Below are 1,117,622 nucleotides of genomic sequence, written 5' to 3'. Positions count from 1 at the left end.
AGCCCAGGACACAAGGTTTGGGTTCAGGGACCCAGCCTGTCCGGGGCCAGCGGCTCCCCAGGCCATGCAGACACAGGCTGAGGACCCACTCTGTGGCTTCAGGGATTGTGGGTTGCTTCTAGAGCTGTGATGGGAACTCTGTGATCGTGGATATAAAGCACATGACACCGCACGTAAGAACTTCTCCTAGAAGTCCGAGCCCTCCTCTTGTCTTGTCCCACTGGCCTAGAACTGGTGGCTCTGTCTTCTCTTGGGTGGAGAAAGCAGGTGTCCGTGCATGTTCATGGGCTGGAAGGATGCTTGCTCTCAGCCTCCAGTCCCCACTCCCTGACAAGGATGCCCCAGGAAAGATCTCTCAGCCCGGACTGGGCTGAAAGGCTCTCAAGATGTCCCGTGGGCCAAGATGCCCCGTGCAGCCCCCGGGAAGCTGTGTGCAGCTGTGTTCTCCGCAAACGTAAGTGGGTATGGGTGGAACCGGGGGAGGAGGTAGGGAGGAAGCAGAGGAATGGTCCTCCCCTGCCAGCAGCCCAAGCGGGGCCAGCTGGAGGGGGAAGGGCTCGTGAGCAGGACAGTCCCAGAAGTCTTGTCGAAGTCCTGGCTCAGGGTCCCACCAGGGCGCCGGTGTGTGTGTTGGAGGAACCTGGAAGAAGGCAGACTCGTGGTCTTGTCATCATGGCGGTAGCAGGGTGGGCAGCACGAGGCACGGGGTCAGCCCCCTGGACTGGAAGAGTTGGGTGAGGATGGAATAAGGGAAAATCAGCTCTTGGCTCCTGGGCTTATGGGAGATGGACGCCCGGGCAGGAGGGACAGATTCTCCCCCAGCAGGATGACGGCCTCGGTCCACTCAGGCTGTTGTCACAGAACGCCGTAGGCAGGAAGGGTCACAGACAACAGGACTTTATTGCTCATTGTCTGGACGCAAGAGTCCGAGATCGAGGCTCGTGGTATGTGATGAGGACGGGCTTCCTGCTGAAAGCGGCGCCGAGCTCTCTGGGCACTGATCCCACCCACGAGCCACCCACCCTCACGACCCAATTACTCCCGAAGGTCCCGTCTCCAAACACCAAAACATACGGATGTGGGGGTCTCACACACACACGCCGTCACAACAGTGACCCTTGGGCCGCGTCTATACCTGCTGTCGCTGCCCCTCGGTCAACTCGGTCCTTGTGCCGGATTTTTCACTTTCTAACCAAGTATTACCATGAGCGTTCACATGGAAAACAGCACGGCTGGTCTGGGGAAGCAGGTTTTGGTCCCTGGCTCGATGGTCTTGTGCTGGGGGTGCGCTAAGTTTCACATCAACATGCGGTTTGAACTGAAGACCGGCAGGGAAGAGAGCCTGTTCTCAGCCGCTTCCAGACCCAATGTCCGCCTCTCCTGCCTCCCAGCAAGGGCAACACAGTCCATGCCCGGGCCACCACCCCAAACACCTCAACACCCCCAGCTGGCAGCCAGTGGGATGTGTGGGACGCTCTAAGCGGAGTGTGGAGAGCAGCAGGCACGCTCTCGCTGCAAACGATCTCTTCTTTACAGCAGGGATCAAGACACAACCAAGTATGTATTTTATTATTTGCTAATGCTTTTAAAATTTTCCAATAAAGCCCTTTGGCAGCCATGAGCTAAAATAATGAAAATACACGTTTATTGAAAACCGAGTACGGAAATTCTCATGGTCATTACAATTATGCTGAAGCTGGAGTTTGCTCAAAAGACTTGTTCACGTCCACGGGTCCTCTCAAGGACACCGATGACACAGCAGATTCCACATTCAACATCAGTTGGTTTCGGAGGACTTTGCCCCAAAGATGGGATTCTACGACGTGTGGCTGCCAAAGGTCTCTCGCATACCCTGCCCTGAAGCATCATTTTTTTCTTTTAGATGACATTCTGTACTTCCAAATCGGGCTGCTCCTTTCGGATTCTGATTTATCTGGTGCCCATGTGAAAGGTAATCAGTTAGCTGTTCACATGCCAGTGCCCCCAGCGGAGGAAGGACTTTGTAAACTCGTAAAGGAAGCCTGCCTTAGATGACGACAGCGGGTACTTTCAGACGGGAAATCGGTGAACTCCAAGAATGGTTCGGTGTTTTCAATCCCATTTATGGACAAAAAATGCAGCTTCAGGGTTTCATCCCGTCGGAGGCAGAACACCTGAGATGACGGTGAGCACCCTTGCAAATTCACTTAAAAAGTTCCCCACTGAAGATAAAATTATTTGTTTTATCGTGCTGATAATATGCTCACAAGTGTGATAAAAGCTTTAGGATAAAAGCCGTGTTCTTACAGTAAGAGTGATGGGGAACAGATACCAAGGAGGGACAGGCTGCCCTTGCACACATAATGCAACACTGTGTCCAGCCAGCTGAGACAATCTAACAATCACATCCTGCAAGTTTCCGCTGACAGATTTGCAAACATTTGTATGCATTCAGCTAAAGTAACTAAGTAGCAGCATGTTATAACAAGTGGATACTGAACTAAAATGAATTAAAAAAAAAAAAAACCTCCCATGTAATGCTGTGTGCTTCTCTTTGCTGCTTGCCATGAAGAAAATGGTGGAAACGTTTGAGCCTTTGGAAAGCCTGTTTATGAATCACTGTGAGTGTCCTGCGACGGCACGAAAACTTCTGTGAACAAATCCTCTGAATTTTTGGTTGCATCACACCAGTTAACAACAATGACAATCACAACAGAAACTCAGCTTTGGAGCCTTTGGGAAAATTGTAATTATTGAAAACAAAGCTTGCAAACAGGAAGATACTATGTTTACCAATATACATACAAGTGGGGCATGGGGCGGGTGGGGGGGGGCGGTGGAACAAGACAAGTCCCCGCAGCATGTAGGACTGGGTTTAGAAATGATACGATGGTGCTGTGGAAGAGCTCAACTGGTCGACAGCCTCTTTTAATGAAGCCCTAATTTTAATTAAGCAAATTAGTATCCTGTACTGAAATGGAACAAAATTAAAATATCTAGCAGTTTGCTTCATCTAAATGTGAAGAAACATTCAAGACAATCCTGTATGAGAACAACAGCAAAACAGACAATTTATTTGATGAGTTTTTATCTGGTGAGAATATTTGTCCAAGAAAGCTTCTCAGAACGGAAGCAAGAAGCCAGGCTCTGTAAATGCCTTTGGGTGAAATATTTACACATTTCAATGTGGAGGAAAAAAAAAAATAACTGTGAGCATATCCTCTGTAGGGTTGAATTTGCTCTGAGCTTACCAGGTACCCCTGCACCTGCAGAGAGAAAATAATCTCAATTAAAAATGTTATGGTCTAACAGAGAGGAGTCATCATAAGGTGTCAACAATTTCAAATGTACTAACAAAAAAATTACAGCTTTGAGGAAGGACATAAGCAGTTTTATGGAAAAATGTAAATGTTAACATTCTAATGAAAAATGCTATTCTTCAGAAAAATTCTGGTGGGCCCATGAATATAATAAAAACCCACTTAAAAATACTTCAAAAATACGTGCCTGTAATTATTTTTAGTGCCTCCCACCCCCCGAACTCTGAAACATGCCCATTTGGGTGGCAGACTGAATGAGAAGCCTGTGTGTCTGCCACAGACATTTTCAGACTCTGAAGTCTTCCTGGACATTTATTTTGTTCTGCCGCAGGCAGTCTGAGACCTGTGTTGCTGCTGGGTCTTCAGTCAAGGTGTAAGTTATAACATCGGGAGATGCAAAGATTGTAGGTGTACAACTCGTAAGCGTTGACATCTGCGTACACCTGTATGACCAACACCCTACCAAGATACGGGGTGTTTCCATCGCTCTGGAAAATGCTTTGTGCCCCTTTGCAGTTACTCCCCGACTCCCCAGGTGATCCCTCCTCTTGTTACCTGAACTCAGAAGGATCTGGGTCTAGACCCAGGCTCCGTCACAGGCCAGTTGTGCGTGGTAACTTGGGCAGATGCTCAGACTTCCCAAATGTTGACCCTCCGTCCACGGAGTGGACTGAGGGCTGTTGAGAGATGCCGTGGGTTAGGGTGTCTGCGCAGTGCTGGGCATGCAGGTGGCGCTGAGAAAATCAAAGCACGGCCAGCGGTGATTGCGGACGGAGGGCAGAGCTCCCGGCCAGTGCGGGACCCACCGCCACGGAGGGGCAAAGGGAGTGTGACTCCACAGGTAATTCTGTTAAGACACCCCGCTCCAGCATACCTGTCTCCCAGGTGTCCTACCTTCTACCCCCCCCCCCAAACTTCCTGTAACCTCCCTTCTTGAGATAGAGACTTGTGGCCGTGTCTGCTGCCTGGAGTTCCGTCCTCTCCCAGAAAGCTCTTCTCCCCTGACCCCTCAAAAGGGAGTCAGGTCCGTCACTCCATACGCACATCCCCCTCCTCCAGCCCCATCGCATGGCCCTTAGCACCCCCGGTACTATCGTGTGAAGACAAGCGCAATGTCCCTGCTGCACGCTGCCTTCAGTGTTCGAGTCGCCTGACACAACCAAAAACACACCAGACATGTGAGCCTCACCGCAACGGACCCCCTGACCCACGTGTCAGCAAACAGCAAAGTGCGTCCACGCTCCCCACGGCGATTACTTCATCAGAACACAGGGACCGTGACCGCCGCGAAGGGCTGTTCTGCAGACTGAACGCTCCACAGCCCCACGTGGGAAACGGGAAGCCTTGCTGTGCCCATTTCATGGATGACAGAACAGGCTCCCAGCACCAGCTTGAAGGTGCCGGAATCGGGATGTTGAGGTTGGCTCTTCTGCCTCTGCCTCCTGGCTCTGTCCTGCCGGCCCGACGGAGCTGTGGGCGTGCGTGCTGCCCGCCTCTCTTCCGCCCTTCCCTGGGCTGCGCAAGTGCCCGGGAGTGTTCCCTGGCCTGGATTCCAGAGACCCAAACTCAGCAGGACTGCCTGTGACAGTCTGCCTGTTTGGAAGTCCCAAGGAGATTCTAAGACCAGGGACACAGGTGCCACCAGCCCTGGGTCTCCCACGCTTGACAGCACAGGAGCCCTGTCCCATCTCAGTGGCTTGACCTCACCTAACACTCAGCTCCTGCAAGAACCTGGGACCACAAAGGGGACAGGGCATGTGGGGCTCACACGTCCCGGCTTTCTGAGCCCCGTCTCCTGGACCCAGATTTATGTCCCCCCCCAGCCCAACCCCCTGGGAAGAAGCCATGCGGAACCATGAGCGTCTCACCAAAATTCAGTCTCATGTCTGTGTCCCACAACGCAAACGCCAAGGGAATTATTTCTACCTCGCAAGGGCTTGTTGAACGTGTCTGATAATGTGTTTATAAAGGCCCGAGGAACTCAGCGAGGAACAACCACCCTGAGTGACAAGGAAAATTGTTAGAAATTGTTCCTTGTAAAAATAACGAACCCCACTGAAAGGAGCCAATCCAAACAGCCTCCTGAGGGCTTTCTGCACAGACAGGTGTGGCAGGGCGGGGAGCCCTTCTTCTCCTCGAACGTGAGCCCCTGTTTCTGATGCAGGATCTGAAGGTGCAGGGGCTTAGGGGCGGCTCTTGATGCCTGCGAGCAGCTGTGTCCCTCTGGACATGGCACTGGGGGAAAGCCAGGAGCAGCGGGGGGCCCAGAGGGAGATGCAGAGAGTTCACATCTTCGCCGGGGGGAAGACTCAGGTCCACGTTCACACTGGCCACTGGAGCCCCCAGGATCGGGGCCACGCTCTGGGAGAAGGCCTCCCCCTCGGGGTGCTCAGACTCCCTCCGCCCAGTGTGGGACGACCCCCTGCTGCCCGGCCCACTTCTCCTGCCGCACCCATCGCTGCCTCCCCAGGGATGTGCCTGCACTTCCTGGGCCCGGCTGGCGGCTTCCCCCAGATCCCTGACCACTGGGGAGCAGAACCGTCTTCTGCTCCCAACAGAGGCAGCTCAGGGAGTGACCGAAACGCATGACTGGCTCTGTGGACACCTGTCTGCTTACGTTTCCTCTGCAAGAACAGGGTCTTCTGGGACCTGTGGGCTATGCCTTCCTCTCCAAGTTTCCTGGGATTGAGTGAGGTTGAGAACAGGTGCCCCGAACCTGGGCACTGGACGAACGGACGCATGAAGGAGCGGACGGTGCGCACGCGCCGTGGGCTTGTTTGCAGACGTGCCCCTCTGTGTGCGCGATCCGTGATGCTATGGACAGGAATCACACACTCCAAGAATCGTTACACATTTCACACGTTTCTCCCCTCCTCACTGCTGATTTTCGTGACTAGTTCTACAGATTTTTGCAGTCTGACCGTCTTTATCTCCCCCTGGTCCGCATTCCTACCCTCGGCCTGGGTGCAGGGCTCATCCGCTCTCCCCTGACTCACTTCCCACTGCCCCCTCCAAGCTCCCCTCCTCCGGGCCCAGACTGGATGTGCCCCTGGTCTCTCTCTAGCTTTGCGGTGGCCCCCCAGCACCCAGATGTGAAGGCTGAGCGCCTCGGCAGCACACGGAGCAGAGCCCGCCACGGCACCACCCGCGCTCCCGCCGGCTCAGCTCCTCACTGCCCGCTTCCCCGGACACCCTACTGTAGTGAATTCCTGCCACGGCCGCATGGACTCAGGGCTCGGACTTGCGGGTCTTGGCTCATACTGTCCTCTTTGCTCCCCGTCACTCTCCAGTGCTTCTGCCGTGCCCAGACTCCAGCAAGCTCTGGGGCCACGACCCCCGGCTCCCACTCCGCCCTGCACCCTTGCCCCGTCCCCAGCCTCCAGCAGCTGCTGCCGATTCTGTGTCCGCAGGGGCGCCTGGAAGCGAGAGTGAGAGTCACCATCCTGGCGCTTCCTGTGTGGCCCTTTCTCCGGGGGCGGCTGCCCACGTGCTCGGAGAGTGAGGCCCTGGCCCAAGGCTGCCCGCTACGTCCTGTTCTGCAGCAGGCACGCTCAGCGGGCTGCCTCCGAGCTCACGGGGGAGCAGGAGGGCTGCCTGGAAAAGTCACAGTGAGGAAGGTAAGGTTAAATTAACGTGGCCCACCTCGCCCTGGGCATCGTGTGGGCTGACTGTGGGTCCTCTCCTAGCGGTGGGGACTGTGACGTGCATGGTGTGGAGCTCCCATGCAGCCAGGTCTCATAGGCTCTGGGCCCCCCCACCGGCTCTGCAGCACCCCAAAACCCCCATGAGAGCCTCCTGCGAACAACGGCCCGGGAAGGGGACTGGGGCTGGTGTGGCTGGAGGCCAAGACCTTGGGGAGGCAGGGGGGCTGTGCCTCCCTTATCAGTGAGATTCTAGGCCTGGGGCTCTTGTTCTGGGTCCAGGTAACTGGGGGTGTCACTCGAGGCCAGGCAAGCAACCACCCAGTAGGCCAGGAGAGTGAGCCGGGACCCGAGGGAGGAGAGCTGGCCAGAGCGAGGGGGAGGACGGGCGGGCTGGGGGCCGCAGGCGAGGCTCACCGTGGAGGGCGCCAAGCACCGGCCCTGCTCTCGGGGCCCCGGGCTGACTCCAGAACTCAACTCTCCTTCAGTGCCACGGACCCCAAACCCAGTGGAATAAAAGCTTTTTTCCGCTGCTGCCAAATGATGAGCGTGAAAGCGACAGCGTCTGTGTCAGCTCTTGGTTCAAACCGCGTCAGGGATGAGGCAAATTGGATCATTATTCATTTTATTGGTTACTTATTTTTAGAGCAATCTAACAATTACATGTAAAGTGCAAAGCATAAACCTGATTTACAGCGAAACTGTTCATTCACTGTCCCCACTTGGGCACCTGACAGCTCGTGTTTCCACTTAGCATTCCCGCCCCTCCTCCTCTCCTCCTGCCTGGGCTCGGCATGCCGCCCATTCATTGGAGGGAGAACCTTCCGGACAGTGGGCTCCACGCGGGCAGGGATGAATGCCACTGACAGGTGAAACAGTCCACGCTCCGTCGTCCGGGGACCTGTGTGGACACCTCGGAGCCACCACGGGCTGTAGCAGAGGCCGTGGGCTGCGGCGGTGGGGGCGGGGGGGAAACAGCAGGAGGCCAGCTGGAGGGACCCTCCTGGAGTAGGAGCATCAGCGTCCGCTGAGAGCCTGTCACGTACGTGGACCCTGTAGTGTCCTCCCCTCTCCCCCCACCGATACGGTCCCTGAGGGATGGGCTCCCCCCCCCACCGATACGGTCCCTGAGGGATGGGCTCCCCCACCCCACCGATACGGTCCCTGAGGGATGGGCTCCCCAAACAGCGATGGGATTGATCCAGGCCCAACCCTGCTACCTGCTCTGCTCAGGAGCTCCTCCCGTGCTCAGGGAGGTCTCAGGGTGAGCTGCGGGGCCGGGGATGTGAGTCTGATCCCCCTAGACTGCCGGTCTGTGAAGCACAGCCTCCCTGGCCTGGGAGCACCCAGGGGCCCTGCTGTGCACAGCCCAGAGAGGATTTTGATGTCGGTTGTCAGAATGGGGCTGTCTCTGTGTGCGGATCCCCAGACGTAGGAGCCATTGGGCAGAGGGAAGTCGAGGCAGAGGTGGGCGGCCGGAGCGGGGGTGGGGAGGGGCAGGCAACCCCTCAGTGTGCAGGGCCCCAAGAACCTCCAGCCCAGGCCGCAGGCTCCACTGCCCGCCTTCCTGGGTTCTGACCCACTTTGCCCTGGCCTCTGGGAGCAGGAGGCTTTGAGGGAGAAGGCACCGCACCCCCAGCTCTGCCTGGCCAGTGATCCACCTTCCCACTCTCAGGCTTGCTCCTCTAATGGAACAAGGGTGAGATGACAATTCATTCTTGTGGATTTTTATTTATTTGAAAACAAAAGTCCCTCGGATTGTGAAGGGAACAAAGCCAGTTGAGGACAAAAAGCTGCCTCAGGCCCTTGGAAAGGCAAAGCCCGGCCCCTGATTACCCCTGGGGGTGAGGTGGGAGACGGGCCTGGGGTCTTGTGGTGGGGGGGGGTGTCCTCTCTCTTGGCAGAGCTCCTCTTTGTTGTCATTTAAATTATTCAGGAAGTATTGCCAGGCCCTTCGGCAGGGGGTGGGGCCTCCTTGTCCACAGGGGACCTGATGGAGGCCCCACCCTGGTTGTTCTCAGCTGTTTCTCAGGGCTGTCACCTTCCCTCTCCCCAGGAGGCCCCTGATTTCCGCTGGCCATCATCCACTCCCCTGTTAGGGAGAGGACACTCTCTTTCCCTTGGAAGTCCCAGCCCATGCTCTTGCAGGGGTCCGGGTGGGCCTTGACTGGCTCCAGCCAGGTGGAAATTCTCTCCTCCCTGGCCACAGGGATCTGTCTGTGGACAGACACGAGTGAAGCTGGCCTGGTCCTGTGACCTTCGGACATGTTCTGGGAAAGGCGGGGCAGAGACCAAATTCCAGTGCCTCCAGCAGGGTGAGCTAAGGAGGGGCGGCCCGTTAGGCAATGATGACAGGAGACTCAAAGAAGTCAGGCTCCTGTCCCCCTAAACCCAGGCCCACCTGGAGCCTCTGAGCATGAGGACTTTACAGATCTGATTGGTTACGTGAGGTCCTCCTGGATCCAGCAGGACAGGTGTCCTCATAAGGGGAGAAGACAGACAGGCACAGGGAAGGACACACAACCAACAGGCAGAGCTGGACAGATGAACATGGAAGCCAAGGAAAAGCAAGCCAGGAGAGACACAGGGACGCGTCCAGGGCCAGCAAGGCCTGTGGACACCTTCGTCTCAGACCTCCAGCTGCTGGCACTCTGACAATAAGTCCCTGCCAGTGGAGTCACCCCCCACCAACGAGGTGCTTGTCGAGCGACCCCAGGAGCTGGCTGCAAAGCATTGTGGAGCCAGCGGGGAGGGTTTTCCACCTCTGGACCATGGGGGTAGGACAGCTCGTAAATGCTCTCGGCATGGCCAGTGTGATGTGGCCAGTGTGACGTGGGGTTTTGGCGATCTGTGGAGGGAGGGTTTCTAACGGACAGAGTGTCTGTAATGAACAAAGGGACAGAACTGTCTGGGCAAGAGTAAGGAGCATGTGTGCTTTCCCCGAAGGACACATGCTTGAGCCACACCACCCATATGTGGCCAGGGGCCATCACCCTCATAATCTCCAGGATGACCAAAGAAGACCCGACTGATACAAAGTGAAAGTTAAGCAGGGCTTTATTTCATGCCAAGCATCGAGAATCAGACTGACCCGCCAGGGCTGTCTCTTGCAAAGAGGCGACCCCTCCCAGCCTCACAGACTAACTTTTATAGAGCAAAGGCCCTGTGGTTGAGCCTGGCCACACACAGGTGGCCAACTGAGTCACAATTTACTCTATAGTAGTTATTTGAACTAGCCTATCATTCTGGTCAGAATTGGTGCCCAAAAGGCAGGGCCCACAATTTTGGGTGGTTAGGGAGGTGCTTTCCTGATTGGATGTCTCCACCTGGCTTGGCTCATCCTTGGTGGGTAGGGAGGTAATACGTGCGCTTTTCCTTGATTGGACATTTCCACCTGGCCAGACACGTCCTTGTATCTGGACTCCGTTATCAGGGACTATTTGGCCGTATTTCACCAGTTCTGTTTTTAAGCGCTTTCCTCTTGGGGGGAGGGGCAAGTTCAATCTAAGTTTACTGCATAAACAACAAAATGGCTCACTCTGGCTAAGTAGGCCCTTACACCCACCTTCAAAGAGCTCAGAGATGTGGGAGAAAGAGGAATAGTAGAAACACAGTTCCCTACAGAAGAGCCATGCAGGAATTCACAGACGGCTCAATCCTTTCTGTCTGGTTGGATCGTCAAAGGCTGTATTTGGAGGGTAACATTTAAAATAAGACCTTCCAATGCCTCGCCTTAAATGACTGGGGGGAAATGTGTTATTTCTGAGCAACATTTTATTTTATTTTATTTTATTTTATTTTTAAAGATTTTATTTATTTATTTGAGAGAGAGACAGTGAGAGAGAACATGAGCGAGGAGAAGGTCAGAGGGAGAAGCAGACTCCCCATGGAGCTGGGAGCCCGATGTGGGACTCGATCCTGGGACTCCAGGATCATGATCTGAGCCGAAGGCAGTCATCCAACCAACTGAGCCACCCAGGCGCCCTCTGAGCAACATTTTAATGTGCTACCTATTCCTCCAACTTTGATTACTAATGTTCATAAAAGCCGAGTGCCTATTGCTGGTGGAGAAAATATTTAGCTCCCGAGTGTGGCGAGCACGGACCGCTCCTTGCAGACAGCTCCCCATTGCCGTTCAGACTCGGCTTCACTCGGAGGAGGAGGACAGATCTCCATGGTTCTGCGCTTATGGGAGGGGTTCGGACCGTGCATTTTCAAATTCGGTATTGATAACAACTTGATGAAAACACTGTCCCCCACTTACTACAGCTCAGGAAATAGTTACCTAATTTTCCATAATCACATGATTGGGTAGTGTTAGAATGCACTTCTGTCTGCTTCTAAAGCTCATGATTTTTTTTTTAACTTTTGTTTTTTTTTAAACTGGCTCATGCTTCATCTCTATGGGTTTTAAAGAAGGAGGGGCCCAGTGTGGCCACAGCCCGAGCTGTGGTTGCGCAGAAGGTCTGGGGCAGAGTGGCGGACTTGCCTGGTTAATTCCCAATTCACCATCTGGGCATCCTTCCGTCTTCCCTGTGTGCTCCAGAACGTGACCCAAAAATCTTAACACGAGGAAGGGCTTCTCAGAGGACCTATTGGCATTTTGCTTTTCCAGCAAGTAAAGGGAAGTGAGCATCCACCTCCTCCCTGCAGACGGGATCTGCATTTGGACTGCTGGGGGTCTGCTCCCCCGGACTCCGTAGCAAGGTAAACTGACTTGCATTCCACCTGTCTCCAACGCAGGCTTTGCCCCACACACAGTTGGACCTGAAGGGGCACCAAGAGGGACCCAGAGTCCCAAGAGAGGGGACTGCTGAGTGGCATACTGACACGTGGGCCAGAAAGAAGGAGCAGAGCAGCCAGGAAGCCACCCCAGAAGGACCTCAGGCAAGGGGAGATGCCCCCTGCCTCGTCCCCCAGCTGCGCCACTCAAGGAGCAACTGGAGGTAATTGTCACGGGGGGGGGGGCGGTCAATGCATCTCACTGCAGACGAAGGAAGAAGAGGACCCACTGGCCTGCTACTGCATTTCCTGGCCTGGGTGACTTCCTGTCATTTCCATTCAGATGCTGCTTGGTGCCCCCCACCCCCACATCCTCTCCTTCCCCAGCCCCCCATTTCCCCAGCTCATTCCGTCGAGGAAAAATCACCTCATCCGGCAGCTGTGCCTGCACAGGGCACCTGCCACCTCCCTTCCTCTGGGCACAGGGCTGCCCTCCTGCCCTGGAAGACAGAAGTGTTTGCTCAACAAACACCATGGTCTTATCTTTTCATATAGAGGCTATTCCTGCAAGAGGCAGAAAAGCTACCTCAAATGTCATGCTGCTAGAATGGCTGGCTTGACCAGGCTGTAAGATATGCATGGGGCCTCCCTTTATCCTCACAGGAAGGTGCTCCTGTTTGTATAAGGAACTCATAGAGGAGATCACAGGGAGCCGAGCAATCGCCCCAGAGGTACGACTGCCTCCGGCCCCAGAACCGGTGAGGAGGAGGAGGAGCTTATCTCAGATTACCCGGTGGACCCTGAATGTGACTGTGTGCATCCTTAGGGAGAGAGAGGGAGTTTTCAGACGGACACACAGTACGGAGACAGCCATGTGCAGACCTATGAGCTGTGGGACCCCAGAGCCCCCGGAAGCTGAAACAGGCAGGAAGAATCCTCCCCTCGAGTCCCCAGAGAGAGCATGGCCAGGCCTAGATTTTGGACTTCTGGCCTCCAGACTGTGAGGGAATGCATTTTTCTTGTTTAAGCTAAGCCCCCGCTCAATTGGGGATGCTTTGTTATGGGGACCAGAGCAAACTAATATAAGAACTAAATGGAACATAAGAACTAAATGCCCCCTTGGGAGGGGTTTCCGTGAGAAGACAGGGATAACCCCCCCTTCCCCCCCACCCCCTGAGCCTGGAATGCCCCTAAGCTCGGGGCCAGTGCCTTGGGGGCAGGAGCAGAGACCAGTCCACAGGGGCCGGGTTGACCATCCCTCAGGGTTTGGGTTTGACTCCAAGCACTCAGGACATTCTTGAACTGTTTAATGAGGACAGCGATGGGTCTGACTTACACTAAAAACAAAGTAGTTACCAACGCCTACCAGGGAGGCTGTGGATGGAGAACATACCTGCACGGAGAGAGCCAGCAGAGGACACCTCTAGGACAGCACGACCCCCGCTTGGGCTGACCCCTGCTTGGGCTGGTTTGTTTTGAGACGCTTGGTATATTTTCAAGGGGGGAAGTCAAGCAAGCAGTTGGATGTGTGTCCTCTGGAGCCCTGGGAACAAGACAGACTCCTGTGGATCATTGGCTTCGAGGGGTTAGTCACGGCCATGGAGCCTGAGGGTACGTATGGGGTGGGTGCCGGCAGAGACATGGGGTGCTCCAAGCCTAGCAGATTGGGCCAAGGAACAAGAGACAGGATGTGGTCCCGGGGGCAGTGGAAGCAGGGGTGTTTCAGGGAGGAGGGGTCCGGGAAAGGCACCAACAGCTCTCTATACTGAAGACAGACGGGCTCCTTGCATGCTGCAGCGTGGAAGTCCTTGGCAACCTTGAGAAGGTCAGGTCTTAGTCGTGAGGATGGAATTGACCATGTGCCAGACAGGTTGCTGCTGCTGAGAAGATGAAGCAGTTCCTGGAATCCACTTAACTTGACGCAAAGCATCAGTCACAGCCACCACCCTTCCCGAGAGTAAGTTCTTACCGAGTCCTGCTTGAGCTTCTCCTAGCCTGGAGGACGGTAGAAGTGCCAGCAGGTGCACAGGGTCCGCTCCTGCCAGGGGCATAGGTCCTTGGTGTCACCAAGCGGCTTTTGGGTACTCGCTCAGTAAATCATGGGGGCAGATGGGAGCCACCCGGTTGACACCCTATTTCTTCCCTTACGGTGACCTGCTTAGCACTTGTGTCCTGGGAGAGGGTGCTCTTATAAAACCCTGATAACCAAGGTCACCAGGTCCCAATGGTGGGGTCTTATCATGCTGTGAAGTTACCCTAAATAGCACATCTGATAAAGGACTGTGATCCAAAATATACAAAGTGCGATTAAAATTCAACAATAGGTAACAAACCACCCAATTATAAAGTGGGCCAAAGGTCTGGGCAAAGACTGTATCAAAAAGACCGAGTGACAGGAAACAAGATATTTCACATCACATGCCGTCAGGGAAATGCCAATTAAAAGGATGAGATGTTACTGTACACCTATCTCAAGGACCAAAATCCAGAACACCAACAACACTGGATACTAGGGAGCATGTGGGGATGCAAAATGGCACAGCCACTTGGGAAGACAGGTTGGTATTTTTTGTTTTTTTGTTTGTCGGTTGGCTTTTTACAAAACTAAACACATACTTCCCATATAATCCATTCATTACTCTCCTTGGTATTTATCCAATGGGTAGAAAACTTCTGCCCACACAAAAGCCACATATGAATATTGATAGCAGCCTTATTCATACTTGTCAAAACTTGGAAGCAACCAAGACGTCCTTCAGTAGGTGAACGGGCAAATAAACCACGGTCCAGCCAGACCACGGCACAGTGTTCCTCACTAAAAGAGAAATGGGGTACCAAGCCACGGAGATCTATGGAAGAACATTAAATGCTTATCACTAGGTAAAATAAGCTAATCTAGGGCTACCTGCTGCATGATTCTAACTGCATAACTTCTGAAAAGGCAAAACTGTGGGGACAGTAAAAGGATCAGTGGCTGTGGGGTGTGCTAGGGGGGAGGAGGGACGCATAGGTGGGAAGCATGGAGGACGTTTAGGGCAGTGAAACTCCTCTGTATGACGCTATAACGTAGACGTATGTCCTTACACGTTTGTCCAACTCTACAGACTACTCAACACCAAGAGTGAACCGTAATGTAAGCCACAGAGTCCGGATGACGCTGGCGTGTGGACGTAGGTTCATGGGCTGTGAAGGAGGTACCACTCCGGTGGGGATGCTGATAGTGGGGGAGACCATGCAGATTCCTGATTTTGCCATGTGTGGGGGGCCGGGTTGTGGGGGAACTTTCTGTGCTTTCCCCTCAATTTTTCTGTGGACCTAAAATTTCTCTAAAAAAGAAAGTCTGCATGTAAAAAAAAAAAACCAAAAAAAAAAACCCTAAATAAAAAAACCACCTAAATGTGTCAGGATGGTGGACTTGTCCCTGTACCCCCATTAGCTGCCTCAGAGGCTCAAGATCAGGTGTGCAAACTATGGCCTGGAAGCAGGAAGCCCCAAAGTGCTATGTTCCCTCCCAAGTCGCTCCTGAGAGTCATTGGGCTGCCTTCCGGTACACCAGCTGGCTCACTCGATTCCTTGCTCCTTGCTTTAGCGTGACTACTGGACATCTATACCCGTGTTATGTTAATGTGATTATACACCTATTAATTTGCAGATTCCTGATTTTGTTTCTGTGTCATAACTAACTTCAATACCGAAGCTGCCTTGTGTTCTCTTAAAGGACTCCTCTAAACCTGAAAATTTTCTCCAACTCATTCCAAGGAGCTGTCCCTAAAACAGAGCTGGGATTGGACAACTGATTCTGACATTTTCCTGTCCACAGCAGATGATGGAACTTTCAAAAACATGAAAACCAATCCCTCCAGAGTATGGTGCCAACATGGTGCCCAATGGGTCCTTGGAATATGGGAACCGTCCCTGGTAAAATACAGGGTGTCCCCTACTGCAGCCAAGTTCCATTCACCTGGCGGTGGCCCAGGGTCTCATGGGCACATCTGACACCAAGCGGGATTGGGATTGTTCCCGAAACAACAACCCTCTTTGCTCCTATTAGATTTGATGACCACACTTCCGACCTCTACTCAGAAGAGTGGTTCCTATAATCCTGCCAATAGGACACGAACCTCCCAGTGTCCCTGAATGTGCTAGACCAGAGAACAGACAAGTCTGAAATCAGGGTCTTGCCTTGGGGTAGCACGATGCTTCTTGCCCTCCCTCTCTATACAGATCTGGCCCCTGTTTGAGCATCGCAGACATAAAGAAGGCGGCAAGAGGTGGGAACTGAACTTCCTTGCCAAAAACACCCTCTGGAGACAAGTCTGGTCTTATGCCCGGGGTGGTGGGGGCCATCCCCCCCCTTCCTTCCCCTCCCAGTGTGTCCATGGCTGAACCCCAGCTGCATCCCTAGTGCTGGGGTGGATACGAGCAAGAGGCCTTTGGTAATCACCATTCAGTGGCTCCATTATTTAATAGAAAATTTGGTAAGGGCCCCGATCTGGCCTGCTCCATACACGGCCACTTGTCAGAACACGGGGACCATTAAAAGGGACACACTCACGTCCCCCGTTCTGACTGGCAAGGCTCTTCTTTCACCGGGGGTTTGGCGTCGGGTTCCCGGCAGAGGCCGCCGCGGGAAGGGCAGCTCCAACCCACCTTCCCCTTCCCCAGCCCCCCGCCCCATTCAGAGAGTCTCTTCCGCGGCACAAATCTCTCTCCGGCTGTCTGCCTCTGCAGGCTTTTATCTGTGAAGGTTCTGCCACGCGCCATCTAGAAAATCTTAATTCTCGGGCTTTAAAAGGAATTGTGTTTTGCCAGCTGATACGCTGGTTTTTATGACACCGTTGGGTGCAGTCCCTTTTCTTTCAAACCGAAGATTGCTAAAAACAATTGGAAACCTGCCCGGATGACAAGTGTGAAAACAAACCGTGCAGAGGCGAGGCGGGCAGAAGGAGAAGGTGTCCGCAGGGACCGGGTGGTCTGGGGCGGCACCAGAAGGAAGCGGACCCACCGGCCTGGCCTTTTGTGTGATGCGTCCTGGCTGCGGGGGGAGCTCCCGCCCTGGGCTCCGGGTCCGCCGGGACAGGACGCAGCCCGGTTAGCGGGGAGGCTGCTGTGAAGGACGGAGCCGGCCACTGCTGGAAAGGCTGCCTCTTTGTGGCCAGATAGAGTCCCTGAGTCCCTGAGGTTCTACTCTTCGGGGGAATTAGGTAGAAATGCATGCCTGTTGGAGGGGTTATTGTGGTGGCGATCTGGGAGCCCTGTTTTTCAGAGTGTGAGACAATTCTGGGGTTCTTAGAGCTCTCTGAGGGAGAACAAGGAGTTCATTCAGGCAGAGGTGGGTCACCACACCTGCCACGAAGAAGCAGCCCATAGGGACAGTGCCTAACAGCAGGGGTCCGGGGGAGGGTCCCCACAGCCTGCACACCCACCCTGAGCTGCACAGCGTGTACTGAGACCGTCCAAATGCCAGGTTGCATGGGGTGGGGGAGTGAGTCCCTCCCGCAAATACCCCTGCTCCCCCTTCTCTTGCCCTGGAGACCAACGCGAGCTCCGCGACACCTGATTCTGTTGGGCTTTCTCAGGGCCGGCCGTGACCTCCACCCCACGGCCGGTCTCCAACAGCAGCCACCTCACTGGACTAGGAGGAATGGGGGCACCTGGCAATCACCCCATTAGCACTGGGGGGCCCGGTGGTTGAGAAGCAAGAGTGGGCAACTTCACCTATTTGTTTCCGAACAGAAAAGAAGAGGCAGGGCGAGGAGCTGACTAAGGGAGTAGCTGCACGGGAAGTTGCTGCCGGCTCCAAGTTCCGGGCGGGATTTGTTTTCCTGCGCTGGGTAGGACCGGAGGGAGGAGGGGTCCTGGAGGGGCACTGGGCCCACCTTCTGTCATTCAAAAGTGACTCAGGAACCTCCCAGCTGTCTTGTTGATGCATGGAAGTGATGGTCTGGGCAGTGGCGGAGACATGTTCCTTGGCCTCCTCCTGCCAGGTCCTGCACTTGCCATGACAGGCCATGAAGACCACAGTCCTAGGTTCCAAGGGGCCGTGGACTCCCCTACCCAGGACAGCAGGAGCCCAAGCAGCACACAGTGCAGCGTCAGGCTGGGAATCTCGGAGTTCTGCCTGGTGAGGGAGGAAAGGTGGACACAGCAGGCACATGTCCAGGAGGATGGTGGAATGGCAGGTGCCTGGGCACGTCCCCACCTTCATCTTCGTGTGTGAAGAAGCCAGGCTGCAGCATGCCGCCAGCTCCACATGTCCTGCACGGAAACGGTGGTGCTGCGCAGTAATCTTCGGGAACTCGATCAATTAGATGGGGTGGCCGAGGGCTCTGCACTCACCAAGGTGCCCAGGAACGTGCAAGTTACTCCAGGCTCACCCCTGCACCTGGAGCCCCCACCCTACTCAAGACCTTTCTAGACCACCACCGATGTGTCCTGATAATAGGACGGCTGCAAACCTGTTCTGTCCCTTCATGGTTCCATTTTACAGATGGAGAAACTGAGGCTCAGAGAGATTAAACCAGTCGACCGTGGCACACAGCTGCTATAAACAATGTCCAGGGCAACCTCCCCTGCCTCCCCGTCCCTGCTGCTCTTCAGCCACACTCACCAGGCTCTAGCAGAGCAGCTGGACCTCCTGCCCATCCAGCAATGTCAACCACGTCGTCTCCAGTCCCAGAGTTGCCCAGGACAGCCCCTGCCTCCAGCTAAGCGATCTCTGCTGTCTCAGGACTTCCCACAGCAGACCCATGGCAGACATGAGTCAAAAAACACAGGTGACTGACGTTCACTGGAGCTCCGTTAGGGTTTGGAAGTTAGAGACCATGAGATAGGCTCACTTAGCTGAGAAGTGAGCCTAGCCGTCCGCTGACACCATGTGCTTGTTGTGTTCATGTGCATCCTGGGTACCATGTGATTTGCTAGGTGATCAGTAGGTGCGTACCTGGTGGACACGACTTAAGTCCCTGCGATTTAGGCACACCTGCTCTACCTAATCAAGGTGTATCTAGTATTTAAGAGCTATTAAACTATGAAGCAAGTTAGTAGGTATCACTTAAAATACCTCATGACCCCATCAAAACTTCAGCTCTTTGGAAAAATGAGTCTGGAATGAAAGCAGCTGCTGGTGTCGAGGCACTGAATTCAGGAGGCGTGTGTGCCTCCACGCGTCAGTCCCTGGATGCCGGCTGCGTGTGGACCGTGTCCTCCTCCTGCGGGTCCGCGAGCTCGGCCCAGGGGCACCTGTCACCATCCATGCCCTGCTGCCTGGAGCTGGACCAGTGACGTCTTCCTGCAAGCTTTCCTTACGTGATACAGCTCCTGGGGACCCTAAAATATGATTTTATTTATAAATGGTGTGATTGCATCAAGCCATCCAAGAACTCTATTAGCTCAAGGGTGCTCTCCTGGGCATGTCGCCGCTAATTCTTCCAGGGTCCAAACAGCTGTGGAGCACAGCCAGGCTCTCCTGTGGGAGACTTGATGTCCACCTGAAGTAAAAGGAGAAGTTTTGGTTCTGTGTTTGTGCATTTGGGGCGTGGCCAGCTCACGTATATGCACTTTCACACTCACTCACGGATTCCAGCAGCCCGAGGGGGGTTCCTCCAGGAGCAACTGGTGAGAACGCCGTATGTGAAGCCTGGGGAGACGCTAGGCCATGTAGGTGAACCGGGGTTCTGTCTTCTGGAGGCTGTGGAGGGCTCATGGGTCTTCCAACGTCCCTGGAACCAGCTCTGAGCCCACCTGACTTATCTCCATGGGCCTGCAAGGCTCCGATGCTTCCAAGAGGAGAGGGGAGCCCTGGGGCACCCACTGACTCCCTGTCCTGGGACATCGTGCTCCGGGAGGGGGAAGGCCAGGACTGACCACGGGGCTCAGAGGGCTGCTGCTCATTTGGTGCCAACTGAGGGGCAGATCCCAATGGTCAGGATAAGCCCAGCAATGCGGGAGACACTAAGATGAACGGTGACTCCACCCGCGTCCTCTGACATGGGGTGTTGGCCAGGACACCTGTCCCATGGCCGGCCCAGCCTGGTCCGGCCAGTGGACAGCTGAGATGTCCAACTGTGGGGAGACAGTCTGGCAACATTCATTTATTAACACTCATTTATGGCAACACTCATTCCGCATGGGCGTTCTGTCGAGGCGGGAGGAAGTCCCAGACCCTGTTCCAGGGGGTGGGGACCATCGACATGAACGAAGCGTCCGTCCTGCCCACAAGAGTCCCCAAGACCAGCGACGGCAGCCCTGGGCCGATCACAGCACAGCCTCCAACACTCCTGGGACTTGGAGTCCAGCAAGTGACTCGGAAGGAGGCATGGTGACAGCCACCTGCACACTCGGTGCGAAGCACACTTGTCCTTGCAGGGACGGTCCCTGACTGACCCCTCCAGGCGAGGCCCCACCTTGCTTGTCCGTGCAGCCCGCACCATAGACCCCTGACACTGCCCAGCAACAAGCTCCGGTGCCCCTCGGTGCCGTACACAGAAATTCTGCCACTTAGCACCCGGGAATTCTCAAATATTTGGGAACTCTTTTTGCAAAAGCAAACATCCGTGAGTGTAGGCTCCATTTTGCAGAAGGGAAGTCTGAGGTCCAGAGAAACTGTCAGTGGGAAGGGGTTACAAGGCCCACAGGAACCAGAGATTTCCACGGAGAGATTCCAGGACGCTGTTGAAGCCTGGCCCTTGGCAGTGCCACTGGCCTCTCCGGAGCACATGACCCGTTGGGTCCAAAAACAAGCCAGCGGAGGGCGCACTGTGTGCCGAGGAGAGCCGTGTCCCCCGATGCCCAGATGCCCCCGGGGCTCACGCTCTCAGAGACAGCCTCTCCTTTCATTGGAGGATTACGCTTGTGTTTGGGATAAAGAGGGGCATGTTTCTTAATGTTTAATTCCAGAGACCTTTGCCCATTATTCTCCAAATTCCCGAATATGCAGGCGACCACATGTACACCAACGGTGAGCTTTTCTATTTTATTTTGTTTTGTTTTGTTTGACTCTGAAGTGAACATCTGGTCCGTCACCCCACCCACTTAAGACCATGGGTCCCCAGGTATCTTCAGGCCCTGATGATGGGGTGAGACCCAGCACACAGCCATGGGGGGCAGGCCACACTGTTTCTGGGTACTCCTCAGGGAGAGGAGTCGTGGCCACCCGGGCTGGACTCATCCATGTATCGGTGCCCAGACGTGGTTCCTGGGATGGGAGGAATGGGCTGCGTCCCGGTCTCCCCCCCAGAGAAGCCAGAGATGTGTCTGCCCCAGAGTGGGAGGTAGTAGGGTTCCCCCGCTCCGTGCACACCCTGGGCTGTCTGCGGAAGTGACCAGGAGCCCCTGAGCCGACAGCGGTGAGAGGGTGAAGGACGTGGCGGGCTGGATGGCCCGGGTTGCCACTAGAGGGCTCAGGCTCGCACACTGGCCGCCCCATCTCCCACGGGAGCCCAGGTCGTCTGGCTGGCCCAGCCCTGCTCCCCCGCAGAGCTGAGTGAGGGTCCTGGCTGCCCACAGTGCCCTCAAGCTGTCTCCAAAGGCTCTCAGGGCCCCAGGAGGCCCTGCTTCTGTGCTCAGTGATGCCCCCCAAGTGTGTCCTCTTGGGCTTCCTTTAATGCATCGTCCTTTAATGCATTGTTCTTTGTCTTTTCCTTTCTTCAAATGCTTGAGGCTGTTTGTCCCCTACAGGGCTGCTTCTGGAACCCTCTGCCTGCTCTTGACTCACAGGGCTGGGGCACCGGCAGTAGGGAAGGTGTGCAGGGGAGCGGCTGAAGGCTGGGTCCCTGCTGCCCCTACAGCCGCAGACCAGGACCCCCACCTCTATGACATGTCAGCACCAGGGAGCCCCAAAGCCATCTCTCGAGACGCTCACGAGCTCATCCCATGAAGGGCTCTGAGGCTAATCCGTCTATGGTCTTTGGAACCAGCAACTTCTCCTGGGACAGGGGGTCAAGTTTGGAACCACAGCAGCCTGGCAGTTTCCCCCAAGGTACCCGCGTCCTAATCCCGGGAACCTGTGCATGTGTCACTTTATATGGGAAACGGGCCTCTGCCGTTGTGATTAAATAAAGGATCTTGCCGTGAAGAGGTGCCCGCTGAGCACTCCACCGGCGTCCCTGCAAACAGGAAGCAGAGGGCGGTCGGACACCGACGAGGTCCCCGGGGCACCCGAAGAGGCCGTCCTGCTGGCTGCAAGCGGAGAGAGGCCGCGAGGCAGGAAAGGAAGGCGGGCGGGGCCTCCAGGGCGAGGGGGTCCCGCGAACAGCTCAGGTTCCGACCACCGACCTCCGGACTGCGGCGGGGCAGCTTGAAGCCCTCGTGTTTACAGTAAATTAATTGAGCGACCAGAGGACCTGACAGGGGCCAACTTCCTCTTGTTCTTTCTAGCTCATCTCAGACCTCGCCTCCTCCAGGGAGCCCTCCCTGCCCACTGCCCCCTGGCTCTGCTCCCGCGGCAGTCCGCATGTCCAGGGCCTTGCTCTCCCCGGCCCGCTCTGCCCCGTCCGCCTCTCTGCTCGGCCCTGAGCTCTGGGCAGACGCCGAGGGCTCAGTCCCTGAACCTGCATGAAGGCATAATGAGACCATTGGGGGTTTTGTGCCCTACAAAACCTCCGAAGACTTTAGATTGTAGAGCCTGATTACGGCACCAGCCACAGAGTGCAGGGAGACAGGTTCCGGACACTCTGGGGGGTGGCGGGAGGCGCTTTCTCCTTCCTGGCATCCCGGGGGGCGCCTCGTCCCGCCAGCTATGCCCGCTCTCTCTGCGCCGCCTTCCCCGGAGGCCTGGGCTGGGCTTCTGAGAGGGAAACTGGATCACCTGTCCGTGCCCTTAGAGCGGCCCCTGCTGCACAGCCCGGCGGGGGTGGGGCAGGGACCAGCAATGGCAGAACTAGCTGTTCTCAGCAATGCCGGGCTTCCGGGGAGGAGGGAAGGCCCTTAGAGCTCCCGGCCCAGCAAAGGCCTCAAAAGCAGCTGTCACCTCTGGAGTCAGAGGTAAAGTCTCAGGCTTGCTCCCTGGTTAACCTGCTGATGTCCAGGGTGGCTGACGTGGAGGTGCACCCACGCACCTCCGGCAGAGTCCCCGGCCGAGGCGCTCCGGTCAGCTTCCAGGTAGAGGAACCAGGAGGCCCACGTGAGGAGGGCACATTCTGGGTTCTCGCTGGCCAGGCCCGCCCCACCCCTGTGCACAGATTCCGTGGCCTCGGGGGCCGAGGGAGGCAGGAACCTGGGAGCACCCGTGGGGGCGTGGGGCCCAGGGAACCCAGGGATCTGTTCATCTCTCCAACAGTATTACCGAGGGACAGAGGCAAAATGCAGAGGACACAGTCTGGCTTGGAGCCCTGCAGCTGCCCTTCCAGGACGAAAACCCAGTGACTGGCTGGTTCCACGTTCATGGCCGGACAGACTGCGTCGGGTCTGGGTAGACTCTACGGAGCAGGGACGGTCCAGCCCTCAGGACGCCGCAGTCTGCGCGAGCCGGCAGCTTCCGGAGCTGTCGGTGGATGAGGGAGTCGCACAGACACCATCCCCAACTTAGAAGAAAGCTTTCCGAGGGCGTGAGCCAATTGCAGGGTGTTTGCTGAGGTTTCCCCCATCTCTCACTGCTCCTTTTTCTTTAAGAGGATTTTCTCGAAGCCTCTTGATACCTGTGGACGGTAGAACCACTTGGTCCCGTCCAACCACGACCAGTGATGCGTCTCCAGGACCCTGCGCCCGGAGGAATGAGCGCAGCCGGGCCTGGCTCTGGGGGACGGAGCCCCCTTTGTTCGGGGACCATGTGGTGTTGCTCCAAGAAACCCACTGCTGCATCTAGGGGCTGTTTGGGAACCGGGCCCCTACCTCGTGCCTGGTCTTAGATGCACCCACAGGGGGAGGGACTGGGATCTCCCTGCTGGGCGCCACAGCCCCGTCTGACCCAGGAGCTGGGTCTGGTCTCAGCTCTTCGGGGCCAAGCTGAGGGAGGTAGGAGACGGAGGGGACCCTGATGATCTGGACCTAAGACCCTGGCGTCTGACAGCTTCAACACGGTGAGTCAGAACTCACTCTGAAGCCACACCATTTCCTCCCAGCTTGCCCGGGTGACCCAAAGCCACCGGTCCCGCTGCCTTCACAGGGTGATGTAGGACAAGGCAAGGAAGGGACGCGGAGAGGATGGCTCCCGGGTGGCGGCTTCTCCCTTCTGGACTGTAGGGTCAGCTTCTGTCCCCGGGTGGCCCGTCCTGGCCGGTGCGGCCAGAGCCCTTGCAGGGAGGGGCTGGTACCGCAGACTGTGCCCACCGCGCTCGGGACCAGGTGGACGCTGCTCGCCGGAGCGCGGGTGCCTGCGGCTGGCCGGCCTGCACCGGGGAGTCGCTCAGGGTCCAGATCAGCCTGGAAAGTCTAAAACACACACGAAGCCCCATATACGTGGCTCCCATCTCTGCCCAGACGGGCGCGCGCCTTGGCTTCTCACCCTCCTACTGAGCAGGCACAGCTGGATCGCTCCACGGTAGTCGTCGGCGGTCTGACGGCCCCGCCTCGCGGAGGAGGAACTAAGGAAGGGTGAATGAATGAACCGAGTCACGCGTCCCCTTCTGCGCCTGCCCTGTCTGCTGTGGGGGCCGCCGGCTCCGGGCCTCTCGTAGCGCAGTGCTGGGAAGGCAGCGGCCGGTGCCCAGGACGGGTGTCGACGTCCAGCTCCGTCCTCCTCCGGCCGGACCCAGCCCCCGGCCAGTGACTCCCCAGCCTTGGGCCCAGGGTCGTGTCTTTCCCTCCTGCCTGCCAGTGGCTTTTCCGCTTCCTCCCCTGCCGGTCCCGCCCACCGTCCTCCCCGAACCTTTACCGGCCTGTCTTCCCATCCCCCGCCTGCCCCCGTGCAGCGGACCCTCTGACGCCCTGTCCTGACGCCCCTTCTCCAAGAGCCCTCGCTGGCCCCGTCCTGCAACTGTGCACACCCCCTCCCCCTCCGCTTTCCCACAGTGCGCTTTTCATTTCCTTTTTGCTTCACTAATGACGGCACAACATGTGTCTGTTTTCTGTGCAAAGCCGTGTTCTCCTTGAAAAGAGGCATCTAATTGATCCTCCGGGGCGGGTCCCTCCATCATGCCTGACTCACGGTGGGTGCTCAAGGCTCCTGCTGATGTCATGAATAGTTAGCTTCTCGGGCTAGAACACCCCAAAGGCCAGTCCTTCTCCTGAGCCCAGAAAGGGGCAGAGAAGGGTGGGGGTGGGGAATATGCGGCAGCTGATTCCTCTTCCGGAATCACTTTGGTGTCCATGATCTTGGTCCCAAGGGGCAGCAACCTCTCTACCCTATCATCTGTACGTTTAACTTAAAGAACCTGATCTTATGGGGGTGCCTGGTGACATAGTCTCTTGAGCATCCAACTGTTGGTTTCAGCTCAGGTTGTGATCTCAGGGTCCTGGGACGGAGCTCCGTGTCGGGCTCTCTGCTCAGCGGGGAGTCTGCTTAGGATTCTCTTTTCCCTCTCCTTCTGCCTCTCCCCACCCCCACAGCCTCTCTCTCTCTCAAATAAATAAATAAAACTTAAAAAAAATCTGGTTTTGTGATGCTTGGATAATCTGCCACGGTCCTGGGGAAAAAGAATCCTGATAATCTTGCAGTGTCTTTAAGCGGCTCGTATAAGCAGTCCTTGGTTTGGTCGGCTATCTCCTCCAGGACCAGGCTGCCCTGTCCCTGTTGCGGTCCCGGGTCTGGCCAGACCGCCCTTTGGAAATTTCCTGGAGGATTCCCAGACTTGGAGAAAAGAGGACAAGTGGAACAGCCGGGGACGACGGGCAGAGGCGGTCCGGAGGTGCGCCGCCAGGGACAAGAGACCAGGCGCCTCGCACAGACACAGATCGGACGCTCAGCGCCGTCTGTACATCAGCCTCCGGATCCTCCGACCTTCCGGGTACCCACCCTTCGGACCCTCACGTGGACACACACAGCTGTTTGCCCTCCGCCACCATGGCGATGTCTCCTTCCCTCCTGGCCAACACCAAGCAGCTACGTGGAAAGACACCGTCATTCCTTCCAAGGCGCCCATGCGTACCTGAGGGAGCGCTCTTCTTCCTCCTGAAATGAATAGATGCGTCTCCAACTCACATTTCTCCCAAACTGAAAAATTACCTTTTAAATCTCCCTCCATCATCTGATACTTTGCTTTTTGAGGATGTGTTCAGGGAGGGGGGGGTTGGGAGGGTCCAGCGGAAACATTTGTTTCAGCCCAGATTGTGCAATTGGTGAAAGGAAAATATTTATATTCTCTGTACCCGGCTTGTTTTTCCTGTTTTCCTTCAAAATAAGAGGTCAGAGCCCCTATGAGTGAACAGATTGTTGACTTCTATGCCTGAAAACACCCAAAATATCTCCCATTAAGGCCCCCCGTTCTACTCTCTTTGTTCTGCCTGGGCGGAAGGAGCTGTCTGTGTTCCAGAAACAGAATTTCAAATTAGATTATTTGAATGAAATCAGCAGCTGTTGATTCAGAAGAACTGAAGGGCCGGTGTCATCAAATCCTTGATCAGGAGGACATCTCAAGAGAACATCTGCCCTGTCGTCTTCTACGTAAGCCACCGGGGGGTGCCTGGGTTCAGCCCAGCAGGACAGAGGGTCTGCATCCCGGCCGGTCCCCCAGGACAGACTCCAGGACCCCCCAGGCACCTCTGTCTGTCTGGCTGGCCGGTTACAGAGACGTGTTTGCGTTGAGCTTCTGCTCCTGGGAGTAAGAGCTTTCAGAGAATAGCGCGTGCACGGAAAGGGAGGCGGCTCCTGCCCCGTTCCTGGAAATGGCTCAGGATCCACAGCAAAGCAGTAGTACAAGGGGCCCTGTAAGTGAGCCCTGGGCCCTGCTGGTGGTTCTCAAAGGTGTTCATAGTTGGGGTTTTAGGAGCAGTCCTGTGATGTTTAACTCTCCGTGTCAGCTTGCCTGCGCCAGTGCCCAGATATGTGGTCAAACATGATTCTGGATGTTCCCATGGGGGTTTTTGGAGATGAGATTAACAATCAAATCAGTGGACTTGAGTAAAACACATTGCTTTCTGTAATGTGGGTGGGCCTCATCCAATCAGTTGAAGGCCTGAAGAGAAAACACTAACTTCTGCTGAGCCAGCGGGAATTCTGCAGCTCTGTCTTCAGACGTCCCCTGCTGTATGGGCCCCTCCCCATGGCCCAGCAGGCCACCGTCAGACTCAGACTGCATCACTTTCCTGTGTCTCCAGCCCACCAGCCTCCTCCGTCAGATTTTGGACTTGCCAGCCTTGGCCATCACACGGGCCAATTCCTTAAAATACATCTTCATGGCTACACGTACACATCCTATCATTTCTGTTTCTCTGGAGAACTCTGACTAAGACAAGTCCCAAGAAACGGGTCTGAAAAAAGCGAGGGGAGGATGGGTGAAAAAACTCAAAACCAGGGTATTTTATGTGTCCCAGGAAGGAATCTTTCAGTTTGAGAGACGACTTATAGTTTTTTGTTTCAGCCTCAGCAGCTTCTTCTTCGTCTGATGCTTGCGAGTGCGTCGTGGCTGCAGGGTGATCCCTGGGTTCTTCCCCCGGGAGGTCCTCCGCTGTCCTCACTCTGCCTCCCACCACGGGCTCCCCACCACCCGTGTCTTGCTCTGACTGCCCCAGTGTGCCCTGGGGGTCTTCACAGTCACGTCCACAATCCTCCCTCCTCTGAAAGGCAGGACACTTTTCTCCCCCTAAAATTTAAATCTAATCATTCCTAAGCTTACCAGCCAGATCACCAAGTCTGGCGGGTACTTGGATTCTGTTCCGACTCTACGCCAAAGCTTCCAAGAAACCATGCGAGGAGTGTTCTTATTACTTCCGTTGTGTTGTATCTGAGATCCGAGCTCTAGTCTCAGCCCTGCCGCATGTCTCTCCGCCTTGCTCACTCTGCTTTCAATACGTAAGCCCAATTTCTCCAAGAGCTTACAGAACTCCTTCTTACCTTAGGGCTATAGACACACTTTGTCCCCTCGGTGGGCCGTTACCCTCTGGTTCCAAACTCCCCTCCCAAAGGGCTGGGTGCTGAGCCCCAGAAAAGTTCCTATTTCTGTAATACTGGTGTCATGTCACTATGTACTTTTTCTTCATCATTCTTATATTTTCATTTCTTTGGTTTTTATGTTATTTACTTGTTATATGTTCTCCTCACTAAGGAGTAATTTAGTGGACTTGGGACAATTTCTGGCTTAATTATTACTATATGCCCAGGCCAACAGGGTGCCTGCCATGTTGTTCATGCTCAGTAAGTAGGTGTTTGAGTTGAAAATCATGAACCTCTACCTCTCTAAGGACCTCTTCACCCTTGTGACCAAATAAATCAGGATTTTCCCACTAAATTTTAATTTTTTACTTTTTTTTTAATTAAAATTTTAAAAGTGTGGCCTCTGGGGCTCAGTCAGTTGACCGTGCAACTCCTGATTTTGGCTCAGTTCACAATTTTGGGGTCACAAGATCGAGCCCTACATCAGGGTCTGCACTTAGCGGGGAACCTGCTTTAGATTTTCTCTCTCTGCCCCTCCCCCTGCTCATGCTCTCCTCTCTCAAAATAAGCAAAATAAATCTTAAAAAAATAAAATCTTGAAACTAATTTTTATCAGCGGGTGAGAGGAAGGCTCGATGTTGCTAAAACGTGGTAGCTACTCCTCGTTTTCCTGGCTGCCTTGCAACCGAACCCCATTCCTATGTGTGAAATCCTCCGTCTTTATGGGTTTTGATGGGAAACAGAGTTATTTCTCATTAGAAAAGTTGAAAATCCCAGACATTCATACCACCAAGTCTCCCCCAATCAGATGTCCTCAGCTGACCTAGGACTAGGGGCTCGCGGTGCGCAGGACGGACGGCGTGAGGACTCCCTGTGCGGAGGTCCTTGAGGCAAACTTGAATTCCGGGAGCAGGAACGGTGGCGCTGCCACGAGTGCTATCCAGTGCTAGGAACTCAGTGCGCGCTGAAGCAAAGGGTGTTCCGCAGTGGTGTCCTGACTGCATCAAGAACCGGATGGAAATGTGTGGATGGAAATGAAGATACAGGAGAGAAACCTGATGAATCCCAGGGCTCTGGACCCCTGAGCCCCACTGGACTCCTGTGGATGCAAACACCCCACCTCCCCTCCTGGCACAGGTGCATACCTTGCTTGAAGATGCCGCCATGACTTTGCCGGAGGACAGCTGTGAAAAGCCACATCTACGTGCATCTGCTCCTTTCCCCGGTCCTTCACACTGGCACATCCATGCTGCGACCAATGACTAACTAAAATACCACAAGAATTGCAAGAGTCGATTCATTCATCACAAAAAAGTACGCCGCACGCCTATTGTACACTGATGATATCACGACCCACAGGAAGACGTAAAGCATAGAACCAGTTATGTGTCAGGTAGAAGGCACAAAGTATCCAAGACGTTGTTTGGTGATTTTAGACATATTGTCTTGTGATTGTAAAACATGGTAAATATCTAAAGGTCGGTAAACAACTGATAACCACGAAATTAAGGACGGGGGTTGTGTCTGGGAGTGAGAGGAAGCTTCGGTCCAAGCAGGGAAGAATGTAGTATGGAACAGGCTGATTTTTTTTTTTTTTAAATTTTGGTCCTGAAAGGGGTGCACACATCAGAGATCTGATTGCGATGTGCTAGGTCCAGCCTCTGGAAGTAGTTCTGATTATGTGCTGAGTTGGTTGAATGAAACCCAGACCCAACATTTCACCAGAGGCTCCCACTAATGAAGCTGGGGCGTCAACCTTCTTTTGATGACTGCGGAGGAAGGAATCCAAGCTGAGAAAGATTAAAATACCGGAGTGGATTCATCACCGCCTCTCTGACTCCTTAAACATGATCTGCAGGAGGGCTTGGAGCACCGTCCCTTCACCAACGTGGGGCTATACTCTGTGGATAGTGGAGCTGAATCTAAAAGAACCAAACAGGAAGTCATCGGAGAGGGACACAAACCACGAGAGACTCCTGACTAGGGAAAAAACCGAGGGCTGCTGGGTGGGGGGTGGGGTGCCTGGGTGACGGGCGTGGAGGAGGGCTCATGGTGCAATGAGCACTGGGTGTTTATGGAACTGAGACATCCTGGAACACTGCATCTGAACCTAATGATGTACTACAACTTGGGTAACTGGATTTAAATTAAAAAAATAAAATTAAAAAAAATCAGCGCAGTGAGAGCTTCTTGGGGCTGGAGATGTGGAGAGGCAGAGACACAGCCGCTGACCTGGGGTTTCTGATTCGAATAGGAATTCCAGGGTTCAAGGTGGCAGGGGACATGGTGCACCGTATCATTCAGGTAAAGTGGACGTGGTTATGTCATGGGCACAAAAGCAGTCACTGGAGCAGTCTGCTGCACATGAGCCGTTGTGTAGCTCCCGGAGACAGCACGGAGGACCCCACTTATCTGTATATTCCTGATGACCACAACCGGAGTTGAGCCAATCCTCTGACCTGAGTCAGTCCAAAGGTGCAGGACCTCTGCAATGAAGGCTGAGCTGCACGCCCTTGAGGGTGCACCCAGAAATAATCTCACAAATAAGGATGAGTGTTCCTTCTGGTTCTCTCCAAAAAAGCCCAGCAGCCTTTTAACAGGTCAGCGGTGCGTTGAAGAAGGGAAGTGCTCAGCCCGTCAGGGATTATTGGCAATGGAACGGGCTCCCACTCACCGTGGGTTCGTATGGGGATCGGTGACCAAGTGCATCATTGGAAGAAACACGCCAGGGGCACAGTGCGCACAGGGTCTTAGGGTCTGCACAGTGAGCGCCACAGCTGTAGGATGGACCAAGTAGAAGCAAAATACCAGCTCAGGAGAATATTTTGTGATCCTCAAGCCACCGGGTGGAAAATTTAAAAATGTACCATGAGGTTGGCTCAAGGGACAGATCCTGGCAACGAAGGGGAAATATGTGGTTGATAAACAGAGGTAGGGGGGAGGGGGAGCCCTGCGTGCTCCTCGGACCGCTAAGCCCAGCGGTCATCGTCCATGGAAGCTCCACCGGGGGCTCAGGCTCCTTGGGATGAAAACAGCCTGAGCAACTGAATGTGGCCGAGAGCAGGAGGAACAGCCGGAGAGAGTGGGTCACAGGCAGGAGCTGACATCTCTTCACCAGTCATGGGCGTGGGGACTGGCCACACACCCACGTCTTCTCGCTTCCTGCCTCATGAGTATACATTTCACGGTAGGTTTTTTTTTGGCTTGTTGGTTTGTTTTACTAGTTCTCCTCTTCTTGTCTTTTCCGTGCACGCCGGTGTGACCTACAGGGTCTGCTGGGGTGAAGGCCGTTGGGGTTGAGACCACAGGTTGCGGATCATCCAGATGGGAGCGTGAGCGCCCTTGGAGGCGGAGGCAAGGACCGGCAGGACCTGGAGTCGACCTCCTTTCTCTTACGGGGCTGAGTTTTCTGCTGTAGCGGAAGACGATTCGTTCGGACGGAGGCTACGTGCTGACACTGAGCGGCAGAGGCGCTCGGTCCCGGACGCAGCCTCCTCCGCCGAGCTTCCTTTCTGCGAGTGGGGATTTCCCATTACGGGTCTCGGTGGGAGACTGCGAGGAAGACGGCCCTTCGGAGCTGCCGCCTGGGCATTTTAGGGTGTGACAACCCTGCTCCCACCCAGTCTGGGCATTTAGGGCATTAGCTTAGGATTCCCGACACATGTTCCCCCCTTGCTTTTCCCAGGGCACCTTTAGAAATGATGCCTAGTGGCTTACCGGCTTGCTTGCTGTGTCACTCCTGCTCGCTCATGACCGGGATGGAGGACTGTCTCTCCTCTTGCTCATTGAGCCTCTGCTTTGGGACTTGAAAGAAATAAGCCCGGTGACTTGACTTCCTTTGCGTGGGTGTGCGGACGCTCTGCCTTCAATCAAGATGGCCTCGGGGTTTCAATTCCCCAAGGTGGGAGCTCTCTTGCCCAGGGTGCCACCTGCCAGTCCCATGTGGGTGGCTCATGCCTCACAATAGACATCTTCCTAATTTAACACACAGCTCCAGGCTTTCCAACACAGGCAGACAAGAGCAGACATTCACAATTTAATCTTCCTGGTGGCATGATTGCATGACCCAGAGCCTACTGACCACTAGCATGGACACAGACATGGAGTGAGGAGCTGGGGACACGGGAAAGAGGGTGAAGACGGTGTGGGGGGGGTGTCTGTGGGAGGAGGGGCTGCAGGAACTTTCTCGGGGCACAAGCAGGTGCAAACTTCCACCGCTAAGGGCCAATTCCAGGGGCTTCCCAGGAAACTCTGCAGCAGGAACTTGGGTGTTGTCGTCAGCTCTGCAGTGCTGAGTCGGCCACCCCACTTCTCAGTAATCCCGTGAGCTGTCCAGTTTGCTTGGAGCAAACCCCTTTCTGCTGAAACAATCCCCAAATTAGTTTCTGTTGCTTGCAGCCAAGAACCGTGGCTAGAGGTGAGCAGCCAGGGACATCTTTCCTGCAAACGGAAACTTACATTCCTTAACGACATCGGTGTCGTTAATAAGGAAATCAGCACCGAGGGCCCAAATGTTGGAGGGTCCCAGAAATTAGCTGCACATGTTTCCTCTTTGATGCCATTTTTTGAAAAGATTCTCTCTTGTTTCATTGCTGGTTTTCTTCTTGTGGTTTCTGACACAGCACATGTTCCTCATTTTCATCCTATATGAATGGTTGTCACTTCTCAGGTCCTTTGGGTTTTTCCTGTTCTCCCCAGCTCCTTGAAGTGGGAGCACTGAGGAGCTCAGACCCTAGTTCTCTTCTCATGCCTGTTCTCTCCCTCAGTGGCCAATGCCATGGTTTATGCAATGACTCTATATTTGCATCTGCAGGCGAGACCTCCTCTGAAAGTCCAAATCCATACATCTGACCGCCTGCTCAGTCACCACGTGCACTTTCAGCCAGAATCCTTCCCCCAACTCCAGATTCATGCACCCAAAGCCTTGACCGACGTCGCTACTTGAACATCTGATATCTCACGTTCAACAGGTCAAGACTTCAGCTCTCACCTTCTCTCCAAAGCAATTTCCATTCCACCCTCCCCACCTTCTGAGGCCACAGACTTTGGGGTCGCCCTCGAAGAAGATTCTCTTTCTCTCACACCCCACACACGATCTCTCAGGCTCTCCCTTCAGAATACATGCACATGCCCCACCACTGGGTTGGCAAGCTTGTTTCGGAGGATCTTCACAAAACACAGTTTCTGTACAAAGAGTTTTGTATAGAGGATTTCTGTTATGTAGAAAATTTGGGGGAAAAATATCTTCAAATGCATGTGTTTGACGGCATCTGCGCGCAATCAAGGTAGCGGGGATGTGTGGGAACACCATCCCGGAGAGCAGGCTGGCTCAGGGAGGAGAGCCAAGAATTTGGCATGGCTTTTCTTCTTGTGCCACCTGCTGACTTGATTGAAGGGAGCTGAAGGCTAGGAAGCTGAGCAGAGCGTTTTCACAGGGTGGGCGGGTGAGGGACACTCACCGCTGTCAAGCAGGATGTGTCCCAGGGAGCACGTGGGCATCAAGCTAGGACACAGGAAGGGCTGTGGCCTGGCAATGAGAACAGACCAGAAATAGACTAATCACCCACGCCCCCAAAGGAAGGCGGGGAAGAGAGGAAGCCGGATAGCAACAACCAGAACCCTAACACAAACTTCAAACCCACGCTCCAGAGAGAACAGGACTTAGGTCAGAACTGCTTTTTCTGTGAAGGCATTTGATGATTTATTAGCACAAGTCTTGAGGCTGAAAGCCAGGGAGGAAGTGTTGGCTAGGAAGCTGACGGGCTAAGCACAGATCTTGATAGAGTCATGGGGAGATACAATAGAAATCCAGGACCCTCTGATTATGAGAGGCCCCGCTAAACCCATATGGCTCTCAATGTCTTGTAGATTGAAAAAAATGCAAGAGTCAGATGAAAACCAAGAGAAAAACAGACAATAGAAGCAAACCCACAGCGGTCCATTGACGTTCAAATTCTAAACACCAGCCTTCAAGTACCTGTGATGAATACGTTCAGGAAATTTAAGAAGAAGACATAGAATTTTGGCAGCAAACTGGAAGCTATAAAAATAAATCAAAAGGCAATTCTGGGGCTTAAAAATAAACATCCACAAATTGGGCAGTTAGACAGACAAATGCAATGGAAAATGGGCAAAGGTTTAAATAGGCACTTTGCAGACGAAGATATCCAAATCGGTCCATTAAACATGAAAAGAGGCTCAACCTCATTAATCACTGAGGGGATGTAAATTAAAGTCACAAGGGGATACCACTACAAGCTAACCAGAAAAGAGGAAGCTTAGAAAGCCCAGCGATCGTGAGTGGGAAGGAGCCCTCTCGCCCTATCGGTTGGAAAATAGCACCACTGTTTTGGAGATGTGTTTGCTGGTCCGTACTGCCGTGGAGTCTGACACAGCCGCTTCTCTCCTGTATATGTGCGCAACAGAGGCGCATGAACAGAATGTGTTCCTGGAGTAACAGTCAGAGTAGGAATCAACCCCAACGACCACCAGGTGCAGAATGCATAAATGCATGGTGGTAGAGTTGATTGTAGCAACAAAAGGCATGAACCCTTGTTGGAATCAACAACTGGACAGATCTTGCATGATGTGGAGCAGAAGCAGAGCCACAGAGGAGCAGGCATCGTGTGTGACTCCATGGTGTGTGTCACGGTGTGAGTCACACAGGGACATCGTGTGTGACTCCCACAGGGAGACCGGCTCTCCAGCCTTCGAGCTCAGACACTGGCTGCCCTTGGGAAGTGGATGGTGGGGTCGGCGGTGGGAAGGTATGCTAGGGAGACCTTCTAGACCCGAGTGGCAAGCACATGAACATTTCCATTTGGGATAATCCGTCAGGCTATGTGAGTTTAGGGTTTGCACACTATTTCATATGAGCACACAGTTGAGCATAAAATGTTGACTCAAAGGAGTAATAACACAGATCCAGAACGCCCCCTCTTCATTAGCCTCCTTACCGTTCCTCTGTCCGTCACCCCCCACCTGGATTCTACGAGGATCTCCTGACAGCTTCTCCGGCCTCGTCTTGCCTCCTGCTGTGTTATTCACAAGAGCAGAGCCAGAGCGCTCCCTTCAAAACCTCAATCTCAAGCGTCCTGGCTGGGTCCTTGCTGCCTTTCTGACCCCATTTCAGACTGCTCTGTCCTTCACCTGCTCCACTCCCGCTGGTCCGAGCCAAGCCTCTTTCTGTTCCTCAAATAGATCACACTCGTTCTCACTGAAGGGCATTTGTACTACCCACGCCCTCTACCTGGACTGTCCTTTGCTCCCGTTGTCCCTTACTCACATTTCCGTCACTGAGCCCTCCGCCCAAACCCCCCTGGAGTCCCGCCTTGATGCTCCAATCCAAAGTGGCCCCTCCCCGTCATTCCGACACTTCCAGTGTCTGCACCCCTCCTGGCTCCCGTGCGCGCTTTCCTCCTCCCTTCCTCCTCACGTCGGCTCACTGCCCCGGGACCCACAGAAGAGCACACTTTGTCATATGCCTGCGTGATCCTGAACCCCGCAAACAGCGTTTTGCATATATATATGAACATAATAATTAGGTGTGAGATGAATTAAGTTTGGAAAACACTGCCCACTACTCCTCTCTCCTGGAGATCCCTAATTTACATGAGCATATTAATGTTTCTGAGAAGTCCCACAGTGAAAAAAAACCTATGTAACTTTCACTTACTGTTCCCAGCCTTTGTTGAATGCAAGACACCCGTTTTGCATTATGCCTATTAATGCCCACTTTCAGAAATGCTACCCCTGTGGGGCAGGGGTTTGTAACTTCCATTGTTGAGAATTTCCTTGTGGCAAACACGGGGCTGGGCTTCATATACTCACCATCTCCGTGACAATCCCAGAGGCTGGGCATCATTACCCTGGTCTCAAATATGAAGATGCTGAGGGGTGCCCAGTTGAAGTGGCTCCCATGAGATGTGGGTAGCATGTGATGAAGCTGGATGGCTCTCCATGGCTGCCTCTCTGTGAGCCTTGCTCTTGGCCCCTTGGTTGGGTGAACCAACCAAGAAAATCCCAACCCAATGCAAAGCCTGACTTCCCACATCAGGATCTGTCTGCCTAGGAGTAGAGTGCGTTGATGGACAGCTGAGATTAGGGCTTTTGGAGAAGGTGAGACCTCTGTTTCCCTTTGTACATCTGCGTCCTTGTGGTGCCCCCAAGTCATGGCCATGGGACAGATTTCCCAGCACATTTCTAAAGCCACAAAACTACACTTTATGAAACTCCTATCTAAACAGACAGGAACAGATGTCAAAACTTAACAAATTCCCAGCGTACCCAAGGGGATAATTTATGAGACACCCCAGATCAGCCACAGGAGTCTCCATCATGCCACTAATTAGGGAGCATTCCAGAACCGTCTCTCTCCTTTGGGGTTTTATCCTTACACGGCACCAGCTCTGGCTCCGCATCTGACCCCCACCCCAGTTTTATCCAGAAGTGGGAGACAGGCTTGGAACAATGCCCACTGTCCACAGGTACCATTTCCCAGGGGAAATGCCCCTGGTGGCACCAATGAGATTTCTCACGACACATGAATTGCTGAAGATGACGACTGTCTTTTTCTTCCCTTTTTCTAATCTGCTCATCTATAACAGTGGTGAATCAGCTCTCGGACTTTACTACCGTATGGGTCCCCTTGATTCTGAGATGTGGGCAAGAAGCAAAAATGTCAAGTCCTTCAAGAGCCGCAGTGAGCCCCGCAGAGACCCTACCACAGAGGCTCCCTTGCTTGTTCTGATGTGCTGAGACGGCCCCTCGAGGTCTGAGTCCCCAGCATGGGTGACATTTGCTGTGGGGGCTGGCCCTGCTCACTAGGATCCGATAGCTCCTGCCCACCCCTCCCAATTTGTAAACACCAGAACCATCTTCCAGAAATTGCCAAATGTCTTCTGGGGGACAGAATCACTCCCAGCAGAGAAACCCTGATCTAGATTACTGAACATTCTGAAATATGGGATGTTTTAAAAGAAATGGAGATGGATTAGTCAAATAATGTACTGAGCTGCCCAAATGAAGCGTTTCTCTTGGGTGCTTATGTTGATAAAAAATATTCATTTCTTTAATCAGCAAGTAACTTAGAGTGTGAAGCCTCACGCCGGTCCCAGCCCTCGTCAGGTCCCTTGCCTTCGAGTTGGGTGGAAAACCAGCTAAGATAAATCAGTAATTGGCGAATCAATTACAGATTAAATAAACGAGGAGTCCGTCTGTCCCTGAGAAGGGGCTGCCAGCTCCGGAAGCTGAACCTGTTTGCATCTGCCATAGCTTCTACCCATGCCAATCATCATCCGTTTCTGCTCCGAGGCATACGCACATGGAAGTGTCCCCGTCGGTGTCAGTCTCCTGGCACAGCAAGCTGGGAACGGCCTCGGAGAAGCTGGGGACCCATCTTGAGCCCAGCGTGGCCTGGTGAGAGTCCCCTCTGGGAGGCTCGGGCTGGGAAGCAAGAGCCCCAACCAAGGGTTGTGAGGTTTGACATCAACGTGGCAGAAGGGCCCGGCGCTCCCAGTCACTCTCAACATTGCTGCCCCCCAACCCCCGTGCTTTTATAATAACAAGTTGATGCATCCTATGTTTGAAACCATACATCCAAAGAAGTTCGACCGACAGCTTGCCTATTAGGGCAGGGCATGAAAGGGAACTGGGGTAGCTGTATTTTTTCCAATAAAACCTGTCTTAGAAGGGGAAAAAAAGGTAATTTAGTGGTGTTCACTTCACAAAAAAGAAAGACAACGGAGCCCAACAAATCTGAGAAGCCGTTTCAGATACCATCTTCCAGTGGAAAGGGGTTACCCCCTAGACAAGAGGCTTGGCACTCAGCCCTCTGTGCACACGTTTTTGGCTCAGACGCATCAGCCCTCCGTGGAGTGAGTCTCTGAGCTTCCCCACCACCGCTCACTCCCCTCGTTGGCGTGTTTGCTGCCGTGATCGTCATGGCGCCCTCCATCAGGTCAGAGCAGAAAGCATCGAATAGCAGAGCGGACAAAAATCAATGTTGGTCAAACACGGCAGCATATCGGAACGCTGGAGGCCATGCACGCACAGCATCCTCTGCATCCTTCGCCATTGGTGAAATGCCCTTGTGGTGCCCTTCACCCAGGAGAACCAGCATCCTAAGGCAAAAGCTTAGAGAGGGCCGCTGAAGAGAACATTCTGGACGTCTCACCCTCCTTCCTGTTCTGTGGGTCCGTTCCGAGAGCTCGTCCTCTGGGAGGCACGTGGGCTACTCTGGCGGAGAAACTGAAGGTCCCAGGACCGAGGCCGCATCGACAGAGGAATGAGGACGAGTTCTGGCAACCCCATCGCTCTTTCCACCCTCACGTTGCCCGCAGGGGTGGGTGGAGCACATCAGAGTCTCCCAGAGACGGGGAGGGCTGGGGGGTGAGGGGGCATGGTACGCCTCCTCCCCCAGAAACTCAGGGGGCCTTACGCGGCGGCCTGCCCTTTCCATCACCCTCGGGGATCACTGCAGCACTGAGGACAGTTACCACCGCCCACGGGAACGGGGTTTGTGGCCGGGGAGGCGGAAGCGGGAGTGGGAACCGCTGCAGGGGTCTTCGTCCCTGGACCACCAGCACTGTTTCTCCCTCCTCCCGAGACAGAACTGCCTTTGTTCCGTCCACTGCTCACGTGGAGCCTTTCCCCAGCGTTCATGGGACAGAAAGAGTAGAATGCACTCAAGTCGTCTCTGACGCAGAGCGCAGCAAGAGCCCCAACGCCTGCACGGCTTGTGCCGCGGCCGGCGCCGTGCTGAGCGCGTCTTAGACTTTACAAGCTCAGCGGACGCTGTTAACTGGCACTTCCCCCATGGCGCGGGAACAGCCTGTTGCCTGCAGGCCTGAGCACACTCCGCAGCTCGGCGAGGGAGGCTCCCACCGCAGCAGGAATCGCCGGGGTCGCACAGGCCGGTGAGGCTTGGGTCTGGGTCGTGGAAGGCGCATAGCTCTGACTGGGACGTCTGTGATGGAGCCATTTGGAGCCGCTGGACGTGGCCAGACCAGGGGCCCCCCGAGTTTGATGAAGAAACAGTCCCTTGATGAATAAGTGGGTTTGCCCCGTTGGGCGACCTCTGTCCTGAGAATGATGCCGTTGTCCATGTGAGCAAACCGTTGTTCAGCGAAGTCTGTTATCAGGATGCTGCTGAGCCTGGTGATTCTGGGACCTACTCACTGGCAGGCGTGGCCTCCTGGGCAAGAATTTCTAGGGGCAAAGAGTACCTTAGGCTGGTGATTAAGCTATGGCGCGGTCAGGGTCTCGGTTCTCAGCCATCCTTTGTGGTAGATGCTATCATGGTCCCTCATTTTACCCCAAGCGAAGCAAAGCACAGAGCCGCTGAGTGATTTGCTCAAAGCCACACAGCCAGTAGGCAGCAGAGCCAGGATTCGAACCCGGGCTGTCTGGCTCTGTGGCTCACGTTCTTCCTTCCTCCGTTATCTGCTATTTGCAAAAGCAAGTCCCAAAAGTACACAAGAGAAATGGAGCCAGAGACATCTGCTGAGCTCTCTGCAAAGCTCACCGTTCAATGAGAAGGGTCAGCCTTGTCACTCAGCAAGTCAGGGGACCAGGGATGTCTCCGTTCTCCGCAGGCACAGGCCATCCCTGCTCCAGGGTGGCAGGAGAAAGGAGCATGATCGCTTCCATGTGCGTTTGTTGGAGGGCACTGGGCCGAGTCCCACCGAGGTGACACCTGCAGAGTGAAATACTGGGGGCGTCCACTAAGTCACCCGTGACTCTGCTCCAGCACGGTGACCGGGAGGGTAGAAAGCACGGCCCTAAAACACGCTCTGTCTTGCCCAAGCCAAGTGCCATCAACTGCTCAGAAACCTGAGAGCCGTGTCTTCACGCTCCACCCTCGCAATCCAGAGAAACGCGTGCCGTCCAGGGAAGGTTTGCAGCACCCCCCACCCCGGGGTTGGGCGGAAAGAACAGCAGGAACTCGGGACGGGCAGTTCTTCAGCTCAGAGCAGGAAGCTCTGATTAGCGAGGAGAGAGACACCAGGTGTGTGAAGGTGGGTGGGAGTTTGGACCTGTCCGAAGAGGCAATGGGGAACCACAGAGGTTTCTAGAACAAAGAGATGCTTGGCAAGGAAGACGGACACTCGCCCTATCAGGAAAGCCGTGAAGCAAACTGCTGACGGGCGCCGTGTCCGTGACCCGTACAATTGTTTCCTCGGAGGCAGCAGATCCTCCGTAAGTGACTTGGGGAATGAAGGTTTAACTCAGCCCCTCCGGGCGGCGGGGAACCATTCTGTCTGCTCTGCTCTCCCCTCCGCGTGGACGCGAGTGCACGTGTGATCTCCCCGGGAGGAGGCATCCGCGGAGCCGGCGGCTTTGTCATCAAGCGCAGCCCGGGCCGGCGCACACGGGGAGCGCTCCCTCCCCCACATAGAGAATCGATTCTATTCTATATTCAAAGGCCCTTAAATGTGAGAGGAGCAATCTGTCTTCGTTTGTGGCTGTGGGTGGTGGAAGGAAAAGCTGCCGTATTAAATAACCCCGTGGTGAGGCGGCGGAGGTCATTATCTTAAGGTGCGGAAGCTTCCAGAACCCAGCTGGTGGGGGCTGACGGGGCTCCAGCAGGACAGAGTGGAGGGGACTTTCCACAGGCCCGGCCCCCTGGCCCCTCGCGGGGGCTGTGCGGAGTGGCAGCACCGGGCTGCCGCTGGGCACAGGTGTTACCAGTTAGGGGTTAGGGGTTGGGCTGTTACCGGCTGAATTGTGTCCACCCCCCGTTTGTATATTGAAGTTCGAAGCCCCTGCTCGCTCAAGCTGTGACTGTGTGGGGAGATAAAGTCTTTACTGAGACAGTCAGGTTCAAATGAGGTCATTGTGGGGGGTCCTGATCAACGTGACCGGTGTCTTCGTGAGAAGAGACCAGGACACAGACACGCTCGGAGGGACAACTCGGGAGGACACAGGGAGAACACGGGGTCCATGTGCCCAGGAGAAGGGCCTCTGGAGGACGCAGCCCTCCGCACACCTTGATCTCGGCACTCTGGGCTCCCCAGCTGGGAAAGCCCATCTCTATAGTTGTGAAGTCCCCGTCTGTGGTCTGCGGCATTCGGTTCTGGTGACTCTGGAGAAAATACTAGAGACGATTTACACGAAAGAGCACATCCTGTGCCTGAGGCCAGCGAAAGGTCACACAGCGGGTGACAGATTAGCTACTCAGGGCACGGACAGTCAAAATTGGCAAAACCTCTTATTTGCAAAAACTGACTTTTTTGGTCACGATCACGGTTCACTGAAGATACAAAATTCCTGAAATTCACAAGTTTGTGAAGCTCGGGTCGGCCAGCACGGAATCACGTGTGCACCACGGGACTGGCCTAGAAATGCCCAATGTCTGCCTGTGACTGTGCGCGGCCGTGAGGACCATCTGATGGAGGAGGTCTCCCGAGCGCATAAGACAGGGGACCACATCCAGGTGTGGGGTGAGGCTGGGGGAGAAGGTGCTCCCACCCGGCTGCTCCCCTGGGCGCCTTCCACACCGGCTACCCAGCACCCCCGCCCCGTCACAAGCTGGGGAAGAGGAAGGCAGATGTGTTGCCCTCCGTGTCTTTGAAGGTCGACAGGGGCCTTGATGTGCCCCCAGATTAGTTATTTAAAAGGGGGTAAATCACTTCATGAGACTTTGTAGAAGTCCGTTTTTCACAGAAACTGCCATCAATTTTCAAAAGAGGGTTAGGGTCTCCTCTCTGCTTTTTCTGTGCGTCAGGCGGGCTCCCTTGTATCCCACGATCTTCTGCAGGACGCTCGTGGCCCTCCCTGCGGATCCCACCCGCACGCGGGAGAACGGGGCGCGCCTGGACCTTCATTAATCAGGAGGATGAAGCAGGCCAGAAACTCGCAGGGAAGAAGACGGCGGTAGACGAGCAGCCGCTCCCTCGTTTCTGCTCCGCGCTCCTCCTGCGATCTCCTGATCCGTCCCTCGGATGAGCACCACGTGTGTGGACCGTCCTCTGGGCGTTCTGCTTCAGGGAACTGACTCTCCAAGACCCTGCTCCTGCCTGCGAAGCGAGCCCGCGAGCCACAGTGTTCGGGCCAGTTGTCTGCTCGTCGGAAACCGGTTACAGACCTTCCGCATCCCTGCCTTCCCGCAGCCTAATTAATCCATCCCTGCCCCTCGGTCCTGGCTGGTATCTTCACCCTCCCCGGCTGCGGAGCTTGAAAGGGCAGCTGCTGTGGGGAAGGGACTGCTGAGGATGGCAGAGCTGTTCTCCTTGCCCTGGTAGAGATGAAGGGTTAATTGGCTGAGAGCCACTTAGGGAAGGGGGCGCCCGTTCACCCCGGAGGCCCACGCTCCAGAGCAAAAACTTTGACCGATAAGACAGAGCAACTGCCCATAACCCCAATTACCCAAGAATAATAAGACTCAGCAGATACCTTCAAGGTATGGGGAATGTTTGTACCTGCTCAGCAGTTTCCTGGCGAAAGTCAGCTGTTTATATCCATCACCGCCATCCTGGACCTGATGGAAACCAAATGCAGCCCTTCCCTTCAGCCGGGGTCTCGTGCCACTTTTTATTTTTATGGATATGGGAGTTAAATGTAGAGAGAGCAGTTTGTCCAGTGTTTGCTGACGGTGATGGGGCGCAGAGAGAAGCCCACCTTCGCACGACTTTGTCAATGCCTCCCGATTCGCTCGGACACCTGAGACCTAGGTGGGAGAGGCCCCCCTGGCAATCGAAAACAGCAGCGCAGCTGGGATGTGATTCGTGCATCGTTCACATTCTCTTTGGGGTCCCCATCACGGCTCCCCACAAGGGTTCTGCTTCTTCCTTCCCCTGTCCAGGCAAGAATGGGTGTCAAACACCCATCAGCCATTTTATTGAGTGCCACGTCTTAGAGCCTTCTGTTTGGGGCTCTCTAGGGTTGACCCATACATCCAATCCAGGCAGGTTTCAGGATAGTCTGTCACCTCTCCTAGTAACGTATTTGCATGTTCGCATGGGCATTTGGGAACCTGCTGGGCATCCCAGCTTAGGTGCCTAAGGCATCGGTGGAGAGCCCAGATGAGCCTTCGGAAGTCTCTAAATGCAGCTACAGTCTGCATGTAGCCCCAGAAGATGCCAAGTAAAAATCACCTTGCCGAGTCTAGTCAATCTAAAGAACTACAAGGGGCATTATTAAATGTTTTACAGTGGTTTGCTGTGCCGCAGAGGATGTGAGAACACTCAGTTGTCCCACTTGTACTAATCAAGTGAAGCCCCCAAAAGATTAAGTAATTTATCTGAGGCCTTGAGATTATTAATGGGTTAGGTTGAGATTGAAACAGGAATTGGCCTGACTTCAAAGACCACTTTTCTTCTCAAACCTTAATCCTGATCAAAACAATAGCTACATTAGAGTCAGAACTTACTGCTCAGTCTGCATTGGGGAAATGGATCTAAGCCACACTTAACCCAACCCGCCACCACCATGGTGAAATTCCAGTTGGGCCCACCAGGCTCTTTCTGCTTCTCCAGGTGCACCTGCACACCCAGAAATTGTCCCCACCCCCTACTCAGGAGGACAGTGCTCTTAGCACCCCCATTAGAATCCAGAGCTGCCCACAGAACAGTCCCTGAGCACCCGTACATCAGCCAGAATGCCATTGACGAGGAATATACATCAAGCTGCTGCTGCATGAGGCTTCTGCCTGCTGCTTGTACGAGCATCTACTCTCAGAAATGCCATTACGCCCTAATGAGCCACTCAGAAGCATCAACTTTTCAGCCTGCCCAGCTGCTGCAAGGGCCGTTATGGCTTCACTGCAAAGATAAAAATCTCCCAGAAAATTCCTGAAACTGATCTTAAACTATGTTTTACTAGGAAGCAATCTGGTTCTCTGCAACCAGCTGGCAAAACTGTGAAGGTCACTTTCATAAGAAGAACAGAACAACCAGGGCTGGGTGACCCTTGGGTCCAGCCCCTTCCTCAGTCTGACCTGGGATTGACGGACAACGATGGCCACAGTCAGGAGTCCGGGTATCTGTAGAGCAACAAGGTTTTGCCTGACCTGCCCATCCCTGGGGCCATATAGCAAATGCCCTGATCCCCCAAACTGCTCAGTTCATCACCTCCTATACTTTAGGAGTCATAGACCCAAAGGCATTGGAAGTATCAACAGGTAAGAAACAGTAGCACTTAGGAAAGGCAGGAGCCCACTCTGCAACAGGGTGGTAATGGTGGTGAAGATGATGGTGGTGGTGATGATGATGGTGGTGATGATGATGGTGGTGGTGATGGTGGTGATGATGATGGTGGTGGTGATGGTGATGGTGGTGATGATGATGATGGTGGTGATGATGATGGTGGTGGTGATGGTGATGGTGGTGATGATGATGATGATGGTTACAGTGATGATGGTTATAGTGATAATGGTGATGATGATGATGGTGGTGATGATGGTGGTGGTGGTGTTGATGTTGGTGATGATGACAACAGTGATAATCAGGAGGATTGATATTTGTCGAAGGCACTTATCTGCACCAGATACTTACTTAACAGAAATTACTCCTTTTAGCCCTTCTCAAAGCAAGAGGGGCCAAGCTTAGCCAGGCTAAGTGAACTCCCCGCGGCCTGCAGCCATGCAGCCAGGAGGGATGGCTCTGGGATTCGGGCACCATTCTAGTCCCAAGCATGAGCACTTCATCAGCAGAAGTCCCTGAATCGTTCTCTCTGTTCCCCCCGCCCCACTCAGAATCATTTTCCAATGTATACAAGAGTTACAGGGGACCCGGATAAGAATCCAGTGGGGTAAAAACCGATCTCTTTAAAGCACAAGATTCACATTTCTGTTTTTCTCAAGGTTTGAAGGAACATCTTCAATTTTTTCGAGGTTGTTACGTATCCCGGGATGACCACACACCACCAGCAAAAGGCCTTCTTTGGTCCAGGTACAGCTCATGACCTAGGAAATAGGCATACTCCTCAACTTAATTCTACGCACTTCTATTAAGCACCTACTATGTGTTGAGACCACCATGCTGCTTGTGGGTGTTAGGACTCAGGGCAACCCAATGTCACCCAACAAGTACAATGTTAAAAATGTTTCCCTACAAATATAGCATGATGCATTATTAACACACTGTTAAATACAGTTGCATGATTGTAGAAAAATGAGTTCCATCCACATGTAAAATTATGTTATTACTATGTGCATATATTAGAAGATTAAGTAGTCAAATAACCAAATACAGCAACAATAACTTGCTATGCTTTTTCACATAATTTTGCTTATGATATGTTGATTAAACTCAAGTTCATTATTCCAGACAATATTGACCTACTTTGCTCCACTTAATAACAGCCAAACAGTACTTTCATATATTCTCATAACCATCAAAACTGTCCTGTCCTTGATAAATGCGTCTCTCACATGAAACTTCAACTTTCAGGGCAACTGCGGGTGTAGCACAGAATGAGAATGCCGATTTTCCAGACTGCAAAGCTCCTTCTTTAAGGACAGGGAGTCACAAGGTCAAATCTCCGTCTTGGCCATGCCTGTGACCGTGTTCTGTCTTGCTCAGATTTTTTTTTTCTTCTCATTTTGGGAAGTCAGGAAGGGTCAGGTTAGAAAATATTTTGCTCTAGAGAGGCTGGTCAGAAAAATCCGTGGATATGGGACTTTCTTCTCTCCTCACTATTCCACATCATGTTACATTGTTTCCAAGATCGGAGAGATGCCAGCAGGGATGCTCAGGTGGTCCTCACCCAACTGAACAGAAAGCCCAACACTCCAGTTAAATGGCCTCCCAGAACATGGACATTGCTTGCCTCCAGCCTTCCACACACCACCCAGAGCTCTCCTCATTCCCAGTCACCTTCTCCTAGATGACTTGGATCTGCCCTTCGGCTCTCTGCTGGGTGTCTCCGCCGGTGAGTATCTCCCCATGGCTGGAGGAACTGTTCCCTGTTTGTGGTACCATCAATCCTCAAGACACTCTTTCCATTAAATTGCTATTGCCTGTTCACCTGTCCCGAGGAGGCTGAGCTCTAAACTTTGAGTTTGGGGACCTGGTGTGTTGCGGTATTCCCACATCTGAAAGAGGGTCTGACCTACTGTAGGTGCCCAATAATATTGTTGAATGAAGTGGCTTCAGACAAAATCCTTAAACTTACACCCTAAAAAAGCCTTGTATTGACCCCAATTCCCCATGCCTTCAATCAGCAAACATCTAAACCCTGGAGGACAGTCTACCTTGTTATGTAAATTTTAATAAAAATTGGTGAAACCAGGGAGTATGTCACCTATCATAAATGGAAATTAGCTCCTTGATAGGCTCAGAATTTATTTGGTGTTCATTAAGAGGGTCAATTTTTTAAAAATTATTGTTGTTTTTATTATATTATGTGAGTCACCATACAGTATGTCATTAGTTTTTGATGTAGTGTTCCAAGATTCATTGTTTATGTATAATACCCAATGCTCCATTCAATATAAGAAGGTCGAATATTTTAATCACACCATCTTGTCCTATCTAAATGAAGAACAGCTCCTGAACCATTATTGAGTTATGTATTTATGCATTAATTAATTATCTAATTAATTAAACATGTACTAAGGCTTAGATGTGTGCTATGAAAACCATGCCAGACATTGGAAAACAGACTCTCTAGAACCCCAAGACTCTGAGACCCGACCATTTCCGTCAGAGCCCCAGGCACTGGCCCTAAGCAATGGTGGCGAGAGACCCTGGCGGGGGGTGGTGCTCTGGTTCTTTGGGCCTCACTTACTCCCCTATAAGATGAGAGGCTGGGGCCAAGGTGATCTCCAAGGGCCCTGCAGGCTCCAGCCTTCTGTCAGCACTGAGATGCTTCCAATGGCAACTGGCGGGTCCACAGACACGAAGAGCCTTATTCTGTTTTTCTTCTGAGCTACATAAAATCTCATCACTGATACAAGCATGTTACTACTTACAGCAGCCCTAGAAGCAGGGGAGGGGCTGGTCATTTAAGATGGGGGGTGGTCATATGTCTGTGGATTCACCAAGATCAAGCCACACTCTGGGCTGTCTGTACTCTGTGGAACACAGACCTTTCCCCCAAAGGTCCAGTTCTTGCCAGAGGCTTTTAAGTGGTGGCTTGATTCTTTCAGGCCAGAGTGAACACAGCAAATATGGGTCCTGAATTTCTATTTACCAGATCAGAAGTGGAGGAAGCCACCAGTTCGAACGGCCAAAATTAATAGGACAGGAAACAAAGTGTGTTGGAGAGGATGTGGAGAAAGGGGAACTTCTTACACTGTTGGTGGGAATGCAGGTTGATGCAGCCACTTTGGAAAACAGTGTGGAGATTCCTCAAGAAATTAAAAATAGAGCTCCCCTATGACCCTGCAATTGCACTACTGGGTATTTACCCCAAAGATACAGATGTCGTGAAAAGAAGGGCCATCTGTATCCCAATGTTCATAGCAGCAATGGCCATGGTAGCCAAACAGTGGAAAGAACCAAGATGCCCTTGAATGAATGAATGGATAAGGAAGATGTGGCCCATATGCACTATGGAGTATGATGCCTCCATCATAAAGGATGAATCCCCAACTTTTGTATCAACACGGATGGGACTGGAGGAGTTTATGTTGACTGAAATAGCAGACTTCTCTCTGCTGTGCTGGAATTTTCCTGGGTTGGGGTGCTACTTCATAAGCGCTCATACACATTTTTAAGAGAAAAAAATGAGGCCAATATTTGTTAAGATTCTCCTAAGTTCTCGTGAGGTACATAAGCCAAGTGTAATGCCAGGTTCTTCTCAGGCTTTCCCTCGAAACCCAGGCTTCAGTGTTTGCTGGTAGTGGCACGAGTCCTTTAGATTACTGAACAGAATAAAGTCCAAAAAGTCCGCATATTGTGTTCAGTTACATGAGGGTCTACACCCATGGTTCTCAAACCTCTCAGTCTCTGGAACACTTCATGGTCTTAAAATATATTGAGAATCCCAAAGCAATGTCATTAGTATCTATCCAGATTTATCATATTAGAAATTAAAACTCAGAAAAAATAAGACTTTATTATTTCATTAAAGTAACAAGCTTACTACATAATAATATGTACATCTCCATAAAAGGAAATACATTTTATAAAACAAAAAAATTAGAAGAGCAGCATTGTTTCACAATTTTTGCAAGTTTTAAAATTTCTGTCTTTATGGAAGACAGTTCAGTGCTCACAGGTGCTTCTCCACTCAATTGGTGGTGGTGTGTTATGGGACAAGTAACCTCTGGGAAACTCCACTGGACATGGGTGAAGAGGGTAGATGACACTCTAGTAGTCTGATGGAAAGAATCTGACCCTGAAGACCCCCCAGAAGCATCTGCAAACTCTCAGAAGCCTTTGGACCACTTCTTGAGGATTGTGGCTTTCCACAATATTCAGGTATAGACACTTTGGAAAAGGCTTCAGCGTTTAAAATCCTGAGCTCAAAATGCTTGGGCTGTATCGCTCACTAGCTGGTGACCTCAGGTAATTCAACTAACTTTCTGGCCACATCAACTCTTCATCTCTACAAGGGGATTGACAAGGTCCACCTTAGGTTGTTACGAAGATGAGACTTAATGTTGGAGATGTGGTAACACAGCCCTTGGCTCGTAACTGGATTCCCTATAACTCTTCTTTGCCAGGACGTGTGCTTCCATATGTAGGGATCTATCTGACTGGTAAATTTGGGGAGAAAAAAAATTGAGAATGCTCTGGAAAGTGCCCATCTCCTCTTCTGCTCCACTGGAGTCCACCGTGGGGAGTTCTGGGCAGGGTGAGGAGGTCTACCCAACATCACCAGCTCACAAGGCTAGCAGAGCTGCAACGGCATCATTTAACTAGACCTTCACCTGTAAGATGGTTCAGGTGCTAGCCTCCCTTGGCTCCTTTGTCTGTCTTGTATTTCCCAATTTGGTCAGAACATCATGGTGGGGAGAATGATGAATGGTGCCATAATGGGGCATCTGAAGATCCCACCAGCGATCCTCACCGCCACCAGCACTGTCATCACTGTCCTTGTTCACACTGTGGGAGTCATTTCACTGTGGCCATTGAGAAGCAAGTACACACAATGTCTATGTAACAGGCTTGTAAGACTGCTTCAAATTGCACGAAACTAAAATACAATGCTTTTATAATCTAGGCATCATCAGCTGGACCCAGGATTAAGGAATTAACTACAAACCGGAATTTGGGACCTCAGTAACCCATTACAAGAAGGGGAAAATGTCCATTAACTATTTCACCAGACAGCACTGACAACCATATCTAGAAGGAAACGAATTCTCTTGTGTGTGAGAAATTGGAGGACAATTGCGTAAGTCTCAGTAATTTCTTTATTCATTTTGTGTGGTCGCTGCATCCACTTCAAGGCTCGCGGTGGGTCACCCCATAGCATAGCAGAAAGAAAAGCAATCCCTGTGGCACGGCTTTGGACCCCACCCTGGAGCACCCCGGGCACGGCCAATCTCACATGTTCCCAGGAAGCTTGCGTCTGGACTAGAATCCCAGGATGGCTACGTGGACACCATCCATCAGTGTTTTATGGACCTCATTTCTAGAGCCATGGCCCTTTGCTTTCCCCTATCTCTAGAAACGCTTTACATTGGTTTATACTGTTGGATAAAGTTCCGACTCATCTCTAATTCAGTTGTGGAGGTATTTGAGCTTCTTCATCTAGGCAATTGGCTCCCAAGGCCATCGTTCTGTGGAACCTTTTTCCTCCCTGGCCCCCAGGGCTGGTTAGTCATTGCTACATTAATTCATTTGGGCCACAGGGTGCCAGCTGGGTCCCTGAGGCAGGGACAGCTAAGAGCACCCTCATTAGTAACTATCACCAGAGCCTTTGCTGGGGCTTAAATAATTAGACCCACTTAATGAAATGGGGCCAATTAACTTCCAGTTTATGACCAAGAAATAATTTCACCATGTGGTCAGACTCCGCTTTAGAAGGAGACTCACGCTGCCTGGATCCCAGAAACAGGGAAACGTGACCCTGGCTAATGTGCGTGGGTTCTTGCTGGGTGCCCTTCATACTACCTCTTCAACAGCACTAAAAGGAAACCAGTCTGGGCATGCCTGGCAGCCCCAGCCCTCCGAAAGCATCCATCATTCACATATTGTTCCAGAAAACATTTCTGGAGTCTATTTCCCCAAGTTCACATTGCAGGAGAGGAGCCATTAGATGTGCCTGTCTGGTCTCTAGTCCACCATGGATGATGAAGAGAGGTTATACCCTGTGTGGATAATCTGACCCACAGATTCCTGAACACCTGAGAGGCAGAATGACAACTCTAGTGTGGCCCACGTGCTGTCCTCAGGGTCTTAACATGTCAGTGTGAGCCCAACCTCAGAGGCACTTGTCTGAGGGCTCAATCCCAAGAGTCTTGATCTCACCTGGGTCCCCAGACACAGTTAAATGCATTCTCCCTGGGGGTTTTGGCAGGTTGTCCGATGACCCCTGGTGACATCGAATCCAATCATGCTCCATGGTACTCTCTCCCTAATGGGGGACTCCTATAGCATTAAGATAGGATGGAGAGGTTTGGGCTCCTGGTCCCTCACCTTACATCCTTTCCATGTCAGTTTGTAGTATGGGTTGTAGGTGTAACAGGGAACTCCCCAGAAATGTCCAGCTACTTCCCCGTTTCTCTTCAGAGGCACCTGGACCAGGGGGCCTTACTCTATGATGTCTTCAAAACCTGCTTTTCTTAGCTTAGTGTTGCTTTTTGTTCACATAACAGGCATGGGCTAGGGACCATTCTAGATTAGGGGAGTACAGACACAAAAGAGGCATGATCCTTCTCAAGAACAGAATAGGTGAGTCAACACACGTACCCAAATAACCCACTCTTCTGGATATGTGCTGCAAGGCGGGAGGAGACAATAAGCTCAGAGGAAGAAAGATTACTGGGAGGGCTTCATGGAGGAGGTGCCATTTGCGACAGGCATTGAATGACTTAAGTAAGGTAGAATAGCAATGTGACAGAAAGCGGGGCCATAAGAAAGCAAAGATAGTAGTTTGCAGTAATCTGCGGGGTGGAGATCGAAAGAATGGAGGGAATCCATTCTAAGAGAGATCCAGGGAATAAGACTGGCTTCCTTTGTGACTGCTAGCATGTGCAGGCTGAGTGAGAGGGGGTGGATGTGGGTGAGTGACACCCAGATTTCCAGCAGGGACACTGGGGAAATGGTGGCAGTGTATTCATGAAGGTGCCAAGTTGAGTTTGTATGATTAATTCGTGAAGGGAGGGGACATTTAAGTAGAGATGTCTATTAAAAGCTTTAGGAAACATGTCTGGAACTTGGGCGAGTGGTTGGACCAGACACAGAGTTGGGGGTCACGGGCACAGAGTTGATAATGAAATGAAATGGCCAACCTCAGAGGTGAAAGAACTGATCACCTACGTAGGAATAAAGAGAGCAGAGGAGCAAGTGTGGAAAGAGTGAAGGTGTGGGTGAAAGAGATGCACTTTATGAAGACTAACAAGGGCAGCCAGAGAGATCATAGACGTCCATGTGGTGCTCAATCAACATGTCTTTTCTTTGCCAGACTTCTCCTCTGAAAGGTCCAGGAGCACACCTGGTTTTTCTCATATCCCCACATCTCATGCCTATCATACCACCTGGTTGGCATAGTTAGCCAACAAATGTTTGTGGTTGAGCAACAGAAGAGAAAGAAGTGAGGGGTCATCATTAGAAACCTTGTACAATGTGAACCAACCAAAAGGAAAGTAACTTGGATCTAGGCAGGTCCTCATGGGCACATTGCAAAGCCTCACCTACCTCTGGCATTTCCCATTTCATGAAATCATGAAAGGGAGCACAGGGGTTGTTGACCCTCAAGGAAGGGCTCCTTTTTGAAGACTGGAAAAAGTATTGAGATCTCAATCCTCCTCCGTCTCGGGAGCTTGCTGGGGGTGATGGCCTCTGTTGTGAACAGGGATGAGGAACAGTGATGAATTTATCCCACATCCAACAGAGCGGGAACCCGGAGAACTAAGACATCACTAGAGTTCTTCTCCACCTGAGGGACACTATTAATCCAATTGCTTGCATTTTCTTCTCTTTATTCTTAGATGACATTTCTTATTCACAATGCAAATTCTCACCAAAAAAGGTCACTTTTTTTTTTTAACATTTCATCCATCACTTACACATTGAGGTACATATAGAGTCTAAGGGGAAGAAATGATGAGAGAGAGACTTAGCAGGACTCTGGGTTTCTTATGGAAAGAAGAAAGGGGCACCAGAGAAGGGGCAGGGGAGCCAATAATGCTAAAATCAGAGCACAGAGCCACAAATCTCAGCTTATAAATCTTGGCTTGACGATTTTGGTAGAAACATTTGTTTAGAGAATTTGCAGATACTAGATACATAGAACTTTATTTTTTTGATATCTTACCATCAAGTCTGGACTCAGAGGTTACCTTGTTAAATGGCAGGGAAAAGACCGTCTGACATAATTTAGGATCCTGCTTGGACTTTTCTGAACTCTAAACAATAATTGAATCCCCAGATACTTAGGAGGATCTGACCACACGTGGTGAAATTATTTCTTGGTCATAAACTGAAAACTTAATTGGCTTCATTTCTTTAAATAGATTCAATTATTCAAGCAACAATGAATCTTGCAGCAGTACTTACAAGTCCGGGGTGACTACGAGAGATGAAGGTTTAAAGCATGTTACCCAAAAGCCTTTGCAAACTGCCACCAAGGAGCTTGCAGATTGGGAAGGGATTTATTTGTGCTTATAAAATATAAAAACTGCCCTCTGTGGTGCGATTAGATTTGATGCAGCCAGCTTATTAAAAATTAATGCAGCCAAGAAATGATGCCCATATGTATGATGGAGTTCAGCATTGTGGAAAACAGTGGGGAGTTTCTGAGTGGGGATCTTGGGTCTATAGCCCACCATCTCCTCAGCCTCTCAGAGAGAGCCACTGAATCACATACCTGAGGCCATCACCGCCTCCACGTGCTGCTCAGTGACAGTCTTCCCCTTCAGCATGGCTTACAATGGGACTTTAAATGAAAAGGTTAATTCCTAAAGCTCACGTAGGAAATGCACAGTCATGGCCAGAGTCAACCCAAAGCATAAGGCTTCGTTCTACACAATAGACATCTGTGGGTTTAGCGCAAAAACTTCTTCTTACCATATCCTTTGTCCCCTCCAGCTTTGGCCCTGACTCTGAATGTTAATCAGTCCCAGAATAATGTGTCTGTAATTAGCAAAGAATCTGACTCAACCTCCAACCTCTGCCTGTTGCCTTATTAAAAGTTACTTCCCATCGCCCTGACCCTGGAGCTGGGACATGTTGTGTCCTGGCATGCCTCCTCTAGTATGTGTGAATTACCTCCTGGAAGAACACGCTTAGGAGCAGAGTTAAATCATTAACCTTAGCCCAGAATCTCACTAACACAAGGATATCTGAAGCTGCAGGGTTAGGTGGGTTAATTAGGATGCGATATCTACCTTTTCTTCGAGCAACTGAAGACAAGAGATGAGATCAATGAGCTGATGGTCACAGGCATGCTTTGAACTGTGAGGGAGGGTAAAGGGAGAGTGACCATCTTGCAGGGTGGACTTTTCTCTAACGAAACCAAGAGAAGGAAGGCACGCACCCTATCATTAGGGTCCTGCAGAGGTTCACTCCTAAGATAAGGGAGAAGACGGTGGAGTCAACTTTGGGGGAAGGATGCTATCTGTTCCTGGAGAGGAATGTTCCAGAGACCATGGAGCTGTCCAGCGGGCTCAGTGCTGAAAGCCTCTAGGCGGAAGGACACCCTATACATCTTCAAAGACCAATACACACTGCACTTGTGCCTTCTCCAGGGTCCAGACCGAGCCACATTTGAAACAACATGTTGAATGCCTTTCTAAGAAAAGGACTAAGGGTTCACTTTAACTTTTTACTGTTAATACTGTAAATCGTTGTTTGGCCACCAACTCTCCCCTCCAGTATATGGCATGTCTAAGATAGGATCACATGGAAAAAAAAAAATCATGAGATATCTTGTAGGATGATGATGCATTTCCCAATATTTTTTTTTTTAATTGCAGGGATAGGAAAACCACTGATATTTAATTTTCCCATCAGAGGGACCTGTCTTGCCTACATGTGACCCTGCATCCCCAGAATGGCACAGGGAGGTTTGTCTTTCTTGATATACATCCCCCAATATCAAGCTCCCCACCTGAACAGTTTCAGGATGACATCGTCACTTTGCCAGTTATGTTATACACATCTTGACTTTTCAAAAATGCATTTGAAGTGAAAAGTGCAAAAGCTAGTGTAAATATGGAATTAATTAAATCTATCTATGCTTTGGTCTTTTCAAAATTAACTTACAAAATGTTTGCCTGTAAAACTATTAAGGTGTAACTCCAAAGATAATGAGCCAATTTAAGATTATTTAATTACTAGTAGAATTACAGTATTTATACTCAAGTATTTTCTGCTGCCCTATTCTCATGTGTGATATGACTCTGACGGGTTTCAAGTCTAGCAACTTCTGGGATTTCATTCTGATAATTATCTCCACTTGAAAGGGTGAAACCTGTTGAAAAAATGGAGTCTGTGGTTCTCGATTGGACGGGCATCTTTGGAGCCTATGTCTGCATTGATGGAGAAGTCACTATTGAGGGCTCATTGATCACCGTCCTTGTGTGCTGTGAGGTTCAGAAGGATCTGAGTAGGTCCTGAAAACTTGGGCCCTGGCTCCCTTCCTGTGGAGGGTCACTTGGGTGGGGCTCACTTAGCATCAATTCCCAGTTCTTCACAGGACCAGTAAGAATGCCATTAGGGGCAGAACCTCTACAACAGGAAGCCGGGTTGCCCTTGGGGCTCTCGCTGGAGAGCACAACATAGTCCCTGTGTTCTGTGGCTTTTATTGTATTGTTGCTCAATGAATCAGCTTGTTGTTGCTTGCGGGCTTCTGCTGAGCAGTGAATTCCCCTCCAACTTTCTCCCAAACAAGTTGGATTTTCCTATAGGTAATCCAGCCGGGTTATAGAGCAGTTTGCCTGGAGCCAAGTCCTTCACGTTGTGATCTGTCAAAGAGACGGTAGGCATCAGACTTGGAAGCCCCCTCTTTGATAATGCTGCTTCTCCATCCAGATTCTCAATAACCGGTCTTTATAGACTGACATAGCGAGTCAGAAGATTGCCATGAACAGCAGGGCCAACAGTGGGGACAGGCAGAGCCTCTAAGAGGCTTCAGCAGGAGCTGGGTCTGTTCCGTTCTTGGACGGAACAGCCTAGAGGGGACAGAGCTAGTCTTGTCTAAAGAAAGTTAAGTGCCACAGATTCCAGTAGGCTCTGATTTCATGATGATCACCTTTGCGCCCGTGTGGTATGTCCAGCCGGGACTAGCCATGGTGGGGAGTAGTGGTGTATAGTGGTGGTGCATGTGTATATGTGTGTGACTGAGGATGTATAGGAAAAAAATCCTGAATCTTGAATTTACTACTTGGGGAAACAAAATAAGCAAGCACAATCAGTTGGAGAAGAATATGAGACAGAATATAATAAGGACAAAACCAAACGGTCCACCCTCAGGGCCTTGGGATCCAGAGAAAGTCATTCTCATGCCCCCCTTTTGCAGTAACATAGAAAGGATTCTGGTGGCCCTGAGAGAAGGAATCTGTGCAGTTAGAGAAAATGGGAGTTTGGAGTCTAAGGTTCCAGTTTTAATAAACCCTGTGGGAAGCAGAGATGCTCTTGTCCCTGGAAGGGTCATTCTCAGACCACTGGGATACGTGGCTTGTGCAGATTTATTCCTCAGTGGGACAAAATTCCCTTCAGGTCTTTCTGATGCTGTCATTGGTAGAGGAATGCTGAGCGCATGTGCTCTGCCTCTTCCCCAGTTCTAACCCTCCAAGGTCTTCTCAGAAGATTTCTGTAGTCCTGCCCCTTCTCTGGGAGCCGGGACGGCACGGTGCAGTGACTCCCTGTCAACACAGGCTTCTTCTTGTCAGTGAAGCAGTTACGCAGCCTGCGTGTGAAACCTGCGTGGAAGTGATGCCGGCGCCCTCAGAACGCCGGGATATGCTCAACGAGATGGGCAAAGTTTTTTGTTGTGTTTCATTTTGTTTTGTTTTTTACTCTCATGTTTTGGCTGTGATCAGCCTTGAGTGTCCCAACACTCAGCTGTTTCTCCTGCATCTTTTGCACCATGGGGAGAACAGCACCCGGCCCATCCAACCTGCCTGAGTCTCTGCCTGATGGAAGAATTTAGTGGTAACAGCTCTGTGTCTGTTTCTACCCGGCTTCCAGGGACGCTCCAAGCTCTCCAAGAGGAGAAGAGGCAGAGCTATAAAATAAGAAGACTGTATTTTTTTAAAAGGAGAAACAAAGCTCTATGCCCCTGGGACCTGAGCTGTAGGGTCCCCAAATCTAACACAAAATGCTGACATTTGAAATGCAGCTAATTCTTTCTAGGAAGTTCTATAGCTCTTCATGCTCGGAAACAAGGAAGCCAATTTCATGCTTCAGAGAATTAGTGGATGGTCTGTGGGGTCAGGAAGGGATTCCTCCACTTGGGTGGGCACAGCCCCTCTCAGGTGATGAATGCGAGAAGCCGCAGAGTTGAACTTAGCCTCTTCGGAGACCCGCAGAGTAGCCAGAAACGCGCTGGGATCACGGGGGCCGCGGGGGACATGCCATGATCGATGTGAAATCCAGCAAGGGTGGGGGAGGGGGAAATTGATGGTTTCAATACACCCCCCTCCCTCTCATTTTTAATAACAGTGTTGCCTTTGCAATATTAGCTCCGTTAATTCTCACCCCATTCCATCCGCTTTTGTTTTCACACGCTTGTGCTGTAATTTTCAATTTAATTAGTTGCAGTTCTGTTAGATGGCAACAGGTCCTGGTTTATCTTCCCAGCTAATACTGCTAATTGTTTATCCAGCCTTCAGTAATATCTCATTAACTTTATAGGCTATCGTTTCCACATCATCTACAGAATTAATTTTCTGCAAATCTAGAGATGCTGGTGCTGGTGAACATTTCCTCTCAGAAACACAACAAAACCAAACAGGAGAAAGACAACAACGGAAAGCATCTGGCAAAGTTGGAGGAGCCAACGTCAACACCCGCTGCGGTGTCCCTCAAGGAAATCGTGTCTAAAGACAATCTTCCCTTTGATTTTTTTTTTTTTTGTAAAAAGAACCCACCTAAGTAATTCATCATTTTTATAACAGCCATTATCCATAAGGCATTTATGGATATGTAGATGAGAGATGAGATGTGCATGCAGAATGCTCAGAGGAACACACGCGGGCCCTCCAATTACTTGTCTTAATATAACGGAGTTGTTATCCAGATGATTTTTATGTGATCCGTCTTGATTTCTCAGAACATTTAATAACTGCTCCCACCTCCTCATTTAGAAGATGGGAAGTTTAGAAGACAACAGTGTATGATTTAGCTGTAACCCACCATGACCCCATCTAAGAGCTGGTTACCGGTTCTGCCCTCCTTTCTCGCCCCTCCCCTGCCACCTTTTAGCCAAGATGCAAAATGTTTGTCCTTCACGTGCCTCCCCTCCCCCGCTCCAGAGCTGGCCTGTTTGTAGCCTGTCTGGTCTCTGGTGTTCCAGACAGAAAAAGATGCTGTATACTCCTCCCCAGCACCACTGGACCACATAGATCAACTGTCCCCTTTCTCTGAGCTGCAGACAGCCAGAAATGACCTCCGTTCTTTGTCACAAGCACAAGAGAACTTTGCTAACAGAGTGGGTAAGAGAGGGGCCTGCCTGGCTCCTGCAGTAGCTGCTTCCTCCGCCTGCCCTCTGGGCACACCTGTCGTCTCTCCCCCTGGTTTCAGGTTCTGCATGAATCCTTGCTCCGAAGGGCCAGGGGGTCAGTCTCTTCTGTGGGGAGGAATGTGTGGACCTTCTCCACAGCCGGCATCACAGCCAGGAACGTGCCTTTCAATGGCTGTGTTGTGGTTCCTGCAAAACTGGGGGTTGCTACTTCCCCACAGACTCCGTGGGGCAGAGATGTAATCCCCAGCTGGCAGAAAGGTGGGGAAACTTGCTTAGGGAGGCTGAGGACGACAGAGGGATCTGGCTGTTTAACCATGGTCATGGCTACAGAGCAAGACGTGTCTGAGAATCAACACTGGGCGTCCTGCTTTGACTGAGCGGGAAAATCCACGTGGCAAGGACTGGAGGCAGAAGAACACACCTCCGTGGGACAGACAGAGGATGCGGGTTCGACAGTCGGCTTGGACAGCTCCTGCCACGCATGCGCACTCTTCCCCCTTGCTGGAACCTCGTCCTCACACCCGCCCACCCTCAGCTCCCTGAGCATAGTCATGTGCTCTGAGTTTTGCTCAGTTACAAACGCCTTTGGGAATATGAAGGGACATATGAATGAGAAGCTCATTATGCCCAAACACATCCAGATTGCTTAGGTTTGGGGAGATCTATAAAATCACCAAGAATCCTAGCATCCCTGTTCTATAGGTGAGAAATGCAAAATGGCCAGGAAATTGGTGGCAGTTTTCTTTCTATACGTTCTGGAGACGATGGTAAAGCAAGACACTCATAGTGCGGCACATGGTGACCCCCAGTGCCGAGAAGACAGCTTAATAAAAAACAAAGAGGCAACCCACGGAATGGGAGAAGATATTTGCAAATGACAGTACAGACAAAAGGTTGATATCCAGGATCTATAATGAACTCCTCAAACTCAACACACACAAAACAGGCAATCATATAAAAAAAAATGGGCAGAAGATATGAACAGAGACTTCTCCAATGAAGACATACAAATGGCTATCAGACTCATGAAAAAATGTTCATCATCACTAGCCCTCAGGGAGATTCAAATTAAAACCACATTGAGATATCACCTTACACCAGTTAGAATGGCCAAAATTAGCAAGACAGGAAACAACATGTGTTGGAGAGGATGTGGAGAAAGGGGAACCCTCTTACACCATTGGTGGGAATGCAAGTTGGTGCAGCCCCTTTGGAGAACAGTGTGGAGATTCCTCAAGAAATTAAAAATAGAGCTTCCCTATGACCCTGCAATTGCACTCCTGGGTATTTACCCCAAAGATACAGATGTAGTGAAAAGAAGGGCCATTTGTACCCCAATGTTTATAGCAGCAATGGCCACGGTCGCCAAACTGTGGAAAGAACCAAGATGCCCTTCAACAGACGAATGGATAAGGAAGATGTGGTCCATATACACTATGGAGTATGATGCCTGCATCAGAAAGGACGAATACCCAACTTTTGTAGCAACATGGACGGGACTGGAAGAGATTATGCTGAGTGAAATAAGTCAAGCAGAGAGAGTCAATTATCATATGGTTTCACTTATTTGTGGAGCATAAAAATATCATGGAGGACATGGGGAGTTAGAGAGGAGAAGGGAGTTGGGGGAAATTGGAAGGGGAGGTGAACCATGAGAGACTGTGGCCTCTGAAAAACAATCTGAGGGGTTTGAAGTGGCAGGGGGTGTGGGAGGTCGGGGAACCAGGTGGTGGATATTAGAGAGGGCACGGATTGCATGGAGCACTGGGTGTGGTGAAAAAATAATGAATACTGTTATGCTGAAAATAAATAAATTTAATTTTTAAAAAACCGGTATAAGAAAAAAATGAATACTGTTATGCTGAAAAAATTAAAATTTTTTTTAAAAATTAAAAAAAATAAAGAACAATTGACTAGAAAAATAAATAAATAAATAAATAAGCATTTGGGGTTCTTCATTTTCACTGTCTTTGGAAGCAGCAAACACAATTCAATTTTACAAATATTTTCAAACATTGACTGTGGTCCAACAAACGCTACATACTGAGTGCTTTCAGATAAAAGTGGCAGAAACCCAACTCAAGAGAGGTTAAGCTACGATGAGGGTCATTGGCTCCTGTAGGTGACAAGTCTAAGAGTAGAGCCACCTTTAAGGCCCCCACCCTGGGGTCAGGTGTCCAGGTTTTCCTGTATTCTTATTAACCTTTTTTCTCTGCTTCCCTGTGTCCCTTTGTCTTAGTCTCTACCTCTCCCTTTCTGCCACTCCCTCTGTCTATCTCTCCCTCGGTCTCTTTCTCTCTCTCTGTCTCTCTGTTTCTCCTTCTGTCTTTCTATCTTTCTCTCTCTGTCTCTCTGTCTCACTTCCTCTGTCTCTCCCTCTCTCCCTTTGTCTCTGTTTCTCCGTCTGTCTTTCTGCCTCTCTCCTTCTGTCTCTCCCCGTCTCTCCCCCAGTCTGGACCCCTTCCTGCTCCTGCTTCTCCTTCCATAGAAGGGTTCCCTTGGGGGGTGGAGGAGGGAACTAAGAAGGTAGCGGGGGGAGTACAGTGCAGCAGAGAGCTCCGGGTTTACATCCTGCCAGTCCACGGCCCCAAATAAAGAGGCTCTGTGTCATCTTCTATTCCTGCGGTTTTATATTGCATATTTATTGGCCATTTGTGTTTTCCTTTTATTAAATTGCCCATTCATACATTCAGTCCATTTTCTCCCTCTGCTGACGCATTTGAGTTGCATAAGTCGCTGAAGTCCTAGTCCTTCGTTCCCGTGTTACAAATCCTTCCTGCATGCGGCAAATGCATCCACACACCACGTACTTCGCCCTGAGTGGACAGTTCAGGCAGTGGGTTTTAGCACATTTGTACAAAGCTGTACAACCTTCACCTCTCTCTCATCCCAGAACATTCTCACAACCAAAATGAAACCCTGTGCAGACCTGCACTCACTCCCGCTCACCGGCCCGGCAACCGTGAGTCTACTTTCTGTCTCTATGGACGTGCCTGTGGTGAGCCCCTCATGCGGACGGAATCCCACCACGCGGGGTTTCTCTGACTGGCTTCTCTCGCTCAGCATCACAGCTCCAGGATCCATGTATGTCAAAGCCCCGATCTGTACCCTCTTCCTGTTCGTGGCTGCATACTCTTCCCCTGTGTGGACACAGCACACTCTGTTTATCCCCTTCTCAGTTAATGGACTTTGGGGCTGTTTCCACTCCCTGGCTATTAGGCATGCTGCTGCTGTGGCCAATCACATGCGTGTTTTTGTGGGAATGGGCTTTCAGTCCTCTTAAGTAAACTGTTGGGTGAGCCAGGTCCCTACTGCTATTGTGAATCTTCTAACGCCGGAATGACAGGTCCATACCTGGTGCGACCAGAGATCCCCGATTCTGCGAGGCCCAGGGAAACTTCCTTCTGTATTCCAAAGAAGATATGTACAGATGTGGTGGGACGAAGTGGCACCTGCACCCCAGTGTTCATGGGGGCCACGTTCACAGTCACCAAACTGTGCAAGGAACCAAGATGTCCTTCGTCAGATGAATGGATAAGGAAGATGCAGTCCGTATACACAACGGAATAGTACCCAGCCCTCGGAAAGGGTGGGCGCCCACCATTTGCATCGAGATGGATGGAACTGGAGGGGATGATGCTGCGTGAAATAAGTCAATCGGAAAAGACAATTATCACATGATCTCGCTCACATGTGGAACACAAGGAACAGCACAGAGGACCAGAGGGGAAGGGAGGGAAACCTGAAAGGAAAGAGACAAGAGAGGGAGACCAACCATGAGGGACTGTGGACTCTGGGAAACCAACTGAGAGTGGCTGGAGAGGAGGGGGTGAGCGGACGGGGGAACTGGGTGACGGGCATTGAGGAGGGCACAGGGCGCCATGAGCACTGGGTGTTCTGGGCAACTGATGAATCACTGAGCCCTACATCTGAGACTGGCGATGTGCTACGTGTTGGTCAACTCAATTCAAATTTTAAAAAAGAAAAAAATAATAATTAACAGAAGATACATAAATGAACTTGTAACAGTGTTGCTTGCACTAAGGAAAAAAAAAAAAATCAGAGAAATAGTGAAAATGTCCAACCACGGGAAAACAGATGTATTTATTACCAGGGGATACTGTCCATGTACCCATGAGAAAAATGAACTAGAACTACAGTATTCGTGAGGGGGGAAGTCACAAATACGTTGGGAAGACGTTTTTGAAAAATTTGAACATTAAATATGCGAGGTGCAGAATGTGTCTGATGGGATGCTCTTCTCTGAAGGGCAGAAGCGTAACAGCCGCACGTTTGTGTGTGCACACATGGGGTGTAAGGGAAAGAGGGCACGTTGCGTCAAAATCCAAATTTAGAAGACTGGTTCCATCTTGGGATGAGGGAGGCGATAAGGAAGGGGTAACTCGTGGTGTCGAATTACACTGAGAGCGGTATTTCCTAGGCTGGCCGGTGGGTCCATGAGCATTGGTTTATGATTCTTTATACCTTATTGCACATCTTGAATGTCATATAAAAATTTCTTTAAGAAAGTACAAAATACAGTTTAGAAAATCTCTCATTCAGAATACCGAATTATGAGACACCCAGACACAGACATAAAACAAACGAGGTGTACGCGCTCATCCGTCAATCTAGTAGGACTCCAAAAGACCGACAGGATAGTTCGTGAGAGTTAAAAACCGATGGTGGAAACGGAGGGGAAGACCAAGGGTCCAAGAGCGGCCTTTTTTTTTAAAGCTGGACAAAAGTGGGGGATTGTCCCCATCATATTGCCAAGCGCAATGTAAAATTACAGTAATAAAACCACGTCACTGGTACGGGAATAAGAAATTGACACGACGGACGCGAAATCGGAGGTGAGGGTAGACAGACACCCACCCCTACGTCATACTCCGGTTTTGACAGAGGTGACACTGAGTTCGTGGTAGGAAAATTGAGGTTGTACCGCGCAATGTATACAAAATAAACTGCAGATGAATTAATGTTTTTAATACAGACAACGGTTCATTATCAGCTATGAGAGAGAGTGAGATTTTGCCATTTGCAATGACAAGGATGAAGCTAGTAGGTGTTCCGTTGGGTGAAACAAGTCAGCGAGAGAAAGACAAATACCATTCAGTAGCTCAGAATAAAAAACAATAAGGCTCTTGTCTGTGGACCCACCAGGTGCCATTGGAAGCATCTCAGAGCTGACTTGGAAGGCTGGAGCCTGCATGACCCTTGGAGATCAACTTGGCCCCCGCCTCTCATCTTACAGGGGAGTAAGTGAGGCCCAAGGAACTAGAGCACCCCCCCGGGGTCTACGTCCACCACCGCTTCAGGCGGGGGCCTGGGACTCTGACGGAAGTGGTGGGGTCTCAGAGTCTGGGGGTTCTGAGCCTGTGTCGACAAGCATCCTGTGACAGCAGGTGCATGTCTCCCGGAGGGAGGGTCTGGCTTTGTTGTAACAAAGACTGAAGGGAACAGGATCAAACCAAGGATACAAACAAACCTTCAAGCAGGAGAGGAGGGTGCCCTGGACCTTGCTGTTGAACGATGGTGGTGTGGGGTTGGCTGGTCTGCAGGGGCTTTCAAGGACAAACGTCCTGACACAGAAGAAAAGGAAAGTCAGAAATAGGGACCTGCTCTGTGGACCAGGGATCGAAAGGCGCGTCATTTCAACAACTTTCATTTGTAACAAATTGCCATGGAGGTAATAAAACATGAAACAATACGTATTTATTACCACTTATTTCTTTTTCTTCCCGAATCGCCCTGACCTGCGGCTTATCCTTGCATTTCTAATAGAACATCTCCTGATGACTGAAAGGTTTTTTCATGTAGTTGAAGTTAGCAATGATTGTCTCTATTTTTACCTTTTTAATCTTACTTAAAAAATACATCCTATTCTGAAATGTTGAAGGTAGTCTCATAATTTTCTTTCTAAACTTAAATCATTTTGCTTTTCTCATTTAGTTTTTTTAAGCGACTAGAATTAAACATTGGACGTGGCATGAGGTAATGAGTTGGGGAGCTAATTTCATTTTATTTCCCATGTGGATATTTGGTTTCCCCAGCCCTGTTTATTGAGCAGTCTGTTTTACCACTGGCCTCCAAGAACATCTTTCTCGTATTTTAATTTCCCATGCAAGCATGGATCTGCTCCTGGGGGCTGTATTCCATTCGGTGGGTCTTTTACTGCCACACGGCTTATCTGCCATAACTTCACGGTGCGTTAACGATATCTGGCATGGCAATCTCCCCCAACACACTCCCCCACACCTTATTCAGTTTACTCCAAATTGTCTTGGCCATTTCTACCCTTTTGCTCTTACATTTATGTTACAGAATTAGCTCATCAAATTTCTGCTTATAAAGGATCAGAATTTTGATTAAAATTAGGTGACATCAGAGATTAATTTGAAGATGAATTTTTATTTTTACAAAATATAATACATTAAATTAGATTTTTATAGTGCTTTACAATAAATATTTTGTCATTTTTTCCATAAAATTCTTATATATCTTCTATTAGAAGTATTCTTGGCTTTTTGCTTGTTTGTTTCCATTATAAAAGCAACAAAGGTACAAATTACATTCCATTTCCATTGCTGATATATGGTACGGAACTTCATTTTCTATAGGATTCTTACACTTGTTTATTAGAAAAGAACTATGTGGGGCGCCTGGGTGGCTCAGTGGGTTAAAGCCTCTGCCTTCAGCTCAGGTCATGATCCCAGGGTCCTGGGATCGAGCCCCGCATCGGGATCTCTGCTCCGCAGCGAAGCCTGCTTCCTCCTTTCTCTCTGCCTGCCTCTCTGCCTGTTTGTGACCTGTCTGTCAAATAAATTATAAAAAAAGAAAAGAAAAGAAAAGAAAAGAACTATGTTTGGAGTACTCACTGTATTTTATGTTAGACACCTTTTCAGGGACTGGAACTTCACACCAAACAGGTTCAGTCCCAGTCCTCTGGAGCCGACATCCTTCTGACAAGAGTGTGACGATAAATGAGTAAATCTACACGATGTCAGATGATGGGAAATGCTACGGTAAAAATAAAGCCAGGCAAGGGTAACAGTGTGCTCTCTCTTGAGGAGATTCACTGGGCGAGGAGCTCTGATGATACGGCCATGGAGTGGAGCCCTAAGGTGAGAGGGAGAGTCCACCAGGCACACGGCAGAGGGAACGGAGGGGGCGGGGAGCAGCAGGTGCAGAGCAGAGCCCTGAGCATCCCAGATGGGCTCAGGACCACCGAGGAGGAAGCCTGCGTGTGTGGCGCCCAGCGAGCCAGGAGGGGTGTGGAAGAAGATGAGTCCAAGTGGTCGTCCGAGCCAGACAGGGTAGGACCGTCCCCAGATCTTGGCAGGGACGGCTCCTCACATGTGCTCTGAGTTCAGGAATCCCTTCCAGGACCCCAGTCCCCTCTGCCACGGCCACTGTATTCTGTGACCGTGGCCCCACGCGTCGCTGGCTGAAGCTGTCTGGTTTATCCGTGTGTGCGCGGTCTCTGTTCTCCCCGAGCCCACACTCCGTGGCAAGAGGCTCTCGCTCAGCTTCGGCACCGCTGCTTGGTTAGACCCCACAACTCTGCATGCTTGTCAGCTACATTCCTAAACAAACCCACCCACAGCCAAGCACAAAGCTCTCCCTTCCCCGTCCCCACTAAGCCCGCCATACCCTGTGCTCACGTACCCACTGTGGCCACATTTTGGCTCCTTGCGGCTGCGTTGTCACGTGGTGGGGGAAGTCAAATCACCTGCCAAGGGGGCGACGTGATGGTTTTTCTTGACAACACAAGTGAAAGGTCCCAGAAATGTGCTTTGGAAGCTGACATTTCAGGCCAGGTTGAGCAAGCCCCGTGCCTCAAACGTGGCTTAAAGATATCTAGTCCATAACGTAGATCGGTAGATGAAATCCTTTTATTATGAAAGCTTTCCAGCATGTACAGAATCAGAACAGCATAATGAACTCCATGTTCCCGTCACCCAGCTACAAATGTCCCTGCTTCTCCCAAGTTATTTTGAGGTGAATTTCAGGCATCATATTGCTGCTTTTATCATTTTTTTTACTTCTATGTCGAAAAGATAAGGACTCGTTCTAAAATACATACCACCATAATTTGGTCATACCTGAAATTTGACAATAGTTCCATAATATCATCAAATATCCAGTAATAGTGCAAATTGCCCTGTTGTCTATTGTTTTTCTCTCCTTTCATATAGTTTGTTTGTTTGAAGCACCATCCAAACGAGAGCCACACATCCTGGTCGGCCGTTGTGACAGTGTAAGGTCCCGCTCCCTCATTTCCCTTACGATCGGGGTCTTCCATCCGGATCCTGTGGATTGTATCCACATGGTGTTGTACAACAGGTTATTCTGTTCCCTGCATCTCCTGGAAACGGTGGTCAAATCCAGGAGTCTGGTCAGGTTGTTGTTCGGGCTGGAACACTTCACCAGCAGCCTGTGACTCCAGCCAGTGGGTGTCTGAGGACGTCGATGAATATGGCTTAGATCCATTTTTTACAGGAGAGACAACACGGTGAGAGCTCCTCCCTTTGTCTGACTTCTTCCTCGTGATGACACTGAGGCATTGGCTTCTGGGCGAGAACACAAGGGTACCATGATTGGCTCATCGCGTCGTATCAGGGGAACACGGATGGCACCAAGATGGCCTGCACGGGTGATACCAGCCTCCACCATGCGGCTAAGACACGGTCTTCAGGACCCCAGTGGGATCCTTCCCATCCTCCGTTCCCTGGGAGTGAGGTACGAGGTCCAGACCACCCCCTGGGGACGGAGAGGAAGGCCCGCCTCCTGTAGGACGGACATCTGTGTTTATTAATTGGAATTCTTTGGTAAGGAAGACGTGTCCCTCCCCCATGCTAGTTACTTTCTTCAACTATTTCTTATATTGGTATGGACTCTTACACATTTATTTTACTCTATGGGTTATAATCTAACGTTATCATTATTTGGCTGCTCGAACTGTTCCAGCTTTGGCCATGTAAGTCTTTTAATACAAGAAAAACATACCTGGTTTTGTTTTCACCTACTACCTTACTGTTTTCACTTATCTCTGCATACAAGAGATTCCTTCGAAAGGAACATTCCCAATTCCTTTTTATAGAAGCCAAATAATCCGTCGCGTGGCTCTACCGCAGCCCATCCCGCAATTCGCGGGGGTGGACGCTGGATTAAGACCGTCCTCTGCTCTTTCAGAAAGTGCGGCCATGAACAGGCACACATTCGTGTTTTCCCTGGTGCGTTTGCGAACAGATCTTGGAAGTCGATCCCTCGGACAAAGGGTACGTGTGTATAAGATTACGCCAGATGTTGCCAAGCTCCCCGTCACCGGGGAAGCACTATTTCGAACAGTGCATAGCCAGTGTTTTATTGCCAGTGCTGGGAGAGGGCATGCACCTGTGCCAGGCTGGGAACACCCGCGTGAGCTGAGAAGCTGCCAAGTGGGGCACAAATCGGGCCCTCGAGGAGAACCTCACACGGCAGATAACAGATAAAAGGGAGCTCCTTGGTGTCTGATCACAGGGGGGAACCCCCAACGCCCCTGACCCCCGGCAATCCTGAATCACCTTAGGCAGCATGGGGCGGGGCTCACCATCACCAGATTGGGTAATTCAATTATTGACACAGTTGGCGTTAATACGCAATGGTCTTTTCTACACGGGAAGGAGAAGCTCACGTCTGGCAGGGAGGCTGTGCCAGCTGGGGTAAACAACCAGCTGCTGCTTTGTTTTTGTTTTTGTGTTTCAGGAGAAACGGAGGCACAGAGAGGCTAAGTGATACGGTCTGCGGGCACTGCTTGTCTGGTCTCAGCGGGACTGGACCTCAAGGTTTTCTAACGTTCAGGAGCCCCGTTCTTAGGCCGGTAGACTGAGCCAGTGATAGAGCAACCCACCGTCGTGTCTTCGTCACCTCGGCTGTTATAACAAAAATACCACAGCCTCGGGGCTTATAAGGAATAGACCTTTTTTGCTGGAAGCCCAAGTCATGCTTTCCAGGAGATTTGGTGTGTAGGCAGAGCCGGCTTCTCGGGTCATAGACGGCGGCCTTCCTGCTGCTCCTCACATGCGGAGTGATGAGGGAACGCCCTCGGGTCTCTTTTGTAAGAACACTAGTCCCATCACGGGCTCCGTCTGCAGGACCGAATCTCCTCCCAAAGGCCTCCGTGTCCTAACACCATCGCTTCGGAAGTTGGGACTTCAACGCATGAATTTGGCTGGGGTAGGAGGGTCACAGACGTTCGGTCCACAAACCCTTGCTTGAGGTGTTGCCTTTTGGACCCCAAATTTGCTTGAATGTCCTTTAATGCTGTCCTGTGCCTGGTCCTGATATGGGATGGCCTCGGGCTGACACCCCCCACCCCAGCCTGTGTTTTCCCGTCCCTCCCACTGCTCGCGGCCAGCTGACCAGGAGCAAAGAGGCCCTGCCTTCTGCCAGCTGTCCTGTGCTTCTCCCCAGGACAAGGGGGTAAAGATAGCACGAACCCCTCTGCATTTCAAGCACCACTCGTCACCGCTAATGAGTTGATGTTCGCAGTTGAGGCTCTTCTGGCTAAAGAAGGAATGATTGCGGGAATGGACACAGTCTGCAGCAGCCCCCACGGATTTGGCTCCCAGCCCCACCAGTGTCTCCTGGGACCCTGGGGCACACGGGGGTTGAAAGCCGGGAACCGGATCTCACGCTCAAAGTGCTCACAGCTCACAGCCATCTCCAAGCTTCTCCATGTTTTTCCCCCGCTCCTTCGACTTCCCCAGTCTGGTCTCTGCCTCTGATGCCTTTGGTACCTCCAAGGTTCAGGCAGAGGCTGGAAAACCTATGAAGATGATGATTTAATGACTGTCCTACAGAGGAGCAAGGCTTGCTTAGGACCTACAATGAGGGCATAGACTCCCAGACCCTTGGCGAACTCAAGAGCCATGCAGCCCACCAGGCACGTGCTGCAGATGAGTTATCTTTGGGGGACTTCTTTATTATGATGATTATTTTAAACAAAAAACTCGGAAAAGGTACATTACCATCAACTGAATTCAACGTTGGTGCAGTAATGTAACAGCACCCCGTTGGGATAACAATGTCATACCGTCATGGGTGACTGCGCACCGGCTGTGCTCACCGTCTTGGGTGCAGTCGCGGGCACTGTGTTGGACGCGTCATCTCTGCCCTCCGACGAGGAGCTGAGGCAGGTAAAGCAGCCGGCCGGTGACAAGTGCTGCTGTCACATCCATCCGGCAGGACGTCTGGCTGCTGCGCCCGAGTCCTCACCCAGCCATGAAGTGCACCAAAGGGCTGAGTCTCCACTCCCTTCACGAGACTCGCAGAAGAAGCCTGGGTCATGGCTCTCAAGTGAGATGGAGACGTGTCCTCTCGCACGGGATTCTCAGGTGGTCCTCAGACCAGCCCACTCTGCAGATTTTGGACCTCTCAGCCTCCACAGTGGTGTGAGCCAACTCCTTGAAACAGGTTTCTCTCAATAGATAGGTCAATAGACACACTCTACTGGTTCTGCCTCTCTGGGGAACCCTGATTCGTATTTTCCCTAAGGCTTGTAGGGGTTTGAGCTATAACAATGCAAACAAACAAAAACCACTCGAGAGAACATGGGCTGCCTGGAGACAGAGCTCTCTCTCCCTTAGAGGGACCTCATCTTTTTCTCAATGCCTTCAACTGATTGGACACGACCCACCCACCACAAGGAAGGTAATCTGCCTTAGTCTATGGATTTAATGTTAATCCCATCCAAAAAAAAAATGCCCTCACAGAACTTCAAAAACAGTGTTTGACTAAACATCTGTGTATCATAGACAAGCCTAGTTGGCACATGAAATTAACCAGCACCCGGGCCTTCTCCACCCTGGTGGCTACCCTCAATCTATGCAGACACACGATGCCCAGGGCTGCGCGGAGGGAGGACCATGCAGCATCCTTGAGCAAGCTCACGCAGGACAACATGCCCACTACAGCCAACGATTGGTCTCAAACAGGCCCATCTCAGATCAATCACATTTTATCTGCTTAGATTTTCCCTGTCACACGACAAGGGTCATATCAGAAATTTTGCAACGTTGAGCTAAGCCCTGTAGCCAGTTTCTGCTCCCAAATGTGTATTTTCTGCTGGATTTCACCAGGGGCAGAGACTCCAGGAATGGAGATCATCCGTCCTAAGGGAATTGAGAGATGTCATCCGGATGGCGAGAGGCTCACGAGACGCCCCACGTGCTGCTTAAACATTGCCGTGTTTTTAGTGAACACGCCCATGAGGTACACAGACTTCCTTCTGGTTAGTGTGACCTTCCCCTCGACTTCGCCGGCCACCACGGAGTACCGACACCGCGGCAAGGACATCTCGCCGACTTCCTGCTGAAGGTGGGAATTAGCAAAACCTTTGCACCCAAGACTGGCTTCTGCTGGCCGACTGACTTGGGAGCTCAGGGTTTTTTTGATTTGTTTTGTTTTGTTTTAAGTCACTTTCAGGTATATAGCATGCTAACAAAAGCACTGAGAAGTCTGGTGGGTGGGGATCATTTATATTGGGGGTCGCCCCACGCCCTTACCTGAAAAACACTTTACAGATGCGCGTTCTCAACTACAGCTTACAAATTTCCGCAATTGCTCGGGAGCTGCCTTTTGTTTTCTACTCGGGATTTAAACCCTCAACCTTTCACCCACCTTCCACAGCTCTCACAGTGTGCACGCGGCTCTCCAAAGCAGGCCTTGCGGGGAGAAATCAATAGCAGAAGCAATCGCCCGCTGACTTCCAAACCACCAGGAGCTCGGGCACTTGCATCAGTCTCCACACAGCTGCGCATCTCAGATGATTTCCTGTGCCTCTTTAAGAGCCGTATTTTCTCACGATGGAAGAATGATTTGCCTCTTCCTTAAAAACCTAACAAGAGCGAAACCTAACAAGACGGAACTGAGGCTCAGAAGTTCAGCAGAGGTTTTTGTGATCTTCCTCTGAGCCCCGGAGGGGCGTGGAGCCCAGAGCGTCTCATGTGCGAGGCCCCGGCGAGGCGGCAGGTGTGTGGTCCGGGCCCAGAGGAGGAGAGACTGACCTGCGGCTCCGTCCCTCCGCTGGGGAAGTCACACAGCAATGGGTTTTAGTGGATCCTAAAAGCACCGGGGCCTCGGGGTAACTCCGCTGGCCTTGTACAGGAATGCCTGTGTCTGAGCAAATCAGGAAGGCGCTTCTGCGAGGACGGAGCCTGAGATGGTGAGAGCTTCCGTCTCCTCCCCTGAGCTCCCGACGACGTTCGCCACCAGGCTGGTAGGGGCTCTTGTCTCTTGTGCTTTCATCCCCCGCGGCTCGGAGCCAGCGGGCACATCTCAAATGTTCGTTTCATCCTGTGCTCTTTCGCTCCGGCGTTCCCAGCCAAAGACTCTGGGACGCTTCCCTACCCGGGAGCCAGCTCTGAGACTCGGGGTCAGGAGAATCCTTCTGGGGACTTCCTGAGGCCAGGACACGGTGTCCACCGCCATGGAGGGTCAGGTCCCCGGGGCCCTCGAGGACCCTCTGCTTCTTTGAGAAGATGGATTCTTGTTCTATCCACCGTGCCCTCCGGCCGTGTCCCCTTGTCCCCCTGAACTTGGCCTGGCCCAGACCACCTGCTGTCCTGCTTGCCTGGAGGCTGGTCTTGGGTAGGCCTGATGAGCCAAGGGGATGTTGGCCGGCAACACTTTAATCGCGGCTCACCGCCTCTCTCACAACCTTGCTCCCTCCCGATTAAGGAAGAGGGAGCTTGTTGGACTCTGGATTCCTCGCGTCCCCCCAACCCTCCACCCCCGAAGTGCTTAGGAAATGTTTCTTCCAATTTAAGACAACCTAAGAACAAGAAAGAAAAGGCCTTCCAGTCATTCCTGCTTAAAGCACGAGGCAGAGCTGGCCTCAGCCTTCGGGGCTGTGGGTGACTATGTTTATTAACTGAGAAAACTGGGTTTGCAGGCACCTGGGGAGGTTCTGAGTGGGTGCAGCAGAGGCAGGGTGCGCCCCCCCCCCCCCCCACCGCGTGCTCAGGGCCCGTCCCTGAGCTTGAAAGACCGGCTCAGCGGGGGGGTGGGTGTCGTCCAGGTGCATGGGTGGGAGGGGCACCGCGGCCCCGTCTCTGCTGACGGACCCATCAGGGAGAGAGCTGGGCTCCAGGTTCGGGAACTAATAAGCAGCAGCATCTGCAGAGGCCACCAGCCAGCTCGCTTATTAAATAAGAGAAATGAGTCTCCACTCTCTCCGAGATGGCAGGCGGAAAGGGCGCAGGAGTTTTAATTAACTTTTTAACTTTCCAGGCTTTGCTGTCAGCCTGTTTCAGAGGATCAGGCAGGAAACCCTGGGTCCCTGGTCTCAAATGCTTGCCTTCCACACTCGTTCTGCCGTCAAAGGCAAGCAGCGGGGCTCGGGCGTGAGAGGACGGCCGGCCTGCCGTGGCTCTCTGGGGAGAGAAGAGATCGGCTTCATCCTCATCCTGCCTGAGTTCCTTTTTCCAGGTTTGCAGTCTCAGTACCCGGCATGCCCCCCCCATCCGCTCTCACGGTGAGGAGGGCAGCCCCCCGAGGACCCCAGGGAGAGCGCACTGCTCCGCTGGCATGCGAACACCTCTTACGAGACGCTGGCTTGGACACTGCTTTTGGCAACAAGCCTGGAAGGGCGCCACGTTAATCCACGGACAGGCCATCCCTCCTCCCGTGGACACACCACGGTTCATTCCGTGTTTCTGTGGGTGAGCGCTTAGGTTGTTTCCGGTACTTTGCAGGGACAGACGGTGCCACCACGAGGAACGGTGTGCACATTTATTGGACAGGGGCGGGGTACATTTTCGGGGCAACTTTCTAGCAGACGGATTCCCAGTTCAAAGCGCATCCCTATGGGTGGTTTTATTCGGTATCGCCAAGTTCCCATGCAGGGTGCTCGAGTCACCCCGGGCGCTGTTTTCTTCTCCTCCTAGACCGGCCCCTGGTGGCAGACGCAGGGCTGGAATCTGTGCACACCAAACAAGTGAATCTTGTGAAAACATCGAAGCAAGAACCAGAGATTAATGGCGGCCTTCCTGAAACGTGGGGATCTGACGATCTCCCAAGCGCTCGGGGGTGCTCTGCTAACAACAGTGTGATGGATCGTGACCTTTACTTTGCAATAACTTTGCAATAACTGTTTTTTAATTCATTGTTTCTAAAAACTGTCACTGGCAAGTAAGCTGCGGGGCTGGGTGACCCTGCTTCTCCCCCACCCCGTAGGAAGAGGAAGATGAACAGGAGACCCCGAAGTCTCCCCCCAAAGGCAGAGGCGGGTTTATTGTTGAATCAGAAGATGGTGTGTTTCCCTCTTGCTTTTGACCTTTAATAATGATGCTGCCCCGCTGGAGGCAATTAAAAATAAGAACGATGCTAAACGATCAGTAAGTGCAGGTCCAAAGAGGCTTCTATTCTTTTCCTCTTTGACGCTCATATGCATATACAACGATGCTCATTATTCGTGGACTTCGTATTTGCAGATCCCCCTCTCTAACATTTATTTGTAATCCCCAAAGCAGTAAGTGGTGCCTTTGTGGTCATTCTCTGGCATTTGGAGTCGCCCAATGGGCACATTCCCAGCTAAGGTTGGACAAGACCACGCTCTGCCTCCTTGCTCGGCTCCCAGACTGTAAATTAGCATCCTTTTTGTAGCCAATTACTGCCACGTTTTTATAAGAGGTTTCAGTGGTCTTGCTATTTAAAGTGGTCCGCAAGCATCGGGGTGAGGGGCTGTCTAGTGCCCCAAGCACAGAACGCTGTGCCTTCCAGAGAAATCCCCTGTGGTGGGGAAGCTTTGTGCGGACATGAGCTACAATGCTGCTGTCACTGAGTTCAACGGTCATGAATCAACGATATCTATTAATGTGTCTTTAAACACAAACACACATAAAACACAGCCATGTGTTGATTGCTTCATAAAAACATCATGAACCCAGGCCCACAGGACCCTAACCTTGGATTTCTCCAAGGAGCGATGGCTCAGTGTTCACTAATTCAGCGTTCCTGGGGACTCTATAGACGATTACTACTGTGAATGAGAAGAACTAACTGCAAAACGAATTTTCTCCTCCTCTCTGGATTCCTTGCCGGTCCTCAAGGCATGCGCAGTATAGAGTCTGTCACCTGAATCTTGCCAGAGAAACGGATCCAAGATCTCCATTCACCCCCACCGCGGGGATCCCCCCAGCTTCAGGGTGATGGCCTCGTTCAGATTCAATATCAAAGAGCTCTGTGGTGGACGTCTGTCTTGGCACCACACTGCAGAGCTGTCTGGAGGGCCCTCTGTGGTGTCAGACAATTCATGAAGAACAGAACAGCTTCCTTCTTGTGCCACGAGATGCTGAGCAAGGGGGACTCATCTGCGCTCCCAGTTTTTGTCCAGCGAACCCTTGACACTCTTGGGTGCCCAGCACTGTGTGGGGCAAGAACAACGAAGCCGCGCTTCCCGTTCCAAGGAGCACAGAACCCTAGGGGAGACAGACAGCTGAGCTGTAGCCACAGAGGGTGTCACGTGCCTAGGGAAGGGTGACCTGAGACATGGGAGGCGGACCTTTTCTGTCAAGGGCCACATGGTAAATATTTTCATCTTTACTGGTCAGAAATCTTTGGCGCCCGTTACTTGGCTCAGCGTAGACCATGTGTAAGGGAATGGGACGGATGCGTTCCAATAAAACTTTATTTACGAAGACAGCTGGCCTGTGGGTCATGGTTTGCTGACCCGCTTGTCTAAGAAACGAATCGGGGTCCGTTTGCGCGTTCCTGGAGCAGCCAGTTGGAGAGAGGCGCTGAAGGAGGTGGGGTCTCGGCCAGTTCTTGGAGGAAAGGCAAAGTGTTTGGAAGGGTAATAGCTGTTCCCGTCTTAACGAAGGACCGGGGCAAAAGGACTCACTGAGCCTCTTTTCTGAATACAGCGGGGGATGCCAACACACAGAAAGAGCCTACACACGACATTTTCAAGCTTGGTGCTGGGATTTCTCACCTGGGCCGGGGAGGTACTTCTAGAAGCTTCAATCACGGTTGTTGACTAGCACGGACCCATTCTTCAGATGATGACTTTGAAGAACCTGTGAGTTCTAGACCCGTGGTTCTTGGAGTCGGGTCTGGGCCCAGGAGCCTCAGGGTCACTGGGGAATTTGGTAAGAGTGCAGATGACTCGGCCCGTCCACCCCAGTGCTCTGGGGCTGGGGCCTGGGCATTCGGCTCTAACAAACCTCCAGGTGGTTCTGATGCGCGGCAGGATTTGGGACCTTCTGTCCTTGAGCAAACAGACGAGCCCCTCTCCCCTTAACAGCTCTTACAGCGAGCCCGTAGGCCTCCCCAAGACAAGAGACTAGCCGCCGCGGGGAAGCCTCCGTAACCAAAATGTTGCCGAGTCCTCCTGGTTGGGCTGAATTTCCCCTTTTCGTTATCTGCCAACAAAGGGCTTAATAAGGAAAGGAAGTAGATGAACAAAATTACAAGGAGCTATTCAGAGGGAAAAATTAGTTTTGGATACCTTGTTACATTAATTGTCCATATGCAAATCATTTCTTCTAATTACAAATGAGTTCTCATTATGAAAGGGGGTATGTAGCAGCATGCTTTGAATACTCAAGTCACCTCACTCCTTAGGCCTGGATGTGGGCACACAGAATAACCTGTGACCTGGACACCTCCTTCACCTTGGGACCTGCACCTCCTCTTTTTAGCAAGTAAGCTAGAATGAGCACCCAAGGAAAGAAATCTCGGTTTTGTTTCTTGGTTTTTGGGTTTTGGGGGCGGGGGTTGTTTGTTTGGTTTGGTTTGGTCTTTTTAAGATTTTGTTTATTCATTTGAGAGAGAGGGAGACAGAGAGAGCATGAGCAGGGGTAGAACAGAGAGGGAGAGGGAGAAGCAGGCTCCCCGCTGAGCAGAGAGCCAAATTCCCGGCTCCATCCCAGGACCCTGAGATCATGACCTGAGCTGGAGGCGGAGGCTTAACCCACGGATCTCCCCGGGCGCCCCCGAAATCTCCGTTTTTGTTGATAACTTGCTGGTGGCATCCCTGCCCTGTTGCCCCAGCCGGCCTCAGACGTGTAAGTTGCAAATGAAAAAACACTTGCAATCAAGTGGGCCCCGGCTGATGTCCTCATCAGACAAAGTGACAGAAAGTCTCGGGAGATAGGCACATGCAAATAGGCGAACGTTTCCCTAACCTCGTATTGACTTTGGCTTCTAAAATCAATTTTCTTTATTAGCTGATGTATCTCTGCAAAAGACTTTCTGCGTGGAATCTAAATAAATTATTTAAGCAGTAAATTGTTTCCACTCTAACCAGTGATAGCAGGAAGATTTAATAGGATATAGCACAGGCTAAGGGTTTAGGGCAAGGTCACCCTGGAAGGGAAAATGGGCTCTTCTGAACCTGCAAAGGTGTATCTCTGAGGTCGGACCCAGACAGGACATCCACGTCGCACAGCTCCAGGGGGCTTGCTGTACTGTAACCATAGTGTGGTTGGGCTGTCTGTGCCCTAATGGGCCTCATACGGTGGCCATGCCACCAGGCGCAGTCAAGACTCTTCAGGTGTTACAGCAGATTAACGGCCGGAATGTGTGTGACCTGCCATGCTTCTTCACACCCCCACGTCCCTTATAGGAGTGTCAGAGATCTCCAGAGAAATAAAGCCAGTAGGATGTGTGTGCAGATAGAGATGTGGATGTAGGTAATCTAAGTTGGAGAGTAACAGCTCTTTGAAGGAATTGGCTCCTGTGACCATGGGGTGTGGCTGGCAAGTCGTGAAAGGGAGAGACCCAGGGAAGGGTTGATGTTGCATCTCGAGTCCAAAGGCAGTTTCAGGCAGAACCTCTTCCTCTTTGGGCAGCTTCCCTATTTACCTCGTATAGCCTTCAACTGATTAGATGAGACCCACCCACATTAAATAAAGTAAATAAGTAAAGTAAATTAAATAAAGTAAATCTACTTTACTCAATGGTTTTAAATATTCGTGTCGTCTACAAACTATGTGCACAGCAACATCCAGATCAAGTTTAACCAAGCAACTGGGCCCCACCTCCCAGCCAAGTTGACACATAAAATTAAGCATGACAGAGGGACATTTGCTGATTTTGTCTGCCAGCAAACTTTTTCCGTTTTCCCAGTAGCCCGGCCGACATTTTCCCGGGGAAGCCTGCTCTCCTCTGGCAAACCTTGGACCCACGTGTTTGTGCGCACAGACCTCCAGCTGTAACAACTGAGCCAGCCCTAACCAAACGGCTTGCTCCTTGGGCGTTCCCCCCTCGCTCCCTGCAAGCCGCGGGGATTGGATCTGGGGTGGAAACACGGCCACAAGGGGCCACTCGGTGCCCCTTCACGCCACACTCAGCCGCTGCGGGGGATCGGGGGCTAGGATGGAACCCCCTTGCTGCAGAGGTTTCAGGGACGGTCAGGAGAGAAGAAACACTATGAAGTGACTTGACACGATTTGAACCCACGACCTGGCGTGTCTGGAGTTTTCCACCACAGGACGGTAGGCTCGCCTGTGGGCCCCAGGAGAGCAGGTCTTAGGTTGGCTCCCTTCTCCACTCCCGGTGCCTAGAACCTGCCCAGCTCACAGCAGCAGCTCACGGACTCTCCTGCTGTAGTAATGAATGGACACACCACAGGGCACCTTCTGGGCCTAAGCCAGCTGGGCCACTGTCCCTCACAGACGAAAAAGCCTGACCGGCACGTGCCCAGCTGAATCATGCCGTAGCCTGGCACGGCCGACTCTGGTGTCGCCAGGACCCGGACAGCGTGAAACCCAGAGCCAGCTCTCGCTTCCTGTCCAGGTCAGATGAGCTCACCTGAGATCAGCTGATTGGCAAACCCCAGCCTGGAGTTCTTTTCTGTCCCTAGGTGACACCGATAGGCTCCTGAAGCTTGTCCTTCTCAAAACCTGACAATTTCTCAATGTAAATCAGTGGCTAACAAAAGACAGGCTCAGCTGAACGCTGATATTCCAAAGCAAGATGCCCTTTGTTTGGGCTTCTGGGACTCATGCTGTGTTCAGCTTTGATCAAAAGCTTCACAAACGAGTTTAGCATTCTCACAACAAATGGGTTTCAGGATTCTTCCCTGTCCTGTTTGCAGAGAACCAGAGTCCCTCTGGTCCTGAAGCTGCTGAATTTTCACCAGCAAAGGGGTGGCAGGAGGTGGCTTCAGGGCTGAGTCACTGAATCCTGAGAGTGATGGGTGAGCAGGGGTTCGAGCACACGGAGGGGGGGTAGGATGGATGGGGGGTGGGGGAGGAGGGTAGGATGGAGGGGTGAGGGAGGGGGGTAGGATGGATGGGGGTGGGGGAGGGGGTAGGATGAATGGGTGGGGGGCAGCACACGGTGGGGGAGAAACCGTCCCCCTCTGCTCAGTCTCTAGGTGACTGGCATGCAGGACTTTGCTGGTGGGACAGCCTCGGGCCATCGCGGGCTCCCTGCTGACGCGCCCCGTGGCCCGAGGGCAGCGCACTCTCCCCTCTCCCCACACCGGACAAGCCCCCCTCTGGAGTTTCACGGCTCCCGCAGGAGGAAAACACCCCTTAAAACCAGCTGATGAAAGTTACATCCACAGGACACGATGACCTTCTTGGAATCGGCGCCGGCGGCCGCCTGACTGAGCTCACTTCGCAGCCAGGGATGGAGGTGGGAGGGAGGCGGCCCGTGGGGACGAGGGTGAAATGTGCCGGATTTAAATTTAATACTTGTCGGTGGTTTTATTTTTCATCGTGACTTAAAGAAAGTCGATCTCTGATACGGGGCCTCAGGGCCTCAGTTCCTGTGCAGACAGACCTGGGGACGGGAAGCGCGTCCCCGTCCTTCAGGCCGGGAAGGCTGTGACCAGCCGTCCGAACGGGACCGTTTGGATCAGGTCCAGTGCTGGAGCGCCGGCAACCCGGTGCCGTCCTGACACGTCGCAGCTGCCCAGCCCCAAGGGCCTTGTGCAGAGACGCCTCACTGGGAACCCGGCCGGAGAAAGTGGGGTGCGGTGGGAAACCGAGGCCAGCCGGCCCGTGCAGCAGCCTGGGGCCCGGTTCCATGGTCTCACGGGGCCCGTCTCATTCTTGGGCCCCTGATTTGAAATGGTCCCCTAAATTGATTTCATGTTTGTTCCTCCTCCTAAACTTCTTTTCTCCAAAAGGAGACATTGAAGACATTTTCCCTGGGTCTACTAGTTCCCTATTTCCTGATGACCAGACTTTCAGCCCAAATGGGACCGTCTGAATTGCGAAATGACAACCCAGAAGCAGAGCCGTTAGCCGGCGCTTGGGGCCGAAGGCTTGAACAGTCAGGAGCCGGGGTCCCCGCTCCCCCAGAGCCCGCGTCCCACGCAGAACAGAACGGCGCTGCAGCACCTCCCACTGCTCCTCCGGGACCGTGTGCCGTCCGCGGTGTGCACGAGGTTGTCGGCTCCTTTGAAGGAGGTCACGGAAGCCTTCGTGAAGACCAGCCGGTAGAATGGATCCGAAGGCAGTTCTGACGGTAAAGACAGCACCGTTCCGGGAGCCGGGCAAACTGATTCCTCAGGGGACGGGAGGAGGAGGTGGGCAGCACAGGCTGGACAGGCAGGTGGTGGTCTTTTCCGAGCCCCTAAGGCAGCCAGGCTGAGAAGCAGCGCTGGAACTGGTCCAACAAGCCTCAGGACCGCATGCAGGACTCGGCAAGCGGGCAGGCCCGGGTCCGAGGAGACTGTGCCCCTGGCAGCTGATGCTGGGGGCATTCGTCAGTGCTGCCCCTTGTTCCTGCCGCTCTTCCCAGGAGGGCTCGCTGACGGCCTCCGGATCCTGGGGTCTGGGGGATCTTGGCTTCGGAAGCCAGGGCTGGCTGGTTGAGAGCATCTGTTTAGAGCAAGACATTACTTAAATGCATCCTCCCTAAGGACGATTTATCCCAGCGAGCTGTCTCCTCAGACGTCAGGGAGCCCTTGTAAGACACTCGTGCTCCCCAGAGGGATGGCCTGTGACCTGAGCGCTCGCAGCGCCGCAGAGACCTGTCGGGGGCTGGCAGGGCCATGCCTCGGATTTCCCAGGGGCACACAGGTGGCGCAGTCACCCCGTCCGCCCCCGCAGACAGCCGCAGCAGCAGGGTCAGCGTCTGGGTCAACGGCAAAGTGGACAATGATTTAAGAGAACCACGAGTGGGTGTCCTGCATGAATTACCGCGATGCCCCGCGCATGCTTGATCAACCTTCCCTTCTGTGCTCGGAGCGGATGCGGTGTTTCCGGCCATCCACAGCAAGGCTGCCGGCCACCCGCCTTTGGCTGGGGTCAGCGATCTGATTCATTAATGCGTTTTGGGCAGACGTAAGTTTGGCACGGACAGAATCATGTTTTTCCCGGGACAAATGATTAATGCCTTCTTGGTTAAAGGGTTTAGAATATTTACCTGCCTCTCTTGCTTCTCAGACTCCCCCCGCGCTGTTGTGCTTTCCTTAGCTGTGCTTGCCCCCTTCGCTGGAACCCCAGTGCCTCCGGGGCAGGCGAGTGGCCTCGTGCAGAGAAAGGCACGTCTGCAAAGAGCTGCACGTGCCTCGGAAGCAGCTCACATTCTGCAATCTGCTTTCGCTCGCGCAGCCGGCTTTCTGCAAACAAAAAGCAGTAGTTGGGATGGATACCCACTGACCCCTGCTTCCGATGGCTTTACGCTTTGTAGGACAAACGGTATCATTTCTTACAAGCTGTTCCACAGGACTTCCTCCGCTTATCACCCACTCCAGCTTCCCGCCAGCCCCTTCCCCAGCCACAGCGCACCCCTGTCCCTGGCTTCCAGACCTCTGTCTTCAGCTGAGTCAGCAGCAAGAGAGGTCTGGCTACCTCCTGCCCTCCAAGTCCCCCCTCCCTACCTCCCTGCACTCCAGGTGCCCCCAGCCCTGTGCTCCACAGCCACAATATGCTCAGGGCAGGCAGTGCAGGAGCCCTGGGGCCTCAGGGAGCAGCCAACTTCACCTAACTCTCAGCCACAAAGCCACAGAGCCAGGGAAGGGATCTGCAGCCTTCCTTGGGAAAAACACTTAACATTTCAAAACAGCATGGCTTTTAAGCGCGAATGGAGGAGAATAGGCAGCTCACCGAGGTAGCAATTAATATGCCCAATTTTTCCATCCAAAGCTATTTCCAACCCATCTCTAGCTGTTTCTTATTAAGCTCTTTAACAGTAAAAATGTTCCGTATTCAACACTGAGGCGTGTGCAAACACGGGCAGGGGTAGGAGGGAGGCTGATGATCGCACGCCAGACCAACGGTGCCTTCGGGGGAGGGGCAGCTGGCTTCAGCCAGGGGGGGTTCTGGTGCCGCACCCAGTGCACCCAGACGGGTGACCGGGGGCCTCACACCTGGCTCTGCCCAAGGTCGCATCGCCACCCGGCCCTCTGCACCCATCTCCTCTTGTGATTCTTCCAGGGCTGGGCTGTCACCACACCCAGCCCGGTGTCCGTGTCCGCACAGCCTGTGTGCTAGGAACGGCTTCCACATTTTCAGCTGGAGGGGGGCATCAAAAGAAGGACAATATTCTGTGCCGTGGAAATGATAGGGGTCAGATTTCAACGTCCATAAACAACGTTTGATCGGCAAACAGTGACCCTCATGTAGTGTCTCGGGCCACCGTCCCCACAACGCCGCCCCGAGCCGCTCGAACAGAGACCGCACCGCCCTCCAAGCCCACGTGTTTCCTATCTGGCCCTTTCCTGGACGAGTGTCTCCGTTGGGCTGTGGCTAAATCCTGATAACGGGAGGAGGGGTGAGGGCGTTTCACCGACTTCAGCTGAAGTGGGGTCATGGTACGACTGGGCAGTGGTATGGACTTCGGGTCTGCTTCCCCCCAAATTCGTAGGTTGAAACTTGCTCCCCAGGGTGATGGTGTTAGGAGGTGAGGTCTCTGGGAGGTGACTGGGTCACCCGCGGGGAGTCTCATGACGGGATTAGCAGGGGACCCCAGAGAGACGCCCCGCTCCTTCCATCACGGGAGCGCGCCGCCGGCGGCCACCAGCAACAGGCCCAGGACTCGTGAGAGCCGGGCCCCTGGCCTCGGACTTGCAGGCTGCAGAACTGTCAGCCGTACGTGGGCCCCTGGTCTGGCACGTTGTCACAGCGGCCGGATCCAGCCAGGACAGGGATTAAGGGGGAAGAGGAAAGACGCCCGCAGACATCCGCAGAGATCAGGACGAGGGTCTGAAGGCTGGCGGTGGCTCCCAGGCCTCCGGGAGGAAATGACAGTTCTGGGAGCGCGGGCAGCAAGGGACGCTTGCCCGCGAGGAGGGGCAGCCCGTTCAAGGCCGGAGTCCGCCCCCTGCCGACAGCCTGCAGCTCTGCTGTGGCTCCTGTGGGCACTGCAAGGACAGACGGATCTGGGCGTGTCCTGGAGGACGCTGGGGACAGTCTGAAGGGCTGAGCTGCTGCTCGGGTCCTGGCGCTGCCCCCAGTGACCTTAGGAACCTCCTTAACCCTCTGTCTGGAAAGAAGAAGTTTTGATCAGGACCGACGCGGAGGTCCCGTCTTCAGACCCGTTCATTCCCAAAGGCAACGACCACTCCGATGGACGCTTGTGTCCTGCAGCTCTCCACAGGACCCGTGTTTAGAAGAGACAAGAAGAGACAAGAAGTTCCAGGAAGGGGAGGGCTCCCTGCTTTGAGGCCCCTTCCAGAACGGCCGCCTTCCCTCCCGTGAAGCCTGCTCCTAATGTCAGGCAGCAGCGCCCGCCCGTGGAGAGCGCCTTCCCACAGCCTCGCCGGGGCCAAGCCCACTTTCCTTCCCACGTGGGCTATTACTTTCCCTCCAGAAAGCCATTTTGCTGGGACAGAGCTCATTTATTGACTGGGTAATAGAAACTCTGCCTGCCTCACTTCCCAGCTTTATATGCAAATTGCATTTAGATGTAGTCCCGCTTCTCGCTCCTCGTCAGGCAGAAGTCAGTTCAATTAACTCTGCCGCGCAACACGTGTGGGGGCTGTCCTTGGGTTCCTGGGTCCCTGTACCTAGACTAGACCCCGAGGGAGAAAGTACTGGCCGGGGGCAGCGGCTGCTTGTGCCCCCCACCCCCAGGCCGAGCGGAGGAGGGAAAGCCGACGGAGGGGGCACCCTTCTGAAGGCCAGGTCGGGGGTGGGATGCTGGGGGGGCCGCTTCGTGTCGGCTTGGCTGGGCTGACGGCGCCCGGACAGTCAGTCGCACACGCTTCTGGGTGTGTCTGCGAGGGTGTCCCTGGAAGAGACGAGCATTTGAACTTGGAGGACCCAGGACGAGCTGGTTCCCCTCCACCGGTGGGCGGCATCCTGTCCCCTGGGCCTGAGGGAATGGAGCGGTGCTGGAAGCATGACTTGGCTCTCTCCTCCTGAGCAGGACGCGCAGCCTCTCCTGTTCCGAGGCATCGGCGCTCCTGGTTCTCGGGCCTTCGGACTCAGACCGGACCCCACCAGGCTCCCTGGCTCTCCAGCTTGTGGACGCAGACTGTGGTCGTTCCTTGTCTGCATTGCCCTGTGAGCCAATTCCCACAATAAATGCCTTCTGAGAGCAGGACTCATGTCCTGCTGGTCCTGCTTCTCTGGAGAACCGTGACGACACCGGTCTTCTCCCCCCATGGGCCACACAGCGTCTGGATCAGAGGCACGTCTGGGGCCGGCCTCTGTGCCTTCCAGGGCTTTGGCAGAGACAGCAGGGAGCTGGGCCCCTGCAGCCGGGAACAGGGCTCGTCCCCTGCCGCCAGCTCCGTGCTGGTTCCCCGAGCCCGAAGTCTCCGGTCCTGGGGGAACGCACACGCACTCCCCCTGCCCCCCAGCAGGCGGGGAAGGTCCTCCAGGAAGAGCTGCTCTAGGCGCAGAAGGCCAGCGACAGCTGCCCCACCCGTCTCAGCTGGAGCCGGGGAGGGTCAGGTGACCCCATCCCTACCCTGCTCTCCTTCCCAACCCACAGAGGGCATGTTGGAGGATTCGGGGCTGTGCTCTTTGAAATCGATATCGCAGTGTGGAGGTGCTGTAGACTGAAAGTTTGATTCACTGTTGATGTCCTTGCCCCCACGGGACGGTCAGGGTCAGGGAGCGGGGTCCTCGGGCAGTTACCAGTCATGCGGGGGCCTCGCGAGGGGACCGCGCCCTTACAGAAGGGGCCCCGGAGAATCTCCTCTCCCCTTTGCTGTCCGGACCGGAGAGGCAGTCCTTGTCTGGGCGCTCCCACCGCCCTCGAGTCCTGGAGTCTCGGGGCGAGGAAGCAGGCACGGCAGCTCCTCCAGCCTGGGGAAGGACCGGCGAAGGCTCCAAGCCGAGCGCATCATGGGGTGTCGGGGGCCTGTTTGAAGGTCTCCGCCGACCCGCTCACAGCCCTGCTCTCCTGACACCGTCTCCCCGCCCCCACTGCCGGGTGGAGCCGCAGGGCCACGTCCTCCCAACCCTCCACGTGCCTGAGTTCAGGCTGCTGTCACAAAATCCCACAGACCAGGGAACCCACAAACAACCGTTAATTATTGCTCGTGGTCCTGAGGCTGGGGGTGCAGATCAGGGTGTCGGCCGACCTGGTGTGTAGTGAGGTCCTGCTTCCGGTTCACAGATGGAGAATTCTTGCTGCGGCCTCCCGTGGTGGAAGGGGCGAGGGAGCTCCCCGGGGTCTCCTGGGGGACTGTAACCCCATTCATGAGGGTGAAGCCCTCCCAAACCCACCTCCTCCTGCCTCTCCCCGGGCACTGGAACTCCCCCATGGCCGCAGCGCCCCACAGGCTGCCCAGCCGCTGGACAGTGACCAGCTGATTCTCCCTCAAGGAGAGAGCTGGGACCCTGCCAGGTGGACCCCAGGTGCGCAGATGCCCCGAGGCTCCCAGTCCCCAGCTCCAGTCCCCCCGACGCCTCCCCACCCCTCCCCCGACAGCTCCCTTGAATTGATTCTCTTTGCAACCGGCACAGCTTCCAAGACCTGGCGTCCTGTCCAGCACGGATTCACCAGGCCCAGAGCACAGGCAGAGGGGCAGGGGGACAGGAGGGCGGCTGCCCAGGCTTTCTTCTAGGTAATCAAACGCATCCTGGGCCCCCAGGGCAGCCAGCCTGGGTGAAAAAGAGAGTCATGCCAACCCAGTTCCAGGGCCCGCCCGCCTCCCGTGTGCTGTGGGACACTGGGGCAGACCTGCTCGTCTCGGAGCCTTGGAGACCCCCTCTATAATGCCTGCTCCGGAGGGAAGGAGAACCAGCACAGTGCGTGCCACACGGGGAAGCCTGCCGCCCAGTTTCACGTGCTGGTTCCCACAAGAGAGTCAGGGGGAGGACATTATTCATCCCCTGGCCAGGTCACCCACAGGACAGGGAGGCCCTGTGGTGGCTGGGGAAAGCCAGGAATGCAGGAGAGGAGAGGGCAGCTGGGCAGAGGAGGCTACGGGGCCCTGGGTCCCCAGGCAGCCCTGGGTCCCCTCCTGTACCTGGGGTCTCAAGCCTGCCACCTTGCAGAGCGGCCCCAGCAAACCTCCTATTTGGCCTGAGCTGGTGAGAGCAGGGCTCCTGTCCCCTGCGGCCCCGACTCGCAGAGAATGTTTGCCGCGGATGTCCAAGCCCCCACCTTTGGCCCCCAAAGGCTGGTCCCAGTGGAGTTTAAGACGTAGATGGGCCAGCCATGGTCCCCTGGATGGCTCCTTTATAAAAAGGGGGTGAAAATTCACATTCTCGGTTTCTGCTCTGCCAGGAGGCTCTCACCAGGTAACGCGTGTGACCTGCTGCGGTTTCCTGAAACAAAGGGTGTTCTTATCACGGTGAGCCCAGTCTCTGTGTCTCCTTTGATGATTCTCCTCCAATCAGTTCCCCACCCATTGCTGGTTGTGTCACCATCGGCCTCAAGAGCTGGAAGCAGAAAGTGTGCTGAAGGCTGGTTTTCTTCCGCTCTCTGTGTTTGTTTTTTTGTTTGGGTTTTTTTATTTTGTTTTGTTTGGTCTGGGGAAATGTCCTGACACCGCTGTTCCCGGCACCTGCGACTTTCATTTCAGCCACGTCCCCAAAAAGAGCAGGCTGACCTGGTGTCACCTTCCCGGCTGCCCCCTCCGGGAATGCAGACATTGCTCTGACGCCTCCTGCCACCGGTGTGAATGCTGTTGCCTCCCCCCAGAGATGCTTGTCATCAGCCCCGAGAGGTGTCAAGAAATAAAGCGAGAGCCAAAATCGCCTCTCCTGGAGTTCCAGCAGCACGGTGACTGCCGTGCCCCTCCCGCCCCAGCGGGGTGACTGCCGGCGCGGACACGGCTCCGCAGAGGCGGGGAGGGAGGGAGCGGCTCAGCCCCTGCCGTGGGAAGAGACCCCCAGAAGTGTCCCAAGGCATCACCCCTGAAGCAGCATCAGACTGAGGTGGACGGGCCATCGCTGTGTCCTAGACGGTTGGACCCCTGGAGGCCCCTCCCTCCTTTATAAGCCGACTTCCTTCGCTCGCCAGCAGGGAGATAAACCCACACAGCTCAGCCTCTGAAGGACCCAGGAGGTGCCCAGGGGAACTCTCCTGTTTTCTGTGTACTCGCTGCTCCCTGGGCACTTCTGACACCAGGCTTGTGGGTTTTCCACACCAAGCAATTCTGCAACCCTGTCCGGGCATCCTATATCCCATCCAGGTCCGACACCACCTGGAGATGGTGCTGGAGCCCAGGGTCTACGGTCCCCGCATCACACACCAAGTGCACACCCCAGGTAGTCCCCTGGGCTCCCGACTGGCTGGTTAAAGATCTGAAGTTCCCACAGCCCCTCCTTGGGATTGATAATTTCCTAGAACATCTTACAGAATTCAGGGAAACCCTTATTTTTACCAGTTTATTACAAGAGATCTTGTTTGCGTTTGACAACCTGGAATCTTCCTGAACCCTGTGCTTCAGGGACTTTTACAGAGGCTTCATCAGGTGGACAGGATCCATCCATGAGGTACTCACTCCAGAGCCCCCGTCCCCTCTTTGGAGGATGGTGGCCAGGCTGAGAGTTCCAAGCCCCTAATACGCGAGGCCCCTGACTTTCTGGTGAGCTGTCCGGTCTGGGAGCCCGCCCAGAGCCGCTGCGCTCCAGCGTTAGAACAAAAGACATTCCCATCACCAAGGAAATTCCAAGGGCTCCAGGGGTTCTGTGTCGGCACAAATCTGAGAAAGGAGACCGTCCGCGCTCTGTCATCCCGCCAAGAACTGCGGACGCTGGGGGCCGTTATTTCTGAGACGGCAGAGGCAGAGGCGGACTTCTCCACACACGGGAATCGCGCCACATCTGTCCTTCTGCGTCCGCCTCCTTTCCTTCACATCATGCCCTGGGCCCCGCCGCGCGGCAGCAAGTGGCAGGACTCCCTTCGTTTCTCCAGGCTCCGTAGTACGCCCTGGTGTGGACGACAGCTTCTTTCGTCGGCTCATCTGTTGGTGGGTTTTAGATGGTTTCCGCGAGCCGGCTGTTGGGGCAGGAAGTAAGTAAAACAGTGCCGGTCGCCAGCGCAGAGAATGGAAGGTGCTTCGGGGCTAGGAGAGGGGACGTGGGCCGCTGCTCAGCGGTGCTCCTGGTGTGCATGCGGAGTGAGTCCCAGCGTCGGTGGCCCGCGCGGGCCGTGCTCCCGGCACGCTGGTAAGACGGAGCGCGCCTACCACGGTCGAAAGAAAAAGGAAGCGATCTCTAGGCTCCTCCCGGCCCAGCGGGAAAGCCACGGACACCAGCTGCCTTCCTCGAGCCGGTGGGTTACCGTGTACCCGGCCCTGAAAGGTCAAGGCCACCCCCCGTCTGATACCGAGTCTGAAGCACTTTGCCTGGTTTCCTTGACTCGCAGGCCAAGACTCAGTCCCCACCGGAACAAATCTGTTCAAAAAGAAATGCCTTACCCTTGGGGGTCTTTGTCCGCTCGGTCAGTGTCTGAGCCCCGCATGTGCCGACTCTCTTGGCCAGGTCACTTAAGAAAATGTTCCTTTACTGGCAGAAATAAATGGCCATCCGCCCGGGAGGGTCATGTCTGGACTAGAGCCAGGTGACACAGGTCCCAGCCTGGAGCATCTGTGCATGGGGACGTGAGAGCCCACACAGACGCACTCATGCAGCTGGTCTGGAGCTCAGGCTGGAAGACGAGGGGCAGCATCTGAATATTCCTGAAAATCGCAGGGAATGGAATCGCCAGCTGCTCACCTGTGTCCTTCTCCTCCCCTCCCCCCAGGACCATGCACCCCCCGCGGATGTGCCGTCCCCATGGTGGATGCTGTTCCAGCGGTGAGACTAGATGCGGCAAGGCACTCAAGGAGAGCCGTCTGCAAGGCGTTCCTGATTTCCCCTGCGGGACCCTGCAACGGATACCGAGTTCAGGGAGACATTTCCTGCGTGAGGTTCTGAGAGTCCCCAGGCAGCAGCTGTTAGGGGATAAGAGGCTTTTCTCTATCTCTTGCTATTTGTCACTTAGTTTATCACACTCGAATCTTCAAAGTCAGGCAGGTGGAGAGACACTCAGGCAGGCGCTTCTCCTACTGCTCTATTTACTGTCCGTCTCGTGGAGCTGCGGGGAAGTGACCAGAGACCCGAGCCAGGCAATGTGGGAGATGTTATCTTCAGAGGCCAGACAGCGTCTCGGATGGACAAGCAACCTGTGGCCACCCGAGCTGGGAGGGTTAAGCCCTGGTGTAGTGCTCTGCTGTCACCAATCTGAAAATCTCCATAAATTTGGAACGAGGAGCCCTGCTTTTTCATTTTGCACGGGGCTGGTGAGGAGCTGGTCCCAGTGAGGGGGGCTGGACTCCTCCTACGGAACCTGGAAGGAAAACCCTCCATCACTTCAGAAGCAAACAGAGGGCTCGCTCCCGGCAGGGCAGGGTGTGGAAATGGACTTCAGCGGGGTCTGCCGGGAGCTGGCCAGCTCCCAAGGGTGCAAGAGAGAAGCCACAGATGAGAATATCCTCGCATCGTGCTGGAGGCCTGGCCCTCCCGGCTCTCACTCCCAAGGAGACTGAGAAACCATCAGCAGCAGTTCCCACCTCTGTTCCTGCAGGTTGATAGACCCCAAAATAAGTGGGAAAGTCATTATCACATGTGCAAACATCACCTCCTCAGAAGATGATGACTCGGTGTCTGCCCAGGACAGCTGGGGCTGGTCCAAAGCTGCACTGGTTTTAATCTGTTATTTTTATTTTTTGCATGAATATAAAAATATTAGTCATGTATAGTTCTGATATAAATTTTCGGAGTCGCTCCCCAAAATCCTTTCTAGCTTGTTTTTAAGTCAGGATCTGACCAAGTCTCGTGCCTTGCCTCTCGCTGATCTCTCTCTTCTTTCCTAATTTAGTCTCGAAGAATGCCCTGCTTTATTATGGCTGTTGATTTCTATTATAGTAACAGATATGTGACTTGAAATTTACCACCGGCATTAAAGACGTTCGCTGAGCTGTGCAACCAGCAGCACCCGCCGCCTCCGGAACCTTCTCTCCTTCCCAACCTGGAGCCCCACGTTCTGTCTCTGTGTGTGCAGCTCCTCTATACACCCGCACGCCAGCGGAATCGTACAGACGCTTGTCTTTCTGGGTCTGGCTTATCTCACTTCCCCTGATGACTTCAAGCCTCCTCCATGCTGTAGCACCTGTCAGAGCGGGCGGCCTCTCAAGGCTGAATAACGTTGCCTTGTAGGACCGCCCACACTTTATGGACCCATTCGTCTGTCCATGAACACTTGAGTCGTTTCCACCTTTCATCGTAGTGAATAAAGCTGCTGTGAGCATGGGCACACGACGTTCTGCGCAAGTCCCCGCTTTTCATTTTTTGGTTTATACTCAGAAGTGGAATTACTGGGGCACCGGGGTGGCTCAGTCAGTGAATCATCTGCTTTTGGCTCAGGTCATGGTCCCGGGGTCCTGGGATGGAGCGCCGCATCGGCTCTCTGCTCGGCGGGGAGCCTGCTTCTCCCTCTCCCTCTGCTGCTCTCTCTTTCTCAGTGTCAAATAAATAATAATAAAAATTTTAAAAATCTTAAAAAGAAGTGGAATTGCTGGAGTCTAATTTTTTGAGGAGCCGCCGTGTGACTTCCCACTGTGGCAAGCTATTGGGCATCCGCATCCCCCGCGGTGCAGGGCGCTTCTCTCTCTCCACACTCTGCCCAACACCGGCTACTTTGTTTCTCCACAGCTATCTGAATGGGCGGGAGCCTGCCTCTCATTGTGGTGTCCATTGTTTTTAGGACTGACGTTTTTGAATTATCCAAGGTGGTTGATTGGCTGAATATCCCACATCTGGGATCCTTCCAGGCTGCCTCCTCACAGTTCACGTCAGGTCAGGCTTTTTTTTTTTTCCCCCTTGTCTATCCAGATACCCAGTGCTCCTCAGCGCACATAATCTCGGTTTGGCTCATTCTTGGTTAAAATGGTGCCACAATCTGTCCGTCATAAAGGCATCTCTGTGCTGGGGATCACCACCCGTCGCCACAGGATACATCTTGTCCCATTCATCAGCAACTCCTGCCCAGGTTTAGCATCAGCAGATGGCCCTTGCGTTCATCAGTGATTGTAAGAGGGTTATGTTTTGATCCTATTATTCCTCTAACACCCATTCGGTGTATTTTTTTCTGTAAAAACATGTTTCTCTGTCACTTTTCTCCCAACCTTTTTTTGAGAATCACGATGGATGCAGAAGGTTTTTTTTTTTTCATCTCAATGCCTTATAATCCATCATCATCATTATTCTTCTGATGCTCAAATTGTCCTACATTTGGCTGGTAAAAAAATTCCTTCCAGCTGATCCACATGTCTTTTTGCCACACCTGGGCTTCCTTGCTGTCTGGCATAGCGAGATAATCAGGAATCCCTGTTCTCCACCTGCCACAGACTTGGAATCAGACACGTCTCCAAGGAGCCCTGGCTCCTTTAATAGGGAACAGTATTTAGAAACCGAGATCTGGACACGTGGTTGTTTTAGGTTTCCAGATTCTTTCAAGACCACATATTTCCAAGGCAATCAGTGGACAGCATTTAGATTGTTCCGAGTCCTTGTAACCAACTTTTATAACGAGGCTGTTATAAAAGAATTAAAATATCCTTAAGGTAACTTTTTGTTAAACATGGGGAATTACGTTAAAGGCAAAAGAAAACGGATTATTTTTTTTAAAGATTTTATTTATTTATCTGACAGAGAGAAAGATCACAAGCAGGCAGAGAGGCAGGCAGAGAGAGAGGAGGAAGCAGGTTCCCTGCTGAGCAGAGAGCCCGACACGGGACTCGATCCCAGGACCCTGGGATCACGACCTGAGCCGAAGGCAGAGCTTTAACCTACTGAGCCACCCAGGTGCCCTGAAAAATGGACTATTTTATTAGCAAACCAAATTCAGCAATACTTTAAAATGATCATACACCAGGGCTCCTGTGTGGCTCAGTCAGTTAAAGATCTGACTTGGTTTCAGCTCAGGTCATGATCTCATGGGTCATGGGATCCAGTCCCACGTCGAACTCTGTTCAGGGGGGGAGTCTGCTTGAAGATTCTCCCCCTCTTGCCTCCCCCACTCACTCTCTCTTGCTCTCTCTCTCTATAATAAATAGATAAATCTTTTTAAAAAATAAAAGGATCGTACACCATGATCAAATGGGATTTATTCCAGGGATGCCAAGACAGTTCAACATCTGCAAATCAGTCAATGTTATACATCACATTAACAAAATAGAAGGTAAGTATCAGAATCATCTCAATAGAAGCTAAAAATGTGTGACAAAATTCAACGTCAATTTATGATAAAAATTTATGATAAAAACAAAGTCAGTATAGAGGGAACATATGTCAACATAAGAAAGACCAAAGACTGTATAGGACAAACCCACAGCCGACATGATATTTGATGGTAAGAAGCTAAAAGCTTTCCCCCAAGATAAAGAACAAGAGAAGGGTGGCTACAGTAACCACTTTTATTCAACACAGTATCAGGAGTCCTAGCTAGAGCAATTAGGCAAGAAAAGAAAAGAAAATCATTCAAATGAGAAAGGAAGAAGTAAAACTGTCAGTCTTCAGATGACATATTATATATAGAAAACCCTAAAGAGTCCACACACAAGCGCACGTGCGTGCGCGCGCGCACACACACACACACACACACACTGTTAGAACTAATAAAAAAATCAATAAACTTTCATGGTATTAAATCAACATACAAAAGTCTGTTGCATTTCTATACACTACTAACAAACCATCAGAAAGGGAAATTGAAGAAATTACTCCATTACAGTTGCATTAAAAAAAGAGTAAAATCCCTAGGGGTAATTTTAATGAAGGAAGTAAAAGGCATATATACTGAAAATTATAAGACATTGATGAAAGAAATTGAAGACACAAATAAATGGAAAGATATACCATGCTTATGGATGGGAAGAATTAATATTGTTAAAATATCATACTACCCAAAGCAATCTACAGATTCAACGCAATACCATTCAAAATTCCAATCACATTTTTTCACAGAACAAACAATCCTAAAATTTGAATAGAGCCACAGTTGACTCTGAAGAGCCAAAGTAATCTTGAAAGAACAAAGCTGGAGGTATCATTCTCCCTAATTTCAAACTATACTACAAATCTATAGTAATGAAAGCAGTATGGTATTGGCATAAAAACGGACACAGAGATCAATGAAACAGAACAGAAATATCAAAAATGAGCCCATGCATATCTGGTCAATAAACTTAAGAGAAATGAGCCAAGACTATACACTGGGGAAAGGACAGTCTCTTCAGAAAGTGGTGTTGGGAGCACCGGACAGCCCCATGCAAAAGGGTGAGACTAGACCGTTTTATACCAGACACAAAATTTTACTTGGTGTGGGTGAAAGACTTGAATGTAAGACCCAAAATCATGACGTTCCTAGAAGAACACTAAGTGGTGAACTTGACAACTGCTCTTGGAGGTATCTTAGGTTTGACTCTAAAATCAGACAAAAGTAAAAATAAACAAGTAGGATGGACAATAAACCAATAAGTCAACTAATGACACAATCCCCAGTAGCAATTGTTGTTTTGGAGGAGAGTAAAGATTTTATATATATGTATGTATGTTTTTATGCAACTTTGTTAGGCAACTGTAATGGATTATATACGTATTTATAATAAAATGATACAATATGGTATAATATGTGATAGAAGCATATGTAAGGTATTCATATAGTATATACTATAATATAGTATGTATTTATATTATATATTATATTATTTATATAAATTATATATATATGCATGTATGTATATAAATTATTCTGATTTCCAGAGGCACAAAGAGGGAAGAGCTTCCCCAATATTTCACATCTACTCAGCGGTAGAACTTGAATTTGAATCTGGGTTCAAATTCTGGCTGTAGAGTCTATGATCTCATCATGACACTATTTCACTCTGAATACCAAGCTGTGATGCTGGGGTGGGGCCTCCGTAAGGACACGGGCTCATGCTTCCCAGAGAGGGGCCACCAATTCACTTATGAGATCCCCCACTGTCACCTGACTCTGTGCCCCACTGCCTGGTAGAGCTCAAGGTCCTTTGTACCCCTGGATATTTAAGCATATACTTCCTCCCCTGGAGCAGTCATAAACGTGAGAAATGAAACATGTCGTTGGGGTCTGGGGAATTTCATTTTATATGTTTTTTATCTTGAGTCACAATCCTAGATGTGGAAGTTTTTCCAAGTTTTTCTCCTTGTCTCAATGGGTGATATCTTTGATTTTCCCCGATCTGGATACATGCTTTTATAGAAGTCCAGTGAAGTAATCAGACTGGCATTTTGCAGTCCTAGCTCACAATGCTGAGATTTCCAGTAGTGTTAAAAGTTCAAGATTCTTAGCATGGGAGCTCAGCACCTCCAGGACGAGGGGGGCTCACACACCGTGCGAGGGGGCTCACACACCATGCTTTCTGAGCAGGACCTGACTTAAGAATTTCTTCCAGGACATTACAGAAACTCATCTTCCTGTCTCTGCATGCTGCCTGACCTGGAGTAGACACTCAGAGTGTGTCTGTCCAATGTGAAATGACAAGTGTTTGCTGAGCAGCACATGTCTGCATTAGCTGTCAGAGTGCGGAGATAAAACCAGCAGAGCCAGTCTCATGGGGAGTTCGTGCCTTCATAATGGAGGCTGACAACACAGAAAAAAAAAAAAAAAAACAATAAAAGAAGTTAGATACCATGAGGCAGGGGTGGGGCTCAGAGCAGGGTAAGGCACTGAGGGCGACAGGTACAATACAAGGCGGCGTGTCTGCGCGAGGTTCAGCGAGGAAGGCTGACGCGCAGAGAGCGCACAGACTTCAGGGTGAACACACGCCAACCTCCAGGGTCAGAAGGGGCTATTCTGGGAGACAGTGAAGCCTTACTTTAAATTACGTCTGATTGCTGAACGTGTTCACGTGTTCATCTGTGTTTGTGGATGATTTGAACCTGTTTCTAAATTCCTGGAGGCCACGGCTTTTCCTGAGGTCCTGTTTTGTTGTAGTTCTGGTTAACTCTGAGAAAAGCATCATGGGTTTGGAAAAAGGTCAAACAGCATGAACAACAAACAGCAAAGGAGACAGTGGGCTTCCACGGGAAGATGTACAAAGTTGAGGACGAGGCCGCAGAGTACAGAAACTTCCAGTACAGTCCTCCGGGGTCTCTGCTGCGATGATCGTACCTACGACTGGACTACTCCTTCGTATCAAATCTTGCAGGTATCCGCCAAGCCTTAAGAGACTATCTTGGAAAAAGCAGCTCCCACTCAACCTCAGACCATTAACTAACAGAAGTGATGGCACTAAAAATAAATGGCCCAGAAGGAGCTTAGATCAATGAATGGGCCCCAGAGTAGAGGGAGTTTGCGGTCCTACACCACCACTTGGCATTGATGTGGGGAGAAAAGCAGATGCCCTGCCCATTATGTTTAGCTGCGCTGCTAGAGACAGGACATCGGGCCACCCTGCAAAATCGATCCGGTTCGATGTAGCTAGGATCTATGCTCCACACGCTCTTTCCAAAAAGCTAATGTCACATTCCACAGCATTCTTTAGAAATATTTCTAACAGAGCGTTGTATAATAGAGAACTTGACTCGCCTTTGTTTCTGAGAAGGAGACCAAATCCATGAAATTTCCCTCATAATTAGAGCCTTTATTGTCCACGAGCCGCTGGGGACACACCTGAGTTTAGGCTAGGAGATGAGATGACTCGGGGTCAGGGCTGGCCACCGGAAGACCAACCCAGCGATCAGAGGATGGGCTTTGAGTCCGGTGATAGCAGCCTGACCCCTGGAGAGGAAGGGGGTTGACAGACTGGGTTTAGCCATGTTCAGTGGTTCAATCAAGTGTGTCTGTGTAACGCAACCCCAGTAGAAACTCTGGGCACCAAGGCTGGGTGTGGTTTCATGCTGGCTCAACACGTCGATCTTCCGGGAGAGTGACACAGCCCGGTCTCACGGGGAGAGGACATGGAAGCTTCAGGTCCATCTTTGGGATCTCCCCGGACCTCAACCTCTGAGGCTCTTCATTTGGCTGTTGCTGAGTAGTTTCCTTTATGATAAAGCTACAATCCTGTGTATAACATTTTTTGTTTCTGTGATTGAGTGTAATAAATCATCCAACCGGAGGGGTCTTGGGAACCCCCAAATCTAGAGCCAGTGGTCAAAAGTGTGGATGGCATGGGGGACCTGATGGCATAGCTGATCTGAAGGAGGGTTGGCCCACGGTGGGGGGCATTCTTACAGAAGAATGAGAACCCACAGTAGTTCTGGAGTCTTGGTGCCCGACTGAGCCAGAGCAAACCAGCTGGGGTGGAAACAGCATCGAGGTGTCTTAGATGGCCACGCATATCCACACTGAGTGCTGGTTGTGTTTCAGTACACTCCACACAGCACGCTACCAATGGGAGTATGTGCGAGGGTGCACTCACATGTGCGCAGACACACTTGTATGCTGGCTCACTCGCACCAGGACAGCCCTGTCTTCACTCCCCCTGGAGGTGTGTTTGCTTTAATGCACCCCCAAGGCTGCACAGGGGTGCCTGCTTGTTCGCACACCAATTCCAAAAATCAGAAGGCAACAAGGCTCCTGAGCGATGGGTGCGCACCTGCGATTTGAGAGTGGGGAAATTCTTCCACCTCCAAGAAGACCTTGGCCTCACTTCTCCATCTGGTCAGCGAAGGGAGCTGTGAAGCAGCAGCCCCTGCCTTTGGGGGCGTGGGGGGAGCCTCACTCAAGGAGAACCTCATCCGCTCATGTGTCAAGAAGACTTTTCAAGCATTTCACATTGTCCTTACTTCCCAGGCTGGTGCCGCTCCTGGACTTGGTGACTGACAAGTCCCAGCAATTTATCACGTGTTCTGTGACCTGGAGACCAATCCATCAGCGACAGAGGAAATCAACAGAGCCACGGCAGTCTTGCTGTTTACCCACGGTGTGGGTTTTATCAACTTCCCAGCATCTGATCCCAACATCAATATCCACTTGAATTCACTCATCCCATTCAACAGGCACTTATTGATTCTCAAGCACATAAACACCATAATTGATACACTTATTATGATATATAATATCCCTTCCCTGTATTCCATGTCTTATAATAGATGCTACATATGTTACATGTTTTATGTCTTAGCTACACACACGTAGGTACAATTAAGCGCCCATCTGTCAGTCAGGGTGCTGCTTGTCTTGGTTGGCTTTTACTCTTCTCATGCATTGCCTCTTGTGTTTTTTTTCCCTCCACTTTCTACTTACCGTGATACCTCCCCCTACCCACCAATAAGCACTTGGCTAGCAGGCCATGGGTGGAATGGTGATGATGACCCGCTCCGCCGCGAGGATCCCTAAGGTCTTGTGCGGAAGAGGGCAAGGATGTCTGTCTGAGACTGTACAAGGATGTCTGTCTGAGCCTGTACAAGGATGTCTGTCTGAGCCTGTACAAGGACACTTGTTCATTCTCAAAAATCTGCAGAAATGTTGAGAAAGGAGTAGTTCGTTCTAATTGAAGGAAGCAGGAAAGACTCATTTTTGTCTTGTCCAGAAAGCTGAGAAGGATCACGATGAGCAAAGACAGGGCGCCTGGGCGGCTGAGTCAGCTGCGCGTCTGACATGGTTTCGGCTCAGGTCATGATCTCAGGGTCACGAGCTCAAGACTTGCATCGGGCTCCACGCTCCGTGGGGAGCCTGCTGGAGATTCTCTTTCTCTCCCTCGAACTCCGCCCCTCTCACCCCACTCTCTCTCTCTTTAAAATAAGTAAATAAATCTTTAAAAAATGTGCTGAGTACAGATGAGGCTACGCAGGGTTGGGGAGACGAGCCGAAATTGTAGACGGAAGAGCGTGAAGAAGATGTAACGTCTCCTGCCGTACCACCACCAGCAACCCTGCCCGGGCCTCTGCCCCGGAACTGAAATCACCCCCTGTGCTGGGGGCCATGGAAGAAAGAGAAACAATGGATCGTTGCCACTCCCCAAGCCCACAGGGCAATGGGAGGAAGTACCCAGGAGAGGCAGAGAGGCTCCGTAGCCCGCGCCCAGCTCCTGGTTCAAACTTCCACACAGAAGTCCAGGGGAATGTTCCCCCACTTTGGGCAGAGACGTGCAATGTCGGGGCACGGAAAGGGAAGGGACACAGAGCTCTAACCCCTGGGATTTCGGACCCCAGACCCCAAGTTACAGATCCAAGGTGAGTGTCTCTGCTCAGTGCAGGTTTCGGAAAACCCAGCCTACACAGAGGCAGAAAGGATTGACGTGTGCAAGAAGCAGCCTGGCTCAGCGTTTGAGCCAAGCGTCTGGGACCCCAACGTCACTATCTTAGATGGGGACAGTAGGGCTGTGTAAATGTGGAATGTTTCATTCTGAGCTTGAGGAGCCTACAAGACTCTCAAGGGAACACGTCCTGGAGAGGCCTGGAGAAGCCAACGTGGGCGTGCGGTGTAAATCTGGGATGGCGTTTCATTCAGGCGATGGACCGCCTTCCTTGAGGTAAGAATAAGCCCCAGGACCCAGCCCCACATGTCCCTCTGCGTTTAGAACGTGGCCCGAAGAGCGGACAGCGGCAGCGCGGGGAACCAGCCAGCGAGGCGGGAGGACCAGGCCACAGCAGGAGGCGCGCCGCCGTGGGACCGGGGAAGCCCCTGCAGCACTCACAGCGCCGTGCTGTGCAGGACAGAGAGGACAGAAGCAGGACTGTCGGCTCAGCCCCAACGGGTCACACTGTCCTCCAGCCACGGGGAGGTGATGTGGAAACGGAAGGGGCCAGGGCAGGCGCCACGCGTGACGGTCCCTCTGCTGGGAAGCCTGGCCGTGAGCGGGAGCAGAGAGGGGAGTGGGACATGACCGGGTGCAGGCACAAGGCCGCAGAAGACATGGGACGTGGCAGCCAGGCAGACCTGACCCAGGGGCGAGACCTGGAGCCAGGGGTGTCGGCTCCTGAAAATTAAAATACAGGAAGCCCATGTGAATTTGAATTTTAGATACACAATAAGTTGCTTTTTAGCATAAGTGTGCCCCATGCAATATTTGGGATATATTTATGCTAAAATATGAGTCACCATTTACCTAAAACCCAAGTTCAACTGGGTGTCCCGTATTTAGTCTAGCAACCTAACGCATTCAGAGTTGGCCTGGGAGTAGACACGACGCTTCTCCCATCAGACACTCACGTATCCATTCAACTGGTATTTCCTGTGCACCTACTATGGGCTCAGTCCTGATCAGGGCATCAGCAGTAGTAAGACCAGCAAAGTCCCCCTGTCCGTGTGGTACCTACTTCCCAGCACAGAGATAACAAACATACAAGCAGATTCAGAAAGTTAAAGCAGATGGAGAGAAGCAGAAAGCGTGTGCCCAAAGGAAATGAAATCAGTGTGAGAGAGAGGCCAGCACTCCCGTGCCCGTGGCCGCGTTGTAGGCTGTAGTCAGGACTCGGAAGCGCCTGAGCGTCCGTGAACGGACGGGTGAAAACGGGTGGTGTAAAGGCACCACAGGAGCTACTCAGCCCTCAAAAGACGGAAATCCTGTCATCTGCAACATGGGTGACTCGAGGACGTTGTGTGAAAAAACCCAAACACGGGACAGCAAATACGGCACAGCGTCCCTCACCCACAGGACTAAGGAAGCTGAACTCACAGAAGCAGATGCTAGCTTCTGCGGGCTACCGGGGCCGGGCAGGGGACAACGGGGAGATGCTGGTCAGAGGGCGGGAGCCCCCAGGCTTCCGGTGGACAAGGGCTGGGGGACCAGGGCGCGGCGCGGCGACGCCAGCGGACAGCCCGACATCGTACGCCTGAAATCTGCCAACACCGTCTGCAGGAATCCCACACAGGCACACTGGACACCGAGCGGTGACAGCTGTGTCAGGTGTCCCCACTGTGAGGATCATTTCCCAGCGTGTATCAAAACCGTGCTGCACACCTGAAACATACGCTATTTTATTGGTCCCATGTAGCTCGGGAAAGCTGGAAAAAATACACGAAGAAACGAGAAGTGCCGGGTGGGGGAGGAGGCAGGAAGGCGCCGAGGGATCTGCGACCGAGGGCACGCGGGGCGGCAGCACGCGGCTCGCGCAACTTCTGGAAGAGCCCCTCTAGCTTTTAAACTTGGGAACCAGGCCCTGGCGCTGGGATTGCCAACCCACAGCTCCCTCGGGTGAAGGATACACATCGGTCCTACCATCTTCTACTCAACACAGACGTCAAGGCCGCAATACATACAGCAACCTGCTCTGGTGGCTCCACGGGCTGTGGTAAGCCCGGGCCACTGAAGAAAGCCCAGGTCAGTGGACAAGACACTTGCTCACTGGCTTCCCTCTGTCACAGTGGTCCTCCACCTTCCAGTCACCAAGCCTTCCATCTGCCTTTCGTGGCTGCCCGGCTGCTGGGGTCAGTGCAGCACCCACCATCCCGGTCACCACCAGCTAGATGGCCAGCAGCATGACCCAGAAGTGTCTGTCGGCAGCATCCCCAGGATCTGAGCCTGGGGAGGGGACGGAGGCAGCCAGTGTCCCTGACCCTGCTACCGGGGCACCCATGCAGCCTAAGCTCTTCGGAAAACCAACAGACCAGAGCCAGGTGGGCGCACCCAGGACGAAACCACGTTGGCTTCAGGCCACGGAGCCCTGCTTCGCCCTCGCCAGCAGCCTCTCCACGAGCTTCCTGCTGGACCCCCAGCTCCCGGGAATAACCTAATTATGCCGCTGGCGCCTGGGAAGAGAAGTGGACAAGGATTCATTTGCAGCCCGCTGCCCTCCAGTTATTGGATTTTTCTAGCTCGCTGCTGTGTTTCTTTTGATCGATGAGCGTGAATGGATCTTTACGGGAGATAAAAGGAAAAGGTCCCAGGGTAGCTGGGCCATTTCCTTCTGGCCTCGCTCTCCAGGCGGCCCTCGGGAAGGCACACGGCAGTGGCTTTCCTCAACTGCGTCAGGGTGGCGAGGTCCTTATTTGGGATTGCAGGAGGCCTCTTCGGCTGGGACGGGCACTCCGTGGGCGCGCGGCTCTCCACGTGCTCAGCCATCGGACACTGCTTCACCGCGGGTGCGACTCCATTAGGGCGGAAGCATGAGCTCCCAGTAGTCACGCCCAGCCCCAGAGAAGGTCTTACAGCCTGGGCGTGGGGGGTCTGAACTCTGCTCGGTTCCTGTCCTCTTGTGTCCACAGGGAGCCAGAGGACTGCGGCAGCCCACTGGAGAGGAGAAGGCACAGGAGCAGGTGTGGCTCACTCCTCAGAAGGAAGCTGCTTCCTCCCTCCCCGGGCAGCCAGCTGGAGCGGTTGGGTGGACCCCGGGACAGTGCAGCATCCCAGGGACAGCGAGGCCACACACTAGAAGACCCCTGGGTCTCACAGCTATCACACCCCGGGCACTGACCTGCTGGAACTTTTACATAAAAGATACATGAACCTACTTCTAGGCGTAAACCACCATTAGCTGGTCTCTGTTCAGGCACACACGGTGCCTCTTTGTTCCTCCAGGTGGATGCCTAGGCCTGGCATCCGCACACGGGGAGCTCATCTGCAAGAAGCTCTCCTTCAGCCACTTTGTCTTCCCATCAGCGTGTGCCCATCTCACTTCTTGCAGGACACAAGGGACGTTTATTATTATTATTATTTAAAACCCATGTTGTGCATTGAACTGTATCCTCCGAAAAGTTATATTCAAGTCCCACTCCCAGAACCTGGGGGTGTGACCTTGGCAGATTTGTCAAGCTAGGCAGAGATCGGCGGGGTGGACCCCGCGCCGTGACCGGTGGCCTTCTGCGGGAAGGAGAGAGCACGCAGGGAGTGGGCTATCCTGTGATGACGCAGATACAGAGATGGGGAAGCATCTCGCGCCGCTGGAGGCAGAGAGCAGAGTGGCAGGTGTACAAGCCGAGGAATGCCGGGCGCCGGGCAGGCCAGGGACGGACTCCCCCACAGCCTCCAGAAGGAGCCAGCGCAGCCCACAATGGGGTCTCAGACTTCTGGCCCCTGGGGCTGGGAGAGAGGACAAGTCTGTTGTCTGAAGCCCCCCAGTTTGTGGCGATTTCCGGCGGCCCCTCCAGAACACTGGTAGGGTTTGTCTTCTTCCACAGATGCCCATGCCAGGAGGGCAGGGCCGCCTGCCCAGAGCCAGGGCAAGAGGGAAGACCTGCCCCAGGTGATACAGCGAGCTGCGAGCTATGGGAACACTCACATCACAGGGCGGGCGCAACCCTGAAGAGCCACGGGCCCCCGAGGGCTGGGCGGGCAGCCCCCCGGAGGGACGGCATTCGGCTGGGCCGGGCCCCAGGAACCCAGCACCACCACGGCGGGGACACGACACATCCCTCCCTTTGCTGCTGCTTCCCTCACAGCCCATCCTCTCTGTCCCTGCCCCACTGGAAGGCCGTCAAGCACCCTGGACTTTCGCTCCTCCATGAACCAGGCGCCCCATGGTCTGGGTGCCCAGCAGTCTACCCGGGGCCACTCGATGGCTGCCTGGCTCTGCTTCCTCAGCCTCCACCCGGCATGGCCAAAGCCAAGCCAGCCCAGCCCAGCCCACCCCGGAAGCCCATCTACCTAAAGCGTGAGGGACCCTCAGTTGGGAAGGACCCGTGGTGTATGAGCGGCCTGTCACGTGTGCTCACAGCAAAGCGATACAATTTGCGTAAGGTCTGATGTCCCCATCGCTGTCCTGCAGGCGATGCACTGGGCCGACTGGAGGTCAGCGGACCAGCGAACGCCCCCTCCTGCCCAGATGTGAGCTCTCAGCTGTCCCCTGACCTGTGGGTGCCGGTAAGTGTAGGTGGTGCTGGGGTTAATGAGTCCGTCCGCTGACGTGTTCAGCGGGTGATCTGGCGCTCCGTGCTCTCCAGGGTTCAGAGACTGATTCTCCAAGGACCTGGGAACATGTGGGGCCCAAGGGAAGGCGAAGGGCCCACTGGGCCAGGGCTGGGGTAAGGAAAGGCCACGGCATCCGGGGTCTACATGCCTCCTCAGCCCAGCATGGCAGGAAGTGCAAGGGCTTCATTGTCCTTCCTACTTTGAGGTGCCTCCCACAGAACACGAGGTACGCCGTCTGTAAAGTGTACACCCCCGGTGGCTCTCAGCACGGTCCATGTTGGGTAACCCGTTCCTCCAACAAGGCAGCATTTCCAGGCCCCAGAAGGAGACCCCCCCACCCATTAAGCACACAAGCCTTGTATGCCTGCCCTGCTCTCCCTCCTGCGGCCGGGAGGGCCTCTCCCTCTGGTGGCTCCTCTCCCCACGCAGCAGGCAGGGGACATGTGGACTCAGGCAGAGGAGGCTGGGGCCGGGGCTCTAACCGCGGCCCCCCGCCTCCAGCCTCGCCTCCCTCACCTCCAGCAACTCAGGAGCGGCGCCCTCCGGGAGGGAGTCTCCTGAGCGTCTCGGGGCCAGACTCCCCGGACTCTGGAAGGTGTCGATGCAAGTTCACCCCTCCCGCGGCCCATCAGCCGTCCCGCCACGATGCAAACGTGCCCTTCCCAGGTCGCGTGTCTCCGGCGCCTCCTCCTTTCGCCAGGGCTGAGCCTCTTCAGAGTCAGAGCAATTTGTTGCCATAACAACCCTCTCTCCCACTCCAGAACGTTTAAATACCAGCTTCCCCAGCCCGCTTCTTCTCAGGGGACCCTGCAAAGTGGCTTCAGCGAGGGAGAAGGGGTGGCGGGTCCTCGACCTCCTGTTCTCCAGACGCCAAGTGCCTGATAAGGTCCCAGGGAAGGGCTGGGTCACCGTCCCACCTGCTCTGAGTGGTGCTGCCCTCAGGAATCAGGGGGCTGGTCTCCCCCAGAGCCTCAGAAGGCTGCATCCTTCCCCGCTTACCTTAGCAGCGCTCTGTCGTAAAGACATTGAAGAAGTTAGGAGGAGCGGGAAGGCGGCGTATGGTTATTTTCCCGCTGGGAACACCAGCCCCGCGGGAGACGCCGTCTCTGAGTCACAAGACAGCGTAGCGCATGCTGCACGTGCTCAGGTCTCAAGCTCTGGCCCTCTTCCACACCAGCAGGCAGCCCACAAGGACCCAAGGATCCCGCTACCCCCGGGAAAGGACACGTTACCCTCTGTGGGCACCGTTCCTGAGGGTGGCAAAGGGGACACAGGACACCAGGTGAGTCTGGCCTGAGAAAAGACACAGATGCTGGCCCCCTGAGAGCAGCAGGAGCCAGTGGGCTTCTCTTTCAGAGAATCCCCTGAACGGGGTGGTTCATTCGGAAAAACCACGGAACAAGAACATCTCTCCATCCTCCCAGTGACTAAGGAACCTTCCCTTCTCTCTGCCCGTAAAGCCTGGATAATGCACTCACTTTGGGAGATCCTTTTGCCCAAGATGGGTCTTATGTACAAGTCGATCTGACTTTTAAACAGAGGTTGTTAAATGCCAATAGCTTTGATTTTATATTCAAATCAAGCTGAAAGCTTTCCAAGCTCCTAAGAGAAACACCTTCCTCTGAGGACTTGCCTTTTCCACCTGATCCCTCCAGGAACTTTTGCTTCTAAAGTGGAGCCGCCACTTACGAATTCTGTCCCCCTGGCCTCCCGCGTTCAGCTGTATAACCTGGTTATGTTAACATAAAAATTAAACACGAGAGATGAACCGGCCAAATTGGATTCGCTTCTACGGATCCATCGGCTGCTGCCCTGCGGACAAGAAAACGGCCCCAACCGAGCCGGGAGGGATGGGCTTCTGCCGTGGGGTCTGGATTTGAAGAACGGAAGGAACAGAGACGCAGAAAGACAGAGCCATTGAGATCGGTCGGTGCAGTTTCGGACTCTGGATGGCTGGAAGGGGCATGACAAGTGGCCCTGAAGTGAGGAGGGGACCCAGCCTTGCTCTGGACAACGAGGCCCCTTCGCACACAGTCTGGTTCCATCCGCCCAAGGGCACAGCTGGCGGACAGGCAAGATGCCGGTTCTGTTGGCCCAGTTCTGCAACTGCCATGGGGAGTCCAAATGGTTTCCAGACCCCTACAAACACGGGCTCCATCAAATGGAAGAGACTCACAGTCAGGTCAGCTCGCTCATTACTCACCTAGACAAGCTTTGGGCCTCATTGCCCTGGTCCCTGGCTTAGAGCACTGTCCCCAGTGCTGTCCCTCCCTACAGGCCCACCCTGTGCCCTGGGCTTCAGCTGCTTCCCTGAGCAGACAGCAGCCCCAAACACTGGCCTTGGTCCTGTAATCCCAGGACTCGCGTCGGCTCCTGAGGCTCCCGGCACTCAGCCTCAGACTCGACTAGATGCCCCTCCCCCCAAGCCCCCTAGGACTGGACGAGCTGTCCTCAGAGCTCAGAGAACCCCTGCTCTCATGGCCCTCACAGCACTCACTGAATTGTCTCAACTGCCTGTCTGCCCATTTCCTCCGCTGGACCCCGAGCCCCTGAGGGCCAGAGCGGGCCCAGCCTTCCTGTGGGTGTTTCCAAGCGGTGACACAGAAGCAGCTGTGTGCAGGTGATGAAGTTCTAGAACCTAGCTGAGGTTCGGTGGGCTGAGGTCCGGAGCCGATGACCAAGAAAGAATTCTTGAGACATCTTTGGTGCAAAATGGTGGTTTATTAAAGCACGGGGACAGGACCCGTGGGCAGGAAGAGCTGCTGCCCCGGGTCGTGAGGGTCGGCATGTTATATGCCTCGCGGTTGGGGGGAGGTGAGGGGACGGGAGGTTTCATGGACTTTTCATATGTTAAGGAGGGCCTACAAGGTGCGGGGGGGGGGGGGGGCTTGCCTTGTGGCTTGATCAATGTCGTCTTTAGGTCAGCCATTCACATCAAGATAGTTGGGAGATCCTTGGTGGGGTGTTAGGATCCTGCTGTCATTTACCTTCCCTTCTAGCTCAGCCTCCTCCAGTTTATGGTGGGGAGGGAGACATTAGGGCTTCAGGAACTGAGCGTTACTTGCCTCTGGAGATTTGTGCTATTGAGAAGGTAACCTCCCTGTTTAGGTCTCTAGGACATCTGTAGAGCAAGGGAGAGTCCTGTCCTGCAGGACTGTGATCCCTGCAAGTTAACTATTTATCGTTTTATGGCGGTCAGGGGTGCCTGAGGAAGGCCACACAGATTACGGAGGGGAGCGGGTGGAGAGGGGGTGCAAGGCGCCAGCTTCTGCTCTGTCTTCAGCCGGCCTCCTGCTCCCTCATCACAGGAACAGATAGATCTGGGGGGTACGGGCTGGTGTGCAGCAAGGATTTGATGCCACAGGGAATCCCGAGAACCTGCCTCCACACAGTCGGCAACAACTGTGTCCGCATAGCTCTCCTTCCTTCCAGAGCGACCCCGTCTCTTGGACAGAGGCAAGGGTTTCGGCCCTGCCACACTCTGGCCTGGAGCCCACGAGTAGAGGCATTTGGGGAGAGTCAAGCTGATAGTGCTTGAGCCCCGGGGCTCCCCTGAAGCCATGTCTCTGGGGTGGAGTCTGGGAGTAGCCGTGGACAATCCCGCACGTGCTCTACAGGATGAATGAAAAAGCCGTTCTCGGGGCACCTGGGTGGGGGGTCAGTCGGTGAAGCGTCTGCCGTCGGCTCAGGTCATGGTCTCAGGGTTCAGGGATCCAGCCCTGCCTGCTTCTCCCTCGACCTCAACTGCTCCCGTTCATGCTCCCTCTCACTCTTTCTCTCCAGTAAATAAATAAAATCAAAAAAAAAAAAAAAAAAAGAAAGAAAGAAAGAAAAAGAAAAAGCCATTCTGGAAAACAGCCACAGGAGGACGCGGAGTGCAACGGCCGGCAGCACCCGCTCCTCATCCTCCTCCTTCCCAAGGTGCTCTGAAGGAACACTTCCTTCCTAAAGGTGCACAACCCGGGGCCCAGGCAGAAGACAGTGAGTCGCTCACCCCAGGTCAGAGGAAAGTGTTGGAGCAGAGTCAGTGCCTTATTTGAGGAAGGGACAGGCGGGGCTAGGCAGGGGACACATTTGGGGGGCTACGGAATCACGCTCACAAAAATCCCAAACACGAGGAGGCATAAGGAAACCAGCGGAAAGGGAACGAACCAGACCGTCCAGGCCCGGGTGTCAGAAGTGGGGTCTTGTTCGAACAGCTACTTGTGATCACTTACCAGATCCTGGAAAGGAAGGAAGCTGTTGATGGGGTCATCACTAGTCCTTACTCCATGTGCCCACAGAGAAGTCAACAGGTGTCAGCTCGCGGTTACCTTCAGTAAAACACCAACCCTCCAAGCCTCTAGGGGCAGCCTTCTCAGGGCCCCTCACTCCTGAGGGCTTGTTCTACAACCTCACTTAATAAAACCCTACCGCTTTACTCACTCTCTTTGTCCACGAGACTTATTCTTTGACGCCACTGAGACAAGAACCTCGCTCTCCTGCTTCGAGCTGTCACATCTGAACCTGGGAAGTCCCCAGACCCCCCCCAACCCCACCCCCCCCCCCAGTCCCTCGCTACAGGGGCAGCGTGTGGCTCCTGGGCGATGTCTGTGTGCTTCACCACCAGGGTGCACTGGGCACTCCTGCTGTGTCTGCGGGTGGGATGCTCACCGCAGGCCAGATTCAGACCTGCCGAGTCCAGGCTGTGAGCGGGACTGAGCAGCGGGGAGCATAGGGTGCCCAGGTGGAGAGTTTCCCAGGGTGGATTCTGGGGACAAGGAGCAGCAGACCAGCTGATGGAAGAGTTCTCGGCATACCCAGGGCCGGAGCCAGTGGTCACAGATGTGTGCCGATCACCATGGCCGCAGGGACCATGCGCTCCCCGAGGGGCACTGACTCCCCATGCTCACCCCTGGAGAAGAGCTGCTACGGGAGGGAGGGGGACATGTGACAGGGAAGACAGTCCCCAGTTCTTCTTGGGAGGTGGCGTGTGACTAAGAGGCGGCGTGTGAGGGGCAGGGACGCCTCTGCCCTCAACAAGGACAAGCCAAGTTCCCTCACGTCTCCAGGGACCCACTGGGCGCTGCCTTCCCAGGGCGCGGTCCCCTGCAGTGGAAAGGAGCTGCCCCACCGCTGCCGGTTCCGGCTGCGGCCTCGTGGAGGGCTGGCTCCGCTCCGGCCTGCCCCGGGCTCCCGACCAGCTCGGCGCAGCACCGGGGATCTTCCGCCGGCTGAGCCAGGGCCGCGGGAAGCCGGCAGCAGCTGCCTGGCCCTGCACATGCACGCACCACCCTGGGCTGCTCCCGGGACCGAAGCCCGCCGCCGAGCCACTGTGCCGCGAGCAGCCCTGTCCGCTGTGGGACGCAGGGGCCGATGCGGGGAGCCAAGCCGGGACCTCCGGGGCTGCGGGCAGGAGACGGACGCGTCCGGGCCACCGCGCGGGGACCGACACCAGCCCCCAGCGCAGCCCTTCCCGGAGTCCGACCCGCGACCGGGAGCGCCCGGCTGCAGAGCGGATCGGCCCGCGGCGGCCGACAAGCCTCGGAGGAGCCGCACGCGCAGGGCGCCCAGGCGGCGGCGAAGACGGGCCGCAGGGTGCGCGGGCCTCCCCGACGCCTGCTGACACGTCGGGCCTGGAGCCCCGCGGCGGGGGCCGCCCCGCTTCTCCCGCGCTCCGCGGCGGTAAGACCGGCAGATGCGGAGGCTGTGCTGCGCCCTCGTGCCGGCGGCCGCGCCCTCCCTGGACTGAGCCCGCGTCCACGGCCGGGGTCGGCGCCTCCTCCCCGGGGCTCCGGGGCGAACCCCCGACCTCAGCCTCATCACAAACACCCCCAGCCTGAGCGCCGCGGGGCCGCGTGAGCCGGCAGGGCTCCCCCGAGAGGGCCGGGCCGGAGACCGGCCCCGACCCCGACGAAGAGCAGGAGCCGCCGGTCCGCCGTCACGCGGTTCCCACGCCGCTGTCCTCGCGCCTCCCCGGGGGGCGGAGACGCCCGCGCCGGGGCCACAGCGTCGCGCGGAACCAGCCGAGCCTGCACCCGCCCCGGGAAACGAGGCGTCGTCCGGGAGCAGCCCGGAGAGGGGCATGGAGCCGAGCTGGGCCGGCGCGGGTCGGGGACACGGAGCCGAGCTGGGCCGGCGCGGGACGGGGACACGGAGCCGAGCTGCGCCCCGCGCTGATGTGCCCCGGACGTTTGAGCTGGCTCCGGGGCTCTTGGACACGCGTGAGTCCACGCACTGACTTATTTTGCCACTTTGACTTGAGCTTTCTCCACCTCGTGCGTGTCCGAGTCGCTCGGAGAAAGGATCCGGTCGGAGGAGGAGGTGGCGGAGCTGCAAGCCCCCGGCCCTCCGAGGCGGGTGGAGCGTGTCTGAGCAGGAAGGGAGGGGTCTGCAGCTCCGCCGGACGCCACAGCCTGGGGAAGCAGGTGTGCTTTTCCGCACTCAGCTTGGGGCCAGGCGGAACCCGGGGTCTGGAATAACCCTCAGACGGACCCCCAGCAAGCTGCCTGCCGGACATTTCACGTCACTGACTTGAGGACAGTCAGGGGATACCTTTTCCAGACGGATGGCCCAGGGCGGGGCTGGGCAGTAGGTCATGGCTGTGTTGAGGACTGGACTGTCTTTCAGATCCCCTGTGATGACTCAGACCCCACATCCGTCTGATCCCCAGATTCTGAGATCTCTGTGTGCTCCGCCCCAGGGCTGCAATGAGCAGTCCACTTTGGACTAAGACTTGAACTTCTCCCGCCTTCTCGGAACACAAAATGAGTTTTCTATACCCAGTTTTTAACCAAATTCCATTTTCTAGCTTTCCAGCAATTTCCATGTGGCTTAGTCATTTAGCCTCTTGGTTTCAGGTCTCTCCTTTAAAAGACAGGAATAAATGATCCCCATGCTTCACAGGAGGATGGAGAGAATTAATTAATGTTTGTAAAGGATTTTTCCATCCTGTGCTGACTTTGATATCAGAGGATGAAAGTATGTGAGCCGTGGTGATGAGGACAGGGTTCAGGACGGAAAAAGAAAGAACAATTCTCTGTTTGTTCATTTTAGTGCTCAGCCACACGGCTCTGATGTTTAACAGAGTTCTTTTAAGTTTTTCCAAGTTAAATGCATGCATGTCAATATCCTTCCTTTGATGAACTTATCCAAATAAATATAAATAATTTTTAAAAACTTTTGTACAAACCAAAGACAGAGGTAGAAATCTGTTTCTTGCCTGACAGAACCCTAATCCATGCTGTAGCCCTTTCTCTGTCATCACTAGCAGGGGGTGAATTCACCTGCTCACCATCCTGCGGGCCCTCCCCCAGGCTGTGGGTGTCTTCTCTATCCTAAAGGAAGAAGAAGGTAGTGTTTACTGATTTACTTTTTCCAGAAGAAGAGGTGGTCTCTCATGGACTGAATTCTGTTCCTTCAAATTTACACATTCATGTGTTCATATGTTCAAGCTCTAGCCCCCAGGATCTCACAATTGACCATATTTGGAGATAGAGCCTTTATAGAGGTTGTCAAGTTAAAACAAAGTCATATGTGTGGGTCCTAATCCAAAAGGACTTGTGTCCCTATAAGAAGAGGAGATCAGGACACAGACACACACAGAGGGATTCCCATGTACCCAGGGAGAAGATAGCCATCTGCACACCCAGAAGGAGCCTCAGGAGAAACCCTCTGCCAACACCTTGATCTTGGACTTGCGTCTTCCACGACTGAGAGAGAATGCCCTGGTGCTCTTCAAGGTGTCGCACGGTGGTACATCGTTACAGCAGCCCCAGCAAACTAACACATTGTCTTAGCCTACTCACGACCTCAGCTATGTTTCTCTGTGCTCAGTGAATCCAAGAGGACACATCAGGGACAGAGTTCCTCATAGCTGAGAAGGATGTCACAAAGGGCTCAGCATGTCTGTCCTCTGTAGTCATTTCATACTCTGCAGAGAAGGAATTTGGGTAAGAACTGACATGGGAGATCATTTCAAGCAGAAAAACCTAAATTTTTCCTTTATTTCATTTGAATCTTTCTTTCGAATCTCACAATCTGGGGGCCCTTGAGTGACTCGGTTAAGTGTCCATCTTTGGCTCAGGTCATGATCCTGGAGTCCCAGGATCGAGCCCCACTCCGCTGCTGAGTGGGGAGTCTGCTTCTCCCTCTGCCCCTTACCCCACTTGTGTGTGCTCTCTCTCTTTCTCTCTCAAATACATAAATAAATAAAATCTTTAAAAAAAAATCTCCACATTCTGGCTTATTAGGGGAACTCATCCAAAATCTCATGCCTGTGTGGCTCTTAAAGAGGTGCCTGGGTGAATTTCTTCAATATATTTTCTGCCTTCCAGAAAAATGAAGTAGCCACATATTCTCTTACTCAACCCCAGGAATCAACAATCTTTAGTAATATTTTATAGTAGATTAAATAAGGCCATGCTTCCAATCAAGAATTGGAGTCTATTTCTGCTCCCTTGAATCTGGCTTTGGGGGTATGAGGGAGCTTGTGACTTGCTTTAGCCCATAGAATTTAATGGAAATTACATGTGTGTGTTTAGGATGGACATTAGGGTTCTCCAAAGAAACAGAACCAATAGGAGACGTAGTAGGCAGGTGGTAAGTAGGTAGATAGACAGACTGATCCATACATACATACAAAGAATTATTATGAGAAATTGGCTCATGTGATTATGGCTGAGAAGTCCCATGATCTGTCATCTGCAAGCTGGAAGCCCAGGAAAAGCGGTGGTGTAGTGACTCCAAGCTCAGAGAGCTGGTGGTGTGGGTCCAGCCAGAATCTGAAGGCCGGAGAAGCAGGGGCACCAGTGGTGTTGTTCCAATGCAAGGGCAGAAGATCGATGTCCAAAGACATCATCCAGGCAGAGAGAGAATCCCGTCTTCCTTCACCTTTTCATTCTATTTAAGTCTCAGTGGCTTGGGTGATGTCCACCCACACTAGAGAGGACCAACTGCTTGACTCAGTCTACCCACTCCAGTGTTAATCTCATTCAAGAATATCCTCACAGACACACCCAGAAATAACGTTTCACCAGCTATCTGGACACTCCATGACGCAGGCAAGCTCACACATGAAGTTCACCGTCATAGGAGACTTGGCCTTCAGATGCTTTGCAGCTCTCGCAGAATCTTTCCTGAGACCCCCCATACCAGGAATAAGACTGAATGAAAGACCACATGAAGCTGTCCCCACTGATCCCAGCCCCAGAAGACCCCAGAGCTGAGCCCACCCTTGTGAGTGAGCCCAGGCAAACCCAGCCAACACATGGCTCAGTCAGCCAGCTCAGAGAATCATGACAAGTTTTAAATCCTCGTGTTAAGCCACTAATTTTGGGGTGGTTTGGTACGCAGAGAGACACCTGGAGTACCTCTCTGACTCGGGCCACAAAGAAAGAAGACCAATTAGGACTTAGTGAAAAATGAGCTTCCAGGAATTAAAGAAGAAATCTAGCCACATATTTTTTTCAAACAGATGAAACAAAGCTGTTCAATAAATTGTTAGGGGAGACAGGGTCCTAAAGCAATCGTTTAAAATAGTTTGTAATATCATATTAATTGTATGCAAAAGTTGCTCCCCAAACACTGTGAAACAATGGATCTGTTAATAATTTAAACAATGCCCCTGAAATCCCTTGCAACATGATTTGCTTAGCAAAATACTTTCTCATAAATCGTTCCAGGGAAGGCTTTGATCGCCCCATAAATTATGCCATCATGAATTCTGCACCACCACAGCCTGACTCAGGGATGTTTTCCTGCGTTTGACCCTGAACCCAGCTTTCCTTCTTTCCCTTTATCTGCCTCTGGGGGGCCTTTTTCTTCCTAAGCAAAGTTTGTTAAGTTAGCATATTTCCCAAAACGTAGGGCTCACATTGGACTTTAAAATTTGTGACAACGCACAAACCATCTTTAGTATCTGCCTAAAGATACTCTCCAGACACAGATTTCTAGTGTATGGGTGTGTGTCTCTGTGTGTGCCTCTGTGTTCATGTGCGTGTGCAGAGGCGCACTCACAGTGCGCCATCTACCTGGGAGGGTGATTCCGTGTTATGCGGGATGTCAGAGTCAGGGGCCACTTTTCTGTCCCAAGCCACAAGGCGTGGCCTCCGAATCTCTCCTGGCTTGCTGGCCATTCATTTGTTTTTGCCATTAACTCACTTCAGGAACATAGCTCCCCCCAGGCGTGGGACCTGGCAGGGCTAGTGTTAAAGGTTAAGTTCCCCGCAGCCCTGGAGAATCTGGACCAAAACTTCCCATGTAGCTGCTGAGGCCTGGACCTGTAGATGCCCCCAGCCCCTTCTGGGGAGTCTACAAGAGCTGGAGGATCTTACAGGAAAGAAAAAGAACACTTGACAATGGAGAAACGGCAAACAGCTGGGGACCGCAGCATGGCTCTCATCAGAACAGCCTGTTTCAACGGGCGTGGGGTCAGGAGATGGCATCTCCCTCCCGCCTCGCAGGCCAGTCCCTTATCCTAATTAGCCTTTGAGGTTATCTTATTTGTGGCTGAATGGCAACAGCCCCTCCATCAGTTCTAGAGAGAATGATCAAGGAGGGATTTAATTAAATTTTCATATTTAATTTTCTTCTTTCATCTGTACTTTTTTTTTGCTCAAAACATGCTATTCTCAGGGAGCTGAAAAGTTGCTCAGGAGAGCAGAACTCGCTAGAATAGTAGAGAAATGGGGGCTTTGTGGGTTTTCTTTAAAAGGACCCAGATCTCTCCATCTTCACTCTGCTCCAATGTGTGTGCAATTTAGGGCAGTAACGTTTGAATTATGAATTGGCTGCTCCAGCTGTAAATTAAAATGGCTACAAATGGCTTCGATCCCAAGTGTGCCTGGAGGCTCCTGGTGAGTAATTTGCACCCAACCTGGACCAGAGGCATATTGGGGGAGCAGAGGAGGCGGGCCAGGGCCATCCGTTCCAAAGCCCCAAACCCACCTGCTGGCCTGCTGTGCATCTCGGTTTCACAAAAGGCTTGGCCCCCCAAGCAAGTGACACCTGTAATTCCCAAAAGAGATGGTCAGGGCAAATGATGCTACAGATGAAACTGACCCACAGGTCAAGTCCAAGCAAAGTACATCCTTTGTGAGGTTTGTCCTTGTCTGGGGGCTTGTGGGGGATGGATCCCCACCAAGGAGCGTGTCTGCTGTTCATCCTTGCTTCCTTTAGTTCTACTGGGGGGACTTGGTAGGAAGATCGGGATTTCTGAGTTGTACAGAGAGAAGCCTAGAGACCAGCATTGTCGAACTGCATGCTCTTGACCTTCCTGAAATCCCTCTTGTTTGCACAGGAACCAGTCTGGGAGGCCCCCACCTGTGTCTTCTATGATAAATGCCCCCCAAACCGTGAATGCGTTGAACAAGATTCGCAAAGTGCCACGTGAGGCGTGAGAGGGAAGAAATCCCGTTCCTTCTGGAGCATCATTTACGTGCTCATAATTCATGGGTTTATTACACATCCTTCTTATCTACTCATTAGCGCAGACCCTCCCTTCTGGGTATCATCTGGAAGGCGTGCGGTAGCCTGGTTTTAATTGTGTTTAAATACAAGCTTGCCTCATGCCTGACTAGCAAGGTAATAAGATTCTCCCAGTTCCTGTGGGCCTCCTGTGCCCCAGACGTCAGTGGCGTGATGGGCTGGCTGGTGCATCCCACTCTGCTAAGGTCCCAGGTTACAGAACATCAGAGTGCTGTTGAGGTCACTGGACAGTTTTTATGGGTAGGTGTGTGTCCTCCCCAAAGGTTCACAGAACATCCTAATGCCCAGTGCCTGTGAATGTGACCTGATCTAGAAACAGGATCTTTGTTGATGTCATCATGTTAAGAGGAGGTCCTAGTGGATGAGGGCGAGCCTACGTCCTTCTAAGAAGAGAAGAGGCCACACAGTGGGCAGACAGCATGTGGAGACTGGGCAAAACCAGAGGAACACACATATAAGCCCAGGAATGTCAACGGCCACTAGAAGCCAGAGGGAGGAGGGGGATGGTCCCCTGGAGCCTCGGCGAGTGTGACCCTGCGAGCGTCCTGAGTTTGGACTTCAAGTCTCCAGGACTAGGAGAGGAGGAGCCCCGTCTTTTAAGTCACCCAACTGGTCGTAGTTTTGCTACGGGGTTCCCAGACTATTCACAGCAACTTACCAGAAATCATATGTTCTGTTTCTTTCTCACGTGACCAAGTCATGAATGATCAAGAGCAGGACAGCCAGTGGAGGTGCCTGCCGGAGGTGGGGACGCGCTCGTGGTGCGACTCTGTTGTCACCGAGGGACCTTGGACACACTGTGCAGAGGATGGTCGCGCACTGGGAGTTTGCTTGAGCTAATCAGTGACGTGGTGGTGTGCACCAGGAGCCCGGCAGCGTCCACCACTCAGCCACGCCCACCCTGGGGGCCGTTCTGTGGGACCCATGCGAGATGGGAATAAAGATTCAAGCTTGAACTCGCTGTTACTTAAAATAAGGAGCAAGTGGAGCGACCTCGCTCCTATAAATAGAGGAAGCGTTCACTGTGGCTCGTTCAGGGGACCCATTGTTGGGGAGCTGCAGAAAGCATGTTTGGAGGAATTATTTTTATCACGAGAGACATTCTCACAACACGGTTTTTAGTGACAAGGACACGCGCGGAGCATCCACACTGAGCCCCACACCCCACGGGCCTGTCGTCTTCGGGGGGTTCGTGAGGAATCTTACCTCCATGCGGATCTTCACACTCTCCCAGAGCTCTGGAGTCATCGTCTGTTACTTTTATGACCAGAAACACGCTGCGAAGACAGCCTGGGCCTGTTGCACGAGTTTCCTTCTCTGCTTTGGCCCCGCCCGTCGGCCCCCACCGTCCCTTCCCCTTCGACGGGGTTGAACACGGTGTCGCGAACGGCATTGTGGCATCGATGTTGTTGCAAGCCCCCACCCTGGAGCTCCGGACCACCCACGGGCAGTTTCTTTTCTCTTTCCCTCTTGCCCCTCCTCTGGTTAGTCGTTCGGTTGGGGACACGGTGATTCCATCGCGGGGCTCCTCCGGGACCCGGCTCGGTGGGCTGCCCACCTTCGCCTCTGGTGGTCGGGTGTCAGTCAAAATGCAGACACCAGGGCTGGTTCAGGGCCCCGACTGGTGATTCCACGTTTCCTAGACCAGCAGGAAGCAAAGCGGGGCCACACTGATGGAGCCGCGGGCCACAGGGAAGGTGGTCTCTGCGTCGGACTCCTCTCGCCTTCACCTCTGCTCTGCGGTCCCTGCCGGAACCCCAAGCTCACAGCCTTCTCAGTGTGTGGGATGTTTGCTCTGCGTGTGGTTTCCCTTCGGAGAGTCTTCCACACACCCCGTGCCTCGTGTGCGAGCGCTGCCAACTGGGAGCGTAGACACCGGCGTTTGTTTTCCCGGCCTCGGTCCTGGAGGCTGGAGGGCCGAGAGGAAGGTGTCGGCGGGGCGGGCTCCTCCTGAGCGGAGAAGAGCCAAGGCTTTCGCTGTACCGGCTGTTTCCTCACTTGGGAAGGAACAACCTGCAGCCCAGAGACTTCCTTCCACAACTCGCTGGCCAGAACCTGGGCCACCCCGGGGACTGCCAGGGAATCTGTGGCGCAGGAGTATTTGTGCCTGGGTGCCTGCCACCCCTGGGCCAGATCAGGGGCTGTAGGCAGAAAAGGGGAGGCGGACCTCGGGCCGGCAGCCAGCCGGGACACCACAGCTGGGACAACAACCACCTCTGGGAAGCCAGACCCTCCCTCCCCGGCTCCCACACCACCGGAGGGCCCGGCGACCACAGACAACTCGGGGGTCCTTGATGCCTTTTCTTTTTTTCTCGTAAACATCTTTGTTCATATAGAATTCAGTGCCATATAATTCACTTGTTTGCAGCGCGCACGCCAACGGCTATTAGCACGGGCCCAGAGCTGCGCCAACGTCACCACTGCCGATTTTAACACACTTGTGTTGTGCCCAGGAAGAAACTCGGCCCCCGTTAGCTGCTGCCCCCAACCCTCCAGCTCCCGCCACAGGGAGGGAGTCCCACCCGCGTAGATCCGACTCGGCCATCCGTGGAGCCGTATTCTGAGCCCTTTGTGCTCAGCTTCTTGCCCCCAGCCTCATGTCCTCAGCTCCATGCACGTGGCTGGGCGTATCGGAATTTGTCCTCGTGGCTGAACAGTAGTGTAGCACACGCGTCTCACCTCCCTTTACTCCTGCAGCTGCTGATGAACGACCGGTCGCTTTCTCCCTTCTGCTGTGCGTGCCCGTGTCTTCCCTCCTCTGGGAGCACGTCCTTAGGAGAGGGCCCGCTGCCGCGCCCCTTCAGAATGTGCTCGGGGACAGGCACCAGGGAGGTCCTGCCGTCCCGGAGTGGATGTCCCTAACGGCGCTTCATCCGCAGCCACGCGAGGGGTCACCTGTGATTCCCAGCCACTTTCTGTGGGGGCTTACCCTGCCCCTTTCCCTCGGTCCAGACAGGAGAAAAACGAATGCTCAGGTATTTTTCCCCCCATTTTTCTTCCATATGATGTTTTCTCTTACAAAGGAAAATGGAAACTGCAGGTCAGCAGAAAACCCACGCCTGCGCTCCCGAAATCCACCTCGCGCTCCCCGGCAGCTACGGCTTCACCTGGACTGAACCTGCCGGCGGAGGCGCGGCCCCCTTCCCCGTCCGCCCCACCAGCTTCCCTCCTCCCATCTGTGGCAGCTCGTGGCCCTTAAGGGAGCCACCCTGAGGGTTTGATGGTGAACCAGATGCCCCGTCCACCCCTGCTCAGCCCAGGCTGTGCTCCAGGAATGTATAGTCTGATTATTTTCACTCTCGTGTGTGTGTTTATAAAACAGAATGGGGAGCTGGGGGAACAGAGGCTAGACTGGCCCTTGCTGGCATTTTCTGCTGATGTTAATCTTTTTCCAGTGACTTCAGCTTCCCCCCGCCCCAGAGATCAGAGTGGTGAGGGCGCCCAGAGGGCACTTGGTTGGGAGGGGGGTCCGCCTCACATTCATTGTTCTTTTGCTAATTCACACAACAAATAGTCTTGCACCCGACATGTGCCAGCACTGAGGACAGAGAACCCAGTCCTGCCCTCAAAACCGCATACCCTGGTGGGCGAGAGAAGCCGAGTCCAGACCTGCTGATGCAGGGGCAGCACGGGGCCCTGGACTCCAGGCCGGTCCCTCCTGCCCCATGTCCTTGGAGCAAGCAGATCAGGGGGCAGTTTGCTGTTGCTCCGCCTGCAGACTTTCCTCTGAAGCAGCTGCTCACCCCGCCGGTGAAGGGGGGTCCCTGACCCAAAGCAGGGCAGGATGGCCAAATGCAGGGATCCTGGCTCTGGACAGAGGAGATGGACAGCAGGTCACAGCAGCCACATGGATCACAGGCCAGAAGGGACACCTGCCCAGCGGGCATCTGGAGCCCGCACCGGGAGCTGAGAGCCAGCCTGGGGGCAGAGTCTGTGGGGCCGTGCAGACGGCCAGCCATGGGGTCAGCCGCTGGGAGCCCTTCCTTCGGGTTTGCCAAGGGCTCGTTTGCCAAGACGCGGGAGCCCAGAGTTAGGCCGCTGGGGCACCGGGGTCTGTAGGCATCCTGACGTCCTGACTCTCTCTGCTAATCCCTGAAGGGTGGGCTGTCCAGGAGCTGTGGTGGCAGCCTCGCCTGCTATCATGAAGGGGCTGGTGAGTGATGACCCCAGTGCGGAAGGGCTGGAGGGACGTTTTCTCTGCCACAGACACACCCAAAGGCCACCCCGAGCCTACCCAGAAAGCTATTCTCTTCAAACGTTCGGAACCCTTTCCACGACATTTGGCTTCCGGGCCCTGCCCTACTTTTAACCCTCTCGCCTCGGTGGCCGTGCCCACCCCGCCAGGATCCCCGTGCCTGCTACGAGCTGTTGTCCACCCTGTGCTCAGTCAGCTCCCTAGGTCCCCACCCGGGCTGTCCCACCTGCCCCACAATCCCCAGCCCAGGGCTGATGTTGCCCTTGGCCGCACCCCTACCCGGGCTTGTGGGCAGCTGTCCAGCTGAGACCCCCTTTCAAGGGGACCTTCTGCTCACTGCCTCGCCGGCGTCCCCGGCTCCCTCCCTGCAGAGCCTGTCCTGAATGTGTCCCCCAGCTGGTGTGGCTGTGGAGCTCTGGACCATATGGGACATGGGGACCCATCCTGCTTGGTGACCGTAGGCACGCTCGTCAGTGCAAGGAGATCTCTTCCTGCGCACGCCTCACAGGTGGGGCTTGAGGGCCTTCTTCCGAGGAGCGCTCCCCGGAGGCTGGCTCTTGTCTCCAGCATTCCCAGCACGCCCTCCTGGGCGGAAGTTCCTGACACACGGAGACCCTCAGTGAGCAGAGAGGGGGCCTTCTCCGCGGGGCTGGGCAAGGCTCTTTGCTACCATCTCTGCAATCTGCCGGCGTGTCTGGAGAAAGAGCAGCATTTGTCTTGGGGTCAAAAGTCCAGCGTGTTTATTCACTGACAGGCACGTACTAAACAATAACCACATACCACGCACTGTCCTAAATTCCGGGGAAACAAGAGTTAACGACGAAGAGAGAGAAAAAAGAAAAACCTCTGCCCTCATGGGGCTTATGTTTTGTTAGGGAGACAGACAATGATAGAATAAGTAACTAAAATACATGAGAGGTTTAAAAACTGCTTGTACGAAGGAGAGCAAAATCAGGGTGGTAGTTGAGGTTGGGGCGGAGTTGAGATTTGAAGGGTGCTTGCTGATCAGGGGAGGCTTCCCTGTAAAGGGGGTTTCGGAGAAAAACCTGAAGGAGGCAAGGGAGCCAGTCCTCCAGGAAGAGAGTTCCAGGTGGCAGGGAGTGTACGTGCAAAGGCCCTGAGGCCAGGCCAGAAAAGCCGTCATGGTTTGACTGGTGAGCAGAGGGCGGTGGTAGGGATGAGGCTCCCTCACCGCAAGGTGGTGTCAGGCGGCCTGTGGTCTTTATGCCAGGTTGGACAGGAGCCACCTGAGGTACCAACAGAAGAAACTCGGGAGCAGATTCCCAATTTCTGAGCATCCTGCCTGCTGCTGAGGTGCGGGGCAGAAACAGACTGTCGGTCAGGAGCTGCTTCCAGATCCAGGCCTTGCCCTCACTTGCAACCCCATGTCCACGCTGACCAGCTGTCCCTGCACACTCTGTCTCAGGGCGCGGCCCTTTCCGTGCTGCTGCGGCCCCTTTGTAGCTGTTTCTTGGGTCCCCCCTCCGTCACAGGATGGAGCCAGGCATGAAGCAGCGTGTCTCCGGAGCTGCGGTTTCCCTTTCCCGTGGCCTCTTCCAGGCCGTGGTCCTGGAAGGGACTTAATGAAGCCTTCGGGCTGGCTTGTCCTCTGTTCTGCAAGAGCGTTTTCCGGGAAGTGCTGCCCCAACCATCAAAGGACAGCATTTCCAGGAGACTTCTCAGAGGAGAGCAGAGTGGAGCTTGGGGGGTTATGGGGAGCAGTTCTGAAGGGCTCTGGAGTCCCTTGAGCCAAAAGCAGGGTTTATATTTGACAACGACAGACACAGGACTGGTCTCCGCCAGCAGCTTCCGCACTGCCTTGCTGTTTACATGGTTCCCATCTGCAGGTGAGGACCACAGGGGACCGGAGAGGCTGATATCGCTCACTTCACGCCTGCCTGCGAACACCCCGTCCAGGAGGCGTGTCTCTGCCCTGGAGCCCACGTGACCCCAGCCAGCCCCCCGCTGCTGTCTCCGGCCTCAGTCCCTGTTCTGCTCCCACTCGCCAGTACTGCATTTTGCTTTGCACACTTTCTCGGGGGCGGGGGGAGCGGATTCTAATTTGGCTTTGGAAGTATCACTAATATGGATCGTACGGGTTTTTTTGGTCCATTTTGGAGCCATTTGGTTGTTCTTGGTTTTGGTGTTGTTTTTCCAGACCTGCGATGAGTCGGGGCCGGCCGCACCCACTGCCTGCTGCGCCCTGTGTCTCTGCCTTTTCATAGCTCCTTCAGGCCGGCTCACTCTGGGTTGGCTCCGCACGGCAGAACTTCCTGGCGTCTGTCCCTGCCCTCAGGAACATTCTGCCCTTCCCGGGAACATGCCTTTAGGCTTGCGGAAGTCTGGTTTCCCTCCTACGCATCCTGAGCGCCGCTCGGGAGAGTGTGGGCCAGCTTCCCTGGCCCCCTCACTCCCGGGGCCTCAGCACCTTCCTGCACCCGGGTTACCAGCGGGCGTTGACTTCACACAGATGAACGGCGCCTTTCTATGGGAGTTAAAGATAACTCCTGCCACTCAGTCCTCTTTAAAACGGTTCTTTAACTGTCCCTGTCCTCAGTTTCATTTTTCTTAGGCATTCAATTAAATGAAGCTGCTGGCAGCCACACATTTTAATTTTCCGTCCTACACTGGATAATAAATAGTGACAGAGTAACAGGACGGCCTCCTCCCCTGGTCTTCGCTCTCCCCCTCTCCCCGCATTTCTCCACATCTCATTCCCTGAGCGTGTCTGAGTAGAGGGCCTCAGACCCCAAGGATGAGGCTGGGCCAGGCCAGCCGGCAGGGCCTTGAATGTGCACCTGCTTTATGCCCAAGCTGGGCCGGCAAAAGAAGGTGAGAACTCAAGGGCAAATGAACCTCTGTTGGTGGGAAAAACTTGCGGGCAGGAGCAGCAGCCCTGACTCCTGGACTCTGCCTGTCTCTGGCTGGCCATGGCCAGAGTCCAGAGAGCGCGGTCACGATGCAGCAGCCCTGTGACACCAGCCCCTGAGAGTCCGTGTCTCCTCCCAGGCTGTCTCAGACCTCGCACTTCTTGAGTGTAAGGCAGCCAGGCTGGGAGGCTCCCTGTTTGTGCAAGCTGGTCCAGCCTCCAGCTCCAAGACCTGCCCTCAGCAGGTGCAGGGGGCTGTGCTTGTTACGTGGGGGCGGGGGGGCATTCAGGGAAAGGCACATGGTTTGATGGAAAAGTAACACTTGTGCAAAGAGAAGCATCATTTACTGAAGTATTTCTCTAGGTCAGGGTTTGCTTTAAATCCTTTACCCACAATATCTTATTTAATCTTCTCCAAGTTTTAAAACCTAGGCATCGTGGTTAACTTTTTAAACAAGAGAAAACTGATAATGTTCTGAAGAGCTCGGTGATGTCGCCAGGAGGTGGTGACACCAGAATGTCAAGTCTTTTCCTTTTTCTGTCAAACCATCTGTCCCTGGTTCTCTTCCCCACGAAGGACTCATTGATATTTCCGGAATAACAGTTCGAAAAAGGTTACAATTTGTCCGGTCTTTTTCTGGATTGATCTCAGAGGTGTGACTCACTGTCCTCAGTAGGTGGAGGGCATTCATTTGCGGGCAAATCCCGGAGTTTGGCTGTTTGGTTCTGATCCCTATCTCACGCCTTATTAGCTGTGGGTTCTTTGCCAAGCACTGGTTATTTTCTCTTCAAATAAGTTCAGCTGCTCAAACAAGAAGATCCCAAACTGCAATGATTTCAACAAGATAAACATTCACTTTTTTTCTCATGTAACCATCCCAGGTAGGTAGCCTTGATCTAGGAACTCACCTGGGGCTGAAGTTTCTTCACCTACTTCTCCATAACCCCCAGTCCATCAGAAGCAAAAGTGGTGCAACACCAGCTGGATATCCTACAATTCAGTTCAGTTCTGCACTCCCTGGAGACAGCATCAGACCCCACAGGTGACAGCCTCCATCCCACAAGACTGCCCTCCACTTCAGATGCTGACTACATATCTATGTCAGCATCTGTGCCTCTGACCAACAGGCTATTATTCAGAGTCCCATAACCCCCTCTTCAGCGGTTAATCTGCTAGAGTGGTTCAAGGAACTCAGAGAAACATTTACTTACTTATTAGTTTATTGTAAAGAATATTATAAAGGATACAGATGAATAACCAGATGGTGAGCTACATAGGACAAAGGTCCCAAAGGGTCCCAAAGCAGGAGCTTCTGTCCTCACGGAACGAAGATGTGCTACCCCCTCCAGCATGTGAACGTGTTCACCAACTTGCAAGCTCTCCAAACCTCAACTTTTTGGATTTTCATGGAGGCCTCATTACACAGACATGGTTGATTCAATCATTGGCCATTGATGATCCATTCAACCTCCAGCTCCCCCCTCCCCTCCCAGGAAGCAGGAGTAAGACTGAGAGCTTCAACTTCGCACTCATGATCAGTTTCCTGGGCAACCAGCCCCCATCCTTAGGTGACCCAGAAACTTTTCCAAACATTATCTCATTAACATGACAAAAGACACCTTTATCACTCATCACTTAGGACATTCCTAGGGTTTTAAGAGCTCTGCGCCAGGAACTGGGATGAAGACCAAGTATATATTTCTTATTATGAATCACAATATCACAGCAGAGTTCTATTGCTAAGAGGAAAAGGGAAATAGATGCTGGGATATAATTAGCAATCTCTGCCAAAGGTGATAATCATGGACCCTATAGGTTTTCTGAGAGGATTAAATGAGACGTGCACATAAAGCTTTGAGAATATAAATAGTTGCCATTTGCTAAAATCTCCTGAAATGGTTTTAATAATGTCATCTCTATCCTTACCATTATCACTATCACCATCATCATTTCACCATCACCACCATCACCACCATCATCATCATCACCATCATCACCATCATCACCATCATCACCACCATCATCACCGTCGCCATCAGCACCATCATCTCCGTCATCATCACTATCATTACCGCCACCATCAGCATCATCACCATCATCATTTCACCATCATCATCACCATCATCATCACCACCATCATCGCCATCATCACCATTATTGCCATCATCACCATCACCATCATTATCATCACCATCAACACCATCACCATCATCACCATTATCATACCATCGTCACCATCATCATCACCATCATCACCACCATCATCATCACCATCACCATCACCATCATCACCATCATCGCCATCATCATCATCATCACCATCACCATCATCACCATCATCATCATCATCATCATTGCCATCATCACCATCATCATCATCATCATCGCCATCATCATCATCATCACCATCACCATCATCATCATCATCACCATCGCCATCATCACCATCACCATCATCACCATCACCATCATCACCATCATCATCACCATCACCATCATCATCATCATCATTGCCATGTCCTTATTTACTCATCATCTCAGGGAATGCCTTTCAAGCCAACAATGAGAATAACTGGGCTCATATTAATGTTCCCGTTTTCTAGCCACTGGATTATCTTCCTAATCATCGCTGTCTCCATTTGCTTCCAGAATCCAAGTGCAAACAGAGCCTAATTTATCACTACATCAGGTTCAGTAAATGCTACTTTGGTGTAATAATTCTTGCAGATCTTACAAATGGTTTTGAGCATAAGAATTCAGAGTAAGCCTTGTAAATATGTGTGCAGTTTTAAAATGGTATGTCTTTGACCCAGCCACTTTTCTTTTGAGATTTTACATGAAGGAAATAACCACAGAGAATCAAAAAGATTTATCTACTGGAATGTTTCTTGCAGCAATATTTAGAACCATTGAAAAACTGGAAATAACCTAAATGTTGAAGAATAGAGGCTTGGTAAAATAAATTATACTACACATGTTTAATAAAATACTATACAGCTTTAAAAATTATGCTGTTGAAGAATATTCAAATATATGGAAAAATATTCATGATATATATTTGTTAAATGAAAAAGCAGATTTCAGAACTGCATGGGAAATTATAATCTTGTTTGTGGAAGAAGTGCAACTATCCATGAAGAATGTGGGCTCTGGAAATGCAAAGATTTGAATCTTCGTTTCTGCCATAACCTTGGGCAAGACACTTAGCTTTTATGCCTCACTTTTCTCTTTTGCAAAATGTGAATTATAATAATACCCTCCTTAGAGGGAGTCCAAGTAAAATTCCCTCCCCTTCCTTCTGCACAGTACACCTGGCAGGTAGTTCTTCAGTCTCTACTTGAATGACTCATGGATAGGGGCCTCACCACCTCCCATACTGTCCATCACTGCAGTAACTCTAACCACAAACTACTCATCGAGTAGATGGAACCCATCTTGAAACTTACATTCTCTAGGCTGGAACTTGTGTTTTTGTTATTATGACCAATGAAAGGATGGTGGGCAATTGACATATAAGTGTGATTTTGTGGGGATTAAACTTCTTTTATGGATCCCCAGAAAATCCATATAAATTATTTTTGGAGCTATCAGTAAGTTAGCCCAGGAGTCTTGGTTATGGAGAGAGAGGTGAACAGAGCCCCAAAACAGGGCCCACATGGTAAAACTTAAGGAAACATCAAGGGCAGGTTCTGATATCAAATCAGAAAATAAAGAAATACTCAGAAAATCAGTCCTAGTTCTGCCACTAAATAATCAGTCAATCTGTTCCCAAGGTTTCAGCTTCCTTGGCTGAGAAAAGAGATATGAGGAGAAGTAGGGGTCTCAAGCATCCTTTTAAAGCAAGGTACTCCTTGGGGCATCTGGGTGGCTCAGTCGGTTAAGTGTCTGCCTTCAGCTCTGGTCATGATCCCACGGTCCTGGGACTGAGTCCCACATCAAGCTCCCTGCTCAGTGGGGAGCCTGCTTCTCCCTCTGCCTGCTGCTCCCCCTGCTTGTGCTCTCTCTCTCTGGCAAAAAATAAATAATTTTTTTTTTTTAAAGGCAGGGTACCCCTTATTTAAAGGCCATCTGACATGGAAGGCCAATGTGCCAAATGAACAAGGAAAGATAGCCACGGTCAAGATAAGATAAGGAGGAGGATCCACGGCACCCCTGCTTCTCTTCCCTGCTCAGAGACCTGCCCAGAGACAGGTCTCTGCAGGACGTAGTTGTACCTCAACTTCATTCAGCCATAAAATTAGTACCTGTAGCACCCTGCAGAACAGCCAGAGGTGGGAACAACCTGAACCCCACTGATGGGCGAGTGGACAGACAAGCTGACATGTGTCCATACAATGGATTACTTGGTCATAAAAGAAATGAAACACTAGCACACGCTACAATGTGAACAAACCTGAAAATATTACACTAAATGAAAGAAGCCAGTCCCAAAACTCCACACATGTATACAAAACATCCAGAATTGGTCAGGCTGTTCCTTAGAGACAGAAACAAGATTGGTGGGTTGCCAGAGACTTGGGGGAGAGGAGAGTGTGTGGGGTGATAGCTGATGGATACAGGTTTCCTTTTAGGGAGATAAAAATGTTTTGGAAATAGACAGTGGTTGTACAATATTGTGAATGCACTAAATGTAATTGTTTCATTTAGGTGTGGAATTGTCCACTTAAAAATGATTAATTTTATGCTATATGATTTTAACTCAACTAAAAAGTCCAAAATGAAATAATGGTAACATTTACACCCAGAAGGGGAATAAGGTTCACCTAACCCACGCATAGCAATCAGCAGAGCATTTTACATTTTACAACACGTGTTTCAGCCTCCTACCCATCTGTAGGACAAATGCTGTCCTCTCTCTGGAGTTGATCTGCCAGGGACAGAGCCCAGGTCCTAGACTCTTAATCTGATGCTCTTCCTTCCACCAGACAGCTGCCCATCCTCACTCTGGGACATGGTCCTTGTGGGCACACCAGTGGGGGTTCATGGCTCTGTGGAGGGACAGTGGCATCTGGCCATGGCCTGGGTAGGCAGCTTATGGTATCAGGAGTCAAGTGCATGGTACCAGGCCCTCACCACTTGATAGCAAAGTGCCCATTGCTCTAAATGCACCTAACCCTTGTAGCTACAACTTGGGCTGGCCACTCACTGCCACTCATTGTATAGGATTATAAACTGGTCCCATTCCTTCAACAGATAATTGTTAAATGCCCACTATGGATACCTGTGCATGCTGGGAGCTGGGGCTTCAGTGGTGAACAGGTCTTATCTAGAGCCCCAGAGCAGGGAGCTCAGAGCCCTGTACAAGAGACAGGCTTCCTAATGAGCCCCTTTTGATGTAACATCTTGAATACCCCAGGAGCAGAGCAGGGGGCCAGGGCCCCACAAGATGAGAGGGAGAAGTCTCAGAGTGTGACTCTCCAAGCTGATTCTTGAAGGAGTAGGAGTTGTCATCTACATCACCCTCACCCAGGTAGGTGGGGAAGGGAAGGTACAACAAACATCCCCCCACTCCCAACCCCTGTGCAGAGGAAGTTCCTGAGCAGGGAGAGTGCCCCCTGCCACCCTGCTATGTGAGGGGATGGAGCAGGACAATAGCACAGTGAGTCTGTGCTTGGGGAGTTGCCCCACCTGCATCTGGGAGATTAGATTGGCGACTGGAGGGGAGATAAATTAGGTTAAGGAGACCTGGCCTGGATGGCCAGGTGAAAGGTACCATCAGGTCCTGGGTGATGGTGAAGGCAGAGAGCTAGGAGAGAGAGGGCTGGGAGACTAGGCAGAACAGGCATCCAAATCTGTGGGCAGTGAGTCTGAAAACAGGCAACAACCAGATCATGGATGGACACAGAACTCTGACCCACAACATGCAGCTACAGTGCAAGGAGACCATCACAACCTCATTAATCAGCCCTGACCAGGCTGTCTAATGCCAGCTTCCCTAATCTTTGCTCCTTCGCCCAACTCAGGGCCAACAAGAAGAAGCAGCAGGTGCTCCCCCACCCAATCACATGGGACACTCATCCTCTCTAGTTGGCTGCCTCCAGCTTTCCAGGTCTGTAGCTCCCCTGCTCCTCCACGAAGCTCTCCCCCTTGCCTGGGTTTGAGTCTGTGGCAAACACAAGTGACAGTAGCTGACACCCTTGTTACAGCAGACCCCGAGTAAGTACAGTCCGCTTGTTCTCATCCAGGTGGTTTTCTCACAGTGTACATGTCATGTACAACAGCGGTCAGTTGTGTCATTGAAGAATGGAAGTGGACAGCTTACTGCAGGCAGCATGTCCTGGGAGAAAAGCAGAGCCCAGAGACCCAAATCCTGAGGTACCTTGGCATTTACCAAGCTGTGAAGGACTGAGAAGGAGGACTGGCCAGAGATCTGGACGGAGCCCTGTGGGAGTGCCCCGGCCTGTGTGTGGAGACCTCAGGCTTACCTAAGCTGGGAGGGCAAAAGCTAGAGAGCCAGCCTGGTGCTCCAGCACAGCCCACAGGCTCCAGACACCTTACTGGACTCATCGTGCTACCATGGCATGCTGCAGAAACTAGTGGGGCCTCCATCTCTGCACTAATTTGGGGGAAGTCCCCATCACCTGCCCCTCACCATTCCCAAATCCTCACACCCTCTTCTTCTACCTGTTGACGGGCCTGAATTCAGTTAATAATCATGTTGCCAGCACGTGCTCAGTGCCCAGCCTCCCTGCCAGACAAGTTCTAAAGGCATCAAGAAGCAAGCAAACAGAAGGCGAGAAGGCCTTGTCTTTCCTCAGAGGCACTCACAGCCTCATCATCTGCAAAGGCTCTCAGTCCAGATCATAGACAGCACCATGGACAGCGCCTACTGACTCAAGAAAAGGGTCCTAAGGAAAGCCGTGTATGATTTCTAAGCCCATTTCAAACATTCAGGGGTCAGAATTAATGACACCTAGCTCTGCAAGGACCAACCAATAACTCCTCTAGTGACCTTTGATCCCAATGAGACTTGGGTTAACTGTAGCCTGCATGCAAAAGTCCTAAGAGACCATGGAGGGAGGCCCTCCCAAAGTGCCCCCATGCACTTCAACCTCACAGAGTTTATGAAGGCCTACTGTGTGCCAAGCTTCAGGGTTACAGGGATCAAAACAGCACGGGTCCTCCTCAAGTCTCCTCCATCATGGGATTGGGGGTGGGGGGGGCAGTAAACGGAATCAAGAAGCAATAAAGATGAGCTGAGCACAGGACCTGGTGCATAGTAGGTCTCTTGCTTAGCATTTTTAGGTGGGTCTCCCCCATTCCATCCTCACAACAATTTCTGAGGTGAGTGCATTCTGTCACAATGTATGAAAAAGGAAACTGAGGCACAGCGAGGTTGGGCATCCGGCAAATGTCATGCTCTCAGTCCATTCAGGCGGCTGTAACAAAAATACCACAGACTGAGTGGCTAAAACCAACACATATTTCTTTCTCTGGAGACTATGAGTCCAAGATCAAGTGTCCAGCAGATCTGGTGTGTAGTGAGAGCCCCCTGTCTGGGTTCATGGACAACTGTCTTGTTGTGTCTTCACATGGTGGAAGGGGGAGGAGGTTCTCTGGGGCTGCATAAGTAGGGCACTAACCCCAGTCACAAGAGCTCATGACCTAATTACCTCCCACAGCTGCTGCCTCATAGTACGATCACACTGGGGGTTCAGACTTCAACATGTGAGTTGGGGGACACAAACATTCAGTCGATAGCAGTCTTGCTTTCAGGAAGTGGAACTAAATCCAGGCATTGCATCCCATAGTTGGCACAAATCTATAGACTCCACTGTACTCTGGGGCCTGCTGACCTCTCAGTGGGGCCAGCCTTCAAGAGGTAAAGGAATGATGCATATTTTTAAAATTGTTTTCAGCTTTCATGAGATATAATTGACATATAACTTTGTGTAAGTTTAAGCTATACCATGTGCTAATGGGATACCTTCACATACTGCAAAATGATTATTACCGCAGTGTTCCCTGATGCCTACAGTACATCACACCGTTACCATTTCTTTCCTGTGATGAGAATATCTAAGCTCTACTCTTAGCAACTTTCAAGTATGTGATATAATACAGTTAACTGTAATCACTATGTTGTGTGTTAGATCCCTGGATCTTACTAATTTTATCACTGGAAGTTTATACCCTTTTCGCCAATATCACTCCCATTTTTCTAACCCTGCCCACAGCTCCTGCTAACCACCACCCTACTTTCTGTTCCTTTGAGTCTGGCTCTTTTAGATCCCATGTTAAAGTAATATTATATAGTATGTGTCTTTCTCTGTCTGACTTTTATCTCACTTAGCATAAAGTCCTCAAGACCCATCCACACGGTCACACAAGGCAGGATTACCATCTTTTTTATGGCTGAGTAATATTCCTGTGTGTGTGTGTGTGTGTGTGTGTGTGTGTGTGTGTTACATCTTTATGTACTCATTCACTGATGGATACTTGGGGTCTTCCATATCTTGGCTATTGTGAACAAGGACACAATGAACATGGAAGTGCAGATACCTCTTCAAGATCCTGTTTTCAGGGCGCCTGGGTGGCTCGGTGGGTTAAGCCACTGCCTTCGGCTCAGGTCATGATCTCAGGGTCCTGGGATTGAGCCCCGCATCGGGATCTCTGCTCAGCAGGGAGCCTGCTTCCTCCCCTCTCTCTCTGCCTGCCTCTTTGACTACTTGTGATCTCTCTCTGTCAAATGGATAAATAAAATCTTAAAAAAAAAATCCTGTTTTCATTTCCTTCAGCTAAATACCCCGGAAGAGAGACTGCTGGATGCTGTTTTCAATTTTGTGAGGAACCTCCATACTGTTTTCCACAATGGCTGTAACAATTGGCATTTCTGCCAACAGTGCACAAGGGTTCCCTTTGCTCCACACCCTCACCAACACCTGTTATCTCTTGTCTTCTTGCTGATAGCTGTTCTCATAGATGTGAGGGGATAGCTCACTATGGTTTTGATTTGCATTTCCCTGACGATGAGTGACGTTGAGCATTTTTTCATGGGTCTGTTAGCCATCTGGTTGGTCTTCTTTGGAAAAAGTCTATTCAGTTCTTCTGCTCATTTTTAATTGAATTATGTTTTGCTATTGAGTTGTATGAGTTCTTTATATATTTTAATATACATTATTATATATGTAATATATATTAAGCCCTTACCAAATGTATGCCTTGCAAATACTTTCTCATACATAGTTTTAAAACATCTATAATACCCATTTTAATTTTCCTTTCATGGGAGAAATCAATACCCATGGTTACAGGCAATAGGATGATGTGTTACCATCAGCTACCACTCCATGTCAAGGCTTAGATGTTTTCCACCTTAAAAATAGTGACTTAAAAAGAAATAAAATAAATTAAAAAAAATAAATTGACTAAAGCTTAATCGGGCAATTCATTTAAATGTCCCTGGAAATTGAATGTACAAAAAGCATGCAAATCCAATGGTAATCCCCACTCTTCATGAAGCGCTACTGGGGAGTTTGCTTTCCATGCAAATAGAATCCCAGAGGGAGTAGAGCAAGCCACTTTCTGGGGGGCAAACTTTGTTTTTCTTCATAAATTGATTTTTACCTCAAAAGACTCGGACTTCTTCACAAATAGTCCATGTGCACTTAACGATGCAGCGTTATTTTTAGCCTGGCTCTCTTTCTCCTGTTTCCAAATCCAGAATCCTCTGTAGACCCACCAGTGAGTCCAGGCTGTTGGAGACAGTCCTACCCAGCCCCGGGTGAGGGGCATCGCAGGGACGGAAAATTACTGGAGACTGTGTACCCAGAGCCCAGAACTCTTCGAACCAGCCCCTCCAAGCATTCACATTCCCAGCCAGGCAATGCATTTCAAATGCAAATCCCGCTGCAATCTTCAAGAATAACTGAACATTTGACTCCAAAGCCATCTCACAATTAGCCCTGTGTCCCGCAGGGAAATTCAGCCATTGGCAAATTCAAACCCACTGCATGAACAAAGGATCCCTGGAAACGTTCCTTTTATCTTCAGTGGGAACCAGGGGACCCTTAAGTGCAGTGAGCAGTTACCCATTTGGGCTGAACCCTGGGAGGCCTGCCACCACCCCCTCCCTGCACTCACCCCCCCCCCAGGCCCCGCCCCGGCATTCCAGTGCATTTGTGCAGCACATCTTAGGAAGCTGTTTCTGGCATCACCTCCCCTGACTGCTCCTGGGCAGCTTCCTGGTGGACAGGGAGGGTGGTCCTGCCTGGGTTGGCCCAGGAAGAAACTGAGGCAGGGAGGGGCAGGTAATCGGCTTAGTTAACAGCAGACATTGGTACTCTTAGAGCCAGGAAGTCGTAGGATGAAGGGGATCAGAATATGCCACCTGAAAAAAAAAATATGCCACCTGAAAATATGCCACTTTGGCAGACAAGGGTATTTTGAGCTGAAGGCAATTAAGAAATAACAGACGCAGGAGAAACCCTCCGCCCTCCCCCCACCTGCCTAAAAGAAGGACATAAATTTCCTTTGTAAGATGTCCTCCCCACTCCTACCTGAAGCGAAGGACAACCTTTATCACCAAAGGCGAAGACGTCACCAAGACGAACCTGCAAAAAACAACCTTGCTGAAATTAGCCTTGTAGCCCATTCCTTCCCCCCACACCGAACCACACGTCACCACCCTTAGAAGCCTGCACCCCTCTCCTTTTGCCTTGTCACTTCTCCACAATTTGTCTCCCTTGGTTAAAATGGCACATAAACCCCTGTATCTAACAGCCTCATTGGGTCCGTAGTTCCTTCTCTATGAGGCCTTTATGTGCATACCTAATAAACCTTTTCCCCTGTTAATCTGTCTTATCCGTTTGATTCATGGGCCCCAGCCCTAAGCCAGCCCAACAGGGTAGAAGAAAAGGGTTTTGTGCCCTGCAAAGGCCAGACCCTGGCAGAGTCTGCTGGCGCCCAATTGCCTTGGGAGCAGCTACTGCAGTCTGGTATTATATGAAGAGCACATTCTGTATTTTGAGAGGTTTGTACCTTCTAGGGAAGCGTGTATTACCAGCAATCTTTCCCTGCAAAGGGTCAGATAATAAATATTTTTGGTTTGAAAGCCATCCAGGTCCTGTCACAATTCAACTCTGCTGTTATGCTCTGAAAGCAGACATAGATAATATGTAAACAAATGTATGTATGTATGGCTGTGTTTCAATAAAACTTTATTTAAAAAACAAGTGTAGTGCCAAATGATGGATTTGGCCCATGGGCAATAGTTTGCTTATCTCTGATCTGTAGGGTGCCAGAGTACTCAGAGATATGAGCATCTAGTGGGTCATGGCTAACCTCCATCCCATATCTGACTCCCACCAGCCAGCATCACCACAAACAGCCCCACACCGTCTTATCTCTCTCTCCCTCTGGGCTTCGCATCACACAGGGTGCTGTGCATCTCAAACTTCCCGGGACAGCCTCAGGACAGGCCTGTGTTTCTGAGCAAGGTCACAGATAGCACCATGCTTGCTCTCAACAGACTTGATTTGGATGATGAATAATGTTTCCACCCCATTCATCACCATGCAGTGAGAGGGCCAGTCAGTCATACACTTAGCACCCGCTCAGTGAATGTCCCCTATGTGTCAGCATAGTGTCAGGCTCTGGAGGGACAAAGATCTGTAAGATAAATGCATATCGTGTACACACTGTATATATGTATCTGTGCACAGTGTATATGTGCTATATTATATATATACATATACAATGTATATATAATACTGTTTACAAATATTTATAAATATATACAAAGTAAATGCAATATTGTGTATGTACACACACAGTGCATATACTATGTATACATGTATCATATTGCATACCAGTGTATATATATATGCATGATCCTTTCATAATGTGGCCCTGACCTGATCAGGGAGGCAAGCCAAAACATAAGCACCATGGCAGGGGAAAGTCCAGTGTCATGAAAGCAAGCAGAGAAAGCTTCCTGGAGGAAGAGGCATCTGGACAAAATCTTAGAGTACACAGAGGAGTTAGTCAAGAAAGGAAACAGGGTGATGGATGTCAAGGAGGGCACGTGTTGTGATGAGCACTGGGTGTTACATGTGACGAATGAATCATTGAACGTTACATCAAAAGCACTGGGTGTTATATGTGACGAATGAATCATTGAACATCACATCAAAAATTAATGACATATTATATAGTGGCTAACTGAACATAATGAGAGAAAGAAAGAAAGGAATTCAGAGTGCAACCTTCCAGCAGTGGGAACGACAGTGTTAAGGCTCCAGGTGTGAGAAGCACTTGGTTGCAAAGAGTGCTGTCTACATTCCAGTGCTGCTGGAAAGTGCAGATCTTCCAGTGAAAAAATTAGTTAAAATAAATAAATACACACACACATATCTACTTCTCTAGTATAAAATACTTCCTTCACACTCTCCTGGATTCTCTTTTATTAATAATATATCTCATAACTTACACTAAATTTGTTAGTGGTTTAATCTCTAATTACAAACCTCTGTTAAGTCTTCATCCTGCAGTGAATAAGGCTGTAACTGAGTAGGCAGACAGTCACCACTGATTTACCAACATAACACCAACGAACAACCTCGTGGAATGAAACAGGAGGAACCTCATACACTCCACCTTCTTGCGTGATCTACTTTTTTGTGTTATCTGAAGAGAGCTTGTGGGTGTGGCTGTCCTGTGCACCGTCAACAACTCTGAAAGAGGGTAGAGGGTGAAGCAAGCAGTTGGGTGGCAGTCCAGATTCAAGTGCATAGCTTCCTACTGCCGTAGCAATACTAATCAAAATAACCCCAAAATGGAAATGATCCAAATGTCCATCCACTGATGACTGGACAGACAAAATGTCTTACATCCACACAGAGAACTTTTCTTTAGCCATAAAAAGAAATGAGATGATCCAACATGGATGAACTTCAAAAACATTATACCAAGCAAAAAAAAAAAAAAAAAACCCAAAAAACAAAAAACAAACAAACAAACAAAAACAAAAACAAACACCCGGACACTCAGAAAAGCATATATTGTATGATTCCATTTACGTGAAATGTCCAGAACTGGTGAATCCGTAAGAAAAGAAAGTGGGCTGGTGGGAGCTGGAGAATGGGGAATGATTGCTGGTGGGTACACAGCTCCTTTTGGGGTGATGACAATATTCCAAAAATAAATAGGGGTGATGGTTGCACAACTTGGTAAATTCACTAAAAAACTGGAGGTACTGAATTTCCCTTTAGGGTATGTGAATTATGTCTCAGTGAAGCTTTGATCTACACACCGTGTCGAGTGTCCCAGGCTGGATCCTGTGGAGGGTGATGAAGAGGAAAGGTTTTATGCAAGAAAAGACCCACTCAGCTTTGCAGTTCATTTATTCCCTTGTGCACAAACACATCCAATGTGTTGCCAGTGTTCAAAATGCCAGGCTTGGTGGTCCAGGAAAGAAGGAGACACCCCTGCCCTCCTGGGGTTTGGAGTCTGGTGGGTGAGACAGACTTTAAATCACAGATTATCATAGACTTATCACAGATACATGTTAAGACACTAACCACTCTATTTCTTAATTATTGTTAAATAATCATTTGTGTGAGTGCTCAGAGAAAGGCCCAGGGTGTGGAGCAAGTCTGTAATAACAGAAGAAATGGGAGCCATGACAGTTTGGGGGAACATGCATAGTTCTCCTGAAGATGACCTTCAGACAAGATCTATGAAATGAGCAGTCTTAACCAGGTAAAGGGCCAGGTGCAGGAGGTGAGATTAGAGACAGATATGGAGGGAAGAGCAGGTTGAGAGACTGGAGATGAGAAAAGTCCATGGGCATTTAGGGAAGCAGGAGGAATGAGAAAGCTGGAGGAGAGCGGGGGAGACAAGGGTGGGTCCCATGTGAAGATTTGGGACTTCAACCTAAAGGCAAAGGGAAAACCTTTGTATGTAGTCGTGAGTGTTTGGCAAGATTACTCTGGGGAACTTGGGATCCCGGCAAGATGGCGGACCAGATATGCCTTATCCTTTGGAGCTACCACGGCAGAACATAAGCTGGCTAGCTTATAAAGACAGAGATTTATTTCTTACAGTTCTGGAGGCTGAAAGTCTAAGATTAAAGCACCCACAGATCTGAGGCCTAATGAAGGTTGTCTTCTCACTGTGTCTTCATGTGACCGAAGGGGTGAGGGAGCTCTTTGGGGTCTTTTCTTATTCTTATAAGGGCACTAATGCTATTAATGAGGGTTCTACCTCTGTGACCCAAGTAATTCCCAAAAGCCACACCTCCACACAGAGGGACACAAACATTCAGTCCTCAGTAAAATAACCCAAGTAATAACCCCAGTTATACTAGATAAAATATAAGAAGTATTTTAAACAGATACATAGCGGAACAGAGTAGCGAGCCCAGATATGGACCCTCAACTCTATGGTCAAATAATCTTTGACAAAGCAGGAAAAAATACACAGTGGAAAAAAGACAGTCTCTTCAATAAATGGTGCTAGGAAGATTGGACAGCCATATGCAGAAGAATGAAACTTGACCATTCTCTTACACCATAAGCAAAGATAAACTCGAAATTGATAAAAGAGCTCAACATGAGAAAGGAATCCATCAGAATTCTAGAGGAGAACATAGGCAGTAACCTCTTCGATATTAGCCACAGCAACTTCTTTCAAGATATGTCTCCAAAGGCAAAGGAAACAAAAGCAAAAATGAACTTTTGGGACTTCATCAAGATCAAAAGCTTCTGCACAGTAAAGGAAATAGTTAACAAAACAAAGAGGCAACCCACGGAATGGGAGAAGAAATTTGCAAATGACGATACAGACAAAAGGTTGATATCCAGGATCTATAAAGAACTTCTAGTACTCAACACACAAAAAACAGATAATCATATCAAAAAATGGGCAGAAGACATGCACAGACACTTTTCTAATGAAGACATACAAATGGCTATCAGACACATGAAAAAATGCTCATCATCACTAGCCATCAGGGAGATTCAAATTAAAACCACATTGAGACCAGTTAGAATGGCCAAAATTAATAGGACAGAAAACAACGTGTGTTGGAGAGGATGTGGAGAAAGGGGAACCCTCTTACACTGTCAGTGGGAATGCAAGTTGGTGCAGCCACTTTGGAGAACAGTGTGGAGACTCCTTAAGAAATTAAAAATAGAGCTTCCCTATGACCCTGCAATTGCACTACTGGGTATTTACCTCAAAAATACAGATGTAGTGAAAAGAAGGGCCATGTATACCTCAATGTTCATAGCAGCAATGGCCACGGTCGCCAAACTGTGGAGAGAACCAAGATGCCCTTCAACAGACGAATGGATAAGGAAGATGTGGTCCATATACACTATGGAGTATTATGCCTCCATCAGAAAGGATGAATACCCAACTTTTGTAGCAACATGGATGGGACTGGAAGAGATGATGCTGAGTGAAATAAGTCAAGCAGAGAGAGTAAATTATCATATGGTTTCACTTATTTGTGGAGCATAACAAATAGCATGGAGGACATGGGGAGATGGAGAGGAGAAGGGAGTTGGGGGAAATTGGAAGGGGAGACGAACCATGAGAGACTATGGACTCTGAAAAACAATCTGAGGGTTTTGAAGGGGCGAGGGGTGGGAGGTTGGAGGAGCCAGGTGCTGGGTATTATGGAGTGTACGTATTGCATGGAGCACTGAGTGTGGTGCATAAACAATGAATTCTGTTACACTGAAAAGAAATTAAATTAAAAAAATTTAAAAAAAAGGAAAATGTATTTTAAGTACACATCTAAGTTTCCAAGAAAAGAAACACCCTTGATTTCAGGCATTACAAGAGAACTGACAGCCTGAGTGACAAGCCTTTAGCTAAGGCTGCTGCTCCTGGATGAAGCAGGTAGGTGAAGGGAGATAGGTGAAGAAGGCAGGTGAGGTAGACAAGTGAGGGGGACAGGTGAGGAAGGTGGGTGAGGTGGGCAGGTGAGGGGACAGGTGAGGAGGGGGGCAAGGCTGGCAGGTGAGGGGGACAGGTGAGGGATGCTGGTGAGGTGGACAGGTGAGGAAGGGGGTGAGGCTGGCAGGTGAGGAGGCAGGTGGATTTGTAAATAAGTGATTGAGCTTCAACATCAAGAGGTCAGCAGCAGATGAGGCTGAAAACCCACCCAAACTGGGAGAGCCAGAACCAAGACCCCAAATAAAAATGCAACTGTTTGTTGTTGCAGCCTCAAAGACAGTACGAACTCCATCTGTATGAGAAGAGAGGAGGAAGTTCAGATGCCTCTGCCCGGACTTAGGATGAGGGAAAAAAAATCTGTATGAGCAAAAAAAATCACTTGGAGCTGTGATCAGATGTTAAGGTTTGACAATAGCAAACCCAATCCCACCCTGAAGGGACCCTCCCCCCCGCCATCTAGAGGACCCTCAAAGGAAATACAAACCTATGATGAAGACAAGTCAACAACCCAGGATCTTTGAAGGCTCTTTCTGCCATAAGCAGGTCAGAGCACATGAGAGCTTATGGGAGGGACCTACAGCTTACAGGGAAACACAAGTGTGGTTAACATCATGGGACTATGTGAATGGACAGAAGCCCAAGGAAGAACGAACCTGTGCCCTCACACACCCTAGGCTCCTGTGTCCAGTTGCCTCAACTCTATGCCTCAGGGTCTAATGGGCATATCACACTGCTGACTTCCTATCTCCCCCAGCGCACACCCCTCCCAGGGCCCATCTCAGGAGGTGACAAGACCATTCTCCAGCAACTCAGGTCCAGATCCCTGGGGTCATCCTTAAACCTTTTCTGTCTCATACTTCACAAGCAACCTCATTCATGATTAAGCAGCAAAATGTAAAATGCCTTACAAGTGGAAGAGAATTTCCTGATCCTATAAGCCTTCTTAAGCCACGTCCTTATTTTTAAACTGTGGATTTTCATGCATTTTAGCATTGTGAGATCATTTTTGGAGAAAATATTAATGAATAGAACAGCATGGGATAGGCTAGGACAGGGTAGACTAGGCCAGGCTAGGGTAGGTGGGATAGGGTAGGGTAGGATGATGTAAGAGAGTATAGAGTAGGGTCGGATAGGGGACAGTAGGATAAGAAAGCATAGGGTAAGGTAGGGCCGAGCAGAATAGAAGAGAATAAAAAATGTCAGAAGGAATCATGTTGTCAGAAGTAAATTAGAGTGGCGTCTGTTTCCATTGTACGTGTTCACACGTGTGTGGTTACCGGTCACAGAATTGAGAGTTGTGTGTATAGACACATGTGTGCCTATGGATGGGTCATGAAAGCTATCGTGATGGAGTGTATTCACCAGAGCACATATGGCAAACATTAGACTATAGAGAGACACACCAGCAATGGTAATCCTGAAGTCGGAAACAGGACAAGGATGGGCATTTGTATTCAAACACTGGGCTGGAGATCCTGACAAGCCCAGGAACACGAGGAGAAATCAACATTACAAGGACTAGAAAGGAAGAAACACAAACCATCATTATTCATAGTTGTGACCGGCACACAGAAAACTCCAGAGAACAGAGATCAACTCAGAGTGTAAATGAGAGACTTCTGTACAGCTTCTTGTTCCAAGGTTCATCCCTCAGAATGGCAGTATGCCTTTAGTCCAGTGACAAACAATAACCACATACAACAATTCTTAAAATATCATTTACAACAGGAAACAAGTACAAGGTCTTGAGAGTACATCCCACAGAAGATGTGCAAGACGTTCACACAGATAACGAACTTCTGTTGGTAAACATGAAAGTAATCCTAAATAACTAGAGACGAAAGATGGAATGTCATAAAAATTATCAGGCTTTACCAAATTAATCTATAAAATCAAGGCAACTTCAATAATTTTCATGGACCTTAATGAACCGCTTATGTGACTTCTGTGGCAGAATAAAGAGTGGGAAGAGTCAAGAGCACTTTGAGAAGAGAAAGGGCACAGGGTTGGGAATGGCTCTTTCCTGGATGCAGAGACCAATGTTGCAGTCACTGTGTGGGGTGGCATGGAGGACAGAGCTCAGGAACAAACCCACCTGCCACTGGAGGGTGGCACAGGACAGAAGCACCTCTACAGACCGGCTGGGTAGGAAGTGTCTCGTCACGGTGCTGAGAGAGAAGATGATGGAGTTCCAACAACACATGAAGGCTTCCCTTCAACGGTTGGAATCTTTCAGAAGACAGAATTCCAGCACCTCTTTTCTCTCCTAGCTTCTGAACACATGGAGATGGAAATCAAACTATGGAATCCAGCTTTTTTTAAGACTACAATAATACCTTTGTTATTAGTAAGGGCTAACATGCAAGATGTGGGTTAAAGTCAGGACAAACAGCTCTGCTTCTGCATCTAGGCATGGACAGGCCTCCCATCCAGCTGCAGTGACCTCCTGATGGGGCAGAACTCCCTCCAGTTGGGGATGGGTGTGCAGGGGAGGAGCACTGAGTGTGCAGGGAGTAACTCAGTAGAGCCAAAAGGAAGTTGCTGAACTGGGGTATTTCTCAGAATTGCCAATCGGGTACACCCTTCCTCTCTCTGCGGTGCACGATGTCGAGGGTGGAAAGGGCAGAAAGAGATCAGAGGATCACCAAATGGAGTCTTCTCTAGTGGGCGGAACTCATCAGCCTGGAGGAGGCCTGATGAGTTTCTGGTGACAACTCACTTCCTCACGTGGCCTTCCCTTGGTGTGTGTGCATGAATGGAGGAAGGAAGGGAGCAAGAGAGGGAGGGAGGAAGGGAGAGAGACGGTGCTCAGTGTCTCTTTTTGTTGACACTAAACTACCATCAGGCCCCACCCCTATGACCTCATTCAACCTTAATTACTTCCTTAGTGCCCCCATCTCCAAATATAGCCAAACTGAGTGTTAGGGTTTCAACATATGAATTTGGGGGGAACGCATATACTCCACGGTATAGACTGAATGATTGTATCCCACCCACCCCCCAAGATTCATATGCTCAAACCCAATTCCCAAAGTGATGGTGTTTGGAGGTAGCACCTTTGGGAGGTGAGTAAGTCCTGAGGGTAGAGCCCTCATGGATGGGATCAGTGCTAGGATAAAAGAGACCCCAGAGACCTCCCTTGCTTCTTTCAACAAGAGAGGACACAGAAAATGTTCATCAGTGAACCTGGACAAGTGTTCTTATCAGACATCAAATCTGCCAGCACCTTGGTCTTGGACTTCTAGCCCCCAGCATGGTGAGAAATGTATGTCCGTTGTTTATAAGTCTCCCCACGTGTGGTGTTCTGTTATGGCAGCCTGCATGGACTGTGACACTGTGGTCATCAAACAGCTCATATCAGATCAATATAAAACTTGCTACAAATCAAGAAGGCGACAAACCACCCAATGGAAAGGGGGACACCTATGACCCAGCTGTCCCACACCAGGAGTAAGATCTCGGAAGTTCTCAGAAGTTTCTCACTGAGAAGTCGTCTGTGGCAGTGGGCTTTGGAAACAAACTGGTTGTCCGTCATGAGAGGAGAGGATGCGTAAATGGTGGTGGAAATCCCCAGTTGCAGGTAATGGACCAGACAGTGAGAGATCTTAAACACTGACACCGCAGGAGGGAAATAGGAAGAAACAAAAGGACATTTATAGCACATGATCAAAGAATGATGTGTACTTTGCAAAGATTCATGCATATTTAATAACAAATATCAAAATCAGTTGGTGGCTGGCTGTGAAGATGGAAAGAAGTTAAGTCTTCGCAGAGACATAATTGGAGGTAAAATCAACAAAATCTGAAGGTGTGTCAAGTGTGTGGGATAAAAGGGATAAAGGGGTCCAGGGTAACTTCCAGGTTTCTGAATGAGCCATTGGTTGACTTATCATTTCCCAACATGGAAGCCCCTGGAAAAAGAGCAGGTGGTGGACATCCCATGGGGATGGGTTAGAAGGACACAATGAGATGTTGAAAAGTCTTCTGTCTGGGAGTCATCCATGTGGCAATTCAGATGAGCCATTGAAGACATTGGAATTCCAGAGCCAGGCAGAATGGTCTGGAGTGGAGATGTGGGTTTGGGGATGGTGGGCTTCTAGGTGCACGGGGTCGCCCGAGGAGGGGTGTGGAATGACCCATGGGAAAATGCTCGCCTCCCTGATCTGAAGGTTACTTGACAATGAGCTTTCTGATGAAAACCCACAGGGGTCAAACCCTGGGGCCCCCATTCCATGCCCTCCTCAACTCCCATGTTCTGGGTACGCCTCCTTGGAGTCAGCCCTCTGCCAACAGTGGCTTGGTTCTGGATGACATCTGCTCCCACCTGCTTTTCCTTTGCCTCCCTGTCCCGTGGATCTCCCGCTGAGCCTGCAGCAAGAATGTAAAGAGAACATTTAAAGGAAAAAGGCTCTGTCTCTCGATGAGCTGTGTCCAATGAGGAGCCGTTATCTGATCTCTCTGAGCCTGTAGAATGGAGATTACAGTATGAGGTTATTATAATAGTCTTCCAAGCCCAGTGAATTTAAGCAAAGCCTTCTGAAATCTGTTTATGCCCTTAGCCTGGGAAAGAGATTTGTAGAATGCTAATATGTAGGGCTATTATTATTTTTATTCCTGTGTTTTTGGAATTCTGACCTTTTTTCACTCGTTTTTAAAACGTATTCTTTCCCCTTGTTTTGTAGAGGTGAGGAATGCTCTGTACTTACGTAATTCTACTATAGCTTTTCTAGCATCTGTCATCTTTGGGGGATCCCATCAATTGTGTGACTATCAAAGTATTCCCGGGTACCTGGGAGGATCTTAAGTGGGTGTGTAGTTCGAGCTGTCTGGGTCTGAGACTGTGTCCAGGACTGGGGAGCATGCTACATTATGTTCGGCACCTGACTGGGTGATGCCTTGGGAAGGAGGCCACGCATTCCACTGTGGTGCTCTGCTTGGAACTAGTCCTCCAAGGACTAGGGTCTCATTAACATGTGGTGGCTGAAATGGCCTCTGAGCTGGGATGGCTGGTGAGGATGAAGTTTCAGGTCCCTCTTGGCTGCCTCTTTCCACCCAAGCTCCTTGTCACACCCTTGACTGTGGTTCAGGGCTGCCATGACTGGGGATCCAGCAAGGGGAAGTTGCATTGGGAAAACCTATAGTTCCTTCCAGTGACCAGATCCTACAGAGCACTCACTTTCCCATATTATTTAGTTATTGCTAGAATATTAGTTTGCTAAGGCTGCCGTAACAAAGTCTCACAAACTGAGTGATGTGAAACACAAAAATCAATTTTCTCCCAGTCCTGGGAGCTGGAGGTCCAAGATCCAGGTGTCCTGAGGGCTAGTTCCTCCTGAAGACTTATTCCCTGGCATGTGGACAGCTGTCCTCTCCCTGTGTCACGTGGTCATCCTTCTGTGCATGTCTGTGTCTTGGTCTCATCCTCTTATAAGAGCTAAGTTATATCGGATTAAGACCCACCCTAATGACCTCATTTTACCTTAATCACCTCTGTAAAGAGCTGCTACCCTAATGACTTCAACATATGAATTTATCCCAAAACAGTTAGTGTCCTTACCGAACAAGTGCTCCCAGATTCTTCCAGCTGCCCACTGGGCCAGTGCAACTCCCATGAAGCTGTCACATGGGGACACCAGGCCAGAACTGAGTCAGGTGGTCACACAATAGAACTACATGATTGGTCTAGTTTTGTGACATTTGCTGCATTTTTCAGCTTTTTAAATTTTGTGATTTTTCATAATCAAGTTTCTTATTCTAAATAAATATGCATGATCCATCATACTTTTTCCTAAAGAGGGTATTGAAAATTGAACAAGTTCCAAGCTTTGACAAACCTGTATCTGCCCCCACTTTTGGCTGTTCCTCTGTCTACAACTGGCTCCCCCGAGATGTTTTCAGGGTGAAGGTTTGAAGAGAAATATAAAACATACTCTTCCTGTGAAAGCAATTTCCCCCACAACCTGGCACAGAGTGAATGCCTGGTATGTATGAGCTTCTTATGTTAGTTATCCCATGACAAGTCTTAGGAACAGATAGTTTGTCTGCCAGGTGAACCAGGAGGCACAAGTGGGAAAATGGAAAGCTGGGGAGGAAAAGGGTCAGAGAAAGTGTGTGGTGATGAATGGCTTCTCCTGTAGGGCTCCATCCTGCAGAGGGGCCTCGGGGAATCCACATGGATCTTGACTGAGGACCATCCCACAGATGGGTACTGACTCAGCTGCCACGGATTGAGAGTTACTCCTGGGGGTAAAATAACCCCTTGCTCCTGTTCCCTGGACACTCTCCATGGCTAGACTGAGGCTGCAGGGTAGGGTGACAAGAGCACCTGCTGTGATCCGCTCCCTCATTCATGGATCAGCCTCATATCCAGCTCAGGAGAGCTGAGGGTGAAAAGTTTGGTTCGCTGACTTTCTTGACATTACCCTCAGAAACCCATGGATCTCAGAAGCCTACTTCAGACCCAGGAATTCTATTAAGGAATCTGTTTATGTCCGGGGTCAGCAGCTTTTTCTGGAGGGAGCAAGATGGTAAATACTTAGGTTTTGTAAGCCAAGTGGTCTCTGTGGAAATGACTCAGCTCACCATTGTAGCATGAAAGCAGCCACACGTGATTCAGAAATGAATGGATGTGACTGTGTTTCAATAAAACTTTATTTACACAAATGGGGAGGGGCCGGATTTATCCTGTGAGCCACAGGTGTCGGCCTGTGGTTTACGTATTTATCACACACGCCATCACAGGGTAGCGAATGCCAAACAACCATCTGTTCTCTGCCTTGGATTTTCCTCTTAGGTTCTTCAAGTTGCAGGCAGTTTGGTGATTCGGTGAACAGTCAACTCATGTTTATTTATTTCAGAGCCTACCCAGGAAATACACCCAGAAAACATCAGACTTACCCTATGAGGCCTCCTCTTAAGACACAACAAATTCGCTTTGAAAGAAAAACAGAACAAAAACAAAAACGAGGAAACAAATAAACTTTATTAAGGCTCTTGGTACATGAGAATGTCCACCAGCTTCTGTGGTTGCTCTATACCCGTGATGGCGTGTCATGTTCCTGTTCTTACTCTCTCGGGTCTCATTCTCTGTGTCTCCTCTTAAAAGGGGACAAGGACAAGGAGAAGCCGGCTGGCTGTGCTTACATCACAATGTTGTTCTCAGCATAAAGCATCCAGTTCTCCCCACACTCGCTCCAACATCCCACTGCCGCCCCATGAAAAGACCAAAAAATCAATACAGTGGGCAGGGGGTACCATTGTTTCGGCTCAGTCTTTCAACCCAACCTGCCCTTCTATGAAGCTGGAGACATGGCAAGTCTGAAGGTGCTTCAAATGGTTGAAAAATGACCTCCCTCTGAGCTGGAAGGAAAAAGGTTGCCGGAGGAGTGGCAGGGTTGACGGATTGCAAATTTTAGATAGGTCACACTTCATCTGTTCTGAGTTATTGGGGCTTCTTCCGTGATTTCTTACCTTGGCTAAAGCAAGAAAATAGTCGCCTTTTGCTGGAATAAAGACTTTCCCATAAATTTGGGCAATGCCGACCGCCTGGTCAGATCCCAGCAGGGCTGGGAGGCACCGCCATGGCCGGTGGTCCTCTCTCTGCTGGCTGTCATGGAGACCTGCCCCCGGCAGGCTTGGCGCAGGAAGATGTAAAAGGCCCCCGGGAGAGGTGGCAGGAGATTACATGGTACCCCAACATTTCCAGTGAACACTAGTTCCAGGTCACCTCACCCCCTGGGACCCACGCCATTGGGACGTCAGCAAGCTGAGAAGCCCTCAAAACTGAAGCCTCAGAACTGCCTTGTGATCGGCAGTTCTGAGCATTTTCTGGCAGAGCCCCAAGGTGAACTGTAGGATTTCCCCCAAGCCTGTTCTGCAAGCACTCAATGAACAGAGGGTTCTATGGTCGAAAGAGAGAGAAACACTGCGCTCTCATCCTGCCTCCTGCCACAACAGTGCTGCGTCGACGGCCACCTAGAAGTCAAGCTCAGTGGCATTGCCTGACCGTGTATCCACAGGTCCACAGGTCGGGCAGAGTTTTCCTGGCCTCAGCTGGTCTTCCCCCTAAGTTGGCTGGGTCCTAGTATGAGCCATAGGTCTTTCTCCTGCTCAAACTGGCAGCTGCCCGAGGCAGTTTTCTTCCTGCAGTGTAAACCCTACTTGCTCGTGTCCTGGAGTCGCACATGGGCCAAAGCAAGTCACGTGGCCACAGAAGGGACATGCACAAGCAACCACCACACTGACATAGGACACTCCCGCAGGGGAGAAAGAGTTGAGACCCAAACTCAGTCGGCCCGAGTGCGGCGGTCCCTCCCCGGAGGTTCACCATACACAGAGGCACGGCAAGGCTCTGAGCAGCCCCATGGTGACAAAACTCGTTTCATGGAGCCCAGCATTCCCGAAACATATGTCCTGTATTCAGAGAACATCTTTTATAATCGGTGTGAGAAGCTTTCTGCAGAACACACGTTGAGAAGCACGGACATAATATAAATCATGTGGAATTTATAACCAGCAAGCACAGCTCCCGCAGAGCTCCCCGGTCCCCTGGATGGTATGAAGCCCTCATCCTCCCTCATTCCCAGTCCCTCGCGTCTAAAACGGGGATGCGATCTGTCCAGCCCACCTGCCGGGGACGTGAGGAGAACAGGGTGAGGTGACAGGGGAGAGCGACTCGGGCGCATGTGTTGCAGTGCGGCACACCAGCGTCTGAACTAAGACAGGCAAGGCTGGACTGGCCCCAAGAACTCGCCAGGAAGAGAGCCAGCAAATGGGGTTGTTTCTATGCTTGGTTTCTGATCGTTCTGTCCTGCCAACATTCCAACACATATGCCACCGATTGTGACAGTATCTTTATAGGGTGTGTGACACTCCACAAACATTTCAGACTGAGAAATGTGCACTGGGCAGCGAAGCATTGGAGCTGTCTCCATCTCAGCGAATAGCAGGGGGCTTTGCCTTGGTTGTGGATTCTGGTCATTTTTTTCTCGGTAAAAACCTCCACCGTCTGAATCTGCATGGGCCCAGGACATCTTCATGGGAGGAGTTTCAGACTTTGTGGCCCTGGTGAGGATTTGGGGACAAGGTGGCCACATGAGCCAGCTCTGACCAGGAAAGGCTGCGGTCACAAACAACTCACGTCTCATGGCTCGGAAAGCAGATGATCTCTTTCCTCTTCTGGGTCAGCACAGCTTTGGCTCCTGGTTCTTTTCCTTCCCTGATGGGTCCCCCAGCACGAGGGCAGAGCAGGACCAGCCCTGGAAACCTGGGCGCCCCGAAAGCATCATAGATAAGATAGCCCCTGACTCTACTTGGATTCCCTGGCCACACTGTGACTTGGCCACAACCCCTATCTCCACAGGGGAGAACACTCCTCTCTCAAGAGGGCACGGGGGTCACTGGCCATGGGCAGGGGTGTGTGATCCTACAGCAAGGAAGGAAGCGAGAGGTCTGCCATCACACCCGAGGAGCAGCAAACCCAGCATACGTCCGGAAATGAGGAGGAGAAAGCCAGTCACCTTTTACTCTCAGGTTGTCTGGCTTCGAGGCGGAGGCTTAAGTTGTCTGGTTAGGAACCCATTATCGTCCTACAGTCGTCCTGCAGCTGCGTGAGATCCGGACTTCACGGGACTCAGCTCAGACCCCGCCCCACGGGGGGTCCTTATACACGGAAAAGCCGGAGGCCCCAGACTCAGGCAAACAGGATTTCAAAGACTCTTTTTCCCTTTGCCCAGCCAGAGGGTGAGCTCAGCCGTCCGCAGAGGCCCCTCTCGGCTGTGTCAAGACCTCAGTGCTGTGCCCACGCTGGGGGTCAGCGGTGCTAGAGGAGCAGACGGCCATTGCCACCCCGCAAGGATCCCAGGGCACCTCCCGTGTGGACTCTGCCGGAACGGGAGCACGTCTGACTGAGGGGGACACAGAGCCGGCCCCGAGCGATCCGTAAGTGCCTCAGCCAAAGGGATGGGTTTTCCCTCAGAGTCGTTCGGACTGTGACCGCGGCGGGTCGTTCACTGCTGATGCAACCCAGTCGCCCTTTCTACAGGGGAACTTCACACCTGCCATAGCGTAAGGTGACCGGCAGCTACCTCCAAACCCAGACTATCTCCGGCCTGGGTGAGACGTGCCGTGAGCGCGCTGGACTCCCGCCCCACATCCGCTGCCGCTGGGGGACGCTCCGCCGGGTTCATCCTGGAGGTGCCTGCCTGCGTGGGGGTCTCCTGTGACTTGTGTCCAGGAAGGGACAGAATCCCGGTTGTTCTAATGGCTCCCTGACTATCAGGCGCTCTCTCTCTCTCTCTCTCTCTCTCACACACACACACACACACTGTCAAACACACTCACGGACGATTGTGTGACTGGACACCAGAACGGAAGACTGTTCTGCGTTTAATGCTGAATTCCACCAAAGGCAAGATGCATCACCGTCAGCCAATCCCGGAAAACTTCTGACCCGCAGGGCGGACACAGGGGCCTCACGGGGTTGGCTGCGCCTGGGTCCCGGAGAACAGATCCGTTTGCCCTTGTCCTGGTGGCTGATGGTTCCAGGACAGACCAAGAACCAGTGCGCAGAGTGGCCGCGTTTCCTGACCGCACCATTACCTGTACACCTTCCTGGAGACACAGAAAGGTGTTTTCTAAGAAGCACGTCCTCCTAAAGAATATGTTTCTCATCACTCTAACAAACACCTCTAGAGCCGCGTTCCCTCTACAATTGCAGCTCTGGCACAGTAAATTAACTCAACACCGAAACCTGCAGCCGGCTACTCTCGCTGTGTGCCGGCCCCTGCCCCAGCCGTGGGCACCGTGGCAAAGTCTCTCCCCACCGTGGAATGTTCTAGAGCATGTAAGAGACCTAAATGCATAAGAAATCCATACAAGAGATCTCCGTGGGGACTGGGCGGAGGTAAGAAGACAGCACAAGGTGGGAAGAGAACTGCTTTGGAACGGTGGTGGGGGAGGCCTGTCCGTCGGTGGCACTTTGAAACTCATCTACAAAATAAGGGAGTGAGCCAAGAGCCTTCTAGGGGACAGCGCTGCAGGAGGAAGGAACAGAAAGGGCAAAGGCTCAGAGGCAGGATGTAGGAGGAGATTAAGCAGAGAGAAAGGCAGGGGTGAAGCAAGTGGGTCTAGGAGGCCCTGGGAAGGTTTGAATGTAATTCTGGGGGAATTAAAGACCTCTAGAAGCTGGGGAGTGTTGTAAGATCTCACCTTAAAAAGCAGGATCCAAGCTGCTTTGAGAGGAAGGTGTTCCCCGAGGGGCCTGAGCAGGCGGGGGACGACTCAGTAAGGAGTTATGCAAGAGGCCAGGTGGGAGGAGAGGCCAGAGCCTTCCAGCACATTCCACAGGTAACGAAAACAGGAAAAGGGGGCTGGAAGCCAGGGTCGAAGTCTGGTAACTGTAGAGAGTGCACTCTAGGAAGATAATATTCATGAGGGGTGGCTTGGGGTCCCATCAGGCGGGACTCCCTCCGCCACCTTCAACCCCCTTCAGGACTTAAACGGGGTTGTGCCGGGGCCAACCCCCACACAGCGTCCCCGCACGCGGCGTCCGGAGAGTGTGCCCTGACCTGGCTTTTGGCCAGACAGCCTGCTTGGTGGATATTCTTCCCAGTCCCAGGCCAACAAGACAGAAACTGTTCCCCACAGAGAGATCAAATATCTAAAAACGGAAGGAAGAAAGGAAGGAAAAGCAGACTCAGTTGAAAGGACTCCATCTTCCAAGTCGATGCCTTCTGTAGCTCTCTTGTTATTCATCTTTACGGATACAAAATTATCGTCTGAAGGAAGAATGTTAATAAAACTGACACTTCCCCATCAGTCAACTTAATTCACAATGTAACATTTTCCCGATCCAATTATGTTTGGCTGATGACTGACATCCAGTTGGACACTGTTGTTCCTGTGGAAAAGTGCACTAGAAAGGCCCAGCGGTGATTTATCATGCAGAGAGCCGCCTCTTCCAGCAGGGAAGCTCTTCCGTGTGAAGCCTTCCTCATCACGTCTCCAGTGTGCAGAGTCCGTGTGTGTGGCCGCCGGCGTGGAAGGGCAGGACCGAGCCGTGCGGAGCGTCCTGCCTCAGCCAGCCCCGCCGGCGGCTCTGTGTGGATTAGCCAGCAGCTCCGCTCCGCCCCCCCAGGACCCCTGCTCTGCCTAACCTCAGCCTCCCAGAGCAGAAGTGCTCAGCTCCCTGCCGACACCCTACAGACTGCCTGTGTGTCAGCTTCCTGGGAGTGTGCTGGAGTCAGAGAAGAAGGAGCAAGGCTTGGGGTGGGACAGGGCCGGAGCTGTGCACAACACCAAGGAGGCAAGGGGAGGCTGTTGGTGGTTTCCGGGAGTGGCGGGAGCAGAGCACCACAGGCTGGGCGGCTTCACCAACAGACGCGTGTTCTCTCGCAGCCCGGGTGGCTGGAAGTCGGAGCTCAAGGTGTTGGCAGCTTGACTCCGACCTCCTGCCTCTCTCCAGGGGTTTGCTGGCATCTTCGATGTCCCTGGGCTCGTAGAAACACCCCCCAATCTCTGACTCCGTGTTCACATGGTCTTCTCCCTGCGTGCATGTCTGTATCCAAATTTTCCCTGTAAAGAAGTCCTTTTACTAAAGAAAACTTTATTTTGACATTTGTTAAAACAGTAAGGAAGGAATGCTTGAAGACTATTGCAATAGGGGACAGAGATAGCCCTCAACCAAACATAGCAAAGACAGCTGGGGGTTTGTCGCCATGAAGCAGACTGATGGAAAATCACGAAGAGGGGGCATCAGGCAGAGAGGATGCTCAATAAACCGACTTCGCAGGGTTCTTGTACAGCTGGCCTGGGTGGGCCAAGGATGGGATGGGGACCGAGGTCGAGGCCTCCTCTAGAAGGGGGTCGGAGGGACCTAGCTGAAATGTAGTCAAGGAAAGAGCCTCTCCCAGAAGACACCAGGTACACCGGGTCAAGGCTCATCTCAGTTCACTCATCCTAACTGGGTGACCTCGGCAAAGACTCAACTTGGAAACAAAGTCCCACTGACGGGCACCTGCAGCTAAGCCCTCGGCATCTTCTGCGGTTGCACCATTAACTCAAAACAGAAGACGTCCCTTACCTCTTTATTTTTTTAAATATTTTATTTATTTATTTGAGAGAAAGAACAAGAGACACAGCAGGGGGAGTGGGAGAAGGAGAAGCAGGCTCCCCGCCGAGGAGGGATCCCGACACAGGGCTCCATCCCAGGACCCCAGGATCATGACCTGCGCCGAAGACAGATGCTTAACCAACGAGCCACCAGCCGCCCCTCTTCCCTCACCTTCAAAACAATCTACCCAGGAGGGTGGTCAGCAGGTCAGGCTCCCCAGAAACAAAGCCTCAGACAAAGATTGAACTCAGGCAGGAGTGTGGTCAGGAGAAGCTTGAAAGGGAGTGAAGAAAGTGACACAGAGTGGGTAGGTCTGAGCAGGAAGACAGAACGTGACCTTGGCCTCACTCAGGGTCCACCTGTGTCCCTGTACCCATCACGAACTTCCCTGTCATGGCTTCCTGCACCCGAGGGCCGTTCTCCAGGGGAGGGGGCAGCTGAGACCCGTGGAGCCATAACACAACCGGGGCGCTCCTCTGCAGGTTGGGAAGGTGATCCAGCAGGACCCTGCAGGGCTGAGGTCCCGCGGGAGAAATGCTCCTGGGCTCATGTGCCACGAGATCTGCCGCAGCCGGGAGTGGGACCCTCTGCTACGTCCCGAGCCCCCAGCACCAGTCGCTGGGAACTAACACCGTCTAACGAGATCAAGCATCGGGGACAAAACCCCTAGTCTGATGTCTCGCCTCCTCTCCGCTGCAGCAGCGACGTCTGCAGAGGTTTCCGGGGACCAAGTGCAGTCTCTCGGACCCGCGGAAGGGGCTCCCAACCCAGGGCTCTGCTCCCTCAACACTTTTGTTCTGGTTGTCCGTGAAGGATGCTGTCACCATTCCCACCCGGTCGGTGACCTGACTTGTTCCAAACTGCTTTAAACAGGAGGAAAGAAATCATCTTGATTCCCTTGCTGAGACTGGAGAGAAGAGACTTTGTTTCAAATTTAAGCCCTCAAGGGGTCGTATGCACAAAAAGGCCCTTTCTGGTGGATACATTAAAAAAGAAGCAGAAGCGGGCGCCTGGGTGGCTCAGTGGATTAAGCCACTGCCTTGGGCTCAGGTCATGGTCCCAGGGTCCTGGGATCGAGTCCCGCATCGGACTCTCTGCTCAGCGGGGAGCCTGCTTCCCCCTCTCTCTCTCTGCCTCTCTGCCTATTCGTGATCTCTGTCTGTCAAATAAATAAATAAAATCTTTAAAAAAAAAAAAAAAAAAGAAGCAGCAGCAGAAGGAGAGGAAGAGGAGGAAGAAGGAGTCTGGGGCTTGGGCGCATGCGGGAGGGTGGGGACAGGCGAAGAGATTTTATTAGTTTCTTGAAAATCTTAAAAAAAAAAAAAAAAAAGTTTTCCCAGACCATAAGGCAGAATGACCCTAAATCTTTGGAGGATGAAATTTTTGGCCAACTTAAAAAAAAAATTCTTCACATGTTTGCACTGCTTAGGTTTCCATGGGAACCGAAGAAGAACGCTGTAATGCCTTGAGAACTTCTATTTTTATATTAACCCTTTATATCGCACACAAAGGAAACGTAGACGGGAGGGGGGAGGCGGGGGGGGGCAGTTTAAGGATCCTCGCTCTCATCTGCAAACTGCAGAAGAGCCGTGTTTGCTCGGAGCGGCGGTGTGAAGGCAGAAAGCGGACTGCACGTCCCCCCTGCAGGCAGGGGCCGGGAGCGAGCCCCTCACGTGCTCACCACTCCTTCCGCCTGCTCACATCAGTACGGTGACGGGGACGCCTCTCCGGGGACCCGTGTGCCAGGCTGGCAGGTGCAGGGCCCCGGCCGGGGGCATCTGACCCCTGCAGCAGCAGTGCGGGCTAGCAGTCTGGGCGGGCTCGCAGGCGCATCCCCAGCCCGACGTCCCAGGACCTGGGTTGGCGGCATCCTGCACACACCTGGACGCCATCCAGACGTGGACCCAGAATGGCCTTTTAGGAAAGGACGTTAGCCTCGCTCTCTGCGGGCCTTGCCCATGGTCGATCCCCCGTGTTTACACTTGGGCTCTTGCCTGCGCACGAGGGATGAGGGGTGTGTGATGTCACGGAGCTTCATTTAGTTGCAAAACCGTCCCAAGGTTGGGGGAGAAAACACCACCACCACCACCAGCAGCACAAAAATAGCAACACGGGTGAGTAAATACCGGTGGGTTTTTTCAGGTCACATTTGCCCCCAAAATAAACCTATTTTAAAAATAATATGTGAATCAAACACAGCCACAGGAAGCTGGCGGAGCTAGCTGTGAGCACCTGTTTTTCCTACACAAGAAACTAAAATAAACTCACTGTAATGAAAATCAAGTGCAAAGAAATGATTGCCTAATTAATTGAATGCTTAACTGATTAGCTGCGCCCCGTAAATGTCTCCGATGTCTTTTCCTCTGATTGACGGTGCCGGAGAAAGACAGGAGGAGGCATCCCCCCTGACCTGGCCTGCCCAGGAGCCACCCGGAGTGGGACTCGAGGCTGGTTGATCAAGGGCTTTGCTCGGAAGGAGCTGCTCCCGAGCTCAGCTGCCCAGCACCTGCCACGCAGAGGTCCACTCCCTCAGCTCCAGCCTGGGCCTCCTCCGCTCCTCGGAGGAGGACGCCCCGGGGTGGGGTGGACGCAGCCGACTCACGGTGATCTTCTGACAAATCGCTAGATTGCTCAGGAGCTGGTGCTCACCGGTCCTGCTGGGCCTGCGTTGCAGCTGTCGTGGCAAACACGCTTCACTGTCATTCTCTCCCGATCACACTCAGCTCCGGGAGGGCAGGGACCGAGCACGTCCCGTTCCCCGCACCATCCCAGCTCTGGCCCTATTCAGAGGCCTCGGGGTAATAAGAACACAGTAACTAGGGACACCTGGGTGGCTCAGTGGGTTAAGCCTCTGCCTTCAGCTCAGGTCATGATCTCAGGGTCCTGGGATGGAGCCCCACATCGGGCTCTCTGCTCGGTGGGGAACCTGCTTCTCCCTCTGCCTCTGCCTGCCGCTCCCTCTGCTCTCTGTCAAATAAATAAATAACACCCTCAGAAAAAGTTTTCTAAAAAAGAACACAGTAAATATTTGTTAAATGAGGTTCATGTTTAAGGAGAAGGGAGGAATAACACGTGGCTAGCTTTCTATCACTGAGACAAATGACCACAAAACAATGTTGCGAGGCAGCTCGGATTCATTCCCTGACAGCTCCGGGGGTCAGAAGTGTCACTGGACTGAAGTCGAGGTGTGGGCAGGGCTGCGCGTCCCTCCGGAAGCTCCCGGCGAGAACCCGTTTCCCTGCCTGCTCCACCTGCCCCGGTCGCTCCCACTTCCTGACTCATGGCTCCTGCTTCCGTCTTCAACGCCAAGCGACAGTGCAGCAAGTCTATTTCGCACTGTCCAACGTCCTTCTGATTCCCTTGTCCACTTTCAAGGACCCCTGCAACGGTATTCACCCCCCTTAGACCATCTAGGACAACCTGCTCATCTCAAGGCTCGCTCATCTGCAACCTTCATTGTCGTCTCCCCGGAGGGCCACATTCAGGGCTACCAGGATCAGAGCATAGGCCCCTTGGGCAGGGGCACTGCAAATATCATCAGACAAAAGAGAACTTTTTGCAAGAAAAAAGGAGACTCTATTTAGATGGTGCCTTGTTCATTTTTTTTTTTGCAATCCACAGGGCCAAGCAGAGGGAATATACAGAGGGTTTCTGATTAATAAACGTTTATGGAATAGATTCCTACCCCTCACCCATCTAGCAGGAAACGACCACCTGTTTGGTGCCGCTGATAGCACAGTTACTGGAATAGAAGGAAGCAGCAACAGGAGCCGCACCTCTATGATTACACAGTAGCCTCCCTACTGATCGCGACCCAGCCCGGTAATCCCATCTAGCCTCGGTGCAGGGAGCACTTCCAAGTCTGTACAGTGGTTTGGTAAAGGCTTCTCCCACCCGCCTCCATCCCCGCCTTGCAGAGGGTCACGACCGGGTCCCTCCTACGGAAGGAAAAATGCAAGTCCAAAGGCACGGCTTAACGCAGTCAAGATCTAATGGCTGGTGAACACCGGGGCCGTGTCTTCCTGATCCGCATTGCAAGCCTGTCCTGTTCCGTAACGTGGTCTCCCTCTGAACAAACAGGGAATTCAATAGCCAATCTTCGGTCATGAGGCACGCACTGGAAAGGCTGAAGGGAAGACCCGTTGTGTCCAGGAGTTAGAGAAAGGCGCAGGCGGGCAGCTCCAGGAGGGTCGATACTCACCACTGACTATTTCTAAGAGGAGGGCGAGGGCGGGCGGGCGAGCACGGAAGGAAAGGAAGCAAGGACGGAGCAATTCTCGACGGTCCCCGGCTCTGCTGTTGGCTTTCCCCCTGACTGGTTAGGACAACTCGTTGACTTCTAAAGAAAAGCCTGTGAGAATCTCTCTTCACCTCCCTGTTTTCTCTGTGGCCCAGAATCATCTTCTTCTTCTTTCTTTCAGATTTCCTGGAAGAATATTCATAAGGACCAGCAGGGGGTGAAACCCCGAGAAATGAAAGTCGAACTGACTTGCCCTCACCCCGCCTGAGTGATGTCTGAGATGGGAATTTCCGATCACGCCACTTCCGGTCCCTGCCAGCGACAGAGCCGCAGCCATTGGCCGGGGACGGAAGAGCACAAATTCTAACCCGCCGGCAGGTACGGATGGAGTGTGGGACTCGACCCCGACATTAGGCGTCCAGATGCATTGATTGTGAGGAGTAATAAAGAAAGTGAAGACCTATCTCTGCCCTTGAGAAATAATTTAGTTGGGGGAAAAAGGTTCCTAGTGACCCATGAAATGAGGAGAGACAATTAACGATTTATCCACCGGTGTGTCACTGTGACACACGCTGCACACAGCAGCACGGCGGGACGGATGAGAAGCAGGGATTAGCAGAACTCCCACGTTATCTGAGGCCAGTCGGTAAAGGTTTCCACTGATACATTGATTGGTTGATTGATTGATTGGTTGGCTGGTTGGTTCAAACACATTAACTGTAGCAGGACAGGCTTGATGTTGAGCCCGGGGATGGCCGAGTGGAGACGATGGAAAAGATTCCTGTTTGCACGGAGCACGAGGAATCACAGAAGTGCCACGAACATCCTGAAGGAAGAGAACAGTCGGTACCAGGAGACAAAACAGCAGGTGATCTGCTCTGGGACACCGCAGCGTCACTCTTGCATGTTTCTTGCTCAGTAGTTAGCTCCATGGTCTCCTTTCTTGGGGTGTTCCTTGAATGTCACCACGTCCCCACGAGAACAAACCTTCACCGAGGGTGGGGGGGTTCTTCTCTCATGTCTTCTGCATCCCTACTTCCAACAACGTTCCAAAGACATCGTCCAAACTCACAGTTATCTGCGGAACGATCCTAAGTGTGAATTAGGAGACGTAGGATAACGAGAGCTCTTTTCAGTCCACAGCGACCGTACCCGAACAGGAATGAGAAGCTCTAAGGGCCAGCAGACGTTGATGACCCCTGGCTGTTTGGTCCGTGTTTGGCTGCTGGTGGCATCCACGTTTCCTTCTCAGTCAGCACCGTCACCTCTGTGTGGTCTCGCGTCATTCCATCTTTCATGCCATTTTTATGGGGCAGGGTTTATGCTATGTTAAAAATGAGATTAACCAACTGAATTTGTAGAAGGAGAGGAATTTACCACTCACGGCTTTAACACAAATTGTGTTGTATGTTATGGTCCTCACGATCCCCCTTAGCGCACAGAATAGATGTTCCGTCGTGGCTGAGCAGCTGCTGAGGGTGCGTGATGGCCAGGCTGCTGTATGCTTCTCCCATTTCCTTTCTAAATCCTGGGAAGAGTGCACTGAAACAAAACATCTTTTATTGCCTTGTGCACCAAAAGCACCACAGGGAGCATTTACCAAGGGGCTTCAACACAAATATTTTCAGAGATTTCCATGCGGTTGAGGACCCAGACTATTTGCACTGGAGTGGATGAAGCAATTGATCTATAAACTACTTGCTTTAATAATTACCAGCAATATCTTGGGCTTTCAAGATTTCATCTCTCTTTCCCTGCAAGATGTGATACCTTCAGCAACCAGATCCCTTACTGGCGACAAGCTGGCTGTTAGCAGTGAAAAGTGAGGATAATTCCAAATGCAAGGTCACTGACCTCACTGAGCTCCAGAACCTCATGAAGGAGACGCAGACAGACTCAGGGCAGGAGCCAGAAATGACAAATACAATGCATTCTGATGTGGATTGGCCTAGGAAGCCACCATCTCTCCCTCCCTCTCTCTAGCCTTCTCCTGCACATGCACACATGTATACGCGTGTTCACACATGCCCACGTATGCAAAGGGATGCACTTGGACAAAGCCAGGTCTTGATAAGACCACTGCCACTAACATCGGCTCCAACTTCTTCAGTTGCTGTCAGGTCAGGCAGCAGCTACCAGTGCAGCTGGAGATGAGACTGTGTTGAGTGTCTTTTCCCAAACAAGTAAGCCTATGTCTGACAGAACTTCATTTAGCACCCCATTAGGAAAGACGGCACCACCAGCCCATCCAGGGACAGACTCATTATCTCCCACTTCAGCATATGCCTCACAGACCGGCTGCGCTGGGGACCCAGGTTGCATTAAACTTCTCTTCTTCTCCTGCAGCCTCCTTTCCAAACACCCACATTTGGAGCCTGACTATGCACTCCTGGTGGCCTTTGGTGAAGAAAGGGGCTGCACCCTGGTTCCTTCCAGCACTGCAAGGCTCCCTCTCTGTGCCCTCAATGGAGGAGACTCATAGCCCCTAAAATACCCGAGATTTGAGAAACAGACTATGTCATTCATTCACTGGAAGAGCTCCTCCACTGAACCGGGTCTGGGGGGGGCATAAGGTGGGACATCCAGGCAACTTTGCATCTCAGTTCAAACTTCAACTCTTCTCCTGTTGCTCCAACACAGCAAAAGCTAATTAAGTATATATCTTAGTATTTATCAATGCTCGAATAGAAAATAAAGCTCTCTGTGGACCTGAAACAGAAGCGGTGGAGGGAAGGAGCCAAATTTGGGGGCATGCTTGACTCTGGGGCCAAGAGTCCATCAGAAGTGGCAGGGGGTTGACTCCTGAGGCCAATCGGGATCCAGACACCCCCATGTGGTGGGAGACTCCAGATAGGTTTACAGATGAAACCAGGGGCAAATGCAGGGAGCCTAGGGAGAACTGGGGGGCAGAGCAGCCATATGGCTGATGTGCCTTAGACCCCTGACCTTACCTGGGCCCTCCTCAGCATCACCTTGGGTTGGAACTGGGATCCTCCCATCCAGCACTGGTCTGGACCAAGGATCTCAGGAGCAGAGGAAAAACAGCTGCCAAACCACCAAACCGTGTTAGGTGGAAGAGAGAGAGACTCCCATCCTCTTAGCATAAGGTTCTGCAGAACATCTGATGTCACACTAACTGTGACAGCCAAAACACTGCAAAATCAGTGAAGGCATTCACCACTGGTGAAAGGCAAACATTAGAAAAACCCCAAAACATGACTCTAGAATAATTTTAAGAGCCTCAAAGAGATAAGGGAATGAATACTATATGAGGTAACAAAATGGTAGGAATCAGATATGAATTAATAATAGACCATTTAAAAAATTCTCCATTAAAGATTCTAGGAGTGAAAAATATAGTCATCAGAATTCTTTAAATCACATTGGAATAGGGACCTGGTCAGAGATACTATGTGCATGGTGGGGCTCATTCTGAAGGCAACACAGAGTAGAGAGAGACTAAAACAGACGGCAGACACACTAAGATGTGGAAGAGAAACGGAGATTGCAACATGCATGAAGGAGAGAATGGTGGGTGACAAAGAGACAATATTTGAAGAATGCAAGCCTAGAAATTTTCACAATGTGATGGAAAGGTATGAGCTTTCAGCTAACAAGCCACACTGAGGGCTAAGCTGGGTAAGTGTAAGTAAACCATAATGAAGCTGTGACGGAAAATGAAGGGGAAAGAATGCACAGAAGCTACCAAAAAGAAAACACACAAGTGATTACAAAAGAAAGATAACTAGACAGCCAGCGAATGTTTCCTCACGTTTCCTCGGTAACAACAGATACCAGAAGATAATGACTAAACAGCCTCCAAGGGTGATGGGGTCTTAACATTCAACGTGCCTTCCAAGGCTGTTGTTCCAAAGTAAGGACAAAGGAGGCCAAGATACTATCAAAGCATGAAATGAGACATAAGCTTTACCACCCAGATCCTCACGGGGAAAACTGCTAAAGGAGATACGTCAGCAAGAAGAAAAGTGAACCAAACTAGAGTGGCCTGTTAAAGACCAAACTGAGCATAGAAACGGATCGAAAATATTTCAGTGAATCTGTGTAATCTCTAAGTAGAATTTTTTAATCTAAAAATGTTGACTTAAACTTCCAGACAACAATGCAGGGTGGAGGCAACTAAAAAAGGAGAAATACACCAAATAACTCTGACTTCGTTGGAAGAGAAATAGTCAACAATGTAAAGATATTAGCTAAAATACATGTAAGGAGATATAACACCTTCCAAGCCAGAGGGAGAAAAGAATAGAAGAAAAGCCTCATTGATAAACCAAACTCAGGTTAGGAGACAAAATAGAAACAAATGTATCAGAACTCACAATAAATGTGACAAATCAAAATTACCACCAAAGTCAGAGATCATCTCACTGGATCATAAAAAATCCAGTTACTTGCTGTTTCAAAGAAACAGACCTGAAGCCAAATAACAGAGAAATGGTTAAAATGAACAAGTGGAAAATGTGTACTACGATAGATAAATGTCTACCTTAGATACCGAAGATAAATATACATAAGATCCGTCAGACATATATACCTATAGATACATAGAATCTTATATGTATCCATAAATATAAACATAACCCATAGTCTAAAGAACCAATCACAATAGAAATCACAAAATATTTAGAACTCATCAACAGATAGGCTATGAGAACTCATGAGACAGAGCCACAGCCCTCCTTAAAAGTAACTTTATAGTTTTTACTAAACTTTCTAAAGCTCTAAAATAAATGAACTGATCATTCAAGCACCCACTAAAATAAAAAGAGTACCTTTTTAGGTACACCTAAAGAGGAGCACCTGGGTAGGGCTCAGTGGGTTAAAGCCTCTGCCTTAGGCTCAGGTCATGATCTCAGGGTCCTGGGATCGAGCCCTGCATCGGGCTCTCTGCTCAGCAGGGAGCCTGCTTCCTCCTCTTCTCTCTCTCTGCCTGCCTCTCTGCCTACTGGTGATCTCTGTCTGTCAAATAAATAAATAAAATCTTTAAGAAAAAAAAATAGTGTCAAGAAAGGAGATGAAAGGATAGGAAATGATAAAACGCAGAAGACAGACAAAATACAGACGATCTATAAAACCAAACCCAAATTCTTTGAAAGAAACTATTCAATACTCAAGTGAGCAGAGGGTCAAAGTGAAAACAGGAGACACAAATAGACAGAATTAAGATCCTAAAAAGGGTTTAGGGGGCCTTCGTGGCTCAGTCAGTTGAGCATCGACTCCTGGTTTCTGCTCAGGTCACCATCTCAGGGTCATAAGATTGAACCCCGAGTCAGTTCACCAGGGAGTCTGCTAGAAGATTCTCTCCCTTTTCCCTTCCCCCTGCCTCTCTCTCAAATAAATAAATATTAAAAAAAAAAACTTAAAAAGACTTAACTGTGGATAAACAGAAACATTAAAATCATAAGACTATTGTGAGCAAACTTTCGCCAGTGCCTCTGAATATTTAGGAGAGATGGAGAGTTTACTGTATAAAAATTGTAAAAATCACTCACACGCAGGATCTGGTGGCTTTTAAGGGAGAGCTTTACAAAACCTCTCAGGATGAGAGAATGCGTTTATCACACAAATTGTTCCAGCAAACACAAGAAGCAAATAAAACACATGACTCATTTTTTGACACCAATATAATGTGATATCAAAACTGGTCAAGGGCATTATGAGAAAAGAAAATTACAGGCTGGCCTCACAAAGAGCATAGATGCAAAAATCTTAGATTAAATATTTGAAAATTAAATCTCACGATGTAGTAACAAACGGTACCTTGTAGTCAAGCGGGCTGATTTATTCAGGAAAATAAGAAGCTACTCGAGGAAGAGTCTAGGACTGGGGGTGCCTGGGTGGCTCAGTGGGTTAAAGCCTCTGCCTTCGGCTCGGGTCATGATCCCAGGGTCCTGGGATCGAGCCCCGCATCGGGCTCTCTGCTCAGCGGGGAGCCTGCTTCCTCCTCTCTCTCTGCCTGCCTCTCTGCCTGCTTGTGATCTCTGTCTGTCAAATAAATAAATAAAATTAAAAAAAAAAAAAAGAAAGTCTAGGACTGTTCCTTGGTGGGGGCGGGTCTGACCCAGCAGGGACACAGGTGGCCAGAGTCAGGCAGTGCCTCGCCCCCACCCACCCTGCAGAATCAGCCCCCAGGGCAGGACAAAAACAAAGCAGAACCAAACAACAACCAACTAGAAACCTAGCAAATCCAGAACAGAAGAAACCCCCTCCACTCGATTTAAAAGACAAGGGGTCGGGGGAGGAGGAAGAGGAGGGAAGGAAAGAGGGGGAAGAGGGGGAGGAAGAGGAGGATGAGGAGAAGAGGGAGAGGCACAGAGGAAGAACACAGAGAAGGAAGAGGGCCAGGGGGAGGAGGGGGAGGAGGAGGAGGTTTTACAGGAGGAGGACAGGGGGAAAGGGCGGAGGGCAGTGGAGGGGGAGGGAGAGGGAAGAGAAGAGGGAGCGGGGGAGGGAGGTGGGAGATGAGGAGGAGAAAGAGCGGAAGAAAATGCGGGGCTTGAGTTTCCTGGTGGAGCTTAGCCCACTCTGATGCTGTCATGGCTTTGGAGGAAGCCGCCCCAGAGCGGATTCCTGATGCCTTTCTGGGTGTGCTGACCCACGGAGCCCACTTGAAAACCAGAGCAGAGGGAGGCGGGCTGGGAAGGAAGGGGCAGAGCTGCCTTGTTTGCAGACGGACAGACTGTCTGCAGAGAGATTCCGACTCTCCTGCCAACCTATCAGATAGAGCTGACAAGGGGATTTAGGGTGCTTTCTGGATTCAAAATCAATACGCAAACACCAAAAGGAGTTCTGTGTGTTAGAAAAGCCCATCACAAAATGTAATAGAAAAAAAAAATTACCAAAGCCACAGAAAATGCAAGGTACCTCGGCATAACTATGAGAAAAGTGAGCTAGAAAAGACGTTCAGGCGGCACCCCGGAAGGGTCTGGCACCAGTCCTGGGCAGGTGCAGCGGGCCACGGCGGCTCCAGGTGGAAAGAGTCAGCAGGTCTCCCACTCACCTGTAATTTAACGAATCCCACTGAAATTCACAATCGGACGTTTGGCCGTGCGTCATACGCGGATTCTCCTAACGTGTGTGGAGAATAAAAGTCAAAAATACCCAGAGGATGAGCAGGAAAATTAACAGAACAGCGCCGGCCGGGCCTTCCCGGCCCCGCGACTTCCCCACGGTAATTAGGAGGCGCTGGCGTGTGGACAGTCCGTGAGGTTAGCGGACGGGACGCGAGGCCCAGACGGACGCAGGCGCTCTGCGCTCCGGGCATAAGATACAAAGGTGCCCACCCTCGGGCCCGTCCCGGTGCGGAAGGCCCACGCTCTGTCTGGGAAGGCGCCGCTGGGAATGTCCAGCTCCCGGCGCCCGGCCTGCAGCTGGACCCGACACTCCGGAGCGCGGCTGAGCGTAGGGGACGCTCGCCTTGACCCTCTTTCCCAGTTTCGTTCCATCACGACGTTCGGAACCGGGATGGGCCCTGGAAGCTCCAGGCAGGACCGCGAGGGCGAGGGGCGTGTCCTACAGCGGGAGGAGCCGCGTTCCGGGAGCCCGACCCGCCGTCCATCCAGCCCCGGAGAGCCTGGCTCCCGACCGGCCCTGCACGCGACCCTCCGTCCTGACCCTGCTCTTGGAGCGCTGCTTTTCTCGTGGACGATCTTCGCCTTAATGGAGAAGGAGGCATTAGAAATCCGTGGGGACACGCCATCCGTGGGGCAGGGGCCACTGTCTACCCGGAGGAAGGGGGAACACAGTCAGGTGTCCAGGAGTGACTGCGCGGAGCTGCGAGCCAGGATGGAACATAGACCTGAAGGCCGTGCGGGGCGGGGCCAGCTGGGGGCGGGGACGTGCGGGGCGGGGCCATCTGGGGGCGGGGAATTCGGGGCGGGGCCATCTGGAGGGCGGGGCCTTCGGGGCGGGGGCGGGGCCGGATAGAGGGCGGGGCCGTGCGGAGGCGGGGCCGGCTGGAGGGCAGGGCCTGCAGGGGCGGGGTCAGGCGGAGGGCGGGGCATGCGGGGTCGGTGGGGGGCGGGACCTGCGGGGCGGCTGGAGGGCGTGGCCGTGCGGGGGCGGGGCCGGCTGGAGGGCGGGGCCGTGCGGAGGCGGGGCCGGCTGGAGGGCAGGGCCTGCGGGGACGGGGTTGGGTGGAGGGCGGGGCCATCGGGGGCGGGGTCAGGCGGGGGCGGGGCCCTCGGGGGCGGGGACTGCTGGGCGGGGTCAGGCAGAAGGCGGGGCCTACGGGGGCGTGGCCGCGCGGGAGGGCAGGCCTCACACAGCAGGAGTCCGTGGAGGACAAGGTCATTCGCGGACTCCGTCCACGCAGATCTTCTGCGCAGCAGGGGCCACAGGCAAAAGAACGGCTTTGGGGAAGTGATTCTGGTCATGGTCCGCCAAAGTGACGGCTTTGGTCGTCCAGGAGGAGCTCCTGCAAACCGTGCAAAGTCCCCAGGTCAAAAAATGATGCCCGGCGCTGGGCAGACGGGCCCGGCGGAACGGGCGCCGGTGTCTGAGGGACGCACGCCCAGAACCCCAGCGTCCCCGGGCATCGGGGGCCGCGAGCTGAAGCCGCAGGGAGGGGCCCTCTGGTCGGGCGCAGGTGGCCTGAGAGCCCGCTGTGGCGGAGAACCGGAAGGCGGGACCTCGGGTCGGGGTGGACGGGAAAGTCCTTAGGTGGACCTGAAAGCTGGGGAGGAGCCGGCCGTGTGAGGGTCAGGGAGGAGCGCGGAGCAGGGAGACAGCCGGTGCACGGCCGGCTCCGGAATGACTCGGCGTCTCCGCGTCTCCGCGTGGAGAGAGGACCGGGCGGGCTCCAGCCCGTCCCTCTGACGGTGCAGCCCCGAGCCGCACCTGGCTCCGAGAAGCATCCACAGCACCATGCGCGGGTGCGCTCTGCCGTCTGCTCAGCCCCAGCCGGCTCCCCAAGGGCCTCCGAACCCTGCTGGCCCTTCCGACTTAGTCTCTGTTCTTGCCGCAATGGGGGTGGACTCCAGGCCATGGGCTGTCCAGGCCAATGGCCAACCATTGGCCATTGCAGGTTCCCCCAAACCTGCTCAGTCCGCCAGCAACCCCCTTCCCACTTGCTCTCCTCCTGGTGGAGCCTGTCCCATCCTCTGGGCGCTGGCTGGGACCCTGCATGAGCAGGAAGGCTCCAGGAAGCCCGGGGCCAGCTCCAGGGGGCTCTTTCTGCCCCGTCCACATCCCGGAGCCCGGCTTGCTTCACAACACAGAGCCAGCCTCTCGGGCGTGGGAGCGTGAGGACCAGAGTCAGGCGGCCCAGGGTTCGAGTCCTGTCGCGGGCCTGTCTTTCAGCCTCTCGCATCTTCCCGTCCCTCAGCTGCCAGTGGGGAGAAACAGCAGGTCCCTCACGTCGTGCGGGCTCCCACCCCACACCAGGCGCGGGGCTCACAACAGTCCCTCAATTAGCGGCCGACGTCTGCCCCTTTGGGGACCGATGGCCTCCTCTCAGTCTGCCTGTTGCTCGGAGGGGGCACGGCCTCTGCTCGAATCTCCTCCCACGCCCACCCGTCACACAGCAGTCCCTGGTCATTTCAGGGCCACGGGAAACATGCCCGCGGTACGCGCCCACTTGTTGAACGAATGAATGAACACAAGAAAGGGAACGTGGCACAGCCCGGATCACAGAAGGGCCGCGCGGGAGAACCCGCTGTCTGTCCTTCTGCGGGCAGTGCCGGGCCCCTTGCTCACCCCTCCAGCGGCGCCCCTGCCCCCGGCGTGCCCATCCCACGCCCCACAGCCACGCTGAGACGCGACTAGCACTCACCCCTGTGAGGGGTGTCCTAACCTCTCACCGTCCTAACCTCCTCCCGTCTTCACACGCCTCACGGCCGCCCTGACATTCTTGGCCTGAATGCTCTCTGCGTCCTGTCCCATGTCTGAAATGCCAGCCTTTGCCACTGAGGCAGAAATATTAGAGGTCACCACGCTTCCAACATAGCAGGGACTTTTTCCCTGGCTCCTCTCCAACCACTTCAACGAGCGTGCTGGCCTTCGGGGGTGGGGGGGGCTGGCGAAGGGGGTTCCTAGTGGCCAAAATGCCAGGACACCTTTTTGTTTTGACTCTGGCTGGAATTTTAAAGTGGCCCAGGTTCCCTTCCTGACTTGAAAGGTTCTATAGCTGTGTCCAGACGGAAGGACACCGGGCTCAGTCCACCGTGGACCTGCCTGGACGGGAAGGGAAGCAGAGGGGCGGGAAGCACAGAACCAAGCTGTGATCCCCTTAAGAGCAGCCTCTGGTGTTTCTCTTTTGGGTTTGGTTTAGGATTTGCCTTTCCCCCCGGTGACATCCCCGGGTTCCCTCCGGCGGCCCGGCTCCTCGTGTGTCCGGCCGGGCAGAAGGAAGAGCTCATTTGGCGGCTCCTGAGAAGCTGGACTTGTCAGCCTGGACCACAGTCCTGATGGATGAGACACAGCCAGCTGTAAATGCCAGCGCAGGCGTGAGCGATGGGCTCGGGACAAGGTCACCCCGGTGGCACAAATGGGATGGTCGCCACGCTTGGGGATGATGGACGCTGCCTGCAGCACTCGGGAAATGAGATTCTGGGGGGCGGACTGCGCGCCAGAGGCAGCCATGGCATCTGGGCTTCGAGGGTCATTTGGGGCCGACACTGTGTCCTGGCTGCTGCTGCCTGCTTTCCCACCAAAAGATCAGAGGTCACTCCTCCAGCATCAATGCAAGAATCATTCCAGAAAAGCATTTTGGAATGAGTCAAATGCAAAACATTGCTCACATTTGAAATGAACCTTGGCGACCCCAGTCCCTGTTCACTCCCTGTTCTCCGGGCACCACACCTATACCTTGCTGTGCTACCACCCAGCTCTCCTCTAGGGGCACAGCCAGCCTCACAGACCCCTCCAGTCCAGCCTCGCATCTGAAGCCCCCTCCACGGCTCGCCCTGGGAATGCCCAGCCCCACAGACCCTTCCTGCCCCTCCCTCCAGCACCCACTCACAGCTCACTTGTGGATCCCAGTGGCAAACCGGGCATGGTCTGCAAGGTACGGGAGAGACCCGGCCTCATGCTGCCACCCGAGCCCCTCTATTCCCAGGGGATAATAACAGCACTCGGCGCAGGTGTGAGGGTGGGTTGAGAAGATGCTGGACATAAGGGTCAGTAGAAAGAAATGAAATTGGTACAGGCTGTTCTCACTGGGCAGAATTCACTACTTCCTCCTATCCCTTTCCTCCTCTCTGGCTAAGAGAAGAGCCCCTGTGCTCCTGCGCTGAGGGACAAGGATGAGCAGAGACCCCGGAGGATGGAGAGTAGCCAGCAGGCCGGCATCTTACAGAGCGGAGAATTTTGGACATTACTAAGCTCCTCTTCTGTGTGGGGTGCAGGCTCTGGAGTTCCTCAGGCTCACATCCCTGGCTGTACATTGGAGCACGGATGCTTCCAAGAGCACGGATGCTGGGATCCCAGCCCACGCCACCTGCCGCAGCCAGTGCAGTCAGAGCCTCCATGTCTGGGGTCTAGGCGTAGGTTCTTGTTAGCACTCCATGACTGACTCTGGGGGCTGGGCATTGGCAGCAATCATGGAGACTCACGAACCAGGGATGAGTGCCTCTCTAACTAGCAAAAGCTGCAGAAACATCGTCCCGACTCACCTGAGATCCAGAGTCATTGACATTGCCACTGGCTATAGCACCAAACCGGCACCGAGTCACCTGCCCTCATGCGGAAGGAAGCTTTCTGACTCACTCTAAAAGCATTCAGGGACCCGGTGCCTGGGGTGAGCCTGGACCAGCCCACCCTCTCTACCTTCCCGAAAGACCCTGCCCCTTCCTCATTTGAATAGTCATCTTTGTTAAGGAGGGTTATTTGTTTAAAAGCAAAGAATCTCATCTGATCATCACATGCGGCAATATCTTAGACCTTTATGGCTCTTTGGGGATACAATTTGTGTGTCATTTCGCTTTTTATTGCTTTTTATTGGCTGTGGGACTCTCGAAAAGAAAATGAGGACTATTTATCATGCACAGGGGAACTCTGCCACAGAACACAGTGGATAGTCACCCGGAGGGAAAGGCAGCGGGGGACAGTAAGGAGTGGAAATAAGTCACCGGGAGAAAGAGGGAAGCGCAAGCATGTGGGGCCTCTGGGCATTCCCCAGCCTAGAAGGGCAAAACCCAGCACACGGGGCTGATCAACTGTCACATGTACCTCCAGTTAACCAGCGCTCGTGCAGGATTCTTAGATGTTCACGAAGCCCTTCCCAATCAGTCCTCCCCAACTGCGTTCAAAGGGGAGCCGCAGACCGACGGCAGACCCCCATCCTCCACCTGCTGGGGGTACCTCAGGAGACTGGGGGTCTGGGAAACCGGCCAGACAGCAAATCTGCGGATGCCGAGCCCGTGGGGATGTCAAGAACACAGAGAAGGGGGAGCAGAGACATCTGGTCGACACAGGCTTTCGTCGTGGGAGGTGGTGTTTGTAGAGTCTTGTTCTCAAGTTGGACCATCCACAAGGAGCCCAGAGTCTGGAGGCCAGGTGTAAGCAGGTTTCCAGGCCACAGCACAGCACACACTGTGGGAAGAAGATGTAGAAGGGAATTTAAATTTTTTTCTAATTGTGGCAAAATGCGCACAACCTACAATATGGCGTCTGGACCGTTTTTAAGTGTACAGTTCACGTAAGTGGGTTCGTGACTGTCCATCTCCAGCACGTCTCCAGCCTTCCGACCGAAGCTCTGTCCCCGTTAAACACCGACTCCCCACCTGAGCCAGCCCTGGGGGCCCACCCTCTTCTTTCATCTCTGATTTTGACCACTCTAGAGAGAAGAAGGAAAATGTTTTTAGTAAACGTGTTATTTTAGAACAGTCTTCGATTTACAGAAAAATTGCAAAAATGGTTCAGAGAACTCTCATCTACCCTACACTCGGTTTCTCCAATTATGGGTATGTTACCTTAGTGTGCAACTGTAACAATTAATGAACCCACATTGATGCATTATTATTAACTAAAGCATACACTTTGTTTGCATTCCCTTGCCAAACGTCCTTTCTCTGTCCCAGGACCCCATCCAGGAGGCTATATGACTTGTCGGCATCTTGTCTTCTTGGGTTCTTTTTGGCTGGGACAGTTGCTCAGACATTCCTTGTTTTGGATGATCTTGACAAGTATAGGAGTTCTAGTCGTGGGTTTTGTGTAGTGTTCCTCTATGGGATGTGTCTGATGCTTTTCTCGTGATTCATTAGGGGTTATGGGTCTTGGAAGGAAGACCCCAGAGGTGAAGTGCCCTTCTCATCACATCAAGGGTCCCTATGACCAATATGACTTATCCCTGTTGATGTTGACCACGACACCTGGCTTAGGAGTATCCACCAGCCTTCTCCACTGTAAAGTTCCTCTTCTGTCCCTGTCTCCACACTATGCTCTTTGGAAGGAAGCCACCATGTGCAGTCACACTTCAAGGGTAGGGAGTTATACTCCTCCTTTCTGAGGAAGGACCTTTTAAATCTTATTTTTTCTTTATTAGCGTCTAGCATTGCAGGAGATTTTCTTATCCCACTCACAACATGCAAACACCAAACTCTGGACAAAATTTCAAAGTGAATGAAAGGTCTAAGATCCAGAATCTTAGGAAGTATACAGCACCCCCAGGAACCAGAACCACTGGGAGGGGCCCTGGACCACAGCTGACCCCCAGTGCTGGGTGCAACTTCCCCATGAGGGGGTTATTCCTGAGGCTGTACTCTGGCCATGCACGGTTGCTTCAAGGACAGGGTGCCCACCGTGGGCTGGGAAAGAGGACTCCACCCCTACCAGACCATAGACATCTTGTTTATACTTACCTCTCGCATTAAAGTCTTAGCTCGCTGGCCACGCTACACGGTCTGCAAGAGAATTAAAGGGAGAGAGCTCCTCCTGCCAATGTCAGCAGTACGCTGTCCCTCACCTTGCCTCTCTTAGATGCCCCAGGAGTGCCAGGAACAGGTGACAAAGTCCACACACAATTGGCCAGTGGCCAGTCACCTGACCTAGGACAAAAATTAAGTGACTAAATTTTGAATTTAAGTTGCACCCATTTCCACCATCTTCTCGTCGACCTTGTCCTCAAGCAGGGCTCCGTGCTCCCACAGAGGAAGCCGGCGGGTTCCCGTATTTCCCTGCAGCAAGAGGCATGAGGCCCAGGAAAGCACAACGAGGTAAGCACGGGAGGGAAGCTCACTGCCGGTCTGTTGTGACGTCTCTGAGGGGCTGCTCCCGTGCGGACTGGAAGGTGCGGGAAGGAAGAAGGAGGAAGGATAAACGTGGCGGCCCGGGTCCGGCGCGTGTCTTCTCCGTGCGCATCCGGACTGAGCATTTGCGCAGATCAGTTACTCTACCCTTCCCAGGACTGCGAGGGAGGGGCCCCCCCTGGGCCCAGGTCCCTCCAAGCCCCCCTGAGGAATGCCTCCCAAAGCTCCTCTCCCATTCCCTCACCATGTCCGCCAGCACGCCACCCTTCTTCACGTGGAGGAAACGGAATCAAGGTGTCACTCGCACAGAGGAGCCTGAACAAACCCAGAGCACAGCAAAAGGGGCTGCTGGGTGATGGCCACACAGGGGTGTGCTCAGACGGCCGTTGGGTGACATCTGCCCTCTCCCTCGACAGACTCATCCATGATGAAGGTGGTCATATCCTGACCGTAGCATAAGGCTCTGCCCCGCCCCCCCAATCCAGTGGTGTCAATTTTGAGTGCAGCTGAGCCATGGAGGAACCCAAGGTCCAGATACTAGAGTTCATGGTGGTGGCGGCCTGAGGGTTGGTGGGGCTCAGGCAGCAGGAATGGCCCCAAGGAAGGTCAGAGCCAGGCCTTTTGCGTCAGGCTCAAGAGCAGAGACACTGAGCTCCCTGACCCAGAGGAAGAGCCGTGTTGGGGAAAACAGGGCCCTGAAGTGTCTGCTGGGGTCTAGGGTTGAACGCTCTGTCTACCAGGTACGGATGCACTGTCTGGCATGGACCAGGGAAGGCTGCCCCACCGGGAGTGCCTGTTCCGTCCACTGTGCCTTTGATCTCATGGTGGCTGGGTAGCAAGCTGCGAGGGCAGGACAAGGTCAGGAAGTATTTCCTTTAAATGTTTTTTCCTTCAAAGATATTGACAGTTCCTAAGCAAACTCCTGTGAGAAGCCCCTCCCTTCCTCCATGAAGCCCCCCCCCCCAAAGGTATCTCCTGGGAGAACAAAAACATGAGCTTCATTCTCAAAAGACCTTGCCCTATTTGATTAAGCGTCACTGTTATCAGGGGAAACTTGCGGCTTCTAGAACACCCGACTCTTGTCATGTATGTGACAAATGTACATGAGCTGGTTCTACAAACCCATTACCAGGCTGGAAGAGCCCAGACGCGATGGCCCTGCCCCAAGGGCTAGCCGGGACAGAGGGCGCAAACACGGCTGCAGTTGCACCACCCTTGACTCTCTCCCGACAACTTTGCTGGACCCTCCCGCTCCCAGATCCCAAGGACGAAACAGCAAAGGTCAGTGTGTAAATAGATGGAAGTCAGAGGATTCCACTGGGATTTCTGACGTCCAGAGTTCCCTGAATTGAGTCCCAGAGTCCCCCAGTGGACTGTTCTCCAGGGCAGTAGTCATCAGGCACGTGTGGCTAATCAAATCATACAAACTAATTAGAACTAAATAGGGTTAGAAAGTGAAATTCTCAGCTGCAGTGGCCACACTCCCAGTGCCCGTAGCCCCATGTGGCCGGCGGCCGCCGTGCTGGCCAGCGTAGGAAACTCCAACACGCGATGCTGTCCTGGGACAGTCCCCGCTGTGCTCAGAAGGTGCCAAGGACGGAGCAGCGCTCCAGGGCCAGGCTGTGGCTTCCACCAGCTCCGCAAAGGTTGCACGACTGAAAGACCAGGGAAACTCTAGATCAGGCCGTCGTGCTGTGTGACTGGAGGCGGGCAGGAAGGGGCTTCTTCCCTTACCCGGAGACACTAGCTGCTCGTCCCCCGGTGCTAATCCAAACTCTGGCATTTGGTGCTGGGTTCCCTCACACCAAAGAGCGTGTCAGGCTTTGGAAGAGTCTTGTCTCCCGGTGAAGACATCAGACGCCTGACAAAGACCCCGGGGACCCAGAGGCTGCTCCAGGGGTCCAGCATGAATGAAGCTCTTGCCTACCACATCTGGACGGGAGGGGACAGAGGATCTTTAGGTCCCACAGCCCCTCCTGGAGAAAGACAGCCCAGGAATCGGAGCGCCAGTCCTCCTCCTGCAGGGTAAGCGCTGGCCTAGTCTCCCCTCCACTGGGAGAGAGCTCTGGAAGCCAAGAAGCATTGCTCGAGGAGGGCCCTCTGCGTGCGGTTCTGCCCAGAGTGCAGACGGCGGCCAGGCTGGGCCGGAGGTCAGGTAAGAGCGGTTGACATTGGCTGTCCTTAGCCGGAGGGGGTGAGGACGGGAACAGGCGCAGTTGGCTAACAGTTCGGTGCTGGAGGCCTCACGGTGACGGTCGTGGGAGCAGGTCTCCTTCCTCCATGCCGGCGGCTGGCGGGTTGGGGGGCGGTCCCCGGCATTCACGCACTCTAAGGGCATGGGGGGTGACCGCCAGCTACGGATATGGAAACACCCCGGGTCCGCGTTCCAGTCCGGGCAGCACCGTGCCTGCATGATTGATCCGTTTAGTCATCTTTTCAATGGTTGCCAGTAACAACCTGCTTCTGTAAAAATAAGACTTAAAAAAGGCACATAAGACTTTCCAAAACGCTTCCCAGAACAGTCTGAGCTGCTCGGTCCCCCCGAGAATGTGTCCAGCACCCACCTCCGCCGAGGCGGACGTTGGAGGGCATCATGGCTGTGAGGCCGCCACTCCAGCCCGGGGCTCACGCAGGCACACGGCCGGAGGACGGCCTGCCCGCCGGCCCTCCCCGCGCCAGCCCCTCCCTTCCCCCTCACCGTGCCTCCTTTTCCCAGAACCCAGGGTCCCCTGCACCTGCCAAAGAACTCAGACCTCAGGCCTGGCCCGCGCTCACAGCTCCCGCTGCCTGAGAGGCTCCTCCCGTTCTAGCTGACATGTTCGCGTGACCGAGCGGCGTGTCTAAACTGCGACCGTGGACTCATCCGCTGCCTATTTTGGGGTCCCGGGGTCTCCGAAGGTATTAATTTGATGCTGCTTACTCCTCAGTGTGTAAGCAGAAAGCCTGGTGTTGTACAACATTTTACATACTTAATAAATGTTGTGATTGATTTCATGTGTTTCAATCAATGTCACGAGACTGGGCTTTGCAGCATCAGGAAACACTTGGCACATGGAGTTCCGTGCGAAGTTTGTGTTTGAGCGAAAGCGGGGGTGGGGAGAGGCTTTTCCAGAACCCCTCCCCACAAGGGGAGAGAGAAGCACGGACCCCAACGCCAAGGCTGTCCACCACCCTCTCTCGGGGAAGTTTCAGGGGCTTCTGTAGAAATAAGACTAAAGCCGTTCGCACCTGCTTCTGGTTTTAAAAGGAAGAAAAGAGAACATTTAGAAATTCTGACCCACACCAAAAATACCTGTATCCGACCCGTATTCGTGACTCCGTCGGTGTGGAAGGATGGCGTCCTTGTCATCACGACTCAGTGTCACGCGCGCACGAACGGAAGTAGGCAGTTCGGCAACAAGGCCAAGGTCATCGGTCTCTGCTCGGAAACCGAACGGAGGACGGGGCTGCCCAAGCGGCTGAGCTGGCCCGACGCTGCTCTAGCTTCCTCAGCCTGGGTCCGGGTCCTCCGCAGCGGGGAGCTGAGGTGTTGTTGGAGGGGACCAACAGCAAGACGAAGGGGTGCTCGGGGCGCCGCTCCAGACCCGAAGTAAGGCGTGGCCTCGGCTCCCAGCGACGGTTCCCGTAACTGCGTAGAGTCCCCTGGGGCAGGCGCTGGACAGACCAGAGCCCGTGCAGACACGGGAGCGATTGGCGGGCTGCCGCTCGGCGGCTTCTTGCCTTGGGCTTCTGGCCTTGTGGGCCTCCGCTGACTCTGCTCCGTCTCTAAGCGCCCGTCCCACCCCCATGGCAGCGCGGACGATTCCTCGCACTAACTAGCCAAGAACGCTCAAGACTCGGAAGACTGTGGAGATGGTCCTGGCGCCGGGGCAGTGACAGAGGAGTAACAACACTGAGACTAACACCCCACGTCCTGACGTCTGACTCCCTCCTGGCCCTGGCCTGCTCCTGTCACCTCACCCCTGCACGCACCAGCTCCGGCTCCTTGTTGAGCGACGAAATGCGGCTGCAGACCTCCTGCTGGTCTCTCTCCTCGTCTCTGTAGCAGGCAGAGCTGTGGCTGAACCGGCTTGGGGACCGCACCCTCCCCAGTGTGCTCACCCCGAACGGTGGCCTTCCAGGAGGCTTATCCGAGCTCCAGCTGGGCTTGGCTTTGGGTTGTTTTTAAAAGAAAGAAATCCAGGTGTGGTTTTCATGCCCGGCCTTCCTAGGCGAAGTTTCTACCTGAACTGCAGCGTGCTGAAGGAACTTAAGGAGCCGGGTAGTTGGAGAGAGAGAGAAAGAGAGGATGATGTGGTGAGATGCGGGGGACGGGCAGGAAACAGAGGGTCCCCGTGTCCGGGGATTAATCTGTGTTTTTATATCTCCTTAAAACTCCCCCTGCAGCACACCCTCTTCCCCCCTCGCCGCTTTCCCCACCGGGGCACCCAGTGCCCACCTGCCCGCACACAGGTGACCCCTCTCTTGCGTCAGCCCCTACCACCCCCTGAGCCCCCCGTCCCATCCCCTGGCCCCGGGCTAGGGCGTCCTGACCATTACCAGGCAGCTCTCTGCTTGCCCACGCAGCTGCCTTGCCACACGCCGGGCCCGCTCCCGCCTTGGGAATCAGGAGGTCGCGGATACGAGGGGGCACCTCTGGGCTCCAGTCCTGCCTGGACAGCTTGGGCAGGTCACGGGTCCTCCCTGGGACCTTGCTCCTCCATCACAGCCTCCTGGGCGGAGGCCCTGAAGACTGAAGTCAGGATACTGCACCTAGACCGTCTCTGTCTCCAGGGTCTCCGGCTCACACAGACACTCAGTAACGCACCTGTATGGTTATCATTGTAAATCACTCTGCCAAGTCCCCAGGGCTTGTTCTAGAAAGTTCCGTCTGCCCTCCCCTTCACAGCTCACGTCCGACCTGTGCTCGAGAACGGCGGTCGGCCTCTGAAGGGGCCTGTGGGTCTGAGCCCCTCGTCTGTTCTCCGATTGCTCCTTTTCCCCTAACTGCAGGCTGCGCAGGTGCAGGGACCCCCCCTCCATGGGCCCCGGCCGCAGCACCCCTACCACCGTCTTTCTAAGGGAAAGCTCTGGGACTCTCATGGTCATACATTTCGGTGGGCTTTGTAGGCTCACGTGTCAGCTCTTTGGAATGACCTAGCAAAGGTCAAGCCCCTGCCAGCTGCCCTGAGGGGGCGCCCGTGAGCCTGGCCCCACCTGTCCCCTACAGCTGGAGGGGCAGCTGCACACGGCTGCCGTCTCCCACCTCGGGGGGTGCCCTTCCTGTGCTGCCACCTGCTAAAACCTGCTCCACGCCAAGCCCCTACCATCACCATAAAACCGTCTCAAATATGCCTGGTTGGAGATTTCTAGATCCCATGCTTCCCGCCCCAAGTACAAACCGTCGCTCCTGAGATGTGCCTGTGCCTTCTGGAGGCCGCGCTCACCTCGCCGGCTCTGGGCTCAGGGACTGCATAGCCGAGTGCAGCGAAACCGGAGTGATCACCGCCCGCCCGGCCCTTCCTCTTTGGCTTTGAGACTGGTACCCACCTTCCCCTCCATCTGTTCTCGAGGTGCAGTTTCTGGGAGGGTGGGTGGGTGCAGCTCACACACGCAGACACACACACACCCCCCGCCCACAGGGTGGGCTCCAGACGGCCCCTGGGAGCTTCCGATTCTGACTGGTTGTGTGCTAAAATGTAAACAGACTTCAAGTCGGAGCTATGACACGAGCTGTGTCAAACCCATCTTTTCCCAAAACAAAGGGGCTGCGGCCGAAGCCATAGGATGTGTTGTTCATAAAATACTGACTCTTGGCAGGGAAGCAGACTAGAGGGACAATTCTATTTTTAAAAATCAACCTTACTGAGATATGACTTATATTAAACAAAGTCCATCATTTCAAGGAGCTTTGACAAATGCTTAGACCATCAAAATCAAGACAGCGCCAATTTCCATCATTCCAAGAAGTCCTGTCAACATTTTTTAATTGAAAAAATTTTGAAAGAGTAGTTGACGTTCACAACCTAATTCAGCAGCACAAAGGTCTCCCCTAGAGCCCTAACCCCCACATTTCTGCAGCCTCTGCCACCGCTGGTCCACTTTTTCCAATCGGCTAACCTCCACTGACACGTGCTTGTCACCCAAAGCCCACAGGATTCATTCATGGTGTGGATTATTCTGTTGTACCGACAAAGGTGTGATGACATGTCTCCGTCATGGTACTAAGATCCACAAGAGGTTCACTGCCTTGAAAACCCTGCTCTGTGCTGACTCATCCCACGCTCCTCCCAAAACCCTGGCAACCACCGCTCTTACTGTCTCCACAGTTTTGCCTTTTCTGGAATGTCATATACTTGGAACCATACTGTACATAGCCTTTCAGACTGGCCTCTTTCACTGGGTGATCTGCATTTCAGGTTCCTTCACGTCTTTTCGTGACCTGATGGGTGGTTTTCTTTCAGGGCCAAATAACACCCCCTTGTCTGGACGGACCACAGTGTATCCACTCACCTACCGAAGGACATTTCAGTTGCTTCCGAGTTTCAGCAATTATGAATAAAGCTGTTAAACCACAGAGCACTGAGGGTCTTTGTGGACAAAGTGTAAGTACCAAGAAACGTGATTGCAGGATCCTAGGGTAAGAACATGTTTAGTTCAGTAAGAAACCGCCGACCTGTCTCCCTAAGTGGCCGCACCATGTTTCATCCCCACCAGCAATGAACGAGAGTCCCTGTGGCTCCACATTCTCCCGGCATTTGGTGGTGCTGGTGTTCTGGATGTTGGCCCTTTCGATAGTTGTGTAGTGATCCTGTTGTTGTTTTAACTTCCCTGAAGATGGGTAAATGGAGCCTCTTTTCACATACTCCTCTGCCATCTAGATCTCTCTTTGGTCTCTTGAAGTCTTTGGCCCATTTAATTAGGTTGTTTGCTTTCTTATTGTTGAGTGTGAAGCGTTTTCTGTAACTTTGGACAACAGTCCTTTAGGGGATGTGCTTTTGCAAGTATTTTCTCCCAGTCATTCTATTGACATTGTCTTTCACAGGGCAGAGGTTTTTTATTTTTATTAAGTCCGGCTTATCAATCATTTCTTTCATGGATCCCACCTTTAGTACAGTAGTGCTACCCCCAAGGCCAGGTGCGCTTCCTCCTGTGTTTTCTTCCAGGAGTTTTATGGTTTTGCATTTTACATTTAGGTCTGGGTCCATTTTTTATTTGATTTGTAAAGGATGTAGATCTAGATTATTTTTTCTTTTTTTTTTGCCTGTGGATGGCCAGTTGTTCCAACGCCATTTGTTGAAAAGATGGTCTTTGCTCCATGGTATTGCCTTTTCTCCTTTGTCAAAGATGAGTTGACTGTATTTATGTGGGTCTGTCTCTGGGCTTTCTGTTCTGTTCCATTGATTTGTCTCTTTTGATGATACCACATTGTCTTGATTACTGTAGCTTTATAGTAAGTCTTGAAGTTGGGTAGGGTCATTCCTCTGACTCTGTTCTTGTCATTCGGTATTGACTCAGCTATTCTGGGTCGGGAAATGATTGGCGTATGTGAATCAACGCCAGTGTGCTGGGCGACCTTACTATACCCACTCAGTAGTTCCAGGAGGGTTTTTTGTTCCTTCTTTCGGATTTTCTACATACACTATTATGTCCTCTGTCAGCAAAAACAGTTTCATTTCTTCCTTCCCAACTATTTATCTTTTACTCCTTTTCTTTTCTTATTACATAAGCTAGAACTTCTGGGACAAGGTTGAAAGGAGCAATGGGAGGGGACTTTCCTGTCTTGTTCCTGATCTTGGGACAATGCTGGAATTCAGACTTTCTCAGATCACTGGTGCGTGAGGTTCCGGTGAGGTAGACGTGAACACCGGTGAGTATGACCCTACAGGCATGTTGGCTGCGTGGTGGGGCCGAGCATGCACAAGGCCTGCACAGGGGGTTTCAGGGGGATGTGATGGGTCAGCCACCTGACTGGCTTTGACTGATTTGTAAGGATAGAAGCTGGATCCTGTGGTTTTAGAGGAAAGAAACTCTCAGTTCTTGCTCACAGACATGCAAAGCAAGGCAGAGAGGAAACAAAACTGACAGGCTCTCAGAAGGTTGAAAGCAGCTGGTGGCTTCTGGTGTGGACCCAGACAGCTCAACCCCAGAAGGACCTTTGGTACCTCTGAAGTGGAGACAGGCAAGGGTGCTCAAGGGGAGGGAGGGGTGCAAGGGCTTAGCACAGACACCAGGAAAAGGGCAAGAGGGAGCACTGTCTCGTCCCAGCCACCGGCACCCTCCGTCTCATCTAGAGGGTCAGCCAAGGTGCAGAGGCTTCTGGCTGAGAGGTGCTGTTAAGATGCGCACAAGAACCAAGTTACCAGGCAGATCACCGCATCCACTCACGGCCATCCCTGCAACCTCTGGGCTTGTACCCAATAGGAAGGAATTCTCACAGATTAAGCAAATGTGGGGAATGGAGGAGGAATTGACAGCAAAACTAATCATCAGGAATGGCAAAATGAGATTTTTCTCGAGATGGGGAAAAAAGTCAGGGGGTCCCATCGAATTGCCAACATGGCTTGAGGCACCCCAGAGAGGCATTCTTTGAGAATCCTACCAAGAGTGGCCTGGAACACAGTCAGGAGTCCTGCAGCCTTGGGAGCAAATCTGGGACACTTCACTCCCACCCCTTAGCAAGTGACTCTCCATGGTTGTTTCCTCCGTTCTGAAACGGGGCATTCAACGAGACACTTTGTCCATAGCTGAGTACCCCACCTTCTGCCGTTTCCCTAGAGCAGGTACTATGCTCCTGCAAAGATGCCTTTTGGAAGGAAGGAGACAGGCAGCAAAATCACTCTCAACTAACCCCAGGGAGTCATTCCTTCTAGCTGACCACAGAGCTGGAAAAGCAGAGTTAGGTTGAAGAGTTTCCCGGGCAAATTATAATCCTAGAAGGTGGGAGAGGGACTAGGGGTGAGAACAGGAGACCCATCCGCGAGCCTGGACGCCTGACAGCTGTAGCTATTTCGGGAATATGAGTGGAGGGGAAGACACCTCCACTTCCTCTGTTTTGCCTGCCCCATGCCTGGAGCCCAGCGCCCACTGGACTCCTGCAAGCCTGCCAGCAGCCGGCGGCGCCATGTGGCCCCTTCCAGGAAGCCAGTCCGCCAGCTCTCCTTGTCAACCAGAGCTATGTGCGGGCTGTGCTGAGAACCCGGCTCAGCCTGGGTGCAGAGGGAGGACCAGCTGGTGTGGAGGAGTAAGAAGCTTCCGTGTGGCCTGTGTGGTGGCTGGGCAGGAGGTGGAGACAACTGGGCCAACCACACCAAACCCTGGCATTCCCAGAGACAAGAGCCACGTGGAAGAGAACAATGTAGAGAAGTAAGAGGAAATTCCCAAGTGGGGCCCTGCGCGAGCTTGCCTTCCAGCCTCACCGTGGCCCCCCGGTCTTCGCGGCTCGTCCGTCTTACGCATAAGGACACCGAGGCTCTGAAGGTTCAGGGTGCCATGAAAGCTAACAGCCCAACTCCAGAGGCAGAAGGCACAGGTCCAGCGGAGGCTCCATTGCCAACACTCATAACTAAGTGACCGTGGGCAAGTCAACCCCAGCATGCCTCAGTTTCTACAACTATAAAATAGCTCATCCCTCCACCTCCTTTAGGTGGGGGACTATGATCTGGTCTGTGGGACCAGCTGCCCCTCCCTGGGCAAGGAGGGGTCTTCCCGGCCTTCCCTGACACCAGGTTAGCCTCATGTCTGCCTACCCAAAGAAGCATCAGCTGCAGCAACTCGTTTCCTGGCTAAAAGGGAGCTCCCACAACCAGCACCTCATGGGCTCTTTCCTTTTTGCATTCGTGATTCCAGAAATGTCCCAGAGAAAGACAACATGTTTCTGGCTCTGGAGGGACAATGACACAGAGCAGGACCCACAGGCTGGGCACATAGCCCAAATAAGCCATAAATCTCTGTGATGTTGGATGTTGTTTAGCATAACATTCCCTGCCCGGAGCCCTGACCACCCCGTGCATTTGCAGCTCTGTGCCCAGCCCTGCCTGCACTGGAGTGTCTGTGCCCCTCCAGGCGTGATTTCCCTGCAGCGCTCGTAACATTGCCAGCACGGTGTGTTTTTCCTTTGCGTTGCTTATCTTCTGTGTCCCCTTAAAAGAACATGAACATAAACCCCATAAAGCAAGAATTTTTGTCTCCTGTTCATGACTCTCTTTTGCACCAGGAACCAAGCTCGGCAGGCGGAGGGTGCACACAAGCACACACACAAAACAAGGAATAAATAAATGTGGAATCGCAGAAACTAACTGAGGCTCTAGCCCAAATGAAATGCATTTAATCTTCAAAATGACCCCATGTTTCAAATACTATTATGATTTCCATTTTACAAATGAGAAAAACAAAGCACGAGGGTTAAGAGAACTTGCCCAAGGTCACACACTAAGCCAGCGTGCAAGTCTGGGCCACATGTTCAATCACCGTGTCCCCTGGCTTGTCAACAACGCCTTCTCGGCAGCGTTGCTGAAAGAGGTAAAAGGCTTGAGGCACGCGAGGGAATCAGCGCATGGTAGAAGCCGCAGAAGGTGTGCTGTTGGCCTGCTGGTGCCGCTCGTCCGAAGTCTGAAAACTAGGAAGAGGAGGAGTGCTTGTCCTCCGGGCCTCCTGACCCCAAAGCCCTTGTTCTGGGATATCAGTAGGTCCCAAACCTGGGCAAGCTCCAGGATCAGCTGGGGGATTTCAAAAACTACCATTGTCTGGGCCTTGGGTTCTAAGGGCAACCCTTCGCCGAGAGGTCCAAACAGCTGTAGGATTCAGACGCCACGGACTCAGACCGGGTAGAGGAGACTGCACCATTCCTGGTTCATCACCGGCCGCTGAGACCCTCCACTCTCCTCTGAGGCTGGATGGTAGGACCATCACCCTGCCTGATGAGGGGTTTAGCCCCGGGTTTCCACCCTTGTGCTAAGAAGTCACCAGTTAAGTGATGTGGTAGGCTTGCGGATTCCATTTCTGACTCCAGCTGGGGCTATAGGCAGATTCCTGGTGTTACCAAGAGTAACGGCGAGGCGACCCTCTACATCATCCATGGAGAGGTCCAGGGTCACGGTCTCCACGACCAAGCCAGGGGGTGCCTTGTCCCAGGAAACCAGGACTCTTGCATAAAGGGCCATCAGACAGCACTGCACCTGGGACGCGCGTCAGTGAGAACCCTGTAGCAAAAGGAGGGCAGGGAAACAGCGATGTTGCCAAAGGAAGCGGACATACAGCTTGTGCTATCTCCTTGTGGAACTCATCAGGACCTAGCCTACAGGCCTGAAAGTCACACGAGCTTGTCCCAAGGTATGAGGACATCCTTGGGGTCTGCTGCGTGCGGGCCATGTGGGGCATTGAATGACACTTCTGCCGTAGGGGACTTGGAAGGGGAGAGAGGCTTGATGAAAGGGGGCCCCTTTGCGCTCCCACCACGGGCACCATCTTGGACAGGAGCAAGAAGCAGTGGAAACTTGGAAACCAAATGAGCCCCAAATTTATCTAATGAGACTAGTTATAAGGTTTTAGGGAGCCGACACACACACTTTTTTCTTCCTATGTCCTTTCCTAAGGCCGTTGTAACACCGTACCGCAGACTGGTTGGCACAAAACAGCAGGGACGTGTTTGCTTACCCTCCGGGAAGCCCAAGATCCAGCGCAGGCGACTAGGTGTCTTCCAGGTGCTCTGAGAGAATCCACTCCACGCCTCTCTCCTGTCTCCCGAGGACTTGGCAGCATGTGGAGCGTTCCTGGCTTGTAGACACATCATCCCAACCTCTGCCTCGTCTCCACACGGCCCTCGCCCGGGTGCAGGTCTGTGTCCGAGCTTCCTTGCTCTATGAGCACGTCCGTCCCGCTGGGTCAGGACCCTTCGTCATGACCCCATCTCAACTTAACCACGTCTACAGACTCTATTTCCCAATAAAGTCACATTCGGGGGTATGGATGTAGGCGGGGTTCTGAAATGGTTTTAGGGGACACTAATCAATCAACATCAGCTCCTTAGTTCAGAAGGAATGGCTCCAGAGGAACACATGTCTGTCAGAGGGATGAAGACAAGACAGCAGCTCTGACTGCTCGTGAAACCAACTGTGTAACGTCAATCCACACCCATGACACGCTCCCCGGACTGAGTGTGCCGCTGTCGGGTGCCCCAGGGAAACTCACACGCAGTGCAGCGCACCTCAGCAAACCCCCCGAGCGGGCAGGCAATGCAGAAGCAAAGACAAGAAGCCGAGTCTGCTCCTAAAGTTGCCCATCAGAGAATTCCCTCCTGCAATTCGGGTTAAGACAGGTTCTACGGATAGAGTTGTGGGATTCAAGATAAAATCCACTATAGTATATATTAATAGACTGTCCAGTGAGTCTAGACTGGTAGACAGAAACATATAAACATTTTGCAAACCTGAAATCTCAGGGCTTGGGTCTCGCCTCACCCCGTGGATGTCACGGGGCCCATGACACAGAAGTTGCAATGGATGCCCAGCTGCTGGCACCCCTGACTTGGGCAGGTCCTGAAAACTGTTAAATAGACACGCAGATGCACGTGTGTGAAATGGGGGCTCAGTCTGACCCAGTAGTTAAATGCTTCTTTCCAAGCCAAGGAGAGAGGCTCAGCGGGAGCCCGCCCCGCCGACACCTTCCTCTCGGCCCTCCAGCCTCCAGGACCGAGGCCGGGAAAACAAACACCGGTGTCTACGCTCCCGGTTGGCAGCGCTCGCACACGAGGCACGGGGTGTGTGGAAGACTCTCCGAAGGGAAACCACACGCAGAGCAAACATCCCACACACCGAGAAGGCTGTGAGCTTGGGGTTCCGGCAGGGACCACGGAGCAGAGGTGAAGGCGAGAGGAGTCCGACGCAGAGACCACCTTCCCTGTGGCCCGCGGCCCCATCAGTGTGGCCCCGCTTTGCTTCCTGCTGGTCTAGGAAACGTGGAATCACCAGTCGGGGCCCTGAACCAGCCCTGGTGTCTGCATTTTGACTGACACCGACGACCAGAGGCGAAGGTGGGCAGCCCACCGAGCCGGGTCCCGGAGGAGGCCCGCGATGGAATCACTGTGTCCCCGACCGAACGACTAACCAGAGGAGGGGCAAGAGGCAAAGAGAAAAGAAACTGCCTGTGGGTAGTCCGGAGCTCCAGGGTGGGGGCTTGCAACAACATCGATGCCACAATGCCGTTCGCGACACCGTGTTCAACCCCGTCGAAGGGGAGGGGACGGTGGGGGCCGACGGGCGGGGCCAAAGCAGAGAAGGAAACTCGTGCAACAGGCCCAGGCTGTCTTCGCAACGTGTTTCTGGTCATAAAAGTAACAGACGATGACTCCAGAGCTCTGGGAGAGTGTGAAGATCCGCGTGGAGGTAAGATGCCTCACGAACCCCCCGAAGACGACAGGCCCGTGGGGTGTGGGGCTCAGTGCGGATGCTCCGCGTGTGTCCTTGTCACTAAAAACCGTGTTGTGAGAATATCTCCCGTGATAAAAATAATTCCTCCAAACATGCTTTCTGCAGCTCCCCAACAATGGGTCCCCTGAACGAGCCACAGTGAACGCTTCCTCTATTTATAGGAGCGAGGTCGCTCCTTCTTTTAAGTAACAGCGAGTTCAAGCATGAATCTATTCGCATCTGGCCTGGGTCCCACAGAACGGCCCCCAGGGTGGGCGTGGCTGAGTGGTGGACGCTGCGGGGCTCCCGGTGCCCGCGGCCGGATCCCGGATCGTGCAGCAGGAAGGCGTGTGGACTTGCCGTGAGCAAGGGCAAGGCAGACCCACCCCACGGACACACAGGGCCTCGTTTCGGAAATCGGACCAAAGTGAAACCCGTTTTGCGAGGAAATTTCACAATAGCTTCAGAAACGGTCGTTTATATATGGGAACGGCATAAAGAACCAGCCTTAGCCATGTCATCACGGGGCCTCCAGCACAGCCCATGGGATCGTCCAAGGTCCCAGGAAGGGATCCGCCGACAGTGGCGACTTCTCGAGAGTCCCCCCCCCCACCCCGCCACCGCGCCCTCTGTCTTGGGGCTTCATCTGCGCCCACCTGGACGCCGCTCCGGGCGTGGGAGCCCCGTCATTCCTGTCTCGTCAGAGTCTCTCCAAGTGTGATCCGATCGCGGGAAATGTTTTCTTTCCGCACATGCTCGTTTCCTCCTGTATCAGAAGGAAGATTTATGTTCGCTCCCCGACCGCAAATGTACTTGGCTGCTGAGCAAGCGTGGAAGGATCCGGGCGTCTCCAGGCTCGGCCGGGGCCTGAACCGACCGCCCGATGCTGGCTCAGCGCTAGTGAGTGGGCCGGGGTCTTCGTTCCCTCTTTTGTGTCCGTCCCCTCGGCTGCGCGCACCGTGCAGATCCGTTCTCGCTCTCCCGTTGCCTCACACGACGACGCTCCGTGTTCGTGCTTCTGGGCGGACAGCTCTGTCCCGGCTCTGGAAGCGCGGAGCTGCTGTCGGCGTCTGGAGGCTCGGCCGGGCCTCCAATGTGTTCTCCGGCCGGCGGGAGCTCTCGGGGGGGCGGGCGTTCCTGTCGCTTGTCACCAGGAGGAAAGGCCACCACCGGGCAAAACAACACTCCAGCCCCCTAGACTCCCACACTGTCGCCACCCATGGGGCAGCTCACACCCATCTCGGACCAGACCCGTGGTGGCCTTACAGACCTGGCCGTGCTGTGGGACACCCCGACCTTGCTGAGACGCTGACAAGTCACCTGACCCTGGGAAACCACAGCCTCTTCATCAGGGATGGGTCTCCGTCCTAGACCTTCCCTTCAGGGTCAACAGAGGTCATACTCACAAAGCTTTCAACGTGATGCCACAGAGCAGCTCTCAGCAGACGTGAACTGCCCCAGGCATCACCCCTCCTGCGGCTGTCCCGTCTGAACGCCCCGCCAGGGCGCCCACTTCCTGACGGCAGAGGAACGAGCCCACGGAGAGCTCACTCCTTACCTGGCTCAGGTGTGTGTGGGGCAGGGACAGGGCACCTGGGACGGGGCTTACCACGGAGCCAGCAGTGCCCGCCTGCTCGTCCAGGGTACAGACACGGCCCGGGACATCTGCATAGCACGACGGGCGTGCGGAGAGTGGGCTGTGCCACCCACACCCGGCCGCACCCCGGCTCCCAGCAGCCTCCCTCCGACGGAGCTGCTTCTCTCTCCGGCTGCCCATCCCAGCAGCTGCGGACGCTCAGGACTGGCTGTGCCCTGGGCGTGATCCGGAGGTGGGCCTGGAGACTCAGCCGGGGCCAGGCAGGTCTCACGCCCACGGGGGGGGGGGGGGGGGGCAGGGCTGTCCTGAGACGCAGTGCTGTAGGACCTCTTTCTCCCCTCCCGCCTACCTCCCTGCTCCGCCCCCCACCTTCCTTTCCTTCCCTCCCTCTGTTTTCTTTGTCCTTTAGGTTTTGTTCTTCAAAGTGCAGAGTGACGTAGAAATGCAAAGGTTCTGAGGGCAGCGTTTATACACCTTGACAAATACAGCATGTAAACATCACCCCCATCGAGATGCAGAGCCTTCCCGACACCCCGGAAGATTCCCACATTATCCTTCCGCCCAGGACCGCCTAGCCACCCCGCCCTGGGCAGCCACTGCTCTGCTTTCTGCCGCCGCAAATCAGTTCTCCGTCTTCCAGCGTCTCCTGCAAGTGGGCCCAGATGCAGTGCAGCCGCGCACCCTGGCTTCTGCCTCTCCCCGTGCTTCCGCGATCCATTCCCGTGGCGTTCCCGTTCTCGGCTGTTCTTTTATGGCTGAGGGACACCCTGGGTGTGCGTGTGCACCATCTGCTTGTCCCCTTGCCTGCGTGATGGGCATTTGGGCTGTTCTCGTTTGAGGCAACTGTGAACACGGTTGCTATGAACACTCACGCGCACCTTCGGAGGGAAGCATGTTTGCTTTCTCCGGGGTAAACGCCGAGCCGTGGGGTTGCTGGATTGTAGACAGGATGCACGTGGACTTTAAAGGACCTGCGCTGTGGTTTTCTGGATTGGTGGCACATTCCGCCCCTGTCCCCAGCAGCAGCTGTGGGTTCCCATGCTCCCTGTGTGGCACCAGCAAGCCCCAGTGATGGGACACTGGGCAACCATCGCACGAGGAAACCTGTGGGTTTGGTAAAGCCTGACATGCCCCATCAGGGTCTTCTTGTCTTAAAGACCATAGGAGTGGGTGAGAGACCCACTTTCTGATTCTTACTACCAGTCGAGCCAGGAATGTGGGGTCCCCTTTCTGTCAGCTTCCATTCAGGATTCAGGCTATCTTCCAGTCAAGACTAATTAAAGCTCGTGGCTGTAGACTCACCTCCCTCTGAGAAGGTGTCAGGAATGAAACCAGTGCTCAGGGGCTGAGATCTCAAAGGGCCCCCCCATTTCTCTCCTCCTGCCTCACCGCACCCCATCCAAACTCAGAGGCTGGGCCAAGGTCCCACTGACAGGCTAGAACCAACCTCACCCTTACTGGTTGGGTGACCTTGGGCAAGTCACTTGAGTTCATTGTGCCTTGGTTTCCCTGGCTGTGAAATAAGGATGAATAAAATATCCTCCTCATGGATGTTGGGACGTTTCCGAGAGAGAGAGAGAGAAGAGAACAGCACCAGGCACACAGAAGGCAGACACCAGCCTTGATGCGGTGACCACGGTGAAGATGACGATGACAATAGCGCCTATATTTTCCACCTGGATTGCAGCCTATCCCCCGTCTCTCTGCTCCCAGCCCTAGTCCTGACAATGGCAGAGGTCTCACCCAAGTGACCATGACGTCCCCTCCATCAAGTCCAGCAGCGGCCTCCACAATCTTCAGGATGAATTCTAGACACAGTGGCACGGCTTTCTCTGATGTGATCTGTCTGCTTTTCCAGCTCATCGCCCCAACGAATTTACACAAGTCCTGTGGTCTAGCCATGCAGCCAAATGCCTACAGCCATCTACTGCCTCATGACCTGGGGTCTCTCCACACCGGTACACATGTCAATGTCCCTCCCTCAAAAGCTCCACCCCCCCAAGTCTGTTTGACTAATGGCTACTCTTTCAGGGCTAAGCCTCCTGCAAGGCGTCTTTCTTGACTTCCTCCCACCGACTCCCTCACCACTCTCAGCTGCGCTGCACGTTGCATACCTCCGGTGTGGACTTTGTACACTACTGTCCGCTTTTGAGTCGGTCTTTTGAGTGGCCCTTTCCTGAGCAAGGAAATGGCTTACCATTTCTGTTTCTAACAAGCACACAAAACGGATTCAATAATTGTTGTCAAATGGGTTGATGGATGGGGGCATGGGTGGGTGGGTGGGGAGAAAGGGAGGGTGGGTGGGTGGATGGAGGGGTGGGTGGCTAGGTAGGGGAGAGGTCTGGTAGATAGTAGGGTAGGGGCATGGGTGGGTGGTGGATGGATGAACGGATGGGAGTGGTGAGACTGAACTGATGTAAGTGCACGTGCCACAGAGGCCATGGTGACACATGGTGACACCCTCTTTGCACATCTACCTTGATATGGTCCCTCTGGAGTGGGACTCCTCAAAAGCACAGAGGTCACAGCTAAATCATTCTTTAAAATGGTCAGAGAGGATCAGGAGGTGATGACCCTCCTTCCTTTCCTTCCTGTGTGGAGCCATCCCAACCTCCGCCGCTCCACGAGCCTCCCCGGAATACCTCCTCTTACTTAGTTCCTTTCCAACAATGCCTTCTCCCCACTTCGACCACCACTGTCCTAACCATGGCTTCTAGAATTCTAGGAAAAGGTGCATTATTACTGAAGTTATTGGCTGCTGAATATTAGGAAACCGTGCTGAAAAATGACCCATCTCCTGCCGCCGGAACCAGCGGATGGACTCACAGAAGCAACAAAAACAGAACTAGCAACAGCAGCGGATGGGTATGAGCCCTGGTCCCATGCTGGACACCTCGCTAAGGGCTTCACACCCCCCAACACCGGACGAGAAGCAGCCTCCCAGCTGAACGTTTGATTAGAAACTCTGGCAAAGGGAGGACCCAACCTTTGGGTCAGTTCAATCCTGTGACTCTTGACCCTGTGGGTGTCGGGATCTGACTGCGAGGAAGGTCACCCAAGGCCCCTCCTTACCTGAAGGCAAATCAAGAGATGCCTCTCGGCTTGGGGCCACTCACCACCGTAGAGAATAAACCAGATGTGACCCACCACGCTGGAAAGAGAAGGGTGCAGGGATGTTGGCAAGGGACAGGAGCGCCTGTCTTCTTATTTGGGCCTGTGCCTTAGTGTTCATGGTCAATTCATTGTGCCTGATTAGCAAACCCTTCAATAGTCCTGCCTTGGGCTCATGGGGAGCCAAGACAGAGCGATGTGGTAATTAGCACAGCTTGTCCCAAAAGCCAAATTTTTGATTAAGGGATTAGCAGGGAGCAGAGCCCATCTGTGGCCTCCCTTGTGGCAGAACCGAGAGCTATGACCTTGAGATGGGACAGAGCAATAGCCCAAAGCCTGGAGCCACGTTCCGAGCTGCTTGGACACCCTGCCCACTGGAGACTGGTACCAACAGCAGCAGAGCATTCTCTCCAGAGCCAAACGGCATGCCCACATGCTGCAGTGTTTCCCTTCTTTAGAAACCTGGCTGTGACACCTGGCAATGACTCCTTCCTTGACCACACCTCCATTAGGTTCCTCTGATCCCTTTTCTTAATAGGCCTTGACCTTGGCCTGCCTTTAGCAAGAATCCTGCTCTGTCAGTTTAGCAAGAACCCCCCCCACCACTGACATCTAAGTCCATGGCCTGCCATTAGCAAGAATCCGCATGGACCAGCTCAGCAATGATGGCCGCTTTCCACAGTTTTCTGTCCATGGCCCCTCGTGCTGCTCTTTGGCTGAAGACCCCACTCACCCCTGCTATAGTCAGAGTTGAACCCAATCTCTCCTCCCTGGTGCAATAGTCTCAAATAAAGTCTTCCTTTCCATTTCCACAAGGTGAGGGTAGTTCTACACCCCCCCCATTTCCTTCCATTTCTTACCCCATCTTTTTGGCAAACTTCATAGCAAATTCCACCAGACCTCTCTAACACCTCACCCCCAGTGTCTCTTGAACTCATTGCAACTGTCTTCACTGTCCTACTGATTCGGCTTCTGCCTGAGGCACCACAGACCCCACGTCACCAGCTCCATGGGCCACTTCACTCAGCAGCACTGAACGTGGTGTTACACACATGCCTTTCAACATTGCATTTTCTCAGCTCCTGGGAGAGTCTCCTATCTGTGTCCTTCCTCCACCTCTCTGGCCTCTCTGCCTTAGTCTTCTCAGCATGTTCCTCATCGTCCGCCTGAATTCTAAGTGTTTGACTACCCACCCTAGTACAGTGTCTTCTTTTCTCTGCTTTCCTTCTTGCCCTAGGAGACCTCAGACAGTCCCATGGCTTTACATACCACAGATGTGCTAATGGCTCCCAGCATTTATCTCCTGACTTATCCCAGCAGCTCAAGACTTGCACATTTAACGGACAACTTAGTATTTGTATTGGGATGTCTGATAGATCTCAGACTTCTTCGCCCTAAAACAAAACCATTCAGTTCCACCCCCACCCCAAATACATACAAAAAACCCCCAAACCAATTCAAAATAAAAACCATTATTTCTCCAGCTTCCCCATTCAATCATTCATTCATTCTGTAAATACCTACTGAGTACCTACTATGAGCAGGCACTGTTCTAGGCGCTGAGGACACTACAGTTAATAAGAGACAGTAATTTCTTCTAGAAAATGGCAGCAGCATATACCCAGTTCCTTAAGCCAAAAGTCTAGGAGCCGTCCTCATGTCTTTTTTCTCTATATCAGTGACTTTTAACTGTGTGATTTCTCCCTCAGGGGACATTAGGCAAGGTCTGAGACAGTTAGATTGTCATACTGGAAAGGGCTGCTACTGGCATCTGGGATCTAGAGGTCAGGGATGCTGCTAAAACCTTACACTACACAGGATGGCCCTCACACACAACAAAGAATGAGCAGCCCAAATGTTACAGTGCCAAGTTTGAGAGACCTAGTCCATCAACACACACCATCTGTTTTGCCTCTGACACAGACCCCAATCTCACAACTTCTCTCCACTTCCATGGTCACCAACCTGGTCCAGACGGCCACTCTCTCTCATCTGCTTATTACAAGAGGCCATTTGGACACTGAATTTTCTTCCTTTTTCACTAGGCCTTGACTTCTGTCTTCAGGGGCTGTATTTTCATTTTCTGTCTCCCAGGCAGTGATCAGAGGATTTGATACTTATCCATGTGTACTATCATTGTCATTACTATTATCACCATCATCACTATCACCACCATCACCAATACCACCACCATCATCATCATCATCACCATTAACACCAACATCACCACTGTTACCATCATCACCATCATTACCAAATCATCATCACCATCACCACCACCATCTTCAACACCATCATCACCATCACCACCATCACCATCATCACCATCACCACCATCACCATCACCACCATCACCACCATCACCATCACCACCATCACCACCATCACCACCATCACCATCACCATCACCACCATCACCACCATCACCATCACCATCACCATCTTCAACACCATCACCACCGTCACCATCACCATCACCACCATCACATCACCACCACCATCTTCATCACCATCACCACCATAACCATCATCACCACTATCAACATCTTCATCACCACCATCACCACCATCATCACCATCTCATCACTGTCATCATCACCACCCCATCAGCATCACCATCATCATCACCATCACTATCATCCGATCATCATCACCATCATCACCACAGTTCACTGAGCATTAACTTTACTTGAGGCCCTGTTCTGGGTCCTTAACACACATCACTTCCTATTATCCACCCTCCTATTATACATCTCTCTGATTATTGCCCTAATCTTACAATGTCTCATTATCTGAGAGATTAGCTGCTTAAAATCCAGTATCAGACTGCCTGGTTCTGCCAACTAGCCCTTCGTGGCATTAGGGATAAGTTAGTTAACCTCAATATTTCTCAATTTCCTCACCTGTAAAATGGAGTAAACAATAGTGTTGACTTCACAGAGTTATTTATAAGGATTTCAAGAGATGGTCTTTGAGAAACAATCAGCATGGTTCTTGGTGAGCAGTGAGTGCTCAAAAAATCTTAACCAGTCCATTAGCTCACTTGGAAAACTAAGGAAACTGGGGCTTTAAGGAGCCATATGGTTTGTGGCCAGCCCATAGGTCATACCAGCCTCCTGCCGGAAAAATGACTGAACAAAGGAACAAGTAGACACCAGACGTGACCGCCAGCTTCTTTGTTCTACAGGACTCCAGAAGGCCGAGTAATATTCCATACTCAGCCATCAGAAAGGATGAACCCAACTTTTGTATCAGCATGGACAGGACTGGAGGAGATGATGCTGCGTGAAACAAGTCAAGCAGAGAGAGTCAGTTATCATATGGCTTCACTTACTTGTGGAGCACAAGGAATAACACGGAGGACATTAGGAGAAGGAAAGGAAAAGTGAATTGGGGGAAATCAGAGGGGGAGTTGAACCATGAGAGACTGTGGACTCTGAGAATCAAACTGAGGTTTCTGGAGGGGCGGGGGTTGGGGGATGGGTGAGGCCGTGGATATAAAGGAGGCACAGGCCGCACGGAGCACTGGGTGTTAAACATAAACAACGAATCGTGGACACGACATCAAAAACTAATGATGACTAACAGAACGCAATAAAAAATAATAAAAAACAAAAATAAAGGACTCCACAGGGGTAGGGGACTTTCCTTGGTTATAGACTTCCCTTGATTTCTATAAATGTTCTAGAAACAGCACAAGCACTGAATTAGGCTCTACTCTTTTAACAATTTTGACTTTTCAGAAATCTCCGTGCTCTACCCTCTGACCCTGCCAACACCATGTTAGAGGAAAATAAGACAGGAGCCCTCCTCTGTCCTTTGTCCTCCTAGACACGGTCCTCATCATCCCTTCCCATCGCCCTGCTGCCCTCCACTCACCTGCTCTTAGGCCCCAGGTCCTGAGCCCCGGCTTCTAAGCACAGAGACCGGAAGGCCATGGTCTATCCATGACATTTGCCGCACCATAAATTAACTTGTCTGCAGGGCTGGAGAAATTCCTCTGAAAGTTGCCTACAGTCCATTCCTGATTACAGGGCTGGAAGCAGATACTGTTAGGGGCCCCAGGAGCTGAGAAAGAAAGAGCCTTTATCCCCAACAGCGGGGTGTGTCTCAGCCCCAAGAGGAGCAGCTCAGCAGTCTGTGCGTGACCTGGGGTGGAGAGGCACAGCCCACAGGGGCTCAGAGGCCTTCCCACAAGGGCCCCGAGAGTTGCCTACAGAGCCGGGCAGCTGGGGCACCTGATTGGCTTCCCACCCCTACAAACAGACTCCTTGAGCACAACGTTCCGTCTGCAAGAATTTCTCTTCCTTCCCTGCCAACCCTTACATACCCAGCCACACTGAGCTGCGGGGGTGGGGTCACCTCCTCCAGGAGGCCTTCCCTGAACCCCCTGCCTGTACATCTCTTTATCTACTCCCATGCTTTCCTGGGGCTTCCCCTGTGTTCCAAGAGGCACACCTGTTTCCACCTGACAACATCTTTTTGCTCCTTTGGAACACCCCTGAGTGACCCCGATGCTCCGTCACCTCAGTCTTCTGCGATGGCACGCAGCCCTCCCCAGCTCCCCTGACAGCCCCTGAGGGAGACAGACCTTCTCAGCTGACCCCAGATTGAAAGAGGACTTTGACACCAACAGTCTGGTCTGGGCTTCAGAGACTGACAGGGCCAATCCCACTAGGTTCCCCCACCCTGATTCCGTCCTGTCTGTCACTTCCCCGGCCCTCTCCCACCTGTCAGGGACCTCAGCCAGAAACCAGCAGCTGCCCTTGCTGTCCCACTGCTCACCACCCATGTCTAAGCGTACCTCCTGCCGGCGGCCTCACCACTGATGGTCTCACTCCCTTGTCTCCTTCTCTCTCAGCTCAGAACTCTGTCACCTCCCACCTGGATTCTCACTGCAGCCCAGTGGGTCTCTGGCTCCATCTTTTTACACTGTAACTCAACATGGCAAAACCAGAGCCGTCCAAACCTAGACGTACGCGTCCCTGAGCGGGGGCCTGCCCCGCAGTGCACTGCCCCGGACCGGAGCACGTCCTGGCCTGGTGTGAAAGGCTTCTGACCTTCTGTGCTGCCACGCGGCCACGCGCTGGGATGAGCCGCTGAAACCCGGCCCTCGAGGTGTCTGCGAAGCGGAAACCCCCCCACAGAGCACGTCACGCGCCTCCCCTCCAGCACCCACACAGTCCTCCTGACAGCCCTTTCTGCATGGACGGAGGAAGGCTCCAGAACCGTGGCAACCACAGCCTGAGCAGCTCTCCCCACTCCGTGCAAATCAGCATCAACTTGAAAAGGAACATGAGGCCTCGGCGATGCGTCAAGCCCCGGAGCTTGGTTCACAGCGCCTGCCGCTCCCCAGGCCATCTGTTAGCAGGCCTCGGCGGCGCGCGGCATCCCCAGGCTCGGGGAAAGCTGCCTCGCCCGTGATGGGATCTGTGATGTCTTGGCAGACCTGTCGCCGTACAAAATACCATATGCCGGAAGGAAGGAAAGACGTGCTTTCTGTCTGTAGGCACTCGAGGTGATATCTCGTGTGCACAGGAAAAGAGAGGTAATTTAACCAGAGTGTCCCACACAGGTTGCACGCTCTGGCCAGCAGCAGGAGGCCCTACAAGTGACCCCAGGAGGCCCTCAGGGACAGGGACAGGGACAGGACACCCAGGATTATCAAGCACCCGTACTGTGGGGTTCACTTTGGATGTGGACCAAAGAGAGTGAGGAAGGCCGACTGCACACAGCACCCCTTCTCTGGGGCCCCTGGGCTGGCTGCAGGGCAGAGCTTCTAAGTCCTGTGTCTGTGACAAAGCACTGCAAACAGAGGTTTAACCAACAGACAGTGATTTCTCACTGCTCACGAGGCTGGAAGTCCCACGGCGAGCTGCCCGCCAACACGGTTTCCGGTGGGACTATGCCTGGCTCGCGGATGACCGCCTTCTCCCTGTGTCCTCACCTGTTGGGAAGAACGAGCCCTCTCTTATAAGGACATGATTCTACAGGATCAGGACCCACTTCATGACCTCATTTTGCCTAATTGCCTTCCCACGGACCCCGACTCCTGAAATCGTCATACCGGAGCTTGGGGCCTCAACATGTGAGTTTGGGGGACACAATGTCACCCGTAGCAAGGAGCAGACGCCTTGGGATGGTGTCTCAGAATGACAGCAGCTCAGCAAACAGAGTGGGGAGTAGAACCTCAGGGGAGCAGCACAGGCTCGGACCCCCAGGCCCAGGAAAGGGGCGGGAGGCCCAGAGCAGGGTCCTCTTCCTAGAAGGACAGAGAGAAAGCTGGCCGGAACCGGGGACCCTCTTCAGGGATGTTGAAGGCAAGCCCTGAGAGACAGAGGCCCAGCGTCCTCCCAGGGCAGCCTGATATGGGGCTGCGTGAGGGGACCCCGTGCCGGGCCCTCGCAGAGCTGTGCGATGTGCCCCGCTCTGGGGCGAGCGTCCCATGAGGAAATCCTTATTCCATGGGAAAGGAAGCTGGGAAAGGTAATTTCTTGGAATTGATGTGATGCCCGGACAAAGACAAGTCTGCATAGACCAGGCTAAGCCCCGTGATGAACCCAACGCAACCAAACCATCAACTGAGCCCGAACTGGGACCGGAGAGAAGGAACGCCTGGCTCCTGCCTGCGCATGGGGTTCTCCGGGCAGGGCCCTGCCGCCAGGCCCCCCGCTGCCGGCCGCTCGGGCTCACGCTCTCACTCAGGGACCAGACCACGGCCCCGGCCACCTTGCCCCAGGCCTTGAAGCCCCATCCAGCCTCGGCAACCTCGTGGTGGGTGAGCATAGGGCGGCCTGGTGCTTGGCTGTCAGAGTGTGTCCAAGAACAGATGCGCAGAACCCCGTTAGCAGACCAGCTTTTCCACATTTACCAAGAATCTCTTACGCTAGAAACTGGGCGGGGAGGGGAAGGGGGAATAAGACACGACCCCTGTGTCCCTCTACCCTGCTGACTGTCACTGGTGCAGACGCTCCAACGGCATCACTGAGGAGGGTCCTGAAGGCAGAGCATGGGACGAGGGGGCGGGGCGGTTCTGGACAGAGGGTGAGGCAGGAGAAAGGCTGGTGTGCGTCCGGGAGAGTCAGAGGGCCAGAGCGGCTCGACAGAGGTCATCGTGGGGGACAGGGCCGCAGGGGCAGGTCGAAGCACGCGGTCTCCCGGGGTCCTTGAAGGCCACGAGACAGCTCGGGTTCTAGCTCCGAACCTGGGAGGGCCCTGAGAATCTGCATTTCTCCCAGCCCTGGGGGCCGATGCGGCGTGTCCTGGTGACCGTGGTCTAGGAGCTTGCAGGCCGTGGTGGGGAGTTCCCGCTTGTTGTAAGAGCCGCAGGACGAGGGAAGGGGAGTCGCAGGCGGGGAAGGCGGGAGAGGGTCGCAGGCGGAGGGGAGGTCACCCGGAAGGATCTGGTGACGCGGGAAATTGTGGAAGATGGTGGCCAAAACTGGGGGGGGGGCGACGCGGAAGCAGGCAGGGCGGGAGGGTCAGCAGAGCCTCGTCACTTGTGTTGGTCTCTGCAAGGCTGGCAGAGCGAGACGCCTCAGCAGACGCCTTCCTCCTGGGTCTGCAGGCAGAGAGGAGGCTGACGGCCCATCCAGCCTTCCGGCCGTGTCCGGACGCGTCTGTTCAACCCACGACCTTCGGCTAGACCCCTAGGTCTGCCTTGGTCCCCCAGATCCTCTGCCCTGTGCGACAAGATGTCCAGTGAGGTTTCCTGTGAAGACGGACTCCAACCCTGAGAACTCGAAGTTCCGCCTTCTCTTCTAGGCCTCCTGTTTCAGGCCGTCCCTGGACAGACGCAAGAGGCCCGAGGTGGAGAAGCCTTGCAGGGGAAGGTGGGGGCTGTCGTGGGGAGGGGGTGGGGGTTTGGGGGTTTTGAGCACCCTCTCCTCACTTCCTGAGTCCACACAAACCGCATTGTTTTCTTGGCAGGGCTCCCATTAGAACGGAGGCCTGGTCTCATTACCAAACACACAATACTATTTTAATGATAATTACAGGCTTTCTGCGACCCAGGGAAGCTCACACGCCAGCAGAGGTGGGTGCTGCTCCAGTGCTTGGGGGAGGGCGAGGGGAAGCGGCTGCCCCCTTACACCCCTGCCCGCACCCCCTCACCCCACCCCACCCCACCCCGGTCCTCCCTGCCTGCCTCGGGGTAGGGCACACAACAGGTTATTTTCTAGCGTGAGACCCGGTCCGCGTGAGTGATTCTACCGAAAGCCGAACCCAAACACCACAGGCTGGGCGGGGCCTGCCTGGCCCTTGGTCTCTGACAATGGGGCGCTCGCTCGCCCGGAACAGCGGTCTGCCCAGCTGGGTGGGAAGACCCACCCCGCTCGCGCCCAGCAGCCTCATGACCAGGCCAAGCCGCGTGACCCAGAGCTGTGCGCTGAGCGTCTCTGAGCCTGCTCGGGTCCACGCCCGGATGCGGTCGCACGTCCCTCGGGCCCAGGCTCAGAGCCAGCAGGCGTCCGATGGATGAAGACCAGGAAAGCACACCGGCTGCTCCCTCCCGGGGGTTGTAAAGACCAGGACTCCCCTCCTGGTCTTCGGCGGCTGCCGGAACACAGTGCCACGGAGGGGGCCGAGGCTGCAGACACGTGCTCCCCCGCAGGTCTGCAGGCCAGAGTCGAAAATCAAGGCCTCACGGGGCCACGTTCCCTCGGAGAGTCCGGGTGGGACCCCTCCTGCGTCCTGCGGCTTCCGGCAACGCCGCCTCACCGGCTGTCCGCCTGTCCTCTCCTGGCTCGTCCGTGTCCCCTGACCTCTCTTCACACGGGCCCTCAGACCCCGCATCAGCGCCGCGCTAACCCAGTGCGGCCTCATCGTAGCTCATCACGTCTGCGAAGGCCAAATTTCCAAACAGGGTCCCAGCCCGAGGCTCCAGGCGGACGTGGGCCCTGCTGGGGCACCCTGTTCTTTGGACTAGAGCTATTTTTCTGTTAATTAGCATTCTGAAACGTGCCTGGCACTCCGTCCGAGCTTTGCGGGCGTGGACCATCATTATTTTTAAAGTGGTTACATAAAGGCGAGTCGATTTTGTGATTTTTCTTATTCATACAAAATGCTGATTATTCCCTCCCTGGGGCTGCGCTGCTGTCCGTGGGAGCCGAGCTATCTGAGCCACGGACAGGACACCCACCGTGGGCTCAGCCCTCGGAACGGCTCCGCTGTCCCCGCAGACACTGGACCGCGGCTCCGAGTCCTGCCTGTGAGCGCCCCCAGGGCTCCTGGGCCTCGTCACCCTGGTGCCCTGGTTAGAGAACCATTGCATCGGGATTTAAACTCACTGAAAGAGAAAACACAAAGCGAAGGGAGCGCTCCCTCCTGCCAGACTGTCTCCCCACCGACCCCACCAGCCTGCGCTCCCCCGTGGCTTCCAAGGACAAAGGAGCTTGGAGCTGCCCTGTGCCTTTAGGGATTCCGTGTATATTAGATCCGTTGTCGTTACCGTTATGCCCCTACCTCGGCATTCGCAGACACGCCCCCCGCCAGGCTCCCATGCGACGAGGCAATACGATTTACCCATAAAAGCGTTAACCCGAGCCCCACCTAATTACGCCTAATTACACTTGGCAGACGCCGAGGAAAATGCCACCGCGGCTGCTTGAGTGGTCGGGGAACCCAGAATAACCCAGGCATGTGATCGGAGTGGCGGGCGCTTGAGCTCGCGGTGCTAAAACGGGATTTTACCCTATAATTTTGAGAGCCACCAAGTTTTTCCAAATGAGTAAAATTCTGAGGAGTGGAATGGGGCGCGTCCGTCACCGTGCGCAGGGAGACAGGGCAGGGGCACCTCTCGCAGAGAACTCAGGACGCCTCTGTCCCTGGCGGCAGCAGCCACGTGAGTGTGTCTGAAGACCAGCCACTCACCGGGCTGAGATTTCGGGGAGCGCGTCCCCGCTGGGGCCAGGTGTCGGCTCCTGGTTGAAGCCCAACCCCACATAAATGGTCACCCTTCGGGTTTTTCTGAAACAGAGGATTTTCCCCCCGCCTCTCATCAGAGAGTGCTGTGTGTACACTGGTGCCCCGCACCCCGTCCCCAGGTAAGTCCGGTTTGAAAACCCTGGGAGCGCGCAGGAAAACCCAGCCCAGTCCTTTGTTCCAGGTGGGAGGCGCACCTGTCCTGCACCCCCCGGGGCCGAGAGGACACGCAGGTGGACCCCCCTGGGCACCAGCGATGCACATTTTGTGGGAGCTCAGTGAATATTCAGTCAGACCAGAGATACAAGCGGGGGACACGGTGGCCGCTGTGTCGCAGGATGCGGAAGTTCTAATTCTCCTTCTCGGCTGCTGTCCCCCCTGGTTCGACCCAGACAGGGACGGCAGCCCAGGGACAGGTGCCCTGACCTCCTGTGTCACCCCCAGCACAGCTCAGGGCTTTGCGCTTCTCCTGCCCAGGAACCTCCCGTCGCTCCCTGTGACCTCTGACAGGCTGTCCCTGCTCCCTCGGACACGCTACCAAACCGTGCTCCTGCCTCTGTTGTCAGCCTTCCCGCTCGCGGGCACGCCTTCCCTCCCCTTCTCTGTGCTTATTTGCTCGTTCAGCGACTGTTTCTTGAGGACCAGCTATTCCCCAGGCTCTGTCTCAGGGGCAGGGCATCGAGCAGCGAATGGATGACCAAAGATCTTGACCTCCTGGAATTCTTGAGACCTAAGATACTCGCTCCCCGTGAGGCTGGGACGCAGAGGCCCCTCTTGGCGGAGGCTGGCTATGCTCAGAGCCCCACAGACGCCCTCCTCCTCTGCTGTCACACGGGCCAGCTGTCTGAGCCGTGTCCACCACATGTCCCCTATCCTGGGCTCTGAGCTCCAGCGGGAGGCGACTGTCTCTTTGTCTCCCCCGCTGCATACACTAGACCCCAAAACCTAGTGGACGACCAGCTCACTAGTAAGCCTGTTCTCACCAAGCTCAAGTGAGCCCCAGAGAAATGGGATACAAGACAAAGAAATGTTTTGGGGCCAGATTAGAGTCAATGGCGCTGGTGGGAGCCACCAACCTCTGCTGCAGAGCCCAGAACCGCAGGCCAGGGGCTCCCGCGGGCTTTGCCCTTCCGAGAGGAGCACTCGGGTCCCCCCGCCCTCCTCTACCGACTGCCTGGGCTCCAGCCCCACCAAACCCTGGGATCTTCCCACTGCCACTACTCCGTCCTCGCCCTCCTCCTTCTCCAGAGCCGGGTCATCAGGAGGAGGAGCCCCACACCTGGAAAGTGCCCTGAGCGCCCCGTGCGGGAGGTAGCCGGACACACGTGCCCTGTCCCAGGAGCAGAAGGAGCTGTGCAGAGCAGCCGGCACGGAAAAGTGTCCGTGGGGAGGGGGCACGAGGGCGGCCTCCCGGGGCACACAGGGCAGCGGGGACTTCAGGACACACTGGGGCCTCCGTGGCTGTGGCAGCCCCGGTTCCCCATCTGCCCACTGGCCCCTACCTTCAACTCCTCCTGGGTGAACGCCGCTTACCTCCCTCTGACCCCGTCACACAGGGCATCCACAGCCGGGCTCTCACCAGGGACACTGCCTCCCCATGGCAGGTGGAAGCCACCCAGGCCCCTCGCACCACCCCCCCAACACACCTTCCCCTTCCATTTAAGACCCGTGACGAGCTGGAACGTCTTACAAACTCAGTGGGAAACGGCTCAATGGGCGATTTCCGTGGAACCGTGGGCGGCTCTGGACGTGGGCGAGGCCGTGGGAGGTTTTGACGGACGCTGGGAGTGTGTGCGGAAGTCCCTCGGGCTGTCAGGGAGCAGATGCGGGGGCTGAGCAGGACCCTTCGAGGGCTCAGGGTGGGGGAGGGGCAGCCTCGTCAGGACTGTGCAGTCCCGAGGCTGCGGCAGAGGGAGCTAGGCTGCCAAGGGGAACCTGAGCAAAGAGAGGTCTCGGCTTCCTACGCGCAAACAAAGCGGTATTTCAAGGACCAAGCACAGCAGCGGACCCCAGGGGGCTGAGACACCGAAGCCCTCCCGTTCCCAGGCAGGCCTAACTCACATGCCATTTCTGAGTCCGATAACTGCCTCTGCTACATTTCGGGTATATCCCACTCGCTCTCTCTGGCTCGGAAACAAAGGGAATTGCATTTAATTTGGGTCAAATCTTATATTATCTCACATGGAGAAGCCTGAGCTACACCCCAAGAGGCCTAGACACCGCTCGGAAGAGAGCAAGAACCAGCCGCCACGAGGGGAAAATGGTCCCAAGGTAGTCCAGCACCCACAGCGGCTGCCAGGCCCCTCTCCCCCCAAAAGATGAGCGGCGAGGGCCCCTCTGCACCCCATGGAGTGGGGGCTCCCAGTTGTCAGAGGTGGGAGCTTCTGCTGCATCAGAGAAGGTCCCTAGAGCTTGGCCTTACCTTACTACATACCTGGTAAGACCCCGCCCGTCTCTGGCTCCTACCTCACACCTGGTGAGCACCTGTGCACATAGGTTCCCTACCTCACACCTAGTGAGCACCTGCCCACACAGCCCCTCCCGCACACCTGGCGAGCACCTACACTGGGTCAACACCACATCCTCTCATATCGGCCTCTAGTCCATGGTTGTTTTCTCCATCGGCTCCTTAAAGTCCAGTCCCTGCTCTGGTCCCCTGTGGCCGGCAGCGAGGAGGGACGTGACCGTTAATGGGCCCTTGCTCTGTGCACTGCCTGTGGGCGCGTTCTGTCTGAACACAGATTCCTGTCCTCACGAAACCCCGGACACAGCTCTCTACTGAGCAAGCTGCTTCCCAGAGAGAAGCCGTTCAGGATGTTTGAGAGGGTTCCACACCTTCTGGTCAGATCTTATTTCTAAATCTAACACAGCACAGCGTGCACATGCCCCTTGCCAAGACCTTCAGATGGCAGCGATATTAAAGAACTCGGTCTTCTCGTCGCCTGTCTGCACTGGCAGGAGACACACAGTGCATTCTAAGGCGACTCTGCATCCCAGAGCACCCTCCCTGCCTCCTCCTCACCAGCCCGGCCTCCAAACTCGTGTCTGGGCCCCAGGGCCCGTGGCGGCGGGGCCAGCTTGGAAACACCATGCAGAGTTAAGACCGAGGACTGCTCAAATCCTGGTTCTGCCACTTTCTGGCTTTGGGGCCAAGGACCTCACTGCAGTCTGCTGCACCTGGGCCTCACCCTCCAGAAGATGGCAAGTGGTTGAGAGTGTTGCATGAGGAAACGTCTGGAAGCCTCCTGTCCCAGTGCCCTCCCTGGGCTATCACCGCGGCGCCCGTTCACAGAGCGCCCGCAGCGCTCGCAACACGGTTACCCAACAGCGTGATGTGGGGTGACGCGGGCACACCCCGGGCTTGCAAATCTCAGGAGGAAGTCGAGGCCCCGGCACGGCCCCTCGCTCAGCGTGTCCCCGGGCCAGACGCACGACAGCATGGACCTGTGGATTCACTCTGATTATCACATGATACAATGAATATAAAATGCTTCACCAAGTGCCTGGTTACAGCACAGGCTTGATAAATACCAACTATTAGGGATAATAGCCGACATTTCTGGAGCACGTTATGCGCCAGACTCTGCACTTACCATGCGACACCCACTAACTCCTTGCCCAGGACATAGGCATCCGGTTTCGAAGAGATCCAACTTAGCACAGAGACGTGGCGTCACCGCCCAGCGTCCCGCAGCTCGGGGCTCTGGCTCCCACGTCCCCGTCGTGGGCAGGGCTGTATTTCACCAGCAGCAGCGGACTCCGCGCCGCCTTCCCCTGCCTCGCCCGGCGGCTGTGCGACACGGGTCTGCTGAGTGAGCTCCGCCCGTGCAGGCGTGAGCCTTCACGGGGCTCATGGGCTTTCCCATCAGTAAGGGGAGGGGTTTGCTGGGAGCTGCCTCCTCCAGTGCCTGGGGAAACCCAAACAAAATGACACGTACAAGAAGAAAACCTCCGTACGACCCACATGAAAGGGAGGTTTGTGTGGGGCACCATTGCCAGGGGTGACCCCAGCCCCGCAGAGGGCCCACATGACGCCGGTGGAGCGCTCGCGACTCTGCAAACAAAGGCATCGCCTCAGTGGCCTTCCCTCTGTCCCTGCTCCAAACACCAGGGCGTTGCGGGGAGCACAGGAGCCCCCGGCCCAGTGACGCCCCTGCCAGTGCTCGTGGCCCTGCCGGAGGCTCAGCCCTGGTTGCGTAACGTCCTGGCCACCAAAGCGAGTAGATGAATGGAAGCAGAGCCCACTCCACCCTCTGTGCCAGCTCCGAACTGACGTCTATGCTAATCGCAGAGCTGCCCACGCTCACTGTCAGCCGTGTGCAGCCAGTGGTGGGACAGGAAAGCCCCAGCGCTGGGGACTGGGTTTTAGAGGCACACCTAGGCAAGTGCACACACGTGTGTACACACGTGCACACCCCAGGTGCACACACACCACGCAGAAGCTGGGAAAGGAGTCTGAACAGCGGCTCCCTCTGAGCCAACCCAAGAACCAGCCCTCCAAAACTTCACCTCCGACTCCAGAACTGAGAGAGCAAATTCCCGTTGTTCGAAGGCACCCAGTTTCGGCCCTTCGTCATGGGCACCCCGGAAGGCATGCGCTGCCCTGGGGAGCCATGTGCTGGGAAAGGCAGAGGCTCCCCCAGCCTGGGTTGCTGCATGACTGTGTATACCTCCACATACACAGTCCAGCTGGCTGAATCCCTCCAACTGGGGAGGGAAGCAAGAAACACACTGTGGGCGGGCGAGGCCCCCACCGAGGGTGCTGGGGTGTCAGCAGCAGCTAGCGAGCCCCACCCTGCTCCATAGGGAGTGGGGGGCCACGCAGGGCACTCAGCCTGTTGGGGCCTGGAACCCGACGGGATGACACCGGTGGAGAAGCAGGGTTGGTCTGCACGATGCCCCGCGCCCACTCCTGAGGGTCCCCTCTTTGTGTGTGGGAGGGAGGCCCCAGAAACGGCGGAGGCCGTGGGGATGGAGGCAAAGCCAGGGCTGGGCCTCCACCTCCCCGAGCACCGTGGTGTCCGTGGCCTGACTCCGGCTCCACCAGCGTCCTGAGCACACGAGGCTCTGCGGGCCACACCTTCCACGCTCTGGGCTGGATCGGAATGTTCTGGCCCGTGTTCCACGGGCATTCCCGCCGCCCTTGCCCACGGGAGCCAACGGACACCCTGGAGACTCGGCTCTGTCCCTGAGCTGTGATTTCCTCCTTTGTAAACGAGCCGCAGAAGGACAACTGTGGGAGAGCAGGGCCTCTGCGCCCCACACCTCACACCCCACCCTGCCCTGCTCGTGCGGCTGGACCCCTGCAAACATGTTTCTGCTCCCCAACCTCTCCTGGGAACTCGGAGCACAGGGGGTGGCCAGGCTCAGGTTGGAGGGTCCCTCGGGTCAGCCTCACCCGGTGACTCGTGTCCACGCAGCAGCCCTCCCGCGGGGGCCTTGGGTCCGTGTGTTGTCTTCCAGCCCCAGACTCTGCGCCGCTGGACGGTGCCCGCCTCCGGATGTGGTCTGTGCTGTGATTTCTCCGGGTGCCTGAGCAGGCTGCTGTGTGTGTCCCTCGGCACCTGTTAGCCCAATTTTCTCCCCCAGCCTTCCCGCGGGGTCCTGTCCCACTCCTAACTCTCTTTAGGTCAGAGAAGCCACCTCCAACCCTACCCAGCCCCACGCCTCCCCGCCTGATCCCCACCCTGACTGATGTGACCATTGCTTCCGTGGCCCGTGGCCTCCACATGTTGCTAGAACTCCAGGCAGAGAGCCCGCGGCTGGCAGGGCTGCTAACCGTGCAGGAGGCTGGTGAGCCTGAAGCAGGTGGGCTCCCGGGGCGGGTCAGCCGAGGAAGCCACGGAGAGAGGGTCGTGGCGTGCGGATGCCTTGCTTAGGCCTCACATCCAGCCTCACTGGATGTCCAGATGCCCACACCGGCGGCTCCGCACACCCCCTTCTGGCCTCAGAGCCAGAGTCCCGTGAGTGTGGACCGCAGCCGGGAGGACCCGCCCCACCTCTCAGGAGTGACGAGAACGGCATGAGTCCCCCTCGGGGCAGGTCAGGGTCAGGGTCAGGGTCAGGGTGACCTGTGTGCCTGGCCGTCCCCACCTGCACGTGGTCAGGGCTGTCTCATTGTCTGGCTGAAGGGTGACAGGGCCAAGCTCCCATGCCCCCTGCCCCCACCCCGTGGGCCCCCCGCCCCCGCCCCTGCCCCCCCCACCCCCCAGGGACGCTTTGGCTCTTCCGCGGAGGCTTCAGCTGCTCTGGCACATCTGGGAATGGCGGCTAATCTGTGTCGCTTGTGCTTGACTTCCGGGCTCCTGCCCCAGCCCTGGGACCCCACCCACCACTTCCCCAACTATCCTGCGGGGTCTGGGTGGGGGTGGGGCTAATCATGACTCCTAGCCCTGCCCACTGACAGAGACCTCCAGTTCCCAGTCCAGCTCAGGGAAATCAGCTTCACCTCACTCCGGGACATTTGCCTCAAAAATGTTCTAGAAAAAGAAACAGCTGAGCCCCCCCGCAGACCTCAGACTGAGCAGAGAGCGGGCTGCACTGGGACACGCAGCTCAGAGGTGCAAGTCAGAGGGGAGGGTCCAGAGACCCTCCAGCCCTGTGGGCCTCCCAGGTGGGTCTTACCTGAGGCCCTGCGGAACAGCGAGCCCATCCCAGAAGAGCAGGGGTTGCCTGAGCCCCAGGCCTGTGCAGTCGGCAATTCCCAGCCATCCCGGATGTCCGCCTCCCCCACATCCGAGTCCCGACCACGAAACCACCCAAGACCTCTGAAAGCCCCTGCCTCCCAACTGCGCCACCACTCTGCTCTGAGCCACCATAGGCTCCTGGACCTCCCACTTCCCCTCTGGCCCTTGGTCCTGGGCTGAACAGTGCCCCCCAAAATCGATGTCCACCTGAGACCTCACAGTGTGACCTTATTTGGAAACAGGGTCATTCCAGATGTCGTTGGTTGCATTAGGGTGAGATCATGCTGGAGTAGGGTGGACCCGAAATCTCGTGACCAAAATCCTTGTCAGGCCCCGTGAAGACACGCAGGGCAAACACCCCTGGGACAGCAGAGGCAGAGGTTGCAGCGATGTGTGTGCGATCTAAGGACACCAGGAGCCACCAGGCGCTGTAAGAGAGAGGAAGGGTCCTCCCTAGAGCCTCCAGAAGGAGGGCAGCCTTGCCGACACCTTGATCTTGGACTTTTGGTCCCCAGACGTGTGAGCGCACAATTCCATTGTTTCAAGCCGCCCGGTTTCTACTGATGTCTTACAGCAGCCCCAGGAACCGAATACAATCTATAACAGGACCCCCACTTGTCAGGGAGAATCAATTTAAATCTTCCCCTTCACCCCTCTGCTCATCCAATGGCTTCCCTTACGCTGGATATAGAAGTACAGATTCTCAGCACTGGCCGTCTCCAGGTGCCTGCGTGCTCCCCCTGCCCCCTCCTCTCCCTCTCCCTCCCCTGCTCCCCTGTGGCCACCAAAGCAGGAACAGACCCTTCGCCAGTAAGGACATCCCTCTCTTGCACATTCTCAGGAAAAGCCTCAAAATGTGAAAGAAAAAGAAAAAGTCTGGGTAACAGATAGTTGTGCACCGGGACGCTGGGTGTAAGGCAGGTCCCTGTTTTACTACGTGTATTTGGGGTCTTTTCAAAAATTGCTTTTGCAGAGGGAGTCGGAGGTCCCCGAGGTTCCCACACCCCAAACCTCTGCCCCCCCCCCCCCGAGCTGGAGGTTTTCCTCCCGCCCGGGTCTGCATTTCCTCTCTCCTCTCTTCTTCTTCTTCCTTCATCTCTTTCTCCGTCTCTCAATATATGTAAGTAAATGTCGTGTCTGGATGTAAACACACACACGGGCATGTGTCCATGATACGACTAGGAAGGCTTCGTGAAGTTTACAAAACACTATCCTACAAAGCCTTTCACGACTTGCCTTTTTTTAACAGTATACATTTGAGATCTCTCCGGGTTGATAAATATCAGCGTAATTTATGCATTTCAGCTGCAGCCGCAGAGCCTGTGGTGAGAGGTCCCATCCGCGTTGATCCAAACCCCTCCCTACTCGTGGACGTGGACGCGCAGGTCCCTTCTACTTCACAGTAGCAAACGCAAGTGCAACAGTATCCAAAATGTACTGTGAGTCTTCTTTCATGTGTCTCCATGCACGTGTGTGAACGCTGCCTCAGGGGCAGCCCGGGAGGGACGTTATGGGCTGCACACTGGGAATATTTTCCGTTTTACTTGCCATCACCAAATCACTGTGGTGAGGCGTGGGCCAATTTATCCCCCAAGGGCGGTAGCTTCTCTCATGCATTCATGTACTTACTCGTCCCACAGCTGTTTCCGGAACCTCCTACGTGTGGACACCGCTCTGGGCATGGGACACAGGCATGAGCACCCCGTCCGTGCCACGCAGCAGGCCTCCCAGACCACGGGCTTTGGGTCCAGGCCGTCTGGGTGCTCAGCCCACTGCCTGTGGAGCCTCGGGTGGGTCACGGGACATTTTGGGATCTCGGTTTCCTCATCTGTGAGCGCTGATAGAATTAAAAATACGTATGCAGACAGAGATACACACATGGACACAAACGTCCACCAGGGACACAGGCAGAGAAAGTCACAGTGGACGTAGACAGAGGGAGGTGTGGGAGCAGGTACAGATCAGAAACTCACGAGCACACACGACCGTCAACAGACGAAAACACACACGGAAGCACGGACACGCGCCCCCACGACCGTCTTCCCTCGGCCTCACTCCCTGGCCTCACAGCAACCACCCCCAGGTTCGACGGGAGCGTAACACGAGACAATGTAGACCAAGCACCCGTGCCTGGCACGAAATACTGACCGCTGTGACTATTTAGTATAAATTACACCAACCATGATCCGCTGGCTCAGCTAGCAGCCGTTAAAGGCCGCCGGGGACGCACACAGCACACTGTTGCCTCAGTGCGGAGTGCGGAGCTCCCACTCCATGGGCAGCCACAGAGTGTCTTAGGGAGAGAGTATTAAGAAGAACTTATTCCAGATTTAGGCTTGCAACAGGTGATTTGGGGGAGGGATTTGGGGCTTTGCTCTGGGCCGGATGCTGTTGCGAAGTGCGAGGAATTCTGTGACCGGATGTCTAACAAGAGAGTGAGGTAGAAGCCGTCACGGGTAAGGAGTCGTGGTCACTCGACTCGTTGTTTTGTGGCTTGGACATTTTGACTGGGCACAGACATGGCTTCAGGGTAGCCCTGGGTGGCTTGGTGTCCACGAAATGTTTCATGATCAGCCAAAGAAAGAATGTACACACACGCTCTTCTCGCCTGTCAGAGGGACACGGCCGGCCTTCCTTTTCTGGTTTACCTGCCTGTGTTTCTCTCCCCACCAAGAGGCCCAGCTTCTCGGGCTCAGCTCTGTGTCCTGTGTGCCGTTCTCCAAGGAGGAGGCTCTCTGGTCGGCTCCACAGGAAACAGATGGTACCGCCCGTCCTTCCTCCAGAGCCAGAGGACCCGACCGAGAACAGGAGAGCAGCACCTCCACGGAGCGCTGCCTCAGCCAGGCCCAGCCGGTGTGGGGGGTGTGGGACAGAGCCCCGCGTCCGTCTGGCCAGGGCAGGCGCTGTGGGAACAGGGTGAACGACAGGGAGGCCACAGTTCCGTCTTGGCTCAACGACTACACGGGGTGGAACGGGGACCCCCAAATTCACATCTACTCAGAACCTGAGAGTGCGACCTTATTTGGAAATGGAGCCTCTGTAGATGCAGTTAAGATGGGGTCCTACGAGATGGGGCTGGGCCCTTGGCCCAGTGAGCGGCGTCCATGTAAGGAGGGGACCCCACGGAGGTACAGAGAAGATGGCCGCGTGACAACGGAGCAGAGGCCCTGGTGATGGGTCTGCAACCGACGGGCCGCCAGCAGCCCCTGAGCCGGGAGAGAGGCCTGGAACAGTCTCCTCGGAGTCCTCACAGGGAACTAACCTTGTCCGCCGCCCCCCACCAATGCTGGACCTCTGGTCTCCGGGACAGCGAGAAGAGACTCCTGCTTTGAAGCTCCCCGGTTTGTGGAGATGGGGTGCGGCAGCCACAGGACGGCCGCCCAGTGACCTTGAGCTGCCGTGTTGCCAGCTGCACACCTGGCCCTGGCCTCTGAGAGCCAAGGACACCCTCAGGTGTGGCCGCAGCCCAGGCAAGGCTGGCCCCAGCCCCTCCGCTGCGTCTCGGCGGCTACGTGTCTGTCATGGGCCAGACCGGGTCCCTGGCTCCTGCTGCTCTGCCCATCAGACACCCTCAGTGTAACGACCGTCATTGTGTGATTGTGGCGTCGCGGGGGCCAGGGATTCGTCATTGTCAACATTCACCGAGTGTCCAGTCCTCCGGCTCGGAGGGAAGATTCCGGAAAGGAAGGCACACCCGGGCAGAGCAGGGATGGGGACTGGATTAGTAAAGATGGACAGTGGTCCCGGCCCCGTGTTCTGAGCCCCTTCGAATACATCGCCCGAACACACGTGTCACCAGGGACACAGAGAGGGTCAGGTGACGAATCAGTACCAGTCACGAACTCGGACGCCGCCGGATCAGGCACCACGACGGGGTCTGCCACACGAAGGAGCCCATTTCCGTGTCTGCCCTCAGACAAGACGGCGGGACCGGGGCCCAAGTACGGGTGCTTCCTGCCACGGGCTCGTGGGGGAGGACATTCAGGCTGGGCTGAGCGGCCACGAGGCTTCCTGGACGCAAGGACTTTGCCTGGTGCCTCAGAGAACGAGGGGAAGGGAAAGCGAACTGCACCTCAATCCCCAGAAACCTTGGAGGACTCGCCCGTGTCGGTGGGAGGCTCCCCAGACTGGAATCTCACCGCTGCCGACAACAGGTCCGTGGCATCCACCTGGGGCCATGCGGGGGCTCACGGGAGCCTGGATGCCGTGTCTGGGGGGTGACGGCCACCAGGGGATTCAGTCACGGGTGAGACAGCCTCTGTTCATCCTCCCACCCCTCAGGCTCAGGCAAGCATCTCTCAGCTTCCCTGGGTCTTCGGAGGTCATCCCGGTCCGTCTGCAGGGAGGTTGCCCGTAGGGCTGGAGACAGGACAGTAAAGCTTCTCACGGTCCATGATCGAACCCAGGCAGACTGGATTTTCTGCCTGAAGTCCTTGCAATGAGAGACCACAGGAGCGCATCTGGAGATGGAGGTGGTGGAGATGGCCTGCCCGGGTCTCGAGAGTGAAACCCCCGCAAATGAGGCTTCTCCGAGACCCCTAACAGACAGGCCCCGTTCAAGAAGGGAAAATGGCCTTCTGAGGGTGTTTGGTCAGGATCCAGAGCTTCTGCAATGAACAGGGCACATTCTGGGGGGTGGGGTGTGACCCAGGGCATTCGTGTTTAGAGCCAGCCTCACAGAGTGGGAGAACCTCCAGATTCCCACGACCTCAGCGGAGAGAACCCTTTGGCTCCTTTCCCTCCCCTCACTCCCATCACCCAGCCTCTAACCTAGAACCCCGCAGGTGAGTCAGGGCTTGCTAAAGGAGGGATGCTCCAAGCTTGCAAAAATGGCCCATCCCTCAGGTATGGGGGCCAAGGCCTCCCTCAGAGCTCTCTGGTGCCTATCCACTGTCCAACAAAAACACTCCAAACTTAAGTAAGAAGAGACTTGATTCTACAGGATTATTGCAAGAGAGGGAAAGGGCCTATTGCAATGGGGGAGGGACTGTGTAATGAGGGAGGGGCCCCCTGGGGTGGGAGGAGGGGTGTGGCAATGGGGGGGAGGGGCTCTGGCAAGGGGGGAGGGGCGATTGCAGTCAGGGTACCCCCAAGCATGAGATCACAAGCATCAGGTCAGGCTGAAAGGGCCTTTCCTTTCAGAGGAACAGGATGCGTGGAGCTCAAAGATAGTGGAGGCAGCACGGTGGGAGCAGCAGACCAGAGAATGTCTAACCCCGGGGTCACGAGCAGCCCTCTGCTGCCTCAGGCTGAACGGGGCCAAGGTCCAGGGGAAGAAGAGAGTCTTCATCAAGTATTACCAACAAGCACTTTGTTCCCATCAGTTTAGTGGGGACAAAACAGATGAGCTAAGCATTGACGAGGCAAAGGATGGGAAATTGGAGATCTGTGTCTGGCTTTATTCCAGGTAACCATGGGGCAGGTGAGCCTCCCCTGTCATGTGGGGAAGGCGGGTTTCAGGAGCACAAGAGGGCAGGGAGGGGCTCTCTCCAACAGTCACTGCTCCCCAGGGCCATAGGGCTCAGGAAAAATTCAACATTGACACTGGGCCCTGATGCTACCATAGGATCCTTCCTTGGTCCGAGCTGTCCTCCGAATCATCAGACTCTTGCCCTGATAAATAGGTCAGAACCGTCTTTCCACGTCTGGAATATGCTGCCTCCAAAATCCAAAGAGGCCGTCCAAGGTTTGTGCATTTTTCTTAATGAGAGGTTCAAGGTCCATAAGCTATCCTTTATCTTGGAAGGGATGTCCCGGTATGCCCCAGTCCACGGATAAGCCTTTGCTGGACCCCCAAACCAGTCCCTGACATGCCCGGCTCTAGACTCAACTAGAGTCTGGCTCCCACCTTGGGAGTGTATATTGTCACCAGGCCGTTTCTTGCTCAGAGGGTCCAGTAACATGCTACGGGTGACAGGAGGGCCCGTGCTCTACCCTGCGGGATTTCCCATCAGCCCCTTGGACTACACAGCGCTGGAAAGCAGAGAAGACACAGCCCTGGGCGAGATGGACCATGTGAACTCCGGCCATTCCACGTGAATACAGGCCACTCTGCTTCCTGCTGGTGAGCGCGGGGACCCCAGCCTCAGGAGCAACTCTGTCCCCAGCAGCTCCGTCTGCACCAGGGGCAGTCATCCACACAAATGCCTGTGAGTTTCTCTGGGGGAGGGCTCCATAGAGCACTACTGCAGTGTCCTTCCCCGGGGCCTGGACCTCTCCTGCACCCCACGGGTCCCGGGTCCAAGAACTAGCTTGGGTTTGGAAATGTGGCAGGAGGGTCATGTGCACTGAGCGCAGCTGACCTTGACCTCCTCCTGCCCTTGACCATTTGTGGAGAAATACTTTAAATATTCCCCTCCTGACCACCCACCATCATGTCCTAGAGAACCACATTCCATTGGTCACTGATGTAGATTTCAACAGAGAAGGACCCTACCCACTAGGTGACCTGCTTCTGGCAGATGAGTGTTGCCATCTGGACTCTGCTGTTCTGGGATCCACGATCTCCCTGCAACACATCCACAGCCCTGCACTGCCCTCTCCATCGTCCCCTGCGCCGTGTCCCCAACGCTGCACCATGATCCCCATCAGCCCACCCCATGTACCTGCTCCTCTACAACCTCTGCATAGTCTTCAGGTGGGGAAGGGGGCTTCACCTCCCAAGGGGAGACAGGCCACTCCCTCAAGCCAGAAGGGGTCAGGGGTCCTGAGGCTTCCATCGGCTCAACTGCATTTCCCTCACCTCCCCCCATCTTGAGGTCAATCTGCTTTCTCACTGGGTTCTTGACTCTGGAAGAGGAGGGTCTCAAGGTAGGAATGCAGCCCTCAGGGGTGGGGGCTCCCCCCTGAGGTTGGGTCCTGAGCCTGGGGCTCCTCCCAGTTCCCCAGATGTAGAGCCTGAAGTGGGGCTCGGGGTCTGTATACGAAGGACCAGCTCTCAGGGAGAGGAGCGAGGTGAGCCAGAAGGTGCCTGGGCGGCATCGGCTTCAGTCTGACCCCCGGGAGCCTGGAGCGGGAATTGCACCTGCACGGATTCCTCCTTCCGGGGACGCGCCGGCTGGGGGCCACTCCCATGACTGCCTTGGCTGAAGGCAGGCCCCCAGGACGGGGCATACACTGTGGGGCGGGGGGGTCGCCTGCCCCAAGACAAGCTGGCTCCGTCCACCAAGAACTCTTCTGCAGAGCAGGGGTCCGTTTGGGGATGGGGGACGAGCCTGGTGGGGCCTGAACAGCATCTACTACAGAAACTGGCATTTTTCTAGCAGCTTCTTACAGGGTTTCCGGGGAACTGTGATCACAAACCAACCACAGGGCCTGCCCAGCCTTGTCTCAGCACAACACCAGGCTCTCCGTGGCAGCTTCCCCGGGCCAGGAGCGCCCCACAGCAATTACCGAGGTGTCTGGTGCTGAACTGTGTCATTTCCCACAAAAGGCCATCGAAGACAGATCCCCAGAGGCCGGCCAGGTGCCAGCTGCAGGATAAGAGAAGGTAACAAACAGGATTGATATGTTTAATCTAACACTGGGGCTTTTCACGGTGGTCGGGATGCTGCTCCATTTATCAGGGCGAGACAGCTCCCGAACAGACGAGCTGTCCAGATCTCGCCTTCCTTCTACGGGAGGGTTATGTTATTAAACACAGGTGTCTGCACGGGAGAACTCTCGGGAAGAAAAATGCCTTTGTCAGAGGTCTTCGATTACAGCTGGCCTTCCCAGCTGACCCTCCAGGCGTGGGCCCCCCTCTGCCCCCGCCGGCCCCCTTCCCGGGCTCAGAGTTGCAGTGTTTTGAGGAGCAAAGAAAGTCCGTCTCTGGCGCGCACCCCTCGCCCGGTCGGCCGGAAGGCCCCAGCACCCCGTGCAGGCATCCTCTGCCCTCACACCGCGCCACCCCGATAAACACGCAGAAGGAGCTTTTAGAGTCACGGGGCCTCAGACTCGAGGGTGGGATTCTGGGAGGCAGCAACAATGGCGAGACGCAAGGACCATTTAGGGGAAGAAAACCTGTGTCAGCAACCGCACAGCCGCGGGCCAGGACGAGCAGCCCACCGCGTCCGCATCACCCCGGGGACGTGGTCCCTCTGAGTCTGCGTGTCAGGACCTCTGAGGGCAGGGCCGGGATCTCCGTGATCTCCATGAAGTGCTCCTGGTGTAGCCCAGGGTCCGAGAGCCGCTGTGGAGGCGCGGGCGGGGGGGGATCGCCTGCACGGCCCGAGGCTTCCCGCGCCCCCTCAGCCCGGGTGCTGGGTCCTCACCTGGCTCCTGGGTCTCCCGGAATAGCACTGTGCTCATCTCAGCCGGGACGGAGCTCGGACCCCGACAGCCTCTCGCGGCCTCTGCGGGAAGGGCACTCATTCTCTGAGGCTGTTCTGAGCAGCCCCCGAGGCAGGGGGCTTGAGCAGTTTATGTCCCGGAGCCTGGAAGTCTGAGGTCCAGGTGTGGACAGGGCTGGTTCCTTCCGAGGCCTCTCTCTTTGGTGTGTAGACGGCCGTCCTCACCCTGTGTCCTCACACAGTGGTCCCTCTGTCCGTGTCAGTGTCCTGATCTCTTCTTATAAGGACACTTGTTGGATTGGGTTAGGGCCGACTCACTTTCCTTCCATGCGGTCCTGTTCTGAGGCCCCCGGGGGGCTAGGACAGCAGCCTGTGATTTGGGGACTGGGGGATGCCCTTCAGCCCGTGACAGGAAGTCATGAAGAACCAGAAGGGAAGGAGCAGGCTCTCCTCGGCCACATTAAAATGATGTTTTACGTCCTAAGTCAGAGCCACTCAAAACACCGTGTCATGGGGGCGACCAGTCGGGCTGACAAGTGCACGGAGCTGACAGGCCAATAGAACGAAATTGAAAACATGGGGTCTTTGGGGGAGGTGGGCGGGAGAAGGATCTGTCCTGCTCACTCTCCACTGCTCTCTCTTTAGTCTCAGCGGTGTTGCTCCCACCCGTGGCCCCTTGGCCCATCGAGGTCTTTCGAGCAGAGGAGAAGCTCCCCCTTTCAACTTTCAAGCATGCTGCTCTGGGTCTCCTGCTGCTCTTGTGGGTAGAACTGTTTCCTCCACCCCTGCAAACTCCTCCCAATGCCCCCAGCCTGTGCCCTGCATGCTCCACCTCCTCCCAGGGACCCTCAGGCTTCCCTAGGGCGTGGGATCCACCAGAGGAAAGCCAGATGGCCTCAAAACCCCCTGCTCGCTCACCCCAGCCCAGGGGGAGGGTGTAGGCAGACAGCCATGGCTTCAAATCCTCGTGTGCTTGGAGCTCCTCTATTAAAGAAAGCTCTGGCGCCAGGGTTCCCTTCTCTTCCTCTGTCCTGCCCATTGCAAGCAGGAGGAGGTGTGCTCTGTTATCCCCAATTTTCTCCAGGCGAGCCGCTCCTAGTCCAAGCTTTGGAGGGAGGAACTGCAGATCCTGTGATCCTAAGACCAAAACCATGCGTTTGCATCCAACTCTCGGGATGAAAGCTGATGCTGTATCTCCATCTGCAGTCTCCTCCGGAGTGGGTCTCTCATATCGAAATCCTCAGTTCACTCCACACCCAGGAAGGGAAGAAGCAGGATGTTCGGCAAAGACACCGAGTCATTTTCTGGATGCATACCCTGCACTGCGCCCCTTCCCACCACCCACTCAGCCACATGTTAGGAGTGCATAGGTGGTCCTTTGACCCCCCAGGATGGTTGACGAGGTCCCAGGCAGAGCCAACCCATGAAGTGCACTTGCCATCCCAAGAAGAAGCCCCAGCACTGGGGAGCAGGGGAGGAACCTCCCGGGTGTTTTCAGGGCCCCTTCTGGAGCCTCAGTGGGAAGTCAAGCAAGGCAGGCACCACCTAAGTCAGAGGCTACGCAGAGCTCTTGCAAAGTGCGTGAGGATGAGTGCCTGCTGAGCTATGATGTGTCTGTTCTGTTTAACCCTTGGACTCCACTGGAAAGGCAGGCAAAGAAGAGTTGGTTAGACTTTCTCTTGCCTCAGGGCGCACAGCGAATAAGGGATGGACACTGGGTGGGACACGTTTCCAATGCCGATGCTCGGCACAGTGCCTGGCATGCAAAACTCCGAAGCAATCGGCTAGGATGCCGGTGCATCCCACTCACCTCTGTCTCTGCCTCTGTGACCTCCCACTGTCCTGCCCCACAGGCTACCTCCACTGTGTGGGGGCCCAGTACCAGCATCAGGGCCACGAGAGCCCACCAGATCTGGCCTCCATGCCAGCAGAGCCCAGCAGGAAGCCTACCTCCTCTCTGTTCCTGAGGCCACTCTTCAAAGACAATCCTCTGATGTCTTCCTTCCCACTCTGCTGGCTCCTCCCTCACTGCACCACCAAAGTCCTTGAAATATTCATCCACACCTGCTGCCTCCGCTTCCTCCTCCTGGGTCCCCAGGTAGTGCCTATGCTTTCCCTGAATGTCCCTGCCTCAGAAACCCTACTGCCCTTTCTCAAAGATGACCGGTGACCCTGTGTGGGTTCCTGAGGCTGCCATGACAAATTACCATACATCAGATGGCTTCACGTAATAGAAATGTATTCTCTCCCAATCCAGGAGGCCAGAAGCCTGAAACTAAGGTGTAGGCAGGGTTGGTTCCTTCTGGGGGCGCTGAGGGACACTTGGTTCCAGGTTTCTCGGAGTTCCTGCTGGACGCCAGCAACGCTTGGTGTTCCTTGGCTTGTAAATGCATCACGCAGATCTCGCATCTCTGTCCTCTTCTGTCTCTTACAAGGACACTCTCATTGGATTTTTCAGAAGCCACCTGAATCCAGTATGGCCTCATCTCAATTCTTATCTTCATCACATCTTCAAAGACCCTACTTCCAGAGAAGGTCTGAGGTTGCAGGTGGACATAAATTTGAGGAAGTACACTGTGCAACCACTGCACCCACTCTATCGGGCTCCCCAGAAAAAGAAATATATAGAGACAGGATATATATGTATGGAAATACTTAGTGGGGATGAGATTTATTATAGGCATTGGCTCATGTGTCCAGCAAGGCTGAGAAGTCCCAGGATATGCAGTCTGCAAGCTGTAGATTCAGGACGGCCGGTGGTATAGCACAGTCTGGGTCCAGAGGCCTGAGAAACAGGATAGTTGATGGTGTAGATGCTAGTCTGTCTGAAGGCCTGAAAGCCAGGAGCTCCAAGGGAAGGAGAAGGTCAATATCCAGCTCAAGCAGTTGGGAAGAAGGGGTGACTAAAACCTTCTCCCACTTGTTTGTTCTATTCAACCCAAAGTGGACTGGGAGAGACCACCCACATTAAGGAGGTCACCTACTGCACTGAGTTCACTGGAAGAAGACCAGGGTTCCTCCAAAGGGGGGCAGCATGCAGACCCCAGCTGCTCCTCCCCACACCCTACCCAAATGGACTCCCTGACCCATGCCTTCATGTCCAAGAGGACTCTCCACCACTCTTCCTGCCTCATGGTGTGGCCATGACTCCCACAGAACAAGCCAGTGGGTGCTGCCATCTTTGGGGCTAGAGGAGCCAGGCCTCCCTGACGGCTGCTCTCATCTGAGGGCACATTTCCCCAGGTTTCCCCAGGTCTTGTCTCTCCTCTATGCCTGGACTGGAAAGAATACGTCTAAAACATATTGGAAATAACTGAAATCTGTGGTAGGCAACCAGGAGTCGTGGACGGGAGCCAGATTCTGGAGCCAACCACCCAGATGCTGGAAGCAGAGCCAGCTGGTCCCGTATCGGTGGCCCAGGGAGCGATGTGACTTTTCTGGATCCAGTTTCTTGTTCTAAAAGGTGGAAGTGGCATTCACGTCTACCGCATAGGACTGTAGGATAGTAAGCAAGTTCATGTCACCAAGCACTGGGAACAGTGTCTGACGTGTAATAAGTGCCTTCTCAAGTGTGTGTGAATAAATAAAAAATGAGTGTTTTGTCTGTTCCTCTGGTTTCAAGTGGCTTGTACCTACAATCACGGTGAGGCTGTGACTAGCATCCCTGGAGAACACCCCCACCCCCACCGCCCCCGTCTTCTCCAGGCCTGGCATCCCTCATTCCCTCAGCATTATGATGCTTAACTAGACACATCCTGTCAGCTTGGCATAAAAAGCTGCCCATGGCATTTAGGAAGGGAAAATAAATGGTTCTTTTCTGTCTTTCTCTCTGTCTCATCCCCTGTCCCTAGGGGATGAGACACTACAGTATTTCACGATAACTTTCCTGGGACATGACTCAGGAAGATAAAAGCAAACACTATTCATGTGTCCAAAATCACCCAGGAAGGCTGGTGGGGTGGGAGGGGGGGTTGCACTTCTGAAGGAGAAGTGCAGAAGTCCCCCCCAAAAGTACCCCCTTCCTGGGGGTCAAGTTTCAGGGCTCCTGTCCTTACGCCACCCACCCCGCGATGTCCCTAAATTCTCTTTGCCCTGTGCTTGCCCTTCCCCTCATGCAGCCCCAAAGCACCCATCTTGAGAATTCTGGAAGAGCTTCTGGAGCTGCATATACAAACAGTTGTCAGTCTCAGCTCCCCAAACCCTGACTGCTCTCCCTAAGTCCTATTCAACATTTTGTGCAGGAAAGTACCTGCATAGTGTAGCGGCAGATGTGAGTGCACAGTACACAAAGAGCCCCAGTGGGGGAAAAGACAGAACTAAATGGGAAGTTAATGGTCACAGAATATGTAAGTAACACTTCTAGGTATGATGGGGAAAATAGGGCCACACCTGAGAGAGTGCCCAACAAATGAACGGTCATCAGAGTAGGGAGTCAGGTGAACATGGACACTAACCTATATGGGGCTCAATGTTCTTGCCAATAAAATGGGAATGATAATAACCCCTAGATCACAGGGATTTAATGGAAATTATATGAGTTATTATGCATAATGCTTGGGGAAAATAGTGTTAGGTATGTCATCAGGTGCTATTAATTCCATCTTCATCATCACTGTCACCATTAGCATCAACATCACCATTAGCGATAGCAGCAGCAGCAGAAGGAGCAGCAACACCATCACTGCCATCACCATCATCACCATCACAATCATCACATCACAATCACCTCCATCATCATCTCCATTATCATCATCACGATCACTACCATCAACATCATCAACATCACCATCACCACCATCACCATCATCAACATCACCATCACCATCATCACATCACAATCACCTCCATCATCATCTCCATCATCATCACCATCACCATCATCAACATCACCATCACCATCGTCACTACCACAATCACCTCCATCATCATCTCCATCATCATCACCATCACCGTCATCATCACCACCATCACCATCATCAACATCATCACCACCATCATCACCACCATCATTATCACTAATATCATCACCATCATCACTACCACCATCATCACCATCCCCACGATCATCTCCATCATCACTACCAACACCATCATCAACAACATTATCAAAACTATCTTATCCTACAAGGTAGAAATTAGGCTGGTCTCTAAAAGATATGATATAATGAGATGGGAGAGGGGGGTAAGCAGTTTAGGCAGGTGGAATGAGAGAAGTAAGGAACAGAGGCTAATAAGAGGAAGGATTTCTGGGGCCAGTTTCCTTGAAGAGCCAGCAGCAAAGTCTGGTGGCAAAGGTAGCCTTGGGTCAACTGGCAGCAGCCTTATAAGAGCCTAGAGTCTCCCTACTCCCTGCTCCTCCCTGACTCCTACCTAGCTTTGCCCCTCTTTCCTTCTGGTCCAAATGCTGTACCTGTGCTTGCATCATCACCACTACTCTATCTCTGGAGCCTCACTCCCCTTCTCGTGATGTGTGTGAACATGCTAGCAGAAGCCCAAGCATGCTGCCCCAGGGCCAGTTTCCTACACGCACCCTTTACAGAAGCATGTCTCCCTTCCCAGCAACTTCCTGTCTGGCCCTCTTGGCTTAACAGAGAGGCATCCTGGGTTTCTTCTTAGAGGCTGATTAAAAAGTCCTCCTGGGCTGGGCATGAGAATGGCATGATAATTAGCTTGCAGGCCACAGTCGCCAGGCCTCTAGCTCTGGACCACTGTAATCAGAATAATGTGGGAGTTGATTTGTTCTCTCCAAAATGTACCATTATTGTTAGATTTCCCACTGGCCAGCTTTGGCGATAGTCATTAATGTCTCCTTCCCACCTGGGGGGCTCCTGGTCCCTTCTCGTGAAGGGACGCGGCATCTCCCAGCTAGGCTGTAAACGCCTCATTACGGCTCTCAGCTGCACACTTGGTCTTTTGTCTCACTCTGGGTCACATTTCATTTGGGTTTAAATAATGGAACCAGCAGACCGGAGATTAGAGCCGTTAAATGATTTTGCTCCCAGGAAACAGATGCCTGTCCAAGATAGACTCACCGAGAGCTCAGTGGACTCTGTGCTAGCAGGGATGGAGGAGGTAGACAGAATGGGGTGACATGGCCAGAGACAGACTTATCCTTGAGTCTGAAAGACCAGGAGGGCAGCCAAAAGGATACATGGTGGGGAGATGGGTCCTGGGCCCCCATGTGGGATGACAGGCACAAAGCGCGCCTTGGCAGCCCCTCACCCGCACCCAGGGTGAGCCCTCTCCAAGACAGGCAGGAGACCCCAGGGGTGGACTCTCGTGGGATGGCAAGAATGATTCTTGGCCCCGAAAGCTTTTCAGGTACTTCCCGTATGTCTTCTTTGCACTTCCTACCACTCAGAAGTTCACTGGGTCACTTTGCTGCCCCTGCTGTGCAGAAGAGGAAAAGGTTCAGAGGTTCTTCAGCTATCCAAGATAGAAAAACTTCCTGTGGCAAGCCCTGATTGCAGCCCTGTGCTCCTTCCTCTTCTCTGGCCTCCCTTTTCCGGCAGAGACACCCGGAGTCCAGAGAGGCTGACGTTACATGTCAGTAGGAGCGAAACTCTGGCCATTTGCTGTCTTCAGTCCAGGGAATGACTTCGCTCCACTTCCCTTGTGAACAGAGGGCCCTGTCTGTGGGGAAACAGCGGTGGATCTCAGGGTCCCTCTGAACTCCCTGAGCCTCAGCTTCCCCATCTGTAGAATAAGAGCAGTAATACCAACCTTGCAGGACTTCTGCTCAGATTGGAGAGAGTGCATGGCCGCTCCTGGGCTTCTGTTACGGTGGTGACTATGGGGAGAAGAATGACTGGCCACAGCTGAGACCTCCTGCCCCCTCTCTCTTGCTGGGACAAGTGCCCTGAGCACCTCAGCACACAGATTGCTGGAGGATATGGTCAGTGTTGTGCTGATCGTGGGGGAGTGCGGCCAGGGAAGGATCAAGCTTTGCCAGCGCTCTCCTAGGACCAGAAATTGCTCCCGGTGACTTACAAAACTTGCATGGAGAAAATAAGCACCATCATGGGCTCAGAAGGGTGTGGCAGGAAGCAGACTGCACGTCCCAATAAGCAGGCTAAAATCAGCATGTGCTGAGGGGCTAACAGCAGGCTGGTGCCTTGGGCCAGACCCAGCTGGGCAGGCAGGGGCACTCCCAGGAGCAGGGACAGATCCCCACTTCCCTCGTGGTCAGCCCTGCTGCAGCCACACAAGGACCCCGGCTCACGCTGGCCCAGGGAGATCATGGCTTCCCACTGGGGCTGGCCCAGAGCAGAGGCACTCAGGTCTCTGCCTCTTGCCCCTCCCCCAACAATATGACCATTACTGGAGCCCAATCCCTCCCCAAGCAGACCCCTGCTCCCCTCTGCTGCAGATGCTGGCTTAGCCTCTGCATCTCTGAGCCATTCCTTGCCTGTAGGTTCAGCTCGGCTGCCCTGGCATCTCTGGATGGGGTCTCCGCAGCCCCTCCGCAGCCCCTCCCCACAGACAGAGTTCACTCTGGTGCTCAGCACGTCCATACAGACAGCCTTGAGCTCCCAAGAGCACAGCACCGAGGTTCCAACATTGGGGTATCAAGGAGCCCTGTTGATGACCTGCTCACCAAGACTGTGGCTAAGGTAAGTGGTTGGGTGGCAGGCTGAGCCTGTCCAATCCCTGCTACCGCCTCTGACGATACAAGTTCCAGCAGCTTCCTTCGCTGTCTGAGTCCTCGGTTCTCTGACTTGTGCATGGGGAGCTGCTGCCTCCCCTTGACCATCTGTCACCCCCACTCCAACCCTGCTTCCCATCCTCACCCCTCTGCAAATCTTGAGCTTGTCAAGGTCATGGAGGTTATCGCTGAATTCAGGGGACACTCCCTACGGTTAACCCATGGGTGTGTTCAGCCCATCTTCCCACTACTGCCTGCCGAAAGCTCCCGGTTCACTCGGCTCCCAGAGCCCCCATGTTCTCCCTGCTTCCCTCTTACTGCTCTGGGCTCTCGCTTTCAAAGCCGCGTGCTGACCACGCCTGTGCTATGTCAGTCTTCTTGGGCGACATAAGAAAATGCCGTGGGCAGGGCATCTTAAACAGCATGCATTCTTTCTCACTGCTCTGGAGGCTGGAAGGCCAAGGTCAAGGTTCCCCCTGACTCAGTTCCCGAAGAGGACTGCCTTCCTGGCTTGTGGATGACCACCTTCTCCCTGCGTCCCCAAGGCCCCTTCCTCAGTGCGTGCCCGTGGACACGGGAAGCACTCTGGTGTCTCTTCAGGAAGGCCACCAGTCTTCTTAGAGCAAGGCCCCTGCCCTCTGGGGGTGAGGGTTTTGGCCTATGACTTAGGGAGGACACAGACACTCGGTCGTAGCCCCATTCCCGCAACAGGCACTCCGCAGGCACTGCCCCCCCACCCCAGCACTGCCCGGTGGGTCCCCTGCAATGGCGGAAACATTCCAGTCCGTGTGGTTTCTGAGTGTGAAGTGTGGCTGCTGTGAGTGAGGCGCTGAGCGTGTCATCATCTCTAAGTGTTTTCAGGGCCATCGGCCGTGCGGGGCTCGTGCTGCGGCCCCAGCTCTCCTCACACGATCCCGGTGCAGAGTTCACGGCTCCCAAGCTCCCACTGCACACCCTGACCCCCTGATCTGGGGCCCTGGCCCACTGCTGTGAGGGAGAGCACCCAGGCCCGTCTCGGACAGGACTCTCGACCCTCCGCCAGACCTCATCCCGTACGAGGCACCACCGTCCATGCGGTCTTTCTTGCCTGAAACCCGGAGCGACCCTCTCTGATGCCTGAGTCCTGCTGGACTCACCTCCTCGCATACCTCAAGGCCCTCTGCCTCCCCGCACCTGCCGGCCTCGACCCTCGGCGCCGCTCACCGCTCTCCGACCTCCTCTGGACCAGGCCTCCCACTGCAGCCACCGGCATCTCTTCAAAACCCCTCACCCCCCCGAAAGCACCCGCCTCGTGCTCCTCCCGCCTCCCTCCGTGCTCTGCTTCCTCTTCCTCAGGCCGCCCTTCCCTCGGCACCTGCCCCCCTGCCGGCCCGGCTCCTGGCTCAGCCACATGGTCCCTCCACAGTCCCCGCAGGTCAGCAGGAGGGCAGGGAGGCAGGCCTGTGCTGAGCCCAGCTCGGCCCTGTGCCAGCTGCTCGGTCCAAGGCAAGCGCACGGGGCCTGCGTTCCCATTACTGGACAACAGCAATAACAATAGTGCCTTCCTGACAGGGACGATTAAACTTAATGGTGATTACATGAGTTAACCCATGAACACAGCCTAGGACACAGTAAACCTTCCAAAACATTAGCCATCAGGAGCCAGCAACCCCTACCCCAGGCTCCAGCGGGCCCGCGCACACTCTGGGCTTTCCCCCGACCCTGCACACACTCATCACCCATCCTCATCCTCACCGCCCCCCTCCCGGCCTCTGAGCCCCACCAGGGCCCCCCACCCCAATGCCCCACCTTGCAGCCACGTCCAGTGGGGAGGTGGCGCCCAGGTAATGTCTGCTAAAGGAATCTGTGACAACCTCTCATGTGTGTTTGCTCTTAACACGGAAGGAGGTCTGGCGATGCCCCTTGTGCTGCGGAAATCGGATACAGCGTGGACACAAAGGGCGGCCGCGCCCACAGCCCCGCGCAGGCAAAGTCGGCTTCCGCCGAGCTCGGGGCAGCAGGGAGTCCGCCACCGGCCCCTGATTTGGGGAGACTCAGATGTAGGCGGGGCAGGGGGGAGCTTCCTGGTGGAAAAAGGGAAGGTTCCAGGTGAGCCCGGATGGGAGCCTGGGAGCCGAGACAGTGAGGAGAACAGGCGCCCCACGTGACTGGTGCTGGGCTGCGTGGTTTGCTCCGGCCGCTCCGGAGCTGGGGGAGGAGCAAAATGTAAAGAAGCCTCCGGTGATGGATCAAGTCCTGGCCCCTTTGGGCTGACTGTCACAGAACTTACTCTGTTTCCCGGGCTGTTCCCAGAGACGGCAGTCAGACTTCCGACAGGCCTGACCCGCAGCGGGCTGGCTTCCTGGGCTGGTGACTGTACCCAGGGGCTGGTTTGCAGGGATTGAGTGGTCTGGCTATTGTCCACTCGCATGTTTAGTCTCTGGACAGGTGGAAGTTGCAAGTGCTCTTGTGATGCACTCCAAGAAGCTTCCCGTCTCCATGCGTGGCCATCGTGGACAGGCCGGTGTGCATCCTTGCTGACGTGGCCCCACGGATTTGCTGTCCCTGTTTCAGGGACGATGCTTCATGTACGCACTGCAGCTGTGATGCGTGTGTTACGCGTGCACACGCAATGATGCCAGATCTCGGGCTCTGACAACCAGAGGTGCCCCCTCGGGGGTCCGTAGGGTCCGTAGCGAGGCGCGGAGAGCGGCGTCCGCAGGGTCCGCTGTGCGGGACGGGTGCCTTTCCGGAGAAGGACGCAGAGGGGAGGGGAGGGGCTCCGAAGCAGGACACGATCCCATGAGACTGACCCCTCTGTAGGGTCCCCGCCGCAAGCCAAGAGCACTTTCCTTTCCTCTTAATAGAGAAGAATCATTGAGACCCAATTCCCATTTTGTTTTTAAATTTATACTGAAAGGAGTATTAGAAAGGAAACATTAATGGAATGTGAAATACGAACTCTGCGTTCGGCTCCCATTTACCAAATTGCCTGAGCTCGTGGCAGGGAAGACAGAGGACGTATAACTCTGCCCAGAAACTTCACATTTCCACCCTGCACGCATGGCCGGCCGCCACGAAGTTAAATGGATAAATATTTTATGTACTTTAATTTTCTCATCTACGGGCTTGATGTTCTGAGTCATCTTTTGTTTTATTTTCCTACTTCATAAATGTTGAAAGTGTGCATTATTTTCCTTAAGGAGGACAAAGTTCCGGGTTTCTGATCTATGGTTTTTTCCTTGAACCTATGAGGACAGAGATGTTATGACCTTCAGGTCACCCTGCTTTCCCGCCCTCCTGCGTTAGGCGGGGTTCTGCAGAGAAACAGAGCAGCAGTGCATGTGTATGTGTGTGTGTTAACTTATTACAAACAAAAGGGCCCATGCAATTATGAAGGCCACAAGTTCCAAGATCTGCAAACTTCAGTCAGCAATTGGGGGCCCAGGAGAGCTGAGGGTGTCATTTTAGTTCAAGTCCGAAGGCAAAAAAAAGCCAACATCCCCTGTGCAAACTCAGTCAGGCAGGAGGAGTTTCTCCTTGCTTGCGGGAGGGTCAGCCTTTTTGTTCTATTCAGTTCTTCAGCTGATTAGATATGGCCCACCCAATGGGTCTACCGATTCCTGGGCTACTCTCATGCGAAGCCACCCTCCCGGACACATCAGAATGATGTCAGAACAAGCACCGAGCCTGCACCCAGGCAAGCCAACACAAAATTAGCCACCTTGTCTTCTTTGCCTGTCTGTCTCCTCGACCCCCTGTCTTGCTCTTAGGCATGTACTATGTGGAAGAGGCTTCCTTTATCTTTCTAACTGGAGCCTACAGATGCTTGCAGCAAGGCGGTCCAGTTTCCCTGACTCATTGTAGCTTTTCTCCCTGTGGTCATTCCACTGTCTTCCGAAGCTCCATTTCCTCCCTGAGATCTGGGATGCATCAGGAGGTGTAACATGTCCACACAGAGAGCCCCCCACTTTTCAGTGGACAGCCCCTGTCTTCCCCGAGCATCACTGCTTTCCACACAGCTCAGTGCCCCTTTCCAAAGGACGGAGGTCCCTTTCTGATGGGGACACTTAGAGCCTTCTGCTGAACCCAATGGGATTAAGGCCCAACAGAGACGTGGGGAAGCTTGTGCCATGGATCACCCCAATGACCTTCGTGAAGGGCTGGCTTCCTCCAGCCATGAATTCTGTTTTGCTTGGCACAAGAGCTGTGTGGCCACAGCACAATCTTTTACTGTTATGTGTCTCAAAAACAATCATTCAGAAAGCACGGTAGGAGCACTATTAAAGGAATTTAAAGATATTAGACCACCCGTAATCCCACGGCCCTGGCACAGCTACTATTTTTACTTGGAGTAATAAGGTCTTCATTTAAAATCTCCCCATTAGCAAAATGCATATGCTCTAATGGAAAATGAAATGTGTGTGCAGCCAAGCAGGATATAATCAGGTCCCAAGTAACCGCAATGCTCAACCAAGCAGAATTTTCCTACAGCCTAGGACGATGGACACATGCATAGAGATGGAGGGCAGCTGGCTCCGGGTCTTCCGGCCTGAGGATAATCCAGCCACGGTCCGTGCGATCGTCCTGACCAGGCTGGAAGTGGATCGGTCCCTTGAGAAAGGGTCTCTGTTAACCTTGGAGGTGAGAGATGTTGTGTGTGTGTGGTCCCTCGGGAGCAGGAGCCCCTTCCCCCATCTGCAGCCCTTTTGTGGGTGGAGGCGACAGGACATGAGGTCCCCCTGAGTGTCTGCACCCGGGAGGGAGCCTTCCCTCCAGAGCCTCAGCCAACTTCTCGGGCTCCAGTCCCCAGCTGCTAGGGGCTGCTCGGGTACCGTGTCTCCAGACCCAACTCGGAGACGGAGTTTTCCCAATTTGTCATTTGTCTTTAATGCCCAGTTCCAACCTGCTCTCCGCTGTGACCAGCCCCACCACTTCAATGTCCTCTGACCATGTCTCCATCCAGCCTCCCCTCTCCTCTCACTGGATGCTGGCAAAGCCTCCTGGATGTTCCATCCTGACCCTTCCTCTGACCGCTCCCCCTTCAACCCCTGAGTTATCCAGCCCCGACAGTGTCCCTCAGGCTGCTGCCCCTCTAGGGAGTGTGCCGGGTAGCACTCACAGCAGGACACGCCAGGCGTGTTCTCCTGTTCTAGGCACAGGAGAAGCAAGCAGGGTGCTCGGCGATGGCACACGGAATTCCGATGACGACGTGTACCGGGACATACACCAGCAGACACTGCTGCCTCTCACATCCCACCTGGATGCTGTCTGGGAAAATGGACCTGGGCCCCTCCTCAGCTGCTGGAGCTCAGTTTGCGCATCTGCCCTGACGGCACGAACCCAGGTGTCCTCCAGGTATGCCCAGAGCTGCTCTTTCCACTGTGTCTTCGCCTAAGTTCTTGACGTACCTGCAAGCCCGCAGCCCCAGAAAACCTGAACTTGCTGCCGTCCCGGCTCGGGTGCTCTATCCTCCGGGGCTGGGCAGGGCTGGGCACCTGCTGCCCTTGCCTTAGTGTCCCTGCGGTCCCCAGGCACACCTCCGTCCTGGCACCTGCCTGTGGGAGAGCACCGGTCTGCTCTGGAGCACGTCCACCAGGTCTGCAGTGGGTCCCCAACACCCAGAAGAGCATCTGGGACACAACAGCTGCTCCTAAGTGTCTGTTGTACTGAGCCAGGCTGAGGACGGTCTGGGTCTTTCCTCTTGAGACTGGACGGCCTGTTGTAAGGGGAGAGGGCGCTGCTGACGGGATGCAGCACTGAGTGGCCGCACCGTGGCCCAGGGGGCTCTGCCCTGAGCTGGCTGGAAGACTGCAGGCCGGAGATCCAGCGTGTCTCTGCCCCAGAGGTGACGCTGGCATCTGCCAGCTCTGGGTACTGGGGATGACGAGATGATGCAGGTGGAGCTCTGAGCACAATGTTTGGTGCTAAGAGGTCGGATACAAAGTAGTTGGTGGTCGTCGCAGCTACAGAGGGGCCTCCTGTGGGCGGAGGGCTCACCCTCTCCAAGCCCCCCAGCTGCACATGGCCCCCGGTCAGTGGCTGGCTGGCGCAGGGGTACAAAGCAGCTGAGCCTTCTACACGCAGAGGCTGGGCCCCTCCCGCAGCTGGACACATGCAGAGCCCGAGCCCGAGCCCCAGAGCTCCCTGCAGGGTCAGGCTGGGGCTAGGACTGCGGCCAGCCTGCGTTTCTGCTTCACTTCTTCCTGGTCTCTGTCACACGCTCCCCACAGCCCCCACACCCATCCCTGGTTTTCCTGAAAGATCCAGTTGTTTATCTCAGGGCCTGCTTTGGGGGAGTTGACCCCAGAGCGCACGTGATCCTTGTACAAGGATTAGCCGTCCACCAAGCACTTTTACAATGTCCTTAAATTTAATTCTCAAACTATACCTGAGAAATAGGCACACAGAGGTCACTAAACCTCATTCCGCAGATGACAAGGCCCAGAGGAATGCAGGGAATCTTCCCAAAGTCCACAGCTGGTAAGGGCCAGACTGATTCCAACACACGTCTGAACTGTGCCTCCGACGTGAGGCATGTGTAAGACACGGGGTCACATGAAGTTCCCGCCCACAAAGACCCCGAGTCAATCCAACCACCTTTCCACCAACCCCGCCCCTTGCATCCCAGCATCCATGCCTCTGGTCACCGAGCTCTTCCCTGGCCCCTACAGAGGCCCTCCGGTCCCAGGCCGTCATGTCATCCTGCCAGTGTCTTTGCAGCTATCTTGCTGCTATATGCTCATCTAGCAGGTTTCCGGTCCTGTCTGCCAGGAGTCTGCAGACTCCACATAGACAGAAGTTCATCCCTCTGGCTCACTCGTGAACAGTTCATCCTTGGGGGAGGGGGTGGCGCTGGTTGCTTTCTGTGAATATTTGTCGAATAAGTACAAGAATTAGTCTCCTGAAGCCAGCAGATTTCTGCTTGAGGAAACTGTGATCACAGCGTAATTGCTGTGTGGGCTTTTCTGGGGTCTGCCATTCTTCTGGACAGATGCATGGGCTTGGGGGTGGAGAGAGAGACACTCCGTAGTGTAACCCCCTGCCCATTCTTGCCACATCGCTGTCACCTCCCTCCAAGGACCCAGACACCAGTGGTTTACAGCATGGTACTTTGCTTGGACGTGAAAAAAGATACTCGGGCTACCTGGCGGGTGGTTAACGTGGAGATGGGGAAGGTGATGGATGTTTGGTGGTGGCTCTCCTAATGGTAACACAAGGAAAAGACTTTCACCTTGGGAACAATAAAGATAATCATACTTTAAATGTATTTATCACCCTTCTTCCAAGAAGGGCAAGGTTGGAGAGAAAATGGCCCATGTGAAGTAGAATAATGAAGAAAAGGTTGTAGAGGTGCTGGTGTCATAAATGTTCATCTTAAATGAAACAAATTAACACGGCATTACAGTTCCAGTTAGCCGTCTGTTTGCTCGAGGAGGGACTGATCACCCCTAATGGGTCCACGTGCGTCTTCCGGGCGAGTCCCCTGCTTTGGCCTTGGTTGGATTCTGCCATCGGCTCTTGCCACCACCCCCCTTGGCAAGACTTTTACTTATTCCCTTCATTTCTACCACATAGCTGGAAACAGCCTGAGTAAATGCTTTTAAAAACAAGAAACTCTCACCTTCTCTAATTAGGTAATTTGAAATCAGGCCAAATTGGGCTGTAACTATTTTTACATGCCTTGTCATTACTCTTTGCTTGAAAAATTATTAACAGAACTAGTACCTTGGTGGTGAAGGGCGGTATTTATTCCCCCATTAAATCTATAACAATTCTACCTTGCTAAAAATAAAGGGGGAAATGAATAGATTTTAAAAGCTCCTTTGCCTTTCTCAGGTAACTAATATTCACATCAAGATAAAGGCAGAGAGCAGCAGCCGCGCTCACAGGCCCCATGCACCTTGGACCACCCCTCACGTACCCTCCTCCTGCCGGTTCTGCCAACCCCACCCCTGCCCACCTCATTCCTAGGTTCATCTCTGATACCCTTGTGGCTCAATTTCCCAAGATGTGCATTTCTCACTCCTTTCCTTTAATGAGAATGTGTTTTCTTTTTTAAGATTTTATTTATTCGACAGACAGAGATCACAAATAGGCAGAGAGGCAGGCAGAGAGAGGAAGGGAAGCAGGCTCTGCTGAGCAGAGAGCCTGTTGCAGGGCTCGATCCCAGGACCCTGAGATCATGACCTGAGCTAAAGGCAGAGGCTTTAACCCAGGTGCCCCGAGGATGTTTTAAATGTTGGTGAATATTTGGATACAGCTCCATAATCAGTTATTGAGAACCTACCTAATGCAAGATTTGGGACAAGCATTGGGGACACAAAGATGGACAGACATGGTCCATCCATGAAAAATACTCTAGAAGCCCAAAATTAGAGGCTGGGATGGAGCGAGGACCCTCCCTGGAAAGCGGGGGTTGGGGGGGGGGTCTCCCGCACCAGGACCACGGACAGCTCCGGCTGAGCCTTAACTCCCTGTGGGCACCTGCGTCTCCACAGCTCAGTTGCTGATTTGCCCTCAACCCCAACTCCACCTCGAGCCTTATCTCCAGGACCCTGCACAGGGCAGGAGCCCAAGTGGATGGGGAGGGCTCAGACACAGAGCACTCACAGCCAGGGAAAGCCTCCTCGGAGCTGAGACTCCTGCCCTGGCCTTGCCCTGCGGCGGCTCCCTCGTCTTCCTCGGCCACCACACCAACCTCCAGCTCTCCCCCAAGCTCCAGGCCCCGGGACTCAGCTCCACGCCGATTGCCAGGCTCTCTTCACCAGGACCCAATGTCCTCGTGGCAGTGAGCTTGGTGTGCTTTTCTCATCACTTTACCCCGATATCTTTATTGTTCCCAAAGTGAACATTTTTCCCCCGTGTTCCCACAGGAGAGCCACCGCCAAACCTCCGTCACCTTCCCTGTCTCCACGTGGCCCACCTACCAAGCAGCCTGAGTATCTCTCTTTGCACCTGAGCAAACGTACCAGGCTGCAAGCCACCGGCGTCTGGCTCCTTGGAGGCAGGTGACAGTGATGTGGCAAGAGATGGGCAGGGGGTTACTCTATGGAGTGTCTATCCCCAGGTCCAGAATGAATGAATGACGGATGAATGACTGAATGAGTGAATGAATCCCAAAAATGGCCAACAAGCAGAGGCGTACAGACGGGGAGCGCTGAGCATTGTCCTAGATGCTGCAAGTTCATATAATGGAAAGACCTGGCCTCTGTTGCAGGTGCCCACACAGGGCTCCGCGAGCCAGGAAGACGGCTTCTTAGCCATTTCCGGTGGGGATGGGAGAAGTGGGGAGGTGTCCTGGTGGAGGGGATGGTTGGGAGACTCTTGAAGGATGTATCTCGGTATTTACTAGACTGGGCTGTTTGTACATCTTGTTGTCATGTCCACCAGAGAGGCCGGGGCCTTCTGTCTTCGTTCTTCCTCTCTGAAACCCCTGCCCCTAGTAGGAGATGATGATGAGGACAATGGACAATGTCAGGAGAGGAAATCAATGCATGAGCTCCTGTGACAGATTATGTTTTGAAGTTACGCCCACCCAGGGAGGCCTGGGTGGCTCAGTCGGTTAAGCAACTGCTTTTGGCTCAGGTCACCATCTCGAGGTCCTGGGATCGAGCCCCGCATCGGGCTCCCTGTTCAGCAGGGACTCTGCTTCTCCCTCTCCCTCTGCGCCTCCTCCTGCCCCAGCTCTCTTGTTCACTCACGCTCTCTCTCCCTCTCAAATAAATAAATAAAATCTTTTTTAAAAAAAGAAAAGAAAGGAAATTGTGCTCACCCAGCCCTTGTCTCCTCCCCTGACCAACGTCACGACCACACCCTGCAAAGGAGGGAGGGAAACTGGCCGAGGTGCGGCAGGAAAGTGCCAGGCCCAGGAGACACCTCTCCTGTGGCGGGGACTTAGCCTCTCACACTGACACAGCAAGGCCCAGAGTCCTGTGAGGAGGAAGAGGTGTGCGGCTTCCGCCCCAGCCCTGCCCCCACCTCCAGGGATGCCACAGGGCACCACAGACGCGCTCTTCCATCCATCCTCCCAAATAACAGACATGAAAAGAGACTTTTGTAGGCCTTCAAAGAGAAATGAATACTAGGAGAATAATTCAAAAGTATAATCCAGGCCTCACGTGTGTCCGAAACGATAGGTCCAAGAAGACAGAAGATGTTCTGACACGGCCCCCGCTGTCCAGGAGCTCCCACGGAGTCAGTGAGGCTAAGCTATCCTAGGGAGGCCACGCTCTGGACCACCTCCACCTCCCCTGCCCCGGCCCCTGGACACCCGTACCCCCTCCACCTCCGCCCCTGCACCAACCTCAGACCCCAGTAGCACCTCCACCTCCCCTGCACCAGCCCCACCGTCACCTGGGCCTCGGAGGAGCTCAGATGCAGGCTGTCTGCATGTTGGGTTTTGGCTTTTCCCATGTAGGCATTTTAAAGAGCCAGTAAACAAACCCCTTCCCCTGACCCAGACTTTAAGCAAGTCTGCTGAGAGAGGCAGCAATCGGGCAGATGTTACTGATGAAAGCTTGGAGGCCAAGCTTGCTGTGAAGCCACAGTAAGGAGCCTCTGGGCCTGCAGGTAATGGCAGCCTCACGCCTACCCATCCCCCAGCAGAGGGAGGGTGAGGAGCAGGGCACACCCTGCAGACCTCCGGGTGGAGGGGAAGGGAGGGTCGCTGCCTCCCTCCAACCTCCCCTTTCAGGGCAGAGCCACAGAGTCCGTCCCCTCTGCAGAGTCAAGGTGGAGCACAAGAGATGCTCCGGGCTCGGCCACACGCATGCACAGGCACGTGGGCACACAAGAAGCCTGGGCACTCCAGGAACCCCTGACTTCGTGGGCCAGTGGGAAACCTTCTCTGAGCCCAAAGGGGACAGTTCCCTGTCACACGGTCCCATGGCAGATTGGCTCCTGGGTGGCTCAGAGACAGCTCTAAGCCGATGGCCACTTCCTCGTACTGCTTCCCTGTAGACGGTGAGCTCCATGGGAGGAGAATGTCCCGTTGCCCACCCACGGCAGCCCCAGGACCCGGCACCGAGGTGGGTCGACCTGCCTGGCTCACCTGAAACTCTTCCACTTTAGCTCCGAAAGCCCCACGTCCTAGAAGCCCTCTCAGTGCTAAACCCACCACGATGGCCAACCTCCATTAGATCATCCATGAATACTTGTCGGCTGGACGAATCCATAACTGACAGGCTTGCTCCAGACGCTGAGAAACAAACACGATTGGGGAACTGCGGCCGGTCGCACCTGCGAGGAGGTGAATCCAGCCCCCGACCCCTCCCGCGGGGAGGCTCGGTGCTTTGGACACGGTTGTGCTGAAGATCTTCTTTCCGCCTGGGGGTCCGCCCCAGCACGGCTGTGTGTTTGGGAGCGGCCTGAGGCCTGAAGACCAAAGCCCTGAGGTTGCAGAAAATTTCCGGGACATTAACACCATCCGTTCTCTCTCCTCAGCAGCTGTGAGAGCAATCATGGAGAAAAATGATGTGGGAAGAGCCTACGCTGTGGGTTTTATTAGAGCGAAAGTCTCCCACGTAGTGTCGATTGCTGGGCCAGCCCGAACACGTGGGATTATTTCTAACTCCGGTTCCAAAGCTGATTTGCCCATAAGAGAAGCTCTGTACATTTTCGGAGTGCTGACACACGAAACTCCGTGAAAAATCAGGCAACCTCGTGTTTTGCAGACATCCGTGGGCGTCTGCGACCATGGTGGGCACTTGCAGGCACGCACGGCATATCGGACGTGGCGGAGGCCGAGGAGAGGCTGGGTTCGTGAGGTTCCTAAGGAAATCCACGGCACAGCCCCAGACTCAGCACGTCCTCGGGGATCTTACCGATCCCACACGGAAGAGGTGGCTTCAGAGTCTTCACCGAACGGGCCACCAGCACATGAGAAACCAGAGACAAACAGGATGCACGCAGGGGGCACCCCAGTGACCTTTGGGATGTGGTCCCACAGGAAGAGGGCCCGGCACAGAGTGGGCGCAGCTGGGCCTTAAAGGAAGGAAATGAACCAAGTAAAAGCGAAGTAGTTTCTTGGTGGGAGAAGCGGCTGGACCGAAGGCAGGAGAAAGGAGAACAGGAGCAGGTCCGGGCTTGGGGAGGGAACAGCCGCTGGAGAGAACAAAGGTCAGCACGGAAGGGGTGGGGAGTCCCCCCCACGCCCACCCGCACAGTCCCACCCCCTGTATCAGGCCTGCCCCCCCACAGTCTGGTCCAGAGCTGTCCCTGCTCCAAGCAGCAGGCCTTCTTCAGTGCTGGGTTTTGGGGGACCAAGGAGCACAGTGTGTGGATCAGGTGTCCAGTGGGAAGGGAGGACCAAGCAGCTTCCGCTGATGGAGAAGGAAGATCAGACATGAGGACACACGGACAGGAGGACACACGGACAGGAGGACACACGGACAGGAGGACACACGGACTTGCTCACACTCCCGCAGTTTCCTGGGCCCAGGCCAGCCCACGACCCACCAGCTGGGGTCTGCCCAACGCATTCTCTGCCTGGCCAAGCGGCAGAAGGACCTGAAAGAGAGAGCCCAGGCGGGGTCTCCATGACCCCCCCACTTCCCCAGGACACCAGACAGCGCCGTGAGGACGGGTAGAAGGACGGCCCCCATCTGTCCTTCTCACCTGTGCCACGTGTGGGTCTGGGCGGGAGAGAACAGGGGACCCAAACCACTACCACAATCCAAGGGGCTCAAAACAAGGGAACCTCATTCTCCCCCAGCGCAGGAGCCCAGGACACTGAGACCCCGGCGCAGGGGCCAGGGGGGCTCCTTCTGGGAGCTCCAGGCGTCTTGCAGCATCTAAGAGTTTGCTGACCTTCCTGGGCGCTCCCGGCTGTGGACGCGGCACTCGTCCTTGCCCGCGGGCCGGCTGTGTCTCTCTGCTTCTCAGGACAACAGCCGCTGGAATAGGGGCCACCCTAAACCCGTGTGATCTCATCTTGAGATCCGGAGCGCCTTACATCTTTAAAGACCCTATTTCTAAATCAGGTCGTATTCTGAGGTTCTCGGTAAGCAGGAATTTTGAGGGAACAAAATCCCACCCACTTGACGGCCCCCCAGCATCCTGGAAGCTGCGTGTCTGCTGCCCCATCGATCTCTAACCCCAGGGGGTCCTTCTCATCTGCCTACAAACCTGCTTCAAAGCCTTGTCCTGAAATAGCGATCACGAAAACAGAAAACCTGCGCCTGCATGTTTTTGTCTCACTAGCCCCCCTGCTCTCCACCCTTTCTCAGCCAAGCCCCCCGTCCCAGGCTCCCCGTCTCGCCCGCCCTCCCCTCCCCTGCCACCCCAGTGAGCCCCGTCCACACGGCGCCCTGGAAAGGCTCTCAGTGGCTTCATCAGCCACCCACGTGCTGCCGATTCTCTTTTCTCATTTTACTCAACCTCTGGGCTCCCTTTGGCACAGCCGAGAGACTGAGTATGCAAACAGTGCCCAGAGCACATACGAGGGCAGGACTCTGACCCACCAGCTCCGCTGCGGCCCGGCCCGGAAGCCGAACCACAAACCGCAGCCATCGGCCCAATCAGTGAACGACCAAGGCTTCCCCACTTTGCACCCCTCTTCTAACTCTATTAGACAAAGCCAAGCGTGCCCCCCAAATCAAGGACACGGGACGTCCTGCTCCAGCTTCCCCAGGTCCACAGCCCCCATCCGGGCTTGCCCGGAGCCCTCTGTCTCTGTGAGCTCTGCGCTCCCTCCCTGCCTTCGAGGCTCCGCTGTGCTGACCCTACCTAGCTAAAGCGAGTTCTGAGCAAATACCCTCCCCGTGTGCTCGCTGGGTGGTCTCATTCCACGCCGCAGAGCGCTTCTTCCTTCATGAGATAATTCCCTCTTTGAGCATGCAAGCCCGACATGCTTGATTTCCCGTGACTCACCTGCTACCCGGAGAGCTTCCCTTTGCCGAATTTCCCTCAGCTCTCCCACATCGCAGGGCTTCATATGCGGCTCTTGCTTTCTGTGCCGTCTCTGCCCTGATGATCTTACCCATGAGCTCGCAGGCTGGCGCTGCTGGAAGCCAGCCCGACCCACAGGACGTGGGTATTTGCTCATCTGACAGAAGCCTCAAACCTTCAGGGCGACATTAACCAGCAGTGTCCACAGCAATGCTGCAGAAACCATGAACGACCCTCAGACTCGGAGGCTTACAGCCGTCCATGCTCCCGGGTCCCTAGGTTGACGGGTGTGGCTGGATGATGGGTGGCTCTGCTTCTCGGCTCCCAGTGAGGAGCAAATTCAAACACAGGTGTTCATCCCAAGACCCAGGCTGCAGGGTAATAAGCTCTTCCCCTGGGGATCCCTCAAACACAAGAGGCCCAACAGCACCAGTGGGCACCGCCCATTGTGTCAACCACTGTCCTCCACTCAAAGTAAGCCTCAAGCCTCATGGCCAAGCCTGACCGTGATGGGGTAGGTAGGCTCCCTCTACTCAGGGGAGGGAAAGAGAAGCAAGTATTTCCCAGCAATCCAGAAGCAAAGGCAAAATGCTTGGCAAGCTGTCTTGATGCCCAGGCAGGAACTGAGTATGGAGAATCCAAAGTCACCCATCAATTACTAAAATTAGTAAGTGAACTTGGCAAAGTTCAGGACGCAAGATTAATATACAAAGTAAATGATATTTCTATGCACTTAACCACAAACAATGGGAAAATTAGATACAAATACCATCTACAATAGCATTAAACTTTACAAAAGATGAGTAGCACTTGTACCGTTGCTGAGAGATTAAGGAACGTCTAAATAAATGGCGAGAGCTCACAAATTAGAATTGACATGACGAAGCATCCACTTGTCTGTGGAATTAATGAGATTCAAATCAAAGTCTCAGCAGGCTTTTTGGTAGAAATTGACAAGCTCATTTTAAGTTTTACATGAAAATTTTAAAAGACCAAGGACAAATAGTTCACATATTCTTTAAGAAAAGAATAGAGTTGGAGGGTTTATCCTAGCTTATTCCAAAACACACTGTAAAGTCACAGTAACTAAGACAGTGTGGTGATGGCAAAAGCATAGAAAATTCGACCAACAAAGCAGAGAAGTGACTCCAGAGATGTGGAGCATGTGTGTGTGTGCAGATACACGTGTGTGTGCGGATACGTGTGTGTCTGTGGACACGGTTCAATGGCAGAGGAATATGTTCGCAGCAAATGTTCCCACGGGCACCTGGGTGGCTCAGTCATTAAGCCTTTGCCTTCGGCTCAGGTCATGGTCTCTGGGTCCTGGATTGAGCGGGAAGCCTGCTTCTCCCTCTCCCACACCCCCTGCTTGCGTCTCACTGTGTCTCTCTCTGTCAAATAAATAAATAAAATCTTTAATAAAATAAATAAATGTTACTAAAATAATTGCATATCCAAATGGAAATAAGAAATAATCGACCTCAAGCTTATGTCATATATAAAACTTAATTTGAGATGGACCATAAGCTTAAATGTGAAAGCCCAAATCGCAAAACTTCTAGGGAAAAAAAAACACAGGAGAAGATCTTTATGATTTGGGGTGCACGAAGATCCTTTAGGACACAAGATAGGACACTACCCATTACCAAAAATAAAAAATAATAACAACTCTGATTTTTTTCCTGTTTTTTTAAAAAGATTTATTTACTTATTTATTTATTTAGGAGCGAGCAGGGGGAGGAGCAGAGGGAAAGACAACAAGGAGAGAAGCAGCCCCTCCCCCAGTGTGGAGCCTGACACCACGCTCTGTCCCAGGACCCTGAATTCGCAACCTGAGCTGAAACCAAGAGTTGGCCGCTTAACCAACAGAGCCACCCAGATGCCCCAACTCTGATTCTTTCTAAATTCAGGCTCTCTGTTCATCCAAGGTCACTACTGCGAAAACAGAAATATGAGCCACACACTGAGAGAGAATATTTTCAACATATATGTCAAACCAAGAGCACGCACTCGGCGCTTGTAAAGGACGCCGGCAAGTGAAGACTGAAGAGACAGGACTCGCCTCCAAACGTGTAAGATGCCAGAACCAACAAAGAACCGAATGTATATAGAGCCCAGGAAAAGTGGCTGGCCACGGCTAGTCATGGGGTCGATGGGCATTTCAAACCCCGTGAAGAACCCTATGCACTCACCAGAGAACGCCCAGGCGGCAGGGGGGGTGTGCCCCAGCTGGAAAACACGCCCGTTACGGGGGTGGGGGGCGCATATCAAATGTCCAGACCACTTTGAAAAACTCTTGCACAGTTTCTATGACTCAACACACATTTGCCCTAAGATCCAGCAATCCTACCCCCGGGCAAGTCAAGATCCAGCAGCGCCCGCGTCCATGAAAAGACTCGTAAAGGAACCTGTGTTCATAGCTGCTTGATTCATAGCCGCAAAACCCTGGAAACAACCCAAATGATGGTCATCAACAAGACAATGGACGGGCAAACCATAGTATGTCCATTCAGAGGAATTCAACTCAGGACAAAAAAAAGGGGGGAGGGGAGAAAAAGAAAAAAGAACAAATTTGCCGATGTGTATAGCAACTTGGATGAATCTCAAAACCATCACATAGAGGGAAGGCAGCCAGACACAGCACAGCAGAAACCGCGACTCCGCTTACAGGAAGTTCCGGAACAAACACAATGAGGCCGTGCTGATGGACGTCGGATCGATGGTCACCTGCAGGGGTCAGGGAGGGAAGGCGGACTGCGAAGGGGCCGGAGGGATCTTTCTGGGGTGACGGAAATGCTCCACATCTTGATTTGGGGAAGACACAATTGTCAAAATCCAACTAATAGTTCACTTAAAATTGTGCATTTCGTGGTGCATAGATTATGTCTCAGTAAAGCACTGTTGAAAGAACTGTGAAGCTGAGTGATCATATGGGGAAAAAAAAAAAAGGAAGGGAAAGAAAAGAAGAAAGAAAAAGGAAAAGGACTCGGGAAGGAACCGGGGCAGTTTCGACTCCCTCCCGAGCATGACACATTTTCTTGGCGTGGTGCTAAGGGTCTCACGTGCATGATCCCAGTTAGCGCCTACACGAAGTCGCTGGAACAGAAAGTTTTTTTCTCGGGCCCGGAGGCATGTGATGATTTTCCTCAGGTCCCACGGGCTGTGCAAAGTGACAGTCAAAATATCCCGCAGGCCTCCTGCATATTCAGTCTCCGGCCCCCCTTCTCTCCCATGCCCTGGCTGCTCTCCGTCTGTTTGTATACGTCCCTTGACAACCACGGAAGGTCACCATGATCATCCCATTCTAATGGCAGAACAACAGACTGAGAGAGTGAAGGGGTGAGTCCAAGCCGGGGGGCGGCGGGGGGAGAGATTTTACTGACCATCCGACTGGCTTCAGCCCCACACAGTGGGGCTACTTGCTACCCGGTTCCTGGCTACATCCCAAAGACTGTGCTGCCCGGGCACATCCTTGGCGGCTGACGGCAAACAGGAAAAGCCTCAGCAGTTCTGAGGGGGCGGCGAGGATCAGGGTTGCCCAACGTAGAAAAGGCTGTTTTCTGTGCAGCCATATTGCAGACCCACAGCTCCCAAGTAGCACCAGACGCTCGTAGGTGATGCACGTTTTTTTGGAGCCATCGGTCATCTGAAGGTTGAACATTGGAGCTCGTGCAGGGCTCCTTCTCCAGACTGGGAGCTCCAGCACGTCCCCGCCTGTGGGGACACAGGTGGCCCCCGGCAAGTGTCCCCAGAGGAGCGAGCAACCATGAACGTGACTGCTCCTTGTGACTGGAGAGTCCCACCCCATGGCATCCCAGAGAGACGAGGAGTTCTGAGCCCTCCAGAGGGCAGACGGCTTCCCCCCGGCTCACGCAGCCGGGGCAGAGAAGGAAAACGGCTGCAGGGAGGCTGGGAGGCCTCGGGGAGGGCTTCACAAGCGAGCCAGCCGCTGGCCTGGTCGCGAAGGGGAATGGAGGCAGAGGTGCGGCAGGGAGGCCAGGAAGGATGAATGAGCAGCACATCTTGTTCTTGCTGGGACGCATCCCGCAGCGGGGCTCACAGAACGCGTCACCCGGGGCCCCAGCCAGAGGCCATCGGAGATTCGGTCAGGCGGCACCAACATCTCCTTCCCCTTCTGGGATGAGCCACAGGGCGAGGCTGGAACTAAGGCTCTTCGGACACCCCTGCCCACAGCTCCCTCTACCCACAAGTGTATTGTGAGGAAATGGCCCGGCCTGTGGAGACTCAAGGGACACTTCTCTTGTTCCTTGTGCAGGTCAGCTCTGATATGCAGGCCCCTGGGGACACTGAGGGACAGGGGACAGTGTGGACACTGGTTCTTGAGGAGACTTTGAATGTCAGGTTGGCTAAGGGGACAGTAGCCCTGCCAGGTGCTGGCTGGGGCTGTATACCAGGACCGGAGGTAGGAGTCAGGGGAGCAGCCTTGCTGAACAGAACGTCCAGCTGGTGAATGTGCTCTATGATAGGACTGTTAAGCACGAGACTTGTGGCTCATGTGCAGGGGACTTAACTGCTCACTTAATCTCATTAATCCAATCTTTGATTTGCTGGCCACCATGGAGGATGGCATATCCCTGGATCCCAGAGCATTTACGAATGCTGCTGGGCAATCCCTCCACTCAGGGACTTTGACTTTGCCCATGGTCCCTGCTCTTCAGCCCAGGAGAAAAACGGGCTGGTTTGGAAGTTGTGCAAGAGTGAGAACCAGCTGTGGTCCCCTAGGGTGGTCTTGGGGGCCATGCTTCAAACATCTCTGAGGAGAAGTTAAGCTCAGTGTTCTGGTGGGGACGGAGCCGTGTGCCTTAGACAGGCACTCCCCATCAGACAGACACCGAACCCCCATCCAGAGCACCCTATACAGGCACAGAAGGACAGTGACATCCTTTGTTTCTGGAGTAAAATGCAAGGAGTGATATCGTGGACACAGTTCTTCTCAGCCCTCCCAGCTGAGGCCAGGAGGCGGCAGTGAGGGCTGGACCATGCTAGAGATCCTTGCGGACGGGTCTCTAAAACATGTCCTATGGCAGCAAGAAAGCCTGAGAACCTGGGATGGCCTCTGAACCTGCCCATCCAGCGCGTGAAGATGAAGTCTTGGCCGTGTGGGTAAGTCCGAGACCAGTGGCATGAGGTCCTCCACCATCTGGCATGACTGTCGCCAGAAGCGAGCAGGAGGCCTCACAGAGGGGCTGTCCCTCCCTCTTGCCCACAGACCCATCATTCAAGGACTCTGCAAGAATCACTTTCCCTTTCTGTCACCAAATGCCGCAAGATCTACAGCTGTGACAGCAGAACAGGCCATCTTTAGGGACCCTTTCCCAACCCACATTTTCAATGGCCTCTCCTTGGCTTCCCTGTTCTCTCCATCATCCATTCCTCTGGGAAGACATCAACCCAGGAGAAGAAAACTTATTGCAATGACCCCTCTGCTATAACCTCTCCCCAAGCCCTTGTCCCCTTGCCAAAGGGGACATAGGATTATTTCTCAAGTTCAGGAAATTCTCCAAAATCCTGGCATTGTTCCTGCAGAGTGTTGTGAGGGGAAGATCCGTCTAAGTTTACCAACGTGCTGTCCAAGCCCCAGCATCCTGCCTGTTAAAAGGGAGAGGGACCTAGAGAAAGAGTGGCTTTGATCCATTATTCATACCCCAGAGATGGGGCTCCAGTTCAGAAGCAGGAGAGGCACAGAATTTGAAATGGCCACACGCTCAGCTCTCTTGGGAGGCAGTTCAGGCTGGTCAGGCTGAGTCACACTCAGAAGGAAATGTCAAGGCAGCTGCTAGCCTGGGGAGGGGACACAACAGCTTTGGTGACCGTGGAGAGGCCCAGGCCCATCTGACTGTCCCTCTCTCTGCTTTGAAATGTCCAAGTTATGGCCATCCTGCAAAAGAAACACATTGATTTTGATCAGTGAATTCTACTCTGGGTCCTTTGTCTTCCCTGAACCCTTTTCTCCTCCAGAGCCACATCCTGATTCTGGCTTCAAGTCCACCTTTAACCTCCTTTAAGAGCAATCTGTGCCTGTGTGTTTCCTTTTACCCAAGTAAACACTCCTGGCTCCCATCACCTCAATCCTCAGGCCACGTGCTGGCAGATGTCTCTCATCCCTGCAGCGGGAACAGGACAGCAGCCTCGACGGTGGAGAGCCCCAGCTCTGGCAGAGGCTACAGAGAAAGAGCTTCTCCTTGTGAATGATCCTGCAGTGCCAGCAACAACCTTGTGTTAGCAGCTACTCACGGAGGCAGAAGGGAAAACGCATCAGACACAACCCAAAGGAGAGCATGGCCTCCAGGCAGAGGGCACAGACCATGGAATGCAGGACACGGAGGATGGCTTAGCGTCCTCCTGTCTGCATGGAAGAGAGTTGGAAACCTCAGGGAGTTTGTGCCAGAAAGAAAATGAAATCTCACCACCCCTGCAGCAGGGGCTCCTCCTCTGAGGCCCTGGGGGAGGAAAGGAGGTAGTGATATGCCTGTGCTTGGTCTGCCTTCAGGGAAATCTCTCCCTATGCTCAGAAGCCCCCACTCAGGAGCTCCCTCAGCTCAGCGCCCACCTGGGGGGAGCTCACATGGATGTGCAGAATATTTTGAGCTCTGGAGAAGGGAGAAGACCATACGCCAGCTCAGCAAACTTAGTAAAGCAGAGCCTCCCACACCCCACATAGCACCCTGGTGCATGGAGCCTCCATTCCTTGGGAACCAAGCCCAGAATAGACACAGCGGGGAACCCGCTGTTCCCCACTGGCACTTATGCTGACGGGTTAAGCATGAAGGTAAGGGGAGCATGTTTAAATAATGAGCTGAAAATGTCTGCAGTCACTCCATCTAGATAGAAAGGCAGGAGAAAGACACTGCACTTGGGATAGAAAGAACTCACCAGTCTTGAATTGTGATGCTAAGCTAGTCTTCAAAAGGGGAGGAAAGAAAGAGAGAAAGGTCAGCTAAGAATTAATGGAACACAAAAGGCCCAGCAAAGCCTGTGCATGAAAAACAAGTCAAGGCTACAGCCCTCAGGTTAAGTGGAAACCCAGCGGAAACAGATCGGGGAGAGGCGGGGGGAGGAACACAAGCGTGCACGGGGAGGAAAGAAACAACCACACAGGGTAATGCACAGTGTCCTGAGCCACTCCACAGCCTCAGCAGCTGGTGCGCCATGACCGCCACCTTGCCTTTTGCAAAGAGCAGAGGGGGGCACCTCTCACCCCAGGCCAGGGACTGGCTGCAGCAGCTGAACCTTGCTGCAGGTGCTGGGGTTCCTCTAACATCTGTAGGGCAGCAGAACAGGCAACCCAAAATATGCCATTTTGGCATAAGGATTATTTTGAGCTGAAGACAATTGAGAAGAAGCAGATAAAAGCGGTCCCTGCCCTTTCTCTGTCTGCCTAGAAGCAGAACAAAATTTGTGAAGACGTCCCCCTCCCTTCTGTACCGGGAAGGACAGAAGTTAACCACCAGAGACAACACCAGACCCTGAGCAGCACCAGAGACAGCACCAGAGGGGTCTACACAACAGACCTTAAACCACCTGCCTTCCACTCCCCCGTGCCCTTGTCTGACCACAGTTTTCTGCCCTAGACTTAAAACCCTCTTGTCACTTCTCCACAAATGTATCGTTCTATTGCTAAGACTCTATATAAGCCTGAGTTCTAACCATGCTTTTGAGTTACTCTCTCTGAGAACTGCCGTGTGTGTGTGTGTGTGTGTGTGTGTGTGTGTGTGTGTAATGCACATTTTATGAAACTTCTGTTTGTTTCTCTGGCTAGTCTGTGTTTGTCAGTTTAATGTGTGGTACCCAAGCAATGAACCTGAGATGACTGGGGGGAGGGTGGATTTCTTTTCCTCCCAGACATTTGCTTCCAGCTGTTTTCACCATCTAGCCTCAGCTTCAGTTCCATTCAGGGGTGACCCCCTAATTCTGGGCCAGGCACCACACTGAGCCCCATGATATAAGAAATAATCTGACATGGACCATGCCGCATGCTCAGACCTCACAGCCTGAGGACAGAACGGCAACTAGGGCGCATGAACGAGGACAAAGCTGCGGAATGGGAGGCACCCCGACTCCAAGAAGGACAAAGACATCCATGTGGACCTGACTTTGGGCAGTCACTGAGTTTACCCATTTATAATGGGACTGGATACACCTTGTAGCACATGGAAGCTCTAATGTCTGGCACAGACTAGGCACTGGTCAGGGTGGGTTAGGTTGAGCTACATAACAAGCCCCAAAAATCTCAGTGGCTTCAACTACAAAGATTTTTCTTCTTGCTCACACCACTCGTCCACTGCAAGTCCACTGGGTAGAGGCCCTGCTCTGCCCACAGAATAGCCACCATCTGGGATGCTGCTGGCCCTGGGGCCTGGGAAAGCAGAGTGCAAGAAAATCATGAACCAGCTCTTCAAGCTACTCCCTGGACCTAAATCCTGCCCCCGCCCACTCACATAACACTATCTAAGTCTCATGAGGCAGGGACATGCGATCAGCTTGTGCACAGGAGGTGCAGGAGGCCGTGTAAGTGGGGGCCACCAGCCCTGCGCTTGGTGGAGGGACTGACAGCATTGCCAATGGGGCCTTGAACAGGAACATGCAGGATCACAACAGCCCCACTACGACCCTTCAAGGACGTCACCTTGAATGCAGACAGGGTTCCGAAAACATGGCCATCCTTTCAGCAAATGCCCATGAGGGTCTCCTTGGTGCCAAGCTCTGATAGAAGCTGAGAACATAGCCATAGACAAGCAAGACAGCAACTCTGCCCTCATGGGCAGCTCAGGTTCTAGCTGAGGATATATAATGATACACATTCTATGCACATGACCCTACAGGGCAACGCTGTCCTGTAGAACTCGCTGGGGCAATGAAAGTATTCTCTGTGTGGGAGACACATTTGGCTGCGGAGCCCTTGATGTGTGGCCACTGCAACAAGGAACTGGAATTGTTTCTCTTAAGTTTCACTCACTGAACTTTCAATAGCCACAAGTGACCAGTGGCCGCCATGCTGGGTGGCACAGAGAGACACTCTAGTCTAGGGGGCTGCTGTAGTTGGGGTGCAGGGACCAAGAATGGGGCAATCAAACAAGGGACCCAACAACAGTAGGGAGCAGACTGTGTGGAAAGAACTCTCCAGGCAGAGATAATGGTGTGGACAGAGGCCCTGAGGCAGGAGCATGGCTGACATATTCAAGTAAGAGCATGGAGGCCAGTGTGGGAGACCGGGAAGGGGGCTGTGGCCAGTGGAGTCATGCTCCCAGGGATGGCCCCATCTTAAGCTCTGGAACCTGTGACTATGTTCCTTAGTTGGTGAAAGGAACTCGGCAGATGTGATCAGGTTAAAGGTTTGGCAACGCGGAGACTGTCTTGAATGATGGGAGAGGTCTCCATGTAGCAGCAGGGGTCCTCGTAAGAGGGAGGCAGGGAGGAGTCGAAGTTGGGCAGGGAGACTGGGAGAAACCACCCACTGGCGGGAAGGTGGGGGAAGGACTGCAGGTGCATACACGGGGTGCCCCCCTAGAGCCTCCAGGAGGAACCAGCGCCGCCAGCACCTTGACTTGAGGACTTCTGGCCCCAGCACATGAGGTAGTGAATCTGTGTACTTTTGAGGCACTAACGTTACAGACTTTGTTACAAACCCACAGGAACACCACTGCCCATTGGCCAGGCTGAGGACTGGTTGCTGTTCTGAGAGAAAGAACAGCCAGAGAGCCCTAGCCTGCCCCTCAGTCTGGTCATCTGAACCCTGGGCTGTCTCAGGCCATGGGGTGCTGACAGCTGGGAACTACTTCAGTAGTGACAAGGGTGAGCAAGGATGCAGCAGGCACCGTAGGTGACCCCAAAGGGGCAGCCCCTTTGGTGTCCTCCCTGCCTGAGATGAGAGCCCTGGGTGCCCCCGGCCCTGTCCTGCCCCAGCTGGACACTGTCAATGAGGCGAACCAACGAGCAGGTCCTAGGGGAGCAGGTTGGCGTGGAGCATGTGACCAAAGTGTTTTCCCAGATCCTGCGCAGCTCAGATGCATTTGCCCTTGGTCCCACTGGGCTCCAGAGGGTCCCCCCATGTCCCCTGCACCCTTCTGGGGACTTGCCAGCTCTCACCTGCACAGCTGACTCTTCTCCATACCAGAACCTGCCCGCTTGGATTTGCACTTCCCCCGGGATGTCCGTGCTCAACCAGCGGTCAGCCCACTGGAGTCCAAACACGCCAGAGCATGACATCCAGGTTCCTGAAGAGCCAGGTCCTAGCATCTCCTACTCACATTCACCTGCACCCTTGCTCTGTCTCTACATCTTGATGTGGCTCACGGCGGGCGCCCAGGCCAGGGTCGGGGACTGGAAGGAGTGGTAGCCCAAGACAGTCCAGGCCCCCGAGCTGGTGATGGGTCGGTGTCCCTGAGAGCCTGGTCCACAGTGAGCCTTCCGTCCGTGCCTCTGTGCATCCGTCATCACTGGAGGCCCACACTGGGGAGGGAGGAGGAGTCTGTGAGGGTTTTGCGGCACACAGCCACCATGCAGAAGCAGGAGGAAGGGGAAGGTTCCTCCTGCCCGCTCAGATCGGGGCGCCCCTGCCCCCCACCCCGAGTGACCCTTCCTGCCTCCCGTCAGTGCTCCACCGACGCGCTGGGGCCGAGATGCTATCTCAGAGCCCAGAACAGCCCAGGGCCCCTGCCCCTTCCTGGCATCGCCCTCCCCGTTGGAGGAAGGAAGGGAGCCAGCTGCGGGCGCCTGAGGATGGTGAAGAGAGACAGGCCATCGCTCTGGCTCTGGGGAGCCCCAGCTGAGTGGACTATGTCCCTTCTCTACATCCTCATCCAGCTGACCACGTCTGCAAGGTTTCAACAGGTCGCGGGCGGTTTCCCTGGCAGAGGACATCGGAACTAGATACTCAAGGGGCAAACCAGGAGCCGCATTAAGGAACCCAGGTACGTGCGTGATGTCTGTCCTGTTGAAGCTGAGCTCCTGAAAATTCTGGAAAGAAAAGCCATGTCTCTTCCAGAAGTAATTATTTGGTCAAAGAAGAGAGGCTCATCTTTGATCGTGTCACTGTGGCCCCTGGGCCTCCCTCCGCCCCCGGGTCACGCCCTCCCTCCCCAGTGAATTGGGCTGCCCAGAGGGAACCCGGGCCAGAAGAAGACCCAGCCTCACGCCCAGGGAGCAGTGCTCGGCTGCCAACTCAGAGCAAAAACCTGTTCAGTCCCCTGACACGTCCGAGGCCAGCGGCTGCGGGCTGACCGTGCGCCAGCTGCAGTCCGAGTCCCACCAAGGGCCGGAATAAACACACAGGACCGCAGGGTCGGTCAGCGGCTGACGAACAGGCGCAGGCTGGAAAGTCATCTCGCAGGCAGCGTGCTCCGCGCAGCCGCGCCTCAGACGCCCTCCTGTGCCTTTTGTCCCGCTCGGCCCTCCATCCGCGGGCGCCAAGAGCAGAAAGGCCAGCGAGCTGGGCAGACTGCACGCCCGGCGGCCCACCAACGACGAGTCCCCATTCCCTTCCGCTGAAAAGTCCACGTCTATCTAATAACGAATCGCTCATTTGTTCCAGGGGCGGTCTCCCTCATAGTTCTCCCAGCCCAGGGCCCTGCCCACACCAGCAGTGGAAGATTCTGTTTCTTCTGCAGACACTTTGGCCCCACTGCCCCGGCCCGATGCGGGTCTGCGCCCGGCCCTTGAGTCATGCCGTGCCTACGAGTGCGATGAAAGAATCCATCCATCAGTTTAGGGCGGTTCAGTCCCTGGTAGGACCAGGAGGGGCCTGAGCAGGACTAGGGAGTTCCCATCCAGAATCCAGGGCTCCCCAGAGGGCAAGACAGACATTCAAAGCAGGGGCGACTTTGGGGACCATCACCTGCTGGGGGGGTCAGATGCCAAGGAGCCACTGTTTAGCTATGTGACTGCAGACAGCTCCTTGGAACTTTCTGAGGCACAATTTCTTCATCTGCGAAGGGGGCATAAACACCCACCACGGAGGGTTGTAGCACAAAATAAGTGGTTCATGTATCGAAAACTCCTGGCTTATCATAAATTCTCTGTAAAAGGAGCACCGGCACTCTATTCTCTCAGCCCCACTGTGTTCACCTCCCGTCCCGTATCAACCACGCTTTTCGTTTTCCCTGTTCCTAATGTCCTGACGTGGAGAGCCTTGCTAGCCTGGGGGGATGGCTCCTTCGGGGTCCGCCAGCACCTAGAGCGGGGGAAAGATGGCCGACGCGCAGACCAAGCCGTCCAGAGCCCCCGCCCCCACCTCCTCCGCAGGCTGTCACTGGGCGCCAGGTGCGGACGGCAGGTATCAGACCCCCCACCCGGCCCCTGCTGAGGTATCCACGCCCCACCGCCCGAGCCTGCTCACCCGGCTGTCCCGTCCATTCCCGCAGAAACCACAGTCAAGGCCCGTGCCCACACTGTCCCCCACCCTCTGCCTCCTGGCTGACCCTGCAGCTTCCCTGGGTAGCCTCTGCAGTGTCGCGTGGGCTCTGGGGATCTGGGAGCAGGAGATCCTCCCCCGTGGACGCCGTCTCCCTCCACGCATGTGTCCTGCCGTTCCTGGCTTAGACGAAGCCCAGAGGCCATCGCAGCACACCTCCAGCTTCCTCACCTGCACGCCCAGAGGCAGACACCTTGCAGGAAGGTCCGATGGGGCATGCTGAACGATGAACTGTGGGCTTCTTTCTGGGGTGCAGAAGCGGCTCGTGCTGCCTGGAGCTGGAAGCAGGGGCTGCAGGCAGAGCCCCAGTCGGAAGCCCTGACTTCTCCCTACCCCCACCACCGCATCCATCAGTCTCTCCTACCCCAACCTGACACTGAAGCACAAACTTTAGTAGCAGCCAGAGGAAGCAAAGCAGTAATGACTTGTTTATGACTCCTCGTTCGTGCTGGGCTCCAGCTTTTTTTTCCCCCCAGAAGACACTAATTCAAAAATGAAGCCCCGGGCAAAGGATTTACCACAGAAGATGAAGAGTAAAATGCTCTTGGCTGATCTGTGTGTGGTCTTTCACTCTTTCCCATCTGGCCAGGGCTGTTAGGTGAGGAAACAGGAGGCATGAGAGATGGCTCCAGTCTTGGGTCTAGAGGCCGAGCTCATGGGCCAGGCACTGGGCTGGGTGCTGGCAGTCAGCCTCCTGCCCCCGGCCAAGATCCAGCCAAGTGGGGCGGACAATCTTTGCCAGGGAAGGAAGCATCTGGAATGTTCCGGGAAGTGTAGTGGCCCAGAATAAGGTCCCTTCTCCAGCACCGCTCCGTGGCCAGCCCACCTCATCCCCAACCCACCAGGGCCACAAAGAGAGAGGGGCACTGCTTTCCTAAAGATGGCCTCCCACGATGGGAGGAACTTAGAGCGGGATCGTTATCCAAACACCTCTTGTCACTGTTCTTCTGCAAAGACCATCACCTGGAAAATCAATTAATGTATTTATTGCTTCGAGGAGCATTTGTTGTGGAAACGAGCCCTCTGGAGATGAGAAGGTGTGTGCACGCAACGCCAGCTGGGCCATCGTCACCCGCCCCGCCGGTCAGAGTGGACGCTGGGAATCTTGAGGAATAATGAGTCTGATTTGGCATTTTGGAGCAGCCTTAGACACCTAATTACAGATCTTATTTTTTTCCCCTGACACCCACTTAGAATGTGGCCTTTAGCTCATGTCCCTGATAAAATTCTCTGTAGGGCAAATTTGTTACTCTAATTTGGGGAAGTTTCTGCTCAATAGCATCATTATTTTCACGTAGAGGCAGAATCTGGGTGAAAATAGCTGTCTACTTCAGATGTTGGAGGTGGTTCTTCTCCGCCTCCACTCCTTTCGCGGGGAGAGGGTAACTACGTGGTCCAGCTCCAGGATAAAGCACAAGCAGCACTCCACCCCCATTCTGCCCTCCCCCGTCATGTGAAAGTCATAACCAACACCAACCTTCCACCCCACTTTCCTCTTCTGCCCTGCCCAAGGCTCAGTGGCAGATGCGGCTAGTCTGGTCAGTTGTTTAGAACTCAGAACACTGTCTCTGTGGAGGATGACTATGGCTGGGTGGGTCCTGGGTCTGGACCCTGAAGGCTAGAGGATCCACAGGATCAACCAGGAGCTGTCCGCTCTGCTTTGGAGGGATCTCACTTCCCTCATCTCCAGGGGAGGAGGGAGGACCTTCCTCTCAGGAATATCTGCCCTTCCCAGTAGGGCCAGTTTGACTGTCCTGGCCCACATTTGTGAGGCCACCATGTCTGCATGCCCAGAGACTCTCTTTCTCTCAGATGTTCTGAATCAGTCAAGGGCAGTCATCATGGGAAGGGCTCTGGGTGAATTCAGAAGGTAGTCCTGCAAAGGCCAGGGGCTGACTGACCCCGAAGGATGGATGGATGGAAGAGAGATGCATGAAGCTCTGAGTCCAGCCCCTGGTGCAGAGTAAACACTATGAGGATTAGCTCTTCTCATTGTTCACTCCTTCCATCTGTTCACCATCTATTGTCCACCATCCACCTGTCCACCTACCCATCTACCCATTCATCCACCTGTCCGTCCGTCCATCCATCCATCCATCCACCATCCACCTGTCCACCTACCCATCTATCCATTCATCCACCTGGTGAATGGACAGGTGAGTGGATACATGGGATGAATGGTGGGTGGTGGATGAATGGATGGACAGGTGGGTGGAAGGAAGGAAGGAAGCATGAATGGATGGACAGGTGGGTGAATGGAGGGATGGATGGATGGATGGACGGACAACTGGGTGAACTGATGGATGAGTAGGTGGACAGGTGGATGGATGGACGGACAGACAGGTGGGTGAATGGGTAGATGGGTAGGTGGACAGGTGGATGGTGGATGGATGGATGGATGGACAGACGGACAGGTGGGTGAATAGATAGATGGGTAGGTGGACAGGTGGATGGTGGACAGATAGATGGTGGACAGACGGAAGGAGTGAGCAATGAGAAGAGCTAATCCTCACAGCGTTTACTCTGCACCAGGGGCTGGACTCAGAGCTTCATGCATCTCTCTTCACAAACGCCTCTGAAGCGGACACTACTATGAGCTCATTTGACACTTTGAGGTGCTCAGAGAGTAAGGCAATGATCTCAGGGTCTCAGGACAGGATTATCCATGAAGCACTGAGGTCATGGAGGGGGTCAGCAGATTTCTTTTCTGTTCCGTAGCCCTGTCTCCGGGATACTACCCAGATGATTTCTTTGAGAGGCATCACCTTTCATGAGATTCATTGGGAAATGGAGAAGGGGGCTGGGCAAGCCTTATGGGGAGGTGGGAGGCTGCCCTGAAAGGAGAGGCCACTGTCTGTCCTGGTCTCCACTGGGAAACCTGTCTTGGAATCAGTAAACAGCAGCACTGAGGCAGTGGGGAGGGTTGAAGTTGGGGGCAGTGGTGAGGACGCCAGGCCCCTACACGTGTGGGTTCTGCACCTGTGTCGAGCTTGCAGCAGGGATGAGGAGCACAGCACAGTTGATCCCCTCGGCCACCCAGATGCAGGGCCTCCAACTCGCCCCATTTACTGAGGACTTTTCTGGTTCTAGTACTACAGTCCTCCATCGGAGGGCTTGCCTGGGGCTGTCCCAGTTTTAAAACCAAAAATTCTGTGTCCCAGAAACCCTCTTAATGCTGAACAAACCAGGACAGTTGGTCACCCTGCCATGTTCCCCCCCAGAGGAGGGCATTCGGGTCTTAAAGACACAGACAAAGAGGTGGGACTTTGCAGAGGAGCGCCATAAACCATCCCTGGATAAGGAGCCGGCCACCAACCCTCTGCCTGGTGGAGGTGGGGGGTGGGGCAGTGCTTAATGTTCTCTGCTCCTCTGAGTGACGTCTGCCCTGGCAGATGAGCTGTGACCTGCAGGCGTCACCTGAGTCTTTGGAGGCTGGCAAGGCTGAGCTGCACATTTTCCTGTGTGTTGTTGCTGTCGGTTTACTTTTTATCATGTGTGGTAGTCTTTCTTCGTTTTCTGTGAAACAACTGCTGCCGATCTCTTGTGAAACCTGAAATGTTTCCCCTGGGCTCCTAAGTCCGGGAAGGTGGCCCTGAACCGGGTTGACAGTTCAGCCCTGGCAGGGGCGTGGAACCTGGGGCGCAGCTCTCTGCTGAGGCTGGAAACCTGCAGACGGGTGGGGCGTGCGGGTGGGATGGAGAGCAGTGGGGGTGGGGCAGGGGTACCGGGGCTCCTGTGTCAGCACGTTCCTGCGCGCTCGCATCGGTAAGTACGCGGCTTTTCCTGTCATCACACCGATCCAGACGTGGGAAAGGCAGGAGCCAAACGTCTGATTTAGAGAATTGTTTTCATTAGCACTTTGAGGTAACAGGAGGGATGATGAGCTAGAAGGGAAGTCAGTGAAACATCTCATCCGCCCGGCCCGGCACAGGGCCCCTTTAAGAACCTGGAGGTGAACTCCACTGAGGGAAACCAGATGATGCCCTTTAGTCTCTCTGATTCTGGCCTTTGAGAAACTCCAGTCATGCCAGGTACTAGAGCAAGAAGAGCAGGGAGAGTTTAGGTGTCCTCTGAAAAGTAAAGTTTCTCTTTTACTCTTGATTTTTTCCATGTCTACATCCTTTGACTGCACAGATCTTGGCCATTGGCCCAGTTATAGCCTCCCATGGGCTCCCAGGCACTGTCTCACCCAGACTCTCCCCAGGTCTGGCAGCGATGTCCCAAGACACCATCTTCTGCTAGAACCTGGTTCTTTTTTTTTTTTTTTTTTTTTTTTTTATTTATCAGAGAGAGAGAGAGAGAGAGAGAGAGAGCACAGGCAGACAGAATGGCAGGCAGAGGCTGAGGGAGAAGCAGGCTCCCAGACCAGCAAGGAGCCCGATGTGGGACTCGATCCCAGGATGCTGGGATCATGACCTGAGGCGAAGGCAGCTGCTTAACCAACTGAGCCACCCAGGCGTCCCTAGAACCTGGTTCTTAAGGTCCTTTGTCAGCAGCACCACAGAGCAGATGGTCAACCTTCCTGTCTGTGGAAACCAGGTGTCCATTATCATGGGTGTGACTGAATTCCCAGGGCAGTGCTAGAGTGCTGATGAGCAACAGAGAGGCCAAGCAGCCTGACCAAGGCCACACCGTCTAGAAGCGGTAGAGCCGACACATATGCCTGAACTTGGGACCCATGCGCTTGACCACTGCTCTACTCTACCTCTCTAAAAGACCAGGAGCAAGTCAGCACCCAGTAAGATTGCATTCAATACAATAAAATGGAATAGGATATATATTTGGACTCAGAAGGGGTCAGAGATATCCTGTTTTATGTTCTGTGAATTAATTAATTCATCAACCATTTATTGGGTAGACAACAGGACTCACAGCTCTGACCTTTAGAAATCTCTGGCTTTGAGAAGCCCCTAGAACACCAAGGGAAGTAGCAGGCCACAGAGCAGAAGCACGTGCCTGAGGGAACGGGACAGATTTCTTCAGTAGCTCAGGTGCCAGCAGGAGGGAGAGTGTCCCTGAGAGGATGCCCCCTGGGCCGGGATGAAAACAAAGTCCCCGGCAAGGGAGAGAGAGACAGACATTTCAGGAGGAAACCCTGACCTAGAAGAGTCGTTCCAGCAATGGGGCAAGGAAGAAAACTTGCAGGAAGTGAAGCTGGCAAGACAATCGTTTACTTGTGGCCCCGATAATGGTGTGAAAGAGAAGAAAAATCTTCAACCTCATAAGCATTTTTCATGATTGCATATTTCGCTAATCCTAGTTACATGCTTGGCTAGAATGATAATTTTAGCTGACTGATGTTTCCTGTCACAGACAATAATTACTCTACCCTTGATAGGCTTTAGTGGAAAACCCATGTTCTGCAAAATAACACAGTGTAAGACAATCTGCACGGTTCCTAAGAGGGCATCTCCCGCATCCAGTTCACAGACCCCCAACACCTGCTTCAGGTCACATCCTTCACCATGATGCTTGTAGAACATCAAAATTAAATAACTCAACAACACCAAGTTTAAGAGGGTAGCATGATGCATTAAATATTCTAGATAAATACTAATAAGAACAAGCACAGCTACTGTGTTTTGAACACACACTAGAAGCCAAGACTGTATGTAAGCACACGCATCCTACAAGCTTAAAGTAGACAAGTTATAATTCTTTTTACAGTTATCAAAGGTCAAGTTATCGAACCTCTCAGAGCTGCACTATACACAGCCCAGAAGCAGCAAGAACAAGATTTGAGCAGGCATGTGACTGACTGCAGGTCCAAGACCAGTAAACATTGCTAGTGGCATGCACGCTTCCACAAACCCCAGAAAAGTATCTCTCAGAACCCATTGCAACTAAACATACTCTCACTCCGGGACTTCAGGATTCAATTTCTTGGAAAACACCTTAAAAAATGAGTACAAAGAAATGTACCAGAATGTTCATAACACCTTTATCAGGGCAATAAAAAGCTGGAAATGAGTTAAATGTCCAACAAGAGTAGAATAGATAAATGACTTGTGCTATAGTCTTGCAATGAAATTCTTTATAGCAATGAAAAGAAATGAGGCGCTACTATATGCAGAAACATGAATGATCTCATGTACATAATGTTGAGCAAAAAAAAGAAAAAAAGACAAAAGAGTAATCTTGCATGCTTCATTTAAATGACATTCAGAAATAGGCAAAGCTATCCTATGGTGGTAGAGGTCGGGAGGGGTTATTTTGAGAGATAATGATGGGAAATCGGCAGGAGGGAATCTTCTGGGGTACAGGCAATGTCCCACCCTTGATCTTGGTGGTGGTTATATGGATGTGTTCACTTTGTGAAGCTTTAACAAGATGTACATTTAAGATGTACACAATTCACTCTATGTAGTTATGCTCTAAGACAAACATTTGCAAACAAAACAATGCCCAAAAAACGGCACTGAAATTTAACACTTCCTAATGCAAAAGGCCTCCTAGGTTTCCACAAGGTCATCACTGAACACACTGTCTACACACATCCTTCACTCTGTAAAGATTTGTTGGGGGCTAGGATGTATCAGCCCCATAGTAGGTGCTTTGAGCAGTATTGACTTCTACTTTCATTGGGGTTAATATTCTATTAAACATTCTATGGAAGGCATAAAAGATTGGATTGAATTTCTCTTGATTTCAGAACATATGCAGTATGAATTTATCTATTTATCATTTATATATCATGTATCTTTTAAAGTTCAATCTCCCACTTTGGGGCTCTCAATACCCAAGAATTTATTCTACAAAGACAGAAGCTCCATCGAAATGCAAAATAAACCTCAACACAAGAAAGGAATCATCACCATCACCACCATCACCACCAACACCACTATCATCATCATTACGTCATCACCATCATGACTACATCACTATCATCATCATCGACTCTATCATCATGTTCACCACCGCCATCATCATCTTCACCATCATCCTCACCACCACCATCATCATCACCATCATCCTTACATCATCATCACCATTCTCACCATCAGCACCATCGTCGTCATCATCACCATCATCACCACCACCATCACCATCATTACATCATCATCACTACAACCATCATCGTTACACCATCTCCATCACCATCATCACCACCACCATCACCACCATCGTTACATCATCACCGCCATCATCACCACCACCATCACGTCATCATTATCTCTTCACCATCTTCACCTCAGTATCACCATCATAGTTAATTAGAGATATATTTTACACCATTTCCCAGAGGTTCCTGTGGGATTAAGCTCCAGACACCCATTGTTAACAGACCTTTGGTAATTAATGCCTTCCTTTTTCCTGTATCCATGTTCCATATTCCTCCCTGATAAGCAACTTGCACTTGAATTGTTGCCTCTGGATCTGCTTCAGGGGACAGCCTAAACAAAGAGAGTCCTCCTAGGGATGTTGTAAAGTTTAAATGAGGTGAACTGAATAAAGTCTGGCATAGGAGGCAGTCAGTAAATCTTAAGTGTCATCGGTCTCAAGAAGTTGTTGAGTTCTTGACTTTAAGGAAACAAGTTGGGGCAAGCACAGCTGGAATGGATAGGGCTATAAGCAGAGGGCTTGGAAATATTTTCTCGTATAATATCTGATCTGTTTTCTTAGTGAAATTAATCACTTTTTCACCCCAGCCTAGGCTCCCCTGGAAAGAAACATCTAATCTTACTGATTTTGTATCCAAGCTCCTAACAGCGGTGTTCATTAAGTGATAAGTAGATGCATTAGGCTTTAGGCAGTAGCTTCAGACTTCCCTTCTCACAGCCCAGTGACAAAGGAAGAGTCTGGGCCAGATTTCTGTAACCTGTATTACTGTGGGGTCTTGAGCTTTCCATTTGACCTCTCTGGCCATCCCATGATTCGTCACCTCTACAACGGTAATGGCCATAATAGCAACCCATGTGTTTTTCTTGGGGTGGAGTGAGGCGATGTCGCTGAAGTGCTTAGCACAGAGCCAAGAACAGGTGTGCACTTACTGAGCATGTGCTTTTGTCAGTTTTTCTTTAGGCAGCAGTCACACAATTTGACTATTCAGCTCCTGTCTCTAACCTGCAGACTCCTTTCAAGACCAGCTAGGAAATATGCAAATGGAGGTGACGACCCCTCACAGGTGCACCCACCTTTGCCTTTCCAAGCCAGACATGAAAGCCGCAATCACACCCAGCCCGCTGCATCTGTATTGCTTTCATCCCGGCAGCTGCATTAGCATTGAGATACTGGTCCCAAATGTTCTTTTTAATTGAAAACCCAAGTTAACTTTGTCTCATAGACAATTGGTGTCCATGATTCAGTTAGTAGGAAATGGATAAAACTTTCCCTGGTGCCTGTTTCTGCCACAGATCACTTTCTTAGGATGCTATGGGTCCAACAAGAGCACTGAACAGCTGGGCAGAAGGGTGGGGAGGCTGGTGTGAAATAGCCTTCCCCCTTAGTGAAAAGCGAGGCCCAAAATTCCTGCAGGAGAGAAGACCTGAGGAGCAGGAACCCTTACTCATGAGAATGTCACTAGGGACAGATCTCGATTAATATTTGTTGAATGAATAATCTAAAGAAAAAATGTGATTCTCTTATACAGATCTAGCCTTCTCCTCTTCTTCATACTTAGAAAATGTGGGATTGGGGCTTTGGAATAAGAGATTCGTGTCTAGGCTCACGGCTCTCTCGCTCTGTGATCTTTGACATGTGATGAACCTCACTGAGCTGTGACTTTCTTCTTTGCAGAACATAATTAATAATACCCAACCACTGGGGTTAACAAGAAGAGTTGTGGCAACGCATGGGGCAGTGAGCTTTGGGTAACAGGAAATCTTCCAACAGTGGCTGATGCTGTGAAGGGGTTTGCCATAACTCATGCAGCAGGGGTAGGCAGTGCTGAGCTGGGGAGATGACCAGAAGCGACGTCCGAGACCCTGGTTCTTTTCTCTCCTGCCCCACTATCTTACGATGGCTTTTATGCTCATTGCCCTGACCTGGCTGCTGTGCCTCCAGGCACCACTTTCGGTTTCCAGGCAGGAATTAAAGAGCAGGCTGAAGGAGTGAAGTGCCAAGAGATTCCCCCAGCAAGTCCTTGCATGTTTGTCTGGGAAGGGTTCTCTCCGGTAACTCTCCCCAGCAACGTCCATTTGGGTCTTATTGGCTGAAACTAGGTCATGTCGCTTTAGTTCCAATGGGGCACATGCTACACTGAACAAACCAAGATCCTGTGATTTTAAAAGTGGAGAGAATGGGCCAAGGAGCAGCACATGTCCCTTCAAAGTACATGGGAGCTAATAACTGCTAACCTCCTGCTAAGGCCATCATAGCCCCTTAGCACTGCCCTGTGCTCACCGCATGCATACGTCACACTACAGTAAGATAAATTCCCTCACAGGATGCTTGGGAATCTTGCAGATTGCTGTGCCATGTTAAGGAGTTGGAAATATTCTGTTTCTGAAACCTTATTTCATCTGAGTCCGTTTTAAATCAACCAACAAATATTTAGGCATCTCTTCGTGCATCAGATATTATACCCGGAGCTGTAGCAGCTCCCAGGAAGGATAAGACAGAAACCTCTGACACTAAAGGATCTGCCATCTACTTGGGAAGCTGCTGGTTGAGGTTAATAGAATCTGTGCACAGAGCGATCATTAGTGGGACATCTACACGCAAGAATCAAGAAAGCAGGATTGCTCTGGGCAATTTGTAAGGCTGGATACACAAGTCACCTCCCCAAATGCAGTTAATTCTCTGTTATGTCTACATCTCTCTCAGGCACACAAAATTTAGACACAGGAGGAGAGGGGGAGAGAGGATGTAAGCAGGAAAGACAGAGGAGACTGTGATCTCTGTAAAATACATGAAACTGGGCGATTTTGCTCCTGAAAGTATAATCACCAATAGCTCATGTGTCTGGCACCTATGTGGAGAGATGCATTTAAACCAGATTGATCAGAAGCCATTGCCTGGGTTTGTGACTCACAGAGCTTTCTGGTAGACCCCAGGCATGTTTCATAAGATTCTAAAAGGTGCCCTTTCTTGAACATCCATTCACGTGGGAAATGCATCTCCAATAAATTCCCTGCTTTTCTTCTGCAGTTGATTTGCTTCTCTTCTCATGCCCTACTTTCCAAAGCCCTCACTGTCCTTCCCAGGACTCAAAAAGGGATCTGGGTGTAAAGTGGTAACAGCCTTATTTGATAAGTTATTGATGGCCCTAATTTCTTGTAGGTGAAATGAAAGAAAAAGTCAGGTCCTTGACTGGGAGAGAGGTTTAAAAGCCAGGGATGATGGGGATGTGATCTCCTGGACCCAAGACCCGTCCCAGCATCCACTGCTGCGGTCCAGAAAGCACAGAGCAGAGCGCAGCTAGGCAGGGGCAGGTCAATGGCATATCTATGAAGCTTAAGGGATAGAAAGGTTTCCTGGCTTTGAAAGTAGGACTCACAGCCAGACTCTATAACCCACCTTCCCAGAAGCAAAAGAAACAAAGAGATGGCTAAGGCAAAAAAGAAGGCCACCCCCAATCCCTGTGCCCCCTGCACGCTCACTCCCTTTCCAAGCCCAACACAAACGAGGAAGTTAACCTGAGCTGACTGGTGACCTGATATCAGTGTGCACAGCCATTGTCCAACACCCGCTTGAGATAGCACTTCTCTGTCATTGCCCAGTTGGGGCAGAAGAACACTTGGACCCAAGGTAGGGATGGACATGGAGCTCTGTATGCAACAGGCTGGTTTCTAATTGACTCTTAGGTCCCCATGCCTATTCAATAGTGCCTCCACGACAAGCTGGGAACTCGGGTTTCAGTGAAGAGATCAGCCAGCTGTTCCAGATACCGCAGGGCGCAGTGTACAAGAATGGGTCCAGCTCTCAAGAAACTCAGGCTCTATATAAGCAAATGCAAGTCACAGGAGTGCTATAGAATACAGCTCGTCATGACTGCCGTGCACCAAAACTGAACAGTGTGCTAACTCTGGGCTCAGGTTCAAACCTTACCTCTGCAGCTTGCCAGCTGTGTGACTTGGCACAGGTCACTCAACACCCCGGCCCCCAATGGCTTTCTTATTTCTCCATCTTTAATATGGAAATGATGGTAATGCTCAGAGAAATGTTTGGAAGACAATTTGAGATAATGTGTGGGAAAACCTAGGAAGCTCAATGAATATGTCATCCTGAGTCTCTCAAGATCAACAGTGAAATATGGTTTGAGTGGTCCTTTATGTAAGCTTTTGTTAACCTTGACTCCTGTATGCTTTCGCATTCTAGCTACTGTGTATTTCTACCAGCCAAAAAAATTCTGTTAAACTTTATTTCTATAGTTAAAAAAGCAAAATGTGAGAATAACCTGGTAGTTAATGTTTATTTAGCACTTGCTTGTGTCAATGAGCAAATTCACCCTATTATTTTTATGATACCCATTACACATGACACAGTCCTTACGACCTTTCTCCTGGGGCTTTTCTGCCTCATTATTCTCCTTATAGGGAAACACCGGAGATTACCATGCAGGGCTCAGGAATCAAACATTCTGTGTTTGAACCCCAGCTCAACCAATGTCTAGTTGGGTGACTTTAACGAGCCATTTTCTTTCCAAGCTTTGGTTTCCTCGCAGGTGGAATGAAGACAGTAACAGCATCCAGCTCACTGGGTTGTGGTAGGTGTTGGAATTGTGCTGAACACACCCCATGTGTTGACCTCATTGATCCCTGCTCACCAATATCCTTGCTCTGTAATTGCAAGGAAATGAATTCTGCCAACCACCTAAGAAGAAGTAGGCACAGATCCCTCCTCAGTCAAGCCTCTGATGAGAACACAGCCCAGCTGACACCATGACTGCAGCCTGGTGGGACTCTGCACAGAGGACCCAGCTAAGTCCTACCTGACCCACAAAAACTATGAGATAATAAACAGGTTATCACTTTAAGCTATTCAATTTGGTAATTGGTTACACATCAATGGAAAGCTAATATAGAAATCCATGTAGGACACTGAACATGGTGTCTGGCATGTTGTAAGTCTGAATAACTATAAGCTACTATTATTCCCTACCGTATAATTGGTGGGTGGAACGGCTAAGGAGCAATGATCACGTGTCACATCCAACTGGCCAGCCTCCGGGCCAACCATTATTCAGGGTTGTTAGACCAGCTGGTGCTCCTTTCTCAGTACCAGACTTAGCACAGTGGTTGCACCAAGAGGCAAAATTCTGGCCAAAATTGTCTGCAAAGACAGAGCCCTAAAAGGCGGCTGATTTCCCACATGAGGTAACCTATGGTTTTCTTCCCAACCAAGCCCAGGTTCTTACAACACTACATTCTCAGACTTCTTTGCCCTCCTCTCAAGCCCACATTGTTTTGAGAAGGAATAGTGAGTGTCCTGAGTCATGTGATATTGGGTGCTGGACACCAGTGTGCTGGGGTTTGACATCAGCCTACCTCTGAACCAGGTGTTCTCATTCTTCCCTCAACATCAGATTCTATATATAGGCACACCCAAATCCTCGGGCACCCAGTCTGAACTTCACAGCTGCAAAAATATTCAGAACCACACAGTATCTAATAAAGCAACCTGGTGTTAATGATCCTCCAAACCCCCACTGCCCCACCTCCCAAAAAATCTCTGCTGCATACCAACAAAAGACACATGTTTATCAACTTTTAAATTGTTTGCTCATTAAAATGTCTTTAATGCCTATTAAAATGCATGTTACAGATGCATGTTCCACATCATAATTGAAGGAATCAGTGTGACTTTCTCATTCCAGCAGATTTTCAAGATCTCTTCAGAAGTTATTTTCATCCCTTTAGGATTTTACAGCTGCATTTCTCATTATCTGCCACATAAAACTTTGTTTCCCTGAAGTTGCCTGGAGGAAAATTAGTTCAGGTGGAATCGCTCCTCAGACTTCACTGTGAAGCCCAACTTAAGAAACAAACATGGAGGGGGTGCCTGGGTGGCTCAGTCAGTTAAGCATCAGCCTTCAGCTCAGGCCACAATCTCAGGGTGCTGGGATTGAGCCCCACATCAGGCTCCCTGCTCTGTGGGGAGTCTGTTTCTCCCTCATCCTCTGCCCCTCTTCTCTCTCACTCTCTAATAAATAAAAATCTTAAAAAAAAAAAGCGGGGGGGGGGACAAATGTGGAGAAACCTGATGTGTTTGTCCACATCCTCCCTCCCACATTTGGATCAGCTGGAGGAGAGGGCTCTGGGTTGCCTAATGCACAACCCTGTGTGCTATGAACAGCTTTCAGACTGTCAGACCTGCCCTGATATCTTGTCCTGTCTATGGCCCCAGTAAAAATACCGCCCTGAAACTCTCCCTGATGGTTTTTAAATTTTCCCAACTATTCCTACGGTGGAAAAGTAGCACCTGTATTTCCACAACCACCAGGCATTCCTTGTTATGAGTCAGTGTATCAGTTCAGCTCCCATTACCCAGGAGGGTCTGAGATAACGAGTCAGAGTTTAGGTTAGCATTCACAACAGGACTGGCAAAGAAGGGGCTGGAAGCTGCCCAAGGGTAAATCAACTCAGGTGTGTTCCCTCCACCAGCTCTGTGGTTCCAGAAGCAGATAGAGAGGCCTTGAGCCTTTCTGATTCCATCTGGGGAGCCAAAGTTGCAGCCTGAGGCATGTGCATAGCCTCCAGAATGGCAAAGTCTCTGAATTCTAGAATTCCTGCAGGGCCTAAGGCAGCCCTGTAATTAACTCAGCATTTACCAAGTACTTTCTATGTACCCAGCCCTGAGCCAGGACCTGAGGGGGATGAAAGGCAAATGTGGCAGAATTCCACCTCATTCATTCACCTACTCATGCATTCATTCATCAACCACTTAATCCCTGTGATGTACTAGCTATAGGGCCACTCAGAAGTGCTGCAGCCCTTCCTGAGAACCCATTTGTCTGAGATATCCCAGGGGCTACATTTGTCTCTTTTCCTTAAGTTCCTGCTTGCCCAGGAGCTGGACATTCTCAAACTGTGTAGAACAGACCAAGATCTTGCCGCTGTTTGGACCCTGAAATTCCGTTCCCCAGACAGTCCACAGAGGGACAGACACCAAGCCCTGCTTCTGTGGTTGTAAATGGAGCAATGACAATAAGGGTCAGTAAGAGCCTCACAGTCACCCCTCATGCAAGCACGGGGCACAGGGAGGACAAGTGGAGGACTTTAACTTTGCAAAGAGTATCTCACTTGTCTTGGTCTTGCCAAGAAAAGGCTGATTTTTATTAAAACAAACAAAAAATACTTATCAGAGATCTTTGTTATTGCAGACAGATCTTAATCAGACTTTGCATTCTCTCTACAAAGAGGTTGCAGATCCTAGATCCCTGTGGACAAAGGGGGGTTAACTCAGACTTGAAATTCAGCAAATTTCTCCTTTTGAGTCTGGAGGAAAAAATCTCTGTGCATATAGAGTAAACAAAAATGAAAATCATAAGGGTAAGTTAGAGCATGGACTACCTGGGGTTAGCTTCAATTGGTGGGAGGTCCCTTGGGGCTAAACTTAAAGGCTGACTTCCCCTCCTCCCCACACATCCCATCTTCACCCACACAAAGTTTAAATCCTGCTTTGCAAATGAGGACAAGCCTCTAGCTACAAATGATTTAAAGGTTTGAGCCAAAGCAAAACATTTTCCCTGCTCCCTGTCCAGTTAGCTTTCCTTTGCTTGGAGGAGGGAAAGGAAAGAGCCTGACATAGGACAAGACTTTCATATAGATTTCCAATAATTTCTGGGTCTCATTTGTGCCGGCAGCAATGAGGTGGCACTTGGAAAATCACATTTGATGACGACCTTGCAACACGGCTGGACCTGGACAAGCAGCCAACCTGACAAGGGCATCTCTTTCCTCCTGACCTCCCAACACCCTCTCCTGCTGCATTTCCACCAGAGCTTTCTCAAGAAGGCAGATTCAGCACAGCACCCTTGTCACTTCCAAATATACCCTGTCTCAACAACAGGGCAGCAGACTTGGGTTAGACATTTTCCCTAAAATGCTCAAATCCTTAACACTGGTCTGTTTCAAGGGCATTAAAAGAAAGCTAGTTCTTTGGACTGGGACATACGAGAAGTCTTTTTGTCCATGATATTGCCCCCTCACACCCTGGTATTCTAAATCCAGATTTTCTCTATGCTGCAGCCTGGGAGGTGACTTACTGGAGAGACAAATTTCCTGACAAGTCCATCCTGGGAAACTAGGAGCTATCACTAATGGAACCTATGATTGTCTATACTAAAGTGACCAAGTGGCAGCTGCCACATCTCTGATGAGTGAAGAACTTAGGTTCCCTGAGCTCCCGACCAAAGGTTCATCAATATTGTAAAGACACAAACTTCTCTGTGAAATTGCTGAGGGGCCCTTTCTATGCTCTCTCTAGAAAGTCATCAAACCCTCCAATGCCTTTACACAGAAACATCTACATATACAATGATGACTAATACTGGCCAATAGCACACACACTATCTTAGCCCGCTCAGACTGCCATAACAAAAGAGCACGGACTGAGTGGTTTAAACAATAGACATTTATTTCTCAGAGTTCCAGAGCCTGGAAGTGTAAGATCAGAGTGCCAGGATGGTCAAATCCTGGTGAGGACCCCTTCCTGGCTCACAGAGAGCAGCCTTCTCACTGTTTGCTCATATGGCTGAGAGAATGCTCTGGTGTCTCTTCTTGTAAGAGCACTAATCCCCTCATGAGGGCCCCACCCAAAGGCTCCAACTCCAAATACTACCAAATCAAGGGTTAAGGCTTCAATATATGAATTTGGGGGGCACAAACATTCAGTTCAGGACACACACCATAAGTCAAGCGGTTGCCAAAGCCTAAATATTCACCATCTCCCCAGATTTTCATACCATCCCATAAGGGGGTACGATTATCCCCATCTTAAAGATGAAGAAATGGAGGCATATATTCAAGCACCAGCCCCAGGCTATGCAACCAGTATGTGGCAATGTGGGATTCAAATAAAGGTCAGTCTGGCTCAGGAACCGGGGTTCTAACATGGTATGACTAAAGCCCCTTGAAACCAGTCAAGTTTCTCAGGGCTTCAGAATCTGGAGAATATTTAGACAAATGGATTTGGAATATATTTTAGTCAATAACAGTTTCATAATAAAATCTTACTTGGGATGTCTGTATATAGGATCGCAAAAAATTCCAAGTTGCTGAGTTGAAAGCACGGACTCAGGTGTCACCCAACCAGCACTTCCCACTTCCTCACATTCCCACATTATCCTTCCCAACCCTCTCCCCTTCCCGGCCCCATTCCAAACCTGGCAGATTTAAAGCTTGTCTCCCCAAAGACAAAACTAATACCAAAACTACATAAATAAAAATAAAACAAGAGAAATAAATATTTATTGAGGTTGAACCATAGAGTAAGCTCCCTGTAGACCAACCATTCCACAGAAAATAATTATAAGGTATTTAAAAAAAAAAAAAAGAAAGAAAGAAAGATTACATGAAGCCTGAAGAAAATGAACAAATGCAGGAAAATTTTAGAAGAGAGCCTGAACTTGGAAGAAGGAACCAGTACATGGTGAGTCCCTCATCTTTGTACTAATTCCAACAATGTGCAGTGAGCTAAACCTCTGCTAGAAAACCCACCATCCCTCTGTCCAGGAAAAGGAAAGGCCAGGGTGGTCACAGGTGCTGGTGAGTGAGTAGGGAAACTCATAAGGAATACAGCAAGACAACAGGACCCCTTAATTCTACATGTAAATGCTGGGTCTCTGACCAGTCTTTAAACTGCCAGGCAGGCTGCAAACCAGAAATAAGCCAGCTGAAGAAGAAACAGCGAAACAAAGGACTGACCTGAGGTCAAAACTACTACTACCTTTAGGTGAAAGTGTTTGTGCTTTGAGTCTATCCAAGTTAATGGCACCTAAACCACCATACTTCTTGTGAACTATAACAGAAACCAGTCTCAACACAGTATTCATGATGTCCAGGATACTGTCCAAAATTACCCAACATACAAGAAAGCCAGGAAAGTGGGACTCATTCTCAAGTAAAAAGATAATCAACAGAGACCAGCTCCATGATGACTCAGATGTTGAAAGAACAGACAAGGACTAAAAAGCAGGCTTTGTATCTGTGCTCCAGGAGGTAAAGTAGAGGTTCTGATGACAACTGAAAAAATAGGAACTCTCAGCAGAGAAGCCAATATATAAAAACAAATCAAATGGAAATTTTAGAATTGAAAATTAGAATATGTGAAATAAAAACTTAATGGATGGGTTTAATAACAGAATGGAAATGATCAATAAAAAAAAGTCAATGAAGCTGAAAATAGATCAATAGAAATTATCCAATCTAAAGAATAAAGAGAAAAATATTAGAAAGTAAATGAACAGTGCCTTGGAGACTGACTTTAGAATATCATTAGAGACAAGAGAAAGAATGAGTTAGAAAAATATTTGAAGAAATAATGGCTAACTTCCTAAATTTGGTGAAAAACATAAATGTACATTTTCAAGAGGTTTAGCAAACCACAGATAAATACAAAGAATGCCATTCCTAGGCACATAATAATCAAACTGCTAAAAAGCACAGATGAAGTAGAAATCTTAGAAGCAATCAGAGACAAATGATAAGTTACATACATGGGAAAAATAATTTTAATAACTGAAGGTGTCTGGCCAGAATCAATGTAGTTTTTCTATTTGACAGTGGAAAAACATCTTTAAAATTCAGTGGGGGGGGGGGGGACCTGTCAACAGAGAATATCTGTATAGACACAGAAAATATCCTTCAAAAATTAACAAGGAAATAAAAACATTTTTAAATAAAAATAAAGAAACAGAATTCACTGCCAGTATACCTGCTCTATGAAAATAATAAAGGAAGTTGTCAAGCTGAATGAAAGGAAAACAATGCCAAGGATAAATCTGGCTCTTCGGGAAAAAATAAAGAAGATGACAAGTAGTAAATAGCGAGGTAAATATAAAAGACTATTGTTTCCTCCAAATTTTTTTAAATATATATGACTGTTTAGGCAAAAACTCAACATTGTCTTTTGGAGTTTCTAATGTACATTGATGTGTGTTTTTAGGGACTATAGCATTAAGGGTGGTAGGGAATAGCAAATTCATTTACAAAGCTGCAACATTTCCACATCCCTCATGAAGTCATAAAATGTCAGCTTTAAGTAGACTTCAAAATTTAAATATGTATATTCTAACTCCTAGAGCAACACCTTTAAAAAAAAAAACAGCAAGAAACAACATTTAAAAGGTCAGTAGGTACATTATAATGGAATTCTAGAAATATTCAAATAAGAAAGACAGAAAAGCTGGAACAGAAGAACAAAAAGGGGACAAAAATAAATAAATAACATTGGCAAACCTAAATTCTACCATATCGATGATTACATTAAATGCGAATGGACTAAACACAGTATTTACAAAGCAGTGAATTTCAGAACAGTTAAAAAAAAAAAAAAAGCAAGGCTCAACTATATGCTGTCTAAAAAACATGATCATGAAAAGGGACATAGTGGAAAATAAGTAGAAAAAAGATAAATTTTGCAATAAATATGTATAAAAAGGCAGAAGTAGCTATATAAATATCATAAAAAGTCTTTAAAACAATATTCTTCCAAAAGAGTACTGTCAGGATAGTGGAGGACATTTCATAATGATAAAAGGGTCATTCCATCAGGAAGACATAGCCATCACAAGTATGTATGTGCCTATTATCAGAGTTTCAAAACCCACAAGGAACAAATTAATAAAAATAATGGAAGAAATCAATTTAACAATAATATATTATAAAGTCACCTCCTCATCAATTGTGAGTATAGCTAAAGAAAGAATTTAGTAATGACAAAGATAATCAGAACAACTCTATTGACCATTAATAATTAATATTTACAGAATGCTATTCCCAACAACTACAGAATATATACTTTTTTAAATGTTTAACAAGATAAATCTTATGCTGAGCCATAAATAAATTTTAATTACTTTAAATAAATTTAACAGGTCTAAAAATCATGGAAAAATGATTCTCTGTCCACAAAAGAACTGAATTAGAAATAAATTCAGTAAGAAATCTAGCCTAAGCCTAAATATTTAGAAGTTAAACAAGACATTTCTAAATCATCTGTGGGTCAAAGCAAACTGAAGAAAAAATTTTAAATATTTAGAATTTAATGATAATGAAAATATACCAGAATTTGAGTTACCCAGCTAACCAATGCTAAGGGCAGAGAGTTATCATTTTAAATTCTTATACTGTAATGAGGAAAGATCTAAAATAAACAATCTATGTTTCCCCTTAAGCTAGAAAAGGAGCTGCAGAGTAGGAACAAAGGACAAAATGAGACGGAAAACAGAGAAATGCCAGGGGAAGTCCGTCTGTCTATGGGGACCAGGCAAAGCTTGCTAAGGAATGCTGCTTTTTGATGTGCAGGGTAGGGCGTCATCAAAGCTGCCTGGGGTGTGGCGAGTGACCTGCTCTCATGTCCCAGCCCCTCCAGCCTCAGGGAAACATTTCCAAAAATGCCCAATTATTGTCTGCCCTCTCGTGCCTTTGCATGTAGGAGGTCCCATCTCCCATCGCATACCTCTCGGGGACTCACATCACGGCCCGTGGTTTGCCAGCATCACCCGCCCTACATCAGAGCTCAACAAGGTGATCCCTGACCTGCACCTGTTCACTGCACATGCCCTTAGCTCAGCCTGGCATGATAATAAACAAGAATAATGCTTTTCAGGCTGCCCAGGTCCACATGTAACAAGAAAAGCCTCCTTTGTCTCTGTGGGGATATAGCCGGTCTCTAACAGCACACTTGACTCCTGCAAACGATGGACGCACATTTGTATTTGACTGCCCTGGCCCAGCTTCCCCCCAGGAAGGAGGGTAAGTTCTGGCCTCACATCACAAGCAACAGATCCTATTTACTTCCAAGGTGCAGACAGTGAGAAACCCTACCCTTTGAGAGGCTGCAGAGGTCTCCAAGAATGTTGAGATGGAGCCGTCACAGGACCTCAGGCTGGTGGCTTGGTATCTTCAGGAAGTAATATGGAACAAAAATGGAATATTATCCTTAATATTCCTGAATAAGCAGGAGAGTCCAGAGGCAGGAGCCCATTCCCTGGACTAGGGCTGAACCAGGCAGGAAGCGAGGAAGGCACAGGGCAGAAGGGGCTACACCAGACCCATTTGTTCAACAAGCATTTACTGGAAGGCCCAGGGGCAGGCCCTTCTCTGGGCGGGGAGCTGGCAGCAAAAACAAGACAGAAACCCCTGCTGTCTGGGAGGCAGCTCACTTTCTCATGTCCCTGGAGGGGTTTGGGGAGGGGGGTGCCGGAGCCAATGGCTCCAGGTCTAACTAGACAGAGAGCAGTGCTTAGGAACAGAGAAGATATGGACATCTTCAAGGAGCCATAATGTTGATCTTCTTGTCAAGCGGCCCTGGAAAACTCACTACTGACTTTAACACACACACAGGCACACAAATCTGTGATGACACTGTGGGCAGGGCACGGCATGAGCTGGGGGGCGAGGGGGGTACCCCCCCAGCATCATGAGTGCAGGGCTGGCTGCAAACACACTTTGGGAAAATGCAACCCCCTGCCTGAGAGTCTCCAGGCCTGAACTTGAGGGCTCTCTGCACTAAGCAAGGGAGGAATTTGCTCCTGGCGATGTGCCCCCGAGGGGGTGTCTGCCCTTTCTTGGGGATGCCTTGTCCAAGAAGTCCCTCCCCAGCACCCTCCCAGGTTAGAGAGGGAGCAGAAGCACAGGGAGGGGGCGTGGTTTGCTACTGGCCTGCCTTGGAGGCTCTGATGCTCTTTGCAATTATGCGGGGCTGTTGAATTGCTAGGAGTCCACTGTTAGGATAGATAGATGGCTAGCAAAGGCTGTCACTCACCACCCACCCCCAAACAACCAGAGCCCTGGGGTAGAGCAGTGCTCTAAATCATACGAGAAGGAAAGAAGGGAGAACCGTGGCGGAGGGAGCCGCCGAGGGATTATGAACCGGGAAATGGCCCCTGGCAGAGGACCTCCAGCTGAGACCATGGACCCCCCGGGGACACAGCCAAGGGCCCCGAGGAGAAACCTCCCCCTCTCCCTCTGTGTGTCCTGCGCCCCCTCTCCAGCCCTGTGCTGTGAGCTCTGGGCCGCCAGCATCGGCTCACATCGCTGGCATGGAGACAGCGACGGCCCAGCACACTTTGGACCATAGCTCCTCCCCAGCAAGGCCGCTTCCCACCTCACCAGGAACCGTGAGACCCATCCTGGGCAGGGCCTGCGGGCCAAGTCCAGACAGATGCTTTCCCTCACACTGTTCATTTGCAACAGAAGGAAGAGTTTAGGAGGCACGAGCAGCTGACCCATCTTGTCGGTCGCGGGAGCGGGGAGAGCAGCCCGGCACACTCAACATTTCCGCAAACCCTGACAACCCCAGGAGGGCCCTGTCCTCTACTCCCAGCCATGCTACTGGAGGGCTCCAGAGTCCCACCAGACCAGTGTGGCCCACCACAGGTCCCATCCTCACGCCGCTGATGACCGTGGTAAGGCAGAGCCTCTCTCGCTCCTGAGGGTGCTGCTGGGGGCGCTGGGGGAACACCGTTCTTCTCCACACCAGGACAGGGAAGGTGTGGCTCCAAGAGCCACACAGCCCCTGTGTGCGTGTGCGGCGCAGCTTAGAAGGATTCCAACACCAGGACGCAGGGCTGGGAAGGTGAGGGCCAGTCAGAGCACGCTGGGCCCTGATGAACCAGCACCGGAGGCAAGAGCCATCCTGACCACCCACTGTTAGGAGCCAGGAGTCGCAGGAAGTCCTTGCCCGAGAATACCCCTAGCCTTGTGTCAGGATGCAAATGCACGTGTGGGTGGTGCCAGGAAGACCCAGGAGGACCCCAGAGGTCCCCAAGGCACCACTGTCCCATGGCGTCTCACTGTAGCTGTTCAAACCCCCAGTTCTTGGGACGCGGGGAAGCAGCGCAGCTGTCCCTAACAGACCCCGGCCCCCAGTTCTGTGGGCTCCTCTCAGAGGACCGTGAGGTTCCTCATTCCCCATGATGCATTTCAGCAGAAAATAAAACTCCTGTTGGATTTCCAAGCACTCACTCCCCAGCTGCGCACTAACGGAAAACATTTACAGCTCAGTTACTTTGGGTTGTGTCTCAGTAATGGACCTAACTGGACCGTACCTACACCCCGGAGACCCTAACAGCCCGACAAGCTCTTGATTGAAAATAATGATTCAACCACCAAATGCTTGTACCCACAGCCGGTTTCCACGCCATCCATGTGGAGGCAAATTCAACGGAGCCACGGCTCTTGTCCTCCTGGAACGAACGCTTTTCATGGAGGAAGATGCCGGACCGAGTCCCAGTCCAGCTGCAACAGAGCAGATAACCCCGAATCCCAGGGTCCTGGAATTAGGAGACCCGTGACCGTCACCCACTGAAAGCCGTTCCCAGGTGAGGAGGCCGGGACCCCGGGACGCCGGCTTCTCCGCGTCTAGTCACGGATTCCCATCGCTGTCCCTGCTTTCCTTCCGGTCCCTTCTCCTCTATTCTGAAGAACCCGAGCGACAGAAGTAACAGGGGGAAAGCAAATCTGAGCTGCGTCAGTCGGCACTGGCCCATGAGGCCTCCAGGACGGACGTAAAAGCTGCTCGCGGCCAAGCCTCCCAGGCAGCAACGGGCACTTGGCAAGAGACCGGCCTGGTGATGAGGCGGAGAAGGAGCCTGTGGGGTCCTCCCGCCCCGCTCAGTGGGAGAACCATCGCGCGCAAGCTTCCCTGGTAGAATTTTCCTGCGTTAATTCGGTTTTTGAGGAGAAAGGAGTACACAGCAGACTTGAGGAAAGGGACGCTGCCGGCCACAGGGACGAGGCCGTGAGAGCATCACCCACTAGGAGCAGGAGAGAGTGTGAGTGACACGTGTTGGGAGGAGCAGAGTGCGAGGCACGTGAGCCACGTCCCCGCTGAGTTTCTAGAAGGTTCCCTCTGCTGCTCCCAGTGTCTCTGTTGCTTATCTGTCCCCCGGGATCTGCACATTCTCCAGCAGCGGCCTGCAGTCCCCGGGACGCCAGGTGGTAACCCTCTCAGCGTGCCCCCTGCCTCGGCTCTTTCCATGGCGTCACCCCCAGGCCTGGAGCCTTCGTGCAGGCGGCTGAGATCTGAAGCCGATCTCTCCCACCCCGGCAGCACAGGACGGCCCTGGAAGTTACCCCATGAGTTGAGATGTTGGCTCCTGGTCCCCCGTCTGCCTGCTCTGCTTCCCAAGCATTTGCGAGGGTGACGGGGCTCCCGTGGAAGCCGGAGCCAAACCCGGTCTCCCCGCGGGTTCTGGTCAGTGTGGTGGGTGGGCTGGAGCTCCCGGTCCTTGAAGCTGGTTTTAATCCCTTGTCGCTGAAGGTGCCCCCGCCCAGTGCAAAAGACCTCCCGACGTGCCCCTGAGGTCCCCGACGGGCAGGGGCTGGCAAATTTACCCACTGGGAGCTGCAAGACTAAAGAAGAAAAGCCCAGTATCCCTAACCTGAGGTCCTGGCTACAAGCTGTGGGGGGCAAACCCTCCGGCGCCAGGACGCCTGGACGCCCACGAGCCAGTGGGGGCCTGGGCAGGCTCCAGGCCGCGAGCTTGTCAAAGATGCTCGTCCCAGCCGCCCGCTGGAATCGGGAGGTGGTGTGCACCTGGGAGGGAGGAGACGGTGGCGTGAAACGCAGAACAGTACAAAGCTTTCCTGTGTAGACACGACGTGTTCTGCTTCTCCAGATTCTTTCCACACGTCGCCGTCTCTCCCTGCCGCTGCTCCCCAAGTCCAGACCAATGCGAGGAGCTGTTTCTCGCCTTTCCCCACTGAGCAGTGAGGGCAGGAATGGGGCACCCCTGGCTTCCATGAGGAGTGTGGCTGCCTCACAAGACTATGCAGAGTCCCGGTGGCCAGTCTTCCGTGCTGGGCGCCCCACCGCATCTGGTCACTGCGCTCGCCCTGCCCGGGAGTGGGCTTGATAGTCACCAATGCCCACGGTGCAATTCTGTCCTGGGAGCCGGCCCTGAAGGTCCCAGCTCCCAGCCTCCTGTGCTTCTGGCTCTGACCAGCTCGGCCGACGAGAGGCCACCAGAGGTCTGGGAGGGAGCAGAGAGCGGTGGGGGACGGTGATTCATCCACGTTACAGGTGAACCCATGAGGCTCAGAGAGAGGCGTGCGTCTCGGGAAGGACAGCTGGAGGCGAGCCCGGCCCCACCCGACGGGCCCTTGCTGGGCGACCTGCGTCTCCGAGGGGCGGGTCAGATCCAGCACCCTCCTGGGCACGTAGTAAATGCTCAGCTAATAGTTCACCAAGACCAGCTCTCCTGCTTCGTGTTTTCTGGAAACCACAAGGGACGCGAGTGATGCGTCTTCCTGTGGGAAGAAACACGGCTGCTGAGCTTCCGGAGGAGCCGTCCTCTGTCCCGGCCCCGAGGCCCCGCCAGCCCACCCAGACTGCTGCTCTAAAACGGACGCCCTCCCCCGCCCACCCCTGCGCTCTCTCAGAGGCTGAGCACACGGAGCTCGCGGGTGTTTCCGGAGAAGCGTCCCAGGGAGGGTGTCCTGTCGGTCTGCTTGAATCCGATCAAGATTCAAGCCCTCGGCGGCGACAGCAGGGCTTGAGGCTAACGGTGAGGAAAAGCACCATCGAATCACCTGACGCCGGGGCTGGTGGGCTGCACGGGTCCCCCACTAATTGCCTCACAGCCCGCTCTGTCCCCTGCAGCCCAGCCTAAGTGTTCGCAATGTCTTGTTTCGGAGCCTGTCCCCTTGGCTGGTTCGTTATGCTGAGAGATCCCGTTTTTAAGCCTCTCCGGTTTGACGGTTCTCGTTGGATGAAATCCTCAAGCTGTGTACAAATAATCCGTATTAAAATATGACTGCCATCGACTCGGTCGTCAGCTGCTAAATACGGGCTGGGCGTGGGCCAGAAGCTGTCTCTCTTGCCTCGATGGCAAGGTAATTATTTGTTGAGAGTAAACTATTTTAATTTTTATTAAGCCGTGATTGCCGCGTTTGCTTTGCATCATCGGGGATGCAGACAGTGTGACTTACAGCGAAAGAAGCCACCAGGAAGCAGGAGAGGGCCTCGGCTTCGGGACGACGACCCCGGTTGGCCCCAGATGCTGAGAAAGCTGTCCGGAGAGGTTCCACCCCGCAGAGCTGTGGCGTTCTGGTCTTTGGGAACCTGAGTGGTCCCCACAGTGTTCCCCCCGGGGGTGTGGCTGGAGACGGTTCTGATCATCGTGACTGGAAGTGGGCATCTCGTGGGTACAGGCCAGGGAGTTTGCTGAGGGTCCTCTGACAGGATGGATGGCCCCGGGACAAGGGGTTGCCTCGTTCACAATGCCAGTAGCTGAGACCGAGACCGAGACATCGTGGAGCAGATTCCCGGGTCCCCAAGCGGCAGCCCATTTGTCTGAGGAGGTGGGCACAGTGGCCAGCGGTCCCTGTCCTGTGGCGCCCTGTCCCCCACCCCTGCTGCCTCCGTGTCCTACCCCGGTCCACCCGTCCAGGTGAGTGGGGAGGGGCATCCGCCAAACATCCCCAACTCTGTCCTCCATCGCCAGCATCTTTTCAAAAGGGGAGCTCGAGTTGGGATAGCAAGCAGACGTGGTCACTTCGGGGAGTGTCCTGGCCCACGCCCATTGCAGCTGAAGACAAAGGTAACCAGCCTGAAGTCCTTCGGCCCCGTCCCCAAGAGGTGCCTGGTGAAAGGCAGGACCGTGCACCACGCGTGGCCCGGCAGTCAGGAACGTAGGATCCCCAGAGGCCCAAGAAGAAAGGGTGCCTTCAAGTTCTACGCACAGGCAACCCCACGTCCAACAGCCCTGAGACAGGAACGCCCACCCAACGGTCTGCGTGCCACGGGCCATGGGCTGGGTCTCTCCGTGGATTCAACCACTGAGGTCGTGCGATCAGCAGCTGAATTCACACCGTCGCCCCCACCGGAACTCCAGACCCTTACATCCAGCGGCCCCGCTCAACGTTCAGCCTGGGGGTCTGGTGAGCGCCTCAAACTGAACATTATCAAAAATAAACTTGATTTTCCCCGGCTATGGACTGAACTGTGTTCTTTCCAAAATTCCCATGTTGAAGGTCTAACCCCCAGGGTGCCCGTATTCGGAGGTCATTAAGGTTCAATGAGGTCATGCGGGTGGCCCTGATCCAGCAGGACTGGAGTCCTTCCAAGAGGAGGGGACCCCAGAGTCCCTCTCTCTGTCTCTCTCTGCCTCACTTCACGCACGGAGGAAAGGCCATGTGAGCGCAAGAAGGGGGCGTCTGCAAGCCCGGGGCAGGCTCTCCCCACCCCGGATCCGCCAGCACCGCGATCCAGAACTCGCAGCCTCCAGCACTTGGAGGAATCCGTGTCTGTGTTTAGGCCCCCATCTGTGGTGTCTGTGTGGGGGCCGAGCTGACGGATGGTCCCCCCCAAGCCGGCTTCTCATTTTCTTCCTCATCTCGTCCGACCTCACCCCGCCCACCGAGTTACACGCGCCCCAAACTTCGCAGGTCCCGGCCTTCCTCTCTCTCCCTTTCCCTCTGCCTCTTAGGCGCTTTTCCATCTGTCCGTCTACCAGCGATCTGTCTCTGTCTCTCACCTGTGTATCCATCCATCCATCCATCCACCCGGCTGTCCACGCATCTGACACATGCACACACGCATGCACACAAGTCTCTCAGCAAATCCTGTTGGCTCTACCTTCAAAATAGATGCCACTTGGACACTTCTGATGACTTCTGCTGCTTCCCTCCTGGTCTACCACCTGCCTCCTGGTTCCCCCAGAACCTTCTCACTGGTTCCCCCAGCTCTGCCCAGGACCCTAGCAGATTCTCCACAGCACAGCAGCCACAATGACCAGTGTTGCCCCATCTTGGTTCCAAAGCCGCTGATGGCTGCCTGCCTCCCTCAGAATCACATCCGGTCTCTGCACGGAGACCCCAAGCCGCAGCGTATGTGTCCCCGCCATTCCTCAAACTCCCCTTCCCTTCCTCTCTCTGCCCCAGCCGCCCTCCCGCCCCAGGACTCCTGGGTTTGCTGCTTCCTTTCTGAAGTGCCCTGCCCCCGGTGTCTCCCTCACTCCCTGCACACAATCCTCAGGACAGTTACCCAACAGACCGCTGCCTCGCCCTGCCCCTGCCCAGACTGTCTTTCTCGGCTCATTATCACCCCAGGGCAAACAAGACTGACGGTAAGCGGTCGGTGCGCAGTGGGAGGGAAGCACGTTTGCTCACACATCCCCAGGGACAGCGGGAGAGACGTCATCTGGAGGACCCTGGCCACGCTCTCAGATTAAACACCATTTCACCCAGCTCTGTCTCTACCGCAGAGAAACTCCCCGGATGCCTGCGCAGACATGTACTGAGTTTGGCTGCGTCATTGTTTATGACATCGAAAACTTGGGAAAATACTGAAGGGCGTCCACAGGAAACCGCGTGGACTAAGGCCCAGGAACAGCTCGCGGCCCCCAAAACGGCGAGGCGGGTGCGGGGCAGCGCCGCCAAGGGTCCCTGAGGCTCCTCCTGGAAGGCAAAAGCGATGTGCGGAGAACAGTAGGCAGAGTGTGAGCAAAGCCACCCACACTTCACCTCTGGGAATGCAACAGACGAACCCCAAACCCTCCCGCTGGGGTTCCCAGAGCATGGCGGGACGCGCAGACAGACTTCAGACGTGCAGCCAAGCTCACCAGGGGTGAGGGAGAGCCCCGGGGCGGAGCAGAGCCGCAGACTGAGGAGCGGAAGGGGAGCCCCTGGGTGTGCACATGAGAGTGTGTGCGTGCTTTTGCACACGTGTGTGCCTGTGTGCTGGAGAAAGAACACGTCACCAGCACAGGACAGGGACGAGGCTGTGGACCCCACAGGCAGGGTTTGGAGGTGCAAACCCTCCTGGAGGGACTCGGAAGAAAGTTAAGCTCTACCAAAGCAGCCTCCCAACGCAGGGTGCTGGGGCCACTGTGTGGCGGCCTGGGCTCTGTGGGCGCGGTGTCCGCAGATTTCCACCACGGTTGCCCTCAAGGACCCCCCGGGCACAGTCTTGCAACCTGTGTGGTCCAGGAACGTCCAGGCTGAGACAGGATCAGACACAGACACGTGTCGTGCAGGAAGCAGAGGCTCAAAGGCCCCGGAAGGACACCCCTCACCAGCCACGAGGGGGTCCTACCGGTGACAGCCGTGCAGGTCAGCGTACTGCCCACTCCGCTCCTAGAGCACTACCCAGGCCAGTGTGCGTCTCCACCACCCCTGCACAAAGCCCCCGCTGTCCTTCTTGTTCTACAGATGAGCAAACAGGACACGGAAAGGACAAATAATTTCCCCAAGGTCACACAGCTAGTGCACAGCAGAGCCAGGACCTACACACCGCTGTCTGGCTCCAGAGCTGGGCACCGAGCCCCTCCACCATCTGGCTCCCTGGGGAGGGGCTTTGTCAAAGAAGAGCATGAGCTCCAGCCGGAATCCACGAGGACGCCGTGCACCACGGGCAACAGCCCAAAAGCCAGTCAAGGGCAGACCCAGGCAAGCTCTCCTGGGAGACCAAGGTTGGGGGCGGCGAGTACGCTCTGCTCTCAGGCGTCCATCCAGCTCCCTCGCTGGAGCCACCACGGGGGATGACGTGGGGTGCCTGGTGTCTGGGGGGTTTCCTACAGCGAGGGGCCCAGACTGCAGGGAACGGGCATCTAGGTCCGTCCTGTGCAAGCGGATGAAACACAAAGAAGAAACAGCAAGTCTGGAAGCCTGGACGCCCTGCAGGAGTGCCGCCGCCGCCGCCGCTGCTGCTGGGAAAGGCGAGGACAGTCCTCCCGTGGGACAACACTTGTCCAGCCAGTGAAGGGAAGCGAGGCATGAGCAGGGCACTGGCTGGAGAGAGTGTGCGGGAAAGGAGGGCGTGACAGTGACAGAGAGACACAGAGGAAGGGACGTGAACTGCGCGGAAGGCGGGGCACCACACACACACACACACACACACACACGCCAGGGCACCACACACACACACACACGCCAGGGCACCACACACAAACACACACACACACACACACAGCAGGGCACCACACACACACACACACACACACACACAACAGATGCATTTCAACGTGAGCCAAATAAATCACTGAAATTTGAATGACTGGGTTCAAAGAACTTTTTAAAAATAGTTAAGAGATCCAGGGGATAGCAGGAAAGGGGCCCAGCAAATGTCCACGCTTCCCAGAAAAGGGGCAGAAGGAGGAGGAGGGAGAGAAAAATACAAGGCAGTGAATTTTCCAGAATAAATGGAAGCATTGAACCCTTGGATCCCAAGAAGCACAAACACGTCCAAACCCTGTCTGGGTGCACAGTAGTGATACTGCCGGATGCCGAAGACACAAAGAAAGACACCGCTGAAAGCCATGAGCAAGCAAAGGCAGGTGCCCTGGAAAGGTAATGACACTCAGACCGTCAGCCAGCTTCTCGACATGACAGTTGAATCCAGAAGCTAGCCCCGTCTTTGCATTATTAAACAAGTTTGTCCGAAAGTAGGAAATTAAATCCAAAAGGAGGGACCAGATGCACGAAGGAAGGCAAGCAGAGGCCGAGTCCAGCATGAGGTTGGGTCTCCACAAGCATCAGTTAGATAACGAAGCAATGATGGTGGCAAAGGAGGAGTGTCTCCAGCCACACTTGAAGCTTCCTTCCTGTGAGGGATACTTCAGTGGTGTGGTTTCCTGGTCTCACTCCATGTTTCCTCCTCCTCACCTGTCTGCTCAGTCAACTGGGGAAGAATGGCAGCCCCTCCTTCTACCTGGTGAGTACCTGAGTTCTCCACTGCATGGTGTGCTAAGTGCTAAGTCTTACCTGCGCACGTGTCCTCATGGAGAATCTTCCACCGTCTAGTGCGCCTACCACCGGGTGAATCTTCCTGTTTCCGGGATTAGAGCTACGTGCTACTATGGACGACGTGTTTGTGTCCCTCCCGCGCATTCATATGCTGAAGCCTTAACTCTCTTGTGGTGGTATTTATAGGTGAACCCTTTGGAAGGTGATGTGAGTTAGTTGAGGTTATAAGGGTGGGACCCCCATGATGGGGTTAGTGCCCTTCGAAGAAGGTGATGAGACCAGAGCACTCTCTTTGTGTAGACACCAAGGAAAAACCATGTGAGAACACATCAAGAAGATAGCAATCATGGGTGCTTGGGGGGCTCAGTCAGTTAAGTGTCTGCCTTCAGCTCAGGTCATGATCTTGGGGTCCTGGGATGGAGCCCCGCATCAGGCTCCCTGCTCTTTGGGGAGTCTGCTTCTCCCTCTGCCTCTGCTTTCCCTCCTGCTCATGCTCTCTCTCTCTCTCTCTCTCTCTCTCTCTCTCTCTCTCAAATAAACAAAATCTAAAAAAAAATTTTTAAAGACAGCCATCTTCCAATGAGAAGGAGGGTCCTCGCCAACAACAAAATGTTGTTGGTCTTAGACTTCCTGCTCTGGAACCGTGAGAGACAGGTGTCTGCTGTGTAAGCTGTCAGTCTGTGTCATCTTATTATGGAAGCCCAAGCTGAATGGGACACTGTGCCCATTTGGCTCACCCGCCAAGCTGCTCTTCCAAGCTGGACTCTAGCAGGAATAGAGGTGATATTTTGACCTCAATTCTTTCAGTGATTTTATTCCAGAAATTGTTCAAAGCCTGAGTGGGAGAGGGAAAGCTCATACATCAGGACCCCACTCCTGTGATGAGAATCTTGGGGGCATATCAAGATTAGGAAGAATGAAAATATTGTACAATGAATGCATGAGAGCTAAGAAGAGGCAGCCAAAGATAGGGTGCTGGCACATGCTGGTGTTGTGTTGGGGACAGTAGAGATTGTCAGTCACTTTGGGCCTTATGAGGCAAGCATCAATGCCCAAATGTGATAGTTAAGTACAGTTAGCTACAGTCTTTGCTCAAATGTCACCTTCTCAATGACACTTATCCCTTATTAGATTCTGTGATCACCCCACCCCCATACCATTTATCCTACACATCTTCTCCCATTATATAATTCCCTAATTTATCACATTAATGTTTATATCCCACTAGAACCTAAGACTATGGGGCTGGGATCCCTGCCTTGTTCAATAACAGATCCCATAGTCCCAGAACAGGGACCATCAAATATTGCAACCATCTGTTGAACAAATGGTTGAAGAGAAATAAAATATATAAATGCAACCCAATGAGGGGGTGGGAATCCCATCAAAACCATAAAGCATCCAAGACAAGTATCTTAAAAGCAGTCAAAGAGAAAAGACAATTTACTTAGAAGAACAACTATGTTGATAAGAGACGTCTCAACTGCGCACCAGCTGGTGCCAGAAGACAGCATGACGGCAGCGGGACAGAGCTGCAGAGAGAAAGCCACTGTCAATCTAGAAGAATCCAGTGAGATACAGATACTTCCGGACAAACAAAGATCGAGAAGGCAGACTATGAAAATACCCTCAGTAAAGGAATATATAAAGAATATACTTCAGGGATTAGGACTAAGATCTCAGAAGGAATGTCTGAGACACAAGTAGCTCTTTTGTTCGAGGTTTTTTTGCTGTTTGGGGTTTTTTTCCACAAAGAGAAATTAACTAGCTCCCAATTCTTTTAAGCCTCGTTTGTAACTCTGGCGATCTTGACTTCTTGAAAGAAAGTTAATCCCCAACTTCTGGTTTTCTTTTTCTATACCATAACATTTAAAATTTATTTTATTTGCTCGATTAACACTCATTACAAGAGCTCAATAGATATTAATAATGATGGTGATGATGAGGATGGTGGTGGTGGTGGTGATGAGGATGGTGGTGATAACTGGTGATGGTGACGGTGGTGATGATGATGGTGACAATAATGATGGAATGATGGTGGTGATGAGGATGATGATGGTAACAACTGTAATAATGGAGCTATGTACCTTATAATCACTACATCATTTAATCCTACACCCATTCCAGAAGTGAACAGAGATTTAACAAATTAAACCAGTCACCCAAGTAGACAGAGCCTAAAGCTAGTCCTGTGTGGCAGTGACATTAGGATTTAAGCAGTAAAGTCTATTACCAACCAATCCACTTAAAGTTATAAGAAATGTCCAGACAGCCTTGCCCTGCAATGCCGTCCACACCAGGTTAATCTATAATGGGAATCACAAGCATCACTCCAGTGATGATTGGCCAGGCATTTTCTCTCCAGAGAACTTAACCAAGGGAGAGTTGCTATGAGTCTTATCAAATGCAATCTTGAAAACCCTGGTCTGAGCTCTTCACTGACAAGCACCTCCTTCCATGGGGCTGCTGAAAGCTTTTGTGCACTGGAGCTTCCAACAAGAAATCAGTTTGTTTACACAATTTTCACTCAAAACCTCCTGAAACCCCTCTCACAGAGCTGGCTGCCAGCAGTCGGAGATGTTAAGACCCCAAGGTCTCCGTGGGCCAGTCCACCTGGATCCTGAGCTTCCTTGCACCTGTTCTGTAGTTCCAATATTCTGAAATTCATGTCGATAATGCTTGGCTTCCCTCCACTGTCCAAGCTAAGACCCCTCTGGATGTGAAGTCAAATATTTATACTTTCATTGACCCCTAGCTATGATTGCTTCTGCTTTAGGTTACCCCAGAGAAACACTTCTAACAGCACTCCCAGTCTTAGGGCTGCTCCTTACCCTCCAACTTCCTGTTCAGAACCCCATGGGGTTTAGAACCAGCTCATATAACTATGCAGTCCCCTTTCCCTGAGACCTCAAGAGCTCATAAGAATCCTCAAAGTTTTCCCACAATGGGTGGAAGGATAGCCATTGGAGCAGATGCTCAGGTAGTTCATTTTGATCAGTCTCACAATGACAGCAACACATGGTCCCTGCCCTCGACAAGCCAAGCTTGGGGGCTCTCTTCTCTTCTTAGTGTCAAGGTCAATTCATGGTGATAGGTAAGAATGCCAAGGTCATTAACAAGGTTAGGGAAGATGTCTTGGGGTAAGCAGGCCCCAAGATGGACCTTCATGTGGAGTCAGCTTTGGAAGAGCAGATGGGGGACAGTCATAGAGCTGACGGCATAGAGAAAAGATGACAGGCTGGATCTCCCTACCAGGGTCCCTCTTTTAAACCCAAACTACCTTTGTGCAGTTTGCCCAAAGGTAGTCTGTAGTATACTGCCCTAAGAGATGACAAATTGTTTCTCCAATGAAACAAGTTTTGGAAATTCTTTATACTGCCTGTCCTTCTTAAACCCTATGACACATTATACCATCTGTGCATATGTTATAGGATACTTGCATGCTAAAGACTCTGAACAATCTTGCAAGAAAGAGAAGAGCTTAGCTTTTTGCATCCAGCACTTCTTAAACCATCCCTAGCCAAGTACTTGCTGGGTACTGACTGTGTACCAAGCACTCTTATAGGACTTGGGGCAACTGCATTGAATAAAGCAAACTCTTGCCACCCACAGCTTGTTTGCTGAGAAGGAGACACACAATCAGAGGTAAGGCTTGCTTTAGAAAGACAAAGGAGAACAAGGAGTAACGGATCTTCTCTTTCAGCCAGGGTGTGTGGACCACCTCTCTGAGGAGCAGAGCCTAAATGAAGTGAGGAAGAAACCATGTGACATCTAGGAGAACATGTCCCAGGCAAAGGGATCCCAAGGAGGGAGGAAGCTTCAAGATTTGCATATTGAAAAATTGGTAGGAGACCCATGGGGCTGGAGCCAGGAGTCAGGGAGCAAGATACAAAATGATATCAAATAAGAAACAAAACCAAGACGTAGCCAGAGGTTGGAACATGGGACCTTCAGCATTGGCAAGGACAAGCATTCACCTGATTCTCAAGCTCCTTGAGCAAACATTCATTGAGCATTTCTTCCATGCCTGACACTGTTGGAGCCCCTGGGGATCCTGTAGTGAATAAAATAAGCAAAAATCCAAGCATTAGCAGAATGTTCACCCTGCAGACGGCATGTCCTTACTCTGGAATCTGAGGGACTTTTCCACTGGGACTGCCACAAACTCCCCATGTGTATTTTCTTTTCTTTTTAAGATTTTATTTATTTATTTGTCAGAGATAGAGGGAGAGAGCGAGTGAGCACAGGCAGACAGAGAGGCAGGCAGAGGCAGAGGGAGAAGCAGGCTCCCTGCCGAGTAAGGAGCTCGATATGGGACTCGATCCCAGGACGTTGGGATCATGACCTGAGCCGAAGGCAGCTGCTCAACCCACTGAGCCACCCAGGCGTCCCCCCATGTGTATTTGCCACCATAAAAAACTCAACTCTCACAGGGTCTTCCATGTCACGTGGCCCGTGTAGCAAGCTGCTGGCACTGCAGTACGGACCTACTCTACAGCCCTTTCTGACCCCAGACCCCACTCAAAGCTGACTGCTTTTTCTGTCTTTCACCAAAAAGGAATACAAGAAACATTCCCAAGTGGGGAATGTCCCCTCCACAACCCAAGAAGCCTACCAAGCATTGCACTTTCTCTTTGCTTGTGGGAGGTGGGAGCTGCGATTATCGAGCCTTTATCTTCCAGGGACTATCTTTGGATGACTCGGGTCCTAAGATACCACTGATGTGGTGGGTCCTTGAAACTCTGAGGGGTTTTCTCTCACCTTCCGGAGTGCACATACCTCATTAAGAACACCAATATACTTGCCATAATTACTCATCTAGTTTGAGTGACATGACCTCACTGATAGAGTGGGCCGACATGATGTTTTGCAGAAACAGAACATTGCTTTGTAGATTGCACACATATATTTGGGCTGTGATTATGTCAGAGCAGGGAATATGATGCCCTGAGAAAAGATTAAAGGGGGTACTTTGGCCTACCCATGTGGATATAAACTGCTTCTCATGTCTCCTGAGTCTCTGTCCACCTTCTTCAAATTTGACACAGTGGCATAATCAGTTCCATTGCTCGACTAAGTCTGCAGCTACCCACAGGTGTCTCCCAGGGCCCAGCTGAGTTTTATGCGCTGGATTGTTGAACTGGATGTGGATCCGATGGGGGCTATCCCTGCATCCATTAGGTTTTGAAGGGGTGGCAGCCATCTCCCAGGACATGGCACTGGTTTTGATCCATTATCTTGACCAGCATTCCAGAGACATCTACCTGACTTCCTTGTTACGATAGCCCTTGCCTTGAAGCTATGGAGCAAGCTAATAATTTTTCCAATCCAAGTCTGTCCACTCCAGTTGCAAGCTGGGGAATCAGGGAAATGTTCGCCAAGTAAGTCCATGAACCCAGTGGAGGGGTATCATTAAGGGAGTGAGGGAAAAGAACCAAGACTGTGCAGTTGTAACATTATCTACCTTATTTCTGATTGAAACATCCTATTTTTAGCTACTTTAACAATAAGGTTGGGTGCCAGTGAAACCTTGCTGGCCTGGGGACAATTCCATCACCTTGGTGACTTTGCATATCCCTGCCATGATCCAGGACTTGATAGATGTCCTCTCAGATAACAGCCTCGTATCTACTCCTTCCCAGTTTCAGAGGTCACCTTTCCTGAAACTTCCCTGTGCTCCTCATTTGCTGACTGCAGCAGAGAGGAGGAGGAAGGGCATTTCAGAGGAGCCGGTCCTACCAATAAACACTGGGTAGCTGGTGCTGAACAGCATGTTTGGGGCACAGAGACCAGTCTGCCTACCCAGGCCTCCTTCAGAATGCTCCTTGACGTCCATCTGCTTGTTCTCTGGGGCTCCCCAGCTGCAGTGACTGCCTCGGCCAAATCCAGATCAGAGCAATTAACTGGATAATTGCTCTAATGAGAGCACAGAATGAATCACCAGGACCAATCTCACCCCGGAAAAATTAAATGGCTAAACTGCCTGTCTATGGCTCTTTGGGGCTCCAACAGCTTCCTCTGTGATCTCCGTGGGCCTTCCCAGGAAGATTTGATCCTCTGACACTAGAAGAATTAACTGACAAATGTGATGATAAGATTTTGTTATATGGTTATGAGTTTGGGGAATGGTAATAATCAAGACAGCGCCAGAGAAGAAGCCATCATGTACAGTGTATGAGCACAGATTTCAGTGTTAGACTGCCTGAAATAGAATATTGCATCTGCCATGGCAGAGTCAGGACCTCCAAAAACCCACTCCTTCAGAAAAGCCATGAGAACATGGGGGGAAATTATCCAAGTCAAATTTTTTTGTTGTTGTTTTGTTTTGTTTTTTAAGATTTTATTTATTTACTTGACAGACAGAGATCACAAGCAGGCAGAGAGGCAGGCAGAGAGAGAGAGGAGGAAGCAGGCTCCCTGCTGAGCAGAGAGCCCGATGCGGGGCTCGATCCCAGGACCCTGGGACCATGACCTGAGCCAAAAGCAGAGGCTTTAACCCACTGAGCCACCCAGGCGCCCCCCAAGTCAAGTTTTTTACAACTATGGAGATTACCAAAGTTTTTTAACAATGCAAGAATTTATTCAAGAAAAATATAGCTAAATCTTGGTAAGAATGGTGAGTTCCATGGCATTTTAACTTGCCCTTGCCCCAGCTACAGGGTAGGTTTCAAAATCAACAGGCTCCCAATCATGGTAATTGTAGAGACCAGCAGCCTTAACAGCCACCAGAGGTCCGGAGCTCCCTAAAAAGCAAAAACCCAAAGGATGGTCACTAACTGACCTGTGAGCTCCCTGGAAAATCTCCATTCCCACTGTTTCCATCTGACCCGATACAGACATCAATCAGTGAGAACAGCCCTATATCCAGGGGCTGTTCAACATTGCAGCTGCTGGAGACAGTGTTACCAAGTGATCTGATAAGACGTCGATGAGAAAACTTCAACGAAAAAATTGGGAAATGAGAACAGAGGTTTTTGAAAAGTTCTGACTTATTCCTGGGAATCTAAAAGGCCACAAGCATGTACAGGGTTGTGTAGTCCCTGATAGTGACTGGAGAGCAATAATAAGGTCTTCTCTCTCACTGACAGTTGGTGCTACGACTCTGCACAGGCAGGAATGAAAGGCTAAGGCAGCATTGCAAAGTTCCTGCGCAGGCATTGAAGACATGCCTCGGCACATGCATAAAAGCCCCGTGGCAAAGACCATGAGACTTACTAATTTGAGTCATTTAAAAGAATCTCTGTCAATTCAGGAGCTGATTGTGAAACTAATCAAGTAGAGACTTTACTGGCATCAGACAACAAGGAATACAGATTTGGTTCCCAAAAAGTCAGTACGCAAACAGTACCAGAAATGAACTTAAGGCAGGGGAAGGGGGTCTGATTTCCAGAGTTGTCACATTAATTATTTGGAATGTCACATATTCAACAAAAGGCTAGAAGACATGCAAAACAGCTGGAAAGTATGACCAATACATAGGGACCAAGACAGTCAATAGAGACTTAACTTAAGAGAGGCCGGATGTGAATTCCTAAACAGACTTTATTATTATCATAAATATTATTTTAAGTTATTATAAATATTTTTACAGGTCTAAAAGCAACAACAACTAAAGAATTAAAGGAAAGTAAGAGAACGATGTTTCACTAAAGACACGATATCAGGACTTCTGCATGGTTCAGTCAGTTAAGCAACAGACTCTTGATTTTGTCTCAGGTCATGACCTCAGGGTCATGAGATGGAGCCCCGTGTTGGGCTCCACACTCAGCGGGTAGTCTGCTTGAGGATTATCTCCTTCTCCCTCTGCCCCTCCCCCGGCTCATGCTTTCTCTCTTTCTCTAAAAAGTAAATAAATAAATCCTTAAAAAAGAAAGACACACTATCAAGGCAGAGATAGACATTATAAGAATGAGCCAAAAAGAAACTCTGGAGTTGCGAAAGTACAGTGACTGACATGAAAATTTCACTAAAGGGTTTCAATGTCAGATTTGAACGAGCGGAAGAAAGAATCATCAAACTTGAAGATGGGCTGGTTGGGATTATCCTGCCCAAGGAACATAGAGAAAAGGAACAAAGAAAAACGTGTGGGATACCAACATGTCCATAACAGAAGTCCCAGAAAGACAGCAGAGGCAAAAAGGGAAGGGAAAAAAATCTGAAAATAACGGACAAACAAGCAAACAAAATCCCCAAATGTGAGGAAAGTTGTTAATCCAAACACCAGAAAGTTCCCAAGTAGACAAAATCAAAGAGAGCCACGTGACACACCCTGGACGAACTGGTGAAAAACAAATACAAGGAATCTTGAAAGTAGCAAGAACAGGGCCACCTGTCACACCCAAGGTGTTTTCACAGCTGGCTTCCCGACAAGAGCCGGGAAACTGGAAGGAAGGGAGGGACATAGTCAAAGTCCTGAAGGAAAGAGAACTCCGTGTCAGGCTAAACGATGCTTCAGAAAAGTAGAAACTGAGATTGATTCATTTTATTAATTCAAAGATTAACCAAAAATGAAGTGAATTTGTCTCTAGAAGTTTTTCCTTAAAAGATATATTAAGGGAGTTCTCCAGGCTGAATGGGACAGTAACACAAATCTATCCAAAGAAACAAGGAGCACCAATAAGGGTGACTTCTGAAAGGTAAATATTAAGGTTGTGATACAAAAATAGACAGTATTTGTTATAACTCTTTTCTTCTCTGTCCCATCTAAAAGGACTCCGTAGCACAACAATTGCCAAACCTTGTTGACTGGCTTGTAATGTCAAGATGTAATTTGTAGGACAATTTTAGCACAAAGGAAGGGGGAAGAAATAGAGACTCATCGAGAAAAGCTTTTGTGTCCTATTGAAATTAAGGCCATATTAATCAGGTCGAGATTGTTTTAAGTTGGTTGTAAGCCCCAGGGCAGTAACTGAAAGGATATGCTCCCCATATATTTATCTCAATAAACATAGAAAAGTATTTGACAAAATAAAATACCCATTCCTGATTGAAAGCACTCAGAAAATCAGAAGGAAAATACCTCCCCTGAAGAAAGGGAACAAGGAAGAAGAAGAAGCAAGAGGAGGAGGAGGAAAGGAATAGAAATAGGAATCAGAGAAGGAAGAGGAAGAAGAAAAAGAAAAAAATTAGGTAACATACGTAATAGTGAAAAACTGAATGCTTCTCCCACAAGTTCAGAAGCAAGCAAGAATGTCCATTTTCACCCTTCCCACTGAACATACTAACTGGAGATGATGGCCATGGCATTTATGCAAGAAAAAAATTAAAAGTCATCTGAATGTCCCTATATGCAAATCATATGCCTTTATAGATGGGAAATCCTAAGGAATATACAAAAAAAAAAAAAAGTATAACTGAGTTGAGCAAGGTTTCCAGATATGGGATCACAGCCAGGCTAATGGAGAGAGGGAGAGAGAGAAAGAGAGAGAAGACCCAAATGACTACTGTCAGAAAGGAAACAGGGGTCCTCACTGCTGATCTCATGGACGGTCAAAGTGTGACAGAGGAATACTTCAAACAACTCAATGCCCTTATGTTATTGGGTTATTTAGATAAAAGGGACTGACTCCTTGAAAGACAATCTACTGACACTCCCATGATGTGTGTGGTGAGTTTTTAGACACAACATCAGAAACAAATCCATGAAAGAATATTTTGATAACGAGAACTTTATCAAGACAAAATATTCTGCTGTGCAAAAGATGCTTTTGACAACGGACAGAGCCACAAGTGGGAAAAAAAAAATTACTCGGAAAAGGTTTATCTGATAAGGAACATTATGTAAAACCTACAAATGACTCTTTACGCTCAACAATAAGGAGACAAGCCACTCGGCTTCAGAATGGCGAGATTCGAACACGTATTTCACCCAGGAGCATACGCAAGTGGGAAATAAGCAGATGCAAAGCTATTCAACGGTCTACATCGTAGGGGAGCCCCTGACAAGGCAACGATGTGACATCACCAGGCACCCCTTGTGAGAACGGCTGAAATCTAAAAATCTGGCAATACCAGACGCTGAAGAAAATGTGCATTAATTTAATGTAGATCCTAAACTCCGTGTAAAGCTACTGTTAGAAAACTTTTAGAACAAAACATAAAAGAAAATCTTCCTTGCCTTGGGGCAGGCAAAGATTTTTTTATATAAGATGTAAAAAAAAAAAAAAAAAAGCAGATAAAAATGATAAATTGGTCTTTTTCCAATTCAAACTTCTTCTCTTTAAAAAGTGCTGTGAAAGGACAGCCAGTATCTAGGGATGGGTGTGAGGAAATCACATTATGTGCATATATAGAATAAGAGATACAGATACATAATTTATATATATAAGATAATATAATATATAGTATAATATATAGTATATAGTATGTATAAAATAAGAACTTGAATCCAGAATATATATGTATTTCTACACGTATACATATATGTTTTTTAAACCCTTCTCAATATGAGAAGGCAAAAGCATTTCTTTTGATTGGGTAAATGGAGAAATGCAGGTGTCACAGAGGCACATAAAAAGCAGCTCAGCCGTATTTGTCATCGGAGAACCGCAGAGGAAAACCGCAGAGGAAACGCCGCCGTGGACGTGCAGCGGCCAGACTTAAAGCCTTCCAGTTCCAAGGCTGTCAGGAGCCTAGAGCAGCCCAGACATCCGTCCTGGCCGGCAGGCACGTGAAATGCGAGAACGGGGCTGGGACGGCGCTTGCCGAGTTCTTGAAGACCTGACTGTGCGTCCGTCTATCCCCAAGTTCCCCTGCCAGGCATTGGTGCCAGAGATGTGGACGTCTACGCCCGCACAAGAACGTGACCTGAGCACTTCTCACACCTTTATTCACCACAGCCAAATGCCAAAAACCACCCAAATGCCGGCCAACAATGGAACACATGGGTACAGTCACAGAAGGGAGTACACTTGGCCATCAGAGGGAACCAACACAGCCTCACGGGAGACCTGGAGATGCGGTCCTGGGGCAAAGAAAAGCCAGCTGGCTCCTGCGGCACGGACCTCCGCATCGTCGTGTCTGAGAGCTGAGCTCTGCGAGGCCAGGGGAGGACCGGGCGGTCAGTGCTCCCCCGGCATGGCCCGAGTGCCAGAGAGAGTAGGTAGGGACTCGGGATGGGGGAGGAACCGTCGGGAGGAAAACAGGCACGTTAGATCTCTACCTTGCACATTCCAGATGAATCAGAAATGTAAACACAAAAAGGTTGAAAACAGGAAATGGTTGTTTGTACAATGTTTGGTTATGTAAAAATAAAAATTTCCTGCAAAGCAAAATAAAAGCCTCAGAAGCAAAGTCAAAAGACAAACACGGACCGCAAATGTTACAAAAGAAGGAAAGCAGGGGAGGGAGAGAAGGAGGGGGCAGGACTTCATTTCTGTCACAGATAAGAGCTCATTTCTTTAATGCACGAGGAGCACCTAAAACTCCGTAACAAAACCACCAACCACCCACACAAGCAGGAGATGAAAGCTCATTGAAAACGCGGCACAAGTGGTTCTTAAGAACGCAGTGGAGATCTTTAACCTCACTCCCAATCAGAGAAACGCGTTTTCAGTATGAGGTAGACAATGTCCTGAACAAGGACACACGGGGTGGGGATGCGGCCCTCCCACCCCGCCAGGCGCTGGGCAAAGCGGGTCACCATCCAGGGACAACCTCTCTGCAGGTCGATGGAGAGCGCAGGTACCGTTTTTGCCGGAAACTTCCTTCTGGGCGCTTACCCTTTGGACTTTAGTCACTCAAGGGCAGAAACATCGTGTGCACAAGACTCTTCTTGTAACAGCAAAAGCTTCGGGAAACAGCCTGAATCACTATGACCAGAGGATCGCGGAAGGATCATGGTGCGTCCGCACAAAGGACTCCTTGGTGCCGCTCCAATGTTGATGTGACTGTGGATGTGTGGCCGCAGACGGGTCTCTAGGACCGTGTTGAAGAAGAAGAGCCGAGGGCTGTGGCATCCTGCTGGCTCGTGGGGACGGATGGGCAGACAAGCAGGGTCGGCATGCCTGCCCACCTCGCCACCCCCGACTGCCTTGGACCCGAGAAGCAAACTGTAGGACGGTTGGAGCCTGTGGGACACAGACGGAAGACCGACCCCGCAGGGCGAGCCCTTTGTATGATTTGCCTCTGGGTTGTGGGCATAAAACAAAGCAAAACACGCCTCTGGAAGCCACGCACCGTGCCAGGGGCTCTCGGCCGCTGGTTCCACATGCGGGTCCACTGTCTTCATGAGATCTCTGATGGAGACGGGACCAGGGCGCAGCTGTGACAGGCGCCAGCCGGCCTGCCGCGCTCAGGCCGCTCCCCCTCCCCTTCCCCACCCCAACAAACACAGCTGAGCTGGAAAACATCACCTTTCCTGTGGCTGTTCACAAGCCGGCGAGGCCTCCACACCACATGAAGTCCCTCTTGTTAGTGAACGTGCCCCCACCCCCGCCCCCGCAAGGAAGCACAGGTGGTACTGCCGGGCCGCGATTCGACACTGTCACCGGACCAGAAGAAGCGATTCACTCTCTAACAGGTGCAGGGCGCTGGCGTGAAGAGACATGAGTGTCTCAGAAAAAAAGCGTTTTTCACCAAGTTGCTCAACCCACGGATTCCATTTTGATGAGGAAGGTCCTCTGTTTTTACTCCGAGAGACTTACAAGAACCACGTAAGTGCTCGGTGATATCTTAGGAGAGCTGGTAACACATTCCTGCTCTGCTAAGTTTCTACAACAATACGCCCAAGTGTTAATACTTGAAGCTTCAAGGAAAAGTTGTACAATTATGGTAAAAACAATCGTTGCAATTTCTGCAGCGAGCACAGCTGTCAGGTACAAGAGAACGTTTCAAAACATCTCCTCCAACACCTGGGTTTATTTTTAAATGTTTGTATGCTTTCACCGGGGAATGGAGGAACAGAGGAAAACGCATCAGACAGAGCCGACTTACGATGGCCGGACAGTTGTCCACCGCAGCAAACACGGGAGCCACCTGCCGGTTAGGAGGTAGTTATGTACCAGATCCAACTCCGATCGTTCGCAGAAGCAAGCCGGCGGAGCCCAAGACAACGCAGGTCTGGCACGGTGAAGGGGAACTGGTGTTTTTCAGCCAGCCCACGTGGGTCCAAGGACGAGAGGACTCTGGGCAAACATGACAGCTGTGGGCCCATCTGGCCATTGGATGGATGTCCCAGTAGGGGAGCCGCAATTACTCCCACTTTCCAGGGGAGCGCGAGCTCCTTCCCGCTCTTTCCAGTGTCATCGGAAGAAGGACTTCCAATGGTCCAGGCAAGAGATGATCATCGCTGACGGTGGGGGCGTGATCTTGTCTCTTCTCATCCGAATGGTCGGGAGTTACTTTTTAATTTAACCTAATTTGGGGGAAACCCATCCTAGAGCCCCTTTGGTCACGTTGGGAAATGTGCCAGTGACCGCAGGACTGGGTGTCACTGTCCTCCTGAGCCCATCAGAGAACCTGGCGGCCGGTGGGGGTCCTGCAAGGGGAGACAGGAAGAGAGATAACGAGTCCCTTCCACAAGCCTGGTTCCCGCTGGTTTTCCTTACCGTCCGTCCTCTCCTCTGTCTTGAACTGGGCTCTTTCCTACAGCGGGACAGACAGCGTGGGCTCTGCAGCCACTAGAATCGGGTTCGAACCCAGCCCTGCCAAATGTCTAAACTTCACTGAGCTTAGGTTTCCTTATCCGCTTAAAAAAAGTTCGGGGGTAGGGGTTAGTGTCATTGCATTTATTCCTGTGTTTAAAGTCACTTACGACGTGTCATACACGGAACAGCGTGCGTGGCGCATGCCCCTGCAGCTTAACGAGCCGCGGTCGTGCGAACCCTGACGAGGCCTCACGAGGTCCACCCACGCTCCCGCTGGTGACGCCCACTCGGATCACACTTCGGGGTATTTTCTGGCTTCTCCACTGCGTGGATACTGTTTTCCTCCACGATGGGAAGCAGCCTGGGACCACGCACATAGCCTTACCACTGTCCCTCTACCGCAAGAGCACGCCCTGATGACTGCCCCAAACCCAGCTTCCGCACAGGAGCGGGGCAGTGATCACGGCGACCTTCCTCCATACTTCCCAGCCAGCGTCTCGCTGTGAGCGAGAGCCCTGCCTTGTCCCTCATGGACTCCCACGTCTGTTCGACTCTTAGTTACCTGCTTATAACCACTCTGGACTCCCACCCTGATGCTGTCCCCCTCCCTGTGATGCTCTCATCAGCCCGCGCGTGCCCTGTGGCAGCCACGGGGTCCGCCTCCGTCCGCCTGCCCCTCTGCTCGCTCCCGGTTGTCCCACGCGCCCACCCGGCACACTCCGGCTCTCACCGGCACGACGGGTTTCACGAGTCTTCCTCCCACTCTGCGCTCCTGTCTCCTCCGTTCGCGGGACACCTCTTCCCAACACCTCCTCGTGCTTACTCCCGGGCTCCGCCGTGCTGGGCGATGCAGGAAGTAGCTCCGCCACCCCTGTGCCCTCACCACCCGCACCAGACCCCCGAGCCACGGTCGCGGTTGGTCTGCACTTCTCTCCCTGGACGAGGGTATGTAATCCGGCGCCCGTGTCTGGTCTCTGGTGTGAGCTCCCCCCTACCCTTCCACTGGGTCATAGTATTCAGCTGGAAGGGAGCTGGATTCGGCTGTTGCTTGTTGCGTTGGGTTCCAGAGCTTTGCTCATCCCTGCCGTTTTCCCACCGCAACGTTATGTCCTGCTGCCTTCCTGTTACGGGTTCGGTTCTGTCCACCAAAAATTCGCATGTGGAAGCCCGAACCCTGAGGACCTCAGAATGTTACCGTATTTGGAAATAGAGTTGTTGCAGGTGTCATTCGTCACGACAAGGTCGCACCAGAGGAAGGTGAGTCAGTCCAGCAGGACACAGACCCGCGCACCAGGAGAGCCCCAGGTGAAGCTCAGGTCAGCTGTCGGGCGGTGCTTGCAACCACGGAGCAGCAAGGATGGGAGCAAACCACCAGGACCGAGGCACGCTGCGGAGGCAAACTCTGTCCGTGGAGTGTGAGGGGGAGGTGGGACGGGGCGGACACCTCGCCCTGGACGGGTCTTGCTCCCTGCATTAATGTCCCTGCCGGGTGGCTCTCCTTCCCACACACGTGTGGCCGTGGACTTGGGTGCTCTCCTGCAGACGGGCGTGTGCTCTGCTGCGTGTCCCTCTGGTCTGGACGGGGCTGCCGCGAGGACCCTCAGCCTGTCTCCGGCACGTTGCTGGAGGGACAAGGGTCCGGAGATGTCGACAGCTTCTGTGCTCACCCACCAGAAGGGCCAGCTGCATTTCTAAAGCTGCTGTGATGGTTTCTTCTCTTGTGAGCTTTGCTTCCCAGTGTCCGGGGCTCCGCATTCTCTCTAAGGCACGGCGGCCAGAGTCGTGGGGGGGGCACTGTGTCGTGGGGGGGCCCTGCTGACTTGTCCGAGCTTGCTTCTTCCCCGTCTCCAGTGAGGTGGGGCCTGAGGTATCTGTCCAGAAGCGTGGACTGTGTGTCCCCTTCTGGAAAATTCTAGTTCATTTCTTTGCTTCCCATGGCCTGCTTTCTATATTCCTAATACCACTTCTTTTCGTTCCTTGCATCGCTGCTGTTTTCCTCCAGACACAGACTCCCTTGAGTCTCCATCTTCACTTCACGGCGTCGTCTATTGGACGGGCGCCCCTCATTTTAATGCGACCAAATGTGTCAGGATTCTCCCTTCTAGCTACTGTTCATTTTTATATCTTGTTTAAGAAATTATTTCGGACCCTGAGTCATAAAGCTACATTCTCTTACTATTCTTCTAAAACTTTCATTGGTTTTCCAATAAATTTAGGCAATTTTCCATTAAAAAATTTAAGAAAATGTCTAAAGACTATTAGAAAATCTGATTCAGTCAATGTCCATTAAACAAATGAATAAATTATCCAAGATCTCTCTCCCTGACTCCACAGACGCCAAGAGGAGACGGTTGAGTGGCAACTTCCATCAAAGCAAAGAATGAATGATGCTAAGATTTAAAAAAATAAATATGGTTTTTCGGAGACTGTAAGAGGAGGGAAAACTAGCCAACGCACCAGATAAGACTGGTATAAACTTGGCAACAAAACTCCCCAAAACAGTAAAGCCATAGATCAGTTCCAAGCATAAAAATATAAGTAAAATATTTTTTAATACATTAGTCAATCAAGGACAGAGATTATGTTTCCTGACAAAGAAGGAGGTCTCTGGGCAATCAGAACATTTCAACATCCAGAAATCCTGTAATAGAATTAACTTTTGCCATTAAAGAAGAGCTACCAATGGACGTTGCAGTGGATATAAATGTTTGGCCCCAGGCACCTGGGTGGCTCCGTGGGTTAAGCCTCTGCTTTCGGCTCACGTCATGATCTCAGGGTCCTGGGATCGAGCTCCACGTCGGGCTCTCTGCTCAGCGGGGAGTCTGCGTCTCCCTCTGAGCCTCCCCTCTCATGCTCTCCCCCTCTCTCTGTCAAATATAGAAATAAAACCTTAAAAAGTAAAAAAAAAAAAAATTTTTTAAATTCGACTCCATCAGTAATCAAGAAAATACACATGGAAACAAAAATGAAAAAATAAAATTTCTCCTACTTCATAGATTAGCAAACACTATAAATAGATTGTGGAAATTTTACAGAATGATGTGCTTTGTCATAGTTGAAATAAAGGAACAAAGACTTAAACAGATCCACACGGAGCAATCTGTAAGAAGCTAGAGTCTGCTGAATCGTTCCCCAAACATGTGCAACTGCTGCCGGAGAAGCCACGGTCATCTGCTGACCGGCCAGGTAGGGGACGCTGAACTGTTTGATGTTTAAATACTTTACAGCAGGGGGCGGGATCAGTTTTTCAAGATATAAGCTCTTTTTTTTTTTTTTTTAAGATTTTATTTATTTGTCAGAGAGAGAGACGGAGCACACAAGCAGGGGGAGCAGCAGAGAGAGAGAAGGAAGCAGGCTTCCCGCTGAGCAGAGAGCCCGATGCGGGGCTCGATCCCAGGACCCTGGGATCAGGACCTGAGCCGAAGGCAGGCGCTCAACAGACTGAACCCCCAGGCAGGCCCATGACGCAAGTTCTGAAGGTGGTTTGCGGCTGCACCACAACGTGCGGCCCCTGACCTGCACACCTGGGACGTTCCACTGTGTGTGTTTTACCACAACTGGAAGTAAATGTTGGATAATAATAAAAAACGTTAAGGGGCGGTCGGAGCCGGAGAAGCCTGCAGGCCCACCATGGGTTTTTCGTCTCCATTAGAGAAATGCAGGAGCCGCCGAGAAGCCCCTGACACGTAGAGTCCGTCTGTCCGGGGCAGCCGCCCCGCCCGCAGCCCCGTGAGCGCAGCCGGTGCCCCGTTTCCTGGCTCCTGAGGCTCAGCCAGGGCCCTCTCTGGTGACTGACACGTCGGGCCACACTCTGGCCACAAGCTGAGGACACGTGTGCTTTGGTCACTCCCCGATTTATGCAGTCTGTCGCCAGGGACTGCTCGCAAGTCTCCGGGCCCGTTGGGATGGAATTGTCTGGAACAGCCTATAGCATCTTTACACCCTGGGAAACCCCAGCCTCCCAGCCCCAGGGGACGCTAGCTGTCCTGCTCAGCCCACCGGTCGTTGAGGTCACTGGCAAAGCACAGCTGTTTTTCAACTTAAATTCCCAGATGGGCCTCACCCTGCAGTGAGGAAGGCTGAGCGGGACCCCCCGACCCTCCCGCTTTGGAGCAAACACAGATTTTGCCAGCCGGGCCTCTCGCTTTGTTAGTGGCGGTGTGGCAGGGCCTTCTGGGGGCGGCGTCTGTCACCGGACAGACCGAGGCTCGCTCACCAGCAGCATCTCCCCGTCAGACACGCGTCTCAGAGAGGGACGGGCTCTTGCCTTTGATTAGACAACGCCGGCCTTGCAAGTTCTGTGCGATAAAGTCCACATCCTCCCTGAGCCGGCGTCTGGGAAAGCTGGGTGCATTTCCCACTCTGTCCTTAACACAGGCTCGCAGACTTGAGCGGAGACGAGCAAGGGAGGGGACCCCCAAATTCAGCCCAGACTTTGCCTGTCAGACTTGACAATCCTGCAGGATGTGGAGACGCCCTGCGCTTCGCGGGAGCCCTGTCGGGGAGACTCCACGATCGCACCGCGCTGACCCCAGGGGCCCTGCTCGGCTTCCCTCACGAGCTTCCAGCCTCAAGGCCAACCCCGCCCTCCATGTCAGTGTCGGCCCCTCACGTATCGCTTCTGGAGGCCGGAGACCCAGAAACGTCACCTCAGAGCAAGGCAAGGGGTGGCCTCGAGGGTGGATGGCTCCCTGGGCTTTCGGAGGCTGCAGTCTTGGCGTCATGGGAACGGAGGTCTCCACCCCCGGGACTTTTCACAAGTGTTCATTAAGGGAGCAAAGAGTCCAAATTTGCTCTAATTCCAAAGCACCCCTGACACAAGGCTCCCTGGTAATAAGGTGGCACTGGACTGATTCCCAAATTATCCACTGAGTGTGGCCCTCTCCAACCAAACGTGTGTGTGCGTTGTAACAGAATGAGTGCGACCTTGTGGCCATTCAGCTCCAGCCATCAGCAAACTGACTGTACTAACGTGTGCGAGTGTGGAGTCACCCTTTAAAGAGGTTTCAGCCGTGGTCGTCCTAGCCCATGCCTCCCTGAAGAGGCACGGCACAGTCGGAGTGGGTTAAATCAGACCCCGCTGCGTTCACACACACCTTCCCGGTCTGGGGTTGGGGGGGGAGGACTTGGGTTTCCGGTGACTGCGGCAGCAAATGGCCACGAACGGAGTGGCTTGCAACAACACGTGTGTGTTCGTCCCGACAATCCTGGACGTCAGAAGTCTTACGGGGATGCAAGTCAAGCGTCCGCAGGGGTGCATTCCGTCTGAACTCTGCAGCAGAGAATCTGTTTCCTGGCCTCTTTCAATCGCAGTGGCCACCGGCTTCCTTGGCGTGGCCCCTCCGTCCGTCTTCAGATCAGGTCCTCACAGCCCCTGCGGCTCGTGGGACACCTGCTTCCCTGACACCTTCCCTCCTCCCTCCCGCCTTCCTGTTGCAAACACCCTTGTGACGACTTTGGGCCCCAGAGATAATCCGGGATAATCCCCTCGTGGTAAGATGCTTCACTTAATCCCATCGGCAAAGTCCCGGGTGCCGGAGGAGGTCGCGGATCCCGTGTCCAGGGACAGGACTCCGACACCTTGAAGGGATTGCTGTTCGACTCACCGTGGAAGGTAGGCAGGCGGGCGGCCGCTGTTACCTTGTGAGATCAGTACTAGGCTTTGGGTTTCAGCTACACGGCTCCGGGGTCGTCGCCCTCCCCCTGGGCTGGCTCAGCGCCCGTGGTGCCGTCCGTATCCACAGATCCTTCCAGGATCGTGGTGGCAAAGGAGCGCCGGGGCGTCGAGAACCAGCAGCTCACACTTCCGGCCGAAGCTTCGCCTCCACCCACGTGACCTCGGCCGAGCAGGTCGGACCGTCACTCCCGCACTGTGAGGCCAGCAGCGGCGGTCCCCCGCGTGGGCAGACACAGGGGAGAAGCCGATTTGGCGGAAGGACGCACATGCCAGCCGGGCCGGTGCCGATGGCCTGGCGCGGGCTGTAGGCTCCAGGCGCAGGTCTGTCACCGCGCGTGGCCTCTTCTGCAGCAAGAGCAGCAACGACAAAGAATTTGGAAAATAAAACCAAAGCTCTTTTCTCGTCATAGTGGAGATAAAAGGGCACTTGAATATCTTTCTCGCTAGCACATTTGGATGCCCTGAAAGAAGCAGAAGTCTCTTTGTCCTTTGTTATCTGCAGAATAAACACATCCACGGGGCTCCTTGGGCGTTTGTCACAAGGGCACCTTGATGTGTCCCGTTCTCGGTGGAATCTCGGAGCCAACGAGACCCAATTCATCTCCGAGACTGTCAAACGGCGAGCGCCGCAAGGACAGCAGCCGGCCCCCACTCTCCTCGGAGGACGCGGGCCCACGCCCCCACGGCGTAATTCTCAGAATCTCTAGCTTTGTAGCCAGCAAGGGGCTTTGGGGGCGGGATTGTCAGGCTTTTAACCACTTTGGACCTTACGGTCTTTATCCTCCTCCCCTGACTTCAGGTTCTGGAAGATAATCCACCAAAAAAAAAAAAAAAAAAAAAATCACGTCTTTAAAAGATTAACACATTTCCTGGTGCTTTGCTCATCCGAGGGACGGGAGGGATCAGCCCCAGCTCTGCTCAGTGTGAGGCTGAGTGCATCCCCGTGGCGGCGTCTCCTTCAGGGCAGGCGGAAGGTTCCGTGAAGCAGCTTGAACACAACTTGTGCGGCGGGCCCCGGCCCCCTGTGCTACTGCCCTTGACTCCGGGGCTCCCCGGACTGCAGGTCTGGAGCGGCTGCTCACGCCGACCCCCGCCCGACACTCACCACGTAAGATGTGCTTGGTCTCCTCTTACCCTCTTCTTCCTACAACGGTCCTCTGAAGTGGGTTCTGCCATTTACATGGGAGGAAATTCGGGCCCAGAGAGGGTGAGTGACTTGCCTGTGATGACTGCACAGGTGAGGCTGTGCCCCCCCCCGAAAATAAATGGGAGTCCTAACCCCCAATGCCTCCGAATGGGACCTCAGGTGGAAACGGGGCCATCGCAGATGCAATGAGTGACATGAGGTCACATGGGGCGGGGGAGGGAGTCCAGTCGGTGAAAGCAGAGACGCACAGGGCAAGGCCAGCTGACCGCAGAGGGTTGGGGGATGCATCCGGAGGCCCAGAAACCCCGTCAGCCAGCAGACAAAGCGCGGGAAGGTGGAAGAGGCAGGAGGGACGCTCCTCAGTACGTTCCCAGGGAGCCCAGCCCTGCAGACCCCTTAGTCTCCAACATCAGGCCCCCAGACTGTGAAAGAATGGATTCCCGCTGTGGTCAGCCCCCTGCTTGTGGGGCTCTGTTACAAACACCCAGGAAGGGAATGCAGCACCCCAGCTGGGAAGGTGCTGAGCCGGAACTCCCAGCTGGCCCCTGGCCCTGGGGTGGGGGGCCCAGGGGTTGTGGTCCTCTCCTGCCTGGGCCTCCTGTCTCTTGCTGACACACTGTCCATCCGATACAGGGATGAGGTCTGAGCGGGGGCACACAAAATAGAAAATTACTAATTATTTGTGGGTCGGTATCACTGGTTCTTAGGGGCAGGCCAGCACACACTGGTTATTTCACACAGGATGAAAACTCAGGACTGTTCAGTTCCTAAGCCTGTGGTGGTTCCTGAGCCCTCTGAGGGTCACAGGCCACCTTGCAGACTTATGAAAGTGAAAGTGTGCTCTCTGCAGGAAGACACACTCGCGTGTCAGGGGCCCCTGATCTACTCTTTCTCTGCAGACCGCCTTCCCCAGATGAACCAAGACAGGAGCAGCCCCCGGGCTCCCAGATGGGGGAGGAGGGCGGTCAGAGGAGGCTGCAGTTCCAAGAAACAATATTCATCCTGTGCTTCTGACTCAAAGGTCGCTCGGCGCCCCGGGCGGGCATTAAGGAAAACACCGACTCAGGGCCTCGCGACTGCCGGCGCACGCAGACTTAACCCACGGCGCTCTGCATCCCAAAGGATGACCAGCTTCTCAGTCCAAACACCCCAATCCTGCCGATCTTCCCAGGTGCACAGGGCACACCCCCAACCCCCCAAGAGGCGGGACTTGGGACACCTGCCACTCGGGGGTTCAGGGAGGACCACCCCAGCAATAGGGTCTCCTACGTGGGTAGCACAGGCCGAGGAGTCTCCAGGCACAAGCTGGATTGCAGCGGTCAGGCTGGAACGAGCTGAGGACCCTCGGAGAGCGAGGCAACTGACGGCGAAAGGGAGGGAAGAGTCCGGCAGAGCTCTGGGCGCTGCGGGCAGGAGCAAGGAGTGCTGTCCCGGGGACCAGGTAGGGGACCCCAGCCCAGATGGCTGCCCCAGGCGGGGGCATCAGGGATGGCTGGGGGTGGGGGGGATTGTGCCCAGGCCTGAAGGCAGCAGGGTAGTTGGGAGCCTGCCACGTTGCCACAAGCTGTGTGGGCTGCCTGCGTTGGTCCCAGCCCTTCTGAACAGTCCCACGAGGGGTTCCGCTGTGGGTAAAACTCTGATCTCCAGAAAAATACATTCACATCCCAACCCTGTCCCTGGGAATGTGGCCTGACTTAGAAGTAAGGTCTTTGCGGATGTCCTCAAGTCAGGACAAAGTCATGAGGGTGGGTCCTTCCCCAATATGACTGGTGTTTTCGAAGAAAACCCAGAGACACATAGAGCTAAGAACAGACGTGTCAGGTGGGGGCAGAGATTAGGGCGATAGGCCCACAAGCCAAGGAACGTTAGAGAGTGCCAGCAGCCCCAGAAGTTGGGGGGCTGCCTGGAGCAGAACTCCTCCTGAGAGCCCGGGCGAGCCAGCCCTGCCCATACCTGTGTTTTGGGCCTCCGGCCTCCAGAGCTGTGGGAGAAGAGATTTCTGTGGCCCCAAGTCCCCCAGCTTGTTATGAGCTACGGTGGCAGCCCCAGGAGGCTGATACAGACTCCCACCAGCACCCCCACTTTAAGGAAGGAAGCGAGGTTCAGAACGGATAAGAAATAAGAAACATGCCTGGGAGCCAGGGCCCTGCGGCGCAGAGCGGCTGAGCTCCGGCCGCTGACCCGCCGGACCCCCTTAGTCTCCGTCTAGAGAAAGGTCCTGTGCTAATGTCCTGGGCTAACCCCAGCAAAACCCCCCAAACTGCAGGACTAACAACAACAAAAACAGATTCTCTCTCAGTCTGGAGGTCAGGAGCCCGGGACCCGGTGTCGGCGGGGTTGTTCTCCCCTGGAGGTTCGAGGAGAGGCTCCTTCCTGCCTCTTCCCGCCTCAGACGGACGCCGGCGATCCTCGGCGGCCTTCTGCCTGTGGACGCCTCCGTCCGGACGCCCGGCTATCTTCTCCCCGTGGCTTCCCCTGGCCTTCCCTCCGTGCACCCGTCTGTCTCCACGTCCACATGCCCCCCTTTTTTAAGGATACCAGCCATATTGGATCAGGACCCACTCACAGGGCCCCATCTTGATGTAATGACCTCTAGGGAGACCTTGTTTCCATAAAGGAAATGAGGGTGTCCCCTAATGGGTCACACTGTGATGTCCTGAGGATTAGGGCGTCAGCATATCTTTTGGGAGGGACCTGGTTCAACCTTTTTTACCATTAGACCCTGGATTTAGCACCTCCCCAGATGATCTGAGATGATCTCTTCTTAAGATCATTACCTTAATTACAACTCAGAGACTTTTTCCAAATAAGGTCACTCACCGGCTGATGGAGTGAGGAGGCAGACATGTCTTTCTAGAGAGCCACTGTCCAGCCCCCTATAAGTCTCTGAGGCCAGGTTTGTTCTTCTGTGTATCTTCTCTCCCCCAGCTCCACCAGCCTGCAGGCCTTTTGCAGACAGAGCCCCTTGCTGCTTACATAGTATTGAATGATATTTGGCTACCTGAGGTTTTGGGATTTACAGCTGCTCTCAGCCGTGGAGGCTTTTTAGAACTGCCTGGGATTCTTTCCAACAGCATTGCCGGCAGACTTGGATCTGGTGGGCCTGTGTGCAACCAGAGCCTCCATCCTAACCATCATCCAGGCTGAGAAGCCCTGGTTTGTAGGGTCATTTGGGGATCCACTTCCACACCCTTTGTTTTCATAGCAACCCTGAATGGTTGGACCAAGGCGTTGGGACTGCTTCCCCATAAGGAAATCAAGGTCCAGTTGAAGACTCCCCCAGATACATGCTAGGAAGTGGCAGATGTAGAATCAAGTCTTCCCCCTAGAAAACCTGCTCCAACTGCCCTTCCCCAAGCCTATCCCCACCCACCACCCAAGCAGCCCAGTCTCCACATTCACTCCAAACTGAGAGCTTCCCAGCATCATGGACTGGGCCAGGTGTGGCTGCCATCTCTGAGTCTGGAGGAACTGCTCAGTGTGGGGGATTTGGGGAAGTAGTACCCATGTGAATAGGGTTGGGTCAGAGATTGAGGTAGGTGGAAGTGGGGGCAGGTGGTGGGGCAGGTGCCACGTCCCAGGATCAGGAGCATATTCTTGGGAGCGGGTCTTTCTTCAGAGCCACATGTCAGTGCACTGAGGGCAGCTGAGCTCAGAGCAAATCTACAACCCACAGTCCACTAGCAAGGCAGGACTAACATCTCTTCAGAGACGACACCTTCCCTTGGGTCCTTGCAACTGGTCCACAAGTTGATATAAAATATCCTTCAATACACACAGTCAGGACACCTGGGAGGCTCCGTCGGTTAAACATCTAACTTTGGTCCAGGTCGTGGTCCCAGAATCCTCGAATGGAGACACAATGGGCTCCCTGCTCAGCAGAGAGTCTGCTTCCTCCCTATCTCCTCTGCTTGTGCTCTCTCTTACTATCTCTGTCACTATCTCTGCCTCTCTCTGTCTCTCAAATAAGCAAATAAAATCTAAAAAGAAAAGGCATGTGTTGATACAATGTATCCTTTAAAACACAGTCACATTTTTATACAAAGTATCCTTCAAACCACAGTTACAAGTTGATATACTGTATCCTTCAAAATGAAATGTCATGTGTTGCTACAATGTGTCCTTCAAAATACATGGTCATGTTTTGATACAAGGTATCTTTCAAAATAAAAGTATCACTCATCCCTGACACTCACAGGTACATGTGAGTACCTTAGTGGGCTGGTCCTATTTATAGCAATGCAAGCAGAGATTCCAGAATAAACTTCCCTCTAAAGGGGAAGTGTGGTAGAAGCATTATAGTATCATGGATTGAACTGCCCCCTAAAATCCTAATTCCCGGTACCTGTAAATGGAACCTCATTTGAAAAAGGTTTTTGATGACATAATCTGCTTAAGGTAAAGTCATACTGGATTAGGATGGGTCCCAAATTTAATGGTGTCCTTGCAAAAAAGGAGAAATTTAGACACAGAGACAAACAAGGGGAAGATGGCCATGTGACAATAGAGGGAGTGATGGGAGAGATACAGCTGCAGGCCAAGCTTCCCCAAGGATTGTCAGCAAATCAAACCAGGAGCTGGAGTTGGCCAGGAAGGGCGCTTGCCCAGATCCTTCGGAGGGACCCAGACCCTGCAACGCTTGAATCTCAGACTTCTGGCCTCCTGGACCGTAAAAGAATCAATTTGTATTGTTTAAAGCCTCTGGTTTGTGGTAATTTGTTACAACAGACCCAGGAAACAAATACAAACTGTATTGATGGTACAAACAAACCCAACAGCAGATGTCTGCTCTATCACATCCCAGCAGTTTGACCTTGGACGAGTCACTGCAGATGCCAGTGCAACATGCCCGCTTCCCATCTGTGTAGCGAGGACAGTCCCAGAACCTACACAGATGTTAACCTGAGGATGTGACCCCAATAATGCCACAGATAATGAGCTTAGCCCAGGGCGGACCAGCAGCCCTTGCTCAGGAAACGCAGTGATGGCTATCATTTCTTACTTGTATTCATAGGCAGATTTTCCAGTGTTGGTTTTCTGAGTCTTGAGATTCTCTGTCCTCTCATTAGGGAAAGGAAAAAGTTTATTTTTCAAGGGTGTATCAATGTGTTCGGCACACAACTAAATTATCTGCAGAGCTGCCCCGGAGGCTGGCACCCAGAGCTCTGGTTATTCTTGCTGTGTCTGGGTCATCTCTGTTCCTCTACTCATCTGTCTGCCTGTCTTTCTGACCAGCCCTGAAAGAGAACTGGGAGTTCTCGGAGGCATCCGGAGGTCATTTCCACTAAGGAGCATGAGAGGGACAGTGTCAACACAGAACAGGCCCTAGCATGTCCACAAGGCAACACCGGGTGTGCTTCAACCTCACTTGTGGATAGAGGAAGGGCACATGCGGGTACAGACTAGGACTCTTGTATGCCGGGGCAGGGACCACGCTGCTGAGTCCTTGCGACAGCAGAACGGCCCGGCGTAACAGGGTAGACAGATGCTCTCCATTTATCATTTCCTGGCTCCTCTAAATGCAGTTGACCAGGACGCGAAGTAATTTCTGTGTTCCAGAACGGACTCTGGGTCCCACCTTTGATCACCATCCCCCACGTCTACTCACCATGTTCAATTTAAGGGACCACAGAGCAACTCAAGCAGGCGTGAACGTCCAATGGCATTCATCAGCAGCTGGATTTCCTGAATCACATTATCGCATCCTGAGAGATATGCAAATGGACGGTATTTTCACTGCTGAATGTTCTCATTATGCTTTCTGAGCACTGTAAACCCAAAGATGGGTTTAGAGAACTCTCCCTAACACAGCTTTCTGTAAACACGCTGGCTCGCAATTAGCACAAGCATGCGGCTCCCTCTGTGCCGTACCTTGCCCAACAATCATGGGGAGAAAAATATCCAGTGGTTGGTGGAGAAAACCAAACTCCTTTCCCTTTAACGGCTAACTGGGCGGGGGTGATGTGTGGACCCGGACTGATGGCTTCTGAGGAGCCATGTTGCAAGGTGCGCCCCCCGGACCACCCGCCCTGCTCCATCCCAGCGGCACACCACACTGCTGGGCTGCTTCTTCTGGAAGAGCAGGCTTGAATCTAACCCCTCCAGAGATTCTAAACAAGGGAGAATCAAATGAGAGTAAATACGACTGCATTTGAGTAGCTCTTTAAAACGAGTAACTACAAAGTACACAGAGTGGCTTAAACAAGAGGAATTTATTATCTCATGGTTCTGGAGTCTGGAAATACAAGTTCAGGGTGCTGGCAGGGCCACGCTCTTTCTGAAGGCTCCAGGAAAGGATGTTCCAACCCCTCTTGGGACTTCTGGTGGTTTCTTGGCTTGTGACAGAAGAACTTCAATCTTCCCATAGCAGTGTGTGTGTGTGTGTGTGTGTGTGTGTGTGTTCAAATTTCTCCTTTTAATAGGGACACCAGACATTTGGATCAGGGCCCACCCTACTCTAGTGCGACCTCATTTTGACCAATTACGTCGGCACCAACCCTATTTCCAAATAAGGTCACATTTGAGGTTCTGGGGGTTAGAACTTCAACATATAAATTTAGTTGAGACATAATTCAGCCCACAACACATGTGGATGGATTATTTTAAGTTTCACCCCATACTCCACAATCCACTAGGAAAAAGTCATTTCTCTCCACCCATTACAAGTAATCTACACAACCCACGGATCTGGCTACGCAAAATCAGTTCAGCTGTTGGGTTGAATTAATGAGTCCATCAAACTCCCCAGGAGTCCATTCCTGGGTGTGTAAATGTCTGGCAGACTGTGCCAGTTGTCTGGCCAGGACGAGGAGGGGCAAGATGGCGCCTCACTGTGTGGGAGGCAGGGCCCGAACCTGCTCAGGCCCAAGAGTGAGCACCTCCTTAAAATGTGCTCCGAGGTGCCTTATTTGCTCTCCCTCATCCGTATCCTGGTGCGAGCAGTTCTGGGAATGGGAGCTGCCTCGGTTTTTCGAAGATCTGCATCACACCCAAACTCAAATCTCAGTCTGAAGTAAACAAACAAGACTATAATTCAGCTCTGAAGGGCCGCTCAAACATCCCTGCAGTACAAGAAATATAAAAACCACATTGTTAATGCAGAAGACCCAATAAAGGGCTTGAATATTGTGTGATTATTTTATTTCTTTCTAATCTGTTGCTAACCACCCTCAGCAAAGAGATCGCAAAGCTTTTCTTCTCTAGTACAGGCTTTGATTTAAATCCAGCCCTAAAAAGACCCAAGGCAAAGAAAAAACCTACGGAGTGAGCAGAAGTTACTTTCCATGTATAATTGGAGAAAATTGAATGGGTCTTGTTCTGTGGGCCCTTTATTAAAAAGTTTTCCCCAGAAACTCCTTGCAAACAAGTTTTAGAGAGAGCCGGCTTCTAAGGGCCTGTATGCATGTGTCCCTGGGGAGCAGCTTAACGTGGCAAATAAGAATATTCCCAGGACCATTTTCCCCCTTGGTTTATATAAAGAGACAACACTGATTTAGGGGAAGAACAATAAGGCTCCCTGCAACTCTTCTTTTTAATCACAGGGAGGAAAACAAGAAGGAAAGCCTTGCATCGCCATAAAGGAGAATAATCAATAGGAGATTTGTGGCTTAGATGTGTTATCGGCGGTCAGCCTAAATGGCGACTTAACTGTGCTTACAGGAGGGCACAGCTGGGTTGCTCCGAGGCAATTACGATGTTGTGGGATGCGTATGGAAAACCTCCCCCTCCAAAAAGCTCAGGCAGAAATCCTGTGCCTGGCAGAGCAAGGCCTCCAGGCCAGCTTGGCACCATCATGGCCAGTCCAGATGCAAACATCTCCATCCCAGCCACAGTGGGATCTCAGCTTAACAACAGTTGTCGCGACACAAAAGTCCATGAGAAGACCTTGCAATGACTGGATGGTGCCAGAAAGAACTTCTTGGAGCAAGGACCCACACAGAACCCCCGAATCCCAGAGCCTGAAGGACCTCTACTTCAGAACCCCACCCATTCCTCTAAGGATGAACAGGGAAAGGATACTGAGGCCCAGAGAAGGACATCAGGTGGCCAAGGCCACATGACAGAGGAAAGCCAAGGGAGTATGGAGGCCACCTGTATCCACCTCAGCTGTCCTGGTCAGCTCTGGGCTGCACACCGGTGAGGTACAAAGATGTGCGGCATCATGTCCCTTCTCATAGGAGTTTTCAGCTTGGCAAGGAAAAGCCATACAATAAAAGATGTTTGGAAATTCTACAGAAAATGTAGTGGAGGAAGTGGCTTTTGTGGTGGGCTTCAAATTTCAGAGAAGGTGAAGAATTTCAAAGGAGAAGGCGAGAATTTCAAATGCTCCCCAGGCAGAAAGGACCAAGAGGTTGGGGAAAGCATAACCAAGATTTGCAGAAGATGGGCCATTACTCACTCAACTAGTATTTATTGATCAACTACCATAGCCCTAACAATATAGGGATTTAAAATGTACCGGCCCCTGAATTCTAGCACCTTGTGGCCTAGAATTCAAAGGTGCAGTCAAATAGGCATTCAACCACAATGTTCCAAGACTCTATCCTCCAAGACAAAACTTGACACCCAATGGGCCTCAATATTTATGGAATGAATACTAATCCCACAAAGGTGGACCCCTGAGGGTTCGATGGATTAAGAAGAGTTTCACCAGGACTGAATATTCTATGGCTAGATGGACACCCTGAATTCAAGGCAGGGTTGTCATTGAGTTGATGGAGTCTGCAAGCCTCCATGACAGTCGCCAGCACCACAGTCGCCAGCACCACAGTGAGGGGTGCAGCTAGGAGAGGTGGGTCTGAATGAAAAGGGCCACCTGGAGCAAGGGTCTGAAGCCAGAAAAGCTCTAATGTGTTTAGGGCCGTGAGCAGACTGACTGGGTAAGGTCAAGACTCATGTAAGGGTCATGGAGGATGAAGTTCAAGGTCAGATCTGAGAGCCAACATAAGCAGGTTTTCTTTTATCCTGCAGAAAGCAGAGAACCACTGAAAGCACCTTATAGCTAAGCTCAAATATCTGTAAGTTCTGACTTCGGAATTTGGTCAACACCAGACCCCTGGTTCTCAACTGGGGACAATTGTATCTCCAACGTCCCAAGGGACATTTTTGGTTGTCCCAACTGCAGGGCCCTCATCTCCCAGGCTGTGAGCGCACATGACTAACAAGTTGTTATCGACCTCATTTGTCTAGCATGGGGCATTATGAGTCAACCATCTCGTACCATTTAGGGCAGGGGGGCCCTTCCTCACCAGAAGGGTGAACAGGTGCTGATCAAACACCTTTCTCCAACAACAAAGACATGCAACACAAAACGTCAGTGGTCAGTTGTGCCAGGTACAGTGTGAGCTCTCAGAGCTCTTGGCTTAAAATCTCCCCCCAGCAATGTTCTCAGGACCTGACTTCTCCTCGCTGGGTTCATCTACCTGGTTGTTCTTCTATGGGCATCTTTAAAAATAAATATATTTAAATCTCTGAGAGGCAGAAGGTGCTAAGCAGAAACTTTCTGTGAGAGAAGAGGATTCTGGGCACATGCCTGAATGTGGAAATGTGTGAGAAATGTGAAGGTGTGAGCAGCGTCACAGCCTGGGGCCACACTGGGCCATGTCCCCGGAGCCCAGCCACTGGCTGCAGAAAGGACATTTTCAGCTGGTGAGAGACTGACAGCATTGTGTTAACTTGCTTTTCGGATGTTTCCTTTGCCTTTGAGGCTGAGTGATAGGACTGGGGAGGTAGTGTGCACGGATGCGGGGCCACCTCCTCCCGCCACAGAACAATCCCCGCAAGCACTGACTCCCATGGCTTACGTGCCACCTGCTAGAGAAGCTTTCACCAATTACCGTAAGAAACAGTCTCTTCTGGACAGCTTCCATACAGTCTCTGCCAAGCTGTTTATTCCCCTCCTGGTCCTGTCCCAGCTGACACGACTTCTTCTAGGTATCAACCCACTTGCGTGTCATGTGTCTCCCCTGTGAGATGGTACGTCCCTGAGGACAGGGGCCTCGTCTGCCAAAGCATCCAGCTCAGGGTGGACAGATGAGAGATGCTAGCTGAGTCCACCCCACAGTCTCTACGGCAGTGAAGCTTGCTGAAGAGGATGAGGCCCACAATAACTCCCAGAGGGCTAATAGACTCCCAGGGTCCCTAATGATCCTCACCTCCTGGCACCCACCTCCATGTAAGCACTCTCCATGAGTGTGGACAGACCTGTGGGTGGCTTCTAACCAGTAGAACAGAGGAGCAGTGATAGAATATCCTTCTGCGACTCAGTTACTCCACCTTGGAAGACCAGAGATTCTTCCTTGCTGGCTTGATGAAATAAGCCACTGGATTAGGGATGCCCACCTGGCTAGGAATGATGGGCAGCTTCCAGGCCACAGCCAGCAAAAATCCAAGCTCCCGGTCCCACAGCTGCAAGGAAATACATCTTGCCAATAGCCTGTGGGAGCTTGGCTACAGACCCTCCACAGTCCAGCCTCCAGATAAGAACACAGCCTGGATGACAACCAGTGGTACTTTCTGCGCAACTCTGAGCAGAAGACCCAAAGTCCTCTGCTGTGCCCAGACTTCTGACCCACAGCAGCTGTGAGATAATAAACAGGTATCATTTTAAGCCACTAAATTGGTGGCAATTGGTCACACAGTCACAAAAACTAATACAAAAACACTCAGCTCTGAAATGTTACTGTAAGTCGCTTTTTGTCATGGGGCCTGAGTGGGAGGTCCGGTGCAGCAGCTACAAATGAAATGCAAAGTCTCCTGAGCAAGAGGTGGGCCGTGGGAGCACTACCAGGGAGAGAAAGTTCAAGGAAGTGAGCCCTGCAGGAGGCTCTTCCGTCATCCACTCGTGAATTTATTCTACAAATACGTACTGAGCACAGAAGCTGGCCCGAGAGCCAGCCATGGATGAGACAGACCTGGTCCTGCCCTTTGCAGAGCACAATTCAGGGGCCCTTCTTTAAGTGACTCAAGGGAGTTCACAACCTTCCAATTCAAGGCTGAGCCCCATCCAAGCCTGATACCTGGCTGCTCACATGTAGACAAATTCAGATGGGACGGCTGAAGTTCTCTGTCTCGCCAGGCACTCCAGCATCCCACTGACAGGGACTATCCCTCGCCCCCAGCCTCCAACCTACCGTGAGAAAACGTGCTCACAGACACATTCCCTCCCATCAGTCCCAAGCAAAACACCATAGTGAAGGAAGACACTGAGAGCAAGTATCAAATGCCCATGCAGTGAGAAGAGAATTGTATATGTTGTGTGCATGGGAGGGATTGCCATCAGTGGTCGGCCGGGTCGCATTCTCATCTGGAGGCTCAGTGGGGAGGAATCGGCACCCCATCTCCTGTAAACTGTAAGCAGAACCCATTTGCTTGCAGCTGTAAAGCCAGAAGCCTGGATTTTCTCGAGCAAAAGCCTGGAGGCCAGCATAGTTCAGCCCCACACAGTGCTCAGGAGTCCTCTCCCTGGATGGGAAGCCCTGCTCCAACGGTGACCAGCTTGAAGAACCTTGTCATGTAACCTCCTTATGCCTCATTATCCGCATCTGCAAAACAGGAAGCAGAGAGAATGCCTACTATTTAGGATGGTTGAAATGATTAAATGAGTTGATAAATGCAAACAAATTAACGCAGTGGCAGGCACATTCATTCAATAAATGTTAGCTATTATTACTGGTTTTCCACTGCCATGCCTTCAAAGCCCATCTATCCACTGATGGCTCCTAAACTACTGCTGTGTCTTGTCCCAACTCTTGACCTCAGACCCGCACCCCCCACTGCCTACAGGACACCTCCACTTGAGATTTCTAAGAAGCCCCTAGAATCTGCACTGCATCCCAAATGTCTCATCCTTTGGTCTGTGTCATCCCAGGAAGCAACACCTCTGTTCCTCCTGGTGCTGGAGCCAACGCCTTGGAGGTCAAAAAGTCCTTTTGGCTCTACTTTCAAAATACATGCAGCATTCACACACTGCTCATCAGCTGTACGGCTGCCTGGTGACCCAAGTCACATTACCTGTCCCCAGGGCTACATAACAGCCTCCTGCATCTTTACCCCATGCCCTCTGTGATTTATACTCAACAGAGCAGCCAGAAAGAGCCTCACAGATGCAGGTCCAGACACCCTCTGAGATGTTGTCCCATCTCACTCAAGGACCTTTGTGGATGGCCTTCTGCAATCTGCCCCATGACTTCCCTGGCCTCAGCTCCTACAAACGCTGTGGCCATCACCTCTCCCAGGCTCTCTGACCTCTCTTTATTCTGTGGGGCCATGACCCTTATGATCTAGTGCCCAGAAACACCCCCGGCAACCAGGTACCCCCATGCTGCCCTCCCTCCAATATTGCATCTTTATTCAAACACCACCTTCTCAGGCATCACTCTCTCTAAAACTGGATGCTCCCCATGCTTCCCATTCCCCTTCCCTGTTGTTTCTATCCTTAGCATTTACCATTGAATTGTTGTGCGTTTAATGATTTAACTGGGATATTGTCTATCTTCTCCAGTAGAAACTGATCTCCTTGTGGGCAAAGACACCTGCCTGCCATGATGCATCTCCAGTGCCTGGAACATCGTAGGTGCTCAGGCCACACCTGCCAGGAGAGGGACTTGCAGACTCCCTGCGTAGAGTGGCCTCATGGTGTTGCTTTTGCAGCAGCCACTGGCTGGGGCTGCTCCTTCTCCACCATCCTCTGCTTCCCTTGATTTCTCCTCTGCCACCGGAAGTTAGTGGAGGGAAGAAAGACAGGGGGAAAAGACAGAAACAACCCCCATTCTGGTGGTGCTACAGTTCCCATGCGAAATTTCTCCAAGAACGTGTTAGTTCTCCATTAGAACAAATACTTCCTGATTATCTGTAATATCCCAGAGATCTCTTTGGAACATTAGGTCAAGGCTACTCTGCGGTTTCATATAAATCCCCTGATTGGGAGAATATACTCAAGATCTGGTGTGCCGTGATTATGACTTAATGATAGATGTGACCACAGATGACCTCACAGACAGAGGAAAAGACAGATTTTTACAGCTAAAAGGCAAGAAAGCTTCCACAGTAGGACAAGGACACCGACCATGGAGGAAAGAGGTTTGGGAAACATGACAGGCATTGTCACAGCAGTGAAAAAAGCCTTGGTACTCGGGGTGCCCTCAGGGGACTCCCTCCGCCTGATCGGTGGCACGGAGATGCAGGCAGACCCATTGGCCGCTGCAGGGGTTCCAAAGGCCCCCTCATTCTGCACCAACATCCCCCAGTCCAGGGCGTCCTTCCTGACCCTGGTGATCTGCCAACTCCATGAAGGTAAGCAAATCTAAGTCCTTCAAGAGTTAACCCAAACCCCATGTGGCCTCTGTGGGGCAGTGTCCCCAATAGAAAACCTCCCTGGCACATTCCCCTAAAGGACATGTCAGGTCAGTAGTCTGGGACCACGAGGCCCCTTCTGGAGAAGTCCTGCAGGAGTACGCTTCCTCGTTGCTCACTTAGACCCTGGCCTGGGGGTTTTAGAGAGCAGCACCACCACCTCGTGCTGAGGTCAGTGCCTGGGGGGTCGCAGAGGGAAGGAAGAAGGAGGAAGAGCTCCTTCCCCTGATGGAGGGACGGAGGGAGCGAGTGCCCAGAAGCTACTTCTCAACCCTCCGGAGGCGCGGGCCCCAGCCAAGCGCTCACCTGCTTCAAGAACGTTGCTTGCAGCTCTGCCAGCCGAGTGACATTTTGAAGTTGTTTAAAGGAGAAGTTACAAGTAGGAACAATTTGGGCCTCTTGACTCCCGTGAGAGATTGCTACTTTCTGCAATTATTTATGTGAAACTCAAGATCATTTGCCAACTATTTTCTGGAGATGGCTGACAGCCAAGTGAGTCCGGAGTTTTGCAGCTTTCTCCCACCCCCTCCCCTTCTCTCTCTCTTTCTTTTGCTTGTTAGTTTGCTTGTTCAGGATAGCCGAGACTGATTATGATGAGACACGAAACTTTCCAAACGGGAAGGACAAGTTTCTTCACAGTTTCCTATAAAACGATGGGTAGAGAGCAGCTGTGCCGTCCTTGGGGCGCGTGAGTGAGCTGCCCCCCTCTTACTGGGCCCCGCCTCACCGCATCTCTTCAGCCCTCTGCCTCTCGGGGGCGCCCCTGGCATCCAGGGGTCCTGGCCACTTCAGTCCTGTGCATGACTTTCCTCTGGGGCTGGGTGGGAGCCACCCTTTCACCTCCAGAAAAAATAGGCAAAATTGGAATTCTGTGCTTCAAGGGACACCCTCGAGGGAGTTAAAAGACAACTCCCCGCATGGGAGACAATATTCGCAAACCCTCTATCTGATAAGGGGTCTTTATCCAGATGTAGCAGGAACCCTGACAGCTCAACAATGAGGATAAATATTCCAATTAAAAATGGTCAAAGGAATAGATATTCTAGGAAGAAGATGTACAAATGGCCAATAAGCATGTGACAAGATTAGTGAAAATGTAAATCAAAACGCAAGATACCACTTCAGACACACACAGAAAGGCTTGTGGGGCCCAGGTGATTGCCCCAGATCCTTGCTAGTTGCCTGGTCCAGTGAAATGTAGTGAGGCAAACGGAGGAGAGAGGGGGCTTGGCCTCCACTCTTGGCAGTACTGGGAGCTGCCATCCTCTGTGGACCCTTAAGGGAGCAGGGAATGACCCCACTCCTCTGGTCCTGAGGGTCGGCATCAGACATTTCAGGACACAGCCCCGGAAGGGTTCAGGAGTCCATTTCTGTCATTTGTTCCTCGTGTGACCTTGGCTCCTCCCTGTCTCCTGTCTCCTGTGTCCTCTCTGGGCTGGGGACAGTTATTTGTGGAAGACAGCTTGGAGGAGGCGACCCACTGCCTCTTCTAGCTCCAACACACTTGCCAGTTACTACACTTTGCTCCCGCTTCTGGTCCCTCAAAACCATCCCTTGCAGCCTGCAAAATGGTGCTGCCAAGTCCCCAGTGACAGCACAGCTAATTAAAGGCTGGCAGCATCAAGACGCTTTGCAAACTGGAAACATACATGGGTTACTTTCGAAAGAGTCCATCTCCGGTGACTCACAAAAGATTCCTGTCAGAATGTCAGGCGGCTAGCACAGCCACACACCTCAAAGCCCCAGAGTGGGCCAGGTCCCCCCTGCTGGGCCTGAGCTGCCCTCCTGGCCATGCCCTGGGGCCACGCTCTGGAGCAAGCTAGCTTCCTGAGGAGACAGAGATGGATGGCACTGGTCCAGCCCTGGGAAACAAGCCATCATCTGACATTTCACACCTGGAGACTCATCTACACATCCTTTACCCTGCAAGTCAAAAACCCTTCCCGGCACAGAAATATTTGATATTGATTTTATCCACCACGCTGAGAGCTGTCAAACGTGGGAACATCCAGGAGAAGGGGCAGGGTGTGCCCAACTGGCCAGTCATCGGATGCAACCTCCCCACAAAGGTTTCGATCGCTGTGGATGGAAAGAGCAAAGCCATCTTCATGTCATCCTGGTGCATGGAAAGGGACTTTTTATCAGCCCCATCTGCCTATTTGGGTTAATTCATATTCTGCAGGTGTCACACAGAGAACCCAGTGGAAGAATTACGCCGGCCAGTTGACTCCCTTCTGAGTGGGCCACAATCGATCTTGCTTCCAGTTTGTTGGCAAGATAAATTCTTTGACTGGGATTGTTTGCTGCCTCCAGCGAGACCACACTCCATTTTATGGCGACATCTTTGCATTGATCTTGCTTTCTTCTGCTCCACTGTTCTAAGAGGACACCTAAAACTAATACCTCATCCAGCACGAAGCCACAACCTCCAGAAGGTCCCCAGAGTCCCCAGGAGGTGAGGACCGTGATCAATAAGAAAGGAAGGAGTTTCTTATGAATGCAAGGCTTCTAGCTTCCCAGTGGGTAACAGCTGAAGAGTATCCTTGACCGTTCACCTGCTGGGCTGAATCCAAGTGACGGTTGAAAGCATATTCCCCGCTGCATTCAGAGAGCTGTGCTAAACCCACCTGGCTCCGGGAAGGGCCTGAAGGGATGGAATTCTAGCCGTGTTAGTGACCACGGGAAAGCAACGGTTGGGAAGGTATCCACTCATCACTGCTGTCATCAGCCATCCGAATGCCGCAGCTTAACAGATGGCCTCTGATGTTGGTCATGCCCCCAGGAAGGAGGACCACTTTGCCCCAAACCCAAGGGGCAAAACTTCCTGGAAGGAGTTGAACCAGAAGGCTCAGCAGAGCAGGCTACTTGGAGAAGGAGGAGGTGGATGCCGAAGACCTTCCGCTCCGTTCCCTGACACCTCCAGGCTGTCATTAGCAGACCCTCTTCGTGTCTCAGTTTGCTCATCTGTAGAATGGGAGTAGCAGTACATCTTAGATCAATAACCTGCATGTAATTGGGACCACAGGCAGCTAGGAATACAGGCAAATCCTCTGTCACCCCACATCCAGAAGTTACCCCCTCCAACTACTCCTCACCACCCACACGGCTATGCCTCATCCAAGCCACCAAGCCACAGGACACAGGACACTTCTGGACGTCGAGATGAGCCTCCCTGGAGGCCTCTGTGCTCCCACTGTTGCTGTCCTGTTCTCGCCCGCGCCGCGGCCGGACAGCTCTCCTCCTGGCAGGTAAGAGTCAAGTCCCGCCACTCCACGGCGCCTTCCCCACACACGGGACGAAGCCCTGAACTCCCCAAGGCCTCCTGGCCATGGATCCCACCTGTCTCCTCTCCATCCCCCTCCCACCTCTTCCAGGCCCGTCCTCTGGCTGCCCTCCCTTGCCCCAGAACCACCCCCCATTCTCACACAGGCTTTCCTGACCCCCTACCATGGCCTCCCACTCCACTAGCATCTCTTCGCTCCCTTTGCCCTGCCTCGCTTCCCCAACGAAGGGCCACCGCTCAGCACTGTATGGTGTGTTGACTTACCGGCGTGTCTGTTCATGTCCTCTATGGGGATACACTCAGGAGAACGTGTCCCAGTCTTGTTCACCTTTGCATCCCCAACTTTGAGCTCCATCTGAACACAGAGAAACTCTAAATGGCTGCCCTCGGAAATAACACCCGACAGGAAATGGAGGTGGACATGTGGACACAGATGGAGAAGGAGGAAGGTCCAGGGAGCAGGTGGAGAGGGAGCTGGGGCCAGGAGATGTGGAGGAAGGGGGTGACCTCGCACGGGGACAAAAGATGAGGAGAGTGGAATAGAGGGTTGGCTGGTTTCCAGGCGGAGCACCTGTGAGGAGGACACCTGCTGTGGGTGGGATTGTGGCCCTAAAAAGATATGGTGACTCCGTCATCCCTGTGAACGTGACCTTATTTGGAAATAGGGTCCTTGCAGGTGTAATCAAGCTAACATGAGGTCACACTCCATTCGGGGGGCCCCAATCCAGTGTGACCTGTGCCCTTACAGAAGTGAAAACAGACACCGAAAGGACCATGCGACCATGAAGCAGAGACTGGAGTCGTGCATTTATGAGCCAGGATTGACAATCACCACCAAGATCTGGAAGAGCAAGGAAGGGTCCTCTGCTCGAGCCTGCGGAGCAAGCACGGCCCTGTCAATACCTCGATTTGGGACTTCGGCCTCCAGAACTGGGAGCAAATGAGTCTAAAGCCCCTGGTTTGTGGTCCTTTGTTTTGGCAGCCCCAAGGCATGAATACAGATCACCTTCCCTGAGATCAGAAAAGACAAGACAAAGACGGTTTGCAGAGTTGGGGAAGAAAGAAGAGAGAGGACATAGCCTTGAGTTTCAGCCAGGCCCATTTTAAGAGCACAAAGCATTCCAAGAGGTGCTAAAAAGGCTGCTGACCACAGGGTCTGGGCTCAGACTGCACACTCAGGAAGAAGTTGGGTCCAAGACACCAGCCCGGCATAAAGCTCCTCAGCCAGGAACAGCCTGAGACATGGCGGCCAAACAGCGCAACCCTGAGGGAAGAATCAGTCTCATAAGTGAGTAGGAATGACACACTAGCCCCCACAGGGTCACTGTGAGGATCGAACATGTCAATCTATGTGAGTGATTAGGCTGGTGCCCCAAACACAGTCATTAGCCCATAAACATTAGCTCTTGTCATTGTCATGATCAACTTTCCAAAATGAGATGCTGCTGAATAAAAATGATCTGTGGCAAAATTTTTACAGAATCCTCCTTTTGGAAATTCATAACACAAATGTGCACATTAAAAGCTCTGAGAAGTCCCACAATGAAGAAGATTCTGGAACCCAGAGTGTCCCAAACAACAGCTTTCTGCTTCACCTAAACCTTTGCTATGCTAAGGCCTATTATAGATCTCCAAGAAGGAGGCACAGAGAGGGTAAGTACATTGCCCCAGACCACACAGCTATCAAGTCTCACTAGCACAGAATGCCAAGCTATCTTACCTGACCCTTTGCTGTTGTTCTTGATGTCAGTGTCTTGTATAGAGTAAGCACTCCATCTGGGATGGATCCCAGTGCTGCTACATATTGGGCAGAGAAACCCAGAAGAAGCAAGGAGAAGCATCCTGCACAATCTTGTTTCCCTTGGTTCTGTTTCCAAAGATAAAGAAGTGACTCCACTGTCTGGAGCAATGTAAGAGATGTTTTTGCTTTAGTAGGATATTTGCCACTAGTGCATTAGTCTCGGACTGCATGTGTCACACACCCTCAATGCTTTGATTCTTAAGTTAAAATGTGGGCACACTGGCTTTACAATTCACTTACTCTCTGAACATTCACTTACTTTCATTCACTTACTCTCTGAACATTCACTGAGTGCCTTGCATCTACCAGAAACCACACCCACTGGCTGGAGGAGAAAGACAGAGGCACAAGGAAGGCTTACATGAAGACACTGCTTCAAAAAGCAGGGTCTTTAAGGCCATGGAGGCCTCCACTTTGAAGCCATTCCTGAGCAATTTCCTAAGGGTCAGGTCGAAGGGAGAAGAGGCAGATCTCAGGGTTCCATGTGAGCTCTACCTCACAGATGAGTAGGCATTTGGTAAGTTAAGTGGGAGGCAGCTCCAAGAGGAGCCATCATCATTGGAGAACTCCAGCAGCCTGAGGAAGCCAGCCCCAGCAGAGAGAAGCAGTTGTCTGAGGGCTTTTGGAGGGAGGCTGCCCTACACCAGGGATAGGGTGGAAGAAGTGAGGAAATGAGATGAGCCAAGCAAATCTGAGCCAGGTTGAATTTCCTGCTGAGACCTGGACTTCCAGGGGGAAGGGGCTGTGATGCTGAAGAGCCACCAAAAGTCCTTTAGGTGGAGACTCCTTCAGATTTGTCAAGCGGGGAGGACCCAGTGTCTGCAAGGCTGGGCTTTGGGGTCAGGATAGACATGAGCTGGGTGCCCTAAAGCAAGATATTTCGCCTCTCTGTAAAGTGGGCAACACAGTTCCTACCACCCAGAGCAATTGTCAGAATGAGGTGTGCAGGATGCTTGGCATGGTTCTCAGTCCAGCCAGGGTTCAGAGAGGGTCATTGCTGCACTAGGAAGAGTAGTAGTTGTTGCAGAAAGAACCAAGGGTTGGCAGGGAGATACAGCCAGAGAAATGAACCACTTCATCATTAGTTAATTCATGACTATTGTTCACTTATTGAGAGTGCGCCATGTGCCAGGCACCATGACAGGTGTAGGAGAAATGGTGACAAACAAAAGCAGCCATGACTCCTCCCACCATGGAGCTCACAACACAGGTGGGAAGAAAGAGGTTAAGCAAGCACTCGTGCCAGTGTAGGGGAGGAACAAAATCTTCCCCTTCCCACCTCAGCTTTATTGCTGGAGCCCCACAAATTAGACTGACAAAGACAGACTAACAAAAGGAACAAATAGAAAATTTAATAAAACATGCATCAGGGGCGCCTGGGTGCCTCAGTGGGTTAAAGTCTCTGCCTTCGGCTCAGGTCATGATCCCAGGGTCCTGGAATCGAGCCCAGCATCAGGCTCTCTGCTCAGCAGGGAGCCTGCTTCCTCCTTTCTCTCTCTCTGCCCACTTGAGATCTCTGTCTGTCAAATAAATAAACAAAATCTTAAAAGAAGAAAAAAAACGTGCATTGTGTACACACACACACACACACACACACACACACACGGGAGCTCTCAGAGAGAGTAACTCAAAAGCATGGTTAGAACTCAGGCTTATATAAGGCCTTAGCAATAGAAAGATACATTTGTGGAGAAGTGACAAGGCAAACAAAGAGGGTTTTGAGTCTAGGGAGGCCAACTATGGGCAGACAAGGGTACGGGGGAGTGGAAGGCAGGTGGTTTAAGGTCTGTTGTGTAGACCTCTCTGGTGCTGTCTCTGATGCTGATCATGGTCTGGCGTTGTTTCTGGTGATTGACTTCTGTCCTTCCCGGTACAGAGGGGAGGGGGACATGTTCACAGATTATGTCCTGCTTCTAGGCAGACAGAGAGAGGGCAGGGACCTTTACCTGTATCTGCTTCTTCTCAATTGTCTTCAGCTCAAACTAATCCTTATGCCAAAATGGCATATTTGGGGTTGCCTGTTCTGCTGCCCTTCACCAACAACCAGTAAAGGGTGGGCTCCACAGTCCAGGTGAGAGTCACAAAGGGCCTTTGCCACTTTGTGACAGCAAGAGTAGAGTGGAGGAGGAGAAGGTTGGCTGGGAGACATTGGAGGAGCCTGGAGATGGACCAGGTGGGGACCTAGAGAAGAAGATACAGGTGCATAATGGCTGAGTGATGACTTGGCAATGGGAGACAGGGGTGGTATGGACAGCAGGTTCAGGGAAGACAAGCCAAGCTCTGGGCAGGTTGAGTTTAAGGAGCTGCAGACCACCAGGTGGGTGAGGTATAAAAAAGACACACTGGCATTTGACACTACCTGCCCGGTGCCACACCAAACTCTTCCCCAGGTGGGCATATGAGTATGGATGTTATAAGATACACGCACAGTACTTACAAGTGCTGACTTACTATTCTGCTTTCCTCTGTGGGGGCTTGGGGCTGAAGAGCACATGGTGCCGTGCCACACACATGCCAAAGGTGAATTCCCTTTCCCGTGCGGTGCCCGGCCATGCTTCCAGGGCCTTTCTGGGGGTCTCCGACCAGCTCAGGGAAATTTGTGGGTAGTACACAAGCTTGCCAGGACCTATCCATTTCAGGACTCAGCTTGTGAAGTCACAATAGATGAGCGGGGACAGGAGACGGGAGAAGAAGAAGGACAGGGAGGGGTCAGGAGGGTCCATCTGCCTCCTATAGCAGCTCTCCACTCTGAAAAGGTAAGAGAGGGGCGCCTGGGGGGCTCAGTGGGTGAAAGCCTCTGTCTTCGGCTTGGGTCATGATCCCAGGGTCCTGGGATCGAGCCCTGCATCGGGCTCTCTGCTCAGTGGGGAGCCTGCTTCCCTTCCTCTCTCTCTCTCTCTCTGCCTGCCTCTCTGTCTACTGTGATCTCTGTCTGTCAAATAAATAAATAAAATCTTTTAAGAAAATAAAAATAAAAATAAAAAAATAAAAAGGTAAGAGAACAGCTCCCAAAATGCAAACTCTTGCTCTAAAGAAGAGGAAGAGAAAAGGATAAAGCCTCATTTACATGTGAGGTCACACATTTAGGAAAAAAAAAAAAAAAAAAAACAGCAATTTGTCTCAAAATTGCCTACTGGCTCCAAACCCACATTGCCACAACTGCAGAGCCATCGTCTGGGGACTGAGAGGCATAGGTTCTTGGGGGTCCCTGTCATTAGCACCCCTGCCCCAAATCAGGCCCCTCCCCCACCTACAATCCTCACCTTCCCAGTCGGCGATCCTACCCATTGCAGCTCCCCATTGGCAAATGACTAAAAATTGGTCCAAATTATCACCGATATGATGTGCATCAAGAAAACAAATTAAGTCTAACATTTGTGCAGTGACAGCTGACCTTTGCATGATTAAAATGAATGGCTGCGAGATGAGCCAGATTAACGATGTTTAACTTAATGGAGCAATCTCGGAAGCCTGGAGAAGTTTCTGGAGAAACCTGTTCTGGCAAACCTGAAGGAAAGATAAATCGTGCCACAGTCTATTTGCCACCTGTTGGCACGAAGAGGGGCTGCCAGACCAGGAGAAGGTGGAGGGGTGGGCGTCTGGACCAGAGGATGCATGATAACCTCTCAGTGGCCACCAAAGAGACCCCCGTCCAGCCCACAGACACCAGGCTTCTCTCCCACCTGCTTATTTGGAATAAGGAGGAGCAGCGCCTTTAGCTCAATTCCCCTGAGGCAGCCCCTTAATTGTGCAGGACAGCTGAAATCCCATCCCCGGGGCTCTAGGGATGGAAGCAAGCTGGCTCCAGCAATGGTGGCAAATAATGGCGTTACCTGACATCTGTGCAGCATGCTGGCTCTCTCCCGGAGCACAGAGCACTGGTAGACAAGCAGGTTTCTCTTTGGCAAGGCACCCCTTCCCCAGAGTGCCTTTCAGATGGAACTCGGGCTTGAAAAGAGGGGGAGAACATTCTGGTTCCTTCTAAGAAGCCACTTCCGACCCTCAGGTGTTTGGAGCCATGCGTAGCCCTGCCCTTTATAAAGGTACAAGGAAAGCGCACAATCATGAGCTTCAGAGCACCTTTGCTGGGGACTTGGGGCAAAGCAGCTTGGATCCAGGTCGTCCCTGATGGTAGCAGAGTTCTTGGAATGGCATCTCCATGGGCTTAGCCAGTCAGGTTTTCTCTTGTGAAATTAATGGATTTTTGACACTTTATCAAAACGTTGGAGACTTCAAGTTTTGTGTTGTGTTGTGTTGTGTTGTGTTGTGTTGTGTTTTTATATGTAAGTGCGGAGGACTTGCTCTGCATTGCCCTCCGGCACTCTCTAAGCTGACTTGGTGGCCAGGACCATGAGGATTTTAGTCCCAGTCTGCCATGAGTGGCTCCAGAACCAAGAGATGGTCACTAGCTGATGTGGAGCTATGGGACCTGCCTGCACTCTGGATTCCAAAGCACCTTGTTACCTGCTCCCCTAGGGCTGTAGCATGTGCAGGAGCCACTCTCACCGGTGAGCAAAGTTCACACAAGGTTGGCAATACACGTAATGCCATCATGTGGACCAAGAACAACACAACTATTATGCACAAGGGGGGTATCCTGTATATTTATAATCACAATTACTGGAAGGAAAAATACAACACAAAACTAAACTCTGAGAACATCCTACCTGTGACCTTAATTATTTCTGCAGTTTGAGGAAAGACTGCCACAAATGACTTTTTTCTAACCGATCTGATTTCTGTCAAAGCCTCGACTATTAAGGTCCACTTTCTCGGGCGGAGGGGCACTTTACTATGTATTCATTTATTTGTAATTAATTGCAGATCCAGGAGGTTTCAGGGCAAAGGCATAAGTACACTGAGAAGGAGCAGGTTTGTACCTATACCACTCCTTGAACTGTCTGTCATGCTTTCAGATCCCCAAAGTTTGTTGTGTGCGAGTAGAAAGTTTTCTGAAATAAATGTTGCACTTCCTTGCCTCCCTAACCCAGGAAAATAATTGAGCTTTTTAAAATGAGTGAAGTTCTCTGTGCACATGCACTGGTTTGGTTACAGAGAGTGTGGCGTGAAGGCTGCCGTTAAATCCTATTTGCTTGCCTCTGTGGTGTCAGGCTGCCATCCGTCATGTCTCACGGCGTCTGCCACTAACAGTTTCTTGGATGATTCACTCTCAGGTCTATGACAGACCAAAAACCAGCTCATAGGGATTTTTTGTAATTATCTGTTTAAGAAACACATTATAATAAGAAAAGTGATAACAGCTAAGATATCTATAACATTGGCTACTGTACTTCACCTTCATTAACTTCTCTAATCCTCACCACAGCTACTGGACAGGTGTCGTCATCACCACCAACACCATCAGCTTCCTCACAGTCACCATCGTCACCTCCATGATCACACCATCACCATGACCACCATCTTCATCACCATCACCAACACCACCGTCACCATCATCACCACCACCATCTTCATCATCAGAGTCATCATCCCCATATTACAGATGAATAGACTGAAGTCCGGGGAGGTGGGGTCCCTTGTTCAGGGGAATTGTCAGGGACTGACTTGTGTTCCCACAGGATTCATATGTTGAATCCTAGTTCCCAGCACCTCAGAATGTATCTGTAGTTGGAGATGAAATCTTTAAAAGGGTGACTGAGGTTAAGTGAGATTACATGGGTAAACCCTAATCCAGCCTAACTGTCCTTTGAAGAGAGGAAATTTGGAGACCTACAGAGAGGCCGAGAATGCACATGCTCAGAGCAAACACCTAGCAGGTGGGTGGCCATCGGCAAGCCGAGGAGAGAAGTCTCAGGAGAAGCCGACATTGCTGACTCCTTGATCTTGGACTTCAGCCTCCAGAGACGTGAGACAATACATTTCTGTTGGTTCATCTGCCCACTCGGTGGTACTTTCTTGTATGGAAAATGAATACAAAGATCCACCAGCCAGAGGTAAATGACAAAATATTGTGTAAGAAGGCTGACGTAGAAGCTGCTATCACTCCGGAACACCACCGTGTAGAAAGGACGTCCTCAGCAGAGGAGCTGGCAGCCCGGAAGAGAAGGACCCACCTGGCCAACTCCGTGCAGCCCCAGGGGCTCCACCGCTGCCCTGTCAGGAGCCGCACCCGCTCTCCTGCCACGCTTCCAGAGATGCCATGCATACGGCTTCTGTTAACCGTCCGAAGCCCGAACAGTAAGGAGCATTGCCCATGGTTTGATGTCCCTGAGATCTTGAGGTCCTGGAAAGAGATTTCTCTACACCCAGCTGCAGTGGTAGGGCTGAGACCCAAACCCAGAGACCCCTAACTCTTCTAACTAGAAGAAAAGACACTGGATTCCAACACTCCCAGCAGCCCTAGGAATGGCCCTGGGAAGGTGAGGGCAAATGAGCATGAGAGCCTGACAAAGAAGCTGTTGGGAGGCCAGGGAAATACCGGAGCGCTTTTCCCAGGCCAGGAGAGGAAACCAAACACCTGGCTCCCACCCCAGTGTCCCGGCAGCCCCCAGCCCAAGCCGCTGTGAAAGCGACAGTGTGATGTCTTCTCCCGTCTCCAGCCCGCCGCCTCCCTTCCGTACTGAACTACGAGCACAGTCCCACGCAGTGCATCCTCGACACCAGCAGCACTGAGTTTGACGCTCTTGGGGTTGTGTCAACATTCTAGGGACTGGAAGCCTGCGGACAACTTGACTTCGTTTTGAGGTTGTAATTACAAGTGGGAAGTACGGGACTGGGCTCCCTCGCGGAGTGGACGGAAGAGCCCGGAAGGCTGGACCCTCGGGCAGAGGGAAGGGGCTGGACACCAGGGTCGGAGGCTGTGGTGAGGCAGGGCGGTTCTGGCTGGGCTTTGCTGCCCGTGTGCACACACAGAAGGCAGGGCCGTGTGTCAGCCAAGCCAAGACGAACATCACCCAGGAAGCAGCTGGAGGAAATGTCCCGCTGGAACAGGGTGGAGAGAGCCTCAGGAAGAAAGAGGAGCCTGAATGGGAGTCGGGAAATGCAGTCAGGGCTAGACCCGAAAGACACAGCGCAGGACGGCCACCAGGGAAGCAGCAAAGCCGGACAGGCACCAGGGAAAAGAGCATAGCTGGACTGCCAGGCAGGTGACATCGGGCCGTGCACCACCAAACTGGGCACTTTGGACATCTTCAAGGATGAAGAGGGCCGTGCTGGTTTATAGGGTGCCTTCATGCCACTTGGAAAAAGATGCCCAGACACAACCTTTACCAAAGCTCAGAGCTGAGCAAGGATTCTAGCTGAGCTAGAATCATCCAACCCAGTGCAGTGTACAACCTGTGCAACACTCTGGGCTAGGAACTCTCACCAGGCACAGGCAGAGTCCCTAAAGGGCTGGAGCATTGGCCCAGAGCTTGAGGAATGCCTCAGAAAGGTCAGAGAGCTGGCTGGGGCTGGCAGCACAGAGAGATGGCCCAGAAGGGAATAAAGCAAGTTAACGTCCCTAAAGAGGCCATCCACATATACAGAGGGAGCCAAAGAGGGGGCAGAGCATGCCAACAACTAAAACCCTGAAGTCTCAGCAGGGCTGAAGCTCTCGGCTGATTCCCTTGCGGCCTCTGTGCATGCAGGGGAGGCTCCGGGGGGGGCAGGCGTCGCCCATCCCTGCAGCTCCTGCCCAGCCTGCACTCACCCGCGGAGCTCAGGGTGTGGGGAGGACGAAGGCTCGGGTGATGTGTGTCAGGACCTGAAGGGCAGGAGTCCCTCCTGTCCAGGGTGCAGGGTGCCCTGTCCTTATCCTTGGAAGGCCCAAAGCCCCCAACTGAGTGTCCCCTGCACTTCTTGGCTTTTTTGTGCATGTCCCAGTGTGAGACGCGCCAGCAGTGACAAACGTTGCTTCAGCTTCCATCCCAAACACGCTGCACGGAGAGAGCTCGGCCATCTTGGGAAGAACTCTACCGTCCTGGGGAGGACTCCACTGTCCTGGGGAGGGCACCGCCATCCTAGGGAGGACGGCCACGGGAAACCTCCCCAGATGCCCCGTGTTGACGCAAGCCATCTACTTTCAGAAAGAGTTTTTGGCCGTGAATAATTCAGCTGGAAATTCTTGGTAGAGACAGGTTTTTGTTGAATCTCTTAACCTGGTGCTAACCTGCCTTGCAACTTATTAAATATAAAACATTAACACCTGCAAAAGCTTGGAAGGTTCTCGGTGTTCTGGCCCCCAAGCACTGGCAGGCGTAAGTGCCCCTCGGGGCGGCGTAGCTTCCAGCCATCCAGAGAGCCTGTTCCTGGATCGGCCTGATGGGGAAGCAGGATCCCATGCACTTAACTTGGCTAACACGTCGTTTGTCCAGCACGTGGGACACAACCAAAGAACCACCCAGGAAGACCGGATAATCATGGTGAGGAGACGGAAGGGCGCGCCGTTGTTCCCGTGACAGCTGGAAGGTTGTTTTTGTGTTCTTGGGTGTTTTGTTTTGTTTTGTTTTTCCAAGCAAATGTGGTGACAGAATGGGTTTCATCTCATGCGCAAACTTTCAGAAAGTTCCTAAACTCAGGTAATTAATAGATAGCCCAGAGATGCAAACAGAGGATGGTGGTGGGAGAGGTCTTGGGTGGGTCCCTGAGCTGGGGGACCCCCGAAGGCACAGGTGCAGCTTGGACGTATCCCCTCCGAGGTTCCTGGGTACCCCGGGGAGAGGCGACCGCAGGTAGCAGGGAGAGTCATCGGCAGGAGGAGCAGGGACAGTTGGGGCTGAGCCTCCTCCCTGTGCCGCGGGTCTACGCAGCAGGTGGGCAGAGGCAGAGCTCCGCCGCTGCGAGCCTGGCCCTTCTTAGCAACACGGCGGGGAAGGGCCTGACGCCGGGAGAGGCGAGCCGCGGCAGGAGGTCAGCGGCCACCGGGATACCGGAAACCGCTTACCGTCCCGCAGGAACGGGGACAGCCCGTCCGGTTTCGGCATTCTCTGCAGAAATCTGGGAGCGCGTCCACACACCCCGACTCAGACTCTGCCCGCCTGAAGATGCTGAGGGGAAAGGAGTGTCCTCACGGTTCTGTCTCTCTTGCTTCAAAGAAAGCAGCAGGAGGAGCCGCCTTCCGCCTCCCAGCCCTTCCTCTTCCGCCCGAAACACCTCCGGACACCGGCCCTGGCTCCACAGTGGCTTCTTCCATTCTTTGTTTGCCTGTGGGCTCTCAGGGAGCCATAGGAGAGACCCCGAGGGGATGTGACCCACAGCCTGCCTGGGTGCCTGGGATCCCAGTCTCACTCCAGAGTTAAGGCACAGGCCCTCTAGGACCCACACGGCCCCACACTGCCTTTGGAACGGGTGACATTTTCAGCCTTAATGATCACAGCCCATGCCCCAAATGTGGCTGAAAATAAAGATCCCAAATCTGAGCTCGGTTGTGCTGTTGGTGGTGACAGTGGAGAACTCAGGGGCTGTGCCGGGGGTGGGAAACTCGGGCCAGCATGGCTGCGCTGGGAGGGGGGCCAGGCACCTGCGGACAGCTCCCGGGGAGCTGCCCTAACGGGTCAGCCTCCAGAGAGGGGCCCAGAGTCTGCCTCACCTCCCCTGTGATCTTCCTCCAGCCCCTCGGGTCTACCAGCTTCTACCTGGACGCCGAGGCCACGGAGCCCTCACACCTGCCCAAACAGCTGTCCACTTCCAACAGCTCCGAGTCTTAGAAAATTCATCCTGTGACAAGCTGAAGAAATGAATAAAATGACCAGTCATCAGCGTCAGTTACAAAGCCTGGCATAATCCCTCTTCTCACCCGCCCGCCCCAGGTACTGTCCTGCCCATTTAACTGACAGCCACGGACCGCCCGCTGCCCTTGTCCTCGGCACCGAGCTGAAGGCTTTGGGTACGTCACCCCTTTAATACTCAGAATTCTGTGTCATCATCCCCATTTTACTGATAAGGAAATGGAGGCTTAAGGGGCATGTCAAGGTGACAGCCCTCGCCGCTCACCTGCACAGAGGCGGGATTCTCACCCGGATCGGCGAGCCTCACGGCTGCTCTGCGGACAGTCCCGGCGTTAACAGCCGGAACATCCCCCTGCTCCGCTTCCAACCTGAAGAGCTTGCAGGGATGGTGACGTGTTTCCCTACCCCTGGTCATTGCTATGCTAATGTCCTGCAGTCGCCCACTCCCATTTCAAGGGCAGATTCTCGGGCTCAAGGACCCCAAGGATGCTGGGAGGAGAAGGGAGAGGGAAGGGGTGGTGAGGAGGAAGCTGGGGTCCGCATTATCTGATCCTCACCCGGATCACGCTAGAAGCTGGGGGCAGCTCGTGTATTGAGAATTAAGAGGCTGATGTACCATCTCCTCCAACCAGCCCCTTCTTGGACGCCTGGAGGCCATCTGAAAGACTCCACAGTCAGGTGGCAGCTCGACCCACAGAAACAGAACCAAGTTCAGGAGCCCAACTCTGCCACGGGCACGAAGTTTACTGTCATTAGGCGTTGTCTCAAGTTTGCCTGAAACACATGTGTGTGGGCAAATACACATCGGATAGAGGGCCCACTCTGCAAAATAATGAGAAAAGACAGTTACAGATGTGACACAGATGCGGCTATAGCCAGACGGACGTGCAGACACTGACGTAAATCGCAGACCGTCTCTGCAGCCCGCGCGTCCCAGAGCTTTCTGGAAGCCTGGGGAAGGGGAATATTACCCTCCTCTACAGCTCACTGTCCCCGGCCGCGCCCCCGTGTGGCGGCAGACTGAGCCCCTTGGTGGTGTTAGACAGGGACACCGGCAGCCCGGAGCTTCCTCTGAGGGCTCCCCCCACCCCCCAGCACCTCCATGTGTATGTCTCCCACTGTGTGGCTCCATTCTACAGGCAGGGAAATAAAGTGCAGCCTGTTCCCAGGCTGCCCCGGGTAGAAATCCAGGTCCTGGCCTGTTCCCCAAAAGTTCCCTCAGTTTCAAAGGAAAGCCCAACATAGATACTGACTCCCGCGTCTTACCATCACTGAGGGGCAGGTAAAACTTAATTCTGGACTCAGCTGAGGTCCCCTGGGCCCGCCCTCCTCCCTCCGAGGTACCCCCACCCCACTCAGGACAGTGGAGGAGGGAGGTCCCCTGGGGTCCCGGCAGTTCAGGGGGAAAATATCTACTTACTCAAGCTCCTGGAGGGCCGGGAGGGGTGACTTGTCATCTACGTGCCTCCGCCACCGTTCCCAGATTTTGGCGGAACACCAGTCCGGATGTGACTCTGGAGGTAGTCTTCAGATGGAATTAGCTTTTAAGTCTGTGGACTTTAAAGTAGATCACCCTCCACGGGTGGGTGGGTCTCGCCCAATCCGTTGAAGATCGTAAGATGGAAAAATCTGAGCTTCCCTCGCCGAGGGAGAAATTCTACCTCCGACTGCAGATTTCAGACTCAAGATTGCATCATCAGCTCCTCCCTGGTCTCCAGCCTGCCGACCTGCCCTTGCTAAGCCCCACAGTTATGTGAATCAATTCCTTGAAATAAATCTCCCTCTTTCTGTGTGTGTGTGTGTGTGTGTGTGTGTGTGTGTACACATCTAGCTTCCATGGGCTCGGTTTCCCTGGGGAACCCGACTGACACAGGGGCCGCAGTGTCAATCTCATCTTCTTATCACTCCCGCCCACCCAAGCCTTTCCTTTTTCCCTGAATTATGGAGACTGAGATCCGTATTCGGAGAAAAACGTCCCCTCTACACATGCATGGCCGTGAGCAGTGCCATCCCCCCCCCCCGGAACCTCTCTGAGTTCGCCCACACCTGGTTCCAGGGAGGGGCACCTGCCCACCCCCCTGCCCCCGTGCTGTCCCCTGCTGCCCACAGCAAGCAAAGCACCTGTCTTTCCAGGAAGGAGAGAGCTCAGGATCCCTCCTGTGGGCTCCCTGCACTGTCACATGGAATCAAATCTGTCTTAAATGAAAATAAATGAAAACCAGGACGTACTTTAGGAAGGATCCTAACTGAAACAGGCTGGTACTCATGCTCTCGTAAGAAACGTTTAAGTGTCCAATTTCCTCTGATGCTTAGTGGAATTATGTCAAATGTGAACTTGATTTCCCTCTGCTCCCTTTCAGACACCAACGAATGCCACTGCTGTTCCGTCTTCGGTGTGGTCACCGGCACTCCCTGCACTGTCCGCAGCCTCCCTCAGGTGCCAGCTGTGCTGGGGTCCCTGGCAGTAGCCCCCAGCCCGGGGACCATGGTAGTGACACCCCTGAAGCTGCTTCAAAGATCTTTGCTGAGAGCATTGGCCCTTCCCCCAAGCCCTCTCTGCAAAAACATCATCAAGGGAGACCTTTCCAAAGAAAAGCACCTTCCCCTGACCCACTGCCTTCTCACCCCTGGCCTCCTTGGGACCTTCCCTTGTGATGACATTGGGCCACCCAGATGCTCCAAGACTGTCTCCCATCTCAAGGTTGTTAATTCACTCCCATGTGCGCAGTACCTTTGCCATCTAAGGTCACATGTTCACGTGCTCCAGAGACTGGGGTGTGGACACTTTGGGGGCCCATTGTTCTGGCAACAACAGGACCAAGCGAAGTCACCCAGGGAAAGACCGAGGAGGGGAGGTCAGAGAAAGGGGCTGAGGCTGGGGATCTGGGTGGCCCCCGTGAGCCACATAGGAGACAAGGAGTCTAGGAGGGACCACCTTGGGAGAGGACCACGTCCTGGAGGCCCCCTAGAATGTTTCAAGAATGGAGGTGTCAGGGAGTCTGGGCGCCTCCATTGGTTGAGTGTCTAACTCTTGGTTTCGGCTCAGGTCACGATCTCAGGGTCCTGCACCCGACATCACACTCAGCAGGGAGTCTGCTTGAGAGTCTCCCTCTCCCTCTCCCTCTGCCCCTCCCCCTGCTTTAACACCCACTCCCTCTCTCTCTCTCTCTCTCAAATAAAATCTTTAAAAAAAAAAAACATAGGGTTGTCTGCAGTGAGATGAGTAGTGAGACGCTGAGACGCAGACACAGCCACGTCCAGGCTGCCCGGCAGCCCAACGAGCCCTACAGGGGAGTGTTGAGGGGTGGCAGCCTGGGGAGCCACCTGTGGGGGCATGAAATGGGCAAAGGGACAAGGCCTCCAATTGATTCAATTGAGTTAGAGCCTCCAATCAGTTGCCCTGATGCCAAAGACCACCGTCGGGCCTCGGGCTTCATGCAAGGACCCTGAGAGCCCCCGGCCTGCTCCACGCACCCCCCACTGACACCCACGGAGATGAGTGCCCTCTCAGGTTGGCGAAGACACCCAGGGAGCAGAGCCATCGCACTGGCCTCCCACAGACCCGGGACAACCGTGACACTGGGGCCTGGTCAGGGTCAGGAAGACTTTGTCCCTCCTCTTACCCCGCTCTGGAGGCCCCAGTGGAGGTGGCTGCCTCTAGTGGACCTATTGCCACGGGATAGTCAAACCCTGGGGTCCTGTCTGGGTTCTGCCTGGACGGTTGTTGCCCGAGGGAAGCTCTCTTTGCTGCTGTCATTCCCAAAGTCTCCCTGTCCACGGCAGCACCCCCAGAGGCACAAGGTGATATACCTCCGATGACCCAGGCAGAGACCTGCTCCTGACAAGCCGCCGCCAGGCTCCGCTCCCCGCGCTGCCGTGCTCGGGGCGCGCTGGCCACTGTCCCAGGCATGGTCTGGGGGGAGCTGCGGGCAGTTTGTCTCAGCACATTCCAAAGAGACTGTTCAGTGGGTAAGAGATAAAACGGGACACAGCTTCACGGACTATCAGTATTTTAAATATAAATAGTTTCACCGCATAGAACGGGTGCCGAGGCAACCCGAGGCCAACAGAGTGATTTCAAATAATCGAAGTTCCTGGTTTGTCGACCTCAAAATTGAGTTTGATTGAGTGCAAGGTTTTATCTGGGACTCAAAGGTCAGACAGTCATATCAAACCAAATGGGGAGGTAAGACAGCAGACAGTGTCCGCTGTGTTTGCCCGGGGCTTTTCCCCAATGTCGACGGCCGATTTGGGGGCCTTCCCATCTGCAGTCTGGACAGCACAGCCCAGGGAAATCTCCAGACTTTGGATAGAAAAGCCCATAAACTGGATGAGAGGCTTCTAAGGAGATGTGACAGGAAGGTGGGGAGAGGTGGGTCAGGCCACGTGTAAAGGCGCCTGTGAAGTTTCGCAGGCGAGGTAGACACAACACCGGGCGAGGCAGGCGCAAGGCAGGATTTATTAAAGGCGTCTCCGGGGAAGTTTCAGGGCTCAGGAGAAGGGGAGCCAGGAAAGTCGCGCGGGGAGGTGGTGGGCACCCCCGGGCCAGGCTCCGAGACTCCAGAGAGGGGAGTGGGGGACGTCGCGCTGGGAAGGAGTGGGGGGGGTCTTTTATGGGGCCAAGGCAGGGCATGGGCTCACAGCCTTGTATGGTAAGGTATTTGGTGATGGGAGGGTATGGGGTGGGGGGTCCTGATACTCCTGTTTCCCCGCATAGGTATCGGGTTACCTGTGGAGATTGTCCTAGACCTACACCCTTTCGGCAGGAGAGTCAAGGGTTAAGGAAGTGGGGGAGGAGCTGGAAGATGGCGGCTTGGGGCCTCCTGCATTCCCGAAGCCAACCCAACAGCATCCACTGTGTAAATCACGGCGGGCAGTTTAGGCAGGACGTGCCAGGCCTCGTTCTAAAGGAACGAATTCAGGCCTTCAAGGGCAGAAAGGCCAACGGACCCACATGTCTTCTTGGTGATGGGAAAGGTTGGGAGCTAGAGAGCCTGTGTTCGCACAACATGCGGGACTCACTGTTGCACCCGAGTTTTCGTGTCCCAGAGACCACCAAGGAGCCAACACCGATGCAATCACACGAGGGCTATTTGACAAGCTTAAGCTTGGGCCCAAGTATACCCAGCACAGCGGAGTAGGGACTTGAACCCGGAGCTTAGTTAAAGCAAGGGTATTGATGGGTTCCTGTTACTAAAGCAGGGTGGGGGTCTCTGGAACCAAAGCAGGGTGGGAGTCCTTAGAACTAAAGTAAAGTAGGGGCAAGTTCAGCCCTTGGGCATGGGGTCTGAGACGGCTGCCGGAGCTAAGATGCTGTACTTATGCTAAGGCTAAACCTGAGCTGGGATTGCCTTGATTTTTCTCGGCCAACACACTCACCAATGACCCGGAGCTGTGCCCCTACAACAAGATCTGTAAGTTCTGTGAATTTTACTTCCAGGAAACAAAGTTGAGGGTTGAGAACCGTGGCGCAGCCCCCTGGGGATTGGTACCCCTACCCTGCCCCTCAGAGAGGATCTCGTGCTTCCCAAGCACCAGACACCGAGCAGGGTCCGAAGGATGTACTTTTGAAATGTAGGTGAGGTCCAACGGGAAACATTTGGTGCATTTAGGTGATTTTATTAATGCACCGGAGCAGGACCCCTTGGGCAAAAAGAGCAGCTCCCCTGGGGTTGTGAGGAGTGGCTGATTGTGTGCTGGGGAGCTGGGCGAAGTTCAAAAGGCCTTTCATGTGCTAAAGAAGACCCCAGTCGGTGGTACTGGGGGCCCGGCTATTACCAAGCTAAGGTTGTATTTCCCTCTAGCAAAGCACAACAGTAAGGCAGTTGCAAGCTTCGCAGAGGACGGTCACACATACCTCACCCAGGATGGGGGCAGGGAGGGACGCTGTGGGGGGTCCGCTCCTGCTCTGTCCAGCTGGCCTTTCACAGCGGCGCCCCGTGAGGACCGGTCAGCCCCATCACGTGGTTCTTCCCCGGGCGGGTCTGTCTGGTGCCCACACAGAGGGGCTCTGGGGGTTTGGGAGGGAGAGAGATCAGAGAACTCACTCCCTGGTCCTGCCTGCAGCCGGAGGACCAACGTGAAGGCGTTCCCCAGCCACAGCCCCCGGGCCCTAACAGCAGAGACGCTGGGGGAGGTCTCAGAGCTGCTCAGGGGTCCCAGACCCCACTCCTGCCCACAGGGACAGGCACAAGGTAGATGCCAGCCAGAGCCAGAGTTGGGGAGCAGAAGGGATAACTTGCTAAGGTTTTCAGTCAGCCCCGGAGAATGTCCCCAGGGCTTTGACAGCCAGGGTGGGTTGGGGAGGGGGGTGCTCCCCTGACCTGTGGAGCTTTGGGAGAGGGCTCCACCCCCAATCCCTTCTCCGCATGCTCAGCTCCGCCGCTACTCTGGCCTGGCCCCTGCTCCAGGCTGGAACCTTTGCCTCTCTTCCCCAGAAAGTAATAATTATCATTTAAAATAAAAAAGGAGATTAAAACGAAGTGCTCATTATTATGCCAAATCAGCTCCTGCGGGCAGGGCCTGGGGCGGAGGAGGGGCCGGACTAGGTCACAGCCTCTGCCAGTCCCAAGGTCTGGGAACGGAAGCCTGTTGGATGGGTCCTCCAGGAACTACTTCAGAAAGGAGGAGCCTGAGCTCAGGCCCCATCCCAAGGCTTCCCACGGGCTTGGGCCTCTCCAGAGCTTTCTGGGTAAACACACACACCCTACCCCGGGCGGCGAGACACGCGCTTGGCACACGAGGCTCCGCTCACATCTCTCTCTCACACCCCCCTTCTGATATTCCAGAGGCCACTCCTGTCGCCGCCACACTGTAATATTTCATGAAAAGCAAACAAATTGCATCTCTCTGATTACATTTCCTGATTTCTTAGAAAGCAGAATTGTAGTAATTGGTTTACATTAAGCACCATGCTATTTGGGAGAGGGAATTAAAGAGGGTACCGTTGGATTTGATTCGTAGGCAAACATAGTTAAATGAAAGCAGAAGACGACGCTCAGAAACGCTTCTGAACAACATCACTGCAGGCAAACGGCCATTCACATCACTGGGGACGCTGAAACACTATCCTGCCTGGGCCCCGGGTGGACGGCCCTGGGAGGCTCCAGGCCCCACGGTCCGGGGACCCTCCCGGACTGTCCTGCGCTCCTCCGTCAACCAAGGAGGCCAGCCCTCCTCCTGCCTCACAGGGCACGGCGGACATGAGTTTCTGGAGAGCTCTCGGCCAAGGTCACTCCTTCAGGCTGGCCAGACCACGAGCTCAGCATCCAAGCTCTGCAACGCGGCTGTGCGTGCTGCTGAGTGCCATGGGCACAGCCTTCAAAGCCACCTGCCCATCCGCCGCCGGGCCAGACGCCAGAGTCAGGAGAGCCCTCAGCCAAAGACCACGCTCGCCCCGAGCCAGGAGACTCCAGCCTGGGTCTTCCCCCAGCTGAGGCCGCCCTCCCTGGGCCGAGCTGCCCATCCTTTGCCCTCCATGATGCTCCTTGAGGTCAGGGCCTCTGGTGCCTCAGCCAGCCTCTCCACCAAACTCAAGTCGGGGCCCTAATGCAGCTTACGGAGACAATGGTCATGCCAGGCCTACCCTGAGCAGAAGCCCGTGCGGGACAGCAGACTCCGTGGGTGAGTGTTGAACGAGGAGCGCGGGGGGCTGACCCCAGGCTCCGCTGACCCCTGCCCACAGCAGGTCACAGGCCGTTGGCAGCACTGGCAGCCCTGAGGACAGCCGGGGACGGAGGACACTCCCGCTCACTCAGTCCAGCTGTAGACGCGCAAATGTGCTCCCGTGTAGGGCGCGCTCGGTCCCCGTGCACCGAACTTTGCCAATCGCCAAACTCTCCACCTGGACTATCTCTCCGCTTCTCCCTGACCTGGGGGCTACACGGGGCAGACGGTAGCTTCTCACCTGGAAAATGGTGAGCAACACCTGGTTCTACCCCTTCTGGCTACATGACCTCGGGCAGGTCCCTGTCGGTGCGTCGGAAGACATGGGCTGGGTCTGCTGGCCAGTGTGCTGCCCGCCGTCCTGGAACGGGCTCTGCCTGTGGAGCTTCAGCCACATTAGAAGGACTGAGCGATGCTACGTGACAGGGCCGAGGTCAGCGTGGGCGGGGGAGGGTGCGGACGCTCTCCGGGTGTGAGAAATGAGCGCGAGAGAAGCAATTTCTAAGTTTCTGTGTGTTGCAGGGGGGCTTGGCACCCTTTGAAACACTTCAGTAACCACTTTCGGAGTTTGGATTGGTATTTGAGGGCTAAGTCAGCGCGATGGTGTGACCGTGAGACAGGCGGCCCCGCTAGGAGGTTGCAGGGATCAAATCTCCCAGCGACCCTGCGGCCGTGCTTACCCCCTCTCCTGTCCTCCTGCCCTCCAAGAGGGACACGTTTCCACCCATCCCATGGGACCGCAGGTGCTTGCCCTCTCCTCCACCGCCGTGATGACCAGCTCATCACTCAGGATTTTCCCAGCTTAAACACCCAAAGCCCCATATCCCAGGAATCTCCTCATTGGGGTGAACTGAGCTTGTTACGGGTTTTGCCCTGCAGAGTCTGCAGCAGCCGGGGCCGGTCAGGGCTGGGAGCCCTCTGGGAGCGACAGGGCCACCCCAGGGCAGAGACAGAGACACCCTGACAAGCCCAACTCAGTCTCGTGCGTCCAGCTGCCCACTGACCTGCAGCTTGTGCCCGGCACCTGGCTGGCCAGCCTTTGTGCGTCTCTTCCATGCTGGGTGGCCCGACCTCCAACAGCCTGGGTCCCAGCCAGTAACCGGGCGTCTGGCTTCTGTAGAGCGAGGAATGTCGCCGTGTGTCTGGCCCGTGATACCCTATGGAGGGAGGAGGCGACTCTTCAACCAGATGAACCACTTTCTAGAGAAAGGACCCCTGCTCTGCGGGACAGGTTCCCCCCTCCTGGCCCACCCTCCACCCATCCTCTCACACGACGGCACCCAGGTGTGGCAGGAGGGCAGGCGACGGCCCTTGCTTCCCGTCTCTGTTCTCAGACGCCTGACACTGAGGGCTGCCCCCCACGTCTGCACCCCCCATCTGCACCCCGGTCTGCCCCCGGCTCACCCTCTCTGTTCCTCTTCATGTCACCCCATTAGCATCTCACCCAAAGTTCTAATTTTCTCTTTGCAGCTCATGTGAAACGAGAGCTTTCGAGACCTGGAGCCACCTCCCCCTCTGTCGATGGTGGGCCTGACAGTCGAAACAGGAGCTTCAGGATGATAAATCTTCTTTATTAGGACTCCTTTGTTTAAGAGCCTCAGCCCCGCCTTCCGTGTCAGGGAGCTGCAGACACACGGGGGAGAAAGGGGCAGGTCACGTCACCGAGCGAAAACGTCTTAAACAGCTATTCTTTTTTTCTTTTTAATGTCAACTGAGCGAAAGGAATTCTCCACTGTATTTCTTTCTTCAAATTGTTTAATACAAGTGTGCTACTGCTTAAACTTTGGGAGAAAGCCCCAGAAACGGAACTGAGGAGCACACAGAGGAACCCGAGTGATCCGTCTTCCTCCCTACTCAACGCCACTCATCAAACACCTGGGACAGGTGTCAGGTGCCGGGTGCTGCGCAGCAGGACCCAGGGAGGTCCTTGTCGTTGTCCTTGTGGGAAGCAGAATTCATACCAGAGTCCAGAGTGTGATGGACCTCTGGTCACGGCAGAAACAAGGGCTCCAAAACCAAAACAGAAAGAAAACTCTAGAGGAAAACTTCCAGAATTCACGGCTCATAAGTTTCCTATAGAATATATAATTTCTGTCGTAAACAAATTTACACGGTAAAAAATATGAAACATCGTGGTACCGATATAAACTTGGACTCCAATTTCTAGGAGGAACAAGGTTGGAGTTTCAAGTTTCCAGTTACCTTGCCCTACTTATGTGGGTGTTGATGACCTTGCGTCTCCCTAGGCCAATGCGCTGAGGTTGACCTCTCCCTATCATGACCCTGCAGGGTCTCTCAACAGCCATGCCCCGTGTGGTGGTCAGAGCCCCACTACACATCCAGCTGTGCCCAAGACCTCATCCCTGCTCATCCTTCAATGAAAATTACAACTCTACACTCCAGTGTCCGGCCCTGTTTTCCGACTTGCAGCTCCTGAGGGCAGCGACAACTCACATACTCGTGGTCTGTGTTAATTTCTGGCCCCAGGATATTTCTGCTTTTCTTGCCAAAGCCACTGTGTATTTTTGCACGTGTTAAATTTCATCTGATGTTTCTTTATGCTTTTAGAAGGAGGAGCTCTGTGTTAGCTCAAGCCACCAATTTCCTGGAACCAAGCATTTGTTTGTAAAATTCCGAATATTTTCACACAGCTGATGCATTTTTTTCCAATTATAAAATATAATGTGCTCTCATACTGTTCAGAGAATGTAAAACCCTAAAATGGAGAAAATAGGAGTCATCAGAGAGAAAGCTTTAGCACCTGGAAGTGTGACTGCACTGGTAACTCTGTTTCATTTGGGATTATCACAATTAAGGAAATTGCTCTAATGGGTCAGCAGACACTAAAGAAACACTGTAACTTTGCACAAACTCATATAGTCTCCCAGGTCCCTGGCTTGGTGGTAGGCAGAGCTATAGTGGATTCCACCTGCCGAGAGCATGAGGGAAGGCGACAGCAGAATTCTAAACCCCCAACCCTGAACCGTACCCCCAACCCTGAACCGTACCCCCAACCCTGAACCATACCCCCAACCCTGAACCGTACCCCCAACCCTGACCATTAATTGTCTAACTACTTTAAATATGGACCAAGCAGGAAAAAATTTTCATGTCAAAAAATAGCTCCACAATCTCTAGGCAAATGGTAACTTCCCATCATGCCTTCTTTTCTCTCTTGGCAAAGGACGTATAAATGTCAGGGCGAGATTTCTCACCGGGATGGTGTCTCCAGTCCTCGAAGACCATTCCTCCCAGGTGAGGGGACCAGGCACTTTGAGGAACTGCAGTTCTGAGTTTCAAAATTATTAGCAAGATGGTTGGCTTCCACTGAAATAGGAATTTTTATTTTAATTTATATTGTAATGAAAGCTTGTAACAGTACTGTACCATAAACACAAACAGCACAATCTTATAAAAATTTCATCTTTATCTATTTTGGGGAGAAATAGTCCTGTCTGCCTAATTGAAGCATCTGTCATTCTGACATTAAATAGTGCATCTTTGGTCCTTTTATTATATTGTGGTGCATTTCTCATACACTGTTAAATTGAAATAACGCTGCTCGCTTGGAGATAAAGGAAGATAATAGGTATTTTATAATGAGGGAGAAGGAGGATTCATCTTGGATCAGGGCTGAGAATTGCTTTATGTTTTTCCTGGGGTTTGCTGCCCTAAAGGGAGTTTCAGCTCGTCGCATCTCTCAACACTCCAATAAGAGAAGGATCAAATGAGAAACATTTAGACAAGCATTCGAAATCCGATTGCCGACCGCCAGTCATCTGTGAGTCCTGGGAACTGCTTTATGAGCAGTTCACATAGGCGGGGCCTTGGCCCAGGCCCCCACAGCATTTCAGTGATGACAACTGAATCTGTTTACTGTTTTTAATAGTCAAATATCTCTCCCCGAGCTCCCAGTTTTTGTTTATTAATCTGTGAACATGTTTCAAAATATTTGACCCAACTCACTCTCTCAATTTTGGAATTGGTTACTGGAATAAACAGTGTTCATAAAAATCACAGAATTTCAATGGTTGAAATGTTTTAGAGTCGTTTAATTGAAGCATCTCACTGGTGCTCAAACCGCGTCTGTAGCTGCCCTACGGAGCTATCCTCCTTCCGGGGCTCAAGCATTCCCAGTGTTAAGAGCTTGATCAAGATTTCCCAGCGTTGACTTCCAACTCTTCTGTGTGATGCTAGGCAGGGTACAGTCTCTCTGGGCCTCTCCTTCCTTGTCTATGAAATAGGGATGTTAATGGCACCTAGTAATAGTCCTAATATTGTTTTTATTTATCAGGGCATCTATACCTTCTTTAATTTCTGATAATTATGGCTGATTAAACCTCTTTTCACGAGGTGATAAATCATGAAAATCATGGCAATGACGGTGATGATGGTGATGGTCATGATGATGATGATGATGGTGATGATGATGGTGGTGATGATGGAGATGGTGATGATGGTGATGGTGGTGATGGTGATGATGGTGATGGTGGTGATGGTGATGATGGTGATGGTGATGATGGTGGTGGTGGTGACACTATGATGGTGATGGTGGTGATGGTGATGGTGGTGATGATGATGATGGTGATAATGATGGTGGTGATGGTGATGATGGTGATGGTGATGATGGTGGTGGTGGTGACGCTATGATGGTGATAGTGATGGTGGTGATGGTGATGATGGTGATGATGATGGTGGTGATGCTATGATGGTGATGGTGGTGATGGTGATGATGGTGATGATGGTTGTGATGAGACAGTGACAATGGTAGTGGTGACAGCAAACCAACATTCACTGGGCATTTGCTAAGAGTGGCACTGCTTTCATATATATTTGCTCATGTTATCCCCACAAGAATTTTGTGAGTAGGGACATGATCACTAATGAGGAAACTGGGGCTTACATTTGTTAGTAACTAACCTCAGGCCACCCACAGGGCCAGTGGCCTGACTGAGATCCAGGCTTCAGCAGAACTTCCATCAATCAGTCCTGTACGAATTCTTCTTGCACTGATGGGACCAACTGGCCCCCCTTCCCTGAGTGCCTGAGGGTTGTGGCCTGAATGATGCGTAGGGGCCTCCTCTCAGCATTTCAAGGAAAGGAGACCAAATCCAGGGACAGCCTGGCCACCAGGGCTCTCACTCAACACAGCGAGCTCCTCACATAGGGCAAAAGAGCTAATGGCTATGAATTTTCCACCCTATGCTCAGTAGAAAATGGTTTATTTTGAGAAGGAAATACTCCCATGAAAGAGGAGTGATACTGTTGATACCAGATCCTGAGGGGACGGTGCCGCATCTCTGCACCCGCAGACATTTGAGGGGAGAAATCAGCTCCCCGAGTCTGAGTTGTAGATGAGGAAGGGTAAGTCACTGACAGGCTCCCTGCTGAAGCATTCTGTTACACAGTTCCCGACGATTCGTTCAGCCCTACTCACTGACCTGTGAGTCAGCGGGTGGTTGGTGTAAGCCCCAAGTATTTAGTTGAAGTTTTTAAATTACAGCTTTAAATGTTTAAATTACACCAACGTTTCCCTCAGTTCGACTCCGTGTTATGTAATAGCTACCTTTACGTTCTCTAAAAGGACTTGCATATAAATTTCCCTGAACCATGAACTGTGGAAACAGCATGGGTGCATCTCGGGTCTCATGGAGAGCAAGAGATGGATTCGGCTTGTTTCTCCAGTAACCTGTGGTAGCAAGGGTTTTGACAAGATAAGTCTCTCGACTCAGTATTTCAGAATAATCACATTAAGTGTGTGACCTTGAAGACTGTCTTGCTGGAGGTGAAAACTCAAATAGAGTAACAATGACAGTTTCCACCCTGTGCCACAGCCAGTAGAAGCTGGGTCCGGATGATACCCCAGGAGGTCTCAACCCCAGGAGGAAGAACTCTACTTGAGAACCATGTCAGTACCATAACTTCAGATTGAAGCTATGAGGGTTGTGATCCCCCCTCATCGCTGAAGAACTCAGACACACATGTGCTCGCACACATGCACATTCCTATGTATATACAGCCACACATTCAAACATATGAGTGTACGCACACAAGCACGTTCACAGGCCACGTGTCCCCCTTCCTTGTGGGACCTTCACCAGGCAGGTCTCAGCATGGATAGAACATGTGAGCACCTCTCTAGAGCCTAATGTGTCCTACAGATATGATGTCAATGCCAGTGGTGAAAGCAGACTGTTGGAGGGGAGGGGAACTGGCTGGCCTCATCCCCAAGTCAAGCTGGGCAGGGTCAGCCCTTGGAGACACAGCCAGGACAGTCGGCAGAGAAGATCTCAGCCTTGGAGAGGCTCCTGGGTTCTCCATCCTCACTGGAAAGGTGCACCCATGCCTTGCCTCCAGCTCTGAAGTTCCAGGAATCCTGGGGCCTGGCAGGAGGTGGGGGTGCAGCTAAGTGACCCCCGGAGGCCCTCTATACAGCCCACCCAGTCATGGATTGGGTTCTGATGGAGTGAGAATTTCCCATGGAACCTTGCACTCTTTTGTGTGTACATGGGAACACAAACTGCCTTCCCATCTCCCAGAAACTCCCTCAGAGTTCTGATTTCCATGGGATTTTCTTTCCTTTACCTTGTCCTGAACCCAGTGCCCAGTAAAGTCTGGCAAATGGGTATAGGACACATCTGCTTGAGTTCTTGGTGGACAACCACTCGGACTTTGCTGAAGAGTTTGTGGGTTCAATCTGTGTGAGGCGTGGGTATGAGCTTTCCGGTCTGAGTGTGCGAGTCATGAGCTGGGGTCTCGGTCAGGGACGCTGGGAGCACTCACAGCAGGCATGGGGTAGACGGTCCACCGTCCTTTGATTCTCTCCACCACTGGGTAAAACCAAGGCCCCAGGATTCCGAAGCCTTGGGTCTCCATCCTCCCATGGAGAGACTGAATACATCAGGACCATGGCCACACATAGAAAGAGAACTCCAACCCCTGACCTGCAGTCACCTGCCTGCAAACCAGTGCCTGTGTACAGTAACCAGCCCAGAAAGCCAGCCCGCGGCCGGTCAGACCTGTAGGAAGTCAGACTGCCATCTCCAGGAGCAACCCAGGAAACAAAATAACTTTCATGACAATCATCCCACAGGGGCCAGGACTCGATGAATAACTAATAGCTTACCCAACTTTCCTCCCAGCTTCCAGCTCAAGACCAACCAGAGAAAGTCAAATGTGTCTCCCAACTAACCACAGGGACACCCTTATTCTGGGTAGTACCTCCAGCTCCCCCAGGCCCTAGCCCTCAACAGGGCTTACCAAACCCTTCTCTTTTCTACCCGAAAGCTCCCCCACTCTCCAGCCTGCCTTTGAGTCTCTCCCAAAACACAAGTGAAGTGACTGGGGGCAGCAGGCATCCCTGAAAATGGAAGAGCGCATTTATTCACTTTTGCATGCTCTCGATAACTGTGGAATGAGACATTTGGCCCCGAGGAAGCGTGGAGACTTGGGGTGTCCGCATCTGCAGATGTTTGAGAGAGCGGGTCTGCTTGCCATTAATCCCCAGCAGCCGCTCGGCTGGCCAAGATGACGATGTGACCTCGCCCCTGTCCTCACTCTGCTTCAAAACAGAATCCCAGGAAGGAGGGGCCGACGAGATGGTGTGGGTCATGGCTCCGGGCTGGGGTACCTCTTCTTGGCAGAGGAGATGAGCGGGCAGGGGACGAGCCCCGGTGCCAGACCTCGCTCGACAGGCTCTGAGCCCCCACGCCACACCCGTCCCTCTTCTCCACGCTGAGGATGTAGAGTCAAGCAGGAGACGGAGCCGTTCGGGTTCCCGTTTGCATCACTACAAAGCAGCATTTCAGATTAAGCAGGAGACACTTGTCAGCAGGCTTGGGAGCCGCCTTTCCAGCTGCGGGACTGATCGCCTGGGACCGGAGTGTTGCATGATTCCAGTGGTCACGGATCTTGGATGTTCGGGGACAAGCCCCCTTCCTCATCTCTCTGTTCTTTAAAATAAAGTTAATTGATCACACACATGACTTAAGTTTGGACCCTCGCAAGACGATGTGTATAAGTAAATTGAAAATTGAAACGTCAGGGGAAATGCTGTCAGAACACGCACAGGGTTTGACGCTTGGTTTTAGAAGGATCATCCGCACGTCCTGTAGATGGACATCGCTTTCCAAAGGAAAAGTCTTTAAGTAAATGTTGTGGATAATTTCGTAATCACTGGACGTAGCTGGAGAGCCCCCGGGGCCACCAAGCCCGCGGCTCAGGAATCACCTTCCCGGAGATCAGGCTTCTTGGCAAACGCGAGGAGTCTTTCCCGGAAGCGTGTGGCCATCAGCAAGGACAGCGGGTCACTCCGTCTGAGGGGCAACAAGGTGAAGACCCAGCGTCCCGCAAACGGGAGCGAAGTAGGCTTCCCCGTCTCGCAGTCACGGCGAAGCCTGACGGACGTCTCCCTTCAGAATCCACCGCAAACTTTATTTAGAGATTTGGGAGGGAGTCTGGGGTGGGGGGCGAGCAAATATCCCCCGCTGGCTTCCCCTCACAGTGAGATCTGGGAATAATATTCTGCAATAACAGAAGTCATGAACCAACCGTCCATATGGAGAGGAGGAAATACGGGTAAATAAAACGCGCGTTGCCCAGACCGTAAAGCATCATTTCTCCGGAGACCGACACACGGAAACACTTCCTTCGTCCACACAGGGGGACCAGGACCGGGACCGGGACCGGGGCCGGGCGGGGCGGGGGGCCCAAAAGCAGGGACACCAGCTCGGCCCCCAAGCCGGGCGTCCGTCCGTTTGCCGGCGGAGCCCTCCGCGGACGCTCGTGGTGGGCACTTCATCGCTCATAACAATGATTTGCTCGGCATTTCGGTTTTTAATAAACAATGGGGTGGGGGGGCAGGGGACGAGAAGATGAAGCTCCACGGAACCTTGGCTCTTCACCTTTCGAGTCCATGAGAAGACGCCTGTGGTGAGGGAGGCCGGCCAGAGAAGTGGGGGGGGCGGGCGCGGGGACGGAGACGCAGGCACGGCCAGGCTTGCTCTGGGCAGTGCCAGCACCGACCTACCCCGGCCCCACCTGCTTCCATGCCCTTCCACCAGGCCGCGTGTTCCTGTTCAGGCCCACGCACTGACTGTGTGTCCGGCATCAGCCTCACTAAGGGAAGAGACGGCTGGTTACCCACAGGCACTGCAAGGGGGTGCGGGGCGGGCTGCGCAGGCTCCCCGCGCCCTTCATCCTCCGGTCTGCCCTGGACACAGCTCGGGACAAGAAGGCCGGATTCCAGGGCTGGGGAGGAATCTGCAGGCGGAAGCCCCATCTCTTGTGCACGTGACTTCTCCTGGGACATCCTACAACCCTGGCACACAGTAGGTACTGAATTAAAAAAAAAATGTGTCTGGGGTAATAGACACTCCTGAAGGACCTCATTCCCTTTTAGGGCAATCACACTTGGAACTTTATTTTATTTTTTTAAAGATGTTAATTATTTATTTGACAGATCACAAGTAGGCAGAGAGGCAGGCAGAGAGAGGAGGAAGCAGGCTCCCCACTGAGCAGAGAGCCCGATGCGGGGCTCGATCCCAGGACCCTGAGACCATGACCTGAGCTGAAGGAGAGGCTTTAACCCACTGAGCCACCCAGGTGTCCCCACACTTGGAGTTTTAAATAAACTGCAGAATTCTGGGACCGGAAGGGACGATGGGCCAGCGCCCCACCCGCCACCCCCAGTCTTTGAGCCGAGCTGCGCCTCATCTCCCCACCACGCACCAGGTGCCCCAAGACGTGCCCCGGATCTCCTCGAACCTCCTTGCTGCAGGCTCCCCCAAAAGGCCACCAGCGCAAACGCGTCACAGTAAACAAGCCCGCCTCACCGTCCTCTGAGCACGATTACCTTCTCCCCCGTCCCTTCTCGGGGGCTGCCGTGCCGAGCGGCCACCGGGCGGAAATGTCAGCTCCTAAATCAAAGACATACATCACCGCTGCCCAAATTAACACATTTTATGGTGCTGCAAATGATTTTATGATGAATAGGGGCTGAGGGTTATGCGTCAGGTTATGCAATCGCGTGCTTTCAATTGAGAGGCAATACAGGGGGCGTGGAATGACATTTAGTTACATTAAATTGCAAACGCGCCTTTTTTCCTTGCTGTTTTCCCCACATAAAATAAGGATTAATGCCCCTTCAGCAACTCGGAGGCCTTGCTCAGCGAGGTAAAGGACTCGGGTGCCCCTGGGTCACTGTTAGTTAATGCATGAGGCTCTGGTCTGTCTCGGGGAAGCCTGAAGGCCACATCTGGACAGCGCGGGGCAGAACAGGCTGCTCGTTAGCAAAGCCACTGACAGAAAAGAGGAAAACGGTGCTGCAAAACGTGGACATGCTCCCGAGGGGGTTCAGAGACCTGAGCCCCAGTTCACACATGGCCAGTCGGATGTTCACGCCACGCCGTGGCTGTCAGAGGCCAACCCCAGAACATTCGCCCCGAAGGGTGGCGCAAAGTAGCACCGGCTGGGGCCCCACCAGGGCACCAGGACTTAGGAAGGATGATTGTCCCAGACGGAGAGCAGGAGGGGGGGGCGGGGGGCGGCAAGAAGCCACTACGGAGACCTTCGGCCCTGGTGTGGCGGAGTCAGCACCCGTCACACTAAAAGGAAGTCTCCATGTGGGAGCTCCCAGAAAACTGATGTGCGTCCTGGGTGCCCTGCTCTCCTGACATCTGAAGAGGTCATCCCGGCGAAAGCACCAAGACTCAGTCCGGCAGCCAGGGCAAGGCGGACCTCGGAGACGCCGCGGGATGCTTCCAGGCCACCACAGTGAAGCGAGCCACATGAAGTTTTTGGTTTCCCAGTGCATTCAAAAGTTACGCAGGCGCTACGCCGTAGTCCGTGAAGCGGGCAATAACATTCTGTCTTAAACACAACGATGCTCGTACCTTCATTAAAAATACTTTTTTCCTACGGACTGCTAACTGGGTTGTCAGCACATCAGAGTCTTCTGGCTGGTGGAGGGTCTTGCCTCAATTTGAGGGCTGCCGACGGATCTGGGTGGTGGTTGCTGGAGGCTGTGGTTGCCACGGCAATTTCCTAAAATAAGACAACAATGAAGTTTGCTGTATCGATGGACTCTTCTTTTCACAAACAATGGCTCTGTAGCAGGCGATGCTGTTTGATCGCATTGGACCCGCGGGCCGACGTCCTTCAGCAGTGGAGTCCTCCTCTCTCCCCGCCGCTGCTTTATCCGCTCCGCGCACGTGAGGACCTCGGTCGTCCGCTGTTACTCCACAGCCTTCACAGCATCCGCACCGTAGACTCCCCTCGAGATGCCGCCTTCTCTGCTCGTCCGTAAGGAGCAGCTCCTCGTCCGTCAGTTGAGCACGGTCTTGCCGCGGTTCCGTCCCTGCTCAGGCTCCACGTCCCCCTCTAGCTCTCTTGCGGCCCCGTCTGCCGTGACCTCCTGACCCCTCAGACTCGTCCCTGAGGGTGGGAATCTGCTTCTTCCAAACTCCTGCTCTTGTTGGCACTTTGTCCTCCTCCCATGAATTAAATGTTCTCCGTGGCATCTAGATGGTGAATCCGTCCCAGTTTTCCACTGATTCTGCCCACATCCGTCAGAGGAATTCGTACCTAGGGCAGCTGTCGCCTTATGAAATGTGTTTCTTAAATAGTAACTTGGAAGTTGAAATTACTCCTTGACCCGTGGGCTGCAGGATGGATGGTGTGTTAGCATGCGTGGAAATGACATTAATCTCGTTGTACATCTCCACCAGAGCTCTCCACGACCACAAGCATTGTCCGTGAACAGTACTGTTTCGGAAGGGATCTTTTCCCTGCGCAGTAGGTCTCAACAGTGGGCTTAAAACATTCCGCAAACCATGTTGTCAACGATGTGCTGTCATCCAGGCTTTGTTGTTCCATTGATAGAGCACAGGCAGAGTAAATTTAGTGTGGTTCCTCTAGCATAGTTATAGAACTTGTACAGTGGTAAATGAGCATTGGTGTCCAGGTCCAGTCACCAGCTGCATTAGCCCTAACAAAAGAGGCAGCCTGTCCTTGGAAGCCTTGAAGCCGGGCACTGACTTCTCCTCTCTAGCTGTGGAAGAGCTGGGTCAGCCTTCCGAAGGCAGGTGTTCTGTGTACAGTGACGATCTGTTGTGTGGTGTCGCTGCCTTCGTGAGTCCTCTGAGCCAGAGCTTCCGGAGAGCTTGCCTCGGCCCCTGCACCAGCACGTGCTGCTTCCGCTTATGCTCTCAGGTGATGGACACGGCTTCCCTTAACCTCTCGAAGCCACCTCAGACCTTTCTGAGGTGGCTCCGTCCCCTCTTCTCAGCCTTCAAGACCTGGGGAGTGAGGGCCTTGCTCTGGATGATGCTTTTGGCTTAAGGGACGTTAGGTCTGGTTTGATCTTCTCTCTGGATCACTGGGACGTTTCCCTTATCAACACTGAGGCTGTTTTGCTTTCGTACTCCTGTGTTCGCTGGAGTAGCACTCTTCATTTCCTTCGAGAACTCTTCTTTGCATGCACAACTTGGCCTTTTGGCACGAGAGGCCTCGCTTTCAGCCAGTCTCGGTTTTCAACATGCTTTCCTCACTGAGCTGAAGCATTTCTAGCTTTTGATTTAAAGTGAGAGACATGGGCTCTTCCTTTCAGTTGAATACTTAGAGGCCACTGTAGGGTTATTAACTGGCCTAATTTCAGTATTATTGTGTCTCAGGGACCAGAGAGGCCTGAGGAGAAGGAGAGACAGGGAACGTCTGGTCCGTGGAGCAGGAGGACACACCCAGCATTTATTGGTAACGCTTGCCATCCTGCATGTTTGTGGTTTGTGGCATCCCAAAATAGTGACAGTAGCGACATCAAAGATCACTGATCCCAGGTCACCATAAAAATACAATAATAATGAAAAAAGTTTAAAATACTGCAAGAGCTACCAAAACATGACCCAGAGACACAAAGTGAGCAAATGCTTTTGGAAAAATAGCGCCGATAGACATGCTTGGCGCAGGGTCACCGCAAACCCTCAACTTGTAAAACTCAATACCTGTGAAGCCCCAGAAAGCAAGGCGGGCCTATACATTTTTAATTTGGAGAAAGAGGGAGAGGAACACTAAGAGAAATTAAATAACCATGTAGTTTCTTAGGTAAATGGATGCGATGTTAAGCATGAAGAAAGTAGGCAGAGAATCAAGCCTCTTCCATGAAAAACAGAACACGTTTCTCCAATCTGTGACTTTCCCCCTTAAGTAAAAATAAGTTCCCACTTGGACTAGAAACCTAGGACAGGATAAGGTTTCTCTCTTTCAGATTCTAGAGCCATAAATAAGTCACACATCTTCTCACTCCGCACCTGCTTCATACCCCAAAGGCACTGAAAAAATAGCTTCTAGGCCAACCCGTCCTGAGAGGTTTCTTGGTTCTTGGGCTGAAACTCCCATCTTTGTTACTAACATTCCACATCCTGAGTGGGCCCCGGACAAGGGAGCGAGGTGAGCCGCAGCCGGATTGGTAAGGAAAGCCGACACAAAGACTCCCAGAGGAAGTGACGGGGCCACGTGTTCCGGGAGGGCAACCCCAGGAGCGTAAGCTCCAGGCACCTCGGGTAGCCTCCTCTAGTCCACAGTATATTTCAGAAACAGAAAGAGTAAGTGAGAATTCTGGAAGGAATAGATCAGCCCTTGGGCCCCAAAACAAAATCCACCTTATTGGAAATGAACCCCCAACTCCATGTCCCAGGACAGGTCTGAGCCTCCCCTCTTTCGAGGTAGCAGGAAAGCGTTATACTCAGCTTGACATGCTCAGAAGTAACTTAAAGAAAAGACGGTGACAGATATGGGCAATACTGAGACAAAGCAAAAGTTCACAATAAGGGCACCCAGCACATATCTCACTGTTGATGGGAACAGAGTCCCTCATCCAATCATCAACACCAGATCAAGTTGGCACTTGCCTCTTGAGTAGCAATGTGCATGCTTGAAAGCTTGGGGTTCCTTCTTCATTACCAATAGATTTACTGCATGGTTGCTATGTGCTTGTCTATGTCACCAGCGGTGGGAGGGAGAGAGCAAGGGGTTTCTGAAGAGCTAAGTCTTAAGGAGCTGGGAAATCTGGGGTGTCATATGCCTGTCTTCACTGGTGATCTTTAACTGAGTATTAGAAACTTGAGACACAAAGAGACATCCCCTACCCTTCTGTCTCACTCCAGCTTTGCAGGAAAAACAAAATGCAGAATATCTGAGGAGGCCAGTGTGTAGACAGAAGCCATAGACTATTTCTGCAATCCCTACCACAAAGCCCCTGGGCAGCGCTAGAAACTAGGAGAGAGCCCCTTTCAGACACACTCAAGTTTCCATCTATGATTCCTGCAGCCAAGAAAGAGGTAAGATGCACCACTGCTCCGGACCAGCTTTTCGCAGCACAGTGTGCCTCTCCTGCTCCTCCTGCCTCACCCAGAGCACCTGTCAGAAGTGAAAACCCCCAGACCCAACCCAGCCCTTCAGAATCAGGACCTCTGGGCATGAGTCCTAGAAACTTGCACTTAGAGTTCCCAAATACATCTTCTGCACGAATGGGTTTGAAATGCTGCCTCTCATTCCTGTGGCTTCCTTTGAGAGTCCTCACCTGTGCCAGACACACGTCCTAACACCACAGACACACCGTAGCTCTGGGCGTCTTCTCTACCCTCATTTGCCTGTACATCCCAGAAATCACATAGTAGAAAGGGAAGATTGAGGGGGTGTTGGCCCTCTGCCTCCCTCCAGCTCCTGGAGAAGATGGCTCCTTGGGGATTCTTCCCAGCTCTCTGGCATACATCACCATGCAACAGCTCATTTAGGGATGCTACCCCACCTGACAGAGCTCTGCTTAGATAGGGACCAAGCCCAGTTTATTCACTACCAGATGGCCAGTACCTGGGGACGTGCTTGGCACCAAGGAGGAAATAGATGAGAGAAGGGTCATTAGGTTAATGAACAAAAGCCCAAAAACCTACTCTTACATGATTCAGTAGGCTCTGCCCCCAGTCTTCCTTTATGGTAACAATACCAGCATGTCCCCACATCTACATTGGGCTTTATAGATTATAAAGTGTTTTGTTGTGCTTCATTCCATGACCCCACAATGGCTCAGAGCTCCTCCGGTCAGTGGGGAGCTCAGGGAGCTCAGGGAGCTCACTGCCCCAGAGCTGGTGGAGCTGACAGCTCACTAGCAGTGCTGTGGAGGGACTGGGAAAACACACACGGTGAGCCTGGAATGAGGCCTGTGCTCAGCAGAACACTGTTCCACCTCGAACTTCCACTGGAACGGTTTTCAGAAAGCCTGCAGGAGGAAGCTCTCTCTTCAAGCACAAAGGTCGATTTCCCATCCCCCTTCAGCAAGCCCCCAGCCCCAGAAGCTCTTGAGCTGGACAACAAGGAAACCCCATTCAGCATCAGTGCAGAATGTAGGGGGAGAAAACACAGAAGAACAGGTCCAGTGGCCCCAGAGTTAATACCCAAACCCGCCGTGGCCCCCAACAGCCAAGCTCACTGCCTGCCATGCTTCTTTGGAACTAAATGCCTCATGGAGGGGAGGCAGGGGAAGGACACAAGTGCCCACTCCAGGCCACCTCTTTCTGGCCAAGGGGCCATGAGCAGAAGTGACTCGTTTCCCATCAAGAACCAGTAGAGGGCTCCTTGCCCCAGACGGTGAAACCACAAGCCGGAAGTACTGCTGGATCCCTGCCTGGATCCCTGTGTGGCCGCGTGGAGCAGAGCTCCTGCCCACCTGCCCTGCGGAGTGACAGCCGCTATGGCCGAGCAGGGCTTTGCTATAGCGGCATGGCCTGGCCCTGGCGTGAACATAGACACGAGTCATCCTGTGAAATCTCAACCTGCAGTCCGCAGCTCTGTAATATCCTCTGTGGTCGAATACAAATGCCCAAAACGAGGTGGAGCGTTCATTGCCGGAAAAAGCGCTGGTGTCCTGAGCCGAACTCGCAATTTTTTTTTCTTTTATGAAACAACATTTTTAAAGAACAGTTAAGAGCCAAACTGTGGCCATTCAGACTTGGGTGCTTGGCAGAGGCTCACTCAGTATATGTAGAGTGAGGCTGTCACCCCAAGGGAAACAACTGGAAGCATTTGTCACCAACGACGGAATTCAGTCTTTTGAGCAAGAATTAGAATTCTGGAAGACGGGTCTCCACCGCCATGGGCTTGACAGCTTCCCAGTACTCACAGGCTTTTTGGATGAAGCAGAGGGTGATATTAATTAACATGATTTCTTGAATAATGAGACGTGTTGACATTTGGAAGATGAGCGGAATGCAGTGAGATGGTACTTTGCAGATGACCCGGGTGCAATGCTACAAAATCACACGTGGTAACACCCTCCCAAAAGAATGGATTTTGATGCCATAGGAAAGAAAAAGTTGTCGATATAGTTTCTGAGTCCACACTGCAACCAGGCTTTAAAGAACAAGCACTTGCTGGCTTTCATTTCAGCATCAAAGCAGAAGATCCACAATTACTTGTAAAGCATCCCAGAATATCTGATAAAAGCTTTTAAAACACCCCTCTATTTTCCCACCACATACCCCTGTAAGGCCATATTTTCTTCATATATTTCAAACAAAACAACATATTGCAACAGGCTGAACACAGAAGTCATTGTGAGAATCCAGCTGTCTTCTGTTAAAGCCAAACGTTGGAGAGGTTTGCTGAGAGGTGGAACCACATCATGTTTTACACTATTAGGGTTGGAGGGGACACGTAATCACTCTTCCCAAACATGGTGTTTGTGTCACATGTCGTTGGGGATGTTATTGTTCTTTTTTAAGAACTAATAAATATATAATTTGTAAATGTCTCCATTTGCAACTTTAGTAAACAGGGTCAGGTACAACCCAGTCAGAAGCCCTTGGGGAACCTCTCTAACTGTCATGACTGCAAAGTGCTCCTTGATTAACTGCCCATGCAGGTCCCCACGTCCAGGTCCGAGCAGCCTGAAGTCCATGGGGGAGGGGACCATGCTTCATCCCGGTGTCTGTGCAGGGCCTGGCCCTACAGCTATGACCACGGTTCATGCCACATGAGTGGACAAAGGAACGAGAGAATGGGGCTTCCCATCCCATGGGTCTTCCCTTTGGGTGGGAGTGTCAGAGATCTTCAAACTACAGCCTCCAGTGAGATCCGTGGGAGCTCTTTGGTGTCCCTTCTGAATCCGGGTGGGAGATGGGACCACGGCTCTGCAGACCGCAGCATTTGTGCCCCCTGCCAAGAGTCTCCTAGAGCTGAGACAGACAATCCAGGAGCTATCTGCCTCCCAAAACCTCAGCAGCTTAATGAGACTTCACTGAAATCAATAGGAATAGGAAATAAGGAAATAAGAATGTGCCTTTTTAAATTATGAAAAACAGGAATATTGCCCTAAAGTGAACCCAGCATCTAACTGATCCAGCATCGTCACAGCTCAGTATGACTGACGGAGCCGTGAGCAGCGGATTAAAGGTTTTCCAGCTCCAGCTGCTCCGGGGAAAGTCCTCCTGTGTCCTGGTGGACCACGGTGCTGGACAGGGCCGTCTCCCACCCATGCTGGCATCCGATCAGCAGCAGGAAAGAAGGCTCACTGCCATGCTGACAAAGGCCTGTGCCTTTACACAGCGCTTCTAGTTATCTGTCTGATACCTGCTATTTTCCCAAAAAGATTTGGAGGCTCTTTTCACTTTGCTCTTAGCATTTTTCTATGCATTAACTTCTTTCCGATGTAACTCAAAGGGAACAAGGTAGATACGCCCCCTTCCTTAACTGGGGCCACACTCGGTGAACATGTGACCTGTTTAAGAAATGGAAGAGCCAAATATGACCCTGACCCCTTCCGGCCCACAGACACCAGGGAGCCAGGGCTCTTTTCTGGTCTTTCGGGGGGGGGGGAGCCCAGCCACTTCTTCCTCCTTGACTCTCTTTGCCGTTTCTGAGGGGAAGGTGTTGGACATGTATTAGAACAGTCCTCAGCAGCTACTGTGACAGACAGGGCCAAGATGCCTGTGGCTCAGCGACCAAATGTGTTTCTTGATCACCAACACATAATTCGCAGCAGGCAGCAGTCCCTGTAACAATGTCTCAGGTGTCGAGGCTCTGGCATCCTAGCTAGGGCTCCCACGGGGTCCTCCCATATCCACATCCACATCCCATCGGCAGACTTGGCCACGTGGTCCTGTGCTCACAGCAAGGGAGGCTGGGGACTGCAGTTCTCCTGTAGAAGCAGCCACAGGCTCTTCCACCACCCGCCCTCTTGTCCTTTCTCCCACAGAGAGGACACCCAAAAGCCCCTCCTGGTCACTGCACACAGCACAAGCATAGGCTCTCCAGGGAGGCTTGGAGCTGGAGGAAGCAGGTCGGGCTGGCAAGCTGTGAATGAGAAGGGCGGCTGTCAAAGCCCTCGTGCACACACAGCCCGAAGTACCCAGGATCTGACCACAGAGCACGGCCAAGACCGCCCATCAGAGCAGGGGGCCGGGGGGCGGAGCAGCACCGCCCAGCAGCCAAGAATCTTTGAACAGAACCACATCGCATTCTCTCCCTGTTCTAAACCCTGCAATGGTTCCTCACATGGTCGCCACGGACCTCGGTGCCAGACGGGGCGGTCTCCATCCCCTAAGGTAAAACCCCAGCCCTGAACCAGTCATGGCAGGCCCTAAACTCATGTCTGCCCTCAGCACCTACCTCGCCCCCCGTTCTTCGTCCTGAACGGCCCCTTTCACCTTCCCTTCTTCCCACTGCAGCATTTTCATGCTCACCTTTCCCTCCCCAGGAGCACCCGCCCTAAAGGTTTTCCAGCTCCAGCTGCTCCGGGGAAAGTCCTCCTGTGTCCCGGCGGACGACGGTGCTGGACAGGGCCGTCTCCCACCCATGCTGGCATCCGATCCAGCAGCAGGATCCAATCCCACAGCCGGCAACTTCTCACTAGGTAGGTCCCCAACCCAATGTCTAATCTTCAGAGGGTGTGTCTCTGGGAGGGAGACCCCGCACGCTGCATCCCCGCCCCTGAGTTTACGCTGGGTCACGTACGTGCACACTGCAGATCTGTCGGCCCCACGAAGGAGAGCAGGAACCACATCTACCTGCCTCACAGCTGTGCCCCCAGGGCACACCTGACTCCCAGGGATCCTCTGGGAATGTTTGCTACATGAACAAATGAGAAACTAAAGGGGCTTCACCGGCCCAGCATTTCTCAACCTATTGGGAAATTTCTAGAAAACACTGAGGAAGAAAAGTGCTCAGTGGTACCTTGTCCTGTGTTTTCCAACTCACTCGACTGCAGCACGCGGGAGCCTTTTTGCACTCTGCCGATCTCACACCAACAGTCACACTGGGGACACTTTCATCTTTGAGAGTCTCCTAAGTGCCAGACACTGGCAGATCTGGCCTTGCCTCCGTGGGCCTCACAAGCTAGCGAGGGACACGGTGGCCTGGAAAGCCCCTTAGATTCCTGGCACGATATAAAGTCATTATTTTCCATTTTGTGGAGGCTTCATGGGGGCACATGGGTGGTTCCCGCAGCCCAGCATCCCCTGTACCTGAGCAGGGCACCCCAGACGCTAAGAGCCTTTATGTGCAGCCCACAGACCCCCACACTACGTGGAGGGAAGCAGGGACAGGTGCACAAGTGGTCTCCATTTCTTCCAACAAAGCCGCCTTCACAAGGCTCTCTGCCCAGCACCTCAATGGCAGCCCAGCCAAGACCTTCCAGACCTGCTCCAAGCAGCAGGCACCAGACCTTCGGGGCTCCTCGACGTGCACAGCAGCTCCTGTGTCTTGGGAACAAGCTGAGCAGTGATATCTCAGAGCCTGCTTTGACCGAGCAGGAAAGGGGCCCAAAGAGAGGCTGCCCCCTCCTCCTGCATGGCCCCAGCTCATCGGGGGCTCCAGCAGGGGCTGGACGAGCTGACCCAGCCCCCACAGCCAGCCAGTGCTGGGCCCTGGGCTCAGACGGTGTCTTGGCCACCCCGCAAGCGGTAGCAGGCGGCCTCCAGCTTCCCCTTCTGAATGCCCCTTCCCAGACAGAGAATCTGAAGGGACAGACACACTGTGCCGTAGCCCGGAAACTTCCTGGCTCCGAAGGAACAGGTGGAGGGCCTTCGCGAGTTCCCACCAGGGCCCGGAAAAAGCTGCAGGCAACCAGCCTCGGCTGCTCCAGGCTGACCCCACACGGCCCTTCTCCCTCACTGCAGGAGGGCAGCCCTTCTCTCAAGCCCTTTCTGGAAATCTGATTCTTCAGCCTCCTTGCTTTGACCAGAGATATCTGACGCTTTCCCCTAAAATGAGGGCGATTCCGGCAGCATCGGCTTGAAAAAGGCCTCTGCAGACTGAACGGGGCCCCCCATGCTTGGTACATGCCAGGCCTTTGCCCCACGTGCATTGTCGAGATCCGTGAGGTCAGACTGTGTGCCCATGGTGTGCATTGCACAGAGACTGCCTTCCATAAACGGAGACCCAAGCTGTGACCATTTGGCTTTTCTGTGATACGGCACCTTTGCCCCTCCTAGACTTCCTTATCTGCACCTGAGACTTGGCCATTGCTTCCCCATCACTGCGGACGAACTGGTATCCCTCCAGTAGATGGACCACTGGTCATGAAGGAGACCAGAGACCGCAGGGCACCCTCATCCCGTGCTTACTGGCTGATTTTGCCTGCCGCCTCCCATGAGCGCCGCCACTTGGGGCCAGGAGAGCAGCTGGTGTCGCTGGCCACATTTTACAGATGATGAGTCTGGGTCTCGGGAAGGTTAAGCGATTTGCCCGTGGTCACCCAGCTAATTAGCGGGGCAGAGAGGGTCGTGACGTCGACTCCTTTCGCCTGGGTCTCCTCCGTGCACGCTCTCGAAACACACTTCCACCTGGAAAATTGATCCCAAGTCGTCCGAGTCCCCGTCAGGGCGAGAAGCCAGAGCTGCCTCCCAAAAGATGCCGAGGGAAGTCACCTGTTCTGGGAAAAATAATAATTCACGGCGTCTACCTCAAAATGTGTGCTGGGCTGGAGACGCCTCCCACGAGGGATGCCAAGGGCTGCTCAAAATGCTGGTGTTTCTCCAAATCCGGAACCAAAGCCAGCTGCTCCGCCTGGCTCACGCCCGGCTCGTTGCCACATTTCCAGCCCATTCCACACTCCCAAGTCGTCACAAGTGCAAAGCGCCACCGAGATTCGTCTCCAGTGAGCTAACGGCCTTGTTAATGTCCTGCGTGGCATGTTCGTGGCTTGAATTCAGCTCTCGGCCCTCACCGATGCTCAGAGAAAGGTCAGTGGCTGCCTCCAAGTTCACTGAGAAGCATCAGGACGTTTTAGTCTCAGACCCCTCTGTTCTGTCCAAACAGATGAGCTTCCCGGGAACGTCGGCCCGCACCTCACGGAGAAATGGAAAGCTGACCGCTTGCGAAGCTCAGGGGTCTGGACACCTTCTCGATTAAAAGTTGAAGACAGCTCCTCTGACAGTCGCCCGCCAGTCCCACCTCCGCCCTCCTGGAAAGTCTCCTCAGTGTAGGGTCCCCTCCAGGCCCGCATGCCCCCGAAATGTATTGATTTGGACTCTACAGCTGAAGGGCACTAATCTGAGCCGTAAAAGCTCAGACCGTGGTTCTCTGATGAGGGCCTCTTTGATTGGAGAATGAGTCATTGATCTTCCCTGAGACGGTTCGGAGAAGAGCCCTCGGTAAGATGATCCAAACTCATCCTGGCGTGGTGAGGACTTAGCCAGCAGGCTGTCGCCCTTCTCGGTGGAAAGAAGTTTCATCCCTCACCCACCTGAGCCACCTGGAGGCCCACAGGTTTAGTCTCAGATCCAAGAGGGGGAGAGATGACAAAGAGAGTTCCTGGCTCCAGTCCCCACGCACAGGCCCTAGGGCCATGTCAAGTGGCACATCACCTGCCGAACCCCCGTTTCTTGCCCCCTGTACTGAGTTGAACAGTGTCCCCCACCCCTGCCATTCACATCCACCCATAACTTCCAGAATGCGACCCTGTTCGGGAAATTGGGCCTTTGCTGGTATAAAGTTATCACGGAGGTCACGTTGGGTGAGGGTGGGTGTCCTCGGAGGACAAAAGAGGGCTGGACACAGACGCACGCGTCACGCAGAAAGGAGGCATGGTGGAGGTGTCTGCTAGCCACGGGTCGCCGGTGGCCACCAGGAAGGACCTGGGTGGGGAGGGGGTGGGAAGGATTTTCCCCTCATGCTCCAGGGAGACCAGCCCTGCCGCGGCTGCCTCTCGGACTTCTGGCGTCCAGGACTGGGAGAGAGTAATTTTCTGTGGTTTTATGCCCCCCGTCTGTGCTGCTCTGTTCCAGCAGCCCCCAAACCTTCACGACCCTCCTGCGCCCCCCAAGCACAGCCAGGCAGGACCCTCGGCTGGACCGCTGCTGACCGCACGGTTTCCGTTTCTGCTCTGTTTCTCCCCAGGGAGGGCCCGGGCGTGTATCTCTTCGTTCCTTGAGACCAAGGCTTGGGAGCCCCCACCTGCTCTCAGGACCCCTCTGGGACTCACCCCAGCAGGCAGGGTCCCTCGGTTCAGCACCTCCTGCTGCCCGTCCCGCCCCTGATTCCCACATCTGTCCTCCCCGGTGGACACAGAGCTCACAGGGCAGGGAACAAAGCTGGGGAGGAGACGGGCGCCGGTCCCCGCAGCCCTCCACGGCCGCTTCCTGCGGGTCCAGGTTGAAAACGCGTCTTCCAGTTCACCCTGAGAGCTGTGACATGGAGCTTGGGTCAGACGCCGGGGAACCGGCCCTGATTTGCAAGGCCCAGAAGCATCCTGACACACAGGCACAGAGGGGGGCGTCCTCTTAAACCCCTGGCTCAGCGGCTGCTCCATTGGTCTGGCACAGCAAGCTTCCAAGGCCTGGCTCTTCCACTTAATTAGCTGCCCCCCCACCCCCACCCCAAGGCTGGGGCCTAATTTGACAGTTTTGATCAACAATGTCAAGACCATCTGGAGACTGAGACACTGGAAACTTCCGCCAGCTCTTGAAATAACTCAGCCTGGCTCCGCTCACCGGTGAGTAGCGGCCCCACAGCCTCTGCGTCCAGGACGCCGGGAGGGGCTCACAGAATGAGACCGGTGGGGACACAGCCAGGTCAGCCTCCCTGGTGCAGGACGGGGACGGGGGTCCAGACCCTGCCCGGGGCTGTCCAGCTCCCCCGGCCACCTTCCTTGAAGGCAGAGTCCCCAGCACCCGAGGACAGTCGCTGGTTGCCAGCTGACCTCTGTGCTTGCCCCCGAGTAGAGCTCCGTCCTTCTGATGTTCCCCGGCACCGCACCCTAGCCTCTCAGGGCGGTGACCATTCTGCTGGGGTCACACACTCTCCTGAAAGGTAAGTGGTAGCCAGACTAGGTCTTCCCACTCTGCGTGTTCATCCCAACAAGTGGGCTATGGGGGATTTCAGTCTGTGGGCAGAGCCTTTCCGTCTGCTCATGCACATACCATGGTCAAAACAGCTTCAGAATCCAAAGGCCTGAGTTCAGGTCCTGGTGTCCCACCCACCTCCTCCGCTGCCTCTGCTGTGCGTGAGGATTCTGGGGCCTGACTCACAGGTGTGGTATTTTGGAAAGTATCGAGTGTGGTCGTCTGTGCTTCCTAAACCTGAGAGCACTACACCGATGAGACAGCTAGTTTTACTCACTGGCCAAACCTTATGGAGTGTCCATGAGCTGTGCCAGGCATGACTTGGCTGTCCATTACCACGGCCCAGAAAAGACCCTCTGCATGGTTCTCCCCACTGGGAGTCGAAGGGCTGGCTTCCCGAGGCAATCCTGGAGGCACGGAGCTGGAAGGTGAGCCCTCTTTGGATTGGAATGGCCCCAGAGCTAACCTGCCTAAGCAGTTGAGAACAACAGTGAAGCTGCAGAGAGGTGGCCGTCAGGAGAGAAGATGTGGGTGGACACAGTCACAGCTCAGGATCCTGAACCAACCAGGGGCACTGGCCTACCTCACATCCAGAATGCCTGTGGAGACCCCGACGGAAACTCCTTGGGAACCACAGGCAAGCCCAGCCTGTGGCAGGCACTTTGCAGAACACGCTCTCCCTGTCCTCCTGCATCTTATGCAGAAACTTCTCTGAATAATTCAGACGCATTATTTAAATCAGGTCTCACATGCCTAAATCCATGTGGGTCTCTAATCAAATTATAGTGAGTCGATGCTGTTAAGCTCTTATTAGCAGTAATAGTATTTTAAAATAACAGAATTTTTTCATATATGTGATAGAGTTTTTAAGTACTTTTGTCATATCAGCTTCCAGCTAACATCTGTGGTTCCCCAGCCATTAATTTTGCTGAAAATTAATGTAATAGTCAGCTTCTGTTGCAGTAACAAACAGTTCCAATATCTCAAGGTGTTACACTAGATGTGGTTTTCTTCCTCATTTTCCATAAGGGTTATATACTGACTAGGTTCTGCTGGGCTATGCTGGGTTCTGCCAGGCTCTGCTGGGTTCTGCTTGATTCTTCTGGGCTATTCTGGGTTCTTCTGGACTCTGCTGGGTTCTTCTGGGTTCTGCTAGGCTCTGCTGAGATCTGCTGGACTCTGCTTGATTCTGATGGGTTCTGACAGGCTCTGCTGGATTCTTCTGGTCTCTTCTGGGTTCTTCTGAGTTCTACTAGGCTTCACTGGGCTCTATTGGGTTCCTCTGGGCCCTGCTGAGTTCCTCTGGGATCCACTGGGTTCTTCTGAGCTCTGCTGGATTTTGCTGGGTTCTGCTGGGTTTTCCTGGGCTTTGTTGGATTCTAATGGGATCTTCTGGATTCTTCAGGGTTATGTTAGGTTCTTCTGGATTTTTCTGGACTCTGCTGAGTTCTGCTGAGTTCTTCCAGGATCTACTGGGTTCCATTGAGCTCTGCAAAATTCTGCTGAGTTCTTCTGAGCTCTGCTGGATTCTGTTGGGTTCTCCTGGGTTCTGCTGGGTTCTTCTGGGATCTGTTGGATTCTAATGGAATCTTCTGGGTCCTTTTGGGTCCTGTTAGGTTCTTCTGCACTCTTCTGTACTCTGCTTGGTTCTTCTGAGTTCTGCTGTGCTCTTCTGGGATCCGCTGGGTTCTTCTAAGCTCTGCTGGGTTTTGCTGGGTTCTGCTAGGCTACACGTGTGGATTTTTTTTTCTAGAACCCAAGCTCAAGGAATCCCCAAAACCTGGGACCTTATGTTCTCATGGTGAAGGTCAGGAGTATGGGCAACAGAGCCAAACCACATGTGCACATTTAAAGCTTCTGCCTGGGGGTAGGTGGGGAAAGACTGTATCACATCCACTTACTTTCCTTTGGCCAAAGCAAATTGCATGACTACACCCAAAGTCAAAAGCAATAAGAAAGTGTACTTTGCCTGCATGGCAAGGAATAGGAGGTATCACAGGCTTAATGGTGCCCTCAAAATTCATACATTTAAGTGCTAACCCCCAAAACCTCAAAATGTGACCTAATTTGGAAATAGGGTCATTACAGGGGTAATTAGCTGGTCAAATGAGGTCCTACTGGGGGGTAGACCACCAATGTGACTAGTGTCCTTATGGAAACCAGGAATTGGGGCACAGACATACATGTACAGAGAAAAACCTTTTCATTTCATTTTTAAACCATGTAAACATGAAGGCAGAGAGGGGATGTTGCATGTATAAGCCAAGGACTGCCAAAGATTACCAGCAAATCACCAGAAACTAACAGAGAGGCCTAGAGCAGTTTCCCTCAGAGTCTTCAGAAGGAGCCAACATTGCTGAAACTTTGGTCTTGGGCTTCTGGCCACTAGAATTCTGAGAGAATGAATTTCTGTTGTCTATGCCACCTAGTCTGTGGTGCTTTGTTATGGCTTCTTAAGTACACTAACTCATTCCCAAGAAGGAATGAGTAATTGTGATAAAAGAATGCAATGGACCAGAGGTGAGTAGCCAGAAGAAAATTTGAGATGGCAGAAGACTTGTCATTGGTGCTGGGCCTGCTGCAATGTCATGTGAGCCCAGAAGAATTGGATTTTCCCACATTCTTCCCTCCTAAGAGTTTAAGTCTGTGTGGCTCTACCTTGTGATCTTCTAACAGTGAGTTTTGGGGACAGGAGCTATATTTCCAGTCTAGTGTTATTACTGACAGGTAGTGACTCCAGCTTTTTGATATAACAGAGGCCTTGATGGTTGCCCCTGATGGTCCAGGACAATTCCACTGGGGATGCTTCTGGACCTCTGCTATGAAGATGCTATATCCCAAGGATGCACTGGGAACATCCAAGAGGCAAAGCATCCTAGAAGAACAAGCGGACTTTGAAACACACAAACCTACATCCAAGCCAAGTTCTGAGGTTAAGCTCAAATAAGCAAACTCCTCCCTTCCTCTCACACTTATGTAGCTATAAACACTGCCAGAACACATGGAGTAGCTCTGTCAGGCTCTGGAACACAAACATCGGGTGGATGGAGGAGACCAGAGTTCAAAGTATCCGTGAACCTGGGATGAGTTTACCATTTTGTCTTCCTCTCGTGTCTTCCTATCTAGACCCCATCCAGCCGGGAAGTGAGCACTGACGGAAACAGAAGAAGCTCCAGGAGAAGCTCTCTGTCTCTGTTTTGAGGCGTGGATCTCTAACATTCAGACAGTAGAGGAAATGTCCCATTTTTTTTTTCTTTCTTCCATTCTTATACCCCAAACTTCAAGCATTCCCACTGTGGCAACAGCAACAGCAGCATCAGTGAGAACCCAAAAGGGCCAAAAATCCTGCAGGGGAATCTTTTTCTCCTATTAAGGAAGTTGTGGTCTTAAAAGAGTAGAGTAGGTCCCAATGCTTTCTTTCCTTGTCCTCCCACAATTTGACCCAAACAAAATTTGTTGTAAGAAGTACATGCCACAGATGATAAATAAAGCCCTAAATTTATGACCACAGAACCATAAAGGGGAGCCCCCAGAGAATCAGAAAGAATCAGGGATACTTCAGAGAAGGAGAAACATGGGAAACTTCTGGGACTTTTCCCAAACTGTGCATATGTGGATCCACTCTTAACCAAGGTGAGAAAAAGACTCTGAGAACTGAGCTAAGAGATAGACAACCTCCTAAGTCCCAGGCTGGTCACTGAGGGGCAGCAAGGCAGGACAGATCCAAACATCAATGCAAGGACTTTTAAAATGAAACTTCATTTCAACCGCCATAGCCCTTAGTGAGCTGGTCATAACTTGTGGCCTGGACATAAATAAGTTGATAGTCTGCAAAATCAACAAAAATATCAGCATTCTACATAGAATTTAATTATGACACAGAGACCCATAACATAATATTTGAAATGTTCCAAATGCAATCCAAAAGTACTCAGCACACAAAGAAGCAGGGAAATCTTAACACTGGTGAAAAAAGACAGAGCAGACACTAACGCCAAGATAATACAGATGTTGGAATTATTTGACAAAATTTAAAGCATCTACTATAAAAAGTCTCTAACAAGCAAGGGGACACCCTTGAAAATGATGGAAAGATAAGTTATTTCAGCAAAAAAAAATAGAAGATACAAACTGAAAAATGCAATCACTATAATTTTTTAAAAAGCCATTGAATAGGGTTAATGTCAGAATGATGTTAGCAGAGGAAAGAGCCAATGAACATGAAGATATTTTGATAGAAACTATCCAATCTGAACAGAAGAAAAGCAGAGAAATTGAAAGACATTAACAAGAACTCTGGGATCTGTGGAGCATTTCCAAACCAAGCTCTGACCCTTTATAAGCTGAGTGCAGTTGGAAAGGTTCTGAACTATAGTTTCCTCACCCCTAAGCAGAGATGACCTTTGTCTTCCCACTAGGTGTCAACAAACATCATCTCAGTAAATCCCCAGAACAACCACCTGATACAAATATAGGTAACAACGCCTTCATTTTACATAGGAAAACCAAGGATGGATCCAGTCTAGAAGCTTTATTCAACTCGTGTGATAATGATGGGCTTTTAACTTGACAGACCAGCACCAGCGCCCAAATCCTTACTCTTGACAGCTATCCTGTTTCCCTCAACGAGCAGCCGTGCTTGTGATTGTGCGGGGATGGGGGAATGGATAGATGACGCAGTTTGGCAAAATGAGACAGGGGCTTCATGGAAAATTTAGAAGCCATCCCACCGCACACTAATAGCATGACCCAGAGCAAATTACCTTCCCCATTTCAGCTAAGCTTCCTCATCTATAAAATTAAAAGTTAGACTATATTCTCTTTAGGACCATCATCATCTCTTACAGTTAAGGATTTCAATCATCTTCCTCCAGTGACATCCAGCTACGGCCCGAAAACACCGTTGGTTCACTCCCCCATTCGCTAGAGGGGATGCGCTGTCCCAGGTGCTGAAGGGCAGACTTACGGGCCCTGGGTGCTGGAGATTTTTCTGAGCAACGTCTTTCCCCGGGGCTTGTTCCAACCTTTCTGCTTGAGTTCCACTGAATGCTGACTCTGGTTTTGAGCATATTTCATGCTGGAGGGAGCTGTTCAGGTTAATCCATTCCCTCTCCCACCCAGGCTACTGCCCCTTGCCAGTGTGTTTAAAACTTCTCCACCCAGCCCTGAAAATGTTCTTTCCCAGGCAGCTTGTGTCTGCAACCCTCCCCTTAATACCTCTGCCCAGCTGCAATTCTCACAGTTCTCTTAATCCCAATTCATCTGTCCTTTGAAGACTTACCTGGGGTGGGGGGCTACAACAGGCCCCAGCCTGCCAGACTGGGGCGGGGAGGGGGGTGCCTTGGATTTGTCTGCACCAGAAGGAACCTATTCAGAGGTATTTAAAAAAAAAAAAAGCAAGCAGAGGTTCTGTAGATCTAGCTGTAAATTCAGGTGCAGCATCTCATTTCCCACAACACAAGATTTCTGAGATTTCTAAGCCTGGTAACTGAACTATATTTGAAACCAAAGAGGAGTTGGGTATGGAACCAGGAAAGCATCATCTTGGGCCAAAGATAAGGAGATTGTGAGTCAGCTGGGAAGCTTTGTGTGCCCCAGAGATGTCCATCTCCTCACCTTTCCTCCCATTCTGAATTGGCTGGTGGAAGAAGCCCAACTCCAACCCACCGAAGCTTTGTTTTCTGAAGGGATCTGGGGGAACCTCACAGAATTTAAGAAAGAGTTGGTAGGAAGAGCGAGAATAGAGAAAGGCCTCAGGAACGGCTTGATCCAGGGACCAGAGTGCTTTAGGTCATCCCTTAAAATATAACATGCTCTTCCATGCTCATTTGTTTCACTCTCCTTTCCTCCTGAAGACTGCAGATTTTTGTTTGTTTGTTTGTTTGTTTGTTTGCTTGTTTTTGCTTCCCAACCCTTATGGAAAAAACTGGGTTCCCAACAGCTCTGGGGTTTGACATGTTACCGCTTCAGCCACCCAAAGAGAGACTCCCAATTTCTATCTTTCCCAAATCCAGAGTTCCCAGGAAAGGGATTTAATGGCCTAACATGGGTTGGGCACCCACTCTTGGACCAATTGACTATGGAGAACGGCTAGGGTCATTCTTGGAGTCCCCATGTGCCACTAAAGGGCAGCAAAGCAGGGTCAGGATGGGAGAGAGAGGAACAGGGGCTCAGGAACCCATTCCATTCACAATGAAGCATGTCCTCCCTTGTTCCTGGTCACCAGAGTGACTGCAGGAATGGGATTAGCAGTCTGCCCTGGAAACTCTGGAGGATGACTAGCTCTCCTGCCCATGATCTGCGGCTTCCTTGTCACTCATTTATACCCAGAATTACCCACTCCCTGGAACGGGACTGATCCTGTTCACACAGGAGATTGGAGCAGCAGCTCTTGACTCTCTTCTCTCTCTTGACTCAGTGTATTTCTGCACCTCCTCATGCATCCTGTGGTTGACCCACCCAGGAAGCTCCAGAAAGCTGGACCAGAGTCATGTCTCGCTCCTAGTTAGCCAGACAGACTCACCCTCATGAGATGTTACCCCAGACGCCTGTCCTCCCACTTGCCATAAATCCACTGCCCCCACGCCAGGATGGTTTTCCTGGGATCCTCCCTGAGGGCTTTGTTAACAAACCCCCTCCCCTTCCAGGGTCCTTCTCTGACCCATCTGGACTTCAGTCTACCCATAGTTACACTAACTAATGTACACTTTCTCATCAACTTCTTTTCCACTTTTATTGAATTGTTTTCCTTTGGCTTACTTTTAAAGCTCTGCCTTCTCTTCTGCCTGACCTTTAACTTGATGTATTTAATATTACTGCTATAAGGATTTTAGTCTGCCTGTCCCATCTGTCACAGACATGCCCACGCACCCAAGGAATTCACGGTTTACAGGATGGAATCTTTGGACAAATGAAGCATCTTTCATAATGTGAATTTCTGCCCACACTGTTTTCGTGGGCCCGAGAAGCTCCCAGCGTCAGTGGCAGTCTTGTCGTCCCTCCAAGCCATCACATTACTGCCAAGTGAACTGAGCATGGTCTATAGCACGGTCACAGTCCTAGAGGAAGACACGCTGTTTCCAACAAGTCTCTGGGATAGAGGTATGATTGCTTCCAGTTTGGTCACAGTTTTTCTCCCAAGGCTCCCTCTGCCCGAGGATATGCTGGAAAGCCTGATGCTAAAAGACATCTGCTTCATATCTGAGGGTTTAACATGATTTCAACGCCTGGAGGGCAGGTTGGTCTCTGAGCAGCACAAAGACGTCCAATGTTTAGACCCCGTCAACCCACCAAGGGCCCTCTAGGTCACCTGCTGTGCTGACCCACATATCCTCCAGGTGTCTGGGACAGGTTTTTGCACATGAAACCACCATGAATCTCTCTCACCTTGCACTGATGTTGATACAAGCTCCTGTGTTACCAGATATAGGTTAAACATAGGGATATTTTACATTATTCAACTTCTTGCCTGGCATGAATTCAGAGGGGAAAAATATGGCCTCATAAGAGGCCGAGGAGGACTTCACTAGAGCTTTATTGTTTAAATTGGCTTTCCTGGAAAAGATCTGAAAAGGGACAAAGAGAGAAATGGTCCAAGAACACTTCTCTCTTCCTGCCCAGCCGGAACAAATGTTCATTTGGAAATGCTGGAGTCGGGAATTAGATGGGATTGTCTAAGTACGCTAGAATATTGAAGGATTCACGTCCACTCCTGCATGTGAAGTCTCTTTGGGGTTTCAAACAAAAAATAGAGAATTCGACTCCTTCCAGGTAAGAAGATCCATCTTTTCCAGAAAGCCTTCTTGGCTGCTCCAAACTCCCAGTTTCCCCTTTCTTGGAACTCCTGAGGTCTCCACTCGGGTTTCACATTTTCTTACCAGGAGTGGTCATTGTTTATTTGCCATGGTTATGATCTCCCTTACTGGATTATACACTCCATGGACGAGGCCTGGGTTGGATTCCTTTCTAACACACACGTGTGTATATAAGGGCACACTAGCAGACACGGCTCCTAGCATTAATCTGACCTTGTATTAATTGACACCTTTCCAAAGGCAAGTGATGAGGAAAAAAACAACAACAACTCAAACACCATTGGGTGAAAAGAGAATTCATTAGTTGACGTAACAGAGAAATCCAAGATGGTCTTGCTTCAGGTATGGCTTAACCTAGGTGCTCTTTGAGACTTGGTTTCTCTCTAGTTCTCGGCTTTCCTTTCTTTTTGTTAGTGGCACAGGCTCCAGAAGGGGGCACCTGGCCTCCTCCAGGTTCAGGTCATTCCAGTGTTCCCAGTGCCAGGAGGAAAAAAAATACATGCCCCAGAAATTAGCACAGGCACAAACTGGAACTCACCAGAAAGAGAGAACTTGAGTACCGGAGCGAGGGTACAAGGTATAGAAAGACCTGAGGGGAGCCTTGTCCTGCTGACAGCTGCTCTCCTGGCCACCTGGGACGCAGAGGAGGAAGTGACCAAGGGCCCTGAAGCCCAGGAGAAGGAGCAAGTGGCCAGAACACTTGCCCAGGAAGGTCATGCTTAAACCTGGGACAGAACAGCTACTGAGCCCAGCCGCCCCCAAGGCCAGCCTGGGACCCCCCCCCCAACACCAAGAACTTCTCTGTTTGTAAACCCCCAACTCCTTCCCAACTCGGTCTTCCCAGGATGTGCGCAGATAACTTGTGAGCCACACGTTCCTTCCCCTTCCTCTTCAGATCACATAGTCCTCATGACCCACACCAGTCACTGGGCGACGGGACCATTTCAGCCGATGGGGCAGAGTCCCTGAGCCTCAGGAGACAGCACTAATTTCCTGCATGGTACTGTCCAGACCACTGACCACTTCTTGTTGCCTGTCCGTTACCTGTCCGTGTGCTGGCAGAGCTGCCCCTACCCCGCGGTGCCACCACAGGAGACCAGATCCGTGTTCATTCATTTGGCTCAGAACTAGAGACCTGCGGCTGCCTCCCAGTGAGGGGGGACATCACCGAAGACTTGAAGCCACACGGAGCAGACAGATCTGCCAGGTCAGCACAGGTGCCACCACAGGAAGGCCCTGGGAGAAGGTGAGCCTCCCTCAGCTCCCGGTGCAACAGCAGATGGCCGTGCCCTGCTGGCAAAAGTGAAGTCGCCAGTCACAGCCGATGGAGGCATTGCAGGAGCACTTAGAGTCTCTTCAATGACATCTTTTCTGTGGACAACATTCCCTCCCCCTGCAGCCCCCACTTCTGTCAAAGGGAGCCCTGCCCTCCGCTGCTGCTTTGCTCCAGAATAGCCAGAGACTGGGGGATGCCTGACAGGGGGCATTTCAAGGAGAAAGGACGCTGACATAAATGTTCTTCTTCCCACCACGGACCTTGCCAAGCACCCAGCTGGCGATGACGGCAGAGGGCCCAGGTCAGGCTGCAGGGTGGACTTAGCCTGGGGCAATGCCCTTTGCCCCTCGGATCCTCGGTTTCCTCTGTGGAAAAGCCCCCATGCGTGTGTTGATGCACATATTGTCTGAGAATTAAATGAGATATTCTCCATACGGCAGAGGCTCCCAGGGGTCTGCTCCAGGTCTGCCCTCATCTTCTTCCTTAGAAACACCATCCCCATCTCATGTGGAGCAGCAATGTACCCCCCCAAACAACAGCATTTCCCAGCTGACCAACGGGACAAGAGCCACGTGTGTCCCTTCCCCTGAAAGGACATGCACCGCCCCACTTGCTTCCTTCCCTTTCTCTCATGACCTGCAGCTGTGCTGGTTGAAGAGCTAGTAGGACTTCCAGGAAAGCCTGCTAGGGGTCGAATCAAAGAGAAGGTGCATCTCTTTTCTCCTCCCCGACCCAGGTTCTCTTTCTCTTTGGTAGAAGAAGGATGTGATGGCTGGAGCCCCAGCATGCAGCCTGGCTCATGAGGTAACTTTAAGAATGGAAGTCTTATGTGGCATAGAAGGAATACAGAGGATCCTGCATCCCTGATGACATCATGAACTCCAAGGCAGCTCTTTATTCTCTATCCCTTCGGCTCTTCCGAACTTGAGCCAGTGATATTTTGGATTTATGATACACGCAACCACCCTTTATCTTGATGATTACAATATATAAAGCCTTAGGCAGTGCCCAGCACATATAAGCCCTCAATAAATAAAAGTAGCTATCATCAGGTTGGCCCTAGGACTCCACTCTGCCTCTGACTTGGAAACTTAGAATTATTTTCCCTTTGAATAAGTGCTATACACATGTCTATCATCTTTTCAAAATGAGCTACTGTTCAATTAATAAGTAGATTTTTTTGGTATCGTCTAACCACATGCAAGAGGCTTTAATAAACATCCTTTCACAGCTTACAAACACCGTCATCTGATTCTTTTTTTTAAGATTTTGTTTATGCATTTAAGACAGATACAGAGAAAGAGAGAGCGCGAGCACAAGCAGGGGGAGAGGCTGAGGGAGAGGAAGAAGCAGACTCCCCGCTGAGCTGGGAGCCCGATGCGGGGCTCGATCCCAGAACCCAGAGATCATGACCTGAACCAAAGGCAGAGGTTTAACCATCTGAGCCACCCATACGGCCCCTGTCATCTGATTCTTAACAAATCATCCTACTCCCAGGTCCCTAATCCCCACTTGAAACGCTCATCTACCTGTCCAAGTCCACCCAGCCAATTCCTAGCTGGGTTCTGGCACTCGGACTCCCGGTCAGGGCCTCCTGGGCAGCACCACTGTCAGTGGGATCCCTGCCCTCTGGGAGTTCATAAGCAACAAAGGCTCAATGTGTGCAAGCAGAGTCAAGAGCCACGAGCAAAGGGAGGGGGCAGGGGCCATCGAGGCTCAGGGAGGTGGGGCGGACACGGCAAGAGGAGCTGAGAGAGACGTGGAGGAGAAGACAGGCTGCTCCCCCTGCCCGTCCCCCTCCCCGGGAGCCGCAGCGGCAGGACCACGGACAGCGGCCAAGCCCCTGTGAGGCCCTGATCCACCCCCCCACCCCCCCCCAACCTCACCACCCCACCCCATGGGTCTGCTATTCAGACCCGTGACTGTGCAGGGAGCATCAGCCCCCACCCGGGGGTTGCTTTTCCTGCACTCCCCCTGAGCCTGGTGGTTTTCTCTAACTGCACTCGGAGTCTGAAGAGAACCCACTTTGGCCTGAACATGTGGCTCTGCCAGCCCACCTCTGTCCGCCAGCGGCCGCCCGCCCAGCCATGTGCTCACAGCCCCGCATGTGGCTCTAGCTGCCAGGCTCTGCAGTTCCCCACGGATCCGCCCTCTGCACCCCCAGCTCCCTGGGGGTCTTGCAGGGAAAGCCTCTCAGCAGAAAACATAGACAGGACCCATGCGTTTGAGGAAACATTGCCAGGTCATATTCTAAAGGGCATTTTGGGAGTGAAAGATAGTCTGGAGTGAACAGGGTTGGGTTGCTGTGCTCGTCCTAAATCAGAAAGAAGAGCCCCTCCCCGCCCAGGGTCTGATGCCCAGGAAGGCCCCGGAAGCTGCTGGCTCTGTGCCCGGGGTCCTCAGCACCATCCCGGAGTGACTTCTCTTCCACAAAACCCAGGGGTACGAGGCCATGAAAGCCGTCAACTTTGTGGGTGTGATTATGTGTGATCTATCACTGGGTTCACTGGCTCTGGGGCTTTTGAAAAATTCACTCTGCATCTTCCCCAAGAGCTTGGAGGGGTCAAGACTGCCTACACCTCTGGCGTGGGGCAAGAGTGGCTCCAGGTTTGAGTGTCTGCAGCAGAGACCCCAGGAGGAGTGGGCTCCTGTTTCTGAGAGCCTCCCTCCGTGTCCCGTGAATTCACATCGAAAGGAAAGGTCAGCACGGGGGTATTAGCACAGCAGGCGCCGGGCCCTCCGCCTCACTGAAGGGAAGCGATGATGCATTCCTGACCTTGGCTGAGCCCCCAGGCTCGTGAAGATAGTCATTCCAGCATGATTGTGTTTGCTTTCATCAGTTTGTTCCTGCCTCTGACCTTTGACACAGCCCAAACTTCAATCAGATCTTCAGAAACCGGCTTCTCCTCTGTACATCAAAAGCACAGACAGGCTGGGGGGGGGGGGGGCTGGGGGTGCTCAGCATCTTGGCAGTGCCCTTGGTCATGCCTCCCATCATTTGCGGAGCCGTGTGAGGCTAGATCCCACGGCTGCCGTGCAGCTGTCAGATTATGGAGTTAGAAGTCCACGCCGTGGAAAATAGTACTGGAGACCATCAAAGGCTGCTGGAGCAAACAGGGAGATGAATTCAGGCTCTTACAAAAGACTGACATCAGCTCCCACACTTCTGAGAAGCCATCAGCCTTTGGGGGAAATTCATGAATCAGCTTAGTGGCGAACACCGGCCAAGCACAGGGAAAGACCTCCAAAGGGATTGAGGGGAGCAAACCAGGCCAAAAGGACCGCCTGGAGAACCTGAGTCCAGTCCAGGGAGCACAGGGCAGCTGTCCCAGGGTGAGAGGGTCTGTGGCTCAGGGGTAGGACAGAGCCATCCCCCAGAGCAGGCACTGACCCGTACCAGGACACCAAAGCTGAAAAGCAAGACCAGGTAAATCGGATTGTTTCCAGTGAACATAACCACACCCCAGAGAAAAGCCCCAGCCGGTCCCCACCCAGCTGAGGGGGCCTCCATGCCTGGGGTCCCTGCCGCCCGAGGGAGGGGTGAAGCAGGTTGACCCCCGCCCTCACCTGTCTCTGCTATGAAGAGCAAAGGGAAGCTCATGGGCAAGAAAGAAAGGTTTTCTGGTTGGTAGGGGAAGAACAGAGACAGACAGACAGACAGACAGACAAAGACGGAAAGGAAGGGAGAGAGCCAGGTGGAGAGAGAGGATGGGGGCAAGGACGCGGTTTTGGTGCATTCTGTGTTGCTTCCCTGATTCTGCGACTCCAGACAGCAGCGAGTCTCCATGGTGGTCAGTGGTTTCCTCCAGACTCTCTCCAGGAGCGCATGGGCGGCTGGCCCTGGAGGCAACCGCGTGTCAATTAGAAGCAAATTAAAACTTCTGAGCTCCCAACCGCGCCTCGGATGTTGCAGATGCCGGGCATAACCCGTCAGAGGCCGACTTCGCTCAAGCAGGAGAGTCTAATCTGTTCTGTTTCTTGATACAGATTTATGGATATGTTTTCAATGCTAAGAATAGAATCCTTCAAGGTTTTTTGTTTTCTTGTTTTAAGAATGCTCAAGAGGCTCCAGGAGGAACCAGGCGTGAACCTGCCAGCCTGTCTCCCACTCATCGGGAAGACGCAGTGTCTCAGGCTTGGGGAGCCGGACTGCACCCACCGCGGAGACGGTCAACCCAGGAGCCTCCAGGAGCCTTGCCCTTGGCCTGCGATTTGCTTCTCAAGGACCTCCTATGCCCAGTGGACTGGCCCTCAGCCTTGGAGGGACGAGGGGCCTGGGCCAGCCTGCTCATCCGCTCCCAAACCGCTGGACTGAGTGCGTCCTGCGTGACAGTCTCTGGCGGGTGTTCCGAAGCCGCACAGTGGCTTCCTCGTCCCCGTTTCACAGATGCTACACTGAGGCTCCAAGAGGCCGTGCGAGGAACGTGAACATAGACTCAAGCCCGGGAGGGGACAAGCTGCGGAATCCACGGAATCAGGTAAACCTGCGAAGGAACAGACCTGGCTCCTACAGCTGTGGGTCCGCACCTGCTCCTGGGCTGGTCTGGGATGTGCCCATCTGTAGAATGGGGATAGTCATACTCGCCGTGCTGAGCTGGCGTGGGGACAGCGGGTAGCACAAGCTGGGACCTGAAGCGTGCTCAAGAAGCTGGAGCTGTCCTGAAGGTCACGGCCAGCAGCTTCTGCATGCTGTGGGATCCAGAGGGCAGGAGTTTGGGGAGAAAAGAGGGGGAACCCCTACGGGTTCTGAGCTGGGGGGGGCTGCTCAGACCTGGCCAGTCTCGGAGTACCAGTCCTTGAGGCACCCCATGGACTCCACTCTCTCCAGGCCACCCATGCTTCCCACAGCATCATATACCACTATGAGGGTGGCCTCTGGGATCGGAGCCTCCCAGACTGGCTGGGTGACCCCAGACAGGTCACCCATACCTCCAGGCATCCCCTTTCCTGTCTGTGAAGCGGGGTCCTTGAGAGAGGTTAGGGGAGCTCCCTCTGCAAAACCCCCATCAGAGTATGGGATTCAGAGGGCAGGTGCTTTGGGGGAGGAGCAGCAAGTCCGGCCGGGCCGCGGTCTCCACGCGTCACCTGACCCGAGCAGTGCTCCTCGTGGAAAGGTGAGCCCTGCTCTCCTCCTGCAGAATTTCCCTGGCAAACGTCTGCAGGGCAAAAGCTGGCATTTACAGAATGTTCCCATCTGTCCTTTGTACTTCTTCCTACAAGGCTGGGAAGAGGGCCTCCTGCCCAGCAAGCTGGCAGCAAGATGTTTGGACGCTTTTAATGAAATTGAACAAACAGGGGAGAGTTGGGTCGGCAGCACGTCCGTGAAATCCTCTCCAGGTTCTGGTAACGAAGGACTCCTTCCATTTAGGAGTAAAACCCAGAACCCGGGCAGCGGCCTGTCCTGAGAGGGGACAGCACAGGTCAGCCGTCCAGTCCAGGCCGGGCGTCCTTCCCCCGCTCGGGAGCACTCGGGAGGCCGGAGAGATCTGCCGGGGGTGAGACTACTGTTAGAGCCTGCACAGTGAGCCTCGGCGTGGAGCGGGGCAGGGCCGGGACGGGGCTACTTGGGGCCGTTTCCGTCTGTTCCCCTAAGGTCCCTCCTACCCGCCGCCCGCCCCAAGTTCATGAATATCCACAAACTCGGTCTTGTCTCTGCTTGGATGCCCAGGCCTGCGGACTGCGCCGTGAGGGTCTGAGGTTGGGGTCAGCATCAGAAATGCCGGAGAGGACGCTGGACCCCACTGAAGAGCGGAGACAACGTTTGCCGGAAGCGTGTGCCGCCTGCTGCCCCGGGGCCGCGGGAAATACCGCCCCACGGACAGGACGGGCAGACGGCTCCTGGGGGTGCTGGACCACAGACATGCTTCATGGGAGAGCAGCTGTATTCCCGAGCCTCTAGCAGGCAGAGCGCCCAAAGTTCGGCCCCATCCTTCGCCCCGTCCAGTGAGAGGACCCCCAGGAGAGGGCAGTGGGGGAAACCCCCTGAGGTCGCAGATCTGCAAGGCCGTGGAATCGGGGTCCAGGCTGGGCCGTGGCGGGGAGCTAACGTCCATGGCCGCCCCATGGCAAGCACCGTTCAGTCCCCCATCCAGGCTCCCGGAGAGCAGTTCTGCCTGCTTGTGCACCAGTCACCCGGGAGCAGGGTGTGGGGTCAAGGTCGGGGGATCCTGACCTTGTGGCCAGAAGGAACGGCCCTTGGGAGCTGCCAGATGCCGAGCCGGACAGCCGTCTGCCTCCTGCTCCCTCTCGGTTTCCTGCACTCCTTCCCTGGGACACAACTGGCACTTTTATTTTGTCTTACCCACTTTTTTATTTATATGCTTGCATTTCCCCTTCACATCTGGTTCCCCAGTGCACAGGACGGAAGCTAGGCTCAGCTGTGACTAATCTAAAATGCCATTAATATAAATTGGGGCTAATTACTCAGTCCCTCTTGGCAACCCGGCACTGGGCTTCTCGAGACAGAAGCCTTCCAGAAAACTCGGGGAGGACGCTTCCATGGGGAGGGGCCGGGACGCCCCCTGGAGTGCTCGCCAGTCCCCAGGCTCCTGCAGCTCGGTTTTCTTTGGAACCGCTTGTTTTGAGGATTTCTTTCCCCTGTGGCTGCACAGCCTCTGCCAGTGTACAAATCAGGAGCCCATTAAAGATAAATGTCCTGGCTTCCCGGTGGCGGAACGGCCCAGCACAGGAGCGGAGTGCAGAGCCCCCTGCAGCCAGCTCTCACGGCCGCGGCCGCGCTGCTCCCCAGAGCCTTCCTGTCGGCAGACTTTCCTGATCATATATTTATCAGGTCGGGTTTGAAGTGAGCTGTGAGTCCAGGGAGGACACTTAGCACAGAGACTGGATGGAGACATTCATTCTTCAGATCTTTCGAGTTAAAGGAGCCAACAAGCAGCATCCGAGCAGAGGCCAGGAGCCCCTCCCATTCCCCAAAGCGCAGAGATCCAGGGCTGGCGGCCGGAGCCGGGGGTGGGGGCTCCCCATGCGTTCTGCTGTGCTGAGGGCCACTCCCCAAGCAGGGATCTGGGCCGGAGCTGGGGCTGGCAGGTGGCAGGGTGCAGAGCGGTCCTCCAAGAGAGAAGCTGGTTCATGCAGAGGCCCAGCCTCTGTCCTGCTAACATCCATACCTGGGGCTTCCCGGTGGCCTCCTCCACCAAGCCATGGCTCCATTGCAGCAGGGGCTAAAGCCTGCTACCCCTGCTGTCCCCCTAATCCAGCACTAGCCCTGGTGGGATGCAGCCGACCAAAGGGACCAAGATGTGTGTCCAACTCACAGCACAGAGTGGAGTGCTGAGTCCAACCAATACTACAGGGAGCAGTGAGCCAAGCAGGGCAGAGACGGGTTGCACAGGTTTTTATTCCTCGGGAGGAGGTGGTCCCATGACCCTAAAATTGCCCAGGGTTGTGAGGGGAGGGCTTGGGAATTGGTGGCTTCAGACTGGACCACATATCAAGCTTACGTGTCTGTCCAGGTCACCTCCTGGGATCTGGCTTCTCCACCTGCAAACTGAGACGCTGCCGCTCAGCCCAGGACAGTGTCAGGACGTCGGACTGAATGTGGAGGGCCTGGCGCGGCCGGCTCCAGTAAATGCTCTTTCTGCCAATCGTGACATCAAATCCCACGAACCCCGGCTTCAGTCCCCCAGAGCAGGGATTTCTGGAACCCAGAGGTGACGCAGTGAGCCTCAGGCTTGAATGCCAACCTACACGGTTCAGGAAACTTTCTAAATGAAAACAACGCAGAGCATTTAAAGACTATTTCCAGTAGCGACCCCCGAGACAGACGGTGTCTGCGCCTGCAGGCTCCCCCCTAGAGCGGACTTGCCCTGCATTACCCCAGCTGACCTCTCTTCTCACTCCTTCCCACCGTGCTGGGGGCAGCCGGGGAACCCACAGGCAACGAAGACCGGCACTGAGGAGCTTCTCACCGCAGGTCAGTGCTGGAGCTGTGCGTGACAGCGTGTGATCCAAGGTTGGGGACGGACATGTTGCAGCCCGGGGGAAAGAGAGAGGCAGCTGGTGGCTGCCCTGGACTGGGATCACTCCTTCACAGTCTCACAACACGGGATGGGGCTGTTGACTATTTCCAAAACAGGTCCTCAGTTTCCCGCCCCAGCCAGAGAAGAAAATCATCACGAGTGGGGGGAAGACTGACATCTGGAGCATGGAGCACTTCCGCCACAGAACCGTCTTCTTAGACAACCCTCGTGTCTTATTCTCTGCCGTCGACTCATGCCGTTGGCCGTGGAGTGACAGTCCTTTCCTGGTGTGATGAACGTCGTGAAGAGTTATGAAGGGATATTTCAGCCGCCTCTCACTCCGAATGCCGGCGTGAGCACTGGCCCCTCGGGTTCTCCGTGGGCGAGCAGAACATTGTATCCTCTCCCCATCCTGGCTGGAGACGCATCCCGGCCTCCGCGTCACTATTCCTGCCTACGCCGCTCTCCGCCCCTGTGCAGGAGCCACTCAGAGACTCTGCTCAGGACCCATCGTGGCCCTCAGGGGCCCTGGCACCCCGTCCAGTGCTCACACGCAGATGCCACAGATGCACATGCCCTGTGCCGACCTCCGTCCAGCTTTCCGATGTTTCATCGCAAGTCAGCAGAGCTGCATCAGCTACTCAAACTTTCCTCTCCTGCAGCCTGGACCCAGGCGTCCCCAAGCTCTTGTCGCTCCGTGTGAAATGCTCACACACCGAAAGCTGTTCACACCGAGCCCACCTGTGGTCCGTCCCACCACGCTGGAGCAGGTGTGCTGACGTGCACACACATTAGGCAGAGCGCTCACACTCACTGTGTGTTCCCAGAGTCTCACGGGACAGACGGATGTGGCCGGTTTATCATCCTGTCCTCTCTGAGCTTAACAGGTGCCTTTTCCTGGTTGGTCGAACTTCACAGGGATGGCACGGCACACCCTGCTCGCTGCTCTAAGGGGCACGGGTTTGAGTGACGCCTTCATTGCTTTGGTGCCCTCTCCGTCAGGTATCGCTTGTCGGTTTTGTGCCAAGAAACGTGATTTAGGGTTTGTGAAGATTAGCTCCCTTGGTGACCGCAGCAATCCCTTGGCTCTTCTGAAAATGAACTGAGAGCTTCCAAGATGTCATGTCACCATTTGAAAGTCTCCCGAGAGATCACACCCGGGGACACGGGCAAGCAGATTCCATTCCAGTAAGTTCTGGCTCGGGAAGTCCGCTCGCTCAGCCTCCCCTGCCCCAGCACCCACAGATCTGCAGGCTGGGTTTGCACTGGAGTCCGTGGCACACGAGGTACATTGTTTCAGTCTTGCTAAGCTGTGGGACTTATGTTCTCATTTGTATCGCTACTTTTATCCTTTAATAATGACTTTTAAACATTGATCTGTCTTCAGGAACCGGAAATAGATCACACCACCCCCCAAAGAGAAAGGAGAAGCACAGATGTTTACAAACATAAACAACAACATGCCTATTACTAAAAAACGTGGTGACCTGAGAGTAACGGCGTGCTGGTCGTCTCTGCAGGAGGGAAACAGCCCAGACTTGTGGCTCGTGCCCATCCTGAAAGGCACAGCAATTACTATAAACATAGTGTGATTTCCGTGAAACACATGCAAACAAAGTTGTTTCACTGTTTTCTGTTTTGTTTTTTCTCTAAAACAACCAGCTCCCCGTGGACCCAGCCCTGTTGCCAGGATTGGCCGAGGGTCCACAGCCAGAGCCCGGAGAAGCATCCCTCTTCCCCGCCACGGCGATTCCTCAGGAGCTCCAGCATGACCCCTTGTAAGAGACTGCTGAGCTGGGGAGGCAGAGACCGAGGTTCCAGTCCTCACACCCTCGGAAGGAGGCACTAGGCATCGTCTCTCGGCTCCGTGTCCTCGGGGAAAACAGCCGTGGGACCTGCTTTATACTTGCAAGGATGCAGTGAGATCACAGGTACGGATTTCCCCACACGGAGTAAGCACACGTGGCTGGCCGCTATCGTGTATTATGTAACAATCAACTGGTGATAATATTAATCACTCAGCGACTCATTTGGGGAGGAAAATATCTGCTTGGGAAAATCCCTGATTGTGAAGAACACCCATTATTTTGCTCTCACGAGCCAGCGAGCTCCCTGCCTGCCGAGAAACGACCAGCTGGGCGGTCAGATAGCGGATCAGGGATGGCATCTGTCCCCGTGAGTGACGAGAGCCACCAACCAACCAAGCGTTTGCATTTGGAAATCTGGACGGAAAGGCAATTTGCTGGATGCAGCAGATGAAACCATTCTCTGGCAGTTTACTTTTGGCTTGGAGCGTGTTTCTTGCTTGTTAAATATTTATGATGTGTTTTTATTTATTATTTATGAGGCGCTGGGGAAACACGCAGTCTGAGTTCAGCTTCGCGGATGGGATCCCTTTCATTCCAGGAGGCGGGCTCCAGGACCGTGACACCCGAGCTTCAAGCCTCGGACCGCAAGCTGTCTCCCTCCGGTCCCCCCACACGGCGACTCCCCTCTCTATACTTCCTGCTGTGGCTACCACCTTCCAAGGAGGTGAGGGACCTGGCCCTCCCTGGCCTCAAGGCCATTTGCTGCCCAAGATGCCCCCATTCTGGCTCCTCCTGACCCCATTCCTCCCAAGTCAGAAAAGAAAAGCCAACTTCTTCCCCCAAAGTGTCGGTGTTGGAACTTTTGTCTCAGGTGTATTTGGATCCCCATCTTCACCCCTCCATATAAATTGATTAATTGACCTTTAAAAATGTACCCAGAAAATAAATTGCCTAATAAAATAAATTATCGCATAGTCAATGATGCCTGAAACCCACTGAAACTTGAGAAGAGACTAATGAAGCAGCAAAGGAATGACTAATGAAGGAAATACACTTAATAAAGAATAATTGATTGGTGATCACAGGTGCCTCACGCTCCACTGGGGCTCTGGTGGGAGCCTGGATGGGAAACCCCAGGTAGGGGCAATGAGACGCTTCTCATGGTCACCACCCAACACCACGCTCTCCCCAGTAACAGAGGACGACATTTGTGACTGCTCAGGAAGCCGGTCATGAGGACAATCATCAGGCATGTCCTTCACCAACCTGTGCACCTCTGCCCCCCCCCAAAGATCTGACACTGTGGGGCACCCTGAGCCCAGCAGGTGTTTCAGCTCCACAAAGGGATCATTGAACAAGGGCTTGAATGCAGATTCTGAAGGGGCTAAGGTGGGTATGGTGGGCAGTTCTCCCTCCAGAACGAATAGATCCGTCAGGGACAGCCGCAGAAAGGCCCACCGGGAACACGGCCTCAGGGCCAGAGCCAGGGCCAAATCCTCATCTCCCTGACACAGAGCAATGAAGGTCCAAGAAAAGGACATCCGTGCCAAGCTGAATGACTGGGACACCTTCTTGAGGATGTCCGTGTCTGGTCCATGGCCACACAGAAGAGCTGTGATGTTTGCAGGAGGGGATGGAGTCGAATGAATGAGTGTCCCAAGTTCAACACAGATGCAGCGTCTGTCTGCAAAGGGTCAAAACACAGCAGACATGGTATTTGGGGAGGGGACTTACTCCCCCACACTCTGCCCACAGCAGGACACATCTCCTGGACATGGGCCAAACCATGGGACATAACAGCCCGGTGGAGCTTATAAGCACTGAGTACCAGCAGGGAAAACAGGATAGAGGAAGCTGCTTCTTTGTGAGAGCCTTGTCTTCACCAGATGTTGTGCTGGACATTTCACCTGCATGTTTTCATCCTATCCTCACACAAACCTTGACCAGCCAGAGCTGGCCTCACAGCATGGGCTTCTTACCCCGTGTTTGCATCCCACATATCATACTGCTCACACACCGTATCACTCCTCCATCCATCCTTCTCTCCATTCATCTTTCTATCCATCCATACGTCCATCCATCCATCCAACCACCCATCCATCCACCCATCCATCCATCCATCCATCCAACCATCCATCCAACCATCCATCCATCCATCCATCCATCATCCATCACCCATCCATCCATCCATCCACCCATCCATTCTTTCCACCAACTCATCCATCCATCCATCCAATGAACCACCCATCCATTCATTGTCTTCTCACTGAACAATGATCTCAGAGTGAGTATCTGCCAATAGGACCCTGTCTCCCTCCTTGTCTCCCCAGCAAGTTGGCTTCACATCACATTAGCTCAGAGGGCTGTGCTAAATCAGGGCCCCTTTCAAGTTCCCATTGGTGACCCATCACTCCAAGCATTGTGGTGCCAACTCTTTAGGCATCTTTAGCCTTTCTTTTGGCTATTTGAGTCTACAGGTAGACGTGTCCATACCAACCACCCCAGCAATCTAAACTATTTATTCAAATTAGGCTTTTGTTGTCAGGAAGTGGTCTACAACCAGGGTGAGAAAAGCCAACATGCCTTTCATAAGGGCAGGAAGTTCTTCAAGGCTTACAAGAAGATTGTTCTTCTGTGTAGAGGTGGGAATTTTATCCTGACTATCAGGTGGGAATTTTATCCTGACTCAGGGCTCACCAACTTCTGTAAACACATGTCTCTATGAAAACATAAGGAGCACCTTTGGGTTTGTTTATACAAGACCCCTCTTGGCCAAGCTGAAGGCAGAGGCTTAACCCACTGAGCCACCCAGGCACCCCGAATTCAGCCCTTCTTAAGAGAGGTCTCGTGTTTTCCTTCAGGCCCTGATCTCTAAGCCCATGGAATGTCCTGTCTGGTAGGAGTGTCCTTGTTTACCTGGGGACCAGGGGCCATGCTGGATAGTGTAACCAATTGATTTAGGGTGGGGGTTTCCAGTCAGGTGGAATCAGCTCATCCTTAGGGGAACTGGAGACTGAGGTCAGCCATGTGGGTGGTCAGCCATGTCTAGGTGATGACACCGAGCCTGCTGGACTGCCCTGGGGGGCAGTGTGTGTGTGGTCATGACTTCTGCTAGGAAGAGTCAGTGCCACCCGTGCCTCCACAGTGGGGAGGATGGCGGGGGCACCACACATGGGATTTTCCAAGACTGCATCCCATGATCCTCTTCCTTTGGCTGATTTTAATCTGTGTTTTTTTGCTGTAATAAACCATAACCAACTTCAGATAGTTCTAGGAGCCCTTCTAGTGAATTATTGAACCTGAGGATAGCCCAGGGGACCCCTGAAAGCTGCAGTTAGTGTCAGAAGCAAGGGTGGTCTCAGAGAGCCATGAACTCTGCTGTTGGGTCAGAAGTGAGGGAGGACTCAGGGATGTTCTCCCGACCCTAAAGGCGGATTCTCATCTGAGTCTTTCTGGACTCGGTCCTGGGGCACCGGGGCTGAGCATCTACAGACAGCTGTTGGGAGGCACACCAGTCTGTGCATGTGGCTGTGATAAATCCACGAGGCATGTGGGCGGGTGCCTTCTGCATGGCCCCGATCCCCACACGGCCCGTCCCTCTCTCGGCCATTATCACTGTCATGTTTTATAGGCAGAGCTCAGATGGGGTGAGCAGAAAGCAATTCAGCTCGAGTCCTATCAAAGGAAGTAATGAGAAATCCATAAGTCTTGTAAATAGGTGATAAGACAAGTCTTTAAAACAAATGGGGGGATAACTTAATCACATGTAAGGCAGGGGCATGAGGACAGCTGGCTGAGATCAAGGCTGCTTGCCAGGATCTGGAAACCCAGCCCCTCCCTAAGGAGGCCCTTCATGCACTTCTCCCCCAAAGAAGGAAGGGGGGGCATTTATTGCTCCCAACCAGGAGGCTTAACACATCACTTCACTCAACTGTAGGGCAGTGACCTTCCCTATGAAAGGAGTAACCGCCCTGCCTAGGGCTGCTGCCTCCATGACTAAGATCTCCTCCACCTGCCAACTGCTCCCAAAGACAAGTCCAATGTCCAGGGACATAAGGCCTGCAAGATCCATGGACAGGGGGTACCTGGGGGGCTCAGTGAGCCTCAGTCTTCAGCTCAGGTCAGGATCTCCAGGTCCTGGGATCAAGCCCCACATTGGGCTCCTTGTTCAGTGGAGAGCCTGCTTCCCCCTCTCTCTACCTGCCTCTTGGCCTACTTATAATCTCTCTCTCTCTCTCTGTCAAATAAATAAATAAAATCTTAAAAAAAAAAAAAAGATCCATGGACAAAGCAGTGGGATGAAGGTCATGAAGGTCATGGTAATACCCTTGCCTCCCCCATGCCTCTCCGGCTCCACTGCCCCCCACAGTCCCGGCTCCCGCCCCTTCTCTCCAATCCCGGTTTCCTCAGATAGTCATGGTGCTGTGGGGATTAAAACATACCTCCCCCCTTCTGTGGAATGAATGCTTATGTGCCCCCAAATTCCATATTTTGAAGCCCTAATCCCAGCGTGATGCTATTTGGAGACAGGGCCCTTGGGAGGTGATCGGTCAGGAGGGTCCCTGCATCAGTCAGGTCTTTAGAGAAACAGACCGACAGAATGATGCTGACAGACAGAAAGGTACTTCGGGTAGAGTATTGGCTCACATGATTACAGAGACTGAGAATCCCATGACCCGCCATCCACAACCTGGAGACCCAGAACAGCAGGTGGTGTCACTTTTTCTACACCCAAAAGAGCCAATGATTTAAGTCCCAGCCTAGATCTGAAGGTCTGATGTGTGAGAAGAGGAGAGGGTGGATATTCCAGCTCAGGAAGAGAAAGAATATTTGCCCTTCCTCCACATTTTTGTTCTTCTCAGGTCTTTGACGGCTTGGGTGGCACCCACCCACCCAGGGGAGGACCAGCAGCTCTCCCGTCTGCTGATTCCCTTGCTAATCTCTTCCAGAAACGCCCACAGACACAGCCAGAAATAATCACCGTGAACCTCTCAGTCCAGTCAAGGTGACCCATAAAATTAACCTTGATGAGCCCTCATGAGTAGGATCCATGCCCTTATAAGAAAAGAAGCTGTCTCTCTGCCCTATGAGACACAGCAAGAAGGCAGCTGTTCGTAGACCAGGAAGACGGCCAGCGCCAGGCCCCGGCCATATGGGCCCTCTGACCTCAGAACCCCAGCCTCCAGAACCCAGAAACACACATCGGTTGTTGCAGCCCCACAGCCTGTGGTGCATTGTTACTGCAGTCCTAGCCAATGAAGATGCACCCCAACTCCTAATTTGTTCTTCCAGGGAAAGGCATTGCTGCTCCCATTTTAAAGATGGAAACACAGAGGCAGAGCAAAGAAACCTGACTGGGCCAGAGCCTGGAGTAGAACCCAGTGCTGCCCGGATCCATGGGCAAGAAAGGCACCTGGGCTCAGACTCTGCCTCAGGTGCTCCGTCAAGAGGAGGAAGAGGGGGCTCAGACCCAACCCTGAGCTCAGGTTGGGGAGGACTGTGAGAAGCAGTCCAGGGTACTCACCCAATCCTTCCCCAAGAGGTCCAGGAAGGAAGGTGGGGCGTTGCGGCAGGATGAGACCAGTGCAGAACGGACCGCCTCAACCCCTTTGCCTGTTAGGCCTGGGAGATCAGACCCGACTTGGCTTCCTCTTCCCTGAGCACGGCTAGTCCCAGAGCACCTGAGCCTACCGTGATGATAAGCCCTCTAGGACACCTCACCATGGGATGTCGCAACAGGAAAGAGCATGTCCACTTACAGACCAGAATTAGTGAAATTAATGCTTTAGTCTTTTGTTTCCTGCATCCACTGGGATGGCATATTGGCCTGCTCCAGCCGCCGTAACAAAGAACCACAGTCTGGGCCATTCAAACCAGAGATTTCTCTCTCCCAGTCCTGGAGGCTAGAGGTCTGAGATCCAGGCATGGGCAGGGCTGGTTCCTCAAAGGCCTCTCTCCCTGGCGTACCGACCAATGTCCTCTCCCTGAGTGTTCACAGCATCATCCCTATGTGTGTGTCTGTGTCCCCATCTCCTCTTATTAGGACGTCAGTCATGTCAGACTAGGGACCAACCCAGTAACCTCATCTTACCTTATTTGCCTCCCTCAAGCCCTTATCTCCATACATGGTCACATCTGGGGGTCAGGACCTCAACATATGTATATGGGGAGACAACGCAGCCCACAATGGATGGGTTGGAGTAAAACCCAAAATAGGATTCCAAATTTTTTTAAGGAACCTGTTTCTTGCCTGAGCTCCCCAAATGTCACCTTCAGCCTTCTTCCCCAAGCTGGATGTCCTCACCCACACAGTCTGGTCACCACTTGGGATCTGAAGAAGTTCTGAATTATTCCCGACCAGGGTCTGAATTATCCTGGAGGGAGCATGGAAGCAGGAACAGTCAGCATCTCTGGGACTCCGGAAACTGGCTCACCTGGGACCCGGGCTGCTCTGTGACTGTCAACATAACACACTTTCCTGAGCCAGGCCCCTCGCCTGGGGTGGGATGCTGCTCAGAGCCTACAGACCTTCCCTCACCTGGACGAATGCCTCCACTCCACGGATAAGGAGTCCAAGGCCCAAAGAGGGGTGAGCACCTGAGTCAAAGTCAAGTCAGTCCCACCCAATCTCCCTACATGAAGTACAGCATTTCTCAGCTGTCTGGGCTGGCCCTCCAAATCTGGCCAAGGAGCAGAGGGCTCCGTCCTTGTGTTGGACCCCTAGCACTTTTCCTGGCCTGGCTCCCACGAACAGTGCTGCAGGTAGAAGAGGGCATCTGTGCCACCTTGTCACCCCCGGGCATAGAGCTCCTCCTCTCCCCCAGGGTCTGCCCCTGCAGCCCCCACTGACAGTCACAGGGTAGGGTCCCCACCATAGGAGTGTTGCAGAGCTGCCATAGCAAAAGACCACGGACTAGGGGCTTTAAAACAACAGGAATCTATCCTCACGTGGTTGGGAGACCTGGAGTCTGAAATCAAGGGATCAGCTGGAGTGTCGTCTCTCAGAAGACTCTAGGACAGGGTCTTTCCTGCCTCTTCTCTCTTCTGGTGGTTTCCAGTCACCCTTGGTTTCCTTGGCCTATGGGCGCCTCACCCCAATCTCTGCCTGCGTGTTCACATGGGCTTCTTCCTGTGTGTCTGTCCCACATGACCTTCTCGTCTCCACATGTGTGTGCTCAGTGGAGAGCAGTCCCTCTTCTCCTTGTACAGACCCCAGTCATTCTGGATTCTGGCCCGCCCTCATTAGTACCACCTCATCTTAACATGGTGGCAAAGACACAAAGACCTCATTTCCAAGGTCACATTTGCAGACAACAGGGGTAAGGACTCCAACTTATCTTTGTGGGGGACACAGTTGAACTATCCACAGTCCCATCCACAGACCTAAGTTGACCAAGGCTTAGGTCTAGCCACACCCCACTTTATGGTGGGGACACCAGAGCCCAGAGGAAAGAGTGGCACCATGAAGTGGAGCCAGCACCTTTATTGGATTCCATACTCCCATGGCCTTCCCACTCCATGTCTCCTCAAACCATGTCCCACACCTCCTCTGTGGAATGACCTGGTGTGCAAGGATGCCCAGGACCAACACCATTAAAGCTGGGAGCCTACCTTTGGAAACATTCATAAAATCCATCAATGATGCCAAGGAGACAAGGAAAGAGATTTATGGGCCAACAGAAGCAGAGATGCAGAGTAAGTCCAAAGTCTCCCCAGCTCAGAGCTGGAAAGAACCCTTGCCTCCCTAGCTCAGGGTTCAGAGTTCACCCCTGCATATCCACCCTACACCATGACCATTAAACCCACGCTCAACTGTCTTCTCTATTCACTCCACTTGATTTATTCCAAGGGTAGCTATTTGAGCAATGTGATCTTCTCCAAAAAACATTGTCAATTCATGTTTTAGGCTCAATCTAAAAACTTGCAGTGCTTCCAAGGTCAGTGCCTTGTTACAAGCAGGTAAAGTTGGTACCTCTCTGGGATTGGGATTTCTAGGAAGATCTCCACCTGCTCCTGTTTGACATTCTTCTGGCCGAGTCCAAGGTCCTTTGGGGAGCCAGTGGGAGGGAGTCTTAATGCAGGCAAGAAGATTCATACCAGGAGGGGTTGTTAGCAAAGTCTTTGCATAAGGTGTGGTTCTGGATGAACCATGGGCAAGGGGGTTTCCATGAGGAAAGAGACGAGTTCTTGCATCAGGGTTCCACCAAGAAAAATGACCGATAAGATATGTGTATATAAAGGAATTGGTTCATGCAATTATGAAGGTTAAGAAGTACTGTGATCCGCCATCTGTCAGCTAGGGACACAAGAATTTGGCGGTATCGTTCAGTCCAGGTGTGAAGGTCTGAGGACCAGGGGAGCCACTTGTGTAAGTCCCAGTCTGAGGGCAGAAGATAAGAGAAGATACCCCAGCTCAGCAGGCTGAAATGGGTCCTTCCTCGGTCAAGCCTTCAGATTAGACACCAGCCCTGAACAACATCTCCATCTCAGCCTGTGATAGACCCTGAAACAGAGGAGCCAGCTGACCCATGCCTGGACTTCTTTTTCTTTTTTAATTAACATATAATGTATTATTAGCCCCAGGGGTACAGGTCTGTGAATCGCCAGGTTTACACACTTCCCAGCACTCACCATAGCACATACCCTCCCCAATGTCCATAACCCAACCACCCTCTCCCTATCCCCCCTTCCCCTGGCAACCCTCAGCTTGTTCTGTGAGATTAAGAATCTCTTATGGTTTGTCTCCCTCCTGATCACATCTTGTTTCATTTATTCTTTTCCTACCCCCCAAACCTCCACATTGCATCTCCACTTCCTCGTATCAGGGAGATCATAGGAGAGTCGTCTTTCTCCGATTGACTTATTTTGCTAAGCATAATACCCTCTAGTTCCATCCACGTTGTCGCAAATGGCAAGATTTTATTTCTTTTGATCATGCCTGGACCTTCGACCTCCGAATCTTCCATTGAGAGGGGAAAGGCCACATGCGCCTGACCATAGGCTCAGACAGGGCTGGGACCAGGCCTGACCTCTTTTCCAGCTAGGGCCTGGCATGGCTAAGTGCTCTGTGGCAACCGAAGGGGACAGAGGGCGTCAGGACATCACCTTTAAGAACTCCCATGTGCAGTGATGTAGTATTTCTACAGAGACTTCCCATGAACCCCCAAGTCCGGTACCCAGAGGAATGCATGAAGTCCCTTCATTCCTTTGTTTCCTCTTTCGCTCATTTATAAAGATATTTCTTGGGGCACCTGGGTGCCTCAGTCCGTTAAGCTTCTGCCTTAGGCTCAGGCATGGTCTCGGGATTTGGGATCGAGCCCCACATGGGGCTCCCCGCTTGGCGGAAGCCTGCTCCTCTCTCTACTCCCCACTCATGCTCTCTCTCACTATCTCTGTCTGTTTCTCTCTCACACATAAACAAACGAAATCTTTAAAAAAATAAAAATAAAAAGCTATTTATTGGGCTCTTACGATCTGCCTGTTATGAGTACAGGCCACGGATAATTACAGACTTCTCGGGGAAAAAGGATATGAGCAGCAGGAGATTGACCAGCAGGAGATTCACGTGTTCCTCATAGCCATCCCCACGTCCAGGCCTAGGGACTAAACGCGGCAGGAGCTGGGCCGCTGGGATCGGCCCCTGGAAGCTCACTCCCGGATCGTCGTCCCAACAGGGGAGCCAATGTTTGCTACTAGCTGCCGCCTCTGCTCAGCACCGCAGCCTCACCCTAAAACAGGCCTGGAGATTTGTGTGGGAAGATGTCAGCTCTGAGCCATAACTCATGTTCAGTAACCAAATTACTTTCCTTTGGAGGCATTAAGGGTAAATAAAGGCTTAATGAATCAAGTCTTCGGAATCGCTACTGCTCCTTTAATTTGTAGTTTACAAGGTTCTTGTAAATTAAAAATGGGAAAAGAAATCCCTTCCCATGCCGCATGCACCTCCTCCGGGCAGGAACAATTTGGTTGTTTTGATTTTCATGTCCCTACAGCCCTTATCTCTTTGAAAAATTATTCCTTAATTTTTATGAGGTTGCTGGTAAGACGGGTGAAGTTGAACGATTGTCCTATATCTTGTTCCCCTTCCCCTTCGAGTTCCCTGTGAGTGGTTATTGTTCCCTGGGTAGGGAAGAAAGGTGGAAGTGCTCACTTTAATTTACTGTTTGCAATAAGCAAGGCTTTATCAACATCCCTCCAATAAATTATTTTTATTGCCAGCCTCATATTGCCAGGAGCAGTGGCCATGAAAATCCTCGTACAATGAAGATGCAATCGCAGCATCCTCGGCCCCAGCAAGCTGGGACCCACCAGGTGGGCGCGGGAGGAGCTGCTGGTTTGGGGGCCGTGCGAGTGGGGCAGGCTCGGGTCTCCCTGCCTTGCCACAGCAAGAGAGAGGGGCTCATCCAAGGGGGCCACCCACCTGTTCAGGGCTCTCACACCCTGGTGGGGTGACCAGTCTTCTGTCCCACGGGCGTATGTGGGGGTAAGTGTGGCTGGCACTGGAAATCAGGGTGCTCTGAAGCTGGGACTTCTCTGTGTCTTAAAACTCAGAGCGTGAACACCACCCTTCCCCAAGCCTGGGAGCGCATGGGGGCGGCCGTCTCCGCGATGAGATCAGTGCCTTTGTACGGCCCGACCTCCTTCCCGACCTCCCGACCTCCCGCCCTCGGGCCCTCCTCTCTCTCTCTCTCTCTCTTCTCAGTGTGGTGTCTCACGCAGCTGAGCATCTGACATGGAGTCCAGTTGGAATGACACAGGACAGCTGCCCCACATTTTGAGCCTTGGGAACGATTCCCCTTGGGGTCCAGGGAGGACACCCCGTCTCTCATCAGGAAGGGTGGACAGGAATTCTGCTCGGTCCTGCTGTCCTCTGGGTGTTGGCAGGACAACTGGGGACATTTCTTCAGCTTCTTCCAGCGACGTAGGGAGCAATGGCCAGCTGAGAACTTGCCGCCCGTCGCTGCACCAAGACCCAACCTTCGCCAGCCCCTAGGGTCTCAATTAGTGGACAAACACATCTCCGAAGTAATGGCCAGAGTGCACTATTTGTAGAGGGGTCATTACTTTGACACTTCCCCGTGTTCGACAACAGTGTGCAACTTAAGAACAAATCCATTAGGACTTTGCTCTCCTTCGGTGGAGAGACGCTGTGTTCATTCACGCGTTGGAGTCACCCGGGCTGGTTAAGATCGGCGCAGGGGGGCCGCACGCGGTGACAACGTGCCCTGCCGGCGTTCTCGGGAGCAGCGGTTACCACCGGGAGAGCCCTGCTCAGAAACACGACCTCAGAGCTCGTCTTCAGGAGGCCCCACAGGCTGACACTGCACCACCCAGAAGCGCCTGGTGACGGGACGTGTCATCCTCCTGTGGTTCCCAGACTGCATGTCTCTCGAAGGCAAGGACCAGCCCAGGGCACAGAGGTGCTAAGAGGAGCACAGGAGTGCTTCGCTGGCTCTCCCGGAGTGCACGGGAAGCTTCCTCGTGTACCACCGCCCTGGAGAGCAGGGCCCCTTCTCTGCAGAAAGCACACTGTCGTGTATGCTGTAAGAGACGCAGAGGGAAAGGGTCCTGTGTGTGTATATAAAATACGGGGTGCAGCCAGAGCCCACCCCTGTCCACTGCAAACGTGAAGAGCGGATCCCCCCTTGTCTGCCCAGATTCTGTCCCTTGAGATGGCGAGCATGATGCGGAGCTGGACTTGGAAGCCAGAGAGCGCACCGCCCAGCCCCAGCCTTTCCTAGCCCCGACAGGCAGGTATCTGCTGGCAGACGCCCAGGCAGGCAGAGCAGAAGGGAACAGGGCTGAGCCTTCCCATCTGTCGGCACGCCTTTGCGCCTGGTTTCACCCTCCCCTCCTCCGCCGGCCCCGGGACAGTCCTCACACTGACCCCGTGACCACCCCTTCGGGGGAGGACCTCCTACTGCCCATTTTACAGATGAGTAACACGAGCCTTGGACAGCCGCACGCCCGTGTCCGCCCGTGCGAGCAGATCCCAGCCACCCTCTCACGACATTCCGCGTTTCCCTCCCGCCTTCCGCACAGAGCCTCGAGGTGCCGTCTCGCTACGGTGACGTCACTTTCTTGGCAGGTGCAGGGACCCATCACTGTTGTTGGCTCCTGGCCCTGCTTCTCACTCCAGCCATGGGGGTCTGTCCTTGTCCTTGGCCGTCTGGCCTCAGCAGCAGCCCCAGTCTCTCATGGCATCCGTCCTTGCCCACCCTGCCAGGAGCTCCGACCCACGGAGACAGCACAGCCACACTCGTGAGCACCTAGCCCATCGGCACAACCACTGATCTCTGAGGCTGACCTTGGGTCCCGGCGCCCCCACAGGGCTGAACAGCAGCACCTTCACTCCACAGTGGAGGGGCTCCGAGCATCCCACAGAAGCCAGCCGGCACAGTGCCACAGGATGGACGCAGGATGGACCCGGGCCGGTGCATGGACCCTATCACACTCTTACACGCAGGTGTGCCAGCAAGCACACAGCAGTCCCCCAGAGCAGGTTAGAGCTCCGGCCCCATGGGTGACTAACTATAGACACTGGGCACGACATACCACCCCTGTGAGCCTCAGGCTCCCCCTAGCAATGGAGCTAAGAAGTAGCTCCAAACACCCAGGGCTGTGGTACACCAGCCATGGGATCTGCCAAGTACGTGGTGAGGCTCGGTAGCATTAGCTCCTAATATTTTCAATTAGATCAGCACCAAGAAGAAACACCCATCTGTGTAGGGAAAAGCTCCTGTGAGATCACTGTTCAGGAAATACACTGACATCCCCACGGGGTCCCACTCTGTCCTCAGGGAGACAGCCAGTGTCCCTGCAGGGAACGGGGCTCTTTGTGGGAAGCACACGCGGGATGCAGAGGGACCTCACTGCGGCGGCAGGGCCAGGGAGGAGTGCCAGGCCTCCAGCTCCTGAGCAGGACCAGCTGGGCCTTCTTGCAATCACAGTATTTGCTGGCTCAGCCGGTTATCCTCCCGGCGGCCAGATGGTTGGAACATCAGCGTTCGGCGTGTGGCTAATAGCAGTGGGATGAAGTCACCTATTACCCTGCAATGTGCAGGAGCTGTGCTCCCTGAGGGGACCCGCCACTGCCCTCTGACTCCATCCTGACATGAGTAATGCTCAGAGTCCTGGAAAAAAAACAAAAAACAATCAGAAGAAGCGGTGGGGAAGGAATAAAATGTCAACCTAAGAAGACAAGACACAAAGCAGAAGGTCACCAAAGGGCCAGAGGGAGTCAAATTCACGTCACAGTGCCACCTCCAGGCTGCCCTGCCCCGTGGACACCACCAGGTGAAGCAGTTTCCAAAAGGACAATTGGAAGCATAATGTAGACCACCATGTAAATAAAATTAACGGCACAGAGTTGCTTTCCGGCAGAGACACTGTCTGACCAAGAGGACTTCGGCCGGTGCCAAGGTGACACCTGCGGTGGGAAGTCACATTGGCAGCAGGCCCTCTGACGTGACGTGACGGGAAGGACCCTGCACGTCCTCCCAAAACCCATCACCCAATCTGACCATGAGAGAAACCCCAGACAAATCCCGATGAGGGACAGTCTATGAAATAGCCAACCAGTCCCCTGGAGAATTATCAAGGTCACCAAAAATAAGGGGAGTCTGAGAAACCATCACTGCCAAGAGAAGCCTAAGGAGACACGATGACTCAGTGTCATGTGGCATCTTGGATGGAGTCCTGGAAGAGGGAAGAAGAACGTTATGTAAAAACTGAGGAAATCTGGGGGAAAAAAGTATGCACTTTTGTTTGAAATACCGTTATCTGTGTTGGTTCATTAGTTGTGACAAGCACAGCGCACTGATGTTACTAAAGGAGAGGGAGGTCCGTGGGAGCGCTGAGTACCGTGTTCACGACCATTCTGTACACCGAAATCCACTTAAAGGTGAACGTTCATAGTACACTACCTGGCTGTGCAGCCACGTGTGCACGTCGTTACAGAAATGCGAGCACCCTCTGCTGGCTTTTGGCCTTCAGAGTTGACACACAGACATGCCTTGAAGACTTTGTTGCCGTTTCAGCAGAGGACACGAAGGCTGGGTCCCACGAGGCTCTCTCCCGGGCTAGAATCAACCCAGAGGGAAAAGGGAGGCGTCTGCCTCCTGTGGTCTGCAGGTGGTCTGAGCAAGCAGCTCAGGGCACGGGCTTTGGAACGCCCACTTCCGGCTCTGACACTCACTGGCAGTGGGAGAGAGAATGAACTCTGTTCTCTCTGCCCCCCAGTCACTCTCTGGGCATCATCGCCCGGTGCGGAGAGCACAATGCCAGACCCAGCAAACGCCCAGCACAGATTAGCTGCTCAGGTTCCCGTGTGCATTTTAAAACAGGAAGACACTTGACTCCTGTTGGGCTCGGAGGCTAAGGGGAAGAAGGAGTGCCCCTGGGGTGTACTTGACTCACGTCCACAGGTGAAGAAAAACAAACCAACAGTCCCTCTGAGCCTTGGCCACATTCAAGACGCAGGGGGTGGAGGAGCCTCCTCTTTGTAGGAAAGGGGCTCTGAGGCTCCCCCCTTCCCCCATCCCAAAACTCTGTCTGCTAGTTACAGAGGGGTCCACAGACGCTGGTACCCACACGGCACCGCCACGAAGTTCGGCGAAGGTCCCTGCTGCAGACGGGAAGGAAGGCCTCCTGCCAGTGCCCGCTCGCCCATGGCCTTCGTGAAACCCAGCCCAAGCGCCCTTAACAAGCAGACGTCCCCCAGGCCTAGAAGTCCCTCCTGCACCTGCCGTCCGGGAGAGCCCCCGGGACACACCCTGATCACTGATGGAGGCAGAATCATGAAATTAGGTGATTATTTGTGCCCAGGAAAACGCGCAGGAACAAGGTTTCATTAATTATCCTAACCAGGGGGCTGGGGCTCCTCGGAGGGGGAGGCGTGTGGACGTCCCCACAGTCCCCATCCAACATACCGGTGTCATTACCGGTGTCATTAGCTCATTCATAATTGAACGCTTCCGAACACACAGTGTGTGCCCATTCGTCAAAATCCCCTCTTCACGACTCCACAGGTTGTTGTAAACAAATTGGCTTTTCGCTCAAAGCCTTGTTTTCATTTAAGAGCGTGCCCCCACACCATGTGTCAACAACGGGGACACTTGCAGCAAGATAAATGGAGCCTGGCCACAGTCTTCTCTTGAATGGTTTTGCAGCATCTTGGAGGGGCGCACCGCAGCCGGGTAACAGCACGTGTCAGCACCAGCTTCTGTCCTCAGCAGACGGAAGAGCCAGGGTCCCCCTGGCCCTCCGGGGTGCTGTTTCAGACCCTCCCCTGCCAGGAAGCGTCCTGTGGGTTCCCTGGCCCCAGCCAAGCCCTCAGCTCCACGGCCTGCAGACCCTCGCGGCTCCCGGCAGAGGCGAAGGCGTCAACATGGGAATCCGGCGCGAGGGGCCACAGACCGTGGCTGACCACCCTTGATCACCTATCTCGCAGCTGAACACTCTGGTAATCGGGAGGCCTTCGTGGGGTCCATCTGCCTTTTTCTTGCTCTGCATTTAAGTTTTTCTACTGGGTACCAACCTGTGACGTTGCCCACTTGGAGTTGACCCCGACTCCCGGCCCAGCAGCCCCTCGGCCGAGACGGGTTAGGCGCACCTGGAGACGCCGCTTGACTCCCGCAGCTCCTGAACCCTGGACACCATCTGAGGAGATGCTTCTCACCTTCCGGAACCCCCGGGTCCGCCCCTACCACCGCGATGACCACCAGGACCCCCTGCCACCTGCCGTTATGTACGCGCAGGAGCAGAACCCGTCCTACGAGGCTCGAGGGCCCCTCCCCTCAGGCTTCTGCACCTCAACGCAGACACGCCCCTGAGGGACCCTCCCTTGCTCCCCAGACCCCCACCAGCCTTCGCCCACGCCATCTGACACCCCCCACGGGCGTCCCCTCCAGGCCTGTCTGCTGGACAAATGGAGCGTGAGCACATCAAGCCGTGGGTGAGGAGTCCTGGGCTCCGCCGAGGCTCTGGCCCATCCTGCCCAGCAGCTCCCACGCCTCTCCTCGGGGACCCCACACCCCTCCTCGGGGACCCCATCCCCCTCAATTTTCCCCAAATCGAGGGAAACACCCTCCCCCACTTCTCGCAGCTGTCAACCCGCCTGGCCAGGAGGGGGTCTGGGCCAGGCACGGCCACCTGACCCCCACCCAGGGGTTGGAACTTGACCCCCAGATGCCTGGAGCCCACGCCCACTAAGCGCTGCCCAACCACGGAATCCTGGGCCCCAGTCCTGGGCCCCCTCAGCTGAGTCTCACTTGCCACGAGCTTCCAGCGGCCACTGTAGCAAATTCCTGCAGGTCTCGTGGCTTCACGCCTGCTTTCCCCCCAGGTCTGGAGGTCATAGGTCAGGGTGATTCTGGAGGAGTCTCTGACCTCCCTGGGCCACCGTCCCTGTAGCAGAACACGAAAGGGGTGCCCGGACCGTGACTCACAATGTGCAAGCCTTTTCTAGCCGGCAGAGCCGCCCAAAGGCAGACTGGCCTCCCGTCCCCGGACCTGGGGACACTGAGGCTGACTGCGGTGGCCAGGAGACTCTGCCCGAGGTCACGCTGGGACCTGAGAGCCCTCAGAGCTCCAGCCTCTCACCCTGCGATGGGGGCTCCCTGGTCAGCCAAGCCTCTGTGGCTCTGGGATTAGGGACGTGAGTCTGGGTGTCCCCGGAGTCCCATGAGCCACACACCACTACCCACCCCTTCCTCCCCTCTGCTCAGCACCTCTGACCTCAGGGCTCATGGGGCGCCAGCCCGCTCAGCACCAGCCCATCCCGGAGCAGAACCCGAACAGCCCAGGGACCGTGGGACCCGGCCACAGCAGCAGAGCCGGCCTCACCCTTGGGCCCTGCTCCCCAGGCCCTGTCCCCCTCACCCTGAGGAGCTGTGAGGGTGTGAAGCCCCCGAACAGGAGGAAAATCACCCCGTGATGGGCGTTTTGGGTCTAATAGGAAACGATGATGTGAAATGAGGGGTTTCGCTCCTGCCGTCCCCGGTGATTTACAGGGACTGGCCCCATAATCAGAAACAAAGTGTCTATTTTCAGCTCTGGATTCTAACAAGTGAATATATTACAATAACTTTATTAAAAAAATCAATGCACATCAATTCAATTTTCAAGTTAATTGCCTTGCTCTCGCTGCCGCGTGAGAGGCCTGGCGGCTACATTACGCCTCTGATTGATGAAGAGCGGGCAGCAGATAATTCATCCGCTGTCTTGTTTGTTCCCACCAGAAAGTGGAGGAAGTTGGGAGCGAGAGAGCCTCCCTGCCCAGTGTACCTGTCCTGGTAAGAGGTGCGGCCGGTCAGGGCAGCTTCTGGCCCTGCTGGCGGCCCTCCGAGTCCCAGGGGCCCCGAACCTTCCCCCACAGGTTCATCGGCGAGGACTGACGAAGGGACACCCACTGGACCGTCTGGGCAGAGGCGGGCCCTGGGCGCTGGGCCCCCCGAGCAATGCCCCCACTCGGCAGCCTCGGAAAGGTGGGGGACAAGAACCCCGGACACGGGCATCTATGCGGACCCAGCAATGCCCCCCACCGGCCGTCACGTCATCATGTCCTTACCACTGTTATTAAATCAACATTATGATCATTCGTATTACAGTTGTCCCTCTGCCAAGGAGACGTGAAATTCAAACAAACTAATGTGTGTGGAATTACTCTGCACACGCTGTGAGATTTACGTACGCAAATTGCCATCAGGCCCCTGAGAGCACTGGGTAGTGGGGAAGTGTTCCTGGCCAACAGATGCCGTGAATCAGGTTTGTCCGACAGGATACCTATGCACCCCTGCTCTCCTGGGCACCAGGCATCTGTCTCCCCGTCTTGAGGAGACGTCGTCTCCCCACGGCCCAGTGTTCATGGGTCTGTGGGTCCCCCCAGGTGGCACAAGCCCAGCTCTACCTTGGATCCCCCCACACGCCTGTCCTGACCTTGAGCCCACCCGGCCAACAGAAGCAGGGATCACGGTGCTGGAGAGAAGATGGGGGCCTGGGACATTTTCCCCCACAGCCCCTAAAGGGGTCCACCTGCAGAAGCTGGTTTTCCTGGCCTGAGGCAGCCATTTCGGGGAGCTCCACCAACATCTCCCCAAGAAAGCAGAGGAGAGGCTCACCCACTTGTTGGGACCCTGGCATGGTGCGGACGCTCCTCCTTGAACTGCCGCCCACCTGCTGTGTCACCACCGACAACACAGACTCGCAGGAGCCAGGCAGCAAGCGAGCAGAACACCTGGGCTTTGGAGCCGGGCCCGTCTGCCTCCAAGGCCCCAGTCCCAACCATGACGTCAGACAGCCACCTCCCAGCACAGCACCCTGTGTGGGTCACCTGCAACCAGAGACGTGCCTCTGGGTTGGTTTGTCGTTTGAGTGATCCTGGGTCGAGCCCGGGGTCCAGCATCACTGGGGTATAAGAACCCAGAGGCCTCATCAGTTGGGGAGATGCTGACCCTTCACCTCTGCCCTCTGCCCTCCAGGCCACAGAGAAACAGGAGCTGGACCGCAGACTGGGCCCTTAAGCCTGTGTCCACGATGAGCTGATGGGCAAAGGGCTTCCTACTTCCGGCAGGGTGCTGGCCGTGACCCTGGGGGCTCCCTCCCCTCCCCCTGCCCCTCAGAACTCCCCCACCCCTGAAACAGCAGCCCTACCTAGCAACATAAATCCTGCCTCCATCAGCCAAACCTCTCTGAATGTAATTGGCCGTTTGGAAGGTTCTTGGCACCCCAGTGGCAAACCTTTGTCCCAAGCATGTTCAGTCTGAGCAGAGGAATGAACGGGCTTTTTCCTAAGTGTCTCACATCTGACAGCTTAATTATTTATTAAGGGTAATGGGCTTATTCTAAACAATTTCTTCCAGCTGGATCCATCCGTAAGTCGCTTGAGCTGGTGAAGAAACATCACGCACGCCCGGGCCGCGTGCCAAGCCCGACAGTGCACGCTGACCTTCCCACAGGCTGGAACTGACTGTGGCATCAAAGACAAGAGAGAGAACGATGCAGGGAGGGTCGCCTGTGAGGTGCGGCACACAGTGTGGGCGACGCGGGAAAGGGGGGAGGGGCGGGAGGGCAGAAGATGAGGGAGGGGACAAACAGGAACCATGCGAAGAAATCTGGACTTTATCCTGGAAGCCCCAGGGCTTCAAACCAGAAGGGATACTATCACCGTGGGAATATTTGGAAAAGGTTTTGAAGGATGGGTAGGAGTTCCCAGAAAGAAACATGAAGGTTGGCCTCCCAGGAAGAGGAGGCAGAATGCACAAAAATGAGGGTTCAGGAAAGAACCTGGGAGCTTCACAGGGGCAGGTCACAGGAGAGGATTGTGGAGAAGCTGCCAGAGAAACGGCTGACAGGAGGCAGGAGAGGGAGAGGTGCTGAACACCGGGTCCAGGAGCCCAGGGTCCAACCTGAAGACAGCGGGAAAGGGGAGAGGAGTCGGTGGTGGGGAGCCTTTCAGCCGGAGTCACACACTCATCTTCATGGGTTAGAGATGACGCTCGTGGGCTTATGGGAACTCAGCTTGGCCTTGGAGGACGGGGTCACAGGATAGTCCGGAAGACACAGAGAGGGCCTGCGAGCAGACTTCTTTTTTTAATGTGTATCTTTATATTATTGACATAAATATAAAGTAACACAGAAAGAAACAGAAGAAAATCAAAACCACCCATTGTTCTGCCGCTGAGACGTAACAGCTGTCGGGGGTCCCCGAGTCGCCTTCCAGCAACGACCGCCCTTCTGCCCGACGAGCGAAGGACAGCAGCGAACCTGAGTGTATCGTAAGGTCCCTCCGCGCTTCGTATGCTCCGGACCCGTGAAGAACGTCTCGCTGCCACCCCACGTGGAAGCCCCATGACGTCTCACCGTCAGTTTTCGATATTTTAAACGTCCTGGTGAGTCCCCTGCCCCTCCAGTCTTGGCGCGCACCTCTGACGGGTTTTCAGAATCAAAAAGCCCGGTAGTGCCATTGCCGGGTCTTGGCGTAAGGACGGGCGGGGGGGGGAGCCTGGAAACGGCTCCTGAGCCCCGAGGAAGGTTGTGCCAGGGACCAGCCCCTCCGCCTCCAGGACTGTGGGTTCCGAGTTTATAAATCGCCCCCCCGCCCGTGTCTCAGGTGTCAGGACCCCTCGTGCATGCTGTTGCCTGGCTCCCCCCTCCATATTTTGGGGACACCATTCCCAACCATTCTAACTGCATGGGTGCCCCCTCCCCATAAACCCACTGCTATTCTCCACCCCAAGTCCCCCACTTGTCTCTGCCCCACCAGCCTCCTGCCCAGCGTGTGAGCTCAGGGAGTCTCACACCCGGGGCTCAAACAGCGCCCGGTGCGTATGAATGATGGAGGCAGGCGATGGTGAAATGGGCGTTTGGCTCCTGCTCCTTCCCGATCGTCCAGACGTCTCTCCGCTATTGACTCCCTGTGACCTTTAGGAAGAAGGCTTGCACTTCGGAAAACAGTGCGGAGATTCCTCAAGAAGTTAAAAACGGAGCTTCCCTATGACCCTGCCATTGCACTACTGGGTATTTACCCCAAAGATACAGATGTCATGAAATGAAGGGCCATCTGCACCTCAATGTTCACAGCAGCAATGGCCACGGTCACCAAACTGTGGAGAGAACCAAGATGCCCTTCAACGGACGAATGGATAAGGAAGATGTGGTCCATATACACGATGGAGTATGATGCCTCCATCAGAAAGGATGAATCCCCAACTTTTGTAGCAACATGGACGGGACTGGAAGAGATGATGCTGAGTGAAATAGTCAAGCAGAGAGAGTCAATTATCATATGGTTTCACTTATTTGTGGAGCATAACAAATAGCATGGAGGACATGGGGAGATGGAGAGGAGAAGGGAGTTGGGGGAAATCAGAGGGGGAGGTGAACCATGAGAGACTGTGGACTCGGAGAAACAAACTGAGGGTTTGGGAGGGGCGGGGTGTGGGGTTGGGTGAGCCTGGTGGTGGGTATTATGGAGGGCACGGATTGCATGGAGCACTGGGTGTGGTGCCTAAACAATGAATCTTGGAAGATGAGAAAAATAAAATAAAATTATTTAAAAGAAGAAGAAGTCTTGCCTTCCTGGTGTGATTTCTCAGTCACTCGCTTTGCAGAGGCCGGAGCCCCCCTGAAGGGCCCCCCCGTGCACCCTGGGCATCTCCACTGCCTCCCTCTCTTTCCTCCTCCTAGAAAGCCTAGAACCCGCCCTGTGAGCAGGGGTCTGGGCACCCGGGTCAGCGGAGGCTGTTGTGGCCCAGCGGGGCACGGTGTTCCCCAGACACGGCAGTCGGGTCACGGCCATGGCCAGGTCCCCGCAAGCTGGCTCCCGGACACGCTCCTGGGCGAGTTTGCCGGGCCAGGCATGGGGACGGGTCTCTGAGAAACCGGTGGGATCTGAGATGTGGCCCCGACTCGGCAGGCTGGCTGCGGTGCGGCTCCGTGCGTTTATGAGATGAGAGCCCGTGCGCGAGCAGTTACCTTTAGGAACAGACTTTACAGTGAAGGACACAGCAATTCCTCCTTGTGAGATGAGCTCTCTGAAAGGCCCAGGGCACAGTAGGGGCTTGGACAGGAGTCACACGAGCAGGGCTGGAGGCTCTGAGCTGCTGGACGGGGACCCGACGCCCCAGGGAAGCCGTCGGCATGCGGGGGCCAAGCTCCGCATGCTCCCAGCAAAAATCATCAACCAGAAGAGCCATTGCCCTGGGACAACGGGTCCAGACAGAGGGGACAGTCGGGGGGACTCCCCCCGTCCCCAGCGCTGGCCAGGACGCAGCTGTGTGCACATCCATTTATCACCGCCCAGAAGGACCGCCTCCAACCACCTGCCCCTGGCCATCACTGGGGACTCGTAGTCCCTGGCGCTGACTGCGGCCTGCTGGCTGCTCCAGTCCCCACCACACCCACGGAGGAGGACGAAGGAGCCCAGGACGGTGTTTCTCCCCTTCCCTCGAGAAGTGCAAAGTCACCCTCTATCGAGGACGTCTCCGGTCCCCACAGCAGGCTCTGCTCCCCGCCGGCCAGCTGCTGTTCTGGACTATGGCGTGGATATCGCTGGAAGAAAGCCACACCCTGGAGGCCAGAGAGGAGGTGACACTGTGTCTCTCCTGCACAGTGGGCCCACAGCCGCCGAAGCCCTGACCGCCATCAGAGCTGGCTCCTGTCCGCCCCTGCCCACGGCCCGCAGAGGAGGAGAGAGCGCGCCTCGGGCCTTCTCTCTCCCTCCCTTTCGGGGATGCCTGGTGTGAAGGGACAGGGAGGACACTCCACCGTGCACACTCGGAGGTACACACAGTCCTGCCCCAAAGGGAGCTTGTCAAGTGCGCAACCGTGCGGTCAGTACCCTGCCGGGCTCAGCGAGGGCCCCGTGGGACCGAGGTTCCTTTGCAATTTCCCGGTTTGGCGGCTGGAGCCCCAGAACTGCACGTTAGTCCGGCGCCCTCGGAGGCTGTGAATGGCTGAGCCGAGCAGGTTGCCTCCCACAGGGGGCTGGAGCGCCCCTCGGCCAACAGACAAGGAGAGCCCTGCTGAGCCTCCTTCCCTCGGAGCAGAGGGAACGAAGTCTTGGTCTCGGAGGGTGGGAGCTGGGGCAGGGGCTGCTCAGGGAACCCTGCGGGCCCCTCTGCTGTGTGCTGCTGGCTGGGGAGAGGGAGCTCCGGGTCCCGGACCCCACCACTCCGCTGGGTTTGTACCCCGGGGTGGCGCTCAGGGAAGGTGGACTAAACCGGCATTAGCCTAATTAATCGTAAGGAGGAGTGCGGGCCTGCTGCCGGCGAGATCCGCGGATCACCGCAAACCCAGACGTGTGACTGACGTGTTCTGGGTTACTCAAGCGCGTGCCTCGTCCCCCCACGTAAACTGTCCAGACCCTAAAGCGAGGCCCTGTCTCCTGCTCTGGCTTCCTGCCGCAGAGGCCTGGCCCCCTCTTCCAGCTGCTTCCCTTGGGTTCTGCCTCCCCCACCTCCCCCTCCTGCTCCTTCCCCCCTCCCCTTCCTCCTTCCTCCCCCTCCCCTCCCCTCCCCCCTTCTTCCTCGCCCCTCCTTACCCCTCCTTACCCCTCTCCTCCCCTCTTCCCTCCCCTGACCCCTCCCCTGTCCCCCCCCCATCCCTCCTGCAGCCTCCCTCTCCCTCTGGGTCAGGAGACACAGGCCTGTTAAAGTCTTTCCCGCTCTGGTCCCGCCCTGAGCCAGGCTCTGCCCTCCCAGCCCCTCCCAGCCTCCAAAGGGAAACAGTTGGAGCCAAACCAGCTGGGAGCTGCGGGTACCCACCCTGAATCGCCACAAAGTATCGTCCGTCTTGGTGTGACAGTAATAAACCGGGAGTGGGGTGTGTGCTGCGGAGGGAGGAGGAAGACGCTGGGCCGGCAGGGGTGGGGGTCACACCTTGTGCAGGTGTGCAAGGAAACCCCAGCCCCTGGGGAAGGGAAAAGCAGCTGCCCTCAGGGTCCTAAGCCTGGTCCCCAGAGTAGGTGAGGGAGGGGACCCCACGGGTGACCTCAGCCACACAGGCATCCTGGCCATCTGCCGGAACTGGTCATGGTGACACCTGGCTCCAAGTCGGAGCCCCTGGGGTCTTCCAGCCCCTGGAGGTGCAGACAGATGAACCTGAGACACTGTCTCTGTCCGGAGGAAGACGTTTGTGCAGGTTCCCACAAGGACCCAACCTCTCGGACCTCGGAGCCACAGAAGGAGCCTCCTGGGTCCCTGAACCGCTCTCGGGCAGGGCTCCCTCCTCCGTGCAGGGCCTCCAACATGCGCCCGCAGGTGCTCTCTGCCCTGCGCCAACCTGGGCCGGTGGCAGTCTCCCCAGCAGGGGTCACAGGACGCCTGTGCATGCAGGAAACTGGGCTGGCCTGTGGGGAGACGGCGGGGGGGGGGGCAGAGAGACCGCGCGGGCAGCGCAGAGTCCCTTACTCAGCCGTCAGGACCTCCTGACCCACCAGCCCCCTTCTCTGGTGTTGCTCTCACCGCACCCCAAGTCCCCATCCTTTCTCCTCTCCCGATGGCCCTGGTAAAAAGGCATTTTCCCGAAAGAAGACAGTTCCCTTCCAGAGAGGAATTGTGGTGCCCACGGTCAACGTGACACACAATTTTTTCATCTGCTGCCAATTCCAGATAGAAACGGTGCCCACACTCAGAGCCTGGAGCATAAGGGTTCCTCCGGGCAGGGCTCTCGGAAGGGGGAGGGGCTCGCCTTCCTTGCTCCTCACTGCAAGGCGCCGTGGGGGTCCCGGGAGCACAGGGCAGTCGCGGCCGTCATCCTGCCGGTCCAGCTGCGCAGCCCCAGCTTCAGGAAGCCTTCCTCCCCTTCCTGGCCAGCCTCTCAGCACCGGACAGGCTGTGCTCAGGGAGCACCTCCTGGGAGGTCCCCAGTCCTGTCCAAGTGGAACCGCCTCAGGCCGGTCCCTTGTCCCGCTCCACGGCGTTAAGGCGAGAAGTGTGTCTGCTCTTCTGGTCTTCGGGCCCCTGGAGAGAAAGGCCGACAGAGGGCACGGGAGGGTTTCTCATCCGGCCCGCCATGGCGCCTGGGTCTGCCGGCCGCGCGGACACCCTCCACCAGGGAACGGAGTGGCAAAGTTAGGTCGGCTCCTCAGGAAACGAGCCGGTCAGCGCTCACGTGCCCTGCTGGGAACCCTGACGGCTGGGTCTGGCACCCGCACCCCCGCCCCCGTCTAGAACCACACCTTCTACCCAAAGGCCAAGTTGAGGGCGGCTCTCCCCATGGTGAGGCAAAGGCATCTACTTGTCACCGAAGACCCTGTGCCCCCTGGGTCTCTCGGCGCCTCGCAGTTAGAGGCCATAGTGGGCTTTGCGCAGGAGCGAGGCCACTTCTAGGGTGAAGACCCTCGGCTCCCTCTTGCCCTGGCTGGACAAGCGCGGGCCCCTCGTGTTGAGACGCAGCAGCCACGGAAGAGGCCTGGGCCCCACGTCATGCTGTGGAGGAGAACGACCCTGGAGCTGCCCGGCTCGGAGGCAGACGAACGGGAATGGGACGTAGTGTTGCTGGGTTGAAGCTGTAGGAGGCGGGGACGGCTGTGCCCGCGGTGTGGCTGGCTCACGCAGACCGAGACACGCGGGTCCGTCCCCGCCCGCGGCGTGGCTGGCTCACGCAGACCGAAACACGCGGGTCCGTCCCCAGGGCAGACCTGGTTTTCCAGCCCTGCGGGCGGACAGCGCGATCTCCTTCTTGCTGCGTCGCAGGCCGTGCGGCAACGAGCCAAGGGAAAGCCGGATGAGGGAGGGAGGGCCGGAGACATGCACGCACTTGTGCACGGGCCCACATGTACACACATGCTCACAGACACACTTGCACGTGTGTGCACTTGGCCATGTGCGTGCTCACGCAAACACACAAGCACACATGTGCACACGTGCACAGGGCACACACACACCATGGGAATCGGCCTTTCCCAACAGAGGTCACTCCGTGCAGGGCCCTCCAGCCCTCCAGGTGACGGTCCCGGGAGTGGGTGCACAGCCCAGTCTGGGCCAGTCAAGGCCTCTGTCGTGAACCCGGACTGTGGACACACCGCGCCGACACGAGCAAGTGGGGCCACGCAGAGCAGGGCTGGAGGGAGCCAGAGGAGAGCCGGCGCTAGGGCAGCAGGGAGCCATGGGACGCATTCCCAGCCCCGCGAGCAAGGCCTGAGCTGCTGTGTCCCGATGGAAGGTTCCGGTCCTGCTGGCCGGAGTGCCAAGCTCCCCCACAGCCTCCCCCATCCCAGGCAGCTTTCCCACGGGCCCAGATTGTTCTGTGTGTGTTTTAGAGAGGGACACACCCGAACACACTCGCACACACACGTCCCAGGCCACCCAGCCAGTCACACCAATCTGCGCTCCCTGGAAGCCAGGTCCTTCCACGAAGCCCCCCAGTATCTGTGACCAATGGTCGCACTTTCACTTCCCTCGTCCCCGTGACCTGGGTCCTCCAGAAACAGTCCTGAGAACCCAGGCTCCCACATATCCATCCAGGATCCAAGGCAGAAGCCTGAGGTCTCCAGAGGCCAGGGTCCGGGGGTAAGTTACAAGGGCACCCTGCTCCCTTGACCCTAAAGCCAGGCTCCAGAGCTGGTTGTGTACGCGGGTCCCTGCCCATGGGCAGCGGCCTCGGGGCTCTGGAGTGGACTCAGCCAGCCAGCCCCGGTCCCACGACCAAGTGGGCGACCCCTGGCCACAGGCTGATCAGCAACCAGGGGAAGAGTGGTGTTGGGGGGCGAACGGAGGGGCCCCGGGATGACGATGGATTCCCAGGGGCTGGCAGAGACACATTCCTAATGTCTGTCCACGCGGAGACCACTCCCCACTCATCCCCCCTCATCCCTGTCCTGCCCAGCTGCCCCGCAGGTGGACGCGGCCTTATGGTGGCCCAGAGAGTTTCCCATCCTAGCCGCGGGCTGATTGCGGCCCCGGCTGCTCCTTTAAACCAGGGTCCCCAGCCACGTCCCGAGGCAGACCTGCGGGAAGGACAGAGCCACAGGCAGACGGAAGCTCACCCCACATTTAGGAGGAAGATTGTCGTGACCCCCAGCTCAGCTGGGTCTCATAGGAAACAGAGTGATGGTCCAGCAACTGTCCGTAACGTGAATACAAAAATCCCCGAAGTCCCTCCAAGGCCTCCCAGAAATGCCCCCAGAGAAGGGTCCCAGCCTCAGGTCGGCCCCCTGCCCCCAGCTGGGCCACAGGAAGTGCCACAGTCCGACTCAGAGGAGCGCAGGCTCCTGCCACAGTCGTGCCGACCCACAGTCAGGGACAGCGGTCAGTGCCCCTGCAGGCTGGCCACTCTGTGCCAGGGCCAGGATGACTCAGACACTCTGGCGCTGGCACAGACTTCCTTGGCCTGCGTCCACCCTCCACCTTGGTTTGGGACTGAGGACACAAGGCCAGGATCTGTGCCCGTTCCGCCCTTTCTCGTCTGTTGCAAACAGACCCAACCGGCCACTGAGCCCCAGGTGACGTCTACTCGTGCCCGGGGGCTGCGGGAACAGGCGCCGCGGACGGGATACCTTCCGCAGCAGGCCCTCATTCTCCCCCAGTGCTGGACGCTGCTCTCTGACATCGGCTGTGGGCGGGACTGGCTCCTGCTGGAGGCTCTGAGGCATCATCCGTCCCAGGCCCCTCTCAGCATCCGGGACGTCCTTGGTCTTCCTTGGCTTTCGGCTGCCTCACCCCAATCTCTGGCCCTGTCTTCACGTGGCCTTCTCCCCACTGTGTGTGCGTCCAGGAGCCCCTCTTCTTACAAGGACGGCAGCCCTGGGACTTAGCCCCCCTCATGCAGGATGAGCTCGTGTTGAGCTGCGGTCACCTGCACAGCTAGTATGTGGGCAGCAAATGTCTCCCCCAGGCCGTGTGACGCTGGCGCAGCCTTGACCGGGAGCTGGGCGCAGCCTGGCCCCCAGCCAGGTGCAGGCCGCGGAGTCCACGGCCCGTTCCGCCTGAGCATCATTCCCGGGTCCAGGGCTGGGCAGGGCAGTGCTGCTCCCCCTCGAGGACGCCTCAGTGCGGGCGGCCTGCTGATGGTGATGGGGTCTTGGCTATGCCCGGGACTCGCTGTGAGCCCCAGGGTAGAGCAGAGGGCGGGAGTCGCTGCCCCCAGAGGCAGGCATTCTGGTACAGAGAGAGGCCGTGCAGCCTGAGGCGAGGGCCCTGGGGTCAGAGCACGGTGGAGCGGCTCGGAGGGCGGAGGGCACGGGGCTGCCATGCTGGGGGCGGGGGGCTAGGGAAAAGTCTCTCCCGGGAGCTTCCCTCTGGGAAGCCCGCCCCCACACCTCCCCCACGAGCCAGCAGAGCCGCACAGACGTCCCAGCGTCTCCCGTGTTCCTGTCACCTCGTCGACCGTCAGCTGTGAGATGAACACGGGCCCACATCCCCGTCCAGCTCCCTTCTGCCTTTTCACAAAGCGCGACTCGTGGGGCGGGGGCTGGCCTACCCCTCCCGGCCCCGTCCCACCACCTGCTCTGTTCCCCACCCCCGTTCTCTGCCTGCGGCCCCCCTGCCCCCGCGGCTCCTGAGGTCCCCCCAGCCTGGACACCAGTCCCTCCGAAGCCCCGCCCACCACGGCTGTGGGGTGACGTCCCAGCTCCAGGCTCCACGGACACCTCGGACACCTCGGCCAGAGCAAGGGACCCTCTCGGGCACCTCCTCCAGCCCAGGCTCCTCCCACTCCCCTGCGCGCTCTCCCCTCATTCACCAAGTGCCCCCTTCTCCAGGCCCAACCCGTCCTTCGCCCCTGCACACAGACCTCAGGGGGCCTTGCGGTCAGGTCAGCACACGGGGGTCTGCGTGGTCCAGCACCAGGAACAGCCCGGATGCTGTCTGTCTGTCCGTCTGTCTGTCTGTCCCACGCTAAGCTCAGCACACCCCGGGCCGGGGAGGACGTGTGGGTATGGAGGGGTTCCCGGGGCAGGACATGGCACACCTTCCAAGGGGCCCTGGGGGCCTGAACGGGGCGGGGGGCGGAGCGGAAAACAGGAAGCAGACCCGCGATGCTCCCTCTCCACGGCCCTCCTCCCCCCAGCCTCCACCCGCCCCCCAGAGCAGCAGGGGCGTCCCCAGAAAACGGCTTCACCTGCCGCTGCTCCTTGGTGAGACTCTCGGGCGCTCCCCAGGCCAGGCTCAAGCTTGATTAAACTGCTTTCTCTCCCTTTCTCCTCCGCCGGAGCCCGTCGTGCGGAGGCGACACAACAGAGCCCGGTAAGCGGCTTGTGCACGAGCAGGAAAGCAATTTTCCCAACAAGAGCGGAGGGCGGATTCGGTTCATCAGGTCCCTGAACCCATTTGCTGGACTTGGAAGGGCTCTTTGAAGCCTCAGCTGAGGTACTTCCGTCTCTCCCCAGATGCGAGGTTTCAGCTACATGCGTGATAATAACAAGCGCCAGGCGCGACAATCTTCTGTCTCCGCGGGGAATGAAAGGCGCGCGCCGCTTCTCGCCAGAGCACGGCAGGCGAGAGGAAGCGCGTCCGCGGACTCGGCCAGGAGGAGGGCAGGCCGCCGAGGAACCGTGGGACTCTTCATTTGTTTCTGATGAAATGCCCCTTGTGCTCCTGAGGTCGGGGGTTGGTTCAGTAGAGAAGAAATATGTGGTCCTGCTGGGACAGCTGAAGGTTCTGGAACACTGCCCAGCCTCCCTCCTGGTGCCCTGGCCTCCAGAATCCTGTCCCTTGAGGCCGTCCTGCCATCACTCCCATGAGCTCCCAAAGCACAAATGGACTAGTCGTGTCCCCGCCCAGAAACTCAGCAGCGCCCGTGGCCCCCAAAGAGAAGACCGAACCCCACGGGAAGCCGCCTGCAGCACCCTCCACGCTCTCCTGTGTGCGCTCCATGCGCCCCGCCAAGCACCCAGTCCCCAGCACAGCAGCTACACCATCACCAACCTCTACAAGGTGGGTCCCCGTGCTGGGAACACCTGCTGCCCCGTCCCCCGGCCTCCCTGCCATGTAGGACCCGCTCGCGGTCTGTTTGGCCACGGATATGCGGCTTCATAAATATTTGCTTCTGTGTTTCTTTCCCCCGCTCACGTGGGGTCAGCTCAGGCGGCCATAAAACACGCCACCACCGCCACGACGCGGGCTTCCCTCCACTCAGGGGGCTGGGCAGTCCGAGATCAAGGGTTCCTGGCGGGGCCCGCTTCCCGGCTCCCAGACAGCGCCTTCTCTGTGTGACCTCACGTGGCGGGGGCAGTGGCGACCAGGAGGTAGGCGGGGGTGGAGGGAGAAGGAGAGAGAGCTCCCCGCTATCCCTTCCCATAAAGGCACCGATCCCACCGGAGGACCCCACGCTCGAGACCTCACCTAACTAATCTCACTCCCCTCCCCCAGGCCCTGCCTGATGCCACCACACTGGGGTCGGGGCTTCCACATGTGCGCTTCGGGGATACACAGATCCGCACAGAGCCCCCGTCCACAGTCCCCCAAGCCAGGGGCGGGCAGCGCCCTCCCCTCCAACATCACCAACACGGGGTCTCCAAGCCGGGCTGCGCTTCCTTCTCGCTGGGCCCAAGGTGTTCTGTGTCTCCCTCTCTAACCTCCTCCTGGGGCAGCATGATGACTGTAGTGGATTTAATGGTGGCCCCAAAAAGATAGGTCCTCGTCCCAGTCCTTGGGACCTGTGAATGGGTCCTGATTTGGAAAATGGGACCTTACTTTGCATATATAATTAAGGGTCTCAAGATAAGGGGGGGGCCCTAAACCCATGACAGGTGTCTTTACGAGAGACACAGAGAAGTCCTTGCGAAGATGCAGGCAGAGACGGGGAGGGCGCGGCCACAGCCCAGCAGCTCCCCGAGGCCCCCGAGAGCCTCCCCCAGAGCCCCGGAGGGAGCACGGCCCCGCCACACCTGGGTTTCAGTCCCCTGCCTCTGAGACAGCGAGAGGATACAGCCCCGTTGTTTCAAGCCGCCTGGCTTGAGAAATGCATCCAGCAGCCTGGGCGGCGACGGGCTCAGCCGCCGGCAGTGCCCACGGGAGGCTCACCCGCCTCACCCTCCTCCCCAGGATCCAGGCTCAGCTGCCACCAGAGCTGAGGAAAGAGAAGCCACGATCGAGGCACCAAGGTTAATGTCCTGAGGAAACCTTGTTTTGGAGAGTTTTTAAATTTGGGCTGGGGGGTGGAGGGTATCCTTTGGGAAAAGGAAGAAAATAGATTTCTCCCGTCTCGGCCAGAAAATGTGCATCGTGCGAACGGCAGAGGCCCTACGCCGTTCTGTCCACCCAGACTATTAAAATTTTTAATCAAAGTTTTCGGCTATCAAACTGCCTGAGGTTGGCAAAGGGTTGCTGTTATCTCGTGTTAAAATCCATCACGAGCCACATAAAATGAGATTAATTTGAGATGCCAGAAGAAACACGGGTCGGTAGAGCACTGAGGTTGGCCGCTGCCCGAGCCAGGGTCCAGGAGAGGCCCACAGGGGCTGCAGGAGGCACGGGGGCCCACCCTGCAGGCAGCACGGGGCGGGGGCAGGCAGGAGTCTGGATGGAGCAGACCACGGCTGGGCACTTCTCCTCCTGTTGGAAAGCACGAGCTCATGTGCAGATGCCCGAGCGCATCTCTCCAAAGTGACCTTCCTTCTCCTCTGCCTCCTCCCGGCAGGTTCCCCAGGGCCCGCCTCAGTACCCCAGGCTCCCATCACCCTGACAACGACCCCAGCCAGCCTTAAAGGGAGCCGCTCGGCAGATGGAGCGCGGAACTGTCCTGAATTCCAAAATCTCGACGTTCAGCCTTGTGTTCGTGGACGGAGCCGGGAGGCCTTCCCAGCCCCGAGTGGAGACTCAGCCACGTTGCGCCCCCACACGTGCTCGAAATCAGAACCGAGAGGGTCTAGTTTATCCCAACGGGCTGTTTGCATCCCGGGCAGGTATCATCTCAGCAGATCGAAGCCTGCGTGTGTCTGGCGAGAGGTCCCCAGCCCCTCCCGCGCACCCACCTGCCTCCCCTGCCCCCAGCTTGCCTCCAGCAGCGCTGTGCGGGAGCTCTCTAGCACGCCCCTGAGCTGCCCCGGGGCTGGGCCATGCTGGGACAGGAATCCTGCCAGTCTCTGTCCCTTCCCCTGTGCTGGGCACCACAGCTCCCTGGCTGCAAAGGAGGGAAGAAATCATGAGGCTGTGAGGGGACCCTGCCATGCCTGAACCCCATAAACACTCAATCGGGGTGCCCGGGGCACAGACGGGACACGGACTGGTGAGCGGGAGGAGGGCAGGGAGAAGACAGGGCCGAGCTCACGGGACCTTCTGGCCAGGCTGAGAGCTGCAGGAGGGAGTTGTTTGGAAAAGTTAAGATTTTTATTTAAAAAACCATTAACGTAGGATGCTCAGAATCCCTGTTGCAGCGTGATGCACGGGGTTAGGGATGCAGGAGAGACTGGGGGGCGGGGGCTAGGTGGGCAGGAGGTCGCGCAAGGGCTGCCCGAGCACTGAGGAGGGGCCGTGGCGTGGATCGTGGGTGATGGGGACAGGGGACAGGGTGCACCGGTGGGCCTCGGGCAGCTACCAGGGGACAGGGGTTCGGGACGGCTCTGGAAGGCCACTGAGACACTGTTCCTGAGTGTGATGTGACTCTTCGGTGGGACATGGCCGTCCAGCTCCATCCCGCCCTGTCCTGACCTCACACACGGCGCTGTCGGAGGCTCTCCCTGCCTCTGGCTCTTCTCAGCTCAGAGAGGCGCCGGGCAGCCACCGGGACACGTGGGCGCGGTGCCGCACCCCCCGCTCCGCGGCCGGGGCTGGGGCGCTGCAGGGGAAGCGTGTGGAGTGGCACCTTCCCAGCACCACGTGCAGCCCATCTGTTCACCTGCCAGCACCTGCCCCGCAGCCCCGCGGACCCTTGTCCCAGCGAGCGCACCCGGGCCTGCCGCGGAAGTGCCTCCTTCACAGAGACGGCCCTGGGGTCATTCGAGAGGCGGAAGCAACACCAGAGTGTCGTCTGCAGCCGAGCGGAGCCCGAGGGGCCTGCTGTAAGAGCAGCCCTGAGCGAGGGGAGCAAACCCTCCTCTCCATGACTCATCCTCTTGGGTTCTGTGTGTCTGATCAAAGATTCCGAATTCAACAAAGGAACTTGCTGGGCGCCTGGGTGGCTGCGTCGGGGAAGCGTCTGCCTTCGGCTCAGGTCAGGAGTTCAGGGTCTTGGGCTCCCTGCTCAGCGAGGGGTCCGCCGCTCCTGCTCCCCCCGACACACCGGCTTGTGCTCTCGCTCCCAAATAAATAAATAAAAACTTTTTTAAAAAAAGGAATTTGTTGAGGTTGCGTCATCTGGACTCAAACACAGAGCAGGACCCCTGGGTCCTGCGCACCGCCCCCGCCCGGAGCTGAGAGACACGAGTCCCCGTGGGCACCTGCGCGTGTGCGGAGATGTGCCGCGGGCATGCGTGGCTGCCGCCGGGGGCTGTTTCAACATCCACGTGTCCGGAATCCACCGACGCGCGAGTGTTCGCGTCCCAACCCCCCGTCCCCGCCACCCCCCACCCCCCGCTGCGAGGCGTCTTCCCTCCACGGCTGGAAATGTGGCCGCGGGGTCCTCCTGGCTGCTCCGGGTCCCCAGAACCCGATGGGGGAGTCCATCCAGTTATCGGCTGGAGCATAATCCCAGCCCTGAGCAGGCGAGGTCCCCACACCCCTTCACCGTCCGGGCACGTGCCCGCCTGCTCCCTGGGCCTCCCTTCCCCGGAGGCCGCAGCTCTCCTCGGCCCATCACTGTTCCCCCACACAGGCAGGGCGGCCTTGCCGGCCTGTGTGTCTATTTGCATGAATGACATTCACTGGTGCACGTGGCCTGTGTCTCGTGCCGTTCCCTTCTGCTTCTGCTTCTGCTCCAGCCCCTCGGTGCCACCGTGCGCTCCCCCGGCCTGGGGTTTCCGTCACCCGCACAGCCCTGCAGAGTGTGCACCTGCTGAACACGGAGGGCACGTTCCCCACGGAGCAGGGGGCACCCAGGTACGGCCCTGCGCACGGCCACACCTGCCGCCTCCCGCGGGGGCCCCGGGCTGGATCTTCGAGGGCAGAGCCGCTGGGGCCCCCCGGCCTTCCCGGCATGGCTGCGGCACCCACCCCGCCGTCGCCGGCCGTCACGGGTGTTCCCGCAGCCCACGCGCACACCGACACTTGGCTTAACCGCTTTGCAAGTTTTCCCAGTCCGGCAGATGTGAAGTGGTGTCTCGTCCTAGTTTTCCTCTGTGTGATGCCCAAGGACTTTGAGCTTCTCTTCTTCTGCTTATTAGCCTTGGGGTTTCCTCCCCGTCGATCAACTGCCTGTATCATTCGCCCATTTGTCCACTGGGGTCCCTGGGCTCGTCTTTCTGAGCTGCAGGAGTCCTTGTAAATTCTAGGTCTCAATCCCTTGTCAGTGCTTAACATTGTGGATATCTGTTCTCGCTTGCTCAGCGGCACATTAGCTCCGTCCATACTGTCTTTCACTGAACAAAATTCTCTGCCCTGATATCATGAAAGGTACAGATTTTTTTTTTGGCTTGAGGTTTTGAATTTTCACTGAAGGTGTCCCTGCCCCTGAGTGACAAAGACTTTATACATTTCTTTTAACTCCTGCTTTTCCTGGAGGGACTTGACTCTCCCCAGATTCCTTTTATGTAGATGTCATCCGGAGGGGAGTCAGTGTTGAGTCTGGGTTGTTGTTTCTTTCATATCTTATCACAACGGCTGTTAAGCTTTATCGAATGTCTTTACTGCACAGATCGGGCTCCCCTGGGTTTACCCCCACCGTGAACGGCACTGAGAGTTTCAGATGCTCCTGGTAAGACCCTGTTTCATCAGGTGACCTTCCTCTGATAGCCTCTTTCATTTGGCTAACTTCTCCCTTGGGATTTCTGCAACTTTGCTCATAAATTAAATGGGCCTGTAGCATTTTTTTAATCTCCTTATCCTTATTGGACTATGAAATCTGGGTGACATCCGATCCACAAAGTGCACCATGCAAATGTCGCTCATCTTCAACTTTCCCAAATATGTCGTATAAAACAGAAATTACCTGTTCTTAGGAAATACTGTAGAACTCTCCCCCAAAAGAAAAAAAAAATATATCTGGATTGGGGAGGAAGGGGGGTTGGTTGGTGAGGAAAGTCCTGGTCACAAATCCCCTCACTCGCTGCGTTGGTGTCTTCAAGCCTGCTGTTGGACCTGACACCAGTTTGGGGCATTTTATTCTCTTTATAAGACTTTATCCACTCCATCTAAGTAGCAGCGTAAAGGAAAATCTGCCTCTTCATGATACTGGTTGCTTATTTATTCCAACTTCTCGATCTTTTTTGTCTTTTTTTTAACTGGTCTTCATGGAAGTCTAAAGTGTTCATTTCTTTTTCTTTTTTTCAATTGTATTTATTACTTGTCAGAGAGAGAGCACAGGCAGAGGGAGAGGCAGGCAGAGAGAGAAGCAAACAGGCTCCCCACGAAGCAGAGAGCCTGATGTGGGACTCGATCCCAGGACCCTGGGACCACGACCCGAGCCCAAGGCAGACGCTTAACCGACGGAGCCACCCTGGGTCCCATAAAGTGTTCATTTCTTTTCACCAGAATTTGGGCTTAGTTGCCCTCTCTGCTGGTTTTGTCTTTTTCATTTGTGTCTGCTCTGACTTTCCTTCTCCCCGGGGCAGCGGAGGGCTGGCTTTGCCTTCAATGCCTCGTCCACTTCCAACACCCGTGGCTTCCTCGTCAGCACACTTCCTGCCTCCAGTGTCTTTGGCTCTTTCCGGCGGCTTCTGACACGTCGAGTTCTGTCATCATTTATTCTGTGTCTTTCTCAAATTCCTCGACCATCCCTGTGAGCTACTCAGAGATATGTTCATGAGCTCCCCCTCCCCAAACTGGAGCTCCTGAAAAAAGGCCCCTTTGTTCGTTTGAATGTCATCTACCCGTGGCTAGAGCCCGCACTTTGTTTCATGCTGGTTCTCGGGACGGACGGAGACTTCCGCAGAGACCCGTACCCGCCCCCACGGGTGGACGAGGGAAGGACACTGGCAGCGCCCGTCACAACTCCCGTTTCTCTCCGCTGCTTTGACCCCATTACCGTCTCTCTCTGGTTTCCGCCAGTATTGCTTGGCGTTTTTTGGAAGCTGTGCAGCCAGGTGCCCCTGTCCGTAGGACAGATCGTTCTTCTTTATCTGGGATCACTCAACGGTCTTCCTCTCCCTTGGCGACTGTTTCCATCATACGTTGTGTTCGCGTCTCTCTTCTCTTAACTTCCAAAGAGTGATGCGGACACTCCCCACATCATAGAATTAATATGAGGATTAAACATGTTGATCTGCGGGGGCGCCTGGGTGGCTCAGTTGGTTAAGCAGCTGCCTTCGGCTCAGGTCATGATCCCAGCGTCCTGGGATCGAGTCCCGCATCGGGCTACTTGCTCGGCAGGGAGCCTGCTTCTCCCTCTGCCTCTGCCTGCAGCTCTGTCTGCCTGTGCTCGCTCTCTCTCCCTCTATCCCTGACAAATAAATAAATAAAATCTTAAAAAAAAAAAAAATGTTGATCTGCGCCATGCATTTAGAAGGCGTCTAGCGTAGTGAGAAGAAGGGGAGCCCGCACCCCGTGTTCACGGCCGCAGTGTCCACAGCAGCCGAACTGTGGGAGGAGCCGAGACGTGCTTCAGCGGGTGGACGGAGAAAGATGTGGTCCGGACACACAGCGCGGTGTTACTCGCGCTCAGAAAGGAGAGCAGCCACGGTTTGCATCAACATGGGTGCGGCTGGATAATGGCAAGTGAAGAAGTCAGGCAGAGGAAGACCGTTATCACGCGGTTTCGCTCACATGTAGACCCTAAGGACTAGCTCAGAGGACCAGAGGGGAAGGGAGGGAAAATCAATGGGAAGCAGTCGGGGAGGGAGACAAACCACGAGAGACTCTGGACCCCCGGAAACAAACTGAGGGTTTCAGAGGGGAGGAAGGGGGGAGACGGGGTAGCAGGAGGTCGTGCGCTGGGATGAGCCCTGAGGCTCGCACACAACTGACGAATCACTGAACACTACACCGAAACTAATGACATCATCTGCTGGCTAATTGAACGTAAAAATAAAATCCAGCTTAAAATAAAAATAAAAAAATAAAACTGGGTCTAGAATGTTGATGCCCTGTTACGTGTTAACTCCCCCCCACCCCCAGTTTCTAGAACTCCAGCAGTCTCGACAATTGTAGGTGGCCAGGGCTCCTCTGCCTTCTCTGGGGTCCTGCCTGACCCTCCTCCGTCTCTCCTCAGACAGGAGCTACCCGCTGGGTGGAAAGGGCGTGCAGGGCTCAGGGACGGGGAGGAAGGATAGAGCCCCGCCTGGCGGAAGCTACAGGACGGCCCTTCCAGAGCCGACGGATGAGCACCGGCCACAGCGAGAGGAGATTCTGTCTAGATCCGGTGAGCACCAGGACGTCCCGGAGAAGCCGGCAACGTGACAAGCAGTTGCAGCCAAGAGCCCCGGGACTGGAGTCATGGAGGGCGGCCCAGCTTCCGCATGGACGGAAGCTTCCAGAAGGATTGCCCTGCCTTGTTGGTTAGACCACAGGGTGGGGCAGAGGAGGCAGAGCCCTGCCCAGGGCCTCACGTCTGCTCCCAGGGCTCCAGGCGTACACGTGGAAACCCGGTGGCCCACAGCAGCGGTCGACAGCTGGCGTCAGGGCCATGGGCCTGGAGATTCGCCATAAATCACCCCGGTCCCCCGGGACGGCGCTGGCGGGACTGTGCAGCAGGGAGCGCATCTCAGTTCCCACCGGGAAGGCCTCCGCAGCGCGGTCATGGATCTGAATTAAACCCAGCGCTTTAACAACACACGCCCACCAGGACACGCCCTTCTCAGCTTTATCATCTCCGGTGCCAAGTCTCTTCCAAGAGACAGCGCCCGGAGCCGAAGGGGAGAATAAGTAAGAACTTTTCACGGTGTTTCGTTCCTGGTGGTTTCAACAGGAGAAGAGCCACTGACAAAGAGCCTCTGACAAAGTGTCCCGGGCGGGTTCTGGGCCTGACGCGCCCCCAGGCCAGGAAGGAACCGGCTTCCGCAGGCCCAGTGCTTCCCCAGGCCCAGCAGCGGGGCACAGGAATGACCCCGGAGCCCGTAGGACACGCAGTCCCTGGGCCCCTGCCAGCCCCACTGAACCAGAAATTCCGGGGAGAGGAGGCCTTGGCGTCTGTGTCCTAGAGCCCGACCCCACCCCCCTTCCCATGCTCGGCCCAGGCCATCGTGTCCTGCCTGCCCCGTCACATGCTCCCTCCGGCCGGCACAGAGAACTGTGGGATTAGGACTCACGATGAGAAATATATACTCAGTCTTGACCCCTTTCCTGGCACAGAGCTCCTAAAATCTTTGGAAGTTCCGAAGTGCTGAGAGCGATGAAGCTGTCTCCCGCTGTATTAATGAGATGACTTTGGGACCACACCTGAGACTGGGAGCTGGAAGCCAGGGCAGCCCCCCATGCGATCAGAGGCTTGGAACTTCCAGTCCCACCCCCGGTATACCCCCTGCCCGCTGGCCCCCAGCGAGGGGAGAGGGACAGGAGGCTGAATCTGTCGCCATTGGTCAATGAAGTGATGGATCGTGGCCATGTAATGAAGCCTCTGGAAAAGCACAAAGGACAGGGTTGGGAGAGCTTCCAGTCGCTGGTGCGGACGTGGAGGTGCAGGGAGCGTGGCTTTCTCCGGGTCGTGGACGCTCACGCCTTTGCCGCGCCCCTCGCTTTGGGCGTCTCCTCCCTGCGGAGGTTCCTGAGCTGTTTCTCGTGTAATAAACCCGTGATGTCCTGAGTAAACGGTTTTCCTGAGTTCAGTTCCGAGTTCCGCTAACAAATTAATCAAGCCCAGGGAGGGGGTCCTTGGAAACCCTGATCTACAGCTGACCGGTCGGAAGCACAGGTGACAGACTAGGCTTGCGAGTGGCCTCAGATGGGGCGGGCCGACTTGCAGGCCGGAGCCCTCATTAGTGGAACTTGACTCTCGTTGCGGTAAACAGTAGGACATCCCGCTGGTGTCTGAAATGTGATTGGTGGGTGGCGGTGGGTGGGGAGGGCATCCCACACATATCGGAATTGGAGCCAGAATTCTAGAGGCTTCCCATGGCCCAAGCAGTCTGGGAATTAATGCTGGTTGCCTCCCCAGTTCCCAGGCAGGAAGGACACCCCATGCTTCAGGAGGCTCATCTCCAAAAATACAAGGAGGAAAGTTTTCCAACCCTGCAGTCCTGAAATCCCTTCTTTCTCTGAAGATTGAAAATCATAAGGTAGTCAATAAATCTACCTTTTGTGTGCCCTGTGGAAAATGCTAATTAGAATGCGCTTGCTTACCGAAGTCTTACCTAGGCTCTGGCTTTCTGGACTACTCAACATGTGGCTCAACAAGCCCCCACCCTGACCAAAATCCAAGTAGTTTTTGAACTACTCGCTTGACATAAAATATGGAAATTGGCAATAGTTCGGCTCAGAGCAGCTCATCGCCTATCAAGAGCCCCACCCCGGGATTTGAACACAGCCCACTTGATTCTAAAACCCAAGGTCCTCCCCCCAAGTACTTCCCAGTGACGACCGGTACCAACTGAAGTGGAGAAGGGGTACTCAGGGAAGGAAGACCCCGGGACGGGAAGAACCAGAGACAAGAGGGAGACGGAAGACTGGCTTCCAGAGTTGAATCTGGATGTGGAGCCAAGCTCCCTATAGAACCAACAGCAGGGTATGAACAAGAAAGAGCTGCTTATCCGAACGGATGGAGGGAGCACATTCCTAAAAGAGGGGCTGTGTCGTTGGTGCTGGGAGCCCCGGGGGGTACCGAAGAACCATCCTTGATAACATTTTTATGGAAAAGGACCGTGGCTGCCATCACACAGCTGTTTCTCAGAAAGATCTCACAGACGTCGGGGGCAGAGCAGAAAACATGACTCAGTGAAGACCAGGCTTTGCCAGGACTGGGTCCTGTGGTCTCCATATGCCGGCTTCGTGCTCCAGAGAGAAGATGTAGAGGACCCAGAGGCGTGAACAATTGCGTAGCCTGCACATGATCATCTGTTTTTTAAAAAGTAGTCATTGGGCTTTGTTGGGCGGCGCAGAACACACGCACGGCGGCGGCGGCAGGTGGGCGGTGCCGGTTAGGTCGACCAGATGGCCATGTGAGTAGTTTAACCAAAGCCCCCACCCTGACCAAGATCCCCGCCTCCCAGAGAGAGTCTGCAGGGACCAATTCACATGGGTGGCTTTGTCTTCCGTTCCAAGGATAAAACGTCATGATCACATCTCCCAAATTCTACACCGTCCAGCATGGCCGAGGGGACGGGGCTGCGGAAACGCCGTGAGCCCACCACAGCTGTGGACAACTGCATGGCTGCCACCTGGACCGTCGGATTTAGCAACGGGAGTCCCCCGGCACCCTCCAGATGAAAGGGGCATGAAACGGGCCTCTGACGGTTAAATAAATCAAACTTCCTTACGGAGCTTTGTTCATTTCAATGTAATTAGATTCTCAAACATTTTGCTTAAATTTTTAAGAATCCAGCAGGATTCACGGGCGGGGGGGGGGGATTTTCTCTGGGTTGGTTTGTTTGTTTTTCCTCCATTCTTGTGGGAGAAGTGAAATGTGCTCCTGCTTTTCTTCTGGCTGCATAAAGAAGAAACAACAAACATTTATGCCTTCAAGAAAACAAAGACATTGATTTGAATATTATTGCCAGGGCAACACATTACCCATTCAGATGCCTTATCAGAACGCAGCCTGCTTTGAAGACAAAGGTTACTTTCTCAGGCCCAGGGACACTTGTCCCCAGGGTCTCCCAAGGTGCCTTTGTTAGCAATGACATCTGCAAGCATGCCATGCGTGCGTCGTCACAGGTGCATGTGCTCGGTCTCATCTTTCTGGGACATCCTCCGCGGTTCTGAAGAGACACCCAACACCACCGGGCGGAGAGAGGAGTTGGTTCAGCCTTGGCCCCTGTTTTCTTCGGGGCCAGGTGTCAGCTCCGGCCACATGCGCCCCACCTCCGGCCTTGGCACTCACCCTTACTCTTCAGGCTCCGCTGGAAAAGCCTCTTCCTCTACCAAGGAGAACCCCCCCACCTCCCTTTTGTTTCTGAAGGTGAGGGGTGGAAGGTTCTGGAATCACAGTGATTGAGAGCAGAACAGGGGGCAGACAGAGAGTGCAGAGTTCACGAAGTGGACGCTGGTGCCCCCAGGCTCACAGAGCACGCAGGACTGGCCACCGTGCAGACTTTCATTCTGCCAGGAGTTCAAGGTTCAACAGGAAGGTCATTTGGGACCTGCCACAAGGAGCCATCCACTCAGCAACCCCAGCATCACAAGGCACCCCAGGGAGGTGGCCCTAGCGTCGCAGCCAGCGGCTCAGACACTGATGTACATCCTCAGGAAACCGTCCCCAGAAGCCACCAGGGGCTGGACCCTGCCTCCCACGCCCGTTCCTCACACAGATGAGGAGCCCGAGCCCCAGAGAGGGCCTGGTTTCACTCGGGACCTGCCTCCAGGCCCAGCCCAGACACAGAGCCACCCCACAGCCCACACCCAGGCCCAGCCTGGACTCAGAGCCACCCCGCAGCCCACTTGGTTACGACTTCTTGAGCTCTGAGGCTTCTTCATGGCTGGAACAGGCGATAGTCCCAGTCCTTGTCTTAATCTGTCAACTTCGAGACACACACTCCTAGTGATGATATTAGCTTCCTGTCACTGCTCTCAGGAATCACCGTAAACTTGGTGGCTTCAGGAGACATAAATTTACTCTTTCCCTGAGGCCTAAAGTCCAAAATGGGTCTCTGGGCTCTAAGCCAGATGTGGACAGGACTGGTTCCTTCTGGAGGCTCCGGAAGAGTCTGTTTCCCAGCTTCTAGAGGCCGCCTCTCTCTGGTCCCGTGTCTCTGATCTCTGGTCCTGCCAGCCTCTTCTGCCTCAGGGACCTTTGTGATTACACTGGGTCCACCTGCAGGTAACCCAAGACCAACTGGTTTGCAGCCCGACTCCCCTGTAGCGTGGAAGCAGTCTCAGGATCCAGGGCTTAGTGCCTGGACATCTCTGCAGACCATCAGTCTGCCCTCCGCAGCGGCCAAACGTCTCCGGCTGGCGGGAGTTTGGGGTTTTGGCTGACGTCTCCCCCTGGTGAGTCACACAGAGCTGCGCTGCTGACTTGTGCGCACGATCACAGAACGGACTGACCCTGCGTTCCAGGACTGACCCCACTGCTCCCTGCTGTGGAAAAGCAAGCTGTGTCCCAGCCCCCACGCCCTGGACCGGACAATCTCACCAGAGCAAGAGAAGGGGCAGTCACCAGAGGCACTGGTCACCGTGAGCACGTAGCCACAGAGCAGGTACCCCTGGGGCCTCACCTCCCTCTCTCTGCCTTCCCCAACCCCTATTCAGAGTTATTAGACCTCCTCACGAAGCACGAACTTGAGCCATAAGCCGTGGGAGATGCCAGCAGCTACTTATGTGACATAGCTGAGGACCAGCAGCTCCTGGGGAGGCCACTTACAGTACATCCTTGCAAATGGCTCCCCTGGGGTTGTGCAGTGCTCCTCCTATGAAACTGTGCATGGCAGCCCTGAATACAAAAGTAGGGAGTAGAAGAGAACAGGACATTCTTCACATGAGATTTGCGAGGAAATGATGAAGCTCACCTTCTGCAGGTCTTGGCGGGGACACGCCCGTCATCTAACCTGTCTTGTCCCCATGACTTCCAACTATTTCTTCGTGGGCACTTGAGTGTTCTCCGGGTGCCAAAACCTGACAGGTGACCTTTGCTAGGATCCACAATAGACGAGAAAAGCTAACCACCTTCAGGCCGAGGCTGCCCCACCTCACCGCTGAGGGCAGTGAGAGAGACAATAGCTCACCCAGAGCCGCACAACGGACGGGAGACCCAGGGTGACAGGTGAACATTCGGGTTCTTCTGCCATCAAAATGGTGTGTGACCCCGTCAGAGACAGTGTCCCCATCTGGAAAATGAAGTCAGAGTTGCCCCCAGCTCTAGGGCACCCTCCACACACACCCCCAGGCCTACAGACAAAGGACAGGGCCAAGCACAGGCAAAGGTAGACCGGGCGGGTGTGGTCCTCGTGACAGCCACACAAGCAACCGCCCCTTTGACAGCAGCTGGCATCCACGGGGCCGTGGCTTCAGAGGAGGTGTGAGGGGAGCGGCACCCGCCCCCCGGACTCTGCTGCCGGAGTCATTAGCTGAGACTCTGGGGGGGTGGCAGTGTAGCGCGTGACTCTGCCCCGAGATGTAGGCTGGTGGCATAAAGCTCATCCACTGGCCTTGGGTCCCCAGGCAGGCAACGCTGCCCCAGCAGTGTGGAACCTGCCTCGTGGCAGGGCGGAGGACACGATGGGCCCCTGGCGCCAGCAGAGCCCCACGGGAAGACAGACACAGAGACCCGAGCATGTGGCAGGTACGTCCCCTGTGGAAGCAAGTTCCCCCCCAGCTTCCCACCTTCCGGTCACGTGGCGACACCTCCCGACGGAACGGGGACCTGAACGCACTGATGCTCGGTCCCCCTGCGCACCAGCTCCCGGCCATCAACAACCTCACCTCACTCACCTGGCCAGCCTCCACCCCTCCTTGGGGCTGGCGACCCAAGCCCACTACCCATCAGGGGCCTCCCTGACCGTGGCCCCAGCCTGCATAACAAGGTAGAGGACACACGGAGGCCACAAGGTCCGCACGCTCACCGCCCCCCGCCAGAGCAGCTCTGTAGAAATGTCTAAGCACAGAGCCCCCCCTTGACCAAAGCATTATATAAAACCTATGCGGAAATTGGAAACCGTGTACTTGGTGTAGTCCACACGGTCCGCGTTAGCCAGGCGCTCTGCTGGCCCCGACACCTCCCAGCTTCAAGGTTGGACACTGTGACCGTGGGGGACAATCTCCAGGGCCTGGGTGGCAGGGCAACACCGAGGAACAGACAGACAGGAGCTCTTGTCATTTTCCTGGTGGTCAGAACATGAAAACAAACCCCTGAGGTTTCACTGGCAGTGTGGGGACCCTCCGCCGGCCTGTCTGGCCCCAAACAAAGCCCAACATCAGAACCAGAGAAGCTGTGGTCCGAGGGCGTGGGTCACCGCCCCTTGGCAGCCTGCTCCTATGGGGTCCCTCGGGGTCAGCGGCCAGCACCCACGTTCCTGGAGAAGCCTTGCGTCTTCCACCCCCAGGAGCAGCCCCTGGAAGGTCTGGCCCCTTCCACAGAGGAGACAGCTGAGGCTCTGACCGTTGTCGGGCCCTGCCCTGCAGAGCCGGAAGCAGAACCCAGGGATGGCGCTGCGGGCCTGTCTGTCCCCGGGGAAGGCAGGTGGTGCACGGGGCTGTGAGCAGCGCCCAGAGGAGACCAGAAGACTAAGGACGGACTCAGGGAGCGCAAAGGAGACATGGACCATCCCTTCTCTCCCTTTCGTCTCAAAGCCACAAACCCTGCTGTGGTTCTGACAACAGGGAAGCCTCGCCCGCAGTGGGTGGTGGTTGGCTCCTCTGCCGGTCACATGTCCTTCTGCTCAGACCTCAGGGCAACGCAGACTCAGGGACACTGGTCCCAGCCCGGCCGAGGGGGTCTGGCATCTCCCCCAGGGACACGGGGACCCAGGGTCCCGCACCCCGTTTTCTCTAGAACTGCTGGGATCCTCCCCACCAAGCGCAGGAGCGGCCCCTCACCTCCTCCGGGCTTTGCACACACCTGTCCCTGGGGAAACCCCCCCATCATCCAGTTCTCGGTCGCAGCCTCCCTCCCAGACCCTGGAACTTCCCTCCTGCACGTGTGGCAGGTGACAAGGCTGTCGTAGAGTTAAATGAGTTAAATCACAGAGCAAAGGTATGATTGCGCCAGACATGTAGCAACTGTTGCTATATTTTACTGAGAATGTTTCCTTGAATTTAAGATGCGGTCCGTGGCAAAATGCTCCATTACTTTATGTACCACTAAGAAAGAAAAAACACCGCCAATTAAACTGACATGATGTTTCCTATCCCTTACAATTTTTAGTTTATACGTATTGAAGGAGTTCTTCTGGACTTAATTAGACAGAGCTTTTACTGGCTATCACTTCAGTGCACACATAAAAATAAAGATATAAGCAAGACGAAGTGGCTAAAGGATCCCTAAAACTTGGGCACACTGAAGTCCACGTCCTCTGACTTGGCTGTCCCCACACTGGCATCCTCTGAGCGGTCAGAGGCTGGCTAGTCCTGAGGAAAGCCACCAAAGGAGGAAAACCAGATCTCACCGCAGGTCCCAGGACAGCCCCCTGTGCCCACTCAGGACCACGTCCCTGGTCGCCACCCACAGCCGTCTCTCAGGCCACACATGCTCCACTGTGGTCTCTAGAATTACCCCCCTCGGGCCCACAACCACCTGCAAGGTGGGGCACAGCTGAGATATGCAAGTGGACGTCTCTGCCTCATCCTCGCAGAGAAGCCTCCTGCAGGACGGACAAGAACACTCAGGGCCTCTGGGTCTCTAACTCCGTCAGCTGAGCATGTTAGAGCCGAAGCAGACAGGCGCTCAGCCAGCCGCCCCGCTGCCCATGCTTCGAGTCTACGGGGCACTCATTCCATGCCAGGTGCGGGGACAGGGCCGCTCCCCCAGGCAGGTGCAGGCTGAGATCGGGTGTGCTGGGGGTCACGGGGGACCTGAGAGGCCCTCCCCGAGGGGGTGGTGTATCTTCTCAGCAGGAGAGGCCAGTGAGAGCCAGGCAGAGGGAGCAGTGTGTGGGGAAAAAAAGTCAGGGAGACCGAAAGACAGGGGTGGGGAAGGAAGGAAGGCAGGCGAGCTTGCTGTGATGTGGTTGGTCCAAGGACCTACCAGAAAGGGCCCCGCTGAGCACAAAAAAACCCCAGGGCTGGTGTCAGGGCACAGGGTGCACGGTGCTCCCCAGCGGGGAGCCACGGGGCTGAGGTGAGACTCCAGACAGGTGACCTGCACCTGCTTGTTCTGTCCTCCTGCACCTGCATAGGTAACAAGCCAGTCACAGAAGGATGAATGCTGGGTGACCCCCTGCCCGGAGGACTCAGATCCACAGAGACGGAAGACGAAAGGGCAGGCACGAGGAGGCGGGGAGAGTCTGGGAATATGGAAAGGTCCGGCAGAAGGATGTGTGCGCGACGCTGTGAGCGAGCTTGACGGCCCCTGAGCTGTGCCCCCGGGGACCTCAGTCTGAAGTTGAGCCGAGAGCCCATCCGGTCCAGCCTCTTGAGACTCACGGCACTCGACATGGCTGAAGCCCAGGGGACGGTCGTACTCAGAAAAGCCCCAGAGACCCGCTGGTCACGGGCAACGCCAGGACCCTGACTCTCCCCGTCTCCTCTCATCTTTGCAAGAATGAATGAGGCCACCTCTGGGTCTTCTTTCGTTCCCTGCTGTTACCCCCTAAGAAATGCACAAACGGGGGGGCTTGGCACAACAGACATTTTCTTTCTCCCATTTCTGGAGGCTGGAAGTCTGGGGTCAAGGTGTCGGCACATTGGATCCTCCTGGAAGCTCTGAGACAGAATCCGCCCTCTGGGCCCCGCCAGCTTCTGGGGACGACTCACAATCCTCGGTGTGTTTCGACTTACAGACGCGCCCCCCGCCCCGATCCAGGTCCCCGCTGTCACGGCGGCTCTTCCCGTGTCTCTTTAGTCTCACGAGGACCCGGGTCATCGGATCCAGGCCCGCCCTCACGCAGCTTGGCCCTGTCTTACCTGGACGACACCTGCAGAGACTGTATTTCCGATGTGATCACATTCTGAGGTTCCCAGTGGACATGAATTTGGAGGGGACACTGCTCAATGCACTACGGGGCCATCAGCAGGTGGGAAGGTTGAGGAGGTCTTAGGGCTGGAGGTCACAAGTTGGTATCCACAGCTCATGTGCCTCGAAGCCTCTGTCGTCTGCAAAATTAAGGCCAGTAATTCTTGTTTTATGGAGTTGGGAGGGTCCTAAGGGGGCAGCAGGGAGGGATGTGTGTCAAGGCGCCTGCACAGAGTTGGTGTAGCGTAGCGGAATGAAGAAGGAGTGAGTAGGTGACTGGCCCCACCTGTGCCAACGGCGAGGCCAGGCTGGCCTGGCCCCACCCCCCAGGGCCCGGCACTGGTGGCCCGTTGGGATCTGACCCTCAGCGCAGCCACGTGGGCTCCGTTGCTGGGGAAGGTTAAGCCTGTTATGTAGCTGCATTTGCGTGTTTGTCAATCTCTCCCCGGCCAGGGATTTGATTCCTTGAGTGCCGATCAGATGTTTGAGCAAACGCCACCATCGTCCTGATCGTCGCTATTAAGTTGCAGTTGGCATCGTGTGGGCCGAAGAAGGGGATCTATTTTCTCAGCTAATAAGGTTTATTTTTACCCTAGCTGAATAATACATGATCAGTGTCAAAATAAATTACAATCCTTCCATTATAAACCACTTTGCTGTCCTACATCCGCGCGGCGTCTGCCTTCCCGCGACTCCAGCCGCCTTCCGTCTGCGGCTCCCGGGAAGCCGCCCTGCCCCGCCTGCCAGCGGCTCTGCCATTCATTCTCTCCGCGGCGGAACGGAATATAGATCGGGCGCCTCCGGGACCTGCGGAACGGGAAAACACATTGCGTTAGGAATTGGTTTTGTGGCTATAAATTATGGAACAGTTCCAATCCCAAACCAAGCTGGTATTTTCATGTATGGTGTAAATAAAAACATTAAAAGATTTTTCTAAGTGTTTTGATTTTTCTTCTGTGGCTTATTCCCCTACTAAATTTCTAAAAAGGCCCATTTATTCAGCTTCAGAGAAAAATATATTAAGCAGTTGTCCACTTGGTATCGATGGGGTCGGGGGAGCTCCTGGGCCGGCCCCTGCCTGCGGCTGACCCACAGGCCTCCTTCCGGAGCCTCCCTCCCTCAGTTTACCCTACATGATGGGCCGCACAGATGCTGTTTCCTGAAGGGCTCTTTTCCAAGTCAGAAAGAAGGAAGCAGGAGCAGCTTGTAACAGAGCATCTGAATGTATGAAAAGTCGATACAGGCTCAGCCCCGACGGCTCTGGACCCTGGCGCTGGGACTCACGTTAGCTACAGTGACATAGACCAGCGTGGTTGGGAGCCAACCAGACAGACAACACGCTCTGATGTGAAGGCTAAAGGAGTTTTTCTTTAAGACCCAGAGAAAGAATCTTGCCCAGAAACTCCCCGAAGGACATCACGGTGTTGCCTCATCTCATGTCCCCCCAGCAAACCTCTAGCAGGTGTCAGCCAGGCGGTCTCCTCCAGCCTAAACGTGCCCTATCTGCGCTTCCGTCCCCCAGGGCTCCAGCCAAGCTCTGGGTCCAACACAGCCCTGGGTCCAGGTCAGGACTCTGAAGCTCACCAGCTCCCCAGCCCGGCCCTGCAGCCCCTCCTCACGCAGTTGGAGCCGTGACGATACCCAACTTGCTGGCAGGCCCTTCGAGAGCAGGAGCCCACCTTCCCCTCCCGGGCTCTCCTGCCAGGCTCAGGGTCCCATAGCCAGCGGCAGTCGGTAGCCTAGCAAGGGTTCCCATTACCCTGCTGGGGATGCAAACCCCTAAACTGTCAACGTTCTGTGGCGTTTTCACGTGCTGGGAGCTGCGCAGTATCATCCTCTTCCCCTCAGAATCCCCTTGGAGACGCCCATTAAAACAGAGCCACCTCCCACCCACCGTGCTGCCACCGTGCTGCCACCGTGCTGCCACCGTGCTTCCGGCTCCAGAACCCGGCGAGATCCTGAGCTGGACGTGCAAACACCAGGATTGCTTTTTCTTTTAGCCAAAAGATTAGCTAAGTCTTCTCTGATGTAGGCTGGCTTCCGAGGCCGCATGGACCTTGCGAAGGTTTGTGCCCCTGTGGTTCCATTGGTCCGGCAGGAATCGGGTCCTGCGTTTCCAGGGAAGTCAGGTGCGGCTGCCTGGCCATGCGCAACCTCGTTTGCTTAACCTGGACACAGGCCACAGATCTGCCAACGTCACCGTCGCTGCAGAGGCCACGGGTGGGAAGATCTGTGTCACGTGTGACCGCCTTCCTGTCATTAACCGTGAGACACTCGATTGCTCTATTATTAAATTATTAACTATTAATAATGGGAAGCAGCTGCCCCAGACCAGGAAGGACGGTGGGAGCCCCGCGGCCAGGGTGTGGAGGAAGAGCTCCCCCTACCTCACTCTCCCCACCCCCACGCCCCACAAAGACAAGGAGAGTGAGAGGCACGGACGACCTTCCCGGCCCCTTTCACTGGTCACAAGGTTGATCCATTCAGCAAGTCAAAACACCCTTCTGAGATTAGGATAACCTTATTTCTGTGGAACCGAGTTAACGGCTCAAAGACAGAGAACTCCCCGTTGTGTGCTCTGCCGGACCCTCTATATGGAGACGCGTAGAAAGTCGGACGGCCTCCGAGCCTGCGGCATCCATGGAAACTGCCTCGCGGAGCTTGCGGGCAGCAGAGACGCACCCCTCGGTGCACGGCTCCTCCGGACCCCTGACAGCAGGGCCCCAGCACAGCGCAGTTCCTGCCCACATCCAGCCCGGCAGTGGCCGCTGACCCTGTCCTTCCTGCCGCGTGTGGCTTCCACAGTCACCGTTCCCTGCAGCACTCCAACCTTGTCTCGCACTTCTAAGAACAGGAGGAGAAACGTCACACGGATAACGATGCGGGGTCACCGAGCTCTGCACCCTATCCCACAAGCCAGAGAGAGTGAATTTTTCACCCTAAAAACATGACTTGCATCTTTTAAAAAGTGAATTTGGTGCTTTTAACAGGGGATGTGTACTTCCTCCTGATCCTAAAAAGGACTCGAAGCAGAAGAGCTTTATAAAAGGGGTTTGCGTGTCTCCACCTCAAACAAGAACAGACCCGGGGGCCGATAAGGGCATGTTCCCTCCACAGAAATGCTTTGCTTCTATTAGCCACAACAGGGAGAACGATCGAGAATCCTCAGGCTACCATCTGCCCCGGGCATCCGGAACGGCGCCATACCTCCCGGGACGGGCGGAGACTCTAGCCAATGATATTCAGTCCATAGACACGTTGGAAAAGCTACGTTGCCTCCTGCCTGACATGGGCATGGACGGGATTTATGGAATGATTTTTGGCACAAGCTGTTTTAAAACTCCGAGCTGAAATGATTATAAGCCCTCGAGTCCCAGTGACAGGGTGATAGATGTTCCTGGCGTGGCTCTTTATGACAGAGCTGCAGTGGCCGCTGCGTTTGGAGTCCTCGTCTCAAGAGACCTCTCTTTGTTTGGGTCTTTAGAGCGTGTTTTATGAGCACAGGAAGGAACAGCAGAGGTAGAAGTGGCCCCTCCGGGAGCCAGTGGGGACAGGGAGGTGGCAGCGGGACCAAAGCCTCTGTGTCCCTCCACCCAGCATGGAAGGCTTTTAAACATGTGCATGCATTCTACAAGTAAAGACAAAGAATTTTAAAGGCTTGGTCTTGTTTGGGTCTTCTGTTTGTTGATAAAAGACTCACAGAGCCTCTCGCTGTTCTTACAAGGTCTTCGGCAGCTCAGAAGTTTGACGACTTCAGGGCAAATGCATGAGAAGTGAGAAGCCATCAAAGCCTTCCTTGGGGGAGCCTGTGTGCAGAAAGCTAAAAATCACTCAACAACAAAAATATAACAATAGACATCCTTTTCGGGAGTGGGAATAAGTCACTTAAAGCTGGAACTCAGCTTGGCATGGCGGAATGTTCCTCCACGAAAGCTCTAGACTTGGCCAGTCCGGGTCACGCCCAGATGTGGGATCCCACGGCTGGTGTGACATGCCCACTCAGAATGCTTCCCTCACCTCAAACTCGGGACTTTGGGCTGTTGGAGAACCCCCATCCCCAAACACAGACAAATTCCGTTCCACAGAGGTTCAGGTTGGGGGACCCCCACCCTTTCTGTCTTGATTGTGCCTGACCCACAGTCTGTCCCGGGCCAGACTCCGAGCTTCGGGAGAACAGCATCAGACCACCCCAGGAGGCAGGGGAGGGGGCATCTCTTTCCTGCAGGCAGCAACCCCCCAAAACTCACTTCCAACAGAGAAGGTAGGACCTGCTTTCCAATAAAGGAAGATCATCACCATGGAGTAGGTCAGCAAGATCGTCACCATCTTCCCCACTCTTGAGCAATGTTTCGGGCCAGAAAGTAGCCATAATCATAAAAGCAGCTCACGTTTATGGGGGACATGTGGGACGCCCAGAACGGCAAGGATATGACTTCATTGCTGTCCTTAACTGAAAGCCCCAAGAGGGTGTTATTATGTTCTTCATTTGCAAGCAGGGAAGTGGGACCTCAGGCAGACCATGTGGCGTGTCTGGGTCCCCATTGGTTCAAGTGACAAAGAGCCCAGTGAGCAGACACCAAAGGCTCGTCCCTCCATCGTGTTCTCTACCCAAAAGAAGAAGCTGTGTTTTTTCCTAATTTTATCCTTATTACTAATATAACATTTTTAGATAATTTTTAAAATAGAGATGTACACAGATTTAAACTTCACCCACCTGTGCCCTGCCGAGCTGTAGCTGCCATGACATTCGGGAGTCTATTTGTTCAACATTTCCTGTTTCCTTCTTACAGAAATGGGACCTACACTGTATGTGCGTCCTTGTTCCTCATCTTTTCTCCCCCACGATGGCGTTGGTGTTGCCTGAACAGAGGCCTCAGTGGAGCCCTGCCCCTCCTCCTCCTGCCTCCTCCCCGTGTGGAATACCGGAGCTCATCCTCTGACCGGGGTGATCCGTCCTGCTGGGCCACAGGAGGGGCCTCACCCACCTCCCTGCACCCCTGCGGGGTCGGCTCCCCCTCCCTCAGACCCCAGGAAGCAGGCTCTGCTGGCCACCCAGTCTGGAGGTGGAATCGAACCCCCATAGGCCCTTCACCTTGCCCCCAACAGCGTCCTGACCTTCGGAGTCAAAGAACAATCCTAAACAAGAATTCTGAAAAGGAAAAGAAGAAGACAGGGGTGGACCAAGCGAAGGGGCAAGAACATCCACAGGGTCACTTGCTTTCCACAGTCTGCTTTGACACCTGCCCTGCCTTTGTTTCTGGGCCACGATTCTGGGCGCACGTTGGCCACATGCCGGCATTAGGCGACACGTGGCTTTGTGGGGTGGCCTCACGCGCACGTGGCCTCTCGCAGTCCTGGGAGGTCCTAGGGTGGGCAGGTTGGTTTCCCTGGAGGCTCCCCTCCCCGGCGTGTAGGGTGGTCCTCTCCTCTCCTCTGAGCATTGGGGCTGGGACGCGGGCACCCTCACATCTTCCCTCGGCATGTGTCTGCGCCCCAACCTCCCTTTAATACGTTACACTGAGTGGGGAGGCCTCCTCCGTAACCTCATTCTACCTTAATGACCTCTTCAAAGACCCCTTTTCAAGATACAGTAACGCTCTGAGTTCCCAGGGTCAGAGATTCAACACTTGAATTTGTGGGAAGGACACTATTCAGCTCATAACAAGGAATGAAAATACTTTTTATGTCATCACAGTGCCGGACACTTGAGAAAGAAAGCAGGAGAAAGCAGCTATGAGGCTGTGTGCCCTGGGGCAGCCAGGACAACCCCTGAGACCCCCCCACAGCCCTCTTCCCATGCACAGGGACAGCGACCCTTGAGAGAATGTGTGTCCCCAGACAACCAGCTCCCGAGCATGGCAAAGGTTCGAGTGCTCCTTGCTTCTCTACACTTTACAACCTAGACCTCCTGCTGGGGCTCCACCAGAAACCAGGACATCCCACCACGTCTCAGTTTCCTTTGGGGACCCCACCGTGGGCTGGCCAGGGTCCCAGGCAAGACCGCCAGTTGGACAAGCTCTTATGCCAATGACAGCATCATGACTCAGTCCCACAGGTTAAAGCCGCGTGCCTCAGTCGCACGCCCTGAGCTGCCACCACCCCCTCGGCAAGCCACAAGCAGGAACAGCGATGCTGACTTCATGGTTATCAGGCCCAGTCCCCCCTCCCTGCAGATCCAGAAAGAGCGGGTCCCTTGTCCCAGGCCCCACAGGGGGTTTGCACCTAACCCAGGGCTAGATCTGAGTCTGCTGGCACTCAGATAGCCCCGTGCTCTGGCCATCCACTCACTCCCCAGTGTGGACATCCCCCATCAGGGACCACAGCAGGCTGACCTGGGTCTGGGCCACACTGGCCAGCTGAGGAGCCAAGACAGGACCTGTCCGAACATCAGGAGAAGAGCTCGGCGAACCCCAACCCACCCACAAGCAAAGGGCATCTCCCATCCACTGCCGAGGAGAGCCACTGCCTGTCCCAGAAGGGCATCACCCTCCAGCCAGATGCTCCAACACATCCCTGGGCTCTGCCTCCTGGAGCGATGCCCTGAGGTCATCCAGGCCCCACAGGGTGGACACAGGGCTTTGTTTACTGGAACAGGAGTGGAAGCTGCCCCACAGCCTTACTCAGAGTCCCCCAAGCCCTGGTGCCCTCGCTGCCCCCATGCACACTCAGGTTGGGCAGAACCAAGGCCCTTCCCATCACAGACCCCCCAGGACACCTCACCTTGTGTGCCTTCACTGGCCACTCCATCAGCACACCGACAGGGAGAGAAGAATCACAGTTGGGCCTTGACTCCATACGGACAATGATGATAGTTACCAGGTGCAGGTGAATCCAGGAAACAGCACAGTTTTAACCAATGCCGTGGTTAAAACATTCGTTGTTAAAGCTCTGGGGAGGGCGACCTCCAGGGGCCTCCAGGGCCCACAGCCTGGCCGGGCGTCCACAGAGAAAGAGAAGACAAATTTGCCTGGTTTTGAGAAAAGCTCCCTTTTTCCTGACTTGCGGCTCTCAAACTGCAGAAACTCTGGGCCCGCGGAGGACGGCACTGGAGAGACGGGGAGCCCCCGCCAACAGGGCTGAGCTGGACGGGCTCCATGTGGACGGCCTGAATGTCAGGTCCCAAAGGGGGGCGCAGGCCTGCGCCTGCTCTTGACTCCGTACTGGGTGGCTCTGGCAGAGAATGTGTGTTTCCAAAAGGACCTTCAGCCTGTCCACTGGGTTAACACTTTACCCGGGGTGAGCCCTGCTGGAGGAGGCCGGGCCCCCAGTGACCCTCAGGAGCCTGTTGAATAGCAGCGGCTGCTCAAGCCTGCGACCCTCCGAAACCCAGCCCAGCAGTCCCTCCTGCTCAGAGTCCGCCCTGGAGATCCACCCTGGAGAGCCTGGGAAAGGAATCCTTAGTGATCGGCAGGCAGGATGGGGAAGCGAGTGCCACAGGGTCCTCGTCATGGGCTTGGAGGGATGGAGCCAGGGAGACCGTGGGGCCAGCATTAAGTGTGGGGGTCAGAGGGAAGACACCGAGGTCCTGCCCCTCAAAATAATTACGCAACATGGGGGCTCGGTAGGGTCCAACTGGTGCAATTAGAAGACATTCCAACACGACAAACAGCACGTGGTGAGGCCAGCGTGGGAGGAGGTGAGCTGTGGCCCGTGAGACACAAGAGCCTTTGTTCAGTTAAAGGGGGAGAAAGATCCGCAAACACTGTGCCAGCGCTCAACCCACTAAGAGGGGCAGGGGTAGGGGAGGTGAGTGTGGTTACTAGCCCGTGGCAATTCTGCACTGAAAACATGAACCCAATCAAGAGGGGGTGGGGAAGGAGACGGGAGCCCCGCCTGGGACGGGGGCTTCTTGGACTGCCTCCCTGACCTCCTCGACACCCAGGGCCAGCAGGTTAGAATGGTGACTTCCCAACCTCGCTCGCAACTAGGAGGGAAAGGACTGCGTCATATCATCCTGGCCAAATAGGTCTAGAAGTCTAGGCAGAAGTCCCTAAGGAGTGTGTCCCTTCCAAATCAAAAGAAAAACCTTCAAGAAGAGATGATTTTGTCCCTCCTGGCTTCTTCCTGCCTAGGATGTGCACACGAGGCCTGGAAGCATGGCAGCCCTCTTGCAGCCTTGAAAATGAAGGGTGTCTTCTCGGGATGGTAGAACAGGAAAAGGAACGGAGCCTGGTTTGTGTCCCGGCCCTCCACTGCCTTCCTCTGGACCTCTTGTCACAAGGACTCAGAAGCCAACAAGGAGGGAGGGAAACCAGTCAGGAGTTAAAGATGATACCAAAAACAAGGAGGAAAAAGGGTCCAGCGCTCAAAAATGATCTTCTGGGATGTGGCCTGAGAAGAAATCAGGGGATTTTTTCTGTTCTCCAATGGTACCTCCTCATGCTTCAGGTCTCAGAGCTAACCACTTGATGGGAGAAACCCTACCTTGACCCTTGACCATCCTGCCTAAGATACCCAGTGTTAGCCTTCCCAGGGCCCTGTGTGCTCCGGGAGGCAGGGACCCTTTCATCTCCTTCACCCCTCTAACTCCATCCACAAGGACAGATGCATGCACGGATGGACGGATGGACGGATGGATGGTTGGACGGACGGATGGATGGATGGTTGGACGGATGGATGGATGGATGGACGGATGGACGGATGGATGGGTGGACGGACGGATGGATGGATGGTTGGACGGATGGATGGATGGATGGACGGATGGATGGATGGATGGATGGACAGATGGATGGATGGATGGACAGATGGATGGATGGATGGATGGACGGATGGATGGATGGATGGGTGGACGGACGGATGGATGGATGGGTGGACGGATGGATGGATGGATGGGTGGACGGATGGATGGATGGACGGATGGACGGACGGACGGATGGATGGATGGATGGGTGGACGGATGGATGGACGGATGGACGGATGGACGGATGGATGGATGGATGGATGGATGGGTGGATGGATGGATGGATGGATGGGTGGACGGACGGACGGATGGATGGATGGATGGGTGGGTGGATGTCCAGGGATCTCCTCACGTACCACACTGCCCTTGAAACACAAACTTGTTTAAATAAAATACTGTAGCTGTTACACATGGAGAGCAAAGCAGCAAGAGAAAACGCCCTCTCACCATGAAGACATGGCTTCCTCAAGAAGGACACACCAGAGAAGGAAGCACACGGGGCAAACCCCTAGTCCTCTGTGAGCCTCAGATGCCCACAGGGATGTTCCCAGGGGACTTGATGGGCTGTAAAGTCCAGTCATTTAATGATCAAATTAAACAAGATTTCATTTTCCAAAACCAGAGGCTCAAAAAGGCTGTCACTCCAGTTCCTTGAAATGCTAGTATTTGGCCTCTGGGTCCCGTTATCCCTGTAGACTGTGTAGTTCTGGAACCTTGCCAGCACCACTCCAGAGCAAGAAGCAACTGGACTGAGGTTGGTTCAGGGAGCGGCTCCCCTCCAGGAGGTCCGCTGGGGGCTTAGCCTCCAGACATGAGGGGACCCCAAAATGCAGGGTCACACACCTGACCAAGGCCTCCACCAGCCTGGATGGACGTGGCTCTTGGTTCTCGTTAGGGCCAAGTCCCTGCTGAGAGCAGGTCCTCTACCTTCCTGGACTAACGCCTCGTTGATGGCCCTCAGGGGAGAAGGGACTTCATTACACCAGATTAATAAAACGTAAGTACGGGCTCGGAAATCCGAGAACAGCTGGTTTACATGCTAAAGAGGCGGCAAGGAGGAAGTCCCAGGCTCTCCCGTCCCACCGAGTGCCACCGGGGCCTGGCGGCTCACTGCAGGGCAGTCGTGCTCCTTCGATTGGCCGTATACCCCACAGGTAGCCCTCGCCTTGTGGAACAGATTCATTTCTAGCAACGAAGATTGGTCGGGTGAATCTGATTTCCTTTTGACTTTGATACTAACAATACAAACAGGACATGTTCCCACAGAGAGGGAAAAGCATGAACTATTAGGGCTGGCAAAGCAGCATTCTCTTTGCCTAGCGAGGGGGGGCGGTGGGAGTGGGGGTGGGTGGGGGCTACAGGACATGCCCCTGCAAGGAGAGACTCTGCTTCCCAGCAGAACCAAGGCCAGAGCCAGCCTGGGCCCGGCACCTTGCGCCCAGGGAGCCCTCAGGACGCATTGATGGACTGCAACGGGCACAGGTCCCAGCGCATGCAGCTAACCAACCTTGCCCTCCTCACCCCCGTGAAGGTTGGTTGCACCCTTTGCTGACCCCCATGCCCACTCTACCCCAACTCTAAAACCCTCCCGCTGTGACTTCGGAGCCCATAGCCAGTCATGGCCGGAATGCCCCATATCCTCAGACTCTTGTCTGGAGACCCCTCATGCTCTTGCTCTGTGGGGTCTTGGCCCTCCCTTGCAGTCCCTGCTCCCCCCCACCCCCTCTGACCACACACCTGGAGGTAGGGGAGGTGGCCTCCTTGCTTTTCACTGTGGCTTTCTGAAGATACCAGTTAGTTTGGCTGCGTAGCAAGTGACCCCAAAGCCTCGTGGCGCTAGAACTAACACGTGTGTTCTTTCTTGGGATTCTGTGCCTGGCGAACTTGGTGGTCTAAGCTCTTCCTGGCTGATTGCCGCAGGGCTCCCTCGAAGGTCTGTAGCTGGCTAGCACCTGGATGGCCCGGCGTGGCCTCCTCACCCGTCTGATGTCCGGCAGACTGTCTGCCGGCTCCTTGGTTCTCCTCCTGCTACCGCACCTCGTCTTCCAGAGGCTGACCCGGGCTTGTGCCGGTGGTGGCCTCAGGTCTGTGGGCAGAGAGAGAAGACTCACCTAGAAATGGTATTTCTAGCCATTGCTGTTAAGTCACGTGGCCAAGCCCAGTGTCTGTATGGAGACCCCACCGAGAGCATGGATTCAGGGAGAGGAATTCCTGGAGTCTCTTTTACGAGCAGCCTGGCCCAGAGACCCTGTTCCCTCCTTCTGGGTCGAAACCATCCTCTTCAAGTACCGTGTCCTCGTTAAAGGCAAATGCTGCCCCCTGGCTCAGAGAGGATGTAGAAAACAGACCGTGAAGACACCTCACTGGAATTTACGCCGAGTGGACCCCTAACCCCTGACAGTGTCTCCCGCGGGGGCCTGTCACACCACCCCCTGCCCACTCCGCTGGGATGACCGCTGTCCAAATGGCTACAAAAGTCAGAGCAATCCAGGGGGAACCTGCAGACACGCCTGCCACCTGCCTGCGTGGGTGGCTGCGCTCCCTCCCACCTCCTCTCCGGTCACCGCGGACGTCCCCCTCCAACGCCAGCGCTCCTCGGTCTGCACACTCCTCTCCTGCCCCCATCAGACGTTCAGCAAAACTTTCTCCTCCTTTCTGCACCGTCAGTGACTCCTCTCCGCTGTGTTATTCCCGACAATACGGGAAATTTTCTGGGCATCCTTTTCCCCAGCTCGGAAAACTGACAAGCACACAGAGAGAAAGCTCGCCTTCCACTCCATGTGCCCGTCTGCTCCCCTCCACCGAGGAGGGCCACTGGAGCTGTCCGCCCTCAGCCTCTCCACTTCCCCTGCCTTCCTGTCCAGAGCCCACCACCTCCAGCCACACCTCCACCACAGCTGCCCCAGTGCTGGCGATCGGGTACCTGCACCCTGCAGGTCAGCCGCCAACTCCCGGTCCTGGCGCTCTGTGACTCGTCAGCAGAACGTGACCCGGCCCATGGCCCCCACCAGCCCGGCATGTTCTCCTCACCTGGCCACCAGGACGCCAACCCTTCCTGCCTCCCAGTGCTTCTCTGCTCCCTCCTTCAGGGTCTGCTCTGCTCCAGACCACCACGTGTGGCCGCACAGGCTGTGCACTGCACAACTCCAGGGGCATAATGTGCTCGGCAACGTGGATGCCCTGCCTTTGCCCGCTCCCTCCTGTCCCAACGTTGGAGGACCCCGGTTTTCATTCTTGGAGCGCTCCTTGTCTCTCCTCACCCTCACTCTGAGGGTGGCCTTGTGCAATCTCATGCCTGCCCTCAGGACCCCAAATATGTATCCTCAGGCCTTGATCTTCCCCAAATGCTTTCCTGCCAATTGTCCAGTAACTGTACTTGGATGTTAAGCAAGAATTTCATCTTTCACATATCCAAAACCAAATTCCTCATCCTTATCCCCAAAACGGGTCCTTTGACCGTCTCCCCATCGCGGCCACTGGCGACTCCATCTCTCAGCAATGCCAGCCCAAACAGTGAAGTCAGATGATGTCACTCTCTCTGCTCCAAACCCTCACGTGGCTTCCTGGCTCACTCGGAGGAAGAGCCTGGCTCACCAAAACCACCCTTGAGCACCTGGCCTCCACGCCGCTCCTTGAACTGGGCGGACACAGTCCTGTCTCAGGGCCTTTGCACCTGCTGTGTCCTCTTCCTGGAATGCCGTCTCCCCACGTGTCAGCATGGCTCCTTCCTCGCCTCCTTCTGGTCTTCCTTTAACCACACTTTGACAGAAAGGCCCCGCTCGGATGCCTCGTTTTAAGCTGCAGCTCACCTCCTTTCCTGCTTTTGCGCTCCAGCTTCTGCGCAGGGCTCACCGTGGAACAGGAGCATACCTTCTCAACAGTTGTTCTTCCCCCGCCGGAATGTCAACTCCACGAAGGCAGGGACTTGTCTATTTTGCTAATCGCTGCGTCCTAGACAGCAGTGTCTGGCACACACAGTAGCACTCGGTAACTTCTAAACGAACAGAGAAATGAATGTTTGAGTGAACCGTTCGGCTAGAAGCGTGGCCGGCGGCCTTCCTCCCAGCCTTCCAGGACGCACCATCGCCAGCTGGCACGGTTCGCTGGCTCCACCTCCCGGGTTTGTCTCCTCTTGTAACCCTAGGCTCAGCCAGCCAGCCTGACCACCGAGGGCATCAGACGCTCAGCCCCACCCAGCTCCCAGTGTGGGTCCTGGAGTGTTTGCCAGCAGCCGGGCAAGGGCACTGAGCCGTAAAGAAGCCCTAGAAGCACTCCTGCCCTGCCCTGGGTGTCTAGGCCAAGGGGAGGTGTGCGTGTGCAGACGTGTGCATGCGCTCTCGTACACATATGTGCGTGTGGGTGTGCGCAGGTGCCTGTGTGCACGCCATGTGTGCATGTGTCGGATGTTAAGAGGCAGCCTGCCCCTTACTCATTCCTGGCTTCACACCGTCCTCATGCCACGTCACAGTCCTGAGGGAAAAGGGCATCCTGGTTGTCCCCATCCTGGGATGGATCTATAAGGTACCTTGTCCTCTGGAGCAATGAGAAAAGTCTGCTGCCCTCCCTGGCCATGCTCCCTGGCATAAGAACCACTTCCCGCACTGGCCACACTGGGCTGTGGGTATGGTACCCGATGCCCACTCTGGCCACGCCCTCTGCCGCGGGACCCACTTCCTGCTCCGCCACCTCCAGCTGTAGGATCCACATTCTACTCAACACACACTTCTGGTCCAGTGAGCAGGTCTTCCTCGTGACGTCCTCTCTTTGAAGACAAATGCTTGCTTACCTCACAGCTGATGGTGGCCTCCTCCATCAGAGTCCCCACTCGCCCCAACTGCTCACTGCATGCCGGAGCAGGAGCTCTCCTGCCCCCCTGAGACAGAAATAACAACACGCCTGATGGGCTTCTGGGCAGCAAAGCTTGGTTCACTCTGTCCTTTTGCCTTTCTTTTAAAGTCTGAATAAAAATGCTTCCCAGCTCTGTGTTTAACCTAGAGCCAATCCTGGCCCTCAATGAGCAGGCGTTTCCCAGCATCTCTGAGATAATGGCAGTGGGTGCTCGGGCCCCACAGCAACTGATTCCCCAGGACATCACAAGCTGTGGATTGCTATGTGTTCAGTCCCCGAGTCTCCCCTGGATTCTGTGGGGAAGTGGTTCCCAGAAATGTGCTAGGAATCTCAAACGTCTGGTCAGCATGGGGGGTGGTGAGGGGGTCTCTGAACTGAGGTGAGAGAGACATTCTCTGCAAAAGGACTTGTTCTGGACAGTAGAGTTGAGAATGTGTCATTGGTTAAGTCCCTGATACTTCAGCAGTCTGCTTATATCCATAGAGCCTTGGTCCCAAATACCACTGACCTTCCGCATGATCTTAGGTGAGCACTTCACCTCCATGTGCTTCAGTTTCCCCATCTGTGTGATAGGGCGGCAGGAATTGCCACCTACCCTATAAGCTATTGTGAGGAATTAATGCATTAATGCATATAAAGTATTTCAAACTGGGGGCGCCTGGGTGGCTCAGTGGGTTAAAGCCTCTGCCTTCGGCTCAGGTCATGATCCCAGGGTCCTGGGATCAAGACCCACATCAGGGGTCCCTGCTCCGTGTGGAGCCTGCTTCCCCTTCTCTCTCTGCCTGCCTCTCTGTCTACTTGTGATCTCTGTCTGTCAAATAAATAAATAAAATATTTTTTTAAAAAAGTATTTCAGGGCACCTGAGTGGCTCAGCTGGTTAAGCAACTGCCTTCAGCTCAGGTCATGATCCCGGAGTTCCGTGATCGAGTCCCGCATGGGGCTCCCAGCTTCATGGGGCGTCTGCTTCTCCCTCTGACCTTCTCCCCTCTTGCGCTCTCTCTCACTGTCTCTCTCTCTCTCTCTCTCTCTCTCTCTCTCAAATAAATAAATTCTTTAAAAAAAGGTATTTCAAACTGTCCTTAGAGCATATAAGCTTTTATAACTATTATTTCAGAAATGCAGGGGTTGGATCAGGTACCAGGTGAACACATTTTCCAACTGGTCTGGAGCCCAGATATACTATTCTCAGTTCTCATGAGCCAGTCACCAGGACTTTCAACCCAAACCTCTACAAGATACTGACCAGCAGGAAAAGGGAGATGCTGCCAAGAGCTGGCTCCTTTTTGATCTTTATTTAAAGGGGATTAGGAAATCCTGCAGTATTGAAAAAGCCTACAGTGAGGCTACTGTAAGGATAGAACTTCTAAAGCAGACAGATCAAAGAGGCAGTAGCTCCTGGTGCTTCCAACATCTGAAGCCATCCTCATAATCACTCCTCAGGCTGCCTCGAGGTCAGCGGATGACTACGTGGTTCATCGTCCCCAAACCCGTGGACTTTCCCAGTGATGAAACCACAGAGTTTGGCTTTCTCCCTACAATTAGGAAAAGGGAAAGGAACAAACTTTCACTGAGCACTCAGTTGTGTGCCCCATACGAGGCCAGCATGTTGCCTGTGTCACCTCATTAATCCCTATGACAACCCTATGAGGTGAAGAGTATTGTGCCCTTGATTCAAATGAGGAAGCCAGTGCTCAGAGAGACTTAATAACTTGCTCAAGGTCACACTACTTGACTAATGGCCGGCCAAGACCATTCCAGGGTTGCCCCCAGCACACACTTTCTTCCCACTGCCCACTGCGGAAATAGCCTTCGATCCTGAGCTCTGAGGAAAGTGAAAAACAGATTGGGAATTATTTACATTCTTAAACTCCATATCCCTCATTTTTCCTCGCTGGGTCCCAGGGGCTTGAGAGCCAAGAAGCAATGACCGGCTACCCCTGCATTTAATGATGTGCTCAGGATGCCCCACCCCAGCGACCACCTGCTCACAAGTTTTCCCTCTGCCTGCACATCCCTCTGTCTTCACATCCACCCACACCCTGGGTGCTCAGTCCCCTCATAATGGGTCTTCTGCAGGTAACAAGGTCAAAGCTACTGCACAGTTTTCATAGAGCCACATGCAGCCTTTAGCAGGTGCTCCAGGGCCCCTCACTCATGAAAGGTGAACATTATGTCTCTTTTATAGCTCGTAGACCTATAACTCAAGGGTGCTGCAGGCAGAAGGAAAAACCTGGGCAGACTTCAGAAGTGGAAGAAAAAGTAATACCCTTTATTGGTGAGCCGTTAAAACTCTCCCACAGGGGAACACTTTGTTTTTGGTGAACCAGCTGATGTTTGTCTCCAGGAGCCCAAACTGAGAAAAATGGAGCAGCCACTACTTATCCCAGCCAGAGATTACAGTGTCCTGACCTGACACCCCCTGAGGTTCTAGAAGACTACTCGACCAAAATACAAAAAAAAAAAAAAAAAAAAAAAACAGAATCGACATGATGTTTTCTCCACTCACAGATGCAACAGCTGGTTGTCTGATTTTTCCCCGCCACAAACAAGAGTTGACAAACAAGTTACAGACAGACTCCCAGCTGGTGTACTGCCCTCTCCTCTCCTGGCACAGATGCTGTGTGCCACCATTAGTGTAAATCCATAGGGATTTTAGAGGTTGGGCTGAAGTGACAAGACCATAGGTAAAGGAAATAACATTTCTGAGGCAAATGCACAGTGTACGGCAGGCAAGGCATAGTGCATCGTCAGACTGATGACGTAGGCAAATGTTTTGGAAGCATTTTGGATCCAAATCTACTTGTCAGGAGTAGCAGACCCTGGTGGTGTTCCACAACTTAGCCCCTCAGCACACCTGACTTCAGCACTGTGGGTGTGGACAGATCCCCTGTCTCCCCCAGACTTGTACCCCTCAGCATGCCTGACTTCAGCACTGGGGGGTGTGGACAGTTCCCCCATGTCTCCAACAAACCTGTTTGCACCAGGGCTCTCTGCCCTGGCTTCAGCACAGCCCATGGTGTGGGGAAGATCACCCTTTTTAAGGCAACCTTAAAAAAATTCTGATGAGAGTGGATGGATAAATGGCCCTGTCTCACTCTCTTCAGAGGCACAATAACAAAAGGCATTCTGCACGACGCTTACAGGGTCCCCAGTGGGATGGAAGGTCAGCTGAACGCAACGGTAATGATCTTCGTAGCAAATTCTTTCATCGGATTTTCCTCCTGCCCTGTTTCATTCCCACTATCCCTGCTCCTACTCCTTGGGATCACTTCTCCATTAAAGCTCTCATACCCTTTTGAGGACTCCAAACCAAACTTAGAAAGCTGACCCTCAGAATGGAATCCTGGAATTTGATTACTCCCTTGTAAGACAGCAACAAGGACCCCGTTTGAGGGTGACAAATGAGTGATGACAATTCCTGGTAGGCAGTAGCACCACAGCTATGAACACCCTCACCTGTAGAGCGTTGAATAAGCTACAGGTGGCAGCACTGGCTTATACAGTAACTAGCCCTGGTAGTGTGTGGAAGCAATGGTAGTTGTAAGGCTGGGAGTTTGCTGGCTTTTGTTAACTGCTTTAGACTTGATGAAAGAAAAGGACAAGCTCAGGTCAGCCAACTGTCAGCTCAGGGTATGCCATCAGAGACAGAAAGCCTCCATGACTGCATTTAAAGTGACCTTCACCCCCGTAGCAAGAGGACAGATGGGATTCAAGACCAGGCATGTAATTACTCTGAAGGTCAGAAAACTATAAGGGACTGAATGTGTAGCCTTGAGAGGTTTCTAAGGTCCTGGGCTGATGGAGTGGAACACTGAGCCAAGGGCGGAGATATTTGGATGACTGCAACTAAGAATCTTTTTCTTTGTACTGTTCTTACTCATTTTCCCCATTCCCCTAACCCCATCTCTAGCAACTACAAATCTGTTCTCTGTATCTATGAGCTTGTTTTGCTTTTTAGACTCCACATATAAGAGAGATCATATGATATTTGTCTTTCTCTGTATGACTTGTTTCACTTACATAATGCCCTTGAGATCCATCTATGTTGTTGCAAATGGCAATATTTCATTCTTTTATGGCTGAGTAATATTCCATCATATATATATACACCACATCTTCTTTATCCATTCATCCATCAATGGACACTTGGGTTGCTTCCACATCTTGGCTATTAAAACTAATGCTACAATGAACAGATAGGTGCATATATCTTTACTATGTATTGTTTTTATTTTCTTCTGATAAATAGCCAGCAGTGGATTGCTGGGTCATACAGTGGTTTTTGTTTTCAATTTGGGGGGACCCCCCAGAGTTTTCCATGGTGGCTGCACCAATTTACACTCTCACGATGCACAGTGTTTCTTTTTTTCATAGCCTGACCAGCACTTGTTACTCCTTGTCTTTTTTTTTTTTATCATAGCCATCCTAAGAGGTATGAGGTGACATCTCATTGCAATTTAGATTTGCATTCCCCTGACAATGAGTGATGTTAAGCATCACTGTTGGTCATCTGCATGTCGTCATTGGAAAAATGTCTACTCAGAACTGCCCACTTTTTAATCAGATTGTTTGAGTTATTAAGTTGTACTAATTTGTTATAAATTTTGGAATTCGTCCCTCATCAGAAATATGATTTGAAAATCTTTTGTCTCATTCAGTAAGTTGATTTTTCATTTTGTTATGGTTTCCTTTGTTGTGCATAAGCTTTTTAGTTTGATGTATTCCCGTTTCTTTATTTTTGCTTTTGTTGCTTTTGCTCTTGGTGCCAAATTTTTAAAATCATCACCAAGACCAACATCAAAGGGTGGATTTTCTGTTTTCTTCTAGGAGTTTCATGGTTTCATGTCTTATGTTCCAGTCCTTAACGCACTTGGAGTTCATTTTTTTGTGTGGTGGAAGATGATAATGAAATTTCATTCTTTTGCATGTGACTTTTCAGTTTTCCCAACACCGTTTACTGAAGATAAATTTTCCCCACTATATATTCTTGGCTCCTTTATCATAAATTAATTGACTATATACACATGGGTTTATTTGATGTAAATGAGGTATTAAAGTCCATACTGTATTGCACTGTTATTTCCCCGTTAGGTCTGTTAATATCTGCTTTACATATTCATTGAGCACATTGTTGAGCACACGTATGTTTACAAGTGTCACATCTTCTTGTCGAATTGATCATCATCCGAATCTCACACCCTTCTCTGTCTCTCATTACACTCTCTGCTTTAAAGCCTATTTTTTCTGAGGTAAGTGTAACTATATCCAACTCTCCTTTGGGTTCCATTTGCGTGGAATATCTTTTTTCATCCTTTCACTTTCAGTTGGTGTATGTCGTGACATCTAAAGTGAGTCTTGCAGGCAGCATATAGATGGGTCTTTTTTTTTTTTTTAATCGATTCAGCCACTCTATGTCTTTTGCTTGGAGCATTCAGTCCATTTACACTTAAAGTAATTGATAAGCATGTACTTACTGCCATTTAATAATTGTTTATTAGCAGGTTTTGTTTTGTTTTGTTTTGTTTTTTTAGTTCCTATCTGTTCCTTTCTTTTTATTTGCTCTTTTCCTGTGTGGTTTGATGACTGTCCCCCCCCCCTTTTTTTTTTTGAGAAACAGAGAGAGAGCACACGCATGCACAAGTGGGAGGGGGCCGAGGGAGAGAGAGAGAGACTCCTAAGCAGGCTCCATGATCAGTGCGGAGCCTGATGCTGAGCTTGATCTCAGACCCCTGAGATCTCAACCTGTGATGAAATCAGGAGTCAAACATTCAACCAACTGAGCCACCCAGGCACCCTGGATGACTTTTTTTTTTTTTAAAGATTTATTTATTTGACAGAGAGAAATCACAAGTAGACAGAGAGGCAGCCAGCGAGAGAGAGAGGGAAGCAAGCTCCCCGCTGAGCAGAGAGCTCAATGCGGGACCCGATCCCAGGACCCTGAGATCATGACCTGAGCCGAAGGCAGCGGCTCAATCCACTGAGCCACCCAGGCGCCCCTGGATGACTTTAATGGTAGGCTTATATTCCTTTCTCTTTATCATTTGTGTACTTACTACAGGTTTTTGTGTGGTGGTTACCAGAGGCTTGCATATAATAATTTAAATCTATAATAGTGTATTTGAAGTTGATAAGGACTTAAGTTTGACCCCATTCTAAAGCTCAACATCTTTCACTCCCCTCCCACATTTTGTTTCTGACATACATTGTATATCTTTTTATCTTACCTTAACTAATTATTGTAATTTTAGTTACAAACAAAAGTTAGTACTCTTGTCTTTTAATCTTCATGCTAGCTTTATAAGTGATTAATCCACTGTCTTTATTATATATTTCCCTTTCCACTGAAGTTTATTCTTTCATATATTTTGTTGTTACTAATTAGCACCTTTTCTTTTTAACTTAATGAAATCCCTTTAATATTTCTTATAAAGGGGGCACCTGGGTGGTTCGTTGGTTAAGCCTCTGCCTTCGACTCAGGTCATGATCACAGGGTCCTGGGATTGAGCCCCACATCTCCTCAATGGGAAGCCTGCTTCCTCCTCTCTCTCTCTACCTGCTGCTCTGCCTATTTGTGATCTCTGTCTCTCAGTCAAATAAATAAATAATATATTTTTTTAAAGTATTTCTTATAATACTGGGTTGGTGGTGATGAACTCCTTTAGCTTTTTCTTGTCTGGATAAACATGTATCTCTCCTTAAATTCTACCTGGTAACCTTGCAGGTTAGAGTATTCTTTTTATTTTAAAACTTTTTTTAAGATTTTATTTATTTATTTGACAGAGAGAGATCACAAGTAGGCAGAGAGGCAGGCAGAGAGAGAGGAGGAAGCAGGCTCCCCGCTGAGCAGAGAGCCCGATGTGGGGCTCAATCCCAGGCCCCTGGGATCATCACCTGAGCTGAAGGCAGAAGCTTTTACCCACTGAGCTACCAGGCACCCCCAGATAGAGCATTCTTGGTTGGAAGTTTATTCTTTCAGCACTTTGATTATATCATGCCACTTTCTTCTGGCCTGCAAAGTTTCAGCTGAAAAATCTGCTAGTAGCCTTATAGGGGTTCCCTTGTATGTAACAAGTTGTTTTTCTCTTGTTTCTTTTAATATTATGTCTTTGTCTCTAATTTTGGACTTAGTGTGGGTCTCTTTGGGTTCTTCTCATTAGAACTCTCTGGCTTTCTGGATCTAGATGTTTATTTCCTTTCCTAGGTTAGGGAAGTTTGCAGCCATTATTTCTTCAAATAAAATTTCTACCCCTTTTTCTCTCTTTTCTCCTTCTGGAAGCCCTATGATACAAATGTAGATAGTCTGTGTGACGTTGTCCTGAAAGTCCCTTAAATGATCTTCACTTTTTTTTTTTTTTTCATTCTTTTTTCTTTCTGTTGCTCTGCTTGGGTAAGTTCTGCTGCCTTGTCTTCAAATTCACTGATTCTTTATTCTGCTTCATCTAGTCTGATGTCAAACATCTCAAGTACATTTTTCACTCAGTTATTGTCTTTAGTTCTGCAGCTTCTATTTGGTACTTTCTAATATTTTCCATTTGTTTGCTGAAGTTCTCACCATGCCCAACCATTCTTTTTGGCAGGCAGCGAGCATTTTTATGACCATTATTTTGAACTTTTATCAGGAAAATTACTTATCTCCATTTCATTCAGGTCTTTTCTGAAATTTTTTCTTGTTCTTTCATTTGGAACATATTCCTCTGTTCCTTACTTTGCTTGACTCTCTATGTTAGTTTCTAAGCAATAGATGACAAACCTCCTTTCCCAGTCATGAAGGAGTGGCTTCATGTAGGAGAAGAAGCTTGCCATTCAATCCTGCCCCAGCTCTTTGTTGTCTGTCAAATCTCTGTGATTGTCTAAATAGCCTATTATATTTTTAGCAGCTCCCAGTAGCTGAGGATATGCCAAGACCTGTTAGGATCTCAGTACCTGGATCCAGGCTATTTGGAGGCCAGACCATTTGGTAGCAATTTTTTTTTAATGTGTAAATATGTATAATCCTGTGGGACCAAAAGTGTAAACCCCACCAGGCACACCAATGCCAGGTGATGCCCCCCTGGGCAGCAGCCAGAAGAACAGGGACAGCAGACATAAAAGCGAGGGCACCAGGTGCATGTGAACTCCTTTCCAGGAGGCACTGGTGCTCTGGAGCACAGCAGAGGGAGAATGAAGGTAACACCCACATTCTGAGGCATCTGGAGAGAATAACAGTCAGCCCCTAAATGTCTGTTTAATTAGAAGACTGCCCTTCATGCCACAGCCAGGATAACTAGCTATTCCAAGCCTCCTTCACAGAAAGACAGATCAGGATCTGTTGCCTCTTACTGTGTCCTGGGGGTCATAGCTCTTTAAGAGTTCTTTCTCCATTTGTTGCAGTCCTGTGGGACCCACAAGTATAAGTCCCACTGGCCACCGTAACCAGGTGCTGTAGAGGTGTCTGCTGGCAGCACCTGCAAAAATCAGGGCACCAGAGGTCTGAGATCTGTTCTGGGTGACACCGATTATTCCAGTCCCATGGAATGACAACACAAGTTCCCTGCCTCCCCCCCCCCAGCATTAGGCAGTCAAGAGAAGCCCCCTGGGCAGTGTCTGCAATGACTGGGGCAGCAGCACATGTAAAGGGTCCCTTCCAGGAGGTAATGATGCTCTGGAGCATGGGGAGGGGAAAGTGTGAAGGTGGCGCCCACCAGCCCTGCCCCCAGAGAGGAAGGTGGCACCCACCAGCCCTGTCCCCAGAGAGTGTTCCAGTAGAACACTGCTAGACACACGTGTTACTTTAGATGCCTCCCCTCTGATCCACATTTTAATGTAAGCAGGTGACCCTCATCCACTTCAAGTCTGGGTGTGATTGGCTGCCCCTGACAGAGGAGGCTTCATGTAGATTATACTCTCCTTGGATAGGCCACATGTGGATATGTGCCTGGTCCAGGAATGATCACTTTTCATTAATTGGCATTAATTGTCAGTGATTTATTTATTTTTTTTAAAGATTTTCCATTTATTTATTTGACAGAGAGAAATCACAAGTAGGCAGAGAGGCAGGCAGAGAGAGAGAGAGGGAAGCAGGCTCCCTGCTGAGCAGAGAGCCCAATGCGGGACTCGATCCCAGGACCCTGGGACCATGACTTGAGCCGAAGGCAGCAGCTTAACCCACTGAGCCACCCAGGCACCCCAATTGTCAGTGATTTAAAACACAGAAATACATTAAATCATGAGAATTCTTGATTTCTGCCATTTGCTGGGGATAAAGTTCTTGGATTACCTCGGTTTGTCTCAGCTTACAAAATCCCCCATGAAGGGGCACCTGGGTGGCTCAGTGGGTTAAAGCCTCTGCCTTCAACTCAGGTCATGATCTCAGAGTCCTGGGATCGAGCCCCACATCGGGCTCTCTGCTCAGCTGGGAGCCTGCTTCCTCCTCTCTCTCTGCCTGCCTCTCTGCCTACCTGTGATCTCTGTCTGTCAAATAAATAAATAAAATATTCAAAAACAAAAACAAACAAACAAAAACAAAGTCCCCCATGAAGAGGTCCCTCCTGACTTCTGTGACCACATGTCCCCATCCCAACACTACATGTCCACTCCATTCTTACGGGACCCATGCTCCCTCTCACCTTCTGGCCAAAGCCCCAGGACTTAGCCATCTGGAGGAAGACTATCTCACCTGAGTCTATTCCTAATTATTCTTCAGCTGCCCTGATGCCCCCTCTGCCAGGATGTGTGGGTATCCCTCCTAGACGTTCCCAAGTGCTTGTCCTGCTTAGCCCACATGTCATAATTATGACAGTATTTTGATGTGATCTACTGACTTGTGCAGCTAAACTACAGTACTATAAGCTTTATGAAAACAAAGACTGTGTCTCACCTACTCCTATAACCCCAGAATCTAGCACTTTTCAGGGCACATGGCTGGTGCTCAGTAAATAACCGTTAGGAAGAGGTTGGTCCAAAAGACTCATTCCTACAAGTGTCATTATAGTCAGCTCAAGAATGTGCTACTTTCCTACAGATGTTCCAACAAAGCACCACAAGCTGATTAGCTTGAAACAAAAGAAATTAATGCTCTCATAATTCTGGCAGCCTAAAGTCCAAATCCAGGTGTCAACAGATGCTCCATCTGAGACTCTGGACAGATCCTTCCTTACCTTTTCCTGGACTGGCCGTCAATCTTTGGGGTTCCTTGGCTTGCAGCCTCATCACCTCGATCGCTGCCTCTGTCGTCAGATGACCCCCTCCCTGTGTCTCTGTCTTTTCATAGTGTTTTCCTCTTCTTATGAGGACACCAGTTGCTGTGAACTGAATTGTCTTCCCCATATTCCTATTTATTATCACAACCACATTCCTGATGAATAACGGAGGCTCAGAAAGTTTTGGGAATACCCTCTCTTGGTCATTGTGGGGCTACTGTAACACAATACCACGGACCAGGCAACTGGAGTCTGAGCTGGGGGCGGCGGCAGATCCAGTATCCAGTGACAGCCTGCGTCCTGGTTTACAAATGGCTGTCTTCTTGCCGTGTCCTCACATGGTGAAGAGCAGTGGCTGTCTTCTTGCCGTGTCCTCACATGGTGAAGAGCAGTGGCTGTCTTCTTGCCGTGTCCTCACATGGTGAAGAGCAGTGGCTGTCTTCTTGCCGTGTCCTCACATGGTGAAGAGCAGTGGCTGTCTTCTTGCCGTGTCCTCACATGGTGAAGAGCAGTGGCTGTCTTCTTGCCGTGTCCTCACATGGTGAAGAGCAGAACAGAAAGCAACCTCTCTACTGAAAGAGACATGAACCTCACCCCTGAGGGCTCCACCTTCCCGACTCAATCAACTCTCAAAGGGCCCCCCTCCTACAAACATCACCCTTAGGATTTTAACATGTGAACTAGGGGGTGGGGTGGCACACATTCAGTCCATAGCACAACCCCCAAACCACCCTGGCCCAGGGGGACAGCAAGGGCACCTGGTCTATCACAGGTGAACAGCAACCCCCAGGCCAGTCATTGCACATCAGCTGAGGCCCACCAGGAAGATTGACAGTGTTAAATTTCTGAATACTTTTAATGTATGCCAAAAGGACATATTCTTTTCCCATTTTTTCTTAAGGAAGGCAGCAAAATACAGCAAGAGCACCCCCAGCAAGGGCTCTGAAATGGGAGCATTTGCTGTGTGGCTTTGAATGACGTGTGTGTGTGCTCTCCATGCCTGAGCGGTCAGACCTGTGAACCCAGCCTCACTACTCAGCAACCTGTGAAGGGCCACATGTGCACACATTTCTGCAGCCTGGGGCGCTCGTGGCCTGGGAGACACTCTTCTCTTGGTCACCGCACAAGCCACCAGCTTCCTTGGAGTATCACCCTAGCTCAGACTGCTCCAGGAGGCAGTGGGAGGGATGGAGGGAGTCTGCAGGGGGTGGAGCCTGCTCACTCTGCCCAGGAGGAGCTCGTGTTAAAGCTTCAGGGGTTTTAGGAGGCAGTTGTTCAAACATAGCCATATTACAAATTAAAGTATGCAAATTCACAACTCAATGAATTGTAATAAAAACAAAGGTAATAAGGACTCAAGATCCCTCACTCCCTGATGAGTGTACCACAGGCCACTATTTGCTGTGCCCTGAGGTTACCGTGTGTTCTCCTGGGGACACTCCAGGGCCGCGCCTCACTGTCCGCCTCCTCCCAGCTCTGCTTCTCCCGATGTACCCCCAGGGGAGCTGCCGCTGAACCATGGCAGAATTTACACCATGGGAAGCAGCCGTCACTATAAATCAAGGCTTGATTTATCAGTGCCAAGGAGGCAGATCAAACTTGAAAGCGCGTTCTGGGTGCAGCCATTAGATACACAGCAGAGAACACAAACCATGCAAAAATATCCTCCCAGTATTTGAAAACCATCATCTAGTTCAGCTAAGGAGTCACCCACATCGTCGAGAAACTGTCCATGTCCAGACACGCAGCTCTGCCGTTTTACTTGTCTTACTCACCAGCCTAAGCAGAAGTGCGAGCTCACATTCATGGCAGAGCCACGCTCCTTCATCAATGGCGGGCACTGGCTGACTGAAAGATGCAAGAGCTTGGCAAAAATCACCAAGAGCAATCTGTGAGGATCAATCGACCATATGGAATTTACAGTAAAGAGTATTGTATATTTTATTACTACTTGTAAATTGTGTGCTGTGTATCCTCTTTGTCAGTAAAAACACACATCGACTTGTATGCACAGGTGTGCATACATTTTGTCAGAGAGCTAATTGTTATGCGTCATCAGCACACCTCTGACTCCGAGCACGGCCAACCTTGACCTTCTGGACCCTCAGCCTTTCTTACGCCTTCATTCACTGTGGTCAACAACTCAGCTCTGGTCCTAGAAATGTTGCAGTCACTGGCCTCAACCACGTGGGGTTGCAGGACCCAATGCCAGAACCCGAGTCTCTGTGAGGCTGGCTGAAGGCTCTGGGCCCCATGGTGGGGGGCAGGATCTGTCGTATGGGACCAGTCACCAGGAGGAACTCTCATTTCTGCATGAAGCTGTATCACCCTCCGTCTGTGGACCCACCTGCTTCTAGCGGTCAGGCAGGCAGACAGGTGGGAATAGGCTGACACACCTGCAGCCCAGAGATGCTCCTTTCAAGCTGATGTGCCTGGACAAAGACTCTCTCTTTGCCCAAACTCTTGTCTGCCTCCCCCAAGTCTATATGACTCGACCTCAACCATCCCTGCAGCGCCCGCCTCATCCAGTCATAGCAGGAATCCTGCAACATCAGCTTGGAGGGAACTCCTACCCTGGATATCTGGATATCTGATAGGGTTCCCACACCCCACCATCCCCAGGGGATATCTGGACACCTCTGCCTGTCGTCAGCAGAAGCCTGTCTGGTCTGTTTCACCAGAACATCCTCACTCCTGAAGTCCCTCTCGGTAATTTCCATGCACTGCCCTGGCCTGTCCCCACGTGCCCTCGCTGTCCTCAGAGTTGAGACCAGTTCTCCCCTGAGCTCTCCTTTCCCTACTGCAGAGATCAGGAATAAAATCTGATGTTACCGCCCGCACTGCCGCCCGGGGCAGCCTCCCCCAGGGCCCCACGTGAGTGTCCAACTGGACATGCCGGACCCAGTGGTGGGCTTTTCTGACAAGAGAATTTGGCTTTTTTAAAATTTTGGTACAGTATACATAAAATTTACCAGCATAATTATTTGTAAATGCACAACTCGGGTGCATGAAGCCCGTTCAGGCTCTTCCGCAACCATCCCCACCACCATCTCCAGACTGAAACTCTGTCCCCACTGAACACTGAGCCCTGCCGCAGGTCCAGCACCTACCCTTCCACCTCCTAACTTTATGGATCCGACCACCCTGGGGTCCTCACAAAGTGGGGTCATGCTTCAGGGACTGGCTTTTGTCACCAAGCCTGGTGTCCTCCAGGTCCATCCATGTTATAGCAGGTGTCGGCTCTTCCTGCTTTTTAGGTTGAATGATACGCTGCCGTGTGGCTCTACCCTGGTTTGTGTGTCCGCTCACTGCCAGCGAACCCTTGGGTTGTTTCCACAGTTTGGCTGTTACGAGTAACACTGCTATGGACACACGTGTACAGACACCTGCTCAAGTCCCTGCTTTTAATTATTTGCGGAATGATAAGGGCCAGAAGTGGAAATGCCGGATCGTACGGTAACTTTGTTTTTAATGTTGTGAGAAGCCGCCACACTGTTTTCCACAGCGGCTGCACCAGTTAGCATTCCCACCGATAGTGCAAGGCCCCTGTTCCTCCACATCCTTGCCAATGTGTCTTGTTTTCTGTGGTTTTGAGAAGGGAGCCATCCCAATGAGGGGGGCAATCTTTCATCATGCTCATTTGCATTTCCATGATGATTAGTGACATGAAGCATCTTCTCATATGTCTGTTGGCCAACTGTATGTCTTCTTTGGAGGAAAGTCTATTCAAGTCCCTTGCCCTTCTTCTGAATAGGATTGTTTGGGTTTTTGGTGTTGAGTTGTAGGAGTTCTTTATATATACTGTATATTAACCCCTTCTCAGATCTATGATTTGCAAATATTTTCTCCCCCTCCGGGTGTTGTCCTTTTACTCTGTCAACAGCATCCCTTGATGCACAGAAGGATTTTTACTTTGAAACAGTCCAGGAAATTTGGCTTTGAATTTCAAACCACGGCTAATTTCAACTACTACGGCCTGCCCCATAGTAAGTTCTGGTGCCCAAAGAAAGAGCCAGTGTTGTCTGCAGTCAGCAGGGTGGACAGACTGGCAAAGAGACAGTAACAAACTGTCATGCCTCAGTTATGGCACCCAACACAATGTGCTCTAGAAAACACACACACACACACACACACACACACACACACGTGCACACAAACACAGCCTCATAGCTAAGGAAACACCTGGGTCCTTGCATAACCAAAGTGACCCTAGGACTGTCAGCCAGCAAAGGGTGTCTCTCTCAGCCCTCCTAAGAAACAAAAGTCACCATGGAGAGCCCAGCAGACCCAAGGAGGCCGCAGGAATGAGAGGAATGTGCTGGGTACCCCCGTCTTCACCCCCAGGACTGCACCCCCAGAACCTCACTGAGGCCTCGTGATCTGCTGGGGACGTGACCACAGTCGGGCTCATGACTTGCCCCCCCACACCCCAGGCCCATCTGTGGAAGGGAATAATGATCCATTTGTATTCATAAAACTATTGCCGAGAAGATTAATTAAAAGGCGAGGGTATTTTTAACCATCTGTACTAATTTAGGGGAAGAATTTAGAAATATAATTGTATTATCTGTAACTGAGGAATTCACAGATCCCTCTTGGAATCAGAATATTAATGTGTCTCTCAAAGAGACTCAGCAACATGAGCAAATCACGGCTGCCATTCCTCCTAAATTAGCCCAATTAAAGAAGGATAATTTTAAATGTTTGGCTTCAGGGGCAGGGGGTGGGGGAGTGGAGTCACACAAAAGCAAGAAGACCAGGCTTTCTCCCCCAAGTCTGAGGAAGCCACATCTCGGACACAAAGCTGAAGGTGGGCCCCATGGCCACTGCCCTGGTCCCCAAGGGCTGGGATTCAAGCCCAAGGAGGTGGGAATGGGCGTTCTCCTGTAGGTAACGCAGCAGAGAAATCATAACAGCCTTGGGGGTGCGAGGGATGTGTTCAGAGATGCAGCCCAGGGCCAGCTGAGTGGGTCCTCAGAGCTTGGAGTTGGTGACCCTAAGCCTCTGTCCCCATGGGGCCCACGGAAAGCACCAGCCCTCAGCGTGGCTAGACTAGTCATGTATTGAAAGACACAAAGGAATAAAGCCCCAGGGCACGTTTGAACAAGAGGGCAATTGGGAAGGTTTTTGCTGGGTGGTGGTGCCTGGGGACAGGGAATGGTCCTTCCGCAGACGCCAGGCTGTGCCGCCATGCTTGGACTCACACTGGCGGGGGAGCCAAGCTGGCGGACTCCGCTGGGCCGTGGGGAGACCAGAACTTTCACACCAGGTCAGAGGCCCCACAGGCGCTCCCGGCCGCAGAAGGGCTAAGGAGACGGAGGGGATTTCCCGTGTGCCACGGCCTGGGGGCGAGGGGGCGAGGGGGCGAGGAGCTGACTCGGACGGCACACGCCCCACCAAGCTCCTCCTGCAGACTTCCTGAGCATCCTCCCAAGGCCTTCAGGATTCAGCGGCTTCACTGAATTTCCTCACACACGTTCACATACCTGCTGTCGGTTAGCTGCTCACCAAGGGACGCTGTACCAGGGGAGGTAGCGTGATCTACAAGTACATATGCATGAGCACACGTGCCCTTGCATGCAATCATGCGTGGGTGTGCACACACCTGAATGCACACGTGGCCATGTGTCCATGTGCTTGCACACGTGCCCTTTCTTGCACATGTGTGGGTTGTGTGCACGCATGCAGATATACATGTGGGTTCGTGAGTGCATACATGTGCACACGTGCCCTTGCATGTGCACACGCATGAATGTGCTCATGTGTGCAAACACATTTGTGTGTCCATGTGTCCGCATGCTTGCACACATGCCCTTGCATGCACACATATGTGGGTGTGTGCACACATGCAGATACACATGTGGGTACATGAGTGCGCACACGTGCACACGTGCCCTTGCATGCACACACATAAATGTGTTCATGTGTGCAAACACACTTCTGGGTCCATGCATGCACATGCATGCACATGTGCCCTTGCCCACACACGTGTACGGGTGTGCACAGGCACGTGTGGGTACACGAGTGCACACACATGCACATGTATACACACAGGCTTTGAAACAAGGGTTCAAATCTTGGTGCTGACCCGTACTAGCAATGTGACTTTGGGGAAGCTTTGGAACCCTTGCTGAGCCTCCATTGAGAGGGTAAAATCCCAGGCCACAGGGTTGGTAGAAACGTGGATTCTAGTGGCCGATTTGTTTCAAGAAAGCACAGCTGAGGCAGGATCCTGACTCCGCGTGCCCCACCCCACCACTCTCTTACGCCCTGAAATGGGGGAGGCGTCCTCGGAGTGTGCGAGCAAGGACTCGTCCTCCTAAAGGACCAGGGAGATGGTTGCTCGGGTGCAACAAAGCAGGCAGAATGGTTTACAGCCAGCCACGCGTGCCGGCGGCGCTCTCCCGGCATCGGGCGCATGCCTGGCCCCGCCAAGGTGAACCTTCTCCAGGAGATGTCCCCAGGCAAGCATTGCGCACAGAGAAAACGAAAGGAGAGCTGCATCCAAGAGGCTCTGCGAGACACTGGGCATGGGGGGGCGAGCTGGACCCACACCTGCCCCTCCTGGTGCACCAGTGGACAACAGGGTCCAAGTGTCCCCCCAGCACTGAGCAGTAACCCCCCCCACGCTCCACCCCAAACAGCTACTTGTCCGTTACCGTGTCCCCCACCCCATCCGGCTCAGCCCAGGACTTGCAGCTGTGGCTTCCAGAGTGAATGCATGTTTTTCGTCAAATGGGACCAACATGTGTGCACTGAGCGCCTACTGAATACAAGGCCCTAGGTCATGCCGAGGTCAGGGAGAACTGAGCTAAGTGAGGTTTCAGGGCCAAGCACAGCTCCTCAGCCCGTCAGAGACAAAGCGAAGGAATTCCAGGGGGCAGGGACTGAATAAACTGGGGAGAAGCTGGGCAGCGAGAGTCCCTGGGCCCCCGCAGACGTGGGGTAGAGAAGGCTGGTCGAGCTGCTGTCATGCGGATCGAGCCGGCCTTCGGAGCTCTTGCCCCAGAGCTTGGTGGCAGTTAGGGTAGCGTGGACCCCCCCTTGGACACACACCATCAAGTCCCAGGGGGACAAACTGAGGCCAAGGGGACAGGAGCTCAAGGTCATGACCCAGGACCTCTGTTCTAGGCCCCAGTTAGTTCTAGGGGGAGAGATCCCCCCATAGGCCACCCTCAGCCCCATCTTGCTTACCAGGAAGCTGCGTTTGCACCCACGAGGTCCTCTAGCTGCGACTTCCCTGGGAGCTGCCCTGCCAAAGGCTCTGCAGGGGACAGTGACCCTCGGGGCAACCCTGGCAGGGCTCTGCCCCCTCCACTGACTCTCCACCCACCCCTGCATCTGCCCTTCCAGCAGCCCCCAGAGGTCCCCACATGCCACCACCGCTTCATCCGACAAGCACTCACGACCACCTGCCCCGGGTCAGCCTTCAGGCTCGGACCTGCAGACCTGGGGGCTCTGGGGAGTCCCGTGTGTGGCCTTGCTCCCACCTGCCGCATACGCACCACCAACTTCCCCTTCCCCTGGGCTGGCACCGATCCACTGGTCCCAACTGTCCATCCATCCGTCTGTCTCTGTCACTGTCGCTCATGTCCCCACGATGTAGTGTGATGTAACAGAAACAGCGGGGTCCGTTTGTAGTGTAGACGAATTACTTCTGGACAGGACAGAGGCAGGACGTAAGTTTCACGGCCATCGGGAGGGAGCCGGGTTGGAGCGGGGGGCTGGGATGAGGAGCGGGCTGAGCACGGGGAGGGACCGGACAGAGGGGGTGAGAGGCTCACGGGTCTGCAGATCTCCCTGGCGGTGGGCTATGGACTGAGGTGTGTCCCCCAGATTCCTGTGCGAAGCCCCACCCCCAGTGGGGTGATACTGGAGTAGGGCCCTTGGGGGGTCGTTACTGTTAGATGAGATCATGGGAGGCAGGCCCCGTGATGGGATTAGCGCCCTTGTGAGAAGGGGAGAGACACCAGGGCTCGGTCTCTCCCCACGTGGGCGAGACAGGCCGCTGTCTGGAAGCCAGGAAGAGGGTTCTCACCACAGCCCAACCGTGGAGACACCCTGACCTCGGACGTCCCGGCCTCCAGAACCGTGAGAGCTAAGTGTCCAGGTTCAAGCCTCCAGCCTGCAGAATTTTGGAACTGAGCCGGGTCAAGAGCATCTCTGTCCCACTCGTGTCCGGGGAACAGCACACACGGGGTGGGGAAGGGTCTTCTCCTCTTCCCTTGTTTGGGAGAAACTGTGAAGGTTTGCTATGAGTTCCTTAAGTGTTAGGCAGAATTCAGCAGTGAGGCTACTGGGCAGAGGCCTGTGTGGTGTGTTCAAGGCAGAACAGTCAGGAGGTCAGTGTCACTGGGGGGCAGAGAGCAGCAGGTGCGTGCAGGGCCCAGCGGCCACAGGAAGGAGGGCGTGCGTGGCGCGGGGAGAGGCGGCCACATCTGTCTGCGCGGTACAGGAGCCCCCGGCTTCCAGCGTGGCTGGGAAGGTTCTGGCAGGACAGGAATGGAGACTAGGAGGCCAAGTGGGTATTAGTGGGCGGAGGGGCTGGTATTAGTGGGGGGTGGTCTCATCACACGGCACACATGAGCTCATCAGGGTGGGCCCTGGGATTTGGGTCCCCTCTCTGGAGACCAGGGCCAGTGCCCAGAATCAGCCCAAGGTCACCTTGGGGACAGGCCATGTCTTTGGCCCCCCCTCCCTCCCAGGATCCTGCCCACCTGGCTTCCCACAGTGGGGTCCTGGGCTCCAGGAGGACTCCGGAACCCACGTCCCATGCTCTCCGGAACAATCTGCTCACCACAAGCCATGAGGCCCCTTGAAGTCGTCAGAGTGGCTGCACAGGGAGTGAAGAAAAAGGAAAAAAAAAAAAAAACAATTTACAATTGCAAATTGGAACTCGTCTCTCCAAGCGCGCACGGTAATCTAGCTCACGAGACAGATGGCAAAGAAGCGTTCCAGGAACATGTTATAACACATCACTGAACAGCCAAGAGCAGACGGGTTCCAGAAGGGCCGGCTGCCTGTCATTCCACCTTGAGGGGCTGGGACAGGTGGCGGGAGCTGGCCCCATCCACCGCGCTCTTCTCTTCTGACCATCCCTCAGCCCCTGACACTCCCTGCAGGGCCGTCAGAGCCACAGCCTCAGGGCTCCAAGACCCCCGAGTCAGAGATGCGGGAATCGCCACCCTGTGCAGCTGTTTACGGGGGCAGGGGGGCCAGACGCTGGGACAGCAAGTCCGGGAGGCGAGCCTGAGTGCAGCTCGGGTGGGGGCGCTGTGGGAGGAGGAGTGGACGGAGGGAGACAGCAAAGCCCAATGAGGAAGGAGAGAAGCACCCCTCCCCGGGTCACTCTGCTTTATGCAAATGAGAACAGGTGTACCAAAACCTGGAGCATCTGTCGGCCAAGACACACATCCTCGGTTCGCCAGCCCCGCAGGCACGGCCCTCCTGACGCCCAGACGCTGCTCTTTTTAGGGAGAAACGCAGGGCTACCCCCGTGGATGGGTGTTACGAAGCGTGTTCCTTCGCAGGGTGATGGAGGGGCTGTCACTGAGAGCAGCAGCAACGGCACGGCAAATCCAGCCACACCTGCGGAGGGAGGCCACGTGTGGGTGACCCGGCCTCGGGGCGGCAGCTGGGGGGTAGTGGGTGCGTTAGTAGCTGGACACCGGGCTCTGGCCTGACTTGGGGGCTGGCGGGGATGTTGGATAACAGGAGGATGGCAAGATGGCCAGGCGAGACCCCAACGCCGGGGCGGGGACCAGTGGACAGGAGGTCTACCCGGGTAGGACTGGAGTGTAGGTACAGCGGAGGGACAGAGGGGACAAAGCTGGGACAGCTGGAGTTTCCATTAGAACGAAGGACTCTGAAGTCTTCCACGGCTGAGCCTTCAAAGCAAGCTAGAAATTGTGAACGACACGGAAACAGAAAGCGTGTACAAGCAGAAAAACAAAACCACACGCGCGCCCGCAGGCAGGATGGAGAGAGGCAGGGGAGGCGGCGCAGGGAGGGGGGTGAGAGGGGGCGGCCGGCCCCGCGCCAGGACCTGCCTTTTCTGGTGACTGCTTTGCTCTCGGCCGCCGCCGTGGGGGTGTTGGGAAGCACGAAGGATCCGGAAGGTTCTCAGGACCCAGCGCTGCTCTGTGAGATGTTAACTGTTTCCAACATAAATCCAATACATTTCACAAACAATTTCCTTAATGCACCGCCTGCTCCTCCCTGAGAGAACAGAAGTGATTAATAACGTTAACAATGAAAATGGAAAACCCCCAAAGATCATTTGCAGCCTTGCCAAGCCGCACTTGGATTTGAATCAGACCAGCAGACTTCACTGCACCGAGAAGGTCTTGGAGGGACACAAGCCCCCCAGCCGCCCAGGCCTGCTCTTCTGCAGAGACGGCCCGTGGGGCAGGACTTCTCTCGAAGGAGACCCTTCTGCCCCCAAGCTCGGGCCACACCTGGCCTCGCCCCACGGCCCTGGAGAACGGGACACCACTGGGTTCCGGGGGTACGGCCTGTGGTGGCCACACGGGCAGGCGTCTGGCAGGCTTCTCTGGGGCACCGTCCCAGCAAGCGGGACTCCCATGCTCCCTCCTCCATTTCACATTTGTGAATTGTGAAGTTAACTCTGCAAATACCGACAGAGAGCTCTTGCGAGCCCTCGGCAGGGGAAAATGAAGGGCCTTGGCCGGGTTCCTGTCTCGGCCTCTGTCTGACTCAGGCTTCACAGGAGGCCGGTGGGGCCATTTGCAAAGTGTGCTCCTGCTTCCTCCAGCCCAGAGACACCAGCAGGCTGGACACAGAGGCCACTGGTTCAAATCCCGACCCACTGCCTTTCCACCTTGCAGAGTCACTCCATCTGTGTGCTAGTGTGCTGGGGTAAAACGCCACAGGCTGGGTGGCTTAAAGCAACAGAAATCTCTTCGCTCAGCTCTCCGGACACGGGTGACCCAAGGTGCAGGTGTTGGCAGCCTGGTTCCCCCAGGGGTCCCTTTCCCCAGCTCAGGGATGGATGCTGTCTCCCTGTCCACACAGAGTTCTCCCTGGCCACATGCCCTGTCCCAACTTACCTCTGAGGGCCCAGGCCCTACTGGGTCACGGTTCCTCTTGATGGTCCGTCTATAAAGACCTATCTCCAGATAGGGTCATGTTGGCAGATGCTGGGGGTTAGTGCACCGGATTTAGGGGCACACGGCAACTGTCTCGGAGCCTGGCTGTCCTTGCAGCCGCTCCAACCCCCTCCCAGAGTCTGGCAGGACCCTGCCGACGCGCGTAAGCAGTTTTCTGGCCTAGGACAGGAAAGCACAGCTGTCTGGCTGGGCGGGGAGTGGACGCTAGCAGGTGCTCGACCAGCAGAGAAAACCCTGCAAGAAAAGCCAAGTTCCCTTGAAGAGGGTGAGCGTAAGGTCAGAAACCTGGTATCCGACCAACCCACATCTCCCCACTAATTACACCGCCTGCCTGGCCGGCGGCATGAGACGCTAACCGACACCAGCTCTTCGGAGGTAACAAAACAAGACCAAAAAAAAATTGAAATAAAAAAAGGCAGCCCCTCGGTGGGAGGGTTTTTGGCGTTGCATCTGAATTCCATGATGAATAATTTATATAAAGGCTTTATTGGAGCCCAGCGTTGCACAGTAAATGCTCCATGAGAACATACGCAAACATTTCAACATCAATTTCTCTCTGGTGGATTCGGCTGACAGCCCAAACCAGATTTGAGTTGCTACATTGCTTATTTACGAAAAATATCATAATCTTACTTTTATTTGCATTTTTCTAGGCATTCGCGGGGTGCTGAATTTGCGAGGTACGGGCCACAAACGCAGCTGCTCCTGTTGGATCCAGCAGGGAAGGGGGGTCCCGAATTCGGGAGCGGGACGTGAGGAGGGGCTTTCTGCCTGCACACAGCAAGGAGAACAGGGACGAAGAGGGAAAAAACCACCTGGTTTCTGGGCGGGGTGGGGCAGGCACGAGGCTTGAGCACGCCAGTCAGTCAGTTTGGGAAGACAGCGCCCCGGTGCAGGCTTGGCCAGGAGGCCTCCAAGAAGGTTCAGACCCTCTCCTCACCGGGTTGTGAGGCTGTCGGAGTTTTCACTGCCCCCAGGGAAGTCAGCGGGTCTTAAGGAGGCGATGCGGGCAGTGTGGCCAGCCCAGCAGATGTCTGTCGGGTGGACGGGTACACGGACGTGCGTAGCCCAGCACCTGCCTTGAGCAGGCCACCACTGAGAACTGTCACTGTCTCCGTGGGCAGGAAGGGGTGGTCTTGACCCCATTGCAGCAAGCAGGGGTGCCCCTCATCCCCACACTTGCTGCCCCCGAAGTTCATGGAGCCTCAGCTTTAATGCATTCTTAATATTTTGTTTTTCTCATTCATGGATTCTTTACTGTTCTACTGATGTCCTCCTGAGGATCTCTCGGTCTCCTGGCTCTGTGCAAGTCCAGAGGAATTGGACTGGGGGTGTGGGGAGGAGATGGGGACCAGGGGGCCTCCGAACATGGGGTCTGCCCTTCCCACCCCAACCGGGGGCGGGGGGTGATCCTGGTTTCCACACAGCCAGAACCACCAGCATTTCAAGAACTCTTGGATGTGGCTGAGGGTCCCTAAGCAGCCCATGCTTTCTGCCCACTGAGGAGTGACAGCCCTGGATGGGAGGGAGGGGCAAAGATGGGGGACTGTGGGACGTCACCGGGGTCCTAGAAGCCACAGAAACACCCCATCTTGAAAAGACCTTGGTGGTCATCCTTAGGCATGGTGACCTGGCTGGGGACACGGAGTAGCAACCAGCTGCGTTGCTGACCAGCTGGGCAACTTTGAGCAAGTTTCTTTGTTTCTCCATGTCTTCATTCCCTCATCTCAAGGATGGAATGATTGCAGTCCCTTCCCAAATGGACATTGGGAGGGTCTCCGATGGGGCCATGCCTGTGCAGCTCAAGGCACAGCGCCAATGTAGAGCCAGACGTACACTAAAGAAATGTAGGTGGTGGCACATGCTTATTCTGGGGAGAAAGGAGGGACACCTAGAGTGTAGACGACTTCCCATCATCCTTCAGTGTGTCACTAGGGGACAGGTCACCTGTGGCCTTCCCCAATGCTCCTCACAGGTGGTCTCATGTCCAGCTCTCCTTTGCACTGCCCATAGACTTGGGTAGCCAATTCCATCTGTCATTCTGTCTGAATCCTGACCAGCCAATCACAGTATGCCATCAACCTCACCAGTGATTATCTCAGCCAATCAGCACAGGAAATCTGCCGGTGACTATTATAGGTACAGGCAGGGACACATGGTCTAGGCTGGCCAATCAGAGTGATGAGAAGAACTCGAACTCGATCTTTCTCCCTCTGGGTGTTGTCCAGTCAGCAGCTGGCAGCACACATATGAAGGCCATGAGGGAGGCTGCCTGGAGACAGGGAGAGGCAGAGTCAAGGGAATCACACAACAGTGAAGCCAGAGCCTTGATGGCACCATGCCTGCAGCTGACATCACCTCTGAACCCATGCTTGCATGAGATGATGCATCCCTTTATGCTTAACCCATCCTGGGCTGGCATTTCCATGACTCAGGATCCAAGCTGTCCTCACTGGCACAAGTCTGAGAGTCATTCATTCACGCACACCACCTTCACCGAGAATCCAGCACACTGGGGGCTCTCTCTTTAGTGCAAGGAATTAAAAAAGCAAGTAAGAAAAAGTCTTCTGCCCCAAGTGCTTACAGTACAGGAGGGCAGGCGGACAGTTAACAGGCAGGTGCTATCCAGGTGAGTGAAGGACAATGAGGGAGAGTCTGACCAAGCTTGTCTAGAGGGGCCAGGGGAACAGGGTCAGGGAAGTTCTCAGCAGAGGCAGACCTGTGAGCCGTGCTGGTGTTCCTTCCTCATAGTCCCTCAGACAGATCATCTGACTACTGAGAAATGCCCCCATGTCTAAAGTTAGAGGGTCTCAAATATGGCCAGACCTCCACGGCCCCTCAAATGTCCAAGCCTCATCCAAGTATGAGTCAGGAAAGGAGCACAGGTGATAAAGGAGAAAAGAGGAATGGCCAGATTAAGGTTATTGCCAGAATTTTATTCTAAGCTTTGAGTAAGTTCACTTCTGTTTTCGAAGACCCACATGAAGTACTTTCAGATTCAATTTAAACTCATCCCTCACCATCCTAGAAAGGTCCATGAGAAGAGCTTCCTGTGGGAAGCAGGGGGTCTCCCTGTTGAAGCCTAAACCTATCCTCTAATGAGGCAGAGCCCTGAAGTGGCCGAGACTGGCACTGCCTGGGAATGACCTCACCACTCACTAGTTAAGTGACCTCTGCAAGACTCAATTATGCCCTGTGGAAAACGGGATGACAGAAGTTCTAGTTAATGTGAGGAATCTACGGATAAGATAAACAATGTTCTTAGCACGGTTCCTGGTATGCAGAGGGTGCTCAATAAATGTATTATTTTCTAGACACTTTCACTCTAATTTAATGGTCAATCCATGAGGATTAATCCATCTGGCCAGTTGGTATAACAGGGATTTACCTTCCTGACTTGAAACAAAAAAAATGAAAAATATATGAAACAAGAGTTTTTATTCCATGGACATCGGGCAACAAAGGAAAGCACTTTCTAAGACATGGGAAATAAACAATGTGAGCCTGAAGATCTCCCCAGCTTGCTGCATTGGGTGAGTTTCCAGACGGCAGCATAGGCACAGGGAACCCAGGTGGAGGCCAAGGGACCCTGAGTGGAGAAGACAGAGCTAAGAGGCATCCAGGGTTCCCAGGACACAGCACCGGAGAGGAGAAAACTGCAGAGAGAGCTCTGGAGAACTGGAGAAGACCCCCTTCAAGGAGTGGTAAGTGTGTGTGGGTGAGGAAACTACCCACAGCCAGGGAAAGAAGCTCCCAAAAAGGATTAGCAGGAACCATGCCCAGCGCTCATACAAGGCTGAGAATTACTGCTCCCACCACCAGACTGGGAAATTCCATAATTCACAGGACACTGAGTAGAATACCATAAGGGTCTTACCTCCACCATGGGGGATCTGTTACCCCCTAGACCAGATACTGATCTCCTCTGGGGTGATTGCTAGGGAGAACCGTTTCTGATTTGCCAACCCCAACTAACAGATCTTAGAAATGAGATCTGAAAGGATCGGAATGTTCCCAAGTAATTTAACTGGATCCCAGAACAAAGCTCGGAGATGTTTTAGATCTATTAAAAAGAAAACCCAGTAACTAGCAATGTACAATTTGAATGTCTGGCATCCAATCAAAAAATTCCTGGGCATGCAAAGAAGCATGAAAATATGATTCATGATAAAAGGGAAAATCAATGAAATCAGAGCTGACATATCTGTTAGAATTCACAGACAAGAACATTTATTACATGGAGACATGGAGGAATGGTGAAAATTGGTGAAGGGGATTGAGAGGTATAAACATCCAGTTATAAAACAAATAACTCAGGGAGAGAAAAAGTACAGCATAAGGAATATAGTCAATATTAATATTGTAATAACATTGTAATGACATTGTAATAACATTGTGTGGTGACAGATGGGAACCACACTTCCTGTAGTGAGCATGGAGTAAGGTACAGAACTTGTTGAATCGTGATGTTACACACCTGAAACTAATATAACACTGTATGCCAACAACACTTCAATTAAAAAAAAAAAAAAACTACTGTGTGTCTGAAAAGAAACCTAGCAGATTTCAAAGGTCCTTGCTCCCAAATAAAGAAGTAGAGCTGCCACAGCCAACCCAATATTGAAAGAGAAGAACAAAGTTGGAGGACAGACACCACCTGACTTTAAGACTTATTATAAATCTACAGCAATCAAGACAATGTGGCATCAGTGAAAAAGAAGACACATAAATGAATGGAACAGAATAAAGAGCCCAGAAACAGAGCCCTAGGAAGATACTCAACTGATCTCTGACAAGGAGCGAAGGCATTACAATGAAGCAAAGACTGCTTTAGCAAATTACGCTGGAACAACCTGACATCCACGGGCTGAAAAGTGAATTTAGACTCAGGACTTACACGCTTCACAGAAATGAACTCAAAATGAATCATAGGTATAAATGTAAATGCAAAGTTATAAAACCTTTGGCAGATGACAGGAGAAAACCTAGCTGGCTTTTGATTGGGTGATTCCTTTGTAGAGATAACACCACAGACACAATCCATGACAGAATTAATTAAAAAGCTGAACTTTATTAAAATTAAAAACTTCTGCCCTGGGAAAGACAATGTCAAGAGAATGAAAAGACAAGCTTAGACCAGGAGAAAATATTTGCAAAACACACATCTGATAAAGGACTCTTGCCCAAAATATACAAGGAAAAAAAAAAAACTCTTAAATCTCAACAATAAGAAAACAAACTATCCCATCTTAAAATTAGCAAAAAAATAATAATAATTTCGAAAAAATGACCAGAGAATTAGCGAGCTGAGAAACAACTTCACAGAGCCCTGATATGGTATAACTGGACTCACCAAAGACGAGGAACACCAAACCTATTTAAAGAAATAATGGCTTAAAATATTCCAAATTTTATTAAAAAAAAAAAAAACTATAGACCTACAGATTCAAGAAGCTCAATGAACTTCCAGCCCAGGAAACATAAATGCACATCATTTGTTTAACCTCAATGATAAAGAGAAACTTGCAAAATTATCCAGAGGAAAAAGACATGTTACACAAAGAGAAACAAAGGTGAGAATGACAGCAGATTTCTTATTGCAAACAATGGAAGCAAGGAGACAATGTATCAACATCTCTAAATTACCGATTTTTTTTTTAAACTGTCAACTTGGAATTTTACACGTGAATTACCTTTTTTTAAGAATGAGAATTCTTTTTTGTATTTGCATATAGTCGACACAATATGTTACATTAGTTTCAGGTGTACGACATAGTGATTAGACAAATCTGTAACTTGTGCTACACTCACAAATGTGACCACCACCTGTCACCACACAACACTGTTGCAATACCATTGACCATATTCCCTATACTGTACCTTTTCATCCCCGTGACTCAGTCATTCCATAAGCAGAAGTCTTTTTTTTTTTTTTAAGATTTTATTTATTTATCAGAGGGGGGGGGGAGAGCGAGCACAGGCAGACAGAGAGGCATGCAGAGACAGAGGGAGAAGCAGGCTCCCTGCCGAGCAAGGAGCCCAATGCGGGACTCGATCCCAGGACGCTGGGATCATGACCTGAGCCGAAGGCAGCTGCTTAACGAACTGAGCCACCCAGGCGTCCCAAGCAGAAGTCTTATACAGTGAAATTATCTTTAAAAAATAAAGGCAAGGATTCCAACCTCAGGTAAGATAAAGTAAGCACACTCCACCTGGTCTCTCCCACTAAAGGCAACTGTAGCACCTGGACACATATATGGACCAGTTATTTAAGAGTTTCCAAAAGTAAATAGTAGCAGGCAGATTGAGAAAGAAAACCAGACTTTTTAAGTACCAAAAGCAGGCACAGGTACAGAGGGAACTTAAGGAAAGCCTTCTAATTCTGACTGAAGGAGCAGAGCCTCCTGATGCTCAGAGAAAGCATGGACATCCCACATCTTTTCTCTCCTATTTTCTCATGCCCCAGTCCCCACGTGATCCTGTGGCAGGACCACTCTAGAAATGAATAAGAGCCAAAATTCTGAGGCAGAGGAAATGTCCTATCCAGTTAGTGGATCTAGGATCTTAAGAGGGCAGGGGAAGACCCACTGATCTTTTTCCTCTGTCTTTCTCCATCACTGGCACCAGGTAAGGACATAGTCACAGAAGTTCATAAGGGCAGGGTCACTAAAGCCCTAAATTCCTGGCCAGAGACTAAAAAGGGCCAGGGATTGTGGATAAGACTGCGGAGAAGGAAAAGCTCTGGAAAGCAACCCCATAAAGTTGCTAAGAACCCCTGGTCTCACCTCCCCAGCCACATGTGGCATGAATCTGATCCTAGATGGTATACCAAACACTTGGAGAACTGAACCACCTCTAGCTCAAAGATTGGCCCCATGGCAGAGCTCACATGAGACAGATTCGAAGGACATTCCAAAGGCTTTGAGAACTGAACTGACCTTGGAGCCACAACCCACAGAAGATACTTTGGAACACGTGGCTGGAACCCAAACAAGCTTATTGTTTGCTGAAACAAAAACACCACCACTCCTCAGAGTATATAAACAAAGCACAGAATGTCATAATATTCACAATGTCCAGGATACAACCCAAAATTACATGGTATATGATGAACCAGGAAAAATCTCAACTCACACGGAGAAAATCAACAATCATCACCAACGCCAAGATGGCACAGCTGTTCTGATGATCTGACAAAGACTTTAAAGCCGCTATTATAAAAATTCTCCAAAAGGCAAACACGAGTCCTCTTAAAACAAAAGGGAAAATACAAGGTCTTACTTAGCAAAGTAAAAGACATAGAGAAAAACCAAATGGAGACTTTAGAACTGAAAAAATAAAATTGTAATGTTAAAACTCACTGGACAGGGCCAGAGTCGATCAGATACAGCAAATGAAAGAGTCAGTAAAGATCACGATAGATCAACAGAAATGATCAGATCGTAACAATGCAGGAATAACAGTTGGAAAACTAAAGAGAAATGCAGGGATCTATGTGACAATTAAGAAAGAATGTCTGCCCTTCCTGTCACCAGGGTCCCCGCAGGAGGAGAAGAAGAGCCCAGGGTGGAAAGAGTATTTAACGGCTGGGAGCTTCTCGAGTTTTGCAAGAGACATAGACCTATGCCCGCAGAACCTCAGTGGACCACAGACGGGACCAGCCCAGAGACACTCCCTTCTCTTCGGCCAGTACTTAGCAGTGGGCAATGCCGAACAGACACGGCTCTCCCACTCCCAGGACACAAGCCGCTGCAGCACATTGAGTCGAGGGACAGGCCACTGCTCGAGTCACCTTGGCCTCTCTCCTTTCCTGCAGCTTTCTTCTCCGTCTCTAGCAGATCCAGCACCTGGACAGGTGTGCCTGCAGCTTCCTTCCGGCTGGGGGCGGGGAAGGACTGAGAGAAGCTAGAGCCGCCACGGGTGTTTCCCACTCTGACACTGCATCCCAGGGTCCGCCTCCCCTCCCCCGGCTCCCCCCAGCCTCCAGAGGTACCCTGGATTCCTTCTGCTTCCCTTACATGCCACCATGGCTTCATCCCACAGTTCTTGGTACCTTTAGCCACACATGTGCCCTGCGCCCCTTTTTCCCCGTGAGACCGTGCAGGATGGTGACTTGGGTGCTTGTATCCAACAGAACTAGGAACAGTGTGAGCCCCTCTCCTCCCCGAAGACCCCAGCATATTTGGACCAGAGCACAGGGTCTCTGGTTTCCTCCTTGGGGGCAGAGAGACCTTGACCCCACCCCTAACCTGTAAAGCAGCTGAGGTCAGAAAGGACAAAGGAATCCGAGAGATGCAGAAGAAGTGTCTCCAGGCCAGTGTGGGGGACACACTGACTTGCCGTAGCTGCTCATGGCTCGGCTGCTCTTGTCTTTGGCCCCCAGAAGCCCCACCCCAGCTCTGGGACCTGCTGAACCTTTTCTCCTCCTGCCTGGAGGGGAAAGCCACATGCTGACACACTTGTAATGTTTTCAGCCCACGCAGTCCTGTCTCCCTCGGGTCTGGAGAAGAGCACAGCTCGGGCTGCTGGTGTCAACCCCTCCCAACGTCCAGCTTTCACCCACCCCCACTCCTCCTCATTTACACGCCCAGGTATTGCCAAGTGACCACACCTTTCGGTTGGCTAGCAATTCCCATGCAATTTCGCCCCAGCACCTTACCCAACCCTGGGGACCCTCCGCTTCCTCTTTCTCTTGACATCGCAGACGGAATCACACCCTCATCACCAGTCCGGCTCGGCAGGAAACCAGGATGGGTCTGAGGTGCTGCCCTGCCCACAGGCTGGTCGGTCAGCAGCTGGTCGGCCGCAGCTTTACCACATGCTCAGGCAGAAAAGCACAACACCGCCCGCAGGGTTAGCTCCCGGAGCAGGGAATCCACGAGGGTCCGTCCCCCCCCACCCCACCCACATGAAGAACCCCACAGGTACAAGACTTGGGGCCCCTTTGGGGGGCTGGCATGACTGCCCACCCCTCCCTCCCAAGAGACCTTAACCTTACTCGGGAATGAAAACCCCACCCCAGCTGGAGAGGGAAGGCCTTGAGGATTCCTGCCCTGGCTCCCCGGCAGACATTCCCGAGAGCGGCATGTTTCTGTCCCATCAGCTTGACAAGGCCCTCCGCCCCTCGAGCCCCAGACTGTGCAGACCCTGACGCACTTGTGCAGCATTATTTCCCCCAAATTAAGGACAGAGTTGGAGGGACTTGTTTCTAGGCTGTGATTGAAGTAGAACGGGCAAGGAGGGTCATGCGGCCCCTGGTGGGCTCCTCCAGAGGCCACCCACATACACAGCTGGGGACGGACGGCGCTGGCTAGAGGGACCTCAGAACGGAGCAGCCTGCTGTGGGGAAGACGGGGCTCTCCCACCGAGGCAGTCCCCAGGTGTCTAGTTCTTGCAGGGAAGGAACTGGGGTCTGTGTGCATGGAGGTCCCAAGGCGACCTCACCTTGAGGGCAGGAGTGGGAGCGCTGGGCACCGTGTCCCCACGGTATCATACTGGATGGCTCTCCAGGTAAAGCAGGGGCCCCCAGGCTGGGGACCATTGGACCACTTGGCTGCCAAGTGTCCTGTCTCCTGAGGCGAGCAATGTCCTTGACACTCCCTCACTCTTCCCAGCAGGAGCACAGCCCCTGGAGTTGGACATCTGACGTTCAAGTCTCAGCTCTGCCACTTGCCCCCTGTGGGACCGTGGGCAAGTGTCCCCCTGCCCGTGTTGATCACGTGGAGGAAATGGCAGTGCCCGCTTGTCTGAGCACCCAGTGAGCTAACGGAGAGCTTCGTACAGTGCTGACTACCCAGAAAACGCTCGGTGGCTTCTAGAAACTGTCCCCTAGACTCGGTCTCTCAACCAGAAAGTGTGGCTGAGTCCAGACCAGCTCTTCCCCGCCCCCCGGTCACTGCCACCAGCAAGGACCTCTCTACCCTCCTCTCCCCCAGTGAGGACTCTCCTCTGCCCACTTCTTCTCCAGTCGGGGTGGGGAAGGGACTTAGATCCCAGACGTGTACTCACCCCCAGGTCTGGAGGCCGAGCTCGAAGAAGATCACATCCCCAGGTGGGCTCCCCTTGGCTCGCAGCCATCTTCATATCTCTGTAGCGCTCTCGCTGTCCGGGTTTCCCCTAGGAGGACACCATCCTACGAGATTAGGGCCTCGGCCAACCTGGATCGCCTCCTTAAAGACCCTCTTTCTAAATAGGATCTTTTTCTGAGATAGACCCTCAGGGCCTCAGCCTGTGGATTTGGGGACACCGTGCCCCTGCCGCCAGCTCTGGGTTAGCTGCCTCTCCCGCGTGTGTGCTGGTGCAGAAGGGGAAGGGTGCTCGCATCTCCGAGTGCCACGACCTGAGGACAGGTGGAGCACAGCAGCCGGGCCAGGCCCCAGGCGGGCTGAGGGAGCGTGTGGCCCCCGAGCTGCCTGCTGTGCCTGTCTTCTGCTCCACTGTCCTCGCAGAGAGAAGCCTCTTGATACTTGCAGCTCTGGGAGTGCAGGAGTTGCGCAGAGAAGGGGCGCGGGGAGCCAGTGTCCCGGCAACTCTGCGCCCGGCAGAGGCAGACATTACCAACAGAGCTCAGGTGGGCTCCCCGGCCGCCAGCCCAGCCTCGGGGCACCGCCAGCCTCTGCACATCTGCCAAGAGGAGGAGACCAGAAGTTGAGCTCCCAAATTATCCGGGTCCCAATTTCCCTTGCCAAGAAAAACAAAGCCATCCGGCATTGGCTCCCGGGTTATTTATTGTCTGTTCTCTCTGTCTGTCTCTGGCTCTGATAATTACCCACGGCGCTGGTGGCCGCCTCAGAGGGAGCCCGGGGACCCTGGTGACTCGCAGCTGGCCCCAGCACGACCCCGAAAACACCGAGGGTCACCAGCTAGAGGCCTGTCAGCACACCCCGGGAGTGGGGTTCCCCTACCTCCCTGCTGAGACCACTGGGAGGCATTCCGAGAGGTACTGTTGGTGGGAACTTAATAAACTGCGGCATGAAATATTTATCCACTTATACCAGCTTAAGTAATTTAAGTTTGCTGGAAATCAGCATCATGTTTTCATTTTTAATGAGCCTTCTGTAAAGCAGCCCCTTCTGTCTCTGTCAGGTGTCGGGGCAGGAGCTTCCACAGCCCGATGCAATTTTAATCTCCCTCCTCAAACAATGCTGAATAATGCACCGTTTGCAGAAACCTTGCCCCAGGCCAGAGGGGAGCTTAGCCTTTGGTCAAAGCAGGTCCCAAGTTGGCTAATGTGTCCCCTCGCTGCTCCCCCTCCTCTCAGAACGCCAGGGACGCTGGTCACTGCTTAAGCAGAACCCCCAGGGGCTGTGGTTGGCTGAATGATGGCCCCCAAACCTGCCCCCACCCTCATCCCCACAACCTGTAAACGTGTCCCCATACGTGGCAAAGGGGACATGGCAGATTTGAGTAAAGACCTCGAGGTGCGGATGATCGTGCAGCATGTGGGCGGACCCAATGTCATCGGGGTCCCTAGAAGAGGGAGGGGTGTGTCACAGAGAGGAGATGTTTTGCAGATGGAGGAAGGGTCTGCAAGCCAAGGAATGGGGGAAAAGCAAAGCAAGAGTCTGGCCTAGAGCATCCAGAAGGAGCACAGCCCTGTGGCCGCTGGAGACTTCTGACCTCCAGCCCAAGCCCCTCCGAGCGTGGTCATCAGCCACGACAGCAGTAGGAAACGACACAATGAGTTTCTCTCTTCCAACCGCCCCCCAACCAGTTGGTTCACACCGGCCACCCCGGTTCCGCAGATGCCAGGCTTCAAACCCACCGCCCACCGTGTCCTGGCCCTGGGCCTCGGGCAGGTGCCTGAGTTCTCTCGAAGACAATGCCAGATCCCTGGGCGGCCAGAACGGGCTGTGAGCGGCACCCACAGTCCTGCCCCCTCTCAGAGCGGCCTGGGGATGGCGGGGACGGAGAGTCACATGGGAAGTGGGAATGCCTTCCTCATCAGTGCTGTCCGTGTGCCTGGACAGCACCTCCAGCAGAGACGGAGGAAGGAGCCCCCACGCTCCGTTAGGAGTGATGACAGCAGGTGGTAGACGACAGGGCTCCCGGTGGAGGGAGGATTGGGGCCAGAATCCCACGGTGACTCCCCCTGCGAGTCACTGTCTAGGACAATAACCTGGGAAGCCTCCACCTCCCTCCCAAGCCTAGCACCACCTCAAAGAGAGAACTGAGCTCCCGGAACATTTCGATTCATTCTGAGCCATGGGGGGAGCAGACAGGTCCCCTGCCCTCCAGAAGCCTGAGGTCGGAGGTTGGGGTGGTGGCACACTGCTAGGCTGCAGTGAGCTCCTGGAGGCAGGAATGCTGGGGAGGGTCCCACCTGCAGTCAGGGAGGGCTTCCTGGAGGAGAGGGTGACTAGGTACACACTGCTCCAAGTTAAGAAAGGTGTTTGCCGTCGTCTTGGAGACAGATGTGTCTGCGTCTCACTGTGACTCTGGAACCCATGAGAGGTGCTAAGGACCACCCCGGGTGGAGGGCCGCAGGGGAGGGAGCAGGTCCAAGAGGCTGCTTTCCTTGAGGGGCCAGGAAGTGTAGGGACTTGAAGGGTCTGGCTGGTTTGGGCCTGGAGGCCTGGAAAAACAGAGGCCTGAGGGCCTGCGGAAGGTCAGAGCCACGCTGCGGGATCCAGGAGTGACGCCGGCCTGGGACCACAGACTTTGAGGACCAGGCAGGACATCTGCGGGCAGACATGGGCCGCTGTCGCCTGGGGTCTGCTCAGCAGACAGGGACGAGTCAGAACCAGATGGAGGAGCCTGCCGGCCTCCAGCCAGGAGCCCTCTCCGGAGAGCAGACCCAGTTCTTCCCATGCGAGATTTCATCTCCCATCTCTTGTTCTTCTCCCCACCGTTGAGAGCAGGGGAGACACACCTGTCATTGTCCTCGCCCACAGTGACAGGCCCTGCCTGAAAATCTGTCCGGGGAATGTGTGGGGGCGGCTTCCTGCCAGAGGTGGGCGTAGGCAAGGAGGGGCCCCTTGCCAGACGAAGGAGGAGGAAGGTGCCGGGTCTGGCATTCCTGGGCGGGGCGGCATGGCCTGATTCTGCTCCTCAGAGATATCCTAAGGCCAGTCTCTCTGGCAAAACCCCGGGGACGGCAAAGCTCACACAGGCCCACCGGGGAAGTCGGTGCACGGCTCAGCAGGAGCTGTCTGTGTGTCCGTAATGACCTCGGGCTTTCTCTTCACCCTCCAACTCTGAGAGGGCCTTACCGCCCCTCCACCATGGAGGGATGTGGGGTGCCACGTCCACAAGTGACCCTGACCTGTCTGGACCCCAGGTGGGCTGGGACAGAGGCTCCCCCTCCTCGTGGCCAACAGTCTGCTTCCAGCTGCGGCTCCCCATGGACCCACAGGGCCAGGGTCCTCAGGCAGGGTCCTCAGGGTCACGGGGCAGCCGGTGTTTCCAGACACAGCCAATTTCCCTCGCGTGCACGATAAAAAGCTAGGTGTGTGGGGAGGCACTGTGTCCGGGCTCTTCCTCTGGGACACAGCTCAGCCGGGACGCTGCTGTCACTGCCAGGCGCACGGTGGGGTCTTCCCCCACCACCCCCTAGCCAAGCCAACCCCTTCACCCACGCCAGGTGATGTTGAGCGATGGGGCCCAAACCCCGACCCGTCACTGGGGAGAAGGAGGTCCGTATTCCGAGCTCCCTCTTCTTGTAAGGACAGCAGTCACTGGATGAGGACCCTCCCTAACCCTGCTGGCCTCACCATAACCTGATGCCATCTGCAAATAAGCTCACATTCACAGGCACCAGGGTTTGGACTCGAGCATCTCCGTTTGGGGGGAGCGGGGGCTTCTGCCCCCTATAGCCAGGAACATCATACCAGAGTGAAACCTCCAGATGAAAGAACCTGGCACCACGCCAAAGGGACGGCACCGGAGTCCAACTGTGCCTCCGGGTTTAGCAGTCACTCGCCAGGAAGTCCCAAGGACGGAGGAACATGACAAAGCACACCATGAGGACGCAGTCAGCGAACCCAGAGTGTGGTCACTCCCCAGCTCAGGGGCCCCAGTCCTTCACAGACAAAGTGTAAGGGAAAGCCAGGGACAGATGTGGAGCCCGTCTGTTACAAGAGGCACGGAGATAGGTCAGCTTTAAAATAATGGGTAAGACTAAACCACATTCCATTTGTTGACACGGGTTGGCACGTCAGGGCTGTAGAAAACTAGTTTTCTGTACAGGTGCTTTGTTTTACAATGAAAACGGTTTGGGGGAGGTGGGCAAGGAGGGGCAGAGGGAAAGGGAGAGAATCTCACAGACTCCATGCTGAGTGCAGAGTCCGACACGGGACAGGGCTCCGTCTCACCACCTGAGATCATGACCTCAGCCGAAATCAAGAGTCAGACGCCTGTGTGGCTCAGCCTTGGAGCGTCTGCCTTCGGCTCCAGTCATGGTCGCAAGGCCCTGGGATCGAGCCCCCGACTGGGCTCTCTGCGCAGCGGGAAGCCAGCTTCCCCCTCTCCCACCACCCCTGCTTATGTTCCCTCTCTCACTGTCTCTCTGTCAAATGAATAAATAAAATCTTTAAAAAAAAAAAAAAAAAGAGTCAGACGTGTAACTGACTGAGCCACCCAGGCACCACCCCTACAATGAAAAGGTTTTTAAAGTTAACTACTCTAATTGATATTACAATTACCATCATCTCCATCCCCGTCCTCACAACCCTTAAATCATTCCACGGATATTTCCAAAGAGTCGCCTGTGTCTGGCACTGCGCTGGGTGCTAAGTGTCGGGGATGAGAAAAGCCGGCTTGGTCCCTGGCCTCACAGAACTTTCCACTGGGGGCAGGTGGGTGGTGGACAGGTCACCATCCATCCAGGTAATACCCCACAATAACGGCATACCCAAGCCTGAGCTGCTGGGCGGGGGGAGGCCCTAAGTCTGCAGGCAGCACGTGAAGCCTCGGGTGGACATTAACGCACACACGTGCCCCTTTCCCACTGAAGAGAGAGGGCAGGGGCACCCCGGGGGCTCAGTCGGTGAAGCGTCTGCCTCCGGCTCAGGTCATGATCTCGGGGTCCTGGGGTCGAGTCCCGCATCGGGCTCCCTGCTCAGTGGGGAGCCTGCTTCTCCCTCTGCCCCTCCCCCCAGCCACGACCACGACTCCTGCTCTTTTTCTCACATAAATAAATAAGTACTGTTTTTAAAAAGGGACAGAATGCATTCTGCTTCATGGGAAGGCTCGGAAGAGGCAGCAGCTAGCCTGTGACGACGATCACCCCGTCCTGGCACGTCCCTTCCCAGGAGCCACCACAGGTGTCTCCGTTGTCCCCACCCCACCGCATGTGGATGAAACAAAGGAAGTCCTGGCTGGCACCCTGGAAAGCTGTCGGCTGATGCGCGATCCACACACGGAAATGAATTTTCGGTGTTCAGGGCAGAGTGGGGCGACGCTATCCACCCACGCCACCAGCGCCCGAGAGCAGAGAGCACTGGTCTCCTCTGTCAGCCCAGAAAGTCCCTGCGGCCCCATCCCCGTCCATCGCCGCTGTCCGAGAGGCCTCACTTTCCTGTTGGGGACACCTGATCCAGGAGGATCTGTCCTAATCCGGCGTCCGCGGTCTCTAAAGTGGAGGTCAGGCCTGGTTGCCATCCCCAAGGCCCTTGACACATCACTACCCACCGTCACCCCCGACCCTACAAACATGGACAGGAAGAAATGCCCGCCGGCCAACTCCAGGGAACAGGGGCAGAGTGGCTGGCACGCAGGTTCCTGTCAGTCTCTGACCACAGACGTCTCCCAGCCCACCTGACTCACGGGGAACCAGGACAGCCCCAGGCAGCAGGCTGGGAAGACCGCGGAGCAGTCCCAGGAGGGAGGGACGGGGGAGCTGCTCCTGCATGGTCAGAAGCACCACTGGGACGGGACAGTCGGTGTCTGTCTCCTTCCCCCCGGGCGGACGGCAGCTCGTTTCAGTGAGTGGAAGTGGATCTTTCTCCAACAGTTCTACCCGCTGATTGAAACGTCCCTGGAATTTAAGCAGGTACACCGTCCCCGGGGGTGACTTACCCCTGCTTCTTGGTGTCCCAGCCGGCCACCTTGCTCGCAAGCTAAAGTGGCAGAGGACATGGGGGTCTGCAGATAAGCCCAGCCCCCACTCCCTGTCCCTGCCCGCTCACAGAGCATCTTTTCCAGAGCAGGAAAGACCCTAGCCATCCGCTGTCACTGTTGGGAAGCGGGGTGTCTCGACACAGATGACTTTTAAGCCCTATTTGGTAAAGGAAAAAGACTGTCCCTGCCAAAGCAGCTGATGTCTGTGGGCTTGGAGTCAATGGCAGGAGGAGCTGCCCTGCACGCGGGCCTTCCTGGCACACAAAGGCTTCCTCTGAATGAGGAGGAGCCCTGCGTGAGCCACGAAGCCACAAATAGCCCTGCAGAGGGGGAGCCCTTTGTCGCTGGTGAGTCGCCTGACGGGGGTCCAGAGGCGGGCGGGAGGCAACCGGGGGCGTGCTGCCGCTAAGGCTCAGGATCCCGCAGGCGCCACGCTTCTGTCCCAGCGGCCCTTTCCCTCCTCTTTGGCGAGTCCCTGGGGCGGGGATCCTAGAAAGAAGTCCCAGTCCTATTAAGCAGCCTCGCGGCAGGGCTGCGGTCTCGGCGTGGCCACAATCCGACATCACCCCCCCCCACCCCGGCCGTTTGCAGTGGGTGTTTTTGGATGCGAATGCTACCTGGAATTAGCTCAGAAGTTTCGTAAGAAATCTGCCACATGAATGTCATGAACCAACCAGGTCTGGAGGCTTCCATGCCCCCACGAGCTGATTCCGCTTCTGCTTATTCCTCAAAAGGAGGTTAAGCACTGACTCCCACTCCCGGGCCAAGAGCGCAATGTAATCCGGATGGCTTCCCGTGTGACCTTCACAAGGCAACCGCACGAAGAAAGCCAGGGCCAGGGTCCCCTCCAGAACGCTGGCAGCCCTGTCCTCGTGCACGATCCTCGGAGCTGAGCAGAGCCAGAGTCTGCCTCCAGGCCTGGGGCTCACAGCTCTGGGATCTGCCCTTGCTTCCCGGGCCAGAGCCCATGGGGGTGGCTTCAGCCCTGGACCGCCTGAATCCCAGTGTCCTAACCCGTGCTCTCCTGCTTTCAGAGGAGGACCTGAGACGCAGAGGGGTTAAGTAGCAAGGTCAAGTTCACACAGCAATTTAGCTGCAGGGCTAAGCTCTTCCCTGAGATGGGTGGGAATCTGCCCGAGATAATTCACACGTGTCGTCAGGCCCCAGGCCGCAGTGTTTTATAGCTGCCAGGAAGCACGGAGGGTGCTGCCCACTGCCCCCCGCCCGTGCTCTCTGGTCACTTCTAGTCGATCCTAGAATTCCTGAAATCCAAAGGGCTGTGGCTTTGGTGCCGGGGTTTTATGACCTCCGGCCCCCATCTCAAAAGGGAGATGTCTGTGCGAGGTGTCGGAAGAAGGGTCCCCGCCACAGGTGCGCTCAGCTCCTTCCTCACACAGTCATGTGTGGCTTGTGGCCTGGGGTCTCCCGGTGCCAGAGCAGCCGCCCCGTCCACACAAGAGCCTCCGGGGACGACCCCAGCCGGGCTGCCCGACCCGCTGTCCCCGCATCCTGGGATGGGGAACTACGTGCCCCGGGGTTCATCTACCCGGCGTGCTGTCGTCTGCGGAACACGGGCTCGCCCCCTGTCTCCCTTGAGTCTCAGAAGAGCCTCAGCAGAAGGCATTTTTATCTGCACTTTACTGCGAGGACCCCAGGCCACGCGGTAAGTAAGTGGCAGAGCCCAGATTCCAACCCCAGCTCTCTGCTTAGCACAAAAGAGATACCGATGTAGAAAGCAAGGAGGTGCCTTAAAAATGCCGATTTTGAAGCGCTCCCCGTCATCCAGCTTTTGGAGGGGGTCTCGGGGGGGAGGTCTCCGAGGGGGATGGGCAGACCCTACCACTCCTCTTCCCGCCCAAGCTCTGAACTGAACACCAAATCAGACGGACGAGCCAGTGTGCGGAGAAGCAAAATCTCACCGTGGTCCCGAAGGGCTGGGGCACAGCTTTGTGGAGGAGCCCAGCAGGCCCCCTGCCCCCCGCCCCCCACAGTCTGGGCAGAGAGGAACGAGGGAGGGGACCCAGTGCCTTCGGCTCATGGCCAGTCCTCTTCTGTCTGCATACCCGCAAAGGCGGGCCAAGGGCTGACCCCTCTCCCCAGGAGGTCCGCTCCGCTGGGGAGGGACAGAGCAAGGGCAGGAGGCCCGAGCTTTCCATGGAGGGACATCTGTCCCCCGGAAGGAATGTCAGGAGCAGGTAGTGGCGACCCCCCCCCCAGACGCCCAGGCCTCCCCATGATGCAGAGACGACGGCCAGAGCGCCCCGTGAGCCTGGACAGGTTTACAGAACGACGAGATGCCCCGCCCGGGCCAGCGCCCTCTCCGCACGAGGAGGCCTCACCTCCGCCGAGGGCTTTCTCTGCGAGCCCGTGGGGCCGGTCAAGAAAGCAGAAGTACCATCCGGCAGTTTCTCGTGGGAATTACGCCTTCTGGGAATGTGGGGTGGGGAGTGGCTGGGAGTGAAGGTCCCGAGGCAGGGGAGTGGGGAGAAGCAGCAGCGGGGGGGGCCAGGGTCCCCGGAGCCGAGGCCAGGAGAGGCCGGCCCCAAGAGGGGCCGCACACAGGTTCTGCGGGGGGCTGGCCAAGCCCAGCAAAGATGCCGTGTCTGAGCCCCTCCACATGTGGCCGCCAGGGCCCCCCCGAGAGCCACGGCTCTGGCTGAGTTGCTCCCGCAGGACGCACACTGGCCAACTCCATCTGCCAGAGGCAGATTCCAGCCTTCGTGGGAGGGCCCAGCGAGGGGACAAGAGACGCCCCAGCCCCCCGGTTGGCGTGGCAGAGGTAAAGGAGTCCGAATTCTGGGGAATGGAGGGAGTCCATGCCTCTCGGGGGCTGCACGGGACCGGGGAGGGACTGGGGAGGTACGGGACCAGGGAGGAGGGAGACACGCGGTGGAGGGCCCAGCACGCACAGAGGCCAAGGGACGCTTCAGAACGGCAGTCAGGCTCTCTCTTCCTTCCCTTTCTGGAGGTCTTCGGAAGCACCACAGAACAGGAGCATGTCGGTCAGGCCAGGGGCGGAAGCTGGGGAGAACAGGGGCTGGGGCACCGGGCAGAATAGCGCTGGGGGGCAGAGGGCATGCGTGGTGTGTCGTGCCGTAAAGGAAAGGCTTTCCTGGGGACAGTGTGGGTGAGTGGGCACGGCCTCGGTCCAGCAGACTCCCCGGGTCCAGAGGGACGCTCCTTTGCTGGCTGCGCCGCCTCCGTGACCAGGCTTCCGTCGCAGAGAAGCCCAGTGTGCCCTGCCCTGGCGCAGCAAGCAGGGCTCTCCAAAGAAACAAAATCAAAATGACGGGTGTACATGTGGGGAGAGGTTTGGTTCAAGGAACTGGTCACACAGCTGGGGAAGCTGCAAACCCCAGGTCTGTGAGCTGGCCAGGAGTCCACAGACCCAAGTCCGTCTGCCACAGAATTCCCTGTTGCTTAGGAGACTCGGGTCTTTTGTTCTGGCAAGACCTTCACCTGATTGGACGAGGCCCACCACATCATGGAGGGCAGTCGGCTTCACTCATTACCCGGGCACCATGGCCCAGCCAACCTAACACGTGAAATAAACAGCCATGTCTGTTCTTAAGACCGTGCCCCGCGTGTCGGTCTTTGCCAGTCCTGGGCCACAGTCGGGAACCGGTTGTATATCCCAGTGGTAGGACGGTGGGGGTGGGGTGCCCAGTAGGATGGCTGCCTCTGGGCCTCAGAGCCACCCTCAGAGGCCAGACAGCTCAGGAACCCCACGGGGCCATGGTCTCCCCAGTCCTCACACGTCCGTGGCGGGCTCACCAGCCCCTCATGCTCCGACCCAGACTCCTGGCTTCCGATGCACCACACGCTGTGAACGCCCAGCGCCTTCCCGCACCGCCGACCTCCTACCTGTCCCCGTCTGACCGCGGCCGCCCCCATCGCCCTTAGGGGGGCCAAGCGCGCTGTGCAGTCCGCTTAGCTGCCTGTCGATATTGATGTCCATCCCCCCGGCCAGACCCTCTCCTTCCCAGGGCAGGCCCTGCGAGCCGCTCACGTCCACTGTTGACCCCACAACCCGGCCCAGAATGGACGCACCATCCATGCGTGTTAAATGAACCATATTCTGTCCCAAGCCTGTTCCATCGAGGCCCCAGACCAGGCCGCCCGCTTTCTGTGCACCGCTCTCGACCCTGACACGACTGTCCCGTCTCCCTTCCTCGGGGTCAGAAGCCTGACCGGCAAGAGCTGGACGCTGAGTGCTGGGCAACCCTGGGGAGAGGCGTCTGTGCTGGTTCACCTGTGAGGGGAGTGAATTTCGGAGCCGTGTCCGGAGCACTGAGTCCCCTCTGCTTGGCCTCCGTCCACACCCGCAGGGCCGGCGGCTCCCGGGCACCAAAGGCCGTGTTGCTTACAGGTGCTGCTCACGGGGGCCGTGGGGTCTAGAGCTGGGAGTGTGGCCGGGACAGAAAGAAGCTTGTGCCAGACGTCTACTCCTCAGCCCCACTCCCGAGCTCCTCTCGGGTCACTGGAGGTCCCAAAATAGTCCGACAGCGGGTGGAGTCACAAGAGAGGGCCACCCTGACCCCACGGCCAGCAGCGGGCCCCGGACGGCAGGCCAGAGGCAGACCTCCACATCTCACCTCCGCTCTGGCTCCACTCACCACCAGACAGACTGTCGCAGAAACACGAGGGGCACAGGCTCCCTCTTGGTCCCCATGTGGGTCCTGGCAGCAGCTCAGGACCACAACCCAGAGGAACCCTGTGCCTCTGATAGGCCTCTGGGTTCTGGCAAAGAGATGCCCACGGCCCCGGGTGACCCCTGTGCCCGCTGGTCTGACAGCAGGTGTGGGTGCTCAGGTCCTGCCCCGTCTCTTGGCCTTGGTTAACTGGAGATTTGGGATAAAGTTGCCAGGTGTGTATCCCAGGGGGAGGGGGCCTGGGAACCCCCAAGGCGGAGTGCCTGTGGGGACTGTCCACCTTCAGTCAAGGCTGGCCTCTCCGGGGGGCCTGAGGGGCACGGCTGCACGGGGCCGCGGCTGCTGGACCCCCTCCTCCCGCTGAGCTGGGGGGTGGCCGTGTGCCCCGGAGAGGAGCTGAGGGAGGAGCGCGGTCTGAGATGCAGGACCGGAAGGAAAGGGGCGGGAGTAGAAGGGAGGGCGTAGCCGCTGGAGTGGCCGGCAGAGACGGAAGCCACACAGACAGAACTCAGCCCTGCGTGCAGGGGGACCCACAGCCCCCCAGGAGCAGGCCAGCCCACGGCCCCTGCACCTCCACCACGCTGGGCCTCGTGTGTTCCTTCCTGACCGAGCGGTTTGGGCCAGCACATCCCTGCCTCCGTCACACTCGTCAGAGCCGAGGAAGAGAGGTTTTCCAGAAGGCACCGCGGGGCGGGGAGCGCGGAGAGGGAAAGTCCGCAACCCTGACCTGGGTCTCAGGTCCTGGCTCTGCCCTCTGAGTCTGAGTGGCAGAGGCCCTGTGGGCATGGGGCGGGGGGGCAGAGGGGGACTCCTCGCATGGTGCCCCGCAGTGACCCCCACCACCCCCCAGAAGAGCCTCACAGCGGGACTGGGCTGGGGGCGGCAGAGTGTGGGGGAGGGCAGGGTGAGCCAACTCCACGGACTCCGAGCACAGAAGGCCCCCAGGAGCCTCCGGGAGGATCAGATCAGCGTGGCCCCCAGGCCCACAGGGCGGCTGTGCAGGTGGGGGGGGAAGGGCGGACCCTGCTGGAGGCAGGCACCGGAGCTGAGCTCCAAGGCCGTGAACCTGCCCTGAGCACCGCTGCCCCCTGTGCATGATTCCAGGTCAACACGCTGACATCACGCCCCGCATCCGCCGGGGTGCCGGGAACCCAGGAGGAACTTTCCCTGCACTGGACCCTGGCCCGCCGGGTTCCGAAGGTCATCAGGGACGGAGCCACTTTCCCGGCCCTGCACCTGCCGCCCTCCTCCCCAGCCTCCTCCCCACAGGAGCGGCTCTGGCGGCGGCCGTTCCCGGTCTCATCCTGCCCCCTGCTGTCGGGACCGGACACCAGCCTCTGCCCGGCCGGCAGGGACGATTCTCCCAGCCAGCCGCCCTCTCCTCAGCCAGAGCACGACACAAGGCACTTCCCCTCCCTGGGGGACAGGGGGCCGCTCCCCTGCAGCTCCCCACGTGGTGGGCAAGTCCCGGCAGGGGCAGGATATCTAATCCAGAACCGGACGCTACCCCCTCCTTGCAATGGGGTCTCGGGCCCGTGACCTCGCCTCCTCATGCCTCCATCTCCGCAGGTGTCGATGGTGCAGGGAGAGAGCCCCATCTCTAGGGTGCTCCGAAAATCAAACGAGCCGCTGCACGGAGGAAGTCTGGAACCGCACCAGGCACGACGGAACTGCCCTCGCAGCCCGTGTGTACTCGCACATCAGCGTGGGGCTCAGACGCCCAGCGTCCCCAGGGTCACCCGACTTGGTTATTCCATCCCCAGTCACCGGGGACCTGCTAGGGGCCCAGCTTTGTCCCAGCACACCCCACCTCTGCATTAGCCACCTTTGCGGGTGGACACCCCTTCCTCTACAACGGTGACCACCCCCGTGCTGGCCAGTAGTTGGGGTGGCTGACGGTGCAGAGCTGGGGTCCCACGGCAGGAGAGCTGCCCAAGTCAGAAGGCTTGAGAGGTAATGCATGTCCGGGCCCGGACCGCCAGGCCTCAGCAGCAGCTTTATCAGAAAGCTGGACGCGTCCGACACTGCAAAGTTTAAAAAGCTGGGGAAAGCCCCCATGGAGACTCTTGAGCTAAAAACGTCACCATCTGACACAGCACAATGCCCTGGGCCACGTCACGTGACCGCCAGCTCAGGTGCTACTGGGCACGGAACCAACAAAGGTTTACTGACCACGTCGCTGTTTAAAACTCCAGGCAGTAAGCGAACGGCGAGGACAACATCTTCCCTTTGGACACAGAGAAAATCAGTTTGCAGCTGGTGGAGACCGCTGGCCTCCGGGGGGGCATAAGGGGCGTCGCTGTGGGCTGGGTGGGCAGAAGAGCCTCACTTGGGTCCCGGCAGGGCTGTGCCTCCCCCGCGGCCCGGGGACCCGTGCGCCATCCTGTCAGCGAGCTGGTGGGAGCTGTGGTACGGCTCACGGCGGTCTGGCAGCCCCTGGGCTTTCGCTGGCCTCACCACGGAGCCGAGCAAATATTAAAACATCGTTATCTGTGTGCCTCTCCGCTGGAAGATTGCGTCCTCACAGCAACAGAATCAAAAATTTTTAGCAAATTAAAAAATTATTCAAAAGAACATTTCTCTCTCACCAAGAAAAAGGCAGGGTGCCTCTCATTTTCCTGAGAGGAAAAATGTTCTATAAAACCTTCCCCCTTTGTAATCAGGTGCACACAATGGGTATTAGTTCCGGGGAATTCAGCAGAAATCGAGAGAAAAGAGATAAGAAAGGTCCAACCAGCCTATGGTGAGGGGAGTGGGGGTTACAGACCCACCGGGACACTCTAGTTCATCTTCTCCGTGGGGAGGGGGCTTTTCATCTGGTCTTTGTCCCCCACTTCTGGACAGCCCCCTCTACAATGTCCTGCTTTCCTGGAGGCCTTGGGTCGCCCTGGGCAACCCAACAGGGAGACGCAGAGCGGTGGGCTCAGCGTAGGGCTGGCTGTGCGGAGACACCAGCCCTGAGATGTAGGGTGGGGCTTCGGGTCCCAGGTGCCCATCACCGGGAGACTGAGACCAGCAACGCCAGCGACCAACCAGTCAATGATCAGTGATCGCTCACTGACCACAGCTCCGTGAGGCAGCCCTGACGCATGAGCCTGTGGGGCAGTGAGGCTCGGGAGGGCTTCCTGGAAGCAATCCTTCCTGTGTGTTGTCACAGAGCAATGCTGACGGTGACAGGTCCTGACCCCGCGGGAGGGACAAGGAGAACACACGCTGGGCACTTGCCAGGAGTCTGCGGATGCGTCTCTTCCTTGGGCTGAGGTCAGTCTGTGTCCTTTCCCTGTCCTTTCCTTGGGAGAGCCCTCGGGGCATTCCGTGACTCCTTCTAGAGAATTAAGCCAACCTGAGGGTAGTCTTGGGGAACCCCAAGTTTGCAGCTGAAGCACCTGAAGTGAGAGGTCTTGTGGGGACTTCGTCCTTTTTTTTTTAAATAAGCTTTACTCATATTTTTTTTAAGATTTTATTTATTTATCAGAGAGGGGGGGGGGAGAGTGAGCACAGGCAGACAGAGAGGCAGGCAGAGGCAGAGGGAGAAAGAAGCAGGGACTCGATCCTAGGACGCTGGGATCATGACCTGAGCCGAAGGCAGCTGCTTAACCAACTGAGCCACCCAGGGTTCCCGGGACTGCGTCCTTTAACTTTGAAGCTAACTCGCGCCGTGTGTGTGAGCGAGACAGACAGACAGCCAGAGCAAGAGACAGAGGATGAGTCTCGGTCCCCAGCCCCTCGTCCGGGACGACGGCGTCTTCTGGAATCCCGAAGTTCTATCCCTATCCCGGGACTGGCGGATTCAAGGGAGAAGATGACCCCCACCTTTCCACCTCTAAATTCACGCCAACTGTGTTACTTTGAAAATGTCCAAGAGTTCCAGATGGTTCAGTCATAAAACCCTTGACAAGGTACAAACCTCGTTAGCCGCCCCCCGTCCGTGAGGCAGCCTACGAACCCGGAGACGCGTGTGGAGACCAGATAACAAAGCGGCCCCGCCTTCCGCTCTGTGCCCGGACGTCGCCAGGGCGGCTGGAGCGCGACAGAGCAGAAGCGCTCCTTCGCGCCGCCGCGAGGGGCCCGGGAGGGATCCAGCCTCGGCAGCAGCACGGCCCGACACGCAAGGTTGCCTCGCTGACATGGGCTCGCACCTGCTAGCTGCTGCGATCGAGGACGCCGGCAACCTCGGCTGCGCCGCTTCAACATCGTACGGTGTCACTCACCTGGCGTTTAGCTGCCTCCAGACGCGCTGACCCGCATCTGTTCTGGATTCTGGGCAAGAGGGGTGCCAGCCGCCGGGACACCACGAGGCTGGCGCCCTTCAAGGAGCGCGGGCATTCCTCGTGCCCGGGAGCCCGCCAGAGTGAGCGGAGGCTGACCACGCGCCGGGCGGCTCCCCGTGCCCAGGGAGCGAGGGAGACCTCCAGTGACCCCCCCGGGCCGGTGAAAGCGCAGAGGCCCTTCCCGCATCCCTCGGGACTATGGTGGACTGGGAACAGCCTCCCCGGGTTGACCTACAGCCTCACGTCAGGTATGGTTTTGAGAGTGAGCCTCCTCCGTCGGATACCCTTCCCTGCTCCCCTGTGCCAGCCACCACCTGTGTGCTACGGGGAAGGACGGGGCTCCCCCAGACTTCACCGTGTTTCCCAGTAAATACCGTTGATGCAAAACCTCTCCAGTCCCACGTCCTGGAAGGCAGGACTGGGCATGGGAATGGCGTGAATTCGGTGTGGTTGAAAGGCCACGGGAAGGAAGGGCTTCTTGCACGGTTGGGCCCTCTGGGGGTGGCACTTCTGCTGTCCTGAGCTGCTCTCCCCCGCCTGCCCTCCAGCTGCCCTTGCTTCATCCCCCGATCTGACAGCCGTGGTGGGGGGCACCTGATGCCATCTCTGCAGACCAGAGGAAACTCACTCGCTGATTTGGCATCTGATGGAATTCGGGTGCTCGAGGCCACTGCCAGACGCCGACCTACACTCATGGTCAGCTGTTCCTGGTGCTGCTGGGTCCATGCCCTGCCAGAATGGGACATCAGTGCGACGTGGCGGGGCCCCCACTGGCCCTTCTCCCGGGTGGGTGGCGGTGGAGTCCTACCAGCACTCGGGACTGGTTGCCTGGAGCTCCGACCACTCCAACAGAACTCATCCCTGGGCAGCCACAGACCACCATGTGGTCATGGAGGAGAAAACCACCACCAATTAGCGATCATCCCATTTGTGGACAAATCTCGTTCTTTGGCAGCCGTCCCTAACGTGTCACTGACGCTCAGCCGAATGAACCAACAGGGCAAGGGGACAGGGAAGCTTTTGTGCGTGGGAGGCAGGGACCAGCCCGCCGCGAGCGCCTGATTTACACACCTCGGCTCCACAGCCCGAACCTCGCTTGGCGGTTAATATGTTCATAAGCTGATTTCCACCCTCGCCGCCCTGCTTGCTGGAGGGCAAGGCAGCTCTCGAATGGGGTTTTCATCTTCGTGTTTCCTTCCCACCTGCCCAAAGGTTCTCAGAAAACGGCATTTTCCTCATCTCACTGGGAAGTTCGCCTTTTCCAGGCTCTGCAAAGCCCAGGCTCTTTAGTCAAAGGACATGGTAACTGCGGGTCCCCTCCCCACACACACATACACACACCGCGTGCAGCGAGCCACTGGAAGCTTCCAGGCCAGGGGGACGTCGGGGTTCGGGGTCTGAACAGTCCACGGGGACGGCAGCTCGTGTGCACCCCGTAGGACTGTTTTCTGTGCGTCTCTGTGTTGTCAGAGCAAACTAGCACACTTCTCTGCTCACTTTACGAGGGTTTCTGTCCGCCCAAGACCGCAGCCGCCCCCCTCCCCTTAGCGGAGAGCGCCCACAGCTTCCCGAGGCCAGGGCCCCAGCGGCGGGCCGGCCATGCTTCTCACGGTGCCGAGGCCCACACGCAGGGCTCCATCAGTGTTTCCTGAATGAAACACGCGTACGGGGTAGCAGTCACGATGAGCCAAGGAGTTGTAAGGCGACATTCCTGGCTGATTCCAGCCGATTTTCCCTGGCCCAACGTTGGGGGAATGTGGAGGCATCGTAAAGATTCTCCTCGTGCACATTTATATCCGACTCCTTCCCAAAATGACTTTGAGCTGCTCTCAATAACAGAAGAGCTGTGGGGTTTTAGGACACACACCTAATTCCAGAAAAGACAGAAGGCAAGAATTGAAAGCCAAGTGGACAGAAAAAACAGTGTCAAGGAATGCTGAGTAAGGACCCCTGGGGGGTGGGGGGTGGGGGTGCTGTCCCCAGGTGACCACAGCAGCGAGCACGGAGGGCACCGGCTCCCCAGTCTGCGAGGGGCCAGAGAAGCTGGCCCTGGATGACGACCTTCCGCTGACCGTGAACTCACTGAAGCATGAGCACGTGTGATCACCCACGCGGCCACACGCCTCCCAGCAAGGTGTGGGGGAGTCGCCGCAGAATACGGCCAATTGTTCCCAAACATTTTAATGCCACAGACTGTTTGGTTAGCCTGCAAAGTGAGCTACAAAGATCCCATCCGTGCTGAGCTCGGGGCGAGCCCTGTGAAGGGGCAGCATCAGGTTGCACCAGGCCCCCCACCCCCGGCAGCCCCTCACCCCTGCACAGGTACGTGCCCCTGTCCCCTCCGCGTCCGGCTCCAGCTCTGTGTGCACACGTGCTCTGCACGCCGCTGCCTCCTCTGCCTCCTCCAGGAAGCTCTTCTCGCCTAACCTAACCCCATCCTGCTCAACACTGGCTGTCAGCCCTCAGGAAGCCCGGGGCTCTTCCCGGTGCCCGCAGCAGGAGCTCCCCCTTCCTCTCTCGTGCCCTCTGTGGCCTGGAGCCGCACACCCTCCTTACCCCCAGCCGGGTCCCGGCGAGTCTGCGTGGAACCAGCCACGCGAGGAGCGGAGCTATCTCACCAACTGCGGCTGTCTGGCCGCAGCGCTTTGCTCGTCCAGACACGGCCGCTGAAAAACCAGGCCGCGAGCTTTCCCTTTATTTTTCTCATCAATGCTTCCACGTACGGCGTCCCTGTATAAGCAGATCTGTTTTCCAGAGTGGTGTAGGCTCACAGCAAAACCAAAGAGATACTCAGATCTCCCCAAGTCCCCTGTCCGCCCACTACCGACACCCGCCCAGCACGGGACGAATGTGATGGTCGATGAACCTACGTTCACACGTCATCCCCCAGTGTCCACAGTCCATGCCACGGTGCGTTCTTGGTGGCGTCTATCCCATGGGTTTGGACAAAAACAGAAATTGCTCACCCAGAGTCGCTTCACTGCCCTGAAGGTCCCATGTCCTCAGCTCATCTGCCTGCCGCGCCTGTCCCCGGGGAACACTGACCCGGATGCCCTGTCTAGGTTTGCCTTTTCCAGAACATCCCCGGCTGGAGTCCTCTGACGGGCTCCTTTCTCTTAGCGCGACGCATTCGCGGTTCCTTGCCGTCTCTCCACGGCTGGATGGCTCGTGCCTTTTCAGCGCTGAATAATATTCCGTTGTCTGGATGGACCATTTTCTTTATCCACTCGCCTTTTCTAAAAGACGTCTTGATGGGTTCCAAGTTTTAGCAATTACAAATAAGGCTGGTAGCAACGTGCTGGTGCAGGCTTTCGCACGGACCTGAGGGAGCGTGACTGCGGACCCCACCGTAGGAAGGTGCCCCGTTCTGTAAGAAACCACCGACCTGTCTTCCAAAGCGGCCACGCCGTGTTGGATCCCACCAGCAGTGAGAGTTCCTGCCGCTCCACATTCTTCCGTGACCTTTTCCGCTTGTGGTTTTCCCTCACTTTTTAGGAAAACTATTCTGTCTTTTAACCATAAAGGGTCAGCATGTAAGAAACGATCCTTCGTCACACAGGCCACCATCTGTGGGTAAGGAGACACGCTCCAGGCCAGAAGGACCCCGGCTAACGAAACCACCGACTTAAACAACTGAAAATTCTCTCCAACCTTCTCGCCAGCCCCGCAGTGTTTGTGGAAGGCAAACACCGAGCTGTGGACATAGCGGAGTGTTGGGCGGTGAGCTTGGGTTACGGGTGAGAACACAGAGTCTCCTCCCCATCTTCAATCCGCAACCCCCTCCTATGCATTCTTCCCGCCAGCCATCCCTCCAACAAATATTTGCTGAGCACCTGGCAGCATGTCCCGGGCACTCAGCCGGGCTCTGGGGCCACGGCTGTGAGCTAAACACGGGCCTCGGCTTCCGGGACCTGGAAGGCGGGGGCGCAGCTAGTCTGGAAGAGGGAAAGGAAGCACATGGGAGGAGGGCGAGAACCCAAGAGCATTTCCTGCAGCAGCTCGGGGCTTCCCGCCTCGCAGGAAGGGACGGCCTTGGCCCAGGCGGGGGCTCCTGCCGGCTTCCTCCCGCTGGACCTGAAAGGGGCTTCATCCTGGAGGGAAGCAATGACCCTGAATAATTCCCGCTGTCACTTCCTACAATGAGCCTTATCGGACCCCCGCACCCCTGTGCGCTATCCCCCCCCCCGCCTCCACCCCCACCCCCAGCTGGACTACAAACATGACAAAGGCAGGTGCACCACCATTGTAACTCGGCCTAGCTCAGTCCCAGGCACAGAGCAGGAGCTCAGCAAACACTGAATGAGGGAGTGCGCAGGAGCTCAGCAAACACACCGACTGAGGGCGTGGGCAAGCAGGAGGGAAGAGAGGCGAGCTGCAGGCAAAGCAGAAGGCTAACTAAAGCTGTGGGGAGGAGACGCAGCGTGTGGGCAGCGGGAGATGGCTGCTGATGCCCCTCCCCGCAAGGACCCCCAGTTTAGGCTGATCTGAGGTTCCAGGGCGGGTTAGCCAGGGAGATGGATGGGAGCTGGGGAGAGCAGAAGGCACAGCGCAGCGCCAGGTAGGGAAGGGGACCCGCTGCACTCTGGGAGCCAGGAGGGGAGAGTGGGAGCAGCAGAAGGCGAGGGCAGCCGGGCTGGACGGGTCTGGAGGAAGGGCCGTGGGGGGCACCTCACCTGCGCCACCTTCACTCAGCAAACATTCCCGGAGCTCCTGCTGTGTGCTGGGCCTTCCAGGCCATGTGACGTCTGGTTCTTGATCCTAGAAGCAGTGAGGCAGCCCCCGGAGCTTTAGGAGGGGGTCAGGCCACCACTGGTGAGTAACCAGTCTGTTGCTGTGGGCACTGTGGGCAAGAGGAGAAGGGGGACCCGCCGCACGGTCTAGAATTACCAGGAATGGTCATTGATTGGAGACGGACGAGGAAGGAGGGTTAGCTGACCGGGAGGCCCTAGGCGTCAGGCTGGAGCAGCTGCGGGGCTAGAAACACCGTTCACACAACCTTTGCAACCAGAGTTGAAGCCCTTGGAGAGGCAGAACTCCAGCGGCACCCAGTTCTCCAGCCTGTCCGAGTCAGGCGTGCCCAAGCAGGGGGCCCGGCATCCGCTGACGCCAGAGCAACTGGAGAGCCAAAAACCGGCCGGTGGTCGTCAAGTGCCAACCTACGAGAAGTGGAGTTCTGAAGGGCTCCGGAATAAAAGCACGCAACCCAGCTTATTAGGAAACCAGTCTCAGCAGAAGTGGGACAGGTGAGGTGTTTAACAGGGCTCGGCCTTGGGTTTCCCTCCAGCGGCTGCCAGTGATTAGATTAGTTTCCTTTCCAAACGGACTTTCCTGCCAGGCCCCATTCGTCTTCTCCCTTCCACACAGGCCGTGGGAAATAAGGCCGCGGGCAACGCAGCCCCGAGAAGGGAGAAGGATCCAGCAGGCCACCAGGCAGCCGGGCGCGCGTGAGCGTGCACACCAGCCCCGTGCATGCCGGGCAGACGAGCGCGCCTGAGCGTGCACACCAGCCCCGTGCATGCCAGGCAGAGAGGCGCGCGTGAGCGTGCACACCAGCCCCATGCATGCCGGGCAGACGGGCGCGCGTGAGCGTGCACACCAGCCCCGTGCATGCCGGAACCAGAGCCCAGCGGCCTCCCTGAAGGGGCTCGGGCTGGTCAGCACCGCAGGGAGGAGCCGGCGGGATCCGTCTGCCGGGGAACGCCGCGCACGGGCACCCTCAGATCGGCCACGGGGCCGAAGCTCAACACGGGTCACTTTTCAGCCTTTCACAGCTGAACTGGAGAATCTAGTGCATCCGGCAAAACTGCCTGACCTGGACGTTCTCACCTGTAAAAACAGTCGTAAACACGGTTCGCACTGATTGCAAAGCCCTCCTGTGGCTGGGGGCTGCCACGGCGCGAGCCGCGGGGTCCGGCTGCTGTCCCTCGGGCCTGAGGGGCGAGAGGACAGGGCTGGTGTCCCTCCGCCCTGGTTGGGGGTTACTGAGGGGCGAGAGGACAGGGCTGGTGGCCTTCGGTCGGAGGCGCGGGGCTGGGGAGGGGTCCTAGACCCCAGAGCTGGGCGCCTGCCGTGCTTAAAGGCAAGGCTGGATTTTTCTGTCTTTAAAACTCTCAACGGCGGCCACTGGCCTTACCGCAGGGTCCCTGAGGTGCCAGGAGCCGGGACCCTGGAGAGGGGAGCGGGCGCCGCCGGACCGTCGCCGCGTGCTGGAAGGTGAGCCCCGGGGGGGGAAGGGCCGTCCGAGGGCGGCCTGCGGTCCACCTCCGCCCGGGGACAAGCCGGGCGGGGCCGGAGCCGGGCCGCGCCGGGGCTCGCCGGCCCCCAGGCCAAGCGCACTGCGGCAAAGTCGCGACGCTCACACGGCGGGGCCCAGAGCCTGGACACCGACCTCCGCCGGGGCCTCCGGGGAACAAGCACTTCCCGCCTTCCCCGGGACACGCGGCCGGCGCGTCGGGCGATGCCCCTCACAAACATGGCCGCCGCCCCGCCCGCTGCGCACGGCGCGGACTTTGTTGGGTCACGTGCAGGGCACGCCGGGCTGTGATTGGTCAACCTTCGGGTGGCGTCGGACGCCGGGCCGCGGGCCGCGGGCCGCGGGGTCGCCGCTCCTTTGAGAAGCGTTAGGCCGGGACGTGGGGACTCGGGGCGGTGCTGGGGGCGGCAGCGCGCCGCTCACACCCATGAGGAGCCGGAAGGTGAGGGGCCGAGGCCGGCGGGGGGGCTGCGCCGAAGAGCCTGGGGCTCCGGCCACCCATTGTCTGGGGAGCCAAGGAATGACCGCAGTGCGCCCAGGGCCGAGGGGCGGCACCCGCTCGGCCGCCTCGGGGTAGGGCCTCCAGACCACGCCGCCGGGGGAGCGGGGGTATCCTGGTCACGCCGCCGCCGGGTACGGTGCAGCGGATCGCTGTCCGGGGTCGGGCTCCCAGCGCGCCCCCGGGGGGCGGGGCATCCCGGGTCACGCCCTCGGTGTAGGGAGCTCCCAGACCACGCCGGGGGCGGGGGGGGCGGGGGAGGGGAGCTCCCTGGGTCACGCCCCCCCACCCCTGGGTAAGGGGCTTCCAGATCCCGGTCTGCGAAGCGGGCATCCTGGGTCACGGCCCCGGACAGAGGGCCGCCAGGTCTCATCCCAGGAAAGGGTCCGGAGCCGGTCTGGACCCCGGGAACCGCTGCCACTACCGCAGCCCTTGGTTTCCGTCTAGGCGGCCGGCAGCTCGGGGCCCGCGTGGGGTGGGAGGGCACCGGCCCGGCCGCCGGTGCCCGCACTGGGGACCCCGCGGGGCTCCGCCGCTGGGTGTTGGGGTGCGGGGGGGGGGGTTCAGCAACTTGACCTCCTGCGCGCAGTTGCTGGGCCCGTTCGCAGGTTCCGGACGGGCCGGGGCGCACGCGGGCCGTGCTGCTTCCGTGGCCTTGAAGCTCGTCCGCTTTCTTCTGTTCTCGCTTAAAGACCTCGCGGTGGATATTCTGTAACGCGGCTCTTTAGTGACTCGTTCGCTACTGTGTAACGTTTTGTTCCCAGCGCTTGCTCTGGGCTCTGCCACACGGAGTCCGGAATCCGCGCAGGTCTGTGGCTGCCTGGCCCCACTGCGACGTACCTGTGCCTTTATCCCTTGGCCCGCTGTCTCGGGGTCGCACACCTGTTCCCTCTGAGTGTCGGAAGCCGCAGTCCTGCCGGGTTCTCTGTCCCCTGCCCGCATCTCCTCAGCCAGCGCAGCCGGATCCCGGCCGTGCCCTTCATGCGGGTGCCGCCAGGGCACATCCCTTTACGTGCATCTGCAGCTGCTTCCTACGCCAGTTAAGAGAGAAGGACGTTCGCGCGGAAACGGGGTTCTACAAGGACAGTATGACCTCCCCGGTGCTCGCTCACCAGGGATCACGGACTGTCCTTTAGCACTCCTCATAAGACGGGGCCGCTGGCCGCAGGTCCCCCCCGCTGACCTGGCAGTGCCTGTCCCGCTGCCGTTCTTGAAGGACAGCTTTGCTCAGAGCGGGATTCCTGGTTGCGGATGTTTCTTAGAGATCCTGGAGTTGTGTGACTGCATCCACTGATGCTGCCAAGTTAGTGACCGGTTTCTGGAGCTCCAGGCTAAGGGAGGGTCGTTCTCCGGGGCCGTCTTCCAGGTGTCTTTGGTCCCTGGCTTTCCGGACTTAGCGCCGTGTGCCTTGGCGGACCTCGTTGCATTTCTCCTGTTGGGAACGGAGTCCTTAGATTCCTGTTGTGTTGGTCACTATTTTTCAATAAATTTGGGGAGCTTCAGCCGTTATTTCTTTGTCTTTTCTGTTCCTTTCCATCCTGGTACGCCCCTTACACGTATGTTGGTGCCCTTACGTGTGTCCAGGGTATTCTCGAAGACTTCCTTTCTCACTCTCTTTTCTCTCTGTCCAGTTCTTTACTTGTGCTTTCTCGTCGCTCTTGAACAGGCCCCAAATGGCCACTTTTAAGTCTTTTTTGGATAAAGTCAAACAAACCCAGCCACTCTCGCAGGCTCCTCTATCGCTGGCTGTATTCCAGGGTACAGGTCTGCTCTTCTGTTTCCTTGCATGCTCCACAACTTTTTGTCACATCTGGGCTTTTCAGAGAACTTAGCAATTCTGGGTTCCCCACGGCTTGTGGCTGTTGGTAGGTGTTTTGTGTCAGTGACTGGGCTGATGCTTCTGTTGGACGCTTTATTCCTCTCTCCCCAGGTGACGGTCAGTCCACTGCCTGGGCAGCACCTTCACCCTGGGGGACGCTCTCCTGCTGCTCACAGACCACACCTGGCGCTTAAAATCCCATGGATTGCTGGGTTTGCCAGAGTCGCCTGGGGCCTAACTTGCTCTGCAAACTAATCCGTCACTGGGTGGCGGCTTTGAAGGCTGAGGCCTGGCTTCCGAGTCATGTTTGGTGCTTGCTCCAACGCCAGGAGGGCTCCTCCGGCTGCGGGATTCCCCGCGTCTCTCCTGCAGACTGTCTGGCCTGAAGTTTATCTTGGTTCTGTCGTAGCTGCCTTTTTTCCACATCCTCTGCGGTTCCTGAGACCTCCTAAGGCCAGACCTTCTCCGTACTCCTGCAGAGGAGGTCAGTTCTGAGGGGAGAGACAAGAGTCCTCTGTTGTAACGCCTGCCTCCCCTGCGGGCAAAGTCTCAGAGTCAAATGCTCCGTCGAGGGACCGTGACAGGCTTCACTGCAAGACACCTGTGTCACACCCAGAGCACTCTCGGAGAAGCGACGGTGCAGCAGCCCGAGCCCCCCTGGGCCTGCTTCTCCAGGCCTGGAACCACCTCCACAAGCAGGGCAAGGGTGAGGGGCCCCAGTCTTCTTGGTGCTCTGCCCAGGCTGTCCCACGGCTGTGGTCTGGGCAGAAGGAAGCCCCCTCTTCTCAGCCCCCCCCCCCCCACACACACACACCCGGGACTTAGCGTGGGAACAGTGGGACGAGGACAGAGTCAGAAAGGCTGACATCCCGCTCCAGGTGGGAGGAAACCTCTGTCCGGGAGCGTGTGGGTGCCCCGTTCCTCGGCCGTGGGGTCTAGAGTTCACACACCGCTGAGTTCTGCCGGTGGTCCTGAGTGAGTGGTCCTTCGCTTGTGCTTTGCCCATTTCCAAAAGGCTTAAATGGTTTTTCATACTTTCTGCCAGTTTTATAGGGGTCAGCGGGATTCCTCATGCTGTCTTGCCCTTTTGGGAAACCACATTTTTGCCTTTGACGTCCGTTTTTAACCAGTCTGCCTGGAAGGCGGATGACCTCAGCAGCGGAAGTTCTTCCTTTGGGGATTACGTGGCCGCCGCCGGCTCTCCGAAGCAGAAGAAGCTGCTAGATGCTTGAGGAGTGGGAGCGGGCTCCTTGGGGGTTCCGCCCGAGACTGAACCAAACCATCGCGCGTCCGGTTTGGCTGCAGCTCTCGGGTGGATGACGGGCGGGACCAGAACCACCACAGCTCCAGAGCGTTGGCCTGGACCCACCAGGGTGTGTCTTCAGGGGCCTGGAAAGTTGAAGATGAACATGCCCACCCAGGGAGCCTGGTGCCTCCTACGATGACAGACAGTCCCTGCGTCGGAGATGAAGACAGAAAGCCTCTGGAAGCGCACGGCGTCGGAGAAGAGCCAGGACGCCGCCCACCCCTGCTCAGCCCCCGCGGAGCTGCCGAGCAGCTTCACGCGGCAGCTCTTGGAGCTCACATGAGCGCTGTGCGCGATGACACAGGGCAAGGAGGACTTTAGGCCACACAGCACTCGGCTGACCTCACACAGGCTCCTCCGCGGAGCCATCCTCGTCTTAAAGCTGCTCCTTGAAAGCTGTTGAAGCGGCAGGCACAGCGCCTGCCCCGTCAGCACTCGGTGACACTCGGTGACAGCAGCAGCTGTCCTCAGGGCCATTCGTCCGTCCTTCCGTCCCCCACTGCGCCCAGCCAAGCACAGTCGCGTGGGAAAGTGTTAGGAGGACTTTTAACAGAAGAGAAGACGGTTGGTGGCCTGGGACGGACGTGGCCCTTCCCTCCCGGGGAGAAAGCTCCGGGCCGTGTGCTGGTACAGGGCGGGGGAGGGGGGTTCCAGAGCCTCTGCAGGCTCCGCTCCCCACACGTGGCTGCGCCTCCACAGCTGCCGGGTGTCAGCAAACACGCTCTTGACACGGCGCGGGCCCAGGCCCGGTGCTCCCACGCGCCAGGCCCCCTACCTGGTCCCGAGCTCTTTGCCCCTGCTGTGCGCACAGCTGGGAGGGTACCTGTCCTTCCGCGGGCCGCTGCCTCTCCTTTTCCTTGCATTTGAAGGCCCTCCGGGACCACTCCCGCTGTCTCAGCCTGGGTGAGCCGCCACCTCCCAGGGCCTCTGGAAAGCCACGGCTGGGGTGGGGGTGGGGCGGCGGGACAGCGCGGTGAGGCTCTCCGCCGGCCTTTGATGCGTCTCCGCTGTGGGACAGCGCGGTGAGGCTCTCCGCCGGCCTTTGATGCGTCTCCGCTGTGGAACCCGCCACCCTTGGCCCGGCCCCGGGGCCCGCACATCTGGGGCCTGCTGGGATGCGAGCCCGCAGGCCCCCCACCCGCATGCCCACGGGTCCTCGCCCACTGCTGCGCGACAGACCTTTATTGTCAGGCTTCAGGCTGAGCTTCAAACGGTTCGTCCTCTCGGTGCATTTGGTATCCGTTCCAGAACGGAAAAAGGAATGAGTGGAAAACTGGGGAAACTCAAGGCAGGTGTGTGCTTTAAGGAGCAGGGAGGGCTGCACCAAGGCGACCTGGTTTGGCCAGAGGCACGTGGGTTCTCAGTTTTTAGTGTTTGGGGTCATTCCTTCCTTGTCGTTAGGAGACGGTGTTGCATTCAGAGTAAACCAGACACAGACTGCTAAGTTGGTCACATTAGCCACAACTTAACTGCTTTAAACCAGCAGAGTCGGGCTGTTTCCACCTCTACGGGGCGGCGGGGGGCTTTGTTTTTCCTGTCCCCTTTTACGGAGAACTTGTACACCGTATAAAAGTTGGAGAACCTTCTGAGAAAGGGGATGTGTGCCTTCTGAACACATCTGAAGCTGACTTAATGCCGACGAACTCCCAAGTGGAGGTTCCTCCAAATGTGTGCCGTGAAGGGGACACACTGCCCCGAGCTTCCAAGACGTTAGCGAAGAACATATGTGCGTTGTCTTTTTTTTTTCTTTCTTTTTTTTTTAGAGATTTTTTTCTTTGACAGAGAGAGATAGCACAAGTAGGCAGAGAGGCAGGGGGGTGGGTGGGGGTGGGGAGAAGCAGGCTCCCCGCTGAGCAGAGAGCCCGACGTGGGGCTTGATCCCAGAACCCTGAGATCATGACCTGAGCTTAAGGCAGATGCTTAACCCACTGAGCCACCCAGGCGCCGCAGAACAGATGTGCATCTTAAACCCGAAGCAGTTCTGTCTTTTGCACACGGCCCCAGGTGTTTATCCAGGAGGAGGAGGAGATGGGGCGGGAGGGACCCCGCAGAGGTTTCTTCGGGTGGGGATGCCCCGTGCCCACGCTCACGTCCCCGAAGAGCACTGACTGACGCTGTGGGACCTGCTCTAGCTCGCAGGTGCCGTGCGGTCCTCAGCGCGCCTCCGAGCCCGCCGCTGCTCAGCCAGGTTGGCCTCTGCCCGGGAAGCCGGCCCCGCCTCGTCTGCCGGGACGCTATGCCAGGTGAGCCTCACCAGCACAGAGACACCGGGACTTGACTGGGGTCCGTTCCTGTACAAAACATTGGTCCTGAGGTGTGTGGGCAAGAGCAGGGTTGCTGACCCCGCAGAGGGACTTCGAGCGCTGTGATCACGGGGTCTGAGAAAGCTGCGCTCTGTGGGCTGGGGCCGTGTCCTTGGAGCGCTCCCCCGGCAGGGGACACACGGGGCTCACGCTCTGTCCCCACACGCCCCTCTTCCAGTCACTCTGGGAACTTAGCCCTATAGCCTTCCGCCTGAGGTCAGCTGGCACAGAGCCACGCCCCGTCCCCTCTGCAGTCTTGGGGAGCGAGCTTTGCCCTGCAGCCCTGGTGCCCAGAGTCACTGGAAGGCCGACCTCCCCCACATCCTGCTCAGGGGTCTGGCTCGACTCGGTCTGACTCCCGCAGCTCACACGGTTCCGCGTCGTGTGCTGCTCTAAAGACCGTGACGTCCCTTTAGTGGTGTTTGCGAGCCCCTGCTCTGCCCAGAACGCCTTCATGCGGCTTACGTTCTAGCAGGCCTGCCTGGGAACTGGATGTCTGTTGGCATTTTATCCTCCATCCTTACCTGCTTCGGAGGTTCCCTCGGGCACTCCCCGGGCCCGCGGGTGAGCCGGCACGGATGGGAGCCGAGGCCGGTGTGTCTACAGTTTCCCAGCCACCGGCTTAAATTCTGTGCCTTTGGAGGCCGTGACCTAACCCTGTCCTCCAGGGTGTGGCAGCAGCATCTGGATTGTTCAGGAACGCTAGCCTCTGGGACCCAGATGTTCTGGATTCTCTCCCTGCCCCGTAATCCTAGGTGTGTCTGGTTTCCTCTTACACTTTTCTCTTGACAGGCCTCGTCACGCAAAGCTGCCGACAGGCGAATTTCCAAGAAGTTCAAGTATGACAGAGGCCATCTTGTGAAATCAGAATTACAGAAACTTGTCCCGAAGGGTGAAAGCCTTGGGCTGCCCAAGATCCCCCCCAGGAGCCCTTGTAACAATGAGTCTCTGGGGTTCGCTGAAGACCAGGGGCTACCTCCAGGAAAGGGAGTTGGGGCTCCTGCCCAGCCGGAGGCCACAGGGCCCCCCCTCGGGGCCCGCACAGCCGTGGGCGACGCCAACCCCGCAGAGACTGAGGATGGCCTGTGCCTGCCCACACCCGGGGTCCTTCCAGGGGAGGAGCCTCACGGCAGCCACGCCACACGGGGCGGGTCGGCGGAGCAGGCGCCGAGGCCCCTGCTACAGACAGACGACAGCGTCTTTCTGGACGAGGACAGCAACCAGCCCATGCCCGTGGGCCGGTTCTTCGGAAACGTGGAGCTCATGCAGGTAAGATGGGCGCCCCCGCACGGGCTGCACACTGGGTCAGCTCACGGCCTGCGTGTGGCACTGCCTCAGGACAGGCCCCATTCCTGGTGAGGAGGGGACACACCGGCCACCCGGGAGCAGCCCCTCCCTGTCCTGAGCAGGGGATCCTTGCCCGGGCGCAGCCTCTGCTGGGAGGCCTCTCCCCCCTTGCTCGGCCATCGGGGTGGGGGCTGGTGCGGACTCTGGGCCTCCCCCCTCGGTCATGGGAGGAGAGCAGCTCCCCCCACACTTGCTGGCTGTCCTCTTCCCTCGGATCAGCTGGGGGCAGGGGCGAGCCCTCCCCTGGGGTGCTCACCAGTGCGACGGGCCAGCGGTGGCTGAGGTGACTTCTCCCTCCAGGACCTTCCTCCAGTGTCTTCGTCCTGTCCTTCGATGAGCAGACGGGAGCTCCGGAAAATGCACTTCAGAGCCAAAGATGACGACGACGACGACGGAGCCGAGATGTAGAGAAGCTGCACGGCGGTTCCTCGCGCATTTAACGCCCTTAGTAGTTTTGACAGTTTAGCAAGTGACGAGATTTATATCCATTGTCTCCCAAGAAAATGTGTTCTTAGCCAGATGCTGAAACGGACCCATGAAGGCCCTCGGGCAGGACAACGGGTGCCTGGAGCGTCGACACTCGTGACCCGGAGCCATCTCTCAGACTGGCCTCCGCGGCTCCACGCCTTTTCTGGAGTCTGCGGCCGCGCCGCCCGGGGTCCGTGGGAGAGACCCTTCCCAAGAACACGCCTCCCTCGGCTCTCTGGCTTGGCTAAGGCGTGAGTTTATTTTCCATTATCAGAAGCGGGTCACTCTTGTGATTGAGTCAGTGCCAGCTCTTGAAGGAGCCTCCTTTACCCTGTACACGGAGCTGCGGTTTACCTCGGAAACTTGCAAAGTACATATAATAGAGAAATAAAATATATTTTGAAAATACTTGTAAAGAAATCTTTGTTTCTAAAACCAAAGATTTGGAGGACACGAATCCTGTCTTCCGGGTGTCGGGCCGGGTTGGCCTCTGTGCCCGCTCACTGCGGGGAGGTGACACCAGCGAGGGGAGAGCTGAGGCCGCGGGCTAGAAGGGACAGCGCGCGCACCCCCGTGTGGATCGAGGGGTTCCCGAGACCGCCACAGTGGGCCACGCAGTCCTCGCCCCGTGTGGTGACGAGGCCCGATGTCCCCAAGGGCTGTGCCCCCCCTCCGTGGTGTAACCAGTTACAGAGATTACAGAGCGCTGGGGAGAGAACACAGCAGGGAGCCTGGGTCCCCCGTGACCAACGCAAGGAGAAAAGCTGCCTCCAGCTCAGGAGGACGGGGACCGAACCGTGCAACGCGCAACGTCTCCTCTGGAGCTGCGCCCGCACCCTGGTCCCTCGCCCGTGGTTCTAGTTACCCATGCTCCACCGCCGGGCGGAAGCCAGGGTCCTCCTGGGACGCTTCGTCAGAAGATCCGAAGCAGCCCGACATTGTCGCCTGCCCACGCCGCTCAGGGCCGTCACGTGCGCATCCTCCCGTCCCTGTCCCGGGAGAAGGGCGAGCGCAGGCCCGGGAGAGCTCGAGGCCGCGGACCTAACCTCACGGCCGCGCCTCACTGTGACTGCTCGTTCCCTCCTGTGCCTCGGTCCCGGTTCCAGGTGACCTCAGGGGTGTGTACAGGACGGGGCTGGCAGTGAAGGGCTCGGGACCAGCCGCACAGGCAGCCACTGGGGGTCTTGGAAGGGACCCCCCGCCAGTAACGCATTTCTAACTTAGTAATAACAGCAGCTCAATTTAACCCTATGAATTTCTAGAAACACTCGAACGTAGGTCTTCACACGATGACATGCCCGTGGCTCGGGGAGCAGTGTCGGAACTAGGAGAGCCGTCCTGCCACGCTGTCCCCAGCGCCCGTTGTGCAGGGGACCCTCAGACCCACTCCCCTAGGACTCAGGAGAGAAGCCACGATGCTCACAGTCCCGTTTATCACAGGGAAGCCGCCCGCAGGGAAAATGCCAGAGGAACAGCCTCCTACGGTGGTTCTCGGGGCAGCACGGACGCAGGCTTCATCCTCCAGCCGCCCGGGAGGCTCACCCGGGCCCTACTGGGCTCAGTCACACAGGCTTGGAGTGCCCGCCTGGGACTGAAACGCCCCCCGCTGTCCCCGGTCTCACCTCCTCAGCCCCTGCCTTGCTCGCACCCCTCACGGGGCTCCTTCAGCCCTGACCCTGGACTCTGCACGGCCGCTGCCCATCCCGGCTGCCACAGAGGCGCCTGCAGGACCGCGGCCTGGAGCTCCTCCCTCGGCAGCCTGGCCCAAGAGCCCGCGGCGAGTGGAGGCCCTGCCAGCACCAGGGACCCGGCGCCCCGATGTCACTGCAGTCACACACCCACAGCAGGGACCCTACACTCCCAGCTCCGAGAGTTTTCCCTCCCTTCTTTCGTTGAAAACAATGAACCCCTATTTTGCAAAGAGGTTGTGCCACCGACTCACCTGGGAGCCTCAGGGTCCCCTAACCACCAGGTGATGACCCCCCTGCCTCCCATCTGAACCCGGCACCCAGGCTGCAGGCCCCAACACAAGCAAACTCAACCACACGGCAACTGCGGCAGCCCTGCAGCTGCTGCTCCAAGCCGAAGACTGGATTTCCGAGTCCTGCCTCCCGAGGGGACGTAAGTGCCCATCAAGAGGGTGAGCAGGAGCTCACAGAGGGCCGTGCGGGTGGCAGCAGAAGTCCCAGCATATCAGATCTCAGATCCTAGCCCGGCAGGAGGCCCTCGCACTGGGCTGGGGAAGGAGGGGCCACAGGACAGCTCAACAGGCAGACAAGGGCCGGGCGGACTTTCCGGCACCCCCGCCTGTGCGCTTCCCCGAGCGGCCGGCTGAACAGCACGTGCTCGGTGCCCGCGCGGGGCTGGCTCGTCCCGACACCTGTTTCAGTAAAGAAAATGCAATGACGTGTGTCGTTTTTTCAAAATCACTGACCCTTTATTTTCATCCTTATATTATCATTCCCAGAGAGTGCCAACTTTCGATGGGTCACTTCTGAAAAATCTTTGTTGGTTTTTACGATTATACAAAAGTAAAAATTCAGGTATTACAATCTGCAGGACTTTAAGAAGTCAATTTTTAAAAATTATGAAATAAATGCTTATTTCAAAAACTTCAGGTTTTACAAAACACAAGATTTAGAAAATTAGCCCTTTCTAATCCAGAGCACCCCCACCACATCTCCAGGGTTACTGTCCAGAAGGCACGTTTCCTCACAGACTCCCGTGTGCAGAAACACGCACGTGTGACACACACAAAGGCGGTTATAAGATCAGGTCACGGTCCACGTGGGGAAGCCACTGAGCGCCTTGAGCCCTGCCACGCAGCCCCCTGTTTCCGCACAGTAACACACCAGCGTGTCGACGGGGAAGACGCCTGACCATTTCTGACTGACAAGAACAGCAATGTCCTGTGCTCCGGCACCAGACCACAGTGAGTCCTTCCCCTACGAAGACATGCTGGAGGGTCTCCCACTCTCTGCCACCAGAAATGACAGTCCTTGCATGTGCTTTACCGAATTCAAACGTTTTACCCCAAATGGGCTGCAACCCTTGGGAGCAATCAGAAAAGCCGAGAGGGCAGAGCTCTGCATGTGTCGCGGGAGCGCCGACCCTGCCGAGCGCGGACACAGACCACTTGTCCCTCAGGCCAGCGCGGCCACGTCTGGCCTGACTCCGGGCCAGTGGGGAGGCCACTGTGTGTGTGCACGGCAGTGGGGCCATTGGGGCGGGCAGGGCTCGCGCTGAGGATGATGCCTCGTTCCTGCCCACCCACACGTGTCCTGGCTGTGCAGCAACAGGTCCTCTGGCGCTGGAGCTCAGCGGTGCAAAACCCGCTTCAGAGACGTAGCAGGGACCTCTGAAGTCTCCAGGAGCCACGCGGTGACAAGAACACAAACAACGGGCATCGCACCCGGGAGGAGGCACGGCCACCCATCACGCCTGTCACTGGCCCCTGCGGGCCGGCCGCCGCCGCCTCGGCTTCGCCCGCGGCCTGTAGAGCCTGCGCGGGTCGCAGCTCAGCTTGTGGGTGGTCTTCCTATGGCAGGCGATGTGCACCAGCTTCAGGTTCTCCGAGGTGAAGAGGAGGTCGTAAAAGTACTCCCAGGCCACTTCCCTGCCGTCTCGCGCTGTCACGGCTTCCGCCAGCGTGGGGACGACCGTGCGCTTCTTCTCGATTCTGCATAGTGAGGGAGAGCCGGTCACGGGCGCCAGCGCCCTCCGCGGCCCCGGCCAGGACATCCGTCACAGCAGTGCAGAGCGGGTTCACCTGGCTTCTCACGGCCACCGCGGCCGAGCCAGCGACCGCGGCCGAGCCAGCGACCGCGGCCGAGCCAGCGACCGCGGCCGAGCCAGCAACCAGCGTGGGGGCTCACGGGAAAGACACAAGTGCGACGGTTCAGAATTCACAAGGAGCCACACTTGGAAACACCCCGGAGGAGCAGCGTGGCAGGGACACCTCATCTCGCCGTCAGCAGGAGAACGGGGGGACGGTCCACTGGGGCACCACCGCACACAGCCACGCACGCTGGCCCGGCCTAGAAGCGGCAGCCTGGCTTGTCTCCCGCAGGACGGCTGGGACCACGACCTCTTTAAGTCCCGGGAAGGAGGGGAAGGGGTAGATCCCGGTGGCCTCGGTCCCCACCAATGCCCGTCCTCACGGTGCTGCCGGAGCGAGCGCCTGCCTGCCTGAACCCCAGCAGTAAAGCTTCCCCTCGTCCTCCCTGGAGAGCGTTGGGAGAAGGGCCGAATGTCTGTCCAGCTCCAACCTCATGCTGTGTGTGTCCATGCTGCTTGGCGCAAAACTGTTTCACTTACAAACCAGCCATTCAAGGCCCGCGCACTAGCAAGGACGGAAGCCTGTGGGCTGATGAGGAGGGACGCCGGCGGACCACCTGCACAGACCCGTGACCCGCAGCACAGAGAAACGCCAAACACAAGGGAAGAAGTGGATACTCGAGATCACAAGAAAGAGGGGGCCCCACTGCCAGAAACAGAGACGTCCACACCTGACCCGCAGAGTAAGCCACCACCCTGCAGTGCACCAGGGCCACGGTCCAAAATGGGGCCCAAGGGGAGAGCCGGGAGGTGGGACTGAGACCCCACTGCAGCCGTGAGTGCGGGAAGGGGAGTGGCGGGGAGCCCCGGGCTCTGGGGAGGGAGAAAAAGCCACCCCATGGGCCACCTACTGTGGCATCCCCAGCCCCACCACCGGGGCTTGTGGGGGTGGGTGTGGCCAGGTTCCCGCTGATCCTGAAACTCCTGTGGCTGTGCTGGCTGGAGGGCGGCCTGGGGGCCGGGCTTCCTCCCCAGGGAACAGGCCTCGGTGACCAGGGGCATGTCAGGCATCTGCTGGAGCCACACAGCTGAGCCTGACCTACGTGGGGTGGGGGGTTCCCAAGGGGCAGGCAGCGGGGGACAGGATGCGGGAGCACCAACACCACGAGCATTTCCAGTCACCCAGAAAGCCAGGACCCTCGGCTCACACACAGTCCGACCTCACGCCGCCGCTCGTGTGGGAGCCAAGCAGGAAGTCAATACTCCGTGGTTTCGGAGCCACTGAAAGCTCTGGGTATGCGGCAGAAACAAAGGCAAAACCACTCTGTGGGGACAGGACACGCCAGCGCACACAGAACATCTACAAAAAACAATCCCGCTGACAGGAAACTCGGAACCCAGACACACGGACATCACGAGGAGAGCACGGCAGTGGGCAAGGACCCCCGAGAAAGACCCGGCCACAGCCGCCTCTAAAACAGACAACTGACAACTCGGGAGGGCTCCCGAGACCACCCTCTCTGCCGACGCCAACTCTAAGGCCCAGGGCTCCCGAGACCACCCTCTCTGCCGACGCCAACTCTAAGGCCCAGGGCTCCCGAGACCACCCACAGGATTGAGAGTGCGCGACAGGCTCCGCCTCCCAGCCGAGGTTTACGGTCACGAGGACGCAAGTGAAAATCAGCCAAGGACAGGCGCCCACAGGGTAGAGTCCAGGAAAGCCCCGGGTGCAGAGTTCCCGCCACTCCCTCCCCACAGAGGGCACAGACCCCCTTTGGGGGATGTCAGAACAAAGAAGGCGAGTCCCAGTCAGAACAGAGGGAAAGGCCTGCGCCCGCACACGCTCTGCGGTCAAGGACAAAGGTGCTGGACCACGGCGACCGAAGAGGCAGAGAGCAGCTGACGCCCGGAGACTGTGCCGTCCCGCCTTCCACGCCTGAAGGGGGACCCCTGATGCCCCAGAGAAGCAGGCGACAGTCCAGGCTACAGGGCCGTCTTCCCAGGCGGGAGAGCGCGGACCGCCCACGGACCCGCACGGACACCGGGCGTCGGAAATCGGAAAGGAGCCCGGAGGTCAGACGCGCAGGGAAGCCGCCGGCCTGCTGGAAGGCCTACGAGCCGTATTTACTGAGAAAACATGCTCGAAGCCACGGTGCTGGGGGACAGTGCTCCCGCCTCTGCCGCCTGGCCTGCCCTCTGCTCCAGGCTGGCTGGTCCCACCCCTTAAACCCGGGACCGAGCCCACCACCCATGTCCGCACACCGCAGCGAGTCACAGAAAGGGGCAGCCGATGAGCTGGAGAGGCACACGTCATCTTTAGGCGCTCGGTGCCCTCAGAAGGGGTGAGACCCTGCACCCTCCCTAGAGGGGCGCTCACCCCGTGGCCCAGGCACCAGGACGGCCCTTCTCCCCCCGATGTGCACCCCCCGTCCCCGGAGCCCGGGGAATTGCAGGCGGGACCCGAGAATCAGCTTCCTGACCAGTCCCCAGAGCGGCTTGTGCCGCCTGCCCATGGCCCGCCCCGCCACGGCCTGGAACGGGAGACCACGCAGGCCTGTCCCGCGCCAGGCTCGCCCCGGGCTGCGTTGTAACGTGGAAACTCAGACCACACACGCCCACCGGCCCGGGAATGCAAGCACCGCTCTGCACCGGAAGACACACGCCCCCGAGCTACAGGCGCATCCTGTGAGGGTCCGGGAGGCTGCGGAGGCGTGGCGTGGTGTCCCCACGAGGGACCGCGCTTGTCCCTTCTCCAACTCAGACCCCAGGGACCCGCCGCAGCAACAGCTGTCAGAAGGGCACGGACAAAGGTCAGAGGAGCAATTCCTGGGGGCGGAACGGGTGGATCCCCAAGGGCAGGAAGGCGGCCTCCACTGTGCCCCCAACGTCCCCTGTGCACTCGGTGAAGGGGAGCCGTCTCCTTGAAGGGCACGGGAAGACCCCGGTCTTCAACAAGGAGAGACAAGGCCGTCACTATATTCCAGGAAAGTGTCTCCCCTAAGAGAACACAATTTTATTTCTGCCCTTTTCTTAGAATGAGCTCATACACACAGAACAATCTGCGGCCTTCGCTCTCCAGGTGGAAGCAGGGACGCCCTGCACGCTGCATCGGAGCCCCCGCTGCATCGGAGCCCCCGCTGCATCGGAGCCCCCGCTCTGGGCTCGTCCTGATGGAGGTGGAGAGACCCCCTCCCACAGCCACCGAGTGCAATGCAGGACAGCGCCTTCTGGGCCCCACAGATGGGAGCTGCACGAGACACAGGGGACATGTGCCAGGTCCCACGGCGTGGACGGGGGTCTGGGCCAGCCCGTCAGAGCCCCTCACGGGAAAGGACACCGATCCTCGCAGGTCAGGAGCGCACAGCTGGCACCCCGCTCACCCCGCACACCCAGGACACGGCAGGGCCCGTAACCCAGGAGCTGAGCACAGCAAACACGAGGCAGCCGGCCAGCCACGGACACCATGGCAGGGACAAGCCCCAGCAGGTGCTCTTGGGGTCCGCGAACGCAGTTCTCAACAACAGTCCTGACCCCTCCGAAAGCCGTACTCACATGTGGTCCAGGTTCCACGTGCTGAAGAGGACACGGCTCTCCCTGTTACCATAGGGATTGATGGAGTGTTTGGATGCACAGGCGTCCACGTCGAAAGGGCCCTAGGTCACAAGAGAACACGGTCGACAGAGTGAGCTCAGCAATCACCCTCTGGTCTCACGTCAAGCTGGAGGGGCTGAAAAGGCCCACCCAGGAGGATTCAGTCTTAGTAGGCGGCTGCTGCCTGGGGGTGCCTTTAGGGGCACCTGGGGGGCTTGGTCGTTAATCGTCTGCCTTCGGCTCAGATCGTGATCCCAGGGTCCTGGGATCAAGCCCCGCATCAGGCTCCCTGCTCAGCGGGGAGCCTGCTTCCCCCCCCCCCTCTGCTGCTCCCCCTGCTTGTGCGCTCTCTTTCCTTGTCTGTCAACTAGCTAAACAAATAAATTTAAAAAGCACCGTCTTTGGAAAGGTCCCTTTTCCCTCGTGACCCTTAGTATGACACTCCGCGTTGGCCAAGGGACAAGGTATTGTCATATTGTCAAGCTCCTGCCATTGTGAGGAACGTCAGACGTCAAATAGTCTCGACTGCCCGGCGTCGGTGTGCCTGTGGCAGTCTGTCGGCGCTCCTGGCCATGCCCCATCTTCAGTCACTCCTTCACAGATGTCGGCTGAGCACACGCCAGAGGCCATGGCACCCGCGCCCCCCACCATCCTAGGATCGTCACCCCACGGCTTGCGGCTCCCAACAGAGCCCACGGCCCCCACTCCCCCACCCCTGTTGCCTCACAGGGTCACTTGTCCTCTCCTACTGTCTCGTTTAACCCGGCTTTAAAGCATCACCTCCTCCCTGAAGCCCCCAGCTTGCCCCACCCAGGGCTGGCCTGTCCCCCAAAAGCCTGCACAGCTCCCAGCTCCAAACCCACTGTCCTCGCTCACATACAGACCTTGGGCCTCAGGCCTTTCGTCTCTGCTCCTCCCCCGTGGAGCACCTGAGCTCAGGTGAGGCCCCCAGAGAGGACCTGAGGTCATTCGGAGCCCCACACACAGCTGGCTGGAAGCAGCAGTGTTCTGCTAGTCAGGGCCCATCACCTGCACAAGCAACTGCCTAGGCAGAAGCACGGGGAGCCGGTCTGTGGGAGGGAGGCCGGGAGGCCACGCCTGCCTCCAGGGCCGGCTGTGTACCCTCCAGCCACCAGCAGGGGGAAGAGATTGTGCTGGAAATGCAAAGGGGCCCAGGTACTCGCCGGAGCCCCAGAGGCCAGGAGTCCCCTGCCCGTCCTTGCAGAGGCCCCCAGCTCAAAGCCCCAGACTCGTGACCCTGCTCAGTAGCCCCTACTGGAAAGTGGTGCCTCTGCAATTTCTCCGGGTCTCCGGGAAGAGGTTCAGATGCTGCTTCTGGCTGCTGTGACACGCCCCCCCCCAGCCCAGGTCATGTCTGGCCGCAAATCCTAAAATCTGAGCTGCCACCTAGAAAGTGGTTTCAGAAGCTGGGAACTGTCTTTATGCACCCATCCCCTTCTCCCAACGGGAGCCAAGGAGAGGCCTCCACTCGGGAAGCAGCCGTGCACTCCCAGCCCCATCAGTGGTTCTCAAAGGAGGGCCCAGAGCAGCGGCAGGGCCGGGGAGGCTGTCGGAAGGGCTGCTGGACCAGCAGCAGGGCCGGGAAGTGGGGTGTGGTGCGACAGCCGTCAGGCAGGGAAAGGGGTTCCGATGCCATTGAAGTTGGAGAGCAGTGGCTGAGATGCCCGGAGGGAAGCCAGGGGGGGCGGGTGCAGCTGCCGCCTGGGCAGCCCCGGGACCCTGGGCGCACCTGGCAGCAGAACCAGCCCTCTGGCGTGCAGAGCCGGTGGCCGGCCTTGGCGCCTCTGTCGAAGTAGGAGCCGTGGTACTGTGCCGCCCTGAGCTCCCGGCCCATGACGGCCACGATGCGGGAGTACTCCTCCTGGGCCTCCGCGCTGACCACAGAGGCGTAAGAGCTCACCTGGAAGAAACCGGGGACCCTGCTGGATGCTGACACACGACACCCCAAAGCCCACAGTTGGGGGGGCTTCACCGCCCCCACCCCGTGTCCCCTGTCCACCTGCATACCCCGTGCCCCAGCACCCTCACCCCACGCCCCACATGCCCACACCTGCACACCCTGTGCCCCCTGCACCCCTCGCAGCCCGTACCCTGTGCCCCATGCACTCCGCACCCCCCACCCCCTGTGCCCCACATGCCCGCACCCCTGCACGCCCCACTCCCCCCGCACCCCACCTCTCTCAGGTAGCTCCGGATCCGGCTCTCACAGCTGTACCTCAGGTACCCAGACTTAGTCCTGAACCGAGACTCCAAACCTGCAGGATCGAGAGGAGACCCGGCCGCTCCAGGATCCACGGCCCTGCCCTCCCGGCGGCGGCCTGTGCGCACCGCTGGCCTCGTCTGAGAAACGTGTCCTGCTCGCAGGCTCCGGTTCTCTTTGCCTGGGGAGGGGATCCCCAGACCCCCGCGTGGGCATCTGGACGCCACCGAGGGCCTGCTGCTCCTGCCCCACAGCCCCCTCATGCACAGGGCTGCAGACTCCTGGGGCTGCTCCAACCCGCCCACAGGCCAGTGACAGAACAGCAAATGGGGTCCAGGCACGCAGCGGAATGTGAGCCAGCCTGAAGGCGCGAGCCTGGGACACATGGGGACAGCACACGTGGCCTTGAGGGCCGGTGCAGAGTGAGACCAGCCAGGCCGAGGACACGCGCTGTGTGACCGCGCGTGAGGCCCAAGGAGGATCAGATCAGAGACAAAGCGGGCAAGCGCGGGCACCGGGGCAGACGTGGGGGACAGTGTCTACAGTGGAGGAACCTGAGAAAGTTCTGGAGACAGACGGAGATGACGGCTGCTCGCCAAGGTGAACGTACCCAACCCCCAGAAACTACACACTCACACGGGTTAACACGGAAAACTTCCTGTTGCGCACACGTCCCCAGAGTTCCGAAATAGAAAGGCCAGCCCCAGGGCTGTGAGAGCAGGGGAGCCCAGCAAGGCCCCGGCCCGGGAGCTGCAGTGGGAATCCAGTCCCCCCTGTGCGGGGCTCTGAGCCCACCCACCCCCCGACCCCCAACCCCCAGCTACCTTCGAACCACGGCGGGTCCTCGGCCCTGGTCTCGGCCGCGATGTTCTCGCTGACGGTGTGCAGGAGGTCGGCCAGCAGCTTCTGCCGCAGCGGGGCCTGCTCGTCCGACAGCAGCTGCCGTGCGGCCTGGATCAGCCCCTCATGCGGCTTGTGGAAGGCGCTGAGGAGGCGACGGAGGTCACTCACGTCTGCAGGCAGAAGACGACAGAAAAGCCCGCAGCCCTCGAGCACACTGTTGGGGAGACACGGAGCTGCCGGCCGTCCAGCCCCGCCTCGCTGCTGGGACTGCCCAGCCTCAGAGATGTCCTGGGTCCCAGTCCTTGCCCAGACACCGGCGAGCCGCTGCCCACGCCTGGGCCTGTGCAGCCGCCCTGCAGGTGGTGCGAGGTCAGATCTGGCGGGAGCCATGCCAAGCGAGTGGCTGCCCTTGTCTCCCTACACAAAACCTCCCACGTCCTTGGGCTTCCTTCTAGACCTCCCCCTGGGTCTCCCCGCCACGGCGCTGCCCGGGGGGCCTCCCACACACCCCTGCTCACACCCCTGCTCACACCCCTGCTCACACCCCTGCTCTCACCCCTGCTCTCACCCCTGCTCACACCCCTGCTCACACCCCTGCTCTCACCCCTCCTCACACCCCTGCTCTCACCCCTGCTCACACCCCTGCTCTCACCCCTGCTCACACCCCTGCTCACACCCCTGCTCTCTGCGGAGCAAGCACTGAGCGCGTGGGGCACCCAAGTCTACCGAGAGCCTCGGAGACGCCTCGGCCGGCAGAGACGGCAGCACAGGGAACTAAGACGCAGCCCGCCCAGCAGCGTCGCGCCGGGAACCAGAGGCTGTTCGGTGCACGGACAATCAACCGGTATCACCCACCCTTGATGGGCTAAAGAAAAAAAAATCCCGGACCACAGCCGCTGCTGCAGAAAGACTGCAGAGAAACGCTCCCAGCATGAAGGCTTGGAGAGAAGTCTCTGGACTTCACGGAGAGCATGAGCACAAGAGGAAAGCACAGAGAACGTGGGCTTCGTCAAAACGGAAAACCTGCGCTCCGTGAAGGAGCCTGCTCGGGGCTGCAAAGACCCGCGACAGCGCAGCGGGAAACGCCCACGAGCCACACGCCTCCCACCACGCATCCAGAACACACGGTGGGAAAAGACCAAAACACAATAGCTGCAAACTCCAGTGAGAAGACGGACCAAAGACAAATGCACAGAGACACTTCCCCAGAGAGGACAGCCAGACGGCCGACTAGCTCAGGGAAGGAGCCAACCGCACGCTCCACAGGAGCGCAAAGTCGCTCGCGCGGAGACAGCTCTGCACACCCATCGGGGCGGCTGCACGGGAGACAGCCACACCGCCCGAAGCGGGACACGGGACAGGGGCCGCCGCTCTGCAACAGTCCGTTCCTCTGTTTGAACAAAACCACTTCATTGAGACGGGTCCCCGCCCCTCACAATCCACCACGTGAGAGGCACAACCCCGTGTCTCCTAGTCCTCGAAAAACAGGCAAAGGTTACATACTCCACCGTGGGAACACACCACACTCTCCCTAACTGTCTCTCGGGGGCGCTATCTGGGGCTACACCTTTTGGCCACGATGAGTAGAGCATCTAATAACAACCGTGCACCAGTTTTCCCGTGGACTTGTGCTTTCGGTCCTCTGGGGTGCACACTAGAAGTGGGGCCGCGGGGTCACAGCTGACTCTGCTGGATCATCGGGGGACCACCAGCCATCCCCCAGGGCGGCGGCACCACCTCACGCCCTCCAGCAACGGGCAAGCATCCCAGTCCCTCCAGGTGCTCAGCAGCCCGTGCCCAGCCCCGTGGGGTGTGGGGTGCCCCCCTCGGTGCAGTCTGCGTTTCCCGGGGGCGAACACTGCCCAGCCCCGTGGGGTGTGGGGTGCCCCCCTCGGTGCAGTCTGCGTTTCCCGGGGGCGAACACTGTGGAGCATCTTGCTATGTGCTTGTTTGCCATTGGAGTATCTTCCTTGGAGAAATGTCTACTCACAACCTCTGCCCGATTTTAAACTGGGTTTCCCTTGGCCGATGGGCTGGAGGACTTCATTTACTCTGGTACAAGCCCGTTACCAGATCCGCGATTTGCTCATTTCTCCCATCCTGCAGGTGATCTTTTCACCGCCTTGATGGCGTCCCAAAAGTCTTGCATTCTGAAGTCAAATGTATCTACTTTTTTCCTCTAGGTGTTCACGTGTCTCGTGTCACGTGTAAGAACCCTTAGTCAAGTTCAAGGTCATGAACAGTGACTGCCCTGTTTTCTTCTGAGGGTTTTAGATTTCTAGTTCTTGCACTGAGGTCACTCACCTATCTTGAGTTGATTTTTGTGTATGGTGCCAGGCGAGGGTCAGGCCCACTCTTCGGCATGCGAGTGTCCCACAGTCCCGGCGACATCTGGTAAAGGGGGGATGCTTGTCGCAGCGGACGGTCTTGGCACCCCTGGCACCTTCAGCTGATCACAGACACATCAGTTCATTTCCGGACCATCTTTCAATCCCGTGTCTCAACTACCGCTGCTTTGTAGTACGTTTTTAAATTAGGAAGTGTGAGGCTCCTCCTGTGTTCTTTCTCAAGAGTGTTCTGGCTATTCTGAGTCCCTTGAAATTACATATGAATCATGGATTAGAATCAGCTTGTTGATTTCTGCAAAGGAACGAGCCGGAGTTCCTCGAGGGGCCAGGACGACTTGCAGACCAGTCTGGGGAGTGCTGACGGTCTTAATGGGGTCAAACTTTCTGACCCATAAACACACTGTATTTTCCCATGAATTTAAATCCTTTTCTTGCAACAATGTTTTATACGCTTCAGAACAGAAGTGTTGCACTTCTTTTGTTACATTTATTCCTAAATATTTTACTCTTTTTGATACTATTGTGGATATAATTGTTCCCTTAATTTCATGTTTAGGGCACTCGTTCCAAGTTGGGTTTTGGGTGTATAAAACCTCCAGTGCGATGTTACAGAGAAGTGATGAGAGCGGACACCGTCGTCTTGAAAAATTAAACACACACTTACGCCATGACCCAGCCCCTGTACTCCTGACTTGTATTCCGAAGGAATGCAAACGGGTGTCCACACAAAAACCTGTACGTGACTGGCCACACAGGCTTCATACGTAATAGCCCCAAACTGGAAAGCAAAACGTCTCTCAGCTGGCAAACGGGTAAACAAACAGGCCCAGCCGCGACACGGAGCACCACGCAACTGTCCACCGGAACTCACGGCACGTGGATGCTCGCTCTCAGGGGCTTACTGCAGAGTGAGAAAAGCCCATCTCAAATGATCACACACCGTGTGATTCCATTTCCTTCATGTTCTCGAAATGACAATGTTACAGAGACAAGAACACGTCAGTGCTTGCCAAGAGGAGGGACAGCAGGGCTGGGAGGGGCAGGCATGGTTACAAAGGGGCAACGAGCGGGAGAACTTTGCTGGCAGGGGGGCACACTGGCAAACACAGACACCGGGCACAGCCCCAGCGACCACCCCTTCCCTAGGAACTGAACGGCTGGCCAGTCTGCGGGGAATACGGCCCCTCTCTCGGGTGGGCCTCACTGGCAAAGCAGCGCAAGCCCCAACCCGCCAGTCCCTCCCTTCTGCCCTTGGGAGTTACTAGGACAGTCAAATGAACATAAAATTTAAATAATGTCAAAAGAAGAAAGGTCACCTGAAACACCCAACTGGACAACGGGGCTCGTGGACAAGAGGAGCGGCAGCTCTCCCTGATGCTGGGGGCTCCCCCTTCCGAGTTCTGTGCGGGAAGACCCCCGCAGGTCGGTGTCCGGGCCCCCCGCCCCCCAGCACCTGCAAGGCCAGTCCGGCATCCCTGCCACGCTCCCGCATCCGCACCACTTACAGCCTTGCCAGGTCTGGCCCGCGCTGAGAAGCACCAGCTCCGAGCCGTCGGGGACGCTCCAGAAGTCATCAGCGGTCAGCTCCGTGCCGTCTTCGTACAGGCACAGGCGGGAGCCGGCGACAGGGAGCTGCGGGGAGGCAGGGCGGGAGGCTTCGATGGCGGGTCCCGGGGGCCGTTCCGTCCGCCGCGCTCCCCCAGGCCCCGAAGGACCGCCGGGACGCCGTGCACATGCCACCGGCAGGCGGAGACCCGGCGGAGCGCGGTCCCGAGTGGCCGCGTGCGGAAAAAGACACCCTGCGTGCGGGTCGCTCCAACGCACAAGCCCCGGGCCGTGGATCACGGCGGGGGCGCCGTGCGGGACTCGCCACGCTCGCCCTCTGGACAGGAGCGCCCGAGGCCCGAACCCCAGGCTGTTTCCGAGAACAAGGCCCGAGGCCCCCTCTCGGCCCGCGCGCACCCCGTCAGCAGGACGCACCCCCGGGCGTCGGCCACACGCGCTCGGCGCACCCCGCTTCCTCGGCGGCCACGGCGCGGGTCGGCTACTCCGGGAAGGGACTCGGGGCCGCGGGCGGACACGGGCAAGCGGTCGGCTCCAGGCCGGCAGCGCCGCGCACACCCACCCGCGCGCCGCGGCGGTCCGGGGCCGGCCGGGAGAACCGCGGCGGTCGGGGCCGGCAGAGCGACGGGCGAACCCGCGGGGACCGGGGCGCCGGGAGGCCTCTCGGGGGCCCGCAGCTCCGCCCCGCCTGCTGCGGAGGGGGAAACTGAGGCCCGCGCAGGCGCACGCGGCGAACGAGCAGGCGCGCGCGGGGAGCGCGCCGAGACCCTCGGGCAGAGCCGCCGCCGTCCCCCACGTCGTCGCGGCCCGCAGCGGGAGGCGCGGCCCCGGGAGCCCCCACGCGCCGCCGCGCAGCGGGCTCAGGGGCGGGGACGCGCCCCCAGGCCACGGGCCCCGGCACGGGGCGGCCCCCGACCCCGCGTCCCCCCGCGTCCCCCCGCGCGGGCACCTGCAGGAGGAGGCAGCCCTTCCGCAGCACGTCCTGGCAGCTGCTCCCCGCCACCCCGACCTTCTGGGGGCCGTGCAGGGCCCGCAGCTTGAACGTCTTGGGCTTCCGGGACGCCGCAGACATCCTCGGGGCCTCCGACCCCGCCGGCGGGTCCGCGCGCACGCCGCAGAGATCAGCCGAGCGGCGGGGGTCCCGCGACCTGGGGCCTCTGCTGCCGGGACCGAGGGCGCGCGGAGTGCCCCGGAAACTCCATTACCCAGAAGGCCAGGGAGCGCGGAGGCGCGGCCTCGCCTTGTGCGCAGGCGCTGTCCCCTAGAGACTCCATTTCCCAGAAGATCCAGGGAAACGGAAGCGCGGCCTCGCCTTGTGCGCAGGCGCCGTCTTCCAGAGACTCCATTTCCCAGAAGGTCCGGGAAAACGGAGGCGCGGCTCCGCCTTGTGCGCACGCGCTGTCCCCTAGAGACTCCATTTCCCAGAAGGTCCGGGGAAACGGAGACGCGGCTCCGCCTTGTGCGCAGGCGCGGCCGGGCCGGGCTGGCCCGGTTGTCATGAGAGCGGCGCCGGCGGCCCTGGCGCTGGGCGCGGGAGGCCGGGGCTGCTCGTCCGCGGCCACCGCCGCTGCGGCTCGGGGGTACAGGACGGCGGAGGAGGCGCCTCCTGAGCTCCGGCAGGCGCTGCCGAGGGGCAGCGAAGGGCCCTGGGACGGTGCAGGCGCCGAGGTCCGGGCGGGCCTTCGGTCCTCACAGGTACCCGGACCCCGGCCGCGCGCGGACCCGGGATGCGCGGACCCGGGATGCGCGGCCCGGCGGGGTGGGCGCGGCCGGCGGAGTCGGGGCCGGGGGCTGGGCCCGGGGCGCGGCCCGGCGGGGTGGGCGCGGCCGGCGGAGTCGGGGCCGGGGGCTGGGCCCGGGGCGCGGTCCGGGGCCGGGAGCCCGGCCGGGGGCGGGCGCCGCCCCGCGCAGCCGCAGGTCCGCTGTGCCGAGGCCTCCAGCGGGCGCCGCGGTCAGCGTCGGGTCGGGTCAGCGCGTCCGGACCTCCGTGTTCCGCTGGCCCAGACCCCGGCGGAGCCGCGCGCGAGTGTGGCTCCGCCCGGTGCGGGTCCGGCCCCTCCCGCACGCCCTGCGGCGGCCCCGTCTCGCCCCGCTCGGCGGCCACTGACCGGACGGTATTCGCTCGTGTCCCGTTCGGGCCTCCGCAAAGAGAAGCGTGGACGCGGGGTTTGTCTCCCCGTCTCGCAGCCAGATGTGGCCAAGCGGCGGGGGTGTTCGGGCTTAATTCGTGGGTGCCCCGTCCTGGTACGTGACTGGCCGGCGCCCGCTGCCTGCGCGAGGGAAGCCTTGGGCCCCGTCGGTGGGCGCAGGGCCGAGCAGGGCCGAGCAGGGCAGCCAGGACGTCGTGGGCAGCAGCTTGCCGGCCGCTTGCTAATCGCTGAGTCTGCCAGAGAGCTTTGATTTTTCCCAAAATGTCAGTGGTGATTTTTATAGTCCGACGGCAGTGTCCTTCCGTGCGGGGCCAGCGGCCTGCAACACTCCCGAGGCTCTCCGAAAAGGGACGCTGGGGTCCGGGGTGGCAGGGCTCTGGAAGAGGGCGGCCAGAGAGGAACCCGTCCCGGCTGCTTGAAGTGAGGCAGGAAGGTTGTGCTTGCGGCGCCCAGGCCTGGCTCCTGCCGGGCTCCCAGATGCCGGTGCTCTGTTACTGAACTGTTTGAGGCAGGAGGCTCTCCCGGCGCGATCCCGTGGACGCCTCTGTTGGGACTTCAGAGGTCCTGCTTTGAGTCTGAGAACCTTAGACTGAGTGTTTGGTCAGGATCAGACCCTGGCTCCCCGTCCGCTGAAGGCACTGTGCCTGCGGGGCTTCCCAGCCGTTCACCCCGAGCAGGGCTTCCCTGGCTGGGCCTCCGTTCCCACATGTCTAGGGTCCTGTGACAACAGACCTGTGTCAGAGCTGTGACGAAGGTCTTAGCGGGTGTCAAGGGCTGAGGACCGTCCCCGGCGCACGGTAAGTGCTTTAAAGGTAGCACCACCTGCGAGCCAGAGTGGGCGTAAGAGAATGTGTCCACACGCGAGAGGGCGACTCGAGTGGTATTTCAGGTTCTAGAATGTCAAGAGACCTCGTCCCCTTCAGTTGAAAATATTAGTAGACGCCCACTCACTTCAAGGTGGGCCGGGGGCAGTGGGCCCTGCTCTTAAAGGCGATCGAAGGATTTGAGAAACTCAGAGCAGAGAGACAGACGTGAGGTTGGCAGGCCTTGGGGATTCCGAGAGCAGGTGGGTTGGGACACAGTCGGCCCTTCAGCGCTGGGCAGGAGCCCGTCAGGAGCTCTGCGTCACGACACGGATGCGGCCGGCCCTGCTTGGGCTTGAGAGGGAACACGGGACAGCTTGGGGGGGGGGGGCCGCTCCGGGTGCGGAGACCTGGCCACGGTCGTGGTCATGCTCTAGAGAAGACGGTGGGCTCCGTCACAATCCGTCATCTGAAAGGCAGGACCGAGGGGACTTGGCTCGTGCTGGGTGGACGTGGGGAGGAGGAGACGCAGGGTACGTCTGGGCTGAAAGCGCCGGCTCTGGGAGGAGCTGCGGGTGTGGAGGACAAATCCCGTTCCCTTGGGAGCACGGGTGGGGCTCGGCAGCCCGCCTGCGGACAGCCTCACTGTTCCATCTCGGTGCTTGCTTTCCTGTATGTTCCGAGTGCAGTTACCTCCGCGTTCCTCTGCTCTACTGTGACACTGTCCCGCTTGTGTCAGGAATTACCGTCTTTAATAACGGGCTGTTACTCTGTTAGTAATGCTTTTGTTCAGACGCTCGAAGAAGCCGTGGCAGGTACCAGCCAGGAATTCATTTATTGGTGTAGGTCGTTGGAGGTTCTGGATGAAAGGGAACGTTCTAGATCAGGCATCAGGGATATTAAGATAAGCAGAATCGTGCAGGATACGTTTCTATGTTCCCTGCTATTCAGGATTTCAGTTCATGGTATGGCCTATCCCAGAGAACGTGCTGGAAAATTCTTTATTTTCTGTCTTAGTGAGGGCTCTTCTTGTTGCAGATACGCAAAGCTAGCTCAAACTGGCTTGCTGAAGGGGATTTGACTGGCTCAGGAACTGGAAAATAACCAGAAGTTTACAAGTAATTTGGGCCTTAAATGTGGCTGAACCTCAGGGTTCCCAAGGCAGCTGTTTCCCCGTGTCAGCCTGCTCTCTGGCAAGACCCCCCACCCGGTAGCCACCAGTAGCCCCCCAGAAATACTCTACAGCTCCAGCCTCAGCAGGAAGAAGGCTTCTCGGGGCACCTGGGTGGCTCAGTGGGTTAAAGCCTCTGCTTTCAGCTCAGGTCATGATCCCAGGGTCCTGAGGTCAAGTCCTGCATCGGGCTCCGTGCTCAGCGGGGAGCCTGCTACCTCCTCTCTCTCTCTGCCTCTCTGCCTGCTTGTGGTCTTTGTCTGTCAAATAAATAAAATCTTGTTTAAAAAAAGAAGAAGAAGAAGGCTTCTCCTTTCCTTGTAGCCCCAGCAGAGTCCAGGGGGCGGAGCCACACGGGTCTAGCTCGGGTCCTCCTCCCGCGCTCCCACCCCTGAACCAGCCGCTGAGGTGGGACGCGGACCCCGCAGACTGGCCCGGCCCGGGAGCGGTGCCGGCGGAAACTGCCACTGAGGTGCTGTTCTCAAGCCCGGACCGGGCGGGTGCTGACCCAGCTGAACCGGCCGTCACAGCATCCGTCCTCAAAATGATGCTCCGCTCCGAACGGTTCGCCAAACAATGACATAGAAAATTCGTCCGACCGGTGTTTGAGTGCCTCACGCAGGCCGCGGGTGCCCATCTCTTCCCCCCGCACGGAGCTCCCCTAGTCGCGCCCTCCCTGCTCGGGCCGCGCGTTTGCATCCAGCAGCTACCGTGCTGTTGATTAAACTGCTCCTTTCCTCCTTATTTTGGTGTAACTTGTTAGCACAGTGGTTACGGTCATTTCTTAACTAACGTAAAAAACTTGGTGCTTATATCTTAACAAAACTCTTCGGTTTTGCCATAACAAAGTGCCACAAAGTGGGCGCCTTAGAACGTCAGAACTGTGCTCCGGAGGCTAGAAACCTGCTCTCCAGGTGTCCGCGGGGCCTGCTCTTTGTAAAGGCTCCATGGGAGGGTCCTTCCTGCCTCGTCCCCCTTCTGGTGCGGACCGCAGTCCTGGCTGTTCCCTGGGCTGGTCTCCTTGTCTGTGTCTCTCGGACGGACCCTGCTTTCCTGGCGGGGCCCACCTACTCCCGCACCACCTCGTCTTCCTCCCGTTACGTCTGTTTCCGACAAAGCTCGTACCCGCAGTGGTGGGAGTTAGGACTACATCCTGTTTGAGGGGATGCCATTCAACCCACAACGCTGGTCAAGTTTTTAGGACAGACATTTGGAAAAAGTCAAGATAAATGGTACCTTAAGTAGAGGTAGAGGCTCCTAGGAGAAACACTCCAACCAAAAATCTGGCTTTTTTCAAAGCAGTGGGAAAATCCTGGTGTGTTGGGGATGATTTTGTCTCGGGGCAAGGCTGAGCCAACACATTCGGTGTTTGTTGTAAAAGGTTCCTGGGTTCCTCTGTCTCAAAGAAGTCTTTCCTGTCCTGTACCCAGCCCAGTGCCCAGGATGCCCCACAAGATTGGCTTCGTTGTCGTCAGCTCCTCCGGACATGAAGGCGGCTTCAGCGCCCGGGAACTAATGGTCCACGCGCCAACCGTCAGCGGCTGGAGGTCACCGAGGTGGGGCAGGCTGGGGCCGTGGGCCGGGGCGGCGGGCTGCCTTCCTCCGAGGCTTGTGCTTTGTGTCTCAACTCGGGCCTCAGAACCGCGCGCTGTCTGTGCGGTGATGGGCTGGGTTGTTCCCATCTTTATATGTTTCTAAAGAAAATTTCGGGGGCCTTTATCCCTAAAAGATTAACTGACCTTCACTTAAGAAATATGCCACAGAGGACAGGGAGAAGGGACTGCACACGGCTGTTGGGCGGCTTCCCTGGCGGCCCACTGGGCCTCCTGTCCCATGCACGTTCTGTGCCAGGCCCCCCGGTGTCACAGCTGTGCTCCTGTGGGTGAGATTTTGTGAACCCCAAACTTCAACCAAGAGCGTCTCTTTCTAGTGATTATCTGGAATATTTCTATGCCTTTACAAATGCCCCCGGCTTGAGTAATGTGATACTAGTTATATCTCTCTGTGACCTTCTCTGAAAGTAAGCCTTCTTTGAGAGGTCTTCGGTCTTCGCCAAGGGTAGAGTCCTGGGTGTTCAGGAGCCCAGGGGCCTGCTCGGGCTCCCTGCCCGTGAGGCCGGCTCCCCATCCCGGTGTGGTCCCTCCCAGTCCCTGCCTCTCATGTTCCCCACCGTCCTGTCACCTCTTAGTGTCCCTGAAGGACAGCTGTGATGCATGCTTGAGCTCTTCAAATGACATTTGAATAACACAGTCCTAGACCCATTTTTTGAAGGATCTTAAAAAACATACAACTTCCAAATTTTGTCCATGGTTTTCTTTGAACCACTTTGGAGGGGTCCATAAGTGTCTTCGTGCCCGGAGTGACCTCACCGGCGGTCGTACCGGACTTGGGCAGCATTCGAGGGCAGCAAATACCTTATGCACCTGGGGCTGCGCTTGACCGCCGTGGGGACTGAGGAGGCTCGTGTCACAAGCCTGTCCTCACTGTCCTCCTGCCCCGGGCGCATCTCTTAGGAGCGTTTCATCTCTGATAACTCCAGGCAGCCGCACCTCTGGGGTGAGAGTCCACTTGATCTGCGCTCACCCACCCCCTCCTCACCGCATGCCCTCCCCCAGCACCCCTGCGCACTCCCGGTTAGACGCGGCGGCTGCAGAGACTGTCCTGCGCTCAGCCTGGTGTCCCCGTGCTCTCTCCCCTCCTCTCCTCTGTCGTGCTGCTGTGAGACTCGCTGGGCAGCAGTGGGTGAAGAGGGCCCCGGGGGCTGTTGGGGCCACTGCCCAGTGGGCAAAGCAGGGGGATGAGGAGACGGGCTGCCACGGGTGAAGGAGGGTGGCTGGTGCCAGGAGTTTGTTTTTCTGTCACATCGCACGGAGTGTCCGCACGGAGATGGCAGTCACCAGCTCAGTGATGGGCCTGGACCTGGGGTCTAGTTGAGGTTCCTAGACAAGCAGGAGGTTTTTAAAGCCAGGGTCAGTGTGGGGAGGTCAGTGTAGGGAGGGGAAGGAGCCTGGAACCCAGCCCAGGAGCAGTGCAGGCCTGGACAGAGGTCGTACGGGCTCAGGCCTGTGGGCTGCGTGAAGCCGGGACCAGGAAGTACACCTGCACACAGCATCGTGGGGCACAGCGGTGGCCTTGGCAAGAGTAAGCTGTGGAGATACAGGCCAAGTGCCCTGGAGAGGGCTGGGGAGGGGGTGCATGACAGAACAGCGCAGGTTTTGCCAGGGCAAGCAAGTGCTGGCATGGGACTGAGAAGGGTGTGGGCTCACAGGAGGGCTTTCCTAAAGTGGGGTTTCTAGACTGTGTTTGTGTGTTGATGGGCGTGATGGGGAGGGAAAAGCCCCGGTGGGGGTAGGCAGGCTCTGCTGCCGTCCAGAGGAGTGAGCGGGGGATGGGGCACCGGCAGGAAAGCTGGTCCGTTTGGGGAGCAGTGAAGGCAGCCCCATTCGAGGCCCGTTTTCTCGTTTTCTCGGTGGAGGCGGGGGCCGCTGGGAAAGGTGGCGGAGGGAGAGGGAGCCTGGCCAGTGGGCTGGAGTGGACTCCCCCACGAGGCCGCTGGGCCCTTCGCAGCTGTTCTGTCCTTTGCGGCTCCCCCTCCCAGGGCCTTCAGCACCCCACCGTTCTAACAATGCAGCGTTTGCCAGCTCGACACGCGTAGCAGCCGCCGTGTGGGCGCTGGGCTCTGTGGCTCAGCCATGATCAGCTCCCGCAGCCAACGCTTTGGCTGTCCAGCCCGTTCTCATGCAGGCTGCTAATGTGCTCTGTCACTTAGGAGGCGAAACTAGCTCGCCCGTGGACATCGCGGGCTTCTCCTGCAGACCCCTGAGCTCGCGCAGTAGACACCCCCGCTCGGAGTCCCTGAGCAAGTGGCTTTCCGGAACCGTGGGTTCCTGCACGGAGCGCTTTGGCTCTGCCCTTCCCACCACTACAGCCACTTAACACGGTGTGTCTGTCTCGTGCTGAACGTCATTGCAGACCGTTTCATTTCAGACCATTTTCCAGCTGCCAAAAGCTTGATTCCCCTTGGGGGTGGGGCAGGCAGATCCACTTCGAATGGGAGCTTCGGCCCCTGCAGACGGCCAGGCGGCGTGCGGGGCGCCGTACACGCTGCTGGGAGCCCGCGCGGACTGCGAGAGACCCCACGTGTTTGCTTTCAGGTTTTGCCAGTTTCCACAAGAAATCGTTCTTCAGATGGTGGAGAGGTGTCGGATCAGGAAGCTGCAGCTGCTGGCCCACCAGTACATGATCGCGAGCAAGGTGGAGTTCTACGTCAGCGAGAGCCTGCCCGAGTACTTCGTGCCCTACCAGGCCGAGCGGTTCCGGAGACTCGGGTAGGTGACACGGAAGGCTCGTGACGGGAACTCTTAACCCGACGCTGCATGTGCGAGCGGCGGGAGCGAAGGGCCCGCCTGTGCCGTCGGTCCTGGGCCAGGCTCCCGTGTGGGTCTGAGCCGCTGCCTCCGGGGACGCACTCGGAAGCCGCGCTGTCGGTGACAGCAGCGTCCGTCTCTGCTCTTCAGATGCAGAACTTGTTCCCGGAAAGCTGGGTAGACTACAGTTTCCGGGCTTTTCCCCACGCGTTTCCGTCCTAGACTTGACTTTGACTGAAACCCGTTGAGTTCAGTTCCGTTGCGCGCACGTTTTCCGCCCGCGTGATTCGGGCGTGCGCTGTCCCTTTCAGCTACGTCTCTCTCTGCGACAACGAGAAGACGGGCTGCAAAGCCCGGGAGCTGAAGTCCGTCTATGTGGATGCGGTGGGACAGTTCCTGAAGCTGATTTTTCACGAGAACCACGTCAACAAGTACAACGTATACAACCAGGTGAGACGCGCCTCGCCGTGACCGCACCCACCTCCTCGCAGCGTCGCGGGGAGCCAGCGGCATTGCAGATCTCGGTTAAGTTGCTGGCGTTTGTGGAGGAGTGAGAGGCCGTCCGGGAGCCGTGCCGCCAGGAGCCGCTGCCCCTCGCGAGGGGGCACGCCGGGCGCCGGGCCGACCCAGGTGCGGGGGGCGCTCAGGCTGGCGGGTCGCCCCAACCCAGGGCCTTCGCGTGAGGGACAGGATCCGTTCTGCCGTGAGACGGTGATGTTGTGGTGATGTCAGGTTTCAAGTCTCTATCCTCTGCTGCTTTTTACAATTCTGTACCGTGTCCACTTGAAAACTTAGAACTGCCTCCGCGGCTGGTGGTGTTTCTGTGACGTGACGCTCTTCTGGACACACCCGCTAACGCTCCACAAGACGAATCCCCTGCATGGACTCGGAGCTGGGGTTTCACGGTGGCAGCCCGGCTCCGGGCCCTCACTCTTGTCTCTCCCGCCGTCCTGCGCCACTTTTCCGTTCCTTTCTCTCGTCCCTCAGTTCTGTTTCGGCACGACTCACGTAGTAAAAACAGTCGTGTCCGAAGCAGAGTCTTCAGTCACGTCCCGCTGACAGCACCCCACGCCCCCGTAAGAGGAGGCCGTCCCCGAACCAGAGTTGCACAGCCAGCATGGGAGCTGGGGACAGCTCTGAGGTGCGGTTCCATGGCTCGGTCCGCCGCAGTGCGCGACCGCAACCCCGAAGACTGTCGGCCCCACAGTAACACCCCGTCACTCACTTCGGCCACACTGATGCTCGAGGGAGGGAGCGTGTGGGAAGGGGAGTCCTCCGCCTTCAAGGGGAACCACAGACCCAGACAGACTGAGCCGTGCTGGCGCAGGCTTTCGGTCCCTTGTCCGGTTTTCCGACGTGGAGCAGATGGGACCCCATGCTGGACTCTGCGGCGACGGGTCCATGCGATGCTCTGTTAAAACCGGAGAGGTTGTGAGCCGTGACCATCTTAACGTACTTTAGATGTTGAAATAACCATCCGATTAGGCGCTAGAACATTAACTTACATCGTTTACGAGAACTAGTAATGATAAATGTTTAACGTGACATTTCACAGGTAATGCGCGTCGGTGCCCGTCATCCCATCTGCGACGGGGGGCGCACGGCGTGCAGTCAAGGTGTGCGTCGCCACGAGCGTTTCACACTTAATCTCCCCTGCTTCCCTCTCTCTTAGGTCGCTCTGGTTGCAGTGAATATCATCGGAGACCCTGCGGACTTTGGTGATGAAAGCAACATTGTAAGTTTGGGGAGTTTCATTCTTAAAGAAGAAAATGTATTCCTAAAAGCAGAGGATTGATTATTTTTGTCATAAAAAGTGTGAAAATCTTTATGAAATGGTTGACTAACTAGCTGATAATTATTGGCAGTTGTAGCATATTAAACTTTATTTTACTCAAGAATTTTAACTGTGTCAGGGCGCCTGGGTGGCTCAGTGGGTTAAGCCTCTGCCTTCGGCTCACGTCATGATCTCAGGGTCCTGGATCAAGCCCCACATCGGGCTCTCTGCTCACGGAGAACCTGCTTCCCTTCCTCTCTCTGCCTCTCTGCCTGCTTGTGATCTCTGTCAAATAAATAAAATCTTTAAAAAAAAAAAAAATTTTAACTGTGTCTCCAAAGACTAGGATTCTTGAAGCCTGCAGATGTCTTTATATCACACACCACCTCTTGGTTCAGGTTTCACATTGTTCCTGTTTTCCTCTGAGACACTAAGCAGAGCTTTTTCTCCCAAAGACCTCTAGAGAGAAGCTGATTGACCATTACCTGGGGCACAACAGCGAGGATCCAGCTCTGGAAGGAACTTGTACCGGGTAAGAGTCTCCCCACAAGGCCATCGCTCCTAGGACTCTCCTCAGAGGGGCCGAAGTGTGAGTCACCTGCAGAGGATTGCGGGTTCGAGACCCTCTGAATTCCGTTTGGAGCTAGATAAGCCACTGATGGGATTGCCTTAAAGACTCTTAAAGATTAAGGTCACTGTTGGACTTAGCACAGCTGCATTTATGGCCCAGCGGAGACCGCTCCATTTCCTGTGTGCTCACGTCCTGCTTGCGGGCTCCTCCGTGCGGGTGAGACGTCTGTTGCCATCCTGTGATATTTTATTGGCACAGCCAGCGTCACAGGCAAGAATGGAAGGAATCCGTGAACCCAGATCATCAGTCACTAGAGCGTCATCCGATGTCCACTTAAGCCCTCCCCACTCTCCTCCACCCCGTGACGGTGTGGCTCCTGCCTGCCTCGGGCTGGTGCCCTCGTGAAGCCCGGGCTGCAGGCCCAGGGGAGGCTCCCCGAAAGCAGGGCTCACTGTCCACTGGCTCGCACACTTGGCACAGCCAGTGGCTCCAGAGTGACCGCAGAAAGAATCTCTCCATGTTTTCTGCAAGCGCAAGAGCCCGGCTTCAGCGTGAATCGCCTTGCCATTGGTTTGGACGGTCTTGCTTCCTGTGGAGCCTCCCTGGGCCTCCAGTCTGGCTGCCACGGGGCGGCTGTCAGTAGGGAGGGCCTGAGAAGTAGGGGCTGTCCCTGAACGTGTATAAAATGGTGAGGAGAGTGACCTCTCCCCTACGCAGCCCTCGGTCTCCCGCAGCCTCTCCCTGTGCCTGGCAGTAACAGCAGTGCCCTCCTTACCTGTCTGGGTGGCGACCGCCACACTGTCCCCACCGTCTGTCGGCCCCACCCCTGGGACAGCTCTTTGGCTCTGCCCTCAGTGAAGCTCCAGCGGCAGACGGCGGGCAGCCTACCCAGCGACCAGTCTGAGGGTCTCCCGTGGGGGTCATTTGGGTCACTCGGACTCTGATTAAATGAGCTGAGGGCAGTGCGGCCCCACACATGCCCCATGAGTTCCTATTCAAGTTGGTCCCTGGGACAGGCCGACTGCGGTTTGTGTGTCCTGACTCCTCCGCAGGGCTTTCCAGTCTGTGGAAGGCTTGTGTGCGGGGCCCAGCCAGGGCCACCGCTGGGGGGCGTTCGTGAGTCGAGCAAGACCTGTTCTGGGGAAGCTGCCAAGGCCTTGGAACTGTGAGTCCCAGGCTGGACGATGACGCGTTTTTCTGTGCAGCGTTTTCATAATGAAGTCTTTGTTCTCATCTCTAGGACTTGAAGGCAAAGTAACTCTGACTTAGAAGTACAGTATGTGTTTCGGTAGAAATGGTTAACCTTGTGCCAGTACCAAAGTGTGTTGCTCTTTGGTCCTCATGAGATTGACTGATGTTCTGAGCTGCGGAGGCTGAGCCCACCACCAGGCCTGGTGGAGCTGCTCTAATGCGTGTCCTGATCTCCAGGAGTCGGGAAGTGTTGGGGGGAACGTGTGATCGTTCCGAGAAACCGTGTCATCCTGGGTCCTGTTTCAGTCTATTTTTAGACAACCGAATCTTTTGTGATAAGTAATACTGCCATGGAGACTTGCCCGTATCTAAAGGTGTCCGCGTCACCGCCAACGACTGGCTTACTCTGTGCAGCTGGTGCGGCAGGCAGAGACTTGGAGCGCGTCCTCGGTCCACACTGCTGTTGGGCGCTGAGCCGGGCGCTGCGCCATCAGGCCCGGGAGAAAGCTGCGGCCGCTGTAGGGTTTGGAAGGAGGAATGAGACGATGAGGAATGGGCTGCTCGGGTCACTAAGCAGCGCTGCGGCCGCTGGGAGGACCTTTCTGCTCTCCCAGGACTTGGGATACTGCGCAGCCTGACCTCTGAGCTGAGGACGCGGTGTAGCCTGCCTGCATCTTGGTGCAGTCGCTGTGGTGCTGGTGCCAAATGCGGACGCCTGGACCACCCAGAACCCACCGAGTCAGCCTCTCTGAGGATGGGGCCTGGCAGTCTGCTTTGGCTTGGGCTTTCCCCTAGCCTACAGGGGATTCATGGGCACGGTTGCATCCCTGATGCCCAGAACAGAGCTGGGCAGAGTTTACACTCAAAGTATTTATGGAAGAATGACTGCACCAAAGGCTCAGATGCCCCCGGGGCTGTTTAACTAATGTCCAGGAGACATGCCTGCCCGTAAGAGGTGGGTGGCCTGAGGCCCCTTCCTGATTTTTCTGAGCCTCCACTGTCTCGGCAGGAATGCCCTGGGAGCAGGTGTGTGGGCTGCTACAGCTGCGACCGAACCCCTAGCAGGAGCACAGAGGGCTCTCTCTACCACCGCCCTGGCCCCCATGGCAAAGTTAGCTCTAAAATGTTCATTTTTTTCCTTTAGGAAATCTGACTATATTTCTCCGCTCGACGACTTAGCTTTTGACATGTACCAAGATCCAGAAGTAGCCCAGATCATACGGAAATTAGATGAGAGGAAACGTGAAGCTGTCCAGAAGGAGCGTTACGACTATGCCAAGAAGCTAAAACAAGCTATTGCTGATTTGCAAAAGGTACTGCTCCTGGAGAGAACCGTCTTCGCTCGGGCGTGGGAGAAGGTGCTCAGTGGTCCTGACCACTGGCGCAGCAGAGGCGTAGGTCGCTGAAAGCTTTAGACACTAGCGTGGGTCCGAGGAGGTCAGCAGAATAAAGTTAGGGACGGATGAGCGCCTAGATGAAACGTGAGGGAGCCCACGCTTAGCTTGTCTCGACGCCGTCCTCAGATGCCACACGGCCGTCCTAAAGGGATAGACACACTGAGACGTCTCCTGTCCCCGAGAATTTGCGCAGTGCAGGCCAGCGCAGCCGCTGTCGCGGGGCCTGGGCGCAGCGCCCCCACCCCCCCAAGCAGGCTCCGCGGGCGGGCGGCACACGGGGGGGGGGGCGGGGGGCGGAGGCACGTTTGAAGCGGCAGGCCCCGTGTGCTTCAGGTCGGGGAGCGGCTCGGGCGGTTCGAGGTGGAGAAGCGCTGCGCGGTGGAGAGGGAGGACTACGACCTGGCCAAGGAGAAGAAGCTGCAGATGGAGCGTTTCCGCAGCCGGGTGTACGAGCAGCTGCAGCGGCACAGCCTCGTGGACGCCGAGCCGGTGGGTGCCCGGCCCCGCCCCACGGACCCCTGTGTCCTCCAGGGGTGCAGGGGAACGCACACGGCTCCGTCACGGGCAGGCCACGGTTCCGACGGGCGGCGGCAGCTCCGGCAGCCCTGTCGGAGGCGCTGCTGGGCGCGCGCTCGCAGGCAGACTCGGGGCAGGGGGGTGAGGGGACAGGCCCGGGATCTCGCCTCTCCTCCCCGGCTCACCCTCCTCGTCTGTAAGATGACCTGAGGGCAGTGCTGCCCCACGTAGACCCCACGAGTGGCCACGGTGCGGGGTGGGGGGGTTGTGTGAGGAGAACCCTAACAGCCTCGGCTTGTCGAGACCATGTGGCCTGGGAGACGCTCCGCCACTGAACTCTAGAAGCCGCAGAGCAGCAGGTGTGCGACCCGCATGGCACATTCACGCAGGACAGACCCTGGAGCCACGCTGCCTGGGCTCTGATGCGGCCCCCTTGCTGGCAGTGTGATCTCAGGGTCCTTCCTTAGCCACTCTGCCTCAGTTTCCTTCTCCCATTTATGGGGTAACATTGTGCATTAAATGAGAACATCTGTCTGGGACATTTACTACCGTGGCAGGCACACGGTAGCCATGGTGCAATGACCCAAAACAGTCTGCTCTTGCCCCCATGGGGTACCCGGCCACGCCAGGGCTGGGGATACCCAGGTGCTTCCTACCCCACGTGCCGCGTCCTTGCTGACAGGTGTGTGTGCGTGCTTCCACACTGGGTCACCTGGGCCCCGGGCTTGCCATCACGCCGGCGCCCAGGTGTGCTCTGTAGGGCACACATCCGCCGTCAAGAGACAGCGGAAAGCCTGGGATAGGACTGGGGGCACGATGGACGCAGGTTGTCACTCTGCCTTCCTAAATGCTTGTGTCACCCTCTCCCCCCGAAGGGTGTGGCAGCAGCACTGAGGGTGAAGTGTCCCGTCTTTCCCCAGATGCGGAGGGCTTCTGACCTGCCCCTCCACCCCCTGGCTCACTCCACCAGTCCTCGCCACCCACAGCCAGTGCCATCTCTACCGCAAGAAGAAAGTGCACCAGAAAGCCGGTTTGCAGAACCTTGCCTTCAGGACAAGCCTCCAGCGCATCCCCGGGGCCCTTCTCAGCACTCTGCAGTGGACCTCTCACCGCCCGCCGCAGACCCCCATCTCAAGACCCACGTAGGTAACTCGGTTTCGGGTTGTGCGTGGTTCATTGAGCAGACACACGGGGAGGACCCGCGTGGTGCCAAGGGTGCATGACGGCAGAACCGTCCTGGCCTGCATTCCAGGAGAGGGTAAATGTTGACGCCAGAGCGTGGTGGCAGACGCAGCCAGCAGGTAACGACATGTCACTGGAGGTCCTGTCCGCAGTCAGAAGTGTCAGGCCCCCCTGCTTCTGTCCCATCAGCCGGTCGTCCGGGACACCCCATTCTTCTGAGCCTCTGCTTTCCTCTCTGTACAAATGTGTAAGCATCTGCTTGAAGGTTTGTTTCCGGGGACAAACGAGACCGTGTTTGTAGGGTGCCCGGCACGAACCGGCTGCAGGAGAACCTCCAGGCGGGTCACGCTTGATTCCCGTGCTTGGAGGGTTTCTGTGCTGTGAGTCCCAGAGCACCTCGCTCCGACGGGGGCCGCTGGGGACGTCAGAGCTCGTGGAGGCGTCCGGGCCTGGCAGCTCCGCCGTGTCCTCAGCGGCCGCTCTCGTCCTGCCCGTCCTGTCCAGTCTCCCCGGCGCTGGAGCCGCCCCACGCCCTCAGCTTCACGTCTGCGCACTGTCCCTCGGAGCAGGAGCGTCCCACTCTGAGCAAGAGTCTCTGAGTCTGTCAGTCACACGCCCGCCTGCAAGCGAGGACGAGGACTGAAGGAGGCCCTCGCTGGAGCCCCAGCCGGCGTGCAGGGCGGCGCGGCCGGTGGACTGTGGGGAGGGAGACGGGCCTTGGGTGGGCAGGAGCAGGGGGGTGCTGCAGCCCGAGGCCGGGAAAGCCAGCGAGGACGGCCCTGGCGCTGCCGCGCTCCCAGGGCCCCGTTCTGAAGGCCCGTCTTCCCCGCTGCGAGCATCTCCTCGGGAACATCATTGCGCCGAGTCACGTTGAATCCTTTGCTCTAAAATGCCCTAATTTTCCCTTTGTCTGCGTGTCAGCGTGTTTTGTTTTACAGCAGAGTAGATTTTAGAACACGAGTAACTCACCTGCGCGCCCAGTTAATAACTCGGCGGGTGTCCATTGTGAGTGTCACCGGGACACCTGCCTCAGAAAAGGGCTCTGGAATCTGCTCCCGCCTAAATTCCCGAGAGGTTGCCACCTGTGTACGTGTCAGAGGGCCTGGGGGTGGAAGCCCCAGGAGGTGGGGTGTCCGTGTCGCCCACCGCACGGCGGGGGCCCAGCGAGCCTCTGTGGGGTGGGGGGTGCGTGTGGCAGACTGCCGTCCACCCAGAGCACAGGAAGGCTGTGAAGGCTCGTGAGCTTGGCTGTCTGCTGTAGTATCCATCTTCCAGGTAATGATCACATTTAAAATGAGGCCTGATACCTATTTCTAAGTCACAGACTAAGGAAAAGAACAGAAGTCTTGTCAGGGAAGAAAACATAATCACTTTACCACTGTTTAAGCTTCCTGTCCGCTGAACTGTGGTCACTAGTGCTGGGTGGCAGCCGAGGCTGTCTGGGTCGCTTTTCCGTTGGGTCTGCAGTGTGCTCAGTAAGGTGTGGAAACTGCGATCTCATGTTTTCAGCTGAATTCTGTCGTATAAATTATTCTGATCTGATGCACCTGCTGTCGTGCGGAGCAGGAGGCCTGCGGTGTAGACATGGTGGCGGCAGGCGGGGAGCCCGGTGAGCTCTGCAGCTGCCCTTCCTCTCCCGTAGCTCCCGTCTGTGCCCTACGACGAGCGGCCCCTTCCTGCCTCGCGGAAGCAGCCGGCAGCGGCCGCCCTGGAACCTGAAAAGAGTGACACTGACATCAGCGAGGCTCCCAGAGGAGGAGCCGCTGGAGAGCCGGAGCCCTTGACCGAGAAGGCCCTGCGGGAGGCCGGCCCCGCCGTGGATGTGCTGGGAGAAAGCCTGGTAGGCCAAGCGCCGCGGGCGGGTCCGCCGATAGGAAATGTCCAGGGACGCACCCTGGGCCTTGTGACATCGTTGGCTTCCCTTTGGCCTCCGTATTCGGCCAAAGTCTTTCAATGATTATTGATTCTATAAAACACCAGAAAGAGGCTAGAATTTAAGATTCTCTGAATGCATGTTCCTTTTAGACTGGGGGTTTCTGCTCGTACTGACAGAGCCGGGGTTGAACATCTGCCCCTCCCGGAATACCGGCCCGTCCCAGGGGAGATGGTGGCAGAGAGACCAGAAGACAGAGGCGTCTCCGCACAGAAATGAGCCCAGTGGGTTTCCCCTCGTTCCCAGGATTTCTCTTCACGGAACTTACTTACCGTATTTTAACAGGCTTCAGGCTTCAGCATTCAGTGTTAGAGAAATCACTTCCCTAAACACACACGCTTATTCTGTTCCCAGAGACTTTTCTCGGCGTGTCGGGTTGCGCGGTGTCGGGGGGCGGTGTCGCTGCTGTGCCCGCTGAGTCGGGCGGCCTCCGCTCTGTGGCAGGTCGCAGGGGCCTACTCCAGGACGTGGTCCTACCGGGAGGACGCGTTGCTCGCCCTGTACAAGCGGCTGATGGAGACGCCCACCGGGGCCCCGAAGGAGGAGCTGAAGAGCACACTGCGCGCCTCGGTCTTCCTTGTGCGAAGGGCCCTCAGGGACATAGTGACCCCGGTGAGTGCCCTCCACTCTCAGAGTCCCCGCTGCGGTGCTCCAGGGGCTCGGGTGGCCCGGGGGTAGCACAGCGTGTCACTAGGCATGAAGGTTTTCCAGCAAGAAACGTGGTCAGCGAAGAGCCTGTGCCGTCTGTCCTCAGTTGGCCATGTGCGCTGCCCTTGACCGCCGTCAGCCTCCCCGCGCCCTAGAAGCCAGGGTCCGCAGAGGCCCGGCTCCCGAGGACCGATGAAATGCTCGGTTCCCGATTTTCCTTTTCGCGGAACCCGAGGAGCTTGGCTTTATTCTGGATTCCCTGGGCCGTGAGAGTGAGCACACCCGGCGCACACTGCTGCACAGCCGCAGCTGGGAGGGCTCGGGGTGCGGCCTCCAGGCCGCCGCCGCCGTCTGACACGCGAGATGAGAGCGCGCCCCTTCAGGACGCGGCGCCGCGTTCAGCAGGTGGTTTCCAGCTCGCTGTCTGCAGCCTCTGGGGCGGTGCGGATGGCCCAGCGTGACGCTGGTGTTTGTCAGCGGGGTCCGTGTTTTCCCTGCTGGAGCGCCGTCCGCAAACTTCTCCGCTGTGACCGCTTTTTTCTAGGTTTTTCAGGCTTCTTTAAAGTTGTTGAAAATGATGATCACGCAGTACATTCCTAAACACAAGCTGAGTAAGCTGGAGACCGCTCACTGTGTGGAAAGAACCATCCCCGTCCTGCTCACCAGGACTGGAGACTCTTCTGCTCGCCTCCGAGTCGTCGCCTCGAATTTTATTCAGGTACGAACTTCGTCGTAAACTTCGAAACAGTCAGTAAGGGGCCCGTTAGGACACTCTTAGTGTGAACACCTTACCAGTTCCTGCTCTCCTGAGAGCGCCACCGATCCTCCTGACCCCCCGTCCTGCTCGCCTGGTGCTCCGAGAGCCGGAGTCCGCCTCTGATGGGAGCCTGACGCGTCGGATACCGCTCCGTTCCGGACGCGCTGGGAGCGTCCGGCAGAAGGACGTGGAAAACCAAATGGGAATAGAAAACTGGGGGTAAAGAGATAGTTGTGGAATGACTCCGTCTGAATAGTTTTGTTCGTTCAACAGGCGTGCCTCCTCCAGGCCAGGTGTTGTGGGGAAAGCGAGAGCGCTCTGGGGGTTCGGACCCTGAGTGAGACCCGAGCGCCGGCTTCAGCAGGTCCCCGGGTTCCTCCCGAGTCCATCAACACTCCGCAGCTTTCCCGCTGTCTCGGAGGGTCACAGTTCCAGTGTGAAGAGCACTTCCCACTTCCTTTAACCTGAGCTCTGGGGGAGGATGGGGGGAAGTGGGCTAGACTGGCAGGGAGGTGACGCGGTGCCCCAGTCCTACGAGGGGCTCCCGCTCCGTGGGGCTCCGAGTCTGGGGAGGTGGCGCCTCTCAACAGGCCCATTGAAAAGGAGGGTGTGTCATTCCTCCGTTTCCTCAGGTATTTTTTAAGGGAGGAAGAGGAAGTGGAGACGAGGGGCGAGGCTGAGGGAGAGAATCCCAAGCAGGCTCCCCACTGAGCGGGGACCCAGTGCGGGGCTCAGTCCCGTGACCCCGAGATCAGGACCTGAGCCGAAATCAAGAGTCGGGACTCAACCGACTGAGCCACCCAGGAGCTCCCAAGACTGATTTCTGGGTGTGTCGCGGCCCACGTGCTTGGGCCTCTCATCAGTGCGCCTCCTGCGTCGGGTGCCCGAAGGCTGAACACCTTACTCCTGGGAAGACTTGCTCCTTCCGTGGGCCTCCCACACCCCTGTGAGCCCAGAGGGGTCTCACCACCCAGAGACCGTGCACCGCTACCCTCTAGGCCGACAGATCATAAATAGTGACACGGTATCATTTGATTTAGAACTTTAGAAACTAGAAAACCTTTTTCCTGAAGTTGGGAAATTGTGAGGAGTGAAATCTTTAGTTTTAGATCACATTTCTTGTAAAGGCGTCATTTGTCTGTGAGTGATCATGTTTTATTTTTTTATGATTTGGGGTTTTGTTTTTAATCATTATATCTTAAATAGAATGCACGCGCATTAGAGATAAACTATTTTACCGCCATATTTTTACTCCCTATTTTATCCGTTGACATTGACCTCAAGGACTGAACTGAAGTATACTGAGCTGCCTCTAGCATCTTCCAGTGCAGATTAACACAGTCATGTTGGTTTTCATAGGAAATGGCTTTGTTCAAGGAGGTCAAGGCTCTCCAAATTATCCCTTCGCACTTGGTGCAGCCGTTAAAAGCCAACACTTCGAACCATCTGGCCATGAGCCAGGTAGGCCTCCTGGCCCGGCTTCTGAAAGACCTGGGCACCGGGAGCTCGGGCTTCTCCGTCGACAACGTGATGAAGGTAAGCGCACCTCTGGTGCCGTGCGGCCGAGGCCTGGGCGCTTGCGATGGGCCTGGAGCGGGGGGGTGTCTGGTCCGTCCGTGTCTGTTGAGAGAGCGAACGAGTCAACAGCTACAGAGAAGTAGCCGCCGCTTCACCTAGCAGAGGGGGCACCACAAGGCTTCCGGCTCCTCACTCTGCCGCGGGGCGGCACGCATGTGCGGACGCTGGTCCACGGTGGTGGACAGACTGCAGAGAACCCGTGTTCGTAAGAGAGAAGCACAGAGTCCCTGAGCACGCCCCGTGATGCAGCGAGACTAGCACGGACGTTCTGGGAGAGAGACCACCAGCACCAGCGCAAGGAGTCCCTCCCTAATGTCAGATGTGCGGGAAGGGAGTGCGGAGCGCGGCCTGCGCGTGGCCAGACGCCGAGCTGTGACGCTCTCACGACAGCTCGTCCCCGGCAGCCCCCCCACGAGCGCTCTGTGTTCGCTCCCGTCCGTGAGGGAAGGGGTGGGTCTCCGTGGATCCCACGTGTGCAGCGACTCGGAAGCCTGGACTGGGTCCTCATGGAGTCACATGTGCCATCAGGAGAGGCAGGAGCAAGTCAGGCCACTTCCATCCCTGTGTTTTCTCTACGGAAGTGTGATTTAGACGCTGAAGTAGAGAAGCCTTGGGACAGCCCCTCCCCCGGCTTCTGGAGCTCCGTGCCCCACTCACCGCACGCGCGCCTCGTCTGGTTTTCCTTCATCCTCCCGATCTCGTGAACTTTGGAGTGTCCAGGCCTCCTTTTGTCATTTCTGTGCACACACCCTCGCTCGGTGACCCACCCGTGGAAGACACAGTCTCTGCGCCTGCCTCCCCGGACGCCTGACGCCTCCAGCAAGCCGTGTCCGCCCCTCGTCCCGACGGAGCGCCTGCCTCCCCTCCGACCTGCTCCGTCTCAGCCGTCCTGTTTCTGTAAATGGCAGTGGTGTTCTTCTCTGTGCTCAGCTAGTGCCGTGGGCTCTTCCTGCAGATACATCCAGATGCTGGCCGGGCGCCCCCACTCCCCTGCTGGCCTCAGGTCCGGTCCCCATCATCACTCGCCTGGCCACCGCTGCCGGGTCCCCAGTGGACTTCTCCTCCTGACTCGCCCTGAGTCACGTGGACCACTCTCTGTCTTGCCTCCAAGTGCAGTTTCCTGCCCCGCACCGGTCTGTTCCCGTTACACAGCGCCCTGCTTCGAGATGCCGGCGTGGGCGTCTGTCCCAGTGCGCTGCAGCGGCAAACACACATCTCAGCGGGGTAGATAGGGGAGCGTCGGTCACACTCCCGGGCGGTCCCATGCAGCTTGCCAGGAGAGCAGTCCCTGTGCCCCATGCCGGCCTTCGGGCCCCCGTCTCCTTCCACTAGGACACCACCAGCTTCTCCAATGACTCCGAGGTCACCGAACAGACGAAGTGGGTCGGGGTGGTGAGGGAGTCTTTACGGGCCGGGCTGCTCCCACCCGCCCTTCCCCGATGGGCACTTGGGCCCGGGACACGTGGCATAGCTGTGCCCGTGGAAGAAGGCAGCCGGCTGGTGAAGGCGCCACTGTGTCTGGGTCCCCTGCACGTGGGAAGGACGGATCCAGCTGGAGCGAAGCGGAGAAAGAAGTGAATGGAAGTTGGAAGGAGGGTCAGGTCCGGCAGGAGCGGAGTCCCCGGGGTCCGGCAGGAGCGGAGTCCCCGCGTGGCCGACGGGATCGGGCTCTGGCGTAGCCGCAGGAGGGCTGGCTGCATGCAGAGTGGGGAAAGTGCATCCTCTCCACGGACGAGGTCTGCTTGAAGCCTGACTGGACGCTGGAGTTTGAGAGACAGGAGCGACGTATGAAACTGCCCCTTGACGTCCGAGAAGCTGAACTGACCAGAAATGCCTCAGGTCGGGTCACCGTGTGCTGCCCAGGACGCCCGTGGCACCGGTCGGGGCAAGTGTGGTGCAGGGCCAGTCAGCATGCTTCTCGGGTCTGCGGGCCCGCTCCGTCTGGCCCGTGACTACACAGGAAGAAGGGGCCCGGAAGTGACTTAGTGACGGACACGTGGGGCAGGAAAGCCTGGAGGTGACAGATGGGAGAAGACGGTGGTGGGTCCAAAGCGGACCAGAGGCCCCAGTGGGCTGAGGAATTGTCTCACAGAGAAGTGGGACAGGCAGCAGGTGAGCTGCAGAGGGCGGGACTCCTGGAGGCCAGGACTCCTCGGGGCAGTGCCGCAGCGGGTGGCCAGGCCCGGGGTAGAACCAGGAGCCTGTAGCCGGCCGAGACGGTGGGCAGTGCGAGGCCAGTGCCCAGAGCCCCACGGGCAGAAGTCGACTTTCTGAGCATGGTCGGGACAGCGCGGGATGGGACAAAGGTGTCACGGCGGGTCCTTGTGACACCGCACCGTAGAGCAGCCGAAGCGGAGCGTGGCCGACGAGCGTCCGCGACAGGAATGTGGGGTAGGGAGAAGGGAGGTTTCACAGAAGGACAAGCCGGTGTTCTGCTTAGAGGATCCAACAAAACCCCGCGTGTGCGCCCAGCATGCACGCGCACACACACTAGTGAGCGCGCGTCTGGGCGGGACCCCGAGGCTTCTGCTGCCGTGTTTCGTTTCTTAAAGATCGAAGCAGACATGGCCAGATTACAACGTCGGTTACCATGGGTGGTGGACACGTGAAGGTTCTTGTGTCCTCTTCTCTGTGACTGGAAGATTTTATAATATGTAATTTAATCTGAGCCTACGCGAGGATGGAACCTAGAAAATGTTTGTTGGCCTGTGAGCATGGAGCTGCGTGCGTGCAGCCAGGAGCTGCGTGCGTGCAGCCAGGAGCTGCGTGCGTGCAGCCAGCGCAAGCTCCGCAGCGCGCATGAGGCAAACGGAGAAAAACTCGGTGTCGTGATAGCCAGAATTCGGTGTGTGGTGGTCTTTTTGTTCCTTTTCAAACTTGTGTAATGTGCCTCTATTTCTTTTATGCTGGGGAAAAATAAACTCTGTTGTTGTCAGACTCCGTCACCACAAGAACCCCTCCCAACCCGTGTTCAGTTTTCAGTGAGCGCCCTGGAGCACAGAGTGTACGAGGTCCGGGAGGCCGCGGTTCGAGTCATTTTGGACATGTATAAGCAGCACCGGGCTCTTATTCTGGACTACCTCCCTCCAGACGACACCTCCACGCGCAAGAATGTTCTCTACAAAACAATTTTTGAGGGATTTGCTAAAATCGATGGCAGACCTACAGATGCTGAAATTAGGGTAAGTCAACTTCTATGGAATTACGACTTAATCCTCTGTTGAAGCTGTTTGGTCACCCAATAACCCGACAGATTGCTCAAGGAGCTTCAGGTGCAGGAGACCAGGGGAAGGTCGTCTCCCGAGCTCAGATCCTGGCTGCTCCACACCCTGCCTGGGAGACTCCGTCTCCCCGTCTGCGAACAGGAACAGTGATGGCCGGGTGGACGTGTGTGGTTTTACTCGTTTATTGGGGAAGCCGGGCGAGGTGGTTTGAGCCCAGTTGTATCGTTGGTCTCAATAACTGCCGTACCGTGTAAGAAACGTAATTCATGTGCCATAGTGCTCTCCCGATTCGTAAGACCACCCTAAAGTGCTCTTCTAGTGGCATTTTATTCTAATTTTATTCTAATTCTAATATTCTAATGTCCATACCAGGCACAGAAGAAAGCAGCTACAGAAGAAGCTGAAAAACGAAAGAAAGACGAGATCAAAGCTCTGCAAGGGCAGTTGGCCGCACTCAAGGACGCCGAGGTCGACACCCAGGTCGGGAAGGCCACTGTCTCCCTACCCACGCGCTCGCGGACGCCCCGACTGCTGTCCCACAGACACATACACGGCCTGCCTGCTTTCCTCTCACAGGGCAATGTAGATGAGACCTGTAGGCTATGTTGCTTTTTAAAAATGAGCTTCGGGTTGCATAAAAGGAACCGTCTGTCAGCTCGTTGGAATTAGGCACTGATTCCAGGGAGGGGCGTGAGCTGCTGGCGATGGTTAGAGAGGAAACTCCGGGGCTAAAGGCAGGAGGTGCAGGACAGAGTTCTCTTCGCAGCTCCTAGCCTCCCTCAGAGGCAAAGGACCAAAAGAAGCTTGTAAGTGAAGATCCGATTTCCATGCACTGAAGAAGGCAGGTTTCAGGGATCTGTTCCCCCTCAGGAAGTCCCTGGTCCTCAGCCTCCGGGAGACGTCGTCCAGGGGGTCAGAGAGTGATTGCCCTGTTTCTGGGATTCCTACCAGTTTCAGGATGTTCACTTGGTCATTCAGGCCCTTAAGTCGAAAGAAAAGGGGAGGGGGTGGGAGGAGCCCATCAGGGAACACGAGGTTTCAGGGGTGCAGGGAGAGAAGGTTCTAGAGTGTGCTGCATGGCCTGTCCCTAGTGACGGGACCGCCCTGTGCCCACACAGGCTGCTAGGAGGTCGGAGCTCGCGGTGAGGGTTCTTGCCACGGCTCAGAGAGAGAGCGAGCAGCAGAGTGCGTGCTGGCGTGCCGTGGCCCGGAGCCGTGGTGGCGATTCGGGCGGCGCTGGCCACTGGGAAGAAGAGGACAGAGAGGAGGGGCTGCGGGGGAGGGCTCCTGGGGGTGGCGCCGCACACCATGCACTCACGGTGGTTTGGGGTTTTTTTTTAAGATTTTATTTATTTTGAGCAAGAGAAGTGGGGGAAAGGCAGAGGGAAAGGGAGAAGGCAGCTCCCCGCGGAGCAGGAGCCCGACGCAGGGCTCATTCCCAGGACGCTGGGATCATGACCGGAGCCGAACACAGATGCTCAATGACCGACCGCCCCGCCCAGGCGTCCTCCAAGCGTGGTCCTTCGGGCATCCATGTTGCTTCCGATTCTCACAGCCGCCTGCCAAGGCAGGTCCGACTTCCTGATGTTACACGAACGAAGAAACAAATTTATTTATATTTTGAGAGAGGAAGAGAGAGCATGAGTGGGGGAAGGGACAGAGAGGGAGAGAGAATCTCAAGCAGGCTCCACACCCAGCACAGGGCCCAACACAGGGCTTGATCTCACGACCCTGAGATCATGACCTGAGCCAAAATCAGGAGTCAGACGCTTAACCCACTGAGCCACCCAGGCGCCCCAGTGGGGAAGCAAATTTTTAAAACTGAAGTGACTTAAAGCACAGATCTCTCAGGGGTTAGCCAGGACAGCCAGGCTGTGCTGCTCACCGGCCCCTCCCCATCACAGCACTGAGCCACAGTGAGTCCTGCACCCGATGGTGTGGGTTCCACTGAGGCCACGTGCGCCCCACAGGAATCTGTGGGCTCATCCTTCAGCTTTCCCGGCACCTTCATCACTTCTTCTCCGTTTGTCACGTGTTTGCTGAGCACCTGCTCAGTGCCAGGCATGGTGCTGGGCTCCGGGAATAAGCCGGGAACAAAACTAAGTCCTGTCCCCTCCCCAGGGCCATGGCTCCAAGAGGCAGAGACAGTGAAAGAAAGTGCAGCACAGGGTAGAGCGCACAGCAGGCGTGGACGTCAGCACGCTGTCTTCGAGCGGTCGCCGACAGTGCTGGGATCTCTTTCTCTGTTGTTTTTATCGCCATAAAATATTCATAGCATGTTTTAACCCATGTTAACAGTATCCAAATGTACACTCCGTGCCACTCAGTGCCCTCATAGGGTTAGCACCAGGCCCACCATCCAGCTCCAACACTTCTGTGAATGACAGAGAATTTTTAGACTGTCTGATTGCTCCAGAGTTTTAGAAAAAAAGGATTTAAAAGTTCCTGATAGGTTTCCTAAGCTCTTCGAAGCACCAAGAAGGTAAAACTTGAAACTAAAGTTCTGCTTTCAGCATTGTTTACTTTGTCTCCCTGCAAAACGCACAAACCCATCTCTCTTAAGAGGTTTTGGTGCCTAAAATCCGGTGCCCCTGAGTTTGCCTGCTGTGTAGGCACCGAAATCGTGTGAGCCAGGTGCCGGCCTCACGTAGTCTGCCGTCCCTCACCAGCTCTAGGGTCGCATTCTGCGCTGTGTCTTCTTCTCCGGGCCTGGCCGTGACGTAAGTCCGTTACTATGATGCGAAGCTTGAGTCTCTGCAGATGCAGCAGACCGTAGCCATGTTTGTAGCCCGTCCCTCACATGCTAGTGTAGGGCCGCCCACTGTCCCTCTTCTCTGAAACCGAGAGTCCAAGAAGGCCTTCAACCTCTGCCCCAGACCAGGCCGGTTGGTCCCCAGGGTGCTGTGAGGCGTTCCCGACATGGTCAGTCTTTGTAGGGACGATAGCCGTGTGCAGAGAGCTGAGGAGGAGACATGCTAACGGGGCTCCCAGAGCTCTGGCCGGGGGAGGACTGTGGGCAGCCCAGGAGCTGCAGGGGGAAGGCCTGAGCCCTGCGCAGCTGGCCACCCGTAGTGACACTCAGCGGTTCGTGAGGGACCCTTCTGCCCACTCCACGCATTGGAGCTCCCCTGCGCGCGTAGCACCCAAGACACTGTCTGACCCAGGGAGGGGCCTGGCGGGAGGAGCAAGGCCCATCACACCGGTGGCTGCCTCGCTGCCCGGTGTCTGTCTCAGCATGGGGACGCTAGTATGCCAAGTTACCCACTGAGTCCCCAAGCGTGCTGGGGACCGTGTGTGCCAGAGCACAGAACAGACAGAAATCTCTGTTGTCGGGGACCCTCACCTCTTTCAGTGGCGTCCGATGGTGATGAGGACACACAAGGGAGTGTGTGAGAGTGGCCAGGGCCGATGAAGGGCTCCAGGAGGGGCTGCTGGCTGACACCTCGCCCTCAGGGGACTGGGGTGGGGCGAGACCGGCCCAGAGGAGGGGAGGGCGGAGCTTGGGTGTTGGGTGCCAGGGTCCTTGGAGGGGCGGTTGGAGCCCGGTGGCTGGTGTCCAGAGACCACTGCAGACACGAGAGGAGGGGACAGGTGACTTAGGAAGCCGGCTGGGAGTCTCGAGCAGGAGTAAATTAGCCTGGCAAGGCTTTCACAGGCCTACCGGCCCTTGCATGGCAGGGCCCCCGGAAGCAGGGCCCCCAAGCTGGTGAGAGGAGGCCTGGCCTGAATGGAGAGAATGGGAGGCGTCCATGGCCTCCACAGTGTGCGCCGGGGGCTCCGGAGCCCGATCTGCAGCCAGGCAGGCTGGGGCAGCTGCTCAACCTGGGCAGGAGAGGCTGGGTCCTGGGACCTTCAAGGAGAGAGGACTCGAACCCTTGGTCACCCCCACGGAGGGCTGTGAGCCTGAGAACCGGGAAGAGCATACCTAGCGTGAGAGCCAGGAACGGGGAGGCAGCTAGGGAGATGGGGCTCGTGGGGCGCCCCAGGCATCCGGGGACACGGGTGATAATCATGTGCTGCCCAGAGCCCAGGGCACTGAGGACGGTGAGCCGCTGGGAAGCAGCAGCAGGGCAGGAGCCCGTGGCGGGGCTTGTGAGGGGAAAGCACACGTTTGGGCGTTGACGGCACAGAGCTGTTACTTGTTGGTGGAAAGTTGGAAAACAGAAGCACTTATTCTCCTGGACAGACTCTCGCGTGCAGCCGTCTGTCCCTGACCTCTCTGTTTCTGTCCTCAGGGCAAAGGAGCCCCCCCGGTGGAGGCGGACAGTCAGGGTAGGTACCGGGCACGGGGCTCCCGGCAGCGGCCGCCTCTGTCCCCGAGCAGGTGCCGGGGATGGAAGATGAACACCACCCTTGTCGCCTAGTGTGCTTTTGGGTTTTTTTTAAGATTCATTGGTTTGAGAGACAGCTCGCACCCAGGAGCCGGGGGGGGGGGGCGGAGGGAGAGAGAGGCCGAGCACAGAGCCCGACACGGGGCTCAATCCCACGACCCCGAGACCATGACCCACGCCAACACCGAGAGTCGGACCCTCACCGATGGGGGCACCCAGACGCCCCTCGACTCGTAGCTCCTAAACGTGTTTCCCATCAGAGTGGCTACTACCCGTTTGGAGACGTTGACAGGAAGTTACTTTAAATGATGTCTTGTCTCGTTTCAGACACACAAGGAGGGAAAGCAGCCCCACCGGCGGCTGCGGAAGGCCCAGATAACCACTACTTGGAGAAGTGAGTAGCGTGTCTCTAGCGCGGCCCGTGCGCAGGGAAGTGTTTCCTCGAGCGCGGCCGGCTTCTGTCAGCCGACCGGCTCTTCCCGTCATCCGTCATCCCTAGGGAAGAGCGACGGCCCTCCCGACCCACGGGCCCCCTTGCCCCCAGAGACGTCAGCAGCCCGTTTGTCAGACACGGAGCACTGTGACCGCAGATACTTTCCCCTTTGAGTCAGATGTCCTTGTCCTCGTGACCTCGCTGGCGGCTGTGCTAGCTCATGCTGGCAGGGCAGAAGCTGAGGGGACCTTGAGCTTATTTGTCCCCAACACCCGCTCCTCGTACCGTGCGAGCAGGCTGTGCCCCCGCGGACCCGCGGCCAGGGCGGGCGTGCGCGTTCCTGGACGATTCCCGAGCCTGCGTCCGCGGCTTGTGTTCTCTTCCAGTCTGTGCATCTTCTGCGGGGAGAGGAGCGAGGCCTTCACGGAGGAGGGGCTGGACCTGCACTACTGGAAGCACTGTCTCATGCTGACGAGGTGCGGCTACTGCAAGCAGGTCAGTGCCGCGCGGCCCGAGCTCGGCGTCTCAGAGGCCAGCTCCCTGGCCCTCAAAGCCACCACCTCTCCCCGCAGAGTCACCACCGTCCCGATTCCTGACCCCACAAGTCGGTGTTGCTCGCTTCTTGAGTTGATACAAACGGAACCGTACAAACCGTAACCATCTTGTGTCCTGCTGGTCCTCCTGCTTTGTCGCAGGCTCTGTTTGACAGTCCAGGGCCCATCCCTCCGCCCTGCTGTTTTTGGAAATCGGGCCGTGTCCCGTTTGAGGCTTCCATGACGAGTGTTCCTCCGGGCGCTCCAGTGTCCGTCTGCCGAGGCACCTGTGAAAGCTCTGTTTGGGGTGCACCCTGGGGGTGGAGAGGCCGGGCGCACCTGCGGGGCTGCAGGGCTGACGCAGGCAGTGCTCAGAGGGGCCGCACGTCCACGCCCCGGCCAGGGCCACCTCCGTGCTTCCTGCCACTGGTGAGGTGCGGCACGTGGCTGTCTGTCTACTGACTGTTCAGCTGTCCTGTTCTAGAAAATACCTTCTAGTCTCCCGGTGCTGAGGTTTTTTTAAACATTTTATTTACTTATGTTTACACGGGAGAGCGGGAGAGCAAGAGCGAGGGGAGGGGGCGGAGGGAGAAGCAGACTCGCTGCTGAGCCTGACACTGGGCTCTGTCCCGGGACCCCGGGCCGAGACAGATGCTCCACCCGCTGAGCCACCCGGACGCCCTCTGGCTCGGGTTTTCAGTTAGATAGCTCGCCGGCCTTGCTCTCCTGATCTGTGGTCACTGGTGATGTGTCCGCACCACAGTCCCCGCCAGATTCAGAGCCCACAGCCGGCCTCTCCCACTTGGGGTCCGGCCTGCTCGTCGTCCTGATGTGTCCTTTGAGCTTAACCTTGTCTACCTTGGGGGCGCCTGGGTGGCTCAGTGGGTTAAGCCTCTGCCTTCAGCTCGGATCATGCTCCCAGGGGCCCAGGATTGAGTCCCGCATGGGGCTCCCTGCTCAGCGGGAAGCCTGCGTCCCCCTCCACCTGGCACTCCACTGCTTGTGCCTTCACGGTCTCTGACTCTCTCTCTGACAAATAAATAAAATCTTAAAAAGAGAAAGAAATGTTCTCTTATCCCCCAAATTTGGATCTCTCCTGATGCAGTGGCCTTTCTTTCAATGACAGAGGAGAGCCGAGGAGAAGGAAATCCGCCTCCGCCTCCTGCCGCTCCTCCTGGGGTCCTGCGCGCATCCGCACGTCCTCACTCACGTCAGGGAGTGGGGACTTTGAACGCAGAGGCCCCACGGCTGAGCTGTCCTGCGCTTACCCCCGTGCCCTCTGGAGCTAACCGCCGCTCCTCCAGCGCACCCTTCGCTGTGGCCTCTAGTGCCAGCGCAGGAACCTGACGAGGGGACGCAGGGGTGGAGCAGGGCCCTGGGAACGACGGTGGCCCCCGTGCGGGCTGGTGGGGGGGCGTGTGTGAGCTGGGGGGGCACAGGCCGGCGGGGGCGGCCCGCTCCCGTGTTCCCAGACACGCGCTTCCTTCTGCGTTTCCGGACGCAGGTGGTGGAGATCTCCAGCCTGACGGAGCACTTGCTGACGGAGTGCGACAGGAAAGACGGGTTTGGAAAGTGTTACCGCTGCAGCGAGGCCGTGCTGAAGGAAGAGCTGCCCAGACACATAAAAACGAAGGAGTGTAACCGTGAGTGCAGGCTCGGGCGGTGCCCTCTGCGTCCGTGGTGCCCTCGGCGTCCGCGGTGCCGTCCATGTCCGCGGTGCCGTCGGCGTCCGCGGTGCCGTCCGCGTCCGCGGTGCCGTCGGTGTCCGCGGTGCCCTGCCCAGGGGCCCTACCGGGGATGGGGCGTCCGGCCCGGTGTCTCCCGCTGCTTGCGCGGCTCTCACGGGAGGGACTAAATCTTGTCTCATTGGCGCCGTTGCAGCTGCCGAACCAGAGAAGCTGGCAAACCGGTGTCCGCTGTGCCATGAGAACTTCTCCCCGGGAGAGGAGGTGAGGGCCCGGCGCGGGGGTGGCCAGCCACACTTGGGTTGCAGTGGCGAGCTTGTTGAGGCCGGGCCGTGATTAGGGCCCGGGGAGCATTCAGGGAGCTCCCGGTCTGTTCCCACGCTGCTGGAACGGTGACTGTGCTCACCTGTCCGCTCAGGTGATTTCCTCCCTCAGCACTGTGGACCCACGGGGGCGGGGGCCCTCGGCTCTGGGGTGGTGAGTGCGAGGGGCTTTGGCCTCTGTCCAGTCTCCACACTCTGGGTGCTGGGGTCCCAGATGGCGTCCCAGCCAGACCATAGCACACCAGTCCTTTGTCGTGACTGAGCCCAAGCCCGGTGCAGCCTGGAAACTTCAGGTCACAGTGAATGCGGGCTGTCCTCCTGTGCCCCCTTACCCTCCACGCGGACTCCAGCCTGGTGCACCGGGGCAGGGCCATCCGCCACCAGGTAGTGCAGCTTCGGAGGCCTGCCTCTGCTCGGCCACTTCGGCTCCGACACCCTTAACCACTGCCACCGGCCGTCCACCACGGTGTCCTGCTGCTGGGCTCTCCCTATGCCAGCCCTCTGGGACGGGGCACCACGAGACAGCTCAGACCCAGCTGTGCTCGGCAGAAATCTCACGCACCCCGCAGTCAGCCCTGTACCTGGTGTCCCTCCGTCTCAGAAGATGCCAGAGACGTAAGGAAGCACACAGCAGAGCACAGGTGCCTGCGGGCAGGCCTCGCGTCCCACCCCCCGCTTGAATGACGGGCGCACATTCCGTCTGCACCCACCGTGTGCCGCCTTCTCGCGCACCCGGGGACACAGCCAGCAGCGCGTCCCTTCTCTGCACGCGGCAGCAGCAGGTGCGGACGCGCTTCCGTGGGGCTCACGCCTCCAGCCTCGGCGCAATGACCGACGCCGCACACGGGCCCTTCCTCATCCAGCTCTTTCCCCGCAGTGGGAGACGCTGCCGGCCCGCAGGGTTTCGCGTGGCCGGGTCTGCCGGTGGCGCCCCCTGCTGTCGTTCGATGGGCTCTCGTCCCCTCCATTTGCTGTGAATTGGAGGTTGGCCGGGTCAGATGCACCTTCGAGTTTTAAAACTTCGTTTCTCCTGCGGTTTTCGTAGCTGGTGGTGCGTTCTTCCGTAGCCAGCGGGTTCTGAAAACTAAGTCCTGTGACGACTTGAAGTACTTGGCTCGTTCCAGGCTCTGTAAAGCGGGACATATGGAGGGAACCCAGAGCGGCTGCTGTCCCTGCCCCTGCTCACTGCCCCTCCCGCCTTACAGGGCTCGCTTCTTTCTGACGGCTTGGCCTGGTTAAAGGATGCCTGAGTGGTCCGCACAGGCACATGTTCTCTCTCGCCGTTTATTTTAGAATCTCACGCCCTTGCGTCTGTGCTCCGCTGGCTCCCATGGCACTGACGCTGCCCTGGGGCGCCCGCCCCTCCTCTGGCTGCTATGTGCTGCGCCGGCTCTGAGTGTCGCAGCCCCGGCCCCTCTTCCTGCCACGCCGTCCAGTCCCCGGGGAGCGGCAGCCTGGCTCCGGGCTCCCAGCGGTGAGGCAGTCAGCAGGCCTCTCCTTCCCTCTGCTTCCTCAGCGTCTGGTCCTCCGTGCCGGCTGGCGTGTGGCCGCCCCCTGTTCCTGTCTCACGGTTTCTGGGGTCAGGAGTTGTGGGCACAGCAGAACGTCTCTGTGGCTCAGGGTCTCACCAGGCTGCGTTCCCGTGTGGGGCCGGGCGGGGAGGGGACGGTCCAGACTCACCCGGTGGCCGGCAGAAGTCCTCTTTGTCACACAGGGACCGAAGTCCCCGCTTTCTTGCTGGTGTCAACCGGGGCTGCGGTCTGCTCCTGGAGGCCCTCACAGCCCTGTGCCCCGTGGGCCTGCACAAGGGCGCGCACTCCCGTGACAGCGCTCCAGCTGCCGGGTCAGTCCGGGGTCGTGGCTGCCCCTGGTTTCGGCTCTGGCCAGAACTCGTCTCACTTGTCCCTTGGTTGCCTGGTTGACACCGTGTGCCTCCTGCTTTGTTTCAGGCGTGGAAAGCTCACCTCATGGGCCCGGCCGGCTGCACGATGAACCTGCGTAAGACCCACGTGCTGCACAGGGTGCCCGCTCCGCCGCCGGGTAAGGCCCGCGCCCTCCTGCATGTCCGCACCCACGTGGCAGCGTCCCCTCTCCCCATGGCACTCAGTCCTTGTGTTCTGGCTCCGGCTCTTGCCGGGGAGGCTACTTGTGTGACCAGAACTGCCTTTTCCGCACCAAATTCTTGCCGTGGGTCCGGCCCTTCCCAGAGGCTCCCCAAGGGCGTCCACGAGGCGGCAGATGCCAGGCCTGAGTGTCCTCGGGCTACAGAGCCTGGTTCTCGGCATCTTTGTCCCTCACCGACCGGAGTATTTAGAAACGCCAAATGAAAGAGCGGATGCGCAGATAATGCCCCGTTCCATGAATCATAATATTCTCTCTTTTATGTCAGATTTAGAGTGCCTTTCAGGAAAATACATGTTTCATTAGAAAACTAGTCCTGGCCGAAGCACGGCTGGAGGCACAGGTTTCCGTTAGGGAACCTTAGTGTGAAAGCAAGAGAGTCACTGACACGAGTGTGACGAGACGTGGGTCCTGGGCTGTGTCCGTGCCGGGTGCCGGTGACGGACGCCGCCTGGCAGCAGCCTCCTCCATAAAGGAGGAACTCGGCACTTGGAGGGGCCGGCCTGAGGGTCGTCAGCCTGGAAATGAAGCTCTTGCCACACGGCCACTCCTTTTCATTTCCGGAGCTGAGTCTCTGAAGCCCGAGCCGGTGAACGGCCCTGCTCTCCCCCGTCCCTCCGTGGCGTCGGGCTCCTCCTCCTCTGAGCCCTTCTCCGTCCTCTACTGCCGGCTCACGAGCCCGTGCTCCGCGGCCGGTGCGGCCACCTGCGGACCGAGGGGCCACTGTGGCGTCCCCGTGGCCTCGCACTCTGTTCACGTCTTGTCTCCCTCGTAACGCAGGGCCTGTGTTGTGTGTGTGTGTGTGTGTCCAGCAGGTAAAGGCCCAGCTGTGGCCAAGGCAGGGACCTCGGGATCAAAGGTCGGAAGCAAGATCCCTACCCCGAAGGGACTGGGCAAAAGCTCCGGGAGGACCTACACGAAGCGGTGACATGGCGGTGACACGACACGCGTCCTGCCTCCTTTGTCCCCGCAAGGAGCAGAGCAAGTTTCCTGACTGAACCATTTCTACTAAAATCCACCCTTGGATATGGTGACCGTCCCCAACCCCCGCTGACCCTCGGCTCTCGGCCGTGCTAGTCCTGACTTGTTGCACCGGCCGTGGGGCCGACAGAGAACCTACGTCCCAGGGTCAGGTCTGGACCTGCCGCGGCTTCAAGCCGATAGGCGTCTGCCCCCCCAGCCCAGCACGCACAGGAGAGCGCCCGTCTGTTCGGGGGGTGCCGACGAGATGCCCACGCGGGCAGGCCCTCTTCCCAAGTGCTTGCAGTGATTCCCATAAAGACTTCCCCAGAAACCGCGGGCCTGTTCATCTCTCTCACACATGGCCAAATTCCCGCCAGGCCGTGGCCCCCCAGCAGTGGTGACCATGAGTGTCCCCGGGTGCCTTACCCCAGCGGGGCGCACTCTGCCTGCCTCTGCCCGGTGCGCCTCCTCACCGTGTCTGCAGAGCCCGTGCTCCCCGCTGTCACAGGTCACTGGGCATGGGCCCCCTGTGCCCCTCGCCCAGCCAGAGGCCCGTGAGGAGTGTGCGGTCCACAGCTGTCACCACCCTCCCGCAGCAGCGCCCCCCCCCGCGGTAGCCCCCCAGCAGCCGTCCCCCCGCGGCAGTCCCCCCACCCGCAGCTGTCACCCCCACGGCAGTCCCCTGGGGGAGCTGAGGTGGGCACTGTGAGGCTCCAAGGCAGGGCCACGCCGGGGGTGCTCACATTCCTTACCTGCGTGCCGCCCTCAGCAGAGCTACAAGGTGACTGTCACGGGTCCTGTGCTCGCCTGCCCACAGTGTCGGCCGGAGCGCCCCGCTCTTGAACCCCAGAGGCAGACGTGGCACCACTCTTGACTCCGGCGTGGGGCATCTGCTTCTTCACGCATGTCACCAGTCAGCCCCGTGGACCCAGCGTGTCTGCCTCGGGCCTGCCCCTCGCTCGTCTGCGTTGGAATTGGGGCTCCACGTTCATTTGCTCGGCTCGTCCCATGATACTTACGCACCAGACGTCATTTCAAACGAAGACACCAGACCTCAAAGTCTAGCCCCCTCGCAGCTCCCCACCTGCCGTTGGGCAGGGGAGCGGTTCCGCATGCTTCCCGTGCAGGTGGCCGGGCTGGCGGGCCGGTGCGGGTCTGCAGGGAGGGCCCTGTGTCTCCCCGCAGCCGAATCTCCCAGGGGCCCGAGGCGGCTGTTCCTTCCTGTCCCACCGTGCAGCCGGGACGTGTTCCCCCCTCCTCCTGAGCGCCCGGCGGCCTTTCCCAACTGAGACCCGGGGTGACAGATGAAGAGTGGGCTGGGTGATTAGTGTGTAAATAAATATTGAGTTTCCGGCCATGTGAAACCACAAAGTGTGTCTTAGAAAACCCTTAACAGCTGTCGGGGCAGTGCACTCCCTGAGTCCGTCCGAGACCGTGAATTTGCACGACTCACTCTCCGTCCCGGGAAGGCTAATACCTTCTCGTACGCAGCAAGAGTGAGACCGAGAGAATTACCAAAACCAGTGACCCAACCTAGCCACGAAAGCGCCTGGGGAGAGAGGACGCAGACCTCCAGTGGGCAGCGCGGAGCGCGGATGCCGGCAGATGGCACTCGGGCCTTTCTGACCCCGGACACAGCGGCTGGACCTGCGGCCCGTCGTCCTCCACGCGCGGACCAGCCGCTTCCGTCACGCGAGCTAGTGAAGGAACCATTCCTTCCTCTCCGACCAACACTTCCAAATACAGATGTCTTATTTCTATATATTGTAACTTAAAAAAGCATTTGTAAAGATATTTAATTTTAGTGATTGGCAAGCAAAATCGGGTGCATTTAAGACCAGTTAGCGCTGCCAGTTACAGAAGACTCGAGCGGTGGGATTGAAATGAGCCCGGGCAGGGACTCGTGGCTGCTGAAAGCCTTGCAGAGCTACAGACTAGTAAGGAACCACAAGTAAAAAACAAAAAAATTGGAAGGAACTGTAAGATCCCTTGGCCATTTATAAATAAATCTGTAAATTTGGGACAGGAATTAATAATTGACTTTTCACTCCTGAATATGTTGTGCATATTTAACTATTTATTTCTATTATTTTCATATTTCAGGATATTTTATCAAGCTAATTTAAAAGAAATGTGTCTATAAATTTGGCACCAGAATACACATGTAAATACTTATAATGAGAATTTGCAACTTTTTAATGTTTTAACATAGTTTTCTATTTGTCTTTATTTCAGGTACCAGAGTTATAATATCTAACTAATATATTTTTGTTGTTATTTTAGGGCCTAGGGGTCCCCTCACCCTCAGCATATGAACATAATAAAAAGGTCACTCAGTGTTCTGTCACTTTTATTTCAAGTTTACCATTAAAAGGCAAACGGAGTGTCTTCCACTCTGGGGCGCAGGGCAGGGGCGCCGCTGGGGGAGCCGTGGGAGGGGCAGGGAGTGCGCTGCGGGGACGGGGCAGAGCTGGCCCCACGCTGCAGGGGATGCGTGGCCACGAGCTCCCTGCTGAACAAGGTGAAAGTCAGCTCCCTGGGACTTGGAGGACGTGGTCGCCCAGCTGTGCCTGCGGGTGGAGTCAGAGTGTCCCTCTGACCGTCTCGCTGTGCCCGCGGTGCAGCCGCACGCCTGCGCCCCTTGTCCAGAGGGACTTAGCGGCCAGCACGGAGATCTTGCTTTCAAATGAGCAAAAAGGCAGTATTTTCTCTGTTCATTTGTGGAGTGACTTAAAGCTTTTATCAATCTGGGGAATCATAAAATTGCCTCCGTTTTGAAGTTACAATGTGCAGGTTTTCCCTTCCACGAATACTGTTCACGTAAAGCCAACGGCACTGTGTTTCCTCCTGGTTTGGGGACCAGGGCCCTGCGTGACGGAAGGGCCAGGCGTGTGAGTCGCAGGGTGGGCATGGAAGAGCGCACGTTCCCGAGAAGCGCTCCACTCACCCCTGCAGGGGTGTCGGAGAAGAAGGAGCCCCTCCCTCCGTAAGCTGCTGGAATTGGGTGTGCTTTTGTGCCGTTGCATGTTTGCTCTTAAAAACCAGGTCGGTTCTCCCGAAAGCCGAGCTTGTGGTACCCAGCAGCCTTCCTGGCTCTCACCGCTCCGGAGGGCTTCCACGCCCCCTCCCCAGCCGCTGGGCCGTGAGCTGAGCCCCCTGCATCTGGGATGTAGTTGGAGTGACCTTCAAACTGCTCCTGCAGGGGCAGGGCGTCCCCCTTGGGGTCTTCCGGAATCCTTGCAAGGACCAGTGAGGTTATCGTCAGTGGCAGGCGGGGACACCGGCCCCCTGGAAGTCAGCGGCCCCAGATGAGAACTCTGGATCCTGATAGACCCAGGAGGCCTGTGGACAACAGCTCGTAGCCCCTGCCTTGGTTTCCCCTTAAGGAGTGGAGCCAAGGAGAAGGTGCTGATGAGGCCCAGCCTGGCCAGTGGGTCTGCAAGTTCAGGGAGGGAGCCGGCCCCTAAGCTGAGGGCCCCAAGCCCCCAAGCCCTTCATCCCGCATTAGCCGGTGCCTGCAGGGGGTAGGAAGAGGAGAGACTGAGGTGGGGACCACCACCAGCCAGAAGACCTCAGAACTCCACCCAGCTTCCCAGGCCCCAGGCCCACCCACCTGAGCCCGCAAGTGCTGGGATTGCAGGGGAGGGGCAGGGAGAGTGGGGAGGGCTGAGGTCAGATGCCCCATGGAGTGAATTTCCCTGTGCACAGAAGCAGCTCACCCCCGAGCAACAAACGCTCTTGTCTGGCTCGGGTCCTGCAGGTTGCAGACTCCCCAGGAGAGGGTGCCCTGGCTCCTCTCAGTGTCTTGGAGGGAGTCCAGAGAGGGAGGGGTGGTGTCCTGCCTGAAGGTGGGGTCATCACGGGAACCAGTGCCAGGGGTCTGGATAAAGACCTTCCTCTCCCCTTGGAGTAGGCCTGTTTCCCAAATTCCGTGATCCTAGACTGGGGTGGGGGTTCCCCAGCAGTTGGGGGAGGCTGAGGGCGAGCCTGAAAGGGTCCAAGCCTCATTCTGGGCGGGGCCAGGCCAGGAGCAGGGCCAGGAACAGAAAAAAATCACAACCTGTCTTCTTCCTACTGGAAGTTTTAGAAGTTTGCTTTTTCACACTGCCCTCGGCCACCGACCTGGAGCTGTCCTGTATTTTCTGTTCCTGAATGAGGTGGAGATTTGTGAAACCAGACGCAAACACAACAGCTAGCCGATCGGGCATTTGACTCTGTTACAATCATGACGTCTCTATAGAAACAGAAAACCAGGAGACATTTATTCACAACATGCAACCCAGAAAGAGCTGGTGCCCAAAAGACACAGAATCTCTACACATCATTAGGAAAGGCCAAGGGGCCTCCGGCCTGGCTTTGGGAGTGCAAATAGGGAACCAGTTCCAGAACACAGCACGCAGGGCTCTGTTGCCACGGCGACAAGCTATCACGAGTGCCGGGACTCAGGGCACCCAGGACTAAGACCAGGGCTCAGCCAGGTACAGGGGTCCCAGGGGAATCCAGTCCTCGCAATCCCAGCTTCCAGCGGCCCCCACTTTCCCAAGCTCAGGGCCTCTCCCTCCCTGCTCAAGGACAGCCCCGTGCCCCACGCGGCCATTCCTCTGGTCCTTGGTCTCCACCTTCCTCCTCTACTGGTAAGGGTCCTGTGAGCTCACCGGGTCCACAAGATGATCTCCCCATCGCAATGTCCCTCTGAGACTCCAAGTTCCCTGTGCCCTAAAACCTACCACATTCACAGGTTCTGGGATTAGGATGTGGACCTCTCTGGGGGCCGTCATTCCGCCCAACACACCTGTAAGGACGCCATCTGCCTAACATCTATGTTGCTTTTCTTTTTTAATATTTTGGCTCCTAATAATATTTTTTTTTGAGCTGTGGACAGAACCTGTTATTAGTTTCTTATTTACAGGCCATATCAGTGCTCCTGGTAGTATCATTAAAAGACCATCTTACCTACCTTAGAAAATGCCCATCTTTTCAACTGTAGCCATTTCCTGCCTGTGGCTGCTACAGTGTGCGTTTCACTCAGCATCGTTTGCCTACCAGGTTGTCCTCTGCTTTTTGCCACAATTCCAAGCTGCCTGATGAACTCCCCTTTCATAAGAAGAAAGCCTATTCAGAGAACTAAGTTCAAATGGTCAAGACTCAGTTGTTTTATCAAATGCACCAGTGTTGAGAGATTTGCCAGCTATCTAAAGCCAAAATCCGATGGTTATCACCCAAATACTATTATTTTACCAATTACTACATGCTATTATCAAATCACCACAGTAATCTTTAAAGAGCTTTTTTCATCCTGTTCATTACTTCCAATTATCATTCAATATTCCATTTTTGGAATGACACTTAGAAAAACCTCCAGGGGCGCCTGGGTGGCTCAGTGGGTTAAAGCCTCTGCCTTCAGCTCAGGTCATGATCCCAGGGTCCTGGGATGGAGCCCCGCATCGGACTCTCTGCTCAGCAGGGAGCCTGCTTCCCTTCCTCTTTCTGCCTGCCTCTCTGCCTACTTGTGATCTCTCTCTGTCAAATAAATAAATAAAATCTTAAAAAAAAAAAAAAGAAAAGAAAAACCTCCAAAACACCTTCAAACTAAAAACAAATCTTACCCTACACTCCACTAAATTATCTAATTGAGTATCTGCCCATCACATCTCTTCAAACTGGGCTTAATCTCCAGTGCATAATGTTCCCTCTTCACCCAAACTTGCTCTTTGAAGATGAAAATTCCTATTTTAAGTGGATTTCTAGTTCTTAAGTGACCGTAGAAAACTTCTAGACTTTCTTCTAAAATCTAGAGAAAAATGAACTCTACCATTAAGAATGTTACTGAATGCCTCGTGTTTTAGGTACTTTAAACTACTTCACAATATTTATAAATGGGACATTAAGCATTCCAGTAAGTAGGAAGTTAAAATGTGACAATGTAGCAACAAGTTTACTCCCTAGTGATGGAAAGTAAGTTTTATATGCAACACACTATCTTTGGTATTATAGAATTTCTTAAAGATTTTATTTATTTATTTGACAGAGACACGGCGAGAGCAGGGAACACGAGCAGGGGGAGTGGGAGAGGGAGAAGCACTGAGCCCACCAGGCGCCGTACAGTGGTTTGCCAAAAGGCCCTCAGCACCTGGAAGATATGCGGAGAAAGCTTAACAAAGACGAGTGATGGCAATACCAGGAAAAAAAGAACAATACTAGCATTATCAGTATTTATGTCACATAAAAACAGTATTTGCACTAAAAATGGTTCACAATTCATATGATACAAATACCAAGGCAACTAACAGCCCATGCATTTAGAGTAACATATAAACAAATCACAAAACGTGGAATGAACCATAAATTCATAAACGTAAAGACTGAGTACAATTAATCATTCAATAAATAAGTTGATAAAACTTACAAAAATATTTTTTAAATACACTAAATATGCAAGCGGGAAAATGCGATTAGTGATACCCATTCTCAAATGAAACCGTGTTTTCTTTTCAGTACATGTATGTGGAGTTCTCAGAAAGTGTACTGTAAGCCCCACGGGACGAGCGTGGAGCCCCTGAAAACGTCGGCAGGGTTCCCGGTCCCGGGCTGTTGAGCACAATGGCCTCGAAACAACCGGACCCCACGATCCCCAGGGGCAGAGGTGAGGAGCCCTGAACGCCTGTAACCCTTGGGTCCCCTTCCTGCGCCTGACGGTGACCAGCACGAACGCCCTGCTCCTCCCTTAACCCGTGACGGACGCCCCGCGTGCCTACACAAGCACACTTTATGGCTTCAGGACACGTGTCCTCTCTCTGTACTCCTCTGCCATGCCCGGAGGCATCTGTCCTTGCTTTTCTGATAAAAATCAAAAGCTACGTGCAGAATCCAGCCCCCGTCTCTCCCGGAGGCAGCCTGGCGCCACGCTCAGATCCTTGTCTGAGAACTTAATTTCATTCAGTGCATGACGATCTAGGAGCTGCCGAAATGAGGACAACTTCCTCCTTTTTTAATTATTTTTTTAAGAGAGCGGGAGACTGTGGGAGCAGGGAGGGGCCGAGGGAGAGAGAACAGCAAGTGGACTCCACACCCGGTGGTCGTGAGATCATGATGACCGGAGCCAAAAGAAGAGTCAGAAACTTAACCATCAGGCTAAGCCTCCCAGGCGCCCCTGGACTGCTCAGGGTCGGACCCGGGTTGGGGGGTCCATCACAGCTCAGGGTCGGACCCGGGTTGGGGGGTCCATCACGGCTCAGGGTCGGACCCGGGTTGGCGGGTCCATCACGGCTCAGGGTCGGACCCGGGTTGGGGGGTCCTTCACTGCTCGGGGTCGGACCCGGCTTAGGGGGTCCATCACAGCTCAGGGTCAGACCCGGGTTGGGGGGTCCATCACGGCTCAGGGTCGGACCCGGGTTGGGGGGTCCATCACGGCTCAGGGTCGGACCCGGGTTGGGGGGTCCATCACGGCTCAGGGTCGGACCCGGGTTGGGGGGTCCATCACGGCTCAGGGTCGGACCCGGGTTGGGGGGTCCATCACGGCTCAGGGTCGGACCCGGGTTGGGGGGTCCATCACGGCTCAGGGTCGGACCCTGGCTGGGGCCCATCACAGCTCAGGGTCGGACCCGGGTTGGGGAGTCCATCACGGCTCAGGGTCGGACCCGGGTTGGGGGGTCCATCACGGCTCAGGGTCGGACCCGGGTTGGGGGGTCCATCACGGCTCAGGGTCGGACCCGGGTTGGGGGGTCCATCAAGGCTCAGGGTCGGACCCGGGTTGGGGGGTCCGTCACTGCTCAGGGTCGGACCCGGGTTGGGGGGTCCGTCACTGCTCGGGGTCGGACCCGGGTTGGGGGGTCCGTCACGGCTCAGGGTCGGACCCAGGTTAGGGGGTCCGTCACTGCTCAGGGTCGGACCCGGGTTGGGGGGTCCGTCACTGCTCAGGGTCGGACCCGGGTTGGGGGGTCCGTCACTGCTCAGGGTCGGACCCGGGTTGGGGTCCGTCACGGCTCAGGGTCGGACCCAGGTTGGGGGGTCCGTCACGGCTCAGGGTCGGACCCGGGTTAAAGGGTCCGTCACTGTTCGGGGTCGGACCCGGGTTGGGGGGTCCGTCACGGCTCAGGGTCGGACCCTGGCTGGGGTCCATCACGGCTCAGGGTCGGACCCGGGTTGGGGGGTCCATCACGGCTCAGGGTCGGACCCGGCTTAGGGGGTCCATCAAGGCTCAGGGTCGGACCCGGGTTGGGGGGTCCGTCACTGCTCGGGGTCGGACCCGGGTTGGAGGGTCCGTCACGGCTCAGGGTCGGACCCAGGTTAGGGGGTCCGTCACGGCTCAGGGTCGGACCCGGGTTAAAGGGTCCGTCACTGTTCGGGGTCGGACCCGGGTTGGGGGGTCCGTCACTGCTCGGGGTCCGACCGGAGCGGGGGAGGGGTGACCCCGTCGGGCTGCGGGTCCCGGCCCGTTCCCCCCCAACCCCGGGCAGCCCCAAACGCCCGCGTAGACCCTTCCCCTCCACCGGGAACCTCCCCGCCGCCTTCTCCCGGACGTGCCCGGGGCGCTCCTCTCCCCGACGCGGCCGCCGCGGGGCCGCCCCTTCCGGTCCTGGCCGGAAGTGACGCGCCATGCCCCGGAAGTGCCCCGGGAGCGCCCCGGAAGTGCCCCGGGAGCGGCGGCGGAAGCGGCGGCGCGATGGCGGCGGCGGCGGCGGCGGCGGCCCCGGCGCCCGAGGCCTGGCCCGAGCTGGAGCTGGCGGAGCGCGAGCGGCGGCGCGAGCTGCTGCTGACGGGGCCGGGGCTGGAGCGGCGGGTGCGCGCGGCGGGCGGGCGGCTGCCGCCGCGGCTCTTCTCGCTGCCGCTGCTGCACTACCTGGAGGTGAGCGGCTGCGGGAGCCTGCGCGAGCCGGGCCCTGGGCTGGCGCAGGGCCTCCCGCAGCTGCACAGCCTCGTGCTGCGGCGCAACGCGCTGGGGCCCGGCCTGAGCCCCGAGCTCGGCCCGCTGCCCGCGCTGCGCGTGCTCGACCTGTCGGGCAACGCGCTGGAGGCGCTGCCGCCGGGCCAGGGCCTGGGCCCCGCCGAGCCGCCGGGGCTGCCGCAGCTGCAGAGCCTCAACCTCAGCGGCAACCGGCTGCGCGAGCTGCCCGCCGACCTGGCGCGCTGCGCCCCGCGCCTGCAGACGCTCAACCTCACGGGCAACCGGCTGCACGCCTTCCCCGCCGAGCTCTTCCGGCCCGGCGCGCTGCCGCTGCTCAGCGAACTGGCGGCCGCCGACAACCGCCTGCGGGAGCTCAGCCCGGACATCGCGCACCTGGCCTCGCTCAAGGTCAGCGGCCGCCGGGCGCGGCGCGGCGCGGCGGGGAGGGGCCGTCGGGGCCGTCGGGGCCGGGGCCTGCGAGCCGGGCCGGCGAGTCCCCCTCCGGGCCGGGCCTGCCGCCTCCGGGCCCCTGCCACCCGCTGCCGGGCGGGAGTGGGCAGGCGCGGGCCGCGGTCGGGAGCAGCCCAGCGGCCGAGCCCCCGTCCCCGTCCGTGTCTCCGGCTGCAGACACGTGGGATCGTGGCGGGGTCGGCCCCAGGCGCGGCTCCGCGTGAGGCCGCAGGTGTCGGCGCAGTGCCGCTCCCGGGCGGACGTTATTAGTCCCTCAGAGGCCGGCGCGGCTGCCGGCAGTCCACTAGTGCTTCGGGCTTTCCTCTAGACCCCCCTGCCCGGGGGCTGCTTACCTCCCCCTCCCCAGGCCCCAGCGCACTGCAGGGCAGACGGTGCCGGTGAGGCGAGCAGGCCTGCGGGAGCCTGACACTGCCCGGCCTCACCCACGTCCAGCTCAGAGGCCCCCGGAGCCCTGCCTCCCCGTCGCCCCCTTTCAGCCTTAAAGAGGCAGATTTGTGGTGCTTCTTCCTCCTAGTTTTCATCCTTGAACGCAGACGTGGTGAAGCGGGAAAGCACGGGCTTGTGTCGCAGAGGTTCCTCTCCGTATCGTCCGCTGACCTCGCGGGTCCGTCCGTCTGCACAGATCTGAGTGCTTGTGTGCGCGTGTGGGAGTGTGGACGTGTGTGCAGTGAGGACAGGAGGGCCTCGTGCTTGCTGGCGTCTGCAGACGAGGCTGTGGGGTGACGCCGGGCGCGGTGGTTGTCCAGGGCAGGAGGCTTCGCTTTGGGGCTGACGTGTGACAGGCCACGTGCGACCTCGTGTGCTTGCCTCGTGTGCCTCGTGTCCTCCCATCTGTCCGATCTCGGCTGCCCAGGGGGTCCGTGTACCAGACGCGCAGCCGAGGACGGCTCTCCTGAGCGCAGGATCGGTTGGTCTGTTTCTCTCCAGATCCGGAATGTCTTCCCGGCGGTTAGGTTTGTTTTCAGTGTTCTCTGCGACATGTGCCCACCAGGGACGTCCGTGGCCTTCGCGTGTCCCGACACCATCATTCGCGGGTGTCGTCGCTGCGGAACCCCCACGCGCTGTTGCCCGGCGTCCGTCGATCTCTGCCACCTGAAGAGCCTGTCTGTCGCGGAGGGTGCGGTGCCACAGCTCGTTGAGATCCCCTTTGGGTTTCGATGTCCTCCAGGGGCCTTTCTGCTCTGACGCCCCCGGGAGCAGTGCCCCGAGACAGTGGGAAGCCGCGTTGCCGCGCGCGCTGGGGCTGTGCAGACAGACATCCTGTCCCTGCTCGTGCTGTGGGAAGGCTGGGGTGCGGAGAACTGACTCAGGCAGGAGGGTGGGCTCCCCCAGCATCCGGTGGCCGTGCCGCCGGCTCCTGCGCTGCGTCCTTGCAGCCGTGAACGGTGCCGTGCACGGGGCGGACTGCGGGCCTGGGCCAGAACCACGGCAGTTGTCCCCTGTGCAGCGGGTCTCCGCCCGGGCTGGCTCGCTCACGAGTGCCGCTGGTCCGCGGATGGGCAGTCCGGCCTGGGCTCCACTGCGACGCTCCGAAGACTGCGCTCTGTCCGGGATGTCCTGGTGCCGCTCCCCGCCCAGCAGGCTAGTCCACGTCTCACGTAGCGGCTCAGGGCTCCTGAGAGTGCGACCGCAAGAGCGCTCCCTGAGGGCAGGCTTGGAGCGGCGGCCAGGCGTTGCCGCTGCCCCTGGCAGGTGAAATGAGCCAAGCCCCGTCCACGTCCCTGGGGAGACCTCGCCCGGTCCCTCAGGGCCACCAGAGCAGCCACACACGTGCTTCTGCTTGTCCCTCCCCTCACTTCCCGAGTGGGGAGACAAGTGCCTTGGTGCCCGCCCCCCACCGCCCCCAGGGAGCTGCCCCAGACCCAGGTTTGGGGAAGGCCTGACCCTCCTCCCCACTCCGCGCGCAGGGACAAGGGAGCCCAAGAGAAAACGGAGTACTCGCCGGCTGGACAGCCACCTGACTGAGCCGGGTTCCGTCGACGTCGTGGTGTCTGGCCATTCGGCAGGGCGCCCCACGGGAGGCCCCAGAACGTGGGGAGGGGTTTCTCTCCGGGGGCATCTGTCCCTGCACTAGGCTTCTGTCACCCGTGGGGCTCAGCTGCCAGGGCAGGGCTGGCCAAGGATGGCAGCCCTCGCATCACTGCCCCCTGCAGCACGGGCGGCGGGCTGTGCTCTGCCCAGCAGGGCTGACACATGTCCCCAGGGTTTCCTCCCTTCCTCCCGCACCCACCGGTGCCCACACCCATTGGGGCCACCACGTCACTCAGAGGTGGGAGTCCCCTGTGGTCAGGCTTCACAAAGAAGCTCCACTTGGATTGTGAGGTTTCGGTCCAGCGCCCAGACCCTGCAGTTTAGGAGTCCTTCCTCCGTGCCCTGTCTTCCCCCGTGGCCACAGCGGTGACGGGCTGCTCGGTGCCTGGGTGGGGTCTGGGTGCCCCCGCCAGGCATGCCCGCTGGAACGAAGCTAGAACAAAGACGGGTGCTAGCTCCCCTCGAGGTGGCCGAGGTGGCGTGTTAGTCTCACGGTCGCACAGCTAGGATTGAGGACCCCCTCCGCAGCACACGGCCCGCAGCGGTGGTGTTCCCAGAGGCACTCAGTGGCCACGGCCCGCTCAGACATCTGTGTGACCTGCAGGAAGGGGGTAGGTGGGGTCTTTATGACTCGCTCCGGGCAGCAGGCAGGTTTCGGGGCACGCGTCGTGTGCAGTTAATTCCGCTCCGTGTGTCACAGCAGTGGGGGTTGGCGTGCGCGGTGTGAGCCGAGCTTCCGGGCCAGAGACCTGCCCTCCTGCAGGCGGCGAGCTCGCAGGACACTCCCCGCCCCCCCGGGGCTCCTCCTGCCGCTCCCTTGCTCCCTTCTCGTTCTTTCCCAGGCGTGAACCCGTGCTGAGTCCGCTGCTCTTACCTGCCGGTGCCCACGTCGCCACAGGGCTCCCAGCTTCCAGAACCCCGATCTGCCGCCTCCCCCTCCCTGCCACATTCCCACGGGGCCCAGCTCGGGGCCTGAGGGACCCTCTGGGCTCTGACCACTGCCCCAGCTTACTGCTCTGAGATGTCCACGATGTGCTCGTCGCCCCTGAGAGCAGCCCCCCAACCCGGGACCCTCGCACTGTTGGCCGCCAGGGTGGGGGCGGCGGCGGGTGAGGCCCAGCCTCCCCAGCCTCCCCTCCTCGCTGCTCCTCTGCGGCCAGCACATGGCATCCACCTGGCTGGCCTGTTCCGTGCAGCTGCAACGGTGACCCCGATGGAGCCCTCGGGCTGACCAAAGCGTGGCGGACCCCAGAGCCGGTGTGTGCGGTGGAGCTAGGACAGGCCTCGCCAGACCTGACCTCAGGACGGCAGCCCTCGCTGTGGCTCAGAAGCCCGGATGGTGGCCCTGGAAGGGCTCTCCTGTTGTCCGTCTCCCCGCCGTTCCCAGTCCCCATTGGGTGAGGAGAAAGGCCTGGCGAGGCACAAAATGGCCACAGGTGTAGGAAATCGTGTTGCCCACAGCCCTTTGGGGCCTCTTGGTACCCCCCAGGGTGACCAACGGCCAGGTCTGGCTTCCTCTCTTCGTCCCCGGTCCTGAGTGCGAGACGGAAGCCCGTTGGAGCTGCTCGCTCTCTGCTGAGCTCTGGGAGAGGCTCCTCAGCGACATCGGGCCCTGGCCCGGTGTGACCCTGCGCGGAGTCTCCCCCGTCTCAGCAGCCACAGGATAGCCTCATCCACAGTGGGGGTCAGACTTGTCCCCTCCGCCAGCCGAGCAAACGGCCTCGTCTGGACCGCCAGAGCCCTGTTCCCTTCTCCGTTCGTGACCGAGTCTGTCACCAGTTTGGCTGGGCCTTTGAGTCCTGCAGGCCCCAGGCTGCAGCCGACCTCGCCCAGCGAGCGGTGCATGTGTTGTGGGGGGGAGGTGGGGGGAGGGCCAGGGGGAGGCGCCCCCAGCCCTGGGCACACAGGCGCCCTCTGCTCCAGAGCTCTCCCCCGGCCGCCGCCGCTCGTCGCCTCACTTCCCCTGCGCTCCTCACAGCTGACCGGCTAACGGGCTTCTCCCGCGGCTGCCCCCGCCTGGTCTCCGCCGCGCCGAGCAGGGCCAGTGCATGGCGCCCCGCTGGCCCAGGAGGAGGCCGAGAACGGCCGTCCGTGTGCAGTGCCCCGCGCCGCCTGGGCCGCAGTGCCGCTGGCTCGGGCAGGCTGGGAAGGGGCGGAGGGTGGCTGGGCTCTTCCTGGGGGGCCGGTCCTCCTCCCCACAGCTGCAGGAGGGAAACGGGCCTGCGCCAGCCCCTGCGCCAGCCCCTGCGCTGGAAGACAGCTCCCTTAGTGTCCCTCCTGCCCCGCCAGGCTCTGGCGAGACGGCCCTGCGAGGTGGCTGTCAGTGGTTTCCGTCCTCTCGGCCAGTCTGATGCCAGCCGTGCGTTTTTGTCAGAGCCCGGTCGCTCGCAGTGCTGGAAGGTTCTGCGTGGGCCGTCACGAGCCTCTTCATAGCGCAGACAGCAGTGGCGCCGCACCATCTCCGGGTCAGGGTTGGGGGCGGAGAGCGCAGGCCAGTCGGAGCCCAGCGGCCGGCAGTGGAGTTGGCGCAGCGCATGGTGCTGCTGGGGGCCCTGTGTGTCCGTGCGGAGTGTCCCGCTTGTTACTCGCGCCGTGTTTTCCCCAACTCACTTAAAGAACGTGAGCCCCATTTTGTGCGGAACCTGTTTCTCATCTCAGGTGCTTGTCTGTCTGTAACCACGTGTGTCCCTTGTCCCGAGCTCCTTTCTCTGCTCCCTTCATCCGTCGGGATAGTCGTCACCACAAGGAACCTTGCAGGGAGCAGGAAGTGTTTCGTGGGGGGCTGTTTGCGGCCGTCCCTGCGGCCACGTGGGCACGGTAGCAGGTGTCAGTCTGGGCGTGGAGCTGGGGACAGGCCACGTGGGGTGGGGCAGTGCTCCGGGGGGCGAGCTGTGACCACGCGCCCTCCGCCTCCCTCCCAGACGCTGGACCTGTCCAACAACCAGCTCAGCGAGGTCCCGGCGGAGCTGGCTGACTGCCCCAAGCTCAAGGAGGTCAATTTCCGGGGAAACAAGCTGACGGACCGGCGGCTGGAGAAGATGGTCCATGGCTGCCCGACCAAGTCCATCCTGGAGTACCTGCGCAGCGGAGGCCGCGGCGGCGGCCGGGGCAAGGGCAAGGCCGAGGGCCCCGAGAAGGAAGAGGCCCGCAGGAGGCGGCGCGAGAGGCGGAGGAGGGAGAGTGGCGAGGGGGAGGAGGAGGAGGTGGACCACGCCGGCATGCTGCTCCGGGTCCTGCACGTGTCTGAGAACCCTGCCCCGCTGACCGTGCAGGTCAGCCCCACGGTCAGGGACGTCCGGCCGTTCATCGTGGGGGCCGTCGTGAGAGGCATGGACCTGAAGCCTGGGAACGCACTCAGACGGTTCCTCACCTCCCAGGTGGGTGCCCATGGCCCACGAGGGGCTGGCGCAGGCGGCCCTGGGGCCGGTGCGGTGTCCCAGTGCGTGAGCACGGAGCGGGCCGGCCCTGGGCCTCGGTCGCAGGGATGGGTGCCGCCTGCTCCTCCGCAGACGCCTCTCCCGTCCTGCCTTGTTTCTGAGATCGGCATTTCCCGAGCATCTGATGGCTTGGGGGATTTTCTCATGTCTGGAATGGGTTGCACAGTCCCCTGCACGGTGGTATACAAATGGTCATGTCTTCCCAGCTGTTCCCACACTAGACGAATATCCTGATTTGTTTTCCTGTGCAGCTTGCCCAGCTTTTAAAGTAGGAGCCCCATCTCCGATGTTTGCAGGCCGGCACGTGGCCCGCGGGGTGACGCAGCTCCCCCCACGTCCGAGTCTCCCACGCCCCCAGCCAGGAGTTCAGAGCTCAAACGTTGGGGCTTCCAAGAAGAACGTTGGAAGCCTGTTGTCGTTTGTTGAGACTCACATTTCAGTTCGGGGAGGCTTCTCGGTCTCAGAGCCTCCCTTACCGAAGGAAGGAATTCTATAGACGGCTTCCCAGTGCAGGACCCGCAGGATGCATTTGGGCCAGGGAGGCGGTGGGTGGGGGGCCGCACAGGTGCTGAGCTCCGCGGGTCTGCCGTTGCAGACGAAGCTCCACGAGGACGTCTGTGAGAAGAGGACGGCGGCCACCATCGCGACCCACGACCTCCAGGCCGTGCGCGGGCCCCTGCTCTATACAGCCCGCCCACCACAGGACCTCAAGGTGACGTCCCCCGCTCCCTCTGTTTGCACTGTTTGCAGTTTCCTGGGACGCAGCCGCGCGTGTGCTCCGAGGCAGGTCGGGCAGTGGCGAGCACTCCCGGGTCACACACGGGCCGTGTTTATAGTTTCCTTGGAAGTCCGCCTGTCGGAGGAGGGAGTGGTTAGAAAGTGGTTTCCTGTATTTCCTCAGCTTCCACCAAACCCTGTGGTTTGTGGACGGATCGCGGAGCCCCTCGTTGGGAGTGGACAGGCGTGAGCTTGGGTTGTCCAAGTCCCTCCACGGGTCTGTTACTCCCTGTGGCGTCCAGGGTTCCCGGGGGCCACCGTAGCCCTGGTGCCCAGCTGCACGCCTGGTTGACCGGTGCCAGCCCCTGCCCCTCCCGTCTTGGCCTTCCAGGGGCCACAGGCCTGGGAGATGCCGTCACGTGTGGCATGGTGAAGGTTCAGCCCAGCTTGGAGAGGACCGGCATGTGTGGCCGTCAGGTCTCTGAGCGGCCTCCGTGGGCCCCACGTGCTCACCCCGCCGTCACAGGAGAATGGAGGGGGAGCCGAGGGGACACCGAGCCGACGTGCCATGAGCGGAGGACGGGCGTCGTGCGGTGCCGGTGGCTGTAAGGGGAGCCTGTCTCCGTCTGAGCTCACCCGCAGGTGTCCACCCGCAGATCGTGCCCTTGGGGCGCAAAGAAATCAAGGCCAAGGACCTGGTGCGGCAGTTGCAGCTGGAGGCGGAGGAGCACAGGAAGCAGAAGAAGAGGCAGAACCTGTCGGGCCTGCACAGGTCAGCGCGCCTCCCTCCGACCCCGCCCCACGGGCAGCTCCGGCCTCGCCCCTAGGCTGCCCCAACTTGCGACTTGCCCTTACGGGTGTTAAGTGAAACCTCGCGGACGCCGCTCGCTGTGCTGGTAGGGATTCCGCGTGGGGCAGCGGCCGTGGCAGACCGCCTCTGCTCTGGCGGAGCTGGGGCTCAGGCGCTGCTCTGGGGGGATGAGGCTTTCTTTAGCACGCAGGCCCTCACCTGGAGGGACGGGGGTCCTCCTGCCCAAAGCACATGCACGGGGATGGGGGACGGCAAAGGCGGTCACCTGACGCCACGAAAGCCGTCCGGCCGACAGCGTCTTGCGCACATCCCCCGCCGCTGGGGCAGGGTGTGGGTGGCCCACTGCCCTAGACCCACGTGAGCACGGGCTTCACGTCTCCCTCCCCGGCTCTCGGACGTCGTGACCTTCCACGGATCCGTCTCGTGAGCTGGCATCGGTCCGGTGCTCCCATAGTTACGCCTCTGCATTTCCTGCCCGCAGATACCTGCACTTACTGGACGGGAAGGACAGTTACCCCTGCCTTGTGGATGCGGATGGAGACGTGATCTCTTTCCCACCGATAACCAACAGCGAGAAGACGAAGGTAAGGCCGTGCGCGTGCGATCCCTGCATCGGTGGCTGCGGCACGGTGACGTCCCGTCCACCCCCGGACCGTGCGGGCCCCGAGCCTGGGTCCCTGTCCCGCGTGGTGCTGCACCGAGAGTCACCGCGTGTGCGTCCCCGCTTCTCCTCTGGGAAGGGGACGGGCCTGGTTTGCGTGGCGCTGGTTTTCATAGGTTTTTCCTCCGAGCATTTGCTGATGTCTCTGGTAACTTTATTCTTCTCTGAAACTCTTCGGATTTAAGATTAAGAAAACAACTTCCGCTCTGTTTTTGGAAGTAACAAGTGCTGCGAGTCTGCAGACCTGTAAGCAGGTCATGGACGCCCTCGTGCTGGTGAGTCGTCCTGCCCAGTCGGCCCTCCGGCCCCGAGGCGCGGTCGGACCCCCGTCTTCCCGCCGCCCCTCGCAGCCCCCACCCCCGGTCGCCTCTGAAATGGAATTTTTCCTTTGCAGAAAATGGCAGAAATCAACAAGTACACGCTAGAAAATCAAGAGGACGGATCCCTTTCAGATCCCGACACTGACGCGGTCTCCGGGCAGTCCCCAGACCCCAGCGGGAGCTCAGGTGCCGAAAAGGCCGGGAGCACCGCGCTGGTGGTGGAGCAGGTCCGGGTGCTGGACGGGGACGGGCACCTGAAGGTGGTGTACCCCTCCAAGACGGACCTGGGCCTCGCCGCGCCCCACGTGACCGTGATCCGCTGAGCCCTGGCGCCTGCGCCAGCCAGCCGCGTGGGTCCTCAGCTCTGCCAGTTGTGCGGACGTTAAGTCCCTCGTTTCTCTCCCCGGTGGTTTGCAAGACCTGCGCCTCCCCTGCGGCCGTCCAGCCAGTCCGTCCTGCCGCAGCGAGACCGCGTTGCCGTGGACTTGAATCGTTTTGCCTTTCCACCGCCAAACTGTTTTACTGAGGCTTTTTACAAAATTCTCAAATATCAGAATTAACTGTTCAAAACATTCTGAAATCATGTGAACTCGGCCACTACCTTCATTCAGGGAAGGAAACACGCGGATTGGCCTGGATCTTCAGCTCCGACCCGGGAACCTAAGCCGCAGGTTTCAGCGGGCTGCGCCGGGGTTTTTCTGCCATCTGGCGGCTTTGGAAACCTCAGCGTGCGGGGGCGCAGCCTCGAGGTGTGGAGAGACGCCCCATCCCTAACTAGTTGGCCCCAAATCGTTCTCTTTTTATGAAAAAAAAAATCTTTTAGGTGACCTTAGAATTGGCAGCAGCATTTTTTTCTTGCTCTTGTGGTTGGACGTGTCTGGGTTAGTGTCACAGGCCTCCCCCAGTGCAGCCCGGAGGGCGCAGCCCACATCAGAACATGTGGCTCGGGGCTCGCACGCGGCGCCCTGTCGTGGACTCGGTGTCCGTGGACTGGCCACTCTGCCGTCCACCAGCTCGAGGACAGACGGGGGTGTGCGCGGAAGGCGAAGTTGGAAGCCAACAACCACAAAACATGGCCGGTGAATGGTTCTTCAGCGTTTTGTTTTAGGTTCTTTCCAGTTTTGAATGTCTTGGGCCCCACACCACGGCGTGAGTGTGTGTGTGTTTCTGTGTGCGAGTGCACATGCATGCCCCTTCCTGGAACCCCAGGCCGCAGCCGGCCGCAGGGTAGGGGCTTTCACTGACCTCCCTGCTTGGTGGCCGGGCTGGGTTACAAAACACCGACTCTGGCTTTTGGTATTTCGTGACCCCATTGGTGTCACGTGCTGTGACCTGCAAGAGACAGTTCGTGTGTTCTGCTGACTTGGGGAGTGTTTGCGGGAGGCTCACTGAACCCGTGCATTTAGCCATCAAAACCGGACACAGGGAAGCAGGGGAGCTCACGGAGGCACAAGGTTCTCCCAGAGCTCAGCCAGGCTGCTTTCGAGGACCCAGCGGGCTCTCTGGACACCTCCAGGCCCTCCCTTCCGTCTCTGGGCTGAAGGTGCCAGATGGTGGCTTTTCCTTGTTTTGTTAACCCCAGACCTAACCAACATCTGCACTGGTGGCTCTGGCTTTGTTATCTCATGCGCCCTGGGCTCCCAGGGCAGTGACTGCTGTGGGTGGGCTGGCTGGCATGGGTCTGCGGCTGGGCGGGCCACATGCCGTCATCTGTGACCTCGCTGACGTGGGCAGAACTGCCAGCCTGGTGCCTTTCGGACGCAGCCCAGCCCTCTGTGAGGTGTGCGGATGCACTGAGCTTACCACCAGAAACCAGACATCCTTCCTCTTTGCCGGTCCGGCCCGCTCATAAAAGTCCTTTAATAAAAACATCTGTGCCCCTCCCCAGCAATTCCTTCCTTGGCAGTATTTCAGGGTAGTGTCTGGGGGGAAACAGAGGACCCGAACCCCCCCTTCCCAGCCCAGATCTTGCCAGCAAAAAGCAAGAGGCACTTAACAATCACACGGGCTCTGCCCAGGGAGGCTGCTGGACCCTCCAGGCCTAGAGTGGGCGTTGGACCCCCCCTGTGAGGTCTCCGGCAGGTCTCATTCATGAGTCAGATGTGCGAGGAAAGATCGCCTGACAACTCAGCAGGGGGCTGCCCCCTCCCTGGCCAGGGCCCCGGGGCCCACATCTGGCAGAGACAACTCACAAGGTGGCTTGTGGCCTGAGGGCCTCTGCCTGCAGCCTCCCAGCACATCAGCCCGGCGCTGGTGGGGCCCACGGCAGGGAACATGTGCGTGCGCCAGGGAGCCCCGCGGCACCTGCTCTGTCCTGACACCTGCTGGGCCTCGGGGTGCATGGAGCATGAAGGCCGGGTCTTAATGGCTTTTGTCATCAACTAGCCCACGCGGTGCCTCCCCTAAGCCAGGGAGGACCCACAGGGATCACTGGGCAGTGCTGGGCTGAGCTGGAGGGGCCAAGGGCACCGTCCCGGGACTGATTCCCCATAGTGCCCCTCGCATGTGGACCACATGTGCTTGCTGCCCCCACCTGCTCTGTGCCCCCTCCTCGCTGTGCTTGGGCCCTGCCCCCAGCCCCTCGTCTGACCTGTCCCACACACTCACTGGGCTCTGCCTGGGGCTGCTGAGGCGTGGGGGCCCTGAGGCCTGCTGGGCGTTTGGGAAGTGGGCGGGGGGGTGGGGGAAGAATGACCTCAGAAGTGCCGGGCAGGCAGCCGCCAGGGCCCTCCTTTTCTGCCCAGCGCCCTGGCCAGGCTCTTGGCAGAGGCCGCACCCAGTCCTGGGGAGACCCAGCCCCTGCACCTCTGGGGAAACTGCCAATGTCCTAGAGCCCATGGAGGCTGTGCAGCCCAGCCGAGTCCCCCCCCAGTGCGCCCCCAGTGGTGGCTCCAGGGTAAGGCTGGGTACATGCCGGCCGGCTGGCACCCCTCCGTCCTCGAGTGTGGCCTAACAGGGCCGGGAAACGGGTCTTGGAGACAGGTGCCGAGGCCCAGAGACTAGGGCTGACTGGACCAGCCCCTCTGCCCCTTAACCAGCTTCCCTACCCCACAGCCAGCCCCCATCACGATTGGAGACCCCAACCCAGGCCAGGCCCACCAGGCACCCCTCCCTCCTGTGGGCAGAGCCAGGGACCACCGGCATGGCGCAGCCGTCCCTAGCACGCAGGCCAGTCTTGAGGGGTCTCTGTCCGCCCCTGCCAGTTTGGCATCTAACACCCAGGTCTGCCCTGTGACCTCCAGTCTCGGGGCCCAAGAGGACAGTGACTGGCATCTCCTGCCCTCAGCTGTCTGGGAAGCACTCTGCTAAGGTGTTTCTGGCAAAGGTTTTTGGGGCCTGAGCTGTGAACTTATAGTCTGTAGGTAGGGGGGAGCAGAGGGCCCAGAGGACACCTACTGGGAACAAGGCAGGGGGACTGGACAGAAGCCCTGAGCCGAGGCCTTGTCCGAGGCCAGTCAGGTGAGGCAGGAACAGGCCCCACCGGTGGCCAGCCCTCGGGCCTGCCCCCAGGGCTCACGTCCCACAAGAAGGTCCAGCCAGGCAGAGACACATTCCAAGGCCCAGAGCTGAGGGGGAGGGAGGACAGGCCCCTCCCACAAGCTTCCCACTGTGGTCTGAGTGCTCCCTAGCTGGCCTCACACCAGGCAGGCGCCTGGGTCCCGGTGGAAGCGGCTGTCACCCATCCTTCATTCAACAGACTTTTAATGGCTGCCTTGGCGGGGAAGTGCCTTCCCATTGGATCCACTCCCTCAAGAGGGACACCCCCTTCACAGCATGGAAGACTGGGCCGTGGGCCCCAGGCCCGCCCGGGGAGGACCTCTCCCTGCAGGGGCTGTGGGGGCGGGTCCTGCAGTCCCAGCTCCAGCGAGCCCCTCTCCCAGCCACGCATGTCCCGGCTAGCCACGTGCCGCCAGGCATGTGCACCTGTGTGCCCACGTGCTGGCCAGTGACCACAGCACGGCGGGGGGCAGGGGGGCTTCTGTCCAGAGAGAAGAGTCTTCTGTACACGAGGACTGTATATATGGGGTTCTATGTACACAAAAGGGTGCTGGCATACAGGGGTTGGTCCGTCCAAGCCCACGTCCCCACGCACCGGCAGCCAGCCCCAAGCGTCCGTGCTGGGCAGCCTCATTTGCACTTGTGCACGTAGTAACCGGTGAGATAGCCGAGGATGAAGATGACCCAGAAGATGGCCACTCCGCCCAGCACCTTCATGGCGATGCCCAGCTTGCCCGAGCACAGCTTCTGGGAGATCCTAGGGAGAGAAGCACCCACACATGAGCCCGTCCCCAAGTAGACTGGGGGGCTAGGCTGGAAAGGAGAGGGCCCTGGGGCAGGGGGTCCCCGAAGGAGGGTGGCCTGTGCACTCTGCCGACCGGGGGACAGGAGGGACCCCAGCGAGGGAGGTGCATGGCCCGGGCTGGCCGGGACTGCCGGGGCTGGGGTGGGGCGCCCTGCAGCACAGAAGCCACCAGAAGGGACGAGGAGCCTCCTCCCGCGGGCCTGTGGGCCCTCACCGCTGCCAGCTCCAGGGCGCCTCTGCGCTGGACCCGGCCGCCACGTGGACCTCGTCCTGGCTGCGGTCATCCCACCTGCTGTACTGGACGCCGCTCTCCTGGGGCTGCATGCTGCAGGGCTGCGGAAGGAGGAAGGAGGGGCAGGAGGCGGGCCGAGGCACTCTCGGGCAGGGAGACCAAGGCAGGCCTGCGGGCGTCCGACTCCCCGTAACCCATGATCCCGGTGAGCGCAGCGGCTGGGGCTCTGTGTGGGGCTGCGGTGAAGGCCAGGGTCTGGGGGGGGGGGCGGTTGTGGGCTGGCTCCCCCCTCCCCACCTTCTCACCTGGCTTCCCAGGGGACCAGGACGCCAAGTGGTGGGGCCACTTGCTCAGGGTCACATGGGAGGAGGCCAAGGCAGAATTCCAACCCCAGGAGGCTGCAAACCCTTCCCTCAGGAATGTTAGAGGCTGTCCCCACCCAGGGGGAGGAGAGGGGGCTCTGGCATAGCTGAGGCCGCCCTGGCCGAAACCATGGGTCCTTGACCTCATAACTGCCTGCCTTCCTGACCTCATAACTGCCTGCCTTCCCTCCCCATTCCTGACTGATAAGGCCCCGGAGCGTCTCCAGAGGCTGGGAAGACAAGGCACGGGGCGGCGGCTGGTACGGGCCAGACCCTTCCCCGGAGGCTGGAGCGTCCAGAGCACCGGCTGCTGTGTCCTGTGTCCTCCAGCCGGACCCAGGGGCAGCCCCCCCTCCCCGCCACTGCCTACAGGAAAAGCCAGAGCCTGTGGGTCCCTGGGCCTGCCGGGAGTGCAGGAGCTGGAGAGGCAGGGGCCTCCCTGCTAGGGACCCCCTTCCACGGAACCCCGGAGAGAGGCTTAAAGGCACAGCAGGCCCACGAATGGCAAGAGGCTAACCCAGAAACTCACGAGATGGCAGTTCGTACCGCCCCCAACGCGCTTCTGCATCCACCCTTCCCCCATCCCAGGCCAGCGGGAGGAAGGAAGGGAGCTTGTCTCCGAACCACGAGACCTGCCTCTCAGGTCCTCTCAGGCCCTCTCAGGTCCTCTCAGGTCGGGGCACCTGCTGTGGCCGTAGCCACTCAGATCAGTGGCTGTTCTCAGGCCCAAGGGAGACCACGTGTCTGCACAGTGTGGGCTGCGCTTCCCCAGGTGTGTGTGGGAAAGGGGCTCCAGGCCGACTCTGGGGCTGCACACCTGACGTCCCCTCCTGCCGCCCGTGGGCAGAATCCCCATTCTGTCCCAGCAGCAATGTGCCACCCCAAATGACAGCCGGGGCCCAAGATAAGCTTAATACCTTGGCTCTTGCTTTCCCACGTCACCAGGAGGCCCGCAAAGGGCTGGAGCGCAGCGGAGCTCACGGTTTCTCACTTTGACCAAAAAAATAGCAGCCACTTTCCTCCTGCCCTCGCACGATGGCCGGAGCTGCAGCAGCCACATTGCAACCCAGATACCCCTGCAGCACCAGCCCTCACCCACTTTGGGCTTCTTGAGAAGAGTGAACCCCACCTGCTCAAGCCTGGGCTCCTGCGGCGGGCAGGGGAAAGTACTCCTGCCTGAGGTGGTGGCTCTGAAGCCACCTCGGCTGGACGGAGCCGCCAGAAGCTGGGGAGGTGCTCAGAGCGGGGATCCTGAGGGCCTGGCTCTCCAGCCCCCATCCCCCGGTACCTGGAGACACCCAAGCTGGGGACCCTCTGGGGCTACCACCGCATACCTCAGACCCCTTCTCCCCCAAAGCACCTGAGGCGCCCACAGCTTACGAAGGGAGAGTCCTGGCGTGGGGGCCCGGACTCCGGCGCCCAGGAAGGCGGTCAGGCGGTCAGAGCCCGGCCAGTGGATCTCACCCGCCTCCTCCCAGGCCGCAGGTCAAGGTCCGACGTGCAGCGGATCCCCGAGGCCTCAAAATTTAAAAAAATAGATAAATAAAAGAAACAAAATGAAGAAAAGGTGAAGGGGAGAGCCCCGCGAGCAGCGGGAGGGGAAGCGGGCGCCGGGGGGGTCCCCGCTGCTAGCAGGAGCCGGCGGACATTTCCCGCACGCGGCCGCCGGGCCGGGTCAGCGCTACGAGCCCCGCCCCCCGCCCACCCCGCAGCTCCGGGACCCCCGGGCGGCCCCTCGCACGGCAGGGAGGACGCGGCCGGCCCACCTCCTCGCCCGCCTCACCACGAAGCTGCCCTGGACGCGCGCTCCACCGCCCTCGGTCCCCCGCGCCGCGCAGACGTGTCCCGGAGGGAGGGGCGGGGCCTGGGGGCGGGGCGGCCGGGGGCGGGGCGGCCGGGGGCGGGGCAGCGGCGAAGCCCGCACCCGGGCGGCCACCCCAGGCCCTAGCTGTTCCGAGGGCGCGGCGGGAGGGCGAGCGTGCAGCCCGGGGAAAGGCTGTAGGGGCTGCAGGGGAGAGGCGGGGCTGCGGGGGGAGCGGGGACCACGAGGGACAGGGTGCCGCGGGGACGAGGGGTCGGCAGAGGAGGGGGGGCCCCCGTGGGCTGGGGTCTGCAGGGGAGGGGGCTGCCCGGGCAGCAGGGCCCTCGGGGGGCCCAGGGGTGAGCGGGCCGGGCCACCCCCAGACCGCGCGGGTGCCGGGCACTGGTGCAGAAGCGGGCCCTGGAGCCTCCCGGCTCTGCTCCGACCGACGAGGCGGCCCAGCCCGGCGCCCCGGGGAGCCTGCGCGGGGGTCCCCGCTGTTCCTCCGCTCCCGCACTGGGCCCGCGGCGAGCGCGAAGCGGGAAAGGCCGGCTGCGTGCACAGGCGGGCGGAGGTGGGGGCCGAGACCAGCCGCCGCGCTCGGGTGCCTGCGTTCAGCGCGTCGGGGGGCCGCGAACCTGCGCGTGCGGGACGCAGACCGGGCGAACGCGCAGATCAGGGTGCGTGGCCTCCTAGAGCTTTCACTCCCGCAGCAGTGACGGGAACAGGCGTCGAAAACGGCCGCCACCGTCTTCCAAACCGGTCCAAGCCGTGCCCCAGCCAGGGGAGCCCGCACCTCGTGGGTTTGTGCAGCAGGGGGAGGGAGAGAAAGGATGGGCACCGAGTCTCAGGCCTCCCAAACCTGAGGTCTCAGGGGTGGGCCCTGGCTCAGTGTGGGGGTCTCCCCAGGAAGGGGGGCAGTGTGTTTGTCCCCCAGGCCCCCATAAGTCCCCAGAGAAGGAAGAGCTGAGTCCATGGCCAAGGACAGAGTTTAATTCTAAGCGAAAAGGCCAGGCCACACAGGGGTGGCCCTGAGCTGGGTCCCCACGTCCACTGGGCGGGCAGGCAGCGTCTGGGGGCCCGGGCTGCATCTACTTGGAAGTGGTCTTCTTGGACTTGTTCAGGGAGGACAGGGCCTCTGTCTGCTGTAGGGGAGGCACTCTGACGCCTTTCTGTTTGAGCTGATTGTAGTAGTCGGCTCTCTCAGAGATGATCCTCTGCAACAGAGATGAGCCCAAGGCTGCCGGGACCCTGCCTCTCCCCCCATGAGGGCGGCCGGCCCGCAGCAATGGTGTGCATGGACCGTGGCTCTGTTCTCCAGCGGGGAGAGCTCTGGTCTGTAGTGTTTGCTAACTTCTGGGCTGGAAACACCCGCACCGGGGCTGAGCCCATGCCCGAGATGAAGCCACAGAATCCGGAGTTGGGAAGAGATGGCTGCCACAGGCAGGGGGGAGTCCTCTCTCCCCTGAAGCAGCGCCAGCTCCACTTACGTCCTCCAAGAATGTGGAGCCGCCCAGACCAAGAGAGCTCAGAGGCCATCAAGTCTGTCCCGCACACAGGGAGATGGCCGGCCCCTCCCTCACCTCTCCTGCTTTGGCGCATCACTGTTTGGTGTCCAGCAGGAGGAAGGGCTTCTTTCCTGGCTACTGGGGGCTCCTGATGACTCCTCCCGTCGCTCGCTCCTTCCCTTGCTCCACACCAAGCAACAGGAGCCTGGCGGCAGCGGCCTCACCCCAGGTCGTCTTGCAGGTCCCCCCACCAGGCTGTTGCTACCCTACAGGGCCCCACCCCACGACACAGAGGAAGCAAATCAGGCTCGGGGAAACGGGGGTGCCGGAAGGTCATAGGCACCTGCTGAGGCACAGGCCGTGCCATGGGAGGCTCGGAGCGCGGGGACAGAAGCAGCCCCTAAGGACAATCCATGGGGCCCTGCGTAGAGCACGTGACAGTCGGGGGCTCTTCTCCCAGATCCCCGCCCCCAACGCCGTGCCCAGAAGGTAGATGGGCTCTCTCCCATGTGCAGAGGGCAGCTCTAGGGCTCAGCGAAGCCAAGAGGCAGCCCACCGCTTGTCAGCCGAAGCCCACGGAGGTGGGGGGCTTGCTCCTGCCAGCCCCAAAGCCTGCACTGTTTCTCCTACCGCCCTCCCGCTGTGAGGCCTGTGCTTGGGGTCAGCGATATGACAGCCTGAACCAAGGCCAGGGAGGGGGGGCCGTGGCCGGGTCCTGCTGAGGTCCTAAGAAGCACCCCCCAAAGAGGACAGAAGCTGGTGGTGGGGGCGTGCTCCTGCTGCTGGCGAATCTCCAGGACCTCAGCAGCTTGGCCCCGTCCCCACTGCCCCCCGGAGCTGAATGCTGAGAGCAGCGCAGCCTCACCAGAGGGAGATCTGGTCCCCTCTCCCCAAGCTGAGAGCAAGGATGATCCCGGAGTACGCAGTGAATGGTGACACAGCCAGGACAAGAAGGGGGGTCCCCTCAGCCCCAGCCACAGATCAGCAAGGGGCACCCTGGAGACAGCCTCAGGGACCAGGAGGCAGCCCAGTGCCGGTTACCTGCAAAGCTTCTAGAATGTCATTGTCGGAGATCTCAGTAGCAAAAGACTTGGCCCCGGAGGTGCTGAAGGTGGCCTGGATGATCTTGTTTCTCAGTCTCTCAAGCTGGGAGCAAAGGCAAGCGGGGAGCCAGTCACGCCCACCCCTGAGGGAAGCCTTCCAGACGGTAGGTCTGTCCTCACTCTTCACAGCTTTAGGAAATGGAAGTGTTTGGAGGGGCCGCAGGTCCGCCTGTGAGCTAGAAGGTGCCCGATCAAAACCCAGACCCAGGGCACTGGGCACTCAGTCTTTAAGACTTTCTACTACCTTTTTTTTTTTTTTTTTTAATTGAAGAAGTAAACCTGTACAAAAAAAGAGAAAAAAAACAGTACAAGGTCTTCAAAGCGTCCCCAGGCCATCCTGTCCCCAAGGGCACTGGCAGGCCCTTCCTGCCCCGGGGGGAGACTCTGTGATGCCCCCGGGGAACACCCTGCCGGTGGATGAGCCCCTCGCTGTCAGCAGCGGAGGGAACACCAGGCCCCCCATCGGTCCTCCCTCTGTCCGACTGTCCTCCAAGCCCTTCCTCCTGCTCTCGGGAGGGTGAGGCAGTTCGCGCTTGGGGTCAGTGCAAGAGCCGTGTTTGCATTAGCCAGCCAGGAGCCAGGCGGTAACCAGGCGTTAACTAGGACGGAGCTGCTGTCTAGTCTAGCTGTCTAGCTGTCTAGTCTAGCTGCCGACAGCATCGTCGTGCGAGTGCCGTGTCCCAGCCACCTCCTCCAATCTGTGCCCCAGAAGCACTCAGACGGGTCCCCCAAGTTCCTCGTGAACAGAAGCCCTGACAATGCAGAAGTGCCACGTGGGAGCCAGCCTCCAGGGAGCCTGCCCCGCCTCCATAGGGCTGAAGGCCGGTCCACTTTGCCCCGGGACAGCGTTGAAGTGACAGAGGGCGTGTTAGGAGCCCCTGGATCTTGGGTGGGGAGGGGGCTTCCTTTCTTTCCAATGTGGATTGAGGCTAGCTCTGAGCTCTTCCCTATGGGGTGTAGGGGTTACCGAGGGAATGGGGGCTTTGCCCCCTGTACTGGGAGGTGACTCCTGCTGGGCAGGGGTGACGGTCACCTGGGTGTCCAGCCACAGTGCCCCACGGCGCGGGCTGTCTCAGGCGTTACTCATGGGTCACGGCATGGCACCACTCCCTGCAGCCCCCAGACCTGCCCCATAAACTCTCTCAACACGGCCTTCCAGGCACTACCAGACTCCAGAGAGAACCAGAGGGGGCCACCACGCCTCACCCACACTCTGGCAGGGGGACCACCGGATGATCCCAAACAGTTTTAGGAGAGCGAGGGGGGCCCTGGGTGATGCTGCCAAGCTACCCACCGGGAGGCTGGCCCCTGCGGGAGTGGGGCAATCACGCCCCGCCACAGCAGGCACTGGAGGGGGAGGTGTCCCTGCGAAAACCTCCGGGCACAGGACTTTCTCTTTTCTGGTTTTTGGATTCTGGATCGGGTCGGCTCTTGGCTGATTTCCTTCCGGCCCGACGGCCCTGCGCCTCTGTGCTTCTGCTGGCCTGCAGCATGGGGGCTGCGACACGGGGTGGGGCTCTCCGCACCCCAGCGGCACCCCCGCGCAGCTCCAGGGGGCTGGAGGGTTCCTCGCCCCTCCAGCTGCAGGCTCTTGTGTGAGCAGCGAGGACGCTACGAAGCCCGGCTTCCCAGCACCGTCCGACGGGTCGGGAAGCTGCCCGGAGCCGCCCGGAGCCGCGCCGGACCCACGCGCGCTCCCCGAGGACGACAAACAGACGGCGTTGCCCCGCGCGCCCGGCCCGGAGCGCTCCTTCCAGGCCGGCTACCCCAACCCTCGTGCCCCTCACGGCGCAAGCCGGACGCGGTCCGCCCGGCCTCGGGGCCCCCTCCCGCCACCCCGCCAGCTGTGCGAGCCCCAGCACCCCTTCGCGCTCCCTGCGGGAGTTCCCGGAGCGCCTCCCCCGTGCGGGGGCGGGGCTAGGAGGAGGAGCGCGCCGAGGCCCCGCCCTCCCCGCGCACGGCCCCGCCCACCCGGCGCGCGGTGGCCTCCCACGGGGCGGGGCGGGGCGGCGGGGCGGGGCGGCGGGGCGGGGCCTACCCGGGACTGGGCGCTCTCCAGGGCCACGCGCGCCTGCTGCTCAGCCTGCTGGATCAGGTCGTTCTTGCTCAGCATCTCCTCCTGCAGCCACTTCCGTCTCTGCAGGTGGTTCTGGTTCTGGCTCACCTGCGCCTGCAGCTGGCTGACCTTGGCGTCGTACTCCGCGATGGCGCGCTCCTGCTTGTCCAGTTGGCTCTGCAGCTCCGACACTTGCTGCAGGGAGCCGGGGAGGGCCAGGGAGTTGGCCCCTCGGCCCAAACGGGTCGCCTGCGTCCCCGCCCGCCCCTCCCGAGTAAAGGCAGCCGACGTTCACGGACCCCCGGTCGGTCTGGAGCCAGCGACGGCGGAGGGGCTGCGGGAGCGCGCGCTTCCCGGCCCGGGGGGGCTGCCGCAGTCGGGGCCCCTGCCAAGGGCTTTCCCGCTCGTCTTGCCCGCGCCGTCAGGACTGACGGCCAGAACAGCGGCCGGGCTGTTCAACCACACCTGGCGGCCACCTGGCGGTCACCTGGCGGAGAAGAAGGTTGTCCTTCTCGATGATGCCCGTCATCTCTTTGAGCTTCTTGTCTTCCCTGAGGTTGGAGAACTGGAAGGCAGACGGGGGTTGGCTCAGGGGACTTGGGCGCAAGAGGACACAGAGCGCTGGCGTCCAGCTTTTCTCCCTGAGCCTCAGCACGGTGAAAGCAGCGGGATTTCTGCCGGCCGGGAAGAGGGGGAGACAGCAAACACGTGGAGAGCTGGAGAGCAGGGCCTGGAAGGCCAGATCCTCAGCCAGCAGGGGCGGGAGTCGAAAACAAGCCCAGCTCACTCTTCTGGTCCCTAAATCTCAGAAATCCCAGTGCTTCTGGATCTGGAGTCTAATGTGGGGAGGATTGGTGGGACTTTTCCAGAAACTGAGAGCTGCCGACCGGTCCCTGCCCTCAGATGGCCAGGAGCCTGCACCATGGTCACGTATCAGGAGGCTGGATGTTGGGGGCACAGCAGAGGGTCTCTGGCTGCAGAGGTGCCAGGCTCAGGGGAGGGTGGACCCCCCAGGCTCCAGAGGGGGGATGCGGGTGCCAAATGTGGACGCCCATGCTGTCTTCCCGTTTTGGCTCCCAGAACACCAGCAGCTAGGCCTTCTCATTCTAGGCAAGAAATTTCCAGGTTCCCGGAAGAACTAACAAGATGACCTTCAAACGCTCGGCCCACACGTGCCCATGCGTGTGAAGCACAAACTTACGACCATGTGCTCGGAGACCCCACTCAGCTCTGGCACGAGTGAGGCTCTCTCAGGAATGACAGACACCAAGACAGCGACGCAGGGCAATTGCAGAGGATTACAAAGGTTGGGGAGGTTGAGCACAGCTATGGTGAGTGTTCCGTAAGGGATAGACAAGACACTGAATCGTGAAATGAAAGAAGGACGTTCAGAGAACAGGGAGAGCTCAGAAGCCATCCGTGGGAGAAAGCAGAGCACAGGGGTTGACTGGGTAGAGTGCCGGGAACGTGGGCAGTAGAGCAGATGACCCGGAGATGGGGAGCAGGAGGGAGCAGACAGCAAGAGGAGGAGGTACAGGGGCCCGGGGACTCCAGGAGGAGGGTTCAAGAAACAAGACAGAGCTAAAAAAACAAAATAAACAATGTAAACTTCCAGAGAGGAATTTCAGGACACCTGGGACAAAGACAGAGCCCCGCGGTTTTCTGTAGAGGCAGCAGCGGACCCAGACCGCAATCCCAGGCAAGCCAGAGTTGGGAAGGTGCAGGGCTTCCCCCAGCAGCCCCTGCAGCGAGGGCGCACGGGCAGTGCCTTCACTGCGGATGCAAAGTGCTCTCCCAGCTGCGGTTTGGTATCCCACCAAATTCTATTGATGTGTACAATAAGGACATTAGCAGAATGTGTGCCCCTCAAGTTTACACACAATCATTCTTTCATCAGAAGACTTCTGCAGGATGCGCTCCAGTGAAAACACGGGAGTAGATCAGAAAAGAAAAGAAACCTTAATCCTGTTCGGCAAAACCCGTATCTGAGTCCCAGATGGGCATGAGCTGCTGACAGCCCTACCCCGGGCACCCCATCGTGGTGGGACGGCACTGGCGGGGGGCTGACCTCCTTGTGCTGGGGGCCCCAGGGAGGGGGAGGGAAGCACTAGACCGTGCGAGGCTGGAGAATATTCCAGGATGGACATTAGAGGCATGCCATCTGGAGACCTGCAAAGTGATTCCTAAGGAAGAATTGAGAGCAGTCGGCCCAGGGGCTGGGCACACGAGAGGGGTCAGGATGGGACATGCTCCTGTTGGATGACAACCCCGTGAGATTATTTCACTTTTTAGGCTTTGCTCATGAATAACTTCGATAAAACAAAACGCTTAGCAAAGGCAGGGCTCGGGGGACCGGCATGTGCTTAACCCCGGGACCCGAGCATGAGGGGATGCTGGTGAGACGGCCAGGAGCCAAGCAGGCCAGGGGGGACAGTGCGGGCCAGTGGGCAGTGCAGGGCCAGGGGGCGTGTGTGACCCAGGACGGGCCGTCCCGGCTCAGGATGGCGGGGGTGGGTGGGGCTGCTGGTGCCCGCTGCGTGACAGGGGCACGGCCACCTTGTTGGACATGGCCTGTAACTGTTCCTTCCGCTCCCGGAGCTCCTTCCGCAGGCTCTCATTCTCCGTGCTCAGCGTCTGCAGCTGGGCTTCCTGGAAATCCACTTGGCGTTGTAAAGATGCGATGGCCCCTGCGTGAGGCGTGGGGAGGAGGAGAGAGAGGGCGGGGGGCTGGGACGCCGAGACAGACGGGCTCTGTAGCCCCAGGCGGAGGGCGGCTGCCTCCTGCCTGTGTCCCTCAGCCCCCTGGGCCTCCCTCCCTCCGGGGGCCCCCGGGCCCCCAGCGCCCCACCTGTTGCGAGCGAGTATCTGGTCCTGGTGATCTCCAGGTCTGCCTGGAACTCCTGGATCACCTGCTCGTACCCCTCCAGCTGGGCTATCAGCTCCTGCTCAAAAGCCTCCTCCAGGGAGCGGGAGCTCCGCCTGCACTGGTCCTCCTCCTCCTCCTCCTTCTCCTCCTTCTCCTCCAGCTCCAGCTCCAGCTCCACCTCCTCCTCCTCCACCTCCTCCACCTCCTCCACCTCCTCCTCCTCCTCCAGCTGCTCCTGCTCCTCACCCCCCTCCTTGGGTGCAGCCCCCTTCCTGCCCGCTGGGCCCTTCCCTTCCTCATCCTCCGCTGCCTCTGCCTCCGCGCCTGCAGCCTCTTCCTCTTGGACGCCAATGTTGTCCAGGTCCTTGCCTCGGCAGATCAGGGCAGACTCCTCCTGACACTGGGGGAGGGAGGGGGTCCTGGGCAGGAGTGCAGGGGCGAGGGAGCACACTGCCCACTGCCCCGACAGTCTCTGGAGACCACCACTGCCCGGCCTCCCTGGGGCAGGAGGGCTGGAGTCCCTTTTCTGGGAGCTGTCCCGCCCCCCTGCATCTGGTTCCCGCAGGCGTGGTTGAGGCCGATGTTCGGAGCTGCAGGGAGCATACCAGCATCGCGCAGCAGCCCCGGACAGCTAGCCCGGGGCCCCGCCTGCCCGCCCAGGGTCCAGCCGGCCCGCACCTGCCTCCAGCGCTGCAGCAACTCCTCATCTCTGAAGAAGGTCTTCAGGATGCTCAGCCTCGCAGCGGGCTTTGGCACAGGGTCCTGGAAGAGTCCGCATGAGCCCCAGGGTTCCGAAGTGCGCCCTCAGCTCCCCCAGGTGACCTGCTGAGACCTGGCCTTCTGCAAGGAGACAGTAGCCTCTCCACATTGCCGGGGAAAGGGGGACCTGGTGTCTTCCTCCCAAGGGCACTGTCTTGGTGAGAAAGTGGGTGTTGACCTACAGATGGGCCCTGCCGGGGGGATGGTGACCAGCCAAGGGGCAGCCCTGGGAACAGTGTGATTTCTGGCTCCCCTGGATCACAAGAGAATAGCCTTGCAGCAGTGGGCAGCCCTGCTTTGTTCCAAGAGTGGAGGGCCAGCCTGCTATGGCCCCGCTGCCTGTCCCTGCAGGCCCAGTGTGGGCTCACGCCTCTCTGACAGCCCCCAGAGGCCCGGGAACAGTGAAGGCAAGTGATGCTCCCAGGCCTCTTCAAACGCCTGCTACCTCTGCCCCCCCGCCCCGTATGATGCCATCCGTGTGTGCGGCAGCTTTCTCGGGTGGCATCATGGGGATTATGTGGTGATCTCAGGCCCCACCCCACCTCATGTGTGCCCCTGGCCTAATGCCAGGGCGTATCCCCACGTATGAAGGAAATCAGGTTTTAGAAAGACCAGGTGACCGACTGCCCCCCACCCCCACCCCAGGACCTGCCTCATTCAGTCCTCTGCCCAGACCTGGGGAGGGGCAGCTCCCCTCTCCCTGCTTTATAGGCAAGGACCCTGAGCACCCGGCAGCCAGAACAGGTGGGCTGAATCCGGGCCACCATGCCCACAGGGACCATGGCTAAGCCAGGGCTGGAGACTTCAGCTGCTGGGGGCCTTTCGACCTCCAGGATCTCAGAGGGGCCGGCCCTCATCTTATAGGTGAGGAAAGTGAGCCCAGAGAGCGACATGACCTGTCCCAGGCGTGAGAGCAAGCTGGCAGCCTAGCACAGGGATCTGAGCTCCCACGAGAATGTGGCAACCTTCTGGGATGATGGGGCCTTAGCCAGGGGCCTGTGGCCACCAGGACCTTCGGGCGACTGGGAGCAGAGCCTGCGGCTCGGCCCCTACTCACCCTCACACACTGGCACACAAATGTCTCCTGGCCTTTGCTTTTCAGGAGGCACTTCAGCTGCCTCTTCAAGGCCTCCCTCTCCTCCTGGAGGGCCAGGACCTCCTCCTCTTTCTTCCGCAGCCGCAGCTCCAGCTCGGACAGGCGCTTCACCTCCTCCCCCAGCGACAGCAGGCAGTGATCCTGGGCACAAAAGCACGGGCAGCCCCTGGGTGCCGCACGGGCTCCCCCGACCCCCCGCCCTCTCTGGGCACCGGCACAGCCACATCTCCGAGCCCACAAAGAGCAGACCCTGACATCCCAGCCACTCCTGCCCACAGGCAGGGCCCAAATCCTCGCCGGGAGAGGCTCGAGCCACCTCCCTTTCAGGCCTGGGCCCGGTCAGCCCCCAGTCGCAGCGGGGGACACCGTTCTTCCGCACGGCCCCGCACCGAGCCAGCAGCACCCTCCGAGAGCCACCTCCTGGGGCGGGTCAGGGAGCCAGACCCTCTGCCCCTCCCCCTTCTAATCTCATAATCTCAGCGGTGGAGACGGGGTATGACGTGTTTGGAGACAAGGACTCGCCATCAGCACTTTGAACAGAGAGCACAGAAAAGGAAGACCCTGGGGCCGGCGGTGGACCCCACACCGTCCCAGGAGGGAAAGGAAAGGAACTCGGAACTCCTCCAGATATCTGGGATTGCAGTGCTAGGCTCCCGGGAGGCCCGTGCATCAGAGAACCAGAAGGCGCAGAGGAAGTGAGAAAACGGCTCAAACAGAACGATAATGAACACGATCAAGATTCAAGTCCACAGCTTCAAGATATCAACGCCGCGTATTGAGACTGAGCTGCGGTGAGGACAGACTCACAGCCGCCCACGCGTGGGCCAGGGCAGGCAAGGAGACCAGGCTGGGCATCCACCGGAGGGACCCGGGAACGAGCTGCGGCTAAGGCAGAAGGGAGGGGCAGCAAGGTCGGGGGCGCAGAGGCCCAGGCGGAGGCGGGAGGGGGCAGGGGCAGGTGTGGCCGGACCGCGGGGACCTCACGGGTGCACGGGATTATGTACACGACTACGCTAAAATAGCTTGGCAGATCCAGACCCATGCACCTCCCTCGCAGCAGACAGCGGCTGCGGAAAGGGAAGGCTCGTGTCTCGCGTCCCCCGGGGCCGCTGAGCGGACGTCCTCCCAGCTGCGGGTGGTTGTCTTGCCTCCAGGGGAGATAGACGCGCTCCCTCTGCCGGCTCCGACCAGGTGGAGACAGAGAAAGAGAACCCTAAGGACAGCTTCCAAGCTCCTGGGAGCAGCCAAGCCTGAAGCCCCTCCCGCGGCGCCCTCCCACGAGGGAGTGTTCTCCCTCCCGCGGTTTGCCAAGAACTTCGGTCCACAGAGACCTGCGTGTCTCCGCTTCACTCTAGCCTCGGGCTTTCCCGAAAGCAGTCACAGGATACGGCACTTCTGAAACGGCGACGTCTGTCAGAAAATGCAGAGCGTCGGGAGTAAAGGTGACATTTAGGCCCGCGGAGCCACGCCTGGGCGTCGCGCACCCACCGGCGGTGCCACACGGCGCGGCGCTCGCTTGCGCCCTGTCTTTCTCTCCCCTGCAGCCAGGAGCGGGTCTGAAGAGACCGTCGGGCACAGGCTCCGGCGAATCCATCTGAAAGTTTACATGAAGCAGACGCATTCCTTGAAAAACACGGCTTATCTACACTGAAGCAAGAGGGAGAGGGAAGCCTGCGTCTCTTCCAAGGAAGCGAATCTGAGTCGGCAGCCCCGGCCCGTGGGGGCTCTCCCGGCCACGGGGCCTCAGGGCCGCATGCCTCCCCTCACGCAGACTCTTCCAGAGAACACAGCAGGAAGGAGACGGCGCCTCCCCACGCCCACGTCTTGACTGCTCGCTTTAAGGCCACAGTGACTCTGACACCGAAGGCCCACGAGGGAATGACGGGACCGGTGGGCCGGGCGTCGCCAACAGTGACGCCGAGTGTGACATCACGGCCCGTGACCTCGCAGGCGGGCCTCTGCTCACGGAGCCGATCACTACTGTTTCCAAGAATATATCCTCTTCAGTGGAAATGGTGGGTCAGAGGTATGGATGGTGACGTCATGAGACGTGCGGCCCCTGCTCGCCCGCAGGGACAAGACCCCGCCGGCTCGGCCCGCCAGAAGGCCCGAAGGTCTGGAAAAGAGCCGAGTCGTGGGAGCCTGAGGAGGGTCCTGGGGGTCCTTTTCGGCCGCGTCTGGGGACCTGCTTGGACAGCTAAGCAGACACCCGAACAAGAGGGCTGGCCGGGCCTCCTCTCAAGCCGGACACGCTGCTGGGGCACCAGGGTCGCGCTGCCGCTCAGGGCTCTGCGCCCGCGGCCGTACCTTCTCGTGGATGACCGAGATGTACCAGGGTAGCCGCCTCTTCGGGTCACTCCGCGCCAGGACAGGGCTGCTGGGCACCGGGCTCATGGTCTGGGATTCGCTCCTCTTCCGCAAGTAGTTGAACTCACAGGCACTCTTACTAAAGGGAAGGAGGTGCCCTGTGGAGAAGCCATGGGTGTCAGACTCTTTGCGGGCTGAGCTGCCCTGGAGCCTTCCACGGGGGTGTCCTCCTCGCAAGACCCCGCAAGGAAACCCGTCACTGCCCAGCTGGACTCCTCCACACCTCCTCCTGCTGGCCGTCCACGTCCGTCCCTGTGTGTGTTGGAGAAATGGAGGGAGATAGTCAAAACAGCCCTTGGAGACCCCCAGAGGGTAGGAGCCAGGACACCAGGGGTCACGGCCTGGACATTTGTGTGGGGTTTCCTCGCATTCAGACCTCTGTGTGCGGAGATCATCTTTGGATAGACCGAAGCAAGCCCATTTGTGTGTGGGAACAGCACGTTCTACTCACGGAGGGACGCATCCTCTGTAAGGGCCGTAGGGTCGGGCAGGGGGTCCTGGGAAGGGAGTCCCATGCGGGCATGATCAGGGAGCCCCGGGGGGAGCAGCGGCCCTGGCAGGTGCAGGCCAAGGCCTCAGAGCTTGTGTGCCAAGGAGAGGACCCCGGGGCCGTGCTCATCCCGGCGCAGCAGGCCCTGCCCTCACCGTCCACCTTCGTGTCCGAGGCCCGCTGGCTACAGGACGGGTCCTGGGTCCCCTTCCAGGAATCAGAGCCCGTGCACAACTCCTCAGCCACCTGGGCCGAGGTGGCTGAACCTGCAGAGGGTTAGAAACACCTGCTGAGGACAGTGAAGGCCACATCTTCCCAAGAACTCCCGGGCAGGGAAGACGATTTCCTTTCTTTTTCGACTTCAAGTGGGATTAAAGGTGACTTTTCTCGGTGGATGTACGGGATTGAACCCTGCGACTAAGTGGAACCACGGCTCTGTCCTCCTGCCTGCCATTTCTGTGCCCACCGGGAACAGCCCAGGTGCAACTTAATCTCTGCAAACTCGTGGTCCTCCTGGAAGGTCCTGGAAGAGCCCGAGTTCCCTTCTGAAACATGGCTCAGCCTCAAAGTCTCCAGAAGGCCCTTCTACCCAGAGGGGCAGACCCCATCTCTCCCCAGCCATCAGGAATCATGCCAGTGGCGGGGGCCCCGTGGACTGTGTGTAAGACACAATGTGGCCCCTCAGCCCATCCCAATGCTGCCAGAATTCATGGACCGGGAATACTGGCTGCTCTCTGAAGTTCCAGCCCTGAGAAAGGGGAGCTCAGGGCCTGCACAGGTCAGGGCTCCTGCTTCTGACATGAACAAGGCCCCCACGCTAGCCACAGGCGCTAAGCCTCCATGTCCCTGTCCCTGAGGACAAGGCCATGTGTGGGGACATGGACCAGTGCAGGCCCAGGAACTGGGAGGCGTGGGACACTGCCCGCCCTGGCCACTGTCCCCTGTGACCTCTGAGTGCCTGGCTGCTCTCAAAGCTTCTTGCTCTCCCAGGTCAGAATGACGTGAGGTCACCCCAGACGGTGGCTGGGCCCCTTACCAGGGTTTGTTCCTATCTTTGGCCTCATGACCTCTTTCCTGCAGCTTCTAGAATTTTGAAGCTCCTCCCTCTCCCCTGCTCCCAATCCTACTGAGTCTGGTGAATGAGACAAGAGGAAAGCAAGAGGCCTTTCCTTCCTCCACCCCTGCCTCCGGCCATGGGCCTGCTGCGGCTGCTGCTTCTGCGCGCACAGGGAGTTCCCACCACGGGCCGCTGCTCTGGCTGACCAGGGTCGGGAAGGTCAACCCGCTCCTCCTGGGAGGGAGGTCGTTTCCACGCGGGGGACCCCCTCGTGGGCGGCTCTCACCGTAATGAGACATGGACGTGGCCTTGGTGCTGAACTGAGGGCAGCCAGGGCGCTCGAGGAACGCCTTTCTCAGCTCATTCAGTTTGGCCGTGAAGCTGGTGTCCTCGGGGCTGGGGCCTTGCTTGTACTCGCTCTGCTGGAGTGGGGACAGCAAGACCCTGGAAGCCATGTGCACCGACCACAGCCCTCTGCCCCGTCCCCAGGAACCGCAGACTTCAGGACAGGCACACGCTCCCACTGGAGAAACTGCCAGCATCCATCTGGGGCCCGACTCTTGTCTGCCTGAGCCCACGGTGGACTCGGGAGCCGGCCAGCTGTTCTGTCCCGTCCTCCTCCTCTCTTCCCCCTACTTGGCTCTTTTTCGAGCCGCCCCACCCCCGAAGGCTTAGGGCGGAAGGCCACCTTCTCTCCCAGGCTTCCGGGCTGCCAGTTCTTTGCACGGCCGGAATCAGCCCATCTTTGTCCATCATCAAAGCCTACTCGGAAAACTATGTGAGGCGCCCAGGCCCTGAGGTCTTCCGTCAAGGGTGAGAAGCAGGCCAGCCCCGCCTTAGCTGTGCCGTGGCCCGGCTGTCGCCCTTCCCAGACCCCGCACCTTCTTCCTGTAGAAGCGGCTGATGGCCTGAGCCGACTTGCTGAGGGACTGCTGTCTCCGGCGGAGCTTCCACTCCGGGACCAGGTTGTCCCGGGTGGCCATGCACTGGAGCAGCATCAGGCCCTTCTCCATCAGGTTGGGCACCGTGCTCTGCTTCTCGGGAGGGCTGGCTCTGCCGACCGGCAACATCCTTGGGGCAGGGCGGGAGGACCGGGGGTGTCTTGCACGGACAGCCCCTGTGCACCTCTCTGCCTAGAGCACGTTGTCGAGGGGAGCAGGGGCTTGAGCGTGGACCTGCTGCCCGGCACAGCCCTGGACACGACCAACTTCGGAAGCTCTACGTCCTGTGGGATCCTGGGAGTGCATGTGGCATCACAGATGTCTCCATAGCAACCACACGGGTCATCCGTCTTAACTTGCTGGGACCTGTCCTCACTGGGAAGAACGGCGTATCTCAGCCTCTCAGCCGTGCGAGGGGCTGCTTCCCTCTGGGGCAGTGCGCAGGCCACACCTGCACCACTGGCTCCCCTCGGGGTCAGCCGTCCACGTCTTGGGACTTCTGTCTTCTAAGTACTCCACCTCCTTTCTCCACCTGTATCCCTGATGCAACGGTCACCGCTCGACTCTGTCACCTTTCCCATGCAGTAATCTCCCCGCGAGTTTTGTGTGACACACTCTTAATTTACGTTCACTCCCTCTACCTCTGTCCCCGCCTGTGCCCAGCAGCCAGCCCACTCCCTCCCCTGCACGTCCCCTTGTCCCAACGCTGGGCTCGGGTGTCACCGCCGGAACAAGGAGCGCGCTAGGCACCCGGGGTTGAGTGAGGTTAGAGGTGGCCCCCTGGGCTCCTGGGGAAGACCCCTGGCATGGGCACCACTGTCCTCACCCCCTCAGTCTGACCTTCTGCACCCCCACACTGCGGAGTCCTTGACAACAGCACCTGTGCTACCCACTGTGTCACGCCAAACGTCGGTGAATTTGCTAGCCTGCGGTGACATGCGCCTGGTACTCTGTGTGGACGTGGCTCCGGGCATCTGCCCACAGTCCTCCTTACCTGTATGGTGCACACGCACATCTGTGCAAACATCTCCCCTGTGCACACAGTCCCACAGGAAGCCCAGCCCATCTTGGCTGTGAAAGCACGTTCGGTGATGATGGGATTGGGGGCAGGGAGGTCGGAAGGCGGCTGGAGCCCAGCGGCCGGAGGTCAGACCCCAGCGCCAACGTATTAGGACCTGCACGTCCCTGTCTAGCCCCCCAGCCCTCTGCGCCAGCTTGCTCATCTCTGCAGTGGGGGTGCGAATGGTACCCATCTCCTAGAGTCGCTGTGTGGATTTACTTGGGAAACAGAGAGAGAGAGAGAGAGAGAGAGAGAGGTGTGTAGGGGCACCTGGTCAGTAGAGCCCCGACGCCGGCTGCGCTCACCACTGCGGTCCTCACCCTCCTTCCGCGTCACCTCGGCCCTGTCCGGGCGACCGGGAGCACCCGGCGGCTGAGGCTGCGAACCACGGGGGCGACTGGTGAGAACGCACCGTGCCGGCTCCTGCTTCACCGGTGCGTGTCGCCGGCAATCTGGATCCCGTGGAAGCCATAAAGCCGATTCCCGCTGCCTTTGTCTGCCTTCCTGTCGTTTCGACGCCCCAGGTTCCTCGCTGAGTTCTCCCTTACGGAGCGTCTGCCAGGCGCCAGGCACTGCCCGAGGCCCCAAGGGCACCACGGAGGCGCCCAGACGGCCCGCGTGGCGCTGTGACCCAGGCTTCTCTGGACCACGGGGCCTGTCCTCGCAGGGCCGCTGCTGGCGGGATTCCGGAGCAACTGCTCTGACCTGGCTTAGACGCGTAGGGAAGACTGTTCCAGGACTGCAGCAGGGCAGAGACGGAAACTCAACGCTGAATACGGTGCGGGGCGGGGGCTTCAGCCCAGGAGCAGCAGGAGAGGTCCCGGTGGAGATTGCTCAGAGGGGACCGCAGGGGCGAGGGGAGTCTCACTCAGGACAGGCTGAGCGCTCAGACCGAGGGCCTGGCACTGGGGGGCGCGCAAGAGGCACTTGGTCACTGTCAGGGCTCCAGGGACTCTCTGGAAAGGGGTCTAGGATTCTTGCTGGAACCCGGCTTGGCAAGAGTGGAGGGGGGAGGGGAGGCCTCTTCCCCACCCTGGCTTCTTCGTTGCACGGCGGCCTCTCTGCATGTGCCTCTGTGTCCAAACTTTCCCTTTGCCTGAGGACGCCAGTCATTCTGGATGAGGGGTCCCCCTACTCCCGTAAACCTCATCCTAACTCAACCAATTCCATCTGCAATGACCCTGCTTCCTAATAAGGTCATGTTCATGGATATTGGGGTTAGGACTTCAACATGTGAATTTTGGGGAGACACAATTCAACCCTGGGATGGAGGTATGGGGTAGTTGGGTGACACGTGATGTAAGGAGACAGGGTGTCCCCTGCACCTGGTGGATCCCTGAACTCTAGCTCTGGAATGAACAATACACTGTATGTCACTCAGGCTCTCCAGACCGGATTCCCCAGCCTCAGGGCGCTGCAAACCCGCCAGGGGCATAACAGGCGCTTGAAAACCGCGGGGCTGAACGATGCACCGCTTCTGGCTTCAGGGACCTGGAAGAGAAACGCGTAAACGCGGAGGGCGCTCCAGCTTCTTCCCATACTTGATTCCGTAAACTGTCAGGGCCGGTGCCAGTGCCCGCCTCGTGGGTACTGGGGACAGCGCGGTGACGTGTGACCTGCAGAGCTTAGTCCGTCCGCGGACATTGGCTTTTCCTTCCTTGTGACTCCGCCGTGACCCAGGACGGCCTCCTGAGTCCCCGGAAGGAGGCTGGATCCCGAGCGGGCCCCGGCTTAGCCGGTACCGGATCCCGAGCGGACCGCGGCTTAGCCGGTACCGGATCCCGAGCGGACCGCAGCTTAGCCGGTACCGGATCCCGAGCGGACCGCGGCTTAGCCGGTACCGGATCCCGAGCGGACCGCGGCTTAGCCGGTACCGGATCCCGAGCGGACCGCGGCTTAGCCGGTACCCGCCCGTCCTTGAGCAGGGCCCGGCGTCGTGCTAAGACGACGGTCCTCAGCGGCGCGAAGGAAGGCGCTGCGTGTCCAGGGAGGTCGTGGCATGGACAGGGGCTCGCTCAGTTTCCAGGGGCGGTCGTTGCACCTTCTGTTTTCCCCGCCCCTCAGCAGGAGCCCCGCCCCTAACCCCGCCGAGGCCCCGCCCCTCGCCCAGACCCAGCCCTTGTCAGAAGCGCTCCAGCTCCGCCCCGCTTCGACCACCCCCGCAGGCCACGCCTACAGTCCCGCCCCTCGCCCAGAACCAATCCCTTTTAGAAGGGCCCCGGCTCCGCCCCGCGCCCAGAGCCCCGCCCCTCAGCTGGAGCCCAGCTCCCCAGCCCCGCCTATACACCCGCCCCGCCCCGCTCCGACCGCGCCCCAAGGCCCCGCCTAAACCCCGCCCCTCCAAGAGCCACTCGGGCCTCGCCCCGCGCCCAGAGCCACGCCCACGCAGGACCGGGCGCCCTACCGCCCCCGCGCTTCCGGTTCCGGGGCGGGGCGGGGTCGCGGGGGTTTTCATCCGCGGGGCAGCGGCGGGGCGCGGTGCGCGCCTGGCCCTCAGCCTCCGCTCGCTCCCGGGACAGCCCCGGCCTGCGGACCCTGCCCTCCCGCCGCCCCCGCGCCGTGGGCTCCTGGCCGCGTGGCCGTGGTCCCGGCTCCCGGAGGAAACGGCCGCCGGCCCCTGCGGCGACCCGACGCGCCCGCTCGCCCGGCGGCGTCCGCGGAGCCCCGGCGTCGGCCGTCCGTGGGCTGCGGCGGGCGTGGGGCGAGCCGGCGGCGCGGGGCCGTGGCCCGGGGAGGCGGGGGCCGGGGTCCGCGGGCCGCGGTGGACGGCGGTCTGCGGGCGGGCGGGGCCGGGGCCGGGGGAAGGACAGACGGACAGTCCGACGAGCAGATGCGCGGAGGCCGCGGCCCCGGCCGCCAGGCAGCGAGGGGAGCGGGGGCGGGGAGAGGCGCGGGGCTGGGTCCGCCGCCGGCCGCGCGTGGAGGCGGCGCCCGCTGGACCGAGGGGACCCCGCGGGGTTGTTCCGGGGGTAGCCGCGCGGCGCAGCCGGCAGGAGGGCAGGGAGCGGGTGGTCGGGGCCAGCAGCGGGTCGTGCTCCGAGCGCCCTGACCGGAGCCCGCGGCGTGCGTGGACGGCGGCCGCTGTGCTGCGCTGCCCCGCGGGTCCGAGCGCCGCTCTGGGGGGGCCGCCCTGGGGGGGCCGGGCGGGGCGGAGGCGGGAGACGTGGGGTGGGGGCGGGGCAAGTGGCCGCGGACTTGGATTGGGGTGTCCGGAATGGAGAGCTTTGGAGGCCTGCTGAGTTCCTCAGGCCCTGCCCCGTCCGTCGCCCGGCGGAGTGGGACCTGAGCCCTTCGCAGGTAGCCGTGGCCGGCAGCGGAGCCGGACCCTGGGAGGCGGCGGCGTTCGGGACGCGCGGCCGCAGCTGTCCGGCAGGATGGCCGGGGCCCGCTGGTGCTGTCAGGTGCAGCCCGGCCAGCGCGGGAGCAGGGCCGGCCCCTCCCAGCCTGTCCCGTCGCGGGGCCTGGCTGCCAGGTTTGACGGCGCCTGTCCACCGGTGACTGTCCCCCGAAGCCGGAACTGCTCGGGAGATCGGATCCCAGTTACCCCCTTAGGAGGGTGTGATCCCAACCTGACACACAGCCCATCCTGAAAATGTCCCGCTGGGTGGTGTACCGTAAGGGCTGTTTGTCGCCTGAGCACGTCCATGAATGTTGAAGTTCGCGCGTTTCTGGACAGCTGGCAAAGCGGAGATTGTGGACTATGTATGATGCTCCCTGCACGCCCTTGACTGCGAGTTTTCCCGGGTTTAACTGAAGCGTAGCGCACGCTATGGAATGAACACTCTCGTACCAGAGCCACACACGGACAAGGGCCGCGCTCCACGCATTTCTGTGAACTGAACAACCTGTCTGGCCAGCCCCCTCCCCTGTCCCCAAGACCCCCTCGGGTCCCCTGCCAGTTCAGCTGTCAGCTGTGGAAGGAGCTCAGCAGATTGTTACTGACATCTGCTGGGCGCGTGGCATGCTGGGCTGCCCTGCCCTGTGCTTCCGCAGAGGCCGTTGGCAGGTTAACCAGGGCCAGTCGATTGCCTTGAGGGCAGACACTGGGATGCTGCCGAGGTGACCGTCAGAAATCCATCCCGCATTGCTCGGATCAGCTTCCCTACTTTGTCAGCAGCACTGCACCCGGATTCCTGGGGTGTCCAGTAAGGGCGCGAGTCCTCCGGCTCGTTTCCCCATTGCTGGGGCTGCTCTGGATGGTTGGCCTCACGGTGCGCAGCCGGCACTGCGACGGAGATCGCTCTGAGTCCCTACATCAGGGGAGAACGGACGCCCTCACGGTAGGGTCACCGCCCAGTTCTGCATTTACTGTGGTCTTTGCGGATTTTCTTCTTTACTGTTCTGTACTCGTCCGTGTCTAGATCTCCTGCACGTCTTGTCAGATGTTTTTGGAGCCATTGGAACTGTTACTTTGGTGGAGATTGATAAAGAGAAACCTGGCCGAAATGCAGTCCCACACCCTACTGCTCCCCCACACGGATACTGAGTTACTGCCCCCGCAGGAAGAAGGAGGGTCTCCTCGCGCCCCCACCCCCAAAGCCCAGCCGGTGAGAGACCGTCACAGTGCAGACCCTGAGCTCCCAGTTTGCTACAGTGGACCCTTCCTTTAGCCCTCCCAGCTCCCCGCTCCTCTATAAAGTGGACCTCTCTTCTGTTCCCAGACCTGCCCCTGGTTTCCCCGTCACATGCTTGTCCCAGGTGGCTGTTCCCCAGAAGCCCATCTTTTTTTGTTGTTGTTTTTTAAATTCACGACAGAGTGAGAGATGGAACACAAGCCATGGGGGAGCTGGAGAGGGAGAAGCAGGTGCTCCACTGAGCAGGGAGCCCGATGCAGGGCTCAATTCCTGGACCCCGGGATCATGACCCAAGCCAGAGGCAGAGGCTTAACAACGGAGCCACCCGGGCACCCCTAAAAACCCATCCTTTGCCGGTAAAAGCAGCTGGCCATTTTAGTTTTACAGTTAACACTTTTTAAATTTTCTTTTTTCATTGTTTCATTGCTAGTGTATAAAAATCTGATTGATTTTCGTGTAAGAAATCGTATTCTACGACGTCACTAAATTCCCATGTTCTGTTGATTCACTGTAGGGACGACTTTCTTCTTTCTTCCTAGCTGGTTTGCTTTTCCTTTTCTTTTTTTTTCTTTTCTTTCTTTTTTTTTTTTTTTAAAGATTTTATTTATTTATTTGACAGACAGAGATCACAAGTAGATGGAGAGAGAGGCAGGCAGAGAGAGAGGAGGAAGCAGGCTCCCTGCTGAGCAGAGAGCCCGATGCGGGGCTCGATCCCAGGACCCTGAGATCATGACCTGAGCCGAAGGCAGCGGCCTTAACCCTCTGAGCCACCCAGGCGCCCCTGCTTTTCCTTTTCTTGTCTCATTGCGCTGGCGGGGACCTGCCCTGTGATGTGGAGGAGGCATGTGAAGAGCCTCGTGTTGTGCCCCGTCAGGGTGGCGGCCTTGGTCGTTTACAAGAAGGCAATTCGCCTTCTGTTCCTACTTCACTGAGCGTTTTTGTGATGAGTGGATGTTGAGTTTTATCAAATGCATTTTCTACATCAGTTCAGACGATGCACGAATGCCCAGTCAGCCTTGCCTTCCCCCAGAAGCGCGCTTGATTGTGCTGCATTACCCTTCTTATACATTGTTGGGTTCCGTTTGCTGAATTCCTGGTAAGAATGTTTCCGTGTTGATGAGAGGGTTCTCTGTAGCTTCTTCATGGCCTCTTCACGTGGTTTTGGTTTCAGGGTAATGTTTGCCTCACCGGGTAAGCTGGGCGTGTTCCCCACCCCCAGCCCCTCCGGCTTCCTGGACATGATGATCGGGCACTAATTTCTAAGCATATCAAAAGCCATCTTGAGCTCCATAGGGTGAGTCGACACAAACCTGTAACACCCGTTTGCCGGCGCTCGCGTCCGACGGTGGCCGTGAGGTCACCAACTTTTATCTGAAGCGGACTTCTTCAGTATTGCGTAAGAGAGGCTTGGGCTCTTAAGTCATAGCCTTTTTACTCAGAAACTGTGGGCTGACCATTACTTATGGGAAGGAATTCTGGAAACACTGCAGGGCCGTTTCTGAAGGACACAGAGAGTGCTTCTCCCAGAGGGCCACCTCACCTCGGGACTGACCTCTTGGCCAGTCAGGGACAGGAAGGCTTAATGACAGAAAGGGACACTGCTTCTCGAGGTGGGGTGTGCTTTGAGATCCAAGATTTTTCTGCAAACATTTCATAACTCCGCATTTACATTTTGGTGATCTGAATATTAGACCATATTTGGTCATCTCTAGGGGCCGCATAGACTCAGGCCACCCCCCTGGGGTCCTGCCCTGGCCTGGCCACTTGGAGCCGTGGGACCCCACCATGTTACAGAAGTGGGAGCTCCAGCTGGTTTGCAGCGCCGCGGTCAGAGTCCGTGCTCGGTCACAAATGGCCATCTTGTCGCAGCTCCTGACCGCCGGGCGAGCACCCGGCATTCAGGCCTGTGGTGTGGTTCCAGGGACCGAAGGGTGGCGTCCGCCGGCATCGACACCTGGACTCTGATCGGCCTGACGTTGTGCTGTGAGGGGAGCACCTGTGGCGGTGGGAACGGAGAAAGCGGAGGGGGGCGGGGGCCAGAGTCCTCAGCTGGGAGCCGGTGGCCCTGGGAACTCTCGGGGACACCAGCAGCTGGAAGGCGTTCTCTCCGCGGGGCCGCTCATTGCCACAGAATGTCAAGTGCGCGTGTTCTGCGTTTAGCGGTATTGCGATTTTTGGATTTGGTTTTACAAGTTAGTTTTGGTTTAATAGTTACGTGAGGAAGTAATACCTGCTTTTATGTTCTGTAGGTTATATTCAGAATAGTTGAAGTCAGTGCTGGAAACGCAGGAAGTTTTTTCCTTCAGAAGGTGTTTGCGTGTTACTCAAGTTTGAGAAATACCGATAGCGATCCCATCTGCCCTGACAGACTTGGAGGTGGATGTATTTTTCTGGGCCTTGTGCTGTCCTGTTAAAGGCACGTGCCTGACCCCTTTTGTCTCCAGGCATAAGGCTCTGAGCGCCAGCTGCCAGGCCTGAGGGTGGTCCGTGACCGTAGAGAAAAACACGGTTGGGATTTCCAGGCCGATCTGTACCCCGTGCTGTGAGTTCCGGGTGTGCCGGCGATTTTCAGGGAAGGGAAGTTCTGCGGGAGACTTGCTTTGGACGGGCGGACCACTGTCCTGCTCGGGTGGCGCTGGTGGTGGCCAGCCTTCAGTCTGTGGATGCTACCCCAGCAGCCTCCTAGTGACTTGTTTTCAAGGACATACAACGATGTCTCATACTCAGGGTACTTTTTTCCAAAAAGCTACCCTGCAGTCTCGAAATGATCTCTCCTTTCCAGAAGCGAGAGTTCACTGGCTTTTTCTGTCCGAGTGTTCTATGTTCTGAAGATGCCTGCTGGCAGCGGGGTCTCGAGGGGCGGGCGCCGCTCAGGCTTCAGGCTTCAGTCTCAGCCGGGTTCTGCCCCTCACCGGCTTTGTGACGTTGGGCCCAGCCTCTCCGAACTGCTTTTGCTTTCTCTGAGACTCAGGGAGTGCGGGTCCCATTACTGTGTCTTGACCAGCGTCTCAAACGGCTCCTAGTTCCGCAGGAGCGGGCTGGGCCTGGGGTGTTTACTGAGGGATAAAACAGAATGGCCTTTGTACTGCTGAGCTTAGGATCTGGGAAGAGGGATGGCTGCCGAGCAGGTGAACAGCCAGATACCTAATTACAAAACTGACATGGTGCCTGAGGCGTTAGCATCCAGCCAACAGCGTGGCGGGCCACTGTCCTGCTTGTAGCGAGCCGCGTGGCTGCTGGCCTTGGAACTTACCAGCTTCGGGGGGGCATGGAGGGGTGTGGTCCCCAAGAGACTCTGGTGCAGGATTTGGCCCCGGGGCTTGGCTGACCAGATGTGCTTCCCACCGTGGCGCAGGGGGCAGGGACCAGGGCAAGCCCAGGCTCGGTTCCGTCCCAGGCGCTCTGAGCCAGCTCCGCAGTTCTCACCCGAGCAGACCCGCTGGGCGTGCCTTGGGGAAGGTCCATCGGCTCTGCCTTCAGCGGTCTGTGCCCAGCAGCTTCCTGGGTCTCCTGAGGAAGTCAGATGAGGACCCCCATCGTGGACGTGCACCTTGCTTCCCTTCTGGCCAGAGGGCCCCGCAGTGATGCTCCGGTAACGGCCCCCCAGGCTGGCTGCTGGCCTTGGCAGCGTTGGCTCACCTGTGACATGTGACATGGATGTCATCAGCGCGTCGCTGGGAGAAGTCCCTCCAGACACAGCGTTTGCCCTGGGGAGCGCCCTCTGTGCAGGTCAGACCGCGGTGTTCCCCCCCAAGAGCTGGGGGTCCGTTCAGGACACGCCCCCCCCCCCCCCAGTTTGAGGAGCAAGTAAAGGAATGTGAGACGCGGATCAGAAAGTCTGAGGCGTTCTGACGAAGACGGCGTGCAGACTTGGTCCTCGAATCTCTCCGCTCTGACGAAGGGCTAAGAGGCGTCACACGGAAACGCGTGCTCAGTGGACTTTCAGATTCAGTATTTTAATACGCGCTGCTCTCACGCCTCCTCACTGACAGGCCCTTTTCTACTCTCTGAGTCACAAAGCTGAATGTCGGGGAGGGAATCCCAGCCAGGCAGGGCACGCGCAGAGCAGCGGGTCACCTGTCAGCAGCATGGGCCGGGAGGACGGGCGCACCCTGGCCCGCGGAAGAGGACCGAAGCAGCGGGCGGCTCATCTGCTGCCATTGTGGGCTCCTCCCTGGAGCTTTGCCCTCGCCTCTGCTTTGCCCGGACACGCCTGTCCTAGGCTCTGCCGTCCTGCTGGGGGTTTCCTCAGATGTCATCCCGCAGGTCTCTTGCTGACCTGACTTAGTGCTCTGCTCCACTCATGCTTGCCTTGCGTGCTTAGCACCTGGCCCTGCCTCGGTCCAGCGCCGACTGTAGCTCACTGCACACACACGGTGCCTTCTCAGTGTTCGCACATTCTGGTCGGGTCTGGCCACCGCGTCCTCAGGTGCACGGTTCTCTGGGCACCTTCCAGACCCCCTGGGCGTCTCTGGCTGGGGCGCTGGCCTCTCCCCACTCTCTTAGACCCCGGCCAGGCCCCGCTGGGAGGGGTACCGAGAGCTCTTCGGACACGGTCTCAGAACCTTTCAAGGTTGGGGAAGTTCACAGGAGGAACTTGGATATGTGGGAGGGAGGCGCTTCCGGCAGGAGCCCCTGCAGCGTGGGGCCCGGGGCTCAGGGCAGGATTGGCTGGGTGGGCCCTGCAGGGGCAGCTGAAGCTGTCTTGGGGGAAGGCGCAGAGCTGGAGGTGGCTGGGCACACTGCAAACTAAAGGTCACTTGCAAGAAGCAGGCTGCAGGGTTCCCTGGGTGTCTGGGGCAGTTGTAGCGCAGCGGTGCTGAGAACCAGGCCGTCCTCTGGAAGCATCTGCGCAGGAGGCAGGCGTGGGAGGGCACCTTTCCTCCAGGTCCGAGAGATGTCCCGGCGCGCCGTCAAAGTCCGTCTTCTTGCCGGCGTGTAGACTTGGTCCTCGGAGGCTGGGGGGAGAGGAGTGGACGCCCTTCTCCTCCGGGGCGCGGAAGGTGCCTTCTCCTCCGGGGCGCGGAAGGTGCCGCCAGGCCTCCTCCTCCTTCTGGCACTGCGTGCCGGTCGCCGGGACGCACGCCTTGTGGGGGAGCCAGTCTGCTTTTACCCGGATCATCGTTTTTGCCTCATGCAGTGGACACGGGAGAGACGTTTTTATATATCTGTAGTGACTGGCTGTGTTGTTCTTATCCTACTTTAAAAGAATGTTTCTGAACAAAGATATGGAAGCACCTTGTGCTGCAAGCGTTACCGTGTTTGTTCCTCAGACGCTACCTTTCCTTGTTTCCCATCCAGTCCAGAGGTGTCAGTGGGCTTGTCGCTGGGGTTCCTGTCCCAGTGATGGGGCGAGGGCACGGTCCGCTCAGCCCTCCACAGTGGGCCTGGGATAGACAACAATTGTGGGAACGGGATGAGCAGGTTTGGCTCAGAGGAGCCTGCGTGAATCAATGGGCCCAACCAGAAAGGTGGGGCTGGGGCCCCGGTTGGTACACCTAACCCCTCCCGGCCCCCCCCGGCCCCCCCTGGCCCCCCGCTTCTCCAGACCCCTCTTGACCCGCTCCCCGGCCTCTCCAGACCCCTCCTGTCCCCTCCTGGCCCCTCCTGGCGTCTCCGGGCCTGCCTGCCTGTGGGGTCCCCGTGGAGCTCTCCCTGCCTCCGTGAGTGCCAGAGAGTGTGGGGATGGCTCCTCTGGCCTTTGGGTGTTTTCTCTTCTGCTTAGTTTTAGCCTGATGTCTAAAAGACTTGGGCCCCCGCAGGTTGAGCGGACTCACGAGGCCTAGTTTGCAGGGGCCTCGCCCCGTCTCCTACAGCCCGGAAGGGCAGGAAGCTAAGAACCGGGAGAGCGCAAGGGAAGCCCGACCCGCGCGGCTCCGGCCCGAGGGGGCCGACGGAAGCTCCAAGTCTGCAGAGAAGCGTGAACGTGCCGGCCTCCAGGCAGCTGGGGGGCTGTTAGTGGCCTGCCCACCCCCCGCGTGAGCTTTCCGAAGTCGAGACCTCCGGCCGCCCCGTGGATGAGGGGTCGTGAGGCCGAGGCCGAAGTCAGGCCGGTGAGGTCAGGCAGCTTTGCGCCGACAGAACGCCGTGTGGGCGCCCGGGTCTCTCTTGGGACCAGGCAGCCTGAGCTTGCGGCTCTGCGGTACCCACGGCCTCACGCCACCGGGAACCCCGGAGGTGCCCAGAGGGGCTGCTGCAGGCCACAGCCCCCGGCGGGAAGCCGCTGGCGCATGCGTGCTGTTCTCTTCTGAGTTACCCAGAGACCGCCTTCGGAATGTGCTCTTTATTATGTTACAAAAACAAAATTTCCCACAAAACACAGCTAAAAAAATAACACATTTTCCCAAGATCACATTACCAAAAAAAGTTAATATCATTGGAGTAGATCCATTAATACTGCTTGAAGGAGCATCAATTACATTAAAAAATGGGTGGTTTTTTTTTTTTTTTTTTGTAACCTTAGAGCATTAAAGTGCTTTACCCTATGGAAACCGAGAGGTGGCCGTCTGCATTTGAGACCTGTCCCTGATCCATGCATGCGGGGGGCCGGGGCCATGGAAATGACCGCTCCCCCGTGGCCCAGCCCTGGCGACGAACTTCACACGCAACCAAGCCTGTGGGGAGCCGTGAGGGGCGCAGGCCCCCCGGCCACAGCGTGCTCTCTGGCCCGAGCCCAGGCCGGCCGGAGTCCGTGTGGGCGCGCGGCCCACCTCCCTCTGCAGGCCACTTCCCAGCCAGAGTGTCCCTCCTGCCCCTTCGCCCCTGGAACCCCCCCCCCCCCCCCCGTCAAGGCTTATTCTTGGTCTTGGAGTTCTGCAGACCCGGAGTTTCAGACCCGCGCCGTGTTGCTCCCGACCGTTGGCACCGTCTCCTCGGCAGGCCCGATTCTTAAGTGATTCTCGTGCCTTGTTGTCCCCAAAGGTGCTCACTCCGCAGCCCGGAGAAAGGCTCCAGGACGAGCGGCCTGCGGCTCCGCGGGAGGATGACCTCCTCCCTCCCCTCTTGATGCTTGGGGCTCTGCCTGCCGCACACCAGCCCTTTCCTGGGCACCCGGTGGGGCCCTATGGCATTTCCTGCCGGACTTGGGCCCACAGGAGCGCCTCGGAGATAAAGCCAGCGGAGCCCTGGGCCTGCCCCCTCCAGCCGGGTTCCAGCCAGGTTTGCGGACCGACCCCAGCGGGTTGGTGGAACAAGGGGGCACCACTGGGGAGCCCCAGGGTGTGGCCACAGGAGCACTTGCCAGACCCCAGCCCAGCCTTGACGCCCAAGGCAAAAGCACGACAGTGTATTTCTTTCCCGGTCTCGCGGTTGTGGGGAGGCGTGACATGAGAAAGCGGTGGCAGGGCAGCCGCACACAACCCCCAGCAGCCCGTGACCGTGGTCCTCTAGTGCAGTACCCTGTGCCCATGGGGCTCTGCCCCCCCCTGGGCTAGGGAGCAGAGTCTGCTGCACGTTGGAACAAGCAGGTTCTGTTGCCCCGGTTGGCCCTGGCCGAGGGTCTGAGCCTCCTGGTGCACGGACAGCCCTGGAAGCTGGTCCCTCGAGGGCACGGTGCGGGGCGGGGGTGGACGGCATCACCCCACACGCAGCCGCTCACATCCGCACAAACGATGCTGTCGGTCCATGTAGACTGGCCACAGGAACGGACACGGCTTTCCAAGGCGAAGTCCTGGTCTGGAGGTGGCCCCCAGGGTGGGCTTGGGGTGGGGCTGGCCCGGTTCTCTTCTGGGGCTCCCTTCCCCTGCTGGCCGGGCTCTGAACCAGCACGCAGCAAGGAACACACCCCTCCTCCCAGGGCGGACCCGAGGGAGGGGAGCTGGCGCTTTCCCACCACTCCTGGTCCCGTGCGGAGTGGACGGAGCTGGAATCCCGGACGCCCGTGAACTCGCGGCCCGAAGAGGAAGGCGCCTCCCGCGGGGGGAGGGGCGGCAGGAACACCCCTAAAGGGAGCGAGGGCTGCGCGTCCCCTTTCCCGGCCTGGAGGCTTGCCTGCTGCCGTGGGGCATCGGCGGGGACCGCGGGGGGAGGGGCTCACCCATGTTCTGCAGGCGCGGCAGGGGCGGCTGAGCTTGGGAACAGCCACACACGGCTTTTCTCCCACCTGCTGGAACAAGGCGGCATCTCTGTGGCCGCATGTCCTTCCGCGGACACGGTGCTCGGTCTGTCATGTGCTGGCCACAAAGGCTCATGAGGTTCCTTGCAAATGAAAATAGCCCCACACGGCCCCCAGCCCCCAGTCTGCTGCCCCCGGGGGTCCTCATGAAGGCCTACAGCCCCACTGCCTGCCTCAGGACCACCCCTAGGAGGACAGGAGGGCCCTCCCCAATCGGGGCTTCCTTGAGCCCCACAACGGGTGCACCTTCCTGCCGACTGCTCCCTCCGCCTGGGAACGGTTCTCCCCGCGGCCCTGAGAAAGGTGACCCACTGCCCTGCCCCCCCTTTGCCAGGGCGGCCAACAGAGCGGAGCTGTCCCATGTGGAGAGCTTCGCAGCCACACGGCAGGTGGACCCAGCCCACCCCTCCACCGCCCCACCGCCCCGTCCAGCGTCGGAGCGAGAAGCTACCCTCGCCTGGCTCGCCCTCTGTTCTAGCACAGCTTGTTTGTACGGACCTGGGGAGCCAGGAATGTGGGGTGAACTTTGCAGGGAATATTAAGGATGAAAGCAAAAAATAAAATGAAAGCTGACCCACCAAGTACAAAGAGAATCATTTTATCAAATATGGACAATTTCTAGTAGTCCGACGAGCATGCTGTCCGCCGAAGGGAGGCGGCTGTGGCCAGTGGTGTTGGCGTGGGTGTTGGCTGGTGGCCACTGACCAGAAGTGTCCTTGCCTCCCGGGAGGGACCGTGGCAAACGCACCGGCCCCTGGGCCCCTCCAGTTCCAGGGAGGGTCTGGTTTTCCTCTTTGGGCAGGAGGTGGAAGGTAGCTGGTTTGAAGAGTGAGGGACAGACTGACCCTCCAGTCCGGCAGAGGGACCCAGCCTTGGGCAGAGACAGGGTCTGAAGCATCGACCCAAAATAAACACGTTTTAGATACAATCCTGGAGCCACTCAAAAGACATCGAAAAATACTTTGGCAGTCCGTCAGCAGAGGCGCTCCTCGCGTCCGGAAGGATCCCGCTGGGAAGCCGCAGAGCCGTAAGGAGGACGAGGCCCATGGTGGGTGACGCCGGCCCTCGGGAGCACCCAGGGCACAGGTCCCGGCCCTGGCACATCACGCCCGCTGTCCTGTCCGGGGTGCTGCGAGGTGGGCCTCGCCTTTTCCTGCGGCCCCGCCTCCACAGGCGGTCTTGGACAAAAGCAAGAGGAGACCAAGCCAGGCTTCCCGGGCAGTCCAGGCCAGGGCGGCCGCCCGCCCTGCAGTGTGCCCTCGGCGCCCGCTCTCCTGTGGAGCCCTGCTCCTCAGTGAATCTCGCTCTCCGTGAACTCCTCTTTGATGGACTGTTTTCGGGACTTGCAGTCTGGGAGGTCAAAGCCGAAGTCGGCCCACTCATCGGGCCCCGCGCCCCCGCCTGGGCCCCCGCGGTTGGGGATGGTGATGGTGTGGCGCACGCGGAAGTGCACGGCCTCCATGACCCGCTGCCTCTGCAGCTCCCCGGAGCTGCCGATGGAGATGGTGGAGGCGTTGCTGCTGGAGCGGATCAGCTGCTGGGCGCCGCAGTCGTGGCTCTGCTTCAGGTCCTGCAGGCCCCTCCAGATGGTCATGCGGTACTGGTCCGGGATCTTCAGGGCGCCGAGGTCCTGCAGGAGCCGCGGGCCACTGTTAATGGCCCCGGCTCAGGAGCCCCTCGCCCCCCAGCAGTGGACTGCACCGGGCAGAAACGGCGCAGCCAGTGCTGCACGCACGAGGCCCTGGCCGTCCGTAACCGTAACCCCGGAGAGCTGAGAAGGGGCATGTGCGTGTAGGGGTGACATCGCTCCTGGGCTCCTGGGTTCTGTGGACTGGCTGAGCCCCTCCACAGCAGGCCCTGTAAGGGCCAGAGCAGACCACCCAGCCCCTGCGCCCTCCCCGCCAAGCCGGGTACCGGAACTAGCCCGGGCAGGAATGGGTGGGCATGGGAGGGGGAGGGCTTTCACCCAAGCTACTGGCCTGCAGCCTTGGGTGGGGCTCCGAGCCCCTGCTGGCCGGAAGCCCCCTGGGGATCTGAGGCTCCCGAGGCTTGAGCTTCCCTTGGCTAACCACACGTTAGAGCTCAAGACAGCCCTAGGCTGCGAGCAAGTGGCGTCTTTCACAGTTCAGGAGGGACTCCCTTGCATTCCCAGTGTTCTTGTCCGACCCAGAGGTCAGCCATGGTCCTTTGCTTCTAGCCCGGCACCGTCTGAACCCAGGACCCACCATGGTTGTGGGCGCACAGCAAGGACTGTCTTGCTTTCTGTGGGCCTCAGTTTCTCCCCGTGTAAGTGGCACTCAGCTGCACCAGCTCTGAGACCCTTCTGGCTTTGGCAACTCTCTGTGCTTTGGGAACAGCCTGTCCCCCAAATCATAGGCAGCTGGGCCGCTGCCTACGAGGGCGGCTCCGCAGCCACACGAGCCACGCCCTGCCAGGGGCCCGGGGAGGGAGAGTGGGGGCCCCATCCAGCCACCGCCTGCGCGGCTGACCTCGCCCCCCCGCCTCAAAGGCTGACTCACTAGGAAGCCGTGAGAGAGGAGGTCGGGCTTGGCCTCAGAAGAAGTGTTTTCCTGGATTTCCCCGCCTCCCCTCCCCTGGTGAGAGCAGGAAACCGGGCGCTGGGAGCAAGCAGAGGACAGCCGGGCCCTGGGCGGCCTGCGGGCTCCGGCCTGCGCGCGGGCTCCTACCTCGACGGTGAGGTTCTGCAGGTGGTAGACGCTCTGCAGGCCCTGTGACGTGAAGTACTCGATGCAGTTCGGACACCCCAGTCCCGTCAGGAAGCTGCGGGGAGAAGGCCGTGTGGACCGGCTGTAACTTGCAAGCACACGCTCGGCTGTGTGGCCTGGCGCCCCCCTGCCCTCGGCCGCCCCACGAGCCCCCGGGTTTCATGCTCTCTCCCAAGCACCTGTTGGGCGCCCCCTCCCGGGCCCTCCCCGGCCGCTGTCTGGGCTCGAGCTGGCGCAGCGGATGGGCACGAGGGCAGGCAGGAGGGGCTGAGGTCAGTGGCTCCGTGGCAGGACCCGGCAGCAGCCCACGTACCTGACCAGACTGGGGTCAGCGTGGTAGGGGGGTGGCGGGGTGCAGTGGGACCCCGAGACCATGGACTGGGCACTGTGGCTGCCGTTCATCTCGCCGCCGGCCGGCAGGGTGTGGCCGTGGTTGGTGAGGATCCCGGGGCCTAGGCAGGTGGCAGTGGGGACTGTCAGGGCCCGTCGGGTCGGGCCTCCCTGGCTCTGCACGGCTGGGAAGAGCGCACAGTACGGACCTCCCCGTGGCGGGGAACGGACAGAGGGACTGTCCCGGCTGTGCCTCCCGCCCGTGGACAGCAGCTGCCGGTGCGAGGCAGCCACCGACGGCCCCGAGCTGGGCGGCCCTGTCCGCAGCCGGACCCTCGCTCTGTGCCTTCCCAGCGCGCTCGGGGCCCTACCCTGCCCGAGCCACGCACCCACTCGCCCCAGGTGCTCACCCATGGGCCCCAGGTTGGGTCCGGCCGCTGAGCCGTGCGGGGGCGGCTGGCCCACCAGCTGGTTGACGGAGGGCAGCTTGTTGACGCCCCCGTGGGCTTTGCTCATGGGTGACAGGACAGGCCCGTAGGGCGCCGGCTGCAGGTGGCTCCTGCTCAGACAGCGACGGCGCCTGGTCATTTCCCCGCGACGCCCGGGTGCTGGGCGCCCCCTCCTCACCCGCGTTCCCACCCAGACCTGGGCTGGACGGCCCCCGCCTGCCCTCCAGAGCAGCGAGGGGAGAGCCGGCCCTGCCGCGGGAACCAGCCTGTGGGGCTGCCGTGCTGAGCCTCCCAGTCAGTGGACACTTAGGAGGCCCCCGTGGGAGGCAGCGTGGTGCACAGAAGGCTCCCTGGAGGAGGGGGCACCAGGTGGGGGCCCCGGGGTATGAGGGTGTGGGGGGTGGGAGGGTGGGCTTGTCGCCCTTCCTGCCCACCTCAGCAGGGCGGGGGCGGGGCGGGGGCGGGGCGGGGCGCACTCACGGCCGCTGCAGGAGCTGCTGCTGCTGCTGCCGGTACGCGTCCACCAGCTGCTGCGGCACCAGCTCCATCAGCTCCAGGCTCTCCTTCACCTTCATCAGGATCTCGAAGTTCTCCCGGCCCCGCACCTGAGCACAGACAGGGACCCTCGGCACAGGTGCCTGCGGGGTCGCGGGGGCCTTTCACCGAGCCCCCTCGCGTGCTGCGGCCCGGGAAGCCCCTGTTCCCCAGGAGCAGGTCTGCAGCCCGATGAGCGCCCACCATGGCCCCCTCCCCGTCCCCGAGGCTGTGCACACTCAGGGTGCCGGGCGGGCACGCACCAGAGAGGGAGCTGGGAGAACCCGGGACCTATTGTGGAATCAGCGTCACATCACAGAAGAACCGTCCCGGCAGAACTCGTGTTGCTCTGACCCACGCGGCGGCCATTTAAAGTGGGGTCACAGATACCGTGATCCCTGACGCACTGTCCCCTGGAGGGGTCTGCGCCCCCCACCCCCTGTCAGCAGGACTTGTCATGTGTGGGGAGGGTAGCCCGCAGAGTCGCTGCCTCGGAGCTGCTTCCCCGGGCGCCCCGTCCACTGCCTGCAGAGCCCCGGGTCTCAGCCCCGAGGACGCCAGGGCCACTCACGTGCATGTAGTACACGTCCTCGTCCCCCTGCCTCCTCTTCTTCACGTTGGGGCCCAGGGCAGGGACGGCAGGGGGGCTCTGTTTGAAGGCTGCGAGGGAGGCAGGCCACACGCAGGTCAGGCCCGCAGGATACCCGCCCCCCGGTGCGAGCTGACCCTCACGTGCGTGGGACCGTGGACGGGCCCCGAGACCAGGAACCCATTCAAGAGGGGCCGACCCAGGGTGGGGTCGTGCCGGATGGAGCAGGAGCCAGGGCACCCTGTGGCTCGCACCCCGAGGCTGTCCCGCTCTGTCTGACAGCCGGGGCGGCCCCCGCGCCCGCGCCCCCACGCCCCCGGCCGGGCCTCACCGCGCTTGCCGGCGGCGCCGTTCTTGGCGGCGCTCTCGCTCAGGGCCTGCTGCTCCCGGAAGTGGTCCTCGTCAGCCTTGCGGTCTCGGCCAGGACAGGCGCAGATGCGGCCCTCGAAGGACCGGCGGCCCAGCACCTGTCCACTGGCGGGGGGCCGGAGGGGGGCACAGCCAGGACCATGAGCCTCAGGGGCCTGCCTCCAGCCCTGCCAGCCTTGCTCACCCGCCCCGGCCACCTCATCCAGGGGGCTCTCGATGAGCCGGTGAGGGGACGCCTGGGCTCCCGGCCGCTCTGGGACACCAGGTCCCCTGCCGTCCTCCCGAAGCCCAGCTCCTGCTCAGGGAGCCCTTGTGGCCCGGGGTGGGGCTGGGGGGGTCCGCCCCTCCTTAAACTCACCTCCAGGGCCAGCGCCATCCCTTACCATGCCCTGGATTCAGGTGCAGCCCCCAGCAGCACTGCCCCAAGCCCCCGCTCCAGCCGCCCTCGCCCGCGTGCCCAGCAGACTCACTCCCGGGTCTCCAGCGTGATGATGATGAGGATGGGCCGCCGGTTCATGCCCCCCACACAGCTGCTGTTGCACATGAAGTTGTACAGGATGGTCGTGAATTCCGTCCCCACCTGCAAGAGCAGGACAGGGGGCCAAGGCCGGGCTGTCGGCGTGCGGGCCCCAGACCACACCGGCGGGGCTCCTGGGCTGGGTCCTGACTGGGGTGGCACGGGGTGGAGGCGGTCCCTGCCCTGTGGTCCTCTGCCCACCGGCCCGCCTGCATCGACCTCCTGTCCTACCTCCGACTGCCCCCCACTCATCCACCCACCCGTCCACCGTCTGTCCACCCACCTGTCCAACCCACTCACCTGCACGCACTCGTCCACCGCCGTCCGTCCGTCCGTCTGTCCAAATTATCCACTCCCACCCTCCGCCCACCTACTCATCCACCATCCAGACCATCCGTGCATCCCCCCACCCGCCCGTCCGTCCGTCCATCCGTGCAGTGCACAGAGCGCCATGCGCCACGCAGGCTCCCGGCACAGAGCCCTGTGGTCTGGTTGCTCCAGCATCTCCCATAACACAGACTAGAGGTCAAGCCCTGGGGGCTGGGTGTGGGCAGCAGGTGCACAGGTTTCTGTGGGCACAAGTGTGTGTTCTGCTTGCTGTGGCTCTCCTGGGCAGAAGGGAGCACAGCCCTGCTCTGGCAGAGGGACGGACCAGAGCCATCCGAGTGGACCCCCATCTCCAGCTCTTGCACCGTTTCCCAGGGAGTTGCGGACAGCCGAGGCATGTAGCCAGGACTTTTGACCCCTGGGCATCCCAGGACCACAAAATGGGCAGTTGTCATGGTCTCCCTGGGTCAGAAGAGAAAACTCAGCCGCTGGGTCCGCAAACCTGGCCTTTCACGGAACTGCTGGCACACGGCAGCCACCAGGGGGCGGGAGAGCCCCGCTATCCTGGGGGCTCCGGCCCATGGGAGCGGGGACGGCGGGTGGGGGCTCTGGGGGGTCCGATTGGCCAGTACAGGGATGAGGTTTGAGCGCGGTCTGGGGGCCAGAGCCAGGCAGAAGAACGGTGGGGGCTCCTGGTGCCCACTCACCCTGGGGAACACGGAGCCCAGCCCCTCTCCCATCCTACCCCCCCCCCCCCGCCACTTGACTCCACCGCCAGCTTTTCACTGCAGCCGGACCCTCACAGGAGCCCCCAAACCTGCTGCTGCCTTCAGGTCACAGCAGAGCCCTGGGGCAGGGGTGGGGGGCTCTCCACCCCACCCACCTCCCACGATGGCCTCACCCCTCCCCTCCAGACCCTGCGTGCACCCTACCCATCTCTCTCCCACAGCCAGAGAGGGCCCGAGGGGGCCCCACCTAGACCTGCGCACGAGTGGTCAGAAATGGGTACTGGGTGCCGGGGCGGTGGGTGAGGGCAAGGAACCGCTCCCCGGCAGGACTGGAGACGCTGGGGCCACTGGGCAGGCTGACGGAGGAGACGGAGGGGACGTGACTACTCTCTGACCGCCGGGCCCCCGCCCCCGTGCCGGCTGCAGGGGCCCCGGCCTACCTGCGGGGGCTCGTAAGGAACCATGACGCTCTGTCTGCCCGTGACGGGGTCGTCCACGTACTGGGAGAGGCTGTTGCCCTCCACGCGGATGAGGTGGCTGGCCGGAGCAGACTGTCCTGCCGGGAGGGGACAGCGCTTCAGAGGGGTGCCCGGCTGGGGTCTGGGGAGAAGAAACGGGGAGCCCGCACTGCCCGCCACTGCTGCCTTCAGCCAGGGGGCGAGGCCAGCCCTCCCCTGGTCCGGGGGCCCGGCGCATCCCAGCCGCTGGGCACCGGGGCTGGAGGTCTCACCCTCATTGAAGTCCCGTCCGAGCTCATGGTTGGGGCAGCGCTTCACGACCTCGGTCACGTGCTCCGCCTTCTTGTAGACGGGCATGGCGCGGATGATGGTGCCCGGGGGCGGCGGGCTGGACACCTTGATCTGGATGGGGCAGGTCTTGGCGATCTGGCAGTAGAGCTTCTTCAGCAGCGGGGAGTACTGGTGGGGGTGGGGGGCAGGGTTCAGGCCCAGCCCCAGCTCAGCGCCCCCAGTCCACAGCCCCGACCCCGGCCCTCCGACCACCCGCTGGCCCCTTCGCTGAATGCCTCCAGCCATCCTTCCTCCAAGTGCCTCCTCCGGGCACCTCTCAGCCACTTGCTGGCACCTGGCCGGCTGGGGTGCAGGGAGCGCAGTAGGGCTTCCTGTCTGGATCTCTCTGGCTGGAGAGGTTAGCAGCACTACGTCCCTCTTAGGGGTGAGGATGGTAAAGGCCGGGAAGCGAGGAGCTGCTGGAGAGTGGGGGCTGGGAGGCGGGTCTGCCTTGCCAAGCCCGGCTCTCCCCACGGTCAACCTTCAGCCCCCAGACCGCAGGGGTTTGAAGGAGGGAATCTGCAGCATTACATTTTTTAAAAACCCAGAGTTAGGCTTTTCTGGCATTTTGATGAAAAACGTGTGTGAGACAGGCTGGGTGCCCCTGTGCCCCGAAGCTTCAGGAAGGAACTGCCTAGAGCAGTGTGTCAGCGGTTGAGCTCTGCAGCTCAGCAGGGGCCACTGGTGTGGGGGCCTCTGACCTCAAAGCTCTAGTCCCTGCCACTTGGGACCCTTTTCCAGGGAGGAGCAGCGTCCAGGGGACCACATCCCCCACCTGAGACCCTGGCCAGCTCTCGTGAGTTCAAAGGTGACCCTGATGGTGGTCACAGGGTGCCCACGGGTTTCCAAGCAGACTGGCTTCTGGGGACCCATCCAGGCTCCTCATGCCTCCTTCCCGGAGGCACGTGCTCCTATCCTGACTCGCAGGACACTTCCTGTTCCTGCCCCTTCATCCCCGCGCCCCCCACAAAGCTCCAGCGACCCTGAGTTGCCCATCACACCCCACCGCAGTACAGCCAGGGAAAGTGTACTGAACCAGGATACAGTGCTGCACAGAGGCTTCCGGCTGGGGTCTGCCCACCACCATGTCCTGCATTGCAGACGACTGGGACCACAGACCGGGGCTTAGAGTTTACGGCGGGACCTGTACCCACCACGGTGTAGTCCGGGCAACACAGGCCGGGTGCCGGAGCTGCTGGGCAGAGGCAGGGCTGCTCTAAGCCCCCAAGGAAGCTGGGGGCCCTGACACCCTCAATTCTGCAAAGGTAAGACCCCCACTGGCCACCAGAGCTCCCTCTCCGGTCATCAAGGGACACTGTGGCCCCTCAGGGACTCATACCCTTAGCAACTCCCAAGTATACAAAAGACAAGGGGTGGCAAACGCAGGGCGATGAGGCTGACCCACAGCCTGAGACCTGGGGGACTCCAGGGCCCTCAAAGCCCTGGGCCCCACAGTGGGAGCCATCCCTCCCCTGACGAGTTGGCCAGGGCTCCCTCCCGGAAACACTCACCCACCCCCAGAGTGGAGTCCAAGGGGACACGGGGGGACACGTGGGCTGAGGTCTCCCTAATGGCATCCTTGGGGTGCTGGGCCCTGTTCAACTTTCCTGTGGTGCTGAACTCAGTACGTGCCCTTCCCGCCCCCATCAAGGATGGGAACTGGATGCCCCTGGTGCCCCACTCACCGGGGTCCCCCGAGCCCAGTGCAGCCTGCCACCCCATATCTGAATACCTGAGACCCCACCTCTGGGAGGAAGCAGAGTCCCCAGACCTCTTTCAAATGCAGGAAAGAGTGATTCCACACAGCCCTGTGAGGGGGAGGGGGAGGCACGGCTGGGAAAGCGGAAAACAGGGCTGCCTAAGGGTGGGCTTGGGGGGCCACAAGAGGAGTGGGGGGCCGCCTGCTTGTTGTTGTGGGGGTCAGCCCTGCTTCCCAGGGGTGCCCACTGACCTCTAGTATCCCCATCACTCCCCAAAGCACCAGGATGGGCCATAAGCTTGGCACCCTGCCCAAAATCTGTGCCCAGAACAGCCCAGCCCAGCCCAAAGCAACACCGGGTGCCAGTCAGTTCACACCAGCTCTGGTCCATCCCCAAGCGAAGCTTCAGAACGGGTCCCTGACCCTCACACAACGTTCAGGTAGTGTCAGACAGGGAACTGCCTGGCAAGCATCGTGGAGGCAGGAGAGCACTCACCCAGGGGACCTTCCTGGAGAAGGAGGGCCCCACAGGCAACCCCGAGCCTCAGCTGGATGGCAGGGACCTTCCTGAGCACGACGGATGACACGGTGAAGCCCGCAAGCACTGTGGGGGGCTCCTGCCTGCCAGGCCCTTCGACTCTTTAGGGAAGATGGGCTGAGCACTCCTTCCAGCTGCAGAAGGATCCAGACTTACTGGAGGCACCTGGAGACCACGCGGCCTGGTACTGGCCGGACTCAGCTAGTGGCCAGTGGGTCCGAGCCCTTCTGAGGCAGCTGTGGATTCCCGGGGGCATCCCTGTCCCCTGCAGGGTCAGCAGGGACCCCAGCAGGGCCCACGGGGGTGTCCCGTGAGGGGTGACCTGGGGCTGCAGGGGGCATACAGAGGACCCTCAGAGAGGGTCCTGCTTCATCCCTGAGTGGGGGCTGAGTGGGCAGACGCGCTGAGGAAAGGCCTGGCCTGGGAGGGGGACAGGTCATAGTCACAGGTGAGCAGCGGGAGAATGGCCTTTGAGGTCCCGCTCTCGTGCTTGGCCGCTGGGACGCTGTAAACCGGTGGACCAACCTCCCCAGGCTTTGGTGGGGCGTTGACTGACCACGCGTAATACCCATGGACTCCTCTGTGCCCTGATCATTGCCACGGGAGAGGGTCCCTGGCCCCTCTGCGAGCAGTTCTGAGAGTGCCCCCAGGGGCGTGCAGACCCTGCAGTCCCCTCCCCGGAGCGACCACCCAGCGGCCCCCGTCAGTCAGTCAACGACCTCCTGCTCCCTCCGCAGCTGCCCCAAAGGGGTTTGTAGACCCCACAAGGGTCAGGAGACTTGGCTCCCGGGCCAGCAAGGATGGAGCAGGACTCCAGGCGCAGCCCCGGGCTCCGAGCCCCCCTCTCGAGGTCCTGCAGCCCAGTGGGGCGTGGGTACCCCAGGGGTGTTCTTCGTGTCAAGACTCTGGAGGCGGAGGTTTCTCGGGAAGACGGCGAGACCCGGGGCGGCGCGGGTGGGCAGGGGACCGGCGCGCCAGGGTCGCCCCGCCCCGGGGAGGAGCCGCCGGGAGCTGTCCGCGGTACCGACGCCGGAGACGCTGGGCGAGGAGAGAGCGCGTGGCTTCTCCCTCTGCATACGGGGCAAGGCCACCCCCGGCCTTGGGCCTGGCCCCACTCCCACAGGGGTGTCCCCAGTCCCGGTCCTGTCCCGCCATCCCCAGCTGGCTGCTGATATGTCCTTGGGCACGTGCACAGACCAGCCCCATCTCTGCAGGGGGTTGAGCCCAAGAGTATAGAGTTTCCCTATACCCTGAGCGTGTGGCTGGGCTACAGGGGCAGGAGGGGGCCCTGGGATGGCCAGACCTGGGGTAGGGCCAGGTGCGAGCCTGTAGGAGATGAAAGCCTTCTCAGATAACCAGGTCTGTGTTGAAGAGGGCGTGAGCCCCGAGCCCTGACAGCTCCATCTCGCCTCCCCCGGTAGCTCCTGGGCCCCAGGCACTGGGCAGGTGGGGAGGAAGACTCTTGGGTCCCATCTATTCTACAGAAAAGGTCACGTAAAGACACTTCCTTTCCCGCCCTCCCTCTTGCCTCTCCTTCCCTAGAACCGCTAGATGGATGTGTTTCAACAGATTCTGAGCTGATAAAATCTTATTTATCTTCGGCTGTTGACACAGAGCCGTCTGGACTTGCCTGCCCCGGGATGTGCGTATTCCTCTGCGCCTGCAGGAAATGGTTTGCCCGAATGCTGGTGTGCGCCCACCCCTGTCCTCCCCCACGCCGGCCCTCCCCCTCCTGCCCCCCGTCAGAGTCCGCGATGGCCCAGTCTGGCTAGGAGCCCGGGGCCTGGCGGGGCTGGCGTGGGGGTTGCGGGTGGCAGGCGCGGGCAGCTCTGTGGCGTTAATTTCTTCGCGCCCGCTCCCGGCAGCTGGGTGCCCGGCACGGGCAGGTTTGGGCAGGGGAGAGCAGAGAGGTGATAATAAGTTGTCTGTCATTTTCCAGGGACGTGTAGCGTCTTGCAAACCGCAAATACCGTTAACCAGCTTGGGCGAATCTGTTACAACAGATTCTGGAAGATGGGGCCTGCGGTGGGGGGGAGCTTTTATTTTTTTTTTAATTATTTTTTTTTATATAGTCCACTTTTATCTGCTTCCCGTGCGTGCCTGGGAGTGTGCAGAGCACATTTCTGTCCTCTCTCTGGCTACAGGCTCCTTTGAGGACCCGCTCAAGGCCACAGACCCACCTCTCCCTAGAGAAGCTCTGTGGGTTCCTAGGGCAACCCTGGAGACCCACAGGGAGCCTAGGCCACAGCCCCACTGACAGACCTCCTGGGTCCCCTTCTTTCCAGGTAAGGAGGGGCCTCGCGAGCTACACTGCCGCACCCCGTCCTGTGTTCTCTCCCATCGCACGGAGCGGGGGCACGGGGTGGGCTCTGATACACGTAAAGGAGGCCTGCACAGGCCAACGGGGAAGCGGCCAGCCCGGTAACAATCACCCCAGCCCACTTCAGAGCCCCCAGGGTCAGGAAGCAATGAGAGTCTGGGCACAAGGAAAACCACAGCCAACACCCCACCTTGGCCTCAGGCCTGCTGGTTGGAGGCTCCGGGGAGCCGACCCACAGCCAATGCCAGCAGACGTGTCTGATGAAGAAGGCTGCCATGATCCCCCAAGAGCTCCTGGCTCAGCGAGGGGACAGATGCATCTGCCGACAGACTGGACAGCGGGGGCTCCTCTCGCTGGGAGCCCAGAGGATAAACTGGAGGCAGAAACAAGGCTTTGCAGGTACCGAGTGACCCTGACCACTGTCCAGGGGTGTCCCCAGAAGCTGTTACCTGGAGAGGTGGGTGTGGCGTTGGCGGGGACACCCCTCGGGAGGCAGGTAGCCTGTCCCACCACATCCTAGACCCAGGTCCCACACAAGAGGGCAGGAGCCTGGGACTCTCGGGATCTGGAGGTACCGTGCCCGGGAAATGGAGAGAGCCGGGAGAGAGGTGCGTGGACACCAGACCAGGTCTGCCGTGCAGAGGGACACCCTCCAGTGGCTTCCGTCCTGGGCTAAGATCAGGGTGGGCAGCTGTGTGCCTGGAGCTGAGCCGGGAGAGAGGTGCGCGGACACCAGACCAGGTCTGCCGTGCAGAGGGCAAGAAGGCCCGGGAGGACAGCAGGTCAGTAGGGAAGCCCCCCCCCCCCCCGCCTGGGCATTGAGAGACGCAGTGGGCACAGAGGGCATGGGAGGGCCCCGGGGTTCTGGGGACCCTGTGTGGGCTGCAGGAGAGACCGGCAGACAGTGAGCCCTAAGACAGGGTGTCTTTACCCTGTTTCTCAAGGGCTCCCAGGGTATCCCTCGAGGCCAGCACTCACACCAACACCTCCTCTCCGCTGGGTCCACACTCCTGGTCTCCACCCTCAAGGTCATGCGCTGACACCAGAGAGCTGCTTCCGAAAGCTGCTGGCTCAGCAGGGGGAGACAGCACCGAGACCCCTGAGCCCCATTTGTGGGCACCAGGCGTGACCCAGTCCAGGAAGACTCAGAGGTGCGCAGGGGGACAAAGCCTGGACATGGTGCTGGATGTGATGCGTTTCTTCCTCTGGCCTGGGGTCAGGGACAAGAGGACCAGCAGGTGGGGTCCTGCCCTTGGCCTCAGTGATCCGGGCCAGGCACTGTGGGAAACTGGGCCCCCGTCCAGTCCTTATTCTGTAACCCAGGTGTGCCATCTGGCTTCCCCTGGGCCCCAAACAGGGGACCTTGGGGATAGAGTGGTCGGGGACACAGCTGGGCTTGCAGAGAGCCCCAGCACCCCCACCAGGAGCCACCCTCCTGCTCCAAGGGCACAGATGGCGGCCACATCTGCAGCACCGAGATCTGCCTCGGCCAGGCCCAAACCCAGGTTCCTCTGCCCCTGAACTCGGTTTCAAGCTTTGCCGGCTGGAGAGCCCGTGCCTGCGTGGCCCGGAGGAGGCAGACACTCCACTGGCTGGCCCGGCAGGGAAAGCACTCTGGCCAGGACCCAGGAAGCAGGGCTGAGAGCCAGCCCACAGAGCTGGCGGCTGGGGACGGAGCAGGGAGGCCGGCCAAACACGGGGCTCTGCTTGCCCCGAGAGTCCCCTCGACTGCCAGGGGAAAGAGTCGTCACCCCCCCGCCCCCACAACTTGTGGCCTTTTGAGAGGGCTTGGCCTTGTCCACAGCATCTTCTGCTCAAAGACCAGTCACTAGATCCTCTGCTGCAGGCACACTGTCCCGGGACACGCAGCTGGTCTGGCGAGCGCAGGCATGACAGGCCGTCTCCTTTCCCCAGTGTCCTGAAGCTTCCCGATGGCCTGGGACTGGGGCCGGCCCAGCGGCAGGTGTGTCAGAGGGGAAGCTACAGCCACCGGCCACCACCGCGGGAGCTGGTGTTCAGGAGGGGACCCAGAGCCAGGGCGGGTTGGCTCCAGCGGGGTGTCCCGTACACCCGGCCCGAGTGCCTCTGACCCTCCTGCCACAGAAGCTGCAGGCCGTGTTTCCACTGCCAGACCTCAGTTCAGGAGGTGCCCTCCCGCCAGGAAGCCGAGCCGGCGGTGTCTTCGGTCTAAAACTGCACTCAGCCAGCAGGAGAGGAGCCCGTGGCATCTCTAGTGAGCTCCGGGACACCCCAGATGTGTGTGTGTGTGGGGGGGTCATTTTCCAGCATTTAACGCAACAGTTGGCTGGAATCCAGTTTTCACTGAACCTTGTAAATATCCAGGCATGGACGTGGGGCAAGGAGAGTTTTGGCCCCTGAACATCTCGTCCCCTGCAGAGTGCAGTGGCTCCTGTGCCAGGAGGGATGGGCCCACATGGCCTGACTTCATTCCCCCCATGAGGAGTGGGGAGAGGGCACCGTGCCCCGTGCCCCCCGGCAATGGTGGAGGAGGCAGGTCTACGATCCCCGGGGGGAACCTGGGCTTATGGCCACTGCAGGGTCCCCCAACAACCTCTGAACGTCTACTTCACTGAAGCCCGGAGTGCTGGCCACTCTTTCAAGGGGGCTCTCGGGCTCTAAGATGAACCATAGGGTCATAGCCCTGTGGCCCCCCTGGGGGTAGGGGGTCTTTCACATGCAGCCTGGGCCTGCCCCTCCCCCTCCAGGGAGCAGCTCCTCTTTCTAGTTCCGACACCCTAGGCTTCCTGCCCCTTCCTCCTCCTGGGGTTGCCTGGACAAAGCCCAGGTGTGGCCGAGGGACTTCCACCTGGAGGCCTGGGTGGGGGTGGGGGGCTGTGGCCATGGGAATTCTGAGGCCTGGGATCCATGAACTTGAGCTTGGCTTCCAAGTTTGGGATCTGAGAAAATCCTGAACCAGATTTCCCCCACAACTGACCATGGAAAAGCTCCCCTGGCTGCTAGGCCAAGACCCTCCTCCAGAGGCCCCCAGGGCCAGAGGGGAGGATGCCCAGGAGAAGCTCTCCTCCTCCAGAGCCCGGGGCTTGGGGAGCCCGGCTGGGAGACGCACAGGGAGGCGTGGGGACCGGTGGCGGCCCCAGCCCCTCCGGCATGCACGCCATCCCTTCCTCTGCTGGTCAGCCAGGAGTGTCCCGTAGAGCAGATTGTTGGAGGACGGTCACTTGTCACCCCACACCAGGCAGAAAGGACAGGCGCCCGACCCTCCCCAGGGAGTGGCACTGTCACTCACTCACGGGCAAGCAGGAACCCAGGCTCCTGGGCCCAGATGGATGCTCCGGGCCTCTGCGGGTCAGCCTGTCTTCCCGGCAGCTCACTGGGGGTCCCGGACATCCCCAGAGCTGGGAGAAGACTGCTCACTCAGAGCGCCCCTACACTCCCACGGGCGCACAGATGCTCCCCTCAGGCTGCTTGACGAAAGCCAGAGCTCGGGACCCCTCCCCTCCTGCCTTCCCTGGGCCTCAGGGTCCCTACCATAACTGCCGGGAGGCCGGGCCTCTCCCGCGCACCGGGGTGGGGGTGAGGGGGTGGCCAGTCCCTGTCACAGGCAGCCCTGCCAGACGGACATCTAGAATCTACGGAGCCAGATCCATGTTGGGAACCAGTCCCAGAAAATAGAATTTTTCATAAAACATTGATTGTATCAGAACGCATGGACACCTACCCCCCAGGGGGCTCTCCCTCGAGGCCCCTACGGGAGCCCAGGTGGGGAGGGGTACAGGCTGCCCTGGGCGCACCCCTCAGCCCCTGGGACTCAGGGCTTCCCGGCCCCACTGGGGCCTCCAAGGCCAAGTTCTGTGACCTCCGGGCCCTGGGGCTCCAGCTACACAGATGGAGAGAGAAGTGATGCCCGGCTCAGGCCAGGAACCGCGGCCGGCCTGCAGGACACAGGTCTGAACCGCGGCCGGCCTGCAGGACACAGGTCTGCCCTGGGACCTTCCCACAGTGCAATCCGTGCAGTCTCCCCTGCTCACTCCTCACCCGTCTCCACGACAGACAGAGCCCTTCCCGGGCCTTAAATTCGTGTAATTGCTTCTGGTGCCAGTAAAAGGTATTAATTCCACTTATGCATTCCATAAACTTTTAGGATAACGCAATTGATACCGTGATCGTGTTGGGACACCTCCGCTATTATTTTCCTGCTTGCAAACCTCCGAGGGGCTGGAAAGTTTTCTCCTGAATCCATTAGTGTTGACTCAGCCACATTCTGCCAAGAACCCCGGGGAGAGCCTTTGAGCCTCCCCGCTGCCTGCTTTTCCCGGGACCCTTCCCCACCAGGAGGGTGGGGTTCACCCTGCGTGCACTGGCTCACCCCTGGGACGGAGGGGCTGGCATTCACCCACGGTCACGTGTGGGACAGCTGGAGGCCACTCAGGGGGGCGGGCCACGGGGAGCCCCCCAGGGACCCTGGTCCACCCTCACTGGCCTGCCTCACACTGCCCCGCTGGACCAGGGCTCCAGCCATACAAGCCTCTTGGCTGACCCCGGAGTCCCCTCCCACACCTCCCAAAATGCGAGGGCAGTTCCCCTTCCCTGGCGACGCCCAACCCGGGGCCGGAGGAGAGGGAGCAGAGCGAGCGGGCCAGCATCCAGATGTCCCATCACTGGCTGCTCCTCAGGACTCCTGGGACTGGCTGGCCGTGTCATTGCCAGCCCCTGGGGGACCCCGGGACAGGAGTGGCTGTCAGGGCCCAGAGGCCAGGCTGGACTGTGCGGGTTTGGAGACAGGGACGAAGGCACGAACACCGCCATCCCTGGCCAGGCTCTATACCACCCACTGGGTCGAAGAGCATCATTGCCTTGGGGGACCAGCCCCCGCCCACAGCCCCGGCCATCCAGCGTGTCTCCCCACAAAGCCCCGGACACAGGACAAGCCCCGTACAGAACCCCAGAGCGGCCACGTGTGGGTGCTTCCTAGGCACGAGGCCCTGTCCGCAACGGTCCCAGGAGCCAGCGCGCTTGTCTACAGGGACCGGTCGGGCTACAGCCCGCTCTCAGACCCAGGCCCACAGCCCTGCAGCAGATCCGAGGCCTGAACCCTGCCTGGTTTAGAACCTCGGAGGCTGAACTCACACCCTTCCCGTGCTCTGCGATGCGCCACCGGGCCGTCCTGGCCTCCTGTGGGGGAGGAGGCCTTTGTCGAGCCCTGGGTGGTGACCAGAAGCGGCCGGCACCCGGCACACGTGTCTGTGTGCATGTATGTAGTCTCACGTGTGCATGGAGTGCGTGCATGGCCTCACAGGTGTGCGAGGCGCCTCGTGTGTGAGCTTCGTGTGAGCACGCTGGCCTGTGAGCGGAGGGCTGGCCTCGGGGCCCAGGGAGCACACGTGTGAGATCCGGGCGCAGAGGGACCGCCTGGGGCCGGGGGCACTCGCCGGGGGCCTCGGCCAGGCAGAGGCCAAAGGCCCCATTAACAGCTGTGGTCCCCGTGAGGACCGGAGAGGGTGTTTTTCCCGAGCGAGGAGAGGAGTGAAGGCAACAGTCGATTTGGAATTGTACTTGAGAAAAATACGAATTATCTATCAGTTACCAGCCAGCCGGCCTGGCGGGGGCCACGTGGGGCGGGGTGCCGAGGCCCAGACGTGTGGCCAGGAAGCAAGTCTGGGCAGCGCCCGCGCAGCCAGACCCCCAGAGCTGGGAGCAGGCGGTGGTCCCCATCCAGCACCGTGAGCCTGCCCGCCCCCTCCCCGGGCAGGGAAAGGAGCCTGCGGGGCGTCTGCTCCCAGAGAGCCGAGGAGCCAAAAATCTCATTATCAATGTCTGTCGCACCTCCACCCTGCACTGATGGGGGCTGGGAGGGGGAGCTGTGCACCAGCAGCTCACTCTCCCCTCCCCCAGCACAGCTGCAAGAGAGCAGACGCGGGGGGGGGGGGGGGGGCGGGGGGCGCGGTGGGATGGGGTAAGGGGTGGTCAGAGCTTGGGGGCAGAGCCGCTGGGTAGAGGTAAGCCTACCCCTGTCCCAGGCATGGCTGGCCGGGGCAGACCACTCCATGCAGCCATGTGGGGCCAGACAACGGTGACCCGCCATGGGCCCTCCAGTCCTAACACTGAACCTCTGACAGGAGGGGTGGAAGCAACTGGGGGGGGGGTGGCAGAGACCCCAGGCAGGCTGTAGGGGCACAGTCAGCAGAGGGGCAGCTCCTGTCCCTCTCTGAGGACCAGCTCAGACCATCTATAGCACTCCAAGTCCCCCAAGACCCTGCAGAGACCCCACCAGCATCCTCAAACAGCAGAGAGAAAGAGCCAGAACCTACCCCCCAAGGCTTGCTAAGATTCCTAGGGGTCCAGCTGCTCAGGCCTTGGTGCCAGTTTTGGTGTGGGAGGGGCTGGGACCCTCCCCTGAGAGCCCAGAGAAAGGGCTTAGGAAACAGTATGAGCACAGACATGGAGAGGGAGTGAGCCTCCTGTCACCAGAGGTGTGTAAGGCATCTCCTGACAGCCAAACCTCAAATCTGGGGTCGGGGGACCAGAACCGTATAGGCAATAAGAGAATCCCCCAGTGGGTATAGCCGTTGGCCAACAACCTCACCCAGGAGCACCAGCTCTAGGGCACCTGGCCCGGGCCCTGCGTGTGGCTAAGGAGACGCTAACAGCCGTTCCTACTGCACTAGTCCCAGCCGTAGGGACAGCGTCCCCTCTAAGGAGCAACAGCAGCATCAAGGAAACACCAGAATGAGGAGGTGGGTGGGGCCCTGGACCAGGTGCCCCGCAGCCAGCGATGGGTCAGCAGGAGGGGGGCCCAGCCAGAGCGAGAACCAGAGAGAGCTGCAGGGACCCCCGGGCCTTGGATCCCAGACCCGGACTGGCCCCTGCAGAGCCAGACGGGTCTCCCTGTGGATCCACGCCCCTCCAGCCCTCCAGGAGCATGGGAAAACCACAACCTGGCCAGAGGGGTAGTGGGGGTCGTGAGACCCTGTTCTTCATGCGGCCGAGCCTCAGGGTCCCCTGCTCTGTGCTCGCCAGCCCCGCAGGGACTTCTCTGTCCAGGGGCCATTTCCAGAGGCTGGGGGAGACCGTGGAGCTGCTGTTCCCTGGAAGGGGTGAGGCTGCCCCACAGCCAGGACCTGCTTGGTGTCCCCGGGGGAAGGGTCCTGGCAAGCGTCCCCATCCTCCTCCTGTGTGGGGGCAGGAGAGCTGGAGGGCCCCCGCGGCTGCCTTTCCTGCCAATGCCCCGTGTGCCCTAGTCTCAGCAGCGAGCCTGTGGTCTGTCCCTGGGGGTCTCAGAGTCCCTGCCCCCGACAGCCCTGCTGTCCGCAGCTTCACCCACCTCCGTTAGGACCCTAGAGCCCCAACCTGGAAAGCCAGTCCCCGGGATGAGCCTAACCCGCTGCTTGCCCTCCCCTCCACTTTCCCGAGTCCAGGTAAACTCAGAGCACCCAGGGGGGCTGCGGAGCACAGCATGCAAACTGACGGAATCCCCGCGGGAGGCCAGAATGCTGCCCCGTGCAGGGCGGGCGCAGGGGCGAGGCAAGACCCAGGTCCACAGCGCCTGAGGACAACCCCCCCTCCCTGACTTCCCAGTCGCATACTGGCTCTCGCAGATGACAGCCCCGAGGCGAGGCCGGGTGGGCAAAGCCCCAGCCTGTCAGCCACCAGACAGCAGACCTCCCTGCCGAGGGCACTGCCTGGAGGAGGCGGCTGAGCCTCCGCGCCCGCTCACCCGCTCACCCGCTCACCCGGGACAGCATTCTCACCCGGACCGGACTCAAGCCCCACCACAGTGCGGGGATGCCACTGGTCTGTCTCTGTCCCACGGACCTCCCTGCTGAGCTGAGTCTGCCCCTCTGGGGCCCCGCGGAGGCTGGCCACTCTGGCCGCACGTCCGAGGGGTGGGCACGCCCAGAGTGCCCAGCCCCAGACCCGCCTCCTGCCCGACGCTCCTCCCGGCAGTGGTGGGCCAGGTGGGAGCCCTGTGCGGACACCTGGCTGGTCCTCCCTTGCTGCCCAGCCGGCTGGCCCCGGGGGCGAGGGGCGATCAGCCCTTCCCACCCCACACCCCGCGGATGCCCCCGGGAGCAGGGGCGCCACTCACCGTCCAGGTGGCTGACTTGGCCGTGCTGGACTGCTGAAAGGTGACGTCGAAGTGGTGGGGGCCGGGGTAGTCGGTGTTGGAGGGGATGGCCGGTGCGGGCGACATGGTGTCGAAGGTGGAGCTGGGCTGCGCGTAGGGCGAGTGGGTGGGCACGCTGGCCGCGTGCTCCGGGGTGTAGGGGCTGGCCGAGGCCGCGCGGCCGCTCATCTGGTCCATGGTGCTGCTCAGCAGATTGAACTGGGACTAGCGTGGGAAGGGGGAGGGAGGGGGACACACAGTCAGGCTGGAGAGTGGAAGCGCGGCCGGAGGTGTCCTGTTACAGGAGCCTTAAAGGGCCAGCAGCGCAGTCATCCCAAATATTTCCCGCCCCCCCCCAACCTGACAGGTCACTGCTTGTGTTGGGATAAACTGACATATTCACCTCGCCCTCCCCCTCCACCAGCCTCCCCGCGCCAGGGTTTCTGGGTTCCACGGAGCACACCTGGAGGGCAGCTGCTGGTGGGGGAGGCTCCCTGCCTCGGACCTCCTGGCCGGGCGATGGGCTCGGGCTTGGGGGGCAGAATCCCCCTCGCCGGTCCCCCCACCCCCGGCATAGCATGAAGCAGGGAGACAGACAGGGCAGGGGGTGGTCCCAGGGTGTGAGGCCCCGGGTCTGCCACCCACAGCCTCTGGGCTAACCTGGCCCTGGGAGCCCAGCCCCTCCCCCGGGGCCACACCCGCAGGAACACACTGCGGATGCATCCCCAGCCGCCCTCTTGGGTCGGCCCCTGCCTGGAGCTTAAGGAGGCCCCAGCAAGGGAGGGGGAGGACCGATGGGATCCCCCTGGAGTTCCGGCAGGGAAGGCATCTTTCCCAACCTGGAGGCTTCCACCGGAGGAGGGTCGGTCAGGGTACAGGGCTGCTGATACCGGCCAGAGGGGCTCCTGGGCACAGACATGTAAGCTGCCCTCCCTCTGTGCCCGGATGGCCATGGTGGCCATGGATTTTAATCCTCTCTGTGGGCCTGAGGCGGACACTGGTATTATCCCATTTTCCAGATGAGGACAAGGACACTGAGGCATGGAGGGGGAGGGATTTGCCCGGGTGAGGAGGTGGCTCCAGCCACCCTCAAGGCAGCCACCCTGAGAGGGGACAGCAGGGGACGGCCAAACAGGGGCAGAGGGCTCGAGGCCCCCCTTGGGGGGCAGAGGCAGACTAGCAGCCAGTGCAGGAAGTAGGGAGACTCGGGGCCCAGGGAAAGCTCGCCCTGCAGCCGCCTCCACCGGCCTGCCTCCTGCAAGCTACGAAGCACAGGAGTGCGTCCGTCAGGGCCCCGGAGGGACCCCCTGCTCAGCGGCTTCCGCCCCCACCCCCGGGGTCTCCTTCTCCATCAGGAGCCGGGGTTCCTCCTGCTTGGCACCCCCAGGAAGGCACACATCCGCCTGTCTGGTCTGTTAGTGACAAGGATCTTTAGAGCTTCTATTGAATGCTCAGTACAAGGGACGCCCAAGGGGGGAGGGAGGTGACAGGTGACATTGTTACTGAAGCCCTGGTTTTGGGTCCGCTGGAGGGCAGGCCAGCACTTTCCTTGGATGCTCCCGCCCCCTGCTCAGGCCTGGCTGAAGCTGCCATCCCCAGGGCCCCTCCGTGCGGGGGTGGGGTTGATAAATGGGGGGCCCAGTCCACCACCAGCCAGACAGGAGACCCCTGCAGGACACCGTGAGAACCCCTTCCCGCTCTGGCCCCCCACCACCTTCCTAGCTTCCTGTGCCTTCTCCTGTCCCCCGGGGAGCACCCCCCAATGACAGGCAAGTGGAGAGACTGGCAGGCCCATGGTCAGAACGGTACCAACACCTCCCCTAATTAAGGAGTGATGAAACAGCCAGGGGGACCATAGCCTTGCCAGAAGTGTTCTTGCTGGGGGACCTGCTGTGGGGTCCCTGCAGAGAGGCTGGGCGGTGGCCTCAGGGGCTGGGAGGGGCTGGGGGCCACAGCGACAGGGAGCCCGGCTTCCTTGGGGCATGAGGAAGGTGCTCTAGGAGTCAGTGCGGACCGGAGCCCAGAGCTGGGGACCTTGTCTAAACCGCAGAAATGCAGGCTTTGAATAGGTGAGTTGTGTGTTCTGCAGAACGTGGCTTGTGGCTCCATGAAGCAGTTTAAGACAAGACAGGCGGCAGAGGAGCTGGCCTCCCATTCCACGTGGGGCCCCACTGGGGGACACCCCCTGCCCTGCGCCCCCCATCCCCAGGGCACGTTGCTTCCCTGTCCCCTCCTGGCCTCTGGTTTCTGTCTCCCTACAGGACTGCGGGCCTCACAAGGACCGCCACATGTCCCCACGCGTGGGACTGTCCAGTACGCAGGCACCGGCCACGCAGGCACGTGGAGCATGGCCGTGGCGAGCCAGAGGGGCGCGCAGCACCCGGACTTCGGACACTCGGTGGCACGAGGAAGCGTAAAAAGGAAGGATCCGCGCTCGGCTTCACGCTGAGCACGAACAGAAACGTGCAGCATCCCAATACCCGGCGCACATTACTCCGCTGTTTCCACGGGTTCCCTTTTACCGGGTTTCTACGCGGCTGCTGGAAAGTGCAGAATCGCCCCGAGGGCCTTCTGCTGGAGGGCGCTGGACCCTGAGCACCTGCCCCGGAGCGCCGGCCTCATCCCCTCCCTGCCTCACCTTCCTGGGTTCCAGGCTCCTCCTGGGTGAGCGGCACTGCCCGGAAGTGGAAGGAAGGAAGGAGGAGAGACGGGCGGAGCGGACAGCAGGGAGGACGGGGAGCGGACAGCAGGGAGGACGGGGCACGGACCGGCCCTCCTGCTCGGCCGAGCTGAGAGCCCCATGGGTCCTGGGCTGGGGAAGACGGGGTGCCAGCCTGCTCCCCAATCCAGAGTCCCCGTGACCTCTCTCTTCCAGGACAAGCCAAGGCCCCACAGAGTGAGCCGTGAGCGGCTTCCCTGTGGCCACCCAAGGGCTCGGTGGGGACCGCCCGACGGCTCCGGAGCTGTCCTTGCTCCATCTCCAACAGGAGGACAGCCCAGGCCAGCAGGGCAAAGGGCCCCTGTTCCGGAGAAATGAGAGGCAGGCCCGTGATGGCAACATCGTTCAGATTTTAACTTGTCCACATTCTTTTCCAGTCTGCGGTGGGTGCCAGGGAATTAGTCACTGAACCAAAAGAGCCGGCTGATAGCATCTGGGCGGGCGCAGGAGCCACGAGGCAGGAGGAAGCTGGAGGCTTCCATCAGGCAGGTCCCCCAGAGATGCGGGGGACGAGCTCCGCACACAAGCCACACAAGCCCCAGACCGGGCTGCAGGCTCCCTCCCTCCCTCCCTCCCTCTGCCAACGGAAGAGCGGGGAGAGTTAGAGCCCCGTGGGGGGGGGGGCAGCCCGCAGTCAGCCCGCAGTACACAGCCCTCTGACCCAGGGCACTTCGCTGACCCCGTGTCTGGGGAACTCCCCCCTCCCAGGAGAGTAGGGGACGGCGGCACCTTGTTGGGTCACTGGGCAGGTGATAGCTGTCCCTTGAGTCCTTCTTGGGGTCCTGTCCCCCCAGGAACACCTCTGGCTGCACCCCCAGGTGCTGTGTGGGGCCGACTGTGGGGGACCCGCTGGTGCGATGTGGATGCGCAGGCCGGTGTGTGCCGGGTATGGATGCGCAGGCCGGTGTGTGCCGGGTGTGGATGCGCAGGCCGGTGTGTGACTCTCTCCCTTTCCCGACTGTGCATTCCTTCCTGATGGAGATGGGGAGGGCCGTGGGGGACCAGCCCCTCATTCTCTCCCCATCTCTCTTCCTAAGCCTGCCCGACACTGCCTCACGGAAGGCTGGGGAGCAGCTCGTCCAGACCAGAGGCCCCTGGAAGCTGGGGTGAGACCCACTTGGCAGCGGGAGAAACCCGGGCAAAACCAGGACTTTTTTGGTTTGTTTTGCTTTCAATCAGAACTCCCAAGAGAGTGGGCTAATTAGGACATGCCCGGCCCCAGGCAGCCCACATGTGCCTACATGTGCGTGCAGAGCTCCTGGGCCCGACCCAAGGAGGGCTGCGAGCAAGCAGGCGGGGGTGCAGATGCCGCGGTGGCCTCCCCTCCAGGTCGGGGCAGACGAGGAGCCGGGCCTGCCTCTGAGGCCGGCAGGCGGGTCAGGCGCTGGGGGTGGGGGGCGGTTTTGCGGGGGCCGGAGGGTCCGTGGGAGGACCCGGGAGCTCCCTCCACCAACAGGAGACGGGCGTCCCAAGGCTCTCTGTCCCTTCGCTCCACAAACGCTTTCTGCTGCTCTCTGCCGACTTGCAGGGGACACTGTGCAGGGCAGAGAAGGTCAACCTGCCCTCGGGACACATGCAGGGTGTTCGGCTCTGCATGAGCCCGGGGGGCTAGCCGGGCTCCCACGGTCAGCTCCTCTCAGACCAGGATCCCCGGTGGGCCCATTTCTGCTCAGGCACGGGCCTGCGCAGGTCTGGGGGGCCACGCGCCCACGGGTGTTCACACGCACGGCTCAAAACCCACGCGGGGACGGGGCAAGGGGCTTAGACCTCAGGCCGCCAAGGGAAGGGGCCACCGGACGGGATGAGGGTGAGTGGAGACCCCCACCCCCACCCCTGCTCCGTGGATGACCTGGGCTGTGTCTGAGACCTGCTCTTCTCTGGAAAAGAAGCTGGACTGCCGGGGCCTCGGAGTCCCGGGCCCGGAGAATGCTTCCCCGAGGACCAGCGGGGAGAGGCTGAGGGAACCCCTGGGGTGCAGCTGTCCCCGCCTCCAGCCCACCCCGGCCCTGCCGCCGCATCTGCAGCCGGGGGTCCCCTCCTCCCCGGCGGATCTGCCGGGGGGGTCTCCCCAGCAGCCGCAGCAGAGACTAGCTCCTGAGCTGAAGACAGTGACAGGAGAGAGCTGCTGGCACTCACACGCGGGGACTCTCTGGCCCGTCTCAGCCTTCAACCCCGTCCCCAGACCCTGCTGCTTTGATCCATCCCCCGCCCAGGGGGTGGCAAAGAACAGGGGCCTGGTGGGGGGGCAGAGGCTTCACCTCCCGTGCACCCCCACCCCCACAGGCAGCAGAGGGTCTGGCCTGCCCACTGGTCCTCGTGCCCCGGGAACTCCGCTCAGCCCAGCCCCACAGCCCCGGCCCACGGCCAGACATCCTAGCCCAAGCTCCCAGAGCCCTTTGCTGGCCACGCCAGTGTTGGGGGTCCCTAAAGCTGATTAAGAGCTGGTGACTGGCTATCTCAGAGCATGGGCTCTCCTGGCCAACCCACGGCCCGCCTACAGGCCTGTGTGCCCAGGTCCAGGAGGAGCGCCGCCCACAAGGACCACGTCCTGGGGCAAAAGCAGAGAGACCGAATGGACTTCCCAGGTCCAGCAGGGCGGAGCAGGGCTCTGCGGTCAGGAGACGCAGGGGCTGAGGTCCCCGCCCTACCTGTGTGACCCAGCCCGGCACTCCACCTCTCATCTGTAAAGTAGGGGTGAAACCATCGGTCGGTTATGGGGATCAGGAGGGTCCAGAAAGGCTATAACCTGCAACTTTCCATCAGGAGGAAGAACCCCTGCCCAGGACACTCCCCAGATCCAGGAAGCCCTCCGTGCACCATGCACTCCTCTCTCCTCGTCTGGGCCACAGAAGAGGCAGCCCCAGCTGCCCCAGGCCCTCATAAACTCGCCCAGAGGCCAGCGCTAGCCGGAGGCACAGATGAGGGGCGAGCAGGAGACCTCCGACCTCCGACCTCTGATCTCCGACCTCCGTGTCCCAAAGAGGCCACGGCCTGCTGTCCTGTCATGCCTGGCCCTGAGGGAATGCTCAGAAACCCTGGGCCGGATGAAACAGCCAGGAACTCACGGACGGACCCCAAGGCCCACATGGGCCACGGCCCCCACTCCTGTTCTGGGCGTCTCTGGGGCTGAATGCGGGCCCTGAAGGAGCACCCGGCAGAACCGGCCACAGAGCCCACAGCCAGCCTGCCGGCCCAGGGGCCAGGCCACCTCCCTGCACCCGCGCCTTCTCTTCTCCCCATGCTCAGCAGCCGGGCTTCTCGAGAAGGGGCAGGCGTCCCTTCCTGTGAGCAGGGCTTATGCAGCTGCCTAAGATTCCTGTGTTACGTGTTTGTTTATATAAAACTGATAAACCAGCTCAAATGAGGTTTCGGGACACGGACGGAACACAAATTGTTTCTGAAAGCCTGTGCCCGGCTTGCTTCCTTGTGCCCTGCTCACTTCCCAGCGTCTGTGGCCCCCTTTGGCGGACTCCAGGCGATTGAGATGGGAAAGCAAGAGCACAGGCGGGCTGGGACCATGCAGCGGCCACAGCAGGTGTGTTCTCAGGTGTCACACGTGCTCTCTCCGGAGGGGACAGAAAACCGTGTCGCTAAAATTTACGACTCTTAGTATGTCCCCAAAGGCTCCATTCCAGGCTGACTCACTCACTCGTGGAGGGGACTGGGGGAGACGGAGGTTGTTCAGCCTCCTCCCCGCGTGGGGCCTCACAGGGGCAGCCGGGGACACTGGGTTCAAACCCCAGTTCAGGAAGCACCCTTTGTCCCTGCCACAAGGGCACACAGATTCCAAAGACAGAGCTCCTGCACCTTTGGGTGGTGACATGGGGTCGCCCGGGGGCTCCCCGTTCCCAGCCTCCTTTGCATACTGCTGTCTGTACCACGGGGCTTTTGCTCCTGCTGGTTCCCTCCTGGCACATTCTCTCCTTCCACCTGTAGAGCCTTCCAAGGCTCACCTCCTTCTAGAAGCTTCCAGGCTCTCCTCCTGCTTGTGTTCTGTGTTCTGGGGCTTTCTCTCCCACTTCCCTGGTAGAGTAACAGACATCGGGATGCACGCCCTCGTGGGTTCATATCCCGTGGGGTGTCCACTTTCCAGCCAGCTCTGAGCCTCTAGAAGCTGAAGCTTGACCAGCACCAGGTTGGGGCGTGGACACGCCGCGCGCTCAGAAGTGCAGTTTGTGACCCCCAACCCGAGCTACCGCCAGCCCATCGCCCGGAAGCCTCATGGGTCACATCGTCAGGGAGCACGGACGCTGAGCGCCGTGCGCATCACAGACACTATGTTCTCACGAGGAAGGAAGCCGGAGGAGAGAAATCGCATTCAGAGAGGCTCAGGAAGACGAAGCCCATTTCTGGGCTGCACCCGGAGTCCGCGCACGAGTGGACTCCAGCACTTCAAGCCAGTGGGGGTCGGGTCCACTGGTTTAAGAACCTGCGGCAAAGGGCTGCCCCGGCTGCCCCACTGAGCTCAACGCCCCAGGAAGTTCCTCCTGGACACCGAAGCCCATGGCCCTCCCCGTGCAGAGAGCCCGCAGGGTGGGCGGGCCTGCAGCCTTGCCCGGACTCTTCTCCTTTGGGACGTTGGCCGGGCTCACAGGATCACACCGGGGAGCGCCCGGCCGGCCAGTCCCGACTGTCAGAGTCCTCCATCCGTCCCCAAGAGGCCCAAATGCCGCTCGGAGCAAATTTCCCCATGACCTTTCCGGATGTGGAAGGTGGCGACACAGCTGGCCTGAGGCATCACGGGCTCCTCTCTCCTCCCCCCGACCCTCCCCACCAGGCCTTGCTGGGAACTGGTACCATGCCAGGCCCCGTGGCTGTGTCCACTGCTCCCCAAGGCTGTGGCACCACCGGCCGCCCGTGCAGCCCTAGGGCCTCGCAAACCCTTCTCCCTTCGCAGCCCCAGGGGAACAGCCTAGAGGAACAGTCTGCGTGGTCCCCCCGCCGAGGCCAGCTCCCGCGCACCCCACATTCACTGAGGGCCCAGCACAGGGTCCCACCCTGCAGCCCCCGGCAGAGAGCTGCCCTGATTCCAGCCCTAAGCCTAACCCACGGTGGGGCTCCCCGGCTCCCCGGCCCCTTCCTCGTCCCCCCGCTTCTGTCCTCCAGCCTCCAGGCCCTACACAGAGCCCACCTCCCCCGGCAGCTTCCCGGCTCTGCTGCCCTCCCTGGAGCCACGCCCCTTTGATCTGAGAGGGCTCTGCCTGGTGTCTGCTCCCACCGCCCAGTCCTCCAGCTCCCCAGAGGTGCTAAGACTTCTGCAGAGTGTGAAACTCCAACCCCCCTGCTCCTCTCTGGCAGGCACGTCGGCGCCCCGACCCGGAGGTGAGCGACTGGCCCGCCGCGCGCGTCCGGGCTTTGGGGGGCGACACGCAGCCCCCTCGGAGCAGGACGCCGTCCCGCGGTGCTTCCCAGAGCATCTCCCGGAGTCTGTGATCAAACGGGTGGAAATGCCAACAAGACCCAACTCGTGCCGGGGGAGGCGCCCTCTCCTGAAACTATGCATGAACGCCATCTCCTCACCCGGGGCGGAGGCGAGGCCTTGCCCCATCCTCCGCCAGGGCCATGTGGAACTTTCCACACCTCGCGCCGGAGAACCGTACCCCCAGAGGCCGGCTCCCGCAGCTGCTGGGGCGCGTGTCCCCAGGACATCCCTGCCCGCCTCCCCCTGCACTCAGCCCCGCTGAGACACGGGGGCAGCGAGAGCCTCACAGGGCCCCCGGGGGCTTGGGCTGTGCCCTGCCGGCCTCCATGGGGCGGCCTATGGACACACAGGCTTTATGTTAACCCCCAGGGCACAGCCCCATCCAGGATGTCCAGGGTCTGCAGTAAAGGTGAGGCACAGCTCATGGGGTACCCCTTGGGTCTGAGCACCGCTGGGGTCAGTCGGCCTTCCTGTCCCCCTGCCTGGCACCCCAGAGCCTGACCTTACCCAGGCGTCTGCCCTGACATCCTTCACCCACCTCTCCCTGGTCTGTCTGTCTGTCCATCCTGCAGGTGCTGATCAGGCCCCGCCCACACCAGACCTCACCAAGGGGCCTGCTGCTCTCCTCCGGGACAAGTGCCACGAAGGTGACAAGGACAGGGAGGGAGAGTCACGAGTGTGCCCCCTTCAAGGGCCGGGACCCAGGATGGAGAAACAGCCACGCACCGCCTCAGCGAGGCTCTCAGCCGCTGGCTGGCTCATTGCTTCCCCAAGTCAAGGCTCTGGGGTAGACAGAAGGGCCGACCCAAGCCCCTCCCACCGGTTCTGCTACCCGACAGCTTCCTGGCGATCGGTGAGGGTAGCCCGTCCCTTCCCCACACATGTCCTAGGGGCCTCCGGCGCACTGGGAGCTGCCGGCACCTCGCACACGTGGCCCACAGCCTCCCGCAGGGGCCGGCAAAGCAGCGCGTGTGTAGGGGCTCAGGGCTTCACGCCGGGCTGAACGCAAACACAGCCGGGCAAAGCGCCGGGGGAGATGGGCCGGGCACAGGGAAGCCTCCAGACCGAGACCAGAGAGCAGCACCCGCTGCCCGAGGAAGGGCTGAGGGGGACGGTTCGGCCAAGGGACCTTGGGATCCCAAGCCAGAGGCCGTGACGCCGGCCGCGGAGCGGAGCAGGGGGCTGGCACGGTCCCAGGACACACGGACGGGCTTCTCATGAGTGGGAGGCTGGATGGTCAAGAACAGCTCCAGGTTTTGGCCAAGGCAAGGAAGAGTGAATTTTCCACTCGCCGAGACCAGACACACCCGCCACGGGGCAGGCGGGAGCTCGGGGCGGGCTGCAGAGGGGCAGCGGGTCCTGGAACGGCGGGGACAGACCCACAGCCTGGCTGCGGGGGCCGGAGCCGGGGCGAGCGCAGGGTCATTTCTGTGAGCTGCCGAGTGGGGGTGAGCCCTCTGTGCCCCGACGCACGCGCTGGCGGGCCCCTTCTGGGACAGTCCATCCCCGCCTGGGCCCCCAGAGCCTCGTGCTCTCCCTTCTCCGGGTCAGGGAGAGGGTGCCTGGGGCCGGCAGCCCATCCTGCGACCCAGACCCCAGCCGCTCTGGTCTGGCTCCATCCTGCGGCAGGAGCCCCTCCCGCCTGGTCCCCAGAGGCCTGTCCGTGTTGCCGCCTGCGACTCCTCCTTTCTGTTCCCCGCTGCACCCCCTCCTGGCTCCGGGCGGAGGACCCGTCTCCTATCTGGTGACTCTTCCTCCGTTCAGCCCCACCCAGGCCGGGACCCCCTCCCCCTCATCTGCACCTGACACCTGCCCCCAGTGTTCGGCCGCCCTCTGCCCTGCCAGGCTTGTCACACTCTCCGTCCTCCCAGACGCTCAGCCGGCCACACACGGCCGAGCTCACTCCTCACCCCAAATCCCCCTCCCAAGGTCTCCCAACCAAATACCCAGGTGGCGACTCCCTCCACCCAGCCTCCGCACCTGCCCAGCCTCCAGAGGATCCGTCCGGGACCGGGTGCTCCCTCCTCCCTGCTCCCGCCTGGCCCCAGCTGCCAGGGCTGTGGGGCACCGTGCAGCGGCCTCGGCCCTGCCCCCCGGTGGCCGCCCCGAGCACTGCAGCAGGGGCTCCTCTCAAAATCCACCCCCCCCCCCCCCCCCCCCGCACCGTCTCCTCCCTCCCCCTGCTAGGACCTTGGACACCCAAGGCGCTTAGTACCTACGTCTTGATGCACGGTTGGTGCTTCCCACCGGGGCCCTTCCTGCCCAGAACCACGCGGTCTGCAGGAATGGAGAGTGACCAGACCCCACGGCACGGGGGTGCTAAGTGCTGGGGCCTCCCGTGGCTCCTGGACCGCGAAACCCGGCGTTGTCACGGCACGCGCCTGCAGGGACCCACCCGACCGGCGGACGGAGGGCGGGGGCAGGTTCCGATGCCCACCTCCCAGCTCCAGCCGCGTCTGCGGCCCGGACAGCCCTGGGCCCCAGTCAACGCACAGGCACGGAAAGAGCCAGGGGGTCGTACAAGGACCGACGTGCGAATAGTGGAACAGCCCCCAAGAGCAGCGAATGAGAAATCTCCAGATGTCCAAGCGGGGAAGGTCCGTCGCAAGTGCCCGCTCCGGATCATGTGCAGCGTGGCCGCGGGCGAGAAGGGCCCCTGAGTGGGGACGCTGGCGGGTGCAGGTGGAGAAGCTGCCGCGTGCGGAGCCCCCACCCCCAGTGCCAGCCAAGCACCCCAGAATGTGGGAGCCACCAAGGCAGGAGTTGTTCAGCCCTTGACGGAGAAGCAGACCCTGAGTACAGGGAAGACGGCAGGGAGAGGGGGTGTCCCAGAGCCCCGAGCGGACCACAGCCCGGCGCTGGCCAAGCCGGTGCAGTGGATGGCATGGCAGTCATGGACAAGGAACGGGGCCACATGGGAAACTGGGCTGGGCGCCCCTCCCCTAAAGGGTGGGGCAGCAGGGAGGTGACCCCACCAGCTCCTCTGAACAGCCCTATTTGTTCATGTTGGGGTTTTGGCTGGTTTGGGGCAAACCCCCTCCCTCTTTTAGGATGTTTACACGCAGCGGGAAGCTTCTGTCTCCCTCTGGGATAGAAACAGGAAGCAGACGCTTCTACAAGTCACTGTGCCCAGCCCGGCCCACCTCCCCCGGGGCAGAGGCTTCGGCGTCCACTTGCCCGGGGCCCAGACACCCCAGAGCCACTGCTCAGAGGATGTTTGCCTACCCGAGATGTCCGTGGTCGACACAGAACCAACCCTGCTGGTCCCCGGGTCAGGGGCCCCTACCGCAGAGTGGACGCCGGTGGCCTTCTGCTGCCCACTGCTCCCTCCACGGTGCCACAGAGAGCCCTGTACCTCCTGCCCCCTGGGAAGGAGGCCACACAGCAGCCGTGCTCAGCCCTGCCTCATTCGGGAGAAAGGGTTTTGCCAGAGTCCCCGTGTGCTCAGGCCTCTTGCTGGCCAAGCAGGCTCACTGGCCTCCAGAGCCCAGGTTCTGACTTGGGTTGTGTGCGTGAGAACCTCAGTGACAGGGACACGGCCCCTCCGGGTTCCCACCCCGCCTGCACAGAGAGTCTGGGGGTCCGAGTCTGCTTGCGTGCCGTGGAGCCCAGTGACACATGTAGTGGGGAAATGGTCAGTGACAAGTGAGTGACAGAAGGGGGACAGAGAGGCAAGATGTCCCCTCCCCAGCCCAGCAGCTGCCCACACTAGTTCCAGACAAAAAGCTCACGTTGACGGAGTTTCCAAACCTGAGTGCACAGAGCCGGGGCCGGGGTCAGGCCGTAGAGATGCCTCACGCCCACCCCTCACCCATCTTGGGACACACACACACCTGTCCCTCTTCCCATGGCCTTGCTGGGGACACACGCCCACAGGCACAAACACAGACATGCCCGTGCCGGCACGCAGTGAGCACAATACACATGCACACGTGTTCTCACTCACGGGCACACTCACATGCTCTCACATGTAAGCACACACGTGTGCTCACACATGCTGCCGAGAGTACGCGGGTCTCCAGGGGTGGCTGCAAACCCAGGTCCTTGTGGCCCCGGGCTCCTGTTCTCTGCCCGTGCAGCTTGGGAGCGCCCGCACTCTGTCCAGCGGTCTGTCCTCTCCCTCTGCCCGCTGCTGGGTCTCCCACGGGGCACAGATGCCAGGGCCCCGCTCTGCCCACCTCCCTAGTTCCAGCCTCCACCTGCTCAATTAGCTGCCTGGTGCCTGGCTGGCCCCGGGGACCCAGCAAGTCTGGAGATGAGCCCAGGTCCCCAGGGCGCAGGCTGTGGAGACCAAGCAAACCTGCGGCCCCTTCCTTCCTCTCCGCCAGGCTCCTGCCTCTCTGGGAGATGGCGACAGGACACCCGAGGCCGGCTTGCTGCAAATCCTTGACCTTGAGCCTAGACCCAAGGAGCAGATTCCCAGGAGAGGACGCTCCTGACCTGGGAGCAGGTGAGGGCAGCCTCACAGCCCAACCCCCGGGGGGCAAGGGCAACCTCCAGGGTCCCCTGAGCTCCTGGCAGCCAGGGACAGGGCAGGGCAGATGGTGGCCCCTGAGCCTGGGACAAAGTCCCCAGCCCGAAGCGGGGGAGCCTCAGAAGCCCCCACATCTCAGGGCAGCCACCCAGCACTGACCGACAACCACCTCCTCCTCTCCCAGGCAGCGGGCGCCCGTCCCAAACCCCACCGGGTGCTCCCTGTGCCCAGGACCAGCCCCCAACCGTGCACCCTGCCCAAACCGTCCGGCCTCCCCGGTTCACCCTGGATGGCGCACCCCCGCCCCGGCCGCAGGCGCCCGGCCAGCAGACAGCTGACAGCAGAGAGAACAGCCCCCCGCCCGCCCCCCGGCTGGCCCCCCAAGGAGGATGGCGCGGGTCCGCCCCTACCGTGGTGAAGTGCCGCATGGGGTCACTGACGTACAGCATGGTGGGTGCGCGGGGGCCTGCACACGCCGGGGGGCTGGCGTGCCGCGGGGCGAGGCATGGGTCTGCGCGGCGGGGGGCCGGGGCAGGGGTGCCCACTGCGGGGCGGGCCGCAGCCAGGTGGGGAGGCGCCGCGGCTAGCGGGGCGGGAGCCCGGGACGCCCCCGGACGTGCGGGCCGTTCGCCGGCATTGCTCTTCTCCCGCAGCTCTGTCAGCCGCATCTAACAACAAAACCGGCGCCCGCCCCTCCGTCCCTCCTGCCTATTCATCACGGTCCAGGCAGGCCCCGGCTTGCCCACCGATGTGTCGGACCGCACCACGGGGCCGCGTGGGGAGGGCCGGCGCTCAGGGCCAGCGCCTGCCCGCCGTCTAGCCACGACCGGCTGCACCCAGTGACGCCGTCCTTGGGAGGCTTGGGGGGCCGTGGGCCTCCGCCCCTGAGCACCAGGGGGCCGGCCCGGGGCCCCTGAGACCTCTGTAGGTGAGGCCGGGCCACCCCCGAGGGAAGTCGTGGTGCTGTGGCCCCAGAGCCCTGGGCGGAGCACATCTCCCTCCTGCGCAGGGAGCACGGTGGTTCCCCGGGGACACCCCAAAGCTGGATGGAGAGAAGAAGCACCCCGGAGACTGCGTCCCTGGTCCACCCGCTGGGAGCCCTGCTCCCGGCACGAGCCACTGAGGCGTGGCCCAAAGCCGTGGACTAAGCGGGGGGACGCGGGGTCCTCGTGCTCTGGTCCCTGATGCTGGCTGTGTCTCCACGGGGGCCGAGCTCCTACAAACAGCGATGTGGCCCAGAAGGGGGACGGCTGGGCCCTGCCCGTCACAGTGTGCCGACCCCGAGACCCTCGCCACCTCCAGGTCTGGGCCTGCATCCCCGAGGCCCGCCTGGCAGGGAGGTGGCTGTGGTCACCATGACGCCCTTCCTAGGGGCCAGAATCCTCGCTGGAAGCAGGCAGGGCGTCGGTTACACACAGATAAATCACGTATGTGACCCTGGACGTGCCACACTCAAGTTCCAAGGCCCCAACAAGACCTCACAGACCCACGAGGCGCTGGACGGCCAGCCCATTCTCACCACCTCCTCAGCCACCTCCTGGCTCCTGGGCCTGGGAGCCCTGGGCTTGGGGCACAGGGGGCTCCAGCCAAGGCCCGGCAGGGCATCTGCTGACCAGCCCAGACCCCCAGAGACGGAGAGCCAGAGGCAGAGACACAGCCCACTCCCGGGACCCCGTGGCTGTCAGCTCCCAGCGTGCCGGGGGCCCCCCACGCATCATGAGACCACGAGGAGGGGGTCTGCAGAGAGGTCCAGTTGGAAGTTCTGGCTGGAGGCAGCGGCGGAGAGCCTCCTTCGCCCGAATGCTTGAAGATGGGAAGGCCTGGGGTGGGGAGCCCCATCGCCACCCCCGTCCCGGTCCTGCCCCTCAGTGTCCTCGCGCTTTTGGAGGAGGCTGAAGTGCAGGTGCCTCATGGGCTGGGCAGGTGGGGGGACGGCGGACACAGCGCCGGACAGCAGCAGGAGGGCTCGACCCCGCCCCCACGGGGCGCTGTGTGAAGTTGGGCCCCCCCAGCCTCTCACGAGGCCTGTCCCCTCAGGTCAGGGCAACATCTCGCCCTGGGGCTGGGGAAGCGCAGCTGTCGGAGCAAAGGAGAGAAGAGCCTGAGGGGAGAGACCCCAGGAGTCCGGCACACAGGAACCCCGTGTGGACTCTGCACCCCAAGGTGGCCCCAAGATCCGCACTCTGGCCCGTGTCCTGCACCCCTTCCCCGGGCGGTGCTATGAATGCGGGGACAGCTGCTGGGATTAGGTTACAAACCAGTCAACTCCCAGTCGATCAGCAGGAAAACTATACAGGTGGGCCAGGCCTAATCAGGTAAGCCCTTCAAAAAGGTCAGGGCAACAATGTCCTAGCTTCAAACGCACTCCCTGTGGGCCAACAACTTCCTGCTGGCCTCAGGGAGCACACGGCCAGGTGGTAGAGGCACCCCAGGGCAGCAGAGGGTGGGCAATCTCTAGGAGCTGAGAACAGCGGCCCTCAGCCAACAGCCAGCAAGGAAGTCGCGACCTGGGCTTGACAGGTGCAAGGAACTGAATTTTGCCAATAAGCAGTCTGGAAGAGGCCCTGGGCCGGATAACACTCAGCAGCCTGGGAGACCCTGAGCAGGGACGCGGGGAAACAGGCCGGACTCCTGACCCATGGAGACTGGGAGGCCACGGGTGCTGTTTGAAGCCACCAAGTGGGTGGTGAGATCTTGGGCAGAGGAAGCCGGGGCTCTGGAGTGGCTCAGGCCGCGGGAAAGGCCTGAGGACCCAAGCCTGGCCCAGGGATGCTGGCTGCCCAGAGGGAGGACACCAGGCCAGAAAGGCGTCTTCCCTTAAGCCCTGGTGGGAGCATAGGACACAGAGGACAGAGGGGCCATGGCCCACCCACACTGCGGGGCACCACAGAGGAGGCTCGGGCACTCCCACAGCGAGCCCGGGCCAGGCTGCGGCCCCGGACGGACCGAGAGCAGGTGTCCATGTGGGCCGGAGCCCCAGTGTCTGCCTGAGCAGCATCTGCGTCCTGTGCATTTGTCCTAAGTCCTGGCTGTCCAGGGCACAGGGACCGGGAGCCGGGGACTCTGTCCCGAGAACTGCCCCCTCCTCACTCGGTCATCAGCTGCTTCCTCCGGGTCGCCTCCGAGGTGGCCCCACCAGCTCTCCTGATTCTAACTCACTAGAGATTGCACACCGGCCCCTCCTGCAGGCTCAAGGCAGCGGAAGAAGCAGTGGGGTACGCCTTCCACCTCCCGCGGGCACAGGACTCAACAGAAGGGCCCCAGGGATGTGCAATGCTCAGAGCCAAACTCCTCACACGCTGTCCTGACCACCCACAGGCTCAGTGCCCCCCACAGGGGAGGTCACAGGGCTGACCCCAGGACCTGGTGCTGGCCCGGGCTTGGCTCTGTGCCCCTAGAGGCACTCCCACCATGGCCTGTAGAAGGACGTGAGCTTGGGGCTCACTGGGAGGCAGGCAGGCTGGGGGTCCTGGAGCTGACCCCCCTCCCTGGCCTTGAGCTCCACCCCAACACCTTCCTTGGGGCCGCAGAGCCTCCCTGAGGAGCGGGCGCCCTTCCCGCCCCCCTGCACACCTGTCCCCTTCTGAGGCCCAGACGTTTCCGGAGAACCTACTCCCGGGGTCCACACTGGGCTGTGCCCTCCCTTCTCCTGCCCTTGGGCAAAAGTGACCCCTCCCCAGGCCAGAAAGGTCTGCCCTGCGTGATCACGGGGGTCTCGAGCCCAGGCGTCTGCCCGGCTATGCGGCTCTCTGTGGGCTCCTGAGCCCTGGGCAGGTGGTGGTGGGCCCCAGCCCGGATCAGCTGCGCCTGCCGCCCCTGCGGCCACAGCCCGCCCCCTCCCCCCATGGCCCACCTGCCCACACCAGCTGTCACCACAGAAAGGCGCTGGGAGAGGCGGGAAGAGGCTCGGGGAGGGTGTGTGGAGGCAGGGAGCCCCACAGACTCTGTGGGGGAAGCTGGAAGGAGCAGGTGCAGGGAGGCGGCCAGGCTCAGCGGGGCACCCGCCATCTCCCTTTCATGCTTCATCAGAGCTGGGAGGGGGCCCCCTCCCCTGAGAGCCTGGCCCTCAGAGGGGACGCACAGGCCCTTAGTCCACACCCGGCCGCAGCAGAGTCCGGGGGGGGGCGGGCATCAGGATTCCTGCTCTGGACACCTGGAGGACCCACAGCGGGGGACTTCATGCTGACTGGGCCCCATCCCCGGGACAGTGGGGGGCCTCCAGGCCCAGCGCAGACCCCACAAGACTGCCCTCCTCACTCGTCAGCTCACTACTCCTCAGCCCCCGGGGATGCTGGGGACCCAACAGGCCTCTCTCCCCCTGCAGGAGACGGGAAGCGACTGGAGAGCTGCCGGCGCTGGCCGGTGAGCCACGTGGGGTCGGCTGCCATGGCCACTGCCCAGGGCAAGGGCTCTTCCTACAGGGACCCCCCCCCCACCGTGGGCGGGTGGCCACAGAGGCCCTGGGGTGTCAGCACAGCTACTCCCAGGCCCCTGATCCCTCTTCAACGCGGAGCCTCGCCCTGCCTCACCCTGCACAGCACCTAGCTTTATCACACGCTCCCTGTGGGCCAGCCACCACCCTTGTCCTCGCCGTGCTGACGACGTAGATGCTCTCACCGGCTCAAGGTACAGACAAGGAACCTGAGGCCTGGGGAGTTAAGTAACCACCCCCCATGCCTCACCTGGCAAAAAGGTGGTAGAGATGGGATGGGTCAGAGTGCCCTATGCCCACGAAGGCCTCCCTCTACGCCCCTCAGCTGTACGAGGAGCTGGGACCCTGGTGGCCAGGACCTCAGGGAGCTCACCCCCCCCCCCAGGAATCCATGCACTGGGCCCTCCAAAGTCTGCTCAGGGGCCAGCTGGCCTCCTGGGGGCCCGTCCTCTTTACTGCCCGACTCGGTGTGACGGGGGTAGTCCGGGGCCAACGACCAGTCCTTCCCACAGGGCTGGGGGAGCCCGGGCTGGGCCCAACCCACGTGGACGCCTCCGCTTCACAAGCAAGGACTCAGAGTCGGGGTGGGGGGACCTGACCCCAGGACAGATGGGCCCTTCAGGCGGCCATCACCCGCTCTGCCACCGGCCACGGAAGCGGTGGAGAGGCTCATCCCATGGCCCCGCAGTGGCCTCTCTCTGGCCGCAGTCTGACTGCGGGAAGCTCCCATCTCATGGGAAGGAATTTGCCCCATCGCCTGCAGGGCCGACGAGCGGAGGAGACCCAAGGTCCGGACAGCGGGACATGCCACCCCGGAGGGCCGACGTCGCATCTTGCTGCTGGACCAAGGGCATGCCTGGGGGCCAGATCCCCCGCGACACAGGGCACAGCCGGCCCACGGTGTACGCACCAGCCTTCACACCTGGCCCGTGGGCTGAGTCGTGGCCGTGGGGCTGGCCGGTCCTAGGGATACTGGACTCCACCACCGCTTTCTTGCCCCTGCCTGGCCTGGCCTCAGGACCTGGCTTCTTGTTCAAGGTCACCAGCCTGGAGTGGGGCTGCTCCGTCTCCCCCGTCCTAACCCTAACCCTAACCCTAGCAGACCAAGCAGCTGGCTGGGGAGGGAGCTGTGTCCTCTGGCTCCTGGGCAGGACCAATAGCCCGCACGCACCTGGCTCCCGGCCCCTGGCAAACGGAGGCCCTTGGGTGGGACAGTCCGGCAGCGGGTGGCCGAGTGGCCTCCACCTGCGTGTCTGGGCTGTGCTGGGGCCTGGCGAGGGTGGGGGCTGGGCAGGCTGTCTGCTCGGTCACTGGGCCCAGACCAGTCACGGCGCCCACGACGGGCAAGCAGGGGTCCGCGGGAGGTCGACCAGGTGGCTCCAGGGAATCCCCAGCCCTGTGAAGGGAGCTGGGCCCACAGTTCATCCCTGCATGACTTTTACTAGAAGGCGAGTCCCCACCTGACCGACTCGGCCCTCCTGCTGTTCGCAGAGGCGGGAGGCCACACCCTCGCTCCCTCACGGCCGCTGCGAGGCCAGCCCCCCATTCCTAGCCCAGACACGCTTGGCACCCCACATCCTCCCGGGCAGACGTGGGAGGGCGCCTCCCACCGGGGAGCACCCAGGGCTGCCCCCTCCACCTACCAGAGCGCAGAAGCCCCTCTGGACACTGGCGCCGCGGCGTGCCCAGGGTCCTCTGCCCTCAAGGGGTGAGCAGGGCGGCTGGGGGGCGCGGCTCCCCACGCTCAGACCACACTCGGATCCGCCCTCCCTAGAGCTCCTGCCCCTCCGCAGAGTGGACGGTGTGAGTGCCTGGCAGTCGTCTTCTGACCGGGAGACGGCCACTTAACAGATACCGTGTGGAATGACTGCGTGGCCGGCAGCCAGTTGGAGGGAGAGCCCGGCCCCCCAGCCACGAGGCCCCCTCGCAGAAAGCCCCGAGGGACCCGGACCGCAGACTATCTAGGTGAGCCTGCTCTCCCCACCCACCCGCGCTCTAAAGCCACGCGCATAGGCTTTAAGTTCACCGATAGTGAGTCCCCCAAGCCCCAGGCCCTCCTCCCTGGCCCCGCATAAAGGCAGAACCCCCCCCTCTGCACTCTCTCTCTCCCTCCCTGCCACTGGCCGCGTGCCCCGGGGTCTGCCACGTGCCCTCCAGCCCTGAGAGTGACAAAGCCTCTTTCCAAGCCTCTGCCGTACGTCCCGCCGCCATCAGAAGCACGAGGGTCAGTCCAGCTGCGGCGCTGGCTCCGTGAGGGGCCGTGTGAGCGGCTCGCGCCCCAGACCACCAGCCGGCAGTGACATCACAGACACACTGGGGAGGACGCTCATGTCCAGGAGGGGGACCCGGGAGGGGAAAGGTCCAGACCCTTGGCCCCTGGGGAGCACCGGAATGGGGCCGCCCGGCCGGTCGAGCCTCCCCCTCCCCCTGCGTCTGCCTCAGCTTCAGCCCCTGTGACTTGGGAATCGACAGGTGGGTGGCCGTGAGCTGCTCTCACCGAGATGGTCTGAGCGAGGCAGGAGGCCCGGGCCAGGCAGTCAGGTTTCTCAGACCCAGTATGAAGGGTTCTCGGGGGAAACCGGGCACACCCCACACCTGGCAGCCACGGCCCAGGTGGCGTGGGAGCAGCCTACTGTCCTCGACGGACATAGCTAAGGACACAGGGGACCCTCCTGCCCCCACCACTGCCTGCCCCCGGCCCATGCACATGCCTAGAGCTCCCACGGCTCTTGCTGGTTGCCAATGGCTCAGGGTGGTTCCCTCATCCTCAGGGGGATGAGGGGCTCCAACTGTCTGAGGGAGGGGCCTGGCCCTCCCGGCCTCCAGGGTTCCCAGCACTGCTCTGGCTCCTGGCCTGGTCCCCTGAGACGGACACGCTGGACGCAGCACAGTCACCTCCCAGGGAGACGGGGCAGCCTGGGGTCTAGCGGGAACTGTCCCGAGGAGGCAACTGCAGGGGGTGCTGGGGACGGCAGGCGGCACGCGGCCTCCCTGGGCCCAGCGGTCCTCACACCTGCTTCTTAGGCTCCACCCGCGGCCACCTCCTCCTGACGCACAGGGCCCAGGACGGCGGCGCACCGGCTTGCACAGCCCTGACTGCTCGCCAAGACGAACACCCGGGGCAGCAGGACCTGGGACGTGGCAACGGGTGTCAGGGCCTCGGTGGTCCCTGCACGCCCCCACCCGGTCCCTCCTCTTGAATCAGCGCTCAGTCTTGCTTTGGGGCCCTCTTCCCACTCCGCTCCACCCTATCCTGCCCCTGTCCCACAGGACCCAGGCTCATCAGAAGCAGGAGGCTGGCTCAGATCTGGACCCCAAACCATGTTCAGACTGCTGAGAGGCAGGCCTCTTGGCCAACCAGCAAAGACGAGTCCTCCCTGCAAGGAGGGTGATGCCGGTGGGGCCTGGTGCCCTTCCACAGAGACCAGAGGCTGCCTAAGCACAAAGCCACTGTGGAGGAAGCAGGGCAAGAGACAGAGGCAGCGGTTGGATCACCTGGATCCAGCCACACCTGAATCCATTCCTGCACCTGGATCCAGCCACACCTGAATCCATTCCTGCACCTGGATCCAGCCACACCTGAATCCATTCCTGCACCTGGATCCAGCCACACCTGAATTCATTCCTACACCTGGATCCAGCCACACCTGAATCTATTCCTATACCTGGATTCAACCACACCTAGATCCATTCCTACACCAGGATCCAGCCACACCTGAATCCATTCCTACCCTTGCACTAACGGTTTCAGGAGCTGGTACATTTCCTACTTTGCCACGGAAACGTCCTGACAAACCCCCAGTGCCTGTTTCCCGACTCTGTAGTCTCCAGGTCAGGACCCGGCTTACGGCCGCAGATAGCAGCCCCACTCACCAGGACAGGCGTGGTCATGCCCTGCAGGTGGTAGACGTCCATGCCAGCCTCTGGGCCGCCCACCACCTCGTTGTTTCCTTGGCTGGACTGGGGAAGGTCAAAGTAGGTGCTGTCTGGTTCCCTGGGAAGACAGGAGCAGAGCCATCAGACCCAGACCACCCAGGCCGGAGCTCGGGGCTGGCCCTCGGCTCCTGGGGGCCCTGCCCTTCGGCCCACCGTCTGTCTCCTCTGCCAGCCTCTCCAGAGCTAGGCCAGCCGGGAGGGGCGGCCCCACCGGAGCTCTGTCCCCTGGACCTCTCCTGGCCCAGTCTCTGTACCCTACATCCCCAGGAGAAAGCCTAGGCCAGTAGCCCCACCTCCCCCTCATCCAGCCCGAGTCGAGCCCAGTGGCCGGAGGCGGTACTCACAGAGAGCTCCAGAGATGCTCGAACGTGGCCCCCTCGTCTGCGGAGGTCGGCTGGGACATCTTTTCTGCACCCAGCCCGGAGGGCGGCTCGCTCTGTGAGGAGGGGAGAAGGACCCTGGTGATTTGGGGAGGCCGGGCCATGCCCTGCTTCAGCATCCCCGGGGGCTGGGCAGGGCGGACACCCCTGGACAACCCCCACTTCATCCTGCCCTTTCGCGGGCAGGACTCCACCTTGCAGAGGGACAGGCCTGGCTCCAGACCCAGGTCAGGCAGGGTGCCCTGGCAGCAAGGGCTTCTCAGAGCCGCCCCCTGTGGGGGGCTTCAAACAGCACCCCCTTGCAAGGCTGCCGCAGGGCCCTTTGGGAGCTCGAATCGGAAGTCCTTGCTGTGCCTGGAGCACAGTGAACAAGGGGACTGGTGTGGCCGCTGTCACTGGACTGTGTCTCCAGGTTGGGTCTTCGGGCCTCGGGCCAGGCCTGGGGGCTCCTGATGCCCCACGACATGAGGACAGCTCAGATCTTGGGACACCCCCTTCTTGGGAAGGGCCCATGCAGGGCAGGCCCAGGGGCTGGAGCCGAGCCCGGGGCGAGGCCGGCTGTGCCCCGTGGCTGTAGGAAGTCAGCCAGACGACCCGCTCTTAGACAGGGTTCTCCCCTGTGGCCGGACACAAAAGCAGTTCGGACCCCACGAGGGACCCCCAGGCCAAGGCCGTGACACTGTCATGGGAGCAGGATCACTGTACTGTGGGCCCCCTGTCACAGATGTCCAGGGACTGGGGTGCCCAGACAGGCTAGCCTTTGTCCCAGGGTTTCCTCTCCCGAGAGCGTCCACACCAGCTCCCACCCCGCAGTGGGCCTGCCATCTCAGGGCCGGGGCAGGCACAGCTGGGCCCCCGTCCTCCCGTGGCGGGAAGGGGCAGGGAAACCGGAGCCCGCCCTGCCTACCACCCCTCCAAGGCCAATGTGGTGTCTCCCCTGAGCCAGCCTCCAGGTCCTTGGCAAAGGGCCGTGGGAATCAGCTTGGCCGCCGTCCGCCTGGCAGTGTCCCAGCGGGCAAGTCCAGGCCTGCCCCCAGCCGCTGGGGGAGGGAGGGCGCACCCACTGTGTGTCCCTGCATCCCCAGGTGGGCGGCTGCTGGTGGGGGTCTGTGGCCCTCTCTCGGGGCCGCCACTGCCAGGCCACTGGTCTCGGGAGTCAGGAGTGCGGCCTCAGGGGCTGGGCTGGGCACTGGCGACAGGAGGCCCGAGGGCTGAGGTGGGCTGGGCAAGGATGGCCTGGGCCTGGCGGCTCGGAGAGCACTGGCCCCAAACCAACTGTCCTGCAGGCTCAGAGAGGTTTCGTGCCCGGCTGAGGTCACACAGCACAGCTGTATGCACCGGAGTGACTGAGGGTGTTTCCCCAGCATTCAGAATCAGTCGCCCCGCCCTGGTCGCTGTAGACACACCTTTAGCGCACGATCTTCCCACGAGGGCTTTTTTATACTTTATTTATGAGAGAGAGAGCGCGTACGAGTGTAGGCAGAGTCCCAAGCGGCCTCCGCGCGGAGCCTGACCTCACGACCCCGAGATCATGACCTGAGCTGAAATCTGGAGTCCAGCTCTCAACCGACTGAGCCCCCCAGGCGTCCTGACCCCCCACGGGCTTGAACAGGGCTGGGCGATGTGGGCTGGCGTGCCTCCTGTTCTGAGGTGGTCACTCCCGCCCTGGGCCAAGCTGTCCACAACACAGTGGAGCCCAGTGCTGGGTGTGGCGCTGGTCACCCGGTAATCCGGGTGGTGGCTGTCGTAGGCGGCGTAACGCCAGCTGCCTTGGCAGTAACCTGCCCCCTGCCGCTGCTATGGGGGGCCCTTCCTGGGTGAGCAGGAATTGTCCGTGGAGTGGCCTCTGGGGGTGGGGAGTGCGCGCCGACAGGAGGCCGTTTGGGCACCCCCTTCCTCAGTTTGCCGATGGACCATCCAAGCCCAGAGACGGAAAACACTTGGGTGACGTCACACAGCAGACGGTCAGCAAGACCTCGCCAATCTAACCCCGGCGGCCGGAAGACACCAACAGCCCACACCAGCCCTGCACGAATGGACAGATGCGGTCCATCCGTACAGTGGGGCGTCCCTTGACCATGGGAGGGAACGAAGCGGGGCCCCTCGTGGCCGCTTGCATGAGCCTTGAGGACACGCTGCTGACCGAGGAACCAGGTGTCAAGGTCCACGCAGGACAGTCCCGCAGACAGACCCGCAGGCCCTGGCGACAGGTCCCCAGTACCGGGGCCGGGCGGAGGGGACAGGGACGGGGTTTCCCTCGGGAGTGGCGGAATGTTCTAGAGCCAAATGGAGGCAGACGTTGCACAGATTGTGACTATGAAACGTCACTGTGTGGTTCACCTTTCAAAGGGTTAGTTTTATGTTACGTGAATTTCACCTTGATTTAAGAAAAAAATGAATCAAAAAACCGAAGAGGCTGGGGTAGTGTGTGGGGAGCCCCGGAGCCACAGAGCACGGGCTGGACACTTAGCCCATCGGCCGCAGAGAAGGGAAAACTCCCCACGTCCCCAGGCCCAGCGTCCCGGAGCCGGCACGGGGAAAGGGGACACACTCCACCTCGAGCCCCCGTGCCTCCCTCCCAAGGGAACAGCCAGGGAGGTGGGACCCCAGAGCCCCCCCACCCCAACCACCAGGGGACACAGCTGGCGTGTCTGCCCTCAGCCCGCACCCTGTTTCGCCCCGAGCTGCACCGGGTCAGGCCGGCTCTGACCCAGGGGGAGGGGGCAGGGCAGACGGAACCCGTCCGGGCAGAGGGAGCCGGTCCGGCCACACTGGACGGCAGTAGGAAACTAAGTGACCCCCTAGTCCCTGGGGCTCCCCGGAGGGCCGGAGAGGCATTCTAAGGACTCTGCAGACTCTCTGCTCGGCAGACCCCAGGCCCGCGGCTCCCCCCCCACCACTGCCCAGGCCAGGCCCTCCCTGGGTCCAGCCCGGCCCCTGCAGTGCCCCACATCAATCCCCCCCGCCTAACCCCTCGCCCCAGTGGGCTGTCCCTTGGGCGTAGGCAGAAGGCCCCAGTGTCTCGCTGTGGCCAGCAGGCCCTGACTGCAGGGCCCACCCCCACGCCCCTCGTCCCCCACAGGCCTCTGCACTACTATCCTGGGCTGGGGGCACTGCCCAGCACCTGGGGCTCAGGTCGGAGGCCACCGTCTCCGAGAGGCCATCCCGGCACCCAGTCAAACCAGCTGCCACGACCCTTCATTACCTGCATCCTTCTCTGTCTGAAAGCAGGTCCAGCCTGAAGGACGCAGAGACACAGTGGCCCGCGTTTACCTGTTCATGTCCCGCTGGGCCTCCGGCCCAGGGGGGGTTCCAGCAGTACGCAGCCAGGTGTGCCCCCATGCAGGGCCGCTGCCACCATCACCCCACATGTCCTGCTACACCCGCCATGCTCCCCACCGAACCCCACGTTAGGGAAGGCGTCCTGTCCTGCCCATGGGGCTTCCCCACTCAGCCACGGGCACGGGCCTGGAAGGGACTTCCCTGCTGGCCTGAGACCCCGGCAGTGGGCCCCCTGCTTCAAAGGCGCTGATTTGATGCACATTCCCAGGGCGCTGGATAGGCGGTGGGCAGAGCACCGGGTTCTTGGTTTTGGCTCAGGGTGTGATCTGGGGGGTCGTGGGTTCAAGCTGAGCGCGGAGCCTGCTTGGGATTCTCTCTCCCCTTCCCTCTGCCCCTGTGTGTGCCTCTCTCCCTCTCTCGCCTTCTCTCTCTCTCGGATAAATAAATGAATCTTAAAAGGAAAACATCCCGGGGCGCCCCGGTCTCCCACCGCAGGAGCTCAGGAGTCTGCAACTTTAAGCGGCACCAGGGGTTCACCGAGACTCTGGGACAGACGCTCAGGGAAAGGGCCTCGAGCAGCCCAGCACCCCCACCCCCCACCTCCCCCCACCCCATCCCCCGCTCCATAGGGCCCTTCCCTGTCCACCTGCAGGGCGGCCGCAGCCTCCACTGGTGACTTCGCTCAGGATCTTCATTTTGGCAAAATGAGGGTCCAGAGACTTGCGCTGCCCTGTTCACAGGATGCCACAGGGCCCGAGACCGGAAGCTACCGCCTCCATGACTCCCGGTCTCTCTGGGAGGCCCCCCCGCCCGAGCCAGGCGCACAGAGCCCAGGCCCCTGCGTCCACGAGTCAAGGGAGCGGCAGGCCCCATCCCATGGGCCCTGGGAGCTCCTGCTGGCCACAAAGACGAGCAACGCTGACGTCGGGGCGAGGACCGGGGCCCTCCCTGGCACCGGCCCTGGATACCAGGGGCCCCTCCTCTGTCCTCGGGCCAGGGGCAGGGTCATCCCTGGACCCGCTGTGGCGTTTCATCTGAGGAAGGCAGAGGTGAAACCCAGGACAGCCCCTGGTCAGAAACACCAATGGCCCCAGTGACCCACATTTTAAATTTGGAAACATGGCTCCTGGGCCTAAGGACAGTTGGCAAATGCGGCCCACCACCTTAAAGATCACATGTTCGTGGGCGGGGGACAGGCCCCCGAGGAAACGTCTGTGAGGCCATCACCGAGGTCCAAGTGCAGGACACGGATGGACCCCTGAGGGCCTTTAAGGAAGAGCAGGTTTCCCTGCAGGGAAAGGGCACTCAGCCTCGCAGGGAGAGGGTCCCGGGGGGGTGAAGCCGTGGGTGCGGGAAGTACAGGCACCCACGAGACCCAGGACCACCTGGCCAGGGACAGCACCAGAAAGGGTACCCCAGGTGTCCCCGCTCTCAGGGCGCTGGGCCCTGCTGGGGGCTCTACTGACGCTGCCGCACCTCAAGGAATTTCCAGCAAATTCCTGTTACTCGGGGGGTGTCGCGGGGCTGCCGACGAGGCCCCAGGACCCCCAGAGCTCGGGTGGGCTGGGGGCACCGTGCGGCCCAGACCGGAGTGGAGGTGCAGACAACCCCTCCTCTTCAACTTCTGCATGTGACACACGGGATTCCCGAGTCCCCGGCCCAGCGGTCTCCGCCGGAGCCCCTTGGCAACACCTGCCAACATTTTCATCGTCAGCCCTGGTGGGGGAGGGGTGCTTCTCGACACCCCCCAATCCCTGTGGTCCCCTCACAGAGAATGTTCTAGATCTGGGGTCAGAGTTGCAGGGGAGACCTGGGGCCACACCACTGCTTCTCGGTGCTGCTGGCCAAGCCCTGGACAGGGCCTCCAGGAGCTCACACCCTCCGTCACGCCCAATCCCCACGTGTCCCCTCCTGTCCTCGTCCTGTCCCTGTGTCCCCTCCCTGCTGCCTACCCTGTCCTTACATGTCCCCTGTCCCCGTCCTGTCCCCACGTGTCCTGTCCCTGCCTTCCATCCTGTCCCCTCTGCCCCTACCTTTCCCCACACGTCCCCCCCACCCTGTGTCCACCTAGGCCAGGCCAGGCCCCAGTGTCCTCCAGGAAGCCACTGTCCGCCCCGATCCCTAAGCAGGACACCGTCTTCTCTGCCTCCCATCGCCAAGCAGGCCGCGGAGCCCAGCTTCCTCTGCGTGGCCCCCAGGAGAGCCCCGCTTGTCGGGCCAGATGGGGCCCGTCCCCTCCACCTGCCCCGGGCCCCCACACCGTCCCTGATAAGCTGGGGCTCCTGTGACCTGCCGACCCTCGACCAAGGGAAGCACCCTGTGTGGGGGGGATGGCAGTCCCCACCCCCCGTCGGCGGCCACCTGCTCCCGCTGCTTGTAGCGTCCGGACAGGGAGCGGACGCTTGGCCTGAGCCCAGGGAGGGCAACACGGGGCCATCGGGATTCCAGCGCCCGGGGAGGGAGGGAGCTCCCTCCGCCCACAGAGCCCCGCTCTGACCCTGTCCCCAAACACTACGTCTCGGCCGTTCCTCTGGCCCTGCGGGGATGACGCGGCTCCTTCCCACGGTCATCTCCGCTTGGCGCTCAGCACGCTCGGAGCATCGCAGGAAAGGACCCCGGGGCCTTCCCGGGCCCCTTCCAACCAGCCCCGTGGCCTCGAGGCGACTGCGGACGCTCTGGCGCCCAGAAGGGTCCTACCTGGGTGGAGGCTCCGGCCGCCGGCGGGCGAGGACCGAGGGAGCAGAGCTGCGAGAGGGCGCTTGTCCCCGGCCCAGCGGAGTCCCCGCCAGACGCTCCGGGCCCAGCTCCCGGCCCTCGGTGCCGACGGGCCTCTGCCGCCTCGATCACCCCCCAGAACAGAGGTGGCCCTCGCCTCGTGGGGTGCGGCCCGGACGGCCCGAAGTGCGTCCCTCCTCAGGGACCCAGGCCAGCGGCCATCTTTGCCCGCCCCGCCGACCTGTGGCCCAGGCCACGTGGCCACGGGAGTGCTGGGCAGCCCCGGCCACGCAGGGTGGGGTGGGGGGGTCAGGACAGGGCTGGCCCGATCTGCGCCCGGGGGCCTCCCGTCACCCTGCGCGGGCTCACGGTTGCCCCTCTGCCCAAGGGGGGGCGCGCAGTGACAGCCAAATTTAGCCTCTGCACCCTGGGCCAGGGTGCACTTGTGAAATAAGAAAACAGCTGGAGGCGCCTGATTCAGCTGCCCTCCCCGCCTCCCTCCCTCCCGGGCCAGGGCCCCCGGGAAGGAGGCAGGGCAGGGGGCAGCCTCAGAGCCCCCTCGGGCCCTGTTCCTTCCCACCTGCCAGCCTCTTACCCCGGTCACGGCCAGTGGCTGCCACCTGCAGCCGGCAGGGTCGGGGTGGCCTTCGTCCGGCACCCGGGCCCGGTGCGGAGGACTAGGAGCCGCCAGCCGTCCGGGTGTGAGTCTGGGGGTTGGCTTAGCACTCGTGTGAGCCGCACGGCAACGTGCCCGCCCCTGAGCACGTGGGCTTCGAACGCCTGCGGCCGTGGGGCTCCAGGGTCTGGCCCTGGCTGGGAGAGGCAGTCGGCTGAGCAGTTTTGGGAACCCACGATCGAAAACCTCAACACCTGACAGGAAAGGGCTGTCACAGACCAGCTCCTGCAGAGGAAGTAAACCAAGAAACACCCAAGCATCGCCAGCCGCTACAGCACCCCGAGGGGGGTGGGGAGACCAGCAAATCTGCCGCTCCTTTTACTGTCGAGGTAGAAACATGCACAGAGAGGGGAGCTCACCTGCTCAAGGACACCCAGCAAGTTGGGGCCCAGAGTCAAGGACACCCAGCAAGTTGGGCCCCGTCTGGCTCGGGGAACCCTGCTCTTGACCCCGCCCTGACCCTCCCCAGCCTGCACACTGCGCACCCTGCCTGGGAAGCCCCTTGCCCACCCCTTTCTTCACGCAGCACCTCAAGGCCCCACCGGCCACGAGACACCCCCGCACCCCGCCGCCCTCTGCGGATCTAGAGGCGCCCCTCCTCCAGTCCCTCCCCCGACCACGTGCAGGTCACGCCTGGCCACACCGCTCCGGTCCCAGGGTCTCCGGCTCGGCGGCTCGGCCCTGTCACACACCCCCAGCTCCCTCTCCCCATCCGTACACGTCCACGCAGCCCACCTCTGCTGCTCTGTAGAGTGCGACAGGGGTACTGCCTGGACAGGTGTACTGCCTCTTCCGAGCCACGTGTGCGGGGAAGAAGGGACCCACTGAGCAGGGTGCTGACCCCGACACATCCCGGGAGCCTGAGAATCAGCAGCAATCCGCAGCGGACCGACGGTTCCTTACAACCAGGGGTCAGTGGAGGAAGAAGCCAAGCCCTGGTCAGGGGTCGCGATGGAGAGAGGCTGGGCCTGGTCGCTGCCCTGTCCCTGGCTCGTTAGACACACCACCCCGTGCCCCACCCTGGTCTGTCCAGGAGCAAGGCACCTGCAGAACGAGACACGCCGGCGTCCGATCACAGCAGCCTCCTTCACAACGCCTGCCCCCAGCCGCTCCCGACGCTAGAGGTCCCTGCCCCCGCCGCTCGTGGCCGCTCTTCCCAGGCCCGTGGCACATGGAGGTGGCAGCCGGTCCCTGTCTGTGCAGGGCCGGGAGCTGCCCTCTCTGGAGGGGCCTCCACCTTAGGGACCTCCTGGGACGGGGTCGCCACGGGGCCTGGCGCCAACGAGCAGACACTGTCCTCTTGCCCACTGGGCTGCGGGCACTGCTGGGCACCGCTGTCCTTCTGATCTGTCTCCTCCCGCCCCTCCGCAGCCCTGTTTCGGGGTCGCGCGGCTGACAAGACTTCATCCCAGTTGCCATGATGTCGGCCCATCCATCCCCGCTCCCTCCAGAAATGTCCACAGAGCTGCCGCTGCCCACGTCCTGTCCCTGTCCCCAGCCTTGGGGGCGTCTTTCTGATAATGGTGCCCTGAATCTACTGCACGCTCCCTCGGTCCCGGCCCTGGCCTGGAGACCTCTCACTCCTCCTCGTGACGCGGCAGGAAGGGAGACGCTCTGCACCTCTGCTCTCTCCAGACGGTCTTACAGCAGCACAGAGAGGGTGGGTCTCCCGCCCTGGGCCACACAGCTTGGAAGGTCAAGGCTAGGTTGGGGTCTGCTCTGGCCCCCACCAGGCAGCCCCGCCATCCAGGAGCCCCCGCTACTGGGAGACAGACAAAGCTGCTTCCACCGCCCAGTGTGAAGGGCGGCCTGAACGGGTGCAGACCACGGCCAGGGTCAGCGCGAGGGCACACGAAGGTCCACATCAGTGTGGCCTTCGGAGGTCTCCCAGGCTGACGTTGGGCCTGGGGTCCAGGGGAGGGTGGGCACCCACAGAGTAGGGGGAGACGGGACTGGCCGGCCGGCTGGAGAAGGGACAGGCCCTCTGGAGAGCACCCAAAGAGCCCTGAGCCCATGGACTTCGGGGAGCCGGGTTCAGGGTTCAGCTCATGTGGGGTGCAGTGGGACGTCCAAGGGGAAGGTCACCCTGGCAGACACACGGGCCCGGCAGCCAGAGGCGGGTGGTCAGTGAGGCAGGCCTCGGTGGGGTGCAGGTAAGGCGGGGGGAGGCGGAACAAGTGGACGGTCTGAGGGTGGGGCAGGCAGCCAGGGCGCGGGTCCTGCCGGGGACCACCCCTTCCAAGCCGGTTCCTGCCTCCGAACGCCGCCCTCTTCAGCAGCCTCCTCTAGCTCCAGACCCAGTGCCTCTGGCCCGCTAGCAGCTTCGCGCACACGTGGGGGTCTCTCTCTTCCCACCTGTGGGGCGGCCATGGTCACAGCCCCCACGCTCGACTGAGCTACACAGGGGCAGCTGGCAGGAGCCCTGGGCTGGCTCAGGGCTGCAGAGCGTGGCTGTCCGTCCAGCTGTGGGGCCGTCCGTAGCTGCGACGGAGTCATCACTGGGTCAGCCTGCATCCCGCACGCGCGAGCGCTCCCCCACAGGAGGGGACAGGACCGCGCGCACCCCACACCCCTCACCTGGGTGCGCTCCCTCCGCCTTCCTCACGTGGAGCCCGGGGTAATCACCGTCCCCAGCAGGGGGGCCGGGTCCCCAGGATCCCTACCTCGGGAGCCCAGCCGGGAGGGCAGGACAGCGGCGGCAGGGGACAGACACAGGGAACGGGCCCTGCCGTCCCGGTCTCCGCGGGGGCCGCCGGGCGAAGACGAGGGGTGGGTCAGCACAGGCTCTTGGGCTCCGTGCAGGTGACGGATCCTGGGGAAGGGGGCCCCCCCGAGAAGCTAGGGAGTGGTGTCTTCCTCGGCAGGAAGTGGGCAGTTCCCTGCAGGCCCGTGGTCGGAGGCTCCAGGATAACCTCTGCCCCCACCCAGCCCGGACCCCGCCCGGGCCCCCCGGGAACAGGTAGGGTATAACGGAGCGCCCCGCCGTGCCTGGTCCTCCTCACCCAAGCACCATCAGAGAAGCCCGGGCATGGCCTCCCTGCGCTGGCCTGTCTGCTACCTGTGCCCCCCTACTCTCGGGTGCTGGGGTGGGGGGCACCGTGGGGAGGGGCTCTGATCTCTGGCGGGGGCCGAGGGGTGTCTACTGTGCTGTGCTGTGTGGCAGGGAGGCGGTGTCGGGACCCCAAGCTCAGGCCTGAGAGAGGTGGGCCAGGCTGAGCCCAAGCCTACCTTGGCGGGAGCCCGGGCCCCGAGGGTCGAGGTCGGCGTGGAGGGGAGGCAGCTGGGAGGCCCAGGGCCTGTGGCTGGGCAGGCAGGCGGTGGCGGCAGCGTCCTGGTCGCCTAGGCAATGACATTGGAACCAAGGAAGCAGGGAGGCCAGCCTGGAGCCAGGGCAGCTGGGGCGGAGCGTGGCCGGGAGCCCTGAGGCCGGCAGGCGATACCATGCCCTCCGCACAGTGACCTGATGACAGGCCCAAACCACCAGGGAGCGGACCAGGAGCCGGGGAGGGGGCGGGGCGGGAGCCGGGGCGTCCACCCGCGCGTGCACGCCTCTGCCCCGCTGCTCCCTGTAGGAATGTCCGGACGCATGCACAGGCCGCGACTGTCCCCAGCCTCAACCCAGGCCGTCCTCCGGCTGGAGCAGCTTCCACGGGTCGCCCCATTCACCCGCGATCCGTCCGCCGAGGATGCGAACAAGTGCGGAGCCGATTTCTTCAGTGTTGGGTCCGGCCAGGCAAGTGCTGACCTTCAGCTGTGTTTCTGCTGCCCACGGGGCACACGCGTGGACAGAAATTCAGGTAATTCAGCGTGACAGGAGGCCTTGCCACCACATTCCAAACTTCCCAAGCACGGGAAGAGCCCCGCGGCCTCTGCCCCCACGGCCCTCCAGGCCTCTGCCCCCGGCCCTCGAGCTCCAGCTCACCGGGACCTTTGCCATGGTGTGGGCCCCGCGGGGGCTCACCGTCACCTCTAGGTCCCTTTGTCACATGAAATAACGTGACTCTAGGCTCTGAGCCGCAGCTTTAGGGAGCCCCCGGGGACACACCCTGTCAGCGAAGGACACACCCCAGGGACACACCCTGTCGCTGGGAGTCAGTGAAAGCCACTGGGGCCCCCAAGCCAACGAACGCCGAGCTTCACGCTGGCCTGGAGACGGGGACGCCGACCACAGCTGGCGACGGTGGCTGCTCGTCCCTGCACAGGAAGGGCTCCCGGTCCTACTCCTTGAGACACAGCACGCGCCCCTCTGAGACCAGAGGTCACCTGGCTTCAGCCATGGGTGAGGGGAGTGGGGGGACGACAGTGGGGGTCTGGCTGCGCTCACTCCCGTCAGGGTCCCTCCTCAGACCCCCACCCCAAGCCCCGCCCAGGGATGGGCTCCCAGAAGCGAGTCCAGAAGCCACCCCGCCAGCAGACCACGGATCCACCACATGCTTCCCCTGCGTGCGACACAGGTCAGACACGGCTACGGTGCAGGCCCGAGAGAAAACCCCCTCCCTCGGGCCCATTAGCAGAGCAAGGCTCGAGGTCAGGCGGCTTCAACAACAGCAGCGGTGAGTGAAGCGAGCCCTGGGAACGAAGCCCCATGGGGAGGACTTCCCGAGCCGCGCAGGGCACACACACATTTCCTGCAGCCTGTGTTTCCTCTTTTCTACTCTTTCTTTCTGTTTTCTGGCAAGCCCCACGCCCAGTGTGGGGTGGATCTCATGACCCCGAGATCAGAGGCTCCGTCACTGCGGAGCCCAGCGGCCTGGGCTGTGCCTGTCTCTGTTCTCACCACCCAGTACAGTCCTTGGGCCTCTGTCCCCCGAGCACCATGTGGGCCAAAGCTTTGCCACGTTTGGCAAGCCTGCTGGCACGGTTCCAAACGCCAAGGGACCCGGTGGCGCAGGAGTGACCAGAGAGGACAGGCCCTCTTGCCTCCCAGCCCCCACCCCACTGTCCAGACCAGACTGATCCCCACCCCTAAGAACAAAGAAAGCTGCTCCGGGGCCCTAGTGGGTGGTGGGGGCGGGGTGGTGGGGGTTAAGGTCTGGCGAGCCCTGGGCGTGCTTACACGAGGGAAGGGCAGGTGCCCCATAAGCAGCGATCGATTGTGTGTGAATGCACAAATAGAGTCTTAAGTGAAATATGGCCTATTTCTGCATTCTTTTTTTTTTTTAATTTATTTATCTGACAGACAGAGATCACAAGTACGCAGAGAGGCAGGTAGAGAAAGGGGGGAAGCAGGCTCCCCGCTGAGCAGAGAGCCCTACTCAGGGCCCAGGACTCTGGGATCATGACCCGAGCCGAAGGCAGAGGCTTTAACCCACGGAGCCACCCAGGTGCCCCCTATTTCTGCATTCTTTTGGTGAGTTTTGAAATCCAGAGAGCTCGGAAAACTAGATTTTCCTTAGTTCTGGGACAGACTCCTAAGCTCTCCGTGACCCTTGCTGCCCATTTAGGGTCAACATCCCCTTATGCTGGGGCACTTGGGTGGCTCAGTAGGTTAAGCCTCTGCCTTCAGCTCAGGTCATGATCTCCGGGTCCTGGGATGGAGCCCCGCCTCGGGCTCTCTGCTCGGCGGGGAGCTTGCTTCCCCTCTCTTCGCCTGCCTCTCTGCCTGCTTGTGATCTCTCTCTCTGTGTGTCCAATAAAAAAGTAAAATCTTAAGAAAAAAATCCCCTTGTGTTGTAGGAACTGGGGAGAGCTTGTCTGTGTGGTATTTCCCACAGACCCATCGGTGGTGTCCTAAAATACAGGATTCAGGTACTGTGTTACTTTTCTAAAATACATTTTTTTGAAGTCTGAATTCAGACTCTTTTAAAGGGGACATGGGATAAGGTATGGTGAGCCTCTGCTTAGTTTTGGAAACCCTATGGCATCCCTAGATCAGGCCAGGAGACACCCAGGAGGCGGGCGTGGTGCTCTGGGACCAGGCATGCTCACCTCAGCTCCCCAAACCTCTCCCGGGAGGAGGAGGTGAGGGCCCTCTCTCTGCCTCTGGTCTTACAGAAGCCAAGCCTGGAAGGGGTTACAGGAGTAAGAGTCGGGGCGGTTTCGAGTCTACTTCTGGATGATTCCTAAGTTAGCCACCCTCACCACGACTTTTGTCGCCTTTTACCATCGTGAAGTTTGGTCGAGGAAATGCAAAACATTGGGCAAGTCGGAAAGGGCACAGCAGGAGTCCACACCGCAGCCTCTGGGCCCTGGGCCGCTGGCCGGCAGCTCCCGCCGAGAAGGGGACCGAGGGGTTTTCTCTGCAGTAAGGAAGGAAGACGAACCCTCCAGGCTCTGCTGCTCAGAAGGACCCTGGGCCCAGACAGCCCCCAGCTCTGAAAGTGCAGCCTGCCGGGGTCCCCAGCCATTCACGGGGCGGCCCCCACGCTGCGTCCTTCTCGGGGGACCGCGCTCCCCCAATTACTGACCCACACAGTTTCCTCTCAAGAGGAGACTTTCCGTCCTCAGGCTTCCCAACCCCAAACCGACCAGAGGGAGACTGGACAGTGTGCGTGGACTTACACTGACCTCAATCTCACCATCGTCTTTTCTGCTATTTTTATCAGAATCCATCACTTCCACATTAATCCAATTAGCGTCGTGTTTACCGGTGCCTCATTCGTACATTTGCGCCCCTGTCGGGGAAGCTCAGGGACACGCTCCCGGCTCTGCACCTCCTCCCTCATTACTGCCAAGTAATTAGTCGAGGAGCATCCCTGATCAAAAATTAAGAAGCCAGGAGCAAGTCGGGGCCTGCCTTCCTCCGGCAGAAGAGAAAACGAAGGGGAGGGCTAATGAGGGGCTCTTGTGGGTGGTCGGGATGGGGAAGCAGCGCGCGGGGAAGGGGAGCTTGCCCTTCCGAGTGGCTCTGATCCTGGCGGTCAGAGCGAGGGGCTCCCTCCCATCTAACCCCAAAGAGGAGCTGCACGTCCTCGGAGCGCACTGCTGGGCCTCCTGGGGAAGCGCTGGCAGCACGTCTCTTCATTTAACCGGCTGCTCCCCTTTTCTAGACGGGGGGAATGCACTTTTCTCTCTGGTGGCCCCAATGCCAGCCAGTGAGGGCTGTGCCCTCCTCTGCAGAGGGGACATCTGTGTCCCCGGCCAGCCCACACCCTGCAAGCCGCTCCACCCCGTCTCCCCACACAGGAGGGCAGGACCACGTCAGGGTCCCGCAGCCACCCTCCCTCCTTGTCCCCACACAGCCTGCCTGGAGCGTGCACCGCCCAGGTGAGCCCTGAGCCTGCAAAGGAGAATCCCCTGGGTCTTGCTCAGGTCGTCGTGCAGAACAATGGAGAAAACAGAGCCCAGGAAAGTCACCTCTAAAACCCCAGGCAATGGGGCAGGCATTCTCCCTGCACACTTCAAAGGACCCAATGCAACCCCCTCCAAGGGGAAGCTACCAGCCCAATTAGCCAAAGGCTTCCCCAGCTGCCAGCTCCCTCCCTCCCCACAGGGCCCGGCACCTTGGAGCAGCAGGTGAGCAATTAGTACCCCTTGCCCCTGCCCCACAGGCACCCAGGGCCACTGGGAGTGGTTCTGCCAGCTGGCACTGGGTGGGGACAGCCGGGACAGGAACTTGCCACATGCAGCCACTCCGAGATGCCTGTCAGCCCCCTACACAGGGTACCCAGCCCAGCCTTGCACGCTTGGGCCCCTGCACTCTGGCTAGGGACCTTGGCAGGCCAGGCAATGCCCAGGTGTTCTATGCCTGCCTGGTGGAGGAGGCAGGAGTTCCTGGGTGCTTTGTGTGTGCCCTCAGGGTTCCGGTGTATTCCTGCGGCAACTCATGGGAGGGAAAGGCTAGAGCCTCCCTAGAGAGATAGGGCACAGTGTGGGGAGGCAGACGGGTGGGACCCGAGCTCCCATACAGACTCCCAAGGCCGAGCGAGGCCAAGCTGGGATCTGGGCTGGGAGCTCAGGGTCCTGACTGGTGCTGGCTCCACCCCAGGCATGCCGGCATGCAGTCACACCCCCCGGTGATGTGAGACATCTGGTCTCTAGGCGGAGAGCGTTTCTGTGGTTAAAACCACCCAACCTGTGGCCAGTGAGTTACGGCGCCCCAGGAAACTTAACACAGCTATCAAAGGACTTAAAAGCAAGTTTGCGATCTACTTCTGCCTACGATTCCTTTCAGGTAAATCGACAAGGTCCCCAACAGGTCTAATAACTCAGTTTCAACTTAGAGACAAGCACAAACGAAATTTTGAGATTTCTGCTGCAATGGTCATGCACAGTGAAAATATTGGTGATTCCTCTCGGAGAAGAAGTCACACGTACCCCTGAGGCGGGGCTTGCTGCCTGCATCCACACGCACAGGGGACTCCGACATTCACTCACGGCAAACACCGCAGGAGGCGCCGTTTTCCCCACTGGAGTTTACAACACCCCGAACTTCCACATTCTGCTTTAGATGGTTCCCAGGACCAGGGCTGGGCTGTGTCTCCTGTTCAGGAGGCTCTGGTCCCACGGGGTTGGGCGGGCGCTGCTCAGGCGCTCTGCAGCTCTAACCTTGGGCAAGTGCACAGGCTGTCTCCCCTCCCTCCCCTCAGCATCTACTTTGTGGGCTGTTGTGAAAGTTACTGGGAACAAGTATATGGAGGGTTCAGCTAAGTACCGGGCTGAGTCACCAGGGAGGGAGGGGACGGTACCAGAGGGGCTTAGCCAACACTTGTTAGGCTGGATTTTTTTTTCTCTCTCTGGTCTCTGACTTAGGGCAGCACATCCCAGGGAGGAGAGGGGGGAAGAGCGCTTTTGATGAGCAAATGTCTGCTCTGCCAGAGAGTGCACAGAGATGGGGGGGGGGTGGAAACAGACCAAATGACTTGTCTTTAACTTGAACCCCAATGAGCAGGGGAAGCATCTCTAAACCAGAACCCATGTTCCTCTACAGAACACACGACGAAAAGATTTTCTAGGAGTCTCCCATAACTTACTTAAGAAGGCAAACTTTTTCAAAGGCGACATTGCTGTGTGTTTTGATAACACACAGGTAGTTGCTGCTAATTACAGGTGTGTGTTCTGTGTTTGTTAAAGAAGTCTGGGCAGGACCGGATGCCCTCAGCAATGGGAAAATGATCCACAGTGTACTGGGTGAGGGTTGGGGGGATGGGTTGGCAAGAAAGCTTTTCCCACCAGGAGGGAAGACCCCCCCCAGGAGAGCAAGACAGTGCTGCTGCATTACTTAGCCGCCCCTCTGTCTTTTCCCCTTTTTTGTTATATGAAGTTAAGTCACCAGAAAATGACAGATTTTAAAATATTGTCCCAGCCTTCCCACAGAAATGCCCGAACTGGGAAATAAAGGTGTGCTCTCCCTTTTCACAGGGGGCTGGATAGAATAAACACACTTGGAAAATGCTTCTACTTCTTTGCAAACCCAAAGTTCACTATGTGTGCAATGGCTTTTTTCTCCGTTATTTTGTTTTGGCCACGACTTTCATATAAGTATCTAGAGGACAGACTCCCCTTGAAACTGTCTCCCATGCGGATGATCACGCGGCTTCTACTCCCCCACCAATAAAATGAGTTCCCTTTTGGGTGTCAGAACCTCAAGGTGAACATTTGCCTCTCTCCGTAAGCCCTCAGCCTCTCCGCCTCCACCTCCATTTTAGCTGCCTCCCTTACATGTGTTCAAGGCTGTAAATCCACTCCTGGATGTGGGTGGGGCATAGTCTAGAAATAGATCCCCATCGGAGGCATCTTCCCCACCATGCCGGACTGGGGCCATCAGCCTCCGCCCAAGCCCTGGGCAGATTGCTGCCCCCAAGTCAGCCACTCCCTCTGCGGGGAGGAGGAGATCTGTGGCTGCCCCGCAGCTTCCCAACTCAGGAGCAGCACCGAGGACCACAGCCGTCCCTCTGGGCCCAGTTAGTGGACGCCAGGCCTGGCCTTGTCCGTGGAGAAGAGGGGATCTGGACCTGAGGATCCTGAGTCCCACATCTCCCTGCTTAACATCTGTACCAGACCGGCTCTCCCACGGGCTACCCTTCCGGATTTGGAGACACTGCCCTGTTCCCTATAGCCTTCACCGGAAGGTCAGTGAGTGGAGTGGTGCCTAAGCGCTCTGGGGCCAGGGCCCAGGTAGCAGTGGCCAAACCAGCTCACCTGCAGCCCTGACCACCGGACGACGGAGCCGGCGCAGCCCTTCAACCTCTTTTAAAACCACACGCAAAATTCGCAAATGTGTTCGTTGCAAAATTTCAGACATCCTGTCTTTTTGTCCTCAATGCAATGTCCTTTTAGCTCCTATGAGTAGATCAGATGCCAGGCGGCCGGACGGAATAGTCAGCTCCGCGGGACAACGCGATATAGCTCGCTTCACTCATTTTCTTCCGAAGCTAATTATTACGGCTAAACAGATGAACAGCAACAAAGCCAGTTGTGCGAACGTTCCCAAATGTCCAGCTCTTTAATAAACAGACACAGTCCATTTGGACCGACTGACCTCTGGCCAGAAGTTCGCCATGCCTGGCCTCCTGGCCCCTTGCTGGTTGACAGTGGTCTACCTGTCACCCATCTATTTATGTCACATGTGAATGCTTTCTGCATGTCCACTTAGGGACCAGGCGACAATACAAGCTGAGTAGGAAGGTAATAATAGCTTCCTCCCTCCAAAGACTGAGGCCAGGAGAAGGAGAGGAGGCAGGATGGAGGTGCTGTTTCCCCGGGGTGGGGGGGGGCTGACTCTGCCCCTCCTCTCTTCACCTGGACACACTCAGAAGACAGGCTGGGCACGGGGGCGGGGGGGAGGGCAGCTCTGAACCACCTGGAGGTGGCCCTCTGGAACCGGAGCCCTTAGTCACGGACTCCACGGAGCTGGCTTGGTGGTCGTGCCCAGTTCTGCTGATCCAGGGGAGTCTGAGTCTCGCTCAGCCTTGGGGAGTGGGGGAGTAACACGGCAGGATTTGCGCAGCCCTCCTGGGTGTATACGGAGTGGGCAGAGGCGGGGAGGACCTCCTCTGCGACCTGCACCTCCACCAACTTCCACCCGCTCCTGCACTCCCCCCAGCCTCTTCCCCATCGCCTCCCCTCGGAAGCTGGAGTGGACAGGGGTCAGCTGGAGGAAGGCCTCGGGGAATCCCAGCCCCAGCGCGGCTGTTCCTGGCCCCAAAGGCACTCGGACAGGACCCCGCATCTCTTGGCCGGGCTGAACTCTGCCAGCTCCCTGCCGCCGGCGCAACCTCCAGGAGCCGGCTGGACTCGGGAGAGACACCCACGGTACCCACTCTCCCTGCGCCTGCACGCTGCCTCCCTCCTAGCAATCCCTAGCTTCGGAGCCCAGTGCGCCCCCCCCCCCCGACCCCGCCCTGCGCTCGGCCTTGGCAGGCCGCGCCGCGCTTCCTACCTGGTGCGGTCGGAGCCGGGGGCATCCACGCCGGAGCCGGCGGGCGCTGGCCCCGTAGTGGGTGCAGGGCGAGCGCGGGCTACCCAGGCGGGTTAAATGGGCGCGGGGAGGGGAGGCGCCGCGGGCAGGGGCGGCCGCGGGCGTTAGCGCCTTGGGCCGCCGGCCGGGCGGGAAGGCAGCGCGGGCCGCTCAGCGCGGCGGGAGGAGCGCGGGCGGCGGGGCCGGGCGGAGGCCGAGGTGGCCGCCGGCGCCCCGCCCCCCCAGCTGGCCGAGCGCGAGTCGGGGTCTCGGGCGCGCTCTGCCCCGCCTCCTTCCCGCCGCCTTTTGGCGCGCGTGGACCCGGCGCAGCCTGCTGGGCCGCCTAACCCGGGGGGGACGCGGGCCGGGCGCGGGGGCTCTCCCGCCGACGAGCGGGGACCGCGACCCTCCGCCGGCTTGGGGGCGCGGTAAGGGCGCGCGGGAGCGAGGGCGGAGAGAAGCAGACTCTGCGTCCTAAAGCCTTGTTTTGGCCTAGACGCCGCATTTTCCCGACACCCGGGGCTGCCCTCCCTCCCCCAACCGGCGCTGGGTCCCTCCGTGCGCCCGGCGCTCAGACTCCAAGGAACAGGAGAAGGGCCTTCTTGGTCCGCGGAGGGTCTGCCCTAGCTGCGGGGAACAGGGGTGAGGGTCACGGCCACAGGACCGGGGGTGGAGGGGTGGTTTGGGTGGTGCCGTTTGCCCCCGGGGGGCTTCAGGGGGACTCGGAGGAGGGCACGATGTCTACACTGTCACCGACCCAAGATCGCGGCCCCGCCCGGCATTGCAGAACGTCGGGGACCCTCTGGGAGAGACTCTGACCCCAGCCCACGGCTTTCCTGGGCAGAGGTTGTGACGCAAACACTCCCAGGTCGCGGCCCGCACCCGGCTCCCTCCCCTGGCCGCGGCCTGCTGGCCCTGGGCGCCGGTTTCTGTTCTGCGTTCTCGCAGGTACGCGTGGGTGTCCACGGCGACACGTGGATTGTGCACTTGGAATTGCTCTCTACGCGCAGAGACCCGCCTCAGGGCAAGTCTTCCCTCGGACCCGTGACATTTACGGCTCCAGGGGCTGGAACCTACGCAGGGCGGGGCTTCGGCCGCACAACCCACGCGCGTGTCCCTTTCGGAGAGGCTCTCGGCGGCAGGCCCCTGCTGTGCGCTGCGTTCTGGGGCTCACGGGACCTGTTATCTGCCTCCGAACCTCCGTCCCCGGGCTTGCGTGACCCTCACGGCAGTGTCGCCTGTGGAGCTGCGTCCGAGCCGGGCTGGTGCAGACCGGTACTCCGGCCGCAAGGGTCCGCCTCTCACCTGGCGCGCCTGGCTCACTTCTGCACACCTTCGCGGCTCACCTCCTGGTTGGAAGGCGCGGGGGTTGGGGACACAAAGACGAATCACGAGCACGGACTGATTTGGCCCGGGACAGAACAGGCTGGCACCGCCTACCCGGACGCGAACACGCATCCCCTACGGGTTTGTTCCAGGAAGCTGGGGGGCGTCCGCGGGGGGCAGGCGGGGGACTGTGCGCACCCAGGCGTTGGGGGGAGCCAGGCTAGGTCTGGGTTCCCAGAGGGAGGGTCGAGGCGCGTGTCCGGTTCCGCGAGCCCCGGGAGGGTCGGGAGGCGCAGGCAGGGCCTGGGCAGGGCCTGCGGGAAGCCTTCTTCGGGGAAGGAGGACCAGGGGTTCCCGGAGGGCGAGAGGTCAAGGCGCTCGCTGGGGAGCGAGCAAGGTGTGCGACGCTGACGCAGGTGCGCGCGGCCCCGCCTTCCGAGGTTCCCCGCCCGCCTCGGGCCTCGGGCCGGTCCCTCTGCTGTGCGCGGGTCCAAATGCGCGCGTGCGGAGAACCGGAGGGTGCGCGCGCCCCCCGGCCCTGCGGAGCCCGCGTCCGCGTAGTTCTCCCCAGATCCCGGTGCCACCCGAGGCGGGCGAGGGCCTCGCGACAGGCAGGGCGGCCGACGCAGCTTCAAAGAGCAAACGAATGCGGACTTACACCGCACGTGTGGAACAGCACGCGCGTGTGCACACGACTGCGTCTCTTAGGCGAGCGCGTGTCGGTGTGACTGTGCCCGCGTAGTCGCTGTCGGTGCACTTGCCGTCCAACGGGACGTCCCCGAACTCCAGATAGCGGGGACTCTTTTAGTGTCAGTGTGTCCCGTGCGGTTTTGGAGACATTTATCCGCAAACATGATGCGTTGTTTGAAATTCAATTTGAGCGCACGCGCTGCGCCCCGCCCCGCCCCGCCCACCCCCGCGGGAGGGGACCGCCTGCGCGGGAAGCGGCGCCAGGTGGCGCGGGACTGCGAGAACTACAAGCCCCACAATGCTGCGCGGGCACCCGGGGCCCTGATAGGCTGCGCCGTGCTCTCGTCCTCCGTCACTTCCGGCCGGGGAGGTAGCGGTTGAGGCAACTCTGCAGAGCTGGACTGACGTTCCCGGGCCCCGGGGTAGGCGGCCGCCATGAACTTCTCTGAGGTGTTCAAGCTTTCCAGCCTGCTCTGCAAGTTCTCCCCGGACGGCAAATACCTGGTGAGCGATCTCGGGGCCCGGGGGGAGGCAGCTCGGGGGTCCGCGAATACGGGCCTCCCTCCGGGGACCCAGGCGGATGCCTGGAACAGGGGCCCTGGAGCACGGGGCTCAGGCTGGGGTCTGGGCGGGGGACCGGGCAGATACCCCAGGTGGGGGGGCAGGTGACCCGGCTGCATAGTTGTGCAGGGGCTCGGGGCAGAGGACTTGGGCAGATGCTCCAAGCAGGAGCCCCGGCTTGGGCAGGTGCCAGCCTCCCTTGCCTCGGTTTCGTCCCTCAGGGGCAGGCAACAGCAGTCCTGCTTCACCCATTTGCGGATCCGAGGCATCAGCTCATTGTCCGGCTGACACGTAAGGCAAACTCGGGACTCCGCCGGCTGTGGTCTGGTCTGGTGCAGTGGTGGGTGCAGTGGTGCAGCTGCTTGGTCTTTTCCTGCCGCCTTCACCTGTATCTGCCCCGGGCCAGATGAATGATGGGAGGAATAGCAGTCTGTGTCCCGACACACGGCATTGTCTGCACTCCTTTGAGCTTCTAGGACTTATTATTATTATTATTATTGTTCATTATTGGGGTGACAGAATGGTGCTGAACTCACTGAGTGACTCCATCCGGGCAATGTAAGCTTTGAAATAGGCCAGTATCATCAGTGTATACCCTCAGACCCTTGTGTGGGGAGGCAGGAGCCGGGAGATACTGGACGTTGGAAATCCAGTAAGAAAAGATCATGCCTTATAAAAGTGCGCTTAGTTGTGTGTCTGAACTGAACCATGCCCCATGGTTCTTTCTCAGATGGAGACTTACTGACATTCCTGGTGTTTGTCTAGGTCTTTGAGAACACAACTCCTTTGTAGAGGTGTTAAATCACGCAAACCAGCATTCAGCTAACACATACATAAAGTCTTCTGCTTAATTCACCCCAGAAGCCTTGGTATGTTACTCAAAGTGCTCCCCATAAATTAGGTCTTTAAAAATAATTTCTGAAAACCCCAGTAAATTATGGAAAGAAACACTGTATTACTTTGCTTCCTTTTTGTTGCCCTGTGGTTTCTCTGCCTTGGTGAAAATACTGCAGGACACTCTCTTATAATGTTACTGGAATCCTGTTCTTCGAAGGTCTATCATAAATCCTAAAGAAAGTAGGTCTGTGTTGCCATTTTAATATCTTGCAACAGATTTGACAGATAACTTGCAACAGTTTCATAAGTGTTGATACAGATGTTGCATTTCATAAAGGGTTCATTGTAACTGATCAGAAAGCTGCACTGTGACCCCTGTTTCTTCTGATCCACAATTGCCCTCCCCTCTCCTTTTGACAAAGAAAACTCACGAGGCCCCCCTTTTTTTAAAAAAAGATTTTATTTATTTATTTGACAGACAGAGGTCACAAGTAGGCACAGAGGCAGGCAGAGAGAGAGGGAAGCAGGCTCCCTGCTGAGCAGAGAGCCCGATGCAGGGCTTGATCCCAGGACCCTGAGATCATGACCTGAGCTGAAGGCAGAGGCTTAACCCACTGAGCCACCCAGATGCCCCTCATGAGGCCTTTTAAAGATGAAAGTTCATAAAACACAAACCAGTAATCTAGTTTGACATTGATAAGGATAAGACGGAAGCCATTAACATTTAAAAATCAGTTCTTGATTTCTAAGTTGTAATCTAATCTATAGTCAGCACATAAGTAAATTCAAATTATTTGCTTAGATACAGCATTTTTAACAAGAATGGCCATAAACCATGTTCGGGAAAACAGCACTGACACTTACACATCTTCCTAGTCAGTGCTGGGAACGAGGCAGTGCAACTGTAGGAAAAATGGCCCTGCTTTTCCCTCCTGGGCTGGGAAAGCGTAGTTGTGTGTCGTCCCACACGTCTCTTTGGAGCCCCCAGGATACCAGTGGGGTGTCCTACATCTCCAGTCAGTTCTGGCACGATCCACCTGGAGACCCACAGGTGGACAGTAGGCACCCCACATTAGAGGCCAGCCACAGTGGCAGGCCTTCAGGTTCCCGACAGGCCCTTCAGGTACTCACAGAACTCAGGGAAACACTGGCTTGTTAAAGCACGCGATAAAGGATACAGGGGACTAGCCAGATGGGTAGGACAAGGTCTGGGAGGGCCTCGCGTGCAGGAGCCTCGGTCCCCATGGGTGGGGGTGGGCTGCGTCATCTTCCCTGTGTGGTGTGTTCGCCAGCCTGGAAGCTCTCTGACCCCCATACCGTTGGCATTTTGCAGCAGCTTCCTCGTGATCAGTTGTTAACTCCATTGCCAGCCCCTCTCCTCTCTCTGGAGAATGGGACTGGGCTGAAAATTCCAAGCTTCTAACCATGGCCAGTGTTTCTGGTGACCAGGAGACCCACCTAGAGCTGCTTCATTAGAACAAAAGATGCTCCTGGGGCGCCTGGGGGGCTCAGTGGGTGAAGCCTCTTCCTTCAGCTCAGGTCGTGATCTCAGGGTCCTGGGATCAAGCCCTGCATCAGGCTCTCTGCTCAGCGGGGAGCCTGCTTCCCTCTCTCTCTGCCTGCCTCTCGGCCTACTTGTGATCTCTCTCCCTCTGTCAAATAAATAAATAAAGTTAAAAAAAAAATAATGAAAAGATGCTCCCCGTCACCCAGGAGGTTTCAAGGGGCTCCCAGGAGTTCTGAGCCAGAGTCCAGGGCAGAGGCCAGTATGTATGCTCTGTTCCCTCGAAGTCAGCGAGCGTTTGCACAGCATCCTTACGTCTCAGTGGGCCTTCTCAGCGAGGACCCGAGACCTCTGTCCTCACTCACTTCCTGTGACTTGTCTGCGGGGCTCGAGCAGCAGCGCCCTTGGTTAGTTCACAGAAGTGCTCATCCCACGTGGACATGAGTAGAAAATAACTCAAGTGGAGAGTTTTAACAGAGTACTTTACCCTGGAACGTCTCAGTTTTCAGACGTAGTTTGTATATTTCGACTGTATCGTGGGAGGGCTTCTCTGTTGGGAGCGGGCGATGCAGTCGGGAACAGGAGGCGGTCCCGATGGAAGACCCGGCTGAAGGGAGAGGAGGAAGGGGAGCTCCTGCATGGGGGGGCAGGGAGCGCAGATGCTCTGAAGGCCCCTGGCTTTACACTGTAGACCACGGAGGCCTCTCTGTTCCCTTGCAGGCTTCCTGTGTGCAGTACCGGTTAGTGGTCCGGGACGTGAACACCCTCCAGGTCCTCCAACTGTACACGTGCCTGGACCAGATCCAGCACGCCGAGTGGTCGGCGGACTCCCGGTTCATCCTGTGCGCCATGTACAAGCGGGGGCTGGTGCAGGTGCGCTGCCCGCAGGGCCCACAGCCCCGAGGCCTTCCCAGAGCCTGGCCTGGACAGGGTGATCATGCTCTGTTGCCCTCTTGGTTTGGGAGCAGGGGAAGGGCAGTGTAGTTCAAAGCTAGTTTTGTCTTAAAATTATTAGTTTTAATGGTTTAAGTACTTTCAAAACAAGAAAACACTTCGATCTTCTTGATTTGTAACCAAATAGACTTCCGTAACAGAAAGCGTTCAGAGACACTGAACGTGGACTTCGTGGGTTTTGGGAAGCGCACACGTGGTGCACAGATCCAGCGTCTCCTGCTGTCAGGCCCCGGCCCCTCAGGAAACACTGGGAAAGTTGCCCTGGGTCGGGAGCTGGCTTCCGCGTGGTCCGTGTGCTGATCTGCTGTGGTTCTGCTCACTTGTGTGTGTCGCAAACGCAGGTGTGGTCCTTGGAGCAGCCGGAATGGCACTGCAGAATTGACGAGGGCTCGGCCGGGCTGGTGGCCTCGTGCTGGAGCCCGGACGGCCGCCACATCCTCAACACCACCGAGTTCCATGTGAGTGCGCAGGCGCCTGTCACTGACGGTTGCTGTGAGACCGCGCGGTGGTGAGAAAGCGGGTGCACGTCCGAGACAGACATGTGGCTTAGGTCATCAGAGTGTTAGAATCACATCGGTGTCGTTATGTAATCTTTTTGCCCAGTTTTAAAGAAAAAGAAAGCAGATTTTTTTAAAAAGATTTTTATTTATTCACTTGATAGAGATCACAAGTAGGCAGAGAGGCAGGCAGAGAGAGAGGAGGAAGCAGGCTCCCCACTGAGCAGAGAGCCCGATGTGGGGCTCGATCCCAGGACCCTGAGATCATGACCTGAGCCGAGGGCAGAGGCTTTAACCCACTGAGCCACTCAGGCACCCCAGAAAGCAGATTTTAAAAAAATTCTTCAGCTACAATTTTAAGGACTCGAGCAGACCCTCTGGCAGGAGGAGGTGCGCTCTGCTGCAGACCAGCTTCCGTTTCCCCTTCAGCTGCCCGACCTGTTTGCAATTCTGCAGCAAACGGCTTACTCGGGCCACGGAGTGGGAGACTGTGGGAGGCTTGAAGCCCGTCTCGGAAACTGCTAAGTCGACACTGTTTTCTTTCCCCTTTTCCTCGACAGCTGCGGATAACGGTCTGGTCCTTGTGCACAAAGTCTGTGTCTTACATCAAGTACCCAAAAGCCTGTCAGCAGGGTGAGTGGCCGGAGCGGCTCTGAAGCCTATCCGCGTGCCTGGGGTCCGGGGAGCGCGTGCCCTCTTTATCACGGACACTTTGTGGGCACACGTAGCCTCGGCAGCGTGTCCGTGCGTAGCCAGCCCTCTGCCTCTGCACCCAGACTTGCTAATGCCTCGTCTCTGACGTCCCACGTGTGTCTCAGAGGACGAGGTAGAATCAAAGGACCTCAAAGAAGTAGGGTTTACACATCGTCCCCTTCCCTGTCGGAGGACTGGGGCCCAGGTGCCTTCAGCTCATGCCCCTCCCGGGAGCACCCCTCCACCCCAGTTCTGAACTTCAAGCCTCTAGGCCTTCTGGCGACTACCCCTGGGGTCACCATGCCTGGAGGTGCAGCCAGGTGACCTCGGGAAGGTGCCGCACGCCTGTCCCGCTGCTGCCAGGAGCTCGCGGCACCATTTCCTGAACGTGCAGTCTTATGCACGAGCAGAATGAAGCCTTACACGATTTGAATATTTTTCCATTTTTTCTGTTGCCATTAGCAGTTTGGAACTTGAATGAAATGCAACTGCACGTTTGTTTTTATCTGTATAACTTGGATCTCAGTGTCTCTGCGGAAGGCAAGTACATTTCCTGAGTGGAAGCAAAGTCTTCTGTGTGTTGTTCTGGCTCACAACGCTGAGATGTGGCTCAGGGCTTTTTGAGCTCATACGGAACTAGAAATTCAACATTTTCAACCAAAGTCTATTTCCAAATTCTTTGCTTAAGTTCACTTCTTCCAAGTAGTTAAATTCAAAGTAAAAATTCAACGTGTAATGACAACCGACTTTAAACCGGTAGAATTCCCTGTGACTTATTTTCTAAAGACGTGACGACCCGTGTCCCGTGAGGTGCGAGGCGCACCTTTTAGTAACGTTCCGCAGTTCCCAGGTTTTCTCGCAGGTCCCGGCCCGGGGTCTGCGGGGTTCTGCAGAGCAGCCCAGCGGGCGGTGGAGCCCGGACAACAGTCACTGCGTCGTGGCTCTCCGTGGGCTGCGTGCACCCGTCCCTTCCCGCGGCCGCTACTCCCTTCCCATGCCCCGTCCCTCCTCGGAGGTGTGGCTCCTCCTGCTCGGCCGCGGACAGCAGGCCCCGTTCCTCTCGGCAGGGCTCTCCTTCACCCGGGACGGCCGCTACCTGGCGCTGGCTGAGCGGCGGGACTGCAAGGACCACGTGAGCATCTTCGTCTGCAGCGACTGGCAGCTGCTGCGGGTAGGGCTTGCTCAGTGATCCTGTGGGCACGGGGGTGGCCGAGACGGGGATTCCTGGCAGCTCTGGGGCCCCTTCAGGAGAGTGGGCAACAGTGTGAGGTCGTTGCTCTGGAGTGCAGAGCATGGGCCCACCTGGTGTGCAGTAGACCTGATGTGCTGTCCTTGGGAGCCATTTCCCGTTTGTTAGTGTAGTGGGATTTGCGTGTGTGTTGCTGTGTGAGGAGGACGAGCGCCTACTCTGGGCAAGATGCCAGGGTGCCAGGGTGCCGGGCAGCCCAGGGCACAGAGCCCTGCCCTGGCTGGGCTTACATCTGCAGGAGGCCAGGTGCAGAGAAGCTTCTGGAATAGGAATGGCCATTCCATCAGAGCACCAAGGAGTCCTCGCTGACTGGGCATGGAGGGTCCTGGCCCGATCTTGCCTGAGTCGGCCTTGCAGGAGTGAGGCTGAGCAGGCGGGAAGAGGAGGAGGGGGGAGCGCGGGGAGGGCAGCGGGAGGGGCCGCGCTGGGCCCCGTCCTGCCTTGCGGGCTGTAGCCGCGTGCTGGCCGCCTGGGACCTCCTTGATGCTCCGGCGGGATTTTAATTATGGAAGGACAGAGCTGTAGATACTCTTGTCCATTTCTATATAAAGAAATTAAATACTAAACATGTAAAATAAAAACCTCAGTTATAAATTGTGCCTTTGTTTAAGGAAACACTTTCAAAAGTATTGTTTCTCCCTTTTGCTTTTGGAAGCACTTTGATACGGAGACCCAGGACCTCGCAGGGATTGAGTGGGCCCCAAACGGCTGTGTGCTGGCAGTGTGGGACACCTGTCTGGAGGTATAGAAGATGACCAGGTAGACCTCTGTGACTTAAGTGCTGTGACCTGTGTTTACCTGAGGTTCCGCGGTGGCCCGGTTAGCCTCCTGGGCTCCGATGTGGAGCTGTAGTCCTTGGACCACAAAGTCCTTACGTTTGTGGCCAAGGACCCCACTGTCGCCTCTGGCGGGGGAGGTCCTGTCTTCTCTCCAACGTCCCACCCGCTGTCCGAGTCCCGCTGGCAGGTGTCTGTGTCCTTCCCGGGCTCAGGGCAGCGCGAGGCTCAGCCGCCGTGGTGTCTCCTTCAGTACAAGGTCCTGCTCTACTCCTTGGACGGCCGGCTCCTGTCTGCCTACTGTGCCTACGAGTGGTCCCTGGGCGTCAAGTCGGTGGCCTGGAGCCCCAGCAGTCAGTTCCTGGCGGTGGGAAGCTACGATGGGAAGGTGAGGACAGAGCAGGGCACGTGGGGACGCCGAGGGCCCAGCGCAGGCCGGGGCCTCACGCGCACGTTCTCTCCCCAGGTGCGCATTCTTAATCACGTGACTTGGAAAATGATCACAGAGTTTGGGCATCCAGCAACTGTTACTAATCCCAAAATAGTAAGTCTGGAATGCAGGCCTCCATCAGGGCAGTATTTGGGGAAGGGAGGTAGAAAAATGCGCTTTTCTCTTCACACTGTTCCTTGTGTGATACAGGCACTTACATCACTAGAAACTTCTGTCACTGTTTTTCTTCTCTCTCTCTGTTTATTTATTTATTTACTTATTTTTAAAGATTTTATTTATTTGACAGAGATCACAAGCAGGCAGAGAGGCAGGCAGAGAGAGGAGGAGGCAGACTCCCCACTGAGCAGAGAGCCCGATGCGGGGCTTGATCCCAGGACCCTGAGACCATGACCCGAGCCGAAGGCAGAGGCTCAGCCCACTGAGCCACCCAGGCACCCCTCTCTCTTTTTTCAAAAATAAAGATTTTATTTGACAGAGAGACAGCAAGAGAGGGAACACAAGCAGGGGGAGTGGGAGAGGGAGAAGCAGGCTCCCTGCTGAGCAGAGAGCCCCATGTGGGGCTCGATCCCAGGACCCCAGGATCACGTGAGTCGAAGACAGATGCCTAATGGAGGCGCCGCTAGAAACATCTGTCACTGTAACATTTCGCAGGATTAGAAAGAGTGTCCTTGCCCTATCCCTCCCCCTCCCCAGATGTCCCAGAGCTGCCCCTGCTCTCGGCACTGTAACCAGGGTCTCCCACCTGCAGGCACTGAGCATCTAGGGCTGGAGAACCAGACCAGAAAAATAGGGAGTGGATGTCCCTGAGCAGGCAGGGACTGGCAGCGTGCTGAGGGATCACGGCATCAGATGCCAGGAAGAAGTGATACAGGATCTGAGGGATAAGCGGTTCAGGCAGTGGAAACAGGAAGTGCAAATGTCCTGAGGCAGGTGCTGGGGGCAGGGGCAGCCCAGCAGGGGGCGGACAGACCCTGACCTTGGGGAAGTTGCCCACAGATGAGAAACATGAGTGAAAACAGAAGGAAGAGAGGGGCATACCTGGGGAAGTGAGGCTCAGGCGGGGCCCTGTGGAGGCACTGGGCTAGAGGTGTGGGCAAGGTTGTGAGAGGCCGAGTCCGAGCGGGCCGGCCGTACTGCCCTGGAAGGGTGTGCTGCAGGTCCTTCCAGCCACAGCCCCAGCGCCTTCTAAAGCTGTAGGGCAGGCCGGGGCTCCTCACCTCCTCAAGCACGGGCCTGTCAGGCCTCAGTCCACAGATGCCGCCTCGTTTCCTGGGCCTTGCCCTCTGGCAAATGCCTGTGCGTGCTGGCCGAGCGGCCGGCCGCGTGATGCAGGTTTGTACGCCACCAGCACACACGGAAGGCATTAAGAACCCCACGAGGGAGCGGGTGTTGCTGTGCAGGGTCCCTCCTGTCCCCAGGAACGGCACCCCTGCCACGAGGTCAGGCGTCACCATTATCAGGTGCTGTCACCGCCTGTGCTCCTGCCCCTGCCGAGCGGGCCGGCAGCAAGACTGTTGTGTGTTCCAGGTGGTGTATAAGGAAGCCGAGAAGAACCCGCGGCTGGCGCTGGGCCGCCTGGCCTTCCCCCCGCCCAGGGCAGCGGCCGGTGCGGCCTCCAGCACGGAGAGCAAATGTGAGCAGCAGAGGGCAGGGGCCATCCATGTTCTTTTCTTTTGTTTTCTAAGATTTTATTTATTTATTTATTTGGCAGAGAGAGAGAGAGACCACCAGTAGACAGACAGGCAGGCAGAGAGAGGGTGAAGCAGGCTCCCCGCCGAGCAGAGAGCCCGATGCAGGACTTGATCCCAGCACCCTGAGATCATGACCTGAGCCAAAGGCAGAGGCTTAACCCATTGAGCCCCCCAGGCGCCCCTGGACATTGATTTTTTTTCTTTAGGTATATTTTCCCTTCCCTGTGACCCCTCCCAGCCAGCAGCCCTCACTCGGGGAGCGGTAGAGTGTGGGGAGGTGTTTGCTGATTGCATCTAAGTGCTGGACCCAGGCTGGACAGCTGGTGCTCCGAGGGCGAGTTCCCTAATGACTGGGCATATGTCCCCTGGTCAGCGAGAGAGGAGTGGGAGCAGTCCGTCCGGGGGCCTGCAGCCACGGGGCTGCTTGTGGGTCTCGGCCATGGGGTCCCCGCTTCTGTGCGGCATCACGCAGGCTTTAGGACAAGAGGGGGCCCTGGAGCAGCGGCCAGGCCGGGCTCCATCAGCACCCCCAGTGGGGCGACCTGGACACAGCGAGCACACTGCCCCCCCCGCCCCCGGCCTTCTCTTCCTCTTACAACCTCTCACTGCAGGTCTTACAACGTCATTTAAGACTTTCCCGTAGAGCAGTTTAAGTGCACAGCAAAGTGGAGGGGAAGGCCCCGAGTTCCCACACACCCCTGCCCCGCGTGGCCAGGCTTCTCTGCCCCGCGGACCCCCCTGCAGGTGCATTTGCTGCCTTGATGCGGGGCACGGGTGAGCCCCAATTTCATAGGCGTTTGCCTGACGTGTTCACATGCCGGTGTTGTTCTGCACAAGGGCCGGGGGGGCGGCCAGGGTGGGGTCTCAGATGTGCACGCCACGACTGCCCGCAGCATCCCCTCTTCCAATGTTCTAGACGAGATCGCCTCGGTGCCAGTTTCCTTACAGACTCTGAAGCCCGTTGCTGACCGAGCAAACCCGAAAGTCGGCATAGGAGCGTTGGCCTTTAGTCCGGACAACTACTTCCTGGCGACAAGGAATGGTCAGTGGCCACAGGCCTGCACCAGGCCTCTCGCGGTTTCCTTGGGTGCCCAGGCTTTCAGAGCCGAGAAGAAACCAGGTATCAGGCTTCCCAGAGTGCTGCGTCCTCCCTGGTGCTGGGACAGTGTGCCCACGGAAGCTTCTGGAGGCGCAGGCCTTGTCTGGCAGAGCAGCAGCCGGTCGACCGCTGGCCTTGTCCTGTTTGGTGAAGAACAGGGCCCAGACAGCAGGACGGCCGAGGGCCCGTTTTAGACAGGGAGGGTGTTTATGGTTTTTCAGGGCATAGAAACAGTCGTTAGGCCTGGGAGCCTGGAGGGAGGAGCGGGGAGTGTGCTGCCCGCGACGACCCCAGAGCAGCGGCGCCCATGGGTCCCGTGGCCCAGCCTCTGGGGCGCGGTGAAGAACCGGGCACCTGCCGCATCTTCCCTCCTCAGACAGCGTCCCGAATGCCGTCTGGATCTGGGACATACAGAAGCTGAAACTCTTCGTGGTGCTTGAGCAGCTGTCCCCGGTGCGCTCCTTCCAGTGGGACCCACAGCAGCCCCGACTGGCCATCTGCACGGGTGGCAACAAGGTGTACCTGTGGTCGCCGGCGGGCTGCGTGTCGGTGCAGGTGCCCGGGGAAGGTGAGTGCCACGTTCCTCGGAGTTCCTCCTGGCCGGCCGCAGGCGGGACTCCAGCAGACGGGCACAGCCTGGCTCGTCTGCATTACTGCCTTGAGTGTGAAGCGAGGGTCACCGCCCGTCCCCAGTGTGCACTCCCTGGCATTGGCCTGGGGCTCGCAGTGTCTCTAGGTTGTAAGAAGGCCCCCCGAGCTGATCTGGGGCTGTGGCTGGGTCTCTCTGGGCCTGTCCTCTGCTCATGGAGTGTGGTGTTGCTCTCAGCCTTTAACCCTCTGGCCACCTGTCTTTCTCCAGGTGACTTTCAGGTGCTTTCTCTGTGCTGGCATTTCAGCGGGGACTCACTGGCCCTTCTCAGTAAGGACCACTTCTGTCTGTGCTTCCTGGAGACCGAGGAGAGAGTTGGCACAGCCTTCGGACGGCCGGGTGACCACACCTAGGCCGTGTGCATAGCCGGGTCCTGGTGAGACCGAGGCAGGACGGCTGGCATGTGCCGGCTGCAGAGAAGGGATGGCTTTCCTGGGTGCTGCTCCAGCCATGGTGGCCCACAGGAAACGATTTGCTGTTATTTTTCTATACCATTTTTGTAAATATGTATGGTAATAATTTTTATTTAAAATAAGTATTTCCTAATTCATAAAATGGCTGATGGCTTGCGTCCATGAAAGGTTTGGTTATGGGAGGGACTCCTTGTCTCAGGTTTTGGGGCACTAACAAGAAGGATCGGACCCCGTTTCTCCCTCAGGTGGACACCTGCTCTGCTCTGGGGCCCCCATTCCCCATCACTGGGTAGTGTTTCTGGGGAACGGGCTTGGGCTTCACATGGGCCGTGTTCTGGAGTGCAGGAAGGGGAGCCCTGAGCACTGGAAGGGCGGTGCCACATGGGGAGGCAGGGAACGCAGGCCCCAGGGCCTCTGGGTCACGGTCAGGTCTGCAGAGTCCCCCCTGGCCTTCTGTCCACAGCAGTTCCTGCCACCTCTCACTCCAGGTGCGTCTGACGGCGGCCAGGACGGAGAAGCACCAGTGCAGGAAGTAGGCTTCCAAACCTGGGTTCGTCAGCCCGGCTAAAGGCTCAAGGCTGGTTTGCTCGCCACTCTCTAGGTTTTTCTCTGAGCGAGCTGCACCAGGACAGGAATTCCTTACCCGAATGTGCACAGCCAGTTGGCAGGCTCTCAAAGCAAACAGCTTCAAAGAAGGAAAGACATCTGTTCAATTGTAAATGTCTTTACTACGAGACCAAAAGCGAAGGCTCGAGACCCAGGTGGCGTGGAGGCAGCCTTTCGATGCGCACAGGCTGCTGCGTTTGGGTCCCAGCCATGCCAACTACAGCCACGCCAGAGCTGTGGATGGGGAGGAAGAAACGGTGAGCCGGCACTTCAGGCCGGGGGACACGTGCTCCCAGTCGAGCCAGCAAGCGGAGGGCAGGTGCAAGAGTGGGCTGCGTGCTGCGGTTCCCACCTGGACACGCTCTGCTGGCTGCCGCGGCTCAGGCGTCGTCAGGGCCAATGGACGGCCTTGGGTCGGCTTGGGCGTTGTGGTCACCGAGCCGGGGTCAGCAGCATATGAGAGGAGACTAATACGATCCCTTTTTTCAAAAGGGCATCTTGAAAAGCAAAGTAAGCAACCCCCATTTTAAATACGAAAATGAGAAGACAAACCTAGACTAGGCAGGGTCGTCAAACTGTTTGCAAAGAACTAAGAAGGTGACTCAAATTAATGAACTGTCTCGAAATGACTTCCTGTGGACTTCCGGGCCTGGGAAGGATGCCAGAGGTACTACACAGTACAAGTTTACAAAAGCGTGGCTTTGGGTCAAACATGTATTCACACAAAAGCAGCTATTCACTCGGCAGCGCGAGGCAGACTGTCTCTCGCTTAGTTCAGCAGCCTGGCTTGTTCTGCAATTAGCTTTAAGAAAACGGATGAAATTTCAAAATACAAAACTGGACACCAAACAGAAAGGTATTTGCAACTACGGGCAGTGGAGTCAGGGACCTCCCTGGACGGAGCAGTCCACACAGCATTGGCCTGGGGCTCGCAGCGCCAGCAGGGGGGTCCCGGCAGGACCACGCGTTTATTAACACGCCAGCGCGCTGGGGCGGGGAGGACCACGAGAAGCCAAATGCAGACACTCCAGGAAAAGCACGGAAACAGGTTCTAGAAGACAAAATACCAGCCAAGACAGGGACAGCTAGCTTCCTTTTTGTCCGTAGCTCCTATTGCCAGATGTCCACGACCCAGCTAGGGCATAGAATTCATTTGACTATTCTAATCGCGCTCAGACCCCTAAAGGTTCAGAGCTCCTGCAGGGGCAGCAGAGCCGGCGTGTCCGATGCCCCAAGTTCCCATGTCTGCCTGTGGCAGCGTCTAGAAGCCTATTTTGCCTCTGGTCATGGAATAGCCCAGTTTAGCTTCGTTGTTGATGAAGGACATCAGTCCCACGTAGGTCTCAATGAGGAGGGGGCGCTCCAGGACCAGTACACCGCTGGCTTGCCCCGGCAAAGGACTCTCTTTTTGGGCTTTTTTGACAGCTTGGATTAACATAGCTTTGAAGCTTTCCAACTTAAAAGAGAGAGAAAACATGTTGCTGATCAGCGATCTACACCAGGAAAACCCCACCCAGTTCTGCACCAGCCCCCGTCACTGCCCCTGCGTGAGAGGCCTTTCCAGCCACAGCCTCACAGTCCCTCAGCGCCTTCATGGTGTGGCTCTCTGTTTAGTCCCTTGCCACGCGGACACATGACGAGCCGCACAGGGCCTTGCCCTCCGCACATCACAGCAGATCTGTAGTCGGGACCTACCTAATCCCTCTGCCACCTGCCAGGCCAGGAAGGAGGCCACGGTGCGCGGCTGCGAGCGGCGTCCAGCTATGGCCTTACCAGGGCCCCAGGGCACCCTCTCCTGGTGAACACAGACTGCCTGGAACCCCGCTAGGCCCTCCTCCAAGGCGATGGTGGCCACAAGGGGCCAGGCTGTACAGCCCCACTGACCAGGAGCCACTAGCCACATGGGGCTATTTAAACGTAAGCTAACCCTTCTAAAATTTATAAGTCTGTTTCCTCAGTTTACTATGACCATTCCCATGCTCCACGGCCACACGTGGCCGCCGCGGTGAGCAGGGCAGAGTGAGAACACGGTCATCACAGCTGGGAAGCAGCTCTTATGGTCTTACTTGGCACAGAGAGGCAGTCTTCTCATCCGCACCGGCCATCGGGTGCTCGATGAACGTGGCGTAGGGCACATTGGTGGACCAGGGGTTCCATCTGTTTATGAAGGAAGGGCGGCTCTGCTTGTCCCACTGAATGCGAATCCCAAGACCTTCTCGCCTACGGAGAAGAAACGAAGAGCTCACTCTGCAGCCCGATCAGGTGTGGGGACGGACACTGGGACGCTGCTCCACGGCCACCGACAAGACCTGCGGTGCTTCCAGCAGAGAACTTCTGGGCTCCGGGAGTGACCGCGGTCGCCAGTCAGCACGCGCCGCGCACTCTGGACGTGACAGACGGAGAACTGGTGACCCCGATCTTCCCACGATTACCGCAGGTTAAGGGGCCACCGCAAGACTCTCTGGGTGGGCTGAGCACACGGACGACACGCCGGCAACTTGAGGGCTTTGTCCCCAAGTTCTCGCTGCTGGCACCCTCGACAGGCACAGCTTCCCGTCCCCAAACCCAGGCTCTGCAGCAGGCTCGAGGCGAACAGCCCAAGCCTCCCAACCCGACTGCAGTCGAGGCTGCGCAAGGGTCACGATCACTCCCTCCTGACACGGGCCACTAACTGCTCTACCTTTAACTTGCAGGGACATGTGTAAATGGACATAACACACGACCCTTTTTCCGTCAGAACTCAGCCAGAGCAGGGCGAGACCTGACCCGGTCCCCCCTTCCTGGCCAGAGGTAAAGTGCTGGGTTTGGCGGGCCCCATCCCAAGAACGCCGGGTCGGGTCTGCTCCCTTTCGCCGCCAGCCTCGCGGCTCTCCTTCCAGCGCGCCCGCAGCCCCCGCGCCCGCAGCCCCCGCGCCGCCCACCGCAGCGGCTCCCGCAGGGGCAGACCCAAGGCCGCCGGGAAGCGGAGGCCCCGGCGCGGCTCCGCTCGCGGACTTACTTGTTGAGCGACTTCGGGGGGAACTGGAACTCCCCGCAGGAGATGGTGTCCACCGCGCTCAAGGCCACGCGCACCACCTGCCGGCACTGAAGGCCGATGAAGTCGTACTTGCAGATGAGCAGCGCCTGGTCCGTGATGAGCACCAGCCGCTCCTTCTCGTTGTTCCAGTGGTCGACCCTGCCCGCACACGGCCCGTCACCGCGCGGCCCCGCGCCCCCGCCCCCGCCCCCGCGGCCCCGCGCCCCGCTCACTCGGTCAGCAGCCACACGCCCTGGATGTCGCCGTCCTCCACCGGCCGCACCACCACGCCGATCTCCTCCACCGCCTGCTCGATGGTGCCGGGCTGCGCGGGCGGCGGCGGTCACGCTCCGTCCGCCGCGGCCCCCCGGCCCCTCCCGCGGCCCCCGCCCCCGCCCCGGCCCCGGCCCCTCCCCGGGACGCCCGGCCCGCCTCACCCGGAACACGAAGTACTCCTTGACGCGGGCGCGGCGCGTGGGGTCGTGGACGCTGAGCGGCCACAGCGTCTGGCGCAGCGGCGTGCCCGCGCCCGGCCGCCCCCCGACCCCGACCCCGCCGCCGCCGCCGCCGCCCGCGCCGACCTCCTCGCCGGCCGCCAGCACCGCCGTGGGGCTCGTGCCCGCCGAGTCCACCGAGTCCCGCAGCTGCAGCATGGCCAGGCCGGCCGCCGCCCCGGACCCCGAGCCCGCGCCCCGCACCGCAGACCCCAGACCCGGCCGGAAGAGGCCGCAGTCCCGTCGCCGCCGCTACCGCCCCCGGCCCCGCCCCAGCGCCGGCCCCGCCCCGGCCCTCCCCCTGGTCACCGCGGTTGGCTCGGCCCCGTCGGTCCCGCCTCAGGCTCCGCCCTCTCCCGCCCCCTCCTGCCCCGGCAATTGGCTCTTCGCCAGCCGTCTTCCGCGATTGGTCCTTCCCGCCGCCAGTTCACAGTCGCTCCCGCCCCTCTCCGCGCCGGAAGCGCACGCCGCGCGCACGCCCATTTCCTCTTGACGCGACGGGGAGGGGGGCTCCGGGGCTGGTTGCCAAGGAGACGCGGAGGGTGCGCTCGGCGTCCAGCGCCAGTTACCGGCCGAGGGGCCCGCGGGCTCCGCCCCCGCCGTGCGGTCTCCGTCCCCGGACGCGCCCCTCACTCCGCCGTCTCCCTCCGCCCCCTCCGAGGCCCCGCCCCCGCCCGGGCCCCGCCCCCCGCTGCCCCCCTCGACGCCCCCCTCGCCCGCGGCCCGGCCCCCGACGCGACCCGACGCCAGCAGGGGCCGAGGGTGCTGGAGGCGCTGCCCGCGAGGCCTGCACGGCCGGGCGCCCCGGACGCGGAGCTATTGGGGGGGCCGCTCCGGACCGCGCAGCAGCGGCCTCCCTGCTTCCCGGACGCGGCCCTCACAGTCGGGGACACGGAGGCCCAGGCCACTTGCCCCGCCACTCAAGGGTCAGAGCAGGACTCTTGACCCCAAGTGTCCCAGGCCCGCTCTAGTCCGCCAGACCCTAGAACTGCGTCTGTTCTTCTGGGGTGGCGGCTTTGGCCGGAGCGGGGCCACCCTAGGCTTCTGCCCTGCGGTCCCCCCCGGGCGTGGTCTTGGCCCAGGTCAAGCCCCAGGCCGTCTTCATCACCGTCCCCCTGGGGGAACCCAGGGGCTGTGCATCCAAAGCCCCACCCGGCAGGTCACTTGGGACTTCCGCTGCCTTGACGCGTGCCACCCACTTACTCCCCCACTCCCAGAGCTGTCTGGCCTCACCCCTGCTGTGTCCATCCTGGAGCACCGGTTACCCACGAGACATGCACGTGCCCACGCCCGCCCCTTAGGAGAGCCCGGGCGCTGGCCTCTACGGATGCTCGAGCCTTGGGTTTATAGCCACTTTCAGAGTTAAGTTTCCCCAGCGCCCCCGGATGGCCACCCACCACGGTGTGCGCCCTCAGGTTGGAGAGGACTGGGGGCGGGCTGGGCCCTAGAGTGGAGGCGCTCACAGGTGATCCACAACTCAAGGATGGCCCAACCTTCTGTCCCCAGGACCTCCCCCAAGGAAGGGGCTGCAGGGATGCACACAGCAGGTCCTCGACACCACTGACCGCCCCCCCGGGATGTCCTCCTCGACAGAGACTGGGTGCCCCAGAATGTGGAGAGAGCCTGCCTGGTGCGGTGGGAGGGCTCGGGTCCTGGATCCCCGACCAGAGACTGACACGGGGGTCTGCGCTTGAATACAGACAGCCGGGAGGAGGGAGCAGGCCCAGAGCCGTCCGTCAAGTACACGCTCAGGCTGGGGGAGCGGGCAGGCCCAGAGGGGACACCTGCGCCGGGCACTGCCGCTGGGGGGATTTGGGATTTTTCTGTTTCCAGAGGTTATGGGTCATAGCCAGGGCAACGGAGGCTGTGTCCAGTCATCTGAGGGACGACTCCTACTGGTGGGGGGTGGGGAGAGTTTTTGGCCCTACAAGGTTCCTGCCAGAGCCGCTGAGGCCGCCCTCCCGCCCCTCCCCAAGGTGAAACCGCAGTAAGAACACTGTATAATGAGGCTGCGGGTCCCTGTGGGCTGGAAGGAAGAGTCCAGGCCCGGCACCTGCTTTCTGGGGCAGCCGGCCCCCGGGGTGGGGGACCATGAAGTCACTGCCTCCCACTGCCTCCCCGGGGCTCCTGTCTAGCGGCCTGCTCTGTCCATACTGGAAGAGTTTACATGGTTTGCTCCTTGGAAGAACACAGAGATCTCACACATGCCGAGTGGGTGTGCCAACCTGGGTAGCACAGTGCTTCTACCCGCTCGGGCCTGCTGAGGTCGGGTGGGACAGAGGCCCCTGCCTTCTCTTGACCCCAGGGCCCATAACGCCCTCTCTGGGCCCTGTCCCTGGCGGAAGGTGGCAGCCTCTCTTCTCTGGCAGCCAGAGCCGGGCGGAGCCTCTTTCCCCAGTCCCTGTGGGGTGGGCCTAAATCAGGCCCCGGAGGGACTGAGCCACTGGGCCGGTGTCCTCTGACCCCTCTCTTGGGTCCCCTCTCCATATGGAGGGGAGTCACAGCAGAGCCAGGGACTCAGGAGGCCCTCTGTCTGAGCCTCCTCTTACAGGGTCCTGCGGGGTCCTGCAGGGTCCTGGCCCCTCTTACCTCTGTCCACGAGGACTGGCACAGTGAAGCTCTCTGTGTGCCTCAGTTACCTTCTCTGTTGAGTGTGGGTAATGGCCGTTCCTACTTCCAGTGGTTGTTGGCAGCCTGAAATGAGTAGATGTCTGTGGTGTGTCCAGGCCCCCCACCGGGCCCAGGTTCGAGCCCCGTCAGTCTCACCGGTTCCTCTTATGCATGCTGGTCCCAAGTGCCCGTATGTGCGCAACTACTGCCTTTGCTCCCAACACGCATGCGTGGGGGGCAGGGTTTCCCCCTTTTATGGAGAAGGAAACAGTCCCAGAGAGGTGGTCATTTCTCGAAGGCCACGCATCAGCCAGAAGCTAAAACCTCCTGAAGTTCCCAGCCCGAGCTCCCGCCCCCCACGGTCTGCTCCTGTGCCGGGGGTCCCGTGCTGGGGGCAGACAGACGGGAGCCCTACCGCTGAGACAGTGACAAAGCAGTGGGTTCCCGGCACAGTGACCTCTAGGGGCATCTCCCCAGCGTGGGGGTTGGGAAGGGGAACCAAAGTCCAGGGGACGAGGCTGCCAGTGGGCAGGTGTTTCCCATGGTGGGGGTGGGGGGTGGGCAACCAGCCCCGAGCGCCCCGCCGGCCCTGGCTCTGAGTTCTGGCCTGTCGGCACGTGCTCAGGGCTGACTGTGGACCCATCACTGGACCTCCCGCCTCCCTTTCTCATCTGGAAAGTAGGACAGACAAAACCTGGCTCACAGGTCGTCGTCCGGAGGCTTACAGGGGCTGACTGGGACCGAGGGGACCTGTCCGAACAGCCCTCCGTCAGCGTTTGTGCCCCGACGGCTCGGCCCGTGGGGATGGCCGGCAAGCGCCGTGCAGGGCAGGGGAAGGCAGACAAGGGCCCGACCAGTCGCGGTGCCGAGGACCGAGGACCGGGGACCAGGACCCGGGACGCAGGGGTTGGGGTGCGCTTCGGGCGGGAGGACACTCCCTGCTCACAGATAAGGTGGAGAGGGGTGAGTCTTGGCAGGGACAGGACGAGCATCTCTCTTCTCCAGTGGGGAGGGGGAGCTGGCACTTCGGGTAAAGGCGCTGGGAGGAGCTGGGGGGTCCCTGGGCGGCTGGGGGCCTCGGGGCTTTGCACCGAACCCTTCCACACGGCAGCCACTGGGCGTGGGAGGGACCAGCGGCTGGACTAGACTAGAGATCCGGCGATAGGCATGTCGCTGGGTCGCTGGGGTCCAGGACAAGGGAGACGGGAAAGCGGGTCCCATGAGGGAGTATTTGCCAAGGGTGGCAAGGGGTGACCCCACTTGGGAGCGAACAGAGTAGGCTGCCAGAGGACAGAAGACCCTGGGTCACAGGGGACTGTCACAGGCAGGGCTGGGCGTTGCTGGCATGTCCGGCGGGTCAAGGGGGAGGGTGTCCAGCACTGTCAGAGCGGTGGTCCTTGAGGCTGCGTTTCCAGTCTGGCTAGAGGCAGCGGCGGGACAGGGACTGGTGACTGGCAGGGCAGGTGTCCGAGGAGGTCGTGGAGAGGACGTGACCGCGGGTTACCCTGGAGCTGCCCCTCACGCTGCCCTGTCATTGGGACACACACTCTGCCCCCATTCCCATGGCAGGAGCCGCCTCCAGGACCACAGCCTTGAGGTCATCGCGGGGTGGTGACGGAGCCCGGGTAGGCCCCTGAACAAACTTTAGCGTCAGGAGGGTGTGGCGATCTCCTTGGCTGGTGGCGCCCAGGAGAAGCCTCGCAGGGAAGTCAACCCCTTCCAGAAACCGCCGCCCCACCTTCTGCAGCACCCCCTCCTTCTCCCGCTCTGCCTGCCCCGGAGACATGGGGGCACCAGGAGGGACAGGAGAGATGCCCTGCGCGGGCGTCCTTGACCTCTGTGTGGGGAGGGGGCCCGTCCGTGAGACGCCTGGGGGCCGCCTCGGGTTCCTGAGTGCAGGAGGCCCGGAGATCCGCGGTGGGTCCCACGCACTGGGGAAGGGGTGCGGCGTGCACGGCGGCCGGCGAGGGAGGCCTGGGGCTGTGCAGCGGACTCGCCTCCCCTGGGGGGATTTAGAGGGACGGGGAGGCCCAGCTAGAGGCTGAGGGTCGGGGCAGAAAGCTGGGCAGGGAGCCGAGGGGAGGCTGTGCGGGGCGCGCACCACGTCTGGCTTCCGGCCAGCAGACGAGAACCCTCGGTCTGGCAAAGCTGGAGGGCACAAGCCGCCACCTCCGGAGGTCCCGGCGCTCGCGACGGAGCCCGAGAGGGATGCTGACCGGTGGCATCCCTGAGAACGTGAGGCCCGTGACGGGGGGAGGGTTGTGACCCACCGTGCACGGAAGTGCCCGGGCTGTCCGACGCCGGCACCGCGGAGAACTCGACGCGCTCACTACGCTAGACCTCCAGGACCAGAGAAACAGATGCCAAGACCCCTAGAAAACGGTGCTCTCTTGTCTCTTCGCGTAAATCTCATCGTGCCCGAAGTGGAGGCTCCCGGGGATAACTGGGGCGCTGCCCACCGTCGCCCGGCCCTGCAGGGGAAGGGGGCTTCGACCTCATGGACCCCGCCTCGGAGGCCCCGTCGCCGGCCACAGCGGCTCAGGGGCCAAGACGGATCTGAAGCGTCTTCCCCACACGCGCTAGGAAAGGTTCAGCTGTGAGAGCAGGTACCGGACGCCTTCCATCTTCGCGACACCCGGCCGGACTCGGGGGCTCTGAGCTCGAGTGACCCCGGGACGTCCGTGTCTGTGTGTCTCCGGACGTCTGCAGATGAGGGCTCCAGGCGGGCGACGTCTCCTGGCGTCCGAGGCTGCTGCCCGAATTTACTTGTAAAGGGGCTTTCTAAACTGTCCTACAGAAGCAGCTTTGATATCGATAATGTACGTATGTAGAATTGCAAGTTTTCTTTTGTCTGGTAACAGGACAAGGTTTCCTTGGACTCTTGGTCTCTCTTGATGGGATTGTGAAAGGTTTTTCCTTACCTTTGAATTCATCCTGGGGCCCCTGGGGAACTCAGTGGGTGAAGCGTCTGCCTTCGGCTCAGTCATGATCTCAGGGTCCTGGGTCCTGGGTCCTGGGATCGAGCCCTGAGACCCGCTCCCTGCTCGGCGGGGAGTCTGCTTCTCCCTCTCTCTCTGCCCCTCCCCCCGCTCGTGCTCCCTCCCTCCCTCAAACAAATAAACAAAATCTTAAAAAAAAAAATAAGAGCCTCTGAATTTATCTGCCAGGAAGGCGGCTTCTGTGTTGTATCACAATTGTTTCCTGGGCCTCCTACTGTCTCTATCAGGTCTGTGATTGCTCAAGAAAACAGAGTCTTCTCCAGTAGAAGTTGTTTTTTAATATCCGTGTAACCTTCTAGATTTGCCTTTGAAGCCTTTCATTATCATTTTGATTAAATGGTATTGTTTCCCAGTGACCTCAGACCCCAAAAGTCAAATTCGAAAATAAGTCTTATTGACCTTGAACTAAGTTTGGGGTTTTTGCCGAGGTCCCTGGACCATCTCCGAAGATGCGTTCTCTCTCCTTTTCGCAGAGCGAGGCCACACTAAGGAGGCTCACGGACACGCTGACTCCCCGGGAAGCACAGTCGAGCGAGAAGAGACCCGAACTTGTCTTGTGCTATGTTTCTATAAATCCCCAAGGACCCACTGTGTCCAGGCATAACGGCAGCCGCGGTGACTTTAAGACATGCATCCCCGGCGCGCCGCGCTCCACGGGTCAGAGCCGCGCAGCCAGCTCTCGGCGCCTCTCTGGCCACGGCTCTTCCTCCGGGCTCTCTCCTCCGCACACGGTCACGGCTTCTCTCCGCTGCTTTGCGGGAGTGTTTCTGCACACGGGCTTCATCCTCCCGGAGACGCATGGAAGAGACCCCAGGAGGACCGGCTTCTGGTAGCCGCAGCCCACGAGTCTTCACCCGGAGGGGCCGGAACCGAGGTCTCTCCGGTGCCTGCCCAAGGCTCCCTGCCAGTCCCACGCCACCCGCCTGTCCCTGCTCTCCCTCCCCACACTCCTGAAATGGGCGCGTTTCATCGATGACACAGTGGTCACCTGTGAGACACTCTGCGGGCCTGGCTGGAGCATCTGTGAGGGGGCAGGTTGGACCGTGAACACGTTGCCATGACGGACCACAAACATTCAGGGTCCAGGCACCCCCATAAAGTTTCGGGAACTTGTCCGGTGAGGTGACATGCTCACGTCCCCAGAATCTGTGATGGAGAAGATGCTGGCCTGCCTGTGCCCTAAGAACAGAAACGAGGTGCAAGGCTTGGGGGGACTTGGGGGCCTGGGAGGACTTTTATTCCCCACCTGTGGGCGCTCTGTCCCTGATGCCGCCTGGGGAAGTGGGGGCACGTGCGCGGGGGCAGGCCGACCGCGGCCTCGGGGAGCCAGTTCGAGCTGTGGGCATCGCGGCAGCTGGGCTGCCTCGCGCTTAGGCCGTCCAGGACTCCAGTGGGTACGGTTTGGGCGCCGTGGCCGAGACAACAGGGGGTGCCCCAGGACTCTGACGGCAGCTCTGGAAGGGGCCGGAGTCACACAGACCCCGTGGAGCGCCCGCCCCGAGCTGTGCGCAGGGCGCTCCTCCAGGAGCCTCTTGCGAATGAACTGCCTGGCGTGGTGGGGACTTGCCTGCCCAGTGCGGGGGCGAGACCATCTTCCAGCGACCACCTCCGCTGTGGCTCAGGGCCCCACACTGGCCACGTGGCACGCCTGTTCGCAGCGGAGGAGCGCCCTGTCCAGCAGCCCACAGTCCCCAGAAACGCAGACACTACAAGGCCCTGTGGGCTCCTCTGAGCAAGGGTTTCACATGCCCCGGGCGTGTGCAGACGCCGCCTCTGGCCCGACCCGCACTGTCCCGGCCCCACGTGAGCCAGGCTGCCCCCGTCGGAGAAGCAGAGCCCCGAGACGGCGATGGGGTTCAAAGGCCATGACGTGGGGGCTCCCCGTCCCTCTGACCCGCAGCAGCAGGGGTGGTCAGATGAGGTGACTGACCAGTAATGTCACCTCGCTGGGACCACTGAGGTACGACCACTGATGCTGGGACGTTCGACCCAGGTTGTAATACCTTTCAGCGACCCCCTGATTGGATCCATCACCCCCCTGCCCAGACTGGGACGCCTGCGGAGGTGCCCAACCCTTACCGGCGCTGTGCGGCTGGCCGGGCTGGCAACGGGCTGTCCTGCTGGAAGGGCTGGGCCACCGCTCGCTCTCCCGGGGGCCCCGGTATTAGGCCACACACTCAACCTGAGGAAACGCAGTGTCGCCGGCATGGACCGCACACCGATTCCTGGCCACAGCCCGGCCCCAGCCAGCTCCTCATGCCCGACCGGGCTGCCTTCCCGCCAGCTCCGTGGTGGGCACCCCCGAGTCCAGGCCCTGAAGCCGCAGCTGCAGCTCCGTCTCCGCGAGGCCAGGCGGGCTCACTCCGTTGCTTACAGGATGATTGTTCAGCCCCAGCCTTGGGTGCGGAGGATGCTACAGCACAGGACCAGCCTCGCTAAACTCACCCACCACGCGGCATTCGAGGCCGGTGGGGCCCCGGAGAGAAGACCGTCGTCCGAAACAGGAGGCCTCGAACCTCCCCGCTGTCTCTCAGGGAGGCACCCGCGCCAGCAGCCAGAGTTCCTGTGTTTGGACCTGATGAGTCCCATAACGAGTCCTCCTCGTTAAGTCACACTGAGGACCAGGTGAAGGCCCGGAGTGCTCGGACCGCCGGCTGGGGGCATTGACTACACCCAGGCTTCAGATCATGGGGCTCTTGCTGGAAAAAGGTTGTTATCTCGGGAATGACTGTCTTAACCTGTGTGTTCTCTGGCGTGGGCCTGGGCTGTTTCAGGGGCCCCTGCCTGCGGTGCGGCCGGAGAGCCCCTGAATGGGCCACGTCTACGCTCGCGGCTCCTCTCGCTGGCCACCGAGGGTCCACCTGGGAAGAGGGGCGCGCGAGATCGCGAGAGCCGGTCACGGGTCACCGAGGGCCGGGAGTTGCGACCGCCGGTGGTCCCTGGAGCTGGTCCTCACCCTGCCCTGTCACCGGGACGTGTGCTAGGCCCCCTGTTCCCATGGTGGGAGCTGCTTGCAGGGACGTGGCCGGGAGGTAGTGTGATCTGAGACTGTCCGAGGATACCGGAGACTGAGCCCCGCGGAGGCCTCTCCGAACTTTAAGATTCTGGCGAGCAGGTGCAGAGTGCCTCGACTCGACTCCCAGCGGCCAAGCCCAGCCTCGGGAAGAAGTCTCCTTGCTCGTCACCCCTGCTCCCTGCCCAGCTGGCGCGTCGGCCTCTCTCCATCTCTCCCGGCTCCGTGTACCGCAGCCGGCCCGGGACCCAGCGGCTGGAGGGATGACACGCGGGGGCCCGCTGGAGCGAGACCGTGTAGGGAAAGCGAGAGCCGGACGTCTGGGCGCTGTGGACCACGAGTGCGGTGCTGGGACCGAGAGCCACAGAGAGAACAGAACGCTCTGCCCAGCGGCAAGCCCGAGTCTCCATCATGGGAGGAAAGGCCGGGCATGCGGGGGCCCAGCGCCCGTGACATGGCGGGCCCAGTGTTTCTCAGGATGGCGGCGGCAGCGGGTATGAGGAGAGGACGCTGGCCAGGGTGCCTGAGCCTTTGGTGGGTGGGGGGGCGCCCTGCGGGCCTGTTGTTCAGGGGACCACAGGGGGAGGGTGGAGCTGACATCGGGTAAGGAGCCCCGTTGCTGGTGCAGGGTTCCCGGGCAGCCTCCCCGACCTGCCACTCCCCGGGGCTAACACAGCAGGACTCATCCTCAGTTCTGCAGCCCAGAGGCCCAAGACCCAGGGGCCTGCCGGGCTGCCCTCCCTCGGAGGCCTGTCGGGGAAACCTTCCTGGCTTTCCCAGCAACTGGTGGCTGCTAGCAGCCCTCGGCCTCCCTCGGCCTGGAGCCGCATCCCGACAGCCTTTCTTCTGGGGTCCCACGGCCGCCTCCCCCGTGTGTCTCCCCGCGTCTCTTCCTCACACCGGTCACGTTGGACGAGAACCTGTCTGATGTCGCAGACCCCATCTCCAGACGAGGCCCCTTCCACAGGCCCGGGGTTAGGACTTGACGGATCTGTTTGGGGGACACGACTGCTGTAGCAGGTGGCCCGTCTGTACACGAACGATGACAGGGTCCCATCAGAAACCGCTGGTCGTGGGACAGGGGACGGAGGCTCCTGGCCGGCTGCCCGTGGGTGTGCAGTACTTCTTCCTGGGGACTTTGGACAGCAGGTGGCAGAGTAGCCCGCGCGCCCAGGGCCTTCAAACCAGAGCGCCTCGCACAGCGGGGGATGAAAACATAATTCTTCTTCTCTTCCCAGGAGGACTGGGAAGTGCGGATTCTTATCTTAACTTCCAGATGTTGTGGTTTAGTGTTTTCTGAAATCAGGGCGCCCCACCTTTGATGTCTGTCTCCAATGGAAGCAGCAGTCAGGGACACGAGGAGCCAGACTTGTGCAAACAGGAGCCCCGGGCGTGGGGTCTCAGGGCTCTGGGCGTGCGGGATCCCCGCGGTGGAGGTTAGCGCATGGCCAGAGAATGTTCCCATTCACAGGGTCCACGGGCCGCGCTCATATTCCAGAGACAACGCACCCTGGGTGAGACCTCTCCCTCCAGCGTGGGACTGGGGCTACTGCGGGGCCGGCTGAGGCCGGGAGGCCCCGCGGTGCCTGCAGACGGCCCACAGGCTCGGGCCCGCCCCAGCAGAAGCAGGGACAATGTTGTCGACAGAGAAGCACCCTTCCCAGCAGAATGGGGGGCTATGGCCGTGGGGACCTAGAGGCAGGTTTCCAAATGTGGCTTTAAGGCAAATCAGCAGATTTGGGGAATCGAAGGGACAGTTGTCTTGTGGTTTCTAGAAGCCGTGTTGTTTTGGTTGCCATGTCTGTCACACCTGCTCTCGACCAGAATGTTGGTTTTGCTCTGCCTCCTCCAAGATGCCCACCTTGCTGGGCCCAGGTGCCCTGAGGGCTGTCTCTGCACCCGCGGCCCAAGCAAGATGCGGGATCTGTGAGAGGGTCTGGCTCTGAGAAGCTGCCCTGGGGTGAGCTGGGGCTGAGAGGACTGGGGTGGGGGCCGGGAGGTCTCGGAACGCACACTGGGGATCGGTGCTGGTTCCGGTCGGCACAGCCCGCGCGGGGAAGGAGGGACACATACGACCTTGGTCCTGAGACATGCCAGGGCCGCTCCGCAGACAGCGTGTCCCGCGACAAGTTTCCGAATCTCCAGGTCTCGGCTCCCAGAGGAACCTCTGCTCTCCCAGTGCCCGAGAGCTGCTGAGATCCTGGCGGGAGGGGCCCCCAGCGGGCCCCGTGGCCGGCCAGCTCCCCTCTAGGCCCGGGGCCCCGCGGACAGGCCGGGTCGGCCTGCCTCGCACGGGCTTCCGGTGCCTGCCAGAAACATTCCCAGAGGCGGCGGCTGAAGCAGGCGGCCCTTCTCCGGTTCTGGAAGCCAGAAACGCGAAATGCAGGTGTGGACGGGGCTGCTTGCCTCTGGGGGCACCAAGGGACAATTGTCCAGGCCTCTCCCCTTCCTCCCGTCTAGGGGTTGCTGTGACCTTCGTTCGTGTCCCAAGTCTCCCTCTGGTCTCCGTAAGGACACCTGTGACTGGGTCCGGGGTGATTTCATCCCAAACACCTTTAACTTAATTACGTCCCCAAAGACCCCTTTTCCAGATTGGTCTCTGTGCAGGTACTGGGGGTTGGAACACGGATCTATTCTTTTGGAGACACGATGCAGCCCACGATACCCCCGGTCCTTGGTGTGAATGGCGCGGTGTTTGCTCTTGCTGGAACAGGCGGTCTCCACCACCCTGGTGCCGTTTTGGGGCCTGACGCCTTTCCCACCGCTGTGTGCGGGCCTGGGGACGGGGTGGGGGGAGCACCCGTGGTGGGGTTCGTTCACCGAACAGCAGTCGGAGTCCAGGCTGAGTGGGAACCAACTTCGGAGGCACGGCTCTGAGGAACAGAACGACCACGTCCGGGGCCACACACGGGACATGAGAGCCATCTGGGGGTACGCAGCTCATCAGCAGAGGGCCCGACCCAAGGCCCTGCTGCAGACCCCCACGCTACGCCCTCTGCTGCAGGAGACTGCGTTCATTTCTCTTCTGGGGCAAACGAGCAGGGTTAGGAACGAACTTCAGAAGCAGCCGCTCGGAGACTGCCCACGGAATGGGCACATGGGATCGCCCCCATCTCTGGCTCCAACAGCGTGGATTCACCGTGGCCCCTCCCAGGGCTGAGCTGCCCTCTGCCTCCAGGCTGCACAGAGCGGGCAGGTGGGAGTGGGGGATTCAGGAGACAGTGAACTCACCCTGCTCTGGACTGAACTGTGTCCCTCCCAAACCCACACGTTGAAGCCCTAATTCCCCGTGTGCCTGTATTCGGAACAGGGCCTTTCCAGAGGTAATCAAGGTCAATGAAGTCGTAAGGGCCCTGATCCTCCAGGGCTGGTGCCTTTTAAGAAGAGGGAGAGACCAGGAGCACCTGGGTGGCTCAGTGGGTGAAGGCTCTGCCTTCGGTCAGGTCATGATTTCAGGGTCCTGGGATCGAGCCCCGCATTGGGCTCTCTGCTCGGCAGGGAGCCTGCTTCCCCCTCTCTCTCTCTCTGCCTGCTTGTGATCTCTGCTGTCTGTCAAACAAATAAGTAAAATCTTTAAAAAAAAAAAAAAAAAACGAAGAGGAAGAAACCAGAGAGCTTTCTCCCCCCAACGCCGCCTCCACCAAGTGAGGACGGAGAGAAGGCGCGCTGCTGCCGCACGCCAGGAAGAGGGTCCTCACCCGGACCCTGCAGCTGGCGCCTTGATCTTGGACTTCCAGGGGACTCGGAGGAAGTGTCTGTGTTTAGCCTGCGGGGTCTGTGGTGCTCTGTTCCGGCCGCCGGAGCTGACGGGGCACCCCCGTGGCGCCGCACTGCATCTACTCTGTGTGCTTTACTGGTTTCCTTGGGTTTACAGGCAGCACAGTAGGGGGTTTACCTAAGGTCCCCAGAGCCAGACCCCTGTGTCCGGTTCTCAGATCTGCAGTTCACGGGCTGGGGGCTTCGGGGTGCTGTTCCCCGCTCTGACCTCCGTTTCCCCATCTGCGCAACGGGGAGGCATCGGGCCGGCCTGGCAGCCTCCGTCCCCAGATGATGCTGAACCTCCATGTGGTGATGAGGGCTCAGAGAGTTGGTGGGGCCGGGGAGCGGGGGCTAGACAGCGGTGATTCCTCCTCCCAAGCCCCCCACCCCAGCCAGGCGTCCTGTGCTTCTGTATGAGGCGAGGTGAGGGCCAGTCACCCGGACCACGAGAAGTACTGGACCAAGAAAGAGGGTTTGCAGCCTCAGACCCAAGCCTCGCCACTGGGGGGGGCTCTGCAGCTGGGCCCGGCAGGGGCTCTCCCTCTGCACCGTGTGTGACGGACAGGATGCCTCCCTGCTGGCCCCTCGTCGGGTTCTACCCAGCCCCTTCCCTGCTCTTCAAAAACCTCCGAAGGGGGTTGTTTCCACCCCAGGGACGCCCTGGACCGTGGAGCACCTGGTCCTCACCGCTGGGGCTGGTGAATTCCAAACCAAAACCAGGCGGGTTGCTTGGCTGGTTGATTTTTAGAGGAATCTCCACTCCAACATGGGGCTTGAAGTCAAGACCCGGAGATCAAAAGTCTCGTGCTCTCCTGACCAGGCCAGCCAGGTGACCCCAGCCGGGTTTAAATGTGGGGAGAGAAATCCTCCAGACGGACACCCCCGCTCTCCACGGCCTCTGGGGAGCCCGGCACTCTTCCACCGCAGGCCGCTGGCCAAGAACACGCCGCAGGATCAGAGCAGACGTGTCCAGGACGTGGTCGGTGACCGGCTGTGTGGGTGTCCAAAGGGCAGTGCCCAGAGGCACACGGAGGGCTGCAGAGGCTACACCCAGCTCTTCCACCCTCTGCCCCACAAGGGAGGGGACGGGGCACCGTCCGGCAAAGGACCGAGCGTCCGCCGAGACTTATGAGGGACGGAGGGCTGCGGGCTGTCCCTAAAGACGGGCGCCTGGGTCCGAGGTCCGTCGGACTTGTCCCTCGGTCGCAGGGGACCTGGGACTTGCAGCCTGAGAGGAGCGGGAGCCCGAAGACTGGGGGCGAGGATCCGAGGCGGGCTGGGGGCGGGGCTGGTCGCGGGGACCTGGGAGGGGCTGGGGCGGGGTCAGGGCGGGGGGCGTGGCCCGGGCGGGGGTCCGGGCCGGGGGCGTGGCAAAGGCGGGCGGGCTCCGGCGACCCGGCTGGGCGCGCAGTGTGGCGCGAGGCGGACGCGGGCGGGCGGGGAACCGGACCTTCCGCACCTGCGGCGCCCGGGGGCTCGGCGGGCACCTGCGGCTGCGCCCTGCGCGTCCCCGGGCCATGGCGCACGTGGAGGCGGCGGCTCCGAGGGCCCGCCGGGGCCTCCTGTGAGCGGGGGACCAGAGCGGGGACCCGGCGCGGGGCCTCGGGCACGATGCCCGTCCTCCCGGAGGCGAGGGCGGCGGGGCGCGCGGTGGCCCTGGCTCTGGTGCTGCTGCTCCCCGCGGGGCCCGCGGGCGCCCTGCTCCGCCTGCAGCCTGGCCTGTGAGTAGCGGGCGGGGAGGGCTCCGCTGGACGGCGGGAGCCCCTGGGCCCTGGGCAGCTTTGTCCTTGGGGCTCTGACACAGTCGGGCGCTTGGCGGTAGCTGGGAGGGTCGGGGCTTGAGTCTGGGGGCGCTTCGGTAGCAGGGCCGCCTCCTCCTCCCCTTTCCCCGCCGTCTCCCTCCCCTCGGTAGTGCGCGTCCCCGCGCGCGCCGGAGGAGGCTGCGCTCCCCTCGGGGTCCTTGCGGGCAGGGTCTGGCTGGCCGCGGCTCGGAGAAGGCAGGAAGGAAGCAGACGGTTCTCACATCCTTCCAAAGCTTGCCTCCTGGGGCCTGGGGGGCCTTTGCCGGGGCGGGTGCGCCCAGACAGGGGGCCCCTGGACGTGGTTTATGTATTAAACACGTGCGTGCTGGGGCGGAGAGACAGGAGAAGGAATTCAGTACCAGAATGGGCAGGAAGAGAGGGTCAGGGAGCCAGCTGAGATGAATTCAGTTTTGAAAGATGATTCCCCAATGGGCCGTTTAGCGGTCTCTCTTAAAGAGCAGATCAGTCCTTGCGCTGGCCTCAAAGGACAACTAGTGCCAAAGCGAGCGGGGGGAAGAGGAGGTGAGCCCCCCGCCGGCTGCCCCCACCCCTGGGCTCCTGCAGGGTGTCGAGCCGGGGCCTGCCCCACGGTGACAGGCTGTGGAAAGCTGCAGCGGGACAGGAGAGTGGCCTGGCCTGGGTTAGGGACTCCTGCCCAGCACCTGGCCGTGCAGGATGGTCACTTCCAGGCAGAGCTGGGCGAGGGCAAGTCCTGGCCCCAGGGCCCCTACCCTGGGTTTTGCTTTCCCCCAAGCAGGAAGGTTTCCTTGTGGCCTTTCCAAAGGAAGAGGGGGTCTTTGCATCCAGAAACGTGAGTGGCCCTAGTCCCGACTCTCCGCGTAACTTCTGCTGGACACTTTCCTGCGGTCCCAGCGAGTTAGTCTAAGGGCAGCTGCAGCCTCAGAAGGGCTCTCACAGTGGGGTCTGGCCAGTCAGCCTGCCTGCTCTTTGAGCATTAGTGGGGGACTTCCAGAAGCCCCGATCCCTGGGAATTCCAGGGTGCCGGTCAGGGGGACAGCAGCTGAGCCCATGCAGACAGAGGGCCCCTCCTTAAGAGGTGGCTTCTGCCTCAGCGCGCTCATGGAAACTGCTTGTCACCTCCCTGGGTGCGTTTCCCTGACCCCCGAGGAGTGGATCCAGACGCCTGTGAGTCGGACCTGCTCACCTGGGGCTCCAGGAAGCCTCAGGCCTGGCCGGGGCAAGCATTTCCAACCAGCAGTGGTGGACTGCCTGAGACGGCCTTCTCTTTCTGCTTCGTGCTCGCCCGCAGCCTCCTCCCCCTCTCTGCTCCGTCCCCTCTTCCTCCCCACAGAGCCTTCCACGTGGCAGGGGTCGCTGCCCCTCTGGGGGCCTGTGTCCCTCTTTCTTGGTGGGGCATCTATTCTCAGATCGCCCCAGGCGCGTTGAGTTCTGTGACACCTCGGGGTACGCCTTGCTCTGCTCTGCCGTCTCTGGTTGTTTCTGAAGCAGCCGGTGTGGGCCCGGGATGCAGCACGGTGACAGCGGGCACGGCCGGCCGGGGGAAGGCAGGAGGGAGGGTGCCCTTCTGCGAGACCCCCGCAAAGTGACAGAATTTGCTCTTACGAGCCGGGGGGAGGGGGGCGGGCAGAGAGCAGCCAGCATCCCAGAAGGTGCTTCGCCTACACTGGTGCTGAGGGCACCCTTGGGGGAGATGTGGTGAGCCCGCAGGGCCTGGCACAGGCATCCCCACCCTCTGTGGCTTTCCTGAGCCACCTGGTGGGCCTCTGGGGGAGGCTAAGAGAAGAGGCGTGCTGGGGGGAGTCCCACTGATTCACAGCCCTGGGCCTCAGGGGGCCTTTGTGGACCTGTGGGAGCCTGTGGCTGGTTCTTTGGCTCCCACTGGCTGGCCATGTCCAGATTCAAAACCCCGCGACCCATCTTTATGTATCTGTTTGTGTCTCTGAAGTGAATTTCTTATGGCGGAGTGGTTGGCTTTCCTTCCTGGGGCCTGGAATGACTGCTCCGTGCCCACGGCTGGCCCAAGGCTACCGGTTGGGCTGGCGGGAGCAGGGTCGGGACAGGAGACGGTGTCCCCACGCACTGGAGTTCCGGCTGGCTGCGGTCCTAGGCTGCGGGGCTCCAAGCTGCACGCCGGGAAGCTCGCAGGCCGGGGGACCTGTGTTCAGAGGCCCGCTGCGGGGTTCGCAAGGGGGGCCTGGAAGAACAGACGTGGCACAAACGCCCCTCGGTAGCCTGACCTCTGGACGGGGGCGGCCGAGCAGCTCGCTGAGGCCGGCCGTTTCTCCCTGCCTCCCAGCCCGGGGCTTCCCACCTTCACTTCCTCGCCTCGGGGCCATCATCGGGGGACCCAGGGGCAGCAGTCCCACAGAGCTGTGTTCTCCTCGCCTCGGGGCCATCATCTGGGGGCCCAGGGGCAGCAGTCCCGCAGAGCTGTGTTCTCCTCGTCGTCTGGGAATTGCGTTCCCTCCCCAGATGGGAAGCAGGAGCCCACGGCCACTTGGGCTGACGCTCGGCTCCGTCTGTTCCCTCCCCCGTCCCACGCCCTCCACCCTGCACATGGAAAAGATGGCCAAGGTTGGGCTTGTGAAGGGCTGGGAACTCCCCAGAAGAGATCATTCCGGAGCTCACCCTGGCCCTGCGGGGCCTATGGAGAACCCGCAAGGCTGCTGCTGTCCTCAGGGCCGTGGGGGGCCAGGCCTTAAGGAGGAGTCACGCAGGTGCCCCGGGATGGGGACAGGGCATGGGACAGTGACTGGAGGCCCCGCGGTTTGAAGAGAGCCAGGAAGGGACGGTGTCTTTGGGGAGGAGCCAGCCCACCCCACCCTCCTCAGAGGAACCTGGCTGGCCTCTCAGGGGTGGCAAAACTTTGTCTTCTCTCTGGGACTTGGTGAAATTTGCCTCCCTCCGAGGCCCACACCCTGTCCCTGAATCCCAGCACGCCTGGGGCAAGCTGTGACCCTCTGCTCCCCTCGCCCCCCCTTCTGGAGCAGGGCTGGGCCCCTTCTGCCTCTTCTCCGCCTCCTCCTCCTTCCAGAGTGTGGCGTGCTCCTGTCCGTGCACTGCGGGCTCATGTCCGTGCACTGCGGGCTCCTGTCCGTGCACTGGCGGGCTCCTGTCCGTGCACTGGTGGGCTCCTGTCCGTGCGCTGCGGGCTCCTGTCCGTGCGCTGCGGGCTCCTGTCCGTGCACTGCGGGCTCCTGTCCGTGCACTGCGGGCTCCTGTCCGTGCACTGGCGGGCTCCTGTCCGTGCACTGGTGGGCTCCTGTCCGTGCACTGCGGGCTCCTGTCCGTGCACTGGCGGGCTCCTGTCCGTGCACTGGTGGGCTCCTGTCCGTGCACTGCGGGCTCCTGTCCGTGCACTGCGGGCTCCTGTCCGTGCACTGGCGGGCTCCTGTCCGTGCACTGCGGGCTCCTGTCCGTGCACTGGCGGGCTCCTGTCCATGCACTTTCGGGCAGCGGCTCCCGGGGGCCGAGGAGCCCGGCCTCACGGGGCTCCCACTGTGGCCCCCACAGTGGAGGCTGGAGGCTCCCCTTTTCCATTCTTTCTGGCTCTGCTTGTCCTGCCTGGAGCCCACACCGGCCCAGCCACGTGCCTGGCACCCGCCGCTCAGGGGCCGTCTCTGAGGCCGGCATGGCTGGGGATGAGGCGGCCTAGAACAGGAGTCACGTGAACACGGGGTTGAAACCACTGTTCCCACGGGACCCCCGGTACCTTGTTCAAGGGGGCAGCGGTATCTATCCTTTGGGGTCAGCAGGATTAGAACACCCCTGTGGGCGGCATGGGGGCCCTGCCTGGAGGACCCTCGGACCGGACCCTCTTCCTCTGAGGCCCACACCCTAGAGGCAGGGCCCGCCTGGACCCCACCCCCGACGGCTCCACACCCCAGCGTGAGTGTGCAGGAGGGCTGAGGCCCGCTGGCTCTTGGTGGCCAGGCGCTGACGTCTGTCCTCTGTCCCAGGCCCCACGTGTGTGCAGAGCGGGAGCTGACCTTGGTGGGCCGCCGCCAGCCCTGTGTGCAGGCTTTCAGCCGGACCGTGCCCGTGTGGAAGGCGGGCTGCGGGCGGCAGGCGTGGTGCATCCGCCACGAGCGGAGGTATGTGCTGGGGTCCCCGAGTCCGGTGTGGGAGCGGGGTGACGAGGGTGGGGGGCTGTCCTGATCTCAGGGCCTTCGGGGAGCAGTGGGGGCCCCGCAGGGAGGAGGGGGTTCTGTGGGAGGGGGCTCTGAGGCAGGTGGAGCCTTGTGGGGGAGGCGGGGGCCACATGAGAGGTGAAAAGCGGGGTACCCAGCCTGCTAGGCTCTGCGGGGCTGCTGAGGCCAAGCCCAGGCTTCATTCCCAGAGGAGCCGACGCGAGACCTTTTATTGCTCAAGATTTTATTTCAAAATCAAATTAAGGAGTGCCTTTGCATACCTCTCCACATTTTACAGACTCGGGCTCTGGAATCTGCGCGGTTGCAAAGTGGGGCGGTGGGGGGGCCTCAGCGCGGGCCCCTCCCCTGGCTGGCAGCCGCAAGGCCTCCGGGTTAGGTGTGGGGAAGGCGGGAACGGGCCTCGGGTGGGGTGCGGTGTCCAGCGCTGCAGTGAGGCCTTTGGGAGTGGCCTGCCTGGTGTCCGTGGAGGGTGTGAACTCCCTCTCTGGGAGCTTGGTCGTGTCTGGGGTCAGTGGCCACTGCCTCAGGTGAGCCCAGGGGCCGGGGACGCTGCTCCAGGTCCTCTGGTGCTTGGGATGGCGGGGATCCCAGGCAGCAGGGAAACGGCTCCCCTCGTCCTCCCGCAGAGAGGCCCATGCGCAGTGTCCCCAGCTTGGGCTGTGTCCCCCAGCCGCTTACCACTTCACTGTGAGCGGTGAGGCTGCCGGGAGCACCGGAGCCCCCGGGCTGGAGAGTCGGGTGGGTAGCTCTGCTGAGAAGCCCCAGGCTCCCCGTAGCTGGCTCCCACCCAGCCTGGGTGGGGTGGGAACAGAGTTTTCAAAGCATCCGGGTGCCTTCAGTGTCCTGGTGGGGCATCTGGGGGCGTGGGAGGAAAGTCCCCCTGCCTGGGAGGTCCTTGCTGTCCGTCACTTGGGGCAGGGGCTGTGGGGTCTCTGTTGGGCTTCCTGCTCCGGGGCAGAGGCCCACCTTGCCTAGCTCCAGGTCTCTGGGACCCTCCCTTTGGGTTCAGCAGGAACAGTCTGGGTCCCTGGCCTGCTTGGGGGCAGGGTCTGCGGGGTCTCCTGGCCTGCAGTGCAGCTGGGGCTCTCCCCGCCCTCACGGGCTGCCTCCCCCCGCCCCCTCGCCCTCCACTCCATGTGAACGAGATCTGCCTCACCACTGCGGTGTCCTGTGGGGTTTCCTGAGACCCGCACCAAGCACTCGCTGGGCCCGGCCCCACCTCCCTTCTGTGGGGCTGGGGATGGGTCGTGGTCCTTCCCGTGATCCCGCAGTGGAGCCCCGCGTGCTGGCTCCGGGCACTTGCCCCAGTGCCTCATCCAGATGGTCCTCTGGCGGCAGCCCTTGGAGCTGGCACACTCCCTTTCCTCCTTCTGGAATGCACAGAGGCTGCAGTTTTCCTGGGAGGCGGGCCCTGCCCCCCGGCCCCCTGCTCCCCATCTGCCCGTCCGGGGCCGGCTCTCCTAGTGCCTTGGGAGCATCCTCCCGACAAACCAGCACGGGCTGTGCCCGGTCTGAGGAGCCCCCGGCAGCGTGGAGGCCCCTGCCCCTTCGCGGCATAAGGTCCGTGCAAAGGGAGGAGGAAGGAGCGCTTGGAGGCGCCAGGAGCCCCACGGAGCCCCACGGAGCCCCACGGAGCCCCTCCCCTGGGCCGTCCCCCAGGTGTCCTGCCCTGGGACCCACGCTCCGAGGGGACTGCACAAGGTAGAGATGTGTGCAGCAGCCCGGCACCCCCGTGCCCCGTCGCCCTTGACCCTGATGTGAGCCAGCTCCCCGGCTGGGCCCGAGTCCCCGTGATTGTCCCCTGCGAGCTGTTGCACCTGCCCGCCTCTGTGAGCCGTGTCCTGGGAGCTGTCCCATGTGGACTGCAGTGGAGCGAGGGGTCGGCTCTTGGGGCCTGAGGGGGCAGTAGGCCCACCCGCGGTCTCAGAGGGTCTGTAACTTCTGAGGGTGGGGGAGGTGGCAGATGGGCTGGTCGTCTCCGTTCTCCGGGTGACCGCGAGGAGCGGCACGTAGCCCTGGGAGAGGAGTAAATATTTACCATGGAAGGGCCCAAACACTGTTTGCTCTGCCAAAAACTGTCCACTGCTGTGGTCGGTTTCCCTCCAGGCGAGTGGATTCATGTCCTGCCAAAGTGGCCTTTTGCAGAGCTCTCCCGAGCTGCCGTGCGCGGCAGGAGCGTCTGAATTCATGCTTCCGGGAAGTGGCCTTGTTTGCTTGTTTGTGGGGTCCCTGGGCTTCCCACGGCTCCCCAGGGCTAAGCCCCAGCAAGCGGAAGGGTGTCCCGTCACCTGAAAACAGTGGTCTGGGCCCTTGGGCTGCTCCTGGGGCTCCAGGGTTCTTGACCCCACGGCTGCTGGGGACCATTCCTCCAAACAGCGGTGGCACAGGCTTGCAGGTCCGAAGGCTGCAGGTGGCCACGGGGCACCCCCTTCCTCTTGTTCTGTCACTCTCTCTGCTTAGCCTTCGTGGGAGCTGCTCCCATCCTGAGTGGGAACTGGCCCGGGTCCAAGGCCTCCCCCGAGAGGCCTTCCCGCCTGCTCCCCTCTGATCTTAGGGCTGTGTGCTGGTCACGCTCTGGTCCTTCTGCTGCTGTCCACGGCGCTTCTCCCGTTCACCCTGTCTCCTCAGCTCAGCCCTACGCTCCTCAGGTGGGGAAGGGGTGCCTCACAGATGCCTTAAGCCGTCGTGCTGTGCCCTGGTGGGCTGAGAGCCTGGGGTCTGAATTGCTGCCACCCGGGTCGCAGCCCACCCAGCGCTGGACCTAGGAAGCCCCGCTTGTTCCTAAGCTGGGCACTTCGTGTCAGGCCCCCGGTGCTCAGGTCTGGCCTGGTGGTAAGAGCCAGATGTGGGGATCTGGCCCGCAGCTGGGGCGGATAGGGAGCGGGGTAGCACCCACCCCCGGGAGCGCTGGCCGGGGCCCTTGTTGCTGGCTGCGGGCCGGTCGCCTGCCCCCTGCTCCTTTAGGCTCTGCTCTGGGGCACAGACCTTCCACCCGCCTCTAAGCCTCAACCTGCTGAGCTTGAAACGGGGCAGGGAGGGCCCGGAGCGCCGGGAGATGCCGCCAGCACTGTCTGCACAGTGAGTGATTCCCGTCTCCCTTCTTTTCTAGAACCATCTACTACACCGGCTACAGGCAGGTGTACGCCATGGAGGCCCAGACTGTGCTCAGGTGCTGCCCGGGCTGGAGCCAGCGGCCCGGTGACCAGGGCTGCCTCTCCCGTGAGTGCCCCTTCCCGACCCCGAATCCGTGCGCTGGAGGCCGTGTCTGAAGGGGACATGGCTCCGGGGGCTCCGAGCAGAGGGTGTGAGGCTGTCCGCCAGTGCTTGGGTTCCTGGCATGGGGAGGGGGTCTGAGGGTGGCCCTGAGCCACGCGCTGCTGTCTGTGGGCTCAGCTGCCTCTTCAGGGTTCCGTCATGGAGACGTCCTGCCCCACCATAGCCATGGCCTTGCTCTGGGTCCTTCTTCTCTGTTCCCAAATGGGCCCTGGGCTGGGTGTTGGGCCCCTGGCCTTTGTGGACTGTTATCTGGGAGACTGTAGCGCCTGTCGTGCCTCCGTCCTGGCGCCCCGGGCCGCAGTCTCCCCTTCTGCTTCATGGAGGTTTGCCACAGCCTCCCTGGGAGGGGGGTCCTGGTAGAACGCGAGGGAGCCGTGAGTCCGCACGCGCGAGCCTCACTGCGAAGCCTCTGCTTCAGAAACTAAATGGGGCTCACGGCTCTGGAGTCCGGCTGCAGGGAGTGTCTGGGGAGCTGATCCTGGCCTGTGGGTGCAGACACAGGTGGGCCGGCAGGTGGTGTGGCGCAGGTAGGGGGGCCGCTGGGGCTGATGGGCTAGGAGTGGCAGCATCCCCTCCCGAGAGAGGTGGTCCCGGAGGTCTGGCCTCTCCTGAAACAGTGACAGGGCTCGCCTGACGTGAGGGAGGGGGCCATGCGGCAGGGGTGGCGGGGGCCCCAGCTCCCCCATGCTGGGACAGGAGCTGGACCTCGGGGGCTCTGTTCCAGCCTGTCTCTCCGCCCCTGCGTCCCTCCACACAGGCAGCACGGGAGCCGCTGAATGGGGGCAGAGACGCCTTTAGAGACACTCCAGTGGGAAAAAGGGAAGAGAAGGATGCTGGGGCTGTTGTTCTGGGAGAGGAAATGAATAATTCTCCCCAGGAAGGGAGCAGGAGGGCAGAGGAGAAGGAAGCAGCCCTGGCTTCCCTCGTGGGCAGGAGAGGCTCAGGGGACAGGGCGGACGCCTGGACGCCCGCCAGCCGGCCCTCCGGCGGGAGGTGCCCCGGCCCCGGCCCCGGCAGCAGTGCTTCTCCCCACCCTCTCTGATCCTGGGGACGTGTGTTTTCCCTGCTTCTGGCTTCCAGGAAAACAAAGGAGTCTGTTCACTGGGGGTGTGGGGTGGAGGTCAAAGCTGAGGGCCCTGGTTTCCACTGAGACAGGGCTCCTGAGGCCTGCTGGAGGCAACCCTAGTAATCCAGTGAGCGGTCGGGACAGGCGGAGGAGGCAGGGGCTATGGCACGGGGTGGGGGGTGTTGTGGAGCACGGCCTTCTGTCTGGGGAGGGCCGTGGACACGCAACCCCATGGCCGGCCTGGGGTGGGGGTCCTTCTGCACTTGGCTTCCCGGGCTGGGGGAGTAGTGGGTGTGTACACTGCCATGGGCGGCGGGGGGGACCCAGGGGACAGGTCAAGCTTGCTACCGCAACGTTCCCAGCTTCCATACTCTTGAGCTGGGGTTGGAAGGCTCTCGGTTTCCCCCGTGTCTTGGAGCGACCTTCCCAGGGTCGGGGTTGCCGAGGAGCAGCGGGGTGCAAGGGCCAGCCGCATCCCGGGAGGCCAGGTCGGAGGCAGGCCCCGAATGCTGGATTTTCAGGGATGGGAGGCCCATCTGGCACAGGTCCGTGGCCATGCCAGTCTGTCCTTGCACTCTGGCTCAGCGTGAGCTCCTGGCCTGGCTTGCGGCTCTGTCTGCCTGTGCTGGTGGCCAGGGAGGAAGGCTGGCTCTGCCTCGGCCTCGCCAGCTAGTAGGAGGTGGGTACAGGGCTGCGGGGCAGGGAGCTCGCCGGCAGGTGAGACCTAAAGCCGCCGGGGCAGCCTTGGCCTTGCAGAGGTGGAGGAGCTGGGCTGGGGACAGGGCTAGGGTGGTGAGGAAAGGGGGCGTCTCGGCCACAGGGCCTGGCCTTGAGGGTCCCGGTTGTCCCATCGGCCTGGAGACGTGGATGGGCTCCCACGTGTATCCTAAACTTGAGGCTTTGTCTTTCTTATTTTTTTAAACAAACAAACAAACAAACAAACATTTTAGTGCAGGATTTACTTATTTCTGTGTCTGGATTTGATTTGAAGGAAAAGGCCTGGACCCGGCCTCTCGGGACACCCGCTCGTCCCCCCGTGTCTGGGTCCCCGGCCTGGGAAGGGACGGAGGGCCAGAGAAGGTCACGTGGGGCAGAGCCCGGGCCTGGGCCCCCCGGGGATGGCTGTTTCTCAGCCGGGGCCTGGCAGGGAGCAGACGCTGTGGGACAGGGGTGCGGGGCCGGGGGGCATACAGCCAGCTGCGGCTTCGATGTGTGGATGGGCAGGGCGGGCCTGCAGGGGCACGGGGGTTGCCGAGGGAGGCAGGAGCCCATGTGGGAGCGCTGTCCCTGTGGCCAGAGCACAGAGTGGACTTTCTGCTGTGAGCAGAGTCCTCGGTCACTCTGTTTCCTGCCCCAGACGGAGTGGGTGCCCAGAACCCCCAGCCGGGACACCCTGCCCAGTGGTGTCGACTGAAAGGCTGGGGGGTTGCCTCTGGTCCCCTTCTTGCCGGCTTGGGTGTGGGTCCCGGGGCTGGAGGCTGGTCGGGGCCCCCACTGGGGAGAGGCGCCCGCTTCCTGCGCAGGGGCCTGGGAGTCAGGAGTCTCCGCTTTGGCCCTCCCCATCCCTGTCCTCTCTGGCACCGTCCCCCTGTCCCAGCCCAGGCGGTCTGCAGACGCGCGGGAGGCTGGGTCGGGCGGGGGGCAGGTCCCCTGCTGCAGACGGCCCCAGCCCCGGGAGACGTCCTCGCTTTGCGTGACCTGGAACCATAGCCACATGGGGGGAGCCGTCAGGGCCCCGTGGGCTCGTGTGGGAGTGCGGAGCAGACATCGTGCTGTGTGGGAGAATGACAGGAAGCCTCTAAGGTCCCTGTGACTTCTCAGGGACGCACTCAGCGGCATGGATGACCTGGAGGTGACCAGAAAGGAAAAAGGCTGCCTGGCTGGGGTGGCGTTGCCTGGTGACCAGGGGGCTCTCTCGGGTCTGTGTGGTACGTGCGTGCCCACGAGCGGCTGGGCGCTGACCCTCTCTGCTGTTGGGGTGCCCGATTCCCACGCGGCCCCTCCCTTAATTCCACGTCCCTCTCAGTGGGGCGTGGCTTTCCTGGACACCCCCGTGTCCAGGTCCCCAGCCCCCCTCATCGAAGGGAGCCCGAGCATGAAGGTGCTGCCCGCGGACCCTAACTTGGAGACACCCAGGAATGAGGTGCCAGGGGATGCCCTGCGGCTCCTGCCCTGGGGCTGTGCAGCCTGAGCGCTGGGCACCGAGGAGGCTGCAGGACGGAGCGCAGACCCTGGGCAGCTGCGAGGAGCTGCGCCTGCAATGCAGGATGGCAAGGGCTTCCGTGGTCTGGGAAGCTCCGCGTAAAGCGCAGAGAAGCAGGTTCCGTCGTTGCAGGACTTATCAGAGCATTTAACATGCTCATGTGGCCTGTGGGTTCCTGAGAAAGGCTATGTAGTATTTTCCAAAGCAACCCTTTCTTTAAAAAGAAGGGAATAAAAGGATACAACAAAGTTGAAAAAATAAACAGTGTCCCTAAGGCACGCTGGGAAACAGCCGGCCGAGCGGCGGGACGTCGTCCGTGCAGGTCTGACAGCGAGCTCTGCACTGGGCTCAGGCGCAGGAGTGGCGGTGACAGAGACCGGGACTGGCCCCCCCTGCAGCGGACCTGCGGTGCTGTGGCGGCGGACAGGTGGGCAAGCACACGGTGGTTCTGTGCCAGCCCACTGCTGCTCTCTCCGGGGAAGGCTCGGGGGAGGGGCGTCTGGCTGGTGGGGGCTTCTGGGGGGTTGGGCGGGACTTGGAACAGCTCAGGTTGGCTCTCTGGAGGGCGGCGGTGTGCCATGCCAGTGTGGGGATCCTTCCTGCTTCGCCCCGTGGGCTCCCCGGCGTACGGCTGCGCCCGAGTGTCCTCCTCCGTCTCAGCGGGGCCTGCCGGGATCCTGTGAGCTCAGTCCCTGCCTTCGTCACGCCTGCAAAGACTCTGTTTCCAAGTAAGGTCCCTTTCTGAGGTCCTGGGGCCCTGGTGAGGACAGGGAGCCCGTGCAGGGTCTGGCTGGGGGAGGGACACGGTCTGCTGCAGCGGGCAGAGGGGACGCTGGGCCGTCAAGGAGCCAGCTCGGGCCTGGTCCTGGCGGGTGGCGGAGCGCGGTGGGAAGTGGCCGGATTCTGGACGTGTGGATGGAGTGGGAACTAGGCCTACACGGCGTGGCCGTGGCTGGGCTTTCAGGACCCCACATGTGCCCGGGTTGTGTGGGGCACAGCCTTGCCCTTGACTCTGGAGCTGACCCTCAGAGGCGACCATGGCCTGTGGAGGGCACTGTAGGGCGGCCACCCAGAGCTGTCCCCACAGGCTGTCCTGGCCTGTCGTGGTCGCTCGTGTCTTACCGCCCAGGGCATGCCAGGCCGGCTGGGGGAGATCTGTCGCCTGTGAGGGCTTCCCAGGAGTGTGGGGGATTGATGTGGTTTGTCGTCACAGGAGCCTGGGATGGGCCACGTGGTGGGCCCACGGGACAGAAGCCAGGGCTGCTGACCAGCTCACAGGCGGGCCCTAGAGCTCTTCCTCCCTCCTGGGACATCGGCGTCTCCTCTGTGATCCTGGGGCTGCGGGAATGAGTGGCAGGAAGGCTGCCGGGGGCCCCGGGGACGGCTGCCTCTGCCTCCTGCCTCGCGGTTCACTTTTCCTTTTCCGTTCCGGACGCGTGTCAGCCCCGCGCCCAGCGTGGGAATTTGCACGGCCAGCACTCTGGCTGTCCTGTCCTCGCTGTGGATGTGGACGCCCGTACGGTTGCTGGGGGCCGTGTTGCTCTGCAGCGAGCCCCTCACCCCCCAGGCTGTCCCCAGATGTGGAGTCACAGCCGGACTCGTGGTGCTGCGTCAGGCACGTTTGCACGCGCGTGCATACTCGTGCACTGGGCCCGCGTGCTGTCCACCCGGGAGCTCACCCACATCACAGCCTCCTGGGTGTGTGCGCGGTCCACACCCGTGCTCACGCTCACACGGACCCGCAGTCACACGCACTCACACGCAGATGGTTCCCACGTGCGGATATGCTCTCCCTCAGACATGTGCCCACACCATGTGCTCGTGCACACACAGGCTCCCGTACACACATGCGGGCACTGGACACACGCGTCCATGCTCCTGTACACGCGTACCACGTGCCTGTCCGCTGACGTGCGTGTGCGGGGCTCACGGCCGCGGCAGGGCCTGCACGCCCGCTGCACACGCACCGTCCGCTCACACGGGGGGCCGCGGCGCACGGCCCACACCCCGAGCATGTGCCCCTCCCCCGTGCGGCTCTGCCATCCAGTGCGGGGTCCCGGGCCCGGGGTGACTGCCTCCCTGCAGTACGGGTCTGGGACGAGGGGAGGTGGGGCTGGAGGCTTGGGGTCCCAGCCTCTAGCTGTCAGCTGGCATTGGGCTGAAGGCCAGCAGGCCTCCAGCAGGATGGAGGGGCCAAGCAGGAGGGACCCAGGGCCTGTCCTGCCCCCTGGGCTCCCAGGGACGTGGCCTCCATCCGGTACCTGCCCCTTGATGGGAGACGGGCACTGAGGGCCCCACTCCCGGCCACCTGGGCGGCTCTGCCAGCACCTGGGGGAGGTTTCAGAGATGCTACCCTGTGGCTTGATTGATGACTGAGGACTGCCCCGAGCCGCGGTGCTCATCCCGCCGCCCTGCGGTGCACAGTGCTGTCCTCACCGTCACCCCCTCCGTCTGGGCTCCCCCCAACCCCGCTTTAGTCTGAGGCCCTAAAGATGGTGGATGGAGGCGCTCTGTGCTGGGTGCAGCCCCACCTCTGCCTGGTGCTGGCTTCCCAGGCCGGTTGCTGGGGGACCGTTGGGAACACACGTGTGTCTGCCTGGGGCTCCGCCCTGCTGTCTGTGCCCCAGCAGCCCCGGGAGAGTTTCTGGGCCCCTGGGCTGCGTAGCACACAGCCTGTCTCTGGCTGGCCCGGTGGCTTCGGCCATGGGCAGGACAGGGCCTGGTGCTGGTGCCTCTGCTTCCCGTGCCGAACCTGGGAGCCGGGGACCCACGGACCTGCGGGCGTCGGATTGGGAGCCTGTGTTCGATCGGGCCTCTCTGAGGTTTCTTTTCTTTCTTTCTTTCTTTTTTTTAACTTTTTAATTTTTTAAAAGATTTTATTTATTTATTTGACACATAGAGAAAGATCACAAGTAGACAGAGAGGCCAGCAGAGAGGGGGAAGCAGGCTCCCCGCTGAGCAGAGAGCCCGATGCGGGACTCGATTCCAGGACCCTGAGATCGTGACCTGAGCCGAAGGCAGAGGCCCAACCCACTGAGCCACCCAGGCGCTCCTCTCTGAGGTTTCTGTGAGCCAGTTCCCCACCGGGAGCTCCCGTGGGCCCCCACACCTACCACGTAGCTCGGTGGTGGGCTGATCCCCCGTTGTGGCGGAGGAGCTCCGGCCCGGAGAGGCCCCTTCCAGGTTCCTTCTTGAACATTCTATTGGCTGCAGGGAGGGGCTGAGTTTGCTGCAAGCCTGGCCAGGAGGTGCCCTCAGCCCCAGCCATCAGACAGCCCTGCCCCTCCTCTGGGGATGCCGAGGGGGAGCTGGCACAGGGGTGGGGCTCCGCTGCTCCTGGGCCCGGCCCTCATGGCAGGGAGTGGGCGGGAGCCGGAGGCATCGGCACGGGAGGCTGAGCAGCTGGGACAGATCGTGGGAGAGCAGGGCCCAGGCCAGGAGCTTTGCTTTGGGTCTGAGTCCGTCCCTCCGGCCCCCGGCCTGCTGGAGCTACAGAACGCACATGGGGCTCGTGGGCCTTTTGGGCAGAGGTGCCGGGGAGAAGGCTGACATTTGTGCCGCACGCACGTTTGGTGAGCCAGGCCGTGTGTTCAGAGCCTGTGGGAGTGGGAGTGGCCCCGGAGACCAGGAGAAACTTGTGCGCCCGGATCACACCTGCCCCGCCTGAGGCCACCCCTGCAGGCAGCTACTTAGGGAAGAGCAGAGCAGGGCCCATGGGCCAGCCACGTGGCAGTTCGGGGATGTGGCCCGGGCCCACATGGGCAGAAGCCCAGTGCTCGCAGAGGAGCGGAGCCCCGTCACCACGTGAGCCCGTCCCAGGGCAGGGGCCGCCCCTGCTCCTGCAGCAGGGTCACGTGAGGTCCAGCCGAGGGCAGGTGTTTCGTGGCGCCCACTGTAAGAGAGCATGGCCGGCCTTAAGATGCCACAGGTGTCCGGAGCGCCTGGGTGGCTCCGTCGGTCGAGCGTGCGACTCTTTGTTTCGGCCCAGGTCACCTCATGGGTCACGAGACGGAACCCCGTGTCAGGCTCCGTGCTCAGCGGGGACCCTCGTCCTCCCCCAGCCCCGAGCACGCGTGCACACCCGTGTGCTCTCTTCCTAAAATCAGCCAGTCTTTGGAAAGGAAGGAAGGAAGGATGGTGTCCAGACGTGCTGCCTTCACCCTGGGGACTGCGCTCCCCAGATCCGTCATCCTGCAGACTGGACGCCCCCCGGGGCCCCACCAGCATTTGGTTCTGGGGATGTGGGTAGACCCACCCTGTGTCCCCCCGAGGCCCCAAGGTCTGGGGCAGCTGGGGTGCTTTGTGAGTGACCCTGTCCCGGCGCCTCCAGCCCCATTCCGCACACCAGGGAGGGCGATGTTCCTCCTTCTTGGTTCGGGCGGTGGGCGGGGAGCCCCATCAGCCCTGCGGGTGGGCTGCTGCGGGCAGTGGGTCCGGCTTCGGGCTCAGACGGGCCGTGGAGCAGACACTTGGCAGCACGAAGGTCGCTGAGAAGATTGTGTCCGTGTGTGCAGATCGCCCGTCCTGGAGCTTAACCCAAGTTTGTTTGTTTCTTCTTTTTTTCTTTCTTTTTATTTTATTTTATTTCATTTCATTTCATTTCATTTATTGAAAGAGCGCGAGAGAGAATGAGAGAGAGAGGGGCCAGCGGGAGACGCAGTCTCCCCGCCGAGCAGGGAGTCCGACGCGGGACTCGATCCCGGGACTCCGGGATCATGACTGGAGCTGAAGGCAGTCGCTCCAGGTGCCCTTAACCCGTTTCTGACCCACCGACTCACATCAGACAGAACACGTGTGCGCAGGCCTTGCCCGTTAAGGCATCTGGGCCATGGGAAGCCGGCGGGGGTTTGGGGCAGAGGGAGATGCGAGCATGATGGCTCCTGGGAGCCTTCTCCAGCCCCGTGGGTCTCCGCGGCTCGGGCCCCCCTCTGCCGGCTCGGCCCTCAGAGAACACGGCCGCCCACGGCAGCAGACCCTGTGGGCGCCCCTGTCCCGGGTCACCTGCGCCGGCCCTGGTATTTCTGACTCTTGGGAGGCGGTTCCTTCAGGGCTCCTGAAGGTCCTGTGGCCACAGGCCTGGCCAAGCTGCGTCTGAGGGACGGTCCCCAGGAGACCCCCGGCCCCGGCCCTGGGAACATAGTAGGTGTTTCAAAAAAATACACTGTTAAGTAGAGAACACATTTGCTGCTCGGCAATCTCTAAATTGTCTGCACGGCGCCCGTCCAGCCTCCGTTCACGGCCACGGGTCAGGTTTTCCCGGTGTCCCTGCTGACCTGGCGCTTCTTCCCACCCGGGGTCGGCTGGGCACGTGGGCCTGGCGGCCCGGCTCTGCCTCCTGAGCTCTGTCTGCCCCGGCGTGAGCCTTCCTGTGCTTGCTTGGGCCGCATCCTTCCTCAACCTCCGGCGGGGGGTTTTGGGGTCCTTGTCTGCTGTCTGTGCTGCCCCCTTGGAGGCGTGGTGGGAGTCGGGCTGTGCCCTGCCGCTGGAGGTGACCCTCCTGACAGAGGGGAGGGAGACCCTGTCATGCAGCCCGGCCCACCCGTGGGGTTACGCAGGGGAAGCCCCCTCCTCTACCTCTCGCGCACAGCCCGGCTCCACGCCCGCCCCAGCAGGCTCTGCCCCCCAGGTTCCCTCCGCAGCCCCCCACTACCCCTGCATCCGCCAGCTTCCCCGGGAGTGCCCCTTCTCGGTGTGGGGCATAGTCGTGTATCTTAGTCTTTCCCGTTTTCGTTTCTGTGGCTGTGCTGCCCTACGCATCCCTCCGTCGGGGGACGCCCCAGCTCTGTCCTCCCGCGACGGCCTGGCCACTCCCCACCCTGCCTGTCTGTGGTGCGTTCTTGCTTTCCTTCCTTCGACGGCGCCTTCGGGGTCTGCGTGTGGGCGGGGCCCCGGAGCCCGGCGGGTGGCAGCCAGGATGGGGTCGACCCTTGCTCTCAGGGAGTCCGTGGGCACGGTAGGGAGAGGGCCGCGCTGTGGGTGCACATGCTGTGTGACATCTGGGGACGATGCCCGTTGTCCTGGCTGTGGCAGCCCAGAGCGCCCCTGGGGTCTGAGGGATGAGCTCACGGTACGGGTGGCTTTGTGCTCAGCGGACAAGAAGGTCACAGCGGCCGTGGGGCGGAGAAAGCGGGTGAGCAGGGCGAGCCGGGACAGTGGCCCTCACTGGCCCCGTGGGGCCGGGGGTGCTGGGGGAAGGTGGGCTCCACGTACCCTGGAGCTAGGTTCCGGGCCTCTAGCCTCTGGGACGCTGCTGCTGTCCGCGCCCCAGCTCAGCCCCTCGGCCGGCCTTCCCCGTGTGGGCTCCGGGGTCGCCGTGCGTGCCCTCCCCACCCCCCTGTGGCGCCGTTTTGCCCCCAACTCCCCACTCCTGCACATTTCAGACACGTCCTCCGGCTGCAGGTGTGGGGCCGGAGCAAGGGGGAGCCCTGCCCCCAACACTGGGACAGCGGCCACAGTTAGGGGACAGAGAGGAGGACGCATTCCACAGACGGCCCTCCTGACCCCAGGCTCTACGCAGAGGATCCTGGGGCCTGGTCCCTGCTGGCGGGCTGTGTGGCCCGGGGCCACGTGCCGCCTGTCTCTGAGCCTCCGTGTCCTTACCAAGCACAGCGTCCGTCCCAGAAGGCTGACTGGCCCCATGTGCCGGGCCGACAGCCCTCTGGAGTTTCTCTTCCTGCTCCTGGTGGGACCCGTGAAGTGACCATGAAGTCACTGAGCCCATGGTTCACGCCAGGCTCCTGGAGGCTTTGGGGGTAATCACTGTGCCAAGCAGCCCCTCACCCAGTGAGCACTCCTGAAGCCTCCGGGCTCAGGGCCAGGCTGGTGGGGTCCCGGTTGGGAGACCAGTCCCCTGCCTTGACTGTACCCCCCGTGCATGGGGATATGATGGGGGGTGGCTGCAGGGTCAGGAAATGGGTGCTGGGGTACCCGGGCCAGCGGGGGTCAGGGTCCTCGCTGTGTCGAGGCTGGCGGGCAGTTTGGGGCTGCTGGGCCCTTGGGGGCTGTCTGCCCGGTGTCGTGGACAGGCAGCGTCCCGCCCCTCACACTTGTGCTGCGACGGGACGATGGGGTTCACTGGCCCCCAGGCCATGGGTGGGCAGCCTCCTGCCCAGTGGGGTGAAGTGTGGGGAACGGTCTGGGGGCAGGGGTCTTCTCTAGAGAGGTGGGAGGGGGCCCGCCCGCCCCAGCCCAGAACCCTCCCCCGTCCCTCCTTCCGGGCTCTGCCGGCCTGCGCTGGCATTGCCCCTCCTAGGGACGATGGTCGGCACCCTCGTCCTCAGCGGCCGGCTCTTCCCCGGCTGCCTCTCCCTCCCCACCTCCTCGAGAAAATGAAAGGGGGGTCTTCAGGCTCTGGTGGCAGTGCCAGTGTGTGACCCAGGACAGAACAGAGCTGGGACCGGTGACCCGACGGCAGGGTCCGGGCTGCTGGCCCGAGTGATGGCCCCCCACCCCCCAGGGTTCGGGGCTCAGCTCTCAAGGCACAGTCTGGGGCGCCGTGGCAGGAGGGCTGTCCCCTCTGTGCCGGGGCTCTGGGTCCTGTCCAGCCCGAGATTTTGCCTCCTGGGGGACATGGGAGAGGGTCCCCAAGGACACTGTGTCCTGTGGCTGGGCTGTGGGTGCCCGTGGGCTGTTGCCTCTCCTCTCACGCTTTCTCTCCTCTCTCCACAGCCCACTGCAGCGCTGGCATCTGTTTCAACGGTGGCCACTGCATGCCTGGCTCAGCCCAGCTATGCTACTGTCCCCGAGCCTTCCAGGGCCCCCGCTGCCAGTACGGTGAGTGGACGGTTGGTCATTCTCCCCTCCACCGCCCTGCTCCTGCGGCTTGTCTGACCTTGCTGGTGGGGGGGACAACCCTGGGATGCCCCCGACAGACGCCCTGCACGCCGTCATCTTAGAGCCCCGCCGGCCAGTCGTGGCCTCCAGAGAGATGGGCGAGGGCTGCCCGGGGTGCTGGGCAGCTGGGAAGTGGCCTGGCCTGGCGTCTCTAAGCAGCTCTCCTGCCGTGCTGGGGACCCTGGTGTCCTTCATGAAGGAAGACGCGGGGGCGTGCTGGGCCCCCCTGGAGGCGGCTGGTTCGGGGAAACCGGACACCTCTGTAAATCAGTATGTCACGGAAACCCGTCTACGCCACCCGCACTTGAACAGAAACCCAACGGAGTGAGTTTTCGAAGCCTTGTTGGCTTTATTAACCGACTCGAGTCAGGCCGATCCCATCTCGCAGAAAAGAAAGGTTTTAAAGGGAAGAGAAAGCGCACGAGAAAGGAAATTATCAGCCAGGCCATTTGGCCCTTCCCGGGGGGACGTTTCCTGGCGCCGACCGGGGTGGACTGAGCTGGCGGCTGGCGGGTGCCGCTCCGGGCTGGGGGCTCGGTGCCCCGACGTGGGGCCTTGGGCTGAGTCATGCCACATTGGGGGCTGTGCCCACAGGGGACACTGACTGGGTGCCGGGCGGGGCGTCTGGCTTCGAGGGGCCGCCGGGCTGACTGCGTTTTTGTAAAGAGGAGCGCGCAAGCGGATGGGCAGTCGGGAGCCCTGCAGACGCTCCTCCTGAGTTCTTGGTGATGGGGCGGCGAGAGCATTTCGCTGGGGTTTCCTGCTTTGTCCAGTGTCTTCAGCGAGCCCGGAGCTCTCAGGCTCCCGTCGGAATAGGCGCAGGCCGCGCCGCCTGCTGAAATGAAATACCCCCAGACGGTTTCCGGTGCTTTGGGCCTGCTCCGGGCGAGCAGCTGGGCCTCCGTCCAGGTGGATGCCCGGGCGGACGTCCTGCGCCACGCTCCAGTGCCTTGGAGCCCAGCGGGCAACCAGAAGGGGGCGGGCATCAGTTAATTGTGGGGAACAGGAGGCCCCCTGTTTGCACAGGGGACCCTGCCCCGCTGGCTGGTCCTTGCGTGTCCCCATGTGGTGGCAGGGGTCCTGGGGAGCGGCTGGGTCCCCGGTTTCTGAGATGGGGGCTGGCCGCTGGGGATGCTGAGGTTTGGAGAAGCTGGTCAGGTGACTGTGCTTGCATACCCAATGCCCTCTGTTAGCCGGAGGTTCTTGGCTGAGCTGGTTCCTCGGTCCTGCTTCTTGGAGGGCTCCGTGGGCTGGGAGGACCGAGGTCTGGGCCATGGAGTGAGGCCTGCTGTCGAGAGCCCTCCAGATGCTGGGGAGCCCCTGCCCCATGCCCTGGTGCCTCAGCCGGACCTCCTGACGTTAGCACCCTGAGCCCCTTGGCGGGCTGGCCAGATGTGACCCCCACCCCCAGGAGGCTGGGGTCCAGGCTGGGTCCAGGCCCGGAGGGAGGGGGCCAGCTGTAACAGATTGGCTCCTCCAGGTCTGGTGTGTGTTTATGGCCACAGGTGGAGGTGGAATAGGCCTCGAGGCCCTTCTCTCGTCCAGCCTTGGTGAGCCGCATGCAGCTGGGGCTGGGTTCCATTCAGCTTGGGGAGAGAGCTGGTCCCGGCGGCAAGCTCCCTTTGGGGAGGTTGCTGGGACAGGGCTGGGGCCGACCGTCGGCAGTGCAGATGCTGTGGTCCCTGCTGCGGGCCGAGGGCCATGAGGGGTGACTCTCGAGTGTGGCTGGTCTGTGGTCATACCCTCTAGGAAGTGGCTAGGGTCACCTGCCCTGCCCCTGTTCCTCCATCCCCGCGTCCTGGCCTCTGTGGGCTGCCCCTGCGCTCCTGGCCTGACTCTGTCCATGAGCCCAGCTCTGAGCCTCCCGGGCTGGGGTCCCCTCTGGCATGAGAAGCCTTCCCCACCCCAAGACCCTGACACTTGGCCTCCTGGTATCAGAGACTCGAGGGCCTCAGGGGCACAAGAGGGAGGGAGCTTAGCGCAGCGAGTGGCCCTGTGTCCACGGGAGGGGCCTGTCTGGCCTGGTGCCAGGGTCCTGGGGCCACACCCCTGGGGCAGGCTCAGACCCACATTCGGGCTCTCTGGGTGGGCAGGAGCTGTGCTCGCAGGCTCTCCGCTGTAGCTTCATGGGCCTGCGCTCCAGACTGGGCTTTGCCTGCAGAGCAGCCCTGCTCTCCACAAGGATGGGGGTGGCCTCCTGGGGGCTGGGGCCTGGCCTGCACCACATCGGCGTAGTCTGTGTTCACCGTGCGGAAGGAGAACCCGGGTCAGGGAGGTCAGGCAGTTGCTTGCCACTCAGCAGAGCTGGGGCTGGGAGTGCGTTCTGTCCCAGGGAGGGCTTGGGACCTCCTACCGTCTCCCAGTGCAACACGAGACCTCCGTAGGGCCCCAGCAAGACCTTCTCTGGAGAGAGAGGGGCCGATGCCCTGGTCCCGCACCCTGGCCTGACTCTACACCCGGGGACCTGAGCTTGAGACCCGCCTCGGCTCTCTGGGACGGGTGGGCCTTGTGCTGTAGATGGGGCCTTTGGGAAGCAGGAGGTCAAGCTGGGTAGCAGCTGCTGGGTGTCCTCCTGGGGAACTGTCTCCTGGAAGAGAGGCTGGACAGACAGGGCTGGGTGTGCGGGGCTGCCTGTGCAGAGGCGGGTGTTCAGGGATGGGTGTGCAGGGCTGTGTGTGGGGGGCTGCCTGTGCAGGGGCGGGTGTTCAGGGATGGGTGTGCAGGGCTGTGTGTGGGGGGCTGCCTGTGCAGGGGCGCCCCTGCCCGTGCCCGTGCCCCCGCCCGCACCCCGATAGCACCACCTTCCCGTCTCTCCGTCTGGCTCTGGAGGAGGCGGGCACGGGCTTCAGTCCAGTTGGGAATATTTAACTACCCCCCAATTATAATTGATTCCAGTTTTGAAAATAAAAGCCATATTTTTTTCTGGTTCCCCCAAATTCTTTCCTTTGAATCAAAGCAGGGGGGGAGGGAGGCATCCGGAGCGCAGAGGGGGAGGGGCCCCAGGAAGAGCCCCTCCTCTGCCTGCCCCCCCCCCGGGGGGGCTGTGGCCTGCGGGGGAGGCGGTGGCTTAGCCCTTTGTTCCACCTGCCCCGCCCCAGCACCCTCCAGGAAGGCAGAAGGCAGGGACACAAGGGGGTCTGTGCTGGCGGAGCCCAGGGTGGGGGCCCGAGTGTGCAGGGCTCGGCCCCCCTTGGTGCGGCCAGAACCAGCTTCCGCGTCATGTACGTGTGACCCTGGGCAGCGTCCTGGACCCTGGTCACTCCATGTGTCAGGTGGGGAGGGAGAGTGGTTTCCTGCGGGTCCCAGGGGTCGGCACAGGTGAGGCCCAGCGCCCCCGTGGGAGAGGGGTTGGCAGCGCCGTCTCTCCCGAGGCCAGGTCTGCTGGGCCTGCGGGCATGATGGTGGGTGATCCGGTGGCCGGGTTGTCCCAGGCTCTGGGGTAACTGCCTGCGCCACCTGCCCCAGCTCCATCCAGGGGCCTGGGGTGGGGACACCCTGTAGACGAATGGCCCCCCTGCCCGTGGTTCAACACCATCTGTCAGCAGAGGCGGGCTGTGTACCGCGGGAAGCCCTGGACCCAGGTTGGGCTCCTGGGGTCCTGTCCATCCACTGGGACAGCTCTGTCCCCCGTCGGCACCCAGGTCACACGTGTGCGCTCCTAGTGAACGTGGTAGATGCCCCCCCACCTCCACCCACACGCGTGCTGCCTGGCTGCCGTCACGGGGTCTTTAAAGGAAAAATAGGCAGGAGACCCAGCCCTAGGAGTGTACAACCTCCCAACCCAGCTGTGCACCATAACGGGGCCGCCAGTCCTGTCTTGGAACTTGATCTCACCTGACCTCGTGGGACACAAGCAGTTGGAGAACTCAGGTCTGGGTTACCTGGGGTAGCTTCTCGGTCCCAGAAGCTTTGGCTTTGGTCCCCTCTGGGCCTCAGTGTCCTCACCTGTAAGACAGGTGGGTTCGGTAGGTCTCTGAGGCAGTTCTGGGACTCAGGACTCTTAGCCGAGCAGAGAGCTGGGCAGCCTGCAGGGCTTCCTGGAGGAGGTGGGCCTGTGGGCTGGGGAAGGTTTGGGGAGGTGCAGATGGTTCAGGGTAGGGTTTCCAGATGAAAGAGAGGACAGGACCGAGTGAGTCAGCCTGGACGGCCTGGGGGAGAGTGCAGAGAAGGGTTAAGCCTGGAAACCCCAGGGGCCTTGGCCGCCCTCTCTGGGCCTGTAAAAGACCTGAAGTCAGGACAGCCACTTCGGGGCTGGCCTGACAGGTACCCCGGGGGACCCAGCGTGACCTGCTCCCTACCCGGCACGCCAGCCCAGCAGGGACCGAGGTCTGAGGTCCTGCCTGGAGCCTCTGTGTCCTGGTGGGTCCTGCCTCCGGAGCAGGAAGCCGGTGGGTGGGGAACCCTGGGTGGGGCTGGAGGCGGCTGCTCTGGGAAGTAGAGGCAGGCGGCTGCCCTGAGGGCCTGGGGGCAGGAGGGGGCAGGCCCCCCTGTCCCAGCCCCTGGCCCCGGCTCAAGGGCGGCTCTGTTCCTAAATTAGGATGATGTCTCAACGGAGAGGGAGCCGCTGCGGCGCTGCCCTGTGTCCGAGGGTGGGAGTCTGACCCCTGCCCTGGGGACCAGACGCCACCAAAGACGGCTCTCTGTGAGCCGCTGTGACCAGGCCTGGGAGCTGCTGCTGCTCCGGGAGCCTGGGCCTCATGGGGGTGGGGGTGGGGAAGGCAGCCAGCGCTGCCCGCCCCCGAGGGGCTGGGGGCACAGTTCCAGCACCCGTGGGCTCCTGCCGCCTGCCGCAGCATTGCCGTCCCGAAGCCTGCGGCCACAGCGGCCCTCGCCTGGCCTGAGTCCTTCGGAGCAGCTCAGCCACTGTCCTGCGGGTGTGGCAGCGGGCTACCCTGTCCCCATCTGCCTCTGGCCTCCATCCCCCCGGGCTCCAGGTTCCCCGTGCCCTTCCGGGTGCCCGCGTGGTGTGGCCGGGCTGTTCGAGAGTCCTGCTGGCCTTCAGGAGCTGGGTGCAGCTGGGGGAACCTCTGTGAGCTCCTGGGCTTCCCTGGGAAGCTGTCCTCAGGGTCCAGCCTTCGAGGAGCTCGGTTGGCTCTCGGGGAAACAAAAAAGCCAAGCCCGCAGTGGCCCGCCGTGCGTGGCTCTCCCGCATCTGGGCGGCTGGTCGTGCTCTGCGTCAGGCCCGAGTGGGCAGAGCGGCCATGGGGCACGGACAGAGCGGCCGTGGGCTGTGTCTCACGCACCCTGCTTTAGCTGCACGAAGCCCTTCCTTTGAAGACAGTTCCCGAAATCTCCACAGCCTCGCTTTCCTGCAGGAGGGGACACGGGGTGTCTGCCTAGCCTGGGTGCCCTTGGGAGGGCAAGGCCTGGGGCGTCAGGTGGAGGGGTGAGTGGTGGCTCTGACTCTGCCCTCTGGCCTCCGTCCTGCTGCCCTTGGCAGTCGGCAGGGCCAGGTGGGGCTGCCGCAGGCCCCTCGTGCCGGCGGGCCGGGCCACGTCCCTGCAGGGCGGTGGGGCCGCCGATAGCCTGTCTAGGTTGCCCCTCGCCCTCCTGCGCCCTCAAGGCCCTCCCTGCCCCTGTTCTCCACCAGGGGAGGGAAGCGGAGGGCGAGGGCCTCTGTGGCAGCTGCCTGCCTGGAGGGGCGCTCCTGGCCGGCGTGGTGGCCTGGTGGGTGCCCGAAGGACAGGGATCCGGGTCAGCAGAGGTAGCCGGATGGGGCCGGGGGTGCTGGGGCAATGTGGGGGGTCCGTGCACTTGGGGACTCTCGGCCTGGACGTGGGGGAGGCCCTCACAGCCCAGCAAGGACTTACACGCGTGGAAGGAACTTGCTTAGGAAGCCGTGGGGGTCCTCCCTCCCCTCCTGCCGGCCTGGCTGCCTCCCAGATGAGTCCCCACCGTACTGGGCCCCTTCTCAGTGCCCCGGTGGGCTGCCCCTCTGGGGGGTCTCTGGCTCACCCCTCATGCCCAGCACCTGGCGATCAGAGCCCTTCATGACTCAATGAAACGAAGCCATCTGCTGAGCTGTCTCTGGGGACCTCACGTCAGGGCCCGTGTTCCCGGAGGAGCCCTGTCTGGGCTTGGGAGCCCGTTTTGGGCCTGCCTCTGCCTCCTTAGGGGCTGAGCCTTCCACCAGGCCACATCCCAGGCTCCCGGCCCGGCAGTGCTCTCACACCTTGCAGAGGGAGGCCCAAGGCGGCAGGCAGAGCAGCTCTGGGCGAGCCCCGGACCCCAGGCTGCTTTCTGGGCGCTTGGAGGGTGCCTCGGCCCTGTGTCCACTCCACCCGTCCGAGCACGGGCCGCCCGGAGGCCTAGCTGTTCCAGGGGCAAATCCCAGCAGACGTGCTGACAGCCTGTTTTGAGGGCTCCTGGGGCTCGTGCCTGGCTCCCTCTCCGGGCAGGATGATTAATGAGGGTCTGCGAGCAGGTCTGGCATCAGCGTCCGGGTCTGCTCTCCGGTCTTGGCGGCTCCAGGCATTCCAGAGCAGGGCCTGGCCCTCTGTGCCCGGGTCAAAATGGGGCCTGGGCAGCATCACTCGGAGCCAGGCCAGCTGATAACAGGCTGTTACTGCGGGAGGGGAGGTGGTGGGCAGGGGTGCCGACGCTCCGCGGGCCTCCGGCCACCCCGGCTGCGAGGGGGCTGCTGCCCGGCTCGGTCTCCGCGGGGGCCGGAGGTCGCCCCACCTCTTGGGGTTCCACCTTGGGGTCCTTGGAGGTCTCAGGAGGGAGGAGGCCACTTCCCCACCGAGGCCCGTGCGGCCGCCCATCCTGCCTTGCGCCGGCTTTCTGCAGGGCAGTGTCAAGGCCAGAACAGAGCAGGGCAGGGCGTAGGCATCCCACGCATCCGAGCCCTCCCCGGCGGATGTGGCCGCCCCGACCTGGGGACCCTCGACCCGATGCAAATCGCAGGGGTGCTGCGTGTGTGGGTGCGAGCCCCTGGGGCAGAGGAACCGGATGGTCCTGTGACCACTCGGTTTGACTAGACAGTTTGGAAGATTCCTGGACGCCAGACTCCTGGGTGCTGCCCCCGGTTCCTGGCAGGGGGACTTCCTGGCCTAGCCCAGACCCGGAGCGCGCACAGACAGAAGGGCCGGAGCTCCCGGGCCTGCCCCTTGCACCCGGCCCTGAGTGCCCGCCCTCTACTCTCCCAGCGCCCTGGGCCGCCGGACGCCCCCCGGCACGGCGCTGGCCTTCCGACGGGCCGGCTTCCTGCTCACGGTCTGTGGCTTCCCTCAGGGACAAGGATGGGCGAGTTTTGCAGCAAACCCATGACAGGACTTGTTCAGCAGGAGAGGCGCTCCACACCGCGTGCACCAAACGTCTCCGTCCTGCGCCCCGTGCGTGCTTGGGCTGTGCCCTGGCCGGGGTGTGGGGTAGACGGCTCTGCCCGGTGCTGGCCCGGCTTGGGGGCCTGGTGAAGGGCCAGCAGCCTGTGTGACCGTGGAGGGCGCTGGGCCTTTCTGGGATCCTAGATTCGTCGTCCCAGAAGTCGGGGCCACAGGGGTGGGAGCTGAGGTCTCCAGGGGACCTCCCACAGGTGTCTGTGCACTGTGGGGCAGGCGGGCTGGGCTCGGCCGCGGAGTTCTGGCTCCCTGTCCTGGTTTCCCTCACCTGTGGGACCGCCGTCACTAAAGGGTTTCGGTGTGGGGGTCCTGTGCCCGCCCGTTCTTGGGGAGCCAGTCCTCTTGGGCTGTGTTTGCCCCCGTCTAGGGACACCCTCCAGGCTGAGGGCAGGGCAGGCTGCGGTGGGGGCGGACCCGGGCTGGCTCCGGGCTGGGTCCAGGACAGACACCACCTCCCAGGAGCAGCTGTGCTCTGGGACCAGTGTCTCTAGGCACTGCCAGGTCGACAAAGGCCCACAGGAAGGGAGGGGCGGTGTCCTAGGGACGAGGTCGCTGGTGCTGGCCGGTACTTGGCGCTGGGCAAGGACCTTTCTCTTCAGCCCCTGTGGGGACAGCACGTCCGCTGTGGGGGCACCTGGAGCTCGCATGGCCTGTCTTTCTTTTGGGCTGCGTGTGGGGTCCCTGCAGTTGGGACGGCCCTGTCAAGGCTACGGGACTAGGTGGGGTCCTCGGGGGGCAGCATTCTGAGCCCGGTGGCGGTCCTCTTGTCTGCCCTGTTTTGGGGTGACATGGCGCAGGGCTGAGCGGGTGGCCTGTGTGTCCCCTGGCAGCTGTGAGCACAGGTGGGGACAGGCCACGCTGGCCACTGTGCTTACAGCCCTGTGGCCGTCCCATGTTCTGTGTCCTGGGAACAGAGGTGGAGCCGTCCGGATTCCAGTGTGAGGGGCAAGGCGCCAAGGTTTCTGGCCCTTCTGTGCTTCGTGGCGAGAGGATGGCCCGCCTTGGCCCCGCCCGCCCCGGGATGTAGCCGTCGGACCCAGAGCTGTCGGGAAGGGCCTCCTGTGTGCACCGGGGAGCGCCGGGATCGTGCAGGGAGGGTCTGGACAGTGTGGCCCCTCTGCTTGGGCGCTCAGACTGTTGGAATGCCCCGAGGCTCGTCCCCTGCCAGCCCTTTGAGGCCACGGACACCCCTGCTCCCCATGGGGGGGGCAGATGATGTGTGGAGCACCTGGGGCGGTGGCGCCCAGCCTGGAGGGCCGTCTTGGGGAGCGACCTGAGCGCCGGGCTGGGGCAGTGGGGCCGGCCCGCGTGGAGCTGTGGAACGCGGTCAGAGCCCCCCCGCCTGCCGGCCCGCCAGTCCATAGTCCGCGTGGAGGAGCTAAGCTGCCCGTTCCCGGGACCAGGCTCCAGGAGGGTGGCAGCTGGGCCCCGAGCCTGGCAGGGCTGCCTGGACCTCCGGGACGTCTCTCCAGGTGGGTGGGGGCCTGGTCCCCATCGCCCCGATACTGTGGGGCAGGGATCTGCTTTTGTTGGGGCGGCTGCCCTGGCCTGAGGACCCAGGGGTCGGAGGAGGCTGATGGACAGTGTCTGGCCCAGGCCTCTTCCTCTTCCAGACTGAACTGTGTTCCGAAGGGGAGGCAGGCTGGCGGTGGCCCCTCCCTGTGTGTCCCAGAGGGCAGGCCCCAGGCCAGGTCCCTGCGGGGCCCTCCGTGTGCTGTTACAGTGGGTGAGGGGCGGGGGCTCCACAGCCGGCCCCCCCCCCCCCCCCGTGCCCCTGTTCACAGCCTGTTCACTTCCGTGGGACTCACTGCGGCGGCAGCTACCCCGGGAGCCTGGGAGGTGGCCCTGAGGGTGGTGGTGGGTGGGGTCCAGTTTCCGGAGGAAGAGGGTGTCCTGGGCCCCACGGGACACGGCCGCTGGGATGAGAGGAGAGGCGAGGGGTACGCCCCGGGGCAGGGTCCACACGGGGCCAGGCTGTGTTCCTTGCCCCCCTCCATGCTGACCTCTGCCCTCCACCGGCTCCGGGCTCTGCAGGCGGGATGAGGAAGGCCCAGAGGCTGGGGTGGGGGGACATGGGAGCCCCTAACCAATGGGCCCTCCGCCCCCGGCCAGCCAGCCGTGCCCTCAGCATCCCCCAGCCCTGCCAGCCTTCCCAGAGCTTTCCGCGGGCAGCAGGAAGGCACGAGGGAGCAGCCACGGGGAGGGGGAGGGCTCACAGACCCCCTCCTGGAAGGGGCTCCTGCCCCTGCACGCCCAAGCGGGTGCCCACCCTGCCGGCGCCTCGGGGCGGGCACCGGCGCCCTCTGGTGGCGGCGAGAGGCCAGAGCGGCCGCGCCGGGCCCCTGGGATTTCAGGTCCCTGAGTTCTTCAGCGGCTCCTGAGCCAGTCCAGCCCCGTGAGGGCTGGCGTCACCTGGGGTCACTCCTGACAGCTGCTGAGGCCTGAGGGACACCGTAGGAAAGAGGACGAGACCCAGATGGGCCCCTGGACGAGAAGGCGGGGGGTGGCCTTGGAGGGTGGGGTGTGAGAGCGTGACTGGGGAGTGCAGGGGTGAGGGAGGGGGCAGGAGGGGTGGAAGCGACAGGGGCCGCATCGGTGGGGACCGCGGCTCCGAGGACTTAAGTACTCACCACAACGTGAGCCGTGAGCCGGAAGACCTGGGGGGGCAGGGCCAGCGTCGGGGGTTGGCCAGGCAGGGCCCGAGTCCCGGTGGGTCCGCTGGGGCACAGGCAGGGGGTGACTCGGCTCCGGTGACTGAGAGCGCCGCTGCGGAGCGAGCCGGGCCCCAGGACTGCTGGAGCTTGAGGTCGGGATGGGGAGGGGCGGAGAGAAGGCGGACTGCGGGTCAGGCCGGGCCGGGGAGGGGTGCCTCGAGCCAGCACAGGCCGGGGGAGGGGTGCCGCGAGCCCAGCTCCCCGTGGGTGTGAGGGAAAGAGGCTTCCCAGGCTCTGGTCTGCGGGGTGGGGGAGCATAGTGGCCCCTTCCCTGACATCGCGGAGACCAGGGCCAGGGGACACGTGCGGCTTCTGTCTGGTCCTCTGTGCCAGGGAGGCGCCCTCGGGCCTGGGGCTGTTGTCCGGGGCACCCGTGCCCGGGCAGGGTGTGGACACTACGGGGCCCGAGGCTCCAGATGCCGGGGCGGCCACGTCGGCCTGTCCTGTGTTCCCGCCTATAGGTCGGGCACGAGCCTCATCGTCCTTCCTCCTGGAGGCATCCCGGGAGCCGGAGGAGGGCTCTTCGCAGAACGAGAACGCGTGCCCTGTCCCAGGAGAGCTAGTCACCACCCTTCACCTCCCTGTTTCGGCAAGCGCTCCTCCAGCCGGTACTTGCTGGCTTTCACTGTGTGCCCGGTGCTGCCGCGGGCAGGTCCGGAGCAGGGGGCAGGCTTCCTGTCACCAGAGCAGCGACACAGGTGCAGGAGGGAACGCGTAACTTGGGCCTGGCGTGGCACCAAGCATGGGGCTCAATGCTGGCACCCGCAGGGACTTACCCTCAAGCGAGGTCCCCAGTGGTCTGCAGAGAGAGAGGCGGTTGTGGTGCTGGGGGGCCAGGCGTGTCTGCTGAGGGTCTGGGCAGCTGGGACAGGCCACCTGCAGGGGAACTGTGACATATGGGCAGGCCTGGGGTGCTACTCACTGTGCAAGGGCCCGGGCTGGGCAGGGGGCTGAGCTGGCTGGCAGAGCAGGAGGCCGCTGGGGACGGGACCCTTGTGTGGCCCAAGGAGTGTAGATAAGAGGTCGGTGGTGCCGAGGTCCCCAGTGGGCAGTGGGATGCTTCTCTGGAGAGCCTGCCCGTGGGAGAGTGGGGCCTGAGCGGGGCCGACTCCTCCCCTCTGCCACAGCCACTGCTCCGAGCTGGCCGGGGCCAGTGCTGCCGACCCCACTGGTGTCTGGGCTGGGGCAGGCCTGGCTGAGGGGCTCCTGGCGGGCCAGGTGCACAGCTGACCAGAGGTTCTAGAGCGTCCAGCCCCAGGGCTGCACACCAGGGAGGCGGGAGGGGCCAATGAGGCTTCGAGCACTGTTTCCCTGTTGCAGAGCCCAGCTTGGGACTCCCCCTCCGGGGTGGCTGGGCTCCCAGCGAGGCCCCAGCCCCGTCTGGGTAGAGCTCCGGGCTCTGTTTCAGAAAAGAACAGGGAGGTGCTGAGCGCCCCAAGCCCTTCCTGATCGTGGCCTAGAAACTGAGCAAGATGCAAAGAGGGTGTCATATCCTGTTGTCCAGACCAGAGGGTGGACGCCTGGTGACCGGGCCCCCGAGGCCTCCGGGTTGCATGGATCTCGGGTCTCCACTGTGCAGGGGATTGGATTGGCTGTGGGTGGACTGGCTGGTCCAGAAATCAGGCTTCTTGGGACAGAGAGAGACCTGCGCACGTGTCCCAAAGGAGACACAAATGTGCACAGCGCGCACAAGTGCACACGCATGCGCACACATGCACCGTACACATGTGCGCACACACGCATGATGCAGGCGCACATGTACACAACGGAGGGACGTGCACACACGCACAAGGTACACACACGCAGGGTAAGACATGCGTACGCACATGTGACCGCACACATGCACGTGCACAAGGCAGACACACACGTGCACAGGCAGACACACGCGCACATGTGCACAGGGAGACACGCACACACATGCACACGTGCACAGGCAGGCACACACACACACAGGCAGACACACACATGCACACATGCACACACATGCAACGTGCACAGGCAGACACACGCGCACATATGCACACGTGCACACAATGCACACACACATGCACACACATGCACACGTGCACAGGCAGACACACATGCACATATGCATGCACACACATGCACGCGCGCGCACACACATGCACACGTGCACAGGCAGACACACATGCACACGTGCACATATGCACGTGTGCACGGCACACGTGCACACACGTGCACAGGCGGACACACGCACTCACGTGCACAATGGAGGCACGCGCACACACAAGCACACGCACGCAGGCTCACATATTCACGCAGACGGAAGACCCAATTCAGCCCACACCAGCCCTTCCTCAGCCTCACCCCAGTCTCGGGCGCAGCCACAGCCGCCGAAGCCATGAGCCATCCTGGGAACTTGGCTGGCGGGGGTAGTGGAGACCTGGATATTTGGAGAAGCGAGGAATGTTCTTGGCTCTCTCTGGGCCTTTTACATTTTGTCTTGTTTTCTGGGAAACAAATGGGAAAAAAGCCCCATTCCCACATATTTGAAAGCTGATTTGTATAAACAGACCAGACCCGATAACTTTCAGGGTAAACAGAGAAACTCTGTCTGATGTCAAGGAGGCCGCTGTGCGTCCTGGGCTGATGGCAGGAGGCGGGGGAGCCCTTCTGGCCCTGCACGGGCTCGATCCACTTCCTTCGGTGCCTTTAACGACCCCTTCCTGTCCCTCGCCCCTGGAGGCCTGCTTGGGAGCGTTCGGGGCCCGTCGTCTCCAGTTTTGCCCAAACCCCTACCCCATCTCGCACCTCGGGGCCCTGCCTGGGCGGCAGCTGAGAGCCCCCCACCTCTGGCCCTTATGCTTTGACGGGGCCCCCAAGGTCTGCTGGGAGCCTGAACTTCCTTTTTCCACTGCCTCCCGGCCAGAGCCAGTGTTGGCCTCTGCCTGGTGGGATGGTGTCCACCTCGCCTTCCGAAGGTGGCCTCCTGCTGGAAGCCCCTCTTCCTTCCTGGCACCCCGTTTGCCAGAGACAAGGGTATGTCTGACGGGCAAGGAGCCTCGCAGCCTCCTTGACCCCAGGCCACCTCTGGGCCTGGCCTTGGGGACACAGGGGGCCAAGAGCTGAGTCCTGGAATCTTCCGGGAGAGGCCTGGAAGAGGGAGAACCCAGTACCCCCACTCTTGACCTGTCCTTCTGACCTCCCAGGGGGGACTGCCGGGTGACCCTGGGAATCCAGAGTGGGTGAGGCCTGTCTGCCCTTTCTAGGCGACCCCCTCTTGGTTTCCATGGTTTCCCTAGAAACCACAGACGGGGGGGCGGGGTTGATGGGTCCTGGGATGGACTCCTTTGTACCTGGGCAGCTTTCCCTGCCTCGCAGGCTGTCCTCCTGCGAAACCATGTGGACAGCCGCGTGTTCTTAAGACGCTGAGTGACGCAAGCATGTGTGAAAAGGCCACGCTGTGTGGCTCCAGCTACAGGACATTCTGGAAAAGGCAAAGCCTCAGAGACTGCGCAAAGATGGCCGTTGTCAGGGCTGGGGGAGGACAGGTGGACAGGTGGGGCGAAGCCGTTCCCCGCGACACTGTCCTGCGTGCACATGCTCGTCAGGGCCCCAGAATGCCCAGCGCCAGGTGTGAGACTCGGGTGAGCTGTGAGCGCGCCTTCCTGGTGCTGCGTCCGTCCTGCCGCCGCGGGGATGTGGCAGCGCGCACAGGTGGGGTGCGGGTGCGGAGTGGGGGTGGGGCTGTGTCTGGGGAGAAGGCAGCCCGTGGAACTCTTCATACTTCTGCTCAACCTTTCCGTAAACCTCGAACTTTTCTAAAAAATAAAATCTATTAATTCAGACCAAAAGGAAGCCAGAGCCCCGGGTTCTTTGCCTCAGGCCTGACCTTGCCCGACCCCGTCGGGAGGGCGTCTTCCTGCTCCGAGGGTGGGGTCGGCCTCCTGGCGTTCCTTCCATGCCATTCTGTGTGTTCTTGGTCATTGCTCAGCGTGCGGATGGACAGGGACGGCTCGATGGTTCTGTCCCTCTGCCTGGTCCCCCGCCGTCCGCCTGCTCAGAGCCACTGGTTTCTAACCGTCATTGTTACAGTGGTTGTAACTTGATATTTGAACGGTCAGGTCGTGAGGTTCCTTGTGTGAACTTAATTCCTCTAGCACACCGTTTCGGATTGGCCCGTAACCATGGCGATCCCATAAAATGTGTGTGGCGCTTTCTGCCCCACCCCCCGCCGTGGGTTAACGGGGGTCTCTTTGGACCCAGGGCCTAGAATTCCATCTGGGAACTGGCGAGCCGGTCACGCACAGAAAGGTCCAGGTGACCCGTGGGCCCTTAAGCCACTCCGACCCCGGGAGTTCCTGGCTGGGGCAGGCGCAGGGAGGGGACCCCGGGCAGAGGCATGATGGCCCCTCAGCACAGCCAGAATCACGCCGTGCCCAGGTCAGGGACGGCTGCTCCATCTGACGGGCTGAGCCCACCTCGAAGGGGGGCCCATGGCCAAACCCCCTGCCCTGGGCGGCGATGGGATCTCTGAGGAGATCCTCAGCCAGGGCGGGGGGTAGGCCTGCCCCTGGCTGCGGGCTCCGCTCCCTGCCCCACCTGGTGCACGCCTCCCTGGAGCCAGGAAGCCCGACCTTGGCCCTGGCCCGGGCGGGAATGTGTCCGGGAGCGGCAGGGACAAGCCGAGGCAGGCGCCCGGCGGGGCAGCACCATGCTGGGAGAACGTGGAGGGCTCAGAGGTTCCCTGCAGCCCTGGGGGGTCTCCGTGAGTCTGTAGTAGGCCCGCGCGGCTGTGGTGGAGGGTCGGAGTCTAGGGTCCGGTCACGGTGGGCCTGGGCCCCGGGCCGTGCTGCTTTGGGCTCTCGTTTTTTCCCCAAATGAAATTAAAGAGTGGCGGGTGCCTCCGTGCTCTCCGAGCCCCCCGCCCCCTGCCCCGGGTCGCCCTGGCCGCCCTCCACCGTGTGCACAGCTCCCCCGTCTTACAGATGAGGAAATGGGCGCAGGGCGGGGGTTGTGACTCGTCTTGTTCACCTGGAGGCTGGGAGGCCCAGGCAGGCCGGACCCACGCCCGCGAGACCTCAGCCCTACAGTGGGGCGCTGGCTCGCCCGGCTTCGGGCCGCACGGAGCGGACTCGCGGAGGTGCCTCTTGCAGCCTCGGGCGTCTCGGGCATGGGGCTCGGCGGGGGATGCCCTGGTGGTAGGAGGTGCTCCCTCCGAATTCCTGAGGAGGCCCAGGTGCAGAGGTGGGTGTGGCGGTGCCCATCAGCCAAGGGACACCAGCGCAGGAAGCCTCAGGAGACTCCTTGATTTCAGCTCGGGGACGCTGATTCGGGGCCTCTGGCCTCCAGGACGGTGGGAGACAATACCTTTCCGTTGGTCAGGCTCCCCGGCAGGGGTCCTTTGTCCCAGCAGTCTCAGGACACGGTATGGCCACGTCTGGCTGCAGCTAGGACCCCTGCAGGCCTCCTTGCCTGACTCCAGGTGAAGTTCCCGCTCTCCTGGCTCAGAGCCAAGTCCCTTCTGCAGCTTTGCCCTGACAGGGCCAGGGCCCCGGTGACCTGGCCTACACTCGGCATAAAGGTCCCCCAAGGCTAGTTTGGAGCCCCCACAGGGCCTTGGATCACCTGTCTTGGGGGCCTGAAACTCTGCCAAAGACAGGAAGTAAGGTGCACGGGAAAGGGGGCTCCCTCGGGGTGGGGCGGGGTGGGGTGCCTCTGCTCCGCCCTACTCCACGCGGGCTCCCATGGCAGGCCCAAACCCGTAGCGGCCGGGAGCAGGCACAGGGGCCCGCAGGGCGAGCTCCCACAAGGAGCCCCAACTGTCCCAGCTCCCCGAGGGAAGGGGGTGCAGCTGGGTTCTGGGGGCGGGACATTCCTGGGGAGACAGGCAAGGCAGGCCCGAGCCGCGCACACGCACCCTTGACCCGGGGGAAGGTCCCCATGTTGGTGCCTTCTGGCTTGCTGGCTGTGGGAGGCTCCAGGGTGGCCCCTCTTCCCAGATGTTGAACCTCTGTCCTGCGGCAGAGCCCCCAGGGAGGTCCCTCTCCAGGCCCCCGCACACACGGCTCTTTGTGAAGGGTACACAGAGACCGGCCCCCCGTGCCTGCCGCTGCGGAGCCCGGAGCGGCCGACTGCGGTCCAGCTGCCTTTCCTCGGCCCTCTCTGCCTCTCTGGGGGACACCTGGCTGCAGGCAGGCAGTGCCTCCTGAATCTGGCTGCTAACAGGTAGCCCCAGGCCTGGGTGGGCCGGCGGGATGCCGGCGGACTGTCCTGCAGATTCAAGGCGCAACCGGCTCCCTGGCCCGGGCCCCTCCCCTGGGCTTCAGGGCCTCCCTCTGCGCAGTCTCGGTCTTCATGACGCAGAGTGACCCCTGTGCTCGTGGCCTCCTCTTCCTCACAGACAGGGCGGGGGTTCCTCTGCCCTCACCCCCCCTGCTTCTTTCTACAGACGCCCATCCAGGGACTGGACGTGCTTGGGGGACACGGGGCCGGAATAACTGTGGGGGGCCCTGACCAGGTCACCCGGAGCAGCCAGGCAGGGCAGGGGCAGGGGGAGAGGCTTGGGGTCCACTGGCCTCATGGGGGTCTCAGGCTGGGAGTAGGGGTGAGAAGGCTCGGGAGTGCAGGGCTGCCCGGGCAGGGGAGGGCAGGCTGGATCCGGGGCCCCGATGATCAGGCTGGGGTCCTGGGGTGCTGCCCCGCACCCTCGGAGAATAGCCACGCCTTCTCACTGTTCCTGCCACCCTAGGCCAGCCGCAGGGGCAGCTGGGTCCGTCTGGAGGGTGGGGAAGGGCGAGGGGCCACAGGGTGCAATCGGGGCTTAGCGGACAGAGCGCAGCAGTGGGCAGGACACACGCACCGCCCTCCACCATCGGGGGCTGCCCCGCAAGGTCCTGTCTCCTTTGTGGACTGGAAGCAGTGAAGATTTGTAAAGGTGGGGACCCCCACTGGGGCCCCACACGGTGGTTTTTTGGTGGCCCTACCCTGCCCTGCCCTGCTCGCCTGGGGCGACTGGAGGCCAGTTCTGCAGGGAGGTGTGGCTCTGAGGGCCATGTCCTGCCCTGTGCGGGGAGAACTAGGGGCAGTATCTCCTGTCCCCTGTGGGCTCCTCCAGCTCAGAGCCAGTGGGGGACAGCCTAGGTCCCAGCTTGTCTGGGAGGCTCATGGTCGTGGGGTCCCTGCCCCGTGTGGGCCGGGCAGTTGGCAGTCTGTGGGGGGGTCACCTTGCTGTGTGGCCAGGGCGGCCTGACTTGGGAGCTTGGAGCCACGTACCTGCCTTCTGTCACCTGCTTCCTACCTGGGGCTCTGTGGGCCATGAATGATGGGCCAACCCAGGCTGGGCTGGACCTCATGGTGGACCTGAGAGCTCATTGCTGCTCCCAGGCTGCTGGGCGATGGCTGGTGGGGGGCACACAGGCTGTGGGGTGTGGGCCCCCTTGTTCCCCAGGACCCTGGCAAAGGGGCAGCAGTCTGAGGGCTTCTCGCTGCAGTTCCTGGTTGCTGGTCAGCGGAAAGGGTAGGGCCTTCGGAGCCCTTGCCCGGCAGGGTGGCCGCCCTGGACCCCCCTTCCTTTCACACCAATCCCTGCAGAAGTGTGGTGTGGGATCCGCCCGGAGGAGGGTTTTTTCTGCTTTTCTTTGTTTTCATTGAGGTGGCGCTCAGGTCCCGTCAACGAGGCGGTGGCGTTTAGCACAGGCGCTCTCGGGCGCGTGTCACCCCACGTGCTCCAGAACATGCTTGTTCTGGGGAGACCCCGTGCCCACCTGTCCGCCAGCCCCGGTGGCCGTCCACCTGCTCTCTGGGTCTGCAGTGGCCTGCCCTGCACGGTCCCCGCAGGGGGACGCCCAGCGTCGGGCCTCCACCGTCTGGTCTCCTTCCCCCAGGGGAACGTCTCCGTGGTTCAGCCCCACGAGGGGCTCCTCTCCGCAGCTGGTTTTCTGTGGTGGATGCGGCCGGTGTGTTTACCGCTTGTCCAGTGCTGGACGTCGCATCGTTCCCGGCTCTGGCCGTCACGAGTGTCCATGTGAGTCCTGCCTTCAAGTCTTCTGGGCACGTCGCCCGAGCGGAATTGCCCGGTCCGTTGCCGACTGTTTCACTTGTTATGGGAGGCAGTGTTCTCTGTGGGTGGAAGGGTCTTCCCGGAGTGGAGAGAGCAGGGGACAGGGCACTGTCCCCATCCCGCAGCCTGGCCTCCTGGTTCCTGCCTCTTCTGCCACCACCGGCAGCTTTGGGGAGGGTAGGGGTGCCCGGGGAGGGGCTTGGGGAGCAGGAGCGAGGGATGGCCAGCATTTCCAAGTCGGCGTCTGCATTGCATGCCCACGGGGGCCTGGCTTGAGGGCCAGAGGCAGCCTCCCTCCAGAAGATGGGAACAGTGACCCCAGCACTGGGAGGAAGCCCAGGACTCCTGGACGGAGGCCGGAGCCTGTGGGGGGCTGCCACACCCACCTGTGGGAGGGGGCTCTGCTGCGCCGTTCGAGTGAGAGGCCGGGGTCTGGGGGTCGCGTGGTTCGGAGTCATACTCTCTGCCGGCATCTGCATGGGCCCCGGCTCTGGGCCAGGGATTGTCTGCCAGCAGCTCAGAGCAGGGCTGGGACCTGGCCTATGACCTCCAGATTCTGCCTGGGCTCAGGCTACCCCTGAGACCTGCCCGTCGGAGGGGCCCGTAGGGGGCCTGCTGGGCTGGAAGATGCACCCCCAGACTGGCTTCATGGGCAGGGAGGGCAGGGAGACCCACCCCAGAGCAATGCTGGTCCAGGCCTCCCAGGCCAGAGCCGAGTAGGGCCTGGGCTGCTGAGAGGAGTGTGGGCTGCTGGCTGTCACCTGCTGGCACTCGGGCCCAGTGCACCCCATGCTGGGGTCGCTGGTGGATGGACGGGGCCCTCTACAAGGAGCCAACTGGTGAGGTTTGTGAAGCGTGCTGGCCTGGGCCCGCGTTTCCTGGGATCTGCTTCCGGAAACCCCGTGCAGACCTGGAGCCCTGACAGAGGCCAGGCTGGGGCCCAGTGCCCGGGAGACGGCCTTCCAGCTCTGGAGCCACCTTTTCTTCCCAGGCCGCTCAGGGGCTCTGGGCCCTTGGCTGCCACCTCCCTCCGGCCCCATGGCCCCAGCCGGTGCCTGCCCGGTGAGCCAGCCCAGGCCTGGCTGCCGCACCAGGGAGAGGTCATCGCTGGCCTCATCCTGCCCCTGGCAGGGCTGCTGACCACCCTGGGTCCCCACAGAACCCACCGCTACCCGCCAGCCCTATCCAAGGGTGCAGTGCAATTGTCAGACAATGGCTTCAAGCGGGGCAGTGACCCTCCCTGGGCCTCTGCGCCCTCCCTTTCGTCTCCCGGGCTCTCCCCTTGCCCAGGATGCTGGGTCCCTTGCCTGTGTCCTCGGCCCTAGCCAGGTGCACAGCAGGGGCTTGGCAGAGGGGAGCCTGCCGACGCTGGCCCTGGTCAGGATCACGTCCTGCACAGTCTGGGCCGCCGTGGCCTGAGGAGGGGCCTGGGGGAGGGGCAGCCCCCCACCCCCCACCCTCCTGCCTCTCTCGAGGAGTGTGATGTTCGTTTTGCATTTGCCAAGGGTGTCCTGCGGCTCCCTGTGTGCTGTCCTGGGCCGGACACAGAGACCTAAGACTACTGGGGTCCTGTCCCGTGCTGCGGGTGGCGCAGTCCAGCCGTGGGCAGAGATGGGTGCCCAGACGCCTGCCTGACGCTGAGCCCCATGGGGCTTCCTGGGGGTCCTGGAGCCGAGGCATCCTGCCCGGGGCTTAGGGGCATGCGTGCCCAGGCCCCTGCCGACCCTGTGTGCCAGCCGCTAGAAGGAGCTCCCTGGGTCGGCGGCCTGCCTGCCTGCCACACACCCTCCCTGTTCCCCACCGTGCAGCCCGAGGTCAGGACAGGCTGCAGCTTCCCTGGGCCTTTCCGACCCAGCGCACTCCTCGTCCGCAGGGCTGGCTGCTGTGCCGTCTCCCCAGTCCCACGCTGACTCCTGCCCCGGGCACCCCAGCGCTGACCCCTGGGCTGGGCCGACCTCTGTCTCATCCTGTGTCATTCTCTAGGAATTCCCAGAAAATTCCTGGCTTTAACCTCTGCAGGCCTGGGTGGACAGTTGCCTCCCGGCCCTCCCGAGGGGAGTTCTGGCCACAGCCCTGCCGGTGCGACTGTGGCCGGCTGTGGCCTCCGTTGGACTTGGGGTCTTGTGGGGACACTCCCCGGCAGGGGCAGAGGTGATGAAGCCATCAGGGGAGGCTTGGCCTGGCTGGGAACGCCAGCACGGCGCTGTCTGAGCTCTGAGGCTCTGCTCCCTGTGTGGCCAGGAAGGGCCGGGGCTTCCAGTAGCAGCAGCCTGTGGGCTGCGCTGGCCCCTGACCATTTGTGTCCTGTGGCACTTTGGGGTCTCTGCGTGGTCTGTGCCTGCCTCTGGGTCACATTCCCCACGACACCGGGGAGCTCAGCCTTTGGCCTTGAGAGGCCAGCAGGAGAAGAGGGCCCCTCTCAGACCTCGGGTGGGCAGCCGGGGGGACGGGGGTGCTGGGGGGCTGAGGAGACTGCTCCTCCACTCTTACCGATTCATGTCCCTCTCCCTGTTGGCAGCTGTGACTCCATAAGGTCCTGGGACAGGAGTGTGTGGGGGCAGTGATGCGGGTCTGGGGGCAGCTGTGAGGGTCTTTTCCCGGCTTGATTCCCTGGGACACTGACTGCGGGACCAGAACACGGGCAGAGGCCGTTCTCGTGAGGACCCAGGAAAGCAGGTGTCGCTCCTGTCTGGGAGAGCAGGGCCCCCTCCTGGGCCAAGCCGCTTCTGCATGGCCTTCCCGAAACCACCTCCCCCCAAATGCCGTAGGACAGGCTGCTTTTCCTGGGTGGGACCCAGGTGCGCGTGCCTCCCTGGCTGCCGGACGGACATGTCGGTGTCCCCCTCTCGTGGGGTCTGTCTGTAGGGGTGAGGTTTGCCCATCTCTGCTGGTCTGTGTCCTCTTATGGCCTCTCAGGTCTGGGGCTTGGGGTGGGCCGTGGCTGGGGTCTCCCTGCCACTCACCAGTGTCCTCCTCCACAGACGTGGATGAGTGCTCCGACGGGAACGGGGGCTGTGAGGACCAGTGCTCCAACACCGTGGGGGGCTTCTACTGCCGCTGCCCCGCTGGCCACCAGCTGCAGGGGGACGGCAGGACCTGCCAAGGTAGGTCCCGGGCCCAGCCCACCATCGCCCACGGCTGCCCTCCCCTGCCTGGCCGGGCCGGGCCTGGGGTCGCCTCCTCCTCGGTCCCCAGAGCCGCCCTGCTTGGGGCCCCCGTGATGGGGCCCTCTCTGCCCAGCCTCCTCGCCATGCCTTTAGGGCGTCCACGTGCCTCTGAAAGTGAGGCTTGGGGGGCTCAGAGAACCTGTTGTGGGTGGAGGCCACCCTGGGGGCTGTGCTGGGGGAATATGCGGTGGGGAGGGCTGGCGTGGCCAGTGGGCCCGGGCACAAGCAGTGGGGGCGGAAGGGTGGGCCGTGTCCCTGGGCGTGCGTGCGGCACTGGTGGGCACGGAGCCCTGACTCAGGCTTGCTGAGGCCTGGGCCGGCCCCGGGCAAACTGTCTCCCTGGGCCAGCAAGATCAAGAACAGACAGGAGATCCCTCTGGGGGCGGAGAGGGAGAGGGATGATTAGGGGTGGGGCAGAAGGCTGGTGCTAACGCTGGCACCCCTTCCCATTCCTTTGTCGGCCGTTGCCCCCACCTGACCGGACCCCAGGGCCGGCCGTGGCAGTGTGGGCCCCTCTGAGTGCCCGTTGGGCCGGCCACACCGGTCCCCTTGCCCCATGTTGGACTGTCGTCCCTGTCTCCGTGTCCCGGGAGAGCGCGTCTCCTGCTGGGCCAGCCGCGGGGGCGGCCGGGGCCTCCGTCAGAGGGCCAGGGGCGGGTGTAGAGCCTGCTGGGCTGGGGTCTGGGGGTGCAGGAGTCTGCCCTGCAGAGGGGCTCTGCACACATGGGGTGTCCCTGTGCGGATTCTCCTTTCCAGCGCTTTCATGGCCAGAAGGAGTCTGGAGGGAGGGAACCAGCGCAGCAGGGACAGGGGTCCTGTGACCGACGGAGGGCGGGCAGGAAGGACTCCCCCAAGTTCTGGCTTCGGCCTTGGTTTCCCTTTCTGAGAAGTGGGTCCCCTTGGGATGTGAGAACCCATGGGGTCTGTGCCCCCACCCCAGGACGCACCGTGTGCAGGGAAGTTGGGGCAGGTGTCCCAAAAGCCAAGGTGTCCGGCAAGGTGTCTGGGCAAAGCCGGGTGTCCGGCAGCCCTCGACGCTGTAGAGCCGCGGGGCTGGGGGTTTGGTGCCAGTGAGGAGAGTCCCAGGGGTCTGGGGACTGTGTTTGAATGTTCCCACCTGGGAGCCTCTGGCCTTCAGAATGAGGACAAGTCCCTCCTCTACGGACAGCCTCGTGCTCCCCTAAGCGGGGAGCAGGTGTTGGTGTGGTGCACGAACTGGGAGACCCAGAGCGGGCCATGTCCAGGGCAGTCCCATGAGCCTCAGCCCCTTCCAGCCCCCCCGGCCTCCACAGATCCCAAGGATGCCCTAGTGCAGGACACATGCTTCTTCCCCTGGTTCCCCCGGGCTTCAGCCCAGGCGCCCCCAGAGGATCCCGCTCCAAGCCCCTGCCTGCTGCCAGCCCGCCTGGCCCTTCTGGGCCTCGGCTCCTGCATCCGGGTCTCCAGCCCTGGGAAACCGGCTTGTATACAGTTTGAGATGGTCCTTTCTAGCCCAGGGGCCTCCCAGATTGGGGCTGGACCTTGGGTGTCCCATCCTCTCCCTTCTGGTCCTCGGCCCCCAGAGCTGGGAGAGCAGCCCCAGCCCCTTGTCTGTGTCCAGGAGGCCCTGGAGAAGGTGTTGGGGCCGCTGCACAGCTGGGGTCTGCTGACCCTGCCGCAGGCTCCCAGTGCTGACCTGGGGCCCCCGGGGCCGGGGCGGGTCCTGGAAGATAAATGTGCATTCCAGCCACCGGCCAGAGCCCTGCGCCAAGTCAGCACAGCATAGGGCCTGCAAACGCAGCCTCTCTGAGTTCCTTTAGGAAGCTTTGGAATCCCTTAATCCACCAGGTCCCGAAGGGCAGGCTAGGCTCTGCCATCTGGCACAGCTGTCCAAGGGCAGCGCTGTGCACAGAATGACCAGGAGGGACGTCAGGCCAGGGGCACTGGCCTCAGACCCTGCACCCCGCAGGGCCGGCCCTTTCTTTACTCCCCACCCCAGGCCGCTCCTTGGCCTGGGCCCCTGGGAGTTTGCAGACCCCGAGCCCTGCGTGTTTGGGATGGCTGGAGCCCCGAGTCACCGCAAGGCCAGCCGCCGAGAGCCAAGCGCCTGCTGTGTATTCTCTGTCCCCCTGCCAGCCCAGCCCAGCCCCCCTGAAGCTGCAGCTCTGGCCAGCACACAGGACTGCTGGGGCGGCCAGCGGCGGTGAGCGAGCAGAGCCAGCAGGAAATCAAGATGTTACCTCCAAGGGGAGGACGGCTCTGCTCGCTCACACGTAGGGTGGTGCGCCCGAGGTGACGGCGGGGTGAGCCCAGAAACCGCTCCCGGTGATGAATGGACACTATAAAACCCTGAGTGCTGGCACGGGAGCCTGGCTGGAGGGCGCCTTGGCCCTCGCACCAGGAGCATGGCCAGGCCCGTGTGCTCGTCATGTTCCGGGACACCGTCCTGGAGCAGGAGCCACGAGCTCTGGGAGGCGGGGGAGGCGGGGGAGGCGGGGGAGCCCGGCGCACGCGCGTCTCCGGGGCGAGGCTGCACGGCTCCCGCCGTCTCTTGCTTCCCCGGGCGCCACTCGGCCTGTGTCTGCCTCACCCCCATCTGTGGGCGGGGGCTTTAGGGAGGCAGCAGGGCTTGGAGAGAAAGGCAGCCCCTCTCCCTTGTGTCCTGGCCGCTGCAGGGGCCCCGGGCCTGCTCTCCATGTCAGCACCTCTGGGAAGGCCGTCCCAGCGCTGGGCCCTGGGGTCCGCGAGGTCCCCGATGAGCCTCAGCTTGGTACCTTGGGTGACTCTGAACCTGAGTCTCTTTATCTAAAACGTGGGACGAAAAAGACTCCTCTTGCCTCTCCAGGAACCGCAGAGGAGTCGGGAAACACGGCCAGGCCCCTGGCCCAGCGTCCGTGGGGCGCCCAGCCCCAAGACAGCTTTGGTGGGGAAGAGGGGTGGCGGGGAGCAAAGGGCCATCCCACCCTGAGCTGGACCCGTCCTCCACCTGGCCTCGGGGCCCTTGCTTGGTGAGCAGGGTCCTCAGGAACCCGGCCCTGGGGTTGTGGAGACCACCCTGAGGCCAGGGTAGGGGGTTCTCCGCGCCTGCCCCAAGCCCCGCCCCACCCCACGGTGGGCTCGTTGGGTACGAGGTCGGGTGCGTCCCATCTGGGAGATGTGGCCAGCTCCACGCTAGGCCAGATGGTGTGGACTGAGGACCGCAGGGACATTGCTCCTGCTGGGGGGAGGTCTCGGTCCCACCCCCGGGGGAGAAGGAGGCTGCCGTTTGGAGAGAATCGGCTGTCGCCCGGGGGAGGACTGAAGCCCGCAGGCCCGCTTTCCCACGGTGAGCTCCCGCGGTTCCCACCGCTCTGACCCCCCCTCCTCGCAGAGATAAGGGAGGCTCTGGGGAGGGGGCAGTGGGGCTGCGGGGGTGGGGGCTGTGCAGGGAGGAGGGGCTTCCTCCAGAGGAAGTCCTTCTCGGCCCAACACGAGAACAGCCGGCTCTTTTGTGGGGTGCTGGGTGGGCTCCCCCCGGCTTCTTGGTTCCGTCTTAGCGCGGGGTGGCCGGGCAGGGCTGGGGTCTGCGTGGGGGTGTCTGTGGGTATCCCATGAGGACTTGGGGACAGTACCAGTGTCCCTGCGTCCCAGCCCCCGTGGGCCCAGCTCGGGTGTCTGCACTGCGCAGGTGGCTCTCCGGCCCCCCCGGCCGCCGGGGGACACCAAGGGGACCCGCTGCGAGGCACGTGTGCTCAGGGTAGTTTGGGCACGAAGCAGCTTCTCCGTGGCCTCGCCCGCCCAGCCACCCACCTCGGCTGTGGCCACGGGCTCCAGGCTGTCCCCGTCCTGGGAAGCCGCTGGGCAAGTGCTTCTCTCCCTCCCTCCCTGCCTGGCCTGATGGCTGGCCTGGCCTCCACCGGCCTCCTGCAGACGGCTGCCTGCGTCGCGCCGTCGTCGCGCCGTCCCGAGGGAGAGGCAGGAATGTGGGAAGTGACAGGCCTTGATTAGGAACCTCCAGGGCTCGGGCTCGGGGCCGGGAGGGCCGTGGCGGACTGGAGCCAGCTGTGCTAGCCTGCGGCAATGCCCTGGGGGGGTGGTGGCCAGGGGAGCTGCTGGGGAGTCTCATCGTGGCACCTGGGGGGCACCGACTGCCCTTCCATAGACCTTCATGGGGGAGGGGGCTTTCTCTGACCCTGTCCTGGAATCCTTGGTCCCTCCACCCACCCAAGAGAGTCTCAAGGGAGGTTCTTTGGTTTCCCAGGACAACGCTGCTGTCGCTAAACCCCGAGGAGGGGAAGGGTGGCGGGAGCCATCATGGTGACCGCAGGAAGGACGTCTTGCCTCGTCCAGCGCGCACTGCAGGCCGGGCCAGTTTCGCTGCTGGGGCTCAGGCTGCCCTGGGGCCCCACCTTATAAAAGGCAGTGGGGGCCTGGGGTCATGCACCTGCAGTGCTACATCTGGGCTCACACAGCTGGGGGGGCGGGGAGCAAAGCCCGGAGTGATGTCCCCTCAGGTTCGGGCCCCGGGTGGGGGTCCCTATCCTATCCCCTCTGGCTCGCCGGCGTCTCTGGAGCTGGGGGAGCCCCTTGCTTGTTCCCTGCCGTCCAAGCTGGCAGGGCCTGGCACGTAGTGGGTGCCCGACAGGTGTCTGTGGAGTGACCGGCTTGTCTGGGTCCGGAGACCGGGACAGGACAGGCCACCTGGCAGGTTCACTGCACACCTGCGGGCCTCAGAGCCCAGCCTGCACACACTCGGGCCTTCTGGTTGCAAAGCCCCTACCTTACTCCTGTCACAGCCTGGTCCCATGGAGGCCTGTCCTCTGGACACAGGCAAGCACGTCTGGCTGAGAGCCGTGACCCTTCCAGGCAGGATGGCGGCCTTTCCGAGTGGGTGTCCGCAGCCGGAGGCCTCCGCCGTCCCGGGCACCGAGAGTCGAAGGCTTTTCTTCCGCGACGCCGGCTGTTTTCATTCATCTCGTGAGCACATGGGGCAAGTATGCCCTTGGGTGCAGCCAGCTGGGGAGAAATGAGCGTCGCCACCATCGGCAGTCAGAACCCGCTGGTGACAGCCTGGCCGCGGGCCTGCCCACGCCCTGAGCCCGGGGGAGACCTCAGGTGGGCGGCCTGCTGAGCCCTGGTGCCCGAGGCCAGCGCTGGGCCGGGGCTGGAGGCTGAGCGACGGCTGGGTGGGGGAGCTGGGAAGGCCGGTTCCGGTCCCTGAGTCCTGACCTGCCGCCGGCGTGGTCCTCACGCTCCGGGCTCGGCCAGGGCAGGCAGACGCGTGCTCACGGGGATCCTGCCCTGTTGTGGGGAGGGCACGGCACACGAGTCAGGCTGGAGCCTGTCCCTGTCCCGGAAGCTTCCGTCACTGAGCTGGGGGCCTGCTGGGGGGGGAAGGCGACCACTTCCACCCGGAGTCGCTGGTCCGAGGTCTTGGCCGGTTGCGGGCGGCAGCACGTGAAGCTCACGGCGTCAAGCCTGGGGAGGGAGGCACGTGGCCCCTCCCAGCCTTGCCGCTGGGAAGGGTGGGGAGGCCACACCCTCCGCTTCTCTCCTCTCTTGCGCGGTGGGGTTGGGTCCCTTCCCTGTGAGTTTCTGCGCATCCTGAAGGCCCTCTCCCCCCACCGCAGGGCCCAGCCCCCGATTGGATTCTCCTGCCCGGGCTCTGTCCCTCCCTGTGGAATGATGGTCGCACCTTCCCCGCCCTTGCTGGCTCTTCTCCAGGCCGCTGTGGGGGGCAGGTCTGGGCTGAGCCTCCATTCCCGCCGTGCCCTGCTGCTCTGGACCCTGCTGGGCTTCTGACCCCACCCTGGCCTCAGCCGGACCCCAGAGCCCCATTGACAAGCCCTCCTCGCTCCCTGCTCTGCCCCGAGCCACTCTGCGGATGGGCAGCTGTACCAGAGCGCAGACGGCCAGACCCCAGGACTAGCGCATCTTCCATGACCAGACCGCAGGGAAGAGGAGTGGGTGGTGGAACCGGGGCCTGGGGCTGGCTGGGTCAGAGCTGGGGGGTCCTCTGGGCTCACTTGTCCCTCTGTACTTCAGGCAGACAGTGTCTGCCCTGGGCTCAGCCTGTGCGCTGCGTGGCCTTGAGTACTTGCGGGGTGGCCTGGAGGCTCAGAGGTGAGAGGGGCCAATGGCCAGCCCTGCCAGCTCCCAACTTGGGTACCTGAGCGGGAGCATACAGGCTGCTGGCCCGGGACACCGGCAGAGCTGACCGCCAGCCCCACACCCACAGCGTCGTGCACTCAGGTGTGGCCTTCGGGTGGGGGATGCGCAGCAGGAGGCGTGACTGCTGGGGCCCAGCAGTCTGCGCGGGCTGTCTGGTGCAGGCCTGCCCAGCATCCTTACCTGCCTCTGAGTCCTCAGCCTTGCACCTGCCCTGGTGTCCTCCGATGGGCTGGCGAGCACACATGTGCCCTTCCCTGCTACCTGGCCACAGGCTGGCTGGCCGCCTTCCCCAGGAAAGCTCCCCATCAGTCAGTTTTGCCATCTCCTCTCCCCCGAGTGCAGCGTGAGCTCCAGGGCCATCTGGGCAGCTCAGTGTCCTCCGTGAGAGCCAGGCCTTGGCGGCCGTGGCCCAAGTGGGGCTGTCTGCATCCCGGACTCAGGCACTCCCAGGCCTGGACCTGGCCTCCCCACGGCCTTTGCACGGCAGCTGGGGAGCAAGACCAGCAGCCGGCTGCCACAGACAGGGCCTCGTCACGCGCACACATGTGTGTGCCCACGTGGGTGGGAGGCCTCAGGCGCCGCTCCGGGCCAGCCTCTGCGGTGCCTCCCAGGCCAGACTCGGCCCTGGGCTCTCTGCTGTGGTGCCAGTGTCTGATGCCCTGCGAGCCCGCTGGTCCCCAGAGGAGGGCGTGTGGGCTGGAGGCTGCCCCACCTCGGGCTCTCGGAGGGGGCATGTGTGAAAGAAGAGAGGCACCCCCATTTCCGCGTGGCGCCAGCCAGGGACAGCTGCCGTCGGGACTGGCAGCCGGGCTCTCGGAGACAGCCCTGGTTTTAATTTTCCTTCCCTCTCCTTGGGTGAGGAATCCAGCCGAGTAATGGGTTTACCATGAGGCTGGCGCGGGGACCGGCCGGCTCGGGCTCCTGAAATCAACAGCCGGCGGGGGAGGGCGTGGGGGAGGGACAGGGGTGTGGCGTCCCACATGCAGGCAGGCTGGACCGCGTGTGGCCCCAGACCAGAAGCTGACCTCCGGACCTCGGGGTGGAAAGAGCCCCGCAGGCGTGGGTCACCAGAGGAGGCGGGGGGGGGGGGGGGACTACTGAGGCCCTCCTGAGGCCAATGGAAGAGAAGACCGAGACAGAAGCCTCCTCCAGCCCCTCCCTGGCCCTTCTTTCCTGCTGCTGGGGGTCCTGTCAGGGGCTCTCCGGTCGCTGGCCTGTCCTGTTACAGTCCCTGTGCCCACTGGGACACTTGCTTGTCAATGCTCGCCCCCGGGACGGACACAGGACCTGCCTGACTTCAGCAGGGGCGGGGAGGGGAGAGTGAGTCGAGGTGCTGGCAGAGCCTGAGCCCGGGGCCCGAGCGTCCTGGGGCGGCCTGTCCTTGCCCCCTTTCCTGTGAGTGGGGTCCAGTCCCCGCCCCCGCCCCCGCCCCCACCCAGCACCGGGGCTGCCTGTGGGCCCCGTGTCTGCTCCTCCTGTCAGGAAACTGCTGTGCCCGTGGCCCTGCATCCTCAAGCCTGGCACCCAGGGGTCCTGGGCAGTGACTTCTGGGGGCTTCTCTGGTGCCTCTCCTCTCTCGCGCCCCTCTCCCTGCAGACGGTTTAGCCCCTCCTGAGGCTCAGGGGCCGGAGAGCGCCCAGCCCCCAGAAGACCGGGAGGGTCCAGACCCACGGTTTCCCCCTCAGGGACCAGACAGGGGGCCCGATGCTTTGGCCTCCTCGGGTGCTGCTGGAGGGCCTGCCCGCTGCACGTCCAGAGCCCCTGGGACAGACACGGCTCAGTGAGGGAGGCTCCGCAGGGCTCTGCTTCCTGCCCCCCCCCACCTCCATCCCCGACCCAGGAGCATGTCCCTTCTGCCCTGGAGCCCCATGTCAGGGGCCTGTGACGGGATGGACCCAGCCCTTGGGCAAGTGGGGTGTTTGTGGGGTGGCCCGGGGCCCTCACCGCAGCCTGGGTCCTGGCGAAGGAGCCCAGTGGCCGCCCAGCTTGGAGAGGAAAGCTGGAGCCGGCCTGCGGGGTGGGGGGACCCGCTCCTTCTGCTGACACAGACATTCCGAGGGGCAGAGACGCCCAGCCCGCATTTCCGCATCGAGAAAGCATTTCCCAAACAGCTTCCAGACCCCACAGCCTCGGGCCTGGATGCGCTTGGCGGCACCGCAGCGGGGGAGGGGGCAGTGGGGCGGCCGTGGGCACCATCTGCACGGCTGATGGCATCCCGCGCTTAGCGGGCTGCTCCCTGCGCGGCCGGGCCCGAGTCCTCCTGCCGGGCCTTGTGGGGGCTGGAGGCCCAGACCCTCCGCGGCCCCGCAGGCCTTCCCGGCGCGCTGCTGGAGCTCATCTCATACCTCGCGATATCCCGGGCTGCTGCTTCCCAGACTGCTCTCTGCCCTTGCCAGCCCCCGCCCCTGCGCAGGCTGGAATGTATAGCAGTCCGCATGCCAGGGTGGAGGCCGCCCCTCGGTGGGACAAGAGGGCCTGAGCGGCGCTTCCCCGGCAGCTGATCGGGATGCGCAGGCTGCAGTGGGAGCCCCAGGGACATGGCTTTGTGGGATAGGAACTGTCCTGAGGTCCCTTGGCTCTTCTCAAGCTGGTGTGGCCAGGTTCCAGGATGCCTTCCGGGCTGTGACTTCATCCACCAGGGAGCAGGGAGGCTGGGTCCCAGGACGCGACCCCTAGGAGCCTCGGCTCTAGACGCTGCCGTGGGTCTTGCTGCTTGGCCTAGGGGCAGGGGCCCGGGGTGCAGACCCGGCCAGCCGCTTGGGCTGATCCTTACGGACTCGGCGCCGCATTTTCTGCATCCGCTTCCCCTCCTCTCGCACGGCGACCTGTGACGGCCTTCCCTTGTTACAGTCGGGGAGACGAGCACAGAGGGGTTTGTCCCCTCGGTAGCAAGCCGGGGGCTGGGCACGGGGACCAGCACCGGCCCACAGAGAGCCATGGTGTGGTCTTAAGTTCTCCCGAAGCAACGCTAAAAAAACCAAGAAATCAGGGACATTGATACGAATGATCGATTTTACTTAATGCCACATATGCAAGTAAAACCACTTACACGTGAAATTCACGTAAAAAGGACTAAGGTGATTCCTCACTTCTGTTTTGTACCAAGAACCTGGCGTGTTTTAAAGGACGAGTGACAGCCCCCATGCTCAGTGGCTGAGGGGGCTTGTGGCCCTGCCCTGGGACACAGGACAAGGCAGAGCCCTTTGCCAGGGTGGGCAGGACTTGCGGGGCTACACGAGGAGACCAAGGCTGGTGCCCCCCGCTTCCTGTCTGGCTCTTCCTCCTCCCACAGCCCTGGTCCTGAGAGACCTTAGGGTGGGGACTGCCTGGGACTTAGGGACCCCTCGTGGGGTCTCTGCAGGGCCTTCACCCCAGAAGGGCGCTCTTCTGAGCTGTACCCTGGGAGTACCCCAGGCCCTGCTGCCTAGCGGTGAGGGTGACCTCAGAGTCAGCTCCTGATGGTGTCCCTCTGCCCTTCCCTGGGACACAGAGCTTGTCTCCACGGCCTCCTGACCCCTGCCTCCTGACTGGTGGCCGCGGATGAGGGGACCCTTGGCTTCCCGTGATCACTGGTTTGGGAGCTGTTGGGAAATGAGCAACAAAGTGCTGCCCCGTGCGGAAGGCGCCGCATGGCGATCCGACGGCATGCCCATCCGGGAGACTTAGGGGAGCTCCCAGGATGAGACGCCCGAGTTCAAGGGCTGGTGGGCTGTTCAGACGGCAGACAGGAGAGAGGCTCACCCGGGAGGCGCCGGCAGACAGGCAGGCAGGTCCTAGGCAGGCCCGTTTCTGCCCTGCTGGGCGCCTGGCAGGCAGGGGGCCAGTGGGATGGGCCCGCCTCTGTACCGTGGGCAGGACTGGGTGAGGCCAGGTGGTGCCTCTCTCCCCGGACCTGGCCCATAGGTGGGCTGCACAGAGTGCCAGACAGCAGGGTCCCCGGGTGAGACCTCAGGGGCCGGCAGGGGTTAGGGGTCAGATGCTCATGAGGCCCGTATGCCTAGGTTCTTAGGAGGCTGCCTGCTTGGGACGAAGCTTGAGCCTCAGGCTGTGCCCTCGAGTGAGGGCCCTGGGGGTTGGATGTGCCTCCGAGGCTCATGTAGCAGGACAGCTGGGGCTCGCTCTGACCCTCTCCCACCTGCCCGCAGGCGTATAGGGACTCCCTCTGGGTGCCAGCCCCTGGCCAGAGGAGGACGCCACCGTGCAGGGAACCGGCCGGCTGGGGGCTGCAGACCTCTTCCCCCAGGTGCCTGGCTCCCACCCACCTCACACTGGGCAGACCCCGGCCCACCTAACTGTCCTTCTGAAACCCCCAGTGGCATTTCCAGGGTGGCCTTTTCTGCCTGGGTGTCTTCCGTGTAGGTGTGGGAACGCATGTGCCCGCACACGTCTGTGCGGGGGATGAGGGGGGCTGTGTGTGTCACGTGCGCATCTGCACACGTGGGTCTGTTTGTGCACGTGTCCCCAGGGGTCCCCCGGAGGGTGCCTGCGCGGGGCTCCGCGTCGGGGTGCGAGAGCGCGCGCTGGAATGCACGGGGCGAGGGGCGGGGCGCGGGGGGGGGGTCAGCGTGGCCCGCGGGGGCGGGGCGGGGCGGGTCGGGGGCGGCCCCAGCGCCTGGAGGATTTGGCCTTCACCTGCGGGGGGCGGAGGGAAAGCCGAGAACAAAAAGGCGCGGGGCGGGGCGCCGGGTTCAGAGCGCGCGGGCCGCTGGGGTGCGCGCAGCTCGCCGGCCGGCCATGCGGGCGTCCCGGGGCCGCGGGGCCCTGACGGCGCTCTGGTGCCTCGGGCTGCTGGGGGGCCTGGCGCGCGTCGCGGGCACGCACTACCGCTACCTCTGGAGGGGCTGCTGGCCGTGCCACCTGGGCCAGGCCGGCTACTCCGTGAGCGCCGGGGACCGGAGGCCAGGTGGGCGCCGGGCGGACTCTGCGCGGGGTGGGGGCGCCGGGCGGACTCTGCGGGCCCCCTCTGCACCTCTGCGCGGGGTGGGGGCGCCGGGCTCCGCCGTGGGCCCCCTCTGCACCTCTTTTTGAAGCCGGTGGGGAGGCTGAGAGCGCGGGAGGCTGCAGGGAGCAGGGCGGGGGCAGTGCCGCTGGCGGCCGCTTCCTCTGGGACAGGCCCTTCCTCCCTGAGTCATCGGACCTTCCGTACCCCCCTGACCTGGCTGCGGGGTCTGCTGACAGCCAAACGGTCTCTTGACCGGAGGGAAGAGAAGCAGGCCCTTACATTTGCCTGTGGCACGGGGTGGGGGATTCCCCGCCCCCGGCACTGGCAGCTGGGGGGTCAAGAAAGAGGAGAGCTTCAGAGGAGAGCCGTGGGGTCCCTAAGCAAAGTCTGCCCTTCCAGGGTCCCTAGAGCCCCTTGGCGGTCGTGTGCGGTCGTGTGCGGTCGTGTGCGGTCGTGTGCGGTCGTGTGCGGTCGTGGCAAGTGCCATCCTTCCCATCCCCTTCCCCAAGCCTTGGGTGTGTGGCCACGCCGGTGAGCTGCAGAGGGAGCCCCGAGACCCCAGCAGCTCATGGACAGCGGATACTCCCTTGTCCGGGTCTGTCCTGCCTCTCCCTGCCCTTCAGATCTGGTGCCCGCCGTGGGCCGGCCTCCCCGCAGGAGCGCCTCAGAGGTTGGGGCCGTCATCCTCGGACCGGGAGGCAGGCCCTGCCCTCCAGACCGGCCCTGGCCCCTGAGTGTGGCTCTGTGCAGGGCATCTGGTCTTCTTGGCGGCACTGGCCCTGCTCCGCTGTCCTCTGGGCCATGTCAGCTGGGTCTCAGGCTGGGTCCCCACGGGGTGGGCAGCCCTCCTCCCACTCGGTGGCTCAGCCACAGCCAGGCCGGTGCTGTCACCCTCCTGCTGGTGACCATAAGCGCCGTGAGACCGTGTAGCCCCCAGAGGGAGGCTGTGTGAGGCTGGGCTTTGGGGAGCTCCCGCCCAGCTCGGGTCCGCGCGGCCTTGCAGAGAGGAGAGGACGAGGGCCCGTGGATAACAGGGTGATATCTCTGGGCTTGAGGACCCTGGGGCATGTTTGGGGGCAAGCAGGATTCTGAACTTGATAACTACGTGAGTGGCCTTCCTGGCGGCATCCCAGAGGGCCCAGGTTTCCCGGGGAAGCATGCGCGAGGCTTTGGAGGAAGGGGCTGATGGGGCAGAGCACCTGTCTGCAGGGCGCTGTCTGCTCCACCGTCCTGAGCCCCTGGCCCGGATGGGGGCGCCTCCATGGGCTCCCCGCGGCATGGAGACCGGCTGCCCAAGGACGACCGGGGGAGTCAGCCCGGTGTCGGCAGGCCACCGAAGCTCCAGCACACAGCTCAGCCTGGGGCGGCACCAGCTGCTCCCCGGGCCGCCGGCTGCTCCCTGTGCGGGCGTGAGCTGCACCGGACGCGTGGCGGCTGGGCCTCAGGCTGCACAGGGCCGGGGGTTGTGCTCCAGGCTCTGGTCCCCGGTTCCATCGGCTCAGCCTGGGAGGCTCGGGGCCTTCAAGCTCTCTTTCAGAGACCCCTGGGGTCTGGGGACACCCAAGCCCCCCTCTGTACTGTCTGCAAGAGGGATATCTTCTCTGTAGTTCCAGGGCTTGAGGTGTCAGTGCCCAGTTTGGGGTGACTCAGGGCCCGGGTCCCGTGTCAGGAAGCACAGTGTGAGGGCAAGTGTTGGCTGGAGAGAGCAGGCCTGCGGGACAGGCCCTGGGGAGGACATCTGGCCCCCAGAGAGCACAGCGGACCTCACTGGGGGGCGGGGGACAGGAGGCCGGGCTGGACAGAGGCCCCGTGTCTCCCTATATCTTTCTCCCTGACATCCCGTCCCCACCTTTAAGGGCCTTGTGATGACTCTGGGCCACCTGCAAAGTCCCTTTAGCTGGCGAGGCTCCAAGAGTTAGACTGCGGAGAGCTGACACCGCTCTCCTTAAAGACACTGAGCCTGTGGCTCTCAGTCCCAGCCACGGTCGCAGGGTCAGCAGCTGCAGGTGGCTGGGGTCGCCGGAGGAGAGCGGCCCCCACCTGGCCGCCTCGGAAGCCGGGCAGGCAGGGTGAGGGACGCAGGTCCTGCGTGGCTTCCTGAGAGTCGGTCTCCTCCGCGGAGGGGCCCCGGCAGGAGGTCGGGTGGCCGCGTGCCCCGCTGCCCTTCCACAGGCCCCCCTTGCCTGGAGGGCTGAAAGGGGAGGCCTCAGGCTCTTCAGCTTTGAGCTGCCTGCTGTGTCCCGATGCCCGCGCGGCCAACAGTGCCCGGGGACCCTGCAAGTGGTGTCTGAGCATCATTGCGCCTGCCGGGCCACAGCTCACAGACACTGTCCCCACCGGGGCCAGGTCGCCGATCGCTGGGGCCGGGTCGCCGATCGCCAGGGAGGGCAGGTCCAGGGGCCACTTGAGAGCTTGGGGCTGCCGTCCGCGCGCCAGCCCCTTCCCCTGGGGCCGCCGTGGGAGACGGCTTGCAGACGTGGCCCTGTGCGTCTTAGCACGGAGCAGGCTTTCTGTCCGCTGGTGTGGACACTTGAGTCTGAATGTTCCTGTGCGGGCAGCAGGGGGGCCCGAAGAACGGTGGTCACGTGGGCGGGGGTGGGAGCCAGGCCGGAGGCCCCGGCCGTCAGGGCAGCCCAGCTGGAGGGACCCTGCTGGCTGACGGCGGCCTCCTGCCTGTGCCTCCCCCGAGTGCTTCATCCCAGACTGTCCATTTGCTGTCCTTGCAGCCCAAAGGGCTGCTGGGCTGGCCGAGGGGTTGACATTGTCCTGGGCTCCCCTTGCATCCCAGACGGCTTGCTCAGACCTGCCCAGAGCTGCTGGAGGATGTGGCCGCCCAGCCAAGTGTCCGAGCAGCCTCTCCCCCAGCTGGGGTCTGGAGTGAGCCGAGCGTGATTATGAGCTGCCGGCCGAGAGCAGGGTTCCCGGAAGCGAGTGTCCCTGCCCGCCAGTGTCCCTGCCCGCCTGCACTCCCGGCCCCAGGGCCACATCAGGAGCACAGCTGCCACTGGAATGACGCCCTGGCAGGGTTGGTCTGGACACTGAGGCTGCCGTCCACCCTGCCGCCCCCACAGACAACACATACCTGGCATGTCTTCCCTGAAGTTTCCCTAAGCACCTACTATGTGCCTGGGGCCGCGTCCCCCATGGTCGCATCTTTACTTCCTCTCTGAGCCCCCATGGGGGGTTGCCCGCACCTCCCTTCCAACCACTTGCCACCCGGCTGACTCTCCCACAAGAGGGCCCTGGGTCCCTCTGTCCCCCACTCTCCTGGGGACTCTGCTGGGGCCCTTTGACCTCTGCCTTCAGGCTTCTTCCCGAGAGCCACCCGTGTCCATCCTGAGAAAGCTCTGGGCTGCCGCGGGCAGGAGAGAGCCTCCCCGCATCTTTGGGCCTCTCCCCAAGGTGCTTGGCACGGCCCTGGGGTCTCCTTGGACTGACCCGGTCTGTGTGTGCAGCAGAGGCCCTGGCCTCCTGGAGTTGGTTTGCTGTCATTTCTGGGGCTCCAGGTCTGTTCTCCACACGTGGGCTGGTGGCACGGTTCCCATGTGTGTGGGAAGCACAAGCTGGTGGGTGGGCACGGGGGATGGCCGGGGGAGCCTCGCCCTGTACCCCACTTTTGGCACCCTTCACAGGCGGCCTCAGATGGCTGGCATTTTAGGAGAATGGAAGCTGAGCATTTTCCCGGGAGGGAACCAGAGGCTGGAGTGGAGCGTCTGTGTGTCTGTCTCCCTGCTTTTGTGGTTGGGGAGGCTGGCGTCTGAGAAATGTGGACTGGCCTGAGGCCCGGCATGGCTTCCAGCCTGTGCCTGGTGTGCCGGGGCCCCTGTGTCTGCAACAGCCCCCTCCCTCGGTCTCCGGGTCTCCCGCACAGTTGTGTCCCTCCTGGCGTTCGCCGCGCACACAGGTGTCTCAGTGGCCTGTTCTGACCACTTCCCGCGCTGCCCAGCCTCTCCGGGGGCCCGGGTTGGTGGATGGAGGTCTGGGGGGAGGGATGAGAGGTTAGGGCAGCTCCCAATTTCCCCTTGTCTCTGCGTTCCTGCAGGAGGAGGTGACCCTCCTGGGGTGCAGGCCCGCAGGCCCCTGGCTCTGGGGAGGGTCTTTCTGCTTCTCTAGTTCTTAGCTGGGCTCCTGGGGTGGCCCCACTGGCCCCTTTGGGCTGGCCTCATCCACTCCTGGTTAGCACTTTCTCTGTGGCCTGGGGCGCTGTGAGCATGGGTGCTGCTCTGGTGGCTGGTGGTCTCGGGTGGAAGGTGTTCTCGCAGCCGCGTTTGGGACCTCCATGACGTCCTGTCCTGGGGATGTTGCCGGTGGTCTCCTGTCCCCCAGCATGGGAAGGCCCCCGGGAGACCCGGGCAGATATCACCCACGTTAGTTTCCCGGGACCAAAACAAATACAACAGTAGACGTTGATCCTCTGACTGTTTTGGAGGCTGGAAGTTCAGCATCAAGGTGCCGGCTGCTCCCCCCGAAGCCCCCCGGGGAGACCCTTCCTTCTCTCTTCCTTCCAGCCTCTTGTGGCCCCACCTGGTTCCTAGGCTGTGGCCACCTCATTCCAGCCTCTGCCTCCCCGCGTGTCTCCTGTGAGGCCCCTGGTGGCTGGATGTACCCCCCATTCAGCGCGGGTAACTAATTGCATCTGCCTCTGAAGGTGACGTTCTGAGGCTCTGCGTGGATGTGAATTTGGGGGGACGCTGTTCAAGCTCTCTCTCCCCTAGCCAGAGCCCGAACAAAGGCATCTCGTGCATTACTGGCTTTTCCTTTTGGGCTCACGGGTCCCAGAGAAGCAGCTGGCCCTGTCCTGAGTATTTCTGGATCTGGACCTTCGGGGTAGAGCACCAGCTCCAGGTTCAGTCTCAAAAGGCCTGAGAAGCTGGGCCCCCCCCACTCCCAGCCAAGTGCCGTCTGCAGCTGCTGCCTTGTCCAGACCACTGCTCCTTGTGTTGTGTCTGACCCCCAGGGCTCCCCACGTTCTGGCCACCGCAAGGTGGCGGCTCTTCCCCCCAAGCGGGCTGGCCGGGTGTGAGGGAGGGGCCCTGCCTTCTCCCCACTCTGCTCCGGCAAGCGTGGGCTCGGAGCGCGGGCACCTGAGCGGGGTTCCACTGTGAGGGTGCCTGGATCGGGGTCCCTGGGGTGGCTGACCCTTGGCCTGTGTCCCTGTCCAGACGTGGATGAGTGCCAAGTGCACAACGGTGGCTGTCAGCACAGATGCGTGAACACACCAGGCTCTTACCTCTGCGAGTGCAAGCCCGGGTTCCGGCTCCACGCGGACGGCAGGACCTGCTTGGGTAAGTGTCCAGCTGCCCCCCACCTGGGCTCTGGGCCACCTCCCTGCCTGGGTTCCTGGCCTCAGTGGTGCCCCCACCCCCCTGGCTGGGCCCACCGGGGTGGGGCTGGGGTCCCCGTCCTCCTGGACCTGCTCAGGGGCTTGTCCTACTGCGTGTATGCTGCCCCTCGGGGCTTTGGCTGGCCTGTCGTGGAGCAGTGCGCCCTCCTGAGTCCCCAGGGCCTGGCTCCCCCATGCCAAGGCCAGACCCTGTGACCCTGGGGTGCGGAGGCCATGTTCCTGGGGTTCCTCTCTCGACTTGGGGAGGAGCCCTTGGGCCAGCACTCTCTGGAGGACCCTCTCAGCCGAAGCTGTGGTGCTGGGTCAGCAGGGGCCCAGGGCCCGGGGACCAGACTTGGGGGCAACTTGGGTGCTGGCTGGGTGGGAGCGGCTGGTAAGGGCAGGGGCAGGGCCAGCATGAGGCCACTCTTGGCCTGCAGAGCTGGGGCTCCTGGGCCCTGGTCCCCCCACCCTGGCTTTGGGAAGCTTAGGGGGTTGGACTGTGGCAGGTCGGGAAGAGGGAGCTGAGAAGCAGGACCCCGACCCTCACTTCCTCTGCAGAGCCTTTGTCTTTGGGGAGTAGACTTGTTGGAGGGGCCCTGGCCACAGCGTGCTGTCCCCGCAAGCATGGAGGGCTACCGGGGTGAGGGGGATGGTGCCGGGTGCCCGCTGAGGTGGAGGGTGGAGGGGCTGCGGGCCAGGGTCTGGTGCTGAGCCCTCCGCTTGCTGCCCCCCGCCTGGCCCCTCTCCTGCCTAGCTCTGGACACAGAGGCCCAGGGCCCGGGGCTGCTGTGACTGCGAGGCCATGTAACGGTCAATCCTCGGGGGGCTGGTGCGGGACGCTCCTCGCTTCCACCCTGGAGATGCGGAGTGGGCCTGGCAGGCTGCGAGCGGCCTCATCCCTGCACGCTGTGCTGCAATGTGGCAGGGCGGCCCGCCAGCCCCGGGGGGCCCTCCGGGCACACACACTGTCCCATGTCCGGGCGCCGCTCGGGGGGGCGGGGGAGGCAGCTGCTCCGCCGTTTCTCCGGGCCGGGAAGTGGAAACACGTGTGGGAAGTGTGATGTGCTTCCAGACAGACCGGGGGGTGCGGCCCCCAGTCGGGGTCAGGGGAGGGGACTTCTGGGAGCCTGCTGGTTCCCCCAGGCCCCTGGAGACCCCGGAGAAGGGTGTCCCTGGGGCCCGGGCCATGGTGGGCTGGGCTCGGCCTGGGGGGTGCCCACGGTCCCCTCCCTGCTAGGGGCTCCCCCGTGAGGGGTCTGGGGCTGGGACACCCCCCACGTCTCTCTGGTCTCCCTGTCTGCTGGTGACGCCTTCCGTGAGGTGCCTGACGGCAGGAATGCCTGCTGGTGTGGGGTGAACAGCAGGCAAGGGCAGGGGCGCCTTCCTGGCCATGGAGGGACAGGTCGTGGCCTCGGAGTGTCCTTCAGCTGCTGCCTGCGGGACGCCTGGAGGGGTGCCCCTCACTCTTGCCCCGGCCCCCAGCCCACCCTGGCTGCGCCGGAGCTCTTCCCGGGCGCCCTCCCTGCCTGTGCTCCAGGTGCAGAGGTCTCCGTCTGTGGCACTGGCTTAACTCAAACATCTCTTCGGGGTCCGCTGCCAGGGCTCCTGGGGTGGTCTGCACAGCCTGGCAGGAAGCTGCTGGGACCTCATGGCTGATCGGCGGCAGCCCCAACGCCGTGCTCCCAGGCCAGCCCCCGGCTCTCTTGGAGCGGGTACCCACCTCCCGGCGCCCCGTGGACCCCCCGCTGCCGGGAGTGGCACCCCGCGGACCCCCCGCTGCCGGGAGTGGTGCCCCGCGGACCCCCCACTGCCGGGAGCGGTCTCCTCAAGGCTGTTGTTGGCCCCCCCTGTCGACTGGAACCCCCAGCAGGACGCGCGTGGTGCCCCGCTTACCTGCACACACCTGGCTCTTTTGGGTGGCTTCTTTGTACCGGGAGCTCCCGGGAGCTGACGCGCTGCCAGGGTGCAGGCCGGGGCCCAGGGCCCCCCACGGGGTGGGGTCTGGAGTTGGGGTGGGTGTGTCAGGCTTGGTCCCCTGGGAGCTGCCTTTTCTGGAGGGGCCTGGGCCTTGCTGAGAAACTTCTGGAGGGGACAGGCCTCTCCAGGGAGCTTCTTCGAGGCAGAGTGGAAAGTGTTTGATTTTCTCGCTAATGCACCCTTTTGGTGTCCGGGGGACCTGCCCAGCTGCAGCGTGTCCTTGGGCGGGTAGGCGGGGACGAGCTGCTTCCAGGTGGGGACCTGGTGGAGGGCATTGCTGGGCCTCCGCGGGCTCTGAGTGGGGAGCCGGACTTCCTGCCACTGGGAACTGTGAGGGTCTGTCCTCTCCTCGGATTCCCAGGGTACAGGACACGGGGAGGAGCTGGGCCTCCTCTCACTGAGGTTTACGGGGCACCCTCGGAGCTCAGACCACCCTATGGCTACAGGATGCTCACGGGAGGAACTGGGGTAGGAATCCCGCACCCCCAGCGGGGCCCAGCTGCATCGCTGCTCTGGAACCCCTCCCCTGGGGCCTGCTGGGAGCCTCTTCTGGGGGAGGGGCGCCGGGAGCTCCCCTGGGACTTTGCAGGCAAACAGCCCCAGGCGCTCACTCCCGCCCAGCAGCTGGAAGTAAGAATTACCGAGAGCTGGAGGTCGGGGCGGAGGAGGAGCTCCCCCCGCAGTCTGACCCTCGTTCCTGTGATGCCAGGTCATGGGGTCCTGAGGGATGTCCGAAGTCCTCAAAGGCACATTTGAGTGGGGGCCTTGAAACACACAAGGGGGGCCTTGAAACTGTGGAACTTGCCTCCGAGGCAGGGAGAGGACAGGAAATGCGCGGCTTTCTCCCATTTCTCCTTTCTAGAAGGTCTGATGGAAATAAAACACAAAAAGGTTTTCATTCTTCAGAAAGAGAATTTGCAAGAAGGACTTCGCCATCAGCGGGAAGCCCCGGAGCGCCACCCACTTAGCCTGGCCCCGGAGACGGGGACGCAGCCTGGCATCGGGCGTCCCGGGGCTCTCCATGGCCAGGGAGCCTTCGTGGATGTGTCCCCCAGCCTGGGGGTGCGAAGAGCAGGGCCTCGTGTTAGTCTGCCCTGCTGTCACCCTCGGGCACCGAGCTGGCCTCTCTCCTTTCCCGACTCGGGGCTTGGGATCAGGGGACGTGTTTAGGGAGGGCGTTCTTGCTTCTCGGCGACATCTCGCGGAGATCCAGCCTGCGAACCCATGGAGAGCCGCCCCTGGGCACTTTAACACTTGGGCCTGGGAAGCCCCCTTCCCCTGGGCAGCGGGGCTCCCGGTCACCTGTCCCGTGGTCCCTTCTGGATCCTGCTCTTGGATGCGGATGCTTCTCCACGTCCCCTTAGGCAAGTAGGACCTCAGGGGGTCCCTGTGATATCACCCTCCAGTAGCGGTCCCGCGGGAGGCCCTGGGCCAACCACTTGGAAGACCTGGGCTCCCCATCCTCCCCCACTTCTGCCCCCCCCACGGTGCCGACACCATGCACTCCCCGCCCCCTTCACCAGCGACTGGATGTCCTGGTTTCCTCTCCCAGGAGTCCCATGCCCACGGCATGGGGGAGGGGCTCCCCAGCTCTGCCTTTCCCTGGGCCTTGGGAGAGTCTCTTTCCCTGCCAGGCCGGGGTGTCTCCCAGTGAGGGGGCAGCGAGGGGAGTCCTCAGGGAGGCCCCGCTGGAGGCCCCAGGCAGCAGGAAGGTGGAGATCTCCAGGCCTGTCTCCAGCCCCAGCCCCGCAGAGTTGTGCCGATCTGAGAACGTTCTCCAGCGGCCCCCACACCCCCAACCCCGCAGGCTGCGGCTGCTAGAAGTCGCCTTCCCAGCCCCAAGGGGCCTGTGGGTCTGGTTGGGGCCACTGGAAGGGCAGCCCCGCCCCTGGGACGCCCCGGGATGCTGTGGTTTTGCTCAAGCCCAGGAGCCCAGCGACCAGCCTGCCAGCTCCCGGGGGTGACCAGATGGTCCTGCTCCAACTCAGGGGAGCCAGGGGCAGTGGTCAGAGCCCGGGCTGGACGAGGACACCCAGCAGGGAAGCAAGGGCAGCCCGGGCCGTGCAGCGGGCAGGGCTGGAGCCAGGTGTGGGGTCTGGCGGCCAGGCTGCAGGAACAGCCTGTGCGTCACACCTTTGCTTTACCTCGAGGTGGGAGGTGGGGGCCGGCGGTCGGCACGGCCTGGGTCCTGGCCCCCCCCCCCCGCCCCTGTGGCTGTCTCTCCCTGGCTCGGACTCCAGAGTGGTGGCCGCTGGTGGGTGTGTGGTCTGTGACGAGGCTGGCCCAGCCCCTGGCACGGGGGTGAGGGCGGCCACTTGCAGAGCCGCAATTCCTCGTGGCCGCCTGCCGTGCAGGAGCCCCAGCCGAGGGCAGGGAGCAGGATGGCACGCACACGGCCGAGGAGCTGGCCACCCCTGCCCGGAGGGATGGGGTGGGTCGAGCCCGAGTGAGTCTCCCCTTCTGCCCTGCCACGCTGGCTGTGTGCCCAACAGAGGGCTTTCCAGAAGGAAGGACCCTGTGGGTGGCCTCTGGCCACACGTGGTGGGAGGCTCGTGGGACCTAGAAACCAAGCCAGTCCGAGGGCCATAATTACCAAACCCCGTGAAGGCAGCGGGGACCAGAGCCACCCCAGCCTGCCCAGAAACCACAGGGCTGGGTGTGGAGGTGGTGGCAGAGCCGGCCGGCAGGCTCGGCGAGCTGCTGACAGCAATGCCCTCCCGCGGGTGGCCGGCCGGGCAGAGTCGCTGCCCACCGCCCCACCTGCCGCCCCTCCTCTGAGTCACTGGGATGCCCCGGGGTCCGAGTCCGTGCCCAGGTCTCCGGGCTGCCCCCGTGCCTGCACCCGCAGAGACCCTGGGCCGCGGGCAGAACGGGCCCTCCCCCCACCTCCCCATGTCCCTGCCTCCAGCTCAGGTAGCCCCAGCGCCTTCGTGAGTGGACGCCCTGCCTGCAGGCCCCTGGGTGGTGGCGGCCTCTGCTGGCGGGAGGCAGGCTTGCAGCTCCTGGAAGCCGCCTGCGTGGGGCTGGAGCCGGGGGTCCCGGAAGGCCCAGAGGGAGGGTCTGTCAGTTCGGGGCGCTGTAACAGGTCCCGCCACAGAGCGGCTTGAAGAACAGAAATTTATTTTCTCGCCGCTCTGGAGGTGGGAAGTTCCAGATCACGGTGCCGGCCAGTGGGTCTGCTGGTGGGGTCCCCCTTCCTGGCGGCCCTTCTTCCCGTGGCCTCCTGCGGCGGAGAGAGAGACGCAGAGATACAGAGATCTCACGTCCCTTCTTACAAGGACAGGTTCTGCTGGGTCCGGGCGGCACCTTTATGACCTCATAAAACCTAACGTTTCTCCACGAAAGCTCTGCCTCCGAGTTCATTCACATCGGGGGTTCAGTCTGGGGTACACCTGTGAATCTCGGAGGGCCACGAACACGCGCCCCGGACCTCCTGTTTCTGCCAGGCTCTCAGCTTTGCTGTGGGTCCGAGCGGGGTCCTGATCAGCGGGAGTGCCCGGGCTGGGACGTGGATTCCACGGCTGGGTTTTGAAGTGACCCGAGGGGTCTGGAACCCTTCCCACCAGCTCTGGGCACTGGCCACACCCAAGCCGGCCCCTCCCTGAGCTGCACAGCCCAGTGCCTGAGAAAAATCCGTGTCAATGAGCTTTCTGGGAACCCGTGGCCCGGGTGTGCAGTATGACACGGGGCTTGGCTCCCAGTGCACACAGCTTGGGAGCATCTGGAAGTTAGGACTCGGTCGGTCGGCATAGCACAGGGGTGGGAGCCTGGGCTCCCTCTGCTTGCCGCCTCCCCCTCCCCCCAACCCAGTGATTTCTCCTGACTTGGCTTAGCCTGGCAGGGGTGACTCCTGGACCCTCCTGGGTCCTCCTCCCTGTCCCGCCGGCCCCCCTGCCCTGTGCTCCACGACCCTCTGTCTCTCTCTGTGTGCCTGTCCCACCCTGTCAGGCGGGGCGCTGGTGCCCGTGATGTCTCGAGCGCGGATGCCGCTGGAGTCGTGAACCCAAACAGCCCGGGACTGGGGGGGGGCTCAGCTCATGCTCGGAAACGTCTGAGTGATGGCGGTGGCTGAAACGGAGCGTGTTGGCGCGGACTCAGGGGTGGCAGCTGGGGAAGGGGCTTCGCGGCTGGGGGACAGCAGACAGTGGCTGCCCTGCCGGCCTTGCTTGGGCCCAGGCCTCACGTCTCTGCTGCTCTGCTGTGCACAGGCCAGCTGCAGCAGGAGACCCAGCCGATGCGGCCACCCTCGTGTCCTCCCTGGGCGCAGCCCCGTAGGGCTGGGACCCTCAGCAGGAGCTCCCTGACCCCGCACCTCCTCACGTAAAGAAAGTGGGTGCTCTCCCGAGTGCCGTGTTCCGGATTGCCCAAACCCGCTTGCCCTGTCTTGAAGGGAGTTCCTTCTGCCTTCTGCGTGGTCTCGGCGTCCTCAGAGACCCGGGGCCATGCGCCTTGGCACTGCCAGGCCTGCCGCTTCTGCTCCCCACAGAAACCGCTCCCTCGGAGCTGGAGGCCAGGCTTCTGGGCCGCAGTGGCCCTCCGTGGCAGCCCCACACACATGCCTGCCCTGACCCGATAGGTGACCCGATAGGAGAGGGAAGCGTCAGAGCCCCCACTGCCCACAGCTGGCCTGCTGCCTCCTCCGGGAGCCTCCCAGGCTGCTTGGCCTCCGGCCGTGGAAGCACCGGCTCTCAGGGGGGCCCCGTGTGGTGCTCTCCATGCCGGGTGATGCCGGCTGGCTCTGGAGGGTCTGTCTACAGGCGGGGCATGTGGGCCGAGCCGCGAAGCCAGGCCCGTGAACCCTATAGGAACGGTGTGCCTCTCGAAGTCCTGCTTCTGGGACAGAGACAGAAAGGAGAGGGCCGTGGGGGGTCCTGAAGGATTCTGCGGGAGGCGGTCGGAGCCCGATGAGGGTGGGTCCCCCGGCTGGTCACCCCCCTGGGCTGTATCCGCCACTCCTGTCTGTGTCCCCAGCCATAAACTCCTGTGCCGTGGGGAACGGGGGCTGCCAGCACGAGTGTGTCCAGCTCACGGTGACCCGGCACCGCTGCCAGTGCCGCCCCGAGTTCCAGCTCCAGGAGGATGGAAAGCGCTGTGTCCGTGAGTGTGCCGCCCTGGAGGTAGCGCCGGGGCTGGGACTCCCACCGTCCCCCTGCTCCCCTGCCACACACCCACCCGGGAGCCCTGAAGCCCGAATCCCAGGCAGCTGCCGGCACAGATCCTGGGCTGGCCTCCCTGCGTGGCCGCTGGGGCTGGAAGCAGGACGCGGGGGAGGCGGGGCCCCTTGGGTGGTGGGTCACCGTCTGGCCCCCAGTGGGCGTGGCGGGGAAGCCCCTTGGGCTGTGCTCTGGGATCGTGCATGTGCTGGGGGCAGGAAGCCCGGGATGGGGCGCGCGGGGGCTGGAGCAAGGAAGGGCGTCCTGCGTGTTTCTCAGTTCTCACACCGTCCTCGGCTCCGCGCGGGCGTGTGGGACCCAGGTCCCGGCCCTCCCGGACGGGAGACGCAGGCAGGGCCCCACTTGGCATCTTGCTCTGGGGTCTCGGGCCTGCCTGTCATGGGAGGAGGAGCTTTGCTGATGGAGATGCTGGGGCAGGCTTGGGGTCGCGAGATGTGGAAGTGGGGGCCGTGCTGGGATGAGACAAGTACTGACCGTACCCCAGCACACACACCCCTGGCCTCGGGTCCAGGCCGGAGTGAGGTGGGCCTGAGGGCTGAGCTGTGGGGGACAGTGGCATGGGCCCGCAGGGCTGGGGGCCGCAGGGCTCCTTAGGTCGGAGTAGGAGGAGGCTCCGGAGGACTTGGGGTGTCCTGGGGGTTCCCACACTGGGGAGAGAGGGACTGAAGAGCTGAGCCCCTTAGACTGGAGACCCCAGCGACAAGAGCCCTGGTGGGGGACTCAGGAGAGGCCTGGGCACCCCAGATCGGCTCAGCCCCCGTCTTCCCTCTGGGCCTGTGACCGCAGGGAGGAACCCGTGCGCGGAGCGGAACGGCGGCTGCTCGCACACGTGCCAGGTGCGCCGCGGCCTCGCCCACTGTGAGTGCCATGCGGGCTTCCTGCTGGCCGCCGACCGCAGGTCCTGTGAAGGTGAGGCGCCCCCCCAGGCCCCAGCCGGGCTCTGCACCCCTCCTTGGGGGGGGGACGGGGAGGGGACAGCGACACAGTCAAGGAGCCTGAGTCTCACTCCGGCAGAAGCGAGCGGGAGGTCTCGGGCAGCTTCTCAGTGGTTATGGTATCAGCTTCATGGTATGTGGTCAGGGAAGCGGTGGGGCGGGGAGGCCACGGAGAGAAGGCAGGGAGCGTCACTGGAGTCCCAGGAGCTCCCTGCACAGCCAGCTTCTAGATGTTTCCACGGGTGTCGTTAGCGCACACACAGAGAATTGTCCGGGTCCCGGCCGGTGCTGCTCTCTGGGAGGTGTTCCTTCATGCCTTGCTTCGGGGGCGCGGGCTGTGGGGCTGACCACCTGTCTTACCCCGTCATAGGAGTTTGGGGGGTCTTGTGCGTCCCCCATCACTGTCGGGGTACGTCCAGGGCAGACGGTGACCATTTCCGGGTGGGGGTCTGAGCACAACCTTCACGGCTCCGACCCTGGGAAGGATCGTGTCAGGCGCCCTGCATGCCGGGGGCTGCGGCGGGCTCAGCAGGAGACGGGGCCGAGGGTCAGCTTCACCCCGAGGGACCTCAGGGGGTGACCAAAAGCAGTGTTGGGGATCGGGCACTCCCAGCCAGTGCTGTGGGCAGGAGGCTGATGATGGCCCCTGGTGTCCGCCCCTACCGGCAGGCCATGGAAAGGCCCCCCTGGTGCCGGCCCGAGACCCGGCCTGGTGGCTGGGGCAGCAAGGCCGAGGGAGGTGGGCTCAGATGGACCCCCTTGCCCGATGCTGCTGGTCCAGACCGGTGCCCTCCTCGCTCTGAGAGGGAGCGTGGTTCTGACTCCGAGGGCTGTTGATGAGAACGCCGAGCTCCAGAGGGCATCTTGGGGCAGGAAGTGGGGAGAGAGCTCTGGGTCTGAGCCCTGAACCCCACTGGGACCCCTCCACCCTGAGGCCTCCACTGGGGGCTGCACCTCCCAGAGGCCTGCGTCTTGAGGGCCCTCCACGCCATCGCTCCCGTGCAGATGTGGACGAGTGCGCCACAGGGCAGGCCCAGTGTGCCCACGGCTGCCTCAACACCCAGGGCTCCTTCACATGCGTCTGCCACGCCGGCTATGAGCTGGGCGCTGACGGCCGCCAGTGCTACCGTAAGTGGACAGCGGGCAGGCGCGGGCACCCCAGGCTGTGGAGGGACCTGGAAGCAGTGACACAGGCCCCCACACCCCATGGGCACTGGCGTGCTGGGGCTGGGCCAAGGGGCTGGGCTCTCCCGTCATCTAGGGACAGTGCTGGGTGTGGGGGCTGAGGTGGGCCCAGGGCAGCAGGGGTATGTGCAGGGGGGTGGGGTTTGGGACGGAACATTCCAGAACCCTCCCAGCCCAGGAGCTGGGGGCCACCCATTTCCTGTTAGGATGGGCCTGGGGGCTGCCGGGTTTGGGGTACTGTGGGGGGATCGCAGGACCCCTTCCCACGTCCCTGCTGGGGGGTCTCCCGGCAGGTATCGAGATGGAAATTGTGAACAGCTGTGAGGCAGAGAACGGGGGCTGCTCACACGGCTGTAGCCACAGCAGTGCGGGGCCGCTGTGCACCTGCCCCCGCGGTTACGAGCTGGACGAGGACCAGAAGACGTGCATCGGTGCGCGGCGGCGTCCTGCCCGCAGCCCCCCGCCCCTGGGCCGTGCCTCGGCGTGATGCTGTGACTGCACAGCTCCCGCTGGGCCCCTCCCGTGCTCCTCGCTCTGCCGGAGGCTGGGCGGAGGGTGGGCCCTGCTGAGCAGCTGGCCCCGCACCCTGTCGGCTCGGGTCACTGAATGCCCTAGTTGCTGGCAGTGGCGCCCGGAGCCCTGCAGGCTGTGCGGGTCCTTCCTGGGGGGGTAGCGGCTGCGAGACGGACTCCCCAGCATGTGCAGCCCCCAGTCTGGCGCCCACAGCTGGCAGGACCGCCCCAGGGCCGCGGCGTGCATCCCGTGTGTCCCTGGGGCCAGGGTGGTGCCTGGATGCGTGGCAGCGTGTGCGGGGCCTGTGTGCTGTGGGCATGGGAGGGCACGCACGCGGGAAGGTGCCACGGCCCTGGTGTGTGTCCCGCAGACGTGGACGACTGTGTGGCCTCCCCGTGCTGCCAGCAGGCCTGTACCAACAGTCCCGGCGGGTATGAGTGTGGCTGCTACGCCGGCTACCGGCTCAGCGCCGATGGCTGCGGGTGTGAGGGTAAGCGCGCACGAGGGGCACTGAGCTGGGGGGGTGAGAGGGGCCCTGCCCGTGCCCCGCCCCAGGGCCCTGCTTGGACACCCGCTTCTGCAGGGCCCTGCCACCTGCCTGTGCCCATCCCCCACACCGGTCCATCGGGCGCAGGCTGGCTGGTGTCTGCCGTCATCCTGATGCTGGGTGTAGGAGGGCGGCCGTGGAGGTGGCCTCCCGGAGTGGCTGTGGCCTCAGTCCAGCAGGTGGGGGCGGGGTAGGAGAGCACTGCTTCCCCGACCCCAGTGGATAGGCCCCCGCAGCCCCGGGTTTGTCCGCAGACGTGGACGAGTGTGCGTCCAGCCACGGCGGCTGTGAACACCATTGCACCAACCTGGTGGGCTCCTTCCAGTGCTCGTGTGCGGCCGGCTTCCGGCTGGACGAGGACCGCAGGGGCTGTGCCCGTGAGTCTGAGCCCCTCCCCAGAGCCACCCAACCTCTAGCACCTGCTCCGGGGGCCCCTCCTCTTCCCTCCTGCTGCGGGGCCAGCCTGGGGCAGCAGGGTGGGGGAGGGGCTGGCCATCCGCATCCTGCAGAGCAGGGGGCTCCTGGGTGGTCCGGCTCCTGCCCTGTGCAGGTGACACAAGGGACGGAGGTCAGTGTCCAAGGGGAAGAGAGCTGCCGCACCCCCACCTCCCCGTCCCTCAGGAGGGCAGCTGGGATGCTCCCTCGCCACCGTGCTGAGGAGGGGTGCGGCAGGGCTGCGGGGCAAGACAAGGGGTGGGGCTCGGGCTCTGAGCCGCCTCTGGGCACCGGCCCTGAGGGGCAGGAGGGTCCGGTACCAAGGAGGACAGGGGGGTGGCAGGTGCTAAGAGGCCTTTGTGCCCCCTCCCAGCCCTGGAGATCCCCGAGGTGGACCTGGACGGCCAGCTGCCCTTCGCACGGCCCCTCCCACACGTCGCCGTGCTCCAGGACGAACGGCCTCCCCTCTTCCAAGATGACTATGTCGGGGTCCAGGAGGAGGAGGAGGAGGCGGTGGCGGCGGAGGTCCGGGGCGAGCACACACTGATGGAGAAGTTTGGTGAGAAGCGGGCGCAGCCGTGCAGCTTCTGCTCTCAGGGACCGTGGCCCGCGCTCCCTCAGCCTGGCCGCTGCCTGCCCTATGGTCTCGGGCTTGGGGAAGAGCCCGGGCGTGGTCTCATTTGACCAAGGCTCAGAGAAGGTGCTGGCTTTGCCCAGCCACGTGCAGCAGTCTGGCTGGACTTGGGCCCTGACGTGCCCCTCCTCCCTGGTCTGTCCCCAGTCTGCCTGGACGCCTCCTTTGGCCAGGACTGCAGCCTCACGTGTGACGACTGTCAGAATGGAGGCACCTGCCTCCCGGGCCTGGACGGCTGTGACTGCCCCGAGGGCTGGACCGGCCTCATCTGTAATGAGAGTGAGGCCACGGGGCTGGGGGTGGACGTGATCTGTGGGACCTGCGGCAGCCACCCTGGGCAGGGTCCTGGGGACAGGCAGGGCCTGGGGGCTGTCCCTCGTGGATGGTCCAGGGCAAGCAGACCAGCAGCTGAGGCAGCGAAGAGTAGCTGGGTGGGCGGGCCGGTCCCGTTCCTGTCCCGGGTACAGCAGCCACCGCCCAGGCCGCTCGGCAGGAAAGTAGCTGGCATGCCTGTGAGACCCGCTCTCACAGGCCCGTCGGGTGACTTCGGGCCAGGCATGCGGTGCTGGTCGGTCTCCGGGGCTCTGCCTGCTGAGAGCCCCGTTGAGAAGGTGGACGTGCTGGAGGTCGGGGAGAGGATGTGGCCGTCGATTAGGGATGTCTGCCTGGGGTGGGGCTGGGCGGGGGGCTCCCGTGCTGCAGCGGGGGGCTCTGGGCGGGGGCTTCTGAGCTGGGCGTCTCGCACCCAGAAGCGTGTCTCAGTGTCCCCGGAGGGGCTGCTGGGACCAGAGTCGTCCTGCAGGCTGATGACCCTCGTGCTTTGCTGTGCCCCCCGCAGCTTGCCCTCCGGATACCTTCGGGAAGAACTGTAGCTTCTCCTGCGGCTGCCTGAACGGCGGGACCTGCGACCCCGCGACGGGCGCCTGCCGCTGCCCTCCTGGGGTTGGTGGAGCCCGCTGTGAGGACGGTGGGTGCAGCCCTGCCTGGGACCCTGGAATGTCCCTGGGGTGGAGGGGATGGGACACGCCCTCTCAAGCGGCCTGCCCGCTTTCTCCTGGCCGCCTGCCTTCAGGGAGCGGGAGGGGGACGCAGCGACGCGGTGAGAGCGGTGTGGCCTTCTCTCTGTTTGCTTTTCCTGGGGCCCAGCCGCAACACATGGGAGGACTTGGCAGACTAGCACGTCTGCCGTGGGGTTCCCTGCAAGGTAGTGAGCTCCCCGTTCCTGGAAGCATTCAAGTAGAGCTGTTTGGCGGCTGGGTGGGATTTGCCTGGGCCCATGGCTGCATGGGACAACCCTGCTGTGCTCTCGAACTGTGAAGTGTCTGCGTGTTCGGAGGAATTTGTGGGTCCCCACAAGGGTCCCAGGTGACTGATGCTTTAGCTTTAAGACCCTTAGAATTCGGCCACTTTGGTGGAGACTGTAGCCAACGAGCTGAGAACTTCCCGCTCAGCAAGGGGGTTGTTTCAGTTCCTGGAACTCATCCCTGGGGCTTCGGGGTGGCAGCCTTGCGGGGCCCTCCTCCTCCCCGCTCCGGTCAGACCTCACGGCTCCTCGGCATGCCTGCCCTTCCCTTGGAAGCCCGCCGTGCACGGGCAGCTGCACGTGTGGGGCCGCGTCCTTCTGGCCCCTGACTCTGCCTTCCCCTATCCGGTTTCTTCTCCTTCCTCTTTTAAGGACGCTCATGGGTTAGGGTAACCCGGCGGGGGGTTCTCACCAGCAGATTCTGGGGACTTAGGCGTGGACGTATTTCGGGGTTACTGTCTAGCTCCCTGTGGCCCTTCAGGACGCAGGCCTGGGGCAGGACTGAGCCCGAGGGAGGCGCTTCGGGAAGGAAATCCAGATGCCCTCTCCTAGCCTGGGGCCCCCTGGGCTTGGTCCCGGGATGCTGGCCGGTTGAGGCTTCTCTGGGGGCCGGGGGCTTGCTGGGTGACCACCAAGAAGTGGACGTCAGGATGCACTAGGTAGGGTGGAACACAGGGTTTCAGGGTGAGGTCTCTGTGCATCTCCTACGCGTATGCTCAAGAATGTGCTTGGCTTCACGCCCTGGGCCAACCTCCAGACCACAGACGCTGGGGAGACAGGCCAGCCAGGGCCGATGGCCATGTGCATGGCTCATCTTGGGTCTGCTCTGTCCTCGTGGTGCCCTTGTCTGCCCCCGGGGCCCCTCCCCGTCTGGGATGCAGAGTCCTCAGGCGCTGGTGGCCCTGCCCAGGGGGCCTGGGCCCCTCCTAGCTCCTGTGTTGGGCACGGGGCCCCTCGGAGTATCTCCACGGGTGTGGGACATGTCCAGGTGGGACTCAAGAGGCCGTGCCTCCCGCAGGCTGCCCCAAGGGCTTCTATGGCAAGCAGTGCCACAAGAAGTGCCACTGTGCCAACCGTGGCCGCTGCCACCGCCTCTATGGGGCCTGCCTCTGTGACCCGGGACTCTACGGCCGCTTCTGCCACCTGGGTGAGTCCCCTGCCCTGGCTGCCAGTCTCTGGGGGTGGGGCGGTGCTGCCACAGCAGGCCCGCACGCTCCCGTGCCTTGCTGCCTGCACCCTGGCTGGGGAGGGACCCCTCCTCTGCGGAGGGCAAAGCAGGGCTCAGTGGGGTCCCCGGCTGAGACATGGGCCTCAGGGACCCAGAGCCATGTCCTCCGGACTCTGCTGGCCTTCGGGGTGCCTGGGAGGGCGTGGTCCCCGGCCTTCTGTCGCCCCCTGGTCCCACAACTGGGTTAAGGGGTCGGCGAGAGCTTGGGCAGGGGCAGACCTCCCTCGGAAGCTTCTGGGGACAGGGCTCACCTTGGCTGTTGGAGTTTGCCGGCAGCAAGGGGTGCCCAGTGGGGCTCCCCGAATCTCCAGGGGTTACCCAGGAGGGGTCACCCCTCCCTGGTGGGCTGCGGGGGAGTTGGGGATGAGCAGACATCGTCTGGGGGCTCCGTGTGGTGCTCCGTAGAAGGATCATTTAAAATGGGGGTGATGGGGATTCCGAGTCTCCGGGCTGCGAAGTGGCGGGACCCAGGGCAAGGACCTGGACCGCGTGGAGACCCCGTTTCTCGTCTGTGCAACCAGCGCGGTGGTCCCAGTGGCTGGGGCGGGCGGTGCCTCTCTGGCTTTCGGGGGCTGGAGACCCAGGAACGCGGGAGGGGCTCACGCACACAGGTAGGCAGCCCCCGTCTTGGTTCTGTGGCGCAGCCTGTCCACCGTGGGCCTTCGGGCCCGGCTGCTCCGAGGAGTGCCGGTGTGCGCAGCAGAACACGCTGGCCTGTGACCGCAGGGACGGCAGCTGCTCCTGCAAGGCTGGCTTCCGGGGCGAGCGGTGTCAGGACGGTGAGTGCAGGGGTGCGGGGTGGAGGGGCCCCGGGCTGGCTGACCCTGCAGGCCCCTCTCTCCTCGCCCCCTGCAGAGTGTATGCCAGGCTTCTTTGGGCCTGGGTGCCTCCAGGCGTGTACCTGTCCTCCGGGTGTGGCCTGCGACCCCGTCAGTGGCCAGTGCGGGAGGCCGTGTCCGGCCGGCTACCAGGGGAAGGACTGTGATCAAGGTCAGTGGCTGGCCCCAGCCCCCGGAGTGCTGTGACCAGGACGGGGAGCCAGCCAGGCCACCTGGCCCCACCCTCGTCGCGCAGCAGTCACTGCACTGGTTGGCCTGTCCCTGTGACCGTGGTCTGGGCTGCTGGGGCAGGAATGGTCTGTGCGCCCAGGGAAGGGGTCGCGTCCTCCAACGTTGTGTCCTCCCTACCCCCCCAACTTGTTAGCTACAGTGTGCTCAGTGTGCTGCGCCCCGGGGGGGCTGGCTCCCTGTCCTGGTGGGCCTGAGTCTGTGGGACCTGGGCAGCTGCTAGAGCGCAGGCTCGGGCTGGAGGTACAGCGCGGCGTGTGGCCCGTGATGAGGGCCGTCCACACGGCTGAGCTGGCCTGGGCTGCAGGGTGTGCGTGCGGAGCGGTGGGCCTGGCTGGAGGCCCCGGGTTCCCACACCGCAGGCAGCCCTACTCCCAGGGCGGCTCCGGCCCCACTCACAGGGTGTGGGCTGCTGGGGGCCTCCTGCGGCACCTGGTGCGTGGGCTGTCCGCCCCTGCTGGCCCCGGCTGGAGGGGGACCGTGTGTAAGCACGCGGGGGGCTGGCTTGACCTCCCCCTAGCATGGTCTGTCCCCTCTGGGGAACAAGGAGGGGACCCTGGGGACCCAGCCTGAGCTGGGGGGTCAACATCTCCCTCTGCAGCCAGGCCACGTCCTCTGGAGTGGGCGTCCTGGAGACCACAGTGATGACCCTGTGCAGGGCTCTCGGGTCCCAGGGGTCCAGGAGGGGCAGGTGGGGGCTGCTGGGAACCCGGCCTGGACCCGCCAGCCCGATGTGCACCCCAAGGGGCCCGGTGGTGCCTGTCTCCCTTTAGCGGCTGTCCTCCTGTCCCCGTGGCTCTGGCGAGTCACGGGCTCCCCACCCGGGCCTCTGACTCTAGGCCTTCCCCGCACCCCCGTGGACACTCAGTGGAGCACTGGTCACGCGAGCCACGGGCTCCCGTGCCCCCGGCAGCCCACAGGGCGCTCTCCCTGGAGACGCGCCGTCCCTCCCCGACCCTCCGCAGCAGCCCCGGCCCCGTCAGCCGAGGGCATGCAGGTGCCTTCCGGGCTGCTTTGCCTTCTCCAGTTTTCCTCTTCCCTCTGACAGTTTTCCGTGCCCCAGGGACACCCCGCAGGAAAGGCCACGCGTGTTTTTGTAGAAATGATGGCCCCCGCTGCTGTTGGGCCTGGGAAGATTTACCATCCCAAGTGCCTGTCTGCCAGGCTCCCCAGGGCCAGACAGGACGGCTTCAGCCTCTGCCACGGGGCCTCCTGCTCCCCGGTCCCCGCTGTGTGGGAACCCCGTGTGCCCCGCTCCAGTCCTGCAGATGGGCCCGTGCGCGGCGGGGAGTGACCAGGTGCCTGCAGGCCACAGGCCCGCAGGACCGGGTTCAGCAGACTGTGTCCTACGTCATCACGCTCCCTGAGCTCCCTCGGGCGCCTGCGGAAGGTCTCGGGGCCGGGACTGCAGCGGTCCTCTCTCCCAAGGCTGTTTTGATTCTGGGGGCTCTGATCACAGCAGCTCCCTCCAGGGGCTGCACCCGCCTTCCTGGGCAGGGCTGCCCAGGTTTCCCCGTGGGGCAGGCTGTGTGCAGGGTGGTCGGGCTTCTAGCGCAGTGGGCGGGCGGGGCTCTGCCTGTCCCCACAGGGAGGTGAGAGGCTCCGGGCCCCCACGTGCTTCGAGGCAGCCCTACTGTGGGCACAGAGCCCCTGGGCCAGTCCTTCTCAGAGGCCCTCTTTCCTTGGTCGCCACTCTTCCCCAGGGTCTCACTGCCCCTCTGCTGGGCAGAAGAGGAGGGGGCTCAGGCCTCCAGGTCCTCCACACCCTCTGAACGTGCCTGGCTCCCATGGCAGCCGCCGTCCTGCTGGGATAGGGCCACAGCTGGGGGCAGAGTGGTGTCTGCAGACCCCCACCTCACCCCACCCCACGCTCTCTGGGGATCTGAGATGGGGACAGACTGTCCTCGGCTGGGTGGGGGAGCACAGAGGGCGGAGCTGCTCCCAGCTTGATGCAGGGTGCCCTGCGGGGGGCTGGGTGCCCACAGAGTCCATCCTGCTCCCCCTTCTCCATGCACGGCCAGCCTAAGCAGGCCCCTCCCTGCCTGCGTGCCCCAGGCTCTGCCTGCTCCTGAGATCCCGTGGCCCCCCGGGGGACCCTGGCTGAGCCTATCAGCCCTGCTGGGGCAGGGGGGGGGCTCCACAAGGGGGTGTCTGAGGCCCTTCCTGTCCCTTCCTGCAGAGTGCCCGGGGGGGACATTTGGTGTGAACTGCTCGGGCTCCTGCTCCTGTGGGGGGGCACCCTGTGACCGGGTCACGGGGCAGTGTCTGTGCCCCCCAGGGAAGACGGGGGACGACTGTGGGGCAGGTGAGTGGCCGTGGTGTCCTGTGATCTCCCTTCCATGTGCCCGCAAGTCTGGGGGGCTCCCAGCCCTGGGCCCTGTTTGGGGGATCCTGCAGCCTGCAGACCCCAGGCCTGTCCTTAGCGGCTGAGAGCCCACGCTGAACCACCCTTGGGTCTGCGTTGACCTGGGAGCACCAGGAACCTGTCCATGCGTTGCCAGCCTGGTCTCCCTGGGCCTGTGGTTTGCCTCCAGGCTGCTTGCCCACCGCCCGTCCTGGGACAGAGGCTCCTCTTCTGGGGGTGGTGCTGTGTGGCCCACAGCCCAGCGAGGGGTTGGGGGTTCCCATGACCTGTTGTTCCCCCTCTCCTGGGCCGTGGTGCAGGGTCAGCAGCCAAGTCAGACGGGGCCAGCGAGGCCCTAGGGGGTACTGACTGGCTGGGGGGGGGGTGCGTCTAGACTGTCCGGAGGGGCGCTGGGGGCTCGGCTGTCAGGAGATCTGTCCAGCGTGTGAGCACGGCGCCGCGTGTGAGCCCGGGACCGGAGCCTGCCTGTGTCCCCCCGGTTACACGGGCAGTCGCTGCCAGGACCGTGAGTATGGGTCCCCCGACCCACAGTACGTAGCCCCGACCCTGTGCCCCCGCCGCCCCAGCTGAGCCTACCCCTCCCCTGCCCCCGGCCCACAGCGTGCCCAGCAGGCTGGTTCGGGCCCGGCTGCCAGATGAGATGCTCCTGTGCCAACGATGGGTACTGTCACCCGACGACGGGACGTTGCAGCTGTGCCCCCGGATGGACCGGCCTCAGCTGCCAGAGAGGTGGGCGGCCCAGGGCTCAGGGTTGGGGGCCAGAGGGGGTTCTGTGGCGGGCCTGGCTGTGGTGCCTGCGCTCGGCCGGGCCTGTGCGGGCTGACCGGCGCTCTGTTGCAGCCTGTGACGGCGGGCACTGGGGACCCGACTGCAGCCAGCGCTGCGACTGCGACCCAGGCCACGGGAGCTGCGACGCGGTCAGTGGCCTGTGTGTGTGTGAGGCCGGCTACACAGGCCCGCGGTGCGAGCAGCGTGAGTCCTGGGCCGCCCACAGCCGCCGCCCCACGTGCACGCACGCCCACGCGCTCCCCAGGGGCTCTGGTCCTGCCCGTCTGTCTGCGGGACAGGCGGAGGGCCTCGCCCCCTCAGCTCCCTCAGCTCCCCGTGTCCTGTTGGGCCCAGGCTGCCCCGGCCCCGCAGCCTACCCTGGTCTGTGAGGTCACCTGGAGCGTCAGGCAGGGAGAGCGGGGACCTGGCACCTGGAGGAGGGGAGGACCGAGGGCCATGACCTTCTGCGTGTGTCCCCCACCGCCCCCCAGGCTGGGGCAGCTCCAGAGGCCATGCCTGGGGCTCCTACCTCCCCGGGTCGGAGGAGAGTGCCCCACGGTCCCCGCCCCCAGCCGGGATGACAGAGGTGCAGGCGCGTCTCAGTGGGTCTCCCCCACTCTGGCTGACAGTGGGCGGGTGCTGCCTGTCTCAGGGTGTCCCCAGGGCCACTTTGGGCCGGGCTGTGGGCGGCAGTGCCAGTGTGAGCACGGGGCAGCCTGTGACCACGTCAGCGGGGCGTGCACCTGCTTGGCCGGCTGGAGGGGAACCTTCTGTGAACGCGGTGAGCTGGGGCGTGAGCCTGGGTGGAGGGCGGACCCCGCCGCCTTGGACGTGGCCCATCACAGCCGCCCCCGCCCCTCCGCTCCCCACTCTCCGCAGCCTGCCCGGCGGGCTTCTTCGGCCTGGACTGCCGCGGCATCTGTGACTGTGCCGCCGGGGCCCCCTGTGACTCTGTGAGCGGCTCCTGCCTCTGCCCTGCCGGCCGCTGGGGCCCCCGCTGTGCGCAGGGTGCGTGAGGTCCAGGCGGCCCCGGGGGCTCCAGGAGACAGGCCAGGGCCTCCTCCTGGGTGTCTACAGCTGCCAGGTGGCCACTTAGAGACGCCGTTGGTCATGCTGAGGGGTGCCCAGGCCAGAGGAAGGGAGGCCTGCCCAGCTGCCCCAGGTCTGCGCAGCCCCTCCGGCCCCTGACGGTCCTGTTCCTCCTGCAGCCTGCCCTGCCCCCACCTATGGGCCCAACTGCAGCCAGACCTGCTCCTGCTTCAACGGGGCATCCTGTGACCCCATCCACGGACAGTGCCGCTGCGGTCCTGGCTGGATGGGCCCCACCTGCCTGGAGCGTAAGCCCACCCCCACCCCAGGAACACCACCCCTCCCCACCGTGGGTCACACAGGGTCACATGGGCGTGGGATGCTGCAGGACAGGAGACTTGGCAGGAGTGGTGGGCAGGGGGGCCGGGGCTTGTTGCGCCCCCATGGGGCACGATGTGGGGGAGGGCAGGCAGGTGCCGAGCTCCCCAGGGCGGGGTTGATGGGCCCAGGGTGGCCTGGGGTGCGTCGTCTTAGCGGCAGCCCTGGGAGAGGTCCTCCCCGTGAAGTCTGGTGCTGGGTTTTGGGGGGACCGGAAGGTGCAGGACCTCCGGGGCTGCCTCTTGATGGGGGCGAGGTGTGGAGCCCGCCAGGCCGGGCCGGGCCGGGCTGCTTGCTGTGAGTGTCTCCCCTCTTCCCGCAGCCTGTCCCACGGGCTCCTACGGCAACGACTGTCAGCACACCTGTCTCTGCCAGCACGGGGGCACCTGTGACCCTGTCTCAGGCCACTGCACATGCCCCGAGGGCTGGGCCGGGCTGGCCTGCGAGCAGGGTGAGCCTGGGAAGGGCCGAGGAGGAGGGGGATGCGGGGAGGGCCGGGGTGTCCGTCCCGAAGTGCGCTGGCTCAGCCTCTACTCTTTGGGGGCATGGGGGGGCTTTCTGCGGGCAGGTCTGCGCTGTGACCCTCCCCCAGGCCCCTCTCCTCTTCAAGGACAGGGGCCCAAGGCTCTGGGTGCAGGAGGCATGGCTTGGGTGGGGTCTCCTGGGCCCCGGCGGCGCAGGACACTCCGGGGTACCGTGCCCCACAGAGTGCTCCCCGGGGCGCTTTGGAGCCGGCTGCGAGCACAGTTGCGGGTGTCTCAACGGCGGCGTCTGTGACGGGCGCTCGGGCCACTGCCTCTGCCCCGCCGGCTGGACCGGGGACAAGTGTCAGAGCCGTGAGTGGGCCGCATCAGGGGCTGGGGTGCAGGGGGCGCCCAGGAGGACCCACTGGTCCCGTCAGTGGGTGGCCTCAGCTTCGCTCCGGGGTGGAGGGCCCCGTGAGGTGGTCTCTTGGCAAGTGGGAGCAGGGGCTGCCGTCCGAGCCCCCGGGGGTCCCCTGCGGGAGGGGTGGGGGCGTCTGGCTCTCCTCACACCCTGGGAGCCTCTGCCTCGTCTCGCCCACCGCAGCCTGCGCTGAGGGCACGTTTGGGGCGCGCTGTGAGGAACGCTGTGCCTGCCGGCGGGGGGCCCCCTGCCACCACGTGACGGGGGCCTGCCTCTGCCCCCCGGGATGGAGAGGCTCGGGGTGCGAGAACGGTGAGGCCCTGGGCCCCGCTGGCACCCTTGGGTGGGACAGTTCTTGGCATGGGGATCTCTCCGGCTGCCCCAGGGCTCCCCACCACCCCTGCACTGGCTTCCTGCAGCCTGTCCGCGTGGCTGGTTCGGAGAGGCCTGTGCCCAGCGCTGCCGGTGCCCGCCCGACACCGCCTGCCACCACGTCACTGGGGAGTGTCGCTGCCCGCCAGGCTCCACGGGGCCCGGCTGTGAGCAGGGTAGGTGACCCCACCCGGGGGGCAGAGCCGCTGGTCACGCTGCACCCGAGCCCTCCACACGGGACCAGGACGGACCCCAGCCCACACCCCTCCGGGGAGAGCTGTGGACGGAAGTGCCTGCTGGGCTGTCCTCGGGAGGGGCTGCTCATCCCAGGGCTGGGGATGGGAGGCCAGGGCGCCAGGCCTGGCCCCCAGCTTCTGGCACCTGCCCCTGTCCCTGCAGGGTGCCCCCCGGGGCGGTTTGGGCCTGGCTGTGAGGAGCGCTGTGGGTGTCCGGACGGGGCCTTCTGTGACGCAGCCACCGGGGCCTGCCTCTGTCCTGCCGGCTTCCTGGGGGCAGACTGCAGCCTGCGTGAGTGGCTGGGGAGGGAGGATGTGGCTGTTTCCTGGGCCTCGGGGGTGGGGGCCCAGCCAGCTGCGGGGAAGGACGGCCCGCTGACCGTCTGTCTTCTGGATTCTCCCACTGTGCTTGGCCCCAGGCTGGGCTGAGGTGGAGGGTGTCCCTGTGACCTCAGTGTCTCTGCCGGCCGGCTCTGGTTCCTCCTCCCCACACCCCACGGGGGCTTGTGGACTTCTGTGCAGACGGAGGCCAGCTGGGCCTCCCGCCGAGGACAGCACCCTTCCCTGAGTCGTGGGGACTTCCCACGGGTTTGGGAAATTGGCTGGGTGGGCGGGAGTGGGTTGGGGGCAACAGGGACTCACTGTCCCTGCAGAGCTGGCCTGGCCTCCAGCCGAGCTGCGGAGGGAGGGGAGATGCCAGGGTGGGCAGGGGCAGGGGCAGGGGACGTCCCTGCAGCCCATCCTGTCTCTGGGTGCCGTGGCACAGAGAAGGGGAGCCGGCAGGGCTGGCCACCGGCCTCTTTCCTCCCGGCAGGCTGTCCACAGGGCCGCTTCGGTCCTGGCTGTGCCCACGTGTGCCGGTGCGGGCAGGGAGCAGTGTGTGACCCGGTGACCGGCAGCTGCTCCTGTCCCCCCGGGAGGACTGGCGTCCACTGTGAGCACGGTGAGCGCCCGCTCTGCCTGCCTATCTCTCACAGATGCCGAGGCATCAGCCCTCGGTGGGGCTGACGGGGAGAAGCCGTCGGTTCCCAGGGGAGATCCGGGTCCTCGAGCCGGGGGTGCATGTGGCCAGCTGCCTCCGCTGATCCTGTCGAGCCACTGGTGGGGGCCGGACATGGACCACCCAGAGCCTCTGAGCTGGAGGGTCCAGCGGCTTTGTCTGAGGACGGGGCCAGCTGCCTGGCTCAAGCCCTGTGGCACAGTGTCCTGCTGGTCCTTTCTGCTGGGCCTGGAGGCGGGGAACCCCAGGAGGAGGGAGCCCTGGAGCACAGGGTGTGGGGGCGGAAAGGAGCAGTCATGGGGCTCCCACCTGTGATGGCAGTCCTGGGCCCCATGGCCCCGTGGCCCCTTGGCCTGGCTCCAACCCCCCAGTCCCTGGTAGGTCAGAGCACTCTGCCAGCCTTGGGGCCTCATCAAGGGGTCAACGACCCTCCCACTGACCCCCTAGGTCTTAGCCTGTGGCAGCAGAGTTCTAATCACTCAGGCCTGGTGCAGCCGGGCTGTGTCCTCACGTCCGGGGACCTACAGCAGCTGTGGGCCAGATTATGATGGGGGTCATCTGGAGAGCCCAGCAGCCTGGCCTCCTCAGCCTGGAGGATGGGCCTGTGCGGAGGCCACCACCTCCAGGAAGGCTGCCCTGACCAGCTTCTGCCAGCTAGACAGACACTCCCCGCCCCTCCTCGGTGCTCAGCCGGGCCTGGCATTTGCGGAGAGGAGGGGTGAGTGGCAAGACACGGCTGCCGTCCGCTCCCCGGCGTGCGTGGGCGGAGACCTGCCCCAGCAAGTGTTTGTGGAGTGAAGGTGGTGGGGACATGTCCCCGGAGTGTGTCCAGTCCCGGAGCTCTGAGTGGTGCCCGACTTCTGCCCCCAGGCTGCCCTCAGAACCGGTTCGGCGTGAGCTGTGAGGGCGTGTGCGCCTGCAGGAATGGTGGCCGGTGCCACGCGGCCGACGGCAGCTGCTCCTGCGGCCTGGGCTGGACGGGGCCACACTGCGAGCTGGGTGAGTGGGTGGACCGAGCCCCGGTCGGGGAGGCGGCCGGCTCTGGATCCCCGAGGAGAGCACGGGGCCGCTGTGGGGGCTGGGTGAGACCCCCGAGGTCGTGAGAGTCCGGCTAGTGCCCGGGGACCGCCCCCGGGTCCCCTGCTCCTCCGCTGCGGGAGACCGACCTGCGAGCTCTCTCCTCAGCCTGCCCTCCTGGTCGCTACGGTGCCGCCTGCCGCCTGGAGTGCTCTTGCCAGAACAACGGCACGTGCGAACCGGCCACGGGCACCTGCCGCTGCGGCCCCGGCTTCTACGGCCAGGCCTGCCAGCACTGTGAGTCCTGGGGTGGCGACCCCGGCCCCTGTGGCTGCTCGTCCTGCGTGGGAGATCGGGGCCCGGGTGGGCTTCCATAGCGAGGGCCGCTGTCCCTTCCCCTGCCGGTGGCAGCCCATGAGATAAGGCCGGGCTCCACTCCCCGTGGGACTCCTCTGGCTCAGGGTCCCTGAGAGCAGGTGAACCTCCCACTGGAGCCCCAGACTTGATGGGCGGGATGCACGCCCAGGAGGGAGAAAGGGCGGGACGGGCCGTGAACCAGGACCTTCGCTCACCGGGGGCGGACTGAGGTCAGGGCTCTAACTGCGGTGTCCTTCAGCCTGTCCCCCCGGCTTCCACGGGGCCGGCTGCCGGGCCGTGTGTGCGTGTCAGCATGGGGCCCCTTGTCACCCTGTCAGCGGTCAGTGTGTCTGCCCTGCCGGCGCCTCCGGCCAGCTCTGCGAGAAGGGTGAGTGTCCGTGTCCCGTGTGCTCCCCTGGCCTTGCCGTGTTGGGGAGGGGACAGGAAGCAACGCTGAGTCCACTGCCCCCCACCAGGGTGTGAACCAGGCTCTTTTGGAGAGGGCTGCCACCAGCGCTGTGACTGCAAGGCAGGGGCACCCTGTGACCCCGTTACCGGCCAGTGCCTGTGTCCCCCAGGGCGCACAGGGGCCGCCTGTGACCTCGGTGAGTCTGGGGTCCCACTTGGCAGGGCACGGGCGCGGGTCTCTGCTGGTGGAGGACATTGCTTGTGCAGGGGGCCCCTGCCCTCCGGCGCCAGTCCCACTCTTCTGTACGGGGTGCCCAGCGTGGGGCTCCTGCTCCGGGATGTCAAGGGCTCACCCTGCTCTGTGGCCGGAATGGGAGCCCCGTGAGGTGGGAAGGAGCCTCCTGACCTGCCAGCCTGCTTGGACATAGAAGGGCCTGTCTGCGGCGGGCTGCGCCCCTGACCTTGCCATGGCGTGCTCGCCTTGACCTGGGGCATCCCTGATGGCCCGGCCCACGTTGTCAGCCCTGGGCTGGGCCGGTGCCCAGGACCCGGCGCTTTCCCGTGTGGGAGCTCACACAGGGCAGGAAGAGTGAGGCCCGAGAGGCCTCTGCTTCCTCCAGCCCTCCACAGGGGGCCTGGGGTGCCCTGGCCGGAGCAGGCAGGATGGCCCTGAGGCCCGTCTACCCCTCCCTCCCGCCTGTAGACTGCGCAGCGGGCTTCTTCGGACCCGGCTGCGTCCTGCACTGCAGCTGTGGGGCTGGGGTGGCCTGTGACCCCGTCACCGGGTGGTGCCACTGTGCAGACGGCTACGTGGGGCCCACCTGCCAGCAAGGTGAGTCAGGCTCCCGAGGGGGGGCGGGAAGACCACCGGCTCCCCAGCCCCGCCACGGCGAGAACCCGTCCCTCCTCCCCACACGCCGAGCTGAGCGGCCAGGCCAGCTGGCGAGAACGCGGCCGTCCCCGCGGGTGTGCTCGGCTCCTCAGGGGCGGGGACACTGCGCCGGACCTCAGGGCAGGGTTCTACTGCCCCCGTGGGCTGGGCCGGACAGTCCAGTGTAGCCGGGCACCAACCCAGTCCCCCACCCCCTCCCCGCCTTGCCCTGTGTGTGTGTGAGCCCGTGCACCCGTGGGCTCCAGTCTGCGTGCTGAGGCCTGTGTGTGTGCACACTGGTGCCCACCGGCTCTCGCGCCAGCCCCGGGCCGTCGGGGGGGGGGGGCGCCGTGACAGCGGCTTGGCCTTTTGGCCCCCACAGCCCCCGGGGGAACATGCGTCTGCAAGCAGAACTCGGGGTGCCCCTGGAGCTCCCAGTCAGCTCGCCCAGGCCACCGAAGGGAGAGGAGATGTGTGCTGGGAGGGTGGCGTCCAGGCCCTCGGGGACGGGCTGTGTAGACAGGGGAAGCCAGCAGCCAGGCGGGGCGTGGGGAACCCCATCTGCGGGGTGGATGTTGTATATGCGTGTTTTTGAGCCTGGCAGCCCGGCCTGGCTGTTAGCCCTGGGGTGGCCGGAGGTGGAGGCCAGCAGGCAGGGCAGCGGCTGTGGACAGAGCGTCCCCACGGCGGCACCTGGTGGTCAGCCGTGGTACTGCATGGCGGGCCCCCGTGCTGTCCTGGCTACCAGACATGTAGCTGGGGTCTGGGCCCTGGTTGTCACCCTTCAGGCCAGTGGGAAGGAGGAGAGGCAGGGCTGTGCTGCCTTGCAGTCCTGGGCCCTGCCCCCTGCCCTGGAGTGGACTGGCCGGCTTCTTGTAGAGCCCCCGCCGTGCTGCTGGGCTGGGGGCTCTGGGAGCTTTCCTCTGGGGAGGGAGGAGCCCCGCTGTTGGCGTAGGCGTGAGCAGGGCATGGGCTTCGCTGGGGAGGACCCTGCAGGCCTGCGTTTGGGGGTATCACTGGCCTGTGACCAGCAGACGGGGCCAGAGGACGGATGAGGACTGCGCACTAGCACACAGCTCGGGCCCCGCGGGGCAGCGGGCAGCCACAACCTGGACCTCACAGATGGGGCGGAGGCCGGGGAGGGAGGAGGGGCCGGGCTGCCCGGGCAGGAGGGGACACGGGAGGTGTGAGCCCGGAGCTCCAGCAGCTGCGAGAGTTTCCACCTGCCACGGCGCTGACCTTCTCCTCTGTCTCTACAGCGGCCGCACAGCCGGCGTCTCGCCGGCCAGCACCGGGGCTCAGCAGTGGCGCCGAGAAGCACTAGCTCAGAGACAGCCCCCAAGCAGGCCCATCTTCCAGGCCCCTTGGCGACGACTGACGAGGGGCGCCTGTGGGCCGGCCAGGACTCAGCCCAGGCTGCCCGACCCTGCAGCCTCTCGCTGGGCAAGGAGAGGGAGGCCCTGCCTGGCCCAGCTCCAGGGAGTCCAGGCGGTGGGCCCGGCCTCCGGCTGCACAGCCACACAGCCGCGCTGGCCGCAGAAGCTGGGGAAGCCCTCCCCGCTGCCTCCCTGCTACCCGCTCCGCACGCTGGGCGGGGACTGAGGGCAGGTGCAGGTGCAGAGAGGGGTCCCTGCGCTCCGGGCAGGTTCTTCTGGTGCTAGGCCCTGGGACTGCTGTGCTCAGCCCGGTCACCTGCCCTCGTAGGTGGAGTGTATTTATGGAGATGTATTTATGGGCGGCTGACCACACCCGCTACACCCCTGGGCCCTGGAATGCTGCCCGTCCCTGCCTGCCCCAGGAAACCCTGCTGTGGGACTTTGGGGCCCCGTGGGATCGCTGGGCACGAGCTCCGGTACATGTGCAACCCAGAAACCCAAGAAAGAAGCCGCTGCTTCCTTGTGGCCTGTGCCGTTGTTGCTTTGGGCTCAGTGTGCGGCCCTCCCAGTGCGCCCACAGGAGTGTGTTGGGACAGGAACCTCCTCCAGACCAGGGAGGCACCACAGCACCCGCCCCCTGCCCCATCTGGTCCCTGCTCCTCCCTGGGGGTGGGGTGGGCATAAGGAGGCCTGGGGTCTGTCCAGGTTCCCGGTGCTCTTGGGGGGCACGCGGAGCTGGTCTGTGTGTGGGAGCGTGGCCCCGCGGGGAGGAGGCTGGCCGAGGGCAGGGCTGACGACATGTCTTCAGGGAGGGTACAGCAGAGGGGGGTGATGAGCATCCCGGGGGCGGGCGGCCAGTGGACTGGGTTGGACCCAGATGGCCACACCGGGCACTTAGGGTCTGAGCTGTAGCCCCCTGCGCCCCCCCCAGCACCAGCCCAGCTAGGGGTTATCCTCAAGGCAGAGGGTCTGGTGGAGCAAAATGAGGGGGTTCTAGCGGCCGGTCGGTCTCCTTAACCAACTAGGGAACTGCCCGTCCATGAAAATGTCAGTGGGCTGTGTCCAGGCTCTCCAGTAAGTGGAATGAACACTCCCGGAGGTGCCAGGGTGCCAGGCTGGTGACCACACAGGGAGAAGCCGTTCTGGGAGGAGCAGTGGGGAGGCAGCCCGGCGGCTGGACAGCGGGTTCTGCCATCTGGGTGCTCCGCCGGGAGGCAGCAGGGGTGCTGGGAGAAGAGGAAGCCAGAGAGGAAGGTTAATGGGAGTGGGGGAGGGGAGGGGAGGCGTTAGCCTCCTCCGGTGAGGCTCTAGGGCACGAAGAGAAACGTGTGGGGAGCAAACACAGGAGGAGTGATCTCAGACAGAAGCACTGGGTGTGCAGAACTGGAGTAAGAAAGCCACAATGGAAGGAACTTTAAGGAAATGACCAGCAAGGAGGGGTCCTAAGAGGCTCAGGAAAGAACAGAAACCTGCATGTCAGACTCGAAACTCTGGAAACCAGGACAGTGACATTCTGTTCTCAAAGCACCAAAAGAAAAATTTCTGGAACTCGAAAGTGTGTGCTGTCCGAGAGTCTGAAAAACAAAGCCAGGGTTACTCCCGGGGGGCTGACCTCGGGAGCCGGAGCTGAAACCCTGGCCGGCCGGAGGACGCCTGCCAGGAGGGACAGCAGGAAACACAGCAGGTGGCGCGACACATCCCCGTGTCCGCTGGGGGCAAAGGACACACCCCCGCGTCCGCTGGGGGCAAAGGACACACCCCCGCGTCCGCTGGGGGCAAAGGAGAGTGAAACTTTCCCCGTGCCTGACCACAGAGGCTCGGAGCAGGGGCGGGGGAGCGTGCTGGGTCCCTCCCTGCTGGGGAGGGATGTGACAGACCCCGGGCGTGGGGGCAGGGGAAGGGCCCCTGGGCGCATCCGCCTCCCAGGCAGACAGCCCTGCTCCCTGCAGGAATGCTGGCCCACTGTGGCCTGTCCTCGCTGGGGCGGAAGGTGGGAGGGAGCACCAGTAGGCTGAGAAAGGAGATCCGCACAGCCCATGCATGGGGACAAGCTTTGGTCAGAACCCAGGTCCCGGGGTGGTCTTAGACCCTGCTCGACGGTGTTTTAACGGTGAAAGAGGCCCCAGAAGGCTGGACGTAGACGCATACGAGGTAAATGCACAGCTCCGGCGTTTCAGGTGAACCTGGGGATCCGTGTGCGGACGTCCGCTCGGGACAGCGGCGGCTCGGAATTCCCAGGACCAAGGCCGGAGCCGCTTAGAGACCGTGCCAGCTGGGGAGGCCGAGGTGTTCTGAGAAACCCAATAACTAGGTCAGGCAGACAGGCCACGGGCCGCGAGAGAAGCCTAGTAAGCTTTTGCGCTCGGGGGCACGGTCAGGCTCACGGCCGTGTGTTCGTGCAGTTCCGCGCACAGAACTCCCGTCTGTGTGTCGCCGTCGCCGTCACACGGGGGGACCCGCTGCACTGAACAAACCCGGGTTCCTGTGGAGAAGAGGGAGGAAGGAAAGAACTAGCAAGACCCACGAGTTCTCTGAACAGAGAAGACACAGCAGGAGGATTTAACACAGACGTGCCCGAGGGAGACGCAAACACACTGAGTGACCGTGTACTAGGAACCTGGAATTTGTTTTAAAATGGTGAGTTTTGAGGGAAAATACGAAATGCCAGGATTGGTGTTGGTAGAAATAAAAAAACAAAACTTGAACAGACCAAGAGCAAGTAAACGGCACTAGGAAGGGGAGCCCGTCGCCCCGAGGTGGCGGCCGGTGTGGGCGGGCGTGCCTCGCTTTCCAGCCACGGGAGTTGTTACCAAATCTCTAGAGAGAGGAAACGCGCCTCGCCTCGTTTTGGGAGGCCGGTGGAGCCCGGCTGTAAAACCGGGGGACCGCCCAAGGAGATACAGACGGGCGAGGCCCACACAGAAGTCCTTATCCTCGGTTCTGGTCACGCAGATACGTACTTCTCAAGGACGGGTCTGCGAGGGGGGGGCCAGGAGAAGGCCAAGCAGACCCCCGCTGAGCGCAGAGCCCGACTCGCGGCTCCATCTCGTCACCCCGAGGTCACAGCCTGAGCCGAAATCAAGTCGGATGCTTAACCGAGCCCCCCAGGCGCCCCCCCCCCCCGACTCAAACGTGTTTTAAAAAATAATACCAACTTGACCCAGTAGGGATCGCACTTGACTCAAACGCCCGGACACTCTAACGTCACAACACGCGTGACGTATTTGGGAAAGAAGTCGGAGGGCGGTCGGATGGAAGCGGCTGGAGCATTCTGCAGAGTTCAGCATCTCTTCGGGTCATAAAGTCTTGGAAGTCGGGGTGGGTACACCCAGGAGCTTTGTTGATGATGGTCACGCGCCAAGATCCTCTTGCGAGTCTGGTGCAGAAACCAGGGCTCAAGTCTCCGTGAGCCAAGGCACGCGGGCCAGCTGCACCCGCCCCACACACCCCCCTGCTCCCCCGGGCCTGGCCTTCTCCTGCCTGCGCTGTCCACCTTCCTGGCGCTGACCCAGGAGCCCCCAGCTCTGTCCTTCTGCTGGGAGAACGAGGCCTAGGAGATGGGGCCCCACTTGGTCCGAGCTGGACGCCCCGGGAAGGATGGGGCCTGGGTAGGGCCCTGTAAATGCTGTCGAAAGAGTGAACAGCTTCGCCGGGAGGGAGACTAGACGCCAGCATCTGTCCCACCCCTGCCCTCCTGTCCCTCCCAGCGGTGCTCCCCAAGCCCCACTGGGTGAGAGCTAGAAACTAGGATGTGAGGCTGTGGGGAAGAGAACCCTGCCCGGGGGCCCAGGACGCAGAAGGGCCGGCAGACGAAGGAGCAGGACTAGGTGTGAGCGGGGTGGAAAGCGTGGCCGTCCCAGGAAGCGCGTCGAACCCACGACATCCTTCAACACGGCAGCAAGACCCATCCGTGCCCGCGGTTTATCAGACAAAAGGACACATGAAGCCCCGAACGCTGCCAGGGGTGGAGGGCCCCTGATCTGGTGCGACCCCAGGCCCGAGCGCGCCCTGCGAGGGGCCGGCAGGTCGTGACGGCTGGGGGACGGGGGTAGGGGTGTCCTAACACGGGCCGGGGCTGGTCTCAGGACAGGTGGCAGTAACCAGGGGTGACGATACAGTGTGCGGAGGCCACGGACTCCCAGGGCCCCTGAAGGTCTGGATGGAGACACCGACCTGCACGCCTAAGGGGCAAAGGTCAGTGGGTCTGGGGGCGCTCGTCGTGGTGTGAGCATGGGGAGCCCCAGGCACTGCTGGGGTGCCGCTGTGGGCACCAGATGCCGTTCGGGCCTGGGCCTGCCAGCCACCCAGGCCCTCGAGGGAAGTGGGTCCTCCCTGCAGAGGCCCCAGAATGTTGTGGCGTGGTCCTAGCAGCAAGTGGGGGGGCCGGGACAGCGTGGTGTCTGTTCGCTCCCGGTTGGCTGACGCCCTAGGAAGCCCTGATGGCCGCCCACTCCGCAGTGGGCAGAGCCTCTTGGGGCCTGTTTCCCCGCCTGCAACAAACGGGGCTGTGCAGCTGGCTGGGGGGAGGGGCCGGGCTAGAGGCCTCTGGAGACCCCTGCCCAGCCCAGCAGGTGTGGCAGGGTTCTCTCCAGGACGCCTGGTGTCTGGGGGTGGTGGGATGAAGGGGTTGGAGGCATCCTTTAAGGCCTGAGGTCTTAAGGTCAGAGCAGGCCCTGCCTGGGAAGGGCCAGGGTCCAGGCTGGCCTGCTCTGCCTCCAGTAAGGGGCCCCAGGCTGAGCAGAGGCCCTCGGGGTACCGAGTGGGCCCTGGTGCTGCGGGAAGCCCCGCCTTTCCTCTCTTCACCGTCCACCTGCCTTGGCTCCGCCAGATGGAAGCCGCCGGGCCCTGTGCTTCCTGATCCCTCTTTGAAGGGTGTGTGTCCTGCGCTGGACGGCTCTGCCCTCCCTGCACCCCAAGCACCCCGGTTCTCTCCGCCCCAGCTGAGCATTCTTCCTGCTTGAGAGGGTAGAGGAGGCGTCAGCCACTCTGCAGACGAAGACCCAAGGCTGGGTCCTGGCGGCAGGTCAGGACGTTACGGGGGGGGCGTGGGGTCTAGAGCCGTGCAAACCCTCCCTGCCCCATTCACTGAACATGCCCCAGGCCCGAGGTCGGCTGTAGGCAGGGGGTCCACGGTGAGAGCCAGCAGGCGGGCCACCCCGCTCCTCTCGGGCACACACACGGCTGCGCGCCCGTGCCCTGTCCTGGTGACCCCCTCGCCCCCGCCTGCCGGACAGGGAGTGGGAGGAGCTCCTGGGGCGCCTCCAGAGAAGCCCCGTCCTGCCGCCTGCCCTGCAACCTGACCTGTCCCATCCCCCACCATGCAGAGTCCCCGCCCAGGGCTGCGGGGCTTTGACCTCCGCTGGGCCCTTCCGACTGCCTGAGGCCACGGACGTCCCCTCCGAGGTCAGTGGGGAGGCGCTGCCCACCCCCACCCCCACCCCAGGTGCCGAATTCCTTCTCCTCCCGGATTCCTTCGGCAGGGCTCAGGGCAGCACCGCCTCCTCCTCTGCACTTGGGCCTCCCACCAGCTCTGTCCCCAGGAGGCCCGGGCAGGGCAGAGGGCTGGCTCCCCATCTCCCACTGCCCGCAGGAGATGGGGCGCCGCGCTCCTGGCTCCTGGCTTCAGACCGGGCAGATCCTCCTAATGCCCGGAGCCCCCGCCGTGTGGCCCTGGACCGGGGCAGACCCATCGCAGGACGGGCAGGACGTGACCCCGCCTTCCTGCCTGGCCTAGCAGCCCCGAGCCCAGGCCGGCCTGCCCTCCCCACCCGCACGTGCATGCCAAGGGGAGCAGATGGCTGAGGGAGGTGGGGACTGGGGGACATACCAGCAGGGTCCCCAGTCCCACTGGCCAGGCTGAGCCCTGCAAGGGACTGTGTGGGGAAGGGGATCAGGAGTCCCCGGCCGTGCCCCGCACCCTTCATGTGGACAGTCAGGCCGAGGCCACAGAGGAGCAGGGGGGACCACGAACAAGGGGTTCTCCCGAGGCCCCAGAACCCACCCCAGGTGCCACACCTGGGAGCCAGGCCCTCGGCACCTTGGGGCTTCCACAGGGGCTCATCCGGCATTCTCCTGGTCAGGTTGCCAAGGGAGATCCAGGCGTTGAAGAAATCTTTAATGTCTGTGAAAACCTCAGCATCTCCGCACTGTCCCCGCGGGGTCACCTCCCTCAGGCAGGACCTCCTCCCCGAAACTGGGGTGCCCGGACACCCAGGCCGTCTGTCCCACACAGGGACAACGGAGAGAGCTGAGCCCACGTCCAACACAGCCTCAGGGCGCTGGGGGAAGGGCAGGGCCCCTCCCTGGGGCTCCAGGGGGCTCCGCCGGGGGTGGGGGGTGTCAGGCGGCTGAGGCCCGAGAGCTGGCTGGGAGGCCGGTCCCTGGGGCCGGCGGCAGGCCTGACCTTCCCCCCAGGAGGAGTCTGGATCCAGCATGGAGACTCGTGAAGACCCAGACCGCTCCACTTACTGGGACAAGCACCCCCTCCCCGCCCCCACGCCCGGCCGCTGCTGGAGCCGTCTAGAAGCAGAGCTCGACCACGGCGCCGCGGCGAGCGGGCTACACGTCCGTCTCCACCCGCAGACGCTCCATCCGACGCACGTTGCCCTCCACGGCCACGCGGCTGGTGATGCTTCGGGCGAAGTCCTCGGGGAACCAGCCCGTCTCCCCGTCCCTCAGCCGCTCGCCGTAGACCCAGCCTGAACACAGACATGGGGCAGGTGAGGGCAGGTCCGGGTTCCTGGAGACTGCAGGGCCAGGCCTCCTGCAGAGCAGAGCAGAGCAGCCCCCCCGCTCCTCCGGCAGGGCCTGGTCCCGGGTCCCGGGCCCTCCAGCCGCTGCTCCGCCTGGACCCTGGCGTCAGCAGCTGAGCGCGCCCCGGCCAGCTTCGGGGCCCCCTGGAGGAGCACAGCCCCCCTCCTCCTGCTGAGGACAGAGCAGCAGAGAAGCTGGTTCTGATCCTGTGACTCAGGGACCTTTGAAGAGGCCCTGGAGGGAGGGGCTGAAGGGCTCCGGATCGGGCCAGGCCCCGGGAGAGCCGTGCAGAAACCGCGTCTGCGGGGCCCGGCTCAGGGTCAGCTGCCCGCACCTGGCGTGCTCCGGACCCTCGTGGGGGCGCGGACGGACTCTCACTCTGGGGTCCACCCCACCTCCCCACCTCCATCCGGCCACCACCCAGGCGCAGCCGCTGCGCTCACCGTCCTCCTGCTCCAGGACCAGGACCACGTCGGCCTGCTGCAGCGTGATCTCGTCCGCCTGCCTGGCCAAGTAGGCCTTGGTGATCTCCACCTGGGGCAGGTCTGCGGGGGCAGGAGGGAGCGGGTGTCAGCGACAAAGCTGTCCCCAGGAGGGCCAAGGCCAGGGGCTCTGCTGCCCCAGGGCGGGCAGGGCTCTGCTCCTAACGCATCCCTCGAGGCCCGGTCTCGGTGGGGCCTGGGGGGCCCCGGACACACGGCTGCTTCCCTCCAGAGGCCACAGGACAGGCTGCTCCTGCTTTCAGAGCCAAAGCACCAGCGCCAGCAGAGGGGGACCCGGCTTCTAAGGGGCAGGGCTGGAGCCAGGGTGACAGGTCAATGGGCACTGTGGCCTCAGTCAGCTCCAGTCCCTGGGCGCCGGGCAGCCTGCTCTCCCCGCACAGAACAGGAAGGCCCTGGGACAGAGCTGGGTGCGTACAAGCACCCACACGTACGCGGCTCAGCGTGGAACAGGCGCTTACCTCCTTTGTTGGTGGGGCCCTGCCCCTGCCTCTCCCCGTGCGTGAGCGCCGTGATCCACCGGGCCCGGTCACTCCTGCAGTTGGAGCGGGGTTGGGTGACGCCCAGCCTGGGGCTTCACACGTCTGGCTTCACACGTCCCGCCCGCAGTGCGGCACCGTGGAGACATGGGGGTGGCACAGCCAAGGGTTCCTTGAGCGTGCCCACAAAGCCCTCAAGGTGTGATGGGCAGTGGCCACGAAGGCTCATGCTGCCTGGGCGCCCTCTCCTGACCCTCACAAACCACCGAGGGGCCACGTGGAGGGCGTCACGGGGCAAAAGGGAGGGCAGGCAGGCTGACCCTGAGTCCTACCTGCCCAGCGTCCCGGAGGCAGGCGACAGCCTCACCCCCACCGCCCGGGCCACACCGTCTGCTGGTGCTGGGCCCCAAGCCCACTGTCCCGTGCCAGTTTAAGGCTTTAAACCTCCCGCCTCAGCCTCCCATCTGGAGGGGGCATGGAGACCAAGCCAGCCCCGTCCCTGCCTCCCTCATCTGCTGAGTGCCTGTGGTGCTGGCGTCTCCGTGTGCTGTCCACCCCCCTTCCAGACAGTTCTGACCTCACTACCCCCCACCTCACTACCGGCACCTGGGCTCCAGCCCAGCCTGGTTCTCAGCAGAGGCCTCCTGCCTCAGGGCCTTTGCACAGCCGTGCCTCTGCCAGGCTCCCTGCCCCCCCCCATGGCATTGTGCCAGTCAGGCTGCCCCACCAGGTGCTCCCTTCCCTGCCTTGCTTTCCTGCTCCGTGGGTGCCCCCGGACACGCCTGACGGTGCAGCTGCTCGTCTGGCTGGCGTGCCCCCTCCCCCTGTGTGAACTCTGGGAGAACGAGGCTGCCCTGGCCTCCGACGCAGGGCCGGGTTCACAGCAGGTGCCCGAGAACTCGACGGCACGAACCCCTGCTCCCAGGAGCCCTCCCCGGACTCACGCAGAGTCGGAGGACAGCAGGATCTTCTCCTGGAGGCCCTCGCTGTTGTGCAGCAGGGTCACCTGGAAGGGGTGTGGCACCGAGGAGCTGCGGGTGCCGCCGCCGCCCAGCAGGCCGGGGTCAGAGGGCTCCATCTTCTGGACCCGGATGTGGTCCACCTGGGCATAGTCCTGAACCATGAAGCTGTCCTCGCTGTGGGAAGACAGGCGGGCGGCCAGCTGCAGCGGCGGGGGAGGGGGGTGTCTGTGGGCAGCCTGGGGCCCCTACCCAGCTGGGGGCACACCGTCAGCGGGACGTGCCTGAGAACCACCCCCCAGAAAACACGGGCCGTGTGCTCTCTCATCTGGGCCGGCAAACCCTGGTCTGCGGGCCACGAGAGGCGTCTGGCCACCCCACACGTCGGGGGATGCAGGCCGCTGCCAGGGACAGGCCGGGCTGGGCGGGGACTCCAACTCTGAGGTCAGGGGCGGCTCCCCGGGCCCGATGGCAGGGCCACACAGCCCGGCACCACGGTGGCTCACCTCTTCTTCTTGGTGACCACCAGAACGTCGTTGAACAGAAACAGGTAGCATGTGGGCCGGCTGGCCAGTTTTCGGAAAAGCCTGGTTTCTTCTACCACGGAGAGCTCCCCACGCTTCAGCAGCCAGCGGGAGGCGGAGATCAGCGGGAGGGACTGGAAGGAGGAGCCGGACAGGCGCCGCTGCTGGGGTGGGGCCGGCGCGGCGGGGGTCCCTGCCTGCAAGGACTGGGGACCGGCCTCTCGGCCTCTCGGGCTGGACTGCGGAAGGCAGGGCGATGGGGCCTCACCTCACACAAAGGGCTATTCAGTGGGGCGACAGGCACCAATGGGACAGCTGCTCTGTGCCAGGTCCCGGCCCCGATCCCGCCCTCAGCCAGGACAGGCCCGTCCTGCCTCCGGCCAGGCCCCTGCGGAACGCTCTCTCCAAGTGGGAAGCAAAAGCCATTGTGGGGAAGCGTCCACACACCCTCACACCCCTCTCCAGGCCTCCGTGCCCTGCCTCCAACACGCGGGGGCCTCCTGTCCTGCCCACAGCACCCGCCGCCCCGGAGCTCCGGCCCTCCAGGCAGCCCCGGAGGTCAGCAGCCCAGCGTGGTGGAGGACAGCAGAGCCCGGCCCAGAGAGCCGCCTCCAGGCCAGCTCCTGCAGAGGGGCTCCCGTGGGGAAGCGTCTGTGTGTCGGCTGGTCACCTGCTGCCGGACAGCCCCGCCCCCGCCCCCACGGCTGCCGCCCGCAGAGGCAGGAGGCCCGTGGCCTGGGACGCAGCAGGGCCTTGCTCGGTGGGGACAACAGCTTGGGCCCCGCCTGCAGGCTGTCTAGGCCCGTCCCCAGAACTGAGGGAGGCCCACGACCGGAACGGGGCCTGACCCCGTCCCTGACCCCATTCTCAGCGCTGCGGGGAGCCCTGGCCCGGGGCAAGCCCTCCGGCCCACCGGCTGCCCGCCCCGCTGCCACCCCTCTTCAGGCAGCTGCCCCCAGACGGCCCCGGGTGGGGGAGCACAGGCCAGACAGACCGGTACGCCCCCCTAGGCCCAGGCGGGACGACTGCCGCCAGGGGACCGGGAGCCACAGGGGAGACTCTGGTGGGAAACTGAGGCCCCGTCGAGGGGCCGTTGAGGCAGGGCCCGGGGCTGTGCCCCTGCACTCCCGGGAGCCGGCTCAGGAGGGGAGGAAGCCCCTACCTTGACCCGGCCGAAGTCCAGCCGCGCGTGCAGCTCGTACATCTGCTCGGTGCGCTCCATCCTGCGGGCGCCCTCGTTGCACTGCTGTACCAGCTGCGGGGCCAGAGGCGGGCGCTGCTGTGGGCTGGGGCCCGACTCCCCGCCGCCCACGGCTCCCCGGCCCACGGCTCCCCAGCCCACGGCTCCCCGCCCATGGCTCCCAGCCCACGGCTCTCCAGCCCACGCCCGGGCCGTCTTCGCTGCCACCCCCATGACGGGCTCCCCAACCACGTGCGAGCCCTTCTCCCTCTGGGCCTCGGTTTCCCCATCAGCCCCGTGAAAAGCCCGAGATGGACGGTGCGGAAGCCCTCCCTGCCCTCAGGGTCCCCCGCACTGGGTGGGAAGGGACAGACCTCGGCTTGGTCCCGGTGCCCGCGCCTCTCCCCCCGGACGCCCCTCACCTTGCTGATGGCCTTGAGCGCGCGGCTGGCGGCCTTGTACCTCTCGGGATGGCCTTGACTCTTGAGGCAGAGAGTCTGCAGAGCGGACCCCGCGTCAGGCACCATGTACCCTCCTGCACTCCAGGCTTCAGGCCTGCGTGGGGCACAGCCCCCCAACCCACAAACAGCAGACCCAGGTGGGGGCCCGTGTCCAACAGGCTCCTGCCAGGTCAGGCTGGCAGATGGGTCCCTGGAGAGGGCACCTGCCCAGGACCCCAGCCCTTCCCGTCCGCAGCGGTCTCGGCCCAGTCCGGGGAAGCCCCCACAAGGACCATGGAGGGTCTGACATCCCATCGGTCCAGACCGATCATCCTCCAAGCACGACCCACGCACTGCCTCTGGGGGCTTGGCAGGCCCCCGCCGTGTCTCCATCTGCACATGTGCACGGGACGCACGCCTGCCTGCGTGCACGTAGGACACGGGCACCTGCACACGTGCCTCTCACCCCCACCCCGCCCCTCGGGCCCACGAGCAGCATTTCAGAGGCCTGAGGCCCTGCAGGGAGCTCCTGGGAGCCTCTCGCTCCCTCCCCGGCAGGGGTCGGCGCGTCCAACTCACGTCCGTCAGGAGGGGCAGCCGGGTCACCCTCTGCATGGGGAGGATCAGGAAGGAGATCATGGGGAGACCCCCGCACGCGGGGCGCTTCTCAATCTCCTTCAGGGCCTCGTGGAAGGCGGCGTTGCTGTTCCTGCAGCAGGGAACGCTCCCTCAGCGGCGGCGGGGGGCCGGGTGCCGCCGGCAGACGATGGGCCGCGAGCAGGACTGTGCTGCCGGGCTGGGGCACCCGGAGTGGCCCCCCCGGCCGCAGGGAGCCCGCGCTCACGTCAGCTTCTGCAGGGCACGCTGCTGGTAGACCTCGTTGGAGCAGTAGGCGACGTAGGGGTGGAAGTGCTTCTCGGCGTGCTCCTCCAGGATGTCGCTGATGTCCTCCACGCAGACCTGCGCCTTGTGCCGCTGCTCCAGGGCCTCGAAAAATCTAACCGGGCGAGAGCTCTGTGGAGGCCTGGCCGTCCCCCAGCACGGCACACGCACACGCACACGCGTGCAAACACGCACGCAGGGGCAGGAACCCGGCAGGCACGTGGGGGGCCCGCTGCCCGGGGAAACCCCAGCACACCGGCCGCTCAAGCCTGACAACCGGGCCGACCCGAGACCCCTTCCTGCTGGATTCTGGCAGGGCCTCCTGCAGACAACACGGGCCGCAGACGGGCAGGACGGGGAAGCCGCTGCTCTGATATGAGTCCTTGGACTTGGGTCAGACCCGCCGGGCGCCTGGTGCCCTCTGCCAGCTCGGTGTGAGGCCGGGGGCTCCGGGCGGGCTCCCCAGCAGTGGCCGCCAGGTCCCGCTTCCTCCTGGGGTCCCCTTCTGAGATCACCCTTGACCAGAGATCAGGAGGACAAGACCGGGAGGGAAGGAGGTCCCAAGCCCCCAACACCACAGGCACCACAGGGCCTGCCGTCGGTCAGCCCCACCGAGCACCCGGGATGCGGACCCCACCGGCCGGAGGGCAAGGATGGGCAGCCCTGCCCCTGTGAGAGGGGGCTGTGCTCCGGTTCCCCTCGAGGAGGCCAGGGCGAGTCTCAGGGAGGGCGAGCAAGGCCCTGGCTTTGAGGACGGGATCTCTCAGACCCTGCTCGCCGGGCCTTGCTTGACCTCTGCCCTGGGGGGCACCATGCATCCACAAGGGGGGGGCACTCGGAGAGCCCTAGCTCCTGGGCAGCCCAGGCAGACGGGGACAGGGACGGACAAGGACCCTACCCCCTGAAGGAGGGCACGGGAGGCCCAGCTGCCCAGGTGTAGGGCCGCACGCCGGCCCCTGGGTGGGCGGGCCACACCGGTAAGCGCCTCCCCCAGCCATTCCAAGGGTTTCAAGAAAGTTCTGGGAAAGGTAGCCACCAGCCGCTGACCCAGATAACTGAGTCCCAGGGAGGCTACTGTGACTGGCTCGAAGCTGCCAGGACCCAGCTGGAGCAGGGGGCTGGACAGTCGTACCCCGGGACAGTGGCGGCCAGCCAGAGGCCCTGCGGAGCTCGGCACAAACAGGACAGCTGGCCCATGGGGGGTCCAGGCCCTCCGCTGTGCCTGGGGGACGGGCAGCAAAGGGTCAGAGCCGGTGGAGGGCGGACACCTATCCCAGGCCCCCATGGAGTCAAAGGCTGCGAGGTTCCCCCATCCTGACCCGTCTCCAGGGACAAGTCAGCAGCCCTCCCCCCGCACGGCCCTGAAACTCCACGGGGGCCACAGGCAGCAGGTGCGAGCTGGGACGCAGGGAACCGGTCTGATGCTGATGTGAACAAGCCACCTTCTCTCACCTGTCCCCAGCCGAGTCTGCCAGGGGCCCTGGACCCACCTCCTTGGGTTAGGGAGCGTGCTGAGGCAAGAGGGGAGGTGTCCCAGGGTCTCCTGGGGCCCAGGCTGTGTGTGGGAGTGGACGCACACACACTCACAGACACGTGTGCACACACACCCAGCCACACACCTGCACACGCACAGAGACACACACACGCAGGCTCCTGCAGGCCCGCGGTGGCTCGCCGGGCTCCTCCACCGCTGGGCCCTGTAACCTGAGCCCTGGGCCGGGCACCGGACACCATCGGGCACAACAAGACCCGAAGCCCCAACTCGAGGCCCTGCCTGCTCCGTCTGGTGGCCGGTTCAGGGCTTGGTGCTCAGCCTCTGGCACGGGACGTCCCGGCGGGGGGGGATAGGGGAGTGGGTGCACGTAAGGCGCCCGTCATCCAGCACGTGCTGCACCGTCCGACATCCGAGGGACGGGGCGCCGGGGGCGGGATGCTCAGCCTGTCACGGAGCCCAGCGCTGGGCGGCCTCGGGTCCCTGCATTCCCTCCCCGCCCCCAGCGGCTCCTGATCTCCCACCTGCGGTCCCAGATCCAGACTGTCCCGACACCCCAACACCGCCCTGCTGCCCCAGGGGTGGGCGGGCACCCTCACGGGCGGGCGCACAGCAGGGCCTCACCTCTGACTGGCGCTCAGGACGTCCAGGATGTTGGAGAAGAGGTGGTGGTGCTCTGTCTGGGTCATGGTGGCCCGCAGCTCCCTGGACTGCAGGAACTCGGCCACCAGGACGCCCAGGCTGTGTTGGTATGAGAATTCCGACGTGAGGATCTCGAAGATGGCCTGAGGGGGGACGAGAGCCGCTGCTGGGGCCACTGTGCGCCTTGGGGACAGGGCCAGGGTGCAGGGCAGGCTCGGATCAGACGTCAGCAGCAGGTTAGAGGGGCACGTCTCATGCCCTCAGCTCAGCCTCTCATGAGCTGTGATGCTGGCAAGGACCCCCACGTGCGTCCAAGAAGGGGTGATGGAACCCCCGCCCCCGCCCAAGCCAAGGGCACCAGCCATCATCCCAGTGTCCGGCCAGGAGGCGGGAGGCATCGCCGTGGCCGCCGTCCTGCCCCGTGTGCTGTGTGGCCTGCACCAAGTGCTGGGCACAGAGCTGGGCATCCCGCCCGGATGCTCACCTCCTGCCGCTTGCGTTCCTCAGCAGACAGCTCGTCCAGGAGGCCGGACTCCACCACCTGAGGAGGGCACGGGCCTGGGAGTCATGGGTTGGGCACATCCTGGAAGCCCAGCCTCCCCTCCGAAGAGCCCGGCGGCCGCCGAGGAAGAGAGCTGGGCGTCCCGAGGGAGCGGCTGGCAGACATGGCTGGGGTGAGGAGGGGGCTCCCGCAGAGCTGGCCTGGGGGCTGAGAGGCGTGCTGGGGACAGGGCCATAACTCAGACACACGGGCCCCGGTGAGTCTGTGCCCTGCCCATGAGATCTGGGCATGCGGTCTGGCTCTCCATGCCCTCAGGCCCCGGGGCCCCCCCGGCCGGTAAGCCCCCGCCTTCTCGACCAGCCCAGAGGCTGCTCCAACCCCCAGGCTCAGGTGGTGCCCCGAATCTCCGGCGGCGTGTCCTGCCCCGACCCAGGAGACCACACGCCTGCAGCTGCCCTCCCTGCCCACGGGCTCCAGGGCCACTCTGACCCTGGGCTCTCGGGGATGGGTCAGGCGTGTGGCTGTCCTCCTGGGGTCGTGGGGTTCCTCCCCACACACCTGCTCGGGACACCAGGGGCTCTGTCCCGGCCAAGCTCTTCCCGGGGCCCCCGGGGCCTGCTGGGCAGGGACCCGCCGTGATTCAGGTGTGGGGGCGAGGTGGCAGCGTGACCGCGGCATGTGGCTCTCTTGAAGCCGAGGCCTGGCCCTCCCCCTTCCCCTGCTGTCTCGGACCACTCGGACCCTCTGGCGCTCTCTGGGGGGGCAGGCCCCTCGGAAGGGGGTCCCTTTGCCCACAGCTCCGGCAGATCAGTCCACGTAGGGAGAGGGCGAGGGGCTCACGGGCAGGAGGCTTGTCAGACGAGCGCCGCCGATGGCATGTGGCCCTCACGGATCTCCCCCATGGGACCCAAACCCACAGAGCCCTCAGGGCAGGGCAGCCCGGAGCACAGCAGGAGGGGGGCTCCCTGCCGCAAGCTGGGCCTAGAAGGTACTTTTGGAAGGCTTGTCCCCCCCACCAGAGGGACCCAGGCTGGCTTCGAGGGGCCAACCGCCCACGGGCTTGGGCTCAGGACCTCAGCCCTCCGTCCGGGTCCTACCTCTGGGAGCTGACTCCAGGTGACCTGGGCAGGCCGGTAGCTTTTGACTACGATGGGGGCACCCGCCTTTCCCGTTCCGTCGGGGCTGGACGGTTCACCGAGCAAGTCATCGTCGGACTCGTGGCTGGTGTTCAGGCCCCGTTCCCGGATCTCCTGGTAGAACCCGGGGTCTGGGGAGAGGGGCTGTGTCACCTGCAGGCCGGGGGGCTCTGAGCGGGCGTGGGAACCTGCGAACCTGCAGGCTGAGTCCTCCCAGGGGGGCTCTGAGAGTGTCAGGCGGCACAGGGCCCCCCAGAGCAGGCTCCCCTCGGGCTGGCTGGCTCCCATGGCTGTGCTGGGCCCCGCCCCGCACTGGGGTGGCGTCCCCGTGCAGAATGTGGCACCTGCAGGCTGAGACTGAGCCGACAAATCCCAGCAACGGGGGCCGCCATGGGCAGGGGCTATTCCCAGGCTGGGCTGAGCGCAGGTGCTGGCTCCCAGGAGCCCATCCCCCAGAGGGGCAGCCCCGCTCTCCCGCTCTGCAGCAGCCCCACGGCAGCGACGGGCCGGCCCTGGATCAGGGCAACCCCCACGCGCCTCCTTCCCACCCCGCCTGAGATACGCTCACCACAGCTCCTCTCCCTGGGGCAGGAGGCTTGGCTCCTGCCCGCCCCCCACCCCCACGCCCACGGCTGTCCAGAGCCTGGCGGCTGGCAGGGAGGGAGGGCCCTTCCTGGCTGGGTCCCTGCGCTCTAAGCCCCTCACAGCCCCGGGTGCTGCATCCTGACGGCACAGCCCCCTCCCTCACCTGCTGGCATCCCACCCCTTGGCAGGCTACACACACTGCTCAGGGCCCTCCTGAGCCCCCACACCGGGCTCCTTGCACACTGTGACATGTACAGGCAATGCACACAGCGTGGGTGTCCACACCCGGGGCCGGCGCCCTCTGGCTTGTCTTGGTCGCACCGGTCACTATAGGCCTGGCCCATGCATGGTTGACAAACGTTCCCTGGGGTGAGTGCAGAGGTTCTGTCTGTCCCCTGCACTTGGAACACTTCAAAAGGGAGCACGAGGGAACTTTCTAGACCCAACAGAACGGCACAGATGAGCCACCGGGACCTTCCATCCCTGGAGAAACCTCTCTCGGCATGTTCTCACCGGAGGGCACCAGCCTCCCCGCCCCCCAGCAGCCCCAGAGAGACCAGCCTCCCCTGTGCCAGCCTGGCCTACGGTGGCGTCCTGAGGTCACCTCCCTCGGCCACACTCACCGTCCTTGAAGGAGCCCTTGTGCGCCCGCTTCCGCCCCAGCGTCCTCTGTGCAAACAGGAGAGACACAGACACGCCAGCAGTCAGCGGGAGGGGAGGCAGGTGTGAGTCTGCCAGGAGCCCTCTACTCCTGGGGCCCAAGCACCTCTCGGCGCCACGCATGCAGCCTGTTCAACAGCGGGGGCTCTGCCAGGCACCCACAAGATGCTCAATAAACGTGGAGGGAAGCCAGGCCACCAGGCAGAGGCCAGGGTGGGTAGGACGGGGTGGAATGGGGGCTTGGAGCAGGCAGGGCAGGTTGACTGGGAGCTAGGCAGATCCAGGAGGTCTGCCTGGAGGAGAAAGCAGGACTGAACTCATCAAGAGCTGGTGCTCAGGCAGGTGGGTGCTCCAACCGGCTGTGAAGGGAGCCCCACGCAAGGCTGGATGGGTCTGGTCCGAGGGGCTGAGGCAGCCCAGGGCTGGGAGCTGGGGCCCCACACAGGGCCTTCAGCAGTCTGGGACCGGGGGCGGCAGGAAGGGCGGAGTCCAGCTCCCAGCGTGGGTGTGGGGTCCCAGCAGCTGCTGGCAGGACTGCAAAGGCAGGTGGAGGTTCTCGGGGATGCCCCACACGTGGCCCCAGCAGCTGCCTGCTCAGAGCCTGCCTCCTTGGCCGGGACACGGAGTTTTCCCGAGCGGGAAGCCATGCCGGCTCCAGGAAAGGCAGAGCTGGTATCTCGGACGAGTTGGGGCTTGAAGGGCTGGAAGGTGCAGTGCTCCAGCCACACCCGGCTCCCACGTCCTGTGCCCCCCCCCCCGCCGTGCCCCTCCTGCCTCCAAGCCCATGCCCCTCGTTCACACCTCCTCGGGACCCTCTCCCCACCCCCGCCCCTGCCCTGAGCAAGCGGGGAGCCAGCCCCTCCTCGGTGCTCCGCTGGCCCTCACACCTGAGCACCCCAGGGCACCCCTGACCCCTCACTGCCCTGGGAGCTCCCTGGGGCCCTGCCTCCAGGGCCCCCCTCAAGACCCCAGCGCCGGCCCCAGGAGTACTCGGGAAACGTCGCTTGCGCACTTGGCCCAACAGTGAGCTGGCAGCTGGCCTGGTCCTGGGCTGCAGGCTGCTGGGTTCCTGAGGCAGCTTCCGGGGCCTGGGCGGCTCAGGGAGGCAGGCAGGGGCTGTGCCCCACCTCCAAGGCCACGGGCATCTTTCAGCAGAGGACAGCGGCCAAGGTGCACCCCAAGGCTCCCCTCTGCACGCTGGCTTGTCGGCACTGACGGCTGCGCTTGGCTTCTCCCCGGGCTGGGGCCACCGCTCACAGTCCCGGGGCATTCCTGGCAGAGGTGGCCGCGGGAACAACTCTGGGCACACGGACCCCGAGCAAGGGTGCCCTTCCCACTGGCCCCGGGCCAGCCCCGCTCTCTCAAGAACACCAGAGCACAAGGGTGTCGGGCAGGGGAAGGAGAGCGTGCGGGCAGAGAGGGCATCAGACTATCCCTGAGCCCCCGCGCAGGGGCCCATTGGGCAGACCGACCCAGGCCAGGTGCCGCTCGGAGGCCCTCCCTCAGCTTGTCCCGAAGACAGCCTGGCTCCCCTTAGGGCTCAGAGAGAGGGGCTGTTCCCTCTCACTGTGGCTGGGAGTGGGGACCCTGGAGGCTGAGGGCCTGGGGAAAGCCCCCGACCTTGCTGAGCCTCAGCTGCCCCATCTGTAAAATGGGGATGTCACACTCAGCTCACAATCTGCTCACCATGCGTGACTGGGGTGAACCAGGTCAGGGATACGCACACAGTCGGTGCTCCCTGGGCCCGCGCTGCACCATTAGGTGAGGCCCTGTCTACAAGCTCCCAAGGCCCCTCGAGGCACGGCCCCTGCCCCAGTGTCCAGGCGGATGGGCCCCTACCTTATTCTTGGCCGGACACCGAGCAGGAGGTGGACTGGGCTCCTCGGCCAGAGCTTGGAGCTTGGGGCTGAGCTGGATGGGGGTCCTCTCCCGGCCCGGCGCCCCCAGGCCCTGCATGGCTGCCCGGTAGGATTGGTTCCGCAGGTTCCGTCTGAGCGCTCCCTCGGGGCCCGTGTCCACGTCCATGTCGTCCAGCGAGAAGCTGGGTGCGGAGACGAGCCGGGGCGCCCTCCGGGCAGCTTCCTTGCTGAGCACGGCCGCCCCGAAGCTCTGGTGGCGGGCTGGGGTCTTGGCCTTGCTGCACACGGCCAGGCTTCTGGGGATCAGCTGCTGAGTGCCCATCTTGAGGGCCGCGGGGCTCTGTGTGCTCAGGACAACGGTCCGTGGCTCCTCGTCCTTAGTGGACAGAGGTGGGGGCACCGAGGTGTCCAGCTGGAAGGCGGCATTGTCCCTGACCTGCAGGGAGTCCCGGACCATGGGGAGCCCGGGTGCGGGGTTCCCCCTGGCATCGAGCCGCAGCTCGGAGTGGAAGCGGTATTCCAGCAGCTTCTCTTCCAAGGAGCTGTCCGAATGTCGCTGGGACATGCTCTGCGGCCGCCGCGTCCTGGGGCAAAAGCACAGGGGTGAGGGCGGCATGCAGTGTCCACCCCGCAGCCCCCCTGCAGACGGGCCCATCCATGGCTTCCCAGCACCCGCCCTGGCCGGAGACCCCACTGGGGATGCAGGGCTCGGAGGCCTGGAGCAGAGCTGGGGAGGGCCTGGCCCCCAGCCCCCAGGACCCCTGGGGAGGTGGACGGAGAGGCTCAGGCCTGCAGGGCCCCAGGCGGCTGGGACCAGGCCAGAGGACATGCCTGCTTCTTCCGGTGGGCACACACACCGAGGACAGACCCCACGCCCGGGCTGCAGGTGTGGGGCAGTGCAGGCCGCCGGACCGGGGCCCTGGAGACCTGAGCCGCGGCAACCCTGGGCCTCTGGGCGCCGTCTCTTGCCGGTCAGGGCATGCACGACGGTAATGCCGTCTGGGGGGGGGGTCTTCGGACGCCCGCTTCAGACAGCGCGGGCCACGACCCCAGCCTCTGCCGTGCCCCCAAGCTTGGGAGCAGCAGAGCCAGGCTCTGCCGCTCTGGGTTGGGGGTATGACCTCACCCCACCCCCCAAACACCCCGGCTGTCCTCACTCTCGGTGTGCGAATGGAGAAACCCAGGGGCCAGCCCTAGGATGGGGGACGGAAGTACGGGTCACCAGGCTCTGAACCCAAGCCCATCTGATTTCAGACCCTTCTCTTGGAGGCCCCGTGTGGCGATTCCGCCACGGCCGGTGTCTCCCGGCCTCACCACACGTCCAGGGACACCCTCGGCGTTTTCCCCCGTTGATGAACTCGGCACAGGTAAACTCAGAACGGGGCCAACAATCCCTTCCTCCAGAGCCTGGCCGGGCACGGTCACCGCGGGTGCGTGGACACCGAGGGGAGGGAGGAGCTGGCAGCCCGAGCCCCCGCCTGCTCTTCCTGCATCCCTTGGATGCCCGTCCCCCACGGCGCCCCGAGCCCCGAGCCCCGAGGAGCCCGCTGACTGGCGTCTGTGGGCCAGCTGTTCGGCTCATCAGGGCTGAGGGATCTGCTCCACCGGCGTGGACGGTCCACTACCACCTTCCCACTCAGGGTCGGGCAGAGCCAGCGCCAGCCTCCTGCCTCCGGGGCACCAGCATCTGGCCAGTGACCAAGCTGTCCCCAGGGGCCACCTGCCGCCGTCGCGTCACTACCCTCTGCTGCGTGTTCCGCCTCCATTTCAAAATCCGCAGACGGGCAGAGTCCCAATGAGGCCAGCCTCCGGAGGCAGGAAGGGTCGCCCAGCCCAGCCCGGCCACGACGCCCGAGCCCCCGCGGGAATGGAAGGCCGTGCCGCCGTCCTGCTCCTGGCTCCAGACCTGCAAGCGGGACAGGCGCCGGCTTGGGACGACTTGGCGGAAGACTCACTCCATATCTCTTCCTTTCAATTTTAAGAAAGGCGCGCGGCACGGCTCCCCTGCACCCTTCCTGCAGACACACGGCTTGCACGTGTTATGAGGGCCACCGAGGCTGGGAGCCCATTCCTCGGATGGAAGAATTATGTCTCCACATCACCAGCCCAGGTGGTCCAGGCTGGGCGCAGTTTCGCCGCCCGGGGCTGTGTGCCCTGCAGACCTGGGGCGGGAGGCAGGCCCATTGTCTCCGACAGCCTGGGAGAGGGAGGGTCTCACCTCCTCTCTCCCACCCTGGGCGGCCAGAGGGGCTGGGGCCTGTGCCGGCAAGCGCAGAGCCTCTGGAGCCGAGGACTACCCCGACACTTGCCGCCCAGCCTTGTATCGGGCCGCGTCCCCTGGGAAGTTCCAGGCCTCAGCTCCAGAATCCGTCTGCGAGGGGCGGCCGGGCTCTGGAGGGGTCCGCACGGAGCATAGTTGGGGGCCCAGCCAGAGGCCAGGCTCCCCACACCCCCCGCTCCTGGTGCACAGGCTCTCTGCTAAAACCATCCCAGAGAGGGTGTGCGGCCGAGCCTCCTGGTGACAGGGAGGGGCTGTCCAGGGAGCTCCAGCCACCCCCTGCCCGGAGGACACCGCCCACGCATTCCTGGGGACATTCTGAGTCACCGGCTGCTGGGACGGGTGGTGCCGTCCAGGCTCACCCACCCCCGTGTTAACTTCGCCTGCATCGAGCCAGGCCGGGCCCAGAATGGGGTTGCTGGCAGATGTCGCTCTATCTGGGGTCCAAGCAAAGTGCACCCAGGCGGGTAGGGAGCCCGAAGCCGCAGATGTCTGCCAGGACTGTTCTTCGGGGCTCCTACGGCGGCTGCACGGAGCCCGGATGCAGCAAGGCCAGCACCGTCCCCGCCCCCCCAGCCCCGAGCCGCCCTTCCTTTCAGTCGCCCCCACCCGAGGCCCCAGGCTTGGGTCTTCTTGGACCCGTCCTCTGGGCCTGGACCCTGGACCCCAGACCCTGGACCCAGCCAGGGGCACGGCCTCTCCCAGCGTAGGGCAAAGTCTGCTCTGGGGCCCGAGGTGCTCCAACAGGAACCTGTCAGGCGAGCCACTGCCGGGTGTGACCTCCGTTCCCAGCAAGGTGGCCGCACCCACAGGCCTGGGCTGCCACCAGTCCTGGGACCAGGCCTGCAGGAGAGGGAGCGCTGTCTGGGGCTCCGCAGGGCCTCGCATGGCCAGCTCTGGGGAGCCACTGCCCCCATGGCCACCCCTGTGTCTCCCTCCTCTGAAAATCCAGGTTCCCACAAGTCCCTGGACATGGGACCAAAACTCAAGCACCAAGACAGGCATCGCGGGGCGCCTGCGTGGCTCAGTGGGTTAAGCCGCTGCCTTCAGCTCAGGTCGTGATCTCAGGGTCCTGGGATCGAGCCCTGCATCGGGCTCTCTGCTCGGTGGGGAGCCTGCTTCCTCCTCTCTCTCTGCCTGACTCTCCGCCTACTTGTTATCTCTGTCAAATAAATAAAATCTTAAAAAAAAAAAAAAAAAAGACAGGCGTCGCCTCCTCCGCTGCCCTGACACCCGCCCGGGTCCCCTGCCCCCCACCCCCACCCCAAGCCCCACCGCTGACCCCTGATTCCCGCTCCTGGGAGAGCTCCCAGGAGGAAGGCCGGCATCGGCCCCTCTCCCGGCTGCGTGGACGGGACTCCAGCTCCCGTGAGTCAGCTCAGCCAACCAGCTCCAGGGCAGGAGCGGGACGCCCGCGGCCGGCCTCCCTCGTTAATCATTCCCTCGTGTTGAGTCGGGTTTTCCTCCTGCTCCTGTGGCCCCGGGCATCCCTCGTCCCTGCCTCCCTGCCACATCCGCCTTGGCCGTGGGCTCCGCACGGTCCGTGGATCCGCTCTGCTCAGTGGACCGGCTCCGCGGCCTCCCGGGCCCCTCCCCCGCCCCGCCCCCCCCAGTCCTTTCCTGGGGTCTCCCACCTGTCCCAGGCTCCAAGGCGGCCTCACACGCGGGAGAGCTTTGTCTCGGGCTGGTAACAGGCTGAGATCAGAGCCCCAGGGAGACATTTCTTCCAGAACTGGAGGTCTCTTCTCTGGTCTAGGGTTCTGCTGCCGGCGAGACGTCTGACGCGTCCGACCTCACCTCCCCGGATTGTGGCCTGAGGTCCCCCCCGCCGGCTTTACTGGAGAGTTCTGGTGCTCCGGCAGACAACCCCAAGTTCACCCCTGAGCCACGGGCTCATGCCCCCTTCCAAGCCCGTCCTCGGGGCTGGCGGGTCTGGGCGTGTGCTGGGGACATTTCGTCCGCACTCCTCCCCGTTTTCCCCAGCCCCTCCTCGGGGGCAGCCTGGGGTGGGCGCTCAGGCCTCTGGCGTCACCTCCGCACCTTGCCCTCTCCCGCCCGTGCTCTGATCCCCCTGCCCTCCGTGGGCGGGTCCAGCCTTTCCACCACACCTGCCCCGCTGCGGCCCGGCCTGTGAGCGCGGGCTCCTGCTCCAGGACGCTTACGGCTCCTCTTTGGCCTTGGCCCATCCATCCTCTGGGCCTGTCACACCCTCGCAGGCACCAGGCTGTCCGCAAATGCACACACGTGAGCGCAGCGGCCCCGCAGGCTCCCGGGCCCCCCACTGTCCCGGCATCTGCGGCCAGTGGCCTCTGCAGAGTGGCCGTCCCAGTGACCTCGCTGCTGCTGGCCTTCGCCCGGTGTCCTGGGGCCGGTGTGAGGGAGGGGCCAGGGCACAGACTCTCCTCCCGCTGCCTCCGGGCAAATGCCGGCCATGCTGTCCGGACAAGAGTGTTGCTGAAAAGGAGGCCAGATGCTCCGACCTCTCGGGTCCCAGGGGTGCGGCTGCCCCCGGCACAGGGGGCCCCGTGAAGCTCCTCCAGGGAGGCCCAGGGCAGTGAGGGCTGCATGCTGCGCGACTGACTGCCCGAAGAGTCTGTGGGTCCTTTGGGAGCAGGGACAGTCGCTGTCCCCAGGGTGGGCTCAGTCCCCAAACTGCCAAGTGAGCGCTGGCCATCAGGATACTTGCTCTGTCCTAGGCCCCTTGCTCTCAGGCTGCGTCCTCCCCAAGAGGCCCTGGGGTTCCGTGCGCAGACTTAGCTTCCAGCCACCAGAAACCGCCATGGATGCATCAGGGGGGCTTCTGGATCCGTCCGTGCCACCACTGGGTGACTTCCTGCTGTTCCTGCTCCAGGGGGCTGGGGAGACCGGTCTCCCACTGGGTCCTTATAACCCAGGGCACAGAGTCTCCCTCCGCAGCACGTGCAGGGCAGGAAAGGGGCACTTGTGTGGGACGCAGGAAGGGCAGCAGGTGGGGTGGGGGGAGGACCCGACTCGGGGGGGGGGGCAGGCCGAAGCGGCCGTGGGCACCGTCCTCGCTGCGGTGCGGCCCCTCACAGCCCAGTGCCCCCCGCTCCCTTGTTCTTCCCGACAGATGGGCTTCCTGGGACTCGGCGGGCTCCGTGCGGTCTCCCCTCCCACTGCCTCACAGATGGACCAGCCACTCCCCCAGCCAGCAGGACCCACACCACTTCCCCCGGGGGGCCTCCGTCCCCTCTGCCCTGGCCTCGAGGTCCGGCTGACCCCACCCTGCCTGGTGGGGCTCAGCCTCTCCAGCACCATCCGCCCCTCCCTGGTCCTTGCTCAGGCTGACTCGAGCCACGATGATGGGCTTGTGCTTGGGTACTTCTGCCCTGCCAAGCCCGAGCCTCAGGGTCACACGGAATTTGGGGGCAGGATTTGGCGTTTTAAGTCACAGCGCACAGCAGACAGTGCCACCTGCAAGACGGCTGGGGACGGCTCAGGACTCAGCTGGGGCAGCCCCCACCCCCAACCCAACACTTGGCAATGCCCAGAGACATTCGTGGAGGTCGCAGCGCTGGGTGTGTAGGTGGAGATCACGGGCGCCCCACCCCGGGAAACGTCTGGAGCCAATGCCTGCAGCACCAAAATGGAGAGCCTGGTGCCACTGACCAGAGGGCCTCCTGCTCAGGTGGGGGTCAGGGAGACGCACCCGGCCGCCGGCAGCACCCAGTCTGGCAACAGGGAGGGACCGTGCTGTGCCTACCCCCTGCCGCCCCTGCCACCACGGATGCAGGAGCCTCCTGGTGGCCTCTGGCTCTGAGGCTTCCCGGCGCCGGAACAGTCACAGAGAAGCCCGCCTCCAGGGTCAGGAGGTCAGGCAGTGCCCCCCTCACAACCACAGGCTCACCCACGGCTCGCCGGCTCCTGTCTCTCGGTCCAGAAGTCCCATAAACTCGACCCCTGTCCCAGACGGGGCTGACATGCATGGTGTCCCCCCAAGAAGCCCCAGAGCCCTGAGTCCGACAGCTCTCCTGACCCGGTGGCAGCAGGTGTCTTCCAAACGCTTCCTTGCCCGCTGGGCCTAGAGTTCGTCCTGCCCTTCCTTCGGAAGGTGGTATGTTCCCCCACACGTGAGGAAAGCCGGCGGGGCCAGGCTGCCCGTTGGCAGAGAGCTGGGCAAGGATGGGCCAGCGAGCGAGCAGAGATTCCTGCTGGAAATAAAGACGCCCCGACACACGGGGGTCGCCTGCGCACGGAGCTGCGGCTGCGGTCCATCTGGAAACCGAAACCAAAACTCTGGGCACCAGACACAGGGTGAGAGCCGGTGCCCGTCGGATCACACACAGACCAGCGTCCTTGGGGGCGGTGCCCCAGGGGACCCCAGCAGGCCGCTCGGCTGCCCCCTTGCTTCCTCAAGCACAGTGCAGAGCCGTCCCCGTTGGGTCGGAGCCCAGCCCTGGGAGCCAGAGCCTCCTGGCACAGGTGTCTCCCCACAGATGTCCCCGAGTGGGGAGGGGCCCTCTGCTCGGCTCACTCCCTCTTCCTCTCCAGGCGGCTTCTGTCCAAGTGACGGAAGACCTCACTTCTGGGAACCCCCAAGACCCTGCCTCCTGCCGCTCTCTCCCTGCAGGACTCGGGAGACGCGGGGCGAGGCCCTGTCCTGTGGCCGCCGGGCCTTGCCAGGGGAGTGTCCAGACTCAGGTGCACTGGCTCAGGTGCGCTGACTCAGTGCCCTCCCTGCGGGCACCTGAAGCCTCCCCTTCCACACAGGAGGACTCTGCTGCCTGGGGGCTTATGTCACTCGCCTGAGTTCACAGGGACCCAGGATTTGAACCCAGGGGCTACCACACCCCTAAGCACTAGGCTGGGGGTGTGTGAGGTCAGACTCCGCAGGTGCCCCCTGACCCCCCCAGACACAGAACAGGGGCAGACTGTTCACCGCAAGGCCACAGGGAGAGTCAGGCACTCCTGGGCTTCAGGTCGGGTGCCCATGTATCCCCATGCCCAGTGCTGCGCTGAGGTCCGCCCCGAGCTCAGAAGGGATTCTTGCTTCCCAGATGCAGAAACGGAGGCACGGAGACCGGTGCGCAGTAAGAGGGGCCGCGGCCTCAGGAGCGGCCCCACACTCCTCTCTCCTTCCTCCCTTCCCCGCTGAGAGTGAGCAGGACGCCCGCTGCTGCGTCTGCCCCCCAGCCCCCACCCCCGCCGCCGGGGAGGCGCTTCTTCCCGCGTCGCTGGAGCGCGGGTCTTCATCTGGGGGCCGCTAACTGGAGGCCCAACTGGGTTTGGGCAGCAGATTCTCCAGGGTTTGGGGGGAGGGTGGTTTCGTGCGCCCCCGCCCCACCCCCATTTTCATAGGTCCGGGGGCTCCCCGCGGTCTCCGGGCTCCGCCGTCTACGCAGGAGAGAAGCGTCCCCTCGGGGTGCGGACCGAGCCGCCCGGGGGCCGGAACGGCAGGGGCGGCGGCAGGACGCCCGAGGCCGTGGGGGGGTGCCCGCGGGGGTCCAGACGGGCCTGGCGCGCTCCGTCCCGGGCGGCGCGGGCGCAGGGACCGAGCCGCGAAGTTCCGCCGACGGGCGCAGCGCGGGGCGGGGCGGGGCGGCGCAGGGGAGAGAAGGCGCCCCGGGGTCACCGGCCCTCCCCTTGTCCAGCTCGCGCCCCCGGCCCCAGGCTCACCTGCGCCGCGGCGCGGAGGACGTGGCGGCGAGCGGGCGGCGGCGGCTCCGGCGGGTCTGGCTCCGGGCCCCGCGCCCCGGCCGGGCGGCCGATCGGGCCGCGCTCCCAGCCGCCGCCGGGTCCCTCCCAGGCCCCGCCCCCCACTTCCTGCGCGGCCCCCGGGGAGGCGCGGGCGCGGGGCCGTCGGGCCAGGTGGGCGCCCGGGTGGGCGCGCGGGCCGGCGGGGCGGGGGCCGGGCGGGAGGGGACGGCGGCGCGCGCCCCGGGCACCTGGCCGTGCAGCCTGCGTCACGGTCCCCACCTGGCCGGCCGGCGCTCACGTGACCCGCTGGCCGGGCGGCCGCACCTCCGGAGCCGCCGTGTCCGCCCGCGGCGCCGCCCCCGCACCGCCCTCCTCGGTGGCTGCCGGTCTGTCGCCCGCGGGTTTGGGGCGGGAGTGGCCGGCTGGGATCCTGAATCCGCTCCCACTCTCCTTCCGGGCCTAGCTAGGCTGCCTCCTCCTCCAGGAAGCCCTCTGGGAAGCTGACTAGCTCTGCAGGGAAACCTGATCTTTGCGAGGCAGAAGAGGCCCCAAGCTCTGGCCCCAGAAGGCGGCCCAGCATGGCCCAAAGCGCTCGCGCTGCCTTTACGGTGTGGCTGTGGATGTGAAATGTGGGGGTCCGGGAGCGGCCAGTCAAGAGAGAATTCTTGAAGCCTCTTGGGTGCAAAGAGGGTGCTTTTATGAAGGCAGGGGGACGGGACGCGCGGGCGTTAAGAGCTGCACTGGGGTCCCCAGGAGGAGCTGGGAGGGGGTCGGGGTGAGCGTAAGCCTCTCAGGAATTTGGAAGCAAGGGAAGCAAGCCCCCCAGGAGGGGCTAGCTGAGGTCAGGAGAAGGTCATTTCCGGAAGTCAGAGGGAGGCAAACCCTAAGGGACTCTTAACTCTAGGGAAAACACAGGCTGCTGGAGCGTGGGGGCGGGGCGCGGCCGCTGGGGGATGGGCCGTCGGGCTGCCGCGGGATGGAATGAGCGGTGGGTGTTACTAGAGGCCGGTGCATCGCTGACCTCTACCTCTGAAAGCAATGTGCGCTGCATGTTAAATAACTGAATTTAAACAAAATAAGCACATTCTTTTAAAAAAGGAAAAGTTCCTTTACTACTGGCTGGTGAACCCTCAGTCGGGAGACGCTGCAGGTGTGTGCCAGTGGGCCACAGGCCTGGGGATGGTCGCTCACACGGACCTTGGGGAGGAGGACAGAGGAAGCAAGTCTCCGGAGGAATTTTTACAGGATGCTGGAGGTCAGGCTAATGTCAAGCTAAGCTTACTGTCTGCCTCTCGCAAAGTATCAGCCTCGAGGCAGCTAAACTCCCGGAGGAGGGTCACTGTGCCGGTCCCAAGGGTTTGTCAATGGACTGCAAAGGAAATTTAATTTCTTGTAGATTTTTGTAGATGTCTTTTGTCTCCTTTGTTCTGAGCCTCAGCTGTTAGCACCATCTCCTGAGGCTTGGAAAGGAAGGTGCCTGCTGGCCCGTACAAGGTCCAGTGGACTCCAAGCCTGGCCTGTCCAGGTCTTGTCCGTGGAGTTTTGCCCTGAGCAGAGGCTGCCACTGCCCCGCCCCCGGGGAGTCCAGGAATCAGGGTCCTTGCGCAGGAGATGCCAGGGGCTGGGACAGGTTGGCTTCTGTCCTGTGTCAACCTGCCCTTCTGCCAGGCAGGGTCCTCCTCGCCATCCTGCCCAGCACTCAGCATCCCCCACTCCTAGCCCCACACCAGCCCCGGTGGTAACAGCAGTGTGCACTCACCGTGTGCCCCTGCTTAGGAACCGTCCATGGCTCCTAGAGGCTTCTTCCGCCAAGGGCAGCGGCCTCAGCTCTGGCATGAAGCTGGCCCCTCCCACTCCCACTCTACCTGTGCGGCCACTGACCTTACCAGGTGGAAGCCCGCAGGACGGCTTCCCAGGATCCTCCTGCACCGGAGAACGCGCCCCGCTCGGGAGACCTGAGCCCTCCTGGGAGAGACGCAGCCTCTTGGCCCGCTGAGCTGGGGGTGAGCTGCCTGCGGAGGCTCCGAGAGTGTGTTTGCCCCAAGTCACTGGGTCCCGGCCTCCAAGACAGTGACGTGTCCTGGCTCCACTCCTTCAGCCAGAGTCCCAGGACAGGAAGGCTCGGGAGCCTAGCCACCACTGCCCAGAAGCCCCCGGCACAGGGACGTGTTTGTTACATGGGCACGTCCTGGTGAGAGCTGACAATGTCACCTCTCTTCTTCCAGACGTCCAGCCCTTCGTCTGGGGCCAGCCCAGCCTCCTTCTGTAGCGAGGCTTCTCCTCTTTCCTTCCTCCTTTCCCTCACGTGCATCCACTGAGCCCCTACTGTGTGCCGACCCGTGTGCAGGCCTTGGAGATACAGCTCTGAGCAAATCAGACGGTCTCTGTCCTCCGGGCACTCCCTGCTTTCTGGGGTGAGGAGGTGGGGCGCCAGCCCCTCTGTTCTGCCCCTGAGACGGCCAGAAGACCTGAGACCTGGGGGCTGAGCAGGAGTTCGCTTGAGGAAAGGGGGCGTGTCAGGCCGGGTGGCACTGGTGCAGAGGCTCGGGGTGGGAGGGAGTGTGCTCAGAATGACAGCTCAGGGCAGTGGGGCTGCAGTAGAGGGAGCAGAATGGGGGAGACTCGCATGGCTTCGCCATCTGGGGACGGCAAAGAGCGGCAAGGAGCCCCTCAGGGTTGAAGCAAAGAGACAGAATGATCGGGTCTGGCGGAAAGACCCCTCTGGCAACCGAGGAGAGGGCAGGGTGGAGGGCTGACACAGGCGCCCTGAGCCCAACCCACACCAAAGAAGCTAATGTCCTGCCTCTGCTTGAATACTTTCAGGATGGGGAGCTCCCCATCTGCCAGTACAAGTCAACACGTTGTCTGCTTCAATCACATTCTTTGTTAAGATTTTAGTTTTATTTATTTGACAGAGAGAGTGAGTGAGCACAAGCAGGGGGAGCCGAGGGGGAGGGAGAAGCAGACGCCCCGCGGAGCAGGGAGCCCCATGTGGGACTTGATCCCAGGACCCCGGCATCACAACCCGAGCCAAAGGCAGATGCCCAACCACCCGAGCCACCTAGGCGCCCTTTAATCACATGCTGTAGACCTTCTTGACACGACATGGAATCCAGATTGTTCATCGTCTTGACATGTTCCCCCAAGAGACTTCAAAATGTGCCAAAATCCTCAAAATGTGGTCTTCCGAACAGAACCCAGTACCATGCCAGGATAAGAAAATGGGGAAACGTTCACCTCCTCTCTTTTGGATATTATGCCTTTGTTGATATAGCCTCTTTATGCTGCAGCTCTTACATGTGACCATCCCACAGCACAGAGCCCTGGGCCTTGCATGCAGCAGGTGCTCAGCTAGTGCCGGGTGAGTCACTGATGTGATCTGAGATCCCAGGGCTCAGCCCCAGAGATGCTGGGTGATCCGTCTCTGGGCCAGCCAGCTGGATTCTACTGGAACCCACTGATGGGGCTGTGCATTTGAGTGAGCTTTCAGACCACCTTGGTCCCTTTCCTGACCCCAGGGCTTGGTGCAGTGGGCAAGTGCAGGGGTGTGGCAGCCCGCAGGGCACTGTCTAGCCTGGGGCCTGTCTCACCTCCCCCCCACCCCCGCACCTACCTCTCCAGGGCTGGTGGCCGTGTTGGTTTGCAGCTCTGTGCCAGCAAGGAGGGGTCACAGCCTTGCGGGGCCAGCCTGGTGTTTTCTTGGGCGTTGTGGTTGGAAGGGGCGGTCCTGCCCAGCACGCCTATGGCCTACCCCATCCTTGCCCAGCGTGGGTGCCCTCAGTCCCCGGCGTCCACCCTGCAACAGGGTGTCAGGTAGCACACGCCCGTGTGCAGTGGCCACCTGGGCAGGGTTCACCTTGGCCACAGGAAGGTGCCCGGTAGGTCGGTCAGTGTAACCTGTGAGTGTGTGTTGTTGGCAGGGGGGTGGGAGGGTGGGGGGGTGGGGGGGTGAGGGGGTGGGGGGCGGCCCTAATGGCGAAGCCGGTAGGCAGAGGCCTGGGCCCTGGACTCCCCACGGTGTAGGAGAGCCTCTGGGCGGCTCCTGCAAAAGGTGGGGAGCTGCTGCCCTCCAGAGGCCATCCTGGGTTCTGCACCCACAAGGCCCAGCCCGGGTTGGGGGTGGGGGGGAGCAGCGGGACAGGACACCCTTGCAGAGAGCAAGCTTGGTTGGTGCCCGACCCCCACTCAGTGCTTTCCTATAAAACCCGCTTTCAGAACTCTGTCTGGTCACTGCAGGGTTGGTCCCCTCCCCACTCCTTCCGGCCCTGGTCGGCCGGCGCCCGTTTGACCCCTCCAGCACCCTGAGACTGACTCTGCCGCCAAACTGGGGGGTTCTGGGGGGGCGTCTCCCTGAGTGGAGCTGGCTCAGCATCTGATCGGAGCTGGGGGACCCAGAGCGAGTGGCTCGGCGTCTCAGACCCTGCTGTCCCAGCTCTCAGTGTTGGGGGGCGTTGATGTTGACCATGGAGCTGGCGCAGAGCTGCCTGGGAGGAAACGGCCCCCCCGGGGTCACAGGCGGTGGCGAGCAGGACCCCAGGGCTGCCGGCAGGGGTGAGTCTCTGAACTCTCTGCACCCTGTGGCTGAGACCCTGAGTGTGTGGGACCAGGTTAGGACAGAGACGGTGGCCCTCCTTCTCTGCTTTGGGCCTCTGGGCTGGCCCTGACCCTGGCGGAGAGAGAGGGCTCCCCTTCACAGGGTTTGCACGGAGCACCCCCCCCCCCCCCGTCCCTGCAAATATAATCCTAGCCCCAGCACCTGTGATGTGCTCGTATTTGGAAATAAGGTCTGTGTGGATGTAAGGAAGACAAGGTTCTACTGGGTTGGGCCGGGCCCTAAATCCCGTGGCCAGGGTCCTTATAAAAAGAGGGAGATTTAGAACCAGAAGGCCAAGTGACCACAGAGGCGGAGGCTGGGGTGATGTGGAGTGACCGCCAAGGGACGCGAGGTCGACCAGCAGCACCAGAGGCTGCAAGAGACCAGCCAGGACCCTGCGCTCCAGCCGCTCGTGACCCTGCGGCCACCCTGCTCTCAGACGTCCAGCCTCCGGACACACCACGATCCTGTTCTGTGGGTTGAAGCTGCCCAGGGAGCCTACACAGCGGCCCTGTCCCTTCTCATTGTCCCTCAGACCTCCTCTGCCCTCTGCCGAGTCCGCTGCTTCCTCGGGGACACACGCTCATGAGGGGGCTGGGGGTGACTTGCAGAATGGTGACCGGCATGCCGGGTCTCACGGAGCTCCATGCGGAGGGCCTGGAGGGGGCTGGGGGCCACCAAGAAGACATCCACCTGCGTAGCCGGCCAGGGCTCGTCCTGCGTCCCCCAGAGCCCCCCTCCCAGCCCGAGGAGATTTCTGGCCTTGAGAACCGAAAGGCAGAGGCAGGCAAGAGTGGCTGCTGTGGCCCCTGTTCCCCCGCCCCGGACCTCAAGAACCTTGGGGTGACACCACTGTGCTATCCCTGGACCCCAGACCTGGGCCATGGCCAGAGGCTGCAGGCTGGCTTAGCTCCTAGAGCCAGGGTCCCGGGACTGGAGCCTACACAGCCACATTCACCTTACGGGGTAAGATGGGGCCAGCTGCGTGCTTGGCGCATGGGAAATGAGGGTCCCTTCGCATGCAGCGTCCCCAGCAGGGGGAGGCTGTGACCCGCCCACGCCATAGCTGTCTAGCACTTGCTCTGAGAAGTGAGTGCCCGCCATCCGCAGGAGCCCTTGCCCGTGGCTGGAGGGGATCCTGTGCACCGGCTCGGCCTGCGCGGAGTCTTCCGGACACTTCTGGAAGACACTTCTGGCTGCTTCTCCGGCCCTCTCCTGGACCGCAGCCTGGAGAGAGCGTGCCCTGGGGCCAGCAGTCCTCTAGGACGCCTGCTGTCTGGAACATGCTGGTGTCCAGGGCTGAGGACGAGGCTGCAGGGTGTGTCCCTCTCCCTTTCCAGGGCTGCATGGACAGGGCCCGTTGCCCGCTCCCCTCCTTCCCTGGGGGCCGCAGGGAATGTGCTGGGTGGAGGGAAGGGGCACAACCGCCTCCTTTCTTCTCAGGGCCTGGCACTGGGCTGACCTCTCACTCACTGCAGGGTCCCACGGGTGCCTCATCCAGCCGGCGGGCATCTGGGAAAGGTCTCTTTGGTCTCGGATGATGCTGTGGCTGTGAGTGGGCCTGAGGACAGAGGCTCCTCTGTGCTGGGCAAGTGCAGGCCAGGGCGGGAGGGGTCCACAGATGGGTGCGGGGGCGGTGCAGGGCCCGGGTTGCCGGGGAGGAGCTTGGCTGCTTCTCTGGCCCACCAGCGTGGCCCTTGCTGAGCAGTTCAGCCCAGGGGGCACACGGTCACTCCTTGCACCTTAAAGAGCAGATGGTCATTACTTTCTATTAAGCACCTACTGTGTGCATAATTTTATTGGATTCTTACTGAATTCTAACCGAAATTCCCCAAGGTGTGTGTGTCATCATCCCCGCATAACCGAGAGGTAAAGGCTTACCCACTGTTACCTTGCTCGTGAGGAAAGAGCCCAGGCCTGTCTGACTCCAGAGCCCTGGCCCCAGTGTCGTAATCAGGGATTACTTCAGGTTTCCAAAGAAGTCGGGAGCTAAAACAAAATGTGTGTATTTGACTTCAGTTGAGAATTTAAAACATCACAGACATTTAGGCTGTGATGAGGCAGCTCCCACCATCATCAAGGAGAAAACGGAACAGAAAGTGCAAGAAGTGTCTATTTTCAGATGTTGGACAAGGGGAGGGGGGACATTGGCTCTCGGGCGAAAGAGGCAAATCAGGAGAGCCCCATGGCTGCCTGACTTTTTTTCAAGGGGTGAAGCATGGTGGTCTCACTGAGTTGGGAGGGCAGATGTAGGGTTCAGGAAGGCAGGGGGGATGGGGGTCTGTGGGCAGCAGTGCAGAGCTGGAGCTCCAGAGACCCTCGGAAATGCTACTCTGTGCATGTGCAGTGTGAGGTCTCAGGGAGCGAAGCAAGGTGCAGCCACCAGGGTGATCAGCTCCCAGTGTCCATGCAGGCCCAGGGACACTTAAATGCCAGGCACTCAGAATGAAGGGACCTGGCGGTCACCCAGGGTATTTGATGGGGACCAAAGGCAGTGTCTCAGGTGAGGGGCTAAGCTCACACCAAAGCATAAGGTGAAGGTTGCTCTGTGCCTGCCTGATGAGCTTTGCAGCAAGACTTGCAGAGGCTAGGATGATCTCCACCACCCCTTAACCCCATTGGCACAAAACTCAATGTTCTTAAAAACAAGAATCTATGATCACAACAGGTTAGCATTTATAACCTCCAGCACCCGATAAAATATGACAGGACATGTGAAGAAGCCAGAGCATGTCCCCTGTAACGAAGGGAAAAAGCAGTCAATAGACACAGAACCCAAAGTGACATGATGACAGAATGAGCAGGGAAGGCGATTAAAACCGGGACAAACTGTAGCCAAGGAGTGAAAGGAAGCTGTGCGCAAAATCAAAACAGAAATGCATGGTGAATATCATCAAAAGAGAGCGTATGGTACTGAATCAAATGAAAATTCTAAACATAAAAATATATGACATACAAAATGAAAAAAAAAGTATTAGCTGGAATTAGCAGCAGGTTAGATGCTAGAGAAGAGAAGACCCTTGAACTTGAAGGCAGGATGATAGGAGTTAGCCAAAACGAAGCACGGAGAGAGCAACGCCTGGAAAAAGTAAGAACTCTACTGATTTGAGGCTGATACCATACAGTCTAATAAGATGTGGCCCCAAGCGGGTGAGGGGAACATTTGTTTAACAAGGTAATGGCCCAGAATGTTCCCAGTGTGAGAAAACCTACAGCCCCCAGATTGAAGAGCTCAATGACCTCAGAGCGGCGTGAAGACAAAGAAAGGCCAGCACGGCATCTCCGGGTCTGACTGCTCGTCGGGAAGCGCGCGAGCCCGCGGAGCCGGAAAGCCCTCACTCACGGGTTAGATCCGTCCATCAAGATGTCCAGTTCTGGTGAAGAACCAGAAACTTCTGGTGAAAATCATACTGCAAGTGAAAACAAGAAATCTTATGACGAAAGTTGGGAGCATTCAACACCAACAGGTTTGCGGTGTAAGACACGTCCAAGGAAGTGTTTTGGGCCAAGAGGAAATGATAGAGGAAGTGAATTCGGGTCTTCACAAGTCACAGAAGCCCACTGGAGACTGTGAACATGGGAATACACCTGACTTTCTTCTCCTTTGTATTTAAACAAGTTCTTGAGGCTCTTTCAAGCAAGAGGAGCCCCGGCCCGTTATGGAGCCCACGTCACGTGCGGAAGAGCAGCAGGAGAGACGGGAGCGCGAACAGAATTACACTTTTGCAAGGGCCAGATCGTTTACACCAAGTGGTATATTGTCACCTAAAGATGGACACTCATAAATTCAAGATAAGACATTGGACCCCACGCAGTACTTGATAAAGGTCTGGGCCCTGCAGGGACAGTAGGAAACGTTGTCATCTGGGTACAGGCACCTGCCGCTGGCATCGCGCCCCGTGGTGAGAAATGGCCGGCGTTCTCCCGGGTTCTGGACCAAGGCAGAGGTGTTTGCTCTTCCTGCTTCTGTTCCCTGTTGGTCCTCGCTGAGGCAGTAGGACAAGGAAAAGCCAGAAAATCACGCCTTTTGGAAAGGAAGAAGAGCTGTTTTCCTCTCCTTATCTCTTTTCTACATGACCTGATGCCCTTAAATGACCCAAAAGTGTCTACGGGTCATTGTAGATGAGATGGGAACCCCTCCCCAGCCTCCCCCCCAACTATCTCCGCTGAGGCTGGCAAGTCCCCCCCTCAGGTGCGTCTTTATTCTCTTCCTGCACACGGACACTGTCCTAAGTGGCCTGCAGGGCTGCTCTGGGCATTTTAAAACTCTGTGCGGAGGCTTTCTGCTGGGAGTCTGCGCTCGTAAGCTCTGCACTGGGTGGTCTGGGGAGGGGGGCTTGGGCACCTAAGGGGTGAAGGATGGGCTCACCCTGATGCCTGTGGCTGAGCAAGGCTGCAAACCCCCGAGCTGGCCCTCGCTGAGCCAGGGGCCCCTCTGCTCCAGCCGGGTGCGGTGGAGGGTGCACCCCTCCAGGGTGCACGGAATGGCATGGGACCGGCCCTTGCCAGCCTGAGCAGAAGCACCATGAGGCTGGTCTATGGACTTGGAGCTTCTTGATGGACCCAGGCCTGAAGGCAGGGTGGGCGGGACACATGGTTTTCAAAAGTGAAGTTAATTGACCACCTGTAGCAAGGCGAGCTCCTTCCTGCAGATGTGGCCGGACGCACCAGCCTGTTTCCGGGACTGAACCCCCGGGCCACGCGCAGACCAGACCCGGGAATAGGACTTTGACCTCTGACCCACGGTCTGTGAGAGCCCAACTGGAAAGTCGAGCGACAACCCGGGATGGTGGGACTTGATCCATCACCGGCCGCTTCTCTATGTTTTGCTCCCGCCCCCAGCTCCGGAGCGGCCGAGGACGCCACGCAGCCCAGCACCAGTCACGCGGACGCCTGTTCTCCTCACCGCCCCGGCTCCCAGGTGCCCCCCCCCACCGGGCTCACCTGGAACCTTTCCTTTTTCCACCACGATGCTCCCCCCTGCCCTGCCTACATGTGAGTCTCCCCAAATCAGGGGCCGGTGGCGGACTCCCCGCTGCCCCGAGCTCCGGAGTGGCCTTCACCTGCGCGGGGCTGTGCGCGCGGCCACCCTTTGTGCCCACGCTCGGTGCTTCCACTGCCCAGTGGCTGGACGGTCCGGTTCTTGCCGGTTTGGGACTGTTGTGGCGAAGCCGCGCGAACGCACACGTCCTTGTGCGGCAGCTGGTCTTCAGCTCACTGTGTCTAGAAGATGCCGCCTGCTCTCGCCAGCTCAAGGGCTTCCTGGAACCCCCTGGTTGGAGGTTCCGGAATCCGAGGACCACCAGCCCCATCCGGGACGGATGGGACGGCTCCCCCCCTCGGGGTTTTGGGTGGGCCCCAGTGCCCTCGGTGGGGTCTCAGCTGGTGCCCAGGCTTCCCCTTCCTGGGACCTTGGAGATCCAACCTCTTCTGTTGTGGACCCTACAGCAGACTCCGCTTCCCTTTCTCGAATCGGGAAAGACCCGCGCAGAACGTGGGGCGCACATGGGAAGCACGCACTTCCCTTGGCGGAGTTGGCCAACCTGCCTCGGAACAGGCAGTCCCTCATCCCCTGCTCTGGCTCCTCTGGCCCCATGAAAGCCACCTTAGGTCTGGCCGTTTGACCCCAAATTAGGACATGTCTTGATTTTTGGAAGACATTTGCTGTCACGAGAAATAAGGTTAACCATTCTCAAAATAGCTCCTCTGCAAAAAACCGAGAGGCTCACTTGGCCCAGAATGAATCTGAGGAGGGATTCAAAAGCATCTCTTTTCCCAGAAAACAGATTCCTCATTGACACATTTTTCTCTAGTTGATTTCCACCCCCCCATTTCCAAAACGGAGCCTTTTTCTCAGTCCTTTATGCAAGGAGCTGGGCTCCAGAAAGACAGGGTTCCCTTGTCGGCAGCGTTCTGTTCGTCTCTGTTCTCCCCTTGCTCTGGGGTCCCCCGACAATAGGGGTATTATCAGACAGCGCCCTGGCGGCAGACTCCCCTCTTCCCTCGGGGCTAAGGAGGAGAAAAGCTGCCCGGCCGAACGAGGGTGGGAGGGAGTGCAGCTCCAGCAACGGAGCCTCTGTTGGGGGGCGACTCCAGGGAGGGCTATGTGTGGGGGGTGGGGGGGCTGGACCCCGTCACTCCTTCATGCGGAATGACCTGGGAGCGAGGCCATTCATCAGATTCGTGATTCACATCATCTGTCCTCTGAGAGCAGAAATGTATTTCCCAGAGAGGAGCCTCTCACGCTGCCCGAATGCCGGGAGCCCTGGGTGTCCTACCTCTGACCATCAGGGGCGTGATCTCAGTGACACATCACCGAAGCTTCGCCAGTCACATCTGGGAGAAAAACAACTTGAAGACATTTAAACGCTTCCCCCAACCAACACCTCACTGGGGAAATTGTTTCTTCCCTTTGGTGGCTACAGAACTGCTGCTGCAGGGACCCCCGGGCCCTGCCTCCCCATTACCCCCATGGGAGCGGGTTCAGGCCCCTCAGAGGCACTGGAGTTCCCAGAGTCTGTGTGGAAACTTGCCTGGAGTGAGGGACCTGATAGCAAGCCATCCGTCCATCCGTCCGTCCACCCACAGTCCGTCCGTCCATCCATCCGTCCGTCCACCCACAGTCCGTCCGTCCATCCATCCGTCCGTCCACCCACAGTCCGTCCGTCCATCCATCCGTCCGTCCACCCACAGTCCGTCCGTCCATCCACCCATCCGTCCATCCGTCCATCCGTCCACCCACCCACAGTCCGTCCGTCCATCCATCCATCCATCCATCTGCTTGCGTAACCCACCTGCTGAGGTGCTTGAGGCCAGGTCTTGGGGACAGAGAGGTAAGACCTGGCACTTTCCATACCTACATTCCTAAATTCAGTGTAGGTGGTGATTTCTGACCAGGAAACAGAGGCTCAGGGGCCCCTGCATGTTCTGGGGGTCGAAAAGGTGGTCTTCGGAGAGACTCTGGACCAGGCACTATACAGCTTGGGGAGGAAGGCATAGCCACCCAGTTTCTCTGCTGGACACCGTAATCTATCTTCTTCCTGCCTCACACACCCAGGGAGGGCCTCGTTCCGTCTTGGTGAGGGTGGGGGTTCTGTCAGAAAGACCCCGCTTTGTGCAAGTCCGCCACCTCGCCTCCGTGCTCTGGTGGAAGGAGTGGGGCCGCAGGGAAGACTCTGGGGGGTAAGTCCCCAGGACTCAGGGTCGTCCCCCGCACTCGAGTGGGTAAACGTGGCCAGCGTGCATTTGCTCAGGGTCTGTGTGTCTGGCTGCTGCCTGACAGGCGGCTCAGGTCCTGGCTGGGGACAGTGCAAGGACGGTAGGCACAGCCAGCGTGGAGGGCGGGCGGTGAGGAGGGCTGGCCAGCGGGGGGGGGGGGTCCGCCCTTACGAAGGGGTGCATTCGGGATCGGCCTTGCAAGGTGGGGTCCTGCACTACAAAGAAGTCCCTGGCAGGAGTTCATGGGGGCCGGCTCTGGGCCCAGGTGCACCTGGAGGCAACATCCTGAAAAAATGCCCACCTGGAGGACACACCTGGAGGCCGACATGCGGGGCGGATGCACTTAGGGGAGCGCGCCTGGGGCTCACACTCACTGCGGAGCCGTCCAGGCTCGTGTGGGCTTTCGCTGAGCTTGTTTAATCTGGACAACGTGGACAGCAAGGGTCCCTGGCCTGGGGCAATTTTGGGGTGATGGCTAGGCACGTCTCACAGCCTGTCCCTGGGGACCCTCGACCCACGCTGCTGAGCCTTGCCGCTGGCTGCGCTCCGAGCCCAGGCCCTTCCCTTGGCCCTGGGGGGCCTCTGTTCTCCCTCAGTGATGCTCGGAGTGGGGGCGAGACGTAGAAAAGCACACAGATTTATTGCATACCGATCTCATGTATAAACTCACTGTCGCATCGGAAAGGTTACATTTGGTGTACAGTCTACCCTACAGCGCTCGCCTCCAATCAGCTGCCCCAGGCTTTGTCTTACAGAGCTTCTCTGCACAGGCACGTCTGTCTTTATCACGGGATCAAAGCAGTCTGCGGAGTCACGTGGGTGACCTCCTACCCCGGGCAGCTCGCCCTGCTCCTTCCCTTCAGCGATGCCCACGTCGCTCCCAGGCCGCGCTTGTTGCCCGAGCAGCTCCGAGCTCCTTGTCTGGAGGGCATAGACCCTAGTCACATATTTGACAGGTGCCTCTAATGAATTTTCCTTTTCATAAAAATCTCACGAACAGACACGATAATGACCGCTAAACACGAGTCATGCACAGTTTACTTAGAACAGAAGCAATTTACAATTGGGGGGGGGGGACGTGGGACATACACCGGCCTCCTTCTCAATGGTTTTTTTTTTAAACATTATATGAAAACCTGACATTTACATTTGATTTCTTTTTCAACACTATACAGTTCTAAAACAAAAACAAAAACAAAACCAAAACAAACCCAAACAATGAAAACAAACTGAACCAAGTCTGTCCTGCAACATTGGCAAGAGGGCGACGCGGCCGCACAGGCGCGGGCTCTCACCGGCAGGGGGACGCCTGGCGTGACGCGCGGCGCCACGGGGCTCAGCCTCCCTCGCGGCGGGAGCGTCCACGATATAAGACACACCGATAGAAACCTCCGGAATCACGTTGCTCACAAGTGAATTGCACATTTGGAAAAACTCAAGCTGCCTTTTGTTTTTATTTAGTTTTTTCCAAAAGCGGCGTTCCGTCCGAATCGGCGGGAAGGAAGAACGGAACGGCCCGGAACGCGAGCAGGAGAGGGCGCTCCTGCAGTCACGCAGGAATGTCTCGTCACAGTATCGCTCGCTGCTGCGGGGAAGGTTCATGGCTTCTGAAACCCGGCTGACCTCCACCGACCGGGAGCGGCCGCGGCCTCGCGAACCCAGCCGGGAGGGACGCAAGGTGCCCGGCTCTCCTGGGTGGTGCCGCGCCCTCGCCCCTCCCCCAGGACAACACAGTGAATACAGCTCAGTAGATCTCAGTCTCGTGGGCAGGGGGACGGGGCTGAGGGGCAGGGGATCTGGGAAGGGGGCCTGGGGGCCACAATCCAGTGCTTTGAGGCTGCAAGGCTCCCGACGGTGACGTGTGTCCGGGCGGGCGCTCAGTGAAGCAGCAGCTAGGACAGGGGAGGCCGAGGGCCTGCGAGTTTCTGGGGTCAGTCTTGGGCCACGGAGGTGCTGGGCTTCAACAGGAAGGTCACGTGGGCTCAGCCTGTCCACTGATCCACATGCAGGGTCCCAGGCCAGCTGGAGGAACACGCACCCCTCGGTTCAAAACAGGGGATCTCTGGGTCCCACTCACGGAGGGTCTGGCTGGCCAGAGGGTCGGCAGCTCCGTGCGTCCTACCCAGTTGTCCCAGGAAAGAGAGCAGCAGGGGGGATGGTGTCAGTCCGCCGGGGGTCGGGCTCTGAGGGGCAGGGGAAGGAGCTGGGAGCCTTCCATTTGAGTTTCCATTTGGGGAGGTCAAAGGTCCAAAGGAGGAATACCGTAGATACCCGATGGAAGGACCCTGGCCCAGGGGGGCCCCCAGTTGACAGGTCTGACCCTGGCCACCACCCACGCACACAGGGGTCAGCCAGGCTGTCGCCCTGCTGCAGCCGAGCTCCAGAATTCTCAGAATTCTGGCCGCCCAGCCCCCTGCCCCCCACGGTCCAGGCTGGTGCAGAAGCCCCGGGACAGAGAAGGGTAGGGAGGGCGGCTCACTGTCGTCGGGGGCAGGGAGAGGCAGCAGGGTGGGACGAAGTGCTCCCTTTGTCAGGGGTCCAAGGACAGACCTCCCCAAGTCTGCCGGTGCTGGGGGGCCCGAGGGGCTGAACGTTTAGCAGAAATGGGGCTGACCCCCGTCGCTTCCGGGAGGACAGGATCAAGGGCTGGAGACGAGCAGGTGGGGCTCTGGGAAGCAGGGACAGAGAGGATGCGGCCACGGCTGGCCGCCTGTGACGGATGGCCGGAGCCTGCGGAGCAGACCAGAGGGGGTGGCCACGGCCACGTCTCGGATCTGGGACCGCGGAGAACAGACACTCGGGTCTCCACCCGACCAGAGTTCCTATTTCAGGCAGAGACCGTCAAATCGCAAAAAAAAGCACACGCCTTATTCTTTAGCAGAAGAAATATAATTTGGGTTTACAGAAATGGGCATTGGTATCTGAGGTTGACTCTGCAAAGGGGTCCCACCTGGAGGGAGGGGTCGTGGAACTCCCACACCGCGCTGGCGAGCCAGGCAGAGGTGATGCATGTGGGGGGGCAGGTGTGTTTTCCAAGCCGCGGCCCCGGGGCTCGTCCGCCCTTCCTCGCGCAGGGCACCCTGCCGGCCTGCGGGCGCGGTCTCGCCGCCTCCTGTGGGCCGGGAGCAGGTGGACCCCTTCCCCGGGGGCCTGAGGCCGTGCGGCGGCCTCAGGGACCCTCCCCGCAGGCCCCCCAGTGCGGAAGCACACGACTGTCGCGGGCCTGGGGCGGCCGGGCCGGGCACACAGAGGCTCCGACCCGGCGGCCGCCCCCGGGGCCAGCGCCCAGGGCTCGCGCGCCGACCCAGCCTGGGCCCCGCTGCCCCGCGCCCCGCACCCCTACCGCCTGCATCTACATTCTTTTTTAAGGGCAACTTGGACGACCTTTTTCTCCTCCTGTTGGGACACTCCTTGTTTTTCCTTCCAAACAATAAAAGAAATAAATAGAACACTTGTCTTAAATGTGAACGTAACTGAAACTCTAATTCAACAAAAACACGTGATTGTCTGGAAACGGGCAGCAGGATCCGTTGGGGGCGCGGGGGTATTTGGCACAGTAAAAACCTCCCCACTCCCTGGTTCTCGATCACACGACACACGACCTTATACACGGTTTTGGTCCCTCACTAGATACTTATATTAACATCATTTCTTCACAATAAGAATGTCTAATGCCAAAATACTGTTAAGGAAGAAATAAAATAAGAAAAGAAATGAATTAGAAAAAATTACAAGTTATATACAGATTAAGGTGAATTCCATCAGGGAAAAAAAAATTATGGTTTGAAATTGGCCCCTATGGGAATAATTTAAAGCCCATCCGCACGGAGAGTCAGACCCGGCCCGAGCAGGTGCCGTCTGGCCGGGCCCTGCGGTCTGGAGCTGGTCTGGCCCGCCAAGGAGTGGAGGTGGCCCTCGTGTCCCTGAGCCGGGGTCTCACACAGGCAGACAGCCTGGCAGCCTGGGGCAGGGGAGCCGCAGTGCACACGCCACGGAGGCCACGGGTTGGAGGGGGACACCCGCTTCCTTCCCCTTGTCCGTCTGACGGGGGTGGGGGGTGGGGGCTGGAGACCTAGAGCGGCCGTGGTGGGCCGCAGGGGTGTGGCTCATGTGCGGACCCTGCTGGGAGAAGCATCGGGGGCCCGGGCCATCTCTGCTCGGGGGACCCGAGTCAGCGCTCTCACATCTCCCCCATAAAATTGGGGGGTCTTGGCGGGGGCCACAAGCACGAATCCCATGCCGCACACGTGGGACACGGGCGACAGGCCTCTCTCACAGCCTTGGGCCAGCCCAGGACACCGTGTCTAAGAAGTCCACCGGACAGTTTGAAACTGCTCACAGGCGGGGGCCCCAGGCCCCACCGTTCTGTGCGGGGACACCCAGGATCCCGTTGGCTTTACAAATATGGTCAGGGACACAAAACGACCCCGTTACCGACAGTATAAAGAACACGCCCGGACACAGTACAGTTTCTGGGCAGGTTCAGGTTTGCAAAGAAGCGGAGATTTCAAAGCAATGCAAAATTACTTTTAAAAAACAATTTGCAAGTCATCTTTCGATCTTTTTTTTTTTTTTTTTTTAAAAATACTGTCTATTTTTAAAACCACATGCTTAAATAGACTCTGTCGTCAATAAGATTACCAAAAGGTTACTCCTGTAATTCTCATTATAAAAAAATCGTCTGGGCGATCTCCCTTTGAAGAGCGCATCCGCGTCTGTCTGGTCCTTCCTGAGACACCGCGCGGGCGCCCTCAGGGCTGCTGTCTTCGTTCGGTCTGGGGTTCAAACCCTGCCCTCACCCACGGGTCGGTCCTGCGAGGCCACTGCCGGGCTGGCCTTGCGCTGTACCCTTCCGGAACGCTGTTCTTAAGACCAATTCTTGGACGGTGGGCCTCCAGGACGGCTCAGGGACTCCTGGGTTCTGAGTTTTCATTGGAAAAGTTAGAGCTGAGCCATGGTGTGTGTAGGGGGGACGGACACTGAGGACTGGTCGACGCAGGTGACGGGGAGGGGTTCTCTCTGGCCCAGGCCACGCTGCTCCCCGAGGCTCCCTTCTCCATTGTCCACAGCTGGGATGTCTGTGGGGACGATGGGGCCCTGAGGTCGCCCTTCCTGGACTCTGACCCCGGGCCCTCCTGGGCCCGTCAGAGGTGGTTGATGGGGTTAAAGGCTCCAGACTCCGGCGTGGCTCCTGTGATGTTCAACCAAGCATCCAGAGGGCTCTGGGAGGAGGCGTGGAGAGGAGCGTCCTCGGAAAGGGACAGCATCATTGCATACGCCTGGCCGGGGAGAAGACACACACACACACACACACACACACACACACACACACACACGACAGACAGGTGAGCTGGGGTTCTGAGATCCTAGGCTGGCCCTTCCTGGCCCCCCACTGCCTCAGGCTGGGCTCAGTCTTGCCCAGATCCAGACTGGGAGGGGAAAGGCCAGAGTCTCCCCTAGGGCCCAGAAGAGGAAGATGTGGTAGGTGCTGGGGTTGGGGACTGTGCGCAGGTCAGCGGGGCTCCCGTGCAGAGGGATGAGGTGCTGTGGTCGTGGCCTCCATGCACGGGGTCTCCCCTGCTGCTTCCCTTGCATTCACCTCTCTGCCCCTCCCCCACTTTTGCAAGGGCCCCAGGAATCCTGGTCGTCTGTAAGAGGCCGTCCCTGTCTGGTGGGCCTGGGGGCTGCCCGTCTGGACAGCTGTGGGGACAGCACACAGCTACCCGGGGAAGCGGATGCATGGCCCGTCTGAGCTGGGCCCAGAGGAGGGAGCACGGCTACTCCGTGGAGCCACAGGGCACGAGGCCATGGGACCTGGGGCTCCACTCAGAGCAGAGCGGGGTGCGGGAAAGGCCAACCCTCCTCCCACCCAGGCTTACACTCGGGACAGGATTAGTAAAAGACAAAGACAGACACGCAGACGGTTTTCGCTGAGACTTGGGGTGGGCTGACCTGAGACCCTGCCCCTCCAAATGGATGGAAGCCGGAAGCAGGGCCCTGTGGCCACTTGCTCTAAGGAATGGGGTCGAGGCCCGCCTGTGCTCTCGCTGACCCTGTCACAGCTCCAGGTGGGAATTAGTGACCGCGGGAGGACAGCTGCCTTTAAGAGAAGCCTGGGCCACTGCCAGGCCTGCTCGAATCAGAGAGGGAGGGAGGTCCGCACAGCTTCCAGGCTGGACAGCTGCCCATGGACGCCTGCCACGGGGGACGAGAGCACAGTGACCCACGCCCGTGAGCACCCGGCTCACGTTCGCCGGCCTGTCTCTCCCTGCCCCACCCCTGCTTGCAGGGGAGTAGCCGTCACTTGGTTGTCTCTCTAGCTGATGCAATGGGCCCGGGGACCGTGGTCCTGCTGTGCCCCAGGCACCAGCCACCACCACCAGCCTGGGGGTGCCGGGGCGGGGGGCTCTGCTGGGTACCTACCTGGTTCTTAGCCTGCCTGTACAGTGTCTGCTTTAGGGCCTCAGAACCTAGTGTGGCATTAAGCACATCTTTAACTTCAAATGCTTCCTCAGCTGCTCTGCGGAGGTCCAGCCCCTTCCCAAAAGTCGGCATCGGCTCCAAAGCCAACAGACCGCCTGGCCGCTCCTGGGCACACCTGCGCCAATGACCGGGGAGAGGGGCCTGGTGTCAGCCGGTCGGGCCTCTGACGCCCCACGGCGGGCTCCGTGCCGGCATGCACGCCCCGGCATCTCCACGAGCCACATGCACAAGGACACATACACACAGACACACGGACACCTGGACGGAAGCCACACGGATGCAAGAGAGGGACGGACAGAGGGGCGTGGAGGGTGGTGAGTACGTGCACACACGTCGCAAGCAGCAGGCGCCCAGGTCTCAGGGAGCGGAGGACGGGTCTGGAGGGGCCGGGACTCCCGGGAACCCGGGGCCAAGGGTGATTGGCCTCCCTGGAGCTCAGGCCTCCTGGATCTGCAGGGCTCTCCCCAGGAGGGTCTGGAACGCGGGGGCACCCCTTGGTGCCAGATGTAGGCGGGGGGGGGGCAGTCGGGCCGGGCGGGTAAGGGCCCCAGCTGGCCGCATCCAAGCTGTGCTCAGCCCCTGCTCTGCACAGCCCGGCTCGGGGCCGGACGTCACTGCCCGGGCCCACCACCAGAGACAGTGGGGCGGCCCGACCCGCCCCCTCGCAGCGCCCGCCTCTCCCTCCCATACTCTGTCTCCAGGCCTCGGCTAGTGAGGGAGCCTCTGGGAGGTGGGCAGGGCCCTGACCCCCTTCCTCAGGCCGGGGCTCACCTGGGCCTGCGTGCGGAGGGCCCCCCTCCCGCGGTGGAGATGCCGGCTGGGAATGGGGGTGAGCGCGCGGGGGATGGTGGGGTCCTGGGTGGCTTGAGGGTGAGGCCGCCCTCTGGACGCTGGGGCGCCAGCCCGTGAGGCTGCCCAGGCCCCGCCCCCACGGAGGGCCGGTCCCCACCTTCGTGTGTGCTCGAAGCCCACGGCCAGGGAGGTGGGCGGCTCCTCGTCCTCCTCGTCCTCGTAGGCGCCCTGGGGCTCCGGCGTGGGGGACACGGGGTCACCCTGGGACTTCCCCGCCAGACTGTCATCGTCCTCCTCCTCCTCTTCCTCCTCCTCCTCCTCCACGTCCTCCGGCTTCCCGCTGGCCAGGCCTGGGCATTGGGAGCCGCCGTCCAGGTCCTGGGCCTCCGGCCTGAAGCGACAGGGGAGGGAGTTGGTCTCGGACCCCGAAAGGCCTCGACCGGGCTCCAGCCGGCTCCTCCCTCACCCTCTGTGAAGAGAGTCTGCGCTCCTGGTCACGGCCTTGGCCGCCGCCCCGTGAAGTGGGCCGAGGCGAGAAGGGTGTCCCTGAGGGCGTGGCAGGGAGGCGCCTCAGCAGCAGGCCTCCTGTGATGCCAGAGGGGACACTGGCCACCAGGGATCCCGGGTATGTGTGTTGGGGAGGAAGCCAATGCCAGTCAGGTAGGGAGGGGTTCTTAGGAGCTGGAGCTGGGGTTGGGCACTGCACAAGGGGTGTCCTTGGGGAGGTTTGCTGATTGACCCTTGCTCACTCCTCCTGTCCAGCCAAGAAGATGTAGGGACGCTGGCCACCCAGGGTGACGGGTCCCTTCTCTCGCTGGGAGGTCTGGCACCCTGGGCCGCTGTCCGCCGGGGGGGCCTGCCCAGAAGGGTCTGCTTCAGAGACTGGTGGCTTCTGTCCTGTAGGCCAGGCCCCACCTCATTTCCCTCGGGGTCACCCCAGCTGGCCAAGACTTTTCCACTCTGGATCCTTGTTTTTAAAAGGCAAGAGTCCAGGCTGAGCGAGGGCGCGCCTTCTTGTTCCTCCAGGAAATGCCGCTCGCCCGAGGGCCACCTGGCAGGTGTGCAGGAGTGCAGCACGCAGGAGGGGGGACAGGGACGGCGGGCGCACACCTCCTGAGCCCACATCTGGGCACCCGTTCTCCTGACCTCGCACGGCCCACAGACATCTGTCCGCGGCTGTCGGGGGAGACAGGAGTCCTGCTCTCGGCGTCGAGGCAGAGCGGGGAGCCTTTCCGAGTGAGCTCTGGCCTCCAGATCTAGTGGCTGGGCAGACGGGCCACCCACGGACGCCCCTGGGGGCCAGGCCCTCAGCCATCCTGGTCTTCCCTCCTTGCCTTTTGCAGAGCAAATACAAGCCGTGGACAGGTGACCTGCCGTCCCAGGTGGGCAGAGCCCCGCCCGACGCTTCCCTCCTCAGGGGTCCCCTGTGCTGTCGCTGGAGCATGTCTTTCCACCACCAAGGGCCCTGGAGCCCAGTGGCTCGGGCCGGGACCAGGGAGCTGCCCCTCTCTGGCTTTCCACTGGGTGACTTGCAGGCCAGGGCCCGTGCCCTCATGGTGACATGGGGACACCCCTGTGTCGCAGATGAGACGAACAGCACAGGTGGGTGACTTGGGGGCCAGGACACGGGTTATGTTCCCCAGGCAGCCCCCTGCAGGTTTAATCGAACCCAAGGGCACTGTGCGGATCTACGTACGAGCCCTTCCGGGAGCAGGGAGCACGGCCCCCACAGCCCATCTCCCATAGGCAGGAGGCCTGCATCAAGCAGGGGTGCCGGGGGAGGGGCAGCAGGGCCGGGGTGGGGGGGCCGGGCAGGCTGGCGGCAGCTTCAGGCAGAGAGAGCGCTTGCACTGCTGTCCTCCAAACAGCCTCCTACAGCACGTGACGTCCTGGGGCCACTGGGACCCCGCACCGGGCCGGAGCATCAACCCCAGGAACCCGTCTCTTCCTGAATCGGGATCTGGAGGCTGGAGTCCGAGACCCAGGCGCCGGCGGGCCTGCTTCCTCCGGAGGCCGCAGCCGCTGGCCCGGGCTGGTGGTCCTCGGCGGCCCTCAGGACAGGCTTCTCCCATGGCCCCAGCTCTGTGTCACCTTCCCTGCATGTGCCCGGTGTCCTGCTCTCCCCTTAGGACACCGTGTGGGGTTGAGGGCCACCCCGATGACCTCGTCCTAACCAACTACCTCCCTAAAGACCCTTTTTTCAAATAAGGCCCTGTTCTGATGTACTAGGGATTAGGATTTGGTGGGGGACAAAATTCAGCCCAGACATTAAAGGGGTTATAGGACCAGGAAGCCTGCCTGTCCCTAAATTGTCCTTGATGGTCGACAGAAGGAAACTGATTGAGAGGGAAACTGAATAAGGTCGGCATTGGCCCCAAACGTCTCACCGCTGCACGCAGACTGCTGGATCTGTGTCACCTGTGGCCACGGTTCTCACCCCTGACCGCAGCGGGGGCATCTCCTGGAGGCTCCCCAGCACCCAGGACAAGGCCTCAGCGGGACAGGCCATCCGAGGGCCTGGGTTTGTGGCCAGCTCTGCCCTGGGGCTTCCGGAGGGATCTGGGACTGGTCTCCTGTCTGAACCACCACCAGGGACTGTGGGGAAAGCCCCAGTGAGATGCTCCGCGGTGGAGGTCAGGTGGGGCGTCTCCTCTTCCCTCGGTCCTAGCGGGTTTCCTGGAGAGGCCTCCTCTTCCTCACAGCTGAGAGCTGGGCCTGCCATCTGGGTATGAGCGTGAGGGCCTCGCTGGTGCTCCAGGAGGATCGTGCTCCCCGGGGGGGACACCGTTTGCAAATGCTTATAGGTTCTTCACTGGCCTCTATCCTGGATGCAGAGTCTCAGTTCAAAGGATGGTGTTCAACAGCCTGGTTGTGTCTCGTTGCCCGTCTGCAGGGCTCTGATAAGGCCTGGCACCCGGGTCTTCACATCTGTGACTTTCTCTGAACGCAAGCTCCATGCCTCCCCTGAGGGGCAGGGATCTAGGTTCCCGTGACACCATTGCATGCATGCCGGCAGCTTCAGACGGACGGGGTGCTCTGTCCACAGCAGAGCAGGCAAGGTGGCACCCGGACCGGAATCCCCACTGCCGAGCGGGGCTCAGGCTCTGGGAAGTAGCCCACAGCCAGCCTCTCCCACCACATCCTCCTTGGAGCCCACCCCAGGCCCTACCTGGCCAGCAGGTAAGATCACCTTCCGGGGTGGGGTGGGGGGCATGACATAGGATGTGACGGTCTCAGACAAAGTCCAAGAGCTACGTTCATTTATAAATTCAACAAGCCTTCCCCGTGCCCCCGCCCTATCCCCTAGGAGTACCAAAGACACGGTCTGTCCTGGACTGGAGGGAGCTGAGAGTGCTGAGACCCCTCTTCCCTCGCTGGAGGTGGGTGGGCATGGAGCTGGCCGGGCGGGGCCGGGGGGCGGGGCGCAGTGCACAGACCCGTGTAAGGGCTGGGCTCTGGCTGTTAGGTTCTGGGCCTGGCTTGATGGCTGGAGCCGGGCCCACCACCTTCTCTGGGCTCGGTTTTCTGCTGCAGAATTAGGCGATTGCTCCCCAAGGCTTCTTGCTGTTTGGAGAGCCTCTGGTTTTCTGCCGGCCGGCCTGGCACCCGTGCTCGCCCAAGAGAATGTCTTCCTGAGGGGTCTGAGGCACCCTCCCCCACGGGACCCCAGAGGAAATGCCCCTCCCAGGCTGAGCCCTGGGATCCAGGGTTGTGCAGGATACCTTCTACGTCCTGAATGTGAATTCTGCCATTTTCATGTCTCCATGCGTGTGTCAGTGTGCGTGTGTGTACGTGCGTGTGTGTGCATTGTGAGTGCTCATGCGCACACTGTATACGCAGGCGCGGTTTCATGTGTGTATACGTGCGTGTGCACACGTGTGGATTTGCACACACACGCATGCACCAGTGTACACCTGTGTGCACACGTGTGGTGTTGTGCACACACGTGTGTGAGTGCAGGTGCGTGTGCGCACATGTGTGCGTGCCTGTGGCTTCTCACACACGTGCATGTGTGTACACGTGTGCATGCCTGTGCGGTCTCGTGTGCACCTGTGTGTGTGACACTCCTGTTGGGACACCTTCAGTGCCTCGGGTTAAATGGACATTGTCTGGACTCTCAGACCGCAGCAGGGTTCACAGCGGGAGCCCTCGCCCGGTCCACACGTTGCCACCCACACCGCTGATGCCCGCGCCAAACCAGGCCAACACACTGGTGCGGCACCGAGCGCACCACACCTGTCATCGGTCAGGACGTTTACTCTGCTCGCCCGTCCAGACCCAGACTCCAAGGGGGGGGTGGGGGGTGGGGGCAGTACTTGCTGAAGTGCTGCCCCCCTCCCCCGGGCCACGTGCAGGTGGCAGAGCAGGGGACAGAGTGGGTGCCCAGCAGTCTCCCCCTGCCGTGGCCCCGGTCCCGACTGGGGGCACCCTGGGGGCCGGTGCTGGCAGAGGTGCCCCTCTGGGTGTGGCCACACAGGTGGGCTCTGGATCTAGGCCTCCTCAGGGTCTGGAATCGATTTCTTACCGTTTGTCGGTTCGTGTTGATGCTTGGTTCATCTCACTGTTGGCAATAAAGTTTCTGATTTCAGAGAAATAGGAGTCTTCTTTCTCGTCTAAAAGTGCGTGGTTGTCGGACTCGGAGGTGGGGGAGGAGGCACTGGTCCCTAGGTGGTTCGTGAGGACCCCGGAGTGCTGGCTCACTGTGGGGGGGGAGGGGAGCATCAGAGCAGAGGCATTCCCCGCCCCCCCCCCCCCCCCCCGTCTCCCCTCCTTCCCCCTCCCCCCTTCCTTTCCCCTTGCCTCCCCTGGCTTCCCCTGCAGTCCCCTGTCACCCCATCCCCGCCCGTCCTCCCCCTCCCCGTCTCTGGTCCCCTCTCCTGTGTCTCTTCCCGACCAGCTCCTGGTCTCCCCCCCACCCCCATCGCAGCGTCTGGCTGCCGGCCGCACCTGGGGCGTGCTCGTGCTCGTGCTTCTTGAGGTGCCGGTCGAGGTTGGTCTGCTGCCCGAAGCAGCGGTTGCACAGGTGGCACCGGAAGGGCTTCTCCTTGTTGTGAATGTTGCGCACGTGCCGCTGGAGGTTGGAGGAGATGCTGAAGGAGCGGTCACAGTACTTACACCTGGAGAACACACGCATCTCAGAGCAGCCCGGACCCTGCCCTGAGGGCTGAGCCCCCACTCGCAGCCTGGCGGAGACCCCGGTGCCCCCCACCCCGCTTTCCAGGGCGCTGCTGTCCCAGGGCGGCAGGCTGAGCCCACCCAGCCCCGCAGCGGCAGGAAGAAGCGTCCTCCGCCCACTGATGTGAAGCCCGCCCGTGGTGCTGCAGGGGACCCTCCGGGGCCTGCAGTCTCCCGCCTCTGCGTCTGGGTCCCCCTCCGAGGCCCTGTCCGAAGACACATGCCCCCAGCGGCCTCAAGGGGGCGGCCATGCACCATGGAAAGACCCTCGGGAGCGTCCCCTCGCCCACCGCCCCCAAGGAGGGGACCTGCTCCCGGTCATGTTCCTCCTTGACCCTGCTTGGGGGCAGCTGCCTGGGACCTTTCAGCGGGTCCTCCAGCCGCAGCTGGCCAACTCATGGGGGGCTCGGGGGCGGCCCAGGCTGGCTTCAGCGCCGGAACTCCCCGGAAGGTGGTGCGGGGCTCCCGCCTGGCCACCCATCAGGCCGCGGCTGTTCCAAGGACGACGAATGACCACAGCCCGCGCGCCTGGAGCCCGTCGTTCCTGCGCTCCGTCTGGAAGGTGACCGCCAGCCCGCGCGCTCGGGGAATTTGAAGACGCTTGTTCCGCCAGCGGCTTGGGTCGTGTCCACGGAACAGCTGCGACGCCAGCCGCGCCCGCTGGGGGTGGGCCTCGCGGGGGTGCGGCCCTCACGGCAGCCCCGCGGGACAGGGAGGCCGGCCTCGGTGCGGGGACCCAGCCGCACCAAGAAGCCAGAGCCAGAGAGCGCGGGTCTGTGGCGGAGGGCGGGGGGCGGGAGCCCCAGCCCCGGTCTGTGCAGCCCGGGGCCGCGTGGCCTCGCCGGGCGCCAGCGCCTCCTGGTGGCGGAACTCGGAGCCGAGGCCCCATGGCCTCCCGGAGCGGCTCCGGGGGCTCCTGCAGGGGCCTCCGCTGTGCCCGGGGCACCCGGTGTGCTGATGTGCGCATGCACGCGTGTGTTGCGCGCGTATCTGGGCTTCAGCCCTCACCGGCCGTCAGGGGCCCAAACACGATCCTGCAACCGGACAGGAGGCTAGAGCAGGTCCCCGCACCGCACACGCGTTGGGGTGCGGCTTGGATGGTGCCAGGGACCGGTCCTGACCCGGTGGTGGGGAGTCTCCACCCGAGACCCCGACCCGATCACTGCAGTGCAGAACCCAGGCCTGATGCCCTGGGTCCCCAGCCGTGCCGGAGGGCAGAGTCCGGCCGGGCCAGCAGGCCTGTGTGAGGCGGGCCTTCGTGGCGCTGCCCTGTGACCCCTGCGAGGGCAGTCTGGACAGTCACGGTCCATCCCGGGGCCTCCGAGAAAGGAAGAGGTAGGTCTCCACGGGCGCGGAGCCTCCAGGGCTGTAAGCGCTGGGCCGGGAGCTGAGCTTTCTCATCCCCCAGGGGCAGCTTTGTGAAACTGTCGGGGGAGGCGGACCTCCGGCCTCATTCCCCCCGGGGGGCTGACGATGGGCCCACAGAGAACAGAGAGGCCCCTGCTGGAGGGGCCCCGGGTCTCCCACGCTCTCATTCGGTTTCCGGAGCTCCTTGGCTGCAGCCTCGCTGACTCCGGCTTCCTCCCAGGAGCGTCTGGGATCTTGTCAGAAGTGGCCTGGGCCAGCGCCCCCGTCCTCCTCCCGAGCGACCCTCTGCCTTCTGTGTGCTCAGCCCCTGCACACCTGTGCTCGGCCCCGCTCCGAGTGGGCCTGGTTAAGCTGCTTCCAGCCCCTGGAGCCTGGGGCTTTGGTCACAGCCTCTCTTCCCACGTCTCCTGACGTTCTCAGACCCAGCGAGCACCGCCGTCCAGGAAGCCTCCATGCGGTGGGGTCAGCGGTGTCGGGCTAACCTGGCAGCCGGTGCTCCCCCACACAAGGGGCCAGAAAGAAGGGCTGTCAGGTCCCAGGACACACCGTCTCGCTCCGTCACGGACGGATCCTTGCCCCCTGTGGTGTCAGGCTCCCAGATGACCGTCCTGCCCCTCACGGCGATCGCTCAGGAAGGACCAAGTGCAAGGCCAAGCCGGTCTGGGTGCTCGCCCCTTGTCCAGGGAACGGGCCTCCCCAGGGCCCGTCCACACGTGGGCTCAGGCCCACCGGCGCACAGCAGCCCCTGCCATGTTTCTTCGGGAAGCCAGCAGGGTTTTGATAGGTTCCCCCTAACAGTGCTGCACGGTCCCCGAACGGTCGGAGGCCCGAGTAGAAGACGGGGTTGCACAGGGTTCTTTCCTGTGACCAGAAACAGGGTTCTCTTTCCAATCTCCGTGGGGCTGGAGGGGGCAGGGGGAGCCGCATGTTCAATTTGCTCCCACAGAGACGGGAGTGTGGCCCTCTCCCGGTTCTGATCTAAATCAATGGTCCAGACCAAGAAGCCCATTTGAGACTTAGGGGAGCAGTGAGCCCGGGCTTCCGGGAGCCGAGTTCTCAGAGCAGCTGGGATTTGCGTCGTAAATATGCTGACAGGCGGCCAGGGAAATTTATGGCCTCGCTGCGAGAAACGGCACGGCACTGCGGTCTCTGCGACGGGGAGTGGCCGGCCGCGCTGGCAGCTGAGGGCCTTGAGAGGACCTTGTAGTGACCAAGGCACCCCCTGCACCCCTAGGAAAGCCAGCGAAGGGGGGGTGGCCAGCACTGGGCGGGGGAGGGCGCAGCGTCCTCCCCGGGACCCAGCCGGGCCACACCAGCTGTCCCAGGGAGTGCGGGGCAAGGGAAGAAAAGACGTTTTTGAAATCCAGCGCTGAAAAACAGAGCTAGAAAAGCAGGGGGACAGGTTTGGGCCACCAGAGGAAGGGGAAGGGGAAAGGGGCCTCGCTCACGGGGAGGAAACGAGCTGCAGAGGGAGAGTCGCGTGTCCCCAAAGTCAGAACCTCACGTCCCGCAGGAGCACGGACGCCAGCCCGCAAAGGCACGTGTCCAGAGCGTGGCCACAGCCCTGCCAAGGAGCGTCCCGGAGGGATCCCGGGCGTGGCCTCCAGGAAGGAGGCGGGAAGCCGCCCCCTCATTGCCGAGGCTGGTCTTCTGTCCGTCCAGCTCACATCGTAACAAGCCCTCCCTGCCCCCGCGTTAGGGACTGAGTGTTCAGCCGCACCGTGTCTCTCAGCCCGAGGCCAGGATCTCTGAGCTGGAGAAGCCGTTAGCCGAGGACACTGGGCCTGGCAGGAGAGTCGACCTTCTCTCCAGCAAGCAAACCATCGGTCACATGGGTCTTTCTCGCCTGGAATCGGGGCTTTGGAAGACATTTTAAGCGATTTCAGATAATCTCAGGCAAGGAGGAAAAGGAAGAGTGTCCCGGGCTGTCCGGTCTGTCACCCTACAGCCCGCTCGCGAGGGGCCTCAGGTGCACGTGGTGGCGGGCCCAGGTGGGGCCGGCCTGGAGCCGAGCTCAGAGGCCGGCAGCAGGTGGCGAATCGGCCTCCCCGGGGCTGGGGGCTTTCCCCTTCCGTGGGGCCTGTCCCTGGGATGGCCCGTTTCTGTGGACGGATGGGCAGATGACGGGCGAACTTTCTTCTTCCAATCTAAATTCTTCCAATGACCCAAGTGAGCCGGACGGCAGAAGTCGCAAGCACCACACGCCCCGTCTCAGGGCCGCCCCGAGCCAGATAAAGTCAGGATTTGCAACGCAAACTTTCAAAGCAATTATTGTTATGCAAGCCGAAGCTCACAGATTGGAGAGAGCGAAAGAAATCAATGGTAATTAAATTCTTCTATAAACACAGCCCGACCCTCTGGGGGCTCCCACGCGCAACACTGTGCAGAAGGGGGTTCTCATTTCAGGCAGGAGGCCAGACCAAGTCCATCGTTCCTCTGCGAGCCTTTATGGAGTTGTAAGCCACTTTCAGGGGTGGGGGCGGGGGGCCCGCGGGGGGCGTCCAGATCTGTAGAGGACGCGGCCCTGTGGCGGTTGGGGCGCCTGTTACATCTGGGGGGGCATGGGACCGCAGCTCCGGCGGGCTCCCCACGTGGCCGGCCTCCCCAGGGACGGGGACGCACACTGAGTGTGGGGCTAGCGGGGGACTTCATATGGCCAGACCGAAGGAGTCTCCTGCTGCCAACCTAAAGCCGTGGCAAGCTCCTTCTTCCCAGCGATGGCCGCTCACCGGACCGGACACACCCTGGGGTGAGGTCGTGGCATCTAAACCAGCACCTTCCCTGATTTGCCCCCTGGTCACCACCAGCTGGGGCTCTCATTTAAAATGCCAACTCTTGGGCCCCTCCCTGGGTGGGGTCCCTGTCACCCCAGCCTTCTGCCTGGCAAAGGCCCTCAGACCAAGGAGCAGGATCTGCTCCTGACTCTGCACTGACTCTGCGCCAGTCATGGTCTGAGCCTCTGACTCCCCGCTTGGGAACAGGAAAGGCGGACAGCTCCCACGCGGACTTGCGGTCTGGTCTGGCTGTATCTCTGAGGGCAGAAGCCCAGCGTGGAGGGGACAGGAGGGGCAGACACGCAGCTTCTGTCCAGGGCTGGCAAGTGAGCCTCTCAGGACACCCCACCCTGGGCTGGGACCCGAATTTGCACGGATCTCCTTTTCCACTGCCCGTAGGCACTCGCCCTGGCCCACTGGCCATGATCGGGGCATTGAGCAGGGAGGGGGTGGAGTGAGGCTTCCCCAACAGCCCACCCTGGGCCCTGGCTTTGGCCCGCGCTGCTCTGAATGCTGTGCCCCAGGCGACAGCGGCAGGTGGGCAGGCGCTCCTGGGAACCCCACTCTGGGAGCAGCCAAGACTCTTCCGGAAGCCCACTTGGGCACCTCTTGCCTAATCTTCAGAAGCCCCCAGGGCCCAGATGGCGGTGGGGTCAGGAGGGGGGCCAGGGAGCCACATGACACAAGGCCACCCTCCCTGTCTCACGGGACGCAGGGCTGCGGCTCCCACCCACCCTCCCTGTCTCACGGGACGCAGGGCTGCGGCTCCCACCCACCCTCCCTGTCTCACGGGACGCAGGGCTGCGGCTCCCACCCACCCTCCCTGTCTCACGGGACACAGGGCTGCGGCTCCCACCCACCCTCCCTGTCTCATGGGACGCAGGGCTGCGGCTCCTACCTGTATGGCTGCTCCCCGGTGTGTGTCCTCAGGTGTCTCGTGAGGTTTGCTGATCGGGGGAAGATCTTGCCACAGTACCTGGGGTGGAGGGGCAGGGGGGTCGTGAGGCTGTTGTACTGCTAGACTCCAGCACCCATATGCTTTCCTGATGTGGTTCCTCTGACTTGGGGTCTAGGCCCGAGGCCCCATACCGGGGGTGGGGGCAGTTGGGCTCCACCGGCTCTGGCCTGCTGGGGCTGTGCCTCTTCCTTGAGTGGCGGGGGGGCGGCTGAGCAGGCTTGCCCCCGCTAGGACAGGCTCGTGCAGCTGGGGATGGACGCGTGCAAGCCTCTCCCCAATACCAGGCTTTCACCTGACTCTGGGGCCTTGGTTAAATGGGGACCAGCCCCCCTCGGCCTCAGGCCCTCCGGGTTCTAACTGGCTAGGCTAAGGCTGCGTGTCCTGGTGCTCACGGGAACACAGCCCGCTGGGACGGGGGCTGTCGGGCCCACACACGCACGTGGGCCACAAATGACTGCCATTGGTGGACAGACCGGTGGCTGCCGCCACGCTGTGCTGTGGCTGTCGTGGTTCTCCCAGGAAGCCCGAGTGTGACCCCTGTGACCGCCTGGCCGGGGCCGCCCGCCAGCCCCCACGCCTGCCTCACCTGCAGGTGTAGCGCTCCTTGCCCTTCCGGAGGATGGGGTCCGAGAGCGTGGGGGGCGGGGACCGGAAGTTGAAGGGGTGGTGGGGGAGGGGCTGCAGGGAGCTGCCCGAGTCTGCCTTCATGGCCGCGAAGCTCTCCAGCTTGTCTGTCATGGTCTCGATGGCGGACATCTGCCGGCAGGAGAGTGGGAGAGATGGTGGGTCCTCCTGAGCAGGCTGGCCTCACCCCCAGACCCCCCCACGGGGTACCCTGGGGCCAGGCACGTCCCCTACTGGGCCAGGGCCAGAAGCTCGTGCAGGCTCCGGGCTGGGGGTGCAACCAGCCCTCTCTGGGGCTTCTTGGCCTCCGGGCAGACACTCTCGCTTCCTGTGTCCAGCCCTGCCCTGTCCTTCCGTGGAAGCCCCGTGTCAGCCCAGGGCCCAGGCCGGGGGAGCCGGAACCAGCCTTCGCCAGCTCGCCTCTCTGCCTGTCCCGGGGCATGTGGGGCAGGGGCAGACGCCAGCCTCGCGGTGGCAGTCCCCAGATTTGGAAACCCCCCAGCACCATCCTGCTGGCCTGACACTCCCGGACAGAATCACGTTCTGCTCTTGTCTTCTCTGTCTGTCTGTCTGTCTGTCTCTCTTGGAATAAGGCAGCTCCCTGCCTCCCGGGTTAAGAGTGTCTGCGGGTCCGGGCTGTGATTGCCAGCAGAGTTCTCCAGGGGTCCCGCAGCCCAGGGCCAGATGCTGCCACCTGAACTGCCAGAGCAGGAGGCTCACGGGACGCAGCGCGGGATGTGGTGACAAGGACCAGAGGAGCCACCTTTCCAGGCCTTGGAGGCGCCGAGGGCTTGCTTGGGGAGCACTCGGGGGTGCGGCCCTGGCCATCTCCACCTGGCGGGCAGAGCCGTGATCAGAGCCCCAGATGGCGCCTGTCCCTGAGGGCTCGGGGTTTGGGACCAGGACAGGGCAGGGGCTGCTCTTCCACTCTGTCCCCTCGGGTGTGCCTCAGACACACGCCGCCTGCCTGCGCTGCCCGCCCTGTCCCTGCTGATGGGCTGAAGGCAGCTGTCTCGCACCTTGGCAGTGGCTCCTCCACGGCCAGGACGATGGGGACCCCGGGTGTGTCAGTGCCACTGCCCACCTGGCTCTGTCTCAGTCTTAGCCACAACCTTAGAAGGTTCTGGAACTCTCCACACAGAGACTGCCTGGAGCTCCACAAGTGCTGAGGGGCCAGGCCTGCCCTGTCCCCCGGGGCTGCGCACGCGTGTCAGGCCTCCCAAACCAAAGGCCCCAGCGAAGTCCTGCCTGGCACCTGCTGGCCACCGTGTGCTGACGTCACGAGGAGCGGCCCGGTGCTCCGTAGAGCCCATCGGTCTTTGTGCCCAAGTGACAGCCTGACCTCAGACCACTTAATTGGGTGACCTCCTAGTCTTCCTCCCCTCCCCCCGCCCCGTGCTCAGTCTCAGGGGCAGGCAGTAGGGGCAGCAGGGCCGGGGGGACTGGGCAGGAGGGACAATGGGCCGCCGGCCCCCTGCCAGGCCTCCCCTCCTTAGGCCTGGGTGGGTCTCCCTGCGGCCGCCCAGGTCCGGCCACCCAGCCCGCTCTGCCCCAGCTGATATCCCCGGGACTCCCAGCCCGGCTCCCGCACAAACACAAACACAGGATGTGCCTGGTGGCCTTGTCGGCTTTTTCCAGCCTGACCCGAGGAAAATCGGGGGAAGTTATTAAGCAAAGCCCACGGCCCCAGCGAAACAATGGGAGGCACTAAGTTTAGCTGTGAACCCAGGCAGGGGCAGGTTTCACAGCCTGGGGATGCGTGTCCGAGGTGGGAAACACCGAGAACAATGGCCTGGTCCGGAGGCATCCCACAGGTCGGCTCCCAGGATCCCCGAGTGGGGTGGGGGAGACTGTGGCTTGGGGAGGAGGCGGGGTCCCGAGGAGGGGGCACAGCTGGACCCTCAGGCAGGACCAGGGAGCCTCTGCCTGGCTCTGCGGCCCATCCCCGTGTCTGCGGCATCTCGGTGCCTACGCTCTGTGGGGACAAGGCGGGGGGCTGGACACGGGTGCCTATAGGTGGGGTGTGTGGCCGCAGCCCAGACCTGGGGGTTCTCTTTCCCAGAGCCCCATCTTTAGTCTTAGTGGTCAGCCCTCCCTGCCCCGCAGCCGTGGGGGAGGGGGGCCTCCTGCCCGCCACCTCCTGAGATCCTTTGTCCTTGGGGCCAACCATCTGCTTCTGTCCTGTTCCCCACCCCCGTGCCCCCTCCCGTGCCTGCTGCGCTCAGGTCCCTGTGCTCCCGGTCCTTTGTGAGCGCTGTGGTCGGTGAGCACCCCATGGTTTGGGGTCTTGGGCCACCTCCGAGGGACCCCTGGGCCTGCCCCGCAGAGTACTACCCTCCGTCGTCACACCTCCTGGCCCTCTCACCCTCTTCAGCCTCGAGGTGACCCGTAAGGGCTGCGGGGGGAATCCCCGTGGGCCTCTGATGGGCAGGGAGGCTGAGGTCTGCCTGGATGGGCGCTCGGGGCCAGCCGCCCGCAGAGACCTGCCTGCCTGGGCGGCCTGAGTGGACGGACCCAGCCCTGGGGTCCCAAGGCGCGGCCTCCCAGCAGGCGTGGCGCCGGGGCCTTACCTGGGGGTGGAAGAGAAGCGGAGACGGCCGCAGGTACTTCTCCTTTAGGACTCCCACGGGGTCCGCCACCTTCCGCTTCTCCACCCTGCTGGACAACACCACCGAGGGTTACGGACCTCACCGAGCCGCCCGGGGCTAAGCAGGGACGGTGGCTCCTGAGCCCCCCGGTCAGGGGGCAGGGGCCCCTGCTTCCGTGGCCCCCGATTCCCGTGTCTCACCTGACACGTCCCACGTGACCGTGATGGAGCCCACCTGCCGGCCCCACGGCCTGCGAGCCTGTCCCTGCCTGATTGTGCTTTCTGCGACCTGCACGTGCTCCCCGTCACCTCACCCGGGCCTGGACCCCCGCGAGCCTCCCCAGACTCCCCCAGCCACCCCAGCTGTCACCCCCAGGGGGTCGCTGGGGCCTCCCTGTGGTGGCTAAGAAGGGTCTCCCTAAACCCTCGCGAGGGCAGCTGGAGAGGATGATTCTAGAATGTTTCCCAAATGCTGGCGACAACTCCGCCCGTCACAGAGCAAAGGGAGAAAGTGGCCGGGGCGGGTCCTGAGATCCCTCCCGGCCACGCCAGCCTCAGCCTCCTCACAGAGGCAGAGAGTCACACAGCGCTGTCTGGGGACACCGGCCATGTCCCCGCACACAGACACGGTCCCTCTGAGCACGCCCTACACCAGCCGCTCCCTTTGGGCCGCTCCAGGGCCTCGCTCTAACACGGCCTCCCCCTAGGGCCCGGCTGGACGGAGTGTGAGGGGGATGGAATGGAGCGTGAGCCTCAAGAAGACGCACAGCCCACGGGGAGGAGCCCTGTAGGACCCCCAGCCCGGCTGGAGGGAGGGGGAGAGGGGAGGTTGGGAGGGGTCTTCTCCTGGAGAGGCAGCGTTGGTTGTGCGGAAGGCTGGCTTGGCGGGCATCTTGCTCTGAAGCCTGGCAGTGTTAGGTTCCCGAAACCGGGGTGATGGAGGACGGTGGGTTATGTGTGTGAAGGGAATGGGATCTGGGGGCTGGCCCGTGGGCACGGTGCGGGGCTTCCGGGGAGTCCCCCGGGAGTAGGGAGGGTCCCCAGGCCTAGCTCCAGAGGCCAGCCTGCTTCCAGATAGCTTTGCCTGGGGAGAGCCCTCCAAACGCCACCCATTCTTGTTTATCTTGATGGGCTTGGTGTGCAGGGGGACAATGTGAGGCGACCCTGCCCTCGGACATCTTGCAGGTGTCTACGGGCAAAGCTGGGGCCCGGGCATCGCCTCCTCAGCCCATGGCCCCTAGACCCACGGCTGAGTGCAGTGGGCAGGACCTGGCCTGGCCTCTCCTCCGCCCATCCCGCACCCGGCGGCTGTCTTGCTGGTATCGTTCTGTCCCACGTGCATCTTCGTGGATCCGGGCTCCCCACCTGCGCGCCCACCACCAGGCTGCTGGCCCCTTGGGAACGCAGGCCTCGTGCTCCCGCGCTCCCTGAACACGGGGTGTACACGCACGTGTGTCTGCACGCAGGGCCCTGTCCCAGCCGGGCACGGTTCCCACCCCACCAGGCCTCCCTCCCAAGGCCCACCACGGGCACAGCCCTCTCTCCTCAAGGCTCAGCCCGAGGCATAGCGCCCGTAGGACCTACGTGATGGGGAGGTGAGACCCCTCCCACCTAATACACCCACCTGATCTAAGCCACCCAGAGATGGGGGAGGGGAGGGATTCAGCTGGCCCCTCCCTGGGAGGGCTACCACAGGGCTGGGGCTGATGTCTGCAAACCCTCCAGAGCCCCACCTCCTCCTCCTCGTCCTCCCCCCGGAGACTCTGCTCTCTGCTGGGCCTTCGGAAACCCCCTCCGTGGCTCCAGGGGCTGGTGGGGCCCCCCAGGGTGGCCTTGGGGACGTGCAGGCGCTGGGAACGGAGGAGAGGTTTGTCCGGAGAAGGCGGCGGCAGACAGAGGGGTCCCGGGTGGGGTCGGAGGGGAGGCTGGGAGGCCCAGCAGCTGTCAGCGCTGCTGCCGGGCCGGCTCGAGGGCCCTCGGGAGAGCAGGTGAAGGCGGGGCGTGTTAATACCTGTAGATCGGGTCCATGAAGAAAGGCGATGGCTTGGCGTAGTGCAGGGCTGGCTGCTGCGGCAGCTGTGCCGGGCACGCCCTGGGCAGCCCGGCCGCGGCCCCCAGCTTGCGCTCCCCGTAGATGTGGTTCTTGCGCGGCTCTCGCCCCCCTCCGTTCTGGCCGGCTCGGGCGCGGCCACCGATGCTCAGGTCCAGCGGCTCCTCCTCCCCGGACACGGGGGCCGGGGGCGCCTTGGGCACGGGCAGCACGGGCTTGGCTTCTTTGGGTTTGGTGGTGAGGTCGAAGGGGGACTCGGCACTGGGGCCGCCCACCTTGAGGGCGTCCCGGGGTGACCTCGGCTCGGCCTTGACCAGCAAGTTGTGGGCAAGGGAGCGGTCCGTGAAGGGGCAGAGGGCCGGGGGGAAGTTGGGCAGGAACTGGAAGGGGAAGACGGAGTGGTAGGGCAGCGAGCCCAGCTTCTTCTCCTGCATGCCTACGAAGCCGGGGCCGAAGTACTTCTCCGCGATGGAGGCGATGGCCTTGATGGAGTCGCCCGCGGCGCCGGGGGCGGCCAGCAGCTGCTCGTCGGGCGGCGGGAAGAAGGCGTGCTGGGAGTAGAAGACGGGCACCTCGCCCGCGCTGTTCGGGGCCCCCGGGGGCGCCGCGCCGCCCCCGCACTCGGGCTTGCCCTCCGCTGCCTCGCTCTTAGCCTTGGCCTTATCCCGGTCGCTGTCCACGTCGCTGTCCAGGTCCGAGCCCGTGCCCGTGGTTGTGTCCAGGTCGGTCCCTGTCGTGGTGTTGACGTCCTCAAAGTCACTGCCGTCCGACACGTCGCTGCCTCTTGCCTTGAGTTTCTCAGCATAGGAGTCGTCTAGGCGATGCTCGAGCTTGTCCTCGGGTCCCGAGGCGGCCGTGGCGCCCTGGCCGCTGTTGCCGACGGCGGAGACGAGGGGCAGCGCCGGGTTCCCCAGGGGGCTGGGGAGCTTGGCGTCCTGGGTGTGGTTCAGGGGGCTCTTGAGCAGTGGCGTGGGAGGTAGCAACGGTGGCCGGGGGTACAGGGACGGGGGGAAGATGCCCGGGAAGCCCGGAGCGAGGGCGGGGAAGGCGGGGGGCGCCGCCGAGAAGGGCAGGCTGCCCGGGTGCGGCCTGGACGGGAAGTACTCGCTGAAGCCCAGGCCGGCGTGGTTGAGGCCGGGAGGGGGCTTCGCCTTGTCCATCATGGGGCTGGGGTTCAAGGGCAGGCCTGGGGCAAAGACGCCGCCCGGCGTGTAGTGGTTCTTGCCCTCACAGAAGCGCCGGTGTTTGTTGAGGGAGGAGGTGGTGCTGAACATCTGTCCGCAGTCTTTGCACCTGATCTGCGTGCGGCAGTCGGCGTGCATCCGCTTGTGCCGGCACAGGTTGGAGAACTGGGTGTAGGATTTGTGGCAGACCTCACCTAAAGCATCAGCAGGAAGCAAACACAAACACGGTATGAAATTACCGGGAAACCTCGCAGGGGGAGGGGGGCTGGGCGCTGCGGGCCCGCGATCCGGAGCCGTCTGCGTATGTGTACATGTGTGTGCATGCGTGGCACAAGGTATTGTGTAAGATGGTGTGCGCATGTGTGCACGGGGGGTATGCGCATGTATGTCTGCATGCACACTTGCACGAGTGTGCGTGTACTGTGGGCACACATGTGCACGTGCATGTGGGTGTGCACACAAGTGCCTGCACGCATGTTTGCATGCGTGTGCATGTACCTGTGGGCTCATGGGTGTAGGTGTGCACACATGTGCATCTGCACAAGTCTTAGGTGTGTGCACGTGCACCTATGGGCACACGTGTGTGCATGTGCATGTGGGTGTGCTCACATATGTGTCCATGTGTGTGCTCACACACCTGTGTGTAGTGCACACAAGGCACATGTACATATGCATGTCACGAATGTGTGTGCACATGCATTTCATGTGTGTGCTGGGTGCACATGTGCCTGCATGCGTGTGCACACCCTTCCCTGGGGCTGGCCTCCAGGGGCCAGCAGATTAGTGAAGGTCATCTGTGCCTTCCCACCTGGACCGACCTCAGGATCCTCAACCTTCCGCACCAGAAGCCGGGGCACATCTGCTCTTTGTGCCAGTCCTCCTAGCACTGTTTGTGACGTGGGGGCCCAGGTCTTCTGAGATGGCTCCCCAGGGGGATGGAGCCACAGCGTGCAGCCGTGTGTGCACCTGCTGCAGCTCCCCCGGAGGTCCCTGCCACACCCTGACCCCTCCGTGGCGCTGTCCCAGTGGGAAGAGGAGACACCAACCACCAGAACTGTCCTGCTTTCTGTCCTGGGAGAGGGGCCTCAGGGATGACTGGCTCACTCAGGGATTCTTAGTCAGGGCGTCTGGGCCTGGGAGCATGGCTCCTGGTGGTGTGCGCTGCTTATTGTTTGGGCCTGGCTAGAAGCTGGGGGCATGTTTGAGGGAAGTGCAGCCCCGAGATTGGGACACAGAAGTGAGCCAGGCTCAGGCTGATGGGCACCAGCCTCTGCCCTTGACGGGAGGGGCGGGCAGTGCCAGCCAGAGCTGAACACCAGGCCCCAGCGGCCCCGGGGACCCCACCTGGCCGTGTCGCCCATGGCCGGCGAGTTCAAGGTTGTCAGTGAATCACCAGCTTTTCTTTCTTTCTCCTCTTGTTTTTCTAACCAGAAAGGGAGGACCACACGCACACTCACGCTCACACACTTGCACACAACTTTCCGCAGCACAACTAGCTTCCTAAGTGCAGCCCGTGGGAACGGCGGCTCGCTCCCGTCTCTTGTCCATCACCGGTCCCGACTGCCCGCTGTCCCACTCTTCGCGCCGGCGCTCCGGCCCACATCACCTACTTCTTTCAGCGCAGTATCTACGCATGTTAAGGGCCCTGCCTCTCCATCGTCCACGTGGTGGGACATTCTCAAGGCTGAGGGGGACAAGTGCGGCCTTCTCAGATCAAACCTACCCTCTTCGGGAGGCGGCTGACCCAGGGGAGCTGAGCCCCATGGCTGGTCTAGAAATAGACTCAGGTCGCCCACTGGGTCTCGGGGCAGCCAGGCCCTTCCTTGGCTCAGGCCTCACTGGCCAAACACGTGACCCCTCACTGTACCCCTGGCCCAGCTCACCAGGGCTTGGTTCATGGCTGCGGCCAGCTTGAGCTTGGAAACTGTCCCCGACCAGGGCCCCTGCCTGGGGCAGCTCCCAGAAGGGCCCCTGGGCCAGCACTGCACCTTGTGGTGGGGAGCCTGGGACCCTCAGGGCCTAGCCCTTTGCTCACAGGATGGAGGGGTCTGGCAGAAGTGCTGGGGCTACAGCAAGATCAGGCAGGTCCTGGACCCGGAACACCAGCAGCTCACAGGCAAAGAGACGTTGGCTGCCCACGGGGGCCTACAAAAGCCTGGGCAGCCAGCCCAGGGCCCTGGACGCAAGGGCAGCACCTGGCAGAGGGGCCCTACCCACAGCCCCCGGCAGTTCCTGTCCTCGTGGGGCCAGCGGCTGGATGCACACACACTCACTCTAGAGCGTGTCCTTCTGTGGAGAGAGCCCACAAGCAGGCTGACCACCCACATGCTTCCCGCGCGCCCCCGCGCACACCCGGCCCCCAGTGCGAGAGGCGCTGCTGGGAGAGAGCGCGGCCTTGGCTGTGCGCTCGGTGAGGGGCGGGCTCAGGCTTCTAGCTGGGTTGTAGTGCAGATCTGAGGGGGCTGCCGTCTGTGTGCACTAGCGACAGTGTCACCATGGGCCCGCGGCCTCTGAGCCACCCGTTTGTCCTGCAAGGGGCCACGCACGGGTGTGTGGAGCGGCGTTCCCAAGCCCAGCATGGCCTTGACCATGGCCCAAAGCACACTCAGTCGTGGCCTGCAGGACGTGCCCATCACATCTCACAGGCCCACTTTCGGAAATCTGTGCCACCCTATCCGAATGACATGTCCTGCAGGCCACCTGGCCATGCCTGTGGTTCTCTCTGTAGCTTCACCTGTTAGCCAAAAGCTGAGACACCCTGGTGAGTGTGCCACACGGCCGGGGCGAGGCTGTGCCCCTGTGCTCTGCTCGTCCGCGTGCAGTGTCTGCACAGGCCGTGGAAACAGTGGGCTCGGGGCCTGGCAGAGCACCATGGTTCCTGGAACTTCCGTTATTAAACACCCTCCAAGGAGACTTCACTCCAAGGAGACCACAGGACTTTGTGTCTAGGTGCCCGGCGAGGCAGTGACCGTTGAACCTGTTTGTATAATTTCCTGCTCCTGAGCTCACTTCAAAACCTCAGGCTGCCATCTGCGGCCCCATTGTGGGACTTCCGGGGACCCTCAGCACAGAAAGCAGGACACACATCTCGGGTCCCCATCACAGCCCCCAGCTCCCACGCCTCGCTAGGTTGCCGCTTCCTGACCCCCTCCCTGAGGGACCAGGCCCTGTGGCACCACTGCTCACCCTCTCCCTCTAGAACCTGCCGCTGACCAGGGACCGGGCTGGTGACCCAGGAACACTGGGGTCTCGGTCATCTCCAGCAGGGCACTGGAAGCTTGGGCTGGAGACAGGGGTTGGGAGGAGGACGCGCAACAAAGGCCGGACCGGCATGTGGTCTCTGCGGCAGGCGTCCTACAACTGAATGGCAGCGGGAGACCACCCCAAGCCCGGCCCCAAGTGTCCACTGATGCCACAGGCTCCGAGGGCTCCCAGCCCCTCATCCAGGCCCTGGGGCCAGGGTGGGGCTAGAGTCCCTGCTCCTCAGCGTGGCACGAACACCTGGTCACTTCATGCCTGTGACCTCAGTCCCCTCCGTCAGGTGGAGACCGTGTGGCCCCTCCTTGGTCGGATTCTGAAGTCCGCTGTGAGACGGTGTGTGGGACAACCCCCATGACCCAGGTGACCGACCTGCACAAGCTCCTGGGAGGTGATGACTCAGTAGAATTTGTGTGATGGCCCCGGGCGACCTGGGGATGGTGACCCACATGACCTTGTGGGGACGGTGACCCCATGCGACCTCGTGGGGACGGTGACCCATGTTACCTTGAGGGATGGTGACCCCATGTGACCGCAAATGGATGGTGACCCTGCATGACCTCAGGTGGACAATGACCCCATGTGACCTCATGTGGATGACGACCCTGTGCGACCTTGTGGGGATGGTGACCCTGTGTGACCTCGTGTGGGTGGTGACCCCACGTGACCTTGTAGGGATGATGACCCTGAATGACCTTGAGTGGATGGTGACCCTGAGTGACCTCGTGAGGAGGATGACCTTGCGTGACCTCGTGGGGAGGATGACCCTGCAAATCATATGAGATTCTGGCTCAGAGCAGTTTCGTGTGGCTGTCAGCCGCCGGGTAGAAAAGACTTCTGTGGCTTCCAGACCCACCGAGAATAAGGTTCACGCCCCTGCCCTGGCTCCCATGGCCCCCAAGCCTGGGTCCCTGCCGCCTCGTCCACTCTTCTACTGTCCCCCTCACATGTTCCCCCAAATATGCCGGCCTCAAGCCCCCTCTGTTCCTGTCCCCACCCGAGCTCCCCTGTCCCGCAGGCGCCCCCTCGGCTCCCATCTGCGCTTCCTCCGGGTCTCCGCGGGACTGCCACTCCTTTGACAAGCCGTCCTGGCTCCTGCCCTGCTCACGGGGCCAGGATCCCCCGGCCGACCCAGGTGCTCAGAGAACCTTCGAACCTTGCGGCACCGCCTCCGGGCTGACAGGCAGAGCCCGTGCGCCGTGACTGTGCTTGCGGCTTAGCCTGTCTCCTGCGCTGTACGTAGGTGCCGGGGCCACAGGGCGTTTACAGCTGGCACCTGCTGCCCGGGCCGTGCAGGGGGAACACAGGCGCCCTGAAGGCTGCCGTGGAGATGCGCAGGGCTCAGCGGTGTCGCCGGGATTCCTATGCCTCGCAGAGCTCAGGCTGGGGTGTGAGTGCAGGGGAGCGGAGATGGAACAGGGCGGGGTGGACTGCAGGCTCCTTCCACAGGACCCAGGAGGCTGAAATGGTCCTTCCCCACCTCCTACCTCTGGCCATTGTGGAGGTAAGCGACGGGGAGGAGACAGGTGAAGCAGGAGGAGAAGAGGCACCAGCAAGAGAGAGATGGGTGACCAGGAGAGCAGGTGCGGCAGAGCAGGGTGGGGAAGAGGCGGTACCCGGGAGGGGGGTCTGGACGCTGGGCCCTACTTGGCAGAAGTTTTTGAGCAAGGAGGGGTCCAGCAGAGGGGAGACCCCGGGGACTCCCCACGGAGGCCGATGGGTCGGGGAGGCCGGTGGGGGTGGGGACCACTTACATATGAAAGGTTTGACTGTGCTGTGGATGTGTTTGTGCTGCTTGAGGCCCGAAGAGGTGGCGAACGTCTTCCCGCAGTCAGGGCAGGCGTGGGCGCGGGCTCCCACGTGCTGGGAGCGGATGTGGCGCTGCAGGTTGCTGGGGTCGGTAAACACCTGCGGGGACAGACGTCAGGTTCACTCCCCTGTCGGCCCAGTCCGGCTGGGTGGGGCTCTCACTGCTGCTGAGCCTGGCAGGGAAGGGTCTCTGCTGTCAGGGTGACCCCCGCCCCATGACCTCAGGGGAGCTGCCAAGCCTCCCACAGACTCTGTGTCTCCGACAATGACTCCTAGGGGAGCTGCGGCTGTCAAAGCGGGAGCCCAGAATGCATTTTTAGGTGGACGAGCTCGGACACACAGGTCGGGGCAGAGAAGACAATGTCTGGTCTCGCTGACCTCCTCCCGAGCTGTTTGACCTGTGCTGCTTCCTCCTTCCCGGGCAAACCCGAGACCCAAAGGGCTTCCGGCCTCCTACAGGCTCTGCCCACTTCGCCTGCGTGTCCGCGGGGTGAGACCCAGGCCGAGCCACAGGTGCAGGGCCGGTTACCTTCACGCAGTTCTCACATTCGAAGCGCTTGCCGCTGTCATGGGACATCTGGTGGCGGATGAGGTTGGACTTCCAGTTGAAGGCCTTGGGGCACTGGTCACACTTGTACTCCCGCTCCTCTGTGTGCACAACCATGTGCTGCTCCAAGCTGCACGTGGACGGGGACAGGAATCACTGGGCGCCCGCCTGCCTCACTGCCTAGCAGCCCCCCGGCCCCCCGCCCGCTTGGAGAGGAGAGGGAGTCCTGGCAGCGGGTCTGGCCGCCTCCTCTCTGGACAGGCCGGCGGGACGGAGGGGCAGAGACGGCTCTCCCACCGCACAGGGGGCGGAAGCTGGGCCCTCCTCCAAGACCACTCCTCCAGGCAGCCAGAAGCCAGGCAGGACCCCAGCTCACAATGCCCGGCTGCTCTTCAAGATGCTCTTAACCTTGAGGCTGACCTTGGGCCTCGGAAAAGGGGCACTGAAGCTGCGGACATTGCCCTGAGCCCCGGAGTGGGGGCGAGGCGCAGGAAACCCAAGGCCAGCCCTGGCCCCCTCACCGCATACACACCAGGGAGGTGGGCTGGGGGCGAGCGGGTGGGTCTCCCACTGGGGCCCGATGAGGTGGGGAGAGCCCAGCTGCTGGGCAGGGGCGGCTGCACCTGGATGAAGGAGCAGCTCCTGACCCCCTCCTCTTGGGCGACGTCCTGTTCCCCCTCCTGTCCCAGGTGTGACCGTTAATCTCCGGGAGCAAAGCAGCAATACATCATGGCCCGTTAATTACGGGCCCAGCCATCCGTTCCCATCAGAAGCGCTCGGTTCTGGAGCACTGCCGGACTGAATCTTTCTCCCTGTTGCTAATTGTGATTTATGTGTTTATGTAAAGAAAACACGGACCCCTTGAGCTGCGCTTACCGCAGAGGGCCTCAGCCGGGATTCGCCCAAATGCTCATGTTCTCTGTCATCTGTTCGGGGTGCAGGGTTTCCCATCCCCGGGGAGGCCACGGTGGGATTGGCGTCCGGTTCCCGGTGACACCAGAGCCACTTAGTGACCGGATGGGGTTTTACTCTGACCTTGCCAGGCCGTCCGAGAGACATTCTCAGAGGCTGGAGGAGGGGCCCATGCGGAAAAGCCTTCAGACTTGCCTGGAGCTGGGACCCCAGTCCTGGCTATCTCCCCACAAAGCCCAGAAGGTTCATCCTTCCTTCGGGTTCCCACGGGTCCTCGGGGTCCTCACTTCCCAGGGGAGAGCCAGCTCATGCCTGTTCTAGGCTGACCATATGCAGCCAACGCAGCAGGCCTGGCTCACCGTGCGTGTGTCTGTGAAGCCTCCCCGGGCAGCGGGGGTCCATCTGTGGGGGGCAGAGGCCGGTGCCTGGGGTAGGGGATCAGGGACCCTTGGGAGGCTCTTGCCAGCTCCTGCACACTGTGTGAGAAGGAGTCCTGTGTGTCCAGAGGGTCAGGTCACTCCACGGGTCCCCAGGCAGCAGGGTGCTGCCACCGCCCCCCCCATGCTGGTCTCAGACCCTGCTTCGGAAGTCTCCTTGGGGCTGGACCCCGCACATCCCGGGGTGTGGCCTGCATCTCTCACTCTCCTCCTACCCTGTCTCTACGGAGACACCCCTGCCTGCAGAACGGCTGGGCCGGCGATATCTCTGCCAGCCCCTGGGGATCTTCTAGGGGTGGGGGCTCGGACCAGGGGCCTGGCCTTCGCAGCCAGAGCCGGGATCCCCTGTGCCCTGCAGCTCCGGGGACTACTGGGTCCCTGATGTCGGATGAGTCATCTAGAGGTTCCTGGCCCTGAGGTGTGCCACACGGGAGGGGACCCTGTCTCCACCTGTCCCTGGAGTTCCTCGCGTGTCAGTGTGGACAGGGCTGAGGGACAAGGACAGACCCCTTTCTTTCCCAGCTTTCCCTCTGCGCCACCAGGGCTGAGTGAGTCTTGGGGGCCGCTCCTGGGGGGACGGGAGGCTGGGGGCGGGGCAGGGCGGCACCTGTACTTGTTGGGGAACATCCGCTCGCAGTCCTTGCACTCGTGGGCCTGCCCGTCCGCCCCACCGCTGAGCCCCTCCGGCTTGAGCTCGTCGGCCAGGCCCTCGTAGAGCGGGGCTCCCACCGAGCCGCACGCGTACTTCTTGTGGCGCCGCAGGTCTGTCTTGGACTGGAGGAGCTCGTCACAGGCGCCACAGCGGAAAGGGGGCTCCTCTGCTAGGAAGAGAGAAGGGGGGGTGGGTGGGGAGCACGAGATGAACCCGGACCCCCTGGCCCGCGGGAGGGGCAGGGGGACTGCACTGTTCCACTCCTGCTTCCCTCCTGTCCCCGCTTCCCGGACCTTGGTGTGGCTGCCCCAGGTCCCGTGTCTGGGCGGGGTCCCGTGTCTGGGCCCTCAGAATGCGGAGAAGGCCTGGGTCCCACCCTTCATGGCAGGAGGCCACCCCGGGCTTGAGAAGGCCCCGCACCGGGGAGTGGAGAAGGAAGCCGGCGAGCTTTGTTTATGAATTAGGAGAAAACACGCGGCGGAGCCCTAATGTGCCTCATAAATTACTGTCGTCAAGGTCAAACAAATTAAAAGGGGGGGCAGCTATTATTAAGTTTACGAGGCAAGATCCTGACCACTGTGCCAAGCCAAACAGTCAGCTCCAAGCCGTAAATTTCCCCGGGGAGATGACCTCTGGGCCCATCCCCAGGCCCCACCCCAGGCGACGGCCGCAGCAGCTCCTCTGCGGAGCGGATGCCCCCTCCCTGCCCCAGGCAGGGAGAGAACACGTGTTTAGAAGGTCTTGCACAGATGCATGGAAAGGTGTGCATGAGTGTTCTGGTAGTGAGCGTGGGAATGCACGTGTACTCGGGCACAGGTGTGTACCTTGGGGTGAGAGTGTGTGTGTGAGCAGGAGTGTGCAGCTGTGACACAGGGGGTGCGTGAGTGTTTGCATCCGAACATACCTGCGTCCCCGTCTGTGCATCTCTGCAAGAGTGTGAGGAATATTTGTGCCTCCATGCTTGTTTGTGAGTGTGTGCGTGTGCATGTGCTTCTGCATGTGGCTGCACATGTGGAAAGTCGTCTTGGCATGTGTTCGTGTGTTCATGCATGTGCAAGTGCGTGTGAGGACGGGTGTGCATTCTGTGTCAGCGCACACACATTGCACATCTGAATTACGCTTCAGTGCACATGTGTGGGCATTTGTGCATCACATGCACATGGGTGCACGTGCTGTGCACACACGTGTGTGAGGCTGATCACACGTCATGTGTGTAGAGTGTGAGCGCATCGGTGCATGTGTGTGTGTGCACGAATGTGCAGGTGTGTGTGCACCTGTGTGCGTGTGTGCACATATGTGTGTTTTCGTGCGTGTGTGTCTCTGTGAACATGTGAGTACATGTTTGAGAACATGTCTGAGTGTGAATGTGTGTGTGAGCACATGTGTATGTGCAGAGCTGAGCCTTGGTGACCTTGGGCTGACTGTTCATCGAAATGGCCTAACCCTGAGGGACGTCAAAGCCAAGGAGGCAGGGAGATGGGGGGTGGGCAGAAGGGGGCTGTCCCCGCCTCCTCCCCTGTCAGAGAGACCACCATAACCTTCTGGATGCTGAGGAGGGGGGCGCGGATCTTTGCAGCCCAGGCAGGGGTTGGGGGGAGCTGGGGGGAGTGAGGGTCTCCTGCTCACGACTAGGCTGGGACTAAGGCTGGAGGCGTGGCTCCCGATGTCTGGTCACACCCGGCATCTCCACCGGACCCCAACCCCCCGCCCCCCGCATCATGAGGCAGACTCTGTGGGAGCTGGATCTGGCCTGCCCCTGGCTGGGGCCCCAGGGCTTGGATGACACCGTTGGAGGCACAGTGTGACTTCTGTTCACATCTGTGTGAGGGAGTAGCTCTCTGGGTCCCAGGGAAGGGCCTCAGGGACAGGCCGGGTGGGCTCCAGTGCAGGTCCAGGCATCCTGGCCGGCTCACAACGGACAGCCTGCTGTCGAGGAAGTGTTTGTTTGGAGGAATTCAACACAAATGTGCAACAGCAGCTCGCGCTGAGTCTGGCAGTCTGGGACTGAGAGCATGGGTTTGAGCCTCTGGGCTTGGAAGTCTCTGCCCCAAACATCTCCTAGCAAGGCTGCCCCTGGCACTTGCCCGGACAGATGCTGAGCTGCAAAACGCACGGAAAGGAGGCAAGGCCTGGCAGTCCACGCAGACCCCAGACCCTGGGCCGGGGGACACAGGGAGGGTATGTTTGCCAACACCGAGGCCAGCAGCACCCACGCACAGCCAGGGCCAGAGGCACGGTAGCCGTGGGGCCTGGGGCTGCGTGGAGCGCAAGGACAGAGGCGGTTCTCGAACAAAACCCATCCAAGCAGCAGCCGGTCCCCAGGGAGCAGCCAGCACTGCTGGCCACTAAGCCTGCAGATGACATTCATCACAACACAGCACCCCCCCGCCCCCGCCAAGTCTACACAGCGTTGCCTCCAAAGTCGAATTCACGTGCGTGAACCCTTTCGGAGAAACACCTCCTGGGAAAAGAACGTGTCCGGCAGTGGGGAGAACGTGTCCGGCCTGGAGGCCGCCGCGCAGCAGGCCCCGCGAGGAGCTTCCTGCTGTTGGTGCACAGACGCCATCCACGCGCCCAGGGGCAGACTCTATGCCCGCCTGGCGAACAGTAAACGGAGGCCGGGACACCCAGAGAGCAGGCGGCAGGGCTGTGTAACCCGAGCCGAGCCGCCGGGCGGGGCCCGGGAAGCGCGGTGGCAGCATCCCAGCTTCCCGCGAGGGGCCCAGCGCTGCGCCAGACGTGGCGTGTGCACTCGGGACGGCCTGGCATTGCCCCCGCGGGCCCTCGTTGTCTTTAGAAATGTGGATTTCCTCCCCATTTGAGGACCGAGAACACCATTTCAGAACGGAGCCGGATGCCTCGACCTCACAGAGCTGCCCCTGTGGGTTTGTTCTGACTTCCTGGGGCCCTCCCACTGCCACCGGTGCCGTGAGTCAGTTCGAAATGCCCGTTGGTAGTTGACTCTTTCTGGACCCAACTGAGAACCGTCACAGAAGTTGAAATTTGAAAACAAAGACCAGAAGAAAGGCCAACCCCACACATCCATGCCACCAACCACCTCCACTTTCTCAGTTTCGATCTGGAATTTGGACTTAAAACGAAAACTGAGCCCGATTGCCACGGTGACAGCATGTGAGGACGTCCTGAGGCCGTTAAACAGGTGGGGTGGGGTGGGGGGGTTAAAAGGCGCCCTCCTCGCCCTCATCCCGCCACGGACCCCAGTTTGTGAGGGTGAAGGATGGAGCTGGGGGCTGGCGGTGGGTGAGCCTCGCCACCCACCCCTCACCCCGTGCTATGGTGTGGACAGGGGTCCCAGCTTCCCTCACGCAGGTAAGGCGGGCGCAAGCGTCCACACTCAGGGCTCGCTAGATGCCCAAGGAAGGGTAGGCCCTGCCCGTGTGGTCCAACTGCCCGGCATGATAATTCCATGTTAAAAAAAATACTAAGAGCGACCGATCTCCTCTGGCTATATCGTGTTACATTGTATCATATGCTACTGTAGCCGGCCGTGTTGTCGCGTATGTTATGTTGTGTTATATTGTATTATAATCTGTCTCGTGTGCTTTATATGCAATTCACTGTATCCTCTTGACTTTCTATGGTGGGGGGAGTTAACAATTTTGAGCCTTTCTCAAAAGAAAAGCATATTTGAATGGAAATGATTTTCTTTATTTTCTCCTAAGAGCAAGAAGCTTTCCCTCCTCCACTGAGCGTAAAAACAAAATAGGAAGTCGCTGGAACTAATGAATGCGAAAGCGCTTCCCTCTGCTCTGAGTCACTTGCCGGGGACCTGGAGGCGCGCTCCTGTACAAAGCTGCGGCTGGGGAAGAGCCTTCCCGGGCTCAGAGCTGCAGGCCCCATGCGCTCTACCCCTCTCTGCCCGCCGTGGGCCGGGGACCCGGGACGCTGTTTCTTCGGCGTGTACCTGAACCTTGCTCCCCGGCAAAGGCCCCTGCCCCCGATGGCGGCATGCAAAAATCGTAATTCAAAACTGAACTCCTTTCATCTGAACCCGCTGGGAGTCCGTGGGGTCCGCAAGCTGGGGAAGCCCCATGTCCTCCCAACGCGGACTGGACCCGGGTACGCCCGCCCGCCGAGGCGTGTGTCAGGTGTGCGCCTGGTGGTCTCTCTGTTCGATCAGCAACTTCTCATGGCCGAGCAGGAATGTAACAGAAAAATAAGTCAGTGCCTAATGGCTTCAGAGAGCCGAGGGGGACACAATTATGTGGCATCTACATGCTAATCTGCCAGACTGAGCCTCAAAAGCACTGGAGGGCCCACTCCAAGTTCCTGCCGTGATAAGGGGCCTCCGCATTTAGCTGGGGCCGGGATAAAAGATTTTTTATGATAATTATCTTAGTGAGGAACATTTTTGCATTTTCTTTCTGTGCGATTCCGAGTTTAGCTAGGGAGGGGGCGGCAGTTGGGGGGCAAGGGGGTGACCGCCGCAGCAGAGAGTATGAAAAGTCAGACATTTGATTCTGGACTATTGTGTGTGGAAAGCAATTAGCCCGCAAATGTTTGATGAATTATTAGGGAAATGTGGACCCAGCTTATTTGAGATCGGGAGCCGGGGTTGGGGGGAGAGGGGCGGTTGGTGGTGGTGGATAGCAATCAAGGTTTTTTGAAAACCTTTTGGAAGAAAGAAGTTTCATTACACAAACGAGATCTCGCCGGGCGCTCCCCTGAGGTAAGTGGGTTTATCTTTCTACGTTCTCCTGTGCTACCTGAGCTCTACAGGTCTTTCCAACAATTATTTTAAGGAAAATGAGACTATCCCCTCACGACCCAGACCTCGGCCATTTATTTTTCTTTTCTCCACGGCCTAATTGGAACCAAACTTCAGAGGCGCGTACAGATAGGACCCGGCTCCGTGGCCTCTGGAGCGGGAGCTTAGAGACATGGGCTGCGTGGAGCGAGGACCCTCATTGCTGGGCCACGCTTGGGGATCGAAAGGGTAAATTAAGGCAGAGATCTCTGCATCGGCTCTAGCCCCAGCCAGCGCCACTCCCTCATGTGGTAGTATTAGAGGAACTTGTGGTCAGTGGCGTTAGTCATTACGCCGCTGTGCCTTCGGACGGGAGGGAAAGAGAGGCAGGAAGGGGAAACCGGCCTCCCCTGCTCCAGCGTGAACGGAGTCACCAGCCCCCGCCAGGAGCGGAGGCTGCTTCTCTGTTCACTTGTGGGGTCTCGTTCCAAGAAAAGACACCGTGTGCCGGCGGCGGCACGCAGGGAGCTGACGGGCAGTGCTCTGCTGCCAACACAGCGTTCCTCGAATGGACGGAGAAGTGGTTCCAGAACCCCAAGGTGAATGGTACATTGCTCCACGATGTGGATGAAGGAAAATAATTTCTGCATTTCAGAAATCCTAGCCTCTTGGCAGCAGGAATTTTTCGAACATCCTCTGAGATGCACTGGGGCGAGGTTGAGGGAGGGGGCAAGGGCGCCCCCGATGAGCAGGGACTGACGAGTCAGGAGCGACGGGCAGGGTCCGTGGGAAGAACTCAGCCGTCATCCCTGCCCCTGTGGGAGCCCCGGAGCCCCCTGGGTTGCCTCTCACAAAATCAGTTTTCCCTTAACGTTTCTCTTGGACTTTTTGCTGTTAAGCACAGCCAGGCACAGCTTTCGACACACACGCGCCGCCATCACCCTCTCCTCAGTGAGCCCCAAATGCCTCCCAGGGCTCTGGAGGGTGACGGTTTCCAAGTCATAAAATGTTGTGTGTTTTTGTTTGTTCTTGTTTTTTTAAGTACTGGGGCTGATAATAATAATAGAGATAAAAAAAAAAAAATCCCCCGGGAGTCGACCACCACAAAGATACGGTGCCACACGACACCCACTCACGCGTGCTGTCCCGAGTGCCGTCTGGAATGCGGCATGTGGCTCGTGTAACCCAAAGACGGGAGAGAACGATGCTTTGGCTGAGAGATTGGGAGGGGGGCCCGGGGCAGGAGCCCAGGAGGGCGGCCCCCGTCACGCGGTGTGATGCGACGGGAGGCCTCGAGCTCCTGCCGGACGGGGGGCTTACCATCCAGACTGGAGGGCACCGTCCCCAGGGAGTACGCGCCTTCCTTCACGTGCACGAGCAGCTCCTCCCCAGGCTCAATGTCCTTGATGACTTTATAATAAATCTAGGACGGAAAGGCAGAGAGAAGGGGTAAGCGTGGCTGTCCTTGCCCAGGGAGCCACGCCGGGCACAGGCAGGCCACGCCGCTCCTCGCAGGGCCCGGCCGGCTGGCCACTTGACCTGCCTACTAACTCCTGCTCCAAGGTTCCCCTCCGGAACTTTGCAGAAATACTCAGAAGGACCACATCCCTTGGAATTTGTTTCATGCGGTTGTTGGGTTTTGGTGAAGGGGTTGAAGCCGGTGAGAAGCCGCCTGGAAGTTCCCAGGCGGGGCACGTCCCAGCGGGAAACACCAGGGAGGGCGGCTCTTGCCAACCAGGAGCAGGGCCCGGCGTGGTTCTCAGGTCCTCGTCCCAGTGTGTAGGCCAGACCCGCGTTGCTGCTGGGGGTGGGGGAGCTTGGGGGTCGAGAGTGAATCTGCATGTTTTGAACATGGCTATGTGTGCCCCGCAGGCCAGGGCAGCAGGCTGGGACTCTCCCACGAGTGTGGACACCGTTTCCAAGGGGAGGCAGAGGAGCGCATGTGCCTGCAGCAAGCTCTGTGCCCAGCAGCCATCCCAGGCTAGACGGGCGTGTACTGAGAACTGGGAGGGTGCAGGGGGTCAGGGCAGATGCCGCGGCCTGGAGAAGCAGACTCAGGTCGAGGGGAGGTGAGTCTGGAATATCTAACGTCAACGCTCCAAGGAGCCCTGTGGCTTGCCCACACAAGTTTGGAAAAGGGGCCGTCTGCCCTGGAGCTGTGGTCAAGATCTGGAAAACCCCACGGCTCAGAAGGGCACCAGGGCAGGCCCATTTGGGACGGCACTCAGGAATCAGGTTCTATTGACCTGGGCTGTGGGAGAAGACTGGGGTCTTTCCTCTTGGGGACCCCCTACCCTCTCTGGAGAGCAGTGACACAGGTCCTGGGCAGGGGACAGGTCCCAGCTCTTCTCACGAGTGGGGCTGACACCAGGGATCTTGCATCTCAAGTCCAGAAATGTCAAACTGCCTACCACCCGGGTCTCTATCCAGATAACAGGGGTTAAAGTGCTTCCGGGAGCCCGGAGGCTGGCTGCAGGACTGACCCGGAGGCCAGAGAAAGACCAAGGTGATTGCACCTGCCTTGGGAAACACAGGGGTCCCAGCTTCTCCAGACTGATCCCCCGAGAGGCCCTCCAGCACTGCCCTCTTGCTGGAGGGCCGGGGGGTGAGGGATCAGGCCAGACCACCCAGCAGCAGCGGGATGTGGCGCGGACACCCAGAGACTGAGCGGGCCACGCGGGCCGTACACCGCTCCTGCCTCTCCTCTGACCCCCAGGCCCCGGGAGGCATCTGAGCTTCCTCCTCCCTCACCGGACCCCTTTCCCCCTCCACAGGCCACGTCCGTGTGGGCTCCCGCTCAAGCCACTGGTCCTGACTCGCCCCGGGACAACAGCAGGTGCTCCCGAGAGGGCACGCAGAGCCCTCCTGGGTCCCCAGCGCACCGGGACGCGCTCCGAGAGCACCCAGACAGCGGTAACGATATGGCGGGCAAACTTCCTCTCCCTGCACTAATTTCCTTTGGCTGCTGTTCTCGGCTGCAACACGGAATCGGTGACGAGACTGTAAAACGGAGACTAGACTCTGGGCCTTACTCACTTTTGTAATTAAGCCCATTGTTGTGACCCCAGTTCTGTGTCCTTTTATCTAAAGAATGACAGTGACCAAATAACTGTTTCAAAAAAATCACACTCAAGCTACTGTATTTCAAAACGGGGTCCAAGGTCTGTGGCACGCGCACTCCAGCAACGCCAGGGCGGCCCCGACAGGGTGGGCCGTTCCGCCGGCACAGCGTGCTCCCATCTGCGGCCATCGCACCGGCGGGGCACGAAGACAGGGACTGGCTGGGGACAGCGGAGGGTCCACGGACCAGCTTCCCTTGGGGCCCGTTAGAGGGCAGTGTGGGCCCGCCCCCCGCCAGGTCCCTCCCCGAGGCCCCGCTCTGACCTGGTGTCCCGCTCCCGCTCCCGCTCCGTGCGAAGGGCTCCTGGGGCCACGTCCTCCCTTCGTCCTCCCTCCGGCCGGCTGCTAGGCTCCTACTCTGGGCTCGCGGGGGCTAAGTGTGGCCCGCCTCCCCTCTCCGCCTCCCTGTCCGACCCCCTCGGAGGGCCACCCTGCCTCCTGACTCCTGAGACCCCCTCCCTCCTCACCCCCCTCTGCCAGTGCCGCTGGCTCTCCTGGGATGCCCCCCCCACCTCAGAGCTGGACCTCCTGGAATCCCCTATGTCCTCCAGGGCGGCCGAGGTCCCCGCCCCCACACCCTCCCAGCTTCCATGGCTGCCCCACCTTGCCGGGACCCCTCTGCAGCCCCCAGCCCCCACGCTCCTTCCGCTGGCACAGCCCCAGCAGGAGCCTCAGAGCCCAGGGAGGGTCTAGAGCTCTTGGCCGTGGGGAGCAGTCCCAGGCACAGTCGGCACCTTGTCCCCAGCCCTGGATGGTTCTCTGGGCACCTGGCGGGGCTGGAGAGTAGGACACAAAGGCAGTGGCCCTCAGCCGTGGCTGCCTGGACTTTGAGCAGCAGATGCAATTAGTTGCTATTAGTGCTAATTGCAGGGCTGGGCCGGGTGGGGGGCGGGGGTGTCCCCAACCTGCCTCCACCTGGAAGGGGGACCGGAGGTGGACAGGAATCGGCGCGAACTTTCCTCGAACTCCGCGGGTGCTGCCTCCGCCGGGGACATGGAGGTATGAGGGTGACTGGGGTGTGCACAAAAGCCGGGGGTTCTCACTGTCGGTTTCCGCAGGCATAAAGGCCTTATCAGCCAGACCCATGGAGAAAGTCACAGTTCCAGGTCCGCGGGCTTTGCCGACTTCCTGGGACAAAGGCCAGCTGCGGTGGGAGAGAGGTCTGGGCGGCTCCCGGCCTCTGGGGTGTTGCAAACAGCGCGTGGACAGAGCCGAGACTATAACATGATTCCTGAGGCCCCTTCAAAGTTCTGGACGTGGGCTGGTAAGGTCCCCTCCACTGTACGCCCGGCAGCGGGTCGGGTTCAGACCTGAGGGCGGGTGGGCGTCACGGAGGGGCCGAGGGCTCCCGTTTCCATGGGGTGGGGTTGAGGGTCGGTTCCTCCAGGAAACAGAGCCCCTCCCCACCCTGATGCCAGGCCGGCAGCCGCGGGGATAGGAGCCAGGTCCCTGGAGGTGACAGCACCGAGGAGGACATGTGCCCCCCACCCCTCAGCAGCTGCAGCGCCCAGGCCCCCCAAAACCCTGTCTCCAGGCTCCTGGCATGTGGCGGGGCAGGCCTCGCTGGAGCCTCCCCCCTCCCCACCGGGTTCACGATCTGAGAGCGAGGGAAGCCGCAGCAGCTCACAGGCGTTCACGGGAGCCCATGCACGTCTGCCCGTACAGAGCTTTCAGAGGAACGAAGCCAAGCAGAGGGGTCTGAAGTCAGACCCTTGTTTCAGAGTCTTGGGCTCTCCACGAGGACTGCGGATCCGCACCAAACCCTGGTCCTCTGAGCGACAGCTGTGCTCTCTCCCCCTCTGTCCCTCTCCCTACGCAGGGACTCGGCTCCCAGAGCTCGGGGACAAACGAACGGCCATGTTCTACACCGGGTGGCGAAATGGCCTGAGAAAGGTTGGATTTCACCCAAGCTGTGCTCGGGTACCGGCCCTTCCGTGGAAACCATCACTGGCCCCTGAACAACATTCTCTGAGATAAAATATTTCAAATTTAAAAAAAATGGCTCTCCGTTTTGGCCACTTTCTCGAGTTTGTTTTTTAACCATCAAACGAACTCACAGGGATAGGTGCTGTGAATATGAGGGTTTACGTTCCACAATTTTCATTCCTGGTCCATCTTAGAATCTTGCACGTTAAATTGTGAGGAAATCCACCCAAACGCCCCGGGTGCCACGAGGAGGTGGAGGCCCGGCCACACTCCCCCCCACCCCCCACCGCCCCGGAGCAGACGCGTTTTGTAGGAACACAGAGGTGGTCAAGGGAGACGTTCGGGGAGGGTTTCGGTCACATGTGCGAAATCTTGTGTTTCTCAGTCCGCCCTGGACTTGGGAATGGGGCTGGAGTCGTGGGGGCCTCTGGGGTGCTACTTGAGGGTCTCTTTGTGAGAGACAGGCGCCCAGAGAGGGGAATCAGAGTGGCCCGGCTGCCTGTGGCCCGTCCGGAGGGAGGATGCTGGTCTTTGGGCATCTTTGTCTCTCTAGACCCCTGGGGAGCCAGCGGGGGGGCTCCTGTGTTGTCTCATCGCTTCCAGGACCTACAGATGCTACATGTGTCTTCACGACTTGCAGTCCCCGAACTGTGGGCCGTCTGTGCCTGGGAAAGTCTTGGACACCGGGCCCGGGGACTGCCTGACGGCTCGAGCATTTGGAGTTTACAGAACCACGGAGACCTGAGCAGGGACGTGCAGACAGTCTCTTCCTCTGGGCGACAGAGAAGACACTCGCCACGCTCCTGTCTGCCCCTGCGGGGCTGAAGCAACTGTGTCCACGTCCTCAGAGTCTCGCTGCTCTGCCCCGTCACCTTCCCAGCCACACACACGTGGGGAAAAATCCGGCACATTTCTTTGCGGTGTGTTTGGACCTGGAGAGTGCAACCGTGTCTACACAGACACTCCTGGCTGCGGCTAGAGAGAGACGGTCTTCGACCTCCGGAGGGGCATCGCCTGATAACGTATCCCCTTCCATGAATCCGGACGCGAGAGCGCCGCTGGGAGCTCCAGGGCGCGCTTGAATCTGCATCTTATTCTTTGCCGAAGAGAGAGGATCGGTTTGCTCTGAATTCGGCAGCTTTCGGACTCCAAGGCATTTGATATATACCTTAAGTCTTCTGTAAACCCGCCAAGAAACGCTACAATGAATCCCCTGCCCTTCCCGTTTCAAAGGGGGAAATTGTATCTAATTGTTTGCGAGCTACAATGTTTAATTTAGAAAATGGTGGGGGTTGAGAGCAGAGGGAGAAGGAACCGGGCGCCGGACGCCATCCCGTGAGTTCCAGCCCCCGCGGATCGCTCACAGGCCGTGCCGGGCGACGGGCGACAGGCCGAGGGGTCCGCGTGGAGGGAGGGTAGCGAAAGCGAAAGAGAAGCAGCCTGGGCCGCGCGCTGGGCCGGGAGCACCGGGTTTTCATTAGAGCGAGCGAGCGCGGGCGCTCACGCACACGGCTGCGTGCTTATCGGTCGGCTCATCGGCAACGAAATGCCTTTCTTTAACACGCCCGTCTGCTTCCACTTTGGGGAGCCCCGGCCGCAGGCTGAGCCCGGGTCTCTGCCCGGGGGGAACGTGCCGGTGGTGTTGGGGATCCCCCGCCACCCAGCCGGACCTGGGGGTGCGGTGGGGGCCTCGTGGCCTCTTCTCAGTGTGCCGGGGGGTCTGGAGCCCCCGAGTCATGCTCCCCGACGTCTGTTTGTGACCCCAGCACCATAGCACGCCGTCCTCAGCCCCGCTGGCCGTGTGAGGTCGGGCGCCGGCATCCTTGCCCTGGAGGGGTGAGGCGGAGCGGGAGAGAGCCACGCGGGGGTCAGGCCTGCGCGCGCCTGACTCCCAAGCTCTTGTTTTCCTTCTGAACATGGACACTGATCCAGGGACAGAGCCTGTCCGTCTCCTGAAACATTTCAAACGAATTTGTTTGCTCATAATTGCGGGAGAAAGAACCACCCAGGGGTGATCTGAGCGTCTCAGATTTTCCAAGAGGAAAAGCAGGAGCTGGTGGGCGGCAGGGGAGAGGGAGGTGAGGTCGCCCGGGGCCGGAGGCGGGCTCACGCCACCCAGAGTGAACTGAGGGGCCCGTGGGCTTTCCTTTGCCTTCCGGTGACGCTGAGTGGGAAAGGCAAATCAAAGCACCCCAGCATCTTCGGCTGTGATCTGACCACCCCCAAAAGTCCCGGAGAAAAGCTCCGTCCGGCCGGCTGTCTGCTGCGGACGCTCTGTTCCCAGTGGCCCGGCCACCTCCCTGTGGGTTCCGTGTGGGTAGCAAGCCACAAGTCCCTGTTGAGTTGATGCGGCCGAGTCCGGGAGGAAGTTCACGGCCTGGCGTGGCCTCTGCTCGTGGGGCTCCCCAGCCCGGAGCCGCAGAGAGGACAGAGCAGAGCGACTGGCGGGTCACCCGTCCTGGAGGCCCCTGGGGCTGGGACCTCTCAGAGCCCCGGGGCGCCTGGGGGGGAGTCTCGGGGCATAAATGAGAAGCTGGAGGCAGGGTCAGGCTCACAGCTATGGGTGCCACAGTCCACGGAGGAGATGTATGGCTCCCTCGAGAGGACACGTGTCCGGTCCAGAGCTGCCTCCTTCTCAGCCACCAGATCATTTCTTCTGGGAGCCGCGACTCCAGAGACTTTTTCTTCAGGACCCCGAGACCCACTCCTGACCCGTCTCCTTCATCCTCTCAAAACCAGGGCCGAGGTCATGTGACTTGAGCTTCTGAAGACCGACTGGCAAACCCCACCCTGCGTCGTGGGTCTTCGACTTTCAGTCTGGACGCTGTCCTTTCCGCGTCTGTGCCGTCGGGAGCGGGTGTGTGTGTGCGAGATGGAGACAGAGAAAGGAGGATTGTTCGCATCCGTGTGTTTGCCTGTGTGCGTGGCAGGGGTTGTCCGTAAGTGCAGGAAATCCTGGTGGAAGCCCTTGGGATTACAGAAATCTGAGAAATCCCAGTAATATCGCGTAATGTTTCCTTCTCAAAGAGAAGCCTGTCTCCAAAAAATCTTTGTTTTATTATTAATATTTCAGCGACATTTTTAGTCCACTTTGTAGCAACCCGTGTTTCCAACAGTCAGGATGGGAACGGAGACACTTTCCGCAGCGGCCACGTGGCCATCCCACCGGGAGAGCTAGTCAGCCTCCGGGAGACTGTTGAAAAACTCGTTCTGTAATTAAAAGCAGTCCATTAGATCCCTTTCAAAGAGACATTTTGAGGAGCACCTGGGTGGCTCAGTCGGTGGAATGTCCGACTCTTGATTTCAGCTCTGGTCACGGCCGCCCAGTCGGGGGCTCCAGCCCTGCGTCGGGCCCTGTGCTCAGCCTGGAGCTCACTTGGGATTCCCTCTCTCCCTCCCTGTCCCTCTGCCCCTTGCCCTGCTCTCGCGTGTGCTCTCTCTCAACATAAATAAATGATTTTTTAAAAAAGAGGCATTTCCTAAAATTCGCTTTATTCAAGCAATGATTACCGAGGCCTGTGCGGTTGGATCGAAGTGCGGTTCCTTACACTGTTAGAGTCTGAAATCATTAGGATTATTTTACAAAGGAAAATATGCCCCACAATTTGCTCATTTTCCTCTGATAACTGAAGTGCAAAGGTAAGACTTTGAGATGAAAATCGGGGCAGCTGACAGCCTTCTGAGCACCTCCCGACCTGGTGCCCATCCGGGGTCCTGCCTCCCCCTGCTCTTGCTTCCCTGTGTGACCTGAAGGCCCCTCCCCACGGCTGGTGAAGCGTGCAGGTGCACCTCCTCCGGAGGGATGCTGGCGGGCACCCTGTTGCTCAGTAACACCGGGAGCAACCGCCTGGTCCTCGGAGGCGCTCCAAGGGTGGGGGCTCCACACTCCCTCAGAGGCTGGGGGTCTGAGATGTCCCAGGTAGAGCAATGTCGACGCTCTGGGTCATGACAGTGTGGCATATGCTTAAATGGACACCCCAAGTTCCCTCGGAGCTTGCAAGCTGAAATGGGGGTGGTTAATCCCCCAAGGCCATGTCGGAGAGAAACACCCAGCAGGTGGGGAGGGGCCTGAAGGAATTTCGGTGTCATAGTGGGTTGAGTAAAAGAGCCAGGAGTGTTTCGGCCCCTAAGCCTGATCCTTGGGAAAGGTAAGCACGAGGCGGGGCGGGGGGGGTACCAAAGTGGGTTTAAGGGAACCAGTAAGAGTTAAGGACCATCACTCCTGCCCAGCAGAAAGGGTTCTGTCCCCTGGTGGAAAGAGAAGGAAAGACGTTGCTGCAAAGCTGTTCTTTCCGCCGCGTGGAATGGACGCACACACTCCCCCGAAATATTAATACCAAGACAAAGAAAGATGTTTGAGGACAGGCCCCTCGTTGAGAAGCTCCCACACCTGCTGGCTTTTCCAGAATTTGGCCACAAAAAGGTACCTACTTTGCTACTTAAGTTTGGTTCAAACACTCGAACAAATGTCTTTCGTAAATAAAGAACACAGACTTCCATCACTCTATTCTGCACGTCCCAGAAATGCCCTCCTGGGCCTGGCCCCGCGGGGCTCCTTCTGCTGCCCCCCGGATTCCGGACACACGGCCAAGGACACCGCGGTCCACAAAGGAAGGGGCGTTGGAAAGCGCATCTCTCCACGTGCCTACCTCCATTCTCCGCCACTTACACTGCACCTTCATTTGGAGGAAGGAAAAGTGTTGCTGCTTTTTTTAAGGTCTGGTTTTTTGTGGATCTTCTTTTGCTTTAATTTCCACAATATGCTTTTGTGATTTTCCAAACGCTGGGTTCTACGTACAAACTGCATCATCCCAGGTGCAGGGGCGCGTTCTAACTTCGCCAGCTTGTGAAGCAAGGACCCGCTCGTGCCCAGCAAGGAACGGCTCAATCCAGGCTGAGCCCCGGGGCCGAGAAGGAGCCTGAGCAGAGGAGGGAGAGCTGGGGGGCAGCTCACGGGGGTCCTAGGGACCTCCCTGGTGTTGCTCTCTGTTTCTTAATGCAAAACTGTTTCTCTGAAGTCAAGAGCCTCGAACTGCTTTTAATGGTTTGCACAGGCGATGGGAGAATGTGCCCTTTGTTATGTGGTCTCTGAAAACATCTTTGAAAGCAGCGGAATCCCTTTTGCAGATGAAATCTCATGTGTAACCCCAAGATATTATAGGCAAAAGCCAACGGCTCTGATGGGAGGGGCTGGGCCCCCCAGCGTCGCGAGGAGCCCGGCGCTCTGGGAGATCAGCAGAAATGTGCCTGAGGGGTCTGGCTCTGGAGCGTGGAGGCTCCAGGGGCCACTTTCAGATTTGTAATTAAAGACATAAACTGAGAGCTCCCAGCACTGGGGATGCGTGGCCTTCCTGGTCAAAAGAAACTCTGCCTGGCATCTTCTGGCCTGTACTGCTCACGGGCCTAGAGGGCCACCACGAGCAGTTGTGGTCCGAGGGCGGCACGGACCATGGCTAGCTTGGACCCAGCACACTGAGCGAGGCCCTTGGCCTCCGGAGGGTTGGTGGCAGAAGTCAGGTGTCCCTTGGTGCTGAAGGGGCCAGGGGCTGAAGTCAGGGCCACTGAGCTCAGGAAGGCTCAGGTGGCTGTGAGCGGGGCCAGGATTTTTTGCCCAAACAAGTCTGGTTCCCTCCGCAGCCTGGCCCGGACGCCATAGGGACGGCCGTCCGCTCCCGGAGGGCAGTGCTGACCCTTCTGGAGGGAGCCTGGCCAGACCGAGCCCCGGAGACGACGGCACGTAAGTGGATGGGCCGGGCTCTGTGCTTCCCTCCTGGGGCAGCACAGCAGGGACGGGGACCCCTGTGGTTTCAGGACCTGCCGCTCCCACGGCTTCCCATCATGGAAACCACCGTCTTTGGGTTCTCGAGCCCCGGCCGGCGGCCTGGCCCTCTGACAAATCGCTACCCCGCCACGGGACAGGGCCGGGCAGGAGTCCCGGCAGAGGTGGCGCCAGCCCTGCGCTCGCGGGACCCTCTCGTCGATCTGGGGGCCGAGCCCCTCACCCAGGGCCACTCCGAGGCCCACACGAACGGCCCGCACCCACCTGCTCGTTGATCTGGCACATGGTGAGATTCTGGTCGTCGCAGGAACACGCCACCCGGATGTACTTGAGCCAGCTGCCGGAGCCCGCCTGCCCCGCGTCCGTGCACAGCTTCTCCGTGCTCAGGTCTTCGGAGATCTGCCGGGGAGGGGGGTGGGTAGAGAACCAGGGAGCGTCAGAGGTATCCTGTGCACGAGAGTTTGCACGATGCGCATTTGCCCAATGAAGGACCAGCTGCTCGGGCCCCGGAGGAAGGCGGTCCAGCCTCTGGGTCTCGGCAGAACCCCTGGGCGATGGTGAGGTCCTCATCCCACCCAGCTGCCCGTCCCAGGAGCCTCTGAGAGCCCAGTAGAGGGGCGGGAGGCTGGCCCTTTTGCTCACCGAGCAGCCGGCCGCCCTGGCCCGGCCACGACGGAGGCCCCCGGGGTTGCAGGAAGCCCCAGCCGTCCCACATGTGAGAAAGCAGAGGCCGCCGCATTTGAGAACAGAGCCCTCTGTTGAGGGGCGCTGGGGCGCCCGGCTGCAGGAAAACATTCTAGAAGGTAGAGGTGTTGCTGGGGTGTGTGGCTGCGTCTGAGCCGGTGTGAGTGTGCGTGTGCACGTGTGCATTTCCCCACCAGGACTCACGTCACCCCGAACGTAAGAAAAGCATTCCGTATTCTTAAAGGCGGGAAGTTTCCATGTGACACCTGGGACCTGGCCTCTGGCCCACCCTCCGAAGCCGGCGCACCCACAACGGGCTCGGTGACTTTGTCGGTGCCAGGGGGCTCTGAACGTGCGTCTCAGGGTGCACATCTCTGAGCGCGTCATTTACCATTCCCGGCGGAGGGAGGGGCGCCCCTGGACCTCGGGAGCCTGAGGTGAAACGGCAGCAGAGGCCCCTCCCATCCCCACCCCTGCTCCGTTCCGTCCCTGCCCCAGGATCTGAATCCAGAGCCTGGGGGCCAGCAGCCTCTTGGGCCAAATTCCTGGGAGGTCCAGCCCCAGCTCTTAGAGGGTCAGAGGGAGGGGCTGAAGCCTAAGAAGAAAGGGTGTCCGGGTGAGCAGGGCGTCAGAATGACCCGATACACTCAGGAAGGGCAGGTAGTGACCTGTCCCAGCAAAGACCAAGGAGACTGATTCCTCTGGCCCCGTGGCCTCTGATCCCTGGAGTGCGTCCCGAGCCCCTGCTCTGAATGATAGGGACCCAGGAAGGGCAAGAAGCTGCCCCCCCAAGGCCCGGAGAGGCTGCTTCTGACCAGCAACTCAGGATGCTTTGCAACAGTACAGCTGCTCCCCAAATGTCCACAGGATGGCCAAGGGTTGTGCCTGGCCTCCCAGGGACAAGGAAGCACAGTTTTGGGGGCAAGGGTATTGCTGCGGGAGGCACAGAAACTGCCTGTGCCCCGACTGCCCGCACACAGCGCAGGGCTCCTGGAAACCCCTCCTGGAGCCAACGCAGCCCTCCGTGCCCCCCTCCCATGCCCGGCAAGTGTCAGGGCTGACAGGCTTGGGCCCAGCTTTGTTGGAGTCCCCGGAGGCTGACTCGGAAGGGATAAACCCGGGAGCCTCGGGTCTGTGATTCTCCTCTCTGGGGGGCTCTTCCCAGATGGGAAAAAGCCCCTCTAATTCTGAGAGAGGGGAGAGGGGCCAGGAGTCCTAGCCAGGGTGGGAGGTGAGAGACGGACAGGCAGGGGTGGAGGGACAGCGAGGCACAGAGAAGCTGTCCGTCCAGCCCCCTGCCCTCTGCTGCCTGTGTCCAGACCCTCGGGGCACCCCGGGGGCACGGGGGGCATCAGGAGGCCACCACGGGCTGGCCAGCAGGGGGAGGAGCGCAGGCCCACATGGGAGAGGCCCCTGTCCGGCACCCACACCTCTCACGCCTCCTCACGCCTCCCGCCCCAACTGCAGGAAACCCGCAGAGGACCCACAAAGCAAAACCTGGGGTTTGCGGCTGTCAGCTGATAGGTCGGCGCCGCTGCCTTCCTCTGCCGCAGGGAGGACGGGGGGGGGGCGGGTGGCCAGGACCCATGCACCCCTCCCCTCCCCGCGCCGGGGCCTGGCTCTGTGGGGTGCCCACCCCACAACCTCTGTCTCTGTCCAGCCCCGCCCGTGGCACAGGATGGGGCCGGGGAAGGGGCGCTGGCTGCCGGGACCGTCACAGCCGTGTCCTGTGCCCGCACCCCTGCTGCCGCAGCTGCTGTCCCTTGGGGCCCCTTTGTTGCCTCAGGCGTGTGGCTTCACCCTGACGGGCGTGGGCCCGTCTCCCCACTTGGCCGCTGGCAGAAGAGTTATCCCTAACGGACCAGCCAACCCCCGCTCTGAGCGCTTGGGAGCCCCGTCCCGTTTGAGCACGTATGTGCACGCGTGTGTACATGTGAGCACGCGTGTGAGGGGCATTCACGTGGGGGTGGGGGCGGTCTGTTGTGTTTCTGGGAAAAGAGAAAGCCGTCCCAGCGAGGACATGGCCGAAGGCAGCCTGCAGGCCCCCACCCTGAGCAGAGACCCCGGGCTCCCGGCACCTGCCTCTCCCTGGGGGGGTGTCTGCCCCTCCAAGTCCTTCTGCGCCCGCTGCCATGCCCCGCTCTCCCGTCTGTCCTCCCCACACTGCCCCGCATGGGAAGGTCCTGGGATGCGGGTCTCCAACACAGATTTGGGGGCCCCAAGCCAGGCCCCAACCCCGGGTGGGGACTCGAGGTCCTGCAGGCTCATTCCCCAAGAGGCTTGCCTACCAAGCCCTGCACGGACTGGACTCCTCTGCTGCCCCACATCTCTGTCACCCTGGAGAGGGTGCGTGACCCTTCGGCTGCTCCAGGAACTCGTCCCGGGGGACATGAGGCAGAGCAGAGGAGCCCCAGCTGCCCACGGCGCTCAGGCTCCTGTGGGGTCCTGCCCCGCCCCTGCCCGCCCCTGCCCCCGGCAGCCTGGCCTGCCGACCGTGAGCCAGCGTTCCCTGCTGTGTGCATCCTGCAGGCCCAAGAGCCCACCACACTGCCGTCCGCCTGGTCGGTCCCCCACCGCCCCCCACCCGGCACCACAGAGAGCGCCTTCTGGGTGGGCAAACCCGGCCTTCCGGTGAGCTTGCCGGTCCTCGTCTGACCAGCCTCTCTCTCTTCTCTAGGTTGGCCCCTGTCCTGACCCTTCCCTGTGCTGGGGCAGCCACCCCAGGTCCATCAAGCCTGTGTGAAGGGCTGGTCACTCAGCCGCATGACACCAGTCTGTCTCTGTCCCCATCTGGGGGCAGCTCCCCAGACAGCACCTTCCCTCCTGGTGACTCCCGGGAAACGCCCTTCCCCTCTGGCCCAGAAGACCTGGTCCCCCAGCCCCTGACACTTTGGCTGGTCACGGGGTGGGAGTTACCTCCAGGCGGGCGCTGAGGGCTGGAGGGAACGTCCTTCTCCCTGGAACCCTCCCTCTGAGCAGCAGCAGGGGGGCTGCGGGCCTTTCCTCCCGAGAAGGCAGAAGTCCCAGTCTGGGGGCCCCTGAGCCAGTCGGGAGAGGGCCCAGGCCTGTGTCCGCCATCGTGGCTGGGCATCGGGGTGTCACCTGGGCGCACTGGGTCCACCTGAATGATGGAGCGGGCGGAGGGCCCGGAGCCTGGGCGCCGCTGCTCCTCTCTGACCGGGAAAGCGCTCCCGGGACGCAGCCCCCGCGCCTCTGGCTCTGCGGAGGGACACCACAGGCCCGTGCCCTCTCGGACTCCAGGAAGGCAGAAATGGGGCACAGACGTTTGAGTTCCCTTCCTCTCATCTGTCCCTGCTCCCCGGGGACTCTGCAGAGGCTGAGCTGGGCCGCCGGGAGCGCGGTTCTCTCTCTGTGCCTGCGCCAGCCTTCCCTGGTCACCGCAGGCCCCTGAGGCCCGGACGGGTATTGTCCTGTTTCCTGTAAGAGGAGATAGAGATCCCAGCAGTGGGGGGCGGGAGATGTGGGGGGCCAGGGAGGGTCTCTGCACCTACTCCAAGACCTGTGGGGTCCCGGGGTTGGGAACGCAGGCCTGGACACCACACGTCCCTCTCTTGCCTCTTCCACAGTGAGACACTCCAGCGCCGGTGGGGCAGGTGAAGACTACCCTTCCTCGCAAACACCGCCCCAGCTTGGCAGCACGGCTGAGATCTGCTCTGGCCCCAGGAAACCAAGACAGTCACGAGCGGATGGGAAGGATGGGTGCCAAGCCCCAAGGCAGCAGGGTGTCTGAGGAGGAAGGGGGGCATGGACCAGCCCCTTGGGCACCCCCTCTGGGCCCCTGGCCCCTTTAGCCAGCAGTGGCCTCCAGGGCCTTGGGGCTGAGTCTCTTCCCAGATTTGAAAACTGGCTCCCTGGTCCGATCCCATTCCAAAGCCTTGCTCCGGGTATTTGGGGCTGAGCCTCAGGAATCCCAGAGCCTCCAAAGGAAGCCGCCCTGCTGCCCATTCTCCCCACTTGGCCTCACAGGCCTCCCCAGCCCTGGTCCCCCTGCCAGGTCCCCCAGCTCATAAATCACCCCCATTGGCAATGCTGAGTTATGAAGCAAGAGGATGGGAAAATTCTCGTAACCTTGACAATGTTTTTGCACATCATTTGAGGTTTCCTGCACTTCTAATCTGTGGGCTGTGTGCTAGGCTGGTGCTCTCACATCTCCTACGCCCAGCCGGCCGCCGGCCCTGCTCAGGGAGTGTGCGCAGGCCGGGCCGCCCGGCGCCCATCGTCCCCTCTCCTAATGGATTCTGAGCACACAGGGAGGCGCGGGCCTGGGAGTGTGGCCTCCTGCCTCCCCGGCCTGGGGCGGTCCGGCCGCTTGCTAGAAGGCTGGGCATGGCGTGTGCCCGCGGCAGCGGCCTCCGTCTCCTACCCCAACCCCTTCTCGAAGGCCCACAAAGCCGCGTGGCTCTCGTTTCCACGCACAGGCGCACACACACGCACTCACACCGTGCTTGGGGCCGATGCATCCACGAGCGGCTACGACAGAAAGTCCGTCTTGCGATGGAAGGAGGCGCGGACCAGGCCTTCCGGAAACAGCGCCGTCCGGGTGCAGACCCGGAGCTTGGAGGAGCTCATACATCCCGTCCTGACTCTCACCATGGGGCTTGGTGGGAACGTGACCAGGCACGAAGCGGCAATACGGCGGGCAGCGCAGGGTCACACTGCGGCTGGGCAGGCAGCAGGGGTGCCAGCAGGCAGGTCATGGGGCCTGGCCCCACACCTGCTCTGGCTGTGAATGGGGGGGGTCGGTGGCACGAGAGGGAAGGGGGCGGCGCAGAAGGAACCGCTTCCAGGAAACACAGGGGCTCCTGGAGGCCCTTTCTGGAAGACGAGGCCGGCCCGGCTCCTGAGCTCACGGGGAGAGGGGCTGGAAAGCCCGTGTTTTCTGGGGTTTTGCCTCGAAGAAGCCTGGCGGGGCTCCCAGACGCGGTGGCTCTTGTGTGTCCAGGAGCAGGCGACAAGGGTCAAGGTCTTTGGTCTCAGAGACCCAAGAGCAGGGCCCAGATGAGGCTGGTGCAGGAGGCAGCCGGGGTCCCGCCTGGGGCTCTGACGGTCCGGGGGCCACGCTGTCGTGCCCGTGTGGCACGCAGCCTCTCTGCGTAGAGCCGGAGCCCGGAGCATTGTGGAGCCCTGATGCCTTCAGAGATCTGAGAGAACCCGCAGCCCAGCAGCTCCTCAGGCCGCCAGGCGCCACGCAGGGCTCGCATACTGCCTCCCGCTAGGTGCGCAGACGCGCAGGGCCTGCGGCTCTCCCGCGCTGTGGGGTGTGTGGCCGGTGCCCGAGCCTGCTCCCCCTGCCCCTGGGTTTCCTCTCACCCCTCCCTGCCTCCCGGGAGACTCAGCCCTTCACCCCGCTTCTGCCTGGGCGGGGGCTGCAGCGACGGGGAGACCCCCCAGCAGCAGCGGGGTTCACAGAAAGCTGGAGGTGAAGCAGGGTTTCAGCCCCGCGTGGCGCAGAGCCGGAGCCCTCCCCGGGTGTCCCGGAGTGGGACTCACTCCCCGAGCATCGGTAGCACAGGGGAGAAGGAGAGGGGCCGGGCAGGGCTCTGTGGAGTCATCTGGGGCAGAACCCCGCTCTCCGGCCCTTGGTTTGAGCTGACCACGACCCTGCTCCAAGGGCTCCCCCACGCGCTGCGGGCAGAGGGCATGCCTGGGGCCTGGGCTTCCTCCCGAACGCGTGTCTCATCCGTCAGCCATGGGCTGTGGCCCTGACCCAAGACAGACACACGGGCAAAACGGTGATCAGACAAGCACGTTCAAGTGTCCAAGTAAATAAAGGAACGAAGAACGCCTCAGGAGGGTCAGTGACAGTCGTGGTCTGTGTAGACCTCGGGCCACAAACAGCCTATGAGGTGGGCAGGGAGCCTTGCAGAGGGGCAAGCACCCGTCACTAGGGGAATTCAAGGAGGTCTTGGTGGCCGTCCCTCTAGGGTGCTCAGGAGGGAGGCTGGACTTTCTGAACTCCATGTGCTTTCCCGCCCCGAAATTGCATAATTCTTCACTTGACAACCCCAGGGAAGTTGTCGGGGGTCCTGCCTCCGTTTCTCCTTTGGAACTAGAGAGCCCTCTCCTGATTCCTGGCCGTGGGGAGGCCTGTGTCTCCACGCGGGGCCACACTATTACGAGGAATCGGTTTCTCACTGGGAGCTTGCAGAAGACCCCCAGGACGGAGCCCCGGGCCCACACTGCGCCTGGCACCCAGAGTGTTCTAGGGTGCATGTGCCGTGGGGCCGTATTTCCGGCCCCTGGTGGCTGCAGGGACAGCAACTGCCCTGGCTGGCGGCACCTGCTCGTGAGCTCTTCAGAGATCGGCTGGTGGGCTCTGCTACCACAGGGTGATGAGGGCAGTGGCCAGAAGCAGGCTCCTTCCCTGGGCTTTCTGGGTTGTCAGGAAGTAGTCAGGGGGCCACCAGGAATCCTGAGGGGGTCCCCAAAGGGGACAAGCCAGCTCTGGCCGAGAGTCAGAGAGGGGCACCCAGCAAAGAGACTCTGTCCTCTCTGTCTCCCCTCAAGACCCTGCCGGCCACCTGCGTGTGGGACTCTCGGCAGTTTCCGGCGGTGTTTCCCAAGAGAAAGCCCTGGTCACTGAGGGGAGCCCTGGGTCCAGCAGGGGAGGGCCCTTGTCACAGCCCGGGACCAGTGTCCCACTGGCCTCCTGAGCGGGAGGCCGAACAGTGGGAGTCCCCAGGACCCCGTCCCCTCGCCCCGCCGCAGGGGGTGGCAGGCTGCTCTAGCCACCCCAGGGGGCCGCTGTGACCATAGGCTGCGTTCTCCGCCGTCGCTGACGAGGACACACGATGACATGAGCTTCTCGCCTGCGATGTTGTCTATAAACCGAATTTTGGCAGCGGGGGCCTCGTGTACAGGGGCGTCCTCCTTAAAGGTGTCCTGCCCTGTGGTCAGACGGAGAGTTCTTCCGGAAGGTGAGCGCCCTGTGTGTGACAGCCTGGTTTCCGCGGGGAGCAGGGCGGAGAGGAGGCGGGAGGGAACATCGAGGCATGTGCAGGGGTGAGGAACTGGCCCAGCCCCTTCCCAGGACCCAGCTGAGGACCAGTGGATGGGCCCCATGCGGACATTCTCCAGGGAGGCTCCTGTGTCCCCGGGGGCCGCCTCCATCCACAGTGCCGTCCCTCCCTCCCAGCCAACCCCGGGAGGACACTGGAGTGTGTCGGAGGCTACCGACACTTCCCAGGAAAAGCAACCGGGTTGACTTGTTGATACCAGCCCCCGGGTGCTCAGGCCGGGGTCCACTCTGTCCTCTGCTTGTGGATGGTCCCGAGCACAGCCCCGTAGGACTGGCCTCATGTCCCCGTGGGGACACACACCTGGCAGTCGGCGCTAAAGCCTCTACCACCCCTGTCACTGCTGGATGGAGGGCGATCGCCAGCCGCTCTGACCCCCGGGTGCCGGCTCCTGCTGCTGAGGAGGGAGTGGGGCCCCCACCATGGGGCCTGCACCTGCCCAGGGAAGCAGGCAACCTCAGACCCCAGGCCTCTCTTCCTTCTGACACCCGGAGGGGACGGCTGGTGTCACAAGGGTGGTGCCACAAGGGTGGTGCTTGGCCGAGCGGGACTTGCAGAGGTTTCTGACCTCAGATAATCCAGGTATAATCTGGGTACAAATGCTCTCTGCCTGTGTGCACCCCCACCCCGAGCTGGGACAGTGGGGTGTGTGTGTGCCAAGAGCCGTCTTGTGGGTGCTCACGTGCAGATGCACGGCCCCACCGGGAACCCCAGCAAGCCCCAGTGCGGAGGGTCCCAGCCCTACTCTGCAGCGGCTCATGGGGTTCCTGCTCCTGGCAGGACAGAAACATCCCCTCGGCTACTGGGGGCTGGGCCTGGAAGCTGATCGGGGGTTTGAGGCCCAGGGCAGTGCAGAGCCGCGAAGAGCCACCAACTTGCCAACACACGGCACGTTTGGGCAGGAGAGGGCTACCAGCCCGGCTTGTGAAGTCCCCCAGCGGGCAGGTTCCACACAGGCACCCCTCCCGGGCCCCTGCTGGCCCGCCCCGCCCCTCGGGCCCCTGTGGTTAACAGCTACCAGCCCAGATGTTTTTTCCAACCCTAATTTCATTTGAAGCTGGGTCAGGAGCAGAAGCCTCCGAGCCTAGGGCTGCTATGACCACAGACTCAGCTGTGACATTCTAAAGTGAGACACTGTTGTTTTGTTCTTGATCATGAAAAAGATTGGAAAAAAAAAACCCCAAGCCACCAAACCCAAACGCTTGTGGCGGGGCCTCTGCCCGGGGGCAGGTGGGAGCCCGGGCTCTGCCTGCAGGAAGCGGCCCCGCTGTCAAGCTGATGCGAGGCCCTAAAAGGTGTCACACTCGTGACCGTTCTCTGGCCACAGAGATGGGGACGCACTGCAGAACCTGCGAACGGCCCCGCTCGCGCCCGGCAGGTGCAGGAGGAATTCTCACAGCGGCTGAGCTGCTCCAGACGGGGCTGGAGGCTTCCCAGCACGGCCGCAGGCGCCCCGGGACCCTCCTCCTGCTGGACGAAAGCCCCAAGTGTGGAAGCCAGGCTGAGAGGTCGCCAAGGCTCCCCTCGACCAGCTCTGTCGCCTCGGCGGGGACTTCTGTCCTCCAGCCCACGAGCTCGGGGGGAGCTCGCAAGTCCCGGGCCTTGTCCTCACGCCCTCCTGTCCTCCCTGTCTCTGGGGACCACGACTGTGCAGGCTGCACTCAGGGCTGGCTTCCGACGGGCCGTTCAGAGAACCAGACGCAGCCGGGTGGAGAGAGGTTCGGTGTCCGCACCCTTCCTCTCCGGGCCCTGTCCACGGGGCGGCCCACTGGGCTCTTCCCCACACTTGGTCATGAGGAGGCGACGTGTCCCTCCCGCCACCACCCCGTGCGGATGACAGACACTGTCGTCACTGCTCTAGCCGCTAGCCACTGCTGAACCTCCCCACCAAGTCCCGAGAGTCACACCGAGTCACACATCACCCCGCTCCCCAAGGGGCAGCCACTGTTGCAGCCACCTTTGTAGATGATGAAAGTTTACACAGAGGAGCTCGGGAACCAGCCCAACATCGCACAGCAAGAAAGGGGCAGTCAGGCTGGGTGAAGGGAACTGGCGGCCGGGCGCACCCTCCTGTGATGCGCGCAGACGAGGGCTTCACGTCCGGCCGGTCTCGGCCTTCTCACGTCTCTTCCACCTGAGGCTGCTGGCCAAGAACGGCTTCCCCAGGGCCTTGCCAAGGACTAGGGTGCGCTGGGGCTCACTGAATGTCTCCACAGATGGACGGCCGGACGGTGGGTGCGTGGGTGGATGGACGGATGACTGGGTTATTGGAGGGACGGACGGAGGGACGGATGGATGGCTAAGTGGACGGACGGATGAGTGGGTAGACGGATGGATGGACGGATGGACAGACAGTTGGATGGACGGATGGTTGGTTGGATGGACGGATGGGCAGATGGACAGATGGTGGATGGATGGGTGGATGAGGCACAGTTTTCCAGATCTGCCCTGACACTTTCGGCTTCCTACACTTCCCAAACGAGATAGAAGGGAACATCCTTCCAGGAGTTGTAAAGGCGGCAGCACACAAGGACACCTCTCCCGCGTCAGGGTGGGCCCCTCTGCGGGCTCTCACAGTCCCTGCCCCTCACAGGACAGACTGCAGGGGCCGTCTCGTCCCCGTCACTCCTTCTCTGCCCATGGATGACAACGGCGTTCACGGGTTCATCTGGCTGCTTCCCAGATCCCGGCAGACAACGCATGCTCAGTGACTAACAGAGACAGAGGGGCGAGGCGCTTCCGGACACCTGAGGGCCCCCCGCCCTGTTCCATAGGCTTCGTGCTCTGCCCAGCGGCTCTTTCCTTCCTCGTCCCCCTTTGTCACACTCTGGACCCCTTCCTTCTTGTTCCCCCGTGGGCTCTGCTCGAGGAAGCACACAGCCTCCTCTCAGCTGCCCTGCCTTGTTGGAGACCAGAGCTGCGATTCCTCCAGGGTCCAGCACGACAGTAAGATTCCTCCCGGGGCCAGGTGACAGCATCTCATTTCCCAGGACAGAGGCCATGCTGGCTTGTCCGTCTCAGCATCCTCTGGGACTCGGCACACAGTAGGTGCTCGGCGAGGCTCTGGCGACGGCCAGGATGGAGCCGGCCGGGTATATTTAGTGCCTCTCCTGCCATCAGCCCCGACTCTCTGAGCCCATCCTTCTTCCTCCTTGGGGACGTGTCGGTCTAGAGAAGCTCTGTGACGCATTGCCTTCCATACCGGGCCTCATGTTTTGAGATCAGCTCCTGCAAATAGCTCAGAGCCGAAGCTGAGCAAACACCTGCCCATCCCCAGAAGGAGGGCCCGCCGCTCCCTGACATACAAAAATGGTCATTGGCAGAGGGCTTCCGGGGCCAACGCTGTTGTCTTTGGATGCCCTGCAAATGGGCAGTGCTGGTTCCTTCCCCAGAAGGCCCAGGTCTGTGTACATTAACATGTGGGCCTGGGGCTGCCTGCGCCTGCCCCTTCGTTCTGGTTCCAGAGAGATCGGAGGTGCGCTTTTCCTCCCAACAGCTTGTAATGACCCTGCTTCCTGGGTTTTTCTCCCCAGGACGTGCAGAGCTTCCTGCTGTCTACTTGGTTAAGTGAGGTGAGGCTCAGGTCCTGTAACTATGATCCAGTGGGCCCTTCCTTCCTCCCATACCCCACCCTCCCCAAGGACCAGACGTGGAAGACCGATGGGGAGGGGCGGGGCCCTCTTTCTGGAAGTCATGGGCTTCTCACGAGCTGTCACCCCGGCCAGAGGCCACCTGGGTTCTCAGGCATGGACCCCGGGACGCTCCCCAGGCCTGCCCTTGGATGTGAGCTCAGCGTGAGGTGTCCCCCCCGGAGCCCGAAACCGGCTTCCTTCCCAAGCTGGGGGCGCCCTCGGTCCGATCAGCAGGTCTGAAAACTATTCATGGACAGAAGTGGGCAGAGTCAGTCTGGGATGACAGATGGGACCAGTCAAGTTCAGCAGCCCTCCTCCTCCCCACGGTTCCAGTCCTGCTCCTACAGCCGGTCACCTCCGACGAGACACGCCACAGGAATCGGAAGTGTGTCCCCCACGATGATGTTACCTGGATCCCTTTCAGGTCCACACCAGCCAATTCCAAACATCTATTCAAACCCGGGAAACAGAATCGAAACGGTTTATTAAAAACCTAATCACGAGCCTTTATACGACACAAATGGTTCTGAACGGCACCCACCACCCCACGGCCCCTCCTGGGGGCAGCACAATACAGCCGATTACCCAGAATTTAAATGGGGGTGTTTGAGAGCCTGGGAACATTTTAATGGGGATCTTTCTTTGTGGATTCTGCTATTGTATTTTTTTTTTTTTCCCACTTGAAAAAGGCAAAGGATGGGAGGGCGCATTCACTTTCCTCCCTTGAGTGATAGGAGAATATATGACTGCTCGGGCGGCTCTGCTTCTATTGATGCTGTCAGGGTGTGAATACCAGCCCATGGGAAGAGGCAGCACCCTGCCTGCTTGGTGGGAGTGTACGGCGTGGCTTAGGGCGACTCCCTCTCAGCTGTCCGGAGCCAGGCCGCCGGCAGATGAGGGGACTGGAGGTCTCTCGGGAGGGGAACACGCGAGGGCAGACGGCTCCATCCCTCCTCCGGGCCCTGGCTCTGGGGGCAGCGCTGGGTGGTGGCCACCGTTCTGCCTTGGCTTCCTGGACCGTGGGCTCCCCACAGACAGTGAGAACAGCTCTGGGCGGAAGGGTTTCCTTTGAGGTCTTCCCAGCTGGTGGTGGCCGCCAGGGCTTGCTCACGAGGCCCCACTCCGGGGGCCGGGACCCCCACAGATGTCCTCCAGATGGAGGTGCTGGAGACCTGGTCTCTGGGGTAGCTCCTGGGTTCCCAGCCCCACGCCAGACAAGCAGGTCCCCAGCGATCCCTCGAAGGTCGGGAGCGGGTGGTTCCCCCTCCCTTCTCTTTTCTAGAAGGTTCTCTGTCTCTTGAAACAACGTAGCGCTTTCCTTGTATTTTCAATTATTTTTGTTCAGTCCTCATCGCGAGATGATCATTTTGAGATTATTTCTTCAGTGAAAATAGTCTCCAGGTTGATTCTTTCCCAAGTGCCTTGTGTTGAAGACGAGGAGTCCTGGTTTTACCACCCAATCTAGTGTTTTAACAACGTAATGACAAACACAGCAGAATCGAAATATTTAAAATTAAGTACACGCCCCGTCCCGGTGATTCATTTGTGTATCAACTACAGATCGTGAAAGCCGGCTTCGGAAGTGTAATTACTTGAAAATACACGACTACCTCACTCCGCTCAATATTTCCCGTTTATGCGAATATTCTACAGGGAAGCAGAAAGGCTCTCCGGAAACATCGTGTCCCTAAAATCCTGGGGTGCGTGTCACGGCTACGGGCGCTCGGTGTCTGGCTCTCTGCCGGGAGGAGGCCCCGACCCCGCGTTGGACCGCGAGTCCCCGGCTGTGTGTGTGGCCTCCCCCAATGCTGTCCGGCCACTCCTTTAGATGAAAACCGGACGCCTGGTGCAGTTGGGGGCCGGTCCTAGACAGGGCCTGCTGTGGCTCCCTGTGGTCAAGAGTATTTCTGCCAAGTCTCAGAGCCTGGGGGTGACGGAGGACCCCAGGCTGGGTTGTGCCAGGGCCCCGCGGAAGGCTGCTGTCTGGGCACTCGGTCAAGGCCCCCAGGGACACTGCATGTTGGCACGTAGCATTATCCCTGGGGAAGGAGCCCCGTCCTAGGTCCTGGCCTCAGGCTCTTCGTGCCCTGGGGAGGGGAGGGGCAGGGACCTTGGCAGGGGGAGATGACCCAGAGGATGACCGCCGGCTGGCCAGGCCCAGGGCCACGGGTGTCACCGAGTAGGCTGTGACCGCACAGCGGCGGATGCCCGAGACCGCGTGCTCCACAGACACACCAGGGGTCCTTGCGTCGTAACCACCCAGGAGAAGATCCTCCGTCCTCGGCTCTGCGCGGCTGGTGGGGACACGGCCGGACTGGCAGGGACTTCAGATCCCGGGATGTTCCCGTGAGCCGCTCACAGGCAGATGGCGGCTGGAGTCGCTTGCGGGGAGAGGGAGTGGAACGTGAGTGAGAACCCCCTCCCGCTCAGCCAGGACACCTCCTTCCCGATGTGGGCTCGTCGTCCCCTCCAACGACCTGCCTCCGAGGGGCTCTTCGTCTTCTCACATTTGGGTGGAAGAGGATTCAAATTTAGGATTGAGATTTTTGTCATGTTGTGGCTTCTGGAGGGATGTCCTTTCACGGGGACCTTCGAGGAGCTGGTAAGTCCAGGCACAGCCACGAAACTGGAGAACCGTAGGACTGCACGCACATTTTGGACAACAGACAGACGCTTGGGCAGAGCGTTTCCGGAGAGCTCCAGGCCCTCCTGTGTCCTAGCGACTCTCGAAAAGCCATCTGGCTGTCTGTGTGCTGGACGTGAAGGTCACCTGAAAGGTGGCTCCTCTCCGGTCCCCACCTCACCAGCAAAGCTTGCCTTTGACCTTCCTCTGTGCTGGAGGAGACCCCCCAAGCCTCAGGCCACACCTGCCGTGCCGTCCACATGCACGACCTCCTGTCAGTGGACATGGGGGAGGGAGTGACCCCTGTCCTGGGGCAACCTGATCCCTCTCCCCCCACCCCCGCCACAAACACCCCTTTTGCTTGTCGGAGCATAAACGCTGCGAGCCACGCGGTCAACATCTTGAATGCAAAGCAGAGCAAAAGAAAATGGCGGAGCAGCCCCCGACAGCCCCCCACGGCCCCCCACGGCCCCCCAGGGCCCCCCTTGGCCCCCCATGGCACAGAGTTCCCTCTGTGTGCACCAGCCGGGGTGGACCAGGCTCAGGGTCCGAGGACGCGGTGACAGCCCCGTGTGATGCGGTAGGATGTTAACTGCACATTCTAGTAATGAACTAAAGTAAATACTAATAAACACTCGACCTCGCGCAAAGATCCTTCACGAGACACCCTGGTCGTTCTGCTCCCGCTTCAGTTTTCTCTGGAAGGGCTCCAGCGAGCCCAGGGTGGTGCAGCGGCCTTTTTCTCGGAGGGAACAAAAGGTCTTTTTTAGTTGTAAGGGCCGTCAAGTTTATCCAAATATTCTCAGCTTACTACTAGCCCCTTTCTGAATTGATATTTCCAATAAAAGGACACTTTGTATCTTTAAGCCACACGGGCTCCCCCCTCCCCCCCAGCGAGCATGCGGAGGGCAGGGAAGCCCGCTGGGCGGCGCGGTTGCCTCTTCCTCGGGGACGGGAGGGAAGGGGGCGGGAGGGGGCAGCCGCGGGCTGAGCAGCGCGGTCGAGGCTGAATGCAGAGGGAAGGGGTCGGAACCCACGGGGGGTGCCCACCCCGCACCACACCAGCGACCACGTAGCATCGGCTCTCATTTTGTGCAAAGCCCGTCCAGGCCGGCCAGGCCCGTTAGGACCCGAGCGCACCCAGAGGCAGGCAGAGAATTCCTTCCAGCCGGGCTGTGAGGCCTGTGTTCTGGCCTGGAGGAAGCCTGCCTCTCCTCTCCGGACGCGGCATCCGTTCCTCGCCCTCTGCCCAGACCCCCTCCCGCCAGCCCGCCCCCGCGCCCAGACCCGTGTGTGCACGTGTGTGCCCCCGCCCGGCAGAGCGGCCCCCACGCCCCACAAAGGGATTTCCTTCCCCCAGCCTCCTCCAAACGGCTCTGATTAGCGTTAATGATAATTCTCATTAATCACCGTCAGCGGCTGCAGAATGGAAGTCAGGCGTCAGCGAGGTGACAGGAACCACTTAGACGGTATTTATGACTTGTGCGCGCCGTGGTGGCTCTGGGCCCTGACCCCTCTGGCCTGTGGCTGACATCGCGGCCAACATCTGGGCTGTGGCTGCAGCACGGAGCCCTTGGTGTTTCTCCTCCTCGCCTGACCTCGGGGATGCCACCAGCCCTGGGGATCCTCCTTGTGCTCGGCTGAGCAGAGCGAGGGGAGGGGGCCTTGGGTTGTGGGACGAGGAAGACGCAAGACGGGCTCTTGTGTTGCCAGCAACACCTTCCTTCCCAGAAGCCCCCAACGCCCCTTCCTCATCCTTACCTCCGGGGAGGGTCGTCTGTCCTTGTGGAGCCCAGCACAGACCGACCCAGCTCAGAGGGGGGACCGTGTTTGATCTCCCCGCGACCCGGGGCCACGCGCACAGTAGGGGCTCAGGGGAGGCCCGTGGCTCAGCACAGGCTGTGCGTGGGGCCCAGGGGAGCTGCAGGCCAGCGGAGCCCGTGGGAGTCCAGCGGGAGCCCCCAGTGGCCAGACAAGGTCTTGGGGTCATCGCTGACGCTGCCGCCTGACTCACACGTCCATGCCGCACGGACTGCACGGGACCCACGGCTGCCCGCTCTGGGCTGCTTCGGGGGCCCCTCCTCCCGCAAGGCCTGGCCCACTGGCCTAGCGGCTCCCTGGCCGGTCAACCCCTGCTCGTCTCCTCCCTTTGGCCCCCACATGCAGCCACGCGCCGGGGCCGGCCCACGCGGTCCAGAGCGGTGTGCTCGGCTGTGGGAAGAACAAGTCACCTGAAAACACGGTGTCTCGACAAGCAATCACAGAAGCCTTGGGCTGGGGTGGGCCCCTACGTCGGGCTTCCATCCGCCCGGTTGGACCATGATACTAAAGGCCGTGCTCTGGTCCTGGTCTCCAGAAGGCCCCTGTCCCCCTAGGGCAGCGGGGTGGGGAAGGGGGTCGCTGCTCTGGCGGCGAGGAACTGTGTGGCCGTCAGCCTGGTTTCATTTTACCCTCACGCCGGGGGCCGCGTGCAGGGGTGCAAGGTCATTACAAGACTGTTGCCAGGGCGAGGGGGGTCGGCGGGGGTGGCTCGGGCAGTGGCTGGTCTGGATGTAGAGGCTCCAGTAACCTGGGCTGAACTGGAAAGGCCCACGGGACGTGGGCTACCAGCCTCACCCAGAGGTGCCCTGGCCGGGGAGCTGCGTCCCTGCGTGATCACCGCCGGGGCATGGCCCGGCCCCTCTGCGCTCCCGGGCGGCGGTGTCGGGGTGAGCGCTCCGGTGGCTGCTCTCGGGGACCCACATGATGGCAAACCAGGAACCCCGAAGAACCCCATGAAACCACCTGCAGTACAGACCTGTGCCCCAGACCTCACCCCGGGAGGAGAAACATCTTAAGCAGCGGAAGCCCCGTGCCACGGCGGAGCGGGCCGGGGGTCTGGGCTTAGGCCGGTCTGAGCGCGGCGCCCTTCCGGAAGCCCCCTGTGGCCCTGGCGGCGGGAGCCCCTGCGGCCACTACGAGGGAGCAGCTCTTGGACTCCTTCTACACGTTCCCGTGTTGGAGCCCCGGAGCCTCAGTCGCGGCCCGGCCCCAGCAAAGACGCAGCTGCCCAGGCTTCCCAGGAGCCCCAGCTACTCAAGGGGGGCTGCCGGCGTGGATGCCCCGGGTCCGGGACCTGGAGGCACGTGCTCCGCGCGGTTCTCACAGGAATGGGGCCTGCGAGGGTCTGGGTTTGGCTTGTCCGGCTCCTCCTCCTCCTCCTGCCTTCCTTCTTCGAAAGGACTTTCGTCCTGACAGGCAGCTTCGGGCGCATTCCCGTGGGGCAGCAGGCATTCCTCTGGACACGACCATGAGGTGGCAGTAGGGCCAGCGTTGGGCCTTTTTGTGGGGTCGCGGGGAGCTTACACAGGACGTTCTGCCTCTGTGAGTGTAGACTCTGGCCCCCGCTCCCCCAGACGCAGACGTCCATGAGTGTAGACGCTGCCCCCCGCTCCCCCAGAGGCAGACGTCCGTGAGTGTAGACGCCGACCCGGCTCCCCCAGACGCAGACGTCCGTGAGTGTAGACGCTGCCCCCCTCTCCCCCAGAGGCAGACGTCCGTGAATGTAGACGCTGCCCCCCGCTCCCCCAAAGGCAGACATCTGAGAGTGGTGCGCAGGCGCAGCTGGACGTCTCGGCTCGCCCGTGCTCACCTGGACTCCTCCCCGAGACCCCCGGCCTGTCCGCCGGCGACTCCCTCCACAGGGGGTGGAATCCCCCAGAAATAACTATCTTCCGGTGGAACGTTTCATTAGGGACGGTGGCGTCCATTTGCCCCCGATGGTTAGACCAGTTGTCGAAGGACAATGACAGCCGCGGACAGCAATCTCGGGGACATCGGCCGTGGGGCACGTGGGGCATGTGGGCCCTCCAACACAGCCTTTGTCGGGGGAGGATGGTGGCCGCTGGCTCCTGGCCCGCTGAGAAGCAGGTGTCCCCTGGGGTCCGCTCTGCGCACGCCTGGATCTGCCAGGTGGGACGGCCCCTGGGCTGCACCCAGCCTCCAGGTTCTGGTCTCTACCTCTCCTCCTGGGGGAGACATCCCGGGGGGTCCTTCACCACCTTCTATGTAGTGAGGCTGCCTGTGGCGGCGCCTTCAGATCCCTGCCCTTTGGAGAGTTCTGGAGAGACACGCTGGTTCTTCTGAAGGAGATGGAGCCCTTAAATCAAGCCCCCAGTGCCCTTGGCCAGCCAGGTGGGCCTGGAGCCCCGTGACCGCCAGCCACCTCTGAGCTGGTCATCTCATGCCCGCCCAGCCTCCGCCCTGCTGGCCCCGCCCACCCTCCCGCCCTCCCGTCCGCAGCTCCTCCCCTCCCGGGAACCTCCTGACTCCGGGGGTCCCCTGCTGGATCCCTTCTTCTCACAGGAGCCGAGGTGTGTGGCTGCCCACCTGTGCTTCTCGACATCCCCTTGGTTCTCAGCGGAGGACCTCCTGGCCGTCCTGTGCAGAGCGGCCGAGCCCCATGTCACTATGTCCCCTCTGTCATAGAGTTTTCCGTGGGATTTGAGATTCGTACTATAAATGCCGAGACGGGAATGGGGCATCTGCGGGTGCAGGGTCGCGGTCCCCGGATGGGTGTCCGCCCCGGGCTCCTGGCAGAGGAGTCTTGCTGGGAGCTGGGGCCGAGCCAGGAGGGGTGCTTTCCCTCACCTTCCGCATGGACATCCCGGGGCTGGCTGGCCACCAGCAGACGCCCGCACAGGCCTGTGGTCTTTCGGGCTGTGTCATTTCCTGCCTGCCCAAACTCCTTCCAGTTCATTCTTCCCCCTGGCCTGTTTGGGGCCTTTCCACAAAGTCTGGGACACCTTCCATCCTATTCTGCAACTGCTCCTTCCCCGGAGGAAGTCAGCGTTGGCCGGTTGTTGTGCCCTAAATGGACCTTGGGTTCCAGCTGGGTGACGTTTCCTATACCACGGGCAGATCCCGTGGCTGCTCGGACAAACTGCTGTCTGTGAGCTTTCCTCCCCCTGAACCAAACAGTGATCATTCTGGACTCCACACGGGATTGAGGGGGAGCATTGGAGAAGGTTCTAGATAATCCCTGCTGCCGTGTTGGCTCTGGATCCTGCGTGGCTTCCTCTCCGCTGGGACCCTATCTCCATCTGGGCTGCGCAGGGCCACGGGGAAGGGGTCCCAGGAAGGCCCCCCCATAGGCACTTGCTGTGCAGACGCAGCTGTGGCTGTTGGGCCGGTGTCTTCACTCAGTCTTGCTGAGGCAGGTCCGCTACAGAAAAGGAGACGTGTGGAACCGCGGGCCACGGCCCATTCCCCACCTCCTGGGGCGGGACAGGGTCTGCCATCGCTGCTGTCACTTCCCAGGGTTGTTCCACGTGCGGCGTGGGGCAGGACAGCCCAGTGGCTCCTGCCATCCTTACCATTAGCCAGGACAGGCTCGGCTACCACCGTGGCCCTGGTGGCCCTCCTGGGCACAGCACTCGGCCTGCCAAGGTCTCCCCTCTTCCCAAGGACCGCAGCGTCCAGCTCTGGAAACTGGCGCTTCATCCTCATCAGAGACAAGGCCAGCAACCCTGCAGCCACACTGCGCCGGGTGTCCTCGCCCCCCAGAGCTCGACACGCTCCACCGCTGCGGCCAGGGGCTCGTCCCCAGGAGAGAAGCCAGGCCGTCCAGGGCACACTCGGCCCACCCCCGACGGCAGGGGCACGCCCCTCACACAGCTTCTCGACCTCCAGCCCAGCAGACAGGACCTTCTGTCCGAAAACAGCAGTGCGGTTCTGGAAGAATCTGGCTGCACGCAGCAGGAGACCGGCCCCTGGCCGGAAGTCTCTGGCCTAACACGCGGGTTCTGCACATACGGTCAGCATTAACACGCCGTGTCCCCGGTGACGGGATGAAAGAAGCATTGGATTCGTTTCCAGAGCTTCCAAGTAGGTGACAATTGGGGACAAGGGACTGTGGCCGGCTGAGGGGACACATGGAGTGTATTAGTTTGCCTGGTGCTTCTAGCCAGAGCTGAGCGGCTGCAGCGGCCCTCCGACGGCGGTGTCTATGTTTGGGGGTGTCTGTCTGCACATGGGGGCCAGTGGCGCCCTTACAAAGCTGACGTCCCGGCCTCCGTCTCCGTGTGAGCTTGGTGGCCGCTGCCCTACTGTCCTACAGATGACACACAGCTTTGTTTCTTCCACGGGGAAGGAAGGTGCGATGGCCCATGGTCTTCTAGAGACTCTTTAAAGGCCCGTAGGACGGGGTGTGGAGGGCTGTGAGGATAAGCTGGGGTGACCGGGGCCAGGATGGAAGCCCGAGCCCGAGTCCCCGGGGAGCCATGTCCTGCGGACGGCAGGCGGCCGTCGGTCCTGCTCTGGGCCCTGTTCCCAGAACCCTGGCCTCGAGCCCCGGACGGCAGACACTTCCTCGCGGCCTCAAGTGTAAGGCTCAGGAAGGGCTGCTGTCATGTCCTTTCGTGCCCGGCGGGAGGTTCCACTGAGAGCCCGGCAAGACTCCCCCAGGGCACTGTTTTGCCCCAGTGTGGACACAGGTCCACCGTCCGGCTCTACTGAGATAGCTGCCTTGGCTTGGGTTCCTCTGTCTCCCCACTGCGGACCGTGCTCCGCCGCTGGGGGCCGTCCTGGGTGCCACCGGGTGGCACGCGGTGTCACTGGGCTCCAGTCCACGGTGCCTGTCACACGTGTCTGCGGCCTTGCCCGTGAGTCCTGGAGGGCGGTGTGGCCCGTGTTGAGAACCACTGGTCTCTCTCCTGTGTCACCAGCAGGCCCTGGGAGCACACGAGCCGCTCTGCAGGAATGTGGGGTAACGGTCTGAGCAGGATCCAGACAAAGGCCTTGGCCTCTCTCCTGGGGGTGCTTGTCAGGGGCCGGTGGGGAAAACTGTGCTTTCTGGGTCCAGGGAAGGGAGGAAGAGAACCAGGCAGGGGCCGAGGCTCTCGGAAACGCTGACGCGGAGGGCGTCCACCCAGGTGGCTTGATGGGGCTTCTCAGCTCCGGGACCGGATGGCACCGCGGGCCCCCGGCCGAGGCTGCACGGCCAGGGATGGGCAGAGGCTGTGGGAGCCTCTCCAGCCCGGCCAGCGCGGGCTTCTCCAGGCGAGACGAGCCCCTGCCGGGCGCACACAGCCGCATGGGCGCTGAGAGGAAGGTGTCCTGCTGGCTTAGAAAGGGCGTCGTGAACGGAGCGGCGCTCCAGGGTGGAGAGAACACAGGTCCCCGGGGAGGCGGGCGTCTTCTCTCTCCAGGGTGGCTCCCAGCAGGCTTGACCATGAGCCCCCCCCTTCACAGCTTCTGCGGGGACATGAGGGCTTTGGGGAGGGACAGGATCCACGTCCTGGGCATCGGGTCCTCTGTCTGGGGTTGGGGGCCGTTGGCCACGCAGAAGCTGCGTGTCTGCACCTGGCTGTGGACCACTGCGGCTCCCGCCGGGCTGGGGAGAGGACCTGGGGACCCCCCCCTGCGTCTGTGTGGGCCCGACATCTGGGCAGGGCACTGGCCGGCATGTTTATTCTGAGCAAAGCCGCCCTGTCTGTTTGCAGAGCCGGCATACCAGCCACTGGACGGCAGGTGATTCGGTTCCCTGACGGTTATGTAGTTTGGGATGTTCTCACGGTGTGGGGGGGTGGCCAGGTTCCAGGACCCGCTGCTGACTTTGTCCACCCCCAGCACCCTGCCCAGCTGCTTGCTCCCCAACTCTAGCTGCTGGACCTCGACCTGCCCCCGACATCACTTCCCTAGCCTTGCCCTTGCTCATCTGTGAAATGGAGGCAGTGCCTGCGTGGTGGGGCTTAAGCAGGACCTGGGACGTCTGCAGCCACAGGGGCTCTGCGGCACGGGCTCCGCGGCACGGGCTCCGTTCCCCGGTGCTCTGCAAACAGGCGACGGGTCCGAGGACGGCAGTGATGCTGTTCGTCTGGAGGACGAGGCTCTTGGCCACTGGCCTCCCATGCCACAGAGATCGGGCGTGCACACTCACGCCGAGCTCGGCTCTGCAGGTGAGGCTGGGGTTGGCACGGGGCTGCCGTGGTCATCTGTCCGCCCATCGGGCGCCGGTGGAGGTGGGGGTTATTTGCTTCAGATTCAGGAAGTTCTGCTCACACTGGCATGAAAGTCATGGGTAGGCAAGTGGCACCGTCTCGGCAAGAACCCAGAGGAACGTGGAGCCTTCAAGCTGCACCCGATTCAAGGCGTGGGTGGCCGCTCTCACCTCGTCACCGAAGGGCCACTTGTTTGTCGGGAAGCGTGCCGGGGGCTGGTGCCAAGTGTCTTCGCCCACGGTCCTCCCTGATCTCATGACGGGGGGTTGGGGCGGAGAGTGCGGGATCAGAGGGCACCCCGATTTCCACCTGGCGGCACGAGTGGCGAGCAGCCACACCCGGCTCCCCCGTCCGGCTGCTTCCCTGGGGCCGCGGCTCGGCTTCCTCCGCTCTACCTCTCATCCACGTGACCTCAGAGTGCTGAGTGTCCCCCCAGAGGCGGGTCGTGAGGGTCGTAGGAGCAAACATGTGGGCCGCACTCAGCCCCGCGCTCACGGGGAATGGCTGTGTCCTTGTTCTCACTGTCACTGACGCACAAACCAGGGCTTCTCCAAACCACACTCCTCACAGCAAGAGTCAGGAAAGCCTCTGACACCACCTCCTGGGGACATCGGTGAGCGACGGGGCCACAGCCTCTCTCCCAGGACCCTGCCTCATCCTGGCTGCGGAGACGTAGTCCGTGTGTCCTTGGGCACAGGGCCCGGCACACAGACGTCGCCCATGCTGTCAGAGAGCTCAGCTAACTATTGGCCTCAACCCTTGTCGGCTCACGGGGAAACTGAGGCCACGCTGCTCCCCCAGCACTGACAAAATGGACAGCAAATTGTGGGTGGGGGGGCCCGGCCATGGGGACCCAACTGGAAGGCAAGGGGATGAGACGAGGGGCAGAAGCGACTGAGGAGAGGAAGGGACTCAGCCCCATGGCTTTGTGACCAGCTCCCGGTGGCCTCCCCCTGACCCTCCAGCCTCGGCCCCTCCCCTGCCACTGCACCAGGGCCCACGGCACCAGGGCCCACGGCACCGGGGCACACATGCAACACCCAGAGTCCATGCGCCCCTCGCACACCCCCGGGTCGGGGCTCCCAGGCCCGTCACTCCCACCGCCCCCCAGCTGGCCTCCGAGGCTGCCGCTACTGTCATGGTTTGCTTTCTGTGACAGTCCCGGCACACTGCCTCCCTTCCGGCCCGCCCACGGTGATGCTGGGCCTGCGAGTCGTGGCCCCGCCTGCCCTCAGTGCCCTTCTGCCACCGGCCCTGCCTCCTGTGGAATGCCTGGCCAGGCACACGCGGTGCTCCCCTCCCTGAGCCCTGCCCACGCTCCGCATGCACGACCTTCCGCATCCGGACACCCCGCCTGTCCCCGCGTGGTTGCGTATCAGACACACGGCCTCTTGGCTTCTCTGACCTGCCAAGACTTGCTGGAAGCTAGGCTAGGATTTCAGTGTCTGCGTCCCAGGTCGCACGGCCCCGGGCCGTGGAGCCGCCCTCTCTGGGAGGAGGCCGCTCTGCTGCCCAGTGAGAATGGGCTTCTGCAAACAGCCCACTCCCCCCCCCAGCCAGAGCTCTCCTCCAGGGGCCTCTGGGCCCCTGCCTTCCTGTGCATTGCTGTGGTCGGCACCTCTGAGGTGTCTGTCCTCGAGGGCCCCCCAGACAAGGAGCGTCGTGGAGAACCACGCGCCAAGGCCAGGCCACATCTCCCATCTGCCCCGTATTGCCCTGCCAATGCCCAGATTTCGGGATCCCTGGCCACCGGACTTGGAATGCTATTTCACTGGCTAATGGTGACCCGCTCAGGCTCCCCCGGACCAGTGTCTCGAGCAAGGACAGGCATGTCCTCCCACAGGCGTGGAGAACCTCCAAGAGCCGGAAGTGCATCATTCCCCTTCTCTTGGGTCCTGTGGCCGGGCCTGTGTGCTCCAGGCAGCTCAGGGCTCAGCTGTGTGGACATCCCTAGGCCTGGGTTGGCCTCTGGAGAGACCCCTGCAGGTTTGCAGAGCAGCTCCTGGCCCAGCTGGGAACCAGTACGACCTCTGGGGAGGGGGGCTCTGCAGCTCCAGGCAGCCCAGGAGGACAGGGGCCGGCCTGAGCCTTCTTGGGGTCCATCTGCTGATCTCACGGGAGCCAGTACGAATGAAATGTGGGCGGACGGTGCGTGTCACTGGCCTGTGGCCAACACGGCACGAACGTGGGTTACAGGTGATGACAGTAGGGACCAGCCTCCAGAGCAGCGTCCCGGCATGACCCGCGACAGCACGGGGAGGGCCCCTGGATGGAGCCAGGTCTGCCTCTACCGGGCAAGCAGAGGTGCCCTGGGCCTCCCCCTACCCCAGCGAGCCGTGGGGACCTGGGAAGCCGCGCCAGGTGAGCGGCGGAGCCCCTGCTCCACGCAGGTTGGGGGCGGATTATCCTCCGTCATAAACTTTTACCACATTTCACACCCGGTTAACTTTTATGACAGCCTCTGGGAGGAAGTGGCGGCAGCTGGGGAGCCCGGGGAAGCAGGCCAGTCCCGGCCATGGGGGCGACCCCCAGGGGCACAGGGGCCTGGCTGGGGTCCAGCGTGGGAACTCCCCCGCCTCGCCCCTGCAGCGGGGCCCGGGGGGCTCAGCACGGCACCGGGAGCCAGCTCGGGGTGCTGCCCAGAAATGGCCTCCGCCTGGCCCCCCGCCCACTCTGCACGGAAGCCCCAGCCCCTCTTGGGGACAAGCCCACAGGGCAAGCACCCCCAAGCGCCCCTTCTCTCTTGCACCGAGCCCCCCCGCCCCGGACGAAGCCGCAGCTCTCGCTTCTGCGTCACTTCTGCACACGACACGGAACTTTGACGAGGACCACATGTGGCCTGGCCCACGCCCCGAGCCCCCTATTGTTCATGAGACAGGCCGAGGCCGGTGGGGACCCTGAGACCGGGGGGGGGGGTGAGGCCGGGGCGGGGGCTAATGTCTGTTTTCAATATGTGGCCAATCGCGGCCTCTTTCCCCTGTTTCGTATAATTTTATACTGGGTGGATGTATTTAGGGCCTGAATGGCCTGACAGTCGTGATTGATACCGTGCATTAGGAGGCCTCCAGCGCCGGCCCTGGGACGAGCTGCGCCAGTCCGCCCTCATCAGATGGCCGGGCCGCAGGCCTATTAAAAGCCGCGGGAGACCTTGAGGCTTAATCACAGAGGCTGGGCTGCGCGAAGGGAGAAGAAAGGCCGGGGCCGGAGAACAAACGCGCTGATAGAGCGCAGAGGCGGAAACGCTCCTGGGATCCCCCCCACGCGCAGTCAGCCCCGGGGGCGGCGCAGCCGAGGGGAACAGGACGGGGAGGGCCTTCAGGGAGGAAAACAATCAGGAACCCGCAGCCCCGGCCGGAGGCCACAGCGCCACTGGGCGGTCTGCAAGGGGCAGGGGCTCGGGGCCGGGGGCCGAGCTCAGCCAGCCGCCCCGACGATGCACCGTGGGGTGAGGCAGAATCCCCCGCCCTGACTCGCCGGGCGCCCCCAGAGGACGGCCGCTGGCACCTGGTCTCCCAAGAGTGTCCCCTTCGGACGTCCAGGGTGTGGCCGTCCTGCTCTCTGGGGGTCTGGGGGTGGGTCCCCAGGCGAGGTGGACAGAGACAGACAGAGAAGCAGAGAAAGAGATAGAGACAGAGACAAAGAGGGAGACAGAGACAGAGAGACAGAGACAGAGAGACAGACAGAGATAGAGCAAGAGAGAGAGGCAGAGACAGAGGGAGAGAGAAAGCCATCAAACTTGTGGCTACAATGCCAAGTGAGACGCTCTGTGGCCCGGGCACAGGAAGGGGGGCGGTCCAGGAAGGAGAGGGACGGTCCCCGTGGCCCTCCCCGGCCCGGGCACCTGGGCGCTGCTGAGGCCCTGGCGTGGTTTGGACCTGTGTGCGTCCTCCGGGAGGAAGGTGTTCCTGATGGTAAAAGGAGCGGTTGTGGGGAGGGAGGCTTGGTTTCGTCTGAAAACGAGGCTGAAAATTTCTCAGAGCCCCTCTGTTTGGGGGGAAGGGGGAAAAACAGGTTTGGAGCCAGCAGAGCTCTGGCTCCAGGGGCCTCGCGGTGCACCCCCGGCTTCCTTCTCCCACAGGCGGGCGCAGACCTCCCAGAGCCGCTGTGGCCATCACTATGCCGGGAGGGTGGAAATGAATGAAAGGCAAAAACTCCCTCGAATTTTTACATAGAAAATATAAAAACCACCCAGAGGTCCAGGTGCTCCTGGTTCCTGCGAGGACCCAGCTGTCACCGTCGCCGGGGAGGGCCAGCCAGTGGCTCTGGACCTGGCTGAGTCCTTTGGGCCTGCAGGGTCGCAGGCACCCAGCTGCAGGACCGGGCAGGGCGGAGGCCTCGTGGGGAGAAGAGCCCCTGCTCTGGAGAGCCCTGGCACCTGTTGCCTGGCGTCCCTCCCCCTCACGTCCTGGTGGCGACGGCTCTGCGGGGCTCCTGGGTCCCAGCACAGAGTTATCTTCAAAACACAGCCAGGGGAACATGGGTTCCCACGTCTGAAATCTCTCAGTGGCTTCAGAACACCTGCGCTGAACAGGGCCTTTTCTACCTGAAAGGTTGGAGGGGGACCCACCTTGTGCGAATCCCGCGGGGTTCCCGCTGTCTGCCCCAGTGCCCAGTGGGTGAGGGTGTTGCAGGATGCAGCAGGCACTGGGCATGGCCTGGGTGTACCCTGGGGGGCTCAGCTCTGCTCAGACAACCCCAAGCCAGCGGCCACACCCTCTGCAATGCCGCGTCCGCCCCGGCCAACCGACAGCCTCTCCTGGGAGGCAGGGCCCGCTGGGGGCTGCGCAGGAGCCTGGTCTTCCTGAGTCTGGGGGACTGCTTGTGCCAGCCCCGCCGTCCCCAGCAGGCCAGCAGGCAGTGGGCAAAGACCCAGATGGTCCCCTCTCTCTGCTGGCTATTTTTGGAAATGGTTTGCTGATTTTTTTTTTTTTCCCGCAAGGTCCAGAATAAAAAGATCCGAAGTGTAGGTGGGACACCTCCTTCAGGGTGGGCTCGGGAAGGGCAGGGCCACGCGGCCCGGGACAGCTAGGACTGGCCAGGTGCCACCACTCTGAGCATGAAAACGAAGCCTGGAAACAGGAAAGCACTGGCCATTGCACCGGGGGGCGGGGGCTGCCTCACAGACCCAGAGCTCTGGCCTGCGGAGGGAGCTGCTTGCTGGGACACATGGCTCTGCTTCTGAGCTGAAGGAGGCCCCTGGGACCCGCGATCTGGGTGCCGCCTGGGAAGCCACCTGTGCCGTGGGTCCTACTTGCCAGGCACTCCCAGGCCGAGCCACACTGAGCCCTTCAGTGAGGCCAAGCTGCACCCCAGACTGACCAGCGAGGAGCTGGCCCCTGCCTCCTCAGCCTTCCCTCCGCCTGGCAGACACTCCATCCACAGCCCCGGCGCGAGGGGCCCCAAACCGCAGGGGCTGCCGGCATCGTGTGGGCCGCGCCGCACATCTCAGGTGGGCTGGCGCTTCCCGCCTGCGCGCTTACCTACCCAGCCCCCGAGCACAGCCCCAGGCCACCCAGGGGTGGAAATGGGGACAGGGGGTCCTCTCCAAGGGCGCTCAGCTCTTAGGGGAACAGGCTTCCCAGGGACGGGTGCGCCTCTGACTCCCGCTTCCCCCAGCTTGTGCTCGGTGCTGGGGCTGGGGCTGGGGTTGGAGGCGACGGAACAGAGCGATTGCGATGGGGGGGCCCTGAGCGATCCTAGAGCCCCGCCAGCCGGGTCCCTGATTCCCCATGCCCAGCATGGGGTCGGACCAGGCCTTGGCACCGTATGCAGCCTGCCCCAGCGATCCCGCAGGGACCTCCAGCCGTGCAGACGTCCAGGCCCCCAGAGCTGACCCTCGACCTGGCCGGCAAGAGAAGGCGTGGCGTGAGATGGCTTTGACGCCCCCCCGCCCCCGAGCCCCTGGCTGACCGCTGCCCTGGGCTTTCTGCTCTTTGCCCCAGCGCCCTAGCCAGGGTCCCCTGGGCCGTCCTGGGACAGGGATGCCCGCTGCGTTTCAGAGGACCATTTGAAACAAGTGGACGCTGGGCTTGGACGGCGGCGGCTCTTCCTGCCCCGCCACTTGGTGGGCGCCTGACCCCCGGGTTATCGGGGCGGCCGCTTGCACGGTGACCTCATTAAATGCGGTGGCCACGTCAGCACCTTTCTGAAGCCCCTTTTATCACTCACAGCGTGCCGGTGCGCCCCGTCGGCACCTCCTCCCCGACACGGCTCTATCTTATCTCCCTCGGGGTGGGGACCCTCACTGGGAGCCAGAGACCAGGTCTGGGAATGCCTCCTCCAGACAGCCCTGCCGTTAGCTGCTGACACGGCCGGGGTGGGGGCAGGGCGAGCGGACCGCGGATTCTTGCCGACAAAACCGTGCAGACACGAGTCGCCTTCTGGCTCCTGAATTTAATAATGCTCGGCGACTGCGCGGGAAGCCTGTCCGGCCACCGCTGCGCGCACGTCCCCGGCCCCGCCAGCCTGAGCTCACCGGGCCCCAGCCCCTGTGGGGGGAGGACGCCTGTCCTCTGCAGAGCCCAGTGGCTGGTGTCGGGAGCCCCGCGTGGGGCTGGGGGGCACCTAGCATTCAAGGTCACCCAGCAAGAGGAGCTGGAAGAGAGGCCCGGAGACGCCTGCCTGCACCGCTGCGCCCCGGCCGCCGGCTCAGTCCCCTTCGTGAATGGCAGGCTGTGCCTGCCGCTCCTATGAAGACGGCTCTTTGTCCCCGGCCCTTGGCCCACGATTTTGGGAATGGTGCTGAACAGCTGCCCTCCTGCTCTGCTTCTCCCAGGCCTGCACACGAATACTAACAAGGGTGCTGCCCAACCAGGCACTGAATGTCTGCTCCAGAGAGCTCGGGGCCCAGGCCCAGGGTGGGGGGACGGTGGGGTCGCGACAGTTCCCGGAGCCCCTGCAGAGCCGCGGGCCTCAGGCTCACAGTCAGACCTGCAGAGAAACACCCAGGGCCCGGGGCCGAGGCCAGTGGGCCGGGGCCTGAGGCCGGCCACTGCTGCCCTCTCTGAGTGCCGTCCCCAGCTCCCCGGGCCCTCTCCCGGCCCTTCTCTGCTGCTCCCCCGTCCTCTCCCTGCTGCGAGCAAAGCCCTGCTTCGGGCGCCAAACGCGTTCTCCGTGTCCAGTGGCCTGACTGGCAGCTTCTGGCCGAGGCGGGACGAGCCCCTGAGACACACAGCTGGGGTCCAAGTCCTCAGGAGGACCCAGGGCCCAGCACCCGTCGTGGGGGTGTCAGGAGGGGCCTGTGGCCACATGGGAAAGGCCAGGAGGGACATAGGTGTTGCCCCACCTCCGCCAGGGCCCCCATGGCCAGGGCTTGTCTAGGGAAAGTGCCAGGGGACGGGAGGTGGGGACCAGGGCAGTCTGCAGCTTGCTCTCACTGCAGCCCCGAGCTCCGGCCTCCTCCTCCCTCAGGGCCTGCCTGTCCACGGTGCCGGCGCCGCAGCTCTGAAGTCAGAGAGGTGCCCGTGGCGGGCGCAAGATCCATCGGCCACCCTTCCCCATGACTCTGGCTCGGCTGCCCTGAACAGGAGTTGACCCTGCGCTGCTGGGGCTGGGATGCTCTGCCTCTCCCTGCCGCTCTGCCCTCCGCTGGCCCCTGGCTGCTCCCTGAGCGCCCACTGGGTGCGGAGCTCTGTCTCGGGTGCAGAAAGGATGGGGACGGGCCTGGCAGAGGCGGACAGACAGCATTTACCCACGGGACTTAAGTCACCCCCTTGGGAGGTCGAAGTGACCCCAGACCCCTTTTGGGATGGAAGCTAGGGACCAGAGGACTCACCCTCCCTCGGCCGGATCCCTACCCGGAACCGAGCCTCAGTCCTGCTCAGTGTCGCGGCCTGCTCTAGGCCGCCGTGCTGCCTCTCAGCTCGTCTGCCTCACACGGAACCTCCCATGAAATTGAGCCTGGCATGAGGGGCCTGGGAGGGGCCGTCCCAACCCCCTCCTGCATTCCCAGGGCCATGCGCCATTCAGGACTCTTCCTACCCTCCTGGGGCAAGACTCTACAGCTGGGTCTTCTGAGGTCCTCTAGGAGCTCGCAGGGAGGCTGTGAGATGTCTTCTGGGCTTCCCTGAGCCTGGCTGGCCCCCATGCCAGCACTGAGTGCTCCTGGTTGCAGTATGAGCCCCCTGAGATGGAGGAGGCCATGGGCTGTCTCGGAGGAGAACACGGACACTGGGGGAGAGGGAAAGCAGAGCCTCGGGGACACGGTCGGCAGGCCCTGTCCCGAGCCAGTTCAAGGGACTGGTCAGATGTCCAGTCTGTTCAGCCCCTCCATGGACACCGGCCACGCACTGGTCAGACTCCAGGGATAGGTGTGCAGCTGCAGCAGGTCCTTCCCCCGTGCAGCTCCTGGCCCGTTCAAAGTGGAGTGTGTGAATCCAAAGGGAAGTGGACACTGAATTAAGGGTACTTGGAGCCCAAAGGCCCGGGGCCTGGGTCACCATCAGGACACGTCTCGCGGGGAGGCAGATTTTGCGAGGCCGCTGGGAGACTGGGGCAAGTGCTGCTGAGGGAAAGGGGTCCCCGGGACAGAATGGAGGGAGGCAGGACGAAGCCTTGCCTGTCCTGGGGGGACCACAGGGCATCCAAAGAGGAATGATGGGGACTCAAGCAGGGGGCATGGTAGGGACAGGCGGGTCAGACTCAGCCATTCAGATGGACGCGACCTCCGGTCAGGCGGCCTCCCCCCCAACTAAGCCACAACAGCCACATCAGCAGCCGGAGACTCAGCTTCTGGGAAACCACCGACTGCTTTGTACGGACCGCACGGTGCAGACACGTCTGCCGACCTGCCGGGGGAGGGTACTGCCGCTCGCCACCATGGGGCAAAGCCAACGGGAGAAACAAAAAAGGAAACCTGATAAACAGTTTCCATATCCAACATTTTCCACATTCAATTATTTTTAAATTAAATAATCTCTCCCTAGAAGAAAAAGGAAAGTTCCCGCTCAGCTCAGCCCAGCCTCACAAAGCCCACATTGTGGGGCCCTGATGGAGAGCGAGTCTCCTTGGAGCCCGCCCCTCAATGTCCCCTTTTATGCTCGTGCTCCCAGGCAGCTCCTCAACCGCTCCCACGTGGTGGAGGCCCTGGCCCACGGCCACACGGCCTCTGTGGGGCTCTGTCGGTCCCCGGGAACCCGGGCGGGGGCATCAGGCAGCCTGGGCAGGGCGAGAAGGCTGCCAAGAAAAACTGAGCTACGGAAGGCAGCATGGAGGGTCTGAGGGGTGACCGGGATGGCGGTCCACGGAGACCAGGTGACACATTCAGAACCAACAGCTGGGAAGGTGTGAGGCTCGTATCTGCCCCCCGGGGTCCGACACCCAAGTCCTCGTCCTACTAGTTCGGTGTTCTCCAGTGAGGGGCTGAGCCAGTTTGAACCCCGCCATCGCTTGCAGCGTGGTGACAACACTGCCCGTGCCAGCCACCTCCCTCCTGCAGCAGGGGTGACAGAGTGAGCTTGCAGACGTGCCCACAGAACCCTAAAGGCTGATAGCACCAGGGGCTCGGATCCCAGAGTTACCCCAGCAGAGTGGTTGACGCTGGACTCCTCCTTTCACAGAGGACGACTCTACACTATGGACGAAATACACACATGAAACATGGACGGTGTTAGGGAGTGAATAAAAGCAGGTGGAAACATCAGGGAACCAACCCTTGAAAGAAAGAGCTGTACTGGTGAGGGTCCCCCATTGTCTGGCTTTCTGGAAGAGGCCACTGCCCTCTCTACCTGCGGTGGGGCCGCTGGAACTCTGGGAGAAAGCCCCAGTCTTAACAGACAGACGGGCCAGACAGTGGGGTTGGAGGCTGCCAGGGTAGCTATAAGTGGAAGGAGGAAATCCTGGAGAGGAGAGGGCCACACACAGGGGATCCCCGGTCTGCACTGAACCCCTCCCACCCCGGCTGACCCCTGCGCTGGGAGAGCACGAGGGGCCCAGCCACAGGACACAGCGGGAAGGTTCCGAGAGCGGAGCAGCTCTTCCAGCTGTTGTCCATCACAGCTGGTGCGAGACCATCTGGAATTAGAGTCCTGTCAACTCAGAGGGGCTTGGAGAACGCCTTTGACGTTCCAATAAAGCCTAGAGGGGCCAAGCCTTAAGAGCAAGCCTGATCCCTGAGAGTGAGCGCAAGGCCGAGACAGGCACACGCTGGCTGAGTATCAGCTCAGCTTCTGCAGGTGAGCTCCTGGCCAGCAGCTGGGGACCGAAAGATCTGCTTTAGGACAAAAACCAGCACTCTACAGAGGAATGCTGAGACTCTAGGGTTTCTAAAATGTGTTGCGTCCAAAGCAATAAAATAAAAAGCAAGTGCCAAGTGTATAAGGAAATAGGAAAATGTGACCCATAGTCAGAGGAAAACTCAGTCAAGACACGCCAACTCTGATACGACCCCGATGTCGGGATTAGCAACAAAAACGTTAAAGCAGCTACTGCAAATGCATCCAAAGATATAAATAAAAAGGTCATCATGGGGAGTGAACAGATAGGGAATGCCAGCAGAGAAATGGAAAACGTCGTGACGAACCAGACAGGATTTCTAGGACTGAAAAGGACCTGGTGGGAAATGGACGTGTCCTCGGATGGGCCTGGAAACCAGCTGAAGGTCGTGGGAGGGAGCGCACATGAACCTGGGGATGGAGTCATGGAAATTGTCCAGCGAAAATAATAAAAAAATATTGAACCAAAAATGAACAGAGCCATAGTGACCTAGGGGCACTATTTGGTGTATGTGTAACCAAAGTCCCAGAAGAAAAGAAGAGAGAGAAAATGGAACAGAAGAAGTTTAGAAGAAAAAGAAAAAAGGCTAACAAAGAGCACTTAATGCAAAGCATTCAAAAGTACCCTCTAATCAAAGGACTCAGTTAAGGACGTGAAGAGGCAAGGGTGCCCTGGGAGGAGCTATTTGCCGTACGCACGGATGACGGGCGGTGTCTTCAGATCTCCTAAAAATCAACCGACACAGGGACGGACAATCCACTAAAAAAAAGTGAACACAAGTTTCACAAAAGCAGTTACGCGCAAGACTACTAAGCACACGACGTGAAAGTGGGCTTGCGTCACGAGTCATCGGGGGACGCAGCCTGAAAGCACGCGGAGACGCCGATCCGCGCCCGCTGGAGCAGCTAGGACGTGAGGACGGATGCCAGTAGCTGTCACGGGGGAAGGAGCTGCCGGGACAGTCGTCCGCGACCGGCAAGGATGCGGAACAACTCCTTCCTTTGGAAAGCAACGGGGTGGTGTCTTAGCAACCCGGACAGACCCGCACCGGAGGACCCGGTGACTTTACTCCTAGAGGACTTACTCAAGAGAAGTGAAAACTTCGGTCCACAAAGGCCTGTCCATGACTGTTGGTCGTCTGCCCCGAGCCAGAAATAACCCCACACACTGCGCCCCAGGACAACAGACCAACAACCCACCGTCTGCCGACGCCCTGGGTGCCGCTCGGTGACAACAGAGAGGGCGCTGCCGGCAGATGCAGCGGCGTGGCCGCGTTACAAACGTCGCTAGGTTGGGCAGAAGCAGGTGCACAGGGGTGCAGACCGCATGGGCCTCCCGGTATGAATCTCAGAGGCGAGGCCCGGGAGACAAACCGGCAAAGAGCCAGGAATCGGAGCGGGGCTGCCCGTCTGCCCTGGGGAGCGCCGGCTGGCCAGTCTGGGGGCCACACAAAGGCTCTGAGGTCGGTTCAGGTGGTGTTACCTCCGTCCTGAGCCGTCTGGGCGCACACTCACGGTCTGCCCCGTGTACCATCTCTGTGATGTGTCGTGCGCGGGAGGCTCCGAGGCCATGCACCCCGGCTCGATCTGGCTGCACACCCCTGGCTGGACGGGAGGCTGCGTGACTCTCCCACGGTTTCGGGGCCTCGGGTCTCTGATCCCTGTGGATCGCGGTGACGGCTGAGTGAGAGGACGCCCGTAAACCCGCAGACCAGAGCTGGAGCAGAACCAAAGCCTCGGCCCTTGTAAGCTCTTGCTGCGTTTCCTGGAAGTGGGCTAGAGGCCCGCTGGGCACAGTCCCACGCTGTGACCACTTTGTCCAGCAGCCACCTTCCCAGCAGGCAGAGGGCATGTGAGCCGGCGCCTGCCGCTGAGTCCCCGGTGGCCCCGTGGCCCCGTGGCTGCCCCGGACACGTGGGCGTTCGTTTCTGTCTCCTGGAACATCTCACAAGCACCTGGAGGTCCTGCAGGAGGGGGGGAGGGGTTTCTCTCTGGAAACACCCCTGACCTCCCACAAGGACCCCGTGTGGACTGTGGGCTTGGCGGTTCCTTCTAGGGTTTGGAGGGAAGAGCTGCCCTCAGACGCCTGTGCCCGTGCCTCTCCGGCGGCCCCTTCAGCCGAGCGAACCGGGCCTGGGGAGATTACTTGACCCTTCGGCCGGAATCAGGCCTCACTCCAGTGTTGAATTTTATTTCTCATCGCGGAACTAAGAAGGTGACTGTGAGCCCCGGTTTCCCGGCGTCCCCGTTTCTGTCGGCTCCTCACGGCGGGCCACACCGGCCGGCCCGACACGGATGGAGCCTGGGGGGCGTCCCCGGTTCCTCATGTCAGGAGATGGTTACGAGGCGCGCCGCTCGCTTGCGCCGGAGGCTTCCCTCCGCAGACCGGAAGCTTCCAGAAGCTTCCAGAGGGAATGGCGATCTGCACACGCTCCACCCCAACCCCTGGCACATGGCCCGGCCCCTGCTGGGAGTGAAGGAGGCTGGCGGAGCTCCGGTCACGGCCTCTATGACCTCCCCATGAGAGCTGGGGCGGGAGCCTGGCTGGGGCGGGGCGGGTGTCCCGTGCGCCCCGCCGGTGTCGGTCCCTGTCTGAGGGCTTTGCTCCGGGGGCTCAGGCCGTCCTTCCCGCTTCCTCCTGGCCCAGGGGGGCTCTTCCCATCACAGCCAGCCACTGGGCTAACCGGAGCGTGGGGTGTGACGCGTCCTCCTCCCCGGCCCGGACCTCCGGCCCCACGCTGCCCAGCGTGAGGGTGCCCTGGGCTGAGTCTTGCCGGACCTGTGCTCTGCCTCCTCCAGGAGGCTCCCAGCTGCTCTGTCATCCGGAAGCACCCCCTGGCCAAGCGCCCCTCTCTGCGCCTCTCTCCTCCCCGTGCGGAGGGGTCCGGGGGCACCTTCCTTCGGTCACTCTGCGACGCCTGCTCCCCGTGGTCGCCGGTCCCTTTGCCTGCTAATTTCATAAAGAGGCCATTGTTCATCTAGATGGTCTTTACAGAAGCCTGTCCCCAGCGAGTGGAAACATTTAGTTAATAATTTAACACTGTGCTGTCTGCTGAGTTTTCAGGCCCCCAAATAAGATCGATGGGGCTAACAATCGGCTTATTGAGTTTCCTGGCTCCGTTTCCTGAAGACACAGACGAGCAGAGCGCGGGCGGCCGTGGGGTGGGGGAGGGGAACGCCGCGCAGGGAAGAAAAATGTAGATGGTATTGATGCAAGTTGTCAAAAATAATTGTTTTATTTTCGCTGGGAATGTTCCAGACACCCCCGGACGCACTGATCCGTGACGCCGGTTCTCCAGAAGCAGGAGTTCGGCATTTATGGCAATTCTGCGGCCTCTCCCGAGACGTCCCTCCGGTGAACGCTTCTGCCCATGGCGCCCGTGGCGTGACCGCCTGACCTGGAACCGTCTCGGGAGGGAGGGGGTGGGAAGGGGAGGGAGGGACCTGCGGGGTTCGAGAGGTCCGCGTCTGTGCGGGCTGTCGGGGATGTGCCGGGGTACGGGCCGTCCGCAGCCTGGAGAATCAAGGGAGGGTAGGGCCCAGCAGCGGGGCGAGACCCCAGCACGACCTTGGCCGGTGCTGCCGAGGACCCAGGAAGAACCCCAGACCTAGAGCCCCCACGTGCGGACCCTTTACGGAAGTGAACAGTGATCCGGCTCCGTTGTGAGGCCCCTGATGGTGATCCCAGGTGGGGGCAGTGCGTGACCATCCATCCTGGGGCTCGTGTCAGAAATTCCGCCGCAGCTCCACAGAGCGGCAGGGGTCGGGTGGGGCACGCAGTCCCCAGGCCCCGTGCCGGCCTGTCTGAGGGTTTTCCCAGACTCGCCTGCTGCCCGAAGAGGAGCGGGAGGTCACCTGCTCGAGGTCCGCGGCCCCCGGCGGGCGGGTTCGCTCTTCCCCCTGAGTAGGTGACTCTCTGTTGAGCAGCCAGTTGGGGAATGTACGGGACAGGGGAGGGGTCACCTCCAGTGTCGCTGCTGGCGTTGGGGTCTTGTGAGACCACGGTGCGCGTCTGTCCAAAGCCCTTCCACGCCTGGCCAGGCTCCCTGCCTGTGTCCCTCTGCGGGAGGAAGCCTCGAGGCCACCGAGTTCCGGACCAGGCAGCGCCTTCTCCAGGGAGGTGGGTGCCCTTCCCACTGTGCTCTGAGCACCTGCCAGGGCTGCCTGCTCAGGATTGTCATCACTCTCCGTCCGTCCGTCCATCCGTCCGTACACAATTCCACACACTGGTGCACCGAGGCCTGCCTGTGCCCCACTCCGGCAGCCACCAGGGCTGTAGAGACGCCTTCTAACCCTGGAGGGCTGTTTCCACTGGGGCTGTGTCCCACGTGACACAGTCCAGCTATTGGGGTTTGGAGGACAGTGTGTCCCAGAAACTGCTTCAGGAGGTGAGTGATCAGGGGGCGCCTGAGGACCAGGAAGGCGGGGCTGGGGGAGGACAGAGCAGAATGAAGGTTTCCAAAGTTCCCAATTCATGGCCTGAAGAGGAAACTGCCGCTAGAGGTCCCAGGGCTGCTGGCCACCCTGAGAACTGGGTCCTTCCTGCCGGCCGAGGCTTGGGGATTTCAGCACAGTCCCGCCGGAGGGCTGCTCACGGTCTGGTGGCCGCTGTCACACAGGGGTCCCTCAGCGGCCCATTCACAAGGGTTCTGTCGGCATCAACTCCAAATGCACCCCTGCTCCCAGCTTGGCACCGGGAAGATGGGGCCGGTATGCTGCCCAGAGAGGCCCCTGCCTCGTCCACACAGAGAGACCTTCTATTCTGCTCACATCTGGAGCCCCCAGAGGGCACGGTGGCCAGGACACTCTGGGTTCCAGGCGTCTCCCTAGCGAGCCGAGGGCCTGGCCTGGCATCAGACCTGGGGGACCAGCTCTGGATCCAAGCCCTGGAGATACTCATCACCCCCCACCCTGTCGGCACACGGGGCAGGACAAGCAGCAGCCCCAGTTTGGAAGGAGCCTCTGAAGTCAGCGAGTTGCGTTCTCGTTTCTTGGTTGGTTGCTCAGATAATGAGGAGTAGATGGTCCATCCTGGTCCAACAGTACATTTGTGGAAAGCCCGCGACCAGGCGTTCAGGGGGCCTCTCCCGCCCTGCCCAGAGGACGAAGAGGCCCCTGGCCCCTGAGGGGACGTTGTATCTGAGGGTGGTGGAGGGTTTCTGGAGGCGCCGGGAAGCCTTTGCAGCACCGCGGGGGCTTGTTCCGTCCCCCCTCACTGTCAGATCCGCTTTCTCCCTGGCGGAGTCTCCCTCGGAGATGCCAAGGAAGCTGCCTGCAGCCCCCGGAGCGGTTCGCCTGGTTCCCTAGAACGGGACAAATGACTCCTGACTTGTGTGAGTGTGTGTGTGCGTGAGTGTGTGCGTGTGAGTGTGCGCATGAGTGCGTGCGCGTGCGTGTGCGCGTGCGTGTGCGCATGCGTGCGTGAGTGCGCGTGTGTGCACGCGTGAGTGTGCGTGCATGAGTGTGCGTGTCTGTGTGCGTGAGTGTGCGCATGTGTGCATGCGTGAGTGTGCGTGTGTGCATGTGTGCGTGAGTGTGCGTGTGTGTGCGTGTGTGCATGCGTGAGTGTGTGTGTGCGTGTGTCTGTGTGCGCGTGTGCACGCGTGCATGTGTCTGCACGTGTGTGCGTGTGTCTCTGTGTGCACGTGTTTGCGTGTGTACATGCCTGGTACGTGTGGACACGTGTGTGCATGTGTGTGCATGTGTCTGTGTGCGCGTGCGCACGTGTGTATGTGTCTGCACGTGCAGTGCGTGTGTCTCTGTGTGCATGTGTGTCTGTGTGCACACACGTGTGCGTGTGTCTGCGTGTGGGCGCGTGCGCGTGTCTGCGCATGGGCCTGGTGTGTGTGTGCGTCTCTCCCCCACCATCTCTCTTTCCAGCACCAAAGCTCAGGGGCTTTGGCTCCGGATCACCAGGTGAGGGGGGGCTGAGAAAGCAAATCAGGAAGAAATCTTTCCTCCTGTGCCACTTGGGTGCCCCAAGGAGAGAGAACAAATCATCCTGCAGGAGGAAGGTGGCCAGCTCGGAGCTGTGGTGGCTGTATGGCGGGCACCCCAGCAGCCCCTCACTGGCCTGGCAGTGCCCAGGCCGCAGTCCAGGAGCAGAGCCGGGGTGTAGCACCGTGGGCTGCCCTCAGGGCACAGCCCTCCTCCCGCAGCTCTGTGGGCAGGTCTTGAGCAGAGAGGTCCCTGCAGGCAGCAACCACAACTCGGCCGGTGACACTCTGGGAACCCAGCCGGGTCCTGGGTGCTGTCTCCCACCCCCCCACTGCAGCTTATCCCAGCTCACACAAGGGCTATTCTCTCCGACAGGAGGGAGGTGCCGGCTTGGAGAGGCAGCTGCTGGACGCGTCTAGTGCAGGAAATGTCGGGAGGCTCAGCATCGGGAGAAAAACCCGCCCACCCTTGCGCCGCTCCCCGCTCCCTCCCTCCCGGTTTACCTTTCCGCGGTGGCGAGCGAGCACGTAGATGCGCACCGTCACACACGCTCACATGCCCAGGGGACCGACACACACACTCACACGCCCAGCGGTCCGTCTCCATGCACGCATGCACACACCCCGTGATCTGGGGGTCTGAGAGGCACACACATTGCATCGGCCCAGCAGACCCTACGCTCTCCCTTCGGCTCCACAGTCCTCCAGAGACAGCTTCTGGGGGCGGGGGTGGCACATCCTGGGGGCGGCGTCTGTCCAGGGCCCGTCACGGCTTCCTCTCTCTGCGGCGCGCTGGGCGCGAGTCTGGAATTCCGCGAGGGAGATCTGCAGGAATGCTGGCTTCCAACACCCGGAGAGTGAGAGGCCCGGGGCCCAGGCCGGGGGGGCCCCCGTGGCCCCTGTGACCCTGGCTGGGGCTGCCGGGGTACACCCAAGGGAGTGGGCCGCCAGGGGCTCCGACCCGCCCGACCGCGGCTGCCTCCTCCGGGGCCAGGTAGCACTTTCTCCCAGGACTTGGGACTGGTTGCGGAATAAGGGTGGGTTCTGAAAGAAGTAGATGTTTTCCTTTGGAAAGTTTATTTGCAGATTTATGTCCGAGGCTGTGTTTTTTTTAAGCCTCAGCCTCTGGGGTTAGATCTCAGATGTCCTTCTCCCCACTCAGCTTCTTTGATGTCCTGTGTATTTGTTTGGGCTGGCCGGTCAAGAGTCAAAACACACCAGCTCAGCTCCGCGAGCCACACTCGCGGATGCACGCCATGTGGTCGGGTCGGACGAGAGCACGCTCTCTGTGGGTGCCCGCGGCAGGGGCCTCCTGGTGTCCTCCGAGGTTTTCACGCCGTCCCTCGCTCTAAGTCAATAATATTCTTTCATTCACTTTCCAGAGCGGAAAGGCTGAGGAAGGGCTGCCTGCGAGGCCAGCTTCCTTGTGCCGGGGCCTGGCCGGGGCAGCCGCCCGACCTCAACCCGCCTTCACGCAGGAGGCCCAGATATCAGAACACAGACTCCTTGAAGCCTTCTGTCCAGAGCACCGGGGACGGTGCGCACGGTGACAGCTTCTGGGTCGGGCCAGAGCCTTGCCGTGAGTCCGCGGTCCTCTCTGGGAGACCAGGTGTGTCCCGTTCCCCCTGTGCCCGTGTCGAGGCGGGGCCAGGGCCTCTGGCTCTGAGCACAAAGGGGGCTGTTTTGTGGGCGGGGGTGGCGGATGGCAGTCAGTCCAGGGCAGGTCCCCAATGCTCTTGGAAGCCACCTTCCTTCGTTACCTGGGTTTGGTTGCCGGAGCTAAGTCTGCTGAGACAGGCGCCGTCCGGCCCCTTCCCCATGGGCTCCAGATGGCTGCTGAGGGCAGTATGCAGACCAAGCCAGGACTCCGGTGCGGCTGGCGGTGACCAGGATGGCAGTGGAGTCATCCGGGGAACCGTGCCCAGGTGGTTTCTGGGTGGGCGCCCCAGGGCCAGCTCCCACTATCTCTTCTGTGGCCTCGGCACCTGGATGCCGTGTCCTGCTTTCTTGTCCAGTGATAGGACTTGCTGAGCAGCTCCAGCAAGCAGGAGGAGTGAGGCTGGTGGGTCTTGTGTCTGGCCATGAACCCAGGAAACTCCGAGACACCACAGTGACCGCCTGTGGAGGATTGACTATGGGAATGACCTGAGCGGCACGGAAGACGCCCGTCGGAGGGTGGGGGCTTGGCGCTCCTTTGCGACCACAGCATCTCTCTCGACTTCACGGCCTGGCTGATGGCAACTCCTAGACCCTGGGCTGGGGTCCGGGTCTCTGGCTCTTCCCGTGGAAGCTTCCGGGCTGCACCATGGTCTGTGCCTGCTATCCTCACTGTTTTCTGAAGATGACGTTGTGCCGGGTGTGGGGTCAAGCAGACTCTCGTCCCCAGATGCGGGGCAGCTCTGTGAACCCGTCTTTGTTTGACAAAGACCACAGAGCAGCCGCGACCACGCAGCTTCTAAGTAAGATGGGCACCAGGCGAGACGGACCCCGCATCCGCAGCGGGACCACGACGGCTTCCGACAGAGAGAGGATTCTGGAAAAGTCTGGAGGAAGGCACCTTAGCCTAAGAGGAGAGGCCTCCCTGGCACATTCTGGGGACGCCGGTCTCTGCTCTGATGCTGCGCTCTAGTCTGGGGATCATGGAGGGTTTCTGGAGGCTCACAGAAGCCCACGGCGCTGAAGCGAGATGCGGAAGTGAGGAAATGCTCCGGCACAGGCGCAGCCCGGGACCCCACGTTCCTCACCCAGACCGTCGGCCCCGGCCCTGTGGGCCCTCCTCCTGCGGTCACCAGCACCCCTGCTGCGCCCACCGAGCACAGAAGGGCTTGTATTTCCCTGGCCAGACCCCTTCCCTGACACCGTGGCCACACCTGCTCTAGCCCCCAGTTCGGGGCTCTCCCAGTGTCCCCAGAAGGACGGACACCCACCTCCTCAGGGCACCTTAGTCCCTCTTCCCCTCACCTCTGCTGCCCAAATGCAGACGCTCTGTCCCTATCGGATTGGCAGGTAGACCAGACGACCCAGCAGTGCCACGCCCAGACCCCTCTGCCCCAGGTCCCCGAAATCCAAGCAGAACCTAGGACACAAGTGTTCGCGGCACCACTCACAATAACCAGCTTCTGGAAAGGCCCAGATGTCCATCAGCAGAGGACCAGTCCTCTCCCTACAACGGACTGCTGCTCAGCCCTGAATAAGGAATCCAGGGCGGAGCCCGGCTGTTTCGTGGTGAGCCTCCGGGACAGTCCGGGGAGGGCGGCCCGACGCAGGGCTGTTCACAGCGGGTCCTTTCCACGACCAGTCCAGAACAGGCCGAAACAGAGCGGCAGAGAGCAGACGGGTGGTTCCCGGGGCCGCACGCGCTCGGGGACGACGGAGTTCTGGGACAGCAGGGACACAGAGCCCTGACGGTGGCACCAACCGTGCATGTCCCAGAGGCTGCGGAACTGCACTTTAAAAAGCTAAACCGGTAATGTATGTATTTTACCACAATAAAATAAAATTAATCCTTGATACTTCAGACAGATTTGGGGAAAGAAACCCCAGAAAGCCAAAAGAAAGCAAACTGGGCCTCACGACCGCTTCGGGACCGGACCCTGCCCACCCGGCGATTCCCAGTTCCCTGAGGACATTTCCAGCGGCGGCTCCGCAAGCGGGGCCTGTTTTCCTGGGCGGTGAAACCGCCGTCCCCCTAGGACGGAAGGCGCCTGAGGCCCCGGCTGCCCCCTTGCATGCGCCGGAGGCCCCAAAGCCCCTGCAAGACAAGACAGGGCTCCGCGCTCCGCAGAGCCGCGGGAGCCGAGGGCCGGCCTTGGCCGAGTGCAGGGCCGTCGCCCCTCGGCAGAGCTCCTCCGGCAGCCCCTGCCATCAGAGGCGTGACGGCTGCTTGTCTAACGGGAGCTCCCGCCGGGAACAACGGGGCCGCCTAATTGAAATGTATGAGAAACAATTAAGAGTAATTGGAATCAATTAATAGATGATTTTCTTGGGAACTAGTACACAACGTGAGGCAGGATCTAATTACAATTTCCAAGCGCACACACGTCCCCACTCAGGAGCGAGCGTGAGCCGCCGGCGTGGCCTCCCGAGCTCCAGGATGGGCTGCGGCGACGGGGAGAGGCCGCGCGGTGGTGGCACAGGGGCAGCGCGGGCCGGCACACCCCAGTGGGCGGCTCTGCCTGGGACACGGCCCTCGGGTCCCCCAGTCCTTGTCCCTGGCCCACGGGCTACCCTTCCAGCCCCAGGGCCAGGCTTTCTTTAGTTTTTAAAAGATCTTATCTGCTTGTTTATTAGAGAGAGACTGAGCGAGCACAGAGCAGGGGGAGCAGAGGGAGGGGCCGGGAGGGCGAGGGCCTCGCGCAGGCTCCCTGCTGGCCGCAGAGCCGCACCTGGGACTCGAACCCGAGACCCTGAGAGCGTGGCCTGAGCTGCCGTGAAATCGACGTCTAAGGGACTGAGCCCCCTAAGTGCCCCGCGCTTTGCTCCTCAGGGACGTGGTTGAGCCACGGACACGCAGGTCACCCCCCCTCATCCTTAGAGACTTGGGGACATCTGTGTCCAGTGGAAAAAGACCCCACGCTGCAGCCCCCGAGCCCCTCGGGCTGTGCACAGAGCGGGTGGAAGGGGGGTCCAGGCGACCGCGCGCGGCCGTTCTCCCCGAGGAGAGGAGCCTGCTAACGAGGCCCGTTAGCCCAGGACAGAGCCGCCAAGAGCCCAGGACAGGGGACCCAGGGGTGATGGCGGCGCAGCCTCTTGCCAAAGCCTCGGCCAGGTGCCGGGCAACAGAGAGGAAGGCCGCCTCCGCCTGTTCCCACTGGAGGGGCTGTCGGTGTCCCAGGCACCAGGAACCTGCTCAGCTGCTAATTAGAGGTTTTGGACAAACATGTTTTTCCTCCAGGATTTGGCTTAATTTTGAAAGAACAGGCCGAGAGAGGCCCCGCCCTGCGCTGCCCCCACCCCCACGCCCGCCAAGTTTCTGCCACCGTCTCAGCGGCTGCTTCTCCTGGAAACAGAGTCCGGGACATCTGCTCCTCCGTCCGTCCCTCCGTCCCCTTCCTGCGCTCCTGCGGCGAGGGTGTTCTGAGCGCCCTCCGTGGGGGGGTCTCCATGAGTCCTAATCGAGGGACCCCGGGATAAAGAGGGGCCCTGCCAAGCCTGGGGGGTGGGGGGAGAGGTGGGAAGCAGCCCCCAGACTCAGAATTCTGGTCGTTCTCCAAGGAACGTGCCCATCAGGTGTGCGAGGGGTAGGGGACCAGGAGAAGCTGCCGTCGGCCAGGGCCAAGCCCGCAAGGTAAGGGGCCCGGAGGCCAAGGCCCCCCCGGCCCCCACGGAAGGCTCTGCAGGTGGCCGTTCCGGGCTGGCGGGCAGGAGCCCCCTGGGGCTGCAAGGGGCTGCGGTGGGCAGGGGCCTGTCATTGTGGCTTTAGTGTCCTTCCTTATCAGATGGAATCCGGCTGCTGTGTGACTGTCCCCCTGAGCCCGGCTCTCTGGCATTCAGGCCCACTTCCTGTGCACTGAAAGCCAAGCTCTCCGCACAAAGGGCCGGCTCTTATCTCCGCCCCCTCTGACCCGGGCCTGCACAGGAGGCCGGCTCTGATTTCTGCCCCTGAGCAGCAGGTGAGAAAGTCTCGGGCAGGGAGAGCGGGGGCTCCCCTGGGGCTGAGGGCTCCCGGGAGGAGGAGGGGGCTGCAGGCTCAGCCGCTTCCTCTTCAGCTGGAGTAAGCCAAGGCGGGCTCCCTCCTTCTGCCCGAAGATCCCGGGGTCCTGCAGGGTCCGGGCTTCCTCAGGAGCGTCTCTAAACACCAGCCTCGCCCCCCTCCTTGGGCTTGTTGGTTTTCTCCCGTGGGACCGTGGGGTGGCTGCCGACAGAAAGGGCTGCGCAGCTTGCCGGCAAGGAGCCGGGGCTGGGTGGGCTGGTGGGGCAGGAGGCAGGGGACTAGAGGGGCCGCAGCTGGCGCGGAGTACAGGAGAGCAGGGGTTCTCTGCAGCTCTGCAGCTGGGCCCTGGGCTCAAGGTCAGGCAGCGGAGGGCAGCTCCAGCCAGGCAAGGGTTAAACGTGCCGTGTGACTTGACAAGTCCAAGGTGAAGTGGGTGGCCAGAAGTCTCAGAGGCGTCCTTAACCCCTCTTGGCTGAGAATTCCAGCTGTTGTTCTCCAGATAGCCCCGTCATCACTTGTCACGGAATCGGAGACGCGGCAAGACGGGCTGGAGCTCTTAAAGGGGCCGAGAGTCCGAAACCTTCCTCCCCTGGGGACAGGCTGCTTTCCCCAGCTGGCACCTGGGTGCGTCTCTTCCCAGCTGGAAGAGCTCAGCTCAGCCCCACACAAACCGGCTCTGCAGGCCAGCAAGGACTCAGGGTCAAGGCAATGACAAGGCCTGCATTACCCGCGGGAACCTGGGGCCCTCCTTAAGGACGTGCCTTCTGGAGCCTTTAGACTAGAAGTGCCCCTCTTCCCACGACCCACTCCTGACCCGCTGGGCTTGGCCGCTGGGAGGGGAAGGCTGGCGTCCCTGGGAGCTCAGCCACAGGGAGTCCTGCTCTGCCTCCTGTGCCAGCACGTGGGGCTCGTAGAAGGGCCACTTCCCGCTGGGCTTAAGGCTCCTTCCTCACTCTGGGTTGCTTTTACGCTGCAGTCAGAAAGGTTCTAAATGGTGAGTCGAGTGCCTTGGCGGCGCGAAGTCCTCCAACGTCCACGGTCACCCCGCTCTGCTCTCTGCCAGGCCCCGCGGGGAGGTGTGGCCCCAGTGAGCTGGCAGCAGCCCCAAAGAGCCGGCCGCAGTCCCAGCTCCGGGCTCCCCAAACTCTTTTCTTGCAAAACTGGACGCCCAGATCCAGACCATGGGGTGCTGGGGTTGCTAGGGGGTGGTGAGTGGGAAGGGCCCCATGCCAATGCTTAACCTTTTAGATAAAGAAACCAGAGGAGAGCACTCCCTACCCACACTCACAACACAACCCCCGCCCACCCTAGAGCTCTGAGCCCAGGGTGCCTCCCCAACTTCCCCTTGCACAGGGTAGTTAGAGCCCCCCGGTCCAGGTGGCTGCAGCCCTGCCCCCAGCACAGACCCTGAGATGCCACATTGTCCAGTATAGGGCCCCTGGGTGGGAGGAACAGGTGTGCACTGTCCTAAGCTGTGTGCTACAAGCTTCACAGAGCCGAGGTCAAGGCCTTGCTCCGGGGGTGTGTCCTGTCCCCTTCAGGGCACAGTTCCTGCGTCCAGTCTGGGCTCCCCCCACCGTGTTGGCTCCCCCCAAGACTGTGCCCACGCCCGGCTTTAACAGAACACGTCGGATGGCTTTGGGGACAGCCTGGGGACATGCTGAGCTCCACTGCTTCACGCGCACCGGAGGAGAAGCTGGCTCTGTGTTTCTTGCCTGTTTATGACAGGGAAACTGAGGCATTCAGGACCCTAGCCGGCTGCAGAGATGCAGCACCAGCTCTCGGTGGCCCCAAGTCCTTGCCACTCGAGACACCTGAGCCCGGTTCTGTAGGAGGGAGGGAGGGTTGTCCCAGGGTCTCAAAGAACTCACTCCCAGGACAAAAACGTGTCTGCATGGGACCCCGTCTGTCCCGGAGGAGGGACAGCATCCTGGTGACATGGGGGTCCACCGTGTCCCGTCGGCCCCAAGCAGGATGCGCAGCCACTGCCCTTGGACGAGGAAGGTCTCTGCACGTTTCCTACTGCCTTTGCGAGAACCCCCGTGGCCCTCGAGTGAGAAACCCGCCCCCACCGCAGGACGCTGGACTGACACAGCGGGTGGCCATCTTGGCCAGGAGGTGCCCCCTCCACCAGCCGCGATGCCGGCAGCGGTCCCCATCATCTAGTCAGTGGAGGCCGGATGCTGCAAGCAGCCCACCGTGCCCAGGACAGCCCCCACAGCAGGCCGAGCTGAACCCAAACAGCAGCAGTTCGGAGGTCAGGAAACCTTGATGACAGAACACTCAGGACCCCGTAGCCACAGCAGCTGGAAGTCGGAACCCCTCCTGGCCCCGCCGCCGGCACACCACACGGCCCAGGAGAGGCTTTGCTCTCTGGGACTCTGTGCCCAGATGCACAGTGCTTGGAGGCCAGAGATGTGGACCCAAAGCCGCGTCTGACAGCTTGTGCACCAAGAGAGCCCTCTAGGGTCACCATGCAGTCCCCAGAGACCCTGCTCCTGAACCCTGGGTGCCTGGGGCCCCCCACGCTCCACCAGAGCACCGGCCCTCCAGGGCGCTGTCCGGGCCCCATGTTGGGAGTGGCCACCCAGCAGGGAAGTGAGCTTCACCTCTGAAGCTCTGAGACACCTCCCCCCCGACGTGAGGCTTCCCCGACCCTCCTGCTGTCCCTCCCTCCTGGACAAGTGAACCGGATGTCCGGGGAGGGTACGTCGGGGGACTGTGGTGCCACCCCCGGCCCTTTGCGTGTCCCCCTGCCACCGTGACACGGCCTCCCAAGGGAGGTCCAGCTCGTCGCCTCCGACGCCGCAAGAAGTGGCTGTGAGCGGCGGGAAGGCCCCGGCCGGCGGAGGCCGGTTATCCCAGTAGCCAGAGCAGCGTCGGGCCACACGACTTACTGCCGGGGTAAGCAGAATTCTGGCCCCGGCCCCGCCGTGTTTGCTGGTCCCGACTGTGCGGACGGGGGTATCGAGAGAGCCTCCGGGTGTGTCATCGGGGAGGGTGGGGTGAGGGGACCGGGGGCCCGTGTCTGTGGAGATGGGGAGACAGGCGGGTGGCAGAGGGGTCCCAGCCGGAGGCCGTGGGCTGAGCTGTGGTCCCGCAGGTGGACCCAGCGCCTCAGAACCCACCCCTGTGGCGGCCCGAGGTGCTGCTTCCCCCTGAAGCAGGCATCTCAAGTGCGGAGTCTGGCGGGGGAGGGACGCTGGAGTTCTCACGAGGGTGCGGCTGGGGGCTCTGAGGGGACTCGATGCTGAGGGACAATTCAGGAAAAGAAGGGGGGTGTTGAAACAAAAGATTTGAACCACTGAATATTAGATTTAAAGGGTCGGCACCTGCCTGTCCGCCTTCAGGATGGGGTCTTCCTGCTGGCCCCAGAGACTTCGGGGTCCCTGGCCCACCCACGGTGTGCGCGGCCCTTTTGTCCCAGGAGGGTGGTCTGTGGTGGTCCGTGGTGGCCTGGAGGCTCTGAGAGCTCTTGTCTCTCTCAGACAGGGAGACTCGGTGCCAGCGAGGGCGCAGGAGACCCTCTCCTGTGCCCCAGCCCCGGCCCCAGCCCCGCTGTGGCCTCCTCTCCTGTCAGGGCTGGGGCCGCTTGTGGCGGCACAGAGCCAGAGGGCCAGGAGCCTGAGAGCTTCTGCGAGTCGGCGCCGGTGGGGACAGATGGCCGCGTCCCGGCCCCATCCTGCACCCTGGGCTCTGGCTCCCATGCAGGGCAGGGCCCCTTCCTTCTGCTCTTAGGATTAGCCCTTGGCGGGAGCTGCAAACACATGCAGGGGTGAGGCTCAGCGTGGGAGGGAAGTCATCACCTGGGCCATGGCCCTTGCCTGACTGGCCTCCAACCCCTTTTAGACGGCTCCATGGTCCCTACAGTGGGTTTAGCAGGGCTCCCCTAAGGTGTACGTCCTCCCAGAACCTCGGGACTCTCCTTCTTTGGAAGAAGGGTCTTTGTAGACACATGGGGAGAAGCCATGTGACCCCAGAGGCAGAGGTCGGAGTGTGGGGTCCACACCAGGACAGAGTCCCCTCAGGGTCCCCAGAAGGAACCGGCCCCGTGACACCTTGATTTCAGCTTTCCGACTGCAGCCCCGAGAGGAGACAAGAGCTCTGGTCTAGGCCTCCCTGTGCGTCGTTACAGCGGCCCTGGGACGCTAAGCCCGTCCCAGAGTGCTGTCCCAGGCTCAGGTGCCCCTGCGGGAAAGTCCCCGAGGCCAGTGGTCAGGGTCACAGAAGGGACTGCCCCGCTGTGTGTCCTACACGCACGTCAGCCGAGGGGAATCCCTACCCCATGGGGACGTCCACTGCTTTGGGTTCCCAAAGGAGTGCTGACCACCAGGACAGTGCCCGCCCTGACACTATGTCTCCCTGGGGAGGGGGGCGCCTGACGTCGCGCTGAGAGCCCCCTCGCTCTGCTCTGTGGGGCTGGTCACCCCACGGGGGGCTTTGGGCTTTGCGCCTTGCAGGCAGCCAGAGCGCTCCTGGGAGCTACTCTCTGTGTCCCTCAGAGAGGGTCTGGGGGTTTGGGGTAACCACCTTAAGAAAGCGTTTTCCTGAAGTCAGAACACAGAGAGCAGGGCCCCAGAAGGGGTGGGCTGGTGGGGCGCCCCGTCCGAGGGGCTGTGGCTCCCTCTGTGTGTGGCCCCCCCAGAGTGAGACGTGGACCCCTCCCCGGTAGCTGGGGACTGCGCCCAGACCCTGGGGGCGTCCTTCCACAGAGCCAGTGGCACTCCCCTGGTGCGGGCCCCGGGCCTAGGGCCCAGGCTGTCCGGCTCCCAGCCCAGGGGATGAGGACCGTGGAGCCGTTCCTCAGGGAAGGGAGGAGTGAAGGGGTCTGTCGCATCTGTGTCTTAGAATGGCCCCCAGCCCGGCAGCAGCGTGGGGCCTGCATGGCGAGGCTGCCTGGAGGCTGCTGGGGGCTTCCGACAGAACAGGGAAGGGCAGCGCCCAGGACAGCCAGGACGAGCTCCGGGGAGGAGTGCGGCGGGTCCGGAGGGGCCCGCCCCGCAAAGCCCCTTCCCTGGAGCACCCAGTGCCCCCCACCCGGCTGGGAGACTCCTGCCCTGGACCACCCCACCCCCCTGCAACCATGGCGTGGCCGGGGAGGGGGGACAGGTCGCCAGAGACACGGTGCTCTGTCCAGGCTGCGCCAAGCCAGCTCCAGGCTGTTTCTCTGGCCGGAAGGTGAGTGTCCAGGCGCGGCCAGCCCCCCTGCCTGCGAGGCCTGCCCCCCGGGGCTCCCAGGCCAGAGTCCTTCTTCAGCCTAGGCCTCCCTTCCATCCCGAGACTAGGCAGAGCGTGAGCGCCCCCTCGCCCCCTTTCCCAGGACGCTGTCCCGGCTTCCCGGCCTGCCTGCGGCCCCAGAGCCACAGGGAGGTTCTGCACACGCTGAGCTGGGTCCGTCCGCAGCTCTTGAAGCTGGAAAGGCCTCTTGACGTCATTACCTAAGCTGTCGCGTTGTACCTGCCTTGCCAGAAGCTGCAAATACTCAGGGAAAACGTGCTCTTTGCTGACGAGGTTCAGGATGGGGTCTCCCAGCTTTACTGCCCCGGACGAAGGGCCGTCAGACCTGCTGGGAAGCCTGCGCCCCGGGGCCCCTGCACGCCCTCCAAGGGGCTCTCCCTGGTTCTGCACCGTTGGTCCCCAGCCCCTGGGTCGGGGCAGGCATTCCCTGGCTGGGGCTGGTGGGGTGCCCCCTGGTCCTCACGAACTGCCCCCCGGGGGTCCCAGGGCAGAAGCCCCTCCTGAGAGCAGGAAGGAGATGTTCTCCCATGTCGGTGAGCCAGAGACGGCCCGTCAGCCTGCAGAGCGGGATATGGGCTCGGGCTGTGCAGGGGCACGAAGGTCAGACTCAGACCCTGCCCGCTGCAGCCTGAGCCTTCTACCTTCCTTCCGACCTGTCCTGAGCCCCGGCGGCCGATTCACAAAGATCCCTTGGGGGTGGCGGGTATCTTGTCACTTTCGGGCTCACGGTGGCCCCAACCGACACCATGAAGGAACAGGGTGCTTGTGCCGGGGCTCCCCAGGGCTCCTGGGTGCTAAGTGCCAAGAGAGACCCCTGGCCCAGGGATCCCAGACCAAGAAGGTGACAGCAGCACCTCATTTCTGCACCCAACGCACACAGTGTGCACCAGCAGGAGGCCCACCGACATCCCCGGACCACTCCCTGTGGGATGCTGGGTTGCCCCAGGCCTGTGGGCCAGCTCCACCCCGCTGCTCCCCACGGCCGTACGGGACCCAGAACCCAGTCGGGGGGCATTTCCTGGGAGCCAGTGGCTGCCTGGAATGCTGCCCCACAGCCCCCCGCCCCCTGCCCACACCGGCCAGCACCTTGCTCTTGGCACCCAGGGGCCCGGACACCCGACAGCCTGGAAGCGGAGCCCCATCTCGGCAGAGTCTGAGCCGCGGGAGTGCCACCAAAGTGAGCCACACGCCAGAAGTCCAGAGCACCGTAAGCCCCGACTCTCAGAAATAAGGCGGAATTTTCTTTCATTTCTGTCCCGGGATCGGCAGGGATGGCGGGTCCCCAGCAGCGAGGTCTGTGTGGAAGAAGGTCTGTGTGCACGGGGTGAAAGAGGCCGGGTTCCGGGGGACAGGTTGCTCTGCCGGGTCCTGGGCGGCGTCTGGGGAGAGGCTAGGACCTCAAGGGTGGGGGTTCCTGCGTGCATGGCCTGCCTGAGACGTCTGGCCGCCCCGGGTCTCGGAGGACAGAGGGGCTCACAGACCAGCAGGACGCCCCAACCGCTGGCCTCAGAGTGCGTCCAGGGCCAGGACCGGCCAGCGAGAGCTCACTGCCCTGTCCACAGGCCGCAGGGGCTGGGCTTGGCCAGGAGTCTCGACTGTTTTTAAATTCTGCTTTTACAAGGAGCGGGAGCTTTACAGGCTCTTGAGGGGAAGAGAAGGAGGCAACTTGAGTCCGTCGTCGATGGCTGATCCCAGGCCTCCACTTCCTCTCTCTCTGGGCCCCAGGGGCAGCCTGGTGAGCACCCGGTCTTCACAGACAAGCACTCACCCGCACGCACACACACACGCCCTGCCACATGCGGCACACGCGTGTGCACCCTCGGAGGGCCCCCCACTCCGGTTGGCCCCGCTCCAGCTTCATGGAGGGATGCGGCGCTCCCACACGCCTCCAGCCTCACGCCCGTCCCGCTTCTGGCCTCCCTGCATTCTGGTCCCTTGGTGAAGAGCCCGTGGGGTTGTACACACGGTCTGGGGCCACCCCCACCGTGCTGTGTGACAGACCCCCGCATCCGGCCTCTGTCCCTCTGAGACTGTGACAAAGTGTGTCTGGGGACTGGGGCCGTGCTTCCTAGCTGTGGTCGCAGACGAAGCTGACGGGGAGACGTGCGGGCAATGTCCCCTCTCGACGGTGCCCCCCGCACACCCCCGCCCTGGGCCTGGCCTCCCCCGGCTCCTCGAGGGCCCGACTGGACCCGGCGGAGCAGGTGTAGCTCGGAAGCTCTTGCTGTCACGGCGGTGGCGGGGTGTGGAGGGCGGGTCTCTGAGTCACCTGGGCTGGGGGAGAAGCCTGTAGAGGGATGGATGGCGATCAAAGAACTTCGTCTCATCTCGGGAGGACCTTTGTGCGGTGCTGGGAAGGTGGCTTCCGCACGAGGTGCTGCTTTAGGAAGGCACGTCCGCGTTATCGAACCTGCCTGCCTGCTCGCGGTCAAGGTGGACAGAGGCAGACTTTGCGCCCTGGCCTGGTGATAACGATGGCCCGGGCCGCCCTTTCCTCGCAGGTGCGCCGTCAGCCCCGGGGCCCTACCCCGCACCTCCTGTCAGGCGCCCTGTGGGCAGCCCTGCCTCAGCCTCTCCAGGCCGCCCCGCACAGATTCTCAGACAAGGGCACACGAGGGACGCTCACAGACACGCGGGCACACTCAGGGCACCGCCCCGCATTCAAATTCCCGGGGACCTGTAGGATCAGGTCCTTAACACACAGCAATTTACTCTCCTGTCTTGGCCGGATTTACGTGTTTCCTTAAATTCTGTGTGCCGGAGCCTCCCACCACGGCCCCGCAGTACCGCCTACCGACCGTAGAGGGCGCGGCGCACACCCGCGCAGCTCAGCCTGCAGGAAAGAGGAAGCAGGTCTCTGCTGAGACCGTACCTGGCCACTGCGCGTGTGAGTCCTGAGCACCTTCCCCGAACGGGCAGCCTCTACTCTCCCCCTTCCTGGCCCCCTGCCATGTGTAGGCAGGGTCGCGCTGAGTAGGACGGTGGCGGCCCTGAGTCACTCAGCTGTGCCTCCCAGAGGGGGGAAGCCCCGCTTGTCTGACCCCTGCGGCACCTGTCTCAGCTTCCCTCCAGTGCGGGCGGAAGAGGCCAGCGCTCTGGGGAGGGTCGTCTGAAAGCCACGGGACGAGCGCAGGCCTGCACGCGGACAACGGCTCCTGGGGACGTCAGACGGGTGCTCAGCCATCCCCCCACCCGCCGCCCACTCTATTCCTGGAGCCGGGGACCGGCCAGCAAGACGCCCACACTGGGAGGCTTCTCTCCCCGTCTGTCTGGCTCCCACGCTCTCTGCACCTGCGTCGATGGGCTCGGACTTGTGCCTCGGCTCTGCTGGAGCAGGAGGTGAGCCACTGCCCACATCATTCCCCACTGTTCCCCCCTGTCCCCAAGGCCAAGGCTCCGGAGCCAGAGAAGGCAGGACTCTTTGGAATAAGTGTCCAAGCACTGGGCTCCGGGGCGGCTCGGTTGGTGAAGGGTCTGTCCACACTGGGCTCCTGGCTCAGCGGGGAGCCTGCTTCTCCTCCGTCTCTACCCCCCCCCCCACTGCTCCTGCCCCCTCTGTCTGTCTGTCTCTCTCCCAAGCACGTCAGAAGAAAACTGGCTGGTTTTGACTCACCCTTCAAATATCGAGTCTTATTGCCAGCTTCTAATCTCGCCTTTGACCTTCAGAGGGAGCAGGAGGACCCCATGCAGAGCCACGTGTCCACGACCTCCTCCCAGGGGACCTCCTTGTTCCTCTACCCCTGCTGGGCTGCAGGGGGGACAGGGAGGCGGCCTTTGGAGCTGCCGGGCCCCTGACCACACACCCTCGTTCGCAGATCCTGCAGAAGCGCTCCTGGAGGAACGTCCTCCCAGCTTCTCCCGCAGACGGCGGAAGCGGGGCACGCCTGGGCCGGGATTGCTGCGTGTCACGGCGGACGCGACGCCACGTTAGCAGCCACTCGGGGCCTTAAAATTGTGCATGAATTTTAAAATGTGAGTGAATTAATTATGGAGCTCAGAGGCTGTCCTTTCTCATCCCCAGCTGTGTTTTTCCAGGGGGGTGGGCAGCGTGCTGGCCGCAGGCACAAACCCCTCGGCGTTTCGATTACTTTTTATTATCACAGATCTTTCAAGGAGCAGGCAGGAAAGACACCCTCTATCGCTCCCCGGCGTGCTTTCAGCGTCCGGACGGTACGCAGAGCTTACCCATCTGCTCTGGGTACTGGCGCTTTGGAAATGTGGTTTTGGGGATTCCCCACCCTACAAGGACGTCCCAGGCCACGTGGGATTGCTGGCAAGGACGGAGCGAAGAACCCCAGGTTGGGAAGGAAGTGATCTACCTGGGAGTGCGTGTGGACGCGGGAGCGTGTGTGTGAGTGTGTGTGCGCGTGTGTGCGCGCGACGGGCCGAGGCTTCCTCTCCCACACTGTCGGGTGGACGTTGGAGAAGCAGCAGCAGCAGCCCGGCACGAAGAAAGAGGAAACCGTGACGATGAAAAAAATCTGAAGGAGATAATTTTCTCCAAAACCACGCACAAGCTCGCACAACACCCCGCCGCCTCGAGACCCGGAACAAGTCTGAGAAAGCGGTAGGTTCGCAACCTGACGAGAGGGAGCAGAAGGGAGCTCGCGAGATGCTCTCCATACAGTTATTAAAAGTCCTATACGTGTCTTCCCTTGTAATTGAATTTCACCGCATAATTGAAGAAAAGCCACACAAAAAAAACTTGCAGTAAAAAACCGGGGTATAATTTTCTTCAATCAACTTCGGTTCATGACTGCAATTACCCCGAACCCTTTGCGAGTCTCGCTGTGGCGCTCGGGGCCGGGCTGGGGCCGCCGTGGGTGGCGCCTTTCATGTGCTTCTCAAACCCTTCTTTATTGTAAGGTTTCAAATTAGCGCTAGCAGCAATGAGCAAATTTGATAATTCGATCTCAAATTAGTTAATGTAACGTGCCAGTAACCACTAACTAGTGCATTACAAAGAGGAAAATGTATCTTTTTGGGGTTGGGATATAAAGTTAACCAGCCTGTCATTTTGCCTTTGGAAACTTTTTTGGTCTTTATTAAAAGGAAATAATCCTATCAGGAGCGAGCGTCCCTCGCGGACCGGTGGTGCTGGGGTGAGGAGGCCGGGCTGCGTGGCAGGCTGGGCGCCCGTGACGCTGGCCCCGCCAGGCCTGCCCTCCGAGAGCGTCCCTGAGCCGCCGGCCCGGAGGCCAGGCCCGGTGAGGAGCCGGGAGGCCCGGGGGACCCGCCCCTGGGGCGGCTGTGCAGGGGGAAGCTGGTTCCTGACGGAGAAGTCGGATCTGGGCAGAAGTGAGAGGCTGCGGGAGCCCCCGACACCCTCCCTGGAGACGCCTGTGGTCTGTGCCTTCACCTGAGGACCCTGGCCCGGAGGGCCTGCACCCAGCTTAGTGGCGGAGCCCGCGGCAAGAGACCGGCGCCCAGAGAGACGGCGCACCTGGCTGTCCCCTGCCCCACCCCATCGGTGAGGATCCTCGGCAGGGTCAGGGCCGGCCCGGAACGTCCTCCTCAGCTCATCACTTGTTGCTCCCCCGCAAGTGCCAGCGGCGTCCCCAGGGATGCTGTCAGAGGAGCAGAGCCACGGCGGCAAACATCCCCGCGTCCCGCCGAACTGCACCCCTGCACCTGGCCACTCTGTGTCCCCCCACACAGCATCCCTGCTTCCCACCTCACTGCACCTCTGCATCCGGCTGCACTACACCCCCTGCGTCTCGCCACACTGCACCCCTGCATCCCACCACACAGCTCCCCTGCATCACACCGCATGGCACCCCTGAGTCCTGCCTCACTGCCCCCCGCGTCCCGCCGTACTGTACCCCTGCATCCTGCCGCACCGCACCCCTCCTCTCCGCCACACTGCATCCCTGCTTCCAGCCCTGCGCTATTCACTCCTTTTCTCTTCCCCGCCCCTCACCTTTCTGGTTTCCTCCCCATGTTTGGTGGACACTGTGGTTGTGTATCGGGCACCCATTCTTCCTGGAAGCTGGACGCTGGGACCTGGGAAACCTTTCCCTGGGAGCTCTTTCCGGATGGACCTGACCTGCGTGTCTTGGAAAAGGACGGTTTCCTCCGGAACGCAAGCCCGGCGGCCCCCTCCCCCGTGGCGTGGGGCAAACGCCCCCCGTAAAGCTGTGAAGAGGGCTGGAAAGACTTTCGATAGCTTCCCCATGGCCCTGAACTTGCTCCTCTAATCAGAGCTGAAAGGTCCCTCCCCGCCCCCACTCAGCCTCCGTCAGTGACAGACGACCCTGCCTGAAACGGTTTAGAAGGAACAGGAGAAGCTCTTTATCTGTGTGGCCCGGACCCATTCGCTCCGGCAGAAAGCCCCGGCCCCTGTCCGGCTGAAAGCCGTGGCTTGTTCTCTCATCTGATGGATGAAAGGAATTTGGAAGCCTGATACCGTCCCCTGAGATGTCATTCCAGCCCTCAGATACCTTCTCCAGGCCGGGCCACCGCCGCTTGCAGCATCCTCTCTGCCCCCCGTCGCCGCGGGCCCTCACCTCGGAGCCATGCTCTAATCAATAGAAACCAGAGTGACCCGGGGGGGTCTCCAATTGGTCGACCAGGAAAGTAAAAACATGATTAGAAATGAAGTCGCTGGGGATGCTCTAAATTGGAAGCCTTTGAAACCGGCCCAGGCAGATCGGCTTTCCTTCATGGGGGGGGTTCTTGTCAGTTTTCATGTAAATGAAAAAGATGAAAAATATAAAAGACAAAGCCTGTGACCCCTCCTCTCTGGGCTGTGCGGAGACAGGGCAATGTTCTCTTGGCTCATTAAAAAAGTACAACAAAGAACAACAAATTGTTAAGTGTTTCCTCTTAAAAAGAACAAAGAAAAAGCCGCAGGTCTTAATGCTTCTTATTGATGGCTCCTAGATGTGCCCATGTCCTTCAGCTAGACGCGCCTCCTTGGCCAGTCCTCTTGGTTTTATTCCAAACCCCCTTCCACCAGGCACCAGCCCACCCCCCCATAATAACTCAAACAAACTTTAAAATCTATAGATGCGTTCCAGGGTGATGGATTTGCCCCTCTTCCTGAAACTCAAATATAAATCCCCAGCCTTCTGCAAAGTAACCACGGCAGCTTGATTTATCTGGGCGGCTGCGCCATTGCCCTGCAGACTCGCAGAAACTTGGAAAGCCAAAGAATGCAGGGGGGGGGGAGGGAGGGAGGGAGGGAGGGAGAGGGCTAGAGCGAGCATCTCCCAGGCCCTGTTGGGGTTCCCGCCAGCCCCCCAGGGGCTTTCCCCAGAGCGGGGAGGGAGGGGCCGCTCAGGGCAGGCTCAGGAGCTCAGTCAATCCGTCGCTGCCCGGATGTCACTAATCTGCACGTTCCTCTTCTCGTGTGATGTTACCATCGCTTTATCATAAATGGGCTATGAAGACATTTGGAGCTGCTACTGTTGTAATCGATCCAAGATGAATAGGGGCGCAGCCTGAAAGAAACTCCCCGCTTCCTGTCCCATCTGTCTGCCAGACCGTGGCCGTGGGTCAGGGACACCCTCCCTCCAGGCTGGTAAGTGCAGAAAACGAAGCAGCTGAACCCGAACCAGAAGATCAAAGCCCAGGAGAGGAGGAGGAGGGTCGAGTCTTCTGAGAACAAACGGCCCGGGGGCCACGGCGATTAGGGGGAACAACACAAAACCCCAACCGTCCTCCATCCACAGAGAGAGAGAAGAGCCGGCAGGTGACGTCGGCTCCAGCGCTGTGTGGACACAAGGAGGTCGGGGGCTTCGCCAGGTGGGGGCTCAGATGTTGGAGGTCCTTGTCCTTGTGGCTCTGTGACCGGCGGGCTCTGGGTCATGGGCTCAGCCTCCGGAGACAGACACGCTCCCGCCCCGCACCGCCCCCCCCCCCTCTCCAAGGCCAATTTAAAAACAGTCTTGGCCATGACAGAGTCGAGAAGCGCCAGGAGGAGTGGTGCTGAGTGGCTGAACTCACACTCTCGGTGGCCTCGGCCCACGGTGCCTGCCTCCCAAACATCTTCCTCTCCCACTGCGTAAAGTGTCCTGTCACCCTCCTGAGGACCCCCGCGCCCAAAGCTTCCCGGGCCACCCCAAGACTCAGGCTTTCCTTTCCTAGATTTGAGGGACGGTGAGGTGGCTGGTCTGTCTCTCGACGCCCATCCCCTGCGGGGAGGAGGGAGTGTTCCCGGGAGCCGGGTCCACGCCTCCGAAAACCAAGTAGGTGGACCCGTTTCCCGGTGCCCCACACTCGATGACTCATTAATTACATTTTATATTCAAATGGACGAAACCCGCACCCCGGCCGCGTCTCGCCGGACGGCAATAAATCGCAGCCGGGAGCGCTAACAGTGCTCACATTTACTCCTGTTAATTCTTCCTGTTTCTGGAGGCTGGGCCGGGTCCAGCCTCGCGGCGTTACAAGCTTTCCTGCTGGAGAGCGAGGCCCCAGGCTGCGCTCCAGTCCCAGCTGGCAGCTAATACCTTCACACATTCACAGATCCCAGGCCGGGGCAGCGGGGAGCCCAAGGTTTGCTGGGGTCAGCCCGTGGCAGGGCCCGGGCCCCGGGAAGCCCTGCCATCCCGGGGGGCGCCCAGGGTGGGAGCCTTAGCGGCCGCACCAGCCCGCTCCTTCTCCTTCGGGGAAAAAGTTTCTGTCCACGTTTGATTCATCTTTCCGCTTGGTTTCTGTGCTCCGGACACTGGTGGGCAGGGCCGCGAGCATTTTCTTGGGCTGACCTTGACCTCCTGGAGCGGTGGCCAGGTTTGCAAGCACGGAGCTCCTTCCTCTCTAAGGCTTCTGGTAAATCCGTTGGTGGTGGCTGGCTGCTGTGCTCTCCCTTTCTGACTCACAGCTTCGGGGCTGACTAATCCTGAAGGCCAGCGTGGGTCCGGCTTCAGGGGTCCCCAGGGCAGAGCGGAGTGGTGAGTGTCCCAGGAACAGCGCAGGGGACATTCCTTTCCGAGGACTGCTCTGGCCTCACTGTGCAACCCCTCGTGGGCAGGAGGCCGCGGATGAGGCCACGGAAACCCCATCCCCTTCAGCGTCACCGCGTGGGGAGGGCACTGACCACGGCAGGACGGGGTGCCCCAGGTCCCCCCGCTGGCTTGGGAGACTCCATGTGGAACGCGGCCCCGGCTCGGTCCTGGGCCGCCGTGGGGGAACACGGCTCCTTCCGCGGGGCCGCTCAGCCCTCCAAGAGTCCTTCTGTGCACACGCGCACGCTGCACTTTCCACGGTGTCCGCCCGAGCCACACGCGGCGTGTGTGTGAGTGTACACGGCTGTGTGTGTGTGACTTGAAAGCCTCTCTCCCTGCATGTCAGGATCACACGTGTTCAAAATCCAGGCACACTTTTCAGAAGTTATTTCTGGAAAAATGTTGAATCTCATAACAGCAATAAAAGGAAAACACTGCCTCAGCCAACATAAATGTCTCTTTGGAACCCGTTTGAAAAGCCCTGGAATATTTGTGTGGGGTTGAAATTCCAGCCTTCGGAGCAGAGCAGGGCGGCCGTCGGCGGGCTTCGCGGCGAGGACGGACGGTCTCTCTCTGAAGGGCCCTCACTGAGCTTATCCGTTGGGGGGAACCTGCTGGCCTCGGGCTCCTGGATGGGCTCAGGATGCCTTCCACCGAGGGAGAGATGCGGACGTCAGACACAGCTCGGGGTGGGGGTTGTTGGGACCCAGTGGGCAAGGGCGGGTGGCCAGCCTCCAGGACCAGCCGAGGCAGAGGGTTGGGGGCGGCCTCCTGCCTCACAGGGTCCTACGACCCCACACCCCAGGGCCAGTGCTGCCGAGCATCTCACGGCCTCGTCAGTGGCTCACCTGCTCCCAGCGTGGCCAGAGTGTGGACTCTGGGGCTCAGCTCACTCACTGGGACCCTGCAGCCACCCTAGGTGCCGGTGCAGGGGGAGCCTGGTCATCGCAGAGAAGAACCCGGTGGGGGGGAGGGGACACAGGGCATCGCCACTGCCTGCGAGGGCCTGACGTGGCCGGCCAGGCTGAGTCCTGGCCTTTCCCTGCAGTGCCCCTTCTGATCCCCCAGCACCAAGAGTCCTGACTGCCAGGCTGACTCACATGGGGGTGAGGTGGGAGACAGAAAGTCCGGGTCCGAGCCTGGGGTGTCTGTCCCTCCAGGGACAGGCAAGCGGGGGTTTGAACCTGCCGTCAGCCCGCCAGGCCTGGGCACTGGGACTTCCGGCGGGACTGAGCAGACCATGCTGGCTTGGCAGTCCCTCAGGACCCCGGGGCAAGGGGGCGACGGGGTGTGTGGGCGCTCTGACTGTAGTGGCTTGTTAGGAAGATGGTGACTCTAGGCTTCCTGGGCAGGAGGTGGGGTGGCCCCGGCTCGTTCTCTTGGGATGAGAGACAAGGGGCTCTCTTTGGGGCCAGGAAGACCGGGCCTCCTTCTCCTGCCCTTCCTGGCTGGGCCACCTGGGAGAGCTTCCAGACCTCTCTGTGCCTCTGTTTCCCCTCAGCTGGACCATCGCGGGAGGCTTCCATGAAGACACATCTGTGCTGTGTTCGGCCTGGTCCCTGGGCACCGCGACCTTGGACAGTGTCTTCTTTTTAGTGCCCTGCATCTCCGACCTCTCCGAGACCTGCCTGCCGGGCCCGGACCTGTCTGACCAGGACGGTTCCCTGGAGCCAGGATTTGCCTCCGGCTGGTGGGCACAGGACGGAGGGAGGCACGCACCGTGCAGGGCAGGTTTCTAGGCGATTTGGGGAAGAAATAAAGAATCTCTCTCTCTCCCTTTCTCTGGACTTGGCTTCTCCTGTTTGTTTCCAAAAGCAAAAGAAAGCAACGCAGCAAGCGCAGACGCACCGAGCCCCCTTTCTGGGACTGAGAACAAAGATGCGGCCTGGGAGCAGCGGTTAACACTGTAGGAATTGCTGCGGGAGGGTCTGCTTTCCATTAGCGGGAAGGGACCCCGCGCCCGCCTGAGCCAGTTAACCCTCTCCCCGCCTCGCTGCCGTCGCCCACACACTACGGGAGCCCGAGCTGGGCGGTCCCGACCCAGGCCCAGGCCAGGACCGTCGGTACCTGCCACCAAGGACAAGTCATGCCGGGGCTCGCACACGCGTGTGTACGCGGGCACACGCACACACACACACACACACGCACAGGGATAGTCCTCCCTGGGGCGATGTCACCTGAGGTCACCAGAGAGTCACCGAAATAACGAACAGGCAGGAGTGTGGCAGAGAAGGGCAGCCGTCGGGGGGAGCCTGGGCCTAGGGCCCCACAACCGGGTCCCCTCAGGGGATGAGGACTTGCTGGCTGAGCCTGGGGGCGTGGGGCAGCCGTGGGATGGGGAAGGGCCCAGCTGGTTCACGGCTCTGACTCTGGAGAGCCTGACTTTACCCCGGGCCGAGGCCTTCCTGGGGCAGGAAGCCAGAAAGGGGCAGAGCTGGGGGCGCGCAGGCTGGGCCTGACGCCCCAACAGGCTGATGTGCCCTACTTAGCAGGGGAGAGGGTGAGCGGCCGTGGCAGGGGCCTAGGGTCTTCTTGGGCTCAGGGGCAGGGGACACTGAAGCTGGGGGCCGAGGGAAGAGCGGGCTCTCGCTCACGGCGGGCTTGGGCTCACCCCTGAGGAGCGCTGCCTGCGTCTCCTCTATGAGCCTCGGGACGTGTCTGGATCGCCCACGTTCACCGAGGGGCAATGAGTCATCCCGGGGGTGGGGGTGACCTGTCCTGGGCCCAGGCCAGGGCAGAGCCTGCGTGTCTGGGCTCCCCACGTGGCCGTGTCAATATGCCCGGATCCCGGCTCTGTGTTTAAAATGCACTTTCCACGCGGACGGCGATTAACGCCAAGTGCCATCCACGGGACGCACATACGTGTGAGCACACCGGCGGGGGCGGGGGTCAGGCCCGGGGCCCCTCTCTCTGGGGGCCGGACTTGCTCCAACCCCTGCCAGGACCCCGGGGCCAGCGGGGCAAGGGTGGTCTTGGGCTTTCCTCGGGTCTGGGGTCTGAATGTGGCCCCCGCAGCTTTGCTCCGACCTCCACCCTTTGTTCCCCCCAGGCCCTCTGCCCACCCTGTCCCTGAGAGCCGGGGTCACCAAGGAGAAGCGTGGGCTTCCGGAAGGCTCTCCTGCTCCAGCCCAGGATGGCCTCAGCCTCCAGCGTCGCAGCAAACATGCCCCAGGCATGCCCCAGGCGCGCCGGCTCGGGAGGGCTACGGGAAGAGGCGTGATCGTTGTCACACAGCCTCGGCCTGCACCCCTGAGCCGCTGCCCCAGGCCGGCTACAGCCATCGTCCTTTTTACTCCCATCGCTGTTATTTGCTGCGATATTTCGCAGATAAGAAACGCAGCACAGAGAGGCCCAGAACGTTGCCGAAGACTGCGGAGCTGGGGGGGGGTCTACGAAGTCAGGTAAGTGCTCCCTACACTGAGTACTCGGGGCCCGGACCCCCCTGCACCCCAGTTCTGGGGACGTGCCAGGCTCGGATCGAGAGCCCTGAGCGCAACGACACACCCAAGTTGCCGTGAATGATCCGCAGTGACCCTCCTGCCATCATTGTTCTGAGGACGCAGAGGGCACAGGCGCCGCGGACAGAGGAAGCCGGGCCTGGGGGCCACCGAAAGGGGAGCTGGAAGGCCCTCCGGAATGGGAACCAGGTACTGGGGAGGGGGAGAGAGAGGGAGGGAAGCAGCGCCGAAGCCTGGGGTGTGCGGGTTCCCCCCGTGCCGAGGAGAGATCCCAGGAGACGGCACAGACCGGTTTGGGGAAGCGCGTTTGGTGTTTCTCAGGCAGGAGCCAGGGACAGCCAAAGCCCTCGAGATCGTTCTGCTTTGCCAGGGACCAGCCCGTTTTTGGACCCCACTGCCACCCTCATCAGTAACGTACGTGTCCCAGCAGCATGTCCCCCGGACGCTGCCAGCGCCATCTCCGACAGGGGAAACTGAGGCACGGAGATGTGGTGTCACCTACCAGGGCTACCCAGCCAGGAGGTGACAAAGGCACAGCATGTGCCTGTGGTCTGGCTGGACCCCCGCTCTGCGGTGACCCCTCACTGGGCAGCATCTGGGCCCGAGTTCAGTTCCTTCCCAGAGCAGCAGGAGATTTGGAAAGCAGCATCTGAACTGGGGCTTTGGGGTTACAGGTGCCCTGCTCTGCAAGGAACCCAGGCACAGGGACACAGGTCCCAAAGCCAAGCGGCCGCGGTGATGAGTACAACACGCCGAGTCCCTCCCCAGCTGAACGGGCCGGGGGGCAAACTGCTCCCCATCGCAACACGCACTTGTCTTCCCAGTTGCTGATCTCCTGGGTGTGGGGGGAGCAGGGCACCCCCCAGCCATGGTCAGAGTCTGGTCTATAAATCCTACCCATCCTGGTTTGCGGGAGCCCGAGAGGTGTCCTGGGACGTGGGCTTTCAGTGCTGAAACTGGGATAGTCGCGGGCGAACCAGGACGGTTGGCCACCCCAGCCCAGGCCGCTCACCGTGGCGTGTGGTCTGCCCATCACTCAGTGGGAAGGCACACGCGACACTCGATGTGGCTCCAGGACCCCAGGTGAGTGGGGCTCAGGTAGGGGAGGTCGGAGCCCTGAGAGAGGCTGGGGACGGTGCGGAAGCCCCGCAGGGCTGAGCTCCCTGCCCAGGGAGGCCGTCGCCGGTGACCCTGTCCTTGGAGAAGACCGGCGCACAGAAACCGTTGTCCGCAGCCGAGAGACGGCGACAGCAGAGGCAGAGTGTGCGTGTCGATTGGGTGAGTTGTCTGGGTGTGAATCACATCTCACAAGGCACCTTAAAAGCACACTTTTTAGCATTCATATTTTCCTGTGGAATACTTACAACTTCTCCCATACATCGGCCCCTGTGAGCACAAGAGACCAGTGCGGCAAACTCTCGGAGCGATGTCTGTCCGCACGGCCCTCGCTCGTCGCCACGCCGCTACAACTGGGGGTGAAGGAAGTTGGGCCTTCCAGAACCCTCCGTGCCCGCCTTGTTCTGACCACGAGGTTCTCCAAGGCAGCGAGGAAATGACCCTGGCAACCGCTCGGCCCTCTTCTAGGGAAGATCACTACGGTCTCGGAAGCGCGGGCCCCGGTCCCTGGCCTTCCCTGCGGGTCTCTGCCTCGATGAGGCACGTGTAGCGGGAACCACGATGCCTACGGGAGCCACGAGGACAGGCCCAAGGACCCCGCCCACTCTGCACCTCCTTACGAACCCTGGGGCGGCGCCATCTCCCTGACGTGGCTCTCGGACCCGCGGTCTCGCCGCGTTGCGGCCGTGACAGTCAGCCACACCGACGGGTTGTACCGACCAATGAACTTCAGCCAAAATCGTGAGCGACACGGACAGGGCACGAGTAGGGACGCAAAGAGACAGAAGAGAAGGAGAATCCAGTTCTACCCACTCTGGGGCTGGGTGGCCCGGCGGGTGGGTTGGCGGGCGGATCCGGCCGGTGTTGAAGGACAGTCGGCAGCCGGAGCAGTGTGGACAGCCGGCAGGACCGCTCCGAGAGCCCGCGCCACTGGAGGCTCGAATCCCGGTCCCCCGGCTGCCTCCTCACCACCCAGCACACGACCCGTGCCCTGAGCGATGCACACGGGTCAGCAGCCCCTCTGCCCCTCGGCCCAGGTCTCCCTCCCTCGGAGCGTCCGTGGCAACCCCGTGCGGAGTTCATCCTTTGTGAGCGTGAGTGGAAAAGTTCTCGCCCAAAACCACCATAATACGGGTCTGCGGCTTGAAGGCAGGCGGCCGTCCTGAGTCGCGCTCTTTCTGTCCACAGGGCCTCTCGGAGACACGGGGGTGGACAGCCCTTCGTCCACACCATCCATCTGGGGGAGCGGAGGACAGAGGTGGGCCTGCCCTGTGCCGGCCAGGCCATGAGGCCTGCGTGGTCTCCTAGGTTCCCCGACAGCGGCCGTGGTGCCGCGGCTGGGGACAAGGGACCTGGGAGGTGACCCTGCACTCTGGGCCACCCTACTGCCTCAGGTAGTAGGACACCTGGAGGTCGGAGGGGGCAGCGAGCGTGAGTGGGGTGCCTTCCGACGGCTCCCCAGGTCCCCGTCTGTTCCTGCCATCGTGACAGCACACGGCCCATCCCCCCCCCTGGAGCTGCCGCACGTAACGGGCCCCATCCTGTGCCCGCTCCGAGGGCCGGTCGAGGCCAGCGGCTCTGCAGAGCTGAGGCCGGAGTACAGACTGTCTTTGTTGCACACTGTGGGGCGGGCATTTGTCTTGGGCTACAAATCTGGTTTCAGGGGACTAAGACCTGTCAAGAGAAAGTTCCCCAGAAAATGGCTTCTTTTCTCCCTCCTGTTTCAGAGACGGCACTGTTCCCAGACGGGACTAGCCCCCTGTAAACCCGTGGCTGGACTCCGGCCTCCCTGCCCCAACTCCGGCCTCCCTGCCCCCGGCTCTTGGGCTCCCTGGAGCTTCCTCTACAAAACCGACATGCACAGGGGAGGCACGTCACAGCGGCCCGGATGCCGCCATCGGACAAGACCGACGGTGCCGAGCGTGGGGAAGGATGTGGGGGTCAGACTCTAGGACGCTGCGGGGGCAGGAAGCGGCGGACGGACTCGTCGTACAACCCGGCAAGCCCCCTCCTCAGCCCGTGCCCAGGAGACGTGGACACACACCCACGCAAAGACGTGGACACGAACCTTCATGGCAGCACATTCATAGTAGCCCAACTGTGGGGACATTCTGCGTGTCCCCCCCCCACAGTGGACCGCTATCTGGTCCGAACGAGGAGCAGGGCAGCGACGTGCTCCACAGCCTGGGGGGCCTCGGGCATGTCACGCTCAGCGGAGAGAGCCGCGTGCGAAAGGACACATGTCCACGGTCCTGTGGGTAGGAGCGTCCACAACAGCCAATCCACGGACACAGAGAGCGGGTTCGTGGTTTCTGGGGGCCGGGCGGGGACAGCCGAGGGCTTCCTCTCTGGGGTGAGGAGAAGCTCTGAGACCAGGGAACGGTGATGGCTCCAGCACCGTGGGAACATACAGAAACCCCCAGACCGCCCCTCTGCGGGGGTCCCACGGACGGGGCACGAGTTGTGTCTCCACAGCTGAGGCACGTTCTGCCGTGTTCGACGCCGCGGACCCTCGTCTGCAGATCCCATACTTGTGAGCTCACCTACTTGCTCCGACGTGTTTGTGATCCCCAGACCAGCGGCTGTGCCTCTGCCGCGGCTCGTGGACGCGCATGCTGCCCGTGGAGGCTGGCGGGGCCACACCCTCTCCTCGCCGCAGCCCAGGCCGCCGTCAAGCATCCTTTTTGCCGGACACCTAATGCTCGTATTTTGCATTTTTGTGTGTGTGTGTGTGTGTGTGTCTGTGTGATTTCATTATCTGAAATGGCTGAAGGGCTGTGCAGCGTCCGAAGCACAAGAAGCTGCGGCGTGGCTCTGGGAGGTGCTTTGTGCAGCCGTGACTCGCGGCGCTGCTGTCCGGGAGCTCGACGCGCGTGAACCAGCCGTGCCCACGAGCACGGCTGTAGGCAGAAGCACGAGCGAAACAGGGCTGCGTCCTGGCAGGCTGATAAAAGTGTGATCGGAGCCTGGCAGGGACCTTGCCTTCCGCATCGTAGGAACAGTGTGCAAAGTTCAGGTCCCGCGAACTTGATAGAGCTTAACTTCCACACAGAGGACAGGTCCTGTGTCTGTAGATAAAGGGGAAGGACCCGGGTTCTCATTTAGCTTAGGGGGTCTCCAAATCGGGCCCGAGCTAAGCGCGGGCAAGGGGTGGGTGGCTCAGTGCCTGCTGGCCAGCCCTGAGGCTCTGAGGGTGCCGGGCGCTGTGACTGATCTGGGAACGGTTCCGGGACAAGGTCTCAAGGATGCTCAGGAGGCTGGCTAAGAAGGCAGCCCTGGGAACGGAGTGTGGCTCGGGCACGAGCACAGAGGTCGGGGAGCACTCTGGATGCCAGGCCCCCTTGGGTCCGTGGCTCGGCTCAGCAAAATAATAACCCACCAGGCAAAGAGCAAAACTTGTTCTCTGGCCTGACCGCCTGTGCGTCCCGGCGGATCGGCAAGCGTGCCCGTCCTGACCAGCTTCAGGTCCTGGGAGCCTTGGTCGCGGTCTGTGGCTGGGACTTAGAAAACACTCGTCACGTGACGGAGACCCGACGTCCCTCTGTGTCTGACACAGGGGCCTCCGTCTGCAAAAGCACGGGCTCCTTTCCCGTGGGTGCCTTCATGGGCAGCTATTTCGTCCCTGAGACGCTTGCTCGGGGGAGCTTCGGAGGTCCAGAGGCCGCGGCGGGTGTGCGTGATGAGCACGGAAAGCCAACAGCCGGCACATGAAGCGGCTCTGGGGAAGACGGCCGTCTGGGTAGACAGAGGTGTCTGCTCACACGTGCTCATCGCTCGCTCGATGGAGACAAACACGTGTCACACACGTCTGTGGAGGGACGGCGGAAGATGAAAACCAATATTAACCAGAAAAGAAACTGGAGGACGGGCTAGACGGCACACAGACCTGGGCAGGGCCAGACTGGACGTGGGTTCCCAAGATTGTGTGCCACGATCCACGCACCCCAACCATGACCATTCCGGACACCTGGGCGTCAGGCGAGGCTGAAGACGACCGAACACGTCCCCAAAACGGAGAAGACGAGAGACGTGGAATCTGGAGCAGACACTCCGGCATCTCCCAGTGGCAGAGGCCACGGCTCGGCGGAGGCGGGCTCCAGAGCAGGACGGTCGGAAGGACGGCACGCAGCCCTGGCTGGACTGGCCACGGACACACGTGGCTTGTCGTGGTGGTCAGGGAGCGCTGCTGGGGACACACACCCTGAAGCCAAAGGAAAGGCCCGTAGCAAAGCAGACGTCCAACTGGAAAGAATGACCCTTTGCCCAAAAGTAACCCGAGCAGCACGACGCTGCCCTCCTCCGGGGCTGGAACCCCGGCTTCCAGGCAGGGGCCCCAGACCTCCACCGACGGGACAGCAGGATCATAAAAACACGAGAAGCCCCGTGGGCTGATCTCACCCAGAGGGCCCTCGGCACAGGGCTTCCGGCCGCCTCTCGACACCAGACAGGAAGGGTCCAGGCCGTGGCCACCGTCACTCACACCCTTGGGGACCCTCAGGGCACTCCTGGAAGCAGAGACCCACGATCTAAGAGAATGAGACTTCGGGAAAGGAAGCCTCTGGTGCCTCTCGCGTCCTGACCTCGTCTCCGGACTCACGTCTCCAGAGTCACGTCAGCTTGTGGCTCCCGCAGCAGCCAGAGTGGCTCTGGGCCGCGTCCTTCATCCTGGCTGTGCCCTCAGAGAGGCGGGACTGGGGCGCCAGGGTCTGCGGCAGGACCTGGCTCCGGCACTCAGGGTCTGAGCAACACCTGATTGGAACCCACTTCAGGGACGACAGAGTCAGCCACTCTACGCCCGTCCGGCCCCAGGTCTGGCTCTCAGGGGCTTCTCTACCGGCTCTGCCCCTGTCTTCCGGCTCCTGGGGCCTCCCTCCCGCGGGGGACTCGGGGGGCCCTCTCGGGGAGGCTGCGGAAACCCGCCCAGTGTCGGCCGCTGCGTTCCCTGCCTCCTCTGGGCGCCTGGGCCCCCTTCTCCTGCCTCCTTCCTGCCCTGGGGGACCTTTCTCTGACTCCCTTCAGATCCCTGCCGTTCCCCAGAGCCCGGCACGAGGGCAGGGGTCCACCGCGTGCGGCTCCGTTTGACGTGAGAGCCTGGCTCCTCTTCTCCATCCTTCCCGCCTCGCTGCTCTCCCACCACCCCCAGTCAGCCGCTTCTCATCCATGTGCCCCCGGGTCCCCGAGCCCAGGAGCCACAAAGAGGGGCCAGACACCCCGCAGACCCCAGCACCCACAGCAGGGCGGTCCTGATGGGTGACAAGGCTCGCGAGCACGGACCAGAGACGCTGCCCCCGCAGACCCGCCGTCCAGATTGTGGCCAGGACAGGGCCGGGGTGCGGGACGGGAAGCTGCGGTCATTAGTCCGAGTCCCCAGCGCTTCCTTCCTTTGCTGTCCTTAAACGCGGTGCACAAGCCCACACCTCCCAGCGGCCTGAGCAGCTCCCCGCCAGCTGCTGGAACAAGCCCCCGGCCTGGGCAGGGCCTGAGCTGGACGCCTCTCCTGGCCGGCCCCCTGGGCACAGAGAAGGAGAAGGCGAGGCAGGAAGTCGCTTTCCGGCGTCTCCCCCGATTCTCTTCCATTCCTCGAAGACAGGGCTGTTCCGTAGGCAGATTCCCACCTCTGCCTCCCGGAGCCCAGGACTCTGCGTGGGGCGGGGACCCAGTCTACGGCAGGTGACGGGGTGGGCTCACCCCTTCAGGGGGCGCTGAGCCTGGAGACGGACGCCACCTCCGCGACCGCAGCGGCTTGGAGCATGTCCTTTCCGGGAGGAAAGTGGGGATCCCGGGTCCCTGCGAGGGGTGGGGCTGGTGTCACCCCCACGGGGGATCCGGGCAAGAATCTGCATGCCCCGAACGCCGGTCAGTTGAGCCAAGAACGTTCCCTCTGGCGGTCCCCCGCCGCCCCCACACGGGTGCTGCTCTGAGCTGGGATCCAGGGCAGTGAGGCCACTGCGCTGGGATTTGAGCCGACGGACGGGTTTGGAGGTCCTGGGGACAGTCCCGAGTTTAGGATGGCAGAGCAGCCGCCTGAGCCCTTCCCCCTGCTCCGGGCGTGGGAACCCCGTCCCCCGCACGTGAGGCCTTCCGCTGGGGTGTGGGGGGGTCGCGCTTCAGCCGCCCCGTGCCCCGGCAAGCGCGCGCCCTCGGGAGAGACCGGAACTGCCACACGGAGGATGGTCGTTGACTCTTTCCCGGGGCTGCTTGAGTGGTGTCTTCAGCCCACAGAATTTGGGAAGAATTTGGAGGAAAAAAGAGCCCGACGCCCAGAAACCCAGACTAAACAAAGCGTGTAGTGGGCGAGCTGCGGCGTGCGGCCCCGGGAGCCGGACGGCGCGGCGGGAGGGGGGCAGCGTGTGGCTGCTGGCTCGCGGGGGGGCCGGCCCCCGGGGAGGTGACCGTGAAGGGGCCTTTTGTTCCGCCGGCACACGTGCAGGCCTCCCCAACAGGGGGGCGCGCGCACCTGTATCTGAGGCTGCGTCTTCCCATCCCCCATGGCGCTGACACTCCCGGGGGTCGGAGCCGGGGGCATGAGGGCCAGTGAGGGGCCTGGACACGGTGTCGCCTGCAAGAACTCATCGCAGGCCGTCCAGAGGCACGGGTGGCACCGGGAGCCTGAGGGACACCTCCTGCCCTACGTTCAGACCAGCCCACCCTCCTGCAGAGGGGAAACTGAGGCCAGAGGGGTAAGCCCCCGAGCCAGTCCTCTGCCCGTAGCAGCTTGGTCTCTCCTGCGTCAGCAGCTCCCATAAATGTGGGCAGTCGGACTTAGGACCACTGAGGGGGTCGGCCAGAGTTTGGGTCCTTGGAGGAACAGCTTTTTAAGGGCCAGTCCAGACCCCACAGACGGGAGAGCACCTCAAATGCATGCTGGTGGGCTGAGAGCCCTCCACACGCCTCTCCCAGCACGTCCCGAGTCTGAGGTTCTTAAAACAGGTGGGCGGGCCCTGTTTGGGGGTGCACGTTGGCCTGCCCTCGGCGGGGACGCCCGGCAGGTTGTGTGGGCCGTCCTTGGAGGACGGTCACCAACTCCGTTCAGTCTGCCAAGGGGCCTCCAGTCTGCCAAGGGGCTTCGGGGGGAGATGTCTCTGCCCTCCAGGTCCCCGGGGTCGGGTAGGCTGTGAGGTGCTGCTCCCGGGGGAGAAGGTGCATGAGGGGGCACATGGGTGCCTTGGGTGGGAGGGGCTGTGCCTACAGATGTCAGGGCAGGGGGCCTGGGTGCTGATGCCACAGGCTTCAAGGACTCTGGGGATGGCCCAGAGGCCCCTATTCGGGGGAGGCTGTGGCCAAGCTGGGAGGGAAAAGCTCCGTTATAGGCTGGACGGTCTGGAAATGCTCCTGAAGCAAGAAGGCTGAGCACCGACGGGGACGAAGAGAGGCTCGACACGTCAGCTGCTCCTCACACAGAAGAGCCCCGTGGGGAGGCTTCAGAGAGCTGGCCCAGGGGACACGAAGCCCTCTCCGCCCTGGGTCCACCCCCGCCACGGGGCCGCTGAGCTAGGAAGCTCTTTGCACCTGACAGCACCTGACACTCTCCTAGGTCTTGCTCTTCCTGTCCTGCTGCCTCCCTCGGCAGGGCACAGAGGGGGGCACCCCGGGTCCCGAATGAAATGGGGAGAAACGGCCCCGCCGAGGCTCTGGTACCCAAATCCCATCACCGTGCACGCCCACACCCGCCGCTGGAGCTCCTGCGAGGAGCCGGGCTAGAGCTCTGGCTGGAGCTCTGGCTGCGCCCTTCAGAGATCCCAGCCCCTGCGGGGGCGGAGGGAGCCAGCCCGTTCCCGAGGGGGGGCCGCTCACCAGGAGGCGGTAGGAAACCCACTAGGGATGGAGCCACGTCAGGGCCGACTCCCCATCTCCCGGGAACCGCCGGGCATCGGCACAAACAGCCGTGCGGGGTTCTTCCATAAATCCCGCTCAACAAGCTCTTAACGACGAAATACCCTACTATTAGCCGAGACAACCACTTACTCAAAACAAATACTAGTCTCGAGCCCAGCAAAGGCACCGTCCCCTGTGATCGTCGGTTCCTGGCCTGGGCACTTCAATCTCTCTATTTATGAAACAATAATGGAATTCTATTTAACGGCGCAGCGCCCGAGTTCGCCGCCTCTGATGAGCTCGCGCTGCAGCTTCGCCCCGGGCGGTCGGCTCCGTCCTATTTACCGCCTGGTCCTGCTTCACAGACGGATGAGCCACCGTGCAGAGAGCAGCACAACCTTTACCGCGCACTATTATCAAAACCAGTGTCCGTGGCGATTTTCAAAGGTTTCGTTCCGACACAGCGAACGGGTCTGGGATGGAGATGCAGATGCGGGTCCCGGTCACCATAATTCCATCCCCGCGGTCCCGCCAGCGCGACACCGTGTTTCTCGGGTTGGGAGGGACGGGTCCGGGCCACCTGGCCTTCTGGAGGGCTCTGCTGCTGCCCCTCGCTCCCTCCCAGACAAGACCCTTGCCTTCTCCTCCGGGGGCTGTTCAAGAGCGTAGGGTGTTTGTCCAAACGCCTGGGAGCCCAAGCCCCATGTCCGGCCCTGCGTGGGGGGGGGGGGTGGTCATGGGGTCAGTAGGGTCCCGCCCCGTCCTCGTGGGTCATATGGTTCTTGTGCAATGCTCCACGCGGGCACGTCCCCTGGCCTGGGAGTTAGCTGTGGACAGACAGTCGAACCGCGGCTGAGCCCAAGTCCAAGTTCACGAGACAGACGCCCCCGTTAGCGGCAATTCCAGCAAGACGAGCAGGAGAGCCTCTCTGTCTCCCCTGCAGAGCTCGCCACACCCCTCAGCCACTGGGGACCCACAGAAGCCATTCTGAAGGCCCTCCGGGGGTCGGTTTTTCCGTTGGACCCCCCACCCCTCCAGCCAAGTTTCGGGTCAAGGATGTTTAGGCTGAGCTCCGTCTCTGCCTCTGGAGCACTCCCCTGAGTCCCGCAGCCCCGAGGGAGCCGCGGCCTGCCCCTGCCCTCCGTTTCATCCTCCCTCTGGGGAGGCGGGCGTACTGTCTCTCCTTTCCTTTCCCCTTCCTGACACCCCCAAGCTCTTATCTGCCGCCAGACAGTGCGGTCAAGGGCGAAGGTTACGTGTGTGCTACTCGCCAAGAGAGCGCTTGTCAACACGCAGGGTGGCAGGGAGAGGCGCCCCGGGGCCCCCGCGGCTCTCGGGGGCTGTTTATCTCTCCACGCTCTCGGTCAGCCCCGAGGTGGGGCCGTGGCGGGCTGCGGAGGAGGATCAAAGTCTCCCTGGACAGAGCCGGACGCTACTGTGATTCACAGCAGCTAAAAACGCACAGGCCTGGGGAGGCCGCGCCCCCTCCCCCCGCGTATGGCTCCCCGCTCCCTCTCCTCGAACTCAGCCGTAATAATGCGAGTGTTGAGTAATGGGCTTGAGGTCCGCCCAGGTGATGCCATTGGACTAAACAACTCAACGTGTTTTCCCCTCAATAAATTCATCCTGTCCAGAAGGTCATCGGCACGACCTTGAAAGGCAAGCATCTTGCCAAGGCCTTTCTGAACAGATCCCGTGTCTTCCCGCGGGGCTTTCTCTCCCAGGAGTGGCTCTGGCAGGCCCCGAGGGAGCCTGTGGAGGAAGCCCTGGGGGAATTTGCCCAGACAGGCCCAGGACGAGTGCCCAGACCTTCCCAGGGGACGTGCCCAGCCGTGGAGCCCTCTGTTTCCTTCGCGTGGAGAACAGCAGCGGGGCCCACGCGCGTCCCCGTGTTCTCAGCAGTCGCCTCCACCTGGAATCAGCTCCGGTGGCTCTAGGACTCGACGTGAATGGGCCGGACCACTCAGCACAGCCTGGAAGCCCCGCGCAGAAGGGCTGGGCCGGGCCCTGAGAATCTGCATTCCTCCTGAGTTCCCAGGCGGTGCTGAGAGCGGCTACCGTTGCCTCTCACAGGCAGGACGCTTCTCTCGCACCTGTGGCTTTCAGAACTGCTATAAAATGGGTGCTGCTTCCATCAGCCGGCCACAGGCTGGGGAGGCCTGGCCCACGGGGGCCGGCAGCAGTCCACGTGACACACGGCACCATGGAGGCTTGTAGACCCCGGGGCCGGCCCTCCACACTTCCGGTGCCGGGATAAGCACGAAGATGTTCCCTGAGCGTCTTACAGGTCAGCTGCCTTCTGGGCTGGTCCTTGTCCCCGCTCCTAACTCTGGGGCAGTCGCATTGCTGTCTGTCCACATCTCCCTGGGGTGGAGGACGAGACGGTCGCTCCCAGGCCCTCCCGTCAGGCGGCCGGCTGCCCTCTCACGCCACAGGACAGTTAATAAGGCCCCGATGAATGATGGGGGTGGATTTCTGCACCACTAATTTCCGTAACTATCGCTCTTTGAAAGATAGCTCGGGTCCCCCGTGCTCCCGGACCTTCCCAGACAGAGCTGTATTATGTGCGCAAGTTCAGGGCGCGTATCCTGTTTCACGGATCGAATAGGGCCTGCCTCGGAAAATCTTGCAATATTTTGCGATCCGCAGCCCCCCCCGTCTTGAGTTTCTTCCCCTGCGAGGCCCCCTGGAGCCCCCTCGTCCCCGGAGAAGGGGCAGCAGCTCTTCACATGGCACCCCGAAGGCTCAGGCCCGGCGGCCTGTCAGCGGCAGGGACGGCACTCCGGGAAAAGGTGTGGGAGCCCCACGCCTGCTTGGCCCTGGTGGCCCTGTCCCTCTGTCCCCATCTGAGCTGGACTCAGCTGGGCCTGGGCTCAGAGGGGTACGGAGAGCAGGAGGCAGAGCTCCCCTGAGCTCCTTCGGGAATGCTGGCCTCCTGGCCGTCTGTGACTCACCCCCTCCATGGGGCTGGAGGAGGCTCCGTCCCGTGTGCCCCGGTCTCCACGTCGGGCCGTGGGGATTCTGAGACCCTCTCTGCTGCCAGGTCAGGGGAAGGTGGAAGGAGCCGACACTTTAGGAAGCTCAGAGCCACGCCGGGCAGGTGGACATGGGCTGTGATGTGCTCCCATTCTCCACTCCCAGAGGCCAGGACCTGCCCTCTCAGGGAGCCCCACACAGGAGCCCAGAGCCCTGGTCAGCACTATCGGGATGCAGACGTGGGCCGGGCTGCGGAGGCCGGGAGAGGCTTCCGGGGCTCCAGCCCCCACCGCGGCGTGGTGTGGGCCCCGGCGAGTGGCAGGAAGGCGGGTCGAGTTCAGGAAGCAGCTGGCAGAGGGACAGCACCGCGTGTGGAGGGATGCGCTGTCGACAAACAGCTGTGAACTTGGCCGTCAGCCCCTGCACGGTGCCCGCGTGGCTGGGAACACAGGCATCAGCCCCTTTAACTGCCGCGAGGTAGGTGCCCCGTCTCGCAGGGGGCCCCCACAAGGCCCCAGAGCCGCACGACTAAGCCAGGTCTCCTGCGGGTCCGCTGTCACGGCCGGGCCCGTTGTCACGGCCGGGCCCTCAGACTGTGGCGGCATCAGGACCCCCTGGGCCCTGCACCGGCTGCTCGCCCACCCCACCCCCACACAAGCATGCGCGGCACGTACTGCGGGGTCTGCGGCGAGGGGCCTGAGACCACACTCCTATGGTCCTGACTCTCTCCATCTTGTGGCCCCCCCATTCATGTGCCTGTCCTGGGACCACACAGACAACCACCCCACCCCGGGGGCTGTTCCCCCCAAGGCGAGTAGCATGTGCTCAGACCCTGAGGCAGAAGGCAGGGTCCCAGAGATAGACCCGCTGCACGGCGGGGGACCCCAGCCAGAGACAGATGGTGTCCAGGCCGGGGGCTGGCTGAACCCCTGCCCCAAGGCCCCGTAAGGACGGGGCTCCAGGGATCACAGGCCAATCTCCCCCATCAGGTGCTCCCCACTCTGGAAATTTTGAAGCCTCCAAAACCCTGAAGGCCTTGGCCAAATGCAGGGAGAGGACCCCTGCCTTTCCTCAGACGGCATCGGCAGGGGAGGGGTGTCCTGGAACCGCCCCCCCCCCCCTCCGCCAGGACGCGTGCTGGGAGCAGGAGGGAGGCGGAAGGGCCGACCGTACTTCTCCAGTCCTAGTGCCTGCACCAGGCTGGGGTCTCTCACTGCACCGCGAAGGCTCCGGGTTCAAGTCCCTGGAGCAGGAGCCTCCGCCAGACGCAGGGGAGGAGGTGGCGGGTGGGACCATCCTGCCAGCTCCCCCCGCTGGGCACCGGCTCCTGCTCCAGCCAGGGCTGAACGGGGGACCTGTGCTCTCACCCTTGACTTTCCCAGTGACGATCCCGGGACCCCCACGGGGGTGGGCTTTCCCTGCCAACGGGGGTTGAAGAGCCTGGAACACGCTTTCTTCTGGAGGCCGGCAAGGTGAAGAAAGGGGGTCCCGGCTGTGCCCTGGCCTGACCCAGGGCCTTGTTCCGCAGAGGATGTCGGGGGTCTGCCCGGAGCTGACCCCTGTCCAAGCAAGGGGTTGGGCATGAGGGTCATAGGTCAGCACTCGGCAGCCGAGGCCTGAAACGCTGGGAATTTGGTCTCAGTGTCCTTGAGGCACGGAAGGGCTGGTGTCTCGGGGATGCAGGCTGTCGGGCCCCCAGACAGGACACCGAGGTCTCTGGGGCAGCCCCTTCTGGCAGAGAAGCTTGGCCTCCTCACTCTGTGGCTTGCATGGCCCTGAGCAGACCAGCCTTGAGTTCCAGCTCCTTCCCACTGAAGCATGTGAGCAGGGGGGGCCCCTTGCCCTCCGTGCCTCTGTTTCCCTCTTTGGAGATAGGCCCGGAAGGAGTGACGTGTGCAGCACATGGACGCCTGTGGGTATGGGAGCAGGTCGGGCAGCTGGCCCGGCACTGCTGGCGTGGGAAGCAGACGCGTGCTCCCGAGACGCCCAGCCCCTTGGGGGGGAGGTCAATGCTCAGAACCCTCCACCCGGTGCCCCACGCCCTGCCCCTTGGGATGGTCCAGCAGCCCCACACTGTCCCCCCCCCCCCCAGCCTCAGGGGAGCCCACTGTCCTCCTCGGGAACCCGGAGGGCGCGGCTGGACAGTGTGGGCGGGGAGGCCCGCCGAGAGGAGGGAGGGGGCTGACATTCAGGGAGGCCTGGGAGCTCCCCCAGCCCCGTTCTGCCTCTGTCGGGGAACCCGTGGGGCCCATGGGTCGGGCCGGCCGCCCCCTTTATCAGCTTGTGCTTTCCACCGCTCACAAGACATGGACATTTTGGGGTCTGTGCGGGCTTGATTCGATGCCTGGGACCACTTGGAGGGGGCGTTCCCTGCAGGGACCCCGGCAAGCGCTCCGGTGCCCACAGACGCCGGGGAGGGGGGTTGGCTGGTGGGAAGAGGGCCCGGAGAATGCTGACTTCATTGCTTCAAAACGCTCGTAATTGACTTTTTAAAAAATGACATTAGCATTTAAATAGTCCCGTCGTTATGAGGGTGAAGGTTCACTGGGATATGATCAATTTATTGAGCTCCTCAAACGTTCTTTTGATATTTAGTTTTGTTGTCTCCCGCCGCAGGGCCTCTCAGCCCTGCTCTCTGATTAGGCTCCACGGTCACAGAGAGAGACGCCTGCCGGCCGCCCATCAAGGGGCCTCAGCCTCCCCCACCCCGAGGAAGCACATCTGCCTGTGGGTGCCACGGGGAAGACCCCCTCCCCCTCCCCTGCGTGGTTCCCCACCTCCCCGGAGCAGGTGTCCGAGGCCCCGGGGAGCCCCGGGCTGGGCAGGCCATGACCACAGCCGATGCGGACCCAGGGCTGCGGTGGAGGACAGGGAGCTGGGACACACGTCAGTCCTATCCTGGGGCCGCAGACCTGCCCGTGCCCAGGACCAGCGCCAGAATGGAGAGAAACTTCGAGCTGAGCTCGGCAAGCAGGCGTGAGACGCCAGCTGCCATGGGGTCGCCTTGTGGCCTGGGAACGTTTTCCAGAATTACAGGGATCAGGTGAAAATGTAAAATGACCTAAAAGAGAGCCCGTGGAACAATGAGGCGCAGGCAGGAGGCTCCTTTCCCAGCGACACCTGGAGAGGTAATGAGAACGTCCAGGTGGCCCATGGGAGGGGAGAGGCGCTCGCCCGCTGCGGGGCTGGGGCAGAGGCACAGAGTGTCCCCAGCCAGACTTGGCTTGATGGCTGGGGTTCACACGTCCCACATCTGCCTGGACACCCCCCGTGTGCCCAGTGGGCCCTGAAAGCCTCAGCAAGGGCTGGTGGGAGAGGCTCCCGCTGGAGCTGGGGCCACACAGGGCCAGGCTGTCTCCCTCCTAGGCTGATCCCCGCAGCCTCGAACACCCCAGGCCTCCAGCTCTGCGCTCAAGGACTCTGCTGGCTGGAGGGACCAGCCAGTGGGGGACCGGCCAGTGGGACCGGCCGGCATCTTCCTCCCACAGCTCCCCAGCTACCCCTCAGCACATCACCCTGGGGCTCACAGTGGGGGAAGGGGCCAGGGTGGCAAGGTTCACGTGCCCCCGGGTGACAGAGCCTGGACGCGTCCATCACCCATGACCGCAGAGCACCGGTCTGCACGTGCTGGGCTCTGCTCTGGTCCCTCCTCGCTCTGCTCGGGGCCTGGCCAGGTCACTGTGCATTTCTGTGGCTCTGGTGTGCCAGCTCGGCCGTGCTCTCTGAAGTTCCCTAGATGAAAGGCCTTTTTGAGAAGCCAAACAGACCCGACTGCTCAGGGCTGCAACGCTCTCTCCCTGGTCCAGGGTGAGATTTCCCACCCTGAGGTTACACGTTCTGTCTGCAGACATGTGTGTGCACAGAGCCCACATCGCAGGGTGGGGCGTTAGGGCGCGGGGCTCTCCGTGGGACCCACACGGTGCACGGAACAAGCCGCTCGTCCCGACCGCCTGACACCAGATGGGGAGAGGAACCTAGTCACCCACCAAGTGTGGGACCACACGCACTACTTTCAGGAGCCCCAGCAGACCCTCCTGGGCGCACGAGGGGACGTTCTCTCTGACGGGGTCACGCCCTCCCCCGGTCTCCATCAGTTAGTCCTGAGCGCGAAGCTCCCGAAATCTCATCCAGCGGCGCTGAGCCCTCGAGCCTTGGAAGCGTCGCTAGTGCTGTCAGCGACCCATGCAGTGCGTTGTGTGCGGACAGGGTTTCCGGAGCCCAGGGCCTCGTTCTGGTCTGGCCTAGAGGTCAGCATGGTCCTGGATTTAAAAGGAGGTCCCGGGCTGCTCAGAGGGGACCCACAACTGTGGAGCTTGTCTAATAACATCCTTAGGTGCTGGAAGGTCTGGGCTCCTCTCTCCAGAGCCCACACCCCCCAACCCCGGCCGCTTCAGGGAAGGCTCAGGTTACAGGGATGCCAGGTGGGGTTATGAAGGTGACCCCTTCCTCCCTGACCCCCACCCGCCTGTCCCTCCTGCTCTGTCCTGCCGGTGAAGGATCTCTGTGCCCCCCACCCCTCGGGAATGGGGTCTCTCCTCCGGGAGCCCCGGGGATCCCAGGGTTGCCCACAGAGCTCGTCTGCCCGGTGAGACGCACGTGGAGGGCTGGCATCCACGTGTTGGGTCTGGAAAGCCAGACGGACACGCGAGAGCGTAAGTGTTCCCACAGCAAGTCACTAGGAGGATACACAACTCACCGGAGAGGAAGAAAAAAACATCATTCATCTGCCCCCGGGTAGAAAACGGACATTTTTAGACACGAAGAGACACACACAAACACCTCCCCAAACAACCCCCTCCAATAAAACATTTAAAGATGCTTATTAAAACCAATGTTGAATACACGTGGAGGGTTTGGAGCCTGCGGAGGAAGAGCTTTCTCCTGCAGCGGGGACACGCGGAGGACAACCGTGAAGACAGAGCCTGGCACCCCCGCCCACCAGACGCCCAGTAGCTCCGCGGCCCGTCCCATCTGCCCCCGCCAGCTCCCGGTGGCCCTGAGGACCCCAGCCTGGCTCTCAACGCCTCACTGGACGGCACAAGGGAGAGGCAGCACGGGGAAGGTGTGCCCCACTCTGATTCCGGAGCCTTCTGGAATGCTTTTGCTCGGCACACAATGCTGGGCCACCGGGAAACGAGTTCAGCATTTTGGCTATATCTTCGGCTTTTCTACGAACACGGACTTAACAGGAGAATGTCCGTCCCCCACACCCCCCAACCCTGGCCGCCCTGTCCCCTCCCAAGATACGCACCGCCACTTAAATGCTTTAAAACTTCTCACGCTTCAAGAAGCACGCTGTTTATATTAAGTCAGACGGGAGCTGGAAAGGCTTGACTCTGTTTTAAAGGTTCCCAAAAGGCAGATAATGTCTGGGGAAGCTGGGGCGTTTGATGTCGGTCTGCAAAGGCATCCAGGCTCCCGGGGTGCTCTGGAGGAAGGGCGCGTCCCCCAAGCAGGCGACAGAGGGCGCCTTCGCCCCAGCCTCCGGGCAGCCTGGTGGCAGCCCCTGCCCGGGCCGGACCGCAGGACGCGAACTCACCGGCCGCTCGGGGCCCTGCAGGCTGCCGGCCGCCTGGCACACGGGAGCAGCGGCTGGCCCGTGAGCGCTGCGTCTCCAGATGCTCCTGCATCTCCCGGGTGGGAGCCAGGGCCCCCCCCACCCCCAGAGCTTGAGGCACACGTCTCCCACTGCCCTGGCGGCTCTCCTGCAGATCACCGAGCAGTGGCCTTCCGCATTCAGGATTTTGCTGGGAGGTTCGGGAGGAAATAGGTGGGCGACATGCTCCTGCTTCTCCCTCAGAACAGGGAGGCCGCCCGGGCTCAGGGCATCCCACCAGGACCCTCTGCCACCTCACCCTCTGTCCGCAGGTGTCTGCCCTGGACTTCAGGGCCCCTTGCGTGAAGAGCAGGGCCCCACCACCACACCAGATTCCTCCAAAATACAGCGTCGGCAGAAACAGTAAAACCAAACCCACCCGCGCTGACGAGCGTTCTCCCGGAGCTCCCCAGTTCTCTGCTGAGAAGCGCTCCGGGGCCCTGGGCCGAGCCGGCGAGGAGGAAGTGATATGGAGGGAAATACAGGAGAGAAAGACATGTCAGAGCTGCTCTGGCGGTCGCCCCCCTGGGCCTTCGGGGGAGGGTTCCCTTAGTCCCACAGCACGCGGCCCTGTGGCCTCTGCCCCGACATGCTACAGGGGAGAACGCGAGCCCCCCCCCAGGAAGGGACTGAGGCCAGGTTTCCCGAGGACGACACACCGCGATGGAACAGGGTGGGCCAATGCCAGGTGACCAAGTGCACTGGCCAGCTCTAGACACACGCTGGGCTGCTTGCTTTCTCTGCACCTATTTTCCAAGATCGGGGTCCAGGGGGACCTGGGTGGCTTTGGTCATTACGATGCTTCTGAGCTACTCAGTCCTAAGCCCTCCTCTGTCTTAGCGGAAGGTGGCCTTCCTCGCCGTGGGTTGATGCTCAAGACCCTCAGCCTGGAGTTCAGCCGGGACGGGGCAGGTGGGGGGCAGGTGGGGGAAGGCCTTCTCAAACCAGAGCCCCCGCAGAGCTGGACTCTGCTCGCAAGGTGTCCCAGGGCCAAGACTACCAGAGGAGGCAGGCAGTGGCCCCCGGGCCGGAGGAGGGGCACGGTCTCTGAGTCAAGGGCGAGTGTCGGCTCAGCAAGAGCCCAGAGCCTCCGCCCGGCTCCCGGACAGCTCCTGGGCTGACCCAGCCAGACTGCGTCTCCAGGGCGAGTGCCAGAGCCTGGCACTTACCGACCTCTCCATGGAGATGTGTGCGTGCCAAGGCCAGCCCCAAGCACATTCCTCTTCTAGAACATTCTGAGAACTCACGAATTGGGCCTGTTCATAGGTGGGCGGGTGGAGCCAGGTTGGATGCCACATTCAGATGCTTTTCATTTGCAAGTCCAAGGGGGTTTCATCCGGCAAAGCTGCGGGCTGGCGGCCGTACCCTGGGGGCGGACTGGGACGGGGGCAGAATGCGGGGTCGGTGGAGTGCACGAGAGGACCCCTCAGCTTCAGCAGGGCACCTGGGTGGCCTCTGAGGGGCTGTGGCCTCACAGAAGGCGTAGCCCCGTGGGAAGCCCAGACCTGCATCCCGTGGGGCCTTCGGAACCTCTGGGGAACGTTCTGCCACAGAACTTGCTCCAGGACTATCTTCCCTCGGCGCCCGCCCCCCACCCCCTGCCTCCCGCCTCTGTTCAGAAAACACTGCGGCACGCCCACTACGTGCTGAGTCTGGGGGCCAAGAATCCGCGCGAGAGACAGGTCCTGCCATCGGGGGGCTCATGTCAGGATCCCTAGGCCCTGGGGGTCCCCGCACTTGCCCCTCTACCCCAGGGCTCATGGCCGGTGCCCAGAGCCTGAGATCCCACTGTCTACACCAGCCAGTCCTTTTTGCTGGGCAACTGTGTGCACAGGCCCATCTGCCGGCCCAGGCAGCGGGAACAAGACGCAGGGCGATGGACATCTGGGCACCTTGCAGCGTTGCCTTGGACGCCTAGACAAGGCTCCAGGACCCCCACCCCCGCCCCCCAGCCAGGGCCCTGGGCACGCCCACGGCATCTCACTCCGCCCGCTCCGCAGCCACGGGGCAGACCGTATCGAAGCCCCTCGCAGATGGGGTCGGGGACCTGCCCGGACAAGGCTGCCCAGGGCGGAGGGATGTCCTGGCTGATTCTGAGCGGCCTCCCCAGCAGAATCCCCCTCGCTCCCTGTTGCCGAGGGGACCTGGTCCTGACTTCCTGTGGCCTCGCGTCCAACCTTCCCAGGAATGGGTCTTGCCCAGTGGTTCCTCTTATTGGTATGTTTTCCCCAAAGCTGAATACGTCTTTTCAGACGGAGGATTTCAGTGGGTGCCGATGTGTTTCTGAAGCCACAGCCCTTGGTGGAGGCCAGGGTGACTGTGGGGATACCCCAGGGACCTGCAGCCTGGACACGCACAGGGATGATGGGAGCCCGAGGTCCGAAGGTGGATACTCCCTGATGTGGGGGTGACGACCTCTGAAAACCACGACCTCTGACCTCTGCGGGCAGGAGACGGGCCTGGAACAGGGAACTTCCCAGCCGGGCAGACCCCTGCCCAGGGGCTGGGGACAGGGAGCCTCAGGGTGCCGAATGACCGCTTGCCCCTGGTCCGGCCGCTGATGCTACACCATTGTCACGCCCACCACGTAGAAGCCACAGGCCGCGACCCTGGGGAGACGTCCCCCGTGAGGGGCATCCGTGCCGTGGTGGCTGGTGTGGTCATGCTGGACTCACACATGTGCGTGTGCACCACCCGCGAACACACGTGTGCACTGGCGGCCCAGCCAGACGTGCCCTCGCAAGGTCCGCGTCCCTGGAACGTGGACCTCACGCAGCCGCCGAGGAACCGCGCGATGGGGATTTTCTCATTTCAGGAGCACACGCTGCTGCCACGAGTGGGTCATCGGAGCCTCGAGGCTCCAGGGGCTCCAGGGGCTTCTGTCCTTACCCGCTCAGGCTCTTTGGAGACAGGAAGGGAAAGCGGCCGCAGCCATAGCGGAGGCGCTGGGCTTCTGGGGGACGTCGCTGCTCCGGGCTGCAGGGGGGGCCTCTGGGTCGGCTCCCCGCCGTGGGGGCCCGGGCAGAAGCCCTTGGTCCTGTCCACCCCTCCTGTCTCAGCCTTCTTCCCTCTGTGGCCCCTGTCTCTGCTCTGGACGCCCCAGGGGGACCCCTCCAAGCCCCCAGAGTGTGGTCCGTCTCCCTGGGAGGGAAGGGCTCAGCCTCTGTCTCAGAAGTTCTCACTTGTGTCCCTTTCCCTCCAGCCGGCTGGAGCAGGACAGAGCCCTGAACCAGAGGTCAGGCCGGTGTCACAGGAGGCCAGCCCAGTGGGCGGTCTCATGAGGCTACAGGTAGGGCAGCTCCGGCCGGCGAGGCCCTCTGAGGCACCCCCCCCCCCCGCCCCGCCCGTCTTTGAGGATCTGAAAGGAGCTCGTTCATCCCCAGGTCCAGCTGTGTCCTGGGCCGCAAGAGGCCTCTCCCGGCTCCCCTGGCCCGGCGCCTGGCAGGGTCTTCCCCCTGTGGAGATGCTCCCAGGCCTCTGGGTGGACGGCGGGGCTGCGGGGCCCTGGCCATCCTCTGCCGTCTGGTAGAGGAGGTTCCCAGGGCACGGCCCGCGCTCTGGGGACCCAGGTCTGCTCTGGTGGCCGCGTGACGAGGCTTCCGCTCCCGCTCTCTTTGCGAAGGCCGCACAGAGAGAACACGGAGCGGGCCGGGCTGCGGGGGCCTGACTGTAGGACGGTGTGGCATGGCCCGGCCCTCCGGAGAGCCGACGCACACGCAGCGTCCCTCCGACACCGCGGGGGCTGCACACGCTGGGGGAGCCGCATCAGGAGACGCCTCAGAAGTCCCGGCCGGTGCCGGGGGAGCTGCCTAGGGTCTGCACCACCATCTCCGCCGACGGGTCTGTTGGCCTCCGAGGCTGCCTGCCAAGGCGCGTCTGCGCACGCGTCGGGAGAGGGTCACTGGCGCTTGGGGCGCCCCGGGTGCACGCTGCCCGGGGCCGGCGCTCCGTCCCCACCTTCGAGCGGGCCGGCGCGTGCAGACACACCCACTTGCCCCACACACCCCAGCGGCCCCTCCGGCCGCCCGGCCCCAGCCCGGTTCCTGTCTGTCTGCCGGTCATCGTGCGCAGTGACCACAGGGCAGGTGACGAATGGCTGGCGTCAAGACCTGTCATGCCAGTGGGGTCCTGAGGGACACGGGAGAGGCTCTCAGAATGGTTCTATTACCAACCTGTGGCCACAGAGATGATCAATCAAACGGATTGGCAAAGGCAAACCCCGGGAGACGAGAGGCAGACGCAGCCCGAGGGGCCGAGGGTCAGGGCGGGGGCGGGGGCGTTAAATTCTGAACTTGACTGCGGTCCAGGCCCTGTTCCTGTGCCGTTCTCCTGCCGTGGCCACGGGTGAGAAGCCCCCTGGGGACGGGAAGTGCCAGATTGGCCGGACGGGGTCCGTCCGTGGGGCAAGGGGCCGCGTCCTTCGCCAGGCAGAAATGAGGACCGGGGTCTTTCAGGAAACGGGGACCTCATCTGCCGCGGCCTTGTCTGCAGACCAGAGCGGGCGGGACCGAAGGGGGCCGGCCCGGAGGACATGGCCCGCGGCTTCTCTGGGACTGAGCCCCGACCTTCCCGGAGGCCAGGGCCCGGGGACGGCTCCCTGCTCATGCTGCCCAGGGCAGGATGAATCAGACCTTTCTTGGGGAAGTGCCTCCCGCACAAGGACGTTTTAGTCAGACATAATTGCAAGGAAAAATAAACCTGCCTTAACAGAAAACAGCTTTCCAGTTGTTTTTTCCCAGCCTTGAAGCCCTTTCAACTCCAGGTTTTGGCAAGTCGGGCCTGTGGGTAATTGTCAACACGGTGCTGTGTCCAGAGACCAAAGCCAGCGGCACGGAAGTGGCACCCGCAGCGGAGAGGGGCCGGGACAGGGCCCTGCAGGCACGCGTCCCCGCTCCTGAGCACACACCCTCGCGGGCGTGGTGACCACAGGCAGGGGGGACTTTGTCTTGGCCACGGTGCAGATGGCTCAGCCGCCCCGCGGAGGCTCGGGGCCCGAGCACGGGGAAGGCGGGCCTTGCGGGGAGCGGCCGGAAACCAGGCACCGCCGTGGGGATCTCCTGGTTTGGGGCAACCCCCTGGCGCCTCCTGGGCTCCGCCTCCTGATTCTCCTGTCGCCCCTGGAGAAAGGTCACCCAGAGTGCTAGGGAGGCCCCATGGGGCCCTGGCCGCGTCCTTTCCCCAGGGGCCCGGCGGCCAACTCGATGGCCCTGCCGTGGACATGTGGCACAGCTGGGTCCCAAAATGCCCCTTGAAAGAGGGTCTCCGCCTGGAGCAGACCCGGGAGCCTCGGCCTGCGCCGTCACCACCGAACCCCCCTCGGACAGGCTCCACAGGAGGCGCCTCCTCCTTCCTCGGCCTCCGCCCTTCACAGGCCGCGGGGCGAGCAGGGGCCAGGGACAGGCAGCCGTGGGCAGGGGCTCGGCTGGGGGTCCGCCGGCCCGCAGGACGGGGCACCCCCCACTGTCATTGCCACGGTCCTGCTGTTCCTTTGCGGGAACCTGTTACCAGACCCATCAAGCCCTCGGCCGACAGGCTGATGTGAGTCCCTGGGCTGGGTTCTGGAAGACTCGGGCTCATTTGCCAGGCAAAATTAACAAGGAAAGAAAGACGTAAACGAGATAGTAATTTAGGACTTCCGCCGGGCGGCTCTCCCGGGCGGCTCTCCCGCTCCCCACGCACCGCAGCCCGTCTCCTTTGAGACGACGCTCCTCCCGCCGAGGACCGGGCCGGGCCGCCGAGCTGCCGAGCTGCCGAGCTGCCGCCCACGGGGCCCCCCAGCTTGGACTTCGCCTCCCTTGGGGTTCCCAGCCCTCTGAGCGCCGGTTTCCAGCCGAGGCCACGAGGGGCAGACCCACGGCGTCCCGACCGTGGGCCCGGCGGCCGGCTTCCCGAGGACCGGGGACCCAGGCCGCGATGTGCCTTTTCGCTCCCGGCCCTCCCCGCCCCCCAGGCCCCTAAAAACACAAAGGAGAAGCACGTAACGGGAAAGCCGGGGCTGCGGCAGCAAAACAAGGCCTTCGTAATGGCCACCGAACTTGCCGGGTGTCAGTCTCGCTACTTTGTGCAGACTCTGTAATAATCACGCAGCTCGGAGACAAGGCCTCTCTCCGGCAGGAGCCACTGTGACAGGGCCTGCGAGGCAGGTGTGACTGTAATTAGCTATTGTTTGACTATCAAAAGTCAGGGCTGATTAAAGCCACTAAGCACAAGTGCACTATTTTATTTCAAAGAATATTATGAACTGCACGCTGCGCCCTTTCAGAGGAGAGCCTTCCTTCCGCAGCGGCTAAGAGCCCATGCCAGCAGTAATCAAACGCGAAATCTGCATAAAGCTTCAGGGTTTAATTCAAGCAGAGACCTTTCATTAGAAATATGTTACTTTATGAAATCTGGTCGCCAGCAAGGGGAGAAAAATGTGACTTCTTAAGAAAAGTGAATGGCACCTCTTTAGTGATTAACCCGGGATTAATGGAGGTCCCCACTGCTCGGTGTAAGTCCGTTTTATTGCTAATTCATTTAGGTACCATTTCAGATGTGCCTGATGAAAGTTACCTGCCAGGGAGCCGGGTTTTGGCAAGCGAGGATAGCCATTACCCTCAGATCCCCGGCCCACTTTTTATTAGAGAAGCTTTGAAAAGTGTCTCGTGTGAGTCTTTCTTTCCCTTTCTTTTTCAGGGACTTTTTATTTAATGTGCTCAATTAGTTAAAGGTTCGGATCCCGAGTCATTATTCGGAGGCCGCAGTGGCGGGCTCACCTTCAGGGCCTCTCTCCTCGCTCCTCACGCCCCACCACGGGCCGGCGCGCGGGCACTGTGTACAGACCTGGCACCTTCACTCGCCACGGCGCCGTGGCCTCGGTCCTTCCAGGCTCTGGGGCCCCGGGATGCAGCCCTCTGGCCCCCAGGGGCCCCCACACATGTTCTGAGAAATTGGGGTTTGGGTGGGAGGGAGGTGGGTTGGGACGGGCGGAGCCGCCTCACCCCACCCCTGTCCAGCTCTGGGACCTCTTTCTGCTTCTGGGAGGGGCCTGCCTCACCTTCCCGTTCTAAAGGCGTCCCCTCCCTCGCAGGCCCTGGTCGTGCTCCCGGCAGCCCCGGCCCCACGCAGTTCGGGTGCCAGGCGGCTCCTCCCTTCACATCCGGGCTGGGGGGGCGCGTCCCTGCCCCACTCCCCAGGGCTGCAGAGGGGGAGCTGTAGCCCAAAGGAAGGGGGTGGGCCAGTGTCCACAGCTTCTCAGTCCCTCATCTTTTCCCAAAATTGTATCGGAGTCTTCGTTTGTCTTGGGGGATTCGAACAAAGCGGCAAAGCACATGCGATAATGCGAGACATGACTGTTGACGATTTGGGACATTCTATCCCGTTTGCCGTGAGCTGTTCCTTTCTCATGGAAGGAACAGATCCCCAGTTAGGGGAGTCCTGCTTTGGCTGGACTCTGCCAGTCTATGTGGTCCCACGCGGCCAGAACAGCGAGGGTCCCCAGCGTTCCCGGACGGGTGCCCTCTCCACCCCCGCGGCCGGCTCGCCACCCAGGCTCTGGCGGAGAGTCCTTCACGGACACTCGGATGGCCTGATGCGCCCCGGAAACTCCGGCCAGGTCCTGGCCACGCCCCAGCCACGCGAAGGACCCACAGTAACAAACTGACCAGCTTCCTTCCTTCCTCTCTTCCTCTCTCTTTCAGATTCATTTATCCATTTTAGAAAGAGAGGGCAGGGGAGGGACGGGAGAGAGAATCCCAAGCAGACTCGGTGCTGAGTACAGTGCCCGACGCAGGGCTCAGTCCCACGATCCTGAAACCACCCGCAACCTGAGCCGAAACTAAGAGTCAGAGGCTCAAACGACAGAGCCACCCGGGTGCCCCACGACCCACAGCTTTGTCAATGCTGTTCCCCATGTTATTCCGTGCCCCTGGGCCTTTGCACATTCTGTTTCAGTTTAGGAATGTCCTCTCTGGGACAATCACTGATCGCTTACTGCTCTGCCTCTTAGGTCCTGCCCACTGTGCAAAGCTTCTGCACCCCTGCCCCCTCCCCCGCAGACGGCCTGGGGGTTCCTTCTTTGCCCTCCAGGACCTGTGAGCCCCACGTCAACTGAGTTCGTATGAACCCCTAGACGGGAAGGGCAGGGCCACGTGGGCCATGCAGGCCTCGTGGCAGGCATGGTCAAGGAACAGTGGATGAAGTCGTGGGTACGGGAAGACCCTGCCCTGCCGGGGACTCGGTCTAGACGGCGGGGGTGCAAAGCTCTTCCCAGGAAGGCCCACAGTCAGCAAGAGACTGCAGTCCTCTCAGAGGAACACAGGCGTCGGCCCCCCGCCACGTCTCTGGGCCATGACTGGTCTGTGGACCCTGACCCTGTCCGGCTCAGTCCTCGGCACAAGCCCACAAGGATGACGCAGCCCCAGGACCACAGTTGCTTCTGTGCAGCAGGCGAGAGACCCCTCTCGTGGCGGAGCCCTGAGGCTTTGAGGGTGACAAGCCAAGGTCAGAGGGCCTGGGGGTGATGGAGCCGGAGACCCGCATCTCTCCCACGACCACTGCCATTCCTCGCCCTCGGGGGTCGGCGCAGGGCAGGGAACCTTGGCCTTGTTCCAGCCCCGGAACGCCAGCCCTCACCCCGCACTGAGGCAGCAGCCGAGGGGTCCCACTTGGGGCCTCCCAAAGATCCAGGCCTCACAACAGGAGCGCTGGGTCTCCCTCAACACGTGCCCAACAGAGGACTTGGCGCCAGCGTGTCTGCAGTCGTAAACCCACTCTGCTGCAGGGTGAACCGTGAGTGTCGCCGGCCACAGGGAGCTGAGCCCCAGGACGTGGGGTGTCCTGAGAACTGGCCCCAAGCCCAGTGCCCTGCCAGATCGAGGGCCAGATCGGGACGTGCGGAGCAGCAGGAGACCAGCAGCCTGCGCCGGAGGAACCGGCCTCGCCACTCGCTCCCCTCGCCCTGGCGTCCATTCCTCTGTGTCCTGACAACTGCGAGCGAGAACACATTCAGGCGCGCCCAGTGGAGCCCCCACCTCTGCAGGAGGGACCTCTTGCTCCTGCCTCCGGCCTGGCCGCCTGAGCACGGCACACACAGGGTGACAACAGCATCTGGGGACTCAAGCTCTCAGGCCTGCTAGGACTCACCCTGAATGAAGGTGACGGCCAGAGCCCCCCGGGTTTAAGCACTTCCTGGGCTCTGGCCATCTGCAGAAGCTTCTGGGAGCTTCCAGAATGTGCCAGCCTCCTGCAAACCATAGGGGTACTGTGGCCCAGCAAGGGTAGCCCCTGGTCAGACAGCTGTTTCCCTGAAAAAGCAAACCCACAAGCAGGGGTGCCGGTGGCACTGGGAGGGTTTGTCTTGTTGTGCAGGGGTGGGGCCAGGCGCCGGAAGAGGACCCTCGACTGTCCATCTGCAGCAGAGGAGCAGAGGAGAGAAGGGGACACTGGTGCCCTGGGGCTCCCGAGGGATGGTGGCCATGGTGGCCTCTTGTGCCCGAGGGGCAGAGATGGGCTGACCCTGGCCAAGGTGAAGCCAGAGTTGTCCTTGGCCTGTCCTGCCTTATGGGTCTACCTCCAGCTGACCTTGGGGTGCAGCCCGGCCTTGGCCCAGAACCAGAGTTGAGAGGCAAAGCCCAGCTCTGTGCAGGCCGAGACAGGTGTCCCCTGTAATCTGCCGGCTTGGTCACCAGGCTCTGGGGCAGTTCTGAGCTGAGCCTTCAGTATCCCCTGGGACCGGGCCTGGAGCTGGTCAGCAGCAACTTTGGAGTGAATTCTTTACCCCAAACTTCCCTTTGTCACTTTTCTCTGCAACGAGAGACCCCTGGGGGCTCCGCCAGGAAGGGAAGGGCCTTCCCTGAGTAGCCAGGCAGCCACCAGGGACTCTGCTGGCCACAAGCGACCCCAGAGACCTGGCTGGGGTCGGCGGATTCAGGAAGGCCCCCGGCCCTGACCCCGGGGCTCTGTTTCGCTGTTGTGGGGTGGGCAACCTCTGCGACTTACTGTTCCTTCCGCGGGAACCCGATGTAAGGGGATAGGCCTTATTAATTCTGACTCCAGACCTGCAGGTCCCCACGTGGCCCTGGGGGCCCTGCCAGGGCCTGAGAAACTAGGACTGCTTCCCCTGCCCTCCCCGACCTCCGCCCTAGCTCCCTGCTCCCTGGGGGCCGGCACTAAGGCCACACCATAGCCTCCCCAGGCCTGACCATCCGGGCCTGCCGCTGCCTTACCTGCTCCACAGTCTGAAGGTCAGCCTTGACCTTCTCGAGTCCTAGGAGAAGCTTCTCCCTTCCCTTTTGCTTATCCCAAACCCCACCTGAAACCTGTACTGGGGTCTTCTGTTCTCTGCCTTGAAATCGAGAGGTCAACAGAGCAGCGGGTTTGGCCGGTGTGGACGGCAGAGCCTGTGCCCCATCTCCCGTCCACTAGAGGCACGGGGGGCAGGTCCAGGTCATCGCTAATGGCCCTGCCCCTCTAGCATTCTAGGGATATTAGGCTATCCCAGCAACCCCAGTGGACTCGGGTGGGGGTGAGGGGCCCAGCTCGGCCGCTGGTGTCCCAGTTGTCACCAGCCAGGTAAGTGCCCCGGAGGCATGGTTTCTGTGCCCTGAGCTGACCTGTGCTTTCTGGGACCTGCCCAGGGAGGGGGGGCCACAGTGCCTGCCCACCGCACAGCACCAGCCTTGTGCCACACGTGTCTCTGGCAGGGCCCCCTCACCTCCACGGCCTGCCCCGCACAGCCCGGACCCCTGTCCCCATAGCCCGTCTGACAGTCGCTTGTGAACGTGTATGTTCATTATCTCGCCACTGCTGTAGCGTCTCCCCGTAGCCCACTAATTAAGGGGGTCACAGTCGAGAGCATGTTTACCCAATACGCTTTAGTTTTAATTATCTTAATTGCTCGGAGACTGACAAAGGCTCCGCTCTTCTCCTTCCCTCCGTGGTGAGTGGACGACACACACACTTGCACACGCCCCACCCGGTGCTCCCGGAGGGGCTGGGTCTGTGTCCACAGCAGGGTTGCGTGGCCCGTGCTGGGGGTCGGGTGCTTATGGGGGCAGCTGGGTGTACACCCAGGGTCTGGTCCCTGTGTGTTCACACACGTGTGTAAACGGGAGCCACAGTCTGTCAGTCTGAGGGCCACGGGCCCAGGCGGGAAGGAGGGTGGACACCTGCTTGCCGAATCCTGAGGTCAGTGTGAGTCACCTCGCGGACACTCGCGTCATCTGTAAAGGGCGGGCAATCCCAGCCCTAGCCTAAACGGGACCTAAGACCAGTCTGGTCTCCTTATAGGGACGTTCACTTCCGGCTTAGCCAAGAGCCAATGTCAAGGTCCTTCATGCTGGGTCTCTGCCTCCATGCCCACTCCCCACTGATGGATGGGTGGTGACCTGCTCTACCCCCGTTTGTAGGAGGAACAGAAGCTCGGGTCCCCCAGGGACCAGTGGGGGCCAACCCTTTGGCCAGTCTCTGAAGCCCACTCTTGTTTTTGAGCAATTCTGAGTCAAAAGAGCACAGACACCTGGGGAGGCGACACTGGGCAGTTGTCGGGGGGAGCAGTCTGCTGGGAAGAACAGGCCACCGGGGGAGGGGATGGTCTGACGGTGGGGGAACAGCCCGCCGGGGGAGCAGTCTGACGGCCTCTCAGAAAGTTAGAGTCAGTGTCACCTTAGGACCCAGCAGGGACGCAGCTGGGGGTCTGTCCTGGAGAGCTGCAAGCAGGGGCTCCTGCTGACCCATGAACACGTTCGGGGCAGAGCTGCTCGCCAATCAGAAGATGGCAAGGGTTCCAGTGGGCACTGGCGGACGACCGGGGGAAGGCATGGGGGCAGGTCCCCACGGTGGGCTGGGGAGAGGCCCTGACAGGTGCCGCGGGATGCAAGAGCCTGGAAGGCGGCCCAGACGCCCAGACCCCAGAGGCCACGTGCCAGGGGTCCACCTTTGGAGCTGCCCGGGGAGGCAAAGCCGCAGAGAGAACGCGCGGGAGGGCAGCCGCCTGGGGCTGGCACGGAGCGGCCGTGGGCGGTCAGGGGCCCCGTGGGGCCGGGCGGAGGGGCGTCTGCCCAGCAGCCCAGAGGCACGAATGGCTCCGAGCTGTTCCCGTGAACTCGGTTAATTGTACGTTTGTGCATCTCACCTCCGTGAGAAAGGAGACCCGAGGAGAAGACGCGTCCCCAGGGCCTGCGGCCCCCACCGCCCCCGCCGCACGTGCCCGCAGCTTCTCGCCGGCTCCGGGAGGGACCAGGAGCGCGTCTGCTGAGGTGAGCCGGCCGGGAGGCCCCCCGTGCATTGTTCTGCGGGGATTAGGGCCGCGGCGTCCCCCGGCCTCTTCCCGCTGGCTCCCCCGGCGTCCGGCTGTGTCGGGCAGGCCTGCTCGTTCCGTGCAAGTTTCTGTCTCTTTAATAAAGATTAAGATGTCAGAGGGCCAGCGTTGCACAAAATCCCACTTTTATTAACTTCTCATTACCAGCTGAAGGGCAAAGCCCATCCCCGAGCTTCTGGAGCAGCGCGGGGAAAGCGCTTATTAAATACGCGTTTATGGCGACTGGGGCCTCGGGCAGCACGCTGACTCAGCACCCGGGCTGCAGGCCTCCCCGGTGGACGCAAGACAACGGGGACCTCGAGCCAAGAGTGACCGCGCAGCTGGGCCCAGGCCGGAGGGGACGGCCCAGAGCACGCTGCGGAGGGAAGGAAGGGTCTCAGCTGCCTGGGCGGTGGGCGCAGTGGGAGGGTGGGGGTCCCCACTGTGGTGAGGGCATCAGGGCGAGGGAGGGTCCCAGGCCCACACTGGGGACTGACCGCCACGTGGACTGTGCTGGCCCGACGGCACTCCATAACCTCCCACAGCCCCCAGCCTCGGCCTCCCAGGATGGACCCCACCGTCGACATGCTCTGGGCCTCGGGAAGGGCCTCTGGTCAGCGTCACCCCTCCCCCCTTCCCGGAAGCCCCAGATGGGTCCCCGGAACCCCAGGTCACCATGTGCCCCTCACAGAGAGGCCTGCCGTCCCCGCTGCCCGCTGCCTCCTTCCACGCCCGCCCACGCCACGGTCCCACCGCCCCACCCGAGGGCTGCGGGGGTGTCCTCCCGCCTCTGCACCCGACCGGTCTCAGTCCCCGGAGCTGCTCGGGCTTGGGCCTGGCGCCAGGGGCTCCCGAGCTTGTGAATCCACATCCATCCCCTACCCGATGCCCTTCTGGGACATCTAAGGGGCATGTCACTAGTAAGATGTACCGAGCTGACGCGGCCGTTTCTGCCTGTCCCACTGCCACTCCCTCCCCCGGGCTCCCCCTGCAGAGACCGACGGCGCCCCCCGGTCCCCGGAGCTGTCCTCTGGCCCCTCGTCTTCCATCGACTGCAGCCTCTCTCTCCGGAGTACCCCTGATACAGCCCTCTCCCCGCCCCAGCCCTGGACTTCCCACACCCCCGCTCCCCACGGGGCACCCAGTGACTGGCCGGTACACAGGACCCACAAGCCCCTCCACGGTGCCCCTCCCCACCCACTCCTGCACTCGGGGCCTCAGCCGCATGCCCTCTGCCTGCGATGCTCTGGGCCTGGTCCCACTAGGTCTCGCTCCCCTAGGCCTTGGGGAGCTCCTCCAATGCCCCCAGAGATGCCCTGGGGACACCCGCCTGTGTCCTTGTCCCGCAGCCCAGGTCTGCCCGCCTGCTGGTTGCTTGCAGCCGCTCCCGTGCCGACGGCTCTGTATTTGAGCTTTAATCGCCTCTTTGGTGAGTCACAGACTGAATGTTTCTGTCTGCCCTCCAGGTCGTGGGTGGAGACCCTAACCCCCAGGGTGACGGTGTTTGGAGGTGGGGCCTCTGGGAGCGGATGAGGTTTAGACGAGGTCTGGGAGGGGCCCCATGACGGGAACAGAACCCTCGTAAGACAAGACGCTAGAGGGATTCCTCCTCTGCCCGTCTCTCCTTCCCACCGCGAGGAGACCACCGTCTGTAAACCGGGCACAGGGTCCTCTCCAGACACGGAATCTTCTGGGGTCTTGCTCTTGAACGTGTAGCCCCCAGAACCACACGAGAGAAAGTTCTGGGTTTAGGCAGCCCCTTCCGTGGCCGGGCCCACCGTGGGCCCTCTGTTCCCAGCCGCGGCTTGGAGCCCGTCACCCCCGACCTACAGTACGCAGTGGGTCAGTGCAGGTGCGCACGGGTGCCTCCAGTCCGCGGCAACGCTGGGCGGCAGTGTGGCCGAGTCCTCCCTGAATGCCCCATCTCGGCCACTGTTGTCGCCCCGGCATCACTCGTGGGGGCCTCACAGGACGCCCTGTGAGGGGGTCCCTGGCAGTGCTGAGCCAGACTCCCCCATGCTAACAGAACGGCGCTGAGCATCTATGAGGAAGAGGGGAGCCCTGGGCCTCCTCGGAGCAAACACACATTCATTGAGCAAAAGGACACTTGTCGAAGGGCATCACGTCCTACTCCTCGGGATACAGAACCAGATGACCCGGCTCCAGGCCCTGGCTCTACCTCTCCCAGCTGTGTGACTCTGGTAGGTTACTTAACCTCTCTGTGCCAGTCTTTTGCAGCAAGGGTAAGCGCCCAAGGCAACATCAGCCACTTGCACAGGCAGACCCCACGCTCAGTCTGACCCCCAGAAAACACCCTGTAGTGCGGGGCCTTTGATTCAGCTGTGGGGCAGGGGGTAGACGGCTGGAAAGGAAAGGGAAGGAGACAGCGGGCTCTCTTGCACTGGCCCTTCCCGACCGGCTGCCTCCTGGGCCAGGATGGCAGCAGGACAGGCCCCCTTTGGCCAAGGATGCCAAACAGGCTGCAGCCCAGCCCCCCGGGGGACATTTCTGGACCGGGTCCTGGGAGGGTGACACTGGCTTTGTCACGGCCACGGGGCTGGCCGTGCTGTCACAGGCCTGAGTCCCCAGCTGTCGGTGGAGGGGCGCCCAGGCAGGCCTGCCCGGGAGCCCGGCTGGTGCGGAGTGCGGGCCTCACCCGGCCCGGGGCTCGGCCGCCTGTGCTCGGCCTGTTTACCCAGGGGGTGAAAAGGCTCCTGTGTAAATAGACTTCGCAAAGGCCTGTGCTTTCTCACCACTACGGCGTTCTGAGCGCACATTATGAACTGGCGGGCTTATCGGGAGGGCCGTCTGGCAGTTAAAAGATGTTTCCCCGCATTGTGAGGCTGCGTGGAAACCGAGTCATGTCAGCCCCAAGGACAAAGGAACTCAAGTGTTTGAAATGCAAAAATATTTTGACCCGACTACATCATTTTTCAAAGGAAAAAAGTAATTCACGGCTCACAATTCACCTGCTATCTTGCAGGAAGTCCTGTATTTCTTATTAACTCCCCAAGGCCCGCTTCTCTGTGCGAGAGGTCATCTCGGAGGGCCAGTGTGTGAGGGACGCTTATGACTTTCCTTTCCGTCTCTTCCTGTTGTTTTTTCTTCTAGCGCTGGCTCGTGTTTGTGAGTGCCCGCCAGTGCCCGGCTCCTGGCCTTATCTCTGGGCTCCTCCCAGACCAGAAACTCGAGTGGGGTACAGAGTGTCTGCCCTGGGTGGCGGGGCCGGAAACCAAGGTCCTGAGAGGTTAAGTGACCCTCCCCGGGTCACACCGATTGATGGTAAAACTGGAGTGTCTGGGGTCTTCTGACCCCTCGTGGGTGTCCTCTCCTGGCCTCCCCCCCATGTAATAGCTGTGTCTGAGTGGGACCTCAGAGGCTCACCATCGTTGTCAGCACCACCACCACCATCAGCATCACCACCACCACCACCACCATCAGCATCACCACCTCCCCACCTTGCTTTTTCCTCTGGGCCATAAGCACGCACCAGACGCTATTTCAGGTGGGCTTTGGGCTCAGCATCTCAGGTCCTCGCTCGCCACAACTTTGAGGCAAGAGCTGTGATCACCTCCACTGCACAGATGAGGAAAGCGGATAAAGCAAGCCTTGGACAACCTTTTGCCTTCTCGGAAGATCTTCCACCCCCAAGCCCTTAGAAAGTGCCAAGGACACTTCATGGTGGCTGCTTAGCAGTTCCGTGGCAGCTGAACAAAAAGAACCTGCGGGGTTAGCTGAGCAAACCCCAAATGTCCCTGAAGCTGAGTCTGAGGGTCTGGCCCCCAAAGCCGCAGGAACCAGAACAGCTCTGGAGGTGCTCTCCGTGGGGCGGCAGGGCAGGGGCTCTCGCCGGGTGCGCACGCCTGAGGCCATGTCGTCCGTCTTGCCGGCAGGGCAGAGAGGTCCCCCGGAGAGCGAGGTGGCAGCCGTGGGGCCAGGCGGGAGGCACGGGGAGGCGAGAGCTCTCCTTGTAGGGCATCGTTGGTGGGGGGGGTCTCCGACGGGGAGGAGGCTGGGAAACCCGAGCGGGGAGGGCTTTGAGGGATATCCCAGCGACACTTCAGGGGCCAAATGGTGATTATGAAGAATCCTGGGTGTTTAATAAGGTGGCCGGGGTGCTGGGCGTTTGTTACACTAGTGGGAGGAGGGATGGGGAACAGCGTGCGCGGCGCGGACACCGGCCGGGAGAGGAAACGGGCACCAGCCCGGGGGACGTCCCTGAATTAGCACCTGCTTCTGGGGAACACGCACTTGCCACTCAGACAGCGGGGAGTGGACGATCACAGGGGTGAAAATGCCTGGCTGGGCCCCTCTCCGGGGCAGAGCCTCGTTTCAGAGTCTGGGTTTGGGAGCACTTCTGCAGGGGCCAAGGTTGCCGCTGCCTACGCGACCTCGGGTGGGCGAGTACAGCCGTCTGAACCCCAGGGAAAGAGAACCTGTTCCCTGGGGCTGTCCGGAGTCAGCCAGTGCGCTCCAGATGTGGCCCACACCCCTCGCCTGGGCCGGCGCGGGAGCCCAGCGGCGAGCGCGCGGAGGTGGCGTCTGCTTTGCCGTGTCCCAGCCACAGCACAACCTGACGCCACACACAAAAAGACGCCACCGTAGCGCCCCGGGCCCGGGAGCTCTCCTACAAACCCGACACCGTCCCGTCTCTGAGGGCCTTGCCCCTCCTCCTGGGTGGGCGCGCGGGGACAGACAGACAGACCAGGCCTCCCCGCCGGCTGGTTCTCCCTCCCGGAGGACGGCACATGGGCAGACACGGGACAAAGGAGCCCCTCGCCCCCCCAGCTCTCCGTCCTTCCCGACCCAGGACAGCCCCCGCCAAGCCAGACCTTCCTGGAGGCTAATTCCATGTTTTTCTCTACCTCGTAGGTTCCCCTTCTCTCCTGCCTCTGCATTTCTCGTCCGAAACAGAAATACAAAGGGAGGAAATCTATTCAAAATTCCTCCTCCTCACTTTATTCCTGCTTCTCTCGGGGGTGCCCACGCTTCAGAATCTCTTCTGACAATTATCTGCCCTTTCGGGGCCTTGGTAAGCCAGAGCCTCGGGCCAGGGAGGCTCCGGAAGGGCCCGCTGGCCCGCGGCAGGCAGGACACCCTCAAGTCCCCTCTGAACGGGCACCCGCTTGCCCGTCCCCGTCCCGCCCGGTGCGCGGGCTGGGGAAGAGCACTTTTATGATTATTTTTGTTTGTTTGTGAGTCGCTCCTTCCTCTTAGCTGCTCCGTGATGAACACCACATCAGACCCTCTTTATGTGATAATTTTCCATCCCCGGCAATGCAAACATTTCTGCGGCTAATGCTCTGAGTCTTGGCCATTGCTCAGGAATAACAGAGGCAAGGTTCCAATAGAAAATAATAAGTCTTGCCTTTTATTACTTAATTTATCAGCAGAGTAGTGGAGAAACATCTTGTTATCTGGGTAAGAAGAAACCGTTCGCCCACACGGCCTTGGCTGATGGAAGGGGGTGTCAGGCGGAATGATGAATCCCGTTAGCATACAGAGAGGCCGGGGCTGAAGCAGGGTGTTATTCAAAGAAGGAAATATTATTAAGTAGGAAAACGGTGCACTCACCCTGAATCTGTTAAATTAAGAATCCCACTCTTCCCGGCCAAAGCCAATTTGTTATCCTCACAACCTCTCCCGTATATAACAGGGGATAAAAAGGAAAAATGGCCCAGAGAAATGACTGCTTCGAATCACCCACCTGCCGAGACACGGCCCAGCCAGCACGGCAAGGTGGGGTCACTTCCGCCCGAAGTGGGCAGAGCAAACCGTACGAGAGGCTCCTGGAAGCGTGCCCCACCACGAAGAGCCGTGTCTGATTTGGAACTGTGCAGGGGGGTGGCCCCCAGGGGCCAGGACCCCAAGAACATGGGCTGCTGAGGCCCCTCGCCACAGGTGACTGGGGTCTCGGGAGGACGGGGACACGGGGCGAACAGAGACCTCGAGGAATCCAGTTTGTGTCTCCAGCACCGGAGCAGACGTGGTGTCCATCACTGCCGGCACGTGTGTACCTGACAAGGTCAGACTAAAACCCAGAAGCCCAAAGAAACAGCTCATAGCTGAGTTTCTCCCGACGCCTCATGTGACCCGCAGGACGGCTCTGCCTATGGTAATTGCTGGATCTCCCGAACGTTCTGGCCACAGTGTTGGAGGGCAGAGAGAGCTGGGGGCTGTCGCGCTGGCCAGTGGCTGCAGGTCCAGAGAGGCCCATGGGCCGGGCGGTTCATCCAACGACACGCGGTCCCAGAAGGCAGAGGCTCAGATGGGGAACGGCCCGCACATGCGCAGGACAGGGGATCCTGACCACGGGGGCTTATGGACCAGCAGACGGGAACGGTGCCCACGTCTGGCCGTCACCACCCACCACGGCGGTGGCGACCTTCGCCATCTGGCGTTGCCATGGGCCAGGCCCGGGGTAAGCTCCCGGGTGCCAGCGAATTTCACAAGCAAAACACCCCGTGCGGGGTTCACTTGATGAAACGTGAGACGTCATGTCACAGCGAAGCGTGACGTTCCTGCTTCCGCTGACTCCCGGGCAGCCTCCTCCCCCACGCCCGCCCTTAGGCACATGTGACGCTTCACAGAAGACGTGTATGCGTGCGACTCGCCACTTTTCCAAAACCTGTTCTTGAAAAACTAAGCGTTTCAGTTTCCTAGGAAAGTGGACATCAAGTCCGGCGTGCCCATCTCCACGCCCCCGGCGTCCCCGTGATGGACGTCGTACGGTCGCGCGGTCATTTCTTACAACGGATGGGCCGGTTGTGACCGTCAGCAAGTAGCACCCGTGAGGAACGTCAGGCTTTGTAGTGGGGCCCGGCTGTGTTTCTGGGGGTCTGGATAAATGTGAGGGTCGTGCGGACGCTGCCGGGGTCGTGTGGACGCTGCCGTGGGACCTCACGGAACAGCTCTCCTGACCCCCGATCTCCCTGCCCCATGGGCTTGCCCCCTCTCCCCACCCCCGGGAACCACGAATCTCTTCACCATCTCTGGGCTTTGTCTTCTTCAGAACGTGGTGGAGCTGGGGTCACACAGAACGCGGCCTTCTCAGATCTGCTCCTGTCCCTTGATCCCACCGACTAATGGCTCTTCACAAGGCCGGACAGCGAAGCCCTCCATTCAGCAGGAGGTTGTCCAAATGCCTCTTTTGGGGCCCAGGGCTGGTTTGTGGTGGTTTACCCTCCGCCATCCTACGGGGTCTCCTGAGTCCCTCCCAGCAAAGGGACCTGGGACAACCCTGAAGGCGGCCAGACACCACTTTCCCCTGGTGGCCCCGGATCACGGATCAGAGCCCTTCCGGGGAAAGGGGGTCGCCCCTCAGTGCCGTGTGTGTCCAAGAGGCCGCAGAAGCCGGGGAGGCAGGGGCCTGTGCCAGCGAGGCGTACCCATCTTTTCCTGTGTGTCCGCCTCGTTCTCTATCTGCACTCCTGAGGGACTCTGCCCACGTTAGCCGGCACCAGGGAACTGGTCATGGGTCAGCTCCGGGGCCACCTCCTCCAGGAAGCCCACCATAGCAGAATGCACTGGGGTCCCTCCTCCGTGCCCTCTGCCGTGGGCCCACACCCCCGCCAGGACGGGCTCCTCCTCCCGCCCCGTGCTGCGGGCTGTGGCGGTGCCCCCTCTCCTTCGGCCGTCACCGTGACAGCCGCACGCCCCGCGCAGCCCACGGTCCAGGAACGCCGACCAACGTGAGCAAACCACGCCGGCCACGCCCAGCCTGCGCCGGCCACCGTCACGCGTGTACGTGAGAACCGGCGAGGACTGCCTTGAGCCCCCGAGTTTGGGGACAGTTTGTCACATCATGGCGGCAAGAGCCCTGTGACCCGCCTCCTTACAGACCCGCTCTGCGTCTGCTCTCCCTGGGCTCGGCCGCGGCCGCAGCCTCGCGCTGCCTGGACTCCGACGGGCGCAGACTCTGGGAGCAGAGCAGAGGACTGCTCAGGGCACAGGCTAGACACGGTCCCCAGGGACGCTCGCTCCAGGGTCTCGTGGGCGGACACTGGAAACTGGCCTCTGCGTTGACTCGAGTGGCCGGTCAAGTGACTTCCGCTCCTGTGCCTTCGATTCCTACTCAGTAAAGTGGGGACGAGAACCCGTCTGGGGTGACGGCGGGCAAGCGAGCCGACGGGCATCAGGCAGCTGGTTAACGGTGACTGACGGCGACAGAGGACCCCTAGCTGGACAAGGTCAGCCCCGCCCTGCCCACTCTCCTTCCTGCTCACACTCCCCCGCCCCATGCCCTCCCCCAGGGCTCAGCGCATGGTCAGCCCCACAGCAGCACAAGCCTCGAAGCTGCTCTGGGAGGCAGGGGGAGGCCAGAGGTTCTGTGGAGGCCGGCGTGCCCCCCGCCCCCCGCATTGAGCACCACGCCCACGCCCACGCCAACACAGGAAGCCAGGCCTGTCACTCGGAGAGGACGGTGAACCAGCTAGCCAGGACGCTGGGGGTCCGTCCCCTCTACACGGCCGGTGCAGACACCCACGTGCTTGGATGGCAGGTGGCCTCGCCGGTGGGGTGCCTGGGACACAACCTCCCCCGGCTTCCACCCCTGGGCAGGACACAGAGACTCCCCCCAACTCATGGGCCCTGTCGTCCTATATCAGGTGGAGAGGCTTCCCCAAGGCCTCCCACAGGCCTGTGCCTGGAAGGGAGGGGGACTTCCGGGCTCTGCGAGGGACACCCACGTCGCCTGGCCCCGCGACCTCCCCAGCAAACGCATCTGAGGGGACTCGGGAGCCAGGCCTCCCTCAGGCCTGGGGTGTTCGGCGCGAGAGAGAAGGGGCCGGACGGAGAGAGGGGTCGCAAGTGCTCACGGCATCTCTCGCCGCTTTTGCCCCGGGAGGGACGGCCACCCGGGTATCTCTGTGGAAAACCAGAAGTCTGCCTTGCACCCAGAGTGGTCCCACGAAGGGACAGGGCAGGGCTTCTCCTCGACGGCAGCCGCCCCACGCCAGTGACGCCGACTTCGCGGAGGGTGTGTCTGTGCGTTTAGAGCAGAAGACGCCACGCAGGCCTTCGAGCGGATACATTTTTCTCTCCCAACAGTGAGGCACAATTTAATTAACTCACTTCTGCACCCACCTGAAGATTACGGAGTTTATCGACACCGCCATCTGCCTCCCATAAAGCCGTAATGTAGATAATAAATCCGCTTCATTACCCGGTGCGAGAGGCGTCCTGCTCCAGACAGTCGGCCCAGCACCCCTCCCCTGAGCACCGCCTCGGACGCCCCGAGCTTCCGCGCGGTCTCCTGGAGGACCCTGCCACGGACACCCCCAGGCCTCTGCGCTCTGACCCGCTGCAGCGGTCCCCGGAGGCCCCCGACACTCTCTGTCCATGGCCAGCGTCCTTCAAGGCTCCCCCTGCCCCCCGTCCCCACTCAGACCGCAGAAGCCGCACCCCCAGCCTCCACGGAGCAGGACCCGGTGCCCAGAGCTGTGCCCGACCGGCGTCTTGTCATCCAGCTGGGCGCCTCGGGCCAGGTCGGGCGCTGGAGACGGACTGTCTCTCCAGCTTGCAGACAAGAAGCCGGAAATGCAGGAGGCCCAGCTCAAGGACAAGAGCCAGGCTTAGAGGGTTGGGGTGGGTTGGGAGCGGCCCCGGACCTGCCCAGCCTCCCCGGGTCTCCCGCCAAAAGGAGACATTCCTTTGTTGACCTTCGGGGGAAGGCGTCTTTCCCGTTTCTGAGTCTGTCCTGTGACACTGATGATCTTTTCTCTGCCTTCGAGATTTAAGTTTGGGCACAAAGCGTCAGCTGGGTGGCTGGGGGGGAGGGCCTGGCCCCGGAGAAGGTCACCTGCTCTCTCAGCCCTGCCCACGGCTGCTGGTGGACCCCGAGGGGGCTTCTGCTGTCCCTCCTCGGGGACCCCAAGCCACAGCCCAGCAGCCTTTCGGAGGCTGATTCTCGGGTGTTCGGAGAGAGAAAAGCTTGCTCTTTGCTTTCTCAGGTGCAAAAGAGAGATGGAACTAAACTGTGTGCCCGGCCCCCGGTGCGGCTCTCGGGCTCGGGCCGTTCTGGGAGAGCAGCGTGCCCTCCACGGCCCTCTGGGGGCCACTGCTCCCCTCGCCCCTGGGCCCAGGCCTTCCCGACCCCCCCCCTCCAGGGCCGGCAGGTGACAAACCCCGCACCTCACCTGGGGAATCTGAGCCTTTCAGCTGGTTTTGGGGACCCTCGGATAAGGCAGGGAAAATGGAATCAAGAGTCTAAGGGCCTGAAACTGCAGAAAGGTGAGGTTTCTGACGTCCTTCCCCCGGGCCTGCAGCTGCCCCAAGCTCACCACAGCCGCCACTGTGGACCCATTAATCACCCTTATCAGAGCGGGAAGGGGCCCCTGCCCGCCACCCCCCCCCCCAGGGACAAGTTCAGGTGCTTCAAGGTGGCCAGAGGTCAGAGTCCACCCTCGAGCGCGCAGAGCCTTTCCGTCCGCGGGGAACTGAGCCACCGAAATCACACCTAAGCCGCCTCCGCAGATAAGCGTGGCGGTTGTGCAATCAGAGGCCTCCGGGAGGGGCAGGAAGGGAGGCCGGAAGCCGGACTCGAGGAGGCCCGCTGGTGGTGGCCTCGAGACCCGGGCTGAGGCCTGCACCTCCTCGGGAAAGGGAGCGCGGAGGCGGCGCTCTCTGGCATTCTGGTCGCGGCCCCTACACCTCTCCGCTTTGCAGCCTTTGATTCAGCAAAATCAGGGATGCAAACTTCTTAGGAGTACTTAGTTTCCATGGCAACCGAAGCTGACCTCAACATTATTGTTCTCAAGAGGCACTGACTTTACTATATGTTCATTCACTGAATTAATGGACTCCTGGCTCTTTTATCAGCAGCCCCCGAACAAAGGAGAGGGAGACGAGCCGTCAGAGGGCTTTCAGCCAGTGCCCAGCCTTTTGTCCGGGCTGACTGCGTCCGAGCAAGTCTATTCAGCCCCAGATTATCAAAACCAACTCAGGGCTGTCTCCGTGGCAGCTAAACACACTTTGATTTCATAAAGACATAACCGATCCCACATGCAAATTATTAATTGTGGTTGCAGGATTCTGAGTGCTGGGGTCTCCCATGTGATTGAGGGGGTAAGACGGCGTCTTTGCAGGTAAAATGCGGGTGAGTTACGGGGTGCTGGTGGCTCCCGAGGGTTGCTGGCTGGGAGCGGAAGAGGAAAGGAAAGGACTGCTAAGGCCATCCTTGCTGGCTCAGGCAAAGCGTGAGAAGGACCCAGCAAGGCTTCCCGCCGACGGAGACCAGGGGCACCCCACGTGCGCCCACCAGCACTTTTTGCAAGGGGGGGGGGCTTCTGCATTTTCAGACCTCCCCTTCTTAAGAGGTGCAGAGCCACATCCCTTGTCTCTCCACCACCCTCCCCGGGGCCCCCAGACACCTCCAGAGCACGCCACAGCCCCAGACCCCAAGACGTAGCAGCACACGCATGGTGGGACCTGGCTCTGGGTCTCTGGGCAGAGTTTCCACGGCCCAGCAGCAGCACGCTTACACCTTGGGGCGTGCGAGCACAAAACACACTTAGCAGCTGCCTGTGGTCTCCACTCCTGCCTTCTTGTCACTTGAAGAGCCATCTTCCTGGACTCCCTGGCCGGAGCCCAGCCCCCAGCCTCCCCACCTCCCAGGAGGGATCCCAGAGAGCAGAGGCATCTCCCGGAGCGGGTGAGGGGTGGGCAGGCCGTGGCGCACAAGCACACAACAGCCAGCGGTGCAGACCGCGGTCCTAACATCCAATAATCATTTCACAAATGATAATAATTATCCATCAATCACCCTGTGTGGACAGTGCCAGCCTGGGCTATCAGATGGCTTTTATGACCTGTAGCATTTTGCACGTAATGATGGGAGGGAGATTTATGGAGCCATCGGGCTCCCTCTTCCAGCACCGGACTTCATTAGCTTTCTTTCCTTTGGACCCCGACTCCCCAGGCACCCCTCGCGCACTCCGCGCCGCCCGCCCCCCGGCCCCCAGAGCGCCGGCCAGGTGGCACCTTTCTTCTTCTCGTCCTGGTTCTACCGATGCAAAATCCCGATTTTTGGCCCGGTGGGGGCAGACAGAGGAGGGAGGAGAAGGAAAAATAAAAATAAAAAAAGGAAAAGGTCAGTTCCTTTTGTTTGCTTTTCCCCCCACTTGTACCGAATCAACGCGTCCTTCCTTGTCGAGATGGTCAAAGAAAACAAGATAAAGTGGGACAAAGGGAAGGCGGCCGGGGCTAGCGTGTCCCCTTTTCATATCACCAGAGATTAAATCAAAATTCTTTTAGCTGATACCATCTCCCCGGGTGGACTACACTCTTGTTAACGGATAAATTCAAGCCCTCCAGAAAGTCAAAGAATAAATTTAAGCCTTTTGCCAAATGTCTATCCTATCGGATTTTGATAAGACGGCCATTGAGCCTTAATAATGTCTTCCATCCATTTTCAGCGGGCCCTTAACACGGCTCTTTATTCGTCCCCAAAGCCTCTTCGCTGGGTCTTTTTATTACAGGCCCCCGCGGGCTCTCCAGGGAGCCGGGCGACCCGAGTGATGGATGGACAACTCGCTAGATTATCTCCCGCAGATGTTTGCTCTGCGGGAGCCCCGGGCTTTCCCTCTAAGTAAACAGGCGAAATAGAGTCCACGGGAGGGAACAGTCCCAGAGGTCCAGGCGCCCGGGGCCGGGAGAGGCGACGCAGCACGACCGGGAGGCCGCGGTCCCAGCGACTTCGTGGGCAGCGCGGGCTCCGCGCCCAGGGCGCACCCCGGGGCGGGCGCAGGAGGGGAGGCGGCGGCGAGCGCGGGCCCCGAGGCCCCTCAGCACCAAAGCGGGGCCGCGGCCTGGCCTGGCGCGCGGTGGGAGAAGGCGGACGCAGGGGATGGAGAGGCTGCGGGGCCGCGGGAGGAGGTCAGGGCCTGCGCGATGCGGGATGGGGATGCGGGCGAGCCCTCCGAGGGGCACCGCTGCGGCGGCGGCGGCGGCGGCGAGGGGGTCCCGGGCCCGAGGGGCGGGGCCGCGCCTGGCTGGGCTCACAGACCGCGGCGGCCGCTGTCACTCACACGGGAGCCCCGCCCCGCCCGCCGGCTCGGTAACCCCAGGTACGAATCCCGCCTCCGCGGGAGCGTGGGCGCGCCCTGCCTCCCTGGGCCTGAGCTTCTGTGCAAAGCCAGACAGAGGGGTTCCGCGGCGGGTCCAGCAGCCTAGCTCTCTAATGCTCAGAATTACCACCGGGGTGTCCCGCAAAGTATCTGTTTTTCTGTCCCTGCGTCCAGCCACTGGCTGCGTCAGTCACCGTCCGTGAGGAAGCACCATCACCCTGGGAAGGGGATACTGGAGCTGGAGATGGTCCCGGACCTACCTGAGTCCCCCCCACCTCGGGCCCACCGTGTTTTAAGGCCCCCAAACGTGTGGGGGCGGAGAGGCCACGTCCAACCAGATGTAAAACTCCCAAACCACAAAACTCATAAATAGGATCTAGCTCCTCTTGCCAAGGAATGGACTCCACGTGTCCTTAAAACAGTGCGAAGCTCGTGTGGTCCTCGCCCGAAACAGCGCGTGTGCCCGTAGATGTGCGCGGCTCTGAGGACCGCCGTGATCCGTGAGCGAGACCGGCTTCGGAGGGAAGGTAAAGGCACGTGGGCTCACTTCCCAGCCTCCGTGCTTGAACCCGTTCGGCGTTTCCATTCCTGTCTCCCCCCCTCTCTCCCTCCCGGATGGTCTGGGCGTGGAACCCACCCAGGTGCGTCCAGAGCTAAGCCCCAGGGTCAGGTTTTGACGCTCCCACCAGCCTGACCCTGGGCACCCACCCCGTCACACTCGAATGGCCCAAATGCTGAGAGTGTCCAAGTTCAGCACGTGCCAGAAAAATCTCCGATTTCAGGGGACAACGGATGTTGTGAGGCGGCTCCTTCATGTGGGGAAGGGTGTGTGGGGGGAGCTGGGCAGAGCCCCTTCCTGGCAGCAGCCACCCCCCTGCCCCGCAGCAGGGACCTACGGAGTGATAGGAGGCAGAGGGGCTGGGCAGGGAGTCAGGAGGCCTCGTTCCAAACGGACAGCCACCGGGGTCCCCTTTGCTCCGGTGCCCAGGCCCCCTGCATGTCCGGCTGCTGTGAGCGTCAGGTCAGTTGGGATTCTGGGCACAGAGGGCACCTCAGAGCCCTCCACCGGGCCTTCCAAGGCCCTGTGTTCGAGCGGGTGCCTGGGCCAGGCAGTGTGACCGGCGCTGTGTGCGTAGCACCTTCCACCCGTCCCTGAGCAGCTCTCAGGAAAGCACTCCAACCAGGTCAGCCCGGGCCCGATGGGCTGATGCTTTAGGAAAGGAAAAGCCGTGGTGCTCCAGGAGCAGAGGGGCTGTGCCGGCGGGGGTTCTCCCGGGGAAAATCGCGTCCTGGCTCAGAAGCATCCAGCCCTGGCCTCCTCACCATCTTCACATTTAGACTTGACCTTTTGGCCTTCTGCCTCGACCCTGGTGCGCACACCGGACAGGCTACGCCCATCCCCCATGAAGGCGTCCCCTCTAAGCTCCCGCCAGTCCACCCCACTGCCGGGGCAAGCCCGCTGTGCCACCTGCTGCTTGCTGGTGGTGAGAGAAGAGGATTTCGTGTTCTCTCTGGAGGTCAAGACCCTGGACCCAACTGCAGGGCTTTTTTCGGGGGACAGGAAAGACTTCAGTTCTTTGAAACACGGGAAAGCTCTTTACAATCTTTTGCTACCTTTCACCTTTTAGGGAAATCCGACCTTGTTCCCAGAGGCAGAAAAAGAGGGAAAGGGGGCTGTTGGGAGGGATGTCGTGTTTCAAGGAAGACAGACCTCAGGCCACCCTCTGGATGGACACAGACCCTGGGTTATTAGATGAGAATTGGCTACAAGATCACCCCTGCCAGAGCTCCTTCGGGAAGTCACTGCAGGGTCAGAAAATGCCTCCCTTCACAGGGTTTTCTGCAAAATCAGTATTTGTGGGGTTGGACCTGGTGAGAAGGGTCAGGTCTCCCCCACCCCCTTATGGAAGCTGAGCCCAGAGTCCTCAGCTCATACCATCAAGCCGGGCACGGGGACACCTGGAACATTGGACATCCCTTTGCGACGCACCTCGGGCTCCCCCCAGCAGAGGCCGACTGTCCCTGTAAACACACATCCCGCAATGCAGACGGTGGGACAACCCCAGGCCTGGCACCCTCGGCGGGCCCACTCCCCGCCTCTCCTGGGTGGTGTTTTGAGGGCAGCGTGACGAGAGAGACCGCCGTCCTCATTCTACTGGAACACGCAGAAGTGTGGGTTGGCTACCGCGCTGGGTGTGAGTGCGTGTGTCCTGTGTTTGCGTGTGTGCGGGGGTGACCCAGACTGGGTGGGCCCTGAGCCCTGTCTGATGAATGGCTTCTGGGTTTCTTGGTGTTTTTCTGGGCCAGTTTACTCTCTGCATCTTGCCGAGCTAACGTCTGCCACCCGGGGAACCGCCATCAGCCCCCGAGAGCGCAGGAGACGCTCCCCCCCGTGGACGCCTTTCCTTTCACCTGATCGGCTGCTTTCCGACGCCCCGCCCGGGCCCTCTTTGGAGGCGGCGGACAGCACAGGCTTTGTGCGATTCGCGGCCGATTGTGGTCTTTCCCCGTCTGTTTTCTTCTCACTGAGCATCCAGTGGAGGTGGTCACACCAACGTGACCTGTGTTTATTTACTTCTGCGTCTGCGCGGCCTGAGCATTCCCACGGGGGCGGCTCTCCTGGTTCTCAGGAGCCAGGGCCCCACTGCCTGCCCACACTGCGCAGACCACAACCGTCCTACCGTCCCCGGAACCCCTGTCCCGCGCTTGCCTTCCGACACACGACGCATCGCCCACAAGTGGCAGGTGGCCCCACGGACCCGGCTGCGCGCACACGAGCTGGGGGTCGCACGCGGGCCACGGCGAGGGAGAGGCGTGGAACCAGCTCTCCTACCTTTTGGATGCAGCCCTCCTGGGACGACACCTCCGCATCCGCCAGCATGTGCTGAAAAACAAGTTAGAGAGCAGACGTTAGTGTCTGGGGACCGGGATGCCGTCCTCAAGCTGCCGCCAGCGGCAGGCCGTGGGGATAGATCCTAAGTTCTCAGAAATGACAAGGCAAGACCTCGTCGCTTCCCTGTAATATGGAAGACGGTGCTTGTTGGGAAGTCATGTCCTTTACACCAACGGTGTTTCCTTGTTTGCTGAGAACACCAAGGACCCCCCCACCGCCCCGTCGGACGTCGGCTCCCGGGGAAGGCAGCTGGCTCCTTGTAGGGAAGGAGCCTCTCTGGGCAGCTCCCCCTGGTCCTTAAGGGAAGACACACATGGTACCAACCACCGTTGAAGGGGTCAGGAAAGCATTCCGAGACGCACAACGGTCTGTCCTGTGCCCTCTGACCCTGCCTGCGAGCAGCGCCAACGCACAGGGTCAGCGGGAGGGCGTGGGGCACCGTATGGCCCTCGTGGGGTTTGCAGGCTACCTGGGGAGGCAGAGCCTGGCTGAGTGGCCCGATCCGCCCCCCGGGGGGCCAGGGTGGAGGAGGCGACAGGGCAGATGGCGGAGGTGGGCTGGCGGGGCTGCGATCGGACGCCATCTCCCTGCCAATGCCCTGCCCGCAATGGGGGGTCAGGCAGCGCATTCATGGGCCCTTTATCCCAGACCCCTGGGAAGTGGATGTGGTTTTTGGAGGAAGCTTCTCAGCGGAGATCAGGCAAAGGCAGGACACAGCAGCACCCACAGCAGGGCTCGGAAGCCCCCTCCGGGGGCGGTGAGCGGTTCCTCCAGCATGGGCCGCGGGCAGCGCCGGGAGCTCTGGCCTTCCCTGTGCCGCTGCCGCAGGCTCAGGTCAGTTGGCAGAGAAAGTACAGCCGTTCTGGGTGTCTCTTCCACCAACAGTTCTGACGTGGAGCTTTTCTTGGCTCGGCGTGGAGAGCCGTATACCTGCCTGGCGTCTCCTCCTGAAACCACCGTGCTCCACTCCAGGGGACGGCGTTTCAGGGACGGGTCCCAGAGTACTTTCGAAGCTAGGCAAACCGACAAATTAGCTGTATCAACGCGCTTTTCCCTCTTCTGGATCACAAACGCGGGCACGGATGCGTCTATAAATCGTAACATCCTTTCCATAAGAACAGAAACCGAGACTGAGACTAATATTTGAAAACCAACACAAGAAATGGTGTCAAACCCAGAGGTTTTATTTACCATCCCCTTAAAATTACACCACCACTCTCCCTGATGACGAGCCGGGAGCGCAGCGCGCCCACCGGTGCCCACGCAGGCCGGGTGAGGGGCTCAGCTGTAATAACAGTAAGTCATATTTTTAAATGCTGAGAATTCTAAGCAGTTGGGGATTTTATGTTTCTTTTAATAGATTCTGAAATTGTGGTTTGGAAGGTTACAGGCGCACAGGGAGCGAGTCGGAGAAGGTGAGCACCACGGAGGCTGGCGAGGCCCCCGGGGCGTCCGCAAGGGGCCAGGTCGCTAGGTGCCGGCCCGGGGGCTGCGGTGGATGGGCTTGTGGGAGGTTGGCCCTGGACGCTGGGGGCTGAGTCTGGCCAACAAGCGGGCCCTGCGTTTCTACTCTTTAGGGCGTCTGTTCTTTATTCAAATCGTGACCCAGGAAGGCTGGTTGGTGGCTCGGTCACCTGGGAAAGGGGAAGACAGAGGAAGCGACTGCCCGAAACTCAGTAGAGCTGTGGCTTCCAGAAAGGGGTTGTGCTCACCGACGCTCAAAGGCCAGGGACGGGGTCCACACACCTGCGAGGCGCCGCCTAGGCCGGCACCCTAACACGGCCACCAGCAGGATGAAAGCCTCTGTCTGCATCACACGGCATGGGGGGCCCCATGGGGGTTACGGGGTCTCTGGAACAGGTGGACCTGCCCCCTGCAGAGGGGGGCACTCGATCCAGGAGGAGAACACCCTGCTTTAACCTCCTGGGGAGTGTAGTCCCTGGGGCGTCGCACAGGCCATGGGAAGCAATCGTGGGCGGAGAGCGCCCCACTCCTGGGAACTCCTGAGTCATGGCCCCTCGGGACACCACGCAGTCACCCCACAACGCCCAGAAGAGTGTGCTCCCCAGGTCAAGGCCAGCACGTGATCGCTGAGTGCCCATCTGTGAGCGGAGCCCCTGCACGCTTCCAACCTGCTGTGCGAGAGCTGACCCCAGCCGTCCAGAGCTGCCGTGAACGGAGGGGGACAGAGGCTTGAAGGGCTGTGGCCTGCCCAGGGCACGGCCCCGGGCCTGGTGAGAGGATGCCCGCACCCCATGGTGGCCCTGGGGCTCCCCAGAGTACGAAAGGAAGTTGGGTGCTTCCCGTGGCTCATGCGGCAGCCGAGCCTCAAGCAAAGTCCGTCTCTGAGATAAAGGCTGAGCTGAAACCAGGCCTGGCCCTCCTGTGCAGCCTGCCTCTCGGGGCGCCTCTGAGCGGAGAGGTCCCTGCCACCGGCACGGCCCCGTCTGCCACGCAGTGCTCCTAGGCCGACGCCTGCTCACAGGGCACCCCTCCGCGGCCTTTCCTGGGCCCAGAGGCGCCGGGTTGGGCTGCAGGCGGGGGTCTGCTGCCCTCTGCTCAGACGTCAGCACAAGACACCGTCTGCTTCCTGGTGAGGAAGAGGGCGTATTGTGGGGAGCACTAGCCTGACCCCCAGCTCTCTTCTCCCAGCGGCTGGGTCATAGAGAGCTCTGGAGAGGACAAGGACACGTCTCCTTCAGGGCATAGGAGGACCATCCGGGGGTCCTGTCAGCCCCCTGGCCGCACACGGACCCCTCTGGGCTCAAACCCGCTCCGTCCTGGGCTCAGGGTGGGAACAACCCTCCGCCTGCCCATCGGGCCCTCTGTCGGCCTGGGCACCCACCCTGCCAAGTTTCACTTGGATTTTTGGTGGCCCTGACTGACCTTCCTTCCTACCCACTCCCCAGTACAGAGAGTTTGGGGCGGGAGCCCCAGCCTGCAGCTCTGCAGGGCAGCCTCTATCTTTGAAGGTGGCACCTGCCGTGTCCCCGCAGTGCGGGCGCCTTGGTCCCATGGGCTCGCTGACTGGCCTCTGGGGCACCCGCAGGGGCCATTCCCGGTTCAAGCAGAAACACTTGGTCGGGCACCAGCAGGAGAGACTTTCGGAGGAGCGCCAGCCCCCTCCCCATCACTCCGAGCAGACAGGGCAGAGCACGGGGCAGGCTTGCTCCCAGAGCTCTGCTGTCCCTTACACAGCCGGCCTCTGTCCAGACCCACCCGGGGCCCACAAGCCTTGGGCTGAGGGTGGCCAGAGGCCCTGCCTTTCATCTGAGGCCAAGGGCAGCCAAGCAGAATGGAACCTCCCCGGAAATCACCCATCACGAGGCCTCGAGGTTCTTTTCTGCCCCTCAGGTCTGCGCACCAGCTCAGGGACAGTGGCCCCCCATCCGGGAGTCCGTGGTCAGATGGGGACATGCGATAGGCATTCAGCCCACCCTGTCCCTAGCTGGGCAGGTGGTAGCACCACCCACGGAGTGAGGGCCCGGACGGACGGGAGTGCAGCCGTGCCGAGCCGCGTCCGACAGGGCTGGGCTGTCACCCGCTGCTGAGGTGGGCCTCGAGCCCTTCCCGGTGCGGTGTGGCTGCTGGGAGCCCGAGGTAGGACTGCGGGTGACCCGGAGGAGGCCGCCCCCGTGGCGTGGCACAGAAGGGAGAGGCCCCGACTCTGAAGACAGGACGCCCCTCCCAGAGCCGGGTCTGTCTGGTTCGGGAAGGCCCGTTCCGGCAGCTGCTCCCGGCCTGGGACGCTCAGCCTCGCAGGGTCGCTCCTCGTCGTCCGTCGCGGCTTTCACCCGCCGCCGACCTCGGGCGAGAACCACCGGACGCGCCCCTCCTGGAGCCTCGCAGGCCGGCCTCCTCGCCAAGGCTGCTGCTTTGCTGAAAAACCTCTTTATTTTGCTAGCTGAGCCTCCGCACGCGTGCCGCTGGCCGCTCCCAACCCCACCTCCACAGCCGGCAGAAGTATTAGGTGTGTTTTGATTAAGCATTTTAGCCAAAAAAGGGAGGTTTGACCTCCAGCATTTCTCTTCTCTCCTGGGTCTCGGTGCCAGGATTGAGCTAAGTGGGGTTGGTCAAAACATCTTTTTTGACTCTTAAAATAAATACCCTCTGTTCTCCAGAAAGTCAGCCCAGTGCAGACACACACACACAGACATCTCATACGCTCACAGCTCTGGAGTTCTGGCGGGTCCCCCAAGGGGGGCTAAGCTTTCTGGTCGGTGTCACAAACGGATCCCAGAAGGCTTCTTTCTCTTCAAAATACTCCGTTATTAAAGCATCTGAAACCGTGCCCATAGGAGGGACCCCAGACGGAGCCCCGGCCTCCAAAACCAGAAGGAACTCGGGGAGGCCCCGCCCCCGCCCCCCCGTCTGGCCTGGGGCCCGAGACGACCCCCAACGCTCCCGTTTCCTGGCCTCCCACTCCCGGCCTTCAAGCCATTCGCCCTCCAACCTGTTTCTCCCTCGTTGGTGATGGCCTTCTCCCCCCAAGCGTGTGGGCTGGAAGCGGGCTCCCAGGCCCCTCCCCGGAAGGAGCTGCCGTGGGTGGGGACTCAGGATGGTCCCGAGAGGGTGGCCCCGGGCCGGGTGGTTGGTGGAGGCCATCCCTCTGATGGCCTCTCGGGGACCAGGGGTCAGGCTCCTGCTAGAGACACAGACTGGGCAGACAAGTCAAGATGCAGGCTGGTGGCCCCTTCGTGGCCAGCGGCCGTGGACTCTGTGTGGCCTGCCCTCTCGGGAGGGTTTCTGCCCCAACCAGCAAAGCCCTCGGACGGGCCTGAGAAGCCGAGGGTCCGAGCTCACAGGTCCGCCGTGTTTCACGCTCATCCCGTTCTTGGCCCGGGAGGCCCACGGCCTCACCTGTGCGGCCGCCCCTCCTGGGGTGACCGGCGTTTTAAAGGACAGCGCTCATCCTTGGGTTTCTGTCCTCGTCGAAGTCCTACCGCGAACACCGCTCTCTGGGCATACACACGACACGGAGTCCGGGTCCCAGAGGCCACCTTGGCGGGGACGCAGAGATGAGACCACAGGTGTGGCAGCCCGACCCCCCCCCCCTCTACAGCCCCATCGGGTGAACATGGCCGGTGCCCGGCCGCGCGGGGGGCACCCTGCGGCTCAGGCTGGGGGAGGCGCTACGTCCACGTCCCTGGTCCCGACCCCAGCTTCTGCGCAGGCCTGTGGGAGGCTCTGCAGGCGTCCCCGCCAACCAGAACCCCCGCCTCCGTCCCCTGCCGCCACGGGCAAGGGCGCCACCCACGGGGGTCAGCGGGACGGGCTTGCGCCGAGGGCGGGGAAGGGCCCCGCGTCCCCAGCCACCGGCCTGGCTCCCAGCACGGAGGCTCCGGTGGTGTTGACACAAACTCTTGAGCTCTCGACCGGGAGTGGGGTAATATTTATTTATTTTTTGCATTAAAAAAAATCGGCTTGGCTGTGGTTGAGCTACAAAAATGATTCTTTTTGAAAGGCGCCTTGGACACTGTTTTCAGCTTTTATGCCTAAACAGATACTTCTCAGTTCTTTCGAGCGAGGCCCAACCCATGAGTGCGGGCTCTCTCTTCACTCCTAAGAAAAATATTTACACAGTCAAGTGCGGCACGAGAAAGGACGCAGGCTCCTTCAGAAGACCCAGCCCCGGAGGCACACGGGTCCCACACGGCTGTGGACACTGCCGGCCCCCAGCTCGGCCCCGGGGGCTCCTCCCCGGCCTCCGTGGGGACCCCGGCGCAGGGGCCGGCCCACGACGCCCCCAGAGCCCACCCTGACATCCGGCAAGAGGAAGCAGTGTGCGGACAATGGCAGAGTCCTACCTTCCGAGACCTTCTGGGGGCTAAGGGAACCTGGCTCCTCTGCCCCTGGAGCCCCAGGCGAGGAGCCCCCATCTGGACCCAACCCGCCTGCTTTTCCCGCGGGCCCCGCCCGGAGCTCGGCTCGGGGCACAAGGCCTTCTCTCCTGACCCCCCTGGAGTGTGGCTGGGCCCGCAGCCTGCTCTGTCCCCGGAGCGAGCGGTGGGCGGACCCCTGCTCCTGGCCAGCGCGGCCTCGCGCAGACCCAGAACCTCCGGGCACGGCTTGCCTGCTGTCAGCCATGCCGGGAACACTCTGTTCGCTGGCGGCTCCCCGCCGGGGGCACGTGCCCTCTGCCTGGGTCCCCCGCCTGCCTGCACCTTCCTTCCTGCAGGGTGGAGGCATTCCCACTCCGGAGTTCCTCCTCGCCATGTTCGGGGCCCTTGTCCGGCCCCCTGAGGTCCCCTGAGGACAGGACTTCATGGCCTCATGTCATGACGAACACCTATTGTCTTCACCACCCACAAAAGGCGCCTTGGAGACAAAATCTTGAAAGGCACCAGGTCCAGGATCAGCTACTTTGGGGCAACGGACAAAAGGGACCCCAGCCTCAACCTGAGCCCTGGTGTTCGGAAAACGGGAGCCCCCCAGCCTCCTGCTGAGAAGCCCCTGTGGTGAGGGGCACACGGGCCCTTCTGGGAGCAGGGACTCCTGAAGCAGGAGGTGGTGTGTGGGGGCTGGCAGAGGGCAGGGGCGACGGGGCTTGGGAAGAACCCCGCGGGCTCCATCCCGGGTGTCCTGGAGGGCAGGCAGCCTTCTGATTTGCATCTGAAGGCAGAGGCGGATCTGGATGCAGGTGGTGGCCAGGGCGGATGGCTGGGCTGTGCTGAGCAGCAGGTGCCCGTGAACTCAGGCACACTTAGAACAGGCCTCCTGAAGGGCCGTGGGCTCTCTGTGGGAGTCAGAAGAAGCCCAGAGAGGCCGAGCGGCCCTCCTGCACGTGCACAGGGGGATCTGAGCCCCGGCTGCCCGGCCTGCGAGGGTGGCCTGGGGCCTGTGGGACGGGGGCACAGTGGGAGGGCGGGGCTGGGCCAGGAGAGACAGAGGTTCCACGCGGGGTGGGGGTGGGGCTCCCTGGCCTCTGACCCCAGGTCACCCAGACCTCGACAGGGCAGGGCTCCCACCACAACCATGCGTCTTCCAGGTAAAAGGCCCAGAGATAAAGGTGATGTCACCCACCGAGGGGCTCCCCGCTCCCTCCCAGAGTCACCCTGTTACCAGCCCAGCTCCCCAGCTGGCCTCAGTGCAAATGCTCCCTGTGTGCACAGTCGGTCCGTGACCCAGAATCAGAGGCCACTCGGAGGCTGTGGCTGCCTGGAGGCCCCGGGGTGACAGGCCTGCCTCTCACTCCTGCCGGCCTCTGGTCTGGGCAGAGGCCCGCTCTGCCCTCCCCAGGGCCTCCTCCTCAGGACGGCATTGCAGGACACAGGCACGCACAGCAGCGGCCCACTCGGCCTGCCCCGGCCGGGACTTTGCCTCTCCCCTGCATCTGACGCCATGGCAACGTGCACAGAGTGGAGGACAGGCCCTGGACTGACCACCTTCCCCGGGGCTGTGATTGCAAGGATTCCCTCTCTCTCCAGACTGCCCCCCAGAGCTCCCTTTCCAGAGAGGGGAGAGTGCAGGTTACCCCCAGCTTAGCACATGCAATCTCTGGGGGGCTTGGGCTGTTCCTACCGAGGCTCTGAATTCTCCACACGGCCAGACACAGGGCTCCTTCCAGGGGTACACTGGGTGGCTCCTGATCTCAGGACCCCCCCATGCCACCCCACAGAGGCTGCTCAGCTTGGAGTAGGACAGGTCTCCAGGGTCCTAGACCATGGGGACCCCTGCCCTTCTTCCCTGGCTGTAGCTCCATGCCAGGCTGAGCTCCAGGGCTGGTGGTCCAGACCAGCAAGGGAGCCCGGGCAGGGGTGCCGACTGGGCAGAGCTGCCCAGAGAAGGCTGCTGGTTCCACGCGGACATCAGCAGCCAAGGCCCGGGTTCTGAGCCGCTGCTCTGCCAGGCTAGGACAAGAGGGCAGGGCCCAGGATGGCCTCCACAGGCCCTGGTCCTAAGGAGAGGCCTGCCCAGGGCTGCACCTGGCCCTTGCTGGACAGCTTCCTCCTCCTGCTTCCAGAAGATTGATGTCCGCAGAGGAAGAGCGTGTAAATCATGAGGGCTGGGTGACGTGTGGCACTTCCAATCAATGACTCACGACAAGCCATAACTTTCAGCACTAGAAAGGGAAGCTCGGGTGCGTCCAGGAGCCCTGTAGAAGCCAGCTCCGGGAGCAGGACACACGCGCCCCCGAAACGGGGAGAAAGTTCTGCAGGGCTGTCGTTTCCTAGGTCTGTGGCTGGGGCTTCCTTCTGACAGCCTGGGCTCCAGAGAAGAGCCAGGAGCTGGGGGCTCTGTGGATTCGGGGGGAATCCCAGGCCCTGTGGGGGCAGGGTGCGGGGCTGATGGGGAGACCTGGCACAGAACGTGGGTGGTTCTGGGGAGACCCTGTGACCTTAGCCGCCATCCTGTTGCTTCTGTCCTGGATCGCTCTGAATGTTTCCGGGGCCCGCTGTGCACGCCTGGGAGGGAATGTGTTGTCTCAATGTTCTCCTCACCCTGCTGGCCAGTGGGCCTGCTCCCACCGGGTCGGGTGCCTCCTCGGGCAAGAGCAGGGGTGAGGCCCCACCATGGTTGTCTGGGAGCAGGAACAGCTGTATGCTGCAGACGACCCTGACCCAATAACCAGGGTCAGTGGATACGGGAGCCCTCTGTGCACGGATCACCGAGATGCTGTCCTGGGCAGTCCCACCCCCGCCAGCCCCACAGTGGGGAGGGGACGGCAGAGGTCAGAGTGGGGTGGATCAGCCTGGCCAGACCCTGTGCCCGAGCAGCTCTGTGCAATCGTGGGGGCGGGAGTATCCACTGCTGCTCCCCTCAAGCCTGGGCTTGGAGCTCCTGCCCGGGCCCCCGGGATGAGGCATCTCTCCTTGCTCGGCTGGGCACCTGGGCAGGGTGGGGATCGGACACCAAGGTCTGGGGGTACAAAGTCCAGCACCTTCTGTGTCCTGTGGCCTAGTGGAGGACAGACTGGGACCCCCAGGAGGATCGGAACCATTGCGGGGTGAAGGCGGGGCTCCCAACCCCGACACCAGGAGGCCAGGCTCAGTGTATGTCAGCCCAGGCTGCAGGGGGACAGGCACCCTGCCCCCGGCTGGAGCGCCGGCAGCCCGCTGTCGTAGGAGCCCTTCAGCTGGGTCACTGCAGGAGGCCGCCGTGCCAGGAGGCGGCTCTGTGTTAGGGGTAAGACCTCTGACGAGGACGCGACGCAACAGTCACACACAGCCTAGTGTCTGCGTCTCCCGGTCACATGCCTCCGGGACAGTGGGACCAAGTAATGCCAATGCCAGGCCCGGCAGCCCGATGGGGCTTTTGCGAGCGCTTCAAAGAGCCGAGGGCGCCAGGCTCTGCCAGGACAAATGAAGAGGCCCTGACGGCTACCTGTCTCCGTTCTCTAGCAGTCACCCAGAGGCTGGAGAGAGCACAGTCTTCACAGAGCCTGGCCAGATGTTCTAGAACCTTCTTTCACATTCCGAGGTCCCGGTGTCCCCAGGCAGACCCGGGACATTGTTTGTCCCTCCTGAGTGTTGGCCGCACACAAGGCACACCTCGGCTTTGGCGCCCATCCCCCCACTTCCTGGCATCAACAGGGCACTGCGGGTGGCACGGCGGAGGAGGGGGCTCTCCCGACATGGGTCTGAACACCGCGTCCCCCGCCCCTGGGCACGGGCTGGCCGCCCCTCGCTTTGCTCCTGCAGCACGTCTGGAGAGCGTGCCGGGTGCCGTCAGCCCGGGGAGGAGGCACGGCTGCCGCATGGTCGCTCGGTGACAGCCCATCCAGGGAAGCCACCTAGGAGACCCCAGGGGGGCTTTGCACCTTGGTGTCCCCCAAGAGGGAGCATAAATCACAGGTCAGTTATTGGTTCTATGTGCACATTTGTCTTATGCTCAACCCTTTTCAGTTATGGAAACAACCCGGGTATCGACAGAATCATATTAATGCGCTTCAACTTGACCCTGCCTATTGATAACGTGTTTGTTAAGATTATCCTTAATAATCATAAGTGGATAAGAAGGGGTCATAGATCTCCAGCCCATGGGTACCCTGACGCTCCAGCTGCAAACCCCCGAGACCGAGGTCGGGGATGCCGGAGTCCCCCCAGCTGCCGCGTGTGCCCCAGGTTTCGGGTTGTGGGTTCCCACCCGTCTCGCGGGGGTTCGCAGTGACCTGGAATCGCTGGGAGAGTCTGTTGGAGAGTGAGGACCACCACTCCGCGTCTCAGAGGAGGATTGAATTTTAGTTCCCTTAAAAACGTCGGGCAGCACTTTCCGGGTTTGAGGCGGGGAAGGGACGTGAAATTGTAGCCCCCCGCGTGTTACCCTCCCCGCGGGGCAATGACCCGGTGGACGGAAGGCCTCCCCCGCCCCAGCCCTGTCAAATTCTGGCCGCACCAGCTTGGTCTTTGCTCCCATTTATTCATTCAGCAAACATCTGTGGACTTTCTCTCACGGGGTTCGGCGCACGCGTGAGTGGGAGAAACCTAAAAGACAGCCGTTTCCATGCCCGGTCGCAGGGATACTCCCTGGGGCTCCTCAGAGGGCCGTGTTGATGGCCTCATCCCTGGGAATGCTGAGCTCCGAGAGCCCGAGTGCCCTGCGCAGCGTCACAGAGCGTCCTGGGCCTACAGACTCCAAGCCATCGGCTGGCCGGGCCTGCACGGCTCTGGTACCATCCAGAGACCTGGTGGGGGCAGCGGCGGGGAGGGTGGGCCATGAGGGGAAGGACCCCGGCTTCGTCGCCCACAATGTTTCCCATCTGTGGGGAGGAGACGGCACGGCCGCCCGAGTGCCCGGGGCTTCAGTTACAGCTGCTGCGCTAACCCGAGACCGGGCAGGGGAGGCAGTGAGCCGCCGACCACGACCGCACACTGTCTTAATGGGACCCGATTACAGCACCAGCTGTGGCGGGAATTCCGAGCTGATCCGCCATGAAAAACGGGGAGCCCTCGGAATCTGGCAGCATCACCCCACCACCGCCGAGCTGGGCACCCCGAGGCCGGCCTCGCCCCTGGAGGGCAGCCGCACCAGCCGGGTTTGGCCGCACCCCCCACACCACACCCCTGGTGTGCCCAGCTCAGGAGGGGGGTCGGGTGCCTTAAGCTGTGCTTGGGGACTTCCAGAAGACTTCCCGGACCGGGCCAGACCCAGGGCTCCGGCCGCCTGCCCTTCTGGAGGCTTTCAGGGGCTTCCAGGCTCACGGCAGCACGAGCCCCACCCTCGCCCCTCCGGTGCCTTCCCAGAGCGCGGAGCAGCCGTGGGCACGCACAGGGAACCCAGGCTCAGCGCCAGCCCTTGCTCCAAGCCCCGCAGCCCATCTCAGGACCCGGAGCTCTTGCTAACCCAACGGTTCCAACTTCCCCATCTCTAAAATGGGTTCAAATGCCCCAGCCAGTGGCATCTGTGCCGTCCATGGCCACCCCAGCGATGAGAACCGCGCACGGCGACGGGGCCAGCCCGTCTTCCTTTACTTTCCGACAAGCACGCAGGTGAAGGTTCTGCTTACGGCGGAATGGCTCCGCCTCCCGGCGGTCACCCGCCACAGGCCATCGAGGAGCCGCCCAGGCTAAGTTGCATTTTGAGAGGGTTGTAAAAATAAACTAAGAAGAGTATAAGACAGAGACCCCATGGGGCCCCAACAGCCTGACGAGTTTACTCTCCGGCCCTTCGCAGAAGCAGTGTGTCGACTGCGGCCCACGGCAGATGCGGCTGGCCAGCGGACGGGGCGGGAGCGGGTCTCCATGTCCCGGAGCCTCTGGTCCAGCCGCAGGCTTCCTGAGAGTTCCGTGGGAACAGGGGCCTCGGGTGGACAGAGACGGCTCTGCGGCCCCCAGGCGGCTTGGCCCGCTCTCTCTCTGCCAGCGTCCAGCCGCTGAGGCAGGACCCGGAAGAGATGCCGGTGGTTTGTCACCAGGGACGCCCGAGGCCTGCGGCCGCCGTGGGGTGACTGTTCAGGCAGGTGGGAGAGTGGGGACGGCGCGCCGCGCGGGCAGCGTTCCCAAGGTCACCGGATCCTGCCAACAGCTGCAGCCGAGGCCCGCGGGGGGCACGTTCCCAGCTGCAGCCTCCCGCCGGGGAAGGAGGCTGTGAAATCGGATGCAGTTGGAAACCTCCCTGCTCGGGTTCCTTTCCTCCACGGTGCCCCCGTCTGCTTTCCAGCAAGGACAGGGCTCGGAATGGGCCCCGAGGACGTCCCCACCCGCCGTCGGGAACGTCTGCCTCCGACCACCAGGCTTCCCTGGGATGGGGCGGGGTCCCTTCCCCGGGCGGGGCTGGCGGCCTGGACCTTGGGGTGGGGACGTAGCCTCACTATGAATTCCTCCACGGGGCACACATGTGTCTCGGGGGTCTGGACCGCCATACTCGTTGGGCCCTGGCAGGCCCTCCGGGGAGCCGCCTGGAGCGCCAGGACGGGGCTGCAGACCCCCGGCTGCAGAGCTCCGTGCCCCGAGTGGTCCTCCAGCGATCTGACTTCATGGTGGGGGTGGGGCCCCTGGGAACCAGACAGCCCCACGTCCCGCCGCGGCCACGGGGACACCTCAAAGCACGTGCCACGTACCCAAGCGCCTGTGTGTGCCTCTCGCTCCCTCCTCGCCACACCCCACCCTGCAGAGGTGGCAGGTGCATGCGCGGGTCCTGGGGTCTTGTCGCTGCTCTAGGGAAGAGAACAGCGTCCTCCCCCCACCCCGAGATCTGAGAATGGGGTCTGAACCCCACCGCCGACCAGGGGCCCGCGTCTAGCCGCAGTCAAAAGCCTCAGGAAAAGTGTGCACAGGGACACCTCCTCCCTCCTCTGTCCTGGTAGCCCTGCTTTTCTTGCCACTGGAAAGAACCACTGAGCTCACAGACCCTGGCGGCGTCTGGATGGGAAAGCGCTCGGATTAGCCTCGAGACCACAGCAAGGGCGGCCTGTGGCTTGGACAAGATTCCCGGGGGTGGGAGCCCTGCGGGGGGGGGGGGGGGTTGAGGAGCTCCTTGGCTGTGTGCGTGCCTGTCCGTGGCATGTGACAAGGTCACTGTCTGTCCGCGGGGTGCACTCAGGAAGATGACTCCCACTAGCTCGGGAGGGACACACAGAGGCACAGAGAGGAGGGGCTCCCCTGGGCCGTTGGGGGTGTGGGAAGACCGCCAGGGAGCCCGAGGGTCACGTGCGTCTCCCCGAGGACCCTGTGAGCTGGTCGGTGGGGAAGCCCCTTCCAAGGAGCTTGTCTGCATGTGGGCTCTAGCCCCAAGCATGGGTAACAAGAGGCTCGGGAAAACATCGACCACATTTTCAGGAATTTTCTTGGACACATTTGGATTTTTAAAACTCTATTCTTAGAGCTGGGGGATTGGGGTCGGCTGCGTAATTTATTGGTTCTTTCCAGACTGACAAGAGAGCTGTGGTCTGCCAGGTGGGTGTGGGGGGCCCAGCTTGTGCCCCACTCCACGAGAGAGAGAGCAGGGACGGGGGAGCGGGAGGGGTGTGCGCCTGAGTCCCCTGCCTGGGGAGGACCCTGGACGGCTGGGGTAGACGCGGCGGGACTGTGTCCTGGGGGGTTGGCTGGGCTCCTGGCCAAGGACACCGCTCTCCTTGGACACCTGGCCGGCCTCTACGTGGCCTGCCTTCCCTCTGCAGGCCAGCTTCTGTTTCCGAGCCCTCGGGACGGGGAGCACGGTGAAAGCCCCGGTCCAGTCAGTCTTTGGCCCGTTCTAGACTCTGGTCTCAGCTGGGCCATGAGCTCTCTTCTGGGGGGGCGGGGGCACAGGCTCCCTGCTGGGCACCGAAACGGGCAGCAGTCCCGGGAGATGCGAAGCGCTTTGTCCTTACGGCCTCCAGGTGGGTTATCTGTTCGGCTAATGGTCCTCATGGACGCACATTCGTGTACTTAACACAGTTCAGCCCTGAAAAACACGGCAGTTGGGAGTACCGACCCCCTGAAACTCTGAGTGTCACTGTTGTCTCCCCCGGAACGTGACTACTCGCGGCGTGTGCTGGCGGGAAGCCTCACCGGGAGCACGAGCCGGCGGCTCACACCGTGTTCTGCGTGTCGCAGGCCTTACAGTCTGAAATCGCACCGTACAGTCAGCGAGAGGAAAGACCGCGCTCCGGAGAAAAGCAGAAGGAACAATAAATAGGTTTACGGTGCGGTGCCGTATTTACGGAGAAAAACCCATGTCTGCGTGGATGCGCGCAGCTCAAGCCCCCTTGGTCAAGGGTCAGCGTGGGCCGCAGGCGTGGGGCGTGCAGGCGGAGGCCGGGACCTCGGTGTCCTTCGTCCTCTCCCCACTCCACGCTGGAGACGTTTCCCTTCCCAAAGCAAACGAATTGGGCGGCCTTCATCAGTCTGCCTCCCTCCCCCGGGAACCGCATGCTCCTGTGCCCCGGGGGGCGCCAGCCGACGGGGACGGAGCCTCCCTCTGGCTCTCCTTGGAGGCCATCCCGCAGGCCGAACCAGCCTTGCCGGGATGGGGGCAGCCTCCTGGCCAGTGATTCTCTTTTCTCTCATTTCCCGAAAGGAGGGTTTTCTTGAATCAAACTGTAAAACTTGAATGTAGCAAAGAGGCCGCATCTCGAACCCCAGAGCGGGATGGGGAATGAACGAGGCCGCCTGGGTGCGAGTTCCTGCAGGCCGGCCCCCGTGGGCGCGGAGCGCCACCGGCGAGCGGGTTGTGCCGCGGTCCACAGCCGGCGAGGGCGCTTGGCCTCCGGCCGCCATCGAGCTGCTCCTAGAGTCGGGGCCGAGTCCAGGTGCCAGGGTCCGATTGTGGGCGCCCAGGTCCTGCTTTCCTTGCCCGGCGAGAGCGGGCGGCGGACGCCGGTCACACTCCCGTCCCTGAGCTCGGGATGTCTCAGTTGCGCCGCTCCGAGCACCTCTGCTCAGCAGCGCACGCCTGAACGACACCACAATCTTTTTACCCAATTTTCCAGCTGAGTTGACTGGGGCCTGCGAAGGTCAAGGAGCTTGCCCGGGGTCACTGAGTAAAACAGCCAAGCCTCTGGCCTCGGGACAAGGACGCGGGACTCTGGTTCCTGCTCCCGGCTGCCTAACCAGAGGCTCCTTCATAAATAATGGAAGTAACAGGCTTCACTTTCTCCTTCCAGGGCTGACTCCCGCGGCAGTCGGCGGGCACCGGAGGCGCAGGCTGCGGGGCCTCTCGGGCGGCTCGGTCAGCTCCGGCAAAGGGACTTGTAACAGTCGGCGGAGGACCTGGAGAGTGCGTCCGCTGGCCGGCCGGTCGCTGGCGGTCATTAGCCTATTATTACAGTATGAATTGCCTCTTTCATACCCCATCCCTACCCTTAAAGTGCCTTATTAACTAACATTAACCAATCCAATTAGCAAAAGACACTGTATTTGAGTAATTAGTCATCTGAGGCTTTGTCCCGTCTTGGTCTTGGAGAGAAAGGCGTCGGCCTGTGATCGGCCGCACAGTTGGGTGAAGGACCCGCCTGTCAGCAGGGAACGTTCTGGATCGCGGGGTTCCCGCGCGGGGACGGACGGCTGTGCGAGGCCGCGCCGGGGTTCACGGTGCGGGCGCCTTCATGCGTCCGAGCTCCTGGCTGCGGTCGGCACGGCCTTCTGCATCAGGAAGGGGAAATATTTATTTTTATTATAAATTTGGAGGCCGAGCAGTAAGGAGCCTTGTTATTAAATGCTCGGAGCCCAATTCTGCAGAAAATCAAAAAATCCAACTTCGAGTATGGATTGCAAGTTTTTTTTTCTTATCGGATGCCAAGAGGAATATTGTGGCTCAGGACGGCCCTTCAGCCGGCAGCGCCTCTGTTTATGTCTCCGACGGAGCAGTTTGGTTTCGGAGACACGAAGACGGCCTTCCCGGGCCAGATGCTGCAGATAAGAGCTCCGGGCCGCAGGCCGCGTGTGCGCACGGCCCGCTCACCCCAAGACCCGGGCTGGCGTCCACCTGAGCCACCGGGCCGCGGAGGTTCAGCACGAGCGCCCCGTGTTGGGAGCGGCGGCGGGGCGATGTGCCTGGGGCCCTTCCGGGTCTCCCGGGGACGCCCCGCGTCTCAGCAGCTCATGAAAGTGCGGAGTAGACTCTGGGAATCCGAGTGACCTCCCGGCACTTCCTGGGTCTGCGGAACGGAAGGGCTCTTCTTTCATTTGTATGTATTTTAGGTAGTAGGAGGCTCAGCAAACTTGTTCCCAGGGGTTCCTTGGAGGACCCCACACCAGCCAGCTGTCCCCTGGTTCTGGACCAGAAGGAAGTCCTAAGTCCCGGCTCCTGAGCTGCTGCCACATGTCCTTGGACCTGGCCGACTGCGCAGGCCAAGCCCCGTCCCGGAAGTGGCCACCCGGAGGGTCCCGGCTGGCTGTCACTATACCCCGCGGCACGGACACAGGAGAACCGTCCCCACCGAATCCGCTCGGTTCCTATGGAGCGAAAGAAGAGCACGATGAGTGCCAGGCCAGCGGCGGAGGCGGACGTCCACGGCGGCGCGGGGCCGCACGTCTGGCTGTCCCCGAGGGCTTGTCTGTCCTCCAGGAGCTTGTCCTTCGGCTCGGACCTTCCGGGGACGGAGCTGGACCTCCCACCGTCGGTCCAGATGTTCCAGCAGCGAGTGGACAGTGCTCAGCGAGTGGACAGTGCGGAGTTCCTGCCAGGGCCCATTTTAGACGGAGCCTTTTCTTGTCTTCTTCAAGTAGAATTCTCATTGGGGTTTTTTGTTTTTTTTAAATTTTTTTCCATTCCATGTCAAGACCAAGTTAAAAATCTGTAAGTCCAAAAGCACGCCTCTTTCCCCATCTCCCTTGCTTCCGTCTCCCTGGGCGCGCAACGTGCACACACACACACACACACACACGCACACCCGCCCGGCCGCCAGGGGCCGACGGGGGCCGACGGGGGCCGACGGGGGCCGACGGGGAGGAGCCCACCCGGGGCTCACGGAAGGCAGGACGGGCGAGCAGACCTGGCTGCAAACATTTCAGAAACCTCTTCAAAATATTTGGGTTTGTCAGATTCCCAAACCGCGTTCGCCAGGCGCTTTTCCCGCTAGTGTTTGAGCCCGCGGGTATTTTAAAGGAAATGAAATCCGTGTGTTTCTGATTTATTTATACTTAACTCATCAAAATGCTGTTTTAAAGAGCTATTTTGTGTCCAAAATGCCCTTTATGCCTCTTTCTCTTCCAAACTAAAAGCCGCATTTTGCCAAGTGTATGTGACCTTAAACGCTAACATTTTCAAGGCTCTTTGGAAAATCAGGTTCCCGAAGCCCACGCAGACCTTTGCTGGAACGAATGGGCCCCCCCACCCCCCCGCTACGGTGACCGGCTGGAGAGGCGACGCCCCTTGGCCCTACAGGCTTTTTGCTCTGAGATGAGCGTGGTGTCTGCCCAGCACAGCCCGCGGCCAGAGGCCCTGAGATGCTCTTCCAACGGGAAGGAGCAAATTTTCCAGGGTCGAGAATCCCCAGATGCTGATTTTCAAGCCTCTTCCAGAACCCATGCTGGACCAGCTCAGGGTCACCTTGCGGGCAGGGCCCCCGATGGCCCGGCGGTGAGGGCCTCTCTCCCCAGGGCGCGTGGTGGGGCTCACTGTCTGGTCCTGCGGAGCCCACGGAGCCTCACAGGCCACGGGTTGGTCAGCGGAACTCCTCTGCCTTCTGGTCCCTGAGGACCGTCTCAAGCAGGAGCCGGGGGAAGCGCGCACGGCAGGGGGGAGCACACTCGGCAGAGGCCAGGGCAAGCCAGCTTGGACAGGGAAAGCGCCTTCTCTCCGGCGAGCCTGGGCAGGTTGGGAGGGAGACTGCGGGCCACTCGCAGGCTGGGGCGCCCGGGGAAGGGGGCAGGCGAAGGCCTCCAGGGGGATAAGGAAATGAAGTGTCGGCAACACCACTGCCTGACCTCTCACACGGGGCTCAAGTGATACGCTTTGGGGGGGTTGTATTCATTTCTGCCCGATTTCATGCAATGGAGTTCAATTATGAATTTGATTGCTTTTTGGTGCACAATATAAAATCCTTTACCTTCCAGCATTTAATTGCGTCCCCTGGCAGATTTGGTATTCATCACGGCCCGGCTGTCCCCGGCCCCAAAGATAAACCATCCGAGGGGCAATAAATGTCCACTCTGATTATTGATGCTTTCAGGGAAATTGATTATCTATTTGAGGGGCCGGGCCGGGTGATGTATGGTTGCCTTTCTCCCTGACACGAGAGCTTCCCCAAAAGACGAGTCTCTTGACGGGTGGACTGGTGAAATGGATTTTCTATTATATTTTAAATTTTCGAAAGTGATTCCCGTTTATCTTAATATTTGAGACGGGAACGGAGCTGGAAAGCCAGCATCTTGCTTCATCCATGCGCACGTCGAGAGAAGGCGCGGGACGCAAAGCCAGAGCCGGGCGGCCGGGCGGCTCCTCCTTCTGGGCGCACGTCTGCGCCCAGGGCCGCGTGTCTGTGAGAGAAATTCGCTGCGGAGGTTGCGGTTATTAGTATGTGGTCCAGACAGCCGAACTGACCGGTATTTCCCTGCGACCCGTGAGACGAAACGCAGGCTGTGCGTGAGTTTAATTTGATCTAAAGAAAAAAAAAAAAAAAAAAAAAAAAAAAACAAGCACTTTTACCCAGGTTTAGTACCGCCAAGTCTGATGCCAGAAAGACTTTCCCCTTCCTCTTTCGAGCAGAAGGAGTGAGGTGTTGGCCCAGCGGTGGGGGGACGTGCCACCGTCGGGGCTGGGGACGGCGCGGGGACAAAGGGTGGACTTCGGCTCACCAGCGGCTCTGGTCTCAGGCGGGAGGTGATGGGAGCTCCGGCTCGGGAAGTGTTTGCTCACCGCCAGGATCGATAGGACTCCGTAAGCCGCGCCCTGATTAGCTGTCCCCCGGCTGTGCCCGGGTGGGGACTCCCTAACTGTAGAAAGAGGCCTTCGGTCTGGCAGCGGCAGAGATGGGAAGGGTCATCCAGGCTTCATCCGGTCACTCAGGGGACACGGCGCACTCCTGGCTTCATCCGGTCACTCAGGGGACACGGCGCACTCCTGGGCTGGGGACCGAGGCAGCCGTCCGGCACACGCCTGCTCTTGGGAGCCCCTGGGGTAGTATCTTCGATGGCCTGTCCGAATGTCCCCCATGCTGAGAGCGGTCGTCCCTGGGCGGCTGGGGCAGGGCGAGCTGGCTGCACACTTTTTCCAGGCCCCTTTGGAGACAGAATGCCCCCAATTCCAGATGTGGAAACTGTCCACCAAGCGGTTGCTGGCCGGTGCAGAAAAGGCAGAGGACAGAGTGTGGCCATGGTGCTGGGGCTGGGGACTCCGGGTCCTGACCCCTGCTCTGGCTACACACAGGAAACACCCAGGGGCCGTGTAAAATGTCCATATCCAGGCCCACCACCCATCGTGGATTTGGGCCAGGGCCCCAGCTTCAATGTTGGTGACGTCTCCCAGTGACTCTGGAGGTCAGCCGGGGCAGAGAGCGGACTCTGCCCCGCATAGTAGCCAGGGAGCAAGGCCTACTTGCCGGGGAACCTGAGGTCCCAGGACTAACTCTAAGCAGATATCCCACGCCCCCCGAAGCCCTCCCACCAAGGACAGAGGGACTGCTGACACGGGGCTGAGAACCTCAACCCTCATGCGGGCGGGGGTAGGGAGACACTTTCTGCAGGGAAAAGAGGGACCTGAGAACCCGGGCTTGCCTGGAGCTGGGGACACGCCCTCAGGCCCGAGAGTGGGGGCAGCAGGCCTCCCTCCTGCAGACGGTCTCTTCCTCTGGGCTGCTTGTTCTGTGGGGGGATGGGCCCAACCGGACCTGAGCTCAAGGTCCCAGGACCTGCCCCTGAAGCCCAGCCCCGGGGGTTACCGGTGACAACCCAGGGCCAGCGCCGTGTCCGCCGGCTTCCGTCGGGGAGCAGCGGGTGTCCTGAAGTCCTGGGAACAGAAGTGTGGCAAGCCACCTTCCAGAGAGTTCCTGTGTCGCTTTCTGTCCTGTCAGGCACGTCCTGCCCGCGCTTCTCCACACCTGGCCGACTCCGGGAGGGGCTCCCAGGTCCTGGGACTCGGAATGAGAGGAGAGGGAATTTGCACATCACACCTGCACAGGCCCGCCTGTGTGTGTGGGAGCAAATGTGCACGCTCGCCTGCGTCCGTGCCGGTGCCCGTGCGTGTGCGTGCCTGTGCGTGGGCCCCACGGTGCTCGGGCTCTACCAGCTCAGAGCTGAGCAGGAAGGGGACTGACGCCAAGCACTGTCTTGCCCCCGAGCCTCGGGAGCAGCGCGGGGAGCACCGTGCGTCTGAGGCCAGACTTTTCCGTGAGTGATGGCCTGGCAGTGACTCTTCATTGTTACTGAGGAAAATACAGGGTTCTTAGACCGGGTCCACTCGGGACAAAGGGTTCCCCATGATGCAGACTCTGCATTCTTCCTTTATTTGCACAAAGACAACGCGTCCAGACAGCACTTCGCGTTGTGCACGGAAGTCGCACATCCATCATCCGGGTGGGTCATCTCCCTTGCGCTCGGAGGCCGGCACTCGGAGGGGCTGAGGGACTTACTGAGGCCGTGTGCGCCGGGGCCTGGAGGGTCTGCGTCCACACCTCCACTTCCTGAGTGTTGACACTGTCCGCCTACAGCTCCGAGCGTGACCGAGGCCGCGGGCCTGGAGTTTTCTCTGATGTCTCCTTCACTCTAGAGTTGTGGGTCTAACGCAGACATTGGCTGTGGCCCGCGGGCACTCCAGGGCTGGACCTGCCCGCTGACCACTGGCCCCACTGCGGTGGGAAGTGCGGTCTGCTCCCCAGATGGGCTCTGCCTGACTTGACTGCCCGTCGAGCGTCCTGGCACTGAGCGCTGGCCGCTGCTGGCTTTGCTGGGAGCCGGTGTTCCCCCCAAGCCAGCCGCCCTTTCCTGCCCAGCAGCCTGTCTCTCAGAGATGACAGCAAGGCTCTGGCCCACAGAGGTGGGGGTGTTGGCCTCTGTGCCTCCATGTCATATCTGTCCCAGCATCGCTGTCTGCCCGGCCTCCTAGGAGCTCTATCCACCACCGGGACAGCAGAGCTGCCCTGGTCTTGGACACCCTGGGAGCCACCAGGCGACTGAGCAACCTCCTTGCCCAGCACCAACAGGAAATGCTTCCGAGGCTGGGCCCTTCCAGACCATTCCAGAGGTCACCCTTGCCTCTCAGGCGGCCGAGAGCCAGCCCGGGTGGGCAGCAGGACCCAAGCGTGGTGAGGTCGGGTGTTCCTAAGGCCTGGGCCCCGGCACCTGCCGCCGGCCCCAGCTCTCTCAACCCCTCTGCCACTCCCTGCGCTGGTCCAGGCCGTGCACGAGCTAGTCTAATGCCCGCTGGGCTGACCGGGCGCAGAGCGCAGAGAGGACGGGAGCAGAGACCTTCCGGAGGTGGCCCGTGTGCCGCTGAGCTCGGCAGACGCCGACGACGGTTCTGGTGCCCGCGCGGTGGAGACACATCTCAGGAGGGGCCCGGTCTGAACCAGCTGGGAGGGCTGGCAGGACCCGGCACCACGGAGACCCGTGGAGGGCGGCCCTGCAGACGGAAAGCCGCGTGGGCCACGCTTGGAGAACGGCACGCTTGCAGGCCAGTTCCCGTGGGCTCGAGTGAGGCTGCGTCCGGAGATGCAGGCGAGCCTGTCCTCCAAGAGCGACCCGGGGGCTTTCATTGTCTGAGGTTACGTGGTCAGTGGTTTTCAGGAGAGGCTCATTATTACCTCTGCGCCAAACATCTGTGGCCAGCATGACCGCCCCCTTATTCCCCCAAGGAGCCCCCAACGGCGGGATCCGCATTCTACCCTGACCCTGTGTGTCCTGGGGTTCTTAAGCCCAGAGGACAGCTGGCTTTCCTGGGGGACTGCGGAAGCCTCATGCATGGTGGGGAGGTGATGCCCGCCAACACGCAGACGAGACGCGCACACGCACATGCACACGCACACGGGTGCACACGCGCACACACGCACATCGCCTGCCTGGGGGCACCGTCCCGGAACGGGTGACGGCGGTTGGGGATGGTTGCCTTGAAAAGCTGTGTCAGAGCCGGCCCCTCTCCCGGGCCTGTTCAGTTATTAACTCCCGTAGGACATTATCTCGCCCGAATCTGCTGGGTGCAAAGCCACGGCGGGGCTCTGGGAGAATTTTATCATCCTGTTCCTGAACTCCGCAGACAGCCCTGGCTAATAATTAACTGGGCTCCTGCCTCTCTCGGTTCCCGAAGATGATCCTTCCCCTTTGCAAAGGCACGCCAGCCCCTGCCTTCTCCTCCCACGCTCGGACCCCTTCCCCCGCCCCCCGCTCGGAGGGGAAAGAAAGAGAAAGCAGGTCCTCCGGGAGCTGGCACGGCAGACAATGTGTGTCTTGTGTGAGTAATTTAGCGCTGTGGCCAGTCAATCTGGTTTCTGGGCCCGCTGCCCTGACCCTCTTTAGAGAGGCTCGCTCTCGCCGGCACAGTGTGAAACGCTCTCTTTCACTGCCTGACACTCCGCAGATTGAGACGTCGGCCTAGCCCAACTGCAGCAAATTAGCAATTTTTCTTTTGCTAATTGGAAATAAAAATGTTTGCCGAGGGAGCCGTTTGTCGGCATGCGGTTTTCGGTTTCTGTGCGCCGGGAGGCTGCGTGGAAAATGTGTCCGGAGGCGCTGCCCACCCTGGGGTGCCCCTCGCCACAGATTTGAAGGGGCTTCCTGGTGGCTTGTGCCGGGCACGCCCCTCCCCTGCGGCTCACCCTCCGGTCCCGGGACCCCGGAGCCACCGTGCACCTTTCGAAGACCCTGAGGAGGGGGCGGTACCAAGCCGTCTGGGGGAGCCGGTGAGACGGCCATTTGCCAGGAGGAGGGAGGCAGAAGATCGGGGGTTAATGGCGGGGGTCAGCCCACACCTCCCCTGAGCACAAAGCGCCGTCGGAACAAGCCAGCTGGGTTATCTGGTTCCTGGAGCTGCGTGCTGAGGACGGCCCACCCTCGTCCCTGCGCGTGTGCCCCGGGAGGAATGAGGCGGCTTCTGGTTTCAGCGGACCCTCTGCTCTAAGGGTGTGAGAGACCCCTGCGCCCGGGGAGCGGGGGAATGTTAGAGACCCTGCCGGGGCGGGGAAGGGAATGGGCATCTTCTGCTGATTGGAACAAAGAAAGAACCACGTGGAGGGCCCAGAGCGTCCCTCCCTGAGGAAGGTGGGCCAGGACCTTCAGGCGCAGCGCAGCGATTTGGAAATCTGCTGGTAAACAGAGCCGTGCACGCCCACCTGTGCATGCACGTGCACACGCCTGCTTGCGCCCACGTGTGTGTGTGCAAGTCCCGGGGCGGGCGTGGGCACGCGAGCGTGCTGCTGACCGCCCGCTCCGCGGTGGCCTCGGCTCCCCCGTGGGACGCCCGGGGTCTCTCAGGAGCCAGGCCCGTCGGGCCAGCGCGGAAAGGGTTACCCTGCTCCCCCTCCCTGTTCTCCTGATAAAGCATTTGACAGCCCTGCCTAATAATTCTTTCTGCTGGGGTTTTTTCTTGATGTCTTTATGTGAATATGAAGCCGGAATGAAAGGCTTTGGGGGACCCCCACGAGAGAGGAAAAGTATGAACCAGGGAGGAAGAAAGAGTGTGCTGTAGGCTCCCTGCCGGGATCCAGGCGTCTCCTCCGGCGTCCACAACTTGGCTTCCGAGGCCCTTTGTAAGTGGGAACGAGTCTTCTTCACTCCCCACGACAATAGGTGTTTTGTCAGAGGGGGCCCGGGGGTGGGGGGACCGGCCGCGGCCAGGGGCGAGCCCCGGGCCCTGCAGATGTTGGCCCAGGGATGATTTATTGCTGCAGTGTCCTCGCTGGCATTTGGCCACCTTCCCAGACCCAAACGTCGGTGGCAGAGGAGGGCGGGAAATGGGGGGGGGTGGGCAGGGCTGCGTCGCTGAGGGGCCCTGACACCTTGTTCAGGGTCGGGGGGTGGCGGTGGGGGCAGGGCAGCGAACAGGCAGCGCCCCTGACGGGCGTGGGCAGAAGACGGGGCCTGGCAGCCAGTCGGAGCTGGGACGCCTGGGGAACTTGAGGGACGGGGCCGAGCCCCTCGAGACCGCCCCCAGGTTTGAAATCCAACCACAAAGGAAGAAGCAGGACGGGCTGCACGGGGTGGGGGTGCCAGTGACGACGGTTGGATTTTGGAAGTCGTGGTCCGGCCGCAGCGCCCGGAGACCCGTGTCGTCTCCTGCCCCGCCTCGCAGCGCGTGCTGGCTGTCCACGTCCATGCCAAGCTCCCCTCCCCGGAGGCTCACTCTGCTCCTGGCCAGTCCAGGGACGCCTTGTCCTCCCGAGTCAGGCGCAGACAGGGGCGGTGCTCCTCCAGGTCCCTGACCTGGCCCAGACCCAGAGAGGCCGTAACCCCACGCAGGGGACCTGTTCCCCGACGGCCCACCCCAGCCCCCCAGACCCACTTAGGAGCCGCACATGGGTGCGGGGAGACTGATGCCCGGCCCAGCTGTCGGAAGCGGAGGCCTCGCCATCACCACGCACACCAAATCACCGATTTGGGGGCCTTGCCGACAGTCTGGCCCACCTGCCAACGCACCGAGGTGATTCCGGGTCCTTTCCAGGGAAAAGAAGTCGTGGCCGGACGACCCACACGCTCGGACAACCACAGCTTCCTGGTGAATCCCGCACGGGGGCAGGTTCCACTTTGGGCCTCTCCAGCCCATCTCGGAACGAGCTTTGAAAACAACAAAACTCGGACCGGGAGGCGCGGGAGGGAGGGTGTTACATAAAGGCACCGTCTCCGCCTTGGGCCGGCGCCCCCTCGCCCTCCATTCTGGAAACCGTGCAGCCGGGAGCAGAGCTGGACACCGAGTGGGAGCCCCGGGGGCGCTGGGAAGGATCCCGGCAGCTGCTTGGAGCCGGGGCGTGGGGAGGGCGGCGGGCCCGCGGGTGGAAAGGCACACGCCCCGGGACTGACCGCGAGCCCTCCCCCGGCTCCAGCGGGCAGCCCACAGCGGCCGGCCACGGTCCGGCCCTCGGTGATATCCGGGGTGACTTACAGGTCTCTGACCCCAGGTTTGGGCCTGGACCTTCGCTTCACGGGGCTGGACACGGCCTGAGGACAGAGCGGCGGAGGCTCCTCCTCCGGGCTTGGAGGTCTGCCCGTCCCGCCAGGGTCCGGGGGCCGACAGCCACCCAGGAGCCCCGGTGCAGGGGGTGGGGGACGGAGCGCAGCCGCGCGTGGCCCTCCCTCCCCGGCGGACCGTCACGTGGACGGCAGAGGGGCTGGGTCCGCACGGGCCGCACGCATGCTCCCTGCGGCCCTGGGCGCCCCGGCCCCCCGTCCTGACGTGTCGCCGCGCTGACACAGACGTGAGAACCACTGTGTGCTTTTTGTTCATCGGACACTATTTGGACACAGCCTGTCCAGCGTCTTGAGGGCCCGGCAACTGCCACATCAGCACAAACCGCCCCCCCGACTTCTCACTGGGATATGTGGAAACATTTTTCCCATGGAAAGAGAGTGTGGCCTTTGTGAGGGGGGCACGGCCGGCCCGGATTACAGTAAAGATTAATCCCAAACAACAGACAAGAAAAATAGACAAAGAGCATCATACACTTCACTTTTCAATGGCTGTTTTCATAAATGTATGAATAATTTAAATTATCATTGCCGAGTATTTATTCGAGTGTTTCAGGGGGAAAAATGCCTCCTCTTTTTTCTCCGCGATTCTTTTCATTTTTGTCTCATCTCTTTTATGTGCTGTATGGGCTGTTTTCTTGCCGTCTGAATCGGCCCGGAACAATGGGATGTATGAGGCCGAGCGGCCGCGGAAGAATGCGGCCCTTGTTGCCGATGCCATGCTTGACATTGATTAATGAGGGAGCAGACACGGGCAGAATCTGTGAGAGCCGAGGGGAAATCAGAGGGCCCGAGGGCACCCCGAGGCGGAGGGCAGGGGACGGCAGGAGCAGGCCACCGCCAGCTCTCCACGCCCAGTGGGAAAGGGCAGGGGGGAAGCGCAGCGCGGCCGCCACGGGCGCGGAGGGACAGGCCGCCGACGGGTCCTCCGAGAACAGGGCACCGGGAGGGGGTCCGCGTCCCCCGTCGGCTCGGTGTAGAGACAGTGAGTGCCCGCCACGCTGCTGGGGGCCCCGCAGGGCAGCCCACCTGCCCGCTCCTACCCTGCCACACACGCGCGCGCGGTGGCCGGGGGCTGGCCCAGGACGGCCACCGGAAGGCGGCACGGCGGACCCTGCCGATGGCTCCGCTCCACGCCGTAGGCAGATCCTTTCCCCTCACGTGGCCCGACGTTACCGGCCAGGCCAGGGCAGGGTCCGGCTCCCCCCACCCCCCCGTCCATCCTGTCCCCCTCGGCTTACACCCCTCCTCACTTCTTGTTGGGAGCAGGAGAGAGCACCGTCGCACGTTCCTGTGGCTGCGCGGGGACTCTCCCCCAGGGCTCAGGCCTGACCATCAGGGTGGATCAGGGAAGGTGAGCACGCGGGTTGGCGTCTCCCATGGTCCCGGGAGGACAGCCCGGCCGAGGAGAACGGAAGCAGCCCTGCACAGCCAGTGGCTTCCCCTACACAGTCCCCCTCCGTGTCAGGCCCGCTTATGCAGACCCCAAGCTCAGAGGCCCCCGAGAGAGAGCTGGGAGGCGTGGAGGCCTGGTGCACCCGTGAGGGGTGCGTCCGCCAGCAGAGCACACTCTGGCCATGGGCTCCTTGGCCGAGGCCGAGGATGTCGCCGTCCGAGGGTGTATCTTGTCTGAGGTGGACGCTGCCATCCCGGGGGAGTGGGGGTGTGCTCCTGCCCCAGGCCTAGGGCGCCCGGACTAGTGCCACTTTGGAAGCCAGCGACTCGAAGCTGTCCTCGCGCGAGGCTCCCAGGGCCATGTGGATGGAAAAGGGCCCGTTTTTCTCAGAAGGAGAGGTGGGGTTGGAGGCTGGCAGGTTTGTCAGGAACCGGAAGTTTCTGGTTTGTGTCCAACGGGAGAAGGGCGGGGAGGCACGAATCTGCGCAGGGGCCGTGGTCTCTCTTCCTTATTTCTGCCCCTTTTGCAGTAAACTGTGGAGAAACACATTTTCGCCCCGCAGGGCTGAACGCCTTCTCCCGGCTCTGTGCCCCGCAGCAGGAGGGTGATGCGGCAGGAGCCAGGGGTTCGAGACCAGTCGGACCGAGAGGCCACACGAGGTGTGGGCACGTGCCCAGGCCGCTCGCCGGCCGCTCCCTTGGCCCTGCGTGCTTCTGGATTAATGTCCCCAGCTCTGCAGCCTCGGTAAGGATCTGTAGGGGCAGGATTCATGGGGGCAGGAAGGCCTCGTGGAGCGCACCCTGTGGCCTTGCCCATCGCCGGTTCCAGCCCTGCCTGTGACCTTGTCTGTGGGTGACCCCGGGGGGACGTGGGGTCCCGGAAAGCCTGCTTCCTCACCTGGAGGGGGCGGGACCTCCGAGGCGCTGCCCGGCCCCCTGGCACCCGGAGGACACGGGGCTCTGCCAGGTCATGCTCCGACGGCACAGGCCCTCCTCAGAGGACGGTGCCCTCCACGACCACGCTTGGGCCGCTGCGCCCCGAGGGAGGGAAAGTCAGACCACCCCACGCCACCCTTGTGACATCCGGGCCAGTGACAAGCCTGAGGGACAGCTGACGATCTTATAATGACAATGGCTGAGCAGGAACACCTGGGGTCCCGTCATCCTGCCCAGGACCACCCTCTCCCCGACAAAACAGGTGGGGCTATTCAGCGGGTGGAAACGGCTGTCACCTCCGACCCCACCCCGACCTCCCGTCTGTAGCTCGACAAGGTTTGGGAAGTGGAGCCCCCTTCTGCCTCCCTCCCACGGGGCAAGCCGTGCTCGTCGGCTCACTTGGGGACCCGGGGTCTGTGTGCTGTGCTACTGGGGACGGAGACTCCTTTCCCGCACACGAAGGGGCTGCCCGCGCCCAGGACAGGATGTGCAGCCCCGTCGAACACGGAGGCCTTCCGAGGAAGCAGGTGGCCGGCCAAGGAGGGGGGCGTCCTTCTTCCCCAGGTGACGCGCGTCCTGTTGCCGGGACGCTCCCTGCACCGGCCCTGACGGGAGGGGGGCTTTTAATAGGCCTTGGGGTGGGGGCTCCCCAAGAAGCGAAATAGGGAAAATGAGGACCCTCGACTCAGGAATGAGGACGAGGAGGGACAGGCCCTACCAGGCGGGAGACTCAAAACCCGAGCTCCTCTGATACTGGGCTCCGGGAGAGGCCAGATTGCGGGGGGTGGGTGGGGGGAACACAGCCAGCAAATGTTGGGTGGGAGCCAAAGGGACACTGCCTCGTTAATTTTAATTTGTGGCGCCCATATATCGTGGCCAGTAAGGCAGCAGCGAGGTGCGGAAGCAGGGGACAGGCTGGGGCGGACGCGGCCGCCTTCAAGACCCCGGAAGCACGGGGATCTCCAGCTAGGACCTCCGCGAGGCCCGAGCCCCGGGGCGGACGCAGGGATGAGCTTCAGGCCGCCTCTGGTGCCCCCAGGCAGGCGCGGGACGCCGCGAGTGCCCATGGGGCCCCTGCCTCGGGCTGCCCAGCACCCCCTCCCCCAGGCGGCCCAGGGAGCACCGAGATCACCTGAAAGGCAGCCCTGAGGGTGACCTGAGCCCCGAGCCCCTGGCGGGGACAAATGAGGAGCTTAACTAGTGCAGGACCACATAAAAGGGGAAGGGAAAAAGGAGGAACAAAGCTTCCGCCAATTTGCTCTTTTGGGCATTGTGGAAACTGGCCCCTTTCCCACCAAATCGCGCCCCCATTGAATGAGGCCGGGCGCTGCGCAGGCCCGCGCGGCTCTGACGGGTTTTCACGGGAGGGTGAATGGAGAGCAAATTAGCGGGGCCCTCGGGAGGCTCGTTACTGTCACTCCCAAACTGGCGTGCAAAGGCCGCGTGAGGACGGATCAATGTAAAGAGTGCGCCGCGATCAGAGCAAGGTAGGAAACCATTCATTGTCGCCACTTTCATGTCCGTCCTGCTGCCCGCGGCCGTGAGGCTCTCCCGGCGGCAGCGCGCGGTGTGCACACACGGCCCCGCCGCCAGACGTGCACGCACACACGCACGCGCTCCCCTGGGCCGTGCGCCCCAGATGAGCCCCAGGTTGTTTCCTGCACGTCTGCTGCTCTCTGGGACCCAACATCGGAGGCCGCGGGCGGCGGGGCGGGCCGCGGGCGGTGGCCTCACGGGGCTCCCCGGAGCCCGCGCAGAGTGCCACAGCCGCGGAGCAGGAGGAGGTGGCCCCACTGGCCGCAAGTACACACGCAGCCGGTTCAAGAATGCGCCGCCCCGGCCGCGCGCAGCAGGCCGCTAGCTGTCTTCAAGTCTGACCCCTTCACCGTAGACCACGGGTCCCGCTCTGGAGAGGATGTCCCGGAAAGTGCTCCGTGGGCCCGGGCACGTGGCCTGAGCCGTGGGAGCCGGAGCTGGAGCGGGAGGTTCATGGGCGTGGCTCAGAGTCCCCTCCGCCCGCCCGGGGCCCTTCCAGAGACTGCGGGACGCATCCGTCTTCCCGCGTTCGTCGCTGGAAGAACAGGCCTCGCCACGACAGCTCGGGCCTGCATGGGCCGCGCGGAGGATGCCGAGGCCTCGAGGAGCCGCCCGGAAGCCAGTGCGGCCTCACCAAGGGCCGGACGCCCCATGACCGCACGATGGTGAAGTGTCACTGTGGGAGCGTGTCCAGCCTCTGGGAAACTCTTTCCCACAGAGAGATTTCGAGCGCAGGCGATCTCTTCGGTTTGTCCGCAGTTTAGACCTCGTACCTGGGCTATTTCTCAAAACCAGGACTGACAGTCACTGGTTTTCTGCGGCTGAGACATGGCCCACGGGGTCACGTGTCTTCTTAGAGGGTCTCTAGAAGGTACCGTGGGGCCTTCCACGTGGAGAGGATCCCGTGTACGGACGTACCTGAGAAGAGATGGGAGTGGGCCTTCCGGAAAGCCCCCCTTCAACTGTGGAGGCCAGAGTGCGGCCGTTCACGGAGTGTTCCAGAATGTCAGCCTCGGCAGGTGCTCTCATTCCGCTGGCTTGGAAAGTTCTGGAGACAGTCGTTGGCAGCCATGCCAGGAGGCCGCAAGACACAGCCCAGAACTCAGGGAGGCCCCTGGGCGGTGACGCTCTGCTGCTGAAGCTCAGGCACCTGTCACCAGGACAACGCCCCAGAGCAGGGCCACGGCTGTACTAGGTGTCTCCAAAGGCCCCCACCTTGGGGTTCCACGACATTCTGCTTGGATGCCTCCCCACGTGCACCTGCATTGCTCCCCCCAGAGAGGGCAGGAGGTGAGCGGGGGCCCCCAGCTCGGGCCGTCCTAAGGGGAGCACGTGCGCACCGGTGACCTTCACGCACCTTGGCAGGAAACGGGCCCGGCGGCTCCAGTGGGTCTGAGGTCACGTCAGGGCAGGCGCAGAGCTCGGGATGGCCCTCTTGGGGTCAGGGGGCCTGCAGAGCGGGCATCCTCTGCTCCCTAACTCGGGACATTTTCTGGACTCCCCTGAGTTTCAAGCGTGACCGTGTTTGGGAAGTTCCGGTGTGAGACTGATTTCACGTCCTTATCCTGTGGCTGTCCTGCTCAGGCGGGAAACTTCAGGGAATCCATGATGAATTTTTCTTCTCACTGGAACCAGAATTTTCCCATATTTCTGACAAAGACATTCAAAGGCTGCCTGGCATCGCCTACCCCACTCGCAAGCACGGCACAGAGGGTTCCCTTCCGAGTTCATCGAGAATTGCCGAGACGGCCTCGCCGGCGTGAGCTCCCGGACAGGCCCATCCACTGCCACGGCCCCCCGCCCCCCGCAGCCCGGGCAGACGGCGGCTGGAATACGTTTCCACACCAGCCGCGGAGACGGCGACCTTCGCGGTAAATAGCCGACGAATACCAGGAACCAGACGTCAGGTGGGCAGTGGCCCATCTCCCCTCTGCTCACTGAGACTTGCCGCCTCTGTGCGGGGGCCGGCGGGGAGCCACAGGGGACCCGGCTGGCCCTGGCCTGTCGTGCCCACTGCGACCTAGCCCTCGGCTCCGCTGGCCTCATGGTGCCCCCCGGCTCATCACGAGGGCCTGCCGGCTGCTGCCGTCCAGAGGCCGGGTGGCGGGCTCGTCCCTGCTCAGGGCTGCACGGGATGTCCGTCCGCTCTCTCTGGTCCCCCTGGGTCTCGTACACACCCGCATGGCAACTGGAGGCACGGGGAGGAAGAACCCACCTTCTCTAGGCCTGGGCGAGCCCCACTCAGGGACTAGGTCACATCCCTTGAAAAGGAGCAAGCGGTGCCCGGGCCAGAGGCCGTGTGCAGAGACGGGCGGCCTGGTGCCAAGCCCAGCGGTAGCAAGCGGCACGGGCAGCAGAGCAGCCACGAGCCGGGCACAGCACACAGTCAGGGGAGAACCGGGCTCTGCTGACCCCTCGGTGCATGGGTGCCTGTGGGTGCCCTGTGGGTACCCAGTTCTGGCCGACAGCAAAGGCACCTGCAGAGCGGAGCAGAAGCTGCTCCAAGGGAGGAAGCTGGAAAAGGCCAGGATGGACGCCTCCTTAGCTTCCCCGGGTGGTGGCGGAGGCGGGTCTGCTGTCCAGAGGACATCTAGAATGTCTGCAGCGTTTGGTCGTTAGGACTTTGTGGGGCGGGGGGGCTGCCGGCACGCAGGGTGCTGAGCGCCGGAGCCGCGATGCCCGGGCCTGGGCGCTGGCAGAGGCAGCGGGAGGAACCAGCTTTGAACAGTGTGAGACGCCACTATACGGGACACCCCACCTGCCCTCCTGTCATTCCCCCTAGAACCACCCTGAGCTCCCCTCACAGGCCCGGCACGTTCTCAGGCTACCCAGGGACCCGCGGTCTGAACGTAGAATACACTGGGCCGTCCCCACTGTCTCCACGGCTGGGGAGCCTGGGACCACTTCACAGTGGGGGGGGCCACCCCCGTGACAGGCTGCAGAGCTGCAATCCGAATCTGGGCGGTCGCAGTGGGTCTTGGGGCCGCAAAACCAGGCAAACGGACTTTAGCTGCTGCCGCCCACAAGCACGACTTCAAAATATCCCTTAAAGCAAAGCCATCTCCTGCACCAGCGACTCCACGTCCCAGATGCACCGGCAGCTTCGAAACCCACATGCTGGTCTCCCCGGGAAGCCGGACCTCACGCATCTTCGCCACACGCGGAGGGGTTCTGAGGCCGTAAAGTCTGCTGTTAGGAAGGGACCCGGTCGACCACAGGGCTGGGGAGCCCGCAGCCTGGGGCGCCGCGAGACGTGGAGTTAAATGACCTTGTGAATTTCTCTCCAAATCACAGAAAAGGGAGAAACAGTGCTAAGCTAGAACTCTTCCTTGGGTGTTCGTTTGGAGACAGAGGATGCCCAGAGGGCAAGCTGCTCCCTTGGGGACATGTCCGCCTGCCTGGCAGCCCCCACCCCAGGACTGTCCTGCGAGGTCCGGCTCTGGTCTCTGGCAGGGTCCTTTCCTCTGCCGCCTCCTTCCTCTTCCCCGTGACCAGGGTGCGTGTGCCAGACCGGTGTGTGTCTCGGACTCCCTCACGGGCGGCAGTCCCCAGAGACCTTCGCCAAGGCATGCCCCTCTGACCAGCCCAGGACCTCGCCCCTGATGCCCATCACTTCAGTTCCCTGGGAGTGATTCCTTCACTGCTGCTCAGGAGAGAGATGTGGTCTGCAGAAAGAGGAGAACATTCACCTGCCATTTCAAAAAACATCCGCCCCCTCCTCGGGCTCCTGAAGCCCCCACCATCTGCCACGCCATCCCAGGGACCCCCAGGTGCTCGAAAGGGACTCCTTGTTGCAAATCGAAAGGGACTCCTTGTTGCAAATCAACGTGGATTTGCTCAACCCCAAAGACGTGGACCCATGCCCCCCCAGCCTGGGGCACACACAGCACTCCTCTCCCTCCAACACCTGAATAAACCTCTCCGGGAAAATCAAACACCATCAAAGACCCTGGGAGCGGGGCCGTCCCGCGCTGCTGAGGAGTTCACGAAGGGCTCTGAGTTCGGACAGTGACTCTCAGCTCCTGGACACCTCTCCAAGACCGAGGAGTCGCCACTATGCAGGCTGTGCTCCCGCCTGGGCCCTGGCCCGTGTGGGTAAGGGGGACATGAAGCAGGCACGGGCAAAGCCAGGCTCCCCAGCGAGTCCCAGAAGCGGAGCCACAGCGCCAGTAAAGCCCTCAGAGGCTTTGACACCAGCCCCCCGGACAGGCTCACAACTGTCCTATGGAGTCGCTGGCAGGAGAGGGAAGGCTGGGCCTAGGTCTGGGTGGGTCAGCGGGCCCGAGAAGTTCTGCCACCCAAACCAGGTCTGTGGCCCCGGACAAGGGCCTCGCTAAGCAAAACAGGACAAGGGTGCCCCTTGGGGCCGCTGGCAAAGGGGAACGGCGCGCAGAGGTCGACGGGTCCACGGCTCTGATGAACCAACAAGGAAACCACTGGTCAGGGCGAGCGGGACCCGCTGGGGTTCCGAGGGGTCATGGCTGCTCTGGAGTGGGGCCTCTGGATCGCCGTGACGTCCAGATTCGCATGAGACGGCGGCAGGGGTGCAGACATGCCCACGGTTCAGGCCGGCACACGCCGCACGCGGTCAGAGGCACGGGTGAGCCAAGAGGCGCCGACCCCGGCCGTGGGGGCTTCTGGCAGCAAATCAGTGTCTGGAGGGCGCGCCCGCACCCCCGAGCCCCAGGCCAGCCTCGTGGCCAGCCTCGTGCTTAATCCTTACTTTCTTTAAAAATGGATTAGGAAAATCTCACGTGGAAAATTAATTAATGTGCGAATTCAACAAATATTTACAGAGCAGAGCACTTTGTCAGGAATCCCGCGAGTGCGGGGCCTGCGCACCCCACCCACCCACGACGTCCCGAAGCATCCGTGTCTGAGTCAGCTCGCGAGACCCAAACCCGCCACGTGAGCGCGCCGGGAACCTGCATGCCGGGTGCGGACGGAGGGCGGGGGTCCGTGGCCTCGGCCAGCGGGCTCCGCGGACGCCACCACCCGGCCCACGGCCTCCCGGGACACGTGCGGGAGAGGAGGCGGGAGCTCGTCGGAAGGTCCCCGATGGGGCCTGCGATTGTGTCCGCCGTCACGCCTCCGCGGGCGCTGGGGATTACTCTCAGTGCCCCTTTCCCGCGCGCGGCCTGTCACTGGCCGTAGGTAAGTATATCCTCCAGGAGCGGCCCCTGCCCCCAGCCAGACAAAAGTGAGCTCGCCGCCCCTTTCCCCAAGAAAAGAAGCCAGAGCCTTTTCATGGGCAGTGAATGGGGCCCCTCATTTAGGCCGCATTCTACCGGGCGCTTCATTTCCCCTTTCCTGCTTTGCCTCATTCAGGGGGGCTCTGACTTCAACTAATTCGATAACAATCCCACCGGGCCTTCCCAGCCCCCGGCTCGGGAAGACATTGTCCGTGTGCGCGGCCTTCCCCCCGCGCCGCTCCCGCTCTCCAATTAGCCAACCGCTGGGCCTCTGTCCGTCTCCACGGCTTTCCTGCCACCCGCCCACTTTTAACCATTTCTCATTGAACGGGACTCCCGAGGGCCTTCGGGGCCGCACGCCCCCGGTGCCTGGGTCAGCGGACCTGGGGTCGGGCAGAGCGAAGACACGCGCCCGCACGGCCTCTCGGAGGCTGGTGTGCACCCCCTCCCGGGGCCTGCGCGGCCTTCGCGGGAGACCTGAGACACGACACGAACAGCTGTGCCTTGGCCCCCAGCCTCGCCGGGCGCCAGTTCGGGAGCAGCCCAGAGCGTCCCCGGGACGGGGGGTGCCGGGGGTCCAGGTGACCTTGCCGGCTGGCCCCGGGGGGGGTCTGTCTCCTCACGGTCAGTTTCCAGGGTGGGGTCTCGCGTGGCCCTCGTCCGGACGAGCGCGTCCCTCTCAGGTGCTGACGTCCCATCACTTTGTCCCGAAAATCGGCTTCTCCGGCTTGAGGAAGACGTTCCAGAGCCTGCAGGGAGCACTGCCGGCCGGTGGGGGCGCGCGGACCGGTGTGGGGGTGTGTCTGCAGGTGCCCACGTAGGGCCCCGCTGCTACCGCCACAGGGAGAATGTGGAGATTGGCTACACATGTGAGTCCTGATCTGTGCTGATTCCCCGAACCCGTCCTGGGTCTCTGGGCACCACGGTCTGTGATGGCCCGTCAGACACGGGTCCCCCCCAACCCCCGCCGGGGGCCCCAGGCACAACATTTATGGGTGGGGCCCCCAGCACCACCTCGCGTCCCCCGTGCTACCTGGAAACGACCCGGCCCTGGTGTTCAGTATCCTAGGGGTCTGTACGGGGTGAATTCTGTCCCCCCAAATTCACATGTCCCAATCCTAACCCCAGGACCTCAGAACGCGGCCTGATGTGGAAACGGGGTCATTGCAGAAGTAACGAGTGGAGATGAGGTCCCACGGGGGTGGGGTGGGTCCGAGTCCCACGTGACAGGCGCCCCCAGAGAAGGGACACCGTGCACACCCCCGATGGCACGCACAAAGCCGGAGATCGTGCAGCGGTGACTCTACACGCCAAGAAGTCCTAGGCAGCCACCGCGCTCTGGGGGGTGTGGGCAGGTCCCACAGAGAAGGGCCCGGGAACAGGGCAGACCCCTCACTGGGGGTGGGAGCTACTCTCCTCACTGTCTGTCCGCTGTACCGTGTTCCAGAACCTTCTGTCACAGGCTCCTTTCCCCTCAGGTGTTCCGTTCAGAAAGCACCGCGGTAGGGAGGCTCACCAAGACCGTTTGGGCAGCGAAGTCATTTTCACGGACTCAGTCCGGCGCCGGGCCGGGGGCTTGGAACCATCTGAGGGTCCGCGGCAGGTGTCCTTCTACACAAAGGTCCGGAGAAACGCATGAAGCAGCCAGGCGCTCGGCTCCAGGGAGGCCGGAGGAGGCTCATGGGAACCTCGGGGTCAGTTGGCCCATCTGGGACAGGATGCGCGCACGGAGAGAGACCACAGCCCCGAGTTCAGCAGTGCACACCCGCGTGGCCTCCGTCCGTCAGAGAAAACTCTCCCCAGATCTTCCGTCCCCGTCTCGCCTCCAAAAGGTCGGCCCATTCAGATGACGGGCCGTGGACGCTTTCGGGGTGACTGGTGTTCAGCCTCTTGCTTTACACGCGGGGGACTAAGCCGAATGGGGAACAGCTCGGGTCTCGGCAGCAATCGGAGTCCCAGCCACCGGCCTCTCTCTCCCTCGCTGTCTCGGAAAACCCCACAAACTCTCTGATGCTGATGAGGCACAAAGTACGTTGGTCCCTCGCCTGCTGGGTGGCAGCCACAGGGAAGCGCTGTCCTCCCCGACCTCAGCCCCGGAGGGCACACGGCACGGCTGGACGTGTGGCGTCTGCGTTTATGAACAGGGGCCGCCCGAGCAAGGAGGCTGGAGGGCCTGGGGGTGCCCGTGAGAAGCGAGGACGCAGAGCTGCCGCCTCGGGTTGGGGAGCCAGAGCCCGGTGCCACGGAGGCCACGGGGCCTGAAGGGCTTCCTGCTTCGGGGATCCCAGTCCTTCGTGTATGTTCAGTCCCGAGTAGGAGTCAACAAGGACAAGACAATCCAAGACAGACAGGCAGGGGGTCAGTCCAGACAGACGGACCCTAAGGGGCCGGGAGTTCTCGGTTCCTTTCTGAGGCTGTGCGCGCCTTGCTCCTGCAGCCGGCGATGGCTCTGGGCTTCAGCTGGTGGCCTGGCCGGAGGGCTGCTGGAGTGACACACATTTGGCCGACGCGAGGGGCCTGGGGCCTGTGACGGGGCTGGAGGGATAAGAGCAGAGACCACCACCCTCGGGTCTTGCAAGGCACCCAGAGCCTCTGCGCCCCATGGCCAGCCAGCCCACACTGCCACAGTTGGTGTGGATGCCCTGGGCCTGAGCGGTGGAGTGCGGACCTCGTTGGGGACTGTCCCACGGGCCACATGACTCCTGGGAGAGCAGGAGATGCTCTTGGGGCCATGGGCAGGCTGGTGCCTAGACTGGCGGAGGTTGGTCTGCACAGACCGGAGATGCCCCCTTGGCTGCCGAGCGGCACGTCACTGTCCCTGGATGGCCTTCTGGGTCGGCTTGGTGACAGTCACCCCGTACCCCACAACAGTGGCGACCGCGCAGACGAGGGAAACCGTGCCTCCTTCCACGGGGCAGCTCCAGTGATGATGACAATGGAGCCGGATGCCGTTGTCAAGTGCAGAACACATCTCTCTTCCACCCCCTCCGGCCCGCGTGAGGGCACAGCGCCCCAGGGCCCCCCTCCACAGAGGGACACGAGTCACCGAGGGCGGCTGCCTTCCCAGGGGTCGTCACCCAGGCTGGGATGTGACCCTGCATCTTCTTGCAGGCCCGACCCCACGCTTCTCTCCCCAACGCCGCTGTCTCTCCCCGCACAGGTCTCCTGGCACGGGGCTTGAGGTCGGTGCCACGCACGGTGGTGGCCCTTCCTGGGAGGATAGTCAGAGAAACGGAGGTTCAGCGGGTCTTGCGGGATTTCCCGCCCCGACCTCCTGACCAGGCTGGCAGGGCCAACGCACGGCCCCTAAGCTCCCCTGCATGTTTAGGAGCCCTAAGCTCCTGCTTCAGTTCTGACGTCTCACACTGTCCTTGAGTCTAAAGGGCCACATCCACAGCTGTGTCCCACCACAGGCCAGACCTCGGTGCCGTGAAGAGCTGACCGAGGCTCCCCTTCCCTGAAGCCAGCCCTCACCGGGGACGTCGGTTGTGCGGCTGCGCGACAGAGGGTCCCTGGGAGCCTGGGCCGTCGCCACCGCGAGCTCTCCCTGCTGGAAGGACGAAGACAGAGGCCCCTCGTCAGCTCGGCGGGCAGTCTGACATCGCCGCCTACTGCGGGCGCCCCAGAGACGGAGGCCGGAGACTTGCAGCTTCCCCGGGGACAGAAAAAGAGGCGGACAGACGGTGGGGCCGCAGCCCTGAGCCCGCCGGGGGGCCTGAGCTACCTCGGAAAGCTCAGATTGGAGAGGGGGTCACCCAGGGCTCCCCAGGACTGTATGGGGGGGCAGCCTGGGCAGCAGTCGGGGTCCCCAAGGGTGTGACCTCTGGCCTCTCTCCCAGGCGTGAGCCGGGCATGACACCCCCGGAGCTCCGGGGCTCGGCCCGCTCACGGGACCGAGCAAAACGCCCAGCCAGGCCGGGGAGCGCCCCCTGGGGTTCTTTACACACACGAGGCTTCTTACAAGCTCATCTGGTGGGGTGCTTTTGTGGGAACCAAGTAGCAGGGGCCGGAGCAGCCGGAACCTTCTAGAAAGGGGAAGCACACAGCTCAAAGCGCTGTCTGCGCGTGCTGTCCGCCTGGCCCGACAGGAGGGAGGACGGAGCAGTTGCCGGCCTCCTGGACCTCAGGGGCTAATCCTGGGGGTGCCGGGCCCGGAAGCCGTCCACGCCCTTACTGCTGCTTGCAGTCCGGGTCCCCTCTGGCCCAGAGTGGTCGGGGGAGGCGGCGGAGCCACCCACAGGCCCCGCCCTCTTCCGCAAACACCTGGCCGGTCTCCCAGGCCAGTCCCTGCGCCCCCCACGGCCATTCCCTGCTTTGGCCGGGACCCGAAGGTGCCCTCAGAAGATGAGGACCGCCAGGCGTCCTCCCCCACCCCCCACCCCGTCCCCCGCCTGGCAGCCGCCTCCAGGGCCTCCGCCGAGGGCCTGGCTGAAAGGCAGGCTGATGAATTAGTCTAGAGGGAAACAAGGCTGCTCCTACTTGTAAAAGGTCACGGCGACTTTGTTCTGGGTGAGGGTTTATCTCGGCTGCTGCAGGGACAGACAATGCCGCGGGGCTAAACGGCAGAAATCTTAGCTCCTCGTGAAATGACGGTGCTGATAAGCCCGGGGCCGTAGAAAGATCTAAATGGGCAAGGAGTGATGTGGTATCTGGAACACGACCGAGCAGAGATGGCGTGTGCAATTAAACTGGGCATCGGCCCAGACGGGGGACGCGCCGTCCGTGAGCCAGACCCAGGTGGCTCCCGCGGAGGGAGGACACGTGGGCCGGACAGCAAAGGCGCCAGGGCACGGCCGCTGGAGCGCTTCCCTGGGAAATGGTGACACGCGTGGTGGCTGTCGGGGCCCTGGCAACCCGGAGGACACCACTGGACCCCCGACTCTCCACACCTTTCTTCTGGAGGAGGAGACGCCCCCAGAAACACCGGCGTGAATCCTGAGGACCCACGTTAAAAATCCCTTTTAGGCTGTTTTATTCGCCGCGTTCTGCAGGGTGTGAAAGGCCCGGTGGGCACCGCGTGCCCCACGGCTCCGTGGCTTGCAGATCTGACGCCCGCCCCCACCAGGCCTGCACCCACACTGACTGCCCCCCCAGCCGAGAGCCCATCCTGGGCTGACCGGACCCTTGACTAGGCGAACACAGCCATGTCGTCCTGCGCAGCACCCGGAGGGACGGATGACGCCCGCGCCGCCCTGCGCCAGCCCGAGCGGAGCAGAGTGGGTGCTTACGGGGTCCCTCGGTGGTGTGAGCCTCTGTGCTGCCCACGGTTTGGGCTGAGGCCGAGGTGGCCAGTGACGTGCTGAGAACACATTCCTAACCCAGGGGTGACCGGTCACAGAAATTCTCAACTGGAGAGAAGCTCTGATAAGCAGAGGCCAGGCCTGGCTGGGAGGTTCACGCCCTGGTCCCATGACCCAGGGAGACCTTTTATGGTCTGCGGCGCCTGGGACTCTCGTCCGACCCAGAGGGAGGGAGGCCCCCCGAGGGGCTGGACCCCGGACGGCCAAGGCCACGCTGGGGTTTCCAGGGAGCCCCCCGTCCGGCGGCTGTGCACACTGCTCCCTGGGGCCCTGCTGCTGGGGACTGTCTACTGCGAACATATCACTGCTGCCGGTGGCTCCCTGGCAGGTGCATCCCCACCACGGCCTCCTGCCCAGGGGTCAGCCCACAGGGGACCACCAGCACCACGTGCAGGCCTGAGTTCTGCCATGGGGGGGTAGGCGAAGGAACTCAACCTCACTGCACATCCCCCTTGGATGGGGGAGCCGTGGCCAGGCCGCCACCCGCTGGGCATGGAGTGTCCACGCGAGCCAGGGGCACAGGGAGGACTTGGCTGAGCCCCCGCTCCTGGGAGGAGCTGGCTACGTGATCTGCGGGGGCACTCGGCAGGGTCCTGAGTCTGACTGCTAACCCCTGTGCCCCGCTACTGTGTGACCCTGCGTGACCTGCCCTGCCAGGGCTTCGGGCTCCCGGCTCCCGTCCATACCGTGAGAGCAAGCACAGTGTTGTCCCCCGTGCTTTCCACACATGGAGCGGTGACTACTGCAGCCACGGGAGGGGTCACGGCCACAGGAGGGGCCCACGTGCAGGTGTGAGAGTCCCCGGGAGCCCCTTGCTCATGCTGGTGACGCTGGGCTGGCCAGGTCCCCTCTGTCTGTCCCCTGCCCCCTTGGTTACCCCACCCCCACTCGGGCCTGACAAGCTCTGTGATTCAGACAGCTTCGGTGCCCCACTGGCCTCAGGCCTGCAGGAAAGTGTCTGACTGGGGTCCTGGGGGTGAGGAGAGGGAGGCACCTGGAGGCGGGGGCAGGAAATTCAAGGTAAGCCCCCCTTGCCCCAGGACTCGGGTCCAGAAGGGACTTGCCTGAGTGTCTGGGCTGCCATGGTTAGGGTTAGGTTAGGTTAGGTTAACGACCCCATAGGTAGTTAGGGGCGCGCTCCTGGGGACTCCCACCAGAACGCTAGTAGATTCACCCCAAATCTGCATTTTGAAAGCTCTGGAGGCTGTTCAGCCCAACGCTTTGGGACCCAAGCCCGAGGTGAGCAGGCAAAGCTTGTGCCCCTCTCTGGCCTCTTCCAAACGAGGCCTGGTGTGCAGAGAGTGGTCCAGGCTGTGCCCCAGAGGCTGACCCGCTGGGCAGGCCCTGCCTTGCAGCTCTGGCCCGGACATGCCTCAGCCCCAGCCGGGCCCCGGGCGCTCGGGGGCCACGGCCGAATCCTGACTCCAAGGTTCCCTCTGGGCTCTGGAGAATGCCCCGTCGTCAGCAGCAGGGCCCTGAGGGGGCCGGCTAACACCGCGCCAGGCCCCCGGCTGCCCACGGAGCTGGGACATGGGATCCCTTTACGAGAGCGGCAGAATGAGGACGGATGCGTGGACCGCGTGGGCACAGCGCGGGCGCCAGGGACCGTGGGCCGCCCCTGCGCGGTAAGCCTGGGCTGGCCTCCCCGTCCTGCCCAGCACAGAGGCACCGGGGGCTTTGTCACCTTCTCTCCACGTACCGTCCCCTATTTTCCTGGAGGAGAGAGAGACAGACAGGAGGGAGTGACCGCCCTCAGCTCCCCGGTCGGGGCCTTCCGAGCCGGCGGGAAAGGGCTGAGCCAGGGCCCCCTGGGAACGGGCTGCTGAGCAGAGCGGAGGGGAAGCTGGCCTGTCCCCCGCACCGTCTTCCGACGGCGCATCAGGCTTTTCCACGGCGCTGCCTCCCCAGCGGGCCTGTCCAGAGCAGGGATGGGGCTGGTTGTCGCAGTGTGTGAGCGAGAGAGATGCACAGGGTAAAATACCATTTAAGAAGTTGGTATTCGGGACGTCTCTCAAATATGAAAAGAAAATATTTATTTCCTTTTTCGCTTGTGAATCAGAATGCTCTATTTAAAGAAAGTACCCTCTGCTGGGTCCTGTGGCTGAGTTATTACCCCTTAAGGAAGTAAGGAGAGCGCTATCAGGGAGGTATTCTGAGTCACTCTCTCCCCTTTCTTCTGAAATTCCTTCTATACCCGCGCCGCGGAGCTGGGCCTAAGATAGTGCAGGATCCCATGGCATTCTTGGGCTGGAAACGTCTGGACCCGATGTTACGGTGCTCGGGTGACGGCAGGGGGTGTGGGCTGAGCGGCTCCCAGAGAGCAGGGAGTCTGCGAGTGGGGTTCTGGGCGCACACACCAAGGCCAGGCCCTGTTCCCACGGGGTGTGGTCCCTCGGATCCAGACACCCATTGGCCCAGGGACGTGCCCCGAAGGCATGGCTGTCTGGGTGCTGTTTGCGAGTGTCGAGTGTCGACGGAGCCACAGGCTTATGACTTCCAGGGCATACGGTGTGTCTCCTAAGCACATTCAGAAAGTCATCAGGGGTAACATCACCCCGCATGTAACCCTGCCCAAAATAAAGCTCCAGGCCGCCCAGACGCAGAGTAGAAAGCAGCAGGGGTGAGTCGGTGCCAGACAGAGGACAGCACAGCAGGGAGTTTCTGACACTCCTGGGACCGGGGGCGGGGTGCTGTGCCCAGCGGTCCCCAGTGTGCTGAGAGAAAGGACAGCCAAGACTCGGGGCCGAGAATACCAGGATCAAATACTTAACCCGTGAGCTGTCAGAGCGGCAGGAAGCCACAGAGCAGAGCCCGCACCATGTGGGCAGCCACCCCGCTTCCGGGGCCCACGCGGCCATGGCTCTTACCCCATGGCCGGGATGACAAGAGAAACACGCAGCAAGCCATCCCAGCACAGCAAGAGAGCCGCTCAGAGGAGGTTCAGGCACGGGGGCCCATGTGGGCCGCAGGGAGCCTGGATGCCTCCCCTGGTGGGTGGGGCGTGGCCCCCAAGGAGAGCCTATCTCGGGGCAGCAGCGGGCGGCGTCCGCTCAGTACCTACGCGCCCTCAATGGCCTGTGCTCAGTGTCACGTCCCGCACCTTTCCGGACCCCCACAGACTGAGCACGCTGGGCGACGGGGAGGCGGTTTCTGGAGACCCTCTGTCTGCCAGGGCCGCCAGCTCCAGGCGGGGTGGACCGCATACCTCCTGCCCGCGGAGGCCGGAAGCCCAGTCCAGGGTTTTCAGCAAAATCCAAAGGTGTGTGTGCGTGCGCATGTGGGTGTGGATGTGTGTGCGTGCGTGTGTACATGTGTGTCTGTGTGCGTGTGTGTCTGTGTGCATGTGTGTCTGTCTGAAGGTGCACATGCTCAGGCACTCATGTGCGTGTGCAAGTGTGCATGTGTGTGCATACGTACACGTGTGTGCGTGTGTGTCTGCAGCCGCATACGCGCGTCTATGTGCATGTGTCTGTGCGTGTGTGTCTGTGTGTGTGTGCATATGCAGTGGGGGTGCACATGCACACCCACACGTGACCACGCGGATGCAGGTCTGCGTTGGTAGCTGAGCGTGCAGCGGTGAGGTGAAGGTGTCTGAGACGAGGGGGTGCTGGGGAAGGAGAAGGAAGAGAGGTTCCCACTGAGACCCTGAATCAGAGGAGGAAGAGGAGGCCACAGGTCGGGGCCACATGGCTGTAGCCCTGGAGGGTCTGTGTGACATCCCAGCATGCCTGGCTGGATGAGTGAGAAGCCAGGGCGTGGAGGTCGGGTACCCCAGGACTCCTGGCCCCCAGGCTGGGCGGCCGGGGAAGCTTCCCGAGTCCTGGGAGAAACTAGTTCTCTGCTCTAGTGTGTGCCCCTAGCGGCTTGGAGAGACTCCATCCTGGCGATGTGAGAGGCTGGACGGTCACCACCATGGACAGCCCGGCGCACCGGGCTTCATCGCCAGCCTGCACCCTGAACCACAGTCAGCCTCCAAACTTCTCATCTGAAGGATGCTCAGCGGCTACCTCGGAAAAGAAAGCGTTGCTTTCCTAAAATGCATGTCGGTGGACAAGCATGGATGGACAGAGAGGCAGCTTTCTCGGAGCCCCAGTCCTGTCTCCAAGGGTGCGTGTTCTGGACCATAACATACCCTTAAATGTACAGAAGTTTCTCAGCATCCAAGAGTGCAGAGCTGGGCCATAGGTAGCCTGGCATCTCTGGGTGTCCCGGAAGCCCTTCGTCCGCGGGGCCTGGGGGTTCTTGGAGGAAGGGTCTCGCTCTGCGATGGAACAGCAGCAGTCACGGCAGCCTGAGGCTTTGGGGCTGATCCCGCCTGTGACCCCAGACCTTCCTCTATGGCCTGGCCCAGAAACAGCCCGTTTGTTGATTGAACAAACGAACACACACATTATTATTCAGACATGAAAGCCAAGGAATGAGGTCATCTACTTGAGTGAACTCTGCAGATAAATGAAACCCCATCGATTCACGTGAGCCTCTCAAACAGGGGCAGACCATTCACTCAGCAGCCGATATCAGAACACCCGGTCCAGGCCAGGCCACGCTCTGGGCGCCGGAGAAGCTGCCCTCAGCCGTCTCTCCGGGGCGGACGCACCCTCGAGAAGGAGGCACACCGAATGCGGGCACTGTTGGCGCGAAAAGGCTCCTCCCCGCCTGGTCCCGCACGATGTTGCCCACCTGCCGCGGCACGGAGCCCGGTCCGGTGGCGTGACGGAGGAGCCCGCTCTTAATTAGCAAAATAAGCAGCACGATGAAAAATGTCATGATTTACTCAACAAATGATCAAAATCATTGTTTTTTCAGACCCTGAGGCAATCAAACGCAATCACGGGGTGATTTATTCTGGGCAGAGCGAGCGGTGGCCGCGTCAGCCGGCAGCTGCATCTGAGCAGAGAGAGGCCGGGAGCTCGGGTACCTCCCCAGGCGGGGCTCAGACCGCCACGCTCTGAGATGGGTCCTGGGGGGCCGTGGCTCACAGCCCACTCTCCCCCACCGGCTGCAGGGCTGGCCAGTCTGGGGCGCAGGGGACCCGCCCGATGTGGGAGTCACCTCCTGGCATGCCGCGAAGCCCGGAGGAGAAGGGAGGTTCAGAGTCACACGCTGTCTGACACACACGTGGGAGGGAGAAGCCGCGTGCGGACGGTGGGAAAGACCCACGATGAGCAAACGACGCTACGAAACGAGAAGAGAAAACTGGACTGTTTTCCGACGGGTCCAGAACAAGAATTTTGCTCCCAGGGTAGAAAGAAAATTGTGTCCACGGTGTCCCCCAGTGACGGTGAGAATAGTCCATTAGACTTTGATTTTAAGCCAGCGTCTGGCTTCTCCCTCCCACGCTGCGCCCCCAGACCCAGCCGTCCCCGCCGCACACCTGACCTCCCGGCCACGGCCCCGCCTCCGCCCGCCCTCGGGGTGCAGACCGTCCCCGGCTCTCCGCGGTCTCCTCTGCCATTCTTGTTAAGTGTCATCACCATCAATCTTTCTCAGCAAATGAATACTCCGTCAACTGCGGTGAAATCAAATAGCCCTGATTTATACTTAATTAGCAGTGTGAGTGTGACCAGTTAGACATCCGACGCGCGGTGGGTCCCAAGACGACGTGTGCTCCCGCGCTGACCCTGGGCCCCGCCTCCGACGGTCCTGGGCCCGTCCCCTGCTGATGTGACGCTTCAGCACCAAGGTTCTCCACCTCCCAGGGCCTTGCGAGTGCACCGTGAGCCCAAGGGGGCATCTCCACGGGACGGCAGCCCCGGCGTCTGCCGCAGTCCAAGCGCCGTGTTAGCGTTCATGACTCGAGGCTCCCCGGACGCCTCTTTCCTGTCTAGAGTCGCAGAAAGACCCGGGACTCCCCGCCCCAGGCTCAGACCCTGTTTGCAAAAACAAGGACAGAGCCTTGCTGAAGGGGCAGCTGAGCCACCGGTCCGACGGAGGAAGGCACAAAACAACGGGAAACCACAGTCACACGGGGACACATGGGAGATCCGTCAGCATGCTCCCTTATGAGGGACGAACGGCTGGTTTTCCCGCCCCAAAGACCCAAACTGAGGTCCGAGGGATCCAGAAGAAACCGCCTGGACCTATTTATTTCAGGCACGAGCGGGTCTGCTCTGAGGTTTCAGGGTGCGCGCCTCCTCCCCTCTCTCCGGCATCTGGGGAGGCAGAGGGTTCCCGAAAATTCCGCCATCCATCCTAGGTCGCCAGGACAACCCACACGGCTGCTGGGACCCCGCGTGACGGAAGGCCACAAAGCCCCAGGTGGGTCCCAGAGGCAGGTCGCCGGCGCCCGAGCTTGCACGGAAAACAAGGTCAGCCAAGATAGCTTCGGGGTGTGTCAGGAACACTGAGGACGTGGGGTTGTGGGCAAATAGTCCTAAGTGCCAGCATGAAAGGCGGCTGCCAGGGCACAAGCACGGAACAAAGCCGGCTGTGGACCGGGCAGCAGGAGAAGGCTCCCTCCCGCAGAGGACGAAGCGGAAGTCAACAGGCAGACCCTCGCGACAGCAGTACCAGGCCACGCACGGAGCGAGCAGAAGCGATACGGGCCGTTTCTTTAGCAAAAGAGCAAACAGAAACTTGTACCAGAGCAGACAAGGGCAAAGTGGCTTCAAGGTCACCCGGAGCACTCCCTGCGGGGTTCAGGTGCCCTGTGCCCTCCACAGGCCGCCTGCTAGTTAAGCCGGGCACGTCTCTCCGAGCCGCTCCGACCAACCCCGAAGCCCGGCTCCCAAGCAGCCAGGTGGGGAGGACAGAGCAGGCCGAGTCTGCAAACGTCTCCTTGTACCCTGGGGGGTGGACCCTGGGAGCGGCGAAAGAGCCACGCGCCCACAGAGACATGGGATCTCCAACTCCCTCGCTACCTACCACACCCTGCTCCCAGGCCCCTGGCTGGTCTGCTCTGAAGGGGAGCCCGACCTTGAGCGGCACACCCCTATGTGCCGCCTCCAGATAGCAGGGGATGCACTGGCCTTCACCCCTGGGGTGTGGGGTCGTCCCGTCCCTTCATCCATATGGTCAAGCCACTTCTCATTTAAACCTTCAAAACCCTGGACTTTCGGCGGGTGCCTCCTGTCGCCGGTGTCCACGGGGCCACACCCGCCCGCCACACCGGGCCCTCTTCCCTCCGTGGACTCTTCCTAGTGCTTTCCTAGAGCCGAACTCCGGCAAGTGCTTTTGGAAGCTGTGAAACCCCCAGGAGGAATCGGGGTTTCTGCCTTTTCCGCCTGGGCAGGGCACCTGCCAGAAACACCACGGAGCACGGGCTGTGCAAGGCCGGCAGAGCCGCCCGGGCTGGCGGGGAGAACACTTCATGGGGCCTGTGGTCCCATGACGATGGCTCGCAAGACCCCCAAGCCCTCGAGGGATGCTTCCGGGGATGGCGGCACCCCTCACCTCATAGGCCCCTCTCCTGACCGCACACGGGCTCCAGAGCCGTCCCCAGGCCCGGCTGGCAGGGAGCTCTCAGCCACAGGAGGCCTGCCTGGGCAGCAGGAGACTCGTTCTCCTGCTTCTGGGAAGGGGCTTCCTCTTAGAGAGCTGGCTGACCAGGGCCCGGGGGGGCAGGGGGCCACCGGGCATGTTCTACGAGGGCCCCCCCCATCTGCAGGAGCGTTCCCTAGAGTAGAGACTCTGGTTCGGGGACATTCCATTAATCTGCGCGGTTCTGCAGACTACAGTCTGAGCACCTAAGACCCAGACAGGGAGCACGGGTGTTTCAAGACATGAGCTCATTAAAGACACATTTCCGGAAGGAGAGCAGACCGAGCCTATGGGAGCTGCCGGGCGCCCACGAGGACCGCCGATGTCTGCCGAGCCGCGTCATACAAGCTGCAGGACCAAATAAGCCTGGGAAATGTGACATTCGAGCGCTCTCTCCGAGCGAGCCTCCTGCCTCGGGCGGCCCTGCTCAGCCCGGCTTTATAAATAGACGGACCACAAGACAAATGGCCGTGATCAATCACGTTCACACGGGAATGCTCACCTCCCATCCAAAGTCCGCCTCCTTCCACGTGGCCCGGGGCGCCCCCACGTAAGGGCCAAACCTCGCCCCAATCTCCATCCTCTTCTTGGCCCAGATCCCCAGGCCGGCCCCTGGGACGGAGGACTCGCGGAGCTCCACGTCTGGCGGGATGGGGATGTCCTCGGGAATGTAGACGGGGGCTTCGTACGGTGAGCCCTCCTTGGGGGTGAAGTCCTCGCTGGTGGGGAAGGGAGACGGCGGCCCCATGGGGATGGGGGACACCACGCTGTCCTCCGTCTCGTACTCCGCGCTCTCGCCGGCCAGCAGGTCCGGGTCGGGCTCATGCATGTTATTTACAATGTCGCCGTCACCTGAAGGAGACAAGGCAGCGTCAAGCTCTGCGGCTCGCCCTCCCCCGTGCGTGACCCGCAGGGACCATCTGGGACACGGGGCAGGATGGGGACTGAGGGTGTCGACCGCCACCCCCCACCCAGGAGACCTCCCTTTGCTCCGTGCTCCAGGGACCTGGGGAAGCAGGTTCAGAAAGCCCACAGAGTTGTGCCGCTCTGCGAGCCTCACGCACCCCCCCCCCCCGAGGACCCGTCTGCCCCGTCTGCCCGAGGAATGGGAGGACGAGACCTGCCCACGCTCGGTGCGTCTGGGAACAGTGGGGAAGGCCACTGCAGAGGGCACCCAACCTAGAGCTGCTAGTGAACACGTCTTTCCAGAACATTCCAGTTTGTGTCTGGCCCTGAACATGAGGGGTCGGGGACCTGTCTCGGGTTCCTGGGAGGACTCAGAATTTGGATCCGCATGAAATCTGCTCCAACACCTGGACAGCTCGGGGCGTCTTGGTGGGACCAGGGGCCCTGGGGATGGGTTCCTGGGCTCCTGATGACCTAAAGCCAGTCAAGGCAGAGGTCAGCTGGGGTCACAAATGTGGGGCTCATGGGGATGCAGGTCCCTGGGTCTGACGTCTGGTGCGGGCCTCTCTTTGCGGTCTGTCCCAGGAGACAGTTGGTGCTGAGATGCTGCTCCCCGGACGTGCACCAGGCCTGCGGCACCGAGACCGCGAGCTGTGGGCCGAGGAAGGAATAGGGACAGCGAGGAGTGGCCGGTTCGCTGGGAAAGCAGCTCTGCCCGAGGGAGGGGGAGCAGGGCTCCGACGGCTGAGGGTCTGTAGCAGTATGTCTGGAGGCCCCAAGCGCATGATGAGCCCGTGTCCATCCGCAAACAGATAAACGGACATGTCTGTCCACACGGTCGATGGCTACTCGCCACAGAAGGGACAGAGTGCCGACACCCCCTTTCCCTCGCTGTGGCATGGAAGCACTTGGAAAACATGACGTTCCATGAAGGGCCCCAGCACGGAGGCCCACGCGGCACACTCCGTTCACAGGAAGTGTCCAGAGAGGGCACATGCATGAGATGGACCTCATGGCAGTGGCTGCCAGGGCCTGGGAGGCAGGGGCCCTGGGAGCGACTGAGTATCGGGCACAGGGTCTCCTTTGGGGAAGGAAAAGTTCCAGACGGAGAGGGAGGTGCTGCTCGCCCACGCGGGTGACCGCGCGATGAGCGGTCTGTTCAAAAGCCGAACTTGAATGTCACAGGAACGTGGATTGTCCCCCACAGATGTGGGGAGGTCCGCAGAGGGTGCGCACCGACCGGCCTGGACCTTTCTGCCCACGTCCCTTGTGCGCTGGCCTGAGACCCTGGGAGTCCCAGGCTCCCTGCCTGGAGCCCCTCACCAACCCCCCAAGCACGGCTGCGGAACAGAAGTCCCCTGGGACCGGGCACACTCAAGTGCAGGACAAGTGAGCCCAGAGTCCTCACGCCCGCGGCAAACAGATCCGCTACGAAGTAAAATGTTTTCTTTCAAAAGATACCAAAGTCTTAAAAACAAACAAACAAAAAAAAAAAAATAACAATCCTGGGGCTAAGACTCGTTGAATGCAGCCGCTTTCACAGAAGCGGTGACTATGTTTCAAGAGGCCAACGGTTCCCTTCTCGTGGACTCGCAAGTCCCTTTCAAAAATGCAGCAACCGAAGGGCTGCTACGGCTCCCTCTGCCAGGAAGACCCAACTCGTGAGGTTTGAAAGGGGCCTCCATGAACCTCCCCGGCGACTGTGCGGAGCACGGAGGCCAACTGGGGGGTCGTTAACGTGCTGCCTCCTGACCTGGGAGCAGTGAGTGCACGAGGCTCACACCCAGAATCCGGCGCGGAGCCCCCCTTCCCGTGCACCTGGCAGGGGGATGCCTTGGCCTCCCAGGACAATGAGGGTCCGCCAGTGCAGAAAGTGCGGAGCGGCCCCCCCTCTGCGTAGTCCTCTCAGGGCTCGTCGGGCTCCTTCCCCCGCCCCCGCGTTTGAATTTTACTTCCCAAAACTCCTCACCTACTGGAGGAAAACCAAGGCTTTAAGGGCATGTTTAATTTACTGGCCGAGCAAACAGTATAGGAGAGAAAGGTGGTGTTTCCTGCTGATTAAAGGCAGGCCGCGCACGGCTGGCCTCCCACCCCCGGCGGGCACGGGGGTTAAGTGATTGCCCGAAGCCTCCCGGAGAAGCCAGGTCTCCATTCACGGCCCCCACCGTTGGGGGGGTTTCTTCCTTCACAGGTGGGGCTCGGAGACCTCATCAGTGTGCAGCAGGCACTGGAGAAAATGAGGTACAGCCAACAGCCCCAGGCCCGGGGAAAGCCCCAAGCTGCTGGGGGCTGCCCGAGCCTTCCCGGCAGACCCGCACACGTCCCCGGCTCCCACGGCCCCCGAGCCACTGCAGAGGTGGAACCGAAAGCGCTGAGCTCCAGCCGGGAGCCCCTGTGCCCTGGCGAGGCGGGTGTGGACGGGAAGTGGACACCAGCTCCCCCAGGCCCGCAGGACCGCCGGCACGCTCTCGGAAGTCGGGGTGCAGAGCCAAAAACGGGAGCTTTTATGACTTTGGAAACAGATGCTGTGCAGTCGCGCTGTTTACGTGTCGGAGAGCTGAAGTCCTTTGTTTGGGTTTTGCAGTAATTTCAGGCTAAGAGTTCATGACTGAGTCCATCTTCCCAAAAAATTCTTTTGGGAGACTTACTAAAAAAAATCATAAAAGCAGGGAGGCGAGGGGAGGGAGCCTGAAGCCGGTGAGCCCGCGGAGCCGTCCCAAGCCGTGGCCACGGGGCACCTGCTGCAGGTCAGGGTCCCCACCAGGTCGCTGAGCTCCTGGGAACGTCATGCTGAAACCCCGTCCGGAGCCGATCACGGGCCGGACATTCTGTCTCGGGAAACGGGTCAGAGAAGTGAAGAAACCCAGCCGCTCCCTGGGTCTGGACCACACCAGCCGGGAGCTGGCCTACCTTCCATCCCAACCTGTCCTTGGTCCCACCCCGAACCCTGAGTTTGCGACTTGGTGTCTTCCAGCCCCACAGTGGGAGCTGTGTCCCCCTCCTGTCCGAATGGTAGTGAAGAACCCCGGCTCGGAAGCACCTCCCCATCTAAACATCAAAGCAGCAGCTGGTTGTTGGTTTCTGGAGAGAGAGACGGCCCCATCAGGACCGTACGCAGCCGGCCAGTCCCTCCCAGGCTGTCCCCTGCCTTGGCGGCAGAAGCAGCACCTGGGTGGGCAGCGATCAGCCGTGTGAAGACCACCGGCCCGGGAAGCCGCGGCTCCTCCTGCTCTTACACGGGGTGGGTGGGACGAGGAGGACCCTGGAGCCCTGCCCTGGGCTGGCAGGGACGGAGGGACTTCCTCTGGGTCTGTGTGTGGTTGGCTCCAGTCCCTCCTGTCCTGTGTCCCCAGGAGAAGTCCTGAAACCTGTGGGAACCTCTGGCAGAGGCACTGCGCCGGACGGGGGTCAGCGGGGCCGAGGTCTGGTGGGGGAGTGCGGTGGGCGGCTCTGTCAGGGAGCACGTCTGGCCTCTGCGTGGACACCCCTGAGAGGCGAAAGCCTCCGTGCACGGCTTGGGAGCCAAGGAACCAGGGCCGCTTGGCCCTTCCTCCCTTGACCAGAGCGGTGGTGCTCAGGCCCTGTGCTGCCCCAAAAGAACCTCGTTTTGGCATCCTGATGCCCGCCTGTGACGTCACTGTCACCTTGGGAATGGGGACACTGCCCATCTGCCCGGTGAGGGGCAATGGAGAGCCCTGCTTGCCCCCTGTCCAGGACCAGCTCTGCCCCAGGGCCTTGGGTCACTCTCCTTGGGTTCGCTGCCCTCCGGAAGGCCCCCTCTTTGCCTCTGGACCTGACGTGGGCTGCCCAGCCCACGGGCTGTGCTTTCACACTGCCGCCTGTCCCCTATGCCCGGGGTCCCAAGCCTCCAAGCTCCAGTTCCTCCTGCCTAGAGAGCCACCGGCCCAGCCTCTACAGGCCCATCCCACCGGGCTCACTGGCTCCTCGGACATGGGGAGGCGCACCGAGGGAGGGGGCTGCCGGCCGCGCCTCAGCCACATCCACGTGGGCTCCAGTGGCTTCTGGCCACTTCTCTGAGCTCCTAGAAACCGTGCGGCCGATGGAGCCCCGCGTCCCTGCAGAGCCCTGCCCAGGGCGGCTCGGGGAGGAGGAAGTTGAGGGAGGACTCCTGACAGGAGGACGGCGCACTGAGGGGCCCCGGGGCCCGGCAGAGACCGATGCTCATGGGCGGGGGCTGTGGGGAGGCATCTCTGGGGCCGGGGCCCCCGCGACCCTGCCTCGTGGCCGTGGGGTGGGCCGCACAAGCCTCCCCAGTTTGTAGAGCTACATACACAGGCCCACACCTGGGGGGTCGCCGTGTCAGTACCCCAACCTGTGTCCCTGTCAGGGTATCGGCGGCCGTGCCCGGGGCCACAGGGCACAGGGCTCCCTGCCCCTCTCTGCGTCGGTTCTTACGAGTGCGGTGAGTCTACACGAAGGGGCACCTCCTTAGAAAACACCTGTTCTTTATCCCGCCTGAGTGCGCGGTGACGGAGCCTTTGGCTCCGGCGTTTTCCGCAAGAACACGTTTAATTTCTCTCTTCTGTCTCCCCGGGGTGGGGGGCTTTACAATCACAGAACCAGCCTCTGAGGCTAACAACCGGTGTCCCCAGTAAACTCGGGAAATACCAGGAACCTCCCGCTTACGAGGGCACAAACAGTGGAGGCTGGTGGCAGCTCGTGTCCCAAGCCACCGGGAGGGTCCCCAAGAGCAGGGAGGTGGTATGGAAGGCGTAGCAGCCTGGGCCCGGGTCTCCCGCTTGCCTTTAACTCTCTGGGCTCCGGAAGAAGGCAGAAAATGTAGTGTGATCGCCCGGGACCCGAGAGCCCCATTACTCACACTCGGTGCGGACGGCGGTGCCATGCGGGGCTGGGATGGGGAGGCTCACGAGGTGCCCAGCACCCGGCCCTACAAGTGAGACCCGGAAAGCTGCCCCTTCTCCCCTGTGGTCAGCACCCTTTGCACTAATGCCCCCAACAAACTCTCGGGGGCAGACCCTCCTGGAAGCCCGTGCCCGACGGGACGTCCGTCCCCCTGCTCCCTGGGGTAGAGATGGAGGCGGTTCCACGTGTGTCTCAGAAGACGGGGCCTTATCAGAAGGCGGAGCCATGGTGATTTGGAAATGTTAATTCTTACAAACCCGCGTGAACCCACCGTTCCCGACCAGGTCAGGGGTATGGACCCCACTTCAGGAGGTACCCGGGGGGTGGCAGCTGGGTGGTGAGTGGGGGCTGAAGGCGGTTCCCGGAGCCACCCCCAATCTGAGCACTCCTGGGAGGCATCCAGTCAGACCCCTTGGACCCCGAGATTCCAATGGAAGTGCCCCATGGCCTCTCTGGAGGCCCCCAAGGGTGGACCCACACCCAATGGCCTGGATGGAGGCGTGGGCAGAGCTTGGGGGACGTAAAAGGAACCACTGCCCGACCCTGATGTCAGTGCCCTGAGGGTGGGCCTGCTCGGCGACCCCCCCCATCACCTGGGGGTCTGTAGGTCAAAAGCAAAGTGTCCTCCACGACTTGATGATGACTCTCCGGTGGGCACCCCCGTCCCAGTCGGGGAGGAGAAATCCCAGGGAGAGGGGAGAGGTTGCCCAGACCCCCAGGAGCCGAGCGCCTGAGGACCGCGCTTCATGTGCTGACCTCCTCTGACGGCCTGGGTGGCCTTCAGCAAACCCCATCCAGGCCTGCAGGGTCAGCCTGTCGCCTGCCCGGCAGATCTGTGGTAGATGGAACCACCCAGCCTCACACGGGGCCCACCACTTCCTGGCTGCTGCCCGGGGCCCACTCTGCACTCTGCAGGCGCCCCACGGAGCCCACGGAGCCCACGGAGCCCACGAAGGGAAGTATCCCGGTCACCCCACAGAGGCCCCGTCACGTGCTTGGCCCTCGGAGCCAGCGGGACAGCCTCCTGTGCTCATCCTCAGGGGAGGGCCCCCCTCAGCCTGGCTGGGGCAGCCCCTCGCTCCTAAGCAGGCCCCCAGGCCGAGGTACACAATGGGACAAACACGGCCCCCCTGCCCCAGCAAGAGACCACGACACTCGAGGTGAGCCGTGGCCTGGACCCGGCCTGCTCCCCGCAGCCCCAGGCCACCCAGATGTCTCCTCCAGAACACACGTGGGGCTGCACGTGGGGACAGACGTCCTTCTTGGCTGGACGCACCAACCGGATCTGGGCACTCCGGAACACTCGCGAGCCCCGTGGGGTACAGCCGAGGGCCCTGGGCCGGGAGCGCCGCTCCAGCAAGTCTGGACCCAGACATTTGTGGCTGTCCGCTCAGAGGGGCAGTGGCCTCTCATGGCCAGAGGGACCGGGCCTCCCGGCAAAGCCACGCGCGACTCTGGGTCTGACGGTGCGAGACACGAGGACACGGCAGGGCCAGGGCTGAGCGGACCCGTGACTGACACGAACCAGATCAACACTGAACTGCAGGAACTGAAACCGGCCGGAGCCCTCGGGCCTGATCTGAAGAAGCCCTTGTGGGGGGCAAGGACAGGCCTGGAGTGAGGGGGCGAGGGCGCCTACGGCTCGGGCGAGGGGGGCCGAGCCCAGAAGGCCTGTCACGAGAGGGCACGCGTGGGCAAAGGGGGGGTCACAGCTCCTTAAAACCTCCAGAAAGTTTCTGGAAATCCGGACCAGCGTCGGTCCACGTGGCCCTGACCACTCACCCCTGACCTGCTTCCACAAGCCCGCAAACTCGCCAGATGGGTTCGGGAGGTCCTGGCACATCTGGTAACCTGAGGGATACGGTGCCCTTGGAGACACGCAGGGGAGAAGCGACCGCTGACGGAGCCCCCGCGTCCCCACACAGCCCCGTCCGGGGAGGCTCCGAGGCACCGGCCGCCACCGGTAGGCTCCTCACAGCGCTGTCCTCTGGGCTCTGCGGCCTGAGGGCAGCGGCGGGCTCCAAGGGGGCCTGCCCCTCGGGGTCGCGCCGCAGCTCAGTGACGGGGCCCGGGGAGTGCGTAGCCAGCACGGCCCCGACTTAGGGACGGCGGAATCGGGACGTCGCCTGCTTTGTACCTCAGGACAGGGAAATTCAGGAAGCGGGAACTTGCTCCAGCCACACTGGCAACCAGGGTCCCGTGGGGGCCGCCCCGGGACACCAGACTCCCCGGCCCCAAGGTGCCAGCTGCCGTGAGAGTGTCCCGGCACTCGGTGATGACCTTCCCCGTGTGCCGTGGAAGTTACACCAGAAACGCGCGGATGAACGGCTGGAGGGCGGCGTGAGCCGGTGGGCGCACGGGTGGATGGTTGGACGGACCATGTATGGGTGGACGGTGGGTGGGTTTGTGGGTGGACGGACGGGTGGACGGATGGACCGTGGATGCTTGTCTCAAGGACGTCTCAAGGACGATGCTTAGCAGGGAAGGGAGAAGGCGGGAATCCCCGCTGCTCCTGTCCCCGAGGACGGACCCCATTCACATGACTCCAGCTCTGCTGTCCCCGCCTTGACCGATCCGGTAACCCGGGCCAGTACCTGGTTCGCCCCACCCAGCCCCCACCTTGGGAAGGGGCTTGTTCTCTCTTGTCCTTCAGGGCTGCCGCCCTCGCCCCACACGAAGCAGCCTGCCTCGTCCGGCATTCCAGGGCCGGGACGACCGTCCCGTGGCTCTGGGGCGCTCTGGGCCTGGCCCTCCCGCCGAGCTGCGCGGCCCCCCCGAGACTTTCCGGAGGACTAAGCTGAGGCCTCAGTTCTCATCTTCTCCGACCGAGCGGGGAGGAGTACTACGCCCCGGGCCCTTCAGAGACCCCAGAAACTCCCCCGGGTCCGGTCGCCCGCCTTCCCGCCCGCTGCTCGGGGAGGTGGAGTGGGGGAGAGATGCGCCCTGGGTCAGGCTGGTTCACGGGAGCTCGAGGCGAAAGGGGATGATGGGGTGACTTCCTGCAGGCAGGTTTGTCTCTGGGGAGGGCAGCCACCTGGGGAGATGCCCCTCCTCCGCGGAAGGGCATGGGCCGGCACACCCACTTCCAGAAGGGGAGTGGGACCCGGAGGCCTGTCTGGCCAGCATTGCGGGGTGTCCCTGCAGCTCTGGCCGCGGCGTTAGGAGGACAGCAAAGCCGCCTCCAGGAAGCCTCCTGCCTCCCGCCACCTCTGCCCTGGGCCGCCTCCCGTCTGGGCCTCCGGCCGCCACCGCTTCGGGCCCGCAGCTCATTGGCATTCCGCTCCCCGCACGGCCGAGCCCGAGCAGGAGCGCGCCGGCTGTTGCCGCGGCAGATTAATAGCAGGGAGAAAACACGTTTCTGCAAACACGCTAAATATTAATAATCATCAATTGTCATTTATTTTCTCAAACCCACACCCGGGACCTCACCCACAGGGAGCGGAGGGCGGTGAGCCCAGCTGCAGGACGCCTCGTCACCAGGCGCCCCCGAAAGCCGGGACGGCGCCAGGCTTACCGCTGCCCGGGAACCTCCTCACGAAGCTGGGGCTTCCTCCCCCGTCTCCCCATCCAGAGGCATGGAGACCTCCTGACCGGACTCCCTTCTCCCAGGCTCCGCTTCCATCTCAAACACTGAGCGAGCCGGGGAAGGCCCACGGGGCTGCCCCCTCTTAGCACTGAGGTGGGAACCGCCCAGCGGCTGGTCCAGCGCCCACGATGGCCAGCCCAGGCCGGCTGACTCTGGCTGGAGCAGTCCCCACTGCCTCTCACATCTCACCCAGGACGGCCACCCAGGATGTCACAAGGCTGGGGCAGCTCCTGACTGTGTGGCTTGACATGGGCCTCCCCGAAGATATGTTTGGTCCTGACCCGGGCCCGTGAAAGGGGCCTCCTCTGGAGATGGGGTCTGTGACATCAGGGGCTCTCATCCAATGTGACTGGTGTCCTTAAAGAAGAGACACGGTGACACGGGGGGGAGGCGGCCGTATGGTACTTTTCACAACTGTCCCGGAGAGTGGCCTGGGGGCCACCGTCCTCCCTCTCAGGTCCCCTGCGCCCTCCCTCTGCCGCCGCTCTGTGAAAAGGCCTGCCCGTGCCGCAGGTGAAGACATGGACGCTCCGGGGGACACAGGGCCCCGTGGAGCCCCTTTCCCAGGGGCGGGGCTTGAGCCACAGCCCAGGACATCCCGCAAGCAGGTCTCCGGGCTGCGGCCCAGCTCAGACCCTCTTCCCCAGGGGCTGGCCTGTGGCTTCCAGAGGGCCTCGTGGATCCAGAAGGGGTGCAAAAGGGGTCCTCCTGCCTCGCCACCCCACCACACAGGTGAACAGACGGACACGCGTGAACAGGCGGACGCACATGAACAGACGTGCCCTGCATCCGCATCGCCCACCGCCCCACCTGCCACCTCCCGGGCCCTGGTCACCAGGCCTGTGCACCCAGGGCCCATCCGCCCTTCGGAACACTGGGAGCCCACCTCCCACCACGCCCCTCCCTGGCCCCCAAGCCCCAAACACCGGGCCACGGGGGGCTCCGCCCGCAGCCCAGACCACCTGGCCCCGGCTGGAGGCGAGTGCGTTTTCCTAAGACGATTATGAATCCGTGCAATGCTCCGGGGACCGCGCTGCTCCCGGTTCGGGCCCCCACCCCTATTTCCTCCCTGCCTCGGTCGCCCCGGGCAGCCGCTGAATGGCTTGCAACGCGACTGTAATTTCTATCAAGGCTCGTTGCTGGTACGAAGCCTCTTTGTTTCAGAGAGATGTGATTTGGCCTTTTTTCTTCCTCTCCTTTATTCTTTGGTTAATACACCACTTCCCCGAGCCCTGGGGGCAGCGAGGTAGCCCACGGATTGCTCAAATCTGTCTGTTTTTCTTCTAAATCACAGCCAGCTCTGCCCGGCCCCCCGCGCTAAGCACCGTGTGAGCCGGCGGCCGAGCAAGGCTGTTCCCCAAACCCTCACGTCCGCACTGCTTATGCCCCTGGGGGGACCGCGGCCCAAAGACCCCCTCAGATACCAAGGGAGGCTGACCCCAGATGCGGGCTCCCTGGGTCACCCGACCTCTGGCCGCGGCAGAGCGCGCTTTCTAAAAATCGTGGTAAAAGACGCAGAACATCGGAACCATTTTAAGTGCACAGTTCAGGGGCGCCAATACGTCCACGTCATCATGCAACCATCTCTCCTGTCTGTTCCTAGAATTTTTCCATCTTCCCAACCCAGCCGAGACTCTGTCCCCGCAAAACACTCACTGCCCCCCACCCAGCCGTCCACTTTCTCCTTTCTGTCCCCGAATGTGACTTCTGTAGGGCCCTCCAGTAAGAAGAGTCCTGTAGGGTTTTCCCTCTGTTTCTGGCGTGTTTCACTGAACGTTGTTGGGTCCCTGCACTGGAGCAGGCGCCAGCGTCCCCCCCTTCAGGAGGCTGAGGACGGACCACGTGTGGACCTCGTGCCGTGTGCTGCCGGACACCTGGGCTGCGCCCCATCAGCTCCCGGGGGTAGCACTGCTGCGAATGTGGGTGCTCCAGCCTCTGAGACCGCAGGCCACGTTCGGCACCAGCAAAACACCCACGGCCTCTTCCACCAAAGGGACCGTGGTCCCACCGACAGCCCCCCAGCCCGGGGCCGGCGCACTCTCCCTCCTCGGCCCCGCTGGTTCTCCAGCCCCAGACACATGGCAGGCCCGTCTGTGTGCCCACGGAGGCCGTCTGGACTTGGTCCCTCTCTGAGCAACAGGGGTGCACCCACCCTGTCGGGGTTCCCAGACAACAACGTGGCTACGCAGCAAACAAGGCAGCACCAGCCACTGGCAGGACGCACGTCACCCCGCGGCTCTCTCCTCAGCGAGCACCCTGCTGGACTGGGCTCTGGGTGGCCGGGCTGGAGGCAGGACCCCGAGGCTCAGCTGAGGCGAGGCCCAGACTGAGGGCACTGCGGAGTCCTGGACCCCCAGACGGAGGAAGCAGAGGAACCCAAACCCAGGTCAGCCCGGGGCTCCTAATGCTCCCAAACACTTGGGATCTTGCAGGCCCACGAGCCGTAGCAGGGTGCCGAGGGGACAGGCCAAGCCGGGGACGGCTACACCTGCTGGCGGCAGGCAGCCCCGTGTGGAGGGTTTGGGGGTGCGCAGCTGAGCTCCCCGTGGGGGCTTCTGAGGGCCGGGCCCGGGAGCCGCCTCTGCAGGGGATGCCCACGGACACGCTGCAGGCAGAGCACAAGTCCTGCCCCTTCTGGTCTCTGCTCTGCTCTCCCTCCCTGCGCGGGCACCGCTGAGGAGGAGGAACGGGTTAACGCCGAGCAAACAGCCCGGCAACCACCACCGAACTATTTATAGACGCATTTGTCTCTCCAGGTCCTACCAACTGGGCCTGTAGCTGCCAGTCACAGGCCAAAGCGAGTCACGCCACAAGTCAACAAATGCTGCCCAGGAAGAAAAATCACAAGAGGAAGAAAACGCTCCAGGCGTCTGCCCTGCACCCGGGAGGCCGCAGAGGCACGGGCGCTGGTGGGCCTGCTTGCGGGCACCGACAGCCACAGCTTTGGGAGGCCGAGCGCCATCCTGCCGGGCCTCCAGGCCAGCAGCGCGGGTCCATACCCCAGCCATGGCTGCTTGGAATGACAAGTGCTGTCTGCACGCGGCAGCAGGGGCTCCGCCCCGGCCCCTCAGCCCCAGTCCTCAAGACGGGTGGTCAGTGGCGTCATACTGCCAGCGGCAGGCGTGGGTCTGCCCGGCTCCTTCCCCTCCCTTGAGGGTCCCTCGGCTCCCTGGGCCGCCCTGGTCACCAGCAAAAGCTGGGGTGAGGGAGGCACAGCCTGGGACCCTCAGAGGCAGGTCCCCCAGTTTGGGAAGACAGAGCCACCTGCTGCCTCACGGGGCAGGGCTGCCTTCTGGAGCCTCAGCTGTCACGGGGCCAGGGCACCCCACACTCCACGCCAGAAATACAGGGGCGGCCTCACCCCCGCGGACGCGGGGGAGCCTCTCACCAGCCCCGGCCCCAGAGCAGCCCCCAGTGTCGACCACTGGTGGCCGACACCCAGCCTGGCCCTCGGGCTGCATTTTGCCCTAATAAAGACGTTTCTAGCTTTAACCGTCAAATAAAGTGCCGTGTTCCGCCGCGCCAGCCCGGCTCACCCGCTCTGCAGCTTCATTTGGCAGTCCAGTGGCGAGGAAAAAAAAGAAAGAAAGAAAGAAAAAAAATTCATTAATTTTTATTAACAGGGAGAGCCATTTGCTCCCTGTGACAATATTTGACTTGTCGAAATGATTTTCACCTCTGCCACGAGGTGGGCGCTCCCCACATACATCACCCGATTACTCGGAGCGCGCGGGCCGCAGTCATTAGGCAGTGAATTAACGACAGCCCCCAGACTATTAATCACCCTGACAAAGGCGTTAGCTCGCTGCTGACCCGAGCGCGGCCAGCCTGGGACCGGGAGCCAGAGGAGAGGCCGCTGCTCCGAGAGGCGCCGGCGGCTGGAGCCGACGCCGGTCCCTGCCCTTCCTTCCCCCCAAGACCTGAAGCCAGCCAGAGGGCGCCAAGAGCTGGCGCAGTTGCACAGGGGCTGCCGGGGCTGGGCACGGTGGGCACAGTGCGCCCTGAGGCTCGCTTTCCGCTTGTCTGGTTCGTTGTCCCTCCTCCGGCCCAGGTGGTGACCAGCATCCACGGGCCGGCCAGGAAGGAGCCGCCAACGACCTTACCAATGACCCCAGGAGCAAGGCCCAATGTCACCCCTGCAGCACGGATCAGGAAACTGAGGCACAGACAGGCCCCGGCCTGCCTGGAATCCGGTCTACAGGCCCCTACTCTGGGCTCTGAGCCCCCTGGAAACGTCTCCCGGGCCCGACATCCCCTAGAGAGCCGCTGGTGCATCAGCTCCGGTGAAGTAAACGGGGCGCTTGCTTCCTGACCGGCTTCGCGGGAGTGTTTTCTAGCCGCACATACACGGAACGCAAGGCCTGAGTGGGCAGATGTGAGAGTCTGAAGTCACGAAGCCCCGCTTCTCCCGAGGTCCCAGATCTGTGGGTTTTGTTGAGAGGGCGAGTGGAAAACCCACACACGGAGCCGGAGACGGGCCCGCCGCGTAGCATGGGGACGCCCGAGGTCCCAGATCTGTGGGTTTTGTTGAGAGGGCGAGTGGAAAACCCACACACGGAGCCGGAGACGGGCCCGCCGCGTAGCATGGGGACGCCCGAGGACGCGGTGGTCGCACCCACTGTGGGGGCCTGGGCGCTGCCGGCCATCGGGGTCTCCGTGTCTCCGGAACAGCTCATGGGTTTAGGCCGGGGAGCCCCGGGCAGCCCCCTCACGGTCCCGCAGGCTGTCTCATCGCTGGTCCTGGAACCCGGGGGCTCCGTCCCCAGGAGGGCTTCGCGGCGCAGCTTCTCCATGGAGAGGAGCCAAGGGGCCCCCACCAGGTCCTTGTGGGGACCAGTGACGGGACGTCCACAGAGGGGCAGGGCCAGCGGCAGGTGCCCCCCGGGGTCCCCACCGTGCCTGGACACCACCGTCAGCACGTCAGCATATTAATCCAATTAATTGTCTCTACATTTTCAACCAATTTCATCCCATTAACCCAGCCTTGGGATCTGCATCTCAGCCGGTCTAACCGCAGCCGGGACGTGTGGGGCGGGGGCTCCACGCCTGCTCGGCTCGCCCCGCGTCTGGTCGTCTAGGCCTCAGCACATCTCCTTGCTTCCTCGTCAGCAACTAATTTATAAGTCTCCCCGGTCCGCACACCTGTTCCTGCTCCGCGGCCGGGGAGGACTGGAAATGGCCACTTGTGAGGCTGGTGCTGTGGCCCGTGGCGGGTGGGCAGGGGTGCGGGGGGAGGGCAGAGGCAGGTCCCCCTCCCTGCCTCCATCACAGTGGGGAGCCTGTCCTTCCGGCGGGCCGTGAGCATTCACATGTCCCTGGTGACGTGCAGGGAGCCCACCTCCTCCTGCCTGCAGCCGGGGCCTGTCCCGAGCCCTGCTTCCTCACACAGGCCTCCGGCCCGGACCCGCGGCCCCGGCACTTGGCACCCAGAGACCCGGGAGAACTCGTGTTCTACCGACTCCCCGTCGGCGGGCTGGCGTCGGATGGGGTCAGTTTTAGAAATCCCTCTCGCATCGCAGCTTCTCGCGCGGAAGACGGCCCAAGGACAGAGCCTCACCAGGCTCTCAAGAGACGGCTTCACCTCTTCCTGCCTTTCTCCCATGACGCCCATGAGCACCACCGCGCTGGTACCGCCGCGCTGACAGGCCCTCGCTGGCTGCCGGCTGCTCGCGCCGAGTCTCTAGGTTCCGATGGCGGAGGCGGGAGAGGGGCAGGACTGAGCGGTGGTTTGCAGGACAGCTTTCAACCTGGTTGGACGATGTCCGGCTCTGTGGTTCCAGGCAAGCACCTGAGGTCTCTGGGCCTCCTGGCCACCTCCCCACAGCAGGGGGACAAGGGCACCTGCTTTGTAGGGCTGCGGGGAGCTAACACAGACGTGGGCTTCTAAGCACCCTGGGTTCATAGTTAGCACCCAAAGTGTGTGGCCTGGTAACCGTCCCACGTCACAGCTGAGACCCGAGCTCTCACACAGAGGCCGAGCACACGGCCCCTCACGGGCACCCCCTCCGGCCGACCGCCAGGAGGTTCTGCTCAGGGTCCGGTATGAGCAGAGCCACTAGGTCCTCGCCACGCACAAGGGGCTTCACTCCCAAGGCACTTCCTCACTTCGGGAGGCCGTGGCCGTCCGTGAAACGCTGTCGGAGGGCTGTACCCCACAAAGTCCCCCATTGACCAAGAGCTCCGAGTCACGAGAAGCTTACGAGGGAAGTCAGGTGCCTGGCAACCCACCGGGCCTGCCAGGGCCTGGGGGAGCGCAGCCTCCTTTTCAGAGGCGTCCAGGGTGTTCCTGCACAAGGCGGGCGTGCGCGCACCGCAGTCAGACACCGTGGCAGCCGGCGTGGCTTTGCACGGTGTCGGCCACGGGCCACGGTGGGAGAGCCGGCCGCCCGGCTTCCGAGTGGAGTGCTCTGGGAGCTGTTTCTCGTTACTTACTTGCATCAATTTGATTTTCTCTGCTTAAATGGAAGGCTATGGGAAAGCGAGGCTTGGAAATCCATGATTTCCGGCAGTTAATGAATTTCAGCCAAACGGAAAGCAAGGTGAGGTTCTACTGTAGCCCTCAGACCAGACGCAGGAAGGGCCAGGGGCTACGGGGCTCTGCCCTGCCGTCCCGACACCCCCCGCCATGCCCACAAAAGCCCCTCTCTGAGGCCCTTCTCGACTTGCGTGTTGCTAAGCATTCAGTAATGTGGACGGTGCAGCCGGGGGGAAGGAGGCTGTATCCCCGCCCCTGAGCTCCGGTGAACCCCTACTCCTGGGTCCAGGTGGGCCCCCATCCCTGAGCCTAGGGACACCCCCATCCCTGAACCCAGGTGGGCGCTCCCACTGGGAGACTGTGACCTGTGACAGCAGTCCCCTCGGGGCGAGTCCAGCTAGGACAGCCCCGGAGCCCCTGCCGTCAGCTGCGCAGGCCTGGAGCCCGTCTGAGCGATTCCTCCCGCGCCGGCCACCAGGCACAGAGGCATGAGCCCTCCCCATGATATCCCAGACGCAAGGGCCAACCCAGCGATCAAAGACACCTGAACTGGGGGTGGGGGAAGGTTCCGGGAGGCAGGAGCCCTGCCCTGAATGGCTGAGGCCCGGGCAAGGGCTCCAAAGCACTAGGGGGTGGGGGACGGGGTGCACCGGGCTCCCGACACGGCGGCGGACCAGGCGTTCATCAGGGGCAGCCCCTCCCCACACAGCCTGTTTCCCGGGGGCCCCAAACAGCCCCACCCTGCTGCCCCCTCCCCAGTGTCTCGTCCCATCAGTGCGGCAAGGCCTGTCGGCACCCGCGACCCCGCTGAGATCTCATTCTGGAGCAGGTGACCTCGATCACCCACGTCCCCTGAGGCCACCGGCTGCCGTGGGCACTTAGGTACTAATTCCTCACGCTTCTGCCCCGGCCCTCCCAGACATGCACAGCCCGGGACACGGCCAAGTTTCCCGTCCAGTCAGCAGATTGCTGACGGGACCACGCGGCGGCTTGCGGGGGGCACGGGGGCCTCCGCACAAGGCCCCGGGCCGGCTGCGTGTGAGCAAACGGCTGCGGAGGCTGTCGTCCGAGCTCGCCGCCGACACTGATCATGTTTCTAGAAATTAGAAACAAGGAAGCAAAACGCTTCCGTTCAAGAACTTTGTCTTCTCAAATTGCCTATCACACCGTCTGCCAACCCGGGACAACCTAAAATTATTGCAAATCACTTCTCAAACCTTAGAAAACCACGGGAAGAGCGTGATCTCCTGTGCACGCCACACGGTCCCCTCAAGCTGGGTGCCGACCGTCTGAGCGGCAAGGAACTCACGGGGCAGAGGCCCCTGGGGTCAGCGGCAGACACGGGTCTCGGGGTGGGAGGACCAGCATCACAAGCACAGATGACCTGCGTCCCACGACTGTTTTGAGGGCATGCCCAGGCCTGCCAGACAGAGAGGGAGCCTGTCCCTGCACCCTGGGTTAGCCAGAGCCAGGACAGGGCAGCCAGAAGCCCTCCCAGAGGCCCCTTGGAAAGACGGTGTCCTGTGGGATGAAATGAGCAAATATTCGTTGTTGTGGGTTGAACTGCATTTCCTCAAATTCCCGTGTTGGGCCCCCGGACCCCAGAATGTGGCCTTACTTGGAAATAGGCCATTGTGGAGGTGACCAGGTGATATGAGGTCTTTAAGGTGGGTCTCGATTCCACGTGACCCGCGTCCTCGTGATGGGGGAGACCCGGGCACAGACGCACACAGGTGGAGGCGGCGTGCGGACGAGGCGGCGTGCCAGCAGACCTGCAGGGGCTGTGGGCCGGGTCTGGGGTGGCGCTGCCCTGGCCTCCACAGGAAGCAACCCGCCCACGGCCACGCTGACCTCAGACCACTGGCCTCCGGCACAGAGAGAGAGAGCACCCCTGCTGCGGAAGCCCCGGCCTCCGGGAGCACGTTGTGTCAGTGCTGGCAGGCCACGTCGGCTGGTAATGCCATCGACAGACTTTGCAGTTTCCATGGAGCACCAACAACACATAGACAGTCCAAGGAGCTCATTCCCACCCTCGGTCGGACGCTCGGTTTGGACAGAGCGTGGGGCAGAACATCACTGGAGTCTTCCCCCGCACCCCGTTCCTAAAGCCTTCTGGAAGCTGGGGTCTTGAACTGCAGCCGCACTGACCCTTGACCTCGGACCTCCTGCTGCTGGGGCATCAGAGGCCGTAAAATAGGGACCATCTAGTCCCTATGTCGTCCAAGACTCTGAAGGTTCAAAACAAGATAGCTCAGGCCTGCGCCAGACACCCCCGGCCCATCCCGTGTCCCTGCCTTCCTCCCCAGCCCGCGGTCCGGTCTTCCCCGGCCATCAGGGAGCAGTGTCTCCACGGCAGGCCCGCGTCTCCCCACCGTCAGCCCCCGATTATTCACTTGCAGGGCAGGGTCATTTCTGTCCCAACAAAACCAGGGTAAACGGGTGATTAATGAAGGTGTGCGGAGGACGACCCGGCGAGGGAGACCCGGGCACGCGGATCCGGGAGGAGCTTAGGTGATCTCTGCTTCCCCGGGATAAGCTGTTCCATGTTAAAAAGATAAACCCGCAAATCCAGAAAGACAGAAGCGCTGAGGTTGGCGGGGGCGGGCGGGAGGGCGCCGGGCTCGGGGCTGAATGGAGACGGAGATTTTGTTGGAGAGGATGGACAAGTCTGGGGCAGAGGCTGGCGACGGCCGTGCCCTGCGCGAGCTGATCTCTGATTCCGCGCTGTCCCGGCTCCGACTGGGTAACGGTCACCGGCTCTACCGCAGACAGGGCGGGCGGGCGGCTCTCGGACAGACGGCTCTCCTGGCCACCTCTGCCGCACTGCTCACCAGCATCTCCTTCGGAAGAAACCCCGTTTCTACTCGGACACGTGTGGCCCCTCTTCCAGACCCAGCTACCCTCGTGGGCGGCCAGGACGCCAGCACTGCGTGGGTCTGTGCGGGCCGGGGCACACGGGGCAGCACGGCGTGGGTCTGTGCGGGCCGGGGCACACGGGGCAGCACGGCGTGGGTCTGTGCGGGCCAGGGCCGGGCTGCCACGTGGGAGTGCGGGGACTGGGGATCCCGGCCAGTGGGGGGAGCGCGGAGCGGCTCCAACGGCCCCCGAGGAAATCTGCCCTGCGGAGACGCTCGGGGACAAGGTACCGTGTCACTGTGTCCCCCGCGAGCGCGGGGACCGGGCCGTGTCACGCGGAACACATAGGGCATGGCCCAGGAAGTGATGTTCAAGCTAATTGTTCCAGTTTCTTTTGTCCGCCATCTTCGGGGGAGCCTGGGAGACCTGCCCGCGCTGCCTCCGGTACGAAACCGCATGGACGGCAGAGCGCGTGGTTTTGCCCCTGGAGCCGCCTCCCGACGGCCCTCGCCTCGCCCTTCCGCGGGGCGAGCTGGTGGCGTTCCCGCGCCAGTGAAATCCCCGCACAGAGGTCTGCCGCCTCAAGAACACAGCAGATTTGACAGTCCCTCCGTGCGGGCGGGCGGGGGTTGGGGCCATCTTTCCTGACCGGCCCCTCTGGCAGCCGGGCGAGCAGGGGACACTTAATTGTGGAGCCCGTTTGCTGGCAGAAAGCCCTGCCTCGTCCAGCGGGCAGCCAGCATGATAATGAGACAGTTTCTATGGAAATGAGCTTACAACTATTCATTTTCTCCCCATTCCCGACCCATCCACAAAGAGGTTTTCCAAAATGACCCCGGTTTTCCTTCCCCCAACATGTCCTCACGCCACCGCCCGACCCGCTAATCAGCCCGCGGAGACAGGAGGGAGGAAATGCGGTCCTTTGACAAGATGTGGGAAAGCACCTCCTTGCGCTTGGTGTGGCTGTGACCGGCAAACAAAGAACCCTCCCCGGCTCCAGGGGCCAAGTTTCCAACAAACTTCTCCCTGACCGCTTTCCAGCGCCGCGCCGCGTGTTTCCCGGGGAGGTCTGAGGCCGTCCTCGGCCATCTTTCGAGAAACTTGGAAAACCGTCTTTTTCTCCTGGGACGTTGCTGGCAGGCCTCCCCCGCGCAGGACCCCTCACCTGTCGGCGGCTCCCTGGGACCTCCTGTCTTTCGTGGGACAGAGAAGCACCGGGAGGCAGGAGGGTGCCCCCTCCCGCTCGTCTGCGATGGGGAGAAGCGTCCACAAGCCAGTTTCACTGCATTTTTTTGGTCTCCCGTTAGCATCTTGGGACGCTAGAGGGACAACATCATCGTGGGGACAGGGAGAAAGGGGACATCTGGCCGAGAGGCGGCACAGGGGCTTGGACCTGGGCTGGGCCTCCACGGGGGCATCGGGCCGAGAGGCGGCACAGGGGCTTGGACCTGGGCTGGGCCTCCTTGCGGCTATGTGGCCTCAGGCAGGGCACTTGACGTCTCTGCGCCTCCACTACCCCACCCAGAGGTGCTGTGAGGGAAATGACCGGGACTGTTCCTGCCGGGCTCCTAGCGAGGCGTCTGCAGCGACTGTCTTGTTGTTCTCAGCATGGGCACGGCTCTGGGACCCTGGCTGGGGGGTGGCCTGACCCAGGGGACGCATGGGAGGGGTGGACCCTGTTTGCCCTATGGGCCTGGGGAGGCTCTGTATCCCGGCGACCCCTCCTTCCCCCAGGGTCCTGCCCATTTCCTGCCCTCTGTGACGCCAAGCAGGCCCTATGAGCAGGTCATTTGGAGGTGGGCCGCACCAGGGGGCCCAGACCTCAAATCCCCTCGGTCGCTCTGCACCTTCCCAGCCCACCCGGCCAGCCAAGGGCAGGGCCTGCCATCTCCTCACGGCGTCCCCAGGGTGGGTCCCTATCGGACCCCCAGCTCCGTGGGCTGTGCTGAGACCCCCGGCCGCAGGGCTCCCGATGCCCGACGCTCGGCTGCCGCGGCCAGCGCCCTCCGAGCGTCCCACGCGGGGCCGAGGGTGTGAGCGCTCCAGGCCGGGACGGGCTGAGCCCAGACGCCGGACCAGTCTGCACTGTCGGAGACATGGACGGTGAACTTGGAGTCTAGTCTGTGCCACACCTGAAAGCCTCTCACCTGCCTGCTTGTTGTGGGCTGGGACCCGTTCCTGTAGACCCACATCTAACATCCCACACTTTATAAAGAAAAATATTTAACAAACCCTTAAGCTCAGACGCCTCCCCCCTCCCCCAACAAAGGCATCTCGTGCCCGTTACAATCAGACTGTGACGTCCCAGCTTCCCCAGGCCTTAGGAGAGGGAAAGGCGCCTTCTTAGCGTGTAAAGAAAGCACCGGTTTTAAATTTTAACCGACTCAGCAAAACCCCCAAAACATCAGCTTAGGTACAGGTTTTAAAAAAATGTTTTTTCAATGAACGCCTCCCACTTAAATAATCACAGTACGTTGTTGACAGAAAACAAGTTTTAAAGCCCAGTTCCCGCGTCTAGAAAGGAAGCCCCATGAGGACAAGCCCCGCGCGGTCCTCCTGCGCCCTCGGGGCGCCTCCTGGGATGTGGCAGGGCTCGCGGGACGCAGGACACAGGAGTTCACTCTGCCGGGATCTGGGACCCGGCCTGGCAGGCGTCACGCACTGACTGGCAGCTCGCTCACGCCAACCGCCGAGCGTCAGCGTCCTCTCCCATCCCGCGCCGCGCTCAGGAGGCAATGGACGGGCAGAATGACGGAGTCTCCGGCTCACGTACTTACAGACACGCGTCAGTGCTCGGAGGGTAAACACGGGGCACCGAAAACACACCAGGCGTTATCTCTAGATGATGGGGCATGAGATTTTAACGTAAAAACGGGGTTTCCGTACTTTCTACACTTAGCCAGCGTTGTCCGTGTGACCGGATACTTCTTATAAAATGTGCTGTCATTTACGTGGGGGGTTTAGGTGGGAAAGGCATCCCGGACGTGGAGGCCAGGACGGGCGGGCCCAGAGGGAGGGCGCTGCACCCCCGGGGACCCTGGGGCATCCGGCGGCATCACCGTCTCCGTGGACGCCTCGTCCAGCGGCCAGATCGGAGCCACGTGCACTCGGCCCGACCTAACACAGGAGCCGACGCCCCCACCCCCATCCCCAGCGCAGTCCGGTCCCCCCACTTCTCCGGAGACGTGCGTTCAGGCCATGGTCCCTGTCCACAGCTCCTGCCACAAGCCACTCCTTCCCTGCAGTCCACCATCTTCCCCCGCAGTGCAGGGTCTTTCCTGACCGGTGACCCCTCCCCGCGAGCCAGCGGCTCCAGCAGACTCTAGTTCTGACGCGGCGCGGGGCTGCCGGCTGAGATACACTGAAGGCGACAGAGCAGCGCCAGCGCGGTACCCGGATGAGACCCACCGCTCGGGGAGGACCTGCCACTGGAGGAGGACGTGGCAGCTATCAGAATTCTGGTTGAACGGGGTGTCCTGGCTCCCACCTGCAGCCTCCCCGGGGCTCTGAACCTTCGCTGGGTCTCCAAGCGCCAGAGCCCAGGGACCCCCCTTTTGCCCTTCAGGCCTTGTGAGCCGAGCAGGTGGCCAGGTAGGTGCTGAGACCCCGTCCTGGGACCTCAGCCCAGGAGACCGGGTGGCCGTGGCCGTGCCGCGCCGATGTGGGCTGTTGCCGTACTCACCCAGCCACTGCCCACAGACCTGCCAACCTACGACCTCATGCAAACTGCCCAGTGCCACAGACCCAGTCTCCTGGGTCCCCCTCTGGACACTCCGGGAAGCAGCAGCCCACACCGAGGCAGCTGATGGCCACCCTCGGGGCTGACCCCCAGCCCCGGGTGTACAGAGGACACACTTGGCACCTCTGCTTTCCACCCTGGGAGGGAACTGCGTTGACACCGAGGAGGGAGCGGGCCTGGGGCTCTGACGTGTAGCTCCTGCCTGCTCCCCCTGGACTGGGAGGAGCCCCGGTGAGGGGATCCTGCCAACGAGACCGTGGGGAGCACAGAGGCTCCTCCAAATGGGTCCAACCCTGCCTGGAGCGGACTGACATCTCCCAAAGCAGATTTCTTCCCCGATGTCCCAATTCCTGTCCATTAAGACCCCTCCCCAGAAAAAGCCTCCAAGCGTGTGACTCGTGTCCTCCTGGAGGAGGGAGACATCGGCCAACGAAATCCTTCCAAACCAGGGAAACATTCTGTGCCCCTTTCGGGGGGCACTGGCTTGAGTTCGGGCCGATTCTTCCTTTAAATTCTGGTCACCGACCTCATGAAGCCCAGCCGCCGACACCGGACCCGCGGCCCGTTCCCGTCCTTTCGCTGCTTCCCTCCGAGAAGAGCCCCCGAAAGCCTCCCCAAATCCGGCCGATCACAAGGAAGCCCGCCCTAGCCCTGCGTCTGTGGCCGGGGCTGCCCACCGCCTCATTCTATCACGGCCCAAGTAGGTCATCTGAGCAGACGGGGAGGGGCCCCACGAGATATATTAGTGCCGCCGGGTGTTTGTCATCCCTCTGTCTCCCTTCTCCCGGAATATCGGTGATGAATTTGCAAACGGCCCCGGATTATGACAGAGCGTTTCTCCCCGCGCTATTTATCCCTTCCCTGGGCTCCTCGATTAGAGGCCACAGTGACAAACGCATGAATAAAGGCAGAGACAATATTTTAGCGACGTGTTGTAAATCTCCTCCTGCGCATTATTAATTTAAGGAAGCCTATTACACCGAGCAGCTCTGGAGAGGAAGACGGGGGGCGGAAGGGCAGGCCCCGGCACGGGAGGGTCAGACGGAGGGAAAACGCCAGCTCGGCCCTGAGCGGAGGTCGGGCTGCGCACTCGCCAAACGCCGCCGCCTTCCCGCCCCCGACGTTCCCTTAAAATAAAAGGCGACACCTTGGCTTCTCCCAAACGCTTCACAGAGGGGACAGATGCGGCCCGCAGAGATGTCCGGCCTCAGGGGCGGCGCAGGTGAGAGGCCCGAGCGGTCCCAGACGCTGGGCCCGAAGTCAAGGGCAGCGACCTGCCGCGGTGCAGAAGCCAGTGCGAGCGTGGCACGGCCCGAGGCCAGCCCCGCGGCCTCGTCGACTTTCCGTTTTCATTTTCTTTTGAAATGCTCCAAGAAAGGAGCCCCAGATCCAGGGGCTGCCCGGTGACCCGCCTCCTCCGTGGAGGAGCCCGCGTGGGGTCCTGGCAGGGGCAGCAGCAGCCCCTGGATCTGGGGAGCCCTGGGGAAAGGACGGGGGGCCAGGACCCCACCGGACCCAGAGGGGTCCCGACCAGGGGAAGGAGCCGAGTTTATCCCCACGAGGGGTGAGGGGCTCGCCACGTAGACCCGCCGTTCACCCGCACCGGCTTGTTTGCAGTGTCTGTCTCTAACTACGCTATCCAGGTTCTTTTTTTTTTGCTTCGGCTCCTTCCAGTCATTTTCCCACGTGCTGCTCACTCCCCGGGCCTGTGCTGCTGGCCTCGCCTACGCTGGACACCGGGGGCTCGGACGCGGGGGTTGATGCTGGCCTGGGGGGTCAGTAGGGGAGGCGGGGTCCTAGCCAGAGCTCCGTGCCTTCCTCAGCCACAACAGAAGCCGAGATCTTCCCATGCGGGGAGGAGACAAGCCCCAGGGGTCAGCACAAAAGTCTGCAGCTGGTGTGGCCTTGCTGGGGACACAGAGAAACGGGGAGCCAGCGGGGCCGTGGGGGAGACAGAAGTGGCCAGGGGGGCAGGGCCTCTGCAAGCCACGTGAAGCTGGGCCCCGAGGACTGTGGTACGGGAGGCTCCGGCCCGTCCTGACAGCGCCCCGGGCGGCATCCTTCTCCCCGAAGCTTTTAGCCGTCCTCGTACAATGAAAAGGCCTCGGTGGTGGCACAGACAGCTCTGTCCCCTCCTGCAACTGCCCTCCCGGCTGGGGCGAGAGTGCTCTGGCCTGCGGTGACAGCCCTCATCAGCCCATTTAGGGAGCCCGTGGTGGACCCCGCGGCAGACCCTAATGACTCATCACAGGCGAGGGCCTGGCGAGTCCCCGTGACAGAGGCAGCGGCTCGCGGGGGAGGCGGCAGCAGAGCCCAGTGGGGCATGGAGGCTCTAAAATCAGGAACTCCCAGAGGAGCGCGCGGAACAGGAGACCGGCGGCGGGGGCGGGGTTGGACTTTCTGTTGTGTTCATCAGCCTAATGGCTGCGGAAGCTGCAACTGTGTCTCAAGGCAATCTCCCCGGCCACGCATCCCATTGGGTCTCCGAGCGGGCCGTGTGTGCGGGTGTGCACCGGCGCGACTGTTAGCGCGGTGGAGGTTGTTAATGCAATTGCCGGCCACGGAGACGGTGCGTTCACGGAGGGCTCCGGAGAGCCGCGCGCTCCCGGCCCCTCCGCCGTGCGAGTTTGATATTCAGCTGGTGTTTACTTAGCATATGACTGTTAATCAGCGTAAATTAAATGTGTACTTGAAACCCCTACTTAAAGCCCTGCTAATTACTTTTTGATCCAAACAGGCCTGCCTTTTCCGGAAGGGTGAACCGGGGCTCTCCGGGACCTGGTATCAGGGAGGGAAACTGTTGCCAGACTCCAGGCTCGGCCTCCAGAGACACGCCACCGTACTTCCTACGACGGACCGCGGCCCGTGTCCACGGGAGCCACACTCTGCTCCAGCCCGCGGACCGTCCCTCCAGGAGCCAGCCGGTGGTCAAGGGCCCTGCCGTGCGTCCGGGAGAGCCAGCTGCCCACGGGGTGGGTGACAGCTGTGCGCGCTTGTCCGCCGAACGCGGGCCACGTTCCTCGGGCCACAAACGGGGGGAGCCTCCACACGTGCACACGTGCGCACACACAGTCCAGAACCCCCAAATCGCTGTGGGCCTCACGTGGGTCCCTACCCTATGTGTGGCCCCACTCCCGACCCACAGTCCGCACTCCCTTCTCCAGGCCCCGCACCCCCACCCGCAGCATCTGCCCGCCTCTGTATCACCCGCCCACCCCCTGAAGTTGCCCAGGAGCACAGAGAGGGGCAGGCAGGCAGGGAGGCTGCAGAGCAGATCTGGAGAGGGGGAAGAGAAGGTGGCAGGGCAGGCCCCGCAGGGAAGGCCGTCTCCCACTCGGAGCAGAGGGAGCAGACAAGAGTGTGAGGAACCAGGTCTGGCCTGGCCTGGCTGTCAGCCTCACGCCATCTGGTTAACTCCTCTGGCCGGGCACTTTCTGGACGCCTCCTGACCACGGGCCCCTTGGAAGCGGCCAGTGTTCCGGGGTCCTTCCGGGGGCACTTCCTAGTTGCTAGATTTTAGCCCAGCGCTCCGTCAAGGAGAGAAAGAACACACAGGAAGAGGGACCTGGAGGAGGCCAGGCCTGAGCCTCTGGGCAAAGCCTGTACAGCCGGAGATGGCCCATCCTGCTGAGAACGCGAGCAAGGCAGAGTCCAAAGAGCGCCTGGCAGGGGAGGCACCCAGGACCTCGCGGCAGATAAATGGATGGACGGACAGATGAACGTGGGTATGGAGGGTGGATGTTTGTGGGGACGGACGGACGGACGGATGAGTGGACGGACGGATGAGGGGTGGAGGCAGATGGGTGGGTGGGTGGGTAGGTGGGTGTGGGATGGACCGATGGGTGAGTCATTGGAGGGATGGGTGGACGGATGTTCGGGTGGTGGGTGGGTGAACGGGTGGTGGATGGATAAACTGCCTATAATTCGGGCTCCATGTGCTAAGCTTCGAGTGGGGCCTGAGGCGGCCTTGCCTCCCCCCGCCGTTCCGAGTCAAGGGTCGTCCGAGACCCTTCACCTTGCCCGCACAGGCCAGCACAAGAACAGCCGGGTACAGGGCAATGGCAGCCGTGCCGCTGGACGGTGGCTCAGAGCACGAGGCTGGAGGCGGCGGCGCACCGGGGCAGCGCAGCTGAGACCTCTGCCCTTGGTCTCCCGCATGCCCACACACCCCAGGGGTTAAAGGGCAAGTTCCAGCCTCAGCTAAAATGTCACAGTTGTGAACTGGCCTCCCCCAGAAGCCTTTTCTTTCTCCTGTTCGTTTGAAGGTCAGGTACAGAGATGGGGTGACACCCGATTCCTTGGGGCAGAGGGCGAGGGTGCAGACGTGCTCTTCTGAGGGGGAGGGCATGCTTGCGGTGCTGGAAGGTGAGCCGTGCAGGGCCAGGGGGTATAAGCCTCCCCTCACGGACTGCCTGGGGCCATGTGCCCACATCCACAGCCTCACCTTACAGGCTTGGAGAGGTTTTATGGCCCAAAGCCCCTTCCCTGATGAGCGGACCTCTGGGACCCTGTGCTTGTGCTTAGAGCCTGGATGGTGCACATCTGGGGTGGTGGGGGGGGTGTCTATACTCAGTCTGGTGGTCCGAGCTGTTTTCTTCTTTTAGGAGCTGCCCAGCCCTTGAGGGGGACCAGGTTGGGGGCTCCCCAGCACTGAGCCTCAAGAGTTGGCCCATCCCAGCCATGGCGGTCACTCAGCTGGGTCTCGCGTCCATCGGTGGCAGAGCCGAGAAAGCCCCTGGGCTCTGGCTCCCTACACGGCTGGATGCCGACATGTAGGATTGCCGCCAGCCGGTCCCCACGGGGGAGCCCGACCCTGGCCCAGGGGCGACTGGAACTGGCTTCTAGAATGGCTGCAGGCCTGAGCCCATCTTAGAAAACTCAACTCCCCACCCAGACCTAGAGGGTCAGCCCTGCTGTCCGGGCCAGGCCCTCCCTCTTGAGCAACTAAGTTGAATGCAGAAGTTAATAGAAACGTGCCAGTGTCTCTCTTTCTGGTGAAATCAGATCCAGGGTCTCCTGGGGGGCTCAGTCTGTCGAGCATCTGACCCTTGATTTCAGCTCAGGTCACCATCTCAGGGTCATGAGATCGAGCTCCGTGTCAGTCTCTGTGCTCAGGGCGGAATCTGCTGGATCCCCCGCACCTCCTGCTGTCTCTGAGTAAATAAAATCAGAAGGAAGGAAAGAGAGGACGGAGGGAGGGGAGGAGGAGACCGGCGTCGGTGTAACTGGTCCTGCGCCAGTGGGCAGGGGCCTCTTGAGGCCCCACAACCACCAGCTTGGCCGGCGGAGCAAACCCCAGACCTCACGGCCTCACCCTCCCGGCTCCCCACTGCCCCCGCAACACAGAATCACGGCCGCAGACAAGGGGTCCCAGAACTGCCAAGCCCCAGGCTGGACAGGACTTCATAGGTTATGGGGTTTGATGCCCAAGGGCCTGGAGGAACCCCGGGGGCGATGTTCACGGGACCCTCCGGGACCCACAGAGCTCCTCCCATCACTGTCCTTCCTTACCGGCCTGAGCCAACACGGTCCCTGTACTGATTAAGAGGCAGTAACGAGGGGCTTCTGATCCCTTGAATGAGGAGAGGTAAAGGGAATGGATTTGAAGGTGTCCCCAAGAGCCAGCTGGTGTCTCAGGGAAGCAGGGCAGGGGCGAGGGGCCACGGAGTCCTGGGAGCGGCCGGCCCCCAGACCTAGACGCCCCTGTGTGCCAGCGCAGGACGAGGCCAGCTGGACAGACAGCTGCTGCCGGGCTCGGGGGGTACAGGGGCTCGGTCCTGGCTGTGGCCCCCAGCACAGCTGGGCCCTGCGACTCTGCTCTGCCGCCGCGCAGCAGTACTGAGCAACCTGCTGTCGAGGTGTTTTCAACTCTGGTGCTCAAGTTGGGTCGAGGGGTGCTGACCACACAGACAGGAACCGAGGCCACTGGGGCCACTGGAGCCTGGCCCCGGAGAACACCCCCCACCGCGCCTGGAGGGGAACCTGCCAATAACACTCAGGTGCCCCCACCGGTGTGCCCACCGGCATGTCCCGGGGCCCATCCCTAACTAGCTTTCACTCCTCATCTCTGTGGCCACACGTCTGGGGAATGGTGTGGAGACCCCCTTCCTACCCTGGTCTTCTATTAGGGGACCACCTCTTCCTGCTGCAAAAGTCAGAACCTCTCACGGATGCACCCACGCATGGCCGCATGAGAGCTGGACGGTCCAATGCCCTGTTCCAGGTTCATCTTACAGACACTACATTAAGTACAATCTCCTCAAAGTGCCCCAATCCCACAGGAAACAGGACTCTGCAGACTCAGGACTAGGTTTGGAGGCAGGAGGAACCTAGAGCAATGGGCAGCTAAGGTCAGGAAGCCGCAGTGTGCAGCCCGGGGCAGGGCCAAGCTTGACCGAGTAGGGAACAGGCATGCCTGGGTGCCCTCCAGACCCTCGGCACTGTGTTCTGGAAGCCCGCTCCGCTGCCCGTGAAGGACGCCCTCAACATTCTCTGGGCAAATTCCATCTCACGAGTGATGTCTTCGACCTAGATAGAATGACCGTCCCACTGAAGCCCAGCCCTTTCAAGGTCATTCAAAGTCATGGCCCTCAGCGACCCCACCACAAGCCAGACCTGCTGTCCTGCGGGAAAGAGTCTGCTGTCCCTTCCGGCTCTCAACTGCCCCCGACACCTCGGGAAGCCGGATTCTGGGACCACCTCTGAACAGAGGAATCCCTGGATGTGACCCCGATGCTTAAACCATGAACTTGGCACGGTTCTGGCTAGAGCAGGTCACCCCCACTGCCTGGGCGACTCCGAAGCCCACTGTCCAGGCCCCCGGCTTGTGCATGAGAAGCATGGATGTTGCTTACTCGGGACAATGCCCCAGAGAGCCCACAAGGTCCTCAGCACTGCGGACGCCACACTGGTGCTGGGCTGGGCTCAGCCGCGCAGGGACATGGTCCTTCCCCCGGACCTCATTTTTCAAGGAAAAGAACGAGAAATTGTGTCAAGTGTTGCAGTGGTTGCATCTTTAAGAAGAAAAGCAGCAAGAGAGAGAAACAGGAAGACGGGGCTCACACAGGCTCAGCACGAGGGCAGCCCGCGGGGTCCTGCTGCCCCGTGGCCACACGCCTCGCTGGAACGGCGGAAAACCCCAGCTCAGGGCCTGGGGCGGGGGGCAGGGAACGGAGCTGGAGACCAGACACTGCCCGGTGAGGCTCCCGTTTCGAAGTAGGCTCTGCCTTCTTGTTTTTATTGGAAATGACGGAGACCGGGGAGACAGAGTGCAGGCTTCTGTGTGTGCGGGCACACGTGTGCACCGGCCCTGCGTGATCTAAGGAGAAACACGGCAGTGGCCTGCGTCCAAGGAAGCGCTGAGGACGCCGTCACAGAAAGCAGCTACTGACCGGGCCACGTCCCGCCTCGGGGCGCTGCCCGGGGAGACGGGAGCTGGGGTCCCCGCAGCCACCGCGACCCACACCCTGGGCGAACCTTCCCGGCAGATGCCTGGACCCAGGTGTGGCAACAGCTTCTCTCACTGCCCGGGCGGCAGACGGTCCCGGAAGCGGCCCGTCCTCCTGCTCCTCGGGGCGAACGTCCGGTCTGCAGACAGCGGGAGGCTCCCGAGCCCCAGGCAGGTGCACACCCCACCCTGGGAGGCCACGTCCTGACGCCTGCGGCTACCTGGTGCCCCACAGGGACCCACGTGCAGCTTTCAGCCCCGGCGTCTGCACCCGCTGGGCATGGCCCCAGCTTCTGCGCGTCCCCGACGGAGACACCTGCCCGGGGGGACCTGCAGCAGCTTTGAAAGCGAGATGAAGGCTTCCCCGGGGCGGCATGAGGACATGGGCGGCAGGGGCACACGCAGGACCCTGGCCGGAGCCGGGAAGGCCACCCCGTCCCCCCCACCGGCACCCGGGGCGGGGCTCCCTCCGCTCAGCCAGGCAGCGCGTCGGCAGCGCGTTCACAGATGTTTCCACTCGACCTTGCAAATGTGCTCCAGGCCGAAGACATCACTGTTTGTTCTAGAAATCAAAAGGTCTTGCCTGGCTGTGAAAGATGCCTGACCACCACCGCCCTGAGTCCCCCCCACCCCCAGCCCCGCCTGCAGGACCGGACCCCGGTGGACGTGCCTGGGGGAGGGGCCGCTCGGGGCGCTTTCGGTTTCTTAGGAGCTGAGTCTCAGAGGCCGCTCCCCGCTCCGGCGGCCAAAGCTTCCGTGCGGCTGCACCGCCGCATCTGCTGGGGGGGGGAGGGACAGCCCACGTGGGGATGTTGAATGTCGACGAAGCATCGTGCGTGGGGCTCGCTGCCGGGCCAGGGGAGCTGGAGCACGGTGGGCTCCCGAGGATCTGGAGAAAACGCCCCCATCTGCCATGTCCACGCTCCTGTCTCAGGACGCGCGGGCCCACCCTGCGCCGTGGCTCCACGTCCGCGCCTGGTTTCCAAGGGCTGCCGGCACTCCCCAAGCGCCGAGGGCACAAAGGGACCCCCAGTGACAGGAAAGTTCTGATTCCGTTCCTCGTCTCTGTCTCCCTGCCTATTTCTCTCTGGTCCCCTGTAGTTCTCGAAAATCAGGACTAGCAAAGCACGACCGAATAAGGGCCATTGATTTCCACAAAATTTATCAGCCCCTTAACGGGCTGCCAGGACCAGCATATTATTTACACAACGGTGGGCCCCCTCTGCCACCCGGACTCCCATTCTCAGCCGCTGGGGTGGCTGGGAGGGTCCCGGCAGAGGCCAGGCTCAGCTTTGATACCTCACTGATAACGTATTGTACAATTAGATCAATTTGACAATTTCCATTATGGCTGATAAAATATTTATCGAGCCTTGGAGATGATGTCTGATCTCTGCATCATTTGTTCTGCTAATGGGGGGGGAGGGCTGCCGAGGCCACAGACCGCGCAGACAGAGCCGAGAGCCCACACCTCACCCCCTGCTCCCCATTAGGGTTGCAAATTGCCGGCCCCAGTCATAAATTACCGCCCAGCCCGGCGAGATTGATGCCGAGCTGACAGGGCAGGTAGGTGACTTGTGATGACATTGTTCCGTGGGAGCATTAATCACGGCAGAAAGAGAAAATACCCTCAGATCGCCCCATAAGTCTAAATATTAAGGAACGAGAAGCAGGCAGCTAGAGGACGGTTTGAGCAAGAGCTGGAGATTGGGAAAAGAAAACCATTTTCTACTATTTAACAAATCATCTTAATAATTTCCAGTGTTTCTGCTCACAGTTTGGGGAGCCCAGACTGCCGTGCCCTCCTGCCATCCGGGATGTTCTGTGGGGCCAGGCCGGAGACACGGAGGCTGCCTCCATTCTGGGCTGGGAGCCGCGGGCTCGGCCTCCCCGACCGGCCGTAGCAGGCACGGCCGCTGTCCTCCGACGCGGGGACGGAGGTCCCTGTGCAGACTGGCTCGGGCCAAAGCCCGCGGCGCAGCCACACACACGCTCTGAAACCGAGGTGGGGACCCGGGGGGGCTGCGGGGGTCTCTGGGGTGCGGGGAGGGGCCGCTCAGCTGCCCCCCCCCTACGGCCCAGCACGCGGGGGCAGCGCACGTGCCCAGGCCCTGTCTCAGAGCCCCCGAGCATCCGCAGCCCCTGAGCTGGGCCGTGCGGGGGAATCATCGCCGCAAAAGACAAATGGCCCTTAATGAATCACCCCTGAGTTAGAGAAGCCCACGTGCTTTTAATGGCAAATGGAGAATGAGCGCCCGGCGAGTGAGTGGGCGCCGCGGTCTGGGGCCTGCTACTCGGCAGAGATGCGCGTCGGCAGGGGAGGGCGGCGACCTGAGCTCGGCCCTGTGGCCTGGGCCCTCCCGAGGCTGCTGGGCTCATCCCGAACGGGGGCCTGGGGGGGCCCCGGTAGCCGCGTTTCTCCTCGGAAGGCTGCAGTGCAGAGTAATTAAATTAAATTGATGCTGTCCCTGCTTTGAGGCCACCCTTGATTTAAGGCCAGAAAAGGAAGCAATTAAATTTAATAAAAACCAGGTTCCTAAACAAAGATATACGGCCGGCGCGGCCATCCGGAGACGGCATCGCCCCGTGAGAGACCCCACTCTGGGTGCTGCCGACGTCAGGTTTAAAATAAAAGAAATAATCACCTCCCAGAGCCCTCTCTTCTAACGCACCGCTTGGAGATGCTGTCTCGCTAATGACTCTGTCAAGAAGCAGAGGCCGACAGTCCCCCTCAGAGGGAGAGCCGTGGCCACCGCTGACCGGGGGACGGACGCAGAGCCAGCGTGCTCGTCTGGCAGGGCCAATTAAAGGTGGGCTGCCGGGGCTCGAGGTCAGGGTGCAGGGTGACGGCTCAGAGCCAGGGATGAGGAATGGGAGGTGGCCGGCGTCCCAGCACGCTTCCTGCCGAGGCCACGGCGGCGTCCCTGCGTCCACCCCTGCCCCCAGGTCACTCTCAGCCCTGAGCTCTTCCGCCCGTGACAGGAGCGGCCCCTCTCTCGTTAACAGGACGGCGCGCAGCTTCCAAGGCGGGCCCCTCGCATTCTGAGACCCGTCTCTGCTCTTGGCGGGGAGGAGACGCGAGGCAGCCCAGGCACGGAGACCGCCGGGCACGGCAGGACGCAGCCAAGGACGCTGCCGGTTCCTCCCGCTGTGGCTGACGACAGCGAGCCGGACGTCCCTGGCCTGCCCCTGAGGCACGGTGCTGCGGGGGCCCCCGCGGCGTCCCCATCCGCCCCGCTACCGGCTGGGTCCCCTCCCTCTCACGGCGGGGTGACCGGCCTCCTGGAAACAAGTTATCTGCGACCGATCTGCTCCCGCTTCGGGCAAAAGGGCACGGGATTCATTATTTAAACACCAGCCCCTGCCCCCACCAGGTCACCAAAGGCAGCTGGGCCCTGCTTCTCCCGGGGTCCTCCTCCTGCGAAGGCTGGCTGTGCCGGGTGGGGGCGGGGAGTGTTCCCTGGGGAAGGGGGGTCCGGGCAGCCATGGTGCCAGGCAGGGCGGGAGTGTGGGACAGAAAATGCAAACGTGTCGGTGCTCCGATTTGCTGGGAGAAGCCCCGGAGACCACGGGAGCTCTGAGCACCAGGGCCAGAGCCTGTCCGAGAACAGAAACCTCATTCTCTCCTCCCAAAGGTCAGGGTTGACCGCCCACAGCACCCAGCAAAACCAGCTGGGGGGTGGTAAGAGGGCAGCGTAGGGAACGGTCCTCATTCCTCCTCCTTCCTACCAAAGGATTATGAAAACAGCAACCAAACTAGAGAGATCTCGAATCCACCAACCAGCCCCAAACCTGGGGACGAGGCTCATTCCCCGAGATCCTCGGAAACTGTGCGGTGACCGTGAGGCCACGCCCTTCCCCAACATGGCAGGGAGGCCCGTGCCCTGACATGGGTTAGGCCAGAGCAGGGAAGCCTTCTGGAACTTTCTGGAGCTTTCCAGAACTTTCTGGGCCACAGGTTCCAAACCTCCTCATGTGCCAGCCCCCTACGCAGAAAGGAAGAGTCTGTGAGACGCGGTCAGGCCCTCGCGCTTGCCTTCCAAGCAAACTTTGTCCACCACTCCCGGGGCTGGCCGCAGAGCAGGAGGGAAATCCGGCCCGGGTGGTCTGTCGGCTGGTTGGGATCCAGGCACCTCCAGGGACAGCGAAGGATACTGCACCCACCGGACGCCCACACGGGGACACGGGAAGGCGGTGCTCCAGGACGCGGACACAGGCATGGGGCCACAGGACACTGGGGAGACACGGGCCCTGGACAGCACCGAGCACAGCCTGTACCCACAAGCACCCCGCAGCGTGGCCTGAGACCCAGCCCCCGGCAGTGGGTCCCACCCAGCACCCCGGGTCCTGCCGCTGGGTTTTGCTCTCAGCTCCCCAGGAGGCGGACACAGCTCCCACGTCAGCGGTGGCAGAACCTAGAACAGACCCTTCAGGGTCTGTCCAGAGCTTTGCTGAGTTATCGGGTCAGGATGGAGGTGACCCACACCCCTTCCCCTCCAGCTGCTAACATCACGCAAGGTTGGGGGCCGGGATGTGGTTTTTGGAAGACGGGTCTGGGGTCCCTTTCCTGAGAATGTGAACCCACGGTGAGCGGCATCCCAGGCGAGGTCAGTGCGGCTCTGGCCCTCCCGTCCCCCGCCGCTGCAGCCCATGCCCTGGCCCCCAAGGCCCTGGGGGGGGCACTGACCCCGGAGGAGAGGGGCAGGCCGGGCAGTCCTGGGCATGTGGAGTCCAAGCAGCCGGTGCTGTGGTGCCGAGGGCAGGCGGCTGGCTCTGCTCCTTGGCAGGAGCACTGGAGAGGCACCCCCAGGGAGCACGGTTTTCCTCTGCTGTCAGGAGTGCTGCCCACGAGCCCAGTTTGTAGGAAACCTGACTCCCAGCAGCTGAGTGGGGGCGAGAAGCCACCTCGGGCTTTGTGCACCCGAGAAGGAAGCCTCCTCAAGCCTTTCTTTGTTTATCTCAGGAAAATCTTCACCCTCCTCCGTCCACACAAAAGACACCTCCTCCAGAGAGCCCTCCAGGATGGCCCCTCCAGACCCAGGCACATCTGGTCTGACCTGCAGGACCGGGTCTCTCTAGGGAGGGGTGCTGCGGCCACAGCATTCTGGGATCTTGGAGAGAAGCGTCCTACAGACATTGCCTGGGTGGCTTGGGACAGCCCTGGGGGCGCCCTCCTGGCAGCTACCCTGTCCCCAGAACTTTTATCTCTCACACATGATGGGGCTTTGCAGGAAGGAGGAGGCAGCTCTGCATTCCTTCTCCCTGTGCGACAGGCACACATCTTAATCTGCGCCGCGTGACCGGCCTCACATGCCGGCTCTCGACGGACGGCTGTGAGGTCAGAGAGAGGGGAGAGGGGCCAGGGGGCCGCCCGAGGGTGCCGCTGATGAAGTCGCCGGGGCTCGGTCCCCGGGACACCCGGGCCCGGAGCAGGCCGTCAGGGAGAGGGTTGAGAGCTGGGGCGGTGTCCAGGGCTGGTCCAGACGCCCACCTGCCGCTGCGGCCTTGCTCTGACTCAGTTTCCTCATCTGTAAAATGGGGTGAGACTCCTGTCCACCTCATTTGTCTGATGACTCAGCCCTGGGGATGAGCCCCCCGCGCTAAGACCACCCTACAGGGCAGCCCCTCTGCAGCCCAAAGCCAGGGGGTGGGGGAGCCAGTGTGTCCCGCCCCCGCGGCAGCCCACCATTCATGCCTTCGAGCGCTATAACCCAGTCCCCGACATGCCCGGCCCTGGGCCTACGCCCAGCATGGGGCAAGATAGGGCTGCCCCACGGAGGGGGCTCGCGTGCTGAGAGTGGGGGCCTCTGATCACCTACAAGCTACGTGCTCTCCAGAGCCCAGAGGCAGGGCGCTGGGGGCCCATCCCAGAAGCCCACTCCTCTGGTCATCCCCGTGTCCTGCGCCGGAAGCTGCCAGCCAGAGAAACTGGTCTCTGTCCCCCAGAAAACTCAGGGGTCCTCGGAGCTGGCCCATGGGGGCTTGGGGACGCAGGTGTGGGAGGGTCACTGTGCCCCAAACCAGGGACTGGCTTCTCCCTGCCCTGTCACTCAGCAAGACCGGGGTAACAGAACAGTGGGGGCAGGTCCACCGGACACGGCCGGGGCTGGGTTCAAATTCTGGCCTCACTACTTCCGAGACCACCAACCTAGGAGAAGCGACCCTGCTTCCCCCACGGGTCACACCAGAGCCAGCCTCTCTGGCACATGGTGCGGACTCAGCGGCGGGGCCAGGGCACCCTCTCCTCAAAGCCTCACCGTCCCCTCCACCGGCAGCCCCTTGCCTGGGGCGACGGCGGCTCCAGCTTTCAGGGCTCCCACCCCCGTCCCTGTGCCCCCAACCCACCAGCAGCACCAGGCCGACACCCGTGGGCCCCGGGATCAGCACGCGGGCACTGTGCTGGAACCCTGGCCCCCGCCCTGGCCCCCGCCCGCAGTCCTGTGGTTTGGGACAAAGCTGAGCACGACACTGGCTGCACCTGGATGTTCAGTTTCCGACTCCTGGATAAAGAAAAGGAGACGCCCCACGCTCAGTCTCTCCGCTCACCACCCAGCGCCCCAGAGGTGGCCCAGCCCCCTCCCCAGCCTCACTCTCCCCGGGCGGGCAAAGGACACAGAGGAGGGTCCCGGAGGACGGCGCTGGGTGGGGGGAACCGGTCCAGAGACCAGAGGCTGGACGAGCGGGGGAGCCGGGGTCCCGCACTGGACTAAACAATGCCGGTACCTGTTTCTCGGGGTAACCCGACCCTATAATTATGCCTAAGCCCTGGGGGGGGGTGCCCGGGGCCACAATACCAGTGCTCGGAAGGAAGCCGGTGAAGAGACCCTTCCATTGTCATTGCCGTGCATTGCGTCAGGTGGGCTCCGGTTACGGGGCTCACAGCTGGCGCGTCACCTGCCGTCTCCAAGGGGGAGGGCACGCACCACGGCGGCGCGCAGAGCCCGCCGGGCTGGCCTGCTGCCTTGGCAGGGGCTGCCTGGGGCCCCCGTCCACTGGACTCGCTGAGAAAGCCCCTTCCTGGGCTGGCAGCAATCTCATTGTTTGCCCTCAGATAAGAAACGTGGGCTTGTGTGTTTTCTTTTCTTGAGAAAATGTCGGGCCTAAGGACGGTGTCTGCAGGACAGGAAGAGCCGGGCACAGGGAAAGGGCTCCCTGGGCCCGCCCTTCCTGCCCACGCCCATGTCCACATCCACGCGGGGCACCGCAGGCACCCCCGGGCCCCCCTTGCCCTGACACCGGGCTCCCGGGCTGACCCTGGCTCTGGGGCAGCTCCCTGGTGGCCGGGGTGCTCTGCGGCCCCTCGCGTGGAAGGCGGACCCAGCTCTGCCAGGAAGACACCTGCCCTGGACGCCCCCTGACCTGGCAGGCGGCCCGAATATGAACACGGGAGCCCAGGCCCTGGCCCGTGGGTGGCCGACAGCTCCCCTGCCCCCCAGCAGCCTGGCCGGCTAATCCCGGCTAATGCGCGCCCGTTCCCGCCGCTGGTGTGCGGGGAGGTGGGCTCCCGGGTGCCCCACGCAAGCTCCGCGGGCAGCCCCTCCGCCAAACAAAAGGCGGCCTGTTCGCTGCCTCTGCCTCAACGCGGCTTAAGGACATTTTTGTCATTTTTGACCAGCTAATGTCTTGAAAAAGAAAATAAGTTGTCTAATCGCTTTAAGATTAATCTTCACTGTTTTTGAACACTCTGGGTGCTGACGCTGACCTTCCTGGACCAAGAAGGTCACGGCCCCTGCTGTTCCCAGGGCTTTTCCGACCCCCGCCCTCCCTGCGGGCAGGTGGCCAGTGGCACGGGCTCCAGACGGCCTTGTGGGCAGTCACAGCCGCGGGCTCTGATGCCCCCGAGGCTGCGTGGAGGGGGTGGCCGGCCGCATACAGTGCGGTCCCTCTTGGCCCTGACGGGAACGCATCTTCGGCCCCCCAGCTGCCTCCCGGGCCGCGTCCTCTGCCTGGCGGTCCCTCCACCGCCATCAGCCCCGGCAGCCCCTCGGCCAGCCGACTCCTCGTCTCTAAGGGTCCAGACGCGTGCCGTGTTCCAGGGACATTTGGGGACGCCCACACTCCTCTACCCTCCACGGCCTCCCTGGCCCTTTCCATACAATCCCCATTATCTGGGGTTTCTCTCCCACCGGCCGCCAGCTCTGAGGAGCCCGGCCTGGGACACGCTCATCTCCGGTCCCCAGCACAGACCCAGCCCAACATGAGCCCAAGGTTCTGGCTTCCCAGATGCTGGATCACTCAGCGAGCCATTCGCTTCTCTGCGGACAGGCCAACGGCCCCGTGCTGTGGGCTTCCAACGAAGTCGGATGAGATGCCCAGCCGTGGCTGGGGGGCCGGCCGGCTGCATCCTGCTAAGGGCAGCCAGTGACAGGCCGGGGGAAGAGCAGCTCCGAGCGTCCTGCCCTGCGTGACCACGTCCAAATTGAGCGAAGCCTTCCTCTGGGGAAGACCCAGCTGCCCCTCCCCAAGGCCAGGTTGCCGCAGCTGCTGAAAGTCGGCCCCGTGAAGAACTCCAGTGGTCTCTTCTCCGTCGCCCAGCCAAGGCCGTCCCTCTGGTCTGTGGCCATCCTGCTGGATGCACGGAGGCCTCGGAAGGCCAGTGTAGACGCCCAATGTTGAAGCTTCCCGGAGGCTTGCTGTGGTGTCTTCTGTAAACACCGCTCGGGCCTTGTATGGGGCTTGGTGTTAATGACAAGCCTGTTTTTCCATAATTGGGGGCAGAAGCCAAGTACTTGAGTTTGTAAGGGGCATGTGGACTTGGCCGGGCATCCCTGGGACCGTTGTCTCCGAGCCCCCACGGCAGGGTCCCTCCAGGAAGGAGAGAACTCCTATCCGGATGTGCCCGTAGCTCCTCTGCTGACTCCTCAGGACACACTGGTCCAAAGTCAGGGTCGCTTTGCTTCAAAGATAAGCTCTGTGTAAAGTGAGTCATGCTCTCGTAGGAAGCAGAGGTGTTGATTCATCGAGGCAAGAGAATGGACAGGACAGTTCTAGAACATTCCAGGCCCACGTTGGAGGAGGGAGAGCATGACGGAGGCCGATGGAGAAGCTTCCTCCACGTGTACCCAGCACCAGGTCCGAGGTGTGAACTTTGCGTGCTGCAGACTATCTGCCTTCTGGGGCACACGTGCACCTCTGGAAAGTTCTGGAAAGTTCTAGACAGTTCTATGTGGATGGGACGCTCAGGGGCCCAAGGCACAGCTCTGACCGGGCCAGGGTCTACTATCCAGACTCCGGGCCGCCCCTTCTCCTTTGCCTGCTGGGCAGAGAGTGATCGGGCAGAGAGCAGGGCCTGTGTCCAGGTTCTAACACTTCGGAAACGTCGTCGACATAACAAGACGGTCTAACGGCCACTTGGTTTTTTGCCGCTCGGCCACACTGCCCTTCATCCTGGCCCCGATCCGCCCTCCCCGGCACCGCCATCGCTGCACAGACCCAACCCCAAACTCAGATAAATAAGTTCAAACCTTTAAAAAGTGCCCTTAATGCCCCATTGTGCTCTTGATTACCCATTTCCCAGCTATGTAATTAGCACATAAAGAACGCTCTCCTCCGAATTAAACGGCAGTAATTGGGTTTTTAAAAAACTAATTTAAATCCTAAACCCTTTGGGAAAAAAAATTGTCATTGTTTACATATTAAACGGACTAGCATTTTAAGTATTATGGGGCTAATTTAACAGGCTTATCTAGGACGTGGGCCACAGGGGCAGGGCGGGGAGGGAGGGGCCTTCTCCAGAGCGGCTGGAGGAAAGGGCCTGGCGCCCGCGGCCTGCTCACGGGGGAGGGAAGCGGGACCCCCTGGCAGCCCAGAGCTCTGGGACGGAGCTCAGGGCCACAGCCACCTTGCGTCCCTTGCTGACCGGGGACCCTGACCGGGGCTCACATCGGGGGCAGCGTCCCGTCCTCGCGGAGAGGAAGACCACCGCCTTTCCGGCCGCGCGCTGAGGTTCGCCTGTGGTTTCAGGGCCGTCTCTCTCCTGCCCTGTTCCGCAGTGGGTGCAGAAAAGGGTCTGAGAGTCCGAGTTCCTTCAACTTGACATTTCTTTCACGCTAAAAGAACCCTCACACGTAAAGCAAACATGCGGGGCCGTCCGGGAGCCGAGCTGTGGAAGTTGGGCGGAAACCATTTTGGTGAAACCTTGGCTGATCAGAGGTGCCGCGCCCCTTCCTACCGGGAAGCCTGGAACCCCGGGAGCCTCCCGGACCCCGGCCCCCACCTCGGGACGGAACACGGTTGCAGAATAAACCTTTTTTTTTTTTTTTTTAAACGTGAGAAAATGACTCAGACCTTTCCTCGAATGGGAGACGGCCGGTGGACGCTGACGAGGACTAGGACCGCTGGAGACCGGGGCGGCCCAGGCGTCTCCGTGGCTGACATGCCTGCAGCCGGGCGCCCCAGCAGACAGGGCGCCCTCACGGCCCCCAGCAGGGCCGCGGAACGCACTCCCCTCTGCGCACGGGCCCCCGGGAGTGGGTCCCCAACATCCAAGAAGCCCAGAAAATGGCTGGAAAGAAGCAGACACGAGTATTTCCATCAACCCTGGGAATACAACAGCCGACAGCTCGGGGCAGGACCGAGGGGCACCGGCCCCTGACACGCGGCACAGGTGCGGACAGTGCGTGCAGCGACCCCCCTCCTGAGGACCGGGGTGTGCCCGCCCGCGGTGACCCGGCCTGGGGGGAGCGGCGATGGGGGCTCTGCTGCGGGCTGGCAACCGATACAGTTTCAGAAGGCCATCGGCAAGGTTTCCAAGCCCCAGGAAGCGGGGCCCCAGGGGCCCTGCCGCCTCAGTACTGCCCAGGACGGAGCGGTGGGCGGGGCCATCACCCAGGCTCTGGCGCCCTGGGGGCTGCGCACACCGCCGGCACTGCCCGCACTAGCCGTCACGTCTCAGGGCTCTCGGTGCCTTAAATCTTCCTTCGACTCCTTCTGTAAGGACATCTGGGCCAGAGCGGGTCTCTTGCACCCCGCTCCCCCTGCAAGGCTCTGCAGCGACGGCTACCTCCACAGATAGAACGGGTGTGAACTCCCGGGCCGGGCCAGGGGCTCCTCGCAGCTCCCGGGGCCTCGGGCTTCCTGCCTCGCCCCTCCAGCTTTCCTCTTAGCCTCCCTGACTGCCTTCGCGAGGGGGATCCGTCTCCCCACGAAGAGAGAATGACCGGAAACGACCACAGACGTCAGCTTCTGTTACGTAAGTGCTACATAGGCTGGAACAAGTGACACGCACGCACACCTGCTGCAGGGCACACGCGTGTGCGCGGAACACGCGGGTGCATGGAGCAGAGCGGGGACAGGGCGAGACCAGACTGGTCAAGCGGAGCGGGAGGACGTCCACACCGAGCCCTGCTTCGTCCTCAGGGAGAGTCGGCTCTCCTCTCCGTGGCCTCCCTGCCCCTGGGGCTGTCGCACGGAAGAGCCCGGAGAAGCCGCCGCCGTCCTGGCCTGCCTGAGCTCTGGGATGGTTCTACTCACGGCTCCAGCGCGCAGGCCCCCCCGGCCGCCCACGCGGCCCCTCCCTCACACGTGGGCTACGAGCAGCTGCACGTACATGCACACACGCGCTCCCCCCAGTTCCCTCGAGGCTGTGGTGCCCAGACGGCCCTCCTGTTGCGGCAGCCGCAGTGTGGAGAAGGAAGTACGAAGGGGAGCGGACACCCCACCCGGGCCCGGGGTCACCCGTCCTCGGCCAGGCCAGGGGACAACGGTCACTCTGGGAACCAGAGCACGAGGCTGTCCCTCCGTCTTGGGCCCTCGGCTTCTGAGAATCAGATAGCGACGCTGCCCACGTCCGCTCCTGGGGTGCAGACCACTCTGGACGCCTGGGCTGGCACAGGCCGGCGGTGAGGGACTCAGGACAGAACCCCACTAGCGAGAAGTCAGCCGTGCTCAGGAGACAGGCCGAGCCGGGGAGAGGGGCCAGGCGGGGTGAGCCGCTGCCGTGGGCAAGCGAGACACTGGGGTTCAGCCTGTACGTCTGAGCCCACGCGGGCCTGCGTCGCACACACACTCGTGCACCCGGGCACACACCACGCCTGGTGTCATATCCGCCCTGGGGTTTAACCCACGTGTTGCTAAACATAAGCACGTCCCCCGCCCCAGGACACCTTCTCTCTCGGCTGCCGGCCCACTCTGCGCGCTGCGTTCCACGTTTGAGGCCTGCGTGTCCCGGCTGGATGGCGAGGGCCTGCAGGCCGCTGCTGCGCAAGAGGAAGCCCGCGGGCGGGCTGCCCACACCCAGGCCCAGGGGCATCGGCTCTGATTTCTCGACAGGCTTCTATCTCCCCGAGCTGTGCATGTGACGTCAGGATCACCCCGGGACACTCGGACGTCCGATTTACCTGGGATTAAAGAGGAGTCCAGGTGGGTTGGAGCCCCCCGAGATCTCCGAGACAAGGGCAGGTGCAGTCACGAGATTCATATCACTGCCTGTCGCCCCTGCCGCAGCTGGCTTCCCTCTTTCTGAAGATGTTGCACCCACCAGGACGACGAACACGGACGGAACACAGAGCCGGAGCTGCCTCTCCGTTTTAGAGACCGGGGAAGGGCTCCTTGTCCGCGGCAACAAGCAGCGGCTGAGCCGGGAGACAGGGGTTTCCATTCAAGCATGGTCTGCAGTGGAAACGCGTTGACCCTTTTCTCAGGAATTAGCAATTTAGGCAGGAAGTGTCCTGGATGCCGGGAGCCTTCCAGGGAGGCTGTGCAAAGCTCAGCCCAGAGCCCCTCCCCGCGACCGCCCCAGGCAGCTGGGCTCCTGGGTGAGCAGCCGGCAGGCCTCCTTCCCCGCTGCTGCCCTGCACCAAGCGTGTCCTGAGGCACAGAGGCACCAGGCCTCGGCCCCGAGGGCCCCAAGCTGGGCCCTACCGTCCCCAGGGTCTCAGGGGCAGCGGGAGCGCGGCAGCCCAGAGCGTCAGCCTCGTCTTACAGGGCAGGAAGGATCTGTTTAGCAGCAAGTCTTCCAAAATGAAACCAGAAACCAGGTCTAATCATTTGAGCTCGATAAAGACTTCCCGAGTGCCCGGGAACACCGGGCATAACCAGCGTTGGTCCTCCGCAGGCACGGAGTCGGGGGAGTGTCACGACGGGCAGCGGGCTGCACCCCGATGTTGAGGGGTGGGGCTCTACCTCGCGAGGGTTCGTCTGGGTAAGATGATATCTGATGTAGCAAACAAGAAAAGCAAAGTTCAAGAAACCAGCGCGGACCAGCTTTTGGCAAGGTCCGTGCACCGCTGTTGTGCATTTTAAATCGCTCGGTGCCAAATCGTCACAGGCTCCCGTTGCCAGAAACCAGGAGAGGTCAAGCCAGGATTGCAGTGGAGAGCAGAGACTCGTCTTTAAAAAGCACGGCGCTGAAATCTATTTTGAGTTTTGCAAAACAAGAGGCCGTCTGGGCCTCGCTCTCTCTCCCTTTCGATCTTCCCTCTCTGACCTCTCCCTTTCGTCTGAAAACTAGCCTCCCAGCCTCGTTCCCACCGCCCCTGGCCTCCAGCTCCAGGCCCTGGTGGGACCGAGCCCAGGAGACCTCAGCACACGCGGGAACTCCCTGACCCGCCAGCTCCGGGGACGAGGTGCACCCAGCTGTGCTGTCTCCCGGCTCTCCCGTGAAGGCACCTCCTAGCCCTCCACGGTTTTTCCAGAATGCATGGCGAGGGCGTCTGGGGTCCCCGAGCAAGCACGGGGCCTAACATCAGGGATCCCAGGCCCCACAGGACCCTGTGCATCAGTCACGCCAAATTAGGAGTCTTTCTCCATCTCCAGGTGTACCCTCGTGTCCCTGCCTGGCTGGGACCTGTGCCCCCTTCCCTCCCTCCAGAAGCACTGGCCCTGCAGAGTCCTGCACAGGGGTCCCCGGTCCAGCCCCACCAGCCCCCCTCTCCCTGCAGGCTCACAAACTGGAGGAGGCTGTTGCCTGGCGGGTCCAGCGCCCCGAAGGCTTCCAGAGCCCACCTGGCAGTTTCCAGGTGCCGGTTCTGCTTGTTCCTGAAGGGGCCGGGCACACGGTCAGAACGTCCCCTGGACAAGTGTGAGAGAACCCAGACGCTGCCCACAGGCAGCCAAGCTGGAACTTGCTGCGCAGCCGCCTCAGGACCCTCCAGCCTCTCTGTATCTGTCTGTACAATGGGTGTGCCCGCCAACAGCCTCGTCGCGCAGGGAGGGACCCGGCCCCCGGGAGCTGGGGGAGCCTGCGGAGGAGGAGGCCCACGGGCAGCTGGGGCCCGGCCCCACGGACATTGTTCCCAGGCACAGCCGGGCTGGCCGGGCGAGGGCCTGGGGGACCAGCTGCCGCCCCCGCCCGGCCAGAGGAGCCGGGCCGGGGACGGGAGGCCGGCGGCACCCGTGCCCACAATGGGCCCCTTTCTCCCCTTGCTGATTGAGACAGTTGAGTTCGGAATATTTAAACAGTTGTATATTCACAGACCTCGGGGAGGGGAGGGATGACCTAAGGGGGCGAGGCCCGCGATCAATGCTTAATCAGATAACTGCCCGCTCTCGACAAGGCTTCACGGAAGATCAGCCACTCAAACGCTAATTCCTCTTGCTAATTAAGCAGCCTGTTAATTGCTCCTGGGCTCTAATGCCCGTCATTATGCCTGTAACAGCCCGCCTGACAGCGCTGGGCCCAGGGCTCGGGGCCCACAAAGGAGCGGCCGTAATGAATCGGCCAGCGCCGGGACCCCCGACGCCATCAGCCAGCACCGCGACCGCGCCGCTCCAGGGTCCAGGCACGCCGGGGTCAGCGCCCCTCACGCCAACCAAATGCGTCACAAACGCCGGAACTCGCCAGGACCCACCGACGGCAAAGGAGAGGTGCCAGGAGACGCTGTTCTTTCTTCCTTTCAGAAAAACCCTGCCTGGCCCAGGGACTGCACGGTGGCTCCCCAGGACTCTCCGCCTCCCCGAGCCCTTGTCCAGCGCCAGCCGCCAGCCGCACTCAGGGCTGTGCCCGAGTTCCCCGGTGTGCACCTGCTGAGCCGGGCACGGCGCCCTTCAGAGCCACTGGGCAGCAGCTCCATGGCCTGGAGCAGAGTGCCTGGGCTCTGGGGCCTCAGTTTACCTGTGTGGCTGGTGCCAACAGTGCCTACATCAGGGTGTCACAGCAGACATGAGGGGTGAAGTGGACCCAGCCAGGCACGAGGAAGATTGTGGCCCTCCCGGGAACTGTCCTGTCCTCCTGTCCTCGCAGTGGGCACAGGCCCAGCACCCTGGTCCACGCAGGGGCCTCTCAGGCCCGGGCTGTGCAGTCAGAGCCTGGCCTCCTGGGAGCGAGGTGCCGGGCCCGATGCCTGCTGGCTAGCAGGCCTGAGTGAGGCAGAGCCGTCGGGTTCCAGACGCCCAAAAAGAGCCGCAGGGAACACCCGCAGGCCAGGGGTCCAGGGGAGGCAGTGCCGGCCAGAACCTTCGCACGGACAGGGCAGGCACTGCATAGGCGGCCGGACTGCCCCTGCCTCCTCCGCGCGCCCCCAGACCCTGCCAGGTCCTACAGATTCCTGACACGGCTGGGCCAGCCACGGAGGTCAGCATACTGCCACCAGCTCCCCTGAGGCTGATACGTCGGTGCCACGGGCTGAGCGGGGTCGCCGGCCTGGGTCACAAGCCTGGGTCTGTCCGAGCCTCAGTCCTTCCCGCCCGGGGGCCTGGTGGGACGGCGTAGGGGCCGGGCTGGGCCTGGGCTAAGGCTGGAGGCTGCAGAGACCGCAGGCGGCTGGTCCCCAGATCCGGGGGTCGGCCTCTGCCCACAGGCGGCCACTTCCATCTCTCCAGGTCCACTGCCCGTCCCTGGACAGCTGGTGATGTCGGCGACAGGGCGCAGCAGCCCCCGATAAAGGCTGCAGCCATCCCAGCCAGGCCAGCCACAGCGCAGAGAAGCCCGCAGGGCCCAGAGAAATGGGACCTCCCCTGGGTCCCCCAGCCAGCCCCCAGCCCTGGCCCAAGCACCCAGCCGTCCCTAGGACGACAGAAGTGCTGCCCTGCGGGGAGGGGTCTCCACACGTGCTCCCCCCCTCCTGCTTCAGGACGGAAACAACCCCTGCCATAGCCGCCGTGGCTCTGACCCACACCTGCCCTCCGGGGACCACACACCTCGTCCTTCTCCATGAGGACACAGGTTTCCTTCCCAGAGGAGGAGGGACAGACCGACCACCCAGGCAGGATGTCTGACTACCTGAGAAGCAGGCAGAATGAGCCTGCTTCCAGCTTCACGTCCCAGATCCCCGTGGAACGGGAACCGTGGCTCCAAACCCCCCACAAGAAGGCACAGAAGGAGCTGAGCTGGGCTGCCCCAGGTCCAGCCGCGCCCACATCACCTGGGAACACTCTGGGCTTCCTCCATTCACCTGCGAACAGGCTTCCACTCTCTGGCCCGAGAGCCAGTAGGAGGATGGGAGCGCTCGCGTCACCGTGTGGTGCCTCCTCCAGGAAGCCCCTATGGGTTCCTAGCGCTCTCCAGCCGCACCTGGGAGAGCATTTTTATCTCCGCCTCCCACACCTCGCTGTGGGTTTGCAGGGTTGACAGACACCTCGAGATACGCCGTTCCCACTCGGTCGGCGATGGTGCCTGCGGCCGGTCACATCTGCCTGCCAGCTCCCCAGCAGGGGCGGACAGATGATTCCCCGGCGGCCAGCAGAGCCCGGTCCCACCCGCAGCAGGCGCCCCGGGGTCTGGGGTGGGCCATCGGAAAGTGGGGTTCTGGTCACAGGGGAGGCCCCGAGAAGCAGGGGAGCCCCGACTCTGCCGGTTACCACCACACGGGCGCACACGAGGCCTGCATGTCCATCAACACCCCCCACAGGGCGCCCAGGCACACGGTGGCCAGGAGGACTGAGTTCTCCTTCCCGAGACCTTGCTGAAACCTGGGGCCTTGGCCTCCGGCACCTCACTGCCCAGAGTGCCAGCCCCCCGCCGCGCACCGCCCACGATGCCGCCCTCCGGCCCGGCTCGGCGGGGGCTCGCGTCCCCCACCTCCGTCCTGCGGGCCCCATGGTCCCCCCTGGCCTGGGACGTGGCCGTGCTGGTTTGAATTTGTGGGGCCGGGGCTGGTTTCCATTCCCAGCCGCCGCCAGCCCAGGGCGCTGCAGGAAGACGCAGCGTGCTGGAGACAGACGTGAAGGCCAGGACGGCCAGTAAGGGAAACCCCTAAATTTGATTTCTTTCCCTGGGCTGGCTTTGGAGGCAGGGGCTGGTTCCTTGGGTAGGAGCCGGACTGTGGTCTTGTGGGGTCCAGAAACGTCATATCTCCCCTCTTACAAGGATCCTTTCTTCCCCCACAGGCACCTGAGCCCCGTCTGTCCTGCCCAACCTGTACCCCACTGCAGGGCGGCTCGGAACCGCTAGGGGGCTGGGGGGCCCCTGGCCTTGGTGGCAGAGCCTGGAGAAGATGAGGATTCGGGTCTGTGACAAACGTAAGAGAGTGGCGAGCCGGGACGGCTCCCCGATCGAGAGCTGAGACTTCCGAAGAAACCCGCGGACGCTGGGTTTTGGGGGGTCGGTCCGTGTGGGGCTTGCCCATCCCAGTGGCCGCACTCAACTGCCCACACGCGACTGGGCCACGGCGCCGCACGCCCAGACAAAGGATTGTCTGCAAAGAGAGTGTCGGGGCCGAGCTGTCTCTGGAATTTGACGCAGGAGATGGCGGGTTTCACAGGCCCCATAGCGAATAGGAGGGTGCGGCCAGGCCCCGTCGCCCGCTGCCATGTGGCTGCGCTGCGTCCCCCGACCCCCTGAGACACCGTGTGCAGGGAAGGGGCTTGCGGTGAGCGCGGCCCACTAATAGGACCCATATTCTGCCGGGTGCACATTTAATACAAAAGATCTGGCGAGATACCCGCCGCCCGCCCTGCTCTAGCCCGACTGAAAGGCCTTTGTTCGGGGAGATTAGAGCAGGATTTGCTTTCATTTTTCACGACGTTTCACTCACTACATCACCGAGGTTATTGACGTGGCCGCGGCGCCTCCTCCCCTCCGCGGCCCCCCAGCCCCCACCCCCCAGGGTCGCCGGCCGCCGCAGGGCGGGCTTCGGGGTCGCCTGCCCGGGCTGGCTGTCTAGGCCATCTAGGCCCCAGGCCCTGTCCCCGTGGCCGGTGGGTGCCCGTTGGTCCGGCCGCAGGGCCCCTCATGGGCCCCGTCCGTCCTGCGCCGTCCACATCTGTTTCTCTGGGCTTGGAGGCCTCGGTTATTTCTCGGGGCCGCCCTCTGTCCCACACCTCCCGGTCCTGGCTGGGGCCCGTGGCCACGATGGCGGTCAGGACGGCAGGCCGGCGGGCCCGAGGCCACCCGTCTCCTGCTACCCTCGACAGAAACGGTTTTGTTCCGGTCGGGGCCTCTGGGCTAGGACCTGATCTCACTGTGTTTTGTTTTAATTAAGAGCTGATCTTTTTTGAGCCATTTCTGAAAATAGCTCCATGTTGCTTTCCTCCGGGACGTAAGGCTTTTAAAATAAAAGCCCTTTTGAGAAACAAGTAATGTTTTGCACCCCCCGCCCCGCCGGACCCCCAGCCAGGGGTCGTGTTCATGGGCCGATGATGCCCATGCTGGAGCTAACGTGGCCCCAGGCGTGGCCCGGAGGAAGGGCTCCTGGGACGCCTGGGCCAGGCCCGCGGCCATGGGCTTCCAGGGAAGCGGGGCCGGGCGGCCTTCTGCGCACAGCCTCTACCGCCTCCCCCGGCCCGGCCTCAACAGCCAGGCACTAATTGCGGCGTTTTCCTGCACAACAGAAAGAAAAGAGGAGAAAACACCCACTTATGTTGTCCCAACACAAGATTCTGACATGTTAACAAGTTTATTATATCCTGTTTCTAATCTAAACACAGAACGAGTTCTCTGCAGAAGTGGGAAGTCAGCCTCCAACGGTCCTCTCTGGGGCCAGCGGCTTCCCTTTACCCCTGGCCTGGGCTCAGCTGCCACCCCTGGTCCCCTGGTCCCACCTACCCGCAGCCCCTCCCAGCAGCCCGTCCTCCCCAGACATCCCCCGCCCCCAGGGTCTACCCTGGCTTTTACCCCTGAACGCTGCAGAAGCCCCAGCCTGGTGCCTGAGGGAGGCCCCCTCACCCCCATGACCTCCCCTCCCCCGGGGTCTCAGAGCACCAGGAACAGGGGCTGTTGGTCAAGGCTTCCTGAGTCCACGCCGGGCTGCCGGCATGCCACGGCCAGGGGACAGCCCGCTCCCCTTGCTGGGGCTTTGACGTTTGGGGCAGATTCTTTGGGGCCATTAAAAATAAAAGGCTGAGTGTGCCATTGGGTTGACCTTGAACAAAGCCACCCTTCAGCTCCTGTCCGTCCCCGTCCTCCGGCCACGCCCGGGGCAGCGTGGGCGCCTTTTGTGGCTGTGGGGCTTTGCACCACTCTTCTGCCGCCTGGAAGCCTCGACCTTTTCCTGGCAATCAGGGTGGATGGGCACAGCGGGGCCCAGGCGGAGACGCAGCCCCGGGACCTTCCCGTGCCTGGGGAGGGGCAGCCACCAGACTGGGAGGGATACATGATCTTTGTGGAACAACATGATGCAGGGCCAGGAGGAGACATCCTACAGATTTAATCCGTCCCCTTAATTACTCGGATTTCAAGCTGTGGACTGAGAACTCTGCCGGGCGGCAGGGGCCGGCCCGTCCCAGGCCTCCCACACCGGCTCAAGGAGCCACCTGTGGGCTCGGGCCAAGGACGCACAGTGGACAGCCATGACCCTCCCCGAGCAGGGGGCCGCGTCCTGGTCTCTCCCTGGATCCCTCAGCCAGGGAGGGACGGACAGCACCCACAGCCTGGCGGGGCTCAAGCAGAGCAGGTGGGCAGGTCAGGAAGGTGGGCTCCCCCACTCCTTCCCCCAAGATGATACGGGAGTTGCAGCCTGTCAGCAGGGGCAGGGGCTCCTGCCTTCCCGCAGATCTGGGGCCCCAGGATCGGATCGGGGTGTTGCCCTCCCCCCAGCCCCAGCCCTCCCCCGCGCTCTGCAGATGGGCCTGTCAGCTGCTAAGTAAGAGACAATCCAGCGTGACCAGAAGGGCAGGCCTTTCTCAGCTCCTGGAACCATTTTCAAACCCTTAACTCCATGGCTTACATTAAGAAAAAGGATCAGTCATCAAATCTCACTGTGCGGCACAAAGACGCGGCACCCCCCCACTCTCCCACGTTCCCCAGCCCCAGCCTCGGTTTCCTGCCGGCCTGGCGACACGGCCCCGGGCTTCCAGAACCCTCTTCCCAACACGCTTCCCAGCCCCGACCCTCAGGCCGACTCAGAGAACACGCAGCCTCCCCCTTCCTGGGAAGCCCGAGGAAACCAGCCCCCACCCCCCACCCCCCACCCCCGCCACCGAAGCCGAGGCCTTGGGGCCACCAGGGGGCACCAAGAAGACTCGCCCACGTCCCCAGCCTGGCAAGGCCATGGGGGACGCTGAGGCCGGCCTGAGAGCCTCCTCACTGTGCCCTTTCAGGAAAATGACTTTCCACGCCGGGGTCCAGAGGAAGGTAATTAACCGGACCCCGGAGGCCACCCCTGCGTCGACTCACCCGCCTGGTCGCACAAAGAGCCGCCGCCGAGCCGGCCTGGCCCCCGTGCTCCCGCGAGGACGGGAGGTGGGTCTCGCTCTCCCCCACCCGTGCCTCGGGAGGAAGCCCCCTACAGCCCTGAGAGGCGCCTGGCCACTCAGGAGAGGGAAGAGCCGGGCAGGGGGCATCCCCGCGAGCCCCGTGGATCGAAGGGCGTCTGGGAGGAAGTCACAGGCTGGCCAGCTTGCCCGCAGGGCCCTCGGTCTGAGTGGAGGGAGCAGTGCACCGGGAGCAGTGTGGAGGTGGGCCGGGGCGGCAGCGGATTGTCCCGGGCCCAAGCTCTCCCCACCTTGCTGGACCCTCCAAGGCAGGCAGCCGAGCCCTGGTCCCACGGACGGGCTGCCCACATCCCAGCACCTGAGATGGCTGGGCGGGCGCCCCTCTGGGGCTTTCTTCTGCGGCCACCCTGAGTTCTCAGCCCCCCACCCCCTGACCACAGACACATTGCACATTGCTGGAGCCCCGTGTGCACACGCACACACGCACGCACGCACGCACACGTGTGTGCACCCCTCCTAGAGCCCTGGCCTGTGTGCCTGGTTCCCCCCATGCCCCGTTCCCTCCTCAAAGTCCACCCTGGGCTGAGCTCATGTGGACCCTGGGGGGCCCCAGGACCCCGTTTCCTGCCCCACCATTGGCCTTGGCCAACATCACCCATGGGCCAAAAGCCACGCTGGGGCAAGAGCCCAGTCAAACCGGAGGCCACCTCCCTGACCGCCCCACCGTCAGCACGAGGCCCACTGAGGCCGGGCCCCAAATGGCACATGTGGTCAGGAGCCCCCAGACCCCAGCCCCGCTCCTGACGCCGGAGACGGACCGCACCAACGCGAAAGGTCCTTCTCCGATCTGGACGGCTCCACGCCCACGGAGGGGAGGCGGGGTCATCCAAGAGCGCAGAGCCCACCGTGAGCACGGCGGCACGTGCCCGCTGGCACTGAGGGCCCCGCACCCGACCGCGCCTCCAGGCTCCTCCCCAGACCCGAAGCTCCCGCTCCTGTCCCGGGAGGACCGGCCACACTGGAGCGAGGGGGCGCGTGTGCAGCCCCGCCCCACCGGCGGGCTTCCGGCCGACCCCGCACACGCTCTCTGAACCCCTGGTTTCAATCGGCAGAACTCCACATGGTCTAATCCGATTTCCTGCCTCTGAAGAAGGCCGAGCCCATATTTGTATTTGAAATGCCCTTGAACCTGGGCCGGCCTAGGGCAGCGCTCGCAGAGGTGGGCATGGAGACAGGCAAGCCAGGAATGAATCATTCCAAATGGATGTGAGCAGAGGAAACAGCGGCTGGAAACCGCGGGCAGGAGAGTGTGTGGGGGTGCGAGGGGCCGCCCCACAGAGGACGGAGCTTGCCCGGCTGGGCCACTGGCCGGCACGGGGCCCAGACCCCCGGCAGAGCTCTGCGGGACAGCGGCCCCTCACCTGCAGACTCGCAGGCCATCAGGACCCCACGCATCGGCTGGGGCGACCCCGTGAAGGGCTGCTGGCCACACTGTACCACTCCTGGGCAAGTCTCTTGCAAGCGTGGGGGCCGACAGCCGGGCGCTGCGGTGTAAGACCCATCAGAAGCCACAGCGGCCTCTCCAGAGGCTGAGGAGCACAGGCCCTGGAAGGCCCTCAGCCCCGACGGAGTCGCCCACGAGGGCTGGGTCCACCGGGCAGAGCTGACCTGGGTCCCCCAGCCCAGATGCCCAGGCCAGCAGGGAGCAATCTTCCCTGTCTCTCGCCGCACCTCAGGTCAGCCTCATGGCCATAGAGGCCCTCTCCGTGCCTGGCCTCGGCCAGGCAGACTCAGGGCAAGCGGGTCCCGTGGTGTCTGTGACTGGACCTGGGGTCCTCTGGGCAGAGGCCTGATGCATCCGCACAGCCGGAGAAACAGGAAGGTCCGCATCCCCGAGTGACCAAGCGCAGACCAGGGCTCCGCCCTCCTGGGAGACAGTCAGTGCCAATCAGGCCCAGACACCTCGAAATTCCGAAGGAAACAGGGAAATGGACCAGAACCACCCCCAGCGCCACCTCCCTGCACCGTTTCAGCACACTCTGCTTTTGTAAGCAGTGGGCATTCGCATGGGACGGAGTGACCACAGCAGGGAACGGGCGCGGGGGCTTGCCTCTCGTCGGCACCGCGCTGGAAGACAGGGCGTCCTGGGGTCTGGAACGGTCCCTTGGGGCCCAAGAAGGATGTGGCCACACACAAGAAGGATGTGGACACAGTGCCTGCCACCAAAATCAGCCTCTGCGGGGACAGAGCGGAAAGGCCGCGGTGCCGGCCCCACGATGCCCAAGACTGAAGCACGGCCGCTGGGGAGGCCAGAGAAGAACCAGGTGGAGTCCCACTCCCTGCAACTGGGCACCGCACGAGCGCCCCCTCCGTGCCCACCCGTGACTGTGGGCGACGCCACCTTGCTCCCGCAGGGGAGGCCCTGCCCCCACTAGCCTGTACACAGCTCACAGTGAAGGCAGCACCGTGAGCAGCGCGTATGCAAGACGGTCGCCGGGTCCCCCTTTGTCCTCGGGAGCCCGGCTCCCAGGCCTGCCTGATGGAATATTGATCCTGGGAGTGCAAAGTCCAGCGAGCCATTAGTCCGACCTGCTCTCGAGCTGGCGGGGTCCCATCATTTGTCACCCGCCCTGTCCCGCTGGGTTTGTTTAGGAGTGGGGGTATGTGCTCTATCGGCCACTTTCCAAGCCTCCCCACCGCACTCCTTCCCTGTCAGGCATTTATGGAGCCGCCGTGTTCCCACAGGCCCCCGCCCCCACCGCCAGGACAGCCGTCTGCGCTCGGACACCTGTGCGCCAAGTCTCATGAGCACTGACCCGGCACGGCCCACGTCCTTCCACGGCAAGCGTCTCCCCGGCCACGCCTAGAGGCCAGTGCCATCATGCCCCTCGACCACCCGACCATGGGGAGGGGCAGCCCCTGGTTCAGGGTCACATGGCCAGTAAGGACCCAGCTGAGGTTCAGAACAGATTTCTGTGGATGCCAAAGGCCACATCCTCGGTCACAGGAGACGGCGTCACCAAGCAGGGACGGGTGTGGGGTGGGGTGTGACCAGGGAGTCGGGACGGGGCCAGCTCTGGAGAAAGGGGCTCCGCCCTCACCCCATCTCCGGTGGGCATCTTGGCATCTGTAGGAGTCTCTGCTCTCCCCGCCCCCGACATCTGGAATTCTGCCGGTCACCCCCCAGGGCCACCCTGGGATGGGCAGCAGGAGTGGCACCTGGTTGGGGAAGCTCCGGGAATGGACAAAAAGGATACAACTGCCACGGTCCTTGCCGGCTGCCGGCTGCCACCTGGCAGCAGAGGTGCTTCCCAAGCACGTGTGTGTGAACACGTGTGAGCGGCGTGAGCGCTGATGGGTGAGAGCGTGTTAGAAAGCCTGGTAGCGTGAGTGTGCACGAGTGTGAGCGTGTGTGTTTGTGTGCATGCACGAGTGTGCATCATGAGCACAAGTGAGTGTGTGGTGAACGTGGGTGTTGGCGTGTGTGCAAACGTGTGAGCACACGAGAGTACTGGCATTACATGCAAGTGTGCAATCACATGTGCACGTGTTAGCATCGTGTGCGAGTGTGAGCACATGGGAGTGTTCGTATCTATGTGCAAGGATGTAGTGATGTGTGCTATGTGTGTACATGCAAGTGTATGGTGCCATGAGCATGATCATGCGTGTGTGATCACACGTATGTGATCATACATGTGTGCTATGTGATATGTGATCATACGTGTGTGCTACCGCGAGCATGGGAGTGTTATCATGTGCACACACGTGTGTGAGCATGTTTGACTGTTACACACATATAAGTGTGTGATCGTTATGGGTGTGTCCGCGTGTGCGTAAAAGTGTGGTCACGTATGTGCATGTTACATGTGAGCACATGTGAGTGTGCCAGCATATATGTGCGAGCGTGTGACCACCTGTCGGTGTGTCAGCACGTACATACAGATGTGGGCATGTGTGTCACTGTGAGCCACGTGACTGTCTTAGCATGAATGTGCAAGCGTGTGATCACACGTGTGCATGTTAAGTGTGAGCACACGCAAGTATGTCTGCATGGACGTGCGAGGGTGTGCTGGCGTGCACACACAGCGTGGGCACGTGCGGGTGTATGTGAGCTTGTGTGAGCAAGTGCAAGCGCCCGTGTGTGCTGGAGGGAGCCGTGAGAACGGGTGAGTGCGTGTGAACATGCATGAGTGTGTGCAGGGGAAATGCCGCTGTCTCACGACCCGTGACGGCGTTTCAAACGAACGTCCCAGCCAGTCCACAGCCCAGAGCTGGCACCTTCACCGTGGACACTCCTCCTCGCGATACCCGTCGGTTTAAAAACAAAACAAAACAAAACGTTGGCAGGAGACAGAAATGTCTCCAGCGCTTGTCCCTTCACATCCCGAGTGTTCAGAATGAAAGTGAGAAACAGGCTCTGTTCTCAAGTCCAAGTCCGGCTCCTGCGTTCCAGGGTGGGGGCTCGGGGCTGCGGCACCTCCGGCAGACCCCACCCCTCGCAAGCCGGCAGCAATGCCAGGGGACATCACGCAGTGCCAACGCCGTGGGTGCTCTTGGGGACAGAGGCCAGGAGCGCGGCCTCCAGACTAGGAGGGCCCGGTGCGGTCTCCCGGCCCCTCCCCAACAGGCTCCCTGCCTCGTCCGTGAGGCGTCCGCGCAGACCCTCCTCACTCCCTGCGGCTTTCCTTCTGCCCTGCACACCTTCGCTGAGCCCCAGCCGTAAGCTGGGGACTGGGTATCTCTCTGTCCGGGACCTGGCTGGAGGCTGGCGGAGCGCACAGGGACGCCTGGGCTTCTCCGAGGCCTGTCACCTCCTTCCAAGTGATGCCCCGGGCCCAACTTTTCCCTTCACTGAGATCTTTCGGCAGGGGGTACGTCCCCCCCAAAACGCAGGGAGGACGAGGGGAGAAAACGAACTTCCTGAGTCGGAGGCCGGGCCGGGCCGGAGTTTTATTAAAGTCGTTTCTATTTAGTTCTCACCTAGATAAGATCTTAATCACAGCCCCCAAATTATCAGCCCTGACATTTATCAACGCCGTCCGCCGCCCCCGCCCGCGCCGGCCATCAGCCTTTCTTCCCGCCCTGCCTTTCAATGGAGGTTAATTTCGAGTACATGATTTATCTTGCTGGGCGAGCAGCTCCGAGGCGCCCACCTTTTCAAAGGGCGGGCTGGGGAGTGAATTATAGCGGCGCTGCCCAGTGATTGGGTTCCGGGGGGAAGGAGAATAGGCGGCCGTGTGATGCCTGATGTGACGCTGGGCCTTTTCAGCCCGCGAAGAAGAAAAGATTAGGCCTCTGACAGCGGGGCTGACAGGCGAGTTCAGGGCAGCAGACAAAAGGCCGGTACCTGAAAGCCGGACCCGCGCCCCGTCCCCCGAGGGGGTGTGTGCGCCCCGACCCGCCTCCTTTGCATGTGCTCAGGCGATGTGGTGCCCACACCCCACCTGGCCCCCGCCCTCCCCCCACCCCCCCGTCCTGCTCTCCCCTGCCCGTCCCCAGCGGAAACCCGTCGGGTCCTGGGTCCTGCACTCGGGTCGCTGTCTGGCTCCCAGCCCTTTGACAAGAATCCCGTCTCCGCATGCGGATGCCTCCGGCCAGCAGCCCCTCTGAGAGGGGGAGTCCTGTCCGTCACACCCCCCAGCTCAGAGAACACACAGAGGCCTGTGCGGATCCGCCCCCACGGAGAGCGGCGAAGGGCAAGGCCTTTCCTCTTCTGTCCGCCCGACGCCGGGGGTCTGGCAGGGCGGGCCAAGGCCGTGGGCGCAGGGCTTCAGCTGGGCCAGCCCGGACGGGGTGCGGCGGCCCGTGTCCCAGTCGCTTGGATGGTAGAACTCCTTCCCCCATCCCGCGAGCCCCAGGAGGCAAGGACACCCCCTCCCCAGCCCGGGGGCCCAGACCTCCCAGCCATAGTGACGCTGCAGCATTTTTGTGTTCAGAAGCTTCTCTCCAGGACGGCAGGGAGCCCACAGCTCGACCACGCCCCACGGGGAAAGGGACCCCACACCAAAGTGAGCCACCCGTGCGGACGTCGCAGCAGGATGGGAAAATCACTCACATGTAATGCTAATTCGGATGTTAGGGAGTTGGGACAGGTCCCCAGGTAGGACACACAGAGGAGCTCCTGGCAGAAGACCCCAGGCCCCAGCTGCCCTCAGTACAGAGGTGGCCGAGCAGGTGGGCCTGGGGCCTTGAAGAGACCGCCCCCCAGGTCCCGGCAAAGACCATCCCCCGAGAGGTCGGGGGGCTGCCTGGGGAAGCCGCCAAGAAGCAGGACCAGGGAGGTGGTCCCCTCTCTGCCCAGCACGGACAGACAGAGGGACAACACCAGATTTAAAGGGAAATGGGTCCTGCCCCACAAGGCTGCCAGACCCCACCCAGGCCTTGCAGGGGGCCGTCCCCGCACCGTGAGGGGCAGGCACGGAGCTGGGCTCACCTCCCGGCTCCCAGAGCCCGTTGCAGCCTCCGATTTGGGGGTGTGGGCCCCTCCCTCCCCTGTTCTGGCCCCTTTCACCAGGCCGCCTGGCCTGCAGGGCAGCCCGAGGGAGAGCGTGGAGGAGACCCGACAGAAGCAGGTGTCCACGGGAGCGTCTGCGGGCCCAGGCGTGACCCCAGCGTCAACCTGGACAGACGGAGTTCACAACGGCCTCGGCACCACCCGAGGTGTGTACACACCTCCGCCAGCTCTCCCTGCACCGTCCCGTGGGCTGGGTGGAGGGTGAGTAGACACGTCCGGGGAGCATCCTGGCGTGACCCCCTTCCTGCCCTCTACATGGAGAGCAAGGAGCACGGACAGCAGTCGCCGGCCCTGCAGGCCTCACCACTGCCCCCTGCCCCAGGAAACACCTGCCCGGCACGTCGCCAGCCTCCCAAAGCCACGATGCCTCCCTGAGCTGGGGATGCCCCAGCCTCCCCCCAAATCACACGGATCACACAGCCCTGGTTGCCCCTCGGGGTTTGGGGGAAATCTGGCTTCTGACCCCCCAGGTAACCTCAGAGCTCTGGGACATCACCTTCGCCCGGATACACAGATACACGGACCAGCCCCAGGAAAACTGTGGGTGCTCACAGATGACCCTCCCTCCCGGCCCGGCTGCGGAGCCCTTCGGTCGCGCACGGGGAGCCCTTGAATGAAACGCTGGTCTGACGGCTGCCGAGGCTTTACCAGGCCCCGGAGCATTAGCTGCCAGACAGCTACGGAAAGATCGTTGACTTCCGGCAGCCGAGGGCCCTGGGATCCCCTGAGCACCAGTCCCGAGAACGCCAGAGCACACTCTGTGTCCCTGGGGCTGTGGGTGCGGCTGCCCCCCGGACAGGGCCGTCTCTTGGCTAATGGTAATAATGATAATAATAACAACAATAATAATAATAATGGTTGGTGTCCATCCGGCTCAGACCCAGTAGCACCCGCGCAGCCCCATCCCCACCGCCCCGCAGCCGCTGACCAGCTGAGCCGCAGGACTGGGAACGCCCACAGCACGCAGAGAAAACCAACCTCACGCACAGCCTTCCGAGGCCATGCACAGCGCGCCTGTATCTTTCACACGGGTGACTTCGTTATCTCTTTTTCCAGTTGACAACACCTTTTGGAACAATCCACAGCCATCTGGGAGTTCACAGACACCACCCCCCGCCCCGGAGGCCCCAGGGCTTCCAGATCTGTGCTCAGCCAGGTGCAGGTTCGAGCCTGGCCTCCCTGCCCTCGGGGGGCATGGCACCTGCCACCATGCAGACTCCTGCCAGCGACGTGCCCGCCAGTCCTTCCCCATGGTTGTGACAGTTCCATAGGACGCCAAGCACCAGCCCAGGCCTGCAGTGACCGACCCCCGGGGACAGACCCTCCCACGTGTGGAGTTCTGACCCCCCACAGGGCGAGGTTGCCGCTTATCTAGGGGCATCCCGGGCCACAGAGACCAACACGGCCCCTCTGCCTGCCAGGCTTGGACAGCGGCTCCCGGGGGGGCCCATGACTAACCTTACATCCCTACCTCACACCATAGACAAATCCCACCAGGAGGATGGAGGGACTTAAATACGGAAAAGCAAAACTCCAAAACGTCAAGAAGGAAGTAGAGGAGAATCCGACCTGGGGACAGGGAAGGAGTCATTAACAGAGACACGCAAGGCAACGCTGATGGCACCAAGCTGCCCGCGCTCCCTCCCTCAGCCCACAGACGGAGGAGTGCAACCCCTGTGTGCCGTGGACATGTTCCCAAGCTGGGAAATTGGTCGGTCCTGAGCGAGGAGAGAGCTTGGCAGGGCCCAGTGTGCGGCAGGGCTCCGTAGGACGAGACCACGGAGGGGCAGCTGCCAGGGCGGCCTCTTCCCCTTGGTGATCCCAACCACCCACCTCCCCCCGGGGGTCTGACACCTGGCTGCTGGTGGAGGCAGGAGGTGAGCGCGGACCTTTGGGGGCCCTGCCTTGGGGAGCTGTCTGGGACTGGCCCACCGAGCCGGGGATCGTGTGTGCTCTCAACCAGAGAAGGTGGCTCTGAGGTGTGTCCGCCCAGCGGGGCGGACAATGGGAGTGCAAATCCGCTGGGGCCGATTCCCATAATTACTGTGATACTCTAGCAGGGATTACCTCCAGCACAGCCCATCGGGGAAATGGGCTGGGAGCACAGAAGCTACCTGGCAGGTATTTTGAGCAGGCTGGTGTTAAGAAGATCTGCGGGCTCCCTGTTGAGCATTAAATGGTGTATACTTAAAGGATTGGTCTATTTACATTAGAATTAGTGGAGCAGCCGGACAGCAAGGAGCTGCCGCTTCCAAGCCCGTAATCCATCGGGGAGCCCATAGCACCTGGGTGCAGAACCGTGCTCCCCTGCCAGCCGCCAGCTCCCGGCCCTCTCGGCCTCCGCCCTGCTGGGGGGCAGGGCAGGGATGAAGTCTGCAATCTCCCCCAGACCTGCGGAGCAAGGACTCTCCCAAGGGTGGGGCTCAGGAGCCCCGCAGGAGCCCCTGCTCCCAGAACAGCTTTGTTCTTGGACATGAGGCATGGGCTCCAGGCTCTGCCCACAGCCCAGCTCCCTGGGCCCTTCCTGCACAGCAGGGCTCTGTGGCTACTACCATCCTGCTCTGAGGAGACCTGAGCTGCCCACCCAAAGCCACACCACCAGGCTTGACCCCAAGCAACCCGACCCCAGGTCCCACCACCAATGGCCACTGATCCTCCTGTGCTTCTGGCCAGGCCGGAGCCCCGGGTGGGAGGTCTCGCAGCAGCAGCTGGGGAGGGCAGGGCTCCCCTGGGGCTGGGAACCCGTTCCCAGCAGACATGTGAAGCCAGTGGAGCCAGAGGCTAGCCCCCACTTCCGACGCGGCTGCACCTGCTGCCCCGGCCCCGCCCCTCACCCCACCCAAGCAGGTTCCCCTCGAGGCCACACTCTGTTCCGGAGCTCAGTGACCTTGGACGAAGGGGACGGGGCTCAGGTTCCTGTCCTGCCAAAAGCCATTCGGTGGCAAAGCCCACTGGCCTTGTGCGGGCCACAGGCAGGCCTCCCTCTCTGGCCCCTTTTGCACCCCCGTGGCCAGCTGAGCCTCACGGCTGAGCGTTCCTTGTCCCCTCTGCTGGGCAGTTTTCCGCCCTCTCTGGGCCTTCTGGACCATACTCTGCGTCCTGTTTCACGAAAAGGTAGCAGTTCTCTGCACAGGCTGCATCTCTGTCCACGGTCGGCGGCTCTGAGGCTGCCCCAGGAGAGCTCCGTCCACGGGTGCCACGGTCCTATCCCAGCCCCGCCCTGTAGGAAACTGGGGACAGCGGCACCCGGGGACTGGGGCTGAGCCAGTCTTGCAGGACACACACCCCACACGGGGACAGAGGTGGACCCCAGGGGCCACGTAGGATGGCCCAGGCAAGGGAGAGGACTTTGGAGCCCATTTTCTGTCCTTCCTCTCCTCCCAGACCTTTGGCGGCCGGCTTGGCTGCCCGGGCACCTCACCAGTTTCTGTCCCATCTGAGGAAGAGGAGGGGAAGGGGCAGGCCATCAACAGAAGCCTCCTCCAGCCCGTTTCTCAGGAACCAGAGCCCCCTCTCCGGGCTAATTAGCATGCTGTCTGTGGGCCCAGCTAGGAATGTAATTACCGAGGGGGCCAGCCTGCCCCAGGAATGCATTGGGAAGGTTACCATAGGAATCGGCTAGTCTATTCATCCTGCAGTACGGTGCTAATCACGGTCATGAGGAAGGGATTGGGGGCTCTGCAGGTTAGCTGGGGAGCCGCCGGAACAAAGCCCCCGCACTCACTCCTTAACCCTTTGGGGTCCAGACTGGGGGCTGCGGGAGGGCCCGCTCCCTCCGAGCCAGGGTTAAGCATCCTGTGCTTGGACGTGGCCCCTGATGGCCGCTGGCCTGGAGGGTACCCTGTGTTCCAGGATGCACCACCCCAAAGAAGTCCTATCCCCCCCGAACGGGGAGTTTAGACTGGAGGTGAGCAGACAGGCCCCGGCTCTGGGCCTGGCCGTGGGGGAGCCTGGACAGGCAGGAGAGCGTGGACAGGTGGATGGGACAGGGCGGACATGGGCCCTCAGCACACAGAGGCACGTGGACCTGGTTGACGCCCCGGGGTGGGGCAGGCAGGCCTGGAGGCTGTGCTGGGGAGGCGGGCAGGCAGGAGGGTGGCCTTCTCCAGGGAGGAACCTCCAGGACACTGGCCACGAGAGCCCCCACAATGGCCTTCCCGGCTGTGCAGGGGGGCGGGGGGCGGGGGAGGCAGCCTTGCCTGTGTCCCCCCAACACCCGGGCCACTCCTGAACCACAGCGCGAGTTCCCGCCCCTTCAGAGCAACCCAGAGCCTCTGCCCCCACATGATCGGTGCCTTCCCTTCCGACGGACCCCACCCCCATTGCTCATCCACACTTTCTGTGGACGTTCATCCAGTGCTTACTGGGTCCCAGGCCTGTCCGGGAGCTGGCAGGAACAGAAAGACTGTGTGCCCTGGGGTCAGGGCCTTCGGAGAGCATGGCCACGCCTGGAAAGACACTGCCCGGTCGCAGCGATGCCACCCCAGGGCAGCCGTGTGAGCTCTGGGGCAGGCTCACGTGGGAGCAGGGGCCGTGAGAACCGGCAGGGGAGAGCCCCGACCGCAAGCTCAGGGACAGAGGCAAGAGCGGAGTCTGGGCCGAGGCCGGAGGGCTCTGTGTGCAAGAAGCGACTGCAGGGCCAGCTCCAGGGACCCTGAAGGCCACACGGGGCAGCTGTCACCTGCCTGGCTCAGTGCCTCTTCCCCTTCTGGACCCCTGAGTGGTGCACGTAGCCGGGGACAGGTGACTCCGCACAGGAGAGAAGGGGGCTCTCCCGGGCTGTGCGCAGTGCCGCGTCCCCGGACCCCACCTCAGGGCTCCCGCCTGCCCCAGCCCCTCCAGAGCTGCCCATCGGACCCCCTCCCGGTCCTGGGGTGGGTTTCGTTCACTGGCAGCTCACGTGCTTCCAGAACAGCAAAGTCCTGAGGCACGGAGGACCGCACTTTCCAGCACTTTCCAGAAAGCACAGGCGTTCCGGGGGCCGCCTCCTGGGTCCCCAGGCCACCGCTCGTTAGCTGGTATTCTGAAAAGCCTGGAAGGGGAGAGCCTGCGCTGCGGTCCCCAAGCCATGCTGTTCTCAGCAGACCCTGGGGGACCTTGTCTCCGTGGGATCGGCCATTCAGCAGTGACCCAAGGAGCTGTGTGTTGTCAACACGCCTTCCCCCAGCCCAGGAGCAGACCTGACGGGAGGAAGCAATTTGTTTGTGAATTTTGCCCTTTGTTATGGAAAGCTGCTGGGTTTTACAAAATTGTAAAGGTTTGAACCGTTAACTCCCAGGGTAGTCCGCCCTGCGGATGGGGAACTTTTGAGGAGGTGTTTATTCCTTCTTTTAAAAAAAAAAACACAGAATTGATGTTAAGTAGCCGTATGCAAATTTCCTGGGGCCTGTTGATTTTACTCTCTTGAAATCTTATTGAAAAGGCTCAACCCCACAAAAATGAGAAAAATTGTCCTCTCCAGTCAAGCCCTGATTTTCACGGACATTTCTCAGGTTCAAGGCCCCTCTTTCAAGCTCATTTGGCTTTTCAGAAAAGAGCTTGTCCTAATTGCAGATTTCCTGCCCCTCCCGGTGCATCTGGGGTGGGGGGGTCGGGACCCCACCAGCCTCCGGCGCCCTGCTCAGGATGCCCCCACGTGAGGTGTTTCTGCTCGCGCCCCCCAAAGGCCTGGGTGTTCCCTGGCCCCCCCGCGGTCTGGTTTCCGGCGGGCGTGGGAATATCGTCGCGGTCATTGTGCAGCTCCAGGTGGACACAGATGGTGGCAAAGGCTTCGTCTGGGGGAGAATCGTGTCCTCAAAATGTACACGTTGGAATTCTGACCCCCAGGTCCTCCGAATGGGACTGCATTTGGAAGCAGGACATTTACAGAAGTGACTGAGCTCAAATGAGGTCCCTGAGATGGGCCCTCGTCCCATGGGACTGGGGACCTTATAAGAAGTGGAGATGAGGACACACGCGCACGAAGGGACGATCTCGCGAGGACGCCGGGAGAGGACAGCCGTCCACACTCCAGGGAGAGAGGCCTGGCGAGGAACCGGCCTGGAGCCCCCAGATCTTGGACCTACAGCCTCTAGGACGGAGGGTCTCTGCCGCGGTGGTGCCGGGCACCTGCTGAGCCTCACAGTGACCGTCCCCAAGCCACAAACCTTTCCTGCCAGCGCCCCACTGCCGCCCTGAGGTGGCGGGGTCGGGAGCATGTGTTGAGCCTGCTCGGGCCCTGATGGGGATGAGCCTGACTTCGTGTCCCCACCACACGGACACGATGGCCGGCGTCTGGTCTGAGCCCAAGAAGGTCCAAAGGAAGTCACGGGTTCCGCACACACACCCTTTACAGCCCCATGATGTTCAGAATCACAGTTTGTTTCTCATGTCCAAGACCGCGCCGCCGCCCCGGCTCCTCTGAATAAGGGGAAGGGGAGGAGCCGGGCCGGAAGCTGCAGGCTCTAGACCCGTCCGCGTGGGCCCCGGGCCTCACCTGCCCGCAGCTTCTCTGCTCATGCTCAGCCCATGAACGTCACGGCGGGGCCAAGCCTGCTCGCTCAGCAGTGGCCAGGGTCTTCCTTCCAAGGGAGAGAGGGGCGGGGGGCACAGCCAGGAACTTCGACAAAGGAGCCTCAGCACCCATGAACCCTGGAAACTTGGCACGAAGCACAGAAAGCCCCGGGCGGCATTTCCTAAAGACGGAGATGCAGGTGCACGGGGAGAGGTGCCTGCGGTTCCCTGGCCCGCGCGCGGCTCAGAGCTGGGGACGGAGCCCTGAGGGCTGAATGCCAACACCGCACCCGGTGTCCCAACCCCGCGGCACCCCAGCAGCCCCGCCAGGGACAGCTTCAGTCCACCTGCTTGCCGGTGTCGCGCCCGCGTTCCTTCCCCAGCCACATCCGTGTGTGCCGGCCTGGGCCCACACTCCCAGCGAGGTGGAGGGCAGGGGCAGCTCGGGCCCGCCGGCAAGCTCTTGCTCCGGGACCCCCGCCCTGCCCCGAGGGAAGACGGCCAGCTGGCCCGGATGTTCCGCTCCCCTTCTCTGCACGTGGGCTCGCCGTAGGATGGGGGCTGTAGCAAGCAGCAAGGCATTGCTGCGGCCTGGGGGAGCCCGAGAGCTCTGGGGTCCCAAGGAAGGTCTCCCACGTCTCCCCAAACTGCCTGGTTTATTGATTACAGTCCTGCGTGGGGGCTAGGAGAACTGCGCCCGGAGCCTGCCTCCTGCCTGAGGGGGTGCTGCTGGCCGAGGGGCGGTGGCCACGGGAGGCTGTGCTTCGCAGGGGGCACCCAGCCAGATGGGACCCCAGTCCGGCCCAGGCCTCGCCCAGTGCGTCTGTCCAGACTGTGGGAGCTTAGAAGGGACAGGCAGGGGGTGGTTTCTCTGGACGGTTCCGGATCAGTTGGGCCACTGCCCTCTCAGGCTCCGGCGGCTCCGAGGAACCCCCACCCCGCGCGTTCCTCTCCTGGCACCGGCTCACCCTCAGACCGGGTGGCTCAGGTGGCTCTTCCGGGGACCCCCACGGGCTCGCTGCTCCCCCGGCAGAGCCCGGGCTCCCGGCCACGACAGGTGCCACCCCTCACATTCAGCGTCCCCTCCCCAGATGGCTCAGGCTACAGAGGTGCCCAGGACGGTGGCTCACAAACACGTCTGCCCACGCTGCCGTGCGGCCGCCCATTCAGCACAGATAAGCCCCTTCAGAAACGAGGAGGGATTTAATTCAGCGTCTGAGTGACAGCACCGAGATTTATCCCCGGCCCAGACAATGCCGCGCTGGGCTTTAATCTCCCCCAGACAATGAGCTGCCTCTCGGCCCTCATCTTGGGCCGTTCCCACGATGGCTGGTGATTAGCCGGGAAGCACGGGATGGGAGCCACTATCTCCCCAGGAAGAGTGCGCGTCTGCCGGGGCCGGGGAGGGGGAAGGAAGCGGAGCCCATCTCCTCGGCCCCGCAAAGGGGCACCGCCAGGAGGCGTCCCGCGATGGCCCTCCAGGTGCCTGTGCCAGGTGGGCACGCACCATGCGTTCCCATCCCCCGCGGACGGCGCAGCCCCTTCCTCAGAGGGACACCTGCCCGGGTCTCAGCCCTGTCGAGGGACCCCTTGGCCGATGCTTCCCCCTCCTCCTCCTGGAGGCTCAGGGCCAGAATGTCAGCACGTGACCAAGTGACAGAGGTCACCTTGAGGAACTCCTCCCTTTCCGGTGGCCCAGTCTGGCTCTCTCCCTCTTGGAGGGGCCCCAGCCCAAGGCCTGGCGCACTTGTCACATCTCCTCTTTCCCTCTGAGAACACATTTATCGATGACTTCCACCCCCCAGAAAGCCTGAGCCCAGGCAGGACGGCCCTCAGACGCACAGAACCAGCCAAGATCCCCCTCCCTGCCCGCTCAGGGGCCCGAGACAGCCCAGGGGCCCTCATGTCGACCCCAACCAGCCTTCTCTCTCCCTTGAAGGACAGAAGCACACAGAGTGAACAGGGCTCCGGGAGAGCGGGCCCGACTCGCACCTGCAGACCTTGAGAAGCCAGCCAGAGGCGCCCGGTGAAGGGCGTGGTCCATCCAAAGAGGGTGGGGCTCTGTGTCATCGTCTTTGGACCCTCGGAAGGGTCGCCTGCCCATCACCCTCGTCACAAAGCTGAGGCAGGGTGCAGAGCGAGCCTCTCCTGACGGCGCATTGTTGCAGGGCCTGCTGTGTGCCAGGTGGGACTCTGGCTCCCTTGGCCACCACCACCTCTGCCCACCCCCCTTAGGCAGGAGACCCCAGGCCTGGGCCCCAGGAACCAGCCTAACCCACACACCCCACAAAGCCTGGGATCTCTCAGAACCAGAATCCTGAGGTTCACACAGAGCCTTCTCCCTGTCCCTCCTAACCCCTTTCTTCTCCCAAAGGAGAGGGCTTTTCTAGACTGCCTTTGCCGAGCCAGGCCTCAGGCCCGTGGCTCGCTGTCACCCCACCCCCGCTACCACTTCTGCCCCTTGGCCCACCCAGCACGCGCACTAGGCTCCCACGGTCTGACACTTGGCCTGTTTCTACCACCTGGACACGGACACACGGCCCTCCCTGCCTACGACCCAGGACCACGGACGGGGTAGGGGGTGCTCCAGCCCAGGGTCCTGCAAGACGGCCTCCGGACACAGCATTCCAGGCAGTAACAGAAGCAGCCGACTGCTTGCTCTCAGGCAGCACCCCGTGTGTTGGGCGACCCCAAGCACGGTTAGGGACCCAGGGCCCTTCTCGCAGGCGCTGCCGGTGGAGGACATCCCGCGCAGCCATGGCAGCCACTGGAGCTCACTTGATACGCACGCAGCTCCAGCCCGGCCCGCGCCCCCTTCTTTCCAACCCTCGCTGCACGTGGACTGAGCGCCACCCCGTAGGGCGCTCCAGCTCAGGGTGTCTGACGAGGGCTGAGCCGGGCTCCCACCCACCCCACTGCCCCGGGACATGGAGGGGAAGTCGGTGCGGGTCACCCGGTGGGGGTTGGGGAGAGCCACACAGCGTCCCTGCCGCGTGGGGGTCTCAAGCAAACATGGAAAACGGAGATCAGCAGGAGTGCGGGGTAGTAGCTCTGTCTGGGGAGCGTAGATTTCAGAGAAACGGGAGCTTCTTCTTTGGTGAGGTTACATGTTTTAAAGGGACAGAATCAAGAAAGCACTGACGGTGACCGGTGGGGACCTGGCTAGGACTAGTTTTCTGTGCGGGAGGGACGGCGGTGAATGTGGCCAAGGCAGGGCCAGGATCACGGGCTCGCCAGCTGCCCAGCTGCACCCCAACGCCCTCCTGTCCCCGGCCCCGCGAGTGGACATCTGGGCCTCGTCTGTCCCCACCACGTGTCCACTGCCCAGGCCGGGGACGCCCCAGCTCGTGCCCAGCCACGTGAGCCCACAAAAGCCAGCGGGGGGCTGACCTTCAGTTCATCCAGGCAGGAGGAAGGGGGGGCGAGGCCAGCCATCCCGGGCACGGCCAGCTGTTCCTGCAGAGCCAGCCCTGCCCGGCCCTGGGCCCCGGACTGGAGGGTCCTCCGGTCGTTTGGGAGGTGAGAGCCACGCAGGAAGAGACAGAGGCCGGCTCCCGCCGTCACCCAAGCCTGAGCCAATTCTTGGAATTTCCCTGGGAAGGTGGTCAGACCGAAAAGCCTGCTGAGCAGATCCGCAGGCCCCTTCCTCCCAGAGCAAGTGCGGGGACCACGTTACAGAGCAGTAGAGGTCCCTCTGCACCGCGAAGCCCCCACGATGCCAGGCCTTCCTCCACATGCCCTAAACAAAGGTAACCCAGTCCCAGGGTAGGGCATGGCCACGGAGCCGTGGTGCTTCCCAGACGGGGTAGCTGGGGGCGGGGCGTGGGGTGGCAATGGCGCAGGCCAGAGACGGAGATGTCTGGGGTCCATGCAGGGTGGTTCATGGGGGGGGTGTTGATGCCCCACAGGCTGGATCCCCTCCCCAAACAGCAGGGTCTCGAAAAGAAGGAAGAAAAGTTACCCTGTGGCCCTCCTCCTGCCCACTGACATCAGGGGAAGATGCTTGGCCAACGTGGGAGACGGGACAGAACTCAAGAGACCAGCACCCTAAGCCTCCCCGGGGACTCCTGTGGCCTCCACGGCCTCCGAGCCTCATGGGCCTCCACCGGTGGTCTCCGCCCGATCTGCCTCCAGGACAGGACACACTCTGCGCCCCCAGGGCCCCCACGCTGAGCCATGTTCCCACTGGATTTCAGGGGAGCTTCGGGCTCCTTGACTTCTGACTTGGAAGGAGATGGATGAGACCAGCTCCCCTTTGGCCGTTCCCTCCTGACCCGCTGTCTTACCTCCCGTTCGGAGGGCAGTGGCACTGCTCCCTTCTGAACAGTCTCCGACGCCCATCTTCCGACACGCCTGCTGCACGCAGTGGCCCCAGGGCTCACTCCAGAATGCGGACACAAACGTGTCCCCAAGTTCTGGAGGGATTCTGGTGATGACCTCTGCGCCTCAGCTACACGCATGGGGCTCTAGCTGAGCCAGGGCTTGGGGAGCACCTCTCTCTGTGCTGCTCGGGGAATACCTCCCAGCAGCCCCAAGACCTCACGGGAAGAGGGACAAGCAGAAGGGCAGCAAAGGCGCCCACATGGGCCACAGTGCCCAGAACCCACGTGCCGCCCCTCGGCCCCCCTGTGGCTAGCGCCCACCTGCGATCCCGATGGCCCGGTGCCAGGCAGACGGGGCTCCAGGGGCCTGCATCTGCACCGAGGACACCAGGGACCACCCCAGCCCTGCCGAGATGGGGTTCTGATGTCCCTGAAGTTCCATGCCTTCTCCCAGGCAGCGGGGGCTCCTCCATGTCCCCAGTGCCCACGGCCAGTCTGGGAACTCGGCAGCTGCCCTCTGCGGCCCTCACTGGTCAGGTCCTGGTTACTCAAGCATGTGCTGAGCGCCACTCGACAGGCCCCAATGGGAAGCCGGCAGGTGGGCACTGGTGGGCACGGCCCCGTCTAGGGCCGCAGGGCCAGTGGGGCAGGTTTTCCGGACAGGGAGGCTCTGCCGGGCCAGGGGCTTTGGGAGCAGCCCCGGTGCACCCCAGGGACAGAGAACCCCGGACTCCCAGCCTGCCTGCCCCTCTGGCAGCTCCCGGGGCCCCTCCCTCACTGGCGCGGAGACCCCTCTCTTCGGTGGAGCCTGTCACCCTTCCCGCAGGAGTCCCCACGGGGCCCTGCTCTAGCCCGCAGCTTTCCCGGGAGGCTCCTCATCCCTTCAAGGACAGCAGCACCCGCCTGTCGACATGGCTGCTGGTTTCTGCTGGGGACAGAGCCCTCCCGCGGGCTCAGCCCATGCCCCGCGGCCAGGGGCGAGCCAGAACAGGACCTGGTATTTGATCCCGGGTGAAGTTGTGGCTGATGGAGAGCTTGTGGGTGCTCTCGGCTCCCGGGAAACCTCTCGGCTCCCGGGAAACCTCTCTCCCACGATCTGACTCCTCTCCTGCTCCTGGCAAATCCCTTCTTTCCTGCCACAAGGGGGTTTGGTGGGGGCTCAGGGGCTGCACCTTCCATGGTCAGGGGAAGTAGGCCTGACTCAGGGCGGAATAACCGCCACCCCCTGCCGTGACCACACCCTGGGCTCCTGGAGGGGGGTTGACGCCTAGCGTCTGTCTCTTCCTGCGTGGCCCTCACCTCCCGAACGAGCAGAGGACCCTCCCGTGCAGGGCCCAGGGCTGGGCAGGGCTGGCCTGTGAAGGACCCCGAGTTTCGGGAAGACCCTTCCTGCCCATCAGACGGGCGTGGGCTGTGAAGGAGGCAGGGGTGGGGTCATCACCCAGAGCCTGCCCCTGCGAAGACCAGATCTACCCCCTGCCTGGAGCTCCTGGGTCGTGGGTGGTGCTGCCTGGACCCCAGGCGGGGCTGGGGGTTGGGGGGAGGCAGGGACACCGAGGCGGGCTGGGACGCTCGCACTGTGCAGGTTACCTGCGTGTCACAGGGACAGCCACCCGGCCGCGGTGGCTGAACCGCTCCCCATCCCATTCCCCCCCCACGCCGGTCTGCTCACACCGCGTACTGTGGCTATGGCAGTCCCCCGGGGTGGCCTCCCCTCCCGGTGTCTGCACTGCCCCCACCCCCGTCTCCAGCCTCCTGCCCCGCACAGGCCGCGTCAGGCCGCCCCAGGCATCTTGGCTCGGGCACGAGCTCAGGGTGGCAAACCCCACCAGCTCCCCGGCTCCATGCAATGGGTCTTCTCCAACCCTCCCAGCTGGGCCTGAGGCCGCTCCCTACACACCCCCCCCCCGGCCCCCGGGAGCCCCGGAAGTTCTTCTAGCCAGAGCGGGGACAGCGGCCCCAGGAGGCGGGCCGGGAGCTGAGCGCCAGGGGGGCAGGCGGGCGGGCTGGGACGCTCGCACTGTGCACTCGGGGAGACGCCGGGACACGGGCCGGCGGGCTGGCCGCTCTGGTCGTTACTCACCGGCCGCAGACGGGGCATGCCGGGCTGCGGGAAGCACACGGGAGGGGCCGGCCGAGGCCTCCCTGCGGGGTGAGCGCCTCACACACACCCTGTCCAGAGGACACCGGCCGAGAGGGAATCGGCCCCCAGCCCCACAGTGAAGCACCCGGCGGAATCGAGATTTTCCAGCAGAGCCAGAACTTGTCTTTTGTCAGGAGGCTCCGTACTCTGCCCTTGACCTTCTCCTGACCCCAGCGGCCACAACACAGGCAGCTTCTCTGAAGGGCCAGGTTGTCGCCTGGGGAGGGGGCACGGCGGCTCTGACCCCAGCCCCAGCCTCGTGGGCCCCCGGGACACGCACAGCGCAGGAGTCCAGGGCAGGCCCGCCGCACAGGGGCTGAGACGCACCCGGAGGTGGCAGTGGGGAAGGGGGGCGGGGGGGGCAGGGGTGTGGCGGGGAGAACGATGCGTTGGAGGAGCACCAAGCCATCAGCAAATGGCCCCACCGGTCCTGCCGAGGGTGGTGGCTGCCTCGTGGGCCGGCTGGGTGGGCGACCCTCCTGGCTGCGCCAAGGCCAGGCCAGCGCGGGGGACCGAGGCAGACCAAGGCCTGAGCCCCACACTGTCCACTCCCCCGGCAGGGGTTACAGCTTACTCACCCTTGCTCAGAGGCCAAACTGCCTTCTCTAGGAGCCTCCTACGCATGCCAGTCCTGGGCCCCACGCCGCCCTCCTCGCCCGTCCAGGAGCAGGAGAGGGAGGCCCTGGCGCCCAGCTCCCACGACTCTCCAACGGTGAGGCGGCCCCGGGACGGAGGGCGGCCTCGGGCCCGCAGGGACGATGCCCGTGCTGGCAAAAGAGGAAGAGTGAGCCAGCAGGGGAAGCGTGGGCTCAGCGTGGCTTCTGGGCTCGGCTGTGAGGTGTGGGCTCTAAAAACAGACCCTCTCCTTCCTAAGCACGTGACCCCTCCCCACCCATGACCTCAATCCTTGGCCACTGGAGGCCCAAGCTGGGCAGGGAAGGGGTCGGGGCTTCGAGCAGGAGAAAGGACAGGAGCCCTGGGGGCCTGGGGCCGGACCCGCGGGAGGGAACACCCGACCCGTGTGGGTCCAGAGGAAGAGTGGCCGGGAGCCGGGAGGCTGGGGAGGAGAGGGGTCAAAGGGCCTTCCCTCTGAGGCCTGCCCTGCATCGGGGGTGCCGTGAGCCTGGGGCCAGCCACGACCTTGCCCAGGGCACGGCTTGCAGCCCGCGCTAGCCCAGGCTGAGCGGGACCCCAGGACAGAGATGGCTGGGCTGTCTGGAGGAAGCAAGGGCGACTGTCCCCCTGATCTGGGTTCCACTCGGACAGCTAGTGCCAGTCATTAAGCCTACTCTGCGGCGTGAAATGGACCTTCGAGGTTAGATCAGGGACCAGCTGCACAGGCGAGAAATGGTATGAGGCGGTCTCCAACCCACGGGCACCCTAAGGCCAGCCCTGAGCACCCCTACACGGCACCCCTGTCCCCCCGGGGATGCCCCACGCTGACCCCTCCGCACCTCAGCCCCTGCTCTCCCAGCCCCAGCCCAGGGCTGCCCACAGACCCACAGGGCCAGCCACGTCTCCAATGGGCACACTGTCTCCCAAACCTGGGTGGACAAGGAGGCTGAAGCCGGGCGCTGTCCACACTCCAATCCCCCTGCTGACCTAGAATCCCAACAGTCAACCTCACCGGCCTGTGACTAGGGCAGTGGCTGCTCCCAGGCGGCCCCCGGCAGGACCGGAACCCTGGCCTCACTGCCCACGGCTCGCTGCCTGGCCTCAGGGCCTCAGTCCATTTTCCAGAGCTGTCCTTCGTGACCCCAGACTCTGGGGTCCTCCTCCCTCTCCCCCTCCCCCCTCCCCAGCAGTGGGGGGCCGTGCCCACTCGTATGCATCCTGCTGGCTCAGGGTCCTCCGGCTGAGAAAGGCCAACCCCCTCCAGCCCTGGGAAGTGGACAGCATTATTGTTACGGGAATGGTGGGGAAACCGAGGCACGGAGACTGGTCTGGCCTCAGCTGCACCCACTGACACACCCCAAACTGCTACAAACACGTAGCTCGTTCTGCTTTCCTCCCAAACCCCAGAAGGTGAGCCGAGGCCTCTTCCAGGAGGGACGCACCTTCCCCCGCAATCATGCGTCTCCTCTTGCAGGCGGCCAGGGCGGCGGGAGACCCTGCCCGCCACCAGCCCCACTCCCACACCCCACTCCCACACCCCACTCCCACACCCCAATCCCACACCCCACTCACCATGCCTCCTCCCCAGAGCTGCCGGTGGCAGGGTGGGAACGTTGAGGGGACCTAGGGCAGCGCAGAGGTCCCAGTGGCCATGGCCCCCAGCCCCACGCCCACCTGGCGCTCCCTGCTGGACACCAACAATCCCCCATAAAGGAGGTCAGTGCCGGGCTGCCCAGGCCCCGGCTTCGGCAGCAGCAGCAGCCGCGGAAGGGAACAGCGGGAGGGAAGCCCCCAGCCCCTTCCAGGCCCTCAGGATTCTCCCAGGGGCAGGAGCATTACGTGGTGACTCCACTAGGGCAGGGCCCCCAGGTCCCTGATCACATCAGCAAGACAGCGGGAACCCCCGGCTGGCCACGTCCATGCTCGGCGGACGCCCGCGTTCTCCACAAAACCGAGAAGTACCACCTGCTTGGAAGTCGGCTCGCCGTCACTGCTCCCCAGAGCCCAGTGGAAGTGGCAGCCGCGCTCTGCAGGGTCCCCTGCCTGACACAGAGCCTCGCAGGGGCTCAGAAGCTCCGCTGTCCTGGCCAGGGCCGCTCCCACCTGCCCAAAGTGCCCTTTGACCCATGGTTCTAATCCCGGAGTGGGGGGGGCACCATTGACGGGATGCGAGTGTGTGTCCCTGCCTTCTGAGAAGCCCCCGCCTCCCTGCAGATGCTCAGAAGCCACGCGGAGAGGAGAGGCAGGCTGGGGGCCTCGGCCGTGCTCTGCCTCCTGCCCCCTCCCAGGGTCCTGAGCCCCAGCAGTCCCCACCCTGGTGCCCCGAGTGCCCCTTCCCTCCCCGTGTTACTGCCGTGGCTGCCTGGTCCCTGCCCTGAGCATACAGGCATGGGTTTCTAGGTCACCAGCAGCCACAGACCACACAGACAGCAACCACTGCTTTCCCCAGACCGAGGTGACTGGACAGAGTCACCACTTCTGTTTCGTACTTCCTGGAACAGGGCAGACCGACCGCAAAGTCACAGAAGTCCAGATGCCCCGGCGGCTCCGAAAAATTCTCCGTGATTGGGGGAATGTGCCAGAATTTCTTCCTTGTCCACCCACTGTCTGTTTAGGCATGTTAGGGGTGCACAGGCCTGATCCCATAACAGCACCCCCCCCAAACATTTCCCATGTACAGGGCCCATCTGGAGCCCATGGAGCCATGGAGCCCATCCACACGGCCACTGCTAGGCTGTGGTTCAGGTGGGAGCTGAGAGTTGCCTACAACAGACATATAATGTTGTCTGCCTGTGACACTGGGCTAGCCTGGGCCCTGCCAGTGTCTCTGGGCTAGTGTGGGCCCTGCCAGTGAAATGAGGCTAACCTGACCCTTCCTCTGACACTGGGCTAGCCTGGGCCCTGGGAGGGGGTTTTGGCGAGGAAGAATTGGGAGTCTCTGTGGACTCAGAGAAGTCACCATGAGGTCACCAGTGACCGACGCTTCTTGTCGATCACAGAGCTGGGCAGGGGTTTCCAGAGGTGAGAACATCGCTCCTGCAGTCCGCAGAGACCCACTCAGCCAGTTCTTCCCACAGGAGCCCTCGTCCTGCTCACCTGCTGCAAAGACGTGGGTAAGTGCCAGCCGCAAGCTTTCCCATCTTCCCGATTTTACAGCTTTTTTCTTGAGATGTCACAGCCCCTTGAGACAAGAGGAGACGCATCCCCAGCGCCGGTCCCCAGCCCTGGAGCAGCCCTCCTGCACGCCCGCCTCTCGGGACGGACTGTCCAGCAAAGGAAGGAGGACCCCGCGGTCGGCGCCACCAGCGCAGGGTGGCAGGGAACCACCCCGACGCCCCCGACCTGCACGCACCCTCCGTCTCCAGCTCACTGACCACAGGTGGGGAGTGTCGGCCTTTTGTGAGTAAACGGCGGCTTTATCACAGAATGGAAAGGTCACCCTGCCCGGCACGCCCATTCCCACCGTCCTCCGACGGGCCCTGGACCCGAAACTACAAGGCCCTCTCCCTGGACCCCATCGGGGTCACCTCAAGGGCACGTAGGGTGTGAGGAGGCAAGATGAGAAACAGGCGAGATGGACGCCCTGAATCCTGGCGGCTGAAGGCCTCCGTCGCTGCAGGAGTCACTGCGGGGAACTCGGGCCCCCTCACTGCAGAGCCGCCTCCCCTGACCCCTTGGGGAGTGGGCCCGGCTGCAGAGCCACAGTTCAGAGGCGTGGACCTGCGGTGGCTGTGGGCTGTGTCCTCTGGGCCTGCATCCCCTGCATGCCCTCTGGGCCCCGTGTGGTCCCCACTCATCGACCTGCGGGGCTCGGCCTGGTCCGCTCACCGAAAGCCGCTCTGCCCACCCTTTCCTCCCGTGACTTTCCTGGTCGTCCTCACATCGGAGTCGTCCTACCCCCACCACGTGTCTGCACCACCTTGGAAGGGAGGCCCCGAGCTCAGGCCTCACCCTGTTCCTGGCCTTGACTCGGGGGCTCACTTGGCGGTGGCACCTCGTGACCTCTCCATAAACCGATGTCCACTGAAAGCAAGTGGCCTGCCCCAGGCCTGGCCCTCTGTGTCCACGGGGACATGAGACTGCCCCCTTCTCCTGGGACTGTGGGACGACAGCAGGGGAACCCAGCAGGACTCCAGGGTCTCTGCCTGCTCAAGGAGGGTCCAGGCAGGCACGGCCCCTGGGCCCTCCTGGGGCTGCCTCTGTCGGGGGCGTGGGGCTGTGCTCCCTACCCCCGGCCGGGACAGCCCGCTCCGTGCTGCAGGATGGAATGTCGGGAGGGCGGGGCCATCACCCGGGGTGTGGGGGGGACAAACAGGGGCACTAATGGCCTTAGCCCTAACTGCAGCTTCCTCACCAACACCCCCCGCAGGGACCTGAGCGTTTCTGACAGGTCCGGGTTCTCCGGCTCCTGGAGGAGAGAGAGGAGGGAGGAGGCAGAGAAGCTGCCATCTTGGTTGGGCTCCTTCATGCGGGGTTCTGGTCCCGCAGCATCCCCGGGTGACCTCTGCTTCCTACCATTGTGCCCGGCTCTCAGTTTCCCCACGCAAACAGCTTTGGAGAGTGCAACCGCCCTTTGCCCCTGGGTTCCAGCTGCTCTAAAGTCCCGGGCAGGTGCTGTAACCTTCTGCAGCAGCCGTCTCTCTCTGCTCCTCGAACTTCCTCTTCCTCGTGGTATCTGGGCTTTTGACGAGAAAAAGCCCCATCCTGACCCCAAGTGCATGACTGTGGTGCAGGCTTTGGGCGGGGAGCCAAGACCCTCTTGCCCATGGCCAGACTCTGCTCCACTCTCCGGCACCTGCCGACAAGAAGGGGCTGCCTGGTGCCAGAGTGGACATTGGTCAGCCGGGAGATCCCCTGGGGACATCTCAGGAGCCAGGGAGGCTGACCTTCAGGTCCTCGGGGCCCCGCACGGACCACATGCAGGACACGGAAACAGAGAGACGGGCACCCCCAACCCCGCGACGCTTGGAGTCCATCCTGATGATTCTGCCGTCCCACGGTCCCCGGGTCCAGCAAGAACACGGCCACCGCTCCAGGGAACCGGAGTCAGATACCGTGCGTGCTCTCCGGGGCACACAGCTGCAGAGGGAGATGCTCTCATCTGAAATCAGGGTGCCTCGGCCAGAGGCCAAAGGTGGGGAGGCACTGGGGTTCCAATGGGAGCAGGCCATGGCCAGGCTGTGTCTAGCGTGTCCCTCTGGAACCAGAGTCACCCAAAGCCATTCTCTGGCACAGCCCGGGAGGAGGGTCATGGGTGCAGGAAGCCCCCCGGCGAGGAGGCGCACACAGCCGGCCTCTGGAGGGGACACGTGCCCGGAAGAGGCGCCGGGGCCAGCCCAGCTGCTTTGGGCAAGAACAGCCCCTTGGTTGCTGGCGAGTCTACACCGGATTCAGCTGCCTCACGGAAACCAGGGACCCCCGCCCGGGGCAGGTGAGCAGGCCGGCCCACGAAGAGCTGCTCTGTGGCAGGCACCGTCCTCCGCCCTCAGGACCAGCAGGCGCACCTGGCAGGGAGAGACGGCAGCTCCTGGGGAGGCAGAGCCACCCCTCCCTGCCTGGCACTCCCTGCAGTCTAGAGCCCCGAGCCTCCTTTGTGACAGTGACCTCTCTAGGCTGCTTCCTAGACCCTGCCCTCCAGCCCACAGGAGTCCCGCAGGATGGGACTTACAATCCACACTTGAGCCCGGGGCCAGGTGGTGTGAGGTCCGGGTCCTAACCGCCCACCACGCGCGCGGGAGCCAGTCCTCACATCCGCCGATTCCGGGCCTCACTGGGGGTTGTTGAGGTCTCACCGGCTCACACAGACCATGAACCCCAGGCGGGGCCCAGGCAGAGCTCCTCAGGGGTCTGGGAGAGGGGAGGGGGCAACCCACCCGCTAGAGCCGCTGAACCCAGAGTGGGTGTGTGGATGCGAGTGAATGAAGGGCTTCAGAGGAGACCGGCCTCCTGTGCACGCAGGACAGGTCGACCTGTGCGGGGCCCCGTTTCCGTGGAACCAGAAGACACAGCCACGCGGAGGAGATTGGGGCCTGGGATCCGCGTCCTGGCAGTAGGCTGGGCCCGGGGGAGACGCAGTAAAAGGGGAACCTGCAAGCCAGACACGCGGCCCCTTGAATTTTCCCAGGAAGGACTCGGGGAGCAAATGCGCCCCGAGAAAGCCGTGTTTGGCCCCATGCCTGGCAGGGGCACGGCTGTTTCAGTGAGTAAACTCTGTCCCATAAAAAGGCCAGTTGAACAATGTGCGTTTTACGGCCTGGGGATGTTTTACTTTTCCTGTGCAGGAACATGAGCAGGCTGCTGGGCGCAGAGCCCTCCGTCCCCTCCAGCGGCCTGAGATGAGTTCACAGACCCCCTTGAGCTCCAAGTAGGTGAATGGGCTACTCTCTGTCCGGTTCCGTGGGGAACGCAGGCCCAGGCGGAGACGGCTTTCGGGGGCAGGAACTGAGGGCTGGATGGGGGCGGCCCAGGGCCCCACACCTTTCAGAAGGCAATGCCCGGCTCAACTCTGAGCGGGTCCCGCTGTGCGGGCAGGTGGGGTGTGGAGACCTGGGGGAGACCCCACATCTTCTCCAGGCAGGGGCGGTGCTGATGCAGGTCGCCCCAACATCACCGTGGCCGGGCCACACCTACGGAATTCCCTCGGGTCACGGCATCCCCCAGGGGAAGACAGATGGGGTGTAAGTGGCCGGGTACCAGTCAGCCCTAGAAACACCTCCATCTTCCGAGCACACAAGGGGAGGGGCTCCTAGTCCCTCCAAAGCAGGAGTGGGTTCTGAACTGAAAACTGATCCCACACCAATGGGAAAAGGCAGAGACAACTGCCCGGCTGGGCGGGGGGGCAGCCAGGGCTTCCAAACAAACCCCTCATGGTGAGTCACGTGGGAAACGGCGCTGGGACAACCACCTCCGTGTCCCACAGACGACGCTGCCCCGTGTCCGCTCCGACCCAGAGCAGAGGCACCCCAGGAAGCGTGGGGCGTGAGGTGTGCAGGTGAGGCGTGGGGGACGTTCTGGGCATGCATCGTTCCCACCCCAGCCGGTGGCCGGCCTGGCGTTCCCTGCAGCCCATCAGAACACACACGGGGAAAAGGCTGGAGAGGTGGGGGGGTGGACTGGTTTCCAGACTGTTCCAGGGACGCGGCCCCCTCGCTCCCTGATTTAGCGCAGCCAGCGCCCCAGGGCCTGGCACCTCGTTCTTGCACCGGGAGACCCCCGGCTGCACGGAAGCCCAGCGCGCATCTCACGTGGGCAGCGGCGGCCAAGGTCACACGGCCGGGGTGCCGCGGAGATTATAGGAAAGAGACAATCCTGTTGGAGGTTCAGGGCTCGTAAATCCCGGCCGCACTGCCCGAGGCTCGGAAGGTGAGAGAAACAACATTACAAAGCGAAATGAGGAGAGGAAGATTGTAGCAGGAGCCAGAGAGCAGGGGGGCCGCGGGGGAGGGGAGACGCCGCTCGCCAGGAAATGCAGCGCGAGCTTTGCTCAACCGCACGCGGGAGGCCGACCCGACCCGGTGCCACCGAGAGAAACGCTCTCCCTCCCTGGAAAATTGATTTGTCAACAACCAGAGACGCGTCCAAAGGCATCTGAAGGTTGCTGTTGTTTTTTTAAGGAAAGACAAAACACTCCAGAAACACTTTTGGAGAACAGGGGTCTTGAAATTTCGAGGGCTGCCGGGCAGGCCCTCTGGGCTCACAGTCTGGAAACATGGGATTGCAACGTCCGAGGGAACGGTGCACTGTGGGCATTTTTGGAGAAGAATTCATTTGGGGAAAAAAAAAATCAAAGTTGATTTAAATCTCTGATGAGCTAAAAACTCCCTCCCACAAACCCAAGAAATGTGAATTTCCTCATTTGGGGTTGGGTTGCCTGCCAAGCACAAGGAAGGGCCCTTGACCTGACCCCGATGTGGACAGTGGTTCCCTGGAGGGGCCCCAGGCCGGGGGGGGGGGGGGCGGGTTGGCTGCGTCCTGGGCGAGGTGAGCGCCGCCAGGAGCTGCAACCCAGCGGGCTCCTTCTGCTTTAACTGGACGCGCAGGCGCGAAGCCCCCATCCCCTTCGGCCGGCCGCCGGCCTCCCCTGCCCCAATCTCGCAGGTGGGATGTGCGATGTCCCCTTCCAGAAGCAAGCCCAGCCTCACCTTTCACCTCCAGAGGGACTGGCACTTCCAGGGGAGGCTCAGGCTCACAGAGGGTCTGGTGGCCATGGCCGTGGCGGTGGCCATGGCGGGCCCCACGGCCACTACAGACACGAGGCCTGGGCTGAGAGCGGCCGTCACTTATACGTCAGTGTCTCTCCTTCCTTTTGGCTTTTTTTAGACTCTCGCTGGAGGTGAACGATACTGTGTGTCAACTGCCAAATTCCAACACTTAATTGCTTCACTTCTGGAAATTTCATGGTGGGGGGGGGCGTAGGTTCTCATTTTTCACAGAAAACTCCAGGCACAGGCTCATTTCTACAGATCTTTTGCCTAATAGCGTAGCCCGTAAAAACAAATAAATAAATAGGGCAGGCACGGGCAGGTGAAGCCAGATATCCTTCCTCAGCTCGGAAAGGAAGCCTCCGCAGCAGCAGGAGAGAGGTCACGGTCAGGGAGCTCCGGAGAGGAGGGTGTGCTCTGCCCAGGCGCCAGGTGGCATGGCCGCGGCTCGGCCAGAGAAGCCCCCCAGGGCTCTGTCTTGGCTCTGCTGCTCCCAGACGGGACCAGGATCCAGACGGAAGTGCTCCCTGGGTAGGAGGTCAGGCTGGGGGCGGCCGGAAGGAAACTCAGGCCAGGCTCCAGCTCGAGGCATCTCTGCGCTTGGGGTGTGCAGGGCAGGGGGCATGGGGATTCGTCTCATCAGAGCGGACGGAGGCCTGACCTCGGAGAGCCGGAGCCCGTCGTGCTGGACAGCAAGTACAGAGCTCACTGAGCCAGGTGGTCAGAACCCGTGACCGGGGGTGCAAGTCGCCTGGCCTAGGGGGAACCTGCACGTGGGCCTTGTCAGGCAAACACCATCAGTTTATAAAGACCTTCTGGTTCACCTATGTGCCCCGAGCCTGCCTCAGTTTCCCTATCTCTCCTCCTCCCTGAAAGGGAGGATCTGAGATGCAAAAATAGAGATACCCAGTGGGAGGCGACTGTGCAGCCACCCAGACCACGATGGCCTTCAGTGGCGCCCCGGGACACACAGGAAGGTTCCAGGCCCAGGCCCAGCCAGCCGGTGCGTGCTCAGGAGCAGACAGCCTCAGAGCTCCAGAGAACCTACCTTATCAGCCGGCCCACATAGACCAAGCGCTAGCCCTCCAGACGGGACACAGTCCTGGGCTTCAAGAAGCTCGTGGCGGGCAAAGCCCTCCAGTAGCCCCTGAAGACCTGGGCAGGGGAGCCTAACTGGGGACCTCCTGCCTGCCCTAGGAACCAGGAAGTTCAGCCCAGGCCCCCAGAGAGGACCAGCCATGGCTTCCTTCCACAGTTCCGGGAAGCCAGTTGGCCTGGGAGTAGGCTGCTGGTTTCCAGGAGGGCAGGTGAGTCCCTTCTGGGTTCAGTCGCAAGCCTGCAAGGTACAGATCCCCTGTTTCTCAAAAGCACTGACAGCAGCCGGTTACAGAACTCGCCCGCGGTGGGTGCAGGGTCCCAGGGGGGTCTGTCTGAGCACAAAGCCTATCCCACCAACCACTACCAGCCAGGCTGTGAGCACAGATATCACCCCTGCCTGGAGGGAGCATCAGAACACCTCCGCTTCCCTGGGAGGACTGTCCGGCTCTCGCCCTGGGGCAGCGTCCCCGTCCTCCCCCATCCCAGAGCAAAGCAGTTCGGAACCGTGTTCAGGGAGCTGAGCCTGACGCATCATCGTCCCCCCAGACTCAGATGGGTAGTAAGAGGAAGCTTCGTCCTTGGGCTGCAGGATGGTTCCGACCCCGTGGGGCAGCCCACCCCATCTCCGCGGCTCTTGAAGGCTCTCAGGCCCCCGAAGCACCGCAGAGACGGCAGGTGGCCCGATACCGTCCATGTGTCCTCAAGGCCGCGATGCCACCCACACATGCATGTTCTACCGGGACCTCAAGAGGGTCAAGGGTGGGTCCTGGGCACCAGCCCCAGCCCCTAGAGCACTTAGATATGCCTGCGTCCACTGGCAAAAATGAGAAGGAATTGGGACAGAGGGGGCAGGACAGGAACAAACCATATGCTCCGAAGCCCAGGGCAGCTGCAGCCCACGGGCCTGGGCGCACCTGGGCTCCCCGCCTGCAGCTCAGACAGCCTCCGGGGCTGTCAGCCTCCCTGCCTGACCTCCGCACCGCCATTGCAACCCACCAGGACATCCCCTCCCCAAACAGCCCCGTCTGCTTAGTATCTCCAGACTCTGTGTTCTCCAAGCAGGAGCCCTGGGGCTCTGCACCGGCAGACGCAAGCTGGACTCAAATTCTCCAGGGCGCAGGCAGAGCGGACGATGCCTCCCGGGCTCAAATGTCCCGGGCCAGCGGCCTCCGCTCTGGGCCCGCACCTCAAATTTCGGCGACAGAGCGGCCACAGAAAGCATCTCTCTTTATCGGTGGCCTGCGTGAGCTCCATATCGCCGTGGCCTCTTACCCCCAGCATTCCACGCCTCCCAGGGGGGGCAGATAATCCCACAGAGGGCCTCATGCCAGAGTCCCCGCGCTTTCTCCAGGGCTGAGAGCTTTGACTCCGTCAGTGCTGGTTCGCGGGAACCTCCTTACTGGGCCCCAGGGTTCAGATCGAATGTCCCTTTGAAAGGGCCAGAGGGGACCCTGTGCCCTTTCTCCTGCGTCTGCGTGACACCAGATCCCGCCCGTCCTGCCGTGCTCTTGGAGGCAGTCCCCTGCCCCACCCTAGAGGGACGGGCCCCTGACACCCCCGGGCCCCAAGGACTGCCGCTCCCAACAAGAGAGGAGGGGAAGGCCTGTCCTCCAGCCCTGCAGGTGCCACGATCCTTTCTCCTGCTGGGGCCCATGGGCTAGTGCTTGGACTTGGCCTCCCAGCCTCCCTCTCCTTGTTTCGGGGCCAGGGAACCCCGAGTCAGCTCCCAGCAGGAGCCCCTTCACCACCAAACTTGTTCTGCTCTGATCTCTGCCCGCGGCTCCCCCGAACCGTCCAGGACAACGCCCAGGTCTGGCTTATGTAGTCACGTGTGTGCGTGTGTGTGCACGCACAGAGCCATCTGCACACAGGCACACATGTGTGTGATGTGTGTTCACACTGTATTGAGTAAGTTGTCCCAGTGTATGCCTGCACATGGGTTGCTGTGTGTGCTGTGTGGGCGTGCCTACATACGCATACATGTAAGCACGTGTGAGCTCATGTAGGCTCATGCGAGCCTACACATGCATGTGTGTGTGCGCTGTGGGCGTGTCCCCATGCGTACATGTGTGAGCTTACACACTGGTGGGGGCCCTCCTGTGTGCACATGTGCTTGTATGTGCACGGCAGTGCATACGAGAATGGATTACAGGAAAATCCCACTATCCCACGGATCTCAGAGCAAGTCCTAAAGTCAACCCTCCAGATGTGTCGATGCGCTCTCAGAAGCCAGAATGTCCCCGGACAGCAGCAGAGAGAGGGCAAGAGCTTCCCCTCTTCCAGGTTTGGGACCTGCCACCCAGTATCTCCAAATCCTCTGGCACAAAGTTAAGCAAAAGACCCCAGAAGACAGGGTTCACCACGGACTCTAAGTCCCTACCCAGCTGCGGGTCCCAGGTCTGGCAGGACAGCTTTGCCACGGTTCCAGGCGCTTCTTCTCCGGGAAGCCTGGGGAACAGAGTCCAAACCCAGTGCAGACACGGACGGCACGGCGGCCCAAGGCCCCCCAGACCATCACCAGCTGTCCGCACGATGGTGGGCGCCGCCTCTTGGTTCGGGATGGCTCACACCCGCACGGCCGCCTGACCCCATGTCCCTGCTTCATTCACACGCCATGTCACATCCTTTCAGGGGAGATTTTCGATCTGTGGGCCACAGGGCACAGATGCAGAGGCAGCCCTGGCCCGACTCCTCCACCCCACACACTTGCACACGAACCTGCCTTCCCCAGGGGCAAGAAAGTTCCAGAAACCCAAAATAGCTGCTGACAAGACAGCCTGGACCCTGCAGGCATCACATCAATGATAAAACCACATTCACGTGCCGTCGGCCTCGCGTCCATCCGAGCCGGGGAGAGACGTCAGGCGAGGGGCCGCCGGGAGCAGCTGCCCCGGAGAGGCGGAAGGAGGTGTGGGGCTCACCCGCATGGGACACACGGATGGAGCCTCACCTTTCCAAGCCGGCCAGCCCTTCTCGGCTGGGAAGGGACAGAGGCAGAACTGGACGCCCGCGTCTGCCTCGCAGGATCTAGAGAAACGCCCCCAGCCCTGCGGGGCAGGCTGAAGGTACCGGGGAAGCAAGGCACAGGACACCGGCCCCCGGCCCTGTTCTGTCCTAACCCAGCAGGGATGGGATAGGTCAGCGAGCCCAGGAGCTTACCTGTGCTGACAAGGGCACCATGAGTGTGGCCTGTGTGTGGCCCTCAGTCCAGCCCTGGTAAGGACAAAGGTCGATGCCTCAGGGCCCCACCTCTGCTTCTCCGAAAGTAAACTCACCCTCAGCTGGGGTTTCCTTGGGGGATGTCCTTGGAGCTGGCAGGTTGGGGTCCCTCAGCCTGAGCCAAGGGTGACTCCAGATGGAGGCATAGGCCGGCCTGGAGGTGCTCGTGCGGGACCTACAGGGGTCCTGCTTGCCCCTGAAGATCACAAGCGGCAGGAGGTCTCCTCTGGGGCACGGCCTGAGACCACCCCGCCTGCCTTCCCTTCGCTGGGGGCGAGCCTCCCCCGGGGCAGCAGGTGGACCATTGCTGTCCTCTGCTGCATCGGAGATGAGCTGAGATGATGGAGCGGCTTCTCCCCTCTGGAATTCGGGAAGTGAAGACCACACGCCAACTCCGAGGCCTGGAGCTGGCCGCCCTCTGACCTGAGGGGCCTCGGGAACTAGGGGGACAGTCATCCGCCACCGCCGATGGCCCACGGGTGACGCTCACGGTGGCGCACACCATCATCACCCCTGGCCTGCCTGCCGGCCCAGGGTCTGGGGGCCTCTGCCTCTGGGCCGGCCAGGGAGGGGAGGGCTCGGCTTGGTTTTGCCTTTACAGATTCAGGGTGTGTCAGTGGCTTGGAGGGGAGATGTCACCATGGCCTCTAGGTGCCCCTCCTGGGCGCCCTGTGGCCAGAATGTGCCCCTTTGCCAGTGACCACCACCCCGTGATGGGGACCAGCACCACGAGCACGGCTTCTCAGGAGGTTCGCCTCCAGCCTGGGGGTCCGATGTCCTGCAAAGCCTGCTGCCGGCCTCCCGGAGCTGTCCGTGGCCCACTTCCCAGCACCCCCCACCTCCCCACCAGCCACAGGCCCTGCACAGGAGGCCAAGGATTACTCCAGGGCCCAGTGAATAAAGAGTCGGGGCTCTTTGTCAGAAAAGACACGGCTGCTTTCCTCCCCAGCCCCTCCCTCACGGTGCCAGGGGGAGTCTGTGGGTCAGGGAGGGGTCCCCAGGGGCTTACGGGACCCTGCCGAGGCGCTGGGCTTCTCCCCCTCATGGCCGTGGCCTCTCCGGAATGAGGGCAGTCCGTCAGCATCATCGGGAGGCAACCTAAAACCCCGGCCGGGGAGCACTGGGGTTACAGCAAAGAAGGACCCCTGTGTGGGCCGCCGGCTGTGGGGGCCAGCCGTGGGGGCCAGCCGTGGGGGCCAGGCAGGGTGGCCAGGCTGGGCCTCGGACCAAGTCCACAGCCATAATTAGCAGATGAGATTCAATAACAAACAGCTTTGAGCGGCTTTATCTAACCCTTGGAAGGGAAGATTAACACCTTCGATGGAGAGAGAGTTAAGACTCAGGGGCCCCTCTGCTCTGCAGTTCCGGCTCCGGCCGAGAAACAAGAGCCCCTCTTGGGCCTGCGCTTGGCTCCCCCCGGGGTTCCAGGGACTTGCTTTCCAGCGGCCTGTGCAGTCCTTTTGTTCGGCTGCGAATGTGCAGCCCGTCACACGCGCACACACGCACACGCGCACACACCCTGGCTCCCTGACCACGGCCGGAGCGCCCCGAGTCGAGGCGGGAGGGCCCCATCTCACCGGCTCATTATCAGAGGCGCGGGGGACATACGCAGTGTCTCCCCTTGTCCCCGATTGACTTGTTGCTGCTCGGATCCCATCGGCCCGGAAGAAGAGAGGACACTGAGCACCCTCTTCCGAACAGGAGCCCGCGGGGAGTCCTCCTGGTGGGAAAGCGCGCCGGCCTCGCCGAGGCTCACGGTCCACGCCGGCCGCCGGCCCGTGTGTGAAAGCCCGGGCTGTCGGCACAGTGGCGGAACGAACTTTGGGAGGTCTGAGGCCAGCACCCGGCCCAGCTCGGCGGCCCTATTGCTAGTAACGTCAAATCACTTCCGGGGAAAAATCGATCTGTCCCTGACAGGTTTTCCTCCCGCTAACGTGATAAATAAATAATTAGCCACGTCGTCGGGCTGTTCCGTGAAAGCCAAGGACGGCTGGACTGGACCGCGACGGAGGAGCCGATCGCTGAGCCGCAGTCCGGCCGCAGCCGCACGTTTCCCGGTACCATTTGTGTCCTGTCAGTCACGAGCTGTGTGCCCAGCCCGAGCTGGGAGCTGAATGCCGTATTCAGAGAGGTGCGCACAGGCGTGTTACTGCAATTTAATATTTTCACACACAGACACATCATTATCTTGCAACCTGACACTGCAGCATAATTCTGTAATTTTTCAAGAGGCCCTAATTTTTCTCAGTGTGAGCACGAGGGCCCAGGATTCTCCGAACAGCTCCGTCTCCTCTTTGTCTCTCCGGGGGCACAAACGTGCAGGGAGGTCCGCACGGGCCGCCCGCTCTCTACCTGTGAGCTTCCCTGCCGCTTGAGGGAGGGAGACCTCAACCACCCGCCGCAGACGGCTCTGGGCCCCACAGCCACGGTTCCAGACACCACAGAGAACCGAGCTGCGTGGGGGGCTCGGGGCAGAGCCCGAGGGGGCAGGGATGGGGCAGCAAGGAGTCCGGCCTGAGGGTGAGTCTCGGGCAGAAGCAGCCCCACGCTTGCCCACGGTGCACGGCCGCAGCCGCGTGGACGGGTCTGCGCCCCCGACACCATCTCTGCACACAGACCGGAGGCAGGGGCTGTGCCAGGGGCCGTGCCAGGGGCCGCGTCTCCCTCCAGCAGCGGCGGCTCTGGCCTACAGAAAGGCCCCCCAGCTTTCAGGCGGCTCAAGAATGCACTGGCTTTGGCAGGAGTGAGAGGAGGAAGTTTGCAAGGGAGGCCAGACCCCCAGGAAAGCCTCCTGGGATGAGCAAGTGACAGCCTCGAGGACGCTGGCCCGGCCCGTGCGCACGCCACACCCCGCGCTCCCGGCCACGGCCCAAGCAGCTCCGTAGAAACTGACACTGTAGACGTCGTCACAAACTCCCCTCCCAAAGGGACTTGGGGCCTTCCGGCCGTACGGTGCCCTCCTCCGCACCGAAGCCCCAGAACCAGTGCCCAGGACCACTTGGGAACTGACCCCTTCGCTGCTCGGGGAGCTGGGCCAGCAGGGGATCAACAGCCACTGCTGAACGGGGTGGTGGGGGTGGGGGGGGCAACACAAGCCAGAGACACTGATTCCCAACACAGTCAGGACCTGAGCATGTCACTTCTCTGGGACTGGGAGGGGGGGAAGCCGGGCTGCCCGGCAATCACAGGAATGCTGGGAAACAGCCCGAGTCCGGACCTTCACCTGACCGGCCGCAGGAGCGCCGTCGGCGGGCCCTCTGCGCCAGGGATGGCAGAGGTTCTGCAGCGGGACGGAGGAGGTGTGGGGACCTGCCAGGGTGGACACCCCACGCTTGCCCGGGGCCAGCAGGGCTCTCCCGCGGTCACCATTTGGGTTCCTCCGGTGAGCGTAATTTCTAGTCTTTGTTTAAGTGTTTTATGGACTGATGCGGCCCGGCCTCTCTGAAGACGCTGTCACAGCCCATTGAGCAGATACAAATGTCTGAATGCTTTTCCATGCGCGCCCCTTTCCCTCGGAGACGCAACCAGAAGGAGCAATGGAAGTCTCTTATGGAAATCCATATTGACTACCGGCTTCTGAATGCAGATACGGGGATTAAACCGCGTCTCGGGAAAGAGCTCCAGCCACAGCGAGTCCCTGTTCAGCGCGCGTCGACCCAGGCATCTCGTCCCAGCGCCGAAGTGCTGGAGATGCCCAGCCTACGCCAGGTGCCAGAGACGCCCACATGTTTCACGGGAGCCGCTGGATTGAGAACTCGGAGACTCACAGAAGCAGACAAATGGGCCAAGCTCCCCTCCGAGCATCCCTCCCTCTCCGCCCTCCTTCTGGCCTTTCTGATTTGAAACAGACCCACTCGCTGGGGGTCCAGCCACCCCCACCCCCCGAGCAGAGATGCCCAAGAGGGAGCTGCCTCCAGAAGCAATGAGGTTGGGGGTGGCCCGCTGGTCTCATCTGGCTTTCTCCTCAAACAGCTTGGACACAGAAGTCCAGATCCCAAGGCAAGGACCTGTGGCCCCAGACTCGTCACGCTGCCCAGAGTGTGGTGGCGTGACCAGGCCTGTCCCTGGGGGTCCGGCCCACAGCCAGGCGGCCTTCAGGGGCCTCAGGCACGCCTCAGAGCCCTGCACACAGTAGGCCCAAGGACGGCGTGCTCTGCTCCAGGGGCAGGAAGGAACGGACAGACGGCACAGAGCTCCCAGAACAAACCGAAGACCCTGACACCCCCAGGAGCTGGAGGGGGGCTCTGGGAGGGGAGAAGAGTGAACACGTGCCACGGGCTGTTGAACCCCCGGAGGTGGACGGACGGAGAAGGGACGTGGACGGCGAGGCGGCAGGGGCGCGGCGGGATGCGTGCGGGCGAGCACACGGGCTGCCCATCCGAGGGACCGAGTCAGACATGGGCACCCGTCCTCCTCGGTTTGAAAGTAAAACCGCGCGCCGAGGCTGTGGTGTGCGTGGTTTCCTCCGAGGATGAGCTGCACAGCCAGAACCAACGCAGGGCGAGCGGCTGAGCCGGAGGGCTTCACGGCGGGCGCGGCCGGGATGCACAGAGCAGGCCACGTGCCGGGGGCCGCGCCCCACACCCTCGGGCGGGCAGGTGCGCACCGGCAGGCTGGCACACCCTCCCTGTGGCCACCCCTTGCCGGGAGAGCCCAGGATGGTGCAGGAGGCTGAGGGCCCGCACAGCATCTCCCCAGGCAGACCAAGGGAATAAACCGCAAACTCACTGCCTGTCTGGCCTGGGAACTCTGTCCCACCCTGACCCGGTCCCAGGACCCCAGCCGGCAGCACACCAGACCCTTCTAGGACATTCCGTGCCGTCTCACCTGCTGGAGGCTGGGGGCAAGCAAGATGCAGATGCACATGGGTATCTGGGGTGCTGGTGGGAGGGCGTGCCGGCAGCAGGGGTGGGGCGCGGGACCCAGGGCTGCGGGGCACACAGTAGGGAGCCAGAGTGAAGCGGGTGCTGGGGCTCTGGGGCAGGGCCAGGCCTGTCTCACAGGAGGTCTGGAGAGGGGCGCCCAGGTCCGGGGCTCCCCATCCACACCCGGCCTTCGGCTTTCCTCTCTCAGACGTGAGGAAGCAGACAAAGGTCTCACATCTGGACTCTTGACTCAGCATCAGGTTGACTGGAAAGCAAACCACAGACCTGAGGGCCCACCCTGGACCCGTGAGTCAGGGGTCTGGGTCCCCGACTCAGCCCCGCGGGTCACAGTCCTGGTGAGCAGGCCTTCAGAGCTAAGGACACGGAGCCCACGTCCCCCGGATGCCCCCACCTTGCCCCGCACTGGAATCCATTAGAGACTACCAAGTCCACCTGAATGCCTGGGGGGGGGGGTCGGGGAGTCCGAGGGCAAGGCTAGGGGTCAGCCTCAGTCCGGCCAGAAGGGCCCGAACATGTCTCCCCCAGCCCCAGGAATCCCCTGCTGGGACCCGGGAAGCCCTTGCAGAGGCCCCAGCCCCATCCCCGGCTAAAACCAAGCTGACTGAGGTCTCTTCTTCCTCCTAACCCCCGGGGAGCTACCTGGGGTGGGAGGGACGAAACCCTGGAGGAAGCCCAAGGCCAGGCTGAGCCCCAGTGCCTCTGCCCCTTGGCAGCAGCCCCGTCCCGGTCCACCTCCGCACTAGGAAGACCCAGCACTCAGCACTCAGCTACGGGCTTCAAGTCACCTCCAAGTGCCCCCAAGAGCCCGGAGCCCTCCCCCAGCTCCCCGCTCCTCCATGGGTGGGACCCTCCCATCCCGATGCGGATCCGGATCCCTTGTGAGCCCCTCTAGGCGCTGGACCTCCGGAGGGAGGGAGGGGCGGGCACTGGCAGTCCCCTGCGTCACCTGCAGGGTCCGCCCAGGCTGGGTGCGAACTCCCGCCGAGATTGCTGGCCAACCCTGCCCCGCCTTCCCCAAGGGGTGAGGGGTGCGGACTGAAGGCTCACGCCCTTCCCGGAAGTGTGCTGTCACGGAACAGCAGCCTGAGTCTGGGGAGTTTTGCAGAGAATGCTCCCGCCAGCTTCAGAAAGCCAGTGCGTAAGGGTCCCTGCTTCTCTCCCTTCCTGAGCAGGGTTTTGGGAGTGAGCAGAGCTAACGCTGTTCCTCACTTCCCCAAGTGTGAGCGGGGAACGCGGGCCCTGGGATGTTTCTGCCCCGACGCCAATGAAGCCCTAAATCCCGCTTCCGGATCCCTCAGCCCGCCATGGTCCCGGCGGGGCAGGTGGAGGTTCGGCGGCGGTGGTGGCGGCGGCACAGCGTCCAGCTCCCCTCCGCCCCTGTAGCTCCAGAAACATTCTAGACCGGGATCGGGTCAGACCAGAACGAAAAGGTGACCCACCTTATCACGTCTGCTTAAGGACAGGGTCCACCGTCTCCACCCTGAAACACGCATGTTTGGGGCTGGGCGTGGCGCAGACATCCGTATGTAAAGTGGGCATGGGGGGAACGCAGAGCCGACTTAGAGGAGGTAAAATATTCACCAGGACCCAGCCATGTTTTAAAATGATTATAAATTATTTTAACAGTGCATTTGCAAAGGGTTATAAAAACAGCCATAATATATTTTTTTCCTTAGATTCTAGAATTACCAGTGTGACAGCTAATGCAATAATGATTTGTTTCAAATGCCAGTGTTTAAGCTGTATAAAGCTGATTTTATACATTTTTCCAGTAGGCCGCATTGTAGTTAATGAAATTAAACACACCAATCGCATTTGTCCCCAGGGGACGAGGAACTGAACACACCACTGGTTTATTTTTTTATTAAAATAAATTGCAGCCAGCAAGATGGACTAATTGCATACAGAATTGAAAAAGAAACATTCCATTGATATAATTAAGCCAATTTTCATGGACAGAAATAGTTATAGTGGATATAAAATAAGCAAAGCCTTCACCAGATTCTGACTTCCCTCCTTTTTTGCACAGAATGTTAACTATTAAACAAACATGTATCTCAGGGCCGAGGCACGGCTCTCTGCGAGCTCCAGGGCATTGTTCCTGAGTCTCAGGAGAGGCTGGCCGGGCGGGCCAGCCAAGGATTTGATGGCAGAAGCCCCGAGAGAGAGTGGTAGGGCAGGAAGAGGCCCTCCCCATCGCCCTGGCCACCCCCCTCGCCCCCGCCGAGAGCTCAGGGGTACTGGCCAGCCCGGACGGAGAAGCACAGCCCCGTGGTCAGGAGTCCGAGGTCCCGGGAGCAGCAGCGGTTCAGGGCTGGACCTGGAACTACAGCCTTGAGCTCCTTCCTCCCGGTGGCTCAGGTCCGCACAGCAGCGGCTCCACCTCTCCCTCACTGCCTGGGGGGGAGGGGCGGTGATTATTTCCCTCCAGATTTGGGGTGAGGGTGGGCAGGCAGGCCGGCCCTCCACCTCCTTGCCTTTGCTCCGGCGAAAGGCAGTGCATGGTGGGGGTACGCCGATGAGGCTGCCCCTGGTCTGCACCTGCCCTTGGGAGGGGACACCCAGAGCCAGGGACGGGGCATGGAAAACCCCGGCAAAGCTTCCTGCCCGGCCTGGGGAGTCCGGACCCTGGCAAAGAACAGCCAGTCTGGGGGAGGCTGAGGACACAGTTCGCGGGTTGTGTGCACAACCTCTAGGGACACGGACGTCTCATTTGCTTTTAAAAACCAGACCGGTTTCAAGCTAAGCACTGTCCTTGGGAAAATGCTTAAACCTTGACACATAAAAAGAGAAAATCCGCTGGCATTAAGTACAGCGTAGAGCACCCTGAGGAAGGGGGCAGAGGAGGGTGTTCGAATAAGAAAGCTTGGGAGCTTTACCTATGTGGCATTCCGGTTCATCCTTAACTTGCTGTGTGACCTCGAAGAGCTACTTGACCTCTCTGTGTTTGGGACTTTTTTTTACCCCTAAAAGTGGTGCCCCCAAGGCCAAATCCCCTCCTCAAGGTCAGTGAAAAGGAGTGGGGTCGTGTCTAGTAAGTGGACCAAGTGTGCCTCTGCGAGTCCCAGACCCCCTCCTGCCTCCCGGAGGAGGATCGGGCACTCACAGGGACAGGGGCAGCCGCTAGGGCTGCAGCCCATTCGGGCCTCTCAGTGGGCAGGTGCGTAGGGTGAGTGCTCGGGGCCAGTGCACCCCCTTGGGCGAAGCTGGGCCCGAAGACTCGGGCCAGGAAGAAGGCAGAGTTGCTCTCTCGAGAAGCCCGACCTCCACCCTGCGCTTCGGTTCCCCTCACCATCTCCCTCCTCCCCACACCACCCTGACTTTGACCCAGGTGCTGGGCGAGCTCTCTCCGCTCTGTGTGCCCAGATCCCCAAAGCGACTGCAATGGGACACAGGCTGCGGCCCCAAAGTCTGGGTCAGGGTCAGGAGTCCCGGAGTTGAGAGCTGGGAGCCCGCCCTTCTCCGTCCCGGAAGCCAAAAGGCGGAGACCCTTGGGGCCCCATCACCGGCCCCTGAGGATGAGGAGGAGGGGGAGGGGGAGGGGGAGGAGGGCGCCGACCGCTGGCTGAGCTGGGGTGAAGGGAGCCCGGGGCGGCAGGCACTGCTTCGCTTAAACGGCCTGCAGAGCCGTTCCTGTGGCGCGGTAGTTACGGGACTTTGTGCGTGCGGAGAACGGGGGGCTGCAGCAACGCTGGCTCAGCCCCGGGTCCCCAAGCCCCTTCACCAGGCCGGCCTGCGCTGTCTACAGCCCTGGGCAGCCCGCGTCCGTGCGCGACCGCCACCGTACCGCGCAGCAAGGCCCGGCTCCTCTGTCCCCTAGCCAAGTTTCCTTCCCGCAGGGGGACAGTGCTCAGGCTGTCCTTGTCCTCCCGGGCCCGCTACGCGAGCTGTAGCGTCCAAGACTTGTTACACGGGTTTGATTCAAAACCTGATAAATTGTCTTTAACGCTATTTGAAATTTTTAAACGAAATTATTCAAAAGATTTTTAATCCTGGATAATTTTTGTTGAAACTCTAATTATACATCACCTTAATTACCAGCCCCAGCCCCCCAAGGATCCCTAATTGCCTCCTAATTGAATAAAACAGGGGGCTAATCGAGCCTACAGCGGCCCTGCGAGCTGGCGGCCTCCCCCTAGGGGCCCGGGGAGGGGGGGGAGACTCCGGCTGGTCCCACCGCCAGCACCCGGCCTCCCAACAGAAACGGCAGGACCAGGTCCCCTGCCCCGTGCTGTGCCCAGAAGTGGAACTCGGGGTTCTGGGGAGCCATGGGGGCCTGCAGGGTCCAGCGGTCCAGCTCGCACCTGCTCCCTGCCAGGGCCAACAGGAGGTGCAGAGTGACCTGGTGGGTGTCCAGTGGTAGAGACCTGAGGACACAACTGGTGCCCTTCCCCTGGGAGCCCGCTCCGAGGTCACCCGACGGACGCGACTTGGCATCCGCCCCCGCCCACAGACCTGGGCGCCCAGGCACACCCGCGGGGCCAATGGCGGGGCCAGAGCCCTCAGGCACTCAGTGCACGGCCGGCCGCGGGGCACCTGGCCTTGGCCGCCAGCCCTGCACCCCGTCCCTCCCCCGCAGCCTCGGTGTTTTCGCCCGAAGCGGGGTGAGACGCTCCACTCCTGCCGGACATTTCCTGGCACTGCTACCCTCCCAGGCGTCCAGAAAGGAGGCTGCCATCCCGGCTGTGGGGAGCCGGGGCAAACGTCCCCTGGTGGGCGGCACAAGGGCAGGGCCCCGCAGAGCCAGAGCCCGGCTGGTTTCGGCCCGGGAGAAGGAGCCGCCTGAAAGCTCAGCCTCCAGCCGGGTTCCCTGCCTGTCCCACACAGCCCTCCTCACCCACATCACGCTCCATCGCACACACCAGACGCCCAAGTCCTGCCTGGACCAGAGATAGCAGCCACGCACCTCCACCCCAGGGGCGAGGTGGCAGCTGTCCTGGGGACACTGTCCCCAGGCCTGGAATATATCCTGTCTGGTTGTCAACCACGTCCATGGTGAGCAGGTCTCAGGGGCGGCTCGAATGGGGGCCAGGACTGGACTCTGTCTCTGGGAACACACCCTCCCCTACACAGCCCGGGCCCCCCCCAGCCGTGGGACGAGCAGGTCAGGAGGCTGCCTTGGCTGAGCTGAACCCCCCACCTGGCTCTCGATGGTGACGGACACACAAAGCTTTTGTTAGGCACTTTGCTGGGAAGTGTAGGGGAGGGCTGGCCCCAATTCCCCACAGGCCAGCAGCGCCCTGGCCAGTGTGAAGGACCCCGGCCCACCTGTCTTCACCCTGCCCCCCCCCCCCGGCTCCTAGGTTCCCATTGAGGAGGTGCTCAGCAGGGCAGCGGCCTCTGCCCTCGGGAAACTGAACTCAGAGCCCCCCGTGTGGGCCCAAAGGTGATGCTAGCTCTGCCAGCATGCAGGCCCAGCCCCAGAGACCCCCGGGGGCGGGGTCCTAGGGAAATACATACGATATTCCAGCCCCAAATGCGCCCTCTGGGGCAGCCCTCGAGCTCTGACTCAGGGGGTGACCCTCACGGACTAGGCTGTCCTTCCCGGTGGGCCTGACACATGGCGTTAGGCACAGCCCAGCCCCGCATTCTGGCCTATAACCGCGACCTCTCCTTCCTCCCCCAGCCCCCCCCCCCGCCCCCGACCCTGGCCCTGAGGTTCTCTGGGTGGCCCTGGGGCTGCCCAGCTGCCTCAGCTCCAGGTAATGGAGTCAGGTCCCCAGGGACATCCACATCTGCTTAAAATATTGTCCAGTGAAATGAAATTCCCCGCCGATTCCTGGGCTCTGTCAGGCAGCATGGCCGGTGGCTGCCTGGGCCACCTTCCTGGGGAGGGCTGGGGGTGCGGCCGGGCTCCCAGGGCGTTCCAGGGCGCGCTCAGTGCAGGATCCGCAGTGTCTACCCCGACACACTTGCTGTCTGCTTTGGCATTTTCTCCCCAAGGACTCCTAGGAAGGGGAGACCTGTGCTCCGCCCCACCTCGGGTCTGGTTCTCTGGCTTCAGGGCAAGGCTGTGGGATGCCGCCAGCTGGCTTCTAGGTCCAGAGAAGAGTCCCGGGGGGCCACCTTCCCCACCTGTCAGGACGGAGCAGACAGGGAGGACCACACGAAGGGCCCACTGGGCGCGGGCCGCTCCCCCGTATCCTGGGCTGTTTCCTGGGCTGCGCTGGGGGCACTGAGCCGGCCTCTCGCTTGCTGCGAAGGCCCAGCGGCAGGAGCGCGGCACTTTCCACCTTCTCCCAGCTCTGGGCCCTTCCCTGGCCACAGCCTGACCCTGCAGCTTGTGGCCCACGGGCAAGACTCAGAGGAAGCTGCTGTGCTCACACAGACCGAACATGCACAGGAACCCCCACATGCCGCCGCCATGGGCGCACAGGTAGCGGGCCCACAGCCCTGGCGCACCAGCCACAAGACACTAGGGCTTTGTTCGCACCAAGAGGGGCTAGAGGTCACGGGAGACGGAGCAGGCCGAGGCCCTGAAGACGGGGCAGAGGAGACAGGCTGGAAAGGGGTGTCTCAAGGAGGAGCCCAACACAGCGGCGGGGAACTCCAGCGGGGACCGCAGAAGCGGGGAGCTGCTTTTCCCCCGGTGCTCCGCGGCGGATGCAACCCCTACCACCGAGGGGCCGCTGTCGACGGAGCCGGCCCACCCAGCCAAGGGAGCAGAACTTCTTCGGAAAAGTGTCGGGAGTTTCTGCCCACCAGGCTCATGCTTAGGGGCTCAGCCCTGGCGCGGTGGGGCTCGGCCGGGCCGCGTCAGGCCGAAGAGGAGCGAGCTGCACGGCCCGGTGGTCGGGCAGGGATCCCAGGGGGAGCGGGCGCCGGCGCCCCTGCCGCGGGTGGGCGGGCGGCCGGCGGAGGAGGGGGCGGCGAGAGCGGGCGGCTCGGGTTCCTTCCCGCGCGGCGCTCGGCGCTTCGCTGCAGCCGGGCCTCGGCGGGGCTTCGGGAGCCGCGCTCGCCCGGCCGCGGCGCCGCCGCTCCCACCTGCCCTCTCCCCGGGCCGCGCTCCCGGGCCCGCGGGCCTCTCGGCCGATGGCGCCGGCGGTCGGAGCGCGGAGGGCGCGCGGGTGGCCCCGAGGCGCGGCGGCGGGCGGCAGGGCGGGCGGCGGGCGCACCGGGGCCGGCGGCGAGGACCCGGCCGGCGGCGGGCTGGGCGCGCGGAGCGTGGGGCTCGGCCCGAGACGGAGCGAAAGAGAAAGTAAGACCGGGGACCGGGCAGCCTCGCCGGGGACAGCTGTGTCCCCGCCGGGCCTCGAGTCTGTGCGGGCGACCAGGGGCAGGAGGGTCCGAGCGGGGTCCGAGCGGGGCCGAGGGCGGCGGCGGCGGCGGCGGCGGGCGGCGGGCGTCCGGGCGGGGACCCTCCCGCGGGCGGCGCCGCGCGGGGCTGCCCGAGTCGCCGGAGCCGCGGAGGAGCGCCCGCCGCCGCGCAGGGCACCAGTCGGGAATGAACTTCCCCGCCGCGGTTCCGAGCCCGAGGAAACGTCTCCATTTTGCTGCCCGAGTGGCCGAGGCCGTCCTGCCGCCGCCACCCTTGCCCCTGCGCCCGCGGAGCGGGGTGGACGCCGGCCCGCGCCCCCTCCTCCGCCCCCTCCCCGGCTCGGGGTCTCCCTCCTCTGCGCCCAGCTGGCGGACGCCAAAGGCGGTGCTCTAGCGCCCACTATTTCAAAAGCCCGGAATATGATTTGACCAGGACTGAGAGCCACTGCGAGAGAGAGAGGGAGAGAGCGAGCGAGGAGGAAAAAGTTGCTCTCCCCTTTCGTCAACTTTTCGCTAACTTTCGCTTTTCGCTCCCCTCCACCCCCAGCCCTCCCCCTCCGCCCCCCTCCCCGGCCCCCACCGCGCGCCTCGGGTTCCCGGGCCCGAGCGCCTGACACTGGGGGTGGGGGGGGGAGGGGGTTCGCGAGGAGGGGGCCGGCGCCTTCGGGGAGCGCGCGGCCCGGGCGCCCCGAGCCTCTGCGCCGAGCCCGGCCGCCCCGGAGCGCGGGAGGCGGAGCAGCCCCCGGGCCGCGCGGCCGATCCGAGGGCCGGGAGCCCGAGGCGCGCCGGCCGCGCCCCGACGCGCACCCCTGGCCCGGGCGCCCCGGCCCCGCGGCCCCGACCCGGCGGCGCGGCGCGGCCGAGCGCGGGAGACTTACTTTTGGCTAGCTTCCGCGCCCTCGCCTTGGATCGCATGGTGTCGGCTCGCGGAATCTCTCTCCTCCTCCTCGAGTCCAGAAGCAGCCACACACTATCTTCATCTCCCCAGCATTGTCAGTTTGGACACCTTCGCACATGCGCACAGAGCACTCAATCTGACACCCCTCGCCGGGGCCAAAAAAACTTTGCAATGTATTCATCATCCTCATCGTCGCGCCGCCGTCGCCGCCGCCGCCTCGGCGCGGGATTGGGGGGCTCTCCTCGGCCTTCCCGGTCTCCGTCGCACTTAGCGCTGCCCCCCCCCGCCCCCGCGCCCCCCCTCCCCTTTCCAGCGCAGCTCGGAACTGGCCCTTTAAGAAAACATTCCGTGCTCGGCGCGCCCGCCCGGGGCCCGCACCCCGGACACTTTAAAAGGACCCAGGTGGCCCCGGAGGCGAGGTGACTATCCCCCCACCCTTCCCCCGCGCCGCGCCGCGCTGCTGCTCCCGCCCCGGCCCCGGCCGCAGGCGGAGCGGCGGCGGCGCGGGTCCCCGCGACTTCCTAGCCCAGGGGGGGGACGCGCCGACAGTTCGGACGCGGGTCTGGCCGGGTTGGCTTCGTTCTGCCGCATTTATGACTCATTAAAAAGCTTTGCGTTCGCCGTCGCCCAGACTGCTTCTCTCCCCGTCTGCCCCGCGGCCCCCAGCCCCGGCCCGCCGCCGCGCGACGGGGTGTCCCGGCCCGCGCGCCGAACCCGGCTCCTCCGAAGCCCCCTCCGGCCCCGCCGCCCCCCTCGGGCCTACCCGGCTCCCGCCCCTCCCCTCCGCCCCCACCCCAGCGCCGCTGCTCCGGGCTTCGCCGCTCGAAGACAACAGCCCCGGCGCCGCCAGCTCCGCCACAACCCCGGCGGGCGGGTGAAGCTCGGACCCGCCGCCCTCGGTCCGCGCCGAGCCGCGGAGAGCCGCGCGCCGGGCACCGGGGAGGCAGCGCGGGGAGCGCCGTCCGAACCCCGGGCGCCGGGAACCTCGCCGGCCTCGGGGCAGGCCCGCGCACTCCTGCCTCCGTGGGCCCCAGGTGAGTACGCGGCGGCGCGAGCGCCGGAGCTGGGCCACCTTCGGGGAAGGGGCCTCCCGCGGCCCAGGTGAGTCTCGGGCGGGGAAGGCCGGCGGAGCAGGTGGCAGAGCGCGCGGGCGGGAGCCCATCGGCTGCTTCTGCCGCTCAGCCCTCCGACGCAGAGAGGTAGGCAGGATGTCCGGGCAGGGGCCTGGTGTGGGCAGCGAGAATTCCTCCTTCGACTGTGTCTGGGATTCGAGAATGAAATGTGCAGAAGCAGGCGCTGACCCAGGCCCTTCCTGGTACCAGGATTCCGCCAGGCTCCGGGGACCTGGAGCTGCCCCAGAGTCAGCCTGAGCAGGGCAGAGGTCGAGCCTTTGGTGCGGGTCTCTGGTGCCCCCGGTGGGCTCTTGGCTGTGCCCCTCCCCATCTGTGTGCCCTGAGACCGGTGGTGCCGGCACCCAGACCTGCATTCGCCAACCCCCAGCCTTTGAGCGGAGGAGGTGGACCGGGAAGGGTGGAAGGCTAAGGCGGGGAGACCCCGGGTCCTAGCAGAGGCGTCCTGGATGGGGAGGGGCGCCTGCCATGCGGACCGATGCTACCCCAGCGGAAAGGCTCCACAGAGCAGGGCTTCGCAGGCGCAGAGGCCGGGCACACTGGGCCTTTCCTCCGCAATTCACAGCTGCTTCCCTGAGTTCCAGCGCCCGAGGAGCTCCCACGGTTTCGGGGCTGCCCAGCCTTGCGCCCTGCTCGCAGCCCTGGACGGAGAAGGTACTCTCTGCCCTGCTCTGTTTCTCAGTGAGCTGGACGTAGCCTCCAGCTTTTAGGGCCCTAGGTGAGTGTTGACGTTGACCAACAGGGGCAGGGGCAGATCGGGGACAGCTAAGTCGCACTGCCTGCAGCCCTTCGGAGGGCCTGTCCCCCAGCCCCACACTCGGTCCCCATGGGCTTGGTGGAGAACTGTGGGGTCCAGAGGGGCCTTGAGCCTTGCTGCCGGGCTTTGGGTGTTCGGGTGGGTGGTCCTCAACGGGGTCTAGGGCCTTACTGCAGGTTCAGAACCCACGTGGTCCCCTGGTGGGGGGTCGCTGGGAGAGGAAGGAAGGGACGGGGAGCTCAGAGCTGGGAGCCATTCCGGTCACCCAGCCAGAGCAGGCTCCAGGCCAGGGAACTAACCTGGTCGGCACCATGGCCAGAGAGAATACAAGGTCACTGTCATACACCAGCATCCAGGACCCTCTTGCCTGGAGCCTCCTAGCAAGGGTAGGAGGCCTGGGGAGAATATAGTGGTAGATGCAAAGCCCTCCCACCTGCACAGAAGGTCCTTCCCCAGCCCCCAGCCCCCACCCACCCAGCCCCAACCAGCTCAGGCTTCCTTTTCCCCTGCACTGGAGGCAGCTGGTAGGCTCCAAGGTTACTAAGGCCCAGTCTTCTTCCAGGGGTGCCCCAGCTCGCTCTGGCCCCCTCCCTCAGCCGAGAAGGTGATTAAAATCTTCTGAATCCCGGCCAAGCTGGGCCAGGACACTCTCTGGACTCTGGGACTGTACCCTTGCCAGGGCCTGGGGGAAGAGGGCAGGAGGCTGCACTGTCTCTTCCCTGCCCTCTGCTCGGGCCCTGGGGTGGGCCTGGGGGGCTGCCACTCAGGGCCACCTGGGGCGAAAGAACCTGGGGTCAGGAATGACCAGGAGACAGCCTCCGTGCCGACATTCCCAGGCAAAGCGCTCGTTCCCATCAGCCCCAGTCAGTTCCAGGAGCCTGGGCGGACTGTCCCCAAGGCCATGGCCCTGGCCTGGCCTGGCTGGGCCCTGCCCCCGCGTGGCCGGATTTAGAATGGAGATCAGGTCAGGCTTTGCAGAGCAGAGGGAAAGAAGGGGGAATCAAAGCGGCCCAGACGTGCAACATCTGGGGACGGGGAGATGGGGAACAGTTTTGGGTGGGTGGGGGCCAAACAGGAGGAGAGGGGCAGTTTTCATTTTCTTGACAGTGAAATGTTGAAGGGCAGTTTTCAAACCAAGCCAAGCTTCCGGGAGTCTCGTGGCCCGATGCTGGGCTTCGGGGCCGGCTGTGGAACGCAGAAGTGCTGCGGCCAACCTTGGCTTCCTACCGGCGGCCGAATGGGCCATGGTGTGGTGTGGGCTCCACGGGCACATCGTTCAGGCCACTGGGTTTTGGAACAGTCTTTGTTGCTGGAGTCCAGGGTACAGGATAGAGGACTTTTCCTGTCCACTGTGGCCACAGCCTAGAGTCCCACTTCAGCCAGGAGCTCTGCATGCCCCAGTCCCCCCGCCTTTGAAGCAGGCTGGGAGGTGCCCCTGGAGACAGCATCACTTGAACTCTTTTGGGAAAGGGCTCTGTTTGGGAGGGTGAGCAAGGGGTCCTTGGTGCTCCAGGAAGCCTCGTAGTGGGCAGGCAGGAAGGGGGACCCCAACTCCGGATGCCCTGAGAACCCCATAAATGACAAAACCACCTAGAGCTCACTGTGCACCCCAGAGTTTACTGTCTTGGACCAGAGGGTCCTTTGGTTTGGCTAGGACGCGTGCCCCATGCCATCTCGCAAGGCCTGGCCCCAGGAGAGGTCTGCGCCTTGGCCTGTGTGTGCTCAGAGATGCAGGGTCCTAGCCAGTCCAGCCACCTGCACAGGCCTCTGGCCCCCGGGGGCCCCGCTTAGGCCCGTGCAGTGGGAGGTAGGAACAGGCAGGCCTTTGCCAGTTCTCATGGCTCCCCTTCCCCCTCCCCCCATTCTTATCTCTGCCCCTGAAACTTGGCCATGGGCTGAAAGGCACTCTGTCTCTGGCTCAATATGAGTCCAGGTTAGGTTTTGCTCAGCGCCCCCCCCCCCCCCCCCCGCGCCCCGTGCCTGCTCAGAGAAACTGCTCAGAGTAGCTAAAAGAATAAAAGTGCATCTCCCTTAGTTTACATATGGGCTCTCCTCAGAGATCTGAAACTGCCCCAAGGGTCCAGACCACAAGTCCTTGCACCACCCCCATCACAGGAGCATTGATTCCCGCTGAGGTGGAGGTGGGGGGGGTGTCTGTCTCCCTCTCCGGGCACTATATTAGGTGGAAATGTCTCCCAGATTTGAGCAACAGAAAGGCTTGGAGACCACCACGGATGGTTGGGGACAATCTGGTTTGGTTCCCACTACACAGAGAAAACGGAGGTGGTCTTGGCACCCAGAAGGGGACTCGGTGGGGGTTGAATGTGGGGGCCTTCCAACCCTGGGGCCAAAAGCTAGCTTGAGTGTTCCTTCTAGAATGGGGGTGGGGTGGGGCACGACAGCCTTCAAGGCATTCGGCTTCCCCAGGAGGGTTCCATGCTCTTCCAGCGTGGGCTCTTCCTCTGGGGGTCCTCCAAGACTCTGTGGGTAATATTCCAGGCCCCCTTTGGCCCTTTTTCCTACCTGGAGCCCAGGGAAACTGGCCGTGACCCAGCTAACTTCAGAGGACAGAGCACAGAGGTCCTGATTTCTGGCCCAGCAAGTTCACCAAGCCAGTGGCAAAGCTGTTTGTCCCCTGTGCTGCTCACAACCAAGGTCTCTGAGGGCCCGCAAGCAGTCCCTGCTCTGGACTGGGCCCTGGGAGTGCTGGGGACCTCTCAACCAAGACTTCCAGGAATGTGAACCATGTTGTCGATTTCGGAACAAACCCCAGATGTTTGGAAACCTACTTCCTTCACAGGCGGGAGGACTTGGTGCCTAGCAGATGGGCAGCCTCTTGGGAGGGTCCCCAAGAGACTTCTCTGCCCTAATCTGCATCGCGGGGTCCTGGCACCGGGCAGCTACCTCTCAGGAGCGCAGATGCGCGGTGCAGGGGCACCTGGGGTCCGCCACATGCATTTGGGGAGCGTAATCAGGGATATTTTGTTTGGTTTGTTTTTAAATTAAGAGATGGAAGCTGTGGGCCTGAGCTCCCCATCTGAATTCCCTAGGAGGGAGTTGGCTTCAGGATCCCGGGCCCAAACCGGCTCTCCAGGAAGCGCAGGAAGCCCCCAGGATCCTGCTTCCCCCTGGCGCGCAAGGTGGGCCCGGCCGGTGCGGCAGCTCCGCGGCGGGGCTCCCGAAGTGGCGCGCAGGCTCCGGCTACTGCTGCGAGAGTAACGAACGGCATCGCCCCCACACGCTTTCTCTCTACCCCCGACCTTTAAAAATCTGCCAACAAGCGCCGTTGCTGGTTCGCGCCGATCCGAGCCTGCCCTTGTCCGGCACCTCCCGGAGCGGGGACTGGGCGCCGCGCTCAGCCTCGGGGCTTCCGCCTGCGCGCCGGGACCGACTTCGTCCCCGCCCGAGCGTCCCGGCCCAGCAGCGCCGCAGAACTTCGCTCGCCGAGGTGGCACCGTGGCCCCGCCGGACGCTGTCCGCGTGGACGCTTTGGCTCCTGCTCCCGGTTCCGGCGGCGCTCCGGCAGGGACCTGGTGGCAACGAAAACGGGGGGCCGAGTCGCTTTCCCGGGGCCCGAGTCCCCGGGGCCGCTGAATGGGAGTCCGCCCTCCGCTTCCCCAAACGCCCGCAGCCGGGACGGTGTAACTTAGACTCCCCAAGTCAGCTTGCGCCCCGGGTCACATCCCGCGGTTGCAAAGCCCCTTCCTTTCTCCTCTCTCGGCCGTGGTCCCTGACCCCATACCTAAGACCTTCTTCGTTTGGAAAAGGAATTTCGCCTCCGGTCCTGCGGACTCGACACCCCGCAGACGTAATCCTGGGAACGCGGGAGGGACTGCTTCCCGCCTCAGCAGCCCCATCTCTGCGGCGGGGCCCAGCCTCCCTGGGCCTCTCTCACAGGTGTAGGTGGGAAGGTGGGAGAACGCACGGACTGACGGACAACCCCAGACGTGGGAGCGCAGCGCACCTCCTGGGGCCACGTTCATGCGGGGAGGCCCAGAGGTGGTGCCGAGCCTGGGAGAGGCCCGCGGCTGCTCCGGAGCAACCTGGCCTGCGCCGCCCTTTGTGCTCCGCGTCCGCATCGCGGTGCTGTCCTCGGCCGGCTCCGTGGAGGGGGTGTTGGTGTGAGGGTCCGGCTCCGCGGCCAGACGCCTCCTCTCCGCCCCTGCACCGTGCTCCGCTGGCTCGCGGAGTGACTCCCGGTTCCCATGGAGGCCAAAAAGCAAGGAGGCTTAACACCCCAGCCTCCCACTCGCAGGGCCACCCCAAACCCCACAGACGGCAGGTCCTGGGCTGCGGGATCGGGGACCCAGGGTGACATGGGGGGGCGGGGGGCGGGGGAGGGGCGGGGGGCCTGGGGTTGGGGGAGAACAGCAGGGGCAGGGCCTGACCTCACACCACTCTGGGTAGTTCGGGCTGATGAGGGAGGGGGAGGGAATGGGTTGGCCCAGGAGATGCCCAGCGGAGGCGCTCTCCCCTGCCCCCTTTGCTGCTTCTGAACTGGTAATGGTGGGGGTGGGGGACAGGTGGCTGCCGAGGACCAGGATAGCTTCTGGGGAAGGGAAACATTTACCTCTCCTGCTGAGTCCCTGGAAGGTAACAGAATCAGTCAGAGGCCTCCGTGCCAGGCCTGGGCCTCTGCTTCTGCCCCTGGGGCCAGTTCCCATGACCTGGGGCTCCGGGAAGGGAGCAGGGCCTGTGCCTCTCCTGTTCTGGTGCCTGATGCCCGGGGCTTCAACACCTGGGGGGCCCGTGAGTGTCCAGCTCCATCTCCCCCTCACCTCCTGCCCCTGATAAATCTCCAATGAAGGGCCCCGGCCCCAGTGGCAGGAACACCCCTGCACACAGCCCCAGGACCCCTGCAGCCCAGGCCTGTCAAGAGACCTCACGGAGGACCCACTGTGTGCCAGCCTGGGCTGGGCTGAAGATGGCAGGGTCCTGGCCTTGAGCAGCTCTTCCTTCGGGGGACACGCCCTTGTGCCCCCCCCCCCATAGCAGCAGAATTAGGATGGGAGGGCAGGGTGGGGAGCCGCAGAGGGATGAGGTCACGGCCTTCCCTGTTCCCCTCCCTGCCCAGGTCAGGAGGCAGTGGGGCTGGGGGCAAGACAGAACTTCTGAGTCAGACCCAGCTTCTTCCTGGCTCCCTCCCTACTAGCCCTCCGGCCTCTCAGCCCCCAGCTTCCTGGGCACCCCAGTCTCCCGTGTCCTATGGGGGAAATGAGCCAGGGGCCCTTGGTGACAGCTGCGTGCAGGTCAGGGCTGGCACTTCTTGGGGGCTCCGGGTTGGAGCTGTGCAGGTCAGGGCTGGCACTTCTTGGGGGCTCCGGGTTGGAGCTGTCCTTAGTAGGGATCCCAGTGCTCTTGGACCCCTCCTCATCCAGAACCCAGGTCTGCCTCTAGGAGCTCTGAGCTAGAGCCCTGGAGAGCAGCTTCTCACTCCCTGGCTGGACACGGAGGGCAATCAGACTGGGAAGGACAGGGCTCCTGGGGGCTTCGGGTCCCGCTCACCCATAAGGATCTTAATGGGCTCCCAGAGCCAGTCCCCACCCTGTTGACCTTGGCCTGCCCTAGATTTGCTGGTCTCTTGGCCCTTGGGATCAGTGTTTCCACCACGTTTGCTCCTGCTTCAGGGAGGCTGAGGCTCTGGGGTCATTCCTGCATTCGCTGACCAGAGGTCCCTGAAAGGTGGCTGCTTCTGGAACACTCCGTCCCACAGTGCGGCCCCGTATAAGGGCTGTCTGCCTCCACACACCTGCAGCTTCCAGGGCATCTAGTGTCCTACAAAGCCCGGGGCTGGCCCTAGTCTGGGAGTGAAGGAAAGAACGAGTCACTCACGGATGAAGGGCACTGAGTGAGAAGAAAGGGATCCGCGTCCGATTTCAGCCGGGAAGACCGAAGGCGGCGGGGGTGGGGGGCAGCCTTCCCAGACATTGCAGTGGAGGCAGCAGCCCTGCACTGAGGGCCCGAGGCTGACTGGCCTGTCCTTCACCTGTCCCACCTCGTGAAGGGCTGCCCTATGCTCAGCAGCCCGTGCCCGTCCCCCGTGACGGGGACACAGCAGTGACCAAGCACCCAGGTCCCCTGCTGATGGCACATGATTTGAAAAAGGAAGCCCGGAGGCTCAGGGGGGCCTCGGTGGGGTGATGGGGGCCGCGGGAGGCAGCAGAAGGAGGGAAACTTGGTCTATCTGTGGGGTTCCCCGCAGTAACTTGGGGGGTGCTGCGGCTCCAGCGCCAAGCAGGGGGCTGGCTCTGCCCTTGGGCTGCATTACGACTCCCTGTGACCCTCACAACAGTCCCACACGATCGGAAGTGCGGCTGCTCGCACCCTGCACCCGGGAAACTGGAACTTGGAGGTACAAGGCCTTGTCCTAGAGGCGGGAGAGTGGGACGTGTCCGCCAGCCCTGAAGCCCTCCCCCTGGTGACGGGTGCAGCTGAGGGATGGTGTCCAGGTGTCCAGGCTGCAGGCAGGACCCAGGCTGCAGAGGGTTCTGTGTCTGGACCCCCTTCCTAGAGTGCTTGCGGTGCCCGGCCTGGGCGCCCCCAAGGGCGTGGGGACCTTGCAGGCACCACTCGCTCCCACAAGGACCAGGACATTCGTCTGCGGGTGTCCAGCACGACGGAGCCATTCATGATACGTATCTCCTCCAGGTACGGCTCTCACTGGGGAGCCGGGGTCCCCTTTCCTCTCTGACACCCCAGCCTGTGGCTTTGTGGGCTCAGTTTGGGGCTAACATGCCGAGCAAGTGATACGCAGCATCTGGGCTTCTGCGAAGGGATTTGCGATCATTAAAAAAAAAAAAAAAATGTGTGTCAGTGAAGTGTGCATTGAGCCTGGACCACACGGGACAGAGTTGTTCTAATAAACACGAGTAAGCCCGTTTTCACATTAGAGAAATAACAGTTTCTACCTGAAATGTGGTGCTTTAAGAGGGGTTAATAAACAGCAGGCAATGGTTCGTGGCACACTGTGGCAGAGAGCAATTTCCATTCCAGAGGAAGGAAAGCCCAATAGCCCTCCCCACGCGGCAGTTTCGTGTGATAATCGCCGTGGCTTCACCTCTGCCTTTAATTTTTACATCTGGAGCTGGAGACCGTCTTCCAACTTCCACTAACACGGAAAACCATCACAACAAAGCCATGGAGGACTCCGCATCGTATGTGGATTTCTTAATATAAATAAATCATACGAACCAAGATTTATGTTCTCCAAATGATGTCATTCGTTAAGGGCCGCCTTCCCAATCCAGTCAGGCTTTGGTGATGTCCTCGCGTGCGCGGGCATGGTTTCCTGGCGTGCCGTGCGCTCCCTGCGCTGCAAGGGAGGCGGGTCTGTTCCCCTCTCTCTGCTCCGCCCAGGACATCAGCGACGCCCCTGAGAACCGGTCCAAGTGCGGACAGCACTTTCAACCCCACAGGCTGCCTTAAAGCTTTGCTCTTGAACCATCAGTCCTGAGGTTGAGAGACTGTCGCGGCTTCCCGAGGGATTTGCGTGGACCCGGCGGACACTGGAAGTCCTTTGGGTCTTTCGGAGCCTCCAGTGATGCTGGCTGCAGCGCGATCCCTTTGAGATGAGTGAGGAAGAGAAAAATCGCTGTTAATGGGTAAATGAGATGTGCCTTACCCAGACGGTGGAGGAGCATTTGGTCACAAAAGGAACTGAGTACGGACACACGCGACATGAATGAACTCCCATTATGCTTGGTGACAGAAGCTGGTCACAAAAGGCCATGTGTTGTACGAGTCCATTTACACGAAGTGTCCAGGATGGGCAAATCCCTAGAGATGGAAGTTAGGTGAGTGTTTGCCCGAGGCTGGGGGGCCGTGACGGCTGATAGGGCTTTCCTTCCGCAGTGTGCTGGTTTTCTGGAACGAGCTGGCTGGAGGGTTGCACAGCATCGCGAATGTCTAAATGCTACTGAACTGTTCCCTTTAAAATGGTCGGTGTTATGATACGTGAATTGTATCTCAGTACATCTGTCATTAAAAAATCGCCCCTGAGCGTACAGGTTTAGAAGCTTCATGCACATCTTTAAACCCTTATTAAATCTGGAACTGAGCATAGAGCAGGAGGGGTGCGGGAGGGGTGCACACAGACCCCGGGAAGGGGGTCACGTGAGCGCTAGCCCAGCCCCTCGGGAAGCCCAAACACGTGACTGTTTTCGCAGCCGTCCTCCCGCAAGGCTTCCCCTTCCCACCAGTGCAGGGGTGACTCTCCGTGGCTTCTTGTGCTAACCTTCTCCTTGACTTGGTTTAAGTTTCATCATCGAACACAGATTCCCGAAAACGTGACTCTGGCTACAGAGTTTAATCGGCCTGAAATGAGCGAGAAGCACCAAGAGCACGACACAGGGAAGGGGCGATGGGTCCGTCCCCACCACGGGCGACCATTGCCCATGGGAAGGAATGACACGTCTACAAACATGAGGCCCAGCAAGAGAAGCCAGTGAAGAGGCCACGTATTTGACGACGCTATCAGCAAATCCGGAGAAAGGGCAAGCAGGTTGCCGGTTGCCTCGCTGTGCACAGAGAGGCGGTGGTGTCCTGGGCAGGTGAAGGTTTCTAAGGGACGAGCCAGACCAGAGTCTGGGGGCAGCCCCTGGACATTACCAGAAGACCCTCGGGGAATGTAGGGCTGACCCATTATAGCCTGGACCTTTTTTTTTTTTTAACATCATAATTTTATTTTATTTTTTCAGTGTTCCAAGATTTATTGTTTATGCACCACACCTAGTGCTCCGTGCAACCGTGCCCTCCATAATACCCACCACCAGGCTCACCAACCTCCTGCCCCCGCCCCTCCCAACCCTCAGTTTGTTTCTCAGAGTCTACAGTCTCTCATGGTTCATCTCCCCCTCCGATTTCCCTCAACTCCCTCTTCCTCTTCATCTCCCAGTGTCCTCTGTGTTATTCCTTATGCTCCACAAGTAAGTGGAACCATATGATAAATGAGTCTCTCTTTTGTTGATACAAAAGTTGGGTATTCGTCCTTTCTGATGGAGGCATCATACTCCATAGTGTATATGCACCACATCTTCCTTCTCCATTCGTCCGTTGAAAGGCATCTTGGTTCTTTCCACAGTTTGGCGACCGTGGCCATTGCTGCTATGAACACTGGGGTGCACGTGGCCCTTCTTTTCACATCTGTATCTTTGGGGTAAATACCCAGTAGTGCAATTGCAGAGTCCTAGGGTAGCTCTATTTTTAATTTTTTGAGGAATCTCCACAGTGTTCTCCAAAGTCATAGCCTGGAGCTTTTGTTAAGTCAAGCAGCACACATTCCCTACACACCTTGTTTGGGCCAGCATGGCCAAAGGCCCCATGGATGTGGCTGTGACCGAAACAGACAAAGGCATCTTCCCCTGCAGAAGTCAAGTTCTCGTGAGGAAGGCAGCAGTAAGCCGGAGGTACGCAGGATCCTTAAGAACCTTGTAGGGCAGGTTCAAAGTCTCTGTGTGCTGTAGGAGTCGCTCAGCAGGGAAAGAGGTGAGGGGCGCGACAAGTGAGTCCTCCCTGGGGTGGAGGCCTTTGAGCAGAGACGGGACAGAGTGAGAAGGAGTGTTGTGCATGTCTAGGGAGCAGCATTTGGGCGGAGGTCGGGAGGTTGTGCTGCACCGTGCTGGTGGGCTCAGTGTAGTCACGAGGGACATTAAATATTAGAGGGAGGCAGGAAGATTCAACTGCCTCTGAATTTGGACGTCAGTCCTGAGCCAAGGAATGCGGGCGGCCTTCTGAAGCTAGAAAAGACAAGACAATGTGTTCTGGACCCTCCACAAAGGGAGCCGGCCCTGCCAATACCTCAGCTCTTGCCTGGTGTGACCCGTTTCAGACTTCCCACCTGCAGAATTTCCAAATGATAAAGGGGGGCTGTTCTAGGCCACTGGGTTCGTGGGAATTTGTCACAGCGGCCACAAGAAACTCACACGGGGCGGGAGGGGAAGCAGGAGGTTCATCTACGCATGGTCAGGTCACACCGAGGGACACTCACTGTAGGGATGTTGGCAGTGACTATCCTCAGGTCTTGCTCCTTAGTCACTCTGCTCCCATGTGGACTGGCTGTCTTCCGCCTCCCGCCTGTGGCCATCCCTCCAGGAGCCACAGGGGCCACCCCTCGGCTCCCTCACTCCCCAGCCCCCGCACTGTCATGGCTTGCTCTCTCATCTCTGTGGAGCGCATCCTCTAGTAACTTCCGATAGCCTGGGAGATACATTTTCTAGGATCAGGTATGTCTGAAATGCATTTGTCCTTCCAACACACCAGAATGATAGTTTGGCTGGGTGTGGAATTCTAGACTGGAGATGTTTTCATCTAGAATCTTTAGAACACTGCCCCTGTCTTCTTGCTTCCAGAGCAGCTGTTGGAAAGTGAGAGGAACCTGTTTCCTTGTGCAACCTGCATCCTCGTCTTGGGCACCGCCTGGAATCCTCTCAGTCCCACATGCTCCACTGTGTCACGGTGACGCACTCGGGAGTGTGTCTGATTTCCTCTGCTGTGCGCTCCTTCGGTCTGGGCGCTCATGTCGCTCAGTTCTGGGAGTTCTGAAGTTCTTGTTCAGAAATACTTTGTTACAGATTTCCTGCCCTGTTTCCTCTGCTCTTTGTTGTTGGAAACTGATGGTTACTATGACATTTTCTTCTGCCCACATCGTCTGTCTATCTTCCGAATGGCTTTTTTTCTGCTCCTTTTACTCTCTGGTGTTGATCCTCCGTGACCCAATCATGATCTGAGGTGGGGAGGGCGGAGCTGGTTGGAAGACCTGAGGTAAGGGAGGGCTTGTTGCCTCTGACATCCGTCAGAGGGTGATCCTGACAGTGCTTGATGTCAGCATCTTTTAGATGATGTCAGCATCATCTGACACCCAGGCAGGTTCCCCAGGGACGAGGGTGCACCTGACTGCCAGTACCCTGGGATCCAAGTTGGGGTCTCCACAGTCAATGTCAGGTCACAGCTGCCTGCATTCCTGGGAATAGGCCTTTGGACATTCCATGAGCTGGAGAGGGGTGGGGGGTGGGGGCTGGGGGAGCATCTAGGAATCTGTCTCCCTCATGATCACCTTTCATGGTCATGAGGGAGACATGGCCTCTCTGATGGCAGCCAACCCTGCACCCCTCATCTCGGGCTTGTTTTTACGGCCAGTCCTGAGTTTGGGATGCTCTTTGTATTATTATTATTGTTATTGTTATTATTATTATTATTATTATCATTTTATTTATTTGACAGAGAGAGAGAGTGAGAGAGGGGACACAAGCAGTGGCAGAGGGAGAGGGAGAAGCAGGCTCCCCACCGAGTGGGGAGCCCGATGCGGGGCTTGATCCCAGGACCCTGGCACCATGACCTGAGCCTAAGGCAGAGCCTTAACGACTGAGCCAGCCAGGCGCCCCTGCTCTTTGAATTCCAGTAAAAGCTCACCTTCTGCAGAACTGTCTCTCTTTCTGGTCTGTGGGCCAGTCACTGTGGGTCTCTTTGCAAGTGAGCTTTCAGAAATTTGCAGCTTCCCTGCCCTTCCCTGTGCTTTCCACCCTCATGGGCAGATGTCTCTTAAGATCTCTTTTCTGTGGTTGAAGTGGGCTTTGGAGACGGGTTTATTCAGTGTCTTTAATCCGCCGTCTGAACCCGGCAACATTTGGGGTCACTGTATCATTCCAACTCCTTTCATTAGTTCCTGTGCAGCCACTTTAGAAGGCTGTGTCCACACGCTGTGCAGGGTCCAGGGGCTCGGAGGGGACTTTTCTGGGTCCTGGCCAGCGGATTCCCTGGAGCTCCCCCCCACCGTGGCATTCCAGCCACAAAGAACTGAGCCGTGTCTGTTGGGTCTGTGCATGGACTGCTGTGTGGACAATGACACGATGGTGTAGACGCAAGCGTGTTCCCTGTACTGGTATGTCCTTGAAGCACGGGATGGGGAGGACCCTTAGGAATACAAGTAGAAATACATGCACAGTGGTCTAAACCGAGTGATGAGATTTCAGGGTATTATAAATTTTTTCTTTGTGATTCCATGCCTGCCAGTTTTTCTTCAGTGACTATACATTAGTCATGAAATTGTTACCATGTTTGAAATGAAGAACAAAGTGCTACCTGTCCTTCAAGAGCTGCCTCAGATGTCATTACCTCCCAGAAGCTTCTCCTGAACTCATGTTGGCAATGCCAACACCACACATTGGGATTTGGGATGGGCTTTAAATAAAACTTAATTTTCCAAATATTGATTTAAGTTCTGAGTTGAAGCCTCTTTTCGCCCAGGGTTTGGGAGACTGGGGGCATGCTCCAAGCTTCGGACTCAGTTTCCCAACTTGTTCTGATGAGGGAGGGGCATCTGGCCCTGGACTTCAACCCGAGGTAGAAGGGTGCATGGGAATGCGGGCCCTGGAACGAGCCGCCTACCATGGCCGGTCCTCCGAAGCCTCCCTGTGCCCTGGAGCAGGTCACACCTGTTTGGGCCCTTGTCGCCCCACTGCAGGTGTGAGAAACGCACATGCCTCTGGGCTGCTCTGCCCGAAGGTCCTGATGCTCAGAGAAGATGGGAGCTGGGTGCAGGGGACTGAGCCCAGCCACTGCCAGGCTGGGCTTTTTGTCAGTTGCACTTGCAATTATGGTACAATACACGTAGAAGTGACCTTCTGACCATCTTTACGCGTCCGGTTCAGGGCCATTAGGCACACTCAACTGCTGTGCAGCCACCGTCACCGTCCATCCACAGAACTTCTCATCTTCCCAGACCACAGCTCTGAACACTAAGTTGCCTGCCCCCTCCCCAGTCCCTGGTTTCCACCTTTCCACTTCTTGTCTCTATGGATCTGACTCCCCTGGGGACCTCCAGGGACTGGGATCACACGGTGTTTGTCCTTCTGTGTCTGGCTCTTTCTCTCAGCACAATGTCCCTGAGGTCTTCCCACAGGGTGGTCTTCTCCCTTCCTCCTTCAGGCCGACTGCTATGCCAGTGTGTGAACAGACCCCGCTCTGTGCGTCCGCCCGTCCACAGATGGGTACCCGGTTGTTTCCGCCTTGCCAGGTTGTCCCAGTGGTGTTGCCAGTGGTGCTTCCCATGCCTCGCTGGGGACATGGGATTGCGTTTGCTCCTCTGCAGAGGGCTGTGGACTTCTTCAGAGGGGGGCCTCCTTGGAGATCTTCTTTGGGGGGACAGGTTCTCCCTCTCATACCTCTGCCTTCTCCCTCCTGGCTCTGACCTCCCTGAAGCCACATGGTCTGATCGGATCCCCTCCACACACCCCGTGGCAAGGGCGTGGGTATCTCCTCAGAAGACCCTGCTCATCACGTGAACAAATTGCTTTATATTTGAGCTTTAGCTCACTTTTCCCAGAGGCTCCAGCCTGAGGGGTCCTGAGGGCTCCCGTTCTTCACAGGTCCTTGACTTCCCTGTGTTCCCAATCCCAGGAGTGCACAGGGGATGGGGCAGAACCCTATCCAAGTGGGAAAACTGGGGGCCCTTTGTTGAAGGCTTGAAGGCAGAGACTAGCTTCCCCCACACCCTTAAAATTGGGTCTGCTCCCCCGAAGATGGCCAGGCTGGGACACCCAAGCATTCCCAGCAGTTCCTCCCAGGGACACCCTGAGGCAGCAGGAACCCCACACCTGCCCCAGCCCTCAACCCTAGACCAACCTCGGACAGGTTCCAGGGAAGGAACCCAGCCCTCCCTAGAAAGAAAACCTCCTTGAAGAAGGCGCCCTCCTGACCCCGGGATCACACTGCTTAGAAGCGACAGGATGAGCTCCAGGAGCCTGTGCTCTGCTCTCAGGGGATGTAGCTGCCGGACATTGCTGGTGCAGGCTTCCCACACAAACCGCAGGAGCGCATGCCCACTGGGATAAAGGGGGGCTTGTGGATACAGGCAGGAGAGCACCTAGAGAGGGGCCCTTCCTGTAGAAGCGGCCCAGGCTTCAAAGGCATCACTTAGCCATTGGGTACCCACAAATCCAGCACTCGGGGCTCTACACAAACCCAACCAATGGTCCAGACTTTCTGTTCCACCAGCGGAACCCACCCTGCACACAGACACAGAGGGTGCAGCCCTGTGAGCTCTAAAGAAACGGAGTTTACCAGAGCTGCAAGGCCGTCTCCTCCAGGAAGCCCTCCGACCCAGGAGGATTGTTTCTCGTTCCCTGTGTCTCCCAGAACCTGCAAGGACTGTGGCTATATGCCTAGGCACAACTGGGTTCCCACCAGAGGAAACCACAGGCTGACAGCCACCCTCCATTGGCACAGAGCAGGGTGTGGGGCTCTGGGGTTAGGAAGCATCTGTAGAGAGAAGTCCTGGGTTGGGAGGCATCTGTGGACAGAAGGACCTGAAGGCAGACTGCCTCCTGCCCAGCCCCCTCTGGAAGTG

The 1,117,622-nt window shown here is 59.5% G+C and overlaps 15 protein-coding genes and 6 long non-coding RNA genes across 83 annotated transcripts; 9 read left to right on the top strand and 12 right to left on the bottom strand.

Moving 5' to 3' along the window:
- Positions 1-391,426: 391,426 nt before the first annotated feature.
- Positions 391,427-401,276, bottom strand: LOC309842145. Of its 2 annotated transcripts, XR_014299523.1 has the most exons (4): positions 401,190-401,276; positions 394,104-394,697; positions 391,914-392,199; positions 391,427-391,596 (listed from the first exon to the last, which is right to left on the bottom strand). It is a non-coding gene; the product is annotated as an uncharacterized lncRNA (long non-coding RNA). The 2 variants fall into 2 exon arrangements; XR_014299524.1 differs by lacking the exon at positions 401,190-401,276 and having other exon boundaries at positions 394,104-395,526.
- Positions 401,277-449,273: 47,997 nt separating this feature from the next.
- LOC309842127 lies at positions 449,274-452,087 on the bottom strand. 3 transcript variants are annotated; one of them, XR_014299508.1, is made up of 5 exons: positions 451,883-452,087; positions 451,221-451,336; positions 450,542-450,628; positions 450,009-450,160; positions 449,274-449,767 (listed from the first exon to the last, which is right to left on the bottom strand). It is a non-coding gene; the product is annotated as an uncharacterized lncRNA (long non-coding RNA). The 3 variants fall into 3 exon arrangements; XR_014299510.1 differs by having other exon boundaries at positions 451,889-452,087; XR_014299509.1 differs by lacking the exon at positions 450,542-450,628.
- Positions 452,088-482,474: 30,387 nt separating this feature from the next.
- DFFB (DNA fragmentation factor subunit beta) lies at positions 482,475-508,216 on the bottom strand. 12 transcript variants are annotated; one of them, XR_014299938.1, is made up of 9 exons: positions 507,902-508,186; positions 506,895-507,021; positions 503,023-503,211; positions 502,174-502,253; positions 501,728-501,898; positions 499,939-500,039; positions 499,006-499,173; positions 497,584-497,676; positions 496,415-496,898 (listed from the first exon to the last, which is right to left on the bottom strand). XR_014299938.1 is itself a non-coding variant. In XM_082688282.1 (9 exons), exons 1-8 carry the CDS (start codon positions 508,022-508,024, stop codon positions 497,608-497,610), a joined length of 1,098 nt encoding a protein of 365 aa, XP_082544408.1. In that variant the 5' UTR covers positions 508,025-508,190; the 3' UTR covers positions 496,415-496,898; positions 497,584-497,607. The 12 variants fall into 12 exon arrangements, 8 of the variants coding, with proteins under 8 accessions (XP_082544411.1, XP_082544410.1, XP_082544412.1 ...); XM_082688282.1 differs by having other exon boundaries at positions 497,584-497,746; positions 507,902-508,190; XR_014299940.1 differs by lacking the exons at positions 496,415-496,898; positions 497,584-497,676; positions 499,006-499,173 and adding exons at positions 482,475-482,705; positions 483,288-483,454 and having other exon boundaries at positions 507,902-508,182.
- Positions 485,166-493,017, top strand: LOC309843088 (UPF0688 protein C1orf174 homolog). The gene is made up of 4 exons (XM_082688290.1): positions 485,166-485,309; positions 490,624-490,734; positions 491,587-492,063; positions 492,442-493,017. Exons 1-4 carry the CDS (start codon positions 485,295-485,297, stop codon positions 492,547-492,549), a joined length of 711 nt encoding a protein of 236 aa, XP_082544416.1. The 5' UTR covers positions 485,166-485,294; the 3' UTR covers positions 492,550-493,017.
- A 96-nt stretch (positions 508,217-508,312) lies between the features above and the next one.
- Positions 508,313-542,940, top strand: CEP104 (centrosomal protein 104). 3 transcript variants are annotated; one of them, XM_082688770.1, is made up of 23 exons: positions 508,313-508,347; positions 508,420-508,647; positions 512,507-512,632; positions 515,231-515,404; positions 515,755-515,893; positions 517,116-517,178; positions 517,673-517,749; positions 520,124-520,292; positions 520,710-520,865; positions 521,813-522,034; positions 523,717-523,914; positions 524,452-524,619; positions 525,200-525,373; positions 526,772-526,948; positions 529,966-530,172; positions 530,587-530,694; positions 534,450-534,486; positions 534,873-534,939; positions 535,365-535,473; positions 537,016-537,154; positions 537,393-537,460; positions 539,469-539,559; positions 540,456-542,940. In XM_082688770.1, exons 3-23 carry the CDS (start codon positions 512,520-512,522, stop codon positions 540,566-540,568), a joined length of 2,769 nt encoding a protein of 922 aa, XP_082544896.1. In that variant the 5' UTR covers positions 508,313-508,347; positions 508,420-508,647; positions 512,507-512,519; the 3' UTR covers positions 540,569-542,940. The 3 variants fall into 3 exon arrangements, with proteins under 3 accessions (XP_082544896.1, XP_082544895.1, XP_082544894.1); XM_082688769.1 differs by having other exon boundaries at positions 540,453-542,940; XM_082688768.1 differs by lacking the exon at positions 508,313-508,347 and having other exon boundaries at positions 508,363-508,647; positions 540,453-542,940.
- Positions 542,936-549,194, bottom strand: LOC309843352. Of its 2 annotated transcripts, none has more exons than XR_014300092.1 (4): positions 549,123-549,194; positions 545,561-545,697; positions 544,726-544,837; positions 542,936-544,118 (listed from the first exon to the last, which is right to left on the bottom strand). It is a non-coding gene; the product is annotated as an uncharacterized lncRNA (long non-coding RNA). The 2 variants fall into 2 exon arrangements; XR_014300093.1 differs by having other exon boundaries at positions 545,561-545,727; positions 549,123-549,160.
- A 35-nt stretch (positions 549,195-549,229) lies between these two features.
- LRRC47 (leucine rich repeat containing 47) lies at positions 549,230-558,770 on the top strand. Its single transcript, XM_082688763.1, has 7 exons — positions 549,230-549,895; positions 554,911-555,366; positions 556,022-556,138; positions 556,800-556,915; positions 557,436-557,538; positions 557,801-557,890; positions 558,010-558,770. Exons 1-7 carry the CDS (start codon positions 549,266-549,268, stop codon positions 558,256-558,258), a joined length of 1,761 nt encoding a protein of 586 aa, XP_082544889.1. The 5' UTR covers positions 549,230-549,265; the 3' UTR covers positions 558,259-558,770.
- A 2,850-nt stretch (positions 558,771-561,620) lies between these two features.
- Positions 561,621-564,698, bottom strand: SMIM1 (small integral membrane protein 1 (Vel blood group)). Of its 4 annotated transcripts, none has more exons than XM_082688767.1 (5): positions 564,616-564,698; positions 564,193-564,350; positions 563,750-563,822; positions 562,453-562,706; positions 561,621-562,190 (listed from the first exon to the last, which is right to left on the bottom strand). In XM_082688767.1, exons 4-5 carry the CDS (start codon positions 562,560-562,562, stop codon positions 562,064-562,066), a joined length of 237 nt encoding a protein of 78 aa, XP_082544893.1. In that variant the 5' UTR covers positions 562,563-562,706; positions 563,750-563,822; positions 564,193-564,350; positions 564,616-564,698; the 3' UTR covers positions 561,621-562,063. The 4 variants fall into 4 exon arrangements, with proteins under 4 accessions (XP_082544893.1, XP_082544892.1, XP_082544891.1 ...); XM_082688766.1 differs by having other exon boundaries at positions 562,453-562,571; XM_082688765.1 differs by having other exon boundaries at positions 564,213-564,350.
- A 906-nt stretch (positions 564,699-565,604) lies between these two features.
- On the bottom strand, positions 565,605-581,838 carry CCDC27 (coiled-coil domain containing 27). 7 transcript variants are annotated; one of them, XM_082686290.1, is made up of 13 exons: positions 578,817-581,838; positions 578,222-578,357; positions 577,034-577,144; positions 576,329-576,486; positions 573,983-574,162; positions 572,845-572,928; positions 572,149-572,566; positions 571,857-571,987; positions 569,788-569,865; positions 569,409-569,495; positions 569,283-569,330; positions 567,183-567,287; positions 565,605-565,850 (listed from the first exon to the last, which is right to left on the bottom strand). In XM_082686290.1, the coding sequence occupies exons 1-13, from the start codon at positions 579,003-579,005 to the stop codon at positions 565,725-565,727; spliced, it is 1,851 nt and encodes a 616-aa protein (XP_082542416.1). In that variant the 5' UTR covers positions 579,006-581,838; the 3' UTR covers positions 565,605-565,724. The 7 variants fall into 7 exon arrangements, with proteins under 7 accessions (XP_082542416.1, XP_082542412.1, XP_082542413.1 ...); XM_082686286.1 differs by having other exon boundaries at positions 569,283-569,495; positions 578,817-579,251; positions 580,207-581,838; XM_082686287.1 differs by having other exon boundaries at positions 569,283-569,495; positions 578,817-580,154; positions 580,257-581,838.
- Positions 581,839-593,205: 11,367 nt separating this feature from the next.
- Positions 593,206-653,455, bottom strand: TP73 (tumor protein p73; the record flags this gene model as incomplete). Of its 7 annotated transcripts, none has more annotated exons than XM_082686298.1 (14): positions 593,206-594,253; positions 595,311-595,404; positions 595,663-595,801; positions 596,090-596,238; positions 596,609-596,733; positions 597,234-597,322; positions 597,583-597,725; positions 598,091-598,200; positions 599,633-599,748; positions 599,923-600,109; positions 612,606-612,848; positions 633,544-633,664; positions 633,951-634,042; positions 653,303-653,455. In XM_082686298.1, 14 exons carry the CDS (start codon positions 653,453-653,455, stop codon positions 593,915-593,917), a joined length of 2,100 nt encoding a protein of 699 aa, XP_082542424.1. In that variant the 3' UTR covers positions 593,206-593,914. The 7 variants fall into 7 exon arrangements, with proteins under 7 accessions (XP_082542424.1, XP_082542426.1, XP_082542425.1 ...); XM_082686300.1 differs by lacking the exon at positions 653,303-653,455 and adding an exon at positions 651,980-652,233; XM_082686299.1 differs by lacking the exon at positions 653,303-653,455 and adding an exon at positions 643,888-644,859.
- On the top strand, positions 644,862-647,221 carry LOC309842307. 2 transcript variants are annotated; one of them, XR_014299602.1, is made up of 5 exons: positions 644,870-644,938; positions 645,114-645,221; positions 645,839-646,009; positions 646,336-646,407; positions 646,654-647,221. It is a non-coding gene; the product is annotated as an uncharacterized lncRNA (long non-coding RNA). The 2 variants fall into 2 exon arrangements; XR_014299601.1 differs by lacking the exon at positions 645,839-646,009 and having other exon boundaries at positions 644,862-644,938.
- Positions 653,456-653,525: 70 nt separating the features above from the next.
- On the top strand, positions 653,526-668,992 carry WRAP73 (WD repeat containing, antisense to TP73). 6 transcript variants are annotated; one of them, XM_082686310.1, is made up of 12 exons: positions 653,526-654,517; positions 657,636-657,788; positions 658,211-658,327; positions 658,927-658,999; positions 660,127-660,230; positions 660,964-661,050; positions 661,338-661,472; positions 661,551-661,628; positions 663,063-663,168; positions 664,143-664,268; positions 664,702-664,893; positions 668,687-668,992. In XM_082686310.1, exons 1-12 carry the CDS (start codon positions 654,449-654,451, stop codon positions 668,785-668,787), a joined length of 1,341 nt encoding a protein of 446 aa, XP_082542436.1. In that variant the 5' UTR covers positions 653,526-654,448; the 3' UTR covers positions 668,788-668,992. The 6 variants fall into 6 exon arrangements, with proteins under 6 accessions (XP_082542436.1, XP_082542435.1, XP_082542434.1 ...); XM_082686309.1 differs by lacking the exon at positions 668,687-668,992 and adding an exon at positions 665,185-665,529; XM_082686308.1 differs by having other exon boundaries at positions 661,338-661,628; positions 668,687-668,892.
- On the bottom strand, positions 665,469-669,762 carry TPRG1L (tumor protein p63 regulated 1 like). Its single transcript, XM_082686311.1, has 5 exons — positions 669,447-669,762; positions 669,243-669,334; positions 668,992-669,168; positions 668,060-668,213; positions 665,469-667,449 (listed from the first exon to the last, which is right to left on the bottom strand). The coding sequence occupies exons 1-5, from the start codon at positions 669,660-669,662 to the stop codon at positions 667,255-667,257; spliced, it is 834 nt and encodes a 277-aa protein (XP_082542437.1). The 5' UTR covers positions 669,663-669,762; the 3' UTR covers positions 665,469-667,254.
- Positions 669,763-683,319: 13,557 nt separating this feature from the next.
- On the top strand, positions 683,320-766,423 carry MEGF6 (multiple EGF like domains 6). 5 transcript variants are annotated; one of them, XM_082687632.1, is made up of 37 exons: positions 683,321-683,605; positions 687,628-687,762; positions 690,929-691,038; positions 702,033-702,137; positions 723,256-723,378; positions 739,675-739,797; positions 746,787-746,912; positions 747,776-747,898; positions 748,930-749,052; positions 749,403-749,540; positions 749,993-750,112; positions 750,424-750,546; positions 750,978-751,163; positions 751,386-751,517; positions 752,077-752,205; positions 753,560-753,688; positions 754,414-754,548; positions 754,625-754,759; positions 757,016-757,141; positions 757,575-757,706; positions 757,802-757,930; positions 758,042-758,173; positions 758,622-758,750; positions 758,849-758,977; positions 759,178-759,306; positions 759,699-759,827; positions 760,084-760,212; positions 760,445-760,573; positions 760,681-760,809; positions 761,033-761,161; positions 761,684-761,812; positions 762,740-762,868; positions 763,055-763,183; positions 763,503-763,631; positions 763,720-763,848; positions 764,355-764,483; positions 765,782-766,423. In XM_082687632.1, the coding sequence occupies exons 1-37, from the start codon at positions 683,496-683,498 to the stop codon at positions 765,844-765,846; spliced, it is 4,695 nt and encodes a 1,564-aa protein (XP_082543758.1). In that variant the 5' UTR covers positions 683,321-683,495; the 3' UTR covers positions 765,847-766,423. The 5 variants fall into 5 exon arrangements, with proteins under 5 accessions (XP_082543759.1, XP_082543758.1, XP_082543760.1 ...); XM_082687633.1 differs by lacking the exon at positions 764,355-764,483 and having other exon boundaries at positions 683,320-683,605; XM_082687634.1 differs by lacking the exons at positions 683,321-683,605; positions 687,628-687,762; positions 690,929-691,038 and adding an exon at positions 692,272-692,288.
- LOC309842826 (uncharacterized protein) lies at positions 704,800-714,764 on the bottom strand. Of its 3 annotated transcripts, none has more exons than XM_082687652.1 (5): positions 714,580-714,764; positions 713,028-713,138; positions 712,168-712,926; positions 706,032-706,142; positions 704,800-705,584 (listed from the first exon to the last, which is right to left on the bottom strand). In XM_082687652.1, the coding sequence occupies exons 3-5, from the start codon at positions 712,507-712,509 to the stop codon at positions 705,066-705,068; spliced, it is 972 nt and encodes a 323-aa protein (XP_082543778.1). In that variant the 5' UTR covers positions 712,510-712,926; positions 713,028-713,138; positions 714,580-714,764; the 3' UTR covers positions 704,800-705,065. The 3 variants fall into 3 exon arrangements, with proteins under 3 accessions (XP_082543778.1, XP_082543780.1, XP_082543779.1); XM_082687654.1 differs by having other exon boundaries at positions 712,168-712,337; XM_082687653.1 differs by lacking the exon at positions 714,580-714,764 and having other exon boundaries at positions 713,028-713,211.
- A 1,232-nt stretch (positions 766,424-767,655) lies between the features above and the next one.
- Positions 767,656-772,002, bottom strand: LOC309842827 (uncharacterized protein). Its single transcript, XM_082687655.1, has 4 exons — positions 771,936-772,002; positions 769,054-770,854; positions 768,740-768,873; positions 767,656-768,380 (listed from the first exon to the last, which is right to left on the bottom strand). The coding sequence occupies exons 1-2, from the start codon at positions 771,957-771,959 to the stop codon at positions 769,958-769,960; spliced, it is 921 nt and encodes a 306-aa protein (XP_082543781.1). The 5' UTR covers positions 771,960-772,002; the 3' UTR covers positions 767,656-768,380; positions 768,740-768,873; positions 769,054-769,957.
- On the bottom strand, positions 771,993-974,995 carry ARHGEF16 (Rho guanine nucleotide exchange factor 16). Of its 3 annotated transcripts, XM_082687650.1 has the most exons (16): positions 792,407-792,649; positions 786,212-786,397; positions 784,472-785,075; positions 782,596-782,641; positions 781,349-781,518; positions 780,234-780,290; positions 779,732-779,892; positions 777,578-777,730; positions 777,313-777,442; positions 776,716-776,790; positions 776,276-776,368; positions 775,096-775,247; positions 774,575-774,766; positions 773,613-773,686; positions 773,095-773,196; positions 771,993-772,596 (listed from the first exon to the last, which is right to left on the bottom strand). In XM_082687650.1, exons 3-16 carry the CDS (start codon positions 785,054-785,056, stop codon positions 772,457-772,459), a joined length of 2,130 nt encoding a protein of 709 aa, XP_082543776.1. In that variant the 5' UTR covers positions 785,057-785,075; positions 786,212-786,397; positions 792,407-792,649; the 3' UTR covers positions 771,993-772,456. The 3 variants fall into 3 exon arrangements, with proteins under 3 accessions (XP_082543776.1, XP_082543777.1, XP_082543775.1); XM_082687651.1 differs by lacking the exons at positions 786,212-786,397; positions 792,407-792,649 and adding an exon at positions 974,990-974,995; XM_082687649.1 differs by lacking the exon at positions 786,212-786,397.
- PRDM16 (PR/SET domain 16) lies at positions 808,793-1,101,589 on the bottom strand. Of its 12 annotated transcripts, none has more exons than XM_082687643.1 (17): positions 1,101,375-1,101,589; positions 1,005,830-1,006,179; positions 958,459-958,509; positions 851,647-851,781; positions 841,878-841,980; positions 835,805-836,018; positions 833,831-833,978; positions 833,247-833,400; positions 827,012-828,428; positions 824,984-825,068; positions 822,376-822,545; positions 821,730-821,807; positions 816,462-816,631; positions 816,040-816,214; positions 811,672-811,905; positions 810,663-810,837; positions 808,793-809,518 (listed from the first exon to the last, which is right to left on the bottom strand). In XM_082687643.1, the coding sequence occupies exons 1-17, from the start codon at positions 1,101,409-1,101,411 to the stop codon at positions 809,384-809,386; spliced, it is 3,831 nt and encodes a 1,276-aa protein (XP_082543769.1). In that variant the 5' UTR covers positions 1,101,412-1,101,589; the 3' UTR covers positions 808,793-809,383. The 12 variants fall into 12 exon arrangements, with proteins under 12 accessions (XP_082543769.1, XP_082543768.1, XP_082543763.1 ...); XM_082687642.1 differs by having other exon boundaries at positions 824,984-825,071; positions 1,101,375-1,101,579; XM_082687637.1 differs by lacking the exon at positions 1,101,375-1,101,589 and adding an exon at positions 1,075,799-1,075,877 and having other exon boundaries at positions 824,984-825,071.
- Positions 838,457-847,574, top strand: LOC309842828 (uncharacterized protein). Of its 3 annotated transcripts, none has more exons than XR_014299787.1 (4): positions 838,457-839,009; positions 843,332-843,470; positions 844,736-844,941; positions 845,497-847,574. XR_014299787.1 is itself a non-coding variant. In XM_082687656.1 (4 exons), the coding sequence occupies exons 1-3, from the start codon at positions 839,144-839,146 to the stop codon at positions 844,903-844,905; spliced, it is 345 nt and encodes a 114-aa protein (XP_082543782.1). In that variant the 5' UTR covers positions 838,457-839,143; the 3' UTR covers positions 844,906-844,941; positions 845,497-847,574. The 3 variants fall into 3 exon arrangements, 1 of the variants encoding a protein (XP_082543782.1); XR_014299788.1 differs by having other exon boundaries at positions 843,332-843,718; XM_082687656.1 differs by having other exon boundaries at positions 838,457-839,179.
- Positions 886,787-892,855, top strand: LOC309842830. Its single transcript, XR_014299793.1, has 4 exons — positions 886,787-887,668; positions 890,867-891,102; positions 891,314-891,409; positions 891,500-892,855. It is a non-coding gene; the product is annotated as an uncharacterized lncRNA (long non-coding RNA).
- LOC309842829 lies at positions 894,109-909,776 on the top strand. Of its 4 annotated transcripts, XR_014299789.1 has the most exons (5): positions 894,109-894,771; positions 894,923-895,096; positions 903,437-903,714; positions 904,191-904,347; positions 904,479-909,776. It is a non-coding gene; the product is annotated as an uncharacterized lncRNA (long non-coding RNA). The 4 variants fall into 4 exon arrangements; XR_014299790.1 differs by having other exon boundaries at positions 894,123-895,096; XR_014299791.1 differs by lacking the exons at positions 894,109-894,771; positions 894,923-895,096 and adding an exon at positions 895,414-898,041.
- Positions 1,101,590-1,117,622: the final 16,033 nt, after the last annotated feature.

Source organism: Mustela nivalis (genome assembly GCF_964662115.1).
Source record: "Mustela nivalis genome assembly, chromosome: 10".
NCBI classification, from domain to species: Eukaryota; Metazoa; Chordata; class Mammalia; order Carnivora; family Mustelidae; genus Mustela; species Mustela nivalis.
This window is presented reverse-complemented; position numbering and strand designations above follow the sequence as displayed.

What these genes read in the sequence shown, in the direction of transcription:
- LOC309843088 (XM_082688290.1), top strand. An exon ending in CTGCCGGGACGCTATGCCAG is followed by an intron (nt 490,735 to 491,586) that starts GTGAGCCTCACC and finishes TTCTCTTGACAG; the next exon opens with GCCTCGTCACGCAAAGCTGC. An exon ending in GAAACGTGGAGCTCATGCAG is followed by an intron (nt 492,064 to 492,441) that starts GTAAGATGGGCG and finishes TTCTCCCTCCAG; the next exon opens with GACCTTCCTCCAGTGTCTTC.
- DFFB (XM_082688282.1), bottom strand. Translation starts at nt 508,024, where the DNA reads ATGTCTGCGGCGTCCCGGAAGCCCAAGACGTTCAAGCTGCGGGCCCTG. An exon ending in GGGCCAGACCTGGCAAGGCT is followed by an intron (nt 503,212 to 506,894) that starts GTAAGTGGTGCG and finishes TTCTGCCTGCAG; the next exon opens with ACGTGAGTGACCTCCGTCGC. An exon ending in GTGCTTGCATTCCCGGGCCG is followed by an intron (nt 497,747 to 499,005) that starts GTGGGCGTGTGT and finishes TGTTTTTTGTAG; the next exon opens with ATGTTCTGTGTGCGCTGGCG.
- CEP104 (XM_082688769.1), top strand. Translation starts at nt 512,520, where the DNA reads ATGCCCCACAAGATTGGCTTCGTTGTCGTCAGCTCCTCCGGACATGAA. An exon ending in CTGGAAGGAACTTGTACCGG is followed by an intron (nt 517,750 to 520,123) that starts GTAAGAGTCTCC and finishes TTTTTCCTTTAG; the next exon opens with GAAATCTGACTATATTTCTC. An exon ending in TCGCCTCGAATTTTATTCAG is followed by an intron (nt 525,374 to 526,771) that starts GTACGAACTTCG and finishes TGGTTTTCATAG; the next exon opens with GAAATGGCTTTGTTCAAGGA.
- LRRC47 (XM_082688763.1), top strand. Translation starts at nt 549,266, where the DNA reads ATGGCGGCGGCGGCGGCGGCGGCGGCCCCGGCGCCCGAGGCCTGGCCC. An exon ending in GCCCACCACAGGACCTCAAG is followed by an intron (nt 556,139 to 556,799) that starts GTGACGTCCCCC and finishes GTCCACCCGCAG; the next exon opens with ATCGTGCCCTTGGGGCGCAA. An exon ending in TCATGGACGCCCTCGTGCTG is followed by an intron (nt 557,891 to 558,009) that starts GTGAGTCGTCCT and finishes TTTCCTTTGCAG; the next exon opens with AAAATGGCAGAAATCAACAA.
- SMIM1 (XM_082688767.1), bottom strand. Translation starts at nt 562,562, where the DNA reads ATGCAGCCCCAGGAGAGCGGCGTCCAGTACAGCAGGTGGGATGACCGC. An exon ending in GCGCCCTGGAGCTGGCAGCG is followed by an intron (nt 562,191 to 562,452) that starts GTGAGGGCCCAC and finishes TTCTCTCCCTAG; the next exon opens with GATCTCCCAGAAGCTGTGCT.
- CCDC27 (XM_082686286.1), bottom strand. Translation starts at nt 579,005, where the DNA reads ATGTTGCCGGTCGGCAGAGCCAGCCCTCCCGAGAAGCAGAGCACGGTG. An exon ending in TGCTGCAGCGCTGGAGGCAG is followed by an intron (nt 572,567 to 572,844) that starts GTGCGGGCCGGC and finishes TCCCTCCCCCAG; the next exon opens with TGTCAGGAGGAGTCTGCCCT. An exon ending in TGGAGAGCGCCCAGTCCCGG is followed by an intron (nt 567,288 to 569,282) that starts GTAGGCCCCGCC and finishes CTTTGCTCCCAG; the next exon opens with CTTGAGAGACTGAGAAACAA.
- WRAP73 (XM_082686305.1), top strand. Translation starts at nt 654,449, where the DNA reads ATGAACTTCTCTGAGGTGTTCAAGCTTTCCAGCCTGCTCTGCAAGTTC. An exon ending in GCGACTGGCAGCTGCTGCGG is followed by an intron (nt 660,231 to 660,963) that starts GTAGGGCTTGCT and finishes TGCTTTTGGAAG; the next exon opens with CACTTTGATACGGAGACCCA. An exon ending in CTTCCTGGCGACAAGGAATG is followed by an intron (nt 664,269 to 664,701) that starts GTCAGTGGCCAC and finishes TTCCCTCCTCAG; the next exon opens with ACAGCGTCCCGAATGCCGTC.
- TPRG1L (XM_082686311.1), bottom strand. Translation starts at nt 669,662, where the DNA reads ATGCTGCAGCTGCGGGACTCGGTGGACTCGGCGGGCACGAGCCCCACG. An exon ending in GGCGTGTGGCTGCTGACCGA is followed by an intron (nt 669,169 to 669,242) that starts GTGAGCGGGGCG and finishes GTGTGCGGGCAG; the next exon opens with GGTCGACCACTGGAACAACG. An exon ending in AGACTGCCTCTCTGTGCCAA is followed by an intron (nt 667,450 to 668,059) that starts GTAAGACCATAA and finishes CTCTCTTTTAAG; the next exon opens with TTGGAAAGCTTCAAAGCTAT.
- MEGF6 (XM_082687632.1), top strand. Translation starts at nt 683,496, where the DNA reads ATGCCCGTCCTCCCGGAGGCGAGGGCGGCGGGGCGCGCGGTGGCCCTG. An exon ending in GGGGAAGGACTGTGATCAAG is followed by an intron (nt 754,760 to 757,015) that starts GTCAGTGGCTGG and finishes CCCTTCCTGCAG; the next exon opens with AGTGCCCGGGGGGGACATTT. An exon ending in GGGGCCCACCTGCCAGCAAG is followed by an intron (nt 764,484 to 765,781) that starts GTGAGTCAGGCT and finishes CTGTCTCTACAG; the next exon opens with CGGCCGCACAGCCGGCGTCT.
- LOC309842826 (XM_082687652.1), bottom strand. Translation starts at nt 712,509, where the DNA reads ATGCTCCCCCACCCCGCAGACCAGAGCCTGGGAAGCCTCTTTCCCTCA. An exon ending in GGCTCACGGCTCACGTTGTG is followed by an intron (nt 706,143 to 712,167) that starts GTGAGTACTTAA and finishes CCTGTCTTACAG; the next exon opens with GTGAGGACACTGAGGCCCAG. An exon ending in CTTGTGTCCCACGAGGTCAG is followed by an intron (nt 705,585 to 706,031) that starts GTGAGATCAAGT and finishes TCATGCCCGCAG; the next exon opens with GCCCAGCAGACCTGGCCTCG.
- LOC309842827 (XM_082687655.1), bottom strand. Translation starts at nt 771,959, where the DNA reads ATGAGCCCCTGTGGAAGCCCCAAG. An exon ending in GCCCCTGTGGAAGCCCCAAG is followed by an intron (nt 770,855 to 771,935) that starts GTGCCGAGGGCC and finishes TACCCTCTCAAG; the next exon opens with CAGGAAGAATGCTCAGCTGG.
- ARHGEF16 (XM_082687651.1), bottom strand. Translation starts at nt 785,056, where the DNA reads ATGTCCCAGCGACATTCGGACAGCTCCTTGGAAGAGAAGCTGCTGGAA. An exon ending in GGTGTCCGGCCAAGAATAAG is followed by an intron (nt 782,642 to 784,471) that starts GTAGGGGCCCAT and finishes CTGTTTGCACAG; the next exon opens with AGGACGCTGGGGCGGAAGCG. An exon ending in TGGACTTCGGCCGGGTCAAG is followed by an intron (nt 775,248 to 776,275) that starts GTAGGGGCTTCC and finishes TCCTCCTTCCAG; the next exon opens with TCCCTCCCGCTGATCTCCGC.
- LOC309842828 (XM_082687656.1), top strand. Translation starts at nt 839,144, where the DNA reads ATGGTGTGGACAGGGGTCCCAGCTTCCCTCACGCAG. An exon ending in TCCCAGCTTCCCTCACGCAG is followed by an intron (nt 839,180 to 843,331) that starts GTAAGGCGGGCG and finishes CCCCCTCCACAG; the next exon opens with GCCACGTCCGTGTGGGCTCC. An exon ending in CCGAGAGCACCCAGACAGCG is followed by an intron (nt 843,471 to 844,735) that starts GTAACGATATGG and finishes CGGTTTCCGCAG; the next exon opens with GCATAAAGGCCTTATCAGCC.
- PRDM16 (XM_082687637.1), bottom strand. Translation starts at nt 1,075,844, where the DNA reads ATGCGTAGGAGGCTCCTAGAGAAGGCAGTTTGGCCTCTGAGCAAGG. An exon ending in AGGCGGACTTTGGATGGGAG is followed by an intron (nt 958,510 to 1,005,829) that starts GTGAGCATTCCC and finishes CTTGTTTTTCAG; the next exon opens with CACATGCTGGCGGATGCGGA. An exon ending in AAGGAGCGCTACACCTGCAG is followed by an intron (nt 821,808 to 822,375) that starts GTGAGGCAGGCG and finishes CCTCCACCCCAG; the next exon opens with GTACTGTGGCAAGATCTTCC.